The sequence below is a fragment of the Episyrphus balteatus genome, chromosome 2 (genome assembly GCF_945859705.1).
Source record: "Episyrphus balteatus chromosome 2, idEpiBalt1.1, whole genome shotgun sequence".
Lineage (NCBI taxonomy): Eukaryota > Metazoa > Arthropoda > Insecta > Diptera > Syrphidae > Episyrphus > Episyrphus balteatus.
This window is the reverse complement of record NC_079135.1, coordinates 99,110,596-100,213,129: the sequence shown is the minus strand read 5'-3', so window position 1 is coordinate 100,213,129 and position 1,102,534 is coordinate 99,110,596. Positions and strand designations below refer to the sequence as shown.

General features: G+C 29.8%; 14 protein-coding genes and 1 long non-coding RNA gene across 35 annotated transcripts; 7 read left to right on the top strand and 8 right to left on the bottom strand.

Moving 5' to 3' along the window:
• Nucleotides 1-104,240: 104,240 nt before the first annotated feature.
• Nucleotides 104,241-109,530, top strand: LOC129909452 (tRNA-dihydrouridine(20) synthase [NAD(P)+]-like). Its single transcript, XM_055986533.1, has 8 exons — nucleotides 104,241-104,541; nucleotides 104,609-104,745; nucleotides 106,755-106,918; nucleotides 106,979-107,100; nucleotides 107,175-107,345; nucleotides 107,406-107,571; nucleotides 108,995-109,218; nucleotides 109,276-109,530. The coding sequence occupies exons 1-8, from the start codon at nucleotides 104,370-104,372 to the stop codon at nucleotides 109,524-109,526; spliced, it is 1,407 nt and encodes a 468-aa protein (XP_055842508.1). The 5' UTR covers nucleotides 104,241-104,369; the 3' UTR covers nucleotides 109,527-109,530.
• Nucleotides 109,531-109,656: 126 nt separating this feature from the next.
• LOC129909451 (mRNA-capping enzyme) lies at nucleotides 109,657-117,893 on the bottom strand. The gene is made up of 9 exons (XM_055986532.1): nucleotides 117,737-117,893; nucleotides 117,421-117,665; nucleotides 117,063-117,288; nucleotides 113,501-114,189; nucleotides 113,306-113,441; nucleotides 110,481-110,653; nucleotides 110,315-110,415; nucleotides 110,060-110,253; nucleotides 109,657-109,982 (listed from the first exon to the last, which is right to left on the bottom strand). The coding sequence occupies exons 2-9, from the start codon at nucleotides 117,619-117,621 to the stop codon at nucleotides 109,813-109,815; spliced, it is 1,890 nt and encodes a 629-aa protein (XP_055842507.1). The 5' UTR covers nucleotides 117,622-117,665; nucleotides 117,737-117,893; the 3' UTR covers nucleotides 109,657-109,812.
• Nucleotides 117,894-122,910: 5,017 nt separating this feature from the next.
• On the bottom strand, nucleotides 122,911-127,478 carry LOC129909605 (uncharacterized). Its single transcript, XM_055986679.1, has 5 exons — nucleotides 125,054-127,478; nucleotides 124,795-124,989; nucleotides 124,536-124,631; nucleotides 124,348-124,465; nucleotides 122,911-124,267 (listed from the first exon to the last, which is right to left on the bottom strand). Exons 1-5 carry the CDS (start codon nucleotides 127,122-127,124, stop codon nucleotides 122,911-122,913), a joined length of 3,837 nt encoding a protein of 1,278 aa, XP_055842654.1. The 5' UTR covers nucleotides 127,125-127,478.
• Nucleotides 127,479-137,151: 9,673 nt separating this feature from the next.
• On the bottom strand, nucleotides 137,152-146,737 carry LOC129910687 (mRNA cap guanine-N7 methyltransferase). The gene is made up of 3 exons (XM_055988157.1): nucleotides 145,556-146,737; nucleotides 137,463-137,624; nucleotides 137,152-137,395 (listed from the first exon to the last, which is right to left on the bottom strand). Exons 1-3 carry the CDS (start codon nucleotides 146,577-146,579, stop codon nucleotides 137,313-137,315), a joined length of 1,269 nt encoding a protein of 422 aa, XP_055844132.1. The 5' UTR covers nucleotides 146,580-146,737; the 3' UTR covers nucleotides 137,152-137,312.
• Nucleotides 146,738-148,763: 2,026 nt separating this feature from the next.
• Nucleotides 148,764-165,094, top strand: LOC129908898 (DNA topoisomerase 1). Of its 2 annotated transcripts, XM_055985721.1 has the most exons (10): nucleotides 148,764-149,528; nucleotides 154,038-154,180; nucleotides 154,245-154,810; nucleotides 154,865-155,358; nucleotides 155,429-155,514; nucleotides 157,730-158,379; nucleotides 161,001-161,480; nucleotides 161,545-161,795; nucleotides 163,487-163,680; nucleotides 163,746-165,094. In XM_055985721.1, exons 1-10 carry the CDS (start codon nucleotides 149,469-149,471, stop codon nucleotides 163,846-163,848), a joined length of 3,027 nt encoding a protein of 1,008 aa, XP_055841696.1. In that variant the 5' UTR covers nucleotides 148,764-149,468; the 3' UTR covers nucleotides 163,849-165,094. The 2 variants fall into 2 exon arrangements, with proteins under 2 accessions (XP_055841696.1, XP_055841695.1); XM_055985720.1 differs by having other exon boundaries at nucleotides 154,245-155,358.
• A 6,462-nt stretch (nucleotides 165,095-171,556) lies between these two features.
• Nucleotides 171,557-183,341, top strand: LOC129910888 (acetylcholine receptor subunit beta-like 1). Of its 2 annotated transcripts, XM_055988477.1 has the most exons (8): nucleotides 171,557-171,736; nucleotides 171,798-172,031; nucleotides 172,149-172,285; nucleotides 176,447-176,601; nucleotides 176,673-177,117; nucleotides 177,176-177,540; nucleotides 182,338-182,569; nucleotides 182,635-183,341. In XM_055988477.1, exons 2-8 carry the CDS (start codon nucleotides 171,974-171,976, stop codon nucleotides 182,797-182,799), a joined length of 1,557 nt encoding a protein of 518 aa, XP_055844452.1. In that variant the 5' UTR covers nucleotides 171,557-171,736; nucleotides 171,798-171,973; the 3' UTR covers nucleotides 182,800-183,341. The 2 variants fall into 2 exon arrangements, with proteins under 2 accessions (XP_055844452.1, XP_055844451.1); XM_055988476.1 differs by having other exon boundaries at nucleotides 171,557-172,031.
• Nucleotides 183,342-187,485: 4,144 nt separating this feature from the next.
• On the top strand, nucleotides 187,486-193,526 carry LOC129911078 (DNA polymerase eta). Its single transcript, XM_055988738.1, has 4 exons — nucleotides 187,486-187,766; nucleotides 187,825-188,092; nucleotides 191,118-191,611; nucleotides 191,670-193,526. Exons 1-4 carry the CDS (start codon nucleotides 187,603-187,605, stop codon nucleotides 193,432-193,434), a joined length of 2,691 nt encoding a protein of 896 aa, XP_055844713.1. The 5' UTR covers nucleotides 187,486-187,602; the 3' UTR covers nucleotides 193,435-193,526.
• Nucleotides 193,527-202,047: 8,521 nt separating this feature from the next.
• LOC129910660 (glutathione hydrolase 1 proenzyme-like) lies at nucleotides 202,048-217,249 on the bottom strand. The gene is made up of 7 exons (XM_055988120.1): nucleotides 217,021-217,249; nucleotides 211,710-211,877; nucleotides 211,416-211,627; nucleotides 204,021-204,417; nucleotides 203,531-203,950; nucleotides 202,451-202,805; nucleotides 202,048-202,384 (listed from the first exon to the last, which is right to left on the bottom strand). Exons 1-7 carry the CDS (start codon nucleotides 217,023-217,025, stop codon nucleotides 202,211-202,213), a joined length of 1,731 nt encoding a protein of 576 aa, XP_055844095.1. The 5' UTR covers nucleotides 217,026-217,249; the 3' UTR covers nucleotides 202,048-202,210.
• Nucleotides 217,250-239,991: 22,742 nt separating this feature from the next.
• Nucleotides 239,992-272,802, bottom strand: LOC129912726 (serine-rich adhesin for platelets-like). Its single transcript, XM_055991097.1, has 8 exons — nucleotides 271,235-272,802; nucleotides 253,442-254,289; nucleotides 253,086-253,380; nucleotides 250,089-250,935; nucleotides 249,721-250,024; nucleotides 249,500-249,657; nucleotides 249,283-249,432; nucleotides 239,992-244,622 (listed from the first exon to the last, which is right to left on the bottom strand). Exons 2-8 carry the CDS (start codon nucleotides 254,107-254,109, stop codon nucleotides 240,136-240,138), a joined length of 6,909 nt encoding a protein of 2,302 aa, XP_055847072.1. The 5' UTR covers nucleotides 254,110-254,289; nucleotides 271,235-272,802; the 3' UTR covers nucleotides 239,992-240,135.
• A 13,889-nt stretch (nucleotides 272,803-286,691) lies between these two features.
• LOC129908337 (neurobeachin) lies at nucleotides 286,692-933,266 on the top strand. Of its 15 annotated transcripts, none has more exons than XM_055984756.1 (33): nucleotides 286,692-288,920; nucleotides 793,938-794,042; nucleotides 832,829-832,955; nucleotides 839,132-839,232; nucleotides 839,353-839,448; nucleotides 851,934-852,055; nucleotides 852,181-852,307; nucleotides 852,412-852,531; nucleotides 852,657-852,803; nucleotides 856,446-856,821; nucleotides 857,007-857,101; nucleotides 863,979-864,119; nucleotides 868,404-868,543; nucleotides 868,637-868,850; nucleotides 877,762-878,014; nucleotides 878,076-878,218; nucleotides 878,283-878,473; nucleotides 881,413-881,603; nucleotides 883,843-886,482; nucleotides 892,426-892,739; nucleotides 894,514-894,828; nucleotides 895,121-895,228; nucleotides 898,640-898,684; nucleotides 899,048-899,198; nucleotides 900,151-901,005; nucleotides 913,759-913,868; nucleotides 914,198-914,296; nucleotides 926,185-928,900; nucleotides 928,967-929,137; nucleotides 929,199-929,462; nucleotides 929,540-929,736; nucleotides 929,867-930,018; nucleotides 932,517-933,266. In XM_055984756.1, the coding sequence occupies exons 1-33, from the start codon at nucleotides 288,762-288,764 to the stop codon at nucleotides 932,605-932,607; spliced, it is 11,076 nt and encodes a 3,691-aa protein (XP_055840731.1). In that variant the 5' UTR covers nucleotides 286,692-288,761; the 3' UTR covers nucleotides 932,608-933,266. The 15 variants fall into 15 exon arrangements, with proteins under 15 accessions (XP_055840731.1, XP_055840729.1, XP_055840728.1 ...); XM_055984754.1 differs by lacking the exon at nucleotides 286,692-288,920 and adding an exon at nucleotides 698,055-698,302 and having other exon boundaries at nucleotides 877,792-878,014; XM_055984753.1 differs by lacking the exon at nucleotides 286,692-288,920 and adding an exon at nucleotides 698,055-698,302.
• LOC129908343 (pupal cuticle protein Edg-78E-like) lies at nucleotides 293,305-293,771 on the bottom strand. Its single transcript, XM_055984774.1, has 2 exons — nucleotides 293,742-293,771; nucleotides 293,305-293,676 (listed from the first exon to the last, which is right to left on the bottom strand). Exons 1-2 carry the CDS (start codon nucleotides 293,751-293,753, stop codon nucleotides 293,323-293,325), a joined length of 366 nt encoding a protein of 121 aa, XP_055840749.1. The 5' UTR covers nucleotides 293,754-293,771; the 3' UTR covers nucleotides 293,305-293,322.
• Nucleotides 297,423-302,323, bottom strand: LOC129908342 (pupal cuticle protein Edg-78E-like). Of its 2 annotated transcripts, none has more exons than XM_055984772.1 (2): nucleotides 302,133-302,323; nucleotides 297,423-297,938 (listed from the first exon to the last, which is right to left on the bottom strand). In XM_055984772.1, exons 1-2 carry the CDS (start codon nucleotides 302,157-302,159, stop codon nucleotides 297,573-297,575), a joined length of 393 nt encoding a protein of 130 aa, XP_055840747.1. In that variant the 5' UTR covers nucleotides 302,160-302,323; the 3' UTR covers nucleotides 297,423-297,572. The 2 variants fall into 2 exon arrangements, with proteins under 2 accessions (XP_055840747.1, XP_055840748.1); XM_055984773.1 differs by lacking the exon at nucleotides 302,133-302,323 and adding an exon at nucleotides 298,002-298,099.
• On the bottom strand, nucleotides 460,671-461,908 carry LOC129908345 (uncharacterized). 3 transcript variants are annotated; one of them, XR_008771265.1, is made up of 4 exons: nucleotides 461,562-461,908; nucleotides 461,396-461,497; nucleotides 460,957-461,337; nucleotides 460,671-460,888 (listed from the first exon to the last, which is right to left on the bottom strand). It is a non-coding gene; the product is annotated as an uncharacterized LOC129908345 (long non-coding RNA). The 3 variants fall into 3 exon arrangements; XR_008771266.1 differs by lacking the exon at nucleotides 461,562-461,908 and having other exon boundaries at nucleotides 460,957-461,060; nucleotides 461,145-461,337; nucleotides 461,396-461,533; XR_008771264.1 differs by lacking the exon at nucleotides 461,562-461,908 and having other exon boundaries at nucleotides 461,396-461,533.
• LOC129908344 (uncharacterized) lies at nucleotides 596,113-597,573 on the top strand. Its single transcript, XM_055984775.1, has one exon. It carries the CDS (start codon nucleotides 597,216-597,218, stop codon nucleotides 597,498-597,500), a length of 285 nt encoding a protein of 94 aa, XP_055840750.1. The 5' UTR covers nucleotides 596,113-597,215; the 3' UTR covers nucleotides 597,501-597,573.
• On the top strand, nucleotides 637,999-698,051 carry LOC129908341 (uncharacterized). Of its 2 annotated transcripts, XR_008771263.1 has the most exons (3): nucleotides 637,999-638,538; nucleotides 678,274-679,469; nucleotides 697,555-698,051. XR_008771263.1 is itself a non-coding variant. In XM_055984771.1 (2 exons), exon 2 carries the CDS (start codon nucleotides 678,419-678,421, stop codon nucleotides 679,334-679,336), a length of 918 nt encoding a protein of 305 aa, XP_055840746.1. In that variant the 5' UTR covers nucleotides 637,999-638,538; nucleotides 678,274-678,418; the 3' UTR covers nucleotides 679,337-679,480. The 2 variants fall into 2 exon arrangements, 1 of the variants encoding a protein (XP_055840746.1); XM_055984771.1 differs by lacking the exon at nucleotides 697,555-698,051 and having other exon boundaries at nucleotides 678,274-679,480.
• Nucleotides 933,267-1,102,534: the final 169,268 nt, after the last annotated feature.

The following is a 1,102,534-nucleotide window of genomic DNA, read 5'->3' as shown; positions in this document are numbered from 1 at the left end:
CTTCTATTTTCAAGTGACAGAAGGCTTTCAGAAGACCTGTTCCAAGAGGTTCATGTAAGTATGCAATGTTTTCATCTCTCAAGTATGCAATGTTTTTCACCAATAAGTATGTAAAGCTTTTATCCTGCAGATATGCAATGTTTGTAACATTTTAGAAAAAAACATTGCATTTTTATGTGAGGTTTCAATTAGCTCCCTTTTTGCCACTCATCTTTAATATTCGAGTATGGTATACTGGTAAGGTGCTGGCTTGGTATGCAGAGCTCCCAACTAGCACACCAGCTTCTATAAATTGAGATCTCGCAGGATCTACTTTTTATACAGCTTGTATTGAGCTTGCTCCAGAATTTAACTGCTTATAGAAGCTTGAGCTTGTTTAACAACTTGTAATAAAGTTGTTTAAATACTGTTAAAGAGGCTTAAACGAAAAAAGCTTATTTTCGGAAAAGCCTGCTTAATGAATTTATAGAAGCTTTACAGAAATTACCAAGTTTAGTATTTGTTTTTTGGTTTTGATATTGAATAATCTAGCTGGGACACTTTTTGGTTTTGACATTGAATAATTTAGCTCAGACATTTTTTTTTTGACATTTCTGCTATTTGAACTGATTAAGTTTTTAATTTCATTAATTAATATACGAGGATGGCCGAGTGGGTAGAGTGGTGGACTGCCACCAAGCAGATACGAAGTTCGATTCCTGGGTGTGGTAAAAAAATTATATACTTTTAAAATTATTATTAATAGATATACTAAAAACTAATGGAATAATAATATAATTTCAGATTAAAAGATAAAATTCATGATTTAAAATCAAATAAAAACCAGTTAAAAAAGAATTATTTTTTGTTTTTGTAGTAGTTTTTTTATTTCGATAAAACATGTATTAAAGAGCTATACAGGCTCTTCCGAAGCTATCTGTCAAATCTCAAAGCTTCTGTAGAGCTTCGGTAAAGCTTCGTTTAAACTTCTTATAGAGGCTCAAACTTGTATAACGTTCTCCTTTTGCCATGCCCAACAACCTTACTTAAGTTTAAAAGAAGCTGAAATGTAGCTTTTGTAATACCTTAACCGAAGCTGAAATGTTAGTTGGGTTATTGCTTCTTTTAATTGGTGATTCAATTTTGCTTTTGAGTTGAAGAAGAAGAGACCGAAAAAAACCAAGGGACTCCCCCTGCTTAATACAGGAAGATATATACAAAATTGAAATAGTTTTTGTTGATGTTTGCTTTCCTCTGTAAGATACTTATCAATCATTTAATTTTTTTTTTACGAAATAACTGATAAATTGTTCGCATGTTTGTTTGAGCAAAATTTTTGATTTAAAACGGGTTTTTAAAGTTTGGTGGATTGTAAATCCGTCCGTATTTTGAAATATCAATGAATCCGCAAAATGTGTTCAAATACGGAATTTCGAACAGCGAAAATTCGAAAATTCCACTGAATAAAATGGTCCTTTTTAATCATTAAACTGGCGGCGGAAAATAGAAATGTTCTTAAGTCCTAAATAACAAAGTTTTTAAATTGCTAGAAAGTGTAAAAAATCAGTATATATAAATTGCGAGCGTAAGCGAGGAAATAATTTTTTTTAAGGGAAGTAAAGTTTACCCATTCTTAACCTTTACAAAAACTTATTTCATACAATTTTAAATACTTATACAAAATTGAAAAATAGAAAAAAGAAAAAAAAAAACTGTTATCACTGAGATTTTGTATTTTAAATTTAATTGGGAATTTTAAAACAAAATTTTAGATAATCCAAGTTGCTTGGCAAACTAACTATCTGCTTCACTTGAGAAAAAAAAAAACAAACAATAATCTTAAATTGTTTGATTTATTTTTTCTTTCCTACTTTTGCAAAAAGTGGCCAATGTATGCTTCGGCTCATCTCAATGGAATTATGGAAATCGAGTGGAAACAAGCCAATTTCAATTATTTGATTGTTTTGAATAAAGAGAAGAGACATGGTTTTTCGGATTTTATTATTTCTGAGACATTTTTATTAAGCGACCGCGGGGCCCCTCTAAGCGCGGGGCACACTCCGCACACCCCTTCCGCCGCCTCTGCCCATGAGACATAGCAAATGTCTCATGAGGCATGTCCCATGAGGCATTTCTGATGTCTCATGGGTCCTGTCGCATGAGACATTTCCGATGTCTCATGGGACATGTCTCATGAGACATTTCTGATGTCTCATTGGACATGTCTCATGAGAAATTTTCGATGTCTCATGGGACATGTCTCATGAGACATTTCCGATGCCTCATGGGACATGTCTCATGAGACATTTATGATGTCTCATGGGACATGTCTCATGAGACATTTCCGATGTCTCATGGGACATGTCTCATGATATATATATAAGTCACGTACTCAATTTTGCCATCCCCATCACTTTAAGTTCCATTTGCATTTTTTGAAAAGAGTCCTAGATAGTAGGTTAGGTATGGATACATTTGTACACACACACACACACACACACACAAACACACACATACGGAACACACACATACGGAATGAGAATAGAAAATATGACCGTCCATTGCAATGAGAACAAAGGTCATTCACACTCATTTCCACAGCCGCTTTATCTGACCAATGACCATTTGCAGACGTGAAGAAAATATAAGAAATTCCACAATTTTGTCGTGTCTTCTGTCTTTTGGTCAACAAAATGAGAGAAAACGAGAACTTCTATATATAAAAGTCTATTCAAAGCCAAAATAATAATATATCCCCCAGCGGAGAAGACCCAAGACCAATAAGATTGACATTCAAACCAGAGAAGAGATATATTGTGTGACTACGAAATCCTAAGGACGACGACGACAATTCATTTCCAAGAAACTTTCGTAATTTTTTTTATTTTTTCGTATTCTTAATTTATTATTCTCGAGCAGTCAGTCAGTCAGCCAGTCTATCACTATTGTGTGTATGTGTGTGTCTTTGGGGAGATAGTCCTAGACTATCCATTAAACATACAACCTACATATTTTTTGATATATCAATTTAGGACTTAAGGGATCCACATTATGTGTGTGTAGATACAAATAGTTATCACTTTTACTTCCACATTAGCCCAGATGACTAGAAAACTTTTAAATTTGGTGCTTTACAAATATATCGGATACCTACTGTTTTTCTGGGATTTATGAGCGCCTGGTACCTTTTTGTTCAAAGATTGAATTTTTTCTAAGTGTTTTTTGGCACAATTAATTTCTTAAGTCCATCCTGAGGCTAGAAGTGTCAAATCTTGAGGCGGGATCATAAATTTGGTGCAAAAATATCGGATACCTACTGTTTTTCTGGGATTTATGAGCGCCTGGTACCTTTTTGTTCAAAGATTGAATTTTTTCTAAGTGTTTTTTGGCACAATTAATTTCTTAAGTCCATCCTGAGGCTAGAAGTGTCAAATCTTGAGGCGGGATCATAAATTTGGTGCTTTACAAATGTATCGGATACCTACTGTTTTTCTGGGATTTATGAGCGCCTGGTACCTTTTTGTTCAAAGATTGAATTTTTTCTAAGTGTTTTTTTGGCACAATTAATTTCTTAAGTCCATCCTGAGGCTAGAAGTGTCAAATCTTGAGGCGGGATCATAAATTTGGTGCAAAAATATCGGATACCTACTGTTTTTCTGGGATTTATGAGCGCCTGGTACCTTTTTGTTCAAAGATTGAATTTTTTCTAAGTGTTTTTTGGCACAATTAATTTCTTAAGTCCATCCTGAGGCTAGAAGTGTCAAATCTTGAGGCGGGATCATAAATTTGGTGCAAAAATATCGGATACCTACTGTTTTTCTGGGATTTATGAGCGCCTGGTACCTTTTTGTTCCAAGATTGAATTTTTTCTAAGTGTTTTTTGGCACAATTAATTTCTTAAGTCCATCCTGAGGCTAGAAGTGTCAAATCTTGAGGCGGGATCATAAATTTGGTGCAAAAATATCGGATACCTACTGTTTTTCTGGGATTTATGAGCGCCTGGTACCTTTTTGTTCAAAGATTGAATTTTTTCTAAGTGTTTTTTGGCACAATTAATTTCTTAAGTCCATCCTGAGGCTAGAAGTGTCAAATCTTGAGGCTGGATCATAAATTTGATGCAAAAATATCGGATACCTACTGTTTTTCTGGGATTTATGAGCGCCTGGTACCTTTTTGTTCAAAGATTGAATTTTTTCTAAGTGTTTTTTTGGCACAATTAATTTCTTAAGTCCATCCTGAGGCTAGAAGTGTCAAATCTTGAGGCGGGATCATAAATTTGGTGCAAAAATATCGGATACCTACTGTTTTTCTGGGATTTATGAGCGCCTGGTACCTTTTTGTTCAAAGATTGAATTTTTTCTAAGTGTTTTTTGGCACAATTAATTTCTTAAGTCCATCCTGAGGCTAGAAGTGTCAAATCTTGAGGCGGGATCATAAATTTGGTGCTTTACAAATATATCGGATACCTACTGTTTTTCTGGGATTTATGAGCGCCTGGTACCTTTTTGTTCAAAGATTGAATTTTTTCTAAGTGTTTTTTGGCACAATTAATTTCTTAAGTCCATCCTGAGGCTAGAAGTGTCAAATCTTGAGGCGGGATCATAAATTTGGTGCAAAAATATCGGATACCTACTGTTTTTCTGGGATTTATGAGCGCCTGGTACCTTTTTGTTCCAAGATTGAATTTTTTCTAAGTGTTTTTTGGCACAATTAATTTCTTAAGTCCATCCTGAGGCTAGAAGTGTCAAATCTTGAGGCTGGATCATAAATTTGGTGCAAAAATATCGGATTCCTACTGTTTTTCTGGGATTTATGAGCGCCTGGTACCTTTTTGTTCCAAGATTGAATTTTTTCTAAGTGTTTTTTGGCACAATTAATTTCTTAAGTCCATCCTGAGGCTAGAAGTGTCAAATCTTGAGGCGGGATCATAAATTTGGTGCTTTACAAAAATATCGGATACCTACTGTTTTTCTGGGATTTATGAGCGCCTGGTACCTTTTTGTTCCAAGATTGAATTTTTTCTAAGTGTTTTTTGGCACAATTAATTTCTTAAGTCCATCCTGAGGCTAGAAGTGTCAAATCTTGAGGCTGGATCATAAATTTGGTGCAAAAATATCGGATACCTACTGTTTTTCTGGGATTTATGAGCGCCTGGTACCTTTTTGTTAAAAGATTGAATTTTTTCTAAGTGTTTTTTGGCACAATTAATTTCTTAAGTCTATCCTGAGGCTAGAAGTGTCAAATCTTGAGGCTGGATCATAAATTTGGTGCAAAAATATCGGATACCTACTGTTTTTCTGGGATTTATGAGCGCCTGGTACCTTTTTGTTCCAAGATTGAATTTTTTCTAAGTGTTTTTTGGCACAATTAATTTCTTAAGTCCATCCTGAGGCTAGAAGTGTCAAATCTTGAGGCTGGATCATAAATTTGGTGCAAAAATATCGGATACCTACTGTTTTTCTGGGATTTATGAGCGCCTGGTACCTTTTTGTTCAAAGATTGAATTTTTTTCTAAGTGTTTTTTGGCACAATTAATTTCTTAAGTCCATCCTGAGGCTAGAAGTGTCAAATCTTGAGGCGGGATCATAAATTTGGTGCTTTACAAATATATCGGATACCTACTGTTTTTCTGGGATTTATGAGCGCCTGGTACCTTTTTGTTCAAAGATTGAATTTTTTCTAAGTGTTTTTTGGCACAATTAATTTCATAAGTCCATCCTGAGGCTAGAAGTGTCAAATCTTGAGGCGGGATCATAAATTTGGTGCTTTACAAATATATCGGATACCTACTGTTTTTCTGGGATTTATGAGCGCCTGGTACCTTTTTGTCCAAAGATTGAATTTTTTCTAAGTGTTTTTTGGCACAATTAATTTCTTAAATCCATCCTGAGGCTAGAAGTGTCAAATCTTGAGGCGGGATCATAAATTTGGTGCTTTACAAATATATCGGATACCTACTGTTTTTCTGGGATTTATGAGCGCCTGGTACCTTTTTGTTCAAAGATTGAATTTTTTCTAAGTGTTTTTTGGCACAATTAATTTCTTAAGTCCATCCTGAGGCTAGAAGTGTCAAATCTTGAGGCGGGATCATAAATTTGGTGCAAAAATATCGGATACCTACTGTTTTTCTGGGATTTATGAGCGCCTGGTACCTTTTTGTTCCAAGATTGAATTTTTTCTAAGTGTTTTTTGGCACAATTAATTTCTTAAGTCCATCCTGAGGCTAGAAGTGTCAAATCTTGAGGCTGGATCATAAATTTGGTGCAAAAATATCGGATACCTACTGTTTTTCTGGGATTTATGAGCGCCTGGTACCTTTTTGTTCAAAGATTGAATTTTTTCTAAGTGTTTTTTGGCACAATTAATTTCTTAAGTCCATCCTGAGGCTAGAAGTGTCAAATCTTGAGGCGGGATCATAAATTTGGTGCAAAAATATCGGATACCTACTGTTTTTCTGGGATTTATGAGCGCCTGGTACCTTTTTGTTCAAAGATTGAATTTTTTCTAAGTGTTTTTTGGCACAATTAATTTCTTAAGTCCATCCTGAGGCTAGAAGTGTCAAATCTTGAGGTTGTATCATAAATTTGGTGCAAAAATATCGGATACCTACTGTTTTTCTGGGATTTATGAGCGCCTGGTACCTTTTTGTTCAAAGATTGAATTTTTTCTAAGTGTTTTTTGGCACAATTAATTTCTTAAGTCCATCCTGAGGCTAGAAGTGTCAAATCTTGAGGTTGGATCATAAATTTGGTGCAAAAATATCGGATACCTACTGTTTTTCTGGGATTTATGAGCGCCTGGTACCTTTTTGTTCCAAGATTGAATTTTTTCTAAGTGTTTTTTGGCACAATTAATTTCTTAAGTCCATCCTGAGGCTAGAAGTGTCAAATCTTGAGGCGGGATCATAAATTTGGTGCAAAAATATCGGATACCTACTGTTTTTCTGGGATTTATGAGCGCCTGGTACCTTTTTGTTCAAAGATTGAATTTTTTCTAAGTGTTTTTTGGCACAATTAATTTCTTAAGTCCATCCTGAGGCTAGAAGTGTCAAATCTTGAGGCGGGATCATAAATTTGGTGCAAAAATATCGGATACCTACTGTTTTTCTGGGATTTATGAGCGCCTGGTACCTTTTTGTTCCAAGATTGAATTTTTTCTAAGTGTTTTTTGGCACAATTAATTTCTTAAGTCCATCCTGAGGCTAGAAGTGTCAAATCTTGAGGCTGGATCATAAATTTGGTGCAAAAATATCGGATACCTACTGTTTTTCTGGGATTTATGAGCGCCTGGTACCTTTTTGTTCCAAGATTGAATTTTTTCTAAGTGTTTTTTGGCACAATTAATTTCTTAAGTCCATCCTGAGGCTAGAAGTGTCAAATCTTGAGGCGGGATCATAAATTTGGTGCAAAAATATCGGATACATACTGTTTTTCTGGGATTTATGAGCGCCTGGTACCTTTTTGTTCAAAGATTGAATTTTTTCTAAGTGTTTTTTGGCACAATTAATTTCTTAAGTCCATCCTGAGGCTAGAAGTGTCAAATCTTGAGGCGGGATCATAAATTTGGTGCTTTACAAATATATCGGATACCTACTGTTTTTCTGGGATTTATGAGCGCCTGGTACCTTTTTGTTCAAAGATTGAATTTTTTCTAAGTGTTTTTTGGCACAATTAATTTCTTAAGTCCATCCTGAGGCTAGAAGTGTCAAATCTTGAGGCTGGATCATAAATTTGGTGCAAAAATATCGGATACCTACTATTTTTCTGGGATTTATGAGCGCCTGGTACCTTTTTGTTCCAAGATTGAATTTTTTCTAAGTGTTTTTTGGCACAATTAATTTCTTAAGTCCATCCTGAGGCTAGAAGTGTCAAATCTTGAGGCGGGATCATAAATTTGGTGCAAAAATATCGGATACCTACTGTTTTTCTGGGATTTATGAGCGCCTGGTACCTTTTTGTTCAAAGATTGAATTTTTTCTAAGTGTTTTTTGGCACAATTAATTTCTTAAGTCCATCCTGAGGCTAGAAGTGTCAAATCTTGAGGCGGTATCATAAATTTGGTGCTTTACAAAAATATCGGATACCTACTGTTTTTCTGGGATTTATGAGCGCCTGGTACCTTTTTGTTCCAAGATTGAATTTTTTCTAAGTGGTTTTTGGCACAATTAATTTCTTAAGTCCATCCTGAGGCTAGAAGTGTCAAATCTTGAGGCGGGATCATAAATTTGGTGCAAAAATATCGGATACCTACTGTTTTTCTGGGATTTATGAGCGCCTGGTACCTTTTTGTTCAAAGATTGAATTTTTTCTAAGTGTTTTTTGGCACAATTAATTTCTTAAGTCCATCCTGAGGCTAGAAGTGTCAAATCTTGAGGCGGGATCATAAATTTGGTGCTTTACAAATATATCGGATACCTACTGTTTTTCTGGGATTTATGAGCGCCTGGTACCTTTTTGTTCAAAGATTGAATTTTTTCTAAGTGTTTTTTGGCACAATTAATTTCTTAAGTCCATCCTGAGGCTAGAAGTGTCAAATCTTGAGGCTGGATCATAAATTTGGTGCAAAAATATCGGATACCTACTGTTTTTCTGGGATTTATGAGCGCCTGGTACCTTTTTGTTCCAAGATTGAATTTTTTCTAAGTGTTTTTTTGCACAATTAATTTCTTAAGTCCATCCTGAGGCTAGAAGTGTCAAATCTTGAGGCGGGATCATAAATTTGGTGCAAAAATATCGGATACCTACTGTTTTTCTGGGATTTATGAGCGCCTGGTACCTTTTTGTTCAAAGATTGAATTTTTTCTAAGTGTTTTTTGGCACAATTAATTTCTTAAGTCCATCCTGAGGCTAGAAGTGTTAAATCTTGAGGCGGGATCATAAATTTGGTGCTTTACAAAAATATCGGATACCTACTGTTTTTCTGGGATTTATGAGCGCCTGGTACCTTTTTGTTCCAAGATTGAATTTTTTCTAAGTGTTTTTTGGCACAATTAATTTCTTAAGTCCATCCTGAGGCTAGAAGTGTCAAATCTTGAGGCGGGATCATAAATTTGGTGCAAAAATATCGGATACCTACTGTTTTTCTGGGATTTATGAGCGCCTGGTACCTTTTTGTTCAAAGATTGAATTTTTTCTAAGTGTTTTTTGGCACAATTAATTTCTTAAGTCCATCCTGAGGCTAGAAGTGTCAAATCTTGAGGCGGGATCATAAATTTGGTGCTTTACAAATGTATCGGATACCTACTGTTTTTCTGGGATTTATGAGCGCCTGGTACCTTTTTGTTCCAAGATTGAATTTTTTCTAAGTGTTTTTTGGCACAATTAATTTCTTAAGTCCATCCTGAGGCTAGAAGTGTCAAATCTTGAGGCGGGATCATAAATTTGGTGCAAAAATATCGGATACCTACTGTTTTTCTGGGATTTATGAGCGCCTGGTACCTTTTTGTTCCAAGATTGAATTTTTTCTAAGTGTTTTTTGGCACAATTAATTTCTTAAGTCCATCCTGAGGCTAGAAGTGTCAAATCTTGAGGCGGGATCATAAATTTGGTGCAAAAATATCGGATACCTACTGTTTTTCTGGGATTTATGAGCGCCTGGTACCTTTTTGTTCAAAGATTGAATTTTTTCTAAGTGTTTTTTGGCACAATTAATTTCTTAAGTCCATCCTGAGGCTAGAAGTGTCAAATCTTGAGGCGGGATCATAAATTTGGTGCTTTACAAAAATTTCTGGGATTTATGAGCGCCTGGTACCTTTTTGTTCCAAGATTGAATTTTTTCTAAGTGTTTTTTGGCACAATTAATTTCTTAAGTCCATCCTGAGGCTAGAAGTGTCAAATCTTGAGGCGGGATCATAAATTTGGTGCAAAAATATCGGATACCTACTGTTTTTCTGGGATTTATGAGCGCCTGGTACCTTTTTGTTCAAAGATTGAATTTTTTCTAAGTGTTTTTTGGCACAATTAATTTCTTAAGTCCATCCTGAGGCTAGAAGTGTCAAATCTTGAGGCTGGATCATAAATTTGGTGCTTTACAAAAATATCGGATACCTACTGTTTTTCTGGGATTTATGAGCGCCTGGTACCTTTTTGTTCCAAGATTGAATTTTTTCTAAGTGTTTTTTGGCACAATTAATTTCTTAAGTCCATCCTGAGGCTAGAAGTGTCAAATCTTGAGGCTGGATCATAAATTTGGTGCAAAAATATCGGATACCTACTGTTTTTCTGGGATTTATGAGCGCCTGGTACCTTTTTGTTCAAAGATTGAATTTTTTCTAAGTGTTTTTTGGCACAATTAATTTCTTAAGTCCATCCTGAGGCTAGAAGTGTCAAATCTTGAGGCGGGATCATAAATTTGGTGCAAAAATATCGGATACCTACTGTTTTTCTGGGATTTATGAGCGCCTGGTACCTTTTTGTTCCAAGATTGAATTTTTTCTAAGTGTTTTTTGGCACAATTAATTTCTTAAGTCCATCCTGAGGCTAGAAGTGTCAAATCTTGAGGCGGGATCATAAATTTGGTGCAAAAATATCGGATACCTACTGTTTTTCTGGGATTTATGAGCGCCTGGTACCTTTTTGTTCAAAGATTGAATTTTTTCTAAGTGTTTTTTGGCACAATTAATTTCTTAAGTCCATCCTGAGGCTAGAAGTGTCAAATCTTGAGGCTGGATCATAAATTTGGTGCAAAAATATCGGATACCTACTGTTTTTCTGGGATTTATGAGCGCCTGGTACCTTTTTGTTCCAAGATTGAATTTTTTCTAAGTGTTTTTTGGCACAATTAATTTCTTAAGTCCATCCTGAGGCTAGAAGTGTCAAATCTTGAGGCGGGATCATAAATTTGGTGCAAAAATATCGGATACCTACTGTTTTTCTGGGATTTATGAGCGCCTGGTACCTTTTTGTTCAAAGATTGAATTTTTTCTAAGTGTTTTTTGGCACAATTAATTTCTTAAGTCCATCCTGAGGCTAGAAGTGTCAAATCTTGAGGCTGGATCATAAATTTGGTGCAAAAATATCGGATACCTACTGTTTTTCTGGGATTTATGAGCGCCTGGTACCTTTTTGTTCCAAGATTGAATTTTTTCTAAGTGTTTTTTGGCACAATTAATTTCTTAAGTCCATCCTGAGGCTAGAAGTGTCAAATCTTGAGGCTGGATCATAAATTTGATGCAAAAATATCGGATACCTACTGTTTTTCTGGGATTTATGAGCGCCTGGTACCTTTTTGTTCCAAGATTGAATTTTTTCTAAGTGTTTTTTGGCACAATTAATTTCTTAAGTCCATCCTGAGGCTAGAAGTGTCAAATCTTGAGGCGGGATCATAAATTTGGTGCAAAAATATCGGATACCTACTGTTTTTCTGGGATTTATGAGCGCCTGGTACCTTTTTGTTCAAAGATTGAATTTTTTCTAAGTGTTTTTTGGCACAATTAATTTCTTAAGTCCATCCTGAGGCTAGAAGTGTCAAATCTTGAGGCGGGATCATAAATTTGGTGCAAAAATATCGGATACCTACTGTTTTTCTGGGATTTATGAGCGCCTGGTACCTTTTTGTTCCAAGATTGAATTTTTTCTAAGTGTTTTTTGGCACAATTAATTTCTTAAGTCCATCCTGAGGCTAGAAGTGTAAAATCTTGAGGCTGGATCATAAATTTGGTGCAAAAATATCGGATACCTACTGTTTTTCTGGGATTTATGAGCGCCTGGTACCTTTTTGTTCAAAGATTGAATTTTTTCTAAGTGTTTTTTGGCACAATTAATTTCTTAAGTCCATCCTGAGGCTAGAAGTGTCAAATCTTGAGGCGGGATCATAAATTTGGTGCAAAAATATCGGATACCTACTGTTTTTCTGGGATTTATGAGCGCCTGGTACCTTTTTGTTCCAAGATTGAATTTTTTCTAAGTGTTTTTTGGCACAATTAATTTCTTAAGTCCATCCTGAGGCTAGAAGTGTCAAATCTAGAGGCGGGATCATAAATTTGGTGCTTTACAAAAATATCGGATACCTACTGTTTTTCTGGGATTTATGAGCGCCTGGTACCTTTTTGTTCCAAGATTGAATTTTTTCTAAGTGTTTTTTGGCACAATTAATTTCTTAAGTCCATCCTGAGGCTAGAAGTGTCAAATCTTGAGGCGGGATCATAAATTTGGTGCAAAAATATCGGATACCTACTGTTTTTCTGGGATTTATGAGCGCCTGGTACCTTTTTGTTCAAAGATTGAATTTTTTCTAAGTGTTTTTTGGCACAATTAATTTCTTAAGTCCATCCTGAGGCTAGAAGTGTCAAATCTTGAGGCGGGATCATAAATTTGGTGCAAAAATATCGGATACCTACTGTTTTTCTGGGATTTATGAGCGCCTGGTACCTTTTTGTTCAAAGATTGAATTTTTTCTAAGTGTTTTTTTGGCACAATTAATTTCTTAAGTCCATCCTGAGGCTAGAAGTGTCAAATCTTGAGGCGGGATCATAAATTTGGTGCTTTACAAAAATATCGGATACCTACTGTTTTTCTGGGATTTATGAGCGCCTGGTACCTTTTTGTTCCAAGATTGAATTTTTTCTAAGTGTTTTTTGGCACAATTAATTTCTTAAGTCCATCCTGAGGCTAGAAGTGTCAAATCTTGAGGCTGGATCATAAATTTGGTGCAAAAATATCGGATACCTACTGTTTTTCTGGGATTTATGAGCGCCTGGTACCTTTTTGTTCCAAGATTGAATTTTTTCTAAGTGTTTTTTGGCACAATTAATTTCTTAAGTCCATCCTGAGGCTAGAAGTGTCAAATCTTGAGGCTGGATCATAAATTTGGTGCAAAAATATCGGATACCTACTGTTTTTCTGGGATTTATGAGCGCCTGGTACCTTTTTGTTCCAAGATTGAATTTTTTCTAAGTGTTTTTTGGCACAATTAATTTCTTAAGTCCATCCTGAGGCTAGAAGTGTCAAATCTTGAGGCGGGATCATAAATTTGGTGCAAAAATATCGGATACCTACTGTTTTTCTGGGATTTATGAGCGCCTGGTACCTTTTTGTTCAAAGATTGAATTTTTTCTAAGTGTTTTTTTGGCACAATTAATTTCTTAAGTCCATCCTGAGGCTAGAAGTGTCAAATCTTGAGGCGGGATCATAAATTTGGTGCTTTACAAAAATATCGGATACCTACTGTTTTTCTGGGATTTATGAGCGCCTGGTACCTTTTTGTTCCAAGATTGAATTTTTTCTAAGTGTTTTTTGGCACAATTAATTTCTTAAGTCCATCCTGAGGCTAGAAGTGTCAAATCTTGAGGCTGGATCATAAATTTGGTGCAAAAATATCGGATACCTACTGTTTTTCTGGGATTTATGAGCGCCTGGTACCTTTTTGTTCCAAGATTGAATTTTTTCTAAGTGTTTTTTGGCACAATTAATTTCTTAAGTCCATCCTGAGGCTAGAAGTGTCAAATCTTGAGGCTGGATCATAAATTTGGTGCAAAAATATCGGATACCTACTGTTTTTCTGGGATTTATGAGCGCCTGGTACCTTTTTGTTCCAAGATTGAATTTTTTCTAAGTGTTTTTTGGCACAATTAATTTCTTAAGTCCATCCTGAGGCTAGAAGTGTCAAATCTTGAGGCGGGATCATAAATTTGGTGCAAAAATATCGGATACCTACTGTTTTTCTGGGATTTATGAGCGCCTGGTACCTTTTTGTTCCAAGATTGAATTTTTTCTAAGTGTTTTTTTGGCACAATTAATTTCTTAAGTCCATCCTGAGGCTAGAAGTGTCAAATCTTGAGGCGGGATCATAAATTTGGTGCTTTACAAAAATATCGGATACCTACTGTTTTTCTGGGATTTATGAGCGCCTGGTACCTTTTTGTTCCAAGATTGAATTTTTTCTAAGTGTTTTTTGGCACAATTAATTTCTTAAGTCCATCCTGAGGCTAGAAGTGTCAAATCTTGAGGCTGGATCATAAATTTGGTGCAAAAATATCGGATACCTACTGTTTTTCTGGGATTTATGAGCGCCTGGTACCTTTTTGTTCCAAGATTGAATTTTTTCTAAGTGTTTTTTGGCACAATTAATTTCTTAAGTCCATCCTGAGGCTAGAAGTGTCAAATCTTGAGGCTGGATCATAAATTTGGTGCAAAAATATCGGATACCTACTGTTTTTCTGGGATTTATGAGCGCCTGGTACCTTTTTGTTCCAAGATTGAATTTTTTCTAAGTGTTTTTTGGCACAATTAATTTCTTAAGTCCATCCTGAGGCTAGAAGTGTCAAATCTTGAGGCGGGATCATAAATTTGGTGCTTTACAAATATATCGGATACCTACTGTTTTTCTGGGATTTATGAGCGCCTGGTACCTTTTTGTTCCAAGATTGAATTTTTTCTAAGTGTTTTTTGGCACAATTAATTTCTTAAGTCCATCCTGAGGCTAGAAGTGTCAAATCTTGAGGCTGGATCATAAATTTGGTGCAAAAATATCGGATACCTACTGTTTTTCTGGGATTTATGAGCGCCTGGTACCTTTTTGTTCCAAGATTGAATTTTTTCTAAGTGTTTTTTGGCACAATTAATTTCTTAAGTCCATCCTGAGGCTAGAAGTGTCAAATCTTGAGGCTGGATCATAAATTTGGTGCAAAAATATCGGATACCTACTGTTTTTCTGGGATTTATGAGCGCCTGGTACCTTTTTGTTCCAAGATTGAATTTTTTCTAAGTGTTTTTTGGCACAATTAATTTCTTAAGTCCATCCTGAGGCTAGAAGTGTCAAATCTTGAGGCTGGATCATAAATTTGGTGCAAAAATATCGGATACCTACTGTTTTTCTGGGATTTATGAGCGCCTGGTACCTTTTTGTTCCAAGATTGAATTTTTTCTAAGTGTTTTTTGGCACAATTAATTTCTTAAGTCCATCCTGAGGCTAGAAGTGTCAAATCTTGAGGCTGGATCATAAATTTGGTGCAAAAATATCGGATACCTACTGTTTTTCTGGGATTTATGAGCGCCTGGTACCTTTTTGTTCAAAGATTGAATTTTTTCTAAGTGTTTTTTGGCACAATTAATTTCTTAAGTCCATCCTGAGGCTAGAAGTGTCAAATCTTGAGGCTGGATCATAAATTTGGTGCAAAAATATCGGATACCTACTATTTTTCTGGGATTTATGAGCGCCTGGTACCTTTTTGTTCCAAGATTGAATTTTTTCTAAGTGTTTTTTGGCACAATTAATTTCTTAAGTCCATCCTGAGGCTAGAAGTGTCAAATCTTGAGGCGGGATCATAAATTTGGTGCAAAAATATCGGATACCTACTGTTTTTCTGGGATTTATGAGCGCCTGGTACCTTTTTGTTCAAAGATTGAATTTTTTCTAAGTGTTTTTTGGCACAATTAATTTCTTAAGTCCATCCTGAGGCTAGAAGTGTCAAATCTTGAGGCGGGATCATAAATTTGGTGCAAAAATATCGGATACCTACTGTTTTTCTGGGATTTATGAGCGCCTGGTACCTTTTTGTTCAAAGATTGAATTTTTTCTAAGTGTTTTTTTGGCACAATTAATTTCTTAAGTCCATCCTGAGGCTAGAAGTGTCAAATCTTGAGGCGGGATCATAAATTTGGTGCTTTACAAAAATATCGGATACCTACTGTTTTTCTGGGATTTATGAGCGCCTGGTACCTTTTTGTTCCAAGATTGAATTTTTTCTAAGTGTTTTTTGGCACAATTAATTTCTTAAGTCCATCCTGAGGCTAGAAGTGTCAAATCTTGAGGCTGGATCATAAATTTGGTGCAAAAATATCGGATACCTACTGTTTTTCTGGGATTTATGAGCGCCTGGTACCTTTTTGTTCCAAGATTGAATTTTTTCTAAGTGTTTTTTGGCACAATTAATTTCTTAAGTCCATCCTGAGGCTAGAAGTGTCAAATCTTGAGGCGGGATCATAAATTTGGTGCTTTACAAAAATATCGCATACCTACTGTTTTTCTGGGATTTATGAGCGCCTGGTACCTTTTTGTTCCAAGATTGAATTTTTTCTAAGTGTTTTTTGGCACAATTAATTTCTTAAGTCCATCCTGAGGCTAGAAGTGTCAAATCTTGAGGCGGGATCATAAATTTGGTGCAAAAATATCGGATACCTACTGTTTTTCTGGGATTTATGAGCGCCTGGTACCTTTTTGTTCAAAGATTGAATTTTTTCTAAGTGTTTTTTGGCACAATTAATTTCTTAAGTCCATCCTGAGGCTAGAAGTGTCAAATCTTGAGGCTGGATCATAAATTTGGTGCAAATATATCGGATACCTACTGTTTTTCTGGGATTTATGAGCGCCTGGTACCTTTTTGTTCAAAGATTGAATTTTTTCTAAGTGTTTTTTGGCACAATTAATTTCTTAAGTCCATCCTGAGGCTAGAAGTGTCAAATCTTGAGGCGGGATCATAAATTTGGTGCTTTACAAAAATATCGGATACCTACTGTTTTTCTGGGATTTATGAGCGCCTGGTACCTTTTTGTTCCAAGATTGAATTTTTTCTAAGTGTTTTTTGGCACAATTAATTTCTTAAGTCCATCCTGAGGCTAGAAGTGTCAAATCTTGAGGCGGGATCATAAATTTGGTGCAAAAATATCGGATACCTACTGTTTTTCTGGGATTTATGAGCGCCTGGTACCTTTTTGTTCAAAGATTGAATTTTTTCTAAGTGTTTTTTGGCACAATTAATTTCTTAAGTCCATCCTGAGGCTAGAAGTGTCAAATCTTGAGGCTGGATCATAAATTTGGTGCAAAAATATCGGATACCTACTGTTTTTCTGGGATTTATGAGCGCCTGGTACCTTTTTGTTCAAAGATTGAATTTTTTCTAAGTGTTTTTTGGCACAATTAATTTCTTAAGTCCATCCTGAGGCTAGAAGTGTCAAATCTTGAGGCTGGATCATAAATTTGGTGCAAAAATATCGGATACCTACTGTTTTTCTGGGATTTATGAGCGCCTGGTACCTTTTTGTTCCAAGATTGAATTTTTTCTAAGTGTTTTTTGGCACAATTAATTTCTTAAGTCCATCCTGAGGCTAGAAGTGTCAAATCTTGAGGCGGGATCATAAATTTGGTGCAAAAATATCGGATACCTACTGTTTTTCTGGGATTTATGAGCGCCTGGTACCTTTTTGTTCAAAGATTGAATTTTTTCTAAGTGTTTTTTGGCACAATTAATTTCTTAAGTCCATCCTGAGGCTAGAAGTGTCAAATCTTCAGGCTGGATCATAAATTTGGTGCAAAAATATCGGATACCTACTGTTTTTCTGGGATTTATGAGCGCCTGGTACCTTTTTGTTCAAAGATTGAATTTTTTCTAAGTGTTTTTTGGCACAATTAATTTTTTAAGTCCATCCTGAGGCTAGAAGTGTCAAATCTTGAGGCTGGATCATAAATTTGGTGCAAAAATATCGGATACCTACTGTTTTTCTGGGATTTATGAGCGCCTGGTACCTTTTTGTTCAAAGATTGAATTTTTTCTAAGTGTTTTTTGGCACAATTAATTTCTTAAGTCCATCCTGAGGCTAGAAGTGTCAAATCTTGAGGCGGGATCATAAATTTGGTGCTTTACAAATATATCGGATACCTACTGTTTTTCTGGGATTTATGAGCGCCTGGTACCTTTTTGTTCAAAGATTGAATTTTTTCTAAGTGTTTTTTGGCACAATTAATTTCTTAAGTCCATCCTGAGGCTAGAAGTGTCAAATCTTGAGGCGGGATCATAAATTTGGTGCAAAAATATCGGATACCTACTGTTTTTCTGGGATTTATGAGCGCCTGGTACCTTTTTGTTCAAAGATTGAATTTTTTCTAAGTGTTTTTTGGCACAATTAATTTCTTAAGTCCATCCTGAGGCTAGAAGTGTCAAATCTTCAGGCTGGATCATAAATTTGGTGCAAAAATATCGGATACCTACTGTTTTTCTGGGATTTATGAGCGCCTGGTACCTTTTTGTTCCAAGATTGAATTTTTTCTAAGTGTTTTTTGGCACAATTAATTTCTTAAGTCCATCCTGAGGCTAGAAGTGTCAAATCTTGAGGCGGGATCATAAATTTGGTGCAAAAATATCGGATACCTACTGTTTTTCTGGGATTTATGAGCGCCTGGTACCTTTTTGTTCAAAGATTGAATTTTTTCTAAGTGTTTTTTGGCACAATTAATTTCTTAAGTCCATCCTGAGGCTAGAAGTGTCAAATCTTGAGGCGGGATCATAAATTTGGTGCAAAAATATCGGATACCTACTGTTTTTCTGGGATTTATGAGCGCCTGGTACCTTTTTGTTCCAAGATTGAATTTTTTCTAAGTGTTTTTTGGCACAATTAATTTCTTAAGTCCATCCTGAGGCTAGAAGTGTCAAATCTTGAGGCTGGATCATAAATTTGGTGCAAAAATATCGGATACCTACTGTTTTTCTGGGATTTATGAGCGCCTGGTACCTTTTTGTTCCATGATTGAATTTTTTCTAAGTGTTTTTTGGCACAATTAATTTCTTAAGTCCATCCTGAGGCTAGAAGTGTCAAATCTTGAGGCGGGATCATAAATTTGGTGCTTTACAAAAATATCGGATACCTACTGTTTTTCTGGGATTTATGAGCGCCTGGTACCTTTTTGTTCCAAGATTGAATTTTTTCTAAGTGTTTTTTGGCACAATTAATTTCTTAAGTCCATCCTGAGGCTAGAAGTGTCAAATCTTGAGGCGGGATCATAAATTTGGTGCAAAAATATCGGATACCTACTGTTTTTCTGGGATTTATGAGCGCCTGGTACCTTTTTGTTCAAAGATTGAATTTTTTCTAAGTGTTTTTTGGCACAATTAATTTCTTAAGTCCATCCTGAGGCTAGAAGTGTCAAATCTTGAGGCGGGATCATAAATTTGGTGCAAAAATATCGGATACCTACTGTTTTTCTGGGATTTATGAGCGCCTGGTACCTTTTTGTTCCATGATTGAATTTTTTCTAAGTGTTTTTTGGCACAATTAATTTCTTAAGTCCATCCTGAGGCTAGAAGTGTCAAATCTTGAGGCGGGATCATAAATTTGGTGCTTTACAAATATATCGGATACCTACTGTTTTTCTGGGATTTATGAGCGCCTGGTACCTTTTTGTTCCAAGATTGAATTTTTTCTAAGTGTTTTTTGGCACAATTAATTTCTTAAGTCCATCCTGAGGCTAGAAGTGTCAAATCTTGAGGCGGGATCATAAATTTGGTGCTTTACAAAAATATCGGATACCTACTGTTTTTCTGGGATTTATGAGCGCCTGGTACCTTTTTGTTCCAAGATTGAATTTTTTCTAAGTGTTTTTTGGCACAATTAATTTCTTAAGTCCATCCTGAGGCTAGAAGTGTCAAATCTTGAGGCTGGATCATAAATTTGGTGCAAAAATATCGGATACCTACTGTTTTTCTGGGATTTATGAGCGCCTGGTACCTTTTTGTTCAAAGATTGAATTTTTTCTAAGTGTTTTTTGGCACAATTAATTTCTTAAGTCCATCCTGAGGCTAGAAGTGTCAAATCTTGAGGCGGGATCATAAATTTGGTGCTTTACAAAAATATCGGATACCTACTGTTTTTCTGGGATTTATGAGCGCCTGGTACCTTTTTGTTCCAAGATTGAATTTTTTCTAAGTGTTTTTTGGCACAATTAATTTCTTAAGTCCATCCTGAGGCTAGAAGTGTCAAATCTTGAGGCGGGATCATAAATTTGGTGCAAAAATATCGGATACCTACTGTTTTTCTGGGATTTATGAGCGCCTGGTACCTTTTTGTTCAAAGATTGAATTTTTTCTAAGTGTTTTTTGGCACAATTAATTTCTTAAGTCCATCCTGAGGCTAGAAGTGTCAAATCTTGAGGCTGGATCATAAATTTGGTGCAAAAATATCGGATACCTACTGTTTTTCTGGGATTTATGAGCGCCTGGTACCTTTTTGTTCCATGATTGAATTTTTTCTAAGTGTTTTTTGGCACAATTAATTTCTTAAGTCCATCCTGAGGCTAGAAGTGTCAAATCTTGAGGCGGGATCATAAATTTGGTGCAAAAATATCGGATACCTACTATTTTTCTGGGATTTATGAGCGCCTGGTACCTTTTTGTTCAAAGATTGAATTTTTTCTAAGTGTTTTTTGGCACAATTAATTTCTTAAGTCCATCCTGAGGCTAGAAGTGTCAAATCTTGAGGCGGGATCATAAATTTGGTGCAAAAATATCGGATACCTACTGTTTTTCTGGGATTTATGAGCGCCTGGTACCTTTTTGTTCCAAGATTGAATTTTTTCTAAGTGTTTTTTTGGCACAATTAATTTCTTAAGTCCATCCTGAGGCTAGAAGTGTCAAATCTTGAGGCGGGATCATAAATTTGGTGCAAAAATATCGGATACCTACTGTTTTTCTGGGATTTATGAGCGCCTGGTACCTTTTTGTTCCAAGATTGAATTTTTTCTAAGTGTTTTTTGGCACAATTAATTTCTTAAGTCCATCCTGAGGCTAGAAGTGTCAAATCTTGAGGCTGGATCATAAATTTGGTGCAAAAATATCGGATACCTACTGTTTTTCTGGGATTTATGAGCGCCTGGTACCTTTTTGTTCAAAGATTGAATTTTTTCTAAGTGTTTTTTGGCACAATTAATTTTTTAAGTCCATCCTGAGGCTAGAAGTGTCAAATCTTGAGGCTGGATCATAAATTTGGTGCAAAAATATCGGATACCTACTGTTTTTCTGGGATTTATGAGCGCCTGGTACCTTTTTGTTCAAAGATTGAATTTTTTCTAAGTGTTTTTTGGCACAATTAATTTCTTAAGTCCATCCTGAGGCTAGAAGTGTCAAATCTTGAGGCGGGATCATAAATTTGGTGCTTTACAAATATATCGGATACCTACTGTTTTTCTGGGATTTATGAGCGCCTGGTACCTTTTTGTTCCAAGATTGAATTTTTTCTAAGTGTTTTTTTGGCACAATTAATTTCTTAAGTCCATCCTGAGGCTAGAAGTGTCAAATCTTGAGGCGGGATCATAAATTTGGTGCAAAAATATCGGATACCTACTGTTTTTCTGGGATTTATGAGCGCCTGGTACCTTTTTGTTCCAAGATTGAATTTTTTCTAAGTGTTTTTTGGCACAATTAATTTCTTAAGTCCATCCTGAGGCTAGAAGTGTCAAATCTTGAGGCGGGATCATAAATTTGGTGCAAAAATATCGGATACCTACTGTTTTTCTGGGATTTATGAGCGCCTGGTACCTTTTTGTTCCAAGATTGAATTTTTTCTAAGTGTTTTTTGGCACAATTAATTTCTTAAGTCCATCCTGAGGCTAGAAGTGTCAAATCTTGAGGCTGGATCATAAATTTGGTGCAAAAATATCGGATACCTACTGTTTTTCTGGGATTTATGAGCGCCTGGTACCTTTTTGTTCCAAGATTGAATTTTTTCTAAGTGTTTTTTGGCACAATTAATTTCTTAAGTCCATCCTGAGGCTAGAAGTGTCAAATCTTGAGGCGGGATCATAAATTTGGTGCAAAAATATCGGATACCTACTGTTTTTCTGGGATTTTTGAGCGCCTGGTACCTTTTTGTTCAAAGATTGAATTTTTTCTAAGTGTTTTTTGGCACAATTATAGAGGTGTCAAATCTTGAGGCGGGATCATAAATTTGGTGCTTTACAAAAATATCGGATACCTACTGTTTTTCTGGGATTTATGAGCGCCTGGTACCTTTTTGTTCCAAGATTGAATTTTTTCTAAGTGTTTTTTGGCACAATTAATTTCTTAAGTCCATCCTGAGGCTAGAAGTGTCAAATCTTGAGGCGGGATCATAAATTTGGTGCTTTACAAAAATATCGGATACCTACTGTTTTTCTGGGATTTATGAGCGCCTGGTACCTTTTTGTTCAAAGATTGAATTTTTTCTAAGTGTTTTTTGGCACAATTAATTTCTTAAGTCCATCCTGAGGCTAGAAGTGTCAAATCTTGAGGCGGGATCATAAATTTGGTGCAAAAATATCGGATACCTACTGTTTTCCTGGGATTTATGAGCGCCTGGTACCTTTTTGTTCAAAGATTGAATTTTTTCTAAGTGTTTTTTGGCACAATTAATTTCTTAAGTCCATCCTGAGGCTAGAAGTGTCAAATCTTGAGGCTGGATCATAAATTTGGTGCAAAAATATCGGATACCTACTGTTTTTCTGGGATTTATGAGCGCCTGGTACCTTTTTGTTCCAAGATTGAATTTTTTCTAAGTGTTTTTTGGCACAATTAATTTCTTGTCCATCCTGAGGCTAGAAGTGTCAAATCTTGAGGCGGGATCATAAATTTGGTGCAAAAATATCGGATACCTACTGTTTTTCTGGGATTTATGAGCGCCTGGTACCTTTTTGTTCCAAGATTGAATTTTTTCTAAGTGTTTTTTGGCACAATTAATTTCTTAAGTCCATCCTGAGGCTAGAAGTGTCAAATCTTGAGGCGGGATCATAAATTTGGTGCAAAAATATCGGATACCTACTGTTTTTCTGGGATTTATGAGCGCCTGGTACCTTTTTGTTCAAAGATTGAATTTTTTCTAAGTTATTTTTGGCACAATTAATTTCTTAAGTCCATCCTGAGGCTAGAAGTGTCAAATCTTGAGGCTGGATCATAAATTTGGTGCAAAAATATCGGATACCTACTGTTTTTCTGGGATTTATGAGCGCCTGGTACCTTTTTGTTCCAAGATTGAATTTTTTCTAAGTGTTTTTTGGCACAATTAATTTCTTAAGTCCATCCTGAGGCTAGAAGTGTCAAATCTTGAGGCTGGATCATAAATTTGGTGCAAAAATATCGGATACCTACTGTTTTTCTGGGATTTATGAGCGCCTGGTACCTTTTTGTTCAAAGATTGAATTTTTTCTAAGTGTTTTTTGGCACAATTAATTTCTTAAGTCCATCCTGAGGCTAGAAGTGTCAAATCTTGAGGCGGGATCATAAATTTGGTGCTTTACAAATATATCGGATACCTACTGTTTTTCTGGGATTTATGAGCGCCTGGTACCTTTTTGTTCCAAGATTGAATTTTTTCTAAGTGTTTTTTGGCACAATTAATTTCTTAAGTCCATCCTGAGGCTAGAAGTGTCAAATCTTGAGGCGGGATCATAAATTTGGTGCTTTACAAAAATATCGGATACCTACTGTTTTTCTGGGATTTATGAGCGCCTGGTACCTTTTTGTTCAAAGATTGAATTTTTTCTAAGTGTTTTTTGGCACAATTAATTTCTTAAGTCCATCCTGAGGCTAGAAGTGTCAAATCTTGAGGCTGGATCATAAATTTGGTGCAAAAATATCGGATACCTACTGTTTTTCTGGGATTTATGAGCGCCTGGTACCTTTTCGTTCAAAGATTGAATTTTTTCTAAGTGTTTTTTGGCACAATTAATTTCTTAAGTCCATCCTGAGGCTAGAAGTGTCAAATCTTGAGGCGGGATCATAAATTTGGTGCTTTACAAATATATCGGATACCTACTGTTTTTCTGGGATTTATGAGCGCCTGGTACCTTTTTGTTCCAAGATTGAATTTTTTCTAAGTGTTTTTTGGCACAATTAATTTCTTAAGTCCATCCTGAGGCTAGAAGTGTCAAATCTTGAGGCGGGATCATAAATTTGGTGCTTTACAAAAATATCGGATACCTACTGTTTTTCTGGGATTTATGAGCGCCTGGTACCTTTTTGTTCAAAGATTGAATTTTTCCTAAGTGTTTTTTGGCACAATTAATTTCTTAAGTCCATCCTGAGGCTAGAAGTGTCAAATCTTGAGGCGGGATCATAAATTTGGTGCTTTACAAAAATATCGGATACCTACTGTTTTTCTGGGATTTATGAGCGCCTGGTACCTTTTTGTTCCAAGATTGAATTTTTTCTAAGTGTTTTTTGGCACAATTAATTTCTTAAGTCCATCCTGAGGCTAGAAGTGTCAAATCTTGAGGCGGGATCATAAATTTGGTGCAAAAATATCGGATACCTACTGTTTTTCTGGGATTTATGAGCGCCTGGTACCTTTTTGTTCAAAGATTGAATTTTTTCTAAGTGTTTTTTGGCACAATTAATTTCTTAAGTCCATCCTGAGGCTAGAAGTGTCAAATCTTGAGGCGGGATCATAAATTTGGTGCAAAAATATCAGATACCTACTGTTTTTCTGGGATTTATGAGCGCCTGGTACCTTTTTGTTCCAAGATTGAATTTTTTCTAAGTGTTTTTTGGCACAATTAATTTCTTAAGTCCATCCTGAGGCTAGAAGTGTCAAATCTTGAGGCGGGATCATAAATTTGGTGCAAAAATATCGGATACCTACTGTTTTTCTGGGATTTATGAGCGCCTGGTACCTTTTTGTTCAAAGATTGAATTTTTTCTAAGTGTTTTTTGGCACAATTAATTTCATAAGTCCATCCTGAGGCTAGAAGTGTCAAATCTTGAGGCGGGATCATAAATTTGGTGCTTTACAAAAATATCGGATACCTACTGTTTTTCTGGGATTTATGAGCGCCTGGTACCTTTTTGTTCCAAGATTGAATTTTTTCTAAGTGTTTTTTGGCACAATTAATTTCTTAAGTCCATCCTGAGGCTAGAAGTGTCAAATCTTGAGGCGGGATCATAAATTTGGTGCAAAAATATCGGATACCTACTGTTTTTCTGGGATTTATGAGCGCCTGGTACCTTTTTGTTCAAAGATTGAATTTTTTCTAAGTGTTTTTTGGCACAATTAATTTCTTAAGTCCATCCTGAGGCTAGAAGTGTCAAATCTTGAGGCTGGATCATAAATTTGGTGCAAAAATATCGGATACCTACTGTTTTTCTGGGATTTATGAGCGCCTGGTACCTTTTTGTTCAAAGATTGAATTTTTTCTAAGTGTTTTTTGGCACAATTAATTTCTTAAGTCCATCCTGAGGCTAGAAGTGTCAAATCTTGAGGCGGGATCATAAATTTGGTGCAAAAATATCGGATACCTACTGTTTTTCTGGGATTTATGAGCGCCTGGTACCTTTTTGTTCCAAGATTGAATTTTTTCTAAGTGTTTTTTGGCACAATTAATTTCTTAAATCCATCCTGAGGCTAGAAGTGTCAAGTCTTGAGGCTGGATCATAAATTTGGTGCAAAAATATCGGATACCTACTTTTTTTCTGGGATTTATGAGCGCCTGGTACCTTTTTGTTCAAAGATTGAATTTTTTCTAAGTGTTTTTTGGCACAATTAATTTCTTAAGTCCATCCTGAGGCTAGAAGTGTCAAATCTTGAGGCGGGATCATAAATTTGGTGCAAAAATATCGGATACCTACTGTTTTTCTGGGATTTATGAGCGCCTGGTACCTTTTTGTTCAAAGATTGAATTTTTTCTAAGTGTTTTTTGGCACAATTAATTTCTTAAGTCCATCCTGAGGCTAGAAGTGTCAAATCTTGAGGCGGGATCATAAATTTGGTGCAAAAATATCGGATACCTACTGTTTTTCTGGGATTTATGAGCGCCTGGTACCTTTTTGTTCAAAGATTGAATTTTTTCTAAGTGTTTTTTGGCACAATTAATTTCTTAAGTCCATCCTGAGGCTAGAAGTGTCAAATCTTGAGGCGGGATCATAAATTTGGTGCTTTACAAAAATATCGGATACCTACTGTTTTTCTGGGATTTATGAGCGCCTGGTACCTTTTTGTTCAAAGATTGAATTTTTTCTAAGTGTTTTTTGGCACAATTAATTTCTTAAGTCCATCCTGAGGCTAGAAGTGTCAAATCTTGAGGCGGGATCATAAATTTGGTGCAAAAATATCGGATACCTACTGTTTTTCTGGGATTTATGAGCGCCTGGTACCTTTTTGTTCCAAGATTGAATTTTTTCTAAGTGTTTTTTGGCACAATTAATTTCTTAAGTCCATCCTGAGGCTAGAAGTGTCAAATCTTGAGGCGGGATCATAAATTTGGTGCTTTACAAAAATATCGGATACCTACTGTTTTTCTGGGATTTATGAGCGCCTGGTACCTTTTTGTTCAAAGATTGAATTTTTTCTAAGTGTTTTTTGGCACAATTAATTTCTTAAGTCCATCCTGAGGCTAGAAGTGTCAAATCTTGAGGCGGGATCATAAATTTGGTGCTTTACAAAAATATCGGATACCTACTGTTTTTCTGGGATTTATGAGCGCCTGGTACCTTTTTGTTCCAAGATTGAATTTTTTCTAAGTGTTTTTTGGCACAATTAGTTTCTTAAGTCCATCCTGAGGCTAGAAGTGTCAAATCTTGAGGCGGGATCATAAATTTGGTGCAAAAATATCGGATGCCTACTGTTTTTCTGGGATTTATGAGCGCCTGGTACCTTTTTGTTCCAAGATTGAATTTTTTCTAAGTGTTTTTTGGCACAATTAATTTCTTAAGTCCATCCTGAGGCTAGAAGTGTCAAATCTTGAGGCGGGATCATAAATTTGGTGCAAAAATATCGGATACCTACTGTTTTTCTGGGATTTATGAGCGCCTGGTACCTTTTTGTTCCAAGATTGAATTTTTTCTAAGTGTTTTTTGGCACAATTAATTTCTTAAGTCCATCCTGAGGCTAGAAGTGTCAAATCTTGAGGCTGGATCATAAATTTGGTGCAAAAATATCGGATACCTACTGTTTTTCTGGGATTTATGAGCGCCTGGTACCTTTTTGTTCCAAGATTGAATTTTTTCTAAGTGTTTTTTGGCACAATTAATTTCTTAAGTCCATCCTGAGGCTAGAAGTGTCAAATCTTGAGGCGGGATCATAAATTTGGTGCTTTACAAAAATATCGGATACCTACTGTTTTTCTGGGATTTATGAGCGCCTGGTACCTTTTTGTTCAAAGATTGAATTTTTTCTAAGTGTTTTTTGGCACAATTAATTTCTTAAGTCCATCCTGAGGCTAGAAGTGTCAAATCTTGAGGCGGGATCATAAATTTGGTGCTTTACAAAAATATCGGATACCTACTGTTTTTCTGGGATTTATGAGCGCCTGGTACCTTTTTGTTCCAAGATTGAATTTTTTCTAAGTGTTTTTTGGCACAATTAATTTCTTAAGTCCATCCTGAGGCTAGAAGTGTCAAATCTTGAGGCGGGATCATAAATTTGGTGCAAAAATATCGGATACCTACTGTTTTTCTGGGATTTATGAGCGCCTGGTACCTTTTTGTTCAAAGATTGAATTTTTTCTAAGTGTTTTTTGGCACAATTAATTTCTTAAGTCCATCCTGAGGCTAGAAGTGTCAAATCTTGAGGCTGGATCATAAATTTGGTGCAAAAATATCGGATACCTACTGTTTTTCTGGGATTTATGTGCGCCTGGTACCTTTTTGTTCAAAGATTGAATTTTTTCTAAGTGTTTTTTGGCACAATTAATTTCTTAAGTCCATCCTGAGGCTAGAAGTGTCAAATCTTGAGGCTGGATCATAAATTTGGTGCAAAAATATCGGATACCTACTGTTTTTCTGGGATTTATGAGCGCCTGGTACCTTTTTGTTCCAAGATTGAATTTTTTCTAAGTGTTTTTTGGCACAATTAATTTCTTAAGTCCATCCTGAGGCTAGAAGTGTCAAATCTTGAGGCTGGATCATAAATTTGGTGCAAAAATATCGGATACCTACTGTTTTTCTGGGATTTATGAGCGCCTGGTACCTTTTTGTTCAAAGATTGAATTTTTTCTAAGTGTTTTTTTGGCACAATTAATTTCTTAAGTCCATCCTGAGGCTAGAAGTGTCAAATCTTGAGGCGGGATCATAAATTTGGTGCAAAAATATCGGATACCTACTGTTTTTCTGGGATTTATGAGCGCCTGGTACCTTTTTGTTCAAAGATTGAATTTTTTCTAAGTGTTTTTTGGCACAATTAATTTCTTAAGTCCATCCTGAGGCTAGAAGTGTCAAATCTTGAGGCGGGATCATAAATTTGGTGCAAAAATATCGGATACCTACTGTTTTTCTGGGATTTATGAGCGCCTGGTACCTTTTTGTTCAAAGATTGAATTTTTTCTAAGTGTTTTTTGGCACAATTAATTTCTTAAGTCCATCCTGAGGCTAGAAGTGTCAAATCTTGAGGTTGGATCATAAATTTGGTGCAAAAATATCGGATACCTACTGTTTTTCTGGGATTTATGAGCGCCTGGTACCTTTTTGTTCAAAGATTGAATTTTTTCTAAGTGTTTTTTGGCACAATTAATTTCTTAAGTCCATCCTGAGGCTAGAAGTGTCAAATCTTGAGGTTGGATCATAAATTTGGTGCAAAAATATCGGATACCTACTGTTTTTCTGGGATTTATGAGCGCCTGGTACCTTTTTGTTCCAAGATTGAATTTTTTCTAAGTGTTTTTTGGCACAATTAATTTCTTAAGTCCATCCTGAGGCTAGAAGTGTCAAATCTTGAGGCGGGATCATAAATTTGGTGCAAAAATATCGGATACCTACTGTTTTTCTGGGATTTATGAGCGCCTGGTACCTTTTTGTTCAAAGATTGAATTTTTTCTAAGTGTTTTTTGGCACAATTAATTTCTTAAGTCCATCCTGAGGCTAGAAGTGTCAAATCTTGAGGCGGGATCATAAATTTGGTGCAAAAATATCGGATACCTACTGTTTTTCTGGGATTTATGAGCGCCTGGTACCTTTTTGTTCCAAGATTGAATTTTTTCTAAGTGTTTTTTGGCACAATTAATTTCTTAAGTCCATCCTGAGGCTAGAAGTGTCAAATCTTGAGGCTGGATCATAAATTTGGTGCAAAAATATCGGATACCTACTGTTTTTCTGGGATTTATGAGCGCCTGGTACCTTTTTGTTCCAAGATTGAATTTTTTCTAAGTGTTTTTTGGCACAATTAATTTCTTAAGTCCATCCTGAGGCTAGAAGTGTCAAATCTTGAGGCGGGATCATAAATTTGGTGCAAAAATATCGGATACATACTGTTTTTCTGGGATTTATGAGCGCCTGGTACCTTTTTGTTCAAAGATTGAATTTTTTCTAAGTGTTTTTTGGCACAATTAATTTCTTAAGTCCATCCTGAGGCTAGAAGTGTCAAATCTTGAGGCGGGATCATAAATTTGGTGCTTTACAAATATATCGGATACCTACTGTTTTTCTGGGATTTATGAGCGCCTGGTACCTTTTTGTTCAAAGATTGAATTTTTTCTAAGTGTTTTTTGGCACAATTAATTTCTTAAGTCCATCCTGAGGCTAGAAGTGTCAAATCTTGAGGCTGGATCATAAATTTGGTGCAAAAATATCGGATACCTACTATTTTTCTGGGATTTATGAGCGCCTGGTACCTTTTTGTTCCAAGATTGAATTTTTTCTAAGTGTTTTTTGGCACAATTAATTTCTTAAGTCCATCCTGAGGCTAGAAGTGTCAAATCTTGAGGCGGGATCATAAATTTGGTGCAAAAATATCGGATACCTACTGTTTTTCTGGGATTTATGAGCGCCTGGTACCTTTTTGTTCAAAGATTGAATTTTTTCTAAGTGTTTTTTGGCACAATTAATTTCTTAAGTCCATCCTGAGGCTAGAAGTGTCAAATCTTGAGGCGGTATCATAAATTTGGTGCTTTACAAAAATATCGGATACCTACTGTTTTTCTGGGATTTATGAGCGCCTGGTACCTTTTTGTTCCAAGATTGAATTTTTTCTAAGTGTTTTTTGGCACAATTAATTTCTTAAGTCCATCCTGAGGCTAGAAGTGTCAAATCTTGAGGCGGGATCATAAATTTGGTGCAAAAATATCGGATACCTACTGTTTTTCTGGGATTTATGAGCGCCTGGTACCTTTTTGTTCAAAGATTGAATTTTTTCTAAGTGTTTTTTGGCACAATTAATTTCTTAAGTCCATCCTGAGGCTAGAAGTGTCAAATCTTGAGGCGGGATCATAAATTTGGTGCTTTACAAATATATCGGATACCTACTGTTTTTCTGGGATTTATGAGCGCCTGGTACCTTTTTGTTCCAAGATTGAATTTTTTCTAAGTGTTTTTTGGCACAATTAATTTCTTAAGTCCATCCTGAGGCTAGAAGTGTCAAATCTTGAGGCTGGATCATAAATTTGGTGCAAAAATATCGGATACCTACTGTTTTTCTGGGATTTATGAGCGCCTGGTACCTTTTTGTTCCAAGATTGAATTTTTTCTAAGTGTTTTTTGGCACAATTAATTTCTTAAGTCCATCCTGAGGCTAGAAGTGTCAAATCTTGAGGCGGGATCATAAATTTGGTGCAAAAATATCGGATACCTACTGTTTTTCTGGGATTTATGAGCGCCTGGTACCTTTTTGTTCAAAGATTGAATTTTTTCTAAGTGTTTTTTTGGCACAATTAATTTCTTAAGTCCATCCTGAGGCTAGAAGTGTCAAATCTTGAGGCGGGATCATAAATTTGGTGCAAAAATATCGGATACCTACTGTTTTTCTGGGATTTATGAGCGCCTGGTACCTTTTTGTTCAAAGATTGAATTTTTTCTAAGTGTTTTTTGGCACAATTAATTTCTTAAGTCCATCCTGAGGCTAGAAGTGTCAAATCTTGAGGCTGGATCATAAATTTGGTGCAAAAATATCGGATACCTACTGTTTTTCTGGGATTTATGAGCGCCTGGTACCTTTTTGTTCCAAGATTGAATTTTTTCTAAGTGTTTTTTGGCACAATTAATTTCTTAAGTCCATCCTGAGGCTAGAAGTGTCAAATCTTGAGGCGGGATCATAAATTTGGTGCAAAAATATCGGATACCTACTGTTTTTCTGGGATTTATGAGCGCCTGGTACCTTTTTGTTCAAAGATTGAATTTTTTCTAAGTGTTTTTTGGCACAATTAATTTCTTAAGTCCATCCTGAGGCTAGAAGTGTCAAATCTTGAGGCGGGATCATAAATTTGGTGCAAAAATATCGGATACCTACTGTTTTTCTGGGATTTATGAGCGCCTGGTACCTTTTTGTTCAAAGATTGAATTTTTTCTAAGTGTTTTTTGGCACAATTAATTTCTTAAGTCCATCCTGAGGCTAGAAGTGTCAAATCTTGAGGCGGGATCATAAATTTGGTGCAAAAATATCGGATACCTACTGTTTTTCTGGGATTTATGAGCGCCTGGTACCTTTTTGTTCAAAGATTGAATTTTTTCTAAGTGTTTTTTGGCACAATTAATTTCTTAAGTCCATCCTGAGGCTAGAAGTGTCAAATCTTGAGGTTGGATCATAAATTTGGTGCAAAAATATCGGATACCTACTGTTTTTCTGGGATTTATGAGCGCCTGGTACCTTTTTGTTCAAAGATTGAATTTTTTCTAAGTGTTTTTTGGCACAATTAATTTCTTAAGTCCATCCTGAGGCTAGAAGTGTCAAATCTTGAGGTTGGATCATAAATTTGGTGCAAAAATATCGGATACCTACTGTTTTTCTGGGATTTATGAGCGCCTGGTACCTTTTTGTTCCAAGATTGAATTTTTTCTAAGTGTTTTTTGGCACAATTAATTTCTTAAGTCCATCCTGAGGCTAGAAGTGTCAAATCTTGAGGCGGGATCATAAATTTGGTGCAAAAATATCGGATACCTACTGTTTTTCTGGGATTTATGAGCGCCTGGTACCTTTTTGTTCAAAGATTGAATTTTTTCTAAGTGTTTTTTGGCACAATTAATTTCTTAAGTCCATCCTGAGGCTAGAAGTGTCAAATCTTGAGGCGGGATCATAAATTTGGTGCAAAAATATCGGATACCTACTGTTTTTCTGGGATTTATGAGCGCCTGGTACCTTTTTGTTCCAAGATTGAATTTTTTCTAAGTGTTTTTTGGCACAATTAATTTCTTAAGTCCATCCTGAGGCTAGAAGTGTCAAATCTTGAGGCTGGATCATAAATTTGGTGCAAAAATATCGGATACCTACTGTTTTTCTGGGATTTATGAGCGCCTGGTACCTTTTTGTTCCAAGATTGAATTTTTTCTAAGTGTTTTTTGGCACAATTAATTTCTTAAGTCCATCCTGAGGCTAGAAGTGTCAAATCTTGAGGCGGGATCATAAATTTGGTGCAAAAATATCGGATACATACTGTTTTTCTGGGATTTATGAGCGCCTGGTACCTTTTTGTTCAAAGATTGAATTTTTTCTAAGTGTTTTTTGGCACAATTAATTTCTTAAGTCCATCCTGAGGCTAGAAGTGTCAAATCTTGAGGCGGGATCATAAATTTGGTGCTTTACAAATATATCGGATACCTACTGTTTTTCTGGGATTTATGAGCGCCTGGTACCTTTTTGTTCAAAGATTGAATTTTTTCTAAGTGTTTTTTGGCACAATTAATTTCTTAAGTCCATCCTGAGGCTAGAAGTGTCAAATCTTGAGGCTGGATCATAAATTTGGTGCAAAAATATCGGATACCTACTATTTTTCTGGGATTTATGAGCGCCTGGTACCTTTTTGTTCCAAGATTGAATTTTTTCTAAGTGTTTTTTGGCACAATTAATTTCTTAAGTCCATCCTGAGGCTAGAAGTGTCAAATCTTGAGGCGGGATCATAAATTTGGTGCAAAAATATCGGATACCTACTGTTTTTCTGGGATTTATGAGCGCCTGGTACCTTTTTGTTCAAAGATTGAATTTTTTCTAAGTGTTTTTTGGCACAATTAATTTCTTAAGTCCATCCTGAGGCTAGAAGTGTCAAATCTTGAGGCGGTATCATAAATTTGGTGCTTTACAAAAATATCGGATACCTACTGTTTTTCTGGGATTTATGAGCGCCTGGTACCTTTTTGTTCCAAGATTGAATTTTTTCTAAGTGTTTTTTGGCACAATTAATTTCTTAAGTCCATCCTGAGGCTAGAAGTGTCAAATCTTGAGGCGGGATCATAAATTTGGTGCAAAAATATCGGATACCTACTGTTTTTCTGGGATTTATGAGCGCCTGGTACCTTTTTGTTCAAAGATTGAATTTTTTCTAAGTGTTTTTTGGCACAATTAATTTCTTAAGTCCATCCTGAGGCTAGAAGTGTCAAATCTTGAGGCGGGATCATAAATTTGGTGCTTTACAAATATATCGGATACCTACTGTTTTTCTGGGATTTATGAGCGCCTGGTACCTTTTTGTTCCAAGATTGAATTTTTTCTAAGTGTTTTTTGGCACAATTAATTTCTTAAGTCCATCCTGAGGCTAGAAGTGTCAAATCTTGAGGCTGGATCATAAATTTGGTGCAAAAATATCGGATACCTACTGTTTTTCTGGGATTTATGAGCGCCTGGTACCTTTTTGTTCCAAGATTGAATTTTTTCTAAGTGTTTTTTGGCACAATTAATTTCTTAAGTCCATCCTGAGGCTAGAAGTGTCAAATCTTGAGGCGGGATCATAAATTTGGTGCAAAAATATCGGATACCTACTGTTTTTCTGGGATTTATGAGCGCCTGGTACCTTTTTGTTCAAAGATTGAATTTTTTCTAAGTGTTTTTTGGCACAATTAATTTCTTAAGTCCATCCTGAGGCTAGAAGTGTCAAATCTTGAGGCGGGATCATAAATTTGGTGCTTTACAAAAATATCGGATACCTACTGTTTTTCTGGGATTTATGAGCGCCTGGTACCTTTTTGTTCCAAGATTGAATTTTTTCTAAGTGTTTTTTGGCACAATTAATTTCTTAAGTCCATCCTGAGGCTAGAAGTGTCAAATCTTGAGGCGGGATCATAAATTTGGTGCAAAAATATCGGATACCTACTGTTTTTCTGGGATTTATGAGCGCCTGGTACCTTTTTGTTCAAAGATTGAATTTTTTCTAAGTGTTTTTTGGCACAATTAATTTCTTAAGTCCATCCTGAGGCTAGAAGTGTCAAATCTTGAGGCGGGATCATAAATTTGGTGCTTTACAAATGTATCGGATACCTACTGTTTTTCTGGGATTTATGAGCGCCTGGTACCTTTTTGTTCCAAGATTGAATTTTTTCTAAGTGTTTTTTGGCACAATTAATTTCTTAAGTCCATCCTGAGGCTAGAAGTGTCAAATCTTGAGGCGGGATCATAAATTTGGTGCAAAAATATCGGATACCTACTGTTTTTCTGGGATTTATGAGCGCCTGGTACCTTTTTGTTCCAAGATTGAATTTTTTCTAAGTGTTTTTTGGCACAATTAATTTCTTAAGTCCATCCTGAGGCTAGAAGTGTCAAATCTTGAGGCGGGATCATAAATTTGGTGCAAAAATATCGGATACCTACTGTTTTTCTGGGATTTATGAGCGCCTGGTACCTTTTTGTTCAAAGATTGAATTTTTTCTAAGTGTTTTTTGGCACAATTAATTTCTTAAGTCCATCCTGAGGCTAGAAGTGTCAAATCTTGAGGCGGGATCATAAATTTGGTGCTTTACAAAAATTTCTGGGATTTATGAGCGCCTGGTACCTTTTTGTTCCAAGATTGAATTTTTTCTAAGTGTTTTTTGGCACAATTAATTTCTTAAGTCCATCCTGAGGCTAGAAGTGTCAAATCTTGAGGCGGGATCATAAATTTGGTGCAAAAATATCGGATACCTACTGTTTTTCTGGGATTTATGAGCGCCTGGTACCTTTTTGTTCAAAGATTGAATTTTTTCTAAGTGTTTTTTGGCACAATTAATTTCTTAAGTCCATCCTGAGGCTAGAAGTGTCAAATCTTGAGGCGGGATCATAAATTTGGTGCTTTACAAAAATATCGGATACCTACTGTTTTTCTGGGATTTATGAGCGCCTGGTACCTTTTTGTTCCAAGATTGAATTTTTTCTAAGTGTTTTTTGGCACAATTAATTTCTTAAGTCCATCCTGAGGCTAGAAGTGTCAAATCTTGAGGCTGGATCATAAATTTGGTGCAAAAATATCGGATACCTACTGTTTTTCTGGGATTTATGAGCGCCTGGTACCTTTTTGTTCAAAGATTGAATTTTTTCTAAGTGTTTTTTGGCACAATTAATTTCTTAAGTCCATCCTGAGGCTAGAAGTGTCAAATCTTGAGGCGGGATCATAAATTTGGTGCTTTACAAAAATATCGGATACCTACTGTTTTTCTGGGATTTATGAGCGCCTGGTACCTTTTTGTTCCAAGATTGAATTTTTTCTAAGTGTTTTTTGGCACAATTAATTTCTTAAGTCCATCCTGAGGCTAGAAGTGTCAAATCTTGAGGCGGGATCATAAATTTGGTGCAAAAATATCGGATACCTACTGTTTTTCTGGGATTTATGAGCGCCTGGTACCTTTTTGTTCAAAGATTGAATTTTTTCTAAGTGTTTTTTGGCACAATTAATTTCTTAAGTCCATCCTGAGGCTAGAAGTGTCAAATCTTGAGGCTGGATCATAAATTTGGTGCAAAAATATCGGATACCTACTGTTTTTCTGGGATTTATGAGCGCCTGGTACCTTTTTGTTCCAAGATTGAATTTTTTCTAAGTGTTTTTTGGCACAATTAATTTCTTAAGTCCATCCTGAGGCTAGAAGTGTCAAATCTTGAGGCGGGATCATAAATTTGGTGCAAAAATATCGGATACCTACTGTTTTTCTGGGATTTATGAGCGCCTGGTACCTTTTTGTTCAAAGATTGAATTTTTTCTAAGTGTTTTTTGGCACAATTAATTTCTTAAGTCCATCCTGAGGCTAGAAGTGTCAAATCTTGAGGCTGGATCATAAATTTGGTGCAAAAATATCGGATACCTACTGTTTTTCTGGGATTTATGAGCGCCTGGTACCTTTTTGTTCCAAGATTGAATTTTTTCTAAGTGTTTTTTGGCACAATTAATTTCTTAAGTCCATCCTGAGGCTAGAAGTGTCAAATCTTGAGGCTGGGTCATAAATTTGATGCAAAAATATCGGATACCTACTGTTTTTCTGGGATTTATGAGCGCCTGGTACCTTTTTGTTCCAAGATTGAATTTTTTCTAAGTGTTTTTTGGCACAATTAATTTCTTAAGTCCATCCTGAGGCTAGAAGTGTCAAATCTTGAGGCGGGATCATAAATTTGGTGCAAAAATATCGGATACCTACTGTTTTTCTGGGATTTATGAGCGCCTGGTACCTTTTTGTTCAAAGATTGAATTTTTTCTAAGTGTTTTTTGGCACAATTAATTTCTTAAGTCCATCCTGAGGCTAGAAGTGTCAAATCTTGAGGCGGGATCATAAATTTGGTGCAAAAATATCGGATACCTACTGTTTTTCTGGGATTTATGAGCGCCTGGTACCTTTTTGTTCCAAGATTGAATTTTTTCTAAGTGTTTTTTGGCACAATTAATTTCTTAAGTCCATCCTGAGGCTAGAAGTGTAAAATCTTGAGGCTGGATCATAAATTTGGTGCAAAAATATCGGATACCTACTGTTTTTCTGGGATTTATGAGCGCCTGGTACCTTTTTGTTCAAAGATTGAATTTTTTCTAAGTGTTTTTTGGCACAATTAATTTCTTAAGTCCATCCTGAGGCTAGAAGTGTCAAATCTTGAGGCGGGATCATAAATTTGGTGCAAAAATATCGGATACCTACTGTTTTTCTGGGATTTATGGGCGCCTGGTACCTTTTTGTTCAAAGATTGAATTTTTTCTAAGTGTTTTTTGGCACAATTAATTTCTTAAGTCCATCCTGAGGCTAGAAGTGTCAAATCTAGAGGCGGGATCATAAATTTGGTGCTTTACAAAAATATCGGATACCTACTGTTTTTCTGGGATTTATGAGCGCCTGGTACCTTTTTGTTCCAAGATTGAATTTTTTCTAAGTGTTTTTTGGCACAATTAATTTCTTAAGTCCATCCTGAGGCTAGAAGTGTCAAATCTTGAGGCTGGATCATAAATTTGGTGCAAAAATATCGGATACCTACTGTTTTTCTGGGATTTATGAGCGCCTGGTACCTTTTTGTCCCAAGATTGAATTTTTTCTAAGTGTTTTTTGGCACAATTAATTTCTTAAGTCCATCCTGAGGCTAGAAGTGTCAAATCTTGAGGCTGGATCATAAATTTGGTGCAAAAATATCGGATACCTACTGTTTTTCTGGGATTTATGAGCGCCTGGTACCTTTTTGTTCCAAGATTGAATTTTTTCTAAGTGTTTTTTGGCACAATTAATTTCTTAAGTCCATCCTGAGGCTAGAAGTGTCAAATCTTGAGGCGGGATCATAAATTTGGTGCTTTACAAAAATATCGCATACCTACTGTTTTTCTGGGATTTATGAGCGCCTGGTACCTTTTTGTTCCAAGATTGAATTTTTTCTAAGTGTTTTTTGGCACAATTAATTTCTTAAGTCCATCCTGAGGCTAGAAGTGTCAAATCTTGAGGCGGGATCATAAATTTGGTGCAAAAATATCGGATACCTACTGTTTTTCTGGGATTTATGAGCGCCTGGTACCTTTTTGTTCAAAGATTGAATTTTTTCTAAGTGTTTTTTGGCACAATTAATTTCTTAAGTCCATCCTGAGGCTAGAAGTGTCAAATCTTGAGGCTGGATCATAAATTTGGTGCAAAAATATCGGATACCTACTGTTTTTCTGGGATTTATGAGCGCCTGGTACCTTTTTGTTCAAAGATTGAATTTTTTCTAAGTGTTTTTTGGCACAATTAATTTCTTAAGTCCATCCTGAGGCTAGAAGTGTCAAATCTTGAGGCGGGATCATAAATTTGGTGCTTTACAAAAATATCGGATACCTACTGTTTTTCTGGGATTTATGAGCGCCTGGTACCTTTTTGTTCCAAGATTGAATTTTTTCTAAGTGTTTTTTGGCACAATTAATTTCTTAAGTCCATCCTGAGGCTAGAAGTGTCAAATCTTGAGGCGGGATCATAAATTTGGTGCAAAAATATCGGATACCTACTGTTTTTCTGGGATTTATGAGCGCCTGGTACCTTTTTGTTCAAAGATTGAATTTTTTCTAAGTGTTTTTTGGCACAATTAATTTCTTAAGTCCATCCTGAGGCTAGAAGTGTCAAATCTTGAGGCTGGATCATAAATTTGGTGCAAAAATATCGGATACCTACTGTTTTTCTGGGATTTATGAGCGCCTGGTACCTTTTTGTTCAAAGATTGAATTTTTTCTAAGTGTTTTTTGGCACAATTAATTTCTTAAGTCCATCCTGAGGCTAGAAGTGTCAAATCTTGAGGCTGGATCATAAATTTGGTGCAAAAATATCGGATACCTACTGTTTTTCTGGGATTTATGAGCGCCTGGTACCTTTTTGTTCCAAGATTGAATTTTTTCTAAGTGTTTTTTGGCACAATTAATTTCTTAAGTCCATCCTGAGGCTAGAAGTGTCAAATCTTGAGGCGGGATCATAAATTTGGTGCAAAAATATCGGATACCTACTGTTTTTCTGGGATTTATGAGCGCCTGGTACCTTTTTGTTCAAAGATTGAATTTTTTCTAAGTGTTTTTTGGCACAATTAATTTCTTAAGTCCATCCTGAGGCTAGAAGTGTCAAATCTTCAGGCTGGATCATAAATTTGGTGCAAAAATATCGGATACCTACTGTTTTTCTGGGATTTATGAGCGCCTGGTACCTTTTTGTTCAAAGATTGAATTTTTTCTAAGTGTTTTTTGGCACAATTAATTTCTTAAGTCCATCCTGAGGCTAGAAGTGTCAAATCTTGAGGCTGGATCATAAATTTGGTGCAAAAATATCGGATACCTACTGTTTTTCTGGGATTTATGAGCGCCTGGTACCTTTTTGTTCCAAGATTGAATTTTTTCTAAGTGTTTTTTGGCACAATTAATTTCTTAAGTCCATCCTGAGGCTAGAAGTGTCAAATCTTGAGGCTGGATCATAAATTTGGTGCAAAAATATCGGATACCTACTGTTTTTCTGGGATTTATGAGCGCCTGGTACCTTTTTGTTCAAAGATTGAATTTTTTCTAAGTGTTTTTTGGCACAATTAATTTCTTAAGTCCATCCTGAGGCTAGATGTGTCAAATCTTGAGGCGGGATCATAAATTTGGTGCTTTACAAATATATCGGATACCTACTGTTTTTCTGGGATTTATGAGCGCCTGGTACCTTTTTGTTCAAAGATTGAATTTTTTCTAAGTGTTTTTTGGCACAATTAATTTCTTAAGTCCATCCTGAGGCTAGAAGTGTCAAATCTTGAGGCGGGATCATAAATTTGGTGCTTTACAAATATATCGGATACCTACTGTTTTTCTGGGATTTATGAGCGCCTGGTACCTTTTTGTTCCAAGATTGAATTTTTTCTAAGTGTTTTTTGGCACAATTAATTTCTTAAGTCCATCCTGAGGCTAGAAGTGTCAAATCTTGAGGCGGGATCATAAATTTGGTGCAAAAATATCGGATACCTACTGTTTTTCTGGGATTTATGAGCGCCTGGTACCTTTTTGTTCAAAGATTGAATTTTTTCTAAGTGTTTTTTGGCACAATTAATTTCTTAAGTCCATCCTGAGGCTAGAAGTGTCAAATCTTGAGGCGGGATCATAAATTTGGTGCAAAAATATCGGATACCTACTGTTTTTCTGGGATTTATGAGCGCCTGGTACCTTTTTGTTCCAAGATTGAATTTTTTCTAAGTGTTTTTTGGCACAATTAATTTCTTAAGTCCATCCTGAGGCTAGAAGTGTCAAATCTTGAGGCTGGATCATAAATTTGGTGCAAAAATATCGGATACCTACTGTTTTTCTGGGATTTATGAGCGCCTGGTACCTTTTTGTTCCATGATTGAATTTTTTCTAAGTGTTTTTTGGCACAATTAATTTCTTAAGTCCATCCTGAGGCTAGAAGTGTCAAATCTTGAGGCGGGATCATAAATTTGGTGCTTTACAAAAATATCGGATACCTACTGTTTTTCTGGGATTTATGAGCGCCTGGTACCTTTTTGTTCCAAGATTGAATTTTTTCTAAGTGTTTTTTGGCACAATTAATTTCTTAAGTCCATCCTGAGGCTAGAAGTGTCAAATCTTGAGGCGGGATCATAAATTTGGTGCAAAAATATCGGATACCTACTGTTTTTCTGGGATTTATGAGCGCCTGGTACCTTTTTGTTCAAAGATTGAATTTTTTCTAAGTGTTTTTTGGCACAATTAATTTCTTAAGTCCATCCTGAGGCTAGAAGTGTCAAATCTTGAGGCTGGATCATAAATTTGGTGCAAAAATATCGGATACCTACTGTTTTTCTGGGATTTATGAGCGCCTGGTACCTTTTTGTTCCATGATTGAATTTTTTCTAAGTGTTTTTTGGCACAATTAATTTCTTAAGTCCATCCTGAGGCTAGAAGTGTCAAATCTTGAGGCGGGATCATAAATTTGGTGCTTTACAAAAATATCGGATACCTACTGTTTTTCTGGGATTTATGAGCGCCTGGTACCTTTTTGTTCCAAGATTGAATTTTTTCTAAGTGTTTTTTGGCACAATTAATTTCTTAAGTCCATCCTGAGGCTAGAAGTGTCAAATCTTGAGGCGGGATCATAAATTTGGTGCTTTACAAAAATATCGGATACCTACTGTTTTTCTGGGATTTATGAGCGCCTGGTACCTTTTTGTTCCAAGATTGAATTTTTTCTAAGTGTTTTTTGGCACAATTAATTTCTTAAGTCCATCCTGAGGCTAGAAGTGTCAAATCTTGAGGCTGGATCATAAATTTGGTGCAAAAATATCGGATACCTACTGTTTTTCTGGGATTTATGAGCGCCTGGTACCTTTTTGTTCAAAGATTGAATTTTTTCTAAGTGTTTTTTGGCACAATTAATTTCTTAAGTCCATCCTGAGGCTAGAAGTGTCAAATCTTGAGGCGGGATCATAAATTTGGTGCTTTACAAAAATATCGGATACCTACTGTTTTTCTGGGATTTATGAGCGCCTGGTACCTTTTTGTTCCAAGATTGAATTTTTTCTAAGTGTTTTTTGGCACAATTAATTTCTTAAGTCCATCCTGAGGCTAGAAGTGTCAAATCTTGAGGCGGGATCATAAATTTGGTGCAAAAATATCGGATACCTACTGTTTTTCTGGGATTTATGAGCGCCTGGTACCTTTTTGTTCAAAGATTGAATTTTTTCTAAGTGTTTTTTGGCACAATTAATTTCTTAAGTCCATCCTGAGGCTAGAAGTGTCAAATCTTGAGGCTGGATCATAAATTTGGTGCAAAAATATCGGATACCTACTGTTTTTCTGGGATTTATGAGCGCCTGGTACCTTTTTGTTCCATGATTGAATTTTTTCTAAGTGTTTTTTGGCACAATTAATTTCTTAAGTCCATCCTGAGGCTAGAAGTGTCAAATCTTGAGGCGGGATCATAAATTTGGTGCAAAAATATCGGATACCTACTATTTTTCTGGGATTTATGAGCGCCTGGTACCTTTTTGTTCAAAGATTGAATTTTTTCTAAGTGTTTTTTGGCACAATTAATTTCTTAAGTCCATCCTGAGGCTAGAAGTGTCAAATCTTGAGGCGGGATCATAAATTTGGTGCAAAAATATCGGATACCTACTGTTTTTCTGGGATTTATGAGCGCCTGGTACCTTTTTGTTCCAAGATTGAATTTTTTCTAAGTGTTTTTTTGGCACAATTAATTTCTTAAGTCCATCCTGAGGCTAGAAGTGTCAAATCTTGAGGCTGGATCATAAATTTGGTGCAAAAATATCGGATACCTACTGTTTTTCTGGGATTTATGAGCGCCTGGTACCTTTTTGTTCCAAGATTGAATTTTTTCTAAGTGTTTTTTGGCACAATTAATTTCTTAAGTCCATCCTGAGGCTAGAAGTGTCAAATCTTGAGGCGGGATCATAAATTTGGTGCAAAAATATCGGATACCTACTGTTTTTCTGGGATTTATGAGCGCCTGGTACCTTTTTGTTCCAAGATTGAATTTTTTCTAAGTGTTTTTTGGCACAATTAATTTCTTAAGTCCATCCTGAGGCTAGAAGTGTCAAATCTTGAGGCTGGATCATAAATTTGGTGCAAAAATATCGGATACCTACTGTTTTTCTGGGATTTATGAGCGCCTGGTACCTTTTTGTTCCAAGATTGAATTTTTTCTAAGTGTTTTTTGGCACAATTAATTTCTTAAGTCCATCCTGAGGCTAGAAGTGTCAAATCTTGAGGCGGGATCATAAATTTGGTGCAAAAATATCGGATACCTACTGTTTTTCTGGGATTTATGAGCGCCTGGTACCTTTTTGTTCAAAGATTGAATTTTTTCTAAGTGTTTTTTGGCACAATTAATTTCTTAAGTCCATCCTGAGGCTAGAAGTGTCAAATCTTGAGGCGGGATCATAAATTTGGTGCAAAAATATCAGATACCTACTGTTTTTCTGGGATTTATGAGCGCCTGGTACCTTTTTGTTCCAAGATTGAATTTTTTCTAAGTGTTTTTTGGCACAATTAATTTCTTAAGTCCATCCTGAGGCTAGAAGTGTCAAATCTTGAGGCGGGATCATAAATTTGGTGCAAAAATATCGGATACCTACTGTTTTTCTGGGATTTATGAGCGCCTGGTACCTTTTTGTTCAAAGATTGAATTTTTTCTAAGTGTTTTTTGGCACAATTAATTTCTTAAGTCCATCCTGAGGCTAGAAGTGTCAAATCTTGAGGCGGGATCATAAATTTGGTGCTTTACAAAAATATCGGATACCTACTGTTTTTCTGGGATTTATGAGCGCCTGGTACCTTTTTGTTCAAAGATTGAATTTTTTCTAAGTGTTTTTTGGCACAATTAATTTCTTAAGTCCATCCTGAGGCTAGAAGTGTCAAATCTTGAGGCGGGATCATAAATTTGGTGCAAAAATATCGGATACCTACTGTTTTCCTGGGATTTATGAGCGCCTGGTACCTTTTTGTTCAAAGATTGAATTTTTTCTAAGTGTTTTTTGGCACAATTAATTTCTTAAGTCCATCCTGAGGCTAGAAGTGTCAAATCTTGAGGCTGGATCATAAATTTGGTGCAAAAATATCGGATACCTACTGTTTTTCTGGGATTTATGAGCGCCTGGTACCTTTTTGTTCCAAGATTGAATTTTTTCTAAGTGTTTTTTGGCACAATTAATTTCTTGTCCATCCTGAGGCTAGAAGTGTCAAATCTTGAGGCGGGATCATAAATTTGGTGCAAAAATATCGGATATCTACTGTTTTTCTGGGATTTATGAGCGCCTGGTACCTTTTTGTTCCAAGATTTAATTTTTTCTAAGTGTTTTTTGGCACAATTAATTTCTTAAGTCCATCCTGAGGCTAGAAGTGTCAAATCTTGAGGCGGGATCATAAATTTGGTGCAAAAATATCGGATACCTACTGTTTTTCTGGGATTTATGAGCGCCTGGTACCTTTTTGTTCAAAGATTGAATTTTTTCTAAGTGTTTTTTGGCACAATTAATTTCTTAAGTCCATCCTGAGGCTAGAAGTGTCAAATCTTGAGGCTGGATCATAAATTTGGTGCAAAAATATCGGATACCTACTGTTTTTCTGGGATTTATGAGCGCCTGGTACCTTTTTGTTCCAAGATTGAATTTTTTCTAAGTGTTTTTTGGCACAATTAATTTCTTAAGTCCATCCTGAGGCTAGAAGTGTCAAATCTTGAGGCGGGATCATAAATTTGGTGCTTTACAAAAATATCGGATACCTACTGTTTTTCTGGGATTTATGAGCGCCTGGTACCTTTTTGTTCAAAGATTGAATTTTTTCTAAGTGTTTTTTGGCACAATTAATTTCTTAAGTCCATCCTGAGGCTAGAAGTGTCAAATCTTGAGGCGGGATCATAAATTTGGTGCAAAAATATCGGATACCTACTGTTTTCCTGGGATTTATGAGCGCCTGGTACCTTTTTGTTCAAAGATTGAATTTTTTCTAAGTGTTTTTTGGCACAATTAATTTCTTAAGTCCATCCTGAGGCTAGAAGTGTCAAATCTTGAGGCTGGATCATAAATTTGGTGCAAAAATATCGGATACCTACTGTTTTTCTGGGATTTATGAGCGCCTGGTACCTTTTTGTTCCAAGATTGAATTTTTTCTAAGTGTTTTTTGGCACAATTAATTTCTTGTCCATCCTGAGGCTAGAAGTGTCAAATCTTGAGGCGGGATCATAAATTTGGTGCAAAAATATCGGATACCTACTGTTTTTCTGGGATTTATGAGCGCCTGGTACCTTTTTGTTCCAAGATTGAATTTTTTCTAAGTGTTTTTTGGCACAATTAATTTCTTAAGTCCATCCTGAGGCTAGAAGTGTCAAATCTTGAGGCGGGATCATAAATTTGGTGCAAAAATATCGGATACCTACTGTTTTTCTGGGATTTATGAGCGCCTGGTACCTTTTTGTTCAAAGATTGAATTTTTTCTAAGTGTTTTTTGGCACAATTAATTTCTTAAGTCCATCCTGAGGCTAGAAGTGTCAAATCTTGAGGCTGGATCATAAATTTGGTGCAAAAATATCGGATACCTACTGTTTTTCTGGGATTTATGAGCGCCTGGTACCTTTTTGTTCCAAGATTGAATTTTTTCTAAGTGTTTTTTGGCACAATTAATTTCTTAAGTCCATCCTGAGGCTAGAAGTGTCAAATCTTGAGGCTGGATCATAAATTTGGTGCAAAAATATCGGATACCTACTGTTTTTCTGGGATTTATGAGCGCCTGGTACCTTTTTGTTCAAAGATTGAATTTTTTCTAAGTGTTTTTTGGCACAATTAATTTCTTAAGTCCATCCTGAGGCTAGAAGTGTCAAATCTTGAGGCGGGATCATAAATTTGGTGCTTTACAAATATATCGGATACCTACTGTTTTTCTGGGATTTATGAGCGCCTGGTACCTTTTTGTTCCAAGATTGAATTTTTTCTAAGTGTTTTTTGGCACAATTAATTTCTTAAGTCCATCCTGAGGCTAGAAGTGTCAAATCTTGAGGCGGGATCATAAATTTGGTGCTTTACAAAAATATCGGATACCTACTGTTTTTCTGGGATTTATGAGCGCCTGGTACCTTTTTGTTCAAAGATTGAATTTTTTCTAAGTGTTTTTTGGCACAATTAATTTCTTAAGTCCATCCTGAGGCTAGAAGTGTCAAATCTTGAGGCTGGATCATAAATTTGGTGCAAAAATATCGGATACCTACTGTTTTTCTGGGATTTATGAGCGCCTGGTACCTTTTCGTTCAAAGATTGAATTTTTTCTAAGTGTTTTTTGGCACAATTAATTTCTTAAGTCCATCCTGAGGCTAGAAGTGTCAAATCTTGAGGCGGGATCATAAATTTGGTGCTTTACAAATATATCGGATACCTACTGTTTTTCTGGGATTTATGAGCGCCTGGTACCTTTTTGTTCCAAGATTGAATTTTTTCTAAGTGTTTTTTGGCACAATTAATTTCTTAAGTCCATCCTGAGGCTAGAAGTGTCAAATCTTGAGGCGGGATCATAAATTTGGTGCTTTACAAAAATATCGGATACCTACTGTTTTTCTGGGATTTATGAGCGCCTGGTACCTTTTTGTTCAAAGATTGAATTTTTTCTAAGTGTTTTTTGGCACAATTAATTTCTTAAGTCCATCCTGAGGCTAGAAGTGTCAAATCTTGAGGCGGGATCATAAATTTGGTGCTTTACAAAAATATCGGATACCTACTGTTTTTCTGGGATTTATGAGCGCCTGGTACCTTTTTGTTCCAAGATTGAATTTTTTCTAAGTGTTTTTTGGCACAATTAATTTCTTAAGTCCATCCTGAGGCTAGAAGTGTCAAATCTTGAGGCGGGATCATAAATTTGGTGCAAAAATATCGGATACCTACTGTTTTTCTGGGATTTATGAGCGCCTGGTACCTTTTTGTTCAAAGATTGAATTTTTTCTAAGTGTTTTTTGGCACAATTAATTTCTTAAGTCCATCCTGAGGCTAGAAGTGTCAAATCTTGAGGCGGGATCATAAATTTGGTGCAAAAATATCAGATACCTACTGTTTTTCTGGGATTTATGAGCGCCTGGTACCTTTTTGTTCCAAGATTGAATTTTTTCTAAGTGTTTTTTGGCACAATTAATTTCTTAAGTCCATCCTGAGGCTAGAAGTGTCAAATCTTGAGGCGGGATCATAAATTTGGTGCAAAAATATCGGATACCTACTGTTTTTCTGGGATTTATGAGCGCCTGGTACCTTTTTGTTCAAAGATTGAATTTTTTCTAAGTGTTTTTTGGCACAATTAATTTCATAAGTCCATCCTGAGGCTAGAAGTGTCAAATCTTGAGGCGGGATCATAAATTTGGTGCTTTACAAAAATATCGGATACCTACTGTTTTTCTGGGATTTATGAGCGCCTGGTACCTTTTTGTTCCAAGATTGAATTTTTTCTAAGTGTTTTTTGGCACAATTAATTTCTTAAGTCCATCCTGAGGCTAGAAGTGTCAAATCTTGAGGCGGGATCATAAATTTGGTGCAAAAATATCGGATACCTACTGTTTTTCTGGGATTTATGAGCGCCTGGTACCTTTTTGTTCAAAGATTGAATTTTTTCTAAGTGTTTTTTGGCACAATTAATTTCTTAAGTCCATCCTGAGGCTAGAAGTGTCAAATCTTGAGGCTGGATCATAAATTTGGTGCAAAAATATCGGATACCTACTGTTTTTCTGGGATTTATGAGCGCCTGGTACCTTTTTGTTCAAAGATTGAATTTTTTCTAAGTGTTTTTTGGCACAATTAATTTCTTAAGTCCATCCTGAGGCTAGAAGTGTCAAATCTTGAGGCGGGATCATAAATTTGGTGCAAAAATATCGGATACCTACTGTTTTTCTGGGATTTATGAGCGCCTGGTACCTTTTTGTTCCAAGATTGAATTTTTTCTAAGTGTTTTTTGGCACAATTAATTTCTTAAATCCATCCTGAGGCTAGAAGTGTCAAGTCTTGAGGCTGGATCATAAATTTGGTGCAAAAATATCGGATACCTACTTTTTTTCTGGGATTTATGAGCGCCTGGTACCTTTTTGTTCAAAGATTGAATTTTTTCTAAGTGTTTTTTGGCACAATTAATTTCTTAAGTCCATCCTGAGGCTAGAAGTGTCAAATCTTGAGGCGGGATCATAAATTTGGTGCAAAAATATCGGATACCTACTGTTTTTCTGGGATTTATGAGCGCCTGGTACCTTTTTGTTCAAAGATTGAATTTTTTCTAAGTGTTTTTTGGCACAATTAATTTCTTAAGTCCATCCTGAGGCTAGAAGTGTCAAATCTTGAGGCGGGATCATAAATTTGGTGCTTTACAAATATATCGGATACCTACTGTTTTTCTGGGATTTATGAGCGCCTGGTACCTTTTTGTTCCAAGATTGAATTTTTTCTAAGTGTTTTTTGGCACAATTAATTTCTTAAGTCCATCCTGAGGCTAGAAGTGTCAAATCTTGAGGCGGGATCATAAATTTGGTGCTTTACAAAAATATCGGATACCTACTGTTTTTCTGGGATTTATGAGCGCCTGGTACCTTTTTGTTCAAAGATTGAATTTTTTCTAAGTGTTTTTTGGCACAATTAATTTCTTAAGTCCATCCTGAGGCTAGAAGTGTCAAATCTTGAGGCGGGATCATAAATTTGGTGCAAAAATATCGGATACCTACTGTTTTTCTGGGATTTATGAGCGCCTGGTACCTTTTTGTTCCAAGATTGAATTTTTTCTAAGTGTTTTTTGGCACAATTAATTTCTTAAGTCCATCCTGAGGCTAGAAGTGTCAAATCTTGAGGCGGGATCATAAATTTGGTGCTTTACAAAAATATCGGATACCTACTGTTTTTCTGGGATTTATGAGCGCCTGGTACCTTTTTGTTCAAAGATTGAATTTTTTCTAAGTGTTTTTTGGCACAATTAATTTCTTAAGTCCATCCTGAGGCTAGAAGTGTCAAATCTTGAGGCGGGATCATAAATTTGGTGCTTTACAAAAATATCGGATACCTACTGTTTTTCTGGGATTTATGAGCGCCTGGTACCTTTTTGTTCCAAGATTGAATTTTTTCTAAGTGTTTTTTGGCACAATTAGTTTCTTAAGTCCATCCTGAGGCTAGAAGTGTCAAATCTTGAGGCGGGATCATAAATTTGGTGCAAAAATATCGGATGCCTACTGTTTTTCTGGGATTTATGAGCGCCTGGTACCTTTTTGTTCCAAGATTGAATTTTTTCTAAGTGTTTTTTGGCACAATTAATTTCTTAAGTCCATCCTGAGGCTAGAAGTGTCAAATCTTGAGGCGGGATCATAAATTTGGTGCAAAAATATCGGATACCTACTGTTTTTCTGGGATTTATGAGCGCCTGGTACCTTTTTGTTCCAAGATTGAATTTTTTCTAAGTGTTTTTTGGCACAATTAATTTCTTAAGTCCATCCTGAGGCTAGAAGTGTCAAATCTTGAGGCTGGATCATAAATTTGGTGCAAAAATATCGGATACCTACTGTTTTTCTGGGATTTATGAGCGCCTGGTACCTTTTTGTTCCAAGATTGAATTTTTTCTAAGTGTTTTTTGGCACAATTAATTTCTTAAGTCCATCCTGAGGCTAGAAGTGTCAAATCTTGAGGCGGGATCATAAATTTGGTGCTTTACAAAAATATCGGATACCTACTGTTTTTCTGGGATTTATGAGCGCCTGGTGCCTTTTTGTTCAAAGATTGAATTTTTTCTAAGTGTTTTTTGGCACAATTAATTTCTTAAGTCCATCCTGAGGCTAGAAGTGTCAAATCTTGAGGCGGGATCATAAATTTGGTGCTTTACAAAAATATCGGATACCTACTGTTTTTCTGGAATTTATGAGCGCCTGGTACCTTTTTGTTCCAAGATTGAATTTTTTCTAAGTGTTTTTTGGCACAATTAATTTCTTAAGTCCATCCTGAGGCTAGAAGTGTCAAATCTTGAGGCGGGATCATAAATTTGGTGCAAAAATATCGGATACCTACTGTTTTTCTGGGATTTATGAGCGCCTGGTACCTTTTTGTTCAAAGATTGAATTTTTTCTAAGTGTTTTTTGGCACAATTAATTTCTTAAGTCCATCCTGAGGCTAGAAGTGTCAAATCTTGAGGCTGGATCATAAATTTGGTGCAAAAATATCGGATACCTACTGTTTTTCTGGGATTTATGAGCGCCTGGTACCTTTTTGTTCAAAGATTGAATTTTTTCTAAGTGTTTTTTGGCACAATTAATTTCTTAAGTCCATCCTGAGGCTAGAAGTGTCAAATCTTGAGGCTGGATCATAAATTTGGTGCAAAAATATCGGATACCTACTGTTTTTCTGGGATTTATGAGCGCCTGGTACCTTTTTGTTCCAAGATTGAATTTTTTCTAAGTGTTTTTTGGCACAATTAATTTCTTAAGTCCATCCTGAGGCTAGAAGTGTCAAATCTTGAGGCGGGATCATAAATTTGGTGCAAAAATATCGGATACCTACTGTTTTTCTGGGATTTATGAGCGCCTGGTACCTTTTTGTTCAAAGATTGAATTTTTTCTAAGTGTTTTTTGGCACAATTAATTTCTTAAGTCCATCCTGAGGCTAGAAGTGTCAAATCTTGAGGCGGGATCATAAATTTGGTGCAAAAATATCGGATACCTACTGTTTTTCTGGGATTTATGAGCGCCTGGTACCTTTTTGTTCAAAGATTGAATTTTTTCTAGTGTTTTTTGGCACAATTAATTTCTTAAGTCCATCCTGAGGCTAGAAGTGTCAAATCTTGAGGCTGGATCATAAATTTGGTGCAAAAATATCGGATACCTACTGTTTTTCTGGGATTTATGAGCGCCTGGTACCTTTTTGTTCCAAGATTGAATTTTTTCTAAGTGTTTTTTGGCACAATTAATTTCTTAAGTCCATCCTGAGGCTAGAAGTGTCAAGTCTTGAGGCTGGATCATAAATTTGGTGCAAAAATATCGGATACCTACTTTTTTTCTGGGATTTATGAGCGCCTGGTACCTTTTTGTTCAAAGATTGAATTTTTTCTAAGTGTTTTTTGGCACAATTAATTTCTTAAGTCCATCCTGAGGCTAGAAGTGTCAAATCTTGAGGCGGGATCATAAATTTGGTGCTTTACAAATATATCGGATACCTACTGTTTTTCTGGGATTTATGAGCGCCTGGTACCTTTTTGTTCAAAGATTGAATTTTTTCTAAGTGTTTTTTGGCACAATTAATTTCTTAAGTCCATCCTGAGGCTAGAAGTGTCAAATCTTGAGTCGGGATCATAAATTTGGTGCTTTACAAATATATCGGATACCTACTGTTTTTCTGGGATTTATGAGCGCCTGGTACCTTTTTGTTCCAAGATTGAATTTTTTCTAAGTGTTTTTTGGCACAATTAATTTCTTAAGTCCATCCTGAGGCTAGAAGTGTCAAATCTTGAGGCGGGATCATAAATTTGGTGCAAAAATATCGGATACCTACTGTTTTTCTGGGATTTATGAGCGCCTGGTACCTTTTTGTTCAAAGATTGAATTTTTTCTAAGTGTTTTTTGGCACAATTAATTTCTTAAGTCCATCCTGAGGCTAGAAGTGTCAAATCTTGAGGCGGGATCATAAATTTGGTGCAAAAATATCGGATACCTACTGTTTTTCTGGGATTTATGAGCGCCTGGTACCTTTTTGTTCCAAGATTGAATTTTTTCTAAGTGTTTTTTGGCACAATTAATTTCTTAAGTCCATCCTGAGGCTAGAAGTGTCAAATCTTGAGGCGGGATCATAAATTTGGTGCAAAAATATCGGATACCTACTGCTTTTCTGGGATTTATGAGCGCCTGGTACCTTTTTGTTCCAAGATTGAATTTTTTCTAAGTGTTTTTTGGCACAATTAATTTCTTAAGTCCATCCTGAGGCTAGAAGTGTCAAATCTTGAGGCGGGATCATAAATTTGGTGCTTTACAAAAATATCGGATACCTACTGTTTTTCTGGGATTTATGAGCGCCTGGTACCTTTTTGTTCAAAGATTGAATTTTTTCTAAGTGTTTTTTGGCACAATTAATTTCTTAAGTCCATCCTGAGGCTAGAAGTGTCAAATCTTGAGGCGGGATCATAAATTTGGTGCAAAAATATCGGATACCTACTGTTTTTCTGGGATTTATGAGCGCCTGGTACCTTTTTGTTCAAAGATTGAATTTTTTCTAGTGTTTTTTGGCACAATTAATTTCTTAAGTCCATCCTGAGGCTAGAAGTGTCAAATCTTGAGGCTGGATCATAAATTTGGTGCAAAAATATCGGATACCTACTGTTTTTCTGGGATTTATGAGCGCCTGGTACCTTTTTGTTCCAAGATTGAATTTTTTCTAAGTGTTTTTTGGCACAATTAATTTCTTAAGTCCATCCTGAGGCTAGAAGTGTCAAGTCTTGAGGCTGGATCATAAATTTGGTGCAAAAATATCGGATACCTACTTTTTTTCTGGGATTTATGAGCGCCTGGTACCTTTTTGTTCAAAGATTGAATTTTTTCTAAGTGTTTTTTGGCACAATTAATTTCTTAAGTCCATCCTGAGGCTAGAAGTGTCAAATCTTGAGGCGGGATCATAAATTTGGTGCTTTACAAATATATCGGATACCTACTGTTTTTCTGGGATTTATGAGCGCCTGGTACCTTTTTGTTCAAAGATTGAATTTTTTCTAAGTGTTTTTTGGCACAATTAATTTCTTAAGTCCATCCTGAGGCTAGAAGTGTCAAATCTTGAGGCGGGATCATAAATTTGGTGCTTTACAAATATATCGGATACCTACTGTTTTTCTGGGATTTATGAGCGCCTGGTACCTTTTTGTTCCAAGATTGAATTTTTTCTAAGTGTTTTTTGGCACAATTAATTTCTTAAGTCCATCCTGAGGCTAGAAGTGTCAAATCTTGAGGCGGGATCATAAATTTGGTGCAAAAATATCGGATACCTACTGTTTTTCTGGGATTTATGAGCGCCTGGTACCTTTTTGTTCAAAGATTGAATTTTTTCTAAGTGTTTTTTGGCACAATTAATTTCTTAAGTCCATCCTGAGGCTAGAAGTGTCAAATCTTGAGGCGGGATCATAAATTTGGTGCAAAAATATCGGATACCTACTGTTTTTCTGGGATTTATGAGCGCCTGGTACCTTTTTGTTCCAAGATTGAATTTTTTCTAAGTGTTTTTTGGCACAATTAATTTCTTAAGTCCATCCTGAGGCTAGAAGTGTCAAATCTTGAGGCGGGATCATAAATTTGGTGCAAAAATATCGGATACCTACTGCTTTTCTGGGATTTATGAGCGCCTGGTACCTTTTTGTTCCAAGATTGAATTTTTTCTAAGTGTTTTTTGGCACAATTAATTTCTTAAGTCCATCCTGAGGCTAGAAGTGTCAAATCTTGAGGCGGGATCATAAATTTGGTGCTTTACAAAAATATCGGATACCTACTGTTTTTCTGGGATTTATGAGCGCCTGGTACCTTTTTGTTCCAAGATTGAATTTTTTCTAAGTGGTTTTTGGCACAATTAATTTCTTAAGTCCATCCTGAGGCTAGAAGTGTCAAATCTTGAGGCTGGATCATAAATTTGGTGCAAAAATATCGGATACCTACTGTTTTTCTGGGATTTATGAGCGCCTGGTACCTTTTTGTTCCAAGATTGAATTTTTTCTAAGTGTTTTTTGGCACAATTAATTTCTTAAGTCCATCCTGAGGCTAGAAGTGTCAAATCTTGAGGCGGGATCATAAATTTGGTGCTTTACAAAAATATCGGATACCTATAGTCGAGTCAAATTAGACATAAAATTTGTAAAATCTCGGAATCCAGGGAAAGTCGATGCATCTGAAAAACGAGTATAGGGCTGCATTAGAAAAGGGTCAAATAAGAAAGTTAAAAAAAAAAATTTCACCGCTCTCGATTACAACAGTTTTTATGGACCGTTAACTGTCATTCCGTATGCAAGCGTCAATCGGAATTGTTGTCTCATTTTAGTTTTTGATCAAACTTTGTAGGGATGTTCTCTAGGACTGTAAGGAAGCAAATCCATGATGATTTAATTTTAAGTTGCGTGGTTTCCCCGCTACCCGCATTCGAACTTTTTCAGAAGGTCTTTTTTATGTTATTATAGCTTTGCGTCTACTAAAGATATCTTTTTGTTTGAAACGCCATTTTAAAGCTTAAGAGTAGTAATTTTTGAATATATATTAAAAAATTACGTAGTAATTATCCCTGAATTAAAAATAATTTTTGAAAAACTGGTAATTTTGCTGATTTTTCATGGTTTTTGACTGGCTCCAGAACCTTGGCTATTATATGTAGGAAGCTTATACTTACCAAATATTAAATATAGATATTTTTCAACAAAATAAATCTAAAATGAACTCAATGGCTGTACTCCTTATGTAAAAATTTTAAGTTCAAAGTATTGATTATTTTAAAAAAGCTAATTTTTATTTTGTCATTTTCTACGATTTGACTAAACGAAGAAAGGTGAAACTTACAGTGTGTTAAGCTAAGAGTACGAACTAAATATATTATTAATTTCATGCTTCTATCTTATGTCAAACATAGTGCAATCATAGCCTTAAGTAGGGTTTTTTTTGGCTTTTTAGCATTTTTGCGAATTTTCAAACAAGCGGTACACTAAGAAGATATAAAAATAACACAGTTTTATTTAGAGGACTTAAAGTTAAAAGTTTCAACTTAACACACTGTTAGTTTCATGTTTCTATCTTTAGTCAAATCGTAAAAAATCATAGTATAAAAAAATATTTTTTCAAAAAACTCAAAACTTTGAACTTAAAATTTTTGCATAAGGAGTACAGCCATCGAGTTCATTTTAGATTTATTTTGTTGAAAAATATCTATATTTAATATTTGGTAAGTATAAGCTGCCTACATATAATAGCCAAGGTTCTGGAGCCAGTCAAAAACCATGAAAAATCAGCAAAATTACCAGTTTTTCAAAAATTATTTTTAATTCAGGGATAATTACTACGTAATTTTTTAATATATATTCAAAAATTACTACTCTTAAGCTTTAAAATGGCGTTTCAAACAAAAAGATATCTTTAGTAGACGCAAAGCTATAATAACATAAAAATGACCTTCTGAAAAAGTTCGAATGCGGGTAGCGGGGAAACCACGCAACTTAAAATTAAATCATCATGGATTTGCTTCCTTACAGTCCTAGAGAACATCCCTACAAAGTTTGATCAAAATCTAAAATGAGACAGCAATTCCGATTGACGCTTGCATACGGAATGACAGTTAGCGGTCCATAAAAACTGTTGTAATCGAGAGCGGTGAAATTTTTTTTTTTAACTTTCTTATTTGACCCTTTTCTAATGCAGCCCTATACTCGTTTTTCAGATGCATCGACTTTCCCTGGATTCCGAGGTATAAAGCTAATTTGACTCCACTACTACTGTTTTTCTGGGATTTATGAGCGCCTGGTACCTTTTTGTTCAAAGATTGAATTTTTTCTAAGTGTTTTTTGGCACAATTAATTTCTTAAGTCCATCCTGAGGATACCTACTGTTTTTCTGGGATTTATGAGCGCCTGGTACCTTTTTGTTCCAAGATTGAATTTTTTCTAAGTGTTTTTTGGCACAATTAATTTCTTAAGTCCATCCTGAGGCTAGAAGTGTCAAATCTTGAGGCGGGATCATAAATTTGGTGCAAAAATATCGGATACCTACTGTTTTTCTGGGATTTATGAGCGCCTGGTACCTTTTTGTTCAAAGATTGAATTTTTTCTAAGTGTTTTTTGGCACAATTAATTTCTTAAGTCCATCCTGAGGCTAGAAGTGTCAAATCTTGAGGCTGGATCATAAATTTGGTGCAAAAATATCGGATACCTACTGTTTTTCTGGGATTTATGAGCGCCTGGTACCTTTTTGTTCCAAGATTGAATTTTTTCTAAGTGTTTTTTGGCACAATTAATTTCTTAAGTCCATCCTGAGGCTAGAAGTGTCAAATCTTGAGGCGGGATCATAAATTTGGTGCTTTACAAAAATATCGGATACCTACTGTTTTTCTGGGATTTATGAGCGCCTGGTACCTTTTTGTTCCAAGATTGAATTTTTTCTAAGTGTTTTTTGGCACAATTAATTTCTTAAGTCCATCCTGAGGCTAGAAGTGTCAAATCTTGAGGCGGGATCATAAATTTGGTGCAAAAATATCGGATACCTACTGTTTTTCTGGGATTTATGAGCGCCTGGTACCTTTTTGTTCCAAGATTGAATTTTTTCTAAGTGTTTTTTGGCACAATTAATTTCTTAAGTCCATCCTGAGGCTAGAAGTGTCAAATCTTGAGGCGGGATCATAAATTTGGTGCTTTACAAAAATATCGGATACCTACTGTTTTTCTGGGATTTATGAGCGCCTGGTACCTTTTTGTTCCAAGATTGAATTTTTTCTAAGTGTTTTTTGGCACAATTAATTTCTTAAGTCCATCCTGAGGCTAGAAGTGTCAAATCTTGAGGCGGGATCATAAATTTGGTGCAAAAATATCGGATACCTACTGTTTTTCTGGGATTTATGAGCGCCTGGTACCTTTTTGTTCCAAGATTGAATTTTTTCTAAGTGTTTTTTGGCACAATTAATTTCTTAAGTCCATCCTGAGGCTAGAAGTGTCAAATCTTGAGGCTGGATCATAAATTTGGTGCAAAAATATCGGATACCTACTGTTTTTCTGGGATTTATGAGCGCCTGGTACCTTTTTGTTCCAAGATTGAATTTTTTCTAAGTGTTTTTTGGCACAATTAATTTCTTAAGTCCATCCTGAGGCTAGAAGTGTCAAATCTTGAGGCGGGATCATAAATTTCGTGCTTTACAAAAATATCGGATACCTACTGTTTTTCTGGGATTTATGAGCGCCTGGTACCTTTTTGTTCAAAGATTGAATTTTTTCTAAGTGTTTTTTGGCACAATTAATTTCTTAAGTCCATCCTGAGGCTAGAAGTGTCAAATCTTGAGGCGGGATCATAAATTTGGTGCTTTACAAAAATATCGGATACCTACTGTTTTTCTGGGATTTATGAGCGCCTGGTACCTTTTTGTTCCAAGATTGAATTTTTTCTAAGTGTTTTTTGGCACAATTAATTTCTTAAGTCCATCCTGAGGCTAGAAGTGTCAAATCTTGAGGCGGGATCATAAATTTGGTGCAAAAATATCGGATACCTACTGTTTTTCTGGGATTTATGAGTGCCTGGTACCTTTTTGTTCAAAGATTGAATTTTTTCTAAGTGTTTTTTGGCACAATTAATTTCTTAAGTCCATCCTGAGGCTAGAAGTGTCAAATCTTGAGGCTGGATCATAAATTTGGTGCAAAAATATCGGATACCTACTGTTTTTCTGGGATTTATGAGCGCCTGGTACCTTTTTGTTCAAAGATTGAATTTTTTCTAAGTGTTTTTTGGCACAATTAATTTCTTAAGTCCATCCTGAGGCTAGAAGTGTCAAATCTTGAGGCTGGATCATAAATTTGGTGCAAAAATATCGAATACCTACTGTTTTTCTGGGATTTATGAGCGCCTGGTACCTTTTTGTTCCAAGATTGAATTTTTTCTAAGTGTTTTTTGGCACAATTAATTTCTTAAGTCCATCCTGAGGCTAGAAGTGTCAAATCTTGAGGCGGGATCATAAATTTGGTGCAAAAATATCGGATACCTACTGTTTTTCTGGGATTTATGAGCGCCTGGTACCTTTTTGTTCAAAGATTGAATTTTTTCTAAGTGTTTTTTGGCACAATTAATTTCTTAAGTCCATCCTGAGGCTAGAAGTGTCAAATCTTGAGGTTGGATCATAAATTTGGTGCAAAAATATCGGATACCTACTGTTTTTCTGGGATTTATGAGCGCCTGGTACCTTTTTGTTCCAAGATTGAATTTTTTCTAAGTGTTTTTTGGCACAATTAATTTCTTAAGTCCATCCTGAGGCTAGAAGTGTCAAATCTTGAGGCGGGATCATAAATTTGGTGCAAAAATATCGGATACCTACTGTTTTTCTGGGATTTATGAGCGCCTGGTACCTTTTTGTTCAAAGATTGAATTTTTTCTAAGTGTTTTTTGGCACAATTAATTTCTTAAGTCCATCCTGAGGCTAGAAGTGTCAAATCTTGAGGCGGGATCATAAATTTGGTGCTTTACAAAAATATCGGATACCTACTGTTTTTCTGGGATTTATGAGCGCCTGGTACCTTTTTGTTCCAAGATTGAATTTTTTCTAAGTGTTTTTTGGCACAATTAATTTCTTAAGTCCATCCTGAGGCTAGAAGTGTCAAATCTTGAGGCGGGATCATAAATTTGGTGCAAAAATATCGGATACCTACTGTTTTTCTGGGATTTATGAGCGCCTGGTACCTTTTTGTTCAAAGATTGAATTTTTTCTAAGTGTTTTTTGGCACAATTAATTTCTTAAGTCCATCCTGAGGCTAGAAGTGTCAAATCTTGAGGCTGGATCATAAATTTGGTGCAAAAATATCGGATACCTACTGTTTTTCTGGAATTTATGAGCGCCTGGTACCTTTTTGTTCAAAGATTGAATTTTTTCTAAGTGTTTTTTGGCACAATTAATTTCTTAAGTCCATCCTGAGGCTAGAAGTGTCAAATCTTGAGGCGGGATCATAAATTTGGTGCTTTACAAATATATCGGATACCTACTGTTTTTCTGGGATTTATGAGCGCCTGGTACCTTTTTGTTCAAAGATTGAATTTTTTCTAAGTGTTTTTTGGCACAATTAATTTCTTAAGTCCATCCTGAGGCTAGAAGTGTCAAATCTTGAGGCGGGATCATAAATTTGGTGCTTTACAAATATATCGGATACCTACTGTTTTTCTGGGATTTATGAGCGCCTGGTACCTTTTTGTTCAAAGATTGAATTTTTTCTAAGTGTTTTTTGGCACAATTAATTTCTTAAGTTCATCCTGAGGCTAGAAGTGTCAAATCTTGAGGCGGGATCATAAATTTGGTGCAAAAATATCGGATACCTACTGTTTTTCTGGGATTTATGAGCGCCTGGTACCTTTTTGTTCCAAGATTGAATTTTTTCTAAGTGTTTTTTGGCACAATTAATTTCTTAAGTCCATCCTGAGGCTAGAAGTGTCAAATCTTGAGGCTGGATCATAAATTTGGTGCAAAAATATCGGATACCTACTGTTTTTCTGGGATTTATGAGCGCCTGGTACCTTTTTGTTCCAAGATTGAATTTTTTCTAAGTGTTTTTTGGCACAATTAATTTCTTAAGTCCATCCTGAGGCTAGAAGTGTCAAATCTTGAGGCGGGATCATAAATTTGGTGCAAAAATATCGGATACCTACTGTTTTTCTGGGATTTATGAGCGCCTGGTACCTTTTTGTTCAAAGATTGAATTTTTTCTAAGTGTTTTTTGGCACAATTAATTTCTTAAGTCCATCCTGAGGCTAGAAGTGTCAAATCTTGAGGCTGGATCATAAATTTGGTGCAAAAATATCGGATACCTACTGTTTTTCTGGGATTTATGAGCGCCTGGTACCTTTTTGTTCAAAGATTGAATTTTTTCTAAGTGTTTTTTGGCACAATTAATTTCTTAAGTCTATCCTGAGGCTAGAAGTGTCAAATCTTGAGGCTGGATCATAAATTTGGTGCAAAAATATCGGATACCTACTGTTTTTCTGGGATTTATGAGCGCCTGGTACCTTTTTGTTCCAAGATTGAATTTTTTCTAAGTGTTTTTTGGCACAATTAATTTCTTAAGTCCATCCTGAGGCTAGAAGTGTCAAATCTTGAGGCTGGATCATAAATTTGGTGCAAAAATATCGGATACCTACTGTTTTTCTGGGATTTATGAGCGCCTGGTACCTTTTTGTTCAAAGATTGAATTTTTTTCTAAGTGTTTTTTGGCACAATTAATTTCTTAAGTCCATCCTGAGGCTAGAAGTGTCAAATCTTGAGGCGGGATCATAAATTTGGTGCTTTACAAATATATCGGATACCTACTGTTTTTCTGGGATTTATGAGCGCCTGGTACCTTTTTGTTCAAAGATTGAATTTTTTCTAAGTGTTTTTTGGCACAATTAATTTCATAAGTCCATCCTGAGGCTAGAAGTGTCAAATCTTGAGGCGGGATCATAAATTTGGTGCTTTACAAATATATCGGATACCTACTGTTTTTCTGGGATTTATGAGCGCCTGGTACCTTTTTGTCCAAAGATTGAATTTTTTCTAAGTGTTTTTTGGCACAATTAATTTCTTAAATCCATCCTGAGGCTAGAAGTGTCAAATCTTGAGGCGGGATCATAAATTTGGTGCTTTACAAATATATCGGATACCTACTGTTTTTCTGGGATTTATGAGCGCCTGGTACCTTTTTGTTCAAAGATTGAATTTTTTCTAAGTGTTTTTTGGCACAATTAATTTCTTAAGTCCATCCTGAGGCTAGAAGTGTCAAATCTTGAGGCGGGATCATAAATTTGGTGCAAAAATATCGGATACCTACTGTTTTTCTGGGATTTATGAGCGCCTGGTACCTTTTTGTTCCAAGATTGAATTTTTTCTAAGTGTTTTTTGGCACAATTAATTTCTTAAGTCCATCCTGAGGCTAGAAGTGTCAAATCTTGAGGCTGGATCATAAATTTGGTGCAAAAATATCGGATACCTACTGTTTTTCTGGGATTTATGAGCGCCTGGTACCTTTTTGTTCCAAGATTGAATTTTTTCTAAGTGTTTTTTGGCACAATTCATTTCTTAAGTCCATCCTGAGGCTAGAAGTGTCAAATCTTGAGGCGGGATCATAAATTTGGTGCAAAAATATCGGATACCTACTGTTTTTCTGGGATTTATGAGCGCCTGGTACCTTTTTGTTCAAAGATTGAATTTTTTCTAAGTGTTTTTTGGCACAATTAATTTCTTAAGTCCATCCTGAGGCTAGAAGTGTCAAATCTTGAGGCGGGATCATAAATTTGGTGCTTTACAAAAATATCGGATACCTACTGTTTTTCTGGGATTTATGAGCGCCTGGTACCTTTTTGTTCCAAGATTGAATTTTTTCTAAGTGTTTTTTGGCACAATTAATTTCTTAAGTCCATCCTGAGGCTAGAAGTGTCAAATCTTGAGGCGGGATCATAAATTTGGTGCAAAAATATCGGATACCTACTGTTTTTCTGGGATTTATGAGCGCCTGGTACCTTTTTGTTCAAAGATTGAATTTTTTCTAAGTGTTTTTTGGCACAATTAATTTCTTAAGTCCATCCTGAGGCTAGAAGTGTCAAATCTTGAGGCGGGATCATAAATTTGGTGCAAAAATATCGGATACCTACTGTTTTTCTGGGATTTATGAGCGCCTGGTACCTTTTTGTTCAAAGATTGAATTTTTTCTAAGTGTTTTTTGGCACAATTAATTTCTTAAGTCCATCCTGAGGCTAGAAGTGTCAAATCTTGAGGTTGGATCATAAATTTGGTGCAAAAATACCGGATACCTACTGTTTTTCTGGGATTTATGAGCGCCTGGTACCTTTTTGTTCAAAGATTGAATTTTTTCTAAGTGTTTTTTGGCACAATTAATTTCTTAAGTCCATCCTGAGGCTAGAAGTGTCAAATCTTGAGGTTGGATCATAAATTTGGTGCAAAAATATCGGATACCTACTGTTTTTCTGGGATTTATGAGCGCCTGGTACCTTTTTGTTCCAAGATTGAATTTTTTCTAAGTGTTTTTTGGCACAATTAATTTCTTAAGTCCATCCTGAGGCTAGAAGTGTCAAATCTTGAGGCGGGATCATAAATTTGGTGCAAAAATATCGGATACCTACTGTTTTTCTGGGATTTATGAGCGCCTGGTACCTTTTTGTTCAAAGATTGAATTTTTTCTAAGTGTTTTTTGGCACAATTAATTTCTTAAGTCCATCCTGAGGCTAGAAGTGTCAAATCTTGAGGCGGGATCATAAATTTGGTGCTTTACAAAAATATCGGATACCTACTGTTTTTCTGGGATTTATGAGCGCCTGGTACCTTTTTGTTCCAAGATTGAATTTTTTCTAAGTGTTTTTTGGCACAATTAATTTCTTAAGTCCATCCTGAGGCTAGAAGTGTCAAATCTTGAGGCGGGATCATAAATTTGGTGCAAAAATATCGGATACCTACTGTTTTTCTGGGATTTATGAGCGCCTGGTACCTTTTTGTTCAAAGATTGAATTTTTTCTAAGTGTTTTTTGGCACAATTAATTTCTTAAGTCCATCCTGAGGCTAGAAGTGTCAAATCTTGAGGCGGGATCATAAATTTGGTGCAAAAATATCGGATACCTACTGTTTTTCTGGGATTTATGAGCGCCTGGTACCTTTTTGTTCCAAGATTGAATTTTTTCTAAGTGTTTTTTGGCACAATTAATTTCTTAAGTCCATCCTGAGGCTAGAAGTGTCAAATCTTGAGGCTGGATCATAAATTTGGTGCAAAAATATCGGATACCTACTGTTTTTCTGGGATTTATGAGCGCCTGGTACCTTTTTGTTCCAAGATTGAATTTTTTCTAAGTGTTTTTTGGCACAATTAATTTCTTAAGTCCATCCTGAGGCTAGAAGTGTCAAATCTTGAGGCGGGATCATAAATTTGGTGCAAAAATATCGGATACATACTGTTTTTCTGGGATTTATGAGCGCCTGGTACCTTTTTGTTCAAAGATTGAATTTTTTCTAAGTGTTTTTTGGCACAATTAATTTCTTAAGTCCATCCTGAGGCTAGAAGTGTCAAATCTTGAGGCGGGATCATAAATTTGGTGCTTTACAAATATATCGGATACCTACTGTTTTTCTGGGATTTATGAGCGCCTGGTACCTTTTTGTTCAAAGATTGAATGTTTTCTAAGTGTTTTTTGGCACAATTAATTTCTTAAGTCCATCCTGAGGCTAGAAAAGTCAAATCTTGAGGCTGGATCATAAATTTGGTGCAAAAATATCGGATACCTACTATTTTTCTGGGATTTATGAGCGCCTGGTACCTTTTTGTTCCAAGATTGAATTTTTTCTAAGTGTTTTTTGGCACAATTAATTTCTTAAGTCCATCCTGAGGCTAGAAGTGTCAAATCTTGAGGCGGGATCATAAATTTGGTGCAAAAATATCGGATACCTACTGTTTTTCTGGGATTTATGAGCACCTGGTACCTTTTTGTTCAAAGATTGAATTTTTTCTAAGTGTTTTTTGGCACAATTAATTTCTTAAGTCCATCCTGAGGCTAGAAGTGTCAAATCTTGAGGCGGTATCATAAATTTGGTGCTTTACAAAAATATCGGATACCTACTGTTTTTCTGGGATTTATGAGCGCCTGGTACCTTTTTGTTCCAAGATTGAATTTTTTCTAAGTGTTTTTTGGCACAATTAATTTCTTAAGTCCATCCTGAGGCTAGAAGTGTCAAATCTTGAGGCGGGATCATAAATTTGGTGCAAAAATATCGGATACCTACTGTTTTTCTGGGATTTATGAGCGCCTGGTACCTTTTTGTTCAAAGATTGAATTTTTTCTAAGTGTTTTTTGGCACAATTAATTTCTTAAGTCCATCCTGAGGCTAGAAGTGTCAAATCTTGAGGCGGGAGCATAAATTTGGTGCTTTACAAAAATATCGGATACCTACTGTTTTTCTGGGATTTATGAGCGCCTGGTACCTTTTTGTTCAAAGATTGAATTTTTTCTAAGTGTTTTTTGGCACAATTAATTTCTTAAGTCCATCCTGAGGCTAGAAGTGTCAAATCTTGAGGCGGGATCATAAATTTGGTGCTTTACAAAAATATCGGATACCTACTGTTTTTCTGGGATTTATGAGCGCCTGGTACCTTTTTGTTCCAAGATTGAATTTTTTCTAAGTGTTTTTTGGCACAATTAATTTCTTAAGTCTATCCTGAGGCTAGAAGTGTCAAATCTTGAGGCGGGATCATAAATTTGGTGCAAAAATATCGGATACCTACTGTTTTTCTGGGATTTATGAGCGCCTGGTACCTTTTTGTTCAAAGATTGAATTTTTTCTAAGTGTTTTTTGGCACAATTAATTTCTTAAGTCCATCCTGAGGCTAGAAGTGTCAAATCTTGAGGCGGGATCATAAATTTGGTGCAAAAATATCGGATACCTACTGTTTTTCTGGGATTTATGAGCGCCTGGTACCTTTTTGTTCCAAGATTGAATTTTTTCTAAGTGTTTTTTGGCACAATTAATTTCTTAAGTCCATCCTGAGGCTAGAAGTGTCAAATCTTGAGGCTGGATCATAAATTTGGTGCAAAAATATCGGATACCTACTGTTTTTCTGGGATTTATGAGCGCCTGGTACCTTTTTGTTCAAAGATTGAATTTTTTCTAAGTGTTTTTTGGCACAATTAATTTCTTAAGTCCATCCTGAGGCTAGAAGTGTCAAATCTTGAGGCGGGATCATAAATTTGGTGCTTTACAAATGTATCGGATACCTACTGTTTTTCTGGGATTTATGAGCGCCTGGTACCTTTTTGTTCCAAGATTGAATTTTTTCTAAGTGTTTTTTGGCACAATTAATTTCTTAAGTCCATCCTGAGGCTAGAAGTGTCAAATCTTGAGGCGGGATCATAAATTTGGTGCAAAAATATCGGATACCTACTGTTTTTCTGGGATTTATGAGCGCCTGGTACCTTTTTGTTCCAAGATTGAATTTTTTCTAAGTGTTTTTTGGCACAATTAATTTCTTAAGTCCATCCTGAGGCTAGAAGTGTCAAATCTTGAGGCGGGATCATAAATTTGGTGCAAAAATATCGGATACCTACTGTTTTTCTGGGATTTATGAGCGCCTGGTACCTTTTTGTTCAAAGATTGAATTTTTTCTAAGTGTTTTTTGGCACAATTAATTTCTTAAGTCCATCCTGAGGCTAGAAGTGTCAAATCTTGAGGCGGGATCATAAATTTGGTGCTTTACAAAAATATCGGATACCTACTGTTTTTCTGGGATTTATGAACGCCTGGTACCTTTTTGTTCCAAGATTGAATTTTTTCTAAGTGTTTTTTGGCACAATTAATTTCTTAAGTCCATCCTGAGGCTAGAAGTGTCAAATCTTGAGGCGGGATCATAAATTTGGTGCAAAAATATCGGATACCTACTGTTTTTCTGGGATTTATGAGCGCCTGGTACCTTTTTGTTCAAAGATTGAATTTTTTCTAAGTGTTTTTTGGCACAATTAATTTCTTAAGTCCATCCTGAGGCTAGAAGTGTCAAATCTTGAGGCGGGATCATAAATTTGGTGCTTTACAAAAATATCGGATACCTACTGTTTTTCTGGGATTTATGAGCGCCTGGTACCTTTTTGTTCCAAGATTGAATTTTTTCTAAGTGTTTTTTGGCACAATTAATTTCTTAAGTCCATCCTGAGGCTAGAAGTGTCAAATCTTGAGGCTGGATCATAAATTTGGTGCAAAAATATCGGATACCTACTGTTTTTCTGGGATTTATGAGCGCCTGGTACCTTTTTGTTCAAAGATTGAATTTTTTCTAAGTGTTTTTTGGCACAATTAATTTCTTAAGTCCATCCTGAGGCTAGAAGTGTCAAATCTTGAGGCGGGATCATAAATTTGGTGCAAAAATATCGGATACCTACTGTTTTTCTGGGATTTATGAGCGCCTGGTACCTTTTTGTTCCAAGATTGAATTTTTTCTAAGTGTTTTTTGGCACAATTAATTTCTTAAGTCCATCCTGAGGCTAGAAGTGTCAAATCTTGAGGCGGGATCATAAATTTGGTGCTTTACAAAAATATCGGATACCTACTGTTTTTCTGGGATTTATGAACGCCTGGTACCTTTTTGTTCCAAGATTGAATTTTTTCTAAGTGTTTTTTGGCACAATTAATTTCTTAAGTCCATCCTGAGGCTAGAAGTGTCAAATCTTGAGGCGGGATCATAAATTTGGTGCTTTACAAAAATATCGGATACCTACTGTTTTTCTGGGATTTATGAGCGCCTGGTACCTTTTTGTTCAAAGATTGAATTTTTTCTAAGTGTTTTTTGGCACAATTAATTTCTTAAGTCCATCCTGAGGCTAGAAGTGTCAAATCTTGAGGCGGGATCATAAATTTGGTGCTTTACAAAAATATCGGATACCTACTGTTTTTCTGGGATTTATGAGCGCCTGGTACCTTTTTGTTCCAAGATTGAATTTTTTCTAAGTGTTTTTTGGCACAATTAATTTCTTAAGTCCATCCTGAGGCTAGAAGTGTCAAATCTTGAGGCTGGATCATAAATTTGGTGCAAAAATATCGGATACCTACTGTTTTTCTGGGATTTATGAGCGCCTGGTACCTTTTTGTTCAAAGATTGAATTTTTTCTAAGTGTTTTTTGGCACAATTAATTTCTTAAGTCCATCCTGAGGCTAGAAGTGTCAAATCTTGAGGCGGGATCATAAATTTGGTGCTTTACAAAAATATCGGATACCTACTGTTTTTCTGGGATTTATGAGCGCCTGGTACCTTTTTGTTCCAAGATTGAATTTTTTCTAAGTGTTTTTTGGCACAATTAATTTCTTAAGTCTATCCTGAGGCTAGAAGTGTCAAATCTTGAGGCGGGATCATAAATTTGGTGCAAAAATATCGGATACCTACTGTTTTTCTGGGATTTATGAGCGCCTGGTACCTTTTTGTTCAAAGATTGAATTTTTTCTAAGTGTTTTTTGGCACAATTAATTTCTTAAGTCCATCCTGAGGCTAGAAGTGTCAAATCTTGAGGCGGGATCATAAATTTGGTGCAAAAATATCGGATACCTACTGTTTTTCTGGGATTTATGAGCGCCTGGTACCTTTTTGTTCCAAGATTGAATTTTTTCTAAGTGTTTTTTGGCACAATTAATTTCTTAAGTCCATCCTGAGGCTAGAAGTGTCAAATCTTGAGGCTGGATCATAAATTTGGTGCAAAAATATCGGATACCTACTGTTTTTCTGGGATTTATGAGCGCCTGGTACCTTTTTGTTCCAAGATTGAATTTTTTCTAAGTGTTTTTTGGCACAATTAATTTCTTAAGTCCATCCTGAGGCTAGAAGTGTCAAATCTTGAGGCGGGATCATAAATTTGGTGCAAAAATATCGGATACCTACTGTTTTTCTGGGATTTATGAGCGCCTGGTACCTTTTTGTTCCAAGATTGAATTTTTTCTAAGTGTTTTTTGGCACAATTAATTTCTTAAGTCCATCCTGAGGCTAGAAGTGTCAAATCTTGAGGCGGGATCATAAATTTGGTGCAAAAATATCGGATACCTACTGTTTTTCTGGGATTTATGAGCGCCTGGTACCTTTTTGTTCCAAGATTGAATTTTTTCTAAGTGTTTTTTGGCACAATTAATTTCTTAAGTCCATCCTGAGGCTAGAAGTGTCAAATCTTGAGGCGGGATCATAAATTTGGTGCTTTACAAATGTATCGGATACCTACTGTTTTTCTGGGATTTATGAGCGCCTGGTACCTTTTTGTTCCAAGATTGAATTTTTTCTAAGTGTTTTTTGGCACAATTAATTTCTTAAGTCCATCCTGAGGCTAGAAGTGTCAAATCTTGAGGCGGGATCATAAATTTGGTGCAAAAATATCGGATACCTACTGTTTTTCTGGGATTTATGAGCGCCTGGTACCTTTTTGTTCCAAGATTGAATTTTTTCTAAGTGTTTTTTGGCACAATTAATTTCTTAAGTCCATCCTGAGGCTAGAAGTGTCAAATCTTGAGGCGGGATCATAAATTTGGTGCAAAAATATCGGATACCTACTGTTTTTCTGGGATTTATGAGCGCCTGGTACCTTTTTGTTCAAAGATTGAATTTTTTCTAAGTGTTTTTTGGCACAATTAATTTCTTAAGTCCATCCTGAGGCTAGAAGTGTCAAATCTTGAGGCGGGATCATAAATTTGGTGCTTTACAAAAATATCGGATACCTACTGTTTTTCTGGGATTTATGAACGCCTGGTACCTTTTTGTTCCAAGATTGAATTTTTTCTAAGTGTTTTTTGGCACAATTAATTTCTTAAGTCCATCCTGAGGCTAGAAGTGTCAAATCTTGAGGCGGGATCATAAATTTGGTGCAAAAATATCGGATACCTACTGTTTTTCTGGGATTTATGAGCGCCTGGTACCTTTTTGTTCAAAGATTGAATTTTTTCTAAGTGTTTTTTGGCACAATTAATTTCTTAAGTCCATCCTGAGGCTAGAAGTGTCAAATCTTGAGGCGGGATCATAAATTTGGTGCTTTACAAAAATATCGGATACCTACTGTTTTTCTGGGATTTATGAGCGCCTGGTACCTTTTTGTTCCAAGATTGAATTTTTTCTAAGTGTTTTTTGGCACAATTAATTTCTTAAGTCCATCCTGAGGCTAGAAGTGTCAAATCTTGAGGCTGGATCATAAATTTGGTGCAAAAATATCGGATACCTACTGTTTTTCTGGGATTTATGAGCGCCTGGTACCTTTTTGTTCAAAGATTGAATTTTTTCTAAGTGTTTTTTGGCACAATTAATTTCTTAAGTCCATCCTGAGGCTAGAAGTGTCAAATCTTGAGGCGGGATCATAAATTTGGTGCAAAAATATCGGATACCTACTGTTTTTCTGGGATTTATGAGCGCCTGGTACCTTTTTGTTCCAAGATTGAATTTTTTCTAAGTGTTTTTTGGCACAATTAATTTCTTAAGTCCATCCTGAGGCTAGAAGTGTCAAATCTTGAGGCGGGATCATAAATTTGGTGCAAAAATATCGGATACCTACTGTTTTTCTGGGATTTATGAGCGCCTGGTACCTTTTTGTTCAAAGATTGAATTTTTTCTAAGTGTTTTTTGGCACAATTAATTTCTTAAGTCCATCCTGAGGCTAGAAGTGTCAAATCTTGAGGCTGGATCATAAATTTGGTGCAAAAATATCGGATACCTACTGTTTTTCTGGGATTTATGAGCGCCTGGTACCTTTTTGTTCCAAGATTGAATTTTTTCTAAGTGTTTTTTGGCACAATTAATTTCTTAAGTCCATCCTGAGGCTAGAAGTGTCAAATCTTGAGGCGGGATCATAAATTTGGTGCAAAAATATCGGATACCTACTGTTTTTCTGGGATTTATGAGCGCCTGGTACCTTTTTGTTCAAAGATTGAATTTTTTCTAAGTGTTTTTTGGCACAATTAATTTCTTAAGTCCATCCTGAGGCTAGAAGTGTCAAATCTTGAGGCTGGATCATAAATTTGGTGCAAAAATATCGGATACCTACTGTTTTTCTGGGATTTATGAGCGCCTGGTACCTTTTTGTTCCAAGATTGAATTTTTTCTAAGTGTTTTTTGGCACAATTAATTTCTTAAGTCCATCCTGAGGCTAGAAGTGTCAAATCTTGAGGCGGGATCATAAATTTGGTGCAAAAATATCGGATACCTACTGTTTTTCTGGGATTTATGAGCGCCTGGTACCTTTTTGTTCCAAGATTGAATTTTTTCTAAGTGTTTTTTGGCACAATTAATTTCTTAAGTCCATCCTGAGGCTAGAAGTGTCAAATCTTGAGGCGGGATCATAAATTTGGTGCAAAAATATCGGATACCTACTGTTTTTCTGGGATTTATGAGCGCCTGGTACCTTTTTGTTCCAAGATTGAATTTTTTCTAAGTGTTTTTTGGCACAATTAATTTCTTAAGTCCATCCTGAGGCTAGAAGTGTCAAATCTTGAGGCTAGATCATAAATTTGATGCAAAAATATCGGATACCTACTGTTTTTCTGGGATTTATGAGCGCCTGGTACCTTTTTGTTCCAAGATTGAATTTTTTCTAAGTGTTTTTTGGCACAATTAATTTCTTAAGTCCATCCTGAGGCTAGAAGTGTCAAATCTTGAGGCGGGATCATAAATTTGGTGCAAAAATATCGGATACCTACTGTTTTTCTGGGATTTATGAGCGCCTGGTACCTTTTTGTTCAAAGATTGAATTTTTTCTAAGTGTTTTTTGGCACAATTAATTTCTTAAGTCCATCCTGAGGCTAGAAGTGTCAAATCTTGAGGCGGGATCATAAATTTGGTGCAAAAATATCGGATACCTACTGTTTTTCTGGGATTTATGAGCGCCTGGTACCTTTTTGTTCCAAGATTGAATTTTTTCTAAGTGTTTTTTGGCACAATTAATTTCTTAAGTCCATCCTGAGGCTAGAAGTGTAAAATCTTGAGGCTGGATCATAAATTTGGTGCAAAAATATCGGATACCTACTGTTTTTCTGGGATTTATGAGCGCCTGGTACCTTTTTGTTCCAAGATTGAATTTTTTCTAAGTGTTTTTTGGCACAATTAATTTCTTAAGTCCATCCTGAGGCTAGAAGTGTCAAATCTTGAGGCGGGATCATAAATTTGGTGCAAAAATATCGGATACCTACTGTTTTTCTGGGATTTATGAGCGCCTGGTACCTTTTTGTTCAAAGATTGAATTTTTTCTAAGTGTTTTTTGGCACAATTAATTTCTTAAGTCCATCCTGAGGCTAGAAGTGTCAAATCTAGAGGCGGGATCATAAATTTGGTGCTTTACAAAAATATCGGATACCTACTGTTTTTCTGGGATTTATGAGCGCCTGGTACCTTTTTGTTCCAAGATTGAATTTTTTCTAAGTGTTTTTTGGCACAATTAATTTCTTAAGTCCATCCTGAGGCTAGAAGTGTCAAATCTTGAGGCGGGATCATAAATTTGGTGCAAAAATATCGGATACCTACTGTTTTTCTGGGATTTATGAGCGCCTGGTACCTTTTTGTTCAAAGATTGAATTTTTTCTAAGTGTTTTTTGGCACAATTAATTTCTTAAGTCCATCCTGAGGCTAGAAGTGTCAAATCTTGAGGCGGGATCATAAATTTGGTGCAAAAATATCGGATACCTACTGTTTTTCTGGGATTTATGAGCGCCTGGTACCTTTTTGTTCAAAGATTGAATTTTTTCTAAGTGTTTTTTTGGCACAATTAATTTCTTAAGTCCATCCTGAGGCTAGAAGTGTCAAATCTTGAGGCGGGATCATAAATTTGGTGCAAAAATATCGGATACCTACTGTTTTTCTGGGATTTATGAGCGCCTGGTACCTTTTTGTTCCAAGATTGAATTTTTTCTAAGTGTTTTTTGGCACAATTAATTTCTTAAGTCCATCCTGAGGCTAGAAGTGTCAAATCTTGAGGCTGGATCATAAATTTGGTGCAAAAATATCGGATACCTACTGTTTTTCTGGGATTTATGAGCGCCTGGTACCTTTTTGTTCCAAGATTGAATTTTTTCTAAGTGTTTTTTGGCACAATTAATTTCTTAAGTCCATCCTGAGGCTAGAAGTGTCAAATCTTGAGGCGGGATCATAAATTTGGTGCTTTACAAAAATATCGCATACCTACTGTTTTTCTGGGATTTATGAGCGCCTGGTACCTTTTTGTTCCAAGATTGAATTTTTTCTAAGTGTTTTTTGGCACAATTAATTTCTTAAGTCCATCCTGAGGCTAGAAGTGTCAAATCTTGAGGCGGGATCATAAATTTGGTGCAAAAATATCGGATACCTACTGTTTTTCTGGGATTTATGAGCGCCTGGTACCTTTTTGTTCAAAGATTGAATTTTTTCTAAGTGTTTTTTGGCACAATTAATTTCTTAAGTCCATCCTGAGGCTAGAAGTGTCAAATCTTGAGGCTGGATCATAAATTTGGTGCAAAAATATCGGATACCTACTGTTTTTCTGGGATTTATGAGCGCCTGGTACCTTTTTGTTCAAAGATTGAATTTTTTCTAAGTGTTTTTTGGCACAATTAATTTCTTAAGTCCATCCTGAGGCTAGAAGTGTCAAATCTTGAGGCGGGATCATAAATTTGGTGCAAAAATATCGGATACCTACTGTTTTTCTGGGAGTTATGAGCGCCTGGTACCTTTTTGTTCAAAGATTGAATTTTTTCTAAGTGTTTTTTGGCACAATTAATTTCTTAAGTCCATCCTGAGGCTAGAAGTGTCAAATCTTGAGGCGGGATCATAAATTTGGTGCTTTACAAAAATATCGGATACCTACTGTTTTTCTGGGATTTATGAGCGCCTGGTACCTTTTTGTTCCAAGATTGAATTTTTTCTAAGTGTTTTTTGGCACAATTAATTTCTTAAGTCCATCCTGAGGCTAGAAGTGTCAAATCTTGAGGCGGGATCATAAATTTGGTGCAAAAATATCGGATACCTACTGTTTTTCTGGGATTTATGAGCGCCTGGTACCTTTTTGTTCAAAGATTGAATTTTTTCTAAGTGTTTTTTGGCACAATTAATTTCTTAAGTCCATCCTGAGGCTAGAAGTGTCAAATCTTGAGGCTGGATCATAAATTTGGTGCAAAAATATCGGATACCTACTGTTTTTCTGGGATTTATGAGCGCCTGGTACCTTTTTGTTCCAAGATTGAATTTTTTCTAAGTGTTTTTTGGCACAATTAATTTCTTAAGTCCATCCTGAGGCTAGAAGTGTCAAATCTTGAGGCGGGATCATAAATTTGGTGCAAAAATATCGGATACCTACTGTTTTTCTGGGATTTATGAGCGCCTGGTACCTTTTTGTTCAAAGATTGAATTTTTTCTAAGTGTTTTTTGGCACAATTAATTTCTTAAGTCCATCCTGAGGCTAGAAGTGTCAAATCTTCAGGCTGGATCATAAATTTGGTGCAAAAATATCGGATACCTACTGTTTTTCTGGGATTTATGAGCGCCTGGTACCTTTTTGTTCAAAGATTGAATTTTTTCTAAGTGTTTTTTGGCACAATTAATTTCTTAAGTCCATCCTGAGGCTAGAAGTGTCAAATCTTGAGGCTGGATCATAAATTTGGTGCAAAAATATCGGATACCTACTGTTTTTCTGGGATTTATGAGCGCCTGGTACCTTTTTGTTCCAAGATTGAATTTTTTCTAAGTGTTTTTTGGCACAATTAATTTCTTAAGTCCATCCTGAGGCTAGAAGTGTCAAATCTTGAGGCTGGATCATAAATTTGGTGCAAAAATATCGGATACCTACTGTTTTTCTGGGATTTATGAGCGCCTGGTACCTTTTTGTTCAAAGATTGAATTTTTTCTAAGTGTTTTTTGGCACAATTAATTTCTTAAGTCCATCCTGAGGCTAGAAGTGTCAAATCTTGAGGCGGGATCATAAATTTGGTGCTTTACAAATATATCGGATACCTACTGTTTTTCTGGGATTTATGAGCGCCTGGTACCTTTTTGTTCAAAGATTGAATTTTTTCTAAGTGTTTTTTGGCACAATTAATTTCTTAAGTCCATCCTGAGGCTAGAAGTGTCAAATCTTGAGGCGGGATCATAAATTTGGTGCTTTACAAATATATCGGATACCTACTGTTTTTCTGGGATTTATGAGCGCCTGGTACCTTTTTGTTCCAAGATTGAATTTTTTCTAAGTGTTTTTTGGCACAATTAATTTCTTAAGTCCATCCTGAGGCTAGAAGTGTCAAATCTTGAGGCGGGATCATAAATTTGGTGCAAAAATATCGGATACCTACTGTTTTTCTGGGATTTATGAGCGCCTGGTACCTTTTTGTTCAAAGATTGAATTTTTTCTAAGTGTTTTTTGGCACAATTAATTTCTTAAGTCCATCCTGAGGCTAGAAGTGTCAAATCTTGAGGCGGGATCATAAATTTGGTGCAAAAATATCGGATACCTACTGTTTTTCTGGGATTTATGAGCGCCTGGTACCTTTTTGTTCCAAGATTGAATTTTTTCTAAGTGTTTTTTGGCACAATTAATTTCTTAAGTCCATCCTGAGGCTAGAAGTGTCAAATCTTGAGGCTGGATCATAAATTTGGTGCAAAAATATCGGATACCTACTGTTTTTCTGGGATTTATGAGCGCCTGGTACCTTTTTGTTCCATGATTGAATTTTTTCTAAGTGTTTTTTGGCACAATTAATTTCTTAAGTCCATCCTGAGGCTAGAAGTGTCAAATCTTGAGGCGGGATCATAAATTTGGTGCAAAAATATCGGATACCTACTGTTTTTCTGGGATTTATGAGCGCCTGGTACCTTTTTGTTCAAAGATTGAATTTTTTCTAAGTGTTTTTTGGCACAATTAATTTCTTAAGTCCATCCTGAGGCTAGAAGTGTCAAATCTTGAGGCGGGATCATAAATTTGGTGCTTTACAAAAATATCGGATACCTACTGTTTTTCTGGGATTTATGAGCGCCTGGTACCTTTTTGTTCCAAGATTGAATTTTTTCTAAGTGTTTTTTTGGCACAATTAATTTCTTAAGTCCATCCTGAGGCTAGAAGTGTCAAATCTTGAGGCGGGATCATAAATTTGGTGCAAAAATATCGGATACCTACTGTTTTTCTGGGATTTATGAGCGCCTGGTACCTTTTTGTTCCAAGATTGAATTTTTTCTAAGTGTTTTTTGGCACAATTAATTTCTTAAGTCCATCCTGAGGCTAGAAGTGTCAAATCTTGAGGCGGGATCATAAATTTGGTGCAAAAATATCGGATACCTACTGTTTTTCTGGGATTTATGAGCGCCTGGTACCTTTTTGTTCCAAGATTGAATTTTTTCTAAGTGTTTTTTGGCACAATTAATTTCTTAAGTCCATCCTGAGGCTAGAAGTGTCAAATCTTGAGGCTGGATCATAAATTTGGTGCAAAAATATCGGATACCTACTGTTTTTCTGGGATTTATGAGCGCCTGGTACCTTTTTGTTCCAAGATTGAATTTTTTCTAAGTGTTTTTTGGCACAATTAATTTCTTAAGTCCATCCTGAGGCTAGAAGTGTCAAATCTTGAGGCGGGATCATAAATTTGGTGCTTTACAAAAATATCGGATACCTACTGTTTTACTGGGATTTATGAGCGCCTGGTACCTTTTTGTTCAAAGATTGAATTTTTTCTAAGTGTTTTTTGGCACAATTATAGAGGTGTCAAATCTTGAGGCGGGATCATAAATTTGGTGCTTTACAAAAATATCGGATACCTACTGTTTTTCTGGGATTTATGAGCGCCTGGTACCTTTTTGTTCCAAGATTGAATTTTTTCTAAGTGTTTTTTGGCACAATTAATTTCTTAAGTCCATCCTGAGGCTAGAAGTGTCAAATCTTGAGGCGGGATCATAAATTTGGTGCTTTACAAAAATATCGGATACCTACTGTTTTTCTGGGATTTATGAGCGCCTGGTACCTTTTTGTTCAAAGATTGAATTTTTTCTAAGTGTTTTTTGGCACAATTAATTTCTTAAGTCCATCCTGAGGCTAGAAGTGTCAAATCTTGAGGCTGGATCATAAATTTGGTGCAAAAATATCGGATACCTACTGTTTTCCTGGGATTTATGAGCGCCTGGTACCTTTTTGTTCAAAGATTGAATTTTTTCTAAGTGTTTTTTGGCACAATTAATTTCTTAAGTCCATCCTGAGGCTAGAAGTGTCAAATCTTGAGGCTGGATCATAAATTTGGTGCAAAAATATCGGATACCTACTGTTTTTCTGGGATTTATGAGCGCCTGGTACCTTTTTGTTCCAAGATTGAATTTTTTCTAAGTGTTTTTTGGCACAATTAATTTCTTGTCCATCCTGAGGCTAGAAGTGTCAAATCTTGAGGCGGGATCATAAATTTTCATAAATTTGGTGCAAAAATATCGGATACCTTCTGTTTTTCTGGGATTTATGAGCGCCTGGTACCTTTTTGTTCCAAGATTGAATTTTTTCTAAGTGTTTTTTGGCACAATTAATTTCTTAAGTCCATCCTGAGGCTAGAAGTGTCAAATCTTGAGGCTGGATCATAAATTTGGTGCAAAAATATCGGATACCTACTGTTTTTCTGGGATTTATGAGCGCCTGGTACCTTTTTGTTCCAAGATTGAATTTTTTCTAAGTGTTTTTTGGCACAATTAATTTCTTAAGTCCATCCTGAGGCTAGAAGTGTCAAATCTTGAGGCTGGATCATAAATTTGGTGCAAAAATATCGGATACCTACTGTTTTTTCTGGGATTTATGAGCGCCTGGTACCTTTTTGTTCAAAGATTGAATTTTTTCTAAGTGTTTTTTGGCACAATTAATTTCTTAAGTCCATCCTGAGGCTAGAAGTGTCAAATCTTGAGGCTGGAGCATAAATTTGGTGCAAAAATATCGGATACCTACTGTTTTTCTGGGATTTATGAGCGCCTGGTACCTTTTTGTTCCAAGATTGAATTTTTTCTAAGTGTTTTTTGGCACAATTAATTTCTTAAGTCCATCCTGAGGCTAGAAGTGTCAAATCTTGAGGCTGGATCATAAATTTGGTGCAAAAATATCGGATACCTACTGTTTTTCTGGGATTTATGAGCGCCTGGTACCTTTTTGTTCCAAGATTGAATTTTTTCTAAGTGTTTTTTGGCACAATTAATTTCTTAAGTCCATCCTGAGGCTAGAAGTGTCAAATCTTGAGGCGGGATCATAAATTTGGTGCTTTACAAAAATATCGGATACCTACTGTTTTTCTGGGATTTATGAGCGCCTGGTACCTTTTTGTTCCAAGATTGAATTTTTTCTAAGTGTTTTTTGGCACAATTAATTTCTTAAGTCCATCCTGAGGCTAGAAGTGTCAAATCTTGAGGCGGGATCATAAATTTGGTGCAAAAATATCGGATACCTACTGTTTTTCTGGGATTTATGAGCGCCTGGTACCTTTTTGTTCAAAGATTGAATTTTTTCTAAGTGTTTTTTGGCACAATTAATTTCTTAAGTCCATCCTGAGGCTAGAAGTGTCAAATCTGAGGCTGGATCATAAATTTGGTGCAAAAATATCGGATACCTACTGTTTTTCTGGGATTTATGAGCGCCTGGTACCTTTTTGTTCCAAGATTGAATTTTTTCTAAGTGTTTTTTGGCACAATTAATTTCTTAAGTCCATCCTGAGGCTAGAAGTGTCAAATCTTGAGGCGGGATCATAAATTTGGTGCAAAAATATCGGATACCTACTGTTTTTCTGGGATTTATGAGCGCCTGGTACCTTTTTGTTCAAAGATTGAATTTTTTCTAAGTGTTTTTTGGCACAATTAATTTCTTAAGTCCATCCTGAGGCTAGAAGTGTCAAATCTTGAGGCTGGATCATAAATTTGGTGCAAAAATATCGGATACCTACTGTTTTTCTGGGATTTATGAGCGCCTGGTACCTTTTTGTTCCAAGATTGAATTTTTTCTAAGTGTTTTTTGGCACAATTAATTTCTTAAGTCCATCCTGAGGCTAGAAGTGTCAAATCTTGAGGCTGGATCATAAATTTGGTGCAAAAATATCGGATACCTACTGTTTTTCTGGGATTTATGAGCGCCTGGTACCTTTTTGTTCAAAGATTGAATTTTTTCTAAGTGTTTTTTGGCACAATTAATTTCTTAAGTCCATCCTGAGGCTAGAAGTGTCAAATCTTGAGGTGGGATCATAAATTTGGTGCTTTACAAAAATATCGGATACCTACTGTTTTTCTGGGATTTATGAGCGCCTGGTACCTTTTTGTTCCAAGATTGAATTTTTTCTAAGTGTTTTTTGGCACAATTAATTTCTTAAGTCCATCCTGAGGCTAGAAGTGTCAAATCTTGAGGCGGGATCATAAATTTGGTGCAAAAATATCGGATACCTACTGTTTTTCTGGGATTTATGAGCGCCTGGTACCTTTTTGTTCCAAGATTGAATTTTTTCTAAGTGTTTTTTGGCACAATTAATTTTTAAGTCCATCCTGAGGCTAGAAGTGTCAAATCTTGAGGCGGGATCATAAATTTGGTGCAAAAATATCGGATACCTACTGTTTTTCTGGGATTTATGAGCGCCTGGTACCTTTTTGTTCAAAGATTGAATTTTTTCTAAGTGTTTTTTGGCACAATTAATTTCTTAAGTCCATCCTGAGGCTAGAAGTGTCAAATCTTGAGGCGGGATCATAAATTTGGTGCTTTACAAATATATCGGATACCTACTGTTTTTCTGGGATTTATGAGCGCCTGGTACCTTTTTGTTCAAAGATTGAATTTTTTCTAAGTGTTTTTTGGCACAATTAATTTCTTAAGTCCATCCTGAGGCTAGAAGTGTCAAATCTTGAGGCTGGATCATAAATTTGGTGCAAAAATATCGGATACCTACTGTTTTTCTGGGATTTATGAGCGCCTGGTACCTTTTTGTTCAAAGATTGAATTTTTTCTAAGTGTTTTTTGGCACAATTAATTTCTTAAGTCCATCCTGAGGCTAGAAGTGTCAAATCTTGAGGCGGGATCATAAATTTGGTGCAAAAATATCGGATACCTACTGTTTTTCTAAGATTTATGAGCGCCTGGTACCTTTTTGTTCCAAGATTGAATTTTTTCTAAGTGTTTTTTGGCACAATTAATTTCTTAAGTCCATCCTGAGGCTAGAAGTGTCAAATCTTGAGGCTAGATCATAAATTTGGTGCAAAAATATCGGATACCTACTGTTTTTCTGGGATTTATGAGCGCCTGGTACCTTTTTGTTCAAAGATTGAATTTTTTCTAAGTGTTTTTTGGCACAATTAATTTCTTAAGTCCATCCTGAGGCTAGAAGTGTCAAATCTTGAGGCTGGATCATAAATTTGGTGCAAAAATATCGGATACCTACTGTTTTTCTGGGATTTATGAGCGCCTGGTACCTTTTTGTTCCAAGATTGAATTTTTTCTAAGTGTTTTTTGGCACAATTAATTTCTTAAGTCCATCCTGAGGCTAGAAGTGTCAAATCTTGAGGCGGGATCATAAATTTGGTGCAAAAATATCGGATACCTACTGTTTTTCTGGGATTTATGAGCGCCTGGTACCTTTTTGTTCAAAGATTGAATTTTTTCTAAGTGTTTTTTGGCACAATTAATTTCTTAAGTCCATCCTGAGGCTAGAAGTGTCAAATCTTGAGGCGGGATCATAAATTTGGTGCAAAAATATCGGATACCTACTGTTTTTCTGGGATTTATGAGCGCCTGGTACCTTTTTGTTCCAAGATTGAATTTTTTCTAAGTGTTTTTTGGCACAATTAATTTCTTAAGTCCATCCTGAGGCTAGAAGTGTCAAATCTTGAGGCGGGATCATAAATTTGGTGCAAAAATATCGGATACCTACTGTTTTTCTGGGATTTATGAGCGCCTGGTACCTTTTTGTTCCAAGATTGAATTTTTTCTAAGTGTTTTTTGGCACAATTAATTTCTTAAGTCCATCCTGAGGCTAGAAGTGTCAAATCTTGAGGCTGGATCATAAATTTGGTGCAAAAATATCGGATACCTACTGTTTTTCTGGGATTTATGAGCGCCTGGTACCTTTTTGTTCCAAGATTGAATTTTTTCTAAGTGTTTTTTGGCACAATTAATTTCTTAAGTCCATCCTGAGGCTAGAAGTGTCAAATCTTGAGGCGGGATCATAAATTTGGTGCAAAAATATCGGATACCTACTGTTTTTCTGGGATTTATGAGCGCCTGGTACCTTTTTGTTCAAAGATTGAATTTTTTCTAAGTGTTTTTTGGCACAATTAATTTCTTAAGTCCATCCTGAGGCTAGAAGTGTCAAATCTTGAGGCGGGATCATAAATTTGGTGCAAAAATATCGGATACCTACTGTTTTTCTGGGATTTATGAGCGCCTGGTACCTTTTTGTTCCAAGATTGAATTTTTTCTAAGTGTTTTTTGGCACAATTAATTTCTTAAGTCCATCCTGAGGCTAGAAGTGTCAAATCTTGAGGCTGGATCATAAATTTGGTGCTTTACAAATATATCGGATACCTACTGTTTTTCTGGGATTTATGAGCGCCTGGTACCTTTTTGTTCAAAGATTGAATTTTTTCTAAGTGTTTTTTGGCACAATTAATTTCTTTAGTCCATCCTGAGGCTAGAAGTGTCAAATCTTGAGGCGGGATCATAAATTTGGTGCAAAAATATCGGATACCTACTGTTTTTCTGGGATTTATGAGCGCCTGGTACCTTTTTGTTCAAAGATTGAATTTTTTCTAAGTGTTTTTTGGCACAATTAATTTCTTAAGTCCATCCCGAGGCTAGAAGTGTCAAATCTTGAGGCTGGATCATAAATTTGGTGCAAAAATATCGGATACCTACTGTTTTTCTGGGATTTATGAGCGCCTGGTACCTTTTTGTTCCAAGATTGAATTTTTTCTAAGTGTTTTTTGGCACAATTAATTTCTTAAGTCCATCCTGAGGCTAGAAGTGTCAAATCTTGAGGCTGGATCATAAATTTGGTGCAAAAATATCGGATACCTACTGTTTTTCTGGGATTTATGAGCGCCTGGTACCTTTTTGTTCAAAGATTGAATTTTTTCTAAGTGTTTTTTGGCACAATTAATTTCTTAAGTCCATCCTGAGGCTAGAAGTGTCAAATCTTGAGGCTGGATCATAAATTTGGTGCAAAAATATCGGATACCTACTGTTTTTCTGGGATTTATGAGCGCCTGGTACCTTTTTGTTCCAAGATTGAATTTTTTCTAAGTGTTTTTTGGCACAATTAATTTCTTAAGTCCATCCTGAGGCTAGAAGTGTCAAATCTTGAGGCGGGATCATAAATTTGGTGCTTTACAAATATATCGGATACCTACTGTTTTTCTGGGATTTATGAGCGCCTGGTACCTTTTTGTTCAAAGATTGAATTTTTTCTAAGTGTTTTTTGGCACAATTAATTTCTTAAGTCCATCCTGAGGCTAGAAGTGTCAAATCTTGAGGCGGGATCATAAATTTGGTGCAAAAATATCGGATACCTACTGTTTTTCTGGGATTTATGAGCGCCTGGTACCTTTTTGTTCCAAGATTGAATTTTTTCTAAGTGTTTTTTGGCACAATTAATTTCTTAAGTCCATCCTGAGGCTAGAAGTGTCAAATCTTGAGGCTGGATCATAAATTTGGTGCAAAAATATCAGATACCTACTGTTTTTCTGGGATTTATGAGCGCCTGGTACCTTTTTGTTCCAAGATTGAATTTTTTCTAAGTGTTTTTTGGCATTTCTTAAGTCCATCCTGAGGCTAGAAGTGTCAAATCTTGAGGCGGGATCATAAATTTGGTGCAAAAATATCGGATACCTACTGTTTTTCTGGGATTTATGAGCGCCTGGTACCTTTTTGTTCAAAGATTGAATTTTTTCTAAGTGTTTTTTGGCACAATTAATTTCTTAAGTCCATCCTGAGGCTAGAAGTGTCAAATCTTGAGGCTGGATCATAAATTTGGTGCAAAAATATCGGATACCTACTGTTTTTCTGGGATTTATGAGCGCCTGGTACCTTTTTGTTCAAAGATTGAATTTTTTCTAAGTGTTTTTTGGCACAATTAATTTCTTAAGTCCATCCTGAGGCTAGAAGTGTGAAATCTTGAGGCGGGATCATAAATTTGGTGCAAAAATATCGGATACCTACTGTTTTTCTGGGATTTATGAGCGCCTGGTACCTTTTTGTTCAAAGATTGAATTTTTTCTAAGTGTTTTTTGGCACAATTAATTTCTTAAGTCCATCCTGAGGCTAGAAGTGTCAAATCTTGAGGCTGGATCATAAATTTGGTGCAAAAATATCGGATACCTACTGTTTTTCTGGGATTTATGAGCGCCTGGTACCTTTTTGTTCAAAGATTGAATTTTTTCTAAGTGTTTTTTGGCACAATTAATTTCTTAAGTCCATCCTGAGGCTAGAAGTGTCAAATCTTGAGGCTGGATCATAAATTTGGTGCAAAAATATCGGATACCTACTGTTTTTCTGGGATTTATGAGCGCCTGGTACCTGTTTGTTCAAAGATTGAATTTTTTCTAAGTGTTTTTTGGCACAATTAATTTCTTAAGTCCATCCTGAGGCTAGAAGTGTCAAATCTTGAGGCTGGATCATAAATTTGGTGCAAAAATATCGGATACCTACTGTTTTTCTGGGATTTATGAGCGCCTGGTACCTTTTTGTTCAAAGATTGAATTTTTTCTAAGTGTTTTTTGGCACAATTAATTTCTTAAGTCCATCCTGAGGCTAGAAGTGTCAAATCTTGAGGCTGGATCATAAATTTGGTGCAAAAATATCGGATACCTACTGTTTTTCTGGGATTTATGAGCGCCTGGTACCTTTTTGTTCCAAGATTGAATTTTTTATAAGTGTTTTTTGGCACAATTAATTTCTTAAGTCCATCCTGAGGCTAGAAGTCTCAAATCTTGAGGCGGGATCATAAATTTGGTGCAAAAATATCGGATACCTACTGTTTTTCTGGGATTTATGAGCGCCTGGTACTTTTTTGTTCAAAGATTGAATTTTTTCTAAGTGTTTTTTGGCACAATTAATTTCTTAAGTCCATCCTGAGGCTAGAAGTGTCAAATCTTGAGGCTGGATCATAAATTTGGTGCAAAAATATCGGATACCTACTGTTTTTCTGGGATTTATGAGCGCCTGGTACCTTTTTGTTCCAAGATTGAATTTTTTCTAAGTGTTTTTTGGCACAATTAATTTCTTAAGTCCATCCTGAGGCTAGAAGTGTCAAATCTTGAGGCGGGATCATAAATTTGGTGCAAAAATATCGGATACCTACTGTTTTTCTGGGATTTATGAGCGCCTGGTACCTTTTTGTTCAAAGATTGAATTTTTTCTAAGTGTTTTTTGGCACAATTAATTTCTTAAGTCCATCCTGAGGCTAGAAGTATCAAATCTTGAGGCGGAATCATAAATTTGGTGCAAAAATATCGGATACCTACTGTTTTTCTGGGATTTATGAGCGCCTGGTACCTTTTTGTTCAAAGATTGCATTTTTTCTAAGTGTTTTTTGGCACAATTAATTTCTTAAGTCCATCCTGAGGCTAGAAGTGTCAAATCTTGAGGCTGGATCATAGATTTGGTGCAAAAATATCGGATACCTACTGTTTTTCTGGGATTTATGAGCGCCTGGTACCTTTTTGTTCAAAGATTGAATTTTTTCTAAGTGTTTTTTGGCACAATTAATTTCTTAAGTCCATCCTGAGGCTAGAAGTGTCAAATCTTGAGGCTGGATCATAAATTTGGTGCAAAAATATCGGATACCTACTGTTTTTCTGGGATTTATGAGCGCCTGGTACCTTTTTGTTCCAAGATTGAATTTTTTCTAAGTGTTTTTTGGCACAATTAATTTCTTAAGTCCATCCTGAGGCTAGAAGTGTCAAATCTTGAGGCGGGATCATAAATTTGGTGCAAAAATATCGGATACCTACTGTTTTTCTGGGATTTATGAGCGCCTGGTACCTTTTTGTTCCAAGATTGAATTTTTTCTAAGTGTTTTTTGGCACAATTAATTTCTTAAGTCCATCCTGAGGCTAGAAGTGTCAAATCTTGAGGCGGGATCATAAATTTGGTGCAAAAATATCGGATACCTACTGTTTTTCTGGGATTTATGAGCGCCTGGTACCTTTTTGTTCAAAGATTGAATTTTTTCTAAGTGTTTTTTGGCACAATTAATTTCTTAAGTCCATCCTGAGGCTAGAAGTGTGAAATCTTGAGGCGGGATCATAAATTTGGTGCTTTACAAATATATCGGATACCTACTGTTTTTCTGGGATTTATGAGCGCCTGGTACCTTTTTGTTCAAAGATTGAATTTTTTCTAAGTGTTTTTTGGCACAATTAATTTCTTAAGTCCATCCTGAGGCTAGAAGTGTCAAATCTTGAGGCGGGATCATAAATTTGGTGCAAAAATATCGGATACCTACTGTTTTTCTGGGATTTATGAGCGCCTGGTACCTTTTTGTTCAAAGATTGAATTTTTTCTAAGTGTTTTTTGGCACAATTAATTTCTTAAGTCCATCCTGAGGCTAGAAGTGTCAAATCTTGAGGCGGGATCATAAATTTGGTGCTTTACAAATATATCGGATACCTACTGTTTTTCTGGGATTTATGAGCGCCTGGTACCTTTTTGTTCAAAGATTGAATTTTTTCTAAGTGTTTTTTGGCACAATTAATTTCTTAAGTCCATCCTGAGGCTAGAAGTGTCAAATCTTGAGGCTGGATCATAAATTTGGTGCTTTACAAAAATATCGGATACCTACTGTTTTTCTGGGATTTATGAGCGCCTGGTACCTTTTTGTTCCAAGATTGAATTTTTTCTAAGTGTTTTTTGGCACAATTAATTTCTTAAGTCCATCCTGAGGCTAGAAGTGTCAAATCTTGAGGCGGGATCATAAATTTGGTGCAAAAATATCGGATACCTACTGTTTTTCTGGGATTTATGAGCGCCTGGTACCTTTTTGTTCAAAGATTGAATTTTTTCTAAGTGTTTTTTCTCACAATTAATTTCTTAAGTCCATCCTGAGGCTAGAAGTGTCAAATCTTGAGGCGGGATCATAAATTTGGTGCAAAAATATCGGATACCTACTGTTTTTCTGGGATTTATGAGCGCCTGGTACCTTTTTGTTCAAAGATTGAATTTTTTCTAAGTGTTTTTTGGCACAATTAATTTCTTAAGTCCATCCTGAGGCTAGAAGTGTCAAATCTTGAGGCGGGATCATAAATTTGGTGCTTTACAAATATATCGGATACCTACTGTTTTTCTGGGATTTATGAGCGCCTGGTACCTTTTTGTTCAAAGATTGAATTTTTTCTAAGTGTTTTTTGGCACAATTAATTTCTAAAGTCCATCCTGAGGCTAGAAGTGTCAAATCTTGAGGCGGGATCATAAATTTGGTGCTTTACAAATATATCGGATACCTACTGTTTTTCTGGGATTTATGAGCGCCTGGTACCTTTTTGTTCCAAGATTGAATTTTTTCTAAGTGTTTTTTGGCACAATTAATTTCTTAAGTCCATCCTGAGGCTAGAAGTGTCAAATCTTGAGGCAGGATCATAAATTTGGTGCTTTACAAATGTTGAAAATAAAAGATAAATATATCCAATGTGAGTCTACATTCATCCCTTCATCCGTACTTCTTTCATTCTAGTTTTCTTTGTGCTAATGTAAAACAATAGTCAGTCGTCTTAAACTACTGAAAGAGAACACAACTCATTTTAAATAAACTGAATTTACTTTATAGAAATATTAACCGAACTGTCTTTCATTTTGCTAATTCTCTTTTCATCAGGTTATGGGCCTAGTCCCAACAGTTACATGGTTAACAAAAAAGAATAGAGTAATTTTCGGTAAATTATATAAAGTGATTCACTAGGTATTCCACGCAACCACCATGAGTTCCATGTATGCGATCGAGAAGTTGGATGAAGGAAACTATGATTCCTGGAGCATCCAAATGCGCAGCGTGTTGGTGCATGCAGAGGTGTGGAAGGTGATAGATGGACGGCGACCAGAAAATGAGCCGGCGAGCTGGGATGCACTCGACCAAAAGGCCTTGGCAATGATTACATTGAGTGTGAAGCCATCACAGTTGTGTTATCTCAAGAACTGCCAGACTGCAGGGAGTGCTTGGCAAAAGCTCAAAGATGTACATCAGCCAAGTGGTCCGGTAAGAAAAGTGTCTCTCTATAAAAAGTTGCTTGGTTTGCGGATGGCTGAAGGTGATGTCATGTGCAATTATATCAATACGTTTTGCTCAACAGTTGACAAGCTTTCTGAGGTAGATATTAAGCTAGACGAGGAGCTGGCAGTGATAATACTACTATCGAGTTTACCTAAGCAATATGAGAATTTCGTCATCGCCATGGAAACTCGTGACGATTTACCGTCTCTAGAAATATTAAAGATTAAATTGTTAGAGGAGGGGGAGCGTAGAAGTAATGAAGTCAAACCGCTACATTGCAGTGAACAGCAAGCATTTCATGCACATGCGCATGCAAAACCAAATCGCAAGAGGAGAGAAGGTAAAAAAGACATTGAGTGTTACAAGTGCGGGCAAAAGGGTCACTATAAAAATCAGTGCAAAAGTAAAGGTAAAGAAGAAACATCAAAAGCACAGCAAGAAAACCGCTCGTTTACTGTTCTGGCAGCAACAGATGTTTATGAACTTGACTCTTCGTGTTGGTGTCTGGATAGCGGGGCGACAATGCATATGTGCTGTGAGCGAAGTCTTTTTTCGAATTATGTTGAACAAGAAGAAGACGTTGTGTTAGCTGATAACAATGTCATAGGTGCTGTAGGTAGAGGTGACGTCATACTTCAAACTGATTTGGGCGAGTTGAAATTAGAGAGCGTTTTATATATTCCTGGGATGAAAAGCAATTTCGTTTCAGTCAGTCGAGCCGTAGAACGTGGTTGCACAGTGCTTTTCAATAACAAGTGTGCGGTGGTAAGCCAGCAAGGTGCGCAGATATTTAAAGCACAGAAAATGAATAAGTTGTTTATTTTCAAAAGTAACAACAATGTGTGTTTCGCAGCGGCGGCGGGGCGGCGGCGTAGTGCAGAATTGTGGCACAACAGGTTTGGGCATTTAAATTATGCCAGTTTAATGAATCTTGCAAAGAATGCATTGGTACTCGGTATTGAAAATGTAGATTTTTCCGATAAGGTTCAATGTAGAACGTGTATGAAAAGCAAAATCCACACACAACCTTTTCCAGTAGCATCGAAGAATAGAGCAGAACATCAGCTGGAGCTTGTACATACAGATGTATGTGGGCCGTTTGAGAAGCGATCACTTGGTGGCTCTACGTATTTTTTAACGTTCATCGATGATATGTCTCGGCGCATATTTACATATTTTTTAAAGTCAAAAGACGAGGTATTTGAAAAATTTGTGGAGTTTAAAAATATGGCAGAGCGTCAGACTGGTCGTAAGATCAAAGCTATTCGCAGCGACAACGGTGGCGAGTATGTCAACAAGCGTTTCGACGATTTCCTGAAGCAGAATGGCATACAACGTCAACTAACGGTGCCATATAGCTCACAGCAGAACGGCGTAGCAGAGAGGGCAAACCGCACCCTGGTTGAGATGGCGAGGAGCTTGCTCGTGCACTCACATATGGCAGAGTTTCTATGGGCTGAGGCAGTACAGACAGCGTGCTATATACGTAACAGATCGCCAACTACAGCCTTGGTTGGCATGACACCGTTTGAAGCGTGGTGTGGCAAGAAACCCGATGTGCATAATATGCGTACGTTTGGATCAGTGGCTGTTGGCTTAGAAAAAACACGCCACAGTAAATTCCAAGCGAAAGGTAAGGAGTATCGTTTAGTGGGATACTCATTGGTATCGAAAGCCTACAGACTGTACGATAAGGAAAAACAACAGGTTGTTGAAAAACGTGACGTTTTATTTGACGAGCCGTATGAAGCAGAACCAACTCACGACCAGATAACTTTTGATATACCAGCAGATAGTTCGTCAAAAAATTCATCAAGCAATGATGTCATCAAGCTTAGTCCATGCAGTGATGACGACGAGAAGAAAGATGGTGAGTTCAGTGACAGCAGTGTGGTGAGCGAAGAATTCGAAAGTGCAGAAGAGCCAGAGCAGAAACAGGAGCAGGCTAAGAAGAACGCTCCAGGTAGGCCAAAACTTATTCGAACGGGCAAGCCAGGGCGTCCAAAGAAAGACTACAATACTTTAAATGCTATGCATGCTGAGGAGCTATCGCTGCCGCAGTCTTTTAAGCAGGCGACTAGCAGTAAGGATTCTTCTTATTGGCAGGCAGCTATGAACACAGAGTATGAGGCGTTGGTGGCAAATGGTACGTGGACACTGGTAGATCTACCCAAAGGCCAACAGGCTATTGGTTGTAAGTGGGTATACACTATCAAGAGGGACAGCAATGGTAGCGTTGAGCGCTACAAGTCACGCTTGGTAGCCAAAGGTTGTTCGCAGAAGTTCGGCGTAAATTATTCCGAAACATTTTCGCCTGTGTGTCGGTATGAAACGATACGCTTGATTTTAGCCTTGTCTGCTGAGCTGAAGCTATATCTACACCAAATGGACGTTTGTACAGCGTATCTAAACAGCGAGTTAAACGATGAAGTCTACATGAAGCAGCCAGAGGGGTACGAAGACAAGACGTGTAAGCAGAAGGTACTAAGGCTGAACAAAGCGATATACGGCCTCAAACAAGCAGGACGGGAGTGGAACTCTAAGCTGAGCGCTGCATTATGCGATATTGGGTTTACTCCGTGCCAGAACGAGCCATGCTTGTATAAGCAAGACATAAAAGGTAATCTTTGTTTGATACTAATTTATGTAGATGATTTGCTTATAGCGTGCAAGAGAAAGACAGATCTGATGCAAATCAAATCAATGATAGCAACGAAGTTCGAGTGCGTCGATAAGGGTCCGTTGCAGATGTTTTTAGGCATGCAAATTGAGCGAGATGGTGACGTAGGCGATGTGTTGATGAATCAGACGCTGTATATCAAAGACATGCTACAGAAGCATGACATGCAACAGTGCCGACCTGTGGCGACGCCATTAGATGCTGGCTTTCAAGTGGCTTGCGATAAAAAGAGTTGTGCGTCTGAAGATCCAACGGCATATCAGTCCGTCATTGGCGAGTTGATGTGGCTAGCGTTAACGTCGAGGCCTGATATTTATCATTCAGTTGTGAAACTGGCGCAAAGAAACAACAACCCGCATAGTGAACATGTGGCAGGTGTGAAGCATGTATTGCGGTACCTTGCATCTACGATTGACAAGAAGCTAAATTATCGTGCGTGTGGTCAGGCACTTGAAGGCTACGTGGACGCGGACTGGGGTGGCGATTTAAGTAATCGCAGATCATACACCGGGTACGTGTTTTTCTTGGCTGGCGGACCGATCTCCTGGAAGTCAGAGAAGCAGAATTGTGTAGCCTTGAGTAGTACAGAGGCTGAGTACATGGCTCTGTCGTCAGCTGCGAAAGAGGCCCTGTTCCTGAGACGTCTTATCATCGAAATCGGCTGTGGCGAAGCTGGTACACCGACAATCATGCATGGAGACAATCTCAGCGCTCAAAATTTGGCAAAGAATCCAGTCTACCATGCCAGGTCAAAACATATTGACATCAGACACCACTTCGTCCGTGAGGTTATCCAGAGCGGTGACATCGAGTTAAAATTTGTTTCAACTGACAATATGATAGCAGATGTGCTAACGAAAAATTTATCAAAACAAAAACATTGTCATTTTGTGAAACTAATGAATTTAAATTAATCAATTTTTTTGATAGCAATGTATGCAGATTCACATTGAGGAAGGGTGTTGAAAATAAAAGATAAATATAACCAATGTGAGTCTACATTCATCCCTTCATCCGTACTTCTTTCATTCTAGTTTTCTTTGTGCTAATGTAAAACAATAGTCAGTCGTCTTAAACTACTGAAAGAGAACACAACTCATTTTAAATAAACTGAATTTACTTTATAGAAATATTAACCGAACTGTCTTTCATTTTGCTAATTCTCTTTTCATCAACAAATATATCGGATACCTACTGTTTTTCTGGGATTTATGAGCCCCTGGTAACTTTTTACTCAAAGATTGAAATTTTCTTAGTCTTTTGTGGTACTTTGAGTCTATCTGGGTCCTAAATATTCAATTTAAAGTCCTTAAGATGCTAGAGGGCAATTTTATATTTTCATAAATATCAGTATACCTACTGTTTTTCTGGGATTTATGAGCTCCTGATAACTTTTACTCAAAGATTGAAATTTTCTAATAGCTCAGGGAAATTAGTCAAAATATGGGCATGAAATCGCATTTTTCGCGGGACAAAATTTTTTTCATGGAATGTGTTCCGGTGGTTGTCCTTATCATAAAAGTCAATTTGTTGGGAAAATTGGAGGTTGGGAACAGCCGCCATCTTGGAAAAGAGATTGGTATCGTTTTTATTAAATAGCTCCATTGTTATTCATTTTAACAAAAACTGACAAAGGTAAGACTTATTAACAATAAAATTATCTAAGAAATGATATACAAAACAATTCCGTGAGTTGATTAAATAAAATTTTACAGTTGGTCAAAGTGCGGGTTTGTTTCGCAAGGTTGGGACAAAATGACATTTGTTCATATATCTGACGAACTTTTGATTTGTTTGGATAATTCTTCAAGAATGAATTATAGTACTTATAACTACCCATAAAATGAGCCCATAATCGTTATTGCAACCATCGTATTGTAGAAGTAATCCAACTCCGAAACTCTCCATGTACTAGTCAAAAGTGAGAAAAAAGCTAGTTTTTTGCTAGTAGGCCGAGAAAATTTTGGGAGTAGAGGTTTAACCAAAATACAAGTACGCAGTTTTGCAGCCATACGCGTGTTAATGTCGATTTCAAAGGTCTGACAACTCTAATTTTGTGCTTTATACGGTTTTTGGGGGGTTAAATAACGTAAGTTTTCCAGTTAATGTGAATGGGCTAAATTTATACTATTTGAAATTATAAATATACAAGCTGATGCTCTATTATTTTTCCTAAATCTAGACACCCCAATCTTGAGGATGTGACCAATAGAACTCAAGATATAAGCCGTTTATTCGATTATGTTTTAGAGGCTTTTTTGTTTCGATTTTTGTTTGTTTATTTGAATTGAAAAGCCTGATATGGTTAGTTAAAAAAGCTTATATCGTGAGTTCTATTAACCCCATAGCCGAGATTGGGGTGTCCAGATTTAGGAAAAATAATAGAGCATCAGCTTGTATATTTATAATTTAAAATAGTATAAATTTAGCCCATTCACGTTAACTGGAAAACTTACGTTATTTAACCCCCCAAAAACCGTATAAAGCCCAAAATTAGAGTTGTCAGACATTTGAAATCGACATTAACACGAGTATGGCAGCAAAATTGCGTACTTATATTTTGGTTATACCTCTACTCCCAAAATTTTCTCGGCCTACTAACAAAAAACTAGCTTTTTTCTCACTTTTGACTAGTACATGGAGAGATTCGGAGTTAGATTACTTCTACAATACGATGGTTACAATAACGATTGTGGGCTCATTTTATAGGTAATTATAAGTACTATAATTCATTCCTGAAGAATTATCCAAACAAATCAAAAGTTCGTCAGATATATGAAAAAATGTCATTTTGTCCCAACCTTGCGATACAAACCCGCACTTTGACCAACTATAAAATTTTATTTAATCAACTCACGGAATTGTTTTGTATATCATTTCTTAGATAATTTTATTGTTAATAAGTCCTACCTTTGTCATTTTCTATTAAAATGAATAACAATGGAGCTATTTAATAAAAACGATACCAATCTCTTTTCCAAGATGGCGGCTGTTCCCAACCTCCAATTTTCCCAACAAATTGACTTTTATGATAAGGACAACCACCGGAACACATTCCATGAAAAAAATTTTGTCCCGCGAAAAATGCGATTTAAATTACTAATTACCCTGGGCTATAAGTCTTTTGTGGTACTTTGAGTCTATCTCGGTCCTAAATATTCAATTTAAAGTCCTTAAGATGCTAGAGGGCAATTTTATATTTTCATAAATACACTGTGCAAGTCGAAATTCTTGACAGGCGCGCGAATAACTGTTTCGCCCTATTTCGGACCCGAGAAATCGATTGGCGCCATTAGTTTTTCGATTTATCGGTACGACTTCGAACAAAATTTTTTTTGAAAGTTTTTTCAATTATTTTGAGAGTTTCCCACTGTTTTTAGTCATTTTTCAACCTAAAACAATATTTATATTGCTAATAATTCTGCTCAAACGTTATTTGCTACCAGTAGAAAGACATTATAAACAATTTTGAACAATTTATTTGAAAATTTGGAGTTTTTTTTTGAAAAAATTAAAAAAAATCGAAATTTGAAATTAATTAAACACAATTTGAACTACAAGTTAAGTTTTCGTTTGACATTGGATATAAACAACGAATTAACATAGTGTTTGGTAGATATCGATAGTTTCCATTATCGATTGTATCGATAGTTTTGAGAAAAAACTATCGATAATAACGGTTATCTTGTGGTAAAATAATTTGGAAGTATTGAAACTATCGATAGTTTTGTGAAGTATCGATATACTCGATATTTTTTGTTATCGATGCTATCGATAGACTGTCGAAGTTTAACCAACACTAAATTAACAGTTAAATTAATTTTTAATGGAAAACATGCAATGTATTTGTGCAAAAGAAAACAAAAACAGCGAAAAAACGATTAACAATGTAAAAAATTTCGATTTTTTTTTAATTTTTTCAAAAAAAAACTCCAAATTTTCAAATAAATTGTTCAAAATTGTTAATAGTGTCTTTCTACTGGTAGCAAATAACGTTTGAGCAGAATTATTAACAATATAAATATTGTTTTTGGATGAAAAATGACTAAAAAAAGTGTAAAATTCTCAAAATAATTGAAAATCTTTCAAAAAAAATTTTGTTCGAAGTCGTACCGATAAATCGAAAAACTAATGACGCCAATCGATTTCTCGGGTCCGAAATAGGGCGAAACAGTTAATCGCGCACCTGTCTCAAAAAAATTTTTCAAAAAACTTGCACAGTGATATCAGTATACCTACTGTTTTCTGGGATTTATGAGCTCCTGATAACTTTTACTCAAAGATTGAAATTTTCTAAGTCTTTTGTGGTACTTTGAGTCTATCTAGGTCCTAAATATTCAATTTAAAGTCCTTAAGATGCTAGAGGGCAATTTTATATTTTCATCAATATCAGTATACCTACTGTTTTCTAGGATTTATGAGCCCCTGGTAACTTTTTACTCAAAGATTGAAATTTTCTAAGTCTTTTGTGGTACTTTGAGTCTATCTAGGTCCTAAATATTCAATTTAAAGTCCTTAAGATGCTAGAGGGCAATTTTATATTTTCATAAATATCAGTATACCTACTGTTTTCTGGGATTTATGAGCTCCTGATAACTTTTACTCAAAGATTGAAATTTTCTAAGTCTTTTGTGGTACTTTGAGTCTATCTGGGTCCTAAATATTCAATTTAAAGTCCTTAAGATGCTAAAGGGCAATTTTATATTTTCATAAATATCAGTATACCTACTGTTTTCTAGGATTTATGAGCCCCTGGTAACTTTTTACTCAAAGATTGAAATTTTCTAAGTCTTTTGTGGTACTTTGAGTCTATCTAGGTCCTAAATATTCAATTTAAAGTCTTTAAGATGCTAGACCCACAATTTAATATTTTCATAAATATCCAGTATACCTACTGTTTTCTGGGATTTATGAGCCCCTGGTAACTTTTTACTCAAAAATTGAAATTTTCTAAGTGTTTAGTGGTACTTTGAGTCTCAAATTTCACCTTAAAAATAATGTTTTTAAAAAATCATCATTTTTTGAAAATTTTAAATGCATCAAGAGAGTTGATTTCAATGAACCTTCTACATATTTACAGAAAGTTTAACATTTTTTTTTTTTTCCGAACACTCACTTCGTCACTATGTCGATTAATTTTTGGCTGCAATTGGATTTTTATTTGCTGTCATGTTCGGTAAACTTTTCCTTAATACTCGCGTAGATACTCTCGTACTCTCTGTGGTCTCTTCTTTTTCAAATAACAAATAATACGAGTAAAAGAAGGAATCCATGGCATGATGGTGATGGGGTTTTTTGTTGGCATTGCATTTCATTTTAACAAAGTCTCCCAAGTCACGTTGCGAATAGTGAATATGATGAGACCTTGACCTACAAGAAAATAAAAAAGACACCTTGCCCTACTTAACACACTGTGTGAACGATAAAAATGCACAGAAGTAGAAGAAGAACAAGAAGAAAACTCGGGATATGAACACGATGAAGGTCGTTTATCGTTCGAAGATGCAATATATAATGTGTGTGATATATCGTAAGCAGTGCAATGCGCTTATAAGAATTTTTTTTATATACTGGATGCGGGAAGAATGTTTTAAAATTGTAATTGAATTTTCGTTGACATGAGATAACTGACAGGAATCAAGTGGAAATCTAATATTGAGTGCTTGTAGTGCAATAAAAAAAAAAACTATCCAAACGGACGCTTCTTCGTCCTTATACTGTCGTCATCAAAATTGAAAGTAATAAATATTTATTTGAACGTCAATTTTTTACGTGATTATTTTACACAAGAAGATTTAAGTATGTAACACACAAGATTTCTTCAAAGTTAAGGAAATTGCTAACGAAGACCCTGTAAAGACAGACAGGATTTAAAAACAACGGCAACACTTACAGTTATAAATAATAACTTGTTTAATAGCTAGAATATCATTCTTAATCATGATTTATAAATGAAGTTATTTCAAACAAAGGTTTTTGAAATACTTGATTTTAAATTCAAAATTTTAAGAAAAAAAAATTTAAAAACACATTCAATAATAAATTTGTTCAGGGTTTTGAATATTAATAAAAAAAATTATGATAAAATTAAATGTCTCTATTGTCCTTTTACCAAATAGTGAAAACCGTATGTTTTTATGTCTTCTAGTTTTTGAGAAAATAGATAGTTTTTGAAAAATAGACAAACTACTTTCTTTTCAGGATTTAATTTTTCGGCTTTGTGAGCTTATACTTTGGCGTAGTCATGTGATTGTTTTTTTTTTTTATTCTAATACAAAACAAAAGTTTTATTATTCCTCTTTAAAATAAACCAGGGTTGCCATTTTAAGTATTGCCGCAAGCAGGGGTTGCCAGGCTTTGAATTTAAAATTTCGAAAAATGACTAAAAAAAAATTATTTAGAAACAACGGCAACACGTACAGTTATAAATAATAACATTTTTGTAAGCTTGAATCTTACACTTAGCCCTGATTTTTCAATCGTCAGTTAGACTATTAGAAGAATAAATGTCAATATAAAAAAAACTTTTATTCCTAGGAATAAGCTCTATCTGAGGTTTATCTGACTATTGAAAAATTGGCCCTTAATTATAAATTTTAAATGAAGTTGTTTTATCCAACAGTTTTTTAAATAATTGATTTTAAAGTAAAAAAATTTGAGGAAATAAATTTAAAAAAAAAACAAATTTACTACTGATTAATTTTAAGTTTCGAATTTAAAAAAACTACTTGTTAAATTAACTTTACCTATTAATTATTCACCAAACAGTTAAAACTGTATGATTCTATGTCATAGGTATATTCTAGATATAGGAGTGACAAAGGATTCTTAAATTTTGAAAAAAAAATTTTGGTGAAAGGATAATTTTTTGATGGGTTGAGTTATGTGTGAGAAAGGTATCATAACATCTGACATACACTTTATAAATTTTTTAAACTTGGTGAAAAAGTTTCGTTTCTTATAAGAGTTAAGAATCTAAAAAGTCTACAATATTATCTTGAGTGAAAGGGTGTTTTTTTTTTTTAAAGAAATGATGAAATTTGGAATTAGTACCACAAAAACTGGTATAAAAAGATTACACCAACGAAAATCGGTACATTTTTCATTTATAACACAAACCAAGAATCTAAGCAGTCTATACAAATATTAAAGGTAAAAGGGTGTTTTTTTTTTCTTGTGAAATAAGTAAAATTCGGGATAAGTCCGACAAAATAAATGGTATAAAAATTACCCTTACAAAATTTATTGAAAATGTTGGGAATTACAAATAAACTAAATAAATAAATTTTTTTAATGTGAAAGGGTGTTTTTTTTTAAGGCCTAAGGAAAATATGGGTATATTTGAAAAAGTGAGTAATACTATTGGCGATTGGTAAAGTTGAAATGCGCTACCGGTGGTCAACATTTGCAACTAAATAATCAGGACGGAAGGAGCTAGCATCCGACATTTTACTTTTTTTTTTGTTAGGACTTTTGACATGGACGCCATTTTTAGAATAACAAAATGTAAACATCCGTCCTGTTTATTTTTAGTTCAAAACTTGAAACTACGGCGCCAATAGTAATACTAGTGGGACCCTATTGAAATTCAGCAATTATGTTACTTTTGAGATTAGAAACAAGAATCTAAAGTGTCTATAAAAATATCATGGTTAGAAGGGTGTTTTTTTGAGTGAAAACGGAATTTGGTAAAAACATTGAATTCGGGATAGAAAGCAAGAATAAATAGCTTTCATAAAAAAAAAATTGTGAAAGGGTGTTTTTTTTCGAAGACACAGTAAAATCTGTAATTGGTCTCAAAAAGCCTTTTTTTTTATTTTTCGTTTCGACGACAAATTGAACGTTAATGCTTAAGTTCTTAGACGAATTATTGGGTTTTTGGGACAAGTTACAGATTTTACTGTGTCTTCGAAAAAAACACCCTTTTACCCAAATTTTTTTATAGACTTTTTTGATCCTTGGTTCTTATCCCAAAAGCAAACTTTTTGCCAAGTTTAACAATTTTAAATTTTTTAAATGCCTACTTTACAAGTACTACAAGGATTCTTGAATCTTTTAAGAAAATTACATCTTAACTTTCCTGATATTCGCAAGTATTATTGAAGAGTTAATACTTTTTTAACTTTGCCACTGTGCAAGGATATAAATCGGTACAACTAAAAAAAAAACTTTAAAAAAAATCTTAAATCTACAATAGGTCTTAAAGTCTATACCCTCCTTGAATGATTTATATAACAAGAGGTCATTGTTGACACTCGGCCTAATCCCATCAGAGAAAAAACAAATAGCACTGGTCAACAAGGTTTTTGCCACAAGAACCAAAATATACTTTCCTAGTAGTCTTTGGGGTGCTGAATCCGAATCTGAAGTCAGAAAAATTTGATTGGCCTTCGTTTTTGAAATATTACAGTTAGAAAATGTCAAAAAACGTAATTTTGGCTGTTTTCGAGGTTATGATTTTATGTGGAGTAATTAATTGTGAATAAATTTGTAACGGTGCCATTAAGAGCTAGTTTTATTCATTCAAAAAATGTTTAAATCTTTCCGATATCTCTTTTATTGCCCGAGATATTTAAAATTTAAGTAGCGGTCTTTGAATCAGAAACAACACTGGCCAACCAAATTACACTTTTTTTTGCCACAAGAATCAAAATATACTTTTCTGAAGGTTTTTGGGTTGCTGAACTCGAATCCACAATCAGAAAAATTTTATTAGCCTTCGTTCTTAAAATATTACCGTTATAAAATGCAAAAAAGGGTTTTTTTATAACGGTTATATTTCAAGAACGGAGGCTAATAGAATTTTTCCGATTGCGGATTTGAGTTCAGCAACTCAAAAACCTTCAGAAAAGTATATTTTGGTTCTTGTGGCAAAAATTCTGTGGCCAGTGACTTAAACTTAAGATTAAATTTAGTTTCTCTTTGACTTATTAAATGAAACTAAAGATATCTCGAGCAATAAAAGAGATATCGGGAAAATTTAAACAGTTTTTGAAAGAAGAATATCTGTTCTTATAATAACCTTTACAAATTTGTTTATAATGAACTACCCCACATAAAAACAGAACCTCGAAAACAGCCAAAATTACGTTTTTTGACATTTTCTAACGGTAATATTTCAAAAACGAAGGCCAATCAAATTTTTCTGACTTCAGATTCGGATTCAGCACCCCAAAAACTACTAGAAAAGTATATTTGGGTTCTTGTGGCAAAAAAAAAGTTAAATTTTGTTGACCAGTGTAGTTATTTATATACATATAATATCGATGGGGGCTCACACTACCCTTCAAGCAAGAAAACTGAGTTCAACAAAGAAACTCCGACCTCAGACCGCGAAAATCGGGGTTGCACTCACACACTTGCAACTTTTTGTGTATGAACACAAAAGTCGAACGAGAATCGTGGTGAAAAATGAGAAAAGGAAAAGAAAGACAAGGCCAATTGTTAACAAGAGCCAAAGCGTCATTATGTTATTTTTTGTTTAAGTGTTTGGTCGCGTCGTGTCTCGTGTCGTGTTTTGTATAATGTTAGATTATTAACTATAAACAATTATATTAAATTATAAACAATATGGAAAACAAAAAAGGTATGTTTTATATATCGCTCAAAGTGTTTGGATTAAAGTGTTGTTTCTGCTTGTGTTGTAGATGTAATCTCTAAGAAAAATCCAGAAGGTGAAACAAGCGATTGGGTATCTAAAAAAAAAAACACCAACAACAGCAGCAGCATCAAATGAAATAAAATGAAAAAAAATATATTGTATTTTATATTGTATTTATTGTGAAAATTTCGTTTGCCAAAATAAAATAAAAAATAAAACAGTTTCAGTGAAAAAAAAATAAATCTTGTTCTTTTTTTGGTCGCAAATGTGAAACGTCATCCTTTTTTTATTCCTCTTTCTGGTAGGTTTTCGCTGTTCCGACTCAGGTCCGTTTTCTCGGAATGGAGATTTTCACCACACCAATACATATGCAATCGACTTCGCGGTGATTATAATTTCCATACTAATTTGAGCCGCCTTCGGACCAGTTTCTGATCCGAAGTCGGACTCAGCTCCGCCTCAGGCGGAGCGGATTCGGACCGAGGTCGGACCTGTTTGCTTGAAGGGTACACAGGGATATACTCAATTGACAAAGTTCAGTAAAGTGTTATCAATCTTACCCGAACCACAACCCCACTGCTATAACATTTTATGTATCCCAATATATCCATACAAAACCACCCGCCCATCAAATTAATTGTATGCAAACACTTGAATAACCATAAGCAAACTGATATCTTGGAGTGCTTACACCTCCTTAAAACGTCTCTGGGGAGAGGTTTTATAGAAGACTATCTTCAATAGGTGTGTTTTTTATTACCACCGGTCTTAACTGGACAAAAAAAACGCATTGGGGCTTAACCTGAAATCTTGGCAGCACTGTATATTGAATGTTCCGAAAACAGCAGACACAACAAAAATTTAGAGTTGTCATATTTTCCGCTTTCGTCATTTTCTTGTATTTTTCATATATGTTTTACAAAGAGATACAAAAATGTATGCTAGCAAAACTATTTTAATACATTTTGTCCTTCCAAACGTGAGTTTTCACGTTTTTAAACAAATTCTAAACAATTTATGAAAAAATTAGTTTGGTAGCACAGATTTAAAACTCTTCAAAAAGTTAAGCCCAGAGAAATCTCCGGGCTAAACAACTAAGCCCAAGGCATGGTATAAAAAGACAAGGTATGATCATTAGAGCCGCCATCTTACAAAATGGGGTAATAAGGTTTTGACGTTTGGCATTTGGCAAAGTCAAAAGCAACAACAATTTCCAAGACAAATTTGTTTACAACAAAAATTTCAATGGGCTGGGCTGTCAAAACCTTAAGTAGCCATAAGTTTTGACAGTTCTCGATACTGAGATTTTTTCTAATGATCATACCTTCTCTTTTTATACCATGAGCCCAAGGGGCTAAGGTGTTGTTGTATTTAACATGTAAATTGCTTAGCCCAGACTGCGTATTTTTTGTCAAGTTAAGACCGGTTGTAATAAAAAACACACCTAATGTCACCAGTCAGTAGAGAGAGAGAGAAGATTTCAATCTCATTTTGAGAACATCAAAAGTGCTGCTCAACGGATGTTGCTTTAACATATTCAATGATGCTTTCCTTCATTCTCGAAATGTAAGCTAAGCAACAACAAGAACAAAAACAAATTTTGTATACTATCGATGTTATATCGACCTGTTTAGGGCAAAAATTGATTCAATTGACAAATATGCTGAGCTGAACCTGGTCCATTTGACTATGCGACCTTTGTAAACATTTTTCTGTTGAGGTTTTTCTCTGACTTTGATTCACAATGTGATTTTATTTTGTCAAGAAAAAAAAAATAAATAAAAATCTTTGTCTTATTCTGTTTTTGTTGGTTAAATGAGAGAGAAATTGTCACAAGAATTCAACATGAACGGGCCAATAGAAAATATAGGCCATTGACTTAATATATATGGACTGCTAGAAGCATATTCAGGTTGGTTCCATTTGTTTCTTCGCGATACTAGCGCCCTAAAAAAAAGCGGAGAATAAGTGCAACATTTTTGACGAAGTGCGAAAGGAACAAATATAGAAAAACAGAGAAAGCACTACCTTTTAACGACAGATGTCATTCGCTAAAAGTTTCCTCTTTTCGCCGTCTAAGGTTATACCGCTAGTAGAGCTAGAAAGATGTGGAATCATTTTTTTTCAATTTTTGTATGGAAAAGTCAAACGACTAGCAGTCCATATATAGTAGGTCAATGGCCATTGACTTAATATATATGGACTGCTAGAAGCATATTCAGGTTGGTTCCATTTGTTTCTTCGCGATACTAGCGCCCTAAAAAAAAGCGGAGAATAAGTGCAACATTTTTGACGAAGTGCGAAAGGAACAAATATAGAAAAACAGAGAAAGCACTACCTTTTAACGACAGATGTCATTCGCTAAAAGTTTCCTCTTTTCGCCGTCTAAGGTTATACCGCTAGTAGAGCTAGAAAGATGTGGAATCATTTTTTTTCAATTTTTGTATGGAAAAGTCAAACGACTAGCAGTCCATATATAGTAGGTCAATGATATAGGCTATTGGCAAATAGGCATATAAAAGGTTAAATTTAACCTTTTTGCTGAGTAGTAGAAGAAGAAGAAGAAGAAGAATTCGAAAAGAAGAAAGATGCAGATTGGATTTTTGTCTCGTTCATTTTGTTTGTATGTAAAAGGAATAGTAAGTCCTATCTACAAACAATTTTAAATAACAAATAGTCTGATTTTCTAACTTCTTGAAGAGAGAGAGGGAATATTGAGTTGAAAACAAATTGGGTACTTTCAATACGGGCAAATTGATAGGCTGAAATTGTCAAAACGATTTAAATGAAAACAATGCCAAATATCTTTTGGAAGCATTCAATTTTTATTTCGAAACAATAAAAAATGTTTTTGCATGATATATCATCAAAAAAACACCAACATTTTAATTAACAAAAATTACAGCGAGAATGACCACAATGACGAAAATCAATGTAACTTAAATCACTTGCAAAAATAACTGCGGCCATGTTCCGACAATTGCATTCTGCTTTTTGTACGGTTCGGGTCAAAATTCTGGCTTCAAAATTCTGCTTTTCAAAATTCTGCTTTTTTCTATTCTGTTTTTCAAAATTCTGCTTTTTAAAATTCTGCTTTTCAAAATTCTGCCAGCATTATATTTGAACAAAAAAATTCTGCCAATTCTGTTTTTTTTATAGCATATGCGCTGGCTTAAAAAAAATACACCTCATTAATGTAATTCAACATTGGTACTTTCCTAATTTTTTTTTATTTAAGTGTCGCAAATATTTTTTGAAATGCATATACTGATTTTCTTTCAAAAAAAAATGGGATCGGGTCAAAATTCTGGCTTCGAAATTCTGCTTTTCAAAATTCTGCTTTTTTACCAAAAATTCTGTTTTTCAAAATTCTGCTTTTTTTCTATTCTGTTTTTCAAAATTTTGCTTTTCAAAATACTTCCAGCATTATATTTGAACAAAAAAAATTCTGCCAATTCTGTTTTTTTTATAGCATAGCGCATATGCTAAAGAAAAATACATTCATTAATGAAATTTAACATTGGTACTTTCGTAAATATTTTTTGTTTAAGTGTCACAAATATTTTATAAAATGCATAAATACTGAATTTCTTTAAAAAAAAATCTATATTCTAATTGGAACCGATGTTGTTTGATACAAAATATTCCTTTTGTTATTCAATTTTTTAATTACTCATCTTTATTTCATAAATTAATAATTTTTTAATTATTTTCGGAAGTGCTTAATATTAAAAACCTTTTTTTTAATTTTTTCAAATTTATTCATTTATAAAACAAAAATTAATATGCATTCAAAGAATGTCAAATTATAAAGGTAGGTAATCAAATTAGCGATCATTTTTCAAGAAGATGATTTTACTGAATTCTGCAATAAATTAAAAAAGGGTTTGGAAAATGTTAAAAAGCGCGCGCTTTTTAACATTTTCCAAACCCTTTTTTAATTTTGTGCAGAATTTTGAAAAACAGAATTTTGAAAAACAGAATTTTGAAAAACAGAATTTAGAAAAACAGAATTTTGAAAAACAGAATTTTGAAAAACAGAGTTTTGAAAAGCAGAATTTTGAAAGCAGAATTTTGACAAAAGAATTTTGACCCCGGCAGAATTTTGACTCCAACCCAAAAAAAATATGTAAGCTAATTGGAGCCGATGTTGTTTGATACAAAATATTCCTTTTCTTATTCAAATTTTTTATATTCATCTTTATTTGATAAATTAATACATTTTTAATTATTTTCGGAAATGTTTAATATTAAAAACCTTTTCTTAAAATTAATACGCATTTAAAAAATGAAAAATTATGTAGGTAAGTAATCAAATAAGCAAATAATTTTCCAAAGAGATGATTTTACAGAATTATGCAAAAAATTAAAAAAGGGTTTGGAAAATATTAAAAAGCGCGCGCTTTTTAACATTTTCCAAACCCTTTTTTAATTTTTTGCAGAATTTTGAAAAGCAGAATTATGAAAAGCAGAATTTTGAAAAACAAAATTTTGAAAAACAGTATTTTGAAAAGCAGAATTTTGAAAGCAGAATTTTGTAAAGCAGAATTTTGAAAGCAGAATTTTGACAAAAGAATTTTGACCCCGGCAGAATTTTGACCCCAACCCCAAATTTTCAAAGAGATGATTTTACAGAATTCTGCAATAAATTTTTTTAATTTTTTGCAGAGTTTTGAAAAGCAGAATTATGAAAAACAGAATTTTGAAAAGCAGAATTTTGAAAAGCAGAATTTTGAAAGCAGAATTTTGTAAAGCAGAATTTTGAAAGCAGAATTTTGACCCTGGCAAAATTTTGACCCCGGCAGAATTTCGATCCCCACCATTTTTGTACTTTCCTCTGGAAAAGGTCTTAGAACCAGTGGCGTATTGAGGGGGGGGCTCAGGGGGCTCAAGCCCCCCGCAAGCCTCCAAGACAATGTTATTATTTAGCTGATTTCTTCATAATGTACATGATTAACTGAAACTTGTTCGTAAATCTTAGAGATTTAGAGGCAGCTCAGTTGTTTGAGCCCCATCCAAATTCTGTAAGGGCTGCTTGTATGTCTGTTTGAGTAAGGGACTTAGCTGACGTTGAGGGTTGGGATACATTTTTTTCGGATTTTATTCCAATTAGGAATTCTTCAAATTTTTTTTAACGGTATTTTGATGTCGAATTACATCACCGTTAAATTTTGTAAAACTTCTTATGCAAACTCTAAGCACCGTATTTTATCGTCTTCAGTATATTTTTCTTTTTTCAAAATAATGTTTTTCTCAAAGATAATAGAAATTTTTGGTATCTTAAGATCTTAGTGGTCAACATATCTAATGGTTTCTTTAAGGAAATTCCAGTTTGCTCTTCTGAAAATTAGTTTTTCAGACTTTCACGTTCTGCATTTCACTTTTTGTGCATTCACTTGCCGTTAGTGAAATTAAATGTTCTGCATTTTTTCACTCATTTTGGATTTTCTGATCGAAATCAGTTCACTTTGTTTCTGTAAGTGAATTTGGTGCCTTTTTCAATGAATCTGCAATTTTTGGACAAAATTTGTTATTAATTTATTTATATCATGTTTGCACCTCATTCACTTTACACTTTACCTAATTAATTTTTATTTGAATATGTGTCTACTTCTTCTTTCTTTTAAATTCTGCTTTTTTTCATTAAAATTGTAAATAAAATTGCATCCATGCAACAAAATAAAAATGGATGATACTTCAGTTTTGACAGTTCGATGCATTTACGAAGTTGTCGAAATCGATCAAAGATCCATTTCACGTGAAATTAAAAAGTGATTTCAATTCACTTTCGGTCGAATTGCGGAAAATAGTAATGAGTATAGCCCAAAAAACAAGACGTGATAGAGGAATCAATACGTAAACAGTTTTGAATTCAGCACATGATAAAGTTCAAACCATATAAAGTGTTTTTTTTTTTTTAAGATTACTCAACACCTTGCTGTTTGTGTAAAGTGTAAAATGATTGAGATACAAGAACTTTGAAAAAACACTACCTTGACTGTGAAAAGAAGAGACAGTAGTACGAAGATGTCGAGAGCAGTAAAATGTAATTTTCAGTACTACAGCACAGCGCTTTTCTTTCGATCGAAGACGAATAAAAAAGAGAAAAAATGTTCCTACATTTAAGTACCTGCCATATAAAAAAATTTGGAACAATTGAAAACAATTAGAGAAAAAAAAAGTATGTCGTTTTCCAAAATTCAAGGAGTGACACTCCTTAGGTACGTGGGATCGATTCCTGGCGGGGCCATTTGTGAAATAAAAAAAAAATGTGTGCTTTTTCAATTAAAATAAAATTCTTCCCATTTCAGAACGACAGGAAAAAGCCATAACTACAATGACCTAAAAAGTGAAAAAGTGGGAAATTTACAAAAGTAAATTTTTTTTATTTCTTTCTAGCGCTATTTGTTTTTGGAAAAAACTACAAAAATAGTTTTTTAAACCAAAAAATAAGCTTTCTGCATCATTATTTTTAATTTTGTGCTCGGAAAAACTCTCACAAAATGGTTTTGAAAATTTTCACTTTTTGACTTTTTGCAAAAAGTGGCCATTGTAGTTATGCCTAAAGCATTGACATGGCTAACGGCCATATTATTCACTAGTTTAAAGAATACATCTGGATGTAAACAATGTCAAATGTCAAAAATAAATCTAATTCCATAATATTCACTTCTTAAATCCAATCTTAAATCCAATTTTTTAAATCCAATCTCGTTAAATCCAAACAAATTTAAACTGCTCTCTGGAGGTCTGTTTAATTTTATAAATCCAGATGTAAAATTAATTTTCGCAGTGTTCAGTTGTTTTTTCACGTATTTTGTGAAGGAAAAATAAAGATAAATGCAAATTATACAAAATTTATTGGAGAAACACATAATTTTTTTTGAGTGAATAATATGAACAAAAAATTAAATCCTTGGATTTATAAAATTCATATTTAATGGATTGGATTTCAAATTAACTTAAATCCAAACTAAATCCAGAGTGAATAATATGGCCGTAAAAAAGAAGAAAAAACAAAATAGAAAAAAATTAAAAGAAAAAAAAACTCAATAAAATCTTTTTTTTTATTCATAAATTCAACATCTTATAACAACCTCCATAAGGCCTTATTATAACATCCAATGCAAATGATAGTTTCCTTAGCAAAGCTATAGTTTCCCTAAAATGTTTCATTGTTGTGTAAAAAGGCCTGCATAAGGTCGTTTTACGCTGTTCGTCACAAGCTATTAGCTTGTGGATTGCCTGTGGAGGAAGGTCTTGTGGAAATTCGGTAATGTGCGCCAAACGGATTTGCATAAGACTTGTCCTTCTTCTTAAACAATTCAAAAAATAGCTTGTATAGACCCTTATGAAAGCTAAATTGTTACTTGGGGAGTTTGAAAATTTTCACTTTTTGACTTTTTGCAAAAAGTGGCCGTTGTAGTTATACCTTAATACAAAAAAAAAAGTGGTAAGTGAATATATTAATGGAAGTAAAAGAATAATTTAATGATTTCTATATTTTTTGTATAGTATTTGTTGTTGTTTTCTTGCGATTTGCTTACACCTTTGGACTAATTACACAGGACTAATTAAAGTTTTTGTTATATTTCAAACCTGGCTCTTCCGCACGTCAAAAATCGGCAAGTGAAAAGTCCCCATTATGGGAAATACATTGAACTCAAAATCGAAAAAAATCTATATCATATACAGGGTTCCACACTGGCCACCAGATGACGTGGAGTGCAACTTACCAAGTCTCAGTACTGAACGGAATCAAATACACTGAACGCATTCAACGCCGAACGTTTTTCTTTATACAATTTTGTCAATTTTGACATATCCAGAGCACCTCAAACTAACTGTCATTTTGAATGGCCTTGCCACAAAAAATCACCTTCGTCCCGATCCGAGTTTTGATTTCTCTTCCGTAATAAAAAAAAATCATTTTATCCATTTAAATCCTTATAATAAGCTAAACAATAAGATGACAGTGGATAAAACAAAACTATCCTATCGTAATAAAATAATTCTCGCTCCAATGGTAAGAGTTGGCACTCTTCCAATGCGGTTATTGGCTCTAGAATATGGTGCCGATATTGTTTACACTGAAGAATTGATTGATTTAAAGATGATCAAGGCTAAAAGAAGAATAAATGGTAAGGGTTTCTATTTCTATACAATAATTTGAATAGTCATGAATTATGTATTATTTTGTGTAAATAGATGTTTTGGGAACAATTGATTTTGTTGATCCTTCCGATGGCAGTATCATCTTCAGAACTTGTGACAAAGAAAAGGACAAAGTTGTTCTTCAATTGGGAACAAGTGATGCTGAAAGAGCACTTGCAGTTGGCAAAATAGTAAGACCTACATTAGGGTGGGTAAAAAAAAATCGAAATTCTTTTTTGCTAGACACCTCTAGAATATATTCACCAAATATAAGCTCTTTATAATAATTAATGGGAAAGTCATCCGCTTCGCAATTTTCCATTTTTAAATCAATCTTCTACTAAAACAAAAATCATTTTTTTATAACTTTAGCAAATTTCTTTAGATACTCATGTAGGAAATTGAACGTTCTACAAAAAAGGTTTTTCATTCACTAAAAAGTACTTATTATCAAATTAACAAGATGTATTCTTGTAGGGGCTTAAAAGTTTTACAAAAAAGTCCTTGGCATAAAATTGATTGTTTAACCGTTTAGAAGATATTCGTATGCAAATCCGAATGCACACTGGTCATTAGAAAACTATTGAAATCAGTTGGCATTAAGGTTTGGATACGAATATATTCTAAACGGTAAAAGCAATAGATTGAACGCCAAGAACCTTTTTGTAAACGTCTAAGCCCCTACAACAGGTGTCTCGAACTCAATGGTTACTAGGGGCCAAAACATAGACATCTAAATTTTTATGGGTCACAAAAAAAGTCAATATTAGAATTTTAATTTTAATAATAAGAATCTCTTCTCTACCACCATTTTTTTCACAAGACCAAGGTCATCACAAAAATGAACAATTTTGAATACCTTATGATTAAATTTTTCTACTTTAAAATATGGTCCTTTAAATGTTTGCTTTTTTTGTTGTTTCTTACAACACATCATGTAATATTTTAACAATCAAGCTTACCTATACCTACCGTACAGTCTTAGAAGATACTGTATCTTATTGTAAGCTGGATCTTTTAGATGACTAAGGGCCATTTGCTGAATCGAAACTTAAATAATATATGTTGAACATATATTCTTATTCCCTACTTTTTCCTCTGCGTAAACTGTCACATAAGGATTTATGTAGAACTTAAATGCTTAATTTTCTCTTAAAAGTAAAAATATCTGAAATTTCCAAACGATTTTATATGGCAGTTTTAAATTGTCCCAAATCAGACTGAAAAATATTTATTTGGCCCTATCCACTTCACAGAAATTTAGAACATACTTCGGAGTCACATTAGGAATCGCATGTTTCATTTCCACATCATTTGGCATTTATTCTATTTTAATGAAAAAAATAATAAAAATGAAGATCACTTGTCTTTCAAAGACATAATTCTGCAAACCTTTTTCATATTTAGTTTTAAGGTTTAGTTTTTTTACCGCGCAATATTTTTGATACGACGATGAAGATTTACCTATATTCGACATATTGCACGTAGGAAAGCGATCCAAATCCTTGTTTCTCTTCTGTTGTCCCACAAAGCTATATATTGCATTTGAATGCCATAACTAGGGCATTCATGATTTAACCTGCCTTTAGTTGGTTGGGTTAAATCAGAACATCCGCTTCCTAATTCACTTTAAGAAATCACAGATCTTACCCTTATTCAAGCCACGGTATCTTAAAAATTAAGATTGAAAAAAGTTGAAAAGAAAATATAAACTATAACCTTAAGCTCAAAATTATTAGAAATATCTAGGGCCGTAAAGTTATTCGATGTGGGCCGTGCGTTTGACATACATGCCCTACAAGAATACATCTTACTAATAAAATAAAAATAACTTTTCAGTGAGTTTTTGAAAAAGTAAAAATGTTTTTATTATTTTTTTTAAACTTTGACCTCGAATGTCTTTCAAATGGAAAAATGATAAAAGTTTATATGACGTTTTTTGTAGAATGTTCAATTTCCTACAAGAATATGTAAAAAAGTTTGCTTAAAAGTCGATTTATAAAAAAATGATTTTTTTTTTAGTAGAAGCGAAGGAATTTCACATTTATATAAATAGCTCATATTTGGTGAGTATATTCTAGAGGTGTCTAGCAATCGATTTTTCGGAGCATTAAATCAAAAACAAAAATTTCGATTTTTTTTTTACCCACCCTAACTTACATTCTTTAAAAATTATATAGTAAAATTTGGTCCTTTTTAGGTTGAACATGACGTTGCTGGTTTGGACATAAACATGGGTTGTCCTAAAGAATTCTCAATCAAAGGTGGCATGGGTGTAGCACTTTTGTCCAAGCCTGATAAAGCTGTCGAAATTCTTAAAACTCTTGTTGATAATCTCAAAATACCAGTTACATGTAAAATAAGGTTAAAACAATACTTTTTTTTCCCTAATTCACTTGTTTTTAAGTTAAACTTAATTTCTAGAATTCTGCCAACTACAGAAGATACCATCAATTTGGTAACCAAATTCGCTGCAACAGGTATTGCAGCTATAGGAATTCACTGCCGCAGGAAAGATGAACGACCACAGCATCAACCTCATCCAAGTTTGTTACCATTCGTTAAGGTCTCTATTAAATTCATAATAATTAAATAGCAATTATTTAAACTTTTAATATAGATGTAATAAAAGCAGTTGCTCAAGCTGTTGACATACCAATAATCGCCAATGGCGGATCTCGTGAAATAGACACTTATCGTGACATATTCAAATTTCGTGATAGGTGTGGAGTGGATAGCATTATGGTTGCTAGAGCAGCACAGCTTAATGTGACTATATTTCGTAAAGAAGGTAGGTAGCTCTACTTTAGTGGGTTATTGAATTCATTATTTTATTTGAATATTTTTTAAGGACTACTTCCCATTTTTGATGTGATAAAGAAATACTTGAAGCTTTGTGTTGACTATGATAATCCCCAATCAAATACAAAATATTGTGTCCAAAGTATGCTCAAGGAACTGCAAGAAACACCTTTGGGGAAAAAGTTTCTTCTAACTCAGACACTTCATCAGATTTGGTAAGATTTTATATACTGAGCCTTTATGTATTGTTATTAGGGCCTTAACTACGCCTACTCGCCATCGCACGAAAACCTGTAATGTCCTTGGTGGTACCATCTTGACTCTCTCACTGGTCACTGCCTGCAATGGGATCACAGCAACGCTATTTTCTGGTGTAATGATGGAACCTCTTGTGTACCTACTAGGTATTTGGTTATGGGGACTTTTCACGAGTCGATTTTTGCCGTGCGGCGAAGCTTTTCGACTCGTGTGAACGTAAATCGCAGGCGAGTAAAGTGACATCCCAATAGAAAAACCCTAGTCGATCGACATATCGTGCGGCTAAAATCGACTCTCGAAAAGTGGGCATTAGTGTCATTGGTACTGGATCTATAGCAATAGATTGTGTGGAGATCGGAGTGCCTGTTATTGAGCGATTTTGACTCTGTAGAGCGACTTGCGGTTCTAGTGTGATAACTAACTTGCAAGTTGAAGTTATGTCTTGTCCTTGTAGTAGTTTTTGGCCATGTCAGCTGTCTTCTTGTCGGTGCATGTGTTGTGCTCTTTCACAATTTAGGTGTACCCTGTGTTCGTGCCTTGAATTGATTTCGTTGACTTTTCTGGGTACTCTTGCTAGTTTTTTCTTGTTTTTTTTTATGCTGTCTTTGGGTTTCCTGCCTTGGCTAGTCGTTGGTAGCCCATACCTAGTGAGGTGCTGGAAGTAACCTTTGCAAAGCTCTAACGGAAGCTATATTGTGGTACCACGGAAGATAGTGCCCTCCGAGGCAGAGAAGTTTCTTATGTGTATCTTAAGCCTGGATGATCCTAGAGCAACGAGAATTCTCCATAGTGATTCTGTACAAGCTGAATGCCGAAACTCGACATGCCTCTATATAGCTGTCTCTATTTTCGCTATCGGAGTCGAAAATCTGTCTGTGAAAATTTGGTAGATGCCAGATTTATCTCACCTAAAACAACTGCGATGGGCATAATCTTTAGGTACATCAATCCCATAAAAACGCGGTTTTGCGAAAGCTTTAAATCTCTGTTTCAAACAATTCTAAAACATCAGCTGATCGAGAAATGATCTATGCATTTGTTTAGAAAATGGTTGACAGAATCCATCTGCTTTAGATCAACTGACGTCCCTATTCTTGTCAGGTCGTCATCGGCGCTTTCATTTTTGTGAAGGCCACAATAAAAAGGAAATTGCTTTTCAGTTTAATTTTAGACAACTCTCGCGGAAATGTTTTCCAGAAAAGGCCTCGCAATCGAAAAATACCCATGCTGGGTTCTTTCCATCGCGTCAAAGTGTTATAGTTAGTTGAAGTGTTGTTTTATTGTTGCAAAGAAAAATAGTATCTATAAAATCAACAACATCACTAAATGGAATCTATTAAACTAACACTAATATTTATTTATTTGTTTTTTTTTTTACAGTAATTTGTGGGATCTTGGTGATTATTGCTATAAAAAGCAACTAGAGTATCAGGAAAAAGGTAACTTTGGCCGACGAGAAGTTTGTCCTGGTGCAATTCCCGGTGACGATGAAGAAACTGATGGTCCTCAAAGTAAAAAGCACAAACCCGAAAGTGAGACACCCGCTAGTTCACCAGATATATTAGAACATAATATAGCTTTTTATCGTGCAAATTATGTTGAAGGTATGAATCCATTTAATTTTATTTAGTTTATTAATTTAAAACTTACCAAATTTTTAGATACTTCACTTCCAAAAAGCATCCTCCATACATTCGCCTCAAAGAACTTCAAAGGAGTACCAAAATATGAAATCCAACGATTTGATAAACTCTTCCGTGCGATATGTTCATTCGATGGTAAAAAATATGCCAGTACATTTTGGGAAAAGAATAAAAAATACGCCGAACAAGGATCTGCACTTGTGTGTCTGTTAAATCTTGGATTAATTGAAGAAAGTGAATTAATAAAAAATGGTAGCATTTTGAGATGACGAACTCGTAGTTTTTTTTTTTTTGTTTTGATTTGCAATAAAATCTTATAACATCTAATTTTTATAATGTTTGATTTGCTTGTTATTTTTCTTCTTGTTGTTGTTGTGTGTGTTTGTTTTTCTATTAAATGATTTTTAATGATCTATTATATTTGCTAATATTTATAATAAACCAGTCATTTTTAAAACATCCTTAATCGCAAAAGAATAGAACCGAAATGATTGTTTTGAAAAGATCACTTCGATGCAATTTTTTTTGCGACATAATGGGAATTCTTTTCTTGTCTTAAGTAACTGGCCTATAAAGATAATTATTGTACATATCTCGTTGGGAATCTGGTGCTACAGCTGGCGGTGGTGGTGGCATTCTTTCAATATCGTGGCGGTATCTATTTTCTTCAATAAAACTAAGAAGAATCTCTTTTGTGACTGGATTTCTGATACTCTCTATAACAGCTTTAAAAAGTAAAGAGAAAACAAAATACATTATTAAAACAAAATATTTGATAAAAAATATTTCTTAAAAAAATTACAATTTGCAGTTTTAAAACTGTTTGGATGGGTTTTGTCTGTTCGTTCTCTCAAAAATGTCCATTGGCCATTTTTAACCGTGCATTCGACAATTTTTCCATTTAAATCTTTTAAATCTTTAGTGTATTTCATTTGAGCATAGCTCTGATCATCCATTCCACCGGCATATAGTAGCCCCACTTTTGAAGCAATCATTCTTAAAAAAAAAGTAGATAATTATAAAAAAATTCTATTTATTTTCCTGTTTTGTTTCATACCCAGGTCTACTTTCCATGACTATTTTAAGTTTAAAATCAACTGAATTCAAACTAAGAGGTTTCCATTTGAGTATATCTTTACATACACCAGCTGTATATGGCTATGGATCAAATAAAAATAAATTAGATAGAAATATACAAAAATACATAGTGTCAGTCAACTTACCTCATCAACTGGTTGAAAGATCAAACCATCCGGTTCGTGGGGAAGACATCTTGTAAATTTTGGATCCAAAAGCGATGCAGCTTTTGTAATATCCCAAAATTCTTTATTACGAACACTAAACGATTCTAACAACCTATTGACTATGCCTTTAGAAAAGGCTTCATATCGAGGATCTATAAATAAAAAATTTATGTTATGGAATATTTTAACAATATTTTGATAAACATGTGTACTAAAACAATAGTAAACGTTACGTTGTAGAAGCAGTCAATTATAGCAATAGCCACACTTGGCCAAAGAAATAGTACATAAGACTCAACAAAAAACTTTTAATTTCTAGGAATAACATAAATCCCTAAACTACCAAGATTGGCAAAATCGTTTCAGTCATTTGAACTGTAGCTCGACAGACATACAGATAGAATTGCGGGATCCAATTTTTCGCATTCTCTGTCATCGAAATTTCATGTCAGAGTGCTTTCTTGAGTTCGATTTTTTTTTAGAATCCTAAACTTGTCCAAAAGTAACTAAAGTGCGCATTATATCAGCTGATCACAACAACATACATACATAGATGAATAATTAAGTCACCTATCAGCTCAATTTTAATAAAATTCAAATCAATCATAAAAGCTTGGTACTCCAAAGCAACTCGAGTTCTTCCCCCGAAGAGGGTAACTGAGCTCTCATGCATATTGACTTTGAAAAGGCGTTCCTTTGGCTAGCCTTACGCATAATTGACATTGCAAATAAATTCATTTACATTTCTATTATACAAGAAATCCAACATGAACCATAGAAATGCTCCGGTAGGAGCAACATAGGATAGGCTCCATACAATCAATAATCGCTTATCCCTAATAGTGGTGCGTAACTAATAAATTTTAACTGTTTTCTGTAAGTTTAAAAAAAGTTTAAGAAGGAAACGAAACGATAAGACACCCTTATGAATTAAATAAAAGAATAAGGACCCACTAGATATCCTATTTCCTATAGTTACAAAATTTTAAAAAGTTTGAATGAGACTTATTTCTCACTTCAGAAACAAATGTTTCGGGGAAAAAACATGAATGTGGATAAAAAAGAAATCCAAAAAGAAATCAATTATACACGAGAAAATTTTCACATGTGCAACCAGTTCCAGTGGATAAAATTTCAGAATAGTGTTAGAACAGTAAATAAAGTGGTCAACAGTTCTAATCCCCTAAAATAGGTGCGTTCACGTAAGTATCTTAAGCTATCTGGATAGCTTTGTGTTGTTGTAATTCAATGTTAGATCACGGCTGATCATCAACATATGGTGTTTGGTATAAAATCCAAAGAAATACTAAACAAAATTGGATCCCTACCCAATGGTAAATGTGAAGAAAAGCTGATTCGTGTTCAATTCGTGTTCGGATACTTTAGTTGTCTTAGGTAACCTATCCTATTCTTACGTAAAATAACCCAATGGCTGAATTTTTAAAAGATGCCGCCTAAGCCTAAGCTAAGAACAGAATTGTATGCGATTGGAGTTTTTGAAAACCAAATCATAGGAATGAATGGTATTTTTAAGTATTTATTGAAGAAAGACCATTTAAATATGATGTCCCTGATCAGTGAAACTTTTCTTTTACGTTCTGCGAAAGGATGGGACATTTTGAGCCCTACATCAAGTTACTAAAATGCACGACTGGGTCGCACTTACTTGCTCTTCCGGTAATAGTTGCTTTGAAAGTTAATGATTTGTATGTAAAATATTATAAAAATATAATTTTAATTTCAGTTTTTAAGAAATGTAAAAATAATAATACAATTATTTTTTTTTTTAACATTTTTCAAAAATAAATTTAGTATGCCAAACTTTGAAAAAAATTACGTTTTCAAAAAATTGATTTTTCAAAAAAAAAAAATATAAAATTTAAAAATGTGTTTTTTGAAAATCTTACTTATTTTTAATTTTCGGTTATTAAGGCGCATTTGTATAAAACAAAAATTGGCTGAAATCTTCAGAAATGAAGAAACGTTTGTATGACAGGTCATAGAACCGTCAGTAACGGTTCAAAAAATATTTTTTTAATTTTTAAAGTACGACTTTATACTTTATAAGATAGTATGCCGGGAGTTTTTTTTTTATATTTCTCTTTTCTGTTGAAACAAAAAAAACTCATTTTTTATATGGAATGTTTTGCCATAGAGAAATTAAGAAAATAATAGCATTTTTTAATTATTCTTTTTCGTTTATTCGGTCACCATCATAAACAATGAGTTGACAACAAAAAATTAAGCGCTACAATAATAATGCGAAATCCTGCTTTTATTTGGTTGCTCAGCAAATAAATACAATGATCTGAACTGGATCACGATGATAATAAAAGACGGATGTTGTTATTATTATTGATTATAAACCGATGTGTTGTTCTTAGCCTAAATGACCGGAAATGGATTATTTTAGTTTACTCAAAGATGTACACAAAAACACATTTACTACTCGGATGATGTATATTTATCCAGAGGTTTTAAATGTGTCTACAAAGCATATAAAAACTTCTGACCTATGATGAATTTCATAAAAAAGGAATCTGAATTTATTTATATTTTATTTTTCGCGTGACATGAGTGAATTTGAAGAAAAGTTGAGGGTAGATGACTTCGAGTGAGTTGAAATACATTTCTTTAAACTTTTAAGCTATAAGACATATTAAGACCTAAGTAAGTAGAAAAAAAACTATAAAGCACTCAGCGGTGTGAAGTCCCATTAAAATACAACAAGATATCTTTACTGAAACTTGTCGTTTCGGTACAAATGTTTTTTCGAATTACACTTATGAAATTATTTCTCTTACCTATGAGTTCACTTTTAATATATTTCAATCGATTTTTAAAAGACATTTTTCCAACTGGATTGCCTTGGAATTGAACAACATCGTATACCAAATATCGTGGTATATTTTGGCCTTGAACTTTATCAATTACCATTTCCTAAAAATAAGTTAAGAAAAATAAATAAAGAATAAACAAATAACTTTCAAAAAACTTACTCCATCTAACAAAGTATCATAAACACCTTCCATAAGATTCTCACGTTGAGGAAATGAAACATTGTCAACTTGAAAGCATGAATGATTTCTATCGAAGAAATATACTTCGTCTTTTTTATTTATAAGCATCATGTATCTTGTTCCATCGGCTTTCCAAGATACCATATATGGTTTTTCTGCAAGGAAATTTAGATTTTTCCTATCCATGGATACAGGCTGTGCTCCAGGGAATCCAGAGTTTTCCCAGCCGCACATATTTTGTACCTTGAGTTGAAGTTCACCCAAACGAGGTTCGTCAGTCACCAAAACAACACCACTCACACCGGACATAAATTGTGCATCTTTAATAAAAACTTCTTTGCGTCTTTTTTTCTTTGAATTTGAAGCTTTTTCAGATCCATCGGCAGCAGCTCCAACACCATTTTCTGTGGTGTTGGTTTGATTTGTTTCTGGTTCGTCTTCAAGTTGGCGTTTTTGTGGTCCATTGCCATCAGAGTCATCAAAGTCAAAACACCAATCTGGCAATGCTGGTGCTTGGGGTGCGTCCTCTTCATCATCATATCGTCGGAAGAGCTCTTGGATATAATCTTGTTTATAGATTCCAGGTGGACGGGCATCAGAAAATGCCGATAAAGCAGCTTGAACTGAACAATCCAAACGTTCCACCATATAAGAAACAATGAGGAAGCCTGCGAAATTAAACAAAATATTCATATCAAAAGAAAAAAACGAGAATGAGTTTCGTTTAATAACAAAATTCAAGTAAATTTCTCAAAAAATATGTACAAATAATGGATTTCGATTTAGGTCTATAAACTGCTAGAATAGTTCTTGCGTTCTGCTTTTTATTCTTTTTTGGCGCTGTTATAATGAATGTACGAATGTACAATTGTACGAAGCTTCCATGTATCGAGGTGGTACATATGTATGTACATATTATGTATGTATATTCAACATGAAGCCGTCCCCGAATCTTTGTACTTCTAATTCGATCAAGTTTTGTAACCCCTACTGTCATACGAAGCATCTTTATCTCAGCTGCTGTTAACTTACTCATACATTTTGTATATTGTTCAACATTGTGCAACGTATTTGAGTGCTGAACGCTCATCCGAAGCTTAGGTTAAATTATTTGGTCACAGAAGATAGCAGAATCTTCCCACCACTTGATCCACCTTACACTTACGCGACGATTAATATCGTCATCATAAGTAGCTTCACTATTTTTCATAGACCACAGATATTCAAACTTTTCACGTTCGGTGATCAGCAATTGTGCCACATAGATATTCCGTCTTTTACGCTCTTGCTCGTTGCAAGGATATCAGATCTTCAATTATGAAAGCTCCACCAGCAAAGAGTAACTGATGCACTTTTGGGTCCGTCATTTTGTCTTCAAGCAGGCAATCAAGAACTGTAACAAGACGCTTCCTTGGCATACACCTATTGTGATTTTGAATTCTTCGGTGACTCTAGCTGCACATTTTAATTAAGTGACTGCTCCATCATAAATGTCCATAATTTTTTATCCGCGCATACATGTTTCTGAAACTTTTCGTTGACTTAGGACCACCCATATCACTTCTCGAGCTCTTTCAAAACCAACCAATACTATGTGCAAATTCTTTTAAGGGAATCCCGATGTTTTTCCAAAATGATACTGATACTTTGTACTGCATCTGTGATTGACTTACCCGCACTGATCATTTTCCGCAGTCCCCAAGACTCTCAACGACATAAATCGAACGGTAATTGTCACAGTTTCAGTGTATCATCCTTCCCTTTAAAGTTTGGAAGAAGGAAACTTTACCTCCATTGATTAGGCATGCGATCACCTCGTGTAAGCTTGGAGATAAGAACCATGAGCCATCTAAAACCGATGTCTCCCACCTTTTTTCAAAACTATCGAGGGTATTTCGTCTCTCGTCTGTCCTAACAACTTATCCCTTTTTTGCCGCCAAGGTGAAGCTAGGTTAGAAAGTATATAGCCTTGGAAATTGTTCATTTCCGTCACAATACCGTCGCTTCCTGGAATAATTACGTTGTCTTCCACAAGTAGTTGAAATTGAGTTTTTTGCTAACAAATCTCCTAAGCACTTCTTCTTTGAGCCGCTATTTTGAAAACGGTTGCGACCTTGTTTGTATTTTGTCGTACCTCTTGAATAGAACCAGCATTCGGAGTAGAAATTCCATCCAACTTCAATTTGGGTGCACTTCTTCTTCGCTTCTATCTTGTAGATTCTATATTCCACTTCACTTCGAGGTTTGACTTTTGATTTTTAAAATTAGAGGGGCACTTCTTATGATAATTATTGCTTTAAATTCATTACTTCATCACCATGTTTCTTCGCACTTGTCCTTATCCATATTATACCATTTGATCTTCTCAAAAGTCTGTATGTTTGATGTCGCTCACTTACTCCATACAAAATTTTGTCAACAGATGTTGGTGGACGATCGCTTCTCCTTTATCATAGGTGTTATGAAACTAGATACCAAGTGTTAATCAATCTGGGTTTCATTTCCACCACTGCTATCGCCTTCGTTTGATGATCGATCATGGTATTTAATACAATAAGACCGTATGTTTTGCACATGCTCAGGAAGTCTTCACCAGTAGGGGTCTTGGTGCCGTATCCGAGACTTCTATGGCAATCTTCATAGCCTTCGTTAATGTTCTCAATAGTAGGTTGTGCAAATCTTGCCAAAATGTATCTTTTTCCACCTGGTCACATCCAATTTGGGGACCATATGGAGTGAAAATATGCACAACCTTCCTTTAAGCACCAATTTAAGGGACATCAAACAGTTACTAGATTTTGAAAAGGATAAAACGCTGCTTTTTAAGCTCGGATGGTAGTGCTCCGTAGCGCGATGGACCATGGTGCCAGAGGTCGTGAGTTCGATTCTCAGCCTCCACCACCAAAAACTAAAAAGTATTTTTTCAGGGGTACTACCTCTTGCGAAGAATTTCTTGAAAAAAGTGCATTTCTGCTAAGCCGTTTGGATTCGGCGGTAAACTGTAGGTCCCTTCTATTCTTGAAAATTAATTACACGCACAAGAGAATGGTTGAGAGTTGTAAGTCACTATGCATTGCTCCTTTAAGGAGTGTCGCATGTATGACATGTCGTGCCACACTATTATTATTAGCTCTGGTGATTCCGATTCCGTTTTACCCTTTTCCTTTCCATAGTAAAACATTTTGTAGATTTTTGTCTTAGTGTTTCGCCATTTCGTTTCTTGGACACACAAGATGTACACTCGTTTTATTTTCATCATCTCTTCCAGGTCGAAGTTTCGACCTGTCATACTCCCAACATTCCAACTCATAACTCTCAAATTTTGTCTAATCTGCGGCATTGCTAGCAGAAATAAGTTACAAAACGTTTTTGTCTTTTTAAAACATTGCGTTACGAGTTAAGTGAAATACCTAAATACATGCTTAAAGTTCCGGAAGTTCAATTAATTTTGTTTATCCTAAGCTTTTCTCTTCCATATAATATCCATACAAGATTTGTACCTATTCAAGAAATAAGAATTTTACCATAAAATTCGACATACCTGTTCGATTAAATCCATGAGTACAATGTACAGCAACCAAATCAAAAGGTCGTTCATTTATAAAATTATCAACAATTTCAATAAACGATCGAGATTGTTCAATGGATGGAGTTTCGCCATGACCACGACATTGTAGCTTAACATATGTAGCTCCTTTAGATTCAATAACTTCTCGATCATAAAAACGTTTTGTATTTGTCAAATCAATCCATAATCCTAATTTTAACTAAAAAAAAAAAAAGAGAATTCATCATCAAAAAAAGAAGTACCAATCAAAACGAAAGTAATAAAATAATTAACAAGAAGTTAGTAAGTACCTAATTTCTCTATGTACACATTATTTTATTAGTCTTTTTACCTTTAATGCTTTAACATAGCCAAATATCATTTCAGGTGGAAACATACAATCCAAGGGCATTTGATCTTTGAATTTATTGCTTAGCGGAGTCTTAAATGCTATAAATTTATCAGCAATAATATTTTCACTTTTGCGTGGACAATGTAGCCAGCGATTTGGAAGTGGTCCAGGGCCACCTCCACCACCACGGCGATTGGACATTTTGTTGTTGTTGGATTGTTGGTTTGACGATAGCTAAAAGTGATCTAGATGGAAAATATTCATAACGACGATGAGGAAAAACAAAATTGCCACGCAGATAATTTTGTGAATTTACCTATTTGTTGAATGGATTAAGTGTGTAGTAAGGATATGTTGAGGCAGCGAAAAAATAATACAAAAAAAATAATATAGAGGAGATCACAACGCCAAACAAAAACCACCAAAGGGGAAATTGTAGACGAACCAACTAAAAAAATTTTGACATTACTTTATATACTTTTTGTATGACTTTTAATAAATAGGTATGTATATACAAAAATTAGAAGTAGATAGTAGAAGAAAAATGAAAAGGAAAGTGAAATTAGCTCAGTTGGCGGTAAGGTAGTTTTGTTGAAAAAGGTTAGATTTTTGAACGCTTACATTTTTAAGGTTAGAGCACAAGGTTTTTTGTATGAATTAACTTTTTTCATTTACGGCCGGCCATATTAGCCCTGTTCCATTGGAGTTGGAGGTGGTAGTCTACTAATAGTAGATGTTTTGGTTAATCTAGTACTATCATCTACTCATGCTCTTCTTCCCGACTAGATACGATTTGTATTGAATTCGTTGAAAGTGCGTTTTATTGAAAATCGCTAGTAAACTACTAGAAGTACTTTGCCACTTCCCAAAGGAACAGGGCTTAATAAATAGGTATGAAATAAGCACTTAAATATTTCTACTATTTATAGTAAAACAAAGAGAAGTGAACGTAACTTAGATGCCCGTTAAGAATGTTTTTCTGATACATAAAGATTTGATTTTTGAACGCTTACATTTTTAAGGTTAGAGCACAAGGTTTTTTTAAACAACCCAGCAAACGCAGAACTACAGAAAAAACCGGTGAAATATGTACGTAAAAGAAGTACTTCTTTTCCACTGAAAAAAGATAGGAGCCCGGGAAAAAACTCAGTTATATACTTTCTGTATATAAGAATACGTGAAGCAGCTATCTCTTTCTTGCATGCAAGATGAAATAAATTTCCCCTCCATTAATAGTACAGACAAATGTACTTCAAAAGTGCATCAGCGAAGCACTTCTGGAAGTGGTTCTGATGTACATTTTGCAGTACTTTTTTACCTACAGAAAAAGCACTGAAACTTGTACTTTTAAAGTACTTATTTGGAGCACTTTCATGGGTTTATATCCGTACTGCTAAAATCCATATTTTAATTTCATCTGAAAATAAAAAAATCTTCAAAACAAACAAACAATTCTTTTAAACAACTATTATTTAATATTTTATTGGAAAAACACAAAATAGTTTTTTTTTTGAAAACAAAATACATAAAAAAAAGATCCTTGGGCACGCCACTGTGGCCTGGCCAGTTGAGAAAAATGAAAAAAAAAAAAAAAACTCTGCAGTCTGCACTTTGGTGGTAGTTTTTGTATCTTGTTTTGACTTTTTTTTTCTAAATGCTCAAGGCTGAAGCTGCTGTAAACTCAGTCAATGATGTCTGGAATTGATCGCCACTAAAAGACAGAAAAATCAACAACTTTATAATTTATCAATTTTATAATCAGCATACCTTTATTTTCCAAATCAATTGGTGGTTGTTTTTGTGTCATTTTTTTTTCTAAATGCACAAGGCTGAGGCTGTGCATTTTGATGGTGGAAATGGTGGTGGAATTTATGTGGCGTGCCGAAGAATTTGTGGGGTATTGTTTTTTTTTAGAAAATAGTTTTCACAAATAACACTGAGAAGATTTTATTTATTTTTTAAGTTAAATTGTTCTATTTATCTATCAAATGGAGCACAGAAATTTTTTTTTTTCTTAACGAATATGTTGCTGCGGCTATCAAGGTTTCACTAGAAAATATAAAATGCAGGAAAAGTCAAATCAATGGCGCGCCGCCATTACAAAAGAGACAAAACTTTGTGCATTGCATACATCGCTCTCTTTTCCTCCCATTTACCAAAGAGTTTATTTTTTTCAGGAGAAACAAAACTACAATATTTTGAGGGGAGAGATTTTGGTAAATAAGGAAACACATACACCTACAAAGTATAGACTTTGTTGGTGGTTGTAATTTCCCCTAAACTACTGAGGTTTGGTTTGCAGGGAAATAACTTTTATCAGTTATTTTTTAGGTATTTATGTATAAGTATACTGCCCAACTAACACAAAAGCTTCTGTAAATTGAAGTCTCGCAGGTACTGCTTTTAATACAGCTTGTATTGAGTTTGCTTCAGAATTTATTTGCTTATAGAAGTTCGAACTTGTTAAACCTTCTAATAAGTTGTTTAAATACTGTTAAAGAAACTTAATCGGATAAGCTTGGTTAGTGCATTTATAGAAGCTTTACAGAAATTACCAAGTTTTGTATTTGATTTTAGGTTTTGATATTGAATAATTTAGCTGGGACACTTTTTGGCTTAGACACCCAACTAGCACAACAGCTTCTATAAATTGAGATCTCGCAGGTACTACTTTTTATATAGCTTGTATTGAGCTTGCTTCAGAATTTAATTGCTTATAGAAGTTCGAACTTGTTAAACAACTTCTAATAAGTTGTTTAAATACTGTTAAAGAAACTTAAACGAAAAAAAGATTTTTTTCGGAAAAGCCTGCTTAATGAATTTATAGAAGCTTTACAGAAATTACCAAGCTTAGTATTTGATTTTTGGTTTTGATATTGAATAATCTAGCTCGGACACTTTTTGGTTTTGACATTGAATAATTTAGCTCAGACATTTTTTTTTGTTGACATTTCTGCTATTTGAACTGATTAAGTTTTTGATTTTATTAATGAATATACTAGGATGGCCGAGTGGGTTGAGTGGCGGACTGTCACCAAGTAGGTACGAAGTTCGATTTCTTTGTGTGGTAAATAAAATCAAAAGATAAAATTCATGATTTAAAATCAAATAAAAACCAGTTAAAAAAGAATTCTTTTTTGTTTTTGTAGTTGTTTTTTTAATTTCGATAAGACATGTATTTAAGAGCTATACAAGCTCTTCCGAAGCTATCTGTCAAATCTCAAAGCTTCGGTATAGCTTTGGTAAAGCTTCGTTTTAGATCCTTATAGAGGGTCAAACTTGTATAACGTTCTCCTTTTCCCATGCCCAACAACCTTACTAAACTTTAAAAGAAGCTGAAATGTAGCTTTTGTAATACCTTAGCCGAAGCTGAAATGTTAGTTGGGCATTGAATAATTTATCTCGGACATTTTTTGTTTTGACATTTCTGATATTTGAACTGATTAAGTTTTTGATTTCATTAATGAATATACTGATGGCTGAGTGGGTAGAGTGGCGGACTGCACCAAGCAGATATACGAAGTTCGATACCTGGGTGTGTGGTATACAAATTATATACTTTTAAAATTATTATACACTAAAAACTAATGGAATATAATATAAATTTCAGATTAAAAGATAAAATTCATGATCTAAAATCAAATCAAACCAATTAAAAAAGCAATTCTTTTTTGTTTTTGTAGTTGTTTTTTTTAATTTCGATAAGACGAGTATTAAAGAGCTCTACAAGCTCTTCAGAAGCTATCTGTCAAATGTCAAAGCTTCGGTAAGGCTTCGTTTAAGCTTTTTATAGACCTTATTAGTACATCTTATAAAAGAACAAGCTTTTTTTTTATATTTTGGTGCTTTTTTGTAATAAAAATACTTACGAAAACGAGAACAAAAGAAAATAGCTATCAAATTAGCGCCTTCTAAAACTAAGCTTTCTGCATCATTATTTTAAATTTTCCTGTCGAAAAATCTATCACAAAATGCGTTTAAAAATGTTCACTTTTTGCAAAAGTGGCCGGTTGTAGATACATATACCTTTCGTTTTTATGTACCATAGAAAAACAAATTTTTTTCTTAAATTGTTTTTTAAGATGACCTTAAAGTCGCTCTGGTTGCTTAAGGTTTGTTATCTAAAATAACGGAAGTTTATTTTTTTTATTCAAATTAATATTAAAACCCTTTATTAAAAATCAATTAACAAAAGTCAACGAGTTTATTTGTTTTTTAATTCTCATTTTGTTTTATGAATTTAACTCATGAAAGATCCTTAACAATATTATCCACACTATAAAATGTATCCAAATATTGATCGCAAATGTTAAAGTTGAAATCAGGATCCTGTTCAATGTAATAACCACGGCCAATCAGCTCCAAGTCAATCGATTCGTTTGCAAAAATCTTCAACTGATTGAAAGCAACAGATTTATCAACACTTTTAAGTTTTATATTCCACAGTCCGTATGGACTAAGAAAGGTGTGACTTTCTCGAATAGTACTATAAACCACATTAGGATTGATCCAATTTTTCGTATCGTCCTTCTGAAGTGTATAAGATATTGTGATATCATCATCAAACGAAATGAAATAATATCGTTCACCACATCGATAGTAATTATTACCAACTGAAGTCATAGTCAGTGCAAAGTTTTGAATTACAGAATTAAAACTATTCTGCAAACTTTCATTTATAAATTTAAAGTTTAATCCAATATCACTGAATTTAATTGAATTGTAATTCAGTCCTTTAGATATATCTGCTTTCATAAAAACCTCCGATCCATTGAGTAACCTTTGAAGTTCATTGTTAATTGTTTCATGTTTCCATATAAAAAATGGTGAGGATCCAGTTGTATTGCTGTTTATTATTGTGAGTGAATTTGCTGTATTCGCTTAATGTCGATTTACATTCATTAATATGATTTTTCATATCTGTAATTCTCTCAATAATATTTGACCTTAATGTTTCAACGTCATTGACCTGCAAACTTGTTGGTAGTTGAAATTTCTGCCAAATATGAGCAGCAAAAGGAAAATAATGTTGTTTGAATGCTTGCAATGCTATGCCGTATTTTTCAAACAGTAAATTAGATTGTATTAAAAGTTTTAAGTTGATAAGTGCTTGGCTTAGTTCCGTATCAGTAACTTGTATGCTCATCATTGGTGCGGACACAATATGTGCCATATATTCGGCTTGTTTCACACTGTCCGAGTAAGAATCAATGCGATCATAGATGTCGATTAGAATAGAAAATCCTTCCTCAATCTTCTCTATGTAACGCATTAAATCACTCTGGAGTTCGAAACTCATTTTGTGGGTGAACTTTTGTAGTAATGATTTAACGTCTTTTAGAGTTTTTTTAACAGTCCATTTCGTAAGATCCAATTTGGCACCTGAAGAACCGTTTACCGATGCCACAATCCCATTGATAGTTTGTTCGATTTGTCGAAGATCTGGCATTACAGTATCGTACACTTGATCTTCTAATTTATCCAAGTCTTTTAACTGTTTACTATAATCGGAAAAACAGATTGCACATGATTGATACGACGAATAGATTTCTCAAGTTTCAATTCTCTTTTAATTTTTTCTTCGTTCTTCTCTTCAGGTTTGAGTTCATCTAATATTTTTTTCTCTTTTTCTATAATATCTTTTCTTGAATTCGTGAATTCATTTATATCATTTTGAATTCTTTTTAAATCCTTTTCCCTAGCCTCTATATCTGAAATGCTATTTGCTTTTCTCTTTTGCACTTCATCAATTTGTTCTTTTAGTTGTCCAATCTTTTCCGAAATTTCAATTTTATCCCTTTGTGAAGTTGATAAATCGTCTCGATTTTTTTCTAATTTTTCAACCACATCTAAAAGCTTTTCAGCTACTAATTTTGGTTTGTTATTCAAAACTTCTGTAACTCGAGACATTAACTTCAGATTGGGATCTATTGTGGGAATTTTAACTGGAGCTGAACCCGAACTTGGATTAACAAGCATTCCATCAGCTATTCCAGAGACACTTGTAACTGCAACACCCACCATAGAACCAATAGGGCCACAAAAACTTAGAGTAGAAGCAGCGAGTTTCAGTGGCAGAAGCACGGAACGAACTAGCATCAGCTTACGAATTTCTGCTCTGTTCTTCGTAAGTGCTAATATTGTTTTTTCGGTAGAGTTTCTTTTTTCTTCTATTTCATCAATTATCGCTTTTATTTTACTGTCCGATTCTTCCCAAAGACTAATTATTTCAGGTTCAATTTTATTTTCTATGAAATCATTTGCTTCTTGAATTTTACTACGCAAGTTATTTTCATAATCGTTTCGATAATTTTGAACAATCTCCAATTGCTGATTCTCACGAATTTCCTTCACATTGGATTCAATAGTGCTCAAATATAGAGGCAAATCAACTACTGTCTTGCTCTGTCGTTTCCTTTTTAATGTAAATACTTTGGTAAGAGCAGCAGTGTATACGAAACTGAGAACTTTTTTATTTTGTTTATTGTTTTCAGACTTAGCAAATTCCTCAATACGATTAAGTAAGGAATTGTAGAACGGGACTAAATCAATTTTGTTTCTTAATTGAAAGAATTGACTCTCTAATCCTTCATATTCTTTAACAAAAGTAAGCGTATTGTATTGTGCTCTAATAAAGTCATCTTTATCGATATTGTCAATGAAGGATCTCAATTCTGATTCCTTTATATTCTCAAATAAATTCATTCTCACATAATCCTTAAAAGCATTAATTGCCAGATATGGATTTGCCATAATGCTTTTTGATCGTGATTTTTCACCATTCATGTTGATTCCGGCTTTGCCATATTTTCCAGCTGGAACTATGTTACCATCCTTCCAGGTGATACTGTGGAATGAATAAATTAAAAAGAAAATTAAATGTATTTCCTTCATTATTAATAAAAACGAACTTTCATAACATCTTACCCTACGAAGCTTGTACTCTTAATAAGTCCATAGATAACTTGGTAATAATATTCCACAGTTCTTCCTTCCGATGTTTTTTCACCACCAGGGCCACCTTGCCCTTCCGATCCGACAGGACCTTGAATTCAGTATTACTTGTTATTATGCTTATGTCCATTAAAAATCACACACTATAACTACTCGAATACCTGTATTGTTTGATATTTTTACATTGACCGCTTTGCCAAATCCATTAATGTAAACTTTACCAGGGTATCCTCCTTTTCCGCCAACACCTCCATTCCCTATAAAAAATAAGGTGTATTGTTTAAATATAAAGCACTCTAGTGTGTGAAATCAGCATAATATGTTATTTTAGACTAGTCAAATAAAAGGGTACAACATCGGAATGAATGATAATCGAATTTCTTCTGCTTAAAATATTAATAAATGTTTAATTTTTCGAACCTCCGTCAGTAGGATTCGTCGGCGGTTTTGGTGAAACAATGAAATGAAACATTGATACAGTAGGGAAGGCAGTAGTCACATACGTGTCCGTAAAGGTGTAATGATTTTCATTCAAGTAATTTCTCATATCTCTGAAATCTCCATCAAAATTGAAGAACGAGCTTGGTACTTCCTTGCCTGATATTCCATTTGCACCTACACAAAAAAAAAATTAAAAAAAAATGCTATCTGAAGCATAACGGAAAATCAAAATTCTTACCACTTCCACCATCTTGCCCTGTTCCCCCTCTGCCACCGTTTGATTGTATCTCCAAGTACTCTGCATTTATGAATTCTTTACCGAGACCGAAGAAATGTCCAGCAGGGTCACCTGGAAGTCCCGGCAAACCGTCCGCCCCATTTTCCGAATTAAAAGAAGATGACTTAGCACTAGTTTTTTCATGTGCTTTTCCTGCTTTTCCATCCAAAATTATTTTCTGCGTACCAAAGACCTCCCATGTGGGTGCAATAATGGAAAATTGAGGCTCTTTTTCTGATTTGTCTATCGTGGAATCTAGGAAAATTTTGTTTAGTGCAAAGATCTGTATGTTTGTGGCCTGCGACCAGCATTCAATTTTAACCACATCACTTATTTTAACATTGTATCCCTTCACTATCAACGGTTTTGATGAAGATGGACATGAAAATTCAAGTTCACTTAAAAAAGCACCAAAAATAGACTTTAAATGATTTAATTGAAATTCGTTCAATACCAATGTTTTGGTTTTTCTATAAATTCCATCAGATCCGATTTCGTTTACAATATTTTCTAGATCCACAATATTATGAAGAGCTTTACTCTTTGAGATTTCACATGATCTCATTATATTTGCGATACGGTTATCATGTTTCAATTTTTGGGGACTGTATGAATCTAAATTTTCTTGCAAGTTATTTAAAAATTCATAAATTTTGTTTATATTTTCTATAGATGTTACTATATTTTCCGCTTCGATTTTTAACACCATCATGTGTAGATCTGCGTTGTTATCTGACACCGTGGTGAAAAAATTCAACGCATTTATATCTTCGGAAATGATGTCTAAATTTGCCAACGATACAGAAATATTCAAATATTTAGTGGAGTTAAGAAAATTTTGGAATAGTTCTAGTGGTTCATTTGCGCTTTTTATTCTGGAAACAATATCGAAGGCTGTTGAAATGTGATCTCGTAACATTCCAATATCATGATATTGATTCTCTAACTGTTCAAAGTGAGTAAGAGTCTCATTGCCTAATTTATATAAGCGATTTGTTAATGTGTTTCGGAATATATCATTGACTATTCGGTCAACAACAGTTTTTGAAGCCTTGGATAATGCAAAACCGAAGTTGTCCTTGTTTTTCTCAACAAAGTTTAGATTTTCTTTTGTCATTTTAATAATGGCATTAATTTGGCCATTACTTGCTTTAAGCTTGGTCAATAAACCTTGACCAGTAGGCTGTCGAAAAATAGCAATTTTTGAGTAGGCGTTGTTGTGTTCTTGCAATAAATGGTTTATCAAGTCCACAAACATTTTATACTTTTCAACATCTTCTGTTTTATCGGTATACATTTCAATTTTTTCTTTTAAATAATTACCAATACCCTTAAGAACGGATTGGTCGTCATTGACCAAATAAAATGTACCATCATCAGACTGCTCGTATATATTTTCAACTTTTGTAGCCACCAGTCCAATTCCGTAGTGGAACTTGGTTATGTTTTTGATAAATTCACCAATATGTTCAAATAAATCGTCGAAATCATTTTTGTTTCCAGTAGTCTTTAGTGATTCATAATTAATAACGAATAGAAATTTAACCTTTTTAACCCGATTCATAAGAATGTTTTGAAAATATATTGAAGATATTTCATATTCAAGATTTCGATTATCGCGAAAGCCTGCACAATCTATGTACGTTATTTGGTTTTTTGTATCAATCATTGTCTCAGGAATAAGTGTTTTAGAAGATGAACCTGTTCCAATTCTATCTTCATCATCAACAATAGCTTTATATCCATCTCGGTTAATTACTCTCAATTTGCGACCAACAAGCGCAGATACAAGTGTAGATTTTCCAGAGCCAGTGTTTCCCATTACTAAAACCACTTCGTCATGTTGTCCGATCGAGACGAGCTCTTTTTTGTGATCTTGCCAAAAATTGACAATTGTCTCGTACTCATTTTTTGTATTTCGCTGCCCAACACTATGTTTTTCAGTCACATTATGATTATAATTGAAAGCGCCAGCCAATGTTAATAGCACCATCAAAGAGATAATAGCACTGGATAGTATTACCCGAATCATTATGAAGAAATCACAAGCGATAGTAAATTTGCGATTACATTTATCAAGGATCAGCAGATTTTATTGCTTTAGTTTATTTTGAATGCAGTTAACTATGCGTAGATGGCACTATTTTGTTGATTATTTCAGGGCCGAAGATGCTTTCTCACAAAGGAAAGCGAATAATAAGATTCCAATACAGAACAAAGAGTTAATCATTACTAATGGGACATTTATAGCACTGCACTTATTTTATACTAAGTATTTTCGGGTGAAACATGTTTACAAATATGCAATAGATTATCAGTTTTAGCTATAAAACACATAGCTAAAACTGATAATCTATTGAACATTTCACTGGAATTATTAGTATATTCCAATTCGTTCTTTCCAACATCTACTGAGAATGTTCATCCTCTGAGTAGATTGCAATATAAAATAATATCAATCTAACATTTTTTTTGTTTTGCGATTTCTTTTTAATGTAAATGACAAAACGAAGGGTAAAGATTGTTGCGGGGAAAGTCCAATCAATTTTTACATGCGCTATAAGTACCTATTACAGGGCAAGTGTATGGGATTCGTAAAAATTATTAAGCTCGAGAAAAAAAAATACAAATGATCAGAAATTATGATGATAGATAATGCGAAAAAAGTGAGGTCCTGCAATTCTGTTTGTCTCTAAATAGAGCTTCTGTCTACAACCCAAATCAGTGAAGCGGAAGCTTCTTTTTTTTTTACAAAAATGGCTATTACGATTTTTGTTTGTAATGCCGCAGGTCGTATTTTTTTAACGGTTTTTTACGGTCGAATACCACCTTGCGAGACAAACCCGAACTTTGACCAACTATAAAATTGAGTTTAATTAACTCACGTTTGTATAACACTTTTTAGATCATTTTATTGTGAATAAATCTACAAATAAAAATGTACCGAATTATTAAATAAAAACGGCACCCACCTCTTTTTCAAGATGACGGCTGCTCTCCTGACGTCCCATCATCCCAACAAATTGACTTCTTTGATAAAGATATTCACGCAAACATATGCTACGAAAAAATTTTGTCCCGCAAAAATTTGTCTGGGCTAAACGCCAAACTGTCATGTTCATCTAGAGCCTACGATTTTGTTCGTGTATTTAATTACACGTGTACCCGATACACGTGTACAAGTGTATCTAAAAAACGTTTACACGTGTATCTTATTTACACGTGTATTTATTAAATACACGTGTACATAGGCGGATCCAGGGGGGGGGCACGGGGGCACGTGCCCCCCCCAGAACTTAAAGTTCATCTTAAAGAAAATCAAACTATAAGAGTTTTAAAAATATATGAATAATAACAGAAAGAACTTGAGTGAAACTCTTGTCTATTTCTGGCTGAAAATGCGAATGTTGTTGATTGTTGCATCCCTTTCCCATGAAAAGCTCCACCTCAAAAATTTGCACTTTTTTCGTTGTTTTTTTTTTTTTTTTACATTAGTGTTTTTAAAATAGCGGAACAAGTCACAAAATTGCATAAACTCTATATTATAGAACTGCTGGATATGTAGAACAAACTTGCATTTCAGAAGTTTGCCCAAGTTTGCACCCCGAAAATAAAGACCCCTTGAAAAAAACTCCTCAAAAGCGACCCTTACTTATAGATTTTTATAAATGTTATTTTATTGAGAAAATTTCTCCAGGGATACCTCTAAAAATATGTAAAAAAAATAGTGTTCCAAATTTCAAAAAAATCGGTGCAGTAGTTTTGAAGTTATGAGGAGCACCGGCGTTGAAAACATTAGTTGTGGGGATAACGATTTAAAGTTTTGAACTCTGGACTAAAAGACTAAAACGTTCCTAAGGGAAGTATTAAAATACTCATAACTTGGTCAATTTGGCTCCAAGAGACCTACAATTTGAACACAATATTCTTGAGGTATAAAACAATTTAACCCCTTGTAGCCCCATGTGACATTTCTGTAATAAACCGAAAAATATTGCATAAAAGCTCTACAAACTATTTTTTTTTTCTTTTGAAGCTTCTAATATTATAATCTTTAAGTATTGCTTTATCGAAATAGTACTTCAAATTTCTAATAAATAGCACCAATAGTTTTTAATTGACAGTTAATGTTGAAAGTTGGGCTTTTTTTGAAAATAAGCAAATTTGTGTAAAAACTACGAAATTCAGAAAAAAAAATAGTTTTTGTTAGTAAACCCCACGGGGTTTTATTTTTGGATTTTAGGAAAGTGCCTAAAAATTAATATTAGATAGTTTTTTGCTTGAATTTTTGCATTTTTATATAAAAATAAATTATTTAAACTTTTTTTTTACTCCCAAAATATCGAAATGACTAAATAAATAATGACTTTATTGAATTTTTAAAAAATACGTGTTTTATTAAAGATAAAGGCCAATCGATTGACTTATTAATTTTTAAATTTACGACCTTGGGTTACAAAAGGTTAATGCAAATAAAAAAAAACAAAACTGGGTTTCCCGGCAAAAAAGTATGATTCAGTTTTTTTTGTTATTCTTAGGAACTTTAGTATTTATTAGAATGAAGTCTTTAGTATTTGAATAAAAAGTACTAGGTCATTAACTAATGGTATAATTATGTCCATAATATTGCAAACTTTTATACAAAATCAATTAAAAAACGTAAACATTTTTTTTTTCAAAATTTCATCTTTAAAACTTAATTTCTCAAAATCTATTTGGTGAAACAACTTAAGTCAAAAAATTAAACAAAGAATAGATTACTAACTTTAATATAGCACAGAATTGTACGTGCATTTTCTGATTTTTTATATTTTTTTTCTTCCGGCTAATCCAGGAGTAAGAGGGTTAGCACTTAAGTGGCTTTTACTGTAACAAGAAAATGAAAATTTTTCCTTCCGAATAACTTTTTGGTCATTTGGTAACTATTTGATGTGGGAAATGTGCCTAAATATTTTTGGCCAGGTTTTAGACCACTGTGGGTCGTTAAAATTTTCTGCTTGTTAGTCAGTCGTATGGTACTTCACTTTATTTCTAACTGTTATTGCTGTTTTTTTTTGCCAATCCGTCCCTTGTGCCCCCCCCAGAAAAAAATCCTGGATCCGCCCCTGCACGTGTATTTATATTTACACGTGTAAATACGAAACAAAATGATTTTTTTGCTTTTTGGGGGTAAAATAAAAGTTTTTAAAACTAAACAACTGAAGATTATTGTGCAAATAAATAGTTCGAATTGGAAAAATAGTATTTGAACTTTTTGAAGACCTTATAAATAATTTATTCAAAAATTAAAAATAATGATGTGCCTTTTCATTAAAAAAAAGCTAATAAATTTTTCCAAGACATATTTGCATATTGCCTACTGTGTCTTTCTCAGAAGAAAGTCTACCAACTGTTACATGTTTTTTTGTTAATCACCGTTTATTTGAAGATCATATGGTTTACTAAGTTCATAGTGAAAGTGTAAAAGGTGTTTTATAAATAAAGCGACAAATTCAATCAAAATAAATTTTTAAATAAAACTAAAATATGAAGCCAAGGAGTTGGGTATGGCAATATGCCCACCGAGAAGGGACAAATGCCTACTGTGACTTATGTAGTTCACAACAAAACAACCGTTTTTCTTGTCCCGGTGGAACAACCGGAGCCCTTGGACGGCATTTAAAGGGACTCCATGGAGTCAATTTAATTATTTTATATGTTTTGTTGCTTGGTAATCTAATCTAATCTGCTTTATTTTTTTACTTTTTAGTCGTATAATATTTGAAAGAAGATGATAATTTGCTTGGGTGGTATGAGCTCCCAAAGCCCCTCTCTTGCAATTTACCTACAAAAGCTTTTGCGATATTTAGAATGGGATAAAATAGATTTGGGGGGTTTCAACCCTCCAATGCCCCTCCCCTGAGTTCGGACCCCAAAATATTGCGTTGCAATCCAAACTTCATATGTGTACAAAGTTCAGTTCGATACGATAATGGGAATCGGGTCAAAATTTTTTTCCAAGATTTATATGGCTAGGGTTGAATAAGAATTTCCAATTAAATTTTCCGTGTAATTTCAATGTGTAAATCTAGCCAATAACCGCAAAAACCTGAACAATATCCTTTTCATTCAATATAATACATATTTTAGGAAATCGCCACCAAATCTACCTGTTCGAACGCTATTTACACGTGTAAATATAAATACACGTGTAAATATAAATACACGTGTATTTACAAATACACGTGCTTCGGCACGAATTATTTAAATACACGTGTAGCACGTGTACCTTAATACACGTGCAATAGTAGGCTCTATGTTCATCAAAGTGGGAGTTGTCAGATTTGCCTTTGACAGATTCGCTTACATCCCTATTCACACACATTCGATTCATGATACAACTAGTAGTTGTATCATGCATTCGATTCACTTTAACTCTACCTTGCCATGGCGCATTCTGCAATTCATCGGGTGAACTGCATTATCATAACCCTATTTGACGTCCACGTGAACGTCAACTTAAAAAAAATGGCGACGAAGTAAATTGAAAAAAAAAATTTGTTTGTATTTTTGCATAGAAAAAATAAAAACAGCCGATCACATACTAACAAATACTTAGAAATTTAAGAGAAGTGTCATTTTGCTTTATTTTAACAATGGTGAGTTTATTTTTACAACCAAAAGTGACAGATCCGCGATATTTTTTATGCGGATTACAAATGTACAACATTACCGAAATTACCGACGTGAGTTTGGATTCACCCCGATGAATAGGAGAATGGCAATTGGTGAATATTTAGAGATTATTCCTCCCGATGGATAGCAGAATAGGGCTGATAAATATAAAGTATTATATTCACGGACAAAGCTACATGATAATCGCTGACTTCGAAAATGTTTTGTCTTTCTCAAGTTGGCAGAACTAAAAAGTATGTAAATCCGAAAGGAAATCGAAACAACCATTTTCACTCCGTACGAATTCAATAATTTTCGTTTACGTTTTCAAATTAGATCCAATCATATGCCTATTAGTGAATTCGCTCCCGGGGAGTTGACTGGATTCGTGGTAGATTCGGATTCGCGATATTTTGCTGTTATTATTAGTGAATTTGACGAATGAACTGTATAATCGACTCCTGTGTTTACGTTCTGTAACATAGAGAGCTTCTCGCTTCGAAAAATTGTGAAACAAAAATTCCAATCGTTTGTGTACTTATAATTTTACGATGGATTTCCAAATGCTCGGTGGTCTGAAGAAAGAGTACTCGGACCGCGACCAAGAGAGTACCAAGTTCAAGTCATGGTTGGGGCCATTATAATTTTTATTTCTTTTTTAATTTTTTTTATATATAAATAAATATGGACACTTTTTTTTTCTTTATTTTACTTTTATTAAAAAAAAAACTGCCGATTCGTAGCAAAAATGCCGCGAATGTGAAGTGAAACAAATTGTATGGAGTGCGAATCATCTGCGAATCATCTGCGAATTCAGTAATATCAAAATAAGTTGAACAGAATGTCGGTCGTGCAGGGTCTGTTACTGACATTCGTTCATCTTTCTATCGTCGAATTCACTAATAGAAAAATATTCAAAAATTATTGAAACTGCCACTTTTGCCCATTCGTCGAATTCAATAATAGGGATGATGTTCTTATTTCCGTTCGGATTTACTTTTTAGTTCTACCAACTTATGTCGAATTCCTTTCAATTGAAAAATCGAATTTTCGGCGATCTCGAAGCGAATTTTTTCTGAAAATCATGTTCCATAGAAAAAAAATTCGCCTCAAACGAAGCAGATCGAATTTTTTTTAATCCTTCTTTTTTGAGAGATTTTCACGGATTTGCACACACACTTGGAACATTTGACATTTCTCAAACACCAACTTCAAATAAAGAGAAAATTTTAATTGAATATCGTATTTTTATTGCGGAAAAATATGAAATAAATAAAAAAAAACAATGTGCTATCAAAATATATTTTTTCCTGGCATAGTTCTTGTGAAAAAGTCAAATTACTGACTTTTCTTCTCGTAATTATCGTCAGAAAAATTTTTCTCTGTAAAACCACAGCATACGGCCAAAATAATAATCTTCTACTTCATCTTCACTCAGATCTTAATAATAACTGCAATTTCCCTTTGATTCTGATTAAAATAAATCTATATTACCGAAGAAAATAAACAAAATTATTGATCAAAGGAATCTCTGGTTTTATTTTGCAGAAATTGTTTTGGTTTCAGCTTGACGTTTGTGTAAAAATTGTTGTCAAATGACACACATACAATCGCAAAAAGAATTTGGTCTGTTTTCATGTTCCTTTTTAACACCAAAAATTCGATTTTTTTGAGGCGATTCAAAAAATTGAAAGGAATTCGACATTAAGGCCCAATTTATTGACTCTCCATTAAACTTAAATCGCCATTAAAAAAGGGAATTTTAAAATTAAAAACCAATTTCGTTTAATTCAGCCTCTTTTAAGGATTTTTTTGAAGTTTGGCATCATTAACTAATTGAGCATTAAACTTAAAAGTAGTTTTAGTTAAAACACCAAATTCGACCTTTTAAGAGGGATTTTTAGAGCTAATGGAGGTTTTAAACAGAATTTCTATTTATTCACTCTCAATTATTGTCAAATGTCATTTCATTTATTTTTTTTATTTGAATTATTATTTTATTTGAAAAATGTCAAATGAGCTAAAGAATTATTAAAAAAACATCACAATTATGAAAAAAGTCCAGACTAGAATTTTTTGTAGGTATACACACATGCATTTGTACCATAAAAAAGAACAAAATTCAAAGAAATTAATGCATTTCTTGTCTACTTCGCACAGATAATACTAGATCTACTAGATTATATTCTCCACTTCAAAACTAATCATTTTTGAGATGCTGCATAATACATACATAACATTGCAATTGAAGCCATGAGAAGTAGAGATATAAAGCTTACTTCTAAACCAATGACACGAGATGAATGCCGATAACACTTAAATTTAAGTTGTTATATTGACATAGATGGAAAAAATTAAAAATTTCACGCCTCAAAAAAATCGAATTTTTGGTGTTAAAAAGGAACATGAAAACAGACCGAATTCTTTTTGCGATTGTATGTGTGTCATTTGACAACAATTTTTACACGAACGTCAAGCTGAAACCAAAACAATTTCTGCAAAATACATCCAGAGATTCCTTTGATCAATAATTTTGTTTATTTTCTTCGGTAATATAAAGTTATTTTAATCAGAATCAAAGGGAAATTGCAGTTATTATTAAGATCTGAGTGAAGATGAAGTAGAAGATTATTATTTTGGCCGTATGCTGTGGTTTTACAGAGAAAAAAATTTTCTGATGACAATTACGAGAAGAAAAGTCACAGTTATTTGACTTTTTCACAAGAACTACATATGCCAGGAAAAAAATATATTTTGATCGCACATTGTTTTTTTTTATTTATTTCATATTTTTCCGCAATAAAAATACGATATTCAATTAAAATTTACTCTTTATTTGAAGTTGATGTTCTCAAATAAACAAACAACACGAAGAAAACTGTCAGCTTGACGTTTGAGAAATGTCAAATGTTCCAAGTGTGTGTGCAAATCTGTGTAAATCTCTCAAAAAAGAGGGATTAAAAAAAATTCGAATTCTGCTTCGTTTGAGGCGAATTTTTTTCTATGGAACATGATTTTCAGAAAAAATTCGCTTCGAGATCGCCGAAAATTCGATTTTTCAATTGAAAGGAATTCGACAATAGATTTTTGTTTTTTCTTCCAATTCAAATCTATTTGATTTGACAAAATTGTAGCTTTTGACAGATTATTAATCAAACAAAATAAAAAATCCCTAGGATATTTTTAACAGAGTTTTAAATTTAAAGTTTCCATTAAAAGTAAGAACTTTAACTAAAGAAGAGTGAATTAAATGAATTTTTAATGATGTATACTTAAAGGTGACAATAGTTTAACGAGGCCGTTAACTAAAGCGATAAATTTCAAAATTTAATGGAGGCTCAATAAATTGGCCCTAAGAACAACAAAAAATTTTCCAGGTTAGCGATACATGCATAAAAGTTTTTAAAATTTATAAACCTCGTGTGTTTTATTCACGAATATAATAGTCCAAGCGGCGACCGTCGAGTTACTTATGTCGAATTCCTTTCAATTTTTTGAATCGCCTCAAAAAAATCGAATTTTTGGTGTTAAAAAGGAACATGAAAACAGACCGAATTCTTTTTGCGATTGTATGTGTGTCATTTGACAACAATTTTTACACGAACGTCAAGCTGAAACCAAAACAATTTCTGCAAAATAAAACCAGAGATTCCTTTGATCAATAATTTTGTTTATTTTCTTCGGTAATATAAATTTATTTTAATCAGAATCAAAGGGAAATTGCAGTTATTACTAAGATCTGAGTGAAGATGAAGTAGAAAATTATTATTTTGGCCGTATGCTGTGGTTTTACAGAGAAAAAAATTTCTGACGACAATTACGAGAAGAAAAGTCACAGTAATTTGACTTTTTCACAAGAACTATGCCAGGAAAAGTATATTTTGATCGCACATTGTTTTTTTTTATTTATTTCATATTTTTCCGCAATAAAAATACGATATTCAATTAAAATTTACTCTTTATTTGAAGTTGATGTTCTCAAATAAACAAACAACACGAAGAAAACTGTCAGCTTGACGTTTGAGAAATGTCAAATGTTCCAAGTGTGTGTGCAAATCTGTGTAAATCTCTCAAAAAAGAGGGATTAAAAAAAATTCGAATTCTGCTTCGTTTGAGGCGAATTTTTTTTCTATGGAACATGATTTTCAGAAAAAATTCGCTTCGAGATCGCTGAAAATTCGATTTTTCAATTGAAAGGAATTCGACATTAGATCATAAGGTTCGAGGTTAGAATTGGTGTCAAATGAAAGATATGTAAGTTGATACTGAAAATAAAAAAATAGGGTTGCCACTTTTAAAATGGGAACTTCTATGTGGCAGCCCTATTTTAAAGCAAAAATTGTCACATAACTACATTCATATACTTGTTCGGCCATATAAAAATAAAATTGAAATGCCAAACGTAAGTCTATAGGTGCAGTGCAATAACACCCGCGGCAATAACCCCTGCAGGTGTTATTACCCAAATGAAAATATCCCCTGCAGGCTTTATTTCCTTTTTAATATGGAAATTACACCTGCGGGTGTTATAGCCTTTTCTTATTTTTTTTTCTAATTTTAACTGACCCACTTAATGCGATCGAAAACCAAAAAATTGAAATTCTACGCGCCATATACTTTGAGGAAGGTATGGTGGGGCATGCTGCCCCCCTGCTTGGGCACACTATAGGATTTGAGGTGGGTGCGAGGTTGGGTGTAAGCAAATTTTCTTCAAAATTTAAAAGTTTCATGGAATCCCAGAACAAATTTTTACATACCCAACTTTGTCCCCACTCCAAATCCTATAGTGAGCCCAAGCAGGGGGGTTGCAGGTGCCCCCCTGCATGCCCTCCCACACGTTTCTTAAATTTTAAATGCCTAATGACAAGTGTAAGTGTAAGTGCTTATTATTCACATTCAGAATGAAAAAACAACCGTGGGGCTTAATGCCTTTTCGAAGTAGGTGTTATTGCCACTTTTAAAAGGAAATAAAGCCTGCAGGGGATATTTCCTTTTCGTTTGAGTAATAACACCTGCAGGGGTTATTGCCGCTCGTGTTATTGCACTGCACCAAGTCTATATAGCAAAAAAAAATTAATAAAATAATATAAATAATGTTTTCATTTGAATAGGGTTGCCACATTTGTAGGCTTACATTCTTATTATTATTTTATTGATTGTTTTACTATATTTTTTGACTTCAGATTCGAGTTCAGCACATCAAAAACATATAGAAAAGTATATTTTCGTTCTTGTGACAAAAACCTTGTTGACCAGTGTAATTAGTCTTCAAACCAAAATTAAATTGACCTAAAAAAAAATCCATTCCATATTTTTGAAGCAAGATTATTTTTATCATTATCAGCCCCCGTGTGAAAATTAAGAAGATACAATTTTCACCCAAAAAAAATTAAAACACACCCAAATCGTTATAACAATATGGTGATTATAGTCCGTGTTTATGTATAATTTCATTTAAAAATCAATAAACAAATTTAGTTTTGTTTTCGTTCACAATAAAATTTGTAAAAAAAGAACACCTTAGTGTGGGACTTTTAACAGAAAAAAAAATTATAATAATTAAAAACTAACTATCAAATTCATAGACCGGTTTTCCCTCAGCATCCCAAGTATAGTTGCATTTCTTAAAAGCACAAACCATGTAAAGGGCTGAAATAAGAAAAACAAAATTATAGAAAAACTTAAACTATTTAAAAAGAAAAAGTATAAAACTTACTTGCTGCCTCCCATTCAGATTTTGACAAAGTTCCATAAGGCTTAGAATTGTGATTCGTTGCATTGGCTACTTTTCTAACATGGGCAAACTCCTCATCATCTTTCGAAGTCTTTTGTACAAAGTACGATTGCAAAGCCTGCATTCTTTCCAAAAGAGATCGTCCTATATTCATGAAAGAAAAAATGATCACAAATAATTCTAATAAAGTGTGTTCTAATAAAGTATGGACTAATAAAATTCAGTTTCATAAAAATACGCTCCGGGATTAATACATATATTCTTTGATTTCACAGGGGAATTATTAGTGAAAAATTAAAATATGTATTATTATTTATCATCCCAAAAAACTTATTTGGGTAAAAGTTTTCATTATTTAGTCTAACAAACAAGGTGGTTGCCTCTTACTCCTACCTGCCAAGGTTCGTATACCATTGTTGATTGAGATTGTTTTTTTTTTTTTAATACGCTTTTATGTACATTACACTTAGATAAAAATTAATTGCGATATATGTATGTACGTACTATAGACCATAGATATGGAGCTAGTTACGGACTCGTAAAAAAAATCGAACGCGAGATAACAATGGGATATAACATTGCGATGATAGAAAATGTGAAGAAAGTGTGTCTCGTAATTCTGTCTTTACAAAAAAATAGTTTTCGGAATTCAGATTTTTTTTTTTTTTGAAAAATTCAATTTTTTGAAAATACATATGTACACTGCGCGTCACTTGAATAGAAACAACATTTTTTCTTTAGAAATTAGCGATTGGCGCTTTGGTGAGGCAACTTAGTAGATTTTTGGTTTTGTATTTTCAAAAAGGAACTTTTAACAAACAATGTTGGAAAAACAAAAAACCCAAAACAGAAACCGTATGGCTACCAGTTGCGTTTTTTCACATTACCTCACAAAAAACAGTGTTTTTTTTGCGTCACTTGAATAGAAACAAGCTCTTAAATTTGATAAAAATAATGAAAAATCATGGACAACACTAATTTTAGTAAAGCAGTATTAAACTTTGACATTATTTGCACATTATAACCAATTATGGGCTACGAGCTACCAATAGGCACCACAGAAAATGCATAAATAGCAGCTAACATTGGAAATGCACTTGCACTATGCAAAATCGCGAAAGATATTGGAAAAGTTGCCAAATTTGGATGAGAATATTTTTAGCATATCGTAAACTAGTGATTGAATAAAAAAAATAAGACAGGCGAGACCCAAATCAAGAGCAGAGAAAAAATATTTTAAAAACTAGCTGCAATTTCCTTCACTTTGCCGCTAAAATCGGTCAAAAACGTGGTGTTAGTGCGATGAAAATGTGTTGGTTTGTTCCATCATGGAAGTTATAAAAGGTGCACAACATTAAAAAAGCCTCAAAATGCAAAATAACAACATTTTAAGTTCTACTAAGATTACAAAAAAGTTAACTACACTACTAGAAAAAATTAAGGGATCAAAAAAAAATTCCAAATTTTTGGGCAAATTTCAACAGGCCGTAACTTCGAAAGAAATGGTCGTACAAGAAATCGATAAAGAAGGAAAAGCTTAAATTTAAAACAAAACAAAATTCCAAAAAAAAAAAAATTTTAAAAAATTAAATTTTTTTTCTCTTAAACTTTTCAAGAGAAAAAAATTCAAAAAAATTTTATTTTTTGAAATTTTTTTTTTTTTTTTGGAATTTTGTTTTGTTTTAAATTTAAGCTTTTTCTGGAGCAAAAATGTGGAAAAAGCTAGGAAAAACAATTTTTTTTCTCATTACAAAATGAGAAAAGAAAATTGAGCTTTTCAGAGCAAAAAACGTGATCCTTTAATTTTTTCAAAAATTCGATCGAGTGAAACAAAAAAACGGCTGGCTGGATTAATTTGATTTTTTGTAGGGTTTTTGTGGACATATTGAACTGTAAAATGCACACTTAACATTAGCGGTTTCCTCAATATTTTCGATCTAGCGCTCGATTTTCCAAAAAACCACCAAAAGCATTTTCAAATTCATGTGAAAATAAGAAAAAATTTTTTTTTGGAAAAGCAATGGCTAGCCGTTAAGGAGAATTCATTCAAGTTCTTGAAACCCACCTTTAACTTTCTGTGCGATCATTGGTTGCTGAGATATCGATAATCAAGCACAAAGGATTTTTTTTCCATTTGAAGACCGATATCTCGGCGAGAAGTGGACGTATCGAGGTGTTCAAAAAAACAAATTAAAGCTAAATGAACAAAGTATCCGATCCTTATAGTGGTTAAGCTAAAAAATTTTTCCACGCCCGTAGACCAAAAAAAAAACTAAAAAAATTTTGAAAATTTTTTTGTTGCTGGTTTTTCTACGATTACTCAAAAACCGCAGAGGTTAAAAATTTTTAAAGTTCTAATCCAAAAACTAGACACTTGGAGCTACAATTTCCTTCTTTATCGATTTCTTGTACGACTTTTTTTTTCGAAGTTACGGCCTGTTGAAATTTGCCCAAAAATTTGGAATTTTTTTTTGATCCCTTAATTTTTTCTAGTAGTGTATTTTATAGTTGCATTCGAACTGAAAAGAAGTGAGGTAAAGAGTGGTTTTTCAAAGGATAACATACCAGCTCAGATGGACCACTTTAATATTAGTCCTATTTTATTGGTTTATAAAAGAATAACTTTTATCGCATCGCCACCAAAGGGCACTAAAATGTGTTATAGTAATACGCTTTGTTTTTATGATGTGCAATAGCAAAATTGAAGCTTCACGCTTCGAAAAAAGATGCAAACTTTTACAAAAAAAATAATGGTAGAAGCTCTTGGGAAGTTTAGGAACGTGGAAAAACAACAGTCTTAGAGATTGCACAAGGAAAGTTCCAGAAAAAACAACGCAAAAGAAAGAAAACAGATGCATTCCGGACGAAAACGAAAGTTTATTTCACTTATTCAATCCTTAAATTGTAGAAAATGTCATTTTCTTAATTTGTAAGAAGTTACCAAACACTTTTATCACTTTCTCTAATTAGGTCCACGATTGTGTACAGAACAAGTGCATTTTCAATATTAAATTTTAGTACCTGGGTGACCGAGCTTTGCTCGGTATCTTTAAATGTTATAACTTTCAGTAAAAAAAAGTCAAATGTAAACAGCAATTTTTTGGAGTGGGTTTGAGTTAGCAATGATCAGTTTTTTCGCGGGTTACAAAACACCACATTCCCACTTTATAATCCAGTTTATTTACGACGATCAGCAATAGATAGAAGGGTTACAGGAATCTGCATTATCGAAAATGCCTACAGCAATGAGATCCCTTTTTGTTCAAATTTTAATTTACGGGTCAGTGGATGGTGTACATAAAGTTAATATTTTTTTCAAGTTTAGCCTTGTCGACAAAGCTTAGTATGAAGAAATACTATTTTTTATCCCTGTCTCTGTTTTATTTTGTATCAGAGGATGCTTTACTTCTTTATTTTTTTTACTTAGGTATATATGTATTATAAGATTGACATTAGGTCAATGGTGTTGCTTGTTGTGAGTTATTTTATTTTTATACGTTAACAATAGTCGTATTAAAACAAAAGAAAAACGTAAAACAAAGATAATATTTGATACCAAATTAACAAATTACTTAAAAGTTTCAATACATGATCAAAAAAGTCATGATCTAAAAAATTTTGTTAAGTTATTGTAACAAAAAGAAAAAGAACAATGCATAAAAAATGGAATCATCCCTCAAAATTTTATTGAAATTGTTGAATCTGTCTCCGCGAAAAAAAACTAATGTAAGAGAAAATACTTCCAAAATGTTGTATTTGCCTAGAGGAAAAAACCCTCAAAATTTCATCGAAATCTTTAAAGCAATTACCCAAAAAACGCTGCGGGCGGATATTTCTAAAAGTACTTCCAAAACATTTTATTCGGCTAGGGGACCAAACCCTCAAAATTTCATCGAAATCCTTAGTTGTTACCAAAAAAAATTCCATGTTAAAAAAGTGGGCGTGGCAGTGGGCGGATTTTTCCAAAAATACTTTCCAAACTTTTGACTCACTTAGATATACAAACCCTGAAAATTTCATCAAAATCGTTAGAGCCGTTTCCGAAAAAACTTATATGTTAAAAAAGTGGGTGTGGCAGTGGGCGGATTTTTCAAAAAAAAAACTTCCAAAACTTTTGACTCGCTTAGATAAACAAACCCTGAAAATTTCATCGAAATCGTTAGAGCCGTTCCCGAAAAAACTTATATGTTAAAAAAGTGGGCGTGGCAGTGGGCGGATTTTTTCAAAAAAAAACTTCCAAAACTTTTGACTCGCTTAGATAAACAAACCCTGAAAATTTCATCGAAATCGTTAGAGCCGTTCCCAAAAAAACTTATATGTTAAAAAAGTGGGCGTGGCAGTGGGCGGATTTTTCCAAAAATACTTCCAAAATTTTTTACTCGCTTAGATGAACAAACCCTGAAAATTTCATCGAAATCGTTAGAGCCGTTTCCGAGATCCCAATTTTATATATATATATACAGTGCTGCTAAAAACATTCCGGATTTTTTTGTGATTTTCATCAATTGAAATGTTATAATACAAAACTGGTACAAAACATTGTTTTAATATTTTTTCTAGGTCGTTAATATATTAGTTAAGCAATTTCAACAGAAAAAAATGATCTTAAATACATACAAAAATTTTAGAAATTTTAAAATGAAGTAAAGTCAGAATTTCAGCTGTGAAAAACTAACCGGATTTTTTAAAGTTAATTTTCAAAGTTAATATTTTGCTCAGTAACCTTTTTTTTTGAAGACTGCTTGGCACCAACGAGACTTGGACTAGGCCAAATAAAATAAAATAGAACTAGGAATATGCTCCCAGTCATTTTTTAAAGCTACAATTACGTTAGTTGCTGAAATGGGCTTTTTCTTTTCTACCCGTCACTTAAAGATGGCCCACAAATTTTTAATCGGGTTCAAGTCGGCTAATTTTTACGGCTATTCTAAGCAAGGTGTATTGTCTGCCCCAAACTTCTGTTTAATGGGCTTTTAAGAATTTTTGGCATCATAACTTGCAGAAAGAGGCGACGTAAAGGCATTTATTTCTCCTTTAATGGAGCCATTATCGACTCCAACATCTCTCTATTTTGGAAATGATCCATAATTCCGTTGATTTTGTGAAACGGGCTAGAGCCTGCAGCTGAAAAAACCCAAACCTTCACTGATCATCTGCTGTGCTTCACGATAGGGAGCATATTTTTTTGGTTTCAAACATGTCCATGTTTGAACCATTTCACAATCGGAATAAAACAAGCTAAAATTGCTTTTATCACTGAAAAGCATATTTTTGCGTTTTGTTATCGAGCAACTCAGATGTTTTTTTGGAAATACAACCATGATGAAGTATTTTTATTTTCAAATTTTAAGTGTTCCTTAAGATCCTTTCATTGCCTACCTTTTTAGACAATGCTTAGTATAAAGAAATGGTCTTTTTCCGAGCCGAAAGACATAAAGACCAAATCTCTCAAATCCTTTCTAACTGTACTTGATGTTGAAAGCAGATTAAGCTCCTCACAAATCGTTTTAGAAGCCGCAAAAGGATTTTTTATCAAAAAACTCTTTATTCGCCTATCAGTTTTTAGGGATATTTTGTGATGGCATCCACCCAATTGATCTATTTCAACTAATTTTTCTCTTTTTACTTTTTGACGATATCAAACTCACTTGACGTTGCAATTTTCAACATCTAAAAAGGGATAATATTTTGTTTTATTTCGGCTTGAAAATGTTCTACAACTCAATAACGAATTTGAAGACTATAATGCGTTTTTTTCCGTTATTCCATTAAATAATTTATACAATTCACAAAGCTAACAACTTTGTTTGTCACTGCAAACAAAAATTGTATTGAAGTGACGCTTAAAACCGTTACCTCAACAACGGGAATCGAAATCCTTGAAAAATCCGGTTAGTTTTTCACAGCTGAAATTCTGACTCTACTTCATTTTTCAATTTTTAAATTTTTTGTATGTATTAAAGATTATTTTTTTCTGTTGAAATTGCTTAACTGATATATTAACGACCTAGAAAAAATATTAAAACAATATTTTGTACCAGTATTGTGTAATAACATTTCAATTGATGAAAATCACAAAAAAATCCGGAATGTTTTTAGCAGCACTGTATATATATAAACAATTTTAGCTCGTTTAAAGTTATAAGATTTATGCATTTTCTGTGGTGCCTAATGGTAGCTCGTAGTCCACAATTAAATATAATGTGCAAATAATGTCAATGTTTAATACTGCTTTACTAAAATTAGTGTTGTCCATGATTTTTCATCATTTTTATCTAATTTAAGAGCTTGTTTCTATTCAAGTGACGCAAAAAAAACAATGTTTTTTGTGAAGTTATGCTAAAAAACGCAACTAGTAGCCATACGGTTTCTGTTTTGGTTTTTTTGTTTTTACAACATTGTTTGTTAAAAGTTCCTCTTTGAAAATGCAAAACCAAAAATCTACTAAGTTACCTCACCAAAGCGCCAATCGCTAATTTCTAAAGAAAAAATGTTGTTTCTATTCAAGTGACGCGCAGTGTACATATACCAATGACTTTTATTGAAACTTTTTTTTTGAAAATTTTTATACAAAAAAAAAACTACTTAAAAAGAGCCTTTTACAATTTTCAAAATTTTTTGTCTCAAAATTATTTTTTATACAATTTATGGAAAAAATTATAGAAACAAAAATTTATACTAAATGAAAACTTTAATAACTCCACTAGTGTGAGGTTTTGAAACAAGAAATTTTTATATTTATAAGATCTTTAATAGTGAAACAAAATGGTTTAGTAGTTTATGTTAACAGCTTTTGGTTTACTTTTGCCAAAACAAAATGTTTAAAAATTGAAATTTCCGTTGGAAAAAAATAATAGAAACAAGTGATTTATACTTTGACTTTGAAAAATACTTCAATTTTGTTTAATTCTAAACAGGTCATAATTAACTAATTTAAGATTTTTAATTTGTTTAAAATAACAAATAACGAAATTTTCAATTAAAATTGCAAAAAAGGCGCGGATTACATTCTTCTGTTGTCGTACGCGAAGTTGTAAGAAATAGCGCAGGTAAAGGACTGCTCCAAGAAAGAAGTTTTTACATCCTTATATTTGTGCTCAAAAGCGGACTAGAAGTTTCTGGGAAAAAAATTTTTACATTTTTACAAAACTTTAATTCTTCTTTCATAAAAATATCCATTTTTTTCATTAATTAATATAAAAAAGTGTTAAATGCACCTGTAACATGTCAGAAAATTCGATTGAATGAAACCATCCTTTAAATAAATCGGCGAAAGGTACTATTGATAAGCAAGCAAAAAAAAAAAAAAAAAATTAACAAACATTAAGTTTTAATAAAAAAAAACAAGCAAGAGCTGTGGGAGAGGGTTTAAAAAAGCAAAGGTGCAACAACAAAGTGTTAAAAGAATTTATAGCAATTTTTATAGAAAAGCATTCTTTTTTTACCAAAAAGTATAAAAAATCCACTATGTTTCTATTATTTTTTTCCAGTTCAAATGCGCGGATAATTTTAGCTTTGAGTTTTTCCATGGTTTAATGGTTTGGAAAAGTAAAATTTAAAGCTGTATTTTTTTAAAAGGTTATGTTAAGTAATTGAACATATTTCAATTTTAACTTTGCATGTAAATATACATAAAAAAAATTCAGAAAGATGTTACAGAGCAACTGGTTTCTATTATTTTTTCCATTTCGTACTTCATTCGTTTGAAGGTCAAAACCATTTAAGGAGATGTTTTTGTAACTTTAAACATAATTTTGTATTATTTGTTGTATTATTAATTTTGCACCTATAATTTTGAATTTCTTAAATAAATTACTTATAAAAATACTCCTATCCTACCTACGTTTCTTGACTAATAAAAACAAAATGATTATATTATTATTATATTATATTGAAATTTAATTTTCCTGCAGTAATAATTTTAATATGGGCGCTGGAGAAATAATTGATTAGTTCGGAAAAAGTTTTATGAAACACTATTTTTTCTAATAAACTAGTAATTATAAGTAAAATCGCTAATAAATTATTAGACTAATAGTTTTATGGAATAGGGATCAGCCAAACCATTAAATTACCTTCATCAAAAAATTCTTTATAATATTCAGCAAATGTACTCTTCCTCGCCAATTGCAATCCATGCTTCCTACACAACTTCACCAGTGTCGGAAAATGCACCAAAAATTCCGGACAATCCACAACTCCTTCTAAATGAAACTGATACTTTGCACCAAACAGTGTTGGCTTATCAGCATCCGATATAAAATCAATACGATACAAATCATTTCCAAATGACTTTCGATTCTCCGACTGTCTCAATCTCCTCATAATCTCATTTGCATTCGGAATGGTTGCAATAAAATAACCATTTGGTTCGAGACATTCAGCTGCATTCCTAACCATACAATCAGCTTGAGTCAACGACTCAAAAGCATAATGAAAAGCAAACTGACAACTAACCAATTGCAATTTTAGTGAACGATCTTTGTAGCGTTCCCTCAAACGCACCAAAGTCGAATCACATGCAAAGAATTCAGCCGAAAAACGTGAACCCATTTTGTTGTTCCGATTCATCATGCCATCGTAACGAGATTTACATTGTTCGACACTGACTTCGGCAATGTCAGTGCAAATTAAATGAGTAATTCCACCCTTTTCCCATTTAAATAGGTCACCGCCTTTGCCACAACACATGTCCATTACTCGAATGGGTTCACCGAGTTTTCGGCTGTTTTTTATTTTATTTAAATACTCATTTATGAACATGCTTTTTGTCCAGTTGTTAAAATTACGCATGTATAAAATACGTGATCTGGAGCGTTCGCCAAGTCCAGCTTCTTTGAGTTTGTTGTAATGAGAGGCAACGACACTCGAGTGTTCAGTTGCATTGGGATTGTCTACTTTGGGACATTTTGAAGGGGAAATATCGGTATCGTCCTCATGGTCATTAGTACTTTCTCTACGTTTACGTTTTGATGATGATGAATCTAGTGGATTTTTTGTGGTGACATTTGGAAGAGTGTCAGTAGTTTCTTCAGTGTCACTACTTTCTAGTTGATTGATGGTTCCAGGAGGGGTTTCTTCACTTTCCGAATCACTCATTTTTATTCAAAATTGTGTTAAGATGACAAATTTCTTTTATTTTTTAATTTTTAAATTCTATTTTAATGCAGCCATTTAGAATGAAATGAAAACTTTATAAAAAAACGAAATAACTAGTTTTCTTCTTGTCGGTGGCTGGCCATTTTTTTTATATATAAAAATGACAGGTTATTAAATAAAGTAGTAGATTTTTGGAATATAAAAAAAGTAATGAAAATGAATGTGTTTAAAACTGAATTAAAATGGCAACGTTCAGAGGTGCGTTCTTTTTCTAACAATAGTCAACTATCGTTGTTATGTCAAAAAATATTGTTGATGTGTCATTGTTAGAAAATGTTGGGTTTTTTACAAATCATTTAGGAACGATTTATTGTTAGATATTGTTAAACTGTCAAACACAAAAAAAAAATTGTTTTGAAAATATTTTTATTTGCATAATTATAACAAAAATAATGTTTTTTTAGTCAAAATAAATTCTCTTGCATCATAAAATTGCAAAACTCTGTTTTTATTTTCATTTTATTCCGCTTATTTCCAAAAGAATAAAATCCTTAAGTTGGTTTTGTAAACAAAACATCCACTTTGACACATCAACAATCTCATGAGTGTTCAACTCATATCATGGAGGTGAGTTGGAAATAGTTACGATTTGTAACTATTTGACACTTCAAAACGAGTTTAGGAACGATGTTCATCTGTCAAATAGTTACAAATCGTAACTATTATGTAGTTTAGGAACGACAAAAGTTAACGATAGTTAACAATAGTTAACTATTGTTAGAAAAAGAACGCACCTCAGTAGTCCCATGAATTAGTAATTAATTAAAGCCTAGTATGCAGCTGAAGCGAAACGAAATTTTCCATACAAAATTTCGTTAACGAAATCTTGAACGAAATTAAATTTGTTTTGTTTTTGCTTTTGAACTTATTTTCTCATGTTTTTTGATTTTGATTGAAGTGAATTTTTTTATTTATTTTTTTTTTTTTATTATTTTTACTTTTCTATAATACCCGATGGTATTTTTTTGTCAACATGTTCTCTGTTGACTTTGTATACTCTTTTCCACAAAACGATTGCGCTATCCCGAAAAAAAAATATTTCCACTTTTGTACTTTTTCAAAAAGTGGTGTATGTAGTTATAAAGCCTAGTACGCAGCTGAAGCAAAACGAAATTTTCCATACAAAATTTCGTTAACGAAATCTTGAACGAAAAATTTAGTTTTGCTTTTCTTTTTTCAGTAGACAGGTCCAGCGAAAAATTGGAGAGCTTTTACTCAATTTTCATTTACTTTTTACTGTACTGTGCATTTTTCTTGACTCCAAGAACAGTGTTGACGATTTTTTTCACTTATAATTCATTTATTTCTTGTGTTAAAAATTTTCTGTTGATTTTTCTTCATTTTAAATTAATTTTGATTTTTTTTATTTTGACTTTGACGGAATACTCGATGATATTTTTTCGTTAGCATTTTTTTTGTCGACTTTGGAGACATGAAAAATTTTCGTTTTGTTTCAGCTGCGTATCAGGCTTATAAGATAAAATTCATGAAATAACATCAAATCAAAAAATTCTTTTTTTGTTGTTGTTTTTTATAATTTGAAACTATCAATCAAATTTCAAAGTTTCGGTAGAGCTTTGGGTAAGCTTCGTTTAAGCTTCTTATAGACCTTATTATAAAGGGTCCAACTTTAATAACGTTCTCCTTTTTCCATTCCCAACAACCTTTAGTAGTAGAAGCTTCAGTAATACCTTTACCGAAGCTGAAATGTAAGTTGGGCCTAGTACGCAGCTGGAGCGAATACTTATTTTCTGACGCTTTTTCTTGATTTTTTTTTATATTTTTATTATTTTGTCTTGGAAATAATAGCCGCTGTTGACTTTGAATACTTCTAAATTTTGAGTTTCACATTCTACATTGGCCAAAAACGTGAAAAAGTACAAAGAAAAAGAAAATGTTTGTAATCTTTTTTACAAAAGAAATTTTCACTTTTGCAATTCTTGTAAAAAGTGGATAATGTAGTCAAGGCCTTAAAAATACATCGACAAAAGAATAAAAATAGTCACACCAACCGCTGTACAATTAAAAATTAACTTCAATGTGTAAACCCATCCTCTATGTATCAAATTTGCAATGACAAGGACAAACTGATGAACAATGAAACCAGAACGAGAAAGAAGAACAAGACAAGTGCAGTTTTGTGAGTGAAACGCCGCATCCATTTATTATTTTCGGTATAAATTTCATTTTTGACACTTGCATTTAAATAAAATAAACAAAACATATCACATGTAATACATATATACACTGCCAAATAAACTATATAATCGCCAACATTATAAAACCAAACTCAATAAAAAAAATACACAAAATATAATCAAAAACCAATTAACACAAAAATTCCAACAACAAAATATAATGTAGTGTAATTGCATTTTTGTTGGTCGTCTCTCGTTAAATATCATACAAAAAGCACTACAACGCACCCCATCGCATCCGACTAGACTTAGAAAATATTTTTATCTCTCTTCGACTGCCACGATTATATCACAACGCATTCAATCGCATCACAAAGGACTTGTAAAAATTCTCTACTCTAAAAACTTCCATTTTGCAGCGTCGGACACAATCGACTTGTGTCTTTTTCTGATTATTCCACAGTAAAGACGTGTGTTCTCCTCGTTTTTTTTATTATATTTTATGCTGTGTGTGGCGCTGTCTGTCTCTCTGTGCGACGACGACGATAGCAGCAAAAGAAGGAAAAAGTAGTAAAAAATTTTCTAAGTTCAAAAAATTCATTGACTTAGAAAATTTTCACACAAAAATTTCTTTCTTCATATAAAGTATAAAAAAGCACTTAATCAAAAATCACAGTCTTTTTTTTTGAAAATGAGTTCTGAATTAATTGAAGATGTTCCAATTTCTTCAGGAGATCCCCAATCGGCCGCAGTAAGTATGGATTTTTTATAAAATATAATTGATTTTTATTTTAAATAAATTTATATTATATGTATTTTGCATGGAATTGAAATATTGGGTTAAAATAAAAAAAAAATGAGTTGAAATTTTCACAAGACCTGAAAATGGCGACAAAGACTTTGACTACGACGAACGAACGAAAGGCCGACCAAGTCCCACCACACCACGTCGTTGTCGTTCTCGTCGTCGTCGTTGGTTTGTAGCCCGTCCGAAGTCGACGTTCATTTTGTTGGTTGGTTCTCTGTTTCAGCGAATGCGAAGGCAAACCACGCGAAGTTTTTTTTTTTTTTTTTTTTTGCTTTTTTCGTCTTTTATTTTATTTAATTTAATTTTTTCACTTTTTTTTAGCAATTTTGTATGAGTTTTTTTCTTTCTGAAATTATAAACATTTTTAAAGTCGATTTTTCAAAGTCATTTTGTAGTCGAATGATGAACAAAAAGAGTATTTTTGTGAATTGTAAAAAATCTCGATTTTTTTCGAGGTTTTTTATATAATTTTTTACTCTTGGCGAAGTTTTTACTTTCAATGCAAAAGTACTCTAGGTACCAATTACATATATATAAAACTGGGTTTTTTTTTGTTTCTTTTGTAAATCGAATGTATCAGGAGATCAGGGATTCTTGTCCTGCCTGTGTCGTGTTAAATATACACAATCTCAGTCAGACAGCGAGTTGGCAATTTTTTTTTTCATTCATTGTAACCTATTCTATATTATATTGCATTACAAATTTTTTTCCTAACCTACCTGCAACACATGTAGAGTGGAGGTTTGTCTTAATTATTTTTTATATTTTCTACTGATGGAAAATCAATCCTTTTGTATTTTTGTATTTTTTTTTTTTGTTATTTTTGATTTTTGCTGAGAGTAAATATGTTTGGTAGTATTGCTGATAAGGGTGTTAAGATAAATTTATGGAGAGTTTAATAATTTTTTTTTTTTTGTTAATCTTTAAAAATAGAAAGTGGAATTGAAATCCACGTGTAGATTCGATTTTGGCCTAGAAAATATACCTACATAATTTGTTTTAGTTTTGAAACACAAAGGAAATGAATATAAGTACTTGATCAACTTTACCATGTTTTTTTTTTATTTATTTTAATGTACCTAATTTGATACATATTTTTTTTTTTTGTAAATTTAAAATAAGATCTGCTACTAAATAAAGCTAAAAATCCAATAAAGTTAGTATTCTTTTTTAGATGAGACTGCGCAGGCCTTTTGATTAAAAAAAAGTTAGAAACTACCTAGTTTTTATTTAAACTAGATAGGTACCTAGCTTATTTATGCACCAAGTTTACTTTACAAAACTAAAAAAAAAAATAAACTTGTGAACTTGCTTGAAAAGTTCTTTAATTATTTTTTTAAGCATTGTAAAGAGAAATTTATGCGACGGTTTATGGTTCAAGAAGCACATTATTGTGCTCAAAAAAAGTTTATTTTAAACAAATTTCATATTTCGCCAAATTTTGTAAGTAGTGGATTATTATTCATGAGTCTTGACTGATGAGATACAAATTTCAATTTCTTAAAAAATATTCAACACTTTAAAATGGCTACACATGTCACCCAAATATGTATGCCCAAAAAAACTTAATTTGTGATATTTTTTAAGTAATTTAACCCTATGTTAAATTAAATTGAGCTATTGCTCAGTAAATTCTCTGATCAACAAAAAATCTTTATAACATTTAATATCTAGTTAAAAAAAACTACAATATTTTTGATGGTTTTCTGATTTTTTTTCAAGTAGCTTTAAGTTTAGAGCTATACAATCTTATAATGTTAACACTGAGGACTGAAAGAAAACGATTGTAATGATTCTGCAATCTATAGAATATGTAAATATTTTTTGTTTAAGTAAAAATAGTTGGCCATCACGAGAGAATCAAAAAGATTCAACAGTTTGCACTTTGCCTCGTGTAGTGATTCGACTTAATAAGTCACGGAACTGTCAAAAAAATCTATATTTTTTTTAGTTCAGAGTTTAGACATATCATAGCACAACATATTTTAGCTCTGAGCTTCATTGAATGACCGAGCAAATCGAGCGAAACGCTGAGCGAAGCAAACTTCCCTTATTTTTTAGTGGTTTGATAGAAAAAAAAAATAAACACTGAATTACAAATTGATTCCCAAGACAGTCGGCCGTCTACTTCAGGTAACCAAAAAAAAAAACTAAATTTGATAGGAAATGACAGTTTGACCCTCAAGTGTGTTTCATAAATACATCTAACAGCTCGAGAAATAATCTACTCCGAATTCAGCTCTGATCGCTCAGAGATTTTTCAAAGCCAAAAAGAAAAACGCCAATATTGAAGTCGAAATTTGATATTTGGCAATCGCAGAGATACAAATTGCTTAAAAAGAAACTCAATTTGATGCTGTTGAATTCCTTTTTAGAAATTTTAGTTTTAACTCAACCACACCAATGCTATCAAGTTCTGTATGATAATGTTGAATAAGGGGGCAGGTTATAGTGTTAAAAAAAGGATCATGAAAATGCTCTAAATTTATAATTGGTCCAATTTCACGAAAAATCATTTAAGTAAAGGTTTTCTAACAAAATTTTTGCTGAACAATATTGATTTCACGTTCTTCAAAGTAGTTTTTCGCAAATTTGGATGAATGCTTCGGATCATTATTCTGTTGCAGAAACCATTTGAGCATTTCAGCGGCATATACCTTCAGCATAAGGCAGCATTGTGTCCTTCGTGCTGTTTACGTGTATTATCTGAAGCATTTTGCCTTCTATCAGATGAATTGGGCCTACACCATATCAAGAAAAACAACCCCAAAGTAATATAGTACAATGCTTTACAGCCTTCTGGTGCCTATTTCACAGAAAACTACATCAACTACACCAAAGATTTAAATAGAAAAAAAGGGCGGCCTATTGGACTTTTCAAAGCACTTTTTACATCATTAAAACTATTTACCAAAATTCAATTTTAATATTTTCATATTTCAGTAAGCTCTGAAACAGGTCTTTGGGTGTGTTGTGGACTGAGTTCTTCCCTACCCAAAGTTTGCTTGCACACGGTTTGCCTTCCATCACTTCTGAACAAGTTGATCTTTGTTGCGTGAGTTCACAAAACATTCTTAGGTGCTATTTGCAGTTAAAAGCTACTTGCAGCTTTACTTTTTGAACTCTTCTTTGGCCAGTCTAATTAACATCGCGAATTTTCAGCGATATGCAATGTTTTTCTTCCTTGGAAAAATACTTCTTTCTATCCTTACATGCAAATTAGCTTCAACAAGTCTTCTGTGAATTGTTCTTTCATCATATCTTTGTAAGATTTAAGTGCATTATTTTTAGAAGCGTGACCTTCTCTTGTGGTTGTTTTTCTTCGCCGTCAAACTTTTTTGTGACTCTCGATGAGAGACCTCTTCATGAGCTTTGCCATCTTTACGCAAAGCCAAAATGGTAGACTCCTCTTCGGGGGTACAATGTATTTCACAACCCATATCTTCCTTCGTATCTTTTTTTCTTCGCACAACTCGGCTCGACTAAATTTTGGAGAGAATTTTGTTTGGGAGCTAAGATTCTGTTCGACCTGCTACTGGGCTACTAAAAATCCAAACAGTTTTTGGCTTTTTATTTTTTCGTATCCTAACTTCCCAAATTTTGTTCAAGCATAAATAGATGCTTGCGAAAAAAAATTGATTTTGTGTATGTGCATTTCACTTAAAACACCATTCGCTAATTCAATAAAAAAATATTATTTCATTATTATTTGTCTTTTTAAATGTTTAACATTTGAAACGACAAAAGTAAGATACACAAAATTAGCATTGAAAAATTATCTAGTTAAAATCTGTAGTGGATTGAAGATACTATATTTTGTGTAAATCCTCCCTTATTTCTTCCCCATTGCTTTTATATTTTGTACTCTTTACTTACAAACTTGATTATTTTAGTAATTTGGTAAGATGAACATAATGTTCATGGGTGTACATATTAAAAATAGGAATTACCCAAAAGTGAAATAGAAACATGTTTCTTATACTCTAGTTTCCGTTATAAGATCTCATATTGCAAGAAAGTGTTAAACTAGTAACAAAGAGTGTGACAACATGTGTGAAATTCATTTTTAAGATGAGAATACTCTTGAACATATAGAAGACATAGAATAAAATGGGGTGAAATTAAATTTTGTTCTCATATACAACGAAAATTTAGTTGGTATGGACATGGGAATAGCATTTTTAAAAAAAATTTACTAATGAGCTGCGATTTTCTTAAAGCTTCATGCTTCATCAAGAATTCTCTTCGTTTCATAAAATTGTTTGGAGTCCCAAAAAAGCTTTCACAAAATCTCGCATAAATAATCTCCGGATTCTGTTGTTATTTTGTTGTCGGGATTCGTTAAAGAAATCATGATACGACATATTGTCTTTTTCGGAAAACGTTACGTCGCGTCACATTTTTCAATTCAGTTTTCTGCATCTGTGTAATTTGTATCTTTTTTTTTTACAGGAAAACGGAGGTGAGACCACTGGCCAACTTAATGGTGTAAGCAACGGTCATGACCATAGTAGCAGCAAACATAAGTCATCCAGCAAAGACAAGTACAGAGACAAAGATCGTGACCATAAGAGTTCGAAAAGTAGTAGCAGCCGGTAATTAATAATTTTTTTTTTAATTAGAAAATCCTAAACCTTAACCTTATTTAACAAATTGTAGCGATAAAAGTTCATCAGATAAAAAACATAGTTCATCGTCCAGCGGCAAAGACAAGCATAGAGACAAGGATCGCGATAAGAACAGGGAAAAGGACAGGCAACGTGAAAAAGATCGTGACAAGGATCGCAGTGATAAGGATCGCAGCGATAAGGATCGTAGTGATAAAGATCGCAGTGATAAGCACAAGTCATCGTCATCATCTCATAAATCATCAACACGCGATAAGGACAAGGAACGTGAAAAAGATCGCCAAAGATCGGATAAGAGCAAAAGTAGTAGAGATGACAAAGACCGTGAAAAGAATGGCGAAAAAGACAAAGACCGCGAACGTAATGGGGAACGTGACAAAGACAAGGATCGCCGAAAAGATCACAAAAGTAGCAGCAGTTCGAACAGCAAATCTCGTTCTGATTCCGATCGCCACAAGAGCTCATCATCGAGTTCTAAAAACAAACATTCCAGCAGCAGCTCTTCATCAAAACACAGATCAGGAGAGAAAAGTTCGAGCAGCAAGGACCATCATCATTCTTCTAGGGAAGACAAATCTCATGAACATCATAATAATGGTGAGAGCATGAAAGAACCTCTTCCAAATAATGATTATAATGAATCTTGTTCAGGATTTGATAATTCCATTGTTAAGGATGAATCGATTTCTATTAAAAGAGAAGAGGTCTTCAATATGTCTCAGGCTAGTTCTTGTGATTATTCAATGAGTCAGTTTAAGAAGGATGAACCGCAATTCGATATCAAGGAAGAAGCTTCCGATAATGAAAATGAGGCGAATGCTTCTGGCAACAATCGACAGGAGATTATGGATATGGAAGACGAAGATGTTGATCCACTATCTATACCCAATTCGAATTCGATAAAAGAAGAGGAGGAAGAAGACGATGATGATGACGTGCCTTTGATGAAGCGTAAATCAACAGCAATTAATGTGGATGAAGACAGTGAAGAGGATGTACCGCTGTTGCAAAAGAAAAAACAAAAAGTCTCCAAAAAGGAAAAAGAGAAAAAAGTTGAAAAGAAGAAAGACAAGAAAGTAAAGCGTGAAATCAAAGACGAAGAAGATGATTATGATGAGAAACCACTTAAGAAAAAGATAAAGAAGGTAAGATTAAAATATTTTAAGTTAACATAATTACCAAATATTAATCTATACATTTTTTTAATTTTTCTAGGAAATCGCACCAGTTACTCAAACATCTCCAACTAAAAAGAGGGGTAAGGCTGGCGTTAAGCAAGAAGAACCAGAAGTTTGGCGTTGGTAAGTTTGAAAGTTCTTGTAATAGACGGCAGTCCATGCCTTGTTCTTAATTATTTTCATTTAAACATGAACGACTAGTTTTAATCATATTTGTGCCTTCCAGCACAGTCCTACTGAAATGTAAATTTCTTTCTTCGCCTTGGGGAACGATTTTTCGCACACACATAATGTAGGTTAAAGGTTCTTCACCAGACGAAATTGATTGAAATTATCCTGGGTACCTCGAACCTAAAATTACATTTGGTCACAAACTTTATCACAAAAAGCAAACAAAAACTAGCGAAAACGTGATCATCCTAACGATTGATGTTTTCAATTTTAAGTGAAACAACTCTATCGTCCAAACGGAATACGGAATGACCCCCCCCCAGTTTTTCAAGCATATTCGCCCAAAATTGTCACATTTTGAGCAACGACATTTCCAGCTCCATGAATGTTTGAAAAGCACTGCCTTGGTGTCAAAAATTTTTAACTGACCTATTTTATAGATTTTTGAGTTGTCATCTATCTTGTACAAAAAGCGAAAGGATTATTCAAAACGCTTCAGATTGGCCCAAATATGCATTTAAAGAAACTGGATTCTTTTTGGGCTTTCAATCATTAAATTGTATGTCTCGGCAGGCGTATGTGTTTATTACTTTTTTTTGTATACCTTTTACAAAATGGAAATAAAAGCGATTGGCACTTTGGTAACCTTACCAAATCTTGGGAGCTTTTCGGAGGCGTTTTGGTCGCGTATTCGATACTAAATTCTATATTTGCAATCATTTTTATCTGATTTAAAAGCCCGCCTTTATACTAGTGATGCAAATAATGCTTTTTGTGAGGAAATGCGAAAAGTAGCCAAACGGTTCCTGTTTTGGGTTTAGTGCTTTTACAATATTGTTTATTATAAGTCACTCAAAATCCAAACCTAAAAATCTGCTTAGGGGCCATTCCAAAGTAACGGAGAGGACATATTGACGCTTGTTACCAGTATACATATCTCTTTGAAGAAGCAATCTATGTTCTTGAAACTTAATGGGTCTCAAGGGCTCATGATAAAGTGGATGTTCTAGAAGTTTCACAAAAAACTAATAAAACGTAGCCAAATTATTCCCAGATAAAGACGGTAACAGAGAGAACGCGTACTCGTCTTCTCCGTTAACGTCTTTGTCTGTGTATAATTAAGCTACATTTAATTAGTTTTTCGTGAAACTTCTGGTATCAACTTTATCATGAGCCCTTAAGACCCATAAAGTTTCAAGAAAAAAGATTGCTTCCTCAAAAAGATATACTTTAAGCAATGGAAATGGCCGTTAGTCACCTGATTAAAGAGCCAATCGCTGTTATCTTTCTTTAAATGTGTGCTTTTATTCATGTAGTTAACACATTCTATTTGACTTCCTGAAATATAGCTGCTTGAGTTAATTGGAGTCTAATAATTCATTTTCACAATCAACTATGAGCACTAAAAAACTGTCCCTTATAGCATGTTTTCGCTAGAGCCCAAATGAAATAATTTCCCAAATTACCTCATTTCGAATGTCAAATCCGATAGGAAGTTTTAAATTTGAAATTCGAAATCACCTAAAGGCTTGGCCACACCGGAGGGTATGCGGTATAGCGGTAACGATATTTGTACTAAAAAAATTCCACACCTGAACGTTGATGTGTCAGTTTGGAATTTTTTTCATACAAGTACCCTCACCCCTACCCGTACCGCTACCGCATACCCTCCAGTGTGGCCAAGCCTTAATTTGAAAAATTAACTCATTTGAAGAACTCAAGGGAAAACACGCTATTAAAATTTTTACATTTAGTACTTTTCCACCAAAAAGTATTGAAAATAATACTATTTTCAATTTTGTATAAAGTGGTAGCATTGTTCTCTTTATCTTTCACTTTCAAAACCCAGATGGCGTGTAATGACAATTTGAGAAATGTCATGCGCTGTCATTTTTTTTAGGTTAGGTATGTATATAATTTCTTTTATTATTTCATAAATGGATTTATTTGTTAAAATTCTTCCAAAAATATTTTACTATCGATCTTCATTAATTGTCACTTATAATTTAATAAGTAATTACAATGAAACAAAGTTGACTACTTCACTTGTTTGTCAATATTGCAAAGCAGCAGCTGCAAATAAATCAACGACAACTACAACGACTACGAAGAAAAAACGAAAATATCGCAACATAAAAAAATTCAATGACGAATGTTTTTATTTCAGGTGGGAAGAAGAAAAGCGTGCCGATGGTGTCAAATGGAATACACTCGAACACAAGGGTCCCGTCTTTGCACCGCCCTACGAACCACTGCCCAAAAATGTTAAATTCTATTACGATGGCAAAGAAATGAAACTTGCCACTGACACCGAAGAAGCGGCAACCTTTTATGCCAAAATGTTGAATCATGATTACGTGACTAAGAAGCAATTTAATGAAAATTTCTTTAAAGACTTTCGAAAGACAATGACCTCGAAGGAGAGAGACATTATAAAGGACTTGAAGAAATGCAATTTCCAAGAAATGTTTCAATATTTTACCGCCGAATCAGAGAAACGTAAAAATGCCTCCAAGGAAGAAAAGGCTGCTCGCAAAGCAGAAAATGAGGAACAGATTAAAGAATATGGTTTTTGTATTATCGATGGGCATAAGGAAAGAATTGGTAATTTCCGTCTGGAACCGCCAGGTTTATTCCGTGGTCGTGGCGAACATCCAAAAATGGGCATGATTAAGAGACGTATTGTTGCCGAAGATGTTTCACTGAATTGCTCAAAGGATAGTAAAGTTCCAGTCCCACCGCCCGGACACAGATGGAAGGATGTACGTCATGACAACACAGTCACTTGGTTGGCTTCGTGGACAGAAAACGTTCAAGGTTAGTTAGTTAGATTAATGTTTATTTAGAGTTAAAAAAAAAACAAACTATTTTATACAATTTTAATACATTAGAATAAATAAATAATTATACAGTAGGTGGCCACACGATTATGACCGATGAAAATTTTCACTAATTCTCCTGTTATCTCATTGCAAGGATTATGTCCTATTTGAGCTCAGAAAAACAACTGAGGCAAGGCCTAAACAAAAAAGAGTTTGGGAAAGTATTGATTTCCTGAATTCGAAATTGTGTTTTCAGTCTACCCTCATTCCCATATTTTTGCAGAATAGAGCAAAAAGAAAATATACGAAATATTTTCGAAGCAATATTTTGGCCTAATGTAATCTTTTTCAACTAAATTTGTAACGGTTTATGAAAGAAATTGTTTTTTTTTTTTTTTTTTTTTTTTTTTTCAAATTCAGTTTCAATCTTCTCAATACCTCTTTTCTTCACTGAGATATCTTAATTTAAATAAGTTTCGTAGGTTTGGCTTATCTTTCCATAAAGAAACTGATCTTTAAAAATTCATATTTCTTTCTCCCAAGAACAGAAGTATACTTTTCTAATGGATTTAAGTTTTTAAGATATATGTATGTAGTAGTTTATTTACTGATTTTCTAAAAAAAAAACTTGATTTTGTATTTCTTTAATGCGTATACTGCCCATAATCTCGTAAAGGCCCTAACTACAAAATTTTCGATTTTGATTTTTTTGCATATTTGGAGTTAGGGCATTGTCTCTGATTTATTCTCATTTATTTTTTTAGCCCTGATCTTCAAATAAGTCAGAAAATTCAAAATGTACTTTTGATTTTTTTCATTTTTATATGCAAATTGCGATATTAGATTTAGTGTTTCCCTCTATAACTCAGAAGTAAGAAAAATGTAGTTAGGGCCTTTACGAGATTGTGGGCAGTGTACATATCTCAAAATCCTGACGTGATAGATTTTTTTTTACTCCGGATTCGAACTCAGCACAGCAAAAACCATAAGAAAAGTATACTTTCTTGTAGAAACAAATCTGAAAGCTTTACAAGGCAGTTTATCGAATGGTTTATCACAAATAAGATATTGCTAAATAGAAAAAAGTAGATAAACTATAAAACACTTATAAATTTGTTTTAATGGATTTTATTATACATAGTTTTCTTTACATATTTGACTTTTTTTTTTTTAATATAACAGGCGTTAAGATTTTACATTTTCCTTAAGGTGTTTTTGTTCATGTGGGATTTACTCAAAAGTGCAGAATGTTTTTGTCAATAAATGTCTTAAAATGTGTGTAAACTTTAATTAATATATACATACATATGATAGATCATGTTATGAGAAATAAGTCCTCCAAATTTGAACTGAATACGAATAATAGTTTTATTTTTGTACGAGGTCAACCGAATCTAAAAGGGTTATTTTCTACAATCTACTAATATTTTTCAAAAATCATTAAAAAAAATGGTACGTCCTAGAATTTTGCTGAAACCAGATTTAGATACAGGCAAGTCAAATCTTCATAATTAAAAAATAATATTTAAAGGAGAAAAAGATGATACATTTTACAGACCTGTGTAATTAGTTTTGAGAAAAGTTAATATTTTACTTTTGAATCTTGTGACATTATTTTCAATTTGAAGATCATTTAGGGCCATTTTCTTCACTATTGCTCAAGCAAACTCGAGAGTTGGCAAACTTGAGAGTTGACTTCAACTCGAAGTTGAAACAAAAGTTGAACATTTTGTTTTCTTCACTTTTTTTACTCAACTCTCGAGTTTAGAAAACAGAAGTTGGCCAACTTCCAGTTTGAAAAATATCCCTGGGATATTTGTGACAGATTATACAAATTATGTCAGTTTCAAATCGAATATGTCATTGAAATCGAAATTCTGTATATCTGGTGCATATTTTTTTTTGTCAAAATGTCAAATTACTTTTAGTAATAAATTTAAATCGGTGTTAAGTATGCATTTTGCTGTTTTTTTCTCTAAAAATTAATTTCAAACAAATCGTTTTCTTTTGTGTGTGTAAAAGTGTGTGTGTGTGCCTTCAAGAGCGATGTTGATGTGATGTAAAATAAAATCGACGGAAAATGTGTATGATATTTTTTTAACTTAATTCTCAATTTTACCATGAAAACAAGAATAAAAGTGTTTTTACCACGATTTAGCATCAAAAATAAATTTGATACAAAAATTAAAACAAAAAATATGACATTTGACTGACAACTCTCAAGTTTGCTCCCTCAACTTTTACTATTTTCGGAAGTTGAGCAAACCAGAAGTTGACCAACTGGAGAGTTGAGAATCAAAAGTTGAAATTGTCAACTTTGAGTGAAGAAAAACAAAATCTCAAGTTGAGAATAAAAATCCTCAAGTTGAGTCCAACTTTTGGTGAAGAAAACGGCTCTTAGTAGACTATTAAAAATCTGTATTCCCTTATAAAACGACATATATTTTGGGTTCTATTAGTTGAGAAAAATTTTATTTATTTTCATTGCCATTGGAATACATAATGTCTTTTTAATTGTACGAAAGAAACCAATTTTTCCATAAAATTTTCATCCATAAAATTTATTTCTCTATTTGCCAGTAGTAACATTATTTTTGTTTTTTTTTTGTATTTCAGGTCAAGTCAAATACATTATGTTGAATCCTTCTTCGAAATTGAAGGGTGAAAAGGATCATGTTAAATATGAGACAGCCAGACGATTAGACAAAGTTATTGATAAGATTCGTTCAACATATCGTGATGAATGGAAGTCAAAGGAAATGCGAGTGCGACAAAGAGCTGTTGCATTGTATTTCATTGATAAGTTGGCTCTGAGAGCTGGTAATGAAAAAGACGAAGATCAGGCCGATACTGTGGGTTGTTGTTCGTTGCGTGTGGAGCATGTTAGCTTGCATAAGCAGTTGAACGGCAAAGAAAATGTTGTTGTATTTGATTTCCTTGGTAAGGATTCGATTCGTTATTATAATGAAGTTGAAGTAGAGAAGAGGGTCTTTAAAAATTTGGAATTATTTATGGAAAATAAAAAGGAAGGAGATGATCTATTTGATAGACTTAATACTCAAGTCTTGAATGAACATTTAAAAGAACTTATGGATGGTAAGTTTTTTAAATTTTTTATTTTTTTGAGAAATTTATTTTAATTTTGTTTTTATTTTTAAAGGTTTAACTGCAAAAGTATTCCGTACGTATAACGCTTCAATAACATTACAAAATCAATTAGATTTACTGACGGATTCGGAAGCAACAATTCCCGAAAAATTATTGGCATATAATCGAGCTAATCGAGCTGTAGCTATTTTGTGTAACCATCAGCGTTCAGTGCCAAAATCACATGCCAAAAGTATGGAAACATTAAAAGAAAAGATACGTCTAAAGAGAGAACAATTGGAAGATGCTGAAAGCGAGTATCCCGTAAGTAGTTATTGATTTTTATTTATTAAAATTTTCATTCATGTCAAATTTAAAATAAATTTCTGCATAATCATTGGGCGCATTCACAAATCTAGTGACTACGCAATTAACTCGTTCTGATTGGCTGAATACAGCTAAAAAATGAGTTAAAATTTCCCCTCCGACGTTGTGTAAAAATTTCGACTTCAAAGTTTGTTGACATTTCTCAGTCAGCTGTTTGATGGAAACATTATATATTTTATTTTTATTTTTTGGTGGAATTGATGAAAAAAGCATTCAAAATGAAATTAATTGTGCAGTTTTTAAATATAAATTCTGTGGCCTCAATCAATAACCGCTTAAGTCGAAAAAAAAAAAACAAAATTTAGTTTTACAATAATGCTCCGCATTTTTTAATTTGCCTCAAAAACAACTCAATCTTTTCTTAACTCGATCTAGATAGTTTTAATCTATCGTTTTTAATAGTTAAAAAATTAAAAAGATGTAGATTTAGCATTGGGTAGCATCATAAGACCTCTCAAAAAATTTTATCTTAACTCACTTAAGCGGTTATTGGTTGTGGCCACAGAATTATGAAATTGAAAAATTATGAAAAGAAAAAACTATATTTAAACCACTCAAAACACAATTTAAGTGTTGGGAACACTTTCTATAAGGGGGCCCAAAAATTAGAAAAATCGCAAAGAAAGGCCAAAATTATTTGCAAAATGCGTTTTGAGTTGAAACTTTTAAGTTTTAATCATATATAAATACATTTGGCACTCGTATAAATGTTCGATTGAGTTGAATTCACTCTTTCTCACTTCAGATAATTCCCCACACTGATTCTCTTTGCCCTCATTTTATACGCTCCAAAAGACTGCTCTTATTGCAGAGAGCAAAACAGCGAAGTCAAGCACATGTAAAGAAAGGAACTACAATTACACGTGTTTGATTTCGCTGGTTTGCTCTCTGCTCCAATCTGTTGTACACTAAGATGAAATTTTTAGAATGGTTATTCTTGACCTTAAGTGATTAGTCCGAATCCTGAATATGTTTGCTACTGTAGTGTGGTTCTTCTATCCGTTTTGCAAAATATTTACTTTTTATTAAAAATAAACATTTCTCAGAAAGACAAAATCCTATAGAAGATTTAATTACCCATCTTATAAGACAAGTTAAAAATCATACAGCTTTGCCGTAAAAGTGGTAGCTTAAACAGAATTGAAACATTTTGAAATTAATTCAAAGAATTTGGGAAAATCTAAAAGGTTTTCCTAAGGACCTGTCAAAGCTAAGAAGTAGTCGAAATTTCATAAGCTTAAAGAACAAAAAAAAAATCCTGGAATATTTATAGGATTTTTCACCTTCTGTACTGCGCCCTCGAAAAAAATTTGTTTTTTTTTTCGACTTAGAAGATGTGTCCATCTAAAAATGCCATTTTCATAAAAATAAGTCATTAAAAAAAAATTGGATTTTTTCTGTTCTTACAACTGATGATTTAATTGTGCTGCTTAGTATGATGTTTATATGAATGTATGTAAAATGCTAGCTTTTTAGTTTAAAATTGAACTTTTGAATTTGATAAAATTGTATTGCCCAGAGGAATAGTTGCAACAAATCTAATACAATGACCAACCAGGCTGTTTATATTTTATTTTAACAAATAAAGATCTTCATTTTGTTTATGCATTTGTTTTTTATCTATACAGGAACTAAAGAGAGCTGGCAAAAGAGGTTCAGTTAAGGAGAAATGCATGGCTGACAAGAAACTCAAAACAATTGAACGCTTGAAGGAACAACTTAAAAAATTAGAATTACAAGAGACTGACAGAGATGAAAATAAATCAATTGCATTGGGTACATCCAAATTAAATTATCTCGATCCTAGAATTTCAGTTGCATGGTAAATATACTAAATTTTGTATTTTTTAATTAAGTTTTTTATTAATTTCTATTTTTCAACTTCAGGTGCAAAAAGAATGGTGTACCTATTGAAAAGATTTTCAATAAGACACAAAGAGAAAAATTCAATTGGGCCATTCACATGGCAGATGAAAATTATCGTTTCTAAGTTTTTTAAATTATACTTCATGCCTAGCAGTATAAATAAGCTTATACACGAATTATTTAAAAACAAAAAAAAAAAAATATATTCAATTATCGAATATAAAATAAAAATAGCCACCAATCAACACCAAAACGTATGGAATTTACGTTAAAAAAAAAAAAACTAATTTCCCCTTTTTAGACATTTCACAAAAAAAAAAAAAATAAAAACGACTTAGGGTTCTTTTTTTTTTATTATTATAATTATAATAAGAAAAAATTAGTATCATTGCACACAACTATAAAACAAAATTTATATAAATTAACTATAAATAAGAAATAACTAGTAGATATATATATATAAATATATTTTATTATAATATGTCCTATACATTATTTTTAAGAACAAGAAGAACCACAAAATAATTATGATGTAGTTATTATGTTTTCAAAAAATAAATAAAACAAAAATCATACACAATAAAACAGGCAAAAACCTTCCTTAGTTAATTTATAAAAAAACACAAAAACAATAAACTAAATTAAAGAAAACACAGCGAAATAATAATAACAAAAATATGAAATAGGAAGGATTGTGTGTAAAAAATCCTGTGCAATTATTAATGAAATATTAAATGCATTACTGTGTATTTGACTTTGTATATTTTAAGTTTAGTTCGATTTATTACAAATTAAAACAAAAAAATAAACTGATTATGCTGAATTTTCAAAAAAAAAACAACAACTTAGAAAAATTTGTGAAGAAAATTGAAAAAAAAAAATATGACTTTAAAAAAGAAAAATATGAGAATGAAGTAACGTTTTTTTTTCCATATAAATGCATACAAGTAGAAAAAAATGAAAACAATTGAGTTTTATAAATAACTTATAAATAAAAAAAAAAAAACAAAAAATATATAATATAATCATAAAAAAAAAAATAAAACGTGTCGTATCTTAAGACTTTTTCAATTAAAAAACAAAAAAAAAAAATAATTGACTTGTAGGTGAAAATTAGTAGAAAGATATATTTGGGGAGGAGGTATCACACTCTCATTTTGCACCCAATTCTTTTTCCAAAAGAAATACATTAATATGCATACATTATTTACATTTGTGTATTAATATATTTATTGGGAAAACAAACAAAGAGCTCAGATCAGAGAGAAACTCTTGTGGGGTTTCTTTTGAAAGTTTTCATTTTAAGGATTTTTTTTTCATCATCATAGAATACAAGATAATAAAAAAAACAAAACGTTTTATGAAATAAATTTGTGTTTTTTTTACGGATTAGTTTTATGAATTAAAGATGAAGACGATGGTTAAGTATTGAAAAATAAAAAAAAAATTGGAATTTTCTTCTTAGGATGTGGGTGAGTGGTGAGATCTAGCCTTATGTTATGGAACAATTCTAATTAAGAAAACTAAAAAAAAAACTTAAAACAAGCTTTACGAGGGCATGGTGAAAAGTTCTTGTCGTGATCCAGTTATAGCGATTTAATAAGAAAAAATTTATGAATATCACATAGGCTTCAAATCATAATGAGTTATGACAATTTTTATCTCATTTTGTTTGTTAACACGAATTACTCATCAACATTAAAAACTTGAATACCGGGCGGTGATAAAATTTTTTGTTTTGGATAGGTTAATTGAAATTCATTCGAAAGTAATTGAAATTTACGCAGACCCTGCTCCTTTTGATATAAAAAAATAGGCATCTGATTTAAAACGTGGTCACACGTCCCTGGAAGATGACGCACGTCAAGAAAGGCGGAAAACAGCAGCCACACCGAAGACCATCATTAAGGTATTGGACGATTTGTCGGAGATTTGTGACCATGGACGAGACTTGGGTCCACCACTATACGCTAAAACAAAACAACGCTGGATGCGGTGGATGGAAGCCTATGGCCTGGGGCAAATTCGATTACGTATTATGATAAACGTTTTTTTTCATACTCGTAATCTCTTCGGCTGTCATTTGGCTACTAGCGTTTGACTTTCGTTTAGCTGTCATAATCGGCCCTAGCGAGGTATCCGTCGGAACGGGAAATCTCCGGTTTCACACGGACCACGCTTCGAGATGTGCTTCCGACAGGTTAAAACAATCCTATGATGTTGGACAAATTTCCGCTTCGACGAATAACTCGCTAAGGGCGAATATTATTGCTTCTGTCAGTAGAATGCATTTTTTTTTGGTTTACGACTTTTTCGTTTTACTCGTACATATAATCGCCCTTTGTTGTGATTATCTTTTTTCCTTCAGTATTGTTTTGGATTACGTAATAGCATACGAAGTCCATCGATTTAGGTTTCGTAATTGAAGTTTTTTGAGTTTCACGTGGAAATTTTTCCATCCCATTTTTTTTTGCTCGCCCAAATGTTTGCCAAGTTTCATGAGGGTAGCAATATCTTTTATTTATTGTTTTTTATTTTTCTTTTTTTTAATTTTACCTGTGTCAACTTTCAACTATGTACTGTCACATAAACCATTGCTAATATATTTGTGATGTAAAAAGTTAATTTTTGTATCTGATTTCATTTAATAAATGAGTCTTTTTAGATCGGAGGAACTAATTATTAACAACAACATACATATGCAGGGTGTCCCAAAAGTAATGGGTCAAACGAAGTATGCTGATAGGGGATCTTAAGGGCTCTCAGAATTTGGTAACTTGTTCATCCCAAATCCTTACGGTTTTCGATTTAATGCAATTCTTGTGAAATTTCGAAAAATCCCTACTTTGCAACAGTATTTTGCTTCCTGTGCCCATTATTGATTTTTGGTATTTACAATTCTTTTACTAAAACATTGCCAAATAATTAGGAACAATTAAATAATCAAAACATTTTTTATTTCATACGCCATTTAGCTGCAAATTAGCTAACAGTTTCAAGTTTTATAAAAAGTCAATTTCTAACTTTTATTTGAGAGCAACACCGTTAAAAAAATTTATACAGTGTGAGAATGGTTTATTATTTTAAAAAGTTGCCCTGTTTTTGTAGTTTTCAAAAAAGTATAAAAATTCCCAAAGTTTCAGTTAGATCGCAAAATATTACAATTTTAATTCAACAAAACAGGGGTTTTCAGAACAAAAAACAACCAAAAATAAACACATTTTCTCGAACTGTTATTTGTTTATTTTTCTTTGAACAAAACCCTCTATTTTTGTTTGTATTTTTTCTCTGAAGAACACTGTTTTGTTGAATTCAAATTGTAATATATTGCGATCTAACTGCAACTTTGGGAACTTTTATACTTTTTTGAAAACAACAATAACAGGGCAACTTTTTAAAATAATAAACCATTCTCACACCTCACAAATTTTTTTAACGGTGTTGCTTTCAAAAAAAAAGTAAGAAACTGATTTTTTATAAAACTTGAAACTGTTAGTTAATTTCAGCGAAATGGCGTATGGAATAAAAAATAGTTTGATTAATTAATTGTTCCTAATTATTTGGCAATGTTTTTGTAAAAGAATTTAAAAAAACAAAAATCAATAACGGGCGTAGGAAGCAAAATACTGTTGCAAAGTAGGGATTTTTCGAAATTTCACAAGAATTGCATTAAATCGAAAACCGTAAGGATTTGGGATGAACAAGTTACCAAATTCTGAGAGCCCTTAAGATCCCCTATCAGCATACTTCGTTTGATCCATTACTTTTGGGACACCCTGTATATGGAAAAGTAGGTCACGTTGGCGTATGAGTACTATTTTGTTCTATATAAAACTTAAGCTATTATTATATGAAAGTTCTATCTCTGTCCATTTTCGCCACCAATGAATTTCTTATGACCTTTTTTTAACTTTTAAATGATATTCTTAACTGATTTATTTATTTCAACTTTCATTTCTTTTGAATTACATAGGTACATATAGTTAGTAATTGAACTTCTACAATTTTAACAATATTTTGCAATATTACTTTTTATTACGGCCTACACCAATATTAATTACCAACACCTCAATTAATTGAGTTTTTTAACATTTTTTTTTTCAATCTTTATGTATTTATCAATAAAATATTTACAATCTTCAAAATTGAAGGGATGTGTATTTTTCCAGTACAACAAGGAAAACATATCCTGCAATATGTTTAAAGCAATGGTAAAATGTTAGATAATAATACACTCACAATAATAAAAAAAAAAAAAAACAAAACCCAGTCCATTCTAATATTTCATATGAGAAGACGTTTTTTTTTAAGTTTTAACCCTTTCGGTACCAGCGTTATTCTCATGTAACATTCTTTAAAAATTCGTAAAAAATATTCCATCAAATAATTTTTTAGGCTTAGATGGCTTAATTGAATGATAATAATGCCTAGTTACTGGCTTAGTACAAAGAGTTTGTCAAATATCATACTTTTAATTTTTTTTATCGAAAAAGGGACTGAAATCCATATTTTTTTTTTTGCAAACATTATTTTTTTATATAATGTTCATAATTTTGAAAAAAAGATATAAAAAATGTTAATCCAGAAAGAAAGGGTGATTCAGTAGGTACTAGTTGAAAATCCCTCTATTTCTCCGAAAAAAATTTTCACTTTTACTTTAATTGTTTGAAATAAAATTTCAGCACAAAAAGAACTATCATAACTTATAATTTATAAAGTATACACCTACCCATATACATACATAGAGATGACTTGACCTAAGTCAATGAGAAAATAAAAAAAAAAAATCAGGGGTCGAATTACGGCATACGTTCGTTATCGTATGGTTGCTATGTGTCCCTATCTTTTTCTATTAATTAAATAGAGAAACAAATATGTAAAACGTTAACGAATCATCGTAATCGTATGCTGTAATTCGACCCCAGTTTACATCCATTAAAGTAAGTTGTAATTAATTTGTTTCAAATTAGATACAACTCCATCGAATTTTCTTTCTCTCCTAGGTTTTTGGGTGCAACATAGGATAGGTACCTTCATTATTAAACAATTTTTCGATGATACACTGGTTAACAAAATTATACTTTTTTTTGTTGCCGGAACAAAAATATACTTTTCTGAAGGTTTTCGGTGTGCTGGACTCGAATCCGAAGTCAGAAAAAATTAATCAGCTCCCGTTTTTGAAATATTACCGTTAGAAAATGCTGAGCTTCGGACCTTATTTTTGTATATAAGGAAAATTGTTTGAGCATATTTAGTAACGGTTTCTATAAGAACTATCTTCCATCTCTCAAGATCTGTTTAAATCTTTCCGATATATTTTTTACAGTTTGAGATATCCTCAGTTGTTTGGCATTTTATATATACCATAGAAATTTTTTAACGCCATTATCTCCTTTATTATATATAAAAGAATGAGGTCCGAAGTACTCAAAAAACATTTTTTGGTGCTTTTTCTAACGGTAATATTTAAAAAACGGGAGCTGATTAGTTTTTTCTGACTTTGGATTCGAGTTCAACGCACCGAAAACCTTCAGAAAAGTATATTTTTGTTTCAGCAACAAAACCCTTGTAAACCAGTGTAATGATATGGTCTTAAAAAAAAATCAATTAGTTAATGAGATAATTAATTAAAGATAAACAGAAATAATATATTCAAACCCAATATTACATTGAAAGGTAGTCATGTTGATTGGCAGCCTATCAATCCATATAAATAAGGATTAAATAGTTATATTCTTCTTAAAACAAAAATTAGTTCGAAAAAATCACTTTTAGCTGCAAGTTCATCTTTTATAGGTTAAAATTAAGTCTTTACTTTGATACCTACAATAAAAACTAGTGAAGTTTTGAACATTTTTGTTCAGCTTATCAAATTTAAATATCTTAAATTTCAATACATTTGATTAAATTTTAATGTTTTGTACTTGAAACTAATACATTTTAATTTTTTTTTATTTAAAATTAATAAAAAAAAAATATTAAAAAAATTGTGTAATAAAATCGCAATATTAAAAACTAATAGTTTTTGTTTTGAAAATGCCTAATTCCAAAGCTTGTATTAAAAACTACCACAGAATTTTGAACCGTGTACAGAATTGGGATGCAATAACAAATTTTAAATTATTCGAGTTAAAGTGTCCCGAATTGGGGTTACACGGATTGAGGAATAGTGGGCAATGGTTCATTTGACTTGGGTGACTTGTGCCCATCTGTCTGTTCATCTGTCGCTATCTCGAGATGCAGCATTGACTACTGAAGCGGTTTATTTTAAACTTCGTAAAAGTTTTTGGTGATTCCCTAGAGAAATTGTTCAAAAGCCAGCTTTATAAAATAACTTTCAGAAACGCTTTTGAAAAATCAAAATTTGGCTTTTGAAAATTTCATAAGTCTAAAAAATTGATACGTGCTTCATTTTTTAAGTTAAATTTAATTAAGTTTAATAAAAAAAAAAACACGCATCAATCTTCGAAAATTTTGCAAATTTAAAAATGCTTTAATGTTCTCCTAATGAATAGGTAAAAACATATAAAGAGGTTAAATAAATCATTCTCTAAAAGGGGTGGTTGCATTATACTTAATGCTCTAATCAGTGTTGCCGCTGGAAAAAATCAAAAAGGGGCCAAAAAAGGGTCCCGAGACAAAAAAAAGGAGCCAATCATAAAATTTCGTGAAGTAAAAAAAAAATTTATATAAACATTACCGAAGACATATCCTAAACTTTTAATAATAAAATAAATTAATTTAAAAAAAAAAAAAACAAACAAAACAGTTCTTGATAAAGTATGTATATGCAAATATACTTTCGATATTTATACACTAATTTGTTTGGTTTACCCAGTTTTCATGATCTTTTCCTGGTTTTATTGAATCAAGGAATTGCTATGTTTACAATTAATGTATTTTCGTAAATTTTCGTAAGCTTATTTTTTATGAGTGTCAGTCTGAAAACTACTATTTCCGCTGAGGCACTGCTAAGAAGAGTTTTCAAACATAATTTCATCCAAACCATTTTTAAATAACCCTGCCAAAATTCTTCTACGCCATGAATTTCAAAAAATGTTTCAAAAACCTTGTGCGCAGATCCAGCCCCAAGCATTTTATATTTCTCAATAACTTTCTCGGAATTCAATTCGACTAAATGCTGGAAATCAGAAACCAGATCTAAGTTCCTAATTAAAGTCAACTATTTTATCTTTCATAATTCTCCATAAATTTTCATCTTTTAAAACAAAAAGTTTAACTATAAATAAAAAGGGGCCATTTTGCTAATTTTTAAAAAAGTGGGGGCCAAGGGGCCCAAGCTTAAAAAAGGGGCCATTTGGCCCCTAAAGGGGCCAAACGGCAACACTGGCTCTAATACAAAAACAAAAAAAAAATTCATATGTAAATGAATTACATTTTTGGCATTGTTAATCTCATTCATCTTTATCAATTTCTTTTTAAATCAAACCTCTTAAACAGCCTCATTTGACTCAAAAGATAACACGAATCAGTTCAAAGCAAAATAAACAAAAACCAACCCCTACAATTACCACCCACTACCACCCAAAGTCATCATAACCTCAAGTGATAATATTTTGTTACAAAGCTTCATAATAGAAAATATGAGAAAAGTTGCATGATAGAGAAAATTGGTTTATTTGTTTTAAGATAGACAAGGCGACATACAGAGATGAAATGAAAAATGATAAATATGGGTTTTGCTCTTCTTTTTTTCATCCTCGAAAATACATCCCTAAGGAAACAAGGATGTTGCAGCAACGCGCATGGCTTACCGAAGATTTTCGGAATCGATTTTATTCTCTTTATCATAGCAAATTGGCACAGTGATTATCCCGTAGTATCTTTTGCTCGCTCGTATTTAAAAAAACGAAAACACTTTTATATCTGCACACATTTTTAATAATAAAATTAAATAATAATTGATTTATCCCCAAAAATATATAGTATATTTTTTAATTTAAGAAAATTGTGTTTTAATTGAAAAATCCCATATGTCTTCCATAGTCTGGGTGAATTTATCTTAAAAAAAAAAAAAAAACATGTTAAAAAATAGAAGTACTTGTATTTTAGAAACATGAACTAGGCGTTTCCCCTTTGCTAAAAAGGATGCTGCACCTTGAGAGTCAAAGTTTTTGTGAAAGATAAAAAAAAAAAATATGAAACTAGAAAAAAGAATTAATTTTGTTAAATAATTAGGAAAATCTTTTAAATAAAAAAATAATTAATAAAATAAATTAATATAGAAAATGGAGCAGTTAAAATGGTTAACACGAATTTTTTTACTCTTCGTTGCTCTTACTGCAGGTATGTATTCGATATTTATAAATTTTTTTTCAAAAGGATTTTTAATCCAAATGAATGAAAAAATTAAGAAGACGAAAAAAATATGAATTAATGGTGCTTTTATGTGAATTAATATAGTTCGAGCATCGGAGGATGAGGAGCGTTTAGTTCGGGATCTATTTCGAGGTTACAACAAACTTATAAGACCCGTACAAAATATGACACAAAAGGTGGGAGTTCGTTTTGGATTGGCTTTTGTTCAGCTTATTAATGTGGTAAGTGGGATATGGATATGTGTCTCATGTGCTTTTTCTTTTGAGATGAATTTTTATGTTTAGAGATTTAAAATAAGAATGATTTATTTCAAAAATGTAGGTACTGAAAATTTATAATAAATAATTTCTGATTAAAATAATAGTAAAACTTGCTTCAACTTAATAGGAAAGAAAAAAAAAAAGAATTTTCGTTGCACTATTTTTTTGAGTTAGAAGAATATAAATTATTTTAAATTTTAAAGAGTTCGTATTTTCTATAGATAAAATAAAAAATATAGTCCTTATAAATTCAAAGGGATTTGAGGTGGGCATAGTTTTTGAGGAAATCACATATCTCGTAAAATTAAATATCTAAGGATTTTTTTAACGATATTGGATTTACTTTCAATTATTATAACTATAAGCCACTTCGAAATTAATTCTCAATTAAAAAAAAATAAGAAATTGTTTTCAAAATCTTTGACGGTTTTATTTTTGTCGCACAAAATAACATTGTTAGTGGATCTTAAAGTATCAAAGATAAATAAACAAACAAAAATTAATGAAAGCAATCAATCTCTTCTCGAGATATAATACAAAAAAATCAATAAACTAAACACGGCCTATATTTGAAAGAAGACGATTTATTAAAAAAAGAAGAAAAAGCGAAGGGAAAACTTTCTGAAGGGGATTTATTTAGTCTGCCTTGTCATGAATTATTGCTTACTTCAACCTCTTCAACCGCATGACAAAATGACCTTTGATTTAATCGATCATAAAACTAGAACCCTATGATATTCATTTCTTAATGCAAAAGAGCATATAATAGTGTACACAAAATTGGATCCTATTAAAGTTAGTAAGTTTTCAAAGACTGAAAGAGAAGAAAATGCTTAATTTCTTTCTTTTCAAAACTATAATTTTTTTTAACCAATTCATCGATCTCAATCTCAAAATTTGTTTAAAAGGGAAGATGTAAGGACTATTAAAAAACAACTTACTAAGTCTTTTTTCAATAGAAGGTATAGTCACTGAAAATGACGAAAGTCTTAGAACCCCAATTATTTTCCGAATTTAAAATGAAAAAAAAATGTGCTTTTACGAACTTCTGATCTCGGATAGAATTTGTATCTTTTCCGACAGGAAAAATTCTCCAACAATCGTTTTAAAAACTATCAAAACAAACGTCGAACCGAGGGTCACAAGTCGAACCGAAGGTCAAAAGTGGGGGGAAATTTCAAGGTCAACTCAAGCTGCAACTGACCTGATACTCTTAGCGCTCATAATTTAAGAGGCTCATAAACTTAATCACCATACTATTCACCATACTACATTATGTATGGAAGGTCTCGGCCACTCTTAAATTATGATTGTTTACTCCGAAAACGATACTTAAGAGCATCTTAAATAAAATGCACGACTGGGTCGCACGTACTTGCTCTTGTAGTTCAAAGCATCTTTATCTTAAATATCTATTGGAAATTTAAGATTTTGTGGAGAAAAAAAAATTAAAAAAAAAAAAAATCGAAAGTTAAAAAATTCAATTTTTTAAATATTTTTTGAAAAACTTTTTTTTTTTAATTTTTTTTACATTTTACACTTCAATACCTATGATGTCTGTAAATTTTGAAAAAATTGACTTATGCTTTGATGAAATATATGAACTTAAAAAACATGTCAATTTTTGAAAAACGGCAACGCCATATTTCCGCTCTCGGCATTTTTTGAGAAAAACTAAAAATGCAGTTTTGTTAGAATCAATAAGAGTACTGCGCACACCAAATTTAAACGAAATCGTTAGAGCCGTTTTCGAGAAATTTGAAATACCTCGAAAACGTTATATGGGAGATATGCGTTAAATTGGAGATATTAAAAAAATAAAAAAAACGGACCTAGGGAATTACGTAAAAATCATCTGTACCAAGTTTCAAGCAAATCCATCCATCCGTTTAGGCCCTAGCTCGATGTACAGATGGACGCACAGACGCACAGACGCACAGACCGACGGACGGCATGACGAAAACCACTTTTTTGATCTTCTCCATCATCGTAATGTTGGTTTTGATTAAAACCTCGATTTTTTTTTTCTACACGAAACCAATACTTGCCCTATAGAGCAAGTAAAAACGTTTAATTAAAAATGAATGAAAGTACGTTTCAAGATTTAACTCAGTACTCGCGGCACTCAAAAAATGGATATGAACATCATTGTATATATATGTATTTCTATAGTACTGTTATGAAGTGAAACGATCTCAGGAACTCTGGTGGTAACTTAAAAAAGCAGAATTTGTAGGTATGAAATAAATACACTGAACGCCACCTCAAAATAGTGGTGACTTGAACTAATCGACCTCACTCGCTGTATTTAGAAAAGAAATGTTATAAATCAATTTAAAACCATTTTTAAGATCGAGAGTTTTAAAATCCCACACAGTGTCTTTTTTAGCTCGATCTGCGTACCAGGCCTCAAAATTAAAATCTGCAAAAATTGGAGGATTTTTTACTACATATTTTGAAATAGTTTTTTCGCTTAGGAACTTGATTCTCGGAAAACCCAAGTGTTCACAGGCATTGAAATCCTCGTGATCCATTTTTGCAACTAAATAATCGCGCGACCAAAGAAATGAAAAAAAAAACATGATTTTTTCAAATTAAAAAAAATTTTTTTACATACCCGTGAACCGTGCTTAAAATTCTAGTTTTTGTTTAGAGTTATAGCCCAATGGGCAACCTATGTAAGTTTTCGGACTCGGTATCGAAGGCAAAACATTATTTTAAAGATGATTATATTGACCAATTTGTATTTAATAGTTTAACCATTTTTTAAATCCATTGTAGCTTAATTATAGATTTGAATGAAAAATTAAAAAGAAAGTGCTTCAAAAATTACAAAAACCGTAACTGACTGACTCACTTACACTGAGAAAAAAAGATATGCTAAAAAAATGGAATTTTTATATCAAATTTAATGGATTTCTGCATTGTTTTTTTGCCAAAAAGATTTTCGACTCTAAATAAAAGTACGAATCTTCTTCATTTCTGGAATGTTTTGAATTAATTTAAAATAATCTATTTAACTTAATAAGAAAATCAATAAAATTGAATTTACCAAAATCGCTTTGATTTAACGTGGGATCCTGTAAAAATAAAATGTTCAAAATTTTAATATTGGAAGTCCATAAATAAATTTCACATGTTAATCTTTTCCTTTTCAGACTGCCAAAGGGTAAAATAATAGTATATAATTCGGTAAATTAAAATGATGATGAAACTTTGATTTATTAAGGGTCGAATTATAATATTTCAATTTATTTATTAAACAAAAAATCTTTTTGTTTTAAATAGATGGAATTTAATGTTTTCATCATCATTTTTTGAAGTGCCTCATTTTTCTCCGTGTATAAAAAAAAAATCGATATCAGAGAAATTCACGATTTTTTAATTGAATGAATATGACTACGCTTGCGTTTTGTAAATAACTGAAAGCGAATTATTCAATTTGTATAATGACTGATTTATTGAACAAAAAAACTTCAGTACATTTTATTTCCTACATGAATTTTTTTCTGCGGAACTCTTGAGGATGTTGTCAAAGTTCTTCAGCAATCAGGCGCTTTCAAAGCCAGAACTTCCAGAAAGTGCTAAAGTTCAAAATTGTCAACTGACAGTAAGATAATTTACTGATCATGTTGGTATATCAGAAAGTTCAGTGATCAGTGATCAGGATCATTTGTGTCTAAGTAAAACCAAATCTCTTTTGGTTAAAAAAAAAGATCATTTCGTCAAGAGATCAGTCAGCTTCGTTGATCATGAACTATTTTATGAGTGGATAGAGGAGATACTAGACTAGTGCAATTGTTCAGCACATGCTTGAGTGCTCTAAGTCCATTTTTCAAGAGCCTTTTCCTCATTGATCTCGACGAAATTATTTTAATGTTCCAGGATCTCAAAACAGAGTTTTAATTGATTTTAGATAAATTTTAGAGGGTTTCGCCAAAAATCAAAGCTTATGGAATTAACTTCTTTAGAACATTCTTCTACTGGACAAGATCAGTCAACTGAATACTGTCAAATTTAAAAAAATGGAGGTTCTAATAGCTTGTATTGCAGGGCTTACAAATTTTTAACACCTCAACCTTAAGCTAAATATTTCTAAAATGTATACAATTTATTTTACAGAACGAAAAGAATCAAATTATGAAGTCAAATGTATGGCTCCGTCTAGTGTGGTATGATTATCAGCTACAATGGGACGAAGCCGATTACGGAGGCATTGGAGTACTTCGACTCCCACCCGATAAGGTTTGGAAACCTGATATTGTTTTGTTCAACAAGTGAGCCATATGGTTTAAAAATATCTAAAACAGTTTTTTAAAAAACATAAATTTCTACTTGTAATTTTAAGTGCTGATGGTAACTATGAAGTGCGCTACAAATCAAACGTTCTAATCTATCCAACTGGCGAAGTTCTATGGGTTCCACCTGCCATTTATCAGAGTTCCTGCACCATCGATGTAACATATTTTCCCTTTGATCAGCAAACATGCATTATGAAATTTGGATCGTGGACTTTCAATGGCGATCAAGTTTCTTTGGCCCTGTATAATAATAAAAATTTTGTTGATTTATCGGATTATTGGAAATCGGGAACATGGGATATAATTGAGGTGCCAGCTTATTTAAATGTCTATGAGGGAGATGGCAACCATCCAACGGAAACGGATATTACATTTTATATAATTATTCGAAGGAAGACATTGTTTTATACGGTGAATTTGATTTTGCCAACGGTGCTTATTTCGTTCCTTTGTGTATTGGTGTTTTATTTGCCAGCTGAAGCTGGTGAGAAGGTAAGTTTTTTTTTGGGGTCTTTAATTTGAAAAATTATCAATTTTGTACAATTTTAAGGTTACACTTGGTATTAGTATTCTGCTGTCACTGGTTGTGTTTCTGTTGCTTGTGTCAAAGATATTACCACCAACATCACTTGTACTGCCATTAATTGCTAAATATTTGCTTTTTACATTCATTATGAATACGGTTTCAATCTTGGTCACTGTGGTTATTATTAATTGGAATTTCCGAGGACCAAGAACTCATCGAATGCCATTGTGGATTCGTAGTGTATTTTTGCATTATTTGCCAGCATTTTTATTAATGAAACGACCACGTAAGACTCGTTTACGTTGGATGATGGAAATGCCTGGTATGAGTATGCCTGCACATCCACATCCATCATATGGATCACCAACAGAGCTGCCAAAACATATAAGGTAAGTTAAATAAAAGTAATACTTTTTTAACTTTGGGGATATTAATAGTTTAGATCTATGTTAAAGTTATTTGAAACTCAAAAATGATTATTTTTTTCAAAATATTTTTTGTTTGTCCTTATTGTTTCTTATGCGAATGGGAATGATTCATAAAATATACAGAAAAGATTTCTGCAGCTGGAATAAGATTGCTAACTTTACTTTATTAGCACTATTGAGTTATACTCAAAATTCCGAAAACCTTTTTTGCTTACTTAGGCCAAATTTATTGACTCTCCATTAAACTTAAATCGCCATTAAAAAAGGGAATTTTAAAATTAAAAACAAAATTCGTTTAATTCAGACTCTGTTAATGATTTTTTTGAAGTTTGACATCATTAACTAATTGAGCATTCAATTTAAAAGCCCTTTAGGGATTTTTAGAGCAAATGGAGGTTTTAAAAAGGATTTCTATTTATTCACTCTCCGTTAGCCTCAAATGTAATTTCGGTTATTAGGTATTTCATTATTATTTTATTTCGTTAAATAAGCTAAAAAATCATTAAAACAAAAACAAAAATTATGTACATATGTATAACAGTCCAGAATAGAATATTTTTGTAGGGACATAGGTATTTATTCATATATGTAGGTATTTATTCCATAAATAAGTTACAATTTAAAATGACCAGAAATTTTTATCTATGGGTATGACGTATGATAGGGTTAAATAGACAACACTTCATTTGAGATTTTCCCATCTACTTCGCAGAGCGCAGAAGAAGCACATATAGTAATAGATCTACCAGAAATTAGATAATCTTCTCTACTATAAAAGAATCACGAGGTAAAACTAATCAGGGTTGAGATGCTGCATAATGTAACCATCCCAAAACACTGCAAATGTAACAGTCTTTGGTTATCGTTACTCTCGTCTGTGTGCTTTCGCCTGGCGTTTTACGGCTCCAAAATACTTACGGGCCATAGCTCTTACATATGTTTTTTGTATTGTTTTTCGTTCCTTCAAATCTTCAAATTTAAAAACATTTGATTTGACAAATTTCTGCTTTTGACAGTTTTATTTTTCAAAAACTAAAAAATCCCTAGGATAGTTTTAATGGAGTTTTAAATTTAAAGTTTCCATTAAAAGTTAAGACTTTAAGGTCCAATTTATTCACACTCCATTAAATTTAAAGTCGCTATTAAAAAAGGGAAATTTTAAAATTTGTATGCGATTTGACAGTTTTATAATTTTTAATGGAGCCTTTAAAAATAATGGAGAGTGAATAAATTGGGCCTAACTTAAGTAGAGTGAACTAAATGAATTTTTAATGACGTATACTTAAAGGCGTCAATAGTTTAACAACGCTGTTAACTAAAACGATAAATTTCAATATTTAACGGAGGCTCAATAAATTGACCCTTTAGGTCTAATTTATTCACTTTTCATTAAATTTAAAGTTGCCATTTAAAATGGGAAATTTAAAAATCGTATGCGAGTTGACAGATTTTCATTTTTTAAATTTAATGGAATTAGGGCCAATTTATTGAGCCTCCATTAAATTTTGAAATTTATCGCTTTAGTTAACGGCCTCGTTAAACTATTGTCGCCTTTAGGCCCAATTTATTCACTCTCCATTATTTTTAAAGGCTCCATTAAAAATTATAAAACTGTCAAATCGCATACAAATTTTAAAATTTCCCTTTTTTAATGGCGACTTTTAATTTAATGGAGTGTGAATAAATTGGACCTAAAAATTCATTTAATTCACTCTTCTTTAGTTAAAGTCCTTACTTTTAATGGAAACTTTAAATTTAAAACTCTGTTAAAAATATCCTAGGGATTTTTTATTTTGTTTGAAAAATAATCTGTCAAAAGCTACAATTTTGTCAAATCAAATAGATTTGAATTGGAAGAAAAACCAAAAAACTATGACCCGTAAGTATTTTGCAGCTGAAAACGCCAGAAAATGCAAGAGATTAACGATATACCAGTGGTAACCAAAGAATGCTACAACCTACAATTGAAACCATGAGAAGAAGAAGGAGTTAAGTGAAATTTTTAATTTTTTCCATCGGTGTCAATATAACAACTTAAATTTAAGTGTTATCGGCATTCATCTCGTGTCATTGGTTTAGAAGTAAGCTTTATATCTCTTCTTCTCATGGCTTCAATTGCAATGTTATGTATGTTATGTATGTATTATGCAGCATCTCAAAAATGATTAGTTTTGAAGTGGAGAATATAATCTAGTAGATCTAGTATTATCTGTGCGAAGTAGACAAGAAATGCATTAATTTCTTTGAATTTTGTTTTTTTTATGGTACAAATGCATGTGTGTATAGTATACACACTATAGTATACACTGTATACCTACAAAAAATTCTAGTCTGGACTTTTTTCATAATTGTGATGTTTTTTTTTAATAATTCTTTAGCTCATTTGACATTTTTCAAATAAAATAATAATTCAAATAAAAAAAATAAATGAAATGACATTTGACACTAATGGAGAGTGAATAAATAGAAATTCTGTTTAAAACCTCCATTTGCTCTAAAAATCCCTCTTAAAAGGTCGAATTTGGTGTTTTAACTAAAACTACTTTTAAATTTGATGCTCAATTAGTTAATGATGCCAAACTTCAAAAAAATCCTTAAAAGAGACGGAATTAAACGAAATTGGTTTTTAATTTTAAAATTCCCTTTTTTAATGGCGATTTAAGTTTAATGGAGAGTCAATAAATTGGGCCTTAATTGGGCCTTAATAAATTAGTTTTGTCTTTTGAAAGACTTATTCTCATGATATTTCTATAGGTATTACATTAAAATCAGCAAAAATTCACAAATAAGAAGCTTTATTTTAAATAAATATTTGGCAGTTTAAAGGTCTGTGGCGCAATGGTTCGTGCCAACCAGAGGTCAAGGTTCAAAACCTAGCCTCCACCATCTAAAATGTTTTTTTTTTGGGGCACTGCCTTTTACGAGGAATAGACAATCTCTACTAGAGTAGCATTGTCATGAAAAAGTGCATCTCTGCTCTTGCTGAGCCATTCAAACTCGGCGGTAAAACAATAAATATACAATAGCCCGAAAAATTCCATAGGAAAAAACAATAAATATGTTTATTACCATAGTTTTTTTTTTTTTAATGGCCTAATCATCAAAAACATCACGAAACCAATATTTTAAAATTAAAAGTTTGTTTTATAAAACAGGTTTGAGTTTTTTATTTGGTTTGAGGACTTGTTTTAGAAAATCGGATTTTCTTTCAGAAATCAGTAGGTAGCTTACCTACATAGTATAACTTGTATTTTTTTCTTTCCCATGTCAAGAAGGAAAATAAAAACAATTTTTTTTGAAAATTTTGGCCTCGTGATATTTCGAATGATTGTGTAATTAAACACTGACACTCTCATCCTTCATTGGAAAGGAAAAAAAGCGTTCGATCTTAGACTTGCACATAACAATGAACACAATTTTAAAAACAAGGGCCAAACTTGCATGAAATGTAATAAAATGGCAAAACATAATTTAAGAGACTATTGAAACCGCTGGAATTTTTGCAATGCAGAAGGTCGAACAAGTATTTTTGGTTCCAAATTGGCAAAAAAAAAACTATGCCATTTCATTACATTCAACAAGGCTTACAAATCGTGCTTGGTCCCAATACTTGTCAAAAAACCATTTTTTATATCTCACTTACCTTCTTGGAAATAATTTCACCTTTTTCCGAGTAAATTTCTATAATGGAATTAATAATATGAAATTTTTAATTTCCCAAAAAAAATATTTTTATAAATATTTAAATTTTTTGAAAATATGTCGATTTTTGGAAATATTGCTTTTATGTGTCGTATAGAATTTTTTTAAGAACATCATATAATTTTTTTTTTAATTTGTGTTCTTTAAAGAAGAATGAAGAATTAGATTTTATAACTCAAATTTAATTGTGATTTAATCGTGTTTTTATAAACACATAAACACAAATTTGTAGCGAAAACACACATGCGTGACAAAAGAAAACAAACAAAAATGTTTCTCTTCTCTATTAAGAGAAACAAAAAATACAAATACAAAAACAGTTACCAAAGTGCCCTAAGAGCTTCTTTTCACATCGTCAAATTTGCAATTGAAGATGAACCGATAGCTATAAAAAAGAGAAACATTTTTCTCTTTCAAGAGATTGTTAATTTTAGGGGTTTGTTTGAGTTTTACTTCTTACCCCTGCTATTTCTAGTCCCACTCGCCCTTACTCATAAAAAAGATTATTTAGTATTTTAAGAGATTCTATAGTCTGATTAACAGTTTTCTCCTTCGCTATAGTATACTTTACTTCCGGTTTAAAAATGCGGTTTAAATGCGGTTTAATAAATACAAAATAGAGTACGTATACGCCACAGTGAACAACGTGCTAAAAATGTTAATTACCTTGCCATCAATGTTAACAAATAAATAGAAAAACAAAGTCCTTTAAAAAACAATCAAAAATTAAAAAAATATTAAAAAAAAAAACGAAAAATAGGTACATAAATAAAATTTTAATAGCATTTGGGTACTTATTACCCAAAAAGTCCTTTTCAGGGATTTTTTGGTAGTCGAATACACAATCTTGTAAATGTGACCGTGGCGGCATATCTCACTCATTATAATATAACACTGAGCAACAAGGGTTTTGTTTTAAGTTTGCGGAACTTTTTTCCTACATATTTTGCTTGCGTTCTCGAGATATTTATTTTTATTTAAAAACCGGTTTTAGTTTTAAAATTATATTTAAGAAGATATGTTTTATTAAATATAAAAAAATGTTTTTACTTTAAGTGCCATTGGGGGTAAACAATCAAAAATGGAAGTTATGGAGTTATCTGATCTGCATCACCCAAATTGCAAGATCAATCGAAAAATCAACAGTGCTGGTGACTTGGGTGTTGGCGATTGTCGTCGTGAAAGTGAATCATCTGATTCGATATTACTTTCACCAGAAGCAAGTAAGGCTACTGAGGCTGTAGAATTTATTGCTGAGCATTTGCGTAATGAAGATCTCTATATTCAAGTAAGTTACTTTTTTTTTATCCTATAAAACTACATGTAATAAATTTGATTTTAATTTTTTTAAAGACACGTGAAGATTGGAAATATGTAGCAATGGTCATTGATCGTTTGCAACTTTACATATTTTTCATTGTTACTACAGCCGGAACAGTTGGTATACTAATGGATGCTCCACATATCTTCGAATACGTCGATCAAGATAGAATCATTGAGATTTATCGAGGAAAATAGATGTCTTTTCTTATTGTGAAAATGAAAGAGAGTGCCGTCATTGCAATATACAGTTTTTTTTGTTTTTGAATGCCTATTTTTTTTTTGTTGATGTTAGAAATCCTTTTTAATTTTTTAAATTAATTTTATTTAAAATGTATTAAACATTTAATTTATGTTAGGTAGCGTAAAATCGGTATTCAAATCATAAGCTGCAAATTGTAACTCTATAGATTTTTCAAAAAAATACGAAAAAAAACGCTCAAATAAAATTACATACACTTAAAATACATGCTCAAGTATGTAGTACGTACATACTTAATGTGTGTATAATGTAGTTGAAAAGATCACCAATTAAGAAAACCCTTAATATAGAATTTATAATAAAATTAATAAGTTAGTGAATTAAAAAAAAAAATATAAAGTCAGAAAATTTGAAAAAACAAACTAAATACAAAAAAATAAAACATTTAAACTTAAGGGTTTAAAAATAAAAAAAAAAATATTATTTATATTATTTAGAATTTTATACGTGCAATTCATAAGTAAAATTATTTAAATTAATTTTATCAAGATATATTTTATATGTTTTATTAAATTATAATTTAAAAGCTTTCATTGTAATCAAACCTAAAACAATAAAATAAGAATCCCAAGTTTTGTTTGTTATCTTAAAATATTAATTATAATAAAATAATGGTTGGGTTGAAAAAAATAATGTTGTTTGTGTTTACATATTTATATAGTAAAATATAAGTTATTTGTGTATGTACTGTTTTATGTGCCAATTAATTAAATTATATATTAATTTTTTTCTTATATATAATTTTAAAAAAATTAAAAAATCTAAATACCTAGTTCATATAATAAATGATGATGGGCAAACAAAAAATTGTGTTGGGGTTTGAAAACAATATAATAAATTAAGAAACAAAACTACTATATAAAGGTATAATGGTAAATTTTAGCAAAAACCAGTAATTTGAAGCAGAATTTATATAATTTGTTACAAGAAAAAAAAAAAAATTATAAAAAAAATGAAAACCCCAAATGTCTCTTATTTTTAAGAAGAACACAAAAAACTAATAAAAGAAAAAATTGTTAACATTTAAGTAGACACCGAATAGGAGTAAAAAAATAATAAAAAAGATAATAAATAATGTTTCCAACGAAAAGTTTTATTATTTTAATTTCATCAGATGAACTGTTATATTTGATGGTTTTTACTTTAGAGCCAAATTTTCTGATTTTTTCTTGACTTTTATTGATAAGGACCTGACCTGGAATGGAAATTTAAAGAAGTACATCTAAATCAAGCATTTACTTTGTAAAAAAAATATGGTTCTACAGATTTTGTTAAGGCACCTTTCTCGAATCGACGCGGTAAGTGAGCTGAGAAGTTTGATAAAGCAGATACTTTGCAATGACTTCTTTTAAAGTTTCCTAAAACTTTATATAGGAATTTAGTAAGAACTTTCAATATTTTTTTTCATACGAATCGTAACTATTTGACACGTCAAAAGGAGTTTAGGAACGATGTTTATCTGTCAAATAGTTACAAATCGTAACTATTTTGTATTAAAGGAACGACAAAAGACTAACGATTGTTAACAATAGCTAACAATAATTGTTAGAAAAAGAACGCACCTTAGATCTAAACTCTAAAGTCACATGCGGCTTATGTTCATACGTGTTATACATACCGCTGCCTCAAAACTATAATGTTCTATGTCGAAGAAATGGAAAAAAATGACTTTTTTATATCAAAATTTTCGTCTTTTCAATGGCTACAAAGACTGTGTCCACAAAAATTTTATTTTTGCCTTAATACAATATTTATGGCCAAAACAAATATTCAATTTTCGGATATAATGGCTTATACTCAGTACTATAAAGTTCTTAGTTGACATAGAACAATTTGCCTCATTTGAACCCCATACAAAAATGACTACTTTTAAGTTACATAGAACATTTTACATTTAAAAATTAGCTGCCGGACTCCAAAATAAAATCCTTTAAAGCAATATTGAAAGGTCAGGCGGCAAGTCGATTATGGCTTTTTTGAAAAAGTTACTGACAGTAATCAGCAATAGTTTGTAAGTAAGGTTCACTTGAATGTTTATTTAAATAATTGCTGTGTAATTATATTTTTTTGCTAATTTCTGGGTAAATACTAATTTGAAATCTTTGAACTTTCTTGGGCATGATGCACTTCATTAAATTTATGGTTTTAATAAAAAAATATTGTTTGTCTTCACTGTAAGTTGGTTATTTTCATATACCATACTCATTACTATAATGTTGTATGTCGAACATAGAACAAAAAAATCAACTCGAAATGCAAGGAAATCAAATAAATGTTATATGTCAAAACAGAAAAACGTTAATTAAACAGTTTTTCAGCATCAAAAAAGAAATTTTATCATTTGAATTGATAGATTATCCAGCTACTGTAGTTAATTTTCTATTTTCATGCAAAAATACATAAATAAAGGGTGAAATTCTGATACTCCAAACTTTGTAGTCGATTTTCTCGAAACATTTTTTTGAAACATAGAACATTATAGTTTTGAGGCAGCGATATGTATGGTCGATGACACTACATAATCAACAACTAATAGTGCCATCGATATCACAAACATAACTATACTTAAGCCAAGCAGATTTTAGCTTTAAGTCACAGCTTTTAGCCTGGTGCGCAGATCCGAGCTAAATTTTACATCAAATACAAGTTTATCGATAAGATGTTCAGATAAATTTTAGCTCGGATAAATTTTTTCGATAATTTGTTTGGGAGCAAAATTTAGCTCGATCTGCGTACCAGGCTTATAATGAGAACAGAAACGAATCAGATATCAATTCATTACCTTTCCCATAAAACTACTAAATTGTTGTTAATAGAAGATCAATAGAAGCCCTGTTTCATTGAGGTGGTAGTCTACTGATAGCACTGGTCGGCAAAATTTATCTTTTTTCTTCTCCTTCAAATAATTTTTGAAATTATGAAAGATTTAAATTTCCTGAATCTAAATCTGGTTACAGAAAAATTCTAGAACGCACCATTTTTTAAAAAATGATTTTTGAAAAATATGAGTAGTTTGTAGAAAATAACCCTTTAGATTCGTATTGAGCTCAAATTTGGAGGACTTTTTTCTCATAACATGATCTATCATATGACACCAAATTTGTATTTATTAATTAAAGTTTACACACATTTTAAGATACTAATTGACAAAAACAGCAAAAATATTGAAATCCTGCAGTTTTTAAATAAATCCCACATGTACAAAAACATCTTAATTAAGGGGTTATATCTAGTTGTAAGTGCAAAAAAAAACCTTCTTTTTTGTGGATTTTTTGTAAAGAGGCATTTAATTATATAAACCTAAAGAATACATATCCCTATAGCAAATTTAATGTATAAAAAGAATTCGCTGTGTATTTAAAAAAAATATTGGGTTCCGTTATTTTTGTAGTAGATCTCCTAGACGACCTCCAAAAAAAATGTGTCTGGCGGTGAGCACGATTACTACGGAACGGCTGGACCGATCGGCTTGAAATTTTTACTGAATTTTTTTTGATACTTTTGTCAGGTAATGAACGAAGGAAAAAGGTTTTTGACAATAATTGGATTTTTTATGCCATTTTAAAGTGTAAATTTTCGTGAAAAAAAAAACGATTTTTGTCTTTGAGAAGCCGCCATTTTGTCAAAAATCAAAATTTTGACTATTCCTTCGTTCATTACCTGCATTTGTCTATCCTGGAAATGAATATTTTGGATTTTTCAATTTTGGGTGATTTGTATCAGAGATATCTTGCTCACCGCCAGACAGCTTTTTTTGGAGGTCGTCTAGGAGATCTACTACAAAAATAACGGAACCCAATATTTTTCTAAATACACAGCGAATTATTTTTATACATTATATTTGCTATATGTACATGTATTCTTTATGTTTGTATAATGAAATGCCTGTTCACAAAAAATCCGCAAAAAAGAACGTTTTTTCGCACTTACAACTAGATATAACCCCTTAAGGAAAATGTAAAATCTCAACGCCCGTTATATATATAAAAGTCAAATATGTAAAGAAAACTATAATAAAATACATTAAAACAAACTTATACGTGTTTTGAAATTTTATATACTATTTTTCTATTTAAAAATATCTTATTTGTGATAAACCATTCTCGTTTTTTTACTCCTAAAAAATTCTAACGAATAAAAGTAACGAGTACACAAATATAATCGACTATCTGGCAACACAGTACACATAATAAGGTAATATATTCCGAACGTTGTCAAAATTTGTTTGTCAAAAATGGGCACCAATCTGTCAGGTCGGCCTTTAATTTTTATATTTCAATCGCAGTAAACAGGAAATTTGTTTTTGTTTTAATTTATAAAATGTCATTTAAAAATATTATAAATTGAAAAATAACAAATTTTCTTCGTGTTTCATCGCGGAAAATGATAAATAATTGTTTAAAAATTAGTGGTGTGCGTGGTTTATCGGTTTAAGAATTCGGTAGCTGACATTGGTCGCCAAAGTGTCATGTTTTGACAATCTGGCGACCAATGTCAGTTCGGAATATATTACCTTTTTATGTGTACTGTGATCTGGCAATACCTTTTTCAAGTTCGTATATCTTCGAACGCAACTACCAACCTCGTTTAATTTTTGACGTTTCTCTTTTACACGATATTTGTTTATTATTTTTTATTTCCCGTTTGTAATTTCACCCACTTGACGAAATTAAATTAGTATTTGTTGTAAAGTTAAAAATATTTACAAATGTAATAAGTAATAACAATTATTACAAATAATGTCATCAACAAGAAATTTCATAAATATTACAAATAAATATGATCGAGTTATTTTACTCATCGACATGGATTGTTTCTATTGCCAAGTTGAAGAGAAATTAGATCCAAGTTTGGCGGGAAAACCAATTGCCGTAGTTCAATATAATCCATGGCGAGGAGGAGGGTAAATAGTTATCAATAATTAATTTGATTAAAAATTACCATTTCAAATTGAATTAAAGGATAATTGCTGTAAATTATGCAGCCAGAGCTAAAGGTGTCACTCGCCACATGCGTGGCGACGAAGCCAAAGAACAATGTCCCGAAATCGAATTGGTTAAAGTACCAAATGTCCGCGAAAAAGCTGACCTCTCGAAATATCGCGATGCTGGGAGGGAAGTTGCCAATGTCTTGCAAAAATTTACCAACCTTCTGGAAAGGGCAAGTGTAGATGAAGCTTATTTGGATATTACAGCGGAAGTCAATAAACGAATGGAGAACATTCATGATGTAAGAGCAAACCATTCGCTGACTGAGAATTATAAGGTTGCATTTCATTCAAAATACAAAAAATGCGTTTTAGGTATACAACAAAATTTCGTAATTTCAACGGCTTTCAAGGTAAAGGAAAATGGGCAAGTTTGTATGGAACGTAGACGTTAAGCGGCCAGGAATGAATTTGTTATTTTTGTATGTAAAGTCTTTAGTAATATTGTGCAGAAGTTTTATCCTTGTAACGTTCTTGAAAAACGGATTAAATGCATTTTTGCATTTTATCCGTTAACACTTTATATACAGTACTGGTAAAAACATTCCGGGTTTTTTTTTGTCATTTTCATCGAATACAATTTTATAACACAAAACTGGAACAAAATATTGTTTAAATATTTTTTCTAGGTCGTTCATATATCAGTTAAGCAATTTCAACAAAAAACAATGATCTTTAACACATACAAAAAAATTTAAAATTGAAAAATGAAGTAAAGAGAGAGTTTTTGCTGTGAAAAACTATATGTTAATGTTCAAAGTTAATATTTTGTTCAGAAACCTCTATTTTCGAAAACTGCTCGGCACCATCGAGGCTTGGACTCGGCCAAATTAAATAAAACCGAACTAGGAACATGCTCCCAGTCATTTGTAAAAGCTACAAGTACGTTAGTTGCTTTTTCTTCTCTACCTGGCACTTAAAGATGGCCCAAAAATTTTTAATAGGGTTCAAGTCGGACAATTGTTACGGCTATTCCAAGCCAGGAATATTGTCTACCCTGAACTACTGTTTTACGAGCTTTTAAGATTTTTTGGCATCATAACTTGCAAGAAGAGTCAATGTTTAGGCATTTCTTTTTCCTTTTATGGAGCTGTTATCGACTCCAACATCTCTCCATTCTGGAAAATATCCATAAATCCCGTGATTTGGTGTAACGGCAGCTGCAGATGAAAAAACTCAAACCATCACTGATTCTATGCTGTGCTTCGCGGTAGAAAGCATATTTTTTTGTTTTCAAACATGTCTATGTTTGAGCGCGCCTGGCTGCCATTTAACAATCGGAATAGAACAAGTTAAAATTGCTTTTATCATTGAAAAACATATTTTTCCGTTTTGTTATCGAGCAATTCAGATGATTTTTTGTAAATATAACCATGATGAAGTATTTTCATTTTAATATTTAAAGTATTTCTTAAGATTCTTTCATTGCCTACCTTTTGAGATAATGCTTAGTATTAAGGAATGACTTTCTTCCGAGCGGAAAAAGATTGAGACCAAATCTCTCAAAGCCTTCCTTTCTGTACTTGATGTTGAAAGCTGATAAAGCTCCTCACAAATCGTTAAAGAAGTCACAAAAGGATCTTTTATAAAAAAAGTCTTTTTTCGCCTATCATTTTTTAGGGATATTTTGTTATGCATCCACCCTAGTGATCTGCTTTAACTGATTTTTTTCTTTTTTACTTTTTGACGATATCATACTCACTTGACGTTGCAATTTATAACATTACAGAATTTTTCTTATTTTGTTCTGTACTCTTTTATCCAAAGTCTTTATTATCCAACTAAAGCTTTGCAATAATTCATTCGGGTTACCTAGATATTCTTGCCTCTGGAATTAATTTTAATATGAGGGTTAACTAAAAATAAGAGTAATGTTCTTTTGTGTGCGAACTTTATTTTTAATCCGTTTAAACTCAGTTAAAATCAAAGTGAACTTCAATGCATTTTAATAAGAATTTTCTTCTTAAGAAAAGTTAAGTGTATCTGCTAAGATTAAAATGATTTCTCATTAATTTAATATAGATTCCAATTGTTTTAACATGTCTTTTTTTTCGTGTCCCTTATTCAACAAAAAGAGGAATTATTGTTTTCTAAAAACGCAACTACATGATTTGTGGTATTTTTTTGTTCTCTTATTTAAAATAGAATTTGATAAGTCCTTTGACTGTTTAGCGCAAAACCTAAATAAAATAAAAAACCTTTAAGGTCGATTTTCTTAAAACTAAGGTGAGCTGACATACAACCCTATAATTCTCAGCCAGCGACTTGTCTTCTTTTCTTTTCCAAACATTAATAACACTGGTCAACAAAATTTAACTTTTTTTTTGCCACAAGAACCAAAATATACTTTTCTAGTAGTTTTTGGGGTGCTGAATCCGAATCTGAAGTCAGAAAAATTTGATTGGCCTTCGTTTTTGAATTATTACCGTTAGAAAAAGTCAAAAAACCTAATTTTGGCTGTTTTCGAGGTTCTATTTTTATGTGGGGTAATTCATTATTAACAAATTTGTAACGGTTATTATAAGAACAGATATTCTTCTTTCAAAAACTTTTAAAATTTTCCCGATATCTCTTTTATTGCTCGAGATATCTTAAGTTTCATTCAATAAGTCAAAGAGAAACTAAACTTAATCTAAAGTTTAAGTCACTGGTCAAAGAATTTTTGCCACAAGAACCAAAATATACTTTTCTGAAGGTTTTCGAGTTGCTGAACTCAAATCCGCAATCAGAAAAATTCTATTAGCCTCCGTTCTTGAAATATAACCGTTATAAAAAAAACCCTTTTTTGCATTTTATAACGGTAATATTTTAAGAACGAAGGCTAATAAAATTTTTCTGATTGTGGATTTGAGTTGAGCAACCCAAAAACCTTCAGAAAAGTATATTTTGATTCTTGTGGCAAAAAAAGTGTAATTTGGTTGGCCAGTGTTGTTTCTGATTCAAAGACCGCTACTTAAATTTTAAATATCTCGGGCAATAAAAGAGATATCGGAAAGATTTAAACATTTTTTGAAAGAATAAAACTAGCTCTTATAGGCACCGTTACAAATTTATTCACAATTAATTACTCTACATAAAAACATAACCTCGAAAACAGCCAAAATTACGTTTTTTGACATTTTCTAGCGGTAATATTTCAAAAACGAAGGCCAATCAAATTTTTCTGACTTCAGATTCGGGTTCAGCACCCTAAAAACTACTAGAAAAGTATATTTTGGTTCTTGTGGCAAAAACCTTGTTGACCAGTGTAATAATTGATACTTGCAGGGAACATTTTTCCTTCAACCTGAAATCCTAGTCAACACTTTTGCCGTTGGCTATGATAACATTGGTCAGTACATTACTGAAATTACTTCTAAAATAAGTAATCCCTGTGACGATGACGAATTCTCTTTGACTTACGATGCTGATGATACGCCTGCAGTTCGAAAAAGTGACCTCCGATTGCTTCTTGGGTCTGCCATTTGCAGTGAAATCCGAGCAGCTGTTAAAGAGGAAACTTCCTTTGAATGTTCAGCTGGCATAGCGCATAACAAAATTCTTGCCAAACTTGGAGCTGGCATGAATAAGCCCAATAAACAAACAATATTACCTTTATCACAAATCAATGCTCTCTTTGTCAATCTCCCGGTAAGCAAAATCAAAGGTCTTGGAGGTAAATTTGGATTTGATGTCTGTGAGAGACTAAAAGTCAAGTATCTTGGAGAATTGTTGAACTTTTCCGAAGTTGAACTTCAGAGGAAACTCGACGGGAAAAATGGGTAAGTTAACTATTTTGAGATTCTCTCATAAAAATACAAATTTCGTTCCCTCTCTTAGATCATGGTTGTATCTAATGTGCCGTGGAATAGACTTGGAAGCTGTTACTCCTCGTTTCTACTCAAAGAGCATTGGTTGCTGTAAAAAATTCCCAGGTCGGAACTGCATCACAGGCCTAAAAACACTCGAACACTGGTTCGGAGAGTTGGCCAAAGAAATAGCCGATCGATTGGAAAAGGATTTCGAAGAGAACAATCGTCGGGCAAAACAAATGGTTGTGGGTTATGTTCAGGAACTTAACGGGGAAGATATATCCAGTTCAAGAAGTGTTGCACTTTTAGCCTATGACCCGGAGTCAATACAAAAAGCAGCAATAGAAGTTCTTAAAAAAAATACTGATCAATTCTTTAAGCCTGGTAATGACTTAGCATTGAATAACGCAATTAAGTTCTTAAGCATTAGTGTGGGCAAGTTTGAAACTAACAATGGTTCCAGTGAAAAGAATACTCTACAGCAAATGTTTGCTAAGCAAAAGAAAAAAGAATCAATAGCAATTTCGATTAAGGAAGATGATCATAGTGAATCTATAGATCTGGAACCAAAGGTTGAAGTTAAAGAAGAAAAAACAGGAGCTCTAGAGAAAATGTTTGCAAATCAAAAAGAAAAACAGCCTCTTTCAGAAGAGCATTCGATAAGCTCCGAAGGGGATAAGACCTTAGGAGAACTTCCAAATAAACCAAAAACTGCACCAACAGTAAGAAGCTTTTTTGCAGCTCATCTCAATAAAATCAAACAAAAACAAGCACTTGAACATCCAAAACCTCCTGAAGAAGAAAGTAACCTCTTTTGTGATGAAGCTTTACCAGCTTCAGAAGACAATTCGGTATCGGCTCATGGTGAAGAAGTTTCATTAGAAATTCCGATTGATTTGAGTCCTATCAAAAAAGAACCTCCACAAAGATCATTTTTTGCGCGTGCCATCAAATCAGTCTCACCTGAACCATCGGCTGTAGAAAGACCGTCTTTAGAAGAGGCTCCTTCGACGTCTTTCTTCGCACGTGCTATGAAATCAGTCTCACCAATACCTTCAATTGAGGAAAGACCAACTTTACAAGAGGCTCCTTCAACGTCTTTCTTTGGAAGAGCAATCAAATCAATTTCACCAGCAGCTCAATCAGAGGAACCCTCTAAATCTCTCAAAAGAAAATCAGACTCTCCAGAGTCCTCCTATCAAAGCGAATATGCAGAATTAGCCACACCCGAGTTACGGGACGAGTTTTATATCAAATGTGAAACATGTGGCAAGAGGCTACTCTCCGATGAGACATCAGTTCAATCCCATCAAGATCAACATCTTGCTGAAGAATTAAGTCGGCAGCAAAGAGAAGAATATCGAAAAGATGTTCAGGCAAAAATCTCTCAAAGTGCCTCACAAAAAAAGCAAAAAGTTGCCGTACCAGCTCCCAATGCAGCTAAAAAAGCTAAATCTAATTCACCAAAAGTTGCTGCAGCTAGTACAAGTATTATGAAATTTATGCAGCCTTTAACACAGCCTGATGGTCCATCTACATCGTCACAGGTGAATTGTGAAAAATGTGGTAAAGCAATGCATAAAGATTTGATGCCAGAACATTTGGATTATCATTATGCTAAGGATTTGCAAGTGAGGCTTAATTCTTCGGATATGGTTAAGGTAGTTGTTGGAGGAGGATCAGGATTAAATAAAAGTATTAAGTCACCTGGTGTGACTAAGAAAACTTCGTCGGCAAGTGTTGTTGGGGGTATAAAATCAAAACCTATAACGCAGTTTTTTTCACAGATGTAAAATTTTTATTAAAAATTGTTAATTTGATATTAAGAATAAATACTTTTTACTTTATATGTATACGACCAGTTAATAAATTGAATTTTGATTTATATTCGAAGTTAAAAAAGATTTTTTTTATTTGAAGTTATTCTTATCCAAACCTTTGTATTAGTACCTACCAAGCTACAAAAAAAATAAGCCTTAATGGACTTGCCGCAGTTAAGTGATCCTGTTTTCTTCGAAAAATGCAGTAATAATTTTGAACTTTGCAGAGGGGCATTAAATTAATGTCGTCAATAATTTCTATGACCGATCTATTCTTGAGTTCCACTAGCAATTTTCTATGGAATCTTTAAAGAATGTGCCTAATGTAAGTATATTGCAGTATCGGCAGCAAAAGGAAATACGATGGTGTTTCCTGTCTGAGTTGTATCGCTTGTAAACCAAACGTACAGAATTGGTCCTAAAACTCAAAGACTAACTTGTGGTACCCCATAGAGTAGTAGGTTTTGGTATGTTCTGGGACAGAGGGTGCTATGACAGCCAGAGGGTGCTATGGCAAAGCAATGGTGCATTGAAATACAAACGAGTGAGAGTAATAAAAACACGCAGTTTCAAGATTAAGGTACGTTCTGAATTCAGGTAGTTATTGCCCATTGATGGTGAGGCAAAACAAGGTAATAAAAGGTGTTATTACAAAGTAAAGTGAATTTTGAAGAGACAAGAAAAGATCACTGATCATTTTTTGATTTGATCTTTGAAGTAGGTATTTTTTTCATGTTCATTAATTTTGCTTGTGTTATAGAGGAAACTAACACTATGGCCAACAATTTTGAACTTTTTAAAATTTTACAGAAAGATTTATATCAAATTGGTTCCTTTCTAGCAGCTCTATTTTTTGAAATATTTAAGTTTTCCACATGGGTAATATCGTACTTATTTTGAAGTTATGCCTATTTTAACTGTTTGTTAGCATTTTCCAGAAAAATTTTTGTCGAACCTAATGCTAAGCCTAAAAATCATACTATAGTTGCTTTCTAGGAGCTCTATTTTTTAGATATTTTCATTTTTCACATTTTGGGGGCAATTTCATACTATTTTTTTTATATTTAATTATTACAAGCGTTTTTAAAGTTTTACTGAAAAAATTTATTTGTAATTTAATGTATTTCTGTTCAGTAAGTAAAATAAAAATACAAAAAAAAATTGTTTAAATACAAAAAATTTAACTAAAAAAATTGTATTCATTTTTATGTACGACTAATTTAAAAACTAGAGCTGCTAGAAAAAAACTAATGTTGTTTTCGGAATCAATACCCTAAAATTAGTAAGAAATGATAAACAACGGTCTGGAAAATGTTTGTGTTTGGCAGTGTTATGTATGTTTATGAAAATCTACGAAGTTACGAAACTATTTCTCTTGGGACTTATTGTAATTTGTTCAAAATAACGATGAGAAGAACATAGGACAGGAGTTTTTCCAAAATAAAAAAGAATTGTCTTAAAACTTTCTCCTTTTTCAAATTGTGAGTTATTTAAATTTTCTTAAAAACACCTTGAACCAGTTTAGACCTTTGTAACATAGTCACACTTAATTAATGTAGTAAAAAATTTCTATGACCGATTTATTCTTATGTTTGAATCACAGTTTTCTATGTGTCCGTTAATGCTAAGATCCTTTAAAAAATGTGCCCGCTGTAAGTATTGCAATATCGATAGCAAAGGAAAATACGATGGTGTTTTCTGTTTGAGTTGTATCGCTTGTAAACAAAATTGGACCTAAAACTCAAAGACTAACTTGTGGTACCCCATAGAGTAGTAGGTTTTGGTATGTTCTGGGACAGAGGGTGCTATGCCAGCCAGAGGGTGCTATGGCAGGCAGCCAGAGGGTGCTATGGCAAAGCAATAGTGCATTGACATACAAACGAGTGAGAGTCATCAAAATATACGTTGTTTCGTGATTAAAGTACGTTCTGAATCCAGGTAGTAATTGAGCAAAAAAGGTGTCTAAAAAAAGTGTGTTTTGAAGAGACAAGAAAAGATCGCCAATACATTTTGATTTGAACTTTGAGGTAGGTAGTTTTTCTTTGTCATTAATTTTACTTAGGTATGGTAGATTGTAAAATAATGCAGGTAATCGAAAAAATTTTTTTTAAAGAGACGAAAATAATGTTGTAATATTTAAATCTAGGATATAAATATACTTTGAGCAATACTAAAAGTGTTCGACGTATAACAACTTTAAATCACGATATTAATTTTTTTTTAAATTTAAAAATAATTTATTATTTTAATAAAAAAAAAAAATATCTATATTTAAGACATTCCTTATTTAGGTTTTTTCGAGAATCAAGGTCCTAAGTGGAAATACTGTTTCTAAATAATAAATAAAAAATCCTTTAATTTTTTCAGATTTTTATTTTGACACTAGATGGCGCCCCAAGAGGTTTAAAGTTTTTATCATTTGAAATAGATAGGTATATACATATGTGTTGACTTATGACGCCATTTTTTTAGTTATAGACTTTAATCAAAATTTTTTGATGAGGTTCTTGTCTTTGTTTTAAAAAGGTGTAAATCATTTTTCTAGGACCAGGGGTTTAGTCAGAACATGCATGGTTTTTTAGTGTTTATTAAAGCAGGTATGTTTTAATAAAAACAAGCTTATGAAATAGCATGAAAAATAAAATACAACCAAAAATAAAACATGCATTTCCTGATTAGACCCCTGGACCCCCTGGTCCTAGAAAAATGGTTTATACCTTTTTGAAAACGTTGTAATCTCATCAAAAAATGTTGATTAAAGTCTATAGCTAAAAAAATTGCCTCATAAGTCAACACATACCTATTTCAATTGAGAAAAAACTTTAACCCTATTGGGGCGCCATCTAGTGTCAAAATAAAAATCTGAACAAATTAGAGGATTTTTTTTTTAAATTTAGAAACAGTTTTTCCACTTTAGAACTTGATTAAAAAATATATAGTAAAAATATGTAGGGGAAGTGGGGGCAAGACGGTCCATTTAGTGTTTGACTGTCTTAAAAACCAATAAAAAACATTTTTAAATAGAATAAAGTTTTTATTCGTTAAGTTTAATGTTTTTTGCAGAAACTCTCATTATTATAAAAAAATAAAAAAAAAAGATAATACGTTTTTAAAAAACATCCAACAAAAAACCGTCTTGCCCCCACTTGGGGGTAAGACCGCCCTATCAAATTTTGTTGATAGAAAGACAGTTTCTTTTGTTTTAAATGCAGCCTATTTGTAATAATAACACAGTTATGCTATATTTTCATTATAGTTCTCACACCAGCACAAGCTTTTTGGTACCATTTGGTACACATTTTGCACTTAATCCAACAATACTTTGGATTGGATCAAGAAAACAGTTAAAAATAGAAGGTACAAATACAATTTGCAAGGTCCTATTCATCAGAATCATCAATTACAGTATTGTTTGGCGCCCTCTTGCTAAGCTTTTTGGAAGATTTAACGGTGAACTTCTTTTTTCACTTTGTTTAAGCTACCAGAGCTTCCAATTTCACCCATGGGCGGTCTTGCCACAGTCATATCATATTTGATGTTCTGTATTATTATTTCAGTGTCAAAAATACAACTGACTTTTCACATGAACGATAACAATTTGATGAAAAATCGCAAAATTTCCCGTAACTCTTCGGGGTCTTAACCGAAATTGCTAAAACTTACAGACGTGATCGATCGTACCAAAGGGCACCTATTTTATATTGCAAGTGTTGCCAATTTTACTTTTTTTCATACAACATAGTACGAAAACCGTTTTGCCCCCATAGGGGGTCTTGCCCCCACTTCCCCTATAAGAGAAAAAAGGAATTTATGTAAAATTTTGTTTTGTTTTGTAATTCGAAATGAAAAGAAATGAGTAGCTCGGCACAAGTTTTAAGACTGAACGGTTCCAAAAAAAAATCTTAAGTTTTAAGGTCTTAAACTAATACCAATTTTACCCAACAAGGCAAATATTGGTATACCAATAATAGGTGTCTTAACAGAACACTGTCTCATAGGTAGACACGCCATAAGACTTGGCGTAGTCTCTAACGACTTCTGCAGAAGTTGCCTTGATGAGGAAGAAGAAGAAACAATCCAACATCTTCTCTGCTCATGTCCTGCCCTTTCCAGTAGACGTAAAAAATACTTGGAAAAATATTTCTTAGAAGATACTAGTGAACTAATCAATACTGACATCTTCAACCTTCACCGCTTCATTAAAAGCTCCAACTGGTTTAATTAGTGAGGAATTTCCTTGCAAAATCATGGTATCACAACGGACCAATAAGTGGTCTAAGTGTGTCAGTCGTTTTCCTGACAGCCATTTCTACCTAACCTAACCTAAGGTCTTAAACAAAAAAATGTTGAAAAACTATTTTTTTTTTTACTTTTCATTTATAAAATTTTATTCCTTTGTTTTTTAAATAGCCCGGTCAAATTAGTATAAGAAATTTAAGTTTTTGAGAGCATTTTTTTCATGGACTGTGTTCGGGTGCCATAAAAATCAATTTGTTTGGATGATAAGATGTCGGGAAGAGCCGCCATCTTGAAAAAGAGGTTGGTTTCGTTTTTAATTAATAGCTCCCTTTTTAGTAATTCAAGTTGCAGTTTATCGCACTACTACCTATCTCAAAAGCCTGATGGTAAGGCACTCGTTCTCGCGTTTTTTTCCCGCAGCATCGCCGCAACGGTTGTAAATTGACGCAGCGTCACTGCACGAGTGGCAAATTAAAGCAGCTTTGTTTATAATTCCTTTTAAAATCAAATGGTGTAAAGAAACGCTTGTGTGCACCGGGCTTACTATATCAACCGGAACACTGTTCATGAAAAAAAAGTTGTTTGTTGGTTTCTTTTACTTATTTAAATGGGCTATTTGAAAAACAAAAGAATTATATTATTATTTTTAAAACATTTTTCTTGTTTAGGACCAAGGTGTTAAAACTTGTGCCGAGCTACACAACAACACAAAATTTTACATAAATTAAGTTTTTACTTGCGATATAGGTACTATATATCAAGTTATGCATTCGTACAAAAAAAAAAACTGAGATAACATTTTTCCATGACATTACTATGATAGACAATGCCAAAAAAGTGGGTCCCGGAAATCCGTCTGTCCGTCTGTCTGTCAGTCTGTCTGTCTGTATAAGGAACTAGAGCCTAAACGGATGGACCGATTGACTCCAAACTTGCTATGTAGTAGTTTCTGGAGACTCTCCAGAGGAGTTTTTGGAATTAATTTTTTTGGACCAAAAATAACGGTACCTGTCATACAAAAATTTCAGAAAAGTTTAATTTCACGAAAACGGCTCCAACGATTTTGTTAAAAAAATTCAAATGTAAGTTTTTTAACAAGGTATATCTTTTGAAGAAAAATTTTTTTTTTTGAAAATCATTTTTAACGGTACCTGCCATAGGACCGCTTTTTTCAAATCGGATTTTCTGCAAAACTACTTATTGTATTTCAACGAAATTCTGTATACAAAAGCATTTATATAATTTAAATATAAGCCAAAAATAAAATTTTGAAAAAAATAATTTTTTGATTTTTAAAAAAATTTTGAAATTTTTTTTTTGAAAAATCAAATTTTCGAAAACGGGACATTGAATTTTTTTGAAATTTTGTTTTTAGATGTTGATTAGTTATTTCTACAAAATGGCATACCAAATTTATTTTTAAACTTTTTTTTCAAAAAATTATTTATAAAAAATTAGATTTTTAAAAAACGGCTCTAACGATTTTGAAAATTTTTTTTTTTAAATGCACCTTTATATATCTAATAAAACTGCATACTTGTTTTGTGGGGCGATTTGATTTCAGATATTGTTTTATTTTTTTGAAAAATGAATTTTATTTATTTTTTTTTGTTTGTTTTTATATACCTACATTTCCTAAGTTTCGATATAAAAAGTCTTAAAAATTTAAGCAACTTGAAATCTAAGAGCAAGTTTGTTCGACCCAGTCGTGCATTTTATTTTCTTATACCTACCTTACCTACAATTTTTTTTTATTAAAATAATAAATTATTTTTAAATTAAAAAAAAAACTTTAATATCGTGATTTAAAGTTGTTATACATCGAGCTCTTTTAGTATTGTGCAAAGTATATTTATATCCTAGATTTAAACATAACTTCCAAGTATTTTCGTCTCTTTAAAAATAATTTCGTTTACCTGTATTATTTTACCCTCTAGCACAGTAAAATTAATGACAAAGAAAAAATACCTACCTCAAAGTTCAAATCAAAATGTATTGGCGATCTTTTTTTGTCTCTTCAAAACACACTTTTTTTTTAGACACCTTTTTTGGGCAATTACTACCTGGATTCAGAACGTACTTTAATCACGAAACAACGTATATTTTGATGACTCTCACTCGTTTGTATGTCAATGCACAATTGCTTTGCCATAGCACCCTCTGGCTGCCTGCCATAGCACCCTCTGTCCCAGAACATACCAAAACCTACTACTACTGGAGTACCACAAGTTAGTCTTTGAGTTTTAGGTCCAATTTTTTTTACAAGCGATACAACTCAAACAGAAAACACTATCGTATTTTCTTTTGCTACCAATACTGCAATACTTACAGTGGCAGTGGGGAAATTTTTTAAAGGATCTTAGCATTAACAGACGCATAGAAAACTGTGAGTCAAACATAAGAATAAATCGGTCACATAGAAATTTTTGACTACCTACATTAATTGACTAACTCACAAATTAAAAAAAGAAGAAAGTTTTAAGACAATATTTGTTTTTTTTTTTTTTTTTGGAAAAACCTGTCCTACGTTCTTCTCATCGTTATTTCGAACAAATTACAAAAAGCCCCAAGAGCAATAGTTTCGTAATTTCGTAGATTAAAAAAAAAAAATAGTGGTTGTCTATAAAGCTGGTTTACGGACGATGATTTTACATGTTAACGTCGTAAGAAAACAGGTTGGTAGCTTTTTTTAAAATGAGTCAATAGAAGCGTTTATTTATTTCAAACAATCATAGTTAAAAAAAATTACCTTTTTTTCTTTTCTTATTATAATAATTTTTTTTATTTGAGAAGCTTACAAAAAAACTTATACCCATTAAAAAGTCAAATATTTCTTCTAAAGAATAAAACCACTTTTAAATTTTTACAATGCGCATCAAGTATTAAAATAATTTATTAAAAACAATCATTTCTTATGAAAAAAGTGAAAAAATCACTTCCATTACCCAAAAATCCATTTTTTTTTTATGTAACAACCTAAAATAAATTTTATACCATCTGAAAGCCTATTATTTCAAAATACTCATATCACCCATGTCTGCACGACGTCTACAAAAAGAGGTAGAATTTTTTGAACCCATTCAGTTTTCATCAAAAAAAGCAAAAATATCATTCTTTTTTATCTTCTCACGCCATTTAATTAATTTTTTTCTTTAACAACCTATATTAAATTTTGTATCATAAGAAAGCTTATTATTTCACCTTTCATATGGCGCTTCAATCATGTTTCTACTATGCCTACAAAAAAAGTTAAAGCCAACCATGTCGAAATTTCAAACTGAGAATACGGTACTTCCCACACTGGTGGGAGGTATTTCTGAAGTTTATTAATTTAACATTGTGTAGCTTGTAGTAAATGTACCGTTATGTGTGATATATCAAATGAAAGGTAATATAATAAGCATGCTCAATAAAGTTTAGTTAAATGTGTATCTGTTCTAGGTCAAAAGAAAAATCGTGTTGAAAAATAGAACATTTTTTTTACCGTTATCTCAAAATTCTGAATACAAAATTGATTCAAATTTTGCACAGATATAGTCTGTCTGTCTATCATCTATCTACGAGTACAGTATAAATTTCATTTATTTATCTGTTGAAGAAAAAAATATAAAAATAAAAAAAACGGTTAAATACGGTCAAAAAACTTGGGACAAAAAAACTTGTTTTTCTCATTTTTCAGTCAAAAGTCATTTTAAAATACCAATTTGCGCATACATGCAAACGGTTATAGACTAAATGTTTTATAAGTTTGAGATTTTTTTAACACTAAGAAAAATTAAAAAAATAAAAACTCGCCGAAAAATACCCCAAAAAAAGTAGATGTTTTTCAAAAATTCATATTTCGAAACGCAGAGACTTAAAAAAAAATCTGTATCAGTCCCCTAATATTTTTTAAAATTATATTTCGAATGGCATTTTTTAAATTGTCAAAAAAATGTCCCCTACTTATAATAACTACTTTGTCAAAGGTCTACCTTATGTTTTAGTTCTGAAATTTTTTAGAATTTTTTCAATACTATTGTCAGCCTTACAATAAATTTATCTATCGATAAGTACAAAATTCATGTTTCTACAATATTGCATTTAGAAAATAGCCACTTTTTTGAAATTTTTTTTTTCACCTGACGGAATTTAAATGACGGAATTTTAAAAAAACATTCATCTTTCAAAAAAGCTATAGAAGATTTTTGTATCCCTAATAGTTTGTTTTTAATTTTGAATTGAAATTTTTGCCGCACTGCTAAAAATTTCAAGTGGAACGGGAAAAAATGGCGTTACTTTTTCGTTGTGGCTGCCATGGTTCATCGATTCATAAGACGTTATCACGACAAAAACCCAATTGTCAACTAGTTTTATCGAAAAATCTTTAATCTTTATATTTTTTTTATAACATGTTAACTTAAAACTATAATTATAACTAAAATAATTAAATAAATTAATTAAAAACTAAATTATCTTAAATAAAATGGAAAAGCTTTGGCACCAATGAAGAGCGTTATATCTAATGATTTCAATGAGCCATTTTATTTTTCGGATATACAACCGACACACTTCCTACTCTCCGCTCGTCATACACGGGAACAGGTATATCATTTTTAATACCTATCGTCGTTAAAGCAGAAAACTGTCCTGCTGAGCCTTCTTCAAGCTCATGACCAACTCGTTCCAAGTATTTTAAAGTTGCCTAGGAAATGAAAAAATTATATTAATAAATAAGAAAAAATTAATGTTATTTTTAAGCTAAACTTACATCATCAAAATTCTTCTCATAAGTAACCAACATTGGAGCCAATTGATGATGCAAACGTTTTGATTGTATCGCATCGTTGATATCCCAATTTAAGACTAGATATTTGAGAATTGCTTGAGCAACTGCTGTTGTTATCATTGATCCACCAGCAGCTCCAATTAACATTCGAGGATTACCGTTTTTGTCTAAAATAATTCCCGGGCACATAGAAGACAATGGACGTTTTCCTGGTTTAATGAAGTTGGAAGGTGATGCTGGTATATCGTAAGAGTTGACTGTACCAGGTGTTGAAAAATCATCCATTTCATCATTTATAATAATACCAGTCTGTTGTGAACGAACTTTGCCACCGAAACTGTTTGAAGAAATATCAAATTTTTAACAATAAAAAAAAATTGGTTGTCGGACGATAATTTTACGTGATAACGTCATAAGAAAAGAGGTTGTGTGCTTTTGTTAAAAAAAAATGATTTGAAAATGATCTTTTTGTCCACTTTCTTGTTAAAAAAATTGGAAGATAAAAAATCTTATAGTAAATTACCTAACCTAAAGATTAAGACCTTACATATTTATATCTGTATGTTTTGTAGAAAAACGAGATGACTTTTTGAATCCAATCATAATACCTATACAAGAAAAAGAGAACAAAAATTACCTTATTTTTTTATCTTTTCTCATTACATCAGTTTTTTTTATATGAAAAACTTACAAAAAAATTATACCATTTAAAAGCTTAATATTTCTTCTAAAGAATAAAACCATACTTAAATTTTTACAATGCGCAAAAGGTATAAAAATAATTTATTGAAAACAATCATTTAAAAAAAAAAATGTAAAAAAAAATCACTTTCATCCCCAAAAATCCATTTTTTTATATGACAACCTATTATAAATTTTATACCATCTGAAAGCATATTGTTTCAGCTCAAAATATTCACATCAACCATGTCTGTACGAGATCAACAAAAAGAGCTAGAATCTTATGAACCCAATCAATTTTCATCAAAAAAGTAAGAAAATCAATTTTTTTTTGACGTTATCATGTCAAAATTTCAAACTTTTATCAAAATTTCAACTTACTATCGGTTAACTGTGCTCGTTAGTGTAATAGCATTGCCCTCAAAATCTATCACAGCCATATTTGCTGTTCCATGATCATCATTGTTGGCAAATTCAGCTCCATAATACTGATAGCTTGTAAAAGTCTTATCATCCAATATTAATTTACGAATATCAGCTGCAAACTTTGGATCAATAATTTGATTGTAGATATCTTCAATACCTTCCTCGAAATGCATATCACCAAGTTTGGTTCGTTGACCGTAGGCATGTTTGCTAGCTTCAATAAATCGATGCCAGTAGAGTGTGTCATTTTTGTGGTCATATCCATCGACAATGTTTAATATCATTGCCAAAACGGAACCACTACTTGGTAAAGGTGTAGTGTAAAGAGTGTAGTCATTAGATATGTCAACTTTGACCGGTGGATCCCAGGTTACACTTCAAATAAAAAAAAAAAAACATATTTAAAAACCTTTAAGCCCTGAAAACAAAAAAAAATCTAATTTACTTGTATTTCCATAAGTCTTCTTCAGTCATAATTCCACCCAATTTTTTCATATCTTCAACTAGCTTTTTGCCAATTTCACCACCTTTATATATTGCATCAGCTCCTTTCTCCGCAATTATTTCAAGAGTTTCAGCTAATTTGGGACGTTTCATAATATCACCAGTATTCCAAACACCACCTGTTTTTGGATCTACAAACACTTCAGCCATTGAAGGTTCACTTATAATTCGCTGTTCGTGTTGTTTCATTGCATTGTGCAAGTAAATGGAGACAGTATGTCCATTTTTTGCAAGTTCAATTGTTGGTGGAAAAAGTTGTTTCCAAGGAAGCTTGCCATATTTTTGATGGAGATTCCAATAGCCTAGGAGTTCACCGGGAACAGCACCTGCAATAGCACCTAAAAACAAAACAAAACATTATTTTTTTAATTTGATTAAATAATAATAAATTTCTTCTTTTTCTTCTAATATACAGAAATTTCGTGTCAATTTGTCTTTTAATCGCACTCTTTCGAAACGGCTTAATTAATTAAAACTTAATTTTGTTTATAGACAGACAAAAACCCATCTAAAATTAAGCGGATTTCTGCGTGTTTTTTTCCAAAATGAGTTCCTTCTTAAATTAAGCGGAAATCCACTTAATTTAAGATGAAAATCTTCTTATTTTTATGATAAGAAGATTTTCCTCTTAAATTAAGTGGATTCCCGCTAAATTTGAGACGGAAGCCATCTTGGCAAAAAAAACATACAGAAATCCGCTTGATTGTAAATGCTTTTTTCTCCTTAAGTACAGGTAAAATAGTACATAAAATCAATAAATAAAAAAAAAATTGTTTCACTCAAGAAACTTGGCAAAAAGTTTGCTTTTGGGATAAGAACCAAGTACAAAAAAAGTCTATGAAAAAAAGTTGGGTGGAAGGGTGTTTTTTCGCGGACAAGAGGGAGGGGGTGAAGGTCAAAAATATACTGAAAAAAATTGTTTGTTGAATATCATCATATGACACATGTTTTCAAGGTATTTTTTGATGCTGAATATAATGACATAAAAATAAAGTCAATACGATTGCTCTAAGAAAAGTTATTTCCGATTTAAAACCAGGGTGCTTGTTTTTTGATCTCAACAGGTAAAATATAACCGAAACCCATGTGAAAAACATGCTACACTGACAAAATTTGGGATGAAGGTTTAAGATAAAACAGGGAGAAAGGATTCATAAAGTTTTTAAAAATATTTTGGGTGGAAGGGTGTTTTTTTTGATAGGTTAAGTTGTGTGTGAGAAAGGTATCATAACAGCTAACTTATATTTTATTAATTTTTAAAACTTGGTGAAATAGTTTTGGTTGGTATAAGAATTAAGAATCTATTAAAAGTAAAAAATTATTTTGAATGAAATTGTGTTTTTTTCAAGAAATGATGAAATTCGGAATTAGTACCACAAAAACTGGGAAAAATTGTTACACCAATGAAAATAGGTAAAATTGTTTCATTTATAACAGAAAGCAAGAACTCAAAAAGTCTATACAAATATTTTAGGTTAAAGGGTGTTTTTTTGGGAAATAGGGAAAAATCCGCGATAAGTCCGAAAAAATCAATGGTATAAATGGTACCCTTACGAAATTCATTAAATTATTTTATTATTTTCAACAATAGGTATATTAACAACTAAATATGTATATAACGTGTTGAAGCTATTAAACATCTTATTAAGTGAGTACACAAGCCTGGAGCAAAAAAAAAATAAGTAACTGTGTCACACCCGTTACATTGGAAATACCTTTGAGTGAAAGCGTGTCTTTTTTTTTTTTTTTTAGAAAATATGAAATTCAGAATTAGTAGGTACCAAAATTATGAAAAAAATGGTAGGTACACCAGTCAAAATTCGTAAAAATGTTTCAATTACCAAAAGCACCAAGAACCCCTTTATTCTTGTTTATTTAAAATTTGTAGTTAGGGTATTTTTTAAGAAATAAGGGAAATCCGGAAAGTCCTAAAAATCAATAGAATGAATGGCAATCTTACGAACTGTATTGGAATTACGAACAAAAATAAGTCCTTAAATTTTTTTTGTGTCAAAGGGTGTTTATAACAAAAACAAAAAAATAATAATAATAGAAATTTAGCAAATATGTAACATTTGAGATTCGAACCTAGAATCTAAAGTGTCTATAAGAATATCATGGTTAAAAGGATGTTTCTTGACTGTACAAAAATTTGATATTTGAATCGAAGAATAAAGATATTTTATAAAATAATTTTAGGTCAAAGGGTGTTTTTTTTTTTAAATGAGGGATTACATTTTTTAACAAGTTTCGAAAAACCAATGATTAGATTGGTAGGTCTATTTACTTAAATAGAGTAAGGTTGGTGAATATGGATCACCAGTCATATTTTTACTAAAAAAACCGACAAATTTAAGGTTTTACTAAAGATATTTATTAAATATTTATGAATAATTTACAACGCAAATAAAAATTCACTTTATAAAAAAAAAATCAAAAACGCTAAAACTTAAAAGTAGGGGGTAATTTGGACCACCAAGGTATTTCATCAAAAGAAAGTGGGAAAACTAACTTAATGTTAATTAAACTTCCACTATCGAGGTTTTCAATATTAGCCGTGTTTTTTTGGTACTCAGTATTTTACTAAGTAAACATATAATGCTGTAAACAACAACAAACGACTACTTTTATTTATTATTAATAATCCTCTACTGTTGAAGAGTCAAAAATGTATAAGTTTAGTAACAAATTTTTTCTGTAAACCAACAAATTAAAAACTTTTGTTTATCCTTAGTTGTTTTCCATGCAAAATTTTACTGAGCTAAGTACTGAGCTACCAATAAAACATGTCTATTGTATAATCTTATGAAAGTAGTTTTTGCTTTTAAAAAGCCACAACATTTTGACCTAACCATCTCAATGTATATCGCTTTTTTCATAGAATCCGGATCCCAAGTTCCCAAGTCTTCCGTATTGGATATTTTCTTTTGTTTTTAAACTCATTGCGTGAATTAAAATAGAAAATATGGTTTTTAATATAACTGCAGTAATATGAACAAATATAATCCATAAATCCCATAACATAATCCAAAAAGCCCATGGTGGTCCATATTTCCCTCAGTACAATGTTTAAAAATAAAATTATTTAAAAAGGAAACGGTATTGCTTAGAATAACTGTCTTACTGTGAAATTAAAGTAACGTATTTTCGTGTATAATTTTTCTTTGGCTAGTGAAACTATATGTAAGCTGAGAGTGTTTACGCATAAATGAAAACGTTTGTCACCTTGATTACATTTGTGTGTGTGGGGAAAATCTGGTGGTCCATATTAGACACATGGTCCATATGTATACGCCACCCTTACTCTATAAACGTTTAGTGTGGGAACAAACCAAAAATAAAAGGAATCTTAGGGTGAAAGTGAGTTTTTAACCATGATAATCTTATAGACACTTTAGAGGTTCTAGATTCCATTCTCAATTGTGAATTTTATTTTTTTTACAAATCCCAAACTTCTCTATTAACATTGACATAATGCACGTCAAAATTTTTTTTTTTATTATTATTTTCCTTCATTTATATTTTTTTATCTTGCTTAAATTTAATGACTGGCGTCGTATTTGCCAAAAATACAAACACAATTTAGGCAGGTTCATATAATTTTTTCAGTGTCTTATCTTCATTATAAAATTATATTTTAATCTTAGTCTTTAATCAAGCAAAAACCTATTGTGAAATCATTAAGTTGTAATTTTTTTTTTTATAAGGGGAATTTAAATAACCAGTTATATTTAATCATTTATGCAGGTAAACTTTAGATTATATTTAATATGATTATCTTTAATATGATTATCTTTATGATGTAGATTTTTATAAAAGATTAAATAATAACACACGAGGAAATGACAAACAGAAATATAGTTCATTGTGTACTTATGGGACAATTCATAAATTGTTAAAACTTTTTGAATTGATCTTTATCCATTTAGCTAAATTAGTGGAATTTTATTCCAACTAATTCAGGTTTTAGAAAAAATGTGTTTAAATTTAATCATGGTTTTCGAAATGAAATGGTTTAATATTTAAGCTATTCTTAGAATGATATCAATCTCAAAAAAAATTAAGCCGGTATTTCCCCATGAATTGCCGTATCATTTATTAATGTTTATATTTTTATTTTCACTTTTCTTATTGCGCATTAATCTATATACTATTAAAATTCGAATATAATTTGGGTTAATTGATAAATTAGTTAAGATTATGATTTTATGATCGGAAATAAAATTTGATATTTTATATCACTTAATATCGACGAGTAGCTTGGCGAATTTTTATGATTGAAATTTCTTTGTTTTGCACTAAAAAAAAATTTGATTACATAAATAATAAATAAATAAAAACATACAAAAATAATTGAACTCTAGACACCATTCAGACATAAAATTGCTATAATAAAGAAGGCGATTAAAAAGGGTTCCGTGGAAAATTTCAAAGTCCGCAATTATAAAATTTTATTTTATGTTTGTTTTGACTGTTTTGGTATGGAATTTTTTTTAAAGAAACATCATTCTAATAGGAAATTCAATTCTCTACAAAAAATTTTAAACGCAATATATCAAAATGTTGCATTTTTTACGAGATATATTGAAAAAAAAAAAAACAAAAAGGGGGCTTTTGCACCCCTATCTTCAATTTCCACCCTCTCATTTATTAGCGGTTTTATCTTCTTTTATAACCATATAATCATAACATAATCAATTGCCTATTATAATAATTTATCGGTTCATACAGAGTACAAAAAAAATTAATTTTTTAATTTACCGCGAAAAAAAATGTTCGAACGTTCCCCCAAATGTTTCAGATCTCTTCAAAACGATTGAATGGATCTAGATATACATAGTATCAATTTAAATAATTTATTATTATATTAGGGCAATAAATAATCTTTAAAAAAGTCAAATATATGAGTTTTTTTCGTTATGCAAAGACCAGAAAAAAAAAATCCGCTTATGCAGGCTAGAAATAACTAGGTCATAAGTGATCTTTTTAAATTTTTTTTGGGTTTTACCGCATACACTTTTTTTAAAGATCCCCTGAAGAAGATGGCAATCAGCATCGAAACGTTGGGAAATTAAGGAAATTGTTGCTTTATTAGAAAACCATTGTGGCCAAAACAGTCGATAAGAAAAAATTCGAGTTTCTCAAACATCTCTTATAAGTAAACACTTGGTCAAATAACTCATCACATGAAAATTTTGATTGCAAACGAAAAATGTTTGCATTCGAAAAAAATGTTATTGCAATTAAAACATTTTCTGCATTGAAAAAAAAATTGAATACAAAATTTGTGCAATACATATTTTTGACAGTATTCGTTGAATTTCTTACAATTTTGATTATTAAACTATAATATTGAAGCTAATGTTATTGCAAGCAGTCAAAAATTGTAAGAAATTTCACGAGTAAACATTGGAAACAATGAAAATATTGTTTGTACCGTTATTCGGTACCTGCCATAGAACGTTTTTTTTTTATTTATGAATTTCTCGTTAAGTTACAAACCAGATTTCGACCAAAATTTTTATACAGAAACGTTAAAACAATCAATATTTCAAAATTAATTTTTGATGAATAATTTTTTTTTGAAAACGGGTTGATTAATTTTATTGAAATTTCGTTTTTATGTGTTGATTAATATTTTTTTAAAAATGACATACCAACTTTTTTTTGAAAAATGTTAGAAAATTTTTTTATACATAAATAAATTAATGTTTTCAAAAACGGCTCTAACGATTTTCGAAATTTTTTTTCTCAATGATCAAATAGCATACTTGGTTTTGTGAAAAAGATCATTTAAAACGCTGTTTAATTAATTATAAAAACAGATTTAATTTTTTTTTAAACTACTCATGAAATTCCTTAGAAATATAAAATTTTCCCTGATTTTATATATATATTTTTTAAACGGACAGCAAATGATTACAAAAAAAGATTTTTACCATTCTGATTTTTTATCTGCAGCCGATTCCGAACAGTTTAAGTGAGATGCACTTATTCATGATTATGATACTCTTTTAGCGTACTAAACTTTGCGCTACGGGGTACTTACTTCCTAATTTTTTAGAAATCCTAATATTATCAAAACAAAATCATACATAAGTTACCTACTTTGGTAAATAAATCTATTATTAACTTTGATTCACATTTTACACACTAGACGCCTGGTTGTGACAAAAAAACAATAAAATAAATAGTAAATTTTTTAAATTCACTCTTGAAAAAAATTCATTCAAGGAAATATGTATACGTAAACGTGTCTAAGAAATTCTAAAAATGATAATACTGATAAGGTTTTAAATATATATTAATTTTTTATAATATGTACCTACTGAATGTGCTGTCTATTGACTCTATAACAATCAAATTTTCTTGTTGGGAATAAAAGAGACACATACTTTATCTTTCATCAAATTTTATAACAACTTTCTTTATACATATGTACATATTTACGTGTTATAAACATAAATAGAAACAGTAAGGAGAAGTAATGCCTTCATGAAAAAAAAATCTGAATATTAGAGAAAATCAAACGGAAGAACTCGTTTTTTACTTAATCTATGGAAACATTGTAAATTTAAAGTTTCTGATAAGCTAGGTAGTTGCCGAAAAATTCCCTTCATTTATTGATAACTTTTGACTTTAACCATTAGAAACTTACTTTTCATTAAAATTAAAAAGCTCATCTACACTGAAATTAATTTTATAGCTAAATAAGGAACCGACCATCGTCTGAAAAGTATATTTAATTATTATAGTTGAAGCACTAGCCATTGTGTCATCTATAATAAAATTTATATTCTAAACAACATCAAGTGCGAGCGACCTCATCGTCTGTCTTCTGTGTCGATTTAATTTTCTGTGACGTTAAATTTCATGAATTTCAATTCAGAATAAAATCGCAGAATGAAACCTGTTGAATAAAGTCATTGATCTAATCTTATCATTTAAGCAAAGTGTCATTGTTTGATTAACAAACGCAGTAAATTTTATTTAAGATAAACAAGTACACCTACATTAATACGAGTTTGAACTTTGAATAACTTGTTTTTATTTTTTTATTAAAAAAAAAAACAAATTATAAATAAAATTATAAAAATTATAATGGCTAGACTCCAAGATTTTTGAAATCCATAAATATATTATCTTAGTGAACACTCAATAAACATAAATTGTATTCAAAGACAGAAAAAAAAATTCAATGGCAGATTCAGTTTTTCAATAGGAGAAAAATAGTACGCATACACCGTAGTGACCCACCGAATAAACTTTTTACTTTTGCTTCATTTTTTGTTTTTAAAATTTTTGAAACTTATTAATTTGTCAATTTAGCTCATACCTGTTATAGTTTTATTAATAAACATGCCCTCCGTTGAAGCTAAAGGCGCCGACTCTCGTGCATTTAGTGTTTCAATTGATCCTGTTGTTTTATTATAAATTACAGCAAAAAATCCACCACCTAGTCCCATACTATGTGGCAACATTATTCCTTCACAGAGTAGTGTTGCGATAGCAGCATCAACTGCTGAACCACCATCATCTAGCATGGAACTGAATTATTTGAAAATTAATAAAAAAAAAAATGAGATATTTAGCAGAATATTAAAGTAAACTAAATTGAAATAAAAACTACCTTCCAATTGCAGCACATCCTTTTCCATTAGACACAACAGCTGCTTTTGGAATTGCAACGCTAGAACTCGAGGAGCCTTTTAAGCCAAAAACTAATCCCAGAACTATACCAACAACAACAATGGCAATTATAACTGCCCATATCACAAGTTTTTTATTGAATTTTATACTGTAAAAAAAGAAAGAAATGAAGAAAAAAATTAGAAAGAAAAACTTGTTTTTATACGAAATTTTAAAAAAAAAAATTTTTTTTAATGAATTTAAGAGGGTTTTATTAAGAAAAAAAAAAAATAATAGTAAAATATTTTGTTTAGCTAAAATGTTTGTTGTTTTATCTTAATTAAACTGAACGCCATGTTTGTTCATTAATGTTATTGTTTTGAATACAATAAATTAATTCAATAGACAGTAAAAAAAAATACTTTTATTTAACTTCTATACCAGATTCTGTTACTAATTTTTTATGCAATCATTGGTTGCAGATACATTGAAGTTCTTTAATAAAAGACTCATTTTCTATATTCAAAATCCAATTAATGGATTCAAACAAGTCGTATAAAAATAACTAGTTTAGGCTGAATACATAAGAGGTCTGGTCCTTATAAAAGTTAAGTTAAAAATAAATAAATTGCACGACTGGGGTCGCACGTACTTGCTCTTATGGTTTTAAAAAAAAAAATATTTTGTATACATATACCTATAAAAATTGTCTACCATTTAAAAAAAAAAGTTGGTATGCCATTTTGAAGAAATAAATAATTTACACATAAAAACGGAATTTCAAAATTTTTTACCAACCCGTTTCCAAAAAATTGATTTTTCAAAAAAAAATTTTGAAATATTTTTTAAAAATTCCAAAATGTGTTTTTTGAAAAATAAATAACGATAGTTTAAACGTTTTTGTACAAAAATTTTGGTCGAAATATGTTTTGTCGTTTACGAGAAATTCATAAATAAAAAAAACCATTCTATGACAGGTACCGTTAATAACGGTTCAAAAAATATTTTTTTTTATTTCCAAAGGAAGCTTTTATGTGCTACACTACACACAAAATTTTTAGTCAAAATCGTTAGAGCCGTTTTTGAAAAAAATTAACTTTTCTATTTCCGTTATATGAAAGGTACCGTTAGTTTTGGTCCTAAAAAAAAATTTCAATCTGTCCTCTAGGGAGTCACCCAAAACTGTTAACTTCCAAGTTTGAAAGAAATCGCTCCATTAGTTTAGGTGGTAGCTCGAGGTACACACAGACAGACAGACAGACAGACAGACAGACAGACAGACAGACAGACAGACAGACAGACAGACAGACAGACAGACAGACAGACAGACAGACAGACAGACAGACAGACAGACAGACAGACAGACAGACAGACAGACAGACAGACAGACAGACAGACAGACAGACAGACAGACAGACAGACAGACAGACAGACAGACAGACAGACAGACAGACAGACAGACAGACAGACAGACAGACAGACAGACAGACAGACAGACAGACAGACAGACAGACAGACAGACAGACAGACAGACAGACAGACAGACAGACAGACAGACAGACAGACAGACAGACAGACAGACAGACAGACAGACAGACAGACAGACAGACAGACAGACAGACAGACAGACAGACAGACAGACAGACAGACAGACAGACAGACAGACAGACAGACAGACAGACAGACAGACAGACAGACAGACAGACAGACAGAATTGCCGGACCCACTTTTTTGGCATTCTCCATCATCGTAATGTCATGTAAAATTGTTATCTCGAGTTCGATTTTTTTTACGAATCCTAAACTTGTAAAAACTACAAATCAGTGCACAGAAAAACAAAAAAAATTAATGGGTCGTACGAACTTGGTCTTCGAGTTCAAGTTGTTTAAATTTTTAAACCCTTTTATATAGACATTTAGTAAAAGTATATTAAACAAATTTCTTCTGCAAAAGAAAAAAAAAATTATATTTTTTTTTAAATAACGCTTTTCAAAAAAAAAAAAAAACATTTTCATTAAAAAATAGACATTGTTTAAAAATAACACATGATTTTTTTTTAAACAAAGTAAAAAACTAAACCTCCAAAATTGGCAGGTATTTTTGGACCCAAAAAAATGAATTCTTTGTTTTGCTTTAGCTCAAACTGTACAAAGATAAATCAAGAATAAAACATCACCATTATGTAAATTTATTTACCTAGCGACTTGATGCTAAGTAGGAAAGTTTACGGTTCGTAAAAAAATCGAACTCGAGATGACATGACTTTACGATAATGGAGAATTCGAAAAAAAGTGGGCCCCGCAATTCTGTCTATCTGTACCTAACTTGAACAATCTCATGTGAGATTTTCTAGAGGCGAAATGAAGATTTTATTTATTAAACAAAATTATAGGCCATATACAGTGGACGTTCAGTATAATGAATGATATAATCTTCGATTTTATTCACTATATCGAGAGCGTTTGCTATATCGATCGACTTTTCATTTTAAAAAATCCAATAATTGATTGGTAAATTTATTTATAAAAATTAACGACTTTGTCCCACTTTAAGTTGAGAACTAAAGTAAACATGTCAATAACTTCTTATCAAACTATAACGACGCAATGAAAGAAAGTTATTAAGAGATGTTAATGTTAATATAAAAACCGTTCGTTACATCGAAATTCGCTATATCGGGTATTCGACGTCCACTGTATCTGCTTGTTTTTCTCAAAAACTGATCAACATTTTGTTAAAAAAAAAAATCATGTCAAATTAAGTCCCACTTTTTATATTTTTTGGAATTTTGCAAATGTTTCTTGGAACTTTATTTACGGTACCTACTTGGCATAACCGTTTTCTTGAATCCTGACTTTCTCGTAAACTACGAAACGGATTTTAACGAAAATGTTTGCATAAAACCGTTTTAGTTACCTTAATATTAAAATTTTGAAAAATTTTTAAAAATTAATTTTTGCATTTAAAAAAAAATTCCAATTTGTTTTTTGAAAACGGATCAATGAATTGTTTTGAAACTTTGTTTTCATGTGTTGAATAATATTTTCTTTTTATACCAATTTTTTTTTTTTTAATATTTTTATATGTTTAATACAAAATCTTTTTCAAATGATCGGTCTAAAATGTTTTTGTTTTACAAGTGATTTCATGGCATACTTCATTCAGGGGTCAAAATTTCTTAAAAAGATGTTTTTCCTATTTTAAAAACAAATTGTATACTATTGCAAAGAACATATAAGGCGCTCAGAACTGAAACGGCCTAACCCACATTTTCAAAAAAATCAAACTGAGTACACAGATCGAACCGCAATAAAACAATTTATAATATAAAAATACATTCCCATTAAATATATATTAAATAGAGTTAAAATAAGAGCCGGAATAAAAAAAATATCAGACCTTAGCCCAAAAGTATAGCAACACTCCTAACTAAAAAAAATTACAAACGAAGAATTAAATAATATTTTTTTATAACTTTTTCAAGCCAACAAACCCCGAAATATGATTTTCTTTAAACTCGTTTCTCTCAAAACGAAATTTTTGGGGTTAGGCCGTTTTGATTAATTATATTGATTAAATTTCTTATAAAATTAAATTAAAAACATTATTTTTTCAATTTTTAAAAAGCTTTATTTTATGCTGCATTATCGTGCATTTCATTTATTTATTTCAACGTTTTCAGCCATTCCCAAAGAATGTTACAACAAAAATTTGAAACAAAAACGGGCATAAGCAACTGATTTTTTTTCAACAAAACGGGATATAATAACATTTTCTTAACGAAAGGAGATTAAAATTATATATTGTTTACACACCGTTATAAAATAGGTTGTAAAAGTCTGATTATTGTTTGAGTTAGATCTTAAAGACAAATTGCCATAAAATACTCAAGAAAATTATTTGTAATCTTTTAAAAAGGAAATTTAATATCTTATATCAGTTTTTTTTTTTTTAATTTTCTGAAAAAATTTTACAGTTGTTTTTATTGTTTTAAACCAAATAAATTAAATTACCAAAATTAAAAAAAAAAAGAATAATGTTCCGTTTTCCAAAAATTAATTTTTCAAACAAATTTTTCACCAAAAATTTATTCTTCTGTTTCAAAAAATCCTTTAGGAGAACATAAAAATTAATACGGTTCTATGGGATGCCATTGATAATATGGTTAAAAAAAAATAGTTAAAGATAATCCTTCTCCAAAAACGTACACTGCTTTTTTTCTTTTAAATCGTTAAAGCCGTTTTCGAAAAATTTTAAAACCTTAAAAGTTTCTTAACAAGACATTAAAAAAAAAAAACAAAAAATCCAACCATTACAATTTCATGCAAATCATCTGTTAAAACTGAGGAAAAAACTTCCACGACTTCGCACGAAACCAATACTTGACCTAAAGGTAAGTAAAAAATGATATTTATAGTCAATCGTACTCCATCGTCTACCACTTAATTGACTCTTTAAACCATATAATACGATAAAACTTTGTTTATTATTATTATTATTATCATAAACATTTTATAACCTTGTAAACCTACAAAATATGATGATTTGTAAGTTTTTAATATATGCCACTATCACTTATCTATTAATAAATTAACGACATGCAATTTAGTAGAGACCATGTGTACTTATAGGTACATTAAAACTGCAATTCTTTTCACTAATATTTTTTTAGAAAATTTAAAAATTATTAATTTAAAACAAAAAAGATAAATTTGTTTGATCACAACATTGTCAAAAAATTGACCTAATTTAGAGATGACTTCAATAACTTCATTTTAAATCGAGGTTTAATTTACATTTTCGCTTTCACAAAAAATGTAAAAAAAAAAAAATATTCAAATAAAAACATTTAAGATAAAAATACACAATTTTGTGTATTTAAATTGGCTTAACAATTTAATGCATTTTTTCACATAAAAAAGATTAAAAATAAAAAAACTTTCTTATGACAAAAATTAAACAACTTTTTAAATTGTTATGAACACGTTATTTGCATTAATCCTATAAACAAGCTACCTACGCTACAACAACTATTTAAGAACAACGTTTTTCAAGGCCAATCGCATTATTTACGTACACAGAGGTTGTTCGCATAGTGTTAAACAGAAACTAAAAAATCACCGGCAGTAATTACACACTGTTCATCAAAAATACAACAAAATAAAAAATTAAGTAAATATTCAAAAAAAAAAAAAAAAAAAAAATGTTTAATTAAGTGTTAAATTTGTTCGACAATCGATAATTTGTTTATACAGCTTAAACGTGACGGAATTCTGAGTTTAAGCTAAACAAACACAAAACAGCAAACTTACAACATTTTTAAAAGTTATTGGTAACAACTCTCGCAAAGTAGAACTGAAGTAACGAACTAGATTAAATCAAGAAGAAAGCAACTTTAGTTGCGCGGCATAAAGCAACCGTTTCGTCGCGAAAACCAAGATCGACTGAAAGCGAGTAACTTTGCTAACAGGTCTACAAGATACGACCTATCTACACCGAACCGAACCGATTCCACAGACCGACAGTATCGATCTAACTTTTTATGGTTCAGCTAACCGCGGTACGACTAGACTTATACGTATAATACAAGTATGTTTATTTGTTTTCTGTCTTTACAATTTTATTTGAGTATAATGACTTTGGGCCAAATGGTTTAGCAAGAATTCTTCAATGCAATGTGTGCGAACAAAAAACGTGTTAACAATTAGAGTTACGCAAGCGTCATGCTTCAGAATGGTTCATTGTTATTGTTGTACTATGATAAGAAAACAAGCTGAACTTTTTTTTAAATAAAAAAAAAAACGTCACTTCTACTTGATGAATGATAAGAAATTTAAGTGGTAGAAAAGACAGACATTGAAGATAGTATTTACAAAATATAAAAAGGTTTCATTTCTTCGGATTTTCTTATAGTCAATTGACGGAAGAGACTTTAATCTTTTTTAAGTTGACTATTAAAACTTATAGTTTGATATTGAAAAGTTAGTAGGTACCTATCATTCATAAAACTTAATATCAGTTCAAACACTTCATAGTTAGAACAGGTATGAACTAGTTTTGATTAATTGTTAAAATCGTTTGGCTTAAATAGAAATGATAATAATTGTTATTATACATGAGATATAGGTTTGACAAATAAAGTTAATGAGTGACATTTTACACAGAAATTATAGCTAGACCTTGTTTAGTCATTCATTTCATATTTTTAAATATTTTATTTATATATGTACCTACATTAGGGCGTTCATTAAGGGTTTTCCGAGAATTAAGTTCCTAAGTGGCAAAACTATTTCAAAATAATAAAAAAAAAAATACCCCCTATTTTGTATAGATTTTTATTTTGAAGCTAGAATGACCTCATAAGTCACATATACATTTCAAAATTTAACCATCGTTGGGCGCCATCTAGCGTCATAATAAGAATCTGACAAAATTAGGGGATTTTTTTGTAATTACATGTTTTGAAATAGTTTTTCCTCTTATGAACTTGATTCTCGGAAAACCCTTAAATAAACGATTACCCTAATATACATACAGATGTGTAGTAACAACGACGCTTAAAGCGGCCCATTGACACCACACTTGTGTGCACACCGGTGTACTGAAAACGGTGTTGCATTTCGCCACACACGCCACACCAAATTGTACACACAAGAAATCTCAAAGAGGAAAAATCAGCAGTATTCGCAATCACGAATTGACATTTTAATGAAAAAACTTCCGACGCTCCGCACTCAACAACAATTTATATGCAAAAACATAGTAATTGTGTGCGCGCATCCCCATAGACATCACACCGATTGAGACACCTACACAAAAAAATCAAAATCTTTTGATTTTACTCGCTCCGTGTCTCACACCGAAAATTGGTGTCCAATCCAGCCCACACACATCACACATTCCCGCACACCGACACAAGTGTGCACACAAGTGTGGTGTCTATGGGCCGCTTTACGGTTTTTGGTGTGCTGAGTTCGAATCCGAAGTAAAAAAAAATCTATCCATTCAGGATTTTGAGATATATACGCATTAAAGGACCATAAGATCAAGTTTTTTTTTTTGTAGAAAATCTAAAAAAAAACTACTATATTTCGAAAACGAGAGCTGACTGAAATTTTTTTAATTCGGATTCAAATCAGCACACTAAAGTCCATTAGAAAAGTATACTTTTGTTCTTGGGAGAAAGATATATGAATTTTTAAAGATCAGTTTCTTTATGGTAAGATAAGCCAAACCTACTTAACTTATGAGATATTGTGAAGATTAAAACTGAATTTGAAAGAAAAAAACAAGATCTTTCATAAACCGTAACAAATTAAGTTGAAAAAGATTACCTTATCCCAAAGTATTGCTTCGAAAACAGCAAAAAAAAAAATGGGTTTTTGAGACCATTTCTGACTTCGGATTCGGAATCAGCATAAAAAAGTAGGTATAGTTTTATTAAAAGGAGGATTTCTTTGCAGGCCAGTGTTCTTCTATCATAAACGATTAATTTTAAGTTATAAAAATTGTAAAATAATATAAAATTTATTTTTAAAATTAAAAACTAATAGTGGAGTCAAATTAGCTTTATACCTCGGAATCCAGGGAAAGTCGATGCATCTGAAAAACGAGTATAGGACTGCATTATAAAAGGGTCAAATAAGAAAGTTAAAAAAAAAAATTTCACCGCTCTCGATTACAACAGTTTTTATGGACCGTTAACTGTCATTCCGTATGGAAGCGTTAATCGGAATTGCTGTCTCATTTTAGATTTTGATCAAACTTTGCAGGGATGTTCTCTAGGACTGTAAGGAAGCAAATCCATGATGATTTAATTTTAAGTTGCGTGGTTTCCCCGCTACCCGCATTCGAACTTTTTCAGAAGGTCATTTTTATGTTATTATAACTTTGCGTCTACTAATGATATCTTTTTGTTTGAAACGCCATTTTAAAGCTAAAGAATAGTAATTTTTGAATATATATTAAAAAATTACGTAATAATTATCCCTGAATAAAAAATAATTTTTGAAAAACTGGTAATTTTGCTGATTTTTCATGGTTTTTGACTGGCTCCAGAACCTTGGCTATTATATGTAGGAAGCTTATACTTACCAAATATTAAATATAGATATTTTTCAACAAAATAAATCTTAAATGAACTCGATGGCTGTACTCCTTATGTAAAAATTTTAAGTTCAAAGTATTGAGTATTTTAAAAAAGCTAATTTTTATACTGTCATTTTCTACGATTTGACTAAACGAAGAAATATGAAACTTACAGTGTGTTAAGCTAAGAGTACGAACTAAATATACTATTGATTTCATGCTTCTATCTTATGTCAAACATAGTGCAATCATAGCCTTAAGTAGGGGTTATTTTGGCTTTTTAGCATTTTTGCGAATTTTCAAACAAGCGGTACACTAAGAAGATATGAAAATAACACAATTTTATTTAGAGGACTTAAAGTTAAAAGTTTCAAATTAACACACTGTTATTTTCATGTTTCTATCTTTAGTCAAATCGTAAAAAATCATAGTATAAAAAAAATATTTTTTCAAAAAACTCAAAACTTTGAACTTAAAATTTTTGCATAAAGAGTACAGCCATCGAGTTAATTTTAGATGTAATTTGTTGAAAAATATCTATATTTAATATTTGGTAAGTATGAGCTTCCTACATATAATAGCCAAGGTTCTGGAGCCAGTCAAAAACCATGAGAAATCAGCAAAATTACCAGTTTTTCAAAAATTATTTTTAATTCAGGGATAATTATTACGTAATTTTTTAATATATATTCAAAAATTACTATTCTTAAGCTTTAAAATGGCGTTTCAAACAAAAAGATATCTTTAGTAGACGCAAAGTTATAATAACATAAAAATGACCTTCTGAAAAAGTTCGAATGCGGGTAGCGGGGAAACCACGCAACTTAAAATTAAATCATCATGGATTTGCTTCCTTACAGTCCTAGAGAACATCCCTACAAAGTTTGATCAAAATCTAAAATGAGACAGCAATTCCGATTAACGCTTCCATACGGAATGACAGTTAACGGTCCATAAAAACTGTTGTAATCGAGAGCGGTGAATTTTTTTTTTTTAACTTTCTTATTTGACCCTTTTATAATGCAGTCCTATACTCGTTTTTCAGATGCATCGACTTTCCCTGGATTCCGAGATTTTACAAATTTTATGCCTAATTTGACTCGACTATAAATAAAAAGAAAATATATAAATGGTTTTGTAAAATAATCGAAAAATTATAATATTGTAATGTTTTATACCGGGTTCACAATAAAACTTATTTAATTTCCACACTTTATTTAAACTCAATTTACTTTTATTATTCGCTCAAACAAACACACTTTTAAATCACTTTATTTACTACTAACAATTCGCAACACTTTATTTCACTTTGTACTTTACTCTTTCACTTTCAAGATTAAACTGTGTCCGGTCGGTGTCTACGCTGCCGTTTTATACCGGAATTTCGAGATTCGAGAATGTCTTCGAAGGTTCTCGTCTTTGCTTCTCGAAACTTCCTTTCTAGGAGGGGGCGCTTCATACTTCCAGTCTAGTGGGATATTTTGGGATGTGTTCAGAGGGTAGTTTTTTGATTATTAAAGGTCCGTTCACATTTCTACCTTTGCAGTAGCAGGTAGTGTGTTCAGACTTTTATCTTAAAAGTAATTCAGTAATTCATCGTTACAATATATAACAAAATTCCAAAAGCGTTGAACCTTTAAAAAAAAAATCTATATTATTACAAATTTTTAAAAATCGTAGGCATAAAAAAATTTAATAATCGTACCGTTTTCAAAAAAAAAATTAATTTTTCAAAATCCAATGTTTGTGTTTTTTTAAATTTTTGTTGTAATATTACGATTTTTAAAACTGTTTTGCATACAAATTTTAACTGAAATCGGCTAAGGCGTTTAAGAGAGAGTCAGATCATCATCAAATCAAAGTCAGAAATACAAAAAAAAAATTCTGCGAAAGCTGTTTAGAGTTTCTAACCTAGCGTTAATAACGGTCACTCAATTATTAGTTTATCAAAATTGCTAGAACCGTTTTTGAGAATCGTTACTTTTGGTTCTTAAAAAAATCTTCATTCTCCCCCTAGCGAATCACCAACAACTTTTAATAAAATAGTTTGAAGCAAATCTCTCCATAAGACTGACACATATGTAGATTGGCAGAATTGCGCGTACCACATTCTCTATCATATCACTTTAATGTCATATGTGATTGTTACTTCGAATTCGAATTAATTGCACTGACACGGCATGGTTTTGAAAATCTGGAATATTAACAGAAAACAGATAAAAAATCAGTGTTCAGGTAGGTACTTTCCGCGTCCGATTTTTTTTTAAGTTATGCGTTAATATTTCGGATTGAACATAAAGAAAAAAATTAATTAATTGACTCTTTTTGCGAAGTCAAAACAGTATTATAGAAAGAAGGACACTTACATTTTGTTAAACTTTACAATGAAAATCTGAACCTAAGCTGGTGCTATGGAGTGTATGTATTTTTTATCAATTTTATCAATCTTTTCCAGTGACGAATGATATATTACTACTTGAGATTTAAGTAGTGACAAAAAACCATGAATGAGGCTAAAGTGTAGAATCTTTATACTTTGCAAATCACGTATTTTGTATCAAACCATCTAAGATGGAAGTAGACTACGCAATATTGTATCTGACTTATTAATTAAAATGTACTAGAATTCTTTGAATCCAAAAGATATAAATAACATAATAAACAACTGTTTTGTTGTCTGATATAATCAGAGATATTATATTTGAAATTATTGAAAGTCATACACGCAACTATATTTAAACTTCCGATTAATTCTAGAGAAAGTACCTTTACTAAAATTGTGAAATAGAGTTGAACTCTTTGGGTGGACAAACATTTTTGAGACATATACACTAGCCCAAAAAATTAAGGGAGCAAACAAAAAATCGTGATTTTTTTTAGTGATTTTCGATAGGCTGTATCTCAGTAAAAAATGATCGCATCATGACAAAATAAAAATCATGTAAAAGCTCTATTCTTCTAGTTTTAGGATTAAATGTTAAAATATTTTCTTTCTAACGGTAAAATAACTAAATCGTTGGAACTTTTAAAAAACAAAAATTTTCCAATTTTTGTTTGTTTTTACTTTTCTCTTAAGAAAGTGGGAAAATTTTTAGGAAAATATTAGTCATCAAACCAAAAACTATACTTTTGACTTTGACTATAAATATCTCAACAACGGATCACTGTACAGAATATTCATGGACACATTTACAAAGAAATTAAGTTTACCTTGTTAAACAAATTGTTTTCTTATTTTTTTGATTAATTTAGAAAAGCTATCAAAATAGGCATTTTTACGGTTTTTTAGAAAATTTACCGCTATTTAATTTCTATGGGTGATAAGATTAAACTGATGCTTAATTATTGAAGCTTAATATACTTGAAATTAATATGCAAAGTTTCAGACTTATTTATCAAGCAGTTTTTCTGTTGTGAGGGTTTGAATTTTTGAGATGAAGTAAAACACCATATTTCTGCCGGTCTAAATGATTTACTTCTTTGAACTTTTTTGTGAGCAAAATCACATTCTTTTGAGTTTATTTGAACATTTTATTGATAAATATCGTTTAAGTTTTAGATAAACCAAGGAATTCTAGGCTCAATTCCCTTACGTGAAGAAATTCCAAGATATTTCAGCTTGAAGATCAAAAACTGTATGTAGGTATACATATGTTCTCCCATAACTATATAAAATATTTTTGAGCTCAAGTAGTATAGAAGGCTATTATTTTTGAACAAAAAAAAAAAAAAAATAGGTAATATAGTACGGTGACCATATTTCTAAAAGTGAAACCCGGGACCAGTAAAAAATGTGTTAGATCGTTTTGAAAACATTGGTTTTTCAAAAAAAAAAAATTAAATAAATAAAATAAAATGAGATTTCTAAAACGAAGATTTTCGTTGAAATCATTTAAGTCGTTTACGAGGAAGTCAAAAATCAAGAAAACGGTTTTATAAACGGTTTAATAACTTCTGAAAAAATTTGTTTTATCAAAATTGTGAGAGCTGATTTTTAACATTTTTTAAATTTTATTTTAAATGATTTTGAAATTTTGTAATATTGAATTCAACTGTCCTTAAAAGTTTTGAAGCTGTTGTAGCTTTCCAACCTGACAAAAACCAGCTGGAATTAAATTATAATTGACGAAGAATTTTTAAATACAATGCTTTTATTCGAAATATCGAAATATTAAAAAAACTTTTATTTTCCAACCACTGTTTTCTTGTTTTTCGTACAAAGTAATTAAAATTTTGAATACAAAAATCGGAGAATGTGGAAATACGGGACAATCACGGGACAGAATACGGGACACTTATACGTCCCGGGTTTCCTAAATAAAAACCAGGGACAAGCTATAGAAATACGGGACAGTCCCGGGTAAACCGGGACGGATGGTCACCGTAATATATAGTACAATAAACATCACAATATAGGGTAGGATGGTATAAGAGTGCGCGGTTGATAAGAGTGCGCAAGGCCATTTTCTACGGTTTGAAAGGGAATATAAGACTGGATGCACTTATTTTGGAAAGATCTAAATGAGTTTGATCTGCTGTCAAAATTTCATGCAAATGTGTTTGTAAACAGAGGTGCTAGTTAAGTTTAAGTTTTTTAGCACTTTTTTTTCCAATATTTCTTGCCAAACAAATTAAATTTTCCGCTTAACAACAAAAAATAACAATAAACAAAGTATGGGACATTAAAAAGTCGACAAAAAGAAACATTTGAGGAACACGTAAGACTGGTCATAAAGTGCATTGTGAAATATATATATATTCTTCGATTACATGCCTGAGCGTGTAAGAGTGCGCACCATGATGATGTATAAGAGTGCGCGGGTTATAAGAGCAGTAAATGCTATCCAAGGCTTCAAAATAACTGGCATTTGTCCATATACCAGCAAACAGCAGCTAGAAAAAGCAATTCCAACCAAAAAGAAACCAAATAAAAGTTTTACAAAAAACAAGCGAATGAGAGTAACTAGGAAATATTGAAATTTTCTCGGAACCATTAATCGAAGACTAAATTGATTGTTCCTCATGCAAGGAGTGATGGGTTGAAAAATACTCTGTTTATTTAAAGATAGGCAATTTTATTTGCGACTTTTGTGCGAACTTACACCTGTGCGCAGCTGCGCACTCTTACAAACTAAGCCGCGCACTCTTACACAATAGGATGTATAAGAGTGCGCAAATTTCCTAATGTGGTATTTTGTTTATAACTTTTGAATTAATACATTTTTGTTAACAGTTTTAAGTTTTTTTCGTTGCTTTGATTATAAACTAAAAACTATATATAAAAAAGTAGTTAAATTCTTTTTGTTATTGTTTTATTTGGTATTTTGTCTAAAATGCGCACTCTTATACCACCTTACCCTATTAATTGGAAGTTAGTTTAATAAATAACAACAAATGTTATGTGGCAGGAAATCTAACTCGCAATCGCCAAATCGCTTTTTCGATTTCACCTTGGTGAAAGATCTTCAAGTAGATAAATTAACCATAAAGCAAAATGGTCATAACATCTCTAATAAGCTTATAAAACTTGGTGGATGAAACGCATACAATTTGTTGTTATTAAACCTTCAATATTGAATTTAATGACTAAGCAAAAATTTCTAGAAGAAGAAACGAATTTACAAACTTTATGTTATTAGCAAATCTTAAAATTTAATTTATTTAAATACATATGTGTACAATATTTTATAGATATTTGTCAATTTAAACCGACCATTAAAAATATAGTCAACTTGCAAACCTTGTTATCTGTCATTTCATAGACTTTTTAACTGATAATTTCGTTTGATTTCATCATCATACGAAAGAATCTTGTTGAAAAAACAAACAAATTTAAATTGGAGAGTTCCGGTGCACTGAGGGAAAAACAACATAAAACCAATGAAAACAACTTTGCTTTAACTTGACGATGTTTTCAAAATCAAAATAGAACGACGTTATTTAAAGACAAGTTCGCCTTTTGAAGTACAAAATTTCCGACTAAAAGGGCTACCAGAAATTAGGTTTTCGAGATATAATTTTTCTAAGTTTTTTGTCAATTAAAAAAAAATTTGTTTCTAAAGAAAAATCAAAATCTTTCGAATTCTTAAAGTTTTAACTTTTGCATATGTAGTCCAGCCATACTCAACCTTTTTTAAGGGGGTATGAATAAATTTTTTTCATGGAGTTTCATGGGCATAATGATGCCAGTCTCCAAGTTTTGATCTTTTTCTGGAAAGCATCTTATTAGAAATCGAGATGTCAAGTGCGGCCCGGGGGCCGCACGTTGAATATAGTTGATGTAGTTTGATTACTTTAAGTGTCTTTGACTAAAAAGAACAAAACTTGGAGACTGGCATCATTATTATTATTGAATATATTATTCTATAAAGCTTTACAGAAGATACAAAAGCATCTCTAAGCTTTACTGACGGAAAATTGTTATTGTAGTCAAAGACACTTAAAGTAATGATGTAGTTTGATTACTTTAAGTGTCTTGATGTAGTTTGATTACTTTAAGTGTCTTTGACTACAATAACAATTTTCCGTCAGTAAAGCCTAGAGATGCTTTTGTAGCTTCTGTAAAGCTTTATAGAATCAAAATTGTTAATTGTGGAGTCATCACTCAAACTAATTTGTATCACCATGAAATTTTAAGGTTTTACTTATTCGTTAAGAGGTAAATCTTCTAAACTTCGAAAAAATGCAATATTATGTTCAATTACGAATTCGAAACATTAACTTGTTTTTTTTTTTATTTAGAGTAATGGTTTTCAATTGTTAATGAACTTATGGATGGACTAGAGCAAGTGTACCAATTATGGAATACGCTAATAGAAATAGCTTTCGCTTTTCGCGTCGTTAGGAAAAAGCTTTAACTTCGGTATAAGAAAAAGTATTTAGGTAAATTCAGTGAAATAAAGTTTGAATTTTTACATAGTTTAGTGAACCGTATTGTTCCTAATATGGAATATCAGTGTTCCTAGTATGGAATAGTATTCCATATTGGGAACCAGCTAAAATTTTTGTTTAAATCTTCGCATAGATTGTTTTTAATTTTTTAGATCACCAAAAGAAAAAAAAAACGAACGATTTGGGAAGGCCATCGCGGCCGTCAAGTCAAAAGAAATGGGCTTTCTGAAAGCATCGAACATTTTTGGCTTTCCTCGTAAAACGCTTTTCAGACTTTTCAATTCCTTTTCTGATGAAACTATCGATTCACCGCTGTGGCGCAGAAACCAATAAACTTATTTGTGATTTCAGCACATCAAATTATATTTTATGGGTTTATTTTACAAAAAAAACATCAGTGGTCCATATTTGGGTCACTTTTTTCAAAGTGTTAATTTTGTGTTTTTTGTATTTTTTATTTATTGAGTAAAGTGAGATATTTTTTTAAAGTTTTTCTTTTGGTTTTTAAGTAGCCTTTAATATTTTTATAAACCTGAATTCAAAAGACTGAATAAAATTTGATATTTTGTGTTTAAAAATCAGTTTATATTTTGGTATTCCATAATCGGTACACTAATAAATAAATAAATTTTCACGGATAAAATGGCTTAATGTAATAAAAAAGTACGAATACACCACAGTGAACACTTTTGAAATTTTTACATATTTAATTTATTTAAAGCTTTTAAGAAAGTAATTGTTTATATTAGCTGTGTTTCGGCAATTTTTCCCCAGAAAATAGTTATCGTAAATAATTTTTTCAATGGAATCTCAAGTTAATTTCGAAAATGATTAAATCATTTGAATATTAGTAAGATTTTTTTCGGTGGGTTCGCAGGAGATTAGCGATAGGAAAATTCTCTTCGGGGGTAATTCTTTCTGTCCCAGGAAAAAGAGTTCCCATAAAATGGGCGATAGGACTGAATGTAAAATGTGATAAGCTGTTTTTTAAAAATGTTTAAATATGCTTGATCTAAAATCTTGAGTTTTGTAAAGGTTCTAAAATTTGTAAACCAAAAAAAATCGAAAGATAGAAAGGACATTAATGAATGCATGAAAGTAGGTAATATTTTGGGTTTTTTACGTCATTTACGTCATTGCTTCTATAAATCTTCTGCTACTTGATATATTAATTCAAGAATAAAAAATCAACACAAAGATATTCCATCCAACTTATTAATAATTGTTTTTATTGGTTATATTTTAAATAAATGTTCACAGTTTAGTTCAGTTTATTTTTTTAAAAATTCTTTTTTGTTGCTGTTTGTGTTTTGTATGTGTTTTTACATTATTTACTGTTAAAAAATATGACACCTTTTTCAAATAGATTATACACAATGTAGTAATGTCTTAAGAATGTTAATTTTGCAAGTATAAAAATATTTTGTTTTTTTTATTTTTAATTTGTTTTGTTTGTTTAAATCTTAAATTTATCAGAATATACATAATGCAAATTTTACATTGCAAGTTTTTTTTTATTTTTATTTGTTTTATTTTTTCAACAATGTTAGTCTTTAAATCTAACTGGTAAGAGTTTTATACATACATATAATTTATTTTTATTATTTAAATAAGTTTTTTTTTATTTTATATTTATTTTGTGTAGTTATATTTATTTAATATTTGGTTATTTATATAAATTAATATTAATTATATTTTATACATTTTATTGGAATGAATTCACAATACAAATTATTTGAACTGTTTTTTTATTTTTATTTATATAAAATTTATTATTTTTTTTTATTTTAGCTATATAAGAAAGTAAATAATATATCCATTTCTTTTGCTATATAATTATATTTTAAATAAATTTAAATCAAATATTATTCGGATTCAAATTATAGATGAGAACGTGAATGAAACTTAATACTTTATAAAGTTATTTTTATTTTCTATTTGATTCTATTATGCAATGTTTTTTTTTTTTGTTTTAACTATAATAATTAAAATAATATAAACTAAACTTAGATTTAATATAAAAAAATAATAATTTCTTAACAATTTACAGATTTATAACGCATTCTTTTCTCTTTAAGACAAACCATGAATGGTTTTTTGTTTTTCATTTTTATTTTCTTAAATTAAATAACAGTTTACATGAAAGACAAAGTTATTGGAGCTAACAAAAAAAAAAAAAAATGTAAATTTAACAAGAAATTATATCACCATATTTTATATATATATTTTTTATTTTTATCAAATATTTTCATTTTTTTGAGTTAACATATCACGGCATTCAGCTGAGGTTTTTGTTTTCTTTTATTCTTTAAATTTCTTTCATACTTTTGTTTTCCAACTTTAACTTGACTTTTTTATTTTGTAACTTACAAGAAATAAATGTGTGTTTTTTTGCTAAAAAATAATAAAAAATATAAAATAGATTTAAATATTTTTAAAAAGGCCATTGTGTTTATTTTTTTTTGTTTAAATTGATTTAATTAAGGAGCACCTATTGAATGTTTTTTTGATTTTTGATATTTGTTTTTAAAATATTTGCATTTTAAAGATTTTAAAAATGTTTAAATACAAATTCGAGGTTACAGTTAAAATTTTAATATATAATTTCAACAAAAGACAAAGATATTGTGATTTATATATATATATTTTGTGTGTATGTAATATGTATTTCTTTATTTTTTTATGTATTTGTGGTTTGATAGTTTCAAAGCAGTTTTAGTTAAATTTTTAATACGAGACTCGAATATTTTCTGAATGTTTAACAAGCTGTAGTGTATAGTAAAATGTAACATTAAGTACTACAGTAAATATGTAGTCAATTAAAGCAACTCCACTGTTTTTCATTTCTCTTACATTCCACGTGTCTTGATCCAAATGATTTTTGTTTTTAATAAATTTTTCAGAAAGTCGAAACTTTTTTAAAGTCAATAATAAGAAGTAAGTAGATTTTTTTGATTAATTGATACATAGTTTGAAAAAATTAATTTTTTACGAAAAAAAAAGTCGATGAAATAGGGCCATAAAATTGTCTAATATTAACTTTCATTTGTGTTTTAATTTCCTTGTAAAAAATTTAAATTTACAAGGAAATTAAAACACTTATGAAAATTTTAAGTATGCAACATTATTTTAACATTGCATGTAAACGTTTTGACGAAATTTGTAAGAAATTGTTTGAGCAGTTTTTGAGAAACCTAGAAAAAAGTTTAATAAACATAATAGGTACAAAAAAAAAAAAAAAAAATGGATTTCCTTTTCGATTTATTTATGATTCAAGAATATATTTTTAATAGTATCTTGGAATCAGGATTGTATAAATATCAATTGAAAAAAATGCATTTGAAATTAAAAAAGAATATTTATTGCAAAACAAACATTTTGATTGCAACTGAAAAAAATTTGCATTAAAAAATAATTTTTTATTGCAACTGAAAAATATTTGGATTAAAAAAAAATATTTGTTGCAACTAAAAATAATTTGCATTTAAAAACAAAAAATATTTGCATTAAAAATAAAATTTTTATTGCAAACAAAAATATTTTGCATTAAAAAAATTTTAATGTACCTACATAAAAAATTTTCTGCATTAAAAAAAAAAAATTCATTTTTTCAGTTGCAATAACATTTTTTTGATACAAAATAGTTTTCGTTGCAATAATTATTTTTTTTTTAATGCAAATATTTTTCAGTTGTAATACAAATTTTTTTCAGTTGCAATAAATATTGTTTTGAATACAATTTTTTTTTTTTTTACAAAAGCTGTTTTTTTGTTTAAGTTTGTGATGAAAAACAAATGCATTGAAAGAAAAAATTATTTTTTACTATTTTTTTTCCAGAATTATTAGTATCTACGTTCCTTTGGGGGCATTTATCTACTATTTCTATATAGAAAGTCTTACAAATTTTAGTGTCTTGAACTCTCACGACCATGGTATAAAAAGAGAAGGTATGATCATTAGAAAAAACTCAGTATCGAGAACTGTCAAAACTTATGGCTACTTAAGGTTTTGACAGCCCAGCCTATTGAAATTGTTGTTGTAAACAAATTTGTCTTGGAAGTTGTTGTTGCTTTTGACTTTGCCAAATGCCAAACGTCAAAACCTTATTACCCCATTTTGTAAGATGGCGGCTCTAATGATAATACCTTTTCTTTTTATACCATGTCTCACGACCATGTTCGTGTTTTTTTTTTTTTTCAACTTAAAAAAATAAGGCCATCCAACTGTGATAGAAAATTGTGTGATCGATCCAGTGCAACAAGACGACTGAAAGTGATTTTTAGATCACAATATGAAAAAGTCACTTTTGCTTAATATGTAAATATTATCAGTGGATTTAATTAAGAAAATACCTACAGTTAATATGAAAATTCATACGAACGATCAACTAACGTGGAATGTAATTTGATAATATTTTATTGTTAAAATTATTTCTATTTATTTTTAAAAATGCAAAGCATAAAATTTTTGAGACTCGTACTTTTTAGTTCGTTTTGAAAGCATAATGTAGTTTTAGAAGTTTTATATGTTATTTTAAATAATTATTAAAGTGTGTGGGAGATTGTTAGTGAAATAGCAATACTACTTATTAATTTGGCACATTTTTTATTTTTATCAGATAAAGATTGCTTTAAGAAAATATTTATAATTTTATTTAAGTGTATAAAGAAAGGAAGCTTTATCTGAAATTCAATGTGCATTTAATTTTTGTTTTGTAACTCAGAATATGCTTTTGCGTTTTCTTATTTTTAATATTTTTTAAAAATTTTGAGCAATTTAATTTTTTTTTTTTTTTAAGGAAGACAACCAATATAAAATTTATATTAATTAATTTTGTTTCAGTATATAAATTTAAAAAAAATATACGTATTAAAAACCATTCAGTATAAAAATTTATATCAAGTAAAACTTACAACTAGACTAGACATGTGAAAATTGTAAATTAAAAACAAAAAATAGTCTAAAAATACACCTTATACGAAATATAACAAAAAAAAAAAAAAACCTTAAAATGTACTCGGTACCTGGCAACACTTTAGAAAACACTTATTTTTTTGTTTAACTTAATTGAAGATTAATAAAAAAAAAAAAAACTTCATAGCCGAGACAAAATAAGATCTCCATTAGTATAAAAAATATGCCCTTGAGGAATTTATGTTTTTAATCAATACAAATATAATCCTTTCATTAAAATCGCCGATTTTTGACAAAATAGTATTATTTGATCGTGTTTTAAATTACATTTATCGATTAGTGTATTGTGTATTTATGTAATTTTACAAAATAAAAATAACATATTCATGTAATGATTATAGAGGTCGTATTTATAATGAATACACTTAACTTTTATATATTAGGATTTAAATATAAGTTTAAAAACATGCATATAAACTATTATAATATTATTTACCACAATATTTTTTTAAGTGTTTTTTTTTTTTAACTAAATTTATATTTTTTCTTAAATATAAATTTTATTTTGGTTTTTTCTTTTTTTTATTTAAGAATATAAATATTGAATTTTATAACGAACCACTTGAATCGGCTGGAAAATGCATTAAGTTATCACCAGTTATGCTCATCGTTGGCGATGATGACGGTGGGTCTAATGAAGCACGACTTCCAGTACTTAAACTGCTCGAACTGAGATCTCCTCCATCGATATGATCAATCGATTGGGTGCCGCCACCTTCAGTGCTACTGTGATGATGTTGAAGAACCTGAATTTTTCCTAAAAACAAATCAAACGCAAACTTATGGTTTTGAAAATAAAAACAAAAAAAAAAAAAAAAAAAAATCAAAGAAGGAGAAAGAAAAAAATTTACAAAAAAACCTTGGTTAGTGCATGGAATTGAAATGAATGATGATGAATTATTTTTGTTTTTGTTTTTTTTTTTTTCATTTTCATATTTCAAGTTCAATTTTGTTTTTTAATGTGGTGATTTAAGCAACTAATAAGGTTAAAAAAGAGGACGCAACAAACATACTTTATAATAAATTGAATAAATTATAATATTTACCTACGGTTAAATTTTTTGGGAATATAAGCGCAAAGTTTTGCCCTCAACTAATATACCAAGAATTTTGACAATGTAATCTTGACATAGATTTAAACTTTGCTTTTTTTCTGACAACATTTTGGAATATTCTATCAATAAAATTCAGTTTTGAACTCCTCTTCTTCGATTATAATTTTTTACCAAACACCACATTTTTTGCTAGTTTGAACCACTTACTTAACGAAATCTTTTAAAACAAACAAAGTTTCTAAAATCTGCATATTGTAAGAAAACTACATTTTTTTCTTGGGATACCAAAAAAAAACGGACTCTATCAAGCATACAAAATCAAGAAGCACACTTTAAACAATTTATGTAACTAGGTCTTACATAAAAATAAACTTAAACTACAAAAATAAATTCTTAATTCTTACCCTTTTTGGACTAAAGCAAAAAAAAAAACACATTTTTTAAAGATTTTACCTTCTGCAGGTTTTCCTAATTATATCATTAAATCTACGAGTTTTCTGGCAAACTTGTAAACGACTTTTTTGTTCATTATTGTTTTCTTGATAAGAATAAATTTATAAAACAATATGTTTATTATGCATTTATCGAAGAAAATCGGCCCCAAAGTCAAATATTATCATGGGTAAGAGAAAAATAATTAAATTTAAAAATTAATATCTGAGCAATAAAAAAATATGTTTACATTTTTTAAATGCAGTAACAAAGAATATCAATTCTTCTAAAAATCAAGATATTACTGAAGTTTCTATCATAAGTATTAACGGAGATATTAACAATTACATGAGTAAAGACATACCAAAGCAAGCGTTTTTTTAAATCATCGCTAAAGGCTATCAAATTTGCAGATACAGAGCTACTGTAGAACAATTTTTTTCTTACAATATACCCAAGAATCATCCCCTAAAATCTTCTTATCTCATTACGGGACACCCTGTATAAACATAACATATGTTAGGTATGTATGAAAGAGAGTATAAAAAATATCAGTTTTTAGATTTAAAAACAGTATTTTTTTTTCTAAATTCAATTTTTTGTTGGTTTAATGCAAAAAAAAAAAAAAAACAAGGTACATACTGAATTCGAGTCCGAGGTCATAACAATTTTCTTATATTTAAACATAAATTTATATAAATTAAGACCCGTTTGCTGAAACGAAACTTAAATATTTAAGTAGAACATAAAATCTTATTCCCTACTTTTTCCTCTGCGTAAACTGTCATATAAGGTTTTATGTAGAAAATAAGCCCTTAAGTTTTGTTCAGCAAACAGTTCTTAGATCAAGTTCGTGTGCCTTAGTAGTGCAGCCCAGTAGTGTATTTTTTTCATTTCTGTGCAGATAATGGCCCTTATTGCGAGTGTCGTTTGTCTATCGATACACATAGGAGTATTTGCAGTAAAAACCTGGTCGACTTATGATTTTCTGAAAATCAAAATTGACACCAAAAAGTTTGGCAAAGTGGGTGCAAAATAAACCTGTGCCAATATGCTGCATTCATTTTTTTGTTTTTCGATCGTGTCTTGTTAAAAAATGAGTTCAAAGTTAACTGTTACATCTACCTCATTTTTATTTGAATTCGAAGTATTTTGGTAAGTGTTATTCTATATGCGATATCGAAGTGTTTTGATAGAAATCTAAAAAAAATTTAAATGAAGAATTCTTCTTCAGTTATTTATTAACGATATTAGTAAAATTTTGAAAATGTTAGATGGTTTTTTCTATTTTAATTCGGGCTTAGAACTAGTATCTAAAAACTTGATATTTTTGGTAAGTTATTATTTGAACTTTAATGAATTTTTTTTTAGTATACCCCGTTATTCTGCGATGAATTGAAACTTATGAGTTAGTTTATATATTCTTTAACACAATGCAACAAAAATTGGGTGCTCTTAGGTGCTCTTTAGAGAATCGAGGGTCAATTAGTTTTTCACTTTCTGATAGAAAATACTCCTTACTTTATGCAACGTTTTTTATTTTTAAATTAAATTTACTGATGTTATTAGTGTATTTTATTTTGGGTGATCTTAATTAAGGTTAGGGAAGAGAGAAAAGAAACTGAGAATTGCGTATTAGGGATGAGGAAAAAATTTTGAGAAAAATAATGTCGACAGGCGGAGTACAGGCCATTAATCAATTTTTTTTAGTTTTTGGTAAAAAAATAAAAATAACAAAAACTAGGTTTATATTGTATTTTCTTGTAGAAATACTCATTTTAAATAGAAATAATAACAAAAACCACGAAAAATAATTATGGCCAGGTTTTTGATGACAATACTCCTATGTGCGATAGTCGATCATCGAAAATGACTTTTGGTATTGTGAATCTCTATCGATAGACGACTTTTGTCGAAAATCGACCATCGAAAATTAATTTTGGTGTTGTGAAATTCTATTGTGAACGAATTTTTTTTTATCGTTCGATTTTTTTACAGTTACCGATTCGATCGACTTTTATCGCATCGAAAGTTCAACGACACTCGCAATAAGGCCCAATATTTTTGATGTTATTTTTATTTATGTACATATATCTTACAGTTCTTAATCACATAAAATGTAGACCATAAAATTTTGAATTCATCACGAATTTTGTTCGTTTATTAGATTTTTCACGAATCTTATAAGAAAACAATTACATTCGTAATGACAATTTGTATGAAATTTAAATTTTTCATGACGATTCTTAAAAAAATCTACAAAATGAATAATAACGCCGAGTATCGTGCTATATCTCTTTTCAAAAAATATTTTATTCAAAAGTACGATCTTATTTGCAATGGTTCACAATCAAAATATGTAGTTAAAGTCGTTTTTAAGAAAATCAAGCATTTCCATTTTTGTCATACATATGGCAAGTATACTATATTTTATGAAGACTTTTTATTATCCCTCCCATCCCAAATTCAACGTAATTACACATTTCATCAGGGTGGCCCATCAATTTTGTTTCCAAACAAAGAAATCCCTTTTATTTTTATTGTACTAATTCTGAATTTCATCTCTTCTTAAAAAAACACACTTTCGCTCATATTTTTTTATAGATAGATACTTGATTCTTATCCAAAAGCAAACTTTTTGCAAAGTTTCATGAGGGTAACAATTTTTTTTTTATTTATTGATTCTTTGTATACTATTTTAAATATACTAATAAAAGTTAAGCCTTTTTCTAATTAAATTGTTGTTTAAAAATAATTGCTTGACATTTTTTTAACATCAAGTCATATGATCTTGGTAGCTCGACGATCGCCTCTTCTTCTATGATATTCGCAAGTTTCCTTCTTATTCTGTGCAGTAAAAAAGATTTTTTCACCATCCACACATCGCAAAGTTTGAAGAGTAGCTATAATCCGAAAAATCCATATGCTTTCTCCTTTAATTATAACAAGCAGGGCTTTTATAGTTTCATAAACAAATTAAAATTTCTTTTCCTTAACGATTTTTTAAATTTTTATTGTTTTTTTTTTAAAGTTTTTATTTTTTTTTTGTTTGTTTTTTTTTGGTTACATTTTTTTTTTTCAATTTTAAATTAACTTAATCTTTATACAATTTTGTTTATAAATTTTACACATGTTTTTTTTTTTTTTTTTTGGTTAATGTTATATACTTTTCTTTATCATAAATACTGTTTTTTATTTTTTTTTTTAAATTCATTTTTAAAGTTTTATTTATTTTTTAGGATTTTTTATATATTTTTTAATTTTTTTTTGTGTTATAGCCGAACAACAACTACATACTTTTATAAATTACTAAGTTAAATATGATAATATTAATTTTTTTTATATTTCACAAGCGTTTTTTTGTTTTTGTTTAATTTCTCATCCAAACAATCAAGCAGACATTTTTTTGTAAGTAATTTTCTATACACATATGAGTAAAATTTTTAAAATTAAAAGTAAATTTAATATATTTTTATTTTTTTTTTGTAGTGATTATGTGAGTGCTCCGAAAGTTGTAATGCTAGTAATTGCCATAATTTTGTCTTTATAATTGATATGTTGTCACATAATCACCTATTTTTTTTTTTAAATTGAAATTAAAACTAAATTTTATTGATTGTTTTATAGAAGAATAATAATAATAAATAAATGTTTCTGTTTTATATAAATTAATAATAATAAATAAAATTTATATAATATTATTGTTAGAGATTTATACTTAATTAAATACAAAAAAAAAAAAAATACCAACAAAAAAGAAAATTAAATAAAATTAGTATTACTCTGGTAAAATTTAACTATATAGCAATTTATTATAATATCCTTATTTTTTATGCAACAACAACCATATTAATACCTAAATATACACATTGTTTTGGTAAATAATATTTATTTTTATGTTTGTAAATATACGTTTTTCTTTTTAAAATGTCGTGATCAAAGGCGTTTAAATTATAAATTATATATATTTTTTTTTTTTTAATTTTATGAATTTGTTTTATTTATTTTTTTTTTGTAGTTTTTATTTTTTAATTTATTTTATGCAAACTGTTAAAGCACAACAAAATATATGTAAACATATCGTATAACACTCGTCAATGGTGTTAACGAAATGTTTGCGATTTTTTCCTTAGAAATTATTTATTTATTAAATTTATAATATTATAGTGATAAAAATATATATATATTTTTTTTTGTCTCCAAAGCACGATTTGTTTGAATTGTATTTTTTATATTGTGTGATGTTAAAAAAAAAATTGTGAAAATAAAAAAAAATTTTTTTCTTTAAAATTTGAGTTTAAAATATGTATATTCTTCTTAGCCCTGATTTTTCAATCGTCAGTATAAAAAAAAACTTTTATTCTTAGAAATAAGCTCTATCTGAGGTTTATCTTACTATTGAAAAATTCGCCCTTAAAGTAAAATGTTGATGTTTCAAAAATAAACATGTGAGTACTAAAAATGTTTGTTCATTACTTTGAAAAACTTACAAAATTAGTCAGTATCGATTGAACAATATTATAATGAGCTAACAAAATCAGAATTGGGATACGAAAAAAGAAATGGGCGCCCCTTGAAAAAAAGTTGTCAAACTTTATCGGCATGTAAAAAAATAAGCACACAGGTTTAAGGCTTGATTTTTTTTTTTACATTTTTTTTTAATTAGCTTTGCGGCTTTGTCTATAAATTTCTGTATTCAGGGTACAGAAACGTAACGAATATGAAAAGCTGAGAAACAAGATAATTTATTTTTCGTGGAAATTTTCTCTCAAACAAGATTTTTCGTGACGAAAAATTTGCAGATTGGACAGAAATTAGTAATGTGCATAGGCCTGTGTTGTATGTTTAATAGAATCACAGTGTTTTTGGCTTGAATTCAATTATACCGGTCAACAAGGATTGTTAGGTGGTATAGCTTAGGAAAAATCTTTTTGCTATTATGAATAACAACAGGGGTCTTAGATTCCGCAACTTAATGTTTTCATAGCTTTACTTCACACAAGTTTGTTGAGATCAAAATAATGAGCTTATCACTTATTTTATTGTTGAAGTTTCATATCCAAACAAATATGAAAAGCTTGAGGTACCGTCATCAGCAAAAATAAATTTTAGAGAACATAATATCATTGATACAAATGAGGAAAGGAGTCGGAGACAAAACAGAACCCTGGGGTACACCAGCATTTAGTATGTGGGTTTCAGGCTTGAATCAATCCATTGAAAATCATCGATACCACTTGCATGCATTTTCGATAAAAGAGTTTGATGCTAAACTCTATCAGATGCTTTTGAAGAATGGGAAAACATATTGTGCTAGTTGATTTCAAAAAGGTATTGGATAGACAACCAAGATTTCTGATATGAGTTCCATGAGACACTAGGTGTTCCGGAAATCTACGAGCGGATGATCGTGGACATGTACGAGCACATAAAAACGAAGGTAACGTGCCCCGCAGTGAATCAGTTATTCTCTGCTGGTGATATGGACTCATAATAAGTGAAATTCCAACATTCATATAGTACAGGTGAGGCTGCTATTGCGATAGCTGCTATCAATCACTTTGCGCTTCCACTGAGCAAAGAACAGATGCGATTGCTCTTCAATATAGTTGCTCACTGCTCAGTACTACTGTTCAATCTACTTTGCTGTGTTCTTCTTTTTCTTATAATTTGATAAACATGAAGCGATCAAGTAAAGAGGGAGAACAGTAAAGCTGTTCTATGCTCCTAAATATTTTACATTAAATTTTTACAAGCAATCCTTTCACTGCTTTTTTGTGAGCATTCTGTTCTTGATATCTAATGATAAGATTAATGACGAAAAAGCAGAGATGTAGAATAAGTTTACCATGGTGATGACGAAACAGAAAACTTCAATTTGAAATACATATCATTGTTTCAGTGCAGGCTTTCAAGGAGTTATTTCTGAACTTTGAAAAAATTCGAAAACGGAAACTTTCTTTTACTTTATTTTACATTTCATATTTTTAATAATATATTAAATGAGGAAGAAATTTAAAGAGTAATTTGCGGCGTTAACTGCTATTTAAAGAGTGATTAATAGCTGCTCTTTGTACAAAAAAGAAGGAGATTAATAGAAGTATTATGGTGGCGTTGGAACATAGTTTATAGGAAATAATTCTACAATGGACTAATGACCTATCTCGGTGAGACATAGCTCCATAATTTCACTATGAAATTATGTTTTACCTTAATCGAACATAAATCCAAATAAATTAATGTATGGAGTTATTTCCCACATGAAAATTTCTTTTTTAATGACGGTAATTCCCAAAAACAAGTTTTTCAGGCAAGATTTTGATTCCGGTAGAGCAGTCACATGCCTATTGGAAGGCCCTTAAACCATTTTCAAATTGGCTTGTAAGTTTTGATTTTTTTCTTGCAACAGAGATAGAATTGTTGACTTATGTCCCACATTTCACAATAAAAATTATGGAATTTCGGTCCACTTTAGTTTATACTCCTGGATCTATGTGTTTTTAAGACTTCTGGCAGTCTGCAAAAGAAGATAGAATCCTTTCCGTGTCAAAAAGTGAAAACCACAAATTCCTTTCATCGACGAAGATCGTTTCAACAGAAAAAAAGACACTTAAAGTAGGTACAAAGTCTAAATTTTCTAAAGCCCTAATTGGAAAGAAAAGTTAACAACAGGGTGATTTTGAAAAAAAAAACAGTAATCTATAAAATTAAAAGTACGTCACATGAACGTACATAATACCTATACATCACACAATATTTATTTTTTGTTTTTTTATATAAGATCCGAAACGAGTGTAATTTTTTCAAAAATTTGCAAGCAAAAAAAAATTTTTAACAAAAAAACGAATGAGGCTCCGACTCATCAGTTAAAAAAAAAGAAAAATTTTTAAAATTTACTCACACTCATTCCATGGATCTAGAGAAAAGAATAAAATACAAATAGTATGTAATTAAGCAAAAAATACAAATCAAACAAATCACTAATTCTTATCTTTTACGTTTTTTTAATTTCTTTTTTGACGAACCAGGTTGTTGTTGTTGAGATTGAGATTGTGCTTGTTGTTGTTGTTGCGATGATGATGATTGTTGGATAGAAGAAGATGCAGCCATATTATTAGCTTCATCTTCGGCAGATTTATCCTCCATATCATCATCAATCAAAGACTTACCTGGTTTTAAGTTTGACAAACTAGTTTGTTGTTGATTATTATCAGTATCTTCTGATGTCATCGCTTGATCACTTGACGAAGAATCACTATTTACCTGGTTGTTGTCGTCCGACGTCATCGTCGTCGTTGGCAGTGATGATGATGTTTTTTTAGCTTTGATGATGGTTGAAGAAGTCGAAGTGATGCTGCAAGTCATCAGATTGACATCGTCATTATTTTTGCTTATCAATGGACGTAGCTCTTCGTCATCGTCTTGAGCGGCAGTGATGAGTTGTTTCTTACGACGTTGTTTATTCTTTGTTTTCCCACCTCCTCCAGTTGTGGAAGTGAGGCTGATATTCTCGCTAACCCCGCCCCCTCCTCCTCCACCACCTGAAGAATAAGCAGCTTCAGTGGCATCTTCACAAGTCGATGACGAAGTTGATGGATTATTTTCTTGAGAGCTCTGCTCCAAGCTTAAATATTGATCATCATTTTCGGTCAAACTTTTATATTCCGCTGTGGTGTGAGCGGTCGAATCGGAAAAAGATAACGTCAACGGAGAATCAACTGGTTTCCCAGAGTTTTCATTTTCGTAATGCAAACTTCCGCATAAAGCAAATATTATGTTATCAGCTGGAAACCCTTTTGGGAATTGAGGTGATGGCGAAAGTTTATCAGTTTCGATTTCTTGTTTTATCGGTTTAGAAGCCTCTTGAAGAGGACTTTCGAAATTGATGAGGCTTATAGTTTCATCGGTTCCTTCCAAAGGCTCTAAAGTTGCAAGAGGTGGCAGGAAATCAGTTGGAAAATCTTCCAAAAGCGGTATGTCATCTAAAATTTTTGATCGACTTTTAAAGGATTTTTTATCCTTTTTCTCGTCGCGTATGTCAATTGTGAAAGGAGTAGGCAATTCTGCTGTAGTCGTTTTATCCATTGGTGGACTTTGAGATTTTTTGCTTTTTATTGGTTTGCCAAGTGTTGGGAAATCGGTACTCAATAACTTTGTTTTTTCTTCAACCTTGGCTACTATGGGTTTCCATGGAGTTGAGGAGGGTTCAACAGGACCTTCTTGTAGAAAAGAATCGAAAAATTGAATTCCATCGGATGATTTTAGAGTTGATTCTAGTTTTTCCGAGGGTTTATCCGAAGGCTTATCCGCCTTAGCAGAGCTTTGTTTTTTCTTTGAGGACTTTTCTTTTTTTAAAGGAATTTCTGGAGCTATAAAATCATCTCCATAAGTATCGACAAATTTTAATGGTGAGCCTTTAGATTTCTTGGGGGAATCGGAGCTCTTATATTTAGTGTCAACTTCAACGGGTTCTGTAGTGATATCAGCCACAATGGCTTCTGATGATGGTTTTGTAGCATCAGAAGGGTCTAAAAGTTTATCAAATTTAACCGAAATTACACTATCACTGCGTGATGCTTTTGTAGCTTTTTTATCCAGCTTAACAGGTACCTTTTCGATTTCGGATAGCTCCATCAGGTTTTCTTTTTCTTCAAAAGTTATGATTGTATCATTTGTTTTGGATAAATTCGTTTCGGATAAAGTAAAAGTAGTTTCAACTGGTGGAGTTGGAGCTTTATCCGGTGTATCAGCTTTTGATTTCTTGGAAATTTTCTTTGATTCTTTTTCGGATAACGCTGCTGGAAGAGTTGATGACTTTTCTTTCACAGATTTTACAACTTCTTCTTCAGTTTTTTTCTTCAATTTATCAATGTCTATTGTAGAATTATTTAAATCTTCTTGTTTATCCAGTTTAAAATCTAACAAACTATCTGCTAAATCAGATGCATTGGATAATTCTACGGATAATGGCATATCGTTTGTTGGTGTTGTATCATGATCAGGCTTTTTCTTCGACTCACTACGATTCTTCTTTTTAATTGTTGAGGAGATTTCGGGGAAATCCGTTTCTTCAACTTTTATTTCTTCAGGTGATTTAGCTCTTGGTTTTGTCATGGATAAACTTGTTTTTGACACTTGACTTGGTTTATCAGGTTTTGTTACTTTATTTGAAGATTTCGATGAACTAGCGACTGTCATTCGTTTAAATTCAATTGGTTTTTCATCTTCAAAATCTTCAGGTTGCAATGGGGTAGTGAGAACAATTGATGAACTTGTTGCCTCATCGTCATTTGGGGATTTCTTTGTTTTAGATGATTTTGGAGCTTTAATTGTAACTTCTTCAATCGAATCAGTGACTTTTGTTTTATCTTCTTTCTTATCTTCACCACCTCGATCTTTTTTTGTCGCCTTTTTTGATCGATCTTCATCTAAAGAAATTATACCCTCAACTGATAGTTTTCGAATAACAGAACTTTCTTTTTCTTCACTTTTGCGTCCTTTCTTTTGGGACTTTTTTTGTGTACACTCTTCTTCAAATGGAATCTCAACAATTGAAGATTTTCTACTGCTACTTTTTGAAGAGTTATCAGGAGATTTTTCTTGGGATATTGTTTCCCTTTCAACAATTTTACGTGTTTTTGATGTTTTCGACTTTTCATCATTGTCAAAATGTGTTTCCAAAGTTTTTAACTCCTCACAAATAATTTCTTTTTCCAAGCTTTTACGTGGTTTTGAAGTTTTTGAACCAATACTCGAAGTATTTGCATCATTTTCACTCTTTTGAGGTTTTGAAGGTCCGTCAGTTGTTTCTTTTTCAGGACTCTTTCGATTTTTAGATGTTTTTGATTTTATAACGACTTCTGAACTATTATCCACTTCTACGGATAAAAGTTTTGTAGCTGTACTTTCATCTGAAATCGATGTTGTGGGCTTTGAGTCGCTAACTAATGATTTCTTTTCAATAACTAAACATGTTTCATTAACTACAATCTCTTTTTCATTACTCTTTCGAGTTTTCACCATTTTTGACTTTGTTTGTTTATCCGAACAACCTTTATCCAAAGTTAATTTCTTACTACAATCAACTTCATCAGATACAACCTCTCTTTCTAAGCTTTTACGAGTTTTTGAAGCTCTAGTTTCGTTATCCGGAGACTTTTTCTTGCTGTTAATTTCTTCGGATAAGACATCTTCACATACAACCTCCCTTTCTACACTTTTTCGGGTTTTTGAAGCTTTAATATCACTATCCGGGGATTTTTTCTTGCTGATAACTTCTTCGGATAAGACTTGTTCGGACACAACCTCTCTTTCTACACTTTTTCGGCTTTTTGAAGTTCTAGGATCGTGCTTTTTACTGCTTATAACTTCTTCGGATAAAACTTCTTCAGATACAACCTCTCTCTCTAAACTTTTTCGGAGTTTCGAAGCTTTAGTATCATTATCCGAAGCCTTTTTCTTGCTGATAACTTCTTCGGATAAGAGTTCTTTTTCAACACTTTTACGAGATTTTGTTGATTTAACTTTAGAATCTTTATCCGAAGGCAGTACAACTTCAAAATGATCTAATTTTTTATCCAAAACAGGCAGTTCATCTGGTATAATTTCCTTTTCAGGACTTTTGGTAGCTTTGGATAATTTTACTTTTATTGTTTCTTCGTCAGATTGCTTTTTTAACTTCAATTTCGAATTTGAAGAAGTCGATAAATCACTATCAGCACTAGCCTTAGTTATAGTTTTTTTCGGTACTGGTTTTTCTTCTTCTTTCTCTTCGACTTTTTGTTTCTTTTTGTCAATTTTTTGCCTTCTCTTCACATCTGTAATATTAAACTTAACCACCTCATCATCAGATTCTTCCTTAACTTGCTGAATTTGTGGTTGTTGCCTCCTCCCACGATTCTTTAAAGATTCCTTCTTTGTCAATTCTAAATCGACAGCCTTCTCTATAACCGGGACAATTAATTTATTACCAATTGTCTCAGGTGGTTTAGTAAATTCACTATCCTCTTCATATTTCTCTGCGCCTAAATTAATATTTTCATCACAAAATATCGCCACAACCGGACGAAATAATGATTCATCACAATTCTCATGGATAACATAACTTTGATTAGCACTAATACCTTTCAAGACATCATCCGAATCCAAATCACTTTCACAACTACCCGTAATTGTTGTTACAGTTCCCAAAGGATTAACCACTTTTTCAATTGATATTGCCTTCATTTGATTCTGTTGCTGATGTTGTTGTTGTTGTTCAATCAAGGATTCAAGTGATTCGTATTTTGAAGTATAATCACCACAACCACCAACCAATGTGACAGCGGATGAAGAGGAAGTCGAACTTGCTGAAGACGAAGAAACACCACCACTACCACTTCTTGCTTTCGGGGAAGACGATGGGGAGGATGCAGTTGTTGCACGACTTGAACCACCCGCCGCGGCAGAAAGTCTACGTCGTTGAGGGTGACCACCTTTAATAGACATAGATAGGGAGAGAGAGAGAAGAGAGAGAGAAAGAGAAGAAGAGAAAAAAAAGAGAAAAGCCAAAGACAGTGTGTTAATTTCTTTTGTTTCGTGTTTTTTTTTTTGTTTATATTTATTTTTTATTTAATTTTATTTAACAAAAAAAAAAAAACTATTGCAAAAAGCAACAACAACGAAAAAAATAATGCTTAAAAAAATTCTATATAAACAAATCAGATGCAACCAAAAAGCAAAGTAAAAAAAAATATGTAAGTACGCAAACAAATTTTTAGATTTTCTTTATTATTTTTTTTTTTTTTTTATTTCAAACAAATGCTCATGATTTATGAAAGAAAGAAAAAGCCGATTCATGCTACTAGAGAGTCTTTTCTGCAGCCGAAACGACTCTTTGTGTTTTTTGATGAAATTATTAACAACAGAGATGTGTGTCAAACATAAGAGAGTAGTTAAGGGAACATTTTTTTTTTGTGATTTTTATATTTCATTTCTCGTTTGTTAAATACATAATTTACAGAATTTTACATATTATTAGAGTAAAAATACAAAAAAAAAAAAAAAGAAACCGTTAACACCTGCCGTTGGCTTTTTTTCTTTTTCCTCTTGTTTCTTTTTCTTTTTTGAAACGACAGAGTGTCGTTTGTGGGATTTCGAAAACGCAGTATTAAGGGAGAGATAGACGATCTAATATTTTTCAAATACTTGACTGTGGTTGGTGGTGAAGTGGTGATGGCATAATGTACGAATTATTTTTTAGTAAGATATCTTAATTTACTATTAAGGTATTACAAGACATAAGAAACAAAATAAAAAATGAAATCAAATTTCAGTATGTAGAATATCATTCACAAAAAAGAGACAGATTTTTTTTCGCTTTAATATATCCTTTTCCTAACATTTATTGATGATAAATAACCTACTTTACTTTAACAAAAGCATGACAATGTGTAGAAGAGAATTCTTAATTTCGACTATTTTCGAAAATCAATTTCGACACTTCCCAAATAATTATAAAAAAAATTCTTAATTTTTCCAGATGTGTTTTTCTTTTTCTTACTCGCAAGTTTTCATTAAGATCAATGATTTTATTCGCACGATGAAAAATTGGTCACTTAAACCCTTAAGGATATCTATGGAAAAACTCTAAAAATAAGGTACAAAAGAGTAAGGAAAAATCATACACAATTGAAAAAAATATATTTTTTTTGTAGCAACACTGTCTTTGAAATTTGATTTCTTTTTTTTTTTCAATTCACTTAGACTAAAAACAATTTTGTATCAGTAATAAATGAGAGGATAATTATATACTTTATATACAGGGTATAGATTAATATTTGTATGAAAAGCATTACGAACTGTCACCAGTCAAAAGATAGGGTTAAAATATTCATGCACAAATAATATTTTTTATATTATAAAGGTGTTATTCTTACAGCAAACACATTTTTAAACTATTTTAAAATTTATGTATTTATATTTAACAATAGTAAAGTCTTAGAAAAAAAAATATATAATTTTAATTTTAATCTATCATCAAAATGAATACATTTGAGAAATCGATTTTTTTCGATCGAATCGGAAATTGGGACTGTTTTAATTGGTAGTAATAATTTTTTTATTTTTTCTGGTAATATATTGTTAAAATTGGATTTCTAAATCCTGTTCCTAGTAATTTTTACTCTATTGCAACCTATTTCAAGTCAGAAACTGGGCTCGGTACTGATTAAAAAATACTTATCCGAGATTAAATTGAAACGATAGTACGACCTTTCCCGTTTTTAAATTATGTTTCTACAAAACACCATAACTAAATGATACAATTTCGATTTCAAAAACTGTAACAAACTTTTACTCTAAATTTTGAAAAAAATAAAAAAAAAAACTGTTAAATAAGTTAAATGGTTTAACTTTAAATTAAAAATATAATCTGTCTTTAAAAAAAAACTACACAAATATCCCTGTTAAATTTGTTTTTTAATCTATCAAAAACAATATCTATATCTATTGATAAACAAATACAATTTATGCACAACATCAATGCTGAATCTATGAGGGTTATTAGTATAATTTTTAATATCTGTCGTTTTTTTTCGATAGTTCAACGTACAATGGCAAAAACTTTAAAAAAATTATACAAAATTGACCATGCGAATGATGAACGAAGATGAATCAACATAAAACTTTTACAAAAAGTACATTGAAGATTTTACACAGAATTGTATTAAAACTTGCAAAACAATGCTTGGAATTTCAACACAATGAACGACAATACCTACAAATATCAAGAACGTGCAATAAATTACGACAAATATATGTTATGTATACCTTTAAAAAAAATTACTAATCCTGGGTTTTTAATATTTCAAGATTTCGATATTTCCATTTATTTTTTTGGGTAGTTGTGTGATTGTATTAGGTAATTTAAAGTGTGTCATAATATTCAATATATCAAAGGGTTCTATTTCAAAAATGTTTGATCTGCAAAAGTTACCAGCTCTACCAAGCTTAAATATTCTACGATATTCAGAAGTGTTCTATAATATTTGATAATAATTCAGCGAAAATGGGGGATATTATGCTTCCTGGGGAAAAAGTCTTATTAAGTTTCCAACTGCAGTAAAACTTAAATTGGTGAAAGCCTTAATAATTTCATTAATTAACTATAGATTTAAGCTAATACTATGCGAAGGTTGAATGTTGCATTTAATTCAATTGTAAGATTTGTATATAACCTGCGCAGATACGACCATGTTACGATTCAAGCTTTACAAATACTTAAAAACTGGTCAAGGCTGCATCCTTGACCAGTTTTTAAATTTTAAGGCTTGTGCTTTTAAATTTAAGTTATAAACAACCGCGGATACACAGTTTTGGGTTTTGACTTAATTTTTCAACCATTCTTTTTTGGGAAAAAGTAAGTCAATAGGAATTGAGAATCTGAGCCGATAACAAGTAATTTATATAAATGCTCTTGAAGGCGTCATCACTTCTACTCAGAATCAGTATCCCTTTCCCCAGTATCATTACTTAAATTTGAAGCAGCTAACTTCTTTAAAATCATCTAATAGGTACATTTCAAATGAAAGTTTTGATGATAACTAGCTACTTTGAATATTGTCTAATAGCTATACAATTTGTCTTTAAACTTTTGCCATTTACATATTTATTTTAATCTTTAAACTTTCTTTTTAGAAACATCTGATTTTTTTATCAAAACACCTTATTAAGTTGTAAATTTTCAAGAAAAACTATTTCTTTAAATTTAACATTGACTTCTATTTCAACGCTTTCTGTTTTAGCGATCAATTCAATTGAAAGAATAAGATTGCTAATCAGCCCTATCGGCAATCTCACGTGAGGAATTTCCCCGGGAGTAGGTTTTCTCTCCCGGGAATTTTTCTCCTTATCGGCAATCTCCATCGGAATTTCGTTTTCGGGAAAGAAGTACAGCCAACTTAACAAAACAAAAAAACCTTCGAACACATGTCTTCGAAAATTTTGACAACTCTAATTTGATTGTATGTAGTGCACAAAAACAATTAAAATGTTTAATAGTCAATATTTATACATTTTTTTTCTTTGGTGTTGATTTGTGGATTTTTATTCAATAATTTTTTTTATTTTTTGCCCAACTTATTACTTTGTTTGTTTCTTCAGATAGACATGTAATTAGTTTTGTGTTTTTAATTTTAATTAAAGAATCAATCAATAAAGTTTCCTAAGCTTTGTTTTTTTTTGACATGATAAACAAATAACTGAAATAAATTGAGGCATTCCACATAATTTGATCATTTCTTCGACCAAAGCAGCAAACTAATGCTCTCGGAATGGTCTCCTTTAGTTCCATGCTTTTTTTTTTAAGGTATTCTTATATTTTATTTTTGTCTACTATTTTGCGTTATCCAGTTGCAATATCATTTGCTTTTTGTTGGATTAAGGAAGTAAATAATTTAATATTTTTAACAGAATATTTTGAAAGAAAAACGAGTACATTTTGGCTTCAAAATATCTGTTCCCCATAAAAAATATGATAGAAATACTTCGGGGGAGAAACTTCATTCCCGATAGGTATTTTTGTGCGGGAATTTTTTTCTAGGAAATTTTTCCATTCAAAAAGTATTGCCGATACCGATTTTTCGGAATAGAGAAATTTTTCCAGGGAAATTGTATTGCCGATAGGGCTGATTGTTTAAAAGCCTATAGATACAAAAATTTGTTGATTACTTAGTCGATACAAACAAGTGCAGTGTCTTTTATAACAAAAAAATATCCTAGATTGGGTCTAAGGTCAATTTTTCTGAATATGATCATAGATAAATAGTTATGATTTGGTGAAATATATCTTTTAATTGTTTATTTAAGTAAATTGTTTTCTTATTTCCCAAAATTTACCAACAAATAAAGTATTAGCAAAATTAAAAAAGTATAAAGACAAGAAAAATAGAGGTCATAGAAAAAATCTAGCAACAGCAAACTAAGCAGTAGAATTTTTGAAAATTCCTATATGCAAATAATGAACTCTAAGCACACAAAAAAATAAAAAAAAAACATTTGAAAAAAAGCTCAACAATAATAATAAATAATATATAACATATTATTTTATTTTATCTACAATACCAAATAGAAAAAAATCTAAAAAATAATATTCACCTGAATCTTTATGTGATACCGATGGTGATTCGCGCATTGCATCAGCTAAATCTTCTTTAAGTCGATTATCGCCATGGGCAACAGAGAAATCCGAATTCATATGTTCGTGACGAAAACGATCCATTAGCTTTGGACTTTGTTCAATGCTACCTGTTTTATGATACAAATCATTGTTTTAAAGACTTCAAATCTACAAAATGTATGATGTTGAACTTACTATATGAACCAGATTCAATAAGAACTGGCACTGCTGATCGGCCAGCTGCAGTTAGTGGCATATTAAGAGGACTTGAACGTTCTGGACGTCCAGTAGAGCCTGAACCAGAACTAACACCAATTTCAACTGCTTCAACATCTATATGACTCAGATTAGACCTGTATTTTTGAGAAACAAAACTCGTAAACGACACAAATTGTGTGGAGATGGGGAATATCTACCCGCTAGGTGTATTATAAGTTTTAAATACAAATTGTGGTCCCATCCAGAGCCTTCGATGAGGTCCTGCATGAGTTATAATTTCTACTTGAGATAACCAACTGTCACTGCGATCATCACTATCGTCATATTGTCTAGTACTGTCAATAAGCATGCAAGAATTTTTATCCTTAATCAGCCAGTTTTCAACAGACAATGGTGGCATAATTTCTGGAGATCCATCTTTTCGTCCAAGATTCCATTGAGCTTTGGCCTCAACTTCAAGCTCAATTGGAGTATCATCACATATTTTCTCTTTGGCAACATCTAAACAAACAGAAAAAAAAAAACAGTTAACAAATCAAAATTTCCATTTTTTAAATTTACTTACTTGTGGCAAGTTTAGTATCCAAATCGTATTGAATCAGTGCACCATGTCCGGCCATTACGAACAATGAGTCAACTGCTTTACGTTGAATTTTATGTGGCGCTTCCCTCGCCGCATTTGGTGGATCCAAAAGCCAGGAACGTGATTTGGCAAATACAGCACAAACACTCAATGGCTTGCCATTATCATCAGATAACGATGACAATCGCTGGCGTGTATTTGATGTCTTGCCATATGAACTAGGCACGGCCGATCCTGGAGGAGAGCCTAGGGCAAAAGGTTGTCGTAGCTGAGCTAAAGGAAGCACAACTGTTGGCCGTGGGAAGGGTGGCATTGTCGGATTATGATAGGGCATCAGAATTTGGCTAAAATTTGTGCTATCGGAATGCGAGATGGGGCTACTCGAACGTCCATCGGCTGTGAGGCCAGCCGAACGATGAAAACGAGATAATTTATTTACCACATGAAGGCTAGTATGAGTACGAACACCAGCTGGACCACCGTATGGAGTGACTGGGAATACATGAGTCGTTCCACGCAATGTAGATACTGCTACCCAGCGACTATCCAACGAGAATGTGATGTTCTGTACTTTAGCACTTGTGTCGCCACGATGCAAGACATAAATATGATGTACAGCAGCCAAACTAGACCCGACGGGATGTGGTTGAATGCGAAACAGATGGAAGTCATGACCACGTCTATCGGCAGTTAGAAGCATCATTCCAGAATTGTCAAATTCCATTGCTACAACTGCTTCAGAGTGGGCAATGAAATGAGCAACAATAGGATCACTGCCATTGATGGAGACAGGAGTGCCACTTGTCGGACTAACATCTTTAATTGGATGCTGTAATGGGTTTTGGGGTTAGTTTAAATTTTGGTTTTACAGCTAGTTTCAAATGAAAAGTCCTGTGTTTGAGCATATTTTCTCCCTACCAAGAAAATTGAGATCAAATAAACAAAAACACTCAATTTTATTGGCTAATTACGACAAATCAACTCAAAAATAACAACAAATCATACTTGTTTGAAACGCTAGAGAAAACAAAAAAAAATTATTGTAGTTTTTAAAATAGTAACTATTGTTCGAAAACTACAATAATTTTTCGGCATTTTTCCTGCCTAAAACTACTTAATTATTATTTTTTTTCTCACTAAGATAAGCTGGTAACATATTTCGCGTTTTCTCGACCGCCATACCTACAACTTTTTTCACTGTCTTCAAAATGAAGACAAAATTCTCAAAAAAACACATTTTCGAAAAATGGGTCAAAAGTGCCAAATAAGATCGAAAAAAACAAAAGTCGGCTAAGAGTGCAAACCTCGTAAGTCCATTTTTGTAAATTGTTCAGGAGAGCAATTTCTAATTTTCAATTTTGTACTAGCCCTATACATTTTTCATGTCTAATTTTGTCTCTTTTGGTTGTTTAATAAAACAAATATGCACTTTTTCTTAAATGAAAACATAGATTTCGATGCCTACTTTATAAATTTTCAAAAATCTAATTTTTGTCAAAAAGTGGATTTACGAGATTTGCACTCTTAGCCGACGCAATGTTTTTGATGAGCAGGTATTATTAAAATTAAAAACAAATTTAAAAGATTTGTGCTTCAATAAAAGTGGAAGACATATTGGACCGCTGCTTCTTACCCATGAATTTCATCTTGCTTGTGCAAGCCACTATGTGGTGACTAAATTAATAAAAATAGAAGATAGTGAAACAAGAGTAGAAAAGAATTTAAAAAAATGGAAATTGCGGGAAAAATATAAGAAACGGAAGGTTAAAATCTATCAGAAGATTTAACATGTTCGATGACTTTTTTGTATTATCTGTAAATATTTTTAAAGATGATGTCATTTTTTATGATTGTGAAACAGATATAATTAAAATTAGTGCTAAAATTTTAATTTAAAGCAAGACATTTAGAAAACGAATCATTTATGTAGGCGAACCATTTATGTATACAGTTTTTGGATCCTGTACAGAGCGGTTTTTGGAATTAATTTTTTTGGACCAAAAATAACTGTAACTGTCATATACCAATTTTGGAAAAGTTTAATTTTCTCAAAAACGGCTCCTACGATTTTTATTAAAAATCAAGTATTATTTTTTAAATAAGGTCTATTTTTTAATGAAAAAAGTTCTCCTATAGAATGGTTTTTTTTTTTTTTTTTATTTCAAACTATCTTCCAAATTACTTGTTCAATTTTAACGAATTTGCTTATGCTAAAACATTTTTTTGTAATATCAAATTTTCGAAAACGTGACATTGAATTTTCTTGAAACTTTGGTTTTACGTTGATTAAAAGTTTCTAAAAAAATGGCATACTAAATTTGTTTTTAAATTTTGTTTTCAAAAACTATATTTATAAAAAATTGCTTTTTTTTCTACAAATGCATCTTTATAAAAGAAAACTGCATACTTTTTTTGGAGCTCAATTTAAATTAAAGAGTTGTTTTTTTGTACATTTTGAGAACGAATTCAGTTTTTTTTTTTTTGATATATTTCCCAAATTTGTATGTAAAAAGTTTTTAGTTCTAAGAACAAGTTAGTGCGACCCACTCGTTTATTTTTTTTCAACCATTTTTAAAAATAATTAATTATGTAAAATCATAAAATATGTTTATGAAAACATAAATTGAAATACCATAAAAATGCATTTTATCTTCATTATTTTGACCCACTTTTTGCAGAAATTTATAGATGTCTTTTTGAAAAATCATTTTTTTTATAGAATTTTATCTATTCACATTCATTTAGATTAAAACTGTTAAGAAAAAAACCGACTTAACTGGAATTATTAATTTTAATAATCGCTAGATTCGCGATTTACCACACTATGTGATGGACCTTATAACTAAAAAAAGCGATGCCAAGAACTATTCTTTATTATTTTATCGTAATTTTTTCCAGTGAGCGAATGAGATTTTTTCATTTTTGCTCAATTTTCCATGGGACTTTTGATTTGAAACGACCTGTACCATTCGTACTTACTTTTATATCTAAAATAGTGACAACACCACCTTGACGAATATCCCCAGTAGCCGAGTCAAAGCTGCTGCTTTTAGAGCTTCCACCTGATCCAGTTGTTCCAGTTAAGCCAGCTGCGACTTGTTCACCAAGTTCGCGTAGACCTTTTCCGAAACTTTTTGCCGCATTGAGAACTGTAGCCGTGTAGCTGGCTACACCGTCTCCATCACAGCCACCACCACTGCGCTTAGAATGCAACAATTTGTTTTCAGAATAGGCCATCCAGCGTGTCCCCAGAGCTACAGGATTTGGATTGATCCTAAAAGAAATAAAAAAATTAGTTCCATTTTTATTAAAAAAAAAAACTGATTCCAACTCACCCTGGACTAGGAAAACATGTTGTAACTGACAAACGATCTTCAAGACTCCTTGCATCAAATACAGCAATACGTTCGTGAAATGTTATCACAATTGACGATCGATTTGCTAAAATATCCAACACAGGATTTTTAAACTTAATCGTCTTCACCTGGGCGCCAGTTTTTAGAGAGACAAAATTCACAGCACAAAATTGTGGATTACTACCAGCTGGTGTAGTGCCATCACATATAGCCATTAATGGCCTTTTCTCAGCATACGCATCAATTGGCTCATCAGCACGACCATTCTCAGCATAGGTGGGTGTGGGCAATACTCTCAATGCCGATACAATACCATGACGCCATGAGAGTACTTCCACTGCCTCACCATTTGCAGGTATAGCCCATACTTGTACACCTTGACCATAGCCAAGAATCAATAGCAGCGGTGGTGCAACATTTCCCTCCAACTCCCAATCGTCGCAAAAACGTGTGTCGCTTATGTCGGCTGCTGTTTCGAAACGAGCCCAAGTTATTGTGTCCTTGGGATCACATTGTGGTTGGTTGTTGAGTGTGACGTCATTTATGAATCCGGCAACAGAGTCGATTATCGAACGATCGCTAACCACTTGTGGTGGTACTATGGCTGGTATACCGCGCGCATTGCGCCTCGGGGAATCAGCTGACATTCTGTTTTGGGGGCCAACAAAAAGAGGCGATTTATTGCAGTTGTAGCAACAGTTTTTCGTTCAATTTAAAGAGTGTTTCTTTTTTTTTTTTTTTAATATGAAAAAAGAGGTGTGTGGGGGTTTTTTTTTAATTCTGTTGAGAGAATTTTTCTAGGTCTAGGTGGGATTTCTTCCTTTCAGCTGTAAAAATAGAAAACAATAGGAGTGTTGCAGTGATTAAAATTTTAAGTTCAAAAAGTTTATTGTTTGTCTTTTTTTATTAAATTTTCACCACAGTAAAAATAATAGCTTTTATAGGTCATTGGCATAAATATAGAATAATGCTGATTTTGGAATGTGATAAAAAAACAACAAAAAAAAAATCGCCTATGAATTTTAATTTACGCAGTATTCTTAGAAACCGATGTTTTGTTTTTTATTGTTGTTGTTAGGTTTTCTTTTTCTTTTTTTTTTTTATTTTTGTTTATTATGCATTCTGTTTTGAATAAATTTTGGATAGGAATTTGAAAACAAAGTGAAATTGTTAAATAAACACACACACAAACCTACATTCATCATCAAGTGTGACTTGTGCGAAGGCAGTCTAGCCAACGAAGATGAATAAATAACCATTAATTTAATACTCTTGTGATTAAAAAAAAAAGCCTAGGAGCTTCTGAGATAAAAAATGGTGTGACTTTTGTTTTGTTTTATTTTTCGGATTGAAAAACAATTGTAATGGGAAATTTTGTTGTGGTTTACATTTTTTTTTTTATTGTTTACAGCTTTTGTCGTTCTTTATATCATACTTAAGTTTGATATTTCATGAGCGAGGATTTTTACAAGAAATCATCATTTATTACGAAATGGAATTTTTGAACTTTGTCAGCTTTTAAATTCTAGGTGGTTTAATCGAACAACATGTTTTACACCTTGTTGAAAAGGTCTAAATGTCTTCTATCCAAAACTGTAAAGAAATCTAAAATGGGTACAAATTTGACGAAGCTAAATTTTTTTTTAATGGGCGAATGTTAAAAAAACCTGTTTTTTGCCCCTAACTCCAGATTTTGGGGCTGTTACGGAGTTTTTAACAACGTTTCGTAATGAGTGCAACTAGCTCTACAAAACGTGATAGGTCCTCACCCGCGTATATTTTGAGTGTTATGTGTTTTTTTTTTTTTGACGTGTCAGTCAAATGCATATTTCAACTTCTATGGGTTAAAAATTGCTGTTGCGTTTTTTTTTATCAATTTTTATTGAAGTTTTGAACAACAACTTTTGTGTGTTGCAACCAAATAGAAACAAATCTTAATAAATCTTAATAGAAAATAATTTTAAAAACAAAGCTTGAATCATTTGGTTTTCGAAATTTATGTTAAATCTTTACTATTTCCAACTTTTTCTAAGTCGATAGATTACTTTTCAATTAGATTGAAAGCTCCTAATACCTGATGCATCTTACCCTAGATACACATTTATTTTTAATATTTCAAATAAGTTAGGTAGTACATTATAATTTGCAAGTGCACAAACTGGCTATTATATTAATTTCACAATTGAAATAGTTAATACAAATTACAACAAAAATAAATAAAACAAACAAACAATAAAAATGAGCACATACAAAAAAAAAAAACAATTACATATTCTAACTCAAGAGAGAGGAGTACAAAAGTACACGTACATTTGTATATGCAACCAGATTAGGTAAACTAGAGTGCAATTACCCTTATTTGCAAGCAAGTTTATACTTAAACGACTTGTTCTTGTTGCTTTCAAAACTACAATCTCACAAACATCAAGCAGGTGTAAAATAGCAATTCAAGTAGTGTGGTTGCATCATTGCTATTCAAAGTTTTAAATTGAAACAATGGATTTAATAGGGTGACATAATAATGTTTTCAAGTTCATTCAATATTTTTGGAAAAGATTTGATTGAAACATTCAAGTTTATATCGTGAATTGCAATCAGGGTGTTTGAATTAAATTTAAATTAAAAAAAAAATAAGGCACAATAACAAGAAATAATCTTGAGTTGTTATTTTTTTGAAAATCAATCATTAAAAACAAATTATAGAAAAGAAACATTAAAGAGCTTACACAATTAACTGAGCATTTGTCTGTATGTTTTCAAAATTGACCTTTATAAAATGTTAGTGTAAATAATAGAATATTATGTAGTAATAATACTAAAATCGTTCACGAAAATAATGAAATCAGTTTTCGTGAAATTATCATCATCATTTGGTAATAAAAACCAATTGGTCTTATCACCAAAAACATGGAGAATACGTTGAAATTGCAATTTTCGTTTGATTTTATTAAAAGTCAATGGCCAACGCGACATTTTATGGTTTAATTAAACCCATCATTTTTAAAATTTATTTCGAAAATAAAATTAAATATATTTGGGCCATGCAACAATAAACAAAACCGGTCGACAGTTTTTACTTGTACTTTAGCATGCTGACATTCCGAAAATGAGCTTTTTATTATTATCGTACCAATTTTTTTTTGTTCAAAAGACCAAACGACCCTAGGTGGTTTTTCGAGTACATAGTGTAGGTAAGTGCATCAGTTATTCTTTGCTGACGATGGAGCCATCATAAGTGAAGACCCGATATCCCTGTAACGAGCACTTGATGTATGGGTGGATGTTCTAGAAGGTAGTGGGTACCGCATAAGCGCGAAAAAGACAGAATACCTATGCTGCCCATTTTCTGATCCACACAGGCCTATTCCTGACATTTATTTGAATGGTGTAGTGCTTCCCAAGTGTGAAAAGTTTAAATATCTGGGGTCTATGATAAATAACGAAGGTACTTGTGATGACGATATCAATCATCGCGTAAGCGTAGGTTGGATGAAGTGGCGCGAAAATTCTGCTATCTTCTGTGATCGAAAAATGCCCCCTAAGCTGAAAGGAAGGCTCTACACCGCAGTTGTGCGTCCAGCACTCACATACGGTTCACAATGTTGGACAATGTACAAAAAGTATGAGAGTAAGTTAACGGCAGCTGAGATGAAGATGCTTCGCATGACAGCAGGAGTAACAAAGCTTGATAGAATTAGAAGTACAAAGATCCGAGGAAGCCTTCATGTTAAAAATACCATCTCCCAAAAAATTGAACACGACCGACTCAGTTGGTATTGCCATGTTCAAAGGAGAGATCCTGAGAACCCCGTCAAAAAAGCAATATCATATAACGTTCCAACACGAAATAAAAAGAAAGGTAGGCCTAAAAACTCCTGGTACAAGCAAATGCAAAAACACCAGCATTCAGTTGGCCTCAGAAACGGAACAATACAAAACCGGGAGGCTTGCCGCCGATTTCTGAGGTCAACCCGGCGAACCCCACAGGCGGATCACTAGTGTGAAGCAGTAACGTGGGAAGGTTATGATCCCCTCGACATCGAGATCATAACAGCGCCGAGAAAAAGGAAGAAGAAGTGTAGGTACATGCAAAAAGTGGAAATCGACGTGATGAATTATTGAAGACCTGCTTTGAAAAAGATAAGGCTGCAATCTTTACAGAAACACTCAGTAGCCTGAAATCTGGTCTAAGAATTGAAAATTTGGACGACACATACATGGGTTGGGGTCAAAATTATGCCGGGGACAAAATTCTTTTGTCAAAATTCTGCTTTTTGAAATTCTGTTTTTCAAAAATTTGAGCTCTAAATAAGTATAAAATTTGATTTCTTTTATTAAGATTTATTTAATAATAATAATAATAGAGTTTCCGCATACCATCCTGGCTAAAGCCAAGAGTACCCATCTTATAAATAAGATTGGGTTCTATTAGTCCCTAGCACTAGAAGAGGTAATTAAAAACGAGATTAGTTAAAAAACTTTTAAATATACTATAAATTGTTAATATTTCATATACTTGTGATCTTATGTGTATTATTTGTATTAGTTTATATCAATTTTAATAAATTCACACAATTTTTTTTTGAATGCATTTAAATTATTTTCACTCTTCACTCCACTTGGTAAGTTATTAAAATAGTTAATGCCATCATAGAAGACTGAACTTTGGGTATTACTTAACCTACAACGCTGTGGTCTGATGTTGGTAGCATTTCTCAAACTATAAGGCTGAACTGCGGACACTTCCACTAATCCGTCCGATAAATAATCCGGTAACATACCATTTCGTATTTTAAAAATAAAAATCATAGCGTCAAACGTCAATTTCTGCTTCACATTCATCCAACACAAGCATTCAAGTAAAACACGAATTGGAGTATATACATTCATTCTTAGGATTATTCTCATACCTTTATTTTGCAGTCTTTGAAGTCTTAGTTTCACGTCTGCATTCGAACCATATAATAAGGTTGAACAATAATTAAAGTGTGGCAAAATTATCGCGTTATAAATGAGAATCGCAGCATTGAATGTTAAGTGTTTACGTATTCTGCTTAAAAAATAAATTTTCTTTGAGATTTTTGCACATACATGACTAGCATGTTCTTTTAGATTCAACTTTCTATCTATGACACAACCCAAATACTTAATGCTTTCAACACAAATTAAAGACTCACTATCCATTTTCACATCAATATCTTCATTCATTCCAAACTTCATATATTTAGTTTTCGTTACATTCACCTTAAGCTTGTTCATTTTCAGCCATACATCAATTCTTTTTAAGTCATCATTCAATTTCTCACACATATCTTCACCATTTTTACCACAAATATAAATCAGACTATCATCCGCAAAAAGTTTCATGCTGCAATATTTCAAACATTTTTTGAAGTCATTTATATACAAAAGAAACAAGAACACTCCCAAAACAGAACCTTGCGGCACTCCCAAATTGTTTACTTTTGCATCCGATGTCACACCATTCACACTAGTTCTTTGACTTCTATTGGTAAGATAAGATTCAAACCATTTCCATTCACGATGACATACACCATATAAACGTAATTTGCTCAGTAATATTTGCCTATCAATCGTTTCAAACGCTCTTTTCAAATCAAGAAACACAGCCACTATCGAATGTCCACAGTCAATCTTCCTCTTCCAGTTCCACACAACACAATTAATCGCTGTTTCACATGAGTGTCCACTTCTAAATCCAGATTGTTCCTGTATCAACAGATTATTACATTCTAAATAATTTTGAAACTGTTCTGCAACAAATTTTTCTAATATTTTTTCACACAATGGTAACATATTTATTGGTCTGAATTCTTCACACTTGTTCGTATTATTCACTTTTTCAACAGGGATAATCAATGATTCTTTCCAACTTTCAGGAAATGTACCAGTCAACAGGGAAGTATTTATTATTTTCATAAGTACCGGACCGATAATTTCAATCGACTGAAGAATCATATCTTTGTTTAGTCTACACATATCTTTCTTGTTATTTAATTTATTTATTAAAGTGTAAAGAGATCTTTCATTACAAAAACTGAAAGTAAAAACAGAATTTATATTTATATCAGGTGGGACAAAGGGAATATATGGTATCGAGGCATTTATTTCGAGAATACTATCAACAAAGTAATTATTAAACTTGTTCGCTATTTCACTGGATTGCATTGCAATTTCATCACCAAAACGTACAAAATCAATGTTGTTTGATTTTTTATTCTGCAAAACCATATTTTTCAAAATTTTCCACATTTCAATTTGATTACCATCCTTAGCAGATATTTTGGAAATGATGTAGTCACTCTTTGCACTTCGAATTTCATTTTTATATTTATTACGTAGATTCTTGTACCTCAACCAATTTTCACTTGTTTTGTTTAAAACCGCTATTTTATAAGCTCTAATTTTTTCACTTTTTAATCTCTGTAGTTCTAAATTAAACCATTCACTGTCTTCAGATTGGGGACTTAGCTTTGTAACCGTTAACATTTCACAACAATTTTTAAGTTTTTCACTGAAAGTATATGACAAATCATTCAAGTCATTTTTTAAAAATACATTCTGAAAACATTCTTCGTTAAGACATGAATCAAAACGTTCTTTTGTGTATCGTAAAACCTTATACTCGCTTCTTTTAATTTCCGGTTTCTTTTTTAATTTGCAGTTCAATAGTTATAGTTTCATGATCCGTAATTTTATCAACTGCATGTATCGCATATTTAACTCTTGACTTCAGATCATTATTTGTAATAACGTAGTCTATTAAAGTAGATGATTGATCAGTTATTCTGGTCGGTTGTTTAACAATCTGACAGAGGCCTTGATCAGTTAGAATTTCTAACATTTTTTCTCCGTAACGATCTTTCGTCATTTTAAAAAAATAATCGTTAAGATCCGTTAAAAAAACTAGTTTTTCTCAAATAATTTTTTGAGAAACAATTTTTAAATAACGTTATTATGCTTTATGTAGTAATTTTTAATGAACACTTAAAACAAAATTTAAAATTTAGTCAGTAATTTACTATACAGACAGACAGACAGACAGACAGACATCCTTCCGTCAACTTTCTTTTTTTTTTATATATGAGTTTGTTTTATGGTTATAAACTGCATTCAAAAAACTATTTTTTTTAAATCTACTCGAAAGTATTAAACAATTTCAAGTTGTGCCATTGTTTTTTTGCATATTTTTTGTGTTCAGTGTACTTTTAATTTCAGCATCTTAAATTTTCATGCACCACAGCAACGAATTAATGAATTACAGCAATTTTTGTTTACAAATTTCTTCAATAATATATTGAACAATTACATGAGGCGTAAAAAAATTTAAATTTTTCAATGCCAAATGTAGCAAAAACAATATACACCTTTAATGTTTCGATTCTTGTAAATTATATTTTTGTATAAAGAAGGAAGTTTCAAACAAAAAATAAGAATCGTAAGAGCCGATTTATGTTTTCAAAATAAAAGTTTGTATTTAAAAATTGATGACGCTTAAAAAATTTTCATCAGACCGTTTAAAAAGAAAGTATGACTTTTTTTTTACTGATTTAATGTGCTTATTTTTAATTTTAAGCCCATTCAAAAACTTTTGTATATAGTTCGATTTTTTTTCCTAAACCTAAGCTTGCCTATAGTACCTATTTCGCAAGTAAAATCTTATGAATGTTAAGAATTCGGAAAAAATCAGTTTGAAGTACCTTTTAGTGCATTGTGAAATTAAATAAGGGGAAGTGGGGGCAAGACGGCCCACTTAGTTTTTGACTGTCTTAAAAACCAATAAAAAAAACATCTTTTAAATAGAATAAAGTTTTTATTTATTAAGTTTAATGTTTTTTGCAGAAACTCTCGTTATTATAAAAAAAATAGAAAAATACTGAACAAAAGATTTGAAAAAACATCTAACAAAAAACCGTCTTGCCCCCACATGGGGGTAAGACCGCCCTATCAAATTTTGTTGGTAGAAAGACCGTTTCTATTGTTTTAAATGCAGCCTATTTGTAATAATAACACAATTATGCTATGTTTTCATTATAGTTCTCACACCAGCACAAGCTTTTTGGTACCATTTGGTACACATTTTGCACTTAATCCAACAATACTTTGGATTGGATCAAGAAAAAAGTTGCAGATAGAAGGTACAAATACAATCTGCAAAGTCCTCTTCATCAGAATCATCAATTACAGTATTGTTTAGCGCCTGTTGCTTAGCTTTTTGGAAGATTTAACGGTGAACTTCTTTTTTCACTTTGTTTTTTTTTTTTTTTAATTTATCTTTATGACTCCTTCTTTCGCAGAAAATACTTTTTAATATTCACTTTCTATTATAAAAAAAGGAAAAGTTAAAAATTTTAATTATTTCAGTGTCAAAAATACAAACTGACTTTTCACATGAACGATAACAATTTGATGAAAAATCACAAAATTTACCGTAACTCTTCGGGGTCTTAACCGAAATTGCTAAAACTTACAGACGTGAACGATCGCACCAAATGGCAACTATTTTATATTGCAAGTGCTGCCAATTTTCATACAACATAGTACGAAAACCGTCTTGCCCCCATAGGCGGTCTTGCCCCCACTACCCCTATATGAAAATTATTTATCAATGTTTCTAGGAACTTCCGATAAAAAAAAAACTCTTGAAATAGGGTGATATACACAAGTAAATGTTTTTTTTTTTTTTGCTTACAAAAATTACACAATCAATAGAATAACATTGAGAAATACCTGTCATTATTCGGAATAAATTTTAATTTTTGTAAGTGCTGGGAAAGTGTGACAAACCTTTTGTTAAAATTGGCCTTTAGTAATAGACTCGAACTTACCAAATTAGGTTTTAACGAAAAAATTAATGGTAATAGAGCATATGTATGTAGATATAAGATAACGCTTAAGATTTGGCTTAGAGGCAGTTCACCTGTAACTAAGTCGATTTTAAAATCATAGCATTATTTTAATTTGAAAGTTAGATGTAGGTACCTATGTTTTATTTTTTGTTTAAATAGAGCTTTAGATGAATTCGGGTCTATTACTAAGGGCCAGGGGCGTACACACCATTGGGGCAAGCGGGGCGGTGGTGTGCCCTGGGGCTCCCGCACAGTGGGCCCATATGGCCTTAGGCGTCTCAAAAATCTGTAACTTTGTTGTCTTTTGTGATAATTGCTTTTTTTTTAAATTAAAATTGTTTTTAAGCTTTTAAAAATTAGTCAAAGTTCAAAAAGTACGATTTTCGCTTGATTTTGGGTATTTAAAAATATCTGTAACTTTGTTGTCTCCTGAAATAATTAAACCAAAGGAGAATGGGCAATTTTGTATGGAACTTGGACGTTCAGCGGCCAAGAACGATTTTGTTATTTTTTGATGTAGTTAAGTCTTACATACATTGTGCAGAAGTTTTATCCTTCTAACGTTCTTCACAAACGGATAAAATGCATTTTTGCATTTAAAAGTTAATGCAAATTGTCTCAATGTTTAAAATTGAACGTGTATTTTAAGTGCAAGATATGATAATCTGTCATTTTCCCTGAGCCTGAAGACCTTTATCTTGGATATCCAACCAATAGAACCCAAAATATTGGCTTTTTAAAACACCAATTTCGAGTCTATTTTAAGACTTTTTTTTAATTTTTTGTTTGTTTTTTTCCTTTTGAAAATTCAAAAACAAAATCTTGAAGTGGTTGGTTTAAAAAGCTTATATTTTGAGTCCCATTGGTCGGATATTCAAGATTGAGGTTTTAAATCATAGAAAAAATGACATAAAATCATATTTCATAATTTAATTAAAATAGTAATTCAATTTGCCCTTCGCATATTGCTCGATGCATTAACAACACAAATATTGCAATATCTTCCATTCCAAATGCAATACAACGAAACGGCCATAGTAAAAAATTTTCCTACGTTATGTTCTTTCATTTGATACCAATTTCATTACTGGCCGCCAAACGTCCAATATGCCCATTCTCCTTTGGAACATATAATCTTTAATGTATCAGAAATCATTGAGCGTAGTTTTTTTTAAATGCAAATTATTTTTGAGATTTGAAAAGCTAGGCAAAGTTCAAAAAGTACAATTTTGGCTCGACTATGGCGTTCCAAAAATCTGTCATTTCTTCGAGTTTGAAAATAATTAACTCAAATTAGGAATATATTACCTGAAATGTTTAATAAATTATTTGACACACTGTTTTTTTAGCTAATATTTTTATTTAAGTATTAAACGTTTATTCAAAACTAAAAAAATTACGATTTTGACTAGGCTAGAACGTCTAAAAAATCTGTAACTTTTGTATCTTAAAAGATTATTTTCTCAAATTTTGCAAAATAAGATAAAACTGGTTTCTTAATTTTATAAAGGCCTTCCTTTCGTGTCTTAAAATAACTTAATTATTTTTATGAGTATAAAATAAAGAAAAAATACATTTCAATGTAGTTTGTTTGTGTTACGTTATTTGAAATTAAAGTTGCAAATTAATTAATAGTTCCATGTTTTATAAAAACTCAATTTCTAACTTTTATTTCAGAGCAACACCCTAAGAAAAATTTTTAAAGTGTGACACAGGTTTATTATTTTAAAAACTTGCCGTGTTATTGCAGTTTTCAAAAATGCATACAAATTTCCATAGTTGAAACTAGAACGAAAGATATTACAATTTGAATGCAAAAAAACAGGGATTTTCAAAGCAAAATAACAACCAAAAATCGACACTTTTATTCAAAAAGAAATAAACAAACAACAGTCGAGAAAATGTGTTTATTTTTCTTTGTTATTTTTCTCTGAAAAGCTCTGTTTTGTTGCATTAAAATTGTAATATCTTTCGTTCTAATTTCAAGATTGGAAATTTGTATGCATTTTTGAAAATTGCAATAACACAAGTTTTTAAAATAATAAACCTGTGTCACACCTTACAAATTTTTCTTAGGGTGTTGCTCTGAAATAAAAGTTAGAAATTGAGTTTTTATAAAACATGGAACTATTAATTAATTTGCAGCAAAATGGCGTATGAAATAAAAAATATTTTGATTAATTAATTATTTCTTATTATTAGACAATATTTTAGTGAAAGAATTGTAAAAAAACAAAAATCAATTATGAGCGGAGGAAGCAAAATACTGGTGAAAAGTCGGGGGTTTTCGAAATTTCACAAAAACTGGATTAGATGTATAGGTACGTACTTTTTTATTTGTTTTTAATTTCTATACCAAATGGGACCCAAATATCAAAGGGGCCTCAAAATTGAGTCTTGCCCCTGGGCCCCGGCCACTCAACGCACGACACTGCTAAGGGCCATTGTTTTTACAAGTATTGAACACTATAAGAACCAAATACCAACAACTGTTGTAGTAACACGGGTTAAAAACAAATAAATATATAATGTATAATGTTGATGGCCTTGGTTAAAATATTATATATTTCACCTATTTATTTAATTCTTTTTCTACTTGGCAAGCTCCAGTGGGGCGCTCAAATTGAAGTAAAATTAAAGAAGTTTGAAAAGAATATATACATATTCCCATCTTCTAAGCCCACAGTTGAGCACAATTTTGTTTTTTCTTTAGTAAAATTGGAATTCTGTTCAATATTCATAAATACAAGACAGATGTACATTATGCGTTTGCATGTTGCTTAATATAGAATAGATATCGTTATCATCTACACATTTATCCCTTCAGTTTCTAAAAAAAACTATAAAAAGGACACCCTTAACCCATTGAGTAATAAAACAAAAACATAATTTAGTATTTATACCTGAATGCATACTTTTTGTTCAATTTTAATTAACTATTTACAAAGAATTCTATTAATTACATACAACATATTTTTACCGATCGTCTATCTTCTAAATAATAAAACAGTAAAATAATTAAATTTTACAAGGTGGGTGAGTTACGCTTGAGTGAGTTAACCTTTTCATTTTATTTTATCTAAAAATGTACTCATTGTCATTGTCATTGTTCCATATTATAACAAAACAGATGCCACACTGTCTAGGTACTTCAAGCCTTTAGCGCGTGTCGCCCATTCAAAAAGAATGATAACAAAAAATAAAACAAAATTATTCACCCAGTTTATTCAATTTTTTTTTTTTTGTTATTTATTTTTTTAATAAAAATTGATTCCAACAAAATACCCAAAATATTTACTCAAACTCTTAACAACATTCATATTTATTAAGTTGGTTCTATATTTGGAAATGAACAGACATTAGGCAAAAATACCTCTAAATTTTGATTGTATTTTTAATGAAAAATAAAACAAAAACAGTAAATTATAATTATTAGTTTTTATTATACCTTGTGTATACATAAACAAATAAGTATACATATAAATTTATGCAGCAGGTGTCCGAATAATGACGTTCTCTACTTTAATTTCAATTTATAGTGCAATCTTCTCAAATACTAATACGATCACAGCTGTAAAAGTTTTATTTTGACGTTTCTCTTTCTTTTCAAGTTCGTTCTTTGTTTACTTTTTTTCTATTCGATAAAAAAAAAAAAACTTATGATGAGAACTACTTGAAGAGAGAGATAGGACTATGTACTTTTTCATACTTTTTAGATACAAAGTGCAGTTTTGTTTTTTTTTAATTAATTTTCAAACTATATGCAGAGTTGCCAGCATAAATTCAATAAGAAAAATGATATACTGCCCTATTCTACTATTCGATTCACATGAAAGTCTAAAATAAGAAGTCATTAAATGGGGGTTAAAAATAAATTTAAGCAATTTTTTTTTTTCTTTAAAATTGCTTAGACAGACAACGCTTTGATTTCGAAAGTTATATGTTTTTCAAAACCAGCTTTACGTAACAAAGAAATCAAATATTTCTATTTACGTGAATCGAATAGCAGAATAGGGCTGATATAATTGATAATTGAAAGATAAATTCATATTTAAAATGAAGATCTTTTTGACAAACTTAAATTTCTGTCTCAACAATACTGCTTATTTAAAAATTAAGAATTTTTATTTTTGACATTTGATGAAATTGAGTATGTAGTTGAAAGATCACTGAATAACTGTAGTGTTGGGAAACTTAATTTAGATCAACTTCCTCGTACAGAAATTTTGAATAATGTGGAGTACGTGGGTAATGTGGACTACTGCCATCTTATTATTGGAAAAGAATAAAAAGATATCATCTGTTTATTTTTATTTCATTTTTATGAAAAAGCATAATATTTTTGAATGTGCTTATTAACTTTTATAGACAAAGGTACGTTTTAGTATAAGTATGAATGTATGTGCATGATAACAAGAGAGAGAGAGAGAGAGATATACAGCCCTATTCTGCTATTCGATTCACGTGAATCGAAAGATTTCCTTCCTTTATCACGTCAAGCTGGCTTTGAAAAACTTCTAACTTTGGAAAGCAAAACGTTGTTTCCGCCTGATTTAGAAGTTCTAAGGAAAACAAATTAGCCTTAGTTTAATTCTAACCCCCATTTAAACGCTTCTTATTTAAGACTTTCACGTGAATCGAATAGCAGAATAGGGCCGATATAGTTTATATTACATTACAACATTACATAAAATATACAACATTATCCGTGTTCTCGTGAGAATTATGCAAAGTTAATCAAAGCTTTTGAAAGCATTTTAAACTATTTTTCTCAAACTGATTTCTACGGAATGAAGTAAGGTGTAGAAATTCCCAATAAGTCTTTGTTGGACTCTGTGTTAAATTTTTATTTATTTTTGGTGAGTACGATCATACTTTATAATTTTATAAAAAATGGTGTTTTTAAAAATTATTGCTTTTTTTTTAGTGGTATGGTGAATGAATGGTGAGTTGTTATTTTAAAGCTCTTTTTAAGATAAATTTATCAGAAAATATGACAAAAACGGTCAATTATTGTTTTTCAATAAAATTCCATACAAAATTGCAATCAAAGTTGAAGTTGAAAACAAAATCACAAAGTCATAAGATTCTATACATCCAAAATTTTTTGATATGAATCATATTTGGTTCATGAAATCTGTTTTGTGGCGTATTTTCTTCATTCATGAATCACATATTTGTCAAAATTATTACCAAACGATAAACAGTGTTGGAGAAAACTAAAACAACGGCTCTTAACGATTTGGTTAGTATTAGTGATAATGATCCAAAAACCTGATTTTTTTTTTATTTTTTCAAATAACGACGAATGTTCTTAATGATTTTTACTATACATTCAAGATTCAAGCCCTAAAATGAACCAAATTGAGTGAAAAACAATTCGTCGGAGAGCTGTTTAGGAAGGTTAATCATATTTTAAATTTGTTAAAATTTTTTTTTTTTTCAGTAAAATAAAAAGGCAAGATTGATATACACTAAAGATAAAGACTGGTTTAAATAAATACTTCCTTATTCCGTGACCTTTCTTTAACTTTACTGCATTAAATAGACAGTGTCTAAGTGCAAGATGGTGTTTATTTCCAATTAATGCAAATTCAATTTAATAGGATCAGGTTAACATATAGGAAGGTTATTTATGGTCAGGGGATGCTTCTCTGAACATGGAGCTTGTCCATTTTATAAAAAAAAAATATGGAAGAGATACATATGTATATGAAGAACGTCATGGGTTTACATGCTTAAGAAGATTAGCCATTGCAGTCTCCGGATCTCAAATCTATAAAGGAGAATAAAGATCTAAAGAAAAAAATCAGTGATGAAAACAAACAGGCTAAAACAGACATTGTGTTTTTATTTAGTTTTTACTTGCGATATAGGTACTATATATCAAGTTATGCATTCGTACAAAAAAAAAAAGTTGAGATAACATTTTTCCATGACATTACGATGGTAGAGAATGCCAAAAAAGTGGGTCCCGAAAGTCGTCTGTCTGTCTGTCTGTATAAGGAGCTACAGCCTAAACGGATTGGCCGATTCACTTCAAACTTGGTATGTTGCACTTTTTGAGGACTCTCCAGAGGGGTTTTTGGAATTAATTTTTTTGGACCAAAAATAACGGTACTTGTTATATGTATATCGATTTTAGTAAAGTTGAAATTGCTCAAAAACGGCTCTAACGATTTTGTTTAAAAAATTCAAATAATAGTTTTAAGACAAGGTCTATCTTTTAATGAAAAAAATTTTTTTTTTAAATCATTATTAACGGTACTTGCCATTGAACCGTTTTTTTTTTCAAATCCGATTACCTCCGAAACCGCTTATTCGATTTTAACAAAACTTTTTGTGAAGTAGCATATATATAATTTAAATATAAGCCAAAAATTTTGAAAAAAATAATTTTTGAATTTTCAAAAAAATTTTGAAATTTTTTTTAGAAAAATCAAATTTTCGAAAACAGGACATTGAATTTTTTTGAAATTTTTTGTGTAGATGTTGATTAGTGATTTCTACAAAATGGCATACCAATTTTATTTTAAAACTTTTTTTCCAAAAAATTATTTATAAAAAATTAGTTTTAAAAAAAACGGCTCTAACGATTTTGAAAATTTTTTTTTCTGAAAATGAATCTTAATATATCAATCACAAACTGCATACTTGTTTTGGGGGGCAATTTGATTTCAGATTTTATATTATTTTTTTAAAAAACGAATTTTTTTTTTTTTCTGTACCCATGTAGTAGGGTAAGGCTCAAACCGCGAAATTTAGATTTTCGAAATAAGCAATAAAAGACAATGGTATTATATGCATAATGAACATGATTTAGATGTATTTTTTAATGCTCATTCCAAAAAATCTAAAATCAAGGCAATCTGACGTCTTTGTAAAAAGTTATACCTGTTTTTCATCTGTCAACCCATGTTATTATAACAGTTACAATCTTACTACCAAAAAACCCTTAAAAGTTATGGTAGAGGAACTAAATTTTACATGAAGGTTTTTATGTCCATTATCATTAAGAATCAAAACAATGCAATGAAAAAAACATTCATATCTATGAAAAAATGGTATTTTTTGAGAAAAGGGGAAATTTTGGAATATGCACTAAAAAACATCCTGGTACATTCTTGGAATTAGTGCTAATAGGACAATTTTTTTGTTTCTATCTTCGTTTAGATATTCTATAGCTTATGTCAAAAATCTAAAAAATCTCATGTCCGCAAGTCCTAATTTTTCAGGTTAAACTAAATTAGTTGCAGGTTTTAAAAAAATAATACGAAAACTTTAGATTTTCATATGTATACCAACATAAGCGACATGATTTAAAGGTATTTTTTAACACTTTTTTCAACAAAACTCACAAACAAGTCAATCTGACAATCACTGAAAAGTAATGCACCTTTTTCATGTTGATCTGACACAAATAGCTTAAGTGTAGTTTTTCAATTTTTAAAATCTGCACCTCATCTTCAAACCAGGAAAATTAGGACTTGCGGATATGAGTTTTTTCTAGACTTTTGATATAAGTTATAGAATATCCAAACAAACATAGAAACCAAAAAATTAGCCTATTAGCACTAAATCCAAGATTGTACCAGGATGTTTTTTAGTGCATATTCCAAAATGTCCCCTTTCTCAAAAAATACCATTTTTTCATAGATATGAATGTTTTTTTCATTGCATTGTTTTGATTCTTAATGATAATGGACATAAAAACTTTCATGTGAAATTTGGTTTTTCTACCATAACTTTTAAGGGTTTTTCGGTACGTAGTAAGATTGTGACTGTTATAATAACATGGGTTGACAGATGAAAAACAGGTATAACTTTTTACAGAGACGTCAGATTGCCTTGATTTTAGATTTTTTGGAATGAGCATTAAAAAATACATCGAAATCATGTATCATATGTGCATATAATACCATTGTCTTTTATTGCTTATTTCGAAAATCTAAATTTCGCGGTTTGAGCCTTAAATCGCGACTTGCGGACATGAGACTTTTCTAGACTTTTGACGTATGTTATAGAATGCCAAAACGAACCATTGAGCAAAAAAAAAAAATTCTATTAGCATTCATTCCGAGATTTACCCCTTTTTTCACCCTTTTTTGACTGTATTAGTTCATAAAAAATTAATTCGTAAAATAAATGTTTTTCGAGATATTTTTTGTTTTTTTTTTTTTTTTCTTATGGAAACTACATTGAACGGCAAATCGAAAAAAATCTATGTCATTTTGAGGTTGTCGCTCCAAGTGGTAGATGGCGTGGAAAGCTATTTACCAAGTCACAATATGGACGTAGCTTATATTAATCCTAGTACCTATACCCAGATAAAAATGCATCAACAGATCTGTAAATATGTATAATTTAGAATTGTTTGGGTACTTCTCAAAATACTTTTGTCAACATTTTATAAACAATTCCTGCATGGGTACTCAAAATTCATTTAGATTTAAGATTTAATTTTTTTTTGTCCAATTTAAAATCAAATTCTCTTCTGTCTTAAAATTTACAAATATTTTTTTGTGCTGGCAACACTCTTTTCAAGTTTCATTTCTTTTCTGATGCAATCTTTTAATTCTTCTTGGTGTTGTTTTTTTTTTTGTTTCATTATTTTTTTTTTTTGTATTTGTTTTTTATTTCTATTGTTGTTTTATATTATATTCTTACTTAAACAACCTATTATTCAAAAATAAGAATTCCATACTAAAAGAAAATGCACAATAAGCAAAAAAAAAAAAAATTTTTGAAGGACAAAGCAGAGGCCCTTTCTGTGTCTCGAGATTTTCTCCACTTACTTCAAAGAAAAAACGAAAAAAAAAAAATAAATAGATATGAAACTTTCAATTCTCTTTTAAAAAATAAAGATTATTGATATTTTTTAAAAATAATTTTCATAACTCACTTTATTCCAGCAAAACACCAACAGATAGCATATCTCAATTGAAGAATAACTGTATTTTTCCAACGAAAGAAAAAGATATAGTATTGGTTAGCACAATTCGTCCTTAGGATCTCCTTTTTTTTTATTATTTTTGCGTAGGTGGTAGGCAAAGCTCTTCAGAGTGTTGTAGGAATTTTCCTCTCCTCTTGTTCTTGATTTTTTTCTCCGTCGTCCAAACACACAAAAGAAATCTCTTTACAAATGCCTCATATCGACTTGAAACTTCATCAAAGAAGTTTTAATTTCGATTTAAAACAAAATTATTTAACTTTTTTTCTAATTTAAGTCCTCAACTTATTTTGAAGGAGAAACAAAAAATAAAGTTTGCAAAAAATAATTCTCTACCAACAAACTCAGCTGTCAGTCGTTGAATATTATGACGAGGAGAAACGAAAAGGCAACGACACAAAATGCAAAGAGGATTACGAAATAAAAAAAAATAACTTGAACAAAAACACTATCATTCTATCTTTTTTTTGCACTATTGTGGCAATCCCCGAATGTCCGAAATGTCTCGTTCTCTCTTTTTAAACTAATACCTGCGCAGTAAAGTTTCTTTACCGTTTACCACACACACACCACCCCCGACGAAACGAACGAAAACTTTAAAACCAACAAGAACGAACAACAATCAACAACACACAAACTCAACTTTATTTACTGTTGCTTTTTTTTTGTACTTTTTCTCTACACTTCTCACACACTACTTTGTGCTTCTTCTAATACACAATAGATTCGTATTATAAAAAAACTTCTCTCTCTCCCACCACTGTGATCCAAGGTTTTCTTTGTTTGGAAAAAAAAAAATGGCTTTAAAACTTCCAAAAATTCATTCACAATGACGAAATTTTTTTAACTCTTCACAGTTGCAATAAAGACCTTGAAAACGGTCTTAATTATGTTTTAATTTATATATCCGAAAATTCGACCACTGAGTTGAAAAAAAAAAAAAAAACAATTTATCATCGAAAACAAAGAAACGTTTCAATTCCAAAAGTCAACTTTGAGTTGGATGATGATGGGTTGGGGATGAGAAGGTTGACTTCTCGTCTCTTTTCTTCTCCAACACTATTAATCGATGACGTCTTAACTTTGATTTTTTTTTCACCACTTCTCCAATTTTTTGCCAGAGAAAAAAAAAACTTATATTTTTTTTCTTTTTTTTTAAATACGCAGTGAGATTAGATATAATATTGTCATAAAAATTTCATAAATGACAGAATTTTCCACTTTAATTAATCGTCCGATAATTAATTTAATTTAGGGTGTGGATAAAACAATTAAAGAAAAAAATAGAAAAAAAAATTATATATGTAAATGGTGAGGGAAAATTTCCCCTCTACAAAACAACACACAAATAATTTATATTTATAACTAATTCATTCATAATTAGTTATTGCAGTTATTTTGTCTTTTTTTTAGTTTATTTTATTTATTTATTTAATTAAATATAAAATGTCTGTTCTACTACGAAAACGTTTTTTTTTTTCTCCTTTGTCTCTTGTTGATCGTTGCGAAGCCAAAACTCGACTTGTGGACTTGTTCTTGTCTATCTTCGATTTATTTTGTAGGTATTATTTTATTTTATTATGTATTTTTTTTATTTCATGACGAGAGTTCTCTTCTGTTTTTGTGTGTCGCGCAGTTATTTTATTTTTTTTTTCTTCTGTGTGTGTTGTTTTTCTGTTTTTTTTCATTCTTTAGTTCTTCTTCTATTGTTGTTTTGCTTTTTGATTCCAATTTTCTTGTTTGATTTTTTTTTTGTTATCTATCCAACCAGCTGTTAAGTTGTTGTTTTGCTTTGAATTTGTTTTGTGAGTGTGAGTGTGTGTGTTTGTTATTGGATTTTTGTTTTTATATATCGCATTTTATATTTGTAGTTGTAGGTATGTTTGTTTAAAAATTAAATACGATTTTGGTTAGAAGTGTACCCAAGTGTAGATTATGGACATGGAGAGATTCTTATGACTAAGAAATTTTTAGATTATCTGTTCGTCATTTTACGTTGACGTTGATTTGGAAAATTCTACCAATTTTTTAATAATGACAATTGAAAAGTAAGCAGGTATTTATTTATTATAATTTTGCTGTGAACTTCAGTCTTTTATTCATTTTTACAATCGAAATGAGAACTATCAACCATTTCATCCAGTTCATAAAATTTGGTTTCAAATTTGTATCAATCAAATTTTGATTGTTCTCTTGACAATTTTTCTTTTAATTACCGATTTTCAAAATTATTGTAATCAAAAATAAGTCTCAATAAATCTAAATTTTAATAACTTTACAATAACTTAGACGACAAGAATTGATAACGGTATTTTTAAGAGGAGTTCAATACAAATATGACGTAAAATACAATTACTTAATATTTTAGAAAATTGCCCCTCCCGCCTAAACGAGGGGAGATAGATCCCCGCCTCCCATAGTAAAAAATGATTATTTAGAAAAATCCTAGTCGACTGACATATCGTGCGGCTAAAATCGACTCGTGAAAAGTCCCCATAAGTTACTAGTCCGGTGAATTTAGACATCCAAGGTTACATTAATTCCCAGCAAGCTGAAATTTGGTAGGATTGTTGGAAACACCATCATAAATTAAATCTAAAAAGTCCTCATCGATCCGAGACCTAGAAAAAAATTTACTTGGGGTCAAAAATCACAAAAACACGATTTCACGATTTTCTGCAAAACGGTAAGTCTTATCAAAAAATTTTCCATGCAAGAATTGTAGACCAGATTATTATATATAAAAAGTGTCATGACACTTTTCTTCCTAAGACACACCGTTTCTTAGATATAACGATTCAAAAAGTTGAAGTTGAGATGTAATCGTCATAATCAGGCCTTTTCTGAAAAAAGAACTCCCAACTGAAAAGTTCTTGAAATTTCATTATTTTTTTAGCTTAAATTTCGTTCTTCGATGGTTAAGAATATGGGGAAAGCAAAAAAAAAAAAATTAAATTTTCACCATTTTTCCGATTGGGGCCCTTCTCCCGAAACCATTTTCCTGGTATTTTTTGTTTAGAATGGGTCCCAATAAAATACAAAGTGTTCGATAGAGAATGGGCAACTCTAAAACGGCTGATAGCTACACTTATGACTGTTCCAAAAACAGATAGAAAAAAGTTCTATCGCATCGCAACCAGTTCATAAAATATTGACTTTTTGTGACCTTTGACCCCAAATAAATTTTTTTCCAGGTCTCGGATCGATGAGGACTTTTTAGATTTAATTTATGATGGTGTTTCCAACAATCCTACCAAATTTCAACTTGCTGGGAATTAATGTAACCTCACCCCCTTATTTTAGTCTAATTTGACCGGACTATATCGTACTCTCCCCCGATATACCTATTCAGAAACCAAAAAAAAAAAAAAAAACAAAAAGTTGAGTGTTCTTTATAACATTACACACCCAAATTTTAATCAAAACCGTTAGAGCATTTTTTGAAAAAAATTACTTTTCTATTTCTGTCATATGGCAGGTACCGTAGTAGGAATTAGTCAAAACTATGCTAATTACCAAGTGTGAAGAAAATCGTTTAACTAGTTTAGGCAGTAGCTCAAAGTATACAGGGTGTCCCACAGTCACCGCCCCAAATGAAAACCATGGATTCCTGAGTAGGCTATTGATTATGTCGAAAAAAACAGGGCAATAAGGAACTAAGACCAGAGGCGGCGCTAGACCAAAATGAGGCGTGTGCGAGAGTAAATTTGCGGGGCCCCTAGGAAAATGATTTTGGACTATCATTATGCACGACTCGATCTCACGAACTTGTTCTTAAATTTCAAATTTTCTTTAATTTTTAACTTTTTATATAAATAAGATTTGTTAAATGTACGTAGATATCAGAAAAAAATTAATTCGTTCTTCAACGAATTTTTTCTTAATCCATACACAGTATTTCTAAAATGATTAAAATACAAGGAAAAATTAGACAAAAGGTGTTATGCAAATCTTATAAATATAGGAATTAATGACTCAGTGATGTCAAAATAAAGGTTATATCATCTTCTTTCAAAATTAAGAGGTCTGTCGGTTTGAAGCGTGGCATTTCACCCTCAAGCCTGTGGGAACCTTAGAAATGAAAAACGCTCTTACCTTTAAAACAGACTGCATGACCTAAGTTCCAATTTCTGACTTGAAAGACCTCTGGTTTTCAAAAGAAGATATTATTAGCTTTGATTTGAGATTAAATTTGCCTTTTAACTCCATAAGTTCAAAGGGGCGGGCGCAGCGTAATATATGAGACTTTTTCCTTAATTATTTGTAGTTTTGCATATACTTTGGGTCGTTGCTAATGAGTCTTATTTTTATTTGATTAAGTAATAATGTTTAACTCATCGACCAACATACCAAAAAACAAGACTTTATGAAACTTCCATCGTTTCTAACCTTAAATCATGCTGCGTTATGAAACTGACAACCTTTGACCCGGAAAACGTCTGAATTTGAGAAGAAGATGGCATTACCATTAATTTGACACCAATATCGTCTTTAAGCTCTATGAGATGCACAATTCGTTTTACCACGCCAACAGAGCCTAATGCAGACGGGAAGAGCTGTGGACTGTGGTTTTCGTATTTACTAACAGCCCTCTTTCACTTCAAATTTGAAATTTTCTTTACCTTGATGAGTTAAGCGTTTCTGGAGTGGCCGCCCTGCCTAACAAAATCTTGAATGAATTTGAGCAATTTCATTTACCTATTAAGGCGCATTTTTAGAAAAAAAAAATTAAAATCGTTAGAAATCGTTATACCTAAACATTTTTCGGAAAAAAAAACTATTTTAAGTGAAATTGGTATCAAATTTTGCAGAAATTATTTATCGACATTCCAAATTTTAGAAAAAATTAAATGTAAAATTTTCTAAAATTTGACTATTTTAATAAAAAATAAAATTCAAACTTTCTTCATCAAAATATAGAAACTATTAAAAACTAACACTTGATTTTTTTTTTCATAAAATCGTAAGTAATTTTTGAGTAAAATTTGAGGTAATTCTCTAAAACTGGTATAATATTATATACCGTGACGTGAGTTCCAGTGGCGTATCCAGAAAAAAATTTGGAGGGGGCTTGAAAATTTTTCAAAAATTTTTTAGAGGGGTACGAAAAATTTGTCTCTCTAATTTATTCATCTTTGATCGAGAGTGAAGCGCAGTGCTGCGGTACTGAAAGTAGTATAGTAGCATTTAACTGCTCTTGACGTAGACAGCTTCGTACTACTCTCTCCTATTTTCAAAGTTCTTGTGTCCCAAACATTTTACACAAAAAGCAAGAAGTTGAGTCAAATTTAAAAAAACACTTTATTTTGTTTGAACTTTGTCATGTGCTGTGTTTACAGATTTATTCCTTTCACGGTGTAGTTTTTGAGCTATACTCATCACCATTTTCGATTTGTTCCGCAATTCGACCGCAAGTTATTTGAAATCACTTTTCAATTTCACGTGAAATAAAATATCATATTCTTCATTTCGATCGATTTCGAAAACTTCGAAATTGCTTCGAACTGTCAAAACTGAAGGATCATCCATTTTTATTTTGTTTCTGAAGTTAAATTATTACTACTGGATGCAATTTTATCGACAATTTTAATGGAAAAAAAGAAGAATTCAAAAGAAAAAAAATAAGAAAACACACATAAGTTTTGATAATATTTTGTCCAAAAATTACAGTACGTATTATACTAAAGAAGAGATCTGATGTATTCCGAATTGGACTTAAATTCGAAAAAAAAACTACCCCAACCCCCAACTTCAGCTAAGGCTCTTACTCAAACAAACACAAATAGCAGTTTCAGAGTTTGGGGGGGGCTCGAGCATCTGAGCTGCCTCTAAATCTATAAGATTTACGAACAAGTTTCAGTCAAGCATATTCATTACTATGAAATTAGGTAAAAAAAACATGATCTTGAACGCTTGGGGGGGGCTTGAGCCCCCTGAGCCCCCCCTTCAATACGCCACTGGTGAGTTCTTATTTGTCCTACAGACCATTTTTGCCGAAAATGAGTTATGGATGCCATCTTATATTTTCGACCACGCTCTTTCGATTGCTGCAAACAGAATCGTCCTATCTCTTTTAGTTTTCAAGATAAAAAAAAATTATCCTATAGACCAAATTTGTTCGATGAATTTGATGCTTATTTGTCCTATATACGTTTTTGTATGCAGTAGGACAAATACTGGCTTTATAATTATGCAAAATTTGTGCTTAAATGTCCTATATCCAATGAAGTTATATTTTTCACACCAAATAACGTCCCATATTAAATCCTCTTAATAAGAGGCGAAAAACTCAAATTTTAAAGTCATTACATTGCCAAGAGTATCGTTGCTTAATGCTAAGGTAACCATCACTAATTAAAAAAAGAAGGACATCATCCATATCGTCCCGTTTTTGCGTGAACCACTTATCTACACAAATTTTGTACAGTTCTTAAAAGAAATATACATTTTACAAGAATGTGGTTGGTAAGGCTAGTCTCACGTTAGTCTTAAAATTTGAAAATTGCCACTTTTCAAACAACCTGTAATATCGCTGAGTGCTATTGCTATATTGACATAAAGTCGGGATTTGTTTCTTTCTTTAAAATATTGTTTTTTAAAATCACTTGTTTATGATTTCTATTAAAAAAAAGAGGCCGGAAAAAACCAAGGGGCTTTCCCTGCTAGATGCAGGAAGATATATACAAAAGTTGTGTGACTATTCTAGGTTTGTTTTTATTCATCATCTAGTTGGAAGTTTTTCAATGAAGTTATAATGACTAATGGGAATTGCTTTTGTTGATGTTTGCTTTCCTCTGTTAGATACTACTTACCTATCTATAATTTAATATTTTTTTTTTTTAAGAAATAACTATAATAAATACATAAATTATTCACATTTTTGTTTGATCAAAATTGTTGATTTAAAACCGGAAAAGTTTGGTGGATTGTGAATCCGTCCGTATTTTGAAACATCAATGATTCCTCAAAATGTGTTCGAATACGGAGTTTCAAAAAGCGAAAATTAAAAAACTCCACTTAATAAGATTGTCCTTTTTAATCATTTTTCAGGAGAAAACAAAAATATTTTACGTCCTTAACAAAGTGTTTAAATTGGTACAAAGTGTGAAAAATCAGTTTATATACATTGCGAGCGTTAGCGAGAAAACAAATTTTTTTACAGGAAATAAAGTTTACCCCTTCTTAAGCTTTATACAAAAAATTATTTCATGCAATTTTAAATACCTTTACAAAATTGAAAAATAGAAAAAAGAAAAAAAAAAAGTTTTTTATCACTGAGATTGTGTAACAAAAAATGTATACATTTCATTAAGTTTTAAATTAAATTTGGAATCTTAAGACCAAAATTTTAGATAATCCAAGGTGCTTGGCAAACTAAATATGTGCTTCACTTTAGAAAAAAAAAGTTAAACAATAATCTTAAATTGTTCAATTTTCTTTTTCTATCGAGTGGAAACAAGCCAATTTAAATTATTTTTTTTTGTTTGATTGTTATAAAATATACATAAATAAAGAAAATAGACATGGTTTTTCGGATTTTATTATTACCGAGACATTTTCATTTGGCGCCCGCGGGGCCCCTCCAAGCGCGGGGCCGTGTGCGGGGGCACACTCCGCACACCCCTTCCGCCGCCTCTGACTAAGACGTTCACGGGTTTTTATTGCAGGAATCGTTCAATGGGTTATAAAAGAACATAAAACCGCGGAGTGCTATTAAATGAGAGGGTGGAAACTGAAGATAGGGGTGTAAAAGCCCCCTTTTTGGTTTTTTCAATATATCTTGTAAACCGAGCAAAATTTTAGCATATTGCTCTCAAAACTTTTTGTAGAGAATTGAATTTCCTATTAGAATAATGTTTTCTAAAAATTGAAAAAAAAAATTTCCATACCAAAATAGTCGAAACAATCAAAAAAAAAATATCAAAAAAATCGATTTTTTTAGTTTTTTTGCTTTTTTAGTTGTCATTTTTTTTGGGTTGAGAAAGACATAAACATTCCTCCAAAGAAAAAAAGAAGATTTTATTTCCTTCAAAACCCTGTACTCACTAAATTTTTTCATTGAAAATTAACCGAAGTATGGCCATTTTAATCTATCTTTTTTTCGCATTTTTAGTTTTACTCAAGTAAAACAAAAACATTTGAGGGGAAAGTACGATAACTTAAGCACCAAGAACTGATAATGAGATTTTGTAGAGGGGTTAAATACAATCATTGTTTACTATGCTAGGGGGGATCTATGTCCCCCCCTTTTGGCGGAAGACGCAATTTTCTAAAAAAAATACTTAAAATAAAAAAAAAATTATTAAAAAACAACGGCAACACTCACAGTTTTGATTGATACTTTTTCCAAAAGCTAGAATTAAAAACTTAATATTAATTTTAAAATGAAGTTATTTTAATCAATTGTTTTTGAAATACCCGTTTTCAAAGTCAAAACTTGTGAACAAAAAGTTTAAAAAGCACATTGAGTACAATTTTCACAAAGACTGTGGACTTCAATACGAAATTGATCGACAAAGTAAACTGTTTTAATTGATTTCTTATCAAATCATGAAAATCATAATGTTCCTATGCCTTCTACTTTTTGAGAAAATTAAAAAATAGACAAAATACTTTCATTATTGGAATCACTCGTTTATTTAAAAAACAATTGATTAAAATAACTTCATTTTAAAATTAATATTAAGTTTATAATTCTAGCTTTTGAAAAAAGTATCAATCAAAACTGTGAGTGTTGCCGTTGCTTTTTAATATTTTTTTTTATTTTAAGTATTTTTTTTAGAAAATTGCCTCTTCCGCCAAAACGGGGGGACATAGATCCCCCCTCCCATAGTAAACAATGATTGTATTTAAGCCCTCTACAAAATCTCATTATCAGTTCTTGGTGCTTAAGTTATCGTACTTTCCCCTCAAATGTTTCTGTTTTACTTGAGTAAAACTAAAAATGCGAAAAAAAGATAGATTAAAATGGCCATACTTCGGTTGATTTTCAATGAAAAAATTTAGTGAGTACAGGGTTTTGAAGGAAATTTAATCTTCTTTTTTTCTTTGGAGGAATGTTTATGTCTTTCTCAACCCAAAAAAAATGACAACTAAAAAAGCAAAAAAACTCAAAAAATCGATTTTTTTGATATTTTTTTTTGATTGTTTCGAATGTTTATGTCTATCTCAACCCAAAAAAAAAATGACAACTAAAAAAGCAAAAAAACTCAAAAAATCGATTTTTTTGATATTTTGTTTATGATTGTTTCGACTATTTTGGTATGGAAATTTTTTTTTTCAATTTTTAGAAAACATTATTCTAATAGGAAATTCAATTCTCTACAAAAAGTTTTGAGAGCAATATGCTAAAATTTTGCTCGGTTTACAAGATATATTGAAAAAACCAAAAAGGGGGCTTTTACACCCCTATCTTCAGTTTCCACCCTCTCATTTAATAGCACTCCGCGGTTTTATGTTCTTTTATAACCCATTGAACGATTCCTGCAATAAAAACCCGTGAACGTCTTAGTTCCTTTCTAAATGACATAATCAATAGCCTAGAGGTAATTTTAAGTCGAAAAACTTAAGAGGTACCCTACAAACAATTTTGCTTCTATAAAGCTCTACACAAGCAACTATAGCACCTGTAAAGCTTTATAGAAGCAAAATTGTTAGTCGGGTAATTTTCTTGTTTTCGTTCCGTTTTCGGGTTACCACGGTTTTTATGATTTTCGCTCTCTTGTCCTTTAACTGGCCTTTTCTTTGCCAAAGTACGCTTTATTCGAAAAATAAAACCAATCAAGATTTTATTACAGTTTTAGTTTGTCTCAAAACTTTTTTTTCTGCGGACAACCGTTGTTTCACAGTTTTGCAGAATTTTCTTCGTTTTTTAAGTTGTTTTCTACACTTTCATATCATTTAAGTCAACAAAAACACGTTAATGAGTATTAATTTTTTTGTGCTTTTTATTAAAGCCCAGTTTATTTTCATAAAAAAAATAAGTTTTATTTCATAAAAAAGGCTACTGAAAGTAATTAAAAATCTTTCGAATATAACGTAGTTTGGCAAAGATAAGGCCAGTTAAAGGACAAGAGAGCAAAAATCATAAAAACCGTGGTAACTCGAAAACGGGACGAAAACGAGAAAATTACCTCTTAAGTTTTTCGACTTAAAATGACCTCAGGAATCCATGGTTTTCATTTGGGCCGGTGACTGTGGACACCTTGTATACAGATAGACAGACAGATAAGGAGCCTACAGACAAAGTTGTAGGAATAAAAGCTGTAGGAAATAAAATTTTGTACAAGTTGTTTTACGTTGAATTCAAGATGGTGACCATGGCTTAAGCTCGATTTTCCGAAAAGCTGGTTTTAGGCTCCCCGTGACCTCCTCTACCGTTTAACAAAAAAAATTTTACGATTATATTTTTTTTCCATTTCACAATTATTTTTTGTACAAATCGACTGGGCTGAAATAGCGTGTCCGGTAAAGATAAAGAATAAATAAGCCTGAAATGGCTGATAGCTACATTAATGATATGACTGATCTAAAAAAAGTTCTATCTCCTAGTTCATATAATGCAAGCACGTTTTAGTTCAACCATGAATGAACATTTTCATAAATGCAGGTAAAATTTTCATAACTAATTGCAAAAATGTTCTTCAACCAAAATTTCAAATCTGTTTTTCCATGCAAAAAGTCGAAAAAAAACAATTTTTTTTGAAAAATTTTAAACTTGTATAAATTTTTTTTCTGGTATAAATGGTGGTAAAAATTATTTTCTCCTTTTTTGGTGATAATAGAAAGTACGTAGGTTAGTTATATGTACATGAGAGTAACATATTGTTTTGCTTTTTATTATTTGGGAAAATAACTTTTATTAATTCATACTTCTTAATGTTTATGACACCATAATACCTAAAAAAAAAAAAATGTTTAATTTATTTTCGATAGGGCTAAAATGATTTTTAAAATGAAAAAAAAAAAAAAAAAAATTCCAAAAATTCATTTTTAAGTATAAGTAGCAAATTAAATCACATACGATATTAGGTCTAAGCAAAGCAGTTCAAAAAGAAGTTTTTGTTATTTTATATACACGTTTTATTTTTATTTTTTACATTTATTTTATTTTTTAGAATAAACTTTTATGAATACAAACACAAAGCTTTAAAATTCTAAGCAACTTTAACTTCTATAAGACGTGAGAATTAATTACACGGTGTTACAAAAATGAGGTTTTAAAATATACGCGGGCGGAGGCCTTTACGTTTTGTAGAGCTAGTCGCACTGATTACGAAACGGTATTTAAAAAGTCCCTAACACCCCCAAAATCTGAAGTTAGGGGCAAAAAACGTTTTTTTGACCTTCACCCATAGAAAAAAATCTAGCTTCGTCAAATTTTTACAAATTTTCGATTTTTGTACAGTTTATAATAGGAGAAATATACCTTTTCAGCAATGCATAAAACATGTAACTCAGTTAAGCCACCTAGAATTTATAAGCTGTCAAAGTTCAAAAATTCCATTTTTTTCGTCATTTATCCAACTTCGAGTATATACAATACATATTTTCACAACAGCATGCTGTTTTAAAAATATATTCTAAAATATATTTTATTTCCAAATCAAACGAGGTATTTTTTATGAAAATCAGTTTAAAATTGGCTTAGAAAAAAAAATTTTTCGATTTCAACCCAAATACAAAAATTCGAACTTTTAGGTATAGAACAAAAATGTTATTTTGGCACTTAGTAGGATAACTTGGGCGCCAGGATTTGATAACGGGTTTTTGTAGAGGAGCTCAATACAAACATTTTTTTCTTTGGGAGGTGGGAGGGGCAGTTTTCTAAAAAAAATTATCAAAATAAAAAAAAATATTAAAAAACAACGGCAACACTTACAGTAATAAATGATACCATTTCCGAAAATTGTACATTTAATTCTAATTTTTAAATCAATATATTATAACCAATAGTTTTTCAAATAATCGATTTCAAAGTTAAAAATAGGCGAAAAATAAACTCATTTTATACTGTTTTTGTCCAGACTGTGAATTTTAATAAAAAAAATTACTCACACAGAAAACTGCCTCAATTGATTCCTTATCAAACAGTGAAAACTATATTTTTCTATGTCTTCTAATATTTGAGAAAATTGAAAAATAAAAACAAATAAAAACAAAAAATATTTTGAAAAAAGAAAAATCTGATAAAATAATTTCTCAATTTTCTCAAAAACTAGAAACCATAGAAACATACAGTGTTCACTGTTTTATAAGGAATCAATTGAGGCAGTTTTCTGTGTGAGTAATTTTTTTTATCATTTTTTCAATGGGTGAAGGTAAAAAAAACCGGTTTTTGCCCCTAAGTCCAGATTTTGGGGGAGTTATGGACTTTTTAAATACCGTTTCGTAATCAGTGCGACTAGCTCTACAAAACGAGATAGGTCTCCGCCCGCTTATATTTTGAGTGTTACACCGTGTTATACAATCATACAAAATTCAAATAACACTGCTAACACACTAACATTTTCCAGAATGTTCATTTCTGACTAAATTCAGAAAAGAGCATTAATTTTTCTCAGAAGTCCTAGTTTTTATTTAAACATAAAAATGCATACAAATTCATAAATTTTTGAAGTGAAAACTTCTTTAGTATCGTAGTGATTTGAAACAAGATGAATCGAAAAAGCGATAGGAAAAATCAATTGCTTATAACTTTTTTATTTTAATAGATAGATAGATGAAATTTAGACTGTAGATAGGTAATTAAAAAAACTATAATTTTGCAAAAATTTAAATTTATTTCATATTCAAAATCTTGAGATAACGGTAAGGAACACGTAATATTTTTTGATCTAGAGAGCATATAAAAATTATTATTTAACTTAAAATTAATACGCATGCTGATAATAAGACCTTTAATTTGATATATCACACATAACAGTACGTGCTCCACATGTTACACAATCTTAAATTGAAAAACTTGAAAAATACCTCAAAGCACCTGTGGAGATCTGTGGTCGATGAATCTCAGTTTAAAATTTCGACATGGTTGGCTTTAAAAAATTCTTACTTTTTAGGCATCGTTGAAATATGATTAAAGCTGAATACAATAGGTAAAATAATAAGCTTTCAGATATGATATACAAATTGTATTATAGGTTGTCATTTAAATAAATGTATTTAATGGTGTTAGAAGAGAAAAAAGATTGATTTTTTTGCCTTTTTTGATGAAAACTGATTCAGCTCAAAAAATTCTAGCTCTTTTTGTAAATGTGCCACAGTCAAGATTGAAAATAAATCATTTTTATCAAAAAACAATACCGACTTCCATTGATCAAAACTAGGTTTTATGGTTTTTCTTATACTTTCTTTGATCAGAACTGAACGAAATTGAAATGGGACTACACTGCAGCCATCAGCTTTCCAATACAAAAAGAATTATCGAAATTGCTTGACTCAGTCCAAAATTATGAGGTAACAAATCTGCTAGAAAAGAACCAATATGATTGTTGGGTTAAATCAACACAAATCCAAAAATTTTATAAAAATCTTTCTGGAAAAGTTTTAATGAGTTGAAAATTGTTGGTCAATATAATTAATTAACTTAATATGCGTTTTTTTGCATATTGGTACCAATAATTTCCTAATTAAAATTAAAATTAAAATTAAAATTAAAATTAAAATTAAAATTAAAATTAAAATTAAAATTAAAATTAAAATTAAAATTAAAATTAAAATTAAAATTAAAATTAAAATTAAAATTAAAATTAAAATTAAAATTAAAATTAAAATTAAAATTAAAATTAAAATTAAAATTAAAATTAAAATTAAAATTAAAATTAAAATTAAAATTAAAATTAAAATTAAAATTAAAATTAAAATTAAAATTAAAATTAAAATTAAAATTAAAATTAAAATTAAAATTAAAATTAAAATTAAAATTAAAATTAAAATTAAAATTAAAATTAAAATTAAAATTAAAATTAAAATTAAAATTAAAATTAAAATTAAAATTAAAATTAAAATTAAAATTAAAATTAAAATTAAAATTAAAATTAAAATTAAAATTAAAATTAAAATTAAAATTAAAATTAAAATTAAAATTAAAATTAAAATTAAAATTAAAATTAAAATTAAAATTAAAATTAAAATTAAAATTAAAATTAAAATTAAAATTAAAATTAAAATTAAAATTAAAATTAAAATTAAAATTAAAATTAAAATTAAAATTAAAATTAAAATTAAAATTAAAATTAAAATTAAAATTAAAATTAAAATTAAAATTAAAATTAAAATTAAAATTAAAATTAAAATTAAAATTAAAATTAAAATTAAAATTAAAATTAAAATTAACATTAACATTAAACTTATATAAAACTTAGATAAAACTTAAATAGAACCAAAATAAAACCTAAATACACTAAAATCAAACTAAAAATTAACTTAAATTAAACTAAAATAAAACTTAAATACAAATAAATAAAACTTTAATTAGACTAAAATAAAAGGAAAATAGAACTTAAATAAAATAAAACTGAAATACAGCTAAAATAAATAAAAATAAAACTTAAATAAAAGTAAAATAAAACTAAAATAAGACTAAATTGAAATAAAAATAGAATCAAAGTGTAAATTAAAGAAATAAATGTGCATCATTAGTTAAATTGTTACTATTTTTAAAATAAATTAATAAAAACTGTCATACTCGTGGTTCTGATATAAGCTATTAATACCCTCAAGAATTTTCTTTTTCCAATTGCGATGACACAAAATGCCCCCTAAATGACAGCGACAGGTGCGCATTACCTATAACAATTTCACCATAAAAACAAAAACCCTACTTATACCCAATCAACTACCAACTGTTAAAATACAAAAACTCTCTAGACAAACCCAATGGTAAACCATTCACCATTTTTATCTAGGAAAAAACACTTCCCAAATCCCAATGCGTCGAATCCACCATACCCAACCAACTTTTTCTACTCTAAAAAACCATTCTCCCAATTGACACCTGTCAACATTTAACACACACTCAAAAAATACAAAAACCCACCTTTCGCTGAGAGAGAAATACCTTAAATCGAGTGAAAAATGAACCCATTCAAAGCAAAATCCACTCAACACCTTTCCAATAGAGAACCAATTTATTCCAATCACACCGTGAAAAAATATACAAGAGAGAAAACAGACAACAAGAGTGGAGTGTATGTGTCATCATCATCATCCACCACTACACTACTTTTAATAATAACCACCTTCACCATCGTCGCTCTGACCAGGCTTCCCCGCAGTGAATTTCGTTGACTTCGCGACAGGGTAACCACCAACACACCATACAGTAGGCAGCAAGATAAAAACCAAAATGGTCGATGGCTGTACGTGATCGCCCGAGTTTTTCTTCCTGCGTGTCAAAAAAAAAAAAAAAAATTATAAAGTAAAAAAAAAAAATCTCAATTTATTTATCAAAAATAATATACAATTTAATATCATTTTAATGAGATTAAAGTTCATATATAATTTAAATTTATATATTTTTATCACTAAAAACGAATGTGTGTGTAAAAAAACATATAATCTTCTCGCAAAAAGTTATATTCGTTTTCATTTTCTGTGTGCTACCACACAGCAAATCTCTCAATATATACAACACACACTCTTGCTCGTCTCGAATCGATTTATCACAAAAAAGCGAAAAAAGTGATTTTATCCGAACATAACTTCACTTATAATTTTTGCATATTTGTTTGTATATATTTTTAATAATAATCTTTTTTGTGCATAATTTATCGAGTGTGTGTTTTTGATTGAAAATAATAATAATACAAAAAAAATAATGTTAAACAATAAGTACAGTGGATTGAAAGTTTGACAAATTTTTTTTTTTGTATTACTTTGAAATGTGCCATTTGAAATGTCAAATTGTGATTTTTCTTTTGCTCAATGATGATGATAGTTCTCATGTCATGGTTAAATATTGTTTAAAATTTGGTTTAATTTTTGCAAATTTTATGTAAAAAATTACGCAACTGTGTTGTCGTTTGACATTCGAATGTCGCTTGAAATGTCAACATTTTTCGTCGTTGGTTTCTGTCAAAACCGCCCCTTTCGTTTTTTTTTATGTCTGTCAAAATATCGTTCGTTTTGACATAATAACGGGAAATTATATTGCAAGTGCATTTTTGACAGATTGATGAATATTTAGAAAAAGTTTATTAACAAAAAAAAAAAAAAAACGTTTTAAACTATCTAAAACAAAAGAAAAAGAAGAAGGATAAAGAAAAGGAGAAGAAAAAAAAAGTGCCCGATCCCTTTTCTCATTCTTGTATTGTTTTCCCATGCGGCGGCGGCGGCCACCCCTTAATTTAATTTTTAGAGCTGCCAACCCTCCACTTCCACCCTTTGTCAAATTTTTTTTTATATCGTTGGTGAAAATACTAGAATTTCCACCGTTTTTCTTTTTTAATTCTTCCCTGTTTTTGACGCTCTTTTTCTCTCTCTCATTTTGTTTTTGTTTTATTTTCAAGTCCTTCCAATTGTAATGTTACCAACCCTACAACCACCCCCTTTGTTTTTTTTTTTGTATCCCTTCCTTCGTATGGGAAATGGAAAAGCGGATGAAAATAGACGGGAAAAACCAAGTGTGTGTGTTTTCTCTTTATGTTGTCCTTCATTCATAATAATATTTGAAATCTACTTGCAATTTCTTCGTCCTTGCGTTCTCGTGTTCGTTTTTTATCCTTTAAGAAGGCATATTTTTTTTTTTTTATGAAATAAAATGTGTTTTTAATAAAATTTTCCTTTTTTCGCAGATCATAATTATTTGTGAATTTCTATGTGAAAAATAATAATAAAAAAAAAAAAATAATCAATAAAAATAAAAAAGTTGAATCGAGAAAAAATTTGGAGAAAAAGTGCTTTGTGCACTGAAAAAAATAGCAAAGAAAAAGCAACGATTTATATCGTTAGCAGAGTCCTTCTTTTGTTTTGTGTGCGTTAAAACTTCTATAAGTTATTAACGGAGTGTCAACTACCTTACACCGTCCCCCCTCAACCCCACCAAAACGGAAAATCCTAATCCTTGTTCATTATATCGTTAATTTTATGTGTGTGTGCTTTAAATAAATAAAAAAAATATAAAAAAAACAGACAGAAGAGAAAGAGTGACAAAAAAAAAAAACAACAATAACAACAACAGCAAAAAAGACTAAACCCTTTTACAACGAGTCCTTCCGCTCAATTTGTTTAGCTGAGTTATCATCTATCTCCGTCGTCATCACTTTGAGTCCCCTTCTCTCTCTCTCTCTCCCTCACTCACTCTTACTCACTCTCTTTACTGTCTCTAAATTTAAAATTCTATACTTGTCAATATTACATAATATTTATATAAAAAAAAAAATAAATAAATAATAAAAATAATAATTGTTAATTGAATCGATTTTGTGTATTTTTTTTTTGTGACATACAAAAAGTGTTAAATAAATTTGTGGTAAAAATGGCGGACCTAACGCGTCCGCCGTTTAGTGAAATTAAGCGGCCGGATGAAATTGTCAGGATGACAACGGCGGATAATTTAAAATTTGCCGTCCTAATTGGATTGATTGAAGTTGGACAAGTCACTAATCGTGAAGTTGTTAATACTGTTTTACATTTGGTAAGTTTTTGTATTTGTTTGTTTGTGTGTATGTATGTAATATCCCTTAAGACTATGAGAGTCGACACGTAATCGTATTTAATATTTTTTAAAGGATTTTTTGATTATGTAAGATTTTAATTTTTGAGAAGGGTACAATTTTACTATGAATTTAAAAGTTTAAAATTATTCTCTGAATATAAATTAAATCAGTTGTTAAATGGAAAATTGGCATAACTGAAAAAACAAAGAAAGGAAATTTTGTTTCAATTTCTGGGAAATTGGCATAACAATATAATATTATTTATGGAAAATGAATAAAACTCAATGACTTAATTTTAAGTAGATATTTAAGAGAATTAATTAATTTTAAACAGGTTTTAAATTCATTTTACCAAAGAGCTTTTCGGTTAAATTTACTGTAGGAATCTTCCTATGAAATTTGTATTCCTTTTTTTGTATACTATCAATTCTGTACAGTGGATCATATTGAATAATTTGGTTGCAAAAATTAAAAATTATGAATCTAAGAAATGAAGATAATATTATCTGCAGGAATCTATGAAAGGGGTGAATTAAAATAAAACAGGGTGTCTCAGAATTTGCTGTTGAAAAATGAATTTTTAATGATTAAAATATGTTTTTTTACACTTAAAGGCTTGGCCACACCGAAGGGTATATGCGGTACGGGTAGTTACGAAAAAAAAATCCAAACTAGAACAACAGCGTTTTGGTGTGGAATATTTTGCATACAATTACCCGTACCGCTAGCGTATATACCCTTCGGTGTGGCCAAGCCTTGAAAGGTGAAATATTTTGATTTAATTTAAGTGAAAAAACAGTATAGGAAAAATAGAGCTAACCAATTTTATTGAAACAGTGTGCAAAAATGTAATTTATTTATTTTTTTAACTCCAAAGAGTACAATAAAAAAAAGAGGTTGTGTGCTTTTGTTTAAAATGAGTCAATTGAAGCGTTTACTTATTTCAAACCTTTTTTATTTTCTCATTATATTAAATTTTTTATTTTAAAAGCTTACAAAAAAAATTATGCAATTTAAAAGCCAAGTATTACTTCTTAAGAATAAAACCATTTTTAAATTTTTACAATGCGCAAAAAGTATAAAAATAATTTATTGAAAAGAATCATTTTCATCAAAAAAAAAAGCAAAAAAAAAAAACATGAATTTTTATCTTCTCACGTCATTAATTCCATTTTTTTCCCTAACAACTTATAAAAAATTGTATACCATCTGTAAGCTTATTGTCTAAGCTCAAAACATATATATCAATCAGGTCTATGAGACATCTAGAAAAAGAGCTAGAATTTTTTGAAATCTATCAAATTTCATTAAAAAAAGCAAATAAAACATTTATTTTTATGTTCTCATGCTATGGATTCAATTTTTTTGTTTGACAACCTATAAAAAATTGTATACCATGTAAAAGCTTATTATTTTACCTTTTATATGACGTATCAATCTCATTTAAAAGATGCCTACAAGAGAAGTTAGAATTTTTTAAAGTCAACCATGTCGAATTTCCAGACTGAGATTACGGTACTTCCCACACTGGTGGCTGTTCATGATCAACAGATCTCCACTGGTGTTTTGAGGTTTTTCGCAAGTTTCTTGATTTAACATTGTGTAGCTTGTAGTAAGTCTACCGTTATGTGTGATATACCAAATGAAAGGTAATTGTATCAGGATCCTCATAATCAAAAGTTATAACCTGTTGAATTCTAAAATTTTATTTTACCGTTATCTCAAAATTGTGTTTACGAAAATTATTGAAACTTCGCACACATTTAGTCGTGGTCATGGTCTATCATTACTTTATATACTTTATTTATGCATCTATTAGAAAAAAAGGATAAAAAGAAAAAAACGATGAAAATCGGTTAAAAACGGTCAAAAAACGTGTTTTTTAAAAACTTGTTTCTTCCATTATTCAGTCAAAACTCACTAAACGATTCCAATTTTTTGCACATGTATGCATAAGGCCAAAAACTACATGTCCTATAAGTTTGAGATTTTTTGAACGCTCCAAAAATTACCCAAAAATACCCCTAAAAAACAAGGTGTTTTTCAAAAATTCATATTTCGAAACTCAGAGTGTTGGAAAAAAATCCGTTTTTTCCCTCATCTTTCACCTGGCATCTTTAGAATTGTCAAAAAAAATTTCCTTTACCCAAAATCATCATTTTGTCATAGCCCCAACACGTGTACAACGTTCAAACAAAACGTTATAGCTTAGTTTCAATTTTTTTTAGAATTTTTTCTTAAATGCTGTTATTCTTGAATTAATCTCATCTATCTATAGCAAAAAAATTCAATTCTCTACGACTTTGCGTTTAGATTTTAGCCCAAATTTCATCTTTCCGTTTTACCCCTGTTTACCCTATTAAATTACGGAATTTTTAAAAATCCTTCATTTGGATTAAGCTTTAGGTTATTATGTTTCAAATAAGCTATAGAAGATTTTTGTATCTCTAATAGTTTATTTTTAATTTTGAATTGAAATTTTTTGCCGCACAGCGAAAGTGCGACAGTGTAACGTTAGAAAATGGCGCCACTTTTTTGTGGTGGCTGCCATGGTTTTCGGATAACTCCCTTATCTGACACATTTTTTCTTTTTTCCATATATATTAGGTTAATTAATATAGAATATTCTAGCGGCAACGCTATAAAGTGTTCAATTTTGTTAACCCTTTCGAACCCAGCGTTACTCTCATGTAACATTTATATTTAAAAATTCCTGAAAAATATCCCATTTAATATTTTTTTAGGTTTCAATGGCTTAAATGAAAGATAAGAATGTCTTGTTACTGGATTAGTACAAACAATTAATCGAAGATCATTTTTTTTGATGATTTTTTTTTTATCGAAAAAGAGATTGAAATTCACATTTTTTTTTGCTTAAATTTTTTTTTATATGGTCATAATTTTGAAAAAAAAAAAAAATATATTAAAAAATGCAAATCCAGAAGGTGAGAAGGTGAGGTGAGGTGTTATTTAGCTTAGAAGAAGTATCATATACATTATTATTATATAAAAAACTAGCTGACCCGGCGGACTTTGTTCCGCCATTTCTTGTATTTATTTCTAATTTTTGACTCTGTAATTAGAAATGAGTTTAAAAATGTTAACTTTTAAACTTTTAGCAAAAGTGGCCTATGCAAAATACTCATGCATGCGCATGATCAAAACCTATATTTCCTATAAGTTTGAGATTTTTTGCAGACTTTTAAAAATTCCAAAAAAAAATAAAAGACTACTACTAAAAATTAGTTGTTTTTCAAAAAATTTGTATTTCAAAATACAGGGCCTATGAAAAAAATCCGTATTAGACCCCTAATTTTTTTTTCAATATCTTTCTAAAGGTGTAACTCAAACTTTTTTCGGTCTCAATATTTTTTAGAGAATCTAATATGAAATTGGTGTAGAATCTTCCGAGGAATTCGAATATTGTTTTCACAATTCCGAAAAAAAATATTTTCACCCTTATAAAGAGACTTTTTTGTGACCACTTTTTTGAAAAATCGTAATTTTTTTATTTTTGTCGTACCAAATTCGCACCCGTCTGCCGACAGAGGATTAATCTTGATATTCATAGTTTGGATTCCAAAGGGATAAGGCAACCCTGTAACGATGTTCAAGAAATAACTTTTACTATTTTTGGCGTATAATATATTTTGAATATAAATTATAAGGATACAAAAAATTTTTAAAACACATGTCAAATCTGACTCCTGACTATAGAGAAAGAAATATAATTATATTCTAATCTAAAAAGTCATTGCAATTTTTCTGTCCGACCAGTCGTTCTCGAGATATTGAGACTAATGCGTTTTCAAAATGGCGGACGCCTCAGAAATGAGTTAAGAATAAATTAATTTAAACAAAATAAATTTATTGAAACAAAATAAAATATGGCAAAAAAAACTGGAACTTGTTTCACGAAATCTTTTACGATAAAATGAAAAATAAAACAAAAGAAAAAAAAATTGATCGTTAAAAAAAAAAGTGATATCGTTATTTATTTTAATAATTTAATTAAGAGCCAATTTTTCAATAGCCAGATAAATTAAATTGGATTGAAAAATCAGTCTTAAATCAAAATAAAATACACGAATGGATAGAATGTACCTGCTCTTATTGTTAAATTTTCTCAGAAGATTGAGGCATTTAGGTGAAATTCAAAAAAGAAAATAATACATTTTTTTTTTAGTACTTAAAAAAACGGCTCCTGAAATTTAAAAAATTTATTTTTTTTAAATAACTTTCTATCTATCTAAAAAAAAAAGAAATTTTAAAAATTTTTTGAAAAAAAAAAAAATAATAAATAAAAAAACCCAATAGAATTCAACAACCTAAATTGCTTTTATTGTTATACTATCATAGTGTCAAATTTCATTGCTAAATTTACAATTTAGATTCCTTTTGTGGATGAGCCAAGTTGTATGCTAGAGAGCGGAGGATAGCCTCTGGCACTGGTGGTGGAGTTGGCAAAAGATCTCCAGCTGGATGGTAACCATCAGCATCAGCGGTGTAGGTCATAACAACGGTTTGTCCTTCGGGTGAAACATATTTGAAGGCTCCTGTGATCACATTGGCATCACCAGATGATTTGGCTTGGATTCCGTTGCCAGTTGTGAAAGCATAACGGAAAGTACCTTCGGGAGTGATGTCGTTCTCAATGATTTTGAAATCTTGGGCAGCTGGGTCGACTTCCAAACGAGCAGCAGTAGCCAAACCGAAAAGGGCAACAAGAGCGATCTTTTTAAAATAAAGAAAGAAATGTTAGTTAAGAAAAAATGAAACAAAGATTTTATAAAACTCACGAATTTGAACATATTGATTTAGGTTGTTGATAAGTCGAGTATTCAAAGAAAACTGATAACTTTTGCAATCAATTTTGAATCTTTTATACTATTTCAAGATCAATATCAAAAATGCAAACAAGTGTATCAAAAGAACAATAAACTATGCACACAACATGTTTGTTAAATTGCTACTTGATCTTTAAAATTATGTAGATTAAGTGCTTATAAAACTATCTGCAGACAATTTGATTTCCATAAATGCAACTAATCCATTACCATCAAGCCCAAGCTCATCGCAAAAACAATTTTTGGATCTCACCTTTTCTTCTTTGGTTATTTGACCATGCATTTCAGCTATAATATCGATCCTAATATAAGGTCAAAATTGTAAGAAAAAAAAAAAAAAATATTTAATGAACACATTTTGCAATAAATTTTTTTTACCAATGCAGAAAAATTTGTATTTTCCAAAATATTTTTATTTGCAATACAAATTTTATTTTCAATGCAATTTTTTTTCAAGTTGCAATAAAAATTTGTTTTTTAATGCAAAAATATTTTATTTGCAACAAATATTTTTTTTTTTGTATGTTTTTATGTGACCAATTTTTTTTTTATTTAATTTGTAATGAAAAACAAATGCATTCAAAATAATAATTTTTTACAACCCTGATCTCAATCGATTTATCAATATTTTCTCCCTCTTGATATATTGCTGGCTAATAGGTTTTTTTTTAGTATATAGGAACATTATGGGTCCTTAGAAATTAACTGTTGGTCTAAGTCCGAGTGGAACAATTGATGCCACAAATATTTGTTTCGGCAACTGTTGTAGGTACTTATTTTTTACTTGTTTAACACATTTTTGTCAGATATTTTCATGATTTCGCAGTTTTCTGCAGCTGCTTTTTTTCCGCCACTGATGTTATTGTGTTCTGGGAATTGAATAGCATTTTCTAATATCTACTATGCTATATTTTTTTAACAAAGTTTCATTCCAGTTTTCCATTTTTTTTTTTTTTTTTAATTTGCTAATTTTTTTTCCGAATTTCGATAAATTTTTATCGGAAAGTTTGTATTTATATATTACGGCAGGTATGAACTTTTCACAACTCTGAACTTTGATAAAATTCCCGGAAAAGAAATTTCACTTTTGCATAAACGGGCCATTCCCGACTAACAATTTTGCTTCTATAAAGCTTTACAGGTGCTATAGTTGCATGTGTAAAGCTTTATAGAAGCAAAATTGTTTGTAGGGTTGTGTTTGTGTGTTGTCATTAAATTGAAGCATTTCAATATTCAACGGGCCATTGTGTTTGTGTGTTGTCATTAAATTGAAGCATTTCAATTTTCAACAATATTGCCTTGATTAAAAAAAAAAATTTGTAACCAAATCCCTTGTCTGCTATTAAGATAAGGCGTTTTAAACTAAAATAATAAAGATTTTAGTTTACCTTAAACGTAGTAAGATCTTTTCTCAATTTTTGAAACACAATAATACTTAAGGAAGGCTAAAAAAAAAAAATAATAGGAAGCTCCCCAAAATTTTTAAATTTTCAGTTCGATGGTTTTAGAGTTCAAAATCTAATAATTTCTATGAACTATTTCGATAAAACTGTTCAAATAATTTATAAGGTATTCTCGAAACATAGTTTTTCGGCCTAGGAGGCAAGGTCTTTTATCACTGAATTTTCACATGTCAAGGAAAAAATAAAATTTGAAACAAATTTCGGGCCAAGAGGGAGGCACAGTGGGGCGGCATATTAAAAAATTAAAGTCAAAACTTTTTTAAATTTTATGCTTGAGCTATTTTTTACTTGCGATATAGGGACTATATATCAAGTTATGCATTCGTAAAACAAAAAAAGTTGAGATAACATTTTTCCATGACATTACGATGGTAGACAATGCCAAAAAAGTGGGTCCCGGAAGTCCGTCTGTCTGTATAAGGAGCTACAGCTTAAACGGATGGACCGATTAATGTCAAACTTGGTATGTAGCGTTATTTGGCGACTCTTCAGAGGGGTTTTTGGAATTAAGTTTTTTGGACCAAAAATAACGGTACTTGTCATATAACGATTTTAGTAAAATGATTTGATTTTGTTTAAAAAATTCAAGTGTTAGTTTCAAGCTAAGGTCTATCTTTCAATGAAAAAAATTTTTTTTGAAAATCATTATTAACGGTACCAGCCATAGAACCGTTTTTTTCAAATCCGATTATCTCCGAAAGTGCATATTCGATTTCAACGAAACTTTTTGTGAAGAAGCATTTATATAATTTAAATAAAACCCAAAAATAAAATTTCCAAAAAAAATAATTTTTGGATTTTTAAAAAAATTTTGAAATTTTTTTTTTAAAAAATCAAATTTTGGAAAACGGCACACTAAATTTTTTTGAAATTTAGTTTTTAGATGTTGATTAGTGATTTCTACAAAATGGCATACCAATTTTATTTTAAAACTTTTTTTCCAAAAAATTATTTATAAAAAATTAGTTTTTAAAAAAACGGCTCTAACGATTTTGAAAATTTTTTTTCTAAAAATGCATGTTAACATAACAATCAAAACTGCATACTTGTTTTGGAGGGCAATTTAATTTCAGATTTTATTTTATTTTTTTTTTTAAACAAATTTTATTTTTTTTTTTTCCAAATTTCTATATAAAAAGTCTTAAAAATTTAAGCAACTTTAACTCTAAGAGCAAGTTCGTGCGACCCAGTCGTGCATTTTATTTTTAATTGCTTTGCACGGTGTGATTTCTTTTTTTCAAAACCTAATTTTCATATAAATTTCTATTGAAAAGAGGTAAGAATAAATTAAATAAAAAAAGCTTATATTGAAAAAAAAAAAAATTCGCAAAAACACAAACCGGTTTCACGAAACCTCTTATGATAAAATAAAACAAAAAGAAACAAAAAAATATATAATCGTTTAGAACACAGTGATATTGTTATTTATTTAATTAAAACAAAATTAAATGAAATAAATAGATAGATAGATTTTAGAAGAAATGTTATTCTTAACAAATGCGTTAAAATCTATTTCGGTTGATCAGATATTAAATTTTTGAAGCTGTTCATTTTTTTCTTACCCTTTTGCTAATTTTTGACTTTGAGGCCAAGTTTCTTTGCAAATTGTGTAGTAGAGGTATATATATTTTTTTATTAATTTATTCTTTTCAAAAAATAGTAATAAACATTTTATGGTATGTACTGGGGAAAACTTTCACCAGAAAAAATCTAAAAAAAAAAAAATATTCTTCTATTAAAATCGCAAAATTAAAAACTATTTTTTTTTTTAATTAAAAAGGCCAAATTAATGGCAGAATTTTTAACCGTGTATCTATCTCTTATTGTAAAATTTACTCAACAAATTAAATTTTTATGTGAAACTAATAAAAGAATATTTTTAATTTAATTTTCTAAGAACTTTAATAAAAACTTTAATAATACCTTATCAATTTAATTCTTGTACAACAGCTGTTTTTTTTTTTTTTATGTATGAAAATTACCAAATTTTTTTGGATACAAAATTTTGATATGCCATTAGAAAGTAGGTAAATGTTTATCAGCACAAGCATATTCATTGCTCTGTTTTTCAAAAAAATTAATATTTGTATTTTTTTTTAAATCCAAAAATTGCACTAGCCATTCCACCATGGGTTATAATGCTGTATGTATTAGAAGTTTGAAAAAAAGCGAAAGATTTAAGATTTAACTATTGCACAAAAAATCGTCTCCTGTTTACATTTAAACCCCGAAAAAGAATTAAAAAAAAAAAACCAAAAGAATTCAACAACCTAAATTGCTTTTATTTTTAAACTAATAGCTTCAAATTTCATTGCTAAATTTACAATTTACGGGCCAAGACAGCATCCTTTTGTGGATGAGCCAAGTTGTATGCAAGAGAGCGGAGGATAGCCTCTGGCACTGGTGGTGGAGTTGGCAAAAGATCTCCAGCTGGATGGTAACCATCAGCATCAGCGGTGTAGGTCATAACAACGGTTTGTCCTTCGGGTGAAACATATTTGAAGGCTCCTGTGATCACATTGGCATCACCAGATGATTTGGCTTGGATTCCGTTGCCAGTTGTGAAAGCATAACGGAAAGTACCTTCGGGAGTGATGTCGTTCTCAATGATTTTGAAATCTTGGGCAGCTGGGTCGACTTCCAAACGAGCAGCAGTAGCCAAACCGAAAAGGGCAACAAGAGCGATCTTTTTAAAATAAAGAAAGAAATGTTAGTTAAGAAAAAATGAAACAAAGATTTTAAAACTCACGAATTTGAACATATTGATTTAGGTTGTTGATTAGTCGAGTATTCAAAGAAAACTGATAACTTTTGCAATCAATTTTGAATCTTTTATACTATTTCAAGATCAATATCAATAATGCAAAAAAGTGTCTCAAAAGAACAATAAACTATGACACATGTTTGTTAAATTGATACTTGATCTTTATTTTATGCAGATTATGCTATCTCCAGACAACTTAATTTGAATAAATGCAACTAATTCATTACCTTTAAAATGTTAATGGAAACTACAACTTAATTTTTTTTTTTTTCGGCAAAACCAGCTTTATATATGTTAAATTCAAGGGAAAATAATAAAAAAAAAAAAATTGCAATTAGCAACTCATCACACCCAAAATTTTATAATGGAATCGTATAAAATTGTGGATTTATTAAATTTATGAATAGAATTTTATAATACTTTTCTTTTTTATTTTTAATATAAAAAAGGTAACAGTGGAGTGTTGTATTTTAAATTTTAAACTACATTCTTGCTTCTTAATTTATTATACTGAACTTTGCACATAATAATTCGAATGCTGAATATTGGACACACACCAACACCGTAAAAATGAAAAGATTACAAAAAAAAAAAAATACTATTTGCCCCAAAGGGGAAGGGGCAATTTTCAAAAAATTACTTAAAATAAAGAAAAAAATATTTAAAAACGACGGCAACACTCACAGTTATGAATGATATCTTTTTCAAAAGCTAACATTTTATACTGAATTCTTATTTTTAAATCAAGTTATTTTTATAAATAGTTTTTGAAATAATCGATTTCAAAGTCAAAATTTTGGGGAAAAAAAAGTTAAAAACACATAGAATACTATTTTTTTTTTTTTAAATACTGTTTATGTCAATACAAAATTGATTGATAAATCCAACTATCTCAATTGATTCTTTATCAAACACTTAAAATCATATATGTTCCTATGCCTTCTAGTTTTTAAAAAAATCGAAACGCAAGGAAACAACTTTTTTATCAGATTTTTTATTTTTTGGGTATTTTCGATAGCTTTGGCATCAACAGTGCCATTAACAAAAACGGTTTTTGAAATTTGTATGGATGTATGGGTGTCGCAGTTATGCGCAGCAACTTTAAACGCAAAATGAATGCTAATATATCAAGCTTTAAAATACATATAGATTCTGAATGGAATAATGCGGAATAATTTAAAATTTTCTCTACTAAATGTAAAAATAAACACAAAAAACACGATTTGTAAACTTTTAAGCACAATAGCAAAATATTGAACATCATATGAAATGAGATTTTACTTAAATTTATATGCTCCTCTATTATATTTAATAAAAATCATACAAAATGTTCAATAACAAATTAAAAAAAAAAAAATTAAACCGGTTTTTGGATAGATTCTTGCAAGTGATTTTTTTAATTAAATTTTGCTAGATGAGCGATTTGTCACACTGTGCGCCGAGCCGTGAAACTGAACCGAATTTCAAGTACGAAAATCGCCATTTTGTAGTTTTATCAATCACATAAACCATCAAATGCATAAATGTGATTTTTGAACCACTGTGATTTTCAAAGTCGAAAATAAAAATTCGTGTTTTTGTAACATTCACGTTCCTAAGGACTTTGCACGTGAGAAGGACTAAAGCTATAATACATATATGAATTGATCACACGTAGTGATTGTGATTTCGTGTTCACGGGTTTTAAATCAGAGGTCGTGGTTTTTTGCTCAAATCTTGTCGATGGGTACGTAAAGGAATTAAAAACTTTCAAGGCTGTGATTGGTTAATCATGGCTTAAATTCGATTTTTCCGATCTAAAATGTATATGGTAAATAATCATCCCATTTTAGACCAGTGCCAATCCGGTTTTCAGAACGCAAAATTTGAAAAAAATTATTAACAGCACAAGGGTGGTGGAAAATTTTAGAATGTTGAATATTTAGGTGATCGAAAAACTAGAGAAGGTGTCAAAAATCGTGTTTTTTTAACGATTTGTGACAAAAGTCGACCTTCTATCGAAAAAAGTTGCATACAATTGTAAAAAATCAGATCAAATCATTTTTTAAAAATAACCAAAAAATAGTGAGAAAGATGCAAAAATTAAATTTTTTCTTGTTAAAACTTACTTTTTTATGTTTTTTACTTATTTTTAAATTTTTTTGGCAAAATATTTACTATATAATTTATTATTTGTGAGAAATTTAATTCCATATTTTTCAATCAAATAAATAAATAAATAAGTTTTTGAATCTTGAAGAGATTGTTTTAGATTAAAACCTTTTACTAAAAACTATGTAGAAAAACACTAGAATTTAATTTCAGAAAATATTGGAGAAAATAATAAAAAAAAAACGATTTTTTAAGATCGATTTTTCCGTAAATGAGTAATATTGGCCAGCCAGTTTTTGCCATAGAAACCAAATTATACTCTCCTAATAGACTATGACCTTCTTAATTCGAATCTAGTATTATAGTACAGGTAAAATAGGCATTTAAAAGAAAAAAAAATTGTAACACTCATGAAACATGGCAAAAAGTTTGCTTTTGGGATAAGAACCAAGCACAAAAAAATTTTTAAAAAAAAGTTTGGTGGAAATGTTTTTTTTCGCGGGAGGGGGTAAAAGGTCAAAAATATACTGAAAAAAAATTGTTTGTCGAATATCATCATATGACACATGTTTTCAAGGTATTTTTTGATGCTGATTCTAATGACATAAAAATAAATTCAATGCGATTGCTCTAAAAAAAAGTTATAGCCAATTGAAAACAAGGGTGCTTGTTTTTTGACTTCAACAGGTAAAATATAACCGAAACCCATGGGAAAAACATGCTACACTAATGAAATTCGGGATGAAGGTAGGGACAAAGGATTCATAAAGTTCTTAAAATTATTTTTGGTGAAAGGGTGTTTTTTTGATGGGTTAAGTTGTGTGTGAGGAAGGTATCATAACAGCTGACTTAAATTTTATTAATTTTTAAAACTTGGTGTAAATGTTTTGGTTGGTATAAGAATTAAGAATCTAAAAAGTGTACAAAATTATCTTGAGTGAAAGGGTGTTTTTTTTTTTAATAAATGATGAAATTCGGAATTAGTACCACAAAAACTAGGAAAAAATTGTTACACCAATGAAATTTGGTAAAAATGTTTCATTTATAACATAAACCAAGAATCCAAAAAGTCTATACAAATATTTTAGGTTAAAGGGTGTTTTTTTTTTTTGGGAAATAGGGAAAAATCCGCGATAAGTCCGATAAAATCAATGGTATAAATGTTACCCTTACGAAATTCATTAAATATGTTCTCTTTCCAATGGAAATTACGAATAATGTAAGTTTATAAATTTTTTTTATGTGAAAGGGTGTTTTTTTTTAGAAGTAATGAAAATATGGGTATATTTGAAAAAGTGTTTCATACTTGAGTAATATTAGTGGTACCCTATTGAAATTTAGCAATTATTTTACTTTTAAAATAAGAAACAAGAATCTAAAGTGTCTATAAAAATATCATGGTTAAAAGGGTGTTTTTTTTTTTGAGTGAAAACAAAAATGATGGGTCACCCTAATGAAATTTGGTAAAAACATTGATTTTGGGATAGAAAGCAAGAATAAAGAGTTTTATAAAAAAAATTTTGGTGAAAGGGTGTTTTTTCGAAGAGACAGTAAAATCTGCATTTGGTCCCAAAAAGTCGAAATGATGGGTCGATAACCTACCTACATAAAATTAAAATAAGTATGAAACAAATTAATCTAGGTTTTGTTTCTTTTTAAGCTAGTTAACTGCCATATTATTCACTAGTTTAAAAATGACATCTGAATGTAAAAAAATTGAAATGTCAAAAATAAATCCAAATCTATGATATTCACTATCACACAGAGAAAAAAAATAGTCATTTTTAACTATTTTTTAAACTATTTTCATAGTTAAAATCGGGATAGCTATTTTGGATTTGGATTTATTTGTGTAATTTGACAATTTTACATCCAGATGTATTTTTTAAACTAGTGAATAATATGGCCGTAAGAAAAGATATATTTAGCCATAGCTACATCTATAATAAGAGGTAGATACCAAAGTAAAAAAGACGTCAAGAACCTCATGCAATATGCACGTCAATCAAAAAATTATCTACCTACCTCCTCTTTGATTTTATACAAACTCATCAAAAAATGTTCCAGTCTATGTTTTTTGTTCCTATAAATTCATAAGATAGAAGTTATACCTCCTATAAACCCAACATTATTACTCAAGTCTCTATACTTTTTTTTCTGTTTTACTTTTTTTTTTTTAACCGGCGACCGACAGACACAGCGAGATCACTGACACATTTCATAGTACAACGATATTATAATGCGATTGCGAAACGTGGACGGAAAAAATATATAGAAAAAAAAAAACTTAATCAGTTGAAAAATATAGGTAGATGAATATGTATATCGTTCAGGTGCATACTTTTTTTATATACAGATACTTCCATACTCTTGAAACTTCCACAAAAAATAAAAGTAAATAATACTTAAGTATGTAGGTATACCTACATATATTTTGTTTTATCTGATTTAGCATTTTGGTATGGCATGACCGGCAAACTTATACTTATACATACACAAGAAAATTGTGTATATAAATAAATAAAAATGTGTAAAAGTATAAGTGTGTATATTTGTTTAACTGAGTTTCAGCGATAAGCGATAAATAAACAACACAGAAATAAAAAGAAAAAAAAAATAGGTAATAAACTTACCACTTTTGGTTGAATAAACAGGGTTGCCACTTACATATATTAACTGTTGGGTGCTTTGTTAAATATAGAAGCTTTAATATAATAATAAAAAAAAAAAGAATTTTGTTGAATCGAAGACAAAATCAAACCATTTTAGGGTAGTAAATTAAAACTAATAAAGGTAATTGGGAAATATTGAAAGTAAACTGTCAATAAATAACCGGCTTCTGAACATGCGAATATATTAGGAATTAGAACCAAAAAATAATACCTACATCTTTTTGGTTCAAATTCCTCAATTCTTAAAAGGTTTTCTGCAGATCAGAGAATCACCAGACTGCCGCCGCACAGTGGATCGAAACTATGAAAAAGTGGTCATGGGACTGTAACTTCTGATCTAATGAACGGATCCTAAAACGGTTTTCGCTATATTGCTTCTTGAAAATCACACAATTGAATCCAATAAAAAATCACAAAAAATGTTTAGTTCTTTAATTTTTTTTTACTTAAAATAGCTGTTAACATACAAAAACTACCAAATCCTTATTTTACTACACATAAAATTAATACTTTACGTTATTGTCTTATTTATTAAGTAAAAAAAAGCGTTTACACATTTTGTTAACAGTCTTTTAAAATACCGATTATTTGCAAAAAAAAATTATTATGAATAAAAAATAGCTTAAAAAGGATTATCTTATGTAAATATGTGTTATTTTAAAATGAATTGGTATTATTATGAAAATACCAACATAAACATAAAAATATGAAAAAATATAAATATTGTCAACTTAATAATGAAATTAATTTAAAAGAAAATGATGGATTCATAAAAAAAAGCAAACAAAATACGATATACCTACTTATACACTAAAATTATTTTTCAAAAAATCATAAAGCTATGTACAGCTAAATATGAAAGACAAGTAGCTAAAATTGCAAATTAAAATGTACAATGTACATAAGAGCGACCAACGAATGATCAAATGAACGAACAAATGAAATTGTACATATTTTTAGAACAAATTTCTTAACAAAAAACTTTTTTTTAATTTTTCAAAAAACCAAAAAAAAATACATTTTATTTTCTTAAATAAGAAACAATTCAGAGAACAAATTGTTTGCAAGACAAATTTTATTTCGAAGCCATGACATTATTTTAAGCTAACCTAGTACGCTGCTGAAGCGAAAATGTTTCTAAGCCTCCAAAGTCAAAATTAAATAATGTCAATAAATTAAAACTTGAAAATAATTTTGAAGAAATTAAAATTCACAAGGTGCAAAATTCTTTTGGACCAAGGAATTTTACCTGAAAAAACATTAGTGAAACATTATTGAAAACTTTCCAAGTATTCAAGTACAGGTAATAATATCGTTTGTCAATCTCGTGTGCTGTGAAACGAAACGAAAAGAAATTTTTCGTTCTGCTGTTTTTTTATACAAATTTCCGTTTCGTTTTAGAAATTGAAATATATATTTTTTTTTAAATTTAAACTTTAGTTAGATTCTTACTTTATTATCCAGATTTTGTTAGAAAATACATAAGCATAAAAAATTACATCAGTTCGTTCATTCGTTGATCGCTCTGACAGTGCTTTACTCTTAAAAAAACCTTTCTTTATTTTTTTGGTCAATCTGCCTTACGTTATGTATTCAGTAGTTATATTCTTGGTTTAAACTACCCCATGACACTTTAAGCTAGCCAAATAACACCAACCCTCCCCTTTACAGATAGGAAAAAAATAAAAAAATACTACCTAAAGGGTTAAATTTATAAAGATGGTGCTCTAAAAAACGGGGTCAGATCCAAATGTTTTAAAATATTACACACAAACTATTAAGCTTTCATTCTAGACTACTAAGAGAGCGGGCATATGTAATCATTTTTTTAAAAGCGTTTTCAAAGTTGAAGAGAAATTTTCAAAAAGGGTTATAGAAAAACGTGTTTTAGAATTATTTAGAAATATAATTTTAGGATTTTTTTCTTAAATATATATTTTAGATATCAGTATCTTATCAACAAAATTTATTTCAAGAAGATATCTTAAAAAATGAGCCAGATATAAGAGTATGAAAATTTCTAAGAAAAACATCTTTTTTTTTCTTGTGAAATAGTCCCCACTTGAGACTCTGTATCTTGGAAACAAAAACATTTTGATAAAAATAACTTGTGGATTATGAAAGAAGGGACAATTTTCTATGATTAACAAACAAAAAATATTTACAAGAATGAAAAAAAAATTTTCACCCAATGTCCGGAATTTTGTACTAGACGTTCCACTGTGCGCCGGTCCAATACTTTTATTATTCCCATTCAAGAATAACGTGACAGCTGAACTTTACGGCAAAAACCCAATTTTGCATAAATATATGAGCTTAAATAAAAATAATTGCGTTAAAAGTTACGCATACACCCCAGTGGCTTTTTTAGTTTCTTCTAATTTAATAGCTGATTGAATATTGAAACTATCTTACTGAGTAGGTTGTAGAGTCAAAAGTTTTACTGTGGGGTTTACACAAAACTGTATATTTTGTGTTCTTTTTCATACACAAAAAAAAGAAAAAACACTTTGAATCATAAAAATTAATAATTAATAAATTATTTTGACTACCTCTTAAACGAAGGGTGGACAAACGATGATTTTTCGCTGGTTTCCATTTCTTGAGGTGAACAAACAAAAAAAAAAATTGTTATTTCAATTAATTTCATTTTAAAAATTCGGAGATAACGGTAAAAAGATGTTCTTTTCCAACACACGTTATATCTTTTGATATAGTGCACATACAAATTTGGTTTAACTTTAATACGCATGCTGATAACATAACCTTTTATTTGATATATCACACATAACGGTACGTGCTTTACAAGTTACACAATCTTGAATTGAAAAAAAAAATTAAAAATACCTCAAAACACGTGTGGAGATCTGTTGGCGATGACCAGCTACCAGTGTAGGAAGCACCGTAATCTCAGTCTGGAAATTCGGCATGGTTGACTTTAAAAAATTCTAACTTCTCTTGTAGACATCTTTGAAATAAGATTTATGCATCATTATACAAGGTACAATAAGCTTTCACATGGTATAAAATTTGTTATAGGTTGTCAAACAAAAAAATTGAATTGATAGCATGAGAACATAAAAATACATTTTTTTTTGCTTTTTTTGATAAAATTTTATCGAGTTTAAAAAACTCTAGCTCTTTTTGTAGATGTCTCACAGACTTGATCGATATATATATTTTGAGCTAAGATAATAAGCTTTCAGATGATATAAAATTTATCTAGGTTGTCATATAAAAAACATGGATTTGAAGGTGATAGAATAAAAATAGGTAGATTTTTTCTATTTTTTTTTGCAAGAAAAATGATTTTCTAAGATTTCACTTCTGCCACGTGTGAATTGCACACATGATTTTTTTAAAATTTTTTTATAATAATAAGAGTTTCTACAAAAAAAACAATAAACTTAATGAATAAAAACTTTATTTTAATTAAAAGATGTTTTTTATTGGCTTTTAAGACAGTAAAACACTAAAGGGGGCGGTCTTGCCCCCACTTGCCCTATATCAGCGGCAGAATTTTCTAAGTAGTTATTGGACATTGGTAATGGAAAATAATGCCACTTGAATCTGAAGGCCAAACTACACTACGAACGAATTTTTATTGTATTTCAATTCTTTCGATTAACCAGGAACCACTTAACTAAATTTTCTTATTTTTATGTGAAGTCATTTAAATTAAAAAAAAAAAAATAAATTAAAAAAAAAGTTGTCTTTATTTTAACATAAAATACTTTAACAGTTTATGAGAAATACCTACGCAAAAAAAAAAAATAATTGCACTTGAATTTATTCCGCAGTTTTTAATTTGTTTATACATTAGGGTTTGTAAAAAAAAAATCAATTAGGTATTATAGGTATGCTGTTTTTTACCTTTAAAAGAAAAAGAATGCCTCGAGAATGAAAAAAAACTCCTATGAGAGTACTTTCGACATCACTGTCTGTGTACCAATGAGTGTACCTAATTATTGTCACAGTTGACTGAAATGGATCTTTTTATTGTTTAAACTTTTACTTTGCTTTAAAATTTTACTGTCATTCAAAATTATGAAAATTATGTTATGATTTAAAAATTAGAATTTTAACATTCCTGCGAAGACCCAATACAATATTTAAATCATGTACCTACCGACATTTTTTCTTAAATATTTTTTTATAATTTATCTTTCAATTTTTTTTCACAACATCACAAACACAATTCAGCTTAAAAAGTCAAGTACCTATACCTAATGCAATTGCTGCTTGTAAGCCATACAAGTAACTTGCATTTTTTATTACAAAATAAAAAAAAAAAAAAAAAATAAAAGGCTCATGGGGTTTCCCTTATACAATACCTAATAACTATCCTCAATGAAAGAAAGAAAACCAGTTTACCCTTTTTTTTTTAATAGTTTCACTTGTTTTACTATACAACAACTTACTGCAACCAAACAAAAGACTCAAACTCACCTTTTTCTCATCTTCATCAAAACTCAACTCCAGAACAAAAAAAAAAAAAAAAAAAAAAAACACATATAACGAAGAAGGAGATTCACTTTCAGTATTGGCATGCGCTAGAAATAGAATCTCTCGCTTGGGATATAGGAATACTACCTAACTGGTACTGGGATTTGATATATAGAAATGGAATAAAAAAATTGTTATTAGTTTTGTTTTGTTGGATGGAAGCGAGATGGCGTCTGTGTAAAAATAAAAAAAAAAATGGTAGGTAATTAAAAACCCGCACCAAAGTAGGAAACCGGATTTTTTTTTAACGATTTCACCGGCTGTTTTTTTATGTTTTTCCTTTTTTTTATCAGGATGTGAGGATGCAAATGGAATGAATAAGAAGTTTTAACTTATTCGGAATATAAAAAATATTTTGGAACTTCATATTATATGCACCAATTTGGCTCTGGTTTTAATGGACTATAGCAATATAGGGTATTTATTTTTCATAAAGGTGTTCTAGGAAAAAAAAAGCAAGACCTATTTAGAATTCAATATTCGAAAGAATTCTAGTAGGTAGATACAAGATCCAAAAAATCAAATTTCGAACAATTGCTGTTTTAAGCTCTAAGCTTCGCATGCAATAGCTTATATAATGCTTCTATAAAGTTTTTCTCAGAGAGCTTATGCCTTCCGCTGCCAAACCATTCACTAAAGCCAGAACTATAATTGTCGGATCGTCGGATGAAAACGGAGGAGAACAGCGCTCGCAACCGCACTCGACGGATGAAAACTTGTCGAAAATACAAAGAAAACAACAACAATTGACAGTAGCTTCCGACTCCATCCGCCAATAATGGTTCTGGCTTAACATTTTCAATAAATCAACTTCATAGGCGGCGAGGACATCAATCGTTTTGACCGCGAACACACACTTGCCAACGATTTTGTTTAAAAAATTCAAATATAAGTTTAAAGACAGGGTCCGACTTCTAATAAAAAAATTTGTTTTTGAAAATCATTATTAACGGTACCTGCCATAGAACCGTTTTTTTTTTTTTTTTCAAATCCGAAACTGACTGAAACGATTTCAACGAAACTTTTTGTGAAGAAGCATTTTTTATATAATTTCAATATAAGCCCAAAATAAAATTAAAAAAAAATAATTTTTGGATTTTTGAAAAGTCAAGTTTTCGAAAACGGGACATTGATTTTTTTTGAAATTTTGTATTTAGATGTTGATTAGTGATTTGTACAAAATGGCATACCAGTTTTATTTTAAAACTTTTTTTCCAAAAAATTATTTATAAAAAATTAGTTTTTTAAAAAACGGCTCTAACGATTTTGAAATTTTTTTTTCTAAAAATGCATCTTAATATATCAATCAAAACTGCATACTTGTTTTGGAGGGCAATTTTATTTCAGATTTTATTTTATTTTTTTAAAAAACGAATTTAATTTTTTTAAATTATTTTTTTTTTGTACCTATGTATAGTAGGTACCTACATTTTCCAAATTTCTATATAAAAAGTCTTAAAAATTTAAGCAACTTTAACTGTAAGAGCAAGTTCGTGCGACCCAGTTGTGCATTTTATTTTAAATGTTTCTGTTTTTTGAAAAAGACTTCATCGATTTTTGTGGAATTTTTATGGTTTTTCTTATGATTGATTTTAAGATTTAAGAAAAATCCCCCCACTACCACGCCCAATTTGTTGTATGTTTTTTTTTTGTGTATTGGAAACGCCTTCATCGATTTTTCTGGAGTTTGGCCTTTTTAGCAAATAAAACATTAAAAAAAAAAACATTTTCCGAACTTTTCAATGTCCAGAAACTGTCTATTACGATTCTGCAAGCGAAGTTAAAACTTCTTTTAGAAATTTTTTAGACATTTTTTGAAAGGTCTAAAAAATAAGTGTTCGGAATGAATGCTAGTAGAATTTTGTTTTGCTTAATATCTTTGTTTTTGAATTCTATAGTTTGCCTCAAAAATCTAAAAACATCTCATATGTTATATCCGCAAGTCCTAATTTTCCAGGTCAAACCAGAATAAGGTGCATTTCTTTTAAGAGAAGTGAGATTATCTTGACTGAAAGTTTTTATGGAATAAGTGTCAAAAAATACCTTTAAACTAAAAACTCCAAAGTTTTGTTTTTCATTTTTTTTTTTTTTAATCTGAAACCTAAGCTGGTTTGACCTGGAAAATCTGTGGATCTTAAATACTGTCTAAACAGATTTTAAAGTACAGAACAATTTAAATTCACCATTACGAAGCCTTACCGAAGTTAAGTTAAGCATTTAAAAAAAGGTTGAAATAAAAGGCTCTGTGGTCTTTGTGATAAAAACTACTTTACATTAAAAGTATTAAGATTTGATTAAAAAACAGGACTTGGACGAAGTCATAGTAGAGTAGATGGGTTCCTACAATAAGGTCAATACACCTTATCTACCTATAACTTTGAAAGCTGTTTTAAGATTAACAGCTCACTAAGTTATTCCTCATTTTGTTTTTTAAAAAACTCAAACTGAATTATAATTCTTAATCCCTTGAATGTTGAATCTAAAAAAGTTTATCGTTATTTTCTAGTTCGAAATATAGAGGTAGAAACTAGAGATACATATTTCAACCGACAACCTGGTTATGAACTTTATACCTACCGCGAAAAAATGTAAGTAATCAACTTCTTTGTTTCCTCAGTTGGTTCAAAAAAAAAAAAAAAAAATTAATAGGTACAACAAAAAAAAAAACAGGAATAGCATAACTTTTTGAATTCTTCATTCTTCTTTGATTTTTTTGTTGTATTTATTTTAAGAAAATACCACAAAATCTGGGAAAACATCGCTCAGATGAAAAGAAATTCAGACGATGGACGTCATAAAACAAGAATAATAATAAAAATACAGTGGGTCAGCAAATATAATAGAGTTGGAAAGAAAAATTAATAATTAAAAATAAATAGAACACTTACCTCAATTAAGTACATTAGCCCCGAAAGCGGGGTGATTTCGCACTCAAAACTCCATTAAATATTAAGGACTTATGCTTTTTGCCTGCTTATTTTTTCAGAGCTTTTTCTAATACTAGTTTCGGTGTTAACCATACGAGTTACTTTCTGAAACAACTTTTTCATTCTGATTTTTTTTTGTTTTTCAATTTAACTCAGGTTTTGAAATTGCCTTTCAATAATAATAATCTTCTACTTATTTTTGATTCATAGAGAAATAGGACTTTCCAAAAGTTTTAAGACCTTAAAGATAGGTATTTCAAGTTCTTATAAAGTGTTACTGGGCTAAGTTAACTCCGTTTTAACTATTAATTTCATAATTTTGATAAAAAGTGGTCAAATCTTTAAAATTGTCATTTTTTCGGTTTTTTTTTTTTTAATTTTTTGGCTTGTAACTTTTTTAATATTCAGAATATCAAAAAAGTGTTCTTAACATAAAAGACGCGAAATTTAATTGCCTACGTTTCTTGTATACACAACTTTTATGTATGATAAATAGAAATCGAGATATTCAACAAAAACTAAAATCCAAGATGGCAGCCGAAAGGTGAATTTCGCGAGTGCGAAAAATCAGGGTAATGATATACAGCCAATGCTCTATCGAATGAGCAAAAAAATTTGGGGGTGGTACAAACTGCTGGGTCAAATTATAAATGCACTGGACTATTTTAGGAAGTTTAACTTTTCATTCCAATTTTTAGACCATTTTGTCCTACTGTAAGATAGCTAAAGGTTCCATTTGAACAAAAAACCAGAGCACTGGACTTTTTATGCACACTTTTGCCACACAACAAAATCTCCGCTTGCAGCACCCTTTTAGTCGGCCTCGACAAGACTTCTTATCTCAACCGCCATGAAGTACACAGGAGGCACCCTGAACTACACTGAGAGAAAAGCCACCATAAAACAACATAGAATCAATGAAAACCACATTGATTTAACTATTATTCGGATTGATTTTGCGTTGAAGATGAACATTTTAAAATCAACGTGGAAAAAAGGTTAATTTTTGATGGTTTCGTATCTTAAAGTCACATAAATCAAAGCAGTTCATCTTTGAAACAACGACGTTTCAACTTTAATATATTTTTTCCCTCTGTGTAGACGATGGAGATGGAGAAGATACAAATCACTGGAGCGTGCACTCTGGAAACGCATACCTCTATTCATTTCTGCGGGATGTGCAATTTTGTGTCCCTTTTTATTTCTTTAGGTAGGTACCTAACCTACGTTGCATGGTTTATGTTGTTTTGGCTGACAAGTGACTTAGATTTTTCTTCTTTTCTTTTTTATATTCAACAAAAGTGTAGGTACCTAACCTACGGACTGTTTTTTTTTTTATATAATATAATTTTTATGCATAAATTTAATTATCACTTGGGAGATTATCTCATTGCAAGCGATTTTTTTTTATTGTTGTTTGTGTTTTGCTTTCTTGTTTTTTTTTTCAAAGGAAGAAAAAAAGGGGAGTCTTTTTCAAGTTAAAGTGTGTGTTTTTATTTGCATAAAAAACCTATTTTTTGTTTACATTTTTTTTGTGTTTTAAGAGGCTAGATAGGCAAGGTAAGGTACAGGTGCCTACATGCGTATATATCTACCTTCAACTTGCTACATTTTAATCAAAGTCATGTCTTGTAACATAGAGACACAATCCAACAAACTTATAGTCGCTAGTGTTGTTGTCAACATTGCAGTTTTTGTATAAATACAAGTATAGTAGGTATATGTATATAATATTGTTTTCAAAAAGTTTAAATGCCATAGGGTCTTTTTTGTTGGTTAAGGTCAAGTGGCAAGTTAAATTGACACTTTCCACAAAACTATGTTTAAGTATACATATTCGAAAGAATGAGAGGTATTAAAGGTTATTTCGTTTCGAAAGTAGGTAGGTACTTTAAGAAATAATTCTTGTAATCAAGAGGTCTAAAAAGTTTAATGTAAGATTTCGAGAGAAAGTCTTAAAAATGAAATCAAGTATAAGAAAAGGAAAATAAATAAAATGCACGACTGGGTCGCATGAGCTTGCTCTTACAATTTAAGTTGCAAACATTTTTACAAATTTGGAAAATGTATAAGGGTCAAAATCATGGAGGTGGGAAATTTCGATGACCGAATTCTTAAAAAATCAACTTTGTTTTATGACTCAAATATTCGCTTTAGCCATAATTTGTCGGTTCATGAACGGGCAGAGCACAAAAATGTATATTTTTCAATTTTCCGCAAAACCCCAAAAATTAGTACTAGAAAAACGTTCGTCGAAATGGTTGTGATCTCTTCAAAACGACGTTAGAGCCGTTTTTTAAAAAAATAATTTTTTATAAATAATTTTTTGGAAAAAAAGTTTAAAAAAAAAATTGGTATGCCATTTTGTAGAAATCACTAATCAACATCTAAAAACAAAATTTCAAAAAAATTCAATGTCCCGTTTTCGAAAATTTGATTTTTCAAAAAAAATTTTTTTTTTTAAATCCAAAAATTATTTTTTTTTAAATTTTATTTTGGGTTTATATTTAAATTATATAAATGCTTCTTCAAAAAAAGTTTCGTTGCAATCAAATAAGCGGTTTCGGAGATAATAGGAATTGAAAAAAACCGTTCTATGGCAGGTACCGTTAATAATGATTTTCAAAAAAAATAAATTTTCATTGAAAGATAGACCTTAGCTTAAAACTAACATTTGAATTTTTTAAACAAAATCGTTGTAGCCGTTTTCGAGATATTTCAATTTTACTTAAATCGGTATATGACAAGTACCGTTATTTTTGGTCCAAAAAAATTAATTCCAAAAACCCCTCTGGAGAGTCGCCAAATAACGCTATATACCAAGTTTGACATTAATCGGTTTATCCGTTTACGCTGTAGCTCCTTATATAGACAGACAGACAGACAGACAGACAGACTGACAGACTGACAGACTGACAGACTGACAGACTGACAGACTGACAGACTGACAGACTGACAGACTGACAGACTGACAGACTGACAGACTGACAGACTGACAGACTGACAGACTGACAGACTGACAGACTGACAGACTGACAGACTGACAGACTGACAGACTGACAGACTGACAGACTGACAGACTGACAGACTGACAGACTGACAGACTGACAGACTGACAGACTGACAGACTGACAGACTGACAGACTGACAGACTGACAGACTGACAGACTGACAGACTGACAGACTGACAGACTGACAGACTGACAGACTGACAGACTGACAGACTGACAGACTGACAGACTGACAGACTGACAGACTGACAGACTGACAGACTGACAGACTGACAGACTGACAGACTGACAGACTGACATACTGACAGACTGAGGTCTGGATGTTTTGTGTTGTGTGTCATATGACGTTTGTTCGGTATCTTTATGTCATGCAGTGTCTTCGATTTTATTGTTAAGAGCTTAACCCTTATTAGGTCTCATTTTGATAACATGCTTACTTTTATAGCTACTTACAAATTTCAAACTAAACAAATGTAACTTATAAAGTTTATAGTTGTTGAAGGAGAATTACACATTTTTGTTGTTGTTGTTAAAAATCCAACATTATTTTTAAATTAACATCAATTTGTGTATTATTCTTAATTAGTTTTGTACAAAAATGTCTATTACATTAAAACGATGTACGTTTTTTATCCTAAAGTATCACGTTCAAACAAATTCTTTAGCAAAAAAGTAGGTAGGTGATATATCAATACCATCCTACGACACAAAATTAAAAAAAAGCAAAAAAAACTATTGAAAAACAAGTAAACAAAACTGAACAATTCAATTAAGTTTAATTATATCTAACCTGTTTAAATCATTAAATTTTATTGACATTTTGACATTGCTTTTAAGTAATCAACAACACAACACGTGAATATTATATAGAATATCATCATCGTCAGTTAAAATGACAACATACGTAATACTTCATTTACTAAAAGGTTGATTACTAACACACAAAACTTTATAAATTTCATCAAATAGGTATAAAAAAAAAAAAATACTCTTTATATCTCCCTCCCACAGTTGAATTTTCCAAAGTAAACAGATGGAAAAAAACAAACAAAGGCGCTAATTTGTTAATTGGGAAAAGGTGTTAAAATTAAGCCAACCGAATACCTTAACAAACTAATTCGCCTACAATATCGTTCATCATCATTTTTTTTTTTTTTTTAGGTTTCAATATTATTTCATTTGGGTTCAGAGACTAACGAGATGTCTATATTTTACATTATTTAATGTTTGGGGATTTGTATAAATTTTGACAGAACAGTAAACTTCAAATACATGAAAATTAAATGTCGGTTTCAGAAGACCACAATTATACAAATGGCGAATATAATTTAAGGTTTTTATTTTAATTAAATATATTTTCTATGTTCATTATAGTCTGTCAATTTACCTACTTCAACTAATGCCTGAAGTTAACCGACTTGTTAATTTTGATAACAATTGACCAATATGGTGTGTGCTTAAAAGCAATTTTAAAAGAGCCGCGATAGCAGTGAGCAGTATATTCGAAGAGCAGCTAATAATAGCTGCTATTTAATATAGTAGTTAACGGTGCAAATTACTCTGTAAATTTCATGATGAATTGTATATATGGAATACGAAAGTGACCATTTGGATTTTTTTATAAGAAATAACACCCTGAATGAATGCACTGCAACAATGATATAAACTTCCCTGTTTCGTCATAATGATGTAGAGTTTACCAAGATGTAAACTCTACATCATTATTTTTTTACTTGGTATTTTTTTTTTTTTTATAGGTACTATATATCAAGTTATGCATTCATACAAAAAAAAAGTTGAGGTAGCATTTTTCCATGACATTACGATGGTAGAGAATGCCAAAAAAGTGGGTCCCGGAAGTCCGTCTGTCAGTCTGTCAGTCTGTCAGTCTGTCAGTCTGTCAGTCTGTCAGTCTGTCAGTCTGTCAGTCTGTCAGTCTGTCAGTCTGTCAGTCTGTCAGTCTGTCAGTCTGTCAGTCTGTCAGTCTGTCAGTCTGTCAGTCTGTCAGTCTGTCAGTCTGTCAGTCTGTCAGTCTGTCAGTCTGTCAGTCTGTCAGTCTGTCAGTCTGTCAGTCTGTCAGTCTGTCAGTCTGTCAGTCTGTCAGTCTGTCAGTCTGTCAGTCTGTCAGTCTGTCAGTCTGTCAGTCTGTCAGTCTGTCAGTCTGTCAGTCTGTCAGTCTGTCAGTCTGTCAGTCTGTCAGTCTGTCAGTCTGTCAGTCTGTCAGTCTGTCAGTCTGTCAGTCTGTCAGTCTGTCAGTCTGTCAGTCTGTCAGTCTGTCAGTCTGTCAGTCTGTCAGTCTGTCAGTCTGTCAGTCTGTCAGTCTGTCAGTCTGTCAGTCTGTCAGTCTGTCAGTCTGTCAGTCTGTCAGTCTGTCAGTCTGTCAGTCTGTCAGTCTGTCAGTCTGTCAGTCTGTCAGTCTGTCAGTCTGTCAGTCTGTCAGTCTGTCAGTCTGTCAGTCTGTCAGTCTGTCAGTCTGTCAGTCTGTCAGTCTGTCAGTCTGTCAGTCTGTCAGTCTGTCAGTCTGTCAGTCTGTCAGTCTGTCAGTCTGTCAGTCTGTCAGTCTGTCAGTCTGTCAGTCTGTCAGTCTGTCAGTCTGTCAGTCTGTCAGTCTGTCAGTCTGTCAGTCTGTCAGTCTGTCAGTCTGTCTGTCAGTCTGTCAGTCTGTCTGCCCGTCTGTCAGTCTGTCAGTCTGTCTGTCTGTATACGAAGCTAGAGCCTAAACGGATGGACCGATTGATGTCAAACTTGGTATGTAGCATTATTTGGCGACTCTACAGAGGGGTTTTTGGAATTAATTTTTTTGGACCAAAAATAACGGTACTTGTCATATACCGATTTTAGTAAAATTGGAATTGCTCAAAAACGGCTCCAATGATTTTGTTTAAAAAAATTCAGATGTAAGTTTAAAGACAAGGTCTATCTCTTAATAATTTTTTTTCGAAAATAATTATTAACGGTACCTGCCATAGAACCGTTTTTTTCAAATCCGATTTCCACGAAACTTTTTGTGAAGAAGCATTTATATAATTTAAATATAAGCCAAAAATAAAATTTCGATTGGATTTTAAAAAAAAAATTTGAAAATTTTTTTTTGAAAAATCAAATTTTCGAAAACGGGACATTGAATTTTTTTGAAATTTTGTTTTTAGATGTTGATTAGTGATATCTACAAAATGGCATACCAATTTTATTTTTAAACTTTTTTTCCAAAAAATTATTTATAAGAAATTAGTTTTTTTAAAAAACAGCTCTAACGATTTTGAAAATTTTTTTTCTAAAAATGCATCTTAATATATCAATCAAAACTGCATATTTGTTTTGGAGGGCAATTTAATTTTAGATTTTATTTTATTTTTTTTTTTAAAACGAATTTTTTTTTTTTCCAAATTTCTATATAAAAAGTCTTAAAAATTTAAGCAACTTGAACTCTAAGAGCAAGTTCGTGCGACCCAGTTGTGCATTTTATTATTAACCAAATGATTAGATATGAAGAACAGAATGCTCATACAAAAAACAGTGAAATTTTAAAGCGCCTAGAACACTTTCTGAAAAATTACAAAGAACAGAAAGCAGTTTTGCTCATAAAAGAGCATAGAAATCTTTAAGAGCATAGAACATTTTTACTTTTCTCCTTGTTGACTTGATGGCTTCATGTTCATCATTGTATAAGACAAAATGAAACATTGCCAATTCGAATGATTTGGATTTTTGTAAGGCTGATGAATGAGCAGTGAGCAGCTATATTCAATAGCAATCGCAAAAATTCTCTGCTCAGTGGAAGAGCAAAGTGATTGAAAGCAGCTATCTATTGCGATAGCAGCCTCAGCTATGGACCAACAATTATTAAGAAACTGTTACCTTTTAAAGGAAGTGACAAATTTTTTTTTTTCAAAACCATTGTGTTTTATCAACAAAATTCGAGGAGGTAGATACAACCTAATTGCACATTTAAATTTCTTTCCATCATTTCTAAGAACTATTAGCCCAAACCTCCCAGAACCCACAGACTGGAACTCTGTCAGACTTGTCACTCTCATTGGCTTCTCTTAAATTGAAGTTGGAAAAAAGGTTACTTCTTACGAGTATGATTGAGCAATGACGTAGATGCTGATGATGAGTGATGAGATGATGATGACAAACGACTGAGATTGTTGAAACTATATAAATGTAAAAAGTAATAAGGACAAAAAGTAGACGATATTATTGGTTAAAATAAGGATATAAAAATTCCGAGTACTATTCATCAAATAGCTACGTCAAGTAGTAGGAATACAGTTGTTGTAGAAGATGAGTACAAAGAAGTTTTTAATTTTTTTTTTTATTTATTATTTTTATGCACAGCAGCAATAAGGCTCAAGAAGTTGAAGGAAAACAAATGGAGTGATGACAAACCAAACTGAATGAAATAATGGATCTTAGAAAATCATTTTGTGGTGATATTACTTTCGGTCTTCTCTTTTCTCCATAGAAAGTAAGACGTTTCAAATTGAGAGTAATTTGAAAATTTTAGATATTTATTTCCTCAAGATTTATATTTATATGGATTTTATGCAATTAGTTTTATGTAGAATTTTCATCGATTCATATTAACAATTTCGGTATAGACTGGAAGCATTTTTAATATTTATGGGCATATAGAATATTCCATAACATACATTTTACGTCATTTTGACATATTAAGGTATCTTACCTAGGTTCAATATCAAAAGCTTATTTTCTATTTACACATCAGTTGGCTTCGAGTTATATAAATCAAAAATATAAGTAATTTAATGAAATATTTCTTATGCATTCTTTTACCTCTTATTGCTTCACCAATATCTATGAAAAAGATGAATATTGAAAATGCCATAAATAAAATTTGGAGGTATCCATATCCGTATTTTTACTTAGACACAGCTGACAGTCTTTGGAGATACATCAAATTTATCCCCTATAAGGATTTTTTTTGTTTGTTCTGAATTCCCATACATTTATTGTTACCCATGAAATGATATAATAAAATGAAAAAAATTTAAACACAAACAAAAATAAATAATGAAAACCTATTTCAAAGGGATCTCTTTTGTATAGGATTAATAATAGCCAGGATTTTCACGGTTTTCAACTGAAAAAAAAAAAAAAAAAAAAATACACGACTGGGTCGCAAGAACTTGCTCTTAGAGTTAAAGTTGCTTAAATTTTTAAGACTTTTTATATAGAAATTCGGAAAAAAAAAATAAAATAAAATCTGAAATCAAATTGTCCTCCAAAACAAGTATGCAGTTTTTATTGATATATTAAGATTCATTTTTAGAAAAAAATTTTCAAAATCGTTAGAGCCGTTTAAAAAAAAAAAACTAATTTTTTAAAAATAATTTTTTTGGAAAAAAATTTTTAAAATAAAATTGGTATGCCATTTTGTAGAAATCAGTAATCAACATCTAAAAACAAAGTTTCAAAAAAATACAATGTCCCGTTTTCGAAAATTTGATTTTCCAAAAAAAAATTTTCAAAATTTTTTTAAATATCCAAAAATTATTTTTTTGGAAATTTTATTTTTGTTTTATATTTAAAGTATATAAATGCTTCTTCACAAAAAGTTTCGTTGAAATCGAATAAGCAGTTTCGGAGATAATCGGATTTGAAAAACCGTTCTATGGCAGGTACCGTTAATAATGATTTTCAAACAAATTTTTTTTTTCATTAAAAGATAGACCTTAGCTTTAAACTAATATTTGAATTTTTTTAAACAAAATCGTTGTAGCCGTTTTCGAGATATTTCAATTTTACTAAAATCGGTATATGACAAGTATCTACCGTTATTTTTGGTCCAAAAAAATTAATTCCAAAAATCTCTCTGGAGAATAGCCAAATAACGCTACATACCAAGTTTGACATTAATCGGTCCATCCGTTTAGGCTGTAGCTCTTTATACACAACATCGTAATGTCATGGAAAAATGTTATCTCAACTTTTTTTTTTTTCGAATGCATAACTTGATATAATAGTACCTATATCGCAAGTAAAAATTGAAAGCTTATCCTTAATCTGTAAAAATATATATATCGTCCTTATATGATAAGCAATAAAAAAGAAGATACTGAGTAAGGATTTTTGAAAAGGGTATCAATATCAATAATAAAATAAAAAACCGTCTTTAGGTATGAATACTAGAAATTTCATTTTCGGTATGACGTAGGGCGTAAAGGTGCTTAGAAAAGCTTAACTTAAAAAAAAAAAACGTTTTGTTAGTTGGAAATATAGGTATATAGATAGTATCTGACTGAAATTTTTTTATGTTAGTCTTAACTTTAACCAATCCCGACTTTAATAACTACTAAATTTATCTACGTTTAAAAAATAAAACTTTAAATCCCACAACCAATACATTTATATTCATAAATTGCCACTTTACCTATTTCGGTACATAATATGTAGATTAGAGTGTCCGCAAGAAATCGATTTTCGAAATTTGGTCGGGGGAACCCCATAAAATGCTCCGCCTTTGCAGATTTTTAGATAGCCAAAATTTCAGCTCGATTGGATAAGTCTAAATGGTGCCGACACTCGCTCAAAGTATCAAAAATCTCTGTTTTTTCACTGTTTTTCGAAGAAAATTAGCTCTAGCTCCCAAACAGATGGGGTTATTTTCACTTTTTATATATTAAATGAAAGGTAGTGTTATTAAACAAAAAAATATTGTCATCAATTTAAATTTTCAGTACCTACCTCAAAAAGAGCTGAAGTGCAAACTCGATTTAAAATGAAACTTTTTTTACTGTTTTATTAAAAAAAAAAATCGAAACATTTAACAGATTTCTAAAAAACAAAATACTTAACATCGTGTTAAATTTCTTATACATAATTATTGAAGTAAATACTAAAAAATTTAATCAAGTGACTTACTTAAAGTAGTTTTGGAAGCATCAGGATATAATTTTCGGCACTCACTGACTACCTGAAGTACATATTGTTTTTGTTCCTCATCTTTAGTTAAAAGATTATTAAAATCGGTTATTAACTTGACTCCTCTTTCTGCCATGTCATTTACGACTTTAAGTGTTTTCACTTTCTTAAAGCCTTCTTTAAAATGGGGGTTTTCGGGCCAAAGATTTGGAGGTGCTTTGAGAAAACTTGTGTCTATTTTCAATCGGCCGAAAAAGTTCAATGTTTCTTTGTTCACAATATTTTTTAACCCTGCTGTGACAAATTGTTCAATTTCATGTGGATGTAGCTTTGGATTTACTATTCTGTTGGTTTCTGTTTCTGTTTTTTAAAATTATGTTGGCCATTTCTGATTTTTCGCCATCTGGTAAAGTTGGGTCAAAGAACGCCAGACCTACCAGCTCTGAACTCAAATACCATAAATGGTTTGAGAATTTAGCAAGAGCCTTCTCTGAAATGTCTTTGTCTATCTTGCGGTATTCAATGAAATCACGCAAAAGATCAAGATCTTGTTTAGGAGCCAGATAAGCTCTTGGGGCATTAAACCAAGCCTTGCAGTAAATTTTTACGATGAAAACGCAGATATCACCGAGAGCGTTACGTTCCTCGTTACTCATTTTAAACTGGCTTCGAAACATGAATATTTTTAAGCTATAAATAGCTTTGGCCATCCACCTAGCATGATGAGTGGCTCCTGGTGTTCTGAATCCAACTACGCTTCCATCTCATTTTCCTGCTACCCGATGGCCCAGAGGTTGCCTGAGATAGAGAAACATCCATTCTATCCCAATCCGCAGAATTCTGGCTATATACTTCTTCTTGAGCTTCCTCCTCCGTCCCCTGTGTTTCCGCGTCATCTTCAGTATCTTTTTAAATCAGTCAACATTAGCAAAGATCTAATTAAAATGATAATAATACTAAAGCTTACCAATATCAAATCTGAATTCTTCAATTCTGCGTTTTTTTTCAGTAATGGTCAAGGCATCTCGATGTGCTATATCAAAGAGATCGTCCATTTTCAAAGCAAATTCTTTTATTTTATTTTTGGTGCTTTCAAGCGTTTTGTTTTTATTTCGTTGGTGATTTCTCCACTCATTGTAAAACTTTTCTAATTTAACAATGGCATCTTTTTCATATTTTGTTTGAATTCTGGCTTTTTCCCAAAAAATAAGTACCTCTCGAATGACAAGTCTTGCAGATTCCTTTAAATTTAATTTTACAATTCGCAAATTAAAAAATAGTGTTGACAAAACTTGACGATTTGAGGGTAATTTACACCCTGTAATTTGATGAGACGGATAGCCTACAAGAAAATTTTTTCTCGGGTGTTTGCTGCCAATGCCATATCAACGAACACAAAATATATCTGGAAAACACTAACAATTCTTAAAACTTCTTTTAATCTTAAAACAAAAACGCAACAGAATTAATACTCACATTTTATTTTAAGTTAATTTATTTTATATACAAAGGAAAATTAGCAAAAAGCGAGAGTTTATCTTAATAAAATTTTTATTACTCTTGTTATATTAATTGTAAAATGAAAACTAAATAAAATCTTTTCTAATCTAATCTAAATCTAATCTTAATAAAATTATTGAACTACCAACGAAACGACTCGTGAAGCTTAAACTTCATAAAAAAACAACAAATATGTATTTTACAACTGCATTTTATTTTGTTTCTATAAAAAAAAACGTAAATAAACAGAAAAATTATTTCTCTAAAATTTAATTTTTTTTCTATTAAAAGCTTAAATCCTGAAAATTCCATAACACTTCGTTGAATATCTTAAGATTTGTTTTATTTTGTCACGACAATTGTAAACATTGAGTTAGCCCGATGTTAAAGCGCTCGCCTATCAATCCAGGCATAGCAGGTTCAACCCCCACTGGGTGTCCTTTTTGTTTTGTTTTTTTTTTCAGTCAATTTTACTCTGTGCTTCTATAATTGATAAAATTATTATATATTATTATATATAATACGAGAAGCATTTCAATTAGATAGGTAACATCAATCTATAACATAGAAAGTTTTATTTTAAATCGAGTTTGCACTTCAGCTCTTTTTGAGGTAAGTACTGAAAATTTAAATTGATGACAATATTTTTTTTTTTTTGTAAAACTAAACAAATTTTGAATCTGAATTATGTGTAATAAGCACTACCTTTAATTTAATATATAAAAAGTGAAAATAACCCCATCTGTTTGGGAGCTAGAGCTAATTTTCTTCGAAAAACAGTGAAAAAACAGAGATTTTTGATACTTTGAGCGAGTGTCGGCACCATTTAGACTTATCCAATCGAGCTGAAATTTTGGCTATCTAAAAATCTGCAAAGGCGGAACATTTTATGGGGTTCCCCCGAAAAAAATTCGACAAAAATTTTTTTCTATGGGAGTTGCGGTCACTCTAATGTAGATATATAAAAATAATAATAATAAATGTGAATAAACCCTTAATGTCAATGTGTGCATGAAAATCGATCGATAAAAGTATCAGACTATACCTAGGTATACAACGACGAAAATTAATAGACAAGATAGGTGCACAGCAGATGCACGGTGAAGTTGAATTGGAAGGTGAAGAAAAATCGATATTTTTTTTTTTTTTTGGTATCTGTGTGTTTTCGCGAATCGACATGTGGTTCGTAATAAATTGATAGTGTGTATGCAATAACAGAGATGCCACTTTGTGTTTTTATAAAACTTAAAAACTGATGAGATATTTAAAAAATAGAAAATCTAAAATAGGTAAGTTTCTTAATTATTTTTTTTGCTAATTTGGCATCGCTGATTTCAAATCTGCAGTCAGTTATTTTCTAGCAGCTCTAGTTTGGGTGATAAAGGTAATACGGTAATGTTTAAAAAGTAGAAAATAATCGATTACCTATTGAGATTTTATAACGGGAATATTTCAAAAAACGCGAGCTCGTAGAAAAATTATGATTTCGGAATTTAACACACCCAAGACCTTATGAAAAATATTGCAAGCTAAAAACCACTGTAGCTTAAAAAGTAGCAAAAAATCGATGGTTGAGATTTAATAACAAGAATATGTCAAAAATGCGAGCTGATAGAACAATTTTGACTTCTGATTGGCGTTCAACTTCCAAACTTAGTAAAATAAACTACTTATTTTAAACCAATTTCTCAAAATTTCTTACTTAAGTTATATACTATTTTGAATGAAAGAAGGCAAACTCTATTCGAACGCTTTTTCTCCCCCCAATTTAGGAGCCTCCATTCTGAATAAAAAAAATTGTTCGTATTCTAAGTACTTATATCCATCAGTGTACCAAATTTCATGACTTTTCGCCTAGAAATGGACGTGAAAATGATTTTTGACACCAAACAGCACTAAAAGCATCACTGTCGTGCGTTTAGAAAAAGATAAAGCTTTTCAAATTTAATAAAATTCTGTACTTTTTACAAAAAAAAAGAGTTGGGGTCAAAATTCTGCCTAGGTCAAAATTCTGATTTCAAAATTCTCCTTTACAAAATTCTACTTTTCAAAATTCTGTTTTTCAAAATTCTGCTTTTCAAAATTCTGCAAAAAATTAAAAAAAAGGGTTCGGAAAATGTTAAAAAGCGCGCGCTTTTTAGCATTTTCCAAACCCTTTTTTAATTTATTGCAGAATTCTGTAAAATCATCTTCTTGAAAAATTATCTGCTTAATTGATTACTTACCTACATAATTTGTCATTCTTTGAATGTATATTAATTTTTTTTTATAAATAATGAATAAATTTGAAAAAATTAAGAAAAGGTTTTTTTAATACTAAACATTTCCGAAAATAATTCAAACTTTTTTAATTTATCAAATAAAGATGAATATTATTCCAAATTTGAATAAGAAAAGGAATATTTTGTATCAAACAACATCGGTTCCAATAAGTTATAGATTTTATTTGTAAGAATGTCAGTCTATGCATTTAATAAAATATTTACGACACTTAAACAAAAAAATTTACTAAAGTACCAATGTTGAATTACATTAATGAGGTGTATTTTTCTTTAGTCAGCACATATTCTATAAAAAAAAAACAGAATTGGCAGAATTTTTTTGTTTAAGTATAATGCTGGCAGAATTTTGAAAAGCAGAATTTTGAAGCCAGAATTTTGACCCGATCCCCTTTGAAAAGCTGAATAGAAAAAAGGCAGAATTTTGAAAAACAGAATTTTCGTTAAAAAAGCAGGATTTTGAAGCCAGAATTTTGACCCGATCCCCTTTGAAAAGCAGAATAGGAAAAAAAGCAGAATTTTGAAAAACAGAATTTTCGTTAAAAAAGCAGAATTTTGAAAAAAAGAATTTTGACCCGATCCCAAAAAAAAACAACAGTTTTACTTACTTTTAAGTTGTAATCAAAATTTTATGAATTTGTATGATTTCTGACTAAAAAAACTCTTTATCTTAAGTCGATTTACCAGTATCTAAATTAATAATAACCAGAATTATGTTTGTTTTAATGTGTCACTTAATAAACTTTAAACACACATCAATGTAACCTAACAGTTCTACCAATAAACTCTTCATCGTATTCATTCTGTTTTGTATTTTTGTATCTAAGTTGACTGACTAAATGCTAAGTTCTAGTCTATTATTGAAGTCCAATGACTTTTTGGCCATCATTGCAGAAAATGTCTTTCCACTGCACAATCGATATATTTTTATATATTTGCCTCTTGTACATCAGCACAAATTGTAACAAAGTATAGTGTTAATTAAATAACATTCCATGCATGGTATAAAAATTTAAACTTGACAGGTTTCCTTAGCTAGAACGTCACATAAAAGATAAAAGCTAAACTTAGTGAAGTAGGTTGTTTTTTTTTTTATTTCACCACGTGTTAAAAACCTTTTCAATCTATATTTTAAAAAAATTCCAACTCGATCATCTGACAAATAAAAAATTTACAATCTTCATTATCTTAAGTATTTATGTATTGTGGATAGATTGTGTATGTATCAAAACAACCGGCTTTGCCGACGTTATTTGTATCAACTTGTGTGGATACATAAATAAAGCATTGATTCATACCTGTCATATCAAATTATATTTTCACACGTTTCTTTGCGTACCTATACGTATAAAAGGAAAAAGATAAATGTTATTTCTCGGGAGTGATAATATGTAGGTACTCTTATATTCAACATTACACACATATACATTATGTATTAAGAAAGAAAAAAAAATACTTATAAAAACAAATAATGGATAAGGGAGTAAACAAATAAATGTATTTCGTATTTAATACAATAAGTGTTGACACTTTTCCATTAATTTAATACAAAAAAATCTATTTTTTTTTTTATTAGATATTATACCTAAATATCTTTGAATTTCTGACTAGTTATCTCCCAAATGAGTTTTTAACAAAAACCTAATATAATTTTTTCTTCTGGAAAAATTAGTTTTTTTCAAAAACGAATATTGACGAATATTGGTAATTAAAAGTTTAAAAAAAAAATATTTTCTAACAATTTTGAAAGTATTTTTTTCGGAGCCCAAATTGATTTTAGAAGTAGCATAGATATGAAAAAATTAAAAAAAAAGTTGGATTTAAAAAACTATAATTTTTTTTGTTAAATAAACTTTGTTTTTGAAAATTTTATTTCTGAAGGAATGGTTAAGAACAATATAGCAATCACAATAATAATGTTGTAAAATAAAAAAAAAATTAGAAATTCAGTGCGAAAGAACCGTCATCTAAGATTTAAGATCTTGAAAAGTATTTTAAATTATTTTATTTTTGCTTCGGTCGAAAAAGTTTGTATATTAAAAAAAAAAGTTTAACTGACCAAATATTTTATACTTATTTCTGCAATAATCAATTGGAAATAAACACAAAATTAAGAAAATAATAAATTCTATAATATTTTTGTACATAATAAGTACAGTGGGACCATACATACATTTTTCATTCAAGTACCTACTTGAAAAGTTGTAATGGATTTCAAAACAATCCCGGGTTGGGGTCGAAATTCTGTATGTTGCAAAATTCTCTATTCAAAATACTGTATGCCAAAATTCTGTATGTGCAAAATGCTGTACGAACAAAATTCTGAAAGTCAAAATTCTGTATAGCTAGCAAAATTCTGGTTGGTCAAAATACTGTATTTCAAAATTCTGTACATCAAAATTCGGTATATCCAAATTCTGTAAAAATGCTGTAAAAAAAATATCGTTTTGATGTGCGCACTTTTTTACATTATCAAAACGATATTTTTTTTTACAGCGTTTTTATAGAATTTTGTAATACAGATATATTTATAAAAGGGTTTACTATGAATTTCTAAGAGATCAACTTAATAAAGAGGCAAGCTTCTAATGCTGATTAATTTAGGTACTTTATTAGGAGCTACGGAAAAAAGAGAGAGAAAACAAAACTACACTTAGGTATTTAAAAAAAAAAACAATCTGAATTAAACCACGTTGAATACCTAAAACGGATTGGAAAAAAATTAAATTTATATTGATTTTGACATTTTTTTTGTAAAATGTATTTTGTATGTTTAAGAAAAGTTTGATTTGTGTTCCTAATAATTCCTTTAATAATTAAGTTTGTATAAAATTACAACTTTAATGTCAATAATTATATTTAAAGCTAGTATTTAGTGTTTTTTTTATCAAAGGAAATTTCTTGAAAAATACTGTATTGAAAATACAGTATTTTGCCGTACAGAATTTTACAAAACAGAATTTTGCAAGTCAGTATTTTGTAAATACAGTATTTTGACGTACAGAATTTTGTATTTACAGTATAATGACGTACAGAATTATGGTCTTACAGTATTTTGACCCCACAGAATTTTGTCGTACAGAATTTTGACAAGCTCCCAACAATCCCAAGTATTAATTTTTTTTCAAAATTTTGGTGCTGCCCTAGAATAAGCTGAAAATAGTAGGAAGAAGGAGTCAACTCTGATATAGTCGGCTCCAGTGCTGACATTTCGAAATTTAAAAAAACATGATAAAAAACATTATTTGAGTTCAAAAAACATGATTTATAAAAAAACAGAAGAGGTACAACCACATCGAAACGAGCGAGGAACTAAACAAATAATTTAGAATTTATTTTATAAAATAGTATTTATAAAGTATCTAAATCACAAAGATGAAAGGAATAAAACATAAATAAGTCCATAATTTGTACTCATTAAGGCATAACTACAACGAGCACTTTTTGTAAAAAGTGGGAAATTTACATACCTAAGTAAAAAAAATTTGTTTCTTCCTAACAGAGTGATTCTGAAAAAAAACTACAAAAATTGTGTTTGGAACCAAAAAATAAGTTTTCTGCATAATTTTTCATTTTTCGGTCGGAAAACTCTCACAAAATGAATTTGAAAATGTTCACTTTTTGCTAAAAGTGCTCGTTGTAGTTATGCCTTTACGGTTATTTTCATATAAATGGACTTCATGTATGGAGTTATGGCTTACAAAATGATTGTTAAGCCTGAACTACATTGGCTCTTAAAGTGCAAAAGTACAAAAGTGAACATTTTCAAACGCATTTTTGTATAGTTTTTCGGGCTGGAAAATTAAAACAAATGATGCAGAAAGCTTATTTTTTTGTTTAAAAAACAATTTGTATACACTTTTTCCCAAAAAAATTGCGCTAGCCAGAAAAAAAATATTTTCACTTTTGTACTTTTTCAAAAAGTGGTGTATGTAGTAGTTAAGCCTTTAAACATTTTTATTGAATTAAAAAAAAAAAACATGATTTTGTACTCGAAAACATTAAAACATGATTTTAATTCAAAAAACATGAAAATCATGGTAAAACATGATTTCTGGCAGCCCTGGTCGGCTCAGGGATATAATGCCCATTTTTATGCGGCTTTTGTCCCACTCCAGTTTTTTTTTTGAAGTTGTCACATTTTTTGAGGTTATCTTAAGAACCTGAATTGATAGGGCAAAATGGACTTTGGATTCGGTTTCAGCGACCCAAAAAATCTATGGATTGCATTAAAAAATAACCAAAAAAACACAATATAGAGAGTTACTATCACTAATAAAAGGTTTATTGAGATAGTCATCGGCAAAAAACCGTTATCTTAAAAACTGTCCATTGTTCGACTTTCTGCCCATATCAACTTATGATCAGGAGCTTCAAGAGAACAACAGACTAAAATTTCAGACAGTTTCACCGTGGTCCACTTCAAATACAAAATATGCTGTGTCCTTTTAAATTTTCCCTACTTTTGTTCAATAAAAAGCTTTAACATGAGAGTTACTTCTACATAAGCATAAGTAAGTGCGACCCAGTCGTGCATTTTATTTTCTTATTTTCTACGGAAAAGATTCATTATGGTTTTCCTTAAAGAAGAATGTCAAAAGCTCTTAAGAATTCTCAACTCCTTCTTCAAGCAATTCTATCGAACTTGTTTTTATAGTTTAAAAAAAAAAAACTATCAACAGCTCATATTTTTAGCCGAGTTTGTTTTTAGAATCATCCCAATGAATATACTTTTTGTTCCACCTCGATGTCAAAAATGCAAGAAATTTATTAAAATAAATTTTTTCCTAGTTTGTAGGATTTATGTATAGTTTTATTTTGTTTAGAAAATCTATTTGTACTTCCTATATTTTCAAATCTCTTTGATTTATTATTTATTTCTTAAATTTAGGTAAAGAATGTACTTATCGTTATCGGTGGTAACTAGAAGGAACGTGTCATGTCTATAATTTCCATAAAAAAAAAACTCTAAAACCCTGAGTTTGATTTAGAAATTATCCTCCCAACCGCAAAAGTTTAGAGAATTTATGATGTCATTATTCCCAAAGTGCTAAATAAATCCAGGGTTTTTTTTGGTAGGTACTTGGCTGCAATACTATATAGATTGAACATAAAACGTGTGATACCTTAAAATATTATACTCATTGATGTGGGTGAATAAATTAAATATCTAAACAGATAACCTTCGAACCAACTATGACTATGGCTTGTGGAAGATACCTTCCTTATATATCCTTCCTAGACCTATTCCATTAATTTTCATTTTGACATTCCCATCATCTGCATACTTGACGTATCTATCTATAAAAGCTCGACAAGCTTATACAGGGTGTCCCAAAAGTAATGGATCAAACGAAATATGCTGATAGGCCAACTTTAGGGCTCTCAGAATTTAGTAACTTGTTCATCCCAAATCCTTACGGTTTTCAATTTAATGCAGTTTTTGTGAATTATCGAAAAATCTCGACTTTGCAACAGTATTTTGCTTCCTCCGGTCATAATTGATTTTTGTTTTTTACAATTCTTTCACTAAAACATTGCCTAATAATAATAAATAATTATTTAATCAAAATATTTTTTATTTCATACGCCATTTTGCTGCAAATTAATTAACAGTTCCATGTCTTATAAAAACTCAATTACTTAATTTTTTTTCAGAGCAACACACTGCAAAAAATTTGTATGGTGTGACACAGGTTAATTATTTTAAAAACTTGCCGTGTTATTGCACTTTTCAAAAATGTATAAAAGTTTCCAAACTTGATGTTAGAACAAAAGATATTACAATTTTAATGCAACAAAACAGGCCTTTTCAGAGAAAAATAACAAAGAAAAATAAACACATTTCCTCGACTGTTGTTTGTTTATTTCTTTTTGAATAAAAGCCTCGATTTTTGTTTGTTATTTTGCTCTGAAAACCCCTGTTTTTTTGCATTAAAATTGTAATATCTTTCGTTCTAATTTGAACTTTGGAAATTTTTATACATTTTTGAAAAGTGCAATAACACGGCAAGTTTTTAAAATAATAAACCAGTATCACACCATACAATTTTTTTTCGGGATGTTCCTCTCAAATAAAAGTAAGAAATTGAGTTTTTATAAAACATGGAACTGTTACATAATTTGCAGCAAAATGGCGTATGAAATAAAAAATATTTTGATTAAATAATTATTTATTATTATTAGGCAATGTTTAAGTGAAAGAGTTGTAAAAAACAAAAATCAATTATGACCGTAGGAAGCAAAATACTGTTGCAAAGTCGAGATTTTTCGATAATTCACAAAAACTGCATTAAATTGAAAACCGTAAGGATTTGGGATGAACAAGTTACTAAATTCTGAGAGCCCTAAAGTTGGCCTATCTGCATATTTCGTTTGATCCATTACTTTTGGGACACCCTGTATATGTAGAATATTGTATGTTGAAATGTTGTAAAATTCATTTGAATGATTATTATCGAAAATGTTGTTGGGCGTGTATTCTAGTTAGGTTCCACAGGATGTTAAGGTACTTTTTTGAATAAGAATTCATCAGAATAAAAAAAAAAGTATTAACATAAAAATAACGTCTTTCGTTGGTTGGCTGTCGTCATCTTTTCTAAATTTACGAAAATGACGCATCAGGTATTATCCATCAACATCATTATTACCATCAAGCATCAACTTCAATATCCTTGAGCCGTTCATCATAGGGGAAAACATACAAAATGTATGTTGAAGAAGAAGAGTATTATATTGTGAAGCCTTCAAGGGTTTCAAATTCTACGTATTTTTTGTATAATATTGAAAAAAGTATCTAAGGATTTTGAAAAAAAATAGAAGAAAAAAATAGAAATCTACCTCTCTTTTGTTGCCAATTCATATAACCACCACCATGGAGTTGGGTCTTTTAACATCGACAAGGGTTGTGCGGTTGGGGTTTTGATCCCTTTGATGCGGTCGTTTTCAAGATAGTTTTTTGTGATTTAGATAGTTTTTTTTTTTTTTTTGAATTTCTTTTCTCCTTTTAGTTAAATGTAAATTCGAAAATAGTTTGTGGCAGATGAAAGGTTTATCTCTAGGCTAAGATTGTATCTAACTGGTTTTTTTTTGGGTGAATGAAAAACTCTTGGAATTAAATGCCAAAAGGTTTTCAACAAAAGTTTCTTCTATTTTTTTTTAGAAAGGGGGTGATTTGATTAGGATATATATAGTTTTCTCTCTCTTTTTTTTAAGAATTTTAGGCTTTTAAATATTGTTCATCCATATGTTTGGTAGTTTCAATTGTTATGGTTAGAGAAATCTAGAAGAAAATTTACTATTTCATAAGAATTTACATTTGAAGAACCTTGAAGTTTCTTTTAAATTTCTTTTCTTTGTGTTATAGTGTTTTGCGAAATTTTTCTGTTTTCCATTTGTTATCAAATGTTATGTTAGTCAGGATTTGAAATCAGCAAACTCAAATTAGCAAGAATTTTTTAAAAACCTTTAAAGAATAAATCCGATTTGATTGAAATTACTTTTGGAGTTCCTCAGGAATCCGTTTTAGGACCAATTCTGTTTTTCATAATTTTACTCCATAGTTCCTCAGGAATCCGTTTTAGGACCAATTCTGTTTTTCATAATTTTACTCGATAGTTTATATTTGCTTGGAGATGGTATTCAGTTAAATCTTTTTTGGTCAAATTAAATAAAGGGCTCTTTGGATAAAGGCTCTTCAAGTTCAAGAGTTTCGAAGGGAGACATCAGGGTTTTCTTTAAGATTCAAGAATGTCTTTTTTTAATGTCCATTTTTATATTCTTCTATAAGTTTATATTTTTCTAATAAAAATATTTTATTTTCTTATTTCAGGTAAGTTCTTCAACCAATGACATAGTTTTTTTTTTGAACTATCGCAAGGTCAATTTAAGGTAAACTCATTTTAAAACTGAACACATATTTTCTTTCCTCGATTCTAAATAAAATATTTAAGAATAACCAACGTTTAAATAACGTTGATTGCAAAATAAAAACAATCATTAAAAATAAATTTTTTTTCGTTTATAATATAAAAAAATCATTGTTTTTTGAGAGGTTCAATTTAACCACAACCCACACCAAAAAATATAGCCTCACAAATCCAAAATATGGATATAATAAAATAAAGAATTCACATTTATATTTTTTTTTTTGTATTTCTTTCATAACTAAAGTAAATAAATTCTGGAAAATTAAACACAAACATAAACATAACCAACATCAAACATTATACTCGTGTATTTTATTTTTGTGTGTTTTATAAAGAATTCGCGTATTTCGTCCTTGAATCATATATGTAGATAATATACAAGTACAGAAAAGCTCTCGTTTTATTAAAACATATTTTCAGCAACCCTTAAATTGCAATGGAATGGTACAGGTATATGTATAGACCTGAATAAAAAAATTCGTTTACTATAAATAAGTTTGTGTTTTATGTTTTTAGGTTATAGTATTTATTTATATTTAAGGTTGAGAAATAAGGGTTCTTGGGGAATATTTACTTTAAATGCAGTGTTGATACCATAACTTTTTCATGAATTCGAAATACTGAATACGGTATCTATGATGATTTTTTACTGTGACCAATCGCCTTCAGACAGTGTTTTTGTTTTAAATTTTGTTTAGCACTAATGCTTTCCAAGGGCTTTGAGCCGTTTTTCGGTTAAGATTCTGTGAATGAAAAATGCAAAATTAAAGTCTTAAGATTAGGTAAAAAAAAAAAACATCTGCTACGACAGAAATTTATTACTAAAATGAAGCAAGTCTATGACGGGTCCTGCCAACACATTCGACAAAGTTAAGCTGTTTGTAGAAAAACTATCAGGAACTGTTATATAGAGCCTTTCTCTTATCAAACTCATTATACCATTAACGACTTCTAAAATCAAAAAAAAGAGAGACCCATTTAATCCTGGAAAGTAGTGTTTGGGGTCAAAATTGGGTAGTAAATAATAGGGATGTGCTTAAGAGCGATTTTATAAAAGTAGCGATTAATAGCAGCTGCTATTTAATCACTCTTGAAAAAGCAGTTAAAGTAGCATTATTACTTTTTTTAAAATTTTTTTCTGATTTGAAATATGATTGAAAATATGAAATACAAAATAAATAAGAAGTAAGTTACCATTTTCGATTTTTTTAATAACAAATAACTCTTTGAATCCCTGCACTGATACAATGGTAGTTCTGATAACTGATTAGTGAGCAGCTATATTAAAGAGCAATTGCAACTGTCACTGCTCAGCAGAGTAATTGAAAGCATCTATCGCAATAACAGCCTCAGCTAGGGTTGCCAACCGTACTCTAAAAAAGAGTATTGTACTCTTTTTCACGTATGTGTACTCTATAATCTATAACTCTGATAGAGTACGTCAAAATACTCTTTTTTTACTTAAAGCTAAGTGTAACATCTTAACGTTTACACATTGGTGGATAACTTTCATATTTCTAAAGATAATTGAATGAAAAAGTAAACACGATGCTTAAAATATTCGACCTTATAATTTCTAAATTTGAACAATTGTAATTTAGAGAGTACAAAACATTATAACTTTGGTCGTTGTTTTAGTATGACCTACTTGTTTTGTTTGTTTCTTAGTCAGACTTAAATTTAAATTTTTGTTTTAATTCTATTTTTGAATGAAATTGAATCAAAGGAAGGAGTAAGCTTTTTTCAAAAACTTAAACTTTTTTTTATAGAAAAAAAATGAATCGCAACTGATGCTATTTTTCTTGATCTTACAATGTTTGAACTGGTGTAACTTTTGCTATTATCAATATAATTCATCGAAATAAAAAAATTTATAGAATATTAATACCTTGATTTTTTACAAAAAAAGGTTTTAAATATTAATTAAAGAAAAATGTTTAAAAAAGTTTTTTTTGACTTTTTCAGAAATATTAGTTTTATTTTTTTTAATTAAAATTTTGTTCTCTATTTTACTTTGTTTTGTATTTTGTTCTTTTTCGTCGGCTACAGGTCTGATTTGAATACATATTTTTTACCTAGTTCTCGATCGACGTTTCGATTATGGTTACAATCAAACAAGAATAAAAAGAAATCCATTAATATAAAAACTTTAAGATAAGTATAAATTTTATTTATAATAGCAATTTTTAGAAATATTTTTCTTAGATCCTGAAGAAGATTGTAACCACAATCGAAACGTCGATCGAGAACTACGTAAAAAATATATATTCAAATCAGACTTGTAGCCGACGAAAAAGAACAAAATATTTTAATAAAGAAAGGTCACGAAATAAGGAAGAATTTTACTTTGTTTTGTTTAAGACCTCAAAACATTAGATTTTTTTTCTAGTAAAAATTCAAGTTATTTATGTTTGAGTTAAGCTTCTTATTTCTTTCTACTTCGATGAATTATATTGGTACTGCAAAAATTGCGAGGTATATACTATCTGTTCTTGCAACTTCAGCATTCACTGAGAGAGTATTTTGGGTCATGAATATGAAGTGGTGAGATGAGAGGAATAAGGCTTCATTGAAATTGATCAAAAATGAGCTCTTAATTTATGTGAATTTTGAATTTAAACGTTTATTTTAATAAAAAACAAAAAACAAAAAAGTTGGCAACCCTAGCCTCAGCTCTAGTAAATAATTCCATAAAATACTTCTTAAAGCCTTAAAATACTTCTTAAAGCCTACTACTTCTTATTCGCTCAGACAAACACACTTTTAAATTAGTTTATTTACTACTCACAATTGCCAAAACTTTATTTCACCTTGTACTGTACTCTGTCACTTTCTAAATTAAACTGTATCCGGTCGGTGTCCACACTGCCCTTTTATACCTGAATTTCGAAATTCGAGAATGTCTTCGAAGGTTCTCGTCTTTGCTTCTCGAAACTTCCTTTCCTTTCATTTAACTATTAAGTCGAGTGCCGCGCCTTCAAAAAAGTAGAAAAACAATGAAAAACAGTGATTTTTTGATCATTCGCTTAGCTCTTTTCTGCTTTGTCTGAAAAAGATCTTCAAGCTTGTACTTTTTTTGAGAGCTGGCAAGTTTTTAAGATCTATTGCACTTAAATAGAGTCGGTTAAGGTAAGTGAGCGCACTTTTCACTTTAAGGCAAAATTGTGAAGATTCTGCAAGAGATATCAGCATAAAGTTTTTTTTACATTTGATAAACCTATATTTTGGGAACAAGAAAACACAAAAAAAAAGTTTTTTAGTTTAAATATTTCATATGATTCAAAACAAAAACCATATGAAGTCAAAGTGCGCACTCTTGCCCCTAAGTCAGGATAAAATCGCACAAACTCTTGTGTAAGAGCGCGCACATAATTTTAATAGGAATCTTGACAGTTTACGTCTACTAAATTTCTAAAAACTTAATGTAATACCTACTAAGTTAAACAAAACGTTCTTTCAAAAGTTCCAAACTTTCACTAAAATGAATGAAAATATTAAAGAAAAAAACAAATTAAGTTCAAATACAATAACTTAAATTTTATTTATAAAACAAAACGAACAAAAAATGTTTCTAATTAAATCAGAGCCTTTCTTTTTTGGAATTCATGAAAAACAGCCTTCGTTTCTCAAGATTCAAGTTTAAAAATTCTCTGTACTGTTAAATCAGATTAAAAAAAGAAAAGTTTAATATGGGCAGAAGTGCGCGCTCTTACCCACAAAAGGACTGCTCGATTTTACCCACAAAGGTACTTTTTTTTTATTTATCATATTTATAATAAAATAAAACAAAGTTTAACAAATTTTTGAATAAAATCAAATATAAATATGCACTATTCAAAAATATATGCTACTCTCGGTAATCTAATGCTGCCACGCCACCGACGCCACACACTTTTCCAGCACAACTTTTTTTTTGTTTTTAGCCGGGTTGTTTGAACCCTCTTTTAAAATAAAATGGAGCTGGGAACACACTCGTGACGATCGTCACTTATTGACGCCCTTCTAAGCGCTGATTTCTTCATTTTTCGTTTTAATTTTTTTTTGGACACAACTCGAGAAATAAGCAGCGCTCGCTCTTACCTGCGCAATCTTACCCCAAATGACTCTCCCTTGTTTTCTTAATTCTCTAAAAGACCGTTCTACAGCTTTCTTATTCTCGGTAATCTTGTCAAGGATGTAGGAACCCTTTCCGAAAAAGGAAATTGTTTACGGCATTGACCGGCCAATTTAAGGAAATTTCAAAATTTGCTTCGTTGATCCGTTTAGAGTATGTTCATATATTTGATTTTTACAGAACTTGATCTTGAGTAGGTACCTATATAAAGGCTTGAAACCCATTCCTTTCCTTGCGAAATTGGTACTCTGCATCTTCACACAGTTCAAGAAAGAGGAGCCTTTAATAGTGCTTTGATCAGCTTAAAATTATGACTCGCTTAGCAATTTTTTTTGAAGGGATCAGTCTCAAATTATCTCATAGTAATAATTTCAAATACCTAGTATTTCAACAACACCCTAAAACAAAGACAATAATTTAAACACAAAATTTCTACAAAAGAAAAGATATAATTTAGTTGGCTGTCATATCCCAAAAACACAAATAATAAACACACAACCACGACGACAACCACAAAGACCACTATAGCAAGCTCCCCGGGATTAATGTCAACTTGCACATATCTCATTCTCATTCGGAATGCAAAAATCATTATTTATAGCAAATGAGATTTTTCTCATAAAAAAAAAAAAAAAAAATTGTTTCTGTGTCGTTTGGTGTGGTCGCATTCAACCACAAGTTTGTTTCTTCCTTTCTTTTTTTTTTTTGCAACAACTCCTGCCCCTGAATTTTATTATAATATGTGCACTGAACTGGAAGAAATTGTAGGTAGGTAGGTTGGTTTGAATGGCTATAAGTAGAATCGGGTTGGTATCCGTAGCTATACTATCTATTAATAAAAATGCTTTAAGAGTTTCTCCCCTTCTCAAATATGTGTACAAGATCTATCAAACTATGTAGCTTGTAATAAAAGAGACACCCTTCTTTATCATGTTTTATTATATATTTTTTTTTCTTGTATTTATTTTTACATTTTTTTATATTAATGTAAGAGCAAAAAACATGAAAAAGAATTTCTGTCTGTCTGTCTGAATGTCATGCTTATAGTTACAGATGAGAGATGATGATACTGCTGCACGTGTGTTAACACATTGTTTTCTATCTTACTTTTATCAAAACCTTTTGAAGTCGTAATGAGTTTTTCTTACAGGTGCAACGCAGCAGGATATTTCTTTTTTTTTTCTTGTAGTTACTTTATTTCTTTGATACAAAAAAAAATGTGTATTGAAGAGGAAAAGATTACAGTATGAAATGCAAAAAATTGTAAGATGATTCTTGGACTGGATTCTTCTTGAAGTGGTTTTGAAAAAAGGCAAGGCGCTACTTTGAGAAAGTTGCAATAAACAATTGTTTTTCTGAAAAAAAATACTCGAATCGTTTTTTTTTTATTATATGGGATTTAAAACCAAAGCAGGTGGAATTGAATCCCCAAAAAAGACTTCCAAAAAAGATAAAGGGTACATAGGTACAAGAACTGATTTAGTGATTTTTGAAAAATTTTGTCGTCCTACACACTTTTTCTCTTCGACCCACAGAAATCGAAAAGATTACAAAAAGAGGAGAATCGGCTTGAATCGGAGCCCCAAAAATAAAATTTATTTTGTTTCATACAACATTGCATTTGAAGACTGATGCTTTTATTACAATTTAATGCAAACAAAATTCCAAAACACATAATTCTCTCTATGTTCTTAAACTGAAGCTTGTTTTTAAAAGGTTCAACATTTTAACGTGAACTTTTTTTTTTTTTTCCAATCCAAGTTTTTTTTTTTTCAATTTCTGGTTCTTATCGAGAAAAGTTAAATACAAAAGTTGGACATAAATTTGATAATTTTTTTTATAAAACTATTTTTGAGTAAAGCCAGAACTAAAAAAGTATAGTCAAATTTTCAGGTTTGAAAATAATTATAATTTTTAACTGCCAAATCATTATAAATTTTGATAGGTACTACGTTTTGCACTTTTTTTTGCGTTTGTATTTCGATGAAGTTGTAGTTTAACTGTAATACTAAATACAAAAAAATTAATAAAACAACATTTTCAGATTTTTTAACAATACATATTTCAATATTTTTTTTTTTCGAAAAATAAAACTTTTAGAAAATTTAACTTTTTGTTGCCACAAGAACCAAAATATATGTACTTTTCTGAATGTGTTTAGATTGCTAAGGTCGAATATGAAGTCAGAAAAATTTAATTACTCTCCGTTTTTGAAATATTACTAATATAAAATGCCAAAAAAAACGTAATTTTTTAATGTGAGGTAATTCTTGTAATTGTGCCTATGATAACGTATTTTCTTTTTTTAAAAACTGTTTAAATCTTTCCGATATCTAGGTATTTTATTCAAGAATAAAACTTTTTTGACTTCAAATTCGAGTTCAGCACCTCCAAAAAACCTTCAGAAAAGTATATTTTTGTTCTTGTGGCAAATACCTAGTTGGCCAGTGAATTTCTTAAAAATGAATTTTCGAATTTCGTTTTTGTAAAATGTTTGTTTTATTAAAAAAAAAAAGAAAATACATATTTGAAAGAAAACTACGGCTCTAATGATTTTCAAAAAAAAAAAACAGTGCAGAAAATTTTTGAAATGTTTTATTTTTTTTTTTTTTTAACTTTTGAAGCTGTTTTCGGTACGTAGTCCTTGAGGATACTCTTAAAATCAAAAATTTAAGAACATTTATCGCTCCGTTTCAAAACAAACAAAAAAATACAACAACTTTGTAAAATTTTCAGACTGTGGCTACTATCTAAAACCCAATACAAATTTGTTGAGATCGGTAGAGTTGTTTACGACACAGTAAGCAAACAAGAAAAGGGTTCTTTGGCACCACTAGCAAAATATTGTTTGGTCATAAAAAAATTTCAATTTGCCTTATAGCTTCTAGGGTAGCGATGGCAGATTTTGAAAGCCGGCATTTGTGTAGAAGCCGAAAAATGTTGTACCTAAACAACCATGCATGCCCTGACTAAACCTAGAAAAATGGTTTATACCTTTTTGAAAACGTTGTTTAATGTAGACAAGAACCACATCAACAAATTTTGATTGAAGGCTATATCTACAAAAATGGCCTTATAAGTCAACACATACCTATTTCAAATGATAAAAAACTTTAACCTTCTTGGGGCGCCATCTAGTGTCAAAATAAAAATTTATTATTTAGAAACAGTTTTTCCACTTAGGAACTTGATTCAAAAATAACGAACGCCCTAATGACCATGTCTTGAAGAAAAGTAATTAAAGGAGATGGGGCGTTTTTGGGCCATGAGCGTACATTAATGAGACTAGTCTCAAAATGAAGCTGAAGGTTAGTATATTCAATCTATGAATTTTTTTTTTCAAATCGTAAGTCAGGGTGTTGAGATACAAGGCTCCAAAGTACGTTCTGATAACCCATACTTGTCCTTTTTATATGCAAATATCATGAGAACTACAAGTGGTTTATTGATGTTTTTGATGTCAAATGAAAGGTTGTTTTAGTGCCTTTTAAACAATATAAAATACATATTACACAAAACAAAGAAACGGCGAACTAATAAAGAAAAGTAAAATGTTATTTTAAAAAATCGATTTTTGTTCAAAATATTTATTTATTTTCAATTTAAATATGCTTACAATCAACACGCAAGTGTAGTTATGAAACTTTTTGAATTTTTAAGAATGCGGATTAGAAGCTTGTTTATTTGAGCAAATTACGTTAGAAAGACACAAAAACTATAGTTTCTTGTGATGAACTCTGGGCTACACTCTTGTTTACATAAACTAGATTACAAAATACATACTAAAGAAGATTTTCGATAAATCCACTCTTATCCCAGTTTTAGTTTAAAATATATTTCTTGGAGCTTTTTGAAACTATAATAAACTAATAAGTTCTTTGAAATTAATTAAAATGGAATTAAATACAATTATTTTACCAATGTTCTAATAAAATCGTTCTTTACAATAACAACATCTTATTCGTTCCTTTCCCAAGTTTTTTGAAAAGTGTATTAACCGATTGGCTTTCCCCATATAATATATATCAGATAAACAAGCTTCTAAACCGGTTCTAATCGCATTCTACAAAATTGAAACAGTTTTATAACTACACATGCGTACGTGTCGATTGCAAGCATATTTAATTTGAAGATTAATGCCATTAATTTCGAACATGAATCGATTTTTTTTCTTCATTTTGTGTAGTATGTATTTTATATTGTTTAAAAGTATAGTCTTTAACTACAAAGTACTTAACAACCTTTCATTTGACATCAAAAACATCAATATACCACTTGTAGTTCTCATGATATTTGCATATAAAAGGGACAAGTAAGGGTTATCAGAACGAACTTTGGAGCTTTGTATCTCAAGACCCTGACTTACTATTTGAAAAAAAATTCTTAGATTGAATATACTAACCTTCAGCTTCATTTTGAGACTAGTCTCATTAATGTACGCTCATGGCCCAGGTCCCATATAATTTTGCCCCATCTCCTTTCGTCCTTTTTTTGCAACTTTTGACGTATTTTTTTTTTTTTTAATTAGAGCTTAAAAAAAAAAAATATGTAGTGTTCTTAATGGTATATTTATCATTAAGTAAACATTTACCGTTTGTTGAATTTGCTTTTGAATCAGAAAAACCAGAATATTATATGAAGACACCTCTAGAGCGAGTAGTTTTTACACTTTGTCGGTCATAAAAAAAAAAGCTCCACGATGCTCCACGTTCATTTTAGTATTAATTTAAAGCTTATGATAAGTACAATTTATGGTGTTAAAACAAATGACCCATTTTGACCCATTCTCCCGTAAAAGCTTCTTGAGTGTAGCAATGCGTGTCACTCAAACAGCACTTGAAATCGGCTTCTGGTATTACCGTTTCTAATTTAACGGCTTTTTTGATAAAACAAAGTTTTTTTACATTATATGAGGTCTATGTAATCATCACTGATAAGCCAAAAAATAAAGAAAAATCAACAATTTAAAAAAAAGGAAAAATATCCAAAAACGATATGAATTTTTTTTTTCAAAATTTAACTTTTTTTTGAAAAATTTTAATTTTCTTTGGTTTATCTAAAATTTAAACGGTATTTAATAATTAAATGTTCAAATAAACTCAAAAGAATTTGATTTTGTTTATAATCACCCATAGTTATAAAACAGCGGCACATTTTCTAAAAAACCGTAAAAAGGCCTATTTTGATTGCTTTTCTAAAATGATCTCAAATGCAAGAAAACATTTTTCTAACAAATTAAACTTAATTTATTTGTAGAGAATTAAATGAAATTTTCAAATGTATCCTTAAATTCTCTTTAAAAAGATCCGTTGTTGAGATATTGATAGTCAAAGTAAAAAGTATGGTTTTTGGTTTGATGACTGATATTGCAATCTAAAAAAATCGTAGAAGTTTGAAACAAAAAGAATCTTAAAGCCAAATATTTCTAAAAATAAAAGTAATTTTTTCGCAAAAAATTGTCCAACTTTTTTTTAGAGAAAAGTAAAAACAAAAAAAATTGGAAAATTTTGGTATTTGAATAATTCCAAAGATTTAGCTATTTTACCATTAGAAATAAAATATTTAGTTTAAAAATAGAGGAATGTAGCTTTCACATGCTTTTTGTTTTGTCATGATACGATCATTTTTATACTATCTATCGAAAATAACTAAAAAAATCGCAATTTTTTTTGTTCCCTTAATTTTTTGGGCTAGTGTAGTAAGTATAAATTTAAGGTGCTATTATACTTATGAAACTTTTTAATTATTTGCTTTTTCAAAGCCTTCTTTGTATTCAGTTTTAATTAAGCCTTAAAGTATAAGAGAAATTAACATTACTAAAAACAAGGAAAGGAAACAAAAAGAGTGAATATATTAATCAATGCAACTTTTGAAAAAAATAGTAATTTTAAAGTACGACACACAATTTGTTAATCACGATGAGAACTCATTTTATTTAATGTATATAAGAAATTTCAATCAAATCGGTCCACCCGTTCAGTTTTTATAGGTTTTTTCCACTTCCTCCATATAAGGGAACCACTGTGCGTCCATCTGTACATCGAGCTAGGGCCTAAACGGATATATGGATTTGCTTGAAACTTGGTACAGATGATTTTTACGTAATTCCCTAGACCCTTTTTTTTCTTTTTTTAATTTCTAAATTTTAACGCATACCTCCCATATAACGTTTTCGAGGTATTGCAAATTTCTCGAAAACGGCTCTAACGATTTCGATCAAATTTGGTGTGCGGAATACTCTTATTGATTCTAACAAAACTGCGTTTTTAGTTTTTCTCAAAAAATGCGGAGAACGGAAATATGGCGTTGCCGTTTTTCAAAAATTGACATATTTTTTAAGTTCATATATTTCATCAAAGCATTAATTATTTTATTTAAAATTTATAGAGATCATTAAGAACAAAATGTTAAAAAAAAAATATTTTTAAAAACATTTTTGAAAAAAAAAAAAAATTTTAATTTAATTTTTAAACTTTTGATTTTTTTTTTTTCTGCAAAATCTTAAATTTTCCAATAGATATTTAAGATAAAGATACTGTGAACTACAAGAGCAAGTACGTGCGACCCAGTCGTGCATTTTATTTTGTTTCAAATTAGCAACAATTTCGAGTACTTTTGATCAATTTTCATATAAAGTTTGATGGTTTTCAATTTGTACTGTTGCCAACTATGTTTTAAAGCAGTCATTAAAAAATATTTAAACTAATATCAAAAATACAATCTTCAACTAAAATAAATAGATTTGAATCCAAAGTTTGATAATATGTATGATGTCACATTTTCAACATAAAAACGCATATTGTCACTATCAGGGTTTTTCGTTTAAAATTAATTAAGATACAATGATATTTTCCTTATACCAGTTTTAGGTTTTGAGAAATTTAAACACGAATAATGCATGTTTGTTTTAAATTTTTACGAAAAAGTTAAATTTTCATTAAAATTTAAAATTCTTTAGAGAATTACGTTCTTGCTGAGTAAACTGTTAACTAACTATATGTATATCAGATACCCAAATGGTATTCTTTCTTTTCACACAAAAAATCAGATTTGAATTAAGAAGTAAGAACAAGAAAAAAAAAGATCTTCTAGAAAACACTATATGAGTTGTGAGCAAGCATGTCCTTTCATTTCTACATCATATCCTTCGAGAGTCTTTTTTATATACCACCTATCCACCTATCTTTTCTTCTATCAGATGATGAAATGTATGAAGGTAATATCTCTAAATGTACAATTTACAACTACTGCAGTCAAATATAGAATTAATACAGAAGGGGAATATGATGACTCTGTTCCTTTTATATCCATGAGGGAATAATAATATAAATACCGTTATACGGATATAGTATGTGTGTGCAATGTGAATCTTTTCATCCATCAATATAATACTGGCACTCCTTTTCTTGAAGGATGATTTACTTTACTTCTTCTACATCGTCTACTTTTCTGTAAGATTCCGACTATAAACTCAATCAAGCGAAGTAAATACGGTTATAGAAATACTTTCTTCGAAGTTTTCAGTAGTTTTTATTTAACCTGAATGGTGTCGTCGTTGTGTCGTTTGGGTGCAGAGAAATGCAATGAACAGAATCAATGAGTTAATTAGATGCGGTGGCAATTTGAACCTAATGAAGTTTGTTTTAAGTTTTTTTTTTTTTTTTCTTTTTCATTTTCTTTTCTTTTATTCTTTTGATTTTATGTGAATTTTCTTTTCGTTATTTCTTTGATGAAGGGAAAACTGATTGGAATAGTTTTAAGGATATTGAAAAGAAGGCAAAATTGGAGACATAACAGTTTTTTGAGAGAAAAGATGGTAAACAGTTTTTTTTTTTTTTTTTTTTTGTCATTTTAGTGATTGGACAGATTATCATAAATACACTTTCTTAGAAAAATTGATTCGAATTTTTCTATTCAATAGAAGTTTATTAGTAATCTTCGAACTTTTTCAGATAGAAAGGGTTTTGAATAACAGTGTATAGCGGTTATATTGGTCAGGCCACAGCACTGTAATTTCAGTTAGTTTAGCAAGTACCTAAGTTTCGACAACTATAAATTGTTAAACAAACTACTGTCGGGAAAATGTGTTTTAAACTTAATATTTTTTATGGAAGTCTTAAGTTATGAACGCTCAAATAATACTGTGCCTACGTTCTGTAACTCTCGCATCGAGAAATTTCTCGCATGAAACACGCAAATCGGAACAAAAATAATGTGAATCGACACAAAAATCATTTTCTCACATTCGCTTGTTTCTATAAACAAAATTTTCTCGACTTGAAACATTTCGGAATAAAAATGTTTGAAAGACTGGAAAAATGTGAATAAAACTGTGTCTGTAAGAAAATTATCGAAATAATTTCTCGATTGAACTGCCAAAATTACTCACAAGCAAAAAGGATGCGAGAAAGTAAGATATTTGAAAAAAAATTGATATTCTTGTATTAAATGTGAGATGTTAGTTCTGAAAAAGTGTTCACGGTTATTTATTTTTGTATCAATTAAATTTTTAAAATAAAAAAAAAAGAATATGAAAGAAAAAAAAAAGAAAAAATTTCATGCCCCAACCGTGACTTGAACTCGGTACCTTCCACCCGCTGACCGACTGCCCTACCTTCGGACTACCGAGCCTCGGGAAATTTTTTTGTAAAACTATGTGTATGACCTTTGATGGCCAAAGGTAAAAATATTTTCCCTTTTTTTGACAGTTTCCAATAATTCCAATAGAATAAAAAATTTATAGGGTTGCTTCTCACATCGAGATACAGACACAGGTTATTTTTCCAAATAGAGAAACGTATGGAATTTTTGTTTCACAATTTTTCGATGCGAGAAGTTCTCGACTAAGTTACAGAACGTAGGCACTGACCTTAAAAAGACCCGAAAACGTTTCAAGGAAATGGTAACGGAGTTACGAATACTAGAGTTATGCGCGACAGAGTTACGCGCGTCAAAGTTACGAAAAACCGAAGTTACGAAAAACCGAAGTTATGAAAGACCGAAGTTACGAAAAACCGAAGTTACGAAAAACCCAGAGTTACGAACACCAAAGCTATGAAACGATGTTCTTGGGTTGGCAACCATTGAGATGAACGATATACTGGAGGAACGTACCAAAAAGCTAGAGCGTATAGGTTGAGTCAAGTTGAGTCTATTCCCCTCCGTTTAGCCGGGAGGGGAGATTTTCTAAAATAATGACTTAATTTGGAAAAAAATTATTAAAATATCAACGGTTACACCATTAATATCGTACTGTACTTTTTTGTAAGGCAAACGACTTGTTCTTGTATATTGTTTATAAATAAATCTGTTAAATGGAACAGTTTTTGAAAAATTAATTTTCAAAAAAAAAAAATATATGGCTTTTTTAAAAAAAAAAGTATTTTTTTTTTTTTTTTTAATTTATAGAAAACGACAAGACGTTTTTTAATCCAGTTTTCAGTTTTAGTTTAAAAACAAATAAGAACATTAAATTATGTAATTTAAATTAGCACATAAAATTTTGAAAGAAATAAGTTCGGAATTTATTTTTTCACTTTTTTTTCAAAATTTTGATTTTGAAAACTAATTTTTTCAAAAACTAGTTTTTGGCTTTACAAAAACGTAAAGTACGTTACTTTTGGTGCAACCGTTGATTTTAAATAATTTTTTTCCAAATTAGGTCATTTTTTTTAGAAAATCCCCCCTCTCGGCTAAACGGAGGGGAATAGACACCCCCGTCCCATACAATTTTTTTCTTGCCTTGACTCAACCTATACGCTCTAGCTTTTTGGTACGTTCCTCCAGTATATCGTTCATCTCAATGATTGCCAACCCAAAAACATCTTTTCATAGCTTTGGTGTTCGTAACTCTGGTTTTTCGTAACTTCGGTTTTTCGTAACTTCGGTCTTTCATAACTTCGGTTTTTCGTAACTCCGTCACGCATAACTCTGGTATTCATAACTTCGTCGGTTTCCCATGAACCACTTTACCTATATAATTTTTTTGGCCCTTTAATTGGAAAAGCCCTCAAAAGCTCGCCTGAGCAGTCTCGTAGAGCTTTCGAAATTGAAATAATGTTAATTTGTATTTGTATTTTGAGTCGCTCCAGTTGGGAGTATATAAGTTTTTTTTTTTTTAAATAAGACTTTTTAATGAAAGATTAGGACATTTTAAGCAATAGTACCTCGAATTCAATAAAAAATTAAATCAATTGTCTTAATTTATTCAAATCTTATATAACAATGTAAAAATGTACATATTTAAGGTTAGAATGCATTCCAATTAATTAAATGAAGAAAAATATTTTTGCAATAAAATTCAACAAGGAATTGCATTAATACCACTTCCACTAGGTATAAAAATTTTCAGTATTTTTATTTCTAGAAATTTTCTTTTATCAACAAAAAACCACAACTAATCACCATCACCACAATCTACAACTTTACTGTATACTATTCAAAAGTGAGAATGATTAATTAAGAGGTTTTTTGCGAAATCGAGCAAATTAAGCAGAAATTCCAATCTGTGATGCATTGAAAGGATTCTTGGTGGTTTGGCAATGGCGGTTGATGGTAGTGTCGGGGGTCGTGGTTGCTGTTGCACAATTGTGGTAGGTATAGCCTTTATACATACAATGCAATTCAAGGCATTTCAAAACCTTTACACTGACTTTCACTGACATCGTGCCACTCTCATACAATTGCCCTCCTGCAATGCATCAACTTTTCCTAGAGATTCACAAAAGGATACAAATGTATGTATGTTGAACAGCAAAGTCCTTTCAAGTCCAGTATTGTTCTGATTTCGCAGGGATATCTCGCGACTGCGTTGTAAAGGACACAAGAACTCTTTAATTGTCTTCGTTCTCATCCCAACTTCAAGTGGCTCGTTTGATTCTATGTAATACATGCTTCAACTTTTCCATGTAATGTCGTAATGTTGCTCTCGTTGTAATGAATAAATTGGCTGAAATAATATTGAAAATCCAAATGAAGTAAACCGGATAATGAATATATATATTTTTGTATTTTCGGAATCATAACTTCCTGTGTGAATATGTAAGTGACTTGTTTCCTTTTTCTTTCTTATTTAATATTCCAATATAAGTTAGGTAGGTATATCGTATATGAATATGTTGTGTGTAGGTAACTTACGTAGGTAGGTTTTTATCCCTACTTACAATAATTTTTTCTTTTTTTTTTTGTGTTTTTCTTTGCTCCTTTTTTTTTATGTGTCATGCTTAATTAATTTATGTAGAAAAGCGTAACGTAATGTTGTAGTGCAGTGAAGTGAAAAAGAGCCATCATCATTTGGTGAATATACATATAAAGAATGAAAGAAAGAAAAGAAAAATAATTCACAGAAAAAAGGTTTCTGAAAGGACTGAGATTATTTTTATAAAACGAAAAAAGAAGAAGCAACCCGAAAGGGCTCTGAAATATTTTTACATTTTCAGTTGATAATTGACTAAAAAAAAAAAATACGGACTGAGGTAATTGAGGCAAAGGCATGAAACGATTTTTAAACCTCAGTGAATTTACATTTTTGTGTAATTTTCCTTTTTTGATTTTTTTTTTACTATGAGGAAAATTATATTCAAAAGTATGAAAAATAATTTGATAAATGAACTTCATGAGATATTCTCTCGGAACATTTAAATTACTGTGGTCAATGGCTAAAATGAAGTTTTGGAATGGAAGGGCTTTAGCTGTAGTGAAGAAAAATTTGGCACTCAGTGATTATTTGGGACTCTGTTAAAGTGATGAGGTTAGAGTGTAATTAATGTTGAGTAAAAAAAAAACTTAATGATTTTGATGATACTGAATGAGTCAAATAAGAAATTTCAAAAAAGAAGAAGAAGAAGATAAATTAAAAGCATTTTTCATTTTTAATCAGCATTTACTTTTTCACTTCAAAGCATAATTAGGTCTATTTTGAAAATGCTTAGTGGTGGTGCGGTGTTAAATAGTTTAAAAAAAGTGGCTCAAAATAGCCAATAAAGATGAGCAGATGAGGATATGCGCCCTTTTTGCTAAGCACGGCAGAAAAGGCATCAGCTTTCATGGAGTAGTGTCGAAATAGCATGTGCGTAGGAGTGTACATACCGTTAAGGTGATGCCGCCATGTCGCCTTGTCGCAATGTCGCCATGTCGCCTTGTCGCCTTGTCTCCATGTCACCTTGTCGCAATGTCGCCATGTCACCATGTCGCCTTGTCGCCATGTCGCTTTGTCAACATGTCGCCATGTCGTCTTGTTGCCATGTCGCTAAAAATACTAAAAGTTTTTCAGTACAAAATTGTACTGCAAAACACACCACCTAAATAAGCTTTTAAAGTGCAACTTCTTTCCGATTTTTATCATGTCGCCTTGTCTCCATGTCGCCCTGTCGCTATGTCGCCATGTCGCCTTGTCTCCATGTCACCTTGTCGCAATGTCGCCATGTCGCCTTGTTGCCTTGTCGCCATGTCGCTTTGTCGACATGTCGTCGCCTTGTTGCCTTGTCATCATGTCGCCATGTCACCATGTAGCCTTGTCGCCATGTCGCTTTGTCAACATGTCGCCTTGTCGCCATGTCGTCTTGTTGCCATGTCGCTAAAAATACTAAATGTTTTTCAGTACAAAATTGTACTGCAAAACACACCACCTAAATAAGCTTTTAAAGTGCAACTTCTTTCCGATTTTTATCATGTCGCCTTGTCGCCTTGTCACCTTGTCGCCATGTCGCCATGTCGCCATGTCGCCATGTCGCCTTGTCGCCATGTCACCTTGTCGCCATATCGTCTTGTTGCCATGTCCCTAAAAATACTAAATTTTTTTCAATACAAAATTTTACTGCAGTATCAACATACCACCTAAATAATAAGCTTTTAAAAATGCAACATCTATACGATTTTTATCAAAAAGAAAAAAAAAAAAAATTACAACCTCCATTTCAATCCGACAAAAAACGAGAGGGCACTTTATTTTTGAGAGGTGTATTAAAAATGCAATTTCATTAAAAACGTCCTCAAAAAAAAAAAAAAAAAACCAAAAAAAAGTGTTCCGAACCCAAACAAAAAAAAAAAAAAAAAAAAAACACAAATGCATACCTACACAAAGTTACTCGTATTTATACTAACTCCCAATGCAATTCCACTTAAGTCTGTTGGAATATTTTATTGTTTAACTGCAGCAGAGAGTATAATTTCTGAATGCAATCTCTTAAGTGGTGCATTTGCAATAGCCAGAATAAAAGCACGTGGCAGAGGTTTTACGTGGCACATCAAAAAATGTCTGCGCTCTTCTGCAATAACATCCGAGCTATTTGCCGCCATTTTTTTTTTGTTTCTGTGAAACCATCAGCAATAGTAGCTTCATAAAAAAACTGCATATCCTGTTTTTTTTTTTTTGTTTTGAAAATCTGATAGAGTTTGCTAGAATGCACAGTGCCAATTACTCCATATAAAGTCCATCCGTATAGACACAAACACAATTTCGCTACTTCCAAATTCCAAGCCATTACCAGCTTTTTCCATTCAAAGTGAAGAGCACAACAAAAAAAAAAAAAAATGGAAAAAAAATTATCAACTGCATTGCAAAAACGGGACGAAAAAAAAAATATTTTATCATATCATTTAGTCGGCATTGTATGAGCCGAAGGACGACTTCACCAGAGTCACATCCAGAGTTGGTGGAAAAACTGTCTTCCATAAACATAAGATTTTCGAGTGGAAAATTTCAACCGCGGAATCTTCTTTTACACTCCGAAACGATTGATTAAGATCACTTTAAAAAAAAGCCCTTTTTGTCCTTTTTGGTAGCAAAAAATGTATCAATCTTAGCCAAACGAACACAATCGAATAATCCAGAGTGTATTATAAAACACCAAAATCATTTGTTTTTGTTTGCTGTCGTCTTTTCGTGCAATGAGTGCAAAAATTCATTTAAGAATTTAAATTTGAAAAGCGGCATACCAACATGGACCAGAACAACCAAAGCACCCGGACATTTATGTACAGCTTCAACGTCACCGTTGTTCACCATTATCGTCGTCGTTGTGATGGTAGTTCTGGAAAACGTTTATCAATCAGTGTCTAAAATGTGTCGCTTAGTATTTCAATAGATGCTAAGTTCTCGCTTGGGTGAAATGTCAACTTGACGTTTGCCATTTTCCTAAAAAAAAAAGTCTAAACATGACTGTGATGCATCTTCCTTGGAAATTTTCTAGGAAATTATGGTTGTTCTTTTTTTTTTTGTTGTTTTTGTGTTGGTTTTGTTGATGTACTTATCCTTTGAATTGAATTTTTTTGGACGACGATAGACCGATGGCGTACAACCAACATGTATAGCAAAATACACTTAAAATTCGATTTAGCTTTATCACACTTTAAATGGCAATTGACGTGTTTAAAATCTTAAAGTGGAGTAACTTAATCTAAAATTCATGTACTATTCAGATTTTTTTTGAAAATCAGATGCTCTAGTTAAAATTCAAAACATTTCATTCCTTATGTCCTTTAATAGGCTAACAAAAAAGCAGGGTTGTAAAAAATCATTTTTTTAAATGCATTTGTTTTCCAATACAAATTAAAAAAAAAAAATATTAATTTATTGCAAATAAAAACAAAAATTGCATTAAAAAAAATATTTATGCAACTGAAAAATATTTGCTTTAAAAAACAAAATTATTTATTGCAACTAAAAATAATTTGCATTAAAAAAAATCTTATTGCAACTGAAAAATATTTGCTTTGAAAATAAAATATTTTGCATAAAAAAATTTGTATTGCAAATAAAAAAATTTCTGCATCGAAAAAAAATGTTTGCATTAAATAATTTTTTTTTTAAATTCGTCGAATTTTCTTTAAAAAAAAACTCTTTTCTGAAAAATACTTGTTTGCTTATGTTTACCTTTGTTTTGTAGAGCAGTCGTTGACTTTATTTTAATATCATTAAATTCAGCAAAATAACTTAAAAATATGTGTCACATATTTCATTACTCTTTCGCGTATTATTTTCATGAGTATTTTCATTGTAACGGTTGTAACACATTTACATCATTTTTTGCTCCTGGCTTATGTACTATACCTTAAATAAAGTATTTAATAGCTTCAACACCTAATATATTTAGTTGTTAATATAATGTTTAAAATACAATTTTTCAGCCTTTCTTTTAACGTCACTTGATGTAACGGGTGTGACATTAGAAAATGGTTTGAGTTTGCTTCGGTGACTTTTATAGCAGCCATATTGTAGATTTTTGCATGAAAAGTCGTGAATATCGTATTCAATAAGCATATAGATTTTACAAGAAACTAACTAAACAAATTATGTTTTTATAACATTTCAAAACGGGCGTGACACTTTAAGAAAAAATATATTTATAAAATATATATACAATACAAATTATTAGATAATAAACAAATTGTTGTTTTATAACATTTCGAAAATGTAACGGGTGTGACATATTTTTGTAACGGGTGTGACACTGTAAAAAATGTATTTATAAATTATATATGTATGTATACAATACATCAGAATAATTGACTCGAGATTTGTTTGAGCAAATTATTTAAATTTTGGATAAAAAAAAAATTAAACTAATATGAAATTATTAAAATAAAAAGTACAAGTATTTAAATACCATCATTTAATTTCTTGTACTTTCATTTTTTGCCTATTAGTGGTCTGGTCAACTTGCGTGTTACCTGTAGTAAAATTTTTGTGTCCATGCAAACATATTTTCTGAACGAGTGCTTTCATATTTTCAAAATACTTTCAAGGAGATTTATATTAAAAAAAAAGGTATAGGTATCTAGTTTTTTTTTTATCAGAACTTTCAACCTAAAAAGATTAATAAAAAAGTTACTCCAAGCCACTCTTTGCGTTAGCACAGCGCTCCTGGCAAAATATAGAAAATAGAATTAAGCTGTAAACGGGATAATGGATTGGCTGTTGTCACACTTAAACAGTGTTAAGTTTTCTTCTCCATTTTCTTTTCTTATTCTATTTTTCTTCTGTATCATATTTTATTGCTTCCTGTGTTTTTGTATTTAATTTTGTGGATTTTTATTGAGGAAAGAACAACAATATAAAAAATATAAAATTGGTTAAGGAATTTTTCTTCAATCGTTATAAATATAATATCCTTTGTCTTTTTCATAAAAATTAAATTTTCTTTTTTTTTTTTTTATTTCTTGAAGGGATGTGCTCAAAACAAGGATGTGCATTGCGGCAGCACATTGCACACAATAATTGCACATCCCAGATAGAAAAGAAATAAAATTGCAATTATTTTACAATTGACTCGGGATCAGAGGACTTTAGCGTTCATTTTTGTGATTTTTTTTTTCAATTTTTCTTTTTTGGCAACTATAATGTTTGATTTTTTCCCATTTTTGTTTGTGTATTTTAACTTTGTAACAAAACGGAACTCGCGTTGAATTGGATTCTTTTGCCAAAAAATGTAAGTATCTGTCTTGTATATGTTACTCGAAATACAACATAACACAAACACAATATACACAACAAAGCCAGCACATTGATGACTTTTTAATTCCTCCTCCTGTGTGCTAGCTGAGCAAGAAAATTGGAAAACTTTTTGGCAATGATGATGAGAATTTGATGCAAGGCAAGAAGAAGAAGAAGAACTATAGAATCAGTGATGCGAAATGTTTCTTCTCAATGGGACTTAAAGTTTTATCCTCTCCAGGGTCAGGATACTATTAAATAAAACGAGAAGAACAACACACATACTTTTGTGTACCTATGGGAACAACATATACTTTTAGGGTACATTATTCTTTGGTAGAAAACAAATTTTGCATGGTGAAACATTTCTATATCCTTTTTTTTTTCATTTACTTCCTCGACCATGATCTAAACTGAAGGATCACATTTTTCTTCTTTAATAGTTTCTAATCTTCATTATGGAACTTTGATAACACTGGTCTGCAAGGAAATCCTAGTTTAAATAAAATTATACTTTTCTAAAGGATTTTTGTTTGTGATACCGAATCCGAAGTCAGAATTGACCTAGCTCGTCACGTTTTTTAGATATTCCCGTTAGAAAATCTCAAAACCCCATTTTTTTTTTGCTGTTTTCGAAGGAATATTTTGGCATAATGTAATCTTTTTCAATTAAAAATGGTTACAGTTTATGAAAAAACTTATTTTTATCTTTCAAAATCAGTTTCAATCTTGTCAATATCTCTTTTCTTCTCCGAGATATCTTAATTTAAGTAAGTTTAATAGGTTTGGCATATCTTACCATAAAAAACTAATCTCTAAAAATTAATATATCTTTCTCCCTAAAACAGAAGTATACTTTTCTAATGGACTTTATTGTGTTGATTTTGAATCCGAACTCAAAAAATTTCGGTCAGTTCTGGTTTTTGAGATATAGTAGTTTTTTTTTGAGATTTTCTAAAAAAAAAAACTAGATTTTGTGATACTTTAATGTGATTAGGGGAGAGTGGGGCTAAATGTAACAGGGGTAAGAATTAACAGCTAAAAAAAGCGATGTTCCTTTCAATATTAAGAAACGCGTAAAGGAGAAAAATGCTCAATTTTTGCATATCTACCGGCACATTTTCTTCAGATGAAGATTAGACGACAGGGTGAGAAGTTACACTAGTGGTGCCCAAAAAATACATGTTTGTAACTTTTTTTTTTAATTTTATTTTTGGTCTACCTCTTTACCCGAAAAAGATAGAGTGCTAAGTGTTTTTTTGTTATATGCAACTGTGTTTTGGCTCAAATTGCGTGTATATGTTATGTCTATATCAGTTTCGCTTTTTTTTAAATTGATTTTGTTGTGCCAAATTTCATGCTGGGGCTAGTTGTAACATTTTTCCGGGGCAAGTTGTACCATGTAAAAACCTACCTATACTGAAAAATTGTTTACCTAATATAATTAACAACCCTGAATATGAATGCTTATAATTGAATTTGTATTTATTTTGAAATTGGAAACACATTTTTGAACCACCACTTGAATTCATAAAGCTTATAAAACAATTTTTGAATTCGAATAACTTTTATTTAAGACTACTGTCAAATTTTCTCTGGAAATCTTGGATTTGCTCCACTTTTTACAAATTTGCACCAAAATTTCATGACTGAGGTTTGTTTTTATTGTTATTAATTAAAAATAAATAAATATAAACAAATAAAGGTATTTTTCTCTTATTTTTAGTTCTTGGTACAACCTACCCCGGTATGTGTTACACTTTGCCCCGTATGTGGGGTAAGTTGAAACAACACGATTTTTTTTTTGGAAGCTTTATTTTTCAACATTACCGTTATGTTTTGCTAAATTTTTATGATGGATCTTGGAGCTAAAACATGGGTCTTTAATTTAAAAAAGGTCTGGTTGACCCACTTTCAAATTTGTAGGAGAACCATCGATTTTAGAAAAAAGTGTTACATTTGGCCCCACTCTCCCCTATCTCAAAATCCTGACGTGATAGAATATTTTTGACTTCGGATTCTAACTTAGCACATCAAAAACAATAAGAAAAGTACACTTTTGTTTTTAGGAGAAACAAATCTAAAGCTTTACAAGGCATTTTATCGAATGGTTTATTACAATTAAGATATTTCTAATTAGAAAAATAGTATATAAAATTACAAAAAAACGTAAAAATTTTGTTTAATGTATTTTTATTATGGTTTTCTTTACATATTTGACTTTTTAAATATAATGAGCGTTAATATTTTACATTTTCTTTGATTAAGGTGTTTTTATTCATGTATTATTTACTAAAAAGTTAAGGATTTCGATATTTCTGCTTTTTTTTTGTCAATCAGTATTTTAAAATATGAGTAAACATTAATGTAAAAGGACATATTTGGTGTCAATCGATAGGTCATATTAAGAGAGAATAAGTTCTCCAAATTTGAGCTCAATGCGACAAATAGTTTTAATTTTATACAAGTTCAAATGATTTTTTTTAGAAACTACCCACATTTTTCAAAAATCATTTTTACAAAAATGGTACCTGATAGAATTTTTCTGAAACCAGATTTAGATTCAGGAAAGTCTAATCTTTCATAATTTAAAAAAAAATTATTTGAAGGAGAAAAAAAAAGTTAAATTTTGCAGACCAGTGTAATGAAAACATTCACAAAGCCACTGAGTTCAAAATATTTTTCCTTTAATATCCTGTTTGAAGAATTCATAAATGAGCCATACACCTATGAGAGTTTCAAAAACAAAAAACCAAATTCCAATTTCTTGCTTTAACAAAGATGATAGTAATGTTTTCGTTTCCACTTGATGCCGAAGAAATGTGACCTATATTTTTTGTTTTTCAATTTTTCCTTTATAACTAGGAAGTGATTAGTTTCAAACAAAGCCTCTTTCTCAGAATCCCATTTATTTGAGTCCCATATTATAATGAATTCACATATCAAAACTAACCCTTTTCACATAAATATTGTCAAATCCATCAACAAATTGTTATTTTCCCTTTGTTTTGGAGATAAATTGATAAGTCTTTTGGAAGACTTACTTTTTGCTTTGTGTCAAAGAAACGAAAAGATGCGTTTATAGGCCTCAATAATTTAGAACACTCAAGGTAATTAAAACAAATGTTGAAGTTATTTTAAGCTGTTATTTCAGTACAAATGGTATTACTTATTTCTTTTGATATTTAGAAAAGTGCAAAAATAATCAATATATGTATGTTAGACCAGTTTAATACCTACATATTCAAAAACTCGTATGTTTTCAAACAATTTAAATTTTTATTTTTATTTTTTAAATAATTTACCCATTTTCAGCAACTTAAATAAATGCTTGTTACTTAATATGCGGTGTGAGGAATAGCTGTTTTTTTGATGATTTTTTAAAGGCGTTTTTAAAAGAAAGTCTTTTTTGTTATTAGTAACTGCTTTGAAAAAAATAAAATTTTTATTTTATTAAAGAAATGTCAAAATTTCTAATAGAATTTCGACCCTAAACCATTTGTTCCATCAAAACTTCAAAACTACTTATCGTTATTTGACAAATGAACTATCGTTGAAAGCATCTTTCTTGCACGCTGGTCATAGGCTATATTTATTAGGGTGGGTCAAAAAAATCGAAATTAATTTTTTTGATTTGGTACTCCGAAAAATCGATTGCCAGACACCTCTAGAATATACACACCAAATATGAACTCTTTATATTAATGGGAAGGTCCTCCGCTTCGCAATTTTCCATTTTTACATCAAGCTTCTACTAAAAAAAAATCATTTTTTTATTAATTGACTTTTTAGCAAATTTCTTTGCATATTCTTTTAGGAAATTGAACGCTCTACAAAAAAGGCCTTATACACTTTTTTTGTTTAACTTACCGTTTAATAGATATTTGAGGTCCAAAAATCGAAAAAATCTTTAAAAATTCGTTTTTTGTTCTTAATTTCGTAACAAATTGAAAAATTATAATCATCAAACGCGCAAGACATATTCTTGTAGGAAATTGATTACTCCACAAAAAAGGTCTTATTAATTTTTTTCATTAATCTTACCATTCTAAAGATATTCGAGGTCAAATTTAAAAAAAATTATAAAAACATTTTTTATTTTTAAAAATTTTCCAGTTCACTGAAAAATTATTATTTTCAAATTAGCAAGATATATTCTTGTAGAGGCTTAAACGTTCTACAAATAATTCCTTGACATCAAATTGATTGCTTTAACCGTTTAGAAGATATTCGAATCCAAACCAATGCCCACTGATTTCAATAGTTTTCTTATGACCCGCATGCATTGTGATTTGGATACGAATATCTTCTAAACGGTTAAAGCAATCAATTTGATGTCAAGGAATTATTTGTAGAACGTTTAAACCTTTACAAGAATATATCTTGCTAATTTTTAAATAATAATTTTTCAGTGAACTGGAAAATTTTTAAAAATAAAAAATGTTTTTATAATTTTTTTTAACTTTGACCTCGAATATCTTTAGAATGGTAAGATTAATGAAAAAAATTAATAAGACCTTTTTTGTGGAGTAATCAATTTCCTACAAGAATATGTCTTGCGCGTTTGATGATTATAATTTTTCAATTTGTTACGAAATTAAGAACAAAAAACGAATTTTTAAAGATTTTTTCGATTGTTGGACCTCAAATATCTATTAAACAGTAAGATAAACGAAAAAAGTGTATAAGGCCTTTTTTGTAGAGCGTTCAATTTCCTACAAGAATATGCAAAGAAATTTGCTAAAAAATCAATTAATAAAAAAATGATTTTTTTTTAGTAGAAGCTTGATGTAAAAATGGAAAATTGCGAAGCGGAGGACCTTCCTATTAATATAAAGAGTTCATATTTGGTGTGTATATGCTAGAGGTGTCTAGCAATCGATTTTTTGGAGTACCAAACCAAAAAAATAAATTTCGATTTTTCTGACCCACCCTAATATTTATGTTAAATTAAATTGAAGATGACACCTTCCACACGAAAAAGTCATGAAATATTTTTTGTTTTGTCTTAGAGCCCTTTTGCTAAAACGAAACTTAAGGATTTATGTTCTACATAAAACCCAATGTGATAGTTTACGCAGAAGAAAAATTACGGAAATAAGAGTTTATGTTTTATATAAATATTTAAGTTTCGTTTTAGCAAATGGCTTTTAGTCTTCAGCAACTATTTATTAGTTTTTGAACTGATTTTTGACGTGATAACGTCTTATAAATCGATGAACCATGGCAGCCACCACAAAACAGTGACGCCATTTTCTATTCTAACGTTATACTCTCGCACTTTCGCAGTGCCGCAAAAAATTTAAATTAAAAATTAAAAATAAACTATTTGAGATACAAAAATCTTCTATAGCTTACTTGAAAGATAATAACCTAAAGCTTAATCTAAATGAAGGATTTTTAAAAATTCCGTCATTTAATAGGGTAAACAGGGGTAAAACGGAAAGATGAAATTTGGGCTAAAATCTAAACGCGTGGTCGTAGAGAGTTGATTTTGCCATAGAGAGCTGATTTTGCCATAGATAGAGAAGACTAATTTAAGGATAAATGCATTTAAGAAAAAATTTTAAAAAATTTGGAATTCCGCTATAACGTTTTGTTTGAACGTTCATCAGGTGTTGTGGGTATGACAAAATGTTGATTATGGGTAGGGGAAATTTTTTTTGACAATTCTAAAGGTGCCAGGTGAAAGATGAAAAAAAAAAATTAGGCGTCTGATACGGATTTTTTTCCAACACTCTGAGTTTCGAAATATGAATTTTTGAAAAATACCTACTTTTTTAGGGGTATTTTTGGGTAGTTTTTGATTTTTAGCGTTAAAAAAATCTCAAATTATATAGGATATGTAGGGCGCATACATGTGCAAAAAAATTGGAATCGTTAAAAAAGTTTTGACTGAATACGGAGAAAAATAAGTTTTAAAAAAAGCAGTTTTTTTTGCGTTTTTAACCGATTTTCATTGTTTTTTATTTTTATATTTTTTTCTTTAATATATAGAGGAATATTATATATAGATAATGATAGACCATAACCACGACTATATGTGTGCGAAATTTCAATCATTTTCGTAAACACAATTCTGAGATAACGGTAAAATAAAATTGTAGAATTCAACAGGTTATAACTTTTTACCAAGAGCAGATAGAAATTTGATTAAACATTTTATGAGCATCCTGATACAATTACCTTTCATTTGGTATATCACACATAACCCTGGATTCAAAAAAATTGATTTAATAGCGTGAGAAGATAAATTTACATGTTTGTTTGCTTTTTTTTAATGAAATTTGATCGAGTTCAAAAAATTCTAGCTCTCTTTGTAGATGTCAAATAGACATGATCTATATATATATATTTTGAGCTGAAGGTTGTTGTATAAAAAAAAAAAATGAGTTTTTGGGTGAAGTGATTTTTTCACTTTTTTTCATAAGAAATGATTGTTTTCAATAAATTATTTACTTATTGCTCATTGTAAAAATTTAAAAATGGTTTTATTATTTAGAAGAAATATTTGGCTTTTTAATGGTATAATTTTTTTTGTGAGCTTTTAAAATAAAAAAAATTAATATAATGAGAAAAGAAAAAAGGTATTTTTTTTTAGGTTTTTCTTGTAAATTATGATTGTTTGAAATAAATAAACGCTTCAAATGGCTCATTTTAAAAGCACACAACCTGTTTTCTTACGACGTTATCACGTAAAATCATCGTCCGTTAACCGGCTTTACAGACAACCTCTTTTTTATTAATAACCTAGATCCAGTAAACAGTTTCCATTAACTTGGTAACACTTTCAGGATTATTTATCTAAAAATTGGTAAGCTGTAACAAATGTCCCCTTTTTCCATTGTCTATCTGTCCCCTCATCATAAAACCGACCAACGTAGAAGATACCATTGTGTTCTCATCTTTATTTCGTTCAATATGCATTCATCTTTTACCATAAGAATATGTACTAAGAACTGTTAAGCCCCGGTGAGGTCTCCTATGATCCTTGTACCATATTGGTTTTACTGCATTCCATTTGCTATGTCCTTTTGTGAAATTTTAAATCTTTTCACATGTTTTGTACCTATGTCTTTCTTCAAAAACGCTTTTTTTATTTCTTGTTTTTTTTTTGCATTTTTCAATTTTTACTCTGATTTCCTGTCCAAGAACAACAAAACATCATTATATTCCATTTTCGAACTGTCAGTAGCATTCATGTCATCAGATCAGACTTCTCCGTAGATAGTATATATTGGCACTTTGCATGATGATGTTTGTCTGACTGACAAACCAATTTTCTTTTCTCCAGAATCAAATTCATTTTGCGATGAAATATTGTGTGGTAGATGTGAGCAAATGTACCTATTCTGGGAAAAACCTGGTTGGTGACACACAAGTATTTTTTCATCTTATTGAAATTTTTGTAATGTATTTTCATATTGATGAGATACAATATTCGTAGAGGTAAGATTTGGTTTGGTACCAGTAAAAAAGTAAATAGGAATGTTGACATGAATTTGACAGGTTTTTAAAGGATTTGTGGTTGTTATATAAATATATATATATTTTTTTAAGTACTTCTTCTGCGACTACTCTTATTTATTTTTATACAAATCTTAATCTTTTTTTGCATTCAATATTACCTTGAAGGGATGAATATGTTTCATTCTAGTATGCAATCAAATTGTTGACAGTTTCAATATTTTAATTTACCTTGCCAAAAAAAAAGGAGAAGAGAATTTTACGGTCATTTTCTGTACCAAAACGCTCGCATATTAACTCCAAACGCTTATTTCATTTGTAATTCCCTTGACAAAGACAACATTTTAAATAAAGTTCGTAAAAGTACCATTGATTTTTTATAGCGGATTTTGATTATTTTCGAAAAAAAAAACACCCTTTCATCTAAATTTTTTTTCTAAGATTTTTAGTTGCTGTTGTAAATTTTACCAATTTTCATTTGGGTATCATATTTCTCTTAAAAAAAAAAACACCCTTTCATTCAAGATAATTTTATAGACTCTTTGGATTCTTAAATCTTGTAAGAAAATAAACTTTTTCACCAAGTTTAAAAATTTTAAAAATGTATGAGTCTTTCCCACATCAAACTTAGCCCCTTTAAAAACACCCTTCCATCTTTCTTCCATTTTAAGAACTTTGTTATTTCATCTTAAACTTTAAGACCATTTTTCTAGAACAAGAATTTGTTTTGGTCGTTTGATTATTATAATTTTTCAATTTATCACAAAACATTAAAAAAAAAAACACGAAATAATGATTTTCTCAAACTTTGGACCTCAGATATCTTTTAAACGGTCTGACAAACTAAAAAAAAAATGTATGGAATGTATTTATTTTTTAATTTCCAAAACCCATTTCTTACCATTTTAAATAAACATAGTGTGTGTTCGATTTTTGAAATCAGAAAAAATCCTAAAAATAGTATTTTTCTATAGAAAAAAATTATTTTATTTTTTCCCACATTAACATTAAAAGTTCGTCATTCAATAAAAAACAAATTCAAGTTAAAAACCAAATAAATTTCGCCAACTATCTTTTGAGTTTCTAAATTTTTATCTAAGTATATTTTTGCAACGAATAGTAAAGAAAAAGCATAAAATGGGTTTTTCTAAATATAAACCCACAAATCTGAAAATAATTTTGCATTCCTAAAAATAACAAAAAAAAAAAAAATAATAAAATACAAGAAATCCTTTAACCGTAAAATTAATTACTCAAAATATTTCCCTAGATAGCGAGGGCGATGATGACGAAGCAGACTGTCGGTATGGCAGCATGACGCCTAGACATACCTTACGCCTGCTTCTGCATGATGATGGGCTTGGTATTTCCGAATGACTTCAAACATAAAATTTATTTTTACTAAATTATTTGTTGGGTAAATAAATAATTTATCTTCCTTTCCCTTATCCAAGGTATTTTCTTTCAAATGCTATATCTGCCATCGCCCACCACAATGAACGATAGGCATACCTTTGTGCAAGTTAAAATTCAAAACCTGGGTTTGCTATGCTTTTAACCCTTGTGTCCTTTTTTTTAAAGGGTTTTGTTTCTTTTTGTGTTAAACACTTCAAACCCTCTTTTATCGTTTGAAAAACGTGTACAAAACTGAAAAAAAAAATATTAATAAATCCACAAAATCAGGATCACAAAATGATTTTCCAACCCCAACCCTTTTTTTTTTGGAGGAAGAATGTAGAAGAATTTTAATTTTTTATTTCACCTAAATATCCTTTACACATCAATCCCGATTCCCCTCGTTCACGTCGTCTCGTTTTCTCTATATCTATCCTTTTTTTTAGGTAAATGTTGAACTTATTATTAAAATTAATATTTGTAAAGAAAATACAGAAAACTCGCAACTCCCTGGGGGGCTCTCACGAGAGATGGGGGCTGTCTGCGTTACGTTACAGAAAACCAACCTGTACCATAAGGAAGGATACAATTTCACCATCATTCTGCGTCTTCTGCTCTTTCTAACTTTATGCACGGCAAACTCAAACATAGAATGTAATTTGTTAGTAGTTACTGTTCATTGTCCTGTGTGTCCTATAGATAGCAGCAGCGAGAGAGAGAGAGAATAGGAATTCTACTTCTATGAGTAGTAGAGATACGATACGTATCGCGTATCACACGACAACGTGCAATATTCCTCTGCCTCTTTCGAAGAAAGGATCCTATAACCTGCTACCAACTCCCTGTTCTGAACTGTCTAGAGGTACGAAGCTGTGAAACCAATTGCATATTTTGTATTAAAAAAAAAATATATAAGGAAGGTGAAAGATGGTATCATCTTGAGAGTTGTTGTTCGTTCATGCAATATAATAAAATGTATCTAACTATAAGAGTGTACTGTATCTATACAGTACAGTCTAACATGGTGTAAAGATGCTTTCAAGATATTCTTGCGTTATGACAGAGGTGTTGCACCAAACATGATTGAGCATAAATTACTTGAATCTTGTAGACGTTATTACCTATGTGTGTGTGTGTGTGTAGTTTTTTTTTTTACTGTACTGTACGTAAAGAGTAATTTCTTGGAAATTGCATTATATACCGGAAACATGTATAGGTGAAGCTGATTTTCTACAGATGCAGTGTTTTTCTTTTTTCTTTTTTTTATATTTACACTTACACTCGTGTTAGATAAAAAAAAAAAAAAATATGAAGAAAATTCATTCAATTCTCAAGGAGTTGCTTTTGAAATTTATGAAAAAAATAAAAAAAACAAAATAGGTTTTCAATTTCATGTTTGTAAAATGAAAAGATGGATTTTGATTAACTGCAGCTCTTTAAATTGAAATAAATAGGTAGAATATGAAGTAGGGGAGACTGGAGTGTCTAAAAAAGTAGGGCAAATTTGAACAATACCTATGGAAATTTTGTTTTAATCGTACAATATTTGTACAAATGTTTAATTGTTTAATGTTTTATGTTTTTTTTTTTTTTAAAAAGGTTGTATTCAATTTAAAAAAAAAAGTTCGTATTAAGGATTCATATGAACAATACCATAGCTCACCCTCAAAAAGTTTTGAATTCAAAAAGAACTATCGAATTTAATGTCTTCAATACAGAAAGTTTTTTTCATATATATTTTGAACATCGTGCAATTTTTGTTTTCAACAATTTATTTGAACTAATGTTTTACGTAAAAAGAATCGTATGCCATTATCAAAATTATTAATCAAAATCTAAAAAGGGTAAGAAAAGTAAATAAAATAAAAATAATAGCACTTTTCAAAGTAATTGATTTTTCAACTTAAGGGGGGAAATCCCTCCGGAAATTTTTTTTTTGCATTATTTTTTTTTTTGCGTGATAAATTTATTTATCAACCGAAGAAACTATTTTCAGTGATCTTAGCCTTAAATGAAGCCTCAAAAGTGCCTAGATAGTCCCGAAACCAATGCGCTCCGAACCTACCATAGTACGAAAACAAAAACTTTAAACGCATTTTTTTCGAAACTAGTTTTTTTCCGCGCCGTGCAATGTAACTCAAAAACTAATAAAGCTATCGACTTGAATTTTGAATTACTCCTTAACTTATTGGATACAACATGAACCTAAAAGTTGAATAAAATTTGTACAGTAAATATTTTTTTTAACTACTTCTTTGTAAAAAAAACATGGTTTTTTTCGTTTTTTTTATTTCTAATTTTTATTTTTCATCTAAAAAAAAATAAATTTAGATTCATGCAATGCGTACTAATATCATCTAACGGAAAAAAATTTCCTTTTTGATTTAAGATGATTTCCTGGACCTGTGCATTGCACGGCGTAAACTAGAGGCGTCAACTTTGAAAATCTCCAGAGCCGCCATTTTGTTATTTTTTCATTTAAAAAAAGAAGTCTTCAGTGTAAAATTGTTAAAAAGCTATTTAGGATTTTTGGGATTTTGGGCTTTTCGGGATTCTAGATTCACAATTTCCGAATTTAGTCCGTCTTCCAATTCCTTTGCCTTTTGTGTCAACACAAATCTAACAGCTCAAGTTGTCAACAATCTAAATCTCGTTTTTAGCACAGCAACCAAAATTAAAAATTTGGTTTTCTTTATTTTGAAATTTTGATTTATTGAAACATTTTTTTTCAAGACTTGATTAATTGAATTTTAAAATATTATAAAAATTAAAAGACATCCACCGACCGATGCAGATTTTAAGAAACTTCTTTCGGCTCTTGCCTCTCTAAAAACTGTTAGAAAAACGCATTTAACAAACATTTACCGTTTAAAAAATATAAGGAAACTCACGATACCGATCTTTGTTAACTAACGCTCGTACAAAATTATTTATAGGCCAAATTAAAAATTTTGTACAAAAAGTGCGAAGAAATGTGTCTCTAAACTCTTTATGTACTTATTTCTAATAGCTTAATGCATCGCTAAAGATTTATGTATTTACAAAAAATAGAAATTTTCGCAGAAAATCCTGAAAACCTAATTATGCAGGTTTCGGGTTCATGGGGGCACTTTTTGCTATCCTTTTTAAGGACAAATTAAACGTTTGAACGAATTTTCGTTTTTTCCAGAGACAACGTCTAGTATTTTGAACAGATCGCACACTCTTCAATTTTTTCGCATTGCATCAGATTTTAGCAATCATACTCTTTCTCGACTCTGCAATAAAGCACTAGAATTCTTAAAATAAATTTCGTTAATTTTTATTAACAACTCATCACGAAAATAATGCAAAGAAATGAATAATAACATCATCACAGCTCAATCTCGTGCCACTAGTTCTTTTAATTTTTGCTGATTGAACAGAATTTGTACAGTTAATTAATTCAACGGAAATGGGCGGTTACCACTCCCCTTGCGAAATGTTAAATTCTACAAGAAAAATTGTTTCATTTTATATCCTATCATCGAAGTTCTTATACCTCAGACAAAATGTCTGAATTTTCCACTACCTTCTGTGCCGCCTTTGTATATTAATAATAATTTTATCCACCTATTTCAGCGAGTATTTTTTATAAATAAAAAAAAAAAGAAAGAAAACCAATTGAAAAGGATACATGAAATAAAGAATCGATTTTTGTTCGTTCTTTCTTTCGTTTCTTTGAAGAATGTGTACTTTTCAATGTAAGGACTAGCGATCTATCATCATTCATCATTCTGTGTTAGATGGCTTTTTTTTTTACCTATGTTTGTATGTATATAATTCCTGGCTATAAAGGAGTCTTGAAAAAATGTCCTTCTTTTAAAGCTTTAACTTGAATTACTCAAACAGATGCAAACAAAAAAAAAAAGGAAAAAAAAAATTCACCAAAGAGAAATGAATTGAAAGAGAAGAATGAACGACTTTTGAATATTTGATTCGTTTTTATAACAATTGCAGCTCTCTTTCACGAGAGTTATTTTTTATTTAAGCTAAGATACAAACAAAAAAGTCGGATAAGTGTTTCAAATGTATTTTGGATTTTTTCTTTTAATAAATATTTTCTCCTTTTACATATATGAATGATTTCATCTCTCGATAGTACATTGCGAAATATGAAATATAACATGATGACCACCTTAAATTCCATCCTCTTAAAACAATACGATTTCCGCTTAAATTAAGTGGACTGTTAAATTTAAGATGAATGATTCCCACAGATAGTTTATTTTTAAATTAAAAGGTTCCACATAATAATAAGATGATTTTCCGCTTAAATTAGGCGGATTTTTTTTAATCAACGCATTCATGAAATTGTCCGCTTAATATAAGACGGAAGTCATCTTGGCAAAAAATCATGCAGAAATCCGCTTAATTTAATGCCGAATCCGCTTGTTTGTAAATGTTTGTTTTTTTCTTCGTGTAGGATTGGTACTTTTTTAAAGTTTTTTTTGTGGAATGTTGAGTTTGGAAACGAACAACTCTGGCTCACTTAATTTCAGACATCTTCTCTGCCATCTTTTTTTTATGTTTAGATTCTGATATCTCCTTCTGTCTATTTTTTTTTTTTTTTTTTTTTTTTTTTTTTTTTCACTTCAGATTCTTTGATGTAGTCAGCTTAGAGCAAGCTGTATACTACTATCAGAGGGTTCATCATTAGTGCATGTGTTAGTAGTTAGTAGGACAAAAACAATCAAATACTATCCACATGCACAATATACAATTAATATTAGCAAAAAATGATATACTAACATAAATACAATTTAAAAATCTAACTAAAACATTAACTGACAATCACGTCTGTGGAGCACTGGTTCGAAATAAAGTTTTTAATTTCATCTTGCTCATATTAAAGTCAATATCGTTTAAATTATAAAGTTTGCTCATTCGGTTAAGAGGCTCGTTTATACCATAGTTTGTTCTATGAAAGTCAATATGTAAGAGTTCAAATCTTCGTAGGTGGTGAGATCCTCCCGGATAGTTAAAGCCAAGGCAACCTAATAAGTCAGGAGCGTCAATTTGGCCATTAATTAATTGATGAAAGAATATAATATCGTTATTAACACGTCTTTGTTGCAAAGTTTGCATGTTTAAAAGTTGAATCCGCTGATCGTAAGGTGGTAAGTTGTAAGGATCTGTCCAAGGTAGACCCTTCAGAGCAAAGCGTATGAAATTATGTTGGATTGATTCTATACGATTCTTATGAACCTCATAAAATGGACTCCATACTTGGGAAGCGTACTCGAGGTGGGGTCGAACGTAGCAGTTGTATAGAGAAAGTGTGACAAATGGATCGTCAAACTCCTTTGCCCAGCGTTTTACAAATCCAAGCATTGAGCTCGCTTTGTTTACTATGAGATTAATGTGTTCGGTGAATTCTAAGTTTGAACTGAATTGGACACCCAAGTCTTTAAAACTAAATACTCGACAGAGCTTGTGTTGCGATATACAATAATCGAAGGCATTCGGGACTCGTTTTCGAGAGAAAGTAATTGTTTGGCATTTGACTGGGTTGAGAGAGAGACCGTTTTTCCCACACCAAACACTAAAACTGTCAATGTCAGCTTGTAGAAGGATCCGGTCATGGTTGTTTTTTATTGTCTTAAAAATCTTCATATCATCGGCAAATATGAGAATTTCACTTGAATTTATGCATGAAGTTACATCATTTATAGCAAGTATAAAAAGAAATGGACCCAGATGGCTTCCCTGGGGTACACCTGAGCGAGCAATAAAGGGGTCAGAAAGACAGTTCCTGAATTTAACTTGATAGGATCTTTTCTCTAGGTATGATTCTATCCAGGCTATAAAAAAAGGCGGAAAACCAAAAGCTTTTAGCTTGAAAGAAATAATTTTATGATTTAATTGATCAAATGCTTTAGAAAAATCAGTGTATATGCAATCTACTTCACTTCCTTTTTCTAAAGCATTTGAACATTTATGTAAAAAGGTAAGAAGATTAGTTACAGTTGATTTTTTCCTCATAAAACCATGCTGTTGTTCACATACTAGATTCTTGCTGAAAAATGCAACACTCTCACAAACAACTTGTTCAAAAATCTTCGGAATACACGATAGTTTTGAAATAGGTCTGTAATTCTTTATATCTGTCTTATCACCCTTCTTGAAAATTGGAATTAGAAATGATGATTTCCAAATGATGGGAAATTTTCCAGATTTGATGGAAAGTTCAAACAAATACGTAAGGGGCTTAGATAACGAGTTTCTACAGTTTTTCAATAATATTGGAGGAACACCATCTGGTCCAACTGAACAATCGTCATTCAACGATGAAAGAATTTCTAAAACAGTACTTTCTAGTAAAGGGATATTGTTACAACACGTTTGGGAATAGCTTTGTAGATTTCTAAAAAATGTTTCGTCAATGTCAAAAGCTTCATCAACAAAAGATTTACGGAAATTTGTCGCAAAAGCATTGCAAATATCAAAGGTTTTTTGCATTGGGACGTTTTCATAAATAAAGTTTGCAGGGTAGCCATCTGAGTTTTTCTTTGAGTTAACGAGTTTCCAAAAAGACTTAGGATCCTTTTTTAAGCTATTTCCTTTTTCTGTCAAATAATTGGTGTAAAGTGTTTTTGAAAGAGATTTAAATTCTTCAAACAGAGCGCTATAAGAGGCGTAATCAGTTAGAGATAAGGTTTTTAAGTAAGTTTTCCATGCTTTATTTCGTTTATTTCGTAACGATTTCAGTTCTTTTGTGTACCAAGATTGATTTAAATTCGTGTTTTTCATTTTTTTCATGGAAAGAGTATTAATAAGACAATTGTTAAGAATACTATAGAAACTGTTAACAGCTTCATCAATATTAGACATAGACAATACGTCAGATATTCCAGACCTATATAAGTTTTCGGATAGCAACTCAAAATTTGCTTTTCTGAAATCAAAAAAATAGGAGCAATCGAAGTCATTACTGTTTTCAGTAACATGACTGCTACAGTCAAAAAAGATTTCCAAAGGTGGATGGTAATTATCTATATTAGTAATTCCAATTCTAGACTCTAGAACAAGAGTACTAAGTCTATTTGAGCCAGCCGCATTAGTAAAACGATTTTTTTGCCTTGAATTTCGATATTCGACTTAGAGAGGTTTGACTTTAATGTTTTGAATCCAATGCCATTAGACTATGTGTTTTTTTCCAAAGAATATAAAACTTTTATATGTCTCATGTTTTAGGTATCCAATTCGAATTTTCTTTTCTATTCCTGCTGTGACAAATTATTGCTAAAATTCCTTTCAACTATACATTTCACAGAAATTTCCTTCATTCTTTTTTTTTTGTTCAAGTTTTAGCTTTATAAGATGTTATTCTCGTGATTTTGATTCAAATGGTATTTTTTTTTTCTTCTTGTATTTCTCAGCTTTCTCATAGACCGTCTAAAAGTTTAAAATTGATTCTTGGAATGTTACCCTAAACTTTATATAATATAAGAAGAAGATTGTTTTTCAATTTTCCTATTTTTTGTTTTTTTTTTTTTTTTCAATTTTTATAATGAAAACAATTTTCTTATATAAAAGAAGACTTTTAACAAGTTGCTGTGCTATGTTAAACGAAAATAGATTTCCAAAATGAATTTGATTGATATCAAAAATATATTAAGAAGTCGGAAGGGAATGTTTAAAGAAATTTTATCCTGGCAAAACAAAAGTTGAACGTGAGACTTATAAATAAATGAAGAAGTTTATAAACTACTCAAGGGCAAATTACTGGTGAAAATGGACAATTATTCACACCAATTTTTATAAATGAGTAATGAACTTTTAAATTAGCATTATTTTTGATGAAATCAAGAGGAGGTTCTTTTTTTTCTAGTTCTAAAGAAAATTTAGATCATTTTATTTCGTTAAGAGACATGTCTGCCATGTTTATGTCCATTAATTGATATTATTTCATTTTAAATTGCAATTAAATATAACATGAGAAATTGGATTTTATTATATTATTCACTAAAAATGACAAATCAAATAAACGATCAATGTGGGTCACTGTGGTGTATGAGTAACTTTTATTTTTCTATAAAATTTTTTACACAGTTAATACAAAATTTCTTTTGCTGAACAAATAATATTCAAAGTTGACCGAAAATCAAATATAGTTAGGAAATTGATAACTTTATCACAAGGTTAGAGAGATCTTAACTTACAGTAGCCAAAGGTGACTTGTCTGCCTTAAAAAAAAAATTAAGTAAAATGCACGACTATGTTAAAAGTAGCTCTTATCATAAAGCTTTTTATGAAAAAAATTAGGGAAAATTATAACTTTATTTTATTTCTGACAGTGTGAAAAAATTCATAAAATTTGTTTTTATAATTAAACAGTTTATTTTGAAAACATGAAACATTTTGAAAAAGGATGATTTGATTAATTCTTTTCAATAAAAATGTTAATTAGTACATATTTTGGTATAATCTGGATAATATACATATTTAATGTAAAGCTCAAACTTGTTAAATACAAAAGTTATATTGGCAGAAAGATTTTTTGAGCAAATGGACTTGTGATGTTTTGAAAATAATCCATTCAATTAATGAAACACTTATTTTAACGGTTTTTAATTACAAAACGAATTATGCCAACTGATTTCTTGTATGAAAATTAATTTTTTGAAAAAATATTTTGAAAATCGTTTGAGCTTTTTTTTTTTAAATAATTTGTTTTATAAAAATCTAAACAACTTTTAAAAATAAAATTTGTATGCCATTTTGAAAAAATAACTAATAAACACTTTAAAACAAAATTTCAAAATTTACCTACCTGTTTTCAAAAAATTGATTTTTCAAAGAAACAAAAAAAAAAAAACAAAAATTTGAAATATTTTTAGAAATGCAGAAATGTGTTTTTTTTTTTAAATTTAATATTACGGTTAAATAAACGCTTTTTTATAAAAATAGTTGAAGATTCAGAACTTACACACACAGATTTTAGTCAACATCGTTAGAGCCATTTTATAGTCAAAAATAGCCAAAATTGTAAAAAAATGTAAGAATTCTAAGAAATTGTATAAGAATATTTAAAAAAAAAAAATTAATGCACACATTTTCTACTGATTTTTTTTTTCATTATTTTCAATACATATTTATTAAGCAGAATATTTTTTTAATGCAAATTGTTTACAGTTGCAATAAATATATTTTTTTTTTATTAATAAATACATTTTTTAAAATTTGTAATGCATTTTTTTTCAATTGATATTTTTAACCCTGCTTTTATTAGAATTTTAGTGATTTTTTTTTTCATTTTTCGTTTATTTACTGGAGAACTATTTCACGAATGTTTCAATTATTCAACCCTTTTCTTTTTTTAAGGAATGGAAAGATATCCCAGAAGTTTCAAATAAAAATTAGGTTATTGAGTTTGTGTAGCTAAACTTCTAAGCTTAGGTATTCACTTACAAAAAAAAAAAAAAAAATAAAACTCAATTGAAAAAGATCAACTTAAATAATTTATAAAGAATAAGGTTGAAAACTCTAATCCTTAGATGTAATTTTACCCCACTTAATTATTTACTTAGCTTCTAGCAAATCAATCAATATTCTATTTTTATATTTCAAACACTAAGAGAGTGAATGTTATCTTGCAAGTTATTAACGCTCACAACAAAAAATTCACTTTAAATTAAGATTATTTTTTTTCTACCAAGTTAATTTATTCATTAACACGTTTCTATTTTTTTTTTTTTTTCATTCTAGGTAAGTGTTGCAAATTCATCACCCAACAATTTTCACCCTCTCTCAGACTAAGAGTAAGTTCAAATAATATAGAAATTCGTGACTTCGTGGAAAGCATAAGCATGACCATTAATATTATTTTTTTTTAGAGGTCAATTATGTACCAACGAGTCGAAAAAAAAAATTACAAGGATTTCTACGAAAAGTAAAAAAAAAAGAAAGAAAAAAAAAATAGTATTTAGCTTAGCTTGAAATGTTACAGCTTTAACATTTCTTTTTTCGCTTAAAAGGTCAAGCAATTAACATTCGATTTGATTCATGATAAAAACCAAGAAAACAAATAATATACAAAAAAATATAGAAAAAAAAAATAAATGACCAACTTAGAAAATGTGGTGTAATTAATTCTGAACACACCCGAAAACTTCAAGAGGCTATATAAATATATGTATATACAAATTTTTTTCTTCTTATAAAATTCCTTTTTGAGTTTTCTAGCCAAAAACCACCATCCAGATGGTGAACTTTTCGCTGCTGTAGTTTTATCATTGTTTCTAAGAGGTCTTAAATTAATATTTAAAAAGCCGCTAGGAAAATTTGAAAACAATAAGTTCCTTATGGTAATCATAATCATTAATTAAATGCATAACATGGTCGCACGAACTTGTTCTTAGCCATTTAAAAAATTTTTTTTATATAATTGTATAAAAATTTTGATAAAAATGTTTTAACATTTTTCAAAAAAAAAAATTGGTATGCCATTTTGAAGAAATAATTAATTTACACATAAAAACTAAATTTCAAAATTTTTCATTGATCCGTTTTCAAAAAATTGATTTTTCAAAAAAAAATTTTGAAATATTTTTTAAAAAACCAAAAATGCGTTTTTTGAAAATTTTCTAAAATTTTAATATTATCTTTACTTACACACTTTTGTATAAAAATTTTCATTTAAATCGGTTTAATTTTGTACGAGATTTTCAGAAACGAAAAAAACCGTTCTATGACAGGTACCTACCGTTAATAACGGTACAAAAAATATTTTTTTTATTTAATAAGTTGGCTCTTATGTGCAGTACTACACACAAAAATTTTAATCAAAATCGTTAGAGCCGTTTTTGAAAAAAATTAACTTTTCTATTTCCGTTATATGGCAGGTACCGTTAGTTTTGGTCATTCCTTTCTAGGGAATCACCAAAAACTGCTAACTACCAAGTTTGAAGAAAATCACTTCACTCGTTTAGGCTGCAGCTCCAGATAGAGACAGACACACAGACAGACAGACAGACAGACAGAATTGCCGGACCCACTTTTTTGGCATTCTCCATCATCGTAATGTCATGTAAAATTGTTATCTCGAGTTCGATTTTTTTTACGAATCTTAAACTTACCCTATAGTACCTATATCGCAAGTAAAAAATGAGATAGATACGGTGATTTTTTTTTGACAATTTGAAAGATGTCACTGGAAAGTTAAACAAATATTAGGAATCTAATACAACCCTAGATTTCGAAATTTAATTTTTTTGAAAAATACCTACCTACTTTTTTAAAGTTTTTGTGGGCGGTTTTTTTTTTTTAAAGATTTTTTTAAAACATCATCCAAACACTCAAACGAACAGCACCTGTAGGCATATTAATTCGCATGAGTGTACTTTCAAAACGATATTTGACTGAATAACGCGAAAAAACAATTTTTTTTGCGCAACATTTTTTGACCGTTTTCAACCTTTTTTTTATTAATAACTTTTTAATTTTGATAGATAAATGAATGAAATTTAAAGAATATATAGATAATAGACAGGAATATATTTGTTCAAAAATTCAATCATTTTCATATTCATTATAAGAAGATAACGGTAAACAAATGATCTTTTTTTGATACATTATATCTTCTTAAGGGCCAATTTTTCAATAGTCAGTTAAACAGTCAGTTAGCACTTATTCCTCAAATAGAGAAAAAATCAATTTTTCAACAGCCGGATATAGCTTATTCCTTTAATAAAACATTTATTAGAGGAATAAATCTATCTGCTTCTTTCAGAGACGAATAAAAATTATTCTAAGGAATAATCTCAACAACAATAGTGTGTCAATTGTCAAAGCTGTTTTAAAGAAAATATTGATGAAATGGATATTTTTGAGATTATAAATTATTAAGATGCTTTTTTTTCACAAATTTAAAGACCACTAAATTAAAGATCACGTTTAAAAAATATAAGGGAACACAAGAAAACAAAATTAATTATAAACAAAAATGACGTTTAATTTTGAATATTTTTGAATTTGACATTTTTTTTTGTTATTCTGTAGAATAGAGTTTTTTTAATTGAAAAATTCAATTTTGTTATCTGATTGTTTATGAGCCTAATAACTTTATTCGTCGAACAATTAACTGACTGTTTATTAGAAGATTGAAAAATCGGCTCTAAATATATGATATATAGAATATAGAGCACATACGAAGAAGCTTAAACGCACTATGAGCTGCACAATTTTAAATTCAAAAAGTCTTAAAGTACCACAAAATGCTTGCAGAGATTGTTTGACATCTAACCACCAGTGAAGGAAGTACCGTAATCACATTTTGTTCGACAAAAATTGTAACTGTTGTTTTAGCTCTTTTTGTAGATGTCGTACAGACATGATTAAGGTAAATATTTTTAGCTGAAATAACAAGCTTTAAGATAGTATGAAATTTGTAGTAAGTTGTCCGGTAAAAATATTAACCAAATTTTGTGGGAAGAAAATAAATTCATTTTTTTGCTTTTCCATAAAAAAATTTATAATTTCAAAAAATCATTATTATACTTTTTAGTGAACATAAAGACTTTAATATAGTTTTTTTTCTTTAGAAAATATATTAGGAATTAAGCTTGTATAATTTATATGAATAAATTGACAAAATGATAAAAGAAGGAAGTTGTTCCGTTTTTTCTACAATATAAATATGTAAGGTCTTTAGCTTAAGTACTATACTATGAAATAATAGTAATCTTATAAATTTTTTTTATAAGAAAGTTGTCAAAGTGTTGTATGTATTCTTACATAAAAAAAAAGTAAAAAAAACTTAAATTGGTATTTTAATAAAGAAAGGAAGTATGTATGTGTACCTACTTACTCGTAGTTTAAAAAATCCAAATTTTTTGTTTGAACTTTTTTTCAAAATTTTAATATTACAGGTCTTTAAAAGCTGCTGTATGATTTTTTTTTGTTGAAATTGGTTAAATTTAGGAGCAAGTCGGAAACCAAGAAATCAACCCTACCAAACCAATTTTTGCAGGAAAGTTGCTGAAAGTATCCTTCGATTTGAGGGTGCTACTTTATTTTAGTCAGGCGGGTCTGGAATTTTTCTTTAATATCTTATATACCCATAACCAAATGAAGTTTATATTTAATTTTGTATCATAAAACTTGGGCACAGGTTTTTTTTTTTTAAATTATGTATCTGGTTCAAACATAATCCAGTAGTCGTTTTTGAGTGACTTATAGTTAAAGACTCACATAATTTAACATCCCCTTATTTATGACCGTATTATAATGAATAAAGACATCAAATTATAAAAAAAAAATCTAAATTAATTCCTTTCAGTTTATATTTTGTCAGTTTCTTTATGTATACTTTAAGCCACAAATCCAGGTATCTACTTATAAAACCATCGGATTTTAACCCCATCACAAAAAACACAAAAAAGCAAAATTACCAAAATTAATTTCTAACAACATTCCATTAAAATTCATGTTCTTGTTCCTTCACCTCCATTTATGGCCCTCAAACTCACAGAGGATTATCAAAAAATCAATAACCATCCTTAATTAAAACAAAAAAAAAAAACGGCTTTGTTTCAACTTCTTGTCTCTCTACCATTTCAACTTATCATTATCCTTGTTTTTCCTTTGCTAACCAAAAAAAAAAAAAAAAAAACTACCTCTAAAACGTGAATTTTGAATTTCAAAACAGGAAAAACCATTAATCACGTAGGATTTGGTTTGCTAAATGCGGGCCAATGGCAATAAGATTTATTCATTTACTCCAACAGCAACAACAGCTTGAAGAAGGTTTTTGGCCTCTATCGTTAACCATCTGCGCTTCTGACCAAAAATAAAAAAGTTAAAGAAAAAAACACGGCAAGCAAACTTTGACACAAACTAATGTTTTTAATTTAATCCCAAACAGAAAAGTTCTTACTCTTTTGGTTGGTTGTTTTCGTTGATGATAACTTTTGTTTGCCAAATGTCTGCTGGTTTTTCTTATTTTTTTTTTTAAATTTAAGAATGACAGATATGTATAATAAGACATTGACGAAGTATAGTTTTTGCCAGCTTAAGAGATATTTGGCTTGAGGATTATGTCTTGAAAAAAATAAATAAAATAATTATTCCGTAAATTTCAAAAGATTCTGTTTTAGTGAAGGAAATGAAAGTGAAAATAGTATGAAATAGCAGAAATTATTAAAATCCAAATACTTTTTAACGATTTTGGTACAAATTTGACAAAATGTTCATTATTTTTAACCGATATCCAAGTGATTTGTTGTCTATAACAAGCGAATGAACGAGACGCTTTCAACGATACCTCATTTTTCTAATGATGACTGGTCTTTCCAAAGTTATAGGAGAATAAAGGTACATACGTATCTAAGTGGATATGTATGTTCCCTCATAACTTCTAAACTATCAGTTGCCATTTGTTAAATGAGGTATCGTTGGAAGAGTCTCGCTCGTCCGCTGGTTATAGACCAAGTACATATGACTTTGTGTCCTCTAGAGAAATATATCATGTTCCGACGATCGTGCAGTAAAAGCACTTTCTTCGCAAAATGATTTTTTTAAGTGACTTGATCTCATTTCTCAAGACGAAAAAATGGATATAAGACCTCCGCGCACTTGAGCTGCTTCACTATATTGCAAGTGCTGTGAAATAGCAAGCTTTAAATTCATGGTGCGCTACAATTTTAAGCCTATAACCAGCGTATACGAAAAACCCTTCCAACTATACCAAATTTGTCAAAATTTGCCTAACAGCTTAAAAGTTGTGCAGGAACATTTATATCATAACAATTATGAAGATAAGTAGGCTTCCTAAAATGTCCAACAAGTTTGTTTTGGAATTTTAAGAACGAGTTCAATGATTTTATTTATAACATCTTATAAGTTTTTACTCAAGTCCTTACTGAAGCAAATTAAATTATTATTATTTATAAATATAAATACATACTCTACTTTACTTCTCAACTATATATGTTGAAAATATAAATCAATCCATCAATCAACTTATGAACTTAATTTATCGTTCATATTATGTTTGTAAAAGCTTTTGTTTGGACATAAATAAACTATAAAGCAGATTAATATACTTTATTATTTTTATGACCTCCTTGTGTGTTAATTTCTTTTTTATTCTCTTCCGCCCATGGTAATCAATAATTTTCATTTTAATGAAATTTTTAATAAGAAAAAAAAAAAAAAAACAAAAAATCGATTGTTTCCATTTGGTTTGGCTTTTCAAGGACCAACCTTTAAAAACCACTTGAAAGTTTAAATTAAAATTGTTTTTGGTTAAAAAAAGACGAGCATCATGGCACACAAGGCATTTCTCTTATCTATTTGTATGCGTGCCAGTGTTTACACACTCAAAATATGCCTTTGTTGTGTTTTTGTTTTGATGTCTGAGTACGGCAATAGAATTAAACTTTTTTTTAAAGGCGTCTGTTTTACAAAAATAAAGATTGGAAAAATCTAAACACTTTTAAGCCGAAATTTCCATCAAGGACGATTAAAGGGATGAAAGGTGCACAGGCTTCACTCAACATTTTTTGTTTAGGGTTTTTATTAGGCTGAAAATATATAAATTCGGAGTTTTTAATTCTATTAAGGTCAGAAATAAGAAGTCGCATTTTGAAATACTTGTAACTCAGAGACTACTTCAATGAATTTGGTGCTTATGGTCTTAAAATCTTCCCAGAAGAATGGTTAAACTTTTCGTATAGATTTTGTATGCCAATTTCATGTAAAATATACGAGAAAAACCTGTAAAAAGAGTTCTTAGTTCAATTATAAGAGTATCTTCAACCAAAACTATCATTTCATTTCATGATTCAATTACAATTATTGAAACATTAAAGGGTTTTAATTTATGACATAATAGTCTTTTGTGTTTATATTTAAGCCCATGATTCTTATTTACCCAGTTTAAAACCTTTATACCCTTTCTGTTCATATTCATCTTTGTTTAGAAAAAGAAGAATACAAAATCTCGCGTATAGAACCATTTTAAATGGTTGGGAGGAGTGTTGGGTTAGTTCTTGGTTGATTATTGCAATGAGTAGAGAATATTTTTTGACGGATGTTGCTGCATAAAAGGCACAAACCCGCATTATGCTCCCTCTGACAATGAATGGGGGAGATAAATGGTATAACTTTTTTTTGCTTTCTTTCATTTTTTTTTTTATTGTTGTCTTCAAGTTGTTTTCGGGAGAGAGAAAATGATTTTTGTTTTGTTTATTTTTTTTCATAGTTCTTCTTCTTCTTTTTTTTTATTGTTGTATAGTCATTCAAATTTGAAGTCATCGTTGACGTAACAGGAACAAATAAAAGTTTATCCTTGAAATAAAAAAAAAGGAGAACGAAACTTTTAGACAATATCAAATCTGGATGATATGCTTTTTTATATTTTTAAAACAAGGAAAACGAGTTATAGTTATGTGATGGAAGTGAAGACATCCTATATATGTGCATGAAACTTTTAACGTTGACTATTAAAAGACTATATTCATGGGGATATGAGAATAGAAAATGGTATATGGATGACTTTTTAGAAAAAGTTTGAAGTTAACTTTGGGCTTTGGAATTCTTTTTTTTTTTGTGATATGCATTCTTGAGAAAACACAATGGTTTCTTTTCAATTTTAAAGAAAATTCAAGGGTTAAGTATTTGATTTTTTGTTTTGGAGTAATATGGTGACTTTTTTACTCCAAAAAGAGAAAATAAAAACAAAATTTTAGAACTGCCATTGTTTTTTTTTTCAATCCTTTCAATTAGTCAAATGTGTCAATGTATTGTCCCATATACGTAATTTTTCACATAATTACATCTGAAGACAAAATTGGTCAAATCAGAAATTAAAGTTAAATTATATGTAATTCACATTCAGTTAAAACAACTATAGGGTTGGGAGGTTTTTGTGTACCTGTACAATGTACATATTTGAAAATGTATGTTCTTTCATAACTGTTAAACTAAAAGTTAAAAATTAACAAATGACGTATTGCTGGAAGCGACTTGCTTGTCAGCTGGTTAAAAGCTATACAAAATTTTCTAAGATTCTGTCCTCTAGAGAACAAAAGCCAAGAACTATGCAGATTTCAGTTTTTGAACTTCATTCTTTTTTTAATTTTGTTGAGTTTATAATTTGATTTAATACTTGCAGAGCTGAAAGTTAAGTAGAGTGAATTCACATTAAGTTTTGACGATAATCCGAGAGGTATGTATGTACATTAGGGTGGTCCTAAATACAAAGTTAATAAAGACATCCGCTCTATTGTCTCCAAGTAATACAAAAAAATCCTCTAATTTTTTCAGATTTTTTTTTATTGCCCTTACTCACTCTGTAACATATCTCCTTTACGGGATCGATTTTGTGAGGCGTCCATCATTTTGAAAAACCTGTAACTCTCAATATCTCAAAAACGACTTACCCCACAGAATATTTACAGGTATATTCTTGTCAAATTCAGCGATTTTCAAAATTCGGGGTCCAAATGAGTCAATTGAAGCGTTTATTTATTTCAAACAATCATAATTTACAAGAAGAAGCTAAAAAAAATTACCTTTTTTAGTTTTTCATTATATTAATTTTTTTATTTTAAAAGCTTACAAAAAAAGTTATGCCATTTAAAAGCCAAGTATTTCTTCTAAAGAATAAAACCATTTTAAAATTTTTACAATGCTCAAAAAGTATTAAAATAATTTATTAAAAACAATCATTTCTTATGAAAAAAGTGAAAAAATCACTTCCATCACCTAAAAACTCATTTTTTTGATATAACAACTAGTCCAGTAATTTTAGGTTTTATCTGCGGAAAAATTCCTACTGGGCTGAATTTTGGTATACAGCTTAATGACGGCTTTGTTATGAAGATGTGAAAAATCGACATTGATATCGTGTCCGCGTTAAGAGTTATAGGGGTCAAAAGGTCACAAAAACTGGTTTTTCACGATTTTCAGCAAAACGGTAAGTCTTATCAAAAAATTTTCAATGCAAGAATTGTAGACCAGATTATTATATATAAAAAGTGTCACGACACTTTTTTTCCTAAGACCCACCGTTTCTTAGGTATAACGATTCAAAAAGTTGAAGTTTAGTTGTAATCGTCATAATCCTATTCCTGAAAAAAAAACTCCTAACTGAAAAGTTCCTGAAATTTCATTTTTTTTTTGGCTTGAATTTCGTTCCTCAACTGTTAAGAATATGGGGAAACCAAAAAAAAATGGAAATTTTCGCCATTTTTCCGATTGGGGCCCTTCTCCCGAAACCATTTCCCTGGGAATTTTTGTTTGGAATATGTCTGAAAATATACAGGGTGTGCAATAGAGAATGGACAACCCTAAAACGGCTTATAGCTACACTTATGATTGTTCTAAAAACAGATAGAAAAAAGTTCTATCGCAACCAGTTCATAAAATATGGACTTTTTTTCGTTCAGTGTATTTTAAATTTTATCATCTTATGTTTTCGTTCACTACAACCACGAATGAATGAATTTTATTTATTTCTTTTTTTTATAATTTTCTACAATAATTGGATGAGTACATAAACACTTTAAAAATTTCATAGCTATTGCACATTTTCGTAAAAAAAAAATTTTGAAATCTGTTTTTTGATGCAAAATGTAAAAAAAGTATTTTATGAAAAATTTTAAACACCTGTGGTATAAAATAAATCTATAGAAACCTAGGTGGCCAACTTTCTTAAAAATATTCTGGTATAAGGGAAATATTTTTAAGAAAGTTGGCCACCTAGGTTTCTATAGATTTATTTTATACCACAGGTGTTTAAAATTTTTCATAAAATACTTTTTTTACATTTTGCATCAAAAAACAGATTTCAAAATTTTTTTTACGAAAATGTGCAATAGCTATGAAATTTTTAAAGTGTTTATGTACTCATCCAATTATTGTAGAAAATTATAAAAAAAAGAAATAAATAAAATTCATTCATTCGTGGTTGTAGTGAACGAAAACATAAGATGATAAAATTTAAAATACACTGAACGAAAAAAAGTCCATATTTTATGAACTGGTTGCGATAGAACTTTTTTCTATCTGTTTTTAGAACAATCATAAGTGTAGCTATAAGCCGTTTTAGGGTTGTCCATTCTCTATTGCACACCCTGTATATTTTCAGACATATTCCAAACAAAAATTCCCAGGGAAATGGTTTCGGGAGAAGGGCCCCAATCGGAAAAATGGCGAAAATTTCCATTTTTTTTTGGTTTCCCCATATTCTTAACAGTTGAGGAACGAAATTCAAGCCAAAAAAAAAATGAAATTTCAGGAACTTTTCAGTTAGGAGTTTTTTTTTTCAGGAATAGGATTATGACGATTACAACTAAACTTCAACTTTTTGAATCGTTATACCTAAGAAACGGTGGGTCTTAGGAAAAAAAGTGTCATGACACTTTTTATATATAATAATCTGGTCTACAATTCTTGCATTGAAAATTTTTTGATAAGACTTACCGTTTTGCTGAAAATCGTGAAAAACCAGTTTTTGTGACCTTTTGACCCCTATAACTCTTAACGCGGACACGATATCAATGTCGATTTTTCACATCTTCATAACAAAGCCGTCATTAAGCTGTATACCAAAATTCAGACCAGTAGGAATTTTTCCGCAGATTGGGCTTAAAAATGACTAAAATGACTGGGCTAAACCGATAATAAATTTTATACCACCTGAAAGCTATTGCTTCAGCTCAAAATATATATATAATATATAGATCATGTTTATTAGACATCTACAAAAAGAGCTAGAATCTTTTGAACTCGATCAATTTTCATCAAAAAAGGCAAAAAAACATATAATTTTATCTTCTCACGCTATTGAATCAATTTTTTCAATGACAACCTATGAAAAATTTTATATCATGTGAAATCTCATTATTTCACCTTTCATTTGACGTTTCAATCTTATTTCTGTGATGCCTAGAAAAAAAGTTAGAATTTTTTAAAGCCAACCATGTCGAAACTCCAAACTGAGACTACGGTACTTCCCACACTGGTGGCTGTTCATGATTAACAGATCTCCACAGGTGTTTTGAGGTATTTCGCAAGTTTTTTAATTTAATATTGTGTAGCTTGTAGTGAATGTACAGTTATGTGTGATATATCAAATGAAAGGTAATATCACCAGAATGCTCAATAACGTTAAATCAAATTTGTATCTGCAGTAGATCAAAATATATAATTTGTTGAAAAATAGAACTTTATTTTACCATTATCTCAAAATTGTGAATACAAAGCACAAATATAGTCCTGTCTATTATGTATCTACAATATAAATTTCATTCATTTATGTGTTGAAGAAAAAAAGATAAAAATAAAAACGGTCAAAAAACTTGTTTTTTCCGTTATTCGTTCAAAAATCATTTTAAAATACCAATTTTTTGTACATGTATGCGCACGGTCATAGACTACATGTTCTATAACACTACGAAAAATTTAAAAAAATAAAAACTTACCCGAAAATACCCCAAAATAAGTAGGTGTTTTTCAAAAATTCATAGGTATTTCGAAATGCAGAGACTTAAAAAAACATCCGTATTAAGACCTCCAGAGGCGTACGTTGAGTTGCCAGGGCCCCGGGGCAAGACTAAATTCTGGGGATTCTTTGATACTTGGGACCCCTTTTATATAGAAAAAAAGAACAAAAAAAAAGAACGTACTACTTCGTTTTTGGGGCCCCTGATGTACCATTTATTGGTCGCTAAGATTTTTCAAGTAACAATTTTTGGGCCCTAAAATAATACGCATACATGTAATTTTTTTTTTTCAAAAAATCGGTTTATTTTTTTGGGGCCCCTGAGGTAGGTACTATTATGCATTACACTGAAGAATATAAATTCAACTCTTTACATTGTCGCGTTTAGAAAATAGCCAATTTTTTGCAATTTTGTCTTACCACTTTTTACTCTATTAAATTACGGAATTTTTAAAAATCCTTCGTTTGGTTTAAGCTTTAGGTTATTATCTTTCAAATAAGCTATAGAAGTATTTTGTATCTCTAATAGTTTATTTTTAGCTTTGCTGACGACACAATTTTTGTTCAGTTTCTCTACATTTGACTCCTCATTGACTGGACTATAGATGTTAGTTCTGTTAGTGGGTTAAATTCCTGTTTTGCAGTTTTATACCTCTCACTTATTAGTTAACCAAGTCATGTCCTGGTCAATCGATGTGTAGAATATGTACTATTACAATAGCTGCTTGGCTTCTAAAAAGTATAAAAACCTTTTCAAAAAAGTGTTTATACTCAAAGTCTTTTTAATTGTAAGCTTCCTGAAATCAGGACATTACACCACAAAACACAATTTAGGTCAATGAAAGGGTATTTTTTTTTCTATCAAAACATAAACTTTCTATATCAACACATAACACTATAAACCCAATTACAAGACACATTGTTATTCCACCTTCATTTCTAGATTTTCTTCTACTAGGTATATAGCCTCTCTCACTATTATAAACTATCAGGCAGGTGGTTATATATAACAGGGATAATGGGTATTCTATTCATTAGATGGCTTTTGTTGTAAAATAAAAACCCCAAGTCCCATTGAACTCAATTTACACTTTGTGTAAAACTATTTTCATATACCTACTCAAATCGAAACCCAATGTTTGTGCAGAGGTTTTGCATGGATTTTTAATAAACTTTTTTTGACGACCGACGACGACGATGAGAAGCAACTTGTTGTAGAGATGGGTTGTCACATACAATAACCACACCATATGCGATATAGTAGATATATTGCTACCAACGTACATAGAACATAAACTAAAAGTGTACCCAACTCTACTCTACGTCAAACATAATAATACTCTGTGTCATATGGTTTCATATTGAAGTTAGGGAGCTGTGGGCAGTTATTTAGTAAGTTTGTCGTGAGCAACAATATCGAACTCGATATACAAATTTAAGCCTCTTTAAGGTCTTCAGTGATTTCCAAGAGGAAAAATGTAAAATTTAACAATACTCTTCCCAAAGGATTTTTTCACATTCACATTTATTCACTTGCAAGCCAAATTTATAATTTTGCAAATCAAATTCACCCTCTGTAAATTTAATGGTTTAACTTATAAAATAATTCACTTTTTATTTGACGTTTGTCCAAATCCTGGTGATCAGATAAGTGAAACTTAAGATTTTAACTTTCTTGATTCTTTTATTTTGTAAGTTTAAAAGCTTGTATCTTGAATTCTATCCATCGGATCGTGAAGATTAAAGTCTTCAGATTTCAGAAAATTGAGCGACCATCGGATTCATATATATAAAATTTGAATTGATTGACACACAAAATTAAGCATTTGATTTCCTGAAGGCGAATTTGATTTGCAAAAAGGTGAATTTGATTTGCAAAAGGGTGAATTTGGTTTGCAAATTAATGTAGTGTAAATTAGAAAATGGAGACTTTATGTGAAAAACCTTTAGAACTTTTGGAAACTATTTATTGAAAAAGTTTTGATAAATTTGAGTGTCATTATTTGATTTTCAAAAGGTGAATTTGATTTGCAAAATGGTGAATTTGGTTTGCAAATTAATTTAATGTGAATTGGAAAATTGAGAGATTATGTGAAAATCCTTTAGAACTTCTGTCAACAATTTTTTGAAATGACTTTGAATAACTTGATTGTCATCAGCTTGCTAACTATTATGAATAACAAACGCCAAGAATCCCACACCCTGGCCTAGACTGCTATTCATTTTTTTTTTGGTTTGATTTTTTGGTGGTTCTTTATTTTTTTTTTTTTGTTCTTGTTCCAATATCGGTATTGGGTTGGTAGGAATGTAGGGTACAATAAAAGTTTTGTTGGCTTGTAATCGATTTTAATTAAATTTTCTGGGGCATACTAATGGAATGGCATATGCGCTTGAATGCATTTTCACTCTGATTGTTTTTTTTTTTTTGCTGTTTTATTTTTTTTGTTTCTTTCATCTGTGAACGATAGTATGGTGGGAGTTTTTATTTAGCCAGACCATATACAACGCCCTCTTCTGAGCATCAAGCGTATTATAATTGCATTAACAAAATATATATGTTGGTGTTGGTAGGTAGGTATAGAGAGGGCAACTGAACTCAGATTTGTACTCTCTTTTTTTTTTCATTTATTTCAATCGAAAAAGTGTTGTTGAGTATAGGGAGGAAAAATCTTATGGATTACTCATTTTTATACAGAATAATAATTCCTACAATTATCGAACAAAAAAAAAATGGTACGTTCCAATGTTTTTCCAGTTTTGAATATTGATTGAATTTATTCACTTTTTTTTTGATTTTTTATTGAATGGTTTAATTTAATTAAAATGTATATATTGCCAGACTTAAAGAATTTTGCTTTTATTTCAAAATAAAAACGTGACCTTTGTGATAATCCTTTTGATATAACAAAATAATGGTTTCTTTTGTTAAGCTTTGAATACGATGACCAGCTAAAAATAACTACAAAAAACACCTCAGAAAAAAAAAAACACTTTTATCAAAAAACCTATACAAATCAACTTGCAAGATGACCCTCTTTTACGCCAAAAACCATAACTCAATTGAAACCATACAAAACTTCTATGGACTTTTATCGATTTTTCTCTTCAATAATATCTTGGCCATCAAACACGCCAAGAGCTCGAACATAGCCATGTTATTTCGCCATACAAAACACTACCAAATGGTCGTTAAGCTTTATACAATAAAGTAAAAATCATCCAAAGACCATTAAATCGCCGAAATTATAGGCTCTTCTATGTATGAACTTTTTACCTTATTTTATAGACCATTTTTTTTTTGTTTTTTTAAGAAAGAAAACACCAAACAACCACAAGGATATGCCTTTCCACAGGTATCTTGCGAGTTAGAATGACTTTTATTGTGTATAATAATTTTGGAGAAAGCCATTAGAGAGCGAAGACGTGCCTGGGTGAAAGCCTTAAAAATGTGGGTCCAAAAGACATAGCCTGTTTCACTTAAAGATAATTGTTTTCAAATGCCATCTCACTGTACTGCCAAGCACACACACCATATTCTTTCGAATCCTATATATAAGTCCACTTGTTGTAGTTAAGTACGAACACTGGCTCACAGAGAGAAAGAAATAAAAAAAAAAAACTTCTATTTGCCAGAAAACGTAAAACCGAAACAAGGATAAAAAGGCATTATCTCTCTTTTTACTGAGTTTCCCTTTAGCAGTTAGGTAAATAGAAGAAAAATACGCTTTGCATCGCGTTTACTTACCTGTTTCATTATCCTGTCGCAGTTCCTTTTTTTTTTTTTTTTTTTATTTTTTTGTGTCCTTCGTATCTTACTTCGTGGAATTTTATATAGATGCCCTTTTGTACTCTCCATATTCAATTGTAATTCAGAAGGACGAAAATAGTTTTTTTCTTTTTTTTTGTATTTTGAATTTTACTGCAGGGTAAGCAAAAGCATACTCCAACTCCATACAGAATTACCTTATCAATTATTTAAAATTGAATAGCTTAAGGCCTTCATTTTACCATTATGCTTCTCATCTCAGCCATCATCAGGACGAGTACCTATATCATCAAAAGTTCAAGTAAGCTTCTATATAGGTATATGTGCTTGTGGATATATTGAAGCTGGACAAAGAAATTTTGGAGGTTTAAAAATTGAAGATAAAGTGAATTTTTCTTGCACGAAAAAAAGAGGAAATCCACTAAAGTCTTTAACAGTCGAAACCCAGTATCCAGGGAATTTTTAAATTTTAAATAATTTTATAATTTTAACTAACATTAGAATTAAAATCTAAAAAATTTGAAGCCATGTTACTGACAGCACTGATATTTAAATATACGAGCCTTACAATTTGGTGTTGAAATTCAAGGTAGGTACTGACATTTGAACTGTTTAACAAAGCTTACGTTTTCTGGCTTAGTAAGTAATAGGTTTTTTTTTTAGAATGTTTACTTTGTCTGAAAAAATATTTAAATAATTGTTTTAACTTGGTCTATATGGCAAGTATGATGGAGGATTCCGTCCGTGCGTCTGTACGTCTGTGCGTCCATCTGCACACATTTCCACAGCCTAAACGGAAGGACTGATTTTCTTAAAATTTGGTACCAAATGGAATTTTGAAAGTTGTTTTTGGTCTTTTTGAGCTTAAAATATAAAAAAAAAAAAGTTTTTAAAAATGTTTAATATAAAATAGTTAAAAGAGAAATGCCACGGTACTGACACTTAGCAATTTTAGTAAACATTTCTAAAAAATATTGAAGACAATAAATAAATGTATTCAACATAATCCAGGCCAATTGCTGAGAAAAATGAATTAATAAAATATACATTAAATAGGAAACGCCATCGCAATATTTTAAAATTTAAATATTTAAAAGCGTCTGAATTACTCATGAGTTTAAAAATCATTCTCAAAAGAAATAAGAATAAATAAGAAAAAGAATAATAAAATAACCAAACCAAAAAAGTTTTTACTCCTAGAAATCGCAATTTTCAACTTTTTTTTTTTTTCAAATCTATAAGCTATGCATTGTCAGTAGTTAAGCCTATTATCAATTCAGAACTAACTATTTTGAAAAAACTAAAATCAGATTTGGTAAACAATTAGACGAAATTCTATAAACAAGCTATCGAAAAGTACATTTTGTACATTGTACATTTAGCGAACAAAATTAAGGGACCGAACAAAAAATTCAAAATTTTCAACGTTTTTCAAGTGATTGTATTTCCCTCAAAAATGGTCGTACTGAAATTTGAAAAAACAAGAACTTTGTAGTTTTGGCATCATGCTATGAAAAAGTTTTTTTTTTTAAGATACATACAATCCTATTGAATAGGTACCTAAAACAATTAATTTGGAAATTTTTCCGTTTCTTTTGTTTTGTCTAAGAACTTGAAAAAAAAATTTTTCAAACTAAAGCAAAGTTCGATTCGAACACTTCGACGCCGACGACGCGTATACATATGTATATCGAACTTGGAACGGAAAAGGATCTTTTTGTCTTTGATCATTTCAAGAATCGCTGATTGCACAAACAAAACTAAGGAGGGTTTTGAACTCTTGAATAAACGGATTTTTGAACAAAATATTTAAATTTAAACATTTTTGACAATAGAAATTCATTAAAAAAGTAAAAAATATTTTTCTTTTTGTTAAAGATTATTATTTTTTTTTTTTTTTCAAAGTCAAAATCGTTTTCCTTCAATTTTATTTGCCAAGTTTCTAACTTTTGTCCTGTCTTAAAAAAATGCAAAGCGAATTCAGCATATTTGTCAAAATCCAAGGTTTTTAAAATACAATTATTGGTTGAAAAAAAAAACACAATTGGTTAAAAATCAAAAGAAACTTGGACCAGCTTAGTCCAATCTTAACGTATAGCTCAATTTTTAAAAACTCTATTTTCAAATACATGGGTATTGGTTGAAAAACCGATTTCGTTAAAATCTGACGAAAATCAATTTAAATGGGTACGGAAATGGGCATATTTTTACTTAATTGTGTTGTAAAGTTCACAAGAGTAGCGACCGAAATAAAAGTCGAGACCTCTCGAGCAACTGAACCAAAAAACTTGTTTTCGTCCTAGAAATCGTAGTATTCAAAAATTTTTGAAAACTACAACCTACATATTGATAATAGCAAACGTCAATCTTTATTCGGTCTTATTTTCAAAAATGTCATTTTCAAAAACACGGGTAGGTATTGAAGGAAAAACCAGAATTGGCATAAAATCAGTCGAAACTGAAAAACGCTAATATTTTGAAAACATATCAAAAATATATATATTGTAGATAGTAGGTTTTGTCTGTTTTTGGTGAAGTTATGTGACAATTTTTTCTTCGTTCTTACTTCCTCTTTGACAAGAACAAAAAAAAAACCAAGAAAAAACAAAATGCAAAAAAATCGTCAACAAGAAACGGTTTTTTTTTTTTTTTTTGGTATGAGAAAAGGATGAGAAGATTCTGTGTATTTAGAGTGCCAGGATTGGCGTCCTAGTTTCTGGTGCAGAATATGTATTTTTACTTGATCTACGATATATGCTAGTATAGTTCTCGTTGTCGTTCAAGCTTCCCCATTTTCATACATTTATACGACAACGAGCGACGTCGAATACAAACAGTGGAGTATAAGTTTGTGCCCCGTGAATTGCGTTTTGAATATTTTATGAAACTTTTTATTTCCTTTTTCTGTATTCTGCATTTTGTGCTGTTCTCTTTGTATGCCCAGCTGGATGTTTGTTTTCTTTTATTTTTTTTTTTTTGTTATGGGAGAAAAGATCATTTTGCATCTTTCATTCAGTCAAATGCCTCCTATGGTGTGTTTTGTGTGTGCTTATGTGTGTCCTTTTATAGTCACTGTAGTACGTTATTGCTCTTGCTGAGTGTTTCTATTGTGGATACACAATCGAATATAAAAGAAAAGAGATAGAGAGAGAAAGAATGTCATTTGGGGTGGAATTTTCTGTGTATTTGGGGGGTTTGAACTGCTTAAAGAAAGTATGAGGATATTCAGGAGATCTCTGAGATATTTTTTGGTAGAATAGAATATTTTTTTTTTATTTGGAGCCTACTCGCTCTCTTTCTCTTGCAATTGGCTTCAAAAACCAACCCATTGAAACTTTTGCAATATCACATTTTATAAAAGGATGTGAGCAATATTCAATTTGCAGAAAAATGTTTTCTAGAGGGAACCAGTTTGTTGTTTTAAGCTTTTCTTTTTTCCGTTTTTTTGTTTTTTTTTTGGTTAAAGGATATTCGAGAGAAAAAAAAAGTGATTACAAAATGGTTTTTATTTTGTAGGTTTTTTTTCGTCTTCTTCTAAGGATTTATAGGTATCTTCTACATATGCATAGGCCTTTTTTTGTTTCTGCTGTTTTTAGGATAAAAATCTTATATTCCTTCCTACTCCATCTGCATCAGAAGATTGTGTGTGGAAGTTTGAAAAAAAAAAAACTTTTTAATTATCCTTCGGGCAAATGAAATGAAAATATTTCTTTAAACTTTTTTTATACAGCTATACCTACTCGACATGAAAAGGCTGTTTTTCTTTCATATGAGAAATTTTATGGTTGATTATTCAAATACCGCAAAGTACTTGATATATGGAATGAGAGAGATTATATTAAAGTATTAACTCAAAATGAAGCCTGCATACAAATTTTGGATTAAGCGATATAAGAGGAAATTTGGTGAAGGTGGTAAATGAACAAACTGTATGTCGAAAAGCTTAGCGGGCTTTTGAAAAATGGTGTTTTTGGTGTTGACGTTAGAGATCTGCAGTACTATTAATTTTCAGAATGATTTTAAAGAATTCGCATAAAAGTGCGTCCTTGTCCAAAACCTTTTTTGACATCAAATGTATTTCCATCGTCATCCTAAAACACCCGACGAGCCTGGCAGAGATGTCAAAACTTACCTTAAATGCAGCACGTCTCTGTGTCATAAACGCGGCCTTGATATCGATGTATAAGGGATGGGTAAATGCCAAGATTTATTCAGTAATATGAATATTTGCTTTATGATAAAGTATCTTGTTCCAAAGCCACACTGATAATGAACTTTACTTTACACATTAAACTTAAAAGCCTTACATTACACAAAACAAAAAAAGAGGTTGTCTGTAAAGCCGGTTTACGGACGATGATTTTACGTGATAACGTCGTAAGAAAACAGGTTGTGTGCTTTTAAAATGAGCCATTTGAAGCGTTTATTTATTTCAAACAATCATAATTTACAAGAAAAATCTAAAAAAAAATACCTTTTTTCTTTTCTCATTATATTAATTTTTTTCATTTTAAAAGCTCACAAAAAAAAATTATACCATTAAAAAGACAAATATTTCTTTTAAATAATAAAACCATTTTAAAATTTTTACAATGCTCAAAAAGTATTAAAATAATTTATTGAAAACAATCATTTCTTATGAAAAAAGTGAAAAAATCACTTCCATCAATCAAAAATTCATTTTTTTGATATAACAACCGATAATAAATTTTATACCACCTGAAAGCTTATTGCTTCAGCTCAAAATATATATATAGATCATGTCTATTAGACATCTACAAAAAGAGCTAGAATTTTTTAAATGAAATTTCATCAAAAAAAGCAAAAAAAACATTTATTTTTATGTTCTCATGCTATTAAATGAATTTTTTCCCTAAGATACTATATTTTATACCATGTGAAAGCTTATTGTTTCACCTTTCAAATGACGTATCAATCTCATTTCAAAGATGCCTACAAGAGAAGTTAGAATTTTTTAAAGTCAACCATGTCGAATTTCCAGACTGAGATTACGGTACTTCCCACACTGGTGGCTGTTGGGGGGGCAACAGATCTCCACAGGTGTTTTGAGGTATTTCGCAAGTTTTTTAATTTAATATTGTGTAGCTTGTAGTGAATGTACAGTTATGTGTGATATACCAAATGAAAGGTAATTGTATCAGGATGCTCATAAATGTTTAATCAAATTTCTATCTGCTCTTGGTAAAAAGTTATAACCTGTTGAATTCTAAAATTTTATTTTACCGTTATCTCAAAATTGTGTTTACGAAAATGATTGACATTTTGCACACATATAGTCGTCATGGTCTATCAGTACTCCATATATAATATTCCTCTATCTATTAAAGAAAAAAAGATAAAAATAAAAAACGATGAAAATCGGTTAAAAACGGCCAAAAAACTTATTTTTCTCCGTATTCAGTCAAAACTCTTTTAACGATTAAAATTTTTTTCACATGTATGCGCCCTACATGTCCTATATAACTTGAAATTTTTTGAACGCTCCAAAAAAAAAGCTAAAAATCAAAAATTACCCAAAAATACCCCTAAAAAAGTAGGTATTTTTCAAAAATTCTTATTTCGAAACGCAGAGTGTTGGAAAAAAAATCCGTACTAAACGCCTTATTTTTTTTTCTTTCATCTTTTACCTGGCACCTTTAGAATTGTCAAAAAAAAATTTACCCTACCCATAATCAACATTTTGTCATACCCACAACACCTGATCAACGTTCAAATAAAACGTTATAGCGGAGTTCCAGAATTTTTTAAAATTTTTTCTTAAATGCAGTTATCCTTAAATCAGTCTCCTCTATCCAAAGAATAAAGAATCAACTCTCTACGACCACGCGTTTAGATTTTAGCCCAAATTTCACCTTTCCGTTGTACTCCTGTTTACCCTATTAAATGACGGAATTTTTAAAAATCATTCATTTTTATTAAGCTTTAGGTTATTATCTTTCAAATAAGCTATAGGAGATTTTTGTATCTCTAATAGGTTATTTTGAATTTTGAATTTAAATTTTTTGCCGCACTGCGAAAGTGCGAGAGTGTAACGTTAGAAAATGGCGTCACTTTTTTGTGGTGGCTGCCATGGTTCATCGATTTATAAGACGTTATCACGTCAAAAAATAAAATCCTTAATTTTTTTACTTTTTTCATTAATTTTTTCATTAACTTGAGAGAAAATTTAATTTTCTTTGAAAAGTGTCTTTGAACCATACTTAATAAGACCTAGTTTTCGAGTTTAGTAAAAAAATTTTTTTTTAAAACCTATGAATTTAGTAGCATTTTTGGCTGAAGTATAATTTTATGCCGAGGAGCAATAAAATCTCTTGATCGAGTTTGTTCAATTTTTTCTCTGGAGCTCCAGTCTAAATCCATTCATGACAGCAAAACTTAAATTTTCAGTACAATTTTTCAAAAATTTAACTTTCCAAAATATGGGTATATTGGTGAAAAATCCAGTTCAGATTGTTCTGGAACGGCCTTCCCTTACCCGTTCACATAATACGCGGAGAGAATTTTAAGGGCGATGTTAAGAAGGCTGATTAATACTCGTAAGAATAAAATTGCCTTTTTCCAAAATTCGTTTTCACTACCGTTCTTGTTATAACTAAAAATCTCTTTATTTTAAAGACAAAAAACAAAAAAATAATTTTTATTATTTCAGATAAGTCGTAAAAAGGTTGACATTGCAAATAATGAAAATTTCTGTTGGAAATGTACATACAATCGAATAAACACACCCAAATTTAACCCTAAAAAAAAATAAAATTCCACCTAGTCGTGAATTTTTAAATCTCAGTGAATATAAAAATTATCTAAAAGAAATCATGCTTGACCATCATCAGTTCAAGGCCATTTTAGTGCCTGTTTCCATTGTTCTTAAACAAACTTAAAAAAAAAAAAAAACATATTTAACCATCCTCTCTGAACCAGAAGTTAAAAACAATGTTATTTTTTTGCTTTGTTTCTATAATTTGTTGCAATACCAGAACGAATTTCACAGCTCAGATAAAACAGAACACACAAAAACACAACACTTTGGAAAACAAAAAGAGCTAACAAAAGAAATGAGGCAAAACTGAGCAAAAAAAAATCTAAATGGCCGATTTTTTTTTTATATTCTTTGACGCCCTTGGCTTTATTTTTTAAGGGATGCAATGGGTAAGGGTTGGTGGTTTGGATTCAATTTTTTTTTTTTTGTCTGTTGATCTACACAGAACAACGAGATTTGCATGTATTGTTGAACAACAATTGGGACATTTAAAGAGAGTCCATGGATATAAAGATGATACTCCTGCTCATAAATTTTTATGACTATCACCCAGGGAGATGGGAATTTTTATATTGGCTTTATTCTTTTTTTTTGTCGATTTTATTATTTTTTTTTTTTTTTGTTTCTGCTTGTGTGACACAAACAAATCAAAATGTGCACCCAACCGAATTGTTAGACCTATTTTGGTTTCTGACTGTTCCAACTAATTCGATTTGATTGAGTAGTGATGAAGTAGAAATGTGGAATTTGCTATGCGATAGAGTCAGTGAGTATCAGAGGATAACAGAAGGATATTTTACGCATCGTTAAATAACAAACTAAAATAAAAAATAATATAGTAAGAGTAAAAATGTTGAGATTATTTTGAATTTTGAAATTTGTATAATAAATTGTTTTATGAAAGCACAACACTTCATAAAAATTTGAATTGATATAATAAATTTCATTTGAATGACGTTAGGAATCAATATTTATTCACATTTTTTTGGTTATTATTAAAGGATAATAAAATAAAAACAGTTATGAATGATAATGGAACTTCCAGATTGTTGCTACAACGACTGTTTTTTTCTAATTTGAGGAGTAGATTGGATCAATAACTGCATATATGGAGGATTCTATTATCACGAGTGGGCTTCTTTTTCATTGAATTTATTGTTTCCCTTTCAAATTTTACTTATAACTATGAAAAAAATTGTTTTAAGTGTTTCTGTTATTGTATTTTTAGGAATCAAATTTCAATAAAAAAGGCACCTTAAAATAGGATGATGTCCACTTTAAATCCCACTAAAATGTTATATGAGAAGTGAGCTTCATTTCATTTTAGTAAGAATTTTCAGATTAATGAAAACATTCTACTAAAAAAAAATCATTTTTTTTTAAATCGACTTTTTATCAAATTTCTTTACATATTCTTGTAGGCTCTACAAAAAAGGCCTTCAACACATTTTTCGTTTATCTAACCGTTTAATAGATATTTGGGGTCCAAAAATCAAGAAAATCTTTAAAAATTGGTTTTTTGTTCTTAATTTTGTATCAAATTGAAAAATTATAATCATCAAACGCGCAAGACAAATTCTTGAAGGAAATAGATTGCTCCACAAAAAAGGTCTTAATAACTTTTTTCATTAATCTAACCATTCTAAAGATATTCGACGTCAAATAAAAAAAAAATATAAAAACATTTTTTACTTTTCAAAATTTTCGAATTCACTGAAAATTCATTATTTTCAAATTAACAAGATATATTCTTGTAGGGGCTTAAACGTTCTATAAAAAATTCCTCAGAATCAAATCGATTGCTTTAACCGTTTAGAAGATATTCGTATCCAAACCAATACCCACTAATTCCAATAGCTTTCTTATGACCCAATTTGCTACAAAATTAAGAACAAAAAACGTACTCTTAAAGATTTTCTTGATTTTTGGACCTTAAATATCTATTAAACGGTTAGATAAACGAAAAAAGTGTATAAGGCATTTTTTGCAGAGCGTTAAATTTCCTACAAGAATGTGTGAAGACATTTGCTAAAAAGTCGATTTAAAAAAAATGATTTTTTTTTTAGTAGAAGCTTGATGTAAAAATGGAAAATTGCGAAGCGGAGGATCTTCCCATTAATATAAAGAGCTCATATTTGGTGTGTATATTTTAGAGGTGTCTAGCAATCGATTTTTCGGAGTACCAAATCAAAAAAAAAAGAAATTCAATTTTTTGACCCACCCTAATATACCTAGTATATGGAAATCTTCTTCTTGGCAGTTGAAACCAACTTAAACAAACATTTAAATTATTTTATCAGACTTTAGTTTTAGTTGCAGTTTATCACATAAGATCGATTCCCAGTGGCTGTCAGATTCTAACTTTCATGATGTCTGCCAGTCTGTGCGTCGTCAATTCCATGTACATATAGCTGCAGCCTAAACGGCTGGACAGATTCTCTTGAAATTTGGTATATATAGTTTTTTCGTAAATTCCAAGGTTGGCCTGTTTTATTTTTTTTTAATATCTCTCTTAAAAAGTGTACCTACCTCCCATACTTTTTGAGTTATGGCAATTTTATCGAAAACGGTTCTAACGATTTCAATTAAATTTGGTATACATAATGATCTAATCTATTTAAATCAAACTTAGTTTTTAGTTTTCAGATATAGGTGAAATGTGACTTTGTCAATTTTTGCGAAAACTGACATTTTGGTTATTTTTTCATATCTCGTTAACGGATCTACTGATTTTATTCAAACCGTACACACAGATATTTCTTACCATTTCAAAGGATTGTGTGTATTCAAATTAAAAAAAAAAAAAAAAAATTAATAAAATATTTTTTTGTGTATGATTTTTTTTTTTATATTTTTAACCAAATCGTAAAAATGTATGTACTTTTCATAAAAAACTTGCGACTCAGTCATGCACTTTATTTTAATCAAAATGCCTTCTCATAAAAATGAGAAGATTTTTTCTTAAATTAAGTGGATTCTGTAAAATTAGCACATTCAAGAAATTAAAAAGATTTTTCCGCTTAATTTAAAACGCAAGTCCATGCAAAAAACCATGCAGAAATCTGCTTAATTTAATACGGAATCCGCTTGTTTTTAGTTTGTCTTTTTTTTTTTTTTTTATTTTGATTCTTAGTAAGAAATGTCCAAGGGGTCAATTCCCGATCCGTGAAGCTGTGAAGTGATAAAAATAATACAATTTTAATTTTCACAGCGTTTTTTTTTTTAATTTATCACTTCAAGGGCACCCTTTATGTGATCCTCAAATTAAATGCTATAAAATGTGTAGGTACTAAAAAGTACTAAATGATTTTTGAGTAAAATTTTATTATTATGCAATATACTACATACATATATGTATATTCTAAGCTGCTTAATTTAATAAAATATTTAAAAACAAATTCTTTTGTCGTTTTAAACAACACGATACATACCTAAAACAAAATTACAAGAAATTTCACTGACACGTTAAAAAAAAAAAAATATAATAAAAAAATGCAACAGTTTTTTGTTTTTTATTAAAAAAAAAAAAAAAATAGTGATAATTAATTAATTCATTCAAACGATTCTGTAGTTTTGTATAAATTGGTTATGCAATTCTCTAATAGCTCATTCGAGAAAATGTTTCAATGACGCCAATGTCATTAAATTTATAATATCGGTTAGTAAAAAATTAGGATACAATGTGCAACAGTACGTTCACATGTATTTTGTAATAAGATAGTAAGAGCTGTTTTTGAAAAAAGGATTTTGATAAAAAGAGGTTGTCTGTAAAGCCGGTTTACGGACGATGATTAAGATTTTACGTGATAACGTCGTAAGAAAATAGGTTGTGTGTGCTTATATTTAAAATGAGTCAATTGAAGCGTTTATTTATTTCAAACAATCATAATTTACAAGAAAAAGCTAAAAAAATTACCTTTTTTAGTTTTTAATTATATTAATTTTTTTTTTATTTTACAAGCTTACAAAAAAAAAATTAAACCACTAAAAAGCCAAATATTTCTTCTAAATAATAAAACCATTTTAAAATTTTTACAATGTGCAAAAAGTATTAAAATAATTTATTAAAAACAATCATTTCTTATGAAAAAAGTGAAAAAATCACTTCCATCACCTAAAAATTCATTTTTTTGATATAACAACCGATAGTAAATTTTATACCACCTGAAAGCTATTGCTTCAGCTATAGATCATAACTATTAGACATCTACAAAAAGTGCTAGAATTTTTTGAACTCGATCAATTTTCATCAAAAAAGGCAAAAAAAACATATAATTTTATCTTCTCACGCTATTGAATCAATTTTTTTCAATGACAACCAGTAAAAAATTTTATATCATGTGAAATCTCATTATTTCACCTTTCATTTGACGTTTCAATCTTATTTCTGTGATGCCTAGAAAAAAAGTTAGATTTTTTTAAAGCCAACCATGTCGTTCGTCGTTCATGATCAACAGGTGTTTTTAGGTGTTTCGCAAGTTTTTTAATTTGTGTAGCTTGTAGTGAATGTACAGTTATGTGTAATATATCAAATGAAAGGTAATATCACCAGAATGCTCAATAACGTTAAATCAAATTTGTATCTGCAGTAGATCAAAATATATAATTTGTTGAAAAATAGAACTTTATTTTACCATTATCTCAAAATTGTGAATACAAAGTTTATTGAAATTTCGCACAAATATAGTCCTGTCTATTATGTATCTACAATATAAATTTCATTCATTTATGTGTTGAAGAAAAAAAGATAAAAATAAAAGACCGTTAAAAACGGTAAAAAAACTTGTTTTTCCCGTTATTCGGTCAAAAATCATTTTAAAATATCAATTTTTTGTACATGTATGCGCACGGTCATAGACTACATGTTCTATAACACTACGAAAAATTTAAAAAAATATAAAAACTCACTAGAAAATACCCCAAAATAAGTAGGTGCTTTTCAAAAATTCATATTTCGAACGCAGAGACTTAAAAAAATCCGTATTAGACCCCTAACTTTTTTTTGTTACTTTTTTGTGGTGGCTGCCATGGTTCATCGATTTATAAGACGTTATCATGTCAAAAAAATTTCAAAATTCAAAAATCCAATTCGCTGCAGTTGTTTGAGTTGCTGTTCGAAATACAAAGGCAGACCAGATATCTAAACTGATAACATATAGTTAACCACTTTTTTCATAGTCGAAATAATTAAAGTCAGTTTATGTGTAACGACAGTAAGAAATTATTAACGACCATTTAGTATCTAATATAAATAAAAACGTTGCCATGAAAATTTTTCATAAATTAGTCATCCTTGAGAGACTTTTTTCTCTCCTTTTAAAATTTAAACATGTAAATTTTCAAATTATAAATGTTCATTTTCGTATATAGATAGACACTCTACCTATTATACAAAATTACACCTTTTATCATTTTGTTTTTCTTGATGTCCATGTTATGTTGTGATGCTTCCCAAAATAATTGACATCTCTTTTAATTGCATTTTTCTCTGACATACACTTGACACTTTAAAAAAAAAGCAAAAAAAAGAAGCAGAAAATTAAAGCAAAACTATACATTGTTCACATAACTGTCACATCTTTTTATGCTTAACGAATGGGAAAATTGAAATCTCAACATAATTAAGTTTTTGTCATGTTGTTTTAACTATGTGTATATGTCTACAATACAGACACACATCATACTCATACAAACATTTTAAGTGAGAAGGAGATAATGTGTATTTTTTAAACCTTCAGTCAGCTATCCTTGCTTGTTTTTAAACAGGTGATTGAAATGATGTCAAAATGACACCAACTAACATACCTACTATACTACCGTTCGTTCACAGAGTCTCCTATATCATTTTTGTAAATAAAAAAAAAATTCAAGTCATCAACAACAACTTGGCAACTACCCCCGTTTTGAGTGTATTTTTTTTTTCCATCCGTTTAGAATTATTTATTCATTTCTGTCAGAGAAGGATTAAAGTGTGCATTCCGCATTAAGGGCTTAAAACTCTGGAAAAACTGTTTCCTTTGAATTTCTTTTGAAAAAGGAAGAAAAACAAAAAAAAAAAAACAGAGTCCTTTTGAAACCTCTGCGGTATTTGCTCCTTCATGTTCATTTAAATAGTAGCTATCTATATTCTTATGACTCATCCTGTGTAACAACAATAGAGACTCAGAGAAAAAAAAGAGGTGTACCCAATATCCTGATACTTGTCAATTCAATCCAAAAATACAACAAACGACTACGACAAGGAGAGGTATATCATCATATAATATATGATGCCCACGGGGTTTGTCTAGACAACTTGAGGTTGTGATTTGCAATATTGCTGCGACAAAATACACATATGATTGCCGATTGAATAATAATACACAAAGAATCTAAGGGAATCTACATTTTTATAGGGTCAATTGAAAAGGATGTGGCGCATCCTTGTTGTGTGGTGTTATAGTTGTTGTGTGATGAGCAAAAGCAAACTTGAGAGTGTTCTTTTCCTTATTTTATTTGGTCTTTTCTGTACACTGTTCATGTGTCTTTATTTGTGTTTGTTTTTTTGTATGGGTTTTCTTGGATATATTCTTTTGAAATTGTTTTAGCCCTAAAGGGACTCTTTGCTTGATGATGGGCAACATCTATAAAATGTATTTTTTTTTTTTAATTTTTTGTTTTGTATGCTTTTTAACTTTTTATTATTTTTCTTCCTTTTTTTGTTGTTGTTTTTGCATACCATTTGAAGTTTTGTTGATAGAATTTATTTTTTTTCCGTTTGTTGTTTTTCTTTTTTTTTTTTGTTGTGCACCTAAATAAATTGTTTATTCAAAACAATCATTGAAATGAAACATTCTATTGTTAAACAATACCCGCATGCTTGGTATATGAACTTAGTTTGCTTGAAGACATAATATATTTGATTTGTTAGTCAGTTTTGGGGTTCGATGTGATTGTTGTATTGTGGTATTGATAAAGGTTTTGTTTTTGGAGTAGAGAATCGTGCTATATTGAATATTTTATATTCAACCGAAATTGTATATATCTATATCTACTAATCGAACTTGACCCAAGGATGGTGATATCAATGAAGAAACAAATAGCTAGCCCATTTTATCTTCGTTTATATTAGATTTTATAACTCAAACTTTAAGTCATTTTTTTATTTCTATAGTCTTTTTTTTTTAATAAGAAATCGAACAACAGTATTTTTTCGATTGTGAAAACCGGTATTTTGACCTATTTTAAAATTTTTAAAGAGAAAGGCTATTTTGTTCCTTTAAGGGGGGAAATCCCTCTATAAGACAGCTTTTTCAATATTTTTTTTTTGGAAAACCGAAAGCATTTGTTGAAATTTGGAAAAGTATATGATATTATTGACATTATGAAGTATTGATACAATTTTTTTTGAAGTAAAACAAAAAACAAAATGGCGGCTCTACACCTATTTGAAGTCGCGTTAGCGCCGTGCAATGCCTTGGTCCAGAAAACTATTTATGATCAAAAAAGAAATTTTTTTCCAATAAAATATATTTATACGCATTGCATGAACCTAAACTTAGTAAAAGCAAATCTAAAATAAAAATTAGAGATCAAAAAAACGAAAAAACACAATGTTTTTTTTATAAAGAAATTGTTAAAAAAATATTTATTGTAATTATTTTATTAAACTTTTAGGTTCATGCAATGGCCATTTAACGAGTAATTAGCCTTTTATTTCAAGTCGATAGCTTCATTAGTTTTTGAGTTACGTTGCACGGCGCGGAAAAAAACGCGTTTCGAGAAAAATGCGTTTAAAGTTTACGTTTTCGTACTGTGGTAGGTTCGGAGCGCATGGGATTCGGGACTATCTAGGGACTTTTGAGGCTTCATTTAAGGCTAAGACCAGTGAAAATAGTTTCTTCGGTTGATAAATGAATTTATTAGACAAAAAAAAAAAAAATGATTCAACAATAAAAACTTCCAGAGGGATTTCCACCCTTAAGAAGGTTTTTCACTTAGTACACTATATTAAAACAACAGGCACATGTGCATCTTTGAATCGCTCAAAACACCAGTTTAACTTTTTTTTAAGTTAAAAAAAAAAATTTTGTTCACTCTGGCGTATACGTATTTTTATTTCGATTGTTTGTAAATTTATCTGGAATCGGCCTTTATCAGATCCCAATGAATACAAATTGCTTTTACTTATTTATGAATATTTTCAATAGTGCCGTTGGGTTGAATTAATAACAAGCTTTTGTTTATCAACAACTTATGTAATCAATCAATTTTTTTTATGGCTTAGCTTTTTACTTGTTTTTTTTTTTTTTTTTTTGAAGTGAAAACTTCTTTAGTATCGTAGTGATTTGAAACAAGATGAAACGAAAACGCGACACGAACATTCAACTTGTTATAACTTTTTTGTTTTGATATATAGATGAATGAAATTTGTACTGTAGATAGGCAAAATTTCAATTAATTTAATATTCAAAATTCTGAGATAACGGTAAAAAGATGTACTTTTTCTGGAACTACCGTAATCTCAATTTGTTAGATGAGAAAACCATTTTTTTGATTTTTTCATGAAAAATAATTGTTTTAAATAAATTATTTTTATACTTTTTCCGCATTGTAAAAATTTAAGTATGGCTTTATTTTTTAGGAAAATTTGTAAGCTTTTTAATGCTGTAATTTGTTTTATTGTTTTTTTTTTTTTTCAAGAAAAATGATTTTTAAGGTTTCACTTCTACCACGTGTGAATTGCACACATGATTTTTTTTTTGTTTTTAATTTTTTTGAATCAAGTTAATGCTCTACAATGCATAGTTAAAAAAAAAAAAATGTCATGTTAATCATAAAAAATGTCTAGCATTTGTAATATTAACATTTTGGCTAATTAAGCAATGTTTTTCCCTATATTATTTTAGTTTAAACATATTATTCCAAGAAGAATTACGTTTATAGTTGGTTTCATAGTGCATAGTTGTTGGTTTCTAACAAACAATTACCTTTTAATTTGTTTTTTATACAAATATATATAATTATTTGAGCTCTTTGTACCACCTACAATTTGAATTTGATACCAAAATTTCGAATGATATCTCAAAATTCCGAAAAATTATATAAAATGAATTTGCACAAAGTTTATTTACATAATTTCCCTGGGATTTGATTTTGGAAAAATAATGCAATGTTTGTCCACCCTAGGTTGAGTAAATATTCCAAAAAACATATTTTGCGTTTAAGAACTCAAAAGTTCTCAATTTTTTTTTTTTTTTTTCAAAAATTCAAACACCAAAATTTTGTTATTTTTGAATATTTTCCAAGCCAAGGATGAACAAATAAAGATTTCTGGTTCTGATTTTTTATTAATAATTTCCTTGGGCAGTTTGAGATTAAAAAACACATGTACAAAACAGTGAACAATTTTTTGTTGGGTATCCACTGCTGTAATGAGCAAGATAGTTACAGATGAAGAATAAAAACGTATACGAAGAAGAATAACAAATAAGATGAATATAATAATTTGTTTAAATTTAAAAAAAACAAGATTACGTATACGTCACAGTGTACATTTGTTTGTGCTGTCATATTATTTAATAAATTAATAAACGATCATGCGAAAGTAACATTTAACTACACAAAATTCAATAATAAGTAAGCATAGCTGAGCATTTTACAAAAAAAAGTTGGTAAAATAAATAAAATTTGCGTTTGTCATCAGGTCAAAATTTGGACATTAAAAGTTTGACATTTGTCACTTGTTTTTTTTTCTATTCAGTTTCCAAATAAATGTGAGAAATTCTAATAAACTTTATCAGTTGATAAATATTTCATTAAGGGCCAATTTTTCAATAGACAGATAAACCTCAGTTAGAGCTTATTCCTAGGAATATAAGTTTTTTTTTTATATTGACATTTATTCCTCTGCTATTCTAACTGACGATTGAAAAGTCAGGGCTAAGAAGATAACATTAACAACTTCAAGAGATTTTATACCTTTGGAGATGATATAAAGTTCATAGCTACTACCGTTGCTTCTGTTAAGCTTAATAGAAGCAAAATTGTTAATAGCGACGTTTGTCTTGTATACGTTCTAAAACCTTAAAATAAATTTCCCTATGAATTATTATTAGTTATCCTTTAAAAACCTGATTCAAAAATCTATTGAAATTTTGTATAGCTAGGTTTTCCACTTATGAAATTGGAATAAGCTTAAAATATGAAAATATAATTTTAACTTGGTGAAATATTAAACAAACACCCAGCTACACCCGATAAAGTATTTCACGTGCCAAATATTCAGCAACCTTCACATTGAATAACAGCCTTCCTTATTTACATTATAATATCCTTAACATCCTTTACATTGTTCTCTCTGTAACTATTCTCTCACAACAATGAACCACCAACAAGAGAACTCTTACAAAAACTATAGTCACCACCCTATTAAAAAATTTCGCACAATTTGACTTGGCGCCAGTCATCACCACAAGCGAACCCGAACGGACAAGTTCATTGAACATTCTAAACGAAAAAAAAAGCAAAAAAAAAAAAAAACTTCATAGGTACCCTTCACAAAAAACATATACACGACCCTCAATTAAAGTGTCGATGCCGACTCTTGTGTTATAGATAGAAGAGAGTGAAGAGGTACATGAAGAGTTTGCCAGAGGTTTGTTTACAACGACCACCATAGTTGAAGTTTTGCACTAATCAAATAACCCGTAAGGTGAATTGTGAAAAACGTTGGGTTTTTGGAGGAAATCAATATACCCTATCCTGGGCTGGTGTTTTGGCTATGGCTCTGATGTTCTCAGGTTACTCTACCTCAACTAACTATACGCAAAAGTTGTGTATAGTTTTATACATTATACGAGTACCTATGGAATAAGGCATGAAAGAGAGACAATAAATCGCATGGAAAGGTGGAAAAGGAATTTCGGGCAAAAGCGTGTATATTCAGTAACACTATGGTATTTCCGTTTCCACACAAGAATATAGCAGGACTATCTATATGCATGCGGTAGAGGAATTGGTAAAGGACGAAGAGGTGCTGTAATGTACCTTACACCACACGAGACTCCTCTTTTAGTCTCTCTTTTTGTTGTTGTTGTTTTTTTAACATTCATTCAGTACTGAAAATATGCTTAATACCAATGGCAGGTTTGCCAGAGGAAGTATCTGACTACCTTGAGCATTTTTGAGGGTTTTTTTTTTTTTTGACAAAAAAATCCTATCGAGTTGAAAAATTCCTCTGTAAATTAGTGGAAAAAAAAGCGTGGGAATTTGGTTAGTGTAGCTTAAAAGTCATAGCACATATAAAAGGCTTATTGCCTTTGATCTTATTCTGTCAACCGGTGAAAAGTTAACAGAAATTACAAAAAAAAAAAACAAAAATGAAGGCAGAAAATAACTGCAGGGAGTCCTTTCAATGAAGTTAAAGCAAAGTAAATTTGGATGAAAAAATCCATACAGTTCGTCACTAAAGTATTTCTTTAAGTCTTCCGTTAAAAATTTAATTTCAATCAGAATACTTGAATGGTATTTTCATGAGAATTACTACCATTTTGTATAAGAAGCTGTAAAGAAGCTTTAACTTCTATAAAACTTCTTTTAAAACTCCTATAGTCCTTCGATTAAATATCTTTAAAAAAAATGTTTAACTATTAGGTAATCCTTTCATTTCTTCTACCTCAAAACCTTCTCTTAAAAAAGAAGAAGCTCTATAAAACTTCTTTTAAACTTCTATAATCCTTCGATTAAATCTCTTTTCGAAAAAAAATATTTGACTATTAGGTAATATTTCTATTTTTTCTACCTCAAAACCTTCTTTAGATAAAAAGAAGAAGCTGTAAAGAAACTTTAACTTCTATAAAACTTCTTTTTAACTCCTATAATCTTTTGATTGAATTTTTTTCCGAAAATAATGTTTAACCATTAAGTAATCCTTCCATTTCTTCAACCTCAAAACCTTCTCTACATAAAAAGAAGAAGCTGTAGAGTAGCTTTAACTTCTATAAAACTTCTATAATTCGTCGATTAAATTTCTTTTTGAAAAAAAAAAAAAAAATGCTAAACCATTAATCCTTCAATTTCTTCTACGTCAAAACTTTCTGTAGAAAAAACTGGAAAAGATTAACATTTTCCTCTTCTCTTAGATTATCTTTAAATTTGTCGCCGCTTCTTTCAAAAAAAAAAACAAAAGCATTAATTTATCTTCAACGAAGCATCAACTCAAGTTCTAATTTTCTTGTTTCCGAATCAACAAATTTTCACAATTTTTTTTTTAACGATGATTGTGCACAATATTCGGATGCATTTTTCCACACATTATGAACATTCTACCGTCGTCGTCACACCATCATCATCGTTTTAATTCACTTTTATGTCTGTCTGTTTTTTTTTTCTTTATTTTTTTTTTTGAATCACAAATGGCACAACCAGATGTTGTCACTTAACGAGCTTCGTTTGAAAAAAAAAAATTAAATGAGCATCACAAAAATTCATTTAGAAAACAACGAAACATATAACAACAACTACAAACAGCAACAAAAAAAAAATAACAGACTAGTAGCAAATCAACGCCTGGCTGGCTGCAGAGCATCCAGTCATGCACTTCAAAGGAACAACCATTTTTTTTTTTTTTTTCAAAATAAAAAAAAAGCAAAACTATAAAAATCCTCACATATCTAGGAGATTCAAAAAAAAAAAAAAAGGATAAAAAGAAGAACTACAATAGACACAGAGACGAAACGAAACTTGTGCGAGAATTGTTTTTGGTAGAATGAGAGATATAGAAATTGAGGAGTAGGCATTTTGTTAGTTATTGGTATAAAGAAAGAGTGAAGAAAGAAAAAATATAAAAGGATTTTTATTTGCCTCCTGCCATACGCAGCGACACATACAAACATTCACAAATACTCAGATTTATTTTAGATAAAGATACGCTTTTTACATCAAGGTACATTTGAATCCTGTGACAGCAAAAAAGAATAGACTGATATCATAAAAAGTGGGTGAAGTTTTTTTTTTTTATTGTTGATGATGAAGGATATAACGAGCAGCGGTTAGTAATTATGGTAAGTCGGTTGCCAGTTGAATGAATGTAAAGGGTTGATTTGGATTTCTTTGATTAATCGATTTTTTTTTTATAAAAGAAGATTTTTCTCGATTTTTTTTTTGTTACTTGGTTCAAAGTTGACGTCTTTTAAGACACTTGAACAATCAAAAATATCGTTTATTGAGTTAAAATGTTAGTAATAAATGTGCGGTAACGTATGTTTTAAAATTGGAATACTTGCTTCTAAAAAATTTTTTTTTTTGCAATTTAGGATGAAATGGAACTTTCCTATAAGATCAGGAAACATTATAGTCTCGAAATATGAGCTAATGTTCGGAAACCCATACTAAACAATTACTTTAAAAAATTTGTTTTTCAAACTAAATGTCTTACACTTGAGAGATTTATAAGCTAAAGAGTATTTGTGATGGATGATGTCGGAAGAACAAAATATGTTCACTGTGGCGTATACGTGTTTTTTTTTGAAGTTATACTTCTTATGGGAGGGTGGGTATGAAAATTTACTTTTTGACAAGAATGTCAAAGGGATTATGACGCGATCACCCTGGGTAGCAGGGCTGTCGTTTCACCTTTAGAGTAGGCAGTACTTTAGTATTTAAAAATGCAGTACGCCGCAGTACGGCAAACATAAAACACATAACACGTTGCAAGTTACATGTTTCATGTGGCAAGTTGCATGTGGCAAGTTGTATGTGGCAAGTTGCATGTGGCAAGTTGCATGTGGCAAGTTGTATGTGGCAAGTTGCATGTGGCAAGTTGCATGTGGCAAGTTGCATGTGGCAAGTTGCATGTGGCAAGTTGCATGTGGCAAGTTGTATGTGGCAATTGCATGTGGCAAGTTGCATGTGGCAAGGTGCATGTGGCAAGTTGCGTGTGGCAAGTTGCATGTGGCAAGTTGCGTGTGGCAAGTTACATGTAGCAAGTTACATGTGGCAAGTTGCATGTGACAAGTTGCATGTGGTAATTTCCATGTGGCAAGTTGCCAGGGTTGCAAAAAGCTCACATTTCAGGTACCATAGCTCAGATCATTTGAGCTGAGCTGAAAGTGAGCGCCCCCAACTTCCAACGCCTATATCTCGGAATTTTGAAGAAAATGAAAAAAAAATTTTTGATGCCAAAAGGTAGCGGGGACTCTAACCTACATTTGGGTACAACTCTCATCCCTGTAGGTCCACGCGTTCTCAAACCGGGAGAACTTAAAAGTAAAAAAAAAAATAGGCACGATTCTGAAAAAATAGGCATGATGTGGCGGTTTAACATGGAAGGCGGTTTTTTAAAAATCTGACAATGTGCAAAGCGTAGGCCCATGACACAAGCTATCATTTGGCATAACTCCCAAAAATTGCTCTCAAGCGGTTTAGCTTCCAGGAGCGTTCAAAGATTCGGGGATTTTTCGAAAAAAAATTTTACCCCAACTTTCAAAGGCGATTTTCTCGGAATTTTGAAAAAAATCGAAAAACCGGATTATACCACTATCGGGTTGCTGAGAATATAAGCTTTCATATGGCACCACTCCCCTGTCTCTAGATCAAAGCGTTCCAACGCCTAAATCGCTGAATTTTAAAGAAAATGAAAATAAAATTTTTGATGCCAAAAGGTAGCGGGGATTCTAACCTACATTTGGGTACAACTCCCACCCCTGTAGGTCCCCGCGTTCTCAAACCGGGAGAACTTAAAAGTAAATAAAAAATAGGCACGATTCTGAAAAAATAGGCATGATGTGGCGGTTTAACATGGAAGGCGATTTTTTAAAAATCTGACAATGTGCAAAGCGTAGGCCCATGACACAAGCTATCATTTGGCATCACTCCCAAAAATTGCTCTCAAGCGGTTTAGCTTCCAGGAGCGTTCAAAGATTCGGGGATTTTTCGAAAAAAAAAATTTACCCCAACTTTCAAACGCGATTTTCTCGGAATTTTGAAAAAAATCGAAAAACCGGATTGTACCGGAATTTTTTTTATGATAAAAAAAGAAATATTTTACTAAAAAAAATAGAAATATATTTACCATTAAAAAAAATAAGAGGAAAGATCACGAAAAATTATCTGTCTTATTTATAAAAATATCCATGTGTTAAAATAATTCCATTAATAACTAGAGCCAAACATCTTAAGCTATGGTGTTTTATAAAAGTTTAAAATATCTTCATATTTCATTATACTTTCCAAATAAAAATCAATATATCCTCTCACCCATCACAGCTCAGCTCAGCTCACTTTACCTTAGCTCACCCAACAGCTCAGCTCTTCCATCAGCTCAGCTTAAATGAGCTGAGCTATGGTACATAGCTCAAAAGTGAACTAGCTCAAAATTTGAGCTGAGCTGTGAGCTGAGCTCAGCTCACTTTTGAGCTTTTGAGTATATGTTTACATATACTGAATGAGAAGTATAACTTCAATCGCGTGTACATGTGTACACACACTCTTTTTTTTTTAATTGAACTAGTTTACAAAAAAATAGAATTTCAGTTTACACCTAACCAACTTATTTTGATTTTGGTCAAACATTTTCTATGGCTAAGTAACAAGGATATAAACAATGTTTAGTCTTCTTGTTATTTTTCAAGTTTTTGGTTATAATTTGAAAGGCAATCCAAATTTGAAAATTTTATAAAATTATTTTTTTCTAGAAAATTAAATTTTACATATGAATTCCTTTATTAACTTAAAATTTATTCTTACAAAAAAGCATATTTTTAAGTTTGAAGTATTTGTAGATATTAAGCATATGAAGTAGAAAAGAAAGTGTTAAACATGATGGGTAAGAATCTCATAAGATGAAGTGAACCCCCACAAAAAAAAAAAAAAAAAAACAAATTTTGGCTATAGGTAAAACAATCTTCAGCTAGAAATGTAATTTAGATTCATAGCAAAAATTAATTTTAAATTATTACTTTTTTTCGTACCGATCTAATTTATTCATTTTTTTTTTCTTTCTAGGTAAGTGATACGAATTCACCATTTAAATCTCTGCAGAGTAAGTTCAAAAATAAATTTAAAAAGGATAAGCAAAACTTGTACAATGTATACATACGTTTATATTATTTTAAAGGTTAATTTATTAAACAAGGAACAAATCGAAAGGATTTTCAAACAAAAATGTGTAAAAAAGTTTCTTTCATTTCTCTACAAGCTTTTAGTCCAGTGCATTTATAATTGGACCCAGCAGTTTGTACCATCTCCAAATTTTTGAAGTGAAAACTTCTTTAGTATCGTAGTGATTTGAAACAAGATGAAACGAAAACGCGACACGACTTCAACTTGTTATAACTTTTTTGTTTTAATAGATAGATGAATGAAATTTGTACTGTAGATAGGTAATTAAATAAATTATAATTATACAAAATTTCAAATAATTTCATATTCAAAATTCGGAGATAACGGTAAAAAGATGTTCTTTTCCAAAACACGTTATATCTTTTGATCTAGTGCACATACAAATTTGATTTAACTTTAATACGCATGCTGATAACATAACCTTTTATTTGATATATCACACATAATGTTACGTGCTCTACAAGTTACACAATCTTAAATTGAAAAAAATTTAAAAATACCTCAAACACCTGTGGAGATCTGTTGGCGATGACCAGCTACCAGTGTAGGAAGTACCGTAATCACAGTCTGGAAATTCGACATGGTTGACTTTAAAAAATTCTAACTTCTCTTGTAGACATCTTTGAAATAAGATTTATGCATCATTATACAAGGTGAAACAATAAGCTTTCACATGGTATACAATTTTTTATAGGTTGTCAAACAAAAAAATTGATTTAATAGCATGAGAACATAAAAATAAATGTTTTTTTTTGCTTTTTGGATGAAATTTCATCGAGTTTAAAAAATTCTAGCTCTTTTTGTAGATGTCCCATAGGTCTGATCGATATATATATTTTGAGGTAAGACAATAAGCTTTCATATGGTGTAAAAATTTGTATAGTATGTTAGGGACAAAAATGGATTTAATAGTGTGAGAAGATAAAAATACGTGTTTTTTCGCTTTTTTTGATGGAAATTGATCGAGTTCAAAAAATTCTAGCTCTTTTTGTAGATGTCTCATAGACTTGATCGATATATATATTTTGAGCTAAGACAACAAGCTTTCAGATGATATAAAATTTATCTAGGTTGTCATATAAAAAACATTTATAAAAAAGATTGATTTGAAGGTGATAGAATAAAAATAGGTAGATTTTTTCTATTTTTTTTTTTTTGCAAGAAAATGATTTTTTAAGGTTTCACTTCTACCACGTGTGAATTGCACACATGATTTTTTTTTTTTGCTCATTCGATAGAGCATTGGCTGAATATCATTACCCCGATTTTTCGTACTCGTGAAATTCACCTTTCGGCTGCCATATCTTGGATTTTAGTTTTTGTTAAATATCTTGATTTTTAAAGTAAGTTTTACTTGATTTTTACTTGTGATATAGGTACTATATATCAAGTTATGCATTCGTACAAAAAAAAAAAAGTTGAGATAACATTTTTCCATGACATTACGATGGTAGACAATGCCAAAAAAGTGGGTCCCGGTAGTCAGTCTGTCAGTCTGTCAGTCTGTCTGTCTGTCTGTATAAGGAGCTACAGCCTAAACGGATGGACCGATTAATGTCAAACTTGGTATGCAGCGTTATTCTGCGACTCTCCAGAGGGGTTTTTGGAATAAATTTTTTTGGACCAAAAATAACGGTACTTGTCATATACGGATTTTAGTAAAATTGAAATATCTCGAAAACGGCTCTAACGATTTTGTTTAAAAAATTCAAATGTTAGTTTTAAGCTAAGGTCTATCTTTCAATGAAAAAATTTTTTTTTGAAAATCATTATTAACGGTACCTGCCATAGAACCGTTTTTTTCAAATCCGATTATCTCCGAAACTGCTTATTCGATTTCAACGAAACTTTTTGTGGAGAAGTATTTATATAATTTAAATATAAGCCAAAAATAAAATTTTGAAAAAAATAATTTTTGGATTTTTAAAAAAGTTTTGAAAATTTTTTTTTGAAAAATCAAATTTTCGAATTGAACTTTTTTGAAATTTTGTTTTTAGATGTTGATTAGTGATTTCTACCAAATGGCATACCAATTTTGTTTTAAAACTTTTTTTCCAAAAAAATATTTATAAAAAATTAGTTTTTTAAAAAACGGCTCTAAAGCTATGATTACACGGTCAACGAAATGGGTCAACGCGTTGACTCTCTGACGTAAAAATGACGTCACAATCTATCCCAAGAGTGTCACGTCGTGTGATCGTCAACGAAAACTGCTGTCATTGCATTGACGGGTACGATGACACTCGCGTTGACACACATTTTTGGGTCAACGCATTGACTATTTTCGATGACGGTGTAATCTCTCTGTCATTGCCATTGGGACGCGTTGACAGGGTTTTAGGACTGGGTGTCATCGCAATGACCCTGTCCCAGCGTTGACGCGGCAGAATTTAATACCGTGTCATCGTTTCAGATTGACATTGTTTTTTGTATAGAAATGTGATGAAAGTTGGATGGGGAAAATATTTTGTAGGGCGATTTTTTGAATGGAGTACCGTTTTGGAGGGAGGGCGGTTCTCATTTCACCTTTTTGTTATTTTTTTTACAAAAAAAAAAAAAAACTTTTCGGTATGGCCATGGCATCCATGTTGGATGCAAAAATTTTTTTTTTGCAAAAAACCAAAAACCATTTGTATATTCCAAACTACATTTTAAGACCATAACCATTAACATTGGGTGCGGCGTTCCTATGCTATAAGCGTTTGAAGGTGGCCATATTGATTTTTATTCGATTTTTTTTAAATCAAATGTCGAAACTTTATTAATTTTTTTTTCTAATTTTTCGACAAAACTTTGGTAATTTTACATTTATATTCGTTCAACAATCTTATCAGCAATCATTTAAGACTTTCATCTTAAAAGTGCATTGCGTATATCTCGAAATTTTTACATTTCAATGCAACCATGTCAAACTAATTTTTGTTTAATTTTTCTATGAGAACTTTTTTCAAATCTCATTTTCTCCGCTTTTTTTTCAAAATATTTTTGGAAAATTTAAATTTTTGGTTTGTGTCAAACATTGTGATCAACAGTTTTGCGAGTCAACGCGTTGACACTGCTAAGTAAACGTCACGTTGACACACCTGCGCGTCAACGTAATTTAGGACAATATTGACGCAATAGTGTAAATCGTGTGATAGTCAATGTTTTAAGCATTGACATTGTGAACGTTGACGGTGAGATGACAGAGAGAATATGGATTTTTTCTTGACGTCAGAGAGTCAACGCGTTGACCGATTTCGTTGACCGTGTAATCATAGCTTAACGATTTTGAACATTTTTTTTCTAAAAATGCATGTTAATATATCAATCAAAACTGCATACTTGTTTTGGAGGGCAATTTAATTTCAGATTTTATTTTATTTAAAAAAAAAAAAACGAATTTTGTTTTTTTTTTCCAAATTTCTATATAAAAAGTCTTAAAAATTTAAGCAACTTTAACTCTAAGAGCAAGTTCGTGCGACCCAGTCGTGCATTTTATTTAATTATAGCGATACAAAAAAAAAAATTGTATTGCAGTGTTGAAGACAATTTTAAGGCGAACAATTTTTTTTCGGAAGGTTTTTTTTTTTTTATAATTTTAATAAAAAGGACTCAAAACTCAAAATTTTGTCTTTTTTGTAAGTTTTTTTCACTTTTTTGGCTTGTAACTTTTTTAATATTCAGAATATCGAAAATATGTTCTTAACATTAAATATACGAAATTTAATTGCCTATGTTTTTTTGGATACACAACTTTTATGTTGGATAAATAGAAATCGAGATATTTAATAAAAACTAAAATCCAAGATGGCGGCCCAAAAGGTGAATTTCACGAGTCCGAAAAATAAGGGTAATGGTATTCAGCCAATGTTCTATCGAATGAGCAAAAAAAATTTTAGGGGTGGTACAAATTGCTGGGTCGTCCATATACAATTATATACGTATGAACATCATAAATGCACTGAACTATTTTGTTGTATTGAAAAATACAACTTTTCGATAGCAAAAGTAAGCGCTAATCAATCTCCATTTTAATCAAAAGTACATTTGGTACAAACTTGCTATGCATTTTATAGGAAAAAATCGTTAAGGTCAAACTTTCAGGGTAGGCTTTGTCGACGGTACCGACATTGTAATTCTTATCCCTTCGTTGAAAATTGTATATAAATTGTTGCACTCATATAGTTGGTACCAAATGAAACGATTATGTACAAGCTTGAATCCTTATGAAAATGTATGAAGAGGTTATTTATACAAGTGTTATAAATAAGAACTTTTTAAATTTTATTAATTTAAATATGTGATATTTTATATAAATAAATGTGTTTTATGACATTCATTAACATATTTAATTTTGCTATTAACTTAAATCTTATGCACTTTAAGGCTAAGACTTTAATTCTTAAAATCTGTTAAACATGCAAAAATCAAAGTGAGAAGCTTATTTCAGAAAACAGTAATATTTTCAATATGTTTGTGTAAGCTTATGAAAATATTTGGCTTATTAAAATCCACATGACGTGAGCAAACACGAACAACATAATATCAACCAACTTAATAAAAAAAAAATCATGAATTTATTTATTATCTCAAAATAATAAAAAAAAAGGAAAAAATATCCTTCAAATTGTGATTTATTTGTCTGTGGTCTTAAATTATTATATATTTACATAATTCGTATTAATTGTTTTAATCAGTATAACCGGCCATTTGGCATATTATTTTACTACATACACACGTAATAATTCTGGTGCCAAAGGATATTTCATATTATTTATATCCCTCAGATTTTATATTTTACCTGCGTCCTATAGAGAAAGAGATGAAGTTATATTCCACATGTGTGTACCCAAAAAAATAAACCCCCAACGAAAAAGTAAAATTCAACCGAGGAACATTTTGATTAATGGATAAACTCGTACAAAAATTAAAGCCACCGGAACTCATTCATTAAAACCGCAAAACGAACGACGCGAAAATCTTTTTATTTTTTTTTTTTTTATTTATTTCGAAAGTTTTAATACATTCGAGATCATACATATATTTTATGTATATTTTATGAGTCCCTTCGTTTTATTTTTTTTTTTTTGTAAAATTTAAGCTCTTATCAGTATCATCCCTGAATTTGTTTGGTAAATTTTTATGTGGGATTTGCATACATCCACACCATTCCATTCCCTAGTGTGAATATATTCATTTAAAAAAAAAAATATCTACATACATAAACATACCACATACTCGCTCACAGGGCTAATAGGTTTGTTCTTGTTCAAGCTTATATCACACAATATCCATTAAAAGTATCTCTAGAGACAATTTAAAGTATACAAACAACAACAACAACAAAAGTTTTATATCCAACAAACTTGTTGAAATTTTGTGACAGCAAATTAAAAGCATTACAAAAAGGACATCGACATGCACTTAGATTTCTGTTTTTTTTTTTTTTTTTTTGTTAAATTTAATTTTATTTTAATGTGCTAATCAGGTTTGGTCATTCTAATTTCTCATTCTACTCTTATATAATGACCACTTAACCCAACCTAAATTAAAGCTGTTTTTGCCCAACTATACCACAGGTATGCTCTAATACCATAAAAATGTTTTTTTTGAATCTCATCATGTAAATGTTGTATTGGTATTTTGGTTCTAAAAATACTTATTTTACCTACCCACTCATCATAAAATTGTATAGGATTTTAAATATAATGAATAATGCTAAAAACCACAATGCACTTTTAACAAAAAACCTGTAATATTGGTTGAGGTTGATTTTTTTGGGAATAAAAAGTTGTTAAATCTCAACAGCAGAGTGTTTCTATCAATAAACTTTTATAAAATAGGATAAAACATAATTAGGCGGAAATGGAGGAAACAAGAAATAAATACGTTCAAAAGCTTATAGTAGGGGAGCCCGAGATGCAAAATTTGCAGTTACTCGAGCGTCATTCGGATCTATTGGATTGCGAAGATTATGTTCTAAAACGAAAAAAAGTGTATGGAAGTTTTCCATTTAAGTGGGGATAAGAGCTTTTAAACACTTTAAAAAAATGTAAAAAAAAATACTGTCACATTGAAATACTCGAGCGAGTCAGATATTAATAGAGTATCCTCGCATTGACTTTGTGAAAACCGATAAATATTAATCTGACTATTAGACAGGTGGGTGGCTAAAAAAAGCGGTAGAAAAAATTAAAAAAAAAAAGTTATTCGAGCGTGTCAGATTTTGAGAAGGCACGTTCAGTGTTCAATTTGAAAAACTGACGATTTGGACGTGGCCTATACTTATGAATCATTTTTGAAAATGTAAAAAAAAATTGGTTAACTCAAGTTACTCGAGCGCGTCAGATTTTTGTACTGTAGGTTCAGCTCGATATCAGAATCACCTTAAATAATAATCTGACAATAATGTTAAGGATTATTGCTAATCTTACAATTAAAAAAAAAAATAATGAAACAGTTTTTGAATAAAACAATCTTTATCGTTTCTTCTAGTTATAACTGGATGTAATACTAAATTTGCATATATATTAGGGTGGGTCAAAAAAATCGAAATTCTTTTTTTTTTATTTGGTAAACGTTCTACAAAAAATTCCTTGGCATCAAATTGATTGCTTTAACGCACTCGCTTGAGTAATTTTTTTTAACTTTGACCTCGAATATCTTTAGAATGGTTAGATTAATGAAAAAAGTTAATAAAGTCCTTTTTTGTGGAGCAATCAATTTCCAACAAGAATATGTCTTGCGCGTTTGATTATTATAATTTTTCAATTTGTTACAAAATTAAGAAGAAAAAACGAATTTTTAAAGATTTTCTCGATTTTCGGACCCCAAATATCTATTCAACGGTTAGATAAACGAAAAAAGTGTGAGGCCTTTTTTGTAGAGCGTTCAATTTTCTAAAAGAATATGAAAAGAAATTTGCTAAAAAGTCAATTAATAAAAAAATTATTTTTTTTTTTGTAGAAGCTTGATGTAAAAATGGAAAATTGCAAAGCGGAGGACCTTCCCATTAATATAAAGAGCTCATATTTGGTGTGTATATTCTAGAGGGGTGTAGCAATCGATTTCTCGGAGTACCAAATCAAAAAAAAGAATTTCGATTTTTTTGACCCACCCTAATATATATGTACATATTATATTATGTTGTTAAAAAGTAAACGTACCTGAATTCATAAATTTTGCTTGTCTGATCTTTTACGAAAGAAAAAACTACCCCAAATCCAAGAACATTACATAATGACCAGACGATTAAAACTTCTATGTACCTATATTTATTAAAGATGGGACTTTTGCCATAAAGTTAATAATGTCACGTTATTCCTCGATATACAAAAATTTAAGTACTAGACCGGTCTGGAAATTCTCCGGTCATGAATTCCATAGAAAACCACTTTTGGAGATAATTCCATTTGGCACGTTCTTTTTATCAAATTTTATGAATTCTTTAGATTTTTTTAAGTCAATCCGTACCCACATAATAAGTGTAAGTAAATGAGACAAAAAATTTTTTGACAAAGACGAAGACCAATAAATTGTATTTTTTTTTTTTAACTGTACGTTCATGCTTTATCGATGGTTTTGGCTAAGTTTCCCCATAAAAACCGTCAGATTATATGTTTTTCGTGTTCCTGATAAAATTCCCTTTAGAATAAAAAAAAAAAAATTGATCGCGCTCGAGTATTTCGAGATGACGTCTCTCCCATTTTCTTATGCCACGCTCAAATTGTCAGATTATAATCTGACAATTTGAGCGTGGCATAAGAGAAATTTAGCCAAAACCATCGATAAAGCATGAACGTACAGTTAAAAAAAAATACAATTTATTGCTTCATGTTGCTGAATTTTTAACGTTTTTGAGGATATCTTAGAAACCTGACGTGATAGGGCAAAATTGACTTCGAATCTGGATTCAGCGGTCCAAAAACTATATGATTAACATATTCGCATATCCAGATCAGAGAAAAAAATTTTTTGTTTTCGTGACATTTTTTGAGGTTATCTCGAAAACCTGACGTGATGGGGCAAAACGGACTTCGGATTCGGTTTCCGCGACCCAAAAACTATATGGAAAACCTAGTCGCAACCCCAGGTCAGAACTTTTATATTTTTTTGTGTGGCTGTGTTATTGAAATATACACTTTTCTGGATGTACTTAACCTACCATTCCTTAATCTGACGCGCTTGAGTATTTCCGAAGATCGATTTTTTTTTACTTATCTGACAAAAAACACCACTGTATCTGGTAGGAGTATTTGTATTTGGTAGGAGTACATTATTGAGTACAAGTTTTCTCCCCATATAATTTTCTGACGTGTTAGAGTAACGCGCGAAATACCTTCCTGAGCTCCCCTACTATTATACGGTGCCTGCCATAGAACGGTTTGGTTTCTGAATATCTAGTATAAGATTAACCCGTTTTCAACGAACTTTTTTATACAAAATCGTTAATATTAAAATTTTCAAAAAACACATTTTTAAAAAATATTTCAAAATTTTTGTTTTTGAAAAATCAATTTTTTGAAAACGGGTTAGTGAAAATTTTTGAATTTTGTATGTGAAGGTAAATTAATTCTATCTTCAAAATGGCATACAATCTTTGTTTTTTTTTTAATGTTAGAAAACTTGTACATATTTACAAAAAATTATAACTTTTTTTAAAAAACTTGTATAACGATTTTCGAGTTTTTTTTTTTCTAAAAATACTTTTTTATACACAGATCATTTAAATCGGTGTTTAGTCAATTATAAAACCAGATTTTATTTTTTTTTCACTACTTATGAAATTCCTCAAAAATATCAAATTTTCCCTAATTTAGTTCGGTAAAAAGGCTTAACATTAGAATAATAACTTTTACAGTCATAGCAAGTAGGTACGTGCGAATTCAGTCGTGCATTTTATGTTAATTGTAGAAATAAGCTCAAGAAAATGTTTTAATCTGTGTTTTAAGGATTTTGTTACATATAATTTTTTAAAGAACGTACATAATTTTCCAAAAACAAATTTTATTATAGATATGCATTACCAACCGTACCTACTCTACCATGAAAATTCTTCAATAAATTTACACTAAATCTTCACATTATTCCTATTTACAAAAAAAAAAAAAAAAAAAAAAAAAAACAACGATACCTATTTATTAAATAAGTCACGAAAATCCTATGAAAAAGTGTTAGGAATCGTATATAAGATATATGGGCAGATGATGGTAACCGATGTAAGCACTGTTTTTGTTCCGATAACAGCCGTAACTAATCATATAAAAGCCATTAAGGCAAAAATATTTGTTACATCCTATACGTTACACTCTCTCTCTTTCTTTCGTCTATTTTGCCTTAATCCTTATACGCTGATATTTTTGCTATTCCTAAATACATATACATTCATAGAAATATCCCATCAGCATTTTCATGGCAATGACAGTGCGACACCCTTGAGAAGCCCCTGAATGATTCCCTTACAAATTACGTTACATTTTCAATACTACACTACACAGTACATATCCCTTCTGTGCACATTAACATTGCCAAAAGCTTTATCGTTCTTCTTGTAATATAATGGCATCATTAACGATATATATATTTTTTTCTGCTGTAGCAGCACATTTTGTAAAATATGTACTAAGAAAAAAAAAATAAAGAAAAATACAAAAAAATATATACAAAAAAAAAAAATAAAAGAAATCAATATTCAATGGAATTTTGAATTTAGTAGGAAACAGCACTGGTGACAGCTGCGTGATTTAAAATCGGGCATTATAAATGTGTTTTTTTTTTTAAGTGAAAACTTCTTTAGTATCGTAGTGATTTGAAACAAGATGAAACGAAAACGCGACACGACTTCAACTTGGTATAACTTTTTTGTTTTAATAGATAGATAAATGAAATTTGTACTGTAAATAGGTAATTAAATAAATTATAATTGTACAAAATTTCAATTAATTTCATATTCAAAATTTGGAGATAATGGTAAAAAGATGTTCTTTTCCAACACACGTTATATCTTTTGATCTAGTGCACATACAAATTTGATTTAACTTTAATACGCATGATAACATAACCTTTTATTTAATATATCACACATAACGTTACGTGCTCTACAAGTTACACAATCTTAAATTGAAAAAAATTTAAAAATACCTCAAAACACCTGTGGAGATCTGTTGCCGATGACCAGCTACCAATGTAGGAAGTACCGTTATCTCAGTCTGGAAATTCGACATGGTTGATTTTAAAAAATTCTAACTTCTCTTGTAGACATCTTTGAAATAAGATTTATCCATCATTATACAAGGTGAAACAATAAGCTTTCACATGGTATAAATTTTTGTAAAGGTTGTCAAACAAAAAAATTGATTTAATTTCATGAGAACATAAAAATAAATGTTTTTTTGCTTTTTGGATGAAATTTCATCGAGTTTAAAAAATTCTAGCTCTTTTTGTAGATGTCTCGTACACCTGATCGATACATATATTTTGAGCTAGGACAATAAGCTTTAAGATAGTATACAATTTTTTATAGGTTGTTTGAGAAAAAATTAATATTTAATAGCGTAAGAAGATAAAATTTCGTGTTTTTTTCGATTTTTTTTTTGATTAAAATGATTGTTTTCCATAAATTACACTGGTCTGCAAAATTTAACTTTTTTTTTCTCCTTCAAATAATTTTTTGATATTATGAAAGACTAGACTTTCCTTAATCTAAATCTGGTTTCAGAAAAATTCTATCAGGTACCATTTTTGTAAAAATGATTTTTGAAAAATGTGGGTAGTTTCTAAAAAATCAACCTTTTAGATTTATTTGAACTCGTGCAAAATTCAAACTATTTGTAGCATGGAGCTCAAATTTGGAGGACTTATTCCCCGTAATATTGCCTATCGATTGACACCAAATATGTCCTTTTACATTAATGTTTACTCATATTTTAAAATACTGATTTATAAAAAAAGCAGAAATATCGAAATCATTTACTTTTTAGTAAATCCAACATGAACAAAAACACCTTAATTAAGGAAAATGTAAAATATCAACGCCCATTATATTTAAAAAGTCAAATATGTAAAGAAAACCATAATAAAATACATTAAACAAAATTTTTACGTGTTTTGTAATTTTATATACTATTTAGCTATTTAGAAATATCTTATTTGTTATAAACCATTCGATAAACTGCCTTGTAAAGCTTCAGATTTGTTTCTCCTAGAAACAAAAGTATACTTTTCTTATAGTTTTTGATGTGCTGAGTTAGAATCCGAAGTCAAAAAAATTCTATCACGTGAGGATTTTAAGATATTCGCATTAAAGTATCACAAAATCAAGTTTTTTCTTAGAAAATCTCAATAAAAACTACTATATCTCACAAACCAGAGCTGACCGAAATTTTTTGAGTTCGGATTCAAAATCAGCACACTAAAGTCCATTAGAAAAGTATATTTTTGTTGTAGGGAGAAAGATATATTAATTTTTAGAGATTAGGTTTTTTTAATGATAAGATATGCCAAACCTACTAAACTTACTTAAATTAAGATATCTCGGAGAAGAAATGAGATATTGAGGAGATTGAAACTGAATTTGAAAGAAAAAAATAAGTTCTTTCATAAACCGTAACAATTTTAATTGAAAAATATTACATTACGCCAAAATATTTCTTCGAAAACAGCAAAAAAATGGGTTTTTGAGATTTTCTAACGGGAATATCTAAAAAACGTGACGTGATAGATCAATTCTGACTTCGGATTCGGAATCAGCATACACAAATTATTTAGAAAAGTATAGTTTTATTTAAAGGAGGATTTCCTTGCAGACCAGTGTTATTTGTATACCTACTTTTTGCGCATTGTAAGAATATTAGTTTGGCTTTATTCTTTAGGAAAATTTTGTAAGCTTTTTAATGGTTTAATTTAAAAAAAAAAAAAATGATTTTTAAGGTTTCACTTCTACCACGTGTGAATATCACACATGATTTTTTTTTAAATATTGTACATTTTTAAAAATCATTGTTTAGGGCAACGCAGTCGTTAAGAAATGCCCACGAAAATGATTTTTGACGCCAAAATTCATAAAAAGCACCACTGTGCTTTCGTACTGCAACACTTCCACTCTTAATATTAAATTCCTATGATTTTCATTTCTATTTATACAGTTCACATGGGTTAAAAATCAGAAAAATGCACTAATGGCAACACTGGGTACATTTAAAATTAGACCAAAGACGAAAAATAGCAGAAATAAATTCAAGTGACGCATTATTCTCAAAAAATGTTTGTGCTCTTATTAAAGAAAAACCTGAATAATTGTATCCACTCATCATTCCCATACAAAAACCTCAAACCTCTTGTTTAGAAAATTTGCTTGACTTTGCATTTAATTTGCGGGTTTTTTATTATACATAAAATTAGAAATATAATCACTTTTAATGAGCCATAATCCTTACTTTATTGGCAATAAACAACAAACCCAGCATACTTATATTATAGCAGCAATCAATTAACAAGAACTAAAGCTTAACAAAAAGGATTTGTGGTTTTGATTAATGACTCATTAAGTTTGCATATATGGGTTTTATATGGTTGGGGGTTACCTACCTATACTTATAAACATATACTCAGACTCACATGTCGATAAAATGTTTTTACGTATAACATTCTCTACCCATTTTATTTATTTTTGTTTGTGTAAATTCATGCGGGTCAGTTTATTTATTCTTTAAGTTATAAACTTTTTGTGACGTGTGTAAGTGACAGTTAGTAGTTTGTCAAGAAAGCAAAAAAAAAAAAACAATACAGAAAAACTTTATTGAACTGTTTTGTAATGAAACATTGATAGAAACAATTTTAATTTGTTTGTTCTTCAAGTAATTTCTTATCCTTGCAACTTCTCGAACTTTAAGGAATAAATTCTTTATCAAAAAAAAAAAAACTATAGTACCAATACGAAAGTCAGAATCTTACATAAAAAAAGCCGTTATAATTTGAGAACGAAGTAAAAACGAGAAAATTTCGTGATATTCTTTTTTTTCGACTTAGAATTACTTGAAGAACCCTTGTCAAAAGTTCACTTTCGTTCACCTCCTTGAAATATAGAAATAGAAAGGCAGCAGCGACACATTTTTGAAATTCAAACTGGTTCTTTGGTAAAGCCTTTACCCTATCTTTTCGGATTTTGGTACCAGTCTCCTAGTCCAGATAAAATACAATTAAAAAAGTGCAAACCTAGAAATAATTTACATAGAGCAGATGAAAATTGTTACAGATCATTAAAATGTCGATTAAAGTTAACTGTCAAAAGTCCCCAAAAGTTCCACGTGTGCATAAAAAGTTATTCAAGTTTAAATGTCGAAAATATAGGTTTTTCATATATGTACCTATAACTTAGAAACGGGGGAAACTTTCCAAAAAAGTATGTAAACGATTTGTAGGTTTTGTAATTCCCTAAAAAAAAATGTTATGACCAGGGGCGTAAACACTCCGTTGGGGCAAGCGGAGCGGCGCCCCGGGGCCCCCGACCGACTCCAGGGCCCCCACTGGAGATAATGCAGAGAAGGAAACTGTTAGCATAAATTGAGTTACGAAGTAAATTAAAATGTATTTGAATCACTTCGGATGAAAGGGAGACATTTTATGACATTCAGTGTAATCTATAATGCATTGGTGCATTGGTAGCCACAATATATATTGATTTAATAAAAAGGTTACCCCAGGGGCCCCAGAAAAATAAATTGCTTTTTTAAAAAAATTATAATTTTATCTTAGGGCCCCAAAAAATATTACTTGAAAAAACTTTGCAACCACAAAATAATACATTAGGGGCCCCAAAACAGCAAAAAACAACTTCAGGCCAGGGGCTCCAAAACTATTACTAAGGAGCCCAAAAATATTCATCAAATTTTCTGATGGCATGACAAATACTATTTGAAGATCCTCAAAAGCTATTACTTCATTGGTTCAAAACAATCAAATGGAAAATTAAATACCAATTCAGGGGCCCCAACATAAATACATCAGGGCCCAAAGTAAAAACATTACGTTATTGGTGGCATTCCGAATATTACTTTAGAACAGAGGCACCAATACCTATTAATTCTTGGCTCCAAAAAAAAATTATATAATATTTTAAGGGCCTCTAAGCACTTAATTTTTAATAATTTTTCAGTGGCCCCAAAAGAAATAAACTATGTTTGATGATGGAAAATCAAATGTGTACATATTACTTCAGAAAAGAGGCCCCAAGAACTATCAATTCTAAGCTAAAAAAGTTTTGTTTTAAGGGTCTCTAAATATTTAATTTTGGGGGCCCCTAGTACAAGTATTTACTATTTTTATGATAGAAATTTCAAGTAAGTATAGCAAAGTGCATTACGAAAATATTAAAACATTAAAATAAACCTAAAAATAAATAAGCCATACAAAAAAATGTATGGCGTATACGCACTTTTTTTTTATCTAATTGGCCCCCAAATATCAAAGGGGCCCTAAAATTTAGTCTTGCCCCGGAGCCCCGGCGACTCAACGTACGCCACTGGTTATGACACATCGCGATATATACGATTTTAAAATATGTCAATGTCAAAAATAACGGTTTTCTGTCTGTTACTTTCAAACGATGAATTCTATCAAAAAGTTGTCTTTGAAAAACTGGTAGTTAATGTGCTTCTCTATATAAACCAAAAATACCTACCTATGTTTTTTTTGTGAAAGAAGTCGTTAAAAAAAAATTTGTATTTTGTCAAAATTCAAGAGTTTTTTTTACATAGCTTCTAAAATATGAGTTTTTTTGCATTAAAACATCGATAAAAGTAAAATGTCAAAAGTCCCCTAAAATCGCATGTGTGCATAAAAATATATCTACTCAATATCAAAAATTTTAGTTTAATAAAATGACAAACCACACGATTTTTTCGTATAGTAGGTACATTTTTGGCTTTGGTCCATTGAATTTGGTCCATTTGGAATGGAACGTTGAACCATGCTGAACATCAGTAGACAATCATTGTCCGGATAAGGGGGATTTAACGAATCACCTAGAAATTTTTAAAATCCGGTTGCTAAAAAAAAAACTCGCAAATTACTCCAGTAAGATAGGTAGGTATTTCAAATTTTCAAATGTTCCAATTTTCTCTTATATTCTATTTGAGAAGACAAAAACTCCTGAGCTACAAGAGTAGCTCACTTATTTCAATTCCATTTACAATTTTCTTCGACTTATAGATTACGCAAAACTATAAGTCCTTTAACCTTCGAATTATATACAAACAATATAAGTAATTCGTCTATATTACCTACACTGACTCTAATTTGTGTTTTTTTTTTTTTTTATTTTGTTTATCCTTGGCGACTGATACGACAACGGACGCCTCAAGGGATAAATTGATTTTCATAAAAAAAAGAACAAAAATAAAACTGATTATCTCGTTGCTATGCCAGTCATATCCAAGGAGACACGGACTAATGAAGATAATTCCAATATCGACTCAAATTTCTTTTGTTTGAAAATTCATTTTGTTCATCCCTGTGAGATGATGGTCCATCCATCCCATCATTGTTTTTTATATGAGGGTATAGGTTGCCATCAGTCACTTCACTACCTCAGTTAAACAAGATGAGGGTAAGTAAGAGAGTAAGGATAACTACTATATAAGAAAATGATTCTTTCATTTTGAACATCGATGCCAATTAAAATGGTGGCAGATTGGAAAATTCATTATACGATCTTAATCGGTGTTTTTTTCTCTTTTCTTCCACCATCACATTTTCTCTTATTTTTTTTAAAGAAGGAAAAAATTGTTATTTATTTTTTACCAGACAAAAATTTCTGATACAAAATGTCTAATTTTAATTTAATTTTTTTAATTAACTCAATCAAACCACCGAAAGATTTTATTTGACAAAAAAAAAAATATTAATTGGGATACATTCTCTTCCATTTTGGAACAACAAGAGTAATTCATTAATTAGAAGAGAACGAAAAAAAAAAAAATATACAAAAGGATTCCTTTTTCGTTTATTGTTCTTGACATATTATATCCTTCAAAGTGGGTGCGTGCGTTTGTGTGTGTGTGTGTGTGGGTGCGTTTAGGTTTATATATAAACACATTCAAAAAAGGGTATCAATTATTTAATTTGTAATCACTTGTGTCACATAAAATTTAGAAGAAGCTTTATAATGTGGAAAGTTTTGTACTTCTTCTTCTCCAGGATTTGGTATATAAATTGGGTGCTTCTATAAGTAGTTACACAAGCTTCTATGATATACCTACGAACAACTACGACGATGTTTAAGAATGACAAAGTTTTTTTTAGAGTTGGGATTAAAAGTTATGTGGTGGAAAATTGAGTCATAGTCCTTTTTCGCACATGTAATACTTTATGATGCTATAATATAGTGTACACTTGTATGCGATGATGTCCTTTGTAGAATGCTGTCATGTGTGTAAGATTGAAGGATAGGCGAGAATATTTGTACAAATTTCTAACTACCACTGTAATTTATTGATTTTCTTATTACATTCTGACACGTATAGAAGTACATCCACAGGAGGGTCTCTATTTTAATGACTTCCTCTCATACACACACATATTTAGAAGACGAAAAGCATTACAAATCTTGCTCAAATTGATTAATATTTGAATTGCTTTTGGTCTAAATGATACAGAAACTATGTCAAGTGACTTAAATTAAGGACCTTTATTAGAGGTTTATTAATATGATAGCAATTTGTGTGATGCTGGATGCTTCTGTTTCACTTTGTTACATCTGAGGTTAAGTTTATATTGAGTTAATGTTTAGGTACAAGGATATCCTACATAAACATATTTACTATGTGTATTTAAGGATTTGATTTACTTTATTTGTTGAAATCTGATTTTTGTAATTCAAAACGACTTTACGTGGTGTATTAAGTTTTAAAGGGATTCACAAATATCTCAAAACTTTTAATCGCTGTGAGAGTAGATTGCTGATGGGAGTTGATTTCTAAGTTTCAGGGCCACATATTAGCAAAGTGGATTAGTCGGCTGTCCCTACTAATAACACTGAAATGAAAGAAGATTCTCATCGATAACACTGGTTAACAAAATTAAACTTTTTTTTTTGTTGCCGAAACAAAAATATACTTTTCCGAAGTCAAACAAAATTAATTAGCTCCCGTTTTTTAAATATTACCGTTAGAAAATGCAGTACTACGGACCTTATTCTTTTATATAAGGAAAATTGTTTGAGCATATTTAGTAACGGTTTTTATAAGTACTATTTTCCACCTTTTTAAATCTGTTTAAATCTTTCCGATATCTTTTTTACTGCCCGAGATATCCTCAGTTGTTTGGTATTTTTATAAATTTTATGACGTCATTATCTCCAAACCCACTTACTTCATTTTAAGATATCTCGGGAAATACAAAAGATATTGAAAAGATTGAAACAGGTATCGAAAGATGGAAAACAGTTCTTATAGAAACCGTTACTAAATATGCTCAAACAATTTTCCTTATACAAAAGAATAAGGTCCGAAGAACTCAAAAAACGTTTTTTTTTTTTGCATTTTCTAACGGTAATATCTTAGCTGATTAGTTGTTTCTGACTTCGGATTCGAGTTCAGCACACCGAAAACCTTCAGAAAAGTATATTTTTATTTCGGCAAAAAAACTCTTGTAAACCAGTGTAATAAATCTGAATGATCCGCAAAAAAAAGGATAATAGACTTTGAACATATTTATTAACATTGAACTACTTACACTGAGAGAAAAGCCACCATAAAACCAAGTAAAATCAATGAAAACCACATTGATTTAACTTTTATTCGTAATGATTTTGCGTTAAAGATGAACATTTTAAAATCAACGTGGAAAACAGGTTAATTTTTGATATGGTTTCGTATCTTAAAGTCACATAAATCAAAGTAGTTCATCTTTAAAACAACGATGTTTCAACTTCAATTTATTTTTTTTCCCCAGCGTATATACTTAAAAAAGGGAAGAAATATACTAGATACTAGTTTAGAAAGGGTTCAAAATTCTGACTTAAATATTAAAAAAAAAAAAGAATTACGAAAAATTCTGTTCTTGAAAATTCTTCTTTTTCTTGTCAGTCTTTCAAAAATTATGCTTTTTAAAATGCTACTTTTCAAAGTTCAGCGTGAAAAAAATTCTGCTTATTCTGTGCTACGCTGGCATACTTGTGTCCCAATAAGGAAGGAAATAAATAAGTGAGACAAAATTTTCCAAGAAATTAATTTTTTTTTAATTTTTGCAGAGTTTTCTATAACAGAATCGTGAAAGCAGGATTTCAATAAAAAAAATTCTGACTGCAGTCAGCAAAATTTTGACCCCCAATTCGTTGTTAAAAATTTCACAACAACTACTTTTAATCGAAACCGTAGCTTTGTACGAAACATGAATTTATTAAAACACTATCGATTAATCCAAAGATAATTTTCTGCCTTTGAATTGTTTTTGAGAGTGTTGTGATGGGGTTTAAGAATGTCTTTTTCTAGTTTGACTGAAAAAAAAAAATCTCCTTACCGTTGCAGATGTCTATAAGTTAATGACTTTTCATCATCCCTTGAAATATTCTCAATTCAAAAAAGATGACGATTCAAAAGACTAATGTTCTAGTGAATTTAATTTGACAAATTGTGATTCAAGAGGCTATAAGCTAAGCAATAATATGAAGACGCCCATTTGTCCGCAGGCAACATAAACTATACAAAAAAAAAGGCAAACCAAAAAAAAAAAAAAAAAAACAAGCAAAAAAATATTCCATAAGTACTCTTGACGGAACGGCTGTTGGCTGGTGTGTTAGAAAAATTAAGTAGATCTTAAGGTCATAAAAAAAGCATCGAGATTAGGGTGTTGTCTATATATCGTATAGTAGCCATAGAGCACAAGTTTTTTTTTTTTTTATTTCTCTTAGCTCCAGGATAATATACCCTTTTTTTCACTCTATAACAGTTTACTATATACCATTTGTTAGCTCATATACGCAATCTTTTTTGGGGCAATTTATCTGAGTCAGCACAACGAAAAAGAATTGAGAATTTATTCACGTCACTATCACTTGTCAAGTGTTGTGTTATGTTTTTCTTTTTTTTCGTTTTGGATTTTTTTTTTGTTTTTTTAGTTTAATACTCGAAAATGGTTTGACAAAGTGAAAAGGATTCGAAATGATAGATGTGCTAGAAAAAGGTTTCGGATATAAGGGCTTTTGATAAACTTAATTTATATTAGGTTTTAGGTTTCTCTAATACTCCTCCTATACACGTTTTAAATGGAAGGGAAAATATTTCAATGACAATGAAGCATGGTACACATTCGGAAGTATATAGAAATGTATGCATGAAATTTGGTGTGAAAATGACAAAAAAAAATTTAGATTGGGTGTTAGATTGATGAAAAAATGGTTTTAAACGGGTTAACTGAGAGTTTAACAGGACTTGAAGTACAAATTAAATTTATTTCCCTTAGGTATGTATGGAATTTCAAGCATTTTGTTTTGATTAGGTATTTTGATCTAAAAGATTTCATTAACAATAATACATCCTCAAAGGTTTTTTGTATAAACTATTGGAAACTAAATTTTAAGGATAAAAAAAAAAACAACAGAATTTTCTGCTGTTTTTGTAAAAATGGTTGAATTGGAGATGGTATTTGTTTAAATTGCGCAATGCACATCATTTTATAGAATATTTCATCATAAAATCATATACTTTTAGCTTTATATTGTTTTTTACTTGCAAGTTTAGGGTTAGTTATTGATTCGTAAGAAAAATCGAACTCGAGATAACAGTGAGGCATGACATTACGATAGTAGAGAATGCCAAAAAAGTAGGTCTGGCAATTCTGTCTGTCTCTATCTCAAGCTACAGTCTAAACCAAAGAAGCGATTTTCTTCAAACTTGGTAGTTATGGGTTTTGGTTAATTCTTTTGAAGGGAAATTGATTTTTTTTTTATCAAAATTATGACCAAAATGAAAAAAATTGTTTTTCTCGAAAACGGCTTTAACGATTTTGATTAAAAAATGCACTATGGCAAATGAGTTATTTATAACTTTTGAAATAAAAAAAAATATTTCATGAAACGTTATTAACGGTATCTGTCATAGAACCGTTTTCATGATTTCTGATTTCTACTTAAACGCCTTAACCAATGTCAACGAAAATTTTTGTACAAAATCATTTAAAAATTTAAAAAATATGAATTTTGGTTATTTTAAAAAATATTAAAAAATTTTATTTGAAAAATCAGTATTTTCAAAACGGGTTACTAAATTATTTCGAAACTTTTTTTGCATGTGTGGATTAATTATTTCTTTAAAATACCTGTACGAATTATTTTGAAAAAAATTTGTACATGAACATTTTTTTAAACGGACCCTACAGTTCTCAAAAAAAATTTCCAACATTTTTTTGTCATAGGTTTTTTCGTACTTCAAAAAAAAAAAAACAATTTTGAATACCTACATTTTTAAATTTTCTTTCAAAATATGTACTAATTTTGTTGAAATCTTCAAAAGTTAAAAAAAAAAATAAAAATTATTATTATTTTGCTATCATAAAAACATTCAAAGCATCTTTAACATTTAGAGCAAATGCGACCACGTCGTGCAATTTATTGTTTCAATCATTTAATAAGACTATTTTCAACAAAGATACGGCTGCTGTTTGAAAAAGTCTTTAAAAATTCATAATTTTTTTATTCTTTAGTTTATAAAATCTGTAAAAAAAAAATTCCTCACAAGATACTATAAAAAAAAACTTCAAAATATTTGGTATTTCATCTCTGAATCGGTAATTTTTCTCTAAACAAATAGATTAAGACTCAAAAAACGGGATTTCTACCTGTTGTCTTAAAAAAAAATTATAGTCAGCTAAATCGTTCGTAAAATCGTAATTTCGGAATAACAAAAGAACATGACCTCTAAGAACTGTCAAAATCTATACAAGATTATTAGAAAACATTTTCTTTACTTTTCTTAACTTAAAATTGAAAAAGTCTCAATCCTAAGACTTATTTTTGGAACCAAGATTTTTTTTTGGTGCTGCTGTGAATGCTATATCAGAAGCACTCCTAATATGATGTTTATAGAGATCATTTTTTTAAATTAGATTTCTTGAAATCTTCGAAAAAGTTTCACGTTGGATATCCATTCGCTTAACTTAGAACAATCTGAGTCCAAATCATACCAAGTGTGAAAAAGTATTTGCTTTTTGTGGTGTACCGCAGGGAACTTTACTGTCTACAACACTCTTTCTAATTTGTTTTATTGATCTTTTTTTATAGTTTCTAGAGTTTTCTTCTTATTTTTTTAACGATCCCAGTTCACTGAAATCATTATTTCGACTTTGAATGGAAATTATTCTCTAGGAACTGACAAACTTTGTGATACAAAAAAAAAAAAAGAATATTCTGAATGCGTTATTAAGTAGAATGTAGTCATAAAATTTAAAAAAAAGGGTCAGAAACTCCCTTAAACACTCCCAATTGATTTTGTTTTATTTAAACTAACAACTATCTAAGTTAAGTACCAGATACAAAGTCAAGTTTATTTGATTAAGTTTCTAACACAAAATAGTAAAAAAAAAAAAGGAAAAATGATAAAACAATTTGCCAGCAATAAAACTTGAAATGTTGACTTTCGCCCTTTTAATGTCAATCAAACCAATAAAACCGTCCAACCATATCAAAAACACAACCCCCTGCCTTCGCTACCGCCACGCTGCTGCCATCACACATCACGTAGCTCATCAATCAATCATTGATTTCACTTAACCGTATAAAATGAGAGAGGCTAGCTATTCCAAATTGGTATCCGGAAGTCAATGTTGCCATTTTCGGTGATTTCTTTATCAGTCGATAGAATATTCTATTCGTATTAACCATTGTTAAAAAATTACAAATAAAAAGTTTTAGTTACAAACTTGCTGCAAATATGTAAGTTTTCAAACCCAACTGCAAATAAAGTTGAAAATAAGTTTAAAATCACTACTATTTTTAATGGGTTGCAAGTTGGTTGCAAAGTAGTTGCAGTTAATTTTTTTGCGAATTTTCAGTAAAGTTCGCACCAAGCTTTATTAAAATTGATAAAGTAGTTGAAGACCCTTGAAAAATGCATCTAATCCCTTATTTTATACAAAAATGGCAACACTGGTGATGGGTGTTAAACGTCAGGAAATTTATTAACAAAACAAAACATCACAGCACTGACCCGCCAACATCCTTGCTATACTTACACATAAGCTGACTCTCTTCTGCTGACTCACGGTTTGTTTACTTGACCAAAAAACTAGTAGAAAGGTGGCAATACATAGTAGTAACAGTACTACGTATGAAAGAAAGAGTCAGTAGGTGGTATTAAATTGAATCAATCCACCTAGTTTTAACAACATAGTAGCATTTAGAGTGACAACTTGTATGCGTTCGAACCGACCATGGACCAAAACACAGTCACACTCTATAAGCCAAAAACAAGGTTTCTATTGATTTTCGTCAATTAAATTTGCCATAAAAGAAAATTCGCGTTTTATTAAATTACACACAGTCGAGTACTTAAGTGTGTATAGGTTAGGTAGATATAACATCTGGACGTTAAAAGAAAGAGGCTAATCTCAAAACATGGCTGATGTTTTTGTTTATGTTATTTTGTGTTTGTATAAGTTACCCCCGCCTGTCTATATCGCATTGATGCAAACATACCTTACCTAACCTTCTGGCACGGCTGCTACTAAGTCGTTTGGACTTAAATGATCTCGTTAAAGTTCGAAGAGGTAATAAAATTCAATATCAATCGACCTGAGCACACAGAAAGCGAGTGCTCACTCAGTGTTAAGATGAACAGGACGAATAACAAATAAGTTAAAAAAAAAAACCGGCAAAAGAAAATAAAAGGAAATTTTACTACCTACAGGAACAGGATTTAGGGTTTGGCAATATATGTATGCGTTTGAGTGTTGTTGACCGTGTCGGTATATAGTAAGCGTTGTTGCCATGGATAAAGCCAGAACCAAACGATGTCAATAAAGAAGAAACTTTTTTTTTTTTTATTTGGTTTTTCGAACACAGTAATTATTTCTCGCAAAGCATTTGAACACGAGTGATATCCTTGAGAAAAGGACATATAAATTCACATAAGAAAAAAAAAAAAAACAGTTGCTACATATATTTTTTATGAAGAAAGAAACAAAAAAAAATAAAATTGATTAGAAGAAGGGAAAATCAATTTTGTGAAGTTTTATATATGACACCAAAGGATACTTTATCAAATTCGAGGTTAAGTTAACTTCAGAAACTTTAATTGGTCAATTATCAATTTAAATTTAAGATTTTTGGTTTCTATTCTTTTTTTGAATTTGCTACAATTATTTTAAATTAAATAAAAATAAAAAAAGTTTGCTTGTTACTGTAGGATTGGAAGTTTGCAGAAATATTGTCAGTTAAAATCTTTCGTTATGTAAAAAAAAAAATGGTTTTATTTGGTGTAGGTATTTTTAATTTAAAAAAAATAAAATGCACGACTGGGTAGCACGAACTTGCTCTTAGAGTTCAAGTTGCTTAAATATTTAAGACTTTTTATATAGAAACTTGGGAAATGTAGGTATATAAAAACAAAAAAAAACAAAAAAACAAAAAAAAAAATTCATTTTTCAAAAAAATAAAACAATATCTGCAATCAAATCGCCCCACAAAACAAGTATGCAGTTTTATTTGATATATTAAGGTGCATTTTTAGAAAAAAAATGTTCAAAATCGTTAGAGCCGTTTTTTAAAAAACAAATTTTTTATAAATATGTAATTTTTTGAAAAAAAAAAGTTTAAAAATAAAACTGGTATGCCATTTTGTAGAAATAACTAATCAACATCTAAAAACAAAATTCAAAAAAATTCAATGTCCCGTTTTCGAAAATTTGATTTTTCAAAAAAAAATTTTCAATATTTTTTTAAAAATCCAAAAATTATTTTTTTCAAAATTTTATTTTTGGCTTATATTTAAATTGAATAAATGCTTTTGTATAAAAAATTTCGTTGAAATAAAATAAGTAGTTTTGCAGAGAATCCGATTTGAAAAAAGCGGTCCTATGGCAGGTACCGTTAATAATGATTTTCAAAAAAAAAATTTTTCTTCAAAAGATAGATCTTGTTTAAAAACTAACATTTGAATTTTTTTAACAAAATCGTTGGAGCCGTTTTCGTTAAATTAAACTTTTCCGAAATTTTTGTATGACAGGTACCGTTATTTTTGGTCCAAAAAAATTAATTCCGAAAACCCCTCTGGAGAGTCTCACAAAAACTGCTACATAGCAAGTTTGAAGTCAATCGGTCCATCCGTTTAGGCTCTAGTTCCTTATACAGACAGACAGACAGACTGACAGACTGACAGACTGACAGACAGACGGACAGACGGACTTCCGGGACCCACTTTTTTCGCATTGTCTATCATCGTAATGTCATGGAAAAATGTTATCTCAACTTTTTTTTTTTGTACGAATGCATAACTTGATATATAGTACCTATATCGCAAGTAAAAATTGGATTAGGCAGCCCTATAATAGAGTTATTCTGCTTATATTTATTATATGTAACATTTTCTCAGAAAATGCTCGATTTTTGTAAATACCAAATAAGGGATTTTAGTTTTCGCAAAAAATATAACCTATCTACTATGAAAGTGTATTTTTTAATTTTATAACTCAATTTTATTTTCATCACTTTAACATCAGGGTTGTAAAAAATCATTTTTATAGCAATTTTAAGATCCTGTACAGAGGGGTTTCTTGAATAAAATTTTTTGGACCAAAAATAACGGTACCTGTCGTATATCAATTTTGCAAAAGAATTTAAAAAAAATTCAAGTAGACAAGGTCTATCAGTTTTTTGTTTTAAATCTGATTTCCTCCCAAATGATTTGCTTGATTTCAACAACATTTAAAAAAAATCACTTTTGTACTTTGTATATAAATCAAAAATTAAACTTTGAAAAAATAATTTTTGGATTTTTAAAAAAAATTTGAATTTTTTTTTTTTTTTTTTGAAAAATCGAATTTTCGAAAACGAGACATTGAAGTTTTTTGAAATGTTTTGTTTTAGATGGTGATTAATAGTTTCTCCTAAATGGCATACCCACTTTATTAAAAAAAAAATTTTTTCAAAAAAATTTGTATAACAAATTAGGTTGAAAAAAAACGGTTCTAATGATTTTGAATTTTTTTCTTTATAAAATAAATTAAAATGCATACTTTTTTTGGAGCTCGATTTCATTTAAAGAGTTGTTTTTTTTTTTCATTTTTTTTTCATTTTCATATAAATTTACCAAGTTTGTATAAATAAGTATTAAAAATTTAAGCATTTTGAATTCCAAGAGCAAGTACGTGCGACCTAGTCGTGCATTTTATTTTATTTGCAATAAATATTTTTTTTTTAATTTCAAATGATATTTTTATAATCCTGCTTAGAACCACAAAGTAAAATTAATAAAAACTGACTAAAGTACGCCACTATTTTGAAAACAAAAAATCAAAATCGTTGGAGAAAAAACAAAAAAAAAAAAAAAAAAAAAAAAATTGCTGAAATTTCGAGAAAATACCTACATCAAAAATGTTTTATTATACTCCTACAGGAAGAAATTTTCACTATCAAGTTAAGAAAGTCTTATAACTTAAACAAACAAAACGAAAACGATAAAAACAAATCATATTCGTTTTGTTGAGCAATCTAAAATGTTGCGAGAAAAGAGTTCGACATGATTGTGAAAAACTTATTTTTAGACCCCCCTCCCCCCCCCCGTTTTGCAGACCAGTGCCGAAGCCTTCAAAAACATTAAAAAGTAAGAAAAAATCATAGTAGGATGAAACCCATTGGAAAAGGAGGTGAATATGATAAAAATGAAAGGAAAAATAAATTACGGGCGAGCCGAGTTCGGGAAGTGGTAGGGTTGAGTTTTTAATGGTTAAAAAATGGTATATCTCGATTTCCGGCAAAACTACAAGTTCTATGGAAAAAAGTTGTATGGCAAAATTGTATGTAATAAAAAGATCTACAACTTACGCTTTAACAATTTTTTCACATAACCTCAAAATTTATATGAAAAACACAAAAAAACGAAGTTATTGGTTTTTTATTTTTATCTTTTTTAAAAAAGATGTTTTTTTCTACGAAATTTTGTGAAAACCTACCTTATTATGTCTCAAATACACAGTAACTTTTTTGATTTAAAATATTAATTTTTTAACCTTATTTTGACTTAATATCAAACAAAACACCCTAATTTTCAATCGAAAATTCACGTGTCAAAATATCAGTTTTTTTCAAAAAATCGGTGGGTAATTTGTTCGTTAAAATCTCTACTTTCTGATGGTGTAAACATAAATTTACATTAGTATACGATAGTACATATTCTCGGAAAATGCAAAAAAATGAAAAAAGCTTAAATTCGAAAAAATTTTTTTATCATTATTAACAATTTTGGCCTATTTATTAAAATTTACACTTTAATTACTCAAAAACCATTAGATTTTATGTTACATTGATAAATCTATTGGTTTTTGAGTAGTTAAAGTGTAAATTTAACTCGGTTTTTTGAGTTTTTCATATAAATTTTGAGGTTATGTGAAAAAATTGTTAAAACGTAAGTTGTAGATCTTTTTATTACCTACAATTTTGCGATACAACTTTTTTCCATAGAACTTGTAGTTTTGCTTTTCTAATGGGTTTCATCCTACTATGATTTTTTTTGGTTTCAAAAATTATCGACCCTGGTCTATTGTTTTTGTATGGGAAAAATAATTTTGTAACACTATTAAAAAAAGTTCATTTCGCAAGGATCAAATGTTTTCCAAAAGATCAGAAAAGACAAATTTTATAAATTGGTAATTCAAAAATTTTTTCGAAGGATAAACTGTTTATGAAGAAAATTTTAAGGATTTTAGGTTTTTTAATTATACCTAAAAAAGCAACAGGTTTTGAGATTTTTAAAGTTTGCTTTTCAGAATTCTATTCGAACCATAATAAAATTATCTCTCAAGTTAAAAGAAGTAATCTTTAATCCATTCGAAAATTACTTCTTCTTTAACTTGTCTTATACAGGGTGTCCCAAAAGTAATGGATCAAACGAAATATGCTGATAGGCCAACTTAAGGGCTCTCAGAATTTGGTAACTTGTTCATCTCAAATCCTTACGGTTTTCGATTTAATGCAGTTTTTGTGAAATTTCGAAAAATCCCGACTTTGCAACAGTATTTTGCTTCCTCCGCTCATAATTGATTTTTGTTTTTTACAATTCTTTCACTAAAACATTGCCAAATAACAAAAAATAATTATTTAATCAAAATATTTTTTATTTCATATGCCATTTTGCTGCAAATTAATTAACAGTTCCATGTTTTATAAAAACTCAATTTCTTAATTTTTTTTCTGAGCAACACCCTGAAAAAAATTTGTATGGTGTGACACAGGTTAATTATTTTAAAAACTTTCCGTGTTATTGCACTTTTCAAAAATGTATAAAAGTTTCCAAACTTGAAGTTAGATCGAAAGATATTACAATTTAAATGCAAGAAAACAGGCCTTTTCAGAGAAAAATAACAAAGAAAAATAAAAACATTTCTTCGACTGTTGTTTGTTTATTTCTTTTTGAATAAAAGTCTCGATTTTTGTTTGTTATTTTGCTCTGAAAACCCCTGTTTTTTTGCATTAAAATTGTAATATCTTTCGTTCTAATTTTAACTTTGGAAATTTTTATACATTTGTGAAAACTGCAATAACACGGGAAGTTTTTAAAATAATAAACCAGTATCACACCATACAATTTTTTTTCGGGATGTTCCTCTCAAATAAAAGTTAGAATTTGAGTTTTTATAAAACATGGAACTGTTAATTAATTTGCAGCAAAATGGCATATGAAATAAAAAATATTTTGATTAAATAATTAATTTTTGTTATTTGGCAATGTTTTAGTGAAAGAATTGTAAAAAACAAAAATCAATTATAAGCGGAGGAAGCAAAATAGTGTTGCAAAGTCGGGATTTTTCAAAATTTCACAAAAACTGCATTAAATCGAAAACCGTAAGGATTTGGGATGAACAAGTTACCAAATTCTGAGAGCCCTTAAGTTGGCCTATCGGCATATTTCGTTTGATCCATTACTTTTGGGACACCCTGTATATTATATTCCATCATCCAACTACCTATGACTAATTAAAAATTTCAATCAAAATTAAAATGTAAATTAATGATTTTTTATTATTACATTCACAAATTTGCTAATAATATTTTCTCTTTCTCTATTTCCAGGTAAGTCATTATAATCATCCTCTGTAGAATACAGTCAAGACTATATAAACCTACGACTTGTATCTATCTAATCAACATCGTTACTCTGTGACTATAAGGTACTCACTCGTATATGGTAAAAGCCAATGGGAACTGTAAAACAGAAATTTTCTTAATTGCACTCTGGGTATTTATGACATTTATCAATATTTATGTTTAATCAACATCACAATCACCATCTCTGATGTATATAAAGTCACTATCCTGATTATCGTCACTCTCTCTGGATAACGGATATATAGCAATATATGACTGAGAGAAGAGTAGGTATTTCAACCCTAAGCTAAAAAAAAAAAAAAAAAAAAAACATAGAAAAAGCCATAGAAACAGTATTCAATGTGGGTGGCTTTTGGGTATAGCTTTTTGGATAGTATAGGTGCTCGGTGTATGATTGAACCGTCATCTTTCTCCAAGGGTTTATCAAATATTTACCTTCAACTCGACAAATCAACAAACATCACAGAGAGAGAGAGAAGATACATTCATAAGCCAAACTGGGTAGTTCTCTATATGTCATCATGCCAAATTCAGTCACTCAATTGTCCACTCTAAAATCTACCCCCTTTTACCCTTCACTCCCCTAAAATTTACTCCTTCGCTGATTCTATTTAGAACATTTACATATATGTATTCTATATCCATCGCCGTACAAATATGAATTAATTATAAAATGAAATAATGCTTTACGTATGCAAAATAACAAACAACCCATGATGATATCGTATCTAAATGCTTCCATATCCATATCGGCTTACTTAAATCCACCATTCCTCTATCCACATCGGCAATTGGGTGTTTTTGCTTAGAGCAAATAAGTTTAAACCCTTTGGGGAAAGGGTATTTTGTTGTGTTGCTTATGATGACGATAACTATATTTCTGATGAAAAAGGTTACTATACCTAAGGTGGGGCGAGGAGGTTTAGAAAATTATAATCAACTTCTGTCGGGCTTTAAGGGTTGACTTTTGTTTTGTGTGTTTACTAATCCTTGTTGTATTAGGACATACAACATGGTCATTTATACGGAATTACTAAATACCAACAAAATGTGCGTGTTAAGACTTTACTGAATGAAAAGTTTCAAAGCAGAATAGACTCGTGTCAGAAATATACAAAATAAATGTATATACACCACGGAAGAGATAGACCCTGACACAGTTATAAGAACCATGTCCGTGTTCGTATGTCGGACCATGAAAAACAAGTCATCAATTAACTCCTTCAAAATATGTATATTCAGGGGAATAAATGTCTCTGTTTTTGATGAAGAAACATCATTATCATCCAGATGTGCGAGTATACTAATGAAAGGCTATTAGCATGGAAAAGGCTTTAAAAAAGGTTACAAAGTAAGAAGGAAGTAATTTGTGCAAATGGTGTTAGTTGGTCCTGATGTTAATGATATACTTTTTTACTTTGTTAAAAGTTGTAGAAAGATCAAATCCGCATTTTCGACAGCAATGAAAACAGGCAATAGTTTTGCTGTGGTAGTTCACTTCAAAATAGGTTTTGAGTATTTTTCAATAGCTTTTGCTAGGGTAGTTCTCAAGTATGTCAACAACATTACAAAAATTTATTTAGCTTTTACTTCGGTAAAGGCAAGGATTTCAAAGTTGGTAGCTTTTTGGAAGATGCTGTAGCGAGAGACTTGATATGCAATTCCAGGTAATACAGTAACCCGGGAGAGATAGCTCGTAATCGGTATCAGTTCTTACCTGGCATGTCAAAGAAATTTCGTTTTTGGAATTAGTTTTTTTTTGGACCAAAAATAACGGTACTTGTCATATACCGATTTTAGTAAAATTGAAATATCTCGAAATCTCCAACGATTTTGTTAAAAAAAATTCAAATGTAAGTTTTAAGAGAAGGTCTATCTTTCAATAAAAAAAATTATTTTTAAAATCATTACACGGTGCGACACTGAAAATACACCCGACAAATTACATAGTGTAGGCTGTTCGTATGGACGAATAATGCATACAAATATTTTTGTTATATTTTTGGAACCCTCCATTTTTTTTTATTTACAAAAAACCGTTTTTACTAACTTTACGAAGTAATCTATCAATATCTCAGTCATTTTTTTGACAATTCTCAATGTGTTATATGTTTTTGGAAAGAGGGTTCTAAGACCTTTTAAATGATGTATAGAAGTCTATTGGTTAAACAAATTGAGTGTATGTTTTTATCACATAAATCTTGAAAAAGTGATTTTTTCCTCAATTTTTTCAACTTTACCCATTTATTATTGCACAATAAAACAAACAAAAAAATAAAGTTAGGTTATATTTTGAAAGAATATATGTTTAGCCACAAATTGGTGTATTGTTTTATTGAATGTGACCAAAACTTCGGAATCTATGCTACTTTTTCGTAACTAGAAAATATGGTAAATCATGATGTCTATTGCAAGGTGGACAATAGGGTGCTCGTTATTTTAAAATAATTAGAATTTGTATGCTCCTAAGATCTTATATGGTTGGAAATAAACTAAACAAATATTCCCCAAGTTTCAAGTCTCTAACTTAATTCTAACCCGTGCCGCCAAGCGGTTGAAGTTTCTTATGGGAATAACATAGTGTTTCTTCGACCTTGTTCGATCAATTTTAAATTCCAGCCAAACCATTTGTTCAAAAAATTTAAAACTTTACAGACTCAAACTTAATAAGTGTAGCTATCATGTGAAGATTTGTAATTGTTATAATTTTAGAGATTTAGCTTGGTAAAGAAAATCATTTTTTTCAGACTTTTTCAAAAATCGATCTTTACACGTTTAATGCCAAAAAATTACAAAAACACACATTTTTATTCACAAATAAGCATAATATGTATATTTAAAATGTATATACAGTTCAAAGTTACACACAGAGAAAAATAGACCACATAAAATAGAACAAAAACAATAAGATTTCTCTATGGTTTTCATCCAAGAAGGAAACCTTATTAAAACAATCGGGTTTTCCTTATTGTTTTAAAATCTGCAAAAAAAATAAAAAAAACGATGACCAGGCTGGGAATCGAACTGGAGACTTCAAACTATTAGTCGCCCACCTTACCACCTGAACCAACCTGCCATGAAAATATTGATCGCGATTTTTGTTCTATTGCTTAGTTGCAAAAAAAAATCAACTTTTCAGTCAAATTTTAATAAGATTTTCTCTATAAAAATAATAAGAAATCTCCTTAAAAAAACCTTATTAATCGTTGATTTTAATAAGATTTCCTTATGAAATGTATGGAAGGTAAAACAATATGGCAATCTGTTAATTTTTAGCGGGTCATATTTTTCTCTGTGCATATATAATGAATGAAGTTATATAATGAATAATTTATTAACGGTACCTGCCATAGAATCGTTTTTTTCAAATTCGATTATCTCTGAAACTGCTTATTCAATTTCAACAAAACTTTTTGTGAAGAAGCATTTATATAATTTGAATATAAACCAAGAATAAAATTTCCAAAAAAAAAATTTGTTTTGAGTGGCCAGTACAAAAATTCCCAATGCTCAAGCGAGGCCCGACCTCACATTTGTTTCAAGTGAAATGTCAAAATTAATACATCAAATACAGCATAATAAAAATTGTATCTGATGTATTAAAATAAAATAGTTTTTGAATAAAAAAATTAATTTTTTGAAAACGGCTCAGTGAACTTTTTGCAAACTTTGTTTTAATATATCGACAAGTATTTTCTTTTTATTGATATATTTTTGTTTTTGTAAGCAAATTTAAAAAAAAATATAGGTATAGAAAAAACTATCTTTAAAAAAAACGGCTCTAACAATTTGCAAATAAAAAAAAATGCTAAAAATTCTTTATTATATAAGAAACATTATTGTCTACTTCGTTTTGTCAAAACCACTTAAAGAGATGTTTTTTGTAATTTGAATAACAAATTTTTTTTTAAAAATTAAACAAAAGTTGGCTTTTGTAAATCTTCTATAGATGTCATGAGGAGTAAGATCAATGGTATTGATACTATTTCCTGTGTTGAGTTTATCCTTCTTGAATAAATTGGGATGTTAGGATTGTGAAGTTCTGGCTATATGTATTGCATTCCACATGATTTTTTAAATGCTTGGAATTTACCTATATAGGAGCCCTCTGATGTAAAAATGAATCGTTGTGTACAAATTTCATGTCAATTAAGAAACTTATTTTCGGATAGCTACTTCAAGTAGTCAAGTTTAAATTTTTAGTGAAAATTTTCAACATTTTGTGTCAAAGTTGTGACGTTTTTTAGTTGCTGATTAAAGTATAAAGGCTTAGTTCCCAAAAAGATATAAAAAATCTTAATACAGAAAGTGTTTTGTTTTTTTGCTTAAAAGAAGTAGCATACATTATAGTTTCATAAAAAGTTATTTTCTCAGTTCTGGGACTTTTTTTGGTGGTCATAGGCAGTGCATGTTACTTACATTGAACATGATAATAACACATTAGTTGTGCTATTTATTATTTTTGAAAATAACTTTTTGCTATTCATGTTTCTTAGTTGTGATGTTTTTGACCCGCTAATACCGAAAAAACATTTTTTGATATTGATTTTCATAGCTTGGTTTCTAAAGAGTTAAACATTTCCCTTTTATGATTTATAAACTGTAAAGGAATTATATTGTAGAGCCACTTCGAATGTTTTTGTAAAAGCATTTTAACTTTTTTATACGCAGCGGTGCTAAACATTTCTTCATAACCAAAAAACTGTGATGTATTTAATACAACAAAGTCATTTTTTTTTTTTATTATTGCTACTACCACTTTGCATATTTTGTAATCAAAACTTTAATCGATTCCACCTTTTTTTCTTCAATGATGGATTGAAAAATTAAAACTTTTTGTTTTCAATTTCAATAGATTCCATATAATCTGTGTTATCTATAAAACAACGAATCATCCCTTAAAAATTTAATTTGAAATACCTATTCTTCTTCTCATCTTGCCATCTTAATATTAAAGTCACCATAGAAATACAAAATAATTTCGAGCACATTTTTTGAAAAAAAAAAATAGAACTGAAAAAGACAAGTTCCATACCCACTTGAAGAAAAAACGAAAAAGAAGAAGAAAATTTCTCATTTTAAAAGACATTCCACTAAGTCAATAATATAACGGATCCCATAGTAACCATTCCCCTCTCCCTTTGATAAGCGTTATCTTCTCTCTTAGTCTCAAATCGTGACTTTATTTTAGCTTTCATGCATTTTAACGACGAATTAGCTTCGTACTCCCTCGTCTCTGAATCTCTCTCCTAACACCGGACGCTTTTCATCATCATCATTTTCAATGTCGTTGCCTTGGCTTCTGTTGAATTCATCTTCCTTAAGGACTTTTTCAAACACCAACACCACACCTACATTTCGGTTTTTGTTTTTTTGTTTTTTTTTTTTTTTTCATTTTGAGTTTCCCATTCATCTCATTGACAATTTTAATCGTCACTTTGCACGTAATATCCGTAACGGCCAATAAATGCGCAGTTCAATTTCGTTTTTATTACCTACCGATTCTCGCGTAAAAATACTTTTTTTTTTTTGCCAAAAAAGACAAGAAAGAGCATTTGGAGATTTTAATGACAACGAGTGGGACCGTCTGTATGCTTTACTTACTTTCAAATACACAGGTGGTGGATGGATTTTAAAGCTCTTAAGATTCAAGTATATAAATGGAATATAAACAGAGTGCCAGATGAATCTTCGATAATTTGGTTTTTAAGTTAAGTATTTGGACCGATGATGGCAAAGCCTATATAAGAAACTTCAAACTCAAATAAGATGGTCGGCATCAAAGGTTAAGATTAAGGGAAAATATACCTAGTATAAAACTTGACATTTCTTTTGATTCAATGCAAAGTTCACAGCCTTCTAAGCAAACAATTTTATGTACTTGCAATGTATAAAACCGATCTTGAGAAAGCAATCACAACAAAAACATACTGTTAAAAAAAGAGCCAAGTTCTCCTATGTTGAAATTATGCTGGCACAAAAAGTACTGAGATATAAAAGTGTACCAAGTTCTAAAGTTTGGGTTCAAATTCGTGTCAATTAAATTTTGACAATTTTTCTTTTAATTATCGATTTTTAAAGTTATTTCAAAAATTGCCAAGTAAACAATCAAAATTTTATTGATACGAATTTGAACCCAAACTTTAGAACTTGGTACACTTTTACATCTCAGTACTTTTTGTGCCAGCATAATTTCAACATAGGAGAACTTGGCTCTTTTTTTAACAGCATGTTTTAAGGTATGGCTGTAGAATTGAAAATCTCTATTTTTGATGAAAATTCAGTGAAAATGGGGGCGGTTGCCACGCCCCCTGGCTGAAATTCTAAAACTTTAAATTTTTTCCTTTGTATAAACTACCAGCTCTACCATTCTACCAAATTTCAAGATTCTTCGATAGTCAGAAGTGCTCTATAATATTTTATGAAAATTCAGCGAAAATGGGCGGTTGCCACGCCCCCTGGCTGAAATTCTCAAACTTTAAATTTTTTCCTTTGTATAAACTACCAGCTCTACCGTTCTACCAAATTTCAAGATTCTACGATAATCAGAAGTGCTATATAATATTTGATGAAAATTCAGCAGAAATGGGCGGTTGCCACGCCCCCTGAATTGAAAATCTCAAATTTTCGATTTTTTCCTTTGTATACACCACAAGTCCTATCACCGTGTAAAATTTCAAGTTTCTACGATATCGGGAAGTTCTCCATAATTTTGATGATCTGTCAGTGAGTCAGTGAGTCAGTGAGTCAGTTACGCTTTTTGCTATTTTTGAAGCCCTATATCTCAGAAACTACTCATCGTGAGGTGTTTGGTTTTGACCAGCTCAACAAATGTAGCGAGTTTGAAATTTCTAGCATCTTTGGTGTGGAAGTTAGAGGGGGGTCGAAAATGGCCTGAGTTGTTTCCTGTAAATAAGGGTGTAGTGCCAAAGTTGCTAGAGAACTTGGCTGGGCACTACCGTGCCCCTTTGATCAAATATGGAATCACGATGATGGAATTAAAAACTAAAGGTCTCGTTATAGTGTGTGTCTATAACAAAAGGTTTAGCTGAAGTAGATATTTAATTTTTGATTTTCATTTTTTTTTTTTGAAAATATACCTACTTTTCAATTTTGTGAAACTGCTCTATTAGGGAAATAAAACTAAAAACCATTTTTAGGAATGGTAAATCTCATGGATCGTCCTTTTATTAATTTCTGACATTTGTCCAAACAAATTGTCTGATGGATTTTTTTTTTACAAAATCCAGTAAAAAGTAAAAAAAAAAAAATAAATAAATCTGAAAAAAGGTGAATCGAAATACAGAAAAGCCGTTTTTTTTTTTTAAATCTGTGAATTAAATTAAAAAAAAAACCTATCAGCATTCGTAATTTTTGGGCTTATGGTTTTTTGGCCAATATGGCCAAATTTCAAAATACTGAAAATAATATAGCAAAATGTACGTCGCTTTTATTGTACTTAAATTAAAAACAAAGATAAGCATTAAGACCAACGAATACACTGGTCTGCAAAATTTAACTATTAACTATATATTAACATATTGATATTATGAAAGATAAGACTTTCCGGAATCTAAATCTGGTTTCAGAAAAATTCTAGTAGGTACCATTTTTGTAAAAATGATTTTTGAAAAATGTGGGTAGTTTCTAAAAACTTGAGCTCAAATTTGGAGGACTTATTCCTCGTTATATGGCCTATCGATTCGATTGACACCAAAAATGTCCTTTTACATTAATGTTTACTCATATTTTAAAATACTGATTTAAAAAAAAAGCAGAAATATCGAAATCCTTTACTTTTTAGTAAATCCAACATGAACAAAAACAAATTAAGGAAAATGTAAAATATCAAAAAATGTAAAAAATGTAAAAAATGTAAAAAGTCAAATATGTAAAGAAAACCATAATAAAATACATTAAACAAAATTTTTATGTGTTTTGTAATTTTATATAGGTACTATTTATCTATTTAGAAATATCTTATTTGTAATAAACCATTCGATAAACTGATTTGTAAAGCTTCAGATTTGTTTCTCCTAGAAACAAAAGTATACTTTTCTTATAGTTTTTGATGTGCTGAGTTAGAATTCTATCACGTGAGGATTTTAAGATATTCGCAATAAAGTATCACAAAATCAAGTTTTTTCTTAGAAAATCTCAATATAAGCTACTATATCTCACAAACCAGAACTGACCGAAATTTTTTGAGTTCGGATTCAAAATCAGCACACTAAAGTCCATTAGAAAAGTTGAAAAATGATAATCGAACCCAAATAAAATGAATTTTTCCATATTTTACTAAGAGTTTAAAACAAAAAATCAAAAAGTCACGTACAGACAGAAAAATTCAACCAAGAAGTTGTACGAGATCTGAAATTGTCGTTTTTCAACAAATCTATAAAAAGCTTGGTATTTTAATGTCTTAAGAACTATTTTAAGCTTACACTTATGGTACCTATATATCCTGATTAAAATTTTTAAAGAAATTATAAAATCTGTAGGTATATCTAAACATATGGATATGTTAATTCTACACGAACTTTTTCATTTTCTTGGATCAGCTTAAAAAAAAAAAAGGATTAAATCGATTGAGATCGAATTCAACGAAAAACGAATTTAACTCAACTTAAATTTTGTTTTTAATGTTTGACTAAATACATTTTCGTCTAACTAAAATATCAACCAGTTTTTATAAGTTTTATTTTATCCGATCAACATTTTACTTCAAACAAAACTGCATGTTTTTTGAAAAATATTTCATAAAGGCTTACTTTTGTTCATGTAGTGAACAGAAGTGATTATAAAATATAAATAAAATCGTGCACTTTGTGATAAAAGCATGAAATTAACATCGTTGGTAGTACGCAATATAAGAGTTATTTTGAGATATTGGGCCACCTTGTATTCCATCCCGAAGGGTAGATACAAGACTTTTTCTGTGTTGCACTCGATTTGTTGCATATCAGAGTATAGGCAATGAAACATTTTTAGTAATATGTTACATGATTTCGAGGTATTGTTAAACGCCCGATCGAATAAAATCAATACCAAAATGTCTCGACCATCATGTAAAAAGTTATTAAACTCTTTATGAATTGTCTTTTACTCGAAGAGGTAGAGTCAGAATATTACCAAGTACTCCTAAAAAAAAAGTGGTAGGTTGATAAAATTTTATGTGGAGGTTTCATATACCATAGAAAATAAAATGCACGACTGGGTCGCACGAACTTGCTCTTAGAGTTAAAGTTGCTTAAATTTTTAAAAAAATAAAATTCGTTAAAAAAAAAAAAATAAAATAAAATCTGAAATCAGATTGCCCTTCAAAACAAGTATGCAGTTTTGATTGATATATTAAGATGCATTTTTAGACAAAAAATTTTCAAAATCGGTAGAGCCGTTTTTTTAAAAACTAATTTTTTATAAATAATTTTTTTGAAAAAAAGTTTTAAAATAAAATTGGTATGCCATTTTGTAGAAATCACTAATCAAAATCTAAAACCAAAATTTAAAAAAAATTCAATGTAATGTTTTTGAAAATTTGATTTTTCAAAAAAAAAATTTCCAAATTTTTTTTAAAAATCCAAAAATTATTTTTTTCGATATTTTATTTTTGGCTTATACTTGAATCATATAAATGCTTCTTTACAAAAAGTTTCGTTGAATTCGAATAAGCACTTTCGGAGATAATCGGATTTGAAAAAAAAACGGTTGTATGGCAGGTACCGTTAATAATGGATTTCAAAAAAAAATTTTATTAAAAGATAGACCTTGTTGACGTTTTTGATAAATTTCAATTTTAATAAAATCGGTATATGACTAGTACCGTTATTTTTGGTACAAGAAAATTAATTCCAAAAACCCCTCTGTAGAGTCGCCAAATAATGCTACATACCAAGTTTGACATCAATCGGCCCATCCGTTTACCCTGTAGCTTCGTTTACAGACAGACAGACTGACGGACTTCCGGGACCCACTTTTTTGGCATTCTCTACCATCGTAATGTCATGGAAAAATGCTATCTCAACTTTTTTTTTTGTACGAATGCATAACTTGATATAAAGTACATATGTATATCGCAAGTAAAAATAATAAAATATGTCCATGAAAAAATTTCAGATCAAAGGGTGTTTTTTTCTAGAGAGAAAGAACACTTTTGAAATGGTACCATTGCACCACATGGAAAATTTATGAATTTTTGAAGTGAAAACTTCTTTAGTATCGTAGTGATTTGAAACAAGATGAAACGAAAACGCGACACGACTTCAACTTGTTATAACTTTTTTGACTTTTTTGTTTTAATAGATAGATTAATGAAATTATTACTGTAGATAGGTAATTAAATAAATTAAAATTGTACAAAATTTCAATTAATTTCATATTCAAAATTCGGTAATAACGGTAAAAAGATGTTCTTTTCCAACACACGTTATATCTTTTGATCTAGTGCACATACAAATTTGATTTAACTTTAATACGCATGCTGATAACATAACCTTTTATTTGATATATCACACATAACGGTACGTGCTCTACAAGTAACACAATCTGTTGGCGATGACCAGCTACCAGTGTAGGAAGTAAAGTAATCTCAGTCTGGAAATTCGACATGGTTGACTTTAAAAAATTGTAACTTCTCTTGTAGACATCTTTGAAATAAGATTTATACATCATTTGCAAGGTGAAACAATAAGCTTTCACATAGGTATAGGTTGTCAAACAAAAAATTGAATTAATAGCATGAGAACATAAAAATAAATGTTTTTTTTTGCTTTTTTTGATGAAATTTAATCGAGTTTAAAAAATTTTAGCTCTTTTTGTAGATGTCTCATAGACTTGATCGACATATATATTTTGAGCTAAGACAATAAGCTTTCAGATGGTGTAAGTTGTTATAGGTTGTTATTGAAGAAAATGGATTTAATAGCCTGAGAAGATAAAAATACGTGTTTTTTCGCTTTTCTTGATGGAAATTGATCGAGTTCAAAAAATTCTAGCTCTTTTTGTAGATGTCTCATAGACCTTATTGATATATATATTAGCTTAGACAATAAGCTTTCAGATGATATAAAATTTATATAGGTTGTCATATAAAAAACATGGATTTGAAGGTGATAGAATAAAAATAGGTAGATTTTTTCTATTTTTTTTTTTTTTTGCAAGAAAAACTTTAAGAGCTTCCTTTTATTTTTTATTGAATTTTCATACAAATTAATGTTTTGAAGGAGTGATGTGCAAAAGTAAATAATTGTGCAACTTGTGATAATGGGATCAAATTAACTAAATCTCAGGCGCTGCACTTGCACCGTCAGTTAGTTGATTTAGATAAAAAAAAAATTCACTCAGTAAACATTCAAACACCAATATGAATTTTTTTTTGCCTACACTTCCTACATAAAAAAAAAAGGATATACCATCCAAAATATCATTTGTGATAGGGATTTATAATATTTCAGTGTTTCTAATCTGTAAAACATTTGTAAAAAGAACAAAATACCATTAAATAAATCCCAACTTTATTTCATCACTATTAAATCCTTTCGCTTTGTTATAAGCAAGCTTAAGAGATGGAAATCGATTTATTCTCGACACAAAAAAAAAAACATCATAATCATCATAAGGGACTTCTTTTTGTATAAAAAAAAAAATACTTTTTTTTTCCATCATTTTATTATACTCTTGTACTTTGTCCTGCGCTCTCTGAGACGACGACAACGGATATTGACGAGACAGGATTAGTTGTATCAATATACATAGAATCAAAAAGGGTTTGGTTAAGTTGCATAGAGAAAACGAAGGGAATCTTCTTTTTTTTTCAAATAATGTATATGTGTACAAGGGCTTTCTATAAGGTGAACCAAGATGGAATTACAAACTCAGTCATATTCTTAAGAGGTTGATGGTACTTGAAGAAGATGAAGAAGAAGAACTACACACTTTTCTATATATTTTCAAGGACAACAAGAGTATTGATTTATAATTAAGAGATGAGAAATCTGCTTGGTCAGATGGAAAATTAAGAAATTTTCTTTCAACAAGATGTCTGAATTGAATGGACATTATCTTCATTGTTGTTGTTTTTTTTCTGTTTGCTTTTCTTGTATAAATAAAGTTTGTTTTCTCAATTTTACGATTCTATATTAGACACCAGGCAAAATTCGATGACGTCAGAAGGATATTTTAATGAAAATCATTCAAGTTGAATATTTCAACATCACAGTAACCCTCTAAGGCAAAAGAGAGATCCTCTTTCTTACTTCAAAAATCTAAATGCAAATAAGTGTCCTAAAAGAAGATAACAGAAAGACAGGAAATATATTTATCGTTTCACATTCCAATTGGCATTGTGTGAAAATTCTAAAGTATCAAGTCAATTTGATAAGAAATAACAATATCTTGTGCTTGTGTCCTAACTAACAATGAAAATTTCAATAATGTTTTGAAAAGTACTTTCCGATTTAGCAAAAGTGCAATTTCTGGTCTAAATGATGGCATATCGACTGATGCATGCACCAATAAACCGTCTATTTTTAAAAATTTTTTTGCAACCAATTGTAAACATGGCTGCGCTCAAGTTCTATTGGGTAGGTAGGTACTTTGCAAACGAATATTTTTGCTCCTGAATAAAAGCTAAAAAATATATATACATATAAAAAAAAACTAACAAAATGAATATAAAAATAATATTACTTTGCGACACCAGATGCAGCGAATAGAATTCAGAGAGAACAATGAAATCGTTCTGCCGTATCTGTGTCAATAAATTACAATGAATTTATTATCGTTTTGGGAAATGGAAAAAAAAAATCCTTTTATTCCTTTGCTTTTCGATTTTTTTTTTTTTTTGTTATTTTATTGAATTTGTGATTTTTTTTTTTTTTGTTAATTTTATAAATTTTTCAAATTCACTTTCGTAACAAATATTTTTGCTAAGAACACATATATACACATTTTTGTTGAAAATTATATCAGTTGGGAACTTTAACTTTTATTATTGATTTAAATTTGAAAATTTGCTGAATTGTATATTCTGAAAAAAAAAAAGGATATCAAAAAGAAAAATGGCAAATACATACATATGGAGGATTATAGTTCTCAATTTTATGGGAGAGAGGAATGACGCCATCTCCAAACAATGGCTGACTAGGGACTATATGGGGCTATAAGTCATTTTATTTGACATTTTATGGACAAATATTGGTCCATGCAATTTGAATGGGAAAATATATATAAGCTTTTCCTGGATTAAAAAATTAGTTTTTATTTTATAAATTTTATTAATAGGGAATATATTGTTTTTAAAGAAGTCATTCAGTTTGACACAATTTTGAACAATATTATTTAAAAACTTAATAAAACATATTTTGATAAAATGTTTTAACTTGTATATTTGAAGGCGTATCTGATTTTCAGATTTTTCTTAACATTATTTATTTGTTTAACAATTTTTTTATATGCTAAACTGTATGAAAAAATACTTATAAAATTAAGTTGAGTTCAAAATTAACAAAAAATATCGTTTTCGAGTTTTCGGTAGAATCCCATTTTGAACCAAATTATTAAGTTTTAAAAATTTAATTATTGATTTCATGGTTATAAGTATAGTAAACGTAAATTTTTTTTAGCAAGAAAATTAGTAATAAGCTGATTTTTATACCAAAAGTTGGTATTGAGTTGCTTTACAATCTATAAAAGTTCCAGAAGTTTTCTCCTTCTATTAGTATCACAAATTCTAGAGAAACAAAATGTTTTACAAACTTGTAGCTGAACTTATTTTACATAAAACTGTCGTTAAAACTTTTTTTTATATCAACTTCCATTTATAAATAACAGATTTTTAAATTTCCATGTATGTATGTAATCTAAAAAAATTTGAATGCTTTTGGAATTATGAATCCCAAAAGTATGCACTTTTTTTGAGAAAGTTGGAAATTCTATTTTTATTTTTTATTTTCTAAACTTTGAGTAACACAAGAAACCATTAGAGGACAATTTTTTTTTATAAAATTAGTTAAGCTGCAAGTTTGTTGAATATTATTTTTTTTTCTCAAAAACCTACAGTATCTAGGTACTTAAGATATACATAAGTATTTAATGACATTTGACGGATGAAACTTCAGTATTTTTTTTATCGATTGAAAACCTCATCATTTTGAACCTACATACCAGAAATCGAGTTAGCAATAGCACTACAACTTATTCAAAACTGACACATTTGTTCACTGTGGTGTATACGTATTTTTTTTTAACGATATGGTGTAATTAGTAGGTACACTCATGAAACTTGGCAAAAAGTTTGCTTTTGGGATAAGAACCAAGGACAAAAAAAGTCTATAAAAAAAAGGGTGGAAGGGTGTTTTTTCGCGGACAAGAGGGAGGGGGTGAAGGTCAAAAATATCCTGAAAAAAATTGTTTGTCGAATATCATCATATGACACATGTTTTCAAGGTATTTTTTGATGCTGAGTCTAATGACATAAAAATAAAGTCAATACGATTGTTTTTTGACCGAAACCCAAGTGAAAAACATGCTACACTGACAAAATTCTGGATTAAGGTTTAAGATAAAGCAGAGACAAAGGATTCATAAAGTTTTTAAAAATATTTTTGGTGAAAGGGTGTTTTTTTGGTGAGTTGATGTGTGAGAAAGGTATCATAACAGCTGATTTATATTTTATTAATTTTTAAAACTTGGTGAAAAAAGTTTTGTTTGGTATAAGAATTAGGAATCTATAAAGTGTACAAAATTATCTTGAGTGGAAGGGTGTTTTTTTTTAAGAAATGATGAGATTCGGAATTAGTACCACAAAAACTGGAAAAAAATTGTTACACCAATGAAAATTGGTAAAAATGTTTCATTTATAACAGAATCCAAGAACCCAAACAGTCTATACAATAATTTTAGGTGAAAAGGTGTTTTTTTTTACTAATGGGGAAAATCCGCGATAAGTCCGATAAAATCAATGGTATAAAAGATACTCTTACAAAATTCATTAAATATGTTGTCTTTCCCATGAGAATTACTAATTAAAGCAGTTTATACATTTTTTTAATGTAAAAGGGTGTTTTTTTAGGTGTAGAGAAAATATGTATGTATTGGAAAAAGTGAGTAATAATAGTGGTATCCTATTGAAATTCTGCAATAAAATTACTTTTGAGATTACAAACAAGAATCTCAAGTGTCTATAAAAATATCATGGTTAAAAGGGTATTTTTTTTTAAAGTGAAAACAAAAATGATGGGCCATCCTAATGAAATTATTAAAAACATTGAATTTAGGATAGAAAGCAAGAATAAAGAGTTTTCATAAAAAAAATTAAGGTGAAAGGGTGTTTTTTTTTTCGAAGAGACAGTCAAATCTGTAATTGGTCCCAAAAGTCGTTTGTGTCGATTTTTAAATTAATACCTTTTACTTTTATTTTTTCAACAAAATTGATGAAGTCAAGTTAAAAATTAACAAAAATATCGTTTTCGAGTTAAAGAATCACTTTTGAACCAAAATTATTGATTTCATAGCTATAAGAAACTTTTTGCACAAATAGATAAACCTTGTTTAAGAAAGTCTACATAAATTTCTTTCCTTACTTAAAAACAATGGCTTTGTAAAAATGTTTGGACTGAAAATTTAGTCCAACAAAAAATTAAAATGCTTTTGAATGATAACTTAAAAGTCTTTTACTTCATTTTTAATTTCATGGAAAAAAAAACAGTTTTACCTTCAAACTTTTAGTTGATGTTTTCACTTTACAAAAATTAATAAAAAAAAGAAAAAGACTCAAGATGTTTTACCTCAATATCTGTTCTAGACACATAGGTACCATCAAGCTTTTTTGTTTCAACAAATTTGTTCATTCGAGCAACCAATAATGCCTTACTGCTTCAGCTGGTTTCTGGTTATATTTTTTGTTTTTCTTCTTGGCATCAAACAACGTCAAAGTTTGCAGCTGAATTCCTTGAAGTTAAACCTTAAAAAGCAAAAGCGTCTAGACATTCGGATCTCACGTGGATATACCTTCCTATTATTTTTTTTTTTTTCTATATTATTCTAAACGTTTATACGGATGGGTTATCTTAAAAAAAAAAGAAGCTTGAATTCACATAAAAGTCAATGACACTAAAAGAAAAAACAGAAGAAGTTCAGTGTTGCACAATTTTTTTTTTTGCATGTGTAGTTTTACAGAATACACCCCCAATGGAATTTATTTTATTTTTCTTTAAAATTTAACTTTTTTGTCTCACGTTTTTTTCTTGTGAGGATGTTTTCTCTTTTTACTTGATGTAGTTTTTTTATAAAAAAAAAAACGAGGAGAAAGAACTGTCTTTTAGTCCTTGTACTGTCCACAAACTTGTTATTCCCTCAAGTAGCTCTCTCCCTCTCTTCATATCAAGGAAAGAATGACGCAAGCCAGTGTACAACAAGATTCACAAACAATAAAGTATCCTTTTGGGTAATCAATGCCAATGAAATTTTATGACTTGGATCCTCACTCGCCAATCTCCTTGTTATCCTGAGATTGAGTTCGTTTTAAATAGTTTATTTTTTCTTATTTTTGCTGCATGATAATTTTGTGTTTTCTGTACACTCAGCTTATTTCAAACAAAAAAAAAAAAAAAATCAAAATAAAAAGGATCTGTGGTGATTCACAATTTACCAAAATTATTTTCCTTTTATATGTATTTCCTCTGTCTCTTTTGCACATTCTTTGATATAAAACAGATGATGAAAAGTTGTTTGGACTGTGTGGACAAGCTAATCCGGGTTTATATTTTATTTATGTGTAGTATTTTAACCCCCATAACCATCAGTTAAAGAAGAACAAAAGCTTTTTTGGTATTAGCTTCAAGGATTTCTCAAAAAAAAAAAAAACAGAGTGACATAATAGAAACAAAAAACATTTACATTATACTACCTTATGGCTTTGACTGTATGTTTTATATATAAATTCATAGCTGAATATGACATTTTGTATATAAAAAAAAAAAAATAGTTAAGAGAAAAGAATGTTTGTTATACATTCTTGACATCATACACACAAGACACACACAAAAACTCTGAAGATTCGTATCCTAGTTTTTCGAGTATTTATTTTCGTTAAAACCAAAATAGAAAATGACCTCGAAAACAACTCAACACATAGCAATGTCAAATGCAATCATAAAGTAAATTTAAGTTGCGCTTGATGTTTTGTACACATTTTGAGAGGAGGGATATGAACTACAAAAAGGGACCTTATTTTTGCTGTCTTTTAAATCAAGGACATTACTTTAGCAAGGATATTTTTTTTTTTTTTTTTGGTTTTGTTTTGTGGGTTTACATAGAGACGGTATCACTTTCATGTGTGTGGGTTGTTGGTTTAAATGAGATTTTTGTTTCAAGTTTTATTTTAAAAAGGACACACGATTAAAAGTGAAGGGAATGACATTTATGAAAAATATTAAAATGTGTGATATGATAGCAGGTTTATGTTAGAATTCGTTAGATATATATTAAAAATAATTAAAAGGTTTTTTTGAAGGCATAGTTCATTAAATTGCATTTATTTTAGAGAATTAAATCAAGTAAAGAATCTTAAAATTATTTATTTTCAAAAAATAACACACGAGGATTTATAAAATCATCCATCTCTATTTTGTAATTTATAAGAATTTCAAAAATGATTCCTTTGATTCAAATCTGATCCCTTTTAACATTCTACAAATCAAAAGTTCTTAAAAAAGACAAAAAATTCAAAAAAATAAACCTGCATTGCTGCACTGAAAAAGAAAATATTTTATCAATTTTTTTGGGCCGACGATGTTAATGTCGATTGTAAAAAATCAAGTAACAAAACCTTGACTAGAAAATTGGTTACATATATAAAAGTCATCTATTTAAAAAACAAATATTTTTTTTTTTTTGATAAAATATCGACTGTTCATAACATCGATTAGTTTTAAGTCTATACTTCCGCTGTCAATATTTTAAAAATTGATTGCAAAGATAGAGAAAGCTGAAAAATAGTTTGTAACTGTTCCTCAAGTCAACTTTTCGGTCAACTGGTTAAAAGCTTGATATTATTTTCCTTGTAAAACAAGCATAGTAAATGGACATTTTATTAAACAATCAGTATTTATTTTTGGCTTTTAGGATGTAGCGCAGGTCTAAACATTTTCAAACCATAAAATGCGTTAGGCAGAAAATGGCTTCTAATAATAATTATGTTTCTGTTAGGATCAAAAATTAGAAGCAGTCTAGTTAATGATTTTCTTACATTACAATACTGAGATCATCATGATCTAGTCAATGGCCAACAACAGTCTAGTGGTTATAATACACTTTTAGCGATAGAAAATCATTCTTTATTTTATTAAAATTTAAGCTTAGGTAGGTAGTCACTGGGGCGTATGTGTGACCTTTTTTTTAATAAAAAAAACTACTTTTTGTTGACTGATTATTCAAGTTATATGATTCACTTGTGTTCACGAGGAGTATTACCTCAGGTTCACTATACCAGTAAGAGTATACAAGATAGACCTTCGCTTTTGTTTATAATTTCTTAACGATAAATAAATTGATTTGTTTAAATCCTTTTAAGTGGAAAGCTAAAAAAAGAGGGTTTTGTGTTTCACAAGTATGTATGTTTTGTTCATCTGTATAATCATAGCTTCTAAACTACTATTCTAAATAGGTTATTGTTGGAAGGTCTACAGAAGCAATTTTATACAATCTGCATAATAATACTGTTAGTTTTGTTGTCATTCTTCAAAGAAAAACAAAAATTTTAGTGAAATTTAAAAAAGTCTTAACAAAATTTGACAAAGTGGAATAATTTTTTCACAATGTTTTTCAAAAAAAAAAAAAAATATTTTTTTTAAATTTACTATTTGTTTATTTTTCTAAGTTCACATAAAAATCTAATTTTTTTTTTCTTTTAAGCCTAGTACGCAGCTGAAGCGAAACGAAATATTTTGAAGTCTATATAGTCAACAGCGAACATGTTAATGAAAAAAAGTAAAAGTCATAAAAGTACAAATCAAAAAATTCAAGAAAAACCATCAGAAAATAAGTTTTTTCACAAAACAAAATTTATTTTCGTTCAAGATTTTGTTAACGAAATTTTTTATGGAAAATATCGTTTCGCTTCAGCGTACTAGGCTTTAGGAAAAATATACGAGCTTTATTTTGCTTGATTTTTTTTTCTGTACCTACTAAAAAAATTCTTCAAATGAAGGATTCCTCCTTAAGCGTTCGCTTATTGGTTTATATTTTTTGTTTAGTTGAACAAATTCTAAAACGATATTGAACAGTTTACAGTCAATTCAAATTAATCCAATTTCATTGTTATCTTGATTGAGAATAAATACATTTTTCAAGTCAAGATTATTCTCTACTCAACAAGTAACTACACTATTTTCACTGTAAATAAGGACTGCGTTTGTTGAATAAACTATGATCATTCCCCCCCCCCCCCCCCAAATGATATAAGTTGCTTAGATATTGACAAGATCATCAAGAAATTAGAGCTTTAGAATGATTAATTTTTTTTAAACACAGAATATTGAATTATTAAAACAAACTCTGAAAACTCTGTGTTTTTAACGGTACTAATGGCTACTATTTCTTATAAGAATCCTTCATATGTCATCTACCGATGCATTAAGATGAAAAAGGTCCTCAAAGCAATCTTCTTAGCTTTTGGCCTTATCCTTGTTGGGTATGACCTCACTTTAAGTGTAAACAATAATTATTGCATTTATTTTGAAAAACAAAAATTCTTAAAAAGTTAAATATATAACTCAAAAAATGTCTTATATTTTATTTCTTTCACAACTGTCAAATACTGTTAAATGTTTCACACATAAAATCGCTTCAATAGCTTAAAGGCAAAGAAAAAAGCTGACTGAACAATAAAAAGTAAAACCTATAATTCTGTAACTTGTATTTATAGCCATACATTATATCCTTTCAGTTCAGACGCGCCATTACCGAAATTTGTTTATCCCCATTTTGGCAGCACGAAATTTATATGCATTCCATATATAAATTCACATATCTGAAAACATTGTTGCCAATACTTTTTTTTTATCGTTATATCGTTATATCGTTTCGTTTTTTTTTTTGTTTTTTGTTATTCGGCACCATATCCTCGTTAAATCTCTTCATCAACAACATTTCTCTCTGACAAATTCACATTCGTATTGAGTACATATATGAAACTCATATGAACAACAACAACTGTTAAAAAAAAGAGGAAGTCAAAATATATACGATTTTCGTACAGCCCCTCTGAGTCAACATTTTGAAATAACGTCGAATGCATATAAGAGGAAAAGTTTTTAATACTTCTTCTTTTGCTACTACTCTCTTGCTACCGTTATAATATGTCTTTAAACTTTTCATTCGTTTGGGACTTAAGGGCGTATGAAAAAGTTTGAATATTTTCTTGAAATGAATAAATTTTATTTGAATTTAAGTGCACAACTGACTATACGAACGTATTTTTATAGTAGGGGCTAGGGGGTGATAAGGAGGTAAGGAGAAACTGTGGAATAACAAAATTTTAAATAATCTAAAACAACGAGTTGACAGGAATGAAAGACTTTTATTCAATTTTGAATTTAATTCTATGTTAATATTGTTTTGTTTGTTTTGTATTTTTTTTTTTTTACAAAAAGAACAAAGAAGGAGTTGCATTTTATTCAAATATCAAAAAGAATTTATTTCTTAGAAGAATGTTTTCATATTTCTTATATGTATTATGTTTTGAAAAAGTATTTCAAAATAAAGTTTTAAATGAAGGAAGTTAATAAAGTGGGTTTATTTGTATTGTTTAGGAAGTCCTTGATTAGGACACGAGTTATTAGGACCCTAAATACCTTACTTTGAAAATCCCAACTTCAAATAAGACGAATTGTATCATTATATTGAGAATTTTAACTGGGGCACTGGGGCGTATGCGTACTTTTTTTTTTTTAATTTTCATAATAAAAAGTTTTAATTTCAATCGATTCGAAATTCGATTAATTGATACGAAAGCCAAAAAGAAAATAAAAAAACCCAACAAACAAGAAGCACCACACTATTGTTTTTCTTGACAAGCTTGTATCTTTGTATGCACCTAGAATATTTATTACCAAAACATATTTCTTGTTAAACTCATTTTTTTTTTATTTATTTCAATCCCGAATTTAATTAAATTGTACCTGTTTGAGTTGACACAACCTTAAAAAAAACACATCCAACACATAAAAAACATATTCATAAAACATATTTGTGAACATTTTTTGAGAATTTTTTTGTCATAAAAAAGTACAAATTTTATATATTTTTTTTAAAACATGTGAATCCTGCTGAATCCTTAACAAAATAAAAGGCCAATAGCCGACTGTGTGTGGAGTGGTCAGTCGGTTGGTCATATAAGCTCCATGAAATCACACCATTCCTTTCCATTATGTGGCTTTGATTCAATTTCGTTGTGCAATAAACATCCCACATGCTGGTCTCTTGGTTTGGTTGGTTGGAGAAAGAGAAAATATATAAATGTGAAATAAAGGAAAAAGTAAAAACTACCCATTGCAACGGATGTAGAGTCTCATACCTACTTTGTGTACCAACAACAACAACTTTTTTTTTATAACTCTTTTGTCTACACTGTCAAGTCCTCTCAGGAAATGTGAATGAGCAGCACCAATATTGTGCATACAGTGAAATCTTGAAAATTGGGACACCCAAAATTCGAGTGGAAGGCATTTTTGTGTCATTGGGTATTTAAAAAAGAATTAAAAAAAAATGACTTGGAGTCATCGAAAACCACTGAGACGGTTTTGATGAAGTTTGATTTTTGCACTATTTTAAAATATATTACTTTTCCGACCTAAAGAGTGTTTGCTCAGATTCTGAATAATTGGATTTAAATGAAATGAAGTTCATTAAATAGAGAATTTACTGTAAAACAAAATTCTACTGGGATGTATGATTTTGTGCTTTCATAATAATTAAAAGTATGTTTCTCGAAATGGTTCTGAGAATTTATTATTATTATTATTATTTTGTTCGGTTGTCCTGTGTATTGTTTGTATAAAATTGTTTCAGAATAATTGCGGAAGGATGCATAATGCAACAGCTTCGAATAGATTTTATTTATTAAAACAAACACGCAATACAGAGAATGTTTTCCGAAAAAAAAAAAAAACAACAAAACAAAACAAAAAATATCATGTAGAGTTATAAAAGGTTATTTTGGAAGTTTGGATGAAATTATTTGATCAATATTTAATACATACTTAATTTTTTCCGGATAAAAATATTAGCATTTTTTTTTATTATTGAGGTTTGTGATTAAATAATGATTTTATTAGTGTTAATAATAATAATAAACATTATTTATTTGAAGTACCTGGAAATAATTCATGTTGTAAAACTCCTTCCATTCGATTTGTACTATTCATTAGACAAAGCATTTAATAGCTCAACATCTAATTTTTAAGTTGTTAATATACCTATAGGTAGGTATGTTTAAAATAAAATTTGTTTACCCTATTTTTCAACGTCAAAAACATTTAAGATTAAATGTAACGGGTGTGACGTTAAAAAATCTGTGATTCTAAGAAGTGTAACGAATTTGGTAATAAAATATTATACTTTGTTGTACATCCCAAAATTTTACTCGACCGACTCTTCTACCCTCTATCAAATAACGTTTACAGACCCATCAGCTTAGTGGTCTGACGAATTGTTCAAGAGCGTTGATAACTATTTAGGCCTTATAGATTACCATGCTTAGCTCGCCGAGGGTGGGGTGGGATCTTGTTATCCGCTAATGAACTTGTTACTTCTTTTTTAAAGACCTACGTCTGAGATGGTATTTGACGGTTTGGATTATCCTCTTTAAAAGAGTAGGACCCGAATCTTTATTTCCGATTTATATTCATACACACGTAGAGGAGGACAGAGATCTTCGTGTCCTCGAGCATTCTCTTAACCCGCCCTAATAAAACTTTTCAAAAACCAACGTCTCCGAAAAGCTCCTGCGCTATTACAGCATGCTCTTAGAAAAAATCTATAGTAATAGCCCTTTTTGTAAAAGGGAGATAAAATCCCCCTTTATAATAAATTCAGGAACTTCACTTCATCCTATCTCCTTCACTTCCCAAAAAAAATCTAAACTTCCATACTTATTTAAAATTTCTATAAATCAAACCAAAAAAAAAATATCACCACAGTTGGCAACCATAGATCCACTTTCATATCAAACCATCAAAACGATTCGAATTAAAATTGTCTCCCAACTTCCAATTCATAAAAAAAAATTATCAAATTTAATCTTAATTCGATTCAAAATCAGTTTATTTATTTCATTTAAACTCACTTAAATAATATTAAACCATAACCTTTATTCATACCCATTCATCGTTTCCACAAAAAAAGTATTTCAATAAAAAGAAAATAATTATTCTCAAAAAAAATTATCGTCTTCTATAATCTTCTCTCAAAAACCAAAATTTAATTACTCTCTCAATAAAGATATAAAAAAAAAACATCGAAGCCGCTCTAACTTGTTTCAAATAGAGTGTACTTCTCGATATGTTTATATTTCTTTACGTTAATTTGTTATCTTTGTTTTGTTTTGATCTCTCATTCGTTACTTTTTCTTAAACTTTCATTTCTTTTCGGTTTTATCCTTTTTTGTTTAAATTCATGCTTTTTTTTTTGTATTCATTAATTTTCTTAATTCTTATTCACCAATTTTCTCAATTCTTAAATTTTCTTTTTTTTTTTTTTTTTTTTAATTTTTAATTCACTTAATTTATTTTCTTTTTTTTTTTTATGGCAATTTTCGATAAATTTATTTTAATTCAACTATGTTTCTTTAAAGTAATTTAGACCGCAACAAAAAAAAATTTATTTCTTTTTTTTTTTTTTAATTTCTTTACTTTTTTTTTTATACTATAACTATCTCTTTTTTTTGTGTTATCTCTTTCTTTTTCCGATAATTTACTTTTATTTTTTTTTTACGGATTTGTCTCTTTCTTTTGTTTTAACTATTGTTGACTTTTTTTTTTTTTTTGCACTTTTCTTTATAATTTTCTTTTATTTCTATCGCACCTTTAATGTGATGTTGATTTCACCTATGATAGGCCTGTAGAGCAAGGAGGGATTTCCCTCACTTGCAAATTCTCTAGCTTGGTTCTTTTTTTTCTTGATATGCAGATCTTGATATTTAGATGTATAGATGTATTCGATAAAGTTAAAAATCCTTTTGATCGATAAACCAAACCTAATCGATTAAATAAATTTGTCTATAATAAATTCGATTTTTATATAATTTATATGTTAAAATATTACCTTTTTAAGAGATTTTTGGTTTTTTTCGAGATTCTCTGTTCAAATTTATTTTGTCTGGTTGCCGAGTAGGTAACGAACAGAGAAAAAACTTGAAATGGGCGTAACTGAAAAATTGAAAGGGGCGAAGAAATGGCTTTAATTTTATTTTATATTTTTAACTTTTTACTTCGGATTAGCCCATCCCTTACCTTTATAGTTTTTTTTTTTTGAAACTTGTTTTTCTTTTTGAAAATTCCGTCAGCTTTATCGGCTTTTTGGACCATGCCAGTGCATGGAAATGTGTTTCGTCCGACTCTGACGAAAGCTGGAACACTGATTGGATCTTGGAGGTCGTTTGTCAAAAAGAAAGACAAAATGTTCTTATAAGAACAATGGGTAACGCTGGACAGGATAAATTTCTATAAATTCTATTTTTGGTTGGTTTTTCTATGTACCTTACCTTGAGTTAATGCAGCACGCCGAGCAAAAATAATTGATTTTTACGTTGCCCGAGGCCACACAAAAAAGTTCCAATTTAACCACAATTCTTGTTTCTTTTAAACTAAGTATTCTTTTTTTTTCTTTTAAGTTCTTTTATTCTGCGTACCTACTTGTAATGCTCTTACGTGCGAATTCTTTTGAAAGAAGGTGACTGGCTTGCCTGACGTCTTGATCGAAAAGAAAGTTATCGAGAGCATGTAACATTCTAGTCACATGGTGATTAGGCCTGGAATAATTTGAAATGGATCAAAAACGGATATGTGCAGCTTTTTGTACGTGGTAATTTGGAAAAATGTAGTCTGTATTATCGACAAACTTTATTCTGGTAACAGAATGCTGATTGCAAAAGTAAGCGACAATAACTTAACGAAAACAAGATTTGTAGGTTCTTGAACAGTTTAGAGAATTTTGAAACTGGATTTTATTTTGAAGATTCTTATAAATCTTTTTATTAGCATCAATAGTTTGAGAATCGTTTCCTACAGAAGCCATACTGTAGATTTTTAAATTAAAAGTCGTGGATATCGTATCTAATGTGAAAAGAGATTATATTACGTTTCCAAATAAGCATAAGGAAATTAATATGTTAAAATGTTGTTTTATATCAATTCAAAAATGTAACTGGTGTGACAATGTAAAAAAAATAGACCAAAATTAAAGAAAAGTTCAATTACTTAAAATATCAAATATTTAAGTAGGTACGAATTTGTTTTTAGCGTTACATACTTAGCCGAGAATCCATTGATTTTTGACAACTTTATTTAATAAACGATAGAAATTGATTAACATTCTTTGTTTTTTGGGGTTGGTGGACTACAATTTTATTTTTTAAATATCTTAAAAATCTGAGTCGAGTTTTTTAAAAAGATTGCCACCACTGAATTAATCAGACTCAAATCGAATTGATCAGAAAATATTTCTCCAGAAAAAAGTTCATAAATTATCACAGTGTAATTATTCAACAAAGTTAGCTTATTTTATTTTATTTTATTTTATTTTATTTTATTTTATTTTATTTTATTTTATTTTATTTTATTTTATTTTATTTTATTTTATTTTATTTTATTTTATTTTATTTTATTTTATTTTATTTTATTTTATTTTATTTTATTTTATTTTATTTTATTTTATTTTATTTTATTTTATTTTATTTTATTTTATTTTATTTTATTTTATTTTATTTTATTTTATTTTATTTTATTTTATTTTATTTTATTTTATTTTATTTTATTTTATTTTATTTTATTTTATTTTATTTTATTTTATTTTATTCTAAGTTTTCAAAGTTTTCAAAAACGAAATTTTACAGCAAAATGTACTTATAAATTGTATTTTTATTATTCCCATACATTCGAAAGACATAAAAGGTAGAATAACAAAACAGATTTTAAGTGCATCGAAATTATAGTCTCTACGTGCGGACTGTGCAGTATTAAACTCTGTTAGTTTTGAACTTTTTCCTCACAATATTTCTTCTTTTTGGTGAATCTTCAATTTATAGAGATACCTTCATACAATTTTTTTTTTTTTTTTTTTGTTCAATCAATAGAAATCCTCGAAAGGGTACTGCACTTTGGACTCTTGAAAAATACCATCGACGGACAAAACATGTTTTCTAAACAAATTTAGTTTTTTTTTTTGCTTTTCTTTATATTGAAGTTTTAAACTAACAACACTACCACCGATCCCCCTTCTCAAAAGAAAAAAAAAAAACTTATGGTTCTTATGTTAACAACATCTTTGTGAAATTTTTGTTTTCTTTTGTTCGTTGCAGAGTGTTTACTGAGGAAATGAAGAAATACACTTCTACCAAGTAGCATATATATCTCTTAACCGAGTTTTTGAAAGTACACAAACACACACAGATACAAATTGTATAACATGCATATTGCATAATACTAATATATTTTGCATACTTTTTTCCTCACATCATCATTTTTGTATGTTTATATACATTTTTTTTTCTTGATATTCTTCTCTTCTAAGTTCCACACTTATTGCATACAGAATTTGTGTAATTTCGTTTTTCAATTTGCATAAGTAAACTTTGTTAGCAGGATATAGCAAAAAACATTTTCCTCATATTCATGGGAGAGAGATAAAAACGAGAGAAACCAAACACACATACACTACACATGTAAGAGTGTATTTCTATAAATACAAATGTCCTTGGGGGCTATGTTGAGTGTGAATTGGTTGATAAAGAAAAAAAAAATATGTTTTTTTTTTTTTGAAAAAGAAAAAAAAAAGTTAAGACAACTTCAAGTAGATTTTGATAAATAGTGAGCTTCTTTTAAGGCCTTCAGTATTTAAGTATGAGTTGTTTTCTAACTGTTTAACAAGCAAACGAACACTATAGAATATAAGCCTTAGACAAAAAAGGGGGATTAAAAATATATCGTTACATAAAATAAAATCATAAATCAGGATTTTAAAGCTAAAACTACCATTAACCCTCTGTCGGCACACGGGTGCAAATTTGGCAGGACAAATAAATAAAAAATTACGATTTTTCAAAAAAAGTGGTCACAAAAAAGTCTCTTTATTAGGCTGAAAATATTTTTTTTTTCAGAATTGTGAAAACAATATTCGAATTCCTCGGAAGATTCTACATCAATTTCATATTAGATTCTCTATAAATAATTTAGACCGAAAAAAGTTGTAGCGACATGAAAAAGTATGAACCATATTCGCACCCGTGTGTCTATCACAAAAAAGAGGTGTGCCTACAGAGGGTTAACTTAAAAAGTAGTGAATTTTTGTTTTTTTTTATTTTTAACATTGCTTCTTTTGGCACTAAACAAATAAAATCTTATTTAAAGCGATTGTTAATATAAAAACAAAGTTGAAAAACTAAGTAAAAATTAATGAAAAAAGTTACTAAATCGAAAGCTGGAAATTAGGTAATTTTAACAAAAGTCCTTATTAACATTGAAAATCACAAAGTGGCAAAATCATTGGTTAGGGTAGGATGGTATAAGAGTGCGCGGTTGATAAGTGTGCGCAAAGCGATTTTCTACGGTTTGAAAGGGAATATAAGACTGAATGCACTTATTTTGGAAAGATCTAAAGGAGTTTGATCTGCTGTCAAAATTTCATGCAAATTTGTTTGTAAACAGAGGTGCTAGTTAAGTTTGAGTTTTTTAGCACTTTTTTTCCCAATTTTTCTTGCCAAAATAATTAAATTTTCCGCTAAACAACAAAAAATTACAATAAACAAAGTATGGGATATTTAAAAGTCGACAAAAAGAAAACATTTGAGGAACACGGAAGATTGGTCATAAAGTGCATTGTGAAATACATATATATTCTTCAATTACATGTCTGAACGTGTAAGAGTGCGCAGCATGATGATGTATAAGAGTGCGCGGGTTATAAGAGCAGTAAATGCTATCCAAGGCTTCAATATAACTGGCATTTGTCCATATACCAGCAAACAGCAGCTAGAAAAAGCAATTCCAACCAAAAAGAAACCAAATACAAGTTTTACAAAAACAAGCGAATGAAAGTAACTAGGAAATATTGAAATTTTCTCGGAACCATTAATCGAAGACTAAATTGATTTTTCCTCATGCAAGGAGTGATGGGTCGAAAAATTCTCTATTTTTTTAAAGATAGGCAGTTTTATTTGCGATTTTTGTGCGAACTTACACCTGTACGCAGCTGCGCACTCTTACAAACTAAGCCGCGCACTCTTACACAATAGTGTGTATAAGAGTGCGCAAATGACCTAATGTGGTATTTTGTTTAGAACTATTGAATTAATACATTTTTGTTACCAGTTTTAAGTTTTTTTCGTTGCCTTGATTATAAACTAAAAACTATATATAAAAAAAGTAGTTAAATTCTTTTTGTTATTGTTTTATTTGGTGTTTTGTCTAAAATGCGCACTTTTATACCACCTTACCCTACCTAAAATTGGTTACCAGAGTCATCAAACTTGAAATAAAAAAATAATCTAGATTAGGCCAAAATTCAAAACTCACTTCATACCTGTTTAAATTTCAAAGATATTATTATTAACAATTTTTAAGGCATTGAATAGTACAATTGGGCTCTTATAAGGCATTAGAAGTCCAAAATCAGCCAGAGGCTACACAAATATTCTGATAAGATGGGTACCTACAAGTTCGAAAATAAGCAACATTAATCAGAGAAAAAGCCTATGTCAAGTAATACTGTTGCCAGATTAAAAAAAAAAAACTATAATATTTTAGAAAATTAAACACAGTTACATGACTTAGTACACAAGTAAAAAATGTATGCTCATATAGCAAAAGCTTATACGAATATTATGAAAATTTCAAAACCTTAAAAAAAAGCTTAAGAAAAGTTGTTGACAAAGGTTATATTTAACCTTCAATCATTGAAAAAATATTTTAAAATTTCTTTGCTAAAATTTAAAATTGCAAACAAATTACCAAATAGCTTTTTTCATTATAACAGATACCTTATTGACTTTTTGAGGTTAATAAATCAGCAAAATGTATTTGTAAAGCGATAGAGTTACCAGAGCATATTATACTAAAATTCATTAAAAAATTTTACTAAAAATTTTAAAATTATTTTAATTTAAAAAGACCAGCAGACTTACTAAATTGAAATTTAGTATCCAACAATCTTTGTAAATGCCATGAAGAAAAAACGAATACAGAAGCGTAAATGAGTACCTACAGAAAAGCAACATTTTGAGATTGTTAAAGCCTTTATAACATATTGAAGACACTAAATCTGCAGAAGCATAATATGTGAATTGTATAGAGTTACCAGAGTCAGCAATTCGGTTCCGATATTCTAAAAAAAAAGAAGCCAAAAATTAGTATTCCTAACGTATACCTCGTACATACATGTAAAATAAATTAAAAAAAAAAGGTTTGCAGAAATAAAGGTAGAAAGTAAAGGTTACCATAAGTTGTTTTAAATTTTTCAAAGTTTATTATATTCTGGCAACTCTACAAATGTAATTATTTATGTTTTTCCAGTAAATTTGACAATATTTTTTATCTAAAAATGCATCTTCATAGAGCTCAAAACTTTTTAACAGTTAAGAATTAAAAACTTCGCTCGGAAATGGAACTTTGCGTAAGTAGCCTAATGGCTAAAGCATTGGATTGTCACGTTGGAGGATTTAAGTACAAATCTTTTTGAGAATTGAAAGATTAATTTTATTGATAAATTTATATTTTTTTTATATTTAATAAACTCAATTCCTGTAAGCTGGGTCACGCCCTCTGATTTTTCAGGTTTAACAGTTTTATTACAAAATAAAACTTTTTTTTTTAATTTATAAAAAGTTGGTATTTTCGCTACAAAGGAACAGTTGCAGACTTTTTTTCAGAATTATTATTTCCAAATTAATAAAAAAAAACCTTCTGTTCCAAAATATATTAAAAGAAAACAAAAGAAATAATAATTCAAATAAATAAAACACCATACCTTGCCAATATATTTACCAGACGAACAAAAAAAAAAAAATATTAAATAAATAATAAATATTGAACCTACACTGGAATAAAAACGAAACCCACATTATAAAAACATATAGGTACCTCTACCTATCCTTTTATTTCTTACCTGAATTATCAAACAACAAATTTTAACAAGGCAAATTGAAAAGGAAAGAAATCCTATAGCAATAAAAATAAAAGAAAAAAAAAACATAGACGAAGACTTAGACGGATAAAAAGAGGCGGTGGACAAGGCCCAGCATCAGAATGTCGGTGTGGTATCATGAAAAATAGGAAAAATTACGAATGAAAAAATTCCATTAAATTTCCACTTGGCTGACTTAGTGAGGAAATTGCCAGAGGGTTATTGTTGTTGTTGTATATATTCTCCTATTGCCACCTTCCTCTTCTATATATTTTCTATCCTTTTTTTTTTGTTCATTCTCACAACCTAGAAAAAAACTTATGAAGGTTGTACAACAACCTTATAGTATACCACAGAGTATTCTGCAGTTGATTGACAGAGATGAGATGATTCTCAAGAATTTCTATTTCCCAACCACCCACATATAAGAGCAATATACTCCTAGTTCGACCACCATTGCCACCCACAACCGACAACAACGACGACGACGATGCCGACACAACGATGAACGAACAACGGTATACAATGGATATAAATATAAGCAAAAGGTACCTAACCTGCATTACACCGAGAACATTGTATTGTAGAAGTACACAACAAGGACACGTTCGAAACAGGATTCTCACAAAATGAACAAAACCTCTGTCCTGTCGTCACTACTTGCTGCTGCCGCCGCCGCTACCACTGCCACGCCTCCGGCAGCAGTTTCACAGCAACACCAGTATACAGGTGAAAAATGCAGGTTAATGTACAGAAATGTGCAGCAGCACAGTTTACTATAGAAAAGGCAAAAAGAGGAAACACTGAATGCAACGGGATGTAGTAAGGTGAACGAGTATTACGACGACGATGACTGCATGAAATAAGGATATGACAAGGATATTTTGCCTTTAATTGCAGTTGCACACTTCAGTTACTTCTCAAAAAGCATTTTCCCCCAAGAAAAAGGTTCTTCTAACTTTAGGTGAAAGAATTTTTGAATCGAAACCGAAGGACCAAGGAGTCGCGGAGGGCTTTAAAGTGACGATCAAAAGAAATAAATAAAAAAAAAAACTTACCCGGAAAGCATATACAAAAAATCGAAAATAAAATGAACACGTTGCTGTAGCTGGAAGTTAAAAAATAAATAAAAAAAAAGATTTCTTCTATAATGTCCTGACACCACATGAAGAGATTTAAGTTATATGCCATAACAAGTTTACATACCATGTCCTTTGGATTCTTAGTTCGAAATCAATTTTGTGCGAGGCTTTATGAAGAACCTTAATGAATTTGTGTGTGTTTGAGGTGAGCTTAAGGTAAATTTAATATAAAATGTTTGGGATTGAATTTAACGGAAATTAATGTCAAAAAAGGTGTTCTTTTGACTTTTTATTTATAATAGATTGATGAAAATCATGGCAGGATAAGATTTTGGTAAATTTAATTTGAATTATTAGAAATTATGGAAAGTTCATGAGTTAATATGTAAATATTTGTATAATGTTTTAACCACATGTGAGTAGATAAATTTCAAAATTAATTTTTTTTTTCCCTTTTACTAAACTAGAAAAGTTATGTTCAAAGTAAAAAACTTTGAAATCTTTTTACTAATACTGATTTTTTAGGCCCACAATCCAGAGGCAGGACTCTTCAGAGAGGAAGAACTTTGAACAAAATATATTTGAACAATGTCTATAAAAACGGTCATAAAGCTCTTCGCAAATATCTTTGGAATCCTAATTGGAAAAAGCTAATCTAATTATTTAACAAAGGTTCCACGTGTCTTCTCTAATAAATATTAGGGTTTTTTACTTTATATATGTTCACCATTTTGGAAATTAATTTAACCATTTCGCAGGTAAAATTCACTTGTTTGCAAACCAATTTCACCCTATCACATATAAAGTTACGAGCGAACTTCTCAGAATTTAGTTTTTGAACTTTTCTGAACTGAGGGAAATGATATGTATAGTGTTTCTATATTTTGCGTTTATTTAAAAAAAAAGCTTTTATCTTATGGTCTATTGATCGGATTATAGAAACTTTAACGCTCAATGCATGAGTGCCCCATTGAGCTTAAAATTTTCTATAAGGGGTCACTTTCTTAGGATGCCACGAAGGGTCTTGATGTCCTAGAAGGTTTCTTGCTTGACAATATCAAACGTTTTTTTTTTTTTTGTGTGACAAAGTCAAATGTGAGCTTTATCGCTGAAGACGATTATTTGATTAAATTAAGCATTCTTAACAAAATGTTACTGAATCAAAAAACCAAAAAAACAACAATATTCAAGACATCAGTTTAGTCCATAAGTAGAAATCACGGAGCATATCATCAAAAACTTATATTTTCAGCTGGTGAGTGTTGATTAGACGGCTGGCAAAAGACACAGTTAAATATAAGTAAACTATTGATAAAATGCAGTTTGTGTTTGCGTTTGAAGTTCTAATAGTCACCAGTTTGAAAAAATATTTTCCTTTTCAGGGCAAAGAAAAAGAAAGAAGGTTTTTTGATTCCTATTTGAATACAAAACCAAATTTTCAAAAAAGAGAAACGAGGAGTTGTTCTTTCTTGCAAAGCTAATTGATAGGCACAAATTTTATTAAATTTTTATTTAAATTTTTACATTTTGTATTGGTTTTGCTGAGTTTTGAAAAAAAAAAACGATTTTGTAAAATTTTCATAATGTTTTTATTTCGTCATCTTGTGCATCTGGCGATGCCAGAAATTTTGATACCAATATTTAATTCTTGCATTTTTGGCGTTTGTTGAGTTTTGAAAAAAAAAAAACGCTCCTCAATTGATGAATATAAAGTCCTCAACACATACTATGCTATGACTTGCAATGAAAGATGAAGGCTTCTAGGAACATTTCTATTAAGTGGGACTTTCTTTCTACCTATCGACTATGAGTGAACTTTTTGCAGACACGGTTTCCGCGATTGATATCTAGAAGTACAAAATGGTAAAAAATTGTACACGTCTGGTGCTGAAAAGTCATAAACACTGCTTTAATAAATTCAGGAGGTTATATGTATGAACAGTGGCGTACGTTGAGTCGCCGCACAGTGGGGAAAAGGCGGAAAAAACCCAACTTTCGGAAGTACGATTTATTTTGATACTCCACGTGTTTCTAACAGTAAATTAGTTGAAGAATCAGAAAATGAAAACTGTTTTTCAAAAAAAAAATTGTGGTCCTGGAGATTATCGCTCAAAGTTGAAAAACAGTGAAAACTGATAAAAATACAAGTAGTTTCAAAATGATCTATTTTCCTTAAAATTTAAAGGTTTGAACCAATTTTTTTTGTAAATAGGCTTAAAATAAATTGACAAACAATATGGTACATTAGTTTAGCGAAAAAGAATTGAATACAATTTTTTTGACAAAAAAACATTCCATTTTAGTGACCTTTTAGGTTCAAATTAGGTTTTAACTACTGCCTCCGTCTGCCTCTGTTGGCGGATAGGTTTTTCTAGATAGTATTGAATCTCAGCAATAGTTTAAAAAAAAAATCTCACCCGAAGACGTCCGTATTCGGTTTTTATAGCAATTTCAATCTGAAAAAGTCATTCAAGAAACCAAAAAAAAAAATAAGGCAAAAAAGAAATATGCAGCTATTTTCGCCAGACAAATCTTTCTAAATGTATTTTGGTATGCTGAATCTGAATGTGAAGTCCGTTTTGCTAAACAGCCCAAAATTTTTGATAAGATTGCAAAAAAAAAATTTTAAACCCACAATTTTAAAGTTTTTCCCAATTTAGTCGCTGTTGGGATCAGGAGTTTGTGTTAATGAAACCTGCATTGCACATTTACCTATTAAAACAAATGTTTTTTTCACTAAGCCACTTTTTTGACTTTATTTATAACTATCGCAATCGGAATACAGTAAAACTGGTTATTTGAAGATTCTCTTATCTTTAGTTCCACTTGTTTCCAAAAAAAGGATGGAATGATTTGATGGAATGTTCCGCTAATTGAAGGAAAAGTTTAGGCTTGGTAGCCGTTTAAATTTTAGAACTAACCAAGGAAAAAAAAGTTTCCAAGAAAGTTAAATTTTGAAAAAATGCCATACCTACCGTTTTTGGACATTTTTCCTTTTTTGAAAATTTTTGATTTTTTTTTTTATTTATGTAAAATTTAAACGGTATTTATTAATAAAATGTTCAAATAAACTCAAAAAAATTTGATTTTTCTAAAAAAGCGATTGGAAGTAAGTCATTTACAGCTGCAAAAACTTGATTTCTGATTTTTTAATATAATTTTTTTCTGAGTGGGCGTGGCAATGGGTGGTCATTGGTTTGATTTGTCTTGCTATTAGCTACCTTTCCTGCAAATTTCATGAAAATTGGTTCAGTAGTTTAGTTTTAATTGAGTTTTTTCCGGTCTCCCATACAAGTTGCCCCACAGTGCGCCGGGGCCCCGGGGTAAGACTAAATTTTGGGGCCCCTTTGATATTTGGGGGCCCCTTAGTTACAAGAAAAATTACGTATACGCCATACGTTTTTTTTTTTTGTAGGTATGGCTTATTTATTTTTAGGTTTATTTTTATGTTTTGATATGTTCGTAATGCACTTTGCTACACTTACTTAAAATGTCTCTCATAAAAGTAGTAAACACTTGTACTAGGGGCCCCCAAAATTAAATATTTAGAGACTTACATAGTTCTTGGGGTCTCTGTTCTGAAGTAATAAATACATATTTTATTTTCCATCATCAGTCATAATTTTTTTTTATTTTGGGGGCCCCTGAAAAATTATTCTTAGAGCCTCAAAATTAAGTGCTTAGAGGCCCCTAAAACATAACATAATTTTTTTGGAGCAAAGAATTGATAGGTATTGGGGCCTCTGTTCTGAAGTAATATTCGGAATGCCACCAATAACGTAATGTTTTTATTTTGGGCCCTGATGGATTTATGTTGGGGCCCCTGAATTTATATTTAATTTTCCATTTGATTGTTTTGAACCACTTTTGAAGATCCTAAAATAATATTTGTTTGCTTTTTTGGGGCCCCTAATGTATTATTTGTGGTGGCAAAGATTTTTCAAGTAATATTTTTTTTCTTTTAAAAAAGCAGTTTATTTTTTTTGGGGCCCCTGGGGTAACTTTTTTTAAAATCTATACTATATACAAAATACATATATTGTGTGGCTACCAATGCATTATACATTACACTGAATGACATAATTTGTCTCCCTGGTTACATCGTAACTCAATTTATGCTAACAGTTTCCTTCTCTGCATTGTCTCCAGTGGGGGCCCTGGGATCGGTCGGGGGCCCCGGGGTACCGCCCCGCTTGCCCCAAGGGAGTTTACGCCCCTGTGTATGAAGTTTACGGTCTCATCTGCTGACTGTGGTTTGACAAAAACACTTCGTTCTTTTGGATAGTTATAGTTTTGCCAGTCAACTCCACTTTCATCTACTTATACTATGAGTTGGCTTTCAACATCAGCGAATTCTCCGATTGATATATTTTTTTAAGAGAATTCGTTTAAATATCGATCCTTCAAAAGAAACAACAAAATTGTTATAGTTTTTGAAGTGAAAACTTCCTTAGTATCGTAGTGATTTGAAACAAGATGAAACGAAAAAGCGACACGAAAAATCAATTGATTATAACTTTTTTGTTTTAATAGATAGATGAATGAAATTTTTTCTGTAGATAGGTAATTAAATAAACTATAATTGTGCAAATTTGTATTAAATTTAATATTCAAAATCGTGAGATAACGGTAAAAAGATGTTTTTTTCTAAACACGTTATATCTTTTGATCTAGGGCACATGACAATTTTATTTAAGTTTAATACGCATGCTGATAGTATTAACTTTTATTTGATATATCACACATAACGGTACGTGATCTACAAGTTACAAAATCTTAAATTTAAAAAACGTGAAAATACCTCAAAACACGTGTGGAGATCTGTTGCCGATGACAAACCACCAGTGTAGGAAGTACCGTAATCTCAGTTTTAAATTTCGAGATGGTTGGCTTTAAAAAATTCATACTTATAAGCATGGTAGAAACATGATTGAAAAGCCATATAAAAGGTGAAATAATAAGCTTTCAGATGATATAATATTAATTATTATTTAATTTATTAGGTTGTCAAAATATGGATTTAAAAGTGATGGAATAAAAAATGGTAAATTTTTTCGATTTTTATTTTTTGCAATTTTTAAGGTTTCACTTCTACCACGTGTGAATTGCACACATGTTTTTTCTTTAATGGTATAAATTATAAAAGTTGATACTTATAAATATTTTGATCTATTTGAATCTATTTGAACGTTTTTTCCTCATTAAAATAGCTCGCTTAATCAAAACGAGGATTTTTGTGTTGATTTTACTTTTAATAATGACTTTGAAATTCTCTCTTTTATCACATTCAAGGCAATATTGGGCTTGTTTAACTAGCTTATTGACCAATTAATCTTTTTTTTTTATTAAACCTGCAAACATAGATCAGACTTCCTTAAGACTCCACAAAGAAAAAACACTTAATCCAAAAGTATTCAACTGATCCCATATAATTCAAAACCTTATCCATATTTTTGTTTAATTAAGTTCATTTCTGAAATTGCATTTACCTAAAAAAAAAAAAACAAGTGTAATAAGGTACAAAAAAATTAACTTCTGTTCATATAAAACCTTTAAGAAACTCTATGTTTTCCTCAAGATTAACAGGATTAGGATTACCGCAAAAACTAAAGACTATAACATTCCTATACACAACATCTACTTACAACTTCACACTTATTTCGTTTTTTTTCCTCCAAAATAATAATACCACCTGGGTACCTACAACCTACTTCCAAAATTATACACCAGACTAAATATGGAAGCCCCATCTCTCTCAAATTGCGTTAAAACATGCTGCTTAGCTTGGATATAGTACGCCGCTATACTTTATACCTATAACATGCGTGCGTGTGAAGACTTAATTCGATAATCTCTACTTGACCGTAATAAAATCGAAATACCTACCAAAAAAAAAAAAGCTTTACAGAAGCGAGATATTGTATATAATATAGGCCACCCTCTTATACCAATACTCTCTTTATGTACCTACACAGAGATGCCAGACAAGTCTCTGGTTGTGAGTGGTAGTATGTAATGATATTGGTAGCATGTGGTAAAGAAACTAGGTCATTTGGGTTTTATGTTACCTCATTTTCGATATTTCCTTTATTTTTGTATTGAAAACGTTCTTCGTCGTGTTCGTCGGTCTTTTGCTGTTGTATTTTACTTTTTTTTTGTTTTTGTTTTATTGGAAAAGCCCAATAATATCAATGAGGGTAAGAAACCTTTCAACCACCGTTACATTGATGGACTCGAAACAAGGAAAAGCAATTGAACTCATTTTAAGGGTAAGGAAAGAAGAATCCATCCAAAATCAATATTCAAAAAATTTCCAAGTAAATTTTCGAAAGGTGAATGAAAAAGGGAAGAATCTTAGAGGGGAGGGTAAAAATACCAAAAGTAAATTACAAAAATCACTGAAGAGTATTTTGATGAAGAATTTTCGCACTAAATTAACAATTTTGAAGCATGAAAAAAAAAAGTGTCGAAAAGTACCTTGTAAGAAAATTTCCTATAAAATTGTTGTACCTATACAAAATATTGCTTCTGAAAGTATATGACAAGAAATTACGGCTAGGACACACGTTTATAGTAATCAGCAAATAAAAAATTATCTTACCCTTATTTTCTGGATCACTAAGCTATAGATATATTTTTTTTCACTCTGCTTCCTTTTTTACCCTCCACGGTTCATCAATATTATACCCAAACGAAGAAAAGAAAAAAAGTTAAAATATCTTACAATCTTCTTGTATAGCCACTTATAGAAAATTGAAGATGGCCAACCTTCGTCATGGATTTTGTGAGAATCTCTTTTTCGAGTTAAATAGTTTTATGAAATTTTTAGATGTTTTATTTTTTTGGAGCTTAAGTATGGTGAAAGGTCATATCATTTCGAAGGATTTATTTGATGTTTTTGGGAGGATTTTTTTTGTTTTTATATATATATTTTTTTTTTTTGCTTCTATATCCTTTAAATGAAGGTTCTTCTTCTTGTTGGCAATTTGAGATTTTTGCCATGGATATCAAATTTTTATTTTGTGCAGATTTGCAAATTTTATTAAGATGATGAAAGTCGGTATTTTTTTTTTTTCTATTTTATGGAAGATTTATGTTTATTGACGTTATTTTGCTTGAGGGGTATTTGAATAAAAATCAAAAGAAAATATCTTTAGGTATAAATATAGATTTTTGTTAGGACATTTTGGTTGGTATGGAAAAACTTATGATGGGTATTTTGAGGGAAAAAAATAGAAAAGAAAAATTGAATTTATTCTTGTTTATCAATTACTGGAGAAATTGAATTATAGAATTGTTTAATATGGTTGTAGATTTTCATTCCATTTTGAAGGAGAAAATGAGTCTCTTCTTTAAAGGTTTCTTTTAAATACTCATATTTGTTTGGAATCTTTAAAGGAAACTTAGACCAATGGCGAACATGTTTTTGGATGTCAAAAGTTGAAAAAATTAAAAAGGCAAAAAATTTCAATTAAAAATTAAAAATAAACTATTAGAGATACAAAAATCTTCTATAGCTTATTTGAAAGATAATAACCTTAAGCTTAATCCTAATTAAGGATTTTTAAAAATTCCGTCATTTAATAGGGTAAACAGGGTTGATTTTTTTTTGCTATAGATAGATGAGACTAATTTAAGAATAACTGCATTTAAGAAAAAATTCTTAAAAATTTTGAAACTAAGCTATAACGTTTTGTTTGAACGCTGTACACGTGTTGGGGCTATGACAAAATGATGATTTTGGGTAAAGGAATTTTTTTTTGACAATTTTAAAGATGCCAGGTGAAATATGAGGGAAAAAAAAATTAGGCATCTGATACAAATTTCTTTCCAACACTCTGCGTTTCGAAATATGAATTTTTCAAAAACACCTTGTTTTTTAGGGGTATTTTTGGGTAATTTTTGATTTTTAGCTTTTTTTTTTTGGAGCGTTCAAAAAATCTCAAACTTATAGGGCATGTAAGTTTTGGCCTTATGCATACATGTGCGGAAACTTGTAATCGTTTAGTGAGTTTTGACTGAATAACGGAAGAAACAAGTTTTTAAAAAACACGTTTTTTGAACGTTTTTAACCGATTTTCATCGTTATTTATTTTCTTTAATAGATACAGGAATAAAGGGCTGCAAATTATTGCTTTTAATCAAATCTTTATGTTTCAAATCATTAAAATTGATATTCTTTTTATGTTTTAAATAATTAAAATTACTAGTTTTTATGTTGCAAATCATTAAAATTGCTCAAACGTTTCTCGCTCTCCCATAATTTAATTAAAAAAAAAAAAAAAAAAAAAAAAAAAAAAAAATTTTTAAAAAAAAAAAAAAAACAAAAACTTAAAAAATTTTAAAAAATATTAAAAATTTAAAATAATTGAAAATTTAAAAAATTTAAAATTTTAAAAATAAAAAATTAATATTTAATACTTAAAATTTAAAATTATATACAAATTTACTCCTCATATCTATGTTAATATAAACTTTTGTCTAATATTTTGTGTAATATTTATTTATGTAATTTATTATTTCAAATTTATTGTAAATCTTTTTGATACATCTTCTCTTTATATAATTTTATTTATTATACTGAAATGTCATTTCCGGCAGACGGCAGCATTGTCATGTCCGTATTTCCAATAGAAAAAAATTGTAATTTATCTAATGAATAAAGGAAGAATCTAATCTAATCTAATCTACAGGAATAAAGTATATAGAGTAATGATAGACCATGACTACGACTAAATGTGTTTCAATCATTTTCGTAAACACAATTTTGAGATAACGGTAAAATAAAATTTTAGAATTCAACAGGTTATAACTTTTGACCAAGAGCAGATAGAAATTTTATTAAACTTTTATGAGCATCCTGATACAATAACCTTTCATTTGGTATATTACACATAACGGTAGACTAACTACAAGCTACACAATGTTAAATCAAGAAACTTGTGAAAAACCTCAAAACACCAGTGGAGATCTGTTGTGCCCCGAACAGCCACCAGTGTGGGAAGTACCGTAATCTCAGTCTGGAAATTCGACATGGTATTGAAGGTATTTTTTTTTTTAGCTTTTTCTTGTAAATTATGATTGTTTGAAAAAAGTAAACTCTTCAATTGACTCATTTTAAACAAAACCACACAACCTGTTTTCTGACGACGTTATCACGTAAAATCATCGTCCGTAAACCGGCTTTATGTTTGTTACCTCAAAATTTTGGACTGAGTGAACTAATTTTGATAATCCTTTTTGTATTGGAAAGCTGGTGCCAGCAGTCCCATTTTAATTTCGTTCAGTTTTGGCTATAGAAACTGTGAGAAAAACCATAAAACCAAGTTTTGATCCATGGAAATCGATTTTGTTTTTTTTTTTTGATAAAAATGATTATTGAAAAAAAAAATCAATGTTAAGGACATAAATACAGTCGACTCCCTCTAAGTCAACTGTAGTTAAAAAATCTTCAACTTTTATTTGGACCAAAATTTAAAAAATTTTACCTTTTTAAAAAAAAAGGGACATTGAGAACTTATAAGTACATATAAGGATAAACGTATATACCTAAAACATGTAGTTTTGGTAAAAATTCTAAATTAATAAATTCTAGAATTTCAACGATATATGTATTTCTTATGAAAATTGGTTGAAAATTATCTGAAAGAAATTAAAACGAGTTCAATCCAATACAAAATTGTGGAATTTTATTATACCCATAAACAGTTAACTGAATAAAACAATGTTTTTTAAAAAAATGTTTATAGAAAAATAAATTTTTTTGATTAAAAAAAATTCAAGCTTACCTAATATTTCAAGTACGCACATTTTTACAAAATTTCATCAAAGTTCAAAGATTTTTGTTAAGATAAAATAAAACAAAAAAAAAAAAAAAATAAGTTTTTGACACTTACCTCAAGTTTTTGAGCTTATGTTAAAAAAATTATTTTAAAATCTGAATTTAATTCTTCTTAAATACTTTTATTTCTTCTTAAATAGAAATAAAATTTTATTGGTGTTGTGTCGATACTGCGTTATTTTCTCGTTTAAATTTAATTAGCGAGTTTCATTAACTGCTCCGGCATTAACCACAATAATATAAGTTTCAAGTTGAGTAAAATGTAAAAATATTTTGTTCAAAATTTTTCAATGTTAATTTTAAAAATAATGAAAAAAAGAAATATTTTTTTCAATGTGTAGCATAATGTACTTTAAGGAAAATAAAATCAAAATCGTCAGAAAAGTTAACCAGAAAAGATTTTTTTTTCCAAAAATATTGCTTTCTTCAAATTTGGTACAGGTGATTTTATGGAATTGTGATAGAAGTTTTTACGTTGTTTTTTTTTTTTTTTTCTTAGAGAGGATATTTTCAACATATTTGATTGATTCTAACGAAAACGGCTTCTAATCTTTTATAAAAGTTGTCTACAAAGGAAAACAGTTATTTTGGTCACTGTGGTGTATACGTGTTTTTTTTTCATCTTTTTTTGTTGTGCATTTATTTGGATGGGAGTAAATCATGTCGCCATCAATACAAAATTTGTTTTACTTATTATTATTTTCAAATAATTTTGGCAAGCTTTTAAAATTTAATACAAATTTTCTTCTTTTAGATTTTTAATGTAGCTTAAGCTTTTTACATACCATGAGATTCGTAGAAAAAAAAAATATGTTGCTTTCTCTGACTTGTCTAAACCCCAATGTTGATAGATTAAAAAATATACCATTGAAGATTTTCTAAGCCACTTTTTATATCAACTTTGGAAAAAAAACCCCTAATGTCAATGGAGTGTTCTTTTATTTCCTTTTCTAGATTTATCAAAAATTAAAAAAAAAAAAAAACTGGTTTCATAGGAAAAATTCTTTTCTTTTTTCAAACAAACTGTTAATATTTAATCAAAGACTTAGACGAGTTATTGTTGTTAACCTATAAAAAAAAAAAAAACATTTTATATATTTTAAAAAAGTAATTGCTAATTGCTTTCATTCCGGATATAATATTTTTTATTCATTAAATGAAGAAAAAAAGAACAAACAAAACCTTATCATTTGTCATCACTTTTCTGTTCACAAATAAAAAAAAAATGCTTACTTTTCAAATTATCTCCTTCTTTTTCGATAACCCAAAAAAAAAAAAAACAACAAAAATTTACTCCTAATTGACTGACAAACCCTTTAGGATGTGTCATTCCAATCGCCTGGCCGGCGTCATCTCGTCACCATCTCCCAATAACAAAACAACAACAACAAAAACCTCCAATATGTACTCAACTCAATTTTCTATAGATATCGAGAGAAGCTTTTTTGAACAAATCCATTCAAAAGTCAATCGTTGCTACTGTTTCCGTTTCATATTCCTATATCATCCTCCAACATCACCATATGCCACCATTCTCCCTTAAAAAAAAAAAAAAAACAATTCCAAGCCTATTTCCTATCACGAATACACCAAAAACCAATCCTTTGAATCAAAATAACAAAAGATATAAAAAAATGATGAAACCTTGCTTTCCCCCGGAGACAAAGAGAGCGAAAAAACACAAAAAAAAAAATAAAACATACGAAAAAACAAAAGCCCATCAGGCCCGGCAGACCAACAGGAAATATATCGGGCCGTGATTAACGTTGGTAAACCTAGGTATCCATCCTTTGGTTGTTTGATTTTAAATTATTAGGGGTTGATGGTTAGAGATTTAAATTGTACGTGGGTGTGTGCGTTCGTTTATAAAAGTGTTAAAAGGAAGTGATTTCATCATGTTTCCGGCGGAGAGAAAATATGCTTATTTTTCAAAAAAACCTAAAATAACTGATATATTTCATTTCTATATGGTCCCAACTTGAAAGGGATTCTTTTCTTGATTATTGATGAAAATGGGGATTTGATTGAAATAGAAAATTGTGTTTCATCATCAATATTTAAGGTATCCTCATTTCACTTCACTTTGGGTGATTTGTTCGGATTTCAAATTAACGAAATGTAGAATTTTTGAATTGAAAATGCACAAACTGGGGTTTTATTAAGTTTTGTCCAATAGGTAAATAGAATTTCGCAAGTATTTATTTGCAATAAACCAATGGATTATAAAAATATCAAATGAAAAAAAAAAAATGCATTTGAAATAAAAAATATATTTTTTGCAATTAAAAAAATTGCATCAAATAAAAATATTTATTGGTACCTCCTGTTGAAAAATATTTTGAATTAAAAAAAAATATGTAACTACAACTGAAAAAAAATATGCATTCAAAATAAATTTTTTATTGCAAATAAAAATATTTTGCATTAAAAAAAATTTAATGCAAATAAAAAATTTTGTGCGTTGAAAAAAAAAAAAGAATCAATGCAAAATGTGTGCATATTTTTTTTTATATTCGTCGAAATTCTTACAATTTTGACTATATGGCCTAAAAAAAGCTATTTTAACTATAATATTGAAAAGAAGATTTTTAATTTTTTTTAATGTAAAATTTTTATTTGGAAAATTTTTTGTTTTTATTGCACATATTTTTACTTGCTCTATAGGGCAAGTATTGGTTTCGTGTCGAAAAAAAAATTTGCGGTTTTAATCCAAACCAACATTACGATGATGGAGAATTCCAAAAAAGTGGGTCTCGCAATTCTGTCCGTGCGTCTGTGCGCCTGTGCGTCTGTACGTCCATCTGTACACATTTCCACAGCCTAAACGGGTGGACGGATTTTCTTCAAATTTGGTACAGATGATTTTTATGGAATTCTGAAAGTTGGTTTTTTTTTTGTTTTTTATATCTCGTTTAGAACGTATACCTCCCATACAAAAAAAATACGATATTGCGAATTTCTCGAAAACGGCTCTAACGATTTTGATTAAACTTTGTATACGTAATATTTAAAGCAATGGCAATAAAATTGCATTTTTATTTTTTCTCAAAAAAGTCAAATACAAAAAAAAAAATTAGTCTAAATGTCGGCTCTTCCCCAACCTCAACAAAATTTCTTTAAAATTTATTTTAGAGGCAGCTCGTAAAATCTACAAGTAAACTAACATTTGAACTGGAAGAGCAAGTACGTGCGACCTCAGTCGTGCATTTTATTTCAGTTGCAACAAAAATTTTTTTAATGCAATTTTGTTTTTATTTGCACTAAATATTGTTTTCTTGTAATTTCAAATGCATTTTATTTTATTGATATTTTTACAACCCTAATTTTGACTTTGAGAAAATAGTAGACAAAATGAATCATTTTTATCAAAAAACAAAACCGACTTCCATGGATCAAAACTGGGTTTTATGTTTTTTTCTAATAGTTCCTTTGTTCCAGAACTGAACGAAATTGAAAAACGACCACATTGCAGCCACCAGCTTTCCAATACAAAAAGAATTATCAAAATTAGTTCACTCAGTCCAAAGTTATGAGGTAACAAACACAAAAAAAAAAAAAAAATATTCAGACGAATTGAAACCTCCTCCTTTTTGGAAGTCGGTAAAAAAGAATTCGTTTATTATGTTCCACCTTCTGCTCAATAACTACTTCCAATTTATTTTCCATTAGTTAACAGACACGTTTTTATCTTTGTTTCTCCCTCAGATGTCAAAATTACTTTCAAATAATTATTATTCCAGCAAAACACGTTTTCTCTTTTGTATTGCTAACAAATATAAAAGAGAAACTATCATCATTGAACTGTAAAACGAAAACTCATTTCAGGATATTGTCAAAAATATCCGTTCGCCATTTTATTATTAGAGTGAGAGTTGTTGTTCTTTTCAAGGGGTTTGTTTTTGAAAATGTTTTCCAATAGCAGAAACAAAAAACACAAAACTTTTCTTCCACTAAAATCACAAAACAGAGATAGAAGATAATAGATATGTAAAACTTTTCCAAAAAACGTGATGCAACAAAATGAGTTTTCTATCCTTTCCTTGAAGCTCATTGTGTTTTTCTCAAAGTTGCCAATATTACTTTTCAATATCACACAGCTGAAATATACTTTTGTTTTACGTTTTTTTCTCTTTTTTCTTTTTGATATGACGACGACGATGGCTTTGTAATGTTGCCCCCATCACAAAGATTCGTTTTTCTTTTGAATGATTTTTATCGGTGAAGGGAGGGGTTGAATGAGTAGCACGTTAGGTGAATGTTTTTATCTTTACGAAGGCATCTTTGTTTATTTTATTTTTTTTTTTTTTGAAGAAGAAAACTAGAATTCTAGGCCACAGGATGTCATTCTATGCATTATATTGATTTTTACATAGAAAAAGCAACATGAAAAAAAAAAAAAACACCCACTACTTTAAGTGAGGTACTCACTTTGACACATTTGTGAGGTTATTCATCATGTCATGCTAAAAAAAAAACGTTTTACTTGTTTCATAAGGCCACAGCTTGTATTGAAAACAAACCATTTAAGGCGTATTCAGAAGAAAAAAAAAATTAAAATTTTAATCATCAGAAATTGATTATTTTTTTTTTTTTAAATTAATTTTGTAAAAATGAAAATACAAACATTTTTTAGGAAAAGGCAGATGGTAAATCACTCGTAGAGAAGAAGTTGGGTCCTTCACATTCCATGAACAAAATTATTTCTTTGCCACCGGGTACAAAGGGGTTAAGTCACAAAATTGCTCTTTTCAGTTTTCGATGAAATAAGAATAACCTCTTTTTCCTTTTTTATTTGGTATCTAAAACCTAAATTTAGAATAACTCGTTCCTATAAAAAAAAAAAAGAGTGTGTGTACACATGTACACTCGACTGAAGTTATACTTCTCATTCAGTATACATATATAAATGAATTTCATTTGATATTTTTAATTTCTATTATTAAATTAATTAATCCACACTTCGTTTTTACTTGCTCTATAGGGCAAGTATTGGTTTCGTGTAGAAAAAAAAAATCGAGGTTTTAATCAAAACCAACATTACGATGATGGAGAAGATCAAAAAAGTGGTTTTCGTCATGCCGTCCGTCGGTCTGTGCGTCTGTGCGTCCATCTGTACATCGAGCTAGGGCCTAAACGGGTGGATGGATTTGCTTGAAACTTGGTACAGATGATTTTTAAGTAATTCCCTAGGTCCTTTTTTTTATTTTTTTAATATCTCCAATTTAACGCATATCTCCCATATAACGTTTTCGAGGTATTTCAAATTTCTCGAAAACGGCTCTAACGATTTCGTTTAAATTTGGTGTGCGCAGTACTCTTATTGATTCCAACAAAACTGCGTTTTTAGTTTTTCTCAAAAAATGCCAAGAGCGGAAATATGGCGTTGCCGTTTTTCAAAAATTGACATGTTTTTTAAGTCCATATATTTCATCAAAGCATAAGTCAATTTTTTCAAAATTTACAGACATCATAGGTATTGAAGTGTAAAATGTAAAAAAAAATTTAAAAAAAAAAGTTTTTCAAAAAATTTTTAAAAAATTGAATTTGTTTAACTTTCGATTTTTTTTTTTTGTTTTTATTTTTTTTTTTCTTCACAAAATCTTAAATTTCCAATAGATATTTAAGATAAAGATGCTTTGAACTACAAGAGCAAGTACGTGCGACCCAGTCGTGCATTTTATTTACATGAACAATAAATTAATTCTTTCATCCTCCTTGCGTCCATGTAGTTTTCAATTTAATCTGTGAACTTTACTCATGTTGTGCGGTTCAGAACGTACTATATATGGTTAACTCATTTGAGCTGAGCTGAAAGTGAGCTGAGCTGAGCTGATGGTTGAGCTGAGCTGTTGGGTGAGCTAAGGTAAAGTGAGCTGAGCTGAGCTGTGATGGGTGAGAGGATACATTGATTTTTATTTGGAAAGTATAATGAAATATGAAGCTATTTTAAACTTTTATAAAACACCATAGCTTAAGATGTTTGGTTCTAGTTATTAATGGAATTATTTTAACACATAGATATTTTTATAAATAAGACAGATAATTTTTCGTGATCTTTTCTCTTGGTGTTTTTGATAGTAAATATATTTCTATTTTTTTAGTAAAATATTTCTTTTTTTATCATAAAAAAATTCCGGTAGAATCCGGTTTTTCGACTTTTTTCTTGAAAGTTGGGGTAAATTTTTTTTTCGAAAAATTCCCGAATCTTTAAACGCTCCTGGAAGCTAAACCGCTTTAGAGCAATTTTTGGGAGTGATGCCAAATGATAGCTTGTGTCATGGGCCTACGCTTTGCACATTATCAGATTTTTAAAAAATCGCCTTCCATGTTAAACCACCACATCATGCCTTTTTTTTCAGAATCGCGCCTATTTTTTTTTTACTTTTAAGTTCTCCCGGTTTGAGAACGCGTGGACCTACAGGAATGGGAGTTGTACCCAAATGTAGGTTAGAGTCCCCGCTATCTTTTGGCATCAAAAATTTTATTTTAATTTTCTTCAAAATTCCGCGATATAGGCGTTGGAACGCTTTGATCTAGAGACAGGGGAGTGGTGCCATATGAAAGCTTATATTCTCAGCTAGCCGATAGTGGTATAATCCGGTTTTTCGATTTTTTTCAAAATTCCGAGAAAATCGCGTTTGAAAGTTGGGGTAAAATTTTTTTTCGAAAAATCCCCGAATCTTTGAACGCTCCTGGAAGCTAAACCGCTTGAGAGCAATTTTTGGGAGTGATGCCCAATGATAGCTTGTGTCATGGGCCTACGCTTTGCACATTCTCAGATTTTTAAAAAATCATCTTCCATGTTAAACCGCCACATCATACCTATTTTTTCAGAATCGGGCTTAACTTTTTTTTACCTTTAAGTTCACCCGGTTTGAGAACGCGTGCACCTACAGGGATGGAAGTTGTACCCAAATGTAGGTTAGAGTCCTCGCTACCTTTTGGCATCAAAAAAATTTTTTTCATTTTTTTCAAAATTCCGAGATATAGGCGTTGGAAGTTGGGGCGCTCACTTTCAGCTCAGCTCACTTTCAGCTCAGCTCAAATGAGCTTAGCTATGGTACCTAGCTCAAATTTGAGCTGAGCTGTGAGCTGAGCTGAAATGTGAGCTTTTTGCAACCCTTTCAACTTGCCACATGGAAATTACCACATGCAACTTGCCCCACGCAACTTGCCACATGCAACTTGCCACATACGACTTGCCACATGCAACTTGCCACATGAAACATGTAACTTGTAACGTGTTGTGTGTTTTATGTTTGTCGTACTACGGCGTACTGCATTTTTAAATACTAAAGTACTGCCTACTCTAAAGGTGAAACGACAGCCCTGCTACCCAGGGTGATCGCGTCATAATCCCTTTGACATTCCTGTCAAAAAGTAAATTTTCATACCCACCCTCCCATAAGAAGTATAACTTCAATAAGAGGATCAATGCTCAAAAATTCATCGATTTGCTCAACTTCGCATTTTCTGGCACACTATCATTTATGACTTAACCCCTTTGTACCCGGCGGCAAAGATTTCTTAACATGACTTCAGTATTGAGACCTTGACGCTTGACCCGGATTAATGGGGATCAATGGATCCCTTATTTAGATTCCCTAAATACAAACTTAAAACATAGTCACCCCTCTTTTTAGAGCACTTTTTTTCATTATAAAATTCATGATAATATCCCAAATCTGAGACTTTCTTTCCATGTTATGTCGAAAACTGACCATATTCGGTTTTTGATCAGTACAAAAAAAAAAAACAATATTTAAAAATTTTAAGAAAATGTACCTACCTAGTATCTTAAAAAATAACTTCAAAAATACATAAAGGCTTTAAAAAAAAAATATTGGCATACCTACCATTTTTTACAAATAACACTGATCATATCAACGTTTCTGCCACAAGAACCATGAAAAGTCTTTTTAAATGTTTTGGTTTTCGGAATCCGATACTAAAATTAGTTAATTCCCGAGCCTACTTGTTTTTAGATATTTAATTGTATGGTTGTAAAATAAAATGCACGACTGGGGCCGCACGTACTTGCTCTTGTAGTTCAAAGTATCTATATCTTAGATAACTATTGGAAATTAAAGATTTTCGTTAAATTTTGAAAAAAAAAAATAAAAGTAAAAAATTCCATTTAATTTTTTTTTTTTTTTTCAAAACTTTTTAGATTTTTTTTACATTTTACACTTCTAAATGACAAGAAATATCTGTGTGCTAATTTTGAATAAAATTGGCTTAGCTTTTGATGAAATATACGACATTAACTAAAAAATACATCAATTTGGCAGAAAACGGCATCGCCATACCGTTCTAGGAAATTTTTGTGAAAAACTAAAAACGCAGTTTTGTTAGACTCATTAAGACTATAACGAATACCAAATTTAATCCAAATCGTTAGAGTCGTTTTCGAGAAAATTGCAATAACTCATTAACGATACACGGGAAGAGCCGACATTAGCGATTAAAAAAAAAGAAATTGTCATATTTCCACTATCCGTATTTTTTGAGAAAAACTAAAAACGCAGTTATATTAGATATACTTACAGCATTACTTGTGTCAAATTTAATCAAAATCGTTAGAGCCGTTTTTGAGAAAATTGCAATACCTCGAAAAGTTTGTATGGGAGCAGTGCCGGTTTAAGCACTACCGGCGCCCCTGGGCAAGATTGCAAGTGGCGCCTCTAAAAAAAAATTCATCTAAAAACAATTTTTTAAAATCACGAAAAAAAGCAATAGCAGATTATGTCTTCAATTCAATTCAATTTAGTTTATTGAACTTGTTATTTACAATTGACTTAAAATTAACTTATTTCCAAGATACATTGGTTGATATAAAATTTTGTTGGCACAGAAGGGGCCTAACCTTATACAATGACTAAGTTATAAAATATAAATAAATATTATACATGGATTAACTTAATTTAAAAAGTCTGCTGACTAGGTTGTCCTCGGGGTGTTCAGACCCGGATATCCAGTTGTGGGGTTGGTTGAGTTGGGTTGGTCAGATTATGTCTTACCTCTCATATACTTGTTAATGCATTTATTAAAAATGTGCAGTGTATTAACTTAAAAAGGTTAACTTAAAAAAAAAATTAATTATTCATGTCATTTAGGCTCAATTGACAAGACTACCTTTATCTCTGACTTTTTTGTTTAAACACATTTAAATTTTAGGTACAGTTGGTTTTATTTGAACAATATTTTTTCAAAAACTTTTTCAACTAGGTACATTAATGTCGTTTTCGATTGGAATTACTCAATGATTCACTCATTCTGAAATCCAATAAAAAACTTTGAATCGCTTCCACCCAATTCTAAAATTTAATATCTGTATTGGTGAAAAATCAAATATTTTGTTTTTGTTTTTTCACTAGGAGAATAAAAAACTTGCAGCACGCTTCTTAATGAATCCAGGCGCTTCCGGACGGCCAATCGAAAACAACATATGTACCTTTATAAGTATAAGGTTTGTTCGTTGTGAGCTCTAGGGCACTCTGGGTCGCTCCGAATTCGTTGTCAAGCGTTTTTTGTAGCTCCTTTTTCAACCAGAGTTATTTCCTCTGTGTTCGATGTTCGCTGATGAAACTAAAGCTCTGAGGTGTTCGATGTAAAATGAAAACCCGAGAAACTCTGATTTTTTTCACAGTTAATTGAAATGACTTAGAGTGCACTGGAGGGGGAACAACGAACAGACCTATTTTTTTATTCTCACACACAAACGTAGTTTTTATGAGAAATGGAGAAGCTGTCAATTTTTGGCATTTCTGGATTTTGTGTTTTCGGGATTTTGTGTTTTTGGGTTTTCGGAATTTAGGGTTTTCTGGATTTTGGGCTTTCTGGATTTTTATTTCGGGATTCTGTCCGTCTCCCTTCTCTTTCCTTATTCATTATTATAGGGGCACCTTTGCAAAAATTAAATTGGTAGGAGGAATATTAGGATTGCTTTAGTCTATCAAAAGAAATTGGGGCGCCTTGTTCTTCAAAGATGAACGAAGATTTTGGACACCACTGTCCTTCCGGAAGCCAAATAAATTAACCCAAAATTGGGGGGCGCCTTCATTCTTCAAAAAGTTTAGGACAAACAATACGAGCGCCGCACAGTGGGGCAGCCCCATAGAGTGATGTGATATAAAGGTTGTTTTTTAAACTAAAGCTTTGGGGAAAAAAGATCACGTGTTCTATATTTAACAGTAAAACTGATAAGATGAGCATATTTGTTTTGTTCAAAGTCTTTAATTTATTATTAGTCATGCGGTTGAAGTTGAGTGTTAAAGAAGAAAAGTTCAGTTTTTAATAAGTGATAAAAAAGGTGTTCTTTTGTTTTTTGTTTAAAATCAAGAGTTTTTGGGAAAAAAAAATAAAATAAAAATGTCTCGCATAGACGAAGGTATGTCAATTACTATCTTCTTTAAAAAAAATAAAAAAAAAATTTCTTTTATTAAAAAATTGAATCAGAAAATAATGAATTCTTAAAAAATCGTTTTTTAGTTTTTTCTCAAAATCTTCTGTTTAGGCAAATATTAAGCAGGTCTAAAAATGGAGAAATCATGATCAGTAAAAACTCTATTAGCCCGTATAAACACCTTTGCTAAATGTTTGCCTAAAATATTTTTTTTTAATTTTTGAAATCGACTTTGAAGGAATTAAAGTGAAAAAAAAATTTTTAAAATAATTTCTATTTCGTAAAAATTAATGGTAGCCACTTTTTCTTACTTTTGTTATTGTTTTAAAAGTGATTAACTTATTTTTGAATTTTATATGCGTCATTTAAACAAAAAAAAATTGCTTTTATTTATGAGAAACAGTCCATAGTCTCTTTTTGCATAGTCTCTGATTGCAATAATGATTAAGTCACGAAGTTGGTTTCGTAAACATCATTTAGCAATATTTGTGAAACAAAAAACCGTTTAAAAATGTTTAAAAACGAATTATTTCTTTTGTTTAAGTATTCGAAATGAAAACATAGTATAACCCCTGCTAAATTTTATTTTGCTATTTATAGGAGTTTAAATAGATTTAACTATTTAATTTTATTATTATAACCAATTTTTCATTTTGTAATTTCCTACTTGTTTTTAGATTTTAATGAATTTCATGTTTCAAGAAAAAAATTGTTTGAACTTTATTTTTCAAGCAACAAAAAAAGTTTCGATGATAAATTCAAAGACATTGAATGCTATTTAAAAAATAAAACTTTTTGTGTTTCTAGTAATACCAATAATTTAACTTTCAAAATACGAAATTTTAAACACCAATTTAAAACAAAATGGACTCGTTCAAACCGAACAAAACAAATATTTTTGCCCAACAAAAAAACTGGCTCAATGAAATTATAATTTCAAAAAATACCGTCCACCTGTTGGACGCCCCTCACTTGACTTTGAGTCAAGCACTTTGCAGACAAAACGGAAGCGAACTGCACATTTACGAAGAACTGACTGTTCGAATCCGAAGTCAAAAATATCCTAGCAAATCGCGTTTTCGAAATATTTTTGTAAGAAAATTCAAAAAAACGTGTTTTTACTACTTTTGGTGTTATGCTTTAATTTGAAGAATTTTTTTTAAATATAAATCATAACGGTTTCTATAAGAACTATTTTATTCTTTCAAGACCCGTTTAAATCTTTGCAATATCTTTTTTATTGTGCGAGATATCTTAAAATGAAGTACATAAGTTTGTTTAGCTTAATTTATCAAAAAAGGAGATGAAAATGTGATACATTATAATAAGCCATAAAACTGACGATATCTCGAACAATAAAAAAGATATCGAAAAGATTTAAAAAATTCTTGAAAGAAGGAAAATAGTTCTTACAGAAACCGTAATAAATTGTATTATTTTTTTCACATAAAAGCATAACCTCAAAAGTAGTAATTTTTGCAACTTCTAACGGTAATATTTCAAAAACGGGAGCTGATAGGATGTTTTTGACTTCAGATTCGAGTTCAGCACACCAAAAACCTTTAGAAAAGTATATCTTAGTCTCGGCACCAAGAACGTTGTTGACTTGTGATAATTAATATCACGAAACCACCATTTCTGCCCCACTGTGCGCCGTTGAAAATGTAAAATAGAAAAAAATTGGGGCGCCTTTGTGAATGTAAAAAAAAAATAAAACATCGATTGGAAAGACTTCGTTATTTATATAACTTTTGTAAAAGTTCGGGCCGCCTGCGGCGCCCCTCAATTCTTCCGCCCCTGGGCGACGGCCCAGGCTGCCCCCCCCTAAAACCGGCTCTGTATGGGAGGTATACCTTCTAGGCGAGATATTAAAAAACAAAAAAAGACCAACCTTTTAAATTACGAAATAATCATCTGTACCATATTTCAAGAAAATTCGTCCACCTGTTTAGGCTGCAGCTTCTTCTACACCTTTTTTTGACGACGCACAGACGCACCGACGCACAGACAGACGGACGTCATGAAGAAAACCACTTTTTCAGACTTCTCCATTATCGTAATGTTAGTTTTGATTAAAACCTCGAATTATTTTTTTGACACGAAACCAATACTTGCCCTAAAGTAAAAATAACAGAAATAATGTTGAAAAGAAAGGATTTAAAGAGTTCTTTCTATCCCACTTAACCTTTTGAAAATCAATTTTAAGCTTCGAATCGTATTAAGTTGTATCTTATTTTTAATTTTACGATTTGCTCCTACTAACTCCTTTAGGAAATATTGAAGTGATTTATAAGCTTACCAAAAAACTCATACATTTTATGATAACACTGGTCGGCAAAAAACAAAAAAAATGTCGGAAGCAAGAACTGTGTAAGGTGATTTTAATTTTTAATAGACTTTAGTGTGCTGATTTCAAAATCTTTTACAGATTTATTCTATCTCGCCTAGTTTTTGAGCTATACTAATTACTATTTTCGCTATAAAGCCTCAAAAACTAGTTTTCAATTAAGTTCTTTTGATGTTTATATATTTTCATATATATATTTTTCCGCAATATGTTGCTTGTTTTAAGTCCAAATCTTAAGATGCAAATTGGAATTTATTTCAAAAAACCATTCCTTACTTTGAAAAAACAATGATGATTTTGAGATAGGTAATGTATCACAAATTTCTTTTTTCAATATCTTTGAAAAAAAAAACAAAATTAATTTTGAAAAAAATAAATATGTACCTTCAGGACGTTTTAATATGGTATTTTAAGATTACATAAGTAGTTTTGCAAAAAAAAATTAACTGTGAAGTTATTCGACGTCAAATGTATCCAAAAAAAACGTGTTTTTGACCTGTTAATATTCAAGTATTTCAAAACCTTGACGTGCCAGTGAAATCTTGACTTCGGATTCAGACTCAGAACACAAAAATCCTGAAGAAAAGTAGAGTTTGGTTTAAGCTCGATTTTCGTTGCGGACCAGTGTAATTTCGAAAAGCTGCACCAGGTAAAAAATGTGTTTTTTTATTTTGGCTAGGAATAGAAAAATTAATTTTGTCGTTCAAGTTACTTTTTATTTTATACATTTAAAACAAAGTTTTTGCAGCTGTTGCAGCTTTTCCCAATTATCATAAATTGTATGAGTTTTCTGGTAAACTTATAAATCACTTTTTTTAAAACCCATGTTTTTTTTAAAGTTAAAATACACTATGTTTATCACATATTTTCGAAGAAAATTGGCCTTGTTAAAGTCGGAAATTATCATGGTCAAGAAAAAAATTAATACTTTAATAATTAATATCTGACCAACCAAAAACGATATCAACATTTTCTAAACGTATTTATAAAGATTAACTATTCTTCTAAAAATAAAGACCTACGTCAAGTTACTACTGTTAGTATTAAGAGAGAAATTTTAATTAACATGAGTAAAGGTAAACCAATAAATAAATGTCCAAGGGGTACATTTTTTTTGACCGAAAACTCAAAATCTGGTCATACGATTTTTTTGTGACATATGAGACTTTTGTTCGGGATGTCAAAAGCAAGCACTGTACAAAAAATTGGAGTATTAGCCTTAAAACACTTCTTCATACAAATAGTGCTGAGTCCTTAAATGTCGTAATTTAAAAGGGCACATTTTTTTAAAATTTGTATGCGATTTGACAGATTTCTCGTTTTTAATGGAGATTTTAAATATAATGGAGAGTGAATAAATTGGGCCTTAAATAGAAAAAATCATTAAACTTCGTAATTTTTTGGGTAATTTTTGTGATCGAATACGATATAAAATTTAAATGCAAAATTAAAGAAAAACGGTAATTAAGGAGTTGATTCTGATATTTGATGAGAATTTTTCAAATTAACTAGCTTGTGACTGTTGCTCAGCTCATGCTCAAACCAATTCATATCCTTTTTATCATCTCTCTATTTATAAACAAAGAATGGACTTTTGTGTATGGGAAATGGATCTTTCAAAAAATATAGTAAAAGTAACAACAAAGCACAAAGAAATATATTTTATACTCCTTTTTGCCTTGCTACAAACAGCACATCAGCTAAAGCAAAGTGCATCCGTAATTTTACTCCCAAGGATGTCTTTGATTCTCTTCCTAGTCACCTAGATATATATATTTTTTTTTTTTTTTAAACAACTCCTTTAAACATATATATATCATCAAACAAAAGAAAAACTGGATATGAAAGTGTAAGTGTGATATTTTTCCATGGAAGTTCTTTTAACCTTTTGTTTCAGGCATGATGAGAGCCAAGTTACATACATCTATACCAAAAGCTATATAGAAGAAGAAAGCGACTTTTTTTTTATGCTTGACTTTCAGTTTTAAGTGCTGCTTGGTGGTGGTGTCAAGCGATTACCTGAAAGGTCCAGAAGGAGTTTTACTACTCCTTTTATTTTGTTGTCTTCTTTTTTTTATGTTTTTTTTTTTATTGTTGGTATTCTTTTATATATTTTGTCTTCTTTGTGAATCTTTCAACAAAAAAAAAAAAAACATAAACGAGTAAAGTATACTTAGGATGGGTTTAAGTTTACAAAATACAAACAGTGTGAAGGATTAGTTTCGCTTGTTTGAACTATAATCCTTGTTTTTTAACGATGAATGAATTGTTTTGAAGTCCTGGGATAGATAAAAATGTGTTTTGAGTTTTCATTCTTTTTTTTCTTTTGGTCACTCAATGGGAAAATGTTTAAATGTTGTCTTGGAAGAATTTGAATTGAAATGAAGTGTAAGTCCTTTAAAAATTTAACATTTGAAGCTTAAGATCTTTTATTTAAAGCAAAATATTTTTCAAAGTAATATACATCGCAGAGTCCTTATAAATTTCAAATATAATTTCAGTTCAAAATCTTTACACTTTTCTTCCTCCAAAAAAAAAAACACCCTTTCATTGTAATTTCGGGCCAATTTTCTGATGTAACATTATTTCTAGTTTTCTATCGGGTACAATTTTTTATATTTGGCATATTACGTAATTTTTCTTCATTAAAAAAAAACACCCTTTTGAAAAATTTAAAAAAATTTTTAGTGATCATTTCTGTCACAGTTTTTTGGGTACTTATTCTTATTTCTATCATTCGTCTCCTGTTATTACCGTACCTCGGAAAATTGGTTTGCTCTTGAAAAATTTTTTACGAAGCGATAAAATTTGATAACACGGTGTAACACTCAAAATATACGCGGGCGGAGACCTATCAGGTTTTGTAGAGCTAGTCGCACTGAATACGAAACGGTATTTGAAAATCCCCTAACACCCCCAAAATCTGGAGTTACGGGCAAAAAACGGTTTTTTGGACCTTCATCCATTGAAAAAATTCTAGCTTCGACAATTTTTTACCCATTTTCGATTTTTTTACAGTTTCTGATAGAAGATAAATATACTTTTTTAACAATGTATAAAACATGTAACTCGGTTAAACCACTTAGAATTTATAAGCTGTCAAAGTTCAAAAATTCAATTTTTTTTGTCATTTGCCCAACTTCGGCATCAATTTAAAGTATATGTTTTCAAAACAACATGCTATTTAAAAAATATATTCTAAAACTATATCTATTTCCCAATTGATCGAGGTATTTTTTATGAAAATCACTTCAAAATTGGCTTAGAAAAAAAAAATTTTCGATTTCAACCCAGATACAGAAATTGGAACTTTTAGGTATAGAACAAAAATGTTGTTTCGGCACGTAGTAGGATAAGTTGGGCGCCAGGATTTGATGAAAGGTTTTTGTAGAGGAGCTCAATACAAACATTTTTTTTCTTTGGGAGGGGGGTCTATCTCCCCCCGTTTAGGTGGGAGGGGGCATTTTTCTAAAAAAAAATTATCAAAATAAAAAAAAATTATTAAAAAACAACGGCAACACTTACAGTAATAAATGATACCATTTCCAAAAGGCAAAATTGTGCATTTAATTCTAATTTTTAAATCAATATAATATTCCCAATAGTTTTTGAAATAATCGATTTCAAAGTTAAAAATAGGGGAAAAAAATTTTTTTAAAACTCATTTTATACTATTTTTGTCCAGACTGTGAATTTTAGTAAATAAATTACTTAAACAGAAAACTGCCTCAATTGATTCCTTATCGAACCGTGAAAACTATATGTTTCTACGTCTTCTAGTTTTTGGGAAAATTGAAAAATTATTTTATCAGATTTTTCTTTTTTCAAAATATTTTTTGTTTTTATTTGTTTTTATTTTTCAATTTTCTCAAAAACTAGAAGACGTAGAAACATATAGTTTTCACGGTTCGATAAGGAATCAATTGAGGCAGTTTTCTGTTTAAGTAATTTATTTACTAAAATTCACAGTCTGGACAAAAATAGTATAAAATGAGTTTTAAAAAAATTTTTTTCCCCTATTTTTAACTTTGAAATCGATTATTTCAAAAACTATTGGGAATATTATATTGATTTAAAAATTAGAATTAAATGCACAATTTTGCCTTTTGGAAATGGTATCATTTATTACTGTAAGTGTTGCCGTTGTTTTTTAATAATTTTTTTTTATTTTGATAATTTTTTTTTAGAAAAATGCCCCCTCCCACCTAAACGGGGGGAGATAGACCCCCCTCCCAAAGAAAAAAAATGTTTGTATTGAGCTCCTCTACAAAAACCTTTCATCAAATCCTGGCGCCCAACTTATCCTACTACGTGCCGAAACAACATTTTTGTTCTATACCTAAAAGTTCCAATTTCTGTATCTGGGTTGAAATCGAAAATTTTTTTTTTCTAAGCCAATTTTGAAGTGATTTTCATAAAAAATACCTCGATCAATTGGGAAATAGATATAGTTTTAGAATATATTTTTTAAATAGCATGTTGTTTTGAAAACATATACTTTAAATTGATGCCGAAGTTGGGCAAATGACAAAAAAAATTGAATTTTTGAACTTTGACAGCTTATAAATTCTAAGTGGTTTAACCGAGTTACATGTTTTATACATTGTTAAAAAAGTATATTTATCTTCTATCAGAAACTGTAAAAAAATCGAAAATGGGTAAAAAATTGTCGAAGCTAGAATTTTTTCAATGGATGAAGGTCCAAAAAACCGTTTTTTGCCCGTAACTCCAGATTTTGGGGGTGTTAGGGGATTTTCAAATACCGTTTCGTATTCAGTGCGACTAGCTCTACAAAACCTGATAGGTCTCCGCCCGCGTATATTTTAAAACCTCATTTTTGTAACACCGTGTAATTTATTGTTCTTCTGTTGTTCGAGCAATTTCATTGCGTGAAAACAATTATTATCCTGATTAATTTACTCAAAATAAGATGCTTTAAATTTACTCTACCATTGCGATGACAAAACTCCTACCCCATCATCAAAAATACTGATGGAACACATATTCCATTATGAATATCAAATCGCGGATATATCATCCCATAGAGATATCCAAAGCAATTATCTCTTTCCTCAATGTTATATCCTTGGATACGAAATAGCTCTTTGCTCCATGTTTTTCATGTGCGAGTGTGTTTTCGACGACAACAACGACGACGCGACATATCGTCGCATGTGAAAATCCGTCGACCAAACCCAATGACGACATCCTTTCTCGCCTCTCTCTCTCTCTCATAAACCGCCTTGACCGCAGAATATTAAACACGAACCGGGTCGATGGATATGATTGTGAAACACTATCCAAGCTAAAATATTTAAATTGATGTTGAATATATATCGCTAGGATTTATAAAGGACACACCAATACAATACGCTTCGTCTCGCAAATGCATGTATAGAATACGAAATATGGAATAGTGTGTGTGTGTGTTTGTTAGGTTCCGGCAACCGAGTACGACACTAGCAATTAATGCACAATTAATAAGCGGCACTTTGAATGGCACAACATAGAGGGTGATGCACATTTATTGCAGCAGACGTTGTTAGTAATGGAGTGGGTTCGGGTGTGGTGTTGGGAATATGAAAGAGGATACTCTCTAAACTTAATAGCATCCTTGCTTGGACCAGCAATGTACGATTATATATCCGCCATAATGTCTGTTGTTTGTGCGCACTCAAAATTTGAACTTGTTATCAACAGTATGTCACACAAAAGCAGATATTAAACAGGGTATTTTTTGTTTTGTTTTTATAATTCACACCGCACCTTTGTAGGAATTTTTTTTTTCATACCCATTACATTACATTGAGCTTTTGGTCAATATTTTCAAATATTCTGTGATTTTGTGATGTGATTTGAATTATTTTTTTTTTTTTTTGTTTTTATAGTTCACACTGCACTTTTGCAGTATTTATTTTTTTGATTAAGCTAGAACATTTATAAAGCAACTAGCTGACCCGACGGACTTCGTTCCGCCATTTCTGGTATTTATTTCTAATTTTCGACTCTGTAATAACTTGGAAAATTCATAAAATGAGTTTAAAAATATTAACTTTTAAACTTTTAGCAAAAGTGACCTATGCAAAATACTCATGCATGCGCATGATTAAAACCTATATTCCCTATTAGTTTGAGATTTTTTGAAGACTTTTAAAAATTAAAAAAAAAAAAAAATAAAAGACTACTCAAAAATGTCCCTAAAAATTAGGTTGTTTTTCAAAAAATTTTATTTCAAAATACAGTGCCTATGAAAAAAATCCGTATTAGACCCCTAATTTTTTTTTTAATATCTTTCTAATGGTGTAACTCAAATTTCTGTGCAAAATTTTCCGTACCTGTAATTAGTCTTTTGTCGAAGGTCTATGACTGCAAAAAAAAACCTTCACAACTTGGTTCTGAAATTTTTTTGAATTTTTTCAATACCTTTTTTAACTATTGAATAAATTTGTCTGTCATTTAAAAAAAAGTCAATTCTTTACGGCTTACCGTTTAGAAAATAGCTTCTTTTTTCAATGTCGTGTTACCCCTATTTACCCTATAAAAACTTAATTTTTTTTTTGCCTTAAACCTTCTCCTCTTATGCCTCTTTGATTTAAAAAAAAATTAAGAAAATAAGTCAGTCGGTGTGGCCGGTTAGCGAACGTACACAAAACCAAATATATATTAATATATTAATATATATAATAGATTTTATGCGGTTTCGTTGCAAAATCAAGATCGACGTGATTTTGTTTCTTTTTCGTTTTTTTTTTTGCGTTTATAATTCACACTGCATCTAAGTAGGATTTACCGATGGATGAAGTTTAACCTGTTGGCAATTTTACCAAGCTTACGGTATACCTAAACAAATTTCATGAAAGTCAAGATCGACGTAATTTTGTTTTTTTTTTTCAGTTTTTACGTTTTGGTCAATTTTGTGATTTAATTTTGTTTTTGATTTTATAGTTCACACTACACCTTTGGAGGAATTTTTTTTCAAGTCCATACATTTATATTAACTTTTTGGTCGATTTTAAAGGTTTCGGAACAAACGAATTTCATGAAGGCAAAATCTACATGATTTTCTTAGTTTGTTTCATTTTTTATGAAGTGAAAACTTGTTTAGTATCGTAGTGATTTGAAACAAGATGAAACGAAAACGCGACACGAACATTCAACTTGCTATAACTGTTTTGTTTTAATAGATAACGGTACAAAAATGTTCTTTTTCTACACACGTTATATCTTTTGATCTAGCGCACATACAAATTTGATTTAACTTTAATACGCATGCTGATAACATAACCTTTTATTTGATATATCACCCAAAACGGTACGTGCTCTACAAGTTACACAATCTTAAATTAAAAAAAAATTGAAAAATACCTCAAAACACCTGTGGAGATCTGTTGCCGATGACCAGCCACCAGTGTAGGAAGTACCGTAATATCAGTTTCAAATTTCGACATAGTTGGCTTTAAAAAATTCTTACTTTTTTTGTAGGCATGGTAGAAATAAGATTGATACGTCATATAAAAAGTGAAATAAGCTTTCAGATGATATAAAATTTATAATAGGTTGTCATTTAAAAAAAAATAGATTTAATGAGAGAAAAAAGATTGATTTTTGTACTTTTTTGATGAAAAAATTGATTGGGTTCAAAAAATTTTAGTTATTTTTGTAGATGTTGTATAGACATGGTCGATATAAATATTTTGAGCTGAAACAATAAGCTTTCGGGTGATATAAAATCTACTATAGGTTTGTGGCTTTAAAGGTGATAGAATAAAAAAGGTAGACTTTTTCTATTATTTTTTTTTGCAATAAAAATGATTTTTTAAGGTTTCACTTCTACCACGTGTGAATTGCACACATGATTTTTTTTGTTTTTATAGTTCACACTGCACCTTTGCAGGATTTTTGTTTGCTCATTATTTGGAAGTGAGATGAGAAATGAGATTCATCTTTTGGTCAGTCTTTTTAAGTACAAAGCAATTCCAAAATCTCAAGTTCGACGTGATTTAAATTTTTTTTTTTTTGTTTTTATAATTCACAGTGCACTTTTGCAGAAATTTTTTTTTCAAGCTCATGAAATTTGATTGATCTTTTGGTCAATGTTTAAAGGTTTCAGTACAAAAAAAATTTCATGAAAGTCAAGATCGACGTGATTTTGTTTAGTTTTTTTTCTGTTCTTATAGTTCACACTACACCTTTTTCAGTAGTTTGTTTGAAGCACATAGATTAAGATTAACTTTTTGGTCAAGTTTTGAAAGTTTCGGTAGAAACCAATTTCATACAAGTCAAGATTGACATTATTATTATTTTTTTTTTTTTAATTTTATAGTTCACACTCTACCTCTGCAAGAAAATTTGTTTGCACCCATGAATTCAGCTTAACCTAAAATGGGAAACTCCGAAAACAGAACATGGAATTGTCAAATTTAAGATTGGAAAAGGGCCGATGACCTGTGCGCTCGAGTTATACCAATACAAAAATAGAGGTCTGTTGTACACACTGTCACTTTTTGGTGCCTATTCTATTTATTTTAAAATCGAAAATCCGAGTCAATCATAGCCCTATAGTTCCGTATAGTCAAGTGCTTTGCATATTTCCTAAAATACTAAACAAACACTTAATGAACTTTCTAAAGAAACAAGACATTTTCTCAAAACTGTTGAATGTACATACAGCACTATTGTATGCCCTTATATTTCAGCTCCATAACGGTTATTGTATTCAAGAGTCAAAGTGTACTACGAACGCAATTTCAAAGCTCGAAGGGCATACATATATATGCAAAAGTCGAGAACCTACGATAGCCTTCTTGTGTGACCCGAAAATTGTATAAATTGTACAAAAACACATCACCTATAGCCAACACCATATTCATACAGATAGCCTAAAATTCAAGCCTAACCATATGTACAGTCTTTTGTAGGACAGAAATTATTTTATCTTATATTGAGGCAAGTTTTTGGTGTGTGTACGAAGTCCTTCTATCTCTGTTCAAAGGATCCACCATGAAACACTCCTTCATCTAAAACAACACCAACCAACACAAGAGGATTCGTTTGCTTTACGAATATGTGCGTTAGGAAAATTTATATGCACACTGAGATTTAATAGGGGACTCAGTCGTGTGTGTGTTCTCGTGTTCGTGTTCATGTTTCGTGTTCTTGGTTTAGGTTCAACACCATGCCGCATGCACCCACTACACAACACACCTTGCTATTATATCGCCATACTCGTTTATATGAAGGCTTGAAAACTTGATGCTACTTTTTTGTTGTTGTTATTGTGTTTTTTTTTTTGTGTTTTTGGGATGATGATGATACCCTCTTGTGAGTGGTTTTGTATGTGTGTGTGTGTATTTTCGAAGTTTTGCATTTGCAAATATTTGCACAAATTTCAAAATAGAAGCATCTTTCCATGATAAACAGAGATACTCATAGAGAGAGAATGAGGCTTCCACTTCGGTCGCCATAAGTTATGAATAATTCAAGAATCTTCGAATACTTTGCAGAGAGAAGAGGATATAATATGAAAGAGTGTTCAGTGTAGGCGGGCGAGTGTTGAGAGTGTTTTGAAGCAAAATGCGTTCGTTTTCAATCATTTTTAGTCCTTTTGAATGGAATATAGAGGCAGGATGGGGTCTTGACTAAACGTTATTCGTTGCAAGGGAGGAGCATAAGGGGCTAGATTGATAAATTCAAAGTTTTCTAGATGCAAGAGAGTGGTGTTTTTGGTTGAGTTTGGTTTGGTTTGGTTGTGGTAAGCTGAACTGAGCTGATATCTGTTTGTTGAGATTGAAATCTGCTTTGCAGTGGATTTTCATGGCACAATTGTTTGTGTACAAATGGATAAAAACAGAGATACACTTACTTATAGAGAGGCAAAGTATGGTTAGTATATAAGCCATCTAGAGATTTATGTGAAGATGACTTTTAAGTTATAAAATTATAATACATTGAAAACTTTAGGGCAATTTTAAATTATTTGTTTGATGAACTAAATGCGTTCAGTTTTCTGAAAAGATTTATTAAGATATTGGAGATACCTAGTCAGAACTTTAACTTTATCTTACTTTGTTAAAGGACTTCTGATATGGTAAGTATTGCAATGATTAAAATTGAAATACATACCTAATAAAAATGTTGTTGTTTGTGTTCAAAATTTTACTTGAGCTTAGTACTAAGTTAATACTACAACACAACTAATATATATTTTAGTGCGCAGTGTGTGCAATAATTAGGACTTTTAAATTGTTACAAGTAATTTTATCAACAAAAAATACATTATTTTTATTTTAATATTTATGAAAATTAATTAAAAATACATTGTTATGAACAGATTAGTATGATTTGAAGTTGATAATTTAAGTTTCCTTGTAAACTTTTCTATTTAGAATTTTTTTGCTACTAACAATTGATATTTTTTAATAGAAAAATATGTTACGCATACACCACAGTGACCCAATTTGAAATTATTTCGGGACATTTTGTGCGTCGAAGCCATATGCTTTCCCATAGTATTTAAATTGTAGAAATAAAAAAAGAATTGTTTCAGGTACAACCTTTTACATGAAATGCAGTGTGTTTTCTGAGAAAAAAAAAAAATCTTAAGTATAGGTCTGTCCTGGGAATCGAACCGTCAACATCTGGTGCAAAAACAAATTATTAAACGGTTTAATATCAGCTTATATGATGCTTTTTCGTTTATGCAGTCAGCCTGATCACGTCAAAAAATTTAACATGCCATTAAAAAGGAAATATTAACCTGACAGAGTGAAGCAAACTTTCAAGAAAATACATTGTTCCGTTTTGAAAAATTGTTCTTTTTTTAACAAAAAAAAAAAAAAAAAATGGTTTTTTGAAAATTTTTAACATACACAGTACAGTTAAGATAAATAATAATTTTTTTTTTAATTTCCATTGGAATCAGTAAAGTCATTCAAAAGAAAGCCAAATACCAAGAAAAAAAATATTCATATGTATTTTTTGTTTAGTTTTTTTTAGAAATCCGAACGAAAATGAACACGGAATGTTTTTTCACTTAGACATCATTTTATTCAATGTTATTAAAAAAAATGCTTTACTGAGTAACGCTGATTCATATTCATTCTTTATTGTTTTTTTACAAAATACAAATAATATGTATTTTAATTTTTAAACAGTAAAAAAATAATATATTTTCTAAAAGTATGAAAAGAATGTAAAAACTAACAAATTATTAAAACAAAATGTGAGTTTAGACATTTTTTGAGGATACTTCAAAAACCTGAAGTGATACTGCAAAATACACTTTGGATTCGGTTTTAGCGACCCAAAAAAATATATGAAAAACTTAGTCGCAACCCCAGATAAGTACCTAAATTTGTTTTTTTGATTTTGACATTTTTTTTAGAATATCTCAGAAACCTGACGTGATAGGGCGAAATTGACTTCGAATCTGGATTCAGCAATCCAAAGGCTATATGTTTAACATATTCGCACATCCAGATCAGAGGAAAAAAAGTTTATTTTTCGTGACATTTTTTGAGGTTATCTCAAAAACCTAACGTGATGGGGCAAAACGGACTTCGGATTCGGTTTCAGCGACCCAAAAAAGGATTGTAATAAATTTTTTAAAAAATTATTTATTTAATCAAGAAAAAATTTTTTTCATTTTTGTAGCTGAGATAATTTCTATTTAAAAATTAAACACAGTTCAGTAAGAAAGATATAAGGCTAACATTTTTGTGAAAACCGACCAAAACTTCGTTTTTTTATTTTGCCAATGTAATGGAAACTATTAGGTTTAACAGGTTATTAAAAAAAAAACTTCTAGACATACAATTCAGATAAGGGCCGATAAAACGACTCTTTTACTATCCATTACACTGAGGGAAAAAAACGCAACGTAAAATGTAAAATGTTTAACGTTGATTTAATGCTGAAAAAATTAACATGAAACTTCTTCAAAATAAAATTGAAACAATGTAAGAAATTTTTTTATTTTTGTCGGACTTCAGCTTTTGTTGCATTTTATCACTCTAATTTTCAACAGTGAGATAGCACGTTGGTAAAGCATTCGCCTAGTAACCCAAAAGTTGTAGGTTCGATCCCCAGCGGCAGCCCATTTTTTTCATTTTTTTTTTTTTTAATAAATTGATGCTTTTTTTTAAAGTTGAAACAACTTTGATTTAAAGATGTTTTATAACGGTAAACCACTTCAAACTAACGATGTTCTACTTTGATTTTAAAATTTTCGTCGTCAACGCAAAATCATTCCGAAAAATAGTTAAATCAACGTGGTTTTCGTTGATTTTAAGTTGTTTTTTCCCCTCAGTGTATAAAAAATCGGATTTCAAAATGTCGATTGTATACAAATTTCGAAAAAAAAAAATCAATATTTTGGTCGATTGAAAACAATGGACATTTTCAAAAGCCAACTGCAACCAAGTAATGGGCAATCCAAATGCTGTTTTCCACATTTAACCTCCCTTAACTAACACATTTTGACAGACTTTCATACGGGTACTAAAACATACATTAAATTCAATTTAAAGAAATTTAATAAAATTTCAGTAAATATAATTTCTCAAAACTTAACTTTAACTTTTTTTTTTTTCTTCTTTTTCCAGGTAAGTTCAACAAACCTCATACAAAAATCTACACAAAACCCTGACTTATATCACGGTAAGACGACTGTCAATGTAAAAATCAGATTCCAATGAAAAAAGAATTTATGTCGACAGAAGAATGAACAAAAAAAAAAAAAAAAAACTTTTCTCTTTTAGTTTTCTTTTATGTTGTATATTTTTTTTTTCTTGCTTTTATTTTTTTTTTTTAATTCCTTCGATTCTATTATCACATTCCATCATTAAGTTCCGCACTTTTACAGCCAATTCTATTCCATCAATCCCTAAAGCAAGTCTCATTTATGTCACAACCCCCACCTTAATTTCTTAATTCCATTTGGACGTGAATTGTGTATATTTGCCACAGAATTACGTAAAAGATGTATCCAAAGCGGTCTCTAATGTATTTGCTCTTCTTTCGTCGTCGTTGGTCGTTGTCTTGTTGTGAAGCCATTTTCATAGGGAGATTGCCTCATCAGCCTCACGTTTAAATGAAAAAAAAAAAAAACAAAAGAATAAGAAATGAAAAAAAAAAAGCTTTTCTAAATAAATAAAGGGTCCCCATTAATGAAAGATACTCGCAGGACGACGAAACCATTGGAACTTCAGACAAAAGACTTTCTGCAAAAACACACACAAAAGTGAACAAACTAAAGTTTCCATTAATAGGGGTTCAGTTGAATGGGGTTGAAATGAAACATAAAAAAATATAAAAAAAAACTTCTTCTTCTTCTTCTACTAATGTCAACTGTTGTATGTTTCTGTGTGATGTTGCGGTAATGTTGGGGGCTCTAGTATATAGTTAAAAGCCTGCAGCTAAAGTACAAACTTAACATTTAACAACAGCCTCCACTAGCCCCGACCTCCCGTATTCCAACTTTATGACACAGCAACAATATAAACTGTCTCTCTCTCTCTCCTACAAGGACTCGATCCAGTATCTATCTCTGGCACACCTGGATGTGAGAGTTGTCCTTGGATGGGAATAATTATTGCAGCTTTTAATTGTTCCGGCTATAAATCGACCACAAAAGGAGGGAATTAGACGTGAATGAGAGAGCAAATGGGGGCAAGCGATTAGAATAAATAACGAACGGGTATAGAATTCATGGAATGGGGTACAACTACGGGTATGAGTTTTTAGTATCGTGTAGTGGCGGTATGCTATTCAAAAGACGACACAATTGTACTCTGTGTCTCTCTGGTGTATATACGATACGCAGCAAATGCGGTTTTAACCCTCATGGCTAAAGGCTTTTCTATTCTAAAAAGGTACCCAACTGATTCTGGGGTTCTATTCTATTCAGAAAGAGCTAGATATTTATCACAAGTCAGCTTTAAAAAAAATGAGATTAAACAGAGGGAACTTTAATGCGGTTCGGTTTTAGATCCTCCAGAGAGGCAAAAGGATACGCTTGTTGTAGTGGATGGGGAGAGTATAAACCCGCAGATGGAATCAGCATGGCACTCTAATTAATTACCATCGAAGTGGAAGTGAAAATAGACATTCAATCTAAATTGGCATCACACTGAGAGAGGCCAATGACAGACAGAATTGAAGAAAGGCCTGACTGAATAAAAATGGAAATAACTGCGTGATATTGTAATGGTGGTGGTGATATTGTATATCCTTGTTAATGTTTTTTTATGATTTATTCATTTTCTAAACACAAATATTTTCACTGGGATGAACTGTTTTTTTCCCAAAATACAGATTGATTTACTTTAATGTATATAATTTTTTTGTGGAAACTAATTAGTTTGCTAAGAAAATGAAGAGACTATACCTTAATTATAAAGCCTTCAGGCTTTTCACTTTGTTGGAATGTCTACTTAATATTCAAAGGAATTCTTAAGAAAACCATTCATGGACTTAATTATATTAGTTAAAAAGAAGTTGTTTTTTTTTATAAAGATTCGTTTAGGTGGAACAAAGAATTTCGTAAAGTTAGAACTACTGTACCGTTTCTTTTTTTTCAAAATGGTGGCTTAAATAAGCTTGATTAATAGTTTAAATTACACTAGCCCAAAAAATTAAGGAAACAAAAAAAAATCGTGATTTTTTTTTAGTGATTTTCGATAGGCTTTGTCTCAGTAAAAAATGATCGCATCATGACAAAATAAAAAGCATATGAAAGATATATTCTTCTAGTTTTAGGATTAAATGTTAAAATATTTTCTTTCTAAAGGTAAAATAGCTAAATCGTTGGAACTGTTAAAACATTTTTTTTTTGTTTTTACTTTTCACTTAAGAAAGTGGGAAAATTTTTTCTGATAAAATGATTATTATTTTTAGAAATGATTTTAAGTTAACTTTGCAAATTAATTTCAAGTATTTTAAACTTCAATAACTAAGACGTCCCTTATCTTGGCGGACACTTTGTGGCGGAATAAAACCAAATTAGTCTCATTAATTGTAGCTAATTAAATGCTAATTTGTTGCGCAAACCAAAAATTTGTAGCTCGTTTAGTTTTTGAGTTATTGAATTTTCCGCTAAAATAAGACTGAAGTTAGCGGACAAAATCTGAAATAATTAAAATAAATGAGTTAAGTTGGCCTCCGAATTTGTAGCTTTTTAAATGCTTTTCAATTCCATAAACTTGGATTTTGTAGCCTTAACAGTTTTTTTGATATTAAAAATTCCGCTAAAATAAGACTGAAGTTAGCGGACGAAAGTAGGAAATTTAATATTTTTTTGATGCCCAAAATTGTAGCTAATTAAATGCTAATTTGTTGCGCAAAAATTAATTTTGTAGCTCCACCCAGTCATTTTTTATTTAAACTTAAATATTCAGAAGTGCACTTCCGGTTTGACGAGGCCAGTGGAGACTTTTTGAAAAAATCACTTTTTTAAATTTTTTCTTTTGCCATTAATTGTAGCTTTTGAATACATTATTTTTGATATAAACCACAATTTTGTAGCTCAAACCGTTTTTGAAATATTCAAGATTTTGTTTTAAAAATACACCTCAAAAGTACACTTTCAAAATCCAAAAAAATGCCAAATTCCAAAATTTTTTTTTCCAGAAATTTGAAGTAACCTAGACTAAGACGAAATCCAAAAACCTCGATTTTGTAGCTCGATTAGTTTTTTTTGTTATTCAATATTCCGCTAAAATAAGACTCAATTTCATATGTAACGGTCAAAATTTTCAAAAAAGTTGAATTTTCAAATTTTTTTCTTTTCTAGAAATTGTAGCTTTGCAAAACAAAATTTGTTGCGCAAAAAATAATTTTGTAGCTCCATTTAGTCATTTTCAATTCAAATTTGAAGTTTAAAAAGTGCACTTCCTGTTCGCTGTACCAATGCACGAAATTTAAAAAAAGGCATTTTTTTGGATTTTGAAAGGGTACTTTTGAGGTGTATTTTTAAAACAAAATCTTGAATATTTCAAAAACGGTTTGAGCTACAAAATTGTGGTTTATATCAAAAATAATGTATTCAAAAGCTACAATTAATGGCAAAAGAAAAAATTTAAAAAAGTCTTTTTTTAAATTTCGTGCATTGGTACAGCGAACAGGAAGTGCACTTTTTAAACTTCAAATTTGAATTGAAAATGACTAAATGGAGCTACAAAATTATTTTTTGCGCAACAAATTTTGTTTTGCAAAGCTACAATTTCTAGAAAAGAAAAAAATTTGAAAATTCAACTTTTTTGAAAATTTTGACCGTTACATATGAAATTGAGTCTTATTTTAGCGGAATATTGAATAACAAAAAAACTAATCGAGGTTTTTGGATTTCGTCTTAGTCTAGGTTACTTCAAATTTCTGGAAAAAAAAATTTTGGAATTTGGCATTTTTTTGGATTTTGAAAGGGTACTTTTGAGGTGTATTTTTAAAACAAAATCCTGAATATTTCAAAAACGGTTTGAGCTACAAAATTGGGGTTTGTATCAAAAATAATGTATTCAAAAGCTACAATTAATGGCAAAAGAAAAAATTTAAAAAAGTGATTTTTTCAAAAAGTCTCCACTGGCCTCGTCAAACCTTAAGTGCACTTCTGAATCTTTAAGTTTAAATAAAAAATGACTGGGTGGAGCTACAAAATTAATTTTTGCGCAACAAATTAGCATTTAATTAGCTACAATTTTGGGCATCAAAAAAATATTAAATTTCCTACTTTCGTCCGCTAACTTCAGTCTTATTTTAGCGGAATTTTTAATATCAAAAAAACTGTTAAGGCTACAAAATCCAAGTTTATGGAATTGAAAAGCATTTAAAAAGCTACAAATTCGGAGGCCAACTTAACTCATTTATTTTAATTATTTCAGATTTTGTCCGCTAATTTCAGTCTTATTTTATCGGAAAATTCAATAACTCAAAAACTAAACGAGCTACAAATTTTTGGTTTGCGCAACAAATTAGCATTTAATTAGCTACAATTAATGAGACTAATTTGGTTTTATTACGCCACAAAGTGTCCGCCAAGATAAGGGACGTAACTAAGCCTCAGTTTAATCTTATCACCCATAGAAATAAAAAAGCGGTACATTTTCTAAAAAAACCGTAAAAATGCCTATTTTGATAGCTTTTCTAAATTAATCTCAAAAATAAGAAAACATTTTGTTAAACAAAAGCGAACTTAATTTCTTTGTAGAGAATTGAATGAAGTTTTTAAATGTGTCGTTGAGTATTCTGTACAGTGATCCGTTGTTGAGATGTCGATAGTCAAAGTCAAAAGTATGGTTTTTGGTTTGATGACTGATATTGCAGTCTAAAAAAAATCGTAGAAGTTTGAAACAAAATGAATCTTAAAGCCAAATAAATAGAATTTCTAAAAATAATAATCATTTTATCAGAAAAAATTTTCCCACTTTCTTAAGAGAAAATTAAAAAAAAAAAAAATGGAAAATTTGGGTTTTTGAACAGTTCCAACGATTTAGCTATTTTACCGTTAGAAAGAAAATATTAAAACATTTAATCCTAAAACTAGAAGAATATATCTTTCATATGCTTTTAATTTTGTCATGATGCGATCATTTTTGGGATCGGGTCAAGATTCTGGCTTCAAAATTCTGCTTTTCAAAATTCTGCTTTTTGAACGAAAATTCTGTTTTTCAAAATTCTGCTTTTTTTCTATTCTGCTTTTCAAAATTCTGCCAGCATTATACTTGAACAAAAAAATTCTGCCAATTCTGTTTTTTTTTTATATACCATATGCGCTGACTAAAGAAAAATACACCTCATTAATGTAATTCAACATTGGCACTTTCCTAAATTTTTTTGTTTAAGTGTCGCAAATATTTTTTAAAATGCCTAGACTGACTTTCTTTCAAATAAAATCTATAACTTATTGGAACCGATGTTGTTTGATACAAGATATTCCTTTTCTTATTCAAATTTTTGAATATTCATCTTTATTTGACAAATTAAAAAATTTTGAATTATTTTCGGAAATGTTTAGTATTCAAAACCTTTTCTTAATATTTTCAAATTTATTCATTTATAAAACAAAAACTAATATACATTCAAAGAATGCAAATTATGTAGGTAAGTAATCAAATAAACAGATCATTTTTTAAGAAGATGATTTTACAGAATTTTGCAAAAAATTAAAAAAGGGTTTGGAAAATGTTAAAAAGCGCGCGCTTTTGAACATTTTCCAAACCCTTTTTTAATTTTTTGCAGAATTTTGAAAAACAGAATTATGAAAAGCAGAATTTTGAAAAACAGAATTTTGAAAAACAGAATTTTGAAAAGCAGAATTTTGAAAGTAGAATTTTGTAAAGCAGAATTTTGAAAGCTGAATTTTGACCCCGGCAGAATTTTGACCCCAACCCATCACTTTTAACTGAGACAAAGCCTATCGAAAATCACTAAAAAAATCACGATTTTTTTTTGTTCCCTTAATTTTTTGGGCTAGTGTATTGTATTATATGAGTCCAAAATTTATTTAAAGTACAATTCTATATTTTTTTGAGAATTGCTTATGGTTATGGCTGAGTGATCTTGTCTTACCGAAAAGCCTTGATTGTCAAAAGCAACATTCTCAACAATGCAAAAACCATTGGTAAAATTTTAAATTAAATTTTTCAGTTTTTCATAACTTTTCTTTCAAAGACTTGTTTTTTTTTTTTGACAACAGCCATGCATTACATGCGTATTCCACCAATTTGACTTATAAATAAGCAAAAGACACTAAAATAAATTATCTGGGTCTCCTGACGTTTTTTTAAATTTTTGTCCAAAAATTCCTTCTTAACCCTCTGTAGGCATACCTCTTTTTTGCGAATTTTGTTTATACTTTTTCATGTCGCTAGAACTTTTTTCGGTTTCAATATTTTATAGAGATTCATATATGAAATTGATGTAGAATATTCCGAGGAATTCGAATATTGTATTCAAAATTCCAATTCCTATTATTTTCACCCTTATAAAGGCTTTTGTGACCACTTTTTATTTTTTCCTGCCAAATTTGCACCCGTGTGCCGACAGAGTGTTAATGAAAAATTATAAATCAAAGTTTAAAATGCTTTTAATTTAGTTTTATGGCTAGCAAATATAACAAGACGCTTTTGTTAACAATGTATCGATAAGTCCAGGGTTGTAAAAAATCATTTTTTTTAACGCATTAGTTTTCCATTAAAAATTAAAAAAAATTATTAGATAAATTGCAAATAAAAAAATTTTTCATACAAAAAAAATGTTATTGCAATGAAAAATATTTGCGTTAAAAATAAAATTTTTATTTAAAAAAAAAAAAAAATATTTTGCCTAATGTATGATCAAATAGTCAAAATTTAAATACAAAATGCTTTTGTTGCAATAAATATTTTTTATTCAATGCAAATATTTTTCAGTTGCATTAAAAAATTTTTTTTTAATGCAATTTTTATTTATTTGCAATGAATATTTTGATTTTAAAGCAAATTATTTTCAGTTGCAATAATTATTTTGTTTTTCATTACAATAAATATTTTTTTTTTAATTCCAAATACATTGTTTTTTTTCAATTGATACTTTTATAACCCTGGATAAGACTAGATATGACCGTTTTTATAAAGATACAAAATTTCGATTTTTTTGTGCACTCTTTGAGTAATTTTTTTAGAAAGTTATATTTCCCACCAATAGATGAAACTTTCTATTGACAATTTTAATACTTATTATATTTATGTATGTGTTGTAATGACAATATAAATTTGAGAACAACCAGAGTTTTTTTTTTTAATTAAATTAAATCATTAGGATTAGATAATTGGTTTTGTATAAATTTTTAATTGAATTTCCAAATAAAATGGAAACAAATTAGATATTTTATTTTAAATAATATTATAAAATTGTTAGACTATAACGCGAAATTAAATGTAAAAAGCTATTAAGAATGTAAATGGTTTAAATGAGTTTATTTTTTTTTTATTTTTAGATATAACTCCTTTAGAGTTGATTATATAGATTTAAAACTAAATTATGTTTTTTTTTTATAAGTCTTTTCATAAAGTTAGTATATAGTACCAAATTGAGAAACTTGGCTTCAAAAAAAAAAAAAAAAACCTTGAAAAAAAAATGTTGGGCTTCAAAAGGAACGCATATTGTAGCAACCCTACTTTACGGTCCAAGAAATAGGCTGTCTTATCATCTCAACATATAAGATAAAACGTTGGATAAAAATAATGGGTTTTGTTATTTATTTTTTTTTTATCATCTCCTTCTGTGTGCCTGTGCACAAAAAAAAAAAGGGTTTCAAATATTTCAAGGTGAGTTAAGATAACACAAATAAAGGACGTTTTTTTTTGGGAGATTTTTGGAAATGTCTTTTCCACACGTATTTGCATGACTTGTTCTTATATTTATTCACCTTCTTTATCTACCTTCATTTAATTATAAATAAAGAAAACAAAAATATGAATAAAAACATGTGAGATCTGAGAAAATTTGCATTTCCATTACCAAAATACTCTTAGGATTTGTTTTATTTTTTAAATCGGATGGTTTGAGAAAAATATTTGTTGCTATGACAAAAGAAGGACATTTGTTGAAACAAATCTCTCGCAGACATATTTATTTAAACAGGTGAAAAAATAGGATTTTTGTACAGTGGCTTGTATTGCAATACCTACATTAAAAAAAAAAAAAAACACACAGATCTAAGTAACATTTCTAATCTACCCAAAGATAACGTGATAATGACTTACCAAAAAAAAAAGAAAAGAAGGATTCCTATCACAAAGGATGTTAAAAACGAGTAAAGTGCCTTATACCTACCTAACATGAAAATCCAAATTGTCTCATAAGTTACTTTTTTTTGGTTACAAACATACATTGCCATCACCACACAGATTTTACATGAGCCACTGGAATGTTAAAATACAAAAATGTGATTTGAACAGAAGTCTAATTACACACATTATTTGTGGTAAATGTAGGATATTACGAATCTGTATGTGTTCCATTGCTTACACGTATATTGTCTGAGGTGATAATAAATGACATGAAATGTCAGCTTGTAAACGCCTAAATTGGCTTTGATAGCAGCTCGTATTTGTTCTGTGTGGGTGCAATTTTGTATTTCTTAAGTGGTAAAAGGATTTACTTGTTTATTTTTGAAATAATTGGGATTTCTTGTTTGATGACAAGATTTCATTTACTTCATTTCAAGGACATATTATTAGCTCAAGAGGACATAAACACACAACTGATTTAATTTTATGGTTAGCAAGACTGCAAAATTTTTAGTAAAGTAAAAAAAATAAAATACGTACAAAAAAAAAATACGCATACGCCACAGTGACCATTTTAGTTTAAACTTAAATACAAATTTGGCACACTACTGAAACAAAAATTGGAACAATTATTGTTTTTTTTTTTTTAACATGAGATCATTAACTTCAGTCAAAAAAAATCATAGGAAATATTACTGATATCCATGGGAAATGTTTAAGATTCTGCCAGACTTAGCAAAGTTTTATCAACATGAACTTTTGAATTACATTCTTGATAGTCATAGCCCTTTTTATCTTTTACAAGCGTTCGTCAAGGCTGTCTTTAAAAACGGGTAGTATTTTCTACCCTCCAACTTACGACCAATTATTCTTCATTCCTACTTTCATTCCAAAGTCATAAAAATAAGATTAAGTTTTTGGCTTGGGAAAAATTTCGAAGAAATAATGTAGTACAAAACACTGAGTAGTCCTTAACGTAGAAAGTGCTTTTGATGAGCGTCTTAACAAACTTCCATTGTAAAACGCACTAGTTGAATTTGAAAAAGAAGGCTACGTAAAACACTACTGCACATCGTAAAATTCAGTCAATGTTAATGAAACAAACAAGATCAAAGTTAATAGAGAATAGAGGTATCCCTCAGGGTGGTGTTCTTTCTCCTCTACTTTTTCTATTAATTAATATGAATACATTTTTCCTAAGACTTGAGAGGTGTGAAGTAGGCTATGCCGTTATATTGTTGACAAAAAACTTCACACAACTAAATTAGTCAACTAATGGAAGCTGCTTTAGGTAAAGTTAGTAACTAGGTGACTAGTTTGAGACTACGTTTCAATCAAACCAAAAGAATTGATACTTTTTGCAAATAAAACCAAAAACTCTTCGTTCATTTTATGGAAGCTTAATCGCTTTCTTGTAGTGGATAATATTTAGGCATAACCGTTTAAACTAAGTGTAAAAAAAGGCCATCTGATTTTAATAGATATGAACAGTATAGATTGGGATTTGGATACGAATAACTTCTAAACTGTAAAGCAATCAATTTGATGCCCAGAACTTTTTTGTAGAACGTTGAATCACCTACAAGAATACATCTTGCTTATTTGATAATAATGACATTTCAGTGAATTAGAAAATTTTGAAAATTAAAAAAATGATGTTATATTTTTTTAAAACTTTGACCTCGAATATCATTCGAATGGTTAGATTAATAAAAGGTTTATCAGACCTTTTTTGTGGATCAAACTGTTTCCAACTAGAATATGTCTTGTCCGTTTGATTATTATTATTATAATTTTTCAATTTGTTACAAAATTAAGAACAAAAAAAACGAATTTTTAAAGATTTTCTCAAACCTTGGACCTCAAATATATTTCAAACGGTTAGATTAACGAAAAATGTGTACAACACCTTTTTTTTTAGAACGTTCAATTTTCTACAAGAATATGTAAGGAAATTTGCTTAAAAGTCGATAAGTATATAAAAAAATAATTTTGTTTTAGTAGAAGATTGATGTAAAAATGGAAAATTGCGAAGCGGAGGATTTTCCCATTAAGATAAAAAGCTCATATTTGGTAGGTAGTATATTCTAAAAGTGTCTAGCAATCGATTTTTCGAAGTATAAAATCAAAAAAAACGAATTTCGATTTTTTTTTGACATATAACTGCGGAAAAATTGTTGCTACACGGAGAAAAAAAAAAGAGCACCTTATAAAAAGATGATGCCACCTTCAATTCCACCCTCCTAAAACTTTACGTTTTCCACTTAAAATAAGTGGAAACCGCTTAAATTCTGAAAAATTTAAGTTGAACTTCATATTAATTTAAAAATGAATTCTCATCTTAAAAATCGATCAAAAATAAAAATTTAAAAATTATCATCAAACTTCATCTTCAGTTTCAGTTTATCATACTTATTTTCAAAGTTGAGAAAGCATGATGGTAAATAACCCTCCTACTGACCCAACAAATTGTTGGATCGATCCTCGTTGGCTGCCAGTATTTTTTTTTTTTTTTTGTTTAATAAAAATGATTCCACATTAAAATAAGACGACTTTCCTCTTAAATTAAGTGGATTTCCTTTAAATTAGTATATTCAAGAATTAAAGCAGATTGTCCGCTTAATTTAAGACGAAAGTCATCTTGGCAAAAAAAAAAAAAAGTGCAGAAATCCGCTTAATTTAATACAGAATCCGCCTGTTTTTAGGTGATATTTTTTCTCTATGTATAATTTTCATTTGTATTTATACAGTTCACACCTTGTTTTTTCAGATTTTTTTTTCTTTCTTAATGATGACTTAAATATTAACAAATTATAAATATAAAATATCTCACTTAACAAGTTTTGAAGTGGTTAAAACAAAAGTAGAAAAAGTGCAACTAAGAGTGTAACTTAAAAAAAAAAAAACAACTTGACCTCCCAGACTATAAGCTGATACACGAGTCAAGTGTACAGTATTGATTTTTTTTTTGTTTCTTTAACTTCTTTCGTTGAAAGTGCAACCTTTAAATACAAAATAAAGCATACCTTATCGTGAAAGGAGGATGCATTCATTTGAAAATACACTACATATCTGAGGGCGGGTGGGAGGTTTATGAGAAGAAGGCTAGGTCCTTTCATAATGCAACAAAAATAAATTGCACGACTGGGGTCGCACGTACTTGCTCTTATGGTAAAAGTTATTCTAATGTTAAAGTTTTTCATTGAACAAAATAAGGGAAAATTTAAAATTTGATATTTTCACGGAATTTCGTTAGTGGTGCAAAAAAATCGAATCTGTTTTTATAAATAATTAAATGCCGTTTAAAATGATCTTTTACAAAAAACTAAGTATGCCATTTTATTTCTAGTATAAAAAGGAATTTTTAGAAAAAAATTTTCGAAAATCGTTAGAGCCGTTTTTTAAAAAAATAATTTTTTCTATATAAAAATTTTCTAACATTTTTCAAAAAAAAAGTTGATATGCAATTTTGCATAAATAATTAATTTACACATAAAAACAAAATTTCAAAATTTTTCACCAACTCGTTTCCAAAAAATTGATTAAAAAAAAAAAAAAATTGAAATATTTTTTAAAAATCCAAAAATGTGTTTTTTGAAAAATTAAAATTTTTTTTAAATAATGATTGTTTAAACGTTTCTGTAATAAAAAGTTTGGTCGAAATCTGTTTCGTCGTTTTTGAGAAATTCATAAATCCAAAAAACCGTTCTATGGCAGGTACCGTTAATAACGGTACAAAAAATATTTTTTTTATTATCAAAGGAGGCTCTTATCTGTAACAGTAAGCAGAAAAATTTTAATCAAAATCGTTAGAGCCGTTTTTGAAATAAATCAACTTTTCTGTTTCCGTTATATGACAGGTACCGTTAGTTTTGGTCCTAAAAAAAAAACTTCAATTTCTCCTCTAGGGAATCACCCAAAACTGTTAACTACCAAGTTTGAAGAAAATCGCTTCAGTAGTTTAGGCTGTAGCTCGAGGTTCTTACAGACAGACAGACAGACAGACAGACAGACAGACAGACAGACAGAATTGCCGGACCCACTTTTTTGGCATTCTCCATCATCGTAATGTCATGTAAAATTGTTATCTCGAGTTCGATTTTTTTTACGAATCCTAAACTTGCCCTATAGTACCTATATCGCAAGTAAAAAGGTACTTTTATTATTTTAATTTTATTTTTCTTCTGTAAAGCTAAATTATACTATATTCTTCATCTGACGAGACGTGCCTCGAGCCTAGAACTATACCTACCTATAAGTACATTGAAGCTTACAACGAAGTCCATGATCCTGAGGAGCATTTTTATATAATGTCTACTGATTCTAGGGCTGCCCTTTTAAGTGTGTTTTTTTTTTGTTGTTCTTTTTTTTTCAAATTTATTTTTAAATTAATCCTTTTCGTTTTGCTCTTGGTCTTTCTTTACATATATGACGAAGCAGCATGTGGCTAGGTTGTATTTATTTTTTTTTCTGCTGAAACAGGATGAGACGATGACTTTGATGTGATGGAGATATGAGATGAAATATCTCAGATAAATTGCATATATATTGTGAATAGAGTTTATTAAGTTCAAAAATAAATTTTTTACAACATCAATTGTGGAACACGTAGACACCTAACTGAAATTATATGTATAATCTATGATACAGAGCTAAAACCAATGGTGTAGAAGGTGTATTTCTGGTAAATATTAAAAATATACCTATATGAAGAGGCATGTAGGTCTTCTATATTTGGAGAAAAAGCATCTGCTGATGAGTGATAGATGAATAGGAATAATAAATAGCAACACACGGTTTCTCATTTCATAGGAAATTTCAAAATTGTTTTCTATTGGATGAAATTGAATGCATTTTGCTTTTGTTGAATGTCAAAAACCAAATTATGCTGAACGTTAGAGGAATAGTTGAAATTGAAAAGAAACATGTGCTCAAAATACAACAGTATAACATTTTTATAGTTCAGTTATTAAAGGTTTGAGCTTCTAAGGACTTCATTTTTGATGTTTCTTTTAAATGTAAGCTTATTATTATAGGTATATTTTTGATTCTCGATTTTCCAAGAAATATATTATGTAGTTTTTGTATAGGTGATGCCTAGGTTCGAGGCAAACTTCGGAAAAACATGATTTGCCAATAGATTTTCTTGAAACCAGCAAACATTTTGACTTTAGTGGGTTTATACAGATTCCGTTTTTTTTTTTTAACAAATGTGTAACTTTTCTTAATCGTCTTTCAACTCAGCTGCAGCTTTTTCAACCAATAGAAAAAACTTTTTCTAATCTTGCAAGTAAACAGGAATTTATAGAAAATTTTTTTGAAGAAACACCGTTTAAAAAAAATAAATAATTTTGTAAATGTACATATGTAGGTACCTATGTATATTACTTTGATACTTTGAACATTTTTGAAGAAAATTAAAAAAAAAGTGTTAAACAGCACTTAAAAAGGAATTTCAAATACAATTCGTCGACCCGGTTTTTGAACACAATTTAAAAAAAAAAAGTAATATTTTTTAAAATCCAAAAATGTGGTTTCTTGGAATTTAAAAAAATTTTAATATTGTATGTAAAAAAATTAAGTCAACTTTACGACTTTTTTCTTTCATAAATTCTTATCCATTAAGAGGTCTTAAAGTCATACTTTTTGCTTCGTAAAATCGTAATTAGTCATGTTTAGTTTTCTTTCATAAATTCGCATCCTTAAAGAGGTCTTAAGGTCATACTTTTTGCTTCGCGAAGTCCTGATTTGTCATGAAGACTTTTTTCTCTCATAAATTCGCATATTTTAAGAGGTTAAAGTCATACTTTTTGCTTTGTAAAATCCTGAATCGTCGTGAAGACTTTTTTCTTTAATAAACTCGCATCTTTTAATAGTTATTAAGGTCATAAGTTATAATTTAGCTTCGTAAAATAATTTTTTTTTCTCAAAGTCGATTTTTTTTAGGGAATCCTAAGCTTGCCCGATATTACCTACCTACAAATAATGTAAAACATAATTAAAAACAATACAGATTCTCGGACTCTATCAATGAAATATTCCTGCCTGAGAAATAGAAATTATTGACGCTAAACTGCTAGTCCAGTTTTTATAAAACAATCCTTAAAAGAAAAACTATTGTACCAACTTTAGTAATCTTCTTGACTATTTTAGGTTTTCCGTGCTAGCCCGAAATGCCAAGATTCTGAAGTATTTTCGTAAGCCCTATCCGACTCGAGTGATAACCAAGCAAACAAACCAATCTTTAAAAGTCTTAGGTTAATGAGGTTTAACTCAGTTCGCGTTTCTCCCTTTTCCCTCTTTTCTACTTAAGATTAGCAATGACCTCTGGTCCAAGTGTTATTACTTAAGTAAATAGTTTAAACTAATTAAAGAAAAACAAAAAAAAAAAAAACCTGCAAACAAACTTTTAAGTAAACAGAAAAGTAAAAAACAATGCAACTATTTTATCAACATTATTGTAAGGCTTCCTGCCATCAGTTAGTGATGCCAAATGTGAGAGCTTTTATCCCAGTTAAGACTTTTTCAACTTTAGACAAAACTGTGTTGAAATAACTTCACCTATTAAGAACTCAACCCTTGCCTTTAGCTTTCATTTCCTTTCCCGCATTCAATTATATTATTCTTTTTGGTATGGGACAAAAGAAGAAAAAAAAAATCATCTGATATAAATCCTGCGGATATCTGTATCTCTTTATCTAATTTGCGTTCGTTCTTTTTTTTTTTTACTTTTTCTGTTTCTTAATTAATGTTGCAGGCAGGATAGGGACAGTTAGACCCATCAACCAGACAATAGACACTTGGAGCAAGGAATATAACTCAAGGACTTTTGTCCAGTCCTGTAAAGTATTTATGTAATTAATCGAGAAGTAACTTTTTTTTTAATTTAAATTTATTCAGTCGTTATCCTATTTTTTTCTAACCCATAGAAAAATGTGTCATTGTCTAGACCTTCAGAATTCCTTGGGTCATGTGTTGATCGTCCTTTTTTTACTTTTTATTTCATGAATAATTTATACAAGTTTTAAAGAAATGTGTTGGTATTTTTTTACGAATGTATATTTTCTGTATGTGTGAATCATTTTTTCACAATCGCTCTTAAGCCCTCGAGAGTTTTTTTGAATACAAAAATTGTTTCTTCCACAAAATTGATGAAAAGCGTGGAAAATTATTTTTGTGTACCTAAAGTTACGTACTCATACACTACACACTTACACACACAAACGAATAGAGTCGTTTTGGTTTTTTTTAAAAGTCCTTCCATCAGGATATTGCTTGAATGAATACACAAAGAGGAAAATAATTATATTTTTTTTTATATATATAAACGAAAAAGTCTGCGTGTTTGTTTGTGGCCAGTCTGTGTATTTTTTTTTTTTTTTTTTTTTCATTTTTTTAGGGACTCTAGGATTCCAATTTGGAGAAGTTTTTTTTTTTTTTTTTTTGTGTAAATTGGATTGAGATACACGGATGAATTGAAACACTTCAAGGTTGAATAAATATGAATCGTATATGGATGGTGAAAAAAAGCAAATGTTTAATTTAATCGTTGAAAGCAATCGCATTGAACTCGTTTTTTTTTTTTTCATCCTCATCTATTGAATGAAATGAGTCAAAAGGGTTTTTTTTTTAAAAGAGTTCAAAAAGAGCTAATTTTAGTTGTGTGTTTGGAGGAGACTCTTAACTGCCGACTTTGAATGCAATGTATGAAAATACTTTTTAAAACAAAAGCAACATTTCTGGTTACAACAAACACATTTTAATTGACTTAAAGGCAACAGGGAGTCGTAAAGGGAAAACTTGCACAAAGATTTGAAGATTTTAAAATTTTAATTGCCGTCTAATTGGTAGTTTTAAATACCTCTTGTTTGTGATCGCGTCATTTTTGATGATATTTTTCTTTCATAAATTTGCACCTTTAAAGAGGTGTTAAAGTCTTGCTTTTTGCTTTGTGAATTCATAATTCGTTATGAAGACTTTTTTCTTGCATTAATTCGCATCTTTAAAGAGGTCTTAAGGTCTTACTTTTGTTATGAAGACTTTTTTCATTCATAAATTCGTATCTTTAAAGAGGTCTTAAGATCTTGCGTTTTGCTTCGTGAAGTCATAATTCGTTATGAAGACTTTTTTCATTCATAAATTCGTATGTTTAAAGAGGTCTTAAGATCTTGCTTTTTGCTTCGTGAAGTCATAATTCGTTATGAAGACTTTTTTCTTGCATAAATTCGCATCTTTAAAGTGGTCTTAAGGTCTTACTTTTCGCTTCGTGAAAATATGATTTATTATAAAGACTTTTTTCTTTTATAAATTCGCATCTTAAAATAGGTTTTAAAGTCTTGCTTTTTGCTTCCTGAAGGCCTGATTCGGTATGAAGACTTTCTTCTTATATAAATTCGCATCTTTAAATAGGTTTTAAAGTCTTGCTTTTGTTATGAAGACTTTTTTCATTCATAAATTCGTATGTTTAAAGAGGTCTTAAGATCTTGCTTTTTGCTTCGTGAAGTCATAATTCGTTATGAAGACTTTTTTCTTGCATAAATTCGCATCTTTAAAGTGGTCTTAAGGTCTTACTTTTCGCTTCGTGAAAATATGATTTATTATAAAGACTTTTTTCTTTTATAAATTCGCATCTTAAAATAGGTTTTAAAGTCTTGCTTTTTGCTTCCTGAAGGCCTGATTCGCTATGAAGACTTTCTTCTTATATAAATTCGCATCTTTAAATAGGTTTTAAGGTCTTTCTTTCCGCTTCGTGAAAATCTGATTCATTATAAAGACTTTTTTCTTTTATAAATTCGCATCTTAAAAGAGGTGTTAAAGTCTTGCTTTTTGCTTCGTGAAGGCAAGATCCATTATGAAGACTTTTTTCTTTCCTAAATTCGCATCTTTAAAGAGTTCTTAAGATCTTACTTTTCGCTTCGTGAAAGTCTGATTCATTATGAAGACTTTTTTCTTTCATGAATTCGCACCGCTAAAGAGGTCTTAAAGTCTTGCTTTTTGCTTCGTAATTCAGTATGAAGACTTTTTTTCTTTTATAATTTAGCATTCTTAAAGAGGTCTTAAAGTCTTACTTTTTGCTTCGCGAATTCCTGATTCGTTATAAAGACTTTTTTCTTTTATAAATTCGCATCTTAAAAAAGATCTTAAGGCCTTACTTTTTGCTTCGTGAAGTCCTGATTCTTAAGAAGACTTTTTTTGCATCTTTAAAGAGGTCTGAAGGTCTTACGTTTTGTTTCTATTTTGTTTCATACATTTTTTATGCAAAACAATCTTATAAATTGAACAAAAATAACATTTAATTAATATTTAAAAGAAAATTCTATCAGTCTTTATTAAAGCATTTATTATACCTACCTTTTATTCTTTAAAATATTATTTTAAAATGCAGAGACATCATTTGATATCTACATTTACCTTCAACTTATTTAAATATTCGAACAATCTATAGATAATGTCAGGATTTGAAAAGTAAACGAAAGAAAATTTCTCTCGAATGCAAACAAACGAATTTACCATGAACCGTTTCGGATATTCTTCTTCTCCTTTTATAATAATAATCCCTCACAGGTAAAGTACAGTAGGCTCTCTGCAAAGTCAGTAGAAAAATCTACATAAATTGATAACGTCACTTTCATTTCTAAAACTAATTCATTTTTAATGGTAAGAAGAAAAACTTTACATATCGAAAGCTTTTGAATGGAATCTATAATACTTTAAAGTAAGTTATCAAAAACGGCTATACAACACAATTCGACTTGATATTGGTCTTGATATTAACAATCAATCAATCCATTAAATTCTTGTGTTTAACAACATTTTTTTTGTTTCAAAAATTCGGTTAGTTATTCACATAAAAGCCTCTCAAATCTATTTGAATCCTTCTATTGATCACATCTTTTTTTATCTGGTACATTACTTATTTCCGATTTTTTTTTCATTTGAATACCAGTTGACTAATTGAACCTATATCAACACTTTCTAAATTAAATAAATGAACTAATCTTCTTAATGCTTTTAATCTTTCACAATCTACTCTAATATAATACATATAAATCCATTGATTCCTTTCACCGATTAATTTCCTTCAAACAAGAGGGGTATGAAAAATTGAATACAATTATCTATTACTCATTGAAATCATCATCACCAATCTTCTATGGTATTACAAATGCAATATCACGAACTCTGCTTAAAACACGAGACATGAAATTGCCGACAGCCTAATTAGCCTGATGCCCTTTCCTTGCTTTTACAGCCTGCTTGTCTTGTGAGTGTCGAAAATAAAAAAAAAAACACAAACACATACACAAAAATTAAATAAGAATTTTCTTACAGCAAAAATGTGTGAGATAGTAAATTGATTAGAAACTGCTTTTTTTTTCTCACTATGGGGTGGCGAAAAAATCAATTTGTATTCTGATTGTAACTCCCTTATTTTTGTAGTTAAGCAAAGCGGCAGTCTTTATAGAGTCTTGATCAATACAGACAAGAAGTTACACTCCTTTAGTCTGGTTTACACCTTAATTTGTCTGGTTTCTTTTTTTTTTGTTATTGAACTTGTTTTGGCAAGTTTACAAAAAAAAAAAGAATGGGTATGAAAAATTGTAATTAATCAATAGATGGCAACCCTTAACACTCTCGCCTAAGGGTTCAATAACTGAAGACAGTTATTTGAGTTTATAATTGACTGTCTGTTATTTTAAGGATATTTTTAACGGGAAACAGTTGTTGAAAAGCGATAAATATAGTTGCCTCTTCCCTCCCTTCTTCTCACCGCTTTACTTTTTTTTCAATCAGCTTTGCAATCACGAAAATGTTTTTCTTTGCTTGGTAAATATATTCACGTCCTTTACATCCTCCAAAAATAAATTATTAATTTTTCCAAAAAGGATCGATAAATTTTCTGCATTTTACCCGATAATATCCTGGAAGTCGTCTACCTATCCTTTTACCACCTCAATATAAAAAGACAAACAAACCATTCAAACTCATTTTACTAAAAGCCATCTCTTGTAAGGTAGAGACGTCAAAGTTAATTTCATATAAGATTACGGTTCCTTCATTACTTTGCATCTCTTAGGGCACTGTACCAAAATATGAAGATGAAAAAAAAAAAAAACAGCACCCACACACTCAGAGTGGCATATAATCATCACAACCACACACCGCCAGGACGAAAGAATATCAAAATACACACGGTGGATGAACTTAGCTGAAAGTCTCTCTCTTATTTAAGATGCCAGTGCCAGTGCCAGTCAGCTAGCAGGTGTGCCATGTAAGTAATTATAGAAATTATTTACCCCCATGCGCGGTTTATTCCGCCATCGAATTAAGAAAATGCAAAATTATGCGCCCACTGTCATACCGCGTTGCGCTGCTGCTGTTCCCATATCATCGTCGTTCGTCGTCGTCGATTATAACTTCCGCAAAGGGACTCTGTGGTATACAACACAACACACATATCACATATTCACTGCTCTATTGCATAATCGTTTCCCCAAACGGAACAAAGAATCCTTTCTTTCTTGGCGCGGTCTATCCTAGAGGTACCCCCCATCATCATCCAGGTATTAATATATTAGGGTCGATGTACACTACGGGATTATGTTTTCCATCGTACTTTTTTTTTGTTGTTGTTTACTTTGACACTTTGTAAGGGGAAGCCTTCTTTTTCATATGACAAGCTATATCTTTATGAGAAAATGTCTTTTTGCTTTTTGCAAAAGATTTTTCTAACCACCTTTTTGGTGGATTCACCAAGTCCCTAAGGACTCTTTCGGTGATGATATTGAATTGGTTGTGTCACACAAAAAAAAAAAACAGAGTATTTTTAAAGTTGATGTCTTCAATCACTTTAGGTTTGTAAAGTCGCTTTTGTCTAAGTAAATTTTTGGATTTCCTCAAAAAATAGATTGCGGCAGCTGAAAAGTTAAGAACAGGGTATTTTTTTTTTGCATTTTCTTTATTCATTTTTAAATAAGTGTTTGATATAATAATAAAACCGAAAAAGATTTTATGTGAAAAAACATCAATTTTTAATTGATTCCATTCAATTCTATAGCAAAAGTTTTTCTTCTTTAACATTTAAAATGAATTAGTTTTAGAAATGAAAGTGACGTTATCAATTTATGGAGATTTTTTTGCTGACTTTACAGATAGACTTTACAGATATACCTGAGAGGGATTATTTATATAAAAAGAGAAGAAGAATATCCAAAACGGTTCATTCAAAATTCGTTTTGTTTGTATTTGAGATAAAGTTTATTTTTCCTTCATTGACTTTTCAAAAGTCTGAAATCCTGACATTATCTATAGATTGTTCGAATATTTAAATAAGTTGAAGGTAAATGTAGATATCAATACCTACTCTCTTTTGTATTTTCAAATAATAGAATGAAAGGTTTATATTATAAAATAAACATTTAGATAAACACTGGTCGAGAAAATTCTTCGAACATTTTCAAACCAAAACGCTGTTTTCCATTTCCCTAAAAAAAAAGCACTCAGCGCAGTCATATTTAAATAGGCTACAATTTTGACGGATTAAAAAAAAAAAAAAAAAAAAAAAAAATAGTTAGGTACATCGAAAATATTGTTGGAAATGATGGAAAAAAAAATCCTGTAAAAGTTACATCCCTTAATATTAATATGATTTACATGAAAAAGATTACGTTTTTGATTTTAGAATTTTAAAATTTAACCATTTCCTTAATGGTTCATCAAAAAGGCTAGACTAAACTATTTTCCTATATAAAATTGAACGCTTTGCAAAAAGGCATTAGAACATACCTACAAAATTAAAAAAAAAATTGACAAAAAATTCGTCAAAAAATTGGAAAACAAAATGAGAAAAGATTACATTTTATATTTTAAAGTTGAATAACTTCTAAACGTGACGGTTTATCAAAAAATTTATTTAGACATTTTTTTAGAGCTTTCAATTTAGACTAGCCTTTTTGACGAACCATTAGAAAGTTATAAAAGTCTAAACTCAAAAACGTTGGACTGTATTTATTTTGTTGTCACTTGAAGAAATCACCACTTAAAGCATTAAATGTTGAAAGCTTATCCAGCATTTTTTTTTTTTTTGTGTTCCCCAACATTATATTTCTACTTATACTGGTTATTTTGTTTTACTGTTATATATATACTAGCTGACCCGGCGGACTTCGTTCCGCCATTTCTTGTATTTATTTCTAATTTTCGACTCTGTAATTAGTTCATTATTCAAACGATAAAGAGGATCAAAACTTGAAAAGTTCAAAAAAAGAGTTTAAAAATATTCACTTTTAAACTTTTAGCAAAAGTGGCTCATTCATGCGCCTGATAGTTAGAGATTTCTTGCAGACTTTTAAAAATTCTAAAAAAATTTGTTGTTTTTCAAAAATTTGGATTTTAAAATACAGGGCCTATGAAAAAAATCCGTATTAGACCCCTAATCTTTTTTTTTTTTATTATCTTTCTAATGGTGTAACTCAAATTTCTGTGCAAAATTTTGCGTGACTGTAATTAGTCTTTAATCAAAGGTCTATGACTGCAAAAAAAAACTTTCACAACTTGGTTCTGAAATTTGTTTGAATTTTTTCAATACCTTTTTTAACTATTGAATAAATTTGTCTATCATTAAAAAACAAAAGTCAACTCTTTACGACTTACCGTTTAGTAAATAGGGTAGAGTTGCCTATTTTTGGCCGTCTCCAGTTTCCGGCCACCTTTCGGAAAATCGTTATAACTAGGGATTTCATAGGGTTTATTCCAAAATTTAGCTCTTTGTTGATTTTTCTGAATAAATAAAATTCAATCCAATTATATAGAAATACCAAGAACTCATAGGGAAATACCAAAAACAGAAGAAATATTATAATTAGTAAACAGAAAATAGTATTGTCTTCTCTAACAAAAGCTGTAATTAGGCCTTCTAAGCTATATCTAGTCCGATAGAGTTCAACTCAAAATTCTGTAATAGTTTCTTTCGAATTTTTTTTCAAAACAAAACACAAGACTTAACCCAGGAAATAAAACCAAGCCTAATTGGTATTTCAGTTGTAAAAAAAAAAAAAATTAAAAAAAGCCTTAAGCCAGGGTCTTTTTTGCACCTTAATATCCTTCCTGTCAAATATGCCGTGTCAAACTTTTAATAAACTTTTATAACCTAATTTTAGCCTTAAAAAAAAATTATACTCAAAAAAAGTACCATTTTAATGAATGTATAATACATTTTTCTAATTAATTCTATAGCTCTGAAACAAGATGTCCATTTTTGTACTTCTCCAAAGTCAAGTATACCAATTAGCCATTGTTCTGCAAAAGCCTCAACCATTTTGAAACGCACAATTAAACTCTCGTCCAATGCAAATTAACCCAACTTAAATGGATATTGTCGAATGAATGAAAAACTAAGGTATATGTATGCGAGTCAGTCATTCAGTCCTTATCCTTTAAGCCAAGATATATTCTCTCTCGTATAGAAGAGAGTGTGGCGACACTCTTTTCATGGAAACACAGTCAGTTTTGTGTCGAACACTGCATTATCCATTTAGTGCATTCGAAATGGAAATATCTCCATGGCTACAACCACACTATTTCGACCAACCGACACACCATCACCACCTCACCACAACCGACTTTATATTTTTGTTAGTTCGAAACTCTTGCTCCTGACTGAGGCTGAGTTTCTGCCAACATAATTAACCGTCTCTCACCACCAAGTACCGCAATTACCTTATCTCGCTACTCGACTCCAGGGAATTATTATTAAAACCGTTCCGCACCATTTGCTTTAGCTGTTCCACTGTTCTAGTGGTGGTAATAGTGGGCAAAAGGCATGGTTTCGGGTTTGGTTTTATATACTTTTCTATACGACCAGGTTTATTCATACAAACCTATATTATACCTATTCTAAAACTCAATCCGACACTATACTCGCGTAGCTAATTTAAGGCATCAACTGGTGCCATCAACACTGTTGGAGTTCCATTCTAATTGGATTTGAGGATCTGTTCAACCCCAGAATTCAGTTCAGTGTGCGGTTAAAAAGGGCGGGGAGGGAGAAAAAATGGGTTGTTGTTCGGACAAATAGGCCAACCGGATGTTATGGCCAAATGCGGACATGGCGTTGTGGTTTTTTTTTCCCCGGCTTTGGTCATCCGAGACCTTAAGCGAGAGATAATCAACGCATCAGCATCAGCTTGACGCACAGCCAAAAATCCCCCTCTTGGAAAAAAAAGGACTTTTTTTCATTTGGTTTATTTTAATCCCCAAAGAAATTGATAGAACGATAGGGTGTCCAATTGCTTTTTTTTTACGTCGTTCGTCCTTATTTTTCCTATGAAGAACGATGCAGCTGTCGTATAGATCTAATCAGAGCTTCATAGTTTACAGTTTGGATTCGCTTTTTTTTTTGTCAGGAGTAGAAGAGAGAATTTTCACCGAATGACCTTAATGCCTCGCTTCCGGACAATCTGCAACAACTTTTGCGCTGTGTCGCGTGGTAAAGTTTTCTTGGTTTTTCGTTTAAAATTGCATACATTTGGTATTTTGCGTCTGACGGAACGAAAAATTTTATAGTTGGATAGAATCCAACAAATTGCTGTGAAAAAAAAGGGCTCCTATAGTGTGTCATATCTAAGTGTTGCGCAGAAATGCTGCTGGTGGCTGCAAGGCAATCGCTTTGGCACAATAGTTTTTGGCTTCAACCAACTATATTGTATGTTTATGAGGCACAGCTTCCAACGTATATACCGTTTTGTAGGTTATGTAAGTCGTATTTAAGGGAAATCCGCTTAGGATAGTAAAACTTTTTAGTTCAAGTTGAATGGATTTTAGGGTTTTTTTTCCTCTCTCTCTCGTCGCTATACTCTCTGGTTGATATGATAATATAGCAGATAGGCAAAAAGCTGCTAGGAGGAAAGAATATTGGAAAAAAATACTCATGGGTGCAATTTAACAGCATTGCGGCACATTGTAAATTATGTTTAGTGTCATGTTAATATTTTGTTGTACGGAAAAGCGAAAAATATGAATTTCATATGATATGAACTATATTAAGCTCTATCATCATAATTTGGTGTTAAAGAGCTTAAACGATGGAGAAATGGCTTTTTAAACTAAAATTAATTTGAAGTTGAAGTTGATTTCTGAAAAATAGAATTATTTATGATGAATAGCATCAGCTTATAAATATATGAATGAATCAATGTTTGATGATTTCCACCAGTTTTTTTTTTTTTTTTTGTGTATAGCAAGAATACAATTGGACCTAGTATAAATCCCTGTGGTACCCCACTGGTCTTTGGTAAAAATTTAGATATAACGTTCTCAACTATTACCGATCACTGGATTTCATCCGTCAAGTCTAGTAGCATTTGACTTAACCGATAACAGTGCCTCAGCAACATCAGTTTCTTCCCAGTTGTTACCTTCAAAATTAATTTTGAACGAAGAAGGATTATGCGAACTAAGGACAGATGTGAAAAATAATCTAGGTTCAAATCAAGCCTCCACCATCTAAACATTTTTTCCAGGAATTGACGAATCTTTCAAGAATATGATTTTTATGAACGAGAAATAGTTAGGAAAGCTATACTTTGAAAACTATTAAATCTATCTAGGCTCCAATGGTAGACAATTTAGTAAAATCTAAAATTTGAGCACTTTGTAACGAACAAATAAATTTTTCAGGAAAAAAATGTCAATAACTGAAAATGGTAACATATTTTTCAGCGTAAAATCAAATTAATCATAAAAATAAAACAACATTAAAATGTTGACAGAAACATTCAGAAAAGCCAAAAGCTACAGAAAAACAGACAAAACCAATAGCATTTCTTAATGTTATAGTACATAACTGCTTTTTTCTTCGTTATCAAATGTACTTGTATAGTGGAGTAACTAAAACAAATTATTAGGGAACCCGGCCGAACAGCTCTGATTTTGACGATTATTTTTTTACAAACCTAGGTAATTAAAAATACTTTAAAGTCTATAGATTTAAAATTGCCGATGTTGCCGTATTGTTTTTTTTTTAAATTAAAATAAAAATTTTTTTTGAACAAAACCATTTTTTTTTTGCTTAAATTTCATAAAACAAATGATAGCAAAAGATTCCCTAGATAATTTAAGGAAAAAAAAAATGTATGGGAGTAAGGGCCAATCTTCAAGCGATAGATGCAATTTTCTCACAATCTGACTTCAAACACAAAAAAAAAAAAAAATATTTTGAAAACAACGGCAACACCTAGAATATTTTAAAATACATTTTTAAAAAAGCCAGAAGCTCATTCTTATCTCTTAAATTTAAAACCACTAAATTTAATTAAGAGTTTTTGAAAAAATAGTCCTCAAACTCAGAATTTAAAAAAAAAAATGTTATTAAAAATATTTAAAATGAGTTTTTTCCAAACATTTTCTAATAAAATAAAATAAAATAAAATATATATAAAAAAATTTTTGGCCATAAATATTATCAGTTGAATTCCGAAGCAGAAAAGGTAATATATATCACACTTTTGAAAAAAAAAAAAATTAAAAATTACTTCAATTTCAATGAGTTTTTTTTTGATAAAAACTGAATTTTTGCATTGAAATAATTGATTTTCTCGTAAATTTTGGCAAATAAGAACTTTAAACTTTTTCTATTTAACTTTCAACAGTAAGGTCTATTGAATAAATAAAAATAGCTTTATATTTAAATGTTGAACTAAAAAAAAAAAAATAAGTTAAATTTGTTTTCAAAACTTCTATTAAAAAAAATTCTTCGAAAATGAAATACTTTTTAATTTTTTCATAAACTGTAATACATATTGACATTTCTTTTTATAATTTCAAATCATAATAAATGTGGTCTAAAAAAAAATTGAAAAATAAATGCATTTTATATTACGAGAAGTTTTTAAAACAACATGTCAAAATTTTGTCAATCATTTTTTTTTCAAAAATCTGAGTTCAATTACCATTCATTAAATTAACTTAATTTTAATTTTACAAATGTAACTAAGCTTCTAGCTTTTTAAAAATGTATATTTACATATTGTAGGTGTTGCCGTTGTGTTCAAATATTTTTTTTTGTGTTTGAAGTCAATTAATAAAAAAATTGCATCTATCGCTTGAGCGATGGAAGATTGTCCCTCACTCCCATATATTTTTTTTTCCTTGAATTTCCTAGACAATCTTTTGGCATCAATTAATTTATAAAATTTGAGAAAAATTTTGAAAAAAAAAATGTTTGTGTTCACAAAAACCTTCAATTTTTAAAATCAAAACGGCTACACCGTCAATTTTTAATCTATAGACTTTAAAGTATATTTAATTGCCGACGTTTGAAAAAAAAGATCATCAAAATCTAAGGTGTTTGGCCGGGTTCCCTAATATTGCCAATTTTTGAGCTTTAGTTACTCTGCTAGTACTCATATAACGAATAGGTATATTAATAGACTTGCGAAATGGAGTTAGAAAGCTTTTCTTTGAAGGTTTTTGAGAGGCTTATACTAAATTATCCAGAAATAATAATTGGATTCTTTCCATGAAAAAGTAAGGTATTTCGATTACGAGTGGGAGCATTTTCAGAATTTCATTTTCAATTAAATTTTTCAGAAGTCAATGTTGAATTCTTGGTTATTATCAGATTTGTATGTACTTTTATGTAATTTTAGGAATTTTTCGAAGTATGCAAAAGTAAAAGTTCTCGAATTAACTATTAATCCAATCATTAATTCAGACGTAAGCTATTTATAGAACAAACACCTGAAGCTGTTCATTCTTCATTGGATTTTTTAGTAGGTATAACACATGGAAATGTGATTAAATCAAATTCTCTTTTCTTCATAATGTTTTACGCTTTATCTCATTTTGTTAATTTTGTTTTATCTGTTGACTGTCAAGGTTTTTTTTTATAGATTTCCAAAAATCTTCTATCAGATTAAGGATTTTATTCATAATTATTTACAATTTCCCAATTAAAGTTAATTCAATACGAGTACAAAATATATGAAAAATTAATCAATATTTTCCAAAAAAAATCACAACTATCTTCCATGTTAACATCTGTCAATATTTTAATAATATTTACACACGATTAATGTGCAGGTTTTTGAAAACGATACATTACAATCAAAGCATATTTCTCACCATTAATATCCTTCCACAATCCACACACATACAAATAAAAGACCTTTATTATATTTTTAATCAAAAGAAATAATTTATTTTACCAAACGAAATTCATTTAACACAAAAATTCCAGCCAAAAACATTCTATTAACTAGAAACCTCACTTCAAATGTACCTATGCACACAATTAAAATATATTTATTTATATATGTATTTGTATTAGCATTTGTAATTATGTGTATAAAGTAATTCTAAAGCTTCCACAAAATTTTCAATAAAACTACTGTGCATAGAATGCATTATTATTAGTATTACATATTTTGCTCGTTAGTTGTGTTTTTCGTTGAAATTATTTCAAAATCCTTGCCATTTATTTCCAGTAATTGGAGATAGAAATTTTGTGGGTAGATGTCTGTGTAAATGTTATGCAATATTAAAGTCATTGTAAAGAGAGTGAGAAATAATATGTATACCTATAATTTTGATTTTAAATTAAAATCTGTTTCAACATCAGTGCATAGTTTAATGTTTTATAAAAGCCTCTCATATAAATAAGGTGAATTTTCACAATTTCAAAATTGCAATTATTATACCGAAACACATTTTACTAAGGTCATTTAATAATAATCTATAAAAATGAGAAGTAAGCTATAGAGAAATTTATGAAATTTAATACCTCTTTAAGACCTCAACACAAAATATATTTAAAGCTCGAAACAAATTTAATTAAGTCACTGGGAACAACACTTTGAAAAATAAAACATCTAATGAAAATTCCCCGGTGTGACCCTCAAAGAGTGAGAGAATTATTCAAAAATTAATTATTGCTAGAAATTTATAATGACATTTATCAAATCCGATTATTTGCCTTCAAGTTACGTGAAATGAAGTTAAGCGAATTATAAATTTTTTTACATAAGAGAAAATATCTCAAATAGAAGAGAAAAAGATATTTTAAAAATCCATTCGTAATATTTTGGAAAATTTGAAAAATTTGTCAAATTATGTCATGCATTTTCAAGTTTAAAGGAAAAAATGGCATACTTTCTTTGTAGGACAATATACTTTTTAAAAAGACGTTTTTTTCCTAATTTTAAAACAAAATTTAATACTATTTTTTAAATTAAAAAATTTAGGTACTATAAGTTTATATGAAATGCAATTATTTAAAAACTTTTGCCATAAAAGCAAGTACGTACATTTTATTTACACCAGCTATTTCAATTTTTAAAAATAAAAAATATTAATTTTTCTAAAATTGGTAAATTGTTTTTTATAATCGAATTAAAAAATGATACTTGCCAAAGCAAAAAAAAAAATGTTTTTATAAAAATTAAATAATATTTCGCGAAAACAGTTGGATCAAAAAAAAGTTTTGGAGCGAGTTTAAATTATTTTTGTTCGAACAAAACAAAATGTTCTTAACATAAGTAGAAATTTTTTGAAGATACAGCTTTTTAAACAAAACTACTCTCAAGAACTTATAAATTGTAAACGAGGCACGTGAGAATGAATAAAATCTACGACTGGGACCCAAAAACTTTGTAGGTATTAAGAAATAAATTCAAAATCGTTAGACCTTAAAAAAAAAAAAAAAATGATTTAGTATTCATAATTATTTGAAAAAAAAGTAGTTGTCTGTAAAGCTGGTTTACAGACGATGGTTTTTCGTGACAACGTCATAAGAAAACAGGTTGTGTGCTTTTGTTAAAAAAATGATCTAAAAATTATTTTTATGTCAACTTTCTCGTAAAAAAATGTATAAGGTAATAAAACTTACAGTCAAGTTCTTCAGCTAAAGATAACATATTTATATCTGTATGTTTTGTAAAAAAACGGAATAACTTTTTGAATACTATCACAATTTATATACAAGGAAAAGCTAAAAAAAATACATTTTTTTTCTTTTCTCAATATATTATTTTTTTTTTATTTGAAAAGCTTACAAAAAACAAATTATACCATATTTCTTCTAAAGAATAAAACAATTTTTAAATTTTTACAATGCGCAAAAAGTATTAAAATAATTTATTGAAAACAATCATTTCTTATGAAAAAAAGTGAAAAAATCACTTTCATTACCCAAAAATCCATTTTCTTTATAAATCAAACAATAATAAATTTTATAAAATCTAAGAGCCTATTATTTCAGCTTAAAATATTTATATCGACCATGTCTGTGCAACATCTATAAAAAGAGCTAGAATTTTTTGAACCCAATCAGTTTTCATCAAAAAAAATATTAAATATTAATATGAAATTTTCTATCATAAAAAAGCTTATTATTTCACATTTCAATCATATTTTAACAAAAAAAGTAAGAAATTTCAAACTGAGAAAAAATAAAAAAACGGTTAAAAACGGTCAAAAAACTTGGGACAAAAAAACTTGTTTTTCCCGTTATTTAGTCAAAAATCATTTTAAAATACACTGCATATTCTATAAGTTTGAAATTTTTTGAACATACGAAAAATTAAAGAAAAAAACTCACCCAAAAATATCCCAAAATAAGTAGTTATTTTTCAAAAATTCATATTTCGAAACGCAGACACTTAAAAAAAAATTCGTATGAAACCCATAACTTTTTTTTTTATTATCTTTCGAATGACGTTTTTAAAATTGTCAAAAAAATTTCCCCTGCCCATAATCACTACTTTGTCAAAGGTCTACCTCATGTTTTAGTTTTAGAAAACCATTTATTACTTGATTTTGAATTTTTTTAGAATTTTTTCAATATTCCATTCACAGTCTTTCAATGAATTTATCTATCGATTAAAAAAAAAAATCAACTCTTTACATTGTCGCGTTTATTTACCCTATTAAATGACGGAATTTTTAAAAATCTTTGTATTCAACTTAAAAAAGCTATAAATGATATTTGTATCTCTAATAGTTTTTTTTTTAAATTTTGAATTGAAATTTTTGCCGCACTGCGAAAAATTTCAAGTGGAACGCGAAAAAATTGCGTCACTCTTTTGGTTCATCGATTTATAAAATGTTATCACGTCAAAAATAAAAAAAATTAAATAAAGCTTATAAGCCATATTGTAGCGAATATTAATCAACACCTAAAATTTCGAAAAAACTATGTTAGTTCATTTTATGAAAATTTGATTTTTCAGAAAAAAATCACATATTTTTTTTTCAAAACATTATTTTTTTTTTTCAAATTTTTATTTTTGGTATGACAAATGTTAAAGTTATATGTAAATGCTTTTTTATACAGATTTTCATTGAAATTTTATGTATGTACCATTAAGAATGAATATCGTAAAATTATTTTCCTCACCAAAAATAAAATTTTCTGAATGCTTTCTGGAGGCTTTCTGGAGGCTATAGTCATGAACTATTTTTATAATTTTTTTTTTTTTTATACTATACAATATTTAAACCAAAATTTTATACATAGACATTTTTGATGTTTTTGTTTTCATGACTGTCACTTCTAGATAAATTTCCAAAACCAATTTCATGGGAATTTATTCATTCCACTATAATCACTCCCCATTAAATTTAACTCAACATAAATCATGAATAACAAAATCCTTATTTACAATTTTTTTAACCAAAAATTATAGGCATATTTTAATAATAACACCAAACAGGATGGTAATTTTTTTGCAGGACAAAAAGTTTTATTTTTCATAAAAAAAAACGAAAAAAAAAAAAACATCAACTACCTGTCTACCTACTCTCTCTCTTACGGTTCGTTGCAATTGCAACTTGGCTAATTAGAAATAATTGGCCTCTGTACGGAATGAACGAGCATCATTTGAATGATTTACAGTTGGCTGTCCGTGTTTGGTCATTCGAAATGTGATGCAATGCGATGCGTAGATGTATGTTGTATATTTGTTTCACAGTCGTCAAAAAGGACTCCCTTTTTTTGTATAGTTAGGATAAAAGAGTGACCACTGAGGTTTTGTATAGCAATGTGTTTCCTCTCAAAATGGGCTTAAAATCAAATTGCAAGAGCGAGAGAAAATTGAAGTTGGGGTTTGGGAAAATGTGGAAGAATAAAAAAAAAAAAAAACACAAAAAACCCAGACAGACACCACAAATGTGTTCATGCATTCATGGCTTCCAATTCAGTTTTCAATTCGATTCATTCCGGTTCCGTCTGAACAGGCAAAAGATACGTTTTTTTTTTCCTCTGTGTTCTTTTTTTTTTTTTTTTAATTTTCTCTCTCTTGTTCGAGAAAACATTCAAAGGATTTTCAAAATAAATCATCCTTGGTATAGTTTGGACGAACGCAGAACAACGGATAGGACGATTCTGGAAATCATCACAATCATACACATTTCGAGTTCAGTTCGTTCGCAAGCTCTCTCCCATCATCATCATCAGCCATAGTATACACGGTTGGTCGTCTCTAGATAAATCGAGTCCTGATGATGATAGGATGTGCTAGACTCTTGGCTATCCGGGTAATAAGAGGTTAGCCTTTGTGGGTCGTTATAGTTATGTGGCAAATTGCAAATGGTCAATGAAATCACAAAGAATGATGTGTGCATCAGCAGCGTCAAGTGCATACTACTGCATCCATATGGAAGGTATATGTGTGGAAGAAAGTGAGAAAATGTTTGCCATTATCAATTGTGTGTGTGGCAAACAATTGGTTTTGATACAAAAAAAAAAAAATTAAAAAATATATAAATATCGATACAAGATCGAAAGGTTTTTTTTTTACTTTAGTTTAGGGTTATTTTTATAAATATGCAAAGTGGTAAGCTAAAACTATTTCAATGGATTTCTGTAAAATTAAAATGCACGGGTGGATCGTAAGTACTTGCTCTTGTTGTACAAAGTATCTTTATCTTAAACAGCTTTTGGATACTAATAAAGTTTTTGGTTAAGTTTTCAAAAGAAAAATAATAAGATAAATGTAGGACTTGGTCGCACTTTTTACCTTTAAATTTGGTAAATGTACAATGTACATAAAAAAAAGAACACAAAATTCATTCTTTAAATGAAAAAAAAAAAAAAAATAAAAATCTGTAAATGAAATTGAACTCCACAAGGATATGTCGATACGTTCTTAGAAAAAAACATTTTCAAAATCCTGAGAGCCGCATTTTAAAAAACAATTCCAAAAAAATTCAATGTACCATTTTCGAAAATTCGATTTTTGGAATAAAAGTGCAAACTTTTTTAAAAACCCAAAAATTATATTTTTTTCAAAATTTTATTTTTGACTTAGATAAATATAAAAACCATATACATATGTAATTGCTTTTGTTTAAAAAATTTCGTTCAAATTCAACAAATCGTTTGAGAAAAATCAGATTAGAAAATAAATGCGGTTCTACGATTTTTGAAAAAAAAAACTTTTATCATGAATTGTTTGATCAAAATCGTAGGATTGGTATATGACAGGAGCCTACCGCTACTACTATTCATTCAAAAAATATCTCTGTACAGAATCCAAAAACTGCTATATCCCAAGTTTGAAATGGATCGGCCCATCCTTTTAGGCGAAATATATGAGAATTACTGAAAAATATGCCTTTTTTTGCAACAAAAAAAAAGAAAAGGTAAAGCATTTTTTTGAGAAAAACTAAAAGTCCTGTTAAAATCACTAAGACCATTGCTTAAACTTAAATTGAAATCGTTAGACCCGTTTTCGAGAAAGTTGCAGTTCCTCGAAAATGTTATAATGGAAAATATACCTTAAAAGCAGACATCAAAATATTTTTTTGACACTAAACCAATACTTGCCCTTTAGATCAAATAAAATAAAATTTGATACTTTCTTCAGCTTTTGAAATATTTTTTCAGAGAGTTTAAGTATATATATATATTTTTTTTTTTTTAATTCTTAGAGCCATATTTTTAAACAATTTTTTTTATTTGTTTAATATATGTGTTGTACTTATAAAAATGTCCAAATATTAAAAAAAATTGTGATTTTGAGAAAAAGTTGATCAATGCCTATAAAAATTTGAAAAAAAAGTTTAAAAAAAAATTTTTTTTTTTCAAAATCCAAAAAATAGCGATTACATCGCTTCTAAACAAACTTTTTAGTTGAATTTCGTAAGTCATTTAATCCAAAAATATGTTTCTTGTAATCTGTGACATTTTGAAAGCGTTTTTTGAGTACATCTCAAATGTAAACCCACTTAAACCACAATTTCTAGTATCAGTTAATGATGATTTAATATGGTCTTACCAACAAGTATTGTCATCAATATGATCAAATACATACGAATAGTTTCATTATTTTGCCAAAATTTGAAAAAAGTTAACAAAATTATTATATTTTGTTAAAAGAACAAAATATTCCGCATACACCATAGTGACCCGTATCGATAATATTTCATATAGAAAGTTGTACCTGTAGCAATTCTTTTTCAGTTTTAAAATTTAAATACAATAGCTACTGCCACAGCAAAAAAATGTCAACATATCCAAACTTATTTCAAAGTGGGTCACTATGACGTATGTGAAACATATTTTTTCTACTGAAAAGTTTTAATGATTACACTGGTCGGCAAAAAACTAAAAAAAAACGGGAGCAAGAACTTTATAAGGTGATTTTGATTGACTTTAGTGTGCTGAATTCAAAACTGTTTACAGATTTTTTCTATCACGTCTAGTTTTTGAGCTATACTCATCACTATTTTCGCTATAAAGCTTCAAAAACTAATTTTTAATGTTTATGTTTTTTATGTTTAATCAAAAATATATATTTTCCGTAATATGTTGCTCTTTATAAGTCCAAATCAGAAGACGCAAGATGGAATTTGATTCAAAAAACCATTCATTACTTTGAAAAAAATAATCAAGATTTTGAGATATCTATCATAAATTTCTTTTTTCAATATCTTTGAGAAAAAAAATAGTTTTGAAAAATATAAATACCTTTAGGACGTGTTAATATGGCGTTTTGAGATTGCATAAGTAGTTTTACAAAAAAAAAAAATTAACGGTGATGTAATTCGATGTCAAATGTAGGTACCCAAAAAAACGCGTTTTTGACCTATTAATATTCAATTATTTCAAAAACGTGACGTGCCAGTGAAATTTTGACTTCAGATTCGGACTCAGCACACAAAATTCCTCTCGAAAAGTAGTGTTTGGTTCTTGCTCTATATCCTTTGCCGACCAGTGTTATTAAAGAAAAAAAATTCTTTTCGTTGTTTGATTAATCAAATTAATTGTTTTCCACAAATGCAGTTACTATCGCGTTGGAAAAAAATTTAATTTTGTTTTTTCTTATAGCTAGTCATTCTAATAAAAAAAACAAAAATCTCAGTATAAAAGCTGAACAAAATCTAAGTACCTTCCTTTTTAATAGAAAGTATTTATTTTTCAATTTTAGTACCGACCTATCTGTCCATAACACTATAATTTCAATTAATTTTCATAATTTATTTTAAAATTGAAAAAGTAGGTATGTGTTTTTTAGTTGATAATATTATTTTGCACCAATTTTCAAGTCCTAATTGCATACAAACACACAGGCTGTGCACTTTTCATTATACATTATATCAAAACATTTATTATTCATTTTTGTTTGTGTGTATTTATGGCGATAATTTCAACACGTGTTGTCATCCTCGTTTTTAAGCTTCGTCCATGAGCTCATAAATATTAATAATATAAAATCCATGCTATGTTGTTGTGCACAAAAAAAAAAATCATAATGTTAAAATCCCTGCTGCTTCTCATTTTGTGTCATATTTATGTGTTTTTATTTTTTCGAAATGCCTCTCAGGTTTTCAATCATTCAAGGACATATTCAAAAATCTGAACCAAAAAACAGAGACACAAAACTAACAACCTTTTCTATATTTTATGCGAAGCTCTATATTACAACAATGCAAGAGAAAAATGACAGCAAAAAAAAAAATATAGTTATATATAAAAAATGATATTACTGAAATTTGCACATTTTTTCCATTATTTTAGTTTTATGCCGACAAAACAGTGGAACAAAGTCGAAGAAAACAGAGACAAAATATGGAAATTAAAACAAAAAAAAAAACTAAACGAAGTCTCAAAAAGTTATCGACAAGTTGAAAAATATTACAATAAAAGGTTTAAAAAAGGTTGCAAATGAGTTACAAATTTGTTTCCAGCAATACTTCAACACATTTTTCTCAAAATTCATTGCGAAGTGAATCTAAAACGGGTTTTAAGCAGATTTTTTTCTTACTTCAATAAAGTCCATAGTTTTGTGTTAGTTTGTTCCAGTATAACTTCTATGCTACTTATCATCACTAATAAAATAGGGTATTATTGGAAGCTGATTATAGGCTATGCAACATTTTGTAATATGGTACCCTCTAGGGAAAAAACCTGGAACTAATAAGGACTTAGTTTTTTATATAATTTGTTTGATAAAATTATGTTAAAATTTAAGTTTTATTAAGTATGTGCAGAGCTGCTGTACATTAAGAAAACTTAATAATATTTAATTCATAATTTTTGTCTCTAGCAGCATATTAATAAACTTCTTATAGCTTATAACAAACGTACAAGCAAGACGCCTTCAACGACATGTCATTTGTCAAATTATGATAAGCGACTTAAAAGTTATGATGGAACACACATACCGAAATACATTAAAACCGATTAATATGCCTTTAGAGTCAACTTTCTTTGACACTTTGTCCCACTGTATAGCATATCTACCAACAAAAAAATAAACTTAACATATTCCTTTGATTTTCGCATTTTCTTTTTTTATGATTTTCTGTGATTTGTATGTCCTTGTCTTTTTTATGCTAGGACCAGAGAAAAGCACTCAACATTCCTCTCTCTATTCGTCTACCAACAACGCAATTGTGAAACCTACATATATACAAACTTTGCACGTTTTATCGTATATATATTGTATGCTCTACGCAAAGGATATTATGCAAAGAGTTTTCCATCATTTGATTTATATGTTTTAGCCTTATTTGTAATTTCATTATCCTTAACGGTTACTTTGTAGCATATAGGTATACAAGAAGTTATACAGAACAAAAGAATCAAATATTATGATTTATGCCCAATTGGATAGTTATGGGTTGATGTTGAAGGTTTTTTTAAGAAATTTTTAAAAAAGGTACATATACGACAAAAAAGGACTTTTGTTAAGTTGGAAAAATATTTCTTATGTCACTTTTGTATAAACTTTTTGGGATAAAAAAATGATTTCTTATAGCAGAGATTTTCAATGACAAATTGTTGCCTTTTTGGAACTGGACTTTGAATAAAAATAGACGATTTTTTTTTTGTCTTCGTCCTTTGAAAAAGACAGGACCTAAAATCAATTTAAATTCTTTAGTATAACTGAGCACAATTTTCTTAGCCAAAAGTGTCCTCTTTTTTTTTTGTGGGAGGGTAGTTTTATTTTTCAAGGATATTTTATTTTTCAAGGATAGTCAAGTCAAAAAGGATCTAAAAGGTAGTTGATGGTTAAATTTATTGCATATGTCATCTTTCTATTTAAAATTTATTGTATTTCACCCATGTACTTATAAGGACTTTTAGTAAACAGATGATTTTGCACAAATCCTTCTTTAAGGATTCTCAAATGAAAAACACAAACTTAAAGTTCAACAATCGCGACCAAAAGTCTTTAGCTCAAACCGTATACAAGCTTTAACAACCATATACTCTTCCTCTACACACACACAATCATAGTCAAATGTGAAAATTTTTGCATATCAGACTATGTAATTCCATTTGACGACAATTGCCTTGGTCTGAATAACCAAAACCATCATCACAACTAGCTATCCTTGGTCTCTGTGCAACGTTGTTATAGTCGATATAGCTCTTCTATATATACAATCTTTTGTGCGGAAAGCAAATGAATAATTCATTAATTCGAGTAACGGACTTTCGCATAATCTCCTCCAGTTAAAGGACCAAGTTGTTGTCCTTTGGTAGTTGAAATCGCTCTTTTACTTTTTTTTTTTCATTTTTTTTTTTTGTTTTGCTTCTGTGTACTGTGATGCTACTGCTGTTGCTACTACTACTGGCTGCTGATGATGTTCTGGATGAAAAATTATAATTTGTTGCCACTTCATAGAGAATCTCATTTGCGAAGAACTGAAATTGTTTCGCTTACACGACCACAACATGCAAGTATATTGCTGTGTAGCAGCCGTATAGCGTGTAGCTCTGTATCAGGACGAACAATAATCATGATATAGCTGGGGCTAATGTGCAACATCCTGTTATCGTTATAACTACATCCATACACTCAGAGTCATTTGTTTGAAGTCAGATTAAAATTTAAAAAAGAGAAAAAAAAAATGAACTTCCAACAAGAGTCCTTTATAATAATATTCATCATAAAAGTTCACTTTTCTTATAACAATTTTCATCCTAAAAATTCACTGTTCTCAACAAATTTTCAAAAAAGTCCCAACGAACGCCTAGCAAGTTCCCAGGAAGTTTTAGACGAGTAGTAAATTTTTAGGAAAATCTAAATTTCAATTTTGAATAATTTCTCAATGAATTTCCAACAGATTTCAGTTATTTTTCAACTTACTCTCAACAAAATTTTATAATCCTTCAGTTTTCAATAAGTTATAAGCATTTTTTAAAAGTTTTTAAAGTTTTGAATAAGTTTTTAATTAGTTTTTGATAAATTCTAAAAGAATATTTTGAGGCATTTGAGTTCTAGTCGATTTTTAAACGAAATCCCTAAAAAATTTATTGAAAGTTTCAAACGTTTTGTAAAAAAATTTTATTTTGTATTAACGAATTAAAAAAAAAATCTTAATTTCAATGAGTTGTGACTGAATTCTCATGAGTTATTGGTTATTTTTTAAAATTTTAAATATTTGATGAGTTTTTTTTTTTTAAATTAATTGATGGATAGAGTCTTCAGGAATTTGACTTCTCATCGATTTTTAAATGAAATTTCAACAAATTCCATAAAAGTTTCAAACGAGTTGTAAGAAAAACATTTTTTTGTATAAACAAATTTAAAAAAAATTCTAAATTTCAACGAGTTGGGAATGAATTCTCAATGAGTTTTCAACTCAGTTATTTTTTAATTGACTTCTTAATTTAAAGTTAATTTTAAAGTTTTGAATGAGTTTTTAACTTAATTTTGATGAATTCACAAGAATGTTTTAAGGAATTTGAATTCTAGTCGAATTCTTAACAAAATTCCAAGAAATTCCATGAAAGTTTTTAACGAGTTGTAAAAAAAACTTTATTTGGTATGTATTAACGAATTTTTAATTTTAATGTTTTCTAATTGAATTCTCAAAGTGTTATTTTTTAGTTATGAATGTTTTAAAAAATTTAAATTCTCGTCGTTTTTTTTTAACGAAATCCGACAAATTTCTTGGAAATTTGAAGCCAGTCTTAACGACTTTCAAAATAATCTTCATTTCAATGAGTTTAAAGGAAGTTTTTGGTTATTTTTTAACCGATTTCCAACCAAATTTAAATGCTTAAGTTTTGAATGAGCTGTTTTGATAAATTTTTACAATTTTTTTTTTTTTTTTTTTTTTTTTGTGAAAAATTTGAGTTCTCGTCGAATTTTAAAGGAAGTCTCAACAAATTTCCTGAAAATTTCAAATTAGTAGGAAAAAAACTTTCATTTAGTCTAAATGAATTTTCAAGAAAATCTAAATTTCAATGAGTTTTGAATGTATTCTAAATTAATTTTTCAACTTTTTTGTCGGTTATTTTTTAACCAATTCCAAACCAAATTTATAATGGTATGAGTTAATGAGTTTTTAATTATTTTTTGATGAATTCACAACATTAGTTTAAGCAATTCTTGAAGTTTCACACGAGTAATAAATAAGCTTAGCCTTGACTCCAATCAAGTAAACCAGAGTGTACAATATGTACATTTACTTTTTCTGTTTTTTTTTTTTTATTCTTTTTTTCAATAATTGGCATCAGTACTGTTCTCCTTTTAACTTTATTTCAGTTTTTTTTTTTTTTTTGTGTAAAGCTAAAAGAGTATAATTTTTTTTTTAATAATTAATATTGAATCCTATGAGTGCCTTGGTAGGTTGGGAAGATAGGTAGAAAGGTCTAATACCAACCAAACGTATATTTGCAAAAGGCCAAAGAACTCCCAAGTGAGGCTGCTGCTGCTGCAACAAGAGGCCCATAAAGTTTTTTTTGTGAATTGCACCACAATGAAAATCAAAACAAACAGAATAAAAAAAAATTCAAAAGCATTATTTCAAAGACGGCAATCCTTATGAATAACCCCACTCGGAGAGGAGAAAGTCCTCCCTGATGGTGTATATTCTTCTGCCGGCCGCCTCTTGTCGTATATCTCTTTGACCGTGTATAACGTATAAATGGGGTTATATCGGATATTATTATGACTGTGCTGTGCAGTCGATTGTGTAAAAGTACGAGTACGGTACTTTAGTCACTCTTTCTTTCTCTTTCTCTCTTGCTCTCTATTTATAGGTCTAGAAAACTAGAGAGTATATCCTGGGAGTTGGTATAGAATAGATCCTTTTGCAATGTTTGGTTTTGCTTTGAGTGGATGAATGGACGGTTGGATGGATATAGATGGATGGATGGATGAATGGATGGAATGGAATGAAATCATTGGTGCAATTTAACGGTCGGAAAAGCTGTACACTGTACTTTACAGTTATAGGGATGCAATTGCGATAGGGCAGCTAGTAATGTTGATGATTGCGTATATTGAAGTCGATGAAGTGATTCTCTAAATGAAGGACTCTACGACTGCTTAGGTTTTATACAAAAAAAAAAAAAAAAAATGAAAAAGAAAATTATATTTGTTTTTGAGTTCTTGTTTTGAAATGGGTTGCATTTTGTAAGCAGTTAAGATTAAATGCTCAAACACAAAACTGAGCTCAAATTATGATTTGTTTTAATAGAAATCTGTTTGTCTCAACAAAAAAAAACTACTTTTTACTTAAGTTTTCGAGAACTGGTAGGTAATCAATCGAAAAAGCCTATAGCAGGTAATTTCCTAACTTTATCAATAAACAAACAGAACTTTCAAGAGTTAAATACCTATACTTTAGAAGCAAGGAAAAGATTTTGAAGCACTTTTTGACCTGATAAACATGTGCAAATAAGCAGGTTTTACATTTAAAATTGCATGAAAAAATATAATAGGGTTGGCATTTGGATTAAGTTATGTTATAGGCAAAAGTACTATGACATAGACCTGCTTAAAAATCTATATCTACTGATTATGGGAGAAAATACTACTTAGTGTCTAAAAAGTTGTCCCTTTGGTTGAATTTCACCTACAAATTAGCAGAAAAACTATATCGAGTTATAAAGTGAACATTATTTAAGTACATTTACAAGTTTTAAACCCAAATTTTTATTGAATTGTTTGCAAATCACGGTAACACTGTGGTTTATCTTGGTAACGCAATGATGTTTTTAAAAAACTTAAAGTTTTAAAGCTGACATTGATAATAGATTAAAGTATAACCATTCTATGTCAACTAAGATATGTAAAAATGTATTGATAAAAATGTCCTTTATTTTTTCAAAATTCACTGCCCTAATAAGCCATCAAAAAGTATTTTTGCCCATATACCATACTTTCGAGTAGAAAATTATTTTTTAAGACTATTTTTCTGTTTTTAGTTTTGTGTGTTAAGGATTTAACTCCAAACCTCTACTATACAAAAATAAGTACTTAACCTTACCACAACCAGGCTACAACCAAATCACAATCAGACCACAGCCAGAAAACAACAAAACTGAAAAAATTCTCATAGAACTAGATTATCATGTTTTGGAATGATTTATACAACACAGTTATACAAAAAAATGTCCTCCTTAAAAAAAACTAGAAATAAAATTCTAAGTGGGCTTGGGCTTGAGGTCTATTTTCTTAGTTATATCTTTTAAAAATTCAAAGCCTTGAAAAAAATTTTAAAATTATTGAAATTTCAATGAAAATAAAAATAGGAGATTGACTTCAAGCCCAATTAGAATTATATTTTCATATAGGAACAATTAAATACCTTAGGCTATTTTTACCATTATGTTCCATCACATCTTTCTAACTACTTATTGTAATTTAAAAAATTAGCCATCGTTGAAAGCGCCTTGCCAGCCCACTGGTCACATGCTATTTCACGTTGCATTAAATTGAATATGACGCCATCTGGAGGCAAAAGTCATGAACTAATTTTTTTTTTTTTTTTTTAATCTACATCAAATCGGTTTTAATCACAAGATTGTACAGGATATTTTATACTGAGGTTATAAACATAATCATAAGCAGAAATGCTAAGACCCTAAACCTCATCTTCAAGTTTTCTTCAAATGATTGATATTGCTTAAATAAGGTTGGTTATCTTTTGTGGTTTTCTAAATCATTTCAACAAAATCACTTTTGGGATAAGCTTTTATATAAATTCAAATTATTTCAAACTTCTCAAAGATGTGGTTAAAAGATATAATATCATCATCATCATCACACATCAAACCATAATCTTGTTAAAATATAATATTGGTTTATAAAGAAACATGCACTTTTCACTTCATTTGCATTCCCATTATTTTTGTTCATTGAATTTCATGCGATTCACAATAATCTTTAAATAAGGATATTTGAAAATATAGGTTTTCTATAAAATTATCGAAAAAGGACAAAAGACAATATTTTTGATGAATCATGAAAATATTTATTTAAGGTTAATTCTTTGATTTTATTGAAATATACCATTATTATGTGGGTTTAACATATTCATATAATCCAAGGAACTATTACTGAAAGCAGCAGTTAAGAATTATAAAGCACTTCTCACATTCGTCTTTAAGAAGGATATAAGCTTATTTAAAGAAGGTAATGACAAATAGGTGATCCAATAGTAAGCATTAAAACAAAATACTTAATAAAAATGGAATTAAGATTAAGAAAAAGTTAATTTTACATTTTTGTGCTGTACACAATTTTATTTGTTTCCTGTGAACACAAAAATATAGGTATTTAATCATTATTGAAAGCAGTTTCAATCCCCCAACTTTGAACACTTTTCTTGGTTTTTGAACTGAATTCGAAAAACCTTATGGCAAATTACTTTATTCCTCCTTTTCTATAAAATATTCTCTGAAAACAAAATCACAAAAACAAAAGGATATCCACTTTGGCAACACAGGAATAGCATCCTCACATCCATTAGTCTATTTAAATACCCCAACATAATCATGCTTTGAATTAATTAAAAATGACTTTTTAATGGTATAATTACCCTCTCCTGTATTAACCCCTCCGAATGTTAAGTTTATTCTTCAAAATAGTACAACAATTCCATTAGTAATTATTTTTGACCCAAACAAAAAAAAAAAACAGACATTTTTGGAATCTTTAAAGTTGAAAAAGAAAGTAAAAACAAATGTTAATGGAAATTATAATCTACATTTTAGTTTTCAACTTTAAGGAATTAAGTAATAAATGATAACCTTTCTTGGTTTAATGACACTTTTAGTTCTTGTTTTTAAACGTATTAAGTTGTTATTGTGTTTTAAATTCGATTGGATGTTGAGGAAATGAACAAAGATTTTTGAAAACTTATGCTGATAAGGAAATAAAAATATTTACTTTTAATAACAATTAAAATTTTGTAGAGTACATCATTATCCTGTATTCAAACGCAAAATTTTGGTCCACGAATATAGACACTTTAAAAATCACAACCGTTTTAGCAAGAGTATAACAGCATCTTATTTTTCTATTTTTTTTTCCTATGTTTGAAAAATTTTAAGTTATTTCAACCAAAACATTTATAGGTTAAAAAAGATTTAGGAGAAACAAAGTTTATTGATGTCCAAGAATTTTCTTCAAACCAAATTTTTATTTATTCGTTTATACAAAGTTTGAATTTCTTCTTTATATAAAGTAACTAAACAAAAATTCGCGATACTACAGAAATTATTTTTTTCTTATGCAGAGTAACTGTGGCTTAATTTTGAATGAAAACAAAGGTTTATAAAAAAAAAAAATCGATACTGACCATTCTAAGAACAAAGAAATGTTGCGAGGTAGCAATAACGTTTCTTGACAGTGAAACAAGTTGATAGAAGGTTATTAACTATATGTAATAAGTAAAGCTATAAAAAGTTACTAGGCAACGCTAAAAAAAAACATTCCACGTGTTCTTATCAAAATTTTATTACACAAAACTAAATATTACACCAATAACATTTTTGACGCTCCTTCTAAAATGATGTTTGAAATTTAAAGTCGTCACTCAAATAGAGAAATATCAGCGAACATATTGTATTTTATATAAGGGTTAAGTGTTAAGAGATGCAAGAAAACGATCGTCGATTTACGTAGCTCATAAGGTTAGAATTTAAAAATTGGTTTCAAATGAAAAAGAAGTTGACACTGAAAATGAAAAGACAGTTTTACTACTTTGGAAATGAAAACTTTTTTGCGGCAACCCGATATTAGAGAAAAAATCTGTCACAAGACTTATTTTGTCATACATATCCTTGCAAATTGGCGAAATAAGAATAAAATTCAAATAGGAAACAAAAGTATGCCCTTAAGACCTCTTTTAAGATGCGAATTTATAAAATAAAAAAGGCTTCATGTTGAATAAGGACTTAACGAAGCAAAAATTATGACCTTAAGACCTCTTTTCAGATGCGAATTTATGAAAGAAAAAAGTCTTCATTTCAAATAAGCACTTCACGAAGTAAAAAGTATGACCTCAAGAACTCTTTTAAGATGCGAATTTATAAAAGAAAAAAGTCTTCATGATGAATTAGGACTTCACGAAGCAAAAATAATAACCTTAAGACCTCTTTTAAGATGCGAATTTATGAAAGAAAAAAGTCTTCATGTTGAATTAGGACTTCACGAAGTAAAAAGTATGACCTCAAAAACTCTTTTAAGATGCGAATTTATTAAATAAAAAGTCTTCGTAGCAAAAAGTATGACCTCAAGAACTCTTTTAAGATGCGAATTTATAAAAGAAAAAAGTCTTCATGATGAATTAGGACTTCACGAAGCAAAAATAATAACCTTAAGACCTCTTTTAAGATGCGAATTTATGAAAGAAAAAAGTCTTCATGTTGAATTAGGACTTCATGAAGTAAAAAGTATGACCTCAAAAACTCTTTTAAGATGCGAATTTATTAAATAAAAAGTCTTCGTAGCAAAAAGGATGACCTCAAGAACTCTTTTAAGATGCGAATTTATAAAAGAAAAAAGTCTTCATGATGAATTAGGACTTCACGAAGCAAAAATAATAACCTTAACACCTCTTTTAAGATGCGAATTTATGAAAGAAAAAAGTCTTCATGTTGAATTAGGACTTCACGAAGTAAAAAGTATGACCTCAAAAACTCTTTTAAGATGCGAATTTATTAAATAAAAAGTCTTCGTAGCAAAAAGTATGACCTCAAGAACTCTTTTAAGATGCGAATTTATAAAAGAAAAAAGTCTTCATGATGAATTAGGACTTCACGAAGCAAAAATAATAACCTTAAGACCTCTTTTAAGATGCGAATTTATGAAAGAAAAAAGTCTTCATGTTGAATTAGGACTTCACGAAGTAAAAAGTATGACCTCAAAAACTCTTTTAAGATGCGAATTTATTAAATAAAAAGTCTTCGTAGCAAAAAGTATGACCTCAAGAACTCTTTTAAGATGCGAATTTATAAAAGAAAAAAGTCTTCATGATGAATTAGGACTTCACGAAGCAAAAATAATAACCTTAAGACCTCTTTTAAGATGCGAATTTATGAAAGAAAAAAGTCTTCATGTTGAATTAGGACTTCATGAAGTAAAAAGTATGACCTCAAAAACTCTTTTAAGATGCGAATTTATTAAATAAAAAGTCTTCGTAGCAAAAAGGATGACCTCAAGAACTCTTTTAAGATGCGAATTTATAAAAGAAAAAAGTCTTCATGATGAATTAGGACTTCACGAAGCAAAAATAATAACCTTAACACCTCTTTTAAGATGCGAATTTATGAAAGAAAAAAGTCTTCATGTTGAATTAGGACTTCACGAAGTAAAAAGTATGACCTCAAAAACTCTTTTAAGATGCGAATTTATTAAATAAAAAGTCTTCGTAGCAAAAAGGATGACCTCAAGAACTCTTTTAAGATGCGAATTTATAAAATAAAAAAGTCTTCATGTTGAATAAGGACTTCACGAAGCAAAAATTATGACCTTAAGACCTCTTTTAAGATGCGAATTTATAAAAGAAAAAAGTCTTCATGATGAATTAGGACTTCACGAAGCAAAAATAATAACCTTAAGACCTCTTCTAAGATGCGAATTTATAAAATAAAAAAGTCTTCATGTTGAATAAGGACTTCACGAAGCAAAAATTATGACCTTAAGACCTCTTTTAAGATGCGAATTTATGAAAGAAAAAAGTCTTCATTTTGAATTAGGACTTCACGAAGTAAAAAGTATGACCTCAGAAACTCTTTTAAGATGCGAATTTATTAAATAAAAAGTCTTCGTAGCAAAAAGGATGACCTCAATAACTCTTTTAAAATGCGAATTTATAAAAGAAAAGTCTTCATGATGAATAAGAACTTCACGAAGCAAAAATAATAACCTTAAGACCTCTTCTAAGATGCGAATTTATAAAATAAAAAAGTCTTCATGTTGAATAAGGAATTCACGAAGCAAAAATTATGACCTTAAGACCTCTTTTAAGATGCGAATTTATGAAAGAAAAAAGTCTTCATTTTGAATTAGGACTTCACGAAGTAAAAAGTATGACCTCAGAAACTCTTTTAAGATGCGAATTTATTAAATAAAAAGTCTTCGTAGCAAAAAGGATGACCTCAAGAACTCTTTTAAGATGCGAATTTATAAAAGAAAAAAGTCTTCATAATGAATTAGGTCTTCACGAAGCAAAAATAATAACCTTAAGACCTCTTTTAAGACGCGAATTTATGAAAGAAAAAAGTCTTCATGATGAATTAGGACTTCACGAAGCAAAAATAATAACCTCAAGAACTCTTTTAAAATGCGAATTTATAAAAGAAAAAAGTCTTCATGATGAATTAGGACTTCACGAAGCAATAATAATAACCTTAAGACCTCTTTTAAGATGCGAATTTATGAAAGAAAAAGTCTTCATTTTCAATTAGGACTTCACGAAGTAAAAAGTATGACCTCAGAAACTCTTTTAAGATGCGAATTTATTAAATAAAAAGTCTTCGTAGCAAAAAGGATGACCTCAAGAACTCTTTTAAGATGCGAATTTATAAAAGAAAAAAGTCTTCATAATGAATTAAGACCTCTTTTAAGACGCTACACAGTGAGCCTGAACAAGTTTAAGGTTGACCTAAAATGACGACAAAAACTAAAGATGAGGCTTTGTTCCTGAAGGCCTCAGCAATAATAATCCGTTTTTACCAAAATCGGATTAGCTTCCTTTTTGGAGATACCCCCCGTAAACGTGTTTTTTCGAGAAAAATTCATATCAACGCAAGGCTCGAGTACGGTAACTTAGGCGCCGAGAATTGAAAACGGTTTTTAGTAGAGGTATTCAATACAATCATTTTTGGTGTTGGGAGGGAGGGTCTATGTCCCCCCCTTTAGACGGGAGGGGCAGTTTTCTAAAAAATCAAACTAAAAATTATTAAAAAACAATGGCAACACTTACAGTTATGAATGATACATTTTTCGAAAGCTAGAATTGTACACTTAATTATAGTTTTTTAAACCAAGTTATTTTAAACAGTTATTTCCGAAATAATCGATTCCAAAGTCAACAATTGTGAAAAAGAAGTTTAAAAAAATACATTGAATACTATTTTTGTCAAGACTTTGGGTTTCATTACGGTATAAATTGATAAAGTTAACTACCTCAATAAATTCCTTACCAAATACTGAAAACCATATGTTTTTATGCCTTTTAGTTTTTGAGATAATTAAAAAATAGGAAAACTTCGTCATTTTAATTCAACCTTAAACTTGTTCAGGCTCACTGTGGCTAATTTATGAAAGAAAAAAGTCTTCATGATGAATTAGGACTTCACTACGTAAAAAGTATGAGCTCAAAACCTCTTTTAAGATGCGAATTTATAAAATAAAAAAGTCTTCATGATGAATTAGGACTTCACGTAGCAAAAAGGATGACCTCAAGACCTCTTTTAAGATGCGAATTTATGAAAGAAAAAGGTCTTCATGAAGAATTAGGACTTCACGAAGTAAGAAGTATGACCTCAAGACCTCTTTTAAGATGCGAATTTATAAAAGAAAAAAGTCTTCATAATGAATTAGGTCTTCACGAAGCAAAAATAATAACCTTAAGACCTCTTTTAAGACGCGAATTTATGAAAGAAAAAAGTCTTCATGATGAATTAGGACTTCACGAAGCAAAAATAATGACCTTAAGACCTCTTTTAAGATGCGAATTTATAAAATAAAAAAGTCTTCATGATGAATTAGGACTTTACGAAGCAAAAATAATGACCTTAAGACCTCTTTCAAGATGCGAATTTATGAAAGAAAAAAGTCTTCATGATTAATTAGGACTTCACGAAGCAAGAAGTATCACCTTTTTTTGTATACATATACCAAATTTGTATAGGAAAAGTTTTTAGTTCTAAGAGCAAGTTCGTTTGACCCAGTCGTGCATTTTATTGTGAAAAGACATCAAGCGAAGATGCGAATTAATTTGACGAAAATCTGCATTTTTTCGAATTCATCTCCAGCAGCTCTTTCCATCAAGATCAGTTGTATATTTACACATACACACATTCCTTCTAATAGTTGCCTTATATTTATCAATCAACAATTTTCAGGAATCACCATTCTCTTCAGGTATTCATCGGCATTCCTCTCTGTATCTGGTTTTAAGTTTCTGATATAATTTCAAATCCCTCTTTGATGCACTATCCAGACCACTTTCATATAGTGGTTAAGGATACAAATTTAGTTGTAGTAGTAGTAGGAATAACAAGCACTTAGTTTTTGAAAAGATTTTTTTCTTTTTTTTTTTTTATTAACAACAGAAAATAAAGTTTACGTTTAAAATTTTGCTAAATTCGAAGAATGATTTAACTCAACTCAAAAAATCTTTTCGTCATTCTTTAGAACCTCTTACGCCTCCTAATTCTTAATATAAGATACAAGGGTTGAACATTTTTCATTTCAATCTAGACACTTTTTAAATTCCTCTTATAACACTCAATTTTTATTTTCTATTTCTAGGTAAGTGTGTTACATTGTCACGTTATAACTGATGTCAATTTATGTCATACAAAAATATACTTAACCCCACCCAGGTAAGACTTTTCTGCTCAAAAATAGATTTTTTTTTTACCCCATATACCTTCAAAGCTAAGTCTAATGGTGCTTTAGAAATTCAAGTTGATTTCTGTCGAAAATCATATTGAGAATATTGCTGACAAAATCCAACCACAGTACTTAAGGTTTTCAAAATGTGCGTCATTACAATTGCAGTCCTCCTTTTTTGTCCCCGCCAAGTGCCCATATAAACGTTTACCTTGACCATCAAGGATTAAACTAGATTCATAAACGAGTATAATATAGGGTTTAATATGACACGGATAAGGAAATTGAATATATTGCAAATTATCGCTATATAATTGATGTGAAAAAAGACAGCCTTAATCCATGCGAATCTCTGGGATATATTCGTACCTATACCAACCAACATATAATATAACAAAAGGGAAAATCGCTTTTGCTAACAAAGGTCAGATGTCAAGGCATGCGACTCGACTTAATAGAAGTATTTTTGAGCACCTTTTCATACCCCAGTATGTATGTGTGTATAATGCCACTTGTGTGTATGTACAAACGAGTATAAATGTGGTTTTATATCCTTCGTGTTCGGAATAAGTCAAGTGCCAATGAACGAGTGTCCTGGTTAAAATGGCAAAAAAAAAAAAAAGAGACGCATAGAGGCAAAGTTGGTGCGGTGCTCTTGGGAGGATATATGTAGAGAAGAAGAGGTACAACCATTTTGGAATGTGGGCGGCTTCTAACAAAAAAGGACATGACAAAAGGATCAAGGGCTATGGTTAAGTTTATTACTAGGTTGCGGAGGATTATTATTAGAGCCAGACAAATACACATTTGTATGCTTTTAACTTAAGAGTCTCACACAGAGTATAATATTATATGTACTTAAGAGAGAGTAAAAATCTAATGACGGGTTTTTACATGTGTGTATATAGAATTTTTGGGGATATAATAATGACCGATATAGCAAGAGTTGATTTTTAATGGATGTGTTTTTCTTTTGGGGATGTGTTTAAAATGGATTTGATTTTCTCGGTTGGTTTGCTTCCGGATAAATATTATAGTGGTTGAGATTCTTGGTATTATTAAAAGGATTGAACAGTGATTAACTTTCAATTAAATGTTATGGTTTTATTCACTGCACCTGATGGAAATTTTTAGAACAACAATGTTACAAAGGACTATAAAACAGGTATTTAGTTAAATCGAAGCTTGTGGACATACAAGTAGCACGGATATACCTACACTTAAAGTAGAATTTCAGATTTAAGAATTCTAAAGCTCTTCTGACATTCTTCTTAAAGAAGGATTTAAGTTTATATTAAGCAGATAAAAGTCGCAAGTTGGCAGTTCGATCGAAGGAATCGTTTTGGGCAAAATTAAAGTTTAAAAGTTATTTTTAATGCATTTTCGCCTATTCCAGTTAAAATAAATGAAAGGTAAAAAAGTGATTTTCAATACATCCAATCACAGTTCTGCGGTAAAACCACTGGCACACTGGTCGGCTAGGATTACTTGGGTAAAATCACTGTTTCTCTTATAAAATAACAGGTCAATCCAGTAAAGGCATTAATTGCTCAGATTAATAACGAGTTAATCATGCTCATGGTTTTTCTTGTATATTCAAGAGTCAATTTGGTAAAATCCAGAGTTATTTCAGTTTCTTTGGATTTCGGTTCCCCAATAAAAATATAGGCATATAGCTGTGAAATCAGGAGTAACCATGGGTTTGTTCTTAAAATCACAAAAATCTTGGATTAATTACGAGTTGCATTTGTAAAATTACGGGTTTCCCCCAAAAACTTCGCAAATAACTTAAATAAAATCTCCGTTTTTTGAGACATCTTTAGTCGTAAAACTTCCACACTAAATTTTTCACCCAAAAAAAAAAAAAAAGAGTTTTCACTATTTTTGTTGGTTTAACCAAGGGTCTGCCACTAAAATCAAGCATATCCTCGGTAAAATCAATGATTCCGTTGCCCCTGTAAAATCACGTCTCCAGAAAAATCACGCGATTTGAAGTATTGAGCGATGATTTGTACACAACAACAACAACATCCAAGTAAAAGTAATTTATACAATTTCACTTTTTGTTCAAATTTTATCTTTTAGAACTCTCCTCAGCGTTTTTTTTTTCCAAAAACCAATAAGGACCTCAAAAACTAATTTCGTAGACCCCTAAGGTATTTCCTTAGCGCTCCAAACAAAAAAATTCCTTTTAAAGCCGTTTCTAAAGCGTTTCTTTTCAAAAATCCGTAAGAACTCCAAAAATTTCTATTTTTAAGACCCCAAGATAATTCCATAAAGTTCCTTTTAAAAAATCCTAAATGACTCTAAAAAAATAATTCTTAGACCCCAAATGTATAATTACTTAACGCCCCGAAAAAAATCCCTTCTAAGAACCCAAAGCATTTCTTTAGCGTTTTTTTTACAAAAATCCCTCAGAACTCCAAAAAATTTCTATTTTTGAGACCCCAAGATATTTCCTTAGAGTTTCTTTTCGAAAATCCTTAATGAGTCCTAAAAATTGCTTCTTAGACCCCAAAAGTATTTCCTTAGCAATCCAAAACAAAATTCTTTCTAAGACCCCAAAGCCATTTATTTATCGTTTCTTTCCAAAAATCGCTAAGAACTCTAAAAATTTCTTTTTTTTTAAGACCCCAATGTATTTCGTTCCAACAATCTCTTAGGAAAAAGGTTCCCCTTGTTGTTGTGCCAAGGACATCAAAGTTATCCATTTAGGCTCCCAAAGACCTTCAAGTCTTTTATAAGTGTTCCCTTTCAAGGGCTTTTTGAAAAATTCTCATTGTGAGATCCAAAAGGTATTTTCTCCGCCAGAACTATGTACACGGAATGTGTTTTTATGAAAATCTACTTCTTTTTCCATTTTCAGTTAAGTGTGAAAAAAAATTTGAAACACTGTTACTCCTACACGAAAATTATAAAATAAACTTTTCATCGATTATTTGATGTAAAACAACGACTTTATATACAAAAATTTACCTCTAATAGCTCTATTATTACTCCACGTTCAAAAAAGCACCACATTAATTAAAATACCAAAAGAACCCTAATTAAGCATCAATTGCCTGATACCCATTTCAAAATAGCTAACTACATTTTTGTGCTTATAAACCTTACAAATGAATAAGCAGCAACAAAAAAAAAAAAAAAAAAAAAAAAAAAAAAAAAAAAAAAAAACAATCCAAGTGCATTCAACTCGTCCAAATTCACTCAAACCTTCAAATAAAAAAACTTTATTTAAAAAATTACATACAAAAAAAATTTTATGTAAAGTTATAAAATGAAGCCCTGTCTGAGATTCCTTTGCATCCCAACCCAACAAGTAAAACGAAAAAATGAACCCCTCACAAAAAAAAAAAAAAAAAAAACAACCACAAAAAATGAGTAAAAGTTTTGTGGAAGAATTTTTTAATTAAACAGCGAAGCACTTTCTAAACGTAATTCTTGAGTTTGTTGTTTTTTTTTTTTTTATTTTTTAATTTTATTTCTTTTCTTCCTTGTTCGGGCGATGATGTGTTGACTTCGAAGAAGCGGTCATGAGAAAAGGACGACGACGACGGACGACGAAAAAAAGTAAACATTTTCTGCAAAACCTTTACCCAAAAACTAGAATCAAAAGTTCTTTCAACCGCATCACACAAAAGCTCAAACGAAGTGCTCCTTCAAAAATATTCTCTCCACTTTATTTGTTTCTTTTCTAAGAAAATGGTAGATTTTGATGTTTTTTCTTTTTTTTTTCTTGTGGTGTTTTTTGTTCTACTATTATGGCTATATTGTGCTTATATTTGCAAAGGTTGGAAGTTAAATCCTAAAAACGGAACTGTACCTTTGGTACTACACGTAAACAAATGTGTTAAACATTTTAAATAGATTTTTTATCCAGAAGAAATGAACTTTGTTGTTTGGAGACTATAGCCGAACCAGTTCAACGTAGAAGCAAATTCAAATAAAAAATTCTTCTAAAAATATTATTATTTTTTCTCAGTGTACCTATTTATTCTTAGAATGAGATATTGCATGAATAAGAATTACTTTGCATAGCAAAAGCCAGCCACAAATAAAAACCAAGAATTCTATATATGTTGTAAGGATTTATGTATTGTTTTTTTTTTTTCTTTCCATTTTCAAAGAAAAAAAAAAATGAAGTAAAATTACTTTATTTATCTAAGAATTTTTCTTCTACAGCAAAAAAATAAAAATAATAAGGAATGTTTTACAAGTAAAGCTAAGCCATAAATAGAAATAAAAAAGGAAAGTATCTAAACTTTGAGTTTTTTGTTTTCATATAATGAAACAATTAGAAGTACACAATGTTACATTAAAAAGTTACCTTTTACGAGACCAGAAAAAAAAACTATAGTTAATCTGAGAAGAAAAAAAGAAGAAAGAAAACAAAAAAAAAAAATATCCTTAAGGAACATAATTATTGTTGTGAAGTGTTTGAGTGAAAATTACAACAACAACAAAAAGTAATAGGTACTATTTAGGTAAGGAAAGGCAATTCTACACTTTCTCATTTTATGTTACAACTTACCAGAGGGCTTAAAAGTTTTTTTTTAGTTTTTTTTTATTAGTTTTTGTTTTGTCAGGAAAAAAAAAATATTAAAAGAGAAACATAGTAGAAAATGTATTTTTATTTAAATTTGTACTATACCCAAGAATAAAGGTTCTTAAGTATAAAATTAAGAGATAACGTTCATTATCAGAATTTTGTTTTAAAGAACGTTTGTAGTAGTGCGGAGGCTGGTCGTTAGTTTAATAAATAATTTAATTTCTTTTTCATATTGGCTACCATTTAGTCCAGTTAGAATAAACGAAAAATTGTCAAAGAAAGGACAAAATTTGTAGCAGGCTAATACAGCCTGGTGTTAGGGTGGCTTACAATCTATAAAAATTCCTGAAGTTTCCTCTGTTCGCTAGTCAGATTATAACTGGTCAAAGGTTACAACATTTTTTATTTAAAAAAATGTAGGTTTCAGACAAAAATTAGGTATGTTCTGCAAAATTGTAGCTGAGGTTATTTTACAAAAAATTGTGATACAAAAATTTCGTGTATAACGCACCGTTTAGAAATTATTTGACTTCAAACTCGCATATATTTTTCTTGATATTTTTATATTTGTTATTTTAATCAAATTAGGTAGGTACATGGGATAGTTTGAAATGTTGTAATGTCTAAACTCTAAGTGATACAAAAAAACTTTAGATATATGACAATTCCTTGTAAAATAACCTCAGTTACAATTTTACATATCATAATTTTTTTTTTAAACCTACAGTTTTAAAAATAAAAAATATTGTGACCTTTGACCCTTTATAATGGGACTAGCGGACAGAGGAAACTTCACGACACATATTGTAAGCCAACCTAACACCAACCTGTTTTTTTTTTCACTGATATTTCTTAATCGAAATCGTTTGAACCATTTTAAGGAAAACAAGCTTTTCCATTTTATATAGTCATATATGCTTTAAGACCAGAAGGTACAAAAATTAAAAAAAAAAAAATGCTAGCAGAAAATGTTGGATGAAAAATCGTAATTTTTTTTTGATTTTTAAATATTTCAATGCAGCACTTTTTGGTTGAAACTTTTAGTTAAAAATAGCTCAGAAAATCTTTGCTTATCAGATTAAAAATAAGTAGGTAAATAAATTTAATTCGAAAGCTTGTAACAAAATTCAAGCAAAATTACACTGGTCGACAAGGTTTTTGCCACAAGAACCAAAATATAGTTTTCTATATGTTTTTGATGTGCTGAACTCGAATCTGAAGTCAGAAAATATTTATTGACCTCCGTTTTTGAAATATTACCGTTAGAAAATGCCGAGAAACGTCATTTTGGCTGTTTTCGAGGTTATGTTTTTATGTGGGATAATTCATTTTGAAAAAAATTATAACGGTGTCTATAAGAACTTTATTCTTCCAAAAAATGTTTGAATCATTCCGATATCTCTTTTATTGCCCGAGATATTAAAAAATTAAGTACCGATCTTTGACTCAGAAGCAGCACTGGCCAACCAAATTAAACTTTTTTTTGCCACAATAACCAAAATATACTTTTCTAAAGGTTTTTGGGCTGTTGAACTCGAACCCGCAATCAGAAAAATTCTATTGGCTTCCGTTCTTGAAATATTACTGTTATAAAATGCGAAAAAATTTTGTTTTTTTTTATAACGGGTATATTTTAAGAACCGAAGCTAATAAATTTTTTCTGATTGCGGATTCGAGTTTAGCAACCCAAAAACCTCTAGAAAAGTAAATTTTGGTTCTTGTGGCAAAAATTGTATGCCCAGGGACTTAAACTTTAGATTAAATTTAGTTTCTCTTTGGCTTAATAACTAAAACTTAAGATATCTCGAGCAATAAAAGAGATATCGGGAAAATTTATACAGTTTTTGAAAGAAGAATATTTGTTCTTATAATCACCGGTACAAATTTGTTTATAATGAATTACCCCACATAAAACTAGGAGCTCGAAAACACTCAAAATGACGTTTTTTAGCATTTTATAACGGTAATATCTCAAAAACGGAGGCCAATCAAATTTTTCTGACTTCAGATTCGAGTTCAGCACGTCAAAAACCTCTAGAAAAGTATATCTTGGTTCTTGTGGCAAAAAAAAGTTCAATTTTATTGACCAGTGTTATTAACTATTTTTTGTTAAAAATAATGATAAAATGGAAAAAAAAAGTAGGTTTTGAAATTTTTTTCAATCTTTTTGAGATGGAGTTAAAAAATGATCAAAATAAATATCAAAACTAGTATACAATTTTACAAGAAGTTGTTAAAATCCCTATTTTTTTATGTCGCTATCTGATTTATTTTTTTTTCCCCATATCCTTACGTAATAGTCCTCATGACTCATTTTTTTCAAGTTATCTTTCAACTTTTCGCCTCACAAAACGGCTTTGGCAGTTAACCTTTATTGTTGGTTCTAAAAGTACAATTTTAATTTCCCCTCTAAGGAAATTGAAAAAATTTGTCCGATTATTACAACAGTAAATTTGAGCCTTCAGGTGTTTTTTTTTTTTTAATTTTTAATATCTTTCATGTGCATTCTTCAAAATATTGCATACTCTTGTGTGCACTGCAATATTGACAAGACGCCCAGAACTATTATCCTTACAGCATGTTTTTTTTTTTTTTAACTTTAATAAAAACTAAAATAAATAAATTCCTTTTACTTAAGAAATTTATGTAACAAGAAAAATCACCTAGATACGTATTCTATTACTTAAAATGGATGCCCTGTATCTTTATCTCATAAGTTCCAAAAGTTCATCATATAATGCTCAAAAGAGACTTCCTCTCATGTTCCATATCATTTTAAGCTTTTTAAATATTCATAACATTGTATAAGTCTTCCATTTATTCAATATTCAAAGGACAAATTTTATTCAACATGTCCTCTCGTATATCTAAAAAAAAAAAAAAAAAATTCAACCCAAAATACCTACCCATTTATCGTTTTCTTCATCCTTAAGTTTAAACTTTTTGTTTCAAAGCCTTTATTTCTTTGTTCCTTTTATCCTGTACAACTCGTACTTCCGATGAACATTGAACTTTCTTCTATATAAATATTAAAAACTTTCTTCCCTTTTTGTCATCATGTCTACCTCCTCAACTTCATTCAATTCATGACAAAATCCTATAGATTTTGGATAAATTTATTGTACATATATAACTTTAAGGAAAATCTTGTTCCCTTATTTTTACTTATAGTGCCATAATACTGTCATCTTCCACTTCCGCTTTTTTTTTTTAAGGTCCTTGAAAGTTTGTTTGGTATGCAAAAACACGTCTCAAGTGGAAAATTCTTTGAAAAAACCACCAGGTTATACCCGAAAAATTTATACAAAAAAAAAAAGGGACTTTAATCCTCTTCGTCCATTAATACCACACAAACAGGAAGTACGAAAAATCACTCCTTGTCTATATAAGAACTTAATCCCTAACATAAAGTTGACAAAATTAGATTTTTTTTACGAAAATATTATTTTCTGAGAACAAACATCCTTTTTTTAAGATAAGTCTTAAATACGTCTTTTCATAAACTCACTTTCTGTCACTTATCTATTTGTACTTTGGTCTTGGTTAAAAAAAAATCCTTCATGTGTGGCTCCGTTTCAGCAGCAGCCAAAAACGGATTAAGACCCGTGGCTGACCTTTGTATATAACAAAAAGGATGTGAATATCCTTTTTTAAGGGCAAGAAAACACCATCAAAGATCTTTTTTGTCTTTTAAGCATGTAAACTAATTTACCGTTTATTTTAGACAAAACTTTACAAAAGTCTTAACATATGGGGCATCAATACACACACACACACACACACAAGTGAACCAGGCCTAAAACCCTTAACACACATTTGGTATAAAATTATCTTCATATGTGGCTTTAATCAGGTTGAAAGTTTTCCGAAAACTTAATAATCCCTTTGTGCCCTTGAATCAACTAATTTTCGGATGAACACACACACATTTCCATTTTCTACTCTTTCCTATGAGAGTTTGAGTATTTATTGTTTTTCTTTAGTTTCACATCACATCCTTGTGCAAGTCTTTATATAAACAGGAGTAGAGTTCTTGTTGGGTAAAGTGAGTTCTTAAAACAAAACAAAATAATAAAAAAAGGATGTTGCTATGTTTCGTATCCGTTGATCCTGTATTAAGTTTCCTCTTTCCCTGTTTTTTTTTTTTTTTTTATTTATTTCTTATTGTTTCATGCAGCTGAGCTTGTGAGAGAGAGTTTGATTTTGTTCTTTAGAAAAAAGAAAAAAAAAAAAGAGGAAGAGGAAATAAAGGACCTCCGCCTGGAGGAATTGGAAAATAAAATTCTAACACAAAAAACGTAGAGAAAAAAAAAATAAGGATAAGAACCAGCCTTATGTTATGCTAATCTATTTCTTGTTCGAGTAGACGCAGACATTTCCTGCTTTTCTTTCAATACTGTATGTATGTTTGTATAGGTAAGAAGTAGTTAGAAGATATAGGTACCGTTTGTATCCTTGTTCTATGATGATAAAAATCTTTATATCTTATAGAAACACAACAACAAGGCAAAACGATGTCCATTTTGGTTTTGAAAGTTTTTTTCTTTTTATTATTCTTTATCCTTGTTATGCCTTTGGCGTTTTTGTCTGCGATGGCTTATGGTGGAGTTGAAACGGTAGATGAGCATATAAATGGGGAGCGCATCCTTCTTGCAGAAATGCAAAAAGCACATTCCTTGTGTTTTCTATCTTGTCTATGGCTGCTGATAGAATACAACTGTGATAAATTTTACCATATTGGTATGGTCGATCGGAGTAGAGGGAGAGTACCTTTAAAAGAAATATACCAACGAAACAAAACAAGAAGAAAAAAAACTATGTACCAATCCAATTTGTTGGTTCGTTATTCATGTTCGAAAATGAGTGAAGTTTTGTGAAGTTCTTCTTGTTTGAAATTTATAAACACAGACATTGTGTTTTTGGAAAGTTGAGCTCTGGAGCTTCTTAGAAAAAAGTTTTTTTTTCGGGTTTGTGAAAGGAGTTGATGGGAATTAAAATCTTTTTTTTTTTTTTTTTTTTAACAACTAAAAAAGACGTCTACTGACATTGTTCATTCATTGTTATTTTGCATAAATCTTTTCTTTCATTCAAGAAAAATTATCGAAGTGAGGAAATAAGGGAATATTGTTTTTTCTTGTCTTTTGTTAAAAACAATAAACGCTTCCTTGAAGTTAGTAAAATATAACGTGGAATTACAAAATTCGTTGGTCATTTTGACAAAATAAAAAAAAATTACTGAACCTGTAAATTGAAATCCAGAATTTTATGTTTACAGAATTTTAGAATACAGAATTATGAATTTACAGAATTTTAAAATACAAAGTTTTGAATTTACAGAATTTTAAAATACAGAATTTTGGAATACAGAATTTTGGAATACAGAATTTTGGAATCCGAATTTTGGCCCATACAGAATTTCGACCCCAACCCTCTACCGGGAACGGGTCGTTATTCTGTATTCCAAAATTCTGTATGACCAAAATTCTGTATCTGAAGAAAAAATTCTGTATGAACAAAATTCTGCATTCCATTATTTTGCTTTTCTATTATTCTGTGTTTCAAAATTCTGTAAAGCCAAAATTCTGTTTTTCAAAATTCTGCAAATCCAATATTCTGCTTTTAAAAATTCTGTAATTCTAAATCTCTACATTAAAAAATGTCCCTCAAGTAAACAGAGCAAGTACCCCAAAATTATATCAAGTGCTCCCCTACTTTTGGAAAAACTTAATGTTCTGCTAACTCGATTTAAAGTTAGCAGAGCAATTGCCAGAAAATGCCTTAAACTGTTAGTAAAAAATTCGGGTTTGGTATAATATTTAGGTGCCAAACAGAAATTCAAAAAAAAAAAAAATTTTTACAAAAATAATTTTTTATCTTGAATAATTAAGTGCTTTACTAATTTGAGTTAAGTACCCAATTTTTGAAAAAAATTTCCGGGATTTTCCATTAAAAAAAAAATATTTTCATTTTCCATACAAATTCATGTTCTACTAACATGAATTTGTTTTTTTTTTTTCAAAAAATTCCACTTTTTCGAAAAAATTGCACATAAATAATTGAATGTTCGACTAATTTGAATAAAGTGCTCCATTTTCCGATGAATTTACCGAGATTTTCATGTTCTGCTGGCTTTTACGCGTTCTGCTGGCTTGAATTTAATTTTTCACAAAAAATTCAATTTTTTTCGACAAAATTCGAATGGAGTTATTAAGTGCATGACTAATTTCAGTTAAGTACCCTATTTTCCGAAAAATTTTCCTAGATTTTTCATTAAAAAAATATTTTCATTTTCCATGTTTTTTTTTTTTTAAGTTGATCTTTCTTCTAGAAAATATAAAAAATCTATAATCCAAAATTCTGTAAATGATAACAGAAAAATTGTTTTGATAATGAAAAAAGTGGATGTTCGACTAATTTGAATAAAGTGCTCCATTTTCCGATGAATTTACCGAGATTTTCATGTTCTGCTGGCTTTTACGCGTTCTGCTGGCTTGAATTTAATTTTTCACAAGAAATTCAATTTTTTTCGACAAAATTCGAATGGAGTTATTAAGTGCATGACTAATTTGAGTTAAGTACCCTATTTTCCGAAAAATTTTCCTAGATTTTTCATTAAAAAAAATATTTTCATTTTCCATGTTTTTTTTTTTAAGTTGATCTTTCTTCTAGAAAATATAAAAAATCTATAATCCAAAATTCTGTAAATGATAACAGAAAAATTGTTTTGATTATCAAAACAATTTTTCTTTTATCATTTACAGAATTTTGGAGTACAGAATTTTTTAATACAGAATTTTGAAATCCAGAATTTTATGTTTACAGAATTTTAGAATACAGAATTATGAATTTACAGAATTTTAAAATACAAAATTTTGAATTTACAGAATTTTAAAATACAGAATTTTGGAATACAGAATTTTGGAATCTGAACTTTGGCCAATACAGAATTTCGACCCCAACCCCTTTCTACCTTTTGTGTAGGTACATTTTTTATTTAATTTTAAATTTTTTCCAAATTAAGGTCCGTCTTTAATGGTAAAAATGGTAATATCTTTAAAATTATTATTAGATAAAAAAAATAATAAAAAAATAACAAATGCAAAATTATTTTTAAGATCTAAAAAAAAAAACATTTTAAAAAATGTCAACAAGATTTTAAATAGATTACATACCCTCATATCTTTCCGTTATTTTGACAAGTTATGAATTTAACACTCTTAGGATAGCCATCACTTTGGCACTTAACCCTTTTATTGTCAGTTTTAATGAAATAGAATTTAAAATTCTAATTTTTGTTTAGAAGTTTGTTATATAAAAGAGCAGACAGGTGTGAGTGTAATTGGTTTGAGTAACAAAAACATTTTTTTAAGTTGAAATTTAAACGGTCACTGTGACGTATGTGGAACATTTTATTTGTGAAGAAACTAATTCTTGTATTAATATGTAAAAATGTTCTGATATCTGATTTATTATTCTACATATTAGTCCTTTCCAATTTTCATTCTTTTCGAATTCTATTATGAAATCACCTGCAAAATCACCCTCCCATCAATAAAATTGTTCCCTATAACCCCTAACAATAATAAATTATTTCAATCCAAAAACTATTTCTTAAGTTATTTTTAAGTGGAAGAACACTAATTTCAACATCCTTTATCCTCTTAATAAAATGTTGGGAATTTAATCCTTTTTTGAGAATCTTTATTATAATCTCTGTTCAAACAAACTTCCTTTTTTTATTACCTACTTAAACTAATTAAATTCCACGAATTAAATACTGCTGCTTGAAAAAATTCTTTTTCACAAAAACTCTTTCTAAACTCAATCAGAATAACTGATAATTTTAAACTCATTACATCAAGAGTATAAAATAAACAACAAACAACAAACAAGAACCAACAACAAAAACAACAAAATAGAAACAAGTTTTCTAATTTTCAATATAATAAAGCGTTCTTCCGGCATTAAACGCAGAGTATATAAAGTCCTTCGTCCTTTAAAATTCCCCAAAAAGATACATATATAAGTATTTTCAACAAAATTGAAAAACCCTCTCGATTGTATCCTATTTCCGAGGAGGGACACATCCTTAAAACACAATTAAAAGCTTTAAAGCTATTAAAGGACATTATAAAGGCAAAAATAAAAAAAATGGAAGAAAACCTAAAAAAAAATAACTCCCGAAGGTTCTATCAATTTGCTGTTTTGTAATGTCAGTTCGGTTGGCCGTTGTTTGGGTCGTAACAATAACGTCACTCTTTAAGCCTTGTCTCGCATATTGCTTAATCGGAAATGCCAAATAACACCAAACTAGTCCTTGAAAAATTTACACATTTACACAAAACGTTTTTTTTTTTTGTATGTGCGGACGATAGGCCTAAAAGTCCTTCTTTGCTTTGTCCATCAGTCCACCCTTTCTCCACCCATTCAATAAAAACAAATTAATTTTATCCTACTTTGTCCTTAAGGTCCTTTTTTGAATTAACCCAGCACTTGAACAATTTGCATATATACGCATGGAAGCCTGCTTCCTGATTTTCTTAACTCTCTTTTTTAACGGATGTGTACGTTTGTCATTGTCGTCGTCTTTCTTCTATATATCTACCAGTCGAGTCACCTCGCACAAACATTTTTAAATGAGGCACATGCTGTATAGCTTTAGTGAATTATTTAAAGGAAAAGGGTTGCAAAAAAAGGATTCACTTCACTTCACAACCCTATTTCCCAGAGAGAGAGAGAGAGAGAGCAAGAAGAGATGAGTGTTTACCAGATTGTCGTCGTTCAAGTTCTACACCAACAACATCGCCCAATTCGCCAGTAAACAGATCCCAACTTGGCAAGGCAGGCAGGCTGGCAAGCACAAGCACAAGCAGACAACCAAGTAACCAGGAAAAAGCTAGGCAGCCACTTTTGTTTCAAGGATAACAAAATGTGACAATGAAGTAGAGTGGCAGGAAATTGGAGAGCGAACATGGGTGTTCCACGCGCGTACTCCTTACTTTGCGACAGTTCAGGACTCAGAGAATTAATAAGGGAAGGGGGTTGTGGAGTAAAGGTGTAGGTATGTGGCGGAATGTCGAGTGACAATGTGATGAAGTGGACTTGTGTGTGAGAGTGTGTACGGTACTCAAAGGGTTTTAACCCGACCGCCCAGCCCTAATGTTAAGAGACAATTTTCGGTGTTTTCTTTGTTTATTTTTTTTATTTTTATTTTTATTTTATGTGTATATTATCTGGAATAAGAAGGCAGATCAGTGTCGTTCTATAAAGATAATTATAATTTATTTTTATTGCTCTTGACGAAGCTGATATATCAAAATAAAAAGGCAACATTTTGATAGGAGAAAAGCTCTGAAACTTGATATCTACGGGTAAATAGAGGAATAAATCGAGCAACGAGTTAAAGGATTAAGAGTTAAAGGGGGAGAGTGGGGGTGAATATAATCGTATTTCTTTGACACTTTAATGTCAGTCAATGATAAGAAGAACTGGATTTAATATTGTCTAGGTTTTTTGTTAAACAAAAATGTTACTGGATGTGGGTATAGGATTTGATAAGGCACGTTGTTGTGTTAGTTCAAGAAAGTTGGAAAGAATCATACCAATTATTATTATTATTATGTTATTCAATAAGGAGTCATAAAATCAGAGAAAGGAAATAATTTTTATATGAAATTGAAAATTTTTTACTGTCGTTTTCTTCATATTTAACAAGAACTTGTTTTATTCCATCAAGGAGGAAAGATTTTCCTACTATGTTTTACCAGAAAAGAGACTAAAAATGTAGTGATCATTGATCTTTCTAAGTTAATTACCTTGACAGTATATATCCTTAAACCCCTCATAATTGCCTGAACTCGTTAAACGTTTTTTAAAGAAATTATAAAGAAAAAAGGCAGTATAGTAAAAATAAATTTGAAATAGTAGGTACAGGTAAAATAGGCATTTAAAAAAAAATTTTACACTCATGAAAATTTGGCAAAAAGTTTGCTTTTGGGATAAGAAGAACCAAGGATAAAAAAGTCTATAAAAAAAGTTGCCTGGAAGGGTGTTTTTTTCGCGGGCAAGAGGTAGGGGGTGAAGGGTAAAAATACAGTGAACAAAATTTGTTTGGCTTTTTGGGACCAATGATAGATTTTACTGTGTCTTCGAAAAAAAAACACCCTTTCACCAAAATTTTTTTTAATAAAAACTCTTTATTCTTGCTTTCTATCCCAAACTCAACGTTTTAACCAAATTTCATTAGGGTGGCCCATCATTTTTGTTTTGACTCAAAAACACCCTTTAAACCATGATATTCTTATAGACACTTAAAATTCTTGTTTCGTATCTCAAAAGTAACCTAATTGCTGAATTTCAATAGGGTACCACTAGTATTACTCTAGTATTACACACTTGGCTTGGCAGATATTTTTCAGGGAGAAAATTCCACAGAACTAGAAATTTTAAATAGAAACTGATTTTTCTGGTGAAGATTGAAACTAGAATAGCTTTTGTTATTTTGGCTGACCAGGCCAATTTTCAAAGACAGGTAGCGACCCCTAAATTTTATCGGGTTGGCAGAATGTAATTACAAAAGTTTTAAAATAAGGCGCACCCTAACATATATCCATATTTTCTGTACACCTAAAAAATTACACTTTCATGTGAAAAAATGTATAGATTTATACTTTATTCGTAATTCTCATGGGAAAGACAACATTTTTAATAAATTTCTTTAGGGTTAACCATTGGTTTTATCGGACTTATCGCGGAATTTTCTTATTTCCCCCAAAAAAAAAACACTCTTTTACCAAAAATATTTGTATAGACTGCTTAGATTCTTGGTTTCTGTTATAAATGAAACAATTTTACCAATTTTAATTGGTGTAACAATTCTTTCCCAGTTTTTGTGGTACTTACTCCGGATTTCATCATTTCTTAACAAAAAAAAAACACCCTTTCACACAAGATAATTTTGTACACTTTAGCGATTCTTAATTCTTATAACAGACAACACTTTTTCACCAAGTTTTAAAAATTAATAAAATTTAAGCCAGCTGTTATGATACCTTTCTCACGCATAACTCAACCCATAAAAAAAAAAAACACCCTTTCACCAAAAATATTTAAGAACTTTATGAATCCCTCGGCTATAACTTTTCTTAGAGCAATCGTATTGACTTTATTTTTATGTCATTAGATTCAGCATCAAAAAATACCTTAAAAACATGTGTCATATGATGATATTCGACTAACAATTTTTTTCAGTATATTTTTGACCTTCCGCGAAAAAAACACCCTTCTACGCAATTTTTTCTTGTAGACTTTATTGATCCTTGGCTCTTAACCCAAAAGCAAACTTTTTGCCAAGTCTCATGAGTGTAATAATTTTTTTTTTTAAATGCCTATTTTACCTGTATACTATGATATCTCTTTAAGATCGCGTATTCGTTTAATGTTTTTTACTCTGTACCGTTTTCTGAATACTCCTATGTTAGAATAGTAAATGTCTGCATCAATTTGAGAATTTTGTTTGAAGTGAAAACTTCTTTAGTATCGTAGTGATTTGAAACAAGATGAAACGAAAACGCGACACGACTTCAACTTGTTATAACTTTTTTGTTTTAATAGAAAGATAAATGAAATTTGTACTGTAGATAGGTAATTAAATAAACTATAATTGTACAAAATTTCAATTAATTTCATATTCAAAATTCTGAGATAACGGTAAAAAGATGTTCTTTTCCAACACACGTTATATCTTTTGATCTAGTGCACTTATAAATTTAACTTTAATACGCATGCTGATAACATAACCTTTTATTTGATATATCACCCATAACGGTACGTGCTCTACAAGTTACACAATCTTAAATTGAAAAAAATTTAAAAATACCTCAAAACACCTGTGGTAGATCAGCTACCAGTGTAGGAAGTACCGTAATCTCAGTCTGGAAATTCGACATGGTTTGAAATAAGATTAATACATCATTATACAAGAAACAATAAGCTTTCACATGGTATACAATTTTTTATAGGTTGTCAAACAAAAAAATTGATTTAATAGCATGAGAACATAAAAATAAATGTGTTTTTTTGCTTTTTGGATGAAATTTCATCGAGTTTAAAAAATTCTAGCTCTTTTTGTAGATGTCTCATAGACCTGATTGACATATATATTTTGAGCTAAGACAATAAGCTTTCAGATGGTGTAAAAATTTGTACAGGTTGTTAGGGAAAAAAATGGATTTAATAGCGTGAGAAGATAAAAATACGTGTTTTTTCGCTTTTTTTGATGGAAATTGATCGAGTTTAAAAAATTCTAGCTCTTTTTGTAGATGTCTCATAGACCTGATCGACATATATGTTTTGAGCTTGGACAACAAGCTTTCAGATGGTATAAAGGTTGTCATATAAAAAACATAGATTTTAAGGTGATAGAATAAAAATAATTAGATTTTTTCTAATTTTTTTTTTTTTTTTGCAAGAAAAATGTTTTTTTAAGGTTTCGCTTCTACCACGTGTGAATTGCACACATTATTTTTTTTTTTAATATCACTTACTTAAAGTTATTTTTTCAATTATATTCCAAAAAAAACATTCTTCAATTTTGTACTTCAAACGCGTGTTCGTGAAATCCAGTCGTTCATTATAACTTAAAAAATTGAGTGTATCTATCATAAGTTGGGATCTCAAATAACCAATATTTTCCCCCATTGCATTTTTCTTTCGCATAAATTTTTGATTAATAATGCTTTTATTATTTCGAACAAATACAGTTAGTATAAGATATTGGCAAACATCAATTAATGTCATTATCACATGTTCAAGCACATCGAATTGCCCGTTGCCCAAGCAACATGAACTACACATTGCGTATCTATATCATCAATTCAGTATCACCTACCTCCTCTTTGTGTATTCTTTACAAGCCTCTAAGCGATTTCAAAAACACCACAAAAACAGTGAAACAACTTAAACCAACGATATAGTATTGAAAGCGTATACACTTACACAGCACATATTAAAGCATATCCTTTAGTCTAGAAACATTGAGAGTGCAATGATTATGTCCAAGTCCATAGTGTTCTTACACTCTGTTTCTCTTGATTGTATATCAGTCTATTGATTGAATCTAGTCCTTTTGATAGAAATTTTCATAAAAAGTTAACTGTCAAGAGCAAATTAAAATCTGACTTCAATCTATTGACACGGAGTGTGTGTGGGATGAATGTATACCACTGAACATAATTTTTCGTTTTCTACGCGCCATATGGAATTTTCTGTAGAAGTAAAAATAAATTAATTTCTATGATATAGAATTATGCCTCTCTACAAGAACAAAAACAACAGTAAACAAGTCCAAGAAGCCATCTTGGTGGCCCCCATATCCTATCCATATACCACGCCATCATCAAAATCAGAGATGTCAAGCTGTGGTACTTTATCGATCATGGCCCAAAGATTTCGAAGAAATATTTTTTTTTTTTTTTTCAAAGAAAATGAGTAGGTGAGGGTGAGTCTGAGTATTTTTTTTTTTTTTATAGGATTTAGGGTGAATATGAAGTAAGACCGAAAAATTTTTCAATAGAAACGAAAATGAGAGCAAACTTTTCTAATGGTTTTTATTTCGTTTTCGTTCTTCTTTTTTCTTGTATAGTGTGTAGTAAGAAATTCACAACACGCACCGGCAAAGGAAGAAAAAGAAAAATAACATCGACCCTAAAAATTCTGTACTATGTGTGTGCTGGCTGCTGCTGCTGATGCACAGTCATTCATGCACGCAGGCACGCACGCACGAATAGTCTCGTTATATTACTTTTTGCCCCCCCCCCCCCCCCCAAAAAAAAAAAACAACCAAAGCCTATAAAGACGAAAAACTTTCTACATTCCCTTATATCTCTGCCTACACGTTTTTTTTCTTGGCTTTGGTTATATTATACAAACCCTCATTCATGCGTTCAAGGAATCAGGACATTGGAATAACGGACCCCTTTATTACCATCTTAAGTTCACATTTCAGCGGTGTCGTATTTTGTCCTCCTTGTTTTTTTTTTTTTTTTTGCTACGTAGGAGGGAAGTCGATCTTTAAGGATGATTTTAGGCTTTTCACGATGGAGCAAAGTTAAACTAGGTGGAGCTCATTTATCCAGGGATGTATTAATGTTTGAAATGCTGGGTGGTATTAAAAATTGATATCTACCAAAATTGAAACAAAAACAAGACAAAATTATTTTGAAGAAAAATAGTGAAATAAGTTACACCGCTTATCCTTTTCAATCTAGCTCTTGTTGACAATTCAGGACCTTTTCTAACATTTGAAATCACCAAGATTCTAAATTTTGAAAGTCGAAGACCGTTAGATAATCTCCTGAACTTTTTAAAAAAACCTTAAGAGAATCGAAATCCTTCTATTTACAAAAGTTTATCGTTAAGTTAAAAAAAAAAAAAGATTTCGTGTTATTTTCCATAGATATTCATAGGGTCCTTGAAATAGATAAATAGCTTCTAAACCAAAAAAGGATGTGATTTTATAAAATGATTTTTTTTTTTTTAAATTAATGTTTTGAAAATATTATGAAGAATGTTTTGAAAAACCTGACGTGAGTTACGTTCTTAATGAAGAAAAGTCGTGCCAATTTTGAAATTTATATTTTATGTTTTATTTTTTTCTAAAATTTGTAAACACCCAAATTTCGACTGCCTAATTACCACAGTGGACAGGAATCATCGATAGGTTGCACAAAAATGTCGACAAAAACTGCAAGTTGGGTTGTATTTGTTGATGATTATACGTGCAAAACCCGTTGGAATTGAAATCCTAGCTGTTCCTTTTCAAAAGTTATACATATTTTTGTATTTCTAATCGGGACAATTTGGAATAAAAATCAAAAGTTCTTGGGGAGAGGACGATAACTTAAGCGACAAGAATTGATAACGGTACTTTGTAGAGGAGTTTAATACAATAATTTTTTACTATGGAAGGGGGGGGGGGCATCTCCCCCCGTTTAGGCGGGAGGGGAAATTTTCTAAAATATCACGTTAAATACAAAAAAAAATATTAAAAAACAACGGCAACACTTACAGTTATGAATGATACCTTTTTCAAAAGCCAGAGTTGTACACTTGATTCTAATTTTTAAATCAAATTACTGCAATTAATTGTTCTCGAAATAATCAACTCCAAAGTTAAAATTTGGGAAAAAGGTAAAAAAAACACATTAACTACTGTAAATTTAAATATGAAATAAACTGCCTAAATCAATTTCTTATCAAATACAGAAAACCATATATGCTTCTATGACTTATAGTTTCCGAGAATATGTAAAATAAGGTAATTACATTTTTATCAGATTTTCATTTTCTTAACTATTTTCGCCAATTAATTAATAAAATTGGTTGTTCAACATTTTATGAAGGAACGGTTGAAAATTGAAACGTGTTCCATTTTTAAAAACTAAATTAAGTAATTTTCCAAAATTCATAGGAATTTTGTATTTGTCTACTTTTATTTTGTAAAAGTATTTTACCTACCCTACCTATTTACCGACCGACACGGAAGTCATAGGGAAACCCACTTTTTTGGGATTATCCATCATCTTAATATTTGATTTGAAACCAATACTTACCCCACAGAGCAAATAAAAATATAATTTTAGTAGCATTGTAGCATTAATGGGTCTTAAATTTGCTAATAGATGTGCCAAAAGTCCATAGGAGTTTTATATGAATTTTCGCCTCACTTGGGTTAATTTTAAGGCCATAATTGATTTGTAGATAAGTGGGTCAAAAATCCATTTTAAATTTTAAGCCTTTGGACTTAAAAGAAAAAAAGACTACTTAAAAACAAGCGGATTTTTTTCAAGACGACTTTCATCTTAAATTAAAGTTGCATTTCCGCTTAATTTAAGACGGTAGTCATCTTGGCAAAAAATCATGCAGAATTCCGCTTAATTTTATGTGAAATCCGCTTGTTTTAAGGTGTTTTTTCTTCTCGGTGAAGCTATGAACTTCGACAAAGTATGGTTATTATGGGTAGTCGAAATTTGTTTCGACAATTCAACTTGTAAGAATAGAAATTTAATAAAAAAAAAAAAATATGAATTTCCAAGATCCTAGATTTTGAAATATGATTTTTGGATATCATATCTGACCGAAATCGGGAAAAAAGAATTTTTTGTCTAACCGTTTTCAACCTTTTTTATTAATAACTTCTTTATTTTGACAGATAGATAATTAAAATTTATAGATAAGACTGGATTATATGTCTACAAAATTCCAATCAATTTCATATTCAAAATTAAGAGATAACTTTTAAAACTATGATTTTTTTTGACACTTGCGATATCTTTTTATCTAGATCACTTAAAGTGTTCAAACATTGACAAAATGTTGTAGGTACAAAAATAAAACAATTTTTCGTGGCTTTTTTCATGAAAAATTGATTTCAATAAATTTTATTATTATAGGTACTTTTGCAACCTACAGGCTTTTCTATGGTTTTATTCTTTAGAAAACATATATGTATAAGGCTCTCTGGTCGTATAAGTTACAAAAATACAAAAATTGTCACAATGAAAAAAGAAAAAAAAAGTTTTGTTTCGCGTTTTTTTTTTTGTAAAATTTCATTGGTTTTCAAAAAAAAAATATAACATTTTTTTAACAAAAGTTAAGATATAAATGAAATATTGATCTTTTATTGAATATTGATATTATTTAATAAATTTTTCGTACAAAAAAAAAGTGGTCAAAAAATCAAACAAAGTAGAAAAATTGTTGTTCTTTTTTTACATTTTTTCGATAAAATATTTCGATTCAAAAAGTCGTTGCTAGGAAGTAGTCTAACCGACCTAACATTTCACTTCGTTGCATCGATTTCGTATGAAGTGTTCGGCATCAGTAAATCGTTCCGTAACCGAAGCTTGTTTGGAACACCGAAACGAGCTGATTTTAAAAGTTTTTTTTAGAGAAATATTAAAATTTTCCTAAATATCCTGTTTCAACAAACTACGAATTGTCCTAGAACAATTTGAATAGTAAATCCGCTCCTGACAGTCTCTCCTGCTAACAACCATGACAATGGAATTTTTTTTTTGTAAATTCCATCCAAGTCTTTAATGTCTGATGGGTAAGGGTAGGTATGGTTGGTGTCTCTTGGAGAATCGTCATCATTTTGCCCTTCTATTCCATTTCTGATAAGAGAGATTGCTGTGACTTTCGTATAATGGGCTATAGGGAAATAGTAGATGTATATACGAGAAAATATAGAGGTATTATAATGGCGCACCTTGCATGGTTACCGCCAGGAATGACAAAACTTTCGTTTTCCTGTATTTTTGTGGGCTTCTGTGTGGAGATATAAAAAAAAGGTAAAGGTTTTACTGTGATTTTTGGTATTCTATTTTGGGGAAAGAGGAGAGCGAGCGAGGAAGCAGAGGGAAAGATGATGTTTATTTTCGTGTGGATATTTGTCACTCCCCAGATGGATAGATGGTGTGACAAAATTACTTTGAACTTGTTGTCAAATAAATTGGCAATAGCTCTAGCTTTTGGTATGGAATAGGGTATAGATGGTGACTGTGGTTGAATTATGTAAATGTAATGTAAAACATTTCTACTCTTTGTTTTACAAAAGTAATAAATTGGACTGATTGTGTATATTTATGGAAGCATAGGAGAAGGTATAGGTACCTAGTAGGTTATGAAAAGAACAGCTTGTTTTTTTTTTTTTGCTCCTTGAATTTCTTAAAGCTATAAAAATACGTCAGGAAGTTATTAATATTCAAGAGATTTTCATGGGCTCAAAAGTGAGAATAGAGGGAAGCTTGAAGAATTTTTATAGCCTCCGTATCTTTTTATACCCTTGAGCCTTGATTTGGGAAGAAGAAGAACTCAATTATTATGTACCAAAGCGTGAGTTTTATACTCCCCTTCATATAGTTTGCTTACAGTTAAACTCTCGAAAGGAATTCCACTTCACCTGGATGGGATGTTGTTTGGGTAGTTGATGATATTTGTTGCTTTTTAAGTTAGGTCACTGGTCTTTGGTATACTCTATTACGTCAGTTTCATGAAAGTAGAAAATTGTTGTAGCATATAGTGAGTTTTGGTAATTTTTGGCTTTTTACCCTTGTGTGTGTAGGAGCTAGACATTTTCAAAAAGGATACAAAAAAGAAAGAAGCAACTATATGGTAGTTATGAGATATCATTTTTGTGTTGTATAAATGTAGCTATATAGAAGCTTTTATAATTGAATTGAGTTGTTATCTGCCCGTAAGGAATCACTTCACCAAAATTTGTCTCAAGTGAATTCGGTTTGCATGAGTGCATTTTGGAGATGTTCCTTTTCCTTTTTTGAGGAACTTGAAGAGCATTAATTAAAAAAATTGTGATTTTATTTATTTTCTTATTTTTAATGGAAAAAAAAAATTGTGAGTTGTTATTTCGTTGGGTTATAATATTATGTCATTATTCACAAAATAAATTGTATTTTTTTATTTTTTATTTTTGCATTTGTTCCTTAAATTCACATTTCGTCTTGATGCAAAACTTTATATGAGAAAGTGAAAAATTATTGCACGGTGAGCTTATGCTTGGTTTAGTTGGTATCAAGTGATTGAAACATAAAGTGCAAGAAAATGAACTTGGTTAGATTTTCATTCGGCATTTTGCTTTCTGAGCATTAAGGTTGAATGTCAACTCACTTTTTTGAAAAAAAAGAGGTTGTCTGTAAAGCCGGTTTACGGACGATAATTTTAAATGAGTCAATTGAAGCGTTTATTTATTTCAAACAAACAAGAAAAAGCTAAAACAAATTACCTTTTTTCTTTTCTCATTATAGCTATTAATTTTTTTATTTTAAAAGCTTACAAAAAAAAATTTTACCATTTAAAAGCCAAATATTTCTTCTAAATAATAAAACCATTTCGCAAGTTTTTTAATTTAACATTGTGTAGCTTGTAGTGAATGTTATGTTATGTGTGATATACCAAATGAAAGGTAACATCATCAGGATGCTCAATAAAGTTAAATCAAATTTGTATTTGCTTCAGATCAAAAAATAAAACCTGTTGAATAATAAAACTTTATTTTACCGTTATCTCAAAATTGTGACTACAAAATTGATTGAAATTTTGCACAGATATGTACCTGTCTTTTATCTATCTACTTTATAAATTTAATTTATTTATCTGTTGAAGAAAAAAAGATACAAATAAAAAACGGGTAAAAAAGGTAAAAAAAACTTGGGACAAAAAAACTTGTTTTGTAATACCAATTTTTTGCACATGTATGCGCACAGTCATAGACTACATGTTCTATAAGCTTGAGATTTTTTGAATGCTACAAAAAATTAAAAAAAAATTAAAACTCACCTAAAAATACCCCGAAATAAGTAGGTGTTTTTCAAAAATTCATATTTAGAAAAGCAGAGACTTAAAAAAAAAAATCCGTATCTAACTTTTATAACTTTTATATAACTTTTTTTTATTATCTTTCGAATGATGTTTTTAAAATTTTCAAAAAAAAAATTACCCTACCTATAATCACTACTTTGTCAAAGGTCTACCTCCTGTTTTAGTCTTAGAAAACCATTAATAGCTTGGTTTTGAAATTTTTTAGAATTTTTTCAATACCATTGTCAGTCTTGCAATAAATTTATCTATTGATTAAAAAAAATTCAACTCTTTACATTGTCGCGTTTAGAAAATAGCCAATTTTTTGAAATTTTGTTTTACCCCTATTACCCTATTAAAAGATGGAATTTTTTAAAATATTTCAAATTTATTTAACTTTAGATTATTATCTTTCAAATAAGCTATAGAAGATTTTTGTATCTCTAATAGTTTATTTTTAATTTTTAATTGAAATTTTTGCTGCACTGCTAAAAATTTCAAATGGAACGTTAGAAAATGGCGTCACTTTTTCGTGGTGGCTGCCATGGTTCATCGATTTATAAGACGTTATCACGTCAAAAAAAAAAAAAAAACGATCTCTTTGTTTTTGTATGACTGGATTTCAGATAAAATAGTTACATAGAAGCAATCTCATAAAAAAAACGCTAAAATAATCCCATGAAAAAATCATCAATTTTATGTTATGTACCTATATCCTATAGGTATACTCAAAAGATTCATTAATTTCACTTTGTAATAAGAGCAAAAATACCACAAAACACGAACTTGCTTAAAAACCAAGAATTTCTATTTTTGGAAGAAAATCGAATCTAGACTTCAGGAATTTATTTTTTTCCAGACTTAAGTTGAGTGGGTTATTTTGTGGGTACTGATTTGAAAGCTAAATATACTTTTTTGGCATTTTTTGTTGGATTTTTGATTTTTAATTTCATTTGAGTGAAGAGAGCTTAAGTATTTACTGAATTTAATTTAACTCAAGTAGCTGTCAATAAAAACTAAATTTTTCAAAATTAGATTATCAAAATGTAACTATTGATATAACTTGACATAAAATAGAGCATTGAACTATAACAGCCTAATTTATAAACGTAGTATAGACAGCGCATAACACTATACACTCTTTATAAAATCTTTAAACAGAAAATTGCTATTTATAAAATTTATGCAACGTTGCATAGAGGTTGTATAAGCTAAACGCGTTTTTAGGTTGTTTAGAGCCTGAATAAGAATATTTTTTCTCAAATGTCATTTGAAAATCACATAAAAAAAGAAAAGAAAACAGCAATCCTTTGTATATATTTAATTGAAGAACTAATTTTTGGCATTTGATTAATTTGTAATAAATAATTTGCAATGAACAAAAAAAAAAAAAAAAGAAATTGTGTTTTTTTGGAGATTTTTTCCTAACTTTTGCCCCCGCAGTGCATATGTATCTTTTTTATTGGTGTATTTTTTTTTTTTGATTATAAATATTTTCAAGTGAAATAAATAAGGAAATGTGTTGTTTTTTTTTTAGAGATTTTCTTCCTAATACCTAGGTATGACATCGAGAACTTTCGCTTACGTTTTTGTGTTTTTTTTTTGTTTTGTTTTAATTTTTTGTTTATTTTCGGAGCAGAAGGAATTATTTTATCGACAGATGGAGTTGTTTGTCGTGATTAAAAGTACTAATTTTCCAGTTTTAGTACTTATTTCGACACTAACCTAGCATAACTATAATGTATAAGAAAAGGTTTTATAAATGAAAATTTATGTAACGTTGCATAAAGGCTAAATAAAACTTTATGCATTGTATAACTATGAAGCCGTTTAAAGCTGTTTAGTGAAATCTAATAAATAAGACTGTAAGTATTTAATGTTAGCCAATTTTTCAACTTAAATATATTTATTTTTAAAATCCTGAAAAATTATTCCATGTTTTTTGTATTTCTTAATTTTTTAAGGCAATGCCTTTAAATTTTTGTAAATTAATTTTTTAGACTTTTTTTAAGGATTTGAAAATGAGCATTATAATCATTTTATTTTAATTTTTATATGAATTCGACTGAAACGAAAGAGCTGATTAGCAAACTTGATTAGTCGTATTATATTAATTTATTTGTTAATACCTACAGATTGCTTTTTTTTACTAAATATTTTGTAAATACAAAAGATAAAGCAATTTAAAAATATTAAAGTTCCTTAGTGAAGCTCTATAATATCTATATAGACTAGATTATGGGCAAAAAATGAGCCACGGGGAATGTCACAGAATGTATACTATGGAATTTAATATCTGATTTATATGCATCCAAGTATGAGCAAAAACTGCCGACCGGATCTACCTACAATAATTGTGACTAAAATCACATTTCTACACAGGATCCAAGAAAGGATATACCTAAAATGGCGGAAAGTTACCCTTATCACTGTTCTAAAAATATATATTAAAAAAAAAATCTATCCCAGTTAGTCGATTATATTTTAAATTTTAGTTATTTTCTTTGGGAGCGGTACGATTGATCGCAAACTAAGAATTAAATTTTCGGTATAGCAAAATCTCACATAAAAAAAGAATAAATTTTGAGAGTACTTAAATTCTTAAAAAAATATTAAAATCACTTAAGGAGAAAAAGAAACAGTTATTTTCCTTTCTATATTTTTATAAAGGCACATACCTATTGAAAATGTATTAAAAAAAAAAACACAAAGAACGTTTTTGTTTTTCATCCAACTTTCTTGGACGACCAGATCAAAATGAAAAATACATCGTTAAGTTATTCTTGTTCTGAAAAAAAATCTCCATCGAATTTTATTCATAAACTTTGAAGCTTATCCAACTATCAAGAGTCTATGTAGAAAAATTCCAGTTCCAAAAAAAAGTGTTTAGTCAATTAAAAATTTTAAGTGAAAAATGTATTTCAAAAAACATATTCTACCTTAAAAAACTTCAAGTAAATCAATTTTGAATGAGATGTTGTAAACCACCTACACACCTTTACAGCCAATTAAATTTTTATCTACCTACGAGTTTGAAATATTATTCAAGGCCATGTTACTCTTTTTTATTATCCTGCAGTAAAAGATTGTGGAAAGGTGTTTATTTAAAATTGTATATTTGAATCAGTCTTTAGGCATAAATATCTATGTTAACGTGTTTCATATTTGAAATGAATTAAGAATTGAAATGTGTGGCGTCATTGATGTATTCTTCTCATACCAGTACTTTGTAAAACCTAGGAGATTTATCTTATTTTGAATAATTAAATCTTGTAATTTTATGTCAATTAAATTGAGGGTGGGTATAAGGTGTCTGTTTATACATGCGTGTAGGCTGTAGGTATATCATCTAATTAGATGGTTATAAATTTATCTACTTTTACCCAGACACAAAGTTGTTTTTTTTTTTTTTTTTAATTAATGTCTCCCTTATTTTTGTGTGTTCTACTTTCACATAGCCTAAAGTGAAGTGGGGCTTATTTTCTTATCATCAAAATGAGCTTCAATTTAATGTTTTTTTATTTTTACAGCCTCAAGGTAAGAATGAATTCATAATGATTATACGAATTTTTATTTGCGTTATGTAAATTAGAATTTTAAGCAAAATGCTTAAACCTTAAAGAAATGAAGAAATTTTATGAAGAGGTAGAGAGAAAAATTGGTTTAAAGTTTCAAAAAGAAGATTCTGGTTTTTGTTCAGTTTTGAGGGATCTTAAAGTGATCAATAGTCACGTAGGAACCTTAAGCAAAAAAGTCCTGAAATCTGATTGTTAAAAAAAAAAATCTTTTCCCTTTTTCCATTATTTTTTTTTGTCATGTCATCATTTTTTTCGAAACAAAAAACTAAAACAAGAAAAAATCCCCTCCGAACTAAATTGTTTTGCAATTTCCCATTACAAAACTTATTTCTATCTTTTAGGAGTAAAACCTGTTGTTGTCTATACAAAAGCCTCTTAAAGTCAATTAATTGTATACAACCTAAGTTTATTCAAACTTTTGCGAAACACTAAATACCAAAAACAACCACTCCCCTAAAATCACCCAAAAAACAAACAAACAAACAAATAAGTAGAAAAAATAAAAATAACTTTTTTTTTTTGTCATAGTTCAGGGGATAAACCTTCCGAAAACAAAAATAAACATTTTTATCTAAGGACAGAAAAAAAAAGTCCAAAACAAAATGATAATAAATCAATACTTTTTCGTAAAATGCCAGAACTAACACAATTACACGAAGGTATACAGAAGCTAGAAATCTTCTCGCAAGAAATCTCATCTGATGCTGTGTCGCATGTCGTCCATGATGTGTGTCCTTGTCCATCGGGTATCCACTTCCACTTCCTTATACGGTCTAAGCCAAATTAATGTCTAAATTGTCACAAGAGAGAAAAAAAACAAGTCCCTTTAGTTTACTTTTTTTTCTTTTATTTTTGTTAGAAATATTGATTTTTTTTTATCTTCTTTGGGAAAAACAGATAGAACACACGCTATAGGAATATCCTTACAGTGTAGTGAGATTATCCTTATTGTTATGACGAGGCAATTGATTGCATTAGGTACTACATACTTTTTCCTTATTTTCTTTGGTTCGCAAAGCATCACACTGGCTATTTTTATAAGGTGCTGATTGTGAGAGAGTGTCCAAGATGGTGTGCTGCTGCTCATGATGCTTGTTTTCCGGCAACAAATTACCGTGTGATTTGAGCCGCATGAAATTAACAAAGTGAGAAAAATAAATAAAAATAGTAAAAGAAGAGAAAGATGATGATGAACAGACATGAAGGACTATAAATGGACCAAAACAACATCCAGTCCAGACACATCGCAGGTAAAAATATGTATATAACTAATTATTCAGAGGTTTAATTAAAGCACGAACAAAAGGAGCAATCAAACGATCCGTCACATGAGCTTAGAGTTTCCTTGATTTATATTATACACAAAGATGATTAATGACTTTTTCGTGGACGTGAAAGTATAATTTGCTTTTGATATCGATAGCTACAGAGAGCTACTGTAGACATGTTAGAAATTAATTGGACAAGCAATACAAATTTTGGAGGGTGAACTAGGTTTTTTTCGGTGAAAAAATAACCGATTAGTTTGACGGATCTATGCCAATAGGCAATATTTGAGAAAAAATGAAGTCAATTAATCATCATCTAATGTAAGAAAATGTTTTAATATTTTTTCATTGAACAAAATAAGATCAACGAAGTTGATTTTTTTGCATCGTATACCTTTTCTCTTTTGAAGTACCTACTCAGATTTGAGCCATCAAAACAAGATCATTTGCAGGGTGTTGGTGTTGTGTACAATGTAGAGAACTTAAATAATCCCTGATATAAATTTAATAATTTTTTAATCAAGCTTGTTTCTAATAAACTTTTATTCATTGTTTTAAGATAACAGGGATGAACATTTTTCATCCTTTTCGAGACTATATTTTTTATAACACACATTTTTTTCTTTCTATTTCTAGGTAAGTGTTGAATTGTGATGTTATAGCCGATATCAATTTTTACCCCGTTAACATTTTTTTAACAGCCCAGGTATGTGCTTTAAACTGAAAATAAAAATTGAAAATTTCTTTGAAAATGATTAAAGTGGTCATATTGTCCAACAAAAATAGAAAAAAGTGTCTACGTGTGTCGCACATAGGGGTATTTGCCCCAAAAGTGTGATCAAAATTATTTGGTGAAAAGGTTACACATACGTCACAGTGACCCGCAGCTACGACGCAACCAAAGTAATTAAAACAAATTAATAGTTGACTAAACAAATACACCAGTTTACCTTTGTTGTTGTTTATTGAATAGATGTCAAAATTTTACATTGAATAGATGTCAAAATATAGAAACTATGAGAAAAACCATAACAAATAGTTTTGATCCATGGAAGTCGGTTTTGTTTTTTTGGTAAAAATGATTATTCTTTTAAAGCTTTCGTGAAAAAAAATTTTAATTCTTACCTTAAATGATCAAAATTAAAAGTTTAAAAAACATGCTTTAAATAAAGTTAATACGTTTATATAAAAAGCCAAAAAAAATCTTCAAAATAAAAAAAAAAAAACAAAGGAAACTAAACACCTTTAAACAAAATCGCCCAAAAAAGTCGATCCAGCAAGCACTTATTTTCGACGAGGTTTTTGGCTTTGCAAAAAGGTATAGCACGTTATTGTAAGTTAATTATTTTTAATAATTTGTTTTTCTTCAAATTAAGTCAATTTTTCTTTAACTGCCCCTCCCCGCTAAACGAGGGGGAATAGACCCCCCCCCTTCCAAACGATTTTTTTCTTGTCTCAACCGAACCTACATGCTCTAGCTTTTTGGCACATTACTCCTGAATCACCCTGTATATTAAATTATGTTAAATAGTTTTGAAGTTAAGCGGAAACATATACAAGCATACAAATCGGTAAAATGCATAACCCAAACAGTTTTCATCAGCTTTTTTCTGAATGCCAACATAACAAAATTTTATCAAATAAAACTGGAAAGCTATTCGTATGTTTTAAGTCCGGAAAGATTTTTTTTGAAATGGATAGATATATTTAAATTTATGATTTTAAATCATCATCGTGAATAAATCATTCCACAAAATATTTTTCCAAAGTGCTTAACTTCTTCTATTGTGAATTCACACCAAAAGCTCAAAAAAAAACATCCGAAATTATTTTCGAAAATCAGTAGGTATAAGACTTTACTAAAAGCTTTTCTATTGTGTTCCACAAAAGTCTACACTTGGAATATGTGGTTCATGTCATCGATAAGGAAGTTTATACAACCAACTTGTATTCCTAATGTGGCTGACGCCAAGTGATTAATATGTGAACCATTGTGTGGTTTGTGTATTTGATCGTGGTGAATTTAGAAAGAATTGTACAAATAATTCTTTATAACTAACATGCTGCCATCTGTAACTGAAATCTGGTTAGTCAATGTTTGTACCATTGTATATATATTTCTACAATGTTTGTACTTTGTATATATATTTCTGTATATATTTAGGAATATATATACAATGGTTTGTATTTTTAATAAAAATCTCAAATAATAGCAAAAGATATGACTATTCGGACAGACTTTATTTAGGATTTTGAAAAATTTTGAAAAAAATCTCTCAAAAAATAATGTATCCAAAAGACGCTGAAATCGAACATTTTTTTTGTCAAAATCGTAAAAATCATTTTAAGAAAATCAAAATGTTGCCAAAATTGGTTTAACAAACTTCTTATCAAAGGCATTTGACCAGGGTTGTAAAAAACCATTTTATTTTTACTGCATTTGCTTTCCTTGACCTACCTACAAATAATTTAAAAAAAAAAATATTTATTGGAAATAAAAGAAATTTGCATTAAAAAAGCAATATTTATTGCAACTGAAAAATATTTGCATTGAAAAAAAAAAAAAAATATTTTTGCAACTAAAACATATATTGCGTTAAAAAAAAAATTATTGCAAATGAAAAATTTTATGCTTTAAAAAAAAAAAAATCAATGAAAAATGTGTAAATTTTTTTTCATTTGCAATAAAATTTTTTTTTCAATGCCAAATTTTTTTAGTTGCAAAACCTAAATATTTTTTTTTTCACTACAAATATTTTTCAGTAGCAATAAATATTTTTTTTTTCAGTGAAAATTTTAACTTGCGATATACATATGTGGGTAGGTACTGTTATGTTATGCATTCGTACAAAAAAAAAAGTTGAGATATTTATCATTAAGTGACATTTTGTTTTTTTTGAAAATCATTATTAACGGTACCTGCCATAGAACGGTTTTTTTTTTTTTTTAATCCAATTTGCTCCGAAACTGCTTATTCGATTTCAACGAAACTTTTTGTGAAGAAGTACTTATATAATTTTAATATAAGCCAAAAATAAAATTTTGAAAAATAATAATTTTTGGATTTAAAAAAAAATTTTTTTTTTTTTTTTTTTTTGAAAAATCAAATTGTCGAAAACGGGACATTGAATTTTTTTGAAATTTTGTTTCCAGATGTTGATTAGTGATTTCTACAAAATTTCATACCATTTTTATTTAAAAACTTTTTTTCCAAACAGTTATTTATAAAAAATTATTTTTTTTTTTTAAAACGGCTCTAATGATTTTGAAAATTTTTTTTTCTAAAAATGCATCTTAATATATCAATCAAAACTGCATAGGTACTTGTTTTGGGGGCAATTTTATTTCAGATTTTGTTTTATTTTTTTTTTTTAACGAATTTTATGTTTTTTTTTTTTTTTATTTATTTATTTGTTTTTGTACCTGTATAGTACCTACATTTCCCAAATTTCTATATAAAAAGTCTCAAAAATTTAAGCAACTTGAACTCTAAGAGCAAGTTTGTGCGACCCAGCATTTTACTTTTTTTGCAATAAATATACAGGGTGTCCCACAGTCACCGCCCCAAATGAAAACCATGGATTCCTGGGGTCATTTTAAGTCGAAAAACTTAAGTGGTAATTTTCTCGTTTTCGTCCCGTTTTCGAGTTACCACGGTTTTTATGATTTTTGCTCTCTTGTCCTTTAACTGGCCTTATCTTTGCCAAACTACGTTTGATTTGAAAGATTTTTTTTACAACCAATCAAGAATTTATTACAGTTTAAGTTTGTCTCAAAACTTTTTTCTCTGCGGACAACCGTTTCTCCACAATTTCGCATCGAACACAATTTTCTTCGTTTTTTAAGTTGTTTTTTACACTTTCATATCATTTAAGTCAAAAAAACACGTTAATGAGTATTGTTTTTTTTTTTTTTAAATAAACAAACTGAGTGAATTAAAAAAAAAAATAATTTTTAAATACAAAATTAATTTAAATGAATTTAAACTCTTTCTAAGCTTTATCTATTTGTTCTTTTCTTAACCACAACAGCTCAGAAAAAGTTTTTAATTCATTTAAATTAATTTTTTATTTAAAAATTATTTTTTTTTTTAATTCACTCAGTTTGTTTATTTTTTTTAATTACTTTCAGTAGCCTTTTTTATGAAATGAAACTTATTTTTTTTATGAAAATTAACTGGGCTTTAATAGAAAGCACAAAAAAACAATACTTATTAACGTGTTTTTTTGACTTAAATGATATGAAAGTGTAAAAAACAACTTAAAAAACGAAGAAAATTGTGTTCGATGCAAAATTGTGGATAAACGGTTGTCCGCAGAAAAAAAAGTTTTGAGACAAACTTAAACTGTAATAAATTCTTGATTGGTTGTAAAAAAAATCTTTCAAATCAAACGTAGTTTGGCAAAGATAAGGCCAGTTAAAGGACAAGAGAGCAAAAATCATAAAAACCGTGGTAACTCGAAAACGGGACGAAAACGAGAAAATTACCACTTAAGTTTTTCGACTTAAAATGACCCCAGGAATCCATGGTTTTCATTTGGGGCGGTGACTGTGGGACACCCTGTATATTTTTTTTTTAATTTTAAATGCATTTTTTTTTAAATTGATATTTCTACAACCCTGCATTTTCGAAAAAGCGTGTTGTTTTGAATCGATGAGTCCTTCTTCGCTGGTTTAAAAACTAGCTTTCGAACTGTTCAATGCAAGTCGTATTGGAAGGATTCAAGTTTGAAACCCACAAAATAAATGCTCGTGTGCCTCAGGGCTCCTCCGTTCTGCAACTTTTAAGCCACTTCATTGTTTTGCGATTGATACTAGGTATCAGAGATTCTTTCTTCAGTCGCACTTCACGAATGTGGAATGCTTTAATTGCCTCCGTTTTTCTACTCCATTTTAAAACTCAGAACTTCAAAACTAATGTACATCGGCGATTTACATAATTTTCAAATCCCTCCCTATTTTCTTAACACTCGTGCTGTATTCTTCATATTAAGGGTAGATTAATACCTTGCCTTGAGTAAGACCTTATTTTTAAAAAAATCTAAACTATATATTAATCCAATTATTAATTACGTAGCTCTCCATGGAACTTGCCTGAAAGTAAATCTTAAAAGATTTTTTCCTATGTCAATGTTCATGTTCACTCATAGTTATCAAAAAATAAAAGGTATATGACATCCCCAAAGGCGATGAACCATGCTCTACGTTTCAAAATAAGTTCTATCAAAAAACATACAAACCCTTTTCTTCCTATGTAAGTTATGTGACTGCATCCACAAAACAAAAAAATACCCAGGCATAAACCCCAAGAGACTTTCACTTCAACCACAACAACTGCCGTTGTCCTAGTCACCTTGCCAAAAAAAAAAAAAAAAAACATATCATTTACCACAGTAACACAGAAATGACAAAAATCAGAACAACTTTACTTTGGCCAAAAGGACAATAGACAAATTGAATCTGAAAAAAAATCGTAAGAAACTATGAACTAGAAAAAACTCCATGAGAAAGAAAGAACGTAAAAATGTAGCAAACCAACATTCTATCTAAAGGATATTGAAAGAAAACGAAATGAAATACGACTGTGCAATGCAACAAACAAAAAATACAAAAATTCTCGTAATCAAGTTTCTAGGATATACACTGGACATGGTATACGTTAGCTATTAGCACAACAAATACCAATCAGATTGAATACCTATCTCAAAGGATCTTGTTTCCCTTGGTTCTACCTAGTTTTGCCTACATTTTTGTTATTTTTTTTTTTTCTATTTGACCTTCTTCCAAAATTCCGAAAGGAAAAAAAAAAAACGAAAACAAAAAATACAAGCAAATAGGAAAATAAACGAAACAAAGCTTCACCGGAATAGACGTGGCCAAAAAGAATTGAGTGATAAACACTGTTCGTTGTAGTGGAGGATATCCATGAAAACCCTTGTTTACCTGTAGCATGTTTTTCCAGGAGATTTTTTTTTGTTCATGTTGTCCTACTTTTTTGTTGTTGTTTTGCTTTAGAAAAATAAAACTACAACAACAACAACAACACAACAGGGATCCTGTTTTCCAGTGATTGGTTCGCCCTAAAGGAGATACTATTTTTCTTTTTCAAGTTGGTAAGCGTGATTCCAAAGTGTTTTACTTGAAGAAATATAGAAATAAAAAAAGAAGAAAGGAAAATTCCTTTCAATTTTTTTGATTCGATGTTTCTTTTTCTTTCATGCACAAGTTAGAGACGGATTCGATGGACTTTTATCTTCGATACTGTACGTCCTTGACTGCAAAGAGACTTATTAAAGTCCTTTGAGAAGCTGCAAATCGAATCGTTTCTATTTTAAGGAACTATGAACGGTAAAAAAAAAAAAACATGAATGCTGTTTAGCATTGAATTGAAGAAAAAAGCATTCAAAGTAGGTTTTTATTCATTGAAATGGAAAATAAAATAAAAGATTTTTTGACAAATGGAAAACTTATTGAAAAAAACAAAAAAATAAGCACAAACACGTGCAGTGTTATTTTTATTTTTAATAAATGTTCAATTAATGTAAAAAAAAAACAATGCAAATTTATGGAATGGGAAATAAAAAATATTTGTGAATATTTTTTGTTTTCCAAAAATTTTTCATACGCAAATTTTGATCAGTTGCAAATTTCTAAAATTTACTCACTCAACAGAAAAAAAGCCCTTAAATTCTATATAGGTTCTTTCCAACAGATTGAGTCCACAATCGATTGTAGAACTGTTTTAAGGAGCCGATCACCCTAAAAAAAAACCTTCTAAGAAATAGAAAGAGGGTGTTCTACTTGTTTTGAAGTCGTTCTTGAACCTGCAAAAAACCTTTTAAGTCTAAACCTGCAGCTCGATGGCCAAAAGCCCTCTATCGTTCATCTATAAACTATAAGTAGCAAGCTCAGTCAGTACAGGTACATGAAGGAATTATAGGGAATAAATTAATCTTTTGAGCATTGGTTTCTGAAGAGTTTATAACCTTCAAGGGAGTGTCGAAAGACATTATTTTTTTGTGGACCCTATAAACCCTTATCGACGGTAAAAAGTTGATAGACAAATCATAAAATTAGGTACTTTTAAATTTAACACTTAAAAGTTTGAACCAAATTTGTGGTCTAGATCTTAGATATTTTTGTTTTTTTTGGTCCTTTATCGTGGTCAATAAATGACTTTCCAAAAAAACAAATATATTTAAGACAAATCATAACCATATTAGTTTTGTTGATCTTAAATATTTTTTCCTTATCTTTTCAATCAATTTTTACTTGCGATATAGGTACTATACATATATCAAGTTAGGTATGCATTCGTAAAAAAAAAAAAAGTTGAGATAACATTTTTCCATGACATTACGATGGTAGAGAATGCCAAAAAAGTGGGTCCCGGAAGTCTGTCAGTCTTTAAGTCTGTCTGTCTGTAAACGAAGCTACAGCCTAAACGGATCGACCGATTGATGTCAGACTTGGTATGTAGCATTATTTGGCGACTTTCCAGAGGGGTTTTTGGAATTAATTTTTTTGGACCAAAAATAACGGTACTTGTCATATACCGATTTTAGTAAAATTGAAATTGCTCAAAAACGGCTCCAACGATTTTGTTTAAAAAGTTCAAATGTAAGTTTTAAGACAAGGTCTATCTTTCAATAAAAAAAAATTATTTTTAAAATCATTATTAACGGTACCTGCCATATCCGATTTCAAATCCAATTATCTCCGTAAGTGCTTGTTCGATTTTAACGAAACTTCTTGCGAAGAAGCATTTATATAATTTTAATATAAGCCAAAAACATAATTCCAAAAAATTAAAAAATTTTTTTTTTTGAAAAATCAAATTTTCAAAAACGGGACATTGAATTTTTTTGAAATTTTGTTTTTAGATGTTGATTCGTGATTTCTACAAAATGGCATACCAATTTTATTTAAAAACTTTTTTTTCCAAAAAATTATTTATAAAAAATTAGTTTAAAAAAAAACGGCTCTAACGACCCAGTCGTGCATTTTATTTTTTGTGGACCCTTTAAACGTGGATCGACGGTAATAAGTTGATACAGATCATAACCATATTAGTTTTATTTGATCTTAAATATTTTTCCCTTATATTTTGAATCAATTTTTTAATATGATATTCTTCTATCTTTTTTTAGAGTTTAAAAAAAGTAATCATATATAATTTTGTCAAGAAAAGGTACAATTGTACCGAACATAACCCATGTGAGAAGATGTTATTTCATATGGGCAATTAACATCAAGACGAAGAACAAATAGTCTGTAAAATTGATTAGTTACCATATATACCAACACAAAAAATAAAAAATAGGTTACGTACCTTCCTATTAGTAGGTAATACTCTTCTTCCACACATGTTCTTTGAAAATTGATTTCACAAAAAAAAAAAAAAAAAATAAAATAAATAAATAAATTCGAGAGGTAAAAAATCAAAAAGAAACTTTTGGCATCTCTCGTTCATCTCTCGTATCCCCCAATTAAAATTAGAATTACATTCAATCTCTTTTGGTGTTGAGGAAGTAAATTCTGTTTGCATATACAAACATCCTTTGCATTCCCTCCTCCTTCAAAGCTTTGCCAAATATAAATCTCTTACATACATATAAAAAAGCTGTATAGAGTATATCTAACATATACCCTCTCTAGAAACAAAAACAAAAAATATTGACTTCTTTAGAGCTATGTAGCTTGAGGCAAGGAAGTGAGGCATAGAGTATCGCATTAATGGTTCGTATGTTTTCATCTTGTTTCGCGCCATTGGGCAACATCATTTGCTCCAATTCATTTAACTTTGCCTTATTCTCTTTCTCTCTATACCCTTACACGACGTCCTACCTACACACGAGTAGAGTAGGTAATGCCTAACTTATATAGACGTTCATGATGGTTTATTTTTTGTTCTCACATGCTTATGCTCTTCTTCAATTCGACAGTAAAATAAAAGAAAAAAAAAAAAAAAACAATAAAGGTTACAAAAATGTCGCAAAGAATTGCTCTTGAACTTTCATCAATAGGTCAAACTTATTCAAATGTTTTCGCAATAATTTCTATTTTCTAACAAGATAATATCCTTTTTAAGCTTATAGTTTTAAAGGTTTCTAAAATTTAATATAACATTTAAAAAAATCTCACAAAATCGATCATATTTCATCAATCTTTAAGTGAAATAAGACAAAGTTTTCAAAACTAGGCATTTTTAAAAATCGAAACCAATACCACCTACATTTTGGAGTTTTGTCTTTATCAAATTAAAAGACTATAATTTTTCGTCTTGAGTTTTTAGCTTAAGGTATGAAAAATAATGAATAGACTGTTGCAATTAGAAAGTAGGAACATATTTCTATTTGCTTGTCTAAGAGGCTGAAAAGTCACTTTAAGAGTGGCATAAATTTCCTTGTCCTTGAAGTGTACCCTGTCCTCAAGTTATAATTTCGAGTTAGGCTAATAGAAACTGCTGATTTCATTTAACTTCCAGCATTCAGAAAGGTAGGTAGATATATGACAGGTACCGTTATTCTTTGTTAAAAAACATTTATTTCAAAAATCCCTCATTTAAACATAGGTAACGCTTACAAATCTGTGTTATGCAATGTTTTTAAATATTTTACCAAATCAAGTTATTTTAATAAATATTTTTGTAAGATATTGCAAACTGAAAAAAGTACCTATTTTATAAGAAAAAAATGTTTAAATTGATTTAGTTAAAAATTTTATAATAGGTACTAAAAAACTAAAAATCATTTCAAACGTTACGCAATAGATAAAAAAAAGGTCGAGTTAATTGATCTCAAGAATTATGTACATTAAGGTTTTTCTATAAAAAAAAAAGTTACGTATACGCCACAGTGACTCTGATAGTTCCTTCTAATTTCTCTAATTCATTAATTTAATCATAATTTAAAAATAGTGTTGACTTAAGGTGGCCAATAACTAATGACTACTAAAATTATATAGCCAAAAAAACTATTCCATGCGATGATCACTCTATCTATCAGAACAACATTGAATAAAACTAACAAATGATTGCCATAACTGGCAGGCGGTGTTAATATGAATCTTCGTATGAATAAGTTTTTGTTTAATAATTTTAAACCAGTTAATTTTATATAAGACTTGTTGATTTTACTAAAAGAAATAATCATTTAAAGAATTAAAAATACCAACTTTGTCTTGTTTTTAGAAAATAAACTTTTTTATAAGCTCTACAACCGAATTCCAATTAAATCAAACTTTTATCAGATTAAAACAAAAGAAAATAATATAAAAATAAAACTTACTTAAAATCCTATTTATTTTTCACACAAAACAACTAAAGAAATCTATAATAATCTTCTAAGCTACTTTATGTCAGCAAGAAAAGTCTTCAATTATCTAAAAAAAAAGACACAGAAAAGAACAAAAAAAAAACAAGTGATTATCTAACACAAAAAAAAAAAAAAATAACAAAAATCTCTGCCAAAGGATCAAACTAATCCAATTCTGTCATCTTGTCAGAAAATAAAAGTAATATATCTTTCGCAAAGTATCTCTCTCGAAAATAAACTTATAACAAAAAAAATAAATAGAACTTACTGACTTAAGTCCAATTTCAAGACACACATCACATCATTACACTCACACATATTAGTTCACTAAACTTAAATGTAATAGTTTAAGTTGAGTGCATTTTCGTCTTCTTCTCGATGGCATTTTTGAAATCATCTTTTTCGTTTTCTGATGGAAGAAAGAAAAAGAAAATGCATCCATCACTATTGCAAACCAACAACATCATCATCATTGTACCAAGTCGTCAGGCTCAAAAAAAGGATATTTCTATGAGCAATTTCAAACTATGTCACAGATTTTGCTACTTTGTTGTATTTTTTTTTTTTTTTTTTTGATATTTTCTTCTGTCATCTTCAGGAGGATAACTGCAGTGGAATGAACTGCAATAGAATCTTTTTGAACAAAAAAAAAAAAAAACTAGAAATACACTTAAGCTGTATGTTCCTCTTCTTTTCGTCGTCATCGTTTGTTTTCACAAACAAGGATCTTGTAAACAAGATGACTCCCCTTGTTTATAGCCGGGAGATATTTTTCTCATCTTAACTTCATTTAAAAAAAACCCTGCTGCTGGTAAATATCCTTCAATGATGTGGTGCGGTTGCCGTCTGTCCATCAAGCAATCCCAACCAACCAACAACCTATATAACAGTTGTGTTGTATAGGTACCGTTATCTCATCTCCATCGTGGGTGGTAGTGGAGATATAGCCTGAAACCATCATCATTATTTCCGACTTTGTTTATTAAGTCTTGTTTCCACCAGAAACGATTGAAATTTATGTCATGTCAACCAGCCGAACCGGGGCCTGGCAAGTTACCAGGACTCGTCTTGTCTGCAAGGTGTTGTTTGTTTCCGGTGTCTTTTTGTTTTTTGTTTAAGGTTCGTTGCCACTTTCTCGCATTAAATCAGGATCATCCTGGTGGTCAAGCCATCTCAGTTTTTTTTGTTTGTTTCTCCTTAAGCAGACTTTTCTTTAAATAAAAATCCTTTTTTTCGCAGTGACAATTTATTAGTTTTGTATTTAAAATTTTTGCAAAGTCCAGAATCCTTGTACCTATTTTGCTTTGCAGAAGAAAAATATAGCTTCGTTGAGTTATGAGATTGGAAAAATGTCAAGCTGTTCTAGCATTTATTTTTTTTTTGTGTTCGAATGTTTTTTTTTTTTTGTTTCTTTCTGTTTGGTCCTTTTTTTCTTTCTTTTCTTCTAGATGAACACGTATCCTTCCCATGAATGGCATTGTTAAATGTGCGAAATTCGTGCTGAGCTCTATGTTTTGTCAGGACACTAGTAGGAGATGTTTTCACTGGTACCTTGTAGGTATATAATAAAATACGAAAGGGATAAGAAGAAAAAGGACGAAAAAAAAGGAGTAGGAGGTGGAGCAAACCTTGCCTTGCACGTGGCAGCTTTGAAAAACCGACTATAGTCAGGCAGCGGTAGCGGTGACTCCAAGTCGAAGGATAGTAAGGACGAGAAAAGAGACGAGTTGAGATCGAGCCGAGATGAGATGAGACGAGAAAGACGAACGAGATGAAAATAATAGAACAAGGAAAAACTTTTTTTGGTTTATATGCGAGTGTGTGTCTGTTTATATGTGTGTATATGAGCACCGACAGAAGAGAAGAAGCATCCTTGTTAAAATTAATTGAGGAACTTTTCTCAAACAAGATTGTGTTAGGGCGATCTGCTGGTGGAAATTCATTGGTTTGTGCGTCATTGTGATTTGTGTGTTGGCATATTGCCGCAGGTGCATGCAATTGCCACATGTTTTCTATAAACATATACGCTACACTCTAACTCTGTTTCGACAGCCACTACTGTGCCTGGTTAGCTATAGGTTAAAATGAAAAGACAAGACCAACTATATATCTACTATTATAGGTATAGAGAGAAAATACCTCTCTTGAATGTGTTCAGAGAAGAGGATAATAGAAGAGGAATCATTTTGGCCAGTAAACCGGATGTTGATTGAGGTAGTTTGTAGTCCAATATTAGTGGTAGGATACAATTAATTTGTTCGACACAAGGCCTTGTTCCGCTCTACATTTTTTTTTTTTTTTGTTAAATGAACAACAACAACAACATGAATTCAGCAAGAAAAATGTAAAAGTTTATATCTATACATACTCGTACATACATATGAAGCTGCTGAATCTATTTAGCATATTATAGGTACCTAACCTATATTGCAAGCTGTTGTAACTCCTGAAGAGAGTAAAGCGTATGGTCCGGATAAAGGTATTGTAAAATTCATTATGCAACCAAAAATTCAATTGCAGAAAATTGCTTAAATTAAAATTAAAAATAAACTCTGACAACGTGCATGCATATTAGCGAACCTTTCGACATTTATTAATTTGTTTGATATTAAAAGAAAAATTAACAAAACAATCATTTACAAAAAAATTTTGTTTTTTTTTTTGTTTTTAAAAATTTGAAAAACAAATAATTTTTAAACATGATAAGAAATATTTGCCTGTTAATGTTGAATAACGAAATATTCGCCAATAAGGAAAATGTCAGTTTTCTCGCAAAAAACAGCAACACCATATTTCCACTATATCCGATTTTTTTGAGAAAAACTAAAAAACGCATTTTTGTTAGAACCACTTAGAGAATAACGTAGGTACACTGAATTTAATTGAAATAGTTAGAGCCATTTTCAACGAAATTGTCATTGCTCGAAAAATTTGTATGGGAGGTCTTGTAGATTTAAAAAGTCTATCTATATGAAATTTCAAGCAAGTTCATCTACCCGTTTAGGATCTAGCTCGTTGTACAGATGAACGCACACGCGAAAAAAAAAACACCTAAAAATAAGCGGATTATATATTAAATCAAGCAGATTTCTGCATATGGTTTTTTGCTAAAAAGATATCCGTGTTAAATTAAACAGACAAATCTTCTTAATTTTTTTAATGTGCTTAATTTAAAAAAAAAAAACCTGCCTAATTTAATTTCATATTTTTATGTCAAGACCGACAAAATATTTGCTAGTTATGGCTTATGGTACTTTTTCAAGCCTTGGAAATAGGCGTACAGAAAGAGAAAATTCAACCATATTAAAGCAATACGATTTTGGATTTCTTTAAATAATGTAATAAAATAATTCGTTACTAAAATGCGGGTATTTGCTTCAGTAACGAGTAACGAAACGTTACTTTCTAAACAGTATCGTTACTCGCATGTTTCGTTACTGGGTACTGAAGTAACGATCCCATTCCAATTTCTATAGGTATACTAAATCATCCGATATATGAGATACGAAACGAAGTGATACACTCACTTTGTCGCATTTAGCATTTCGTATCAATATCGTTACCGTAGTCGGAGTGCTAACTCCAGATAATTATCTGGAGTTTACTTTTGTCTTGATAAAAACAGCAGTGCCAAGGTATCGTTGTGTTATCGATAATAAATTATACAGAAATATCAAAAGAGACGTTTTCGTATTTTCTCTATGTGGCCGAAATATACCCTTGCCGCCGCAACCTATGGGTTTATCACAATTTTGTTAATGGTCTTGAAATGTAGCTTAAGAATGTACAAAAGTTTTTTGGTTTTTCAAAAAAAATTATTATTTTCAGTGCAAAATTTTCAAAAGCTGAGAAAACGAGGTTTTAAAAATCACTGTCAATAGAAAAAAAATGAAAAATTGTTCGACATGGTTGTATTGAAGTGTTAATATTTCGAGATTTGCGCGATGTACTTTTGAAATAAAGGTCTCTAAAGAATTGTGATAAGATTACTGAACGAATATAAACAAAAAATTACAAAAGTTTTGTCGAAAAATTAGGAAAAAAAATCAAAAAATTTCCACGTTTGATTCAAAAAAAATTGAAAAAAAAAATCAGTATAGCTACCTTCAAACTCTTATAACATGAGAACGGCGCAACTGAAATTAATGTTTATGGCCTTAAAATGTTACTTAGATTATACAAATTGTTTTTGGTTAAAAAAAAACCCTTATACCAACGTACGAAACTTATCAAATACATGAAAAATGAAATATACGAAATATACGAAAAATACGAAGCATACGAAAGTAACGAGTAACGATATTATTGATGCGGGTACTAGTATCAAAAGTAACGTATCCATGCGGGTACTCATTTTGTCGTTACTTTTACAGCCCTAATTCTTGAACTCAAATTGTCTACCTATCCCTGATTTTGAAACTTTAAAGAATGTCTTGGTTATGATATCAGGTAAAGTTTTTTAAGGAACCCTTGCGTTCGATTCATGTATCTACGTTATGAAAATTTTCCAGGCAACCCATGATTTAATTTTTACGGAAATTAAGCTTTCACTTTTTTTAATAAAACAAAGAGGTAACTTCCGTCATACATCAACCATGAGTTTCCTATTATTTTTTTTTTTTGTTTATTTGGATTCACACCAAAATCAACTCGTGGGTTTATTATATTTAACTAAGGGCCAATTTTTCAATAGTCAGTTAAACAGTCAGTTAGTACTTATTCCTAAGGATAGAGAAAAAATCAATTTTTCAACAGGCAGATATAGCTTATTCCTAAGAATAAAACTATCTGCTTCTTTCAGAGACGAATAAAAATTATTCTAAGGAATAATCTCAAAAAAAAATATTGTGCCAGTTGTCAAAGCTGTTTTGAAAGAATTTTGAAAAAAATACAGTGGAACACAAGAAAACAAAAACAATCATGAATAAAAATGACGTTTAATTTTAAATATTTTTGAATTTGACAATTTTTTTTTGTTATTCTGTAGAATAAATTATTCTTGATTGAAAACTTCAATGTTTTTATCTGATTGTTTATGAGCCTAATAACTTTATTCGTCGAACAGTTAACTGACTGTTTATTAGAAGATTGAAAAATTGGCTCTAAGGGTGTTGTTTTATTTAGGTATGCAATTTCTTATCAACGAAAAAATAGTTCTTAAGGTGTAGGAACATTGGTGTTGTTAAAAATCTTTGAGCTAAGTCATTCGGCACAATATTCTTCCTGATCATCAAATGGAAAAAAAAAAATTGAAACGTCTGTTGTCTAAATAAAAATTTAGTTTTGATCATTTTTCTCCTCAACTTAATCGTATAAATGATTACTTTGGCCGCATTTTATCGCTGTATTTTTTTTTTTTACATAACTCATAACGTGATCCTCTGTAATAAGTAATACCCCCAATTTCGATGCAATTATGTCCAGTTTAAGTTTTATCCAAGATCGAACTACTTCACTTCTTCAAAAAAAAAAAAAAAAAAATACTTCTCTTGACCAAAAAATTCATTAACAACAATCACCTCGAAGGTGCAATTATCAGAGACTTGCATAATAAATAAAAATATTCGTTTTAATTTTCACCCATTTTTACTTTTTTTATTAATATTTACATCACATAAGGTCGACGTCATATGCATATTTATATTGCGTAACTTGTTAAAGTTTGTTTTTAATATAAAAAATATAAATGTGTGCAGATGAAGACCTGTGCGGACTTTTCAGACTCTGTGGGCTATTACCCCCAGCCAGGCCATTATCATCATTAATCCAAACCACAAAACAGAAACAGAAACTGAAGAAGAAGTTGTTTTGTGTTGTATGTACATTGTACATGTCTTGAAGATACAATTGAAAGTTCAACATAAACTACGCTGATGACATACACAATCAGATTCAGACGGGTATTCGATATGACCAGCTTTATTAATTTTGTTGTTGTTGTTGGATTTGGTTGCAACTTTTGTACTGATGCAAAAACAAAAAAAAAAAAACTTGAAGCCTGGGGAAAGCAAAAGACATATACAAAACCTACCTAACCAACTATCGTGTCTAAAAAGCAGTATAGTTCGTCAAAGAAAGTCAATTAAATCGTTAACACAATCCCTACTTGAGGCCAAAGTTGCTAGGGTCTCACACAGTATTGAAGAAAGATCATTCACTTTCTATATTCATTCGTGTTGAAGAGATCTCGTAGTGGGAGACAGTTAAAAGCTTATTCTCAACCGGTACACGAACAGTTGAAGACTTCAAGCCGACGAAGAACTCTGCTCTCGTGAACGCGTATTCGTGCAAATCTGTTTGATTTTAAGTGAAAAAGTATTAAAAATATAATTATTTTTGTTTCAAAATGAAATCTGTCATTTGTTTGCTTGCTGTTATCACTGTTGTTGCCTGCTATCCACAACGTGAAGGAGCTGCCTATACAAATGAAGCCATTCGCCAGGCGCAGCAGACTTTTTTGATACCAAAAGATGCACAAATTCAACAGGTGCAAGAAGGAATTGAACTAGGAGCCTATGAACAAATTCCCGGAAATCAGAAGATCAATCTTTTTGAAATCCTTGGTGATCAAGTGCCATCGGAAGTGATTAATAATTTGCAAGCGCAAGTTGATCAAATTGGAAGGAATTAAAAGAAAAAAAAAGTCTTCTTTAGAAGTTTAGTAGTTGTCTAATTGAATTGTTAATGTTATAAAAACCTTTTGTACAAAAATTATTAAAAAATACTTTTTTTTTTCTATTGAAAAAAATGAAAGTGAGTTTTTTTTTTCAAAAATGGGATTTTTTTGTCATCATCATCATCGCCACCTGGAGTCAAAAAAGTGAATGTATTTTTTTTATATCGATATGTCAAGGCTATTTTAAAAGTATCTTCACGTTCAAGTACTTGTATCTTTTTATATATATCTACGACAATTGGCAAATCCATTGCGTTTATAAATATTTTTCCACATGGAATACAGATGTGATTATTGAGTATTTTATCCATAAGAAAATGATGTGCGTGAGAATTTTTGCAATCGAAAAATATTGATTGGCTTAATATGAAATTTATATTACTTGGTGTGAATGTAAAAGTGAATGTTTTTGGTTTGGAATTTATTTTTGTAGACAACGCACGTTCACTGTATTAAGCAGACAAAAATAGAAAGTAAATGATGCCAGCTATAATTTATTTATTTATTTTTTTTTTTTTCGAATTGAAGTAAATTGGCATTCACAATTTAGTTGGATACCTATACCTGGACTTATCAGATTATCTGGGAAAATTTGTTGTGTTCAGGACTTTTGATTTTTACCTAGACGTACATATCACAAATATTTTAAGTAGTCAAAAACTCTAAAGTGTGTCTGACATTCTTCTTTGAGAATTATCTAATCTTTTATTATATGAAGATAAAAGGCATAAGTGGGAAGGAATTAAGTAGAAATACTTTTTAAAGAAAAAATAAAAATTAAATAAAAGAATCCATAAATAACATTCCAATTTAAGATTAAATTAAGAATGAATGAAGAAGCTTCATATTAAAATTATTCGTTTTTGGCTTCTTGTGACAATTTATTAAATTTTTTTTTTATTTTATTAAAAAGGAAAAATCCAATATTTTTAGAATACGTAAAATTTTGTTTTTTTTTTTTATTTTTTGAAGTGAAAACTTCTTTAGTATCGTAGTGATTTGAAACAAGATGAAACGAAAACGCGACACGACTTCAACTTGTTATAACTTTTTTGTTTTAATAGATAGATAAATTAAATTTGTACTGTAGATAGGTAATTAAATAAATTATAATTTCATATTCAAAATTCGGAGATAACGGTAAAAAGATGTTCTTTTCCAACACACGTTATATCTTTTGATCTAGTGCACATACAAATTTGATTTAAACTTTAATACGCATGCTGATAACATAACCTTTTATTTGATATATCACACATAACGGTACGTGCTCTACAAGTTACACAATCTTAAATTGAAAAAAATTGAAAAAAATTTAAAAATACCTCAAAACACCTATGGAGATCTGTTGGCGATGACCAGCTACTAGTGTAGGAAGTACCGTAATCTCAGTCTGGAAATTCGACATGGTTGACTTTAAAAAATTCTAACTTCTCTTGTAGACATCTTTGAAATAAGATTTATGCATCATTATACAAGGTGAAACAATAAGCTTTCACATGGTATAAAATTTTTTATAGGTTGTCAAACAAAAAAATTGATTTAATAGCATGAGAACATAAAAATAAATGTTTTTTTTTTTGCTTTTTGGATGAAATTTCATCAAGTTTAAAAAATTGTAGCTCTTTTTGTAGATGTCTCATACACCTGATCGATATATATATTTTGAGCTTTCAGATGATATAAAATTTATATAGGTTGTCATATAAAAAACATGGATTTGAAGGTGATAGAATAAAAATAGGTACATTTTTAAAATGATTTCTTAAGGTTTTACTTCTACCACTTGTGAATTGCATACATGATTTTTTTTTATTTTAATATGACGGCTTCTTAAATGTTTCCGTGTAATAATTTTCCTTGAAATCACTTAAATCAGTTTGGAGAAATATATTAATTAAGAAAAAGGTTCTTTGAAATGTACCTTTTTCAAACCTTAGTTGAGTTCAAAACCTTGCTTTAGCAATATAGCGAATCCGTCGTTGCATTTCTGCAGCGCAAAGTATAAAAAAGACAAAAGCATGTATTAGTTGAGATCGTTAATTATGTCAATAGAATACTATTAAAGCAAACTTTTTCTTAAGTAGATAAAAAAATGTTCCACATACGCCACAGTGAATGTTTTTATTCCAATTTCGAAAATTGATAAAAAATAATCAGCGGCCATTTTTATACTTTTTAAACAACAAATTTCTTTAAGTTTAATAGGTTGATATGTGAGAAGAAATTAAATAGTTAAATACATTAAAATAAGTACTGGAAAATTCTTAAACAGTTTTTGTATAAAAAAAAAAAATCCAATAATAAAGATACTCAACAAACTTTCCTTCAATAAATTTTGTCTTAAATAAGCAAAAAAACTTAGCATTAAATTTCCTCTTGAATGCAACAACATTATATTTATTCAATAAATATTTCAAGTAATTACTTCCAATACATTAACTCTTGTCTACGCCTTTTTTGTATTCAAGGCTAGGTCACGTACCAAGGCTTTACTCTCGCACAATATACCGCCCACTCTTCCTTCATTTCTTTTTATTGTCTATAAATTATTTGGTTTTCATATTGTTTGTAAACATTTTATTTATAGACTAAAAATAGAAAAGGAAAACAAAAAACGAAATAAAACAAAAAACTTATCAAAGCAATGACCATAAATATTATAAAAAACAAAAACAAAAAAGTGAAACTTAGTTACTGTGTATAATGTAACGCGAAATGACATTTTTAGCTTCTATTTTACCATTCAACAATTTATTTGCTATAACGACTATTGGATTAGCTAATTGCCATCATTAGGCTTTCGTTTTCCCAATGCTTTCAAAGCCACAAAATAATAATAAAAAAAAAAAAAATACATATAAACATCAAACCGAACCCTAGAACTGAACAAAAAACAAAAAAAAACAGTAATTAAATTTTCTTTGTGCAAACAGGGTGTTAACCAACATAAAAGGAGGGAGTGTTTATAGGAATAGAATTTATTGAAGAGCTTCTTTAGAAATTTTTCTTAAGGGAAAATAACCTCCAAGGAGAATAATATTTAGTTCCCTGTTCCTTTAGTAAAAAAAATTAAAAAAAAAATATTGTTAACACCCTGTGTACCTTCAGAAATAACAAATTTAAGCGCGACTGTTTTTCCAAAACGTTAATTTCTCTCTCATCTCATTAAATTACTTATAAGGACAAAGTCCTTGTCGTTCTCTTAATTGCTGAACAAACAATCGTTCAGTATAATGATCATCAAATATTATTATTTTGTCAACTTTATACCATTTCGTATGAAACCAATTTGGTCAAAATGACACATTAACTGAAAAACCTTAAAATCTCCTGTAATTTAGAAGCTTAAGTTCTCATTCTATACAAACCTCCATAAATTCCTAATGATTCGCCTAGAAAAAAAAATTTTAAAAAGACAAAATGCAAACAATACCAAATAGCGTTAGAACCTATTTGAAAAGGAATTTTTATCTTTTTTAAGTCAAAAGTACAATTACACAATTTTGTTGTTGGTATGAGCAACAAAAAAAAAAAAAACAACAAAAACAAATGGAAAGAGAAAAATTAAATCCCCAATAGGAACAGCAGTAAAAATAAAACGTATAAAAACGGAAAGTAGTCTTTTCCATCTCCATCTCCACACAACAATACGGAGCAACCATCATCGTTAAAAAAAAAAGTAACTGCAACGATTTGAATTGTTATTTTCCATCTGTAACAGGATAACAATAACCAGCATGAACCATTATACCGCTATTTTGTTTTCTGACTGTTGAGTTTTGCCTAGGCAAATATCCAGAACTTGTATGTTGCTCTTCCACCATCTTTCACTAAAATGTAAAAGGTACATTGTGGGTGCATAAATTCATCCCATGGCTGTATTTGCTATTTCAGATCTGATAACTTAAAAAATTGTTAATTATATTGATGATCTTTTTTAAAAATGTTGGTCTAACAAAAGAATCGGAAAACACACGCACAAAAGTTGAAAAGTTCTTACAATTTTGAGTATTTTAGTAAAAATTGTAAATTTGACAAATATTTAAAAAAAATATAATTAATGCCCACATTTTGATTGATTTTTTTTTTTCAATGTAGAAAATTTCTTATCTGCAAAAACACTCTATTAATGCAAAATATTTGTATAGTCAGTTAAAAATGCCATAGTCGGTTAAAAATAGTGTCAAAAATAACTAACAGAAATTGTTTTCAACTATTAAAAAATTTAAGACTTCTGGCAACCCTATGTAAGACTATGAATTTCAATTTTATGATGTATAAATCTATGAAATGAATTGAATTATTGTAAAGCCTTTGTAAACACATTTTAAATACGGAAATAAGAAAAGAAAACTTAAAAAACTTAAACAATTTTGTTTTTGAATAAACATTCAAAGTTAGGTATAGTTTAATGACTCTGATAACTCTATTTCTTGACTTACTCTCTTGGGAATCTAGTATTTTCTATTTATAATGTGTTGTCTATTATAATATGTAATTGTACCAAAATTAAGCCTTTTGTGTTTTCGGAGGGAGCGGGTCAAAATTCTGACTTCAAAATTCTGGTTTTTAAAATTCTGCTTTTTTCAAAAAAATTCTAAAAGTAGTCTGCTTTTTTTGTATTCTGTCTTTCAAAATTATGCTTTTTGAAATTATGTAAGTTATCTTAAATAAGCAACAAATTTTGCAAGATGACTATTTTACAAAATTCTGCAAAAAATTGAAAAAAGGTTTGTAAAATTTTTAACATTTTCGAAATCTTTTTTTTTAAATTTTTGTTGAATTTTGAAAAACAGAATTTTGAAAAGCAGAATTTTGACAGAAGGATTTTGACCCCGGAAGAAATTTTGACCCCAACCCGTTTCGGAACTGGTTGCTTTGTTCTTGTTAATTTTTAAACTTTTATGACTTGGCAACGCTTTTGTACCTAATTTCACCAATGTTTTGTAACCAATTTTGCTAATGTTTTTTAGCATTAGAAATAGATCAAGAGCTGATATTATATCGACGGTTAAACTGCAAAACCTCGTAAGTCATTTTTGTCTATTTGTTTAGAAATCGAAAGAAAAACTCTTAAACAATTTTAAAAAAATTAAAGAACTAAAAAAATAGTTGGTTTGAGTTATTAAATAAACAATTTTTTTATTTTCTTCATTTTTTTAATTGTTTTAAGAGGTTTTTTTTCGATTTCTAAACAAAGAGTCAAAAACGACTTACGAGGTTTTGCAGTTTAACCGTCGATATAGCACAAAAGCCTTATTATTTGAACTTAAATTTCATGTTTCTGATTTATTGACTCTGGCAACCCTATAGTTTGACCTGTTCTTCTGTTGATTTTTTTCTTGAACACTAATTTTTTTCACTTGCATCATATCAGAATATTTTTGTATATGTTCTTTCAATTTTGTTTTGATTTTGACTTATGGCAACCCTAATGTACTTTATCAAAGTTTCAAGTTAATAATGGCAACCTTAGATTGAATTTACTCACGCTTCTCTCAATAATTTACCTTCACAACATGTTGATAATAAGGGTCCAACTTCAACATTCTCCTTTATCAAATTTGTTTAAATCTCTTTTTTGTTTATTTTTCCACTTTGGCAACCATCTTGCATCTAAAATGCTTTTTCTTTTTTACGTTTGTCCTTATACCTACAAATACTGTTATGGTACCAATTTTCAGCCTTTTATACTCGACAAAAATCACAAAAATACAATTGTGTGGCTTAGAACCCAAGATAGAATAACTAGCTTTGTTTAAACAAAAGAGTTGAGCAGCGAACTTTATTTTTTTTTGGTTTGTTTAATTATTGTTTTTATTCTTTTTTCTTATTTCTTTATTCTTGAACTTTTGCTCTTAATAACTTCGAGTTTCATGAATTAATGACTATATTGGGTGTTACTGGCAAAATTTATAAATAATTTTGTTTTTTTAAGAAATATTTTCAAAGAAACTATTTGACTTAAAGCTGATTTCAAGAATACGATACGGTTCTCTTAATTACAAGTCCACCCCTGTTAGCACACTCATTCTATTGTACTATGATGTTTGCTTGAATAAAGAGTGAGGTTATAGGCATTGTGTTGGTCGTCGTAGTCGTTCACGTCCTCGTCGACATCGTGAAGGATGAAGAAGGGAAAGATCAAGATTTAAATTTCTTCTTTTTTATAATTTTTTTTCTGTGTTTGTTCTTTTCATCTGTGGTTTTTTCTATGTCTAACAATTTGACTTCCTTTTTTCAAATTTGTAGTCTAACTTCAGTCGCACAGTTGCTGCTTATGACATTTATAGGGCGACATTCTAACGTCGTAGTCATCGTTCGTCGTGCATCATAAGTCAGCTGGAGTTGTCATCTTTCTTCGTCGTCGTCGTCGTCCTCGTATTCATTTCATATATATTTTTATATATCTTCTGTTGTCGTTGTCGTCATAGTTGTTTTTTTTTCGTCGTCTTTCACTGTCGTCATCCTTATGGTAACTGAAATGAAACAAAAGGATTTCCCGCTCATTTTCTGCTCAGTTGGGGCAGAATTGTACTTTATATTGTTCACCACCATCATGCAACCCCAAGCTGCGAGTTATGTAATTTAAAAAATCTAGTTATTTGCATTTGTTTTGGCTTTCATTTAGTTTTATTTTGTTCTCTTTTTTTTTTTTTTTTTTTTTTAATTCTGACTGGCTAGGGAGTATGAGTTAATAACAGGAAGATACGCTAAAGGAACTGCGCTAAGATTTTTGTTATATATTTTTCTTTTTCTTTTTATATATATTTTTTTTAATTTTCTTACAGAGATATGCATGCATATTAAATAATAGAAAATAAAAGAATAGAAGAACTTATGTTGGTGAAAGCTCATAGCAGTCTTTAGATATGAGGGTGGGAAGAGTATTATATTCAGGAGGTTAGAATTGAGCTCAAGGACGGCAATTAAATTTATATAAAAATACAACATCCTGTCGATATTTTAAACGTTTCTTATTCTACAATTGAATTGGTAAGAAGCACGAGGGTAAAAACAATTGGTCTAGTTTTTCTACTACATACAAAATAATGAAAAGATCTATGGGATAGTCAGTTTATTTCAAAATTTGGATACAAATATGACTTAACTTTCAAAACAAAATATCTAAATGCCTCTTCAGGAAAACTTTTAATTTCAGGTCGTTTTCATTAAATTTTAGTATGAAGTCAAATTTTTTTACCTCAGGAAGTATTATAATTCATTAAGACTTTTAATTTCTTTCCTTGATGGGGTCTTTTTGTTTTATGAAGAAACAATTTTCAACTAAATAAGTTCTTATACATGATGAATACATTGCATTACAGAAAGTCTTATCTTTGATAAGGTCTTTTTACATCATCCAGTCAGAATTTTTACTTCAGGAAGTGCTTTTACATCATAAAGAATTTTAATTTTAGAAAGTCTCATCCTCAATGAGGACTTTTTACATCATTTCAAGTCAGAATTTCTATTCAGGAAGTCATTTTACATCATGAAGACTTCCTGAATTAAAAATTCTGACTTTTTACATCATCCAGTCAGAATTTTTACTTCAGGAAGTCCTTTTACATCATGAAGAATTTTAATTTTAGAAAGTCTCATCCTCAATGAGGACTTTTTACATCATTTCAAGTCAGAATTTCTATTCAGGAAGTCATTTTACATCATGAAGACTATAAATTTCACAAAGTCCCAGAATGAGACTTCCTGAATTAAAAATTCTGACTTGATGATGTAAAAAGACCTCATTATTCAATGAGGTCTTTTGAGGATTTTTTACATCATCAAGTCAGAATTTTTACTTCAGGAAGTCTTTTTACATCATGAAAACTTTTACTTATAGAAAGTCTCATTCTTGATGAGGACTTTTTACATCATGAAGGCAGAATTTTTACTTCAGGAATTCTTTTTACATCATGGAGACTGTAAATTTCAGAAAGTCTGATGAGGACTTTTTACATCATCAAGGCAGAATTTTTACTTCAGGAAGTCTTTTTTACATGATGAAAACTTTTAATTATAGAAAGTCTCATTCTTGATGAGAACTTTTTACATCATCAAGTAAGAATTTTTACTTCAGGAACTCTTTTTACTTCAGGAACTCTTTTTACATCATGAAAACTTTTACTTATAGAAAGTCTCAATCTTGATGAGGACTTTTTACATCATCAAGTTAGAATTTTTACTTCAGGAAGTCTTTTTACATCATGAAATTTTGAATTATAGAAAGTTGCATTCTTGATGAGGACTTTTTACATCATGAAGGCAGAATTTTTACTTAGGAATTCTTTTTACATCATGGAGACTGTAAATTTCAGAAAGTCTGATGAGGACTTTTTACATCATCAAGGCAGAATTTTTACTTCAGGAAGTCTTTTTTACATGATGAAAACTTTTAATTATAGGAAGTCTCATTCTTGATGAGAACTTTTTACATCATCAAGTAAGAATTTTTACTTCAGGAACTCTTTTTACATCATGAAAACTTTTACTTATAGAAAGTCTCAATCTTGATGAGGACTTTTTACATCATCAAGTTAGAATTTTTACTTCAGGAAGTCTTTTTACATCATGACAACTTTGAATTATAGAAAGTTGCATTCTTGATGAGAACTTTTTACATCATGAAGGCAGAATTTTTACTTAGGAATTCTTTTTACATCATGGAGACTGTAAATTTCAGAAAGTCTGATGAGGACTTTTTACATCATCAAGGCAGAATTTTTACTTCAGGAAGTCTTTTTTACATGATGAAAACTTTTAATTATAGGAAGTCTCATTCTTGATGAGAACTTTTTACATCATCAAGTAAGAATTTTTACTTCAGGAACTCTTTTTACATCATGAAAACTTTTACTTATAGAAAGTCTCAATCTTGATGAGGACTTTTTACATCATCAAGTTAGAATTTTTACTTCAGGAAGTCTTTTTACATCATGAAAACTTTGAATTATAGAAAGTTGCATTCTTGATGAGGACTTTTTACATCATGAAGGCAGAATTTTTACTTAGGAATTCTTTTTACATCATGGAGACTGTAAATTTCAGAAAGTCTGATGAGGACTTTTTACATCATCAAGGCAGAATTTTTACTTCAGGAAGTCTTTTTTACATGATGAAAACTTTTAATTATAGGAAGTCTCATTCTTGATGAGAACTTTTTACATCATCAAGTAAGAATTTTTACTTCAGGAACTCTTTTTACATCATGAAAACTTTTACTTATAGAAAGTCTCAATCTTGATGAGGACTTTTTACATCATCAAGTTAGAATTTTTACTTCAGGAAGTCTTTTTACATCATGAAAACTTTGAATTATAGAAAGTTGCATTCTTGATGAGGACTTTTTACATCATGAAGGCAGAATTTTTACTTAGGAATTCTTTTTACATCATGGAGACTGTAAATTTCAGAAAGTCTGATGAGGACTTTTTACATCATCAAGTCAGAATTTTTACTTCAGGAATTCTTTTTACATCATGGAGACTGTAAATTTCAGAAAGTCTGATGAGGACTTTTTACATCATCAAGTTAGAATTTTTACTTCAGGAAGTCTTTTTACATCATGAAAACTTTGAATTATAGAAAGTTGCATTCTTGATGAGGACTTTTTACATCATGAAGGCAGAATTTTTACTTAGGAATTCTTTTTACATCATGGAGACTGTAAATTTCAGAAAGTCTGATGAGGACTTTTTACATCATCAAGGCAGAATTTTTACTTCAGGAAGTCTTTTTTACATGATGAAAACTTTTAATTATAGGAAGTCTCATTCTTGATGAGAACTTTTTACATCATCAAGTAAGAATTTTTACTTCAGGAACTCTTTTTACATCATGAAAACTTTTACTTATAGAAAGTCTCAATCTTGATGAGGACTTTTTACATCATCAAGTTAGAATTTTTACTTCAGGAAGTCTTTTTACATCATGAAAACTTTGAATTATAGAAAGTTGCATTCTTGATGAGGACTTTTTACATCATGAAGGCAGAATTTTTACTTAGGAATTCTTTTTACATCATGGAGACTGTAAATTTCAGAAAGTCTGATGAGGACTTTTTACATCATCAAGTCAGAATTTTTACTTCAGGAATTCTTTTTACATCATGGAGACTGTAAATTTCAGAAAGTCTGATGAGGACTTTTTACATCATCAAGTCAGAATTTTTACTTCAGGAATTCTTTTTACATCATGGAGACTGTAAATTTCAGAAAGTCTGATGAGGACTTTTTACATCATCATGTCAGAATTTTTATTTTATTAAGTCTTTTTACATCATTAATACATTAATTTCAGAAAGTTTCTTTTTTAATGAGATCGTTATACTTCATGAAGTCGCAACATTGTCACTTTGAATAATTCACATATTTTTATTTCTAAAGGGAACATACTTGATACCTTTAATCCTTAATATAGATAACCTTTGACATATATTTTATCCTTGACAGAAAAAATCCCTCCATGGAAATCCATTTAACCAACTTAATGCAAAGATTCATCTAAGCGAAATAAACAACTCAGAATGACTTAACACCTTAGCAACCTTTTTCTTTACCGGAGAATTACTCTTTTCAATCTATGATTTCTTAACTCAAATAAATCTTCTTTTTCAAAAAAATTTCTTCAATCCATGAATTCTTTTCAACTTGATAAAGAAATTATTGCTTTGTTTTAATATTTTTTTACGAAAGCCAATTTCTAGAAAATAGTCCAATTAAGATATAAAAAAAAACTATATTATTTTTATAAGAAAAATAAAAAAAAAACACTTAGAGAAGAAAACTGCACTCAGGATAATTGCATTTGAATGGCTAAATAAAAAAATTCCATTGGAAAGTAAAAAAACAAAATAAAAAATAAATTCTGCGAAAGAGCTAAATTGTGCTGAAAGCGGGATGCAAATTACTTAAAAAAAAAATGGATCAGAGAGAATTTAGCTTGAATATCCTTGACAAGCTCTCAGGATAATGTTTTTTTTTTTTTTTTTATTTATTTTTTTCTTCACTATTTACTGTGTGAAGTTGCGCACCCTGTTAAAATGAAAGAAAAATAAATTAAAAGTATTTTTTTTTTACTGTGCATAGTTTACCTTTCCTAGTAGTAAACAAAAACTTAAATTTTTATCTCCTCAAGGACATATCTTATTTTAAAGAATCAAACAGGAATTGAATTACAAAGAGAAAGAGGATAGAAAATAAGAAAAAGCAAACAAAAAATAAATAATACCAAAACGATTTGAATAATATAAACATTCCACACTACAATGTTTTGCGGAATTGAAATTCCCCAAAGGACACATAAGGACAAAACAATGAATTCTTATGTACACTGATAGAAATTTTCTTGTAGAATAAAAATAGGTATCAAGACTTCATAATATGTTTCTTTTGCGATGAGTTTGAAGACTTTGTCTTACAAAAAATTGACTTTCGCAAAACATTTGCAAAAAAAATTGCGAAATTTGCGAATTCTTGTTTGCCAACGGAATATCGGGAATAACAAAATAAACTAACTGTTTGCGGAATAAAGGGTTTTCTAATTAATACATATTCATTGAAATTTGTATTGCACTGACTTAACATTGCTTAGTTTGCAAATTTGCAAAGATTTGAAAATTTATGAATTTGTGTTGCGAATTTCGATAAACTTCTCAAAAATACATGAGTCAAAATGAAAAAAAAAAAAAAAACGTTTTTTTTTCTGTTGTTTATTTTGAATTTTTTCAAAGTGTAACTCAAGGCTTTTTTTCGATTACTCGAATAGTTTATTTTTCTTTTCTTGAGGTATTTTGCATTTCCTTGGTTTCTTTTCTTTTACGCATACATTTTGACTATCAAATTTAAATAAATTTAAATGAAAAAAAAAAAAACGGAGACGAAAAAAAAAAAAAATAGAAAAAATAAGTTCAGGTAATAAAATATACCCCAAAGACCCCTTTTGTCGCAAAAGAAGAAACGCAAGGCAAAACAAAAAAAAAAAAAATGACTTTTCGCACCATTTCTATTTCAATTCGACCTTTTTTTATGCCTTATTTAACAAAGGGTTGTTTTTGTGGGTTAGTTTTTGTTTGTTTTTTCTTTTTCGAATTAGTAGGTGGGGTTATAGAAAAAACATGGAACGAATTGGAAGGATGCTTCAATGAATTGAATAATCTGCATTGCAAAAGAGGTTACTTCGAGTCACGGTCCATATTTTGTGAAACCATTTTTTACGGACCAGATTGTACAGATTTGTTTTCATTTGTTGTTTGTTTCTTGAGAAATTTGATATGATTCAACCTTTTTTGAAATTACTTTATTTTTTTGTTTGTATTTAAATTAACTAATATTTTATTTGTTTTTTTTTTTTCTTGTCTTTTCAGGTAAGTGATGGAATGTTTTTTAAAAAAGGTGTTTTGTGGGATGAAATAAAGGTAAATGAGATCGATCAGAAAATAACATTAAGAAGTTTGTTTTTCCTGTGAACTTTAATAAAACTAAACCATACAAACCTATTTGAAGGAATCATTTTGGAAAAAGGAACTTTATGTATTAAGAAAATATCCATTTGAGTATCGATCGAATCAGAGGTCGATTTATGATTTCAGAATTAGGTTATATTTTTGGGTTATACTAATTTTAAGTGAAGGAGGTCTATAGTTTAGTATATTAGTTCCTCAGACCTAATATTCTAAAATCCCCCCATACAACAACCTCCATTCATCGAGGGCAGGACTAATTTACGAAATTTTGTGTGATAATTTATTTCCATTCTTTTACAATTTATTTACCCTTTTCTTCATCGCATTCTTAAAGAAAATAATTAATTATGAATATTATTCAAAATTTTATTTTTAAGTCTGTATACTTTACTGCAAAGTATAAAAAAAAACGCTTCATTCCCTCATAACTTCTAAGCAACATATAAAATATTAAATGAGGTATCGGTAGATGCATCAAACTTGTCCCTTGGTTATAGTATGTGAAGTGTTGTCTTATATGAAACCCTCTAGATTTAAAACTTAAAAAAAAAAAAAAAATTACAAATTTATTTGAAATTGAATTCAAAATTCACTAACAATCTCAATATACTTATTTTTTGTATATTAAGTCTATTTGTATTATAATTTTTAAAAATTATAAAATTATATAAAATTTTCTTTTTTTTTAATAAAATTATTTATAAAGAATACGAAGTATGTCGAGTTTAAATATTTTTACTCGCTTAAATCTGAATGTCAAATTCAAAATAACTACGCAAAAGTTTCAAAGCTTTAAATAAAATAAAAAATTGTGACACTCAACATAGCATCTTTTATGCAATTATAGTTATTAATTTTTTTGAAGTGAAAACTCCTTAAGTATCGTAGTGATTTGAAACAAGATGAAACGAAAAAGCGACAGGAAAAATCAATTGATTATAACTTTTTTGTTTTATTAGATAGATGAATGAAATTTATACTGTAGATAGGTAATTAAATAAACTACATATAAAAGGTGAAATATAAAATTTACCATAGGTTGCCATTTAAAAAAATATAGGTATTTAATGGTTTTAGAAGAGAAAAAAAAATTCAAAAAATTCTAGCTCTTTTTGTAGATGTTGTATAGACATGGTCGATATTAATATTTTGAGCTGAAACAATAAGCTTTCAGATGATATAAAATTTATTATAGGTTGTCATATAAAAAACATGGATTTAAAGGTGATAGAATAAAAAAAAGGTAGATTTTTTCGATATTTTTTTTTGCAAGAAAAATGATTTTTTAAGGTTTCACTTCTACCACGTATGAATTGCACATATGATTTTTTTTATTTATGCAGAATTTTTTTCTTTCATATTAATTCAAGTTACAATAATTTTCATATCAAAGAAAAAAAGAGTGGTTCTCTGTAAGATCGGTTTACGAACGATAATTTTACGTGATGATGTCATAATTTATAATATTATAAAAAAGCGACAAAAATTTATTAAATTACAAATTGGGTAACTATTTCAATTTTTTTTATATCCAAAAGTGTACCTACAAACAAAATTTATTATACCTTCAATATCAATAACCCTTATATTTCATATAACGAACTAAACCAGATCTAAAGCATATATGTTTTGTAAAGAATATTAAAATTATATCTTAAAATCACACATTTTTCATGAAAAATCGAAAAAAATAACTTTTTTTTTCCACATCTTACTGTCAATATTTTTACATCACAGCGTATAACAAATTTTATATCATCTGAAAGCTTATTATTTTAGCTTTCAATATTCACCTCAATCACGTTTGTACGATATCTAGAAAAAAAGCTGGTATTTTATGAAAGCAACACATTTTTATTAATAAAATAATACGAACTTTCTTGATTCGGTCCCTTCGTTCAAAGCCCACGATAAAATCTATGAAAGAGCTTAATAAAAGTCAAAAGAAACTAAAAAATCGTATGGTTAAAATTTTTTACTATACGACAGACAAAACTGTGTGTGTGAACTCTCAGGGCGCTATTGCATTGTTTTTAACTATACGCATTAAAATACAAACAAAAAATATAATATACTAGGAACGATAAATTGTATAAATTTCTGTCGAAACCTTTTGGAAAAGTTTTAACTAAACCAAACATAGCTATTTTTAGAGAAAACTATTGTCTTTTTTTTGTTTTTTTTTTTTTTTTGTCTTCAAACATAATTAAATTCCAAAATTTTTAAATGAATAGAAAAACCTCAGCGATATTTGAAACAAACTGAAATTAATTAAGTTCGCAAGAAATTCCTTCCAGTATTTTTTTTTTTTATGAGAATTCTACCTGTCATGTTCATATCACATATCACAATGGCTTCTGATGTAGACATCGCTCTCCATGATTATGTGTGTGGGTTTGTGGAATTTAAGTGAATTTATTTTCATATTTTTTTATAACTTTTTTTTTTTTTTAACTTTTGTTTGATTACTACACCTTCGCAAAAATCTATTCTTGTCTTTTGCATTTATATTTTCTAACGAATATATACACGTCTACGAGTACTAAAATAAATTTTTTTACACCTACATTATACAGGAAGGATTTCCGATTTCTAATATATGAATGAAGCTCTAGCTAACCACTTCGACATGTGTGTGGAAAGTTTGTTTGAATAGAAGTTAGAAGAAGAAATTGCTGTGGGTATTTTTAAAAAGTGAACAAAACGTCCTGTTAAATATATTTTTTTTTTCTTTTTTTTTCTGTACAAGATTAATACATTATCAAGTCAAATTATTAATATGAAATAACAAGAAGGAAATTGCTCGAAGGCGGCTTTCATGTTTTGTTGTATTTTATTTATAGAAAATATCTAATTTTTCTCATTCTTAGATGTCATGTGAGTTAATTCAAAGGTTAACCTATGTATATCCTAGAGAAATGGATTAAAAATATATAAAAAAAAAAACTTGATCCGTTCGGAGAATTCTTTTTACACCTCTTACCAGATCCTATATCAATTATTGAATGTAAGTTGTTGCATATGTATATTTATTGGAATTCTTGGAAAAGTCTTTGTCAAACCTAAGGGCAATTTTGTTTTAAAGTAAAACAACAATTTTAGAGAAACACCTTTGTTTAATACTTTATTTTATTTTTACGATGACAAGGTTGATGGCTTTTATTTTTTTATACTTTCTTAAGACGGTAAGAAATGTATAGAAATATCATAGTCACCGAGAACTTTACATGAAAGACGTATTATTACGATTCGCTGTGCAGTAATATTCCTTCAAGCATTAATATAAGGCTAGTACAGAATAGGCCCTATGCTACTTCCTTGCGGAACATCAATATAAAATGCTCTTGAATTGAATAAAATGAAACTTGAGCAAAGTGTTCAATCATGAGTTCTCAATGTTATTCTAAATTACTCGAGCCTTCTAGGGTTTTTGTTGTTTTTATAGAAAAATTATGTTTGTAACTCAAATTTTGCTTTTTTCAAACTTCTAACACCATGTTCACTAATTTGCAAATCAAAATCACAGTTTGCATCGAAAAACCAATCTTATTTTTGATTTATTCTAATAAAAATTCACATTTAATTGGGGTTTATCATTTTTACTTGCTCTAGGGCAAGTATTGGTTTCGTTTTTTAATCAAAACTAACATTACGATGATGGAGAAGCCCAAAAAAGTGGTTTTCGTCATGACGTCCGTCGTCGGTCTGTGGGTCGCATGTCGGTGCGTCCATCGGTACATGATGCTGCAGACTAAACGGGTGCACGGATTTTCTTGAAATTTGTTACAGATGACGTTTTCGTAATTTCCAAACTTTTTTTTTTTTTTTGTTTGTTTTGAAGTGAAAACTTCTTTAGTATCGTAGTGATTCGAAAAACGATGAAACGAAAAAGCGACAGGAAACATCAATTGATTATAACTTTTTTGTTTTAATAAATAGAAGATGAATGAAATTTATACTGTAGATAGGTAAAAGAATAGACTATAACTGTACAAAATGTCAATTAATTTTATACTCAAAATCCTGAGATAACTGTGAAAAGATGTTCTTTTTCAAACACGTTATATCTTTTGATCTAGAGCACATACAAATTTGATTCTACAAGTTACACAATCTTAAATTGAAAAACTTGAAAAATACCTCAATCATCTGTGGAGATCTGTTGCCTATGACCAGCCACCAGTGTAGGAAGTACCGTAATCTCAGTTTTAAATTTCGACATGGTTTGTCTTATAAAATTTTTCCTTTTTTGTAGGCATCGTAAAAATATGATTGAAGCGTCATATAAAAGGTGAAATAATAAGCTTTCAGATGATATAAAATTTATTATAAGTTGTCATAAAAAAAAACCATTTGTGAAATTCAAACGATGAAGAAGTTTAACCTTGAAAAAAAAAAAAATCAAAAAAATCTAACTTAACTCCATTACCTTTAAATTCATTTCTTTTATATGAAAAATGATTTTATAAGGTTTTACTTCAACCACGTGTGAATTGCACACATGATTTTTTTTTTTTTATATCTCAATAATTTAATTATTAAAAAATACAAAATTTTTGAGTTATTGCAATTTTCCCAAAATAGCTCTTTAGATTAAATTTGATAAACGTAATGCTGTTAGTAATTCTAACAAAACTGTGTTTTTGCTTTTTCTCAAAAAATACGGATAGAGAAAATATGTAAGATTTTCTGTTTTTTAAATCACTGATGTCGGCTCTTCCCCAAAATCGTTCATGAAAAAAAAAAACAATTTTGTCTTAAATTTATGTATACAAACCTATAATAATAATGGTGAATAATTTATTGATTTACTAATAAAGCAGGTTCGTGCGTTCGACTTGCGTTTTATTTTAAATAATATAAAACAATATTCTTGATTCCGAAAGGGTGAATTTGATTTGCAAATAAATCTATTTAAGCGTATAACGAATGTTTAAAAAAACATTTAACTTTAAAACATTCTTCACCTCCCTGAGCACTCATGTATGACATAAAAACCCCCAAAAAAAAAAAAAGTCTTACAAACAGTTGCAAAAACTGAATACTTACCAAAAAAAAATCTAATCAATCTTCAAGTCTTTAGCTGTGTAATACTTTAAACAATTTTTACTTCTCATTTTGTATTCAAAAGTACATACTTGAAAATTTATTCCCATTCTCTCAAAACCTACCTACTTGAAAAATAACTTATGACAAATAATTTTATCCAAAAAAAAAAAAAATGAAAGAAAGAGGTTATGAAGGTAAAGTAGGTAAACAACACAGCCACCCTTATAACAAAGCACAACAACAACAAAAGAAAGAAAAATCAAAATTTTCAATTAAAAGTATCAAAAATCCCATTTGACTTTGTCAAAGTGTCTTTTCCTTAAAAAAAAAAAAAAAAAAAAAAACTGGTAGCATAGCATATACCTACTTATGATGACAAAATGCCTTCTCCATCTTTCATTTTTTGTGTGTTGACTTATTTTAAAGTGCCCTCACTTTTTAACCCAACCTTTTGCTCCTCTCCAGAATCAGCTTCAGTCAGTCAGTATAACCAACAACAACAACAACAAAAACACTCAAACATGACCTAGTCAAGTATGAGCTCTGTTCTCCAATTGAATTTCCGCATTTATATTTATTTCCACTTGACATCTATTATATTATGTCATATTTTATAATATATGAACGTGTGTGTAAATTGGTACATCCTTTGTGTTGCTTATCCTTGTGCCTACTTTTTTACAGACCAATAAAAAAAAAAAAAAAAAAAAATACTCTCTCTCAAGTTGGTAGCTAGGTAGATAGGAAGGTATCTATAGGAAATGACAACAGTAAAAATGTTTTAATCAATTTTGTATATTTGTATGTGAGTCTAAAGTGTGAGCATGTATGTGCCACGTACAAAATATACAATTCAAAAATGTAAGAAAAATCCTGGAGGTGAGGTAAAAAAGGTGTTGGATGAAAGCATAATTCTATCCCTATAGCCATCACACATCATTGTATATTCAATGTGTTCGTTCACCTCGGCTCTGCCAGAGTCTTGAGTCTCAAAAGAGTCTATTGTACTCTTAAGTGGTTTGTGTATCGAATTGACTTACATATACACACTAACTTTGGCTATATGTGTGTACTTTATGTATGTATTTTTTTTTTTGAAAGAAACCCCTAATCGAAAGCAAATAATAAATTCTATTTCTTTTTATATTTTTTTTTTTTTTCGTTATTTTGAATTATTTTTTATTTGATTTATCACTTTTTGTTGGGCGCCATTTTCATCCTCTGAACCTACTACACCCGCCTTTAAGCTAGAAGGAAGAAAAAAAAGATGGAATGAGATAATTCTAAGGCATACCAGGTAGATGGGTAAGTATAGGTAGGTCTTTGCTTTAGTTTGCTTTGAAAAAAAAAGTAGGTAGGTACTCTCGCACTTCTCCAGTCACTTATATGCGGGCGAGATGAGTTGTATAAAGCAAAATTGATTCACATCCCATGAGGAAGTAGCTATATGTACGAGAACATTTATTTGCAAAATATGCATAATTCTTCCAGAGGATATTTACAAAGTAAAGTATTTTACCTACAGAAAGTTCAAGTCTTATGGCAAAGGATCAAAAAGGAATTTTTCAAAATGTATCCAGGATTTTTTTTTTGGAAGGACATAATCTTCAAGTGGAAAATAAAGAAAAAGAAAATATCATCATAATTGTACTAAAGTTAGATATAGGAAGCATAGCAACCTTTCTTATGGTACTCTTGTACTTAAGGTAGATATACCAAGTTTCAGGAATTTGGTCAAAATTAAATACAAAAAAAATGAAGTTACTTTGGAATGCTCTTTTATTTTAAGAAAAGTGAAGTAAGAAAAGAAAAACATAATAACTTGATTAGCTTTGTTTTCAAATTCTTTTACTAAGATAACACACAAAAGTATGCAGTAGTTTAAGAAAATTTAATAAAGCTTTTAAGAAAATCACAAGGTTCATTTTTTTTTCCTTAAAAAAGAAAAATTTTAGGCTTGAAAGGCTATTAGGTTCCTTTCAAAAAATGTCGTCAAAGGTCCCATGAGTCCGGTTCTTTTCTCCTTAAAAATGATATTGGTTAAAAACCCAAATTTTTTTATTCTGAAACGACGAAATGAACGCTCATACAACAACTGATCCCGAAGATTTTCTGCAGAAAATATGTAAGTCTACAAATCAAATTGAAAATAACGAAAATTTTATAATACAGTCAAATAAGGTGAAAAAAGGGGTAAACCTCGGAATGAATGCTAATAGAATTTTTTTTTTTGCTCAATATCTTCGTTTTGGCATTCCATAACTTACCTCAAAAGTCTAGAAAAATCTCATGTCAGCAAGACGCGATTTTCAACGTCAAAGCGCGAAATGGAGATTTTCAAAATTATGAGATTTTTTTAGATTTTTGACATAAGTTAAAGAATATCCAAACAAAGATAGAAATCAAAAAATTAGCCTATTAGCACCAATTCCAAGATTGTATACCAGGATGTTTTTTAGTGCATATCCTAAAATTTCCCCTTTTCTCATTTTTTCATAGATGTATATGTTTTTTCATTACATTGTTTTGATTCTCAATGATAAATGGATATGAAAACCTTCATGTAAAATTTGGTTCCTCTACCATAACTTCTAAGGGCTTTTCGGTACAAAGTTTGCAACTGTTATAATAATATGAGTTAACAGATGAAAAACAGATATAACTTTTTTCAGACACATCAAATTGCCTTGATTTTAGATTTTTTGGAATCACCATTAAAAAATACCTTTAAATCACGTATCAAATGTGTATATAATACCATTTACTATTTTTGCTAATTTTGAAAATCTCCATTTCGCGCTTTGACCTTCAAAATCGCGACTTGCTGACATGAGATTTTTCTAGACTTTTGAGGTAATTTATAGAATGCCAAAACGAAGATATTGAGCAAGAAAATTTTTTATTAGCATTCATTCCGAACTCTTATTTGGCTGGATTATTAGACTTTTTGGAGAAATGTCGAAAAAATTACAATTTTTGACAAGATTTAAAGGCCTTATTAAGAAAAAAAATGATGGTTTTAAGCTAATGCAGCATCGATTTTTCGCTGAAAAATCGATCCCTAGCGGACAGATTGATATTTTTTTTTAGGACCAAAACTAACGGTATTCCTGTCATAACGGAAATAGAGAAGTTACTTTATTTTAAAAATGGCTCTAACGATTTGAACCATTTATTAACGGTTCCTGTCATTGTTTTTTTATTTATGAATTTCTCGTAAACGACCTAGCCGATTTCAATAAAAAATTTTATACAAAAACCATAAGATAATGGTTTAATAAAAATTTCACAAAATTTTAAAAAACCTATTTTTTGATTTTTAAAAAATATTTAAATTTTTGTTTTTAAAAATCAATTTTCTGAAAACTAGTTGATGAATTTTATCAAAATTTCGTTTTTATGACGTTTGAATAAAATTTTTTTTTAAATGGCTTAACTTTTTTTTTTGAAAAATGTTAGAAAATTGTTATAAAATATATAAAAAATTATTTTTTCTTTAACGATTTTCAAACAAAATATTCTTAAAATTTCTTTTTATACTAAAATGGCATACTTGGTTTTGTGTAAAAGATCACTTAGAGCTGTTTGCTAAAACAAAACTTAAGGATTTAAGTTCTACAATATAAAACCTTATGTGTTCAAGCAGAGGAAAAAGTAGGAAATAAGATTTTATTTTCAACTTAAATTTTTAAGTTTCGTTTCAGCCAGTGGGTCTTAAAACGGTGTTTAATTGATAATTGATAGATTTTATTTTTTTTTTTTACATTACTTATGAAATTCTTTACACAAATCAAATTATAAATTTCCATAGAATTTGGTTCAATGAAAAGCTTTAACAATACTTTTACCATAAGAACAAGTACGTGCGATCCAGTCGTGGATTTTATTGGTGCAGTACTTAAAAAAAGCGATTTTTTTAATTGGAATATTTTAAAAGCTATTAGGCCCACAGAGATGATTTAAGACTTTAAAATTTAGAAATCTTATAAGCTTAAAAACTGTAACACAATATTTTTGTAAAAAATAACTTTTAAGACTTAAAATCACGAAAAACTAAAAAAAAACAGGAATTTTCCGTAATGCTAAAATTCCTTTAAACTTAAATTTAAAGTTCACAAAAAATTCGTGTTGAACATAGAATGATTACAAACATAAAAAATATCCTTATAACATAACATCCAGTGATGATTATGTAGCCATCATTTCACTAAATTAAATAGAAAAACATTCACGTATATAAAAAAAAAAAAAAAATAACAAGAAAACGAAACAATAAACAATAAACAAGAATTTCCTGAGGCAATGAATTGCGCACATCCTGTGTTCTATTCAATTACTCTTACTCCCCCAGAATTCTTACCATTACTGACTGATATGATGGTTTTGTTGGAAATGAGAATAGCATCATCTGCTATTTTCTCAAATTATTTTCCTATTTTTTTTTTCTTCCTTCCTAGAAATAAATAAAACAAAAAAAAAAACAAAAAAAAAAAACAACTTTAATGTTAATTTTTTTTTGTTCATATTTCACTGCCATTTTTCCAAGAATAAATACCAAAAAACTGTGCATAAATAATTTCCGCAAAATTTTATATCTGAATCAGCGATTTATTGAAATGGAAAACCTCTCCAATTATTTTTGAATTTATTTTCTCAAAACGTACATATATGGAATCCTAAATTTTTGCTTAGTTATTTCATTGAATTATTATGAATTATTATGATGTGAATGTTCGTACAGCTTAAATAAGTTTTATCAAGAAATTTTACCCAAAAACTTTTCTGTATTAAGACCTTGATCCGTTTTATATACCTACCCAAATTAAAGGCTAAAAATTTTAAGAACAAAAAAATAAAAATCCATCTTATTTCCATAAGGATTTTTGAATATAATTTAGGTCAATCAGTTATTTAGCTCAAAAGTGTTTTTTGTTCGTACCCGAAACTTCTATTTTCATTGAATATTCATAGATTTTTTCCACTCCAGATGTGCAAGAGACCCGAAACAAATTATATATAACTTTAATAAATGTCCCAGTGGAGAGTGGTAAGCTATGATAAATTCAACTGTCCTGTTTTGGTTTAAACAAAAAGGACATCATACAACTTTAGAACTCCCAAAGTGAGTATGATGCGGGTAAAATAAAAAAAAAATAAAAAAAAGAGAATTTTAAAAAAGTGGGTCACAAAAAAACGCAGAAAAGTCAACACACATACATCATGAATGTATTGTTTCAAGGTGTCGAGGGATTTCCTTTAGAGACTTATCCATTTTTTCGTTTATGGTTCAGAGTTAACCCTTCTTGACGTGATAAAATTGATTCTTTTGCAGCAAACAAAAAAGTAACAATTTCCCCTTGTATTCGTTCAAGTGAGTGATTGAATGACAGATTGTGAATAATGTCATTTACACCTCAATTTAAGTTTCAATACAGTTTGAATAAAATATATAACAAAAGCTTTTCCGCATGACACGAACTCTTGCTGAAGACATCAGTCTTTTTTTTTTCCAAACATATTTGTCAAAAGACTCACATGTCACATAACATCAAAACAAAAGATACAACAACTTGTATCAGCCTTAAAGAACTAAGGGTATGATCACATATCCCATCGCAGTGACATACAAATTGTTTGCCAGTGGTGTTGTCCTTGAAAGAAAAAAAGGATCAATATTATAATCTATAGGCTGACAGAGATAATAATACGGTGAATGTGTGTGCGGTTTTTGTGTGGTTTTTTTGCAAAGTCAGAAGGGAGATGCTGATGACGATAGACGAACAAGACCGACCGACGTAAAAAGAGTGAGAGTTAACCCAAAACTTTAACCATAACCCTTTAACCCAGATAAATTGGACTGGATTGTTGTCTATCTCGATATTATGAGTGAGGTAACCCTTTTTTTTTTTGTTGTTGTTTTATACACACCTGTTCAGACTACACTTTTATCACAGATGAGTTGAAAAAAAAAAAAAAAAATGGAAAACAAAACCAAACAACCAAATGGGTCAAGTATAATTACTAAAGTTTTGTTGTGTTAGTTCGAAAGGACATCAAAATATAAATAAAAAGAGGTTTAATAAAATCGAACCACATTCGGTGTGACAAGAAAGGAGACATTTGATTAATTCATACCAGGTAACAAATTGATATTGAGAATTTGACATAAGATGAAGGCTAAGCTTAATAGGAATTTACATGCATAACAAAAACAACACGCTAAGAAAAGAAATTAAATCCACTGCGAAAACAAACTTAAGTTAAAAAGACATACAACTTTCATGATTTCACATAAATGTATTAATATAATAAGGTTCTATGTTATTCAAATTGCAACATAGAACCCTTTACTGATTTTTTTTTTTCAAACAAAAAAACTACATTGATTTAAGTTACATAGAACTTTTTTGCGCAAATTTTTTAAAATGAAATCTTATGGAAATGATCTTCTTTTTTTACTAAAGTAAAATTAAAAGATCTTTTGATGTTTTTGCTGGTATTGAACAACAGGGGTGGAATCGGCTAACTTGATAGTCGATAGTTGACAGTCAAAAACGACGATTTTGCTCCATAATTCGTCGTTTATTTGACTATCAAATATCGACTATCAAGTTAGCGGATTTCACTCCAGGGCTTTTGCTAAACAGCAAAGAATTTTTGTATCTCGTTCTGTACCTACTCTTTAAACCAAAATATGTACTATCCAACTTTAACTTTTGCAATAATTCATTCGGGTTACCTAACCCAGATATTCTTACATCATAATTAAATTAGATTAATGTTTTTTGTGTTCCAAGAATTGGAAGTGATTTTTTGAAACCTTTTTTTTCATAATCGAGTTTGGGAATTTCATAGTTCGTATTAATAAACCAAAAGTTAAAGAACCACTTAGATTCCTTAACTTAAAACAAAAGAAGTCAAAACTCAAAAAAGTACCAAAAAGGTACCTTCGGACAAACCTAAACTGCAAACGAGATTCAGCTTTCACCTGAGTACCCAAAAAAACAAAAATATTAAACAAAAAATTAATTAATTTTTAGTTGTATTTAGTTGAAAAATTGAGTATTTTTTTTGAAAGGTCAAGATTTTACTCTACTAACCGAAGTGAACTCTTCGTTATTCATCTTTACAATTATATTAGTTTATTTCTATTAATAGTTTCATCGAAAAAAACTTTTTTTTTTTAACTTGAAGCAAATTTACGTTATACGTGGAGACAAATAAGGCACTTAGAATCAAGGTGATACTCCTCTAAAATTCAATCCTCTTTAATTAATAAGATTTCTAATAAAAAATAAGTACAATTTGTTTAAACTTTTTTAAAATCAAAGTGAACTTCATTTTAACAAGAATTTTCTTCTTAAGAAAATTTAAGTGTAGATACCTGCTATAAGATTGAAATGATTTTTCATTAATTTTATGTGCATTCTAATTAAAATTAAAAGATTAAACAAACTTTCAATTTTTTATTGGCATAGGTACATTTTGCACCGTAGAAGATGATTGTTTTAAGACGACTGTCTTTTTGGCAAAAAAGCATGCAAAAATCCGATTGATTTAATACAAATTCTAATTGTTTTAAGCATGTCTTTTTTCTGTATACCTAATTCAACAAAAGCAGGAATTGGGATTTTTGGTATTTTTTTCTGTTATTAAAAATAGAATTTGACTGTTTTGTGCAAAACTTAAATAAAATTTAATTATATCAAAGCCTATTTCACGATGAAGTCACTTTTTTTCATATAAAATCCATTTATTACATGTAAGCTCTTTATAACATAGAACCTTTTTCAATTTTTTTTACAAACATTTTCATAAAAAGGTTCTATGTCATCTTTTTAAAATGCTCATAGAATCCTTTTTTGTGGTGAAATTAATGTTTTTTCATGGTTTTATGATTTTTTTAGGGTCCTTTATAAGATTGCATCAATACTTTACTGCTATGTAACTATTTTATCCAAAAACCAGCCTTAAAAAACTTTGAGATCGATTTTCTCAAAACTAAGGTGAGTTGACATACAACCCTATAATTCTCAGCCAGCGATATTACAATAATTTGCGGCGTTCTCATCTTATAGGAGTTTGAAGGTCATAATGAATATTTTTTTTTCAATTTTTTAATCAAACTTGGAATTTTTTTTTATATTTTTTCCTAATTTTCCGACAAAACTTTGGTAATTTTATGTTTATACTCATTCATTAATCTTATTAAAATTCTTTAAGGACCTTTATCTGAAAAGTACATCAAGTAGATTTTGGAAATACTTCAATTAAATAAAGTATAGCAAACAATATTTATCATTTATTATTTCTATTGAGCGTGATTTTCAAACCTGGTTTTGTGTGCTTTTTTTTGTGTTGAACATTTTGCACCGAAAATAAACAAATTTTTTGAAAAACATTCTTATGCTACATCTCAATTCCATAAACACTAATAATGGTTGATGCGTGGGTTTTTTTTTTTTCAATTTTCAATTCATTTTTATTTTTCATCAACTTAAAACTATCTTAAAGCTAGACAAAAATTCATAAAAACTAGCCTACTTATCAATTACTTACAACTAACTTACTGGCCCTATACGGGCACTCTAAGTTATAATTCAATTTTCTTAATACTAATGCCTTTCGGCCTTATAACTATTTTTATACTAATATTTCAATGGTTTTTATTTTTCACCAAGAAATAATTTTAAAAAAACTTGGAATCTTATCATTTTTTTTTTCTTATTTTAAAAACTTACAAACTAATTAAAACTACTTACAAACTAATTAAAACTACTTAAAACTACTTAAAAACTAGAACAGCCACAGCAAGCAATTTTTTGTATTTTTTGTATTTATTTATTTTTTTTTAGTTTTTTTTTTGTATTTTTTTGTATTTTTTGTATTTTTGTATTTTTGTATTTTTTTTTTTTTGTGCCACCCCAACTGTCCCTACTTAAAACTAAACACCTAAAACTATGTAAGCCGGCCAAGGCATAAAAACAAAGACCATGATGCGTGGGTATACGCGGGCATATACATATGTATATATTTTAGACACACAGAGAATATAATAAAACGTTCAAAATGAAAAGGGGCGCTAAAAACTCTTAATTATGTGGTGACTGGTGAGATTCAAAATAAAAAAATCCCATGAGAAATGAGATAAGAAAAACTAAAAAAATAAAATGCACGACTGGGGTCGCACGAACTTGCTCTTGCAGTTCAAAGCGCTTTTATGTTAGTCTACTTGTAGATTTTAAAAGCTGGATCTAAATTTAAAAAAAAAATTGATATTGGGGAAGAGCCGACATTTAGGGCAAAATTTTGTTAAATGAAAAAAATTTTTTTTTGTTATTTGACTATTTTGAGAAAAAATAAAAATGCAGTTTTATTGCCACTTCTTTAAATATTACGTATACAAAGTTTAATCAAAATTGTTAGAGCCGTTTTCGAGAAATTCGTAATATCATATTTTTTTGTATGGGAGGTATACGTTCTAAATGAGATATAAAAAAACAACTTTCAGAATTCCATAAAAATCATCTGTACCAAATTTGAAGAAAATCCATCCACCCGTTTAGGCTGTGGAAATCTGTACAGATGGACGCACAGACGCACGGACGGAATTGCGGGACAAACTTTTTCGGAATTCTCCATCATCGTAATGTTGGTTTTGATTAAAACCTCAATTTTTTTTTTCGACACGAAACCAATACTTGCCCTATAGAGCAAGTAAAAATAGTATGTGATTACTTCCAAAATGTGAAAAATGAAAATCTGTATTTCAGCAATATTATGATCTCGTAGAAAAAAACCAATATGACACTCAATCCATAAAATTTGGTATAAATCGTTCTGAAAATCTTAAAGTGTTGAAAATTGTTGGCTAGTGTAATAATTTTTAATACATTTGAAGCAAATCCATTCACTTGTTTATTCTTTTGATTGATGTACAGGTGTAAGCGGAGACCAGAGACGGTGCGTACCAAAAAAAAAAATTGGTCTGATTTCCAAAATCTGATATTTCTAGTCAACATTTCAGTATTGAATATGATGTAATTGACATTTCAAATTTTCATCCCAAAGGTTCGCAGGCAACATTTTCAGAAAATGCCAACAAATAATATTTAAAAAAATCACAAATTTTCTAGTCATTAGCCTAAAAACTTTTAAAGTAGTTTTTGCCAAAATAAACTTTGTATTAAAATGTGGACATATTTTTTTTTTTTGGAAAAAAATTTATTATTTTTACTTGTTAAAAAATGATTTACCATCTTTTCAATAAGATTTTTTTAAACTCAAATACAAATTTTATTTATTGTCAGTTTCTTCAAGAAGCTTATTTTACTAGACAAATATAATTAGTTAAATTAGTTAATATCTAATTCTTTTGATTTTATTGAACAAGTATTTAATATATGTGTGGTAATTTTAAATCCAAAAGAAAATCTAAATCAAAATAAATGAAAAATAATATAAGGCTAAATTTCTAAATTTTCAAGTATCTTCATTCCAAAATTAGTTCACTTACAACTTTCAGGGTTCTTTAAATAAATTTAATAATTCAACAAAATAATCGATGTTAATTGAAGTAATTCCCTTTTCTGCTAAAACAACTGTTTTACATTATCTATATTCTACATACTCGTACAATAAAACATTCCACTCATGCGTGTATTATCATGTACTTTGCAATTCCTGCTCGTTTATATCGCATCGCATACCAAAAATGAATATAACCACATATAACAAAACAAAACACAACACACACTTACCCAAAGGACAAATAAACTCCGACTGTGATTTGCAGATTTTTGTGGTTTCCTACAAGGATTTTCAGCACAGAGGCTTAAGAGAGTAGGCCAAATATTTTGGGCATAACTTAAATGTTGACCGTATTCAAACATACATACCTACATGAATATGTGAATGGTGGTCCATGGAGATTGGACGGTATATGTATGTGAAGTGTATTTTTATATTCCTCTCAGCTTGACCATGGTCCTTAACCCAATTTACTAAATTAGCATTGTAGTCCATCATATATAGACTTAAGTAAAAGTAAAATTTTATTATGTTTGTAGGGATTCTATAGAAGGTATCCTTGTTTAAGATAGAAAGGATTTTTGGAATAATTTTGTCCTATGACAAGGATTTTTTTTGCATAATTCTTTCAACAAAAATAATAATTTAGATTCAAAGTTTGTGTTTTTGTTTGTTTGTTCATTCACGTTCTAAAATAGATTGTCAAAATATAATTTTTTAATCATTTTATTGTGTGGTAGTGGTCCTAATCATTATTATGCTCTCTGTGTTAAGGGTCGAAACTATAAAGTTAGTTTATTTGAATTTGTATAATTTTGATTACTTCATTTTGAGCTAACTTACTTCGTTCGTCCTTGTTGAAGGTCTTTATATTCAGGGTGGAATATATACAGATATAAAAAAAAAGAAGGATATTAAGGGTTTTTCGGTAATGCACACGCTTGCTACCATGAATACCTGATGATGATCCCCTGTTTTTTGGTCCTTCATAATAATCTCATAAAAGGAAAATAATATTTAGAAAGGACGAGAGAAAATGAAAGAGAGTGTAAGATTGAGAGAAAGTAATTAACAATTAAGTGATTAGCTGTTAATGATAATTGGAAGGTTTTCTTAATGAAGACAGGTGGTATCGTCATCGTCGTTTTGTTTGTATGGTAGATTGGTGGTGTTGATGATAGCCCTCTGCTGCGATGGTGGATTGTTTTTCACAATGAAGAGGGAAATTATTTTACGAGTCATAATGATACGTCGTTTATTTTGATCGGTACTTAAGTTGAGTTGAAACATTTATGAAGAATAATTTATATTAACTGACCAAGCAGGGATACAAAAATTAGGTGCGAGATAATATTTTATCTAATATTAAATGGACCAACAGAAAAAGATATTACCAATGACTTCCTACACAAAAAAAAAAACAAAAAACTGTTTATTCATGGTCTATTACTTGCGGTATTCATAAAGTTCTGAAGGAAAATTTAGTATTCATACAAAATTGAACAGTACTTTTTTTTAGAAATGAAATTTGTTTTGACCAATATTTAAAATTGCTCGAAACTGATTGTTCCAAGTTCATGAAGAAATTAAAAATAAAATGCACGACTGGGTCGCACGAACTTGCTCTTAGAGTTGAAGTTGCTTAAATTTTTAAGACTTTTTATATAGAAATTTGGAAAAAAAAATGAATATCGTTTAAAAAAAAAAAATAAAATAAAATCTGAAATCAAATTGCCCTCCAAAGTAAGTATGCAGTTTTGATTGATATATTAAGATGCATTTTTAGAAAAAAAATTTTCAAAATCGTTAGAGCCGTTTTTTAAAAAACAAATTTTTTATAAATAATTTTTTGGAAAAAAAGTTTAAAAATTAAATTGGTATGCCATTCTGTAGAAATCACTAATCAACATCTAAAAACAAAATTTCAAAAAATTTCAATGTACCGTTTTCGAAAATTTGATTTTTCAAATTTTTTTTTAAAAATCCAAAAATTATTTTTTTCAAAATTTTATTTTTGGCTTATATTTAAATTATATAAATGCTTCTTCACAAAAAGTTTCGTTGAAATCGAATAAGTAGTTTCGGAGATAATCGGATTTGAAAAATCGGTTCTATGGCAGGTACCGTTAATAATGATTTTCATTAAAAGATAGACCTTAGCTTAAAACTAACATTTGAATTTTTTAAACAAAATCGTTAAAGCCGTTTTCAAGATAGTTCAATTTTACTAAAATCGGTATATGACAAGTACCGTTATTTTTGGTCCAAAAAAATTAATTCCAAAAACCCCTCTGGAGAGTAGCCAAATAACGCTACATACCAAGTTTGACATTAATCGGTCCATCCGTTTAGGCTGTAGCTCCTTATACAGACAGACAGACAGACTGACAGACAGACGGACTTCCGGGACCCACTTTTTGAAGTTATTTGGCATTGTCTACCATCGTAATGTCATGGACAAATGTTACCTCAACTAATACCTATATCGCAAGTAAAAAGAAAATATAGGCAGTCAATGGGGATCCTACAACCAAAGATCATATAACTAGTTATATGATCTTTGCTACAACTCTTGGGTCAGAAGGCGATTGCTATACTAACGTGCTATCTGACTGTTTTAAATTAGGGTGATAAAATGCAAAAAAAAGCTTAAGTGTGACAAAAATTTAAAATTTTCTTACGTTGCTTCTATTTATATTAGTTTTTTCAACATTAAATTAACGTTGACGAAAACCAAATTTAAAAAATTATAATAAACCATACATTAATAAGTCGCTACAAACAGTATTTAGATGATAAAAGAATAATTTAATTGAATAAAATGAAAGAAGAAAAAAAAAACTGGTTTAATAAATTCAATTAATTATTTACTATTCCTTTTCTATCAATCATAGAATTTTACTTCCATCCTTTATTTATCAAAAGATCCTTTTGTCTTAACAAATTAAATTGAGACTGATTTAGCTTCAAGTACCACCAACCCCATTTCCTTAACAACTCAATCATCCAAATAGATAGTACCTACCTAGAGTTATACAATAAAATGTCATCTTATCCTTTTCAAAGTGATTTAATTTTTATTTTTTGAAAAAGTTCACAAATCTTACTGTGCTATTTCTGTAAATAGGGGTCTCTGTTTGGTAGAAAGACGAACAAAATAAATTCTCAAACAAAAATATAAAACAGTTTTTTTTTTTTAATCAATTTTTAATCAAAATTCAACGATGCTTAATATAGCAACAACAACTACAACAACACACAAATTGTATTATACTCGTATACCTTGAAGCTGTTTTGTAACAATTCTTTCTTTCTTCTTTTTTTCTTTTTTATTTGAAAATTGATTAAATAAGCGGAGTTTCATTTGGATAAATATATAAGAAAGGACAACATCCAAAAACTCTGTCGCAACACAATAAACCAACAAAAATTACTTCTTCCAAAGAAAAGAAAAATAAAAACGAAAAAAAAAACTTTAATCCCACACAAATTTTAAGTTTATCCCAAGCTTCTCTCTACACTGTAAGCTTTAGAATATTGAACCTTGACGTATAAACTAATTCTTTCAATTCACGTCAATAAACTTTCCATTGAAGCGTATTCAACTGGTACCTACACACGGAATAACAGAATTCATAGAGTTCATAAGGGTGTTTATTATTTTGCTCTTTCACCTTCATCAATGGGATGTTTATAATATCAAATACCAAGGTGATGTAGTAGTATTAAAAATGTGAATGCAGGAGAGTAGATTCAAGGAGGTTTCGACAAAAAAAAAGATTTTGAAAAACTTAACTCGACTTTTTAAATTTATTAGAACTATTTGGCAGCACTTAGATAGCTGCCCGCACTAAATTCAAAAGTAGTGTACAAATAAAACAGTCTATTTTACATTTATAGAATATTATTCCCCTTCCCAAAATAATTTCAATCTACGGCCCTGTATCAATTTCTATATCCCTGCAAAAAGCATCAAATGAAAACCTGAAGAGGTCGTCCAGCAGCAGCGTAAAGTTTATTGTGCATCCTTGGGCTGTCTTAATTGTAATGCCATTAGATAAAGACTAAGAGAAAGAGAGAGAAATAGAAAGGAGGGATAAGAAAATTATAGACACGCTCGCAGGTACACACATTCACAATGTGATTTATAAAGGCAATATATGAAAAGGGGGTGAAATAGAAATAGTAAATTGAAAGCAGGAATAGTAACTGTCATCCTTCTTGTTGTTACTGTTGCTTCTATAGAACTAAAAGATGTGTATAAATGTATGTATGTAATTTGTATAGAGAAAAGGTAAAAAAGATACTTGGCCATTTTGTGTCCTTTTACAATTCTAATTAAATCGAGATTAAAGTGAATGGGAGCATTGACATAAAATTTCACTTAAAGATTTAATCAGATGAGCAGATGACTCTGGGTGGTAAAATGCAATGTGACTACATCAATGGCACACACCCACATTGGGTTATTTGCATTGAAAATTTGACAAAAAACTAATAACAAAAAAAAAAAAAAAAATACTAATGTGCCGATAATTAAAAAAAATTAGCAGCATATGGGTGGATATATATGAAGAAGGAAAAAATAATAGCCCAGCAAAAAAAAAAGGAAAGGGTAAGGGTGGGTGGTTGAAAAAATGTGTTTTTACTATTTCTGGAAAAAATCGACCTCCTATAAAAAACAAAAATATTATATAAAAAAGTTGTAGATAATAAAAAGATCTACAAGTTTTATTCAATTTTTGATTTTTGCTATGAAAAATATTAATTTTTTGTATTTTTGAAGAATTTAATTTGAAAAAATAGCCTACTTTCAAAAAAGTTATGTATAGTAAAAGTGTAGTTCTTTTCTGCATAGCCTTAAATAAAAGGTTTCAAACTAAAACACGGCATCCTCAAGTTTTGAAAAATCATATATTTTTTATATGGATTGAAAAATAGCCTTTTTTATTCAAATTAAAAATACAAAAATTAATATTTTGCTAAACAGAAATTAAAAATATGTTAGCAACATAAAAAATATGTTAAAAACATAAAAAGGAAGTTTCAACAAAGTTTTTTTTTTAATTTCAAACTATTTTTGTAAAAGATAAAAATAAAATCACAAAAAACCGTATTTTTGCATTTTTCTCACTATTTTTGAGATTAGGTATATAAAAAAAATAATTTGTAAAAATTGTAAATTTATTTAGGTATTATCTATAAATTTTTTTTGTGAAAGGGTGTTTTTTTTATGGTTTGAGCTATGTGTGAGAAAGTTACCTAACGTAACAGCTGACATAAATTTAATTAATTTTTTATACTTGGTGAAAAAGTTTTGTGTAAGAGCTAATAATCTTAAAAGTCTACTTAATTATGAAATTCGTAATACAAAAACTGGGACAAAAATTTTACACCAACGAAAATTGGTACAAATGTTTCATTTTTAACAGAAGCCAAGAATTTAGGCAGTCTATACAAATATTTAAGGTGAAAGGGTGTTTTTTTTTTTTTGTTGGAAAAAAAGAAAAATCCGCGCTAATGCCAATTTTACCTGTAAGCACTATTTTTATACAAGAATTTGTTTATTTTTTCTAAATTCATTTATTTTTTTATATTCATATTAAAGGTTAATTGTTTTGGAACAAATTTCTATTTGTTCTTATTTTTCAACGAAAACAATCTACTGTACTCTCAATGTAAGAATATAAAAGACAAGAGAAAAAGTGGTAAAAGTGTGTGCTATTACTTCCTGCAGCAGCTCTAGCTTCTTGTGTCTTCTTAATCAAAAGAAACAAAGTTCAAATGGAATACTGAACATTTATACTTAACTTTCTTCTCTATATACACACAAAAGAAAAGGAACTCTTTTCCAAGAGGATTTATGAAAAAAAAAAAAAAACTAACTTGAGGGGAAATAATTAATTATAAAATTCCTCAGGTAATGAAGAGCCTAGAATATGAAATTTTCTAAGAATTATAAAGTTAAATTTTCAAGATTATGATAAATAAATTTATGAAATATCCTTTTAGTCCGGTTAAATAGGGTTTAAGGATTTTTTTCTTTTGCGGTCACTATGGTGTATGAGTAATTTTTTTTGTTAAGTGAAAAATATCAATTTTGGAGCGATTATTCAGTCGAGTTAATCTTTTTTTGCACAACTTCTGATTTCACTGCTTATGCAAAATTTTGCATAAATGCTTTTGATAAAAACTTATACATACACTAAAAAAAAATTCTTTTACAAAATAATAACAACTTCCTTACTAATTTCCTTTTTTCTTTTTTCTCATTACAGGTAAGTCCAAGTTAAACTAAAGAATCTTTTACTTCAATAACCGTAAGTATAATTAATCTGCATCACTAAAATACCGGAAATGTGTTGGCCAATAACCATAACTTTAGCAGAAAACCCTCAAAATAGGCCACACATACAAATATATTCATTTCCTCTTGTTTTGTTATATCCTAAAACTAACCAAAACCAACAAACCCAAACTATAACAAAAACCAACTTCTATAAGTAGTATAATATAATAAAAAGGAAAACAAAAACAATATAAATACCGTTGCGGAAGGTTTATTTTCATTATTCCATTGGGTTAATTAAGACTGACCTTAATGTATAGGAAATATAATACTGACCGAAATTTTACTGGTGGTTGAACTTCAAGGATGTGTATTTCGTACTGCAGAACCAAAACCATAACACATAAAGATACAACAGATAAATACATACACACAATATACACCTTGACCCAGTGTCTTTTTTTTTTTTTTTTAAGTTAGTTTGTTTTATTTTTACCCAAAAAGTTGTCACTGTCATTTAAATTAGTCAATTTGTTTCCTTTTTTTTTTAAACCTTAAATAGTGTTCACAGTTAAGTATCAAGTAGTGATGGGAACTATCGAATGATTTGAACTATCGAATAGTTCATTCATCCATTCATTCATTTATTCATTCGGCTTAAAACTATCGAATAAAAAAAAACTATTCGAATGAAAAAACTATCCTATAAAAAAACTATTCGAATGAAAAAACTATCGAATGAAAAAACTATTCGAATGAAAAAAGTAACTAAATAAATGAATGAATGAATGATTAAAACTATCGAATGAATGAATATTTTGATATATTGATAGTTTTTATTCGATAGTTTCCATCACTAGTATCAAGGTCTCCATACTCCACTTTATTATATGGGAAATTAATATTTATTATGATTGGAATTTTTTGTGCTGCACTTTGCAGATCTAATTGAAAGGTTTACCAATAGATACAAAAAAAGAACTATCCCTGTAGTATGGATATGGATATGTGGAGGTTTTTGGTCATTTCACACATAAGTTTACAAATTATATTTTTTTGTGCTTAATAGAGGATTCGGTTATGTGAAGAATTTAACACACTGTAAGCTCATAAAAAAATATAATTAATTCTGTTTTTATTGTTGATTGGAAGAATGACATAATTAAAAAAAACTTTGTATATTAAATTTCATGGAAATAATCACGCTGTTAAAATCACAAAAAAAAAATTAAAATATTTAAAAATTTAATGATTTATTGATACATTAAAAAAAAAAAAACATAATTAATGAAGGATCTGTTTTAATAATAATTCATAAAAGTTAATTTAATCAGTTTTTTTTCGCAAATATTTTTTGTTGTTTACATTTTTGTTTTAAAATACAGAACTTTATTTAGTTGATATACTATAAATTTATAGAGTGTAATATTTTTTTTTTCAATTCTATGAATTTCATTAAAACTGAAAAAATGCATACAAAAGCCTTCAATATTTGAACAGTTTGCATTCATCACTTGCCTTTTAAAGGGTTAATGAGGAAAGGTATTGATATACACATGCAGTATTAAGTGGCTTAATAAGCCTTAATTTTGAACCATATACATACATACCTTACCTATGAGTGAAGATATATGTAATTGTTTGAATAATCAAATATTGTTACTCTAAAAAAAATTAACATTTATCAATAAAAAATACATTAAATTAAAAATTCATTAGCAAAAAAATTAATTAAAGGGTACTTCAATGAAAAATTATTTAAATTTAAATAATTTTATTTATTAAAGCATTCTTAGTTATTTTCATCCTCTAATTTGTGGTTCAAAATAATCCCGTTAGAAAACCACAAAAAAACTCTTTTTGCTATTTTCGAAGCAATATTTTGACTAGCAATTTTTTTTTCAATAAAAAAAGTATATTTTTTTTTTTTGGGACCAGAAATTTTAAAGCTTTGCAAATGCAGTTGGGCAAAATTGTTTTCGGTCAAAAATTTAATTTTTAATTGATTGAGAATTTCTCTTATTTTTTTTTTCTCAAAATAATTGTGGGAAGCTGATTTATAAGGAAATAAGAACGGGTGAATACTCAAAAATGTATATCATTACTCAAACTGCAATCTAATTCTCGGAAAGACTAGAATAAATGAAAAGATCTACCTGTAAAAAAAAAAATATATCGAAAAATAATAATTCTTCCAAATTCTGACAAATAAATCTATTATTACATTATTGATGGCACAATAAATTTTATTTTAAATAAAAGAGTTTGTGTTTTAGTTCAACCTGGTCGCCATAATAACGATATATTCGTCTTTTGTGACAAAAAAAAATTTAAAATGATAACTTGGACAGTAAAAAAAATTACATAACCAAAAAATATCCGAGCTATATTATTCAATGAATAAACCAAAAAATGTCCAATCCAAATTTTTCAATGTCAAAACCAAAAACAAACACAAAACTTGGTAATTTCTTTTAAGCTTCGTTACCAAAAGACTTTGAGGTCTTACCGAAAAACTCGTTACAATATTTACAGAAGCTGTTAACCAAGTCTTTTTGAAGATCAAACTTCCCTTAGCTTTCTTCGGTTAAGTTTCTTTAACAGTATTTAAACAACTTATTATAAGTTGTTAAATAATTTTGAAATTCTATAAGCAATTACCATTTACAGATACTGTTGTAACGTATGTAAAAAATAGTGTTCTTTTTACTTCTGTATGAAACTTTATGCCCTTTAGAAATTTGGTATAAAAATTGTATTTTTTAAAAGAATAAAGAATCAAAAGATTCCGTAAAATGATTTATATAAAACACTGTTATTTCAAAAGAAGAGCAAATTAATTATTAAAAAGGTCCTCTTAAAAATATTTTTCTTGTTGGAATAAGCAGATTTCCAGGAGCTAATTTTGTAGAACCTAAAAAACCGTAAACAAGTACACAGAGAAAAATAGACCACATAAAATAGAACAAAAACAATAAGATTTCTCTATGGTTTTCATCCAAGAAGGAAACCTTATTAAAACAATCGGGTTTTCCTTATTGTTTTAAAATCTGCAAAAAAATAAAAAAAACGATGACCAGGCTGGGAATCGAACTGGGGACTTCAAATCATTAGTCGCCCACCTTACCACCTGAACCAACCTGCCATGAAAATATTGATCGCGATTTTTGTTCTAGTGCTAAGTTGCAAAAAAAAATCAACTTTTCAGTCAAATTTTAATAAGATTTTCTCTATAAAAATAATAAGAAATCTCCTTAAAAAAACCTTATTAATCGTTGATTTTAATAAGATTTCCTTATGAAATGTATGGACGGTAAAACAATATGGCAATCTGTTAGTTTTTAGCGGGTCATATTTTTCTCTGTGTAGGTATTTCATTTTATGTAGAAATAAATCTCTATAAAATATGTTTTGTTTATATTTATCTGCACAAAAAATCCTTTCCAATTATGTATTTCATCCTCCCAAAGTCTAAACAATTTTGATACACTGTTAAGAATTTTAAAAAATGTCCTTTTTCTGTCTTATTTACAAAAGCTTTTGAACAACCTATAAACTTCTTTTTTGTTCATTTTGTCAAAATCTGATGAGTTCGATAAAGGAAAATCCTTATTCTCCTAGAACTACCACATACATAAAACTTGTATATCTGAACATACGTTTCAAAATTATGTATAAACAATGAAATAAACTCTTGGGTATGAATTCAATAATCCCATTCTTACCTTCTCATACATATTACCTGCATTCCTATATTTTCATTAAAGATTTGGAAATATGTACATATTTTATTTACAAAACTTTTCTTAATTAGATTTTTTTTTTAACCTTCAAAACAGTCTGCATGACAAATAAATGATTTAATTAAACTCCATTTCAAATTCAAAGTGACATCTCTCTCTACATGTACCAATCTACCTCTATCTTAACAAAAAAAAAAAAATCCTTCTGAGAAATTCAACAATTTCCTAAATAATATTCCTTCTGGGTATACAATTTGTATTCAAATTATGTCATTTATATGCCATATCCTTAAAATTATGTAAATTATAAGAAAACAAAAAAAAAATCGACAGCAACAAAACAAAAGCAAAACAACACAAAAAACATTTCCCCAAACTATATACAATTTTAACGCCACATCACACACCAAAGTCTATGTATGTTTGTTGTGTGTGTAAAAGTTGAAAAACATCTCAGCCAAATAATGAGAGTTGAATTGCATGTAATTTACTTTCAACATCTATTTTCTGTTCAAAATTTTTACTCAAATCACAGAGTTTTACTCTGTTTTGTATTTCGTATATGTTTTTCTATATGTATCCACTTATTAACAACACACTCCTTGTTAAACTTCCTTTCGCTGCTACTGCGAAATATACCCACTAACCAAGAATGAATGAGAAGGGGGGGCAAAATATCCTTCTGCCTTGCAAACAAACAATCTAACAAAAAAAAAAAATTCTTTTACCCCCCTCGCCTCTCAACATACACTCAACCACAAAAACATGTTGTCTTATTTTTGCGCGCCCCATATATTTCCCCCAAAAACCACGTGAAGTACTCCACACTCTCACTCTGACACAGAACCGCACACTGAACTTGGTTAAGGCTTCTGTAGTTCATTAGCGACTTACTGAAGTGCCAACTGAAGGGCGGATTTAGGCCTTTACTTTAATGCTTAACCATTAAAACCCTCTAATGCATATGTATATCGCTTTAACAATTTGTTAGAAAATTCTATCTTTCGACAAACATCACCCACACATACTCCCCCTTATCACCCCCTTCTCTTAGCAAACAAATGCCGAACGAACAAAAAAAAGGATATAACTATCATCCACTGCCACTTCTGTCGCCGCCCGTATATATTTATTAATCCCCAATCTTGATAAAGCCTCCTGTTTGTATTTTCTTTCTTTCATTCTTACTTTCTTTTGTTGTATTTGTGTGACAATTTGCATGAAACTTACATAAACAACTTAGGTCAGAAAGTAATCTTTTAGGAAATCCCTTTTGTGGAACCTTTTTTTTTTTTTTTCTTTTATTTATGTATATCCTTAAAAAATGAATCGTAGAAGAAAAAGAAAGTAACTAAATAGCAAACAAAACAAGGAAGAAAAAAAATCAACACTCTGATCCCTTTTATTTCTCGTGTGTTTAAGAAATGTGAGGAGGTCCTTTTGAAACACACACAAAAAATTGTAAGTAACCCAACTTTTTGTTGTCAAAAATAATCATTATGTCGCAATCTTTTTGATATAAGTATTTTTACTGTTTGTTGTGAGGTTAAAATACAGGGCACTATAAAATACAACAACAAGGATATACTAGCTTCTTCCAATAATTTATACTAAAGCGCATGTCCTGGAAAGACAATATCTACCTTATTTTTCTGTTTGGTTCCGCTAAAATTTTTTTTTTTTTTATTGCCTGCTATTTTTTCTCATCAACTATTCAACTGATAAGAAGCTACCGGAAAATCACGTTAGATGGCGCCACATGTTATTGTTGATGCTGTGTAGATAGAGCATGGTAGAAGCATTGCGTGGTGAATTTTCATCAGATTTTGCGTAGATCCCAGCATCATTCTCTCAAATTTGAAATCAGGATGGATGAAGAGAATTGAATCCTTTCTCTTAAAAAAAGGACTCAGTGTTGTTTTTTTTTTTTTTTTGAACAAAATGAACCTAGGCATCCTATTGTACTTTAAATGATGATAACAAAAATAGAATAATTTTTCGCTTATTCCAAGGATATGGACATGGAATCTCACCACAGCATCAAAATGTAGTAGAATATTTCTCTGATTTTTCTCTTTTACAATTTTTTTTTTTTTAATCTGTTATGTCGTCAGACACACACCAGGAGGACACATCCTAGTTTTTTTTTTTTAGAGAGTCAACATTCCAGATGCTCGTAGCTTTTTTCGGTTAACTTTAAGGGATAAACCCTTGATTTTCATCATTCAGTTCAACTTGTATACGGGCGTCATACGGTCGTGGTTGTTTGCGTAAAAATAATAGAAAATATATCCTTTGGAAAATTTTACCCTGAAAAAATAAAGTTTTTTTTTTAAATATTTTTTTTCGGTATTGTGGTGTTTTGCAAAAAACGAAGGAAAAAAATTAAGGATTTTTTATTATCCTTTTTTTCGGTTTATAATTTTTTCCAGCGGGTTTTTAACAAAACATCGGAATGGCGGTTAAATGATATTCGATGTGATGTGTATTATTTTTTTGATTTAAAAAAAAAAAAAATAAAATGGCAAATGATATCAATCTTGGGTGAAGATTTGAAAAGTGTATGAGAGGTGAAATAACAAAAAAAAAAAAAAAAAAATATCCGAACGTCGTCATCATCCATAAGCGTGTTGTGTGTGTATATCGTCAGAAAGGATGTTTTTGTCAATAATAATTTATTGGAAATTAATTTAATTTTGATTTAAATCAAATCAAATATTTAGTGAATTTGAAAAAGTGCAGTGATTGTGTTCAATAAAATTAAAAAAAAAAAAAATATATATATAAAAAAGGATAACAGTGCAAACAAAAAAAATCACAAAAAAAATATATCTTTTTTATTCATCATCATCGTCATCATTATTATCTCCTCTTGAAAATCGATGTAAGAGGCAAACATTTCTAGGATTCAAGGTGTGTGTGCTATGTTTTTTTTTTTTTTTTACTTCCACATGAATTCTGTATTTTGTACTTTTACTTATTTTTCACAAATCACTGCGAATATAACTGCCTTCAAGATTCTGCTAAAGCTGATAATAGTGATGCTTCAAAAATAAAAAAAATACTATGAAAAGAATTTAAAGAAAATATTATTCTATATAAGAATTTTTTGTTTTCATTTTTTTTTTTTTCATGCATTTGAATAGTTTCCATTTAATGTATTTTTCACTTTCACTCTGTATTCACAAATTTCACACTGAAATCACAAAAAAAAAAAAAAAAATACGAAAAAAAATTCTAATGTGAATCACACAAAAAAATAAATTGGCGCCCGAGCTGAAACGCATTTCGTTGCATTATAATCACAAATAATAAAAAAAAAAATATATTCACAAACCACCAGTTCACCATAATGTCTGTCTTTTTCATATCACTGATGTTTTGTTTATGCAACTTTTTTTTTTAATAGCATCTTTGGAGGGGGTTAAAATAGATTTTGGAAAATTTAATGGGATAGAAGGATTATAAATTAAATTCACTCTCATTAAAGAAGTCTTATTTTGAAATAAATTTTAAAACTTAAATATTAAATAGTTACAGTTTTGGACTTTAAAAATATAGAGCAAAAAAAAAAATATTATAAAAGCCTACAAACGAAAAGAAAGGTTACAAAACTTCACCTTAATCGAAACTGTTTTATTTCAGGTGCTTGGAAGGATTGAAAAGGATAAATAAATAAAAAAATGTTAATAATTATATAAATTTTGTTTTAAAGCTTTTAAATTTAAATATTTCTAACAAAGGAGATAATGTATTTTAGACTCATTTAAAAAAATTCAATTCACCAAACAAGTGATTTTTGTAGAGAATTTATGTTTATGAAGGAATGTATGACCGTCAAGAATTAATTCTTAGAAATATTTGTATTTTCTTTTATTTTATATAATTTTGATAAATTGAAAATTAGAAAGACGGAAAATATCGGCCTATAAATAGGACTCTAGTGTTCAAAAATAAAAACAGAATAACAAAAAAAAAATATTTTGTTTTGTGTAAACAGTGCTTGGCGAAACAAGCCAACAAATGCAATAGCTTAGATTTTTGTAATTGAAATTAATTGAAAATTTTTGATAATAATAATCAAAATTAAAACATTAAAAATATTTTTCAATGCTCAGCTTTTTTAAGCAGTTTTGTTATTGTTATTTTTAGTTGAAATTAAATGTCATTGAAGTTAAAAATATAAACACAGAAATGTTTCGTCGTTTTCAGTATTTGTTAAATTTATTTCGAAACTGTGGGAGAGGAAATGTTAATCATTATTATATTCTAATGAGGGAATTAAATATTTTGTTGAACTGGGGCATTAGTGAGTGATTAGTACAACCTTCAAATTAGAATTTTTCTATATAGCTTATACCTACTGGCTTTTTATGTATTTGTTGGTCACTGTGGCGTATACGTACTTTTTTTATATGTTCGTTTTTTTTTTTTGTAAAACACATTGAAATTAGTTCAATATTTTTATTAAAATGATAAAGAATCATTAATTTTACCTAAAATATTATCTTAAACTTGTTTCATGCAGAAGGTCTTGTCTATAAAATATGACATTCAGATATTTATAGCTACCATCACTTAAAAAAACTATAATGACACTTATAGAGATTTTTATTTTGTTTGCATAATATTCTTCAAAATCTCCTTTATAAAAAAAAAATTAAATTAAAATTAATTATAAAAATAAAATTAAGACTGTGTTGCAAGAACTTGCATATGTTGTATTAAATATTTAAAGTTTTTTTTTTTTGAAAAACAAAAATTCTATCATTTTTTGTAAAGTTATAAAACATTTTTTTTAGCTCTAAGGTTTCAACAAAAACAAAGTTGAACAGAAAAAGTGCAAATATTTTATACAAATTTCTCAACATTTCTCCAATGATTCGGACTCAAAATCAATCTTTTTTTGCCATTCCATATTTCGATAAAAACAATCTCCACACACTTCCACTATAAACCTACATAGATTTAGATTTTGAGCTAATTGAAAATGAATAAAGAAAAAAAAAAAAACTATACATTTTGAACAAAAAAATTACAAAAATATGTGGACTATTTTTCTAATCAAATGTATTCCAAACTCCGAAAATAATTATATTCATTATGTAGGTACTATTTATAGAGCAATTAAATCAGTTTGGAAGCCCGAAGATGGAATGTTAATTCCGAAACGCGTTGCCATAATTTTAAAATTAAGTTGTATTAAAAGACTGAGTTATAATAAAATAACCGTTTAAATATTTAATCTATCATATTTTATTTTATTTATTTATTTCATTCGATTAATAACACAACTGGAGACGAAAATCCAACATCATAATTTCTATTGCTTCTAGGTACTCATAGGATTCAAAATTCTTTATCATAGTATTAAATCTGACTAACAATGTCATTTTCCTACAGAGAAAAAACATTTTGATATTTATTTTTCGTCAACTTACCAACTTTCAATTAATCTTACATTCGCTTAACCAACTATTCTGTAGGATTTGAGAGATAGGGCGGCGCTAGACCATGAGGCGTATGCGAGAGAAAATTTGCGGGGCCCCTAGGAAAATGATTTTGGACTATCATTATGCACGATTCGATCTCACGAACTTGTTCTTAAATTTCAAATTGCTTTAATTTTTAACTTTTTATATAAATAAGATTTGTTAAATGTACGTAGATATCAGAAAAAAATTAATTTGTTCTTCAACGAATTTTTTTTTAATCCATACACAGTATTTCTAAAATGATTAAAATACAAGGAAAAATTAGACAAAAGGTGTTATGCAAATCTTATAAATATAGGAATTAATGACTCAGTGATGTCACAATAAAGGTTATATCATCTTCTTTCAAAAGTAAGAGGTCTGTCGGATCGAAGCTTGGAATTTCACCCTCAAGCCTGTGGGAACCTTAGAAATGAAAATCGCTCTTACCTTTCAAACAGACTGCATGACCTAAGTTCCAATTTCTGACTTGAAAGACCTCTGGTTTTCAAAAGAAGACTTTATTAGCTTTAATTTGAGATTAAATTTGCCTTTTAACTCCATAAGTTCAAAGGGGCGGGCGCAGCGTAATATATGAGACTTTTTCCTGTAGTTTTGCATATACTTTGGGTCGTTGCTAATGAGTCTTATTTTTATTTGATTAAGTAATAATGTTTAACTCATTTAACACCAAAAAACAAGACTTTATGAAACTTTCATCGTTTCTAACCCGGAAAACGTCTGAATTTGAGAAGAAGATGGCATTACCATTAATTTGACACCAATATCGTCTTTAAGCTCTATGAGATGCACTATTCGTTTTACCACGCCAACAGTGCCTAATGCAGAAGGGAAGACCTGTGGACTGTGGTTTTCGTAATTACTAACAGCCCCCTTTCACTTCAAATTTGAAATTTTCTTTACCTTGATGAGTTAAGCGTTTCTGCAGTGGCCGCCCTGCCTAACAAAATCTTGAATGAATTTGAGCAATTTCATTTACCTATTAAGGCGCATTTTTAGAAAAAAAAATCAAAATCGTTAGAAATCGTTATACCTAAACATTTTTCGGAAAAAAAAAACTATTTCAAATTTTGCAGAAATTATTTATCTACATTCCAAATTTTAGAAAAAATTAAATGTAAAATTTTCTAAAATTTGACTATTTTAATAAAAAATAAAAGTCAAACTTTCTTCATCAAAATATAGAAACTATTAAAAACTAACACTTGATTTTTTTTTTCATAAGATCGTAAGTATTTTTTGAATAAAATTTGAGGTAATTCTCTAAAATTGGTATAATATTATATACGTGACGTGAGTTCTTATTTGTCCTACAGACCATTTTTGCCGAAAATGAGTTATGGATGCCATCTTATATTTTCGATCACGCCCTTTCGATTGCTGCAAACAGAATCGTCCTATCTCTTTTAGTTTTCAAGATAAAAAAAAAATTGTCCTATAGACCAAATTTGTTCGATTAATTTGATGCTTATTTGTCCTATATACGTCTTTGTATGCAGTAGGACAAAAACTGGCTTTATAATTATGCAAAATTTGTGCTTAAATGTTCTATATCCAATGAAGTTATATTTTTCACACCAAATAACGTCCCCATATTAAATCCTCTTAAAAAGAGGCGAAAAACTCAAATTTTAAAGTCATTACATTGCCAAGAGTATCGTTGCTTAATGCTAAGGTAACCATCTCTAATTAAAAAAAGAAGGACATCATCCATATCGTCCCGTTTTTTGCGTGAACCACTTATCTACACAAATTTTGTACAGTTATTAAAAGAAATATACATTTTACAAGAATGTGGTTGGTAAGGCTAGTCTCACGTTAGTCTTAAAATTTGAAAATTGACACTTTTCAAACAACCTGTAATATCGCTGAGTGCTATTGCTATATTGACATAAAGCCGGGATTTGTTTCTTTCTTTAAACTATTGTTTTTTAAAATCACTTGTTTATGATTTCTATTAAAAAAAAGAGGCCAAGAAAAAACCAAGGGGCTTTCCCTGCTAGATGCAGGAAGATATATAAAAAAGTTGTGTGACTATTCTAGGTTTGTTTTTATTCATCATCTAGTTGCAAGTTTTTCAATGAAGTTATAATGACTAATGGGAATTGTTTTTGTTGATGTTTGCTTTCCTCTGTTAGATACTACTTATCTATAATTTAATATTTTTTTTTTTAAAGAAATAACTAATAAATACATAAATTATTCACATTTTTGTTTGATCAAAATTGTTGATTTAAAACCGGAAAATTTTGGTGGATTGTGAATCCGTCCGTATTTTGAAACATCAATGTTTCCGCAAAATGTGTTCGAATACGGAGTTTCGAAAAGCGAAAATTAAAAAAATCCACTTAATAAGATTGTCCTTTTTAATCATTTTTCAGGAGATCAACAAATTGGCGGCGGAAAACAAAAATGTTTTACGTCCTTAACAAAGTGTTTAAATTGGTACAAAGTGTGAAAAATCAGTTTATATACATTGCGAGCGTTAGCGAGAAAACAATTTTTTTACAGGAAATAAAGTTTACCCATTCTTAAGCTTTATACAAAAAAATATTTCATTCAATTTTAAATACCTTTACAAAATTGAAAAATAGAAAAAAGAAAAAAAAAAGTTTTTTATCACTGAGATCGTGTAACAAAAAATGTATACATTTCATTAAGTTTTAAATTAAATTTGGAATCTTAAGACCAAAATTTTAGATAATACAAGGTGCTTGGCAAACTAAATATGTGCTCCACTTTAAAAAAAATTGTTCAATTTTCTTTTTCTATCGAGTGGAAACAAGCCAATTTAAATTATTTTTTTTTTTTTTGATTGTTATAAAATATAAATAAAGAAAATAGACATGGTTTTTCGGATTTTATTATTACCGAGACATTTTCATTTGGAGCCCGCGGGGCCCCTCCAAATGCGGGGCCGTGTGCGGGGGCACACTCCGCACAATCCTTCCGCCGCCTCTGCTATAATATGTATTTATCAATTTTAAAATTATGAACTACTTCATTTTGAACATATTTTTTTAAGTAAAAGTTTTTAAATTGAAAACAATAGTACAACATAAAATAGTTGCTAGACTGAATTTTATTTTGGAAGATGCTGGATCTTACCTTCCTGTGTTCTTCATGTAATGCTTAACAATAAACAGAAAAGTAAAATATTAATACAAAAAATTAACACTTAATAGTGCAACCGAATTGTTAAAATTTTATACTTCAAAATAAGTCCAAGTTTTAACTCAAAGGTAAATCTATGAAAGATTTTTTATGTTTTCAAGTGCATCATTTTAATATAACATAAATATAAAATAAATACAATAGAAAAAATAATCAAAAAATATTTTACTCCACAAATATTGATAAATCCTTTTTTTTATCGACACAATAGTTTTTGATAAAAATTATCATTGTTTTATATTTTTTAATAAAAAAAAAAAAACATTACTGAAAACTTAGAGAATATACATTTTTATCTCTACGTTAGTTAGGAATACTGATATTTTATTTATGAATAAAGTCTTAACCGTATTTAACCACACTACTATTAAAACAGAAATTTCTTTAAACATGGTGTAACTAACACAGAAGAAAACATTTCTTAAATCACATATAAGTGATGTCAATATTGAAAATAAACCCTCAGTGAGGCTTTTTCAATATTCTTATAGTTGTTTTTAACATAATATATATAAGTGGTTTCTAAGTGCTAATTATTCTCTGTGTATTTTCTTGAATTCTCTAAATTTTTGTATGAATGCGAAATGTTTTAATATCACTTCGAGTTTATTTAAATCGATTTTGACTAAACCACATTACGGTGGCAGACACAATTAAAAAAAAAAAATTGTCCAAAAAAGGGAACAAAACAGAACAATCTCTGATATTAAAAAAAATTAACTTTCAAAATATCGTTTTACCTCAACCAAAAGTTAAAAATAAATTAAACACATTTATCCCTTAAACAAACATACATCAATTTAAGCCAGATTGTATAACTAGTTTTTCTTTTTATCCGTTTCAATTACCAAAACTCCTATAAATATGTATGTATAAGAACTTGCTTATAGCTATGTTTAAGTCTCTACGAACACATAGAAAAGTGAAAATGATGATAATGATAGATGTCTGTTGAGACCTGACCCGGTCATCACACAAGTAAAATATATATACCTATATATGACAAACGAAAATTGATACAATGCCATAATAACAAAATTACATTATAATATGAGCAAAAAGATTGACAGAATCAAGGGAGTCATTCATGAAAGAGGATATTTTGTTATTATATATAGATACATATATTTTTGTTGTTATATGAGTTTATTTGTCACATATAGGAATTATGTCTATAAGATAAAATATGTGGGCATGTTTGTATTAATTTTTTTGATGAAATTTGTTTGTGTCTAACATGATTGAAACATAATCCCTATAATCATTGTGATTTGATCAATTTTGTTGTTGTTTTTTGGTAATTTTATTTAAAAAAAAGTTCATTTTCACCACACAAGCAAGGAGATTTGTTTTCATAATAAATTATCATTACTCGTAAATACTTCTAAGGAAGAATATCAAAAGGAAGTAACATAATTATCATTTTACAAACAAAGTAACTTTAAGGCTTTGTATGATTTAAGACCTTATTTCATATAACTTTTAACATTTCTCAAATATTCTTATTTAAATTTTGAATATTTAAAAAATGCTGGGAAAATAAGTTGAATATTGTAAACCCAAAAACATGTCATACAGACGTTTCATCCCAAACATTCCTTTTCTTTAATTCTTCTTTATTTTTTCCACCATCTAATAAAAAGACTTAAATTTAAAAACATTTTATTTATTTTTTAAAGAAAACTAACTCTTTTAAAAGATTAAATTGTTTTGATAAAACAAGCTTTTAACTTCCGTTAAAATAAATAACTCACCCAAGAGTGAACACAAAGGCCATTAACCCAGAGTCGGGTCTACTACACTGCATCAGGACGATAGTAAAGATGTTTCCTCAACAAACAAACTCGACTCAACTCTTCAAGACACAACGCAGCTATACACAAAAGTAAAAAAAAAAAAAATGAGAAAACTAAAAACAAATAAACAAATAGAAACAAACTAAGAAAATTGTATTAACAATCCCCGCCCTCTCCCGCACACCGCTAAACCCTCTTATAAAGAAGTGGACACAAATCCTTGTTGGAACTGAAGTGTTATTTCTGTTTTTTTTTCTGCTCCTTTTTTTGCAAAAAAAAAAAACAAATACAACAAAAAAATACATCAACGAAAGCAAAAAAGACAGAAACAACAACAACCTACCAACAGAAAAGCAAAAAAAAAAAAAAAAAAACAAAATAAATCAGCGTACATTTTCTTTTGAGCTAAGCTCAATCACAAGATTGTGTGTGTGCTCAGAATTTCAACCCACTTTTCTTCTTACTAAGATGAAAATAAATAAAATAAAAATGTTAGTTTTTCCTGAAATGAAATAAAAAAACAAAAAAAAGTCCTTGTCGTTGGTTGGTAGCAATGTGCCACTATACCAGTAGCTGACTGTGACTGACAGTTGTGATAAACGAACGTGTTTGTGATTTTCACTGACTGATAAGGATATGTGCAAAATTTCCTCTATCCCAGATGTCCCAGTCATGATGGCTCCTTGCTAGAACGAATGTCCTGAATTGGTTTTATCCATTTCCCTACTTCTCTCCTCGCTTGCCTTGGAATACCATAAATACAAGAAGTATAGACATGTATTTATTTATTTTTTTCATTCTTTCTTATTTGCTTCAGCATCCAACTTAAGTATTGAAATAGAATAAATAATAATATTAAAAAAAAAAAAAAAAAAAAAAAGATGGACGAAGAAGGAGAAGATGGCCGATAAGTACAGATTTAGACATTGATTTTGATGACAACGACACAAGAGATGATGTGCAAAGATATTTTTTCGTTTAGCAAAAATATAGTTTGTCAGATTTGTTGTGTCAATTTAGAAGGAATTTGGTATGTGTCCTTTTTTTTTTTTTTTCTTACATGTATTTATTTTGTTCAAAGGACACACACATACAGTAAATTATCTCATTTTATTTAAGTTGTTGGATATATATTTTTTTTGTGTAAGCTTTTGAGTCAAGTGTGATGTTTAACAAAGTGAGAGACTTGTAATAACAAGCAAATGCTGTTGCCAAAAATAAAATTGTTTTTATTGGAACCTGTCCAAACGGTGTTATAATTCAAGAACTACTGCAGTGAAAGATATAGAAAAAAATCATAGATATACCTACACCTAAGGCGTGGCTGGTGAATATAGGAAACACAAATTTGGCATCGAATCTTGATTGAATATCTGGTCAAAATAAGATTAACATTTTTTTTTTTTTTTTTAACTGAAAAATTTAATTGGAAGCATTACAAACGAACAACTGTTAGCCTTAAGTAATATTATTAAAATTGTAAACTTGCTCAGAAAGTGAGAAAATTTTCACTTTATTGCATTTACAGTGTTAAGAAATTTATAGTCATGCTATTGATTAGTTTAAAAATCTAAATTTATTTTCGGTTGCATTTTACCAAAAACTAAAAAAAAAAAAAGAGTCTTAGAGTGCGCTTAGTAATGAAATTGAAGTTCAGAAAACTTACTTCAATCTGATATATGAAATAGTTTTTTCAATAATTACTATCATGTTCAAATTTGAATCAAAATATTTTATGAATTTTGATTATATCAGAAATCAGACTTCTTTTTATGAAAAGTCAATATAAATTAACATCTCGTTCGCTTAGTAAAAAATGAAATGCGTACTTGAATCGGATAAATTAGGTAACTATTTGAATTGTAAATATTTGGTAAAATTTTTAATATACTTTATTTTTTAATGATAAGTTATAAGAAACATCTAACCAAATTTTTTTTTTGACGCAACCTGTTTAGCCGTTAACGGATTATAGGCGAAAAACATACAAAACACTGTAACGGCAAAATTGTCAATCTAAGGAAAACTATCCAAAATGGTATGAATGGTCTTAAATGTAATAAGAAAAGTTTGGACTTAATTTAATTTTTGAGATTTAATGATTTAAAGATATTGATACTCAAAGTCAAGAGTATGGGTTTTGGTTCGAATGTTCGATTACTGATATTCAGTTAAAAAAAAAAAAGAAATCGTAAAAGAATAAACAAAAAGAAACTTAAAGCTTAATAAATAACATTTTAAATAATAATCTTATCAGAAAAAAATTTTCCACTTTCAACCCTTAAACCCAACGCATCCTGGGAGAGACACTATTACTACCCTGGGGTCCAGGAGACCATAAAAGGTTTTTGATCAAATTTATAAAAAAAAAAAAAAATCAATTTAACAAAAATTATTATTTATTAATAAAATAGCTTAATATGTTTTAAATTATAAAATGTTTTAAACAATTTAGTTCAACCAAATTACCAAAATGATTTTCACAATAACTACACTGGTGTACCCCAAACAGTGGATATCTTTATCTGTACAACTTGGAAATACTATACGTTTATTAGAGAATTCTAAAAGTTATTTTTTGTAAAGTTCAAAAAAAATTATGTTTGCAGTTTGAGTGGACCCCAGGGTCAAAATTTGGAAAGTTTTGGTTTAGGATAATTCCAATAACTGTGCTATTTCACTATTTGAAATAAAATATTTGGTATTGAAATCTTAAAATTAAAAAAAAACATAACTTTTGTATACTTTAATTTTTTCATGATATCGTCTTTGGTTTGTTTTATTTTGTTCTGTTTTTATGGCAAGTAATTTTTCTTTTAATTTTAATTTTTCTTATGTTCTTATGAATTTGTATCACTTTTTTCCCGATTCAAAAATGTTACTAATTTTATATTAGGGGTACTTTTTCGATTTTAGGTCAAAATTTGGGTATGATCGTCATTAAGTGGCCGGAAATCAAAGCAGTGGCAGAATTATCAAATTGATCTTTTGCATAGTCATTAATAGTAGTGCCTACAAGCAGAAACGACAGAGTTTTGTTGAATCATTTAGCCCCGAAGATATTAAAATTTCAAAAAACAGTAAAAATCCATAAATCGATAATTTTAGAAAATGGTTTTTTTTTTTTAATTTCTCTTTTTTTTTAAGCTTAAAAAAAAACTTAGATACAAATTATTATTATTGTACTATTAAAGATTTTTTTGAAAAAAAAAATCATTCAAATTGATCGATTATTTTTCCAGTAAATCGAATTACAATAATTTTTTCTTAATTCAAAAAATTTTTTTTCTTTTTTTTTCTTAAACTTAAAAAAAATTTTAATACATAATATTACACGTATATTACCAAAGATATTGGAAAAAAAAAATTGTATATTTATTTTTACATATTTCGAAAATTTGTACAAAAATGTTTTTGAGTGACTGTAGTTCTCATAAAGTTTGAGTGAAGAACATTATTTCTAATAAGTGCATTAATAAGCAGGTGTTAAAGAGTTCTCTTTGCCCAAAAGATGTAAAAAAAAATATATATCGATAAATATCGATAAATCGCTAGTTAACGATAAATCTATTTTTTATTTCTGAGTCTAAAAATAAATTTTAATTTAAAATATTGTTTTTATTGTTAAAGTATTTTGAAAAAAAAAAAAACAATCATGTGAATCAGTGCATTACTTTTCCAGAAAATTGAATTTGATTTTTTTAAGTAAATCGATAAGATTTTCAACATTATTTTCTCATCTCTATATTGCGTTTGCAAAAAAACGCTCTCATCCAATTGGCTTTCTCATTTTATACCGTATTTGTTATTTCAAGTTCCAACAAAGCACAATACTATCCGGATGTAATTGAAATGATTGAGTGTGAAGAGTTTTTGTGAATATATAGTTCTTATTTTTAAAATATATTTTTGTTTTTCAATAAAATTTATAAGACTGATATGATAGCAGTAGAATATTTATAGTTTTAATTTTAAAATACACTTCAATAAAATATAGGTACATATAAGAACATGTCTTCTTAAAATAAACAGAACTTAACTAAACTTACACTGCCGCTCATCTGAATAGGTTCACATTTTAGTTCATCTTACTTTTAGCCTGTCTTGGTATTTAATGCAATGGCACATCTTTTTTTATATATGTAAAGAGAGAACATCTTTATGCGCTTAGTTTAGGAGAAAAAAAATTGTCTTGGGGCCTACCGTTCTTCTCACACGGTAGCTAGACCAAATCTAGTCAAAAAATCAAGCATATTTTTTGGCTCATCTGAATAGGTTCAAAAGCAAAAAATGTTAATAAATGATGAGTTGCATGGGTCTGTTGGACTCAAAATTGTGTCTGTAAATAAATCTGATTGTGTATAACCTGTAAGGATGAAAACGGGTCGTGAAAAAATCTTTAGGCGCGGAAAAAATGGGGAAAATAAAAGAAGTCTTTGAATCAGCCCGAAACCAACGATGCATTGGGACAAAAACAAACGCAAGTTAAAATTTAGTAAGCAGTTATTTGCGCAATATCCAAGGGTATAGAAACAACATTAAAAGTCGATGCAACTCAGTCACAACATGGGCCGATAGATGTGCAATGATCAGAACAGCATGACTTCGGTCTAAAAATTAAGCTGAAAACCGGTATAAAATGCAGTTTAACGACAGCAAAACGGGTTGTTAGAAGTGGTAAACATTTGAGAAGAACAAATCTTCGCAAAAATGACCACTTTATAAACCACGAAAAGAAACTCGCCGACAATAGTAAAAAAAAAAATATGTCGTGAAAGTCGAATTTGCAACCGGTGATTTTTCAAAGGAAAAAAATGAATTTAGTGGGCATTGAGGGCTGAATTCCTATTTTTATGACCTTCGTAAAGAGAAGCATTATTTTAATGTGTTTAGATAACTGTGAAGGCAGTGTCATTAAGTGCGAAGCTATTTCCTTCTACAAAACTTTCGATCTGCAATTTGTAACACAGTTTTTTTTTACTACTGTCGGCGAGTTTCTTTTCGTGGTTTATAAAGTGGTAATTTTTGCGAAGATTTGTTCTTCTCAAATGTTTACCACTTCTAACAACCCGTTTTGCTGTCGTTAAACTGCATTTTATACCGGTTTTCAGCTTAATTTTTAGACCGAAGTCATGCTGTTCTGATCATTGCACATCTATCGGCCCATGTTGTGACTGAGTTGCATCGACTTTTAATGTTGTTTCTATACCCTTGGATATTGCGCAAATAACTGCTTACTAAATTTTAACTTGCGTTTGTTTTTGTCCCAATGCATCGTTGGTTTCGGGCTGATTCAAAGACTTCTTTTATTTTCCCCATTTTTTCCGCGCCTAAAGATTTTTTCACGACCCGTTTTCATCCTTACAGGTTATACACAATCAGATTTATTTACAGACACAATTTTGAGTCCAACAGACCCATGCAACTCATCATTTATTAACATTTTTTGCTTTTGAACCTATTCAGATGAGCCAAAAAATATGCTTGATTTTTTGACTAGATTTGGTCTAGCTACCGTGTGAGAAGAACGGTAGGCCCCAAGACAATTTTTTTCTCCTAAACTAAGCGCATAAAGATGTTCTCTCTTTACATATATAAAAAAAGATGTGCCATTGCATTAAATACCAAGACAGGCTAAAAGTAAGATGAACTAAAATGTGAACCTATTCAGATGAGCGGCAGTGTAAATTAAACAGATAATTTAACCATTTCTTACAATAACATATTTATATTTTGAAAAAAAAAAAAAACAGTAAAGCAACCGTTTTTAATGAATCGCACGAAATCGGGATAAATTATTCTCTCAATAAATTATCCAAACAAGAATTTTATATTGATAAAATCTAAAGAAATTTATTTTAAGGGTTCACTGTGGCGTATGAGCATTATTTCAAACCATCAAAATTAATAAATTTAAACGTTTAAGTTGAATCAGGTTGAATTTATAATTTTCAATGATTTATTGCTTTTGTATATCTAGGAAAATTAATTTGATTCTCAAATTTAATTACCCTTATTTTATTTTGATAAATTGAACAAGACTAACAACGATTTATTTTGTACGAAAAATAACTTCATATAAAAAGGAGTTATTTATTTTATTATTAAAATGATCCTAAAACAAGAAGGAAAGAATATTCTTTCGGTTGATTTGTAGTATTTTCAACAAAATTTCATGAATGATGTATTCTTTCAAAAATCGATTAACAAAAATTTGTCTACGAAATATTTCCATCGAAACCTATAATTATTTTTTATTTATTGAAAAGCTCTTAAATTTGAATATATTCCAAAAACTGTTGTCTTCTAACTTAACAAAACAACTTAAGACCAATATGTCCCACACACTGCAAAAATAGAAACAAAAAAAAAAAATGTGCCAAGGACTTCAATTTATCGCTATACCTGCTTAAAAAGACCATTACTTTTCTCTGAAGCACGTATGTTGTATATCCATCCATCCAAAAGTTTTTGTCTATAAACTTTTTTCTTTTATATTTTTTGGTACAAAACCTCATTCTTATTCTCTTTGAATGGAAATCAATTATCTAGTTTGCCAGAGTATATATGTATATGTGTGTCTTTCATTGTGTGTGTGTCAACAGAAGATGCTTCAAGCTGTTCTCATTGTTGTCGCATCCCCAAGGACAACTCCAAACAAAAAAAAAAAAAAAACAGAAGAAAAAGAAAATAACATTCACACAATAACATACCACACAACATACACATACACACATACATTGAATAGAAATCTTTCTTCTAAAATTTTGAAATGTGCATTGTTTCTTGGTTATGTCCCCCACAATTCGAATCCTTGTGTTGCCAAAACAATCACAAACTCGTTAAAGCTTTTCTCTATTGCTGCTTCTTGCTGCTACCTTGTTTTTTGGATTTTGACGATTGTTTTCAATTTGCATTTATGCCAGAGGTGTCATTCACGTCTGCAATATTTAAGATTTTATCAAAATTCTAAAGAAGGAGAAAGATACAGTGGAACAGAAAACAAAAACATCAACAAAAACAACAACAACTGAAATCCAATCCATTTGTAAAAACACATAAAATACGATGTCCATTTTTGTATGTGGAATCCTTTATCTTTTCTATATTACCTATTGTCTGATGGAATTATTTCAATCTAATACAAAGCTTTGAAGAACATCATACACACATTCACACACACATTGATATGTCGCATTCATTTTTCAATAGAAAAATGTAAACGAAGAAACAAAAAAAAGGACGTAAGGATATTCATCAATCTACACAGCCTCTTTCTTCATATAGGTAAAAATTGGGGGTAAGGTTCTATACAAGCTTCTGTATGCTTGTTCTGTAACCGTGTAACGTCTGTTGAAAAATTCATTTATATTTTTTTTTCTTTTATTTTTGGGAAAAAAAAAAAATCATTCTCTAAGGGCGTTTTTTAAGATGAGTGAATTGAATTTTCGGTACTACTCTTGGAGGTTTGAATGTGAGTGACATATTACTTGAGAATATGAAAATAATGTCAGTTTAAGTAGACGTTAAGAGTGAGAATAAAGACGTGTTTGTTAGAGCAAAAGTAAAAATAAAAAAATATATTAAAACAAAATATAAATTGTATATGAAAAAGGATGAAAAAATAAAAAATGAATCAAAATACATCAACAAAATTTTCATAAAAGATGTAATGCTAACATATGAGTTGAGTATGAGTGCTATTCTGATAAATGTATGAAAAAGGAGTTTGAGAAGATTGAAAATTATAATACAATTTTTGTAGGTATATGAAAGATTATAATGTAGACTTGTGTATAGTCTGCCTTGGGATGTTAAAATTTTTAACATACTTATAATATTGTATGTTACTTTTATCAAAAGTAAACATCTGTTGCTGAAAGACATCATACAAAATTTAACTTGAATGTCAAACGAGTAAAATAAAAAAAAAAAACATAAAATAATTCCTGGCTTTTTCGTCTATAGGGCACTGTATTCGATTTAAGATAACATCTTAAACAGCAGACTATTAATTGGCTTCCAACTATACTTCATTTGCCACATTACTATCAGTAGTTTAAAAGTTATGATGGAACAGATGAACATACATACTGGTCAAAAACATAATGCATGACGAACGTTTTGGCCTGTGAAATTGACAAAATCCTATGTCAGTATCAGGGTTTTTACAGTTTTTGTATTATTTGTAAAGCAGAAAGAATTAATATATGCGTTTTGAGAAAAATTGTTTTTTTTTTTGGCTCAGTGTATAAAAATTTTAAAGGTAGATAGTATTAAATTTAAAAAAAATTAAAATAAAAACACATTTTTTGATTTTTTTAAAAAATATTATAAAAATTGTTTTTGAAAAATCAATTTTTTGAAAACGGGTGGGTGAAAAATTTTGAAATGTGTAAATTAATTGTTTCTTCAAAATGGCATACCTACCAGTTTTATTTTTCTTTGAAAAATATTAGAAAATTTTTATATATATAAAATATTAATTTATAAAAAACGATTTTTGAAATTTTTTTTCTAAAAATTCTTTTTTATACAAGAAATCAAATAGCATACTTAGTTTTGTGTAAAAGATCATTTAAAATGGTGTTAAGTCAATTTTAAAACCATATTTTATTTTTTTTTTTTACTACTTCTGAAATTCCAAATTAAATCAAATTTTCCGTAATTCTGTTCAATTAAAAGCTTTAACATTAGAGCATCTTTTACCATAAGAGCAAGTACGAGCGACCCCAGTCGTGCATTTTATTTAATTTTTATTATGTTGAAGTTTTAATTTTGAAAAAAAAAATGAAAAAGGTACTTTTAACGTGTATTTTCACATTGCAACTCGTACAAACTATGCGTATGCGTGTATTCAAAACCAATTCGCAAAAATCCTTACACTTTTTCGATTTTTTTTTTTTATAAAAATTTAATAACTTCTTTTTTTTTTCAAACCATAGTAAAAAAACACATTTTTGAATATTTAACAAAAATAAGAACTTAAAAAATAAATAAAGGAGGAATAGAACTTTCATGGTTTTGGTCCCATACTTTCGATGTATTGCATTTGAGGTCCCAAAAATTTTTAATACTGCAAAAAATAACTTAAAAAATAAGGAATAACTTTCAAAATTAAAGTAAAAAAAAAAGAAAGAAAAGATCAGGTTTGTGATTCAATATCTAAAACCCCTATTTTGAATATTTTTACTTGCTTTTGAAGCAAGTTACATAAGAATAATTGTTAAAATAAATCAAGATAACAATTAAACATGACGATGAAAGGACCGAAAAAGTGGGTCTAGCAATTTGCTTTGAATACTAAAGCTTTTATGTAAAAATTCATAAAAAAAATTTTTAATTTATTTATTAAAATTATTTTTAAATTTTTAAAAAAGTTTTTGTTTTTGATCATAAAATTTTTTGGAAACGGGGCAATTAATTTTCTTAATTTTTTTTTTTTTTTGTATGGTTTTGTATTTGTATCACATGCCGTACTATTTTTTGGATTTTTTTTTGACAATTTGTATACAAAAAAATATTTATTTTAAAAATATCTAATAAATTTGCTGTCACTGAAGGAATCGAATTGAACACTTGATTTGTCTGTTTAAAGTATTTAACAGTTTGTTTTTGTTATTTTTTGAATTTTTACTAAATTTCTTAAATTAAAAAATCTTTTATGATTTTTGAACATAAAAACTTTAATATTCTAAGCAAACTTTTCCATATGAACAAGCACATACAAGTCGTATATTTTATTTGAAAGTAGCTTTAAGCAAAAAAAAAAAAACTATCATTAATTTGCAAAAATCCTTTAAAACACAAAATATTCACTGAAAATAAAAAAACGCATATTTATTCATGAAAAAAAAAATAGCATTCTCCATCAGTGTGAAATTAGTTTGCACGAAATTTTAAATAATAAAAAATAACTGAAAATTTTATCTTCATATTTATCAGTATAGTTTTGTGGAAAATTAAATTTCAGGATTTTCAGAATAATAGAAAACAAAATACCCATTTTGGTATTAAATTCTACAGAAAATTTTAATGAATTAAAAAAATTTTTTTTTTTCATCGTTCTACGTGAAAAAATTGAAACAAGGTAGATGAACACAAACAAATAAAGGTATATCCACCAACTGCTAGAAATTTAAAATAATTGAAAAACATAAAGAACAGACAAAAATTCTCCAAGCTGCTTTCAATTCATTTTAATTTTCCTATTTTCGTGTTTTATTTTTGTTTTTACGATTCGTTCGACCACGAGTGAATAAATTTAAAAGAGTCCTCTGGTACCAAAAAAAAAAAAAAAAGACAAGAAAAATCCCCGAAATTTCGAATGCAAATGGAGAAAAGAATCTATTTGTTTGATCATACAAAGTGTCAAAGTATTACAACAATTTACTTACTTCTACTTCATGGAAGCGGAAGTAATTATCCAACTTTTCATCGGATAACGCTCGACAATAACAATAATTCACATAGATTTTTTTTTTTTTTTGTTTATTTTCGTTGAACGAATAATTGTCAATGCCGAGGCAGAGTCACGACACGATACAATTTTTTTTCCATTTCACCTAAATCATTCCTCAATACACACTCTCTCCCTTTTGTATCCTTAGGGAAATAATTTATATTGTAGATTTGTAGAGTATCTGAGAGATATATCCACATAGGAGACAAGTCGAAATTCAATTTGATTGTATTATCGATTTGAAATTAAATTTAAAGTTTATTGTTATGGTTGAGATGATGACGACAATACAGTTGTGTGTGTGTGTTTATTTTGTATTGGGCGCCATTTGTGACACGTTGTATTTCGTATACGTGCTTAGATAGCTGCATAGTGTCCTGTCATAACATTGTAGCAGGATGCATATTGCTTTAAATTGTCATTTTCATTACGTGCGGCCTAGTTTTATGTACTCTCTGTACCACCATCACAGAGGAGCACTCTCTCACAGAGTGTTCATATCTACTCTTGAATCCAGTGCGCCTTTGGCTAAGGAGCAAGGTGAAGGTTATTTTATTTTTCGGTTCCCACAGCACACTCACTACAAGCAATCAAAATAATATCTTCAAAAAACGACACAAAACAAGGACGATCATAAAAAAAAAAAAAAAAAATGACAGTGAAACACATTTAGTATACGACTTCTATAAAAAAATAAAAAAAAGAAGGAAACTAGGTGAGCATGAAGGAATATAAAGAAAAAAAAAAAAAAAAACGGATACAATGCATTACGATTGCTTAACGTTGATTGTTTTGACGCAGTGACCTCCAACTACAAAAAAAAAAATAAAAAAAAAAACTACAACTAAAACTAGAATTATAATTGTTCTCCAAAATTTATTGCTATGATGTTGTCATTCTAGAGAGATGCATCCATTTTATACTCTTGGAGCTTTATACTGCTTTGGGTGCTTTTTATATTTCTTTATTTCTTCTTTTTTTAATGTGAAAAGCAATAAAAAAGATTTTTATGTAATACAATCTTAGATCTCTCTCTGGCTTGAATTTTAAACCTTTTTTTGGGCTGGCAAGATGGACAAATTTGTTATGTGAAATAGTTTTTGTTTTTTTTTTTTTTGTTTAATTGCATCTCAGTTATGATTTGAATTGCTTTTACTTTTATATAGTTTTTTGTTTTTTTTTTTTGTTTTTAATAGACATGCAAGCTGAGAGAGAATCTTGTGTGTCCTTTCTATCTTTGAACATAAAGCCTTGTTTTACTATCATTGTCACTGGTCACGTATAAGGCTATAATTTTGAAATGGGAAAATTTCGGTTTTTTTTTCATTGACCATAAGGTTTTATAGTTTCAAAAGAAAAAAAGAATTTATCAATATCCAGAGAAATTTTGTTTTTAAAACGTAATTAAGAAATTCTTTATTAATAATGAATTTTTAAGGAGCATGCATCCATAGCTATCTTAAAACTAAAGTTATTTAAAAAAAAATTCAAGTGTCAAAACAAACCCATTCCGAAAAAGGTTTTATTTATTGTTTATAGAAGTGAGATAGAACGATCAATAAATAACACACGATATCTTTAAAGAGATTTTAAAACTTTTTATGTAAAATTTGAGAATATACTTAAATAGAAAAAAAGCGTTTTTAAACAAAAAAAAATCAAAAATCGTTGAAATCTTTAAAAAAAAATGAATTAATTAATAATAATAATTGTTTAAATAAATAATTATTAATAATTTTTTTTTATAAAAAATAAAAAAGATATTAAAAATTTATTTGGTTTGCTATTTTAAAGTTATTGTAGACACCAATAACCAAAGTATATAAAAAAAAAGTTCAATAATTTTACTAGGAAAATATTAACGATTCATAAAATAATCGAACTCGAGATAACAGACACTAATTGACTTTAAACATAGTTGTAAAGAGTTTTGAAATTTTTGTATAACCAATACTAACGGTACTCTCCATACCATGGATAAAAAATGGGTTTTATGGTTTTTCTCATAGTTTCTATGTCAATAACTGCACGAAATTGAAATGGGACCAAAATACAGGCAACAGCTCTCCAATACAAAAAGAATCATCAAAATTGGTTCACTTAGTCCAAAGTTATGAGGTAACAAACATAAAAAAAAAAAAATACAGACGAATTGATTACCTCCTCCTTTTTGGACGTCGGTAAAAAGGGAAAAACTTCCCTAACGATTTTGAATAAAAAAAATCCATGTAATTTGGCAAAAAGTATAAAAATAATTTATTGAAAACAATCATTTTCATCAAAAAAAGCAAACAGATCTCCACTGGTGTTTTGAGGTTTTTCGCAAGTTTCTTGATTTAACATTGTGTAGCTTGTTGTTAGTCTACCGTTGTGTGTGATATACCAATTGAAAGGTAATTGTATCAGGATGCTCACAAAAGTTTAATAAAACTTTTATCTGCTCTAAGTCAAAAGTTATAACCTGTTGAATTTTAAAATTTTATTTTACCGTTATCTCAAAATTGTGTTTACGAAAATGATTGATACTTCGCACACATTTAGTCGTAGTCATGGTCTTTCATTACTCCGTATACTTTATTCCTGTATCTATTAAAGAAAAAAAGATATAAATAAAAAACGATGAAAATCGGTCAAAAAAAGTGTTTTTTAAAAACTTGTTTCTTCCGTTATTCAGTCGAAACTCACTAAATGATTCCAAGTTTTTGCACATGTATGCATAAGGCTACATGTCCTATAAGTTTGAGATTTTTTGAACGCTGCAAAAAAAAGCTAAAAATCAAAAATTACCCAAAAATACCCCTAAAGAACAAGGTGTTTTTCAAAAATTCATATTTCGAAACGTAGAGTGTTGGAAAAAAATCCGTATCAGACGCCTACTTTTTTTTTCCCTCATCTTTCACCTGGCATTTTTAGAATTGTCAAAAAAAATTTCCTTTACCCAAAATCATCATTTTGTCATAGCTCCAACACGTGTACAACGTTCAAACAAAACGTTATAGCTTAGTTTCAAAAATTTTTAGAATTTCTTTTTAAATGCAGTTATTCTTAAATTAATCTCATCTATCTATAGCAAACAAAATCAATTCAAAATTTCATCTTTCCGTTTCACCCCTTTTTACCCTATTAAATGACGGAAAATTTAAAATTTTAAAATAAAATTCATTTGGACTAAGCTTTGGGTTATTATCTTTCAAATAAGCTATAGAAGATTTTTTGTATCTCTAATAGTTTATTTTTAATTTTGAATTAAAATTTTTTGCCGCACTGCGAAAGTGCGAGAGTGTAATGTTAGAAAATGGTGTCACTTTTTTGTGGTGGCTGCCATGGTTCATCGATTTATAAGACGTTATCACGTCAAAAAACGATTCTAACGATTTTCAAAATATTTTGTCCAAAAATGATTTCATATACAAGAAATCGAATCGTATACCTAGTTTGGAGGTCAAAAACCCATTTAAAAAGATGTTTACTTTTACCATAAGAGCAATTAAGATCGACCGAGACATGCATTTTATTTTTTTTTAGTAACGCGTAACGCAGCATAGTTGAGATTTTATACCATGATGATTTTAATATTATGTGAAATACATAAGTATCTACTGGGATTGAAATAAAGTTGAAAGCAATGTCCAAATAAAACTCTGTAGATATACGACATTTTATGATAAATTTATCTTTATTTTATGAAAATAACTGCGTTACTATAATAGAGCAGAATGTTAGTCTGATTTGCCAACAATTTAAACAAAATTTGGCCTATGTTCTATTTTGTTGTATAGGTATACGTAAATAGTATTCTATTTATAACTTACCATTTCAACGTTATCCTGTTGCCAATTAAGTTTTAAAGTTAAATATTAAAACAAAATTGAAATAATACAAAATTACAAAAATGTTCTACGGAATTCAATATTTATTTTTTTTTTTTTTCTATTTTTTGAACCAAGTTATATTGTTATAAAAGATTTTTATATAGGTACAAAACTTGACTTCGAAGTCAAAGTCTGTGTTATCAAATTTTTTCTATAGTAACGCATTTTGATGTTATTCCAATGATGTCATTCAATTGAACTCACTCTTTTTATAATCAATGCATTCTGTTCTTGGTTTCGAATAAAGCGGTTGAAAATCGATTTTGAGCAGAAATGAAATATTTTCTTAAAAGACTGCTATGCAAATGTCCAAGGACGCATTATTTTTATAATAAATCTAAAATCAGTAACATAATTTTAAAAATAATAGAAATTTTCAAAACATGTTTTGCTTTACCTAAAAGCAATTAAAAACGTCACTCTTTCTTGCTACACAATAGAATTTTTACGCCTTTATACACGAAAATATAATTATCAGTTAATTTGAAAAACAAAACTGAAAAAAAAAATAATAATTACAAAACATAAACACCCATTTAAAATCCTAATAACAACCTTGATATAATAACACTTTTCCCTGTCACTCTTACAACAACAACAAAAACAACCAAAAACAAAAAAAAAACCTTAACTATGTAGGTACTCGAAAAAAAAAAACACTTTTCTCTTCACCATCTTCATCATCTTAACCTCATTGGACACCATTTAAATTCAATGCAAAACAAAGTGTTACACCATAAAATTTTATATATATAATTTTTTTTTCACTCTCTCTGCAGGATTCTCTTTGTCCTTTATAAAATTTCAAAAGAATAAAAAAAAAATACAAAACAAACAAAAATCTCCAACATGAAACGAATACAAAATTAACAAAAAAAAAAAAAACGTTAATGAAAACCTGAAAGTCCATTTTACAACAGAAAATTATAATCCTCCAACTCTCCTTAACCCTTGTGAAAAAAAAAGCAAGGTCTCTGCTTTGTTTTTTATGTTAATATAAAAATGGTGAAAGAGTGAAAAGGACGAAAAAGACAAAAAAAAAAGTCTAGAAAAAGAACGACAACTTAAAGGACATCCCCCATTAAAATTATTTTTGATTACGAATTTACACACAGGTCGCGTCAGGTTACACAAGTTACCCTCACAGCTCCCACAACTCCCAGAGACTCACAAAATTATTTAAGGGGGCTATTTGTCATAGCAAATTATGTGCTCAGCTTCTGTGTATCAACTCTCTGATGTAGATAAACAGAGTTTGGATTAAACTTCCTGCAATCATTGATATTGATTTTTTTTAAGGCACGTTATTTTGTATAAACTTGAAGTTCTTAGACAACTCCGATACCAACTTTCCTTACAGAGTGTCCCTTCTTCATTTATTGAAAACATAGCAATGAAGGTTCCTCTTGGTAATGAGGGGTCTGAGTTCTTGTCATTTTATATTTTTAAAGGTATTCCAAGTCCTTGCAACGAAGAAGTATAGACGAACAATTTTCGCCACAGGACTTTCGTCAAATATTCCAATTAAATTTTCATATTCACCTTAATGCCTTTTTTTCTCGAAAAACCAACCGTTGACGACAAGGACGACAATCCAGAAAACGAGTCCTTGTTTTTTTTTTCTGTTCCCGTCTTTTTTCAGTTTAAAAACTTCACAAAGCAAAAAAAAAAAAAAAAAAACTTCTACAAGCAAAATGACGATCTATGGCTTAAGGGCAAGAATTTATTATGGAAAATATTCCTTGAAATACTTTTATGAGGAGAAATAAATTTACAACAATTCAACAGGACCGATATAGAAATGACAAGGATGACTACAATTCAATTCTATATCATCCTTGTGTATCCTTGTCCAGCCTCAACTTTTCTAAAAATGATTATAAACTGAAATTCAAAATGTCGGAGAATATTGAACTCAATTATAAAACGGTCGTAGATGTTATTTTTCATATCCGTGCGATTTTGTTAAACTTTCCAGAGGCAGCAAGGACATCACCCAACTTTATCCTTATAAATTTTCCTCATTTTCGTTTTGAATTTCGAACATACCAAACATACCTCGCCTTGAGCTTAAGAATGGATAGTAAAGATTAAAAAATATTTGAAAAGAATTCGTTCCATTGATGATGATTTTATCTGATATAACATAAGGATTTGGTAGCAAGGATATTTTGGGGAGAGTGTCCTTTTTCATATGAGGTCTATGTTCGATTTTCTTCTGTCGGTGACGGACAATCTCATAAGTAATTATCTGTCAGTCAAAATTTTGCAGAGGGAACAATTCTTCCACATCCTTTTTCCCTTTTCTAGGATATTTATAAAATGAATCGAATACATAACTCAACTTATACCCGAATGTCATTTCCTGCTGTGCAGCCAAAATTGAACTTGCAAGAAAGACGATGCCATAAGGTTGATGTTGAATATAAAGGGCATTTTCTCCTTTTAGACTTTGGCATTAGAGAAGCTATCTATCCTGATTTTGGGGAAAACTCTTTCCTATCAAAAAAAAAGCCTCAACTTCTTTATAAAGTCTCTCATCTCGTTACGTTACGTTACGCAATTGATTTGCTTGGTCTTTCGAAACAATTCAATAAATCAGACTTCTTGTTCTTTTGTTATATCTTTTGTTTTTTGTTGCTCTTGCAACGCATAAGTTTACTCCTTTTCAAATTCCATTAAATCTTCTTGCTATGAAGAACTTAAAAGAGGATTTATGAAATAATTACAAAAGTCAGTTGGGGGTGAGTCTATATGGTACCTATACCTATACCAATACCAAGCCATCAAATTTTCTTGTATTGAAATTGATGAATTCTGAAAACCTTTTAACGTAGGTAGGTACCTTTTACTTGTATGTGATTTTATCGTTCAAAATAATTTACTAAGAATTATTTTCAATTCTCTTGCAAGAGAGATGTTTTTTTTTTTTTTTTTGTGAATAAAAGTTCGTAATGTCTGTCTACTATACCTATATACGCAATCTCATCAAGAAGGGATTTTCTATAATTTGAAAAGAATCTTTTGACATCGTTAATAAGAAAACTTGATGTTGTTAAGCTCTATATCGAATCCGATTAAGAGAGTTTTTTTTTTTTGTTGGTTGTTGTTGTATACTAAAAGCTATAGAGAAAGTAGTTGCATGTAAGTATATTAATTTATTTTCAAAATAGGTTTATATATTATAGATTATGAGAGTACAATAGTGTGCATGAGTCACTAAAGAAACTAATCAAATTGACGACTGACTTACTCAGATTTGTATGATGCTCATTTACGCATCAAAACTCATTATTTGCAATATTCCAACATAAGTTGCTCAGAATTCTTTAAAAAAGCATTTTCTGACATTCTAAAAAAAAGCTAAAAAAAAATACGTTTTTATTTTCTCATTATATTATTTTTTTTATTTTAAAAGCTTACAAAATAAATTATGCAATTTAAAAGCCAAGTATTAGGCTATTGATTATGTAGTTTAGAAAGGAACTAAGTCGTTCACGGGTTTTTATTGCAGGAATCGTTCAATGGGTTATAAAAGAAGATAAAACCGCGGAGTGCTATTAAATGAGATTGTGGAAACTGAAGATAGGGGTGCAAAAGCCCCCTTTTTGGTTTTTTCAATATACCTCGTAAACCAAGCAAAATTTTAATTTATTGTATTTACAACTTTTTGTAGAGAATTAAATTTCCAATTGGAATAATGTTTTTTAAAAATTGAAAAAAAAAAAATTTCCATACCAAAATAGTCGAAACAATCATAAAAAAATATCAAAAAAATCGATTTTTTGAGTTTTTTTGCGTTTTTAGTTGTACATTTTTTTTGGGTTGAGATAGACATAAACATTCCTCCAAACAAAAAAAGAAGATTAAATTTCCTTCAAAATGCTGTACTCACTAAATTTTTTTATTGAAAATTGACCGAAGTATGGCCATTTTAATCTATCTTTTTTTTCGCATTTTTAGTTTTACTTAAGTAAAACAGAAACATTTAAGGGGAAAGTACGATTACTTAAGCACCAAGAACTGATAATGAGATTTTGTAGAGGGGTTAAATACAATCATTGTTTACTATGGGAGGGGGGGTCAATGTGGGGGGGCATACTTAAAATTAAAAAAAAATTATTAAAAAACAACGGCAACACTTACAGTTTTGATTGATCCTTTTTTCAAAAGCTAGAATTATAAACTTAATATTAATTTTAAAATGAAGTTATTTTAATCAATTCTTTTTGAAATACCCGATTTCAAAGTCAAAACTTGTAAAAAAAAAGTTTAAAAAGCACATTGAGTACAATTTTCACAAAGACTGTGGACTTCAATACGACAAAGTTAACTGCCTTAATTGATTTCTTATCGAATCATGAAAATCATAATGTTCCTATGCCTTCTACTTTTTGAGAAAAATTTAAAAATAGACAAAATACTATCCTTATCGGAATCACTCGTTTATTTCAAAAAGAATTGATTAAAATAAGTTCATTTTAAAATTAATATTAAGTTTATAATTCTAGCTTTTGAAAAAAGTATCAATCAAAACTGTAAGTGTTGCCGTTGTTTTTAATAATTTTTTTTTAATTTTAAGTATTTTTTTTAGAAAATTTCCCCTCCCTCCAAAACGGGGGGACATTGACCCTCCAATAGCAATGATTGTATTTAACCCCTCTACAAAATCTCATTATCAGTTCTTGGTGCTTAAGTAATCATACTTTCCCCTCAAATGTTTCTGTTTTACTGAGTAAAACTAAAAATGCGAAAAAAAAGATAGATTAAAATGGCCATACTTCGATCAATTTTCAATGAAAAAATTTAGTGCGTACAGCATTTTGAAGGAAATTTAATCTTCTTTTTTTGTTTAGAGGAATGTTTATGTCTATCTCAACCCAAAAAAAATGTACAACTAAAAAAGCAAAAAAACTCAAAAAATCGATTTTTTTGATATTTTTTTTATGATTGTTTCGACTATTTTGGTATGGAAATTTTTTTTTTCAATTTTTAAAAAACATTATTCCAATTGAAAATTTAATTCTCTACAAAAAGTTGTGAATACAATATATCAAAATTTTGCTTGGTTTACAAGGTATATTGAAAAAACCAAAAAGGGGGCTTTTGCACCCCTATCTTCAGTTTCCACCCTCTCATTTAATAGCACTCCGCGGTTTTATCTTCTTTTATAACCCATTGAACGATTCCTGCAATAAAAACCCGTGAACGTCTTAGTTCCTTATTACCCTGTTTTTTTCGACATAATCAATAGCCTATATTTCTTCTTTTATTTTTAAATTTTTATAATGCGCAAAGAGTATAAAAATAATTTATTGAAAACAATCATTTTCATAAAAAACAGCAAAGAAAACATGAATTTTTATCTTCCTACGTCATTAATTCCATTTTTTTTCCTAACAACCTATAAAAAATTTTATACCATCTGAAAGCTTATTGTCCTCAAAATATATATATCGATCAGGTCTATGAGACATCTACAAAAAGAGCTAGAATTTTTTTCAACTCGATCAAATTTCAAAAAAAGCAAGAAAACACATGTATTTTTATGTTCTGAGGCTATGGAATCAATTTTCTAGTTTGACAACCTATAAAAAATATATATACCATGTGAAAGCTTATTATTTCACCTTTCATATGACATATCAATCTCATTTCAAAGATGCCTAAAAGAGAAGTTAGAATTTTTTAAAATCAACCATGTCGAATTTCCAGACTGAGATTACGGTACTTCCCACACTGGTGGCTGTTCGGGGGGCAACAGATCTCCACTGGTTTTTTGAGGTTTTTCGCAAGTTTCTTGATTTAACATTGTGTAGCTTGTTGTTAGTCTACCGTTATGTGTGATATACCAAATGAAAGGTAATTGTATCAGGATGCTCATAAAAGTTTAAAAAAATTTCTATCAGCTCTTGGTCAAAAGTTATAACCTGTTGAATTCTTAAATTTTACCGTTATCTCAAAATTGTGTTTCGAAAAATGATTGAAACTTCGCACACATATAGTCGTAGTCATGGTCTATCATTACTTCATATACTTTATTCCTGTATATATTAAAGAAAAAAAGATAAAATTAAAAAACGATGGAAATCGGTTAAAAATGGTCAAAAAACGTGTTTTTTTAAAACTTGTTTCTTCCGTTATTCAGTCAAAACTCACTAAACGATTCCAAGTTTTTGCACATCTATGCACAAGGCCAAAACTTACATGTCCTATAAGTTTGATTTTTTGAACGCTCCCAAAAAAAAAAGCTAAAAATCAAAGATTTCCCAAAAATACCCCTAAAAAAACAAGGTGTTTTTTAAAAATTCATATTTCGAAACGCAGAGTGTTGGAAAAAAATCCGTATCAGACGAATAATTTTTTTTTCTTCGTCTTTCACCTGGCACCTTTAGAATTGTCAAAAAAAATTTCCCAAAATCATCATTTTGTCAAAGCCCCAACACGAGTACAACGTTCAAACAAAACGTTATAGCTTAGTTTTAAAATTTTTTAGAATTTTTTCTTAAATGCAGTTATTCTTAAATTAATCTCATCTATCTATAGCAAAAAAAATCAATTCTCTACGACTTCGCGTTTAGATTTTAGCCCAAATTTCATCTTTCCGTTTTACCCCTGTTTACCCTATCAAATGACGGAATTTTCAAAAATCCTTCATGTGGATTAAGCTTTAGGTCATTATCTTTCAAATAAGCTATAGAAGATTTTTGTATCTCTACACCGAAAAAAAAAAACAATATCAATTTAACATTTTTTAAATATCAAATTAACATTTTTTAAATATCATCCAAAAATGCTTTATAAAATGTGTTTTATGATATTTAAAATGTTAAAACAACATTTTTATTATCAGGATGATATTTAAATGTCACATTATGGAAATTTTTTTTGATATTTTATTATCATTTTTTCATATCAATTTCTCATTCCAAATTATTGAAAAATATTAAATAAAAAATTCCTAATGTGTACTAATTTAAAGGCGCTTTGTGTTTTTTCGAAGTAAAATGTATGATTTACTGAGAAAGTTTGATCGGCACTAAGATTTTACTTCCCATAGTTTGGGAGAAAATAACAAAACAATTATATCACCTATAATAGAAAAAATAATATCACCATTATTTTGTAAAGAATATTCCCTTTCAGTAATGTTTTGAAAAAAGAAAGAAAATTCTTAAAATAATAAAAATAATAAAAATGAAAAGGAAAGAAATAGGTTTCATTATAATAAACTAAAACGTAAAATCTAGTCAACATTGATATTTTAATTGTCAAAGTGAAATTTTCACTATCCACTTAAACTTAAAAAAATGTCAAAATGATATTTTAATTGTCAAAGTGAAATTTTCACTATCCCACCTGAAATTAAAAAATGTCAAAATGATATGATAAAATTATCAAAATTGATATTTTAATTGTTGGACGACTTTTGTCACTGAAAAATGTTAATTTGATAGCTGTTATTATCAAATTTTTTTTTCGGTGTAATAGTTTATTTTTAATTGAAATTTTTTGCCGCACTGCGAAAGTGCGAGAGTGTAACGTTAGAAAATGTCGTCACTTTTTTGTGGTCGCTGCCATGCTTCATCGATTTATAAGACGTTATCACGTCAAAATAAAAGAATTATCTAAGAATTGTTAAACCGAAACTACATATACAATTTTGAGTCAATATAAGTGAAGTTTCGATAACTCTGCAACGCATAAGTGGATGTTCTGAAAAGAAGTGTCAAGTGGATATCGAATAAGAGCGAAAAAAAGACAGTATACATATTAGGGTGCTTCTTATATGGTCGAAAAAAATTTTTAATGGGACACCCCTGCATTATGTTCTACCATATAAGCATAGTATATGGTATTTTTTTCCCATTTTAATATTAAAATTTAGGGGTCGCTACCATTCACTAAAGATTTAAGTGAAAAAAAAAAGATCAATTTCAACAAAAACTTTTTTGTTACAATACAAAGTATCTACGCTTAAGACCCGATTTTCAATCTCTTAATAAACAGTCAGTTAACTGTCTGACGAATAAAGATATTAGGCTCATTAACAATCAGATAAAAACATTGAATTTTTCAATTAAGAAGATCACTTAGTTAGCTATTCTACAGAATAACACAAAAAAAAAATGTCGAATTAAAAAATATTCAAAAATTTTTATTCCGCTGTATTTTTTATCAAAATTTCTTTCAAAACAGCTAAAGATTTAATATAAAGTACTTAGGGCCATTTTTTTCACTCGGAGTTGAACATAACTTGAGAATTTTTAATATAAATATAATACAAAAATTCTCAAGTTATGTTCAACTCCGAGTGAAAAAAATGCCCCTTTAATTCTGATAAAAAATTTTGGGAAAAAAAACAAAATTTGGTGTATTTTTCAAAATTTTGAATTGTGGTATTGACCCCTAGAACGTGTGTAAACTGGCCCAAATTTTACCCAATTTATATTTATGGCAGGAAGAACAAAATAAAAGGGTGTCCCATTAAAATTTCGAAAATTGATTTTTAAGAAGCACCCTAATACATATCCTACCCACTTTCTGATCCAAATTTATTGAATGGAGTAAATCTTTGCAAGTGTAAAAACTCTTTCAAACCACTTTTCAAAGGTCAAAAGCTGAAAAAAAACTTGGTATTTATTGCAGAGGCATCTTGCATCCATTGGGCATGATCGATGCAAGTTTGGGATTCGAAGAAAAACTGTTTTTAAGAATTCTGGCAAAAGTGACCTCACATCAAAATAATACCAAAAGACCTATAACTTTTACTTAAACTACATTCTCACAAAAAAATTTTAAATTAAAAAAAAAAAAATCCAAAAAATAGTTCGATTATGATAAAGCTTTCTGAAAATGTACATTCTTATGTTTTTAGTTAGCCTTGATTGCGTTTGAAGCAATATATTAGTTTCTGGATTTCTTTCGAATTGTTTTTTGAATAAATGACCCCAATTGAATTTCTTGATACATACATACATAATACATACAAGGTATTAGTCTAGAAAAATATTGTCAAAAATGAAGAAGACAGATTTTTGAGTCTGATTTTTCAGTTAGTGCCAGCAAGGAGTTAATTTTAAAGTTTTTAATCTCTTCTAAAAGTCCTTAAACTTTCAAAACTGATAATCAAAATAATTTTGGATACATCTGAATAAAAAACCTACCATATTAAAAAATCCTTACCCTCATAAAACCCGGCAAATGGACGGGCCTTTTTTCGCCGGTTTTTCTGGGTTTCTATCTTATATGTTATACAGGGTGTCCCAAAAGTTAACGTCGAAACGAAAACGGTAGATAGGGTAGGTGGTGACAGTTATCAGAAAAATAATACAAAAAATCGCAGCCATATATTTTGGGAGTTATGGGCATTTGAAAAAAAGTCGAAAAAATGGTCACCCTGTGACGGTTTTTCATGTGCCGTGACTACAAATCTTAATTTTTCTCATTTTTTCTTTTGTTACGGAACCTTGAATAACCCTGCTATCAAATGCATTCAAAAATTTTAACTCAGCTGTATCAGTTTTAAAGAAAATATTAATTTTTTACCCAACTTAGTACTAAAAAATTTTACATGACTCTAATTCAATGAGCCATAGTGTAAAAAAAATGCACTACGATTTTTCGGCAAGTTGCCTTAAAAGTTGGTGTGTTCAATTCTCTTTTCAAAATGGTTTAACATTGTTGGGAATATTTCATAAATAACCGAGATAAAATTTTTTTTCTTAAGAAATCCGACTTTTTTTTAGGTAATTTTTCCATATTATTTAAGTTTTTGTATTTTGAAAGGTTCTGAAAGGGTACAAATTTGAATAATATGGAAAATTTACCTCATAAAAAAGTCGGATTTCTTAGGAAAAAAAAATTTATCTCGGTTATTTATGAAATATTCCCAACAATGTTATACCATTTTGAAAAGAGAATTGAACACACCAACTTTTAAGGCAACTTGCCGAAACATCGTAGTGCATTTTTTTTACACTACGGCTCATTGAATTAGAGTCATGTAAAATGTTTTAGTACTAAGTTGGGTAAAAAAGTAATATTTTCCTTAAAACTGATGCAGCTGAGTTAAAATTTTTGAATGCATTTGATAGCAGGGTTATTCAAGGTTCCGTAACAAAAGAAAAAAATGAGAAAAATTAAGATTTGTAGTCACGGCACATGAAAAACCGTCACAGGGTGACCATTTTTTCGACTTTTTTTCAAATGCCCATAACTCCCAAAATATATGGCTGCGATTTTTTTTATTATTTTTCTGATAACTGTCACCACCTACCTTATCTACCGTTTTCGTTTCGACGTTAACTTTTGGGACACCCTGTATGTAACGTTATTAACAAATTTTAATTAGGATTCCCCATCATTTTTTTTTTTATTTACAAATAAAGACCCTTTTAACTATGAAATTCTAATATCAATAAAGATTCTTTGCTCAAAATTTCAATTGGGTACCATTGCTCACTACTTTTTGCAATAAACTCACCTGCACAAGGGCACCATTTATACCATTGTTACATTATGTTGGGACTTATCGCGGAATTTCATTATTAAAAACAAAAAAAAAAGAATTGAAAGTTTGATTCTACATAATATATTAAGATCTTGTCTAAATTTGTGCATGTTTCATTAACCTCAAAAAAAGGAAAATTTTTAAATTCAGTACCTACAAAACAAAAATCAAGCACCAGCCTCTTTTTCATGAAAACTATAATGCCGAAATTTCTATTTAATCAAAAACACCTACAATAATGTTTCAAACTTCTATGGACTTTTATTTTTTAAGAATAAATATAATATTAATTTAAGAAGATTTAAAAAAAAATTAAAATATACAAAATTTGTTTTTTTTACAACTAAATCATTTTTCAAAATGAATTTGATCTTCAAAACATTTGGTTATCGTTTATAAAAAAAAAAGGATTTTTAGCAAACATTTTCAAAATTGTCCTTTGTATTTTAAGTAAAGAAAAGTTTTAGAAGTTTTTTAAAAAATCAAAAATTTATTATAACATTCTTAGAAAATACACATTGATCAATAACTTTAAATAAAATCCCAAAGCAAAAAACATTGGACACCGAAAAAAAAAAAAATTATATACATCACAACACCGAACTGCACTGAGAGAGATTTTTGTATTGATTGTTTTTTCGTGGGTTTTGCTTTTTATGGCTCTTCAATAAAAGAAAACGTTAAAATTGTTGTTCAAAATAGTGTTAAAGGCTCATACAAATACAAGCTCTCCAATGCATTGATTCTCTTTGATAATGTTAATCAATACTAAATTGGTGGGCCCTATTTTGTTTTGAGTAGTATTTTGTTGCACAAAGCAATAAAAGATGGTATTGATGGACATTGGTTTGGAGGCTATGAAAACTAAAATAATAGGATGCGTATTCCACATTCCATCGTATTACTAACTAAAGAATTCCTCTTTACTCGAAATAAATGGCCATTTTTTCGTTGCGAGTATTATTATGTAATTTTAAGGGAAAAATGCATATTTAATCGTGTTCTATCGATTTGAATTTTTCATAAGTGTGATATAAATAAAACATAGAAAAATACTATTTTAATTGGTATTGCTTCGGGTGCAAATCTCAAAAACCCTTCAAAAAAAGGATTCTTTTCTTAGTCGCACAACTCGAACAAAGACCAAATTGAATTACTTTATTCACATTTTCAAAATTAAATCAATATCGAGCAATTATATTAAATTATTAAATCTGTTTTACTTTTCCAAACGCATGTCATACATTGATGATTGCTTTAATGATAAAAACATGCCCCAAAAAGAGACACATAATATTTTCACATATTACCATAAATTAATTTGTACAATTGAAAAAAAAAAAATGCAAATAATATGATTAATCTCGGACATGATTTCCCATTGAGAATATACACGAATCACTTCAGATTTGGGTCAGTAAAATAATACATTAAAACAAACAATACTTTTTTTTTATATTAATTTCTTTTTAACAAGAATAAATTGTTGTTTTTTGTTGTTATAATTAAAAAAAAAAACATTATTTTAATTGCTTTTTTTTTTCTTTTATATAAAATATATCTTCATGTTGTTATGTTGTTATGTTCATACACACATGTGGCATTTATTGCTGTTGTTGTTTTGGTAAATTAAATCCACAATTTGTTTATCCATTTTCACATACACATTAGGGTGGGTCAAAAAAAAATCGAAATTCGTTTTTTCGATTTTATACTCCGAAAAATCGACACCTCTAGAATATGCACACCAAATATCAGCTCTTTATATTAATGGGAAGGTCAACTGCTCCGCAATTTTCCATTTTTACATCAAGCTTCTACTAAAAAAAATCATTTTTTTTATTAATTGACTTCTTAGCAAATTTGTTTCCATATTAATGTAGAAAATTGAACGTTCTACAAAAAAGGCCTCATACACTTTTTTCAATTATCTAGCCGTTTAGTAGATATTTGAGGTCCAAAAATCCAGAAAGTCTTTAAAAATTCGTTTTTTGTTCTTAATTTTGTAAAAAATTGAAAAATTATAATAATCAAACGCGCAACACATATTCTTGTAGGAAATAGATTGTTCCATAAAAAACGTCTTAATAACTTTTTTGATTAATCTAACCATTCTAAAGTTATTCGCGGTCAAAGTTAAAAAAGAGTCGAAAAAACGAATTTCGATTTTTTTTGACCCACCCTAATACACATACATTACATATGTACATAATTTTCAGACAAATCAAATTCAATTTAACTTCATGTTATAGTAGTATATACATTATTTGTGCAATATAATAAATTTTAATTGTTTTCTTACTGTCCTGGCCGCATATTGAAAAAAAATCAACAAAAAAAATATTAATATACCCGCAGTAACGTTGTTGGTTTGCTTGTGTAAAGGATAAAAAAAACCACTACACACATACATATAGTAGATGCGAAATGTAAAATTAATATCGAATCATTTATTTTGCGTAAAATGTATATTTAAATGCCTTAAAGGCAAAGATTTTTGTGTATATATTTTTTACAACATTTTCTGTTGTAAAAATATTAAAATGTAAACCGATGAGAGGAATTCTACTTATATGTAGGTATGAATGGGGTATGTGCATTGGAAGTTATATCCTGAGGGTAGACTCTATAAGTTTATGAATAAAGGATGTGGATTTTTTGATTTTACAGCTTTTGGTTTTTACAACGGAATTAATATATTTTTTAAATGTTAAAACACACAACACATGAAAAGTATACTCGTTGAGATTTATCCTGTAAGGATTCTTTTTTTGAATAGCCAAACCTTAATAACATAAATAAAATATTGTTTGAATTTAACACTTTAATCATTCTGTTGAACTTTGGTTATCTAAAGCTTTCACAACAAAGCATTTTTTTTTTATTTTTTACTTTGATTTTGTAAATTAAAAAAGAAAAAAAATTACTTACAATTTATACCAGTCCATTTTTTTTTAAAGAAATAGCAAACTTAATTTAAAGTTCACAACCGTTCAATGTATTTTGTCATTTTAAACCAGGTTTTAACACCCCCTGAATATTTAAAAAAATTGTAGTTCATAGTTTTGCCTTTAGATGGCGCTTTATTCAATTTACTGGGACTTGATATACTTAACTTATAACCAGCAGGCATTAAATACGCTTCCAACGATACTATATTTTGTCAAATTTCAGCAAGTTGCTTAGAAGCTATGAAGGAACAAATGAACATACAGCAAATATTTGTATGCCTATGTGGTACCCACTATCTTCCAAGCGCTCTTTGTAGAGATATTGGATATTCTCTTATGATGGCTTCATTGTCAGCAAAGGATAACTGATGATCTTTTAAATCCGTTCTTTTACCTTCAAGCAGGTCATCAAGAATTGTAATAAAGAGCAGAGGCCTCATGATACTCCCCTAATGTACTCCAACTCAGATTTCGAATTCTTCAGTTACCTACTCAAACTGCACATCTTATTTATATAAACTATTTGGTTAAATAAATTTGCTGAAGCAGGAAAATCTCCACTAAAATAAATCTCTCAACTTTATATCTTTAGACGAAACTTATTTTCGGTTCTATTAAGCAAGTAAGAGTTTAATTTCATTAAAAAAGCCAACATATCCTAAATATATTCCAACATGGTTACCATTTATTATTCATCCCTTTCCCAAACCGGATATAGGTAGTTTTTAGTAACTATGAACACCTTTTACCACTTAAAATCTTGTTGTTTCATCCCCTAAGGTCCTGTTAATTATACATTAGCTTCAGAAATAAAAGTGATATGATGTTTATAACAAGTCTATTTATAGCACTAAAGGGAGTGAAGAATATACCTATCATATATATTATTTTTTTTTTAGGTATACAAAAATAGACTAAATTCCTACTTAAAACCATAACCATAATCACCTACAGAGAAGAGACGAACTCGATACTATGTTAGCCAAAAACAACTCACATAATAATATAACAAAATGAGAAAGATACATTTGCCAGACAGCAAATCTGACACCTCATCCGCAGGCTGTATTTATTTACATTAATTAGATATACTCCTATCCTATACACCGTCCGTTATCTAAAATAAAACACACGTTTAAAACAAAACTCTTTTTCTCTCGTGATGATGGGTGATGGGTTATATCATATTATTATGGGACAACATGTCTCTTTCCTATTTTGTTATACGAGCCAGAAGTTAAAAATATAGGTTAGGTTAAAAAAAAATTGAAAAATACGAACCAGTGTTACTCTGGTTAACCATCAGAAAGTTACTACAACTAAAGAGGTAAACCTAATATCATGGTTATCAGAGAGTTTCCTGGTGTTTAGCCAATTTTCAGAGTGAAGTAGGTTGTGTGGAGGTTTTGGACAGAAAAAAAAATTGACATGGAAAAAAGGTGAATATCACACCCGACACTCACTAATTAGTTGTACATAACAAATATATATAATGTTTGGCATAGTCTGCGGAATACTTTTGCAAAATAAAGAAAAGTGGATAAAGATTCTTGTTAAAAACTTAGGTAACTGTCACTATCTTTCTGTACATAAAAGCTCTCTGAAAATAGTTTCTAGCAACTTTATTATGAATTCTCAAAATAGTTTTGCTTTCAACGAAATACCAAAAAATTTCCTCGAAGTTTCAAAAGAGTAAAAAAATAACTTTTTTCCTGGTTTTTTATGAATTTCTAGTTTTTTTTAACTCTCAATTAGTTTTCAACTATTTTTCAGTTTTAATTTTTTCTTATGAAATTTAGAATAATAATGTTTCAAATGAGTTTTCTTACATGTTTTTGTCGTCGAATTCTCTAGAATATTTTAAAGAACTTGAATTCAAGTCGATCTACCAACGAAACGAGTTGTAAATAATTCTTAGTTTAGTCTGAAAGAGTTTTCAATAAAATCTTAATTTCAATGCAATTTGAATGAATTCTCAATAAAATTACAGCTAAATTTAGGTTATTTTTACTTGCGATATAGGTACTATATATCAAGTTATGCATTCGTACAAAAAAAAAAAGTTGAGATAACATTTTTCCATGACATTACGATGGTAGACAATGCCAAAAAAGTGGGTCCCGGAAGTCCGTCTGTCTGTCTGTCTGTCTGTCTGTCAGTCTGTCAGTCTGTCTGTCTGTCTGTCTGTATAAGGAGCTACAGCCTAAACGGATGGGCCGATTGATGTCAAACTTGGTATGTAGCGTTATTTGGCGACTCTCCAGAGGGGTTTTTGGAATTAATTTTTTTGGACCAAAAATAACGGTACTTGTCATATACCGATTTTAGTAAAATTGAAGTTTCTCGAAAACGGCTCCAACGATTTTGTTTAAAAAATTCAAATATTAGTTTTAAGCTAAGGTCTATCTTTCAATGAAAAAATTTTTTTTTGAAAATCATTATTAACGGTACCTGCCATAGAACCGTTTTTTTCAAATCTGATTATCTCCAAAACTGCTTTTTCGATTTTAACGAAACTTTTTGTGAAGAAGCATTTATATAATTTAAATATAAGCCAAAAATAAAATTTTGAAAAAAATAATTTTTGGATTTTTAAAAAAATTTTGAAAATTTTTTTTTGAAAAATCAAATTTTCGAAAACGGGACATTGAATTTTTTTGAAATTTTGTTTTTAGATGTTGATTAGTGATTTCTATAAAATGGCATACCAACTCTATTTTTAAACTTTTTTTCCAAAAAATTATTTATAAAAAATTAGTTTTTTAAAAAACGGCTCTAACGATTTTGAAAATTTTTTTTCTAAAATTGCATGTTAATATATCAATCAAAACTGCATACTTGTTTTGGAGGGCAATTTAATTTCAGATTTTATTTTATTTTTTTTTTTTAAACGAATTTTATTTTTTTTTTTCCCAATTTCTATATAAAAAGTCTTAAAAATTTAAGCAACTTTAACTCTAAGAGCAAGTTCGTGCGACCCCAGTCGTGCATTTTATTTAACTAATTTTTGACAAAATTTAGAATGTTTAATTTCTGAATGCGTTTTTAACTATTATATAATAATTATTTGATGAATTCTCAGTAATGATTTGTATAATAACGAAATCAAATATTCTGGAAGTTTCAAATGAGTAATATAATAACTTTCATAATCGATTTATATTAAAAAAATTCTAAATTTCATTAGTGTTATATTACCTAATTCTCAGTGACTGTTCAACTATTTTTCAGTTATTTTTTAACTTTTTGTCAACGAAATTTGTTGTTGATTTTTTGAAGTATATGAATTCACGTATAGTTTTAAACAAAATCTCAACAGATTCCATAAAACTTTCAAGCGAGTTTTAAAAAAGTTATTTTTTAACAAAATTTAAAATTTGAAATTCTAAATGAGTTTTTAGCTAGTTTTTGATGAATTCTCAAGAATGTTTTGAGAAATTTAAGTTAGTGTGCAGTTTTTACCGAAACCTCAACAGATTCACTGAAAGTTTCAAACGTTTCAAACACGTCTAAATATTAAGATAATCTTAGTTTTAATGAGTTTTGAATAATTGTTAGTTATTTTTTTAATGAATTTAAAATATTAACTTTTAAATGTGTTTTGAACTTGTTTTTTTCATGAATTTTCAACATTGTTTTGAGGAATTTGAGTTCTCGTTGTTTTAAAAGTTACAAAAAAGTCATAAAAAACCATTCATTTAGTTTTAACGAAGCTTAAAGAAACTCTTAATTTCAACGTAAGAATTAATTATCGATAAGTTTTAGGCTAGTTTTGAGTTATTTTTTAACTTATTCCTAACAAAATTTTATGTTTTAAATTTCTGAACGAGTTTTTATTTAGTTTTTGATAAGTTCTCAAAAAATTTTGAGGATTATGAGTTCTCGCTATAAACGAAATTCCCAAAAATTCAAAGTTTCAAATGAGTTGTAAGGAAGGTATTTTTTTTAACTAATTCTCAACAAGTTTTTGAAGAACTCTCAACTGTGTTTTGAAAAATTTTAATTTTTGTCAAAACAAATTTCATTAAGGTTTCAAAACTTTCATTTAGTTCTAACGAATTTTTGAGAAAATCTTAATTTCAATGAGTTTTGAAGAAATTCTCAATAGGTTTTAAGCTAGTTTTAAGTTATTTTTTCACCAATAAAGTCCAATATAGTTGGGAACTTAATTTTATTCTTTTAAATATTATTTTTTTCATCTTAAGTTTCAGAAAGAGTTGTTCTTTATTGTGTTTGATCAAGGAATCTAAATGTTAAAACAAAGTTTTTGAAAGAAGCATATCAGAGAATGGATCTTGAAGGCAGAATTCGTGTGGTTCCAAAAAATCTTAATCATTCCAACCCCCAATCAACTTGTATTTTTCTTCTTTCTTTTCTTATTTCAGGACACAACTTTACAAATTAATTCAATATACCTACACCAACATTTCGTTTGAATCTTTTTTTTTATTTTGATTTTCTAATTTATAATTTTTTCATTTTGAAAAAAAAACTTGTAGTTTTTTTTTTATAAATAATGCCGAAATTCTTATGATGGAGACATTCATTGTCCTGGGACTATGTTTTATCCTATACGAAGCATTGGATTTTTTTCAAGGATGCATGCATAGTACACAACCAGCAACGTCCGATCGAATCGAATCCTATCGTCGTCAAATAACTGAAGAAAAAATTCGCGCTCTCCAACCGACAAGTCCGACATCGAGTTTATCAGCGTCGCCGATAATCGGCGATAGTGTTGGTGGCAGTAGTCTAACTGTCTGTAATAATATTGACATTTCTATAAAATCACCGAAATCAAGGCATTTCGGTCGATTTCCTGAATCCTCAATTGATCAACGTTACGAAATAAGTAATAACTATCATCAGAGACAACAACAACAAAAATTACTGCCAAACCATCAGAATCATTCGATATTGTCATCCTCGGCCTCGTTGCCACATCAACAACAACAAGGACATACCATCACAAATCCTACAGTACTCCCACCATCATCGAACAATACAACGAATTTCTCTTCACTTCCACGTGACTATTATTACTTGCAACAACAAAAGCATAAAAATACAACAAAATTCCTGACGAAATTTTCATCATCTTTGTCAGATAATCGAATCTTTCCCGAATTGGGTAGTGTCCTTGTTGGAGCATCACCTGGTGTAGTAGGAACTACTGCTCCAGCAGCAACTTTTGATATTGTTCCGCCAACAGCAGCAGCAGCTCCTTTAGTCTTGGATTTGAAAAGGGCAATATTTAGCGGAAAGAAGTCATCATCGCTCAATGAGCCACGCAGTGCGAGACTAAATTTTTGCGAAAGTAATGAGGAATATTTGTCATCGAGTGATGACGAAGAAGATGATGATGACGCCGATGAAGGCGATTACAGCTGTAGCAGTGATAACGATGAGCACGTGAAACGAATTTATAGTATTTCGGAGAAATTTTAAACTCCATCATATCCAGTCGGGCGTGTGAGCTATTTTTTTCTTAGTATAATAAACTCTCTCAAGTCGCGTTTATTTTTTATATATAAATAATATGAACAAAAAAGAGTATCTTGTCTCTGTAGATACTATAAAGGTAAATACGAAGTGGTGATATGTTTTGCTTTAATTTTTTTTTTTCCTACTGGGGAAAGTGTGATAGATACGAAATTTAACATTTTTTTATACTAAGATATTGTTTCTATGATAACATTTTAACCATGTCTAAAATACTTTATAGATTAAAGCTTTTATTTTAAATTATTATTTATTAAGACCTCAATCTTGAAGACCCCGTCAAAGGCACTTAAGATTAATGTTTTGAAGTGAAAACTTCTTTAGTATCGTAGTGAGTTGAAACAAGATGAACCGAAAAAGCGACACGAAAAATCAATTGATCATAACTATTTTATTTTAATAGATAGATGAATGAAATTTATACAGTAGATAGGTAATTTAATTAATTATGATTGTGCAATTTCATATTCAAAACTCTGAGATAACGGTGAAAAGATGTTCTATTTTAAAACACGTTATATCTTTTGATCTAGAGCACATAACAAATTTATTTAACTTTAATACACATGCTGATAATATTACCTTTCATTTAATATATCACACATAACGGTACGTGCTCTACAAGTTATATAATCTTTAATTGAAAAACTTGAAAAATACCTCAAAACACCTGTGAAGATTTGTTGCCGATGACACTGGTCGGCAAAAATCTAAAAAAAGTCGGGAGCAAGAACTTTATAAGGTGATTTTGATTGACTTTAGTGTGCTGAATTCAAAACTGTTTACAGATTTTTTCTATCACGTCTAGTTTTTGAGCTATACTCATCACTATTTTTGCTATAAAGCTTCAAAAACTAATTTTTAATTGGGTTTTTTTTTTATGTTTAGTCAAAAGTATATATTTTCCGTAATATGTTGCTCTTTATAAGTCCAAATCAGAAGACGCAAGATGGAATTTGATTCAAAAAACCATTCATTACTTTGAAAAAAAATAATCAAGATTTTGAAATATCTATCATAAATTTCTTTTTTCAATATCTTTGAGAAAAAAAAATAATTTTGAAAAAATATAAATACCTTTAGGACGTGTTGATATGGCGTTTTGAGATTGCATAAGTAGTTTTACAAAAAAAATTAACGGTGATGTAATTCGATGTCAAATGTACCCAAAAACACGCATTTTTGACCTATTAATATTCAATTATTTCAAAAACGTGACGTGCTAGTAAAATTTTGACTTCAGATTCGGACTCAGCACACAAAATTCCTCTCGAAAAGTAAAAGTAGGGTTTGGTTCTTGCTCTATATCCGTTGCCGACCAGTGTGACCAGCCAGCAGTAGAGGAAGTACCATAATCTCAGTTTGAAATTTCGACATGGTTGGCTTTAAGAAATTCTTACTTTTTTTGTAGGCATGGTAGAAATATGATTGAAGTGTCATATAAAAGGTGAAATAATAATGAATGATATAAAATTTATTATAGGTTGTCTTTTAAAAAATGTATTTAATGGCGTTAGAAGAGAAAAGAGATTGATTGTTTTGCTTTTTTTATGAAAACTAATTGGGTTGAAAAGATTCTAGCTCTTTTTGTAGATGTTGTATAGACAAGGTCGATATAAATATTTTGAGCTGAAATAATAAGTTTTCAGATGGTATAAAATTTATTGTAGGTTGTTATATAAAAAAAAGTGATGTAAGTTATATTTTTTCGATTTTTTTAAAAGATTTTTAAGGTTTCACTTCAACCACGTGTGAATTGCACACATGATTTTTTTTTTTTAACTTAGGTACCTATAGAATATTTTTTCGAGACTTTTTTGTTTAATTTTTCTGTGATTCATTGAACACTTTTGAAACTTATATCTGGCCATTAACTAAATAGATTTTAAAGACTGAGATATCTTCAAGATACAATGACAAAAAAATACATACGAAAATTAGGACCTAAACTTAATTCAGAGAAACATTCGACTTTTTAAGGGTTTTCGTCTATATTCATCTTGTTTGAAATTTTAGTTATTTTTCAAATACATAGCCGTATTTCTCTTTCGTATAGGAGCACTTAAAAAAAAAAAAAAAAAAAACAAATATATTGCAAACGGTTTAGGTATTATTTCAAGATCAATTTCAATTTTTGCAAAATTTTGTTAATTCTTTTTTGCTCAATGATAATATTGAAATTTGAAAAGACCTTGATTCGATCACTTCTCGTTTAGAAATTGAATTTGCATTCTTCACATGATTTCGAAAAACAAGAAAAAATGTCTTTTGGTATTATTTTTACTTAAAAAAATTCTTATGAAAAAAATCGTAAATTTAAAATTTTATTATTAAAGGTGTTTTCAAAAAAAAAAACCATTTAAATGCCATTTTTAAGAAAATACTAATCAACATTTAAAATTAAAAAAAAATGATTGGTTTTTCAAAAAAAAAAAAACAAAATATAGGTATTTAAAAACATAAAAAAAATGCTTCTAAATAAAAATTTTCGTTGAAGTTGGCTAAATATTGCGATTTATTCAGAAATCAAAAGGCAGTTCTATGCCAGGCCAAACACCGTTAATAACGGTCCACAAAATATTTCTATAGGTATTCAAGAATTGTGTTATACAACACTACACACAAATTAACTTTTTATATAGTAAGTTACATTTAGTTTTGTTCAAAACCGTCCAAAAGTATCTATTATACCAAATTTGAGCAATACGCTCCAGAAGTTCATACGCTTGAGGTTCATACAGACCAAGAGAAAGATTAAATTGAGGAATTCGCTTTTTAGTAAATCTCCAATTTTCTTATTTTATTCTGAGAAAGCTTAATATTTATAAAATAGGGTTTTTGTTTGGCTATTATTAAAGCTTCTAGAAAAAAATTCATATACATGAATGTAACCTTGGCAAGGGCAAAAAATACGCAAGAAACTTTTCTTAGATAAAATTTCCGTTTCGACAAAAAAAATGTACCTATTAAAAAATGTGTTTGACATTTAAAAAAAACTCTAAATACATATTTATTTTGTCAAAATCTAACAAAATTCTTCTCCTTCTAAACAAAAATTTCCGTCGAAATCGGTTGAGTTGTTTTCGAAAAATTAGAAATAAAAGTAAAACACTTTGAATTAACTAGTTTTCTGATTAATTTTGCAAATTCGGACGACGCGTTTTTAAAAGTTACGTTCTAACAAGACAATTCGGAAATATGTACTTTTAAATTTGGAAATATCTTTTCGACCTCTACTAGCGATTTAATACTTAAGAGACTGGAAGTGATGAAAAGTTATATTCTGATTAAAAAGTAAGATCATATTTAAAAGCTACTCGTTAATAAGAAAATTTTTCAAAAAAAAAAAAATGGGACTCTCTACTGTACATTGGCAATATTGTTTGTCAGTAGAAATAGAAAGTACTTATGATAAACGCGATATTACAAGCTACTGCTTGAACTTATGGGAAACTTGTGACTTTAAAACAACAGTTCAGTGTTGAAGACTTACTATAAAGTGTAAACTCCTACAAACAAAACACCGATGGACCATACAACATGAATACAATACCTAACGTGATTAAGATCTTAAATAATTATTTCTTACACAAAACTAATAAGTAAAAACCAAAAATTATGGTAATTTTGAAAATAATTGGTAAACGAAAGTTTGCCAACTTATTACAAAAAAAAAAAAAAAAACCTTTGAACCTTAAAACAAGAAGTCCTTCGCAAGGGTTTCTTAAATTTTCTTTGAAATATATTTTACTCTTGTAACTTATTATGCCATTGACCGACCATTAACTAGTACCCTAGGGCCATCAGATGCAAAATAAAAAAAAAAAAAAAACGTAATCCATCTTGAATAAAATTAAGCCCATTAAATTTATATCTTGGCTATCTTATGAAACATTACCCTATTAACTTTATTGTTCATTGTAAATAAGAAAAAGAAAAAAAAAGTTGATAGGCGCAAGGTTGTTAGGTTACTTAACAAAACGCATTCTTCTTTTTAAAACTTTTTAGGTACACGAAAAAGTATAAGATAAAGTGAAAAATTTATTTTGAAATTGTATTCAAGACCTAATGCGCCCCTAGCGGTCAATAGAATACATTAATTTTAAGAAAATATTAAACTCTTCTCCTTTATTTTCTCGAAGGTTTAAACTCTGCCCTGCCAATTTAAAGAAATATATAACTTCAAGTCGTGACAAATAGTATTGAATTAGTCCAACGACATGAAAGGCTCTGAAGCCGGAAGATATAAATTAAATCATGAAAAATTATTAAAAAAACAAAAAAAAAAGTATTCGTCGATTAATAGCTTGTTTTATTATCAGGAAGTTGTCCTATAAAATGGCCATGATACAGATACAAAAAAAAAAACAAGCTGTAAATAAATGAATGGCAATTAATCTTGTTTAGAGGAGATTTTCCTTCCATTAAACTAGTGACGTTTGCCTATAGTGACATTTTAAGACACTCTTTACTTGTGTTATAGGCCCAAGAAGTTGTCCTCTCTATCTCTATGTTGTATATGTTTGGTGTTGTTTTGTTTGACAAAAAAGCTTTATAACGATTAAGTGTTATTGATAGTTTCTGGTATATCATTGTGTCATGTAAAGACTAATTTCTATGTTTTGAACCTTGAGCAACAACAACAAAAAAAGGAAAGAAAGGAAATATAGGTCATTGGCTTTAAGGTTGACATTTATGTTATGTTGTAACTTGTAAGAGGGATTTTAGGACCTTGAGCTATTTATCTGCGAATTTGTCTATCAGAACTTACATTTTTTTTTATATTTTTAAGATAAAACTCATTGAAGAAATATTCTAAGAGCTGAAATTCAATGATCTGAGTTATGTGAAAAAAGTTATGCAGTTTTCAAAAAAAAGCTAGAAAAGTACTACAATACTTAAGTTCCTTTGAAAAGTAGGTACTAATTTGAAGATGAGGGTTCTAATGCATTTTACAAATAAAAATGTTCAGTTCACAAAGCAAACTTAATTCACTATTGACAGCTTACGTACAAAAAAAAGTAACCAGTATAAAGAAGTAAACACAAACATCTCATCAAACTCTCTGTGGAAGTCTATTTTTCTTTGCCTTCATTCAAAGTTGCATATCAATCTATTTGTTTTTTTCTTTTTTCTATTTTTTTCTATTTTCCAGATCATCACATATCTTTGTGTTCTCGCATTGCAGATACTTTGTATGATTGACAAACTGAAGGATAAAATCCTTTTTCAATTTACTATCACGGGTTGGTAGCTGATGGTATAGCAAAGCTATATAGTGCCTGTAAGTAGCATTGTTCCCCCATGTTGAATACCAATTTTCACACAATCAAAAAAAAAAAAGAAAATAGGATTGGAAATAGAGGATGTACCTATAGTTTTATATGTATTGGTATAAGAATCAACAACGACAAACAACAACAAATAGTAAAAGCCTCCTCCTCTATTCAATTGCATTGCTCAAAAGAAAGCAAAAGAAAAAAAAAATGACAATATATAAAAGGACGACTTCGACACAACAAGAACGACAAAAATGGATGAAACTAATGAAATTGAATTTATACTGATAAGAATTAAATGAGAGAAGATTGTGTCGCGTCGCGATTCTATTCGTCTTTGTTGTGTTGTAAAGTTTTATTATTTTGTGTCCTGAAGTTTTCTATATTCTATAATATAGCCTCTTCTTAGGTAACTTTAGAAAAAAAAAATAATAAAAAAGAAAAAAAAAAAAAACACTAAGAGATAGGATATTGGAAAATTACTTTACTAAGAGGATACCTAGAGCAGATACATAGGCAACAAAATAATTACGTCACACACATAAGGACTTTTTTTTAAATGAAAAAGAGAAGAAAAAAAAAGAATACAAAAGAAATGGGAGTTCTTCAATCAAATTGAGGAAATTGAAGAACTTCAAGAGGTCTATAGGTATAGTTGTGTAGGATTGTATTGATTTTCTTATTTTAATTGAATTACAATTTATTTAGCTGGAATTCATTAAAATCTGAGAATACAATAAATAATATTAGAAAAAATGAGGTACAAAGAATCTATGCAAATCAATTGTTAAAAGAAATTGGAAAATTTAATTTCGAAATAATTGTGAAATTAATGATTCAAAGCTAAGTTATGACTTGATTTGAATCAATTAAGATTTTTGAATGAGATCACATTTTTTGTGGAGGCAAATTTAGGATAAGGTGATAGAGAATTCCAAAAAGTGGGTCTGCCTGATATCTGTCTATTTGTTGACAATTTGAATGTTTTAAGGACAAAAACTAACTGTTATTGTGATATAACTAAAATTTTAAGTTATTTTTTAAAAGGCCCAAACGATTTTTTTTAAGACTTTTTTTTTTGTCTTGTCATGCAAATAAGATGTTACTTTTGTAATAAAAAAATATTTTTTGACCCGTTATTAACGGAACCTGCCATAGAATCATTTTTTATGATTTTTTGAATTTCTTGTAAACAATTAAGATTTCAATGAAAATGTAAGCGTTTAAATAACTCTATCTACTATTCAAATTTAAAAAAAAATAAAAAAAAAAAACATTTTTCGATTTTTAAAAACGTTTCAAGACTTTTTATTTTAATCTCTTAAAAAACGGTTGATAATTTTTTTTTATTTCGTTTTTGTGTTGATTAACCCTCCGCAGGCACACCACTTTTTTGCAAATTTGGTTTATACTTTTTCATGTCGCTAGAACTTTTTTCGGTCTCACTATTTTATAGAGAATCATATATCAAATTGATGTAGAATTTTTCGAGGAATTTGAATTTTGTATTCACAATTCAAAAAAATTTATTTCCACCCTTATAAAGACACTTTTTTGTAACCACTTTTTATTTTTGTCCTGCCAACAGTGGCGTACGTTGAGTCGTCGAGGTCCCGGGGCAAGACTAAATTTTGGGGCCCCTTTGATATTTGGGGGCCCTTTAGATACAAAAAAAAGTACGTATACGCCATACATTTTTTTTGTATGGCTTATATATTTTTAGGTTTATTTTAATGTTTTAATATGTTCATAATGCACTTTGCCTAAAATTAAATATTTAGAGACCCCTAAAATAATTTTTTTTTTAGCTTAGAATTGATAGTTCTTGGGGCCTCTGTTCTGAAGTAATATGTACATGTATGTACATATTTGATTTTCCATCATCAAACATAATTTTTTTTTTATTGTTGGGCCCCTGAAAAATTCATTTTGGGCAATCAAAATAAAATATTTAGCGGCCCCTAAAATAAAAATTTTTGAAGCTTAGAATTGATAGTTCTTCTCTGTTCTGAACTAATAAAAACATATTTGATTTTCCATCATCAGACATATTTTTTTTTTATTTTGGGGCCCCTGAAAAATTAAAATTAAATATTAAGAGACCCCTAAAATAAAATTTTTTTAGCTTAGAATTGATAGTTCTTGGGGCCTCTGTTCTAAAGTAATGTGTACACATTTGATTTTCCATCATCAAACATAGTTTATTTCTTTTGGGGCCCCTGAAAAATAATTTTTGGGGCCTCAAAATTATCAAAATTAAGTGCTTAGAGGCCCCTTAAATATAATATAATTTTTTTGGAGCCAAGAATTAATAGGTATTGAAGCCTATGTTCTGATGTAATATTCGGAATGCCACCAATAACGTAATGTTTTTAGTTTGTGCACTGATGTATTCATGTTGGGGCAAAAAAAAAAACAATTTTTTTTTAAGTACTGAAGTAAAGGCATTTGGGGTCCCTGCAGGGCCCTGGCTTGAAGTTGTTCTTTGCTGTTTTGGGGCCCCTAATGTATTATTTGTGGTTGCAAAGATTTTTCAAGTAATATTTTTTGGGGCCCTAAGATAAAATTATAATTTTTCTTTTAAAAAAGCAGTTTATTTCCTTTTGGAGCCCCTGGGGTAACCTTTTTATCAAATCAATATATATTATGTGGCTACCAATGCATTATACATTACACTGAATGACATAATTTGTCTCCCTTGTATCCGAAGTGATTCAAATACATTTTAATTTACTTCGTAACTCAATTTATGCTAACAGTTTCCTTCTCTGCATTGTCTTCAGTGGGGGCCCTGAGGTCGGTCGGGGGCCCCGGGGCGTCGCCCCGCTTGCCCCAAGGGAGTGTACGCCCCTGCCTGCCAAATTCGCACCCGTGTGCCGACAGAGGGTTAAAATTTTCTTAAAAATGACATACAATTAACTTAACTAGCAAATATTGCAAATAAAGTGAGCAATAAAAAAGATTCCTTATTTTACTTTTTTGGAAAAAGACCAAGATATTTCAACAAGAAATATGAGCATTTCCACAACAGCATATTCAATTTTAATCAAAATTCGTTTTTTTTTTTCAAAAATTTGTCTCCATTCTATCGTAGGTAATTCTATCTACACGCAGCACAGAGAGTGATTATAAAATTCACTTCCTTCTTGTTTGATATGACATCCTTTTAAACTTTTTATTTTTCATTAAAAAAAAAAAAATCATATGCAACTTATATTCATCGACAAAAAAAAATCTTCCGTTAACATTTTTAACTCCAGAAGGGAGCAAAAGAAAATGGGAGAGAGCACCTTAAAGAGTTTGTGGCTTCATTTCATTTTTGTTTGTTTAAAGCTAAAGACTTTTTCTTCTAACTAACACTATATTGATATTCACATACATACCTAACAACATAGTTATCACATAATATTAAAGATTGTGGTATAAAGTGTGTTTGTAGAGTAGAGGAAAAACCCTATGTGATTGCATCATATACTATCTAGCATACAACCATATCCTGCTGCATGCAAAAGGATCAAAAAGGAACTTTAGAAGACAAAACTGAATAATGTGGGTTTTTTTTTTTTTTTCATTAAAAAAAAAAAAAAAAAAATAAAGAACCATCCCATTACCTAGTCTCCCAAGTTTGAAAGAATAAAATATTTATTGCATAGTTTGAATGCTTTTCTCTTTTTTTTTGCATCCTTTTTTTTTGTCTTCAACACAGGGATGGATTTACGACCTACATATAAATTGATCTAAAAGAAGAAACAACTTGAAAAATGAATATCTACAATTTGTTTTTTTCTCTCTTCGAATTTTAAGGATCTAATCTCATTGGATTTTGATAACTATAATAGCTGCAAAAGAGGTCCTCTTAGGTTTTCCAAGGCCCACTTCTCGTCTAAGTGCAGCCTTGTTTTAATCGATTGCTGCTGTGGAGGGAGTTGGTAGTGATAAGACTTTTCTGCTTTGAGACTTGAAAATAAACGATTCTCCAGTTTGAAGTTGGTAAATGAGCATGAAAGTGCGGAGTGTTAAAGTAGTCCTTATTGAACAATTTACCATAGAGTTTTTTCTTATTCCTTTTTAGTCCTTGGGGGAGTATTAAATAGGCAACCATGATAAGTAGAGTGAATAAAGAAAATATTTAAATAACTTTAAAGTATTCACTAAACCATCTAACTAAGATAGTTAACTATTTTCAATTTTTTCAAAACTTTCAAAGAAGTCTTATAGGAACATTTTTCATTATTAAGGATATTATGTAGCATTTCAATGAGCTAGATCTTGCAAAGAATAAAATATCATCTAAAACGTGAGTTAAACTAAATCCTTCAAAAAGGATAACTACTATTTTTCAGGTTGCAGTATAATGTTGCAAGTATACAAGAGTATTACGTGATGGTGGTTGTTCGTGCCAGCAGATTCAAGTGCTATTGTAAAAACTCAACAAACTAACAAACTATATTCAATTTTTATTAGTTTTTTTTTGTATATTTTTTTTTATTATTTAAAAAAAAAAGTGTTTCTTTGAAATTTATCCTTTTCTTATATTTTTTTTTTATTTTTTAGCTACAAAGAGTATAAAAATCGAGTATATACGTGTTTACCTATTAAAAGACGTGAAAATTGAAAACTTTTGCAATATAAAATTTGGCACACTCAGCAATTCTGTTTATTTTTTCTACTTCGTTCGTCTATGTCTGTTGGTTTTGTAAATCGTTCCTTATTGATTTTACTCAAGGGTTAAGTTTAAATATTACAAGTTTTTGGCAGTAACTATTTGAAATTTACTCTCTATGCACGTTTTATCCCTTTTTTTCCATTTGGAAGCAAGTTTTAGATAGGATGAAGAATTTCTGTGTGTGTGTGTGTTTTTTCTTATTTGCTTTGTTGGAACTTTTGGGAATATGTATATGGATAGAGAATTATATGGCAATAATATTATGACAGCATTATTCTCTCTGCAGTGCGCGTTTTCCAGGTTGCATGTCTGACTTTTGGAGAAAACAAAGTTTTATAATATTCTATAGAGTTCTTGTGTTGAGGTTTTTTTTATTTTGGTTTTTGTATTTTACAAAACCACACGTAACACATTGGCGAAGGTAAAGTTTTTCTTGTAACTTTCTTATTTTTATTTTTTTTGTATTTAATATTGATAAAATGCCAAATTTTGTTTGAAATATAATTTCTTATTTGTGGCTGAGGGTTGATTGTATCTATTTATTTGATTTGCATTCAGTTAACAGTTTGCAATATGATACAACATTCTTTTTCATTATTCATATTGATTTTTTATCATATAATATATGTACATATATTTGTTCATCTGTGGCATCAAAGCTTCTCAACTACTTATCGTCATGGTGTCAAACTCGATATGGTTGAAAGTGTCTGCTGATTAAAGGTAATGTGATGTTTCCTTAAACATGATTATAGCGCGCTCAAGAGGCAAAAAATCATAAAATATTTGTACTTAAATTTTGTTTTTAATATATTTTTTTGAATAGGTATATAAAGACAATTAAAATTTTAACTTTATTTCGAAATTAAAAAAAAAAAAAAAAATCATGTGTGCAATTCACACGTGGTTCAAGTGAAACCATAAAAATTATTTTAAAAAAATCGAAAAATATAACTTTTTTTTATTCCATCACTTTTTTTTATATGACAACCTACAATAAATTTTATACCATCAGAAAACTTATTATTTCAGCTCAAAATATTTATATCGACCATGTCTATACAACATCTACAAAAAGAGCTAGAATTTGTTTTAACTCAATTAGTTTTCATAAAAAAAGCAAAACAATCAATCTCTTTTCTCTTCTAACATAATTAAATACATTTTTTTAAAAGACAACCTATAATAAATTTTATATCATTCATTATTATTTCACCTTTTATATGACGCTTCAATCATATTTCTACCATGCCTACAAAAAAAGTTAGAATTTTTTTAAGACAACCATGTCGAAATTTCAAACTGAGATTATGGTACTTCCTCTACTGCTAGCTGGTCATCGGCAACAAATCTTCATAGGTGTTTTGAGGTATTTTTCAAGTTTTTCAATTAAAGATTATATAACTTGTAGAGCACGTACCGTTATGTGTGATATATTAAATGAAAGGTAATATTATCAGCATGCGTATTAAAGTTAAATAAATTTGTTATGTGCTCTAAATTAAAAGATATAACGTGTTTAGAAAAAGAACATCTTTTCACCGTTATCTCAGAGTTTTGAATATGAAATTAGTTGAAATTTTGCACAATCATAATTTATTTATCTATCTATTTAAACAAAAATGTTATGATCAATTGATTTTTCGTTTCACCTTGTTTCAAATCACTACGATACTAGGGAAGTTTTCACTTCAAAAATTACCTAAATAAAATGGATAAGTTAAAAAACTAAAGCCGGACTGCTCGAAAATTACTGTCAGAAAAGTATGAAACAAGGAAATTAATTTTCTCATCTAAAATTCTTATTTTATGCCACCTACCCTAACAAAAAAAGTATTCAAATAATACTTAGTGGTATAACCACGGCTTTCGCATGATCTAAGACGAGTTTAATAGAGATCACGATCACAATAAATAAGGGCTGATGAGGTCGTTGGCAAAATGTTCTAAGCGAACACTTACTTACTTCTTCTTACTTTTAGATGAGGCAAACTATCTTAGACTTGCATTGAATGTGCATACTTTTTTCGAAACTTATAATATAGATGAGTTGGTGTATGCTGCCATTATATTTTGATTCAAATTTAATTTGCCTTAAGCGAAGTTGATTTTGAAGTTTGTCTTTTTCCATCTATTAGCTAGGTACCTTCCTAATTTAAAATACTTTTTAAATTAACATACTTAATAACGATATGAATTTCGGAAACATCAAATTCAAATTTATAAATCATCTTTTTACCATAATTTAAAAACACAAGAAGATACATCTAAATAACTTTTTAATAAACTTTTACTGAAGTAAATGAAATTTTCAAACTTTTTTTTTTTTTGAATGGCACTTTCTTTCTAAAATTTCAAAAACAGGACATTCTACAAAATTCAAATATAGTACATCACTCTTAATATATCTTTGCAAGGCCAAATTTATTTATGAATATTTAATAAGAATTTCAATGCATAGAAAATGCCCTCCTTTCTTGAGAAAAATATTTATTTAACTTCATTAGGTAGGTACTTGTTTGTGATTGAGATATAAGAGCCACCATCCATCAAAAATTTAAATTATATTTCCATTTCGCACTCTTCTTCTTGGTAAAATTGACCAAAAACGAAAATAAAGTAGGTACCCCTCAAAAGAAAGTGAATAAATTTCTTCTTTATATTTTTGGTTGATTGCTTCTCCCTTAAAAATGTAGATACCTGATAAATGTAATTAGATATCCATTTCTAACTTGTCTCTTCATTTATTTTTTTTTCCAACCAAATTATCATTATTTATTCACTCTCCTGAGGATGAAAAATTTCATTTCTAGTCTTTTATTTTTTTGGACTTATTTTCACGCAGTTAGTTAAAAAATCGTTCTTTTTGTGATAATCTAATCGGGAGAACCTGTGTGTGTATTGTTGTTGTCCTTGGAAAGGAATTTTTTCTCTGTTTTGTATTTTAATTTGAAAAAAAAAAAAACACCAATGGCGTGGGGGGAAAACGCCTGGCCAAAACGCCAGTGGCTTGAGTGTATACAGCATGAGTGGCACATTTGCCCTTGTTTACCGTTTTTGGCTTATTTAGTTTTTTTTTTTTTTGTTCTTGGAAAGGGGAGAAAAAAATCACAGCAACATCTCCTTAGACTGCCTTGCTGCTTGTCCCCATTTTTGAAGTTGACAAGTTGAAAAGTTTTTTTCTTTTTTTTTCCTTAAACTGTTGTTTCATTTATTTTTTTTTTTTTTTTTTGTTTTCTTCACTGTTTTGCCCTTAAGAATAATTTTAATTCAAAGAGTCTATTTAAAGGACTTCTCACAAAAACAGAGCGCTCCAAAAACATTTAAACATACAAAAACACATACATACACTTGTACTAGTTAGGTATATCTTTAAATGTATTTATACTTTGGAAACAACATAAATATTCACGAAGAGTTCTGAGAAGAAATTTTTGAAAAAGCATTAAAGTGCACCTTTATAGTGCTTTGAAGTTTAATAAAAAAAATAAATATAAAAAATTTAAATTAAAGTAAAAAAAACTTGTGTTGACTGTTTACGTCAGTTAAAGTTTTCTTTTAAGATTTTTTTTCTTGGAAAGAAAAACTTTTGTCCTGAGTGTTGAAGCTTATAATATGCAAACAAACCATCAAAAGGACCTCACAAAACGAGAGTGTATTTTTTTTTTATTTTTCCTTATTTATTATTAGGTTTATCGTTCATATTCTCCTTTTATTAAAAAAAAATCATGGTTGAAGTGAAACCTTAAAAATAATTTTAAAAAAATCGAAAAAATATAACTTTTTTTTATTCCATTACTTTTTTTATATGACAACCTACAATAAATTTTATACTATCTGAAAACTTATTGTTTCAGCTCAAAATATTTATATCAACCATGTCTATACAACATCTACAAAAAGAGTTAGAATTTTTTTAACCCAATTAGTTTTCATAAAAAAAGCAAAACCATCAATCTCTTTTCTCTTCTAACGCCATTAAATATCCATTTTTTAAAAGACAACCTATAATAAATTTTATATCATTTCACCTTTTATATGACGCTTCAATCATATTTCTACCATGCCTACAAAAAAAGTAAGAATTTTTTAAAGCCAACCATGTCGAAATTTCAAACTGAGATTATGGTACTTCCTCTACTGCTGGCTGGTCACACTGGTCGGCAACGGATATAGAGCAAGAACCAAACCCTACTTTTCGAGAGGAATTTTATGTGCTGAGTCCGAATCTGAAGTCAAAATTTCACTGGCACGTCACGTTTTTGAAATAATTGAATATTAATAGGTCAAAAATGCGTGTTTTTGGGTACATTTGACATCGAATTACATCACCGTTAATTTTTTTTGTAAAATTACTTATGCAATCTCAAAACGCCATATCAACACGTCCTAAAGGTATTTATATTTTTTCAAAATTATTTTTTTTTCTCAAAGATATTGAAAAAAGAAATTTATGATAGAGATATCTCAAAATCTTGATTATTTTTTTTTCAAAGTAATGAATGGTTTTTTTAATCAAATTCCATCTTGCGTCTTCTGATTTTACTTATAAAGAACAACATATTACGGAAAATATATATTTTTGACTAAACATAAAAAAAAAACTCAATTAAAAATTAGTTTTTGAAGCTTTATAGCGAAAATAGTGATGAGTATAGCTCAAAAACTAGACGTGATAGAAAAAATCTGTAAACAGTTTTGAATTCAGCACACTAAAGTCAATCAAAATCACCTTGTAAAGTTCTTGCTCCCGACTTTTTTTAGATTTTTGCCGACCAGTGTCATCGGCAACAAATCTTCACAGGTGTTTTGAGGTATTTTTCAAGTTTTTCAATTAAAGATTATATAACTTGTAGAGCACGTACCGTTATGTATGATATATTAAATGAAAGGTAATATTATCAGCATGTGTATTAAAGTTAAATAAATTTGTTATGTGCTCTAGATCAAAAGATATAACTTGTTTAGAAAAAGAACATCTTTTCAGCGTTATCTCAGAGTTTTGAATATAAAATTGCACAATCATAATTTATTTAATTACCTATCTACTGTATAAATTTCATTCATCTATCTATTAAAACAAAAAAGTTATGATCAATTGATTTTTCGTGTCGCTTTTTCGTTTCATCTTATTTCAAATCACTACGATACTAAAGAAGTTTTAACTTCAAAATAAAAAAAGAGAAGAAAACTAATTGCATATATGCAGATGTGCAGGTGTAGAGGAAATAAATTCAATTTCAATTAATTTCATTTACAAGACTCTTTCGAATTGCATTTTTCTTTTACTTTTTTTTAAGTATTTTCATGGAATAAAAAAAAAAATTCATTCAAATATAAAGTTTAAATTTTTGTTTAATATTTCTTTAAAATCTGATATTTAAACGTGTCGTCGTCGGTCTGAAATGAAATATTTTAATACTGACAAATGTTTGAAATTAAATAGAATATAGGATATTTATTCAAATAAAGTCTCAAAATGTCCTTTTGAAGGAGTGTGGCCATTAAAGGTTGTATATAAGGTCCCGACTATGAGTAATAAATAACTTGGCGTCATTAAAATTTTTTGTGTGTGTCCGTCTGGTCTGCAAAAAATGAATAAAAAAAGGACATAAATATAAAGTTTAGTGTTTGAAATATTATAATGGTTCTATTTTTAGACTAGGCTACATATTCATTTGCATTTACTTTTCAAATTATTGTTAGGTTGTAAATAAGGACCCTTAAAAGTTTTTAAATATTCAGTTCAGGAACATGGTTTTGACAAAAAAAAAGAATACATTTAATATTCGGTTAATGTTATGGTTCAAGTTGGACAAAATAAGTCTCCTTTTTGAAAATCAATTGAAGGCATTGTTTAATGATTTTATAGACCAGTAAGTAAATAAAATAAAATTCACATACTTTCATTTACGATAAAAGTAGTTTTGAATGTAAGAGCTTTTTATGTTATAGGTACTTAAATCATACAAGATTATTTTGGAATTTGCTTTTTTTTGAAAAAAAAAAAAAGAAAATCGTTCGAGACGTTTTTTAAAGTTAAAAATTTTCAAAAATTAAAAAAAAAAAATTAAAATTTTTACAGTCGTTTTTGAGAAAAGTTAATTTTGTTCCTAAGAAAAATTTCAACTTCAACAATCATTAAAATTATGCTTAATCAAAAAAATTCTTGTTAAACTGGTTTAAAATAATTAAAAATAATAAATAAAATAGTCGTCAATAAAAATTGAAAACTTCTGCAGCTTTTAATAAGGGTGTCCAAAAAGTAATGGTTCAAACAAAATATGCAGATAGGCAAACTTAAGGGCTCTCAGAATTTGGTAACTTGTTCATTTCTGAAATTTCGAAAAAAAAACTCTAATCGTTTATTATTAAATCTTGCTCAGTTATTGCAGTTCTTAAAAAAAGTATAAACGTTTCCAAAGTTAAAGTTAGATAGAAAAATATTTAAATTTGAATTTAAAAAAAAAAAAAACAGAGCTTTTCAGAGTAAAAAAACAAAAATGAACAAATTATTTCGAATATTGCTTGTTTCTTTCACTTTAAACAAAAAAGCCTCTTTTTTGGCTTGTTTTTTTTTGCTCAGAAAAACCTTGTTTTGTTGAGTTCAAATTGTAATATATATGTTTTTAAATAGGGTTGGGGTCAAAATTCTGCAGGGGTCAAAATTCTTTTGTCAAAATTCTGCTTTCAAAATTCTGCTTTTCAAAATTCTGTTTTTCAAAATTCTGCTTTTCATATTTCTTTTTTACAAAATTCTGCCAAAAATTTAAAAAGGGTTTGGAAAAATCATCTTTTTGAAAAACTATCTGCTTATTTGATTACTTACCTACATAATTTGCATTCTTTAAATGCATAATAATTTTTGTTTTATAAATGAATTAATTTGAAAATATTAAGAAAAGCTTTTTAATACTAAACATTTCCGAAAATAATTCAAAATTTTTTTAATTTGTCAAATAAAGATGAATATTCAAAAATTTGAATAAGAAAAGGAATATCTTGTATCAAACAACATCGGTTCCAATAAGTTATATATTTTATTTGAAAGAAAGTCAGTCTTCTATGCATTTTAAAAAATATTTGCGACATTTAAACAAAAAAATTTAGGAAAGTACCAATGTTGAATTACATTAATGAGGTGTATTTTTCTTTAGTCAGCGCATAGGTATGCTATAAAAAAAAACAGAGTTGGCAGAATTTTTTTGTTCAAGTATAATGCTGGTAGAATTTTGAAAAGCAGAATTTCGAAAAACTGAATTTTCGTTAAAAAAGCAGGATTTTGAAAAGCAGAATTTTGAAGACAGAATTTTGACCCGATCCCTTTTAAATAGAAGGACATATGACTTTTTTTTTAGTTTTTACAAAAACTTAGCTTTTAATCTAAAGTTTCCATTTCACATTGAAAAAATACCTTAAATTCAAATCATGAATTTAATTTGAATCAATATATTCTTTCATTAAAACTGTCAATCATGTAAAACTAACACAAAACTGTGTATGAAATAACATGATCAATTGTGAAGTTAACAATACTCTATTGTTAAATCAACATGAAACCATGTCAAAATAAAATTGATGTTCATAATCAAGTTGAACTCAAACCATCAGATACCTATACATCTTTTTTGGTACACTACAAGAGTGTACGTTGTGTGGATATAGTTATAGTTAGTTATTGATGTGAAATGGCTGTGAAATGGCTTATTTAACCCTCAGTAGGCACACTTCTTTTTTGCGAATTTGGTTTGTACTTCTTCATGTCGCTAGAACTTTTTTCGGTCTCACTATTTTATTGAGAATCATATATGAAATTGATGTAGAATATTCCGAGGAATTTGAATATTGTATTCACAATTCAAAAAAAATGTATTTTCACCCTTATAAAGACCCATTTTGGTGACCACTTTAAATTTTTGTCCTGCCAAATTTGACTAAGAAAAAAAGAAATGTTTTATTTTATTTGATATTTTTATGATATTGTAAATTTTAATGCACATAAACAATGTTATGCACATCTGGCAAAACTCCACTATAAATCAAAAGTTTTCAACTTCTTCCTGATTTTACTTATAAAATATGTACTTTTGCACGGAAATAACTATGAAACGTTATTTTTTTTTTGCTTTTTGTATTTTTATTTTGAATCTATCACACTTCTCCAGTAATCGAAAAAAAAAAATAGATGTTTGTCTTCATAAAAAGTGATTTTTTTCCAGATAACAAATTTTCTAAAAAAAAAGAATTAAACTTTAAAATAAAGATTAAATAACCATCAATACAGATTCTGATAATAACAGAAAATAAAAAAGGAAATAAACTCCATTATATTTTACTTCCACTAAATAAATTTTACAAAGTGAAAATGAAAAACTAATTAAATTAATTAAAAATCTCTTCAAAGTGAATTTAAAAAATATATATTCAGTGTAATAGTTAGTGCAATTTTCTACAAACAAAAATATAAATTATAAAAGAAAATTGGAAAATAAATAAAAAAAAATAAAAAAAAAACTTTTTACATAAAGCATCCTTCATCCTTTAATACTCCCGTCTGTCGTTTTAGATAGTGCTGCATATACTCACACCCATTAAACACAATTCATTAATCCAAATGTCCTTCATAGAAGATTCACCCCCAATCGGGGTGAACAAATCGCATAACGTTAAATCTAGTAAAAATTATCGTTCAGTGAAATAAATTTAAAAAGAAAAAATCTAAAAAAAAAAAAAACATTGATGAAAAAAACTCAACTAACAATGGATTCTCTTGAGAGGCTTATGCGTGCTGCGCCTCTGCCTCGGGCTTTGCCCGGCACCAAAGGCCAACAACGTGCCTTGGTGCATGCTTCTTTAGCGGCCGCAACTGTCGGACGAAAAGGACGTCACTTGACGGGGACCTTTTGTCTGACCGGCGACACAATGGAAGGCATTATACAGTGTTTGGTGTTCCTTAAAGCTTTTTCGGTAAGTCATCATAAAATAAGAAAAAAAAGCATCTTTTTTGTTTCTTTTAGACAACCATTTTGCTATTTAGCATAGAGCTACATAAATTATTATAGAACAAATGCGATTATGTATTCTTGAGTTGTATGTTCGTTTTCTTCTCTTGGGCAGGCAAGAATTACATAATCAGGAAGAAAAGGATCTTCTAAGAAGTAGAATCAGCAGCATGTCGTTGAACTATGTCCTGGGTGCTCCTCTCTGCTTCACTCACAGCTTGAATGTATATCGAGAGGAGCACAAAAAGGATTTATTCAAAATTATTCCCCATATTTCGTATTTCCTTTTTTTCTTTTTTTTTTTTTTTTTTTTTTTGTTTTTTTATTCTATTTCTTAGCTTGACATGTTGACCTAAAAATCATGTTAAATCATCAACAGAAGGCAAAGGGAGAAGGATTCTTCGAATAGCTTCGAAATGGATGGAGAAAAATGAGAGGAATTGAGAATGGGATGGAGTTTTTTGAGTTAGATTCAGTGAACTGTAACGAATTGCTTCATCCCTTTTGCTGTCACAGTTTGGGTCCTTTATCGTCTAACAGAGAAACAGAGCAGAGAGTATAGGTACATCCTTTTCTGTGATGTAGACAGTTCTATGGATTTTAAGAGATGAATTGTGATTTTCTTTCTTTTATACTTCAGATATATAAATTTTTCTGATTTTGTATTCCTTCCACTTTTTTTTTTTCAAAGAATAACTTTTACTTACATTTTTGAGAGGAGGGTTTAATGTAATGGAATACGGGATATTTGTATCTTTTTTGTTAATGATGGTTGAAAGGGATATTGCTTGTATCATTTTATGAACAGAACATAACAAAAAAAAAAAAAAAAAACAAGCGAAAAGAAATTATTTATGTGTTCACATTTTAAAGTGAAAGAAAAAGGAGGATGCTAGACCTATTTTTGAGAGCTTGAAAATTGTGATGGCATGTTTTGTACATTTTTCTTCGTCTTTGTTTTCCATTTCTTTTCCACATACGTTATCCTACTGAGAAGTTAATGGAGTATACAAAATCGAAATTTTTAGCATAAGAAGAAGATAGTTGTTATAAATAAAAACAAGATAATATTTTTTAACATCAGCAAAAAAAAAAAAAAAAGTTGAACCAAAAGTGGTTTGATAAAAATAAATCATTATCTAGACAAGTAAATTATTTAAAAGAAAACCTTTTTAAATTGGAAAATAGAATTCGGTTAAGAGTTTCATGAATATTTAAGTAGGAACTCGGGATAGAAGGTTAAAATGGCAACACCATAATGAATACAAATCAATCCTATAGATAGATAGATTATATAAATCAATCCTATGTAATTGTGGTATTCAAACATAGTTACTCAATTTACAGAATTTATTCCCTCCTTACAAAACACAATTTCACCCAAAATAATTTGATAAAATTTCTAAATAAAAAAAAACACCCTTTGATCTATGATTTTTTTATTGGCACCGAAGATTCTTGGTTCTTATCTTAAATGGAACATAATTGATGCATTTCAATAGGGAGTAATTTTTCTTACTGGATTTTAGCAATAACTTAAAAAAAAAAACTAAAACTTATTTAATTCTTTATTCCCATTACATAGCAAAAACAATATTTTTATTAAGTTTCATATGGGTACAATTTGTAATATTAATATTTTTTTATTTCCTCTATTTGCTAATATTCTTGGTACCTGTGTGAGGATAGTGAAATATTTCTGCCAATTTTCACTGGGCATCGTTTTTGTCAAAGTTTTATTGGTACTAATTACAAATTTCATGTTTTCTAAAAAATAAAACACCCTTTAACTTAAGATAATTTGTTTGTTTCTTTATTTTAGGTTTTAAATAAAACGAAACCACCATTTTATCAATATTATTAATGTAATAACAAAAAATATTGGCTACTATAAAAAAAATTGAAATCAGTGATAGTTTCATCAAAAATACCTAATATTTTTGAGAAAAGAAGTTGCGGCAGAAATCGATTTTCTTAAAATTGATTTTAAAATATGTATTTGATTCATATGATATAATTCATTTGGCATTCAAAAATAACACTTCAAATTTAATTAAAATCAATACCTACAGGAATTTCTGTGAAATTGACACTTTTGTCAATACCTTCTTTCCGAGTTATGTTAAAAATTTTGATCAGCTCTCAGACTTATTTATTGAATATTATTTATTTTATAAATCCGCGATAAATCCAATAAAATCAATGGTATAAAAGGTACCCTCACGAAATTCAATAAATATGTCCTCTTTCTATTCTGGATTTTCCCTATTTTTCCCAAAAAAAAAAAAAAAAACACCCTTTAACCTAAAATATTTGTATATAGACTTTTTGTGTTCTTGGTTTCTGTTATAAATGAAACATTTTTATCAATTTTTATTGGTGTAACAATTTTTTCCCAGTTTTTGTGGTACCTACTAATTCCGAATTTTATCATTTCTTGAAAAAAAAAAACAACCTTTCACTCAAGATAATTTTGTACTTTTTATAGATTATTAATTCTTATAATAACCAAAACTTTTTCACCAAGTTTTAAAAATTAATAAAATTTTAGTTAGCTGTTATGATGCCTTTCAAAAAAACACCCTTTCACCAAAAATAATTTTAAGAACTTTATGAATCCTTTGTCCCTGCTTTATATAAAGCCTTCATCCCGAATTTCATCAGTGTAGCATGTTTTCCACATGGATTTTGGTTATATTTTACCTGTTGAAGTCAAAAAACAAGCAACCTTGTTTTTAATCAGCAATAACTTTTCTTAGAGCAATCGTTTAGACTTTATTTTTATGTCATTAGATTCAGCATCAAAAAATACCTTGAAAACATGTATCATATGATGATATTCGACTAACAATTTTTTTCAGTATATTTTTGACCTTCAGCCCCTTCCTCTTCCGCGAAAAAACACCCTTCCATCCAACTTTTTTTTATAGACTTTTTTTGTCCTTGGTTCTTATCCCAAAAGCCAAGTTTCATGAGTGTAACAGTTTTTTATTTATTTCTTGATTTTATGTACTATTTTACCTGTACCTACTTATAATAGTCCAGTAATTTTAGGCATTTTTAACCCCAATCTGCGGAAAAATTCATACTGGTCTGAATTTTGCTATACACCTTCGTTACTGCGTTGTAATGAAGATGTGAAAAATCGACATTGATATCATGCCGGCGTTAGAAGTTACAGAGGTCAAAAGGTCACAAAAATCAGTTTTACGCATATATCTCGCGACGTGTTGGTCGAAGATCAATAGGGGTCCATGAAAAAATTGTTTGTCATAAAATTATCTACAAATATTGTCTTATTTTTTTTCTGTAACATCAACCGTTTTCGGAATAGAGCTATTTCAAAAAAAGATATTGATAAATTGTAAATAAATAAAATTTTGCATTAAAAAATTGCTATTGCAAATAAAAAAATTGAAAAATAAAATCGAATTTCTTACGATTTGTAATATTTGACCATTATTTTCTATTTCGTTGTTGAAGCAAATGTAAAGCCAAATTTTTTCAAATTGTAAAAAATTCGACAAATTAAAAAAAAAAAAAAATTAATGCACACATTTTGCACTGAATTTTTATTTTTCAATGCAGACATTTTTATTTGCAATAACATTTTTTCTAATTCTATTTTAAATGCTTAAAGCTTCACCAAAGTATCAAGGCATTCCGAATAGAAAATTTCTCAGAAATTTAAAATAAAATTTCAAAACAAATTGTTTTTTTTTTACTATAGAATGGACCTACCTCATTTTGAAAGTAACTATACAATTGATTTTGCGTTAAAATCCGTTAAAATATACTAAGATTGCTATCCAGATCTCAAAAGCCTAAACTGGCTAATTGGCTTCAAATTATTGAATAATAATAATCTTTATTTTTGTACTCATATTATGCCTTCCATTTTAAATTATTGAATAATATTTCATTTATGTATACATTTTTTTAAATTTACCTTTATGAATATTTTAATAATAAAAAATTCTTTTTCCTCTCTTTACAGGTAAGTTCATCCAACTGAATGATTTTTCATTAAAAAAATAAATCTACTTTCATGTGAGTATAATACACCATATTGTGTGGTAAAAAAAATCCCTATTAATTAGAAAAATACTAACGACAGTCATCAAGTTCTTCAAACAATGAAATATAATGGTATTCAAATATAAAAAAGGTAGATACTCCAATGAAAAAAAAAAAATATAAAAAAACCTGTCCTTTTCCAAATATTTGTTTTTTTGATAGAAATTAACTACTAAGCTACAAAATTTTCCAATCAATCACATAAAAAAAAAAAAAAACAAAAAAAATACCTTTCCTTCCTCGAATTAAATTCACTAAAATTTCATTCAATATCTATACTTTTTTAGGCACTCTCGTGTTGTGGTTTTCAAATTGGGAATTACATAATAAAAAAAAAAGAGGAATGAATGTATTCAGAGATATAAGTCCTTATACATATATTGAATTCGAGCTATTAAAACCATAGAAAATAAAATGCACGACTGGGTCGCACGAACTTGCTCTTAGAGTTGAAGTTGCTTAAATTTTTAAGACTTTTTATATAGAAACTTGGGAAATGTAGGTACATAAAAACAAACAAAAAAAACAAAAATAAAATAAAATTCATTTTTCAAAAAATAAAACAATATCTGAAATTAAATCGCCCCACAAAACAAGTATGCAGTTTTATTTGATATATTAAGGTGCGTTTTTAGAAAAAAAATTTTCAAAATCGTTAGAGCCGTTTTTTAAAAAAATAATTTTTTATAAATAATTTTTTGAAAAAAAAGTTTAAAAATAAAACTGGTATGCCATTTTGTAGAAATAACTAATCAACATCTAAAAACAAAATTTCAAAAAAATTCAATTCCCGTTTTCGAAAATTTGATTTTTCAAAAAAAAATTTTCAAAATTTTTTTAAACATCCAAAAATAATTGTTTTCAAAATTTTATTTTTGGCTTATATTTAAATTATATAAATGCTTTTGTATAAAAAAATTCGTTGAAATACAATAAGTAGTTTTGTAGAAAATCCGATTTGAAAAAAGCGGTCCTATGGCAGGTACCGTTTATAACGATTTTCAAAAAAAAATTTTTTCTTCAAAAGATAGACATTGTTTAAAAACTAACATATGAATTTTTTTAACAAAATCGTTGAAGCCGTTTTCGTGAAATTAAACTTTTCCGAAATTTTTGTATGACAGGTACCGTTATTTTTGGTCCGAAAAAATTAATTCCAAAAACGCCTCTGGAGAGTCTCCAAAAACTACTACATAGCAAGTTTGGAGTCAATCGGTCCATCCGTTTAGGCTCTAGTTCCTTATAAAGACAGACAGACAGACAGACAGACAGACAGACAGACAGACAGACGGACAGACGGACTTCCGGGACCCACTTTTTTGGCATTGTCTATTATCGTAATGTCATGGAAAAATGTTATCTCAACTTTTTTTTTTGTACGAATGCATAACTTGATATACAGGGTGTCCCAAAAGTAATGGATCAAACGAAATATGCAGATAGGCCAACTTTAGGGCTCTCATAATTTGGTAACTTGTTCATCCCAAATCCTTACGGTTTTCAATTTAATGCAGTTTTTGTGAATTATCGAAAAATCTCGACTTTGCAACAGTATTTTGCTTCCTCCGGTCATAATTGATTTTTGTTTTTTACAATTCTTTCACTAAAACATTGCCTAATAATAAGAAATAATTATTTAATCAAAATATTTTTTATTTCATACGCCATTTTGCTGCAAATTATGTAACAGTTCCATGTTTTATAAAAACTCAATTTCTTACTTTTATTTGAGAGGAACATCCCGAAAAAAAATTGTATGGTGTGATACTGGTTTATTATTTTAAAAACTTGCCGTGTTATTGCACTTTTCAAAAATGTATAAAAATTTCCAAAGTTCAAATTAGAACGAAAGATATTACAATTTTAATGCAAAAAAAACAGGGGTTTTCAGAGCAAAATAACAAACAAAAATCGAGGCTTTTATTCAAAAAGAAATAAACAAACAACAGTCGAGGAAATGTGTTTATTTTTCTTTGTTATTTTTCTCTGAAAAGGCCTGTTTTGTTGCATTAAAATTGTAATATCTTTTGTTCTAACTTCAAGTTTGGAAACTTTTATACATTTTTGAAAAGTGCAATAACACGGCAAGTTTTTAAAATAATTAACCTGTGTTACACCATACAAATTTTTTGCAGTGTGTTGCTCTGAAAAAAAATTAAGTAATTGAGTTTTTATAAAACATGGAACTGTTAATTAATTTGCAGCAAAATGGCGTATGAAATAAAAAATATTTTGATTAAATAATTATTTATTCTTATTACCCAATGTTTTAGTGAAAGAATTGTAAAAAACAAAAATCAATTATGACCGGAGGAAGCAAAATACTGTTGCAAAGTCGAGATTTTTCGATAATTCACAAAAACTGCATTTAATTGAAAACCGTAAGGATTTGGGATAAACAAGTTACTAAATTCTGAGAGCCCTAAAGTTGGCCTATCAGCATATTTCGTTTGATCCATTACTTTTGGGACACCCTGTATATAGTACCTATATCGCAAGTAAAAAATATAAAATGAAAAAAACAACACACTCATTTCTATATTATCCTTGTTTGGTTTGAAAAAAAAACATAAATGATTTTAATTGAATTTGTTTCAATTGTGACGAAACCAAATTCAAACTCATTTCGTGGTTTTACAAAATACATAAATATAAATAAGTATTTTAAGCCAAATCCCCATCAAATATGTATTGTTTGTATAACCTATATAAAATGAATGAAATCAATTATTATTATTTTCGTAGCAATTAAGGTCGAAATAGATATAAGAAGTACCAAAAAAACGTTTTTATTGACTTTGTTTTTTTTTTTGTTTAATAGTAGGTATATTTTGTGTAAATATGTAATCTGGTTTATATTTGAAATATATTTTTTAAATAAATTCGTTAAAATAACACACATTAAAGTTCATTTTATAAGGTGATTCGGAATAAAATAATAAAAAAAAAAAATCATGTGTGCAATTAAAATTATTTATTTTGCAAGAAATAAAAATCGAAAATATTTACCTTATTTTATTCCATCATCTTTAAATCCATATCTTTTATATGACAACCTAATAACTTAAATAATAATAAAATTTATATCATCTGCAAGCTTTTTATTTCACATATTATCATGTTTCTACGATGCCTACAAAAAAAGTAAGAATTTTTTAAAGCCAACCATATCGAAATTTAAAATTGAGATTACGGTTCTTCCTGCACTGACTAATGGCTGGTCATCGGCAACAGATCTCCACACGTGTTTTGAGGTATTTTCACGTTTTTAAATTAAAGATATGTGTGATATATCAAATGAAAGTTAATATTATCAGCGTATTAAACTTAAATAAAATTGTCATGTGCCCAAATAACGTGTTTAGAAAAAGAACATCTTTTTACCGTTATCTCAGGATTTTGAATATTAAATTGAATGGAATCTTGCACAATAATAGTTTATTTAATTACCTATCTACAGTAAAAATTTCATTCATCTATCTATTAAAACAAAAAAGTTATAATCAATTGATTTTTCCTGCCGCTTTTTCGTTTGATCTTGTTTCAAATCACTGCGATACTAAAAAAGTTTTCACTTCAAAAAATTACACCATTAAAAAGCTTATACAATTTTCTGAATAATAAAGCCATACTTAAATTTTTATAATGCACAAAAAGTATACAAATAATTTATTGAAAACAATCATTTTCATCAAAAAAGCGAAAAAACACGTAATTTTATCTTCTCACGCTATTAAATGCATTTTTTCACTAACAACTTATAAAAAATTTTATACCATCTGAAAGCTTATTGTTTTACCTTTTATATGACGTATCAATCTCATTTAAAAGATGCCTACAAGAGAAGTTAGATTTTTGTAAAGTTTGTAAAGTGGCTGGTCATCGGCAACAGATCTCCAAGGGTGTTTTGAGGTATTTTTCAATTTTTTCAATTTAAGATTGTGTAACTTGTAGAGCACGTAACGTTTTGCGTGATATATCAAATAAAAGGTTATGTTATCAGCATTTGTATTAAAGTTAAATCGAATTTGTATAAGCACTAGATCAAAAGATATAACGTGTGTAGGAAAAGAACATTTTTTTACCGTTATCTCAGAATTTTGAATATGAAATAAAATGAAATTTTGTACAATTATAATTTATTTAATTACGTATCCACAATACAAATTTCATTCATCTATCTATTAAAACAAAAAAGTTATAACAAGTTGAAGTCGTGTCGCGTTTTTGTTTCATCTTGTTTCAAATCACTACGATACTAAAGAAGTTTTCACTTCAAAAACACTGAAATAAAACGATAATGTGAAATTTAAATCATTAATAGACCTTTTCAAAGAATTATTGTATTTCCAAAATTTTTTAAAACGAAAAAAAAACTACATTAATTTGGATATGATATTTTGGATTTAAGTATATTGAAAAAAGTCTTTTTAATTTTTCATCTATGATAAAAAAAAACGAATCACCCTGTTAATATGCTTCCCATATTCACATTGGCAATAAAAACACAATTGGTTTTGGCATTTATCTATTCATATTCTCATATTGCATGTTGTGTGTATGACTTTGAGTGAAAATCAATAAACGAAGATAATGCATAATTTATTTATAGTGTTCGTTATTTTTTGACAGGTGAATAACTTTGTCGATAAATAAACTGGAATACACTCTTTTCGTTTATAAATTTTGTTTTAATTAACAAATACAATTGATTTTTGTCACACAAAAATGCATAATTGAATGTTTTGCAATGTCAACCCATTTTTTTTTTCGTTATCATATTTTTTTTTATTTATTTTGAAAATAAAAACCATAGTTCATTATAATCAATTATTCTGAAACCGACTGACGCCTACTGATTTATTTAAATACCTAGTGTCAATTAATTTTTTTTACTATAATATTAAATATGTACAAGTAGGTACATCCTATTGACATACAATTTTAATGAAAAAAGTAAACAAATATGAATGACTAAATCGAATGTAATTATTTTTATAGTCAAAGTTCCTCAAATTATTTAAACCTTTTGTATGTTTTATAAATTATATATTATACGTTTATTGAAAAGAAATTTAAATTTGAATTTAAATTTAGCTTAAAATAATTAAACAAAAAAAATTCTGTAATTTTCTACCTATTTTAATGAGAAGTCTACTGTATTCTTCATAGTCTGTATGAAGCTTTGTTTTAAAGTTATTCCTGAACATTGAATATGAATCGATATTTTTACAATTTTGCGAATTATTCCTTCACAATGTAAGTAATTTTGCATAGCAAAAAATAATATTGGAATTTTTTTTTTTACAAAAACAGCTGAACTATTTTTTTTTTTTTAATTAATAAAAAAAGTCTGTCGATTTTAAATAATTTTAAAAAAGAGGCTACGTTTAAATTTTTGTGTCATTAATTGGTTAAACAATTCTGAACTCAAAGTTATAAAAATATGTCATTTCATTGGTTTGCCTTATAAAGAACATTTTTTGATGAAAATGAAAAATCAGTCTTCAATATTTAAGAAAGATCTGAAATATAAATATTATGTATGTATATTTTCCAAAAACAGATTCAGTATGATATTTTTCATTCATTTTAATTGAAATTAAAAAAAAAAAATGGATTACATTTAATTTAATTTTTAGACTAAATCTAACGGTACACGATTTCTTAGACTTTCACAAAAACGGCTCAACCAATTTCATCGTCTAAAACATTTTCGTAAACTTAAAATTTTCAAAAACATTTCGGGATTTGAAATGAAAAAATTTAATTTTTTTTTTGAATACCTAAACTATTTTTTATATTAAATTAAATTTCTTAAAAAAATTTATTTGCAATATTCTGCTATGAATTTTACATAAAAAGCTTTAATTTTCTAAGCATTTTTTCCCATAAGACCAAGTACGCGTATTTTTTTTATACAAAACACAAAAGCCTCTGTTTAGCTTAAGAATATACCTATAATTAAAAAAAAAAAAAAATTATCAAAAAATACGTTTTAGGATTTTTTAAAAACTTTTAGGATTTATTTTTTTTTTCGAAAATTTGGTTTTAGGTTTTGCGTAATAATTAATTAAAAAAATTATGTATCAAATATGTTTTTTTTTTTTTCAAAAAATTATTTATAAAATAATATTTTATTTTTAAAAGGCCTTACGATTTTGACATTTTTTTTTCAAAAATGCGTCTAAGTAAAAGAAATTAAATTGCATACCTACCTACTTGTTTTGGACCAATTTTCATTTTCATTTACCAAATTTGTATAAAAGCCATTTACGAGAAAACTGCAATATATCAAAAATTTTATATGGGAGGTATCCGTTCTGAGCAAGATATTAAAAAAAAAAACAAACAAAAATCATCAATACCTTAAAAATTTCAAGAGAATCATTCAAACTGTTTAAGCTGAGAAAAGGTGTGTTACAGATGAACATAAAGCCGCCCACCAAAAGTACCACCCAAAGTACCTACACTTTTGCATTTCTGCATTATTGGAACTCCCATTTTTCAATTTCGATTCAAAATTACTTTTCTAGGTCCTCAAAAAACAACATTATAACTAATATTTTTTTTTTAAAGGTTGACAATTTAACGAAAAATCTGAAGAATGTCAATTTGATCGACAAAAATCTAATCTACGTCGTCATTTTGTCTATTTCCTATCCCCTAAACAATCTTCATACCCAAATCATTAAAAAAATCCCTCAAATATCTAAAAAGAGTTACAAATTTGTAAAAATGCCCATATGTCATCAATCACTCATATACGAATCATAAAAAGGTTATTCAGCAGATATTCCCAATAATGAGCCAAGTGATTCAAAAAATGCCAAAGGCATCAGAAACCAATCTGAGAATTTCATTTCATCATGACTATGTTTCTTACTGTAAGTGATTCCAATTTTTTTTCCCTTTTCTCCAGCAAAAAAAAAAAAAACTTTCGAAGGAAATTACATTCCCAGCCATAAGGATTTGCTTGACTCTCCACAAAGAAAGTGATTTTGCCCTACTGCCAGCCACAGATTCCTTTTGCTCATCCCTTTTTTGTTGCCTTCCGTCTGGATAGATAGCTGGGCAATTTCTTTTTTGCATCCTAATTTTCAAGAAGACGAAAGCGATGATGACGAACTGGAATAAAAAACGACGACAACGAAGAAAAAAAGGGCAAAGCAATCAATTCAACAAGCGAGCTGTGACACTTTGTGTGTGCTCTCAAAAACACAAAACACTACAGCAACCGTACCCAAATGCTGTGACATCGCTTCCACAATCTTCGGCACAAGCTGTATCGCTTATATACATTTTTTAATCGTTATCCTTATTTCCTGCTGACTATTTTTTATATTTTTCTTCTATTTCAGAGCTGCAAGGCGTTTAGTGATATTTTTTCTTCTTCTTCGTCTCTTATGATTTCTTCTTTTTTTTTTCTCACTTCTCAGTTATTGTAATGCAATCTGTGATATAACATCGAAAAGATGATACCCAGCCACGAGTTTGTCGTATGTTAGATTTGCTGAAAGCTAAATGCTCTGATCCTTTTTGAAAGATGTAGGATTTTTCTTTTCATTGACGACATTATACCTGGGAGGCTTGTGTTCACATGTCAACACAGTCTGGCAGGCAACGGTAATCTAGTTTAAGAATCTTCTTTCATTTTTTTTTTTTTATATTTTGGCATATAGAGAGCATATATAGAGTCAATAGGGGTTTAGCTGTCACCTCCTCACAAAAGGATCACACAAAGTAGAAGCAAAAAGGAGGTGAACAAATTTGTGTGCAGATGACAGGTGAAGTTTTACCACATTCAGCATCTGAGACATTTTTTTTTTTTTGCAGAGCAAGGTGACAAAAGTTGGTCTTTTGTTGTTTGAAAAGTTGAAAGTTTTAATATTGCGTCAGTTCTTGATGGTTCCGTTTAAAGTTTTCTAAAGTCTGCTGAATATTTAATGGATACCTCTAAATCTATTCTATATACGGGTTTTGGTATAAGGACTTTTAAGTTAATGTTGAGTTGTTATAAGAAGAAGTCCATCAATAATGCAGAAAGTTATTCGATGTTATTACGATGTTTCTAAGAGTTGAAAAGTGTCAAAATAGTTTCTACTGTGCTGAGCAAATTGGAGCCAAATCACTATTCACAATGGAATTTGAACTTTGAAGGTAAGAATATACAATCTTATTTTGATGAAGGTATATTCTCGTGGTGGTTTTGAATGGGAAATTACAAATTACAGCTTTAAGAGTTTTGGAAGCGGAATAATATTGAAGTGGTTAACTAGAATGTATGAGAATAACTTTAAACTTTATGAAAATTAAAACCAAGTGAACTAAGGCAGTGAAAAAAAAATACCAATTTCTAAAGAAAAAATGATCGTACAACGATAGAAACTGGTTTCCTAGATCAAAACTACTCAACCCACAGACAGATAGAAGCATAAAGTCCAGGACTTATCAAGAGAACAGGACTCAAGACGTTTCCCTGATGTGCACCTTCTGCGATTTCGTATTCTTTAGTGACTTCAGCTGGACATCTTATTTTTGTAACTATTCCACCTATGTTATATGAACAAAATAGGTGTTAAAAAATCCGTTTGCTAATTGCAACCATCATCAATTAAGTTACATCAGCACATCAACGACATTAAACATTAATAAGTTAAGTCTCTTGGAATTTTTGTAACACTTTTTAAAACAATAATTGCACTATTTAGGCCATACAAAATATTTCCCGAGGTTCAATCAGAATCAACTACTAGTTTTGAAGCCGCTGGCTGGTGTAGCTGATGTAGTAAGTTCTGAAACAGACCCAATGTCTTGTGGTTGTCAAACGAAAGCTTTTTCAACATACTTAAGCTTGCATTTAAGGTAGACCTATTAATGACAAATCAGCATTGTTCAACAGGTAGGCTAATTACACTGGTCAACAAAATTTAACATTTTTTTTGCCACAAGAACCAAAATATACTTTTCTAGTAGTTTTTGGGGTCAATGCCGTCTTTACCATAAGGGCACACGGGGCCCGTGCCCAGGGCCCCCTTTCTCAGGGGGGCCCCGAAGGTAAACTTCTCGCACACTTTTATTCTCGAAGCATTTTTGTCGGGCAGACCATCTACCAAAAAATTTTAGTTTTTATATGGCAAATACACGGTTAAAAATTCTGGAGTATTTTTCAATACTTTTTGGGTTACATATAAGTCTACACCAGAAATGTATTAGAATTTAATACATGATAAATATTAAAATTTTTTGGTCAATAGAAAATTTATTAAAATTTAATATAGTTTTATTAAAAAATAAAACAGTTTATATTAGAATTTAATACCAAATAATTTGATTAAAAGATAATACAAAAATAGTTCAATTCAATACCAAATGTATTTAAAGTCAATAATATGTATTCTTTTCCTAAATTCATTATTGAAAATAAATATTAATCATAACTAATATAATAATGGTGATAATATTGTCTCTATTTTATTTGTTTCACAAACTGTGGCATGTAAAATCTTATTGCCGATCAAAATTCATCTGCAATGTATGCACTTTGCCTCGAAAAAACACAAAGCGCCTTCAAATTAGTACAAATTTACAAATTTTAATTTAATTTTTTTTTAGAAAAGGTACCTCAAACAATGGAATTTTTTGCATTTTTAAAATGGCTGCTGCTGACCACAGTACAAATAAAAACATAACAATTCGCCGGCCAATGTCAGCTACCGTAAATCTTATTTCTTTTATTTACCGACGAAAAACGCACAAAAAACGAAAAACCACGCACACCACTAATTTGTTAACAATTATTCACCATTTTCCGCGAAAAAAACACGAAGAAAATTTGTTATTTTTTAGTTTATAATTTTTTCAAATGATATTTTATAAATTAAAAAAAAAAAAAACAAATTTTCTGTTTACTGTGAAATATAAAAATTAAAGGGCGACCTGACAGATTGTTCCCATTTTTGACAAACAAATTGTGACAACGTTCGGAATATATTACCTTATTATGTGTACTGTAGCTGCTGACGTTTGATTAAAATTTAATATTCTCGTACTACAATTTAATACTTTTTATATTAGTTTTTAATAAATTTTTATTATATTTTAATACAATTATATTTAAATGTAATATAATTATATTAAAATGTAGTACAATATAGTCAAATATAATACAAAAATATTAAAATCTAATACAGCGGTATAATAATAATAATAATTTAACTATATGCCTATAAGACCTAAGGTCTTTTAAATGCAACTGCACGGCACTAGTTAGAAGGAATAGAAAGATAGGAAAGAATTTTTGTTGGTACAGTGAATTGAGAATAAGATGATTATTATCTCATATAGTATTAAAATTCAATACAAGATTAGAATTTAACCCACGGAGATTATTTTCTAATAATTTTTGTATTACAAGTAGTATACTTAATACTTTAATATTGAAATTTAATACAAAAGAGATTTAAAATAGTTTTAATATTTTGGAAGTATTAAAATGTAATATTTTTTGTATTGGAAATTGCTTTAATACAAGAGCTGTGTTAAAAAATACTCCAGAATTTTTAACCGTGTATAACTGTTTTCAAAAAGAAAACAAATTATGTGGCGTTGTATGCGGACAAATTTTTAAATCCAAACGACCAAACCCAAATTCAATTTTCAAAAAAAAAATAAGACAGTAACATTTTCAAAAAACAAGAAAAATATCATTTTTTCCACTGTAGGTAAGATTATTTATTATTTATTAATAAAAATAACGAATTCTCATCCATTATCTTTTTCCTTAAATAATAATTTCGTTTGAAGTTTGCAAAACTGTCAAACTTGTAGTGCGTGTTAAAATCAGTGTAAAAATATGTGTAGATTTGCATTAAAAGACGAAAAAAGAATCAATTCGTCGGTAAAAAAACATCAATATTTTTTCCGTTGGAAAACGTTTAAGAAAAAACTTTTGCCGGCTCGTCGATGGTACATCAATGTTTTGGTTCAATGGAAAATGCCATGGTACAATGGTTGGCACCATTTTTGAATTTGAATTGCGAATTGCTCTCGTATTTAACCCTCTACTGCATGAATTAATATTAGCGGACGAAAAAATTAAAAAAATGCTTTACATGGGTTCTTTGGGTTGTTTCAAAACGGTTTACATTAAAAAAATTTGTTTAAATTAGTTTGTTTAAAAAAATTGTTTATAAGCCAAATTTGGCTTCGTATGCATTAAGGAGTAAGAAATTTTATTTATTCAGACTATGTAAAGAATAAAATTAAAAATATCAAAAGATAAATATTTATCATTTAAAAACAAAATAAATTAAAATAAATACATTGCATTACAAAAGGTTAAGAATTAATTCAAATTTTGCTCATTTTAAGACAATGAACCGAGAAAAGCAATTTGTTTTTGTCCGTTATATATATTTTTTCTTGTTCAAATTCATTCCACTGTCGAAGTAAGTCTTGCTCAAACATTTTCACCCACTCCCAGATCTTACAAAAGCTAAAAAGTAATAAAATGATTGAAAAATATTATAGGTGAGCCCCCCTCCCCCTTAAATTTTTGTGGTTACGCCGCTGGAAATGGGGTTAACATGAGAAAAATGTCTCTAAAAGCGAAGGGGCTCCATTTCTGAAGTAAAACATAGCTTCCAAGCAAAATAACAATGTAAAGAAACAAAATTTTCCAACAAAAAAATTAAACAGATTGTGTATATTTACAACCCCTTAATGCATACGAAGCCAAATATGGCTTCCGTACTTTTTACCCTCCCAAGAACAGGCCAATATTTTTTTTATAATAAAAATTGGTTCATAGCATACACAATTAAACAATCGATCAGAAATAAATTTTTAATTCCACTTTACTTTCCAAACAAACGCAGTAATTAACACTTAAAGTATGAATATATTATACACTTTCGATTTCAATGTACACGACTGATCGACTCACCTGTGATCATAAAATACACCTTTATTTTGGGTCGGACACACGAAAAAAACTATCTCTATAGGTTTTCAGAAACACAAAGAAGAGGATTGTATTTAATCTTTACCATTTTTTTGTAACAGAAAAGAGAAAAGTGCATACAAACAGACAAAACCATATTGGCTTCGTATGCAGTAGAGGGTTAAAGACTGACACATACAATTCATTAAATAACTTTAAAAAGAATTGTTTTTCAAAAAAAAAAAACAAAATTAATTTTTATAATCCAAACATTATTCTATTTTTCTTAATTTTAATATCAGTATAAACCTTTTTTATGTCAAAATTTTCATTAAAATCGGTTGTGTAGTTTACATTAAGAAATCGGTTCTATGGCAAGTAGGTACCGTTAATAACGGTCCTACTTGCGGCCTTATTTACAGCACTACAATTTTTTTTTGCAATATCTCGAAAACTTTATTTTGGATATATCCAAATATAAAATATAAAATAAAAATACAAAAATATAAGAAAACTGCTCTTGGAAATCACGTACAAATCGTCTGTACTTAGTTTTTAGCAAATCTATCAATCCGTTTGAGCTCTTTTTTTCCAATTCTTCAAACTGAAACTTATAACGGATACAGGGTATAATTATTGGCAGTATAAAAAGTACAATTATTGGCAGTGGCAACGATTGATGTCTCAATGCACGTATTATTGGCACCCCCTGTTAATAATAAAAACATTAGCTACTTTATATGGAACGATATATTGGCACCCCTTTTTAACCATAACCATTGCCTTTAAGCCAACCATTGTACTTATTTTACTTTCCAAAAGGGCCCCAAATTCTTGTGTGCCCAAGGGCCCCAGGCTAGTTAAAGACGGCCCTGTTTGGGGTGCTGAATCCTAACCTGAAGTCAGAAAAATTTGATTGGCCTTCATTTTTGAAATATTACCGTTAGAAGATTCTAAAAAACGTCATTTTGGCTGTTTTCGAGCTTCTGTTTTTATGTGGAGTAATTCATTATGAATAAATTTGTAACGGTGCCTATAAGAGCTAGTTTTATTCTTTCAAAAAATGTTTCAATCTTTCCGATATCTCTTTTATTGCCCGAGATATTTAAAATTGAAGTAGCGGTCTTTGAATCAAAAACAGCACTGGCCAACCGAATTAAACTTTTTTTGCCACAAGAATCAAAATATACTTTTCTAAAGGTTTTTGGGTTGCTGAACTCGAATCCACAATCAGAAAAATTCTATTAGCCTTCGTTCTTGAAATATTACCGTTATAAAATGCAAAAATAGGGTTTTTTTATAACGGTTATATTTCAAGAAAGGAGGCTAATAGAATTTTTCTGATTGCGAAGGCCAATCAAATTTTTCTGACTTCAGATTCGGATTCAGCACCCCAAAATCTACTAGAAAAGTATATTTTGGTTCTTGTGGCAAAAACCTTGTTGACCAGTGTAATTCTTGGCAGCCCCTTTTTGAAGGATTTAACTTCTTTTTCGCCGGTGCCGTCGAATACTTTGCAAGAGGCCTCTGGGCAAAAGTTCGAATGAAAAACAATTTTTTTTTGCTATTTGACTTTTTTGGCAAAAAAAAATGCAGTTATATTGCAATAGTACTGTGCAAAGTTTAATCCGAATTTTTGAAACCATTTTTTGTAAAAACTCAAATTTGAAGAAAATCCGAAATGTGTATAGATAGACGCGGAGACTCATGGACGAAATTACGAAACCCAGTTTGTCGGACTTCTCAATCATCGTAATTTTTTTTTACGGCAAACCAATACTTGCTCTTTAGAGAAAGTAAAAATGATAATAATTAAAAAAAAAAACCCACAAGAATGTGTTAATTTTGTTCATTAATCACAAATAAATCGAATAAGAAATCCATTTTTTTAGAACCATTTTACGTGTACTACATTTTTTTCAATTTTTCTCAAAAACGACCCAACTAATTTTTTGCAAATTTTGTCAACATGTTTATATGCAATGTTTAAGGGCCATTTGCTGAATCGAAACTTAAATAATTTATGTTGAACATAAACTCTTATTCCCTACTTTTTCCTCTGCCTATACTGTCACATAAAAATTTATGTAGAACTTAAATGCTTATGTTTCGATTCAGCAAACGGTTCTAAATATAAAAAAATTTCATAAGCGTTTTAATTTCCTTTAAAAACAAAAAAAAAAATCTGAAAAATAAAATAAAAAAATTGAAATTCTTTTTTTTTGATTTGGTACTCCCTCCGAAAAATCGATTTCTAAACACCTCTAGAATATACACACCAAATATGAGCTCTTAATATTAATAGGAAGATCCTCCGCTTCGCAATTTTCCATTTTTACATCAAGCTTACTAACAAAAAATCATTTTTTTTTTTTAAATCGACTTTTTAGCAAATCTCTTTACATATTCTTGTAGGAAATTGAACGCTCTACAAAAAAGACCTTGAACACTTTTTTCGTTTATTTAAAAGTTTAATAGATATTTGAGGTGCAAAAATCAAGAAAATCTTTAAGAGTTCGTTTTTTGTTCTTAATTTTGTAGCAAATTGAAAAATTATAATAACACTGGTCAACAAGGTTTTTGCCACAAGAACCAAAATATACTTTTCTAGTAGTTTTTGATGTGCTGAACTCGAATCTGAAGTCAGAAAATTGTTATTGGCCTCCGTTTTTGAAATATTACCGTTATAAAATGCTAAAAAACATCATTTTGGCTGTTTTCGAGGTTCTGTTTTAATGTGGGGTAATTCATTACAAACAAATTTGTAAAGGTGATTATAAGAACAGATATTCTTCTTTCAAAAACTGTTTAAATCTTTCTGATATCTCTTTTAATGCCCGAGATATTCAAAATTTAAGTAGCGGTCTTTGAATCAGAAACAACACTGGCCAACCAAATCAAAATTTTTTTGCCACAAGAACCAAAATATACTTTTCTAGTAGTTTTCGGGGTGCTTAACTCGAATCCGCAATCAGAAAAATTCTGTTAGCCTTCGTTTTTGAAATATTACCGTTATAAAATGCAAAAAAAAAGTTTTTTTTTATAACGGTTATATTTCAAGAACGAAGGCTAATTAATCCAGTCAAATAAGGATTTAACCTCGGAATGAATGTTAGTAGAAATTTTTTTTGCTCAATATCTTCCTTTTGCCATTCTATAACATAACTCAAAAGTCTAGAAAAATCTCATGTCCGCTTGTCGCGATTTCAAGGTCAAATCGCGAAATGGAGATTTTCAAAATTAGCAAAAATAGGCTATGGTATTATATACACATATGATACATGATTTCAAGGTATTTTTTAATTCTGATTCCAAAAAATCTAAAATCAAGGCAATCTGACGTCTCTGAAAAAAGTTATACCTGTTTTTCATCTTTCAACCCATATTATTATAACAGTTGCTAACTTACTACCGAAAAACCCTTAAAAGTAATGGTAGCGGAATCATATTTTGCATGAGGGTTTTCATATCCATTATCATTAAGAATCAAAACAATGCAATGCAAAAAAACATTTATATCTATGACAAAATGGTATTTTTTGAGAAAAGGGAACATTTTGGGATGTGCACTAAAAAACATCCTGGTACAATATTGGAATTAGTGCTAATACGCTAATTTTTTTTGTTTCTATCTTTGTTTGGATGTTCTATAACTTATGTCAAAAATCTAAAAAATCTCATGACCGCAAGTTCTTATTTTCCAGGTTAAACTAAGTTAGGTGCAGATTTAAAAAAAATAATAAGAAAATTTTAGATTCTTATATGTATACCAACTTAACCCATATCATTTCAAGGTATTTTTTAACGCTGATTCCAACAAAACCCACAAACAAATCAATATGACCATCCCTGAAAAGTAATGTACCTTATTCACTCACGTTGATCTGACACATATATCTGAAGAGTAGTTTTTCAATTTTTTCAAATCTGCACCTTATCTTCAAACCAAGAAAATTAGGACTTGCGGACATGAGATTTTTTTAGATTTTTGAGGGTAGTTAAAGAATATCCAAACAAAGATTAAAATGAAAAAATTAGCCTATTAGCACTTATTCCTAAGATGAACAAGAATCTTCTTTAGTGCATATCCTAAAATTTGCCCCTCCATCAAAAAATACCATTATTTCGTAGGTATATATATTTTTTGTAATGGATTGTTTTGATTTTTAATAATGATGGATTCTAAAATCTTCATGCAAAATTTGGTTCATCTACCATAACTTTTAAGGGGTTTTCGGCAGTAAGTTTGCAACTGTTATAATAATATGAGTTGACAGATGAAAAACGGGTATAACTTTTTCCAGAGACGTTAGATTGTCTTGATTTTAGATTTTTTGGAATCAGCATTAAAAAATACCTTGAAATCATGTATCATATGTGTATATAATACCATAGCCTATTTTTGCTAATTTTGAAAATCTCCATTTCGCTATTTGACCTTGAAATCGCGACAAGCGGACATGAGATTTTTCTAGACTTTTGAGATATGTTATAGAATGGCAAAAGGAAGATATTGAGCAAAAAAAATTTCTACTAACATTCATTCCGAGATTTACCCCTTTTTTCTCCTTATTTTACTGTATTAAATAGAATTTTTCTGATTGCTGATTCGAGTTGAGCACCCCGAAAACTACTAGAAAAGTATATTTTGGTTCTTGTGGCAAAAATTCTGTGACCCGTGACTTAAACTTTAGATTAAATTTAGTTTCTCTTTAGCTTATTAACTGAAACTTAAGATATCTCGAGCAATAAAAGAGATATCGGAAAGATTTAAACAGTTTTTGAAAGAAGAATATCTGTTCTTATAATCACCTTTACAAATTTGTTTGTGATGAATTACCCCACATTGTAACAGAACCTCGAAAACAGCCTTTATAACGGTAATATTTCAAAAACGGAGGCCAATCAAATTTTTCTGACTTCAGATTCGGATTCAGCACCCCAAAAACTACTATAAAAGTATATTTTGGTTCTTGTGGCAAAAAAAAAGTTAAATTTTGTTGACCAGTGTAATCAAACGCGCAAGACATACTTATGTAGGAAACAGATTGCTCCACAAAAAAGGTCTTATTAAATTTTTTCATTAATCTAACCATTCTAAGGATATTCGAGGTCAAAGTTAAAATAAATTATAAAAACATTTTTTACTTTTAAAAATTTTCCAGTTCACAAAAAATTTATTATTTTCAAATTAGCCAGATGTACTCTTGTAGGCGATTAAACGTTCTACAAAAACTTCCTTGGCATCAAATTGATTGCTTTAACCGTTTAAAAGATATTCGTATCCAAATCACAATGCATACGGGTCATAAGAAAACTATTGGAATTAGTGGGCATTGGTTTGGATACGAATATCTTCTAAACGGTTAAAGCAATCAATTTGATTCTGAGGAATTTTTTATAGAACATTTAGGGCCGATTTGTTGACTCTCGATTATCTTTTAATCAAGGATTTTTGTATGGAATAATCCTTGATTAAAAGATAATCGACTGTGAACAAACCGGCACTTAGGCTCCTACAACAATATATCTTGTTAATTTGAAAATAATGAATTTTTAGTGAATTAGAAAATTTTTAAAAGTAAAAAATTTGTTTATATTTTTTTTTTTTAATTTGACGTCGAATATCTTTAGAATGGTTAGATTAATGAAAAAAGTTAATAAGACCTTTTTTGTGGAACAATCTATTTCCTACAAGAATATGTGCTGCGCGTTTGATGATTATAATTTTTCAATTTCTTACAAAATTAAGAACAAAAAAACGAATTTTTAAAGATTTTGTGGATTTTTGGACCTCAAATATCTATTAAACGGTTAAATAAACGAAAAATTTGTTTAAGGCCTTTTTTGTAGAGCGTTCAATTTCCTACAAGAATATGTGAAGACATTTGCTAAAAAGTCGATTTAAAAAAAATGATTTTTTTTTAGTAGAAGCTTGGTGTAAAAATGGAAAATTGCGAAGCGGAGGACCTTCCCATTAATATTAAGAGCTCATATTTGGTGTGTATATTCTAGAGGTGTCTAGCAATCCATTTTTTGGAGTACCATTAAAAAAAAAAAAAAAATTTCGATTTTTTTGACCCACCCTAATCTATATAACATCTTACTTTTCTGTAGGTATAAACTCATTGACAAAATTCTTGGTTATGTCAATAACTCAAAAATTAAAGTTTTCCCATTTAATATTTTTTCCTACAATAAAAGTAAGTAAAACATACACAAAAAAAAAGTCACTTCATCTTCATTATCTCAAAAACACTAACATTGTTAAGTCCGTGTCCTAAAGGTGTTTAAATTTTACACAGAGAGAACAAGGTACATTATACAAGTTCAAAACTATGTGAACATTTAACAATGTCAAAAGTTTAAAACTCCTAAAACTCTTAATCTGGGTATATTGTTTCATTTAAAAAGTTTAACATTCTATTATAATCCAATCTTTTCCCTTAAAAACAAAACACAAAAAAAAAATGATGAATGTTGGATTTTGCCAGGATAATGTTTTAATAATTATACCTACAGAAAAGGATATAATACAAGTTAGTTAGTTTATCCGCTTTTTCTCTCTCACAATATTCTGGCTGAATGTCCCAGCAGTTCATTAATCACTTAACCCTTGCATGGTTTATCGTCAGGAATTTATAAAAGCATACCTCTGCAAAGTGTATACCTGCAACATTAGTTATATACACCCAATGGATAAACTTAAATCTTCCTTAGAATGTCAGACAGTTTCCACTATATTTCAATTTTCTCTCCAGCTCCCAGTTTTATACTCTACATAATTTCTACTTCTATCTTTTCTGGTGTAGTTAATGTGTCCAGCAGTCATGTACCACCTTAATCACCTGTCTCCCAAGTTATACCTATACACTATACATATATCTTTTCCACTATTAGCTACCACACAAAACTGGGAAGATGGACGGCATCTTCCGAACCGAATCATGATCATTAATCATGATGTCTGTATGGTTGGTGGTGTTTTTGATATTGCCAGGTAGTTAGTTTGCTGGAGCATTAAAAGCCTTCGCTAACAATCAACATAACCATTATTAGCCCAGAATTGCATTGTCCTACAGTCTAAGTCAAAGAATTATGAACACATAATTTTTTTTTTTTTAATTTACCTAAGGAAAAAATTTAAAGTAAAGTGGTGTGGCAACAAAATAAGGTTTTAAAAGGAAGTTGTTATGAATACTTAAAAATTTACAAAATTTTGTAATTTTATTGAAAAAACGATGCGTAGGGTAGAGTTGCCTATTTGCGGCTGTCTCCAGATTTCGTAGGCTTTATTCCAAAATTTCGCTCTTATGCTGTTCTTACATAAGAGTAAAAATTTGAAAGAAAGCCTACGAAATCACTAGTTATAACGATCTCCCGAAAGGTGGCCGGAAACTGGAGACGACCGCAAATATGCAACTCTACCCTATACAAATTTAATCACGCAGCTTATCAATTTTTTGGATAACTTTTTCGGAGTGTCTGGGGAAGTTATGGTCCTTGATTTTGAAAGGAGTTGCTTTCTGCAGGTTAAGTGTAATATACATACCCACATATATACAAAAATTAAATAAAAATTATTTGTGAGCAAAAAAAAAATAATAAAAAAAAAAAAGTATTGGGCTGTCTTGGGATCCGAACCCCAGACCTCTGATGCAATAGGCAAATTGTTCAACAGTTTTAAACGTCGGGTTGCTGACCCTTTTGTTATACTTGACGTCATATGACTTGGATTTTAAAATAGAGTTGCCAGATTTTGACGAAACTAGCAATTTAGATCCCGGACTTTACCGAACAAATAAAGACTAAAAAAACTGCAAAAAAAAAAAATAGTCTTATTAAAATTTAAGTAAAAAAGAAGAAAAAATAAACATTATATCTAATGATAACATTTTATTTGTCAACTTTTGAGGTAATACGATTTTTCAGTAAAAACAAAATAAAATTAAAAAATGCCACTGAAAAAGTGTTAACATTCTGTCGATTGCAAAACTATTACAATTTTGTTTCTTTCAGTGTTAATTTTGTAGCTCTAAACTTAGAGTTACATGAAAAATTCAAAAGACCCTCAAAAATACTAAATTTTAACTTTTATAAAGATTCAAAAACTCTAATTGATATTAAAAAATTAATAATTAAATAAAATTTTCTGTTGGCCAAAAAATTTATTGACAATGAGCTCATCGTTTCGCAGATTCTAAGGATTCTGATTATTTTCATTATAATAAACTATCGTGACATATTTTATAATATAATAATATCTTTTTTTTTGCTCATTTTAAAAAGGTATCTACTTTTATCTTTTTTTTTCAACAGAATTAAAATAGTTAGAACTATAAAAAAAAGGGAAAAAGTTTTTGGTGCCATTGAAAGAATGAATACAGTCAATAATTAAAATGCTTACTACGCCAGCCATTTTAAATTTTAAGGACTTTTAAATAAAAAAATACATTTTATTAAGTTCCGGTATTAGTGTAATGATAAAATATGGTGTTTTCTGTCAAAGGGAAGTATTTCCTTTAGATTTTCATGTCGGTTTTAATGAAAACGAAATTTATTGCTTTGACATTTTATCCCGCAAACAAAGTTTTTATTTAATCATTATATCCCAGTAGTAACACATTTTTTGTCAAATTTAAATCGTTAACTTCAACGGTCACTGTGGTGTGTGTGTAACATTTTTGTTTGTTAAGAAAAAATAGTAATAAAACAATTTGATCTTTGACCATTTCCTGACCATTAACATACCTAATACAATTTCTGGCCTTAATCTTAAATATAGAGTGCTTTCCATTGTAGTGTCTGAGTCTATTTCCAAAAGCACTAGGTATCTGGAATTTTCTTAACTAAGTTGACTTAAACAAAAAAAAAAAAAAAAAAAAAAATGCACGACTGGGGCCGCACGTACTTGCTCTTGCAGTTCAAAGCACTTTTATGTTTGCTTACTTGTACCTACATTTTTAAGAAATTTGGTTGATGTAGGGGAAGAGCCGGCATGGAGGCCAAATGTTAGTTAAATAAAATTTTGTTTTATTTTACTTGACTTCTTTGAGAAAAACTAAAAATGCAGTTTTACTGCAATTACTTTGAATTTTACGTATGCAAAATTTTATCAAAATCATTTGAGCCATTTTTGAGAAGATTGCAATAACTCCATCATGATGTACGGGAAGAGCCGACATCCGCGATTTAAAAAAATGTAAAGACCATATTTCCACTATCCGTATTTTTTGAGAAAAACTAAAAACGCAGTTATGTTAGAACTATATACAGCATTACGTGTGTTAAATTTGATCAAAATCGTTAGAACCGTTTTCAAAAAAGTTGCAATAACTCGAAAATTTTGTATGTAACTTTGGAAATTACAAAAAAAACATCCATACCAAATTTCAAGAAAATCCGTCTACCCATTTAGGCTATAGCTACTTGTACAGATGGACGCACGAACGCACCGACGCACAGACCGACGGACGTCATGACGAAACCCACTTTTTTGGACTTCTCCATCATCGTAATGTTAGTTTTGATTAAAACCTCGAATTTTTTTTTGACACGAAACCAATACTTGCCCTATAGAGCAAGTAAAAAACAACAATTATTTGGTTAGGGTAAAGTCGGGGGATATGGCACCCATTTTCGTTTTTCGTTATTACTTGAGAAATAAAGAAGATATCTATGTATTTCAAACAAAAGCAGATTTATTTTAAAATTTTTTAATGCAAAATAGGTACATAAGTGTAGTTCAAAAATAATTTCTTGTTATTTTTTGCAAAAATAAAAAACATTAAAAATAACATGAGTGAAAAAATGGAGGGTGATATGGCACCTAATCGAGTGTGATATGGCACCCTATTTCTTCTTGATATTTTTTTTTGACACTTGTTGCATGTGTTGTTGAAAGACGTACACGAATCATGAGATCAAAAGTGACGTTATAATTACTGCCTTATTCGCACTTGTCAGCCAATCTGAAAGCTAGTTGGCATACTTTTAGGTTCTGGTCATTAAAGAAGCCTTCTTAATGTAGTGAAGTGTGAAGGGAATCGCAAAATGCTTAGGTCCTGCTTTTTTTTACATTCAGAAGCTCCAACGGCTGCTGTGATCTGGGTTTGAGTGCATTTGGCCTGGTTTGCTGATGTTTTTTGTAAATACAATTGTCAGTTGAAAAATTAGTAGGTTCAAAAGTAGATGCGTGGGAAATGGCGCCGGTGCCATATATCCCAAAGTTTTTGGGTGACTACAATTCTGTTTTCTTCAAATGACACGAATAATCACATTTACTTAGTTATTGCAATGAGCAAACACAAAAATACAACCGTTACCGTTATTTTTGTGTTAAAATGAACCCTCGGCGTCAAATACTTTTGGAACCACACGTACAAGAATCATACACAAAAAAACTTTTCGCTCAAATTGAACAAACTTTTTTGTTTGTCAATTTTTTAAATTTAAGTGGCAATGGCTACTGCGGATCCGAATGCATCCACTGAAAACTTACGTAAGACTGAGATCTATTTTGCTCTTTTTGCTTTGAAAAGAAGTCATTAAGTTGGAGATATTGAAAGGGTGCCATATCACCCGACTTTTACCTATTCATAAAAAAACCCAAACTGTTAATTTTGCACCAAACTGTAACTACAATATTAACAGCAAATTAGTTAATACTTTCCACCAAGACTGTACTTTTCTAGCATTTCATTGGGGCAAGACAAATGAAATGATGCGTTTTCCTCCAGTCATTTTTTGTTTATGTTAGTATAGAAGCCTCTGTAAGAAATAATGAACATTAAATATCCTTCCTGGTTGTTTTGTGTTAGAAATTCTGTTTTCATACAAAAATACACACCAAGGATAATGATCATCATCGCACCATTCCTCCTTCTCGTGAGTATCATCGTCGAATGCCGTCATCATCATACAGTGGTGTCCATGATGAGTGTGGTAATGGTTCTAATTCTTATTATGCCGTGTGTTCTTTGAACTAAATACAGTCGTTGTATCATACGCATCTCCAGCCTCTGGGTAAACTGTAATTATTCTCACACTTTTCCAAACAAAACCAAATGTAAACATACTGAGTATCAGTATCAGGCAGTACATTCTTTTACTTATATGAATGCATTAGCAGAGAAAGAGAGAAACATTGGGTGGCTATAAGGACTCTAAGCCAAGTATAGACATATATGACGACAGAGCCTATGTACATATATAGTATAAAGCTTTTGTTTTTCTACGGCATTGCTCCCCTTTCTTTTTTACTGATGATGATGGGTGAATGCATTTGCTTGCAGTATATGGCACTGTGGCAGTTAGTATAGAAAGGTACCTAGTTTTTGTTGTCTTACCATTGGCATCTCTTCAGCAAGCCTCTACTATACTCCTTCAACAGCCATCAGAGAGCTTATGTATTTATTCAATGAGATGTAGAGAACTTGCAAAGTCCTGATGCGATATGGTGTGGTATGGTCTTGTTCTTCTTTTAGGAATGAGAAGCAGCAGCGTATAAATTTCAATTGAGCACACTTGATCCTTAGAGTAATGAGGCAAGCGTTGTTGAGTAAACATTGCCCCAGATTATGGGTGTACACTTGGAAATGTAGTGTACCTCGTATACATTGTGCGGGAATATGCTATTTATCACACATACAGTAGAATGGTAGAGTATTCGTTTTTAGACACCGCACAAATGCGGAACAAGAAAAACAAAAGCGCACCATGTTTTTCTTCTATTATATAATAGTTACTTGTATTAGTATAGACAAATATTTTGCTTTGGAAGATAACATCGTCTATACTTTACTTACATCCTACATCAACATAACTGTTGTCTATTCATAGACTTAAAAAGAAAGCCTTATAAATGCCGACGCACTTTATTGAGTATGTAATTTGTTGGTTACATATTGGATTAATACTCTAAAAGGGGTCTTTGGAATTACTACATTTTAGATTCTGAAAAGAGATTTTTTGATAAAAAAAAAAGGGCTTGAAAGGCCTTTAGTTACGCACTAATAAGTATGGGGATCTCGCATTTTACACCGAAATTAGGGTAAAGAAGAGGTTTTTAACGAAAACTTCCCTTAATATACAGTGACCGAAATAAATAAAAGAATATCATAGGTACTGAAATGGTACAAAATGTGGTGGAGGCTAAGATTTTAATCTTATGAATAAATGTTGTTAACAGAAAATTTGATTATTTTTTAAAATGGCGATTTTTTCAAAAATTGTGTGTTAATTAGTAGGTACCTTCTAAAAATTATTAGACCCAATTAAAAAAAAGAAGACGAAGCCAATTTTCACGAATATTTTTATAAAGAAGCTGATAAAGTAATCGTAAAATAAAAAATTTATATGATTTTCCAAAAACCAAATTTTTGGATAATAATTTAAAAATTTGTTTTCCAAATTTTGTTTTTAGGTGTTGAATAATACATTTTAAAAAATGGCACACCAACTTTTATTTGAAAAATGTCAGAAAATTTTTTGAAAAATAGCTCTAACGATTTTAATTTTATTTACTTTTTTTTCTAAAGATTAATTTTAGTACAAGAAATCAAATGTTTTTCTTTTTGTGGTCGAAAAAATTAAATTTTTTTTTCGTTTTTCATGAAATTCTTTAAAAAATCAAATGTATTTTCCCCATATCATCAAATGTGGTTCCCTTAACTTTTTCAGTTCGAATGAGTGTAGTTGTCTATTTTGAGCAACAGCTTTAGCGGATTTTGAACCAACTAAAAATTAAATCTCTTATACATAAATGATCTCTATAGAAAATCATAGTTTTGGCTTTTAAGTATTTTATTAACTTTTTTTTCAGTGTACTTTTGAAAATAGGGTCTTTATTTTGAAATAATATATTTTTAAGTCAACCTTCCTAGATAATGACTCAACCATTTTAATGAAAATTGCGCAGAAGCACTAAAGTAATTTTATTTAGCCCTGATTTTTCAATCGTCAGTTAGACTATCAGAAGAATAAATATCAATATAAAAAAAACTTTTATTCCTAGGAATGAGCTCTATCTGAGGTTTATCTGACTATTGAAAAATTGGCCCTTAGAAAAAAATTAATTTAATGTTATAATTTTAGGTTTACTCCTAAAATATTAAATTTTGCTTTTTAAAAAATTTATTTTTTTTTGAAAACGGTTTTTTTTTTGAAAACTAGTTGTAAATATTTGTTCTCTTGACACCATTTTTTTAAATATTTAATAAAAAAAGCATCCTTAATGATTTAAAAAAAAAAAAAAGAGGTTGTCTGTAAAGCCGGTTTACGGACGATGATTTTACGTGATAAAGTCGTCAGAAAATGGGTTTTGTGCTTTTGTTAAAAATGAGTCACTTGAAGCGTTTACTTTTTTCAAGCAATTATAATTTACAAGAAAAAGCTAAAAAAAAAATACCTTTTCTATTTTCTCATTATAATAATTTTTTTTATTTTAAAAGCTTACAAAAAAAATTATGCATTTTAAAAGCCAGTTATTTCTTCTTAAGAATAAAACCATTTTTAAATTTTTACAATGCACAAAAAGTATAAAAATAATTTATTGAAAACAATCATTTTCATAAAAAAAAGCAAAGAAAACATGAATTTTTATCTTCTCAAGTCATTAATTCAATTTTTTTCCCTAACAACCTATTAAAAATTGTATACCATCTGAAAGCTTATTGTCTTAGCTCATATAAATATATTAGGTCTATGAGACATCTACAAAAAGAGCTGGAATTTTTTGAACTCGATCAAATTTCATTAAAAAAGCAAAAAAAAAAAAAACATTTATTTTTATGTTCTCAGGCTAAGGAATCAATTTTTTTGTTTGACTACCCATACAAAATATATACCATGTGAAAGCTTATTATTTCACCTTTCATATGACGTATCAATCTCATGCCATGTCGAATTTCTAGACTGAGATTACGGTACTTCCCACACTGGTGGCTGTTCGGGGGGCAACAGATCTCCACTGGTGTTTTGAGGTTTTTCGCAAGTTTCTTGATTTGACATTGTGTAGCTTGTAGTTAGTCTACCGTTATGTGTGATATACCAATTGAAAGGTAATTGTATCAGGATGCTCAAAAATGTTTAATCAAATTTCTATCTGTTCTTGGTAAAAAGTTATGACCTGTTGAATTTTAAAATTTTGTTTTACCGTTATCTCAAAATTGTGTTTACGAAAATGATTGAAACTTCGCACACATATAGTTGTAGTCATGGTCTATCATTACTTCATATATTTTATTATTGTATCTATTAAAGAAAAAAAGCCAAGTTTTTGGACATGTATGCATAAGGCCAAAACCTACATGTTCTATAAGTGTCAGATTTTTTGAACGCTCCAAAAAAAAGCTAAAAACCATAAATTACCCAAAAATACCCCTAAAAAAAGGTGGTTCTCAAAAATTCATATTTCGAAACGCAGAGTGTTGGAAAAAAATCTGTATCAGATGCCTAATTTTTTTCCCTCATCTTTCACCTGGCATCTTTAGAATTGTCAAAAAAAAATTTCCTTTACCCAAAATCATCATTTTGTCATAGCCCCAACACGTGTACAACGTTCAAACAAAACGTTTTAGCTTAGTTTCAAAATTTTTTAAAATTTTTCCTTAAATGCAGTTATTCTTAAATTAATCTCATCTATCTATAACAAAAAAACACAACTCTCTAGAACTTTGCGTTTAGATTTTAGCTCAAATTTCATCTTTCCGTTTTACCCCTGTTTACCCTATTAAATGACGGAATTTTTAAAAATCCTTCATTTGGATTAAGCTTTAGGTCATTATCTTTTAAATAAGCTACCTATAGAAGATTTTTATATCTCTAATAGTTTATTTTTAATTTTTAATTTAAATTTTTTGCCGCACTGCGAAAGTGCGAGAGTGTAACGCTAGAAAATGGCGTTTTAAAACATTAAACGTATTTTATACGTGTAATTAATTTACATTAATTAAGATTTTTTTTTGTAATTTATTGTTTGTTAAACTAGAATACTAGTTTTTTTTCAAATTTTTCGTTTAATTTATTCAAGAAAAATATGGACTCAAGGTATATTACTAATTGATAAGAAATAGGCAAACATTTTAAAATACCATATATTTTTTTGTGCTAAATTAATTATAAATAATTATTTAAAAATTAAATCTTAAATTAAAAATAATATAAAAACAAAAAATAAAACATAAAGCAATTTCTAAGAAAACTGCATATAAATTTTTAAAAGTTCCAGACCTTCATTTGAAAAAAAAAAAAAAATATAAATTTCTTCTCAAGGACATCCCCATCGCAGACGATGGTATACATATGAAATATTGCGTGTGTGCTGTTGCTTATTTTTTATTATTCCTTTCTTTTCTTTTTTTTCTAAAAAAAAAACAGTTCCACTCATACTACCTCTGCCTCTTAGAGGTAAAGAAAAAGAAATAATAGAGAAAAAATAAAGAAAGAAAGAAAAAAAAATAATAAAAGTTAGCACAATGCTTTAGAACTTGTTAATGTGGAGGATGGAATAATAATTTATTTCTCTCCGTAAGAGTTAAATTAGTAATTATTTTTTTTTTCTTCTTTTCTTTTCTACATACTCTCTCTTCATATATCCTTGCTTTTGCCAGTGCGCCAAGCATTAGCATTTTTGTTTGCTTAGGTTTTAATGTAGGAATATTTTATTTTTTCTTTTTTCTTTTATGGTTTTCTTTTGCGAGAAAAAAAGGATATATGGTCTTTGGTGCATCCTTTTAACACATTGTACTGGTTCTGGTTTATCTCTATATATAATGTGTTTTTTTTCTTCTTTAGAATAGGAATATAAATAGATATACACTGTTTAACTGGAAAGAAAAATAATACCTCTTTACACGCTTGAAAGAGTAAAATTTATTCAGCCGTTAAATGGTGAAAAGTTGTTATCCTTTATGCTATCCGTATTTGGTATAATTAGCGCCCAAGGGAATCATTATTATGTGATATCAGTTTCATTCAGTTGCCAGTCCATGATGGTGCACTTACGCCCAAGAGCTAGGTTATTTTTATCCAGTCTCAGCCTCATTAACGGTACCATCTCATCATTATCATTGTCAGTATCATCGTCATCAACATCGCCATTTTATCATTTTTGCTATATATGATTGTTTTTCAGGTTGGGTAAGTACTGGTACATCCAGCAGATGTCTTAGTGTGCTTTTAGCCAGATATAGAGTTACGGACCATTTAAAATGTATGGACTTTTTTGTGTCTTTTCTAACATGTGAACAAATAATGTTAAAAGGTATAAAGTTTAACGAAATAAAATCAAAGCTAATGAGATTAATTGAAAATGGATTACGTTTTTTTGTGGCATAGAAATAATTTAAACAGTTAAATATTTAATTTAATTGAAGTACAAACAATGACATTCCCTAGGGTTGTATTGAAATAAAGATAATTAAAATCAACTTCTGTTAAACAATACATGTATTAATTTAATTCGACTTACATATTATACAACAAATCATAAATTTGACAAAGAAATTTTATATTAAGTGTCAAAGATTTTCTAAGGAAAAAAAAAATATTACGTATACGTAGAGTAGAGTAGAGTATATTTTTATTTCGCTTAAAATTCAAATACATTATAATAAAGATAAATAATTAATAATTAATCAAAATAATAAAGACATTTTGTATTTTTTGATACAATAAAGCATTAAAAATAGTGTTAAATGCCACTTCAATAGGCTTAACAAATTCAAAAGATTAATGAGGGTGGGGTGACCCAAAGTACAATTTAATGAATTCAATTAATAAGAATCTATAAAAATGCATACAAAATTAACATTTCTATAATTAATTTAACAGAACTAGAAAAAAAGTAGTGTTTTAGAAATTTGTCAAATAAAATTTAATAAAAGCTAAACGAAAAGAAATAGTGATAAACTCTCTATCAAACCAAAATATCGGTGAAAAGTGATTCAATATTTAGGTAATCAAAATTGAAAAGCCATTGTTTTATGCGTTTTACACAGTGGTCCACTTTTACACAAGCAAATACTACAGATTCCCTTTTTTTTTTTTTTTGAGGTAAAATTCTAAAAACTAAAAGTAATTTTCTCATATTCATTTCACTCATTTCCTTGAACACTTTCATAACTCAAAAACACTTGTTTTTCAGGAAATGAGCTTTAAATTAAGCTTCGATCGATGAGCGATTTTGTTTTTTTTTGATGTCCTTTCGTTTTATTTAAAAAAAATTAAATGGTTAATATTTGAATAATAACTCTTTTTTAACAGTTTTTTACATTTGTTTCAAAATTTTCGATTAAACTTTTGAAACTTTAAGGGTTTTGACTTTGAAATCAATTTTGCCATTTTTTTAGCATAACAAAGAAATATCTGGTGAAAAAAGGTTAAAAATCGATATATCTATATATTTATTGTAAGCTTAAAAAATCTTTTCAAACAAAAATTGGTTTTCCATTAAAAGATCTTAATTTGAAATTTATTGGTATGATTTTGAAAAAATAATTATTTTTAAAACCCAAAAAATTATTTGAAAAAAAAAATTTTCTTGATTTTATATTTTTAAATTTGAGGTTATTAAAACAATTTTGTGAAAAATTTTTAATCGTATGAAAATGTGTGAAATTGTTATTTTTGAAACGTGTTCCAGGTTGTTCCAGATTATTCCGGAATGTTCCATATCCTTTTTTTTATTAGTGTACTAGAGCCAAAAATCTTATCTTGAACTAGCCCCACTTTTTCAGATGTCGAATTTTTAAATATTACAAATTTTATTGGACCTCTAAGCTAAGAAATTTCTAAAATTAGGAACTAGAAAAAAATCTAGCCCACCCTTTTTCGATATTTTAAGTTCTTATATCTTTTTCAACTCTAAAAAAGTGTATTTACCATTGTTCCAAAATCTTGAGGTCGTAAAAATTGTATTTTCAAAAAAAAAAAAAAAACTTTTCAAATTTTTGTTTTCCAATTTTTTTTTGTTACGGTTTACCTACATATTTTGAATGCACTTTAAAAGTACATCGTGATGTTTTCACATTTTCAAAAATTACCATAAAATCAAAAGCAAACAAAAAAGAATAATTTATAAAAACAACAATTTCAAATTAAATTTATAAATGTTTGTTAAAAATAAATTTAAAAATATTTCCTCATACTGATTTTGATGTGTGCTTGTTTCTATTTCCAGATTTGTGTTTTCCCTTTCAATGTTCAATTGACTCATTAAAAATCGATAAACTGCCAATTCGAGTCTATTATCTATTCATTTTATGTGTTTTATTTTCTTGTATACACAACCAATGAACATTCTTTACAAAAAAAAAAAAAAAACGAAAACAAAAAAATAAGAATAAAGTAAAAAAAAAATATATGAACAAAAAAATAAAAACAAACTCCCAATCGCATAATAAAGTACCTACACATCCGAATAACAGACAACAACCTCTCCACCTTGCGTGTGTGTGTTTTGTTGTGTGTGATGGTAAAAGTAGAAAAAAGAAAAAATTAAATATTCCACGTTTTATTTTTTTTTTTCACAGAAATGTTCTATAAAGTATGAATAAGTGGGTGATTGAGTATGCCCCCATTTCATAGAAATGAAAAAAAAAAAAAAACATGAAAAACAAGGAGGTACAATATTTTCCTTTGATATCCCTAAAACTGGTTATACGAAAGATTCAAAACAGAAAAACAACAACAACAAAATAAAATAGACTCATAGTAAATCTCCAGAATACTGTCTAAGATGTGTCACATATCTGTCTTTCTCAATTATCATCCAAAAAATGGTTGCTCTTAAACCGCATCTGCTACCCTTCGTCTTTCTCAGCCTCTTTTTTAGATTAAGAAAAAAAAAACTGAATTAAACGAAAAAAAAACACAAAAAGAACTTCAATGATCCAGAGAAATCGGTAAATAAAATTGAAGTACACTCTCTAAATCCAAATAAAGAAAGAAAAGCAAAAAAAAGATACATAACACAGAAAAAGACACACACAAACAAACGATAGATAAAAATTCAATTTTCATTTCATATCCTTGCGTCAATACCATGTTATACATTGCTCTTCCTAAAGGTTTCGAGTGCGGTGGGGGGGATTCTTTATTTTCCTACAGAACGCATTTCAACAGCTTCGAAGAATATATTCGGCACGAATTTGAATGAAATTTTCTGCCAACTCAATGAAAAATAAAAAAAAAAAAAAAAACAGAAAAAAAGAAAAAGAAAACAAGAATACAAAATTCGATCGAAAATTTTTCTTATTTGACCCCACACACTACCCCACCGCCGCCGCCACAATTTTGATGGGAAAGATACAAATGTACAAACAAAGTCTTGAATGCGAAATAAAAGTGTAAACAACCCACGTAGTGTAGTACGTCCTACATTATTAATGATCAGGGATGAATTTTACTTTCTTCTTTTTTTTTTTTTTCGTTTTCTTGAATCTATCAGGGATGCGGGTGCCTTTAGAGTAGGTACCGGGTAGGGATGAAATGGGTGTAAGAAGAAACTGAATGGTTTATATAAGCTCTATTGGGGCTATGAGTATAAATTTGAACACATACACTCATATATGTGATTTAAAGAAAATTTTTTTTTTTTTCAAAATTAAATATTACCTAATTTTATTTAAACAAAAAATAGATTTTTCAAGAAAAAATGCATTAATTCACTGTTTTTATATTTTTATCATAAAAAAAAATCAATTTATATTTTTTTACTGACTGGAGAAAAACGCACCTCTCATTTTTTAAGATTCTTAAAATGTTGAATTAATCAATAAAACAATTTATCAATGACATTTTATAACTCTTTTTTTAAAATATGTTTAAAGAAGGTTTTAAAAAGAAAGAACAAATTGAAATCATTTGCTCCGTAACTGAAAAAATTCCCTGTTTTTTTAAATTAAAATTTATTTTTTTTTGAACAAAACCATTTTTTTTTTTTGTTTAAATTTCATAAAACAAATGATAGCAAAAGATTCTCTAGGTAATTTAAGGAAAATAAATATAAGGGAGTAAGGTACAATCTTCCATCGTTTAAGCGATAAATGCAATTTTCTCACAAACTGACTTCAAACACAAAAAAAAAAATATTTTGAACACAACAGCAACACCTACAATATTTACAGACACGTTTTTAAAAAGCCAGAAACTCATTTCATCTGTAAAATTTAAATCCACTAAATTTAATCAAGAGTTTTTGAAAGAATAGTCCTCAACTCAAAATTTTGGAAAAAAAAAAACGTTATTAAAAAATTTTAAATGTCTTTTTTTTAACCTTTTCGTAGTAAAATATGAATTTATTTAGAAAAATTTTTTTTTGGCCATCAATATTATCAGTTTAATTCCTAAGAGGAATAGGTAGTATAAATTACAGTTTTGAAATAAAATATTAAAATTACTTCAATTTCATCGGATTTTTTTGATAAAATCTGAATTTTTGCATTCAAATAATTAAATTTCTCAATGACTTTGGCAAATAAGAACTTAAAACTTTTGCTATCTAACTTTCAACAATAAGGGTATTGAATGATTAAATAACTTAGTATTTAAATGTTGAACTTAAAAAAAAATAAGTAAAATTTTTTTCAAAACAAAAATTTCTTCGAAAATTATATACTTTTTAATTTTTTTCATAAACCGTAATACATTTTGACATTTCCTTTTATAATTTCAAATCATAATAAATGTGGCCAACAAAATTTGAAAATAAATGCATTTTATAATACGAAAAAAATGTTAAAAACGACATGTTAAAATTTTTTCAATAATTTTTTTTTTTTCAAAAATCTGAGTTTAATTACCATTTTTTCAAAAGCCCTTCATTCAATCAACTTAATTTTAATTTTAAAAAATATGACTAAGATTTTAACTTTTTAAAAATGTATATTTAAATATTGTAGGTGTTGCCGTTGTGTTCAAATATTTTTTTTTGTGTTTGAAGTCAATTAATAAGAAAATTGCATCTATCGCTTGAACGATGGAAGATTGTCCCGTACTCCTATATATTTTTTTTTTCTTGAATTTCATAGACAATCTTTTGGCATCAATTAATTTATGAAATTTAAACAAAATTTTTGAAAAAAAAATGTTTTTTGTTCACAAAAATCTTCATATAAATTTAAAAAATCAAAACGGCAACACCGGCAATTTTTAATCTATAGACTTTAAAGTATTTTTAATTACCTACGTTTGAAAAAAAAAAGATCATGAAAATCTAAGCTGTTCGGCCGGGTTCCCTAATATTGAAATTTTTTGAGCTTTTGTTACTCCACTATTAGGGGAAAGTAAAATTTCTTTAACATTTTTGAATTTTTAAAAAATAAAAGCAGCTCAGTCAAGTTTGTTGAAAAATTTAAATTTTTTTTAGTTTTATTTAAATTGTTGTTTTTTTTTTTTTTTTGTTTAAATTTTTTTTGTTAATAATAAATTACAAATTTATATACCTATTTAAAAATAAGAAAATTAATTGGTTTTTCATTATAGAAAAAAAAATGCTACTCAATTACTCATTTTTCTGAATTAAATGATACCAATGTAAAAAAATCTAAAAAACCATTATAACTCGACAAAGAAACGAAAACAAGAAAATTACCTCAAAAGTTTTTCTACTTAGAATTACTTGAAACCATTGTTTTTTGTCTGTGACTGTAGGACCCCATTTTTATATCGGGTCACTTTGAAGTATACGTAACATTTTTGTTTTGATAAATTGAAAAATTACTATTAAGTCAGTCATTTAAGACATGCATACTTAAACGCAAATTCTACATGTTGCTAAAACAGGTACCAGAAGTGTTAAAACGAGATAAAATCTTGCACTGCCAACCTAATGCAATGTGTTTTTGTCAAAAGATTGACTTTTATGATCTGCTAATATAAAATAATTTTCTTAACGACATAGCTCTCACAAAAAATTATATTTAAATAAATTTTTTGAAAATTTTAAAGTTTTAAAACTGAAATTGAAATTTTTATTTTTAACTTTATTTGGACTTTACTCTTAAAAAGGTATTTTAAGCTTTTTAAGAGTAAAGTCCAAATAACTGTAAAATAAAATAAAAAATCCCTATTAAGTGTTTGCCTTACCTATTCGTGGGGCGATCCCTGGGTAATTATTCTTGTATCCCAATATACTTGAATAACCTAAAATTTCAAGTGAAAATAGCTTCTATCTTCTTCTGGGATAGGTACGAAGGGTTTTCGTTTTTAAATCGAGCTCCTGAAACCTAAACTTCGCCTAAAAAAACTAATCGTGCGTTTTTTTTCTGTATCATATTACAATAATTACTTTTTTGACTACGAATTTTATCGAATTTTGCTTGCCACCTTTTGCCAATATTTGTATGTATTTTTATACAAAAAACTTACAGTAACTTTGTTCTCGAATTTTCAATGTTTGGTACCTATTTTTAATCCACAAAATGTTGTTATTATCTATCTCCTTATGCTGCTTATGTTATTTTTGATAAAATTTTGAGGGCTAAATTTGAAAGATTATTTGATTGATTACAAAATCACTCGTGTCTCTCTCACATATTTTTTGGGGAGTTTTCCTACCCAACTTGTATGAAATAAATCTTGTATATCTTATTTGTCAGGTGTTTCATATTTTATTTCTATACAAACCACACTCAAGGTTATGTGGATTTTATATTTTTCAAGATGGTGTTCTTCAATGATTTTTTTTTTTATATAACATTGTTACAGGATATCAATGGATTATAACGAATACGTTACGTAATATGGATTGATAAGAAAAAGTTAATGTGTTTTTTTTTTTTTTTCATCTTTAGTAGATAAAAAGTCAATTTCGATAAATCGATCATTTTTTTCCATTTTTTTTTATTCAACACAAAAAAAAACAGTGTTTGCTTGAGAATTTATTTTTTTTTCACACTACACTTAGCTAATCAATCAATTTTTTTTTCTTTGGAGATGTTCAAAATTATTTTTATTTTTTGTGTGAAGATGAGAAAAGAGAATATAAAACCAAACCCTCATAGAATAAAGCAAAGAATTGATGATAAATTAATGAAGCTTTTAGCTTTGGTTAGAAAAAAAAAAAAAACATAACTGCGTGTGTAAAAGAAAATGATGTATTAGAAAGACTGTTCAAACAGTGATTAGGAAGTGTTTAGCGAACTGAATTGTGTTTGATTTAGAACTAATGTATCTATTTTTAATGGACTTATAAGTTAAGTTTCTTATGAAATATGATTCTTGTCCGTGATTTTTTTTTTCGATTCAAGAATAGATTGAAATATAAAAAAAAACAAATACTGTGGGAATATACTTAAAGAACTTGATTTAGTATCAGTTCACAAATTACACATAATTACTTAAGAGTTAAGGAGTTAAAAATATGTTCATTCGGGCTATCCTAAAGAAGGCATAAAGAAGAAAACTTTTAATAGGTCCTAACCGTATCCAAATTATTAAAATACCTAAAATATGTAGGTATAGAAATTTTGTTAGAGGTCCAAAAGTTATGACCAAAATAAAAAGCAAATACTTACTCTCAAAATTTGTTTAGAAATACACTGCTTTTGAGACCTCTGGCGCCTAAATAGATCATAATATAGAATTGATTTTAACTTTTTTTTTTCTATACAAAAGTTACATATAAACGAATCGATTTTTCAAAAATAAATTTTATTTTTATGTCTCTTTTAAGTGAAGAGGTCTTAAAAATTGTGTAAGATCGAGAAGATTCTGAATATTATCTTATTTTCTTTTTTAATTTCATCATAGATTTATAGATCCTAATGGTGTCCGAATCAGGAAATAAGTAAATAAATGCTTTTAGATGTCCAAAGTATGTGTTCAAAATTAAATGTAGATACGTACTCTAAATCTACTTTAAAATACACAGCTTTTGAGACCCCTTACGATAAAATAGACCAAAAACTCGACTCGAAAATTAATTCTATTTCTTGGTCTATTTAACTAAGAAGGGTCTCAAAAGTTGCGTATGATCAAGTTAATTCTAAATATGAGTTTTTTTTAATTTGAAAAGAAATTTTTGGGTCCTTATAGTCTAGGAATCAGAAACTAAACGATTTAAGGAAATGCTTTTATAGGTCCAAAGTGTATGCCCAAAATGAAATGAAAAAAACATGCTCTAAATCTTCTTGAAAATACACAGCTTTTGAGACCTCTTTTAACGATAGAATAGACCAAAAATATAATTAAGTTTTCGAAAGGGGTACCAAAAGTTTCATACTAACAAAGCGATTCTGAAAATAAATTCCATTTTCCAGTTTGTTTTATCTGAAAAGGTCTCAAAAATTAATCGAATAGATTCTAAACATGATATTACTTTTTGAATTTGAACAAAGATCTATGGGTCTTAATCTTCTTCAAATCAGAAAAATAGCCAAAATATTTATATAAACTCTCTATGAGGTCCAAAAGTTATTTCCCAAAATTAATAGTAAATACACTCAGTTAATCTACTTAAAAAATATCAATTTGAGACCTCTTTTGATAAAATAGACCCAAAAATAGAATTTATTTAAGAAAAGGGTACCAAAAGTTGCATATTAATGACTTGATTCTGAAAACAAATTCTATTTTGGATTCATTTTTTCAATTGTATTCGTTAAAATTAAGTATAATTTTCTTTTGATTTTCCTAAAAATGTATTTTCTTAAGCAATTTAAATCCGATTATAATATAGATGCTTTGCTTTGTCATTAAAAAAAACATTTTTCTCTCTAAAATTCTATGTAAATAATTTTAATCCTAATTAAAATCACTGTTAAATACCACTAATCTCTCTCGTACTCATACTTTAAGCTTTAAGCTTTAAGCATGATGTAGATACAAGCCGAAAGTCGTCCTTATAGGAATTTCCCAGAACACAACCCGTATAGTCAAGCCATCCAAACACACACAAACACACACTCATTAAATCTAAGAATTTATTCACAAAATAACGTCCATTGTCGTTGTGTTCTAAAATTACATTTAATATTCTGAACAAAACCAAACTGCGTGATGCATCCCCATTTCTCTCTCTCACTCTTTCTACTCTGAAATAGGTACTCTTAGAAGAGAGAGGTAAGGTGCCTACACAAGCTACAACTATTATAGGTAGTTACCGTTTATATTTTCCCCAAAACAACAAGGACATTCAATCTGCTGCAGCCTTGCTTTGCTTTTCATATTAATCTGCAACCTCATGAAATACACTTGCAATAGCAAATAACACCCATCGTCGTCGGTCGGTCGACATCCTCCTCTCTCGTCCTTGTTCAAAACTGCTCACTGTATTTAGCAGCAGTCTACTTCGTCGTCGTCATCGTCATCACACCGACTGGTAAGCTAAGCCGAGCCGCCAAGGTGGATTAGTTGTCTAATGTTTACCCCGAAAATATACCAACTTTATAGAAAAACACAAAAGGACTCTTGGTATAAATTTTATAGGTACTCTATATCTAGCATTGTAGCACATATTTTGTTGGAAAAAGTATACATTTTAGTGAATGGCTGTGTATGGCTAGAGTAGAATGATGTTTCTTCTAAAGCTAAGTAAAATTACATACAAAAATGTTAGTGTGTATGTTTTTAATCATTTTAACGTAATTGAATTGCTCTCACCCAAAAAAAAAACAAACAATAAAGGGTGTTTTTTTAGGAAGACAAAAATTTTAAATGATAAAATTGTGATGAAATATGAAAATAATGTCTTGACTGATTAAAAGTGAAATTGATGTTGATTTAAGTTGAAAACCAAAAAAAAAACAATGAATTTCCATACAATTTTGCATTTTACCTCTTCTCAATTCACATCCTCTTTGTGACAGAAAAGAACAACGAATTTATAGAGAAGTGAATGATTCTGCATCAATAATATTTCTTCTATTTTGAAGGAGGTCTCAAAACTTGCGTATTATCGAGGAGTTCTAGTTATGATCTCATTTTTTTAATTTGAAAATAGATTAAGAGGTCCTAAAACACTCCGAAACAAAGAATAAGCCAATATATCCGTATAAACGGTGCGATAGAGGTCCAAAAATTATGTCGATATTATAAACGAAATACATTTTTTACTTAAAAATTTGCTACTTGTGAGACCTCTAACGATTACATAGAACATTGAATTGTTTTTTTTTTTTTCAATTTTTATTCGAAAGGTGTACCAGAATAGATTCTGAAAATATTGTTCTACAATTGGACCTATTTTAATTTGAGAAGTTATAAAAGTTGTGTATTAACGGACTCTAAATATAAGCTTGTTTTTTTATTTGAAGATAGCTTAATGGGTTCTAACGGCCTCCGAGTTACAAAACAAGGTATAATGCGCAGTTTTTGAGACCTCTTCTTTTAAAATAAATTCTATATTTGGGCATATTTTGATTGAATAGGTCCCAAAAATTGCCTATAATCGACTTAATTTTAAACTTGATCTTAATTTTTTATTCGACCATAGTTTCATGGGTCCTAATGATCTTCGAATTAAAAAATAACCAATTTTTATATATTATACACACTGATAGAGGTTCAAAAAGTTGCATTTTACTGTGTCTATTCTATGAGTTTTTTTTAAATTTAAACATTGCTTTATGGGTCCCAATAGTCGCCAAAGAAGAAAATTAACCAGTGTATGCATAAAAATTCTCATATAGTTCCAAAAATAATGTATAAAATAAAAAGTAAAAATAAACTTTAATATCTTAAAAAATACGCAATTTTTGAGACCTCTGACAATAAAATAGACGTGAAAATAAAATCCATTTTCACTTTTTTTTTCATTTGAAAAGGATATCAAAAGTTGTTCATATGCCCATTAATAAATCGATTCTGAAAATAAGTTCAGTATTGCGATCATTTCAACGGAAGAGGTCTCAACGTTATATTTTATTTTTTTAATTTGAACATAATTGCATGGGTCCTTACGGTCTACGAAATGGAAAACTAGCCTACCTATATATTTAGCTATATAGATATACGCTGATAGGGGTCCCAATGTTAAGTCCAAAATAAAAACTAGATAGATACATACTCTGCTTTTTATTAAGAATAAAGCAACTTTTGAGACCTTTTACTATAAATAAACCAGAAAATAAAACTTATTTTATCTTTTTTTAACGAAAGAGGTCTCAAGAGTTGCTTAATATTGAGTTAATTATAAATAAAATGATCATATTCCTCAATTTGAATATACATTTTTGAGTCCTTAAAGTGTCCGAACAAAAAAAAATTGAATAGGCGGTAGAGGTCCAAAAGTTATTGTGTACAAAACTAAACATAAACTCATATTCAAAATGTCAATGTGATCTGGAAGCTATGAACTCCGTTAACCCTCCAGAAACTCATAACCAATCTATCAATCATCTAGTTTAAAATTTTGGACCCACAGGAAGACTATTCAGGAACTTTCTGTTCTCTTTTGTGCACTTTCTGCTGTCCGCAGTTGAGTGCTGTGGATAAAGTTATTAAGTGGTTTCGAGGCTGATGCCAAGAAGTCATATGATAACTCATCATGCAAATTTCATCACATCAAATAAGCCATTATTGAACTGTTCAACATCGTCTTCGATTCGGTTGTAAGCTTGTAAAAACTTGACCTCTTTAAAAGATAATGACCGCAAAATGCAAAATGTGTGTCTACTAAATTCAAGGCTTGACTAAGATGTTTGATTACAAAATTTGACTCCATTGACCCACAAAAAGAAAAATCATTTAAAGCTAAATTTTTAATATTCAACATGTTTTTTTTTTTTTTAATTTTGGGACACCTTGTGCTACAAATGGATTCACTTTAATGAGAATCATTGTTTTTTTTTAATCTTACCAAAAAAATAGAAAAACAAAAAACATGAAAGAACATCGTTACCTCCACAAAAACCCAACAAAATGCTCCTCAATTTGTTTTTCTTTTTTTCGTTAACAAAGAGCCTAACCCCCTTCTACATGCTAGTATAATATTCTCATACCAGGCCTATATATAAAGTCAGCCGCAAATTGCAAAGTGAGCGTATTGCAAGAACATTTTCATGCTTCGTTTAGATCAGAGGAGCATTATGAAGCAGACACTTGGCAGTATTTTGTGGTAGCAGGCAGTAGAGCACTAATAGAAGCAAAGGCACATAAAAAAAAAAACCGTCTCCGTCGACTTCTTGCCGTCGTTGTCGAGTCTAAGGATATGTATGCATCGCTTACACAAACATGGTATATGCGCGGGGAAGCGAGCGTAATTGAGCATAAACAAGTACTTATAGGAGCATAGGCAAAGTAACAGTGATGGAGGTTGAGTCCCTATAACAGAGCAGAACAGAGCAGAGTAGAGGTACCTACATATAAGTTAACCTAGAAGAGTGTGTTCTATAACAACTCTTGGTTCATGTATCCCAAAATGTACTACAAGGATAAACATTTTATAAGAACCAGAGAGAAAGAGAGAGAAGAAAGAGTGAGAAAAATGTTTATCGGGCAACACTGTGAAGAATATCATCGTTAGGCAAACAGTAGCAGCAGCAAGCCGGCATAATGTAATGCCACACAAATGTTGCTGTTAACTTTTTTAATGAAACCAAAGTCAGTCGACGGCCGACTACTTGCTCAAACCTCCCCAACCCCCTCTTTTCATCATTCACTTTTTTGCTTTATAATAGTACTTGTTTAGGGTTAAAGTTTGTTTCTCTCTTTTTTTTTTTTAATAGCTGTTTTGCTTGCCATCTTCCACCAGAGCTTGTTTGCTATTTTTAGGATGTTAAGAGCTAGGCTTGAATGCATAAACTCATTACGCGGTTAGGAAACTTTAAAAGCGAAAGAGAGGGATGTGTTGGAAGCCACAGTTTTTTTTTTTTTATGTTTATAAGAAACTTTTCGTCGAGATTTTTTTTTTGTTGATCGCATGTGGATACAAAATAATTTGAAGATGACAAAATAATATACAGGCTGGGTGTCTGGTCGTAAAGAGTTGCATGCAAATTGAATAAAATTATGGTGTATTTTACAGAAAGCTTAGAATTGTGTAGGTATAAAATATCGTTTTTTTTTTTTAATTTAACTGGAGCCCAACGTGAAACATTCCATCAAAAATCCTTTCAAAATGGTCGATTTGAGGTCATAAGAGGTCGAAATCGTAAAATCGTTCAATTGGCGCCCAATGTGAGACGTAAAATATGACTAAAAATTTAATAAAAATCAATTTTAGTAAAATAAATAAATAAATAAAAAATAAGTTAAATAAATAAAATAAAATAGGGAGCGTATCGGAATCCCGCTTTTTAAAATCCCGTTTTTCGAAAATCCCGAAAAAAAGTTTCAAAGTCCCGTCTACTAAAATACCGATTTTTTAAATCCCGTCTTCTGAAATCCCGCATTTTAAAATCCCGTCAAAGTTATTTTTTTTTTGTAGGTCATATTTTTTTGTTAAAGGTTATAATTAGCTAAATGCGTTTTGAAAAATCTCTCATTTTTAATTTGTTTTAAATTTTCACTATCCCGATTTTGCAATCAAAACTAGTTGTTTTATTTTAAAAAATCGCGCAATTTAAAAAAAAAAAAAACAACTAGATTTGATTGCAAAATCGGAATAATAAAAAACGGGATTATAAAAATCGGGATTATGAAAAACGGGATATCGAACCCAACCAAATAAAATTTTTTTTTTAGAAATCTTTTACATTTTCCTAAGGATGAGCAAAATATAAAAACAAAATAGAAGTAAACAAGGATAGTCATTAAATTTTCCTTGAATGCTATTTTCAACACTAAAGGCATCTGAACAAACACTAAGGGCGGATGTGATTAATGAAAGTGCCTGCCGGCAGTAGTGTGGTATTTTTTCTCGATATACCAGCTTTTTTTTAGAGATGTTTATTTATTTATTTTTTTTTTTTACTTTTTTTTTTTATTATTTTCATATTTTCTTTTGGTCTTTTTGAAACGGGTCAACATATTTAATGCTTAATGAATCTTTCATAAAAAAAAGAAGAAGATAAACAAAAATTATTATACCATGAAACAGCAGCTCAGCAAAATATGTATTATGTTTTCTAAATGTTTTTTTTTTGTAGGTTGATTTTTGTTTTTATTTGATGGACAGAAGAAAATGTAAGTTTTGTAATTTTTTTAAATGAGCAAAAAACCTACATTAAACCAACAAAATGTTGAAGGTGGTTTTAGCTCAATTATTCTTTTGACAAACAAACAGCCTTTTTAGTTAGTTTTATTATAAGAAATAAAATGTAAAAGTACACTTCTGAGTCTTTCATGCCATTTGCATTTTTGGTCTGTGGCTTGGATTCACAAAATAAAAACTTGGATAAAATGAATTTAAAAATATATTTTATATCTTATATAACTCACTGTATTTTTTTTTTTTTAATTTTAAAAAATAAATTAATTAATAATATTTTTTTTTCTTTTCTTTTTCAGGTAAGTTTCAACGACCCGAAAGTTATGGCTTCAAAAAATTGGAATAAGTAACATAAATTTAAATTTTTTTGTATACAATTTATCTATTTTTATTTTATTTTTAAATTTAAACTTTTAAGAATTTTAATTTTTTTACTTTTTAAGTGCAAGTTTAGTGGAAGATAGAAATTCGATCATATTGTAGTTAGCTGTTATCTACGTTTCTAAAAAATCGTGTAAAAAACGCAATTTTGGACTCGTCTCACGACTTATTGGGCGCCACTAAAACATCGGTCATGGGTGTTTTTATAATCAGGGAAACGAGAAGATTAGAATGCGACTAATTTTCATAAAATGTCGTGTAAAACACGCAATTTTGGACTAGTCTCACGACTTATTGGGCGCCACTAAAACATCGGTCATGGGTGTTTTTATAATCAGGGAGACGAGAAGATTAGAATTCAACTAGTTTTCAAAGATGAAATCGAATTTCAGAAAAAATGGTACCATAAATGAACAGATCCTTGAAAGTATCTTCTCCGAGATCTAGAAATGCCAACTCAAGGATTTAAGTCTTCGATTCAAAAGGTGTTTCATCATTCTTTCGAAACAAAAAAAAAATTGAAAATCCTTCATTTTAACTTAAAGAACAGAAATCCTGAATTCGTGCTCTGAAATTTTTCAAAGACTAATTTTGTATATGCTATAGTCGTTGAATCAACCGATTTTTCACTAGACTTTTGTTCTTCTCCTGTTTTTTGTTATTAGACCTCTTGGTAGTAGACATTTTGTGGTGAGTACGTGTATGCAAAACTCAAGTATGTCCTCTAAATTGTTCTCAGGAGAGTGTTTTTATTGCTTTTTGCTGCTGCCACCAACAGTTTTCGACGTGTGGTAATAACCATGATGAATTGGCTTCGTTTCTAGGTAATGTGTCATGTGGTATAAGTGCATTAAACATCCTTATACGAGGTCAAAAAGAAACCACGAAAGAATAATGCTTGCAAGGAAAAATCCCCTACTATATACCACAAGTGTTGATGTTGACACTTCAATTTGACACTATGCATCCACACGAGATTTCAGGATGACTAATAACTTTTTTATCCTTTTCCAAAAAAAAAAACTTGCATGCTTCCTTCATTTTATCGTATTTGTGCCATCAAAAAAGGTCATTAAACTTTATGGGTTTTTTTTTTTGCTCTCAAAACAAAGACAAGTCTTTCTCTTAAATCATTAAAAAAAAAAAAAAACTGACTAACACGTGGTTTTTATTGTTCCAGTGTCAGCAACGATTAAAGAAAAATACACAACACCAATATAGAACGTCACCCTTTTTTTTTACGCTCCAATATTGCTTCCATCTTGTGTATCATTTTTGGTTCTTGTTCGGGAAGGATCTCTTTCTTTTTTTTTGCAAACACAAAAAAAATAAAACGAAAAAAAAAAAAACTAAGATAAGGATGCGGATTTCAAAGGATAAATGCTTTGTTGTGAGTCAGCAAAAATAACCATTAGGATAAAAGCGAATGACGACGACGAAGATATATGTTCCTTTTGCCACTATTTCTTTCGGTTTTGCGTTGCCCGCTCTAAATGGAAACAATAATGGGGGAGAACTAAAAACCAACATCGAAATGGTTTTGAATGGAGTTTTGTTGAATTTTGTCTTTAGTTGTTGTAGACTTTGGGTTTTTGTTTGTTTTTTTTTTTTTTTTATTCCAAATGGACGAAATACCGGAATACTTTCTAGGATTCTGGTATTATTCCGTTAATGTTGTTTTTTTTTTTCTAGTTGGGAAAAAAATGGGAAACAAATAAATGGATACAAAAATATCAAGTGACAAAGTAGTTCAACATTATGACAATTCTTATAAAGGATTTCGTGGAGCTCAAATAAGGGATTATGCGTCATATTCTCTTGAATAAACTTAATTTGAGTTTTACTTTTCTAAAAAGGCTTTTTGGGATATTTGGTCTATATCTCTCCATGCTCTTGGTTAAGATTATTGTTAAAATACTTTTCCTGCTGATGGGAATGTTGAACGGTTCTCTCATCAATATTACAGAATTTGAGGAACCAGAACCAGTGACTTGAGGGTGACTTGTTTGTCAGAAACTATGTGAATTAAGTCTTTCGGAGATCCCTTAAAATAGCGATAAGAAGAATTTCTCTGACACATCAAATCTATAGCCAATACCTACTGGAGTACCGCAAGGTTCAATTTAAGGTCCATAATTTAGCCTTAAATGTATAAAAAGTATATGGAGCTATTTGATTATAATAATAATACATGATTGTCCAAAAATTAAAAACTGGACTTTTAAGCCTAAAAGAAAACAGAAACTCCAGTTTAATATCCACGACTATAATAGCACTGGGAATAATGCACTGAGGGAAAAAACGGAACGTAAAATGTAAAATGTTCAACGTTGATTTAATGTTGAAAAAATTAACATGAAACTTCTTCAAAATAAAATTGAAGCAACGTAAGAATTTTTTTATTATTGTCGAACTTCAGCTTTTGTTGCATTTTATCACTCTAATTTTCAACAGTGAGATAACACGTTGGTAAAGCATTCGCCTAGTAACCCAAGAGTTGTAGGTTCGATCCCCAGCGGCTGCCCATTTTTTCTATTTCTTTTTAATAAATTGATGCTTTTTTTTTTAAGTTGAAGCAACTTAGATTTAAAGATGATTTATAACTGTAAACCACTTTATACTATCGATGTTCCACTTTGATTTTAAAATTTTCGTCTTCAACGCAAAATCATTCCGAAAAATAGTTGAATCAACGTGGTTTTCGTTGATTTTAAGTTGTCTTTTCCCTCAGTGTACTCAAAAAAATCATGACTTCAATTTCATGACAGTAACGAAGATACCTATGAAATTTATTGATCAACTAAATACTTCTTGTTTACGTTGTCTTTTCGACTTCATTAGAGACATCTCAAATAAATTGATCAAACTCACCTGAATTCTACTCGTCATACAAGAAAAAAATAGTTATAAATTTTCCAGTTTTTACTTGCGATATAGGTACTATAGGGCAAGTTTAGGATTCGTAAAAAAAATCGAACTCGAGATAACAATTTTACATGACATTACGATGATGTAGAATGCCAAAAAAGTGGGTCCGGCAATTCTGTCTGTCTGTCTGTCTGTCTGTCTGTCTGTCTGTCTGTCTGTCTGTCTGTCTGTCTGTCTGTCTGTCTGTCTGTCTGTCTGTCTGTCTGTCTGTCTGTCTGTCTGTCTGTCTGTCTGTCTGTCTGTCTGTCTGTCTGTCTGTCTGTCTGTCTGTCTGTCTGTCTGTCTGTCTGTCTGTCTGTCTGTCTGTCTGTCTGTCTGTCTGTCTGTCTGTCTGTCTGTCTGTCTGTCTGTCTGTCTGTCTGTCTGTCTGTCTGTCTGTCTGTCTGTCTGTCTGTCTGTCTGTCTGTCTGTCTGTCTGTCTGTCTGTCTGTCTGTCTGTACCTCGAACTACCACCTAAACTTATGGAGCGATTTCCTTCAAACTTGGTAGTTAACAGTTTTGTGTGATTCCCTAGAGGACAAATTGAAATTTTTTTTTTAGGACCAAAACTAACGGTACCTGTCATATAGCGGAAATAGAAAAGTTAATTTTTTTCAAAAACGGCTCAAACGATTTTGACTAAAATTTTTGTGTGTAGTGTTGTAACACATAAAAGCTTCCTTTGGTAACAAAAAAAAATATTTTTTGAACCGTTATTAACGGTACCTGCCATAGAATGGTTTTTTTGATTTATGAATTTCTCGCAAACGACAAAATATATTTCGACCAAAATTTTTGTACAGAAACGTTTAAACTATCGTTATTTAAAAATATTTTAAATTTTTCAAAAAACACATTTTTGAATTTTTAAAAAATATTTCAAAATTTTTTTTTTTAAAAATAAATTTTTTGGAAACGGGTTGGTAAAAAATTTTGAAATTCCGTTTTAATGTGTAAATTATTTACTTCTTCAAAATGGCATACCAACTTTTTTTTTGAAAAATGTTAGAAAATTTTTTATTTATAAAATATTATTTTTTTAAAAAACGGCTCTAACGATTTTCGAAAAATTTTTTCTAAAAATTCCTTTTTATACAAGAAATAAAATGGCATACTTAACTTAGTTTTTTGTAAAAGATCATTTAAAATGGTATTTAATTATTTATAAAAAAAGATTTTATTTTTTTTGTCCACTTATGAAATTCCGTGAAAATATCATATACCTTATTTTGTTCAATGAAAAGCTTTAACATTAGAGTAACTTTTACCATAAGAGCAAGTACGTGCGACCCCAGTCGTGCCATTTTTTTTTTCGCTGTCCAACGTATAGGTTATTGGATCTCAATTCTAATATTTGATAGGTACTCATTCATTTACTCCTAGATTCCTAGTATTAAAAAAATATCCACATTTTTGTGTACTCAATTTATTTTCCGGTCAAACACCACCGCAGCAAAATAATACATTAATAACACATAACAGCGTGAAAAAATTATTCAGAATTCTATCCCCCATTCACCCTTCCTAAACATCATAAAACGTCATAGAGAAAAAAAAAAATAACCGATACCATAAAAACACTTTTAGCACGATCAACAAAAAAAAAAAAAAAAAAAAATTGAAACCCCGAGTCGATAAATCACAATACGTTGCCTTGAAACTTGAATCGGAAGTTGACAATATTCTCATTTTCTAACATAAAAAAAAAAAACATAGAGAATACCAAATCAGAAAACAGGACAACACAAAAAAAAACAAGACAACATCTCCATATCCCTGGGCACCAGCAGCACCAGCATTATTCAGTTGATTGTATAGAGTTTTGTTATGTGTTCCGCAAATACCGTTGCGGAATGGCCACAAACATTCTACATTCACACAAACATTTTTGTTTCACATTAAACCACCTACCAACCTACTCCATATATGCACATATACGTTTTCTGTATGATGACAAAAACATTGACATCGACAAAAATAGAAAATAATACACAAACTCACATGTTTGGAGTCCTCTGGTAGGGTTTCTATTCTCCTATTTTTTTTTTTTTTTTTGTATACTAATAAGAATTTCATCTACATACACGAGATATATATTAGGACTTGGCTGATGAACACGGCGGGCGACCATGACGCCACCAGTGATGCCAACGCGTGTATCTATTATCTCTGGACAAAAGCATACAACACACAAACATAAAAAAAAAAAAAAAAAAAACACTGCAAAAGCATTGAATTCAATTGAGAATTAATATAAAGTTTGTTGACGATGCAGGGGGTCCCGAATGGATGGATGGGGGCGAGCGAGGTTAGATAGAAAAATCAAAATACCATGACTTTTCATAGAGCTTTAGGAAACAGTAGAAAAAAAAATGTACTCATAATAACGATGAGCTTAACAAAAATAATAATCCACAACATGGCGGCTATACAGGGGGATGATAGAAATAAACAGGAACATGACTTTACCAGCAGTACAAAAAAAAAAAAAATTGTCAAAATGAAAATGGAAATAAAAATAAATTAGGATATTTACGGAATATTTATCATCATAAGTCAAGTGGTGGTATAGGATATATCCTTACCTATATAGTCCTTATACGTTATATACGAGTCAAGCTACAAAATTTGCAATTTTGTTGCTCATTTTATTTTTTTTTGTATGTATATATAAATTTTATATAACGTAACGTTGGCGATGGTGATGATGGTGCGGTTGTTGTGGTAGTGATGTTGATGTCAAACCTTATATTTATCTATCTTAACAACAAAATGGAGGACATTAATCTTTGGTGACTTTACATTAGGTTACGTAAATAAATGAAAATAACAAAAAAAAAAATTTAAGCACTTGGATGGTGTTTTTTTTTCTTTATTTTTGACTCGACAAACTGCGGTAGGTAATTTTGTATGCTGCCACGGAGCGATACTTTCAATTATACGCGTTCTCCACTATAGCAATAAATCCATCACAATCACAATCCCGATATTCCCAAATATGTATTCAATAATTTTATATATTTTGGTATGTTTGTTCCCTTATGAATTATATTGAACGCATTTTGCCTATCCACTACCAATAGACAATACATCGTTTTGCTATGTGGCGCCCACTAGGGGAAAAAAATTATAAAATAACTAGATTCTAACATGGAAAAAGTTGATCAATTCAGGGTAAATCCAATACTGTGTCACTTTGTTGTATCCTCATTTAAGACTGAATGTTTAATAGGGTGGGTCAAAATAAAATTTTTTGGATTTTCAAAAAGGCTCAGCGATTAAAAGGTGCTAAATGGTTCCTTTAGCGTATAAGTAAAATTTCATTTCATTACTTTAACCCTAAGTGCCTCCGGATTGTGGGTTCATTTTTGAAAAAGCTGATTTTTGCCTAAAAACCACACATGCTTTGCATGTGCCAAAAAGCTTAAGCGTGTAGGTTGGGTCCGGACAAGAAAAAATCGTATTAGAGGGGGTTAATATTCGCCCCCGTTTAGTCAGAAGGGGCAGTTTTCTAAAAAAATGATTTGATTAGGAAAAAATATTATTAAAAATCAGCGGTTATACCTACAACAACATGTTATACCTTTTTTATTTTGCTTTCAAATAAAGCTGTTTAATAAAACAGTTTTTGAAAAATTAATTAATTTTCAAAATCAAAATTTTGAAAATTTTTTTTTTAAATTTGCGAACTAATTTTTTTTTTCAAATTTTATGTGATTAAGTACTATTTAAGTTTTCAAAATTCAATGCTCTTATACATATGTTTGTAAGCAAAAACAGAAAACCGGATGCAAAAATGTTTCTTTTATTATTTTTAATTGGATACCACGCCTCCAAGTTAGAAAATCGTAAGTTTGAATATGTTTCCTTTGCATTAACTACAATTCTACCAAGTCTCAAGATTCTAGGGTATTCAGAAGTATACTTTTTAATAATTGATATTAATTCTACCAAAATGGGCGGTTACCACGCCCCCTGAATGTAAAATTTCAATTTTTCGATTTTTTTCTTTGTATGTACTTCAAGATCCATGACCATAACAAGTTTCATATGTTAGTTAGTGTGTTAGTGAGTAAATCAGCTACTCTTTTTGCGATTTTTGAAGGCCTTTTACTCAGAAACTACTAATAATACGTAGCTGAAAGTTTTTGAGGAGCTTGATTTGGACTATGTTAACAAATAAAACGAGTGTGAAATATTTGACATTACTGAAACAAAAGTTAGAATGGTTCGAAAAAGGCCTGAGTTTTTTCCTAAGGTTTTAGGACCAAAGTTCATAGAGAACTTGGCTGGGCAACCGGAGGCAGAAGATAAAGTCTGATTATAACCAAACTTTATATTATTGTTCTATTCACAGTTTGGCACTTTTTCATCACTGTGACCGTAAAGAAATCAGCAAAAAAAATTTCTCCATACATTTGCGACCCAGCCTAATGTTTAAAAACAAAAAATAAAGGGGTTTCTTAGAAAAAAGTAGTTTTGGTTTTTTGTTAATTTCTCAAAAATGACAAGATATTTTTCCATCCAATTTTTTGTTTTTAAATAAAACAAATAAGAGCATCGAATTTTAAAAACTAAATTAGTTCTTAATCATCTAAAATTTTGAACAAAATTTGTTTGAAATTTTTTTTTCAAAATTTTAACTTTGAAAATTAATTTTTCAAAAACTAATGGCTTGATTTAAAATTTTTGTAAAAGACTAGGTTTTTGGCTTTATAAAAAGGTATAATACCATATTGTAGGTATAGTCGTTGATTTTTTTTTTTTTCAAATTAAGTCAATTTTCTTTTTATTTGCCCCTCTCCGCTAAACGAGGAGGAATAGACCCCCCCTCCCGTACGATTTTTTTCTTATCTCGCCCCAACCTACACGCTCTAGCTTTTTGGCACATTTCTCCTGAATCACCCTGTATAGTATCATGACAAAATAAAAAGCATGTAAAAGCTACATTCTTCTAGTTTTAGGATATTAGAACCAAATATTAAATAGAAAAATCATTGGAATCATTGGTATCCAAAAAACCACATTTTCTTACATTTGTCATCGAAATAGGCCTTTTTGCGATTTTTTCAAATAAACTCAAATTCTTTTTAGTTTATTTCAACATTTTATTAATAAATATCGTTTAAATTTTAGATAAAAATTTTTTTTTTTTTAATTAATATCTAAAGTTCTTGTTCGCATACATAAATCAGTTTAAGCAAATAAACGAGGTAGTTTCGTATTGTATTAAAATACTTTGAAAACTTTAAAATAATGTCTAATATGGCCAGATTGTATGAACTTGATCCTTACTCACTCTTACATAGTGGATGTTTTTCCCGGTGTCACTTCTATATATAATTATTCAATGATTCTAGTATTTGAACTAATAACGTTACCTATACGTTGCATAACTTATAGCTAGCGCACAAACAAGACGCTTTTTATTGTGGAAGCAAGCTTTTTTTCAAACTTCAAATAATCAAAAAGATGAGCATTCTCTTGTACTTTGCATCCTGAGTGCTTTGTCTTTTTTCTTTTCAAGATTCTTCCACTTAAGATTTTGTTATAATTCTTATAGTTTTTTAGTTTTATTGTTTGTTTTAATTAAAAAAAAAAAACAACATTTTCGAAAATCTTGATTAAGATTAAAATATCCTTCATTTTGTGCGAAATCACTAAATCATTTTGATAAGCTTTTTGGATGTCTTTAAATAATGAAATAAATTTTATGTCAAAGAAATAATTTTGAAAAATCCCGGATCTTCCTTTTTATAATTTTGTTAAAATTTTTGTTGTCAAAAATCCATCAACTATGAATGTTTGTTCCCAAACCACAAAAATCCTAAGAATAATAAGTTTCTTTCTTTAAGCTTTTTTGCATTATGAATATTCCTTTTCTAACAAAATCTACTGAATATTCATTTTCACTAAAAGGATGTCTCCATATTACTGTGTTGATGATGATATCGCGGTATAGTTTTGTTAGTTAGGTAATGAAGCAGCGTTACCACTTGTGTCATCTTATATACATTGTATAAGTTTATGCATGATGGTGAACAAGAAAATCATATCAGCTTAGGGTAAATTAGGGCATTATGGCATACCTAAGCACAAACTCAAATAACTTTACTACGAACAACAATTTTTACTTCAATTACTTTTTTTTTTTATTAAATTTCATAAAAACGTAACATAAATAAATTATTTAAGAATAAAAATTCAATCTTTTTAACAAAAAATAATTAAAATTAAAAATAGTAAAAAAAAAAAACCATATTGCCCCATGTACGGGCAATATGGCGAACCCCATTTACTTCGGAGCCCTTTATTTTTTTTTTTTGCGTATATTTGGCATTTCTGAAATATAATTGTAAATAAGTTTCATATGCATTTTACTCTTTACAACAAACACGTGCACTGTATACTTACCACACAAACAAAAACAAAGCGATATTATATTGGAATCGAGAACCGGTATATTTTTTTGTTTGGCACAAAAATAATAGCACTGACCTGCGATCGTCACAAGGCTAGTGTTCGACGAAGGCCAAAGTTTCTGCATTGGTTTTATTTAAATACGAGTATTGGAAGTATGGTAGTTGAGAGGTGCGCCATAATGCCCGAAGTTACCCTATACTATGCATTCGGTATAATCTCTCTCCCTCTTCTCGCTAATGTTATAGTGTTTTTGTTTCTCTGATATGAAACTCGTGGTTATCATTCAGTATATTATCCTGATGTGGGAAATATAAAACAAAAAAGGCAAAAAGAAAATTCAAATTACTATTCCGTTGCTGCGGTAATGTATAATAGTTGTCTCCTCCTCCGCCGGAACACATGCTATTCATTACATATAATTTTGAAAATGTTTTTCTGGATGCTGCTGAATTTGCTACTGCTGCGTTACCAGTAGTTACCTGATGCCTGGCATTTTGAATGAATGAGTTGCACAACATGAAAAGCCGGCTTGTAGGAAAGGTAGCTATTGTGAGTAAATTAATATTTTTTTTTTTCGTTTCGTTCGTTGGTAGGTTTCATTTTTTTGTTGTTGCTTTCTTTTAATCCCTCTCGACTTAAAACTCGAAGCACTTACATTAATACCGGGGCGCCATTTCTTGTTTCCTCCAAAATGGAGAAAAAGGAACAAAAGTTAACAAAAAAAAAAAAAAAACTAGTTGAAGCAACCTAAAAAAAAATGTAAAATGTGAAGTTTTACCCGCGTTCGTCGTCATCGTCGTATACAACGAGCCCCTCTGAGCCCCGAGAGCGACTTAACAAGGATGTTTCCGTTTATTCTCTTTCACTTTGGCTATGGCTCTGGCAACAATTACTTGAATTGCTTGCTAAGTGCATTTTGCAATTCAAAGTGCAAATGAATGTTACACAAGGACACTCTCTTATCTGACACCTTCCCATTTTCATTTCCATTTTCATTTCTCCATCTGTTGTTCATTGTTGTTGATGTTTTCTTTTGTTTTGTGTGTACATATCTGCCTATAATACTTTATACACTATGTCGATTCATTCTCTTTTTTTTTCTTATTGTTTTGCTTGAGTCAATTGCGCACTTTATTTTTTCTTTTTTTTGCTGATACTCGTAAATTTTTACAACACCCCCAACTGAACATAATAATCATAAACATCACGCTTTCGCTCTTATGGAAACCATTATTTTTATCCACAAACAAAAATTGGAAAATAAAAATTACTCCAAGGATATACACAACACAAATAAGACATTTCTATACTCACTTAATGTTAAGTTGTTTTTTAGGGTCATGTATTGTGACTCACTTTCTCGTGAGTATACTTTGAAAAACGATGGTAAAGAATTTTTTAGAGGTTTTCTTTTCACCAAACTATGAAACCTTCTGGCACGCCAATTTTTTCCTAAGCAAACAATAATTTTTATACTTGGGTTCAAATAAAGCAGGAACATGCAACACACCTCTGTTGACTTAATTTTCTTATCATTCAACTCTTTTTTCGTTATTTAGATCAATTTAAGACATTTTTTATGAATGCAAACCAAATGGAGTGTATCGGAGTGGTAATATTGTTCTTGAGAATGATGGTGACTTTTAAAGAGGTCGATTTTTGTTTGTTGTTTTAGTGGGTAATGAAGTTGAAACGCTTAGAAATTCTTTCTTTTTCTAGTGGTTTCATGTTTACGTCTCAAAAAAAAAAAAAACAATATGTCGAGTTTTTATCTAAAAGATACCGAAAATAAATAATAGTTTGACTTAGACATTTTCTTATGGTCAACAGATATAATAAAATAACGTTAAACTGAAGATATTTAAGATTCAGCTTAGATGTGTATTTGCCCTAATTAACCCTATGCCCGTTTTTAAGAAAATATAAAAATAACTGAAAAAAGTTTTTTTTTTTTGCATATTATATTTTTTATTTCTGTATAATCTCGACTGAAAAGGTAAAGTATCTTCAGTCGACTTAAGATGTTTCACGTTTTTTTGTTGAACCTCAGTGCCATTCTATAGGCCTACAGTTCTGTCTTATCGGCATCTTTCTATCTCACCCCTTTGCTTTTGTATGCACAAAAACAATTTCATCTTATGTTCAAAAGACACATATTCAAAACCTTAACTAGATTTAAGATTATATTGGGTTAAGACTTTTTTTTATTATTGTGAAATCTTAAATTATCTTATGTTGACTTAAGGTATTTTCGCGCGTGCAAGAAGAAGCAAAAGCCATCCTTAAGTTGACATAAGATAAAATATTTTAAAAAATTCCGAAAAAGTGTGAAAATGAAAATCATCTTATGTCAATTTAAGATTTTGGAAATTAATATAAAATACAATTTATAGAAAAGCTAAACTATCTCAAGTCATAGTTTTTCCTATATTATGTCATATTTTTCCTTAGAACGGGACAAATATTAAAAATATCTTTTTGAATAAATTTAATAAAAAAGATCATAAAATTTTACATCTAAATGTTTTATACAATCAAATCTACACTTGAAAGAATTTTTGGGAGGCAGCTTTGAAGTGTTTACTTACTTTACCTTTACCTTTTCAGTCGAGTAATATAAAGTATTTAATTGGTATAAAGTGAGGAATAAAAAAAAAAAAAAAAAAATAAAGTTCGCTACTCAGCTCTTTTGTTTGAGTAGGATCAGTTCTATGATCTCAGGCATTTAAGTGTTATATCATAAAACTCGCATTTTTGGGGGTTTGATCGTTTAAAAATGAGCAGGTGTTTAGTGAAACTACTTCAAATAGAAATAAAAAATAAAACCAAGACAATTGGAGACAGCTATGTTTTAAAAATATAATTATAGTTGCTATCTGCGATTGAAAACCTTTCAAGACATATTTAATAGATGCTGTTTTGTTTTTGCATTCTCCTTTATCTAAATTTTATGTATATATAAGATAAAAATTAATTGATGATGCGGGATCTCAGCCTTTTACTTAAAGGTCGAATAAAACTTAAATCCGCTCACAAAATATGCAGGCATCATTATTTTTATTCCTCAAGTTAACTTTACATAAGTATTTAAACAAGAAAGTTTATTCTATCAATATTTGACTTTGTAACACTTTCCTTCATGCCTTTACTTTTTCATATACTCCGCATTAAAATCACGCTAAATATTTAGAAACCTAGTGCGGTTAAGCATTCTTCTTTCTCTAATAAGCCTCCTCAATAATAGTACAAATTCAAACAAGAAAAACATTTTATTTCTTTTTTCTTAGAAATATCCCTCGCCAAGGACCAAAATCTTTGATCGAAATCAAGAAGAAGAAAAATAAAACACAGTAGAAAAACTTTTCTCTCTCCATCAAAATACTAACAAACAACCAAAAACTATTACTTACTCAAAAACGATTCTACTTTGCCTATCGCCGTCGACTCTGCCGCCGCCACCATTGCAAAGTAAACAAACCATCTTTATCTTCCTTTTTTCTTTTTTTGTTTTGTTTTTATTTCAAAGAAGGATTTGAATCCTTGATATCGTTTTGTATTTGTATATTTTGCCCATTTTGTATATGAAAGACTTCCTTTGAGTGGTATTTACGCCCTCTTTTCAGAGAAGATATTTTTGCACTGATATATATATTTTTTGTAGCTGGCGGTATAGTGCGGTTATGTTCCTTAATATAATACTTCTTCATTTTGCAACTCAAAAGGAAGACCACTTCAAAGTTATATTGCTTTATAGAGTCTTTCGCTATTTTAGCTATTTAGTAGATCTGTGTATTTGCTATGTTCTTTGGTTTTGTTTTCTTACTTCGACGTCGTGTCCTTGTTGGTTACAATCAACATCATCGTCGTCGTTGTTGTCCTTACAGTTGTTCCGTCGTCGTCGTCGTCGTCGAAAGTGATTGAGCTTAAAGTTTTTGCATACGAAAACTTTAAATAAAATTATTCGAATTCGCCATTTTGAAATCCTATTGGATTATTGAAATTTTTACAAAAAAAAAAAAATCAAAGAAAAAACAAACAAAAAAATGTAATGAGGAGAGGTTTTTCTTTTGTAATCCTTTTGCTATCGTGAGGAATTCATGGTATTTTTTTTTTTATGCTGGTAAAGGAGAGAAATTCTATGAAATCAGCATTGAGAGATTTTATCTCATGGTTGATTGGAGGACGCGAAATCTACATTTTACAGGAAGTTTTATCTTTGGGGCTCAAAGAAATAATCCTTGCTAGGTATTTCTATATATAGCTAGCGACGACGAGAGCACAGAGATATAAATCATTCGAATTAAAGGAAAAACGAATAAATTGCTTTTCTGTGAGAGAAGAACGTAACACTAATTGCAAAAAGAGCTTTGTTTCTGGATGCTGCAGGGTCTTTGACTATTTTTCTCTCCCTGTGTGCAATTGTTTTTCGCGAAATCTATATAATGAAGAAAAAAATTATAGGTACTATGGAGATACCTATTTCATGTTAAAAAAAAAGTTCGATAAGTTTGAAATATTTCTTCTTCTTTTTTGTAAAGGTGAAATTGGTTTTGAAAATTTGAATTGCCAATTACAAGTTCAAGTAACAAAAACATCGAAGTTAAGGCGGTATAAACCAAATTTCTCAGTAAGATTATTGAGGCCTTTGGCTTTATCTCAAGTCATATTCATGTTCAAACAATGCTGTAAGTTCATATTTATCAATCCAATATATGTAAAAAAAAAATAAAAACAATGTTTGGCTCTGGAATGGGTAGCTGTAACCATAGGTAATCGGATCTTTAAGCTGGTCTTATAGTAACACTTAATATCTAAGACTTTCGTCTGCTATTTCAGAATATGGTCAAATAGTAACGCAAACCATCCTCAGCTGTTGTCAAATAGTAACGCTTGCTTTGGTCGGGACGTCTCATAACTCAGAATAAGGTCAAATAGTAACGCCAAAACTAGCTGTTGTCGAATAGGAACGCCTGCTTCCGTCGGGCAATGATGTAATAGTAACGCTGGCAATCTCAGAATTTTGTCTAATAGTGATGTCTGCTATCTCAGAATATGGCCAAATAGTAACGCTAACAATCTCCGGCTGTTGTTGAATAGTAACGCTTGCTTCCGTCGGGCAATGGTGTAATATAAATGCTTGCTATATCCGACTTTTGTCTAATAGTGACGTCTGCTCTCTCAAAATATGGTCAAATAGTACGCTAACAATCCCAGGCTGTTTTCTAATAGTAACGCCTGCTTTCTCAGGCTATGGTGTAATAGTAACGCTTGCTTTCTCAGACTTTTGTCGAATAGTGATGCCTGCTATCTCCGAATATGTTCAAATAGTAACGCTTAATATCTCAGACTGCTATCAAATAGTGACACCTGCTATGTCACGCTATATTGTAATAGTAACGCTTGCTATCTTAATTTGTTATCAAAAAGTGGCACCTGCTTTCTCATTATATGGTCGTGTAGTGAGGTTTGCTATCTCACGCTGTGATTTAATAGTGACACTTGATAACTCAGGGTATGCGTTTTATAGTAACGCTTGCTTAGTCAAACAATAGTCTAATAGTTACGCTTTCTATTTCAGACTGTGGTCAAATAATGACGCTTGCTATCTCAGGATGTGGTCAAAAAGTAATGCCTGCTATTTCAAATTACGGTCTATAGTAACGCCTGGTATCTCAGCATATATTCTAATATGGTGACGCCTTCTATCAATTTCATTCATTTGCAAATAAAATTCACCCTTGGCAAAGTAACAGTCTGCTTATAATTTAAAAAAAATCTCATACAACACCACAAAATCATTACATAATTTTATTTTTATATCTTCCCAAATAAACCAACTCGTTGTAATTTCATGTCATGATTTTTTTTTATTTTTTAAATCAAAACTCAAAATCTTTAAATTATAAATAATTGTTTGTAATTATTTCGCCAGTGATTACACAAAAACCAATTTTAAAAAGTTTAAACAGCACTTCAAAGTGGAAGAGTAAATTTTAAAAATTCCTTCTGTTCGCATTAATGCGTTCACGTGCTCAACACGCCCTACCTTTATTTTTTTTTTTGTTTTCAATTTTTACAAGCATATTTCAGCAAGCTTGGTTTAACACAGAGATGAAAAAAAAAAATTGTTTCATAAAAGATTGTAGGTGGTAAATTTCCTTCTTCTTCTTTTTTTTCTGTTGGTTGTATTTTATTTTTGTCAGCAGAAGTACGAGATCATAAAAAAAAAGAAAATGTTCTCAATCCATTGAAATAACTTTTAAACAAGTAAAAAAAAAGCAAGTTAGGGCTAACAACATAATATAATCCTCTCTTTGTTGTCATTGCCCACGTTTTGTGTCTTCATGTTTTTCTTTTTGATGTAGTTGTGTGTGTGTGTGGCTTTAAAGTGAGGGTGGTATTCGTTAATCAGTTTTCTCAAAAACTTTTTTTATTTTTATTTCTTATTTTTCCAACTTAAGTATAATATCAAAAATCACTGCCTAACTTTTTTTTAAGGATGAAAATAGAATGGTTGATTTCGGTTGAAAATGGGCATATTTTTAAGGTAGGGTAAAAAATTCTTAAATTAAATGCTATTACCACAAAAAGAAACATATACAAATTGTTTGTAAAATGTTTCTATTTTCTTTTTTTTTTTTTGCTTTTTTTACGACCAATAACATTTTTTGTACAATATAAAAAATAAATGAAATCCTTAAATTAGTTTAACTAAGGCAAAATGGCTTTACATAAAGTTAAAATAAAGTTAAGATGGTCTATAAAAGCAATGTAAGTAAAAAGTTTTATCTTCAAAAAATCAGTACTTACTACAAAAAGTTATGAAAGACTTAAAAATAATTTAATATGATTGTAATGAGGTAAAAAACATAATTTGTAATCCTTCGGAATTATTATGTTATTGAGGTTTTCATAGAACTTATGGAATCTACTTAAGAGGAAATCAAACATTTTGGGGTTCATAATCATCTTTAGTACCAGGTTGTGGCAATTTATTTTGTCATGCAGTTCTAGTCCTTTTTTAGTCCTTTTTTGATTTTGTAAATTTGGTCCCTTTTTATTAAGAAATTTATACATTCTGAGGTCCTAGTACATTTTGGAGGGATTATTTAGTTTAAATCAATATGAAAATAAAAAAAAAAAAAACAGAAAGGCTTTTCAAAAACAAAGAAAATTTGTGCATTGAATAAAAATCGGACTAATTTAAATTAACGCATTGACTTCATCTTCAATAATAATTAGTTTCAACAAGTGTGTGAAAGTAACATCTTATTTTTTTTACTCAATTAAAAAGTTCAAAAATTCTTCTAACACGCACAATGTATGTCGTGTTGAATATTCATATTAGTTTTCCAGAAGGAAACTTGTCAGCATATTCAGACAATCATAATAAGAAACGTTAAAAAAGGACCCTAGAGGTTATTGTATGTAAACCAGAATGCACATTCATATGAATATGCTGGTTTCAAATTTAATTAATAAAATTAGATGTGTGATGAAAATCTACCCCCACTAGGAATGTAATGCAATTTGTTGAAGGATATTCGTTTGTGTGAAATTTGAGAGTCGATTTACTTATATATGTATAATATAAAGCAATACGTGTGAGGACATCTGGACATGATTATTTCTATATGGTTATGGAGTGCGAATAAACTATGAAATTTAATTAATTTAAATTACATATGAAATGGAGTTGTGTGTGTTGAATCATAGCAATTAAATCTGTACGATTTGATTACAAAAAATTGTACCCTCAGGATCAATATTATTTTAAAGAATATTATTTCGCAGAAATTTCTGTGTAGTTGTCTTCAGGATATAAAAATGGGTAAAATATAAGAAGACACAAAATTTCGATACCTGAGAGACGTAAGGTATACATGTTAAACATTTAAAGCAGGAATTTCGGAAAGACTTTTTTAACAGGTTTCTGGCAACCAAATGCAATTTTGTTCTCCAACTACCAAAACAACTTCAGGTGAACTTGGTCGATCCTATGAACGTTTAAAATCATTGCCCAACAAACACAACAGTTTCATTAACAACAACAACATAAACGCAACTGTTATAAGTTATTGCCAAAGTAAAGATTTGGCTTGTATAAGGTCTATTTTCTTCGATTCGGCAAGCTATAGTTCGTATAGGTTTAGTTTAAGGATCTTAATACTTCCTTGAAGTAAAAGATCAGTAAAAGACGGTTTTTTTACGAACTTGTTTTAACCTTTATAAAAAAGCTTTGTATTTTCAAGATTTTCAACTAACAGAAAGGCTCGTTTGGACCTGTTCCCAGAGGTTTATTGAAATTATGCAATGTTTTTTCTAATGCATTTAGAAACATTGCATACTTACAATAAACCTCTTAAATGCATTGACAACAAAAAACATTGCATACTTACAAGCTAGAATACCTTAAGAATGTTAAAACCATACTGAGAAAAATCTTTTCTATGTGTGGTATCAAGTAGCTCACTATTTTCCACACACCACTTGGTCTACTTGTAGAGTGCTGGGATGGTATGCATATAGGTACGTAGACTGGATTCATGAGCGGGCCATGTAAAAGTAGAAACTGTGTTCTTCTTTTTTATCAAACAAAATTCTTACCATTTCGAACACCAAAAAAAGCAGTGGATTGTCAAAAAAAAGGACAAAAAAAAAAAAACAAAATAGAAAAAACTTAAGGAAAAAAATATTCAAACAAAATTCAGTAAAATCTTTTTTTTTTTTATTCAAAAATTCAAGATCTTATAACCACCCTAATAAGGTATTATAATAACATCTAATGCAAGTGATCAAGTTTGAAGGAAAGTAATAAGCAATTTCGGTTATTGCACCAAAATTGTTTGTACCTATTTGACCTTCTTCCTATAGAAGCCAAAAAATAGCTATCATTGAACCAAATGAAACCAAAATTGTTACTTGGTTGCAAAGCACTTCTCAGAACAATTGCCCAACAGAAGTTATAACTTCGATAACAGCTTCTATAAATTTTTTTTAAGAGTGTTGAGAGAAGTTTTAGTGAATTTTGATAAGATTTTTGGAGTGAGAAATAAGATGAAGCAATGACTTTGGAAAGACTCCTTTAAGAGCTTCCTAGCTACTATATAGAGGAATTTGGGTAATACACTCATTACACGGTGTTACAAAAATGAGGTTTTAAAATATACGCGGGCGGAGACCTATCAGGTTTTGTAGAGCTAGTCGCACTGAATACGAAACGGTATTTGAAAATCCCCTAACACCCCCAAAATCTGGAGTTACGGGCAAAAAACGGTTTTTTGGACCTTCACCCATTGAAAAAATTCTAGCTTCGACAATTTTTTACCCATTTTCGATTTTTTTACAGTTTCTGATAGAAGATAAATATACCTTTTTAACAATGTATAAAACATGTAACTCGGTTAAACCACTTAGAATTTATAAGATGTCAAAGTTCAAAAATTAAATTTTTTTTGTCATTTGCCCAACTTCGGCATCAATTTAAAGTATATGTTTTCAAAACAACATGCTATTTAAAAAATATATTCTTAAACAATATCTATTTCCCAATTGATCGAGGTGTTTTTTATGAAAATCACTTCAAAATTGGCTTAGAAAAAAAAAATTTTCGATTTCAACCCAGATACAGAAATTCGAACTTTTAGGTATAGAACAAAAATGTTGTTTCGGCACGTAGTAGGATAAGTTGGGCGCCAGGATTTGATAAAGGGTTTTTGTGGAGGAGCTCAATACAAACATTTTTTTTCTTTGGGAGGGTGGTCTATCTCCCCCCGTTTCGGTGGGAGGGGCATTTTTCTAAAAAAAATTATCAAAATAAAAAAAAATTATTAAAAAACAACGGCAACACTTACAGTAATAAATGATACCATTTCCAAAAGGCAAAATTGTGCATTTGATTCTTATTTTTAAATCAATATTATATTACCAATAGTTTTTGAAATAATCGATTTCAAAGTTAAAAATAGGGGAAAAAATTTTTTTTAAAACTCATTTTATACTATTTTTGTCCAGACTGTGAATTTTAGTAAATAAATTACTTAGACAGAAAACAGCCTCAATTAATTCCTTATCGAACAATGAAAACTGTATGTTTCTATGTCTTCTAGTTTTTGGGAAAATTGAAAAATTATTTTATCAGATTTTTCTTTTTTCAAAATATTTTTTGTTTTTATTTGTTTTTATTTTTCAATTTTCTCAAAAACTAGAAGACATAGAAACATACAGTTTTCATTGTTCGATAAGGAATTAATTGAGGCTGTTTTCTGTCTAAGTAATTTATTTACTAAAATTCACAGTCTGGACAAAAATAGTATAAAATGAGTTTTAAAAAAAATTGTTTCCCCTATTTTTAACTTTGAAATCGATTATTTCAAAAACTATTGGTAATATAATATTGATTTAAAAATAAGAATCAAATGCACAATTTTGCCTTTTGGAAATGGTATCATTTATTACTGTAAGTGTTGCCGTTGTTTTTTAATAATTTTTTTTTATTTTGATAATTTTTTTTAGAAAAATGCCCCTCCCACCGAAACGGGGGGAGATAGACCACCCTCCCAAAGAAAAAAAATGTTTGTATTGAGCTCCTCCACAAAAACCCTTTATCAAATCCTGGCGCCCAACTTATCCTACTACGTGCCGAAACAACATTTTTGTTCTATACCTAAAAGTTCGAATTTCTGTATCTGGGTTGAAATCGAAAATTTTTTTTTTCTAAGCCAATTTTGAAGTGATTTTCATAAAAAACACCTCGATCAATTGGGAAATAGATATTGTTTAAGAATATATTTTTTAAATAGCATGTTGTTTTGAAAACATATACTTTAAATTGATGCCGAAGTTGGGCAAATGACAAAAAAAATTTAATTTTTGAACTTTGACATCTTATAAATTCTAAGTGGTTTAACCGAGTTACATGTTTTATACATTGTTAAAAAGGTATATTTATCTTCTATCAGAAACTGTAAAAAAATCGAAAATGGGTAAAAAATTGTCGAAGCTAGAATTTTTTCAATGGGTGAAGGTCCAAAAAACCGTTTTTTGCCCGTAACTCCAGATTTTGGGGGTGTTAGGAGATTTTCAAATACCGTTTCGTATTCAGTGCGACTAGCTCTACAAAACCTGATAGGTCTCCGCCCGCGTATATTTTGAGTGTTACACCGTGTTATTAATGGAGCTTTATAAAAAAGAATAAACTGGTCATATTATCAATTTTAAAAGCTAACAACATGAGTTTTTTTTTTCAAGTAAAGTTTCTGATCTTAAAAAAACTACTTTGGCAAACTGAATGAGAACAATTTTCTTATTACAATATTTATAAAACAAAATATAGTTTTAGTTACAAAATTTATAACTCAAAACCCACTGGAACAATATTTTATTTTTTGAATTTGTTTTCCTTAATACTTGATTTTAACGAACTGAAATTAAAAAAAAAAACTTGTTTTTGCTCATTTTCCATTTGCTCAAAGATACAGGATCTTTAATTTTTTTGAAAAGATTTCTTATAGCTTCTTTAAAACCATATATGTAAGTATATTTTTGTGAGGACAGTAAATATTATATCAAACGTTCTCCTTTATACATGCAGAGAAACTTTAGCGAAGTTTTAACGAAATTCTACAGAGGTTTTACCGAAGTTGCAAAATAACTAATGAAATACTTGATAGTAGCTGATAATAATTTAGTCTGGAAATCTTTGATGTAGCTTATAAGGTTCAATAAAAATAAATGTTTTTTTTTAACATCAAAAATATCATTGGGAGAAAATTTCATTATGTAAAAGTTTAAACTAAAGTGGGTTTTTGGGAAACAGAAAATATTACACACCGATTTGGATCCAAAACTGGGTCACTTACACAAATAGTTTATGCAAGTTATATAAACTTGATCCTTAATTCCATTTCTATAGTCACCTTCCGTGAATGGAAATGATTTGTTACTCAATTTATTCACAGCAAAATACCAAATCCCATAAGTCGTTATCCTATACCAATATTTTTTGTTTGTCCTTTGCTATAATTTTTGATTTTACATTTCTATAATAATCTTCAATTCCCTAATAAATAGCACGAATTCCTAATAAATCTATGACATAAATAAATAATCCTGCGCAAAAATAATTTATCCTGTTTTGTAAATTGTGTGTTAGGTACATATTGTATTCATCTCTGCAGGACACAATAATTTTTTGTTGTTGGGGTCGAACATGGTATTAGGTAATCCTTAATATGAACACCATTTTATAGCTCCGACTGCCATTCAAAGTTGATTTGGTGTTTTAATATTTTGTTCTTTCCTTCCAAAAAAAAAAAAAGAAGGAAAATATAACAAATCCTTATACCTACAAATCAAGCAAATACATTCACAAAATGTAACAAAAATGAAGAAAAAAACTGTATAAAAATGTGTTTCCTGTTTTCGAAAAAATACATATTAGAGGAAAAAAAAAAAATTCCTCAATTTTCGATGCCCAATGTGGATATACTTAAGAGGAAATAGTATTTGCTTCTTTTTGATTATGCGAAGGATCTACGCTTTAATAGCCTGGGCCTAGATTTACGTATTTCATAATAGTCCCAGTTTGTATAAATGACTGTCCGTCGTCGTTCGTCGGTAAAGAATGTGTTTCCCCCAACCAACAAAACAACTCACAACAAGATAGATCCGGGGTTTTGTCCTCATAAAAATAAAGTAACCATCAAATTTAACGAGAATCACATATAAAAACATTCATAGGATGCACGTCCCATCGACATCAACATCGACAAGGACATCATGCTCCAATCTTAATCGACAAAACGAAAAAAAAAAAAAAAAATCATATACAAATCCCTCCGAATGAATATATTGTACGAATGTTGATTACCTCCTCGGATAAAAACGGTTTTGATTATTGCTCTCGATATTTTAGGTATCTCTGGATACATTTCCATGTATATCTCATAAAGAGTCCTGGATTTTTCGGATTTTTTTTTTTTTTTTTTTTTTTTTTTGTGGTGACCACTCCCTCTAGCGCAGGACAGCAGCAAGAGAGAGCCTAATTTGAAAATTCATTTTGCTTCCAAATAATACTAAACCAACTCTCGATACACATGTCCTCCTTGGACTCCTTTGGAGGACCAGGACGTATAATATTAAAATGAATATTTTAGATACGCAATTTTGAAATAAGGATGGCCTCTTGGTATGAAGCCTGCTGGGGTTCTGGTCAGGTCTCTGGTGATGCCAACATTATGGAGATGGTTATATTATGTCATAACGTGGAGCTTTATTGAAATATTTTAAAATGCCAAGAGGGTGATGAGTTGTTGTTGTTTTTTTTTGTATTTTTTGTTGTAAATTGAACCTTTTTTTTATAAAAAAAAAAAAACTATGGCGTCGGCTGACTCTTATTCTATAACCCAACAACGGCAACAAAACTGAACGATGACGGTTTAGAAGGATAAGCTTGATGTCTGTGCTGTCAGTTCGATATAATGGGGTGGAAATTTCATTAGATGACCCATCATTGAATAGGGTCGCATGTGTGAAGCACTGCAAGAATCTGACATTTTTTTTTGTAATATTCAAAATTGAAAAAAAAAGAAGAAAAGCGGGCACTGATTATAAACATTGATCTAGATTGTCCCCTTAAATGCCGTAATAATAAATTTGCGATGACACATTGTTGTATGTAAAAGTTTAGAAGGATATAGGCATACTAATGTAGAACTTGAATATTTATAAAATATTGGATTATTTATATATTGAAAATGAAATTTCAGAAAAAAAAAAATAGCTTGAGGCTCGAGGAAATACAAAATAAAAATGCATGTATATCGGAATATGCAAATTTTATAAAAAAAAAAAAGATATCATCAATAAAACTGAAAACAAAAGATTATAAATGATAGAAAAAACGCTGGAAAATAAATACGCGCTAATGGATATTTTTTTAAATCAGATTTTAAGTCCTTTATGTCTCTTTTAGACCAAAAGCATTTATAATTTGACCCAAAAACCCCCGAAATTTTATTTTTTCATACAAAAGAGAGTTAGTATAAAACAAAAGTTCTGAGTTTTCACACTTGCAAAATTTAGCTCTTGGCCACATTAGACTTTAGTTTTTGTTAAATACATATCTTAATTAATAGATATTAGAAAAAAAAAATTGTTATGCAATAAATGTAGTAAATAAAATTGTCTATATTATATGTAAACACATTTTTAAATACAGGGTGTCCCAAAAGTAATGGATCAAACGAAATATGCTGATAGGCCAACTTTAGGGCTCTCAGAATTTGGTAACTTGTTCATCCCAAATCCTTACGGTTTTCGATTTAATGCAGTTTTTGTGAAATTTCGAAAAATCCCGACTTTGCAACAGTATTTTGCTTCCTCCGCTCATAATTGATTTTTGTTTTTTACAATTCTTTCACTAAAACATTGCCTAATAATAAGAAAAAATTAATTAATCAAAATATTTTTCATTTCATACGCAATTTTGCTGCAAATTAATTAACAGTTCCATGTTTTATAAAAACTCAATTTCTTTCTTTTATTTCAGAGCAACGCCCTGAAAAAAGTTTGTATGGTGTGGAACTGGTTTATTATTTTTAAAATTTGTCGTGTTTTTGCAGTTTTCAAAAATGTATAAATGTTTCCAAAGTTGAAGTTAGAACTGAAGATATTACAATTTAAAAGCAACAAAACAGGGCTTTTCAGAGAAAAATAACAAAGAAAAATAAACACGTTTTCTCGACTGTTGTTTGTTTATTTCTTTTTGAACAAAAGCCTCGATTTTTGTTTGTTATTTTGCTCTGAAAACGTCTGTTTTTTTGCATTCAAATTGTGATATCTTTCGTTCTAATTTCAACTTTGGAAACTTTTATACATTTTTGAAAACTGCAATGAGACGGTAAGTTTTCAAAATAATAAACCAGTGTCACGCCACACAAATTTTTTTCAGGGTGCTGCTTTGAAATAAAAGTAAGAAATTGAGTTTTTATAAAACATGGAACTGTTAATTAATTTGCAGAAAAATGGCGTATGAAATAAAAAATATTTTGATAAATTAATTATTTCTTGTTATTAGGCAATGTTTTAGTGAAAGAATTGTAAAAAACAAAAATCAATTATGAGCGGAGGAAGCAAAATACTGTTGCAAAGTCGGGATTTTTCGAAATTTCACAAAAACTGCATTAAATCGAAAACCGTTAGGATTTGGGATGAACAAGTTACCAAATTCTGAGAGCCCTAAAGTTGCCCTATCAGCATATTTCATTTGATCCATTACTTTTGGGACACCCTGTATAATCGTTATATAAAAAGTTACAGGCCAACAAAGTTGAAAATTATTATTAATGTTTTAAGTGCTTAAAAAAATAGTTTAGTATTTAATATAAATAAATAATTTAAATTTTCAACTTTGTTGACCTGTAACTTTTTTAATCCGTAATATTGAAGCATTGGTCGTACAAAATTATATAGGAAAATTTTATTGGCTAAATTTGAATCCTTTATTTCAGAAATAACATAAGTCCATGAGCATTAACTTTTCAGGAGCAACAAAAAACTATATTTTATGTTAAAATTCCACAACACTTCAAATATAGAGTATGCCGAGTTATAATATAGACTATGATGCCTTTAAAAAAAAACTTTAAAATATGAACTTTTTTTCAAGTCTTAGCGGGTTTTTCAACTTTTAAAGTCGCTTTTAAAATCTGAAATAAACGAACTTTTTTTTGGTAATTTTTTTGTTTTTTATCTAGCTATAGCTTTGGAACCCTGAGTTCAATTTTAATGAATTTTATAGATATAGATAGAGCAATTCCTCAACTTTTTATATATGTATAACAAAAGAGCGTGCGTGTCAAGATTGCTACCAAAATAATTTAAAACTGGTAAAAAGTAATGTATTTAACAGTCAAAAATGTTGAAATCTTTCGTACCCTTTACTTTCAGTTTTATTGGGGGGTCTGAGAAATGAGAAATTTCAAAAAAAAAAAAAAAAAAAAAATTGGGAAAATTGGACTCATTTATTTATGCTCTTATTAATTTTTTTCCACTTCCAATGCAAACCGAAATATTTGAAAGAATTCAAATGTGACAAATTTTGCTTGTTCAAAAGATCTTAGCTTGGTCACTTAACTTTTCTTTAAGTTTCCCTTTGTTTGTTTGTGTGGTATTTTAGCGAGTGCTTTACGATCATTTACCGCATTATCCATCATTCTCCATCATTCGCTGTCACACTCAATAACAATGCCAAAGACAGATTTTCACATTAATTTTACATGATTTAATTTGTATGTTCTTAAATCATTTAATTTTAATAAGTCTTCACATAGAATTAATAAGAAATCTTTTCATTTCTAGCAGATTTTTATTATTATTCCGAAAATATACCGAGAAACAAATCTTGCCGATTTAGTGACAGTTCTTCTTTCTTGGAGCCTTTTTCGTAAATTATTATTGATTCTTGATAGTTAATAAGTAACCAGTAGCCAGGGATTTAAAAACCAAGCCAAGCAGATTACAATATAATCCATTAGGATCCCACAAACTACTCCTTCTAGTTTTTTTTGCAATTTTTTCTTCAAACGTACCCAAAAATCACCTTCAAAATTTCTAAAATTTCTCTTATCTATTAACGAAACACCTTTTGCATTTCTTGCCAACTGAACTATAAAAAAATAGTCTTCATTTTTCCAGTATCTAATCTACGAAAAACTTAAATTTTATGTCAACCTGTCGACCATAGAAACATTTAAAAATTCGAATTTTATGTCGTAAAAAAAAGGACCAACAAACTGATGATCTTAAATCTACTATTTAAACTTGTTTTGGCGACAATTTAAATTCCTATAATAGTTCTTTTATTAGTCCCATTTTATTACTCACAAAAATGCTGTAGTACAATGATAACAAAACAATTTATGCAGATCTAACAAACAAGAGATAATTTCGTTTTGAAGAATCTACTTTGTGTTAATTATTAATTTATACACTAAAAAAAAAAAAAAAATTAAATAAAAATAAAAATAAGCTAGAAATGGTTAAAGAAGGACTTTTCCCGCAAATCAGAACTAAACGAAAGAAGTGTAGTTAAGAATGCTATATAGTGCTTCTGAAATTCTTCTTTAAGAAGTAAAAATGTTTTCTTATTTTGCTTCTTTTCAATCAATATAAAATTTGTTGAACCATTCAAAATATGAATTTGACGGAATAGAAGTTTGAAAACTTTCAATTTTTTTAATCAGTTTCCCACCATTTTGAATTGAAAACAAAAAAAAAAAAAAACAAAAAAATAAGCGAATTTTTTTTTTCAGTGCATAACTGTGTTGTATGATAAAAATTAAATCCATTTAACCATAAATTTTCATGGAGTCTCTAACAATGTTTTGATGTAGTTTCATAATTACTTTATGTTAATTACATTCCTTTCATTCAAAACCTCCAACCTTTTCTCTCAAAATGCACAGAAAAAAAAAAAAAAATAACTAAAACCGCTCGCGGACAAGACAAGATAACACAGTAAAAAAAAAAAAAAAAAAAAAAAAAAAAACAAGAAAAACGACACATAAAACAACCCAAACTAAAAATTCCTATGCAAAGTGCTATGCTTTACTCTGCTCTTGATGTCCTTACCGCTTTTAACTTTCTCTTTTTTCTGTAATGGCCGTTGGTCGTCCTCCCCGTTATATCTACTCTGTGTTGTTGGACAATGTAAATATTTTACTGTAAACACTTTACAAATTCATTTTATTTAAACTTCATGACAAGAGCTTTAGGTTAAAAAAAAAAAAAATTCAAAAAAAAAAAAAAAAAATAGAAAATGTGGTCACGTCTTTTGGCTCGTATGATAATTAGTTATGAACAAAAAAAGAACGAACAAAAAAAAAAAAAAAACATCCTTAGTCCGGTGCGCGTTGTTTCTTTAAGTTTTTCATTAAAACTTTGTCTTTAGATTACTACTTACTCTCTCTCTCTGTTGAAGAATTGTGCTCTTTTGTATACTATCTTGACAAGAGTATAAGGAAGAAAAGACCCAGGACTATAAGTTTCACTGAAAAAAAGAAGTGAGTGGAGAATGTGAAAATATTATACTGTGTTGGATGTGATTAAGATGGCAGACTACGGAATAGAAAGATGTTGTTCATGATGACCTGGATACGTGGTTAACATTATTTTTCTTTTCCTTGTCGTCCTCTGTTAGTTGTGTAGTAACAGAAGTATTTAAATGAGAAATTCCCTCTTATACAAAACAAAAAAAAAAAAAAAACAGTGATATCTCTACACATCTACCTGCCTATATAACAGTTATAGTTCTCGCAGGTATAGAACCTAGAGAACACTTCATCTTTTATTATTCACCAACAACAACAACAACTATAGTGTGTCATGTTGCGTAAGGATTCGTATGGAATAGAGAAATGTAAGTCCTTGTTATGTATATAGCTAGTTATCATAATTGTGTCTTGTTAGTGCGTTGTGTCTTCGAAGGAGGAGGGAAGAAAAATTATAAACTGCCTCCTTCAAGTGCTACAAGGATGTATTTTTCTTCATATAGTTTTTTCTCTCTGTTTTAATTATGTTTTAAAGTTTTTTTTTTTTTTTGTTTTGTTTTGTTGCCTACCGTGTAATGAATTAATTGAGGAAAGTTTTTCGTTTCCTCTTGATGAGTGGTGTATAGTGAATATGCAATTTGCTTGATGATAATAGGTAATGTGGGTTATTGAAGAAATATAATTATATTGTTTAATAATGAAAATTGCATTCTTCCTTTAAAGTTTATAACAAAGAGTTTTGACGTGCGTTGAATTTTCTGTTATAATTACCGAACAATGGTAGTTTTGACCGTCTTAAACTGTTTATCTTTAACATGTGAGAATTTGTAATTAAATTATAACAATGTTCTGTAGAATTCAAATGACTGGCTGAATGAGGATTTGTTAATTCATCACAAGAGGCATTACCTCTGAAAAAAGGACTAAGTTGTGGAACATATATATGCGATGGACGTGATAGTCCATCGCACTAAAATACATTTCATTATTAATATATTGCAGTTTTAATACGAGGGTCACTCTGGTGTATGCGTAACTTTTTTTTTATTAAAAAATCTTAACGTCTAATGCAAGTTGTTCTATCTTTGATTAAGATTAATTGACTTTTATTAACCATTCTGCGATTATTGAAATACTTTAATTTGTCATGCTAAGTAGGGGAGAGTGGGGCACATTTGAACACTTTTTGCTCTCGAAGCTGCTTGAACGAAATATGTTCGATTTCTTGATCTGTAAAGTTTACTAACATTGAACAGTAACATTGAACTTCGATTTCAAAGAACATTTGGTTAGTTAAACAAATTATTTATATTGAATTTTGATGTTTTAAAAATATAGGCTCTTATGTTCAAAAGTGCCCCATGTATAGGGCAGTTTTGAACATGGAAGGGGCACTTTTGAACAGCAGTATTAATTTCGTTGTAATGAATGAATAACACTCAACTTTTTATTAGTTTTTTAATAAGAACATACAAAAACTCCAAATTGATTATTATATCATATCCAATTAACCAACAAATAATAAAAACTGAGAAAAAATAACATTAAAATAAATGTATACTATAGTTATCAGTTTATCACATTTATAAGTTCCAGAGAAAAACAAAAACCAAGAAAAATTCATTTAAAATATATCTTAGAAAAATGGTATTCATACCATTTATGCTTCTCAGAGTAAAATAGATTTATTTTGCGATCTAAATCGCATTTAGATTTAAATATTAAATCTAAATGTTAACAAAGCGAATGTTCTTCATGTACCAGGAGCATTAATTGGTGTAGGTAGCTTGACTTTAATTTCTATAACGCTTAAGCGGTATATAATCGAGTTCTCATCGAGAAAAGTCTAGCAGAACTTGAAGAATTCAGGCATTTTTTTAAATCTTCAATTATGTTGTACATATTCCCATTTTTTCTTTAATTTTGCCCACAAATGCTAGTTTCATTATTTTTTTTATAAGAACATTACGATTTATTAAATAAAACACATTCAAGTGTCCTTAAAATGTCTGATACAAACTGCTCGGGGCGGTTTTGAACATGTTCAAAAGTGCCCCAACTCAGTTGTTCAAAACTACCCCAACTGTGTCAACTACATAAAATGTTGAATAAATATTTAACTTTAATATATTTATTCAAAAATACACTCTGATTTAGTTTAAAATTTACTACGCATTAACAAAAATTTTATTGCGTTTTGAAATCACGTACCAATTTTTTTTTAAACTCTTACAACTAAAAAACTGAAATAATGCAAAACCACTATAAAAATCACCTTCCACCTATAAATCTGAAAGTCAGCCGAGATAACGATGGAAAGTCATTGACATTTATGGTAATCGTGTTGAAGGGGGCAAATATCGAAATACTTCTAAAAAAGATTGATATGCTAAAATTTTATATGCAGTGTTCAAATGTGCCCCGTGTTCAAAACTGCCCCACTCTACCCTACCTACTCTATACCGGATGCAGAGTCAGAGTCAATTTATAAAAGGAATTAAAAATCAACTAACTGCCATATATTTGATTTTAAGTTTTTCTTACATTCCCGGTGGCTTAGTTAATTTAATTTTTTTAACAGAAATTTTAGTAAAATCTTAAAAAAAATTAAAAAGTAAGTCAAATGAAAATGATTAAAAAAGAGGTTGTCTGTAAAGCCGGTTAACGGACGATGATTTTACGTGATAACGTCGTCAGAAAAAAGGTTGTGTGGTTTTGTTTAAAATGAGTCAATTGAAGAGTTTACTTTTTCAAACAATCATACCTAATTTACAAGAAAAAGCTAAAAAAAAAATATCTTTTTTATTTTCTCATATATTAATTTTTTTATTTTAAAAGCTTACAAAAAAAATTATGCAATTTAAAAGCCAAGAATTTCTTCTTTTATTTTTAAATTTTTATAATGCGCAAAGAGTATAAAAATAATTTATTGAAAGCAATCATTTTCATACAAAAAAAAGCAAAGAAAACATGAATTTTTATCTTCTCACGTCATTAATTCCAACAACCTATAAAAAATTGTATACCATCTGAAAGCTTATTGTCTTAGCTCATATAATATATATATATATCAGGTCTATGAGACATCTACAAAAAGAGCTAGAATTTTTTGAACTCCATGTATTTTCATCAAAAAAACATTTATTTTTATGTTCTCATGCTATAAAATCAATTTTTTCAATGACAACCTATAAAAATTTGTATATCACGTGAAAGCTTATTGTTTCACCTTTCAGTTTCACATGACGGTTCAATCTTATTTCCAAGTTGCCTACAAGAAAAGTTAGAATTTTTTAAAGTCAACCATGTCGAATTTCCAGACTGAGATTACTGTAATTCCCACACTGCACAGTGGTTCCGTAGTAGGCCATAGGCCGAAATATCGATGTCAATATAATGACGTCATTTTTCGTTATATTTGTTATAAAAAGCCTATTCTTTAAGATAGCATAACAGACATTTTGAGAAAATAACGGAACTTTTCATATCGACCATGAAAAGTTGTTGAAAAAAGTCTGATTTCATTGCTTTATTTTTGGTCCCGAATCAACTTAAACTTTTAAGTGTATTTTTCGGTTAAAATTATTTTTAAATTTTTTTTTTTGTTATGGAACTTAAAGTTGAAGGTATGTACTTTATTTAAAGAGTTTACAATTCTATTTTATTTAAAATTTTCAATAAAAAAGAGACTAGTAAAGGACAGGTTCAAATTCCATACTTTTGATTTTCTTCTCACTTTACCGAAACTTTTAACTATGTTGTCATCAATATAAATACATGATTCATATACATAAATTTTCTCTAGCACGTGTAGTTTCTTAAACAATTGAATCTGTCTGCGAATAAGTGCGACGGGCTACGACTGACTCTTTCACAATCATTGTTTCAATTTTACCCATATTTCTCATATTTAAAACTTTTTCAAAATTTTTTTTTTTTTTTTTGAGTTTTTATGTTTTCCTTAAGTTTTTGCACATATTTTTATAAAAATATATGATATTAAGAAAGCTTTAAATCTGAAATGTAACATAAAAATTATGACTGAAATTGAAAAAAAAAAACAAAAAAATAATTTAAAAAAATAACTTATCATTTGTTTGTACATTTTGTTATTAAATATAAACAAGATTTCTTTATAAAACAATTGTTTTTAAATTAATTCATTTTTTATTGCTAAAAAAATATATTCTCACACATATTCAAGTATATTTTGTTGCTATCCTAACTATAATCCCCTATGGCCGCCCTTCTTAGAAACCGGTACCACTGTGCACTGGTGTCTGTTCATGGGGCAACAGATCTCCATTGGTGTTTTGAGTGTTTTCGCAAGTTTCTTGATTTTACATTGTGTAGCTTGTAGTTAGTCTACCGTTATGTGTGATATACCAAATGAAAGGTAATTGTATCAGGATGCTCAATAAAGTTAAATCAAATTGCTTTGTGCTCTAAATCAAAAGTTATAACCTGTTGAATTCCAACATTCAACAACAACTCAAAATTGAGTTTTTAAAAATGTTTGAAATTTCGCACGCATATAGTAATGGCTAAATTCTATCAACCCTCCATATACTTTATTTCTCTATCTGTTTAACAAAAAAAAGATAAAAATCAAAAACGATGAAAATCGGTTAAAAACGCTCAAAAAAACCTGTTTTTTTAAACTTATTTTTCCTGTTATTCAGTCAAATTTTTTGCACATGTATGCGAATAGCCCAGGCCTACATGTCCTATAAAATCGAACGCTCCAAAAAAAGCTAAAAATAAAAAACTACCCAAAAATACCCCTAAAAAATAGGTGTTTTTCAAAAAATCATATTTCGAAATGCAGTGTATTTAAAAAAAATCCGTATTAGACACCTAATTTTTTCTCCCCCATCTTTCATCTGACACCTTTAGAATTGTCAAAAAATATTTTCCCTTCCCATAATCATCATCTTGTCATAGCCCTAACACGTGTGCAACGTTTAAGCAAAACGTTATAGCTTAGTTTCAATTTTTTTTAGAATTTTTTCTTAGATTCAGTTATTCTTAAATTAATCTCATCTATCTATAGCAAAAAAATCAATTCTCTACGACTTCGCGTTTAAATTTTAGCCCAAATTTCATCTTTCCGTTTTACCCCTGTTTACCCTATTAAATGACGGATTTTTTAAAAATCCTTCATTTGGATTAAGCTTTAGGTTATTATCTTTCAAATAAGCTATAAGCTTTTTTGTGGTGGCTGTCATGGTTCATCGATTTATAAGACGTTATCACGTCAAAAACAAACCTTTTTTTTTTCGACGTAATTTGAAAAATGCAAAATAGATTTCGTACTTTAACAAACAATGACAATTATGTAGTTCAATTTAATAAGTTAGAGCCGTTTGTAAGAAAAGTAAGTTTTTGTGATTTTCATTACAATATGGCAGGTAAGTAGCATTTTTGATCCTAGGAACAAAATTTCAATTGCACCTATAGAGAATCACCAAAAAAGAAGTTTAGGTTTTAGTGGATAAATACGAGTTTCTATGATTTGTCTTCCGAATTGTATGTCTTGTCTAACTTAAATAATTTGAGGCGTAGTCAAAATGGCACAAAAAAAAATACTATACCTATTTTTTTTTTTTTTTTTTTTTTTAATTATATCTTGGTAAAAAATAAAACCAATGAAATATTACTTAGTTTAACAAAGTTTTAATATCGAAAGGCATAAGGTTTTAAGATAATAAGATTTAACAAGTAGTGTCCGTATAGCGCCAGTTGTAAGTCATTTGTATAAGTGGGGTTGATTAAACATGAAGAAAAATTAAAATTAATTTATAATACAAAAAGGTTAATTTGATTTGCAAAATGGCGAATTCGGTTTATAATGGCTGGATTAAATTTTAATTTGCAAATGAGTGATCTTAATGTGTAAATTCTCATCACAATAATCAAATAAAGAGAACCTGTAAAAACTGTTTTAGGAGACCATCAGAATTACCATATATGTTGTGGCCAAGCTACTTCTTTCATTGCTTATTATTCAAAGCCATAACCAGAAAAAAACTTTATCAAGTGATATAAATGATTTCAAAATATAAACTTGACCTTTTTCTTAAGCAACAAATTAATCAACAAAACAATCCAATTAAAATATTAAAAAAGTCTTATCATTTTCAAAGAAAAAAAGAAATAAATAAAAGGTCGTCTAGTCTAGACAATCCACAAGCAAAAGAACATCCTTAAGAAAACATTTTAACTAAATAAAAATTAATTAAAACCGGTCACGTAGTAAAATTGTTTACATTAATATTGGTGTAATAAAATACACAAACATTCAACAAGAAGAGGACATTCTTATTTAAATGACCAACATTTTCATCCCGCACACACAACACACAAAATAAATGCAAACACAAGGAAAGACATAAAAAACCACACAATTTGTTTTATTATCCTTGTTTATGAAGACAAAAACGATATAAATCTTTTTTTTAGGAATATTTGTGTTTATAGAAACAGGGTGCGAGGGGCGAAAATTTGTTTAAGAATCTTGAAAAAAAAGAAGACATTTTTAAACATTTGCTTTGGGATATTTTAATTAACAGAGATGACTTGAGTTGAAAATCGATGTAAAACTTGATCAAAATATATCGCATCCTGTATCCCTGTGAGTGCTTAAAAAAGGGGATCAAAATCATTAAATCCGTATTCAACTTATAAAGCATTAAAGTTTTTTATTTTTTTTTTTTATTATTTTCATTCAACTTTTAATGTTTTGTGCCTTGAACCTGAATTAATATAGAAATTCATCTCTCATCCTATAAATTGTTTCAACAAGACCCCATTAGACATTGATTTTCTTTTGAGAAAGAGAGAGGATATAGAAATCCAAGTCTAATATAAGTGGTTTTTACGTTAAGAGTATAACTTTTCTGACCAAGGGAATTCTTCTCACAGATTGAGAAGTTTAACTTCTCAGACACACACATACACACAAAAGTATCCTTTTCAACTTACTTTAATGCTATCAAATTAATTATATACTCTATATAAATGTATGTAGGAGTATATATTGTTCTTAGAAGTCCGATATCACTTGAACAAACTTGAAAGACTCAAGAAAATCGTTTGAACTTTTTTTTTATCCTTTTTAAAGTAAAATGATGAAGAAACAAAAATACTTATTTCTTCACGTATAAGTACAAAAGTACGTTTAAATCGAAAAACGATGCAATCCACTTGAGTTGGTTGGATGGTAGACTTAGAAGGTCTCTTAAGAGACAAGTCAAGTATAAAATTTATTTTCTCCTTTCTCTCTCTTTCTAAAAAAAAAAAAAAATTGAAACAAAAAAAAAAGTATATCATCTCAAAACTTTGTTAACAAAAAAGGATATACCTACCAACATAACTCTAGAGGGCTAACCGGATACAATATCGTAAGAATACATATACCTAGATGAGAGAACAAAACACAACTATTCTGGTACGTTGCAATTTGTCTAGGTTTAAATTTTGAAAGAAGAGGATTTTCAAAAAAAAAAAAAAAAAAAAGTGGACAAAAAACGGTTTTCACTTGAAAGAAAGGAAAATAACTTTCTTTTAAAAAAAACTTTATCCAAGAAAAAAATAGACTCTTTATTTCTAGGGAAAAAGTTTATAGATTTTTTGTATACTCCTCAAAAAACCAGACCAATGCCACCAGAGTTTTCTTATCTTTTTGTGTGGCCAAAAAGCAATAACAAAAAATTATATCTCTGGAATTTCTTGTGCACCCAACTACAACTACATAACTTTATTTTTTCTTAACAAAAGAGATAAAGACACACAATTTTCGAGATACAAGACAACATTTTAAAACTAAACTAACAATTTAAACAAGCAGATTACTTGAAGAATGTTTTTTTTTTTTTTTTTTTAACTATTTTATAGAGGATTTGAGAGGGAATTAAGTTATTTAGGAATCTAGTACAGAGAAGGTTATACCGTGTTTATAGTACATCTATAATGCCAATGCCATACAGGGATTACACACACATAAAAAAAGCTTTGATGTTAAAGCATTTAAATAATAAAAATCAAGGAATATTTATATAGTTTTATTTTTAAGGAATTTCATAAGAAATGTAAAAATATATACATTTTTTTTTTTTATATTTACCTGCTATAAACCGTTTTAAATGATTTTAACTATACAAAAAATAAAGTATCTTACTTGAGTTTTTTTTTATTAAAATGAGTTTTTAGAAAAAAAAAATATTAAAATGTATAAACATTTTCTAATATTCCTGAAAATTGGAAAGCAATTTTTAGGAAAATGTTCTGGTACACTCAAAAACGAAATTTCAAAACAATTTATGAGTCCGTTTTCAAAAAAAACAAAAAAAAAAAAATCAAACATATTCATATTTTTTTAAATACATATTCATATAATTTTTATATTATTCAAGAGCTTCTGAAAACTTCATTGAAAGCTGCTAAGTCCTCACAAGAAAATCAAAAATAAAAAACAATTCTATGGCAGGAATAATAATAGATATATAGCAGTGGCGTATTGAGGGGGGGGCTCAGGGGGCTCAAGCCCCCCCCCCCCCCCAAGCCTCCAAAACTATGTTACTATTTAGCTGATTTCATCATAATCTACATGATTAACTGAAACTTCTTCGTAAATTGTAGAGATTTAGATGCAGCTCAAATGATCGAGCCCCCTCCAAATTCTAAAATGGTTGTTTGTGTTTGTTTGAGTAAGTGCCTTAGTTGACGTTGAGGTTTGGGATTTTCAGGATTATAGTCCAATTGTTTGGTATTTTGACGTCGAATTACATCACCGTTAAATTTTGCAAAGCTTCTTATGCAATCACGTCGACAATAAAATAGTCTTGAGTATATTACTTTTTTTCAAAAATAATATTTTTCTCGAAGATATTGGAAATAAAAATTTTTTATATCTCAATATCTTAGTGGTCAACATAACTAATGGTTTACTTAAGCAAATTCCAGTTTGTGCTTCTGATTTGTATTAAAAAGGGAACATATTATTAAAAATATATATTTCGGATTAAACATCAAAAGAATATTTCATTAAAAACTATTTTTTGAGACTTTTTCGTTCTGCATTTCACTTTTTGAGCATTCACTTGCGTTGCCGATAGTGAAATTAGGTGTTCTAAATTTTTTCGCTCATTTAGATTTTCTGATCGAATTCAATTCGCTTTGTTTCTGCTCGTGAACTTGGTATCTTTTTCAATGAATCTCCAATTTTTTGACAAAATATTATCAAAACTTATATTTTTATTGGTTTGTAATGTTTATTTGTTGTTAATTTAATACAAAATACATTAAACACATTAAACACATGAGGCATGAAATATCAAAATTCATCACTGCCTCTGTGTTTGCAACCTCTTTCGCTTTACACTTTATCTAATTCATTTTTTTTTTTTGAAAATTTGCAATAATATCGCCCATGTTCTGCATTTCACTTACATATTTCATATGTCTCGCAAAATGTGACTTCTTATTTTTTATTTTAAATTCTGCTTTATTCCAATAAAGTTGCCAATAAAATTGCATCCATGTTCAAAGTAGCAGTGATTTAACTTTAGAAACAAAATAAAAATGGATAATCCTTTAGTTTTGACAGTTCGAAGCATTTTCGAAGTTTTCGAAATCGATCGAAGATCAATTTCACGTGAAATTGAAAAGTGATGCCAGTTTACTTTTGTCGAATTGCGGAAATATAGGCATTCATACCGAAAAAAGTGATGGGTATAGCTCAAAAACTAGACGTGGTAGGAATAAATCTGTAAACAGTTTTGAATTCAGCACATGAAAAAGTTCGAACGAAAAAATGTTTTTTTTTAAAGACACATTGCTGTTTGTGTAAAATGTTTGGGATACAAGAACTTGGAAAAAAAGCTACTTCGAATGTGAAAGGAGGAGACAGTAGTACGAAGTTGTCGGGAGCAACGTTACCGTTGAAAATTTTTGAAAGATCGCTAAAAAAGTCGCTTTCAGAAAAAAAGGTCGTTAATCTAAAAAATTGAAAAAAAAGTCGAAAAAAAAGGTCGCTAAACCGTTTTCATATGTTTTACATAGACAAATAAACACAAGTTGTCACGAACAAAGTTTTTATTAACAACAACAAAAATAACAAAATTAGAAACTAAAAAGTGGTTGTCTGTAAAGCCGGTTTACGGACGATGATTTTAAGGGATAACTTCATAAGAAAACAGGTCGTGTGCTTTTTTTAAAATAATGATCTAAAAATTATTTATTTGCCAACTTTCTTGTAAAAAAATTATAAAATATAAAATATAAAAATATAAAAAAATATAAAATATAAAATTATATTATAATATGTGTATAACTGTATGATTTGTGGAAAAACGGAATAACTTTTTGAATCCTATCATAATTTACAAGAAAAAAGTTAAATCAAATACATACCTTTTTTTTCTTTTCTCATAATATCAATTTTTTTATATGAAAAACTATTACAAAAAAAATTACGCCATTAAAAAGTTTAATCTTTTTTCTAAAGAAAAGGTAAAAAATCCATCTAAAAGCCTATTGTTTCCGCTGTAAATATTCATATCAACCATGTCTACACGACATCTACAAAAAGAGCTAGAATTTTTTGAACCCAATCAGTTTTCATCACAAAAAGCAAAAATATCATTCTTTTTTATCTTCTCAAGCCCTTAAATAATTTTTTTTTAATTAAAATAAAAAAACTATACCGGCTATTGTACTCTTGTACCATTATTTTATTTGTTTGAAATTTTTTTCTATTTGCTAAATGCTTGTTCAGCATTTAACTCGGTCTGCTCAGAGAGCGATCTATGGACTCAGAATAAAATAACTTATTCTGAGTCCATCGATCAAGCTCAGAATACGTTCAGAACGAAAAAAGAAATTGAAACTCTAAATGTTGAGAGGTAAAAAAGAAATACAATTTTTAGAAAAAAAAAGTCGCTATAATGAAATTGGTGAAAAAGTCGCTTTGCATAAAAAGTCGTCGCTTGGTGGCTAAGGCTTCAAAAAGGTCGCTAATAGCGACTAAAGTCGCTTAGCGGTAATGCTGGTCGGGAGCAGTAAAATGCTACTATACGACTTTCAGTACCGCAGCAAAGCTCTTTTCTCTCGATCAAAGATGAATAAAAAAAGAGACAAATTTGTAGTACATTTACCTTATCAAAAATTTTTGAAAAATTTTGCTAGACACCTCCACAACATATTCACCAACTATATGAACTAATGGGAAGATCCTCCGCTTCATAGTTTTCCATTTTAACATCAATCTCATATTTAAAAAAAAATTTGTTTGTATCAATCGACTTTAAAGCAAATTTCTTTACATAGCTATTCTTGTAGGAAATCGAACGCTCTACAAAAAAAGGCCTTAAACACTTTTTTCTTTATCTAATCGTTTAAAAAGATATATTCGAGGTCCAAAGTTTGAGAAAATCATTCAAAATTCGACTTTTATTCTTAATTTTATAACAAATTGAAAAATTATATTAATCAAACGGGCAAGACATATTCTTATAGGGGATAAATTGCCCCACAAAAAAGATGGTATAAACTTTTTTAATTAATCATACCATTTTAATGATATACGAGGTCAAAGTTAAAAAAATTTATACCTAAGTTCATTTTTTTTTTCTTTCAAAATTTTTGAACTCACTGAAATATCAAGATGTATTCATGGAGCTCGAACGTTCTACAAAATAGGTCTTTGGTATTAAACGGATGGCTTTATCTGTTTGAAAAATATTCTTATCCAAATGCATACTGGTGATAAAAAACTATTGAAATCAGTGGGCATTTGGGTTTGGATTCATTATTTTTATACTTTTTTATGCTATTTCGAACCTCGAAATATAGTTCGCTAATAGTTTCTGATCTTGTATCTATACTAAAAATGTTTCTTAAAATGTTTCTTTTGTAACAGTCAGGTACATATGAATTAATAATTGAAACACAAAAAAATACGTGACTATTATTTTCTAGGTTAGAAAAAAAGTATATTAAGGTCAACTTTAGAATGGAAATTATCTCAAGACATAGTACACTAACTTAATATAAAAGTGCATAGCAATTCAGACTATCATACCAATAAGACAATAGTCAAATTAGGTCACCTCATAACATTAAACTAGATACACTTTTACCTTCTTTCTATAAAAATAAAAAAAAAAAATATAAAAGAAAGATTTTAAAAAAAAGACAAAAACTTTAGATAGACTCATTTCGCTTATGAACGCAGTTATTTCTACAATTGTTGTCTTATACTCAAATGTAGGTTATCTCTAGACTCTATCATTGTTACAGAGCATATACTCTGATTAGTGTCAAGGTCTGCAAAGCAATCTCCCTATCATTCTACACATTCCCTTATTTTTTCGTATATATAAAAAAAAAACTTACCCTAAGTCCTAGTTTTTACGCTCTGTTAAACTTTTACGTTTGTCCTTTACAAGTCATTAACTGCGCTTGGTACTGCTGCTTCTGTTGCTGCACATCCAAAATTATATGCAAAGTTGCGCAACAATAAGGAAAATAAGTTTATTGTTTTCGTCCTTATACGGGTACTATATACACAAGTGAATGTAGAGGTACTATCTGTCACTTCTTTTTCGAGAGCACTTTTCCTAGGTTATTGTAAACTGGGTTAGTTAGTTTTTTTTTTTTTTTTTTTTTATTATTTTTCGTCGTCCTTATAAAGTATCTTTTAATTTTTGTTTCAAAATATAAATTCTTATATTACTTAGAATATTATCCTTTGCAAAAGTAAGAAACAACAAACAAAAAAGTAGGATATAATCGCACAAAGACTAACCAAGTGAGACATTACAAGTAGAAATGCGAAACAAGTGTCCTTGTTATTTTAATATTGCTCTATTTCGTCCTTATTCATTCAATTCATTAAGAAATTGCACTTTAAATTTTTTAAAGGAGAGTTTGGTTGGGTTGTTTACCCCATCAACAACATAATCATCCACCTACACACACAAACAAACTTTGAATAACCCAACAAACTAGTACCAACGACCGTTAACCGTAAAAACTGTATTTATGAATAAGCAAAGACAGACAAACACTTCATACAACTATTCATCTTTGGTCTCGATTCAACGCTCTAAGCACAGTTATGGTTGGGGCGGAAAGGGTCGGATACGGTTTTGTCGGTACAATGGTAATGGTGGTATAGTTCGTTCAGTCGTTCGGTTTGTCAGTTGGTTCGTTGTTGCCTACTATCCCTTTTATAATATGGCGAAAAATTGAAAAGCAATGTGGGGTAAGGAAGCGCTAAGACGACGCCACACAGTGGTTCCCTTCTATGGAGTAAGTGGAAAAAACCTATAAAAACCGAACGGGTGGACTGATTTGATTGAAATTTGGTATATAAATTAAATGAAACGAGTTCTCATCGTGGTTAAAAAATTGTGTGTCGTGCTTTAAAATTACTCATTTTTTTAAAAGTTGTATTGATTAATATATTTATTCTTTTTATTTCCTTTTTTTGTTCTTTTTTTTTCTTAAAAATGTAAATGTCTCTTACACTTTAAGGCAAATTAAAACTGAATACAGAGAAGGTTTTTCAGAAAGCAAAAAATTAAAAAGTTTCATAAGTATTATAGCACCTTAAATTTATACTTACTAAACTAGCCCAAAAAATTAAGAGAACAAAAAAAAAAATTATGATTTTTTTAGTGATTTTCGATAGATAGTATAAAAATTATCGTATCATGACAAAACAAAAAGCATTGAAAGCTACATTCCTCTATTTTTAAACTAAATATTTTATTTCTAATGGTAAAATAGCTAAATCCAAGGAATTATTCAAATACCAAAATTTTCCAATTTTTTTTTGTTTTTACTTTTCTCTAAAAAAAGAACTATTTGGCCTTAAGATTCTTTTTGTTTCAAACTTCTACGATTTACGATTTAGATTGCAATATCAGTCATTACACCAAAAACCATACTTTTGACTTTGACTATCAATATCTCAACAACGGATCTTTTTAAAGAGAATTTAAGGATACATTTGAAAATTTCACTTAATTCTCTACAAATAAATTAAGTTTAATTTGTTAAATGTTTTCTTGCATTTGAGATCATTTTAGAAAAGCTATCAAAAAAGGCCTTTTTATGGGTTTTTAGAAAATGTGCCGCTGTTTTATAACTATGGGTGATTATGAGCAAAATCAAATTCTTTTGAGTTTATTTGAACATTTTATTATTAAACACCGTTTAAATTTTAGATAAACCAAAGAAAATTACAATTTTTCAAAAAAAAGTTAAATTTTGAAAAAAAAAAAATTAGGTAGGGGAGAGTGGGGCCAAATGTAACACTTTTTTCTGAAATCGATGGTTCTCCTATAAATTTGAAAGTGGGTCAACCAGACCTTTTTTAAATTAAAGACCCATGTCTTAGCTCCAAGATCCCTCATAAAAATTTAGCAAAACATAACGGTAATGTTGAAAAATAAAGCTTCCAAAAAAAAAATCGTGTTGTTTCAACTTACCCCACATACGGGGCAAAGTGTAACACATACCGGGGTAGGTTGTACCAAGAACTAAAAATAAGAGAAAAATACCTTTATTTGTTTGTATTTATTTATTTTTAATTAATAACAATAAAAACAAACCTCAGTCATGAAATTTTGGTGCAAATTTGTAAAAAGTGGAGCAAATCCAAGATTTCCAGAGATAATTTGACAGTAGTCTTAAATAAAAGTTATTCGAATTCATAAATTGTTTTATAAGCTTTATGAATTCAAGTGGTGGTTCAAAAATGTGTTTCCAATTTCAAAATAAATACAAATTCAATTACAAGCATTCATATTCAGGGTTGTTAATTATATTAGGTAAACAATTTTTCAGTATAGGTAGGTTTTTACATGGTACAACTTGCCCCGGAAAAATGTTACAACTAGCCCCAGCATGAAATTTGGCACATAAAATCAATTTAAAAAAAAAGCGAAACTGATATAGACATAACATATACACGCAATTTGAGCCAAAACACAGTTGCATATAACAAAAAAACACTTAGCACTCTATCTTTTTCGGGTAAAGAGGTAGACCAAAAATAAAATTAAAAAAAAAAGTTACAAACATGCATTTTTTGGGCACCACTAGTGTAACTTCTCACCCTGTCGTCTAATCTTCATCTGAAGAAAATGTGCCGGTAGATATGCAAAAATTGAGCATTTTTCTCCTTTACGCGTTTCTTAATATTGAAAGGAACATCGCTTTTTTTAGCTGTTAATTCTTACCCCTGTTACATTTAGCCCCACTCTCCCCTAGGTATATCGTTTTTGGATATTTTTCCTTTTTTGGAAAATTTTTGATTTTTCTTTATTATTTGGATTATCAGTGATGACTACATAGACCTCTTATAATGTAAAAAAATTTATTTTATCAAAAAAGCCGTTAAATTAGAAACGATAATACCGATTTCAAGTGCTGTTTAAGTGACACGCATTGCTACACTCAAGAAGCTCTTATGGGAGAATGGGTCAAAATGGGTCATTTGTTTTAACACCATAAATAGTATATATCATAAGCTTTAAATTAATACTAAAATGAACGTGGAGCATCGTGGAGCTTTTTTTTTATAGGCTGACAAAGAGTAAAAACTACTCGCTCTAGAGGTGTCTTTATATAATATTCTGGTTTTTCTGATTCAAAAGCAAATTCAACAAACGGTAAATGTAGACTTAAGGACAAATATACCATTAACAACATTACATACTTTTTTTTAAAAAAAAAAAGCTCTATTCTTTAAAAAAAAATCGTCAAAAGTTGCAGAAAAAAAGAACGAAATTTCGAAAATCTTAAAGAATCTAGTTTGAGCTAAGTATACTCGGGACCAGGGCTATGCAAAAAATTAAAATTGATTGCATTCTGTATTTAAATATATTGTTAATCGAAAAACCAAATCAAAAAAATTGAGAAAATTGTTTCACTTTTTTGGGTTTTTTCCATGAGGGAACCACTGTGCGCCAGTCGTCCTGGCGGTATTGCTCTCTCATTTTAACTAAAAAAAACTCATCTTTTCATTTCCCCGAAGAATCCCTTTCTCTTTCAAGATTTTTCCCTCTTTATCACAAAGAAAGAGTAAAAGGTTTTTCGTATAGATAAAAAAAAGGGAAAATATCTAAAGGCAAACGACACGAAGACTTTGTTGAGAAATATAAGACGTTGTTGGAGGGTGGCTGAACCGACCGACACTAAGGGCAAACTCTCTGTGATTGTCTTAGAACTTTTTGAAATTTTTTTTTTTTTTTTTTTCTTGAAGTTTTGTGTAGGTATCACTATCTGATCTATTTAATGTGTTTCTTTAATTTATTTTAGAGAGATAATTTAAATATTTAAACATTTTCAATGTTTTAGGGATTATAAAATACTAAAGTGTATAAGGTTTAAGTAGGAATATTAAATTTTGAACGCTTTTTAAGGTTTAGTGTACTTTTTTAAAAAAATCAATTGGACGAAATTTCTATTGAAAGTATGTAATTTATCACTAAAAAAGCGTCTAAAAGAACATTGTTTTTTTAAACTAGTACAAAATAAGTCATTTCAAATTATAGACCAATTAGTAAATTTATCTGTGATTCTAAAATTGTTCGAAAAAATTTTATACAATCGGTTTTCATTTCTTTTAAAAGAAATAATATGGATTTATATCTGGTAGATCCACTTGTACTAATTTAACACTTTTCACTAACTTTCTTTTGAAAAATATGGTAAAGGGTTATCAAGTGGATGTTATCTTTTTAGATTTTACGAAAGCTTTTGACCGAGTGGATCATAAAATTCTAATAAATAAACATAAACAAATAGGTTTTCATTCGAAAATGCTGGATTGGTTAAATTTATATATCTAATCGGTCGCACACAATATGTTAAAATTGATTCAACAACCTCTAAATCTATAAAAGTAACGTCTGGAGTTCCACAAGGTAGTCATCTTGGTCCACTTCTTTTTCTTATATTTATAAATGACTTACCTAATGTTTTTTCTTCTTCGTCATGTCTTTTGTTTGCTGATGATCTGAAGATGTTTTCTTGTATAAAAAATCCTAATGATTGTTATTTGTTACAAGAAGATCTTAATAGGCTCTTGGAGTTATCTTTGACTATAATTTAAAGTTTAATCTGCATGTTGACTTTATAGTCAGTAAAGCCAATTCAATGTTAGGTTTTGTTATTCGGAATTCCAAAGGCTTAAAAGATCCATTTGCACTTAAATCTTTGTTTGTAGCATATATGTCAGATCAGTTCTTGTATATTGTAGTTTGGTGTGGAATCCGTTTTATAAATCATATTCAGTAAGAATTGAGAAGGTCCAAAAAAAAGTTTACTCGATTTGTAATAAAAACTGCATTGGAATATAGATAGTATGCTTCATTATAATACTAGAACCGACGCAAAATATATTCAATAACTTTTATAAGAGATACATTATCTTATCGCATTAATTGTTTTTCTTTTTTTTTTTGCTTGAATTACCTAATTGATTTTTATGCTCCAAGTCGCTTCCTTAGAAATCGTAATTTATTCCAGGGCCCTATTTCACCAACTACAAGTTACAAGCACAAATTTGTAACTTGTAGATCACAAGTACAAATTTGTACAATGGAATTCTGTTTCACAAAGTACAAATAAGTAATTCACAAATTTGTGATTAACGAAAAAAAAAAATTACAACTAACTTTTGAAAACCACAAGTTTGTAGAATTACCGTTTCACCAAATATATTTTTTTCTTGTAAACAACAAGTTTATTTCACAAACTTGTAAAGCTCGTTGTAGTCTAAGCGGTGACCGTTGAGTTAGGTACTTAACTCATAACGACAGAGGTTAAAATTGGTTTCAAATGAAAACTAAGTTGATAACGAGTTAGAAAAAATAGGATTGTCTTTTTTAAAACTTGAGCTCTTATTTGGCAACCCTATTTTAAACGGAAAATTGTCAAATTACTAATACTGTCATATCTTAGTAGTTTGATCAAACAAGAAAATTTTTTTGGCATGACAAACAAAATTGTAAATATATATTAAGATTTTTGTATTTCTGGATTATTTTTATATTTATTATTTTATAATCCATATCCATGGATTTATAAAAGTAAAATAAAAATATTGTTAATAGTGAGGAAAATTAATAAAATAATTTAAATAATGAAGATGAATATGAGAAATAAAAACAAGCCTCTTTGATCAAAAGAGAACGAATTTTTACATACTTAAGAGGTAGGTTATAGCGATCAGGAAAATTTTTTCAACAGATAGGTATTTTGTGATCTTTTCATTCGAATTGAAACACAAATGCTATACCAATTTTTAAAGCATTTGTTTTCCATTACAAATAAAAAAAAAAAAAAAACAAATATTTATTACAAATAAAAAAAAATGCGTTAAAAAAATATTGATTGCAACTGAAATAAATTGAATTTAAAAAAAAATATTGCAACTGAAAAATACTTGCCTTAAAAAAATATTTATTGCTTTTGAAATTAAAAAAAAATCATTTATTGCAAGTAAAAAAATTTTATAATGAAAAAAAATTGCATTAAAAAAATTTTTATTGCAACTGAAAAATATTTGCATTAAAAAAAAATATTTATTGCAAATAAAAAAATTTGCATTAAAAAATGTAATTGCAGTTGAAAAATATTTGGATTGAAAATAAAAATTTTATTGCAAATTAAAATACCTATACTAAAAACAAATTGTATCGCAAATTTTCTCAATAAAAAAAAAATTAAGGCAAAATGTGTGTGCATTCAATATTCTTTCTTAATATGCGTCGAATTTCTTACAATTTTGGGTATCCGACCATACCTACATTAGTTATTTCAACTACCTATACTATTGAACCTTATCTAAGGCCAAAAAGTCGAAACTGTAAGGGATTCGACGAATGTTAAAAAAAAAATATTTAATACACACATTTTGCATTTATTTTTTTTTTTAATGCAGAAAATGTTTTATATGTAATATAATTTTTTTGTAATGCAAAATATATTTATTTGCAATAAAAATATTATTTCAATGCAAATATTTTTCAGTTGCAATAACATTTTTTTAAAAGCAAATCTATTTATTTGCAATAAATATTTTTTTTAATGCAAATATTTTTCAGTTGCAATAAAAATTCTTTTAATGCAATTTTTTTACTTGCAATAAATGATTTTTTTTAAATTTCAAATGAATTTTTACAACCATGAATAATAATAACATAGCTTTTCTAAAAATAATAATAATGGCCTTCGGCGTAAGGCCATTTTAAACACTTTAATCACTCTAAATACGGTTTTTACAAACTTGTAACAAAAATGACATACGTCTTGACTCTTGTAGAAAATTTTCACAAATAAATAGAAACTTGTAACTTTTTTTTTTTGGTGAAACAGAAACCCACAAGAAACTTGAAAGCTCACAAATTTGTTACTTGTAAAATACAAGTTTTGGTGAAACAGAAAATGGATTTTTTTCACAAATTTAAAATTGTAGATTACAAGTACAATTTTGTGATTACAAAAAACTGGTGAAACAAAATTAATCGATTTTTTCACAAGTATTGTGAAAATTACTTGTAATTACAAATTTGTAAGTTGGTGAAATGGGACCCAGGAAGCAAATTATAGAACGAATTATGCATTAAATGAGCCTATAAATCGCTGTGTGAAAGAAGTAAATGCTATTTTGAACGATTTTGATTTTAATTTTCAATATAGTAGAGAAACTTTTCAAAAATTTGTTAAATTTATATTTTTTAAATAGATAATTTTATATTATATTATTTATTGTATTATTATTAAAAATTAAAAAAATAAAATAAAGAAAATTAAAAAAAAAATAAGGTCAACGAAAAAAATAATTTTTGAAAATATATTTAAGGGTCCGGTACCAACGGTACCTGGCATATATAACTTGCTAAAATAGAAATAACTTTTAAAAAAAAAAATATTTTACCGATTTTGAATTTCAAAAAAATCTCTGGCTTTAAGAAAAAGGTCCTAAAATAAAACAAATACTTTTTTAAGACCTTATTTACCCAAGTCCATAGATTTTTTAAAAATTTAAATTGGTAGATACAGTTTTGAGATAAACAAGTTTTTTTTCAAACTGTGCCCTGTACCTACATAGAACCGTTTTTAAAAACTAAAATTTGTACACAAAGAAGTTTGAGTGGTAGGCTTAAAATTAAAATTGAGAAAAATATGAAAAAAAAACAAGAAACGCATAAAATGTTTTACTGTAATCTGGAAAATATAAAAAAAATTATGATACAGTACCTATTATGGGTAAGCTCAGTAACCATTCTCCAACTTTTCTAACCCTCTTAATATTATTTCCATTTCTGTTGGTCTAAAAGATGCAACAAATGTAAAACTTAAAATACTGTCTTATAAGTTCAACTCTAAAAAATTGTAATTCTTTAAAAATCCAAACAACCTTTGATTCAAAATATTTTTATTACCTATTAAATTTCTATAAGGTAAATTTTTTTAAAACCGATTTTTGGTAGTAAATAATACGTCTGCTCCAACTAAAAAACACAATTTATCATTTTATTCCTTGTTTCTATTACTATAATCAAAAGTTTATACAAAAGTTTAACGTACCTACCTACGACTATTAAAAAAAAAACACCCTTTTACCCTGAACAGAATTTTAAAAGTTAATTCTTATTTCAAATGCAATATTATTACAAAATTTTATTAAAGTTCCATTTTCTAAATAGAATTTTGTCAATTTTTTTCCTAAAAATTTTCTTAAATAAAATATTTCTTATTAAAGGGTGTTTTTTTTTGTATGGGTTTGTGAGAAAGCAATCATAACAGCTTACATAAATTTAGTCATTTTTTAAACTTGGTGAAAAATGTTCGTTTATAAGAACAAATCTAAAGAGTCTTTAAAATAATCTTGAGTGAAAGGGTATTTTTTTTTTTAAAGAAATGATAAAATTCAGAAAACCTGGGAAATAACAAAAACTGGGACACAAATAGTACATTAATGAAAATTGGTAAAACTGTTTCATTTAAACCAAGAATAAGCAGTCTATAAAAATAAAATAAAAATAAAAGCTAGTATATCTGTAGTTGGTTCCAAAATGCCAATGATTCGTTTTATTTTTTGTTTCGATGACAAATTGAACGTTTATACTTAAGTTCTTAGACGTTGTACCTACACGAATCATTGACTGTTTGGGACTTAATAAAGAGTTTACCTTCTCTTCGAAAGAAACACCCTTCCAACCAATTTTTTTTATTTTTATGGACTCTTTTGATCCTTTGTTCTTTTGCCATGTTTCATGAGGGTATAACAATTTTTTTAAATGCGTAATAAACCTATAACATCACAAGAAAATTAATTTTAATTAAAAAAATATCTATAACATAGGTAAGCCTATTTGACCACAGTAAATGGAGTTTGAAGTGATTTGATCAATTGAATTTACAATAAAATTAATGATAACGTTTATACGTAGTAGAATTATTGATCAAATCCTATTATTTTGTAAATCAATTTATAGTAAAATATAATTATTCATCCATGAAAACTAATCAATCAAAACCAAAACTTAATTGTTTCTGGAAAGGCAATTAACAAAATCTATTGCCAAATATCTCTTAACATATAAATTTACATATGTATTTAAATATCTTTTAACTTTATATACCAAACAATATATTACGTAATATTATTTTATCATTTTGCTTCTATCTTTTCAGCTGGTTGGTGGTGAATTTGATATGGAATTAAATTTTGTGATACAAGATGCACAAAATATCAAACACATGTTAGAACTATTGGACCATTGTCCGCCCAATCTTCAGGTAAGTTATATTTTACAAGTATATACATAATAATAAAAGGATATCTTCTTATTCATACACATGCATACCAACCCTATTGAAATCTAATATTAAAATTTCCCAATGACAAAACATATAGATTAAAATGAAATATCATATATTTTCATGTTTTTACTCAGTCTATAAAGGATTTCACATACCACTCCTACGCAAAAATACAAACACATGAGTATGTGATTGGCCTTTTGAAAAGAAGGACTTATTTTCCGAAATACCAATTTACACTTTTTGAACTATAACCTTTTACTTACAGATGTTTTCGTTTACTTTTCTCCTTAATTCAAATATTTAATATTTGATTTTGCTTCAAAATTTTCAATATTGTGTGGTTTTGTGGTATAATAGAGAACAGTTTTTAATGAACTAGGTAAGAAAAGTAAAATAAATGAAGTTATAAATTGTATTCTCATTTAATGAATTTTCTTATAAAAAACCTTCTTGCAGTCCTTCATGCAGAATATGAATTTTTCAATCATTAAATTATTTAAAAAATTTCAGTTTGCTAACTAAGTTTCGATTAGTTCATAATTTTGTTTTTCTCTACACGGCGTACAATGGGGCAAAATGGCAAAAAGGTGGAATTAAATCAACTAATAGAGCTAGACACTTGAAATTTGGAACAAGTCTTACTGATACAAATGTTAGTTCATAGCCAAAATATCGAATGGCCACGCCCATTTTTAGGGTTACCATCCATACACTTTTTTAAAATTTTCGAAATTTCTCGGAAAATCCTCAATCAGTTTCAATGCCTTTTATAAAATAGTAATGCAATTGCAATTATATATCAAAAAAAATTAAAATTAGGGTTGCCACTTTTGAAATTTATTGTTTTTTTTTTTATTATTTTATTATTTTATTTTTATTTTGTTTAAATAAATTTATTCAATTAATTTTTCTTAAATATTTTATCATACATAAGTACACATTTAATAAATGAACCAATTTAATAATTTAAATGTCTTTATCACTCTCAATTTTGACTAAAAAATGAGCATTTATGGAAAATGACGTCACCAACTAAAAATGAACAATTCTCACAGGGTAGCAAAAAGTAGCAAGAAAACTTTTCATATTCTAAAACTAGATAAAACCCAGAACAAAATTACATCTAAAACTTATTGGCGTTTTACGGCGATCACAACTAAAAGACTAAGGTTTTCAGAAGAGTGCAAAAAACACATTATTTTTAGATTATTTTTCATTTTTGACTAGCAATTTAAATATTTTGAATACATTATTTTTCATAAAAAGAAAATTTATTAGAACGTACTAGGTCTCACTGATTCCATTTCAAAAAGTTTTAGCTTTGTACAAGTAATCAATAATAAACAGTACACAATTTATTGAAACAACCCAAAATGATAGAAAGTCGTAAAAATTCAACCCTGAAGTGATATTTCTCTTCCTTTGAGACAATCTAATGAATTACACGTGGTTTAAATTAATTTTTTCTCTCTCATTTCTGATTCTCTATTATTTTTCAAAGAGAAATAGTTGGGTTATTCAAAACAAAGCTCAACTTTATGATTTGATTAAATACCAGCTTTTTTGAATTTTGCCACATTGTGCGGCGCAGAGTGGCCTTAACGCAGAAAAAATTTCTTTGGAAAAGGTTTTTTCTAACCTTTTTTATTTATAAAAAGTAGATACTCTTAGATTTACAAGATTTCAAAGTTGAAAAATGATTTTATTTAAATCGCGAACTATATTTTCAATAAACTTTTAAATGTGTTTTCCGAAGTTGCTTAAACTAACTTCGAAACTTCTTATAACATTTTTTTGATAAATTCTTCAATAAATAAAATAAGACGAAAAAAAAATGATGATTTATAAAAATGCCTTCTTTTAGTGGTCTCAAACATTGGTAGATATGTACCTACAAAGAAAAAATGTTTTTTTTTTTCAAAACACTTTTAACACTTTTTTAAAATTTCGTCACTAAACGTCAAATAAAAAAGAATACCAATGTGTGATACATAATTCCAAGATATAGTTATGACCAAATTTGTCTCACTGCATCGGGTTTCCAAAAACTCGAACCAAAAAGTTATAATTTCTTCGGTACTTAATAGTCAGAATGAACTAGGTACTAAAGATTATTTATTTTAAGAAAAAATTGATTTATTAATCCATATAATAGATATTCGTTTTTTTTTTTTGCGAAACCATTAAATCGTGTCCTCAACATTTTTCAACTTTCAACTCAATTGTCTTGGAAAAAATTGATGAAAATAAAACACTTTTTTCATTTTAGTTTGAATTACTTTTGTTGGAGCTTAATAAAGAATAATTAAAAGGATTAGGTATTATTCCACAATTTTTTTGATCATTTATGTACCTATGCAAAATGCAGGCAAAATTTTGACCAAATATGTAAAATTCTAATTTTTATATGCGTACCAAAATTCATCCAAATCCGTTAAATAGTTCTGATTTTACAGAATTTTTTTTCGCTCTCCTATAGAAAACAAACCATTGTGCGGCGTGGTATCGTATTAGGAAACATTGCATAGCCTATAACGAACAGACAACCAAAACGTTTCTAACGATACCTCATTTGTCGATTTCTGATAGTTAGTTGAGAAGTTATAGTGACACATACATGCTCACATGCATTAAAACATTAAAACTTAATAAATGACAACCCATTTGATAGAAATACAGCTTTACCCAATATGGCCGCCATAAACTGTCAAAATTCGGAGGGCTTTTTCTGGAAAACCTTCCTAGCTCAGATTGTAGGTACAAAAGTTCAAAATATTTAATGGATAAAAACTTTATAAGTTATATAAGATTTGGTTATACATAAATTTCAATTTTATGATGGCTAATGCACACATGAAAATGCCACCATTTGCATTTATTTTTATCTTCTCTTTTTTTTCTCTAAAACAACAATAATGTCCTTTTTTGTATTTGTTTTTGGAATATATCCAACAAGAGTTTGTACACAATCTTGATATCTTATTTCAAAAGTATATCATCCCCAAAAACGCAGACAAACTTTCTCCATTAACCTTCTTTATAAGAAAATTTATCATATAAAGTACACCTATTTGTAGTAATGACACTTCTTAGTAGCAAAAGCAATATAAACAAACTTTTTATATGACAACGAAAAACGAAGACCCCAAAAGGCGCATAGATATTACACATATTACGAAGTAAGCCATATCAATTTATAAAATAAGTTCAAAAAAAAAAAAAAAAAACATTTAAATACTGAATTTTGAAAATTATACTCATTCCTTTTGTATGTGTTTTTTTTTTTATGGCTACAGTACAAGATGACATCCGGTCAGACAAAAATTTCGTCTACCATCATTTTTTGCCTTTGTATATGGAAATGTTAATGTATCCTTTTTGAATTATAGAGTAATGAGTCCATTAGCATTAAAGAAAATCCAAGAGTAGATATCTTTTTTATCTCTATCTCTTATCTCAATTCAAAAACAAAACAAAAAACTTCTCATATCGAGGACGAACAAAAATAAAATAAAGTTAATAAAGGACATGATGTTGATGATGCTGATGACGACGAAGATGGTTAGTTGAACTTTGGGCTTGAATAAATTTTGAAATAAAAAAAAAAGTTGTTTGACAAACTTTTTGATATTTTTTTTGTAACTTTGTTTTTTAAATTTATATTCTCATTAAATGTGGTTTTTAAATTTTGTTACTGGTTGTTTTGAATGAAATACCGAAATATTGAAGAAGTTTGTTTTTAATAATGTTTAACCGCAACTGATTGAATTATTGAAGTTTCTTTTTATCTTTTTGGGTCTTGTTTTTCAACAAATAGATAAACTCCCACAGAAGCAGATTTTAATATTTTTACTGAGAATAATACCTATAAGAATAAAGAGATCTCAGATGCAAAAATTTCTTCATTCATCTTCATGACCTATTTGACTGTCCAAATAGATGAGGACACGAAAAGTTGATATACATTTTTCTCTTAGACAAGTAAAAACTTTCTTTTTTGCTAAAATTTCCCTCTGTAACAATTTACAGACGGAATGAAGTATGCTTATTCTAAGGCATACTAGAGTACACTCCTCTACTAACACCATCTCCATTTTAAAGCTCTGTACATTTTGACTTTCAAGAATTCCATGTCTTCCCAGGACAATCATTTTAAGTCCTTTTTTTATTACCAATTAAACTCTCTTTTACCCTATTTGTGAGAATATTTAAACGACAAACATTCAACTTAGAAGCTAAGTCTATAACCCTTATCCATAATATTCAGTTATCATATGTAGACGTAGGCAAATACCTACATTAAAAAAAAAAAATGATCTTGCAATCTTCTAGTTTGTGAGAGAGATCAGCACATGATACAATACACATTTAATTTTGACATTATTTTCGTTTGCAACTAAAAATATCTTCCCAGCATATTCAAATAAAAATTTCTTCAACTGGAGATCTTATTCAATCGTTAATTTTTTGTTAACATTTCTATATTGATTGGCTCAATCCGAATTCGTCTATCTTCAATACTATCGGGGATATTGCAATTCCAAAATTAACAGTTTCTTAATCAATAGGCATTATGGGCTATCTTCGAAAATTATACAAAAACAAATTTGAACGGTTAGGTCGCACGTTATTTTTATGTTTTTTATAGCAAAGATTTTAATTCAATAAAGATTTTAAACAATAATTAGAAAAATATTTTTGATGTTTTAAAAACAGTTCTTGTTTTTCAAATATCGAAAACACTTTTCTAAACAGTTTTAATGTCCAAAGTCAAAACTAAGTTTGCGATTTAATTTCTTGTATAACAAAAAACTTTCAGAAAATATATGTCGAAAATTGTTAGGAATCGTTTTTGTTTTAAAAAGAAAATTAAAAAAAAAAACTCTAAAAAAAAATTGCCATGCAATTTTTAAGAAATTATTATTCAAAACATTAAAACAAGATTTAAAAATAGTTCATAACCCCTTTTTAAAAAAAAATTGATTTAAAAAAGAAAAAAAACAAGAAACTGACATTACAAAAAAAACATATGTACCTACTTTATTTCAATACTTAAGGTCTTTAAAATTTCAACACAAATTAATATAACGGATATTAAGATGCTTTTATATATTTTTTTTTTTTTTTTGCTTAAATAGTCAATTCATTTAGGAGAAAGTCACATATAAAAAAAGTTTTTATGTGACCGGTACCGTTCATTATGGTCCAAAAAATATTTTTTTCATATTTCAAAAATTAGAACTTTTTTGCTAAGATCTACAGGTTTTTTTTTATCAAATAAAACTATATTTTTCTAAAGGATTTTTGTATGCAGATTCCGAATCCAAAGTCAGAATTGACCTATAACGTCACTTTTTTTAGGTATTCCCGTTAGAAAATCTCAAAAACCCATTTTTTTGCTGTTTTCGAAGAAATATTTTGGCATAATGTAATCTTTTTCAATTAAAATTGATACGGTTTATGTAAGAACTTATTTTTTTCTTTCAAATTCAGTTTCAATCTTCTCAATATCTCTTTTCTTCTCCGAGATATCCTAATTTAAGTAAGTTTAGTAGGTTTGGCATATCTTACCATAAATAAACTGATCTCTAAAAATTAATATATCTTTCTCCCTAGAACAAAAGTATACTTTTCAAATCGACTTTAGTGTGCTGATTTTGAATCCGAACTCAAACAAATTCGGTCAGCTCTGGTTTTTGAGATATAGTAGTTTTTTTTTGAGATTTTCTAAAAAATAAACTTGATTCTGTGATGCGAATATCTTACAATCCTGACGTTATAGAATTTTTTTGAATTTGGATTCTAACTCAGCACATCAAAAACTATAAGACAAGTATATTTTTGTTTCTTGGAGAAACGAATCTGAAGCCTTACAAGGCAGTTTATCGAATGGTTTATTACTAATAAGATATTTCTAAATAGAAAAATATTATATAAAATTACAAAACACGTAAAAATTTTGTTTAATGTATTTTATTATGGTTTTCTTAACATATTTGACTTTTTAAATATTATGGGCATTGATATTTTACATTTTCCTTAATTAAGGTGCTTTTGTTCATGTACCTAGGATTTACTAAAAAATTAAGGATTTCGAAATGTCTGCTTTTTTTGTCAATCAGTATTTTAAAAAAATTGAGTTAACATTAATGTAAAAGGATATATTTGGTGTCAATCGATAGGTCATATTATGAAGAATAAATCCTCTAAACTTGAGCTCATTGCGACAAATAGTTTTAATTTTATACAAGTTCAAATGAATCTAAAAGGGTGATTTTTTAGAAACTACCCATATTTTTCAAAAATCATTTTTACAAAAATGGTACCTGATAGAATTTTTCTGAAACCAGATTTAGATTTAAGAAAGTCCAATCTTTCAAAATATCAAAAAATTATTCGAAGGAGAAAAAAAAGTTAAATTTTGTAGAATAGTGTAATTTTCGTCCTATAAATTCTTCTTAAACTAAATTTTAATAGCTTCCACCGCTATAGAGTTAAGAGTAGGTATACGAAAATCAATCAATTTATTGATGTCGTTAATGCAGTACATCTTGGGCCTGCTTTAGAACTTAGTACATCAATAACATCAGCGACCTCGAATATCAGTAATAATTGACTCCGATTGAACATCAGAAAATACTTGTTTTGTTCTAAAATATGCAAATGCTCAAAATAGTTCCGCACTAAGTAATTTTTCAAGTTGTCGATATAGGTGATTTAGAAACTGTGAAATAGGGTCCTGGACGTTTGTTTGTACTTTGATAAGAAACAAACATCAGTTTACAGAAAATATTTTGGAAACATTGTAAATCAAATATGATCAAATATTTAAATGATATTGCTTTTACAGTTTTCTATCTTCTAAAAATTAAACATTGAACTTAATATGTCTGATTTCAGATTTCACTCATAAATGATTTGAATAGTCTTTCAGTTCACCAAATCCAGATCATAACAAACATCGCATGAAAAATACCAAAGAAATATTCCCCACACAGAATCCATATTAACAAGGACCTCCCAATGATTCACTTCGATATTATTTATAAACTACATTTCTTTGGTCATTGAAAAGTGTCTCCGACCGAACAATAGAGAACAAGAATCTAACATTCACAAAAATTTCGGACAAGATGTACCAACTACCCAAAAACAACGCCCAAAACTATGCAATATACAAAATATATACTACACACTGTCATAGACATTTTATAATAACATACCAATCTCATTCACATTCACATTAGAAAATAGAAAATAGACATAGAAATGAGACATAAAGCTGGTTATTACGTTGCCACTTAATACTCTTCAGAGTCTCGAGAGATGGACCTGTGTCGAATGTCGATATGATGTGTGTCTCTATATACAAAACCCATGTTCTTCTATAGAAATAGTATATACACAATCCTATAAAATAAGGACTTTTGTCTATGGTTTGTTGTGGTATGGTAGATGGCTATGACATGACATGGGATTTGTATGTCCTCTTATCTATGTCCTTTGGTGAGTAATTTATAAAAAAAAAAAAAAAATTGAAATGGAAAATTGGTATTTCCACTATAAATGATAATTCAGTCGAGAGACCAAAATACAAACATATACGAACGATGACGATGAGGATGATGATGATAATGATAATGATGATGACGATGATGAGTGGGTAGATATGTGCGATGATGATGACATGAATTCATCCCAATTGGGGATTCACTGACAACACGAGTGACATATTCAGGCAACGACAAGTACCCCGCCACAAACACCCAAACAACAACAACAAAAACAAGTCTATTTGGTTGGTGTTTTATGATTTTTCAAAAATAAATTGAGTCCTTGAATGTTAATGTTGAAAATAAGTACAAAATTATAGTATGTCAGAGCAAATAAAATACACACAAAACCATACACATGTTTGTATAATGTCACACAAATGGAAATCGGTTTCAATTTGAATGGAAATTAGAAAGCAATCTATGCAAATGTTTTTTTCTTGTTTTTTTTTTTTTTTTTTTTTTGTATCTTATTTTGTGTAGGTAGGTACTTGTAAGTGGAAAAAACAAATTATCTATTCACACGAAAAATAATTCCAAGGACATCGTGAATGTCTTTTTTGAGAGATATGACACAAGGACAGCAAAGGTTGTTTTTGCAGACAGACTAGACTTGAATGAAAAACGAAAATATTGTTAAGCTTATTATTATTCTCTTCAGCACAAAGACATGTTTCTTTTTTATTTTAATTTGAGAAGCAAATAGCTACTTGGAATTAAAATTATTCTTTTAGCTATCTTTGGTTGCTAGGTGTAAGAATTATCTTATTTTTTTAACAAAAAAAAAAAAGTATCTTTCGAAGATCAAGTTTAGAAGAATGCCATTGAACTTTGAGATTAATTGTTAGCTTTGAAAGTTTTCAAACAAAAAAATTGGTAACAATGGTTATTGTACCGATTCCCATACAAAGAGTTTTGACATCAAAATTATCTGTTCAAACGGGTATCAGTGAAAAGTCATTGCACATAATTCTTCACAAGAATTTGAATTTTACATTTAAAAGCAGATTTAAACCTGTAGAATTTGAATAATTCAAAACAATTCACTCAACCAAAAACTGAAACAATTAGAAATTAAGTTTTTCAGTAAAAAAAAAAGTTACACATACACCATAGTGACCGGCAAAAAACATTTATATTTCCTTTGCGTTTGGATCAAAATTCTTTTCTCATAATTCTTCTTTTTAAAATTTTGTGTTCAAAAATCTGCAAAAAATTAAAAAATTGTTTGGAAAATATTTTTTTTTAATTTTTGCAGAATTTTGTACAATCATCATCTCGTAAAATCTGCCGCTGATTTGAGATGACTTTTTAATGATAAAATATCTTCGAAAAATAATGATTGAAAATTTTTTCATTACCTAATCAAATAAAAATATTATTAAAAAAAGTTGAATAAAAAAGGAATATTCTTTATCACACAACATCGCTTCTTATAAGTTTTCAACGGTATATAGATGTGAGTTATAAGAAATTCAGTCTTTTAGGCAGTTTGAAAAGTAAAACAAAAAGTTACAAGACTTAAATTACATTAATGAAGTGTATTTTTGTTTAGTAAATACATGATGCTATAAAAAAAACAGAATTAATAGAATTTTTCGGTTCAAAAAAATGCTTTGAGGATTTTGAAAAGTAACATTTTTAAAAGACAGAATAGAAAAAAGCAGAATTTTCTTGAATAGAGCAGAATTCTGCAAACCAGAATTTAAAAGTCAGAATTTTAACCGGCTCCCATTTTGAGTCAAACCCTAAAAACTAATTTAAATGTCCTTGTCATCTTTGAATCTTCCAACTTTTTAAATCATTTAACTTTTTAAAGTACCTACAATTATTGTCTTATACATTAGATATAATGTACCTTAAATTTGGCAGTTGTTATTTTTTTTTTTAATCGATAGATGATACGATTGTCAAAATATCAACTATATCCAATTTTTTTTCGGACTTTGCGAATCAAAGGGATTGTAAAATATTGCTTTCCAATGATATAGTTAGTCAATCACGTCAAAAACTGTTTTTATAGAACAGGTATTCGTTTTTAACAAAATTGTTTATATTTGAAAAACCGTTTGATTTTGGACCCACAAAGGAATCTACTTATTTTAAATTTTTAAGGTCACGGCATGGTTTTTATCAAAAATTAGTCTTTAAGAGCTAAAATCAATACAGACTAAAAAAAATTTGGTTATTTTTGACATTTTTAAGACTGTGACAATATTGTGTACGTACTCTACGTAAACTAAGGATTATTATTATATTATTTTTATATTGCTTTACAAAAAAAAAAATGTAAAAAGCAAAAAGCCTAATTTTGACAAATAAAATCAGTCTTCTACAAAATTGATAAGATTCCAATAAAATCTATAACAGAAAAAAAAACTTAAGCTTCTTGATTTACGTAAAGTTATCAAGATGTTTTTCAAAAACAAAAATATTTATGTAAACTTTATTTTTTTTCCATTTTATAAAATGATACTGGTGCCTAAAGTATGCTAATTTTATGTGTTTTTCAAAAACTAAACACAAACTCTCAAACACATATGCATTATTCTCCTCCTCCTTTTCCACTCATTGATTCTATACTCTTTTTTTTTTCAAGTCTATTTCTATGAATAGAGCTTCTCTCTTTTGCATGTCAGAAAAGAGAAAAAGGCAAAAGCCACAACCATATCAAACCCTATTAGTGCAAAAGACAGACACACACAAACTATCTCAAATATCATTATTTTTGAGGTACCTTACTTTCTATATATGAAAACATCATCAAAAACCGAAAAAAGATAAGGCTTTTTTTTGTGTTGCCTTCTTTTGGTGTATTATATAAACGTTTGTCGTCATGGAGTCTCTGTCTCAAGGACTGCTTTATACAAAAATATAAAACCATCATTTCAAGGATACCAATTCCATACCAAAGCCCCAAAAAGTCACTAACAACAAACAAAAAAAGAAGTATATTCCATTAAATACTTTCACAGATCTTACACACACAAGCAGAAAGTCATTTTCTAGTGGCTTTAGCTTGATGATGATGGTTGTATTCAAATCTAGAGTAAGTAAGTATACCCATCTCAACTTATCTCTCAATGATTATACAAATTTATTCCATTAGCCTTCATTCAGATTAAGAGACAGAATGTGAAGAAGAAGAGTTGGAAGGTGGCTGCTATAAGGATATATATAGGCAAAGAATATGCAAACCACCACCTGACATCTCATAATCAAAAGGACTCTAACGTGTGTCATCCTGGTAATGACAACTCTAAAAGAACCTTTCACTCGTTCTTCTTTTTTCAAATCTTAAGCTCTATCTATATAACATCATAATCCCATCAAGAGGATATATATGTGACAAGGACTCCATCACACACATATAACAGTTCTATAAGAGATTTTGAGATTTTCAAAAACAACAAAACCTCATCATACTGACACACAATTTACAATTAGTTTACTTCCAAACATTAACCAGAGGCTGAAAGTTACACGCTTAAATCCCTTTTTTCCTATATACTCGTACACCACCACAATCTAATGGTTTAAGGTAATTTGTAGTGCGTATCCTTTGATTTTTATTTTATTATAGGAAGCTATCTATATCCTCTTTTTCGCTTTGAAAAAGGTTTGGGAAGGTATCATCATAAAGATAAAAGGTGAGGTGGAAAACCAAAATTTATATATATAAGTAAATTTAACTTCGACTTGCATGAGGTTTTATAGGGTTCAAAAATAAATTTCGTGTTGAAAGGGGATAATAGACGATCCTAATGATGATGGTCTTAGTTTGTTGTACCTACTCAAGATCTTGGTTGTTTGTTTTTGTGTTGTCGTAACTCACAAAAGGTAGACCTAGGGGTTAAAAATACTTTTCTTCATCATGAATTTTATGGGAAAATTGCTGTGCGGAAACATTTGAATATTTGATGTTCTGACCCTAACTCATCTTCTGGCGATTTATAGCGGTAGCAGCGGTGAGTGTATGAATCCGTTGCCATATACAAAATAAGTTATCCATCCTTTTCTTTATAGGTTCTTAAAAGTAAAAAAGAACCGAAAAAAAAAACAAACAAAAAACAAATAAAATTTTCATGTTTCGCATTTTTCATGGTTAACTGGGTGATTTCTTGTTTTTTTTTTTTTTAAGAAAAGAAAAGTTAGTAGAGCCTTCTCTTAAAAAAAAGCTTACATATACTTTTACCCTAATTCTGATCAGAATGTTTAATGAAGTGGAACCTTAAGATGCGCCTTCTCTTTTTTCTTATCGTTTTTTTTTTTTTTTTTTTGTGTTTTTATCTTATTTTTTGTAGCTGTTGAGAGACCATAAAGCATTTAGTACCTACCTTTACGTGACGTAAGGTTTTGATACTACACAGAAAAAAAAAATATAAATGAAGGGTCTGTTAAATGTTTTTATCTTTTCAAAGCCTCATGTGAAAAAAGATTGAAAACTGTGAGAAAATCGTTTTATTGCTTGAAAAACAGGCGGTTTTATAGGTTTTACAACAACATCATGAGAAAATGTAATTAAGGTTAAATAAAAGATGAAGACATTTTTAACATATATATATAGACGATTAAGAAGAACTTCTTACATTTGTAAACCAAAATAAAAAATATATATAAGAGAGACATAAAGAAAATATATCAATTTACACGAAATAAAAACAGAAAATAAAAAAAGGTAGAAGTTTTAACTTATGGTTTGGGAAAAAAGGTAGAACTACTTATTAAAGTTTATTTTTTAACACAAAATAAAATTAAGGGTTTGAAAACATCAATCTTGAACTTTATATTTTAGGGTTTTTAAAAGGAAGCTGTCAACTCTTTTTGTAATATTTTTGTCTAAGACTTTGTTTATTTGATCTTTTTTTGAAAAACCTGCAAAAAGGAGTTGAAATTATTACTTTAAGACTTTTTAATATCGATTTGGCTGCATTTTTAAGTTAAGGTATTCAGAGACAGGAAAAATGACAGAACGTAATTTCATAAATTTACAATTTAAATACATTTCAATTGATTTTTGAAAATCATAACAGCCATTTTGACGTGATAACGTCTTATAAATCGATGAACCATGGCAGCCACCAAAAAAAAAAAGTGACGAAATTTTCTAACGTTTCACTCTCGCACTTTCGCAGTGCGGCAAAAATTTCAATTAAAAATTAAAAATAAACTAGGTATTAGAGATACAAAAATCTTCTATACCTAGCTTATTTGAAAGATAATAACCTAAAGTTAAATAAATTTGAAGGATTTTAAAAAATTCCATCTTTTAATAGGGTAAATAGGGGTAAAACAAAATTTCAAAAAATTGGCTAGGTATTTTCTAAACGCGATAATGTAAAGAGTTGAATTTTTTTTATCAATAGATAAATTTATTGCAAAACTGACAATGGTATTGAAAAAGTTAAAAAAAAAAATTCAAAACCAAGCTATTAATGGTTTTCTAAAACTAAAACATGAGGTAGACCTTTGACAAAGTAGTGATTATAGATAGGTGAATTTTTTTTTTTGACAATTTGAAAAACGTCATTCGAAAGATAATAAAAAAAAAGTTCAGGGTCTGATACGGATTTTTTTTTTAAGTCTCTGCGTTTCGAAATATGAATTTTTGAAAAACACCTACTTATATTTTGGGGTATTTTTGGGTAAGTTTTTATTTTTTTAAATTTTTCGTAGCATTCCAAAAATCTCAAGCTTATAGAACATGTAGTCTACATGTGCAAAAAATTGGTATTTCAAAATGGTTTTTGACCGAATAACGGGAAAAACAAGTTTTTTTGTCCCAAGGTTTTTGACCTTTTTTAACCGTTTTTTATTTTTATCTTTTTTTCTTCAACAGATAAATAAATGAAATTTATATTGTAGATAGATAATAGACAGCACTTTATCTGTGTTAAATTTCAATCAATTTTGAGATAACGGTAGAATAAAGTTTTATTATTCAACAGGTTCTATCTTTTGATCTAAAACAAATACAAATTTGATTTAACTTTATTAAGCATCTTGATGATGTTACCTTCCATTTGGTATATCCCACATAACTGTACATTCACTACAAGCTACACAAATTAAAAAACTTGCCAATACCTCAAAAAACCTGTTGAGATCTATTGATCATGAACAGACACCAGTGGTGGGAAGTTCCGCCGTAATCTCAGTTTGGAATTTCGACATGGTTGGTTTTAAAAAACTCTAACTTTTTTTCTATGAAAGGTGAAATTATAAGCTATTACATGATATAAAATTTTTTATAGGTTGTCTAAAAAAATTGATTTAATAGCGTGAGAACATAAAATTATATGTTTTTTTTGCTTTTTTTTAAGGAAATTGATCGCGTTTAAAAAATGTTAGCTCTTTTTGTAGATGCCTAATAGACATGATCGATATATATATTTTGAGCTGAAGCAATAAGCTTTCAGGTGGTATAAAATTTATTATAGGTTGATATATCAAAAAAATGAATTTTTGGGTGATGGAAATGATTTTTTCACTTTTTTCATAAGAAATGATTGTTTTTAATAAATTATTTTAATACTTTTTGCGCATTGTAAAAATTTACAAATGGTTTTATTATTTAGAAGAAATATTTGGCTTTTTAATGGTATAATTTTTTTTTTGTAAGCTTTTAAAATAAAAAAATTAATATAATGAGAAAAGAAAAAATGTATTTTTTTTGAAGTTATACTTCTTATGGGAGGGTGGGTATGAAAATTTACTTTTTGACAAGAATGTCAAAGGGATTATGACGCGATCACCCTGGGTAGCAGGGCTGTCGTTTCACCTTTATAGTAGGCAGTACTTTAGTATTTAAAAATGCAGTACGCCGCAGTACGGCAAACATAAAACACACAACACGTTGCAAGTTACATGTTTCATGTGGCAAGTTGCATGTGGCAAGTCGTATGTGGCAAGTTGCATGTGGCAAGTTGCATGTGGCAAGTTGTATGTGGCAAGTTGCATGTGGCAAGTTACATGTGGCAAGTTGCATGTGGCAAGTTGCATGTGGTAATTTCCATGTGGCAAGTTGCCAGGGTTGCAAAAAGCTCACATTTCAGCTCAGCTCACAGCTCAGCTCAAATTTGAGCTAGGTACCATAGCTTAGCTCATTTGAGCTGAGTTGAAAGTGAGCTGAGCTGAAAGTGAGCGCCCCAACTTCCAACGCCTATATCTCGGAATTTTGAAAAAAATGAAAAAATTTTTTTTGATGCCAAAAGGTAGCGGGGACTCTAACCTACATTTGGGTACAACTCTCATCCCTGTAGGTCCACGCGTTCTCAAACCGGGAGAACTTAAAAGTAAAAAAAAAAATAGGCACGATTCTGAAAAAATAGGCATGATGTGGCGGTTTAACATGGAAGGCGATTTTTTAAAAATCTGACAATGTGCAAAGCGTAGGCCCATGACACAAGCTATCATTTGGCATCACTCCCAAAAATTACTCTCAAGCGGTTTAGCTTCCAGGAGCGTTTAAAGATTCGGGGATTTTTCGAAAAAAAAATTTACCCCAACTTTCAAAACCGATTTTCTCGGAATTTTAAAAAAAAGTCGAAAAACCGGATTATACCACTATCGGGTAGCTGAGAATATAAGCTTTCATATGGCACCACTCCCCTGTCTCTAGATCAAAGCGTTCCAACGCCTATATCTCGGAATTTTGAAAAAAATGAAAAAAATTTGTTTGATGCCAAAAGGTAGTGGGGACTCTAACCTACATTTGGGTACAACTCTCATCCCTGTAGGTCCACGCGTTCTCAAACCGGGAGAGCTTAAAAGTAAAAAAAAAAATAGGCACGATTCTGAAAAAAATAGGCATGATGTGGCGGTTTAACATGGAAGGCGATTTTTTAAAAATCTGACAATGTGCAAAGCGTAGGCCCATGACACAAGCTATCATTTGGCACCACTCCCAAAAATTACTCTCAAGCGGTTTAGCTTCCAGGAGCGTTTAAAGATTCGGGGATTTTTCGAAAAAAAAAATTTACCCCAACTTTTAAAACCGATTTTCTCGGAATTTTAAAAAAAGTCGAAAAACCGGATTGTACCGGAATTTTTTTTATGATAAAAAAAGAAATATTTTACTAAAAAAATAGAAATATATTTACTATCAAAAACACCAAGAGAAAAGATCACGAACAATTATCTGTCTTATTTATAAAAATATCTATGTGTTAAAATAATTCCATTAATAACTAGAAACAAACAACTTAAGCTATGGTGTTTTATATAAGTTTAAAATATCTTCATATTTTATTATACTTTCCAAATAAAAATCAATGTATCCTCTCACCCATCACAGCTCAGCTCAGCTCACTTTACCTTAGCTCACCCAACAGCTCAGCTCAGCTCACCGACAGCTCAGCTCACCCAACAGCTCAGCTCAACCATCAGCTCAGCTCACTTTCAGCTTAGCTCAAATGAGCTGAGCTATGGTACATAGCTAAAAAGTGAGCTAGCTCAAAATTTGAGCTGAGCTGCGAGCTGAGCTCAGCTCACTTTTGAGCTTTGTAGCAACCCTGCAAGTTGCATATTGCTACTACTAGTGCTGAAGCACACACAATCCTCATAAAATTACCATATAGCATATTTTATGCGCAATTTGTTTACTTTCGTTAAGCATATACCGTACGTTCTGAACCGCACAACATGAGTAAATTTCACAGATTAAATTGAAAACTACATGGACGCAAGGAGGATGTAAGAATTAATTTATTGTTCACTTGATAAAAATGTAAAAAAACGAAGTGTGGATTAATTAATTTAATAATAGAAATTAAAAATATTAAATGAAATTCATTTACATATACTGAATGAGAAGTATAACTTCAGTCGCGTGTACATGTGTACACACACTCTTTTTTTTTAGCTTTTTCTTGTAAATTATGATTTTTTGAAATAAATAAACGCTTCAATGGACTCATTTTAAAAGCACACAACCTGTTTTCTTATGACGTTATCACGTAAAATCATCGCCCGTAAACCGGCTTTATAGACAACCTCTTTTTTGTAACATAAACTCTTAGACCCTGAAATGTATGTTTGTTTTGGAAAAAAACCTAACCTATTTAATAACTCAATTTTCTTTTAAATGAAATATGACTTATTATGTCTATCTTCATATTCCCTTCTTTTTTGTTTATAAAATCTATAAACGTGCTGGCTTGACCCCTTAAATAATAAAATAATGTAATTATCCAATTGAAAACGGAAAAAATCCCCAACCTTATGGACTGAGTATATAAAATTTTATGAAGTTTCTTCCCATTAAAGAAAAAGATATAAAAAATATATGTAATTCTTTTGGGAGTACCAAGATCGTGCTTTGAAATTATATAAAGTCCAAATTTTATTTCTTCAAAAGTGCTTTATTACATTTTCACTTTAGCCGGGAGAAACAAAAAATTAAATTTATTACAAAAAGGACACAATGATATAATTATATCTATTTATTGAATTGTCTTTTTGGAAATTGATTTAAGTTTAATGGAATGCTATTAGATAGGGTGACAAAATTCTTTGATAAAGTTGAAAGCCATATTTTGTAAAAAAAAAAAAAAACAACAACACACATACAAGCAATTTTCGTTTCTATTTTTATAAGCTAGGAATTAAATTTTACTAAAATTTATTTATTTATTTACTAAAACATAGAATAAAAAAGTTAGCTTATTTTTTGCTTTTCTACAACCAAAATTTCAGAAAATGTTCATACAAAATTTAATGAAATTGAAACAAACGTGATTTTAACTCCTAAAATGTGATACCAGAGTTCAATAGAAAAAATTCGGAATATTTATCAAAATCTTTCAATCTATCCCTATTTTGCACCAAAGCTCTTAGATTGATTTTTTTTTGTTTTATAAATATAAAAATATATTTTGCAAAATTTTAAAGAACGCAGTCGCAGAACAACTCAACATATCATAGCACATAATCGTTATAGGACAACTCATCATGTTCATCTCATCACGAGAAAAGTCATCACAAGATTTAATTACAATAAATTTATTTTGAGTTCAATTTTATTGAATGTTCTTTTTTTTTGGGAAGGGATACTTTTATGAGGTTGCTTTTTTTAATTTTTTTATCTTGATGAAGTTTCCCCTGTGATGAATTGTAGTTTGATAACTTATACTTTGATTAGCTGTGAAGTGAACTTGAAAATTTTGTTATGAAAAATTTGCATAAGACTTTACCACTTGAAAACCTCACAGTAATTAATAGTCGAATGAATTTACAATATGAATGATTCTTCTTCTATTCTTAGGTAGATTTTTTAAACTTGCAAATTTCAATTTTTATCCGCCATCTTGAATTTAAGTTTTTGGCTAAATGTCTTGGTTTCTAATCATTCTAGAAGAAACAAAAAAAGTAATAGTTGTATACAATCAATTTTTCTATATGTTGTACGTTAATAAAAATTTTGGGGGCTGATACTTAGATTTGCAAGTATGTCAAAAATGAACTAAATGGGACCACCGTAACGTCGTTTTTTCTTATAAGTACCTTTGACTTCCAATCACTTAAATTATACACAAAATTAAAAGAAAAATTTATATGTATTCACAATATATTTAAGTTTATTTTTACTATAACCTTGAAAGCTCACTCTTTTACATATTTAAAAATTTAAATCAAAAAAATAAATAAAATGGAATCCTTAGAATTTATTATTTTAATATTCAAAAAACGTTTACCCTCAGGTACTTGTAGATCAAAATCAAGTCTGCTTCGCCCACAAAATTTAATTTCAATATATCCCGATATTTGATTATTATGCACACGTGTGTTCTGTATAAATATAATACCAAACCTGGGATAAGTACCTATACACTCGAATATTACTCTCTTCATCCCTTATTAAGATTGACAGTCACTTTAAACACAAAAAAAATGAAATTCCAAAAAAACAAAAAAGAAACCAAAAATTCAATTCTCTCTGTTAATATACCTATACCTACATTCTTGACTTCAATCTAAAATATCAAATGCACATGGACGTAATTTTAGTCTCTGTCTTTATAGTATTTTTTTTTTTTGTTTGTGTTTAACCTTTATCCCTAATCGTTGGTCATCATATATATGAACTGTCCTGGTCAGATCTTAACAAGACCCCACAATTTTTTTTTTTTTTTTTGTATTGACCAGAAAGGTCAGCCTTAGGCTAAATTTTATATCTATACCCATATTAAAATACATAAAAAATTGGCATATCTTATTTTGTCGTTTTTCGAATATGTATTTGTGTGGGTATATCTTTCTATACAGATATAAATAAATTCACATATGTGAGGAGGTATATAATTCTTCACAGACCTTCAATATAAAAAGAGAAAAAAAAAAATATACAGAAAATCCTTGGAAAGGTTAACGCACATGTCAGACTATCACAGAGAGTCCTTTGTTATTTGGGCTCTGTCAATTTGTCATTTACCCTCATGTAGCCTCTCTTTGATGTTTATTTTTTATTTTTTATATATTTTTTTTTTTTTTTGTATGAATTCAGTGGCGGAATGACAAAGTCACAATATATCTCAAGAAAAAAAAAAAAAAACATTTTTAATTTTTGTTTGAAAAAAATTTTAAATTTTAGTTTATTTTAAAACAAAATTAAGGTGATTAATACTTTATGAGTTAGTTATCCCTTAATGACTTTATATATCCTTTAACCAGCGGATAAAGATGATGATTCCAACGATATCTCATTTGTCCAATTTCGGATCAGTTGTTTAGAAGTTATGATGGAACAGATGAACATAGTCTATTTTTGGTTTCTCCAGAGTCCTTTAAAAATAATAAACTTTCTTTCCAATATGCCAGGTTTAAACCACGATTTTACTAAAAATAATTTCTATAAGTCCGTCAATGAAAAACACAATCTACCCTCCACAGCAAAGAATACAATAACAACAATGAAAAAGAGGGCCAACAATTTTTTGTTGACAATACATATTTTATCGAAAATAAAAACACACTGTAACTTTATATGTGTTTACGTTTTTTGTAATGATTGAGAGTCACATATTGGCACGACAGCAGTCCTTATCTCGTCCAGGTCAGAATCCAGATAATTTCGATGGTACTACATAAATCAAAAAATAATGATCTCTGAAAAAATGTGTGATTGGCACAGACTTTTTTGTCTATCAGTTATAACCTCAGGCTCATTCCAATTTTTGTATTGCGTGTGGTTTAAATAGCTACTCTGTGTGCTACCACATCGCAACGTGTCTGCCTGATAGATAACAACTTATAATAACAATCTGGCGGTTAAATAGCAGATGAAAATATGATTTTTAAACAATAAATTACAATGTCAGCCAATATTTATTTAAAAATGAAAATTATAGTGTTGAGGCTTTTTTTAATTTTTAAATTTTAAATACAGGGTGTCCCATTGTCACATATACGTAAATCATTGGTTCCTTTCATAAGTCAAAAAATGCATGTTTAGTTGTACGGTGCGGCGCGGCGTTTCGAAACTTCTTTATAACCGAAACCAAAATAAAAATGTTGCATCGAGATTTTATCGAGACAAAACGATCCCAGTACTTGTTTTCAATATTGATTTATTTTTACGGCACTGATAGCAGTCTATATTTCAGAGACAACAAGTTTTTAAGTACATTTCTAGTACAGGAACCAGGGAGCTGAAAATGGGTAATCTGAGACTTTTTGGAAAGGATTTGAATTTGATATTTCATATAAAAAGGTGCATTGAGACGAACATAAAAAAATATTTTTTTTTTGTCCCAAAAATGTGTGGTTTGGCCGCCATTTTGAAAAATGCATTTTTGTGGCTTTCTCGGCTCCTGTTAATCGTAGAACTGATTTTTTTGTCTTATTTTGTAGAAAAACGTATTCTAAAATTTTTGTTTTAAATAATTTTTTTTGTAATGTTAAAAAAAAAAGTTATTGACGAAAACATGTAAAATTTTTGGAGATGACCGTGAGTTTTACTTTTTTACAGTTTAGGTTCATCTGAGCGAAAAATTCTTATACTGATACAACTCTTAATATCCTACATTTTGGTATATTAAATTTTCTTTTAAGTTCAAAACTATTTCAGTTATAACCTGACGAATTCAATATTTTGTGATAATACTGCTAAAAAAAATTTAACTTTTTTTTCGGCAGAAGAACCAAAATATACTTTTCTGAATGTTTTTGGGGTGCTGATTTTGAATCCGAAGTCAGAAAAAATGTATTGGCCTTAGTTTTAGAAATATTACCGTTATAAAACGGTTGAGCTGTAATTTTTAGCAATTTATTTGAGAATCATTTGTAATGGTGTCTATATGAACTACCTTGCTCTTTCCAAAAACTGTTTAAATCTTTCCGATACACTGTGGGAAAAAATAAATTGAAGTTGAAACGTCTTTGTTTCAAAGATGAACTACTTTGATTTATGTGACTTAAAGATACAAAACCATCAAAAATTAACGTTTTGTCCACGTTGACTTTAAAATATTCATCTTCAACGCAAAATCATTCCGAATAATAGTTAAATCAATGTGGTTTTCATTGATTTTACGTTGTTATATGGTGGCTTTTCCCTCAGTATATCTCTTTTATTTACCGAGATATCTTAGGTTTAAGCTTACCTATAAGATTTACGGCTGTACTGGGTGTCCAAAGTTTCAGATGACAGTTTTTTAAAGGAATTTTATACTTCCTTTTTGGAACCTCCGCTGCAACATTAATAGACCTCAAATGAGATAATGTAATTTCTTCAATTTTTAACCTTTTTAACCAAAGAACCGTTTTCTGCATTTCTGACTCTGTAATACTTTTTCATTCAAATGCTTTTGATAATTTTGGAATAAAAATAAAAATAAATTTTTTGGAAATTAAACCCTATGTCTGCTTATTTTCAAGAATGGTGGTCCATATTACCCTCCTATTTTATTTTAAACGAGTAAATTCTAAGTGAACGTGGAACATTTTTGATGATAATTTAAGCTAACACTAAAAAACAGAATATGTACATGCTTTTTATTCCATTTTTTTGATTTTTTTTTTTTTTCAATTAAAAAAAAAATCACATACATTATTTTTTTGTCCCAAACCAAGTGAATATGATTAAAAACAAAAAAAAAAAACTACTAAAGTGCATATTTTTCATAAGAATTCTCTTTTCTACGTCTGCCTTTGAAAACATTATACACCTCTTTTTATATTCTCTATGTAGAAGGTATTTAATGGTTTTATTATGGTTTTTATTTATTCCGCTTGTGAAAAATTTCAGACATTTTTAATTAGGACCAACGAAGGATGAAATAAGTAATTAATTTTCAAAGCGAAATGATTCTTACATTTTGACTTAAAGATAAAGAGACACTATATCTAAACAAAAAAAAAAAAAGATTTTAATAAAAATTTATTTAAAAAAAAAAACATTTTCTTAGATGACGACTTAATATTCTCTCAACATAATCTCTCTTTAATCCTTAGAAAATCTCTATACACAAAAACAAAATCACAAGAAAAAGGTTTCAACAAAACTTTGTTAAAATTTCTATAAACGTAGCGGCTGTTGTATATCTAATCCAGCCTTTCACCATTTTGCATATCCTGCTATACCCTATCTATGAAATTTTGTTCTATCTATGGAATGAACTTACCACAATTTTATGGAACGAAGAAAAAAAAAGGATTATTCCAATGGTGTATTTCCTTATTATTGATACTTCCGTATTATTCCTCTCCACTCTCTTCATCTGTTTTCTTATTGAATTTGCATCTCGATTGAGAAGTATAGATAGCAAAGAACAGGGCTGTCGATTGAGTTAGTAGGAATTTATTCATTTTAAATACAAAAAATTTATTGCATACTTATAGGAGTAGTTTCTTACTACTTTGTTGGATGTTTAATGCATAGGATCCTGTCTACTAACTTCATAACCAATACGACATCCCTGATGTACCGGGTGTGGCAGACTAAAATAAAAGCATTATTGTATGCATATAGAATCGTTATGTTGAATAAATCATAAACTGGTGTTGAAATATGAATTAAAATAAATAAAAAAAAAAAAATCCTTCCTCCTGTTTCTTCTTTCCGTCTGCATATTTTCTTATAGAAAAAAAAAGGATAATTTATGCAATTTTTAATCAAAAGGAAATTCTTTTTAGTTTGCTAAGTTGTGTGATGTTGGCAAATATCGATATTCCCTTTTCAATATTTACAAATAGAGTGAAGATGAGTTTTTTTTTTTTTTTGTTCTTTTTTTAATTCTTAGGGTGCAATGCATTTGTTGGTATTGCCTCCTCAATTTATGCATGTTATGCATTTAAAAATAAAATAGGAAAAGGTATTAAAAAGAAGAAAAAGCACAAACAAAAAAAAGGAATTTCATCTCAATACCTTGGAGTTATTTATAATATGGAAGTGGAAAATATTTTTTTTTTTATTATAATTTATTATTATTATTGATTGTTGTTGATATAATAAATGCTTGCTGTGCTTTTGAATATAAGAAAATCGGATTGAAAACTAAAGCAGAGAGAGAGAGATATACGTAAATAAAAGGGTTGGGAAATTGTTGTCATAAGGATTATATATGTATTTTTTCAAAAGGAAACAGGACTCATAATAAAATTGAAAAGAGAAAAATAGAAAAACTTTTCTATTCATAAAGTTTTTATAATCTGATGTGCATTGAGATTGTTCACTATAGATAATAGGGAAGAGATTTATAATTTAAAAGGATATGAGTGGAAGTTTAAAAGATATAAAACAAAGATGGTAGGGATATTAATTATCATGTATTACCTATCTCATGGATTTATTTATGATAATTTACTATTTTTTGTAGTATTATGTTTGTTTGGAGATTATTTTTAATTAAATATTTTTTTCTAATACAAGTTGATCAAAAAGAGATAATTGAAATGAGATACAATGGAAATTAATTATGTTATAAAACCAATTAGCGCACAGAAATGGAAAACAAAACTGAAAACAAATAAACACAAAATAAAATAAGAGGTTTTCATATATGTTTTTAAACTTGAAATAATGAAGTATTCGCTGCTGTTGTTTTAGTATATTCTTAGACTTTCCTACAATTTCTGGTTTAATAGTTTTGAAATTAGGTAGGTACTACAAAAAAAAAGTTTTTTTTTCACAAACGATTTTTTTTAATGCCACTAAATTTTGTATGCAAAAGCATTTATATAGTTTTAATATAAATTTTTGGATTAAAAAAAAAACTCTTTTTTTTCGACAACAAAAATCTTCTATAGCTTATTTGAGAATTAATAATTTAAAGCTTAATCTAAATGAAGGATTTTTAAAAATTCCGTCATTTAATAGGGTAAACAGGGGTAAACGGAAAGATGAAATTTGGGCTAAAATCTAAACGCAAAGTCGTAGAGAATTGATACTTTTTGCTATAGATAGATGAGACTAATTTAAGAATAACTGCATTTAAGAAAAAATTCCAAAAATTTTGTTAAACTAAACTATAACGTTTTGTTTGAATGTTGTACACGTGTTGGGGCTATGACAAAATGATGATTTTGGGTAAAGGAAATTTTTTTGACAATTCTAAAGATTCCAGGTGAAAGATGAGGGAAAAATTAGGGGTCTGATACGGATTTTTTTTTCAACACTCTGCGTTTCGAAATATGAATTTTTGAAAAACACCTTGTGTTTTAGTGATATTTTTGGGTAATTTTTTTGATTTTAAGCTTTTTTTTGGAGAGTTCAAAACTTATAGGACATGTAGGTTTTGGCCTTATGCATTCATGTGCAAAAACTTGGAAACGTTAAGTGAGTTTTGATTGAATAACGGAAGAAACAAGTTTTTAAAAAACACGTTTTTTGACCGTTTTTAACCGATTTTCATCGTTTTTTCTTTTTTTTTTAATAGATAGAGGAATAAAGTATATGGAATAATGATAGACCATGACTACGACTATATGTGTGCTAAGTTTCAATCATTTTCGTAAACACGATTTTGAGATAACGGTAAAATAAAGTTTAAGAATTCAACAGATTGTAACTTTTGACAAAGAGCAGATAGAAATTTTATTAAACTTTAATGAGCATCCTGATACAATCACCTTTCAGTTGGTATATCACATATAACGATAGACTAACTACAAGCTACACAATGTTAAATCAAGAAACTTGCGAAAAACTTCAAAACACCAGTGGAAATCTGTTGATCATGAACAGTAGGGTGTTTGTTATTTCCCAAAGTGATGTTTTCGGGGGAGACACAACCTAGATCGAAAGTTTAGGGCCTAAATAAAGGGAATTTAGCAAAAACACATTAGTTTTGCTTTTTATTATTTTGAACAATATTGGATGTTTTTAACACGATAGTTTTCATAGCTTGGGTTCGAAAGGGTTAGTAAAAATGTACAATGAAATGGCAAACTATGTTTGAAATTCATACTTATTTCAGATGTTTTTTTTTTTTTTTTTGAAGATCGAATTTCATTTATTTTTTACCTACGGTATCGTAAAAAAATAATCGAACTCAAGATAAAAATGAGGAGATTATTAAGATGTAGAATGTTAAAAAGTGGGTCTCGCAATTCTGACTGTCTGTCTCTAACTCGAGCTTATGCACATACCACTGAAGCAATTTGCTTTATACTTATGATAGTTACGAGTTTTGGCTGCTTCCGTTAAAAAAATATTTCTTGGACCGTTAACGTTTTCTTATTTTCTGAATTTGTTGCAAAAAGATTAATTTTTGGTTTTTCTTAAAAAAAAAATTTGAAAAATAAAATTTTTTGAAAATATGCCTATATTGTTGACCAATAATTTTTTTAAAAACGGCTCCAAAATGTTCAATTTTCGTTTTTTAATAGTTCGTTCACCATTTTCAGTGGTAGCATTAATTCCATCAATCTCCCATCAAGTCTGATGTATTCCCACAAATTCTTGCCAAATTGCACTAGTCACCAAAATACCATAATTTAACCTTTTAATTGAATAATAAAAAAACCCCTCCTCATAATGTACCTAATATTATTTGAATAAAATAAAGAATGTGAAATTTGATAGAGATAGAGACCAAATTTAATTATATTCATGTGCTCGTAAATTATAGTTTTTCGCTTGGCATTTTACCAATTTACCATTTTTGAAATTCATATATTTCTGCCGCCCCCAAAGGCATATAGTATAACTTCTGTTGGTATGCTCCTTCTATGCAATATTCAAATTGCGCTTTTCAAATATTTTCCTTCCACATAGGCAACATGCAATAAAATAAAATTTCAAAATAAAAAGAAAAGTCTTCCAAGACAAGGTACAAATACCAAAAAAAAATAAAACAAAAAAAGATGTTTGAATAAATCTGCCTGTCACCGTTTTCTCGCGTTGGTGGCAGTTGTGGGCCGGGTTCTGTGTGTCGTTGCTTTTCGGTCGTATTGCAGAATTGAGCATTTCATATTATTCGTCTTTGCCTAACTTCGTGTGCTGTGCACTTTATTGCCAACCCCAGACTAGAATATATCCATGATATAAACTATAAGATGGTTATATGAGAGAACGGAAACAGCATTTGACTATGTATTTTCCGGTTGGCATTGCATTCTTTTTTTATCAGGACTACCTTTAACGACTCAGTACACAGGTAAAATATATATGCAAATTATGACACGAGGTGTTGTACACCATCTGGCATAACTTATGTCAGATTGTCAGCTAGAATTTGCTTGTTTTTTTGCAGAAGCTTCTCTGTCTGGTTCTATATGGTTGGACTTGACGGTTTGACAGGATGTTTCTGTCAAAGTTTTTTTGTTTTTTAGATATACTTTTTTTTTGTTTATTGTGTGACAAAATGGGTGTTGTATAGCGAGGATTGAGATATGGTTAGACGGAAAATTTAAAAATTCAATGCATTGTAGCACAACACTACAACAACACCACACACACACACACATAAACACCTAAACTTTCAGCGGAACTAGAATATACCACCATATGCACAGGAAGTCCTTTTTTCTTTTTTTTGTTATTTAGGATATGAGAACACAGAGGAGGCACTTGGGGAAAAGTTAAAGGTGACTGTGACATTGAATGAATTCGTTTGCTCTATGGAAGTGACACATGTCACAGCCACTATAACACGTGTGTTATAGTCAGACACTCGTTTTGTTTGTATCCTCTTGTCTCTTTTGGTTGTATAGTGAAAGTTCCTATTGTGTGTAATTTGAAAGTGTATATGCTTGCTAGAGAGGTACCAAAGGTAATCAAAAAGTTGTTTGTTATAGGAACGGAGGAGATTCGGTGGAAAATTGTATTAGTGTTTCCGGTTATATTATAGTTTGACACAGGAAGTATGCAAATTTAGTACAATATTTTGTAATTTTGTAAAATTGAGAAAAGTAAAAGGTATTTAATTGACTTTTTAGGTTTGAAACACAGATTCTGTTAAAAGAATTTTTGAGTTTCTGCTTTTTTTAAGGTACCTATATGTATTAGGGTGGGTCAAAAAAATGGAAATTCGTTTTTTTGATTTGGTATACTTCGAAAACTCGATTGCTAGACACCTCTAGAATATACTCACCAAATATGAGCTCTTTATCTTAATGGGAAGGTCCTCCGCTTTTCAATTTTCCATTTTTACATCAAGCTTCTACTAAAAAAAAATATTTTTTTTATTAATTGAATTTTTAGCCAATTTTTGTTCATGATCTTGTAGAAAATTGAACGCTCTACAAAAAAGGTTGAATACACTTTTTTGAATTATCTAACAGTTTAGTAGATATTTAAGGTCCAAAAATCGAGAAAATCTTTAAAAATTCGTTTTTTGTTCTTAATTTTGAAATTTTGTTCTTAATTGAAAAATTATAATAATCAAACGCGCATGAAATATTATTGTAGGAAACAGACCATTTGAAAGATATAAACCTAGTTGCGAATATCTTCTAAACGGTTACAGCAACCAATTTGATGCCAAGGACTTTTTTGTAGAACATTTAAGACCCTACTATAATCCATCTTACTAATTTAATAATAATGACTTTTCAGTGAATTAGCAAATTTTGAAAAGTAAAAAAAGTTTTTATATTTTTGTTTAACTTTGACCTCGAATATCTTTCAAATGATTATATTAATAAAAAAAGTTAATAAGACCTTTTTTGTGGAGCAATCTCTTTCCTACAATAATATGTCATGCACATTTGATTATTATAATTTTTTAATTGAACAAAATTTCAAAATTAAGAACAAAAAACGAATTTTTAAAGATTTTCTCGATTTTTGGACCTTAAATATCTACTAAACTGTTAGATAATTCAAAAAAGTGTATTCAACCTTTTTTGTAGAGCGTTCAATTTTCTACAAGAATATGAAAAAAAAAATTGGCTAAAATTAATTTAAAAAAATATTTTTTTTTAGTAGAAGCTTGATGTAAAAATGGAAAATTGAAAAGCGAAGGACCTTCCCATTAAGATAAAGAGCTCATATTTGGTGAGTATATTCTACAGGTGTCTAGCAATCGAGTTTTCGAGGTACCAAATAAAAAAAACGAATTTCGATTTTTTTGACCCACCCTAATATACATATAAAGAAATAATTATTGTGTCCTCGTTTTGATATCAAAAACATTCTTATTTAGAATTTCCAAGAAGTTGTAATGTGAGTTTATTAAAATCTAAGACTCAAAAAGCTTTTATAGGTGTACTGTTGAGGTAAGAATATTAAGTTCTTGATTTCGAATATTTGCTTTTTTGCGAGAATTGATATCTAAAAAAAAAAAAAATACCTCAATTCCAATTTGTTGTATGATGTTGGAAAATATATTATGTTTTGTACCTGGAAATTTGAACAAAAACAAAGAAAGATAAGTAAAATGGCAATGAATTCTCTTGTGTATCACGTACCCATAAACATAAAAAAAACCCTTAGGTATCCATGCAAATAGAATGGCAGTATATATTTGTATGCCAAATATATACAAAACAAGAACCTATCATTGATTATTTCCCATGTGGTATTGCTTTGAGATCAAAAGATAAATGCAAAAAAGATTATTTTCATATTTTGGAGTACCTACCATCATATTTATGATGTTTTTGTTGTTGTTAATTTTAATCTTTGCTTTATATTTTGCAAACAAAATTTAAAAATTTCCTCAAAGTTCTTTTAACTTGCTTCATAGAAAAATTGTTGCTTTATAGGTATACAATGTTTCATGTTTTAACAAAAACTGATTTAATGATAAAGTGACTTTTTAGAATGTAATTTTAAAATTTTTGTTTTTGAATTGATTTTCTTAAAAATTATTTTGGGGCTATAGTTTCGTGGTGAAGTATTTTTTTTTTTTTTGGTACTTTCAACTTGGCCGTAGTGGCATAATAAATTCTTGATCTCAAAACTATAATCGTGAATGTCATTATGGCAATGGCAATGCTTTCTTGCAAAAACTTGTATAAAAAATTTTTTTGAAAATGAAATCTAGGCTTCGTAACAAACTTTTGTAAAAAATTTAAAATTTTATATTTTTTATTTTGAGATGTTTTTAATAGAAACGTTTTAATGAAATTTTTATCACAATATGAAAAAAACGTTGATGGCAATATTGTAAACAAAAAAATAAAGATTAAAAAAAAAAAAACATAGGTAATAGATTATTTTTGATATAATTTTAAAAGAAATGTATAGAATTTGTTTTTAAAATTACAAAACATGAATTTGACCTCCCATGAAGAATTTATAGAAGAAATATTTTTTTTTAAATCGTTAGGGACGGTTTTAAAAAAATAATAGTTTTGTACATTAAAAATAAATTAAAAAAAAAAAATAATTAAAAAAATATTGGCCAATAAAAATGAAGTAAGAGAAATTCATTGATTTTTCAAAAATAAAAATTTAATTCAAATTTATTTTTTTTTTTAATTTTTGTTAATTTTGGCATTATGGATAGGTACTAAAAAAATTTGTGTACAAAAACTTTCTTTGGAATCGGTTATATAAAAAAAACTAGGTATGGAAGGTAATGCTAATAATTTCGAAAATTATGTATACCTAGGGGCTATACTTTCTAAGCGAGACATAAAAAAAAACAACTACTTTCGAAACTGCATAAAAATCATCTGTACCAATTTTTCTAAGCAAATCCGTTTATACCCGTTTAGATGGACGAAACGAAAAGATGCACAGTCTCACTGAAACTCTAAAGAACACCACACACTCTGAAATGAATTTTCCATCAATTTAGGCTGTTGCATACTAAAAAAATTTGTGTACAAAAATTTTCTTTGGAATCGGTTATATAAAAAAAAACTAGGTATGGAAGGTAATGCTAATAATTTCGAAAATTATGTATAGGAGCTATACTTTCTAAGCGAGACATAAAAAAAAAACAACTACTTTCGAAACTCCATAAAAATCATCTGTACCAATTTTTCTAAGCAAATCCGTTTATACCCGTTTAGATGGACGAAACGAAAAGATGCACAGTCTCACTGAAACTCTAAAGAACACTACACACTCTGAAATGAATTTCCCATCAATTTAGGCTGTTGTATTTATAAAAACAGACAATAGGTACATAGTTTTTGATTGGAGTACCCGATTACTTTATTTTCTTACAAAAAAATTACAACTTTTTGTTAAAAATCTTCAAGAAATCATAAATATTAAGTGCAATTAATAAAAACTTTCCCGTTTACCTAGGTAATGTTTTCTAATTTCCTAGCGGAAATTATTAAATCTTTATAATTGCCTATTCTTCTTAGCTAAGCACTCTTTTGATTTTCTTCTTCAAACGTCAAAGTTTTGCCTTTAATAAAGATTAATTAAACAACAAACATCCTTCCATATGTTGAATGTGGCGATACACCTGTACAAAGCACACTTATTTTATTTTTAATTATACAACAAACAAGGATAATTTGGTAATATAATACCAAAACTTCTTTTTTTTTTTTAATGGATATAATAATGATTACGACTTTAGGAAGAAAACTTATCAAGTCTTTCTTATTTAATCGCTATAGGTATGTTTTTTGAGTAGGCTCTCTCTCTCTCTAATTTATAGACAAAAGTTATAATTACTTTCATTTTCTTCTTAACTCTAATGATTACATAATAATTTTAATGAATTCAATGAAAGAGATGGATGATGTAGTTTCAATCTTACAGAAGTTATTTGTTATTTTATTTTTTTTTTTATGGAAAGGGTAATCGAAAATAAATTAATTGGAAATTGATTTTGTTTTCAAAGAATTAATTAATATTTTATTGTGTGTGGGATGATAGATAATATTATTCATGTCAATTTGTGAAATATGGTTTTGTCGGTTTGTTAAAGAGGACAACAAGATTTTATTTTTTCCAATATAATTTATACAAATATAAATTAAATCAACATTCTTAAATTTAATGCAATTGTGTAGAGTTTACAAAAGAAGCTATTGAATTCAAATATAAACTAATAGTAGACATCATAAAAAAAATTCAATTCGTTTAAGGTCGTATTTATAAACATTGTCTAACTACTGATTTAATTTTTAAAATGTGTTCAAAAACCTTATTTATTGTTATCTTAAAGTTGGCAAAATTAAACACAGGAGTAGATTGTCTTAACCGTACGCAATATGATATTTATTTTTTACTAAAAAAAGCATATTTTCCACAATCTGAACAAAAAACTTGGTCAGAATCTAAGTAGACAAAAATCTAATAAACGACTATTATTTAATGAATTTTTAGAAGCATTGTCGTAAAAAAGATTTTAAATTATTCCTACCAGAAAAAAAATAAAATGGGTCGCACGAACTTGCTCTTAGGGTTAATGTTGCTTAAATTTTTAAGACTTTTTATATAGAAATTTGGAAAAAAAAATAAAATTGTTTTAAAAAAAAAAATAAAATAAAATCTGAAATCAAATTGCCCTCCAAAACAAGTATGCAGTTTTGATTGATATAATAAGATGCATTTTTATAAAAAAAAATTCAAAATAGTTAGAGCCGTTTTTAAAAAAACTAATTTTTTATAAATAATTTTTTGGAAAAAATTAAAAAAAAAAATTGGTATGCCATTTTGTAGAAATCAGTAATCGACATCTAGAAACAAAATTTCAAAAAAATTCAATGTCCCGTTTTCGAAAATTTGATTTTTCAAAAAAAATTTTCAAATTTTTTTTAAAAACTCAAAAATTATCTTGTTGGAAATTTTATTTTTCGCTTATATTTAAATTATATAAATGCTTCTTCACAAAAAGTTTCGTTAAAATCGAATAAGCATTTTCGGAGATAATTTGAAAAAAAAAAAAACGGTTCTATGGCAGGTACCGTTAATAATGATTTTCAAAAAAAATTTTTTTCATTAAAAGGTAGACCTTAGTTTAAAACTAATATTTGAATTTTTTAAACAAAATCGTTAGAGCCGTTTTCGAAATATTTCAATTTTACTAAAATCGGTATATGACAAGTACCGTTATTTTTGGTCCAAATAACGCTACATACCAAGTTTGACATTAATCGGTCCATCCGTTTAGGCTGTAGCTCCTTATACAGACAGACTGACAGACGTAATGTCATGGAAAAATGTTATCTCAACTTTTTTTTTTGTACGAATGCATAACTTGATATATAATATCTATATCGCAAGTAAAAATGGTATTAAGGAAAAAAAAACACCTTTTATGGATTTTCAAAATTGGCGTATTTTTGTTAAAAATGGTGGCAATGAAGATGGAAACAAGCAATTTGCTTATAGTAACTTTTTTTTTAAACTGTATATTAAATTGAAGCTCTCTGTATTGTTTTTGTTTGTTAAAGTGTGTTGTACTTTTAAAAGCTCTGTCACATAAAATCCTAAGCTCTAGTGGATATTTCAATACTTTAAATGTTCAATGACTAAATATTAGAATATTAACAAATTCATATCAGAAAAGTAAGTAACTTATAAAAAGTAAAACAATTTTTGTGTAAGAACTTACCTATTGATTAAAAAATTTCTTTGGCTACTCCTGTGGTCTATTTCACCAAATACAATTCACAATCACAAATTTGTGTTTGTACCTACCTACTTTTTTTTAACAAATTTCTAACTTTTTGTGTGGATTTAAAAGTTGGTGGAACAAAATTTGTCAATTATTTTACATTTTTTGTAAATTGTAATTTGTATGATGCGGTGAAATAGTCCCCTGGATTTGGATTTGGATTACGTCTTTCCTAATTTTAGACTATTTATTTTTGACAACACATTTTGAATTACTCGTGGTTCTTATATCATGTTTTCTTAACTTTTTAGTCGGGTTGTTCCGCATAAATATTAGATCTCATTCAAGTTAAGTGATTTTGTTGGTGTTTTGGTCCGGATTTGGATCTCAAATAATAAATATTTCCATAAAAAACTGTGATGTGTGTTAGGGATTAACGTGTCGCCTGAAGACAAATAACCTTTTATTCCAAAATGACTGGCAATTTATTACTGGTTATGCCTTTAAGTGTTAAGATAAGTTATTCTTATGTTTCAAAATCTCAAGTTGCCAAATTAGGATACCATATACCTAAGATACCAATTAAAGCTTGAATAAAGAATGAATATTAAGAAGTGGCACACTGAAAGTACACTTTTTTGTACTACAATTATTATGAATCAATTTATACCATGTTCATTAATTTCAAGACACAAGATTGCATTTTATCAAGAGCATTGATGTACTACGTACCGTAAAGAAAAACCCTACATCAAAATCCATTAGATCCTTTACTTACACGCTCTATAAACATCTTAACACCTAAGAACTAATAACTTCCTTTTACATCGAGAATGTAACTTTCCATTAAAACAGAATGAGGAAACACACTCATAAAACATATAGTTTACAGGAAGAAAGATGCGAATTTGCCAGTTCTTATCAACATTCTTATACTCATGCTACCTACTAAACTACTCCAACGCATAACCAACGCATGAACGAACTAAACCACAATCTCAACTTAACCCTTACATTTCTGTTTCATATAAAGAAGATGTACTGTACTGTACATTTGTATTTTCTGCTATGTCCCTATGCATCAATACAATATTATGCACTTCTCAACTTTACTTCAAGTCCAACCCGGTAGTTCATATGAATACATTTGCACCAAAAAAAAAAAAAAAAAAAAAAAATAGAATACCAAGAAACTACTTTTCCAGGATAACTCCCTTCATACGGTTCGTTTTGCTTTGAGTGCTTTTACGTACTAAAAGATTACTAGGTCAGTAAGCGACATTCGTATAGGTACTTTAAGTGCACCATAAGTCCTGACTTCTCTTGTTCATCTTTCTCTCCCTTCATTCCGGTTAACGTCTTTTTTTTTGCTGTCATTTTGTAAAGCTTCTTGGTAAACTCCTACACCTACGCAGTTTAGGTTTTTTTTTATTCCAAATTAGACCAAAGGACAATGAGCAACCCTTTTTTTTTTGTGAACTCTTTCTGTCGACATCGTTGACGTTTGGTCTTCGTTGGTCTCCGCCGACATCACATCCTAAGCTAAAGAGATAGTCTTTGTGACTTAAAGAGGTTGAAAAAAAAAACGTAATGTGACTGACTGTTTAGGGCTGCCAGGTTGTTGAGGGTTTAAATAAGTCCTTCTTCTGCTCCAGTTGGTGGGGGTGAGGTCGTGTTTTTATTATTTTTTTTTAACTACAAAATAGAATTTAAATACAAAATATTTTCAAGTATTTTTCTCTCGGTTTTGAAATGGAGAGATTTTCCTGTGTCCTGTGTGTGTCTCGGTCAGATTTGGTGGTCGATGTTTCCCTTCATTTGGAATAAGAGAGGACGAAAGTCGGTATTCAAAAGTTTAGTTTTGGTTGGTTGGCTTTGCTTGCGCCAAACTGACTTGACACCTGAATGGTTTAGGGGTGAAATGGTTAAAATCCTTGTGATCTTTTTTTTTTCATTTTGAAAGCATCGCTAATTTAATGTTAAATACGTTTTCAAATAAAAAAAAAGAAGGGTTTCGTCTGCTAAAATATATTTATATACTTTTTTTTTTGGTATTTTTATTTGAACTTGTACTGTGCTTACGGTTGATGGGATATGAATTGGAATTTTATTAGACCAATAGAGAGAGAAAAAGCTTTGGTCCTTTTGCTTGGTTTCACAAAATTCCTGTCAATGCACAAATTCCATTAAAAGGTTTGAGTGGGTAATAGAATTTAACAAAAAAAAAAAAAAAAAGAAGAAGAAGTGATATTGTAAAAGGACGAAAGAGATGATACCAATGATGGTGCGGTAGTGATGGTGGCATTTCAGGTGTGAAGTGGAAGATGAATTTATAAAGGATTTGATTTTGAAGGAGCGAAAATTGATTTATCTTTTGCCTTCAAAGTATAAAGTGAATCAAAATTGGTTCAATTACTGGTCGTTGAAGTGAAAGGCATTATATTTCACTTTATTTTTTAATTAAAAAAAAAAAAAGAGAGAAAAAACGAAAGACAAAACAATTGAGAGGGAGAGAAACAGAGAGGAGGTTTTTTTTTTTTTTGTTTAAATTAGAAAAAGAGGTTGGAATTGAATCTCAGGAAATTGAAGATATTTGTGTAAGGAATTTCAGATTTAAGTGTCAATTTAATTTTAAGTGTTACTTTGATTTGAAGGATATGAAAATGGAGAGGGAATAGAAATTAAAAATAATTCGTCTAAAATTAGGTAGGTATACATTAGTTTTAAAAAATTAAAAAAAAAAAAAGGAAATGAAGTGCTTCCTTACTTTTGCATTGATCTTAGATTTTAAAATGGGATCGGGTCAAAATTCTGGCTTCAAAATTCTGCTTTTCAAAATTCTGCTTTTTTAACGAAAATTCTGTTTTTCAAAATTCTGCTTTTTTTCTATTCTGCTTTTCAAAGTTCTGCTTTTTAAAATTCTGCTTTTCAAAATTCTGCCAGCATTATTCTTGAACAAAAATGCCAATTCTGTTTTTTTTTTTTATAGCATAGGTATTAAAGAAAAATATACCTCATTAATGTAATTCAACATTAGTACTTTCCTAAATTTTTTTGTTTGATTGTCGCAAATATTTTTTAAAATGCAAAGACTGACTTTCTTTCAAATAAAATCTATAACTTATTGGAACCTATCGGTTGTTTGATACAAAATATTCCTTTTAAAAAATTTTGAATTATTTTCGGAAATGTTTAGTATTAAAAACCTCTTCTTAATTTTTTCAAATTTATTTATTTATAAAACGAAAATTAATATGCATTCAAAGAATAACAATATATGTAGGTAAGTAATCAAATAAGCAGATAATTTTTCAAGAAGATGATTTTACAGAATTCTGCAAAAAATTAAAAAACGGTTTGGAAAATGTTAAAAAGCGCGCGCTTTTTAACATTTTCCAAATCGTTTTTTAATTTTTTGCAGAATTTTGAAAAACAGAATTATGAAAAGCAGAATTTTGAAAAACAGAATTATGATAAACAGAATTTTGAAAAGCAGAATTTTGAAAGCAGAATTTTGGCAAAAGAATTTTGACCCCGGCAGAATTTTGACCCCAACCTATTTTCCTAGTTTCTATTTTCAAAAATAAAAGGTATTGAAAAGTGGCTTGCCAATAAAGAGTTTATTAAAAATAAAGCGTTTTGTAAAATACTTTATTATTTAAAACTTCATCCTCTACTGTTTATTAAATTTAAAAAAAATTCATTAAAAAAAACTTGAGGATTCCTTTTACTTGCGATATAGGTACTATAGGGCAAGTTTAGGATTCGTAAAAAAAATCGAACTCGAGATAACAATTTTACATGACATTACGATGATGGAGAATGCCAAAAAAGTGGGTCCGGCAATTCTGTCTGTCTGTCTGTCTGTCTGTAAGAACCTCGAGCTACAGCCTAAACTACTGGAGCTATTTTCTTCAAACTTGGTAGTTAACAGTTTTGGGTGATTCCCTAGAGGAGAAATTGAAATTTTTTTTTTAGGACCAAAACTAACGGTACCTGTCATATAACGGAAATAGAAAATTAATATTTTTCAAAAACGGCTCTAACGATTTTGATCAAAATTTTTGTGTGTAGTATTACACATAAGAGCCAACTTTTGAAATAAAAAAAATATTTTTTGAACCGTTACTAACGGTACCTGTCATAGAACGGTTTTTTTGATTTATGAATATCTCGTTAACGACAAAACAGATTTCAACCAAAATTTTTATACAGAAACGTTAAAACAAACTTAATTAAAAAACTTTAACAAATTTTCAAAAAACTCATTTTTGGATTTTTTAAAAATATTTCAAAATTTTTTTTTGAAAAATCGTTTTTTTGAAAACGGGTTGATGAATTTCATCGAATTTTTGTTATTATGTGTTGAATAATATTTTCAATCAGACTGCATACTTGGTTTTGTGTAAAAGTTCCTTTAAATCGGTGTTTAATTAATTATAAAAACAGATTTTATTTTTTTGTTCTACTTATGAAACTCCTTAAAAATAACAAAATTTAGATTTTTTCTAATTTTTTTTGGTAAAAAGCTTCAACATAAGAGTTACTTTTACCATAAGAGCAAGTACGTGCGACCCCAGTCGTGCATTTTATTTCTTTTCAATTTCACTGATTATGCTAAAACACTGCTTTTCTCTCTTCTTGCCAATATAGAAATTCATTGAAAGAAATAATGTTAAGACAATTATTTAAAGTGTTTTTCTCTCTGTTGTGGTAGAAAATTTATTTTTTTTTCCAAGAATGTTTCAACTTCAGAAGACCTTTTAATGTATATTCCACTGAAAAAAATTCTTTTTTTCCATTTATCTTTTGTGCAAGTATATGTTGAGAAAACATAATATTTTTTGTTCCCAGAAGTAGAAAATAAAAAAATTCCAATATAAAATATTTAAAAAAATATTTTTTGCCAATATTTTTTTACTAAGAATTAATTTTTAAATTTATGACGAGGAATTGCTTTTACCAAACATTCATTTCTATTTCTCTATTCACACATTTTGAATAGAGAAATGAATTGTCAATAATGAGATTAAAGTTAAAGGTATGTGTGAAACTATTTCCTTAGAAAGAAATCAATCAATAGTTGGTCTTGTGCTCCAATAACTTACATACATAAGTACTTTCAACGAAATTTTGAAGTCGGTCTTTTGAATGATAAAAATTTAAAATATAAAATCCCTGGCACTCCCACAATGTGCGTGTCTAAAGGTTAAAATGTTTGATTGCGCGCTTATTTATAAAGTGGAACCACACAAGGTTGACTACCATCACCAATATTATTTTTATTCATTAAAAATCGATAAATTGCTTCAGTTTTGATCAGAAATTAAAGAACTCATCTAAAATAGGTATCAAAAAAAAAAAACTATCAACTATCTATATCAATCAAAATTTTGTAAAATTGGATGGCTGTTCCCTATTGTTTTTAATTTCATTCGACTTCGACCGCTTTAAGAGGTGTCACTTTAAATTTTCTTTTTTTTTTCCCTTTTTTATGCTAAAATGTGTTGAAGTGAACGAAGATGTGCAAAAGTACCTTTTTGCACCTATAAAACTGTCGACATCAAGTTAAAATTTAAACAAAAGTTTTTTTTTTATTTTTAGCAAATGAAATGGAATTAAGTTCTGTCCCATACTTCGAAAATTTTCAAGGAAATCAGTTTCTTTTGAATTATTATTTTCAATTGGCTCATATTAAACAAGCCTTAACCTAGTAAACAAGTCATCAGAATACTTCAGAAACTAAGGAAAAGATAAGAGGAAGGTTATGTGATATACCGGTATTTATTTATGTTCACCTTTGACATCATAGCTTTTAAACCACTTGTAGCAATTTTTCAAATGGGGTATCATTGAAAGGGTCTTGGTTGTCCGCTGGTTATTGGCTATGTGAAATTCCATACAGTAGAATATGGCGCTCTCTAGTGGCAAAAATCGCACACAATTTTTTTTTTTTTCTTTAACATTCCTTCAAAATTTTAAGCAGACAGACTTACATACACATACAGAATTGTAAGACGTTAGTACCTAAATGACAATTTTGATTAATATCATTATTTCTACATATTTTTCTTCTCAATCCTCTTCTTGTCAAAAGATACCTGAATCCCCAGTATAATATCACTTGCATCGAAATAAATTCTTCTTCTTTTACCTTTCTCCGTGTGACACAATTCCTCAAAACTCAATCAATCAATTTAATTTTAATAAAACATAACATTTGTAAATTGTTCAATACATCTTATTTTATATTCAATATTTTCATCTTCTTCTTCTTATTTTTTTGCAGGCTGAAATCTGGAGTGTATTCATTGCAATCCTGCGAAAGAGTGTGCGAAATCTTCAAGCATGCACGGATGTTGGCTTAATCGAGCACGTTCTCGTCAGGCTTCAGCGTTCGGAAACCGTTGTCGCAGGTACGTTATATTATATATAATGTAAGCTTACATGTGTAATATTGTATTGTTGTTGTTGTATCCTTGGAGGCATACAACAACAAATCTACACAGTTGAAATATAAGTATACATTTGTAGTAAAGGTGGAGTTGAATCGCTTCCGATTCTCTCTCAACATCCACTTGATTTTCATCCGGGCGCCATGCAATAAAATTGATTTATTCCGGCGTTGAAATTCATGAGGCACAATTGTGTATAAGGTAGAGGTAGGGAAAAAAAAGGTATATTCACCCGCAGAGTCTTCTGATATATGACTTCTGGCTCAATGGTAGGTAGATATAGGTATAGTGGAACGCATTGAAGAGATTCATTTCGAATTTTGCAACTGTTTCCAATCTCCTTGTCTCAATGAATAAAATATTATACTTCTACAATACATCTACATATACACAAGGAGACGTGATTCTATAAATGTGTATAAGACGAGTACACATAAGTGTGATCTGATGATGCAGAGGAAAAGGAAATTACCAAAGTTTCTTTGGCAAATATGATGAAAATATAAAAATTCTCCGCCCCCTTCTACCCTCTTTTCTCCTCATCATTATATATCATTCGAAATGAAACTCATGTTCGTGTCTATAATTAACTGTTTCCTCGAAAAAGAAGAAGACTCTTCTTCTTCTTGGATCTTCTTCATCAGCACATGATTAAGCTTCCTCTCTCTCTGTGAAGCAACAAGAATATAAACGAAACAAACATCAACATCAACTCAAAAAGAGAGGGGGTGGTTATTTGAGGTGTAATTATAGGATATTCCAATTTTATAATCTTTCTTCTTTTTTTTTGGCAATCAACGGGAGGTATAATAAAGATGAAGTTGAACTCTGTCTCTCTCTGAGTCTGAGTAGGCAAATTAGCCTCTGTCAAGTGGAACATAATTTTTCAGCTTTTTTTTTTAAATTTTGTTTGACTTTTTTTTTTTTGTATAAAAGAGGATTAAAAAAATGTTATTCGATGTTAATTAGGTTAACTTTGGAGATTTTGTAGACAAGGGAATTTTTAATTTATGTTAAAGGATTTAGGAGTCAAGGATATTTTTTGAAGAAAATACGAACATTACAACAAAAAATTGGGTAAAAAATTAAAAAAAAGGAGAGTGATGGCTTCATTCCATTGGTGAAATCAGGGTTGTAAAAATATCAATATTGAAAAGAAAATGCATTTGAAATTTTAAAAAATTTTTGTTGCAAATACAAAATATTTGCATTAAAAAAAAAATATTTTAATGTTTATTTATTTTTTAATTCAAATTATTTGTTAATATAATTTATTAAAACGCATTGTAATTATTTTTTAGACCCTGAAGATGAGGCAAGTAAGACCTCGAAATATATAGGCTAAAAATAAATAATTTTCTAAAATAAAAAGATGCGTTTTTAATTTAATCTGAACTAAAAGAAGCAAAACAAAGAAGGTAATAAATAAAAAAAAATATTTCTGGCAACTAAAAAAAAAAATGCATTAAAAACAAAAAAAAAAAAAATATTAATTGCAAATATTTGCATTGAAAATAAATTTTTTATTGTAAATAAAAATATTTTGCATTAAAACAAAAATTTGTTTTGTTGCAAATAAAAAAAAATTCAATATAAAATATGTGCATTAAAAATTTTTTTTATAATAGTTTGTCAAATTTCTAATAATTTTGGCTATTTGACCATACATAAGCTACGTATGTATTTTAACTATAATATTGAATAATAATAATAATATAATAGCCAAAATTGTAAATAATTTGACGAATATTAAAACAAAGTATTTAATGCACACAATTTTGTACTGAAATTTTTTTTCAATGCAAAATATTTTTTTTTTTTTGGAATACGTACAAAATTTTTTTTTTTTTCAATTCAAATATTTTTCGGTTGCAATACCATTTTTTTTAATGCAATTTTTTTTTTACTTGTAAAAACTATTTTTTAAAGCAAATATTTTTCAGTTGCAATACATTTTTTTTATGCAAAAATAGTGTACTTATAATAAATATTTTTTCATATTAATTTGTAATGAAAACAAATATTTCTTACAACCTTGGGTGGAACACATTAAGACTAATATGATTTAAAAGGTCTCGGTTCTCGGAAAAATGTCGCATACTTCTAAAAAAAAAAGTGAAGGAGGGCCTTCTTACTATAGGGGAAGTGGGGGGCAAGACCGCCCCTTTAGTTTTAAACCGTCTTAAAAACCAATAAAAAACATCTTTTAATTAAAATAAAGTGTCTATTCATTAACTTTAATATTTTTTTTTAGGAAATCTCATCATTAAAAAAAAAAAATTAAAAATACTGAACAAAAGATATAACGTTTTGAAAAAACATCTAACAAAAAACCGTCTTGCCCCCACAAGGTCGGTTCCCAACTTTTATTACAAAAAAAGAAAAAAATTAATACTTTTAAATATTTCATTTAAAAAAGTACAAATTTCTTTTCACACAAAACATGACGATTTGATGAAAAATCACAAAATTTACTTTATCTTCTTGGGATTTCAACCAAACTTGCTCATACTTACAGACATAATCGATCTTACCAGAAGGCATTTATTTTATATTAAAGACCTGCCAATTTAATATTTTTTCATACAACATAGTACAAAAACCGTCTTGCCCCCATAGGCGGTCTGGCCCCCACTTCCCCTATTTGATTCTCAGACCTTATTAATGTTTTCATGATCCCTGGACATATGGCCTAAACTTACTCAACCTGCGTTCCAACTTGAACTATTTCTGGATATGTGTTTCTAGCTTTTTCCGAGTTACGCTGACTCTTAATCTCGTATTCACTGCCATAAGCTTCTTGGTGCTCTGAATTTTCTATCTTATGGAGTTAAAAAACTATATCGTATTTTGTTTACAAAAACCTAAACCTTTAACTTTTGAATTGGTAATACAAGACTCTTAGAAATGAAATGGTTTTATATTTTTTTTTACAGAAACGAAAATACTTCTGTTCACTATGGTGTATACGTAACTTTTTGTTTTCATTAAAAGTATAAAACCATTTAATTTCTAGATTTTTGTATTACCAACTTATAAGCTGAACAAATCTTAACTTATAAGGTGATAATGCAAAAATCTTATAAAATTAAATAGTTAATTACAAAAAAAAAATGTTACGTATACACCATAGTGAATCTTGAATATTGATATTCCAGCTGTGAAAAAAATATAATCAACTATTTTGAGCTCAATAGAGTCAGAATTAAATTGGTCACTTACATTTTTATTCCAATTTAACTAAAACCTCAAACATCCAATTAAGAAAAGAATTTTATGTCAAACTTTTCAAATTTCTCCAAACAAACTTTTACCTAAAATACAATTAGCTCACAAAAATATTTCTTCAAATTAAATGTTATTCCATTCTCATTTCTTGGTAAGAAAGAATGTTACTTTTTTCTTGAATTGAAAACTAAATCAATCTTTATCCATCTATACTATATAGTCAGTTCGTTTGCCCATTTAGTTTCTTCGCATGTCAACTAAAAACTATTTTAAAGGTTCATTGGATATTGGTTGCCCAAACTTTTAGTATATCTATACCTGACAGTAATATGGAGAAAAAAAGAATGTTGTTGAAGTAACTAGTTTTTTTTTTTTTTTTTGGTAGGAGGTGGGTTGTGAAACTTTTTGTTGATGTAACTAAATCCACACAAAAATATATTCCCCACGCGGTCTGCACCAAAAATGTCTTTTTGGCTCTCATATAAAAGTTTTATTTCATTTTCACCCTTATACAAAAAAAAAAAAAAAACTAGTATGTTTGATAGTATTGCAGGCACACAGACCTTCAGAGAAGACAGAAGACCTTGCAATAATAAAATTTATCCCCCCCCCCCCCCCCCATTTTGCTTATATTCTGAGTGTGCTTTCATTACTTGAAGTTTCATTTCGACTACACTAGTGTAAGCTCATCATCGAGTTTTCGAGTCACGTCTGCAAAATTGTTGAGGTTAAAACGAATAAATGAAGAAAAAAAAAAAAAGAAAAAAAATTAAATAGTAACATATAGAATATTCGAAATACGAATGAAAAAGTATATGTGAGGACAAAAGTTTATCCTTTCTCATCACGAACGCATCCTGCTATAAGGCTAAGGCTAGACATAATAACATACCAACAACAACAACATTCTATTTACTATAAAGAAGGACCAAGATTATATATCCAATTCCTTTAGAACGATTGAAGCAAAGAAACCACAAATAATGGTCCTTGAGATATTTCAAAACGATTAAATGTAATCTTCTGTTAAGTGAAGTGAATATTTAAGAAGTTTTCTATTATTATTTGCTTCATAGAAGAAGTGAAAAAAAAAATAATAATATGTGTGGGCTCTTGAGATGATTCACTTTGAAAAACTGATCTAGATAATCCTTAAAATGTTGCATCCTAAAGTTAAATTGTGAAAATAGCTCAAAGTTAGAATTACACTGTCTATGATATTTATAAAGGAGAAGAAAATAATTTAAATCTTCAAGTAAAATATGTTTTATTTGTTTTTTAAGTAAAAATTTGCTTAAGTAAGATCCAACTTTTATTTAAATTCTGGATGAAAGTATAAGCATATTCATTACCTCTTTGATAACAGTCCAAGTAGAAACAGCGAAAAAAGATGTGAACTTAAAGCTCATCAGTGTTTTACTCCAGCCATCAGGGTTATAAGAAATCTTTTTTTTTTTTCAAGCATTTGTTTTATAATAAAAATTTAAAGAAAAATATGTATAGCAAATAAAATAAAATGCACGAACTTGCTCTTAGAGTTAAAGTTGCTTTAATTTTTAAGACTTTTTATATAGAAATTTGGAACAAAAAAAAAATAAAATTCGTTTAAAAAAAAAATAAAATAATATGCAGTTTTGATTGATATGTTAAGAAAAAAATTTCAAAATCGTAAGAGCCGTTTTTTAAAAAAACTAATTTTTTGAAAAAAAAATTTTTAAATAAAATTGGTATGAAATTTTGTAGAAATCACTTATCAACATCGAAAAACAAAATTTCAAAAAAATGTCCCGTTTTCGAAAATTTGATTTTTCAAAAAAAAAAAAATTTCAAAATTGTTTTAAAAATCCAAAACTTATTTTTTTGGAAGTTTGTTTTTTGGTTTATATTTAAATTGTATAAATGCTTCCTTACAAAAATGGAATAAGCAATTTTGGAGATAATCGGATTTCAAAAAAAAAACGGTTCTATGGCAGGTACCGTTAATAATGATTATCCAAAAAAAAAAAAAATTTTTCAAACACAAAAAAAAAAAAAAACTGACAAACAGACGGACAGTCCGGGACCCACTTTTTTGGCATTCTCTACCATCGCAATGTCATGGAAAAATGTTATGTCAACTTTTTTTTTGTACGAATGCATAACTTCATATAACCTATACCTATCTCAAGTAAAAATTGCATTAAAAAAAAATATTTGTTGCAACTGAAAAAAAAATTGTTAATGCAACTGAAAAACATTTGAATTAAAAAAAATATATGTTGCAGACAAAAAAAATTTGCATTAAAAATAATTTTATTGCTACTGAAAAATATTTGCATTGAAAAATAAAAAAAATAAATTTTATTGCAAATAAAAAATTTTCTGTATTGAACAAAACAAAAATTTAATGAAAATGTGTGCATTAAATATTTTTATTTAATATTCGTTGAATTTATTACAGTTTTGACTATTTTAGTTTTAGTGCAAATATTTTTTCAGTTGCAATACCTATCTTTTTTTTTAATGCAAATTTTTTTTTTAATTGCAATAAAAATTTTTTTTATTTCAAATGCATTGTTTTTTCAATTGATATTTTTACAGCCCTGCTCCAGACTTTGTTTCCCCATTCCATAATTGTGCTTTAAAGGGATCGTATTAGTTTTTCAGCCAAACTGCTATTGAGTCAAAGATTTCCCCATAATTTGGCGGATTCGACAGAATTAAAATTTCAAATTTTGTCCGTCGTTTTTATTACCCGGCATAGTCGGTATTTTTTTTTTTAAAGCTTGAAAAACAAATGCCATTGTTGATCTTCTACATATTTGTATACAACCATTTAACTGTCATTCATAACAACAACAAAAAAAAAAAAAACCGACAATTTTTCATCAATTTAATTTTGCATTCTTTTTAATATTTTTTTATTGCAGACCTACTCATCGAAATGCTCGGTGTCCTAGCGAGTTATAGTATCACAGTTAAAGAGTTAAAACTCCTATTTGGTACGATGAAAGCTGTAAATGGCAAATGGGTATGTATTTTTATTTTATTTCTTTTATTTTTATTAAAAAAAAAAAAAAAAATACTTTTAAACCATTTTTTAAATAAAATAATACAAAAAAAAAAATTATTTATATTCATCAACTTTTAGCCTCGACATTCAGCAAAGTTGCTAAATGTTTTACGCCAAATGCCTCACCGGAACGGTCCTGATGTGTTCTTTAGTTTTCCCGGCCGAAAAGGATCCGTAAGTATTAACAAAATCATACACAAAAAAAAAACAAAAAAAAAAAAAAAAACTGAAAAAAGTGCATATGATTCAATATGATTCGAAATATGTACCTATTTTTTCTCTACATACCTACCTGCAGTTATATAAATTGTATATGTACACATGTTGTTAGTGACATATTACGTATACAAATTGAGATTCGTGCATATTGCACAATATTTTTCCTTAACTTTTTGATTTCAATGAAAACCCAAACATGATGTATTTTTTATGTTTTTACCCCATAAATCCCTTAAAAATAACTTCAGAACAAAAAACAAAACAAAAAAAAAAAAACTAGTTGAAAAATCGTTGAAAATATAATATGAACGCAAAAATATTCATGCAACTACGGGGTATGCATTTTTGTTTTTTTTTTTTTTTATTCAGAGTCCCAGTTTTTTTCCTCCTCCTCCATCAAACCCTACAAAGATATATGTCTGTCCGAATACAATCAACGCTATCCATTTCGCATACACCAATATGTATACGTTCGTTGGTATAAATATAATGCGAATACGATGAGTATCCTGGTTGGTAAATTTGCGTTTTAATCCTTTGTTGGTTTGAAGGATGGGAAAAGGGGTGTTGTAGAGAAGTATCTACGGTTGAATTGTAGATCGCGATAAAACGACAACGCAACGGGATTCGAAACTTTTTTCAACTGAAACCAAAATAAATATGCAAATATTGAAAACTTTATTGCCAGGGAAACATGTTGTTCAGAGTAAAAAACAAAAAACAAAAATCCCAACAAACACATCCTTTTTTTTGGGGGGGGAAACAAAAATAACAAGAAAAATCTTTATCGATGTTAAAATATAAGGACTCTCGTATGGTGCATGCTTCGTTATTGCATTCCTCACGGAGAAATAAGGATTTTGTGTTGATTTTTCAACAAAAATCCCAATCTAAAAAACTATACAAACTATGTATGTTGAGTATAGCTATCTCCGCGAAAATCATAGTGATTTGTGTTGGTTGTAAATTGTGGAGATTTAAAGCGACTTGATAGAAAAGCATTTATTTTGTGGATTGTTTTTTTTTTTTTTTTCGATTTTTTTTTTAGGATTGTGAAAAAATATTGCATCGTAAAAGTGCAAATATTTAGACGATAAATTTTTTGTTGATTCAAATGGGGTAAATTTATCTTTTCTAGAAAAAATAGAAAATAACAAATTTGAGTGAGGAATGTGGTTGAAAAAAAAAACAATCAGCATTAAGCATAACACATAGATTTATGTTGGTTTTTTGAATTTCGATGCAAAAACAAACATATAATAAAATTTATCTGAAAGACAAGCAATCATGAAAAACTGTCCAAATAAAAAAAATATTCAATTTTCGGTAATACAAATAAAGGAACAATATGAAAGATTGTTTTAGTGAGGTGTACCTAGTAATTTGTACTAAAATGACGAATTAAAAGCCCACCCTTTGAAACATTATCGCAAAATTTTAAAACGATTCAGTAAATTGCTAAGGTCAGTTGTTAGTAAGTTACTAAGTTAAAAATCTGTATGCTTTTTGGCTTAGTAACTTACAAAAATGGCTTTAGCAATTTACTAAATCGTTTGAAATTTTGCTCTATTAAAATCTAAACCTTTGGTTTTTTTTTTTTCAAAGAAAATTGTCTGCATATTTTTATGCATAGCATATTACTGAAAAGAAATTTGTATTGTAAGTTCAAACAAAGTTGCAGATGATGATTTAAATTTGATTAATGCACCTTGAAGTGATTTCGTAAAGGTACCTACATTCAAGTTAAACTTCATCAAGCATCAACAAGGTGAACCTTTGGAAATAAAAAAAGACAAAAGTTGAGAGGCTTGTACTTCATATCATGTAATTCAAATCCTAGAATAACTACCTACTCAGTTTTTCAAAAAACGGATTACCAATTTGATCTAATTTGAGGCATTTTGAAATTTTTAAAATTCTACTCAATCTATAGAATTTGGTTTGAAGTAATTGTAAACAAGGTTAAATTTCAAGATTCAAGGGAAAAAATAAATAAAATAAAGGAAATAATTTTTGAACCATTCAATAGCTAATCTGCCTTTGAATTATTTTCTTGAATTTTGATTTTCTCGTAAACGGCTTAGCCGACTAGGTAGGTACCTACAAATAATATTTTTGTCCGGAATCTCTTTCTCTACAGTAAGTATGAAAAAATCATATTTAGATTTCTAAAAAATGTTCAAAACTTTTTTTAAAACAAGTTTTTGGAAAAAGGATCAATTGATTTTTTTTTTTTTGACAAATCTGTGAAAATTTGTATGGTAAATATTTAAAAAAATGATCCAACAATATTTAAAAATTATTAAAAAATAAATATATATAAAAACAAATTTTGTGTTACTTTTAAAGTTCGTACTAATTTTTTATGAAATTAAATTCAGTTTTTTATGAATTTGTATATAAAAAACTTTAATATTCCAAACAACTTTTTTTTATAAACAAGTACGTTTCACCAAGTTGTTTATTTTATAAAATTTTGATACAAATATTTATTTAAGAATGATAAACAAATTCAGATAAAAAGAAATTGCAAAAAAATGAATTTCGAAAATGTTTATGCTTTCTTTTGAAGAAATTATGACAGAATACAAAAATTGTGGTTAACCAACCCATTACAACCGTTTTCGAGGAAATTTAAAGGTCTCCCAATTGTATATTATTCTTAACCCTCTACCGCATACGAAGCCAAATATGGTTTTGTCTGTTTGTACGCACTTTTCTCTTTTCTGTTACAAAAAAATGGTAAAGATTAAATACAATCCTCTTCTTTGTGGTTCTGAAAACCCATAGAGATAGTTTTTTTCGTGTGTCCGACCCAAAATAAAGGTGTATTTTATGATCACAGGTGAGTCGATCAGTCGTGTACATTGAAATCGAAAGTGTAGAATATATTCATACTTTAAGTGTTAATTACTGCGTTTGTTTGGAAAGTAAAGTGGAATTAAAAATTTATTTCTGATCGATTGTCTAATTGTGTATGCTATGAACCAATTTTTATTGTAAAAAAATTATTGGCCTGTTCTTGGGAGGGTAAAAAGTACGGAAGCCATATTTGGCTTCCTATGCATTAAGGGGTTGTAAATCTACACAATTTGTAAAATTTTTTTGTTGGCAAATTTTGTTTCTTTACATTGTTATTTTGCTTGGAAACTATGTTTTACTTCATTTCCAGCGGCGTAACCACAAACATTTTAGGGGGAGGGGGGCTCACTTATAATATTTTTCAATCATTTTATTACTTTTTAGTTTTTGTATTATCTGGGAGTGGGTGAAAATGTTGGAGCAAGACTTACTTCGACAGTGGAAAGAATGTGAACAAGAAAAAATATATATAACGGACAAAAACAAATTGCTTTTCTCGGTTCATTGTCTTAAAATTGAGCAAAATTTGAATAAATTCTTAACCTTTTGTAATGCAATGTATTTATTTTACTTTATTTTGTTTTTAAATGATAAATATTTATATTTTGATATTTTTAATTATATTCTTTTCAAAATCTGAATAAATTAAATTAGTAAAATTTCTTACCCCTTAATGCATATGAAGCCAAATTTGGCTTATAAACAAATTAATTTAAACAAATTTTTTTAATGAAAACCGTTTTGAAACAACCCAATGAACCCATGTAAGGCATTTTTAAATTTTTTCGTCCGCTAATATTAATTCATGGAGTAGAGGGTTAAAACAAGGTTTATTTAGTGTACTTTTTGAGCCTTTTTTTTACAATTTACCGGCACTAAAAGCTACCATTAATACGTTTTCAACAAAGTAGTGGGAATGTAAAAGTTTGAGCATCTGAAATTTGTTTTTGATTCACAATAATTTGGACATTTTTCTTATCAATGCTTTTAATAGTTCGACTTTGTATTATTGTCAAGTAAGCTTGAAAAACTATAAAGTATCAACGTACCACAAAATTGAATACTTATTTTCCCGTCAAAGCAGATCATAGTTTTCGAAAACATTTCGTGTCCTACTTTTAAAAAATGCTGGCGAAACCGCGTTCGGGTGTGAATTCCACCTCCAACGAATTTTGATCAGCTGAAAACTGCAGTGAAAGAAGAGTCGGAGAATATTTTAAATTAAAACCATCAAAACATAATTTGTGGAATGAACAGTCGACTTAAAGTTATCCTATATCCAATACCAAGTATTGAATGGAATTATTGGAAAGAACTTAAAATCAGTTTTCAGGGCAAGAATTGCAAATTTAAATTATGTTTATGTTTTTTTTTTATTGATCACAGTGAGCCTGAACAAGTTTAAGGTTGGCCTAAAATGACGACAAAAACTAAAGATGAGGCTTTGTTCCTGAAGGTTTTAGCAATAATAATCCGTTTTTACCAAAATCGGATTAGCTTCCTTTTTCGAGATATACCTCCCGTAAACGTGTTTTTTTCGAGAAAAATTCATATCAATGCAAGGCTCGAGTACGATAACTTAGGCGCCGAGAATTGAAAACAGTTTTTAGTAGAGGTATTAAATACAATCATTTTTTGTTATGGAAGGGAGGTTCTATGTCCCCCCTTTAGGCGGTAGTGACAATTTTCTAAAAAATCAAAAAAAAAAAATTATTAAAAAACAATGGCAACACTTACAGTTATGAATGATACCTATTTCAAAAGCTAGAATTGTACACTTACTTAAAGTTTTTAAATCAAGTTATTTTAATTAATTGTTTTCGAAATAATCGATTTCAAAGTCAACAATTGTGAAAAAGAAGTTTAAAAAAAGAAATGAAAGATAGAAATGTGAGATAGAACCATATACCAGCAAAATTTATTCTTTTAGGTAAATATTGAGCAAAGTATTTTAAATTTTTCATTAACTAAAGATAACTATGCTTTACACAGTTCACAGAAAATGGTACTTCTCTTCTGTATATTTCAATAAATTTTTAAATCAAATCTCATAATATACCCACTTTGCTATAATTAACACCCCAAACCATGATTTCTGGTCACAAACTATCTAATTAACTAAAAAAAAAAAAAAACATTCCCCAAAACCGCAATTATTTTTTCATTATTCACAAGTCTCATTAAAAATTGAATTAAAAATTCATTGAATTTATAATTTCCAACAACTTGACATCATCAACACTATACCTACGAACAGAAAAATAAATATATAATTAAGTACAACCATCAGGTATAACTACTTCATCTACTACGACTACGACCTACCTGCAGAAGTAAAAAAAGACCAAAACCAATCCCATTTAAAACTCAATCTTTTTGTTTTTTTTTTTTTTTCACAAAAAAGAAAGCAAACATCCCTTAAATATATAAATATTTATATACTATAGCTGTGCTGTAATAGGCTAAAAATTACTTCTGTATGTATTGAATTTATTGGTTGTTAGCTACCTTCTTACCTGCCAATTATTATTACAGAAATTCCAATCAAGCTTAAACTTACTTACCAATTCAAAAGCAAAGTGTAGATAGGAGGTATATAAACATAAAATATTATAAATATGAACTGGAACATTATAAATGAATATTTCACTCGAGGACAGGTACTTCAAATACACTCGCGTTTCATTTTAATTACCTACCTGAGAGAGCTGAGAATAATGATATCATCTTCAAGATGGTATTTTCGTCCTTCTTGAAAATGCTAGGTATTTTCCTCCTTTGGTTTTATAAGTAGGCGCTGTTGTATAAGAGAGATGTTTGATAAATCGATTTCTTGAAAGCGCTAATTAACTTCTTGGTCAGAACGGTTTTACCTTCACCATTTTGAGTGTCAATTCTGGTTTTGAAAGAGTGATGGGAGGCGGGGATAAAATATAAAGAAAATTAACACTCTTACAAGGCATATCCTTGCTTCAGGTTGTTGATGATTTTTTGCTTTGAAAATATTTTAGAAAGAGTATCTTCAATTCTAAGAAAAGGTGGAAAAATTAAAAGAAAAAATCTGACCATAATGAGGTTAGTAATGAAAAGAAATCGTAGATATTAATAAGGGTTGGCGCTGCACCCTTTGAGTCTCAGTCTATCTATCTTGATGTTCGCCGCCTTGCCTGAAGGCAATAAAACTAATTTTGTACTATCTTCACGACAAAAACAGAGATTCTGTTTTTTTTTTCTATATCGCATTGTTGAACAAAAGAAAATTAAATAGCAAATACTTAATCAACATCCTTTAATTAATGACCTCCAAAGCTGAAAAAAAAATGCAAAAAACAGAAACAACTTTCCGGGTGATGAAACCATCAGTTCGTGAATTACCGGCTGGACTAGATTAGATTGGTTTGTAATATAAGGACTCTTATAAAACCAAAGTTATTGTTTTTTACATATTTGAATTATAGAATTCTTACAAACAGGAAAACACTGGTTTTAGTGATTCTTATTTTTTTTTTTTTTTTTAATCAACAAAAAAAAAATACAAACAATTTTTTGAAAAAAAAAAAAAAAAAAACAATTTTTTTTTTACAAAAATAATTTTTTCTTTTGATTTTCTAATTTTTTTTAATTATCTTGAATAATAAAGTGCTCGACCAATTTAAGTTAAGTTGGTACACCATTTCCCGAAATTTTCCATTACAACAATAAAAAATAATATTCTCATTTTCCATCAAAGCCATGCTCTGTCAACTTCTCTCTCTCGTTTTTATTCGAATAAAATCCATTTTTTCGACCGAATTGGTCTTCAATAATATAAATAAGTACTCAACCAATGTGCATTAAGCGGTCCATTTTCTGAAGAATCATCTGAGATTTACCATTTGAAAAAAATGGAAAATGAGAATAGTTTTTCTTAATGAAAAATCTCGGAAAATGGGGTACTTAAATAAAATAAAGTAAAGCACTTATATATTATTATATTATTAGATATTAAAAAAAAAATATTATACATTGAAATTTCGAAAAAAATCATCGCTTCTAATTTCAAAAAAATTCCATCCATAAATTAGGCTGCAGCTTCATAAAATAGTGCATACGGGAGGTATGGAAAAAAAAACCCGAACCGAATTTTGAATTGGTATCTATGTTTGATAGAGCATCAAGTACACGAGCCGAAAACCAAATTTTTGTATACCTCTACCTAGTGTAATATTCTCGCCATTTTGTTTCAAACGGTTATTTTGATTTTTACACATATAACTCGCGGTGCAGGGAAATAATTCCACGGGAATCTGCTCCACATGGGAATTTATTCCACCTCATGTGGGAATCTGTTCCACTTTTTGAAGTGGAATAAATTCCCGCCTCGAGTAAGAATTTATTACACTTTTTATTGGGAAATAAATTCACCTTCAAATTTGATGATTTATTCCTTGTCACTTTGGAGAATGATTCTACTTTATGTTTGTATTGTATGTGCAATCTGGAGAAAAGCTGGATTTTGCGGAAAAAGATAGTATCTTAAGGTACAAATATCGTATGTAATTTTGAATGAAAATTATAAGCTTAGTTGATTTTTCACCTTAGAAAATTGTTTCAAATAGTCAGAAATTTATAAACCATTTTCATGCCTAGAAAAGTAGAGCTCTTTAAAATTCGATCTGGGAAAATAATATATATTTCATAGCAAAACAATAGTTTACTGAAAAGAGGAAGAAGATTTCTTTCAAGTCTCATAGATTTCAGTTCGCGTGATTTGAATAAATATCTTACAAACAAAGCGGACAAATAATGAGAACTTAATGATCAAAAACATATCAATCCTTCTTGTAATAATTGGTTGAAAGCGAAGCGTAAAAAAATTTGCTCACATGAGAATCTACTCAAATTTCACAACCGAAACGCGAAGCGGAAAAAATTTTGACCACGGGAGAATCAATTTTGAGGTGTGAAAATAAAAATTCGCGCGAATTTTTATTTTCACACCTCAAAATTGATTCTCCCGTGGTCAAAATTTTTTCCGCTTCGCGTTTCGGTTGTGAAATTTGAGTAGATTCTCATGTGAGCAAATTTTTTTCCGATTCGCGTTTGCCGGATTATATGACATATACAATATACATAAATGTACATTTGTGTTTCTATTAAATATCAGTAGGTATGTTATTAAACACATACAAACTCAAATGTCCCGGCAAATTTATGTCCAAATGTCAAACTTTAATAAGACCAACTTGAGAGAAAACGTATTTTTTGAAGAATTGGAATTATATAAACATTTGTGAATATTTCAGTTGAAGGAAAAACTATTTAATCGTTTGTTTTGAAAAAGAATACAACGTCGTTTTTTTAAAATAAAATATTTTGGTAAAACTAAACCTTCTATTTCCGTATACATAAAGTATTGATTAACATGAATTCAAATATGGCTCTCAAAATATTCAGAAATTTATCTATTTTTCAGATTTTTGGTGGGTAATAATTCCACAAAAAAATAGGTGTAATAAATTCCCTTATACGGTGAGAATTTATTCCACTTCAAAAAGTGTATTAGATTCCCACTTGAAGTGGAATAAATTCCCATGTGGAGCAGATTCCCGTGGAATTATTTCACTGCACCATAACTCGCTTGTTTTAGATCCTTGAAGACCAACTAATACGACAAACTTGTAGCAAATTATATTTCCTAAACAAAATGTTGTGTGCATTTTTTTTTCTATTTGCTGCTGTTAAAAAGTTCCAATGCATTAAAATACAGGTTTATTTTGTTCTATTTGCCGCAACTTTTTTTTCTGCCCCATAAATTGAAAAATTTTGTATGAATAAGTTGTAGAGATTTCAATTACCTTCCTATTTTTTTTAATCGTCGTTTTAAAAAAAAAAAAACTATTTTTTTTTTAATATACAAATTTTTCAAAAATTGGATACACATTTCAAAGAAATAATTAATCGACAAATATGAACTACATAATGTCAAAACAATCCATCGATCCATTGTTTATATCTAACAAATTGACAATTTTTACATTGCTTTTGCATAAAAAAATCGTTTACAAGAAAATCAAAAACCAAAAAACTGTTCTATTAGATAGCATTAGCAACAGCTAATTTTTTATTCCAATATTATTTTGAACAAAATCCAAAGAACAGTTTTTTTTTTTTGTACCTTTATTGTGGTCCTTATAATATAAGGCCAATAGTATCCATATCGGAAGTTAAATGACCAATAGAAAAAAAATCCAAAAAATATTAATTTGTTATAAAAAAAAAAAAATTAAAACATCAACTTTTTGAAAACATATGGGCTTTCGGCTCCCGCATATTATTTTTTAAGTCGAATATTCTTCTTACAAAATTTAGGCATTTTTCTTGCTTTTTTGTTAGAAAACTTCTTTTTCTTTCACTTTCGAAAAGAAAAATAAGACTGAACAAAATTTTCAAAAAAAAAAAAAAAAATGACGGAAAAAAATCTGATATTTTTCAAACAATATTTGAAAAAGAGCCAAAAAACTGACTTTTGCGATATTTCGAACAAAAAAAAAAAAAGTCTTATGGAGCTACAAAATCGAGATTTGCATGTTTTTCGGTCACTCCAAATTAAATTAGAGTACATTTTGACGCTTGTTATTCAGTTTACGTTAAAGTCTTACCAAGTAAAAAAAAAAAAAAAATGATTGATTCCTACTGCACCACGACTGCACCACGTCCGCACTATTTCATTTTGAATGAAAAATTCGGTGCACCAACGTCACACCACGACTGCACCACGTCCGCATCATTTTATTTTGTATGAAAAATTTGCTGCACCATGATACATAAATTTGGATTATTTCAAAACAAAAAAAAACTACCGACGGGAAGGAGATTCGAACCTGAGTATCCAGAGCACTTTCAATTAGAAGTCTAACACAGAACTGGCAATTTGTTCCTTAAGTCAAAATAACTTTGAAGATTACTTAAACATTTGTATAAGTACGAGAATAAAATTTTTGATCATGGTGCAGACCTTTTTGCGCACCAAATGAACTTTTAAAAATTGACATTTTAAAAATTAAAAAAAAAAAAACAAAATAATCTTTTTATTTCATCCGCTAACAACGCTAGTCTTATTTTATCGGGATTTTAAATTACAAACAAAAATTCTAGCTAAAAATTTTTGTGGCTTAAAATCATTTAAATGAGCTTAAATTTATTTTTTGATATTTTATCCGCTAATATTTTAGCAAACAAATTTGTGTTTGCACTTAAATTAACTTAACTACAATTTCTTACACTAGTTATTTTTAATTCCTACACAGTCCAATAATGGTAAAAAAAAAACATAAAAAAAATGATATTCACAATTTGATTTAGTTTTCAGCATGAACAACTTCTTTTCCAATTGTTTAAGAATTTCAAGGTCTAAAGACCCTATAAACAATTCCTATGGCCACAAAATCTCGTCTTTGCTTTGGCTTAAATCCATCCCTGTATTACTACAATGACCTATACACATTAAAAAAAAAAAAAAACAGACACAAAATATATTTATTTGCTGCCCATGATGAAACAAGGATTCTCCTTGCTGTGAATAAAGGAATATTTTGCTCAGATTTTACAGATTTTTTTTTTCTATGTTTTTGTTTTTTTTTTTTCCACCACTTGCCTTTAACTTTACTTCAAGTTTCAGGGTCATGCCATTTGCCCTTTGCTCTTTATCTTCACTTTGTAACAATTAAGGACATTCATTTATATCCTCCCTATTTATTTAAACGCAACCCAGTCAAGCAGACAGGAAAAAAAGTACCTATATAAAAACAGGGACAAGATAAAACAAAACGAAAAAAAAAAACATAACTTTTCGTGATTAATTTTCTAGGAAGGATACTTTGTGACAGTGACAGTTAAGTTTGATAGAGAGTTGTAGGTACACTCGCACACACGAAAATTTTTCCAAGTTGGTGTCCTGTCCTGGTGCAAAAAAGGCCCCCCCCCCCCCCCACAAAAAACATCCAACTCATTTACTAACTTAATTGTACATATTCTCTTTGGTCCACTTAATTTTTCGCAGCAGAGAGAGGTCATGTTTCGTTTTAGGACTTGGAGCGTTAAGTTTGTGACATGTTGTCAAATTATAGTTTATCTTTAGAAAGAAACACTGCCAGGAGATATATACAAGACACGTACGTATAACGTATCTATGGTGGATATGGTACTTTCTAGTAGTAGAAATAGAGGCATCATCATCATTGGTTGTGTGAGTAAAAGTGCCAAGTGGCATATTTAAGTGTTAGAATGTGTCAAAGACAAAACTTTTTCGAAAAAATATAATTTGTGATCTCGAATAGCGACGCCATCGCCAACGAGAGGAGAATCATAATAATTAATTTCTTGTTTTTCGATGTGTGAATAATTGGAGGATAAATGTATGAGAGGAAATGGAATTTATTTCTTTGTTTGCAAAGAAAGTTTCTTTTAAGATAGAAACTTCATACAAATAGGAAAGAATTTGGGTGTTTTTTTAGCGCTTCAGGTAATGCCAGAGTAAAAATAGAAATTGAAATTCGCCGTTTGGCGAAAATTTCAGCACAATACCGCCACACCACGACTGCACCACGTCCGCACTATTTCATTTTGAATGAAAAATTCGGTGCACCACCGTCGCACCACGACTGCACCACGTCCGCACCATTTTATTTTGTATGAAAAATTCGCTGCACCATGTTACATAATTTTGGATTATTTTAAAACAAACAAAAAAAAAACTACCGACGAGAAGGAGATTCGAAACTGAGTATCCATAAATTGTATGTACAATTTTTGGTTCAGTGCAGAGCACTTTCAATAAGAAGTCTAACGCCGAACTGGCTATTTGTTCCGTCCTTAAGTCAAAATAACTTTGAAGACTACTTAAACATTTGTATAAGTTACGAGAATAAAATGTTTGATCATGGTGCAGACCTGGTGCGGCTGCGGTGGTGCAGCGAGTTTTTTCATACAAAATAAAATCGTGTGGACGTGGTGCACTCCTGGTGCACTCGTGGTGCGGTGGTGCAGCGAATTTTTTTTATACTTTTCCACGTGGTGCGGCAGTTTAGAAATTTTTAAAATGTTGCGGACGTGGCGCAATAGTAATTTCTGATAATAGTGCAGACGTCCTGCAGCGGTGGTTGTGCGGCGAAATTCCATTTTTACTCGGGTGTCCTTTAACATTTTTTGTTAACATTTAAGGATTCGATATAATTTTGTTTAATAGTTTCCTCTAAAGACCCAACAAATCTCGGGGCTTAAATGATTAAAATACTCATATAAGCAACAAAAAAAAAGAAGGGTTATAGGAGCCTTTAAGGACTATTTTTTTTTTTTTTTTACCTTCCTAAATATTCTCCCAAACTTTATTCATCTGACACAATGAAATTTTATATCATGATACCGAAAAACCATAGCCTTTTGTTCATTCAAGTTAAGCATCAGAAAATAAATTGTTAACATCTAATAGGCTCTCTCTTCACTGAAAACAACAAAAACAGAACCAACATAAAAAAAAAAAAATCCTTTTGAACTTAACATTTAATCCTTTTAATGTATCTTTATGTTTATTTTTTCAGGCAATGGTCCTACCACCCCTAGCTAAATGGCCATACGAAAATGGTTTCACATTTACGACGTGGTTCCGTTTAGATCCCATAAATTCTGTAAATATAGAACGTGAGAAACCCTACCTCTATTGGTAAGTTTATTTACAACAAAACAACAAAAAGAGGTTTTATTTTTTATAAAGAAAAAAAAATTGCTTATTATTATGATGACCATCATATCCTTATATCCGTTTCCTCTTAATTTTTGTTTTTATAGTTTTAAAACATCGAAAGGGGTTGGATATACAGCACATTTTGTTGGTAATTGCCTTGTCTTGACATCGATGAAAGTCAAAGGAAAAGGCTTCCAGCATTGTGTCAAATATGAATTCCAACCAAGAAAGGTACTTTGTTTAACATCCGTTTTTATTTTTTTCTAACAATTATGTCATTTTAAATCTTCTCTTTCTTTTTTCTCTTTTTTTGTCATCGTTTTAAAAAAATATAGTGGTACATGATTGCCATTGTGTATATATATAATCGTTGGACTAAAAGCGAAATAAAGTGCCTAGTTAATGGACAATTAGCGTCTAGTACGGAAATGGCGTGGTTCGTTTCAACAAATGATGTAAGTTTTATTTATTCTTTTTTTTAGTTTTTTTTTGTGGAAATTGTTTTCCTTTGTTGTGTTTTTCTATTAAAAAAAAAAAAAATCTCTAAAAAAATGTGTGTCCTTTTTTTTATATTTTATAGCCATTTGATAAGTGTTACATTGGTGCAACGCCGGAACTTGATGAGGAGCGAGTTTTTTGTGGCCAAATGTCAGCTATTTATCTTTTCAGTGAAGCCTTGACAACGCAACAAATATGTGCGATGCACCGTTTAGGTCCTGGATATAAGGTAAATAACTTTAAAATCTATCTATTGAATGTTTTTTTTATACCTATTTACAGTATTAAAATTACCTATATTTAATGCTGAAGTGAAATATTATATAACGAAATTAAAAAAAAACTTTAAAACAATGCATTTCTTATGGGAGAGATTTTTTTAGATTTTTTCCGAAAAAAAAAAATATGTTTTCAATCACCACAGCTGTAAAGCAAACTCGAAAAAAAAGTTTAAACTCACCACGATTTTTTTTCTCGCAAAACAATTACTCCAGTCAAAGCGTCATTTGACCTTGCGCACAAAGGCACTGTCAGTTTTTATTTCATGGATCGATAGGGGTATATTTAAAAGGCTTAACCCAATTTCTCACCACCTGATCATTCTTTTTAGCGGAGTTATTCACAAAAATGCATTTTTTGAGATATTTTACTTCCAAGCTAATACCTATCTTTGCTCCAGTATATCGTAGACCAAAAAATCAACATTCATTCTCTTCCTTATAATATTTTCTATCGTTGTATGTAATTTCATTGTATTAAAGTGAGTTACTACAAAATGGCAGCCAGTTAAAGTCAAATTCTAGTTGTTAAAAAACACATTTTCGTTTTTATTTCGAAAAAAGCTTAGATTATGGTTAACATTTTTGTAACCTATTTTGTAGCCCTCCTGCATTTTACAGAAAAAGTCAACTCTTTATCACCAAAGATGATCGAGAAATTGATAAATGAACGCACGAAAAAACGGTGCGAAAACACCCAAAAATATCGTTTTTTGGGAATAACTCGGCTTCAGAATGTCCTACGACAAAAAATAAAGCTATTAATTGTTCATTACAACATTTTCTATTGATTAAGTGCACATTCTTTTTTTTGAAACAAATAAAAAATAAGTAATATTAAGTCAAAGACGTTTTTTTCTTTAGCAAACTCTTTCCTTATTATTTTGTAAATGGTGCAAGTATTGGCTAACAAAATAAAATACTATTGTAGTCCTTTAAATTATCTACAATTTAAAAAACAAATAAGCTCTCCCACACGAGCCGGGAAATTAATTTTTTAAAAAAAGTTCCAAACGACCAACGAAAAACATGAGACAAATTCTCTTATAACAAGAAACAATGAAAACAACCCCTATCACTGAGAACTATTATTCGACTTATAAACAAGGGAAATTTTTTTAAATTTTCTTACTGAATAATGCTTTCTAAAAATTATAATAACTCGGCTCCCGTGGGTCGTAGAGAGCTAATTTGTTTTTTAAAATTGTAGATAATTTAAAGGAATACAACAGTATTGATTTTATTATTTTTTCCTAATTTTGAAATTGCCGTGAGTTAAATTTTAGGTTTCAAGAAAACGGATATAATTTTTTTGGCAGCAGGTCGAAATTTTGACTTCCAAATTCTGGTTTTTAAAATTCTGTTTTTTTTTTCTATTCTGTAATTCAAAATTCAGCTTTTTAAAATTATGCTTTTCAACATTTATTTGAACAAAAAAATTCGGCTAATTTTGTTTTTTTTTTTCAAAGCAGATGCACTTACTAAACAAAAATTCACCTCATAAATGTAATTCAAATTATATACTTTCCATACTGTTTCTTGTTTAACCATCGGATTTATTTCCTATTTATCAAAATGCCTAGATTGACTTTCTTATCACTCATATCTGTAAACCTTTGAAATTTTTGGAATATTAATTTTTATTTGATAAATTAAAACATTTTAAATATTTTTCGAAGATATTTAACATTAAAAACCTTTGTATGTCGATATTTTTAAATTTATTGATTTATCAAAAACAAAAATGATATCAAAAAAATTTAATAAGTAAGTTCAAAATAAAATAAGCAACAAATTTTGCGAGAAGATGATTTTACAAAATTCTGCAAAAAATCGTGCTCTTTTTAACATTTTCCAAACCCTTTTTTAAGAATTTAAAATACTACCAATAATGAAAAAAAGTATATTTCTAAAATTTGAATATTATCATAGATCTTAAGTCTTTTGATAGGAAATTAGTTCTCTTGAGGAAGTTTAACTAAAATTAAATAAATTTTGTTCGAATTTGGTTTATACTTTTTCATGTCGCTAGAACTTTTTTCGATCTCACTATTTATAGGGAATCATATATATGAAATTGATGTAGAATATTCCGAGGAATTCGAATATTGTATTCATAATTTAAAAAAAATTTATTTTCACCCTTATAAAGACACTTTTTTGTGACCACTTTTAATTTTTGTCCATAGGGTTAAAACATTTGATAATGAACTTTGGAAACAAACTAAGTTTGCTCCGAATGTATCAACAGCATTTTCTCGAAATGTATACAGGGTGTCCCACAGTCACCGCCCCAAATGAAAACCATGGATTTCTGAGGTCATTTTAAGTCGAAAAACTTAAGAGGTAATTTTCTCGTTTTCGTCCCGTTTTCGAGTTACCACGGTTTTTATGATTTTTGCTCTCTTGTGCTTTAACTGGCCTTATCTTTGCCAAACTAAGTTTCATTTGAAAGATTTTTTTTACAACCAATCAAGAATTTATTACAGTTTAAGTTTGTCTCAAAACTTTTTTTTCTGCGGACAACCGTTTTTCCACAATTTTACATCAAACACAATGTTCTTCGTTTTTTAAGTTGTTTTTTACACTTTCATATCATTTAAGTCAAAAAAACACGTTAATGAGTATTAATTTTTTGTCCTTTTTATTAAAGCCCAGTTTATTTTCATAAAAAAAAAATAAGTTTTATTTCATAAAAAAGGCTACTGAAAGTAATTAAAAAAAATAAACAAACTGAGTGAATTAAAAAAAAAATAATTTTTAAATAAAAAATTGATTTAAATGAATCAAAATTTTTTCTGAGCTTTATCTATTTGTTCTTTTCTTAACCACAATAGCTCAGAAAAAGTTTTTAGTTCATTTAAATCAATTTTTTATTTAAAAAATATTTTTTTTTATTTCACTCAGTTTGTTTATTTTTTTTTTAATTACTTTTAGTAGCCTTTTTGGTGAAATAAAACTTATTTTTTTATGAAAATAAACTGGGCTTTAATAAAAAGGACAAAAAATTAATACTCATTAACTTGTTTTTTTGACTTAAATAATATGAAAGTGTAAAAAACAACTTAAAAAACGAAGAACATTGTGTTTGATGTAAAATTGTGGAAAAACGGTTGTCCGCAGAAAAAAAAGTTTTGAGAAAACTTAAACTGTAATAAATTCTTGATTGATTGTAATAAAAATCTTTCAAATCAAACTTAGTTTGGCAAAAATAAGGCCAGTTAAATGACAAGAGAGCAAATATCATAAAAACCGTGGTAACTCGAAAACGGGACGAAAACGAGAAAATTACCTCTTAAGTTTTTCGACTTAAAATGACCTCAGGAATCCATGGTTTTCATTTGGGGCGGTGACTGTGGGACACCCTGTATATTTCACTTCAGTATTAATAAAATACATATTTTTTTTATTGAATAGGTGTACCTTACTTACTAAAATTAATAAACTAATTATTACTTTTCTCAATTTTTCTAATATAATTCTTTTCATGCTTAACAACAACAAAACTTACATCACTATCTGCATTATGGAAAAAAAAATATTTTCGCCATCACTCCTAAATATTAACTAATCTTCAACCTACCCAACAACAGTCACAGTTTCGTTTTGACAACGAATGCTATCTAAATCTGCCGGACAATCATAAACGGGTGAGTTTACATGCCACAAATAATGATGGCTCCGACGATGATTCCTCAGGTGAAATAGATTTGAATGTGGCTGTTGCCGAAGCATATGCATTAGTTAATGCTCGATTGCAATCTGAAGCTCGAGCAACAGCAGCCCAACATACATTACCCAATTCGTCAGCAGCAGCAACAGCATCTGCAGCCACAATAGCATCAACAACAACAGCAATTACGCCGGCATCTACTGGCAACAATAACAAACAACTCGATAATGATCCTTCAGCTCTGTCTACATCTTCTTTGGCATATCCTTCGGGAAGCCTTTATTCTGCTTCAACTGGTAGATATTTTTGTTTTGCGTGATTAAATGAATGCAATTTTTTTTTTTTTGATTTTTTGTTTTTATGCTTTTTTTTGTAATTATTTTGAATGTTTTTTTTTTTTTTTTGTTTCTGATTTCTGTATTTTTTGTTAATTTTTCTTGGTTAAAAAAATTAAAATTAAAAAATAAATTTTACTACGAAGACTCCCGAACACTATCAAAATTGCGCAAACTATCAACCGCAGATGGTCCTGGATCTTTGACTGGCGATGCCGAAGAATTGATTAATTTGAAAACTGTAAGCATGTTGTGTTTTTATTTATTTTTTTTTTTTATTTTTTGTTAAATTTTAATTTTTTGCTTTTTTTTTTAAACAATTTTTGAAATATTTTTGTGTTTTTTTGTTTGATTTTATGAATGGAAACCTGCTTTAGACTAGGTTAAAATATTTTTTGTTAACTAAATTTCACTTAACTTTAAGGATATTTGACATATTTGAGAGTTTTAATTTAAATTAATTAAACAATTTTTCCGCTACCGGAAGTCTTACAAGGTGCAAACACTATTCAATTCCACCTTAAAAACAAATAAAAAAATTCTTTCAATCAAAGCAAAGTTGCAAATGCAATTGGAAATTGAAACAAATACAAGTTAATATAATTTACGCTGATGGCGCATCATCGACACTACAAATTTAGCTTCATCACAAATAAAAAATAGGAAATAAGAAATAAAAAAAAAAACTATCTCATAGATTCCCTTTGAAAAAAAGAGGACTTTCAGGAAATATGATGGTGGCTTTCATCATGGCTCCGAGTTTATTTGCTTTTTATTCAATCAAAATGATGATGACTAGAGAGATGGCAGTGGCTTTGAATTCATTTTCATGACGCAAAAAAAAAAAAAAAAAAAAAAACATTTTTGAAGTGAGATTCATGATTAAAGTTGCTGAAGCGTGAAATTTTTCAATTGATTGATTTTTTAAGTGCTAATAAATTTGTTCATTACAGATCAATGCATTTTTGATATATATTTTGTTTTAAAGCTTTTGCTTTTAATTTTACTTTTTGTTTGAAGGATACAACCTTGCAATTTTACCTTTTATAGCGAATATTTAATTAAAAGTTTCCGTGTTTCAAGGAGGTTTCATAAGTGTTTACCTTGATAGATAGTTTTTTTTTTTACAAATTTTTAAATTAGATAAGATCCTTTAAAAATAGGAAAGTTGGCATTAAACGTTGAAATTAAAATCATATTAATTAAATTTCTCTTAAATGCATTCACTTTATTATTTTTGTGGGTATATCAGGGTCCAAATTACTCAAAATAAATCATTAGTTACAAAACTGGCTAATGTTGAAAAAAAATTAATGTATTTGAGCTCCATATGAGAAAAAATTTCAGAAATTGTGCATTTTTTTTAGAAAATCACAAAGTGTCCCGTTTTCAAAAAAAAAAAAAAAATATTTAATTTCAAAAATAATATTTAAACCTTGCTACAAGAGCACTCGTTGAAATTTAATTTATAATTTGGAAAAAAAGTCGCGGTTAAAAAAAATGATTCTCAAAAGAAAAATACGTTATCCAAAAATTACAATAGAATTTTTTCCTATACAAATTTATTAGTTTTAGACCCGATTTTTCAATCTTCTAATAAACAGTCAGTTAACTGTCAGACGAATAAAGATATTAGACTCATAAACAATCAGATAACAATATTGAATTTTTCAATCAACCAGTTAGCTATTCTGAACAGAATAACAAAAAAAAAATATTCAAAATTAAACGTCATTTTTATTCATAATTGTTTTTGTTTTCTTATATTCTTCAAAACAGCTTTGATAAATTATTTTTGTTGAGATTATTCCTTAGAATAATTTTTATTCGTCTCTGAAAGAAGCAGATAGATTTATTTCTCTATTAAATATTTTATTCCTAGGAATAAGCTATATTTTTGACTGTTGAAAATTGATTTTTTCTCTATTTGCGGAATAAGTACTAACTGGCTGTTTAACTGACTATTGAAAAATTGGCTCTTAAAGAAAATTGCAATAGTAACACGGAAATAATTTTTTCAAACTTTTGTACTTAGTTTAAAGCTAAAATTATTTTTTAATGCTGTCTCTATTTTAGGAAGAAATTTTTTCAAAATCAATTAATGGCTTTTTTTCCTGAAAATTAAGTATTTAATATCATTCATAGTAACAACTTTTTTGGATGAACTTTTTCAGTAAATACTTTTTTTTTCTTTAGGAATTACTATAGGTTTTTTCAAGGTTACAAAATACCAACTTGTAAAACTGATAGTATAATATACTTTTTTGTTTTAAAACCGCAATTATGAAGCCATGAAACTTATGAATAGCAGTCTTGAGTCATATTTTGACGCAATCTTTTCATGGTATTTCTTAAAGATGGATGGTTGTTAATATTTGTCGAAATGGCAGAATTTTTATGTATCAATTACCAAAAAGTTAAGAAAGATCGATTATCGGGCTCAGAGTTAAATTAAAAAAAAACTTTATCAATAAGTCATTATTGTAAATGAATAGTAATTTTTTTCAATAAGTTTTTATTTTAAGTAATGTCAAGTTTCAAAACTGTTGAGATAATTTCAACTCTGAATCATATTCGAATTGCCAACAGTATATTAACTTTACTAGCCATGAATACCTACTTGCTCTTATGTCAAAAGTTGCTTGAGATATTAAAGCTTTTACAAATTCATAAAAAATTATTTTTAAAAAATATAAAAAAAACTTTAAAATAATATTAAATTTGGTTTAAAGTTAAATAACGTTTTTTTTTAAATGCATCACAAAGAATTGGAAATCTAGAGCCGCTTTTTTAAAAAGAAGTTTTTTTTCATATAAAAATGTTCACATAATTTTTAAAAAATAAAAATCGTATTCCATTAAAAAGAAGAAATATTAATTGATAAATAAAAATAAAGTTTCAATAAAATCATTGAGTCGTTTTCAAAATAGATTTTTCATACAAAATTTCAATCTTTTTATAATCCAAAAATGATTTTATTGAAAATTTTGTTTTATTTTAATATTAAGGCCACACTGAACCAAATCCTTACGTAAATACAACGAAAAAATTCGTTGAGCCAACGAAAATTTAATTAATTTTCAGCCGATGAAAAATTTAATTGGCTCAACGAAATGGCTTTCATACGTTAATGAAGAACTTCATCAATTAACGAAAACTTTCGTATTTTAATGAAATTTTTCATAAAAATTTTTGATCGAGAATTAATGAATTTTTTCATCAGTTTACGAATTTTTTTTATCGATTAATGTAAAATTTAATTAACCACGGTGATAGCTAACGAATTTTTTCGTAAATTTTATGAAAAGTTTAATTAAATTACGAAAAAATATTCGTTAGGTAACGAAACTTTTCGTTGTATTAATTTTTTTTTAGTAGATTATAATATATATTTATTGGACTTGTTAAATTATTATTAATTTAAAAAAGTCCAAAACAAAAAATTGGCGTTTCGACCCGGTGGGGCTCACTTGGACTCATCAGTTGACTTATCCGTGAGACACCTTGTCAATACGCAAATATGTTTTATATTCAGCTCAACTTACATAGATTTTTAAACAAAAACCTAATGTGAACTATATCCAGCAAGATTCAATTTTTAATCCATTAAACAGAAATGCACCCAAGTAGGTATACGTTTTTTTTTTGTAAGGCAACGATTTTTTTCGTTAACTGATGTATTTTTTCATAAGCCGATGTAATATTTCATTAGTATATGAAGAATTTTCATAAGCTTATGAAGATTTTCGTGAGTTAATGTTGAATTTCATAAGTTAATGAATTTTTTCGTTACTTAATTAAAACTTTGATAAAGTAAGGAAAAAATTCTTATTTTTGTTCTTTAAAATGAGTATGGAATTTTTCGTTAATTGATGAATCTTTTCATTGAATTGGATTTTTTGGCACTAAAAAGGGAGAAAAAGTGTATGAAACGTTTTCATTAATTGATGAAGGTTTTCATATTACGAAAAATTACATATTTTCGTTGGGCCAACGAAAGTTTCGTTGGGCCAACGAAAATGTAGTGTATGAAACGATTTTCGTAATTTTACGAAATTTATTATTTTCAGTGCACTAAAAAGTTTTTGTTCATATTTTTTTATTGAAATTGGTGGTCTCGTTTACTAGAAAACGGTTCTATGGGAAATACCGTTAATTACGGTCCATATTTTCAATATTAAATTTTTTAAAGAAAATCGTTAGAGCCATCATGTAATATCTGATTGTTATCTCAAGTTCAATTTTTTTATGCTGCTGTTAAGTTCACTTTTGACTCACAAAAAAAGCACGAACAGATGTTCACATCACAAACTCAAATTTAAGAAACAGTAAAAATTTGCATTGGATTACACAGTAAAACTTTCAGAACAATTTATTTGTAAGCCCTAGTACACTGCTAAAGCTAAACGAAAATTTGTCTAGGTCTCCAAAGTCAAAAAACTCTTTTTTAGCAAGTAAAATGACCTGGACAATTAAATACTAGTGACAAAAGATTTTAATTTTTCCAAATGTGCCGGCATAGCTAAGAATTACGTTCAATTTAGTTGTGCTTTTTTTTGTAAGAAAATTTTCGTATCGCTTCAGCAGCATACGTACCAGGCTTAAATTCGAAACGAATACCAATCATCTAAAAAAAAGTATTTAATATCATTTTTGGGTGAATTCTAGTATTTACTTGGGTGAATTTAGTATCTACTTAAAGTATTTGCCTGCTAGCAGGTACTTTTTTTTATGCATACGAAATTAAGTAAATACTATGAATTTTACCTTTTATTAGAATTTATAGTATTTACTTTCACCTTTTACTTTAAGTAAGTACTACTTTTTTATGCATATCACCCATAATAAAGTTTTTTAGAAGAAGTTAATGCTAGTATTACAGAAGTTTTTGAAAAAAAAAAAAACTAGGAAAAAATATGATTTGTCAAATGAATTTGTGATTAGTTCATTACGGTTTTTGTGTTCTTTGTAATTTTAAATAATAAATCTTAGTGTGTCTTACTTAGAAGGTCTATACAAATGCAATAAAAAAAGGAAACGAAAAAAAAACACAACAAAATGTTCGAACGAAATTCGAAAAGTTTAAAGACATTAAATTAAACTTTCATAATAAAAAAAAAACGCTTATTTATAAAACGCTGAAATGAAATGATTTAAAAGTGAAAATCTAAAATGGATAAAAGTCAAGTCAAAGTGGAAGACGCGTGTTGTAGTCCAAGCTGTAGTTTAAGAAGGCCAGAGCACTCTAAACCATTAAAAATCCTCATTGAAATGGGAAAATTACCTCATAGTTTTTAGATTTTTATTTTTAAATTACTTCTGTATCTTTGTTAAATATTCTAAATTTCAAGTGATTCTATTTAGAACAGCTTGACTTCCAGAGTCTTTCTCCATTTTGTGCTAGCACTAAAATACTAGCCGAATAACCACACCTAAGAAGTTTTAGCAGCTGTTAAAGAAAATGTTATTTCGAACTACCTTTAAATAGGTTTCTCAGTTTTTTTTTTTTTTAAATCGTTCAAGGACCAGACAGCACCTTTAAAATTTGATGTAACTTTATGGAATCTTACTTATGTTGTGATTCCGGTTAAAATTCAATTTTCATTTAAATTTGTATGGAATTTTAACGCCTGGCTTTCATTTGTTGCCCGTTTTAAAAAGAGTTTAAAATGATTCTTATCGAACAAACAAAAACATTATGGTTTTGCATCAAAATGTGAAATTTTAGTTTTTTTTTTTGAGATTTGATATTTTTATTTTAAAGCAACGATACCGAAAAACTCACTTAGTAGGTAGGTACCTACGTACAATTTCATTAGTTTTAGTAGCAGTAAGTTTTTCCTTTGAACCCTCGATTATGCATATCAATTTTCAATTTAATGGACAGTTTTTTATTTTTCTCAAATACGAGTATTATAAATTTGCAGTAAACTGTCTCAATTCTGAGATAAGGACAACACAAGAATTTTATTTCGGATAATTCTATGTAGGTTTTTTTGTATCCATTTTATTTTTAAATAAATTACCAGCCATATATATATATACCTGTAAGTTAAGTGAAATAATTTAATTTAAATATTTAACAAAAAATACCAAAATATTTTTTAAAACTTCTTTTCGTAAAATTATCACAAAAATAAATCCACACAAATTCACTTTAATCTGCTATTTTAGTCTCACACAGTATATTTTATGTTTTTATTTTTTTGTGTATGTATGTACTTGGCTTTAAACAAATTTTATATTTTGCATTTGACGTCTTATAAATTTGTTTTGTATTTTTTTTTTAAGTTTTTTTAATTTAATTGCATTCAGAGCTAAAAACAATGATCATAGTCAGCGCAAACGTCCCTACAGCTATTGTTTGTGTGCGTGTGTTTGTTGTTTAGCTATAATACCAAAACCAAAACAAAAAAAAAAAATTAATGAAAACAGCAATGTAAAGTCAATATTTTTTTGAAAATCAAAATTTATTCCATCACTTTCGTTTCTATACTTCACACTCTGACACGTGTGTGTTTGTTTTTTCATATACATACATAAATAAAATACATACAAGAATATCGCTATACTATGCACTAAAAATCATAAAGTTCTTCAGAACTTATGAAGACAAAAAAGCGTCAGTTCTTTGTCACGTTTCGTAAACATTTATACCACATTTTCACTTGTAATTTTTACTTGTCACTAAATAGCTTAGAAAAATGTAAAATTTTCAAAGCCATTTAAAGATTGAAAAGTTTTTAAAAAGTTCAAAGAAAAAAGATTAAATTTAATGACAAGCGAAAATCTGGCATTATTGTTCATATTTTCAATATAAACCACGTGTAAAATTGTAGCTCTTTATAGACTCTTATAGAAAAATCAATTTCCATCATTTCTATAACTCTGTTTCGTCTTGGCAAAATCATAAGCCATTATAGTAAAAAAAAGCTACCAAAAAAGTAATATATTCACATTTTCTCTTTCACTCCCATTTTACATAGTGCAATCATTCAACAAAAATAAAATAAAAAAGGAGCAAAAATTTTCAAATTTTCATATTGCAAACACTAACTTACACAATATTAAATCTCAAATTTATAATCAAATTTTTTTTTATATTTTATTTTTTACAGGTTCTTTATGATGGTAAACTATCGAATGCCATCGTCTTCATGTACAACCCAGTAGCCACGGATGGTCAACTGTGTTTACAATCATCCCCAAAGGGAAATGTTTCATATTTTGTACATACACCGCATGCTCTTATGTTGCAGGTAAGTTTTTGCAATTTCTTAACAAAAAAAAAAAAATATAAAAAAAAAGAATTTTACGTGAGCTATAACTAACTGCACTAATACTAAGACATGAGGACTGCACATTTACTGTAGATACTTTGAAAAATGGCAGGACATAAAATGTACTTTGAAAGTAGTAACCTTACCTACCAAAGTTTGTTTTAAAATATAATCCAAATTGACTAAAAAGATGTGAAAATTTCTCCCTTTTATCCTTGGAAATACCTTCTGTGCTTTTGTGAAATAGAAATTGAGGTTGAATTTCACCAGTCATATAGATATTAAAAGCCGAATTTACCATAATTTAAAATAGAAAATATTTGTTTATAAAATTAATGCAACTTAGCATAGAGACTACTGTCATTATGTAAAAGAATTCAAGAACCAAAATTTATTTCAATGGGAGAGATATCTTAAAAACTTATTTTTGGGAAAAATATGTTTAATGCTATTAAAGCAAATCATTGATTTGCTTTTAAAGCATATAATATTTCAAATAATTGGAGCTTAAAATCATTTCCGTGGTCCCAAAGATTACTAAATTTCGACGAAATTGACGATTTTAGAAAAGAAATATCTTGGAAACCATAGATTCGTGCACTTCTTGTTCCATCGACTATTTTCTGATAAAAAATATAAATTCATAAAATGCATTTGAAATTTAAGAAAACAAAATTTTTGGCAAATAAAAAAAAATCAATTCACTAATAAAATGTTCTGCATTAAAAAAAATTTAGGTATTGAAATTACAAAAAAAATGTTGGCGTTAAAAAAAAAATTCAATGCAAAATGTGTGCATCAAATTTTTTTTTTTTTTTTTAAATATTTATCGAAGTTCTAACAATTGTCAATAATTGACCTTACATTAATTCGATATTATACCTATTTAAAATAACTATTGAAAGACCAAATAGTCAAAACTGTAAAAAATTCGACGAGTATTAAAAAAAATATTTAATGCTCACTTTTGAATTGAAATTGTTTTTTTAATAGGTTGGTTTTGGAGTAGTAAGTGAGCTCAAATCCAAATTTGAGAACTCGAACCCTATGCACAACTCGAGCTGCGGGGGCTTGTTACTCACAAACGGTGTAACGGATTTGAATTTTTTAACTTGAAAAAAAAAAAAAATCACCATTATTATTTAAAATTCAAAAAATTTAGGTTTAAAAACTAATTTTTGATTTATCTACCTAAACTGAAAAAGCAACAATATCATTTTAACATTTTTTAAATATCAAAAACTGCTGAAAAATGTGTTTTATGATAATTAAAATATCAAAACAATATATTTAATCATAAAATTTTTGAAATTTTTTTTGATATTTTATTATATTATTTATCATATAAATTTGACATCTGCTTCTCATTCCTAATTATTGAAAAATATTAAATAAAAAACTCTTAATTTGTACTAATTTAAAGGTCTTTTGTAATTTTTCGAAGTAAAATTATATAAAATACTGAGAAAATTTATTTCATACACTTCACCATTATTATATTTATAAAGAATATTCCCTTTTATTAATATTTTGTTTAATTTTTTAGAAAAAAGAATGAAAATAAAAAAGAAAAAGAAAAATAAAATCATTTTAAAGAAAAAAGAAAGATAATACTTAAATTAATAAAAAAGAAAGAAATATCATTATAATAAACTGAAACATTAAATTTAGTCAATATTGATATTTAAATTGTCAAAGTGAAATTTTTATTTTCAACCTAGAGTTAAAAAATGTCACAATGATTATGATAATCATATTAAAATTGATATTTTTTTATTGTTGGACGATTTTTGTCACTCAAAAATTTTAATTTGATAGCTCTTATTATAATTTTTTATTTTTTTCGGTGTATATTAAAACTAATTCATAAAAAGATAGACCTTTTTTCAAACACTAGCACTTGAATATTTTTTTTGGAAACCATAAAGGTTTGGAATGAAAAATTAATCTATACAGCATTTTTCATGACCCCAAGGATTTTAATACTCGTCAAAAAATATCTTTCTGCTTTACTTTCTCGTCACCACCTGTACAGCTCGCGATTTTGCCTTAAGAGGGCATTTATTATATGTAAAACATCTTGAACTTATAACCTGCCGGTAAGTAAAGCGCTTCTAACAATATACAACATGTTGAAATATGATTAGTTGTTTAGAAGTTATAAGGAAACATACATGCTCAGATTTATAAAAAAAATGGTGAAATATGTACATTACCTTCTCTTTTACCGCAATCAAGTAAAACAAAAATAAATAATAGTGACTCATTCATAATAAATAATCTTCTTTGGGCCTTACTAATAATCAAATTTAAAGCTCTCTTTAATTTTTACCTTAATTCTACATATTTCACAATACCAAAAACCAATTTAATAGTCAGGTTTAAGGCTAAGTCTAGGTTAAATTTTATAGTTGAGTTTCCCAACTATAAATTTTAATCGAGCATTTGCCTTTAACTTGACTATTAAATTGGTTTTTGGTATTGTGAAATATGTAGAATTAAGGTAAAAATTAAAGTCAGCTTTAAATTTGATTATTGGTAGGGCCCTTTGAGTATAAAGTCGATTTCAATTTCTGTGTCAAATTTTTCAATTTAGTGTAAATTAAAAAAAAAATATATTTACGTAAATAAAATTAAGTTTTATTGTATTAAGTTTAAAATTCTTAGAGTTCTGAAAAACAATTGTCAGGCTTATACCATTCCCATATGCAAATGAAAAATCAAGATTTATTTCAGCCAATTCAGTCTTATGAAAAAAAAAAATTAGATGAACTCCAACTTTCTTACTTTTAAGTAATTACTATGATTAATTTATACCAATCAGTAAATGATATTTAGACCAATTTATGAAAAAAAAAAAATCATCAAAAAATAAACTTAACCCTAGTTTACCGCACGCAAAATAATGCAATAACCAAACTTGGGGGTTCGCGCGAACCCCAAAGCTTTTATGCACCTCTAATTGTTCATTATCAACAATTTGATGCATTGTCTCTTTCTGTTATTGATTAAGGTGACAGTTGCGGTGTCTTTTTATGATAACACGTATATATAACAGGTATATTTTTGCCAAAATATACCTAATAAAAATTGTTGAAAATAGTCCATTTAAAGTCTTGGGGTTCGCATGAACCCCAAGTTTGGTTTGTGACTTTTTTTCAGAAAAAAATTCCAGAAAATAATATAAAACCGCTTTTATGGAAAAAAGACAAAAAACGTAAACAAAAATGAATTTCGTTCACTGAGTTTTCATCCCAGGTCGAAAAAACGATTTAGAAAAAAGTTAAGCATGCGTTGGGGTTCGCACGAACCCCAAGTTTGGTTTGTGACTTTTTTTCAGAAAAAAATTCCAAAAAATAATATAAAACCGCTTTTATGGAAAAAAGACAAAAAACGTAAACAAAAATGAATTTCGTTCACTGAGTTTTCATATCAAGTCGAAAAAACGATTTAGAAAAAAGTTGTAACCATTTAAACATGCGTTGGGGTTCGCACGAACCCCAATTTGTAAACTAGGGTTAATGCTTTAAATTAAATTTAATTTTAAAAGTCCGGAAAATAATCCAATATAAGTTCAAGTGACCTCAACTCCAAAAATTTATAAAGCGTTTCGCCCAGGTACGACAGTGGGCTCATCAGTTAGATCTGTCGTACCCTTATATAAATTTTTGGAGTTGAGGTCACTTGAACTTATATTGGATTATATTCAATCACTCCACTTAAAATAAAAATAATTTTAATAATTTTTTATTATTTTTGTTATTTTTTTCTTCGTTATTGTCCGGAAAATAACCAAAAAAAAAAAAAAAATAATTAAATATGCTCTTCTAATGGCATAAACTAATTAGTCCTTTAAATTTTAAACACAAACTAAAATTATTTTGCCACATTTGAAATCTATTCTACTTATAAAATTCACCTGCCAAAAACGAGTATAGAGATATCATAAAATATGGTCCTCGTTATCTTCTCACAGAAAAAAAAAAAAAAAAAACAGAAAAAAAAAAAAAACGAAAAAGCCAAGAAGGATGTATTTCCCTTGTTTATTTATTGATACACTAGTGCAGTAATATTCTTAACTGTACCAAACCATGAAAACGAACAACATCAAATTTATGACACTTTTGCACAGCAGCACACTAGTCTGATGCAGCAATGCAGTAATTCTAATACATATTTTTCTTTTTTTCTTTTTTTTCTCATTTTTCTTTATCCCTGATCATGTATATAACTACTATACACCTTTATACTGGTTGAAAACAGGACGTTAAGGCTGTTGTAACACATTCGATACACTGTACGTTGAATTCCATTGGGGGTATTCAAGTACTGTTTCCATTATTTTCACAACTTGATATGGCACATGAAGGATGCAGCGATGTGAAGCGTGATCCAACGTTATGGTAAGTGCTTTTTGGTGGTTCCTTGAGAAAAAGAATAACTCATACTTCCTCCTTTGATATTATACTTATTTTTTTTTTTAATTTTTTTTTTAGTTCAAAACTATTGGGTTTTATATGTGAATTGGTGGAAACATCACAAACTGTACAACAACACATGATACAAAATCGAGGATTTCTGGTTATTTCGTTTATGTTGCAGCGATCGTCAAGGGAACATTTGACACTAGAAGTGTTGGGTTCATTTTTGAATTTGACAAAATATCTAGTGACGTGTTTGTCGGCGAATAGTGATTTGCTTCTTAAACAGGTAAGTGAAAAGGATATCAAATGTAATAACATTCTTTTTAAATCCTTTGGGTGAGTGTAAGAAAATGAGGAGATAAAAGTGGTGTTCCACAGGGGAGTGTTTTAGGTACTAAATTCTTTACTTTTTTGTTTTGAAATTTTCATTCAAATCTTTAAACAATTTTGAGCTAATTGGCTTTCCAAAAAAAAGAGTGTATTAAAATTAGGACGAGAAGAATAAATTTTTGTATAAATATAATCTTCAAAACGCCTCTCATTTTCTTACAATCTCGGTCAATAATAAATAATATTTTACAAAAAATTCCACATTATACAAAATAAAAAAAAAGCATGTCAATTAATGTTGAACAAAACAAACAAAAAATATTAAATATCTATTTATTTAAAAAAATTAAATATTTATTGTTAAATGTTAATGTTAAAAATTAAAAAAATCAATTTAATTAAATTTATAATTATTGAAATGCATGACAAAATGTTATATTGTTAAAATTTTACTGAGATGATTGTTTTCTATTTATAAAAAATCTAAATTATTTTATATTTACTTTCAAGAGAATGTCAAATCTATATACCTTCGTATTTTTTTTTTTCATTTTTTATATTTTATTTGCAGTTAAACTTGGGCTTTCGCTTGAAATATAAACGAGTAAAGGTTTAACTAATTTTTATTTATTTTCGTTTTTCTTCAATTTATAAAAAAAAGAAATGTTTGAATTTTTTTTTTACGTGTGGTGAGAAATTCTGTTTTTCTTTTATTTCTCATTAAATTTCATTCGTGTTTAAAAAATATTTTATCGCCAATGCGTGGCCATTTCAGAATTAAAATAATAAATAAATCTGCAGATAATTGCCGTCCCTTAAATGTGGTACCTACTGATAACGATAATTTTCTGTTCGAAATTCAATTTCATAAAGAGAAGTGTTCGAATCAAGGAGGTTCATATTTCATTTTATTTTTTCCACATGTGTATTTGGAATGGATTTTTTTCCAGAGAAATTTCTACCAAAAAATCTTCTTGAGTAGTATAGATGAATTTTGCAAAAAAAAAAAATTTGAAAAAATCATCTCAAGATTTTTATTTAAAAACAAAACAAACTTTTACCAAAATTTCAGTAAAAATGTTTTCGACTTCTTCAAAAAAATCAGCTTACAAAATAGTTTTCTGGATTTTTATTTGTGAAAAATTTGTAAAGGACTCGAAAACTTTATTTAAGATTTACCTTTCTACCAAAAAATACCAAATACGTTTCTGCAGTTCACGGAAAAGTTACGAATATTTTTCCGTTCCCCTAGAATTAGAATCGAAGCGTTTTTTTGAAATATACCTTTTATCTGAAATTGTCATAGTCAAAAGTTGTTTCCTAATTCTTTCGGATTAATTTTTTTTTGTTTTAAGAAATTTTCAATTTTCTAAAACGGGGGCCCTAGAGCCAAACACCTTTTTTTGTCTTAGCCTCCATTTTTTTCAAAAACTCAATTTCATTTACTTTTGAAATATTTAAATAAGAGGTCTTAAAATTTGGAAATAAATTCTTAGAAAACTCGAAAAATGCGTGGTCAAAAAAGGGTTATTTGGTTTAAATTTACAATTTTTGAAAAAAAAAACTGAAACAACCTTCAGAAATAATAATTTAGCACTCAGTCGAAGCCATAAAGAAATTAAATCAAAGAAATTATATCAAATAGAGAAAGTGCAAATTATAAAGGCTTCCTAAACTGCGTTGTTTTTTGAAAGTAACGCGAGATTTTTGACTTTCGATAAAAATTGTAAACACTGAAATATTTCCTTATACTTAGATTAAATACGTACAATTTAATGAATTAAAAATTTAAATTAATAATTTTATTTAGTTTCTAATCGTGGAATGTCATTAAAATTTAGTTGATGTTGCATCAATTTGTGGTTTTAATTTTAAATTTATTTTTTTAGTGTGAGTGTTTTTTAACAATCAGATGTAGAATTATAAGTTTTTGGTTTAATATTATCAAAGAATAAAAAAAAACAATAACCGTGTTTTCCTCTTTCTCAAACTTTCTTCTTCTCCTCCTTTCACTATAAAAAAAAGTTCTACCAGGTGAATAAACTCCCCCTGTTATGATTGTGTCTATGTTATATTTTTTTTTATTAATTTAAAAAAAAGCGTTTTTCCTAATTAAGAAATAAGTGACCTTAAAAAGATTTTGCTTAAATATTTTTTTTTTTTTACTTGAAGTTTTTTTAAACTTGGGCTGATCTCAAAATTTAAATTGAATTCTATTTTGTATTTTAACGGCTTTTTTCGTGTTTAAACTTTGAATGGCAGCAAAAAAAAATTATGCTTAAAATATTATTGTATGTTTGTATTTTTAAGAAATTAATCGATTAATTTTAATTATATCTGAGATTAACTTTTTGGAAGCAGTGTCATTAATATATTAAGTTTTTAACAACAAAACAAAAATATTTTCCTTACAGCAAAATTTTGATAAGAATTAATTTTTAGGTGTCAATTTGATAAATTTCATTGAAATTAGTTTTTTTTTCTACAAGCTTAAGAAAAATTAATTTTTCTTTTTTCGTATCGGTAACAAAACTTTACCCATAGTTTGTGTACCAAAATTTACACCCACCTTAATTTCTCAAAAACAAAATAAATACAAAATAATTAAAAATATAAAAATATAAAAATACAAAAATACAAAAATATAAAAATATAAAAATATAAAAATATAAAAATATAAAAATATAAAAATATAAAAATATAAAAATATAAAAATATAAAAATATAAAAATATAAAAATATAAAAATATAAAAATATAAAAATATAAAAATATAAAAATATAAAAATATAAAAATATAAAAATATAAAAATATAAAAATATAAAAATATAAAAATATAAAAATATAAAAATATAAAAATATAAAAATATAAAAATATAAAAATATAAAAATATAACAATATAAAAATATAAAAATATAAAAATATAAAAATATAAAAATATAAAAATATAAAAATATAAAAATATAAAAATATAAAAATATAAAAATATAAAAATATAAAAATATAAAAATATAAAAATATAAAAATATAAAAATATAAAAATATAAAAATATAAAAATATAAAAATATAAAAATATAAAAATATAAAAATATAAAAATATAAAAATATAAAAATATTAAAATATAAAAATATAAAAATATAAAAATATAAAAATATAAAAATATAAAAATATAAAAATATAAAAATATAAAAATATAAAAATATAAAAATATAAAAATATAAAATTATATAAATATAAAAATATAAAAATCTCTTCAATTTGTTTTAAATGTTAAACAAATTTTCTTATTTTATTTGAGATCAGTTCAAAAATATGTTTTTTTTTTTTAATTTTTCTGCGTGGTGTGCGTGTGCCGTTAATGCAGCTTAATTCGTCATAATTATATAATATTCTGTATAAAAATGAAGTAAATCAGGATGAATCATTACATAATCTGATTGTTTTTTTTTTATGTATCATAAACATTGATCATCCCTTATGTACATTGAATAAATCCTTTATTCACTATCAGTAAATCTCATCAATATTTTTAATTTTTTTTTTTTTGTTCATTTTCATTTGTAAACATCATCAGCTGGCATTTCATTAAGCATCGCATTACGCTTTCATTTATATTATACTTATACATATTTTGTTTGTACAGTTATTCATTTTTGTAATTTGTTTGTAAATTAAAACAGTCAATACGAATTTTGAATGAAAACTCATTATAATACAATTGACGAAAAACGTATTGTATAATATGTGTGGATCAGAATCAAAACCCATTATATCCACTTTTCAAAAAAAATGACTTAGGTATGAGGTTTTGTTCTTATTATTCAAATGCATACGTGGGCCAAATTTGAATCCCAAATTGTATTTTATGGCTAAGATATCAGACCACAAAATATGTAGAAAATAGCAAAATCCATATATTTTTTGATTTTCTAATTTTGTTTTTCTCGATTTACTCGAAATCTCTGAAAGTGGATAAAATGGGTTTTGATTCTAATCCACACATATGATATAAATAAACGAAGAGAGACAGACACACATGGATGTCGTTTTCGTCTCTTCGGGCTCATTAATTATATGGTTGTAAGGATTACTGTTTTTTTTTTTTTAATTTATTCTTAATTACGCCTCCCATATGCACCAGATTCTCCGGACCATTGTTTATTATATCCTCTCATCATTATACCATTGACAGCTTTATTGCTTTAAGGACTGCGTCACATTAAAATGTCTTCTTGATTATGATGCTCAGGATAATAATTATTTTTCTTGTTGTTTTTGAGTAACCATAGTAAAAAAAAGACACGAGGAAGGAAGAAAAGGATGTTTGCTAAAATTATGTTTAACATTATTAGCAATTATTTAAATTTGAAAAAAATTGACTCTAATTGCAAATTAAAATTGCAATATTTTCCCCGGTCGTAAATTATAAAATTTCAAAGGATAATTTGATTACATAAAAAAAAGTCGCATGTCCTTTTCAAGTAAAAGAAAACAAAATACCTAAAGTGTCATCTTTTATTATTATTTTTTTTTTTTATTAAATACGGTTGATGAGGGTCAGGTAAACACACGTTTAATAAATGAAAAAAGGTCTGATAGGGCTTATGTTTCTGTTGAGAAGTCGTAAATATTTACATTTAACGATGAAGTGTATATATATAATATATTAAGGTTGAAAGGACTTTTGGGAATTTTTTTTCAACGAGATATCATAGAAACATTATATTGACAACCAAAGTGGGTGCTTGAATAGTTATAAATGATGAGATTTAAAAAAATATAATCCTTTCAATAGGGTTGAAGGTGACTCCTCTCCTCATATATTCTAATAGACATTTACAGACATTATAAGTGAGTGATGGGGGTTCATAAGAAGGACTTGACAATTTTTTATTGAACATAACACGGAAGATTTATGGTACCTATTTATATTTTGGTCATAAGTTCTTCAACGACCACCACAGTTTCGAGATTTTAAAATTAAGGAAAAATCATAAAATTTTAAATATCAAAATCGTGGAAAGTACAAAGGCCCACAATTTTTAAATTGTGGTTAAAAAAAACTTGAAGCGTAAAATTTTCAAAAAAACAAATTCAAACTACAAAATTCAGAAAAATTTAAATTTCAAATCTTTAAATTCTTTTTTTTAATTGAAAAATCCTTAAAATTCTTAGCACCAAGGAGGTTTTTGGTTTTCTAAAATTTAAATCCTTAAATGAAAAATCTCTCTTTTCATATACTGAATGCCTTTAAAATTCAAATGTATGAAAATTAAAATCAAGACATTTCTAAACAGAAAGTCAAGAGTATTCAAAGTTTTTAATGTATCTACTTTCAATCTTGTGATTCATAGAAAGTTCTCAATTTCAAGCATTCAAAATCGCAAAGTTCTGATATAAGAAAAAACCCAAAATCTTGAAAATTCAAGATTAAAAAAAACGAAATAATTGTTGATAAAAAGAAACATTAAAGTCCGAAAATACAAAATTTGAAAATTCTATAAAATACAAAGAATCCAAAAAAGTTGGCAAAAGAACAAATTTCAAAATTCCGAGAACCATAAAACCTTGAAAAATAAAACTTTTCATATCCAAAAACCTTATGATCACAAATTTTGTTTCAAATCCCCTAATAAGTACACAAATACTTTAAAAAAAATCAAAGTTTTGAAATAAAATAAAAGTATTAAAATTTGAAAATGTTTGATCAAAAATTCGAAGTCACAAATCCCGAAAATCAGAAAATCTGGAAACATTAAGTCTTAGAAAATTTAAAAATCCTGAATTTCTTAAAATCTCAAAAACGCCAAAAGGTGAAAAATAGAATATTTCAAAAACTCAAGAAACAAGTTTTCTTATGTAAATTATAAACTCGATTATACCGTAAAAACTCAAATCCTAAAATTTTGAAGAAAAAAAAAAAAATTACGACCATATTTATATTAAATAAAATATCTTTGAAAACCAAAATTTAGAAACGGCAAAATTTGAAAAAAAATCTGAAACCAAAAAAGAAAATAATAGATTTTTAAAATACTTTAGGGTAAAAGCGGGTGAGATGGCATACCTTGTTTGTTTTTGTCATATTTTACAAAGTAAACCACATTTCATATTTCTAACAATGCAAAAATGTTCTATATTCAATATCCAACGTATTATTTGGTTTACAGAATTTTATATTTTAAATTTATATTTTTAAATTAATATAGAAAAAAAGTTTAAAAAAAACCATCTCCCCCTATAGGGTGGGTGAGATGGCGCATGAGTTTGTTATATGTCTCTATTGCCAAATTCATTGCACAAATGATTGAACGATGTGAAGGAGTCAAGCACCAATGCATGCCGTATAATAGATTGCAACTAGTCGTCTTTTTTATAAAATTTGAGCTTGGCTGAATTACTTAAAAAAAATATTTTGAGGGTGATATGGCACATGCTAACACTATACTCAATTGAAAAATTCTTGTAGGGAATGCGCCATTTCACCCGCAAAAAACTGCGCCATCTCACCTTTTTTCGCATAATTCCTATTCGTAAGCACCCATAAAAAGCAGATAGAACTAGAGCTCAGATTTCACGCGCAATCCATAACTTATACTCTCTTGTTTGTATTGGTGTATCAAGGGCATCTAAGATCCCAACGACTCACAAAATATCGGAACAAAAAAAAAAAAAGAGCGAAAAAAAATTCGAAAAAAATCATCACGTGATTTGGTTTAAAATTTTTTTATTTTTTGTATCAAAGACAAAGAAACGAATAATGGCTACTTCGATTTAAAATATTTAAAGAAAGCTAAAAATATTTTTGATACATTTTTAGAGCAATAAATGTAAAAGATATTTAAAGTGTGCCATCTCCCCCGCCGCGCCATCTCACCCGCTTTTACCCTAAATCTACACTTAAGAGCAAAAAAACGGAATCAAAAAAGATAATTTTTATTTAAAACAAAAATTGCAATGTTTCTTCAAGTTTTATGGTCTCATTTAAAAGCTTGAATTTTTTACTTTTAATTGTTGGTAAAAATTTCAAAATGCATACGATAGTATCATAGCTATCTATCAATAAATTGCACTTCATTTTTTTCTAAATGTTAAATTTTCTTGATACTCTCTGTTTCAGTTTCAGTCTTTTTTTGCTTACATGCTTCATTTATGTTGATTGGATCCTTATAAAGTGAACGGGTTTTAAAGTTCCTAGTATTGATTTAAAGCCTTTGTTTCAAGCTTTTTAATGGTGCAATTAACATTCATGTATGTCAATTACATCCTGGCCAATTAACGTTTTAAAAAAACGCAAATGTTTGATTCCATTTTTTTGCTCCTAAGTGTAATATTGTAAAAACATAAAATCCCAAAAGTCCAAAAAATAATTTCTTAGTATAATTCTTGGAACGTTAAATTTCCATAAAATTTATAATTCCCGAAATCCAAAACTAAGAAAACCCACAGCATTAGAAAAACTTTAAATAAAAGTACAAAGTAGGTATTTTAAAAATATAGAAGTCTAAAGAGGCAAATATCCCGAAAAGCAAAGATCTTTATAATAAATATCTTAAAAAATCAAAAACTTCAAAAAACTGAATTTCATAAAAAATATAGAAAAATCGAAAACAACAAATACTCAAAACCTAAAGAAATAAAAAACCAACAAAAGTATTTTTATGAAAAATTGATTGAAAAAATCTAAAATATTGAATATTTATTAACAAATTATATTAATTTCTTTATCCCAAAAACCTAAATTCGCCTAAGTTAAAAGAAAATTCGAGAACTGATCCCGATGTTTCCATACAAAAAAAATAGGTGGTATCTGAAAATCCGAAAACTTAAAAATATTGCAAATTCAAAATTTTACCACTTACAAAATCAAAATTCAAGAAAAGCAAAAATCGGAAAAATGGAAACTAAGAAATCGAAAATTCTAAAATCTTAAAAATCCTCTTAATGAAAAAACCTAATTTAAAAAAAATAATTTAAGTTTATACGGAAGAAAACGGGGTTTTGAGCTTAAGATCTCTTTAATTATAGGTTTATGTTATCCAGATTCCGTATTTCAGCATTTTTTTGCTAAGCTTTTTTTCTGTTTTTATGAATTATCGGGTGACTCTACAAACTGGTTTTGTCGTTATTATTATCTATGAGATTATCTTTCCGATAATAATTAAAACAACCTTACAAAAAAATATCACAAAAAAAAAATTCACGTTGGGCGCCAATTAATTTGAACAAGGTACTTAAAGGAATAATATTGTTCCAATATTTTTAATTTTAATTATATAAATTAGTTTCATTTCAATTTATTTATAGATAAAAATATCTAGTCCTTTCAAAATGCACTTACGATAACTACCCCAAAGCACACTATTGTCTACATCTATCAACTAAAAGCCTTTTAATAAGTCAAGGCTCCGACAAAAACCTTCATCCATTACAGAAAACTATCGATCTTAGTTTCAAACAACTTTTTTTTTCTAGATCTCGCTCGAGCCCTCAAGTCCTTTTACCAATCTTTTTTAAGTTATTTCTAAGTTCCATTTCAAAAGTGTCATGCATTTTTAAAAAATTGTAAAAAAAAAAAAATTAAATACTATAGAATTTTACATGTTTCCATGCTACATAAATTTAATTTATTCAAAATACCTTATACATTTTTTAAAAATTATCTGTGTGTGAAATTTTTTGTGCATTGATATTATTTTACTTTATAAATGTTATTGTTAATAAGAAAAAATAAAATTTTTAAATGTCCGCTTGCTGCATGCCAAATATTTTTTTCATTTTTTTTTACAAAAATGAAAATAAAAAAATATATATACAAAAATCGGCTTGTGGCAGGACAGAGGTGTTACAAAACTAATGGATAGCTATTCTGTTTCTCATTTCTAACGTGGCAGCTGCTCGATCATGTTCTCTTCAATCCATCGCTATGGATCTATACACCAGCAAATGTTCAAGCTCGACTTTATTCATATTTAGCTACAGAATTTTTGAGTGATACACAAATCTATAGCAATGTACGACGTGTTAGTACTGTTTTACAAACTGTTCACACATTAAAATATTATTACTGGGTTGTGAATCCTCGAGCTAAAAGTGGTATTATTCCAAAAGGATTAGGTAAGTTTTCAAAAAGATTGGACGAACAATGAAGATATCAAATATGCTCTAAATAATGTAGATGGACCACGACCAGCCCAAAAGGATATTCTAGCGATACGTGCTTATATTCTTTTGTTTTTAAAACAGTTGATTATGATTGGCAATGGTGTTAAGGAAGATGAATTACAAAGTATATTAAACTACTTGACGACCATGCATGAGGTAAGTTTTTATAAGAAATCATTTTTAAAAGTTCAATAAATAAAAGAAACATATAAAAATATAGGACGAAAATCTACACGATGTCCTGCAAATGCTAATATCTCTTATGTCCGAGCATCCAAGCTCAATGGTACCTGCTTTTGATGTTAAACATGGTGTTAGATCTATATTTAAATTAATGGCTGCCGAGAGTCAATTGATAAGATTACAAGCGTTAAAATTATTAGGATTCTTTTTATCGCGTAGCACACACAAGTACGTATCCATTATGTATGTTGATATTGATACGGGTGATCTAGAGAAATTGTTGGAGTTTATATTAATTTGTTATTAGAAAACAAAATTTCGTTTTTTTTTTATTGGAGAACTTAACGAAACTTTTTATTTTTTGAACGTTGGGCGCCATATTTAATAAGTTGAAATGTATTTTGAACAGCGTTCTTTTAAGTTTTAATTTTACTTTACATCTTACTGGCACATCATATTAAATTAAAAAATATTTCCACGTTGGGCGCCACTTAAAAAAATTTTATTTAGAGTAATTATTGAGATAAAATAGAGAAAAACACTGTTTTCTATAACAATTATTAAAACACTAATTCACTAAAATTCAACTTTATATGGATTTAATTTCTAGGCAAGTTTTTTCTACAAATGATAATGAAAAAAAAAAAAAATAAATAATAAACTATAATCTCTACGTTGGGCGCCATTTACGAAAAAAAATATTTTTCTCAATCAATTTTTATATGTGGAACATTTTTAACCACTTCTGAAATTGAGTTAATTTCTTAGCAGTTTTTTCTACAAACGAATATCAATAAAGAAAAAAAAAATACTTCGTTGGGTGCCACTTAAAAAAAAAAACTATTTTTTTTATCAATTTTTTACATATCGAAAGTTTCGCTTAATTTTTCAAATTGAGTTTATTTCCTAGCAAGTTTTTCTTCTATGCAATATCAAAAAAAGAAAATAATAATGGGCGTCACTTAAGGAAACAACTTTTCTACTATATCAATTTTGTCACCATTTCTTAAATTTTATTAATATCTTAGCAAGTTTTTCTGCATTGGGTGCCACTTTATAAACAAAAATATTTATTTAAAGATATTTCATTTTATGAATTATTTATCTGTCAAACTTTTGGTGCCATTTTGTTAAATTCAGTTGATTTCCCATCACCTTTTTCTACAAACGAATATAAAAAAAAATAATAATATTGTCCAAAGCCTTAACTTTTGACTAAAGATTTCGTTTACAGATATGCGTTCAAAGTGAACAGGACTATCCATTCCGGTTAAAAAATTACAAATTTTTTTATTTCAGATTTTTGAGAAAAAAATCAAGGTTAACCCCTTGCCAAAAAAAATTCCATTTTTAAAAATTTCCCCCCAAATACGTCGAGTGAGATATCAAAACAAAGGTCTATTCAAGCTCTATTCATAACTGAAAACTAAAAGTTTCTTGGAAGTCTGGTTCCTGAGATATTTCCAACCAAACATTTATTTTTCTATCTTTTCTTTACATTTCGAAGCTAATATCTTTTGACTAAAGTGTCGAAACAAGTTTTGGTTCACAGATATGCATTCAAAGTGAACAGAACTATACATTCCAGTTAAAAAATTACAAATTTATATTTTTCAGATTTTTGAGAAAAAATCAAGGTTAACCCCTTGCCAAAAAATTCCATTTTTTTTTTAATTTCTTCCAAATTCCTAGAGTGAGACGTCAAAACAAAGGTCTCTTTAAGCTCTTTTCATAACTGGAAACTAATTTGTTTTCTTTCTTTTCCATATAATATATACATGTAATAATAAACTCTAAGTTGGGCGCCACTTACGAAGAAAAAATATTTTATTTTTTGAAATTTAAACTGTCAAACGTTATGACCAGAATGGTCATTAATTCAATTAAATTCAATTAATTTTCAAGCAAGTTCCTCTACAAACGAATATCAAAATAAGGAAAAAGATGATAGATTCTACGTTGGGCGCCATTTAAGAAACAAAATTATTTTATTTGATCTATCGAACGTTTTGCACCATTTGTACATTGAATTTATTTCCTAACACTTTTTCTACAAAAGAATGTGAAAAAAGAAAAAAAAATCTACGTTGGGCGCCACTTTATAAAAAAATGTTTGCCTGTATCAATTTTGTATCTGTCGAACGTTTGGTGCAATGTTTTTAAATTCAGTTAATTTCTTAGCAAGTTTTTCTACAATATAAAAAAATTCTACGTTTTGCGCCACTTAAAAGAAAAAGTATTTATTTTGTTTTATGAATTTTTTATCAGTCGATTGCTAAGCACCATTTTTTAAATTTAGTTTTTCAAAATTTGTTTTTCTACAAACAAATATAAAAAAAAATATATGGATATAAAAAAAATATTAATAATAAATTCTACGTTGGGCGCCATTTTAGAAAAAAAAAATGTTATTTCATCAGTTTTTTATCTTAGAAAAGTTTTTCTACAAATGAAAGTAAGAAAAAAAAAACGTTTTCTACATTGGGCGCAACTACAAGCAAAATATTTTATTTTGTCAATTTTTATCAGTTTATCAAAAAATGCAAACAAATTAAAAAAAAAAAAACAATTTTTTGTCAATTTTGTATCAGTTGACCGTTTGGGGTAATTTTTTAAACCTGACCTGATTTTTCATCAAAAATTTTCTACAAATGCAAGAAGAAAAGAAAAAACAATATTCTCTACGTTGGGCGCCATTTAAGAACAATATTATACTATCAAGTTTTATCTGTCGAATGTATCAATTTTTAAATTAATCTGATTTGTTAGCAAAAAATTTCTACAAATGCAAATAGAATAGAAAAAAATAAGTTTTCCACGTTGCGTTAGGCGCCACTTAAAAAAACATGTTTGATTTTTAAAAAATTTTCTATTATTAAGAGAAGGACCACCGAATTTTTCTCCATTTATCATTTTTTTCAAGGAAAAAGAATTAACCAAAAATGTAATGTGTCCCTGTAAAAAAAATTAAAAAAAAAAATCCAACAATCTTTCTAGGTCACCTATGATCACAATTTTCTCGTACGTATAATGCAATTTATTATAAAAAAAAAATATATATTTCACATATTTTTCATTAAAGACTAAAATATTTTCTTTTATATCTTTTTCTTTCTTTCTTTTTTTTTCTTTTAACTTTCCCATCAATATTGCACATTTTTTTGCAGACGAAAGTACGATGTAATGTCACCGCACAATTTATATACGCTATTAGCTGAACGCTTATTACTTTATGAGGAGTCATTGTCCCTACCAACATATAATGTCCTTTATGAAATTATGACCGAACATATATCACAGCAAATCCTATACACACGGCATCCGGAGCCCGAGAGCCATTATCGACTGGAGAATCCAAGTAAGTTATATATTTTTTTTCTTTTATTATTTTTTCTCTTCTTAGAATTTTTGAGAAAATAAGTAAAAAGGATATTTTTCTATTTTATTATGATTTTTTTTTTTTTTGTATTTTATTTTTCCCCCTTTTTGTTGAGGTATCCTCATAGTAGGTAGTAGAAAAATAAATGTATGAGTTCTTACAAGTTATAAGAACCCACAAAAGTGTGGGTAAATGAAGAAAAATTGCTTTTCACTAAAAGAAAAGAGGTGTAGGGTATATATTTTTTTTTTTAGTTTTGGTCTACGTTTTTTGTTTTCTAATTTTAACTTGGGAAAAAATGTCGTCGTTCGTTTTGTTGGATGACTTATGAGCACTTACAAAAATGAGATGTATTTCATAATACACGATATATGTATGTAGGTATGTGTCATTATATAGAAAATATTGTTTCACTTAGCTGAATGCGGTTTTGAAAAGAAATATTTTTTTGTTTATTTTTTGTTATAAGCTTTTTGTGAAATTGATTTTATGAAAACAAATATATTTACACAAAAAATCAATTAAATAAAAAGTGAGTGAGTTTGGTGTAGTTAAAAGTTCCTTATGTTTCTATAAATAGGATGAGAGTCATGATTTGTTATTGCTGTGTAATATTATAAGACTAAATGACATACATACTTCAAGACATTTTTTTTTACAAATGCAAGTCAAAAACAGGAACAAAAATTCTACAATTAAAAAAAAATACATTTTCAATTTTTTATCCTTCGAACGTTTGGTGCCATTTATAAAATAAGTTAGTTTCTTAGCAAGTTTTTTTTCCATTATAGAGAATAAAAAGAAAAACAAAAAAACACACAAATTTTCATCGTTATGTGCCAATCAACAAAAATATTTTTTTATCAACCTTTTTGTATTATGTCGATTATTGAACGGCATTTTTAAAATTCAGTTAATTTCCTTACAAGTTTTTCTACAAGTGCAATTCAAATAGAAAACAAAGTTCTACGTTTGGGCGCCAATTAATTAATGTCTTTTATCAACTTTTCCATCTGCCGAACGTTGGGCGCCATTTTTTTATTTTAATGATTTTCTTATTAAGATTTTTCTAAAAACTAAAAGGCACAAAATAAAAAACTGTTTTTTGTTGAGCGCCACCTAAAAAAAAAATGTTTTGTTTTATCAAATTTTACATCTATCGTACGTTGGGCGCCATTTTTAAATTTTTAAGTATATTTTTCTACGAATTGAATATTATGGTTGGACCGGTACCTACGGCCTAAATGACCTCTACCTAAGCTCGCTTCAATGCCTAATTTTAAACTATTGTAGACTTTGTATTGATTTACCAAAAATTTGATTCAAGCTTAATTTTTGAAGTAACAAAAATTATCTAAAATTGATTAACATACCAGGAACCAAATTTCAAATTTTTATAGAGTTTGGAGAGATTCTCAAAATATTTACAGCAGCCATTATCGAATTATTTGGGATTTTCAAAAATTAAATTTCTGGCCAAATAATTTGTTTATGTTTATTGCAAGGCTAAGAGACTTTTCTGAACAATATAACAAATTGAGTTGATTTCAAAAAAGTTTTTACTCATGAAAAAAAAAAAATATTTCTACGTTGGGAGCCACTTAAAAAAAAATGTTTTATTTTATTAACATTCATATCTGTCGAATGTTGGGCGCCATTTTTTTTAATTGAGTAAATGTCTTTACAAGTTTTTATTTATACAAATGGAATTGAAAAAAAGAAAACAAATATGTTCTACTTTGGGCGCCACATAAACATTATATTTTTGTATCAGCTTTTTTATCCGTCGGTCTTTGATTGCCATATTTGATAAATTGAGTAGTTTTCCTATAAGTTTTTCTACTTTTGTCAAAAAAAAAAAAAAAAATAAAAAGAAGTCTGTTTACTTCATGAAGTCTTTTTGTTTTTATAAAGTCTCATCACTTTTTGAAGTTTCTTTACTTCATGAAGTCTTTTCGTTTCCATAAAGTCTCATTACTTTTTGAAGCCTCTTTACTTTATGAAGTATTTTTATTTCATGAAGTCGCATCACTCTTTGAAGCCTTTTTACTCCGTGAAGTCTTTTTATATTTTGAAGTTACTACCTCTTAACTCTTTCAAGTCTTTTTTTTTTCTTCGATTTTCAATTCTATCAATTTTAGAAGAATTAAATAAATATTGGGTTCTTTTAAGTTTTCTTTAACTAAACAAAAAAAAAATTTTTTTTTTTCCTTCACAGTGATTCTAAAAGTTGTTGCAACACTAATCCGTCAGTCCAAACAAACAGAATCCCTAATCGAAGTGAAGAAACTCTTTCTCTCCGACATGACTCTGCTATGCAATAGCAATCGTGAAAATCGTCGAACAGTCTTACAAATGTCCGTATGGCAAGAATGGCTTATAGCAATGGCTTACATACATCCGAAAAATAGTGAAGAACAAAAAATCTCTGATATGGTTTATTCACTATTTCGTATGTTGCTGCATCATGCTATTAAACATGAATACGGCGGATGGCGGGTGTGGGTTGATACACTCGCCATTGTCCACTCGAAAGTTTCATATGAAGAATTCAAATTGCAATTTGCTCAAATGTATGAACATTATGAACGACAGCGGACTGATAATATCACAGATCCAGCTTTAAGGCAAGCTCGCCCGATAAGCACGATAAGTGGATGGGATCGTGAAGAACAACAGCAACATCAGCAACAACATGCAATAAGTTCGGAAAGTATTGCAACAACAACAGAAGTTGAAGAAATCGAAAAACCAGTTACTCCAATTGCAATTGCTATTGAACCAATGATTAGCAATGATGAACATCAGGCTTCAGAAGAAGATGCTGTACAATTGGAGAATGTTAAGTGTGCCTGTGAAGAAGATGATGAAGAAATCGAAGAACAACCGAAATTAGATGAAAAACCAAAATCGGTTGATCAAAATGCCAACAAAGAACCTGAAAATAAACCAATTCAATCCTCAACAGTGTCAAATATCACAGATGTATATAATGCTCAGCTGAAGAGTGAAGAAATTCTATGCAATGGAAATAGTACAGAAGAAGAACATTTCGAAGATAATGAAGAAGAACAAGTTCAGGAAACTTCTGTTGGTGGTCAAGAAGCTCTTAAACAAGTACTAAATCTTGAAGAAGAAGATTTAGAAGAAGTAGTGAATCTTGCATCAGGAGAGCCTAAATTAGACGAAGAGAAGATTGTCACTGAAGTATTGGATAATTCAGAAAAACTTCTTAACCACTGTAAAGAAGTATCAGATGAAATTCTGCTGAAAAATGCTGAAGAAGCAGCTTCTTCAGTTATTAAAGATGAAGAAATTGAATTGGCGGTAAATGAAGTTGTACAGGGTGTATTAAATATTGAAAAGAAACAACTAACTTCAACAACAACAACAACAACAGAAATAACAACAACAACAACAACAATAGTTACCCCTACCACCGATGAAGAAGAAGCTGATAAAGTTAGTCTTCTGAATTCGAAAAATCTTAGCAATAATAATAATGAATCCGAGTCCATGATAGAAACAAACGACACCACCACTAATACTATAACTATCGCATCTGCCACAATAGACACATCAACAAATATAACACCAACACCAATAACAACAACAACAACAACAACAACTTTAGAAGATACCATTGATAATCAAAAGACTGATTTATCGTTATCAAGTGCAATACTTATTACAAATAACAATATTAGTAATAACACAATAAACACAAATAACAACAATAATAACAATGTTGTTGAAACTGATGTTACACAAAGTAGCAGTACAACTGATACTAATACAACAATAACAAGTGACAGTACTTGTAATAGCTTTAGCAGTGAAGAAAGTACCAGCAGTATTTTAGCAACAATACCTAGCACCACCGTCACATCAACAACATCGGAATCATGTGAAAGTCCAGCTAAACAAGAAGAAGTTCAAGTTGAAGAACTAGTTAAAGATATTGTCGATGAAGTTATTACAGATTGTTTGGAAGAAAGCGGACAGAAATCAGAAGAAACTAGTACTGGTGAGAAGAATAATAATGAAATTAAGGAAGAAAAGACTGCTGATGAAGTTGAAGATCAGGCTCGAGAAGTTATTGATGAAGTCCTACATTCAGCTGCTGAGACAGCTAATTCGACAAGTAGTAGTACCGAAAAGGAGAGTGAAACTGTAACTCCTGCTGAACCCATAGAAATTCAAGTAGAAGAAAAGACAGAACCTGAAATCACATCGTTGCCAAAAATTGAAGATGAATCGTCGTCTACAAAAATAGCTGACAAAACACCAACACCACCAGAAAGTCCAACAAAAATCCTTGAAGCAGAAGACAAACCACAAGCGATTGAGCATGCAACAGTGGCGCTACCGCCACCATCAGTTACCACAGTCTCTACTTCCACCCAATCGTCACCATTAAAACAAATCCCTGATCCAGTAGCAACAGCAGAAGAAGTAGTTGTTGTTGTTGTTAAAGAAAACAACAACAACGATGATGTTGAGGTTGATTTAGAGGAAGAAGAAGAAGGAAGCACAGTTGACGAAGAACATGAGGAAGCGGTAGTGGAAATTTTGGAAGAACCATCATCGCCAGTAGTAGTAGATAGTGCAAAACAACCATTAAACAATGTGGTCGTTAGTTCTGTTTTAGAGGTGGATTCTCAAACGCAAACATCACCATCGGCACAAAATACTCGCACTAGTGCTGATGGCGGTATAAATAATGATGAACAACAACAACAACAGCAGCTGCATCAGCAACAGCAACAGCAAGAAGAAGGACGAGAACAACCACAAGGACAGCCACAGAGGCGGTCACAACACAGCACGAGTACACAAGTGGAGAACAATCATTTCGGTGAGTTGCATTTTGTTAAAATTTTTCCACATTCATTTTTCACATCTCTCTCAAGCTAACTAGCTTTTTACTCCCTGTTATAGTTTTTAGCTATATAACTCAAAGCATGCAGTGTTGTTCTTTTTTGATGAAGGGTTGACCAAAGCCCTCTCCAACATAAATAATATCAAACTGAGCAGTTTAATGGGGAAGTTTTTGGATTTTTGTTTAGACGATTTGAGGAGGGTTGCAAGTTTTTTGAGGAGATTTATATATTTTTAAGGACTTGTAATGGATAGCTTGTTTTGTTTTTAAATTGATTGTTATTGTTGACAAACACCGTTTGGAAGGGTCTTTGGAAGTGTTAGGTAAGTGACATTTTATGATTTTTTACATTAATTCAGATTTTAAACTGCAAGGAAGGAATAGAGAAATAAATCTGAATCTAGGAAGTAGATAAGTCATATTAGAAAATAATTGTATAAAATCGAGTAATCTTATACTTTTTGTGGAAAAAATTAAAATTTTCGAAGGGATTTATTTCAAGACCTTTTTGAGTTACCGAACTCCGGCTGCACTAAAAATAAAGTACATTTTTTTTTTTTAACTGGTGGTTCAGCTGTGCTTTGGCTCTCAAAAATCGGTGAGGCTATGATACGGTGGTGGTTCGGCTGAATTACAGTTTTACTCGGATAAAACCCAAAAAATCAAGTCGTCCAACTTTTGGCGATCTAAAGCGAATATTTCTGGGATTGTCATAATTCTGATATTCAAAATTCTATTTTTCAACATTTTATTTTTCACTTTTTTTTTTTTAAATTCTGCAAAAAATTGAAAACGATTTTTTTCCAAATTAGCAAATTGAAGACGCCAATATTCGAAGGACTATTGAGGAATTAGGGGCAGGTATACTCGAAAAAGTAGTATAAAATTGGACTGACAGGATGAAGTTCAGAGTGCGCTGTTGTGTATGCCATAAAGCCAGAAATTATTTTTATACATAAAATTTAATGAAATTTTTGTGTTTATAAAATTTCCGAAATTTCGGTCATTCGCTTTAATTTGTTGGATTCTATTAAAAATAAAAATGTCTATGCTTTGAATTGAATTGAATTAATTTTTTTCTATGACAACCTATAAAATTTTATATCATGAGAAAGCTCATTATTTCACCTTTCTTATGACGTTTCAATCTTATTTCTGCGATGCCTAGAAAAAAAGTTAGAATTTTTTAAAACAACCATGTCGAAATTCCAAACTGAGATTACGGTACTTCATTCTATGCTATTCATGGTCAACAGATCTCCACAGGTGTTTTGAGGTATTTCGATAGTTTTTTTAATTTAATATTGTGTAGCTTGTAATGAATGTACAGTTATGTGTGATATAGATATACCTACCAAATGAAAGGTAATATCATCAGGAGCTCAATAAAGTTAAATGAAATTTGTATCTGCTCTAAATCAAAAGATATAACCTGTTGAACAGTAGAACTTTATTTTATCGTTTCCCAAAATTGTGGCTACAAAATTGATTGAAATTTTGCACAGATATATTCCTGTCTATTATCTATCTACAAAATAAATTTCTTTTATTTATCTGTTGAGGAAAAAAAGATAAAAATAAAAAACGTTTAAAAAAAGGTAAACAAAACATGGGACAAAAAAAACTTGTTTTTCCCGTTATTCAGTCAAAAACCATTTTGAAATACCAATTTGCACATGTATGCACACAGTCATAGACTACATGTTCTATAAGCTTGAGATTTTTTTAATGCTACAAAAAATTTAAAAAAAAATAAAAACTCACCCAAAAATACCCCAAAATAAGTAGGTGTTTTTCAAAAATTAATATTTCGAAACGCAGAGACTTAAAAAAAAAATCCGTATCAGACCCCTAACTTTTTTTTTATTATCTTTCGAATGACGTTTTTGCAAATTGTCAAAAAAAAATTATTCTACCTATAATCACTACTTTGTCAAAGGTCTGCCTCATGTTTTAGTTTTAGAAAACCATTAATAGCTTGGTTTTGAAATTTTTTAGAATTTTTTCAATACCATTGTTAGTCTTGTTAGATAAACCAAAAATGGTTTTTTGCAACATGTTTTCTATAGATTTTTTTGATGTATAATGTTTTTAAAATCCATTGTTATAATATTGTTTAACAAATATAGTTTTATTGAATAAGAAATTCTGGTAATGTTTTAGGGGTCGGAAGGTTAAAAGTCATCCTTATACAAATATGTATGCATATTGCATATACCTAATTTTATACAAGCTATAAACAATGGTAGTGGTAGGTATTAACGGTTAAGTCGAAAGCTCAACAGGATTTTTCCCCACGTGGCTGGTTTATACTTTCCTTTATGTAATATAACGAATTATTCCAAGAGATTAAACAGAACTGCCATAATATCCAAGTTTATTGTCACAAATACAATAAATAACTATAGAAATAATGCGAATCAATGTAGTTAGTATAATTCAAAACAATTTAAAGATTTCGAAATTGGAAATTATTCATTACATGAAAGTCAATTTTTGTTTCTGAAAAGGTCGTAAGAAGTGGTCCACCAAAAAAATGAAAACAAAATAATGTATTTACATTCCATCTACTAACCTTCATTTGACAATTTTTGTAACAGTACGAAAATCCAAAATAACGAAAACATTACAATGTGTAAATGCAAAAAAAATCATAATGAAGTTGTTTTGAAAAACTTAATTTTTAAAGAAAAAGCTTGGCAAAATTTAAAAATTTTGAAAATGATTTTTGTTCAAAATTTTCCTACAATGTTTCAACGTTTTTCTCAAAACTTTTCAAAATTCAAATAAATATCGTTAAAATCGTTTCGTGAAAATTGTTAGTGCATAAGGGTTGTAATAACAATATAAAATACTTTCTATTTCAAATCAAGATCATACACATAAATTATTCATTTGCGATAACTTTTGGCATCTATGACATCAAGAAAAATGAGGAAGATAAAAAGACAATGCACCTTTTGCAAATTTAATTGAAATTGTTGATTATTTTTTTCTCTTTTGTTGATAGTTTGTAACTAATTGGCTGTTAATGGCAACACTTACAGTTATGAATGATATCTTTTTCAAAAGCCAGAATTTCATACTTAATTTTAATTTTTAAATCAAGTGGTTTTCTAAATCGATTTTAAAGTAAAATAAAGGAAAAAAAAAGCTTCAAAATAGAAACTTATTTTTGTCAATACCTACTGTGAATTATTTCAATACCAAAATTGACTAATAAAGTAAAATGCCTCAATTGATTCGTTATCCAACATTAAAAACCTTGTATTTTTTGAGAAAATTGAAAAATGAAAAAACTACTATTTTTACCAGACTCACTCTTGAGCGCCTTCAACGTAGTAAAAATATATTTTATTTCTGAAAACTATTCATGTTTTAATTATGTTAATAATGGTGTAGCTCCATAAGACACCCTTTCAATAATGACGTAAACAAAATTTCCTTACTAAACGTCATTTCAATAATGTACAGTTCTTAATAGGACCTTATTTTTCTTCTATTTAGATTCCTATTCATTTCAGGAGCATTCAAAACTAGCGCCCATCATCGCAACCATCTTCTTTTCCAAACTTAATTAACTCTCCAACCAACTGTGTTTAACTTTCTACGATTATTCATAACCACTCTACTCGAGTGTAAGTAGGTGAAAGTCCAGTTTCACCTCCTCTTCACACCCGGATCCTCTCCTAAATGTCTTTTCATTCAGACTTTTTTAATGATAACATTGCCAATAACAATCTTGGCGCCTTCCAATGTCTGTTTTTATAATAAAATTTTCCTCAAATAAATAAAAAAAAAATGACAAATCTTCCAGATAAATTACTTCACGCATCCTTTCACTTTATTCATTCTTTCACATAAAATCCAAACAAAAATTCCTACTTGCAAAATGGTTCCTTCAATATTATATTGTTCCATACATTTATGCTGAACAATATAATGCCACTCAAGGAACTGGGGAACAATTAAATCGTGAAGCGTGTTAAAGTGCCCCCAAAAATTTTATTGCTGCATAAACATTAAACCAAGTAGTAGATAGGAATTTCTTAAATCTCCACTCGTCGTACATTCGACTCCCTGGTATATTAACACAAAAAAAAAGTTATAAAACACAAATTCCACCATGAACCAAAATTCAAGAAAAGAAAACGAAAACTCAAAGTTATTCAAAGCTGGCACATTTACGACACAATATGGCTGAGATTTTATGGTCAAAAGTGATATAAGAACACGCTCGTCGGATTAATTTTGGCAGCTGCAAGACAATCAAAAATACATAAATCCTCTAAGTTCAACCCAACCCACCCACACACACAATGCTCAAACAAATACAAAAACAACAAAAACTTAATATCTCTTTTATTTTTTATAATCCAGTCAAATAAGGGTTTAACCTCGGAAAGAATGTTAGTAGAAATTTTTTTTGCTCAATATCTTCCTTTTGCCATTCTATAACATATCTCAAAAGTCTAGAAAAATCTCATGTCCGCTTGTCCCGATTTCAAGGTCAAATCGCGAAATGGAGATTTTCAAAATTAGCAAAAATACGCTATGGTATTATATACACATATGATACATGATTTCAAGGTATTTTTTAGTGCTGATTCCAAAAAATCTAAAATCAAGACAATCTGACGTCTCTGGAAAAAGTTATACCTGTTTTTCATCTGTCAACTCATATTATTATAACAGTTGCAAACTTACTGCCGAAAAACCTTTAAAAGTTATGGTAGATGAACCAAATTTTGCATGAAGATTTTAGAATCCATCATTATTAAAAATCAAAACAATCCATTACAAAAAATATATATACCTACGAAATAATGGTATTTTTTGATGGAGGGGCAAATTTTAGGATATGCACTAAAGAAGATTCTTGTTCATCTTAGGAATAAGTGCTAATAGGCTAATATTTTCATTTTGATCTTTGTTTGGATATTCTTTAACTACCCTCAAAAATTTAAAAAAATCTTATGTCCGCAAGTCCTATTTTTCTTGGTTTGAAGATAAGGTGTAGATTTAAAAAAATTGAAAAACTACACTTCAGATATTTGTGTCAGATCAACATGAATAAGGTGCATTACTTTTCAGGGATGGTCAGGTTGACTTGTTTGAGAGTTTTGTTGGAATAAGTGTTAAAAAATACCTTTAAATCATGTCGCTTATGTTGGTATACATATAAAAATTTAAATTTTTCTTATTAATTTTTTAAAATCTGCACCTTATTTTCAAACCAAGAAAATTAGGACTTGCGGACATGAGATGTTTTTTAGATTTTTGAGGGTAGTTAAAGAATATCCAAACAAAGATCAAAATGAAAAAATTAGCCTATTCGCACTTATTCCTTAGATGAACAAGAATCTTCTTTAGTGCATATCCTAAAATTTGCCCCTCCATCAAAAAATACCATTATTTCGTAGGTATATATATTTTTTGTAATGGATTGTTTTGATTTTTAATAATGATGGATTCCAAAATCTTCATGCAAAATTTGGTTCATCTACCATAACTTATAAGGTTTTTTCGGCAGTAAGTTTGCAACTGTTATAATAATATGAGTTGACAGATGAAAAACAGGTATAACTTTTTCCAGAGACGTCAGATAGTCTTGATTTTAGATTTTTTGGAATCAGCACTAAAAAATACCTTGAAATCATGTATCATATGTGTATATAATACCATAGCCTATTTTTGCTAATTTTGAAAATCTCCATTTCGCGATTTGACCTTGAAATCGCGACAAGCGGACATGAGATTTTTCTATACTTTTGAGATATGTTATAGAATGGCAAAAGGAAGATATTGAGCAAAAAAAATTTCTACTAACATTCATTCCGAGATTCACCCCTTTTTTCTCCTTATTTGACTGTATTATTATTTCTTTTTTCCTTTCTTTTTCAAAAAAAAAATATATAGACAATAAAAGGACCAAATCCGGTTCGACACGTCCCATGTTCAGTCCGGGACCAACACGTCCACCATTTCGAATACCTGAATTCAAATGGTCGTACATTCATCAACGACTGCTGTCAGATGTGCTTTTCTCATTGGAAACAGACATCCAAGTATGGCGTAGCCATTCGACTAAGAGTGTCCTGGACTTTGTTAATTCTAGTGAAAATGCAATTTTCGTCGTTAACACTGTCCATCTAATCTCTCAATTAGCTGATAATCTTATAATCGCTTGTGGTGGACTTTTACCATTGTTGGCAAGTGCAACATCACCAAATGTAAGTATACCTATACCAAACAATTCAATGAAATATTTTCTATAGAAGTGTAAACAGGGTGTTAAAAAAATTTTAGATATTTTTTTCTTATTTTGTTTGAGTGAAAATGTAAAATTGTATCAGTTTTACAATCCACAGCTTCGAATTCTTATTAAAATAATATAATTTATAAGTTTCAATTTTTGTAATTCTTCTCATACCTATTTCCCTTCCGTTCTCATACTCAAAATTTTGAAATACGTTCCGTTACAAAATGTGGAACGCATTCAATTTTCATTACACTAGTGGAAGGTACTAGTCTTCACAAAAGCCAAAAATTGATTTTCTTTTTTATAGAAATACATATTTCCATTTTTTGTTTCACAATTTGAATAGGTTCCACAATTTGATCAGGTTCCACAAGATTTTTTCATGAATTTTTAAAAACTAACAGCTCTGGAAATGGTCTATACAACAGCTAAAAGAAAGAAAACTGTGGAACTTGCATAGATTTGTTGGTAAAATTTTCTATGCAACATGAATGAGTTCCACAAAGCGAAATCGGTCATACAAATATTATTTGATGATTATTTTATTATGAAACCATTCAGTCTGGAATGAAATATGCGAAATAAATACGTTCCACAAATTATATCCTTACATTGTCAAAAAGTATTATATTATATAGTGGAACTATAACAAGTTCCACAATATTTTACAATGTGAAAAGATTTAAGAGGTCAAAGTTAAACAGAATTTATTTTGAATACAGAATGTTAATTTAGATTTTAAAACTAAATTTTGTAATATGGCTTCCTGCAAGAAGTGGAACGTATTAATTGTTCATCCACGAGAGATTAACACACACTAATTTTCAGATGAATAGAAAAGGGCAACAACTTTTTGTTTTTTTCTTATATTACAAGTATTTTAATAAGTTTAGTTTGAATAGGTTCCACAGACTTATCAAGTTCCACAATGCTTTTTCATGTATATTTTTAAATCACAAACCGATGAAATGCAGCTTAACGAGTGTAGGTAAGACACTTGTGGAACTTATATCGATTGGATGGATGAAAATTTAACATACAAAGTGAATAAGTTTCACAATACTTACCAGGTCATATAAGCAATACTTGATCAATAAGATATTAGATTTCCATACAGAGAAGAAGTACACTTAGGAAATGAATACATTCCACAATCATAATTTTAACAAGAGTAACTAACTTCTGGCCATATGAAACATGTCAAAAAAGTAACTAACCTCTCAAAATCGAAAATAAACAAGTTTCACAAGAAAATAAAGGCTTTGTGGAATGTAAGTCTTAAAGTTTAATGCAACGAATTTTCTCATTTTTGTTCGGTTGAACTATATAAAAGTCTTTAATAATAGAACTTTCTTGGATTAAAAAAAAAGGCATTCATAAGAAATTCGTCCACGTGAAATTTGTAATCTTACAGTCCACAGCTTTTATTCTGCATCAAAGTTGTTTCTTTGAAAAATTTCATGTTATTAACAAGTAGGCCGTATTTGAAATTTTGGATTAGATTAAACTAGAATTTGTAGAATGTAAAGTTGAATATTTCCTCAAAAAATCTGAAAGAGCAATGAATTTTTCACTTAAACCATTTTTATCAAGTTTAAAAATTAACACCCTGTATTGACACTTTGTTTCGATTCATTCCTAAAGACAAAACCGTATTATAAAATCTTGTTCTTGGTATGTATTTTAATATTTCTATCCTTCACACACACACACATATTAAAAAAAAAAAAAAACACCATATATAGTCGGAATTAGATGTCCTCGAGCCAACACAAGGTATGCCACTAGAGGTGGCTGTGTCCTTTCTACAACGTTTAGTCAGCATGGCTGACGTGTTAATATTTGCCACATCATTGAATTTCGGTGAATTGGAGGCAGAGAAGAATATGTCAAGTGGTGGTATCCTGAGGCAATGCCTGCGTCTGGTTTGTACATGTGCTGTGCGCAATTGTCTCGAATGCAAGGAACGTACAAGATACAATGCTGGTGGAATAGCTAGAGATGTACCTGGTGCTGCACACTTACAAGCACTTATTCGAGGAGCACAAGCATCACCAAAAGTAAGTACATATATAAACATATTGTTATATATCTACGCTTGTTGTTATTGGTTGGTTGATCCTTGGTTGTTGGATTCAAGCGCTGTCAATTTCTTAAATTGGTTTGAGGATTCTAAATGAAGATAGAGCGATTGGGAAGGTCAGAGTTTACTTTGGCCTTGTCATTGTTGTCAGTCTTAAATACAATGTACTGAAGGATAACTAATGAAAGTTTGGTGTAATTTTACCTCTTATATATTGGATTTATATCTAAATGTGTGTGTGTGTTTTTTTCTTATTTTTTTTTTTATAGAATATTGTTGAGTCGATAACAGGTCAATTATCACCAGTCAAAGATCCAGAGAAGCTGTTACAAGACATGGATGTCAATCGCTTGAGAGCTGTTATATATAGAGATGTGGTAAGTGAAATTTAACAGGGCTTATCCCTACTAGCATTGATATATGTAATATGTGTATGGGGTGTTCGTGTTATTCAATCTTTATGTAAAAAAAAGACTTTCTTAAAGAAAATTCTGAATTCGGAATTTATAATAACACTGTGCAAGTCGAAATTCTTGACAGGCGCGCGAATAACTGTTTCGCCCTATTTCGGACCCGAGGAATCCATTGGCATCATTAGTTTTTCGATTTATCGGTACGACTTCGAACAAAATTTTTTTTGAATAATTTTTCAATTATTTTGAGAGTTTCCCACTTTTTTTTAGTCATTTTTCAACCAAAAACATCGGTAGCCTTGTGTTAAAATAATTTGGAAGTATTGAAACTATCGATATTTTTGTAAAGTATCGATATACTCGATATTTGTTTGTTTGACTGTCGAAGTTTAACCAACACTAAATTAACAGTTAAATTAATTTTTAATAGAAAACATGCAATGTATTTGTGCAAAAGAGAACAAAAACAGCGAAAAAAACCATAAACAATGTAAAAAATTTCGATTTTTTTTAATAAAAAAAAAAATCACTAAATTTACAAATAAATTGTTCTTTATAATGTCTTTCTACTGGTAGAAAATAACGTTTGAGCAGAATAATTAGCAATATAAACATTGTTTTTGATTGAAAAATGACTAAAAACAGTGGAAGATTCTCAAAATAATTGAAAAAAACTTTCAAAAAAAATTGTGTTCGAAGTCGTACCGATAAATCGAAAAACTAATGACGCCAATCGATTTCTCGGGTCCGAAATAGGGCGAAACAGTCAATCGCGCACCTGTCTCAAAAATTTTTTTTCAAAAAACTTGCACAATGTAATCTTTGGTACTTCATTTATGAAAGGGTCATTCAATCTCAAAGCTCAAACATTTTTCTTCTTATTTTTTTAAAGAGAAAACAAGCGTTTACCTGTATGCAAAATGCAACATAAGGCACTGTTTTTTTTTTTGTAATTTCTCATATGTCATAAATACTTTAGAAAATTTCATAAGCTACGACTTCCGACATTAAACTCAAAAACTTATTTTTTATTCATTGAACTACCATTATTCATCAGTAATTTTAAAAATCCACTTCATTGCATTAAATCGATACCTTATTAGACATTAAATATTTTTATGAATCTTGCATGCATTGGAGCATGCATTACCTATAGAATAACTTTCTGATAAAAATGCGAAGTAAAAGAGGAAATGTAATGTAAAGGATACCTACAAAATATTTATGTAGGTACTTTGGAGATCCACCCCATAATTGAAAATCTTAAGTAATGCATATATACATCACAAGTTCCAGAATTATTCTTAGTTCTGTGAAATAATGGAAACTTCATAATTTTGATTACCTATTATATTTCAGAGACTAAGTTACGGCTTTTCGAATTTTTAAAGTTATATGTTTTTCAGAAACTACACATGATTAGTAGCTAAAATTTTCTAAGGTGCTTACTTTAAACGTGAACGTGCCAACAAGCGTATAGTGCAAAACTTGGCTGGGTTATACCTATTTTTCCTCTTGATATTACTGTTACATGTATTACAACACCTAAAAATAATAATGTAATGTTTTTCTTTGTAATGCTTTTCTATGTTAAGTTGGGTCACTGTGGCGTATGCGTAATATTTGTTTATAGAAAAGAGTTAATATTACATTTCTATCAGTGACCCAATAAATCAAAGCTATTTTTCTTTATAATTTTTTGATAATTTTAAATTGTTTAAAGATTTACAAATCACAATGTCAGAATTGAATGCTTTATGCAAATTAAGCTTTTTTGGGATTAATTTTGTAACGATAGTCTCATTTCAATTTTTTTTTTAAACTTCTGAGTGTTTTATAAGTTCTTAAATAATGTAGTAATCAATAACAAATATGTAACTAATAATTTGTATTGTATAATAGAATACTTATTATAACCTAAAACGATCACTTATCTATCGAGAAGTTAAAAAACAACCGTTTTTGCCACACCCAGCCTTTGAAGAATCTCTAATTCATATCTAAGCTGTCACGTCAAAATTGAAATTTTATAAAAGTGATCTAGACAACCTGCTAATCCAAACCCGATGTAATTCTTTTTTAAAAATCCCTTCAAAAATTATTCGATTTAAATTTAAAATACATTTTATTTGACGATCTTGCTGGGGTTATTAATTTTATTCTTATTTTTAGCCAGAGCATGGCATAACTTTTAGTGAGGATGGAATCCACAATAATAAGCTATTTAAAATGGGTGCCTTCAACCTTCAATATGTTGTAGGTGTATTCCATTAGTATACACCGAAAAAAAAAACCAATATCAATTTAACATTTTTTAAATATCAAATTAACATTTTTTAAATATCAGCCAAAAATGCTCTATAAAATGTGTTTTATGATATTTAAAATGTTAAAACAACATTTTTATTATCAGGATGATATTTAAATGTCACATTTTGGAAATTTTTTTTGATATTTTATTATCATTTTTTCATATCAATTTCTCATTCCAAATTATTGAAAAATATTAAATAAAAAATTCTTAATGTGTACTAATTTAAAGGCGCTTTGTGTTTTTTCGAAGTAAAATGTATGATTTACTGAGAAAATTTGATCGGCACTAAGATTTTACTTCTCATAGTTTGGGAGAAAATAACAAAACAATTATATCACCTATAATAGAAAAAATAATATCACCATTATTTTGTAAAGAATATTCCCTTTGAGTAATGTTTTGAAAAAAGAAAGAAAATTCTTAAAATAATAAAAATAATAAAAATGAAAAGGAAAGAAATAGGTTTCATTATAATAAACTAAAACGTAAAATCTAGTCAACATTGATATTTTAACTGTCAAAGTGAAATTTTCACTATCCACTTAAACTTAAAAAAATGTCAAAATGATATTTTAATTGTTAAAGTGAAATTTTCACTGTCCCACCTGAAATTAAAAAATGTCAAAATGATATGATAAAATATCAAAATTGATATTTTAATTGTTGGACGACTTTTGTCACTGAAAAATGTTAATTTGATAGCTATTATTATAAAATTTTTTTTTCGGTGTATATTTTCTGAGCAATACACTGTGAAAAAATAGTACCTAAAAGTAAACTTTAATACATTTTATATCTTAAGTGGTACTTTTTACCTATTCAAACTAGATATTAGCTGTATCCATCATCAATTTCTTTTTATAAGATTATATATGATTTTTTTAAATGACTTATAAAATGCTTGGGAAATTTCATAAAGCTTTTCACTTTCTTTCAAATGCTTTTCAATTCTTCAAGTTTCTTCACTTTCAAACAATTTTTACTTTGTGTCGTCCTTTTTATTTTTATTATTCAGTTTATTTATTTGCGTTATTTTTTCGTTTGTTTATTTTTTTTAATAGCTTATGAAAAAAAAGCTAGGGCCCACTAGTCCATATTTGTCAGTGGTAAGTTTTAAATTAATTAATTCTAGTTTCACCATCGCATAGTTAAAAAAAAATGTTTTTTTTTTCAAAAAAATTAAAAGATTAAAAAAAAAACCTTATAAAATTTTCAAAATATCAAAGAGTTTTCTATAAATTAAATCATCGACGATATTTTATTGGAATTGGGAACTCTTTTTTCCAACGAATGTCAACTGCAGTCACACAAATTGTTTTTGGGTTTAAAAATATTCAATTTAAATAGTTTTGAAATAAAATTATTGCATTTTCCTTCTCATATTAAAAAAATTACAAAAAAACACAATTTCAAAATATCTCTCTAAATTTTTCGAAAACAATTTCTTTTTGTCTCAATTTCAATTGCAGGAAGAAACAAAACAAGCTCAATTCCTGTCACTAGCTATTGTCTATTTCATTTCCGTTCTAATGGTATCCAAATACAGAGACATTCTAGAACCACCAGCTGAGCCACAAATAACACGTCAATCACCAATAATGCAACGAGGCAATGCTGCCGGTAAGTTTAAAATTTAATTTTTCTTACATATATTTTATCTTAGATTTATATTTAAAAATTTTAATTTTTGTTTAAAAATTTTGTTTTATTTTAAAACAAAAATATTAAAAATTTAACAAAAAACACACACACTATCACAAAAAAAATAAGATTCATCTTAAATACACAAAAACTATTTGTATAATGCAGAAATTCTTATTCTGTATATATAAGATATATTTTTTATTTTTAAATTTTATTTTATAAGTCTCTCTCAGTCGTGAAGTGTTATTTAGAAATATTTTTTTTTAAGTTTATTACCTACATATTATTTAGTTTTTATATTTAACAAAAATTAAAGAAACAAAACAACAATTAAAACCTCCCGTATCGCTAATGAGAGTATTTTTTCCCTATTTGTTTCTTTTATTTATTTTCACGCTGCTTTGTTCGGATCTCTTAAAAAAAAAAAAACAATATATAAATTTAAACAAAAAAATTTAAATTAAAATCGTTCAAAAATCTAACAAACACAATATTTAAATTAAAAAAAAAAAAAAAAAAAAAAAAACATTAAAACCATACCAAACCCCAATCCAATTGTCAACCTTCTTCTTTGTTTGTATATTTTGTAAATATTTAAAAAAAAATATCAAAAAATTGTACATATTTGGCGCGCGATTGTATGCCCCGTTATATTTGTGTTTTCCCCACATTTTTTTTTTTTTCATTTTTTTTTAAACATAAATTTTAAAATTCCTTTTGTCTCTCACAAAACGCACAAAAATCAATATAATTATTATATCAAAAAAAAAAAAAAAATCCACCATTTTGAACCATATTTTTATTACAATTATTATTATTACCACCCACCTTAAAAATGCACCTTTAATGTTCATCATTTTGCTATGCGCGCGTTTCCACACACATCATCCAATCAATCACCGCATCATCGTTTTGCTCTAAAAAATAGAACCAACATCAAGACCATTATTTCCCCAATGGTCACACCATGTTTACCCACAATTTTTGCCCGGCTCAAATCAACAACAATCCGGTCAGCAACATCTACAACAGCAACAACAACAACAACAACAACCTCCCTCCATTAATAGCAACAATCCCCCAAATCAATTGCAACATCAGCAACATAACCATCAACATTATTATCAGCAACAGCAACAAGTTGCGCCCGGATGTCCAGTTGGTGTTGGTGCACCATCTGTTGCTGGCCATCATACACACCAGCATTACCATCCGGCGGCATATGGTGTAGGGCAAATAGATCCATCATCACCGCCATCTGGCGGTGGGGGATCATCATCGCTCTCATCATCATCACAGCCTGCTTCATCATCTTCCTTGTCTAGTGTTGCATCTCAGCCACAACACCAACAACATCAACATCATACGCATCATCATAGCATGAAACAGCAACAACAACAACAACCGCCATCATCACAACAACATTTCATGATGAACGGTTCATCAACAAAAATGGCGCCGATAAATAACAGTAATAATAGCGGCCATCACATTTTGCACAACAATCACAGTAGCACCAATAAATATTCAAATGATATTCAAAATACAAATAATTATTATCTTCGTGGTGGTGGCGGAGGAGGTGGAGGAATGGTTAACGGTGATAGTCATCACCTACACAATGGCGGTGGTCAGCTTCCGGTGCCACCATCCGTCGGCATAGTTAATTCAATGCGTAATCGCAATGGAATGGGCCCACCTGGCATCACTGGTGGTGGCGGACAGATAAACTACAAGACAACCAACGGCATAAACAATAATTACCGTTATCGCAATAACACAGGTAGAGATGCAGCCAGCAACATTTTATGGAACGATTTTTCATTTTGAAAATTTTTAAATAGTTGTTTTTGTTGTAAAATATTTTTTTTGTTTTTTGTATAATTATAAGCTTTTTTGGGAGCGGTACGATTGATCGCAAACTAAAATCTCTTATATCAAAATCTCGCATTTTTGCAAAAATAACGCAAAGCTAAATTTCGCATTTTTAACATCTCACATAACAAAATCTCGCACTTTCAAAATCCTGCATATTAAAATCTCGCATTTTAGAAAAAATCTCGCAAGTTCATTAAATTCTTGCTATATCAAAATCTCGCATTAGAAGAATTAGTTTAGAGCGTAAAGTATCTTAAATTTAAATTGCTTTTTTGGCAGCAAAATGTATAAGCAACAGATTAAATGAAAAGAGAAGGTCGAATACAATAAATTCACATGCATTAAGTCCTTTTGACTCCAACATTCAACAGTTGACCCTGAACACTATAAAAAACTGCCATAGGCGCCTGACAGTTAACAAACCTTTTCCTTTTCTATTTATCTCTTCAAAACAAAACGAAAAAAACAGAATAGGGAGGTTCTAAACTTTCCTAAGCTAGCAATATCATTAGGTTTATAATCTCGCATTGAAATAAAATATTTATTAATTCGCGCGCGCGAATTAATAAATATTTTATTTCAATGCGAGATTATAAATTTCGAGATTTTAGTTTGCGAGATTTTAATGTTGCGAGATTTTGGTAAACGAGATTTTGAAATTGCGAGATTTCGATAAAAAAGATTTCATAATGCGAGATTTTAAGATGCGAGGTTTTAAAAACAAGATTTTAAAATGCGGTCAATCGTACCCAACCCGCTTTTTTCACAAAAAAAAAATGCACGCTGAAAAGTCAAAAATTCATTTGAAGCACCCTGTCTCACACTACCCGTCACAAAAAACAAACACCACAAATATAATTTTTTTTTTTTTTAAGTTTATTAAATTTTTATTGATTATTAATTTTTTTTTTTTAAATAAAAATGATTTAATAATATACAACCCCCACCACAACCTGTTGAATTTATAACATCACTCAACCATAATGGTTTTAGTGGGGGGGGTTTATTCATCGGCTCAGATGGGAAGTCGGATTAATGTCAATAGTCATCCATGATTATAATAAAATTATTTATGCATGCAAAATTGATGTTTGAATTAATGCGATGTGATGATATTTGACACTTTGTGGATAAAGCTATAGGGATGGTGTTAGGATTAATTATTATCATCGTCATCGTCATCGTCGTCCTCTCATCCAATGTGTACACATATTGCTTGTCGTTTTTGGTTCGAGTCCTGTGTGTGTCCTGTATTTGTGATGTGGTTTAAAATTTTTAGTAGGGGGATATTTATATTTGTGTTTATTTTTCATAGGATGATGATGTTGTAGGTATCATTAAAAATTTTGAAAATTAAAATTTATTTTTAGGATCGATAGAGTTATTATAATCACAACAAAAACATTACTGTTAAAAAAGGAGCCAAGTTCTCCTATGTTGAAATTATGCTGGCACAAAAAGTACTGAGATGTAAAAGTGTACCAAGTTCTAAAGTTTGGGTTCAAATTCGTATCAATAAAATTTTGATTGTTCTCTTGACAATTTTTCTTTTAATTACCGATTTTTAAAGTTATTTCAAAAATTGCCAAGAAAACAATCAAAATTTTATTGATACGAATTTGAACCCAAACTTTAGAACTTGGTACACTTTTACATCTCAGTACTTTTTGTGCCAGCATAATTTCAACATAGGAGAACTTGGCTCCTTTTTTAACAGTAATGTTTTTGTTGTGATTTCACTACTTTTTGCAAGGTATGGCTGTAGAATTGAAAATCTCTATATTTGATGAAAATTCAGTGAAAATGGGCAGTTGCCACGCCCCACAGTGCGGCGACTAGTGGAAAAAAAATCAAAAAAAAAAATTTGCCAAAAATGTGGAGCAAGTATGCCAAATTCAAGGTAATTAGTCTGAGTGAATGAATCAACAGTTAATTTATGATAAAGTTCAATCTTCTGTCGTCAGAGATGCTCAGAAGATCAATAAAAAAAAAACAAAAAATGAGAGTAAGATTTTTCGTTAATGCTCAAAAGAGCATTTGTTGAAGAAAAAAAGAACATATGATATTTTTTTTGCTAGATTCATATTCAGGAGAGAAAATATTATTATTCTAACTGCATTATTTTTTTTTTGCATGTAAATTTATATTTTTTTTGAGAGTCCAAATCTAAGCTTCTTTGTGATAGGTTTTTAAAAAAGAATAAAGACTGGCTTGACAATTTTCACTCCTTTCCCCAAAACATCCTAACTCTAATGAGTGCATCGACAAGCCAAGACCTTAGTAATAAGCGCGGGAGACCGCAAAAAGAATTTGTTGAGTGTTGCCAAAAAACTAAAAAACAAAAAGTTCATGATTTGGTAAGGACAAGATCGCTCGAGGAATTAAAGTATGCTACAGACCAAGCAGCATTAAATTCAAGCACTAATTCAAATTCAGAGCAACAGTTTTTGTCACCGGGAGCAGCCCTTGCATTGTATCTTGACCTTGACTTAACAGAACGAAAGTATGAGGTATTGAGAAAAACCGTGAATGCTCTGCACAAGGACTGCTTCCCAAGTATTTACGCATTACGGAAAGCTAAGGCTGGTATTCTTCCAAAATGCGACGTTACGGAATCTTCAGCGGAAGTTGATTTTCAGGATATTATGGAGAAAACTGTTAAAAGCATTTGCAAATCTGTCACAGTGAGTAGAGAAACAAAAGCTAAACTAATTTGCAAATGGGGTTTTGATGGCAGTGGCAACCATAGTGCTTATAAGCTAAGATTTGATAATACTGAAAACTCGGACGAATATTTGTTCCTTATAGCATTTGTACCTCTAAGATTGGTCGATATCGATTCTGGTGTTTCTCTTTGGGTAAATGATCGTCCTGGATCAATATTACATTGTAGGCCCGTGAAATTTTTATTTAAAAAAGAGTGTTCCGATCTTGTAAGACGGGAGGAGACAAATATGCAAGAAAAAATAATGAGCCTTTATGACCATACCGAAATGATAGCAGGACAAATCTGCAATGTTTCTTTCGAGTTTTATATGACCATGGTTGATGGAAGTGTGTGCAATGTCTTATCCGGAACAAATTCATCATCTAAATGCTATATTTGCGGAGCACTCCCGAGCGAAATGAATACAGCCAAATGTTATGAGAAACAACCAAACGAAGAAAACTATCGTTTCGGTCTTTCAACTCTCCATCTCTGGATAAGGTCGTTTGAATGTATGTTGCACATTGCTTATAGGCTGCCCTTTAAAAAATGGCGAGTCCAAGGAGAGGAATACAAAACTCTTTTCGAAATAGAAAAAAAACGCATTCAGATGGAATTCAAAACAAAAATGGGACTAAATGTTGACCAACCAAAGCAAGGCTTTGGTTCATCAAACGATGGCAACACTGCTCGGACATTTTTTTCTAATCCTGAGAAAAGTTCCGAAATCACAAAAATCGACCAAACTTTGATTCAAAAATTAAGTGTAATATTACGAGTAATGGCAACAGGTGCTGAAATACATTTTGAAAATTTTGATGTACTCATCCATGAAACACGTACACTTTATTTGAATTTATATGGATGGTATTATATGCCTTGTACATTGCACAAACTATTTTTTCATAGTGTAGATGTAATGAAAAGCTTTCATATACCCATTGGTCAATTGTCTGAGGAAGCTCTTGAAGGCTTGCATAAGACTTTTCGCCGAACCAGGCTTAATCATTCAAGGAAATCTTCAAGAACAAATAACTGCAAAGACGTTTTAAATCACTTATTATTATTGTCAGACCCATTTATTTCATCGCAAAGAAAAATTAAAAGAAAGCCCAAAATTTACGATGACACTATCAAAAAATATATAATTAATTGTGATGACGATGACGATAATCAATCATCTTCATCGGATACAGAAAATTGAAAAACCATTTTTAATTGTGCACTTTAATATAGGTATTAACAGCTCATATTAACTTCACAAGAATAAAATTTAAATATTAAAAAAAATTATCAAACACAAAAAATATCGTTTTTTTATTTTTTTTTTCGAGTTTTATAATTACAAGTTCCTGAATTAAATCATTTATACAAAAGTAGGCGTGGCAGGGGGCGGATATGGTCGACACCATTTTATATTTTTGAGCTCGATCATCAAAATTCTACAGTTTTATTCAAATCGTGCATGTCGTTTTCTAGATATAAATAATCATATTAAGAAGTGGGCGTGGCAGGGGGCGTGAAAATTTTGCTAAACTTTGTAAAACTTGTTGTTATTACATTTGCAATAAACTTTGTATGCAAACTCAGCTTAGTTTTTGAAAATTGATTTTTTTCCATCATCTCCATACAATCGACGCACTGTGCGCCCGCCCCCTGGCTGAAATTCTCAAACTTTAAATTTTTTCCTTTGTATAAACTACCATCTCTACCATTCTACCAAATTTCAAGATTCTACGATAATCAGAAGTGCTTTATTATATTTAATGAAAATTCAGCGGAAATGGGCGGATGCCACGCCCCCTGGCTGAAATTCTCAAATTTTAAATTTTTTCCTTTGTACAAACTACCAGCTCTACCTTTCTACCAAATTTCAAGATTCTACGATAATCAGAAGTGCTCTATAATATTTGATGATAATTCAGCGAAAATGGGCGGATGCCTCCTGAATTGAAAATCTCAAATTTTCGATTTTTCCCTTTGTATACACCACAAGCCCTATCACCGTGTAAAATTTCAAGTTTCTACGTTAACGGGAAGTTCTCCATAATTTTGATGATCTGTCAGTGAGTGAGTGAGTGAGTGAGTCAGTCAGTCAGTTACGGTTTTTGCGATTTTTGAAGCCCTATATCTCAGAAACTACTCATCGTAAAAGGCTTAAATTTTGTGAGGAGTTTGGTTTTGACAAGCTCAATAAATGTAGCGAGTTTGAAATTTCTAGACTCTTTGGTGTGGAAGTTAGAGGGGGGTCGAAAATGGCCTGAGTTGTTTCCTGTAAATAAGGGTGTAGTGCCAAAGTTGCTAGAGAACTTGGCTGGGCACTACCGTGCCCCTTGATAATAAATTATAATAATCACAAAAGAAGAGAAGGATGATGGATAAATAGATTAAAGGGAATATTATATATAGATAGGAAGGTTTTATGTTATTAATATCATGGCGACAACAACTAGCAGACCATATAACAGGACACGTGTGTGATAATTAAATCCCCCTTTTCATTATTAAAGAGAGTAATTTGAAACAAGCTGTTGTTGTATGAGTATAGTTTTATGTAGTTTTCAAAATTTATTAAATTTCCAAAATTTATGTAATTTATGGGTTTCTATAAAATAATAATATGGATTCATGTAACATAGTTATATTTATGAGAGGACGTGTAAATATAACAAGTAAGGTAGTCGAGACAGGAATATATAAAATGAGTGACTGGGTGGAAATTTTGGAAATGAATTTAAAGGATTGGTATGTTGAGCACGAATATGTATAGAAATTTAAAACATAATGGGATTTCGTGTGCAAAAATATCAAACAATTTTTTTTTTTTATGTAATCAATTTATTATCAAGTGACTTCATTGTATTGAAATTGAATCCGAAGTCAAATTTTTTTAATTCGTTTTTTGAGATGTATCAAAAATATGAAAATGAAAACAAAAAAGTATAAATGCTCAGAACGTACTCAAAAACAAACTTCTTCGTAGAAAAACATCACAAATGTGTTTTTTTCTCTTTTTTAGACAAGATTTTAGTGGAGTAACTATAAAGCTCGAAAAAAATCAATATTAGATAAAAAGGCCGAACAGTACCGATTTCGATGATCTTTTTACTTGCTCTATAGGGCAAGTATTGGTTTCATGTCGAAAAAAAAATTGAGGTTTTAATCAAAACCAACATTACGATGATGGAGAATTCCGAAAAAGTGGGTCCCGCAATTCCGTCCGTGCGTCTGTGCGTCTGTGCGTCCATCTGAACACATTTCCACAGCCTAAACTAGTGGATGGATTTTCTTCAAATTTGGTACAGATGATTTTTATGGAATTCTGAAAGTTGGTTTTTTTTTGTTTTCTTATATCTGGTTTAGAACGTATACCTCCCATACAAAAAATACGATATTACGAATTTCTCGAAAACGGCTCTAACGATTTTGATTAAACTTTGTATAAGTAATATTTAAAGCAGTGGCAATAAAACTGCATTTTTATTTTTTTCTCAAAAAAGTCAAATAACAAAAAAAAATTTTTTTCATTTAACAAAATTTTGCCTTAAATGTCGGCTCTTCCCCAATATCAATTTTTTTTTAAATTTAGATCCAGCTTTTAAAATCTACAAGTAGACTAACATAAAAGTGCTTTAAACTGCAAGAGCAAGTACGTGCGACCCCAGTCGTGCATTTTATTTTCAAACATGCGTCGTTGGTAATTAAAAATACCTTGAACTCTATGGTTTTGAAAATTTCCGCTGTTGCCGCATTTTTTTTTTTTTATTTTTTTTCAAATTAAAGATTAAGATTTTTTGAACGAAAATTATTTTTTTATTTTGTACAAAAGATTGTCCAGTTTTCACAGATATTGGAACGAAGGATAATTTTCCATTGTTTAAGTGGCAGATGCAATAAAAATAAAATGCACGACTGGGTCGCACGAACTTGCTCTTGGAGTAAAAGTTGCTTTAATTTTTAAGACTTTTTATATAGAAATTTGGAAAAAGTATAGGTACAAAAAAAAAAAATACCAAAAAAATAAAATTCGTTTTTTAAAAAAATAAAATAAAATCTGAAATCAAATTGCCCTCCAAACCAAGTATGCAGTTTTGATTGATATATTAAGATGCATTTTTAGAAAAAAAATTTTCAAAATCGTTAGAGCCGTTTTTTAAAAAACTAATTTTTTATAAATACTTTTTTGGAAAAAAAGTTTTAAAATAAAATTGGTATGCTATTTTGTAGAAATCACTAATCAACATCTAAAAACAAAATTTCAAAAAAATTCAATGACCCGTTTTCGAAAATTTGATTTTTCAAAAAAAAATTTTCAAAATTTTTTTAAAAATCCAAAAATTATTTTTTCGGAAATTTTATTTTTGGCTTATACTAACATCATATAAATGCTTCTTTACAAAAAGCTTCGTTAAAATCGAATAAGTGCTTTCGGAGATAATCGGATTTGAAAAAAACGGTTCTATGGCAGGTACCGTTAATAATGATTTTCAAAAAAATCTTTTTTTATTAGAAGATAGACCTTGTCTTAAAACTTACATTTGATTTTTTTAAACAAAATCGTTGGAGCCGTTTTTGAGCAATTTCAATTTTACTAAAATCGGTATATGACAAGTACCGTTATTTTTGGTCCAAAAAAATTAATTCCAAAAACCCCTCTGTAGAGTCGCCAAATAATGCAACATACCAAGTTTGACATCAATCGGTCCATCCGTTTAGGCTGTAGCTTCGTTTACAGACAGACAGACTGACAGACTGACAGACGGACAGACAGACGGACTTCCGGGACCCACTTTTTTGGCATTCTCTACCATCGTAATGTCATGGAAAAATGTTATCCCAACTTTTTTTTTTTGTACGAATGCATAACTTGATATATAGTACCTATATCGCAAGTAAAAAACTGTAATACGAAGGACCTTTTTCTTTTCTGAAAATTAGAAAAAGTCACGTCATTATTTCAATTGTATTAAAAATTCTAAAAATAGATTTGTTTTTATTTTTAACATAATAATAATTATAATTTAGAAAAACATTTATAAGTTTTAACAGTTAAAAATTAATTATTATTATCAAACAACTTAATTTTTTTATAAATTTACTTTATTTATTTTTTTTAAGTTCAAATACCTATTACTATTTTGTTACAAAAATACTAAGATATTCAGTCTAACAAATTAATTGGTCTTTTATATTTAAAAGAAAAAAATGTTTCTGAATAAAGCATTTCACTAACTTAGTGAAATGCTTTATTCAGAAACACTAAGTAAAATGATGTCAAAGTAAAAAAAAAAGTAGGAAGAAAAAACCCTCAACATTGATTAAAATTCTCAAAATTTCAGGAAAACCGTTAGATAAACAGGAACAAATCATAAGAGACGATTAAATCGTGAGTTTATTAATCTAGTTCGAATAATTTTTTTTTTTTTGATAAATTAGTAGAAGTTTGCCAAAAATAGACTTGAAGAACTTAGTCAATATGATACCAATGTGAAGTTGATTGATTGACATAGAAGTAAAAAAAGCATAAAATCATCTTAAGCAATAAATATTGCTAGTCACGGTAATAAATTTCAATTGGAGGTCTTACAGCTGTATAACGGACCAAGTAAAAAAATTTAAAAATTTAAATCTAGTACCAAAACTTGCTCAAGGTTTAACTCTATTAAGATCTGTCATTAGTTTGGTCAAAAAGTGTTTCGTATGAAATTTTCATTATTTGTGCAAGATTAATTTTTTCCCATAAGATTCAATGGTAGCGTATTTATTTTAACTCTTTTTATCTATCTGAATTAACTTTTTGTAACTTGTTTCACTTTAGCTCTTAATCCTCCAATATTGTTGGGTGACTTAAATTCTCCACAGATCAAGTGGATGCCAACGAAGGACAAATTCTATTTTGAAGCTTGAACGACTCCATCTCAACAAGAGCATGTGTCATGTTTATTTTTTGGACCTGTAAAAACTTACAGCAAAATACTTATATGTATTAAAAGATCTAGAAAAAGCTGTCAATACAGCAATAGTTTTATTTTTTGAATACCTATGTATGATCGCGTTCAACATGAAATTTAGCTTGAAAATTGAACGATCATGGATTTAATTCCAATTTTTTTAGATGGTTTCATAACAATTGTTATGACAAACAATATGTTAAGATTGGAGCTGTGAGAGAATTTTTTTACCACTCTGGTGTTCCTCAAGGGAGTCACTTAGGTGCAATATTTTTTTAAATTTTTTTATAATAAAATACTTCCAAAGGATTTGAAATTATTTAAATGCGCTTCATCTAAATAAGTCTTTTAGAAGTTAAAGGCTGACATAGACGAAATCTTCGCATGGTTTAACCAAAATCGCTTATTTTTAACTATACGAGTTGAGCTCAAAAAATTCGACGGAATATTCAAACCTTACATTAACCTTTCATTCCGCGAACTTTTCAAATACCTACCTTTCACATAATAAAAAAATTATTTTTTGTTTCGAATAAAAAAAATATTATTGCTCGCACGCTTTTATTACATAACATTTTGAAAAAGAAACATCATAATCATAATGAACATTCAAGTCACCTTAAATACCAAAATGGAATTTATCGAAAAAATCAAAAAAAATAACAACCTACACGTAAAACCCATACAAAAAAATATAATACCCTCATATACACTCGTAACCTCTTGGTATTATAACCTCCTAAAAATGTCCCCCAAAATGAAGTTAATTTGTTCTGTCAATAACACTCCGCCCTGTCATTCTTTTTTCTGACCACATAAAATCCTTAATTGAGTTGCGTATAGCATAGCGTAGGTATAAGTAAGTACCTATATTATATTGGAATGAATGCAGAGGAATAATTGAAAAGGACGAAATGGAAACTCTCTTGACTCTCAAGTGTAAATATGCCAGGAATCCAAATATTTCATTCCATCCATTCCATTTTCATTTTCATTTCCAGCTGCAAAATGGTTTTGTAATTGAATGTTTTAACATTTCACCATCCATAGTACCTATGTATACACAAGTTAATAGACATAACTACCTATATAAAAACACACAGAAATTTACCCGGAGAGGAGAACCTTGTTGAATATTTGATTGGTGTAATTTATTTTTGTTAATTAACCGAAACTTACGAAAATTTTGGAATTGACATGTTGATAAGTGATATTGGGTATACGTATAAAAAAAGACTCAATTTAACACTTCGAACTTGTTAGCTGTTAGAGTGTATTGTATTGTATTGTATATACCTACTTATTTGACATGTTTGTTTTTGTATTAATGTTTGTACGAACTTCTTGTTGTGATTTCTATTTTAATAGTTTTAATTAGTTACTTTTAAAAATGTTTTTCAAGGACAGGAAAAGTTATAATTCGATTAATATTATCAATTCTTGTATTTACACGAAAATTGCTGAGTTTGAATAGCACTGGGCAACAAGATATTTATTTTACGAAGGTTATTAGGGTGCTGAACTTGAATACAAACTCAAAAATTTCATACCGGCTCGTGTTTTCGAGATGTTCCCGTTGCAAAATCTTAATAACCGATTTTTTCTATACTTTGTTAGCATTTCTCTATAGTTAAAAGTGGTTTGGTTTCAGAACAAAATAATAAATTTTTTGGGTATGCTGAACTCGATTCAGAAATCATAAAATTTCATTAAACAATTTTGGTAGAACGGTACCTTCTCATGAGCTGGGTTGTAAGAATATCAATTAAAAAAAATATTGCATTGGAAAAAAAATATTGAGAAAATTGAAAAAAAAAAAATCTGATAAAAAAGTAGTTTTCTTGAAATGAATTGAGACAGTTATCTAAAAATCAGTCAATTTTGTATTAAAATTCACAGTCTGGACAAAAATGATATTAAATGAGTTTTTTTTTTAAATTTTGTTTGCCTATTTTTAACTTTAAAATCGATTATTTCAAAAACAATTGGTTAAAATATATTGATATAAAAATTAAATGCACAATTCTGCCTTTCGAAAATGGTATCACTTATGACTGTAAGTGTTGCCGTTTTCTAATATTTTTTTTTTTTTTATTTTAAATTAATTTTTAGAAAATTGCCCCTTCCGCCTAAAGGGAGGGGGGAGGTAGAAATAGACCCCTCTACATCGTACTAAACGTTCGAGTTTCTGTCTCTGGGTTGAAATCGTAAATTTTTTTTTTCTTAGCCAATTTTCAGCCGATTTATATAAAATATATCTTGTTCGATTTGGAAATAAAATTTTTTTTAATATATGTTGTTTTGAAAACATATATTTTAAATTAATGTCGAAATTGGATAGGTAAATGACCAAAAAAATGGAATTTTTGAAATTTGTCAGCTTATAAATTCTAGGTGGTCTAAACGAACCACATCTTTTATACATTGTTGAAAAGGTCCAAATGTGATCTATCCAAAACTGTAAAGAAATCTAAAATGGGTACACATTTGACAAAGCAAGATTTTGTGTCAATAGGCGAAGGTCCAAAAAACCGTTTTTTGCCCCTATTTCCAGATTTTGATAGTTTTACGGAGTTTTTCGGAATTTTTAAACAACGTTTCGTTGAATAATGTTCATGATTCACAATAAATACTTCTAAAAGCGTGTGATGGTAAGAAGAGGGAATAGGTGCATCACGGGTAAAAAAGGTTTTGTGCTATTTGAGATTAATATATTCTGTGTTCCCTCCAAAGGTTTTTCATGTTATCAATCCCAAATATCTCGCTAATGGTAACATAATAAAAATTTTATAAAAAGGGCTTTTTTGGAAGGATTTGTGAAAATTACTTTGTGAAATGTTATATTTATAAAAATATGTAAATAATATTATATTTTTAAAAATTTGCAAGAGTAGGTGTATCAGTGTTTAAATAATATGAATGAAGGATAAAAAGTGACGATAGGTACATAAATATTTTTCAGTAAAAGGGTGTTTTTTTTTTGTAAAATTGATCTTATATTTAAGTATAACTAACTTCAAAGAAAACCTTAAAAAAGAACACCCTTTCACCTAAAATGTCCAACTTCTTCGTATTAACTTTTAAATTAATATTAACAAGTTTAAATTTTATTTTATTTTTTTTTTTTAATTTTAATTCATACAAATTTTTATTTCTACATAACATATATTTTTTTTTTTCCAATTTTTTCATATTTATATGCTTGTGATTGGAATGTTAAAATTAGTATAAAATTTTGTTAAGTAGAATTTTATTGTTTTAAGATTGAAAGCTTACCCTATGTTGCATTGCTTTGTTGCACAATTTCAAAATTAAAAAATAGGTTTTAATTTATTTTTTTTTTTTTTTTAATTTCCTGCCATTTTAGATGTTTTGGTTTTAATGTTTTTTTTTTTTCTCAATATCTATTAATATAAACAAAATGTTAAAAACAAATTTATTTCACAAAAATACACAAAATGGGTGTGTTTCAAATTTATGAATTAAATTTCTCAAAACACTTAAAAAAATTATAAAACTCAATTAAAAAAACTGGCCTTTTATAAAATTTACGTTGCCTCGATTAAAATTTTTTAGTTTAGTGATAATTTTCAAAAATGAAATAAAGCTTATTATTTTATTTATTGGTATTAAAAAAATTTTGTTCATCTTTAAACAACACTGGAACACTTGATATATAAGATTTTTTTTTTTTTTTTAATTTTAAATCAAAGGACAATTACAACAGAGAACCTTCTAGAGAATATTTTATTTGTATATTTTAGTTTTTTTTAATTGACTGCAAGCATTTGTTACTCCAATTAGTGTTCGGAAGGACAAGGATCCTTTTGTGTTTATATTTCTTTATTATTTATGTTTTTGCTTTATTTATATTCAAAGAAATATGAATATAAAACAAAAAAAATAAAAAAAACCTTTGTATTTACTTATATATGAATCTGTATTTTTTTTATTTTTTCTATTTCTTTTTCCCCTGCAAACGCCTACACTCTTATTTTAGGCTCTCGAACCATTCAGGATGGCGACTATGAAATCATTGTTGTTGATGAGAATAATCCTTCAGTGTTGGCGGATAACGATTCACATTCAAGTGGACCTCCTTCAATTAAGGTGAGTTAAATGAGTTGTTTTTTTATTCTTTACTTTTCAAACTAAACTTAAAAAAAAAAATAAAAATAAACGGAAAACTTGAAACAAACAAATAAAAAAAAAAATTATAATAATTAAATGATGGGATTGAAAATAATGGATAATATAGAGAGAATTAAAAATGCATTATAGTTTTTGTTTAAACTTTTTGCATGATAAGGAGAGGATTTTTTCATATTCTTTTGTTATTTTTAACTTAATACCTATTAATATTTATTTTTAAGTATTATTTAAAATTAAAAAAAAAAAAAATCTTAAACTAAAATAAAACTAATAAAATTGCATGTTAGAGTAATGTGGGTGTAACGGCAGCGACGTCCAGTGGCAAGCCACTACAACAACAGCCATTATCACCACCTAAACCTGTTATGCCAAAAAAACTACCAAAGGTAAACAAATAAAAATAATCAGTTAAATTCCTGTTTTTTTTTGTTTTTAATTTTTTGTTTGATTTGAGAAAAGGATGTTTTTGAATAACTTTTTTTTGTTTTTTTTTTTTTAGTTTTTCATTCTAAAGTTTTTTTTTTATTTTATAAAACATTTGAATTTTGTATCTATGTTTCACATTTAAAAATGCACAAATAGCACAATAAAATACAAGGTAAAGTTGAGCTCAAAATACCGCTAATGGATCACTTGAATATTCAATACTGTGGCGGACCCAGATTCTTTCACTAATTCGCATCTTAAAAATATCTTAAGAAGTCGACTTTTTTCTTTCATAAATTCGCATTTTAAAGGAGGTCTTAAAGTCACACTTTTTGCTTCGTGAAGTCCTAATTCGTTATAAAAACTTTTTTATCTCATAGATTTGCATCCTTAAAGAGGTCTTAAGGTCATAATTTTTGCTTCGTGAAGTCTTAATTCGCCATGAAGACCTTTTTCTTTCATATTCTGGCATCTTAAAAGTTGTCTTTAAGTCATACTATTTGCTTCATGAAGTCCTTATTCATCATGCAAACTTTTTTCTTTCATAAATTCGCATTTTAAAGGAGGTCTTAAATTCATACTATTTGTTCTTAACTCAGTATGAAGACTATTTTCTTTTATAAATTCGCATCTTAAAAGACGTCTTAAGGTCATACTTTTTGCTTCGTGAAGTCCTGATTCTTCGTGAAGACTTTTATCTTTCATAAATTTGCATTTCAAAGGAGGTCTTAAGTCACACTTTTTGTTTCGTGAAGTCTTATTCGTTATGAAGACTTTTTTCTTTCATAAACTCGCATCTTAAAAGAGGTCTTAAGGTTACTTCGAAATGAAGTTTTCAATTCTATGTGAATGATATTCGTAAAAAGGTGACCAAACTTGGGAAGCATATTCAAGAGTGGGTCTTACGAATGTTATGTAAAGGGAAGTTTTTTACTCTTCATAAATTTGCATGTTAAAGGAGGTCTTAAGTCACACTTATTGTTTCGTGAAGTCTAATTCGTTATGAAGACTTTTTTCTTTCATAAATTTGCATATTAAAGAGGTCTTAAGGTCATAATTTTTGCTTCGTGAAGTCTTAATTCGCCATGAAGACTTTTTTCTTTCATATTCTGGCATCTTAAAAGTGGTCTTTAAGTCATACTATTTGCTTTATGAAGTCCTTATTCATCATGCAGACTTTTTTCTTTCATAAATTCGCATTTTAAAGGAGGTCTTAAGTCACACTTATTGTTTCGTGAAGTCTAATTCGTTATGAAGACTTTTTTCTTCCATAAATTTGCATATTAAAGAGGTCTTAAAGTCATATTTTTTTGCTTCATGAAGTGCTTTTTCTTTCATATTCTCGCATCTTGAAAGAGGTCTTAAGATCATACTTTTTGCTTCGTGAAGTCCTAATTCATTATAAGACTTTTTTTCTTTCATAAATTTGCATCCTTTGAGAGGTCTTAAGCTTATACTTTTTCTACGTAAACTCCTGATTCGTAATGAATAGGTACTTTTTATTTCATAAATTTGGATCTTTAAATAGGTCTTAAGGTCCTAATTTTTGCTTCAAAAAGTTTTGATTTGCAATAAAGACTTTTTTATCATAAAGTCTCTTTGACTCTAAAATAGTCACATGAGGCCAGACTCACACTTTTTCTCAAATCAGCATTTTGCTTGAAAAGTTATTTAATTTTATAAAAACGGTCTGTGTAAAATAAATGAAGAAAATTTAACTATGTAATAATTGTAAATATTTTAAGATGATATTGCGTTTGGTATTAGAAGTCTTTTAAAAATTAAGGATATACCACTTCTTTGTCAGAAAAAAATCTATACTGACTGAATTGAAAACTTCTTCATGTTGTTAAAAAACAAAAAAAAAAAAACACCTATGAGTTCCTTAAAACAGAAAAAAAAAACTGCTAACAACTTTCCACTGCAACACTAACGACTCAGAAACGACTTGTTGTCAAAAGATTAATTCTTCTATGTTTTTTAACGAAACAGGAAACCTAAGGATAAAGGTTACCTAAATAGAATTGAAAAAAAAAAAATTGTTATGAAACTTTTTTCTTGCATATTTGACAGGATTTTGATTTTTGGAAAAGTTAAAGGAATTCATGCAAATAACGAGGTTGTATCCAAGTGCAAATGCAGATGTAGCTATGAGGATAAGGACGAACAAAAAAAAAATCCTGGCTTATTCCATGATAATAACCATAACATGTAAGAGAGAAGCATTCTACATAATATCTATATCTACGAACCACTTGTGTGTAGGTGTTCCATACAAATAGCATTCTCCCCAAGGATACTGAATATAATTGGATGATGAGTACTTTCTAGAGAGGTTCTCTACCTGTTATGTTTTCAATCCTCAATGCAAGCGAGTTGATTAACATATTATGTTTGAAGTTATATTTTTAGAAAAGTTATTATTTTTTCTGGAATTTTTTAATGGAACTTTTCAGGACAAAATAGAAATGAAATTTTGTATCATCTTTTTGATAACATTTCTTTCCCAAAAATTCCGAATTGGGTTTTTCTAAAGTTGTAGAACAAAACTCTATACATCACCGTATTTTGACAAAAAAAACCTCAACTTTTTTTTATTTTTTTTTTATTAAAAATAAAAAAAAAAAAAAAACATTAAAACCTCTTAATGCGTCGACTATATGTTTTTTGCAATTTTTAATATTCTTAATGGAAAATTAACGACACCACAATGCCACCCGCAGCGGAAGGCTGCGGTATTTCATTCAAAACACGCACACATTCAACAAAAAAATAAAATTAGAAAAAAATAAACGAAATACTATCCCATAAAACAAACACTTCAAGTGCATTATTTTGTGTATTCTATTCACAGAGAGCAAAAAAAAAAAAACTGAAAATGTTTTTGTTGATTTTTCGGTTCAAGTGTTTAACGATTTTTTTTTTTTTTTTCTGCAAAAAAATAAAAAATAAAGTTTTATGTTTATGCAGCTTAAGCTTAGTTTGCTTGTTTGTATACCATCATCATTGCAAAATAAACACAAACCACTCAGGTAGATAGATATCTAAACACAGCTGAACATAAAAAAATAAAACCTTTTAAATAAATTTCATTTTTCATTCCACAAAAAACAATCCAAACTTATCTCCAGGGAAATTTATATAAGTACAACAAAATACCTCGTATATAACAACAACAACCACAGTATATAACAACTAAGCCCATCATATATATCGTTAAGAGCGGCTATTATAATAAAGCGTTTAGGTTGAAAATGGTTGCTTGAAAAAATCAATCATACGGAACGTCTATTCCGGGAATTTAAGCCAAATAATACCCACTCTCTATTTATCGTTTTAATTAGACCTCACAGGACAATGAATGTATACGAAAGATTAATAACAGTGGATGATTTTGGTTTTTTTGATAGCAGAAACTTACAAAAATAAAAATTCCATTCTACCACCAAAAAAGGAAAATTTAAGTTTCAAATTATTTTTTTAGGGCTGAACATTTCTGAATAGCATTTATTGAAAAGCAAAGGAGATTAGTATATCTAGAAAACTATGGTTAAAGCAGGCCTGTATTCAAACCTGAAATTTTTTGAAATACAAATAAAGATTTACCTGCAATAATCGGTTTTTTTTAAATTGATAGATGTCCAATGCTCGAAATATGAAATCAAAATTTTTAAAAATTACATTTTCTGATCATTTTTTTTTTTTTTTTTTTAATATGAATTTTCTTGAAAATTTCGTTTCAAAGGTTTTGATTAGTAATAAATTTCTAAAAAAGCACACAAGCTTTATTTCTAATTTTTCTTTCCAAAAAATGCTTGCATAAGAAGTTTTTTAAGCAACTGAAATCTTAGAGACAGTTTAAATTTATTTTTGATTTTGGCCACAATTCTAAAATCTGACTTTCTTTTATTTTTAAATTTTGCTAATTTGTTTCAAACAAATTTTGGTTTCTTTAAAAAAAAAAACTTAAATATACCTACCTACCCATAAAAATTACTAAAAAAATGTTTTAAAATTTGTATGTTCCAAAAAAATTACCGGGAGGTCAAAAGCTGTTAATTTAATATAAGTCACCCTTTAACAAAAATTTGAAAACAAATGTACACTTTTAAAGATAAAGTAGTCAAAATTTTGTCCAAATCGTACTGGTCCACAAAAATCGACTTGGAGCCAAAGCATATACTATCTACATTAGGGTATGTCAAAAAAATCGAAATTCTTTTTTTTGATTTGGTACTCCGAAAAATCGATTGCTATATACCTCTAGAATATACACACCAAATATGAGCCATTTTATTAATGGGAAGGTCCTCCGCTTCGCAATTTTCCATTTTTACATCAAGCTTCTACTAAAAAAAATATTTTTTTTTTCTACTACTAATCTAATCTACTTTTTAGCAAATTTCTTTACATATTCTTGTAGGAAATTGAACGCTCTACAAAAAAGGCCTTAGACACTTTTTTCGTTTATCTAACCGTTGAATAGATATTTGAGGTCGAAAAATCGAGAAAATCTTTAAAAATTCGTTTTTTGTTCTTAATTTTGTAACAAATTGAAAAATTAAAATAATCAAATGCGCAAGACATATTCTTGTAGGAAATAGATCGTTCCACAAAAAAGGTCTTAATAACTTTTTTCATTAATCTAAGATATTCGAGGTCAATTTTAAAAAAAAATTATAAAAAATTTTTTACTTTTCAAAATTTTCTAATTCACTGAAAATTCATTATTTTCGAATTAACAAGATATATTCTTGTAGGGGCTTAACGTTCTATAAAAAATTCCTTGGAATCAAGTATATTGCTTTAACCAATTTTTTACAAAATTAAGAATTTTTAAAGACATTCTCGATTTTTGGACCTCAAATATCTATTAAACGGTTAGATAAACGAAAAAAGTGTATGAGGCCTTTTTTGTAGAGCGTTCAATTTCCTACAAGAATATGTAAAGAAATTTGCTAAAAAGTAGATTTTTAAGAAAATGATTTTGTTTTAGTAGAAGCTTGAAGTAAAAATGGAAAATTGCTAAGCGGAGGACCTTCCCATTAATATTAATAGCTCATATTTGGTGTGTATATTCTAGAGGTGCCTAGCAATCGATTTTTCGGAGTACCAAATCAAAAAAAAAAAGAATTTTGATTTTTTTGACCCACCCTAATCTACATACTTTCAAAAAGGATTTATGTTTAGTAAAGGATCATCTTATTCTGAATCTGTAGTCAAATTGCACTGGCACGTCATGTGCCAGTGCAATTTTCTCAAAAAAAAATCAAATTGAAGTTTTTTGAAGATTTTGATATTGATTTATTTACGGGAATTTAATTTGGTGGAAATCTGGAAATTTTTTGGAAAAAGTTTGTTCAGTAAAATTTTAAGTTTTTTTATGAAAACGAACGAAAAATAAAAAAAATCGAAAATAAAATTAAATTTCTTTTTAAAACACATTTTGATTTTTTCCAGTAAGAAGAATTTTTAGAATTTTTCTGCAAAAATATTTTTTTGAATAAAAATTTCGAAAATTTATTTTTTCAACCCGTTTTTAAGAAATCGATTTTAGAATAAAAATAATATTTTTTGACCCAAAAATAGGTTTTCAGAAAAATAATGATTGATTTTAATATTTAGTTCAATAAATGGCTTTTGTGTTCGAGATCAAAATCGTTAGAACTGAGAAAAGCAATTTTTTTTCATTTTGAAAATGTATAGGTACATAATTTTCCCAAAATTAAAAACTTCCGATATAATTGGTTTTGGTATCCAATTTCGTAAAAATAAATTTTTGTCAAGACTTTTATTCAAAAAAATCCGTAGTATCATGATTTCAAGGATACCTTTTCCCCAAAAATAATCACCTACAATACACAGACTGCACAATACTCTAACATATAAATCACAAAATGTACCTATACATTGTATTATAGTGCGTCTCTAGAGAACAATTTTGCTTTTCGGCTGTTTTGTACGTATGTAATGTATATGTACCTTTTGGCTCCTGCTAGCAACAGGAAAAAGAAATAAAGGATATTTTGCCAAAAGCCCATATAGTTATACTAGTGTTGAACCCAAGGATAACAAATGAGTATGCTTGAATGAATTGGATAACCCAAACACACTATGCACAAAACTTAATTCATTTTCATTGCTCTAGTTCTAGTTTTCTCATTCTATTCATTTAGGTATAGTTTTTGGTTTTCTAACCATCATGTGTGTGTGTGTGGCGGTATAAAAGTCAAATTTGTTTCAAACGCACATCAGAATGAACACACACACATTCACAACAACAACAAAAAGACATCCTTTTTTCTCTCTAATTCAAACTAATTAATGATCCTTTTATAATTTTGATTCTCAATTTTTTTATTTTTGTTTTTCTTTTGTATTGTATGTTGTTTTTGTTTGTATTTGATTGCGTGTGTATTGTATGTGCTTTTGTTTAGCTTTTATCTTATTAGTGTGTAGGTAAATGAAAATTCTTTGTTTATTTAAAGAATTTTGTTGTTTTTGTTTTTTTTTTTTTGTCTAAAGTGTTTGCTTTGTGTTTTTATTTTTGTTTGTTACGCCCAATATAATGCTCAAGCACTTTCAAAATATCATCCTTGATGGTATTATGAAAATAGACAAAGAAAAGAAAATATTTTTATAATATTCACCCGCATATAAAACCACTTCTACTACAAAAATAAAAAAAAAGGTAATTGCCATTAATTAGCTTAGAATTAATAATAATTCAAATAATATATTCACAATGTTATTCACAACACGAATTGAAAGAAAGAGCAATTATAAAGGCAAAGGTAATAGATCAGATCTGGATGACATACAAAAATAATTTAATTTTTTTTTTTTAATTTTTAATAAAGAATCAATATTAACTCACTTTGTTTAAATCTTCTTAAATTTGTGTTTTAAAAATCTATTAGGTAAAAGTATTTCTAAATTTGTTTACATCCCGTAAATACTTTTCACTTACTTCTTTATACTTCCTATTGAGTAAGGCTAGGCGCACACATGCGATTTTCAGTCGTTGCTACTAAAAAAGCAACATAAAATTATCGTGCACACACTTGCGACTAAAAAATCGCGCGACTATTTTTTATTGCAAGAAAAAACATTATGTTTGGTCGAAAGAAAGTTGAACGTTTTTCGATAAAAAAAAATGCATCATCTCAAGATCAAAAGAGCCAGGAGATACTCACTGTTCAAATCTAATGATCAAATGACCGCAAAGAAAACAATCACGAAATCCGTTCGTAATAGAAAATTTCATACAAATGGTATCTACGATCGGATTTTATGATAAGGTGAATTCATGAAACGGTGTAATAGTCTAAGAGATAGTTGCAAGTTTTCGGACTGACTCGGGAAATGGAATTTTTTTTCATGAAATTGTTGGATAGGGGTGGGATAAGCAAATGCCAAATTGGAAGAAAGCAGACTGGATGGAATAAGCGTGGGTGGGGGCTCAAACTTGCATTTTTTTTTATAAATCTTCTTAAATTTGTGTTTTTAAAAATCTATTAGGTAAAAGTATTTCTAAATTTGTTTACATCCCGTAAATACGTTTCACTTACTTCTTTATACTTCCTATTGAGTAAGGCTAGGCGCACACATGCGATTTTCAGTCGTTGCTACTAAAAAATCGCAGTCGCAACATAAAATTATCGTGCACACACTTGCGACTAAAAAATCGCGCGACTATTTTTTATTGCAAGAAAAAACATTATGTTTGGTCGAAAGAAAGTTGAACGTTTTTCGATAAAAAAAAATGCATCATCTCAAGATCAAAAGAGCCAGGAGATACTCACTGTTCAAATCTAATGATCAAATGACCGCAAAGAAAACAATCACGAAATCCGTTCGTAATAGAAAATTTCATACAAATGGTATCTACGATCGGATTTTATGATAAGGTGAATTCATGAAACGGTGTAAGCTCTGGTAAAAGTGGTAAAGTAATAAATGTCTCAAAATTTGGTAAGGGTTTGACAGCTTGTTTACCAGATTAGAAATAGAAATAAATTCTCTGCAATGTGTATGTTTGTATCTTATTTAAGGCCCCACGAGTACCATTATTTCACAAAAGCATTGTTTACTCATTCTATAGTACTGGGTACATTTCTGAGGGCCTTCTCTTAAATTTTTATGAATTTTATGGAATTGTCCTTTTAAATTTCCTATCGTTTATAAAAAAAGAGCCACTATACAACACTTTCTAGTAATATCCATTATTGTACTTAAAATAATTGTTCCAAGTATCGCACGTGCGGGAATTTGCATTATATTCTGTATAATATATCCTTATGTACAGCAAAAAAAAAAATCGCGAAAAATAGAACCGGATCCATTTTTTTAAACTTTGCGATTTTAAAATCGCAAGTCTGTGCGCTCTCATTTAAAATAATGTGTTTCATTTCTTGCGTCTAAAAAATCGAGTGGTTGAAAATCGCATGTGTGCTCATGATTTGGCCTCTTTGCGACTGCTACTTTTTAGTCGTTTTCGGTTTAGTCGCAAGTGTGTGCACAACTATACTGGTCCATTTGTTCCATTTTAATTTGCGACAATCGCGTCGCCAAAAAAATGGGACAATTTTCAATTTTTAAATCGCGGCTATTTTTTAGAAGCATGTGTGTTCACCGGCATTGAAATCCGTGTGATCCATTTTTGCGACTAAATAATCGCACGACTGAAATCGCATGTGTGCGCCTAGCCTAATAGCGTTTTCTGATATGCAAACAAAAGTTGGCTGAGGTGCTGAGGTCATTCCTGCCTAATAGGGGTTTTCTATATTTATCGAATTACAAGTCTCCGATTACAATTGATCTAAAAAAAAAGCAATTCATTGAACAACAATTCTTCTTTGAATAATATTCCATCGAATAAAAATTCGCTAAAAGCAATTTAGATGAGAATGACAATTTTTGTCGTCCTTAAGGTCTTAAGTCACAAAATTGAATTTTTGAATTTTTGGTTGAGTAAGAACTTCTTTAATTTGATTTCAAAAACATCAATTTTAATTTTCAATGCTTTAAAAGTCATTCAAATTTCAATTTCATTGTTTGAAAAACCACACGTCTCAGACGCGAGAAAATTCATAGCAAAAAAATTTTTGGAATAGCAACACGTCTAAAATAACAAGCTCTTTGAATATTGCACTCGCTCCATTAAATTTTGATTACCGATTTATAAAATTTTGGCCCTTTTAATTTTGAGCTAGGCGACTGGAGGCTCCTTTAGAATCCAAATATTTTATAAAAAAAAAAAAAAAAACACGAAATATAAAAAGAACAGTGACAACAATTTCGCTTATATTCTTCGTTGTTATTATTTAAAAATTTAATTTTACGCTCTCGAATAAGCATGAAAATTAAACTAAAAAACACTAAAATTAAGCCAAAACATGTATTTTTGGTTCCAACATTTTTCTAATTCGGCTACTTGCCACAACAATATTCTGAATCGTTGAAATTGTTGAAATCGTCAAATTAATTCTATCTTGATTTTGATCTTTTTTAATTCCAGAAATTTATTGAGAATCAAGGGTGACTATACCAAAAGAAAAGAAATAGGCATTATAACCAAAATATTAACCCTTTCAATAAAAAAAAAATTCCGTGCCATGGATTTCATTCAATAACAATTTTTTTGGCGGGATTGTTTTTCGATTAAATGTTTTCGCCGATTGCCACTCGATATATTAGCCGTGTTTTATTGGTAACTCAGTACTTACCTCAGTAAAGTTTTACACTGGAAGCAACAACAAAAGATTGCTAAGGATAAACAAAAGTTTTTTATTTGTTGGTTTTTAGAGAAATTTTTTTTCTAAACTTATACATTTTTGACCCTTCAACAATTAAGATTTATTAATAAATAAATAAAAGTAATCAATTGTTGTTATTTACAGCATAAAATGTTTACTCAAAATACTGAGTACCAATAAAACACGGCTATTATAAGTCGATGAATTATTTTTTCTTGTAGGTATTGCGAAAAAATTAGAAAAAAAATATTTTTTTTCTGACCATATACACAATGCTCCGTCAATACAAGATTTTCTAAGTTACTTGTGAAGGTATTTACGAGTTAAATGACTTCTTAACCCTTAAAAACAGTGATGGACTGTCATTATAGAGGTACTGGGTTCAAATCGAGTCTATTATACAACTTGACCTTATTTTATTCTAGGGTTCTCCATGTTGCGAAACAAAATTATCAAAGAGTCACGAAAAAGTGCATTCTCATCTTAACCATTTGGACTTTAAAAAAAATGTTATCCCCTTCCAAAGTTGCACAGAAAATTACTGAGGTTTGTTAGTCACTGGGAATCGGCTTATATTTTTGGCTGAAACGATGTCTGAAATAAATATAGATGAATTCTTCGTATCGACTATGACCAAGTCATCTTCCACTTGCTTAAAGATTTCAAATTATTCGCACTTTCAGACTTTAATGTTACTTAAAATTATGTTACTTACAATTCTAGCTTATTGTTGCAAGTGTGGACTGATATTTTTTTCTTCTTCGTTTCGAAAAGTGTTTCTTCCTATAAATCAGAATAATCATAATTTCTACTCCTGCTTTTTAAAGTTGAAATTTATTTGTGGGTAGAAAGTCTTTGTTTTCAAAACTTCCAAATATTACCTCTACCAAAGAAATACTTAGAACCCTAAAGAATTTACCTTGTTTTCCCTTCTCTCACTTCTTTCTTCTTAGAAGTCAGTGTGAACCAAAATTCATTCTTCAATATTCCGAACTTTCTCTGCATCAAAGATTCAAACATTTATAGCCCTTACAACCTGCATTTTTCATACTGGCTGAAGAGTTTAGTTTCGATCGCCAAGTGGCAACCAGTAGATCAACGGCAGAGTACTTCTGATACTCTGGTAGTAGTTTCGTTGCAATTCCGAACTTTCACTAGAGCAGATATTTATAGGCCTGAAACTTGGTATACGTCCACCTGCATTTTTCATATTTAACCAGGAGTTCGGTCAATATGTGGAAATTAGTGAAAATCAGTGGAAATCGTCATATCAGCGGCTTCGACTGATACTGGTAGGTACTCACTAGATCCTAGTTTAGAGTCATCCAGAAAATTCACATATTCAGCACACAAGACCTTGAGGCTCTGGCTAGTTTTAAATTTGTCGGTTTTGTTTCAGTTTCGAATTCTCAAAAACAATAATAACTTTCAGATGATGAACTACGAGTGTGCTTCTGCACAAAGAACTAGCTTTAGGTTCATCTTACACTTCCTGAAACTTTATGACACAAGTCGGGACTAGCTATATCATTTATGTGTTCTTCGGAACATTCGAACATCAAAAATAATGTAAGAATGCAAATATCAACAACAAAATTGGTCAATTTGAACGTCAGTTTGTTGATACCTCCGAATTCCCTCAATTTTAAGCGAAAGAAAGGCCTATATTATTTCCAGTAAACCGTAGAGCTTTATAGAAGCAAAAATGTTAGTTGAGCTTGCCGACCCCAGAGTATAAGACAAGAGATACAAATTTAGGAAGTTCTCCAAGGTGTATTTTTTTAATAGATCTTGAATCTTGTTATAAGCCTTCCTAAGTTTTTTTTTTCTTTTACTTTTGTTAAAGAAAAAACATGGTTATGAACTTCCAGGTCTGAAAAAAATAAACTCTATCTTTAGTCTGCCAATCACTGCTGCGTGCTATAAATCGTGTTATGTTTAATTGCAAATAAACCGTTTGTCCTTATAATTCACATACACTTATAACAACACCCGAGTATTTAGTTTAGAAGACTTGTCACCATTTCAACACATACCAAACCTAACCTAAAATTTTGTTTTTCTTCTTTTTTCCCAATTTTTTTTTTCAGAGTGTCGATTCCGATGCAGCCTCACTAAACATGAACTCAACCGAAAATGAAGTTCAAGAAGTTGAATCTTCTAGCGAAATAATGGTCGATGACAATAAACCCAGCAATTCAAATGACGAAAGTTGGACAGATGTCAATTTAAATGAAGATGGCAATGAGAAAATGCGTGACATGGAAGGTCATATAAACCATCTAGTCCCAAGTGGTGAACGCGGAGATAAACCAGATTCAGAAATTTCGGTTGTACGCGTTCCACAAGATAGTTTTGGTGGAGGCGGTCAATCATCGTCACAAGGACAAAGATCTAGACCCGAAGAATTGCCAATTAAGCCACCACTAGTTGGTCAACTACCAATGACTACACCATCCCGCGAAGCTAGTCTAACACAAAAGCTTGAAATCGCCCTTGGCCCAGTGTGTCCATTGTTGCGAGAAATCATGGTCGATTTTGCACCATTCCTATCGAAAACCCTAGTCGGTTCACATGGACAGGAATTACTGATGGAGGGAAAAGGCTTGACAACGTTCAAAAATAGCCAGTCAGTTGTGGAACTTGTAATGTTGTTGTGCTCCCAAGAATGGCAGAACAGCCTTCAGAAACACGCTGGCTTAGCTTTTATTGAGCTGATCAATGAGGGTCGTCTACTCTCCCACGCCATGAAAGATCACATTGTCCGAGTTGCCAATGAGGCTGAATTCATCCTGAACCGAATGCGTGCCGATGATGTCCTTAAACACGCTGACTTTGAGTCTCAATGTGCTCAGACTCTGTTAGAACGACGGGAAGAAGAACGCATGTGTGATCATCTAATAACTGCTGCTCGCAGAAGAGACAATGTGATTGCTAGCAGACTATTGGAAAAAGTCCGTAATATCATGTGCAATCGACATGGAGCCTGGGGTGAGTCCAGTGGGAGTGTTGTCAAACCAGCCTACTGGAAACTCGACGCCTGGGAAGACGACGCACGTCGACGCAAACGAATGGTTCAAAACCCACGAGGCTCTAGCCATCCGCAGGCTACCCTCAAAGCGGCTCTAGAAAATGGCGGCCCAGAAGATGCAATCATGCAAACTCGTGATGAATTCCACACACAAATTGCCGTCACTCGATCGCATCAATCATCCCAACACTCTACAGATTTGCTAGATGACGCCGAGCTGCTGATCGAGGATCGCGAACTTGATTTAGATCTGACCGGGCCGGTCAACATTAGCACCAAAGCCAAGTTGATCGCTCCAGGGCTAGTTGCACCGGGCACTGTATCTATCACTAGCACCGAAATGTTCTTCGAAGTTGATGAAGATCATCCAGAATTCCAAAAAATCGAACAAGAAGTTTTAAAATATTGTGATCATTTGCATGGCAAATGGTATTTCTCTGAAGTTCGTGCAATATTCTCGCGAAGATATTTGCTGCAGAATGTTGCATTGGAAATATTCCTAGCAAGTCGGACGTCGATCTTGTTCGCTTTCCCCGACCAGCACACGGTTAAGAAAGTCATCAAAGCTTTACCCAGAGTTGGGGTGGGTATTAAATATGGTATACCGCAGACAAGGAGGGCATCGATGATGTCACCGCGTCAGCTAATGCGGAATTCGAATATGACACAGAAATGGCAGCGTAGGGAGATATCTAACTTTGAATACCTGATGTTCCTCAATACGATTGCTGGGCGGACTTATAACGACCTCAATCAGTATCCGATATTCCCATGGGTTCTAACCAATTACGACTCGAAGGATTTGGACCTTAGCCAACCGTCGAATTATAGAGATCTATCAAAGCCTATTGGAGCATTGAATCCCAGTCGGCGAGCTTATTTCGAGGAACGATATGAGAGTTGGGAGAATGATACAATTCCGCCATTCCACTATGGCACCCACTATTCTACGTCCAGCTTCACTTTAAATTGGTTGGTGCGTGTGGAGCCTTTCACCACGATGTTCTTAGCCTTACAGGGCGGTAAATTTGACTATCCCGATCGGTTGTTCTCTTCGGTCTCGCTGTCGTGGAAGAATGCTCAACGTGATACTTCCGATGTGAAGGAACTAATTCCGGAATGGTATTTCCTGCCGGAAATGTTCTATAACTCATCGGGTTATCGGCTAGGTCACCGGGAAGATGGAGCTTTAGTTTCTGACGTCGAATTGCCACCATGGTCAAAGACCCCTGAGGAGTTTGTGCGTATCAATCGGATGGCATTGGAGTCTGAGTTCGTTTCGTGCCAACTTCATCAATGGATCGACTTGATCTTTGGGTATAAACAACGAGGGCCTGAAGCTGTACGTGCCACCAATGTCTTCTACTATCTCACCTATGAAGGAAGTGTAGAATTGGACGCGATCGCTGATCCTGTTATGCGAGAAGCTGTCGAGAATCAAATTCGTAATTTCGGTCAGACCCCTTCGCAGCTCTTGATGGAACCTCATCCGCCACGAAGTTCGGCAATGCATTTGTCACCGATGATGTTTAGTGCGATGCCCGATGATGTTTGCATGTCAATGAAATTCCATCTCAATTCGCCGATTATACATATATCAGCGAATACTTATCCGCAGTTGTCGCTGCCATCGGTGGTAACGGTAACAGCTGGTCATCAGTTTGCCGTTAATCGATGGAATTGCAATTATACGGCATCCGTCCAGAGTCCGAGTTATGCGGAATCAACGCAATCAGCTGGCTCAAATTTACCACTCACAATGGATCCTGTTTTATGTAAGTTTTTAAGTCATTTTATAGGTTGAAAATGGGGTTTTTATGAAAGTTTTTGAAATTCTTTAGCTACACAAAATACTGGACACAATAATCCAATGATTCGTCGTCATTTGGGTGATAATTTCAGTCAAATGTTGAAAATCCGTTCGAATTGTTTTGTCACCACTGTGGATAGTCGATTTTTGATTGCATGCGGATTTTGGGATAACAGTTTTAGGGTTTTCTCTACGGAAGCAGGTAGTTATTTCTTAAAAGTCTTGACTTTTACTATGGTCTGACGATAACTATTTTTTTTTAGCAAAAATCGTTCAAATTGTCTTTGGACACTTTGGTGTTGTCACCTGCCTTTCACGTTCCGAATGTAATATAACCTCCGATTGTTATATTGCATCGGGATCATCGGATTGTACGGTTCTGTTGTGGCATTGGAATGCTAGAACTCAGAGCATCGTTGGGGAGGGAGATGTTCCGACGCCAAGAGCTACCTTGACGGGACATGAACAAGCTGTTACTTCGGTTGTGATTAGTGCTGAATTGGGACTTGTAGTTTCTGGATCTACAAGTGAGTTTGGAAATTCATAATTGGACCTTAAGTTTTTTTCTTATTTTGCAAATATTTTCTAAAATTTTTTACTACAGATGGTCCAGTTCTAATTCACACTACATTTGGTGATCTATTGCGATCACTTGATCCTCCTTCGGACTTTTATTCACCAGAATTGATTGCAATGTCGAGGGAAGGTTTCATTGTGATCAATTATGATAAGGGTAACGTAGCTGCGTTCACAATCAATGGAAAAATGCTTAGGCATGAGTCGCATAATGATAATTTACAGGTAATTTGATTTTAGTCTAAAGTCTTTATTAACGAGACCCTTAAACCTTATTAAATAGGTTTTCCTTGTATAATTTATTTTAACTAACTATAATTTTTTGTTTTCATTTTGTTCTTTTTATTTTTAATAGTGCATGCTTTTATCACGGGACGGTGAGTATCTGATGACAGCTGGAGATCGTGGTATCGTCGAAGTGTGGAGAACATTCAATTTGGCACCACTGTATGCATTCCCAGCATGTAATGCTGGAATTCGATCATTGGCACTGACGCATGATCAAAAGTAAGTTGAAACTATCACTCAAATGTTGATTGAACGAAACTAATATAATTTTATATAAATATTCTAATTTCATGGTTGATATATAGTTTAAATTAATATTTCTCAGCGAATAGATATTATAAGAATTAAGATGCTTCAATAACTTTTCCATTAACATTTTGCCTGAAAATAAGGACAATTTTTTTGCTAAAGTAATTTTAAAGATAGAACTAACAAGTTTTCAAATAATTTTAATTTTTTAATGTCATATCGATATACCTAAATTTTTTTTTGATATTTTTGACTTTTTGATTTTTTTTTTTTTGCGAAAGACTAAAATGATAACATAAAAAAAATAAATACCAAGTTATACATATATATAAATTTTTTTTTTAATTCAAAACATTTTTTTTTTTCAAAATACAATTTTTTTAAATCGATACAATGAATTTTCTTCAAATTTTTACTTGCGATATAGGTACTATATATACGGTGACCATCCGTCCCGGTTTACCCGGGACTGTCCCGTATTTCTACAGCTTGTCCCGGGTTTTTATTTAAGAAACCCGGGACGTGTAAGTGTCCCGTATTTTGTAATTTGTCCCGTGATTGTCCCGTATTTGGACATTCTCTGATTTTTGTATTCAATATTTTAAATACTTTGTACGAAAAACAAGAAAACAGTGGCTGGAAATTAAAATTTTTCTAATTTTTTGGATAAAGCTAGTACGTTGCTGAAGCAAAACGAAAATTTTTCTAATATCCAAAGTCAAAAAACTTTTGCTAAAAGAAAAATTGCTTGGACAAATAAATGGGAGTGACAAACTATTAAAAATTCTCCATTAGCACACGTAAGAATTTCGTTACCTAAAAATCAATATTTTCAAAACGATCCAACGAATTTTTTTATCTGTCCCGGGTTTCGCTTCCAGAAATATGGTCACGGTAACTATATATCAAGTTATGCATTCGTAAAAAAAAAAGTTGAGATAACATTTTTCCATGATATTACGATGGTAGAGAATGCCAAAAAAGTGGGTCCCGGAAGTACGTCTGTCTGTCTGTCTGTCTGTCTGTCTGTCTGTCTGTCAGTCTATCTGTCTGTATAACTAGCTACAGCCTAAACGGATGGACCGATTGACTTCAAACTGGTATGTAGCATTTTTTGGAGACTCTCCAGAGGAATTTTTGGAATTAATTTTTTTGGACCAAAAATAACGGTACTTGTCATTAACCGATTTTAGTAAAGTTGAAATTGTTCAAAAACGGCTCTAACGATTTTGTTGAAAAAATTCAAATGTTAGTTTTAAAACAAGGTCTATCTTCTAATGAAAAAATTTTTTTTTTTGAAAATCATTATTAACTGTACCTGCCATATAACCGTTTTTTTCAAATCCGATTGTCTCCAGAACCGATTATTCGAAACTTTTTGTGAAGAAGCGTTTATATAATTTAAATATACCTAAACCAAAAATAAAATTTTCAAAAAATAATTTCTGGATTTTGAAAAAAATTTGAAAATTTTTTTTTCAAAAATCAAATTTTCGAAAACGGGACATTGAATTTTTTTTAAAATTTTGTTTTTAGATGTTGATTAGTGATTTTTACAAAATGGCATTCCAATTTCATTTTTAAACTTTTTTTCCGAAAAATCATTTATAAAAAATTAGTTTTTTAAAAAACGGCTCTAACGATTTTGAAATTTTGTTTACTAAAAATGCATCTTAATATATCAATCAAAACTGAATACTTGTTTTGGAGGGCAATTTGATTTCAGATTTTATTTTATTTTTTTTAAAAACGAATTTTATTTTTTTTATTATTTTTTTTACCTATATAGTTGTAGGTACCTACATTTTCCAAATTGCTATATAAAAAGTGTTCAAAATTTAAGCAATTTTAACTCTAAGAGCAAGTTCGTGCGACCTAGTCGTGCATTTTATTTTTTTTTTTTTGTTTTGTATCGATTCCAAAAAAAAATGTTTGCCATAAACCTTGAAAATTTGTAATTATTGTTAACAATATTTTTTTTTTTTTCAAAAAATTCTTAGTAACACAAAAAACTAAGCAGAATACTTTGTTTTCTGAACTGGAACCTCTTAAAAAGTTGTTTGTATAATTTTAAAAACATTTTTTTTTTGTTTTGTTTTTATTTTACTATACGAATGATACTATAATTAATTCTGAAAAAAAAAAAAAATTAAACATTTTAAGGTATACCGTATACCAGAACTATGCAAAATTTTAAAATATTTTTAAAATATTTAAAAAAAATCATTCAAAAGAATTAATTCAACACATAAAAACAGAATTTAAAAAAAAATCAAAGGACCGTTTTCAAAAAAAAAATGATTAAAAAATTTATTGTTATTCCAAAAATTAGTTTTCTAATACCTTCAATAGAGAACGAGACTTTTCATAAAAACTAAAGCTCAAGTTAATTTAAGTGCTAGTTTTAAGTAACACGTAAAAAGTGTGCAACTAATTTAAAATTTAAAAAAATTTTTTTTTCTTTTCAGATATCTCCTAGCGGGTCTATCAACAGGATCAATTATTGTATTCCACATTGATTTTAATCGATGGCATCATGAATATCAACAGCGTTACTAATGTATGTATGGTATATTCCATAGACATCCCAGATATCGTTATAACTGAAAATAGAAAACAAAACAAAAACAAAAACAATAAATAAATAAACTTATCAAGAAATATATAGACAATTCGGAAAACTCGACGTAAAAATAAACTTTTACACTAAAGACGAAATTAATAAAAATAAAAAAAATAAATAACAAAAATAACTTCAACATTATGATACACATCTCCATAATGAAGCCAAAAAAAAAAACTTAACTCTTATCACCGAAGTACTTAATTATATTTGCAAATTCTCTAGAATTGTTTTTTTTTTTTTAAATTACATCTCGTTCTTGTAGAATAAAATAGGTAGAAATACTACCTATACAAATTATTTAATTTAATATTTTTTAATAAAAAAAAAAACTAATTTTTCATTCCCTACAAAAATAAACAGTGGCCAAAATACTTAAATTAAAAAACAAAAATTTAAATAAGAAACGGAGATTGTGATTAAAAAAAAAAAGTACGTAACTTAGAAACAAAACAAAAAAAAAAAATAAAGAATTAAGTATTAAAATTTAAAATTAAAGAAAAAAAAAATTGAAAACCTAATTAGTAAAGAAAAAAAGTTCGTTTGACACATAGACGCTTGGTTAAAAAAAAAAAAAATAAATAAATAAAGAAAAGTAACTAACTTAGTGCTCTCTCTATTCAGAGAAAAAATAAAAGTATTTGCTTAAGTGCGTTGATAGATTTCATTCAGAAAATAAAATAACAAAAAAAATTAGAAAATATTTTTCATAAAAAAAAAATTAATATATTAAATATAAAAATTAAAAAAATTAAAAACAAATACAAATCGGATATGGAAAGAAAGGAAAACAAAAAAGAAACATGTTTTTGAGTAAAAAAACTGCCGAAAACAATGTAACTTACTTATGATGTAAATATTGTGCTAAGAAATATTTATTTTCATTTTGTTTTAATTTTTTTTTTTTAATTTAAAACTTAAAAATAAATGCAAACTTACTAGCCCCGAATATGAATCGAGATTCAATTTTTTTTTTTTTTTAATTAAGGAAACTCGAAATTCTAATTCTGTTTTCTAAATATCTTCCTCTGAAATCCTTGAAGCGATTTACTTAAATAAATTTGTTAACAAGGTATTTTTGAAAATGGCCCTCAACAAGTAGTACTTAATTTTTTTATTAACTATTTTTAATAAATTTTACTAATTTTCGTCCAACATCAATTACGTCCTTTTTATTGAATTTAAACATTTTTTTTTTATAATTTACACAGCAGAATATCTAAATATTTTTTTAAAATCTTTATTCTGCATATTTACGATTCCTATAATATTTTTTGTTTTTGTTTTTAAATTAACATTAAAGCCATACAAAAAATTTGCTTAAATCATTATTTAGCCATTTTTTGTGTTAGGCTCAACAACAATCATTGAATAAAAAAAATAATAAAATGAATAAAAGACAAACAAAAAAAAAAATAATTAAATAAATCAATATTTATATACATACATAAAAATATATAATATATTTAATAAATAAAAAAAAAAAAAATGTGAAAGTAATAAATACCTACACTATTTTTGTGAAAATGTTAACATTCCGCCATCCAATATTATTAAAAATATTAAAAAAAAAAAAAAAAAACAACAAACAAATAACGCTTAGCTAATAATTAAATATAAATAATATAAGTTTTAAACACGAAATAAATCTAATACTATTTAAAAATAATAAAAAAAAATATTATTAATATAATTAACTATGGCGCAATTTTTTTGTTTTCTAGAAAATAATATTAACGTATTTTAAAAATACGTTCTCGCTATTCTGTCCAAAATTATTAAAAAAAAAAATCATTACAAAATATGGAAAGTAAAAAAAAATATTTGTAATGATAACTTTAGATCTTAAAGTAAAAAAAAAACAACAACAAAATATGTGAACATGTTGAAAAAATAAGAAGAAAACACGTGTAAATAATTAAACAAACAAAATGGTGTAGATCTGTTATGTTAATTCCTTTATAAACAATTTTGTTAATCAAATAAAAAAAAATATAAAAAGGTGGTGGGTTTTAGGTTTTTATTTTAATATTTTTTTTTTTTAATTAACACTCATATATTTTTATTTTCCTTTTCAATCTTTTCTTAAAAATATTTTTTTTTTTTTTTAAATTATGTTTGCAAATTTTATAAATGTAAATATAGAGTAAATAAATTTTAAAATAAATGCCAAATAAAAAAATACATAACAAAGTAAACTTTCAACAAGCATAGCTGTAGTTTATTCAAAAAGCCAGCAAGAATTTTTTTTAAATTTTATTTTGCAGTAATTTATATATAAAAACAAAAAATATCTAAAATGAAAATTTTTTAAATTAGAAAAAAACACAATTTTTGTATGCATCTTTAATATAAATATAGTAAATTTAACAAAAAAAAAATAAAATTATTAAAAAAAAAACACAGACACATAAATTAAACTTACATTATTATTATAATATAATGTGTCCGAAAACAAAATTTAACTTTTTTTTTAGAAGTATAAAAATTCTTTATTGCATTTGCACGATAATTATAAAAAATAAAACTATACACAAAAAAAAAAAAAACACAAAAACATTCACACTAACACTAACAAAATTTTTTAGTCCCAACAAAATAAAACATCAATTCATAACTACGCGTGGCTAAATTTTAATTAAAAAATAAAAATGAAGTAAATAAACAAAAAAAAAAAAAACAAAAACATGTGGAAAATTTAGTAATTTTATTGATACAATTATAATATTTATTATATTTTGTCAATGATGTTTGAAATTAAGTAAAAGTATAAAAAATAAATGAAATAAAAAAAAACTTAAAGCTAATTTACTTAAATATAAAAATAAAACAGAAGATAAAGGTGAAAACAAAAAATATATGCAGATAACTTAAATTTTAACATACAAAATGAAAAAAAAAAAATAATTATTATAAATATTGATATGGTGAATAATGAATTATTATTATGTTCAATAAATGAAAAATGATTTAAAAATAGATGGAATTGTTTTATTTTGTGTTTTCTATGGTTCAAAACTGGAAAAAAAATCATCTAGAGTTGCTCTTATATTTATTCGGAAATATAATTTTGGTAAGTTGTTTTTTTAAATACCCTTTACTAGGATCGATCCAAATTATTAGAGCACATTTCATCATATATGGCAACTCATCATACTGGAAAAGTCAAGAAATGTTGAAGAAATGTGTTGAATTTTACTATTAATTATGATTACTTAGCCAATGATTATTATCTATGCTGAGAGTTAAAACCCCATTTTGTGTTTTTAAGATTCAAATCTATTTAAATTCTTTTTGGAACCAATTACAGAATTCACTGTCCCTTCGAAATAAACACTCATTTACCTAAAAATGTTTTGTAAAAAAACTCCTTATTCTTGCTTTCTATCCAAAATTCAACGTTTTTACCCAATTTCATTAGGGTGGCCCATCATTTTTGTTTTCACTCAAAAAAACACCCTTTTAACCATGATATTTTTATAGACACTTCAGATTTTTGTTTCTTATCTCAAAAGTAACATAATTACTGAATTTCAATTTTGTACACTATTACTACTTACTTTTCCCAATATTTATTCACTTTTTTCTTTACATCCAAAAAAAAAAAACACCCTTTCACATAAAAAAAAAATGTACCTATAGACTAATAATTTTATTCGTTTATTTTATTATCAACTATAAGACAACATTTTTAATAAATTTCGTAAGGTTAACTTTTATACCATTGACTTAATCGAACTTATCGCGAATTTTTCTTATTTCCCTAAAAAAGCACTCTTTCCTTCTCAGATTCTTGGTTTCTGTTATAAATGAAATATTCGTACCAATTTTCATTGGTGTTGCATTTTTGTCACAGTTTTTATGGTACCTACTAATTCCGAATATCATAATTTCTTAAAAAAAAAAAAAAACACTTTCACTCAAGATAATTTTATAACAAACAAAAATTGTTCACAAAGTTTGAAAAGTTTACAAAATTTATGTCAGCTGTTATGATACCTTTCTCACAATAAAATTAACCCATAAAAAAAACACCCTTTCAACAAAATATACCTGAAAAACATGTGTCATATGATTCCACAAACAATTTCAAGTTTTCTAACATGGAGGTTTTTTGTTGAGTTATGTTTGTTTCAAAATGACAGAGTTTTTTTCAAAATGTGTGGTCATCTGCAAAGAAATACTACAGCAGATTCAAAAGACCACACATGTTAGAATTGATGTTGCAGGTATGGAAATGGATGAGTTTATGGGTAGGCGTTTTTTCTCAAAAAAAATCTCTGAACAGAGCCAGAACATTCTGAGCACGCTCTGAATAGCATTTGCTTGTTCTGAGCGCTTTTTAAAACACACCTGAATATTTGTCTATTTACTTGTAATTTTCTTTTCCAGAAACAAGAAATAAAAATTAAAACTTAAATTGAAAATTTAAATAAGAAAACTAGACCGCCTACTGCACTCTTGCGCCATTATTTAATTTGTTTGAAATTTCAATTTTTTTCAATTTCACTTGCTAAATGCTTGTGTTCAACATTCAATTCAGTCTGCTCAGTTATTTTATTCTGAGTACATCTATCAGTACTTTAGTATTTAAAAATGCAGTACGCCGCAGAACGGCAAGCATAAAACACACAACACGCTGCAAGTTACATGTTTCATGTGGCAAGTTGCATGTGGCAAGTTGCATGTGGCAAGTTGCATGTGGCAAGTTGCATGTGGCATGTGGCAAGTACTATGTGGCATGAAACATGGTGCAAATGCATGTAGCATGTGGCAAGTAGCACAAGGCATGTGGCATTCAGTATGCAACATGTGGAAGTGTATGTGGCATTTGGCAAGTTGCATTTGGCAAGTTGTATGTGGCAAGTTGCCAGGGTTGCAAAAAGCTCACATTTCAGCTCAGCTCATAGCTCAGCTCAAATTTGAGCTACCTCAAATTTTGAGCTAGCTCACTTTTAAGCTAGGTACCATAGCTCAGCTCATTTGAGCTGAGCTGAAAGTGAGCTAAAAGTGAGCTGAAAGTGAGCTGAGCTGAAAGTGAGCGCCCCCAACTTCCAACGCCTATATCTCTGAATTTTGAAGAAAATGAAAAAAATTTTTTGATCCCAAAAGGTAGCGGGGACTCTAACCTACATTTGGGTACAACTCCCACGCGTTCCCAAAACCGGGAGAACTTAAAAGTAAAAAAAAAAATAGGCATGATGTGGCGGTTTAACATGGAAGGCGATTTTTTAAAAATCTGACAATGTGCAAAGCTAGGGTGGGTCAAAACATCGAAATTCTTTTTTTTTTATTTGGTACTCCAAAAAATCGATTGCTAGACCCCTCTAGGATATACACACCAAATATGAGCTCTTTATATTAATGGGAAGGTCCTCCGCTTTGCAATTTTCCATTTTTACATCAAGCTTCTACTAAAAAAAAATAATTTTTTTATTAATTGACTTTTTAGCAAATTTCTTTTCATATTCTTGTAGGAAATTGAACGCTCTACAAAAAAGGCCTTATACACTTTTTTCGTTTATCTAACCGTTGAATAGATATTTGAGGTCCAAAAATAGAGAAAATCTTTAAAAATTCGTTTTTTGTTCTTAATTATGTAACAAATTGAAAAATTATAATATTCAAACGCGCAAGACAAATTCTTTTTGCAAATTGATTGCTCCACAAAAAAGGTCAATAACTTTTTTCATTAATCTAACCATTCTAAAGATATTCGAGGTCAAAGTTAAAAAAAAATATAAAAACATTTTATATTTTTAAAAAATTTCCAATTCACTGAAACTTCATTATTTTCAAATAAACAAGATATATTCTTGTAGGGGCTTAAACGTTCTACAAAAAATTCCTTGGAATCAAATTGATTGCTTTAACCGTTAAGAAGATATTCGTATCCAAACCAATGCTCACTGATTTCAATAGTTTTCTTATGACCCGTATGCATTGCGATTTGGATACGAATATCTTCTAAACGGTTAAAGCAATCAATTTGATTCCAAGGAATTTTTTGTAATACGTTTAAGCCCCTACAAGAATATATCTTGCTAATTTGAAAATAATGAAGTTTCAGTGAATTGGAAATTTTTTAAAAATATAAAATGTTTTTATATTTTTTTTTAACTTTGACCTCGAATATCTTTAGAATGGTTAGATTAATGAAAAAAGTTATTAAGACCTTTTTTGTGGAGCAATCAATTTGCAAAAAGAATTTGTCTTGCGCGTTTGATTATTATAATTTTTCAATTTGTTACAAAATTAAGAACAAAAAACGAATTTTTAAAGATTTTCTCTATTTTTGGACCTCAAATATCTATTCAACGGTTAGATAAACGAAAAAAGTGTATAAGGCCTTTTTTGTAGAGCGTTCAATTTCCTACAAGAATATGAAAAGAAATTTGCTAAAAAGTCAATTAATAAAAAAATTATTTTTTTTTAGTAGAAGCTTGATGTAAAAATGGAAAATTGCAAAGCGGAGGACCTTCCCATTAATATAAAGAGCTCATATTTGGTGTGTATATCCTAGAGGGGTCTAGCAATCGATTTTTTGGAGTACCAAATCAAAAAAAAAAATTTAGATTTTTTTGACCCACCCTAGTGCAAAGCGTAGGCCCATGACACAAGCTATCATTTGGCATCACTCCCAAATTGCTCTCAAGCGGTTTAGCTTCCAGGAGCGTTCAAAGATTCGGGGATTTTTCGAAAAAAAAATTTTACCCCAACTTTCAAATGCGATTTTCTCGGAATTTTAAAAAAAGTCGAAAAACCGGATTATACCGGCATTTTTTTTATGATAAAAAAAGAAATATTTTACTAAAAAAATAGAAATATTTTTACTATTAAAAAAACCAAGAGAAAAAAAAGACTCTCACCCATCACAGCTTAGCTCAGCTAACTTTACCTTAGCTCACCCAACAGCTCAGCTCAGCTCACCGACAGCTCAGCTCACCCAACAGCTCAGCTCACCCAACAGCTCAGCTCAACCAGCTCACTTTCAGCTCAGCACAGCTCAAAAGTGAGATAGCTTAAAATTTGAGCTTGCTTTGTAAATTGTAATTTGCTTCAAGAAATTCATTCCAATTAAAACCTTTGTCAAAGATAAATCGTCTTGTTTCATTTATTAAGTTCAATCAAAATTTGGAATCGAACAGTTTCTTAATTGACAAGCGGATATGTAGCTTGATTTCACTGAATTATTATGTATATTTTTTTGTCTGATGTCACATATTTTTATTTATTTACTTCGTTATCCCTCTACCGCATACCAACCCATATATGGTTTATCGATTTCATATCGATTTATTTCCGTTATATTGCACCAAATGTCAAAAAGAAAAATCTATAATAAAACTACGTCTATTTTTCTATAATAAATCGGTTTTTATTATCAGTAAGAGAGTCGTGATTCTGAAATAAATTCATTGTTTCAAGAGCATGTGTAAAGCGCAAATCAGTGAATAAAAGTGTGTACTTTTCCGGTGTTTTTTTATAATAAACAAGTAAGTTGCATCCAATTAAAAATAAGTTTCATATGTATTTATTATACTTTTATATGTTTACGAAGTTTGTTTTTTGTTTTTATAATAATTTTTGTCTTTTTTTTTTTGCATTTTTCCAAAACACCATATATGGGTTATCATGCGTTGGCGACATACATGACTGATTTTTGTACGATTTATATTTTTTTTTTTAAAATGAATTTGAAGACTTTCTATAGAAAAAATAAGTGTGTAAATGCTATAACTCGTGATGGCTTTCGAAGTGATGATGATCTAGCTTCAGATTCTGGCTCTTTTGATGTTAAACAAGCCATCTCCGAGCACTTATATGCAAATTTTTAAAACCTACAATGTCACGAAAAAGAGGACGACCTTCAACTTTATCAGGTGATCAAAGCAGAGATGAAACAAAACAAAGGGGAGAGGGTTATACAAGTCACGGAAGTCCATCTCCATCTTTTCCCGAAACTTCAATTCACTCACAACAACCAAGGGCAAAAGTCGTTGAATTCAGTGCCAACTGGAAACATCGACCATATCCCTGAATGGCAAAAAAAAACACCAATATGTCAAATTTGTGGACTGAAAACGTACACAATGTGTAGAAAATGGAATGTGTTCTTCTGCTACAATGATAAAAGAAAGAGTTTGAATAAATTCCATGAATAAGAAAAGTCCATTGTAATAAAAACATACTTTACAAAACATACCTTGAATGCATACTAAACCATATATGGGTTATTAATTTTTTGTTGGAAATCACCTTGCTGCATACTAACCCATCTATGGTTTATGTTTCCAAAAATTTATATATATGTAAAAAAATAAAACTTTTTATGTAATACCTTTTTTCAACCCCTAATAAAGCTAAAAAATTGTAAAAAAAATTTTTATATCACTTCGATCATAATTCATGCAGTAGAGGGTTATGTACAATTTTATATTTATTTTACTGTGCAAACAAAAATAATGTTTAACTTTACAAAAACAAACTTTTAATTTAAACAATATGAAAATGTTACGGAGGGCTTTGTGAAATGACGAAAAATATTACTTACATAATTTTAGCGACCAACAAATGATAGGTACATCAGGGGCCCCAAAAAAAAATAGGTGGGCGTATACGTACTTTTTTATTTGTTCTTATTTTTTTAATATCAAAGGGGCCCCAAAAATTTAGTCTTGCCCCGGGGCCCCGAAAACTCAACGTACGCCCCTGATTGAGAATCTAATTTAAAAGAACAGTTAGTTCGTATATTAATTAAGGTTCATCGTATGTGAACTTTATGTACATTTTTATTATATGTAGGTAGAGTCATTTGGGGTAAGATTGCGCAGTGGGTAAGAGCACGCACTGCTTATTTTTAAACTTGAACCTTGAGAAACGAAGGCTGTTATTCATGAATTCCAAAAAAGAAAGGCTCTGATTTAATTAGACAATTTTTTTTTTTTGTTTTGTTTTATAAATAAAGTTTAAATTTTTGTATTTGAACTTAATTTGTTTTTTCTTTAATATTTTCATTCATTTTAGTGAAAACTTGGAACTTTTGAAAGAAAGTTTTGTTTAACTTAGTATTACATTAAGTTTTTAGAAATTTAGTAGCCGTAAACTGTGAAGATTCCTATTAAAATTATGTGCGCGCTCTTACCCAAGAGTTTGCGCGATCTTACCCTGACTTAGGGGCAAGAGTGCGCACTTTGACTTCATATGGTTTTTGTTTTGAATCATATGAAATATTTAAACTAAAAAACTTTTTTTATGTGTTTTCTTGTTCCCAAAATATAGGTTTATCAAATGTAAAAAACTTTATGCTAATATGTTTTATGAATATTTTCATAGAACAAATTATGGCCTAAATGAGCCAATTTCTCGTTGCATCAGGGAAACTAATGCTGTATGTTTAAGGATCGATATTTTTAGAAGTTGTTCAAGAGATACTTTCAAACTATATGTTTTAAGCATAATCAATTCGTAATTTAATAATTTGTTAATTATTTTTATGAATTTTTTTTTTCTTACATAAATAATTGTTATTTATTTTTATAACTAAATTATACTATTGTTGTTTTAGTTTTTAGTCTAAAAAGAGTACTATATCTCTGTTTGATGAATAAATAAATAAATTAATAAATAAATATTTCTTACAGAATCTTCACAATTTTGCCTTAAAGTGACAAAAGTACGCGCACTTACTCCAACGGACTCTACATTAATTAACCCATCATTTCCATGTCGAAATTTAAGATCAATTACAAAAACATTTATGTCAGCCATAAAAAAATTTGTTACGACGAGTTTTGTTGGTAAAATAGAAAAGTAGAACTTGTTACATAGTTAAAATCAATCAAATAACAAGATTTCATTTGATCAACATATTATTAAGCTCCAATATTAACAATAGTATTACTGATGTTAAGAAAAAAATTTTTTTTTTTAATTATCAAATTAAAAAAAAGATGCAAGAATTTATGGAATCATTTATTTTCATATGAAAAAAAAATACAAAATATTAAATTATAAAAAAATATAAAATTATATAACCAAAAAGCTGTAAAAACAATTATTTTGTTCATTTATTAAAAATAAATGACTTTTTGAACTTTAAAAAAATAATTTTCATTTCCAGAAGAAATTCTTTTACTCAGAAATATTTTTGTAACGATACCTGTGTATTACCTACGTATTCATATAAACCCTCGGGAGGGAACTTTGCTATCTGCATAATATGCTTAATCATCTTAGAATATTGCTGCAACCTATTCATTTGATCCTTTCCTTGGAAAAACCTTATAACCTATTTCTTCAAAAGAGGAAATCTGAAGAAATATATAGAAATGTAGGGTAAAAGGTATTCAAGTTTATGCATATACATTTTTATGTGTTAAAGAAAACTTCAATTCCCAAGTGTTGGTATGCAAATTTAACTCTTTTTTGCTTGCCTAAACACTTTGATTTGATTTTTGTCCTTCTCGTTTCATTGCTGTTGAGATAAACAATAATGAAGTTTTCTTTCCTTCTTAGAAATGTTGCTTTTTGTTACTTCCTGCATGGTTGTGATGTGGGAATAACCTTCTTTACTTCTTGTTCTTTAAAAATATTGATCCGATTGGAATTAATTGATGAAGCCACATATTGGATTTCATCATTCAATAATAATTTAACCACCTCTTTTTTGTGACGTGATAGGCACACGGCTGCGAATTTGGTTTATACTTTTTCATGTCGCTAGAACTTTTTTCGGTCACAAAATTTTATAGAGAATCGAGTATGAAATTGATGTAGAATATTCCGAGGAATTCGAATATTGTATTCACAATTCCGAAAAAAAAATATTTTCATCCTTATAACAAGACCTTTTTGTGACCACTTTTTTGAAAAATTGTAATTTTTTTATTATTGTCCTGCCAAATTCGCACCCTTGTGCCGACAGAGGATTAAGCGAATATATGTTTACCAGTTACTTCAAGAAGGGTTATTTTATGTATTTGATTCTGAACTTATGATAAACAAGAAGACATCTTTAATGAATGAAAACTCAGGGTTGTGAAAAATATTTGTTTTTAATGCATTTGTTTTCCATTACCAATTAAAAAAATATTTTTTGCAAATAAAAAAATTTTGCATTAAAACAAAATGTAATTGTAACTGAAAAAATTTCGCATTAAAAAAAAATTTATTGCAAATAAAAAATTTTCGGTACCTATTGAAAATGCAAAATGTATTAATAAGAAATTCGACGAATATTTAAAAAAAATATTTAATGCACACATTTATTAGCATCGATTTTTTTTTCACAAATTTTTTTGTATGCAAAATATATTTATTTGCAATAAAAATATTATTTTCAATACAAATATTTTTCAGTTGTAATATTATTTTTGTTTTATTTCCAATACATTTTTTTTTTTTAGTGATATTTTTACAACCCTGATGAAAACCAAGTAGAGTTTAAGACCTATTTTGGAAATATTTTCTTGTAAATTCCATCACAACAAAAACATTACTGTTAAAAAAAAGAGCCAAGTTCTCCTATGTTGAAATTATGCTAGCACAAAAAGTACTGAAATGTAAAAGTGTACAAAGTTCTAAAGCTCGGCTTTAAATTTGTATAAATAAAATTTTGGTTGTTCCCTTGGCAATTTAACTTTAAATAACCGATTTTTAAAGTTATTTGAAAAATTGCCAAGTAAACAACCAAAATTCTATTTATACAAATTTAAAACTTTGTACACTTTTACATTTCAGTACTTTTTGTGCTAGCATAATTTCAACATAGGAGAACTTGGCTCTTTTTTTAACAGTAATGTTTTTGTTGTGATTTCACTTCTTTTTGCAAGGTTTTGCTGTAGAAATTAAAATCTCTATAATTGATGAAAATTCAGATAAAATGGGCGGTTACCACGCCCCTTGTCTAAAATTCTCAAATTTTAAATTTTTTCTTTTGTAATAACTACCAGATCTACCATTTTACCAAGTTTCAAGATTCTACGATAATCAGAAGTGCTCTAAAATATTTGATGTAAATTAAGCGAAAATGGGCGGTTACCAAGCCCCCTGGCTGAAAATTCTCAAATTTTAAAATTTTTCCTTTGTATAAACTACCAGCTCTACCATTCTACTAAATTTCAAGATTCTACGATAATCAGAAGTGCTTTATAATATTTGATGAAAATTCAGTGGAAATGGGCGGTTGCCACGCCCCCTGGTTTAAATTCTCAGATTTTAAATTTTTTCCTTAATATAAACTACCAGCTCTACCATTCTACTAAATTTCAAGATTCTACGATAGTGAGAAGTGCTCTATAATAATTGATGAAAACTCGGCGAAAATGGGCGGTTACCACGCCCCCTGAATTGATTTCGATTTTTTCCACCACAAGTCCTATCACCATGTAAAATTTCAAGTTTCTACGATAGCGGGAAGTTCTCCATAAATTTGATGATCTGTCAGTGAGTCAGTGAGTCAATGAGTCAATGAGTCAGTTACGGTTTTCGCGATTTTTGAAGTAATATATCTCAGAAACTACTCATCGTAAGAAGCTGAAATTTTGTGAGGAATTTGGGTTCGGCCAGCTCAACAAATGTAGCGAGTTTGAAATGTCTGGCATATTTGGTGTGGAAGTTAGAGGGGGGTCGAAAATGGCCTGAGTATCAGGGGCGGATCCAGGATTTTTTTCTGGGGGGGGCACAAGGGCCGGATTGGCAAAAAAAACAGCAATAACAGTTAGAAATAAAGTGAAGTGCCATACGACTGACTAACAAGCAGAAAATTTTAACGACCCACAGTGGTCTTAAACCTGGCCAAAAATATTAGGCACATTTCCCACATCAAATAGGTACCAAATGACCAAAAAGTTATTCGGAAGGCAAAATTTTCATTTTCTTGTTACAGTAAAAGCCACTTAAAAAAAAATCAGAAAATGAACGTACAATTCTGTGCTATATTAAAGTTAGTAATCTATTCTTTATTTCATTTTTTGACTTAAGTTGTTTCACCAAATAGTTTTTGAGAAATTAAGTTTTAAAGATGAAATTTTGAAAAAAAAAATGTTTACGTTTTTTAATTGATTTTGTATAAAATTTTGCAATATTATGGACATAATTATACCATTAGTTAATGACCTAGTAGTTTTTAGTCAAATACTAAAGACTTCATTCTAATAAATATTAAAGTTCCTAAGAATAACAAAAAAAACTGAATCATACTTTTTTTGCCGGGAAACCCAGTTTTGTTTTTTTTTTATTTGCATTAACCTTTTGTAACCCAAGGTCGTAAATTTAAAAATTAATAAGTCAATCGATTGGCCTTTATATTTAATAAAATACGTATTTTTTAAAAATTCAATAAAGTCATTATTAACTTAGTTATTTCGATATTTTGGGAGTAAAAAAAAATTTAAATAATTTATTTTTATATAAAAATGCAAAAATGTAAGCAAAAAACTATCTAATATTAATAATTTTTAGGCACTTTCCCAAACAAACTAACAAAAACTATTTTTTTTTCTGAATTTCGTAGTTTTTACACAAATTTGCTTATTTTCAAAAAAAGCCCAACTTTCAACATTAACTGTCAATTAAAAACTATTGGTGCTATTTATTAGAAATTTGAAGTATTATTTCGATAAAGCAATACTTAAAGATTATAACATTAGAAGCTTCAAAAGAAAAAAAAAAAAATTGTTTGTAGAGCTTTTATGCAATCTTTTTCGGTTTGTTACAGAAATGTCACATGGAGCTACAAGGATTTAAATTGTTTTATATCTCAAGAATATTGTGTTCAAATTGTAGGTCTCTTGGAGCCAAACTGACCAAGTTATGAGTATTTTAATACTTCCCTTAGGAACGTTTTAGTCTTTTAGTCCAGAGTTCAAAACTTTAAATTGTTATCCCCACAACTAATGTTTTCAACGCCGGTACTCCTCATAACTTCAAAACTACTGCACCGATTCTTTTGAAATTTGGAACACTATTTTTTTTACATATTTTTAAAGGTATCCCTGGAGAAATTTTCTAAATAAAATAATATTTATAAAAATCTATAAGTAAGGGTCGCTTTTGAGGAGTTTTTTTTTCAAGGGGTCTTTATTTTCGGGGTGGAAACTTGGGCAAACTTCTGAAATGCAAGTTTGTTCTACATATCCAGCAGTTCTATAATATATAGTTTATGAAATTGTGTGACGTGTTCCGCTATTTTAAAAACACTAATGTTAAAAAAAAAACAACGAAAAAAGTGCAAATTTTTTAACCCCTCTGTATGAAAAAATAGAGTTGCATATACAATTATTTTATTTATATCATTCAATGTCATTCGATGTCCATATCAAAATTTTTCACCAAAATCACTTTGAAAATTCACTTTTTTTTTAAATCGAAAAAAAAAATTCGTGTGTACCCAACAAATAGCCGTTTATTTATTTGTGAGGTGGAGCTTTTCATGGGAAAGGGATGCAACAATCAACAAAATTCGCATTTTCAGCCAGAAATAGACAAGAGTTTCACTCAAGTTCTTTCTGTTATTATTCATATATTTTTAAAACTCTTATAGTTTGATTTCCTTTAAGTATGAGCTTTAAGTTCTGGGGGGGGCACGTGCCCCCGTGCCCCCCCCTGGATCCGCCTATGCCTGAGTTGTTTCCTGTAAATAAGGGTGTAGTGCCAAAGTTGCTAGAGAACTTGGCTGGGCACTACTGTGCCCCTTGATCCGAAAAAATGCATTTTAAAAAATTTCCTTTTAATCCATAAACCCAAAGAATTAATGAAAACCAAAAGTTAATTTTAGGGCTGGTTGCAAATAATTTTATTTTTAGATTTTTTTTTTTCAATTTTCTTATCGTTGCTTAAAGTTTTTTTTTATTAATTAAACGCTTTTTTTTATCTCAATTCTCATGATACCATAGGAAACAATAACATTTGTTTTTTGTCGTAGCAACCCCCTCAAAATATATTTATAATGAATCATGAAAAAAATAATAATTTCCTTCCCTTTTTTTTTCAACTCTCCCACCCATATGTGTGGTAATTGATGAGAAATGAAATTGTTTTGAAAACTCACAAGATAACGAATAATCAAAAAAAAAAAAAAAAAAAAAAAAACATAAATATAACATATACCCTGTCATCACTGTAAAACATATTACGCAATGTATATGTTATACGTACGTGGTACGTATTATTTTTCGTGACATGAAATCTGACTTGTGAATTGCTGTAAACAATTGCACATACAGCCGCAATCCCAGGAACATAAATACCAATTTTGAATTTATTTCATCCGAACATAAAAACACATCATTTGGTATTTTCTCCCTTCCACCCATCATCAACTGAACACATACCCTTGCCCCATTCCCCTAAGCTATATCTACCATCCAATGTCAGATTTTTGTGAGTTTAAATCCATTTTCCGCAATTTTGAGCAACGATATAAAAAAAACACAACAACAACAAAAAATCCCATTTGTAACATTTTGAAACTCAAACGTGCTCGACATGCGAAAAGTCAGAATTTGTGTTGTTCTCACTTTTTAAAAGAAAGCTTTCCATTATTCGTCCTTGATGTTTTTTTTTTTTTTTTTTTTTTTTTGTATAAAATCCTTGCGGTTTATATTTTGTATTATATCTCCCCATTCCCCATTTTAATTTGAAAATCCTTGCACGAAGGGAGTTGTAGCTATTTATTTGATGTACCGACACACCATTATTGCGGATTTGAATATCTAAGTACGGACAAGAGTTTTTTTTTTTTATTGGATGAGATGAGAGAAGGGTGCGGTTTCCACTAATTTGACTCTCGTCTTACTTAGCTGCTTCTTCACACATGGAACCACAGATTGCTGTTTTTTTTTTTTTTTGACTTCTCAAAATTTTGCTTTAAAAAACTTGAAGGTTTATTCGAGGAAAAAAACGAAAGTTACTTCTTCTAACTGCTGCTGTCGACGGACGAAAAGGTTGATGGTGGCGGTGTTTTTAGGTCTGAAGCACACAAGTTGACATTTAGAAGAAAAAAAAAATATGAAGAAAAAAAAGTTTTGGAAAAGTTTTTTTTTTTTTGCTTGTTGCCAAAATCATCTTCAACTTCAGTTTTTTGCCGAAAGAAGCTTAGTTAAGAGATTTTGTTTTTACTTTTAAATGCAAATTCGCTGTCACTCTAAATACAACATCAACAAAAATAAGAAGAAGAAGTAAGAAAAAAAAACATACTCAGTAAAAGTTTTTTTTAAGGACCTCTCCAGAGGGATGAAAAACAAAGTTTCACTTTTACTTAACTTTAACACCCCCTGAGAAAAGCTAAACCAAAAAAAAAAAAAAAAAATCAAAAAAAAAATAAAATGCCAAAACCAGTGTTTTCTTTTTGCTTGCTTTGCTTTTGCTCTCTTGAGTGTGACTTCGACTGGATCATTATGGTAATACGAGCAATATATTACGATAAAAGTTGTGGTTTTGTTTTTTTACTTTGAATACAAGTTTTGGCTTAAATCACGTAATTTAACTCAAAAAACAGGAAACATTCAAAAGATGTTGTGTGATCCACATTTTATTTAGGATTTGTTTTTCAGTTTAGGTATAATAAATAATAATAATAAATAGTATGGCTATCAGTTTTGTTGTGAGATGAATTTCGTTTGAAGACATTATGGGGTATACTTTTTAGTTCCTTTAGGAGGGAGTCGAGAATTTTTTTGGGTTCACCAATCGGTTGCAATATTTCAATTATTTTGGAAAAAAAAACTACCTATATAAAATTATTTTTAGATAATTTGACACATTTTAAGAATTGACATTATGATGATAAAATATGCGAAAAAGTGGGTTTACAATTTTGTTTCTTTAAGAGTAGATTCCCATCAAACCTGCTACGTAGCATCATTTTTGCTTTTATACAGATAAGTTTTTGAAAATAATTTTTTGGAAGGAATGATAAAGGAGTAACCAGTTTTTGAAAAATTAGAGATGGATTCTGCGAATCATAAAAAACAAGATCTAAGTTTAGTTTTTTTTTTTTAAATTAAATAGTTTCAACGATTTTTATTTTTTTTTTTAATTCTTCGTTATAAAAAAAATATTTATATAATTTTTTTTAGGTAATTTTAAAAATGTAATTTATATTTTTACTTGCGATATAGGCACTATATATGTATCAAGTTATGCATTCGAAAAAAAAAAAGTTGAGATAGCAATTTCCGATTTCCCATGATATTACGATGATAGAGAATGCGAAAAAAGTGGGCCGTCAGTATTTCAGGATGCCTGTGGGTCTGTATAAGGAGCTACAGCTTAAATGGATGGGCCGATCTACTTCAAACTTGGTGTTTAGCAGTTTTTGGATCCTGTGCAGATAAGTGTTTGGAATTAATTTTTTTGAGCCAAAAATAGCGGTAGGTACCTGTCATATTATCAAAAACGGTATAAGTTTTTAAACAAGATCCATCTTTTGATTTTTTTGGCAGTATTCGACACCAAGTAGTGTGGGACTCTTAACCACTAAAACCACCTCTTAATCAGGACCAAACTTGAAATATCGACATCAGATTTTTCTTTCTTAACTTTGTAAAATCACTTTGGGGGAAGTTTGAACTTTTAATATACTTTCCCATGTTTTTTAGACCATAAGCTCATGAGGCTTGGTCCTTCTTAATCTCCGAACATGATTTCTTATATTCAAGACGGACACCATTTCAGAATTAGTATGACTTTGAAGTCTGTGATTGTGCGATACAGCGTATTTTTTAACAACTTCTGTAATGATTTACTTGTAGGTAAGTCACGATGTAGATCGCTATTTCGTATGTACCAAGGTGCATTAACCATTCCTCGAAGGACTTTGTTTTGGAATTTTTGGATGATTTCGGTAATTGTTTTATTTTTACAGCCTTTTGATAAAAAAATTTTTTTTTTCAAAAATCCTTACTAACGGTACATCCCAAAGAACCGTTTTTTACATTTTAATGAATTGCAAAAACATTTTTTTTTTTTTAATATCGAATTTATTTTGAAATTTTGGTTGAGTAAAAGTTTCTACAAAATGACATAGGTACCTAATTCATTTTAATTTTTTCATTTATTTTTTTTTTTCAAAAAATTATTTATAAAAAATTACTTTTTAATAAAACGGATCTAACGATTTTGGAATTTTTATTTTCTAAAAATGAATCTTTATAAAAAAACTAAAACTGCATAATATTTTTGGAGCTCAATTTCACTTAAAGATACGTTTTTTTTTTATATCGACATTTACCAAATTTGTATATATAAAAAGTTGTTAGTTCTAATAGCAAGTTCGTGTGACCCAGTCGTGCATTTTATTTTTTTTAGTTTTTATTAAAAATCTTATAAAATTAAATAAAATAAATATTCTTTTATGAATTGCTTAAAAAGTTTTTATTTTTATTTTTAAACAAAAAAAACTTTTTTATATTCAAAAGTTAAATAAATAAATAGTTGCTTCGAAATCATCATCATCATCATATCATATAATAAAACGGGGAACACGAATTTTGTGGTACAAACTACGCGTCCCACAAGAACCGAAGAGGTATAATTAAATACTGAACGATTAGAAATTTGCTCTAGAAGTGCAGATTGTAAATTTTTTAAAGTTTTTTTTAACCGAAATAAGTAAATTCAATAAATTAAAATTCGATATTTTAGTAAAAAACAAAACAAAAACAACTGGAATATCTGTTGGAAAATTTCCAATCGACTGGAATGAAATGTCATTCATGACTGAAAGCATTAAGCGAAAATCAAAAAACATTAAGGTGGTTTCACATTGCTGCGTTGTTAACTGCGGTTAACTTTCATTGTTTAAGTTATCTAAGTTTAAAACTAAGATGTTTGTTTTACAACCATGAATTTTTTTGTTAAAATCTAATTCTATTAAAATCAAGTCTATTACTAAGGCATAATATTTTGTAATCACTTTTGATTATAAAAAAAGGTAACCTACACCAAAGGTACCATACATTTTTGCTTTGCAGTATTTTTATATAAAATCACTCAAAACCTGAATAATGAAACCAATGAAATCTATCTTCGTGCTTTTCTCTATGGAAAGGACATAAGAATTTGACAGTTCCTTGACAATTTTGCCAAGTTTTCACTTTCAGACGTTTACATTTTTGCATAAAAGGCCCTAATATTTTGTCGCACACCAAATGCTGCATGACAAATCGTTTTTCTTATGAGGTTCTGGGAAAACTAACAAAAATGTCTTTTTTGTTCCTTAAAGCCTTATCTTATCAAATGACCTAGAAAGTGGGAAATTTACAAAATTAATTTTTTTTTATTTCTTTCTAGCGCTATTTGTTTTTGGAAACATTTTTGGAAAACAATATAAAAATTGTTTATTACAGCAAAAAATAAGCTTTCTGCATCATTATTTTTGATTTTAATGTAAGAAAAACTGTCAAAAAATGAGTTTGAAAATTTTCACTTTTGTACTTTTTGAGCCAATTACGGCTTTATAGGAATAACTACAACTGCCACTTTTTGCAAAAAGTCAAAAAGTGATAGATTTCAAATTCATTTTGTGACAGTTTTTACGTTTTTTGGTTTCAAAAACAATTTTTGTAGTTTTTTTCGAAAAACAAATAGCGCTAGAAAGAAATAAAAAAAAAATTAATTATGTAAATTTCCCACTTTTTCACTTTTTAAGTCATTGTAGTTAAGCCTTTAAGGTTTGTACAACTACAATGGCCACTTTTTGCAAAAAGTCAAAAAGTGAAAATTTCAAACTCACTTTTTGATAGTTTTTCCGTCCGTCTAATTTGAAAAAATTATGCATAAAGCTTAGTTTTTGGTTGCAAAAACAATTTTTGTAGTTTTTTCCAAAAACAAATAGCGCTAGAAAGAAATACAAAAATTTAATTTTGTAAATTTCCCACTTTTTCACTTTTTAGGTCATTGTAGTTATGGCTTTAACATAAAAAAAAAACGTTGTCTGAACGCATTCACTAAAATTTTCCTGAAAAATTGAATGGGGCTTTTCCAAGTGGAAAAGTACTAGAAGAACTTCTTTCTCATTGGTCAACCTCCATTGGTGAAGAGGTAAACAAACATTTTTTCCCATGCTAATTACAACAAAAAAGCTATCTTCAGTACAAAAAACGTTTGTTTTAATCTTCACCAGCCCAGAAATGACATTCGCTGGAAGTTCCCCATACCACAAATATCATTGCAACTGGAAGTGCGATAAATACGGCCTCTCCCTTCCGGAAATTTAAACTTCTACAAGTATGAAAAAAAAAATGAAGTGTGAATTACAAATTTGAGTGAAGTTGGTGGAGGTTGAATGATTGAATGATGGAATTTGAACGAATGGAACATGAAACAGGTTGAATTGAATCGCAAAATGCAAGGTGCAAACACAATGCCCTTAAGGTGATTACACTTTGCATTTTCTTTTTCGATACTTTTTTTACGTAGTTGAGCGTAGTTCAAACGTATTTCAACAATATCTAAATCAGGTTTAAAATATATCAAAAAGTAGGTATATTATATATTCTTGCGTATTTTGTCTTCAAAAAGTGTAGTTAATCGCAAGAAAACAACAACAAAAACTATACAAAATAAAAAAACTATTTTAGTATAATTGTGTTCAAAATTGTTGCAAATAAAAAAAAAAAAAAGAAATTGGCACTCGAATTTCGAGGGCTGGGTCGGCTACAGGGGCGGATCCAGGATTTTTTTCTGGGGGGGGCACAAGGGACGGATTGGCAAAAAAAAACAGCAATAACAGTTAGAAATAAAGTGAAGTACCATACGACTGACTAACAAGCAGAAAATTTTAACGACCAACAGTGGTCTAAAACCTGGCCAAAAATATTTAGGCACATTTCCCACATAAAATAGGTACCAAATGACCAAAAAGTTATTCGGAAGGAAAAATTTTCATTTTCTTGTTACAGTAAAAGCCACTTAAGTGCTAACCCTCTTACTCCTGGATTAGCCGGAAGAAAAAAAATATAAAAAATCAGAAAATGCACGTACAATTCTGTGCTATATTAAAGTTAGTAATCTATTCTTTGTTTAATTTTTTGACTTAAGTTGTTTCACCAAATAGATTTTGAGAAATTAAGTTTTAAAGATGAAATTTTGAAAAAAAAATGTTTACGTTTTTTAATTGATTTTGTATAAAATTTTGCAATATTATGGACATAATTATACCATTAGTTAATGACCTAGTAGTTTTTAGTCAAATACTAAAGACTTCATTCTAATAAATATTAAAGTTCCTAAGAATAACAAAAAAAAACTGAATCATACTTTTTTGCCGGGAAACCCAGTTTTGTTTTTTTTTTTATTTGCATTAACCTTTTGTAACCCAAGGTCGTAAATTTAAAAATTAATAAGTCAATCGATTGGCCTTTATCTTTAATAAAACACGTATTTTTTAAAAATTCAATAAAGTCATTATTTACTTAGTTATTTCGATATTTTGGGAGTAAAAAAAAAGTTTAAATAATTTATTTTTATATAAAAATGCAAAAATTCAAGCAAAAAACTATCTATTATTAATTTTTAGGCACTTTCCTAAAATCCAAAAATAAAACCCCGTGGGGTTTACTAACAAAAACTATTTTTTTTCTGAATTTCGTAGTTTTTACACAAATTTGCTTATTTTCAAAAAAAGCCCAACTTTCAACATTATCTGTCAATTAAAAACTATTGGTGCTATTTATTAGAAATTTGAAGTACTATTTCGATAAAGCAATACTTAAAGATTATAATATTAGAAGCTTCAAAAGAAAAAAAAAATAGTTTGTAGAGCTTTTATGCAATCTTTTTCAGTTTATTACAGAAATGTCACATGGGGCTACAAGGGGTTAAATTGTTTTATACCTCAAGAATATTGTGTTCAAATTGTAGGTCTCTTGGAGCCAAATTGACCAAGTTATGAGTATTTTAATACTTCCCTTAGGAACGTTTTAGTCTTTTAGTCCAGAGTTCAAAACTTTAAATCGTTATCCCCACAACTAATGTTTTCAACGCCCTCCTCATAACTTCAAAACTACTGCACCGATTTTTTTGAAATTTGGAACACTATTTTTTTTACATATTTTTAGAGGTATCCCTGGAGAAATTTTCTCAATAAAATAACATTTATAAAAATCTATAAGTAAGGGTCGCTTTTGAGGAGTTTTTTTCAAGGGGTCTTTATTTTCGGGGTGCAAACTTGGGCAAACTTCTGAAATGCAAGTTTGTTCTACATATCCAGCAGTTCTATAATATAGAGTTTATGCAATTTTGTGACTTGTTCCGCTATTTTAAAAACACTAATGTTAAAAAAAAAAACAACGAAAAAAGTGCAAATTTTTGAGGTGGAGCTTTTCATGGGAAAGGGATGCAACAATCAACAAAATTCGCATTATCAGCCAGAAATAGACAAGAGTTTCACTCAAGTTCTTTCTGTTATTATTCATATATTTTTAAAACTCGTATAGTTTGATTTCCTTTAAGTATGAGCTTTAAGTTCTGGGGGGGGGCACGTGCCCCCGTGCCCCCCCCCCCCTGGATCCGCCTATGGTCGGCTAGTATTTATTTATTTGCTACGGTTCTTTAAAAAACCCTTCGATAGTGAGAATGTTAAAAATAACCAAAGAAAACGGTACAATTCATAAAATCATTTTTATTTTTTATGTTGAGGAATCAGACATTTTATTAGGTAAGTAAGTCGACATTTTCCTGATTTTGTCAATAACTACATAGATCTTTTTTAATCGACTTATAGGCCCCAACCCCTATAAGTCGACAGATGGTCCTAAAATGGCTGGTAGCTACATTGTGCTCTACCTATATCCCAATGTCTTAAGGCCTTAAATTAATCGACCTTTAGCCATTAAGACAGACAGACGGACGATAAAATTTGCGGTTCTAATTTTTCACTGTTTCTTTCATTTAAAATTAAATAACACTTTCAATGCTATTTTATTTGTCGTTTTTGTGTCTACGAACAATTTTCTTAAATTAATTTGCTTCCTGAAGTTAAAGCTTACCTACATTTTACTAGTTACTACTAATTTTCCTTAATTTTTTGTTTTTTTGATTTGATGTTTGGCCAAACGGAACTTTATACTCATTTACCCTAAAACAATTTCACCTGTATACAAAAAAAAAAAAAAAACTCGCACCTAACACAAATTCAAACTGACAAAATGAAATAGAATAAAAATACAAAAAAAAAACGAAAAAAAAAATAACTAAAAGTAAAAAAGTAAAAATATGTAGATATATAAAAAATTGAAAAAGTAAAAACAATTTTAACTGAAAAATAGGACGAAAGTTTTTTACTCTAACGAGGCTAAATCCAATTAAAATTTACCCCACGTCACTTTGAAAAACTGTGCACACTCTCTATTCATTGCACTTATTCATTCAGTCATGGGATTAAAGGACGCGAGTGCTGCTAATATGAAACTCATCCTTTAGTCATTCATTTTATATCCTGTCATGTAGTTTTACTTTGAGGGTATAAATCAGGCAATGCTGTGTGCTACGGCTGCTGCAGATGCAGTTAGCTCAGGGATCAGGAAAATGATGTTTTTTTTTTTTATTTGCAGTTTTCTGGCTTTTTTTTTGTTTTTGTTTTTGCTGCTGCTGCTTTCATCATATCGTGTATTTGGACCTAAACCGCGACCACCTTTCTAGAAAGCGACCAATGGCATCAGTTGTTGCACTTTCAAATGATTCATATACATATATGTGTAAGTATATTTGTAGGTAAATGTGGTGACCAACTGTTGAAAGTAGAAATTGTTTAAGAAACAAAAATGTAGGTACCTATTTTTTTTATTGAATTAAATAAGACAAAAAAAAGCCAAAATTTAACCATGAAGAAGTGAAACCTTCAAAAATTTTGCATAAAAAGTATAAAAATGAATTATTTTAGCTCAAAATATTTACCTCAGTCATGTATGTACGTCATCTACAAAAAGTGTTGAAATTTTTTGAATGAAATCAATTTTCATCAAAAAAAGCAAAAAAATCCAACTTTTTTTCTTCCATCGCCTCAAAGTCCATTTTTATATATGAAAACCTATAGTAAATTTCATATCATTAGAAAGCCTATTATTTCAGCTTTAATTATTCACCTCAACCATATCTGTACGACACGTCTACAAAAAAAAGTTAGAATTTTTTAAAGCCAACCATGTCGAAATTTCAAACTGATATTATTATTATGATATTATGATGGCACCATCGTCATTTCGTCGTAAGATGTTTTCACGTAAAAAAAAGAAAAGTATTTACTATCTCCATTTTTTTACTGCAGCTATGTATAGTGCCATTTTTAGCTATTTTTTGATAAGGGAACTAGAATAAAATTTATGATTCCGTAGTTTTGTCCAGTGTATTTGATAAAAAAAGCTTCAATTTTCCAGAAAATCAATTTATCTTATTTTTTTTTTACAAAAACAGATGGTCACCTCACCTGCAAGGATATGGCATGCTGATGCTGATGGGATATTCATCATTGGGGGTGATTTAAGAGGACAGTCATCCAGTTTTAGTTGTGTAGAACTCTCATACTAGTATGTATAGTCTACTTTCTACTTGTGAAAGCCTATCCTACTTTATCCAGGACAAATTATTATAGATAGGTGGAATGGTTAACAACCCTACTCAACCCTCTCTCTTTACTCATACACACAAAAACCTATACGCAACAGTGACATTAGTCATCAATTATTCTCATCTACTATGCTTGAGGTGTTTTTAATTTAAACTGCTTGTTTTTTGTATTTTTTCTGCCTTCGCTTTATTTGATTTTCAGGGCTCAAAAGGTGAAATGGGGTTGACCTGGAGTTCTTTTTTTTTTCCGAATTAATTTGAATAATTTAAATGAATTGCAAAGTCAAAATGTTTTCCAATGAAACAAATATAAAAAAAATGGTAATTTCCATTATAAGTTGAATCAAAGTTGAAAAAAGTTGAAACAAAAAAAAAAAAAAATATTTTCAAGAAAGAAAACAAAAAATTTGTTTCCTAGAATTCCTTGTATCTTAAAGTTATGTGAAACCATAAACAAATTTCATCTTCTGGGAATTCTTTATAATAGACATTATCATGTCTATAAAAATGCCTAAAAAAAAGAAAATATAATATTTTTATAATTGAACAAAATATTTAAAAACAAAAATATTAAAAAAATAATGAAAATATTTTTGAATACATAGAATTCTCGAAAGATGAAAAAAAGTCAAGGATGTATGGATGAACTCCACTTTTTTTGTATTAGAAAACATATTAGGTATAAAAAATAGATAGTGGAAGTTGGGGCAAGACCGCCCCTTTATTGTTTAACTGCCTTAAAATCCTTATTCTTTGAGGAAATATTCGCGACTAATTAAAAATCCCAACAAAAAAAAAAATCATGTGTGCAATTCAGAAATGGTAGAAGTGAAACCTTCAAAAAATCATTTTTCTTGTAAAGAAAATCGAAAAAATCTACCTTTTTTATTTCTCCACCTTTAAATCCATTTTTGTGTATGACAACCTATATATTATATATCATCTGAAACCTTATTGTTTCAGCCGAAAATATTTATACCGACCATGTCTACACAAAATCTACAAAAAGAGCTAGAATTTTTAAACCCAATCAGTTTTCATTAAAAAATAAAAAAAGTCAATCTTTTTTCTCTTCTAACACCATTAAATCCATTTTTTATATGACAACCTATAATAAATTTTATATAATCGGAAAGCTTATTATTTCACCTTTCATATGACGCTTTAGTCATATTTCTACCATGCCTACAAAAAAAGTAAGAATTTTTTAAAGCCAACCATGTCGAAATTTCAAACTGAAATTAAGATTACTTCCTACACTGGTAACTGGTCATCGGCAAACAGATCTCCACAGGTGTTTTGAGGTATTTTTCAAGTTTTTCAATATCAGATTGTAACCTGTAGAGCACGTACTTTTATGTGTGATATATCAAATGAAAGGTAATATTATCATCATATTACACAATAAAATGTTTATGTACTCTAGATCAAAACATATAACATGTTTAGAAAAAGAAAATCTATTCAATAAATTTGGTATGCCATATAGAAAAATCATGAGTCAACACCATAGTCCGGTCAAATTAGACTAAGATAAGGGGGTGAGGTTACATAAATTCCCAGCAAGCTGAAAATTGGTAGGATTGTTGGAAACACCATCATAAATTATATGTAAAAAGTAAAAATTTACTTGGGGTCAAAGGTCACAAAAACTGGTTTTTCACAATTTTCAGCAAATTTCAGCAATTTCAAATACATGTGGTATAAAATAAATCTATAGAAACCTAGGTGGCCAACTTTCTTAAAAATACTCTGGGGAAGTTGGCCAGCTAGGTTTCTATAGATTTATTTTATACCACAGGTGTTTGAAATTTTTCATAAAATACTTTTTTTACATTTTGCATCGAAAAACAGATTTCAAATTTTTTTTAATTAAAATGTGCAATAGCTATGAAATTTTTAAATTATTTCAGAAAATTATAAAGAAAAGAAATAAATAAAATTCATTTATTCGTGGTTGTAGTGAACGAAAACATAAGATGATAAAATTTAAATAACACTGAACGAAAAAAAGCCAATATTTTATGAACTGGTTGCGATAGAACTTTTTTCTATATGTTTTTAGAACAGTCATAAGTGTAGCTATCAGCCGTTTTAGGGTTGCCCATTCTCTATCGGACACCTTGTATTATATTGGGACATATTCTAAACAAAAATTACCAGGGAAATGGTTTCGGGAGAAGGGCCCCAATCGGAAAAATGGTGAAAACTTCCATTTTTTTTTGCTTTCCCCATGTTCTCAACCATTGAACAACGAAATTCAAGCTAAAAAAATAATGAAATTTCAAGAACTTTTCAGTTGGGAGTTTTTTTTTTTTCAGAACAGGCCTGATTATAACGATTACAACTCAACTTCAACTTTTTGAATCGTTATACCTAAGAAACGGTGGGTCTTAGGGAAAAAAGTGTCATGACACTTTTTATACATAATAATCAGGTCTACAATTCTTGCATTGAAAATTTTTTGATAAGACTTACCGTTTTGCTGAAAATTGTGAAAACCAGTTTTTGTGACCTTTGACCCCAACTAAATTTTTTTCCAGGTCTCGGATCGATGAGGACTTTTTACACATAATTTATGATGGTGTTTCCAACAATCCTACCAATTTTCAGCTTGCTGGGAATTTATGTAACCTCGGATGTCTAAATTGAACGGACTACCAGTAACAAAAAAAAGTCAATGTAATTTTTTTCAAAAAGTTGATTTTTCAAAAAAAAAAAACTTTATGTAGGTACTTTTTGTTTTTTTTTTTTTTTTTTTTTTTAATTTTTTTATATAAATGTATATTAGAATTATGTAACAGCTATGGCATGGATTAAAATCGTTGTAGAGCAAATTTTTTGTTCAATACTTGAAAAAGAAAAAAACGATTTTATGGACTTTAAGAGACGTTTTATTTTCAAGCAAGGAAAACAAAAGAGCTATTTTTTACTTTGAAATTTGTTTAAGTTACAATATTCGGTGTACCTGGGAAGGTATACGTATACGTATACACAACCTACGTATATTAAGTATTCATATAAACCCAAGGGAACTTGCTATGTGCATAATATGCTTAATCATCTTAGAATATTGCTGCAACCTATTCGTTTGATCCTTGGAAAAACCTTATAACCTTTTTACTTCAAAAGGAAATCTGAAGAAATATATATAAATGTAAGGTAAAAGGTATACAAGTTTATGCATACCTACACATTTTTATGTGGTAAAGAAAACTTCAATTCCCGCAAGTGTTGGTATGCAAATTTAACTCTTTTTTGCTTGCCTAAACACTTTGATTTGATTTTTGTCCTTCCCGTTTCATTGCTGGTGAGATAAGCAATAATGAAGTTTTCTTTACTTCTTAGAAATGTTGCCTTTTGTTGTTTCCCGCATGGCTGTGATGTGGGAATAACCTTCTTTACTTCTTGTTCTTTAAAAATATTGATCCGATTGGAAATTTTGATGAAACCACATAATGGATTTTTCAATTCAATAATTTAAGCAAATATTATGTGATGTTAGTGCTTCTTAGGGTTGTTTTATGTATTTTTATATTTAGTCGCTTGGATGCTATCTTGTTCAATGTCCATTTTTCAACATTTTGGGAAATCGATTTCTTAAAGTTCGGAATGAAAATTTTTGTTGATATCAGAATTTTTTTGTTTTGAAATGATTTTTTTCTGCAACCCTTGACAATTTTATTTTTAAAACAAGTGATAGTAAAAATATTTTTTCTATTATTTTGAATTAGTTATAAATTAAAATCAAAAAGAAGTATGTGGAGTGAAAAAAAGTTTTCAAAATATGTTGGATATTGAACAACATAATAGAAAACACAAACAAAAAAGAAACATAAAGTGGATTGAACAAAAATAATGGTTTATGGGAAGTTCATAAGCATAGTGAACAAAACATAAAAAAAAAGTGAACATTGGACAAGATAGAAATTATGAAATTCTTTTTCCATTTGTTGAATATAACACTAAAAAGATAAAAAGGTGTTTATTGAACAAAAAATGACATGATAAACCGTTAAAAAAATGTCCTATTGAACAAAAAAGTTCTCTGTAACTTGAAAACTAAAAGAGATAGAACAAAATGGTTTGCTAAAGAGCGTCCCAAAATTATGAAGACTGCATACTTAACTCAGTTTCGTAAAAAATGGCCTTTATTTTTTATTTTTGCATTGAACAAATAAAAAAAAACTTTGCTTTTGAAATAACTATGAGATAGTAATAGTGTGATTAGAGGCGCCATTTTTAAAACTTGAATTTTCAAAATTTTGGATTTTGTGAAGCCTAGATTTTTTAACGCACTGGAAATTTATGAAAATCATAAAATAAATTGACAAACCTTAAATTTTTACAATGGCAATCTAGATTTTCTTGGTATATGAGGCAAAATACTTGTTGGTGCTTAATTTGGACAGTGAGTTTTGAAATAGAAACATTTTTCCATTATTTTTCAGAAGCCCAAGTATTATCAGAAATATTATGGACCTAGTCAACCGACACGGAGTGTGCCTAAATCACATAATTAGTACCACATCCACCGAACTGGAGTGTACCATACCACAACAAATGCCAACAGAAGTCATTTGAAGTCATTATTTAATAAAATATTTTTAGTTTTCAGCTTACATATTATAATTCACACATGGTTTTAATCAAAACTAGCCGACCCAGCCCTCGAAATTCGAGTGCCAATTTCTTTATTTTTTTTTATTTGCAACAATTTTGAACACAATAATACCAAAATAGTTTCTTTATTTTTTATAGTATTTGTTGTTGTTTTCTTACGATTAACTACACTTTTTACACAGGAATATATATTATACCTACTTTTTGATATATTTTAAACCTGATTTAGATATTATTGAACTACGTTTTAACTACGCTCAACTACGTAAAAAAAGTATCGAAAAAGAAAATGCAAAGTGTAATCTCCTCAATTCAATTTCAATTCAATTTTGTTTTATTGAACATACGATATACAATTGACTTAAGCTTAACTTATTTCTAATAAGATACATTGATTGATATAAAATTTGTTGGCACATATGGGGCCTAACCTTATACAATGGATAAAAGATAAAATATATATAAATATAGTACATGAATAGGCTTAATTTTACAAGTCTGCTGACTAGGTTATCCTCGGGGTGTTCCGTCCCGGTTGTCCAGTTGTGGTATTGATAATGGTGGGTTGGGTGGTATGGCATTTAGCCGCGGTAGTAGGCCGATTGCGTATCGGCGTAAAAGTAAACTACTTCCTCGTTGTCGGTTGGGATTATGTGTTCATCCAGAATATCCAAAGCACTAAGGTATCTGGGTTCGGGATGTCGTTGTTGGGTTCTCATGCTTCTCATCAGCTGATTGGGGTGGTTGGCGATGCTTCCGACAAGTTTCTTTGCAGATTGCAGCAGATACTTTTCCAACGTCATGATGTTTGCTTCCTCGTAAAGTCGCTCGTTGCTGTAGTATTTTTGTCGCTGTCGATCGAAGTAAAGTCCGGTGCAGATCCTCAGGATTTTCCTCTCAAAAATTTGAAGTTCCTTCATGGCTGTCTTGGAAATGGTATACCATACCGGAAAGCTATAGGCGATGACAGGTCGTAGAAGCTGCTTGTAGATCAGGAGTTTCGTTGGTTGGCTTAATCCGTTTCTTCTCTTCATCAGGGAATGAAGGCGATGGAAGGCGTAGTTGGCTTTTTTCAGGACAGACCTAGAGTGAAGGTTGAACCTCAGGAGCTCGTTAAAGTTGATCCCTAAATACTTCGCGTTGCGTTTGGCTGCCAATTTAGTACCATCAGGTAGTGTAAGTGTGATGCTCCTACAGTTTGCAGCTGACCGAATGCTTCGTCCTCCTGTTCGTCTAAAGCACAGTAATTCCGATTTGGATGAGTTGATCCGGATACCCCATTTACTGTAGAACTCATACAGTTTTCGAATGTGAGCTTCAACTTTCCTGGCAGCTATCGTTGGCGAGACGGACTTGTAGTATGTAAGTGTAATCTCCTTAAGGGCATTGTGTTTGCACCTTGCATTTCAATTCAATTCAACCTGTTTCATGTTCCATTCGTTCAAATTCCATCCGTCAATCATTCAACCTCCACCAACTTCACTCAAATTTGTCATTCACACCATTTTTTTTTTTTCATTTAGCTTGTAGGAACATGAAAACAGACCGAGTTCTTTTTGCGATTGTGTATCTGTTAGAGCCTACTATTGCACGTGTATTAAGGTACACGTGCTACACGTGTATTTAAATAATTCGTGCCGAAGCACGTGTATTTGTAAATACACGTGTATTTATATTTACACGTGTATTTATATTTACACGTGTAAATAGCGTTCGAACAGGTAGATTTGGTGGCGATTTCCTAAAATATGTATTATATTGAATGAAAAGGATATTGTTCAGGTTTTTGCGGTTATTGGCTAGATTTACACATTGAAATTACACGGAAAATTTAATTGGAAATTCTTATTCAACCCTAGCCATATAAATCTTGGAAAAAAATTTTGACCCGATTCCCATTATCGTATCGAACTGAACTTTGTACACATATGAAGTTTGGATTGCAACGCAATATTTTGGGGTCCGAACTCAGGGGAGGGGCATTAGGGGGTTGAAACACCCCAAATCTATTTTATCCCATTCTAAATATCGCAAAAGCTTTTGTAGGTAAATTGCAAGAGAGGGGCTTTGGGAGCTCATACCACCCAAGCAAATTATCATCTTCTTTCAAATATTATACGACTAAAAAGTAAAAAAATAAAGCAGATTAGATTAGATTACCAAGCAACAAAACATATAAAATAATTAAATTGACTCCATGGAGTCCCTTTAAATGCCGTCCAAGGGCTCCGGTTGTTCCACCGGGACAAGAAAAACGGTTGTTTTGTTGTGAACTACATAAGTCACAGTAGGCATTTGTCCCTTCTCGGTGGGCATATTGCAACTCCTTGGCTTCATATTTTAGTTTTACATATTTTAAAATTTATTTTGATTGAATTTGTCGCTTTATTTATAAAACACCTTTTACACTTTCACTATGAACTTAGTAAACCATATGATCTTCAAATAAACGGTGATTAACAAAAAAAAAAAAAAAAAACATGTAACAGTTGGTACACTTTCTTCTGAGAAAGACACAGTAGGCAATATGTAAATATATCTTGGAAAAATTTATTAGCTTTTTTTTAATGAAAAGGCACATCATTATTTTTAATTTTTGAATAAATTATTTATAAGGTCTTCAAAAAGTTCAAATACTATTTTTCCAATTCGAACTATTTATTTGCACAATAATCTTCAGTTGTTTAGTTTTAAAAACTTTTATTTTACCCCCAAAAAGCAAAAAAATCATTTTGTTTCGTATTTACACGTGTAAATATAAATACACGTGTATTTAATAAATACACGTGTAAATAAGATACACGTGTAAACGTTTTTTAGATACACGTGTACACGTGTATCGGGTACACGTGTAATTAAATACACGAACAAAATCGTAGGCTCTAGTATCTGTCCTTTGACAACAATTTTAACACGTACGTCAATCTGAAATCAAAACAACTTCTGCAAAATAAAACCAGAGATTCCTTTGATTAATAATTTTGTTTATTTTCTTCGGTAATATAAATTCAATTAAATCAAAATCAATAGGAAATTGCAGATATTATTAAGATCTGAGTGAAGATGAAGTAGAAAGTTAATTATGTTGGCCGTATGCTGGCGTTTTACAGAGACAAAATATCCTGAAGACAATCACGGGAAGAAAAGTCACAGTAATTTGACTTTTTCACAATAACTATGCCAGGAAAAAATATATTTTGATCGCAAATGGTTTTTTTTTTATTTATTTTATATTTTTCCGCAATAAAAAAACGATATTCAATTTACTCTTTATTTGAAGTTGGTGTTCTCAAATTAACAATAGGAAGAAAACTTTCAGCTTGACGTTTGAGAAATGTCAAATCTTCCAGGAAAATTTTAATGAATGCGTTCAGACACTAAATAATGATTAAAGATATGTTCACATTTATTAAAGGTGCGTTCAGGTGTAGATCTTCATAATATACAGTAGTAAAAAGGTAATCCGTGGTACTATGTGGTGATAAGCGACATTTTTTAATCAAACAAATCAATTCTTAAGGCATTACCACGACAACTGCGTCGCACAACAACGTTTTTTTTTATGTTAAAACCATAACTACAATGACCTTAAAAGTGAAAAAACGGGAAATTTACAAAATTAAATTTTTTTTTATTTCTTTCTAGCAATATTTGTTTTTTTTTTTTTAATTTTTGGAAAAAACTACCAAACATTTTTTTTTAAACCAAAAAATAAGCTTTTTGCATCATTATTTTTTATTTTGTCGTCGTAAAAACTGTCATAAAATGAGTTTGAATCTATCACTTTTTGCAAAAAGTTGCCGTTGTAGTTATACTTTTAAAGCCTTGAAGCTTAACTACAATGACCTAAAAAGTGAAAAAGTGGGAAATTTACAAAAGTAAAAAAATTTATTTCTTTTCAAGCTCCATTTGTTTTTGGAAAAAACTACAAAAATTGTTTTTCAAACCAAAAAATAAGCTTTCTGCATCATTATTTTTAATTTTTTGGTCGAAAAAACTATCACAAAATGAGTTTGAAAATGTTGACTTATTGACTTTTTGCATTAAGTGGCTTTTAACTACATTGGCTCAAAAAGTGAAAAAGTACAAAAGTGACAATTTTCAAACGCATTTTTGTATGGTTCTTCGGGCTAGAAAATTAAAACAAAAAATGCGAAAACCATATTTTTTTTTGTATAAAAACAATTTGTTAAAGGCATAACTACAATGGTCTAAAAAGTGAAAAAGTGGGAAATTTACAAAATTAAAAATTTTTTATTTCTTTCTAGCGCTATTTTTTTTTAGAAAAAAACTACAAAAATTGTTTTTTTTTAAACCAAAAAATAAGCTTTCTGCATCAATATTTTTAATTTTGTGATGGGAAAAACTGTCACAAAATGAGTTTGAAAATGTTCACTTTTTGACTTTTTGCAAAAAGTGGCCGTTGTAGTTATACCTTAACTCTTTTTTACAAAATTTTCAAATTCATTTTTTGACAATTTTTCTTACCTTAAAATCAAAAATAAAGATGCAAAAAGCTTATTTTTTGCTTTAATAAACAAAAACAAATAGCGCTAGAAAGAAATAAAAAAAATTTAATTTTGTAAATTTCCCTTTTTTTTTCATTTTTTATGTTATTGTAGATAAGGAACAAAAAAGACGTTTTTGTTAGTTTTCCCTGAACCTCATAAGAAAAACGCTTTGCCATGCGGCGATAAAATATTAGTGCCTTTTATGCAAAAATGTAAACGTCTAAAAGTGAAAACTTGGTAAAATGGTAAAAGAACTGTCAAAGTCAGCTATTACATGAAGCCTCAAGAGGCTTGACTCTTTTTTCGAAATTTCTTTTGATAACACACCCACAAAAAAAAAAAGTTGACTTCGAATCTGGATTCAGTGATCCAAAAACTATATGATTAACATATTCGCACATCCAGATCAGAGAAACAAATTTTTTGTTTTCGTGACATTTTATGAGGTTATCTCGAAATCCTGACGTGATGGAGCAAAACGGACTTCGGATTCGGTTTCAGCGACCCAAAAACTACATGAAAAATTTAGTCGCAATCAAAGGTCAGAACTTTTATATTTTTTTGTGTGGCTGCCCTTCTAACAATTTTGCTTCTATAATGCTTTAAAGAAGCAACAATTGCATCTGTAAAGCTTTATAGAACCAAAATTGTTTGTCGGGTGTGTAATCATTCTGTGAGGCGCGTACTATTACACGATGCCTCTTGAGTCAAGGACTCAAATTTGACATTTATCTTTTGAATTAAAATTTGTTGTTGTTGTATTGCACCAAGAAGCAAAAAGAAATGTGAGGGAATGTTGAAAAAAGAAAAAGTGGAAAAAGAAACGTCAAAAAAGAGTCTCGGACTCACGACCCACGACTCTCCGGTCGGATAATTTTTTCTTTCATCTTTTTTCTTTTTTGCACTCATTATGTTTAAAAAGAGTCGCGCCTCTTGAGGCTTCATGTAAATGCTGACAAATTCTTATGTTCTTTCAAGAGAGAAAAGGAAGAAAATAGATTTCATTGGTATCAAAAGTGTTTACAAAAGTAATAGACTTGATTTTAATAGAATTCGATTTTAACAAAAAAATTCATGGTAATAAAACAAACATCTTACTTTCTAAACTTAGATAACTAAAACAATGAAAGTTAACCATAGTACGTGCGATCCTAAAACAACGCACCAATGTGAACCCACCTTAATGTTTTTTGATTTTCGCTGAATGCTTTCATTCATTCATTCAGTCATGAATGACATTTCATTCCAGTCGATTGGAAATTTTCCAATAGAATTCCAGTTGTTTTTGTTTTGTTTTTGTTTTTTTTTATTTTGTATCGAATTTTAATTTGTTTAATTTCGTTATTTCGGTTAATAAAAAGTAAAAAAAAATGTGATTCTGCACATCTACGCGTCATTCTCTTTCGTTCCGTGTATAATTTATGCACCTTCGGTTTTTGGGGGCCCGGTAATTTGTACCACAAAAACTATGCTCGCCGTTTTATTATATGATGATGATTATTAGGTATATGTTAGGTATACATTAATTTATAATTAAAAATCAATTGAGAAACATAGTGGGGCATTCCATGAAAAATGGTAACTTTTTACAATTAAGCAAAAGAGTAATAGATGGGATTTATTGCAATAAAAAACATCTTTAGAGGCAGAAAACTCTTTATCAATAGTTAACAAGTTAGTGTTTGCGAACTTAACTCCTAAATCGATATTCACCTAGCCAAACTTTTCATCAAGATTTAAGTAAAAATAAAGGCTTAAACGTGGTTGACTTAATGTCGCATACGTTACGCAACATATGTATCTAATTTATGGTAACTATATTTGTTAAACCTCAACTTGTGGACGCTTCATTACATTGAAAATTAAATTATTTCTAAGTGTTCAAATCGATCTTAAAACTGTTACGGCACTTAAAATCTATTTCAAACACCAAAAAACATGCAAAAAATTCATATACGTTACAATGGAAAGCTCCAGTGCAAAGAAAAGGTCAATTTTGAAACTGAAAAAAAACAAATTTTGCATTTAAGAGGTTGGTATTTTGAAAAAAGTTTTCAGTTAAAATTTTTGAACTGAGGGCTAACGAAAAAAATGATGTACATGTACAGTCCCTTGCCATATTAAAAGGGACAAGCGAAAAATAAAATAAATCTTTTTGGTTTATGTTGCTCAATTTTTTAGTTTTTGCCATAGTACCTCACATTTTTTTTTTCTCATTTACTTATACTGATCATGTTGATATGGACTGACTTGAAAAAATTAAAAAAAACAACTCAACTCAAAGAACGTTTTGTTTTCTCGTAGATGACCAGCCGAGCAGAGCTTCTTTATTTATGCAAGATGGATTCCTTGCCATAAATAAAGACTGTCACGTTATTTCTCGATTAAAAAAAATAAGTATTGGACCGGTCTGGTAATTTTCCGGATATAAAATGAATTCCATAGGGAACGTCTTTTGGTGCTTCGCCGTTATTCTCTCATATCATATCATCATATCGCAACAAAATTATTAGAAAAAAAGTGCTTCAACTGTTTTACCATCAAATACAAAAAAAAACAGTATTATAATTTAGGAAAAAAATTGTTTTTCCGTAGAATGCACTTGAATAGTTTAATTCCGCTTTAGCTTCCAAATAACCCCACTAGGGTCTGTTAATACATTGTATATGTTTAGCATACAAAGCATTCATTTTTCCCCTCGTGGGGCAATTGTTCCCATTAAGGAAGGTCCTCCAGCAAAATTTCCGCGGACAATGCAATTTCCAAACAACCTCTTAGTAGCTAAGTTACCGCTACCAACCAACAGAGACCATCATAGCCGTTCCTCTAATTTGCAAATCAATAAAATATTTCTTGTTCTATAGGCCATTGGGGGGTCATTTATGTACGCAGCACATCTTTATTGAATCTGAAATTTATATGACAAAGTCAAAATATCGCTTCATCGCTTCACTAAATTCCACAAACCAAAGTCCTTAAATCCATCGGGAAAATGATTTCCGTTTCTGTTTATTCTACCTTTAGTAAGGTCCTATATCTCTGCCCATTATTATGCCTACGACGACGATGATGATGATGGTGCGAGAGTCCCTTTTCATTCGCATACAATTAACCAATGCAAAGTTTATGCACATATCACAGGCTCCTCTCTCCCTATTCTCTTTACCTTCATAGAGTTGACTACTTTACGTGGTGGCCATGATAAACAATTCGGATTGGGGTGTTGAGAGATAGTACATATATACAGAAGAGGAAATTGCCTTAAAGTGTGTCCTGTGTGTTTGTGTGTGTCCTACAAAACCAAAGTCGCAGCATTCCATTCACATTGTGTTTGCGGTCCACTTAACTGCCAAACTACACTGTATCGATGGCGCCCGGGTAGTGACTGCTTTTCGTATTGAAATCTCGTATCAGCTGATGCATATGGAAAAGCAAATATTATTGATCTACTAAAATAATTGCTCAAATTGAAACCAGGTAAACACAAATAAACTGCAATGTGTGACCGATATACGACTGACGTATAGAGAAGAGACCATTTCAAAATATTGAATGAATTTGCTTAGATAGATTTTTTTTTCTGATTTCAAATACCATTCTGCAATTTGTATACGAATCAAATAAGTGGAAAAACTGAATGGGAAATGCATTTAATGATTGAAAAAGTAGGAAATATTGCTGGGTTGGGGAAACTCCCCTCCATACCCAAGTATCAATTTAGCTTGAATAAGGTTGAATGCAAGCTATCTTTTGGCAAAAATATTACTGAGTTTTTCAAGCCCTTGATTCACATGCAACCCACAAATTAATAGCTTGCGACAAACAGTATAAAACGACCTTATGCAGGCCTTTTTACAAAGTGACGAAAAATTTTAGTGAGGCTATAGCTTCGCTAAGGAAACTATCAACAAACTTTTTGCTTCTCAAAAATTTGCATTCTAAAAGAGGTCTTAAGTTTATACTCTTTGCTTCTTGAAATTCTGACTCGCCATGAAGACATTTTTCTTTCATAAATTTGTATTCTAAAAGAGCTCTTAAGTTTATACTTTTTGCTTCTTGAAATTCTGACTCGTCATGAAGACATTTTTCTTTCATAGATTCGCATTTTTAAAGAGGTCTTAAGGTCATACTTTTTGCTTCTTGTAGTTCTGATTCGTCATGAAGACATTTTTCTTTCATAAATTCGCATTTTTAAAGAGGTCATACTTTTTGCTTCTTGAATTTATGATTCGTCATGAAGACATTTTTCTTTCATAAATTCGCATTTTTAAAGAGGTCTTAAGGTCATACTTTTTGCTTCTTGTAGTTCTGATTCGTCATGAAGACAATTTTCTTTAAAAAATTAACATGCTTAAAGAAGTCTTTTAGTCATACCTTTTGCTTGTTTAAGACATTTTTCTTTCATAAATTCGCATTTTTAAAGAGGTCTTTAGGTCATACTTTTTGGTTCTTGAAGTTCTGATTCGTCATAAAGACATTTTTCTTACATAAATTTGCATCCTAAAAGAGGTCTGAAGTTTATACTTATTGCTTCTAGAAACTCTAATTCTTCATGAAGACATTTTTCTCTCATAAATTTGCATTTTTTAAGAGGTCTTAAGGTCAAACTTTTTGATTCTTGAAGTTCTGATTCTCCATGAAGACTTTTTTCTTTCATAAATTCGCATTTTTAAAGAGGTCATACTTTTTGCTCCTTGAATTTATGATTCGTCATGAAGACATTTTTCTTTCATAAATTCGCATTTTTAAAGAGGTCTTAAGGTCATACTTTTTGCTTCTTGTGGTTCTGATTCGTCATGAAGACATTTTTCTTTCATAAATTCGTGTCTTAAAAGAGATCATTTAAAAAAAAATATTTAAAATTTGTTTTTTGAAAAATCTATTTTTTCAAAACGGGCTATCGCAATTGCGTTTTTATGTGTTGAATAATATTTTCTAAGGAATGGCACACCAACTTTTTTGTGTTAGATCATTTTATTTTCGAATTCATTAGAATCATTACATGCTTGCAAGATAAAAATATTGCATTACTTACAAGAACCTCTTAAAACAGGTCTTACAGAGGCCTTCTTTCTATCACTTGAAAATACAAGCATTCCTTAGAACGGTTCAAACAAGTCTTGAAAATGCCTAAGACTTACCTTAGAAAGTCTTAAAGCAAATGGCAAAGCCTTAAACTATACCTTTAGAAACTATAGGATGTGAAATGGACCTTACGCAAGCCAAATTGTTACTTGGTTAGTGATTTGTACGAAAAAAAAAAACTAAATAAGATTTTTAAGGACAAACTTCACAAAATGTAATCTTTAAACCCACAAATCATTGTTCCATAAAAAAAAAGTTAACCCATAACCAAAACTTCTAAGTAGCTAGTTATTCTGTATCGTGTCTCTACTCAAAATACCAAGTTCAAAATAAAATATTTCACCATTTTCCATTCAAACCACAAAAATAAATCTTTTTCGGAAAAACCAAATCCTTTACCAGAGATTTTGTTAGCCTTTATAATCCCTGTACAACAAAAAAAAAAAGAGACAAATTCCTTTTTCCAAATATTTTCACTTAACCAAAATCTCTTTAAAAGCATGGAGAGTAAATCTGAGAGGACATAGTAATATAGCTGCTATATTGCTATACCTATAACTATGTTACAAGTAGGTAAGTGTTGAGGTTAAAAACAGTTAGCAAACCAACTATGTGTCCACTTTGTCGTCTGGCTGGATGGCAACCAAACACACACACACACAAAATGACAATTGAAAGTATAATTCCTCGAATTCCTTTACTCGTTTATCTGTTCATATAGGTATGTAATGACAATTAGACAGGACAGTAGTCAGCAAAATTCTGGCGAAGAGTAAAGGTAACCAAGGTTCATATACACAGTTGTATGGTTTTATGCATTTTTGCAGTAACAATTTCCACAACGTTTAAGGGACAACATAACTAAATGAATTAGGAAATGGACACAAAAATAGAATAGAAAAAGAGGAAAGGTGATCAAAAGATATTTTCTCAAGTTATGCAAAAGCTCCAATATGTACCTATAAGCAAGAAACACATAGAAGAGTATAGAGAAGCAAATGCATTCAACAGGGTGTTTTGATACACCGCACCCGTTGTAGGTTTTTTATTATTCTTTTTCTGTTTAATGCTCTTCAACTTTTCTACATAGTAAAGGATTATGCGGCAAAATCCAGAATTCCAGAAGAGTTGGTATACACATGCATTGCAGGCGAGATGGTATTTTTGTTCGAATGGTTAGATAATGGAGATTTCAGGACCGGATTAAAGTTCTATATAAGTTGTGCACTTACTTTGAAAACTTTTTCGATGGTCGAAATTCCAAACTTATTTCAACAGGTTGGTGTTGTAAAATTAGACCAAAAGCTCATAATTGATTTTATTAAATTAATGAAGTTTAGGAAAGTTACTAGTATAAAACGAAATTAAGAAAATTTAAACAACTTATGAAAACTAAGCTTGAGCTCTTATCAAATTAAGTTTTCTACACTGAGAGAAACAACTACTTTTATTTAACTATTTTTTGGAATAATTTTGCGTCGAAGACGATGATACATATATGAATCAAAATTCAACTACTTTTGTTAAAGATAAAAATAGAAAACCTAAAAGTTTGTTTTTTGATATTAATTTTTTTTTTTTTTTTTTTAGGTTAGGTATGTAAAAAATAATCTAAATAAAAGTTTTATCTACATCTTTTAACTATCACATCTTTTTCACATAATTTTTTTCTATAAAAGGAGTAGGTACTTTTGGCAGAAATTGTTAATAACCTCATTTTTTCATCCCGCCTCTTTTTCCCCTCACCCAACCCATTTCCGGGCAATTGTTGCGATTCAATCGATTACCCCCTATTAATACCATTTTTCCTAAATTTTATCATCATTCACTTTTGGCTAGTAATTTTTTCAAGTTTGGCCTCAGATAACGGCTTTGGCACATGGTGTTTTTTTTTTTTATTATTATTTTTTTGTACATAGTAATAATATTTTTTTAATTTCGCTTAAAATATGTGCAGAAATAAAAATAAATAATTATTATAATTAATCGAAATAATAAAGTTGTTTAAATTTTATTCAAAAATGTTTTACGAGTAAGTTAGTTTTTTTTCAACGTTGAATCAAAGATGATAATTATGTTACTTTTTTTTCGTCATTTAATTTTGTTTAATCAAATTTATTTTTGGAAAATAACTAAAATGCACGCTAAAACTTTCACATACAAAATAAAAAAAAAATAATTTTAATTCAATTTATATTTTATAAATTATAACAAATGTAAAAAAAAAAAAAACAAAAAAAATTGTTTTGAAAGAAACAAAAAAATAAATTTAAATGGTCTTAATCTTTACACAAAGCATGCTGTACCATTTACTACGCAATAAAAAACTACCTAAAAAAATTATTGGTAGTATGCCATTTTGTTGAAAATATAAACCAGAACTTATAACCAGAAGTACGCGTGTAAAAAAAATTCAATATTCAATTTTAAAGAATTTTTTTTATTATTTTTATAATTTATATTATAAAAAATTATTCTAATGTTCTTCGGAAAAAGACTTTTTTTAACAATAGATTGATTTATCCAAAAAATAACACCGACCGTTAAAAAAATTTGTTATTACAAAAAAAAAATTGAAATACGTTTTATGGTTACGTTGACATTCCTCAAAATAGGTGAATTGTAGGTACAAAAAAGTGAAAATAAAAAATAAAATTCTTACCAAAGCAATAATTTTAGTGAACGCATAATAAAGATAAACTTTACTTTACAATTGTTTCAAATAAATAATAAATACATTATATATTTTAACACATCGATTTGATAAAACTGTTCAAATTTGTTCATTAAGAAAAAAAAGGTACGTATACACCCAAGTGTACCAATTATTATAATATCTATCAACAACGTAACAGTCGTAAAGACAACAGTTGAGTTTTAATTTATTATTGTTGTCAAATGAAAGTTAACTCGATACCACCTGAAGGTGGCAACCCTTGTTAGAAAAAAATCATGTGTGCAATTCACACGTGTTAGAAGTGAAACCTTAAAAAATCATTTTTCTTGCAAATAAAATCGAAAAAACCTACCTTTTTTATTCCAACAACCTATAACAAATTTTATATCACCTTTTATATGACGCTTCAATAATGTATGTATCTACAATGCCTACCAAAAAAGTAAGAATTTTTTAAAGCCAACCATGTCGAAATATCAAAATGAGACTACGGTACTTTATTCACTGGTGGCTGATCTGATCATCATCGGCAACAGATCTCCACAGGTGATTTGAGGTATTTTTCAATTTTTTTCAATTTAAGATTGTGTAACTTGTAGAGACTTGTAGAGCACGTACCGTTATGTGTGATATATTAAATAAAAGGTTATGTTATCAGCATGCGTATTAAAGTTAAATCAAATTTGTATGTGCACTAGATCAAAAGATATAACGTGTTTTGGAAAAGAACATCTTTTTACCGTTATCTCCGAATTTTGAATATGAAATTAATTGAAAGTTTGTAAAATTATAATTTCTTTAATTACATATCTACAGTACAAATTTCATTTATCTATCTATTAAAACAAAAAAGTTATAACAAGTTGAAGTCGTGTCGCGTTTTCGTTTCATCTTGTTTCAAATCACTACAATACTAAAGAAGTTTTCACTTCAAAAAAAAATTGAAACGTCATTATATTCCTCATAATGCATGATAGTCGACTACATGGAAGTTTTTACACACCAGAAAATGTTGAAAATGCGAAACAAAAGCTCAGAGAATGACAAAATTTAAAAATATAGTTTAAAAAATTTATGAATATAATAACCCTTTTTTAGAAGCAAAAAAAAAAAAGTTAAAATATGTATAAAAAACCTTTAAAGAAAAATACTAAGATCTTTAACACAGAGGTCCAAAACCAAAATTGCGACCTCAAAATAAAAAAATTAATGATGGATGTAAATCTTTAGGTATTATCATAAGCTATCATCAATGACCATGATATTTCAAACAGTTTGGCTTCCAGAGGTCCAAAATCAAAATTGGTACCTCAAAATAAAAAAGGGATGACGGCGGGTGTTAAACTTTAGGTATTATCATAAATTGTCATCTAAATTTTCGATGGCCAAAATGTTTCAAATAATTTGGCACCCAGAGGTACAAAATCGAAATTGGGACCTCAAAATTAAAAAAATTTATGATGGATGGCAATCTTTAGGTATTATCTTAAGTTATCATCAATAACCATGTTATTTCATAGAATTTGGCACCTAAAGGTCTATAATAAAAATTGGGACCTCAAAATAAAAAAGTGATGATGGCTGTAAGTCTTTAAATTCAATCCTAAGTGGGCTTGAGGTCAAGCCACAATAAAAGTAGTTTCAGTAAAATTTGACAACTTTTACACCCTTTCTAAAAACATGTTAGTTTCAGAAACAGCTATCTGAAGATTTATCAATCATTAAATTTTGTATAGAATACATCCCTGGTTTATTGCAGCAGTTGATAGAGCTCATTTTTTTTTCCTTTCGAAGGTTATGTCCGTTTAAAGTGGAAAGAATCAACTGCTATTTCCTCCCTACAATGTAAATATAAAAAAAAAAAAAAAAAAGTCATGTGTGCAATTCACACGTGGTAGAAGTGAAACCTTAAAAAATCATTTTTCTTGAAAATAAAAATAGAAAAAATCTTCCTATTTTTATTCTATCACCTTCAAATCCATGTTTTTGATATGTCAACCTATATAAATTTTATACCATCTGAAAGCTTTTTGTCTTAGCTCAAAATATATATATCGATCAGTTCTATGAGACATCTTCAGAAAGAGCTAGAATTTTTTGAACTCGATCAATTTCCATAAAAAAAAGCGAAAAAACACGTATTTTTATCTTCTCACGCTATTAAATGCATTTTATCCCTAACAACCTATAAAAAATTTAATACCATCTGAAAGCTTATTGTCTTAGCTCAAAATATATATATCGATCAGACCTATGAGACATCTATAAAAAAGAGCTAGAATTTTTTAAACTCGATCAATTTCCATAAAAAAAAGCGAAAAAACACGTATTTTTATCTTCTCACGCTATTAAATGCATTTTATCCCTAACAACCTATAAAAAATTTAATACCATCTGAAAGCTTATTGTCTTAGCTCAAAATATATATATCGATCAGACCTATGAGACATCTACAAAAAGAGCTAGAATTTTTTAAACTCGATGAAATTTCATAAAAAAAAGCAAAACAAAATTTATTTTTATGTTCTCATGCTATTAAATCAATTTTTTTGTTTGACAACCTATGAAAAAATTTATACCATGTGAAAGCTTATTGTTTCACCTTGTATAATGAAATATAAATCTTTTTTCAAAGATGTCTACAAGAGAAGTTAGAGTTTTTTAAAGTCAACCATGTCGAATTTCCAGACTGAGATTACGGTACTTCCTACACTAGTAGCTGGTCATTGCCAATAGATCTCCACAGGTGTTTTGAGGTATTTTTAAGTTTTTTTCAATTTAAGATTGTGTAACTTGTAGAGCACGTACCGTTATGTGTGATATATCAAATAAAAGGTTATGTTATCATTCTGCGTATTAAAGTTAAATCAAATTTGTAAGTGCACTAGATCAAAAGATATAACGTGTGTTGGAAAAGAACATCTTTTTACCGTTATCTCCGAATTTTGAATATGAAATTAATTGAAATTTTGTACAATTATAATTTATTGAATTACCTATCTGTAGTACAAATTTCATTCATCTATCTATTAAAACAAAAAAGTTATAACAAGTTGAAGTCGTGTCGCGTTTTCGTTTCATCTTGTTTCAAATCACTACGATACTAAAGAAGTTTTCACTTCAAAAAAAAACAAATAACTTGCATTCATTAAGATGGCATAAGCTGCTGCTGCAATAATCCCCTGGACGGGAGATGTACAAGTATTTGTTCGCTCACATTAACAAGTGGATGGATACGAATCGCAGCATACCTATACATAGTTTTACTAGAAAACATTATGGAGTATAACCAGTGCAAAAGTTGAAATTAATTTTTAGGATTTTATATGGAATGAATGGGCGATGGCGTAGAGATATCATGCGACATCATCACAGTGTGAACTGATTTCATCTGTATGTAGTTTTATTTTAATTCAGAGATCCTTCCATTTCAAAGTTTTTGCACACAATGAAAATGGTGCAATGGATCCGGCAGTTGTCACCATCATATATATTACTCCCACTCTCCGGATACTTAAAATTTGTGAATTTACATTTTTAGTAATGAAAACTGAAATTAAGAAAGCACTCTCTTGAAGGGGAAACGAGTATGTTCACTTACTGGAGTGTTTGGGTTTAATGCTCTTCAAAGGCTTAAATATTAAGTTGGAAAAAAATATTTAAATTGTTTATTTTTAATCTATTTTTTCCCTGACATTTGATGAAGGAAGTTTGATACATTTAAGCTTTTGATTTTAATATTTCTATGTATTTCTTTAAAACCATTTTGCGTCCAGAGGTCCAAAATCATAATTAGTAGCTTAAAATAAAAAAAATGTAATGATAGATTCTTATCCTTAGGTATTATCGTAAGCAATCATCTGATTTAACGTTGGCCAATTCATTTCAACCTATTCGGCACTCAGAGGTTCCAAATCAAAATTGGGACCTCAAAATTAAAAAGTTGATAATGGATGTTAATCTTTAGGTATTATCATAAGCTGTCACTTGAACCAATTTGGCACTCAGAGGTATTATCATAAGCTGTCATCTGAATTTTGGATGACCAAGTAATTTCAACCAGCGCAGCACACAGAGGTCCAAAACCAAAATTGCGTCCTCAAAGTAGAAAAGTGATGATGGATGTAAATCTTTAGGTATTATAATAAGCTATCATCAATGACCATGATATTTCAAACAGTTTGGCTTCCAGGGGTCCAAAATCAAAATTGGGACCTCAATATAAAAAAAGGATGACGGTATGTGTTAATCTTAAGGTATTATCATAAGTTGTCATCTGAATTTGATGGCCAAGTTGTTTCAAATAATTTGGAACCCAGAGGTACAAAATCAATATTGGGACCTCAAAATTAAAAAATTGATGATGGATGTCAATCTTTAGGTATTTTCTTAAGTTTTCATCAATAACCATGTTATTTAAATTGGGACTTCAAAATAAAAAAGTGATGATGGCTGTAAGTCTTTAAATTCAATCCTAAGTGGGCTTGAGGTCAAGCCCACTTAGGATTGAATCTAAATTAAAAAAAAAAGGTCACGAAGATAGGAATTATTGATGTTAGTCTTTAGGTATTATCATAAGCTATCATCAATGACCATGCTATTTCAAGCAATTTGGCACTCAGAGGTCCAAAAATAAAATTGGAGGCTAATAAATCAAATATGTGAAGATGGCTGCCAATGTTTAGGTAATTGCATCTGATTTTGTGATGGTCAAGTTATTTTAACCACCCAGAGGTCCAAAAATAAAATTGAGGGATTATAAATCAAGAATTTAAAAATGGGTGCCAATATTTAGGAATTACCTATGGCTTTAATCAGATTTTGTGATGACCAAGTTGTTTTAACCAATTTGGAACTAAGAGTCCCAAAATGAAAATTGGGACCTCAAAACAAAAAAGGTATGATGGGTGTCAATCTTTAGGTATTATCATAAGCTATCATCTGAATCCTCAATGGCACAGTTATTTTATCCGATTCGGCAATCAGAGGTCTGAATAAAATTTTTGATCTCAAAATAAAAAAGTGATAATGGATGTCAGTCTTTAGTTATTATCGTAAGCTATCATCCATAACCACATTATTTCAAATAATTTGGCACCCAGAGGCCAAAATAAAAATTAGGACTTCAAAATAAAAAAGGGATGATGAATTCTTGATGACAAAGTTATTTCATCCAATTTGGGAACCAGAGGTCCAAAATTTAAATTTGGAGGTCACAGTCGAAAAAATGATGATGGGTGTCAAAATATAGGCATTTTCATAAGCTATAATATTATTTCGATGATGGAGTTATTTTAAACCATATAATTTCCAAAAATTGAGACCTATAAAAGATCTTGATTTTTTTGAAGGGCAATTGAGTTTTATTACTTTGTGACCTTTTTGCCACTTAAATTTGTGACAAAAAATTAACAATTTTTGGAAAATCAATACATGTATTTAAGACCATAAGGGTCATAAAATAGGTCTTTTACTTAATTTAGAGGATGTTTTTTGTTTTGTAATGAAATTATTATAAAATACATATTTAATGAAAACTAACATTTTGTGTTTAAAAGTCGACCAACCTACCTACAGGAATATATGTCCAATACGTCAATGTCATACCTTCATTTTTGCAAAAAATCAAACAAAATCCAAATTAATCTCCCTCCAAAAAATAAATAATATCTTTTTTATCTGGGATTAATTCCGGTATTTGATTTTTCACATATAAAATCTAACTTCAACCAGCTAAATTTTACAAAGAGTAATGTCTCACCAGTTAAGTCATCAAAGCTATACACGATGTGAAGAATCTTAATCAAGACGAATCGACATAACAACAACTCCCCCAACATAAAATATAACCAAAACGCCAGCAGGGGTTGTGGTTGAAGTCTTAATTTAGTTGAAATGATATTCACAAAAATAGGCATGAAACCAAGTCAATCGTGCGTGCTTTGACAATTTGACAAGTATGGTTGAGATTTTCAACTTTAAAGCTTACAAAAAAAAAAAAAAAAAAAAAATGAAAAAAATTACTTCCACACCAGTTAACCATCAAGTTTATGGAAACTGAAGAAGAGTAGAGGTGATGAGAGGTTTAGTTGCTAGGCTGTTGTCAATGAGAATTTGAAGAATGGAAGAACAGTTTTTTTTTGTAAAAAATATCTGGCGTTTCAAATATTTACCAAAAAGAAAACCCTTCCATTTGGCACCAAAAAAGCCTTCTGCCTTACCGCAGAGCACTTACCCTAGAGCGTCCCCCATCACCCCCCTTTAAATCACTCTTCAATCTTTGTGCTTTAACCGTAGTTGACTTTTCCCAACTTTCATTCTTTCAACTCAACTGAACGAAATACGAATTTATATATATACAAGTTGGCATGATTTCGTTGATGGTTTGAATATCAAACCACCTCTCTCAGGGACCCCCAACTCATCTTCCATTCCACAGAGCAGAGGTTACAGTTCACAAAAGAGAGAGGGTTTTATATTTTTTGGCACCTGTCTGATGGCAGTTAAATCTCACAAGCTGCAAGTCTATACCCCATAAATACCTACAAGAAACAGGTATAAGGCACCAAAGGGGGTAGGGGAAATGTTTGTATGAAATGTTTGATGGAATATAATGGAAACAGCGCGAGTGTCAGGATTGATATGAAGGATTTAAAGTGTTGTATTGTGTCGGTTTTGTATAAGGATATGGCAATAGCGGGATGGTTTAGAAGTTTTGATACAAAAAAGGTTAAACTGTATATTACTTGATGATAGCATAGAGAGGCCATATAGCATCTATATGTACATTTTGTATATGTAATTGCGGTTGGATTTCGAATATATATAGAATAAGGATAAAGACGATATAGAGGAGGAAATATATTTTTGGAGCAAAACCATATCCATATCCGTTTCCATTTCCATTCAGTTGAAGATGATGTAGAGTATATAAAATGGCATTTGCAGATATAAAATGTATAGAGTAGAGACGCCTTTTTGAGGTCTTTTGAGAGAGAGAAAAGCAAAATTACTCTATAACGAACATGGTTTTCTTTTAAACATTTTGTAAATTCCATTACTCTTTCTATTTTCAATGATGATGGAAGCCTTTGTGATTGACAGAGAAATGATATGCTTGTTTGTATGTTCATTCTTCATTTGCAGTGAAGGATTATAAAAGATTCCACTTAAAAAAAAAGAAGAAAATAAATAAATAAATATATAAAAAAATATAAGAAATATGTAGAAATACTGCTCTATTTGGTCATTGTGGAAATTGAATAAGTTTAAAGTGACTACTTTTAGTTTCATTGTTAACACATTTAAATCAGTTAAAGGAAAATTTGTGACTGGAATTTATATAAAATAAGCTTACAAAAATATTATACCATTAAAAAGTTTAATATTTCTTCTAAAGAGTAAAGTCATATTTAAATTTTTACAATGCATAAAAGGTATAAAAATAATTTATTAAAAAAAAGTTTTAAAAAATCAATCTTTTTTATCTTCTAACACCATTCAATCCATTTTTTTACATGACAACCTAAAATAAATTTTATATCATCTGAAAGTTTATTTTTTCACCTTTTATATGACACCTCAATCATATTTCTACAATGCCTACAAAAGGAGCAAGACATTTTTGAAGCCAACCATGTCAAAATGGTTGAAAACTGGCCATGGGAAACTTGGAACAAAAAAACTTGTTTTTCCAGTTATTCGCCCAATAATCATTTAAGAATAGGCGTGGCCATAGCCTGTATGTCCCATAAGTTTAAGATTTTTTGAACGCTCCAAAAAATTGCTAAATTAAAGAACCACCCGAAAATATCCGTTAAAAAGTAGGTGCTTTTCAAAAACTCATATCTCAAAACGCAGAGACTTAAAAAGAATCCATATTAGACCCCTAATTTTTTTTCGTTATTTTTTGAATGGCATTTTTCAAACTGTCAAAAACTGTCCCCTGCCTATAATCACTACTTTACCAAAGGTCTACCACATGTTTCAGTTTTAAAAAACCATTTATAACTAGGTTTTGAAATTTTCTAGAATTTTTTCATTACCTTTATACTTTTTTTAAATATGAATTGAAAAAAAAAAATTTGACATTTTGCATAAAAATTATAAAAACATTTTCAAAACTCTACGCAAGTTTGCACGACCAGTATGTTAGTAGGAGAAATACATTCTATTTATAGAAATGCAAAATTCAAAATAAAGTCATATCTCTAAAAACCTAGGATCAATGTTGAATCTGGGTAAATGTTATTCCTATTTCTTTTTAATTTATTCCTCGTCACCATATCGCATGAATTTTCAAATAATATTATAAAATATTCGTATATAGTAAATAGATGAGAGAGTGGGTAGCTATCGGCAAACTATCATTTTATGTATACAAACACACTCTTTGGAGTGTCATACAGATATCTGCCACTTCACAAATGAGAAATAACCACTACAATAATAGGATTTCCTAATCTGAAATCGAATGTGAGTTGGTGAACCGATGATAATCCAAATCGAATTTTCCCAACAAGTTTTATAATAGCCCAACTCAATGTACACTGGCAAAAAAAGTGATTAAAACCTAGATAAGATAAAAAAAAAGTAATAATTATCAAGATTTAAAATCAAAAAGGGTTTATTGATATAATTGGTCATAGCTATTATGTAAATAAAATATTTTGAAAACAAAATTTTAATTTGGTGCGAAATGTGCCAAAACCAAAATAATAAAAAAAATAATCTTTTAGAGCTATTATAATAGGTGCCAAACACACACAAATTTTCCGAAAACAACATATTATGTAAGTTTTTATCTAGCAGCTCATTTTTTTAAATTATTTTTTTATGTAGGTATGAATATTATTCATTGTGCAATCCACTTTTCAATTTGAATTTCAATCAGAGTTATAAAAATATCAATTAAAAAAATGCATTTTAAATTATTAAAAAAAAAAATTTGCACTTAAAAAAATATTAATTGCAACTGAATAATATTTTTGCATTAAAACAAAAATATATTTTGCATATAAAAATTTTATTCATAAGGATAGGAGGTCTAAATTTAATTTTCAGTCTCGCAGATGCGATGAGCGAGGCAAGGTTAGGAGTGCGCTCGATTATTTTTTTTTTAATAAGGGAGAGTGGAGTATTTGTATGGAAGGTGGACGTCCCGCGGCCAATATATTGTTATAGGCCAGTCATTTTGTCGTAAAAAAGGGCTTAGAAATGCAAAGTGACCGAGAAAGCTAAATTTCGGATATGTTGTAGGGGATGCTTAAAAAAGCTTAACTTGAAGTTTTCGACAAAGATTTCCTATGAGCTTTTTCCGCCATTCTGAAAAAAATAATAAAATTGGTTTTTTTTACAATAGCTCGGCTATCCGACGAAATACGAAAATTTTACAAGAAGCTTTTTTGTAGCTTTTACCATGTTCTACAATTCATGTACACATATTTTTTGCGTATCATGAACCGTTTTCGAGATATCGATTAAAAAAGTCAAAAATTTAGGACATGCCATTTGTTTTTTGACATTATCTATTTTTGTGTGATGAATATCGAAAAAATTATTAACATAAAATTTGTAGACCATACTCAGACCTACCATTTGTATTTTTATTTTTTTTTTGGACAAAAATTACGACTTCCAGCTGGCCGCAAAGTCGTTTAGTCCGCGCCCACCGCCAAGAAAGCCGCTCGTTCGGTTGTAAAAAAAACAATCATTCATGTTTTTTTTTAATGTTTATATTATTATATCATTAACACATGCATACATATGTATGTATTTATTTAATAAATACTGAGAAGAAAATGGTAATGGTTTTTTTTAACCCCAATTTTATTAACCCAAATTGTAAGTACAGTATACCGGCTTTTTGTGTTGAGTGTGCCTGTGCATTTTGTAATTTGTTTCAATCTCTATATTATTTAGTTTATCAAAATTGCGATTAGATCAGTGTCAATAATTTTTGAAAATAAAAAAACTATTAGCAGCATATGGGTGGTTGGAAAATTTAGGATAAATGGTATTAATATGAAAGGGAAAAAATAAATTGCCCACAAACTAGTTGGGGGAAATAGGGTGGGTGAATGCCTTGTTCGATTTCACTAGTCAAAAAGTTTTTTTTTATAGAAATCAAAGTATATTTTTCTAATGATTTTTTGTATGCTGAGCTCGAATCTTTAGTCAGAAAAATTCTATCACATCACGTTGAGATTTTTAGTTGCAATACATTTTTATTTATTGCAACTATTCACTATTCAATTTCATTTAACTTTTAAACTGTCAGCCTACACATCAAGCGATTTTCAGATTTATTTTTTAAGAACTATTCAATGATATCTCGTTATTCGTGTGTCATATTCGAGCTCGTGATTGGCGTCAAATTTATTTGTAAAAAGTCACAATTAAATTTGAGTAAATTTATCTCATCATTTCACCATACCTACCTTGAGAAAAAAATTTGTTTTAATCATTGCCCTTAAAAATTTGAAAAATAGTTCCAAATGATAAACTAATACAAAAAGTAAACTAACCTATGTATATTAGGGTGGTCCTTAAGAAAAAAAAATTGGTTTCAAATAAGGCAACAAAAATATCCTAATTTTTTTCAAATTTTTATTCCTAACCCTTCCTGACCCTATTTCATTAAAAAGTTTTTTTTTTTTAATTTTTCGATATTTTTCATCATTTGTTTTTAAGGCCGTGTGTGAATTGCTTTAAATAGTTAACCACGTGTAAATTTTTTGACACTATTGAGGTGAATAAAAAATTTTCACCTGTTAAAAATTTAATGGGCTCTGGGACCTGGTTAAATTAGGTTAAATTTATTTTTGCAGATGGTTTTGTTTTTTTTTTTCTTTGTTATTAAAAAGGAGTTTCATGGCAGAAAAGAGGCAGAGAAAAATATTAAACAATAAGCCATACAGGTGAACATTTTTTATTCACCTCAATAGTGTCAAAAAATTTACACTGGGTTAACTATTTAACGATTTAACAATTCACACACAGCCTAAAGGATAAAAATGACAGTTTATAGCCTCTTCAAAAAAACACTTTTATACTTCCATACGATACCGTATTCTTAAAGGTTCTGAAAGGATACAAAACTTAAATAATATGGAAAAATTACCTAATAAAAAAGTCGGATTTCTTAAGAAAATAAATTTTATCTCCGTTATTTATATAATATTTTCAGCAATGTTATACCATTTTGAAAAGAGAATTGAACACACCAACTTTTAAAGTAACTTGCCGAAACATCGTAGTGCATTTTTTTTACATTTACACTACGGTTCATTGAATTAGAGTCATGTAAAATTTTGTAGTACTTAGTTGGGCAAAAAAGTGAAATTTTCTTTAAAACTGATGCAGCTGAGTAAAAATTTTTGAATGCATTTGATAGCAGGGTTATTCAAGGTTATGTAACAAAAGAAAAAAATGAGAAAAATTAAGATTTGTAGTAACGGCACGTTAAAAAACCGTCACAGGGTGACTATTTTTTCGACTTTTATTCAAATGCCCATAACTCACAAAATATATGGCTGCGATTTTTTGTATTATTTTTCTGATAACTATCACCACCTACCCTATCTACCGTTTTCGTTTCGACGTTAACTTTTGGGACACCCTGTATATCAAGTTATGCATTCGTACAAAAAAAAAAAGTTGAGATAACATTTTTCCATGACATTACGATGGTAGACAATGAAAAAAAAGTGGGTCCCGGAAGTCCGTCTGTCTGTCTGTATAAATGGAGCTACAGCCTAAACGGATGGACCGATTGATGTCAAACTTGGTATGTAGCGGAGGGGTTTTTGGAATTAATTTTTTTGGACCAAAAATAACGGTACTTGTCATATACCGATTTTAGTAAAATTGAAATATCTCAAAAACGGCTCCAATGATTTTGTTTAAAAAATTCAAATAGTAGTTTTAAGCTAAGGTCTATTTTCTAATGAAAAAATTTTTGTTTGAAAATCATTATTAACTGTACCTGCCATAGAACCGTTTTTTTTTTTTTCAAATCCGATTATCTCCGAAACTGCTTATTCGATTTCAACGAAACTTTTTGTGAAGAAGCATTTATATAATTTAAATATAAACCAAAAATTAAATTTCCAAAAAAATAATTTTTGGATTTTTAAAAAAATTTTGAAAATTTTTTTTTGAAAAATCAAATTTTCGAAAACAGGACATTGAATTTTTTTGAAATTTTTTTTTTAAGATTTTGATTAGTGATTTCTACAAAATGGCATACCAATTTTATTTTAATACTTTTTTCCAAAAAATTATTTAGAAAAAATTAGTTTTTTAAAAAACGGCTCAAACGATTTTGAAATTTTTTTTTCTAAAAATGCATCTTAATATATTAATCATAACTGCATACTTGCTTTGGAGGGCAATTTGATTTCAGATTTTATTTTATTTTTTTTCCAAATTTCTATATAAAAAGTCCTAAAAATTTAAGCAACTTTAACTCTAAGAGCAAGTTCGTGCGACCCAGTCGTGCATTTTATTTGTAATTAATTTGGGGGGCGACCGACGACGCATCCAATTTTCGCAAAAGAGTAAAATTAAGACCACCCTAATGTATGTAGTGTTTTACATCTCTATATGTAGGTAAATGAAATATTTAATTTCGTCTTGAATTTTATATTATTTTGAAAGTAAATGAAAGATTAGCAAGAGTCAACTTGTTTTACTATAAATCAGTGGTTAAATTGGAGGGAACAAAAAGGGTCACTGTGGCGTATGTGGAACTTTTTTCTATAAAAAATTTAATTCAAACTGCTGATCTATTCTGTGACCTTTATAATTTTTCTATTTTTTTCCATCTTAAAGAACACACCTTAGCAAAAAATCTTTTAAAATCGAATATTTTTTTTTCATTATTTATTTTTTTTTTTTTTAACAAGTACCTAATCTAGTCATTAGTCAGTTTTCCAAATGCTTTTACATAGAAAAACTGAAATAAATGCAGGTTCATATTAAAATATTTGAATATTATTGTTATGATTGTATTTAAAAAAATTATTTTCAGAAAACAACAATTGTGATTCAATGAATATAGTAGAGTAACTAAAGCAAATTATTAGGGAACCCGGCCGAACAGCTCTGATTTTGACTATTTTTTTTTTTCAAACGTAGGTAATTAAAAATACTTTAAAGTCTATAGATTAAAAATTGCCGGTGTTGCCGTATTGTTTTTTTAAATTAAAATTAATTTTTTTTAACAAAACCATTTTTTTTTTGCTTAAATTTCATAAAACAAATGATAGCAAAAGATTCTCTAGGTAATTTAAGGAAAATAAATAAAAGGCAGTAAGGGACAATCTTCCATCGTTTAAGTGATAAATGCAATTTTCTAACATTCTGACCTCAACCACAAAAAAAATATTTTGAAAACAACGGCAACACCTACAATATTTTAAAATACATTTTTAAAAAGCCAGAAGCTCATTCTTATCTCTTAAATTTAAATCCACTAAATTTAATCAAGACTTTTTGAAAAAATGGTCCTCAAACTCAGAATTAAAAAAAAAAAATGTTATTAGAAAAATTTAAAATGACTTTTTTCCAAACTTTTTCTAATAAAATATGAATTTATTTAAAAAAAATTTTTGGCCATAAATATTATCAGTTGAATTTCGAAGCCAAAAAGGTAAAATATATCACACTTTTGAAAAAAAAAATGAAAAATTACTTCAATTTCAATAGTTTTTTTTTTATTAAAACTGAATGTTTGCATTGAAATAATTAATTTTCTCAAAGACTTTGGTAAATAGAAAATTTAAATTTTTGCTATTTAACTTTCAACAGTAAGGGTTATTAAATGAATAAAAAATAATTTTATGTTCAGATTTTGAACTTTAAAAAAAAAAATAAGTTACATTTTTTTTCAAAACTTTTATTAAAAAAAGTTCTTCGAAAATGAAATACTTTTTAATTTTTTTCAAAAACCGTAATACATATTGACATTTCCTTTTATAATTTGAAATCATAATAAATGCGGCCAAAAAAATTTGAAAATAAATGCATTTTATATTACGACCAAGTTTAAAAAACGACATGTTAAAATTTTTTCAATAATTTTTTTTTTTTCAAAAATCTGAGTTCAATTACCATTCTTTCAAAAGCCGTTCATTCAATTAACTTAATTTTAATTTTACATATATGACTAAGCTTCTAGCTTTTAAAAAATGTATATTTAAATATTGTATATTGCCGTTGTCTTCAAATATTTTTTTTTGTGTTTGAAGGCAATTAATAAGAAAATTGCATCTATCGCTTGAACTATGGAAGATTGTCCCTCACTCCCATATATTTTTTTCCTTGAATTTCCTAGACAATCTTTTGGCATCAATTAATTTATGAAATTTAAGAAAAATTTTTGAAAAAAATTTGTTTTTGTTCACAAAAATCTTCAATTAAATTTAAAAAATCAAAACGGCAAAGTTTTTAATTACCGACGTTTGAAAAAAAAGATCATCAAAATCTAAGCTGTTCGGCCGGGTTTTCTAATATTGCCAATTTTTGAGCTTTAGTTACTCCACTAATAGCCTAAGTTTTCGAACTCGATAGTCTACAAAAAAAAAATTTTTCAAATACAAAAAAAAATCAATTTTAATTTTAGAGCTTTGTTTTTGACATATGTATTTACGATATTTTATGGCTCAATACATTCTTGTAGGTATAGTTGGAGCGTATAGATTGTTTAAATTTTGTTTCCATTTTAAAACAACTAAAATGCTCTTCAGAGTATCTTGTAATTAATTTATCAACAAATAATATAAAATCCTTCCTGATTTTCCATGAAAACAAGTTCAATCTTATGCTTTTTTCTTTCAGTGCATAAAATAAATGACCAAAATAATCGATTCTCCCAGAACTTCTAGCTTTTGCAATGTGGTACGGAACTGTAGAAGAATATCGATCTATGTACAATGTGCAGTAGAACTGTGCACTGTGCAGCAGTGCTTTAATGTTTAATGCATTCGGTATTGGCTTATGCAAATTTAAATTCGTCTTTGCGAGACCATGTCCCTGTCGGTTGCCCATCACCCAAGTCGTCGTCAACGTTTCATTTAATTGCAATTGCACAAACCACAAACGCATTTCTCCTTATGTAGAGAGTGAGAGAGTGACGTCCTTTCCTCTTTTTTTTTTTTTTAATTTGTCAAAAGAGGACTTCTTTGCTTAAAGTTGACCTTAATTAATGAACGAGGTCATTTCAAAGAGAGAATGAGATGAATATTAATTTGATGTTCCCGCTATACCATTTCAAAGCTCACCACTTTCTATTTGTATATTTGTATGTAGATATGTAAATAAATTTACATATACACATCTTGTTCCGTTTAGTTAAACCACAAATGTTGGCTTTTGGAATCATTAAATCAACTATACTAAACTCTCCTGTATGATGGTGTCCTGCGGTGAAAACAAAACACATGTGACATGTCACTAAAATTGTTCTCTGGCAACAAACTATTAAATTCAAAGAGACCACAAGGCAATGCCAAAGGTAAGTTGAGTAATACCATAAATATAACCAACGAATATGGTTATAAATCAAAGTTCTTAGTTTTATAGAAAACTCTATAGAATAATTGCGATTAATGAGCTTAGGGGTATGATGTGGTTTTAGGATTTGTCATATTATACTAATTGTTCTATATAACATTGAATGTATATTTGCATGATGAAATATTTACATACATATAAATACTATTCATTCAACACTCAAAGTGTATTTCGCTTAAAGGTTCTGTCAAGGAAACACTCTTTGGCAGTGTCGATACGTCGTCAGTTTCTATAAAAGCTTGAAGCAATATAACGCTTATGCTTTCAACTTTGACATGATATAGGTAGTATTAATCGATCAATTTGACTTATTAAGAATCAAAATGGACATTTAAATCAATTTCGTTTAAGTAGTTTAGAAATATACAACATTTTTAACAATTTTCAAAAAAAGTTGGTATGCCGTTTTGAAGAAATAATTATTTAACACTTAAAAACGAAATTTAAAAATATTTCACCAACCTGTTTTCAAAAAAAATGGATTTAAAAAATAAATTTTGAAATTTTTTTTTTTTTACCCAAAAATATGTTTTTTGAAAAATTTCTCAAATTTGAATATTTGTATTCTCCCGAAACAAATTTTGGTTAGCAGATATGAGATCACAGTGAACAGGCTTATGCATTATACAAGTTTATTTTTTTTAAGATTTTCGAAAATTATACAAGGGGTACCCCTTGTCTAAAAATTCCAAATTTTCAAAAATTTTATCAAAATCCATCGAATGAGACATTAAAAGAGAGCACTTTTTAGACTCTATTTATTACTGAAAACCAAATATTTGTAGGAATTCGGGTTGTTGAATTATTTGCAATCAAAATATTTTTTTTTTTTTTTAATCGGAAGCAGATATGTATTACGATTGATAATGGTTTATAATTTCTTTAATATTTAAAAAGTTGGGTCTTATTGTTAACATGACACACAAAAATTTTCATCAAATTCGTAGAGCCGTTTTTGAAAAAAAAAAAAAAATACTTTTATATATCCGTTATATGGCAGGTACCGTTGCACAGTGGGGCAGACCCATATAGTGTGGTGATATAAAGGTTATTTTTTAAACTAAAGCTATGCGAAAAAAAGATCACGAGTTCTAAACTTAACAGTAAAATTGATAAAATGAGCATATTTGTTTTGTTCAAAGTCTTTGATTTATGTTTATTCATGCCGTTGAAGTTGAGAGTTTTAGAGCAAAAATTCAGTTTTTAATAAGTAATAAAAAAAGGGTTCTTTTGTGTTGTTGTTTAAACTCAATATTATTTGAGAGAATAAAATACAAATTTCTCGCATAGATAAAAGTATGTAAATTACTATTCTTCTGCAAAAAAAAATTTAAAAAAATTTCTTATATTTAAAAATTGAATGAGAAAATAATTAATTTTTTGAAACGCATCTTAAAGTTTTTTCTCAAAATCTTCTGTTTAGGCAAATATTTAGCAAGTCTGAAAATGGAGAAAGCATGATAAGCAATTTCTCATATAAACACACCCATATAAACACTTTTGCTAAATATTTGCCTAAAATATTTTTAATGAAATTTTGAACTTCAAAAAACGGTTTTTTTAAAGAAAGTGCTTTTTTGTTTTTATTAAAATAAATTACAAAATCATTCTTTTTTCACAATCATTCACTGATCACTTATAAACAATGTTTTTTTTCTTTTTAAAAGTTGTTTTTTTTTATTTTATTATAAGAAGTTTTGTGAAACAGGGTGATTTGTTATATAAAGTTAGTGCTTTTGTTTTTACTTTTTTTTTATTAAAATATTTTTTAATTTAATTTATTATTAATTTTTTTCCAATTAAAATTGATGCGGCTACAAGGTTTTTTAAAAAAACGTCCCACCTTACAAAGCAAATTTGAAAAAAAAAAAAAATAACTTGATCATCAAATTTGACAATTTTTTTCAAAGTTTTGACTTTGAAATTATATTTCACAAAAAGTATTCGAGAAAACTATTTTAATCAAAAAGCAATTGAAAGAATTTAAAATAAGCTTTCAAAAAAGCTATTGCACAGTATTCTATGTCTTTTTCTTAATTTTATGTATTTTTTATTTAATTTAAAGTCAAATTTTCAGAAAGTTGCATCTCCCACCGGAACGAGGGGTGATACAGCCCCCTTCCTTAACAATTTTTTCCTTAGGTTAAACTGAAGAACTATTTCTTAAAATAAAGTTCACTTTTTATACAAAAAAAACATAATTCAAAATTATAGGTTTTTTCAAATGTATTAACATTTTGTCCCCTTACTTAATTTCCTGGAGAAAAATAAAAATTTTAATGGAAAAAAGTTCATAAAATTCAAGAAGTCTGTTAACTTTAGTTACAAAACCAAATAAAGTGACAAAAAATGTCTTATTATTAGTAGAAGTAATAAATATCACAAATCGACCTATTCTGCCCCACTGTGCGTTGGTCCTAAAAACAATTCAATTTTCCCTCTAAGGAATAATCCAAAACTGTTGATTACCAAGTTTTACTAGCTTTACTAGTTAAGACTGTAGCTCACGGTATCGAGACAGACAGACAGACAGACAGACAGACAGACAGACAGACAGACAGACAGACAGACAGAATTGCCACTTTTTTGGCATTCTCCATTATTGTAATGTAAGGTCTGATTACTATCTCTAGTTCGTTTTTTTTTTTTTTTTTTTTTTTTTGAATCCTAAACTTGCCCTTTAGTACCCACATTGCAAGTTAAAATATAATGTTTGGATTTTTTTTTTTAATATTAAATATTTTTTATTTAATTTTTTGAAAAAGGACATTTTTGACATTTGTTTGAAATTTTGTTTTCATAATTTATGTCGCTTTAATATTTCCTTTTTAATTCCATACGAATTTTGTTTTTATTTTAAAAATTTGTAAACAATATAAAAAACTATTTCTTTTAAAAAAAGGCTCTAACGATTTCAAAAAAAAAAAAAAAAATAATTAAATCAAAAAAGAGTCAGTATACACCCAGTACCTATACACTTAAAGCGAAATCTCTGCTGATCAGCTTATCACACTTGTCCTTGACTTAACCAAGATGTAGCTACCTATGCATCTTCCTTGTCATTAATTTCATCTCTTAAAAGAAATCGAAAACAATGTAATGAAAATAAATGGCACTACAGAAGATTATAATTTTTCTATTTTATTTACTTACAACTTTAGCAAAATATAAAACACCACTCCAAGGTACAATTGAAATTCCTCATTAAAAGCCTAACCATTTCTATAGTTAATGCTTATATTTAGTTATCATAATTCTCCCCACACAATACTAAAAATAATCCTTGATGTCTTTTTATTCGATATTATTTATCATACATACAGATACCGTATGTGGTAGTGTTTTCTCGTTTCTTCATTCTCTTCCAGTTTATATAAGTTGTAACATAATAACACCCACAGGAGCCTCCTTAAGAGTCCTTAAAACAAAACAAAAATATTAATGCTAAAGTTAAGGAAAACTTTTATACTTTTAGTAGGATTTTTGTTGCCATTTTGTATTTATCTTATGTGAAAGCATTATAAGAATTAACGTTTTGTGTTGTTGGTTTTGGTAGTTTGACAAATATATTTACGTAAATATATTTGTAAAGTGTTTTTGTTTTTTTTTTTTCAGAAAACATATCTATATATATTATAATAGCTAAAGGAATTTTTTTCTTTTAATAATGAACTCAGAACAAAAAGTTTACTCCTATAAGAGGTAGGTATAGGTATACTTAGCACAGACTTATAATCGTTGATTTTTGTCATTCAGAAGTTGTCTTTTTGTGTTGCATTAAGTATTACCAGAAATAAGATTTCGAAACACTTAATTCACAAAGTTCTTAATTATACGTTTTGTTGACAAAGCTTTCGAGATCAAAATTTAATAAATTAATAAAATAAATGCTTTTTATAAAGCGGAATTACATTGACATATTTAGAAGGCAAAATATTAGCAATAGGGGTTCCAAAAGTAATTAGGTAACTCCAAAAGTGTTGAAAAGGTATTGAAGGATGTTTTTATACAAATTTTTGAAGTTATAGCAAATTATTCGAAAACGTCTTTAAATATTTTGATTAAACTTTCCAGTAAAAGTGCATTTTTATTTTTTTTCAAGTCAAATTGAAAATAAAAACTTTATACTATTTTTATTTAATTTTAAAAGAAAATTTGAAACAAATCTTATACAGGGTGTCCCAAAAGTGATGGATCAAACGAAATATGCTGATAGGCCAACTTTAGGGCTCTCAGAATTTGATAACTTGTTCATCCCAAATCCTAACGGTTTTCGATTTAATGCAGTTTTTGTGAAATTTCGAAAAATCCCGACTTGGCAACAGTATTTTGCTTCCTCTGCCCATAATTGATTTTTTTTTTTTACAATTCTTTCACTAAACCATTGCCTAATAATAAGAAATAACTAATTAATCAAAAAATGTTTTATGTCATATGCCATTTTGCTGCAAATTAATTAACAGTTCCATGTTTTATAAAAACTCAATTTCTAACTTTTATTTCAGAGCATCATCCCGAAAAAAATTTGTATGGTGTGACTAGGGTTGCCAACTTTTTTAAGAAGGAATAGAGTATATTTGATTTCAGAGACGAAAAAAAAGAGTACATTTGAAAAAAGAAGAGTACCATTTATTTCAAGTCTTGAAAATGTATTTTTTTTTTTTTGCTTCTTACAGTACATAACAATTTTTTGATGTTTTTAAAATATGTGTATGACTAAACGTTCAAATTCAAAATTCGTGTACATTAAGAGCTCATTTTTGATCAATTTCAACGAAGCCCTATTCCTCTCCTCTCGCCATTTCATATTCAAGACCGAAAATACTCTCTCAGTGAATGTTGAAGTGGCAAGAACAGATAGAATATGGCTTACCTACAAGTTTCCAGTTATCAATATAATTCATCGAAATAAAAATATATAAGAAGGTTAACTCAATTTTAAATACCTTGATATTTTACCTGAAAAAATCGAATATTTTAAGGTCTTAACAAAACAAAGTAAAATAGAGAACAAAATTTGAATAAAAAAAATTAAAATTTTAGTAAAAAAATTAAATTTTAAGTTTGACTTAGAAACAAACAAAAAAAAAATAAGTCTTACAAAAACAACGACAAAAATTATAGTGTTTTGTACTCTCTAAATTACAATTGTTCAAATGTAGAAATTATAAGGTCGAATATTTTAAGCCTCGTTTTTACTTGCGATATAGGTACTATAGGGCAAGTTTAGGATTCGTAAAAAAAATCGAACTCGAGATAACAATTTTACATGACATTACGATGATGGAGAATGCCAAAAAAGTGGGTCCGGCAATTCTGTCTGTCTGTCTGTCTGTCTGTCTGTAAGAACCTCGAGCTACAGCCTAAACTACTGAAGCGATTTTGTTCAAACTTGGTAGTTAGCAGTTTTTGGTGATTCCCTAGAGGGGAAATTGAAATTTTTTTTTTATGACCAAAACTAACGGTACCTGCCATATAACGGAAATAGAAAAGTTAATTTTTTTCAAAAACGGCTCTAACGATTTTGATTAAAATTTTTATGTGTGGTATTACACATAAGAGCCAACTTTTTAAATAAAAAAAATATTTTTTGTACCGTTATTAACCGTACCTGTCATAGAACGGTTTTTTTGGTTTCTGAATATCTCGTACAAAATTAACCCGATTTCAACGAAAATTTTTATGCAAAAGCAATTAAATAATAATAATATTAAAATTTTAGAAAATTTTCAAAAAGTGCATTTTTGGATTTTTAAAAAATATTTCAAAATTTTTTTTTGAAAAATCAATTTTTTGAAAACGGGTTGGTGAAAAATTTTGAAATTTCGTTTTTATGTGTAAATTAATTATTTCTTTAAAATGGCATACCAACTTTTTTTTTTGAAAAATGTTAGAAATTTTTTATGTATAAAAAATTATTTTTTTAAAAAACGGCTCTAACGATTTTGGAATTTTTTTTTCTAAAAATACCTTTTTATGCAAGTAATAAAATGGCATACTTGGTTTTTTGTAAAACATAATTTAAAACGGTGTTTTTTGAATAAAAAGCTTTAACATTAGAGTTACTTTTAGCATAAGAGCAAGTACGTGCGACCCCAGTCGTGCATTTTATTTTTCATTCAATTCTATCTTTAGAATAATGAAAGTTATCCACCAATTTTTAAACGTTAAGATGCTTATGTTTATGTGATGGTACACTCAGCTTTAAGTAAAAAAGAGAATTTTGACGTACTCTATCAGAGTTATAGATTATAGAGTACCCATACGTGAAATAGAGTACAATACTCTTTTTTAGAGTACGGTGTCACACCCTAGGTGTGACACTGGTTTATTATTTTAAAAACTTGCCGTGTTATTGCGTACTTATGTTTTGATTATACCTCTACTCCCAAAATTTGCTCGGCCTACTAGCAAAAAACTAGTTTTTTTTCACTTTTGACTAGTACATGGATAGTTTCGGAGTTATATAACTTCTACAATATGATGGTTACAATAACGATTGTGGGCTCATTTAATAGATAATTATAAGTACTATAATTCATTCTTCGAGAATTACCCAGAAAAATCAAAAGTTCGTCAGATGTATGAAAAAATGTAATTTTGCCAGAACCTTGCGACACAAACCCGCACTTTAACCAACTATAAAATTTTATTTAATAAACTCAAGGAATTCTTTTGTATATCATTTTTTAGATAATTTTATTGTTAATAAGTCTTACCTTTGTTATTTTTTGTTAAAATGAATAACAATGGAGCTATTCAATAAAAACGATACCAATCTCTTTTCCAAGATGGTGGCTGTTCCCAACCTCTACACAGAGAAAAAATAGACCACATAAAATAGAACAAAAACAATAAGATTTCTCTATGGTTTTCATCCAAGAAGGAAACCTTATTAAAACAATCGGGTTTTCCTTATTGTTTTAAAATCTGCAAAAAAATAAAAAAAAAGATGACCAGGCTGGGAATCGAACTGGAGACTTCAAATCATTAGTCGCCCACCTTACCACCTGAACCAACCTGCCATGAAAATATTGATCGCGATTTTTGTTCTAGTGCTAAGTTGCAAAAAAAATCAACTTTTCAGTCAAATTTTAATAAGATTTTCTCTATAAAAATAATAAGAAATCTCCTTAAAAAAACCTTATTAATCGTTGATTTTAATAAGATTTCCTTATGAAATGTATGGAAGGTAAAACAATATGGCAATCTGTTAGTTTTTAGCGGGTCATATTTTTCTCTGTGTAATCATCCCAACAAATTGACTTTTATGATAGAGACAACCCCCAAACACATTCCATGAAAACAATTTTGTCCCGCGAAAAATGCGATTTAATTTACTAATTTCCCTGGGCTAGTAGTCTTTTCTATGAAAAAAAATTATTTTTTTCAAGAAAATAAACTGGGATTTTATAATGTGTGCAAAAAATTAATACTCATTTACGTGTTTTTTTTTTTGTTGACTAAAATGATATGAAAGTATAAGAAACAACTTCAAAATGGAAGAAAATTGTGTTTGATGGAAAATAGCGAAGAAACGGTTGTCCGCAGAAAAAAAAAGTTTTGAGACAAACTAAAACTGTAATAAATTCTTGATTGGTTGCAAAAAAAATCTTTCGAATCAGACGTAATTTGGCAAAGATTAAGCCAGTCAAAGGAAAAGAGAGCAAAAATCATAAAAACCGTCATAACTCGAAAACGGGACGAAAACGAGAAAATTACCTCTTGAATTTTTCGACTTAAAATGACCTGAGGAATTCATGGTTTTCGTTTGGGGCGGTGACTGTGGGACACCCTATAGAACAATATACAAAAAATTACATTTATTTTTCAAATGATTTTGAGCTCAAAACGAAGTATGTCATTTTACTTCTTGTATAACAAAGAATTTCTAGAGTAATTCGAATTTTTAGCTATAAGAACTATCATGGCAAATCTTATACATTGAATGTAATACAGCTTAAAATTCCATAATCTTAATTTTGCATTTAACTCTGTCGGCACAAGCGGTGAAATCTTTTTAACGGAAGAAATCTAAAAAAAACAATTGGAACTTTTAAAAACTGCTTTAGCCCCAATCACATGAATAGAAAGTGCTTAGTCCAAAAAAGATATTTACCTTCAGGTCAAATTATTTCTCTTTCCATGGATTAATTAAACGAAAAACAATATTAGCATGATTTAGGTGTAGGTTAAGGTTCTAGCTCCCACTTAAAAAAAAATAAATTGCACGACTGGGGTCGCACGTACTTGCTCTTATGCTTAAAGTAACTATAATGTTAAAGCTTTTCATTCAAGAAATTTAAAATTTGATATTTTGAAGAAATTTCATAAGTAGTATAAAAAAATTAAATCTGTTTTTATAATTAATTAAACTCCGTTTTAAATTATCTTAAAAAAAAATAAAAATATGCCATTTTATTTCTTGTATAAAAAGGTATTTTTAGAAAAAAATTTTCGAAAATTGTAGGAGAAGTTTTTTAAAAAAATAATTTTTTATATATAAAAATTTTTTAACATTTTTCAAAAAAAAAGTTGGTATGCCATTTTGAAGAAATAATTAATTTACACATAAAAACTAAATTTCAAAATTTTTCATTGATTCGTTTTCAAAAAATTGATTTTTCAAAAACAAATTTTGAAATATTTTTAAAAAAACCAAAAATGCGTTTTTTGAAAATTTTCTAAAATTTTAATATTATCTTTACTTACACACTTTTGTATAAAAATTTTTATTTAAATCGGGTTAATGTTGTACGAGATATTCAGAAACGAAAAAAACCGTTCTATGACAGGTACCGTTAATAACGGTACAAAAAATATTTTTTTTATTTCAAAAGTTGGCTCTTATGTGTTGTACTACACACAAAAATTTTAATCAAAATCGTTAGAGCCGTTTTTGAAAAAAATTAACTTTTCTATTTCCGTTATATGACAGGTACCGTTAGTTTTGGTCATAAAAAAAAAATTTCAATTTCCCCTCTAGGGAATCACCAAAAACTGCTAACCACCAAGTTTGAAGAAAATCACTTCACTCGTTTAGGCTGCAGCTCCAGATAGAGACAGACACACAGACAGACAGACAGACAGACAGACAGAATTGCCGGACCCACTTTTTTGGCATTCTCCATCATCGTAATGTCATGTAAAATTGTTATCTCGAGTTCGATTTTTTTTACGAATCCTAAACTTGCCCTATAGTACCTATATCGCAAGTAAAAAATAAAAGGAAAGTAGGTATGTAATTCCAACTTGGTTTTTGATCTCTCAAAAAATTTCCGGTTAAATTCATTATAAAACGTATAATAAACCTACTTTATATAAGGAAACCTTCAATTGAATCAAAATCACTTGTTTACCTTTTTTTTGAAAAAGAAGATGTTTTTCTGTATTTAAAAAATCAAGTGGTTCCGTTCAGAAAAGCACGAACAAGACCTTCAACCGAAAGTTATATATAAAAAAAAAGGATAATACCTTTGCTAACAGTAAAAAAAATATAAAAAGAAAAAAAGAAATTATCCCTGAATCAGTTTTCCCAGGAATTTCGCACTTGGATGAACCGGATATTCCATCATTTTTCAATTTAGGTAAAGGTTGCCTCAACCTGTGAAAAATCAGCTTCCATTATATTGCTCAATTTTTACATTTCATTTTTTTTCTTCTTTTAAATTTATTTTTTTTTTCTCCTCGACCAAAGAAGGATCACGAATCATGATGTGATGTATCTTCGGATTTCTTTTTTTTTTTTATATTCCTCAAACATCATGCTTGGGGTTTGAACCACTTTATATAGGTAAAAAATATAGGATATAGCGGTTGAGGTTATGAAGGGGCAAAAAGTTGAATATAAATTTTCCACATCGTCAACACCATCAGCCAGCAGAAGCACAGCAGTTATGGTAATGGTGATGGTGCTGCTGCTGCTGGTGGTGGTAGTGGATTGGAGGAGCTGCCAATGTATAAGGGATGTTAACTTGAAAATTTAATTTCGAAATAATATTCACACTTCAAATATGGCTGACACTTATAGCACTTTTCGATAGAATTCGGATGAGGAAGTTTTAATGAAATGCGATGGTTTCCTCATTTTGTGGTTTATTTCGTTTTTTTTTCTCTATTTGTTTTGGATTTTAGAAATCATTTGCTTGGTTAGAGATTTACTTTAATGCAATGTCTAACGGAGCATGTAATATCTATAAATTTCAACATTTCAATAAAAAATGATAAAATATATTTGCATGCATGTGGGTATTTTTTAAATGATTGTCATTTATATATTTTGATTACCCGAGTAAAAATAGAAATTTAATTTTTCGTTTTTTTTTTAACAAAGAATTTTTTTTTATTTTGATCTTTTAAAAGAAAAATAATTACTAAAAAATTAATATAGTAGCCCATGGTACCTTAAAACTTAGTACTACATAATGTTCGCAGTTTTGTTTTTTCCATATGGTAAAAAAATAAAAAGTTCCTTCAACTTCCGCCATTTTGTTTTACCATTTTTTTTCTGCATGGGCTAGTGGATAAAAAATACTCAACCATTTATTGAATGGTAAACAGAGGTTAACTGGTGTAATTGTTAAGTCAGCTATAAAAACTACGGGTCACTGTGGTGTATGTGTAACTTTTTTCTATTAAAAAAATTTATTGTTAAAATTGTAAAATATGGTAAGTAATTTTTGTATTTATTAATTACACTTTTTAAGAACCTTTTACATTTAAAAATACCAACAAATAATTTTAGGGTCAAATACCCCTATGTGGATTGAAAAATAAGATTCAAAAACGGGTACCCAGAGTTTTTGAATTAGTAAACTAACGCCTTAACCGCTCGACCACCTATTCAAGTTTTGTACTGACTGGCAGTTTGTTGTTAATGTCAAAACAATTCCGAAGACGATTAAAACTAATGTATATGTACGAGAATGTAATTAAGGCTGGAGTGGATGATGTCCGGCGCACAGTGGTGCATTTGGTGCTTTTTGGTGTCAAAATTCATTTGCACGGCCATTTCTTAACGAAATGTCATGAAAATTTGTACACCGAAGGATATTTGAATGGAAAATATTAAAAAAAACTACCAACTTTTTTTTATTAAAAATGGCGGCCAGAATAAGCCTTTAAATAGAATTTGCTTTTTGAAAACCGTAAATAAGCTAGAAATTTAGCTTAATTTAGATTAAAAAGGTTTTAGATCTTAAATAAAGAATTGAAAGATTCATATTCCATGAAAAAAATAAATAAAATTAAAAAAAATGTCAAAAAAGTGCCAAAATAGTAAAAAACACTTTTAGACCTCTTATCACTCCATTTTATAAATATTTTTTTAAATTAGCATTTTTTATGTTTCACAAAAAATTTTATATTTTGGGGTTACATGTTTGCCAACTATGTTTTTTTTAAGTAAATATTGGAAAAGATAACATAGTGAAAAGTTTCAATGTTAAATAAAACTGAGAATTTATTTTTTCGGTTAAACAAAATATACTTTTGTAATAGATTTTAATATTTTCAATTCAAATCCGAAGGAAAAAAAAAAACCTATGATGTCACGTTTCGTAGTTAAATATTCTTTTTGAACTTCAAACTTATATCTCATCACTCACTCATCAGACACGCATTATTGCCTACTTTAAAGGACTCGAAAATGCATATTTCCATAAAATCGTGTACTCGCATCTTGATTGGGTAATATTATGCATCTATAATTTGATAAGAGTCCTTTCTCTCTCACATACATACTAACTTACATGTAAGTGTGTGTCAATAAATGGTTCATTAAATTCAACAAATTTCAACATAATATATCTTCCGCAGCAGTGAGAGATAGAGAGTAGTGTGATGGAGGAGTAGTGAAACGTGAAACGTAATCATTTTCCAAATTACCCAAATCACAGCCATTATTTAAGAGTTAATGCTTCGCTTTTCCTAACCACATGTTACTGGGGTTCCATCACACAAAGATAACATCATCGTCACGTGAAGAGCGTCTTAGTTGGCGTTGTCATCGACATTGACAACGGTGACATCCAAATTCAAAAGGGATTTCTGAGCGAACAACATACTAGGTATACCTACCTACTTGAAAATTGCTAATTTTGGATAAAACCCTTGTTAGTAGTGGAATAATGCGGTGGTTGACAAAGCGCTTAGATAATTCTCTTTGGTTGAATATATAGTTTCTTGTAATTAAATATCTTACATCAGTATAATTGGAAGCCAATTCCTACAAACTAACTTATGAATATCAAGCTGAAGCTAGTAAGTTGTCGTTAAGACTGCAAGGTGTGTAAATTCTTTTAAAAATCGTTAATGAGAAAGTCGAGATATTTGAGCTTGAATACAAAAAAAAAATTCTGTCACTCTAGGACTGCTGCGGTAAAGCTTTGGCATTGCATTTTTATCAACTTATGATAGATTTATTTTTTATGTAGGCAGTATTTTTTTTTTCTTTGTTATTAAGTCAAGTATTTTCTTTGAGATTAATTCAAGTAACAATTAATATCAAATACAAAAAAAAAGTGGATGTCTGTAAAATCGGTTTACGGACGATAATTTTACGTTAAAACGTCATTATTTATGAATTTTGAAGCTAAATTGATGTATTATAAAAAAGCGAAAAGCCGGATTGCGGACGATGATTTTACGTGATAACGCCGTAAGAAAACAGATTGTGTGCTTTTAAAATGAGTCAATTGAAGCGCTTATTTATTTCAAACAATCATAATTACAAGAAAAAGGTAAAAAAAAAAATACCTTTTTTATTTTCTCATTATATTAATTGTTTTTATTTTAAAAGCTTACAAAAAAAATTATGCAATTATTATGAAATTTAAAAGCCAAGTATTTCTTCTTCATAATAAAACCATTTTTAAATTTTTGCAATGCGCAAAAAGTATAAAAATTATTTATTGAAAACAATCATTTTCGTCAAAAAAAAGCAAAACAAAAAACATTTATTTTTATGTTCTCAGGCTATGGAATCAATTTTTTTGTTTGACAACTTATAAAAAATATACACCATGTGAAAGCTTATTATTTCACCTTTCATATGACGTATCAATCTCATTTCAAAGCTGCCTACAAGAGAAGTTAGAATTTTTTAAAGTCAACCATGTCGAATTTTCAGACTGAGATTACGGTACACTGGTGGCTGTTCGGGGGGCAACAGATCTGCACTGGTGTTTTGCGGTTTTTCGCAAGTTTCTTGAATTAACATTGTGTAGCTTATAGTTAGTCTACCGTTATGTGGTATATACCAAATGAAAGTTAATTGTATCAGGATGCTCATAAAAGCTCTTGGTCAAAAGTTATAACCTGTTGAGTTCTAAAATTTTATTTTATAGTTATCTCAAAATTGTGTTTACGCAAATGATTGAAACTTCGCACACATATAGTCGTAATCATGGTCTATCATTACTCCATATACTTTATTCCTGTATCTATTAAAGAAAAAACGATAAAAATAAAAAACGATGAAAATAGGTTAAAAACGGTAAAAAAACGTGTTTTTTTAAAAACTTGTTTCTTCCGTTATTCAGTCAAAACTCACTTAACGATTATAAGTATCCATAAGGCCTACAAACCTACATTTCCTATAAGTTTGAGATTTTGTGAACGCTCCAAAAAAAAGCTAAAAATCAAAAATTACCCAAAAATACCCCTAAAAAACAAGATGTTTTTCAAAAATTCATATTTCGAAACGCAGAGTGTTGGAAAAAAATCCGTATCAGACGCCTAACTTTTTTTTCCCTCATCTTTCATCTGGCATCTTAAGAACTGTCACAAAAAATTTCCTTTACCCAAAATCATCATTTTGTCATACCCCAAAAATTTTTAGAATTTTTTCTTAAATGCAGTTATTCTTAAATTACTCTCATCTATCTATAGCAAAAAAAAATCAATTCTCTACGACTTCGCGTTAAGATTTTAGCCCAAATTTCATCTTTCCGTTTTACCTCTGTTTATCCTATTAAATGACGGAATATTTAAAAATCCTTCATTTTTAGGATTAAGCTTTAGGTTATTATCTTTCAAATAAGCTATAGAAGATTTTTGTATCTCTAATTTTTAATTGAAATTTTTTGCCGCACTGCGAAAGTGCGAGAGTGTAACATTAGAAAATGGTGTCACTTTTTTTGGTGGCTGCCATGGTTCATCGATTTATAAGACGTTATTACGTCAAAAACTAATTTAATTAAAAATTAGCATTTCTAATTATATGTCAATATTTTATTTATATGCAAAAGTATAGGTACAAAAAAAATTATACCTTCAACAAGCCTTATATTTCTTCTAAAGAATTAAACAATAACTAAAGCCCATATGTTTTGTAATAAGTAACGAAAAAAATTAACTTTTTTTTTCTTTACAAATCATACTGTAAATATTTTTACATGACAACCTAAAACAAATTTTATATAATGTCAAAGCTTTTTAGCTTTCAATTTTCACCTCAACCATGTTTTTACGACATCGAAAACAAAAGCTGGAATTTTTTTAATGCAATCAATTTTCATACAAAAATAAAATAAAAACAAACTTTTTTTCTTCCATCTCGATTTGGTCTATTTTTTTATTTGACAACTTATAATATATTTTATATCATTCAAAAGCTTATAATTTCACCTTTAAAAATATGCCTCAACCAGGTACAAAAAATACATCGATAATTTTTTTAAAGACAAGAAATCCTATTTTTTTGCTGGCTAAAAAAAATATTCCAATTTTATTGAAAATTTGCTAAAATGTAGGTATACAAAATTTAGAAAAAGTCTGAATTTTTTTGTACTAAAATTACTTTTAAAGTATCACTTGTGAGGAGAATATTGTTAACAATTGTCCTTTTTTTTCCTTCATTAAATAAATTTCACTTTATGCAATAAATTTTAAACTTCATGGTACTCCAACGCTCACCACCAACTGAGAGTAAAATCCTTCTGCTATGTGAATATTTTTTTATTTATAAAAGGAACACAAATTTAATACTGTTTCTATAACCTGCATCGTTAATAAAAATGAGTGTTTTCATCAGTGCAATGCTTTCAATAATAATAATAAATCAAAAATCCTCCACAACACTATTTTTGCATAAAATGAATTTATTCGTGCATGCAACGAATAATTTCCGCTCTCGTGAATTTCACTCCGGTAAATCGGTGTGATTATTTGCGTGTATTATAATTCGAAATTTTCGACTCTGTATCGCACTTTGGTCAAACCTATCTAGAATTATGGTTGCGTTTGATGATGATGATGATGATGATGATGATGATGATGGGTGCAAATAGTCGAATATGTGGTTTTTGGTCATTGAGAGAGCTTAGAATGTGTTTTTTCCCAAAGTGATAACATCAAATAGATACTATTTTTAATGCATTTTTGATGGATGAAAATAAAATCATATCTGCATTTATAGGTATGATTTCTATCAATTTATTAGTTTATTTGTTTGTCTATTTGCACCTTAAATAATCCACAAATAAATTTTAACTAACAATACTAAGTTTAAAAATTTGCATTTTAAAGATTCGTTTTTAAAATTACACAAACTTTGACTTTATTTGCCAACTCATTTATAGCAAAAAAAAAACCAATATTGTGTAAAAATCCATTAGACACTATTGATGCCAAAGCTACTTTCACTAAGACCAAAAGCACACGGATTTTCTTTTCTATAGAAGAGACAAAAACCATTATCCGCCTGTTGACGTCGCCATTGGTTCGGACAGGAAGTTATGAAAGTAATGTCGTTCATGGTACCAAAGTGTATCCGTATTCTATAGTTCATATAATAACAAAGAAAATTGCTGCATCATCAAAATAAAAGTTAAATCTATAACTGAGTCGTATGAATTTACTTATTTTCTTGATGAAGAGCTGCTGAAACTTTAAAGAAAAGTGAAGCGAATAAAATTGCGATTTTCTTAAAAGTATACCAACATGTTTGTGATTTAAGTGAAATTTTGAGTGAAAGGGAACTAAAATTGAAGAAAAAGTGAAAGTGAAAGTAAAAATAAAAATGAGAGTGAAAATTGAAAGTGAAACTAAAGTGGAAGTGATGAGGATTTGACAATCTGTAGCTACTGCTTGAGAAGATACAAGTCGATAAAGTGAAAATGAATTGAAAGTGAAAGCAAAAATGAAGTCAATTTAAAGTAAAAGATATATTGAAAGTGAAAAATTGAAAAAGAAGTGAAAGTGAAAATGAGAGTGAAATTAAAATGAAAATAAGGTGCAGTAAAGGCAAATAATTATTTTTCTGTAGCTACTGCTTGAGAGAATAGAAGGCGTTAAAATTAAAGTGCAAATGAAGTGAAGGTGAAATTAAAATGAAGGGAAGTGAAATTAATTGAAAGTAAAATAAAAAAGAGTATGAAATATAAAATAAAAGTGTAAGTGAAAGTGAAAGTGAAAGTGAAAGTGAAAGTGAAAGTGAAAGTAAAAGTGAAACTGAAACTGAAAGTGAAATTGAAAGTGAAAGTGAAAATGAAAGTGAAAATGAAAGTGAAAGTGTTAATTAAATTGAATGTAAAAGTAAAAGAGGAATGAAATTAAAGTGAAATTGAATATGATATTATATGTATATATATGTGTGAAGGGCGAATAAAAGTCAAGAGAAATTGAAAGTGAAAGTGAAATTTAGAGTGAAATGAAAGTAAAGAAAAAGTTGAATGAAACTGATAGCAAAAATGAATACGAGAATGAAATTAAAACTTATGTTAAGCAAAGGGGGTTTTGTGCTCTGTGGCTATTGTTTTAGAAAAAAAGAAGGCATTTAGTTGGAAATGAAGTGAAATTAATACTGAACTGTAGGGAAGTGAAATTAAAATTCGAAGTCAAATTGAAAATAAAAATGTGATTGAAAATAAATATAAAATTGAAAGTAAAATCCAAGACAAATTAAAGTGAAATTAGAAATCATATGGAGATAAAGATTTGGCAAAATGAAAGTGAAAATGAAATGAAAGTAATAGTCAAATGAAATGGAACTTAAAAGTGAAATAAAAGTTAAAGTTATATGAAATTGAAAATAAAAGTGAAATTGAAAGTAATAGTGAAGTAAAAGTTAATTAAAAGTTAAGTGAAAAGTGAAAAGTGAAATTGAATTGAAAAGTGAATTGAAAGATTTGGGGTTTGTTTCAGCCACAACATTGCAGTCATTTACCTGTTATTTAAATAGATGAAGAATTTATTTAGAAACATGTTAATTTTTCGTTCATCGTCTCAACTACAATACAAAGCCCCTTAAGGCAAATTTAAAATCATTGCTCTCGGGACCCCTTTTTTTTTTGTGTGTGTGTGTAATCAGGACATAAAAGCAATAACAATAATTGCGCGCAATAATCATACCCATTTCGCTTTATGACACAAAATAAATGCATGGTGAGCCAGGATGTGACAGAGAAGAACACGATAAACCAGAGGGACAGAGGGAGTGTAAAAACCAACATGTTTGTGGTTTACTTGCTCGCAGTCACTAAGAATAAAACATAGGGTAGAGAGGGCCTTTATTATATCCATATATAACTTGTATAAGAGACAACAGCAGTTTCACAATAACAATTTTGTTTTGCTGCGGCACATTCCATATATATAGTACTTCTGACTTCTAGGTACTATTTTCAATTTCATTCTTTGTCTAGGGAATTCTACTGGCAAACATAATTATACAGTGGCATGTTTTCAACCACATGCAAAATCACAAAGTATAGGTACCAACCGAGCTACCTATTGTTATCTAACACAACCTATTCCAATCTGTAATTGTAACGCCTCAGGTGTTTGATGAAATCTGGCCAAAATGTTAGACAAAACAAAAAATAAGAAGAAATATGTTAAACCACTTTTTATGTGAAGGTATTTGCAAGATAATTTTGGTTAGAATTTTCATAAGATAAAAAGTTATTGCGCCTCGAACGTTATAGACATATAAACCATCAAGTCCATATGTTCAAACTCACTTCCGGGATAACAAGGATATCTATTTTTTTTTTTTTCTATATTGCTATAACGGTAATGTGTATTTCTATAGACTTTTAGTGCAGATAATCTCACGGTAATTGGTAAAAGGCTTTTAAGGAGACATTGAACCCTTGAGGCTACTCGTTGCCAAAAAATTATTAAACGATGCGACGACTACTCTGTAAGGGTCGTTACATTAAATTAGATCTTCTTTTATTATTGGCTTCGTATACCAGAACCAATTCCAGGTATATTATCAGATATCAGGTGGAGTGTATGTCGACTTAAGTGTCTAGTAAATTGTTTGATTGAAAATAAATGAGTAAATACGGTAGGTTTAAGGGAAGCGCCATAATTTTGTTTTTTGTTTTTTTTTTTAAGATTAAGGAAACGCAAAGAAATTCTAAAAAATCTATTTCAATTTTGTGTTTCTGGTTGAAAATATTTCATTTTAAATTTAATCCTCTTGGATTTGGTTATAAATCTATAGTGGAACAATTTAATCCTGTCTCTAAAAGTAATATCACTTCAATGTTTAGCAGATTAGATTCATTTATTTTACTCTACATTTATAATGGAGTGATATTTGTCTGTGTATCTAAAATGTTGTTTCCTTGGTCAGCATAATCTTTCAATTTATTAAATTTTTTAATGAGAAAAATAAAATTCCTTTGTGTCAGAACCAATTACGCGAAGATAAAAATTATATCCACAAGAAACAAGAAGGCGCGTAGGCTTGATATAGAAATTAATCAAGAAGAAATTTCAGCTATAATGATGTCACACACATCACTAACTGATTTTAGGGGGCGAATTTTTGTTGTTAAACCAACTGTGAATTAAGATTTATGGGGGTAAAATTTAAGTGACATTCTTAAATACAGAAATAAGTCACATTTTTTTGTAGCAACATTTTTAAATACTGATAAAGAATAGCAATGAACCTTAAAGAGTAGTTACAAAGATGAAGACATAAGAAACAGAAATATTATGTAATTTGTTATTGTGAGTTGATATTGATATTTAAGAAAAAATTTAGCCTGTTATGGAACTTAAATTCATGCTAGTTAGCTTCTTTAAGTTGCAAATTATAAACTAAAATAAAAAGTCAGTGAAAATTCAAGAAAAAACTTAAAAAAAAAATCAAATCAAAACTTAAAGACATGACTTCTCTGTCTTGTGTTGTATGTATAATGCATATGTATTAGGGTGGTCCTTATTTGTATGGGAGACAAAATTTATTATTTTTTTTTACTGAGCACCCGATTTTATTGTTCCTATGCAATTAAAATGTGTACAAAAAAAATTTCAAGAAAATCGGACAATATTAACACGTGCCGCTTTGAGTTTGAAGTTTTAAGAATTCTCTTCTATAAGGGTTAGTAAATAAGAATCCAAGCAATGTCTAATTTTCAATATTGAAGTCATATTTTCATGAATAGTGTTAGAAAAACAAATATTATTTTAAATAAATACATTTTTGGATTATATTTTCATTAACCTTCGTAACGAGTTTCGAGACTTTCAAGACTTTCAAGGTATTTTTGGCGATAATTTTGAACAGTCTGAAAATGTTGAATACAAATTACACTGTGCAAGTTTTTTTTTCAAAAAAATATTTAAGACGTCTGCACCATTGACTGTTTCCCCCTATTTCGGACTTGAGAAACCGATAGGAATCATCAGTTTTTCGATTTATCGGAACGACTTCAAACACATTTTGCCCTGTTTAAATTCATTTTTCTTCCAAAAATAATGTTTATGTTTATATTATTGCTTTTAATTCTGCTCAAACGTTATTTACTACCAGAATAATGACAATATAAAAATTATTTGAAGAACAAATTTATATGGGAGCAAAGGACAAGATTTTTGAAAAAAAAAAATAATAATAAAAAAAAATTTAATTTGTGTTTTTTTCAATTATTTGTGTAGTAAAATATAAGTTTTAAGTAATTGTTGGCCACATTTATTGTAAGAAAATCAATCTTATCAATTGTTTTTCACTGTGTTTAAAATCTTTTAAAAAAAGCAATGTCAGGTCGAGAAAATGGGTCAAATTTGGATGCGTTGAATACCACTTGAGGAACAATTTCGAAAACGTGATGTCTAAAAGCTAGGTAGAGTACCTATGTCTCGCCCATTTTTTTTTTTTTTTTTTTCTAATAGAACACAAGCTCCGTTTGAACGCCAAGTGTTAGATGAAGTTGTGTCGAAAACATAAGTCTGAACTTTGTCAATCAAGGACCAATTTTCTAATATATCGTACACTGAAGACAATACTTCATTCCCAGTTCAAGCTGAAATTTCTGAAATTCCAAGTGGAAGTCTGTCTACTTTAACTTGCCAGTTATATCGTAAAGAAGTTTTGAGCCCCAGTGTATAACGGCAAAACTTAAATTAAATTCAAAAAATTTAATTCTACTTACTAAAGCTGATTGCCCACGAATATATTGAAGATAGATTCTAGAGTCGTATAGAGGAGAGGTTAGTTACAAATTTTGAAGGATTAATACAAGCTGTCAAGAGGTGAACGGCATTCATGTCACTTACTTTACATTTATTAAGCTCTGCCGATAGCCTAGGATTAAAAATATCTACTCCTGCTCTTTTCGAGCCAAAAGGTTCTGGCACTGAAGATTCAGAGCTTTGATTTTCAACTTCAACCTCTTCTTCTACTACGAAAATAAATTTTTTCATTTAAATATCGCTCAATTACTTGAACACTTTCATAACTCAAAAAAACTGGTTTTTCAGAAAACGAGTATCAATCTATTTTTCTATGTAAAAAGTAAGTTTCTTAAATAAACTAGTGCTCCTTCACCGTCAATTTTCAAAGAAATGAGTTTTTGAGGATTAAAGATTACTTAATTCAAAAATAACTTCTGCATTAATAAAAACTCGTGATTTTTGAGTTATGACAGTATTCAAGTAAACGAGCGATTTGTATTTATTTTTACTTTGATCTTCAATTCCTTGCTAAAAAAAACAGCTTAATGCATCTCGTTTTGACGATAATTTCGAGACAAGAATTTTTTTTCATTAAAACCGACTAAAAATAAATTTTCACGAGGCATCTTCATTTAAATTAATTATATTATTACAACTAAACAAAAGCTATTGCAATATTTTATAGCCAGAAGCAATGAACTGCACTTTAAATGACACCTACACTTGCTTAGGGACAACAAAAAAACATTTTCATTAAATTCATAAAAAAATTCATACTGTGAAAGTACTCTCCCAAGTGCGTTAACTTTAACGTCAGAGCGGCACGTGTTAACATATTCGTAAAAAAAAAAAAAGGATAGTGTTTTAAGATGTAAAGGAACAAAAAAATAGGGTGCTCAATAAAATCGCTCAACTTTTAAAAATAACTACCACCCTAATATGTATGTGGCAAAAATGCTCATCTAAACATTCAATATTTTGAAAAACGTTTTCCCTAATGAAAGCTAAACCAAAAAAAAAAATAAAATTATAGATCAAACACACAATCTTCAAATCAGTCGCAATATTGCGCTATATCGTTGTCGCCCTGTAACCTTGTCGTATTGTCGCCTTGTCACCATGTCCCCTTGTTCCCATATCCTCATAGCACTTTGTAAGATACGATGTCACCCTGTTCCCATGTGACTGTAACTATAAGTTTAAATCTAATACATTTTTCAAAATAACACAAAAATTTAGTATTACATTTTTAACTATTTCTATAACGAGCTCATTTTCTATAAAATGGTGAAGGGTTGTTGTCAAAATTCTTTTTGTTGAAAGTCTGCTTTCAAAATTTTGCTTATAGTAGAGTAACTAAAGCAAATTATTAGGGAACCCGGCCGAACAGCTCTGATTTTGACGATTTTTTTTTCAAACGCAGGTAATTAAAAATACTTTAAAGTCTATAGATTAAAAATTGCCGATGTTGCCGTATTGTTTTTTAAAATTAAAATTAATTTTTTTTGAACAAAATCATTTTTTATGCTTAAATTTCATAAAACAAATGATAGCAAAAGATTCTCTAGGTAATTTAAGGAAAAAAAGTATAGGGGAGTATAAGGGACAATCTTCCATCGTTTAAGCGATAAATGCAATTTTCTCACAATCTGACTTTAAACACAAAAAAAATATTTTGAAAACAACGGCAACACCTACAATATTTTAAAATACATTTTTTAAAAAGCCAGAAGCTCATTCTTATCTCTTAAATTTAAATCCACTAAATTTAATAATGAGTTTTTGAAAAAATGGTTCTCAAACTCAGAATTTAAGAAAAAAATGTTTTAAAAAAAAATTTTAATGACTTTTTTCTAAACTAATAAAATCTATCTCTAATAAAATCTATATTTATTATAAAAAAAATTTTGGCCATAAATATTATCAGTTGAATTCCGAAGAGGAAAAGGTAATATATATTACACTTTTGAAAAAAAAATTAAAAATTACTTCAATTTAATGGTTTTTTTTTTTATAAAAACTGAATTTTTGGATTGAAATAATTTATTTTCTCAAAGACTTTGGTAAATAAGAACTTTAAATTTTTGCTATTTAACTTTCAACAGTAAGGATTATTAAATTAGTAAAAAATTATTTTATATTTAGATGTTGAACTTTAAAAAAAAAATAAGTTAAATTTTTTTCAAAACTTCTATTCAAAAAAGTTCTTCTAAAATTAAATACTTTTTAATTTTTTTCATAAACCGTAATACATATTGACATTTCTTTTTTTTATTTCAAATCATAATAAATGTGGCCAAAAAAATTTGAAAAAAAATGCATTGTATATTACGAAAAAGTTTTAAAAACGACATGTTAAAATTTTTTCAATAATTTTTTTTTTTCAAAAATCTGAGTTCAGTTACCATTCTTTCAACAGCCCTTAATTCAATTAACTTAATTTTAATTTTACAAATATGACTAAGCTTCTAGCTTTTTAAAAATGTATATTTAAATATTGTAGGTGTTGCCGTTGTTTTCAAATATTTTTTTTTGTGTTTGAAGTCAATTAATAAGAAAATTGCATCTATCACTTGAACGATGAAAGATTGTCCCTCACTCCCGTATATTTTTTTTTTCCTTGAATTTCCTAAGAAATCTTTTGGCATCAATTAATTTATGAATTTAAGAAAAATTTTTGAAAAAAAAAAATTTTTGTTAACAAAAATCTTCAATTAAATTTAAAAAATCAAAACGGCAACACCGGCAATTTTTAATCTATAGACTTTAAAGTATTTTTAATTACCGACGTTTGAAAAAAAAGATCATCAAAATCTAAGCTGTTCAGCCGGGTTCCCTAATATTGCCAATTTTTGAGCTTTTTACTCCACTATTAACAAATTCTGCTTTTCAAAATTCTGTTTTTGAAAATTCTGAAAATAATTAAAAAGGTGTTTGCTAAGTTTTTAAAACCACGCGTTTTTAACATTTTCCAACCCCTTTTTCAATTTTTTTTTTTTTGCAAAATTCTGTAAAATCATCTTCACCCATAATCTTCTTCTCAATTTTTTACTTTCTTCGTCATTTTTTTAAGCATATTAATTTTTTGTTTGCTAAATTAGAAGAAAAAAATTTCATTATTAATTTATTAAATCTATGTATTTGCGAAAAATAATTAAAAGTTTATTAATTTATCAAATAAAGATGAATATTAAAAAAAAAATGAATGAGAAAATGAATATTTTGTGTCATACAACATGGTTTCTAATTAGTATGCTAGTTAAAAGAAAGAAAGACAGTCTTTGCATTAAAAAAAAATATTTGCGACAATAACAAAAAACTTTTATTTAAAGTAGGTACTAATGTTGAATTACGTTAATAGCGTCTATTTTTCCTTAGCAAGTGCATAGGTATGCAGAATTTTTTTTGTTCAAATGTATGTTGGCAGAATTTTGAATTTTGCTTTTAAAAAGCAAAATTTTGAAATACTGAATTTTCTTTAAAAAATCAGAATTTTAAACTTCAGAATTTTTAAGTGAGAATTTAGACCAGCTCCCAATGATGAAGCTACCCCCACATTATTCAAATCGTGAATGATCGTCGTCGAGTCCACATCCGTGAGGCTCCATTAAATTGATGACCAAATAATTTTGATTTTGACAAGCGTCATTATGGAAACGCGTTGGCTTTGAAATGACGTGCGTCACTTTCGAAATGACGTGCGTTACTTTTGAAAAGATCGCTTGTCACTTTTGATGAATAGTGTTACTTTTAAAATGACGCTAGTCACATTTGGAAATGAGACGCGGCACTTTTGAGGAATTTGACCCTAAATTCTGTATTAAAACTGTATGTAAATACCTTTAAGATCATTAACGGCTCAATAAATATCAGATATAAGTGGGCTGGGCACATTTTTTTTTTCTATCCTAGTAACCAAATGGATACTTTTGTTTACGAAGCAAGGCAAGGATGGAGGAAGCTTATGCCAGATGGAATTAAAGAATCAATATTTCATTAAATTAAAATACATAAAGTGGATTAAATTTAAGAAAGCTAAATTGACAAAATTTTATTACAATCTTTCCAATTTTAATATTATTTATTTTTTTAACTAAATTTTTTGTTAAAAAAAAATTAAGCCAAAAATTGCAAGTGCGCTCAATAAAATATCAACACATTAATTGAAATTTCTGCCTCATTAACAACCACACATACATACATATACAAACCCAATCCACACACACACAATATTGAATTTCTTTTTGTTCGATAAAAAAAAAAAAAAAAATTATATTGAAATAGCAATTTTTATTTTTTACGAAAAAATGTTAAAAATAATATTATAACGAAATTTAATTAAATTTAACACAGAATTAAATTTACACGTTCGCCAACTCTGTTCTGACTCTGACTATATTCGAGTATGTACGAAACACGGTCATAAATGCATGAAATCACTCAGTAATTGCTGTATCCATTGGAATATTATCCTTCGCATCTTTATTGCCGACACTACATAAATATCTACCTATATAAAACTGTATATATGTATGATTGGAACACCTTATAACCAGTGCCGGGCCGTACAATGTTATTTTAGTGAGAGAGGGATTCCAGAAACAACATCTCGTGTGCATAAGGCAACATATCAATTTTTCTCCGGTCCATTAACCATATCGCCGCAACGAAATGCAATTGCAATCCGGTGACCGAAAATTATATTCCACCAGGATATTTCCTGAGCTGATGGTGATGGTGTTCGTTTGGTTGGTTGGTCGTCTGGTCTGTCCTGTCGGTCGGAGTCGGAGTCCATATGTAAGTTGATCTAGGCTGAGTGCAAGAGTTTACACAGAATGTGCCACAGGCGGAAGAGATTCAGTCAGGATATATACAGGAAGAAGGGTGACTCCGGTGTGTGGACTATTATGGTATTGGTTGGTATATGTAGTTGATAGAGGTAAAATGACATCATCACCAAACATTTACCGTTACGAGCGATAGTCCAGTATCCAGTTTGTAGTAATGTGTGCAGGCAGATGGTAGGTTCAGGTGGATATTTACGCTGATAAATTGACTTTGACCATTCTTTAACTTCCAGGATATGACAGAGGTTGCTTGATTACTTTTTTTTGTATTCCATTTGCCCTTGTAAAGTCATTATTCTAGATTCCTTTTGCTCCTGTGGTATATATTAGAAAGACGTTTTCTTTTGCCTAAAGTAATATTGCATTTAAGACAAGAGTTTAAAAGAATCAATAATGTATCCTGAATGTTCATTAATATAAAGGATCGAAAATGTCAATGATGGCTCGAGAGAAGGCAAACTAAAATAGGAGGAGATTTTTGATCCTGCATGCATTAACCATCTACCTATTTTCGTTTCACTCTGTTCAGTGAGGCCTTGAGCGATGAAAATGTCAGTAATTAGATAAACTGCATTATTGTATTATGTGGTTGCTATCTCATAAACTCTAGCTGTTTTCAATAAACTTACGCCTCTCTGAAAATCGGGTATCCTGTAGGTGTGTTAACCCACGAAAATGAATATTTGATTACGTCAGGCTAATATTCTGCTGACATTTAGTTCCTTAGATTCTATTTTTATCCATATGGATAGTTTCCACCGAACATCAACCTTATTTGAATCAGACTTTCGGTTTCGTCAGTTAGAATCCATTTGAGAGTTTAAGGTTATTTTGGTAACCACGAAACGAATAATAATTTATTGGAGCTAGCGGTTGATATCCGATACCTGGATTCGCAGATTGTTTTTCTAATAGTAGTGGGATAAGATTCAAAGGTAAACAAAATGTGTAGGTAGGTATTGAACTTTTAATTGGGTTGGGGTCGAAATTCTGTATGTTGCAAAATTCTGTATTCAAAATACTGTATGCCAAAATACTGTATGTCAAAATTCTGTATATGCAAAATGCTGTAGGAACAAAATTCTGAAAGTCAAAATTCTGTATAGCAAAATTCTGGTTGGTCAAAATACTGTATTTCAAAATTCTGTACATCAAAATTCTGTAAATCAAAATTCTGTAAAAATGCTGTAAAAAAATATCGTTTCGATAATGTAAAAAAGTGCGCGCGCACTTTTTTACATTATCAAAACGATATTTTTTTACAGCATTTTTACAGAATTTTGATATACAGTATTTTGCCGTACAGAATTTTACAAAACAGAATTTTGCATGTCAGTATTTTGTTGATACAGTATTTTGACGTACAGAATTTTGTATTTACAGTATAATGACGTACATGAATTATGGTATTACAGTATTTTGACCCCACAGAATTTTGTCGTACAGAATTTTGACAAGCAGAATTATGACCCGCTCCCCATTGAAAAGCTTCACATTAACTTTGAACTGAAGATCAAATTATCCTGATTATGGTTATAGTTAACCAAGAAGTTCTTGGATGTGTGTTTGGCACATTAAAGGATTTTGACTTGATAAAGTGTTATAAATCGATGAACCATGGCAGCCACCACGAAAAAGTGACGCCATTTTCTCCCGTTCCACTTGAAATTTTTAGAAGGGTGGCAATAATTTCAATTAAAAATAAACTATTTGATATACAAACATTTTTTATAGCTTTATTGAAAGATAATAAGAATAACCAAAAGTTGAATACATTTAAAGGATTTTGAAAAATTTCGTCATTTAATAGGGTAAATAGGGGTAAAACAAAATTGCAAAAAATTGGCTATTTTCTATTCAATAGATAAGTTTATTGTAAGGCTGACAGTAGTATTAAAAAAATTCTAAAAAATTCTAAAACCAATTTATAAATGGTTTTTTACAACTAAAAATTAAGGTAGACCTTTGACAAAGTACCTAGTGATTATAGGTAGGGAACATTTTTTTTTTTTTGACAATATGAAAAAAGTCATTCAAAAGCTAATAAAAAACAAATTTAGGGCTGTGATACGGATTTTTTTTGGGTTGGGGTCAAAATTCTGCCGGGGTCAAAATTCTTTTGTCAAAATTCTGCTTTCAAAATTCTGCTTTACAAAATTCTGCTTTCAAAATTCTGCTTTTCAAAATTCTGTTTTTCAAAATTCTGTTTTTCAAAATTCTGTTTTTCAAAATTCTGCTTTTCATAATTCTGTTTTTCAAAATTCTGCAAAAAATTAAAAAAGGGTTTGGAAAATGTTAAAAAGCGCGCGCTTTTTAACATTTTCCCAACCCTTTTTTAATTTTTTGCTAAATTCTGTAAAATCATCTTCTTGAAAAATGATCTGCTTATTTGATAACTTACCTACATAATTTGCAATCTTTGAGTGCATATTAATTTTTGTTTTATAAATGAATAAATTTGAAAATATTAAGAAAAGGTTTTTAATACTACCTAAACATTTCTGAAAATAATTCAAATTTTTTATTTGTCAAATAAAGATGAATATTCAAAAATTTGAATAAGAAAAGGAATATCTTGTAGAAAACAACATCTGCTCCAATAAGTTATAGATTTTATTTGCAAGAAAGTCAGTCTTTGCATTTTAAAAATATTTGCGACACTTACTCAAAAAAAATTTAGGAAAGTACCAATGTTGAATTACATTAATGAGGTGTATTTTTCTTTAGTCAGCGCATATGCCATACAAAAAAAGCAGAATTGGCAGAATTTTTTTTGTTCAAGTATTATGCTGGCAGAATTTTGAAAAGCAGAATTTTAAAAAGCAGAATTTTGAAAAGCAGAATTTTGAAAAACAGAATTTTCGTTAAAAAAGCAGAATTTTGAAAAGCAGAATTTTGAAGCCAGAATTTTGACCCGATCCCATTTTTTTTAAGTCTCTGTGAAATATGAATTATTTAAAAACACCTACTTTTTTGGGGTATTTTTGGGTGGATTTTTATTTTTATAAATTTTTCGTAGCGTTTCAAAAATCTTAAACTTATAGAACATATAGTCTAAAAAAAATTAGTATTTTAAAATGATTTTTGACTAAAAAACGGGAAAAATTAGTTTTTTTGTCCCAAGTTTTTTGATCGTTGTTAACCTTTTTGTTATTTTTATCTTTTTTCCTTCAATAGATAAATAAATGAAATTTATATCGTAGATAGATAAAAAACAGGACTATATTTGTGCAAAATGTTAATCAATTTCGTATTCACAATTTTGAGACAACGGTAAAATAAAGTCTTATTTTTTAACACGTTCTATCTTTTGATCTAGAGCAGATAAAAATTAAATTTAGCTTTATTAATCATGCTGATAATATTACCTTTAATTTGATATATCACACAAAACGATATATTTACTGCAAGCTACACAATGTTAAATTAAAAAACTTCAGAAATACCTCAAAACACCTGTGGATGTGGAGATCTGTTGCCCATGACCAGTGCCGGATTAACCATGTCATGGGCCTCTAGGCAAAATAATTCTTGGGCCCTTTTCCTATGCTTTTTCAATATCATAAGCTATTTTTAAGTTAGGTTAGAAATTTGTGCAGGTAACTTACTAGAAACTAATCGGATATAATCTGGTGTCCTATCTAGGGTTGCCAACCGTACTCTAAAAAAGAGTATTGTACTCTATTTCACGTATGTGTACTCAATAATCTATAACTCTGATAGAGTACGTCAAAATACTCTTTTTTTTACTTAAGGCTGAGTGTACCACCACATAAACATAAGCATTTTAACGTTTACAAATTGGTGGAAAACTTCCATATTTTTAAAGATAGAATGAATGAAAAAAAGAACGAGGCTTAAAATATTCGACCTTATAATTTCTAAACTTGAACAATTGTAATTTAGAGAGTACAAATACAAAACACTATAATTTTTGTCGTTGTTTTAGTACGACCAATTTGTTTTGTGTTTGTTTCTTAGTCAAACTTAAAATTTAATTTTTTACTAAAATTTGAATTTTTTTTTAATTCAAAGGAGATGGCACATTTTTCTATGGAGCTTGAGCCCAGTGTGTTCACTAACGAAATTGGTATCAAATGAAAGGTGACATTAAGCACATTACGTGGGTAAAATATTTTCAAATTCGTTAGTGGGGTTTTGGAGATATTTGAGTTTGAAGTTTCGGATTTCACAATCAAGATTTCAGCTAATTTTTCGAACAATTAATCGTAGAATGCGTAATAATGGGTGTACAGAAATAATATTGGTATAAAATAAAAGGTATTTCTCTTGTCTATAAATCTGTATCAAAAGTTTTTTTCTTTGTTAAAAAAAAATAATACATATTAGGTATTTACTTCTCAAAAGGTGATTTTTTTAAGCGAGGCATTTGGCACATCGAAATATCAAAATATTCAGTGGTGACATGCACTTTTTTTTTGTAATTTTTCGATAGCTTAATGTGTTACCTTTAATTCTATATATAAAATAGTTCTATAAAACATACAAAAACCTTATAATAAGCAAAATACACAAAAACGCGCTGAAATATGCCTATTAAATAATAAGAATAGAAACTATAGTTCAGTCAATGGGGAAAAATCTGGAAAAAGCTATGACTTGAGCTAAGTTTGAATGCAGTATTGAAGAGGGGTTTATCCCAAGTACAAATCTCAGATTGCGTATTGTTTGGTCTTGTGGGGCGACCGCCATTTTGAAAAACGCATTTGTCTCAATATCTCGAGAACGACTGGTCGGACAGAAAACTAGAGAGGACTTTTTAGATTGGAAATTAGTTAATCTTTCTTTTTCTAGTACATCATTTTTCTCTAGGAGTTATAATTTCAGAGTTACACTACCGAAAATTGTGTGTTTTTTGATATTTTAAATATTTTAAACAACCCTTAGAGTTAAGTGCGGAATTACTGAGAATGAGATACTTTGCGGTTCTGTTACTCTGAAAGTATAACTCCTAGAGAAAAATGATGTACTAGAAAAAGAAAGATTAACTAATTTCCAATCTAAAAATTCCTTTCTACGCATTCTACGATTAATTGATCGCAAAAATAGCTGAAATCTTGATTTTGAAATCCGAAACTTCAAACTCAAATATCTCCAAAACCCCACTAACGAATTTGAAAATATTTTACCCACGTAATGTGCTTACCGTCACCTTTCATTTGATACCCATTTCGTAAGTGAACACACTGGGCCCAAAAATGTGCCATCTCCTTTTGTTCTCTATTTTACTTTGTTTTGTTTAAGACATCAAAATATTAGATTTTTTCTTGTAAAATATCAAGGTATTTAAAATTGAGTTAACCTTCTTATATATTTTTATTTCGATGAATTATATTGATAACTGCAAAAATTGTAAGCCATATTCTATCTGTTCTTGCCACTTCAGCATTCACTGAGAGAGTATTTTCGGTCTTGAATATGAAGTGGCGATAGGAGAGGAAATTGATCAAAACTGAGCTCTTAAGGCCCCAACCCCAACCCCAACCCATAGAATCCGTTGCGTCCGTTCCGTCAATCCATCCGTTGAAGTTGAAGGATGGGACAGAAAGGGGTGACTCATAGAATACGTCGTATGACGGATTTCTTTTTGACAGCTCACTTGAAATTCCAAGGTGTGTTCGATATTTTATCGCTGAATGTGCACTAAGGAAGTTCTGATGGAAGAAATTTTTAACTATTATTGTTGTTCTTTTTTTTTAATAAAATAAAATGCACGACTAGATTTCCTGTAGGTACTTGCTCTTCAGTTAAAAACTATTTTTTATAACAAATTATGAGTTGTAGGTATGACTTTGGCATATTAAAATTGAACTCTACAACAGAATTTGTGTATTTAATTGATATAATTTATTAGATATATCATTAAATGTTACTTTTATAAAATTTTCTTCACAAACATAGAATTAAAGTTCACAATTCATAAAATCGGAGAAGTTCTCAAATTCCCCGGTGTGCACTCAGAAACAGAAAATCGAACTGATCTATTGTTGAAAACCAATGTCAAAGGATACGACGGATGAAAAAGTAGAAAGTTGGGCTACTTCTTCCGTCGAATCCGTCCGTCTCCATCCGATCCGTCGCTTATGGGTCGCTTCCCATAAGAACGTGTGTATTTTATCGAGCTGTCAGTTGAAAACTTCGACGGAACGGACGCAACGGATTCTATGGGTTGGGCCCTTTAATGTATATGAATTTTGAATTTGAACATTTAGTCAAACACATATTTCAAAAACAACAAAAAATTGTTATGTAGGGGAAAGTGGCCTAAAATGGCACCCCAAGGTAAAATGGCCCCCTTGTTAGAAATCGTAGAATCGAAAATAATTAGAAAGTTTTATGAACGCGATTCTTTAGTTTATCTGGCAAAACCAACATATACGAAATTTCAGGAACTTCAAGCCATTATTTGAAATTTGACAGGTCAAACTGTCTCTATCCACATCAAAAAGTACACTCGTTAAAATTTTGTGAAATTTTTTTTGCAAAAAAAAAAGTATAAAAAACATTGTATTTTGGAAAAAGAAGTTAATGTGTGTACGCATGAAGTATTTCTTATTAATTAACTGAAATAACTTGGTTTAAAACGATTTTAAATTTTTTGGTGTAAAAATTAAATTGAAAAAACTCAAAATGGGCAAAATGGCCTACTTAGTGCTCGGGTAAAATGGCATACCTATTTCACATGTCATTTTAAATTTTTTTTTCACATTTTCATTTTTTTAAAGTGAAAATAGTTGCTATTTATGAACGATGTACAGAGAGGAAGTCCTGGACTGAGGAAAGCCCTTGATTCCGTCAAAAACCTAGAAAAAGGCTTCCAAAACACTCAAAGTTGCAAAAACTACAAAAAAGAGACGAGCAACCTACATGAACTGGGATTTGAATGACTCGATGAAAGATCTGGGGGGATTAAGCACCACTTGGTCCAATAAAATGGAAAAAAGCCCTTTGATTCAATTTTGCATTTAAAATCACGTAAGTTTGGACAGTGTGCCATTTTACCCGGTCAAATTTGATCAGTGAAATTTGTAGACGTCTTGAAAATTAAAAAAATTAAATACTTTTTGGAACTTTTTCAACTCGCAAATGAAAAAAATGTGAGAGTAATATATTAAACTTTAAAAAGTATATAGCATTTAAGTTTGAATGCTACTGTTTTTCGAGATAAAGGACATTTTCCTTAGGGGGGCCATTTTAGGCCACCTTCCCCTACTGTAAGAAGCAAAAAAAAAAAATACTCTTCTTTTTTCAAATGTACTCTTTTTTTTCGTCTCTGAAATCAAATATACTCTATTCCTTGTTAAAAAAGTTGGCAACCCTAGTCCTATCATGTCATTTTATAAATGTAAACTAAAAGTTTTGAAATAACTATAATAAATATTGTAGTGATATCTCAACAAAAAAATTTAAGCAACTTGATGGTTCACAGATAATTTTTATTAACGATAAGTTATTAGAAAATATATTAGATTCAAAAGGTATAAGTAGGTATACCTATCCCGACTTTTCACGAGTCGATTTTAACCACATGATATGTCTCACGGCTTAAGTCGACTAGGACTCTAGTATGGGGATTGTCACTTTAGTCGCGTGCGGCTTACGTTCACACGACTCGACTGACGCCAAAAAGCTTCGCCGCACGCGAAAATCGACTCGTTATAAGTCGGCATTACGGTTTCATTATAAAACTGGAAAGAGAAATCATACGAAAAAGTTTCAATTTTGATTTTATTATTATTATAGACAAGACAAATTACACAAAACAGAGATCCGCAAAACAGTTCCAAAGCCGGAACGAACATGGAACGGTTCTTTTTTCGGTCGGAACAAGTTCCTGGAACTAGTTCCGCGGAACTATCTAGAATTTTAGTTTTTTTTTCAGGAAAATGCATCAAAAAAAGAAATAGTATGATATTGAATATTTTTTCCTGATGGCCGTTTAAAGCGGCCAGAAAAACTTATGTCAGTTGAAACAAACTTAATCTACCTTTTAAAGCGGCCAAAAAACGTATGTCTATTGACACAAACTTAATCTACCTACTAGTTCCTGGAACTAGTTCCGCGGAACTATCTAGAATTTAAGTTTTTTTTTCAATAAAATGCATCAAAATAAGAAATAGTATGAATTTGAATATTTTTTCCTGATCCTGGAACTGGAACTATTAATGTAGTTCCATGTCCGTGAGCATGATTCATAAGAAAGTAGTTGTGGTTTTGGTTTGTGAATTTTTGGCGCTCAACTCGTTCGCATCCATGTGTGTTGGCTTTGGATGGGAATTCTATGACATGCGTGTGTGTATTGTGTATTTCAAACAGAGACAGAGATATATTCGCATTCGTTTTGTTTCTTGTTCCTCTTCTTCTTTCTTTCTTTTGTGTGTGGCTGTGTCTGAACGATGGAACTGTTTAAATTAATTTTGGGAAACTAGTGGAACTAGTTCCGAGTGAGGAACTAGTTCCAGGAACTATTTGGCTCCGGAACTATCCATCACTAGTCTAAAACGAGTCCGAAACGCATCCAAAACACTTCTGAAACGCGTCCAAAACGCGTCCGAAACGCGTCCAAAACGCGTCTGAAACGCGTCTAAAACGCGTCCAAAACGCGTCTGAAACGTGTCCGAAACGCGTCCAAAACGAGTCTGAAACGCGTCCAAAACGCGTCTGAAACGCGTCCGAAACGCGTAAAAAATGTAAATGTAAACTAAAAGAAACGCGCCTGAAACGCGTCCGAAACACATAAAAAACGCGTGTGAATCGCGTCCGAAACGCGTCCAAAACGCGTCTGAAACGCGTCTAAAACGCGTCCAAAACGCGTCTGAAACGCGTCCAAAACGCGTCTGAAACGCTTCCAAAACGTCTCTGAAACGCGTCCGAAACGCGTAAAAAATGTAAATGTAAACTAAAAGAAATGCGTCTGAAACGCGTCCGAAACGCGTAAAAAACGCGTGTGAATCGCGTCCGAAACGCGCCCAAAACTCGTCTGAAACGCGTCTGAAACGCGTCCAAAATGCGTCTGAAACGCATCTGAAACGCGTCCAAAACGCGTCTGAAACGCGTCCGAAACGCGTAAAAAATGTAAATGTAAACTAAAAGAAACGCGTCTGAAACGCGTCCGAAACGCGTAAAAAACGCGTGTGAATCGCGTCCGAAACGCGCCCAAAACGCGTCTGAAACGCGTCCAAAATGCGTCTGAAACGCATCTGAAACGCGTCTGAAACGCTTCCAAAACGTCTCTGAAACGCGTCCAAAACGCGTCTGAAACGCGTCTAAAACGCGTCTGAAACGCGTCCGAAACGCGTAAAAAATGTAAATGTAAACTAAAAGAAACGCGTCTGAAACGCGTCCGAAACGCGTAAAAAATGCGTGTGAATCGCGTCCGAAACGCGCCCAAAACGCGTCTGAAACGGTGTCCAAAATGCGTCTGAAACGCATCTGAAACGCGTCCAAAACGCGTCTGAAACGCTTCCAAAACGTCTCTGAAACGCGTCCAAAACGCGTCTGAAACGCGTCCAAAACGCGTCTGAAACACGTCCAAAACGCGTCTGAAACGCGTCCGAAACGCGTAAAAAATGTAAATGTAAACTAAAAGAAACGCGTCTGAAACGCGTCCGAAACGCGTAAAAAACGCGTGTGAATCGCGTCCGAAACGCGTCCAAAACGCGTCTGAAACGCGTCTAAAACGCGTCCAAAACGAGTCTGAAACGCGTCCGAAACGCGTCAAAAACGCGTCTGAAACGCGTCCAAAACGCATCTGAAACGCGCCCAAAACGCGTGTGATTCACGTCCGAAACGCGTCCAAAACGCATCTGAAACGCGTCCGAAACGCGTCCAAAACGCGTCTGAAACGCATCTGAAACGCGTCCAAAACGCGTCTGAAACACGTCTGAAACGGGTCCAAAACGCGTCTGAAACGCGTCCAAAACGCATCTGAAACGCGTCCAAAACGCGTCCGAAACGCGTCTGAAACTCATCTTAAACGCGCCCAAAACTCGTCTAAAACGCGTCTGAAACGCGTCCAAAACGCGTCTGAAACGCATCTGAAACGCGTCCAAAACGCGTCTGAAACGCATCTGAAACGCGTCTGAAACGCGTCCAAAACGCGTCTGAAACGCGTCCAAAACGCATCTGAAACGCGTCCAAAACGCGTCCGAAACGCGTCTGAAACTCATCTTAAACGCGCCCAAAACTCGTCTAAAACGCGTCTGAAACGCGTCCGAAACGCGTCTGAAACTCATCTTAAACGCGCCCAAAACTCGTCTAAAACGCGTCTGAAACGCGTCCAAAACGCGTCTGAAACGCGTCCAAAACGCATCTGAAACGCGTCCAAAACGCGTCCGAAACGCGTCTGAAACTCATCTTAAACGCGCCCAAAACTCGTCTAAAACGCGTCTGAAACGCGTCCAAAACGCGTCTGAAACGCGTCCAAAACGCATCTGAAACGCGTCCAAAACGCGCCCAAAACGCGTCCAAAACGCGTGTTAAACGCGTCTAAAACGCGTCTGAAACGCGTCCAAAACGCGTCTGAAACGCATCTGAAACGCGTCCAAAACGCGTCTGAAACGCATCTGAAACGCGTCCAAAACGCGTCTGAAACGCGTCCAAAACGCGTCCAAAACGCGTTTGAAACGCGTCTGAAACACGTCTGAAACGCGTCCAAAACGCGTCTGAAACGCGTCCAAAACGCATCTGAAACGCGCCCAAAACGCATCTGAAACGCGTCCAAAACGCAACTGAAACGCGTAGAAAACGCGTCTGAAACGGGTCCGAAACGCGTCCAAAACGCGTCTGAAACGCGTCCAAATTGCGTCTGAAACGCGTCCAAAACGCGTCTGAAACGGGTCCGAAACGCGTCCAAAACGCGTCTGAAACGCTTCCAAAACGCGTCTGAAACGCGTCCAAAACGCGTATGAAACGCGTCTGAAACACGTCTGAAACGCGTCCAAAACGCATCTGAAACACGCCCAAAAAGCGCCCAAAACGCGTCCAAAACGCGTCTGAAACGCGTCCGAAACGCGTCCAAAACGCGTCTGAAACGCGTCCGAAACGCTTGCAAAACACATCTGAAACGCGTCTGAAACGCGTCCGAAACGCTATTTTTTAATGCACAGCCTCAGCCTTGTGCATTTAGATAAAAAAGTAATACAAAAATGATACAAAAACAACCACCAATTGATTTGGAAAATAAAGGTATGCTGATTATAAAATTGATAAATTATAAAGTTGTTGATTTTTCTGTCTTTTAGTGGCGATCAATTCCAGACATCATTGACTGAGTTCACAGCAGCTTCAGCCTTGAGCATTTAGAAAAAAAAATCAAAACAAGATACAAAAACTACCACCAAAGTGCAGACTGCAGACGCAGAGTATTTTTTTCTTTTTCATTTTTTTCAACTGGCCAGGCCACAGTCGCGTGCCCAAGGATCTTTTTTTTAAGTGTATTTTGTTTTCAAAAAAAAAACTTTTTGTTTTTCCAATAAAATATTAAATAATAGTTTAAAAGAATTGTTTGTTTGTTTTGAAGATTTTTTTATTTTCAGATGAAATTAAAATATGGATTTTAGCAGTACGGATATAAACCCATGAAAGTGCTCCAAATAAGTACTTTAAAAGTACAAGTTTCAGTGCTTTTTCTGTAGGTAAAAAAGTACTGGAAAATGTACATCAGGACCACTTCCAGAAGTGCTTCGCTGATGCTTTTTTGAAGTACATTTGTCTGTACTATTAATGGAGGGGAAATTTATTTCATCTTGCATGCAAGAAAGAGATAGCTGCTTCACGTATTCTTATATACAGAAAGTATACAACTGATTTTTTTCCCGAGCTCCTATCTTTTTTCAGTGGAAAAGAAGTACTTCTTTTACGTACATATTTTACCGGTTTTTTCTGTAGTTCTCCGTTTGCTGGGAAAACACATCTGAAAAGCGTCCGAAACGCGTCCAAAACGCATCCAAAACGCGTCCTAAACGCGTTTGAAACGCGTTCAAAACGCGTGTGGGTGGTTTAGTTTTTTTTTTAATTGATAACACTGGTCAACAAGGTTTTTGCCACAAGAACCAAAATATACTTTCCTAGTAGTTAAATAAAGGATAAAGAATTTTCTTATACTCATATATTATATGTTGTTTATTTAACAAACGTTTTCGGGAATTCTTCCCATCTTCAGGTTCAAGCTTGAACCTGAAGATGGGAAGAATTCCCGAAAACGTTTGTTAAATAAACAACATATAATATATGAGTATAAGAAAATTCTTTATCCTTTATTTAATTTAAAGACTCATATAGTTTCCAAAAAAAAAGTAATTTTTTACTTATTCAAAAATTTCCTAGTAGTGTTGGATGTGTTGAACTCGAATCTGAAGTCAAAATTTTTTTATTGGCATCCGTTTTTGAAATATTACCGTTAGAAAATGCCAAAAAACGGCATTTTGGCTCATTTCGAAGTTATGTTTTTATTTGGGGTAATTCATTATGAATAAATTTGTAACGGTGCCTATATTAACTTCTAACTTCTCTGCATGCACAATCTCAGATTTTTCTGACATTTTATCTGATTGCAACATGAAGAGCTTTAATGGCACCATCTCGTTACTAAACTCTGGTTCGATGTCGTTGGAATAATATTCGAATAGACCAGTATTTGTCTTGGTATTTAAACGTGATATATTTTGAGCTGACTGTTCTGGGTTGATTTTCCATTTTTCCCTAATCAAAAATACCGAAAAAAAAAACAGGAAAAAATCCCTCAATCTGGCATCGCTGGGTTGGGCCCTTCAGGATGGGATGGGAGTCATAATTCATTATAAACACATGTATATTAAGGGTACCCAAAACCCCTTTAGTGCGCGCTCATTATAAAAAAAAAAAAAAAAATAGAAGATCAGTGGTAGAAGTAGAAGATCATGTGGTAATTATAGTACTAGATCAACTCATGAGTAAACTACCACCTCCAATGGAACGGGGCTAATGTTTAATGATTTGCAAACGTTTTTTTATTCTTCTTTTTTCTTATTTTTACAAATACAAATGTAATGCTGTTTTTTATTGAAGGTACAACTCCAAGAAATTTTGTTTGTTCGTAGTCGGGGCGAGGGGCGCCTAGCTGAAGTGGGGCCCCTAGGCAGCTGCCTAGTTTGCCTTGAGGCTAATCCGGCACTGCCCATGACCAGCCACCGGTGTGGGAAGTACCGTATTCTAAGTTTAAAATTTCGACATGGTTGGCTTTATAAAATTCTAACTTTTCTTGTAGGCATCTTAAAAATATGATTGAAGCGTCATATGAAAGGTGAAATAATAAGCTTTCTTAAAATATAAAATTTAATATAGATTATTAAAAAAAAAATAATTGCATGGAGTGAGAAGTTAAAAAAGATTGATATTTTTGCTTTTTTTATGAAATCAGGTTGTTTAAAATTTATCATAGCTTATTATATCAAAAAAAAAATGGATTTTTGGGTGATTGAAGTGATTTTTTCTTAATAAGAAATGATTGTTTTTAATAAATTATTTTAATACTTTTTGCGCATTGTAAAAATTTAAAAATGAGTTTATTCTTTAGAAGAAATATTTGGCTTTTTAATGGTATAATTTTTTTTTTGTAAGCTTTTCAAATAAAAAAAATAATATTTTCCCAATCAAAATAACCATCTAATTTCCGTCTATCAATACCAAGTAAATGTGGATCAAAATTGCGATTTAAAATAGATTCTGAAAATCAAAGTCAAATTTTGCTGATATATTGAAAACATATCTACTATCGGTATACTCTCTCTCTCTCTAAACCAGATATTTGTAAACCACATGCGACCGCATCAGGAACAGGAACTAACTATTGGTTACTACTATATGAAAATTGCAAAGTAGAGAAATTCAATCGAAAAATAATATGTGGTTGTAGGTTTGTGTGTTATAATGCCCCAACTTTCAAAAAGCCAAATGTTTCAGTTCAAATATAATGTAAGCTACCGTAGAACACATATACACTTTTGTTTCAAATTAAAGCCACTGAAAATTTTGTAATGAATCCAATCAAACCATAGAACAATCAGATACGTTTTAATTAAAAGTTCAATTCACTACAACACGTCACGTCAGTTGATTTTTGTTATTGATTTGAAGTGATGTGTGTTCTTATCATATATCTACCTAAACTAAAATAAATAGTATAAATAGTTCAAATCTAATTTTGCATTGAGACAGGTGGGCAAAATCGAAACATGAAAGAACTTACTTTGTTGCATTCTACATTTTTGGTAGCCATTTAAGAAGTCAAACCTAATAGATTAAATGTTTAAGTTTTGTGTTTTATGTTTTATGTTTTGTCTTTTTGTGTTTTATGTTTTGTGTTGTGTTGTGTTGTGTTGTGTTGTGTTGTGTTGTGTTGTGTTGTGTTGTGTTGTGTTGTGTTGTGTTGTGTTGTGTTGTGTTGTGTTGTGTTGTGTTGTGTTGTGTGGTGTTGTGTTGTGTTGTGTTATGTTGTGTTGTGTTGTGTTGTGTTATGTTGTATGTTGTGTTGTGTTGTGTTGTGTTGTGTTGTGTTGTGTTGTGTTGTGTTGTGTTGTGTTGTGTTGTGTTGTGTTGTGTTGTGTTGTGTTGTGTTGTGTTGTGTTGTGTTGTGTTGTGTTGTGTTGTGTTGTGTTGTGTTGTGTTGTGTTGTGTTGTGTTGTGTTGTGTTGTGTTGTGTTGTGTTGTGTTGTGTTGTGTTGTGTTGTGTTGTGTTGTGTTGTGTTGTGTTGTGTTGTGTTGTGTTGTGTTGTGTTGTGTTGTGTTGTGTTGTGTTGTGTTGTGTTGTGTTGTAGTGTTTTGAGTTGTTTTGAGTTGTTTTGTGTTTTGTTGTGTTGTGTTGTGTTTTGTTGTTTTGTTTTGTTTTGTTTTGTATCGTTTTGTGTTCTGTTGTGTTGTGTTTTGTATGTATTCCTTATCGTCAAGTAAAACATTTTTATCACTGTAACAATTTAAAATTCATTGAGTGAGCTCCTTCTTTAAAAACTACTCCTTGATAAACAAATTTAAGTGCACTCTTTAATCTCTTTAACTTCAGTAAGGTAGCTGTTTTAGTTCCAAATAAAACGTGGAAGTTAATTCATCATTATATTTTAATTTTCTCAAAAGTTTTTAACTTTAACTTTCATCAATATTTTATTAGTATATCTCCACTTTTATGTTTATAGAAAAGATGTAGTGATACAAACAAAGTCAAATAAACTGATCAAAGTTCAAATTCTCTTCATTATAAATTACTGTTAACTTTTTAATGAAAATTTGAATAAATTATTTATCTTAGTTACATATATATGAACCTTTTCAATATTTCTATTTCGAAAAAAAGTTCATCAACATCCTTGAGAAAGTTTGCCTCGTTAAGTTTAATATCTCTCTTAATGAAATAAACGAAGATACTTCAAGTCATTTAACAAAAAAACAGAAAAAAAAAACATTAATGGAAATGAATTTTCATCTCATAAAGCCTTAATCTCATTTCATCGCAACATCATGACTACCCCCTCCTTGGCAGGAGTCAATTCCCCGACGTAATTGAACGCACGTCTTTTTGATCCCTCCTCTATAACCCATCACAACCTTCCCTATCCTTCCATCATCATCGCATGGAACCACACTCCACTCTTGGCTTGGCTCAATAAATGAAAGTAACAAAATGATTTCTTGCTTTACTCTGCCATGTCACTAGAGACATAGCAACAATTATCGCTTTATTTCCAATCGAAAACAACTTGCCAATATAATTCTATCACCAAGTCGAAGTTAGGAGTAAAAAAGGATATCTATTCAATGGCGCAGAAGACATCCTCCGGAGAGACAGAGTTTGAGTCAAAAAAAAAAAGGACAACGAAAACGAGGATTTAAGAAATCAATTTGAGACCAGAGAAATGACAACAACGACCGATCTAGTGCGAAGAAGACCACCACCAATCCTCCACGTCTAGGGAATAAGAGAGTCGAAGGACTGTCTAAAGGATGCGGCTACATTTCAATTTTTTTTTTTTTTTTTTTAGTTTCTTACTAAGAAACTCACCCTAATGGTTCTGCCAGAAGTTTAAAGCTCTCATGGGAACACTACACGGACTCCCGTAAATTTTGTGATACACACAACATACAAGATGTGTGTGCGACATAAGTTGACACAAGGACACAACATTATTGTTCTGCCAAAACTAACACGAGCGAGAAAAATTGTCTCCAATTCAAGTGTACATAACCTGCCATCAATATCCGGTTGTTCCCGAGATAACAATAAATAACCTCTATACGAATAAGAGTTGGAGGCTGGATGTGAGAAATGTTATAGAAAGGGATATATATTATATATAAGTTTTTGGCTTGAAGCTAGGTCATATAGACGGACTAAAGTCTTGTCTATGGACTGTATGGTATGTGTGGAATTGAAATGAGGGTTTTTTGGTGTAGCAAAAGGATATGAGTGTTAAAGTAGGTAACAAAATGGCATAGCTTAAATTGATGGCATATAGAAGGAAGAAGAAGAGGCGTGACACACAGAGGGCTTAACTCAAAGGATTTCCTTAAGGAAATCTTCTTAAAAAATATATAAAAAAAATGAATCCAACTTTTTTTAGAAATAGATGTTTAGGGAGAAACCAAAAAAAACTTGTAGAATTTTTTTTTTGAGGAACTTTATGTTGCGTTGTGTGAATACTTTTCTATGTGGACACGGACACACTTGATGCTTTATCATCAAGGATATAACAAAGGATCTAAGGCTTATTTTGCGAAACTGTTAATGTGTATAATGGTCTTACACATTATTATTGCTGATTCTTGTTCAATGACTGGTCATTAATTTTGTTTTTTATTTTCATTTTAATGCTTTCGGATAAAGGAAAAAAATCAGAAAATGCACGACTGGGTCGCACGTACTTGCTCTTGTAGTTCACAGTATCTTTATCTTAAATATCTATTGGAAATTTAAGATTTTGTAGAAAAAAAAATCAAAAAAAAAAAAAAAATCAAAAGTTTAAAAATAAAATTAAAAATTTTTTTTTTTTCAAAAATGTTTTTAAAAATATTTTTTTTTAACATTTTATACCTAATGATCTCTGTAAATTTTAAATAAAATAACTAATGCTTTGATAAAATATATGAACTTAAAAAATATGTCAATTTTCGAAAAACGGCAACGCCATATTTCCATTCTCCGCATTTTTTGAGAAAAACTAAAAACGCAGTTTTGTTGGAATCAATAAGAGTATTCCGCACACCAAATTTGATCAAAATCGTTAGAGCCGTTTTCGAGAAATTTGCAATACCTCGAAAACGTTATATGGGAGGTATGCGTTAAAATGGAGATATTAAAAAAATAAAAAAAATGGGTCTAGGGAATTACGTAAAAATCATCTGTACTAAGTTTCAAGCAAATCCATCCATCCGTTTAGGCCCTAGCTCGATGTACAGATGGACGCACAGACGCACACACGCACAGACGCACAGACCGACGGACGGCATGACGAAAACCACTTTTTTGATCTTCTCCATCATCGTAATGTTGGTTTTGATTAAAACCTCGATTTTTTTTTTCTACACGAAACCAATACTTGCCCTATAGAGCAAGTAAAAATTGAACAAAAATAAGGAAAATTTTTAAAAGCAAATGTTGCATTAGTTCAGATGTTCCAGGATAATGTGATAAGTTTTGTGTATTTTTTTTTTAATATAATAGACTATTCCGGGGTGCAAAAAACTTTTAAATGATTCTTTGTTATCTTCTCTCAGGTCACAGTTAGTCGAGCCCATACAAAAGTTTATCATAAATACTTGTAGCTAAGTTTTTGGAGGTTTATCTTCTTTTTTTTTTGTGTATATGGCAGGGATAGAAAAAAAGTTACAAATTAACAAATTGAACAACCTATAACTTGATTTTTTTAAGCATAATTTATAAAATTAACATTTATTGAAGAAGTCACTGGTGAGCAAAATTATTTTTTTTTTTTTGTTATATAAACCAAAATATACTTCTCGTAAGGTTTTTGGTGTGCTGAACTCGAATCCAAAGTCTATCTTATCACGTTTTTGAAATTTTCCCGTTAGAAAATCGTTTTTTACACAGTTTTTGAAGTTATGTTCTTGCACGTGGTATTTAGCCCGTTTAAATCTTTTGAATATCTTTTTTCTACTTTGAGAAATCTTAAGTTGAAGTCAACTTGTTTGGTTTATCTTCTCTATACAAAAAAAAAAAAAATCGTATATTTATTTGCGTTTCATAGCAAATCTCAAATAGTTTTTTGTAAATCGCATTTTCGTAACTTCTTATATCGGCGAGGTTGGTAAATACGCTATAATACACAGTAGAGCGTGTCCGGGTCAAGTAATTATATTAAAAATTTAGTATGCAGAAAAATATAATTTTTTTCTTGTTCAAAACAATTATTAGGTATGTAACATATTTTTAATTACATAAACAGCTTTTTGTTACTCGTATATGGTAAGAAATTATTAAAAACATCGATGTTTTTATTTTTGTGAACCCCTTGAAGCTGTTTCTCAAAAAATGAATTATTTTGTGTACTTGACTCGTGGCACATAATTGTGAATTTCTCTGGCAATAGCAAACAGAAGCAGACCAAACTTTGCCAATATTAAGTATAGACTTAAAACAAAATAATATAAAAAAATTATCGATATGATTTTCAATATTTTTTTTTAAATTAAGTTTAAAAATATTTTTTTTTTTTTTGCTATTTATCAAAGAAATTTTAATAACTCATATATAATTTTATAAATTTAAATTATTTTTGTTATACGTTTTACAACAACACTCAAATGAACAAAATAACAGCAACAAATTTTTCAAACATTCACCAAACGTGAAATTTACACTCTCAAAGGTTCGCATAAATTCCTCAAAATATCATCGATTTCGGAGCTTATTTTTAATACATTACCCATGGGTTATTTTCTAAGATAAATATATTTTCATATAAGTTGACACTTCTAAATTATATTTAAATAGCAAAAATATTAATTTCTAACAAAAAAAATGATAGGGGACGACACACTGTGCAGGTCGTCAAAATATAAATTGAAAACTCAAGATATTAGCTTTTTAGCCATTCATTTGTGAAGAGTTTCGAAATAAAAGAAATTTTTTTACAAAAAAATTGTTCTCGTTTCACTGATTTTCTTGATGTTACAAAACAAAAATTTACAAAAGTAAAATTTGTTATTTGAAACCAATTAGGTACAATGGGGTGTATGCGTAACCTAAAAAAAAAAAAATTTCTTGAATAATTACTTGATTAATGATAATTCTTACATAATTGAGAAAAAATACATAAATATTTAAAAAATACTTCACAAATAGCAATCATACTATTTTTATATTAACATTTAAATAATTCGGGATGAAATGTTTCCAACATCGTACATATGCATTCCGGTAATAACATAATGAATATTAAGACAGATTTCACATTTTTGCATTGCACGTCATCATAATACGTTCTACCTGGGACCCAATTCCGCAAGAGTGAATAACTCTGTGTACACGAAAAAACGTGTAAATTACCTTAAGAACAAGGCACAGAAAAACTCAGCCCAAAAAATTAAGTTAATTAAGGGTCGAAATTCTGTATGTTGCAAAATTCTGTATTCAAAATACTGTATGCCAAAATACTGTATGTCAAAATTCTGTATGTGCAAAATGCTGTAGGAACAAAATTCTGAAAGTCAAAATTCTGTATAGCAAAATTCTGGTTGGTCAAAATACTGTATTTCAAAATTCTGTACATCAAAATACTGTATATTTTTACAGCATTTTTACAGAATTTTGATATGCAGTATTTTGCCGTACAGAATTTTACAAAACAGAATTTTGCATGTCAGTATTTTGTTGATACAGTATTTTGACGTACAGAATTTTGTATTTACAGTATAATGACGTACAGAATTATGGTATTACAGTATTTTGACCCCACAGAATTTTGTCGTACAGAATTTTGACAAGCAGAATTATGACCCGCTCCCAAAAATTAATTCTTGCGGAATTCGGCCCCTGGTATCAGTGGGTATATGAAGTATTTGCCAGAAGCAAATAACACTCCTGAGTCCTGACAAATATTTATCAATAATAAATTATTATCCTTAAACCAAAACAGAAACAATAACATGGATTTGTAACCATGGAAATCCGCGTTTGCATCGAATCTAGTACAATGGTCATTTAATTAATAAAATATAATTCCAAGTAAAACATTGCATTAATCTCAAATTTCTAAGAAGATTTTCAAAGGATATATTTGCTGAACTAATTCAGCAGTCAAAATCACCATTTCTATTGCACTATATTCACATCCGGTATGTAAGTAGCGCATGCAGAATAGAATAGGAGAACAGGAAGAAAAATCGATAAGAATTATTTCGTCGCAGAAGATCTTCTGCTAAAGAATAAGGAAAAAACTAAAAAAAAAAAACTTTTTGCCAAAACACGAATCAAGAATCTTAAGAAGTTTTATTTTTTTTTTTTCTTTTTTTCGTTAATTTTTTATTTATTTTTTTTTTTTTTTTGCATGCAAAACGATATGATGCAGAGCAAACTTAAAACTACCCTGCTAGCAGATTCAGCATCAGAAAGAGAGAAAAACAACAACGGTGAACGCTGCCGCCAGTGTTGTTTGTTCGTTGATGCCGCACAAGTTGTTCCGTAATTTAATTTCTCTATCTTCAAGTTGAATGCCTTTGAAATGGTTAATAGAATTGCAGAACGTAGCTTAGCTCTCTACTCTAGCTCGCTGTTGTAGTAAGTCTGGCATTCGGAGTCTGGTGTCTGGTCTGGTGGGGTAGAAAGTAGGATTGTGAATTTCTCAAACTATGCCCAAACCATATAGCGCAGATATACACGCATACATTCATAGATATAAGTTTAAATTATTTCAGAACAAAATGCTAAGCTGCGGAAACTTTGTCATACACTTCTGCACTTCCTGGTTCGTTATTTTTGTTGTACTATTCGAGCGCTGGAGGAATAAGGGATGCTAGCAGAATGCTGCAAAACAAAGTCGGCTATGTCGGAGGGGGGGCGGGTTAGAACCCGTCGTCGTCGTCGTCGTTGGATTTTGTTGAGTTCATTATGGAATGATAGGGTATAGGTATGTAGTAGGTGCGGTTGTGTGAACGTAAAGAGATTTCAAAAATGGTGGTTGGTGCCGTTAGTTTGGTTTTGTTGGTTTGGTAACAGAGATAAATTGGTTTGGTTTACTCTGTGTGTAAAACAAAATAAACTTTTTCTGCATATACAAAACTCGCTCAAACAAACACACACACATAAAAACAAAAATATACAAGCGCAGTAAATTAAAATGTTTAACAATTTTGTTCGGTTACTAGCGATTAAAGGAATTATAACTTTTATCTTTTGTTTTACAGACTTTGGCCCCGGAGAGTAGGTATATGAAAAAGCCCCGAAATATTTTTCATGCAGAATATGAAAATCTATTATTATGAAAGTTGCAAAAAAAAAAAAACACATAAATACACACATAAATTTACATTTTTAAGTCAAATGGGTAGATATAAAATGTTTGTGTTATTTTTGAAATAATTGAAAATAAAGACAAAGCAGAGTTAATTGATTAAACTACAAAAAAAAAAAAAAATTGAAAAAATATGTAAGAAATATGCTGTTTTATCAAAAATGTCAATACATTATTAAATTGGCTGAAACTGAAAAAGAACTTGGTTGGTATTTAAGTGGAAATCAAGAAGTTCTACAGAACTTTAAATTACTTTATAATTTTTCAGGGAAAAATAATCTGTGGTATAATATATCTATCAAAATATTATTATATTTTGAAGCCGCCTTTCCCAGGCTTTATTTAGTTTTTCTTATAGAAAAAAAGTTTGCTCTTGGGATAAGAACCAAGGATCAAAAAAGTCCTTAAAAAAAATTGGGTAAAAGGGTGTTTTTTCACAAGAGACAAGGGGTGAAGGTCAAAAATATAGTGATGAAAAAGGTTTTTTTTCGAAGAGACAATAAAATCTGTAATTGGTCCCAAAAAGTCAATGAATCTTGACTTAGATAAATATAAACAATTTGTTATCGAAACCAAAATAAATTGAATAATTGGCTTTTTATGACTAATTAGATTTTCGTTTCTTTAAAAAATAATCATTTTTACCGACTTCCAAAAAGGAGGAGGTAGAGCTTAAAACGGTCTCCGAATCCGAAAAAACGGGGTAAAAATGTTGTACTTTGAGATTCAGTCCATAAAATCTACAACCAATTTGGTGATTGAACTTAATAAAAAAAAAGAGGTTGTCTGTAAAGCCGGTTTACGGTCGATGATCTTACGTGATAACGTCGTCAGAAAACAGATTGTGTGCTTTTGTTTAAAATGAGTCAATTGAAGCGTTTACTTTTTTCAAACAATCATAATTTACAAGAAAAAGATAAAAAAAAATACCTTTTTTATTTTCTCATTATATTAATTTTTTTATTTTAAAAGCTTACAAAAAAAAAATTATGCAAATTAAAAGCCAAGTATTTTTTCTTAAAAATAAAACAATTTTTAAATTTTTACAATGCGCAAAAAGTATAAAAATGAATTTTTTTTTTCATTTTCATCAAAAAAAGCAAAGAAAACATGAATTTTTATCTTCTCACGTGATTAATAAAATTTTTTTAAATAACAACCTATAAAAAATTATACCATCTAAAAGCTTAATGTCTTGGCTCAAAATATATACATATATCGATCAGGTCTATGAGACATCTACAAAAAAAGCTAGAATTTTTTGAACTCGATCAAATTTCATTAAAAAAAGCAAACAAACATTTATTTTTATGTTCTCACGCTATGGAATCAATTTTTTTGTTTGACAATTTATAAAAAATTTTATACCATGTGAAAGCTTATTATTTCACCTTTCATATGACGTATCAATCTCATTTCAAAGAGAAGTTAGAATTTTTTAAAATCAACCATGTCGAATTTCCAGAATGAGATTACGGTACTTCCCACACTGGTGGCTGTTCGGGGGGCAACAGATCTCCACTGGTGTTTTGAGGTTTTTCGCAAGTTTCTTGATTTAAAATTGTGTAGCTTATAGTTTGTCTACCGTTATGTGTTATATACCAAATGAAAGGTAATTGTATCAGGATGCTCATAAAAGTTTAATAAAATTTCTATCTGCTCTTGGTCAAAAGTTATAATATGTTGAATTCTAAAATTTTATTTTACCGTTATCACAAAATTGTGTTTACGACAATGATTGAAAATTCGAACACATTTAGTCGTGGTCATGGTCTATCATTACTCCATATACTTTATTCCTGTATCTATTAAAAAAAAATAAAAAACGATGAAAATAGGTTAAAAACGGTCAAAAAACGTGTTTGTTTAAAACTTGTTTCTTCCGTTATTCAGTCAAAACTCACTAAACGATTCCAATTTTTTGCACATGTATGCATAAAACCAAAAACTACATGTCCTAAAAGTGAGATTTTTTGAACGCTCCAAAAAAAGCTAAAAATCAAAAACTACCCAAAAATACCCCTAAAAAACAAGGTGTTTTTCAAAAATTCATATTTCGAAACGCAGAGTGTTGGAAAAAAATCCGTATCAGACGTCTACTTTTTTTTCCCCTCATCTTTCACCTGGTACTTTTAGAATTTCCCTAAATTAGTCTCATCAATTTATAACACGTTATCACGTCAAAAATATTTTCCAAAAGAACAAGTACTCCTCTGAAATTGACCGAAAAATGACTGAGTAGAAAATCGTTGAAATCTGGATACATTGAAAAACGGTTTTTTGACGAAAACTTTAAATTTTGAGAGTCTATGAAAAATTTCAAGTCACGAAATATGATGTTAGCAGTAATAACTACCTACAATCTCTGGTAGGTCACTTCCAAAGTAATCAACATTATTTTTACTTTGTAACACAGTGTATTTAACGTGCATATTTAAAATAAAATATCATATACCTAGCTAGCACAATTTTAAAAATAAGAATCATTTATTTTTTCTTGTTGAATACACCTAAGCCCTCAGGATGATCTTTTATCCCCAAACTACAATATTTTACTGAAAACTTTGTCCAGATTAAAGAAATAAAGCTTATGGACCTAAACTTCATATAATAGACACCCTGAAGTTTCTAGACTTACAGCGGTCAAATTAAAACCTGGAAGAGATTTAAAATATCGCTTTAATTGAATTTATATAACGTACAAAGTTTTATAATTCCTCTTTTGTCTGAGTAATAAATACCACGTTAACAAATCACATCAAAGCCCCCTGTCAAAAAGTTTTTGTCCCTTTTTAAGTCTCTTACTAATATTTTCAAATTTTCAAACAAGCTACCGACCAGCATTGTTCCATGATTAATATTTATTCAAAAAAAAAAAAAATATCTACCAAGAAAAAATTAAATTCCTTAGAAAATTCAAAAAATGAAAAAAAAAAAAAACCAAATCCCAGGATCATGGACCTTCCGTTTCAATGCTCTCCATGGGAAAGCTATTAAAGATAGCACAGGTTATATTCTATGTAGATACGAAAAAGGAGAATTAGAAAAGCGTATCCTCTCTTTTCGCCTATTGTTTTCGGTCAGTGACAGAGTTTTTTTTTTTTGTTATTATTTTGGTTCTTTATATTTTTTTTTTTTGTTTGCTTTGTTTTTGTCGACATTTTATGCTAATACTAACGACAAAGTTGATTCCAAGCAAGCAAAACTTTAACTAAGCAGTAAGCACCTTAAAGAGACTTTCGAACTTAGTACTTTTCGTATAATTTAATCTTTTTTGCCTCCCCCGTTTTTATGGAAGACACAGCCATGGAATGGAGAAGACATAGAAAAATCATTTTTTTCTTTTTTTTTTTGTTTTGTGGAATATATAAAATTTGTTTTGATGTTGTGAAGGAGCAGAGATTAAAACTTAATAATTCAAACGAAGATGATAATGGCAGAGACATCTTTTATCTATGAAAAGGAACATCTAAGTAAATTGAGATCCGCATAATACATACCCTAGATAAGGTTTTATAATAAATTTAAAATTCTATTCAAAATCAAATCAGTTTGGTATGTTTGAATCAAAATATAATTTGATTAATGGATGCCTTGGGGCAATCTTGTAGTTTCTGTAATAATTGACTGTTAACCTATTTTTGAGGTTCAGATCTTACTCTAGGCAGATTTGTTCTCGATATCTGCGTAACTTCAAATTTACAACTGACTTTGGATTTAATGCATTTATAATTTATAAAATACTGACTGCAATCTAAATCTTCAGTAAAAATTCCTTTCAATCTTAATTTCTTAACAGCAGGAAGTACTCACTCATGAGTGTTTCTAAATTCTAAATTGTTTATGAATTACAAGTTCAATTTCAAGAAATATAGCTTTAATATAAATCAAGAATAAAAAAACTTTTGAATACAAAAGACAATTTAATTATGTTTTTTGTATTTTATGGTTTTATTCAATCTTAATTAAATTTTTTTTATATAAGGTACCTATTGATAAAATAAATATCACAACAAAAACATTACTGTTAAAAAAGTAGCCAATTTCTCCTATGTTGAAATTATGCTGGCACAAAAAGTACTGAGATGTAAAAGTGTACCAAGTTCTAAAGTTTGGGTTCAAATTCGTATCAATAAAATTTTGATTGTTCTCTTGACAATTTTTCTTTTAATTACCGATTTTTAAAGTTATTTCAAAAATTGCCAAGTAAACAATCAAAATTTTATTGATACGAATTTGAACCCAAACTTTAGAACTTGGTACACTTTTACATCTCAGTACTTTTTGTGCCAGCATAATTTCAACATAGGAGAAATTGGCTACTTTTTTAACAGTAATGTTTTTGTTGTGATTTCACTACTTTTTGCAAGGTATGGCTGTAGAATTAAAAATCTCTATATTTGATGAAAATTCAGTGAAAATGGGTGGTTGTCACGCCCCCTGGCTGAAATTCTCAAACTTTAAATTTTTTCTTTGTATAAACTACCATCTCTACCATTCTACCAAATTTCAAGATTCTACGATAATCAGAAGTGCTCTATTATATTTAATGAAAATTCAGCGGAAATGGGCGGTTGCCACGCCCCCTGGCTGAAATTTTCAACTTCTCAAATTTTAAATTTTTTCCTTTGTATAAACTACCATCTCTACCATTCTACCAAATTTCAAGATTCTACGATAATCAGAAGTGCTCTATTATATTTAATGAAAATTCAGCGGAAATGGGCGGTTGCCACGCCCCCTGGCTGAAATTCTCAAATTTAAATTTTTTTCCTTTGTATAAACTACCAGCTCTACCATTCTACCAAATTTCAAGATTCTACGATAATTAGAAGTGCTCTATTATATTTAATGAAAATTCAGCGGAAAGGGGCGGATGCCACGCGCCCTGGCTGAAATTCTCAAATTTAAATTTTTTTCCTGTGTATAAACTACCAGCTCTACCATTCTACTAAATTTCAAGATTCTACGATAATTAGAAGTGCTCTATTATATATAATGAAAATTCAGCGGAAATGGGCGGATGCCACGCCCCCTGGCTGAAATTCTCAAATTTTAAATTTTTTCCTTTGTATAAACTACCAGCTCTACCATTCTACCAAATTTTAAGATTCTACGATAGTCAGAAGTGCTCTATAATATTTGATGATAATTCAGCGAAAATGGGCGGATGCCACGCCCCCTGAATTGAAAATCTCAAATTTTCGATTTTTCCCTTTGTATACACCACAAGCCCTATCACCGTGTAAAATTTCAAGTTTCTACGTTAACGGGAAGTTCTCCATAATTTTGATGATCTGTCAGTGAGTGAGTGAGTGAGTCAGTCAGTCAGTCAGTCAGTTACGGTTTTTGCGATTTTTGAAGTCCTATATCTCAGAAACTACTCATCGTAAAAGGCTGAAATTTTGTGAGGAGTTTTGTTTTGACAAGCTCAATAAATGTAGCGAGTTTGAAATTTCTAGCATCTTTTTTGTGGAAGTTAGAGGGGGGTCGAAAATGGCCTGAGTTGTTTCCTGTAAATAAGGGTGTAGTGCCAAAGTTGCTAGAGAACTTGGCTGGGCACTACCGTGCCCCTTGATACATATAAAAAAAATGAAATAACGATTTTTTATTTTTTAATTTTTTCTTTATTTAACTTTGCTTTAAAATAGAAAATATTTTAAAAATTTTACCAAACTCAAAAACGGGTAGTGCTATGTGTTGTGCAAGAACTATGAATCGGTTTGAATATGGAAAATTCATCAAAGAGACCATGCAAAAAGCAGGGACCACTTGTTTAAAATTTATTTACTATTTTGTTTCGTTTTCTGAAGTCTATTAATTAATTTTTCATATGCCTACCATATTTGTGTTTTTTTTTTTTTAATTTAATTAAAAACATTGCTCAGTAATTATTAAAAATACAGCAAAAAAAAAATTATAATGCTTTTTTATGTTGAGTAAGAACTGTCTCGCTGTTGGTACATCGATTAATCGAGTTGATCATGTACCTATGTATTTGTGTATATATGTGCCCTTAATTATGAAAGTGGACTAAGTCACTCCTAAAAATGGCATCAAATCTAGCCTAAAAATAATTATTATTTAAGGGGTAAAGTTTATTTGAAAGCGAAATTGCAGTAAATAAACTTCTTTATTGCTCCTCTAGCGATTTCATAAAAGAAATATAATTAAATCGTTATAAGATAATTATTATGAAAGTTTTTCTTCAAACAATGCAAAAAGTGACTTAGTCCACTTTCATAAATCATGGGCACATATATATTTTAATTTTTTTCCAGTGAATTCTTTGTTATAATTGCTTATTAACACCTACGAGCTACGACCAAAACCAAGAAAACCAATGTCCTATTCTCGAAAACATTGATAAAAAAAAAAAAACAAAAATTTGATCCAAAAATTTGTTTGTTGAATTTTTTATATTAAAGTTATGAATGTTGCAATATCTCGATTTAAATGTTGCCTTCTGATCGTGAAATGTGCTTGAAAATGAGTATTGTGGTTAGATGAATATATAAAAACATTCATAAACCAGACATTTTAATAAAAGATAAAGAAGATCTATCATGTAATAACATTTTTGTCTAGGTATCATCCTTATTAGAGTTAGAGTTAGAGAACTTAGAGTTAAATAAAATCTGAAATCAAATTGCCCTCCAAAACAAGTATGCAATTTTGATTGATATATTAAGATGCATTTTTAGAAAAAAAATTTTCAAAATCGTTAGAGCTGTTTTTTAAAAAACTAATTTTTTTATAAATTATTTTTTGGAAAAAAAGTTTTTAAATAAAATTGGTATGTCATTTTGTAGAAATCACTAATCAACATCTAAAACCAAAATTTCAAAAAAATTCAATGTCCCGTGCTCGAAAATTTGATTTTTCAAAAAAAAATTTTCAAAATTTTTTTAAAAATCCAAAAATTATTTTTTCGAAATTTTATTTTTGGCTTATAAATGTTTCTTCGCAAAAAGTTTTGTTGAAATCGAATTAGCAATTTCAGAGATAATCGGATTTGAAAAAAAAAAAAACGGTTCTATGGAAGGTACCGTTAATAATTATTTTCCAAAAAAAAAAATTTCATAAGAAGATAGAGCTTAGCTTAAAACTAACATTTGATTTTTTTAAACAAAATCGTTGGAGCCGTTTTCGAGATATTTGAATTTTACTAAAATCGGTATATGACAAGTACCGTTATTTTTGGTCCAAAAAAATTAATTCCAAAAACCCTCTGGAGAGTCGCTAAATAACGCTACATACCAAGTTTGACATTAATCGGTCCATCCGTTTAGGCTGTAGCTCCTTATACAGACAGACAGACAGACAGACGGACTTCCGGGACCCACTTTTTTGGCATTCTCTACCATCGTAATGTCATGGAAAAATGTTAACTTAACTTTTTTTTTTTTTTTTACGAATGCATAACTTGATATATAGTACCTATATCACAAGTAAAAATGCTTTGTGAGTTCACTTAATTTGTAATTAGCTCACTATATTAAAAAAAAATATATTGAAACTTAAAAGCTTTCATTAAAATAACAATAATTATTATTTCAACCATTTATCATACCGAAAAATTTATCAAATCAAAAATCATCAACAACTTCTGCCTAAAAGTTTGGTTTAAAAAAAAATTGGATATTAGGTACGTTTCTTGTGTTGCTTGTCGAGAACTTAACCAATAGACTAACTTTGTATTGAAAATTGCTAAGAAAATTTTAAACTTTACGTTTTGGTTGATAAAAACAAAAATAGCAGATTTCAGCCTCTTTCAAGTTATTCAAGCGAAAAATCGAAATATTTTCAAGTCACTGTGGCGTATGCGTACTTTTTTTCTAAAAACAAATAGTTAAAGCAGTCAAAATCTAATATAAGGGCAGATAAATGAAAAAAAAAAAACAATCATTACCTATATTTTGAAAAATTCATTTGATCTTAAATTTCATGGATAACAAAATGTTTTGAACAAATTTTATATCATAACTATAAATGGCACATTTAAAAAAAAAACTTTAAACCTATTACAACCAAAAAGCGTTCCTGGAATATTCCATAAATCCAAAAACTTTAATTTTAGAATCCAGAACAAACAGTCAATGTGATCCTATAATTTTTTTTTTAAGTTACAGCCATTGTTGAATGAAAATCGGCAATTCTCTATTCAAAATCCGATAAAAAATCATTAAAAAATTTTAAAAATAAAAAAATTGGAGCTGAATGTACTTTGTATAGACTTTTGTATAATAACGGCTAAAAAAATTGTCCTTGCAGTTGAACCAAAAAAAAAAAAAAAACTTTTTTGTAATTTTTTAATTGCGATCTATTTTTTAAATCTAAATCTACTTGATTATGATGTTTTTTTTTCTTTTCTTTTAATAAAATATCTGAAAATATGAATAGTGGACATTTTAAACTCTAAATTTTCTATACGAAGATTTTTCACTAATTTTGTCTCTTACATTTTCTCCTACCAGTGTACTGATTTTAAGCATGAAATTGTGCATTGACACCATTAACTAATACTTATACACTAATTTGCAAAAGCTTTAAAGTTTTTTTTTTTTTTCTTTAAACTTTCCTGCAATTTTTTTCTAAAATAACATCAATATTGATTTTGTATCTATGATTTATTTTAATTTTTTTTTTTGTCAATGAAATTTCTATTGAATTCATTTGAAACTGTCAATGTTTACTAATTTGATTCTACGCCCGATTGCTAATAAATGAAAAATATTTCAAATTCCTGAAATTGAAAACCTAAATTGCCTCTATTTTTTTTTTTTTTTTTTTGTTCGTTAAATCCTTGTTTTCTGATAATATCGTAGCGATAACAAATTGTGTATAGGTATAGTGGTATTATTAAAACGTTATAAGGCTAGAATAGCGCACTCTACCCACTACGTTTCACATGAATCTAGCTGAATCTAGCTTACCAACGCCAACGCCATGATAATGGTACGAGCAGCAGAGGTACAATAATCTTTATAATTAGGTATTTTTGAATTGAAAATTCAAATCATAATACCAACGATGAGGTATAGGTTATAACTTATAAGTATATAGCCATGGTGATGGCGGGCAAAAATGGTGTGGCATTGGTGTGCTGCCCAATGGTCTGATTCATTTGCAAAATTGGTTAATTGAATGAGGAATTCCGTTCTATTAAACGTTAACAATACAATTCTATTCAAGAATTTACATAAAATTTTATAAATAGGAGGATATTCAGTTACATTATTCATAATGTTTGGCGCTGAATATTTAGCAGGGGATAGGGATGTGCTAAAGAGCGATTTTTAAAGAGCAGTGATTGCAGTGAGCAGCACTTAAAAAAATTTAAAAAAAAAGTCGGTCACCATTTTCAATTTTTTAATAAGAAATAACTCCCTGAATGCCTGCATTGAAACAATGGTAATTCAAATAGAATTTCTCTCTTTTGTCATCGCCATGTTAAACTTTTCTCTACATCTTTGGTTTTTTTCATGAATAATCAAAAGCATTAGGGAGGGAGAACAGAAATTTTAAAGAGCCGAGAAGATATTCAGAAAAAGAGCAGTTTTGTATATAAAAACAGTGAAATCGTTAAGAGCGTCGATAATTTTTACTGGACTCTCTGTTCACTTGATTGCTTCTAGTTTATCATTCTCTGCTCAAAAGATAAAACGGCTTAAGTCGTTTTTTAGGATTTTTCAGGAGAACGAATTTAAACTTTAAAAAAATATTAAAAGGGAACCGTTTTGAGTAGAAACATGAAATTAAAAAGTAGGCATTATAATTTTTTACTCTTTTTATTTGCATTAAATTTGGATTAAAAAAAATAGTTTTATTTTAGTATTTAGAAGCAAAATTTCCCACTTAAGACTCTTTTTCTTTTTCATATTCGTACTTTAAATTGGCTTATGTCACTTAAGCCGGTTTTCACATTTTTTTTCAAAATTCTTGTGTGTACTTACATATACATAAGCTATTTTTCCTATTTAGAAATTTGATCATGTAATTAATTAAGTCACTTTTCCATTAGAAAATTTTTATTAAGTTTCATTGAAATAATTGTTAAAAGTTTAAAGAATATAGAAATAAATTACTAAAAACGTTAGACTGCTATATACAAAAAGAAATCTAAGCAGTTATCATTATTAAAAGTGACATGCTCGATATCTGGTGATAATGCACATTGTAAACGCTTCTTTTTGACGTGATAACGTCTTATAAATCGGATATTATTGAACTCCGGTTCATCCATCCATCATCAGAGTCTGATTCTTTCTCCCGCTCCACCTGAGCCTATTAGCTGTGTGATATGGACTGCAATTTCATCTTAAAGGCTAAGTCATATGAAGCCAGGTCGAAATTAAGACAGCCATACGTATATTGAGTTAGCAGACAAGAGTCTTAAAGCGCTGAATGATTTGTCTTTTGGACCAGAGGTACAAGGTTGGAGTCCCAAGAGAGCCCATTAAGAAATTTTTTTATTCAAAGCAAACAACCTGTTTTCCTTTGACGTTATCAAGTAAAAATATCGTCCGTAAGCCGACTTGATTAAAACCTGATTCTTATATAATATTTAATCAAAAAGATGCCTTGTAGTTTATCTCTCTACACATCTGAAGACGCTTTACGGACAGTTGAAGATGTTTCTATAATACGAATTAAATTTGCCAAAACCCAGCTTTAATACAAAATGTAGGAGAGAACAATATAAAATTTCTTATTTCTAGGTTTCTTAAGCGTTACTCTTGCGACAAGGAAGACCATCTTGATTAAAAAGTCATACATCAGGGCAACGAACCTGGTGACTTTTCTTATAATGGAATGCTAACACCTTCAAAAAGCTCGACAAAATGTTCGTAAGCACGATTTCTACAACAAACTGAAGATATTTCTCGGCGAGTATAGTAGTCCCAATCCCAACGAGGAAGTTTTTCTCAACAAAGTCGATGAAACAGGTTTTTGTAGTGACCCAAGTAGGTAGGTACTCTCAAATCAAGTTTTTGGTTCTCATTTAGAATTAACAACTGCCTTATCTTGCGTTTATCGGTTTCAAAAGCTTCAAAGGAAGGTTTGATGGAAAAGCCCAAAATTTCCACTGGGCCTTAAATGGCCTGATTCCTTACGTTGAAATGGTGTTGTTAAAAACTGGGCCTTTTCCATCCAGTTTTTTTTTTTTTTTTTTTTTTGAAGCTGCATAACGATTTTCTAGGAAGAGTTGAAGCCGATGAAATAAGTCAAAACAAGAAATGGTTGTCCTGAGAAATATTAAAATTGGAAAAATGCAGGAAATGAAAGAAGAGACTGAGATGTTTGAATTCATCAAAAATATGGCTTTCAGTTGTTGAAAATGTCCAAATAGTTGTTTCCAATAACTTTCTATGTAAAATATTACAGCAATTAACAGTAATCGATTTCGTTTAATGTACATTTCTTGAATTTGTTAAAAACTAAAATATTAAAGTAATTTTGAAAAAGATCGACCTTTGTCCTATATTTTCTAAATTTATCTTTTAAATAAACATAGTTTTTCTTAATAATTCTTCCTTGAGTTATATTTGTATGGGGTTGATGAGGACATCGTTGTTATTCTTTTTCTTCACAAAGTGTTTAAGTTTTCGTTAGGAGCACTTTTTCGCGAAAAATTGCTATTCTACATGCTTTATATACTCAATTTCGTATCGGTAGTAAAATTTTTTTTTCTAATACCCATTTTCTTGGTTTTTGAAAAAAAAAACGAAGCGAATAAATGGAAGCATCAACTTTTATAAAAACTTTTACCTAACCCAAAACATTTAAGATTGCTTTTCCCGAATATAACTACATAGATAATTTTTGAATGTAAGTTTTTCTTTGCTCTTTAGGGAAATTCCATGAGATCTTATGTACGCAAATTTTTGTATATTTTTTGCTCTTATTTATTTACCTATTCACTAAATTAAATATTACATTAACACTTAGTATACTAATTTCTTTCATTGTATCTAAGATCAAAAACATTCTAACTATTGTGCTGTCTGAGAATAGCTTCTTTGAAGTTACAATACCCTTTTGAAAACTATTTAATTTCTATTAAACGAATGTATTAAACGCTTTCACAACTCAAACTAAAATGGCTTATGTCATCATAAATCACTTTTCCTCTTTGGTACTTTTTAAAATCCAGTGGACTTTGATCGTAGTAAAACGGATTATTTTAATTTAAAACAACGTTAATTTAAAAAATTCTTCGGGTAAAGTGGCTTTTGTCCGTTAAATCGTTGTTCCAAACGATGAATTCTTGTAAAATTTTCTTTGGAAAAGCGGCCTATGTTCACATAGTTCAAACGAACTCCAAAATTTTATTTTGGTAAAAAGGCTTATGTCAGTAAAATTAAAAATTTAAGAGGGAAAACCGGCTTAAGTACAATTAAAATTTTTCTTAACACAATATTTTGTTTTGGAAAAGTGGCCTAAGTGTACTTAATATTTTCTTCCTAATCACAAAAAAGTGAAATTTAATTTTTTTAAAATGGCTTATTTAGACATAAGCCATATCAAAATAAAGCGAAAAAAAAGGCTGTACTTAGGACACTTTACCAAATGCAAATTTTTAAATATGCTCGAATTAAGCCGTTTTAACAATCCAGAAATGCGACTTCTAGATGGAATAAAAATAATCTGATGACGCAGAAATTTTATTTAACTATTAAAAAAAATCATTTTTGGCTTAAGTCGACTTAAGCCCTTTTACCTTGTGCACAGAGCATTGTAAATATAAGATTTTTTTAAGGCTGAAAACTAAGCAGTGAGCAGCTATATTGAAGACCAATCGCAATTGTTCACTGCTAAGTGGAGAAGCAGAGCAATAGCAGTCTCAGCTCTAGCAAGGAATGGTCTAATTTTGGTATGAAATTTAAAATTATGTATGATTTCAGCTGAATACGAATAAATTCAGATGAAAAATTAATTTTTGAAATAAAATTTATGAACTAATGAAGCAAAAACAAAATTCTCTCAACTTTATCAAAAACTCTTCAAACCATAACTCAGTTCAAGAGTTATCAGCTCAAAAATGATGGAAATGATATAGAGACCAAAAATAATCATGGAACAATTTTCCATCACAGCTTAAATGACTTGTCTATATGTAGTATAGGTGCTAGTTGTCCAAACCAGGAAAACATTTGAACCTCTTCTTTAGGATCACAGAGAGAGGATGCCTAATTTCGTTGTGACTTTACCCCAAAATGTCATTTCTGATGACGTTGCAATTTCAAATGTCACACTCTAACATTTCCAGTGCGGTAGTGGTCCATCCATCATATTGGACACAAACATATCTATGGAATACTGTTGTATCTCTGACAGAGTGGAAAATACATACAACTACAATAACAACAACAACAACAAAATTGTCTATGGTAGTAGTAAATGCCACCGAAAAAGAAGTAATTTCTCATCGTTAACGTAGGAAGCTCGTTGGTTTCGAATCTCCAGTACAAATATAGATAGATTTTGTATGTGATTGAACCCACACTAACTGCAGCCGTTGTGTCGGTTGGTTTTGGATTTGCAAAATCACGAGTTTATATGTGATGTTTGACGTTGTATACGAAAAATTTAACAGGAAACAAAAACGTCATTCAATATTGTTGGTTTGTTTCAATTCGTATCCTATGGAGTAATGATTTTTTTGTTTTTTTTTTTTTTTTTGTGTGCACTCTCAGCATTCGAGTGTGCATCCCACAAAAATGCCACAAACATCATGATGCACCAGAAAAAATTCAGTTTTTTTTTTCTTCCCACATGAATTTTTTTCAAGCGACACAATTGAGACGTTCAGAATAATAGTTGGTTAAATCTATATTTTTCTATAAAAATTTGATGTTTTAAAGTCTTAAAAATTTACTGTTTATTTACCTTTTTTTAGAGCCAATTTTTCAATCTTCTAATAAACAGTCAGTTAACTGTTCGACGAATAAAGTTATTAGGCTCATAAACAATCAGATAAAAACATTGAATTTTTCAATCAAGAATAATTTATTCTAGAAAATAACAAAAAAAAATTGTCAAATTCAAAAATATTTAAAATTAAACGTCATTTTTATTCATGATTGTTTTTGTTTTCTTGTGTTCCACTGTATTTTTTTCAAAATTCTTTCAAAACAGCTTTGACAACTGACACAATATTTTTGTTGAGATTATTCCTTAGAATAGTTTTTATTCGTCTCTGAAAGAAGCAGATAGTTTTATTCTTAGGAATAAGCTATATCTGCTTGTTGAAAAATTGATTTTCTCTCTATCCTTAGGAATAAGTACTAACTGACTGTTTAACTGACTATTGAAAAATTGGCCCTTAATATAATAAAAGTAATACTCTTTCTTGAGCTACAGCTTAAAATACTGAAGTTTCTTACTAAAACACTATTTTTTTCATAAAATGGGTAATGATTTTCAAAATAAGTTTCTAAAATTTCTTTGTTACACAGGATCAAAAGATGTCTTTGTAATTTAAAAAATTTTTTTTTTATTACATTTAATTCAGTGTCTTTAAAAAATAAATAAAAAATATTCAATCACGAATTTAACAGCAAGTACGTGCGAATCAGTCGTGCATTTTACTTTCAATTTTTCGTCGAACAAGAAATAAGATTAATTTTGTACCTAATTAAAATATTTTTTAAAGGCTTTATAAAATTTATTTTAAAATAAAATTAAAAAAAAAAAAAAACTTTTTAAACATTTTTAAAATACTATAATAACAAATAAATAAATGTAGTCTAGCCGTACATTTTATTTTTGTATATTTTATTCTTATAGTAAAAATGCTTATAATATTAAAACTTTAAAACTGTATAAAAGATTATTTTCATTTTAATTTTATAAAAAATTTTAAATAAAACCTAAAAAAATGTTTTTACTATAAAATGGTATTTACTCCTCCCAATATCCAAGGAAAAACACAATTTTCCACCCTAAATTCTGTAAAGACTCTTTTAATCCTTTATTCTTATTGCAAAAGAAAACTTATTGCCAAGTTTCATGAGGGTAAATTTTTTTTTATTTATTGATTTTGTGTAGGTACTATTTTACATGTAACTTATAAACCATGCTTTGATTGTCTTAAAGTTTTAATTTTAGCCAAAAAGAGGTTGTCTGTATAGCCGGTTTGTGGACGATGATTTTACGTGATAACGTCGTAAGAAAATAGGATGTGTGCTTTTGTTTAAAATGAGTCAATTGAAGCGTTTATTAATTTCAAACAATCATAATTTACAAGAAAAAGCTAAAAAAAAAAATACCTTTTTTCATTTCTCATTATTTACATTTTAAATTTGTACAATGCGCAAAAAGTATTAAAATAAATTTATTAAAAACAATCATTTCTTATGGAAAAAGTGAAAAAATCACTTCTATCACCCAAAAATCCATTTTTTTGATATGACAACCTATAATAAATTTTATAAAACCTAAAAGCTTATTGCTTCAGCTCAAAATATATATATATATATTGATCATGTCTATTAGACATCTTCAAAACGACCTAGAGTTTTTTTTAACTCGATCAATTTTAATCAAAAAAAGCAAAACAACATATAATTTTATCTTCTCACGCTATTGAATAAATTTTTTAAATGACAACATATAAAAAAATTTCATATCATGTGAAAGCTCATTATTTCACCTTTTATATGACGTTTCAATCTTATTTCTGCGATGCCTAGAAAAAAAGTTTGAATTTTTTAAAGCCAACCATGTCGAAATTCCAAACTGAGATTACGGTACTTCCCACACTGTTGGCTGGTCTTGATCAACAGATCTCCACAGGCGTTTTGAGGTATTTCGGTATTTTTTAATTTAACATTGTGTAGCTTGTAGTGAATTTACAGTTATGTGTGATATATCAAATGAAAGGTAATATCATCAGGACATCAGGATATCTTCTCTAAATCAAAAGATATAACCTGTTGAACAATAGAACTTTATTTTACCGTTATCTCAAAATTGTGACTACAAAATTTATTAACATTTTGCACAAATATAGTCCTGTTTATTATCTATCTACAATATAAATTTCATTAATTTATCTGTTGAAGAAAAAAGATAAAAATAAAAAACGGTTAAAAACGGTCAAAAAACTTGGGACAAAAAAACTTGTTTTTCCCGTTATTCGGTCAAAAATCATTTTAAAATACCAACATGTATGCGCACGGTCATAGACTACATGTTTTATAAGTTTGAGATTTTTTGAATGCTACGAAAAATTAAAACAAAATAAAAACTCACCCAAAAATACCCCAAAATAAGTAGGTGTTTTTCAAAAATTCATATTTCGAAACGCAGAGACTTAAAAAAAAATCCGTAATAGACCCCTAATGTTTTTTGCATTATCTTTCGATAATCTACCTCATGTTATAGTTTTAGAAAACCATTTATTACTTAGTTTTGATTTTTTTTCAGTCTTGCAATGAATTTATCTATCGATAAAAAAAATTCAACTATTTACATGGTCGCGTTTAGAAAATAGCCAATTTTTTGCAATTTTGTTTTACCCCTATTAACCCTATTAATAAATGACGGAATTTTTTAAAATCCTTCATTGTTATTATGTTTCAAATGAGCTATAAAAAATATTTGTAACTCTAATAGTTTATTTTTAATTTTTAATTGAAATTTTTGCCGCACTGCGAAAAATTTCAATTTTAAAAATCGGTTGCAGTGCAGCAAAGATACATCCATTTAAAGGATATTCTAACTCCCAAAAACTTAAAAATTCTGTATGTTAAACGGTTGCTCAATTGTTTAATGCATCATTAAAGTGATATACCACTGAGTTATCACAAAGTAAATATTTAAATCCAGGATAAATATCTACTTTAATTATAGCACAGGAACTCTGAGGTTTTTCTTAAGATCGATAGAATTATCGCATTTATCATTAAAAATGTTCATTTGATGAAAATGATACTCATACGCCACAGTGATCTATTTTGAAAAACACAACGTAAAAATTTAATATGGTCAACGCTGAATAAATGTAAAAAAAACACATACACAAAACATATTTAAATTAAAATTGAAACAACGTACCTAAGAAAATTAAAAATGTTCGTCGGACTTTAGATATTGTTGCATTTTATCACCTTAATTTCACCATTGTAACCCAGGAGTTGTAGGATCAAACCCCATTGGCTGCTAATTTTTAATTTTTTTCATTTAAACTGATGCTTCTTTTTCAAAGTTGAAATAAATTTGATTTAAGAATGTTTTATAATTATAAAAACAACTTTAAATTAACGATGTTCTTCTTTGATTTTAAAATTATCGTCTTCAAAGCAAAATAATTCCGAAAAACAATTGAATCCACGAAGTTTTCGTTGATTTTAAGTTGTTTTTTGCCTCAGTGTATGAATGTTCATCTGTTTCATTATAATTTCTATATCATTTATTGTAATTTAACAAACAAATTATCGTTGAATGCAGAGGCGGCGCTAGACCAAAATGAGGCGTGTGCTAGAGTAAATTTTCGGGGCCCCTGAGAAAATGAATTTGGACTATCATTTTGAAAAAAGTATCAAATTTTCCGTCCAAGTTCAAGTTCAAAATTCTAATAACAAACTTAAGACAAAACGTTTCATTTCAATGTAAGCCCTGTTCCTTTGGTAGGTGGCAAAGTACTACTAGTAGTTTACTAGCGATTTAAAAGACAGTAGATGATAATACTAGATTAACAAAAACATCTACTATTAGAAGACTACCACTTCTAATGGAACAGGGCTGTAGATGAAAAACAAAATGCACGACTCGATCTCACGAAATTTTTGTTAAGTTTCAGATTGCTTTAATTTTTAAAACTTTTTATGTAAATAAGATTTTTTGTTAAGGACCAATTTTTCAATAGTCAGATAAACCTCAGTTAGAGCTTATTCCTAGGAATAAAAGTTTTTTTTATATTGACATTTATTCCTCTGATAGTCTAACTGACGATTGAAAAATCAGGGCTAAATGTTCTAAAACGTACATATCAAAAAAAAATTAGGGGAAAGTGGCCTAAAATGGTACCCCGAGGTAAAATGGCCCCCTTGCTAGAAATCGTAGAATCGAACATAATTAGAGAGTTTTATGAACGCGATTCTTATGTTTATCTGGCAAAACCGACACATACGAAGTTTTAGCAACTTCAAGCCAGCTTAAACTGTCTCTAACCACCTCAAAAAGTACACTCGTTATAATTTTATGAAATTTTTTTTTGCAAAAAAAAGTATAAAAAACATTGTATTTTGGAAAAAGAAGTTAATATACGTATGTATGAAGTATTTCTTAATAATTTAATGTAATAAGTTGGCTTAGAACGATTTTAGATTTTTCGGTATAAAACTTAAATTCAAAAAACCCAAAATGGTCAAAATGGCCTACTTAGTACTCGGGTAAAATGGTATACTTACTTTAACATGGCATTTTATACTGACTTTCACATTTTCAGTTTTTTATTGTGAAAATGGTTGCTAAACATAAACGATCTACACAGAGGAAGCCCTGGACTGAGGAAAGCCCTTGATTCCGTCCAAAATCTGGAAAAAAGCATCCAAATTATTCGAAGTTCCAAAAACTACAGTAAGGAGATGAGAAACCAACAGGAACAGGGTTTTGAATGTCTCACAGAAATTTGGGGGGGGGGGGGGGGGATGATTAAGCACCACTTGTTCCAAGAAAATGGAAAAGGAGCCCTTTGACTCGATTTTTCATTTAAAATCACGTATATTTGGACAGTGTGCCATTTTACCCGGGTAAATTAAACTTTTCAAAATAATAAACCAGTGTCACACCATACAAATTTTTTTCAGGGTGTTGCTCTGAAATAAAAGTAAGAAATTGAGTTTTTATAAATCATGGAACTGTAAATTAATTTGTAGCAAAATGGCGTATTAAATAAAAAATATTTCGATTAATTAATTATTACTCATTAGTAAACAATGTTTTAGTGAAAGAATTATAAAAAACAAAAATCAATTATGAGCGGAGGAAGCAAAATACTGTTGTTAAGTCGGGATTTTTCAAAAATTCACAAAAACTGCATTAAATCGAAAACCGTAAGGATTTGGGATGAACAAGTTACCAAATTCTGAAAGCCCTAAAGTTGGCCTATCAGCATATTTCGTTTGATTCATTACTTTTGGGACACCCTATATATGATTTCTATTAGAAAATCGTTTTTTTTTTTTTTCTTTCTTTTGTATAGAGACAAGATTTACATAAAAATGTAATTTCAGGAATATTGAGGACTTATTGCTTATTTTAATTGGTGATTCAATTTTGCTTTTGAGTTGAAGAAGAAGAGACCGGAAAAAACCAAGGGGCTCTCCCTGCTAAATACAGGAAGATATATAAAAAATTGAAATTGTTTTTGTTGATGTTTGCTAGTCTCACGTTAGTCGCATGTTTGTTTGAGCAAAATTTTTGATTTAAAACTGGTTTTTAAATGTGTTAAATGTGCAAAATGTGTTCGAATACGGAATTTCGAACAGCGAAAATTCTGAATAAAATGGTCCTTTTTAATCATTAAATTGGCGGCGGAAAACAGAAATGTTCTTAAGTCCTAAGTAACAAAGTCTTTAAATTGGTAGAAAGTATGAAAAATCAGTTAAGGTATATAAATTGCCAGCGAAAGCGAGCAAAGAATTTTTTTTAAGGGAAATAAAGTTTACCCATTCTTAACCTTTACAAAAAATTATTTCATACAATTTTAAATACCTATACAAAATTGAAAAATAGAAAAAAGAAAAAAAAAACTGTTTTTATCACTGAGATTTTGTAACAAAAAATGTGTTCATTTCATTGAGTTTAAAATTTAATTGGGAATTTTAAAAGCAAAATTTTAGATAATCCAAGTTGCTTGGCAAACTAATTATCTGCTTCACTTGAGAAAAAAAAAAAACAAACAATAATCTTAAATTGTTTAATTTAATTTTTTCTTTCCTACTTTTGCAAAAAGTGGCCAATGTATGCTTCGACTTATCTCAATGCAATTATGGAAATCGAGTGGAAACAAGCCAATTTCAATTATTTGATTGCTTTGAATAAAGAGAAGAGACATGGTTTTTCGGATTTTATTATTTCTGAGACATTTTTATTTAGCGCCCGCGGGGCTTCTCTAACCGCGGGGCCGTGTGTGGGGGCAAACCCCGCACACCCCTTCCGACGCCTCTGGTTGAATGCTATCATCCGCTAGATATACGCTACATGAAGTCACCTTTATTTTGAATATGGTGCCGTTTGATGGCAATAGTGTGAGGATATTTTTGTTTTAATATAAATTATTTCTGTTAGTACCTTAATTACTTTTTTCTCATAATGGTTTTAATGTTTGTTTTGTATAATTTATTTTGGTTCAGGGCTTGGCCTGAGCATTATAAGAAGTCAACGTGTTCCGATCTTTATGACTTCTTTGGAGCCCTCCTGTTTCCAATTCATTTAAATCACTTTTTTGATAGATATATCCTATTTCAGTACACTTCCTTTGCCATTTATGTTCATGTTTGCATTATCTTAACTGCAATTTAGTTCAATTTATTTTCTTGCTATTAATCAAATGGTTTTTATGTTGTGTTTTTTTTTTTTTATTGTATTTTGCTTTAGGTTCAATACACTTTAAATTTCAGAGAGCTCATAAATTCTAAATAAAAAAGGTCCTGGGAACCATAAAAATTTCCATTAATATCCGATCCATCTATCTCATTTAAACCCTACTATGCCAAGCTATAGGCGATGGCGGGTGGCGGGTTATAGTATACCCGACACTAATGCCGTTAAATAAATTGTCACTCTTTCGGTACAAGTGGCTATAAAAGCCAAACAATTGCTTCAACACCCGCTGCGCGTATATAGCATTCTACCAAAAATATATATTTTCAACATCAACATTGTTGTGTTCGTTCAGCTTCAGTTGTGTTGTGCCTTTACACCATCATCGTCATCATCATCATCATCAGTTCAGTGCTGCTTGCAACATATTTTTGCCACTATTTTCATTAGCTCACAATCGTCTCTGCTGTCGTCTGCTTTTGAAGGAGACCCGAACTGTAAAAAGCCACCAGAAACCAAAAGCACCCAACACAAACCTCCCAAGGACTCCATCAAAGCCGCCCAAGTCGAGATATCTACAATAATAAAGAAAAAAAATGGAGAGAGCGGGAAAAAAGGGAAACAACCATCAATAAGCCATCAGCGCTATTGCGCGGAAAATCAACAACACACGCTTCCGCTTCCGTAAACAACTCACCTTCTTCACCTTCTGTATGTTGGTTAGGGCTACCCTACGCTACAGCTACAAAGAAAATGTAAAGCAGGTGTGGGTTATCCTTTTTCGTTTTCTGTAGTGCCACTTCCACATGCTGCCAAAACCATCGTAAAAAGAGTATAGTAGTACTGCGACACCACCGAAAGGTAAATTGTTTGTCCCAGGATTCAGCTAGAAGGAGCAAACGACAAAGTTAAAAAAAAAAATGTAAAAAAAAATAAAATATATATAAAACAATGTTAAGGAACCCCCGAAAGGACGAGGACTAGGACGATAGCAACACAAATGCGACGAGAAGAGGATGACAATGACGATGACGACGGAAGCAAAGAAATTATCCGTCTAAATGCAATTTGTCATTTTAATACCCAAGCGTTATTAGGAGCAACTTGTCTTCATCATGCAGAGCAGAGCAGAGTACAGGCAACGGCGCGGAGGCGGCGGCGGTGTTGTTGAATCTCTCCCATGAACTGGATGGCATAGCAACCACACTGTGTTTGCGAGAGTCCTTCCTTATTTTTAAGTACAAAGAAAAACAATACAAGGAAATGCAAACCGCATCCGTACCGGGGAGTACCGTTCGTTATACATTGTTGTCGGTCGTCTTCATCATACTGCTACTGCTACTGCAGAGTATTCAACTCTCCATTTCTTAGCATCCTTGATACCTCTACTACTCTCCTCTTAATGCCACTGCCACATCATTTTGGAGTTGAACAAAGCTTCTGAGTTATATACAAAAAGGATTCCATCCCAACCTTTTTTTTTGAAGGAGTAAATGAGGGAAAAAATTAATGACGACACACAAAACAATTTATTGCTCCTTGCGGCAATGGCAGCAGCGGCAGCGGTTGAAGGAGGTGCACGACGCCTGTGAGCTCTGTGAGTGCCAACAAAACCGCAGCATCCTGTTGCCGTGTGTCACAAGGAGGTATGCGGGCGTTGTATAAGTTATAGACACTCGCACCTTTCTTCTTGAGGTATATTTTTTTTTTCTTGTAGATTTTCTAACTAAGAGGACTAAAAATTACATTCACCTTGGTTTAAGGATTTTCCATTTTTTTTTTTTTTGGGGAGAGAGAGAGAGAAGACTAGGTATGGAATGTGTTTTGTGTATGTCCTGCTCCCGGCTAGATAAATAGGCTGGAACATATTCAACTTCAGGGACGTAGCAGAGCTTAAAGAAGGAGTTTGAAATTAAAAGAAAGAAACTGGTAAATGGAGGGTGGGGTTTTAGGGCGTTTATTTTTGAAAGGTATTTTTCGGATGACTGGGAAAAACCTCCCAAATACTCAATTCCAAAAAGCCTTTATGATCCAAAGTGCTAAGACTTTTGAAAATCTATACATTAACAATTAAAATTGCCCAAAAAGCATTCAAGAAATGATGACAGTTTGGGGTCTAAAACGATGAAAAAATTTAAAGACGAAAAACGGGCCAAATTTGAGATCCGCTAAATTAGCCCCAGTAAATAAGGCCCCAAAAGAAAAAATTAAATAAGGCCCCAAATTGGGATATTTTTTTCACAGTGAAATTATGTCACAATGAAATTAGGTCCCAGCGAAATAAAAAAAAATATCCCAAAAATAAATGAAATAAGGCCCCAACCATCAGAGAGCACATTGCGCGATTTCTTGCAGCTATTCTGTTACTTACTTTTGCAATGTTAAGATCGTTCTGCAAAACCCAAAATTAGTGTTGGGGTCTTATTTCATTGGGGCTTAATAAAATAACAACATTTAAGAAATTCCATTGTTGTTCGGCATCTTGTGGGACCAGGATTATTAAAGTTTCATAGGATTAAAGTAAAGCATGGGGACTGCAAATTTAGAATTTTTTTTTAGTTATTCGATAAATTGTGTTTTTTGGACTTTGGTTTTAATGGGACTCCCTTATTGAAGCGTGTTTTTCATTTTTATCTCTCTTCTGATGAATTTTAAAGATTTCAAATTTTCGGTGATTCGTGTTTTTGGAGCCATTTATTCCAAATGTTTGGGTTTTAGATTTTATGATGATATCAGATATTTTTTTTTAGTTTTACTGGACTTTGGGGTTTCAGAATATTAGACAGAAATTTTGAGTTTTTTAGGTAGGTATTTCTTGGCATTTGAAACCTTGATATTGTAAAATTTTAGAAATTTCAGGCTTTACACATTTTCGTTATTTGTTGTTTTTGAATTTTTTTTAAATTATAATAATTAATTTAATTTCAAGTTCCAAGAATTCGGGATGTTTATTTTGCCTTTTAATAATTTTAATTTTAGGGATTTCTCGCCTATTGAGTTTTCGGAGAGTTTTGGTTTATGGATTTTTATTTAATTTTATGGAGTTACGATGTTTGGTATAGTTAAAGGTTTCTGCAGCTAAATTTTGGTATGAGTTTTCTGTATCTTGATTTAAGTTTTCTAATGTTTTATAGTTGTTTCAAAGATTTTTTTATGTAATTAAATTGTTAGGCTATCGAAAAACTGGAATTTTTTTTTAGTTTTGGGGTGATTTGTGATTTTGAAATTTTGGAAATTCGTTTGAAAATTCAGAATTATTTTTCAAAATTTAGACTAAAGTCGTTTTATGATTTTGGGGTCATTTGATTTTTCTCGGTTTAAATTTTCAAGGATTAAGTTTGCTAGGGTTTTTTTGAAACTTAAAATTTCGAGACTTTTGATTTCCTTTATTTTTTTCCATAAATTTTTCAATATATAATCATTTTTATAATCATTTTTATCAAAAAAAAAAATAACAAAACCGACTTCCATAGATCAAAACTGGGTTTTTATGGTTTTTCTCATAGTTTCTATAGCAATAACTGGACAGTATTGAAATGGGGCCACACTGCAGGCACCAGCTTTCCAAGAGAAAAAGAATAATCAAAATTGGTTTACTTAATTCAAAGTTAAAAGGTAACAAACATACAAAAAAAAAATACAGAGGAATTGAATATCTCCTCCTTTTTTTAAGTGGGTATAACACTGGTCAACAAAATTTAACTTTTTTTTCCACAAGAACAAAAATATACTTTTCTAGTAGTTTTTGGGGTGCTGAATCTGAATATGAAGTCAGAAAAATTTGATTGGCCTCCGTTTTTTTAAATATTACCGTTATAAAATGCTAAAAAACGTCATTTTGGCTGTTTTCGAGATTCTGTTTTTATGTGGGGTAATTCATTATAAACAAATTTGTAACGGTTATTATAACAACATACATTCTTCTTTCAAAAACTGTTAAAATTTTCCCGATATCTCTTTTATTGCTCGAGATATCTTAAGTTTCACATAATAAGCCAAAGAGAAACTAAACTTAATCTAAAGTAAAAGTCACTGGTCACAGAATTTTTGCCACAAGAACCAAAATGTACTTTTCTGAAGGTTTTCGAGTTGCTGAACTCAAATCCGCAATCGGAAAAATTCTAGTAGCCTCCGTTCTTGAAATATAACCGTTATAAAAAAAAACCCGTTTTTTGCATTTTATAACGGTAATATTTCAAGAACGAAGTCTAGTAGAATTTTTTTGACTGTGTATTCGAGTTCAGTAACCCAAAAACCTTTAGAAAAGTATATTTTGATTCTTTTGCCAAAAAAAGTTTAATTTGGTTGGCCAGTGTTGTTTCTGATTCAAAGACCGCTACTTAAATTTTAAATATCTCGAGCAATAAAAGAGATATCAGAAAGATTTAACATTTTTTGAAAGAATAAAACTAGCTCTTATAGGCAACGTTACAAATTTATTCACAATGAATTACTCCACATAAAAACATAACCTCGAAAACAGCCAAAATGACGTTTTTTGACATTTTCTAACGGTAATATTTCAAAAACGAAGACCAATCAAACTACTAGAAAAGTATATTTTGGTTCTTGTGGCAAAAACCTTGTTGACCAGTGTAATTAAAAGGATAGTGTGAGTTTTCTAAATTTTTTTAGTTTTAGAGAATTTGAATTTTTTGCATTTTTGGTTTTTGGAACATCGGTATTTTGCAGGTTTTGGTATTTTAAAATTTGGACTTTCTGCATTTTCGGGCTTTCGGATATCATGCCGTGTTTCAGTAAACTGGCATTTTTGGAACTTATGGTTTCGAGATTCGATCGTTTCTAAATTCTTGATTCGGAATTGTTTTTTATCATCAATGGTTTTTTGGTCTTATTAGTCAAAAAAAAAAAAAAGAAACACAAAACAGTTTGTAAGACTTATGGCCGAAAAGTAAAAAAAATAATTCCAATTGATGCTTCATAAGCTCCTTTTAACAAACTTCATCTATTTCAACCCCATTCCTCTAATTCTACTACAGCCCTGAACTAAATAAATAGGCAAACAAAAAAAAACTTAACACATATTTTCCAATGACGCACAAAGCAGGTGTTCCATGCGGCAAAGTGGCTTCTTAGAAACTCTCGCTGCGATGCGAGTCTCTCCTCGTGGAAAAGCTAATAAATAGGTTTGGCTTGTTTTAATTCTTTATTTTTTCTTTTTCTCTTTGTTCTCGTGTATACCCCTCGTCAATTACAGATGAACAACCCGAGAACCCAAACCCGAGTCGAGTAGGTGCGCTCTGCGTGATCAACAATCCTAACCAGTTTGGTGGAGTTGGTAATTAATTGGAAGGCTCGACATGTGCTGGCATATGAATTAGTCGAGCAACAATTAATTTAGTCCATGTACCAATGAGAATTCCAAGAATGTACATAATATAAGCCTAAAAATATACTATAAAAGGCTTTCTATGGCAGATACTCTATACGAGACTGAAGCAGATGAGTCTCCTCTCCTTTCATGTGTCAAATCCATTTTTTGCTCATTTTCGCCAACAAAGAGTTATACAACAAAGTTTGTCAGAGAAATGTTGATACAAAGATAGGTTTTTGTTTAGGGGAAGAAAACAAAAAAAAAGGATATGCGATATAATATTCACTTATTATGTTTAAGGGCGTTTGGTGGGAATCTCCTGAAAAGTGAACGTGAAAGGAATTAATGTGTGAGTACACGTATAGGTAGATACAGCAGCTATTCATGGTTCGTGATGGGTGTATAAGGTGCTCTCGATTTCTAATATATGGAAGCAGTTGAGTATATCTCCAGATTTAGGTGGAAGGTGGTAGCTTCAATCAAGATGCTTTTGATGCCAATTAGATGCTCGTTTATTTGATAATAAGATGGGTGGTGCGATGGTGGGAGTAGACTCTTTCTTATAGACATCGGAAAATGTTTGGCATTCAGTGCGTAGAAGGCCCGATTCTCCATCAGAAGCGATAGCTAATTAGTGACTTGAATGTGAATGCGTTTGGTTAAGACGGACGGAGAATTTATGCGGATGAACTGAAAGGGCGTGTAGGTTCATGATTTGTAGGTATATTGAAATCCAAACTGACTGAGATTGACAATATTCATTTCCCTATGGAAGCTGACCATTCAAAGAGAAGACAGGTTGTCACTTGAGATTTCTTGAATGTAATGGAATGGGCCCTATTTTCGTTTACAACAAAAAAGTAAGGGTTTTGGCAGAACACAAATTCAGATTATTCTGGATTTTAATTGGTTCCAATGGTCATTATGATGGTTTGAAATATGTCATTATAACTTTTGTGTTGACTGAACAGAGGATATGGAAAATGATTGGTTGAAAAATAGTACAATTTTAAATCTCCGATGTGTTTTTGTTCAAAGGTTGAACTACCTATTATTTTTGAGAATGGTCCTGACGCAATGTGCAGTTTGGAAAAGTTCTTTTTTTGAACTCAGATTGCTGTTGTAGTTTCATCTGTTTAATTTGTTGATACCAGTGTAAACAAGAAACATGCTTCTAACGGTTTCTCATTTGCCTAAGGCAGATAAGTAGTTTTTAAGATAAGAGGGAACAAATATAGCTACACATAACCTGTTAAATAAAAAACTTGCTTTTCGCTATTTCAAATATAAAAAAAAAAAACATATAACAAAACGTTTTTTTGACATTAAAGGTATCAATGAGTATTTGCCGACCCTAATAAAGCAGTGTGTATTCTCCATCATCATCCTGCACAGGAGGAAAAGCTCGCCAAAACTAGACAAAAAAATGAAAATAACAAAAAAAATGTGTGACAAAGTTTAAAAATATATCAAAATAAAAAATCTATTTTTAATTTAAGTTAAAGTTGCTTTAATTTTTAAGACTTTTTATATAGAAATTTGGAAAAACAAAAATAAAATTCTTTTTTAAAAAAATAAAGTAAAATCTGAAATCAAATTGCCCTCCAAAACAAGTATGCAGTTTTGATTGATATGTTAAGATGCATTTTTAGAAAAAAAAATTTTCAAAATCGTTAGAGCCATTTTTTAAAAAAATAATTTTTTATAAATAATTTTTTGGAAAAAAATTTTTAAAATAAAATTGGTATGTCATTTTGTAGAAATCACATCTAAAAACAAAATTTCAAAAAAATTCAATGTCCCGTTTTCGAAAATTTGATTTTTCAAAAAAATTTGTTTTTTGGTTTATATTTAAATTCTATAAATGCTTCCTCACAAAAAGTTTCGTTGAAATCGGAGTTTTGGAGATAATCAGATTTGAAAAAAAAAAAACGGTTCTATGGCAGGTACCGTTAATAATGATTTTGCAAAAAAAAATTTTTCATTAGAAGATAGACCTTAGCTTAAAACTAACATTTGAATTTTTTAAACAAAATCGTTGGAGCCGTTTTTGAGATATTTCAATTTTACTAAAATCGGTATATGACAAGTACCGTTATTTTTGGTCCAACAAAATTAATTCCAAAAACCCCTCTGGAGAGTCGCCAAATTACGCTACATACCAAGTTTGACAAGTAAATATAGTACCTATATCGCAAGTAAAAAACAAAACAAAATAAAAATAAAATGCTCAACTGGGGTTGCACGTTCTAGCTCTTATGATAAAAGTTACTCTAATGTTAAAGCTTTTTATTCAAAAAAATTAGGGAAAATTTAAAATTTGATATTTTCAAGAAATTTCATAAGTAGTGTAAAAAAATAAAATCGGTTTTTATAATTAATTAAACATTGTTTTAAATAATGTTTTACAAAAAACCAAGTATGCTTTTTTGTTACTTATATAAAAAGGTATTTTTAGAAAAAAAAAATTCGAAAATCGTTAGAGCTATTCTTTAAAAAAATAATTTTTTATATAGGTACCTATAAAAATTTTCTAAAATTTTTCAAAAAAAAAAGTTGGTATGCCATTTGGAATAAATAATAAATTTACACATAAAAACAAAATTTCAAATTTTGAAATATTTTTAAAAAATCCAAAAATGCGTTTTTTGAAAATTTTCTAAAATTTTAATATTATCTTTATCTAAACGCTTTTGCATAAAAATTTTCGGTTAATCGGCTTAATTTTGTACGAGATATTCAGAAACCAAAAAAAAAACCGTTCTATGAGAGGTACCGTTAAAAGCGGTACAAAAAATATTTTTTAATTTCAAAAGTTGGCTCTTATGTGTAATACTACAAAAAAAATTTAATCAAAATCGTTAGAGCCGTTTTTGAAAAAAATTAACTTTCCTATTTCCGTTATATGGCAGGTACCGTTAGTTTTGGTCAAAACCAAAAACTGCTAACTACCAAGTTTGAAGAAAATCACTCCACTCGTTTAGGCTGTAGCTCTAGCTCTAGGTATATACAGACAGACAGAATTGCCGGACCCACTTTTTTGGCATTCTCCATCATCGTAATGTCATGTAAAATTGTTATCTCGAGTTCGATTTTTTCTTACGAATCCTAAACTTGCCCTATAGTGCTATAGTACCTATATCGCAAGTGAAAATACATTACTTATTGATTTTTTTTTAAATTAACTAATATAATTAAATAATTACCTAATTTAAATTTAATTAATTCTGATTTCTGACTTTCTATCAACGATTTCTCCAATTTCAATATTTTAAGAGACTATGTTAAAATTGAATTAATATAAAATTAAATAATTTTTAGATTAAAAATTGATATATTTTTTTTTTTGAAAAAACAATTTCTTGAAAATGGAAAAAAGGATTTTATTTAGGTTTGTTGAAATACAGAAAAATCAGACACTTAGAATCAACATGATGCTCTTAATAAATTTATCTTCTTAGGGAAAAAACCATGAATTATAAATAATATTTTTCTATTGATTTTTTTTTTAATACTTCTATGCAGTTTTTTAATTAAAAAAAGCTCATTTTTTAGGGAATATATATTCTGTAAATGTTATGTAAATGGTAAAATAGGGGTTATTTTGGGTTTTGAGTTTTTCAAACAAGCGGTACACTTAGGAGATATAAAAGTAATACAATTTTTATTTTCACGTCTAAAAGTAAAAGATTGGAACTTAAAACACAGTAAGTTTTATATTTCTGTCCTTAGTCAAATCGTGGTAAATCACAGTGGTTTTTTTTTTCAAAAACTCAAAACTTTGTATAAGGAGTACAGCTATCGAGTTGATTTAAGATCTTTTTTATTAAAAAAATAACTATATTTTAATATTTGGTAAGTATTAGCTTAGTACATTTAATAGCCGAGGTTCTGGAGCCAGTCAAACACCATAAAAAATCTGTAAAATTACCAATTTTTCAAAAATTGTTTTTAATTAAGGAATAGGTAATTAATACGTAATTTGTTTTAATATTTATTCAAGAATTACTATTTTTTAAGCTTCAAAATGCCGTTCCAAACAAAAAGATATCTTTGTAGAAAAGTTTTTAAAAGCAAAACTATATTATAACACAAAAATGAGGTTTTCTAAAAGTTCGAATGCGGGTAGCGATGCAATTTAAAATTTTATCACCATGGATTAACTTCTTTACAGTCCTAGAGAACAAACTCACAAAGTTTTAACAAATTCTAAAATGAGACCGCAACTCCGTTTTCATGTTGAATGACTCATACATAAAATTTCATCGAAATCGTTTTAATCGTTTGTATACAAATTTTTCGTAAAAATCGACAGAAAAATACACATTTTTTTATAAACTTCTTGCTGTCATTACTTTCAAAAATGTAACAACCTATATAGAGCTTTATATTAAATTCTAAAATGAGACCGCAACTCCGTTTTCATGTTGAATGACTCATACATAAAATTTCATCGAAATCGTTTTAATCGTTTGTATACAAATTTTTCGTAAAAGGTCATAAGAACATTGAAGTCATTCCTATATCACCCTTCAGTCTCCACCCTAAAACTATTCAAACGAATTCCAGAGAAAAGTTCGTCTCTTTGCCAAAAAGATATAGAAATCTAAATACAATCAGAAACCACGATTTTAAGTTTGAGTCATTTAACGTCAATTAAACAATCGAAATCACTACTACATACACACACATACATTAAACATATATGTATTTAGATTTAAGATAGATGACGATTGGTATACAAATACCATAGATACTTTCGTTTGATTTAAATTAATTCAAAAAGTTCTCATTTTATTTAAAACGAGGAGTTCAATTCAGATATTTCAGTCTCAAAACAAATTAGATTTAGATTTAAAGTTTATTGTGTGTGTATTAGAGCATATGCCAGGGTCGGATTTATTGAAAAAAAATCTCAATGAAGTATACAAAAGAAAATAATTCATTAGAAACGTTTTCAGAAATATAGTTTTTGTGATTCTCTTTTTATCAAATTCGACTTTTTTCACTATCCACTTCTTTTCAAAAAAAAAATCCATAAATGTTCACAAAATTTCAACCACAAAATTGCTTGACACCATCAGGCGATAAAGGATTTTAGATCCTAGACAAAAAAAAAATTAGATAAGCCAGATAGATACCATAACCAGAGGATTTTTAAAAAGTTTTATCCATAAATCCGACACTGAGTGAGAATGCTGGGAGAGAGAGTGTCAATGTATATATAATATCTGATGCAGATGGGACTTTTGCGGTTAACGTCTATCTATTCACTGGACATCCTCAAATTGAAAATGGAAAATTTGGTTTATTTGAATTGTAGACATTGGCAGAAAAGTTAGATGTGACTTTAAATAAGTTGGATGTAGTGTGTTTTGTGTATATCGATCGTATTAAACCGAGAAGTGGTATATTTTGCACAAAATGACGAACCAATATATTTTGTATGCTATATATTAGATTGTAGGTATAGCTTAGAAGATATCTATTAGATTTATAAAAGTGTTTAAATGAGGTAAAGGAAGATAGTTTTTTAACATTTGTTTTTTTTTTTTTTAATGTTGTTTTTAAGATAAGCTTTTTTAGTTGATGTACCTCCCATACACTGAGAGAAAAAAAAACTCAATGTAAAAATATGTAGTATCATCAACGTTAATTCAATACCTATTGAAAAAGAAGAGGTTGTCTGTAAAGCCGGTTTACGGACGATGATTTTACGTGATAACGTCGTCAGAAAACAGGTCGTGTGGTTTTGTTTAAAATGAGTCAATTGAAGAGTTTACTTTTTTCAAACAATCATAATTTACAAGAAAAAGCTAAAAAAATACCTTTTTACTTGCTCTATAGATAGGGCAAGTATTGGTTTCGTGTCGAAACAAAAAATTGAGGTTTTAATCAAAACCAACATTACGATGATGGAAAATTCCGAAAAAGTGGGTCTCGCAATTCCGTCCGTCCGTCTGTGCGTCTGTGCGTCCATCTGTACACATTTCCACAGCCTAAACGGGTGAACGGAATTTCTTCAAATTTGGTACAGATGATTTTTATGGAATTCTGAAAGTTGGTTTTTTTTTGTTTTTTTATATCTCGTTTAGATCGTATACCTCCCATACAAAAAAATACGATATTGCGAATTTCTCGAGAACGGCTCTAACGATTTTGATTAAACTTTGTATACGTAATATTTAAAGCAGTGGCAATAAAACTGTATTTTTATTTTTTCTCAAAAAAGTCAAATAACAAAAATTTTTTTTTCATTTAACAAAATTTTGCCCTAAATGTCGGCTCTTCCCCAATATCATTTTTTTTTAATTTAGAGCCAGCTTTTAAAATCTACAAGTAGACTAACATAAAAGTGCTTTGAACTGCAAGAGCAAGTACGTGCGACCCCAGTCGTGCATTTTATTTATTTTCTTATTATATTAATTTTTTTTATTTTAAAAACATATTATGCAATTTAAAAGCCAAGTATTTCTTCTTTTATTTTTAAATTTTTATAATGCGCAAAAAGTATAAAAAAAATTTATTGAAAACAATCATTTTCATCAAAAAAAGCAAAAAAAAAACATGAATTTATGAACATTTATTTGTATGTTCTCACGCTATGGAATCAATTTTTTTGTTTGACAATTTATAAAAAAAATTATACCATGTGAAAGCTTATTACTTCACCTTTCATATGACGTATCCATCTCATTTCAAAGATGACTACAAGAGAAGTTAGAATTTCTTAAAGTCAACCATGTCGAATTTCCAGACTGAGATTACGGTACTTCCCACACTGGTGGCTGTTCGGGGGGCAACAGATCTCCACTGGTGTTTTGAGGTTTTTCGCAAGTTTCTTGATTTAACATTGTGTAGCTTGTAGTTAGTCTATCATTATGTGTGATATACCCAATGAAAGGTAATTGTATCAGGATGCTCATAAAAGTAATAAAATAAAATTAAAATTAATAAAATTTCTATCTGCTCTTGGTCAAAAGTTATAACCTGTTGAATTCTAAAATTTTATTTTACTGTTATCTCAAAATTGTGTTTACGAAAATGATTGAAACTTCGCACACATTTAGTCGTGGTTATGGTCTATCATTACTCCATATACTGTATCCATACTCCATATATTCCTGTAATCGGTTAAAAACGGTCAAAAAACGTGTTTCTTCCGTTATTCAGAAAAGCTCACTAAACGATTCCAATTTTTTGCACATGTATGCATAAATCCAAAACCTACATGTCCTATAAGTTTGAGATTTTAGGAACACTCCAAAAAAAAAGATAAAAATCAAAAATTACCCAAAAATACCCCTAAAAAACAAGGTGTTTTTCAAAAATTCATATTTTGAAACGCAGAGTGTTGGAAAAAAAATCCGTATCAGACGCCTAATTTTTTTCCCTCATCTTTCACCTGGCATCTTTAGAATTGTCAAGAAAAAATTTCTTTACCCAAAATCATAATTTTGTCATAGTCCCATCACGTGAACAACGTTCAAACAAAACGTTATAGCTTAGTTTCAAAATTTTTTAGAATTTTTTCTTAAATGCAGTTATTCTTAAATTAATCTCATCTATCTATAGTAAACAAAATCAATTCTCTACGACTTCGCGTTTAGATTTTAGCCCAAATTTCCTCTTTCCGTTTTACCCCTGTTTACCCTATTAAATCACGGAATTTTTAAAAATCCTTCATTTGGATTAAGCTTTAGGTTATTATCTTTCAAATAAGCTATAGAAGATTTTTGTATCTCTAATAGTTTATTTTTAATTCTGAATTTAAATTTTTTGCCGCACTGCGAAAGTGCGAGAGTGTAACGTTAGAAAATGGCGTCACTTTTTTGTGGTGGCTGAGATGGTTCATTGATTTTTAAGACGTTATCACGTCAAAATATTACATGATTTTATAAATTATCGTTTTCGCCGCAAAATCTTTCCGAAAAACAGTTAAATTAAGGTGGTATTTGTTGCATTAAATTTAATTTTCCCTCAGTGTAGAGCAGTTTTTTTAACTTCAAAATGAAAACTTCAATATCCACACATTTTTTTTACAAAAAACTAATATTGCATTGATCAAAAATTAGATATTTAAAAATGAGTTTTTCATATTGAAAATAAATTACATATTAATTTTTGAAAATAGAACATTTTTGTTTTTTTTTTTTTTTCAAATCTTGGTTTTTATTTTTATTTTTTTTATTTTTATATTTTGAAACGTTTTTTGTAATTTCTTTGAAATCTGCTCTAAGATGTTCTTTTCTAAAAACGGTTCTTAATAAAAAATAAATCAAGTTAGTTAACTCTAACATAATAGACTAGGGCCAATAAATTTTTGAAATGAAAATAAATTAATAGCAGCATAGCAGGTTGAAAAATGTAGTATAAATGGCATATGAAAAGGGGAAATAAAATTGACCACAATCCACAAACAAAAAGTGATCTAGGTGTCAAAAATCGTGGTTTTGTACGACTTCTGTCAAAAGATTTTTTTGAGCAAAATATTAATTTTTAGATTTTTGACGAATTTAATTTAAGAAAAAAGCATATTTTTCAACCAAAAAAGTTACCGAATCAATTTTTTATGTTTAGTACCGTTATTAAGATTTAAACCTTTTTATGGGTGGATGTTCTAGAAGGTAATGGGTACCGCATAAGCGCGAGAAAGACAGAATACCTATGCTGCCCATTTTCTGATCCACACAGGCCTATTCCTGACATTTATTTGAATGGTGTAGTGCTTCCCAAGTGTGAAAAGTTTAAATATCTGGGGTCTATGATAAATAATGAAGGTACTTGAGATGACGATATCAATCATCGCGTAAGCGTAGGGTGGATGAAGTGGCGGGAAAATTCTGCTATCTTCTGTGATCGAAAAATGCCCCCTAAGCTGAAAGGAAGGCTCTACACCGCAGTTGTGCGTCCAGCACTCACATACGGTTCACAATGTTGGACAATGTACAAAAAGTATGAGAGTAAGTTAACGGCAGCTGAGATGAAGATGCTTCGTATGACAGCAGGAGTAACAAAGCTTGATAGAATTAGAAGTACGAAGATCCGAGGAAGCCTTCATGTTAAAAACACCATCTCCCAAAAAATTGAACACGACCGACTCAGTTGGTATTGCCATGTTCAAAGGAGAGATCCTGAGAACCCCGTCAAAAAAGCAATATCATACAACGTTCAAACACGAAATAAAAAGAAAGGTAGGCCTAAAAACTCCTGGTACAAGCAAATGCAAAAACACCAGCATTCAGTTGGCCTTAGAAATGGAACAATACAAAACCGGGAGGCTTGCCGCCGATTTCTGAGGTCAACCCGGCGAACCCCACAAGCGGATCACTAGTGTAAAGCAGTAACGTGGGATAGTTATGATCCCCTCGACATCGAGATCATAACAGCGCCGAGAAAAAAGGAAGAAGAAGAAGAATTAAGATTAAAACCTTTTATTTAATACTTTGTACAAAAACAACTCTTTTACAAAAAAATGATAATTTTAAGATCGATTTTTCCGTAAATGACAGTAATATTAGCGATAAATATTTTTCCATTAAAACCAAATTATACTTTTCTAATTACCGTTGACCTTTTAAATTTAAATCTACCATTAAAATGGCTCCAACGTGCAAAGTTTTTCAGATATCGATTTTCGAACTTCCAAAACCACAATTTTTGTGATGTTTTGGTTTAAATAACGTCATTACAAAACTTTCAAAAATCAAAACCTTTTTTGCTAAATTTTTTAATTGAACAATAGGCTATTATTCAAAAGTAGAGAGAAGGTCAAAATGTACCAATCAATAAAGACAAAAGGTCAGATTCACTTAAGTGTACCTACAAGGTACAACATCTGCAGAACATTTACACTATATCCTATCCATGTTATCGTAACCTTAACCATTTCCAAAAAAAAAAAAAAAAAACCTTTCTCTCAAAACTTCATTTTCATATTTCACGTACCCTATATCCAGAATCTGGTTATACCATTTCCTCAGCAGAAACCCACAATTCCTTGTTTTAATTAGAATTCTACACAACCAATTTCGTGTAAATTTACATATTTGTATTCCCTTAGAAAAGGTCTTTCGTATTATTCGAAGACATATTATAACCAGCTGCAAAATGCTGCAAGGACACACACAAAGTTTCCAACAAGATTGCTGAGAAGCAAGGGTTAACAAAACTAAAAAAAAAAAATAATTCAATTTAAAAAGATTTCCTCAAGATTTACGTTACCGCCAAATTTTTCTTTGATTTTTTTTGGTTACCTATGCAAATCTGTGTGGGCTAAAAAACTTTTTCCTTCTCTAAATTCACTTAAAAAAAAACTCTCTCTCTTCTTATATCTGTCTGTCTGTCTATCTGTTTCTTTGCTAAGTGATTATAAAGCTACTTTTAGCGCACACATAGAACAACCGTTTTTGGCAAAAAAAAAATAAAACAACAAAAATATCCTCAACACAAAACCACCTTGTCCCACATTTTTCAAAAGTTTTTCAAACTCTCGGTAAAACTCTCGTCTCTCCTTCAAAACAAACAAACAAAAAACTCTCTTGCAAAACAAAAATCAAAAAAAAAAAAACTTTTTTTCATTTCCAAATAAACGAAACACGATCCACCTAATTGAGATACAATTTTTCACTTCTAATTAAATTCCTTCCAATGGTTTCTCCATTTCGTTTTCAGCACAATTTTATACCGTTCTGTGATTCTTCTTTCCCCATCACAACACCCTTTTTTTTTTTGTGATGGCGAGGGGTGGAGTAATGAGTTGTCTTGACTGCCATTATAGCCATTGGGGGGGGGAAGAACTAAAAGAGAGAAATTTGAATCTTAATCCAAAGAAAGCCCGTTGGGGATGTGAAATGAATTCCTAGCAATATAAAAGAATTCAATTTACATCTCTAACTTCAAGTTACCCCCAAAAAATCCCCCCTCCCCTAACTCTAAGATTTGGTCAATTATTATGTCTTATGGTGAATAGTCCATAGCAAAACAAAAACAAAAAAAACAACGACTATTCAAAAATGTTCCTTTAACAATAGGATCCTTCTCGTTGTTAGGGACTAAACTGGAAACACGCCGCATCCTGCTCTGCCTTCAAGCCCCGTCCGTCATTGTAACCATTCCCTCCCTAATTCTTATAGCAAAAGGGAATATCTGTAAGCCCGAGCCGCATTGCAGATTAAAACCGAATATAATCTCCCTAGGGCAGACTTCCTGCCGTCTTTCGTGGGTGTTTTCCATTAACACTTCATATTCCGTAATAAATTCCAAAGTAACAACTCATTTCCATCTTCGTTCCGGTCGGTCGTCGGTCGGGCCTAACAACTATGGTGTGGTTGTTGAAGGGATAGGTCGGGTCTATAGGTTCGGCGATGGACAGATATATGTTTTTGGGGAGGAAAATAGAATAACACATCAGTCAGAGTAGATACCACCGCGGTGTGGCGCTGAGAGCGTAAATAAAACCTTATAAATCTCTCAGAAACGAGGGTTCCAGTGCCTCAGCCTCCAAATGACTATGACAGGTTACCAAAAGCCAGCCTCGAGGTAAACCAAATTTTTGTAAATTGTTGGTATTTCTCAGAAGAAACAAATTCATCCGTAGCGCCATCTGGCGGAAAAATATCGAACTATATAAATCATGCGCATGAGGTATCATATTGAAACTTACCACAGTAACAACTATGGTGAATAGAATAGACAAGCTACGAGTATTGTGCGGTATTTGCAGATAAATCATGACACACGTTTTATTGTGCGAGTTCTTTTGGGATTATTTTTGAATACCCACAAAACACAAAAAGTAATATGGGTCAACAACTCAAAGTGAATATCCAACAAACAGGGGGAAAAAAAATACTGACCCGACACTACCAATACACGCGGATGATGTTTTTTTCTTTGGTCCTTCGAGCCGGAACGAGCAATGTGGCAAACGATACGATACGACTTATAGATAGGTCTCTGTGCGCCGTTAATTCGTTGGTTCGTACTAGTAACTTGGATTATTGAATGCTGTTCCAGATACCCAGTTTTGAATGCATGATTGATTTTTATTACAGGAGGAATATACTGGGCCACGCCACCACCGGAATACAATGGCAGTCAAATGAAGCTGCCAACCAATATGGTAGCTTTAACCGTAGTACAACCACCGTGGATCTTTGTGTTTGTTGTCATCATTGAAGTTCCCAGACTTGACAAAGAGGGGCGGTAGTGAGGTAGAAGGGGTTTGTCGAATACTTTATTATTCTGCAGGAGAGAGTACCATCAGCCAATGTAATATTGAGTTCATCATTGGAAATATCAGAATCGTATAAAGAAGGGAAGAAGCTGTGGATGTTTCATCGTTTTTTTTTTTTTTTTTGTGGAATGTTCAATATAATGATGGACGAAAGTACCATCATCGTCATGGCAGACTTTGCTTGATGAAGCGAAACAAAGTTGTTATGTCGGGTTATGCCTTTGCTATATCATGTTGGTTGGTTGTTTTGTATACTGTTTTCTGGTGTATTTTAAGAATAGCTATAACTTTCAAAAGAGGGTTAAAGTGAAAGGACCTTTGTATACATACATATTAATATAACCAAAGCAACGAGGATGACGGTGAAAATTTATAAAGAGCCATTCGTTAGGGATTTACTGTAAAAGATGTAAGGCAAAAATCTCGTGTACAGTATAGTAAACGGTGCTATGGTAACTTATACATTCATATATAAAGTGAAGAGGAAAATTCAAAATGATACCGCAGTCTCAGTGTATAAAGACATGACATGTGCGTTAGATAGAGTTCATTGTGGATGATTGCTTTGAATTGTATTGAGTTTGGAGTTTCCTGCTGCGAACCACAGGAATTTAGAGAATACCTACATTTCTAGGAAGATTTCTTTTGTTAACAATTAAAGTTCACAGTGAAATCATATTTCATGGTTTGTTTGTAGATATTTATCATTATGGAACTATTTCATTCGTGGGGCAAACGATTGGGACACGTTCGGTACACGTTCGGGACACGTTCGGGACACATTCGGGACACGTTCGGGACACGTTTGGGACACATTCGGGACACTTTCGGGACACGTTTGGGACACATTCGGGTAACATTCGGGACAAGTTCGGGACACATTCGTTACACGTTCGGGACATATTCAGGACACATTCGTGACACGTTCGGGACACGTTCGGGACACCTACGGGACACATTCGGGACACGTTTGGGACACATTCGGGACACATTCATGACAAATTCGGGACACATTCTGTACACTTTCGGGACACATTCGGGACACGTTCGGGACACATGCGGGACACGTTTGGGACACATTCGGGACACATTCATGACAAGTTCGGGACACATTCGGGACACGTTCGGGACACATTCAGGACACATTCGGGACACGTTCGGGTCACTTTCCATATATATTCATCTTATATTCAATCACCAAAGTTATGACCTTTTACTACAAGAAACCAGTTAAATTATTATTTCCATCAATGGCGAAATAAATTCCATTCACATTTTAATTTTTCATTTTTTTTTTTCGCTCATAAAAACTACCTAATATTTAAAAATCTCCAGAATTCCGTGAATAATGATTTATTTATCAGAATTCACTAAACTGTAAAATGAAGATTCATGGACGATTCATGGTGGAAAAAAATAAAATATGAAAAACTTTTTCGATGAAAACGAACTAAGTGATACAAAAAAAAAATATTTCTTTTATGTTTGCTCGTCAGAGGACTACGATTTGGAGAGGAGTTAGAATTGGGAAAGCGTAATTTTTTTCCTCCTGTTGACCGTTTTGTCTCTCACACACAGTTGAAACTTTTTCTCTTTTTCCAATCTCTAAATTCAGTGCACGCTGAAAGATGGATTCAATTTGCAACTCTATGGAAAGCTACGAGTTTGATTCTAGTTTTTTTTTTTTTTTTGCTTTTCCTCGACAGAAATAAACGGTGAGTGAAATTAAACAAAATGAAAAAAAAAAAAAATTATGTTCTTCTCGTCTTTTCAAAAACTCAGTCAAGGAGGAAATAGAGCTTCAGTAGCACGTGTTTTTGTGCAAAATCAATTTTGAGAATTAATGGTCTGGCAGCTGAAAACTAACTAAACTAAATAATGTGCTCTTATGATTTCTCTCGTCTGGATTTAAGAATTTATGTAGGTAACTCTCTGGAGGTATTTATAGTAGTTTCTGAAGGACTCTCAGAAACAAGAATTTGAAATTTTTATCCAGAGTTGTAACTCTGACTTGCCTATGTGAATAGTCGTAATATACTCACAAGAGTTTTCTAGCTTAGTGATTAAAGGTAGACCATTATTTCACCAACAAAATTTGAAGTTTAAGAAGAGGCACTATTTGTTTGGCGCAGAGTTTATTATTCATTTGTAGGAATTTTACTTGGATCAATATCAGACGGTGTGCCGTCTGTTGTGCGGTGTACACACAAATGTGTGCACAAGTGTGCACACAAGTGTCTTGTTTATGGGCCGCTTAAGACCATCTCGAGCTTTTCATTTAGGTACAGACTTTTGAAACACATAGAATTTTGAATTTATAGAATTTTAAAATACATAATGTTCAAAAATTGTCACATGGTAAAATTTGAAACATCATTTTAGCTTGATAAGATGGGAAAATGTTTTTTGAATACTTAACATTAGGTACCTAAGGAGTGATGAAAATTATTAAAGATTTAAGAAGTGTAAGCCTACAAATATGGTTACCCTATTTAAAAGGAAAAAATCTTTTTTAAGCAATGATAACACTGGCCAACACATAAAAAATTTTCCAGAGTGTTGTTTATCATTTCTTACTAAATTTAGGTTGCATGAAAAGGCATAGAAATTCATACATATATTTTTTGTAAATTAAAAAAAAAAAAACTGTAAAAACACAAACTTCTTGTGTGCGTGTGATAGTCTATTGCACTAACCATTTACCCAAGGGGTACTATTGACCCACAAAGTAAGTAAAATTAATTTTAGCAAACGTAAAAGATTAGCTACATTTCAAAATTAGAAAAATAAAAAAAAAAAGTTGAAGAAATAGTAACGCTGTGTGTCAAATGAAAATTCACAAAACAAGAACATAAGTAAAAATACTCGGAAAAAATTTCTGAAAAAAAAAATATCACTCTACTTCATAATCTGGTTGTTCTACCATTGACTAACCTTGTTATTTTTGAAAAGATATTTATCTTGTTGTGAAAGTGACTGATACCAACTACCAAGTATACAAAATCGAGCAATTATTTTTTTTTCTGACCTTTCTTTCCAGGACTATGTGTAAGTGATAACTGGGACACTGTGGCGTATACGTACCTTTTTTTCTATGGAAAAATTTAATACGTTTTTTTTTTGTGTTCTGTATTATATTAACTTGTATTAAATCCCCTTAAGTCTACAAAATTTCCATCTCCTTACTTTCATCTCCTCTTCTTCACTCTCCCTTACGTTAAACATTCTCACCTTATCTAGTTCCTTTAGCCACTCTTCTCAAATACTGTGCACATTCTCTTCTAGCCGTCAGTACCATCTTTCCCTCACCTCATTACATAGCTAAGCATATTCTATTCTCCATGTTCTTTCAGTCTGCCATCCCGCTTCAATTTTGTTTTTTTGTTTTTAAGCTATTAAAGAGTACCAATTTTGAAGGCTATTCTTAAAGCCACGTTAAAATTTATAAAAACAAAAATAAAAAACAAAATTATTTTAGGAAATTTGGTTAAGCCTTAAAAAGACAGGAATGTTAGATTAATGCTTACATCCCTATTTTTTTTTAGGTTGGAGATACCAACTTTTTTTATATATTAAAATGAAAATCCATTTTGGATTGGAAATATTTTTTTTATTATAACCGTTTCCATTTTTAAGTAAACAAATCTATCCCACTACCCCAAAAAATTCAATCTCAAGGTTCTTCAAAACTACAACCAAAAGAATACATACCACCCTCCTGGCATTCAGAAGAAAATTAAAAACAAAAATAACCGATTACTCAACAATTTTTTTCAAGAAATATCAAAAATTGTAAAATTCTATTTATCAGGTGTAACCTCCATCACCGCATTCAAAGACCTTCAAATTTAATAAAAAAAAAAAACCTTTTCAACAAGAAGAAACCACAAACCAATTTCACTATACTCCTTCGCACAGAAATTCTCTTAACCAAATCATTAACTTAATTGAAAAGTAGCTATATATAGCTTCTACACAAAAAACTAAAATACTGCTGACTCACTGTTTTACTTTTAATAAACAAAGATATTTTTCAACCTCCAACTCAAAAAGGGGATACCTTCATATACAAAACTGCCTTTGCTATATAATATTTCTCTCCAATCAAACCCCTTTTCTAATTTTCTTTCAATTCAATTCATATTCTTAATGGGCTATGAGGTTTTTGAATTTTCAAATTAAAATATACAAAAAATGTCTGTTTTTTATTTGCACGCTATCACTTAATTAAATTCATTTAATAAACCACAAACAACAAACCGACAATATCAACCGAATATCGAATTAAATAAATATTGAAATATATTCTCTCTCCCCCACAATTAAACATTTTATTTATTTTTTAAGGTTGATTTTTGTTTTTACAATTCTCTGTGAAAATTGAATTTTCTAAGGCTTGAAACTTAGTCGCACTAATTGGCTTAGTAGATTTGACAGAAAACATTACTAGAATATTCCAATTGGAAAAATTATTTTTAAACCTTTTTTGGAACGAAATACCTAATGATGCTTTTGAAGGAACTAAAAAAAAGGGTCTAGAAAAAAGTTCCTCCTAAAAGTATGCAATTTTTTTGTAAATCTTCTATTTAACCTCTAAATAATACTTAAAAATATAAAGGCTACCTTTTCCTCTACTAAACCAACCACACTACTTCACATCATTATACACCTAAACTCACGACAGGGACTCACAATAACCCAGGTAACTGGTTACAAATTAAGCTTTAAATAGCTGACATCAATCGAGCAGCGAAAAATTAATTTCTGCAGAAATCGATTTTCTAATAGCCGCACACCCAATTAATTTATCCATGATGATGGGAACAACACGACGACGCGACGTACCGGACGGGACGTACCGTTCTTCCCTAAAAAGGATACTAGATCCCTTAGCAGCACATAGCTTTTGTAATATATATTCATAGGTTGGGTATATTGTATAGATAAATGATGGTATCCATTGAATTGAATATTCCTATCTATTTATCTTTCAATCAGAATCATCATCGTCACTCTCTCTCTCTCTCTGTTTGTTGTTGGGTATCGTGTATCGGAATGATGGTGGTCGTGATGGTGGCGTACTACAAAACAAAAGATATTATTCAATAGCAAAAAAAAAAGGACCTGCATTTAGCCAATTTGGTATTTGTTTCAAATGAGAAGGAGATGAGACAAGGGAAATGAACACCTGATTGTGACGATGACTTGACTGCGCTACGTTAAGAGATAAAGGATTCCAATTTCCAAATGATTTGTGGAACTGATAATGAAGCTTAATAAGGGTGGCAAAAGAGAATATAAATCTCGCTGCCAATAGTGCCAATCACTATGTTTCTTTGGAGGTTTCCATGAGAACGGCGGGATTTTATTTTTCAATTTAACCTCATGCTTATTTTTTTTTTTTTTGTCAAATGCAAAATAATTATTACATCAACATTATTTGAAATTGTCCATTAAAATGTTTTTTTTTTTTTTTTTTTTTTTAATTTTTGAGTCCAAACCAAGATCATCAAAAAAATAACTTCAGTCATTTTGCATTTTTTGGATTATTAGGTACATAAAAAAACAAGTTGATTTGCATAAATGCAACATTAGATAATATAAGTTAAGTTTGTTTTGATGAATAGGTTTTGAAAAAAATATTTTTAAATTCAAAATTTTAATTAAAAAAAAAAATTTTTCTGGAAAATTTTGTATAGTTCATTGATTAACGGTTTTTGAATAATTAAAGTGTTAATTTTAATAAATAGGCCAAAATTGTAAACAATGATAAAAAAAATTTCGAAATCAAGCTTTTACATAATCTCGTAATAAAGGCCCTATTAATCCAGTCAAATAAGGGTTTAACCTCGGAATGAATGTTAATAGAAATTTTTTTGCTCAATATCTTCCTTTTGTCATTCTATAACATATCTCAAAAGTCTAGAAAAATCTCATGTCCGCTTGTCGCGATTTCAAGGTCAAAAAAAATAAATGATAATGATAGGATAAAAAAATAATTGAGCATAAATCAGATAACGAACGAAATGCCCACCGACTTTTTGAAAAAAGCTGATATTTTGACACGTGAATTTTCGATTGAAAACTAAGGTGTTTTTTTTTTATATTAAATCAAAATAAAGTGAAAAAATATTTTTGAAATCAAATAAAACACAGTGTATTTGGGTCATAATAAGGTAAGTTTTTACAAAATTTCGTAGAAAAAAAAAATTTTTTTTGAAAAAGATAAAAATAAAAAAACCAAAAACTGGGTTATTTAAATTTTTCACATAAATTTTGATGTTATGTGAAAAAATTGTTTATTACAAAAGTTGTAGATCTTTTAATTACCTACAACTTTGCCATGCATGTTTTTTCCATAGGACTTGTAGTTTTGCCGGAAATCGAGATAGGTATAGGTACCATTTTTTAATATTAAAAACTCAACCCACCCACTTCCCGAACTCGGCTCGCCGGTAATATATTTTCCTTTTATTTTATATCATATTCACCCCCTTTTCCAATGGGTTTCATCCTACTATGATTTTCTTTTACTTTTTAATGTTTTTGAAGGCTTCGACACTGGTCTACTATTTTAACTAATTTTTCAAAGAATTTTAAAGAATGTCTTTTGTGTTATGGGTTTCGAAAAACCTTGAATTTAAAATCAAAATGAGTTTTGAAAAAGAAAACGTTTCGGAAAAGTTTCCATTAATTTTTTTTTTTAATTAATTAATTGCTAATATTTTTTCTAGAAAACGTTACATAAGGTACGTAGAATATCTATCTACTGCCAATTTTATAGCTACAAAATTTTAGTTTAGTATTTTCAATAGTGTTGATAATTTGCCAAATCGACGGTTAAACTGCAAAACCTCGTAAGTCGTTTTTGTCTGTTTGTTTAGAAATCGAAAAAAAAACTCATAAAACAATTTTTAAAAAAGAAAGAATTAAAAAAATTGTTTATTTAATAACTCAAACTAACTATTTTAAGAGGTTTTCTTCGATTTCTTAACAAACAGGCAAAAACGACTTAAGAGGTTTTTGCAGTTTAACCGTCGAAATACTATTCTGAAATTTAAAAATATTCCGTGGTGAAAAAAAATCAATATTTACCTCTCTATCGCATGCAGCGCTTATTTGTCAATAATAAAACTAATTTTATTAGTCAAGACTTTCACCACACCAAATATACCACTATCTTCATTGTATATATATTCCTAGAAATATATTATACAATGCTATATTTTCGAAGTTCAAATAGCATCCACAGAGAAATTGGAGAGTTAACACAGAGCTTTTATTAAAGACACGAACCAGATGTCAATGATGGCAAATTCACAATAACTAAATTCATTCTTTTTAAAGAAAAAAAAAACTCGATTCATACCTAGATTTGTTTAACAGATTTTTTTATAATGAATTTTGACAAAAATAACACTGTGCAAGTTTTTTGAAAAAAATTTTTGAGACAGGCGCGCGAATAACTGTTTCGCCCTATTTCGGACCTGAGAAATCGATTATCATTAGTTTTTCGATTTATCGGTACGACTTCGAACAAAAAATTTTATAAGCAATTTTGAACAATTTATTAGAAAGTTTAGTGATTTTTTTAATTAAAAAAAAATCGAAATTTCTTACATTGTTTATCGTTTTTTTCGGTGTTTTTGTTCTCTTTTGCACAAATACATTGCATGTTTTCCATTAAAAATTAATTTAACTGTTAATTTAGTGTTGGTTAAACTTCGACAATATATCGATACTTCACAAAAGTATCGATATCATCAATTTCAGGAGATATTTTCTTTCTACTTGGCATGTATGCAAATTTGCCACACACGTAGCAAAAAGTATTAAAACCACTCGTACAATTTCTTATTAGAAAAAAAAAAAAAATTGCTTTGAAATTAATTAAACACAATTTGTACTATAAGTTTAGTTTTCGTTTGACATTGGATGTAAACAACGAATTAACATAGTGTTTGATAGATATCGATAGTTTCCATTATCGATTGTATCGATAGTTTTAAGAAAAACTATCGATAATATCAGTAGCCTTGTGGTAAAATAATTTGGAAGTATTGAAACTATCGATAGTTTTGTGAAGTATCGATATACTCGATACTTTTTTGTTATCGATGCTATCGATAGACTGTCGAAATTTAACCAACACTAAACTAACAGTTAAATTAATTTTTAATGGAAAACATGCAATGTATTTGTGCAAAAGAGAACAAAAACACCGAAAAAACGATAAACAATGTAAGAAATTTCGATTTTTTTTAAATTAAAAAAAAAAAAAATCACTAAACTTTCTAATAAATTGTTCAAAATTGCTTATAATGCCTTTCTACTGGTAGCAAATAACGTTTGAGCAGAATTATTAGCAATATAAATATTGTTTTTGGTTGAAAAATGACTAAAAACAGTGGAAAACTCAAAAAATAATTGAAAAAACTTTCAAAAAAAATTTTGTTCGAAGTCGGTACTAATGATGCCATTCGATTTCTCAGGTCTGAAATAGGGCGAAACAGTTATTCGCGCGCCTGTCAAGAATTTCGACTTGCACAGTGTAATTGTTTTTGATTTCAATAAAGTATAGTTTTAGTTATATTATTACAGTAACCTCATATCTCATACTATGCGTTAAATCTGGAAGTTCGGATTCTTGAAAGAGTTGTGGTCATGGCCAGATGAACATCCTAAGTTTTCGTACAAAGGTGCCGGCGCATCATCAATGCATAAAATGCATTAAATTTAAAATTTAAAATAATTTAATCCACACATAAAATTAAATTTAATTAAAAATAAACTATTAGATATCCAAAAATCTTCTACAGCTAATTTGAAGGATATCGACCTAAAGTTGAATACATTTGAAGGATTTTAAAAAAATCCGTCATTTTATAGGGTCAATAGGGGTAAAACAAAATTTAAAAAAAGTAGCTATTTTCTAAACGCGACGTTGTAGAAGTTGATTTTTTTCAATCGGAAGATAAATTTATTGTTAGACTAACAATAGTATTGAAAAATTCAAAAAAATTTCAAAACCAAGTTATAAATAGTTTCTTAAAACTTAAACATGAGATAGACCTTTGACAAAGTAGTGATTATACGTAGGGAAAATTTTTTTGACAGTTTGGAAAATGCAATACGAAAGATAATAAAAAATAAAGTTAGGGGTTTCATATGGATTTTTTTCAAGTCTCTGCGTTTCGAAATATGAATTTTTGAAAAACACATACTTTTTTTGGGGTATTTTTGTGTGGGTTTTTATTTTTATAAATTTTTTGTAGCGTTCATAAAATTTCAAACTTATAGAACATATAGTCTATGACTGTGCGCATGCACGCGATTTTTGTATTTTAAAATGATTTTTGACCGAATAACGGGAAAAACAAGTTTTTTTACCGTTTTTTATTTTTATATTTTTCACTCCAACAGATAAATAAATGAAATTTAAACCGTAAATAGACGATAGGCAGGACAATTAATGTGCAAAATTTCAATCAGGTTTGTAGTCACAATTTTGAGATAACGGTAAAATAAAGTTCTATATTTCAAAACGTTTTTTTCTTTTGATCTAGAGCAGATGAAAATTTTATTTAACTTTATTGAGCATGCTGATAATATTACCTTTCATTTGGTATATCACACATAAGGGTACATTTACTACAAGCTACACAATGTTAAATTAAAAAAACTTCAGAAATACCTCAAAACACCTGTACAGATCTGTTGATCACCAGTGAGCCACCAGTGTGGGAAGTACATACCGTATTCTCAGTTTGAAATTTCTACATGGTTGGCTTTAAAAAATTCAAACTTTTTTTTTTAGACATCGTAGAAATATGATTGAAGCGTCATACGAAAGGTGAAGTAATAAGCTTTCTTATGATTTAAAATAATATAGGTTATGGTAGAAAAAAATTGATTTAATGGCTTTAGAAAATAAAAATGATTGATATTTTTGTTTTTTTTTTTTTTTTTTTATGAAAACTGATTGGGTTCAAAAAATGTTAGCTCTTTTAGTAGATGTCGCACAGAGATGATCGATATAAATATATCGATATATTTATTATAGGTTGTTGTATAAAAAGCATGGATTTTTTGCTGATGGAAGTGACTTTTTCACTTTTTTCATATAAAATTATTGTTTTTAATAAATCATAATACTTTTTGCGCATTGTAAAAATTTAAAAATTGTTTTATTTTGTATAATTTTTGTTTTTGTGAGCTTTTCAAATAAAAATTGATATAATGAGAAACGAAAAAAAGGTAATTTTTGTTAGCTTTTTTTTTTGTAAATTATGATTGTTTGAAATAAATAAAAGCTTCAATTGACTCATTTTCAACCAAAGCACATAACCTGTTTTCTTACGACCTTATCACGTAAAATCCTCGTTCGTAAATCACTTTTTTGTTAATTTTGTTTTTAAGCTTAACATTAGAATTACTAAAACCTTTTTATACAAAAATTTTCAGTGCGTCGCTTAGGAGAATGTCAGGCATGTAGGCTAGGCTGTAGCTCAAGTTAGAGACATACAGACAGAATTGCGAGACCCATGATTTTTTGTTTAATCCAAATTTTGACTTTAATAAAAACTATTTTGAAAAATATAGAATATTGAGGTTTTCAAAACAATTATTCTACAAAATCAAATAAGCTCAAACGATATCACTTTCTGTTGAAGACTCTTATAAACTAAAAAAAAATAAAAAATCCTTCAAATAGAAAAATATTTAAACAAAAATATAAACAGTAAGCTTCAATTGGTCGGAATAAATTGCATTGGTTGGTTAGATGTACCTAACCAACCTCTAGCTTGAAAAAACATTTGCGTTATATTTTATATCCATGTGCTGAGAGAGATGATACCTGCTATACTTGTGTATAAATGGACCACCAGAACAGCATCAGTAGCATACGGTACATAGAAGTTCGATCCGGATATTGTATAACTTTTCGAAGTGATTAGATTGGAAAAGTTATTTCGCAATTCCGGATGCTTTGCCGAGTGGTAGGCCCCAGATATACGTTATATATATACATTTCCGGAATGAAGAGCGCTCGCAGCATAATTCTGGAAACAAAGTTCCACAATAATACTACCGCCAGCTATTCAAAGAGTATTTTTTTTTTTTTTGCAGCTCTCGGTGTGTTATGTGTATGTATTATTTATTATTGCTTGGAATCAATGTGAGATTTTTTTTATTTTTGTTTTATTTTGAAAAGGACTGTGCATCCAGTATGACGAAAGTTTTTTGCAGTAGGAGTCATGTATGACTGCAAATTATTTTTCAATTTTCTCCCTCAGATATTTATTTAGATGCAAAATAGATATACAAAATTCAAAAATATTCTGTTATTTATACTTTTTATATGTACAAATTTGAAAAATGTTGGTTTTAGTTTTTGAAAGGAAAGTGAGATATTTATTCGTCTTTTAGTATCCATTGCAAGTTTATTGCTTGGTTGTAACCATAAAATGTGTTAAATAAAACATTGAGCTTTTTCGTTGTAATTCAACTACATAGTAGGTATTAACAGTAGGTACCTATTTTTTCGAAATAAAGAATGATTGAACATAATTTCAAGATCTCATTCCTCTAACCCACACAACTCGAACTCTAATTTGTTAAAATCTATAACGTTCATCGAGCAGTTTTTGTAAAGTAGCTTAAAGAAGATCATAAAAAGTTTTTTTTAGCTAAAACTCTCTTGTTTTAAGACACTAGCAATGGGAACTTGGCATTAATAAATTTCTTTAAAAATATTTTTGTGTACCTGAAAAAAAATAGTGTAGAGGCTGTTTATATGGTCAAAAAGTGCATACAAATATTTTTTTTATTTTTTTTTTTTTGTGTACCTTCCATTTTTTTTTTATTTATGAATATCTCAGTCAGTTTTTTTTAACCATTCTCAATTATGTTGCATATTTTGGAAAGAGAAGCATTGTCAGACCTTTCAAATGATGTATGTAAATCTATTGTTTAAACAAATAAAGTGTAAGTTTTTATCCCATTTTCTCATTTTTTTAACTTTAAACATTTTTTATTGCATAATGAAACAACAAAAAAAAAAAACAAAGTTATTATTCTGAAAGAACATTTGTTTACGCACAATTTTAATGTAGAGTCAGTTGGGGTAAGTGCGCGCACTTTTTACTTTGAGACGAAATTGTGAAGATTCTGTAAGAGATATCAGGATAATGTTTTTTTAGATTTGATAAAGCTATATTTTGGGAACAAGAAAACACAAAAAAAAAGTTTATTAGTTAAAATATTTCATATGATTAAAAACAAAAACCAAATAAAGTCGAAGTGCGCACTCTTGTCCCAGAGTCAGGGTAAGATCGCGCATAATCTTGGGTAAGAGCGCGCACATAATTTTAATAGGAATCTTGACAGTTTACGGCAACTTAATATCTAAACACTTAATGTTATACTTAGTTAAACAAAACTTCATTTCAAAACTTACAATTTTTCACTAAAATGAATGAAAATATTAAAAAAAAAATAAATTAAGTTCAAATAACTTAAACTTTATTTATAAAACAAAACAAACACAAAAATATTTCTAATTAAATAAGATAATTACGGCATTTCTTTTTTGGAATTCATGAATAAAAGCCTTGGTTTTTCAAGATTCGAGTTTCAAATGTTTCTGTCCTGTTGAAAAAGAAAAGTTGAATATGGGGAGAAGTGCGCGTTCTTACCCACAAAAGGACTGCGCGATTTTACCCACAAAGGTACTTTTTTTCTATTTATCAAATTTCTAATAAAATAAAACAAAATCTAACAAATTTTTGACTTTAATCAAATATAAATGTGCACAATTCAAAAATATGTATGTGCTACTCTCGGTATTTAATGCTGCCACACCGACGCTACACACTTTTCCGCACAACTTTTTTTTTTGTTTTGAGCCGGGTTTTTTCAACCCTCTTTTAAAATAAAATGGAGCTGAGCACACAATCGCGAAGGTCATCACTTATTGACATCTTACTAAGCGCTGATTTCCTCATTTTTCGTTTTAGTTTTTTTTTTTTGACACAACTCGAGAAATAAGCACTGCGCGCTCTTACCCACTGAGCGATCTAACCCCAAATGACTCTATTGTTTTTTTTAATTCGACCAAAACTGCGGAATGTACGCTATTTTTTGTAACTAGAAAATATGGCCTATCATGATGTGTATTGCAATAGGGTGCTCGGTATTTAAAAAAAAATTAGAATTTGTATGCTCCAAAGGGTTTATATGATTGAAAATAAACTAAAAAATATATTCCCTAACTTAATTCGAACCCGTCACAGTGGTCGATTTTGAATCATTAGGAGGACTTAATTCTTTTGTATGTCTTATTGGCTTTGAATATTTTTTTATGGTTATAACGTCTTACAAATCGATGAACGAAAAACGTGACTCATATTCCCGTTTCACCCGAGTTTGTTACCAGTTTGGTATAGATTTCAATTTCATCTTAGCTGATTTATTCCTAAATCTAAATCAATGTACAGCTTAAACTATTATAGACACAAAAATCTACTATAGCTTGTTTGAGAGAAAAACAAATTATATTAGGGTGAACAGGAAAAATGAAAATATTAGAACCTAAAAACTAAAAAAAAAAAAAAATAACAGAGTTATGAAAGGTTTTAAAAAAATTGCAAATATTAGGACCTTCGACAAAGTGGTTATCATAGCTTGACGAATTTTTTCACAGAAACTTGGGCTACGGCAATGGAAAGATAACAACAAAAACATAGATGTCAGAAACGGATTTGTTTCCAGAGTCTTAATTTAAAAAAAATTATAAATTTTTGAAAATACAGATATTTTGTTTGGGTTATTTTTGAGTGTTTTTATTTTTAGAAGTTTTTTAAAGCTTGCAAAAAATCTCAAACTAACAGAACTTTTACGTTCCAACTGATCTGAGTACGTGTGCAAAAAATTGGAAATCTAAAATAATGTTTTAAAGAAGTAAGAAGAGTGGCGAAAATGACCTGATGTTAGTGCCAAAGTTGCTATAAAACTTGGCTGGGTACTACAGTGCACCTGATTTGTTATATCACCTCCATTTGTATTTAGTACACTTTGTTCTCATATTTTTTTTTTTATTTAATAAGAAATATGGAAAACTGTTTTGGAAAAAGCTGGGTTGTAAAATACACATTCTTAAATTCCAAAGTCCAAAAATTATGCCACCTCAGAGTTTCTAAAAGTAAAAACTCTTAAGCCTTGATTCATTCAAATTGAAATCTAACTCCCTTTAATAGGCTACTGAAACATTCCAATTCAATTCAATGCATCACTCTTCATTAAATATTTGGTATGTACTTTCCATCTGAACTAAATTCCTGTGATTAATATTTAAATAAAAAGGTTGTAGGTACCTTTAAGCTCTAAAAAAATTTCACTCACATTTTCATCATTATTTATTAAATTTCATTTTTCGTTTAGAAATGACCCATTTTCATCTATAAATAATTTCTTGTTTTTTGTTTGTTTAGCAAAATGCTCATGAATCAAATACAGCTGTTTTTTTTTTTTTTTTTTTTTAATTTACATTTCCAGAAAGAATGAATTTCTAAACTTAATTTGTGCAATTTTTGTAAAAACGGATCAGTTTTAAGTCTTTCATGATTATCAAATTACCGGAAGGTAAAAAAGCCCAACAGAAAATTATATTAATTATTTTTTAAGTTATTTTTTCTACTTAACGGTTTGGTGATAATTAAATAAAAATAAAATTTAGGACCTAGAATATTGAAACTGATGGTAGTTCTATTCTTATAATTGCCACTTTCTTAACAATTACCACATTTCAATCACAAATGTGTTTGTCTTTGATAACATTTAACCATTTTTTATTAATATTTTATTATAATCTATAACCCCCTAACTCCCATTCATTCTTTCATCTAAAAGGTTATCCGAGAAATAACTAATTTATCTGATTGATATTCAATTATTTACTTGTACTCTCTCAGTATTCTTTTTGGCATGTCAAACAAGAAACAACCAATGCACACGTCTGTGTAAGAGAGGCTCCTCTGATTAATTGTGTCAACGTTTCTATTTCCGAACCAAGTCGATTTGTCAAAAACAAAAGCAAAAAAAAAAACCCAAAGGATCGTTGTTGTAGTTTGTCTCGTCCATATCCTTGTCTAACTTCTTCACAATAGCAAAAACTTCCAATCCCTTTTATATGTACGTATTTATACTATATTTGAAGTTGACAATTCATTAATTATTTCCTTCATCCTCAGGAAAAAAACAAACAAAAAAAAAAAACACTCCTACTCCTTGTAGGTATATCGTCAGAAAAAGAAGTCATGGTCATGCCTTTTGAAACAACTACTGACGACAATACAATTCTCGAGCAAAGTCAAAGTCAGTGCGAATCCTTTTTAGTGTCATTGTTCTGATTGTTATAGATATTTTTTTTTCTTTTTTTTTTTTGCTTTCTTTTATTTTTGTCTGAATGAAGAGGGGCAATTTTCCACACCTCATTTTGTTACTCCCACAATATATTGATTGACATTTTGTCTTCAATCTCAAAATAAACATAAAACAAAACAAACAAAAAAAACTAGAAAAAAGAATTGTTTTTGGAAACTCCTATGAAAAGAGGAACACCTCAAAACACAGTGAGTGTTGTGAAGAGAAAAGATGTTGTATATAGAGATGCCATTCAAGGACTCGTTTTCTATCTATAAACCCACCCACTACGCCAATTGACGTTAACGTGTAAACAACTTTGGTGCCTATTTGAAAATTGACTCTTCCTCCATGCAAAACCATCCATAGAACATTTTAGAGTAAAGCTCTTGGAACTGTTTACCATAGGCGGTTGTATAGAAGATTCAAAACTATACACAAGGCAAGTGGTTTGGCACTTGAATAACAGAAAATAACCCATCCTTTTGATGGATTTTTTTTTTTTTTGTTAACAACTTTACATCTTGACATTTCTCTGTTTAACTATTTACGAAACTAAGTGAAGCCTTCAAATCCACTTGTGTGTTTAGTATTTGCATAAGGTTGAACGGCAGGTGATTGGCATAGAGAAGTAGGTAGGTTTTTCAAGGTCTTTAAAAGGGCTGACAACCTGGTACTAGGCATATGCAAAGGAATCTTCTAGGATTGTGTGTTTACGATTATTTTTATGCAACGTGACCATTCCATTGAGAAAAAGCACTAAAGACTACTTTAGTTAGACCTTTGTTTTGATGATAAAGTTAGGAAATTTTTAAAAATATTACACTCAATGGAATGAAAAGCTTTAGAAAGTATTGGAAAGAGAAAGGAGAGAGTAATGATATCCTGGAAATGTATACATCTCAATTTATCCTTACACGATGAAAACAACTCATTTTTCTTTCAGTTGAATAAATTTAACTTACCATGGACAATGAGTCATAAAGGATTTGTAAGTTTTGCCAACTTTGAAAAAGAAAATTTTCATCTGACAATGGTGAATGCATTTCAATATACACTTTTCTAGAATATTTTTGTGATTGTTTCAAGGTTGGCATCAAATTCAAAAACAATTCGGTTTAGTTATTACAGTTTTTTTGAAGTTATACTTCTTATGGGAGGGTGGGTATGAAAATTTACTTTTTGACAAGAATGTCAAAGGGATTATGACGCGATCACCCTGGGTAGCAGGGCTGTCGTTTCACCTTTAGAGTACGCAGTACTTTAGTATTTAAAAATGCAGTACGCCACAGTACGGCAAACATAAAACACACAACACGTAGCAAGTTACATGTTTCATGTGGCAAGTTGCATGTGGCAAGTTGTATGTGGCAAGTTGCATGTGGCAAGTTGCGTGTGGCAAGTTGCATGTGGCAAGTTACATGTGGCAAGTTGCATGTGGCAAGTTGCATGTGGTAATTTCCATGTGGCAAGTTGCCAGGGTTGCAAAAAGCTAACATTTCAGCTCAGCTCACAGCTCAGCTCAAATTTGAGCTAGGTACCATAGCTTAGCTCATTTGAGCTGAGCTGAAAGTGAGCTGAGCTGAAAGTGAGCGCCCCAACTTCCAACGCCTATATCTCGGAATTTTGAAAAATAATGAAAAAAAAATTTTTGATGCCAAAAGGTAGCGAGGACTCTAACCTACATTTGGGTACAACTTCCATCCCTGTAGGTACACGCGTTCTCAAACCAGGAGAACTTAAAGGTAAAAAAAAAGTTAAGCCCGATTCTGAAAAAATAGGCATGATGTGGCGGTTTAACATGCAAAGCGATTTTTTAAAAATCTGACAATGTGCAAAGCGTAGGCCCATGACACAAGCTATCATTTGGCATCACTCCCAAAAATTGCTCTCAAGCGGCTTAGCTTCCAGGAGCGTTCAAAGATTCGGGGATTTTTCGAAAAAAAAAATTTACCCCAACTTTCAAACACGATTTTCTCGGAATTTTGAAAAAAATCGAAAAACCGGATTATACCACTTTCGGGTAGCTGAGAATATAAGCTTTCATATGGCACCACTCCCCTGTCTCTAGATCAAAGCCTTCCAACGCCTATATCTCGGAATTTTGAAAAAAATGAAAAAAATTTTTTTGATGCCAAAAGGTAGCGGGGACTCTAACCTACATTTGGGTACAACTTCCATCCCTGTAGGTACACGCGTTCTCAAACCAGGAGAACTTAAAGGTAAAAAAAAAGTTAAGCCCGATTCTGAAAAAATAGGCATGATGTGGCGGTTTAACATGGAAGGCGATTTTTTAAAAATCTGATAATGTGCAAAGCGTAGGCCCATGACACAAGCTATCATTTGGCACCACTCCCAAAAATTGCTCTCAAGCGGTTTAGCTTCCAGGAGCGTTCAAAGATTCGGGGATTTTTCGAAAAAAAAATTTACCCCAACTTTCAAACGCGATTTTCTCGGAATTTTGAAAAAAGTCGTAAAACCGGATTGTACCTGATTTTTTTTATGATTAAAAAAGAAATATTTTACTAAAAAAATAGAAATATATTTACTATTAACCCTAGAAAGATAATCTACGTCTGTAAGACATATGGCGTGTAAAGAACTGTTTTATCTAATTCAATTCAATTTTCTGGGTTTTTGTTAAAATGATTTCATTTATTATATCACTTCTTTAAAATAATCTAAGTAATGAGTTAAATAAATATGACAAAAAGTGTTAACATAAGACCAAAAATCTTTTTTAGAATCATACGTCTCTGAGACGTATATTATGATTATCTTTCTAGGGTTAAAAAAACCAAGAGAAAGATCACGAAAAATTATCTGTTTTATTTATAAAAATATCCATGTGTTAAAATAATTCCATTAATAACTAGAACCAAACATCTTGAGCTATGGTGTTTTATAAAAGTTTAAAATATCTTCATATTTCATTATACTTTCCAAATAAAAATCAATGTATCCTCTCACCCATCACAGCTCAGCTCAGCTCACTTTACTTTAGCTCACCCAACAGCTCAGCTCACCGACAGCTCAGCTCACCCAACAGCTCAGGTCAACCATCAGCTCAGCTCACTTTCAGCTCAGCTCAAATGAGCTGAGCAATGGTACATAGCTCAAAAGTCAGCTAGCTCAAAATTTGAGCTGAGCTGTGAGCTGAGCTCAGCTCACTTTTGAGCTTTGTAGCAACTCTGCAAGTTCAATATTGCTACTACTAGTGCTGAAGCACACACAATTCTCATAAAATAACCATATCGCACATTTTATGCTCAATTCATTTAGTTTCGTTAAGCGTATACCGTACGTTCTGAACCGCACAACATGTGTAAATTTCACAGAATAAATTGAAAACTACATGGACGCAAGGAGGATGAAAGAATTAATTTATTGTTCACTTGATAAAAATGTAAAAAAACGATGTGTGGATTAATTAATTCAGTAATAGAAATTAAAAATATCAAATGAAATTCATTTACATATACTGAATGAGAAGTATAACTTCAGTCGCGTGTACATGTGTACACACACTCTTTTTTTTCAAATACCAACGGTTTTAGTTTGGGGCGTTATTCAGTTCCTTTTGCAAAATTCAACAATATTCGTTATAAGTGAGCTAGTATTATTTTAAAAATTTGGTACAGATTATTTTAACGATTACAAATCCCGCTTCAAATCCTTGACTAAGATAAATGTATAAAATTCACGTCCGAGATTTTATTAAAAGATGTTGCAAGTGTTAAGGCGTGATAAATTATGGAAGCAAAATTTAAATGTAATATAAAAACGAAAATTTTAAGAGAAATAAAAAAAAAAAAAACAGAATTTTGACTTGTTAAAAAAAAAAACAACTTTTTAAGTGGTTTTTGGCCTTAAAGTATGTCATTTTGTTTCTGGAATAGTAAAGAATTTTAAGAAACAAAAATCAAAATCGTTATACCTAGCCATTTTCTTAAAATAAATTTCAAAAAAATTGTAACCCATTTAAAAGAAAATAGGTATTATTCGACAAATTAAAACAGAGTTTCAAAAAAATTTTTTGTTTCATTTCAAAAAAATTAATTAAAAATTTGAAACTTTTTCACAAACTACAAACAATTTTTTTTTGAAAATTCTTCTTAACTTTTTTTACAAGAATACTACTTTTGAATCGTTAGTCATTTTTTATTTCGTTTTTGAGAAAAAATATACATTTGCATTTTGGTGACAAACACTGTTATTCTATTCCTAGGAATCTTAACTACATATATGCCAAGTCTGAAGATACTAATCGCGTCAGTACCTAGTATAAACTGAAGGTGAAGAAAGACACTAGGCAGACTGACATAAAGTAACCAGGCTAGGTAGAAAAATTAAAATTTTATTTTTCTCGGATTTTTTTTTTTTTTTTTTTTTTTTTTTGTGACAGGAGGAAATCTTCAAAAGACACTTAGCAGTATTCGACACCAAGTAGTGTGGGACTCTTAACCACTAAAACCACCTCTTAATCAGGACCAATCTTGAAAGATCGACACAAGATTTTTTCTTTCCTAACTTTGTAAAGTAAAGTTTATATGTGAAGATTTTGTTTCATTGAGTTTGATACTTCATTTCGGTCCAAGCTCTCACTGTGTCGACGGCATTTTGTAGTTTTACTGCTGCCTTATTGTTGGGTACCAAAATTGCGGTATCATCTGCAAAATTAGCCATTATGGTGTGATTATACCAACTGGAATATCCCTTGTGTATAGTAAATACAGGGTAGGACCCAGGACACTTCCTTGTGGTACACCGGCTTCTATTTTCTTCAATTCCGAATATTCTTGATCGTACCATACACTAAACAATCGTTGTGAGATTTACGATTTTAATATTTCATAGTACTGCCTGGGAAGATCACTTTGCAGTTTGTACTCAAGTCCCTCATGCCAAACCTTGTCAAAAGCTTGAGCAACATCTAAGAATATAGCTGAACATACTTGCAACGGCGAATCCAGGGGGGGGGGCACGGGGCACGTGCCCCCCCCCCCCCCCCAGAACTGGTTTATACTTAAAGCAAATCAAATTATAAGAGTTGTTAAAATATATGAATTATATTGAAAGAACTTGAGTGAAACTCTTGTCTATTTCTGGCTGAAAATGCAAATTTTATTGTTTGTTGCATCCCTTTCCCATGAAAAGCTCCACCTCACAAATCAATAAACGACTATTTGTTGGGTAAACACGAATTTTTTTCGATTTAAAAAAAAACTGAATTTTCTAAGTGAATTTTCTAACTTCAAAGTGATTTTGGTGAAAAATTTTGATATGGACATCGACAATCAAGGTATGAATGGTATTCTAAAAAAAAATTTTAATTCTATATGCAACTCTATTTTGTATATATTATTTAACTGCTGGATATGTAGAACAAACTTGCATTTCAGAAGTTTGCCCAAGTTTGCACCCCGAAAATAAAGACCCCTTGAAAAAAACTCCTCAAAAGCGACCCTTTCTTATAGATTTTTATAAATATTATTTTATTGAGAAAGTTTCTCCAGGTATACCTTTGAAAATATGTAAAAAAAAATAGTGTTCCAAATTTCAAAAGAATCGGTGCAGTAGTTTTGAAGTTATCAGAGTTACACCGGCTTTGAAAACATTGGTTGTGGGGGAGAAAGATTTAAAGTTTTGACCTCTGGACTAAAACGTTCGTAAGCGAAGTATTAAAATACTCATAACTTGGTCAATTTGGCTCCAATAGACCTACAATTTTAATGCAAATAAAAAAAAAAAAAACCAAAACTGTGTTTCCCGGGAAAGAAGTATGTTTCAGTTTTTTTGTTATTCTTAGGAACTTTAATATTTATTAGAATGAAGTCCTTAGTATTTGACTAGAAACTACTAAGTCATTAAAAAATGGTTAAAATATGTCCATAATATTGCAAAATTTTATACAAAATCAATTAAAAAACGTAAACATTTTTTTTTTCAAAATTTCATCTTTAAAACTTAATTTCTCAAAAACTATTAAATGAAACAACTTAAGTCAAAAACTAAAATAAAGAATAGATTACTACTTTAATATAGCACAGGATTGTACGTACATTTTATGATTTTTATATTTTTTTTTCCTCCCGTCTAATCCGCAGGTAAGTGTGTAAGCACTTAACCCATTTCCGGCTAACGTTGCGTTTTCGCAACGTCATGTTTGAAGACTTCTGGAACAACTGATTATATTTTTAAATAAACTAAAAAATTATTTGGAAAGATAGTCAAATTATCTAATCGACCTGTTCTTGGATTTTTTTTTTTAAATTTTTTTTCGAGCTTTTTTGGGGCTATGAAAAATTCGAGTTTTTCAAAATTTTGAGGTAAAATTTTTGAACTTTTGAAAAATATAGTCAAAATTATAATTTTTCTAAATAGTCTCAACTACAGGTAAATAAGGGTTCAAATTATATTCTAAAATAGTGCTGAAGTAATTTATTTGAGTTGCCTGCTTGTCAGGTAAGATGAAAGCATTACGTTGCGTTTTCGCAACGTTAGCCGAAAGGGGTATCAAAATTTTTGAAATAATTTTTTTTTACATGGAGTATGAATACATTTTATTTGAGTATTTTTATGAAGAAATGAACCAAATAAAGATACACTGGGTAATGAAAGATTGTTGAAAATAAAATAACAAAATTTGTAATAAGTTATACATTATAATTTGGTAATTTTATGCTTTCAAAGAATGGGATTTTGTTCGGTATTCATCGAAGTATAACATTTCTTGGAGGAAAAGCAGTTTGGCTAGAACACTTACAACGTCGCAATGGAGCACTTCATTGCGATTTCCTTCCCTTTGGATATCTGGTGCATTGTTTGTTTCTGATCGCAACAGGGAATCTACAACAAATATTCTAAATTCTAGTTTTGGCATTGGTGTTTCCTTACCAAACTTTTTGCAAATGCTTTCAATACTTTTAGGAACGCTTCATCCAGCGCATTTGATAGTGAAATATAATTGATCAGTTCGAATCCGATAATTTGCTTGTAGCGTTATCATATAAATCAATTCCATCCATCGTGATGATGTTTTCGCGAATTGAATTTGGCATTGGAATGTTGACAAGTTTTCCCTTTATTCGATCAAACCGTTTTGCCTGATATAGTGGTGAGTCCATCAAATGATTTGATAAGACTGTTACAATTGTTGTTCCAGCGAACAATTGCAATTTCATTTTCGTTATCGAATGCAAAATCAATGAAACCATGACTTTTTCTCATTTGTTTGAGTTCGGTCAGCTCTGATTTACCACTTCTATTCTCACGAACTATGAATGTAAATACGACACAAGAGTTGGTTTTTTGCTCTGCATTGAGAATAAATCAAATTACCTGTTAGAAGGATGGTATTCTAGTTTGTGAGACTTAAAAAAAATTGTCGATTGTTGGCGGGTGCTGATTTGGTTTATCGATTTTTGAAAGGAATCAATTCAGAAAAGTTATCACTAAGTAATTGCACTACGATAAGAATTGAATGAAGTAGTCACTTTTATCATTTTTTTGACAACATGAAACATACTGCCACCAAAACGATGTCGCAAGTGTTTCACACAATACGTTTTTTCTGCAAGAAATGTAATATCTTGATTCATATCCAAAATGCTTCGATGAGTACCACACAAAAAACCTTTCTTAGTAAGCATAAAATATCAAAATATAATGTTTAACTTATTAGAAATTTTGTTATTTTATTTTCAACAACCTTTTATTACCCAGTGTATCTTTATTTGGTTAATTTCTTCATAAAAATACTCAAATAAAATTGATTCATACTCCATGTAAAAATAAATTATTTCAAAAATTTTGATACCCCTTTCGGTTAACGTTGCGAAAACGCAACGTGAATTTTCTGGAAAATCAAAAGCTTTTCCAAAATTTTTTTTTCAGATTTCCTCTAATTGGGCCAAAAGTGTGTAAAATTTCAAGTTTCTAAGTCAACTGGTACTGGTAGCGCCGGAAATGGGTTAAGTGGCTTTTTCTGTAACAAGAAAATGAAAATTCCGAATAACTTTTTTGTCGTTTGGTACCTATTTGATGTGGGAAATGTGGAAAAATATTTTTGGCCAGGTTTTAGACCAAAATAATGCACTGTGCGTCGTTAAAATTCGCTGCTTGTCAGTCAGTCGTATGATACTTCACTTTATTTCTAACTGTTATTGCTGATTTTTTTGATAACCCGCAATTAAAATTCTTTCTTCTATGAGTTTGCCAAGTCTCTTGAGTAACAGTTTTTCAAAAACTTTTGCCATAATTGGTATACCTAAGCGATATTGGTCTGTTAAGACGTCACTTCCCTAGGTGGCTTACCTTGCTTGGGTATGACAATTAATTCAGCAATTTTCGAATGGTGTGGGACATACCGTTGCTTAAGGCATGCATTTATTATATATTGGAGTTTTATAAAGGCTTTCAATGGCATTATGAGCAGTAATTAGATCGTAACCTGGTGATTTTTTATTTGATAGTTGATGTAAACACATACTTTTTATTTCTTTTAGTCTTACAATTGGTATTTCACTTTCATCTATCTTATCAACAAACTGTAAGCTATACTAACTTCAAATCTTTTACCGAATTTTACCCACATCTGCCATCTATGGAGCTAGTGGATTATTGTGGTTCAAGGCTATCTGCAGACTGCAGTCCTCGCATCATCTTTTCTCACCTATGTGTACATAATTCTTGCTTTAACTTTTTATCAATACCTGCTCGTATTAAAAATGGTTCTCCTTTAAAAAGAAAGGTAAGCGTCAGTTCTATGATAAAAAAAAATCATTGCCTGTTTACTGCATATTCTCATCATTTCATTGTTCTAGTCTGTACTGATTCGTTGTTCACAAGTTCCAAGTTCGTTTGTCAGCTCTTTTGTTTATTGTTATGCAGGTACTTAATAAATAGGAAAAACCACCATATTTTTATTTTTTTAAGAAATAAACTATTTTGAATATAATTTCTGAATAAAATTATGACTGTAGCACGATTTTGTCGAAATGTCTCATCAATGACTCAGTGAAAATGAATTTCGGCCCCAAAATTAAGTAAGAGACCATTAAAATGAAACGACGTTGAAATGCAGTTTTTTTTTTTTTTTTTGTTTCAACCACAAATTTTGATAATGCTGACGATTGTATTATGGTATAAATAAATCCTTATCATTTTTAAATGTAAAAACTCTTTTTATTTCTACATTTTAAACATTGTGTGGTATGTTGACTTGATATATTCAAAATTCTTATGGCTGTAGAGATAAGTGAAAATAGAACATTAAATCAATGCCGTATTTTTACAGATTTTAAGCTTTGAGTGATATAGTGATCAAAATTTAGATGGAATCTCCTAGCAGATACAGTTGAAGAGCTTCGAATTTGAAATTGATAACTCGATACTACGACAATTTTATTTATTGGCTTTGAATTATAAGAATTTGCCTACAATTAGTATGCCAGTAAATAAAATTAAAGGCTGATTGTTTACATATTTGTCTGAGTGACAATGGTTTAATATTAATAACAGCAGAAGATTTTCAAAATTCAAAAATTTCAAAAAAAAAAAGATTTTTAGCATTTTAACTTTGTTGTTAATTTATAATTGGTTTTAATATTGCTTCATGTTATTCACGCAGTCTTTTAACTCAAACTTCTTTAAATTATCACAAAGTAATCCAAAATGTTGCACAAAGCGTTCATCGAGAGAATATGATTACGTCAAAACGCTCAAATTGATATTTTGGGTCAATAGATTCTAGAAATTGTTCAGATTGATAACGGTGACAAGTTAGGCTCGGACACAATAAAATCCAAATAAATGTAGATATGTCTGTTTCGTAGTAATTTTTATGATATTCTTTTCAAGCGCAAAATGCCCTTGAACCGTTTTTCGGAATAAATAGTATCTTTTTTTCTCAAAACATGTTGAAAAAAGTCTATTAATTTTGAAAAAGTTTCGAAAAAATTTTTTGCATTAAATTTGAAATTGAAGTTGAGTTGAATTTTCATTCAATTCCGAACTTCCTGCAATGTCAATTAAAGCATTATTAATTATTATTAAAAGTATTTTCAATAATAAGAGCTATAGAAGTAGGTTAAACTTTGCCGGGTCAGAATTTTTTGAACCGCCATATGACTCATTATTTGTGTAAGATCTTTATTTTAAAGCAAGTTCAAAAATTTTTTAGCTTCCGAATATTGCAAAAATTGACCTAAAAACTATCGAGAACCACAAAAAAAAATTCAAGAAAAAGAAAATGAACACAAAGTTTTAAAAGTCCAAATAATTGATTAGAAAAAAAAATTGGCATCAAAATTATAAAAGAAAGACAAGTTAATGGATTTATTCAAATAAGAAAAATCTTAAATTGAATGTAAGTAAAATTTATTGAAAACTGATATTCAAATTTGCCACCAACTTGTTTTTTTTTTTTTTTTCTTTTCAATCCTCGCAACCACAACCACCGAAACATGTTATAGCCTTGAACTACACGATCATGCGTAGGTAATTCATTAACCTCAAACTATAATTTCTATTAAACATCAATTACCCAAAGCTTCTTGAGCCTCGTTTATTGATTAGAATCCCTATCTCATAAGAACCGGAAAGCCTTTCTGCCTACATAATTCTAATAGAAAAGCAATAATTTGTCTCCCGAGCCAGGATGTAGGTACCTTTATCGGTGTTAACTTGCTTCCATTACCAGTTATATAAGATTCATGATGATGAGACACGAGAGATGTCAATATACTCATACCTTTGCCTTTCTCCACACGATCGAACTACCGAAGCCCTCCTACTGCGTCCAAGTTGATCAAAAAAAAAATGTATCATCCAATCAAAACAATCCGGCTACTGTGTCTCCAACTATTTAAACTGGAATTCCAGTTTTTATTTGTTGTATTTTAATTGACCTTCAAAGGTGTGATACCACGGCTTCTTTATATAGTTCCCACCCCTAATGACCCTATAAATGCAGAAGTATCTTCTATTGTCTCTATTGAAAGAAATTCATCCAATCTAGAAGAAGAATTAACAAAAGATACAATATCTTTTCTAGCTAGAACAGAAATGCGGAAGAATAATAAAACAGTCACACAAATACATACGCACGCATACAAAATAATAAACGATATCTCTAGACGCCTTAGGCCAACATATACGTGACACCCATTAGGCCAGGCATTGTCCTCCTCCGTTTTAGTTGTAGATATGTGAAGCTCAGCTGATATATTTTTATTATTCGAAGGCATTGGCACAGGCACACATTAACACCCATACATCAATAGCACGCATTTTACAGTGGTCTAGCAACGAGTTTATACACAAAATGGTAATACAATACATTTACCCGAATCACCCCGGCTAAAGTTAAGACTCATGAAGACACCAAACAGAGGCCAGAAGAAAGACGTAAAGACGTACAGAAAAAAAAAAAACCTAAAAGACATGCAAGAAATCAAGAAAAAACCAAGTAACCCAGTCGATCGTCACCTCAGTTTATCGACGACACTCGAGCGGATTACGAAATTAAAAAAAAAAAAAAATAAAATAAAACAAGAGCTTCAAGATCAGAACTTATACCAATCCTCAAATAAAAATCCTCAAACGGTATTGAGGTTTTGAAAAAGTCGTGATCTCTTTATAATTTACTACCCTCGCGCGGAAGTCTTAGAAATTTTGTTAGAATTTTTTTTTTGTTCAAAGAATTTAAGTGTAACTTTTTAAGGAATTATTTTTCGGTAAGATACAAAGCCGGGCTTAGCGGAGGATAAAAAGTATCTCAAAGCTGTTTTACACACTCAAAGATACAACAATTTAAAGGATAATAAATTCGATTTTTTTTTTTTAAATTCGATACTTTTTTTGGGAGATTGTTGAGTTTGATGGAAAAAAAGCAGTTAAGGAGTATCTTTTATGGAATAAAAGTATCTAAGAAGTATTTTTGTGAAATAAAAGTATCTAAGGAGTATCTTTTGTGAAATAAAAGTATCTAAGGAGTATCTTTTGTGAAATAAAAGTATCTAAGGAATATTTTGTATGGAATCAAAATTTCTAAGAAGTATATTTTATGGACTAAATGTATCTAAGGGGTATCTTTTATGAAATAAAAGTATCTAAGGAGTAGGTAGGTACCTTTTGACAAAAAGTGAACCAAATTTCTAATCCTTTCTAAGAAAAAACTATGTTCTTGTACTAAAGTGTTAATTTTGAATTCTTAGTTATTTATTCAATTTTCTAACTAAGGCTTTAAGCCAGATTAAATTTTCAAGAATTTATTCCTCACTTAAGATTTAACTTAATTTAACGTTGGCTTCTAACGACAAATATATAAGTATCTAAAAAAAGGAAATTTTGTTATCTTCCAGAGCTGCCAGCTGAACTTGATCTTACTTAATCTTGGCTTGAGGCCAGCTTAATGTTATTGTTTCTCTTTTCAAAATCTCTTTCAAACCCATACACTATCTGGGACAATTGTGCACATTTTTTTTT

Coding starts and splice junctions, on each gene's coding strand:
- LOC129909452 (XM_055986533.1), top strand. CDS start 104,370: ATGACAGTGGATAAAACAAAACTATCCTATCGTAATAAAATAATTCTC. Junction 106,919..106,978: donor CCAGTTACATGTAAAATAAG/GTTAAAACAATA, acceptor CTTAATTTCTAG/AATTCTGCCAACTACAGAAG. Junction 107,346..107,405: donor GACTATATTTCGTAAAGAAG/GTAGGTAGCTCT, acceptor ATATTTTTTAAG/GACTACTTCCCATTTTTGAT.
- LOC129909451 (XM_055986532.1), bottom strand. CDS start 117,621: ATGTCCAATCGCCGTGGTGGTGGAGGTGGCCCTGGACCACTTCCAAAT. Junction 117,289..117,420: donor GCTATGTTAAAGCATTAAAG/GTAAAAAGACTA, acceptor TTTTTTTTTTAG/TTAAAATTAGGATTATGGAT. Junction 110,254..110,314: donor GTCATGGAAAGTAGACCTGG/GTATGAAACAAA, acceptor TTTTTTTTTAAG/AATGATTGCTTCAAAAGTGG.
- LOC129909605 (XM_055986679.1), bottom strand. CDS start 127,124: ATGATTCGGGTAATACTATCCAGTGCTATTATCTCTTTGATGGTGCTA. Junction 124,466..124,535: donor AAAAATATCAAACAATACAG/GTATTCGAGTAG, acceptor ACTGAATTCAAG/GTCCTGTCGGATCGGAAGGG. Junction 124,268..124,347: donor AAGAGTACAAGCTTCGTAGG/GTAAGATGTTAT, acceptor TTCATTCCACAG/TATCACCTGGAAGGATGGTA.
- LOC129910687 (XM_055988157.1), bottom strand. CDS start 146,579: ATGAGTGATTCGGAAAGTGAAGAAACCCCTCCTGGAACCATCAATCAA. Junction 137,625..145,555: donor TAAAGAATTTTTTGATGAAG/GTAATTTAATGG, acceptor TCATGAATATAG/GACGATCTCTTTTGGAAAGA. Junction 137,396..137,462: donor ATCTGAATGGGAGGCAGCAA/GTAAGTTTTATA, acceptor TTCTTATTTCAG/CCCTTTACATGGTTTGTGCT.
- LOC129908898 (XM_055985720.1), top strand. CDS start 149,469: ATGAGTTCTGAATTAATTGAAGATGTTCCAATTTCTTCAGGAGATCCC. Junction 154,181..154,244: donor TCGAAAAGTAGTAGCAGCCG/GTAATTAATAAT, acceptor AACAAATTGTAG/CGATAAAAGTTCATCAGATA. Junction 161,796..163,486: donor ATGCTGAAAGCGAGTATCCC/GTAAGTAGTTAT, acceptor TTATCTATACAG/GAACTAAAGAGAGCTGGCAA.
- LOC129910888 (XM_055988477.1), top strand. CDS start 171,974: ATGGAGCAGTTAAAATGGTTAACACGAATTTTTTTACTCTTCGTTGCT. Junction 172,032..172,148: donor CTTCGTTGCTCTTACTGCAG/GTATGTATTCGA, acceptor GAATTAATATAG/TTCGAGCATCGGAGGATGAG. Junction 176,602..176,672: donor GATATTGTTTTGTTCAACAA/GTGAGCCATATG, acceptor TGTAATTTTAAG/TGCTGATGGTAACTATGAAG.
- LOC129911078 (XM_055988738.1), top strand. CDS start 187,603: ATGTCATCAACAAGAAATTTCATAAATATTACAAATAAATATGATCGA. Junction 188,093..191,117: donor GAATGGAGAACATTCATGAT/GTAAGAGCAAAC, acceptor TGATACTTGCAG/GGAACATTTTTCCTTCAACC. Junction 191,612..191,669: donor AAACTCGACGGGAAAAATGG/GTAAGTTAACTA, acceptor TCCCTCTCTTAG/ATCATGGTTGTATCTAATGT.
- LOC129910660 (XM_055988120.1), bottom strand. Junction 211,628..211,709: donor GGATGTGCTGCAATTGGAAG/GTAGTTTTTATT, acceptor CAAATAATTCAG/TTCCATGCTAGATGATGGTG. Junction 202,385..202,450: donor ATGAGAAGAATTTTGATGAT/GTAAGTTTAGCT, acceptor TTCATTTCCTAG/GCAACTTTAAAATACTTGGA.
- LOC129912726 (XM_055991097.1), bottom strand. CDS start 254,109: ATGTCAGCTGATTCCCCGAGGCGCAATGCGCGCGGTATACCAGCCATA. Junction 249,658..249,720: donor ACTTATAATACACCTAGCGG/GTAGATATTCCC, acceptor TCAAAAATACAG/GTCTAATCTGAGTCATATAG. Junction 249,433..249,499: donor TATTGAATCTGGTTCATATA/GTAAGTTCAACA, acceptor ATCATAAAACAG/GTAGCATTGAACAAAGTCCA.
- LOC129908342 (XM_055984772.1), bottom strand. CDS start 302,159: ATGAGTTTGTATAAAATCAAAGAGGAG. Junction 297,939..302,132: donor TGTATAAAATCAAAGAGGAG/GTAGGTAGATAA, acceptor TATTTTAAAAAG/ATCGCTCTTGTTGCCCTTTT.
- LOC129908344 (XM_055984775.1), top strand. CDS start 597,216: ATGAAATCTGTCATTTGTTTGCTTGCTGTTATCACTGTTGTTGCCTGC.
- LOC129908341 (XM_055984771.1), top strand. CDS start 678,419: ATGATGGAGACATTCATTGTCCTGGGACTATGTTTTATCCTATACGAA.
- LOC129908337 (XM_055984753.1), top strand. CDS start 698,075: ATGAAAAAAACTCAACTAACAATGGATTCTCTTGAGAGGCTTATGCGT. Junction 839,233..839,352: donor AAGCTGTAAATGGCAAATGG/GTATGTATTTTT, acceptor ATCAACTTTTAG/CCTCGACATTCAGCAAAGTT. Junction 852,804..856,445: donor GTTTAGGTCCTGGATATAAG/GTAAATAACTTT, acceptor ACCCAACAACAG/TCACAGTTTCGTTTTGACAA.